At 39.1% G+C, this 1153433-nt stretch overlaps 1 protein-coding gene, 1 long non-coding RNA gene and 2 other non-coding genes across 12 annotated transcripts; all 4 read left to right on the top strand.

Moving 5' to 3' along the window:
* Positions 1 to 405161: 405161 nt before the first annotated feature.
* On the top strand, positions 405162 to 405268 carry LOC122479184. The gene has a single exon (XR_006296252.1). It is a non-coding gene; the product is annotated as a U6 spliceosomal RNA (small nuclear RNA).
* Positions 405269 to 484837: 79569 nt separating this feature from the next.
* On the top strand, positions 484838 to 484945 carry LOC122479256. The gene has a single exon (XR_006296313.1). It is a non-coding gene; the product is annotated as a U6 spliceosomal RNA (small nuclear RNA).
* A 101844-nt stretch (positions 484946 to 586789) lies between these two features.
* Positions 586790 to 1139014, top strand: UNC5D (unc-5 netrin receptor D). Of its 9 annotated transcripts, none has more exons than XM_043564469.1 (18): positions 586790 to 587120; positions 904713 to 904931; positions 918172 to 918315; positions 944488 to 944591; positions 1032713 to 1032893; positions 1033775 to 1033942; positions 1035687 to 1035851; positions 1053272 to 1053304; positions 1068378 to 1068392; positions 1069153 to 1069299; positions 1072960 to 1073337; positions 1078217 to 1078301; positions 1098709 to 1098877; positions 1100524 to 1100751; positions 1109621 to 1109770; positions 1116084 to 1116248; positions 1121945 to 1122123; positions 1135489 to 1139014. In XM_043564469.1, the coding sequence occupies exons 1-18, from the start codon at positions 587018 to 587020 to the stop codon at positions 1135691 to 1135693; spliced, it is 2838 nt and encodes a 945-aa protein (XP_043420404.1). In that variant the 5' UTR covers positions 586790 to 587017; the 3' UTR covers positions 1135694 to 1139014. The 9 variants fall into 9 exon arrangements, with proteins under 9 accessions (XP_043420404.1, XP_043420389.1, XP_043420432.1 ...); XM_043564454.1 differs by having other exon boundaries at positions 586791 to 587120; positions 1069153 to 1069338; XM_043564497.1 differs by lacking the exon at positions 1033775 to 1033942 and having other exon boundaries at positions 586791 to 587120; positions 1069153 to 1069338.
* LOC122473802 lies at positions 608130 to 609555 on the top strand. Its single transcript, XR_006294716.1, has 2 exons — positions 608130 to 608217; positions 609482 to 609555. It is a non-coding gene; the product is annotated as an uncharacterized LOC122473802 (long non-coding RNA).
* Positions 1139015 to 1153433: the final 14419 nt, after the last annotated feature.

The following is a 1153433-nucleotide window of genomic DNA, read 5'->3' as shown; positions in this document are numbered from 1 at the left end:
AAGAGTGGAGAGCTGAGTTCAGATCAGTCCCTCAGCTCTGTCCAAACTTTGTCTTTTCTTTGGGTCGATGCTAACCTTCCGAAGGAGAGGGTCCCTAGTAAAACTCCTGGGTCTTTGCCACAGGGAGTAATGAAAAGATCTGAGCCTAACAAATATAATTTTCTAAAATTTCTCCCAAATTACTATGGAGTCCACTCTACTACTGACCTGAACACCAGTCAAATACTTGGTGACTGGGTAATGCACAGTAAAATCCTGTGATTTAAATCTTAAATTCTAAATTTCAAAGCTCATAAACTCTTAGTATTAGAGAAAATTAAAAAAAGTTGCCACTCTGCCCTTGAATTTCCACTCCAAATAAGCACTGCTTTCTCAAAGGGTGAGCAGCTCCACTGCATATTAGAACTTATTTTAATTTAATTTAATTAATTTTATTTTATTATTTTATTTTATTTTATTTTATTTTATTTTATTATTTATTTTGTCTTATTTTATTTTTTGCCTCTAACACAAAGCATGACAACTTCTTCCTCATGAATAACTAATGGCCGGAGAAAGTCTCAGAAAACATTCCACTGATTAGCATCTCCGAGTAAAACATAGGTTTTAAATCCTGGCTAGGTTTCTCCCCTGATTATCTTTGGGAGAAAGAAAACACAAAGCACCCAGAGGAGAGATTTTAAGTTTATTCCCTCTTTTTGTACTCATAATAAAGACTTACTTTCCAAGCCAATCAGCAGCTCATTGGCTGGAACCCAGGGCTGGCTCATAGAAAATTCAAGTCTGAAATGGACAGTGGGAAGCTGTCTTTTTGTGCAATATCTCAAGAAAAGTAAAACAGATTTGATCATTATGAAGCCTGTGTCACCTCATCACTAAGCAGTACTCCCAGACACCCTTGCCATTTTATGAGTGCTGAGAGCTGCTAACATGACAGTCCTTGTGTCAACTTGCAATGACCATCAGTCATCCTGGATACCTCCTTAGCGGTCTTGGACAACTCTATTCTTTTTTTTTTTCCCCTGTAAATAGAATAGGAAAGCATTCAGTTTTAACTAACATTTACTAAATCTTCATTCTGTGCCCAATTCCATGCTAGATGCTTCTGGGGCCAAATGTGGAAGCCTGGGAGCAGAGGAAAGAGCTGCCCCAGGGTATGGTCAGACTTAGAACAGAATGAATTTTCCACAGAGGAAAAATGGACTTAGAAATCAAAGCCTTCAAAATATTGCACTTATTTATGCTGACAAAATATTCAAAGAGCCAGCGTGAACATTTGCTCTAATGGATGAGGAAAAGAAAACTTAATAAAATCCATTTCATCTCTCTGATTAAGCTAAAATGCTAGTTGAAGTTGATTGTCTTATTTGGCACCTAAGTATGTGAAATTTTTTTTTCCTTTGCAAATTAGTAGTAATAGCAGGACCACGCAGAGCATCTGACAAGATGAGGATTTTAGCAGAAACTTTATTTTACTGGACTAAGTAGTGACCGGGCCAAAAAAAAAAAAAAATGGAATGAGGGATTTTAAATAACATCCCATAACATCCCAGATACTGGTAAAATAATTAAGCTCTGGTTGACAGTATTTATTTTTTCAACTTTTTTTTTTTATTTTTATTTATTTTTGGGACAGAGAGAGACGGAGCATTAACGGGGGAGGGGCAGAGAGAGAGGGAGACACAGAATCGGAAACAGGCTCCAGGCTCCGAGCCATCAGCCTAGAGCCCGACGCGGGGCTCGAACTCATGGACGGCGAGATCGTGACCTGGCTGAAGTCGGACGCTTAACCGACTGCGCCACCCAGGCGCCCCAAGGTTGACAGTATTTAAATGATGTGTTACTAAGGCAGGTATCTTAAGTGAGTAGAAAAATGTTCCCAGAGGTTACCAGAAGTCTCTAAAGTCTCTAAACAGAGACTTCCTCCCCGCCCCCTTTGATCCCTTTACAGATTTTCTACACCTTCCTAAAGAAATTGACTCCATCAGGATGATTAAAAATTATGGAGGAATGGAAGGCAGTGGTCTAAGGGCCTCAATGAGCAAGTGGTCAACACAAATATTTGGTCACTTCATGAGGAAAAGCTGCCATGGTTGATGGTGCCACAGTCAGTGCTTGGTAAGAATATGAAACAGTTGAACTTTATCTCAAAAACAGCTATGGTATCATGGAGACTATTGGGTCGGAAGCCAGGAACCTTAGGTCAAGTGCAACTGTTGCTACTTCCTGGCTATGTGACAACAGCAAATCACTTATCTTTTCTGGCTCATTGGTGTAGTGGGATTAGTATTTTCGAGTTCTCTTGGTGAACATGATTTCATGATTAATAAAGAAAAAAATTACACTAGATAGCACTAAAATTAAATTAAATAACACTAAATGAGAACTATGAATGCTATTTTTTTAACAATTTTTTTAATGTTTATTTATTTTTGAGACAGAAAGAGACAGAGCATGAGTGGGGGAGGGGCAGAGAGAGGGGGAGACCCAGAATCAGAAGCAGGCTCCAGGCTCTGAGCTGTCAGCATGGAGCCCGACGTGGGGCTTGAACTCACCACCCATGAGATCATGACCTGAGCTGAAGTCAGATGCTCAGCTGACCTAGCCACCCAGGCGCCCCTATGAATGCTATTTCTACTTTGGTCCCCCATGAAGACCTTTCCTCATCTCATATTGGTGGGTATCTGTCACCTGTCCCCTTGTTGGCTGTTCAAGTGTGTCTCCCCACCTGACCCTATATCAGGGCCTAGACATCAAACGAAGTATGCTGAATGGAGAGAAGTCTGGGACTTTGAGAACAGTAACGAGGTATGTCTAGGGACAGAAGGATCTGATTTGAACATCCCTCAAATCATTGGCTTCTACGAGGTATGTTCTTTATGGTGCCTTTTGCTTTGTTTCCTTCAGTGACCTATGGTCCAAAATTTTCATGTGGTACAATGGAATGAGCACTGTAACTACACCACTAAAGCCTTTTCAGGGACACCTGGTGGCTCAGTTGGTTAAATATCCGACTCTTTTCAGCAACTCCCAGTTGTTATTAGAATAACATCTAAACCCTTAGCATAGCATGACTTCACTTTCCCCACTGACCCATTCGTTCTGTGTTACAGCTATTCTAGACATAAAGAAATTAATTTTCTTGTACTTCTCCCCACCCTGTCAATCAATTCCATGCCTTCATTCTTTTATTGTCAGAGACAAGAAAAGATGGAGCAAGAATAACTAAATGCTAATTCACATTCCGTTTCCTCTTTGCTTACACTCACTCAGAGTTGGTGGTAACTCTCTGTCCCAACTCATGAGACTTCATTGCTTTTTGCTTTGCTCTGTTGTTCACTTTGGCCTAGTGCCTAGCACAATGCCTGCCAAATGAACTCACTAATTCACCATATTATTGAATTGAACTGAATTGAATTGAACTGAATTGACAGGGAAACAGGAGACCACAGTGCTTTGATCATTTTGATATTATAACTTGGACTAATGTTTTTTAGCCTCAATATCGTAATCTGTAAAATAGAAATTTGATTATATGATCTTTTTAAATATGATATTTGGGTTTCTAGAAATGTTCTCCCCCAAATAAAACAGCATCCATGGAAGGGAATTCAGCTATGTCTTTAATAGCAATCTGCAAAAATTACAGGCTGAGAGTCAAATTGTGTAGAGCATTAACACAGAAAGGAGATTTTATATGTTGATGTCTCAAGAGATGATCAAACAGTGTTGACTCTTGATATTTAGGAAATGCCCATATTATCATAATAATGATTAAATTCTCATTTTCACGATGACTCTATACCATTTCATGATCTTGCCGTCTACCTTGGTCAATCTTCACACGACATGCAATTTATTGTATGCTCGAATTAACTGTAGGAGGACTCTCTTTCTCAGTTTGAAAGTTGATTTGCCAAATCCTCTTCAGATGACTTCTGAGTCTCACTGGTGGGGAGAAAAATGAGAAAGAAAAATAGACATATTTATTGTTAAAGGAGAGAATAAATCTACCCAGGATCGAGATGCTATTAATATTCTGAACCACATGGTCAAACAAAGTTATGTTTCCTATACAGGAGAGCAAGCTGTAGGGTAATAAACAAGACTTTCTGTGGCTTCATTTTTCCAGCTGTTTTTGGAAATACTTGACATTTAACAACACGCACTCGGCTGTTCGACAGAAATTGGAATTATCACATCTCTCCAGCAACTGTCCACAAGGCAGGTCTCACCCCTCACTGCTGCCAGATGTCTTCTTGAGCCTAGAGTAGAATTCCCTGCAGAGGAAATTTCAAGTGCAATGAAAATAAGGCGGGGAGGACATTTAAAGCAATGGCAAGAAATAGCTCTTAAATGCAGCAATTTTCTAGGCTCTGCCTTATTCTTCTGATGAGGAAGAAAGAAAGAAAAAAATCAGTGTTATTCTGACACCTCGGTCATCTCTCCTCCCCTCATCTCACAAAAGGAATAATCTTTAACAAATAGAAGATGGTTTTGTGTCATTGTCATCCTTGCCAAGCTCAGGAGTTCTCCTCATTGATAGGAAGGTTAGAAACTCAGCGCTCCGTTGGAGGGAATGTGAAAATGAGATGTGGGGAGCTTATTTAGCAATTGCTCCCCCCGCCTTTTCTTTGCTGAAATCCAAAAACTCTGGAACAATGCCATTGCTAAGCAACAGATCAGACATTTCCTTTCAAGAGTCAGGTGAAGGGGAAGGTGTAATGCCTGCTCAATCAGGACTCAGGAGGATGCATTAGCCCTCTGCTCAGCAGGGTGTGGGCTGTGGGTGACCCTTTCCTTGTGCTCTGCTCTCTTTCTTGACATGTGGGGTGGACACAGGAGGCAAAGTTTCTGAACCCAGGGGTGTCATTATGATTGTAAACTTGCCTAGGCCATTTCACATCACTAGACCTTAGTTTTCTAGCAGGTAGAAGAAGATAATTGGACTAGATTAGGATTTCTCAAATTTTACTTGCATCAGAATGATCTGAAGAAGATATTGTTGTACTCTCTGACTCAGTGGATTTAGAGACTGTCCAGGTATCTGTATTTTTAAACCATCTGCTAATGATTTTGATATAAAGCAAAGACTGGATCAATTGGACTAACCAGTTTCTAAGAATCCTTTCTTTCCTGACATTCTCTGAGTCTATAAATCTGGATTAAATGTGTTCCAAATGATTCATCAGACAAAAATGAAGTGAATGACTCCTTAGGAAAATCCTATTGTCACAAACCAGGAAAGCTTTGTATATTTCCTGCACTCCATTTTGTTTAACTTCCTAGTTGCCCAAGCAATAGCATGGTCTGACTTCTCAGGTTCTTGAAGTTATTTGCAACTCCTCTTTCGTGTCCCAGGTACCATTACTACTTGTAACAATAACATTAGGTAAGACTAACCTAGCCCATATTTTGTGCTAGGAATTTTTATAAGTCTTTTATATTGACTAATCTAACTTTTCAACAACTTGATACAATTGGTATCATTATTAACCCTTTTTATAGATGAGGCACAGAGGAAATGAGGCACAGAGAGCTTAAGTAATTTAGTCAAGTCCCTGCAGCTAATACTAGACTAAGCTAGAATTTGAACCTGGACAGTCTAGTCAGATGTTCACACATAAGCTGAATCTAGTTTATTGGTGCAGTTTTGCTATTTACCTAATTTATGGTTCCGTCTTGATTTATTCTTATCTTTTAATCCCTGCTAGCAAATCCCTAATTTATGTTGATGTCAATTCACCATAAATAACTTCAAGGATTTACTAGCACCTTAAAATGTGAGAGAGTCATGCTGCAGTGTGTGATAATAAAGGTCTTTGCTTTCAAGGAATTATATAATCTCTTTTATAAATGTGCAGGTTTTCTTAATTCTGGTCTGTCTGAAATCATTTTCTGTAAGTGGCTTTGACCATGACTTTGCTCACGTCAAGAGCACAAATTTGCTACCAAATTCCCAATGCTTCCAGTTACACTCTATGTGCCAATATTTAAAAACACTTCATCCCCTAGTTCCATTATATCTTGGAGTCTTTTGGCTGAGCTTTCATACAAAGCAGTCACAATATCACAGAGAAATGTTACCTGTATATAAATATTCTAAATCAACCTTTTCCATCTTTGAAAATCCTGTTTAGAATTCATATTTACTAGGAAATCCTAAATCAAATTAAGCAAAATTGATTTCCAAAGCGTTTATAACTCCCAAAAGGATATTTTGCAAGTGCAATTGTAGATGTGTTTGAATAGATCTGTGGAACAGTTTCACACATAGATAATATTCAGAATTTATATAAGAAAGCTGCATTTAATTCTAGACTTAGTTAGTTGAATCTGATATCATAAAATCAATTGTGTGTCAAACATAATTCTAAAAATGTTAAAAACATAATTCTTATGTAAGTAAATAGTGATCATCTGTCATATTTTTATTTAATTCATTAATGATGGAACCAGCCATTTGGAAAATCTGATTCAAAAACTATATAAAAGAAATGGGATTTTATATGTTCAGTGAAATAAAAAAGGAACACTGATCTAAATTTCTGACACTAGATTTTAAACAAACTGGTCCATATGTTACATTGCAAAACAATCACAGACTTTATCCTTCCTAGTTACAAAAAATAAAGTCACCTTGTTTTATCATTGTTCTAAAAGTTAACCGCTAGCTTTATGGAGTTATAAAATATCTGTGCCATGATCAATTATAAATATTATGTCAAACATAGAATCCCCAAGACAGTCCGTGGGCCCTTAAGTAAAATGTTGGACAGGGCTCCAGCATGATATTAAATTTTTACACGGTCAATGCTTTGCTTCATTTTCAAATTTAGAATAACTTGAATATATATTTATTTCCTAGAATCCATCATGCGTTCAGAAATTTGGCTCATTTTGGTGGGTAGCAATAATTTTCAGTGTTCAGGTTAACATTATGGGGGTAGATCTTCTCCCTAGGAAAAGTTACTGTAGATCAGGAGAGACTGCATCAGTACAGGTGAGACTGAATCCATGAGCCCATGAGGAAAGGTATTGTTCTAGTCCAGGCAAGTGATGATAAATGTTTAACCAGGCAAAGCAGTAACTGGTAAATAAATATTAAGTACATAAAAATCTCTAAGTTAACTTTAAACCCAATGGCAAGAATAAATGAATAAAATATTGATTTGGTGGCCAGTTCTTTTAAAAGTATTCTGGGATTTGAGGGGCGCCTGGGTGGCGCAGTCGGTTAAGCGTCCGACTTCAGCCAGGTCACGATCTCGCGGTCCGTGGGTTCTTGCCCGCGTCGGGCTCTGGGCTGACAGCTCAGAGCCTGGAGCCTGTTTCCGATTCTGTGTCTCCCTCTCTCTCTGCCCCTCCCCCGTTCATGCTCTGTCTCTCTCTGTCCCAAAAATAAATAAACGTTGAAAAAAGCATTCTGGGATTTGAGACTATTTTCTTCTCACTTGTTTTCATGATCTGTTATTATGTTCACTACTTTGTCAGTGGCCTTGAATACTAGGGCACTAATACTGTCTTTGCCATTTATGACTTGTGACTGCACTCGCTATTCCCTCTGCCTGGAATGTTCTTCCCTCAGATATCCATATGGCTTCCTTGAGCACTTCCTTCAGGTTTCTGGTCACAGGGCATCTCTTCGGAGACACTTCCCCTGACCACGTTCTCCGAACTAGCAATCTCACTCTCGGTACTTCTTATCCTGTTTGACTTTCTTCAGAGCTACAATATTTCTTTATTTATGTTTAAAAGAAACTTTACTTTTTAGACCACCTTGGCAAAATTAAGCGGAAAGTACAGAATTCTCATAAACCTTTGCGCACACCCCGTCACTTTCCGCCCCACCAACATTCCACACCAGAGTGATAACAATGGTCAAAATCAGTTAACTCACACTGACCTATCATTATTAGTCCAAGTCCATAATTTATATTGGGGTTCGCTGTTGGTGTTGTAAATTCTGTGGGTTGTGACGTGTATAATGACACATATCCTTCATTACAGTGTCATACAGAAAGTTTCACTGCTCTAAAAATCTGCGTTCCAACTATATATCCCTCCTTTCCACTTAATCTCCCTAGCAACCACTGATTTTTTTTTAAATCATTTTGGGAATAAAAAGAACTTTCCAGAACCTTTATTTGACTTTCTCAAAGAATGGTAAAATCTTAAGTATAGAAACTATATTGCATACAAACCTTTTAACCCCTGAGCACCTAATCAAAATGTTTTTGTCATAGTAGAGTTATATAGACTTGCTGATTTATCAGTGGATTGATTGACTTGGGGAAATAGAGAAAGAAAAGGAGCCCATTCACAGTGACAGAGGAAGCACAGAAAGGGCAGCTGATTCCTCCATCGTTATTGTTGTTTATTTTCTTATTTTGAAGTGTTTTGTTTAATTCACCCAACCCCTTGTTGCTTTTGAATGGAACAAGAGTAGATGTATATGATGGCTGATAGGCTGTGTGTTCCAAGGATTCATATTAGAATTTGCTCTAATGTCTGAAATAACTCAGAAGCCTGACTTGTACACACCTGCAGAGTTAAGCATGTCTGAATTGCTTCTGCTAATGTTTCCAGGAAGCTAACTTCCATGCCAGGTACATGAATTGTTGCCTGGCAACGTCAGGACTCAAGCTTCAACTGCACTCAGGAGGCACTTTTCTGATGTGGGTCCATGGGTATTTTGGGAACTCACCTCAGAACACTGTGACCTGGTATCCATAGTCAAAGCAAAATGGAAGATGGGGACAATCTTCCAGAATATTCTTAATATAATCCTATGACTCTACTTACCCCAAATCATTAAACTTTTGACATAGAAATCCTCAGATTTTGATGCGTTTTATCATCAGCAAAACTGTGACGATTCAATGAGTGTAAGAATCCACCTGTTTTCCAGCCTCAACTAGAGTACTGATGTTTTGATTGTGTAATAAATTCTAGAGATTAGAAACTTGCTTCTTTCCATAGCTGGAGCTATTTGCCCCACAACTGCGTCTGAATATACTGGTAGCCAACAGCTTTGTCGCACCTACATGAGCAGAGAATGTGTTAAGCCCCTCACATAGAAGAGCTCATTTAATCATCACAAGGATCATAAAAAATAGGTAAAATTATTTTATTGCACAAGTGAGAAAATGGAAACACAGGAAGATTAGGTAACTCTAGGAGATGTCGCAAGGTGACGGTTAATAGTTAAAAACTGGGATTTGGGCCTGTGCTGTCTGACTCTAGATTTTGTTTCCTGAAGGCTCAGGAGCCAATTTTGACCTCAACAAGGGTTTAAGAAATTCTAAACTGACACATCAGTGGATTCAGTGAATTTGTTTGTTGCTTGGCAAGCTCTAACCTTGTGGCCTAACCTTGACAATTGGATTTCTGTATTATTCCTAAGGCCAAATCCCTATCTCTTAGGAGCATTCTGTTTTCCAGATCTTGGCTCCTCCCAGTCTAAAGGTGATACTTCTTACGAGTTAGAAAACAAATATCCCTTTTCATAATTAGTTCACTCATTCACCACTCTACTTGTTTCTTCCTATCACTTGCCAGCCATGTGCTTTTTAAGGGGTGGGGGAAAGAGTTCGGGGCAAAATGAACAATGCAACACATAGCAGGGAGATTAACAAATATTTATTGAGTGCCTACTATGTGCTGGGCAGTGTTCTGGGTGACGAGAATAGTGGTCAAAGCAAAGTTTCTCCTCCCATGAAACTTACACTCCAGTCGGGGAGACAGATAAAGACAAATACATGTCGTACTCTATAACAATGTGTGTTAAAGTCTGAATTGTGAGGAAGCCAACTAAAGATGGCAAAGAGAAAAATAGTAATGAAAGGGTGATTTTTTTTTTTAACTACAAAAAGCTCAGGAAGGCATCCCTGATAGGATAACGCTTGAAGCAATAGCACCAGGAGAGAGACGAGGGCCCTGCCGGTAGCTGAGGAGGCACACTGTGCAACTTGGAAGAGCAATAGCACATGCTCTGTGGTAGAAGGGGGCAGAAGGGTGTACCAAGGAGGCCACCGTGTCTGAAGAGAAGGAGTTAGTGGAAGAATCATAGAAGGTGAAGGGAGGGAGGTGGCCAGGGCGTGGCTGCCGCAGGAATTTGTGGGCCAAGTAAGAACCTGGGCGAGGTTGTGGTAAGAATGCAGCACAAATTGTTGACTTACTGATGTTATTTATTAAAGTGTATAAATTACCTCATTTACACATTATCAAAACCTCATTCATCCTCGTAGAATCGTAGAATATTAAAGATAGAAACGATACCCACATTACCGTTACAGTCATAAATCTTGTACCTGATTCTCGCATGCAATGTCAAAAAAACAGCAACAGCAGTAACAACTTAAGTGCTTAGTGAGGGCTTGCATATTAATCATTGTGCAGGAGATTTTGTGCACATTGTTTTCATCTCTGTAATCTCACAGAAGTAATGTAGCATCACTGCCAGGGTGCCATCCAGCTCTGTTTGCATAATGCCAAGGAGGGGAACTCGCCATGTCAGGACAGGACGGACAAGGAGAATGTGCTCTGTGGTGCTATGAGTCATTATGCCTTCTGTTGGCCCCTTTCATTCCCCTTCTATTCTTACTTTGTGAAGTGTGTATGTGTGTGTGTGTGTGTGTGTGTGTGTGTGCAAGTACTCATACAGGTGTATTTGTTTTCTTCCCTAAATAGATGTGACCAGGTGACCAGTGGCAGTCAACCAGGGGTGGTTCCTTCAGTTGAGCTGCCAACTCTTGATTTTGGCTGAGGTCATGAATTCATGGTTGTGGGATTGAGCCCCATGCCAGTCTCTGTGCTGAGTGTGGAGCCTGCTTGGGATTCTCTCTCTCCTTCTTCCTCAACCCCTCCCCTACTCATTCTCTCTCTCTCTCTCTCTCTCTCTCTCTCTCTCTCTCTCTCTCTCTCTCTCTCTCTCAAAACCAAAAACAAAAGGTGTGACTGACATGACCATTAGGGAAGTTTGAATAGGAAAGGCGAATGTGTCACGATGAAGTTAGAGTCTGGCAACCTCTTAGCATCATAGGGCCAGTTTTAAATTTTCCAAGGTCAAGTGTAAACTTCTTAGTCTTCAAAGCCTAGAAACATCAGGACATGCATTTTATTAATGCTTATTTATTTATTTTGAGAGAGAAGGGATGGAGGAGGAACATAAAAAGAGGGAGAGAGAGAGAATCCCAGACAGGCTCCACACTGTCAGCACAGAGCCCTACACGGGGTTTGACCCTCATGAACCGTGAGATCATGACCTGAGCCAAAAATAAAGATCTGGAAGCTTAGCTCACTGAGCCTCCCAGGCATCCTGCACTGCTTAATCAGAGGCAAATTCATATTAACCAGGGTCACAGATACTAAGGTACAAAATCAGAAAACCCATTTCTCTATGCACACTGAGAACTGAGAATTCTGGACGGGCTGGAACTCGACTTGTTCCTGCAATGCATCATTTTCCGTCTTCAGGCATGCAACATGAGAAGTCAAGAGTATAAGGAGATAGTATGGAATCAGAATAAAATTGTTAGATCGTTTACATTTTTACTGATATCCAGCTAAGATGCTCAGATGAGCACTGCTGATATTTGCTTAAGTATTTCTTCCTTTTCCAGGGTTTTATGACTGAACTTATTTTTTCTTAACGTCGCACAACAATCACAGGGATCCCATATGGCCTATTTCCTACATGATAACACTTTAAAAATACCACAGTCTAGCAAGGGTAATTAAAAACCAATTCCAGCCTTTACTTGTAGCTTTCAATGAACATTAATGAGGATCCAATTCTTAACCCACAGTAGGAATCTCCAACAAAGAATTCCTTTTTGACCCCTCCTCTTCAGTGCTCTCACAAACTGCAGGTGCCTTGAATCTCCTATTATCTAATTATTTTCAGCCCTCTCCATGAACTACCTCCAGACGTCCTATCTGTGGGGAATCAGCCTTCCTCCAACCCCCAGCATCCCGCAGCGCCCTCTCTCTGAGAGAGGCTGTTTATATTTTAGTCCTCCTCACCAGCTGTGCCAGCTTGTGCTCAAGAGGATTGGAGACACCAGCCACTCTCTGGGTCCCAGTCTCCCTCAGTCTGCAACAAGCGAAGCTTACAAGATCTCCCTGGGAATGTATGTCTTCTCACACTCAGCCTGCTTTTCTCAGAAGAAATTCTAATACAGAGTTCTCAAGGATAAGTTCTGATAAATAAAATTTTCCACCTTGTTATATCTATACGGAGTATCACACGCCATAAGGTAACTGAGTATCAGGTCCAGGTCACTTCAAGGTGATCATGTTTATCTCTGCTCTGACCCATTATCGATAGCTAATATAATTAAAGTGCTTAAGAGAAACACTGTTTTCTTTATATTCAAGTTCTTGAACGACATCTCACGGTAGCTCCTGGATCTTTGGGCACTGTACTCATCCAAAGTGTCAGTTAATATTTTCACAACACTTAGGTACTTATCACCCTCAGGCTCTATTTCAGTTGTATAGCCATTAAAACAGCAGAGAAAGTAACTTTAATTCCCAAGTGCCTGAAATCTTGCTTAAAAGTGCTGTGGCAACAATGGGGTGCCTGGGTGGCACCGTGGGTCGAGCAACCAGCTCTTGATTTCCACTCAGGTCACAATCTCACCGTTCACGAGACTGAGCCCCACTTCCGGCTCCAACTGCTGACAGTGCAGCAGAGCCTGCTTACGATTCTTTCTCACCCTATCTGCCTCTCCCTCACTCTCTCTCAAAATGAATAAATAAACATTTTTTAAAAAGTCCTGTGGCAGCCAGTAAATCCATTTGTAACCTTTTCTTTTAGTTAGCTGCCAGATCCAGTCAAGTCATGCGCCAACATACTTTTGTCAAAAAGGAGAATTGTATCAGTTTGCTACCACAAAGCCAGATATTGAGGGACAACACACAATCTTCATAGGTAACAGTTTACTCATTGGAACTATTTTCATGAGAAATATTTAATGTATTGAGATTTTAAAAAAATTAATGTTTATTTTTGAGAGAGAGAGAGCAAACATGAGTGGGATTGGGGCACAGAGAGAGGGAGACACAGAATCTGAAACAGGCTCCAGGCTCTGAGCTGTCAGCACAGAGCCAATGTGGGGCTCAATCTCACAAAGCGTGAGATCTCAGCCTGAGCCAAAATCAAGAGCTGGATGCTTAACCAGCCACCCAGGCACCCCTAGCTTTGTGCTTTTATTTTCCAGTTCAACTCTTCTTCAAATGCTACCTCAGTCTATACTGCCTTCCTCCCACCCTTTTAGTTTACGGCTCTAGCTTAGCCCTCAGAAACCTTCAACTGCATGCAAGTCTCTATGGCCAATCACCCACTAAATTCTCCCCAGTAATGCCAAGTGGACATAAAAAGGAATTTTAATTAAAGGTAAATTTTGTGTGAATAAGAATGCTTTTACCGTATAAATCGTACACTCAGTGGAACACGTAGCCCATTTATAAGTTAAAAAAAAAGGATTTATCACTTGGGGCCCTTAGATTGAAATAAAAATTATGTTCATTACACTTAGCTCCCACAGTTCTTTTACCTATTACTTTTTGAACTGGTTGTAATTCCAGGAGAATCTCAAAATCTGTAGGGTCATCAGACATCATCTTGTGAAATTTTTTGCTTATGCATAAAGCTCTACTTCAAAATTCCCGGCAACTAGATGCCTATTTATTTATTTTTTTCTGAACACTCCTCATGTAGCTTCTGTCTCTGAAGAGCCAATTTTACACTCAGCAAAAAATTATAATCATGTTAATAAAGATATTAATCCAAAAGAATGATTGCCAAAGAGGTGATGGTGTTGATCACATATAATTCACCCTTAACTTAGATGCATTATTCTCTTTGGATGATGCAGGCACCAGAGGGAGTGGGGAAAGATTTCTCAAGTCCTGACATGAAATATGAAGCTTAAGAGGCATCAGATAGCATTCATCATTGAAAACCAATAGCCTCGGCAGGTAAACACATACACAAACCAAACTGCCTTTTACCTGGATAGCTTAAAATATTGGTTCATAAGAATAATCAATATTTTAGCCATTAACCCTAATTGTGATCCACATTGGCCTATCAATTCCAAACTCTGAATTATTATCCCATGACCCTAGAATTCGTTGGCAAACTGGGAGTAACCAGAGATAATTATTATTTCTCCTAAATAAAAGCGTATCCAATACTGCAGTGGCTACCTTCCTAGAAGTTATAAAATCAGCAATGAATTCAAATTAGAGAGGCAGAGTATGGCTCTCAAACACAGAAGACGACAGCATCATGATAACAGAGAGGGCCCCACAGACATGCTCACACAGATGCACACACACCCAAGCTTGCAACGGTTAAAATAAATGCGTATCAAAGACAGTTCAGTCTGAAGGCTGCATGTCAGCGGGGAGATGAGCTACGCCACCCGCCTTAACTGTCTGGGGCCTGCTACCTGTGATTCCTCATCCCTTGGTGAAATGGGGTCATGGTCAAGGCCTTCCTCTCTTCCTCAGAGGAGCATGTACTCCTCCCCCCCCCCCCCCCCCCCCGCTTTGGAATGGCGGGAAGGATCCGGAGGTATAGGTGCAAAGGCCCATGTTCCAGCTGTTGTGTCATCTGTGGGCTGTCTTGTAGAGGAATTACGACCCACAACATCAGAGGAAGGATGTGAGCCTGACTCGACATTTGCATAAACTGAACGTTAGCAAGTCCTAATATTTAAAGTGGGATAACTAAGTAAAAACTCTCTCCAAGCTGTTTGACAGCCTTATGAATATGCAGATAAGGAACCAAAGACCGGCTTCCAGTGGTCTGCGGTAAATACATAGGCAGAAATGTGCAGCCAGTGCAGAGGATTTAAGTGTGCACAGTGTTTTCTTCTAAGTACAACACTTAGAGGCGAGTTTTATTACAATGCACTGAATCTATTGAGCATTCAAATCAGCTGATAGTATTTTTAAATCACAGTTATTTTGGCATTTCCTATTGAAAGCAATAGGCGAGCAACCAGAAGTAATAAATTTGCTTGTGAAAAGCAGCCTGGCTAGTCATTGTTGTACATTGTTGTAACTGGGACAAAATTAGGCAATCAATTAACAGATGTATCGCCTTTATTGTCAGCAATGGCCAGCTTTTCCTGTTTATTTTAAGCGTGCTTATACATGGAATTGCTTACCTTTTAATCATCGCTGCATGGGCATATACTTGAACCAAACTATATCCACCACAGGACAAGGCTCAGGCTATATGAATGAAAGGCACGTCTTTCTACACCCTGGATTTACGGCACGTACTTAGTTCAATGTTTTGACAGACAAATTCCAGGAAAAACATTAGTTTTAAATGCAGCACACCCACGTTTACTCTCTACCCCTAAAATGTGTGTGTGGCAGGGGTTGGAGAGGGGAAAAGAAGACTCTTGGTTACTTTTCATATTCTTCGCTAAGCATTCGCTTTACAAAATATGTGTGTGTCTGCGCGTGCGCACACGTGCCTGCGCCCATGTATTTCACTATTTGGGAGTGGGTGGGCCGCACGTTTTGAGTATCCTTCTTAGTTTTGGATTTAATGAGTTTGACTAACGTATCCATAATTATCTTTCTTCTCTGAAGGCATTTGATTCCCTATTTTCTCCCCCAGTGCTAGGATAGCTGCACAGTTACATTGCTTCATAGGTGCTTTGTCCTGAATAAACCATACAGAACTACCATGTCTGTCTTTAAAATGCAAAACAAATTTGAAAATTTAATATGAAACCAAAGGAGAAATCTCTTTCTAAGGGGATGAAATAGGAATTGCATGTATTTGAGATTGCAAGAAAGAAGAATTGCTTGTGTAGTTTATCACTGAGTTTTGACAAAGGAGAAAAGAGAAAAAAAATAAGGTGACCAGAGACCTGAAACCCCGTGTGTGTGTTTGGGTGGGGGTGGGGTGTCTCAAATTCATATGGGTCTTTGTGGCTTGTGTTGTTGAGGCAGGCTGTAGGGTTGTGCTTAGTGATTTAATTCTCGGACTAAAGGCACTATAAAATACAACCAGGGAACAGAGCTTAAAAGAAAGATTGGACTCATTTCCTGGGTGGAAATAAAAGTTCTTCTCCTCTCCCCTCCCCTCTACTCTTAAATTTTCAGTGGTGCAGTGACTTGGAGATCAGGGAAGTTCAACAACCAAGTGACAGGATGGTGGATCTGTGTCAGAGTCCAGAGAGGACATGTTTCCCCCCGACCCCCTGCTCTGTGCTTACACCTCTCATTATTTTCTTGATAAATAATATGTGATCACACGTCCAAGGTTGCAGAAATCCCAAACAGTACACAGCTCTGCTTTCTCCTGTGAGTGCCTAGAAACCCGCCATATCTGAGCCAAGGATATTCAGACCTGGATGTTCACCTGGACACTGTTTCCTCCACTGGGTGCCTCTGTCACCCTCTCCCCTCTGCATGCCTCCTGGCCCAGGCTTCTCTGGTGTCTACCATTTTTGTCACTGGCTGTATTACCCTATTCTGCCACACAAATCGGATCTTAAGACTTGTCCTTTGTGCCTGCCTCTTCCTCCCCTCCATCCCTACCTTCATATCTCACATCCCACCGATTCTGCTTCCAAAACACCCCTGAGTGTGTTTCAGTTCCTTGAAGTCGTCCTTCTCTCTCCCTCCCAACCTCCACACACAGACTTTCCTACCCTTGGAATGCGGTTCATCCCATGTTCCCACACAACCTCCTCAGGCACATTCTCACCCACAAACCTCTTTCTCATCCTTCACCTCCAAGTTGAGATGACACTCAAAAACACGCAGAGTTAGCTCCAGAACTAGACCAACTGGCTTCACAATCGGACACTCATTTACCAGCTATGAGTCCTGTGACACAACGTTGGCCTCCCTTTGCTTTAAGTTTTTCTATTGTGAAAGTGGAGAGATCAATAATACCAGCATGAGTGAGTTGCTATGAATGTTAAATGAGCTACTCTCTTCCTACTCTGTTCCATGGAAGAGAGATACATGCAAAGTGACCGCTGATGGCCGAAGAAGGCTTAAGACTGAATAAAAAGTCCAGCAAGTCCAGGTTGATGAGAAAAAGTTTATTAACACCTGCTTTTATAGCCCTGGAGGCTGAGAGTACATGCTGGTGACCACCCAAGAGGAGAATGTTTAAGAATAGGTGTTTGTCAGTCATATCCCCAAGGATGTTGTATCTAGAAGGCATACTTAAAGGTGTGGTTGAACAAAATGACAGAATGTGGAAATCTGTGCTCAAGAAGGTTTCAGGTCACAGAATGGTCTTCATGGTGGATATGTCTAAGATGGCATTAGTCTGGTTCATGCACACTCAGTAAATAATCCCCAGGCCAGTAGTGATAGCATCAGCAGGGAGCTTGTAGAAATGTCAAATGATGGATCCACCCTCCTAGTCAGTGTTTCACAATCTGCATCTTAATAAGATTCTCGGGGGCTTCATATATACATTATATGTGCACACTAAATTAATCCATATGAGGAACTGAGAACAAAGCCTGGTGATTTAATGTAACCTATCATCACCATCTTCATTGTTTTCAATCCAAATTCCTCATCTATCCTATGTTTTCTATTACACATTTTTATTGGCTCTGTACTTCCAGCGTTATTATATTTCTGACATTTTATGGTAAATGTTTATTTAAAAATGTGCTTCTTCCGTGAAGCTATATGGCCTGGAAGTCAGTATTCATTTTTTAACTGTCGTATTTCTAGAACCCAACTTGGTGCCTGGCAAATAATAGTTGCTCACTAAATGTCAGTCAAATGGGTAAGTCCCACATTGGACTCCGTTGTATTCTTGTGATAGAATCCTAATCCAAATTAATCCTCCCCCCCCACCCATAGGCAATTTTAATACCCTCTTATCAAGGATTTCTGCTTTTAATCTCTGTCTACTTCAATCTATTCATGAAGTTATAGGAAATTGGGTATCCCCTCCCCATCACCCGCCCACCATGACTCACCAGGTGGGTACCTGAGCATCCATCTGCATCAGCAATACTGGACCACAGGGGAAGGGTTTTAGAGAAAAATGGCATGGTTATGCTGCTAGAAGAGAATGAGCCAAATCTGTCCCTTGGCTTGCCCTCAGCACCTACGTGGATGAGAAGCCTATTTGTGAGTTTCCCTAGGCCTTGAATTAGGGTTCTAGAGAGTAGATTATGGGGGTGGGGGCCATGCATGTTGGTCAGGGCTGTTGCCTTCTGAGACAGAGAGGTAAGCACACCTGAGGAAGGTATGCATGATGCTGCCGGCTCAGAGTCCAGCGGTGGTGTGCCCCAAATATTTGTTCATGGGGATACCGAGGAGCCGAGAGGGATGTGCAGACTGCATCTGCTCTAGGTGTTCCCTAGACCCTCCACCTACTTGTGCGCAAACCAGATCAAGAAAGATGTGATAACCAAGTTATGGTGGACTAACGAACTCACTACCACCGAGGGTGATCATGGTAGCGATCCCACCTCCTGCTGGGGTTTTGGCTTGTGCAGAATAGAACATCGGAAGGAGGAGAGAGAGGGATGGAAAGTGTGTCACACACCCATCTGCCAACCAGGGTCTCACTGCTGGTGTGTGGATGCTCATTTTGGGTTCTCAGACCTGATCTTGAGGAAGGCTACTAAGATGTATATGGGATTGAATATTTACCCTCAAATTCTGCATCATTAACATGGATTAAACTACAAATCACCAAAACTCTTGGGGAAAACACTAATAATGTGCAGCTCTAACAATCTCTTCTGTTGTTTCCTCCCTTTACCCCTTATCTTTTGCCATAGAGCACGGAAGGGTGGGCAGTTGACAAAACTAAGCTGATGACAATCATTTTGAAAAATTAAAAACGTCCCATGTTTGTGCGTTATTCTGCTGAGGGTCTTCAATCAAATTGATAATAAAATCATGAAAGGTATGCAGACCAGTTGTTCCAAATTAATCTAATGATTTCCTGCCACCTTCTTACTTTGGGGGTATAAATTAGATTTTTATTATACATGACATTGAAAGTCATTGCAGGGGAAAGATTGGGAGGATCCTCTTCCTCAGATTTTGATCAGAAGGTGATTGGCTTTTTCATGAGTCTTGAGCTACTGTTTGATCTCTGCCTTCTTTCCCCCACAAAACTTGATGAAGTGGTAGTGCACATTAATAGCCATCCATTATATTAATATCTCCTTCATCTGAAGCAATTCTCTGCTCATCACTATATGATCCTCAAAACCCTTCTCTGGGATTGTTACTTTTATTTCCATTCCCTTAAAGGAAATTGGGACCCGGGAAATTCTAGAGACTTAAAGCTCTCCTAGGTGGTCAGCAGGAGAGGGGAATTAGAAGCCAGTTCTTGGCCCAGGAAGCAATGATGACATGTACATAGTGATGAAAAATGAAATCCATCTTTGGCAGAGTCAGTGCCCATGAGTGCCAGGAACATGGAGGAAGACCAGTTTCCTATCCTGCTTGCAACAGTCAGAGCTAGGAACTAGTTAGCACTGGTAGAATGTAGGGAAATATATGAATGTCAGTAGAAGTCTATGTCATGTATCACCCTTGATATCCCCCCCTCCCCCACTTTTCTTTCTTTGCTTCTCAACCAAACACAGAGAATGCACAGAGGAGAGTTTTCAAGGCCTCGAAGGGTTGTGACTGCACCACATGGAAGGCAGCCTGGACTCTAGATTCCCCTCACTTAGACCAGAGCCTCCCCCAAATCCCCTTAAACACAAGCATCTCCACTGTACTTTGAGTGAGTCAGATTTTTTTTTAATTAAACCACTGAGAGTTTAGGGTTATTTACTACAGAATTTAGCAAACTCCTGGCTATTTCAGGTATTGAGCCCAAAGTAATTTTGTCTCTGAATTAGTCTCACAAGAGAGAATTCCAGTTTTCTCCCTGATTCAAATTGTTACTTCCTGATTTATGGAAATGTCTTTTCTTGTGATATACAATGAGTTAATGAACTCTGAATAATAATACACTGAGATCCAAAAAGTGCTTGCAGTTTGATTTTTTTTTAAATTCAAAAAATCCATTTAAAGAAAAAAGTAACAGGAAAACACTTCTCTAATTGTAAGGAGAAGTACATAATTTAGTTGCACTGAAATAGGGGAGGTGAGTCTAGGGTTCTTATGAAGCATGTTAGAATAGAAATTTAGCAGGAAGCAGCACTGATACATGAGGTGTAAAAACCAAAGGGCAGGGATTAATTATGTCTGTGAGATATTCCTAGAAAGCTGTTAATCCATTGTTTTTTCACCTGTTGTCAGAGCAACCACCAGAGATGAGTGGCCTGCCAATAATAATCAGAGGACAGTGGAGCCAGGTCATGAACTCTTACAACTGACAAATGTGAGAGCTCCGAATGGGGGGGATAAAAAAAGCTTTTTGATGCTGAGAATAGCAAGACGATTTAAGTGGGGACAGCAGCTCTTCTTGACAGAAGACAGCTGGCAATATGTCATCAGATGCAAGGCCTTGTCACTTTTCTCGGGGGGAATGCTGAACAATAACTCTGGTGTAAATTTGATTGTCCCGGAGCCATGGAAGTGGCCTTGTGGTCTTGTGATCATAAACATGAGAATTTAGTATCTTTATTGAAAGTAAGATTTCTAATTGCACACTAAAAATTAAATATCTCTTTCTTCAATGATGGTACAAAAATAAAGGAGTGTAGTAATACCAAAGGACAGAAACAACACCAGGAAAGAGGACAGTTATGGAGTGATGGGGTTGGGGGGGTGGGGTGGTGGAGGAGAAAAGTACTCAGGAGAGAGAAAGAGAAATCTGCAAGAATAGCAGAGCTGTAGTGAAAGTAAAGTAATAAAGAGGATGATATTACAAAAACAGATACAACAGATGGATACAGACTATCACAATGGTTCATCAGGGAGGAAAGTCAATTGAAATGTATCAACAGAAATATGAAGTCGGCTATATCAGTGAAAGGACAAGGGTTTTCTCGTGGTTATTGGATCAAATGAGTGAGATTCAGGCAGCAAGACCATAAAAAAAAGGACAGTCGAAACTAATAAAATTTGAAAACTACATTCAAATATGCAGCTACATTCTTCTTAGAAAACATCATTAATTAACATAGATTTAAAGAACACAAAAAGAAGGGTCTGACTACTACTGCTGTAAATTCATATAGAAACCTACTGTTTAAAAGGACTTTAACACCATCATCTAATATAATCTATCCATTCATTCATAACAGACCACAAAGGCATTAATTATATGTATAATGCATTATGTGTATCATATGTGTACAATGTATATATTATGCACTATATAATATATAATAGTTACAGTTTATATTTTTCAATGATAGATATATACATTGTACTTATTTTTATATTTTACAACATATGTACAATGTATATAAATTATATAAAGCATGCTATGGGTATATGTAATATAGAAATATACTATATATTGTATTTATAAAATGTACACAATGTTCATATTATATATAACATATATTAAGGTATTATAACTATAATAAGCACATATAATGTATATAATATGTAAAACAGATGAAGACTCAGCTCAGAGTTAACTACCTTTCCATGTTCACACAGTAATCTATGGAATTTGGATTCAGACTCCAGATTTGATACCCTTTCACAATAGCCCTCCAACAAGAGGGTTATTAGACTTTTCTTTTAGCTATTCACTTACTTAAATTTCTCTGTTTATTACATTTCTGTTAGAGGAGTGAGGCTCGTAGTGCCTGACTTGAATGCACATTTTCACTATTACAAATAGCTAAGCCTGTTCAACTTTGGACGTGATCTGGGGATAAAGTAGGCTCCATCTGCTTTAGTCCAGTGTTTCTGAAGTTTGTCCAGTCACTAGATGACCCATGGAGTTAATTACAGATTTTCAGTCCTGGGACCATGAACCCCATCATCCCCATGAAAGGTGTCTGTGGAGCTGGGTATTAAACAAAGCACCACAGCTGATTTTTAGTATCAAGGAAGTTTAAGAAATGGTGATGAAACCCTTGCCTTTCAGAGAACATGTCCGAATCTCCAAGTGGCCAAGAAAGATGAAAAAAATATAAATTTTTAATGATCTTAGCATTTCTAGCTTGGAATGAATGAATATTATATCATTTATTGATTCATGACAAGAACAAGATATGAGGGCTCATGATTAAACGTAATATCCAGATGTGAGTCTACAATTGTCCTTAATAACAGTGGTTTATGATGTTGGGCTTCAAAACCTTTTTTTTTTCCTATTGGCATTTCTGTCAATCTTGACTTTCATTGGCATCTCACTTTCTCTTGTGTTTTCTTCAGTGGAAACAGAAGCACCTGGAAGTCTTAGATTTAATTCACTTTATATGAACAAATCTCCACCTGTCTTGCCTGCTTACTTAATATGAGAACCTATTTTAATAATATTAATATTTGTCTTTTAATAAAATGCACCAAAAAAGAAATTCCTCCTTTTGATGTTTATTTATTTTTGAGAGAGAGAGAGAAACAGCACAAGCAGGGAAGGGGCAGAGAGAGACACACACACAGAATCTGAAGCAGGCTCCAGGCTCCAAGCTGTCAGCACAGAGCCTGACACGGGGCTCGAACCCATGAACTGTGAAATCATGACTTGAGCTGAAGTCGGATGCTCAACAGACTGAGCCACCCCAGCGCCCCAAGAAATTTTTCCTTTTGGCTCAGAGGATTAACTGAGGGGCTGGGAGCAGTGTCTTTGGTGACTGTCATGATTGCTGTTTTGCATGTGGTCCCTGACTCTGAGGGCATATGGTGGTGCAGGAATCTCTTCTAATGTTTCTGAATACCCAGAAAATATTTGTTATACTGTATCAACAGTCTGGCACTGTCATTGCCTTAAGAGTCCACGTATCTCAACTATTCTTTGCTATGGTTAGGGAATAAAGCAACATTGAGATTTTTATTTTACTTTATCTGCTTTGTAGAGAGCCACTTAATATATAATAAAATATACATATTTAATGCATATAACTTGATGAGGTTTGAAATATATCTATTTATAAAACTACCACCATAATCAAGATAACAAATATTTCCATGACCACTAAGAGTTTCTCATGCTGTTTGTAACCTATCATTCCCTCCACTTCCATTTCAAAGAAACCCTTGGTCTGCCTTCTTTCGCTGTAGACTAGTTTGCACTGTAGACTGGAATCCCAAAGCAGGCACTGCTCTGTCAGTGTAGAGCCCCATGCCAGGCTCGATCTCACCAACCATGAGATCATTAGATACTCAAGCAACTGGGCCACCCAGGTGCCCCTGTGGTAGATGTATATTAATTTATTAAGAAATTGCCAGGTGGAGGTCATGATCTTATGGTTCATGAGTTCAAGCCCCACTTTGGGCTGTCTGCTGTCAGCACAGAACATGCTTTGGATCCTCTGTACTTATCTCTCTCTGCCCCTCACATGCTCGTGCACAGTGCAATCTTTCTCTCTGTCTCTCAAAAATAAACAAACATTAAAAAAAAAAGAAATTGCCAGATTGTTTCCCAAAATGTTTCCCATTCAAATTCCCATCAGTAGTACATAAGAGCTTCATTATGTCTACATCTCAACAGTAATGGATATAGTCAGTCTTTTTAATTTTAGCTAATCAAAAGAGTGCCTAGTAGTGTTACAGTGGTTTTGATTTGCATTTCTCCTATGACTAATAATTTTGAACATCTTTTCAGGTGCTACATGTGATTCCTCAGTCTTCTTGACAAAGTGTCATAAAATCTAGTGTCCATTATCGTGTTGAATTCTGAGAGCTTACATTCAAGATCCAAGTACTCTGTTTGCAAAATATTTTCTCTCCATCTGTGTTGTGCCTTTTCGTTTTCTTCACATTACATTTGAATAGCTCAAGTTTTAAATTTTGATGAAGTTCAGCTTATAAAACTTCCTTTTATAGCTCATGGTTTTGTTTCTATTTCTTAATCTTTGCCTAACGTAAGATCATTACAATAAAATTTTTCTCCTATGTTTTTTTTCTATGCTTATTGTTTTCATGACTCATGTATCTAATCTATGATCCATTTTAAATTACTTTTTGTATGCACTTTGAGGCAAGGGTCAAAGTTATTTTGTTTTTTAAGTGGTTATCCAAATGATCCAGTTCTGGTTTAAGCAGTAATATTCCATTTTCTGAATTGGTGTAGCTTTATATTGAATATTAAATCCTGTAGTTTAAATAAAATCACGTGGTTAGTTTTTCTTTGTAATTATTTTGGCTATTCTAAATCCTTTCAATTTCCATATACATTTAGAGTCAGCTTTTCAATTTCTACAAAATAGTCTATGGACAATTGGGAGTTTTTAGTAGATTTTATTTGTTTGTTTATTTAAATTTATTTATCTTGAGGTGGAGGGAGGGACAGAGAGAGAAGTAGAACAAATCCCAAGCAGGGTCCACACTCAGCATGGAGCCTGACACAGGGCTTGATCCCAGCACCCTGGAATCATAACCATGCCGAAGTCAAGAGTCAGATGCTCAACTGACTGAGCCACCCAGGCCCCCCTAATAGATTTTATTTTTAGAACAATTTTAGATTTACAGAAAAAATTGAGAAGATGGTACAGAGTTCTTCTATACCTCACTCACAGTTTACATTGGTTATAATTCATGTAAAAACATTGAAAAATTATTATTAACTGAAGTCCATAGTTTATTTTGATTTCCATAGTTTTCACTTTGTGTCTTTTTTTCTGTTCCAGAATCTCATCCAGAATCCAATGTAGTTGTCATTTCTCCTTAGGCCATGACAGTTTCTTAGATTTTCCTTCTCTTTGATAACATTGAAAGTTTTCAGGAGTACTGGTCAAATCTTTGGTAGAATGCCCCACTATTGAAATTTGTCTGATTTCATGTTGATTATGGAGGGATTATAAGATTTTGAGAAGAAAACCATGGAGGTGAAATTCCATTTTAATTACATCATACCAAGGGTCTACAATTTATAGCTGTTGATGTTGACCTTGATTATGAGGGTTAAAAGTATTTTTCAGATTTCTCTACTATCAAGTTATTCTTTTATTTTTTTCTTCCAACTTTCCAAAATGTACAATTTGGAAGGAAGTCCCTATGGGTAGCCCACACTTAAGGAGTGGGGAGTTATACTCCAGCATTTTGAAAGCTGTATATAAACATGAATAATTTGGAATTTTTATTAACAGAACATTTGTCTCATCTCTCCCATTTATAAATTCAGTTATTATGGATTCATGCATATTTATTTTATAACTTGGGCTGTAATCCAGTAATACTTTATATATTTTGTTCAACTTGTACGTGGGTTATTTTTTCTTTTTCAAACATGTTCTATTTTGGTAATACATGTACACTTGAAAAAATGTATACTCTGCTGTTTGGGGGGAAGTGTTCCATAAATGTCACTTACGGCAAGTTTTTCATTGATGGTCTATCAATTATTGAGAGAGAGGTGTTGAATCTTCATTGATTTCTCCTCAATGTTTATCAGATTTTGCATTGTATGTATTGAAACTACATTATCAGTAGCATAAACATTTAAGATCATTATATCCTCATGCATCAATCATTTATTACTATGAAATGACTCTATTCCTTGTGAAATTCTTGCTCTGAAAACTACTTCTTCTGATAATATTAATATCATATTATTAATTAATATTAATAGCCACTGAAATTTTCTTTGATAATTGTAAGCATGGTATATTCTATTTTATCCATCTTCTTCCTTTCAATCTATCTATAACTTTATAATTAAAATTGTATTTGTATTGACAGTATATAATTGAGTATTTTACATCCAATGTGATCATGTCTGTGTTCTCACTGATATGTGTAATCAACTTATTTTATTACTTAACTTGTTTTAAAACATAGTATCTTTCTTTTTCTCTTGCTGCTTGTAAGATTTTCTCTTTGTCACTGATTTTAAACATATTCTTTATTATGTCTTAGTGTTGTTTCACCATATTTCATCATATTTCTTTTACTTAGAATTTCTTGAAACTCTTGCAACCATTGATTTCTAGATTATATTAAATTTGGGGAAAAATTGTTCATTTAGTCTTCAGATACGTTGTTCTTACCCTCCATCTGTCTCATCTTTATATAGTAAATTTTGTGAAATTTTTGCACAGTTCAGTGATGCTCACTTAATTTTCTCTTTCTTTTGCGTAGTTTCTATTTCTATGTATTCAAATTAGTCATTTCCTTTGTAGTGTCTAATATGCTGTCAATTCTATACAGTGTACTTTTCATATCAGATATTACGTTTTATTTATATTTATATATTTTATCTCTGGATTCTGCTTTGAGTCTGTATTGTATCTTCTGTTTCTCATCTATCATAGTTCTTGAACATATGGCATATGTTCAAATGTATGTAGATAAATGCATGTAACAGCTCTTTGAAAATGGCCTTGCCTATTCTATCAGTGTAATCATGGATTGATTTCTACTGACTAGTCATGTTCCCCTTTGTAACTTGTACTTTCTTGCTTCTTGCATATCTGGTAATATTTTTATTAAATGCCAAGTTGTGTGAATTTTACATTTGTGTGCAGCACTTTTTAATATTCTTTTAAATATTTTAGGGGCTTTGTTTTGGAACGTAGTTAAGTTTCTTTCAACTGATTTGATCCTTTTGTGGTAGCTATAAGCTTTGCTAGGTAGGTCCAGGATAGGGTTTAATTGATAGCTAATTAGGTTTTTTATTGAGCCATATTTTTCTGAGAACTCTGTGGAATGTCCATGTGTTAGGAGATCCTTGTGCTCTGGCTGGGGGGATTTGTGTGATCTCTTTGGGTGGTTTTGCTTGTTTCTTACCAGCGATTCTCCATTTATACGCATGTGCTGATTACTATTCAACTAAAGACATGAGGGAAACATTGGGAAACTCTTCAAAACACTTTCTTTTCCTATAAAACTGGCTTCTTCCATTCTCTGTCCCACATGTTCTCATCCTGTTGGCCTTCTCAAACTTTAAATCCTGTCTCTTTCATCCTGGGAGAAAGGCCAAACTTGGATCCCTCTTCTTTATGCTGCTGCTTGGAAACTCTCAACACTAGGCTGCGTCATCACAGGGCTCCTTGTCCTCAGGCTCGATCACTGTCACTGCCTTTTCCAAATTATTCCAGCAGTGTTGTTTCATATTTTTGTCCAGCTTTCATGTTGTTGAAAGCAGACGGGTCAGCTTGGTGCTTGCTACTTGGCCATGGCGAGCACCAGAAGTTCCTGCTTACAAACTTTTAGCTACATAAAGCAGACGTGTTGTTCACCTTTATCTTTCCTGTCTTCTTTTCATTAAGTGCTGTACTTTTTAAAGCTTAGACACTTGTCTGAATTAGTAACATTCCACAGGAATAGAGTTGAGCCCATGACAGAAGTAGGTTGGTGTTGACCTAATAGTTGGGCATTTCCCTATGAAATTCAGAACCAGAAGAGAACTATTGAGGACAGGAATTACTCCTGGTGGCATAATAAAGTGAGGTCTTTATTGTAAAGTTATCAAAACCCTCTGTGTGTAATTAATGGGCCCCATGGACTCTCAGTGATAGTACCATGTCACAGGTAAAACACCTACGTCCAGACCAGCTGAAATGGTGCAGTTTTTCAACAGCATGTTCTACATCTTCAGAATACAAAATGATTGTATGGTTCGTATAGGTACCACTCTTTATTGGAATGAGCGTATCTGTAGTGCCCATAATTAATTATTTTGCTTGTGTCATTGAATATATATTGAAGTTTTCCAAGTAGATGAATTTCCTGGGCAATGGGCTATCTATGGCCCACTCAAAATCAGACTTCTGGGTGAGGGAATCTGTTTATTGAAATGAAAGTCCCCCTGTGGAAGAATTTGTGAGTTCACCAAAATTCAGCTTCCTCTTCTTTCTAGACCACAGGAAACTTATAAAAGTCTGCTACCCCTGGATAAGATGGCTGTTCCTCCCAATCCACATGAGCCTGAACTTAGATTTCAGTTAGACTGAAGAAAAGGCACACAAAATTGTGTCTCCTCCTGAAAAAAAAAAAAAAAAAACACTGGTTCACTAGCTATGACAATGGTCTTGGCAAGCTTGAGATGGAGTTCTCAGACATCCCCATTACCCTAATAAAATTATAGTGTCTGATCCACAACCTCCACTAAGACATCATTAGGTATCATTAGGTATCTAATGATAAGAACCCAGTGTGCCTTCTGTTTTAGTTTTCTGTTGCTTCTACAATAAATGTCTACAAATTTCACAGTTTAATACTGTACTGATTTAGTGTCTCACAATTCTAGAATCGGAAGTCTAGTGGATTCAACAGAGTTCTCTGCTTTAGGTTTGACTAGGCTAATTTATTTATTTATTTATTTATTTATTTATTTATTTATTTTTAATGCTTATTTATTTTGAGAGAGAGCATGTGCACACACATGTGCAAGCAGGGGAGGGACAGAGAGAGAGGGAGATAGAGATAGTGAATCCCAAGCAGGCTCTGTGCTGTCAGTGTGTGGAGCCTTATGCAGGGCTCAATCCCACCTACCATGAGATCACGACCTGAGCGAAAATCAAGAGCTGAATGCTTAACTGCCTGAGCCACCCAGGCACCTTTTGACTAGGCTAATTTAAAGTGTAAGCTGGCATAGATTCTTATATGGAGGCTCTGACAAAAAATATACTTTCACGTTTATTAAGCTTGGTGGCAGAATTGGGCTTTACCTAGTCCTAAGAATGAGGTTCCCCCTGTTGTCAGTCAGGCATTGTTCTCAGGGTCTAAAGGCCATCCACATTCTTTGGCTTATGGCCCCTTTGTCCAACTTCAAGACCAGCAATGACAAGTTGAAACTCTCCTGGTCTACCTTATCTCTCCCTCTGCATTTCTTCCCTGCTTTCAGCCAGAGAAGGTTCTCAGCTTTCAAAGACCCATGTGAATAGATTGGCAACACACAGATAATCTAGGATTGTCTTCTTATGTCTGTAAACTTAATTTCAGCTGCAACATTCCCTTTTTCATGTTATGTAGCATTCCCAAGTTTTAAGGGTTAGAGAGTGGATACTTGGGCGAGGGGATTTTTTTTCTTTAAATTTTTTATTGTGCTGATTACACCTTTCTTCACAGTTTACTTCAGCCACAATCAGACTTTTGTCCCCATTAGACTGTATATCTCCTAACATAACCTAAGATCTCTCATTTCTTCTCCTTTTGGAAATCCTACTGTGCCCTCTAGATTTTTTGATGAGGTATTATCAATATGTCCGACTGATTTAAAATATTGCTTGACTGATTTCTATATCTTGCTTTAAATGAACCTGGATATCACTTGAGTAAACTCCTCCCGTTAGGCTCTTGAAGCGTGCCTATTTTCTTTTTGTCCATTACAAGCCTCCCCTGACCAAAAATTAATGTTGGACTATCTTGTTCCATGCTGCCAATGACAAACCATTCTTCTCTTTTTCTCCCTGAAACATCGCTGGGCATTTAAAGTATATGATATAAGGTTATATATCCACTACTTCTGTTTTCTATAATCATCTACCATGATCTTGATCACTTTTCTTCATTTATTGAAGATGTTAGCATCTGGAATACTACCTTCTTTACATATTTTTCCTAACATCAGTATGAGATATCCATGTAGAGAATCGATCTAAAACACTGGACTCTCAGTCCCTTGAACTCCTCTCTCTCTCTTTACAACCTTGTCTCCCCTTCTACTTGACTACTTGACTTTCAGGGTCAAACAGTATCTTTCTAAATTAGCAATAACTATACTACTCCCAGATCTCAATATCAACTGTCCTTCTCCTTCCCTACCAACTTATATCCAATCCACTCCTAGTATTACCCCAGTCTGACAATGCTATAATCGCAGTGGAATCTATGATTCATGAGTCTCACTACTGTTTAGCTGATCATCACACTTGGTGTTCTCAGTTCCTCCTTTACTCCAGTTGGATTCCACGTATCATCATCCCTGTCATCCCTGCATATGCCTCAACTATATACCTCTACTTCCTCCATTGTGCTCAGCTAGCAAAACCCTACTCATGATTAAATCTACCTGCTTTCAGACTATACTTTAAACAGGTGATTTTTTTTTTTGAAGCAGTGATCTATGCTGCTGACCTATTTCCAACAAAATTTAACAGAAACCTCAGGGCTCCCAGACAACTAACTACATTTTTTAATTCAGTTCATTCTCTGAAGTGATCGTTTCTCATTTCTCCTTAAACTCAGCAATGTCTCCTGTTTCTCTAATCCAAATACTCATGACAATTTTTGTTTTAATGAGAAAATAGAAGCATCTAGAAGAAAATAACTATATATGCCTATTAAGAAATCTATCAGACTTCTATACCAAAAATTTTACTTTTTTTCCTCTTAACTGTAGGTAAATTATCCTTGCTTTAATCCAAGATTAACATCTTTCCCACCATCTACTCTCACATATTTAAGGGCTTCTTTTTCTGAAATTATTTTCTTTCTTTCTTTCTTTCTTTCTTTCTTTCTTTCTTTCTTTCTTTCTTCTCTGTCTCTCTCTCTCTCTATTTCATCACTTTTGTTTTCCTCTTTCTACTGGATATTTTCCATTAGTACACCAAGAAGCTACCATAATTTTAGATCTAAATTGTTCCCTTTAACCCATATCTTACTTTCGCATTTCACTGCTCCTCTTTACAGGAAAGTTTCTCAAAAGAGTTGCTGAAATTTGCTGCCTTTTCTCTCATTATGACTTAAAACCCTTGAATCATGTTTTATCCCCAAGTCCTCCACGGAAACTGCCCTTAATGAAGTCATTGCATCTACATTACAAATTTATGATCACTTTACAGTTCACATCTTGGTTAGTCTTAGTGTTGTTTGACACAGCTGTTCAGTTTATGCATCCTGGAAAGCCTTCATGCCTTGGCTTCTAGAACGTCACACTCTGAAGTTTGCTAATTCGTTGACAGCTCATTCTTAGTCTTCTTTGGCATCCTGCTCTTTATCTCAGTCTCTAAATGTTTGAGTGAGGATTCAATCCTCAGATTCTCTTATTTCTCTATCTACACTTACTTGCTAAGTGATCTCATTCAGCCTGGTGGTTATAAATACATATGCCTGAGGATGGTTCAAAATTATACACTTCTGTCCTTGCCTGCATCTCTGAACTCCTTATTTTATTTTTATATTACCACATGTTCAAAAATTCCCCTTGGATATTAAATAAACAACTCAAAATTTTCAGGAACTAAAATGAACTCTTGTTTCCCATGGCAGATAAACACTTTTCCACCATGGATTCCCATTACAATAACTATGACTTTCATTCCCTTGAAGGTTCAGACCACATGATTCCTTGATTATTTCTGAGAATCTCTGTGGTATGAGTTTCCCAATTCAAGATGGAGATATTAGGCTATGGTATCCATAATTAATAAATGTGGGTTTTTTTTCATTCCATTTTTTGGTGTCCTCCCACCCAAGTCAATTCTGAACATGTCCTAGATTATTCTTAAGCCACCAGTTATCTTGAAAAATTTAATTGTTCTTGTGTTATCTGGAGGAGAATACCTCAAATCTTAGTCTTGAAGATCTATTTCATCTCTGCAAATTTTATCTCCCACTCCTGTATTTTACAAGCCCTCTCTCTATTTCTACAAAATGTTGATGCATTTATGCTTTGAAGTCTTCTGGTATTCTGCTCTGTTCGTGTTATTTTCTTCTATCCTTCAAAGGCTCTATCAGTCTAGATTATGTTATTAATTTTCCTTATAAATATAGCCTTTTAAGTTCCATCTACTATCATGTATCCTCTATTAAAATTTCTCAGATGTCTTCTGACTTCCAAAGACATTAATTTCCTTCGTCTGAGCTTTTCTACAGCTGCATAATACTCATAAAGTGCCTAATACATTATAATTGTTATATGCCTACTGAGGTTCTAAAATTTTTAATTGCCTAACTAATTGCAGGTGAAGTTATGGCTGATAATTCTTTGCATTGCCTAGCACAACACATTTACATCTATTAGATATGAAATCACTGTTGGAAAAAGTCGCAGACATCACTAATCTCTAAATGAAAAGATTTTACTCCCATAAATACAACAATTATTCTAAGGTTAGGGATCACAAAGTACATTAACTAGAGTGCAGCCATAAGAAGGGAAGCACACCAGGTATTTTAACAGAAAGTGTTAAAAAATAATAATACTGTTGACCTAGTATTAAAATCTGAACATTCCAAAGGGACCACTTTCCAAAGGGGAACTTTAGAGTTTCACACAGTTAACAAGTGCAGGAAGTAGTTTTTGTACTGGAGGAAAAGGGAAGAAGTTGAAATTATTAAAATGTAGAAGCTTGGTGGAGGATTCCTGAGCGCTAAAACACACTCGATGGAGTCTGGGCAGTGGGTGTAGGTGTGTCTCTTCAATCAGACGGGAGTCACAGCTGCTGGGGTATAGACCTCTTTGGAGGGGCGATCAGCTGGCTTGTGCGGATGTACTTGCTGGGTCATGAGGCTGATTCTCCAAAACAACAACAAGAACAAAAACCAAACCAATAGAAAACAATGCCAACTCGAATCAATTTGTTGCTATGAACAAATCTTCCTCGCTGGCGTGAAATAACTCCTGGAAGGGCACTCTCACAACTGGTAGCAAATGAAACATAACAAACAGGAAGAGGGAGTGAATGACAAAAAGTACACCCTCTGCCTGCTTCTTACTGACAAAGTCTCAAAAAGAGAAGCTTGAACGTGGATGGCAGAGTCCTAGTCCCAGCATCACAGAGCAGAGTATAGAACAGTGAGTTTGAAATGGAAATAATAGCTTCATTACTGACACACTCAGACACCTTTTTAGGTCCAAATGCTGACTCCTCTTACAAACTGCACTGAGTGAGAAGTGTAAAATTAGCAAAAGGAAATCACTTAAAATAGATGGATGTCGTATAACATTTAGTGATGTTTCAAAAATATGCTTGTTTGAAAATACCAAGGTGCATGTGTTAGGAAGGACAAGTGAGAAAGACACTGATCTTCTTAGAAAGCTATTTGAAATGAAAACATAATATAATAAAATAATTTTAGACACTTTTCACTGAATACCCTTTGGATCAACAATGGACCAATTGAATGGATTTCGTTTTCTTTCTTTCTTTCTTTCTTTCTTTCTTTCTTTCTTTCTTTCTTTCTTTCTTTCCTTCCTTCCTTCCTTCCTTCCTTCCTTCCTTCCTTTCTTCCTTCCTTCTTTCGCATCTAAGTCATTCTTCTTTATTTGATAGAGTTCTGTCACTGAAGTCTGTGCTAGTCATGTATTCTCAACTGTTTACTGCAGCTATCCTTTGCAATATTTTCTTACACAACTGATCCACCCAAGAGGAGCAAGTGTATTATAACAAATCCCTCTGAGACTTGCTCAGAAATCCTCTGGTTGAAAGAAAAATATATGCACTGGACTGTATTTCTTCTGAACTGAATTCCTAAGACTTGTCTGTACGGTCTGGGGAATTGTGAGAGGTGCCACTAGTAAGTCAGGAAGATTTGCAAACCAAGGAACAAAAGATTCTATTAGATTAAAAAAAAAGTATCTTGTGCCTTTTAGTTCTCTGCACTGATTCAGGTTTATCAGGGAAATGTCACGTTGTGGCTGACTTAATACTGTTCAAATGGAATTTGCATATCATTTCTCTTTCAAGAAGACATGAAGAGGATGAGACTGAGAAACATAAATATGATATTTTTTATTAAACCAAATATACTAGTTTCCCTTGAATTATTTCAAATAAAAAAACCTAACAGGAAAGCATTTTGTATCTTCCAAATCTCTTGAAACCATGTTAGAGGATCCCAAGTGAAGGGTTTGCACAATGGCATTGAGTCTATCATGATTGACACAGATGAAATTCTCAGTGCTTAGTAAGAATATTACATAGGAAATTATTCATTCATTCATCAAATATTAAACGAATGCCTACTATTCATGAGTCATTGAAACAAGTAACTTAAGGCATTTTTTCTCTAATCCAAAAAGGAAAATCTTTTCTACTTAGTTCTTATTCCATATGACCTTTCAACTTTGACATATACTAAGGAAATAAACCCAGAAAAAGAACACTAAGAATTTCAGATGAGAGATCATGTCTACTAAGTAATTAACTTTTTGATTTGTTCTGAGGTCCGTAATGCCCACTCGTATATCCCCAGTTGTTAGCTACACATTTTGCTACTCATCAGAATAAAATAACTAAGCTTTTCTTGCCTCCCTTGCAAACATGAGCGATCATTTTGTCAAGTTCTTGGCAATGAGATGTTATCAGAAATGTTGCATGAGGCTTGTGGGTAATCTTAAAGGAAGCTGCATTGTTTGGAATAGTGTTCTTTTGCCATTTTACCTTTTATTCTTTTGGCCTCAAACTCAAAGCGGGCAGCTTAGACTTTGACATGAACTTGAAAAACCCCAATGCTAGGTGGATGAAACAGATGATCATGGAGCCCCCAAATATTAGCCTGTACTAATCTACTAATCTACTTGACCTAACAAAAGAATTAAGTCATATTCTGTTTGAATTACTGTTATTTTGCATGATTCTCTAACATGCACACCTAGTACTGATTGAAAATATTATCTTCATTTTTCTCTGTAAGAAAAAAAAAACTATTGGTTGATTTTCATTCTTTTAATGCTCTCCTTAAAATTTCAATACAATTTTTTTAATCTAAATTTTCTCTTTTTTTAAAGAAAGGTTTTTTTTTTAAGTTTATTTATTTATTTTGAAAGAGAATGAGAGAGCAAGCATGAGCAGGGGAGGGTCACAGAGAGAATCCCAAGCAGATCTGATGGGGGGCTTGATCTCACAAACTGTGACATCGTGACCTGAGCTGAAATCAAGAGTTGGACACTTAATCGCTTACTTGACTGAGCCACCCAAGTGCCCCTTCTAACTTTTCTAAGAAATTATTCACAACTTCTATTCTTTCACAGGTGACAAGGTATTAGCATGATTTACCCAGTAAACAAAAAGCCCTCTCTGTCTTTTTAATGTTGTTAGAGTTTTGGTTCTACCGTTTTTATTATAAATATATACATTTTTAATTAATTTAACAATTGATGATTAATTACATTTATCAAAATATGTATTGATTTCCATGTCCACTACTGTTTCTTGAATGCTCACCTTCCTTCTTAGTTCAAATTTCTTCGTACTTTTTCCTTGCTATTTGTATAACTTAAAAACGTTTTTATTATCACCTTCTCTTGAAAAATAGTTTGGCTCAATATAGAATTTTAGGTTCAGAGTTAATTATTCATTGAAATCATAGGTAAGATATCGCTTTATTTCCTTCTGGAGTCTATCGTTGCTAAGGAGACACATTGGTCAGTCTGCAGCTCGTTTGACTTAGTCTGTCTCTCTCCACCTTTTCTCTATGATTTCTTCTCCTTGTGGATATTCTCCAACCCACAACAGTGAAACTAAGGATGAACTTATTTTTACTTACCTATCTTGATTCCTGGAAGATTATTTTTTGTTGTTTTGTTGTTTGCCTGTGTGTGTGTGTGTGTGTGTGTGTGTGTGTGTGTGTGGTTAAAGTGTGTGGAGTCATATATTCAATTCTGAAAAGTTCTCAAGTATTATCTCCTCACCGATATTTCTTTGGCTGTTTTTTGTTGTTTTGGTGTGTGTGTGTGTGTGTGTGTGTGTGTGTGTGTGGTTTAAGTGTGAAGGGTCATATATTCAATTCCAAAGCATTCTCAAGTATTATCTCCTCACTGGTATTTTTTGGGTTGTATATTCTGGATGTCCTAATAGTTATATGCTGAAGTTGAGTTGCTTTTTGTATATAGTATAAATTTTGGTTCAAAATTGAATGATTTGAATAAAATTTTTCAATTATTCAAGCACTGAATGTTGATATAGATGATTTCTCTACTGAATTACCTTTGTGTTTTCTTCAAAATCCAGTTCTCCATATAGGTGTGAGTCAATTTCTGGATTCCCTTTTCTTTTCCATTAATTTGCTTTTCTATCATTAAACCAATATCAACTGTGTTTTATTACTGTAATTTTATAATAATTCCTTTATAATAATAGGTAATGTTAGCCCTCCAACTTTGCTTTTCTTTTGAAAGTTTACTTTAGTTATTGTCTGTCTTTGCCTTTTATTTGGGTTTTAGAATACTTATGTCAATTTATACCAAAAATTCTGCTGAGATTTTGATGGAGATTACATTGATACTATAGATCAGTTTGGGAAAAAGTGATACAATAATATTGATTGTTCTGAGCCATGAAAACAAGTGTAGTTCTCAAGCTTTATTAGATTTTTAAAAATTTGTTTCACCAATGTTTTATAAGTATATAAAAAGTCTTATGTATATTTAGTCATATTTATCCCTAAGTATTTAATGTACTGGATCATAATATAAATGGTATTTTTTATTTCAATTTCTAACTGTTCAGTTTAAGTATATAGAGATACAATTGATTTTTGTATATTTATCTTGTACCTTGCACCCTTGCTAAACTCATGTATTAGTTCTCGCAGCTTTATTTATAGATTATATTCTATTTTCCACATAGCCAATCTTGTAATTTGTGAATAAAGGCAATTTTATATCTTCCCCTCCAAACTGGATGGTTTTATTACTTTTTCTTGACTTATTACACTGGCCAGAACATGTAGTACACTGTTAAATATAGGTTTTGGGAGAAGATATCCTTGTCTTAATCCTAATCTTAGGGGGGAAACACTCTGTCTTTCATTATAAAACATAATGTTCCTTGTAAATTTTTTTGTATATGTTCTTTAGTAGATTGAAGAAGTTCCCTTCTGTTCCTAGTTGGCTAAGAGTTTTTATTAGGAATAAATGTTGGACATTGTCAAATGCTTGCTCTGAGAAAGCATCTATTGAGATGAAAATATGGTTGACTTTTTTAGTTTAATACAGTAAATTGAATGAATGTCAAATGAGAAACAGCTATAATCTGGCATAAACTCCACTTAATCATTGTATTACTTTCCTATTGCTGCTCTAACAGATTAGCACAAATTCACTGAAAGGTTAGAAATCCTAAAATCAAGTTGTTGGCAAAGCTACAGTCCTTCTGAAGATTGTAGGGGTAAAAAAAAAAACAACTGTCTAGCCTTTTCCAGCCTGTAGAGTCTTGCCTGCATTTCTTGGTTCATGCCCTTCTGTGTTTAAAACCAGCCACATAGTATTTTCAAATCTCAATCTCTTTTTCTCCCCCTGTTGGCAGGGCTGCTTTCCTTCTGGAGATTCTAGGGGAGAAAAAATTCTGCTAACCACTGTCATCTTGTATTCTCTTTTATATAATTAAACTTTTTATAGGCTTGGTAAATTTTGATAAATTTAGTTTCAATATTTTAATCTACATTTATAGGAAATACTGATATTCAGTTTTCCATTCTTATAAAGTCTTTGCTTGGTTTTGGTATTAGGGTAATGCTGACCACATAGAATGATTTGCAAAGTATTCTCTCCCTAATTTTCAGAAAGAGTTTACATAGCATTTGTATTATTTCTTCCTTTAAGGTTTGGTAGAATTCAGTAGTGAGGTCACTGGTGCTTGGAATTACGTTTGTGAGAAGATTTTCAACTACCAATTCAAATTCTTTAACAGATACAAGGCTACTCAGACTATTTATGTTTAAATAAACTTTTATAGTTGGTATTTCTCAAGGAATTTATCCATTTCATCTAAAGAGTTGAGTTTGAGATAAAGCTACTTATGATATTCTCTTATTCTCCTTTTAATATCTGTAGAACCTCCAATGTTATCAGCTCTTTCATTCCTGACATTGTTTATCTGTGTCTTGTCCCTCTTTTCCTAATCAGACAGGCTAGAACTTATCAATTTTATAGATCTTCTCAAAGATCCAGCTTTCATTTTTATTGATTTTCTCTATTATACCTCTATTTCATTGATTTCTACCCTGATTTTTATTATTATTTATTTGTTCTGTTTCTTCACATTTCATTTGTTCTTCTTCCATTGTCTTAAAGTAGAAGAAAGCATGGGGCGCCTGGGTGGCGCAGTCGATTAAGCATCCGACTTCAGCCAGGTCACGATCTCGCGGTCCGTGAGTTCGAGCCCCGCGTCAGGCTCTGGGCTGATGGCTCAGAGCCTGGAGCCTGTTTCCGATTCTGTGTCTCCCTCTCTCTCTGCCCCTCCCCCATTCATGCTCTGTCTCTCTCTGTCCCAAAAATAAATAAACGTTGAAAAAAATTCTAAAAAAAAAAAAGTAGAAGAAAGCTTGATGTTATTTTCTGATATAGTCACTTAGTGCAGGAGATCTCACCTAACCACTGCATTAATAGCATTCTACAAATTTTGATACATGCTTTTTCCATTCTCATTCAATAGAAAATATTTTCTAACTTTCATTTTCTTTCTTCTTTGGCCCAGAAGTTATTTAAAAGTATGTTATTTAGTTTTCAAGTATTGGGGGAGTTTAAAGAGATTTTTCTCTTATTGATGTCTAATGTAATTCCATTGTAGTGAAAGAAGATACTTTGACTTGAAATCTTTTACCTTTATTGAGATTTGTTTTACAGCACAGAATACGGTTTATTATAGTGTATATTTAAAATGCATCTGCAGTCTGGTGTATTGGGTTGAAGTATTCCATAAATTTCAATTAGATTGTTATTGGGTATTTAAGTCTTCCAATTTCGTACTGAACTTTTAGCTGCTTGTTCTAACAGTTACTAAGAAAGAGGTATTGAAATCTCTACCTCTAATTCTGGATTTCTCTATCATTGAAATTTTATCAGTTCTTTTCCTTCATGTATTTTGAAGCCATTATTAATTTTTTTTTCTTCTTCAACGTTTTTATTTATTTTTGGGACAGAGAGAGACAGAGCATGAACGGGGGAGGGGCAGAGAGAGAGGGAGACACAGAATTGGAAACAGGCTCCAGGCTCCAAGCCATCAGCCCAGAGCCTGACGCGGGGCTAGAACTCACGGACTGCGAGATCGTGACCTGGCTGAAGTCGGACGCTTAACCGACTGCGCCACCCAGGCGCCCCGAAGACATTATTAGACACATGATTGTTAGGATTCTTATATCCTCTTTACGGATTTACTCCTTTATTAGTATGACACAGACTTCTTTATCTCTGTTAATATTCTTTCTTCTGGAACCTACTTTGTCTGATATTAATACAGTCACTCTACTTTCTTTGGTTAGTGATAACATGGTGTATCTTCTTCTATCCTTTTGCTTGTAAATTATTTGTGATTTTACCTTTTAAATGTTTCTTGTAGTTGGCATATAATTAAAGTCTTGCTTTTGTATCCAATATGATAATATTTATCTTTTAATTTAGATAGTTAGACCACTCACATTTAATGTATTTATTGACATTTTCTGAATGAAGTCTATCTTCTCTTTGTCCCTAATGAGAAATCCGTTCTTTTTACCGTTTCCTTTTTTTTCTGCCTCATCTTGCATTAATCCGGTATTTGTTATGATTCCATTTTATATCCTTTATTGGCTTATTGGCTATATTTAATTACTTTATCATTTTACTGTTTGCTTTACAGTGTATAATACATATTTAAAATTTTTCACATTTATCTTCAGAATTATTTTACTTCACGTATAGCAATAGAAATATGTTTAAAATATAGTTCCATTTCTCCTCACCCTGCATTTGCTACTGTTGTCAAATATTTTACTTTTCTGCATGTAATGAACTGTTCATATGTTATAAACTTCACATTACATTATTATTCATTTTTAAACAATTATCTGTTCAAGATATTTAAACAGTATGGTTACAGTCTTGTATATTTAATCATATAGTTGCCGTATCTAGTGCATATAGTTCCTTTGTGTAGCTCCACTTTGCCGTGTTGTATCATTTTTCCTTCTGCCTGAAGAATTACCTTTAATATTACTTATAGTGCACATCTGCCACTCAATTATTCTTTTAGCTTTAGTGTACTTGAAAAAGTCCTTATTTTGACTTAATTTTCCAAGATATTTTTGTTGGGTATAGAATAATAGGCTAACAGGATTTTCTGTTATTGTTTCCAAATTATAAAAATATTGCTTCCCTATTTCTTTTTTTTTTTCTGAAGAAAAATCTGTAATCATCCTTATCTTTGATCATCTATCACTAAGGTGTCTTATTTTCTCTGAATGCTTTTAAGATTTTCTCTTTGTCATTGGTTTGAGCGATTTTATCTGATATGCATTCGTATAGATTTTCCCATGCTTCCTGTGCTGGGGAATCATTAAACTTCTTAAATCTGTTGATTCATACTTTTCATAAAATTTGGGAAAATTGGCAATTATTTTTCAAATATTTTTGTGACCTTGCCCCCACATTGATTCCAATCATATGTAAGTTTGGGTACTTGAAGCCATGCCAGATGTCATGCGTAATCTTGTCACTTTTTAAAGTTATTTTCTTTCTCCTTTTTATTTTGGACAGTTTGTATTGCTGTGCCTTAAGGTTCATTTTTTTATTCTACACCATCTAATTGGCTAAGAATTCCATTGAGTATATTTTGCATTTTGCACAGTTTTCACCTCTCATGTTCAATGTATATCTTTCTGAAATATTTTTTATATTTTTACTTGGGATTTTTTTAGTATGTAGGGTACAGTTGTAATACTTGTTTTAATATATTTCTCTGCTATTTATAGCATATGCACGAGTTCTGGGTCAGTTTTGATGACTCTTGATTTTTCTCTTCAGTAGGTTGTAAGTTCCTGTTTCTCAGCATGCCTGCTAATTTTTGATGAATGTCATCCTTTGTGTGGATTTTTGGATACTGGATCTGTCTATATTCCTTTAGCTGTTTTGGAACTTTGTTCTTAAGTTACTTGGAAAGAGTAATCTTTCCTTTCATGTCTGATTTACTAGGCATTGCTAGTGGTTGAATTTTGCCTCACTACTAAAGCAGGATGCTTCTGAGGGTTCTATCCAGTACTCCATAAATTTTAATGTTTTCCAGTCTGTCTGGTGGGGACACTGTGAGCACCAAGTCCTCATTTCCTCTGATCCTTTCGAGTGGCTCTTTCTCCGGCCTTGAGTATTTTCCTCATACATGTGGCATATGTGCCGATCAGTAATTGGCTCCCTACCTGAGACGTCTGCTAGTATTTTGCTACATACCTGAGAGGGACCAACATAGTTTTGTCTGCACACTTCTCTTTTCTCTGGTGCTTTATCCCATACACTGTACTTTTGTTTCACTGGATTTTTAACTTCATCTTCTCAGGTTAAGAAATCCATTGGAATCTAAGCTTCCCTCTCCCTGTGCTATAGCCTGACAACTCTATCAGATCAGTAAGCTGGGACATTCATAGGGTTCACTTCATTTTTTTTCCATCTCTCTGAGATCAAATTCTTTCAATGGTTCTCATAAAGCCCTATGATTTCTTGATTAAACATATAAATTCATTATACATTTTTACCTAGGAAGCACCCTGGGCTCAGATAATTTGCTTTCTCTCTTACTACTAGTGTGATTACAAAAGCACTTTCCCCTAGTTTACTTTGTCTTCAACAGAACGGATGGACTAGAACTATCTCTAAATGTTGTCTTATCTCTAGGAACTCTTGATTGAAAAACTGTCTCTGTGAGCTGGTGAGATAGAACAATATCCTTCTCTGGTTTTGCGTATGCTGATCAGCATTATATTGTGCATTCATATACAGATATTACAAAATTTTACTTCATAGTATTTTTATTTATGTATTTATGTATTTATTTACAATTTTTTAATGTTTATTTTTAAGAGAGAGACAGAGTGTGAGTGGGGGAGGAGCAGAGAGAAAGGGAGACACAGAATCTGAAGCAGGCTCCAGGCTCTGAATTGTCAGCACGGAGCCCATTGCGGGGGTCAAACCCACGAACTGTGAGATCATGAGCTGAGCCAAAGTCGGAGGCTTAACTGACTGAGCCACCTGGGTGTCCCTGTTTTTATTATTTTTAATTAAAGTTTGATGTCATAGTTTTAAAACATGTATTACACTCTTTATAAAACCTTGTAATATATGGTCTAAAACCAAAAGAAAATATTGCAGAAATGTGCCATTTACTCCAGTTCCTTCAGTCAGTCCCCAAAACTTGTGTATCTCAGGCAGATAGAGATAAGTCATTGTCCAGCTTTGGGCTCATATCGCAATGCACCTCATCAACTATTTATAATTGATGTCTGACAGCATATGCATAAGAATGAAACTAGACTGCTTTCTTACACCATTCACAAAAATAAAATCAAAATGGATGAAGGGCCTGAATGTGAGACAGGAAACCATCAAAACCATAGAGGAGAAAGCAGGAAAAAACCTCTCTGACCTCAGCCGCAGCAATTTCTTACTTGACACATCTCCAAAGGCAAGGAAATTAAAAGCAAAAATGAACTATTGGGACCTCATCAAGATAAAAAACTTCTGCACTGCAAAGGAAACAATCGACAAAACTAAAAGGCAACTGATGGAATGGGAAAAGATATTTGCAAATGACATATCGGATAAAGGGCTAGTATCCAAAATCTATAAAGAACTCACCAAACTCCACACCCAAAAAACAAATAATCCAGTGAAGAAATGGGCAGAAGACATGAATAGACACTTTTCTAAAGAAGACATGCAGATGGCCAACAGGCACATGAAAAGATGCTCAATGTCGCTCCTCATCAGGGAAATACAAATAAAAACCACACTGAGATACTACCTCATGCCGGTCAGAATGGCTAAAATGAACAAATCAGGAGACTATAGATGCTGGAGAGGATGTGGAGAAATGGGAACCCTCTTGCACTGTTGGTGGGAATGCAAACTGGTACAGCCACTCTGGAAAACAGTATGGAGGTTCCTCAGAAAATTAAAAATAGATTTACCCTAGGACCCAGCAATAGCACTGCTAGGAATTTACCCAAGGGATACATGAGTGCTGATGCATTGGGGCACTTGTACCCCAATGTTTATAGCAGCACTTTCAACAATAGCCAAATTATGGAAAGAGCATAAATGTCCATCAACTGACAATTGGATAAAGAAGATATGGTTTATATATACAATGGAATACTACTTGGCAATGAGAAAGAATGAAATCTGGCCATTTGTAGCAATATGGATAGAACTGGAGAGTGTTATGCTAAGTGAAATAAGTCAGGCAGAGAAAGACAGATACCATACATTTTCACTCATATGTGTATCCTGAGAAACTTAACAGAATACCAGGGGGAATGAGAAGGGGTTAAAAAAAAGTTACAGAGAGGGAAGGAGGCAAACCATAAAAGACTCTTGAATATTGAGAACAAACTGAGGGTTGATAGGGGATGGGGGACAGGGGAAAGTAGGCGATGGGCATTGAGGAGGGCACCTGCTGGGATGAGCACTGGGTGTTTGTTGTATGGAAACAAATTTGACAATAAATTATGTACATAAAATTGGTGTCCGAGAACAAGTCTAGAAAAAGGAGATCCAGAACCAAATTCAACATTTTGCTACATTTGTTTATTTTTTTAATTGTTTACAATCAAAAGGAATTGTTTACAATCTGAAATTTTCAGAACCAGAAGGGAAAAGACATGTTTGAAATACTAAACTTCAATAAATCTAGGTGCACAGATGAGCAGATCGGCAGCACAGCTCCACTGCAGTTCAAGGAAATTAAAATTTCCATGCAGGATCTGAGACAGTGTGCCATTTCTGAAGGTCAGGCACCACCTGCAATGTGTAAACATGGAAGTGCAAACTTCAGCTTCATTAGTTCTTCATTGAGGATCTTCATTTCTGGTCACCCAAAGAAAATGTGCTTTTAATAATTGTAATATTACTGACCTTTCCCAACAGCCTGTTGATTGATTATATAACCTTTCACTCTGCTGTAGCATTGAGTGCCTTCAGCCTGGGTCTTGGACACCAATTCAATTCAATGAGAGGAAAGCATAGGGGTTGGCCTCTGGAGTAAGAAGTGTAAAACATTTGGGTTACTGGGAATGCCTGTACTCCAAAAAAGATTTTTAAAGAGTAATTAACTATTGATCAAGGGTAAAAAGAAAAACACAGAAGGAAGAGAACTTTCTCTGTGGGATCCTAGTTACTGGGTAACAAAATCCTGATTTTTGACTTGTAGATCTTCAGATGTGAATTTGGAAAGGAGAAAGAGTTCTTTTATTTTTTGTCTCCAGATTTTTATTTGAATTTTGTTTTGGTTGACATACGGTATAATATTAGTTTCAGGAGTACAATATAGCGACCCAACACTTCTATACAAGACCCAGTGCTCATCACAACAAGTGTACTCAGTCTCCATCACCCATTTAACCCATTCCCCCCTCCCCCACCTTCCCTCTGGTAACCACCAGTTTGTTCTCTACAGTTAAGACTGTTTCTTGCTTTGCTTCTCTTCCCCTCTTCATGTTTATCTGTTTTGTTTCTTAAATTCCATATATAAGTGAAATCATATGGTTTTTGTCTTTCTCTGACTGACTTACTTCGCTTAGCATAATACTTTCTAACTCCGTCCATATCATTGCAAATGGCAAGATATGGTTTTTACCTGAAGGGAAATTATCACAGAACATGTATCATGTGGAAGGCCAGACAGAAATTAAGCATAAAACTTGTAACAACTGAAGAGCTGAAAAAAAGTTTTCCTGCAATGGTGATTATTGGTTGGAGGAAGAACTGATTGAAATAACTGAAAGAACTTGTAATATAACAAATTAGAGGAGTTGTTTTAGTCAAGGCATTTAGGATCTGTCGTCCTCTAATATAAATAAAAGAAAAATACATAAGGAGACACTAATATTTTATTCCTTTTAAACTTTTAAACTTGCTCTTAGTTCTATTTATCTTGTACTTTTCATATCTTATGGAAATCAATGATTAAATTTTTGCTGTTTTATGAGAGGTAGTTTTGAATAGAGAATAATATCAAACATACATAGTATTCTAGCTTTAAAACAGAGCTGTCCATGCATTGATTAGAGTTTTCTGCTGAACCTAAGTTACCCTAAGTAGCACCTCTCCACTAAAGTGATAGCAATTGGGATTACAGAATACATTTTTCGGGTAAGAGAAGGGAAGAACAATCAGATAGTAGGTTTGTTTTGTGAACCCAATCTCATTTGTTAATGTAAAAAAGTTTTTTTATGCTTCAGAATCAAGCTTTTTATTTTGAGAGGAGGTATTTAAGAGATTTAGAAGAACTTAGCATCTACATCTGGGAATTCCTTCTCAGTACTTCTTGGGAATTTTATATGTTTTTAGTAATCCTGTATTCTGAGACAAATCAATTCAGAAATCAGGAAATGGGAAAATATAATTTCCTATAAGAATAAAAAGTAAACTATCAACATAAAAATGTTAATGCTTTGAAGGGGCGCCTGGGTGGCGCAGTCGGTTAAGCGTCCGACTTCAGCCAGGTCACGATCTCGTGGTCAGTGAGTTCGAGCCCCGCATCAGGCTCTGGGCTGATGGCTCAGAGCCTGGAGCCTGTTTCCGATTCTGTGTCTCCCTCTCTCTCTGCCCCTCCCCCGTTCATGCTCTGTCTCTCTCTGTCCCAAAAATAAAAATAAAAAACGTTGAAAAAAAAAAAAAGAAAAAAGAAAATACCCACTCATGTCAAATTGAAAGGAGAGCAAAAAAAAAAAAAAAAAAAAAAAAAAAGCCAGCAGGAGAAGTTAAAGTTTGTAGCCAACATTTCTGGAAATTAAAGAAGCTGGCAGGACAGAAGTGGTCATGACTCATAGCCATTGACACATTGTAAGCATGTTGTGCCTTGTCTTCTGCTAACAGTGATATGTTCATTCTTGCAAATAACATACATATTAATAAGTTTATACTCATAGTATTCTTTATACTAATCCTATAAGTGATGTTCCAAGAATTAATAAGCTTGGAAGCAAAAATAAGCTTTAAATTAACAACTTAACATGTGGTTATGTGCAGTGATATTATCCTTGCAAAAAATACTAATGTTGTGTTGTTTGAATATCATGCAAAACGTTCACTGGCATTCTTCAGTTTTGAATGTTTGATACAGACTACTGTTCTTTGTAGACACATGAACAGAAAGCATGCAAAAGAAAAACGTGTGCATGAAATTAAAAATTAATATAAAATCTCAATTGGCAAAAATAATATCAATTTTATCAACCAAAATCAAAGCAAGCAAACAAAATATCTTAATCAAAAATTTAAAAGAGCATATATGAAACAACTTGTCATGCTAATATCCATTAAGCTGTTTTGGACACTAAATAATTCTACTGATTTCATTGCAAACTGAAAGACATTTTTCTATATCAAAAATGTTTGTCAAGATGAAAACTATAGCATAGGGCAATCAGTGCTTTGAATGTTTTAAAATTTCATTTTAAGAATGATAAATTTTTCTGATGTTATTTTTCAATTTGTAAAATGATTTGTAGTTGGCATTTTAGAATGATGTTCCCTTCTTTTAAAATTTTCTATTATAAATTATCTGTATCCAGTACTAATTACTTGTACATGGTATTAAAATTCATTATCTTCTCAAAATACTTTTGTTGATAACAAAAAATAAATCATACATTTATTAATAGTTTGCATCTTAACAGAAAAAACCGAAACATGTCATAGAAACTTTCTATCACACTAAAATGATTCATTCTGTATTATTAGGATCAATCATTTTTAAAAACTACACATAAAATATTACAAAATTAGAGAATAACATGATTTTGGAGATTTATGAAGAAATCACTGGAATTTTTATTTCTTCTTCTAAAGTCCCAAGGATTAATGCTTGTTAAAGATTTGCAAACACTAAGAAATTTTAATTGTAACATTATTTTTTTTAATCTGACCAACTTCTCCATCGTCTAATAATAGTGCTCTGGTCTTCCTTTGAAGACTTGCTTCTCCTGTTCACCTGTGCCATGTTGTTCCATTATGAATTAAATTCCTACTCTCTACGGCTACAAAGCTGGTCATGACATCCTGGCTTGGCTACTCAGAGTTCTTCTCTGGCATTTCCTGAACTAAAGGCAGAGGCATAGTTTCTCTTTCAACTTCTGTGTTGTGCTATAATACCTAAGTAAGCTCAGAGTTCTGGCAGTCATGGCCACTGGCCATGGAGAAAAATCTGGAGAGAGAGTTCAACACAGTGACAAAAGCGTGACAAGAAACTGAAAAAGAGAGAATATGGAATCAGACCCCAAATTTATACTATTTGAGATTACAGATTCTGTTGAGCATGAGACCACTTGCACCCCTTACTTTGTGAGGTGTGATAGTAAATGTCTCTTTTCTATTCTTTCATTGAATTGAAGCTTGTTCGAGTTGAGTTTCTGCCATTTGCAGGCAAAAAAGACCTAACAGAATGTCTCAGTCTAATCTGGCTGTCATAACAAAACACCATAGACTGGGTGACTTACAAAATAGGGATTTATTTCTCATAGTTTTGGAGGCCAAGGAGTCCAAGATCAGGGTTCTGGCAGATTTGGATCTTGGTTCCTCCAGGTATAAGGGCACTAATCCCATCCTGAGAGCTCCTCATGACCTCATCTAAATGTAATTGCTTCCCAAAGGCCCCTACCTCCTAATACAATCACATCTGGGGTCAAGGCTTCAACCTACACATTTTGAGGGAACACAAACATTCAGTTCCCTCTAATATTAAGCACTTCTCTTTTACAAAGATAACTTTTTGCCTACTCAGGGCCCAGTGTATTTATGGTTTGTAAGTAATACTTTTCTAAATTAAATGCTTTGTCAATATATTAGTAAATCATTTCTCTCTATTTTGATTCACAGATTTGCTAATCTTGCCCGGCCTTTCCCAATACTCTTGGTCATATTTGTAATATAGGAAATGTTACTTTTATCATACAACTTTACTCATATTTTTAATTAAACAAAATCAATATTGATTTAGTTTTCCGCATTAAAAATGAGAAAAAATTTAGCTTATTATCTTCTACAGTACATGTTGCCATGTGCTTTTTAAGTCATTTACCAGGTAAAGTCTTTTCATTTGGGATTTTATGCACCACTTACTTGCAATGATTATGATACAATGTATTGGATTTTCTTTACTTCCCTTTCCTTTTGAATTTGGGTGAAAAAGGTAATAGTTATACTCTGCTTCATGACCCATTATAACCTTGTTCCCGGCAAGTAGTCTCGTTTTATTAATTCCCTTTTATCTACATTCCTCACTCTTTCTACTTCCCTCACCATAGGCAATGATTTTAATGCATTTAATACGGAACATTTTGTTTATAGGTGTGTCAAATATGACACATGTCTCCTACAATTACTCCTTTCTTGAATTTTGCCCACTTGTTACATTTCAGTCTTTACTGCAGCCCACTGAGTCCAAGAGTAGCCATATGTCTCCTCCACCCGAGGCTTAGGATTTTTCATTTCTACCACCACACCACAAAGCACCACACCATGAGGCATGGGGTCTGACTTCCTGAGGGGCCAACTTTCTGCCTCAATCTTAAGCAAAGTAGAATTATTTCCCTGTGGTGTGTATTTTGACCAATGGAGATACAAGATGAGAGAAATATCCCGTCTCTATACCAAACTCCCATTAACTCATCCAAGACACAATTTTTCCATGGAGTCTATCCAGAAATGTCTCATGTGGCCAAGCATATGCTTGTACATATGTACAAGAAACATGAGACAGGAGCTGTGTCTTTTTGTAGCTCAACATAGATCAGTGGCCAGAACAGTAACACATCACCCTGCTTTAGAATCCTATCCTTCCTCACCTCACTTCTGTTTTCTCTGGGATAGTACCTTCCAATAAAGAACTAGCACTTACAACTTGCTTCTGACTCTGTTTTACAAGATTCTCAAACCGAGATAGTATGAATTATGCATTCTTGCAAACTATGAATTGTTATTTTGTGTGCATGAACTTTTATTTACATAATGGTATTCTGTTTCTTTTTTTTTTTTTCTCACTCAAACTTGACTTTTAAGATCCATCCATGTTGCTGTATCTACATATTTCCTATTGCCTCCAACTGCTGCATAGTACTCTGGTTTGCCTCTGCTACATTTTACACATAAACTTTTCTGATGATAGATAACTAGGTTTCCTCCTCCAAATGCTTGCCACCACAAATAACACTGATAAACATCCTTAAACTTGTCCCTTCATCTGTCTATAAAATTTCTCCATAGGTGTATATAGGAGTAGAATTCTACAATACCGAAATTTCCAATTCTGTATGCAGTTCAATGACTATTAACACAGTGTTCCCCACATTGCCTGATGGAGGCATCAGTGTATATTCCCACTGGCAACGTAGGGGACTTCCAGCAGTCACACATCTCTGCCAGCTCTGGAGAGTATCAAGCTTTCAAATATAAAGTGATATTTCATTGTTGGTTTTATTTACATTTTTCTTACTGTTAATGAGACTGCATATTTTATATTAACGTGTTAGCCATCTGGGTTTCCTCATATGAATTGCCCCTTCATATATTTTTATATTTTACTGAATTATTCTATTGAGGTACCATATTTCACGTTGGTGTGCAGAGTTGTTTCATCTCTTTCATCAGTTTTATATACAACATCCACTGGTATCTGTCCATAAACTTTATTCAAGGCTTCCTTTATTGAACAGAAGAAATATGCATTTAATATTCATTAATGGTTTTTGGTGGTGTGATAGCTAACTTTTTTAAAAAAGTTTTTTAATGTTTATTTATTTTTGAGGGAGAGAGAGAGAGAGAGGGAGAGTGAGCGGGGAAGGGGCAGAGAAAGAGGGAGACATAGACTCCAAAGATGGTTCCAGGCACTGAGCTGTCAGCGCAGAGCCCGACACAGGGCTTGAACTCACAAACCACGAGATCATGACCTGAGCAGAAGTCGGTCGCTTAACCAACTGAGCCACTCAGGCACCCTTAACTTTTTAAAAACTCTCTATACTATTGTATGAATAAACCATAGTTGTTTATTAAGTTACATATTGAAGCACATCGGTTTTTTTTGCAATTATAAATAAAGTTGCTAAAATATTAGTGAAAAGGTTTTTTGTGTGGGCATAAATTTCTTTTTGTTTTTAGTTTATTTATTTATTTTTTTTGAGAAAGAGAGAGAGAAAGAGAGAGCATGAGTGGGAGAGGGGCAGACAACCAACAGCCCAGAGCCCAATGCAGGGCTTGAACCCACAAACTGTGAAATCATGACCTGAACCCAAATCAAGAGTGGGATGCTTAACTGACTGAGCCACCCAGGCTGTGGGTATAAATTCTTAAATCAATTATGTAAATACCTAGGAGTGTGATTACTGGATCATGTAGAAAGACTTAGCTTTGTAAAAAATAATCAAACCATCTTTCAAAGTGGCTGTACCATTTTGTATTTCTATCAGCAATGAATGAGAATTCTTGACCTGCACCCATGCGAGGAATTTGTATTATAAGATTTTTTGGATATTAATAATTATAATGGTTTGTAGTTACATCTCACTTTTGCTTTAATTGGTAAATCTTTAATGTCACAAGATGTTGAATATCTTTTCATATATTTGTCATTTGTTTATTTTTTTGGATGAGTTATCTGTTCAGATCTTTTGCCCACTTTTGAATTGGGTTGTTTGTTTTCTTATTGTTGAGTTTTAACAGTTCTTTGCATGTTTTGGATACAACTCCTGTATCAGGTACGTTTTGCAAATATTTTCACACTGTGCCTTGACTTTTCATTCACTTGATATTGTCTTTCATAGAGCAATTTTGTTTTTGTTTTTGTTTTTTACTTTTAGTAACTCCAATTTATCAGTTTCCACTTTCATGTCTCATACTTTTGATATTGTATCTAAAATTACATCACCAATGCTAAGTGAAATAAGCCATACAGAGAAAGACAGATACCATATGGTTTCACTCTTATGTGGATCCTGAGAAACTTAACAGGAACCCATGGGGGAGGGGAAGAAAAAAAAAAAAAGAGGTTAGAGTGGGAGAGAGCCAAAGCATAAGAGACTGTTAAAAACTGAGAACAAACTGAGGGTTGATGGGGGGTGGGAGGGAGGGGACGGTGGGTGATGGGTATTGAGGAGGGCACCTTTTGGGATGAGCACTGGGTGTTGTATGGAAACCAATTTGTCAATAAATTTCATAAAAAAAAACAAAGAAAAAAATAAATAAAATTACATCACCAATGTAAAGTCACCTATATTTTCTCCTATTTTCCTCTAGAAATGTTACAGTTTTGCATTTTACATTTAGGTATATGATTGACATTAGTTAATTAAAAAAATTTTTTTAATGTTTTATTTTTGAGAGACAGAGACAGCATGAGTGGGGGAGGAGCAGAGAGAGAGGGAGACACAGAATCCGAAGCAGGCTCCGAGCTGTCAGCACAGAGCCCGACGCAGGGCTCAAACCCACAAACTGTGAGATCACAACCTGAGCCAAAGTCAGATACCTAACCTACTGAGCCACCCAGGCACCCCTGACATTAGTTAATTTTTATTCATATATGTAAAGTTTGTGTCTACATTCATGTTTTTGCATATGATTGTCCAGTTCCAGCACCATTTATTGAAAAGATGGTCTTTTCTCTATTGAATTTCTTTTGCACTATGTCAAAGAATAGCTTGCTATATTTGTATGCATCTATATCTGATTGCCCCATTATGTTCCATTGACCTATATGACCTATATGTCTGATTTTGCACCAAAATAGCACTATTTTGATAAATCTAGTTGTATAGTAAGGCTTGAAGTCAGGTCGTCCTTCTTTTTCTTCTTTTCAATATTGTGAGTATTCTAGATCTTTTGCTTTTCCATATCAACTTTAGAGTTAGTTTGTCAATATGTACAAAATAAATAACATTTCACTGTCACTGTTTCTTTTTTTAATTTTTTTAAATGTTTTATTCATTTTTGAGAGACACAGAGAGACAGATTGTGAATGGGGGAAGGGCAGAGAGAGAGGGAGACACAGAATCTGAAGCAGGATACAGGCCCTGAGCTGTCAGCACAGAGCCCAACGTGGGGCTTGAACTCACAAACCCTGAGATCAGACCTGAGCCAAAGTCGGACATTTAACTGACAGATCAGACCAGGCACCCCACAATTGGCACTGTTTTAAATCAATAGGTAAGATTGGTAGAATTGAATCTTACCAGTATTGAGTTTTACAATCCATGGAAACAAAAATACGCCCCATTTATTTAGAACTTTGGTTTCTTTCATCAGAGATTTGTAGTTTTCCATATTTAAATCCTGTATATATCTTGTTAGATTTATAGCTAAATTTTCATTTTGGGGTGCTATTGTTAATGGCATTTTTATTTTATATTATAATTTTTCAATGCAATTATGTAGGAAAGCAATTAATTTTTCAATATTAATCTTACGTCCTGTGTTTGTGATACTCACTATTTAAGTACTTTTTTGTTGATTCTTTGGGAATTTCTACATACACAATCATGCCATCTGTGAATAAAGGCAGTTTTCTTTTTAGTGTATATACATTTCATTTCCTCTACTTGTCTTTTTACATTAGTTAGAATTTCTGCTAAGATTAAAGTAGAAATGGTAAAAAATAAAAATCCTTGTGTCTTAAGTGAAAAACATTCAGGTTCTCACCATTAAATTTTAAAGTTAGTTGTAGATTTTTTGTACATGTTTCTTATTGGTTAATAAGTTTCTTCTCTAGGGACTCAGTCGGTGAAGCATTGGACTCTTGATTTCTGCTCATTTCATGATCTTATGATTCTGTACCTGAGTTTGAGCCCTGTGGGGAGCTGCTTGGGATTTCTCTCCCTTGCCTTCTGCCCCTCACCCCTTCACACATGCTGGTGTATGCTCTCTATCAAAATAAGTAAACCTAAAAAAAAATGTTTCCCCTCTATTTCTCCTCTATTTCTAGTTTGATGAGAATTTTTGCTATGAACGGATATTTGATTTTATCAAAATTTTTAATCTATTGATATGATCATAATTTATTTTTCTTTAGTCTCTTGATGGGGTGGATTATATTGATTTTCTAATGTTGAGTCATCTTTGCATACCTAATATAAATTGATTCTGGTATAAATTATTTTTATACATTATTGGATTCAACTTACTAATATTTTGTTATAGATTTTGTACCCACGTTTATGTGTAGTTTCCCTTTTGTGTAATGTCTGCTTTTAGGTTTGGTATTAACACAATGCTGACCTTCTAGAATGCTTTTATTTTCTAGATGAGATACTAGAGAATTAGAATCATTTATTCTTTAAATGTTTGGTAGAATTTACCAGTGAGCCCATCTGAGTTTGATGTTTTCTGTTTTGGATTTAATTTCCTTCACAGATACTGGTTTACTAAAATGGTCTTCTCCTTGTGTGGATTTTACCTATTTCTAGCTTTAAAAAAAATTGATCCATGTAATAAAAATTACCAAATTTGGGAGCATCGAGTTTTTCATAGTATTCTTTGTTACCTTTTAAATGTCAATGGGAACACTGCAGTTCTGTTGTTTATGGTATTTTACATTTGTGTCATCAGTCTTATTCTCTTGTTAGCCTGACTAGATGTTTTCCAGTTAATATTATCTTTTCAAGACTCATAAAGGTAATAGCCCCACGGCACAGATCCAGCTTTTGTCTTCAGTGATTTTTCTCTATTGTTTCCCTGCTTTCAATCTCATTGGTTTCTGCTTTAATTTTTATTATTTCCTTTCTACTTGCTTTAGACTTAAATGCTCTTTCTCCATATTCCTAATGTAGAAGCTAAGGTACTGATTTTAGGTATTTCCAATACATACATTTAATGCTACCCATTCCCCTCTAAATAATTTTTGTAAATTGTATTTTCATTTTCCTTTACTTGTGAAATATTAAATATTTTTGAGACCTCTGTAGTGATGTGTTATTTAGAAATGTGTTGTTTAATTCTAAATTATTTGGGGGATAGTTCATCTATCTTTCTGTTACTGATTTCTAGCTGAATTCCATTGTGGTCTGAGAATTTATTTTGATGATTTCTACTTTTTAAGTTTGTTATGTGTCTTGTGTGGCTCAGTATGTGGTCTCCCCTGGTGAATGTTCTATATCTGTTAGATATAGAATTCTAGCTCATTCTCCTGTTTATTGGATGGAGTATTCTACAAATGTCAACTGAAACAAGTTGATTGATAGTACAGTTCAGATCAACTGTATCCTAACTGATTTTAAGCCTGCTGATCTGTCAATTGCTGAAAGAGAGGTATTAGAGTTTCTAAATTATTAGATTTCTGTATTTCTTCTTTCAATTCTAACAGTTGTTTCCTGACATATTTTTGACGTTCTGTTTTTAGATGTATAGATGATTGGATTGTTGTGTCTTTCTTCATGGATAATTGACTACCCTACCATTATGTAATGCTCTTTTTTATCCCTCATAAATATTCTTGTTCTAGAGTGTGTTTTTCAAAAGGCATATAATAGTTACGCAGATTTCTTTGGATTACTATTAACATGGCATATTTTTCTCCATCAAAAACCCATTTAAAGTGTTTGTTTTTAATAGACAGAAGATCGTTAGATTCCAGTTTTCGTTGTTGTTTTAATCCACTACTGCCACCTCCATCTTTTAATTTGTGTGTTTCGAGTATGGACTATAAAGTGATCATTGATATAGTTGGTGTGTTAGTCTGCTTGAGCTGCCATTATAAAATACCACAAACTGGGTGGGCTGCAATAACACGCATTTATTTGCTCACAGTACTGAGGTGGGAAAGTCCAAGATCAAGATTCCAGCAAGGTTTAGCTTCTGATGAGAACTCTTTGCCTTCAGATGGCAGTTTTGTCCTCACATGGCTTTTCATCTGAGCATGCGTGCTCTCTCTGATGTGTTTTACTATAAGGACACTAATCCCGTCAGATCAGGGCCACACCTTTATGACCTCGGTTTACTTTAATTTCCTCCTAAAAGCCCCATTTCCAAATATAGTCATAATGGGGATTAGGGCTTCAACATATGAGAATTAGGGTATACAATTCAGTCTCTAGCATTTAAATTATTATCCATGATGTCTGCTTTTGTTTTCCATTATTACAGTTCTTTCTTTTTTCTCTGTAGTCAATGCTGCCACCTCTTTCCTGTTTCCATTGGTTTCGTTTTACCATTTTATATAGTTCCATTTTGTCTCCATTCTTAGCATATCAAAATGCTTGTTTTTTAAAAGAAATTATTAATCACTGCTCTAGAGTTTCCGATACAAATTTTAAATTAATATAAGTCCACCTTCACATAATACTATAGCACTTTGTTTCCGATCTAGGAAACTTATAACAGCATTTCCAAGCCCTATTTCCTATGCCTATGATACTGCTATAATTTATTTCACTTACATATATGCTTGTAACACTTATCTTCAAAATTGGGGCACCTGGGTGGCTCAGTTGGTTAAGTGTCCAACTTTAGGTCAAGTCATGATCTTGCGGTCCATGAGTTCGAGCCCTGTGTCAGGCCCTGTGCTGACAGCTCAGAGCCTGGAGCCTGTTGCAGCTTCTGTGTCTCCCTCTCTCTCTGGCCCTCCCCACTCACACTCTGTTTCTCTCTCTCTCTCTCAAAAATAAATAAATGTTAAAAATTTTTTTAAAATAAAATCATTTAATAAGAAGAAAGCAAAAAAGCTGCACCTGGGTGGCTCAGTTGGTTAAGTGTCCAACTCTTGGTTTTGGTTCAGGTCATGATCTCACCATTTGTGAATTCAAGCCCCGCGTCGGGCTCTGTGTGGACAGCTCATAACCTGGAGCCTGCTTCTGATTCTCTCTCCCTATCTCTCTGCTCCTCCCCTGTTCACACTTTGTCTCTCTTTCTCAAAAAGAAATAAACATTAAAAAAAATTTAAAAAAAAGAAGAAAGCAAAAGAAATTATTTTACCTTCATTGATTCCTTTTCTAATCCTCTTAAATTTTTAATGTAGATCTGACTTTCTGATCTATATCATTTCCTTCTCCCTGAAGAAATTGCTTTTAACACTTCTTTCAGGTGTTTCAGGTAGGTCTTCAGATGGTGCATTTCCTCAGTTATTGTTTTGTGAAAAAGTTCTTATTTCTCCTTCATTTCAAAGAATAATTTCATTTGATCTAGAATTCTAACTTGTTCTTTTATTTCCCCCCTAAGTGGGAAATCTTTTTTTTTTTTTTTTTTTTAATTTTTTTTTTTCAACATTTATTTATTTTTGGGACAGAGAGAGACAGAGCATGAACGGGGGAGGGGCAGAGAGAGAGGGAGACACAGAATCAGAAACAGGCTCCAGGCTCTGAGCCATCAGCCCAGAGCCCGACGCGGGGCTCGAACTCACGGACCGCGAGATCGTGACCTGGCTGAAGTCGGACGCTTAACCGACTGCGCCACCCAGGCGCCCCTAAGTGGGAAATCTTTTACTCTATTCTCTTGATTGCACTGATTCCAATGAGAGGCCTGCTATAATTCATATTCTTATTATTTTATTTATAATATGTTATATTCCCCCTCACTTACTTCAAGAATTTCCTTGTCTTTGGGGGTGCCTGGGTGGCTCAGACAATTAAGTGTCCAACTCTTGGTTTCAGCCTAGGTCATGATCTCATGGTTTCATGGGTTTGAGCCCTGCGTCGGGCTCCACATTGACACTGCAGAACCTGCTTAGGATTCTCTGCCCCTCCCCCACTCACACTATCTCCAACTCTCAAAATAAATAAACGAAATAAAAAAAAAAATTTCTTTGTCTTTGTTTCATGCAATGTTAACATACTATATCTAGGTATAGATTTTTGTTTTGTTTTGTGTTGGTGTGGGTATTTAACTTGGTTGGTATGCTCCAAGCTTTCTGGATCTGTAGTTTGATGTCTGTCATGAGTTTTGTAAAATTCTCAGTCAGTATTTCTTTAAACATTTTCTCTGCTTTGTTTTTACTTTCTTCTCTTCTGATATAATTATATGTATGGTATACTTTTTGACGTTGTCCATACTTCTTTGCTGTTCTCTTCTGTTGTCACCATTCTTTTCTTCTTCTCTTTACATTTCAGATTAAGAAGTTTCTGTTGACCTATTTTCAAGCTCACTCTTTCTTTCCTAAGCTGTCTTGTGTCCTGATGAGCCTATAAAAGACATTTTTCATTTCTTTTAGTGTTTTTTTTCCCTCAGAATTTCTTTTTTATTCTTTTTTCCAGCTTCCATCTTTCTGTCTACATTATCCAGCTATTTATGTATGCTGTCTACTTTTGCCATTAGAACCCATGATGCCTAATTTTATATGTCAAATTGGCTAAGCCATGGTAGCCCAATATTTGGTCAAATACCAATCTAGATGTCACTGTGAATGTATTTTTTAATGCAATTATGGATTTAAAGAAAGATTAAGGATTAGAGATTTTTGAATCAGTAGACTTTGAATAAAGCAGATTACTCTCCATAATGTGGATGGGTTTTATTTAATCAGTTGAAGGCATTAAAAATAAATACTGAGATCCACCCAGAGAACAGGGAATTCTGCCTTCAGACTGCCTTCAGGCTCATGCTGCAAATCTTTTCTGAGTCTCCTGCCTACTGGCCTGCCCTATAGATTCTGAATTTGCCAGCCGCCACAATCATGTGAACCAATTCCTTAAAATAGATCCACCCACCCCCCAACACACACCCTATTAATTCTACTTCCCTGGAGAACACTGACTCTACAGAGCCCCTAACATACAAATCATAGTTGTTTTAAGTTTCTAACCAATAATTCCAACAGTTATGTTATATGTATGTCTAGTTCTGATGTTTGTTATATCTCTTCAGATATTTCTTTTCTTGCATTTTCCTAAGCTTTGCTATTTTATGTTGAAAATTGGTCATAGGGGCCCCTGGGTGGCTCAATTGGTTAAGCATCTGACTCTCCATTTGGGCTCAGGTCATGACCTTGCAGTTTCCTGAGTTCAAGCCTCACATCGGGCTCTGCGCTGACAGTGCAGAGCCTGCTTGGGATTCTCTCTCTCTCTCTCTCTCTCTCTCCCTCCCTCCCTCCCTCGGTCTCCCTCTCTTTCTCTCTGTCCCTTCCCTACTCACACTGTCTCTGTCTCTCTCAAAACAAATAAATAAACTTAAAAAATTAAAAAAAGAAACGAAAATTGGTTATGTATCAGGTATCAGGTAATAGGCCTTTAGTGTGTAGAGGTTAATTTAGCTGAGTTGTGCTGTATAGTACATTTGCTGTAGCTGTAGGGACCAGAGAATTCACATTTCTTGAGTGTCCTTGTTTTTGTCTCCCCTCCTTGATGCTTTTCCTCAGATAGATCTGCATCTTGCAGCTCTTTCAACTGTAATCCACTGTTATTGTTCTAGAATCCTTTTGGTCTGGTTGTAAAGTTGTGGAGGAGGGAACAAGTTCTATGATCTTATCATAAAATCTTAAGATAAAATCCCAGTCCTTTAGTGGTCCTGTGTCAGTGGTATGGCTCCACTCTGCTTAGGTGAGACAAAAAGGCTATAAGGGAGCTTGAGTATTAGGAGAACTCTTTCCTTAATGGAATAAAGCTGTTAAAATCTTTGCTCTTGGAAAATATGATTTTGTTATGGATGTCTCCACTCCAGCCAATGCCATTTTTCTCTTTGGAACCAGATAAAATCTCTCACAATTTCAATGTGAAAATCTGATAGGGATAATGTAGATAAAACCCAAGAAAGTGTTGGGACTCTTCTTTTTTTTTTTTTTTTTTTTTCAACGTTTATTTATTTTTGGGACAGAGAGAGACAGAGCATGAACGGGGGAGGGGCAGAGAGAGAGGGAGACACAGAATCGGAAACAGGCTCCAGGCTCTGAGCCATCAGCCCAGAGCCTGACGCGGGGCTCGAACTCACGGACCGCGAGATCGTGACCTGGCTGAAGTCGGACGCTTAACCGACTGCGCCACCCAGGCGCCCCATATTGTTGGGACTCTTCTAATGCTGCAGGCTCCCCAGAAGTTTTTTACTTTGATGCTAGTCTACACTTAGTCCCCAACGATTTGTCAAAATTACCCTTTCAAGTGTTCCTACTAGCTTATGCTCCAATGGTTTCTGCTCCAGATAAGTCACTATCAGCTGTGGCTTTCTGAGTCTGCCTTTCTCTGTAGATTTTGTGGTGGCAGGTTACCCTCCAATTTCAGTTCCCTGATGGGTCTAAGAAAAGCCATTGATGGATCTGGTTCAGCCTTTTCTTGTAAGATTGGGAGTGACAGCTCCCAAGCTTTTTCCATTTCAGAGCTTAATCCAGAAGTCTCCTCTGCTTACTTTTATTTTTCTTGTTCCTTCAGCTTCTGAGAAAGATGAATTGAGGTTTTTAGCTAAACTTATTGATCTATATATTTTTCTGTAGTTCTGTCAATTGTTCAATATAATTTGAGGCTGTACCATGAGATTATGTTCACAGTGGTATATTTCTTTGTGACTGTATATTACATCATCCATTGCCTCTTATGATATTTTTCATTCTTAATTTTATTTTGACAGAATATAAGACTTCTGGCACATTGCCCTCATACAGTTTTTTAGTTAGTTTTCAAACTTGGTCTCTTTTTAACAGTATTCCTTGTATAGTGAATATTCTATTTTAAAATGTAATCTGAGAAATACTGCCTTTGATTCCACTTATGTTTTTGCACTAACTGCTATGTTAGAATTTATTTCTGCCATCACATTTTTCGTATTTTTGTTTACTTTCTTTCTTCATTTCCATTGCCAAATCATGGTTCTTTGTCTTTGCTAAAAAGTTACACATCGTGTTGTTTTTGAAGAAGTTTGATTGAGATGTAATTTTCACACCATACAGTTCACAAAATTAGAAACACATTCTGTTTTTATCTTTACTGTGGTAGCCTTTGACTTGGGATCCATTATTTAATTTCTAAAGTCATGAAAAGTTGCCCTAATTATAATGATGCCTAATGTCCATATTTCCCCACTGCAAAAGATTTGATCAGTTTCTTCACGTAACCAGCAAAAATGTATTAAAAAAAAACTCTTACCTCATTCATGAAAAACTGATATTGTGAATGTCTCCATTCTTCAAGGGTAATTCTAACTTCCTAGGAGCAGTGATTTAATCCATAACCATAAGCAGGTAGGCATAACAGAATAAGGATTTTAATTGCACATACACGGGGAAGGAGTTGTCCTTGCCCAGTCAACACACAAGGGGTGAAGGGGAAAGAAAAGAGCATGGGATTTGACCTAGGAGACCTGGGTGCAATTGCATCCAATATATATTAATTATTGGACTCAGAAAACAATAATCAATACACCAATCAACTAGGGTTATTTCAAAGATGACATTAATGTAAGTAAACACCATAAAAAGCAAATACATATTTAAGCAGTAATTTTACTTTCACAAATTATTTTATTTTATTTTATAAAATCAATAAATGTTCATTAAGAAAAAATAGAATATATAGAAGTTTATAAAACAGAACATTCCATCTCTAACTCCAGTGATATTGAAGCACATTTACTCTCAGTAATCATCAATATTTTATAACTAAAATCAAAATAGTACACAAAAAATTACCTTATTTTATATGCTTCTAATTTTATCATAAAATTGTTCATGTCATTAAAAACTGTGAAATATCACTGTTAATGTTGTATAGTTTATGTTGTTGGATAGAAATTATTTCCTTATGACTACATTATTGCCTTTTTTTGTTTATAATTATACAAAGTGGTTGTATAATTCTTCACTAGCTTTACTCATGCTTGGTTTTACATTCTGGTTTTTTCCTTAAGAGATATATATATATATATATTCAAGTTAAAATCATTTGGTCATAGAATATTAATATTTTATATTATTTAAAATGGATTGCAATTTTTTTCCAAAAATAACTACTAATTTATACTTCTATCAGCAGAATATTATAGTGTTTTCATTCTGTGCTCTCACCAATATATTTTTTAATATCTTTGCTAATTAGAAAGGCGAGAAGTAATATCTTTGTATTATAATATGCATTACTCTGATTTATAATAAATTTGAACAATTTACTTAGGTATTTCTTTTCTGAATTGTCAGAAAATGGATTTTTTTCTGATTTATCTATGGCTGATCTCATTTTGCATATTGAGTTTGACTCCTTAAATAATTAAAATTTTAATATTTTGTTTTATTTGCAGCAAACTTTTCTTTGCATTTTGTTGTGGGTTTTTTTTTTATATTTCATGTAAGTAATTTAAAATGTTTATGTAATCAAATTAATTCTTTTTTTGAGATATTTTTTCTCATCATTTTAACTGAAACATATGCATAACGCAGGGGAGAGAAAAGCTTTCTTTGACTTTCTTAGGGTTCTCTCTCTTGGTCTGAAAATTAAATTGACAAAGACAGATTAATAGGAGAAAAGCAGACACATTTGTTGCATTTTTATGGGCACATGGGAGCCTTCACAAGGGAATGAAGACCTGAAGAAGTGACCAGAGGTGGGAAACTTCTTTTAGACAAGGGAACAATAAATTTGTGAAGACTTGACAAGACATAGGAGTTTGGGCTAAGGGTAGTAAATGGTGAAGAAGTAACAATGAAGAAAAGGTTTGTTTAACATGGTTTGTTTCTACAGCCTTCTCAGCCCTAAATTCCCTGTCTCTGGTGATAAGGATGTCTTCTTTCCTCCTGGCACAAGAAGGGTATGTTCCACATGGGAGAACATGAAGTGTTTCAGGGAAGATGCGCAGGGAAGGAGAGTCAAGTTGATTTCTTTGCTTCTGCTGTTCTCTCAAACTTTTTTAGCTTAAGATGTTCCATATGCCAAGATGCCATATTTGGTGATAGTGCGTCCTGAGTCCCAGCATGTAATAAACAATACAAAATGTATGAAGACAAAATGCATTGTTTTCTACCTCCCGTATTAATGACCTCTTGTTCTTTCCGCAATTTTTTTTTCTGATACGAGTACATACACACATATATGCATATATGCAGGGTGTTTGCTCATGTAATTTAAACAAAACTGAATAGTATTATCTTCTATATTTGTATCTATATCTATATCTATATATCTATATATCTATCTATATCTATATCATCTATCTATCTGCCATCTGCATCTACTTTTTTCTCTTAACACTGTTTTATGGACAACCCTACAGGTTTACAGATGATTATTTTAAATTTCTCCTGCAAATGTACCCATCTATGTAATTAAATGAAAGAAGCTTGCATTTATTTTTTACATAGTCTTTATTTCCCCAGTTTTGTATTTCTTTTCTTTCCTGCTATCCTCTTTCTCTTCTTTTCCAATTACTCAAAAACCTGTCTCACATGACTTTCCTAAAATCATGTCTTCCATTTTTTCTTCTCACTCATATAAAGATAGGTACCTTTGAAGTTTTAAAGATGTTGGTATTATATCATGGACAGTCACTTAAATCTACAGTCATGCTGTACCATATTCTTTTAAAATTATAGTGTGGTATTATGTAACAGAAATACATCATGATTTATTAAACCACTTATCTTGTATGATAATGGACATTTACTTTATCCTGGTGTCTTGCCACTCTGAAACTGTAGAAATAAAGACACCCTTCCCTCCTATACAGGAGATTTTATATATATATGAGATAGATTTTTAAGAAGTGATCTTTCTGGGGCACCTAGGTGGCTCAGCTGGTTAAGCGTCTCTCTTTGGTTCAGGTCATAATCACATGGTTCCCTAGTTCGAACTCCACATTGGGTTCTGTGCTGACAGCTCAGAACATGGAGCCTGTTTTATATTCTGTGTCTCCCTCTCTGTCTCTGCCTCACCCCTGCTCATGCTCTGTCTCTGTCTCTCAAAAATAAATAAACATTAGAAACATTTTTTTTAAAAAATTAAAAAAAGAAAAAAAAGAAATGATTTTTCTGAGTCAAGGGATACTTTTTTAATTTAGATTTTTTTAAATTTAAATTTTAGTTAACATATAGGGCAATATTGGTTTCAGGAGAATTCAGTGATTCATTACTTACATACAACACCCAGTACTCATCATATCTCATCAGATTTCCAGTGAATCTGTTACAATCTCCCCTGTCGATGGCAGCAATAGCATTTTTGCCCTTTAAGATTTTTTGTTTTACTAGCTTCATGATTATACTTTATTTTCTTGTTATGACTCATCTTTGCATTTCTGTAGTTGAAAATTGGAGCACCTTTCCATAAATTGTTAGCTTTTTAAAATAAATATTCTCTTCCATGAATTGCCCATTTTTCTATTATTTTGTCTTACTAAGACAATAAGTATGTATATTACATATATTGACATTTTATCAACCAGGAGCTTTGCCAATAATATTTTAATATTTGTTGACTTTATTAAGTGTCTACAGCTATACAAAGGTTTTTATTTGTTTTAAATTTTCCTATCTTCAAAAATGTCAATATTTTCTTTGATAGCTGCTAGAATTTTTGGCTTATTTCCCTCAGCATCATAGATTTTATGTGTAATATCAGAGTTCTTTATTTCAGAAATTTTAAAAATTTCCATCTTTACACTACATATGGATTTAACTTTTGGCATAGTTCTTTTCTCTCCCCCCTGTAAATACAATTTATTAGAACACAAACATGCCCACTTGTTTACATATTGTCTATGACTGCTTTTGCACTGTAATGGCAGAGTTAAGTAATTGTGACAGACATATGGCCTACAAAGACTAAAATACTTACTGTCTGGCCCTTTACAAAGTATTTGCCAACCGCTGTACCACAGAGTTGCTGTTACCATATCTATTCTAGGTATGGCTGCTTTATATCAAGCTGACATTCAGAAAACATTTTCCTGTTTCCTATAACCTTATTAAAACTCTTGCAATATCTTAATTGTTGTGGATTTTTTTAATCAAAAAAATTACTGTCAAATTGGCTTACATACAACACCCAATGCTCATCCCAACAACTGCCCTCCTCAGGGCCCCTCACACATTTTCCCTCTCCCCCACCTTCCCATCAACCTTCAGTTTGTTCTCTGGATTTAAGAGTCTCTTATGGTTTGCCTCCTTCCCTCTCTGTTTGTAACTATTTTTTCCCCTTCCCTCCCCCCACGCTCTTCAGTTTCTCAAGATCAACATATCAGTGAAAACATATGATATCTGTCCTCTGACTGACTTATTTCACTCAGCAGTTATGGCCTAGTTTTGATAGGAGTCCAAATTTTATCTTCTCTAGATAAAAATCTGCTGCTCCAGCATTATTTGAAAATTAATTTACCCTTGTCTCTGAACCCAATTAGGACCTTAGACATATATTTTTCATATATTCTGAGTCTGTTTCAAATTCATGTACTATGAAAAATACCTATGTCACAATCATAATTATTTTGTAATTATTTAATGACAAGTGCTTTATAATAGTTTGTAATGTCTGGTAAGGCATGTGGTGCCTTATGACACTACTTTTTCATAATAACATTTGTTGTTCTTGGGAATTTATTCTTACATAAGATTTAATATAATTTTATCCAATTCATCTAATTCTGTGTCTATTCTAATTACTATATTAGTTTCATAGGGCTGCTGTAAGAAATTACCACAACCTTGGTGGCTTAAGACAATAGCAATTTGTTATCTTACAGTTCTGGAGCCCAGAATTCCTAAATCAAATTGTCATCAGGGTTGTTTCCATACATAGTGTCTGAGAGAGAATTCCTCCCATGCCTCTATCCTAACTTTCTGGTGGTTCCAGCAGTATTTGGCATTCCTGAGCTTGTAGAAGCATTTTTCCAGTCCTCTTCTCCATCTTCACAAGGATTTCCCAGCTTTCCCTTCTCTATGTGTGTCAAATCTCCTTCTTTCTCTCATAAAGACACCAGTCATTGGATTTAGGATGCCCAGGATGATCTCATCTTAATATCCTTAATTTAATTATATCTGCAAAGGCCTTATATCCAAATAAGGCCACATTCACAGGTAACAAGAATTAGTACTTGGACATAATTTTTGGGAGACACAATTCAACCCATTACCATTGCATTCATTTAGGTAGCAATTTTGGATGAATTTGAAATAATTCACTCAAAAACAAAGTATTTCTTTCTGATGTTCAAATAATTTTATACCTCAGTAAGTTTTTAATTATTTTTTTGCTTAGGTCTTTTATGTTGCTTATTGTTTGTTCCTAATATTTTATGTTTTTTGTTATTTTTAAAGGAATAATTTCTCTCTATGTCATCATACTACCAAAATTTTAAAAAGCTATTGATTTCTTCATATTTCTCTTGCATTATAGGTTGAATTGTGTCCTTCCAAAATTCATATGTTGAAATGATGTTGGAGTAAAATTGGACATATTAGTATAAATTCTTGTTTATTTTAACACACACATACACACACATGAGAGAGAGGGAGAGAGGAAGAGAAAGAGGAAAGAAAAAAAGAGAGGGAGGGAAAAAGGGAGGAAGATTATACATGAGTTAGTATACATGTACTTATTTTCTATTTCTGTCCACCGAGATGTGTGATAGTAATGAACATAACCAGTGTCCAGATATTGGTTACTAATTTCCATTTCCCAATAGAATAAGCCAGCACTCCTTGGAGAAATAGATTTTTCTAGGATTAGAAGCGGAGAATAAGCCTGGAGACTTTTTATAGTTCCAGAAAATAAGAAAGTGCTGAATAAAAGGGAGGGAGAATATCAAAAGGGCACAGGAGCTAATTTGAAAGAGCTATCAGTGGTCAAAGCTGGACTGATTTGAGCAACAGAGTAAATAAACCTAGTATTGGATTAAAACTCAAAGGATAAATTAAATGTTGAGCATGTACTAATATAAATAAATGATTGTACAAATAAGTGGAAGAGATGAAAGAAATGTTTTTTTATGGATTATTTCCAAATAATGCACAATGAGAGAAATAGAAAATCACAATTAGAACACTGGTTATAAGGACTCCAGCAATATCAACAATGTATGCCAAAATTATTGAGTAAAAGTAACAGAGAAACAATATTTGCCCTGCCCCAGTGTAACTGCCCCAAATTTTTCATTATTGTGAGGGTTTTATTACATATCTACAAATTCTTTGATATTCTTCCCTTTCAATGAGAAGCTTAATTTCCCTTCCCTTAAACTTGAACTAGGCTTAGCAACGCAGATATAATAGCTAGAATATGGAATGGGAAAAAAGTAAGTTTCTAGTGCAGAAATCAGGCAGACACCGTCTTACCCGATGTTAACATCATCAATGGTGAGTTGTGTGGATGTCACGAACTTCCTAATATGACGTGATGAGAATGACGTTACATCTCTGTGGCATTCTTTCTAAAAATCAGTAAGTCTTTCTAACCATGGGAGAATATAAGACAAACACAAATTGAGGGACATTCCACAAAATGCTTGGCCAGTACACCTCAAAAATTGCAAGGTCATAAATGACATGGAAAGACTGGAAACATGTCACAGATTGGAGAGTAAGGACACCTGATAATTAAATGCAGCATGGTATCCTGGATTGGATCTTGGAACGTGAAGATGATAAGTGATGGAAAAATGATAAAATCCAAATGAAGATTCTAGTTTAGTTAAGTATTGTGACAGTGTTAATTTTTTAGTTTGGTTTCATTAAATATGCCGTAATCCATAAAATATTGACGTTGTAGGAATCTGAGAGAGGTATACACGAACTGTCTTCTATTTTTGCAACTCTTGTATAAATGTGAAGCTTTTTCAAAACAAAAACTCTTTTTAAAGTAGGTATCCAAAGAGATCCTAGAAATGCAAAAAAGGAAGGGAGGAAGTAAGGGGAATTCAGGATGATAATGTTAAAATCACATGAGATTAAGTCTATGGTTAAATGCTCCAAAGAGAATAAAGAGAAAACTATGCCATAATCAGAGAATTTCTGAAGAATATAAAATATATTTAAAACTGTACACCTAAAACCACCTAGCAACTAAATATAAGTTTTAAAACTAATGGAAATGCAGTCACAATGTGACAGTTTCCCTCTTTATAATTCTCCAGAATTCTCTTTCCCTTAGGATCTCCTCTGACTTGCAGAGGCAGTAGTATGAGAATTTCCTTCCAAGAAACAGACAAGGTTTGAAAGGAAAAAAGAAGCTGAAGTCACATTGTTTCTGTTCAGCTTCAAAGGCATGAGAATTCCCATGGCCTTTCTACACTTTCTTTTTAAAAAAAAAATTTTTTTTTTCAACGTTTATTTATTTTTGGGACAGAGAGAGACAGAGCATGAACGGGGGAGGGGCAGAGAGAGAGGGAGACACAGAATCGGAAACAGGCTCCAAGCCATCAGCCCAGAGCCTGACGCGGGGCTCGAACTCCTGGACCGCGAGATCGTGACCTGGCTGAAGTCGGACGCTTAACCGACTGCGCCACCCAGGCGCCCCTACACTTTCTTAAGAAACACCTACTTTGGTCCTGGAGGTATCTGTGGTCAATACCAAGGGTTTTGTGAAATTAGTGAATCTTCTCAAGCCTCTGTGAACCAACAATCAGCTGAGAGGTTATTAGGGGTTCCCTGACTTTTGCTCTTTCTAATAGTTGTATCCGTACCCAAGTAGTCTTCAATCTTGCCCAATCTGAATACTTGACATGCTTTCTTTTTCTTAAGCTGAACCTACTAATTAGAAAAAGAATGTTCTAAATTTTTATATTATTATAAAATATTATTGTATTGGTAGTTTTCAAAACACCTCTTTCAGAATTGTCAGGTGTAATGAAAAACCAAACAGAGAAAAATAGACAAATTGAATGAAAATATTAGCAAATTAAATTTAATGAGAATGTTTGTATCTTTAATAGAAAATGTATACTTTTACATATATTTCTGAAAAGACATATGAATCACATAATTCATGAAAAATATGCTAGCAAATATTTAGAAGTAAAGATTTTATAAACCATGTTATTTTATCATAGTGTGATAGCATTAAAAATAAATGAGAAAAGAAAAAGAAATTCAGGAACAAGAATGACAAATAATCAAAAATATATTAGAGCATTAAGGAATTTTAAAAAGCAATGCTCTCATTTGCAATGTTTCATTACTTTTATACTGAAAAGTTTTCCTTTCCTCCCCCTCCCCCCATTTAAAGATCAGGTTGATCACATATTTCTTCTAATTTAAAAATGTGTGTGTGTGTGTGTGTGTGTGTGTGTGTGTGTGTGTGTGTGTTGCTAACTCTTTGGACTACTTGAAAAATATTTTGATATGTGTGTGGTGGAAACTGCTATTTGTATACCCATATCCACTGTCTAATGTAATTGTAGCTAACACATAGCTTTTCAACTAAAGAATCCATTTCTAAGTGTGCTTTGCATCGGGGTTTGTCCATGTGACTAAGTCATTACCAATGGAAGATGGGTGGAAGTGATGGGTGCCATACCTAAACTTCCTGTATCTTTGAATGCATTCTTCCTCATGTGCATCCTTCTCCCTTTCCATGCACTAGCACATGGGAATGTAGGAATATTAATACTCCAAGCTTTGTCAATCAAGTAAGGACAAAACTCCAGGAGATGGACAATGGAAAAATTATGAGTCCTCATTTCTTTAGCTGATTGTTTTATTTTTGTTGGAGTAGTGGGGCTATTTGTTACAGTAGTTTATTCTTCATTCCAACTACTATGTTATATAAAGCAAACTGATTTTTCCCCTGCAGAGCCAATTAAATTGTCCAGCTGTAGAAATTGAATTTCCTTCTTTTGAATTTCTAGCTTTGATATATTAAAATCTTATATATTCAAATGCCTTTTTCTGAGTTATCTATGCTCCTCTGATATGTCTCATTCACTTTTGTTTTCTTAAGCTCAAGAAAAATACATGATCAAAGAGTCAGAGAATCTCAGAACTTAGTGAACTTAGTGGCCATTTGGTCCACAATTTCCTGGCTATTAAAAAAAATAATGTCTGCAAGATAAGAATAGATATTTTTCTAAAAATAAAGAGTAAATCAAAGAGTTTCTGGTATTAATTAAGTTTGGGAAATTCTGTGTACTGCTTTTCTCTTCCAAAGACTTGCAGAATATATTAGGATATCAAAGGCTTTCTAAAATCTTACAATAAGTGAGTATTTCTCAAATGCATATAATCATTATACTCCTTTTAAATGGGGCACATTTCAATAAGTTGAGAAGTACTGGTGTTCCACCAAACATTGTGAAACACAAATAAGTTCTATGTATCACCCACATAGCATCTTTTATATTACATCTAGCTCCTACTAAGAGATGTCTAATACCAAGGCATTCCATGGCTTTTCACTATCCGTTACTGGATTATCCTAACTGTTGGAGATGGCTTTGTAATGGGCTTATAAAAACATATGAAACACAAGTTCAATGATGTTGGAAAATTATAAAGTTTCTCAAATGAGCATAATCCCTCTTAGATGGTCAATGAGGAACAAGATTATTGTTTTCCATGACAGAGAGTAGATGCCAAAATGGATGCAAATTATCAAAACTCTTCACAATAGGTGAAGTATAATGCTCAATTACATGAAGACCAGAAAATGGTGGGTGTTGAATCTATTCCCACATGAATCTCTGGCAGGGGCAATGAATGGTCTGCATTTGTTTAAAAGGCTGGGATGCCTGTATATGCTGATTCATTCTGCCCTCTGTTTTCCTTCATCCCAAACACAGTAGTCTGCTTTACATCTCATCTCATAGTTTATTTTCTTCTCCAATTTTCAAAATTATTTGTACTATTGGAACCAATGTGTGTTTTTCTAGTCTCCTTCAGCCTTTCTAGGCTGTGAATCTCTTGAAGGTTTGAATTTTGATACTATTAAATCAGTGCTTTTGAAGTTTGGAAGCTTTTGCTCAAAAGTATTATCTTTTACACATTTTTCAAAATCTTTTTTGATGCCCCACAGCTGAGCAGTTGTATCTCTATTTTTAGCCTATCCTCTATAACCCTTTTTTGGGGACATAATAGCAAATATCCTAAAATCTGAGTAGAAAGAAGAGTCACATGGTAATAAGAAGACAGCTTTGTCTGGGAAAGCTATGCTAACTAATATATGCAAATATTATTCTCATACATTTTATTCTTAATAAGTTTTATTGGTGGCTGTCAAATATGACTTCTGAAATAACAGGAAAAAAAACTGAGTATAGCTACCCTATCCCACCAAGTCTTTCCCTCACACCACACATCCCCTCAGTTACTTCTGATACGTAATCATTTTCTCATTCTCTACTCCCTTCTTGATTTATTATTTCTCATCCTAATCCAGGTGTTACGTGCATCTTTTTAGAGCACATGCTTCATTTAGCCCTATGCTCAAAATATAGACATTCTCATAGAAATATAGTTGGAGAACTGCTAGGAATGTAGCCCCACCTAGTTTTTGTAAAAATATTTTACCATAAATGAATTTGATCATAATTGTGACCATGATTTTAATTTGGATATGCTTCATCACTTCCAGGAAGTTTAGTTTTAAAATACACATACTATCATAATAGTCATAGCATGAAGTTATTAAAAATTTACTGTGGAAAAGATTTTCCAGGTTTTTTTTTTCTTTTCTTTTTTTCTGGAACCACAAGAACCTTGATGCTTGAAGAAAGCAAGAAGAAAAGGAATACGTATGGTGATAGGGAGTGTATTTGTTTTCTATACAGCCGTAAAAAAAATCACCATAAACTTGGGCAGTTGAACACAAATTTACTGTCTTAGGGTTCTGTAGGTTAGAAGTTTAACATGGGTCTTATTGGGCTAAAATCAAGTTGTCAGTGGGGTTGTTTCTTACTGGAGGCTCTAGGAGATCATCCATTTTCTTGTTTTTTCAAGTTATTGGCAGAATTAAGTTTCTTGCACTTGTAGGACTTAGGTCTCCATTTCCTTATTGGCTGTCAGTTAAAGGGGATTCCCAGCTTCTCTAGAGGTTGCCTTTATGCCTGGGCTTATGACTCCTTCCACCATCTTCTAAGCCAGTAATGGTGAATTGACTTCCTCTTATTCACTGAATCTCCTCTATTATTGTTCCATCACTTCATCTCTTTGACCAGCTATTCTGTCTCCTCTTCTACTTTTAAGAGTCCATGTGATTGCACTGGACTCACTTACATAACCCAGGATAAGCTCCTTATTTTAAGGCACCCAATTAGCCACCTTAATTTCATGTTCAAGTTTATTTCCCTTTTGCCATGTAAAGTGACATATTTACAGGTTCTAGTGATGAGGATGTGAATATCTTTGTGTGTGTGTGTGGGGGGGGGTGCAATATTCTGCCTACCACTGAAGAAAAGGATCCTATAAATTAATCAAATTTAGTCTCCCTCTGGGACTCTATGTCCTAGGAAAAATTTCTACTGGAAGCAAAATAGATTCAATTTGAATCTAAAAGGCAATCTGAAAAGTTTTTCAAATAGGTTTAGTAATGTTACCTCAATGCTTTTATTTTTGTTCTATTTAGAAAAAAAATGGGTAAAAAAAATGGGTATGCTTTTCGTGTGTCCATTCCAAGGCAGACAAAATTGCTAAATATTTACTGAATCATTTTATTTTTCCTTAGAAACACAGAAAAACTACATTTTTCAGTTTTCTGTATCTAGGTTGGGTTGGGCCATTTGACTATTGTTGTCCAATGGTATATTGAACATAAATAATGTATGTCACTTCCAGACTTGAACAATTAAAAAAAAAATGAAACCTCCCTTTTGCTATGACCAGGAAGGAAATATGTCAAGAATGATGGCATCATGATACAAAAGGGTTTGGGGTCCTTGAATAACTGAATGGAACATTTCATTCTTCCATCCCTTAGGATGTTATGCAAGTAAATAATACACTTTATTGTGTTAAGCCTCTGAGATTTGAGGATTCTTTGTTACAGTTTTAACCTCCCTCACTACCATCATCTGTCAAATACTTGCTGAGTATACTAGTCAACTAGGGCTGCCACAGGAAATATCATAGGTTTAAATAACAAATTAATTGTGGAGGTTGGGAAGTTCAAGATCAAGATGCCAGCCAATTCAGTTCCTGATGAGAGCTCTCAAGGAGCAGGCTTCTTGCTTTGTTATCATGGTGGAGAGGAAGAGTTCTAGTGCCTTTTCCTCCTTTTTACAAGGGTACCAGCCTTATCAGGTAATAGCCCCATCTCTAAACTTCATTGAACCTTAATTGCCTCCTAATAAGCCTTATTTCCAAATACTCACATTGGACTTAAGGCTTCAGTGTATGAATTTGGGGGCGGGGAATAAAATTCAGTCTATAGTACAGAGACTTTACTTTCTCAAAAAGTTGAATCATAAATCATCAAATATAAAAAAGAGAAAAAATTCTGACCAGTGGTCCCAGATTTAGCTATGTATCAGAGACACTTGGAAGTACTTTATAAAAAATAATATTTCTGGTCTTACCCCTAGAGTTAATATATCAAAATCTCCAATGACTTTAGAGGCCATCAAATCCAAGTTTCATATTATCCTGATGCGAAACATAAGATTCAAGCTTCTTAACCTCATTGCCCCATAGACTGTTGATGTCACAGTCAGCACTAGAATCCACATTTCTTGATTATTAGACCACTGAAGCTTCATTTCTTCCATATTGTCATTCTTAGTACAAATCATGAGAGTTGTGAAGATATGTAAATTGAGTAGTTTGAAGCAAAAGTACTAATTTTTTTTTTCCTGAAATGTCCATAAATTAAATTCTAACTTGCTACTTTTATAACACCTCCACCTCTGCCCAATTTTGTAAACATGAATGTCTAAATTAGACAATTTCATGTCACGAAAAGTATTGTGTGGGGTTTCAGCTACCTCAACTATGATGACAATGATTTGTTAGAGTTCCAATCTCAACTTGTGGCATTTTGTGACTAATTGTTTTTCTCAGACACTCTATCCCATCCCATTTAGTATTTGCTTACCCACAGAAATTTTATCAAATATTTGAAAAGCTGTTTCTGAAACAGTATTTTTATCTTTGAGAAAGATACGTTTGAATTAATTGGAAACTGAAAAATGTCAACAGTTGTCATCTTGCTGTTGAGTAAGTGAGAAGACTATGTTCACTTCAACTGAGGAGAGTCAGTACCACCATCAGAGCTCACACACCTGCTCCCACCAGAAATGTTTGTAGTGAATTTTCTTTTCAGATATAAGGATTCATGACAGTGATGTGAAGTAAAATAAAATGTTTCACAATAACTAAAGTTGCTTATGGAAAAGAATTTCCACCTCTTACCAACCACTATAATTTACCACTTCGAAATAAATTAAGACATTGTTTAAAGTAACTCAAATATATAAATGTATGCACTGTGTGCACATACACACCAGTTGATTTAAACCTTAATGGCAATATTCCTTTTGTATTCTCTGTCAATGTGGAAGTATAAAAGCTACTACTTATCTTACTAGCCAGGTTATAATTTTGTTTCTCCCCTTTTCCTATGTTTATCAAATTAGATGTATGGGTGGGGGTTATATAATTGCTTTATGTCCAAAGAAAAAATGAGAAGGGATGTAGGATGTGGGTGAAGAAGGTGGGAAAAGATTATATACAATTATAGTTCTCTGTGTTTCTGACTGCTGATCACAGCCAGAATTTGTCTAGAAAGAGGTATCACTTATGAAACTAGGCAAGTGAAAAATAACTAGTTTCATTAAAAATAGTAGTAATGAAAGAGAACCTACCTAGTACTGAATATATTTGTGTACAACTGCAAACCGTAGGCTTGGTTCCGGTGCTATAGCCATTCACAGGTTAGAAATTATGTCATGTTTTGTCCAAACCTGCTTAGAATTTAACGCAAGCAGCCACATATCACTAAATATCAGAGCGAGTAGTATCTCTTTCTTATATCTCCAACCAAGGCCTTTGTTTTAGTAATGTGAAGGTTATGACAGGGAATGGAAGAAGACTCCTACCAGGCAGAACCATTGGCTCTCCCAGGGACTATTCTATAGCCCCAACCAAGCCACAAATCTGTGGGTCATGTAACTCCTGCTGTCCTACCCAGCAAATTTCCAAGAGCTCTTGGGTGTTACAATGCCACCAATGTGGAAAATCAGAATGGCCGCTAAAACCTTCAGTCTTTAAAGTTTTCCATATTGATGGCTACCACCAAAACATAAAAACTAATAGCCAACTCTCATATCATCTTAGATCCTAGCTCCACTATTTAAATTATATTATTCCTAACCTAACTTGATCTCTGCTCACATCATAGCAAGTCCTAGCTGCTCTTGAATCAAGTTAGTGCCACGTTTGAGGCTCATTCTTCACAGATTCTAAAATGATCTTCCCGAGGCTGTTCCTGTAGCCTCAATGTTTCCAGAAACCTAGGTCAACGATGACTATTCTCTATAAAATCATACTTTTTAATTCTCCTTCTTCCCTTTCTTCATCTTCTCCTCTCCTCCTCCTCCTCTTTCTCCTTCTGCCTCTTCTTCTTGTAAAGGCGAAAAGTTGATGTCAACTAATAACTTCAGTTAATTGACTTTGTCTTTTGGGAACACTGTGATGAGAAGGCGTGTGAGGGTCCAGGGTTGAAGAGTGCTCTGATGAATAAAAAATGCCTTTCATTAAGCACGGAGAATGTGTGACACGAATTCGCCATCCCAGTGTTGTACTTTCTCTTGAGTCTCTAGGGAGATAATGCTAGGCCTAACCAAGATACATCCAGGACCGCTTCCCACTTGGAAAACATTGCTACATGGAATGAAGTATAAGGCAACAATGTTAATAAGTAGAGAGTGTAGGAGTCATGTATCTATTGCCATTATTATTTCCCCAAGCCAATCCTTTTTTAAGGAAATCTTAAACAAATTCATTCTACCCGCACTATTACTAGGTCCCACCTTCCTTTCTATTTTACCAAATCCTGCTACCCTTTTCACTAAACTAACCAGTGGTCTGTACCTAATAACTCATCTTTAACTAAGACCTTGAACTGGTCTCTCTGTAAATCAGGCAATTATAAAAGGGCTAGAGTGTCAATTTATTTAAATAACATTACTTTCCATATCAATGTGGAATCAACGTGAATGATTGAACCATCAAGCATGAAGATATATGTCAGTGATTAAGCTATTCAAAATAAACAAAGATATTATGGTCATTTTATGCCAATAGAAATGGTCTCAAGTTTGTCAATTAACAGATATTCTTTGACACAAAGAAAAAATGTATTAATACGCTATATATTAGCTCTGCTATTCCGCTTTGGTTGATGTTTATTCTTGAGCATGAATAATCAGTGGTGTTTAGATGGCCAAGTTGTTTATTTTATTTTATTTTTTTATTTTTTTACCGTTTATTTATTATTGAGGGACAGAGAGCATGAGCATGGGAGGGAGAGACAGAGAAAGCAGGAGACACAGATTCCGAAGCAGGAAGCAGGCTCCAGGCTCTGAGCCATCAGCACAGAGTCCGATGCAGGGCTCGAACTCACAAACCGCGAGATCATGACCTGAGCCGAAGTCAGACGCTCAACCGACTGAGCCACCCAGGTGCCCCCCCCCCAAGTTCTTTATTTTAAAATATTTATCTAACAAGCCTCAGCTATAGCAAAACAGCATATGAGGTACCCCTACATCAAGAGAACACAAACTTCAAAAGACCAATGTATCAAAAGTTGACTTAAGAACAGATATTATTCACAATGAAAAGAAATTCTGAATATAACTTTTCATAATAGCCACATGCCACTATTTTCCATTTTTATAGTATATATCAATGGAAATTTGAGTTCATTAATTTATATGTATAGACAATTCTTGGTTCACTTACTAAAGCTTAATACCTTCCTTATGTTTTAGAGTAAGAAAGAAAACGGGTACAAAAATTTCTAAAATTATTGTCTCACTTCCTCTGAGATGCAAGCACTCCATTATGGAGACCTCTACCTCAGTAAAACTATTAATTTTCCAACATGTTTATTTTCAGAAAATAACACAGGTCTTGAAGACATACACAGGAAAATTTCTGTTGGATAATACAACTGTCTAAACTCAAGTCTCTTCAGACATCCTTCACAAACCACAGATCAACAAGGTGAGAAAATTAAACTGCACAAGCTTATACATACACAGAATAACTAGGAAATAGGTGATACTACAAACTTCAATTATTAGTTGGGAAATAACTGTCTGAAGCCATTAAAGACACTTCGGAACCTCCATTAGAATGACCAGAAGTCAGAGACTCTATGAAAAAGAGAAGGCAGTGAAAGGCTTGCTTTGTTTGAAGACAGGTAAAATTCCCATCAGGAAAAGTTAACACTCTGATTTGGAAATACTGAGAATTGCTGTTGAGACAGTAGGATATGCACAACTAAACTCTGGTGGAAAAAATATGTATCAGTCACTCTGGGGCACTAGGGTGGCTCAGTCGGTTAGCATCTGACTTTGTCTCAGGTCATGATCCCATGGTCTGTGAGTTTGAACCCCTCATCAGGCTCTGTGCTGACAGCTCAGAGCCTGCATCCTGCTTTGGATTCTATGTCTCCCTCTCTCTGTGCCTCCCCTGCTCATGCTGTCTATCTGTCTGTCTCTCTCTCTCTCAAAAATTGAATAAAAACCTCTGTGCCTCCCCTGCTCACGCTGTCTCTCTCTCAAAAATTGAATAAAAAATTAGAAAATTAAATTACATATATATTTATCAGTTATATATGTATGTGTGTGTATGTGTATATATATATATACACATATATATGTATTATATATACATATATATAATACATATATATGTGTGTGTGTGTGTATATATATATATATATATATATATATATATATATATATCTGGAAGTGGGTGGAGGTGGAGATTGCCAGAGATGGGTCATGAAGGGAATTTTCTGGGGCAATGATGAAGTACTGTATCTTGAATTGATGGTGGGTTACTTAGTTGTATGGTTTGTCAAAACTCATCAAATGAGACACTTGATATCTGTACACTGTCTTTTATTTTAATTTTAGTATTTTGAGAGGGATTGTATTAAATCTGCAGATTGCTTTGGGTTATATGGATATTTTAACAATATATGTTCCTCCAAACTGTGAGCATGGAATATCTTTCCATTTGTTTGTGTCATTTTCAATTTCTTTCATCAATGTTTTATAGTTCTCAGAGTACGGGTCTTTCAGCTCCTTGGTTAAGTTTATTCCTAGGTGTTTTATTATTTTTGATGTAATTATAAATGGGCTTGTTTTCTTAATTTCTCTTCCTGTTATTTCATGGTTAGTGTAAATAAATGCAAGTTTTCTATATATTAATTTTGTATCCTGCAACTTTACTGAATTCATTGATCCATTCTAGTGGTTTTTTGGTGAAGTCTTTGGGGGTTTTCTATATAAAACATCATGCCATCTGCAGAGAGTGAAAGCTTACCAAATCTGGATGCCATGCCTTTTACTTCTTTTTTTTTGTCCAGTTGCTGTGGCTAGGACGTCCAGTACTATGTTGGATACAAATGGTGAGAGTGTAGATATCACTGTCTTGTTTACGACCTTAGAGGAAAAGCTCTCAGGTTTTCACCATTGAATATGATACTAGCTGTGGTTTTTCATATATAGCCTTTACTATATTGAGGTATGTTTCCTCTCAACCCACTTTGTTGAGAGTTTTTTTTATCATGCATAGATATTGTACCTTGTCAAATGCTTTTTCTGCATCTATTGAGATGATCATGTGGTTCTTAGCCTTTCTCTCATTAATGTGATATATCACATCGATTTATAAACATTGAACCATCCTTACATTCCTGGAATAAATCTCATTTGATTATGGTGAATGATTTAAAAATTTTTTTTTAATCTTTATTTATTTTTGAGAGAGAGACAGCATGTGAGCAGGGGAAGAGCAGAGAGAGAGGGAGACAACAGAATCCGAAACAGGCTACAGGCTCCAAGATGTCAGCACAGAGCCTGACGTGGGGCTTGAACTCACAAACTGTGACATCATGACCTGAGCCAAAGTCAGATGCTTAACTGACTGAGCCACCCAAGTGCCCCTGTGGTGAATGATTTTTTAAAATATATTGTTGGATTCAGTTTGCTAACATTCTGTTGAGGATTTATTCATCTAAGGTCATCAGAGATATGATGTTTTCTTATGTTTCTTTTTTTTGTGGTGTCTTTATCTGCTTTTGATATTGGAGTAATATCAAATGAATGATACTGTAGAATAAATTTGGAAGCTTTCCTTCCTCTTCTATTTTTTGGAAGAATTTGAGAAGAATAAGTATTAACTCTTCTTTAAATGTTTGTAGAATTCACTTGTGAAGCCAGTTTACTTTATTTTTAAATTTTACCTAAAAAATGTAAACATATATTGAGCTCTAGTTAATGATAAGTACCCCAAAGTTGTTAGGGGTATGATTCAATGATAGCAATCTACTATTATTATTATTTTTTGCCTGTGTTGAAGGTGTGGGGTCTCTCTCTCTCTCTTTTCAAATTTACATACAAGTTAGCATATAGTGCAACAATGATTTCAGGAGTAGATTCCTTAGTGCCCCTTACCCATTTGTCCCATCCCCCCTCCCTCAACCCCTCCAGTAACCCTCTGTTTGTTTCCATATTTAAGAGTCTCTTCTATTTTGTTCTCCTCCCTGGTTTTATATTATTTTTGCTTCCCTTCCCTTATGTTCATCTGTTTTGTATCTTTAAGTCCTCATATGAGGGAAGTCATATGATACTTGTCTTTCTCTGACTAACTAATTTCGCTCAGCATAATACCCTCTAGTTCCATCCACATATTGTAAATGGCAAGATTTCATTCTTTTTGATTGCCGAGTAATACTCCATTGTATATATAAACCACATTTTCTTTATCCATTCATCCATCGATGGACATTTGGGCTTTTTCCATACTTTGGCTATTGTTGATAGTGCTGCTGTAAACATGGGGGTGCATGTGTCCCTTCTAAACAGCATACGTATCTCTTGGATAAATGCCTAGTCATGCAAAGCAATCTACTATTATATATACTAAAAAGAGAGTGTGGGGGAAGGACTAGAGAGAAAGAGAGATAGTTTTGTGATAAGGAAAACAGCAAAATGTTCATTGTGAAATCAAGTTTAATTCTTTCAACCTTTATATACTTGAAACATTTCTTTTGTAAGAGAAAAGTTCAAGAAAGTTTTTTTATTCTAATCTATATTTCTCTGTTTAAAATATGAAAAAAATGTTTAAAATTATAAGCCATGGTCGATGAAGAAAGTTTTCTACCTACCACAGGAGTTAATGAGAAAATCTCTTGCATTAGTGTCTATCAATTTCGGAAAATTAGGCTAACCTCTAAAAGTTGTAGCACTTCTATTAGTTTAGCAACCCTGCAATATGTTTTTCTTTTTTTATAATCAAGACATTGTGAGGACCCAGTGATATACAAATTTGTACATTTGTTTATTCGTATAATTCGTAAATAATCTATCTAGTGCCTAAAATGTGCCAGACACTTTGCAAGGCCTTAAGAGTACAATAGTGAGGAGGGCCTGGGTGGCTCAGTCAGTTAAGCATCCAACTCTTGATTTCAGCTCAGGTCCCTCATTATCTCACGGTTTGTAAGATCAAGCCCCACATCAGGCTCTGCGCTGACAGCACCGAAACTGCTCGGGATTCTGTGTCTCCCTTCTCTCTCTGCCCTTTCCCTGCTCACATTCTCTTTCTCTCTCTCAAAATAAATAAATAGGCATGAAAAGAAACTACAACAGTGAACAGTACAGAGATAATCCCTGTCCCCTGAAGAGTCAACTGTAGTGGAGGAGGGGGCAATTGGGCATGCCATTGTGATAAATGAATTATGTGTTCTGATAGCCAAAGTTCATAATGCTGGTGAAGTCTGTTACAGGATACCTGCCAATTCAAGTAAGAGTTTTATCTCTATCTCTCAGGTCCTATTTAGTGCAGCCAGTGAGGTGGTTCAGCAATGAGGGTAAAATACTTTCACACATCTGTTGGTAGAAATATAGATTAATACGTCTTGCTAAGATTGTAGCTAAGTTATGTTAGAAGTAACATAGCACAAAAATTAAGTGCCTTATTCTAGACTGCCTGACTCCAGCACTCACCAAGTTTACCACTCTTGTCAAGTTGTTAAACATTTTGTCCTTCACTTCTCTTGCTTGTAAATTAACAAGCATAATAACATCCACTATATATGGCTATTTGACACACAAAAAAGAATTTATATATGTGAAGTGCTTGGAGCAGTCCTTCATATACAGTAAATATTCAATGAATGTTGATTCTTGTGTGCTCTCTGACTGTTTGATCAGATTCTCTTTATCCTGTAGGAAAGGTTAAAGACTCTTCTGTTTTCAGTGAACACTTTCCTCCAAATATAATTGGGAAAGTTAAATATTTGTCATTAACCCAGCAGGAAACAATCCTAGTGAGAGTGTTGAAATGTAGAGACTTGCATAAAGGGAGTACTTCAGGAGAAAGAGAAAGGGATGTCAGTTATATTATGCAGAGACTAGCTAGCAAGACTCTGTGCACAAGTGAAGGTGTTACTGAAGTCCAGTGTGAGCTGGAGACTTACAGGAGGTGCCGTGAGGATAGAAGGACACCACCAGTGCCAGAGTTGCAGTATAAAAGGCAGAGAGTAAGCAGGGATGAAAACATATCCGACTGACTATGACTGGCTAAATACCCCCTCCCCCACAAACAGGTGAGGAGATAGCTTGAAAGATGTAGGGAACAGTTACCTAGGTTCAGAGGAAGGAAAGAAAATGTGGAGAACAGATCTGGAGTGGTAAATGAAGAAAAAACAGAATACTTTCTACCTAGAGACTAAATAGACTTTTGGCAAATGGGTCACGTTAAGAAATTTGCCATTTTGATGCAATACTGAGCACTCCGGTAAGGGGAAGACTCCCTAAGGAAAGGCAGCCTTAAAGAATGTAGTGGTTGGTCATTCACACGTTCAGGATTTGCTATTCCAGGATGCAAAGGTGTCACATTTAATGATTTATGTTACAGAATTGGCTCCACCTCTGCACAAGTTCATTCACTTTTCCTGCAAAGAAAAAATTTTACTAGTAATTTTCTATGAAATATTTTGCAATTAATGCATTTTTCATGAACAATATAGCAACACATTTAGAAACAGAATGGAAAAGACCAATAAAATTTAGCAAGAATAACATTTTTCTGTGGTAATTTCTAAATATCCTGGTTTTTACTACCTAAATATAAAAATAATCCTTTATCTAAATAATCCTTGAAGGCTCATTAAAATAATTTATTTTAGTTCCTATTCTATAAAAGTACATTTTGGGGGTGGAGATATGATACTCACTCTTTCTTTTTCTTTCTTTTTTTTTCCATACTCTTGCTTTCTGATTTTCTCTTTTAATCCAAAAGTAGACTTGGGTATCTGTAGTTAAAGTCATCACCAAATTTTCTCCAGTTACCTAAGCTTCACCTCCCAGGGCAAGCCTGAAAAACCTTGAAAGGAGTTCAATCATGTTTTCACTTGCTTATTTAATTTTGCTTTTCATTATATTGTGCCTGGACAAAGCTTTTTATTTTTATTTGTAAAAAGCTGGTAATTTTCTCCCATCACTTTCATTTTGTTTTTTTTGAACATTTCTAAAAGTGTCATCGTCTCATGGAGTTATTACTTAAGGGTTTACTCACAAAAGAAGAGGTTCATTTTCATAGTGATAACAAAAAAAGTTACTTTCTCGTAGTAGTATTTAAGTACAATCTGCAATTATTGGATTACCTGCAGCTATTTGCCAGTAACTGGATAGGGTCATGTAACTTTTTCTACTGGAAGATTTATTGCCTAGATTTTTAAGGGAAAACCCCTCCTGTTCCACTAATTGACTTCATATTGTTCTAAATTTTTTTCATTATGATTGTTATTCGCTTAGATTTTTGTATTTTTTATTTTATATTTATATACAAAAATATATGTTTCTTGTAGAAAATGTAGTTTACAATTGATACATTTGAAACATGCAAATGACAAAAAGTACAAACTGTCATTACACATATGCAGATTTCACCAACAATCACCTAACAAATAGTTTAGTATTTACATGTTAGAAAGCCAATAATTTACTGTTAATTCCCATAACTTACATTCTAATTTATATTTCTGTTTATATATTTGTCTTCACTTTGGGACAATGGGTCTGGTAAGAGCAGAATCATGTAATTCCTCATTATAACTCTCTTCTTATTGCTTAGCACCTTACTGATACAAAATAGACATTAAACAAATATTTTTAAAGGACTAAGTGCATAACTGAACAAATAAAAAGATGCAATTGAGTGCATACGGTATTATAATCTGAGTAAGATTTTTTTTAATAACTCAAAGTAAATAAGCGGTGGTTCATAAGATGACACATTTTTGAAAAAATATGTAAGGCATGTATATAAGGTCACAAATAAGTACTGTTTGTAAGTAACATCAACATACTTAACTCTCACTTCAGTATCAATCCTATTTGCTTTGAACAGATTGAAGCACCAGCAATAATGGATTCTGTTATCTAGCGTCAAAATAACAAGATATCAAATTATCACAAAAGCTGAAGTTACATACACCAGTTCAATTTTCTGAGCCTTTTTATAAATAACTTTAAGTTTATTTATTTTGAGAGAGAGAGAGCGAGAGAGCAAACAAGCAGGGGAGGGGCAGAGAGAGAGGGAGACAGACTCCCAATGTCAGCGCAGAGCCTGACACAGGACTTGAACTCACGAACTGTGAGATCATGACCTGAGCTGAAATTAAGATTGGACGCTTAACCAACTGAGCCACCCAGGTGTCCCCTGAACCTTTTTTTAAAAGGAAGATTAACAGCAATACTTAAAGACAAGACAAAATAGGGGCACCTGGGTGGTTCGGTCTGTTAAGTGTCAGACTCTTTATTTCAGCTCAGGTCATGATCTCACAGTTCATGAGATTGAGCCCTCCATTAGGCTCTGCACTGACAGCACAGAGCTGGCTTGGAATTCTCTCTCTCCCTCTCTTTCTGTCCCTCCCCTTTCTCAAAATAAATAAATAAACATTAAAAAATATTTTTATAAAAGACAAGACAAAATGAAAAACAGTATCTTCTGATATTGCTTATACAGAGTAGCATGTTCTTGTAAGAACATACAAGTTCAAAATATTATTCTCCATATTTTGTGACATTATTTATCTCATGTAAAACTATTTTCTGTCAATATTTTGATTTTACATAATCCAGGTATACTCTCATGTGCCCATACACATGTACCAAAATTTTAGAGTGCTTTTCCAGCTCTAATAGTTTGTAAGCCAATAATCCTAACATTTTAGGAATGCACTTGTCATGTAAAATCAAAGAGGCCCCAAAAGCACCACTTAAGCTTAAGCTCACATATATTGTCAACACTTAGAGCAAACAAGTTGTTGAATTAATTAACTATGATGTTTTAGAGCATATTAAAAGCACTTAACATCTGATCACAAGTATGCATACCTTAAATAGTGTCTCACTTTGGCTTCCCTGACTTATATTTAATCCAAACAGTAATAGCCTTTGCTATGCCATAGAGCTGGCTTTGCAAAAACAACACAAGAAAATCTAATATTAAAACCATTTCACATCACTTGAGTTTATCTAGGTAGAGAAATAAAAATGTTTATGTGCTGAATTTTATTTGAACACTTCATAACAACAAAACATCAAAAAATATTCTTTTGAATATAACACAAAATAATAAAAAAGCTATAAAAGCAATTGCTGGAAACTATTAGCTAGTTCCTGGAAAAGGCAGAAACATTCACTAAAAAGGAAGGCACTCTGATATTAAAAGACAACTAAAAGCAAGTTTTCACATAGGTTCAAAATATTACATTCAATCAAAAATTTTTAAAAAATGATGGATAAGACTTTTGCTTTTGAGAAGATGGAGAAGACATAATTCCCCCTATTTTTTCTGCTACATACGACTAAAAATTATGATCACAAGCAGAAGTATGCTTTAAAAAGTGGAGAGAAAGCATGCCAGCTAGGAACCTCGGGGCATGAGGATCCACATGGTGTTGAGCTCCCTGGGTTTTCTGATTTGATATTAAAGGAGGCCTAGTAGAGAGTATGTTCACCCCTGACCAGCAGTAATGAGACCATCCTCATGGTAGTGTCAGTGGAGGCCACATGGGGACCCAGAACTCCCACTCACATCCGGTAGTAATCAGGAGACTTGCCTTCCCTTGACTATAAACAATAGCTAATTGGGAAATCTAGACTTCTGTCTCCATTTGACAGTAAAAAGGTGGGGCCCACTTTCCCCTAACCGAATAGTGTCCAAAAAAGTCCAGTTAAAACAGAATATTTAAATAAGATCCAGAGTTTCATACATAATGAAAAGTGACCAGGTTTCAACTGAGTATCATTTGTCATACCAAGACTGGGAAAAATCTGAAATGGAATGAAAAAAGACAATCAATAAATGCCATCAGTGAGATGATGACAGACAGAATGATCTACCAAAGGTTTTATTTATTTATTTTTAAATTATTTTATTTATTTTTGAGAGAAAGGGAGACACAGTGTGAACAGGAAAGGGGCAGAGAAGGATGGAACATAGACTCTGAAGCAGGCTCCAGGCTCTGAGCTTTCAGGACAGAGCCTAACGTGGGGCTCAAACTCATGAACAATGATATCATGACCTGAGCCGGTCAGCTGCTTAACCAACTGAGCAACCCAGGTACCCCCTTTGCCAAAGATTTTAAAGCAGTCAAGACAAAAATGCTGCAACAAACAATTTTGGATGTGCTTGAGACAAACTAAAAAACCTCAGCAAATAAATAGGAAGTCTTAGCAAATAAATACAAGATATAAAGAAGAACAAAAATAGAAATTTTAGAGCTTAAGAAGGCAATAGTCAAAAAAACCAAACCAAAACAAAACAATAAATTCAGTTGATAAATTCAATAGTAGAGTGGTGGAACCAGAGGAAACAATCAACAAACTAGAATACAGAACAAGGAAATCTACCTGATATGAACAACAGAGAGAAAATATGTTGGAAAAATAAGTGAACAAAGCTTTAAGAACCTGACATTATAACAAAAATGCTAGCATTCATGTCATTAGAATCCTAGAAGAAGAGGAGAAAGAAGATATTACTGAGAAAGTAATTTAAAAAATATTGGCTGAAAACTTTCCAATTTGGTAGAATATATAATTCTACAGAAACTGAGCAAACACTTAATAGGATAGAACCTAAAGAAAGTCACTCCAAGATCAAGTATAATTAAACTTCTGAAAAATAAGACAAGAAAAAAATCTTGAAATCAGTCAGAGGAAAACAACACTTTACCTACATGGGAAGATAAATTGGAATGATGCTGCATTTTTAATTGGAAACCATGGAAATAAAAACAAATAAAAAAGTGGCAGAATACTTTTCAAGTGCTGAAAGGAAACTACAACCCAGAATTCTATACCCAGTGGAAACATCCTCAGGATTGAAGGGGGTATAAAGACATTTCAGATGAAGGAAATCTAAAAAAAAAAAAGTGTCATCTGTAGATGTATTACAAAGAAATAACTAAAGTAAATTCTCTAAACAGAAAATAAATGATAAAGAAGGAACCTTGGAACATGAGAAAGGAAAAATGAAATGAAATGAAACACACATAAAAATACATGAAATAAAATGTATACATAATGTAACTTCAATACATACATACAGTAGCATTTCCTTTACCTTTTGAATTTACTAAATTATGTTTGACGGTTGAAAAATATAACATGGTCTGATGGGGTTCTAAATTTAGAAAAAAATATTAAAACAGTTATAATTTGTGGAGGAAAAAAGAATGTAAAGGAAGGGGTCATGAACTAAATAATGTCCTCCCCAATTCGTGTCTGCCAGGAACCTCATAATGTGACCTTATTTGGAAATGGTGTCTTTGCAGATATAATTTGTAAAGTAAACAGAGGGGCAGGCACTCTGCATTAGGATGGTCTCTATCTGATGACAAGTATCCTTATGAGAAGAGAAAACAGAAATGCACAAACAAAGGGGAATGGCAGCGAGTATATAAAGATGGAGGCAGAGACTGGAGTTATGCTGCTGCAAACCAAAGAACACCAAAGATTGCCAACCACCACCTGGAGCTCTACGAGGCAAGGAAGTTATTTTCCCTGAAGCCATCAGAGGGAGCATGAACCTGTCAACACCTTGAAACCAGACTTCCAGGTTCCAGAACTAGGAGTGAATAAACTTATGTTCATCTATTATTTAAGTCCACCAAGTTTTTGGTACTTTGTTATGGCAGCCCTAGGAAATAATTACAGAAAATAAGGTTTCTATACTTGACCTAAAATGGTAAAATTCTTTACCAGTAAATTCTGATCTCCCTCTCTTTCTCTCTCATACATCTTTGTGTGTTTGAACAACTACTGAAATGTCATAAAAAGAAATATATGCAAAAAGACAATAGACACATTAAAATGGAATACTAAAGTCTGTTCAAGTAACCTACTGAATCACAATAAAAATAGAGAAATGAAAAACAGAACAAACAGAAAAAAGGAAAATTAAAAGTCACATGTTAGCCTTAAGATACTTAAAAATGAAATAGTCTAAATGTACCAATTTAAAGCTAGAGATTGGCAGAGTGGATTAGAAAATGTAACCCAACAGTATGCTGTCTATATGTTTAAGAAATTTACTTCAAATATAACAATATAGCACTTGAAGGTAAAAATATGTAAAAAGATGTCTCATATACACACTAATCAGAGGAAAGAAGAAATAGCTATCTTAATATCAAGAAAGTAGTCTTCAGAGAAACAAATACCAGAGCAAGTTACAATGGAATGATAAAATGATCAGTCTACTAAGAAGATAGAAAATGCCAGATGTGAATGAACCAAACAGAGCTGCAATGTATTTGAAGCATATATGAACTAAAAGGAGAAATGGACAAAGCCATAATTCAGCCAGAATTCAGCACCTGTGTCAGCACTTGATAAAACAACTAGACAGAAAATCAGCAATGAAATCTTGCCATTTGCAAAGACATGGATGGAGGTAGAGAGTAAAATGCTAAGCAAAAGATATCAGTCAGAGAAAGACAAAGACCATATTATTTCACTCATATGTGCAATTAAAAACCAAAAAAATATATACAGAAAAAAATAAGAGAGAGACAAAGCAAGAAACAGATTTAATCCTAGAGAACAATCTGATGGTTACCAGATGGGAGTAGAGTGGTGGGATTGGTCAGATAGGTGATGGGGATTAAGAAGTGAACTTAATGTGATGAGCACAGGGTAATTTAAGGAAGTGTTGAATCACTATACTGTATACCTGAAGCTAATATAACACTGTATGTTAACTAATGGAATTAAGTAAAAACTTAAAAAAAGTATTTTTCATTTATATCATGGGAGATATTGGTTTGTAGTTTTAGCTTTTGTATACTCTTTCTCTAGTTGTGTTATCAAGGTAATACTAGCTTCATGAAATGAATTGGGAAGATTTCCTTCCTCTTCTATTTTGTGGAAATAGATTGTGTAGAAATGGTGCTAATTATTATTTCAATATTGAATGGAATTCTCCAGTGAAATCATCAGATGCTGGAAATTTCTTTTGGGTACTTTTAAATTCAGAATTCAATATTTTTAATATTTGTAGGTCAATTCAAATTATCTATTTTATATTGGATGAGTTATAGTAGTTTGTGTGTTTTGAGGAATTTATCCATTTCTTCTAAGTTGTCAAATTAATATGTGTAGAGTTGTATTAGTACACCCTTATTATCCTATTTACTTGTGCATGATCTGTAGTGATATCCCCTGTTGAGCTCCTGATATTGATAATTTTTGTCTTCTTTTCTGAGAGTTTTACTAGAGGGATATCAAATTTACTGATCTTTTCAAAGAACCACTCCTTTGATTCACTGATTTTTTAAAAATTGTTTTTATGTTGTAGATATCATTGTTTTGTGTTCTGATCTTTATCCTTCCTTCTGTTTGTGTTGGTCTTATTTTGCTATTCTTTTTACATGTTCTTGGGGTGGGACTTTAGATTATTAATTTGAGATTTTCATTTTTTCCCTTAAATTTGTGCATTAGGTTGCATAAATTTCCCTCTCAGCATGGCTTTGGGTATGTCCCATAAAATATGACAGTTTTAACTTCATTTTGATTCTGTTCAATGTATGTTTTTTAATTTCCCATGAGATTTCCCCTGTGATCCATGGATTATGCAAAAGAGTTTTATTATTATTACTTTTAAAATTTTCCATGTGTTTGAAGATTTTTACGTTATCTTTCTTTTATCAAGTCCAATGTGGTCATAAAATAGATTCGCTATAATTTCAATTATTTAACTTTGGATTTTTAAAAATTCCATTGTAATTAAGAGTGTTATATTAATTTCAGGTGTACAATATACTGATTCTCCAGTTGTATACATTATTTAGTCCTTATTATGCTAAGTGTACTCTTAATCCCCTTCACCTATTTCACCCAACCCCCCACCTCCTCTCTGGTAACTCACCCACTTCCCTTCTGGTAACCATCAGTTTGTTCTCTGTATTTAAGAGTTGTGGGTTTTTTTTTATTTGCTTGTCTTTTTTTTCTTTGTTCTTTTCTTTTGTTTTTTAAATTTTATATATGTGTGAAATCATAGGATGTTTGTCTTCTCAGACTGACTTATTTTGCATATCAGTTTACTCTCTAGCTCCATCCATGTCTTTGCAAATGGCAAGATTTTGTTCTTTTTTATGCTTGAGTAATATTCCATTATATATATAACATATTCTTTATCCATCTGTCAATTGATGGACCCTTGGGCTGCTTTCATACATTGGCTACAGTAAATAATTCTGCTATAAGCATAGGGATGCAGGTATCCCTTGGAATTAGCATTCTTGTATTCTTTGGGTAAATACCCAGCGATGTGATTGCTAGATTATAAGGTAGTTCTATTTTTAACCTTTTGAGGAACCCCAATACTGTTTTCCACAGTGGATGCACCAGTTTGCATTTCCCACCAACAGTGCAGGAGAGTTCCTTTTTCTCCATAGCCTTGTCAACACTTTTTGTTTCTTGTGTTGTTGATTTTATTCATTCTGACAGATGTGAGGTGATAGTTAGTTCTGGTTTTTATTTGCATTTTTCTGATGATGAGTGATGTTGAGCATCTTTTCATGTGTCTGTAGGCTATCTGGGATGTCTTCTTTGGAGAAATGTCTGTTCATGTCTTCTGCCCTCTTTTAAATTGGGTTACTTGGTCTTTTGGTGTTGAGTTGTATATGTTCTTTATATATTTTGTATACTAACCCTTTATTGGATATATCATTTACAAATATCTTCTCTGACTCTGCACATTGCCTTTTAGTTTTGCTGATGTTACAAGGAGTATGGCCGGAGTCACAAAAGATGAGTCTGCAAAGTGCAGTTAAGTGAAGGTCCTCATACTTGAGTCAGAATGAGGCCCTGACTCCAGAATGAAGCTTCTTTTTATTAGGATAATTGCCAAAGACTACATGCATAAAGTCAGCTAAGCAAGTGTGTTAATCAATCTAATGGTTTAGCTTTCCAAGGTTGAATTTCGAGTTAATTAGTTTCTATAACACTAGTCATGGTCAGGTGTGAAGGAGGAACAGGCCCTGGACAATGTTAATGGCTCTAGGTATTCCTTACAAGCAGCAGCCTCTTTCAGCTGTGTAAACATGTCCTAAGGCCTTGCACCTTCTCCAGCCCTTCCCTTTAGAAGTCTTTTCCTTTGATGCTTCTCTCCTGCATCTCCCACATGTTGATTCCTGTGTTGTGCAGAAGTGTCTTATTTTCAAATAGTTTCAATCGTTTGTTTTCCTTGCCTCAGGAGATATATCTAGAAACAAGTTGCCATGGCCAATGTCAAAGAAGTTACTGCCTGTGTTCTCTTCTAGGATGTTTATAGTTTCAGTTCTCACATTTAGGTCCTTAATCCAGTTTGAGTTTATTGTTGTGTATGGTGTAAGAAAGTAGTCCAGTTTCATTCTTTTGCATCCAGTTTTCCCCACATCATTTTTTGAAAAGACTGTCTTTCTCGTTGGATATTCTTGCCTCCTTTGTTGAAAATTAGTTGATCATATAATTGTGGGTTTATTTCTAAGCTCTCTATTCGGTTCTACTGATCTGTGTGTCTATTTTTATGCCAGTACCACATTATTTTGATTACTACAGTTTTAAACAAAAAATTCTTAACGAAATATTAACAAATAGATTTCAGGAACATAGAAAAGAATTATATACCATGACTAAGTAGATTTTATTCCATAGATTCAAGCCTGGTTCAGTATTAAAAAAAATAATCAATGTAATTCAACATATTAATAAGCTAAAGGAAAACAAACCAAATGATTATATCAATCAATGCAGAAATGCATTTGACATAATTTAACACACATTCATGATAAAGATAGTAAGAGAGGTAAATGTCTTCAATTTGGTAAAGAGCATCTACAAAATCATACAGCAAACATTATATTTAATGATGAAAAACTAAAGGATTTCCTCCTAATTCAGGAAGAAGACAGGGATGGTCACTCTCACCACTTTTGTTCCAAAATGTCCTTGAAGTCTGCCCAGTACCATAAGGCAGGAAGAGTAATAAAAGGGATACAGACTGGAAAGGAGGAAATGAAACTGCTCATATTTGCTGATAACATAATTGCTTAGATAAAAACTTCACAATTAAAAAAACACATAAAACCTAGAATTAATAACTGAGTTAAGCAAGATAGGTTATATGATTAACATAGAAAAATTATGTCTCATTTATTAGTAATAAACAAGTGGACACTAAAATTTAAAATATAAAATTTACAGGGTGCCTGAGTGGCTCAGTTAGTTAAGTGTTTGACTTAAGCTCAGGTCATGATCTCACAGTTTGTGAGTTTGAGTCCTGCATCAGGCTCTGTGCTGATAGCTCAGAGCTTGGAGCCTGCTTTAGATTCTGTGTCTCCCTCTCTCTCTGCCCCAACCCTGCTCATGCTCTGTCTGTCTCTCTCTCCCCCTCAAAAATAAATAAACATTTAAAAAAATTAAAAATAAAATATATTATTTACAGTGGATAAAAATATGAAATAATTAATTGAGTGTAAATCTATCAAAGCATGTACAGGACTTGCATGCTGAAAACTGTACAATGCTGACAAGAGAAATCAAAGTAGATCTAAATGGAAAGATATACCATGTTCATAGATTAGAAAAGCTAATGCAGACAGTCTGCTATCTCCAAACCGATTGACAAATTCTTTTCAAAACCTAGAAAGATTTTGCTTTTTGGTTTTTGCTTTTGTTTTGTATTAATAGACAATATTGCTCTACAATTTATATGGAAAGTTAAAAGAATTAAAATAGCTAAAACAATTTTGAAAAAATGTATTAGGAATAATCAGACTACCAATTTGAGACATACAGCTACTGTAATCAAGACAGTTTGCTATCAGTGGAGGGATAGAAATATGCATTAATGAAATACAATAGGGAATCTACAAATAGACCAAAGCAAATATTCCCAACTGATTTTTGACCAAAGTATAAAAGTAATTTACTGAAGGAGAAGTAATTTACTAGAGGAAAAGTAATTTACTGAAAGATTAACAAATGAGACTGGATCAATTGGACATCCAAATGCCAACAAATGAACAAAAAAACCTTGACCTAAATCCCACCCTTATACAAAAATTAATTCACACTTGTTCATGGACATAAATGTAATTTTATAAAACTTTTAGAAAAAGGAAAGGAGAATGTCTTCAACATCGAAGACACAACAAAGAGTACTTTGACTTAATACCAAAAGCAAGATTCATAAAAAGAAAAAGAACAAATTGGACTTGATCATAATTAATATGTCACCCAGACTCTGCCTTTGAGAGGAGAAATGGAACCTCTACACATAGGACACCTGTTCATGCTAAATGTCACAAAGCAACATAATTTAATGTTTTGTAGATTCCCTCACATTCTTCTTAATGTCAGTTTAATTTTTTGTGCTACAAAAATATCATTAAAATATTTTCCTATTAAAAAAACTGTTCTGTGAAAGACCCTGTTAAGACTATGACAAGACCAGCTAAGTGTGGGAGGACGTATTTGCAAACCGTATATCTGACAAAACACTAATATCTAGAATGTGTATATATATGCATATACACATATGTATGTATGTATACTATGTATATCCCTGATATTCATGGATATGTGTGTGTGTATTCAAAACTCAATGGTAAAATAATTAATAGATAAAATGAAAATCATGTAGTTATAACAAAGCAAAGCACATATATCTCCAAAGAGGATATAGATATTGTAATATGCACACGGAATGATTTTTTACATCATTAAATGTAGTTAAAAGTACAAGGAGATACCATTATACGCAAATGAGAATAGCTAAAATTAAATCGCCTGTGCTATTCCTGGGGAGAAAAACTTGCTGGTAAAAAAAAAAAACTGGCTATTTTACTTTTAAGAGTAATAATTCTATAATGATGGATTCATGTCTTTATACATTTGTCCAAACCCATAGAATGTACATCACTAAAAGTGAGGTGTGATGTAAACTGTGGACTTTTGGTGATAATGTGTCAATGTAGGTTCGTCAATTGTGACAAACGTGCCAATATGGTGGTAGATGTTGATAATGAGAGAGGCTATGCATGTGTGGGGCAAGGGGTATAAGGAAATCTCTGTATCAGTTTAAAATAAGAAGGAAAGAAGATTGTGGACAAAATGGAGTTTTGTTTTGTTTGTTGTGATAATGACACACTAAAAATGTCATATCACTCAGTGAACCAAACAAAAGTCAAATGATACGATGGTTAGAGTTAGTGGTGTATCACACAAGGGGTAGGAAGTGTGGAAACAGGTTGTTTAATTTTTATTTTTCTATGGGCTGTTGGTAATCAAGAAGATAATTCTTTGTCCTAATATTATGCATGCAAGACTATCTCTAACTGATATCTAAGTAAATAACACTATGAATAGAATTCCTAAAATGTCCAAATAGTAGAAAAACATTCACACAGCTTATATCTTAATGGAAATATAAAAAAAAAAAACTAGCAAAAAACTAGTGTGTTCAATCAATTAGTATAATTTTCAACTGGCCCGTGAATTTTGGCATAGTCAATGAGTGTTTTCAAGTACTTTAAGACACTTGTTAAATAGTGTTCCTTCTGAGAGGTAATTTAACCATTCTATTAACAGTCTTGTTGATAAACTCATTTCTTTAGGAGGGAAAATATATTTATCTGTTAAAAGAAAACACAAACTTTAAAGAGACCACTTCAAACTGTCACAAATTTTGACTTCTCTATGACATTGTTATAGAAACTTATAGATACTAGATATTAGAAGTCAGCTCATGTGAAAAGAGCTACTAATTCCTTCATTTGAAAAAAAATATTATAGTTATATCTGTCTTCCAGAGTTGCAAAGAGGATCATATGAAATGATGCAATTTAAAAAGCTTTATAATCCTAAAACTTTGTATGGGTGAAGTACCTTTTACTATTAAGAACAGTTATTGATATTTCACAGTGGTAGTTTGTTTTTTGGAACACCAGTCTTCCTGACAGTCACTGTATATACCACTGAAAAAATTTTTTCAACCTCTCTGTAGCTTAAGTTGTCTTTCATAATTCATAAAAGAAGTCTGTTTCCTCACTCTTTGGTATACTTGGTGGCATAAGAAGCAGCTATGATTTTAAGATTTTAAAATGGTAGAAATGATATCTCTTTAAATTCTTAGCTCAATTCTTAGCTTATTCATGGTAAAAGATAAACTATCATCATGATTTCCTTAAGCACTGGCTCAATGCACTTTAAGGCTGTCATTTTTCTACCTTGATTTGGCACATTCGATTTAATCTCTTAAGTGTTAGAGAACAAATCATTATTAAAAGAGAGGTGGAAAAGGTCCATTTGGAAGACTGTTTCTTGCATGCAGGTGAATAATTAGAGTGACCTCAATATGGTGGCTTTCTTTGCTGCCGAGAGACAAATACTTTTGTGTGACATTAACAAGTTCAACTGTGCAGACCTTTAATGTGCACTGTCTCCCTGGAAGCTACCATATGTCTCTTGGTGTCTTTGCAGTTAGATGAAAGGAAGTAAAACCCAAAGTGAAAACAAGAGTGGGGAATTTAAAGTTTGACTTCGTTGTTAACTTACTGCGCAAAGTTAGCTCATTAGAGGTATGCTTTTGCCGGAAATCAACAGTCAAGATTCCACCATACTTCTTTAAACACACACACACACACACACACACACACACAGAAGAAAAGTAATACTTTGCAAGATTTTAGGAGAGAACAAGGTATGGTTTGTTTGGATTTATAATGTTTATTTTAAAAACAAAGTTGTCCCATGGTGATAGTTATGAGCAGTGAGAACTTCGTCTTCTCTAGCATCAACAGTAGTTTGCCTTTTGTGCGGGTAAACTATATATAACACAGAATCCAACACGTGATCATTAAAAGGATGTATTTAGTTTAGAAATAGTGATGATCCATTGGAAAATGAATGAATTAAGAGAGAATTATGTATATATCCCATAAAGAATATGAATGCCTATATGATATTTCCTTTTTCGAAAGTACAAAAGAAAGATATCCATTTCATGATCATGGTAAAGGCCTTATATAGCCCTGTTTTTAGTTAGAATTTCACAAAATAGAGTCTTCTTCTCCTTGGTAATCTTGAAGAAAAGAGGTTCTAAAACTTCCCCACCAACCTATCCCATGGTTTCATAAAATAGACAAATTGTTTTTCTCAGCTGTTCCTTGCCTCCAGTAGCTTGTTTTATCCACCCTCTTTGCCATACTTTCCCAACAGATAAAGCAGACATCCAGGACCCAGTGGCTTTGGATTTCCCTATGTGACTTGACTTTGACCAATAGAGTAGGAGTGGAAGCAACAATGTGTCAGTTGGAGCGGAAGAGGTGTGGCAATTCACTTTTGCAATTCTGAATTCTAATTTCATTTGTCCAATTCTGGCCTCCAGCTGAAGAATAGAGATGCCTTTCTTTACATAGAGCTTGGCTCTTAGTTCTGTTTCTTCAAAGATACATAGAACAACCCACAATTAGGAACTAAGCCTAACAGGACCCCACAGGCAGCAGGAGAGCTAATTATCTAGCAACGGTGGGATGTATAGCCTGAGTGTTGAAATGAAGCAGCTTTGTCTCAAGCTTGGCTCTACTGCTCAGTTTTGTCATAATCTTGAGTTAGCTGACCTTTAATTCACAGATATATTCAATTTAATTATGCTCTACTCATAAAGTGTTGCAAAATGTATACAGCTCTGAAATGTAAGCCCAAACCAAGAACATGACCCAAGTAAAGATAGAAAGTAACTGAGTGAAAACTCTCCTTAACAATGGTATTGATGAACAGTCAAAACATTAGAGAAATGAGTTTGAGTGTTCAAAGTCTCTGCCACCTGGTGCCTTAAAAGAGTGGTGAAGTTATAACGGTCCGGGGTACATAGTAGTTTGCCATTAGATTCCGAACGTTAGAGCTAGAAGGAGTTTAAATGATGACTTATTCTGATCACTGCCTTTCATGACTAAGGGAATGGAGGCCTAAAAGGATGAATTGTCCTTCTCCAAATTAGTTAATGGCAAATCCATCACTTACACCAACAAAATAGTTTTAAATGGCAGTCGGGTGTTCATTCTGCCATATTGAAAATATACTTCCTGCCTCATATTCTTTCCCCAGAATAGTGGAATGTCTATGTCCCAGAGTACATATTCTTGTATTGTACTTATTTTTCAAAGAAGACTCCACAAGTACCAGTTTCATGAGAAGCAACTGAGCCTATGAACAGGGATACGTTGATCAGTAGGGAGACACATGTAAAACCCATACTGTTGCATGTGAAACCCAACTGCACTCTTACTAAAGTGGCTCAATCAAGGATCAGAGTACCCTTAGTAACCAAAGTGATCTTTGTATGCTGTCACCTGTGCACCCATTACTGTTGTTTTTCTTGTTGAAAATGACAGATTCACAATTAAAACACTGGAACTAGTTTGCACAGTCTTCAAACCTAATCTCAGGAATGTGTCCAAAGAGAAGGGTTCCAAATACAGAGACGAAAGCAGAAATTCTCAAATTTTTCTTTAAAAAAAATTAGTTTCTGGCCATATGATCTTCAGTGAGACAAAAGCTCTTTGTGCTATCTACATTCTTTGTCACCATCAAAAGAAACAAAGATAGGGGCACCTGAGTGGCTCAGTCATTTAAGCATCTGACTTGGGCTCAGGTCATGATCTCGCAGTTCATGAACTCAAGCTTCATATCAGGCTCTGTGCTAACAATCAGGAGCCTGCTTGGGATTCTCTCTCTCTCCTCACTCTCTGCCCCTCCCCGCTGTCTCTCCCTCTCTCTCTTTCAAAAATAAATAAATAAATTTAAATATAAATTAAAAAAACGAACAAAAATATACGTGTAGCTTTATAATGAAAAAGAATGTTTCATAAAACTCCCATGTGGTGGCCAAAAAGGATAAAGAGATTGAAAATAAAAGGAAAACTAAACTGGATACAAGACAAACAAGAAAAGGAATAAATGCAAGGATAGAAAACAAAACAAAACAAAACAAAAACAGAAAAGTAAAGAGGATAAAATCCATCCCTGTCGTTCTGAGGGTTTGGTGCCCACAAAAGAAGTGGCCTCCACAGAGCCATGCTGTCACTAACATTCCTTAAACTAAGAACCATACAGGAAAATCCACCTCTGACTATTCAATAAAATATTGCTCGTCTTGAAATGGAGTCAGGTTGTACATCAAATTGCATTTATTTAAAGTAGCATTGTTTTTTTCTTCTCCTTCTGGGAGAACAATATGATGAACCCACGGGAAACTCCTGATCCTTGCTGTCACGGTCATGAAGGAAGAGGGTCATCCTGGAATTGCACTAACGCATTCTAGATTTGGCTGAATGGCTGGGGGCAGTAATCCCCTCCCCCCGCCCCGAGCCCTGTGAATTCCAACAATCCATCAAGGGGAATTACTGGTGAAAATGAGAGAAAAATGTCATAAACCTTGCTTTCATTTGATTCCCATGGATGTGAGGACTTGTACACTTAAGCAGATTATGCCACTGAACTGGAGCTTGGTTGAATGATTAAAAGATAAAACACTTCCATTTAAATCTTTACATGAATTTGTATGCTTGGATTTTCTGAATTGCACTGTGAAGTTTTGTTATAAAATGGAAACGTTTGATTCAAAGGTAAAACAAGCTATTGATCTACAGTGAAGCAATATTAATATTAACATAGGGCTTTTATAATTAATTTGGTGCCAGATAAAAGAAATAATCAAGATTTTTAAACTTTGATTAAAGGGGGGACTACACCTTGAAAGTATATGTGTACATATAGCAAGATAAACTTGTTGTAGAGGAGATCTGCAAAAGGTTGACTGTTTAGAGTTGCATATTAGGTGTTCAAGTAGCAATGACTTAGTTAAGTGAGAAGACCAAACAATGCCTACTTTTGGTGGAACACAGAAATCTACCTTTCTGTGTTAAAGCCAATGAAGGCTTCACTTGGCCTGGAGAAATTCATGATGATTGCCGTATCACGACAACATGAAAGTCTGCCAAATCCTACAATTTCTTTTTTGCCTTAAAGGAGAACTGCTTTCCACGGCAGTTCTAAGGCAAAGATGGCAGACACAGTTGAGAAGAGAGTGGTTTATTCTGACCCTAAGATCATCATTAGTAATCTTAGATAGTGAACACTGAACAATGTAAAGTGCCTTTCAGTATCAGCCTGGGTTCCCATGGAAACACTAGCTCAAAATAAACATATGGTCCCAGGAACTTGGGAACTCTTCCCTCCCTCCAGATTTCAGCTTCCCCATCTACACAAAAGGGAGAACATACATATTTCAGAGGATAGCTATGAATATTAAATATCTAACAAATAGAAAGTACCAGTAAAATTGTGATATTTTGCTTCTTAATAGATGCTTTCTCTGTCTCCCTCTTTCAGTCTGTCTTGTTCTTTCCCTCTCCTCTTTTCCTCTTTCTGCCTTATTTCTTTCTCTTCAGGTGTCTTTAGGTGAGTTGGTGGTTGTGATGATCAGGGGAAGGGATATGAGGAAAAAGATCAGAAAGATATAGAAAGTGCTATTTAGAGAAAAAAATGTTGGCAAAAAAAAGACCGTTTAGCTACCTTTTCACAACAAACAACAGGTGTCCTCTCTAAAAGAATGATCTGTTCAATCCCATGTGTATGCTTTTCTAAAAATTCACATACATTATCTTCCACTTGTATATGAAATGTACAGAAAGATTACTTTTAGTTTCCAATGGCACGTTTTTTGTTTTGTTTTGTTTTAACAAAACTATAAAAGTGGCTATGATATTTGCATAGACATTGAATTTGAAAAGTACAAATCTATAAAGGTATTATTCATTCAGAGTATTGGGATAAGAACAATGCTATTTATTTAAAACGCACACACATGTTTTATCTATATAATTGTCCCAGGTAAATATAATATTCTTTGTCCAAAATCATATGACTATTTCAGTATATCAGGCTATCTACTGAACTTCCAGATAGCTCCCATTTATTGAACATTTACTATTTGACAGAACATTTACCATCCCATAATTAGGATTTAAACTACACTACATAATTTAACTTGCACAATATTTTTTGAGGGAGAGTTTTAGAATGGTTCCCATCTTATAGGAGAAGAAATTAGAGCTCAGGCATGTTTTATAACATGCTCAAACTCATTCTTTTAAAATTTATTAAGCAGGAATTTGGACCCACTCCTTTCCAATTATAAACCTTGGACTCCAACCCTCTTTACTATCTAAAGAACCAAACAGCATAAACTACCAATGAACCATAGTTTTACATGAATTTGGGTTTAGGAAAAGTAGATTGTTCATAGGAATTTTTTTGTCCTTCAGAAAATTTCTTTTTTTCAGAACATGAAAAACACAAGAGGGGAGGATTTTCTTTGAGATGAAAATTGAAAGAACTACAAAATGAGTTTTACACTATCTTATGTTCTGCCTTTCAACACATTTTTTGTGAGAAAAGAGCTATGTTCAAAGGGTCATAGGGTTTGAGGGAGGAATTTGGGGTCTGGTGGGGGGGCAATTGCTGTGAGTTAGCAACAGATCAGGGACAGCTGAAAAAGCTGTTATAGAGGGGCTTAGCCTTTCTGGGATTGAAGACTGTAGCAGTCAGGAGAGAGGAAGCTATACTTTACAATAAACAACCCTCAGATTATTAGTGGTTTATATGACTAAAGGTTTTAAAAATTGTTTTGTTAATCTCTTATGCTTCATTTCCACCAATTGCCACCTGGGGGCTACACACCACACCTTATACCCTGGAACCTAGACTTACTGACCATCTGTATCTCCATCTACACCTAAGACCACTGTGGTGGCAGAGGGGAAAAAAACAGGACTCTGGAGAGTAGCAATACCATCAAGTAAACACTCAGTCAAGTTCATCACTTCTGGTTAAAACTCATTGGCTAGAGCTAGACATATGGCTTTACCCAAAGCAAACAAGGATTCAGAAATTTAACTCTCCCAGGTATGCGGCACCCACATAGGTTCAAAATAGGTCACAGACATTTTGGCAATGCTGCGCCCAAGGACTGGGTGGAGCAGCCATGTGACTACAGAGACATTTCATTGAAATTAAACTTCTCTCTTTGTGGAGAAGTTTATTTTTCTAACAGCAGAGTTAGGTTATGGTATGAGATTAATACCTGGGTAAGTCATCTGGAACTGCCATGGAATGGTTTTTGTTTTGTTTTAACCCTAGGAACACTTAAAATGTGGCTACTGTATTTGCATAGGTATTGAATCTGAAGAGTATGAATCTATAAAGGTGTTATTCATTTAGGGCTAGTGGGACCACTGGTGGTCAGAAGAGAGAGGGGAAGAAGAGCGTGGGGAGAAGAGAGGGACATAATGCTTGAGTGAACTCTGAGGACTGGTGGCTAAAGGGGTCTTTGGAAAAGAATAGAAATGTTTAAGGAGGGTTTAAGTTGTTTGCTGTTTTTTTTTCTCCTCCCAGAGAGGTTCTTAGTTAAACTGTTGGTTTGTTTTATAGGGCTTTGTGGAGCTTTGAAGGATAGTGAAGTGCTGACCTCTGTACCCAGGTCCACATAGGCTAGAACCAGAGACATGAACGCCATGACAGTGCCTGACCTTTCTTTATTTTCCATTTCCAAACTACAGAATAGCCTGTTCCCAGCCCTGGGGCAGGGGAGGTGGCTAGAATAACTCAGTTTAGAAGAGTTTCCTCAAAGTGAGAATGTGAATGAGGAAGATCATTTTTAATCATTTCAATAGGTGTATCCCCTTGTTCCTGAGATTAGGTTGTGACCACTCCAGCAAAGCTACATAGGGCACATGCATCCCATAGACTGTGGAGTGATTGTTATGGATAAATAACTTCTGCTTAGTCAGGTTTGAGGAACTTCATACCTATAAGTAGAATTACCATTTTGTTCTATATAGCTTTCAAATACATGCATTTTCATCACTTACACTGTCTCATTTAATGTAAAAATCAATCCAGCAATGTAGGTAGGACACAGTTTTTCTACTCATTTTATATATTAGAAAATTGAGGACTACAGAAAACACATAATCTAGCAGAAAAACCAAACCCCAACTGCTCATATGCCAAGCCAGCACTCTGTTCACAGTATCTGCTGTTGTGTTAAAAGCCGACCCTCAAATGAGCCATTCAACATGAAAACATTTACCTGTTGGGTTAATTGCAATAAAATATACTTGACCTCTTTTGATTTTCTCAGGTTCCTTCTGCTGTCTACTTCTAGAAATACCTGCCTTCGGGGCAGTTCTTTCTAAGGGAGTCAAATGTTGTTCACCACCTAGCTCCCCGATGGACCCATGTATTTTCTGAAGTCACTCCAGGGAGAGGTGAGGTGTTTTTCATGCATGAGCCTTACATATCTTCTTCTCCGTGCCACTGTTCCTGAGGTTGACTTCTTCCTCCCCTGGTGGCCTTTAAATATTTCTTTCAAAAAATCCTGTCTTTTCATTTTTGTGTTTCCCTTATATCTTAGTCATCTTTTGGAGATACTGTGAAGGTCAACAGGTGTGTGTGTGTGTGTGTGTGTGTGTGTGTGTGTGTACACACACACACACACACACACACATACATACACATACATGTAAAAGGGAAGGTGTTTCTTTCTCTTTGCCCCTCCCTCATACCCTCTCCTGCTCATTGTCAATCATTTTTTCCTCCTGTCAGGATACTAATCTACCCATTGGCTTATGGAATTTCTGGGCATGCTCCCTTTTTGACCCTTTAGTTCCCAGAGGCTGATGTCTTCCCCTGGCTTCATTCTTCCCATGCTTGTCCCCATGTCCATCCCCCAGTTGCCTGAAGGGAAAGTCTGGTGAGAAGAAGCAAGCCATGGGGGCAGGGCAGTTGCTACAACCAGTGTAAGATGACAAACCCCATATCTGTATCATTCTCAGAAGAGTCAGAGTTCTAGGTCAGAGTAACCAGTTACCTACGCCTCTGTCACAGATAGATACCTCCCTGCAGACAGCAAGAAGGACTCCCTGGCTGCTTAGGCTTCCACGAGCCCCACGAGTGTGTGAGACACACTCACAGAGGAAATAATCCTAAAGGAATTGGAATGGAATGCTGGGGATCAAATAAAAAGACAAATATCCACTACAGTCCAATACTTGGACTGCCAAAAATCTACATGTATCCCTTTTTTTTGCTACACTTACACTTCTAAAAATGTTTAAGTATATAAAAAACAGTTCTCAAATGCAACTATTCTCCCATTGCTTGATAATACCCCCTCCCTGAAAGGGAGGCAACCTAAAATTTCACCATCTACTACATATAGCTTCAAGTCTGGAATCTCTAGATGTCCATTCCTCTACTAATTTTGCTGTTGCCTCATCAATATTTAGCATTCTTGAGTAAATAGTACCCATAAACCCTCTTTAGAATAGTAGAGAGGGGCACCTGAATAGTAGAGAAAAGGAATAGAAAAAAAGAGAGCGTTGTTAAAGTACATAAATAAATAGATGATATTGCAAGGAACAAAAGAGAAACAGTAGCAATCAGCAATAATAATAGTTATTTCAGTTACTACATAACATTAATTAAGCACTTAATTTTGTGCTTGTTTCTACACTATCCCGTATAATACTAATAGCAATGATAAGAAGTAGGTATCGTTATCCACAGTTGAAAGGGGATAAAAATGAGGCACAGAAAGAGTAGTACACCCGGGTGCCATTCAGGCAGACTGTTGCTTCCTCCATCACTGTGATGCAGCCCACAGAAAGTGACGACAGTCCTCAGTTCTGTGAGTGGACCCAAGGCAGTTGATGACATCTATTGCATCCCTTTTCTGTTAAATATGTCTCTAGTTGGTGTCTCAGATGATCAGAGTTATGTACCCAGTGGAGTGGCCCCAACTTTTATTCTTGAAGGAACCTGAGCCTTTGTGTTCTAATTGAGGTCACAGCATAGTTCCGTGCACATTTGCCCTTGCATAAAATAATATGAAATCTTGCAGAAGATTCCCCTGGGTTCAGTCATGCTCCTCTTTGCCTTTGTTGAGTGGTGCTACGTTATTTCCTCTTGATTGTCAGGTCGGATCTATACAACCCACAGCACGACTCTTTCACTCTCTTTCCACCAGTGGCATGAAGCGACTTCAATTGCAGAGCGGTCTCCTATTCCATTGGAATCCTTAACACATTCCCTGATAACAGTACTCCTCCAATGGGTTCCAAAAATTCTAATCATTAGCCCAAGGTCACTGAGATGGGAAGTAAATTTTTCTCTATTTTAGGCATAATTGGGAGAGATTCTACCCATTTCTGTGACCTTTATCTCTGACCTTGTGAATGGGCTGTGGGAAAAACAGCAGTGTATATTGGTGGCATTTGCACGTATTATGCCAGATGCTATAGGTAAATAACAAACTCACAGTATTGTCTTCCAGCTGGTGTCACAATAGTGTCTTTAATAGGCTTTTCCACCAATCTGTGAGACCAGCTGCTCTGGTGATGACATACTAAGTAAGGTCTACAAATCCCAGAAGCATCCAATGATTGTTCAGCTTCTTTCACTGTAAATTAAGTCATTTGGTAGGACTTAGTGTAATTTAAGTTTCCATCAGCATCCTGTAATATGATAGTGCTGGAAGATGAATGATAGAAAAAGAAAGTCAAAATCTAGAATTAATATGGGGCACCAGGGTGATTCAGTTGGTTAAGCCTCTGACTTCAGCTCAGGTCATGATCTCACAGTTCATGGGTTTGAGCCCCACATCGGGTTCTGTGTTGACAGCCCAGAGCCTGGAGTCTGCTTCAGATTCTGTGTCTCCCTCTCTCTCTCTCTGCCTCTCCCCTGCTCATACTCTGTCTCTCTCTCTTTCACTCTCTAAAAAATAAATAAACATTAAAAAACTAATTTAGGGACGCCTGGGTGGCCCAGTCAGTTAAGCGTGCAACTTCGGCTCAGGTCATGATTTCACACTTTGTGGGTTCGAGCCCTGCGTGGTGCTCTGTGCTGACAGCTCAGAGCCTGGAGTCTGCTTCAGATTCTGAGTCTCTGTCTCTGTCTCTGTCCTTTCCTCACTCACACTCTTTCTCTTTCTCTCTCAAGAATAAACATTAAATTTTTAATTAAAAAAATAACAATTAAAAGATCTAGAATTAATATCTATTCTGTGAAAGCAATGATGCCCTCTTTGTGATGGAAGGGGTCAATTTAAGTAACCTGCTATGAGAGACCTAACTGTTCCCTGAAAGTTATGGTACTACATAAAGGCTCATGGTTGGTCACTGCCGGTGGCACATTAGATACTCAGTGTGTCAAAAAACAGGCTAGAACTGATGAGAGAAAGTCCATTTAGCCTCTGTCCCTGCCATGAGGCTTGCCCTCAATGGATGTTTTGTTCTAGGTGAACACAGAAATAGTTGAGCTGTTATGTACAGCATGCGATATGACTTCGAGGGACCCACTAGGAACTATCACAAGACTTTGTCACCAATCTCAGATAAAAAGCAAAGCCACAAATGACTAGGACAATAGGCAAGCTAGTCTCTGAGGGCTGGGCCCTTTGAAATGTCTAATAGCTAAAGCAAGCCTGGAGATGGAACAAAATGGGACCTCTTACAGGATAAGAGAAGGGAGTGATTGCTGAGGACACAGGAAGCAAAAAGAGAAAGAGGGAATACATACAAAGCTTAAGAAAAGAGATTTTCTAAACTCAGATTTACCTCTAAGTAGGAACGTGACATTTTGTAAGTCACGTCAAGACTCTGCCTTCCTGAGGGCATCTTTTGGGATGAGCACTGGGTGTTGTATGGAAACCAATTTGACAATAAATTTCATATATTTAAAAAAAAAAAAGAGATTCTGCCTTCCTAACAGTAGAAGGAAACAATTGAACCAGATTTGATTTTCTGGGTAGCATACTTAGTTTGATTTTACATTTCCATGGAAATTCGTTTTGAGAACTGATCTAACAGTCTGTGACTTTCTGATACAGAAACATGATTAGTGTTAGAAAATGTGAAGACAAGATGTTACTTTGGAAAAGTGAAGCGATACATTAGCATAAAGTTTTTATTTTTATCTTACTTTTTTTTATTTTTATTTTTACCTTTCCATGAGATTCTCTGGGACAGAAAAAACTTTCAGGATGCCTTAGAAATCCTCATTTTCCTAAATATGGGAAAGGAGTACACAATATGAATTATGACTTTGGCTGAATGTTTCTCAGTGACTCTGGAAAAACTCACCCAATATTGAAAGGCTTAATTTATCAAAAGTAAATAAACAAATTGAATTTAATGCATTGATTCCTGCTACCACTTTAATCAAAGATAATTGGATTCTTAATTGATTGAGAATTTTAAGTACCTTTTTAAAATATAAAAAAGTGATATAGAACAGTTAAAATATTTGGAATCACATTAACTGGGGTTAAAATTATGTTAATAATCTCAGCTGAAAGTTTTATACCTCTAAGTTATTTCTCTTAGTCCTTTTAGGCAATATCATCTGCAGAAAAATTAAAAGAAATTACTCCCCCTTTTAAAAGAAAGCACATCATGGTGAAAATAATAAAGTTCTTTCCCCCATGCAAATATGAACCCCTCTGAGAGTTTTGTAAGCTTTTTCTCACATTTAATCTTCAGTATTATTTGGTAATTGTACAGCAAAATCATCTATCCTTACTCTCCAAGCCCTATTAAATAATTAATAAAATATTTAAACAATGATATCAAATTCTTGTTTATTTCAATAATATTCTCTATAATCCTGACCTGTGGGTAATTAAGTATTGCATTTCAATAGTGTTGCATGGCAAACAGTACTGCCCTTCTATTCTACACTTGTGTGCATACACAGGCCCATTAATGTAATTTGTGTTCTTATTTACATACATTATTATAATAATATTCTAAGTTGAGAACTTCTTGGAAATGCTCAGTTATATAGGCCAGACATTATCGTCTGTTATTCTCCTGCTGGAATCACCCAGTCTGAATCAGAGTTTAAGTCTTGGCAATGGTGAGATTTTTGGTGCCACAAAAAGAAAGAAGAAATGAAGGAAGGAAGGAAGGAAGGAAGGAAGGAAGGAAGGAAGGAAGGAAGGAAGTTAGGAAAAGAAGGAAAGGAAGGGAAATAATGGAAGGAAGGGAAGGATGAAAGGAAGAAAGGGAAAGAAGAGAAGGAAGGGGAGGGAGGAAAGATGGGTAGGAAGTACAGGAAAGAGGGAGAAAAGAGAGAGAGAGAGAAAGCAAGAAAGCAAGCAAGTGAAGAACGGGGAGTGAGGAAGAAGGGGAAGTTAGTGGAGGGGAGGAGAAAGGGATTTGTTCACTGAAATAGTTCTGATTGATACATTTCCAACTGGAAAGTCACTGCATTCTCACTGGACCCTTAAAGATAATAGATATATAGTTTTGTACATCATCACCACTAATAAACATGAGTAAAACATGTACTATTAAAAAAAACAAACATGTGAGTATGGTTTATATTTAATTTACAACGTGTTCAACTTAGAAACTTTAAACCACACACACGCACAAAACAAACAAACAAAAAAGACAAAAAACAAAAACAAGCAACAACAACAACAAAAAATCTGTAATTCCATACCTAGAAGTCCTAACTTTAAATCCATAGTCCTCCACTTAATTACTGGTGACTTTGGGCAGACTGCAAATTTTCTCAATATCCGTTTTTTAATCTTTACAATGTAAATAACATACTTGCATCTTAGAATTGCTGTGAAGGTTAAATGAGATAATAAACCTCAGCCCCAAATGGGTACATAGTGAGAGTTAATTAAATGTTAGTATTTATTTATTTATTTATTTACTTACTTATTTATTTATTTATTTATTTATTTTAAGTTTATTTATTTTGAGAGAGAAAAAGTATGTGAGTGGGGGGGGGTGGTTGCAGAGAGAGAGGGAGAGAGAGAGAATCCCAAGCAGGTTCCACAATCTTAGTGCACAACCCTATGTGGGGCTTGAACTCACAAACCCATGAAATCATGACCTGAGCTGATATCAACAGTTGGAAGCTTAATTGGCTGAGCCACCCACCCAGGCAGCCCATAAACGTTAGTACACTTTTTAATTGCTTGACAACAAAGGCTGGATCCTCTCAATGAATTGCTCCAAAATGAACAGAAGCATTGTCTCAAGGAAATCTCAAATGATTGAAAAGCAGTCTCATATGTTTTACAGCTTTAACAATAACGTAGGGTGAAAAATGATAGAACTAAGTGGTTGGTATGAAAATCCAGGTTTCAGTGAAAACAAGCACTAGGACTGAATGTGAGAGGCACGGGCATCTCTTTGATCAATTCCATTATTTAATTCTTTGAACTTTCGAAGTGATATTGAGTTGCTGCGCAGACATTGCCTCAGGGACTCATTACTCATGGAAAGTCAACATTTATAGATGGAAAACTTAAGGGATTGTTGTAGTACACAGTTTTCTCCAATTCCTTAGTCCTGGATGCAGGTTACCTGAGGAATTACTAAAAGTGAATGCTTTTCTCACAAGGAAGAAAAAGAAAAGAAATAAATAACTCCTAAAACCCCCACTGCCTTCTGAAACCTGTGATTTCTAGATCTGGTTCATCTATTTATCTACTCAGTGGGTGGCATTTTATGATAAGGCAAAGATGGAAATAATATTCTGCCTTCCTTTTCTCAGATGCTTCAGGTTAATAGCAATCTCAGAAACACAGAAATCAATTGCAATAGAAACCAAGATCACATTAAGTAAAGATTTGTCCCTTAGGGAAAGTAGCCCCATTTCCTCTTAAGACTTGAACAAATTGTAAATAATCTATATTAATTTAGATAAAGGATATATTTAGTTTTGTATTTGATTCTGCAAGCAAATGAATTTGTCTCCATCATAGTGTCCTTTTTAAGACTTAGCTTTGGAAATAATCAAGTTGAAAGAAAAAAGCAATTTCATTTCCGTATTTGTATTCCACTTTTTAAAACCATAGCATTTCATTTCTTTTAAATTCAACTACATATTTTAAAAGGAGAAGGGAAGAATGGGTATCTTCATATTAACTTTCTAGATTTGGAAATGTGGTTTCTTTAAAAAAAGAAAGGAAATGGTCAAAAGCCATATGTGCAGACCTTGAATCTAAGAAATGCAAAAGAAAGAAATATATATATTACAAGAGTGAGAGTCCACACCACTAGCATAGGTATATCCCCAGGGTGTAAAATTCTGTCTGAGTTACAATAATTCTACAGGAGTGGAAATTTTATGGGCTTAAAAAGACTTGAAGAATAACCAATGAAGAAATCAGTTTACTGTCATATATATATATTATTTTATATATAATATAAATTATTATTATAATTTATATATAATATAAATTATTATAATATTATATATATATTATTTTAGAGAGAGAGAGAGAGCACAAGCAGGGAGAGAGGCACAGAGGGAAAGAGAGAATCCCAAGCATCTCCATGCTGAGCGTGAAGCTTGATGCAGGGCTCGATCTCACAACCCTGGATCACCACCTAGGCCAAAATCAAGAGCCAGACACTCAACTGACTAAGCCACCCAGGCACCCTTACTCAGTTGTATTTTTACATATTAACATAATCTATACACTTGTTCTTCCTCATTTCAATATATTCCCAATTGCGCATCCCCATATACACACACATTCCTTTTTCACCACATACAACTTTAGCTTTCTTTCCTCTGTTATTATCTACAGGGAACTGGCGCTGGTGACAGAGCCAGGGAGGACAGGGACTAGAGCCAGCGAGGATACGTCTTTGGCAGTACTACGATTTGTGTTTCGATTCCCTGTCTAATATGGCAGCAGACACCAACTGGGAACCAAGATTAGATGTGAGGTAAGGGTTCTTTGTGATCAATTCCATTATTTTCACCTGATACCTTAACACCTTCAGTCCTAAATCCCAATTAAACCTTCTCAAATTCCTGATGGCTGTTTGATTGCCTAGCCATTGTATGCATTTCCTCATGAAAAGATTTCTGAACTTTTATGATGAGTGTATCAAATGCCTTTAAATCACGACCTGAGCCGACTGAGTATGGAGATACAGTGACGATTTGTTTGCTGCAGACTGAGAGCCTGGTAGGTCAGCTGTAGCCTAGGCTGCCTTGAACACCTAACAAAAAATTACCTGTATGTTTGTTGCTCAAAAGACTGCTAAGACTACGCAGCATGCAAGATTCTTAGCTTCCTCTTTCCAGCTCATGGGCAGGGGCAAGATGTGAGCGCTATAACTTCTATAGTCAGTTGGCTTGTACTACAGAAAAATGCACACAATCCTAACTCATGCCTTTGGCAGCTAAGGCCCCCCGTTTCTAAGCAACAAGGACCCCAGATCACCAATATATGTATCTTTGCAGTTTATATTTTTGGCACATTGCTAATAAAAAGAAAAGTAGTAATTATGGCTTAAAAACAAAGGAAAGATTTGCCTTGAAGCATTTCTATGACTAAATGGAAAAGTGTAGATTAAGTATGCATGGGAAAAGGGTAAAGTTTAAAGGTTAAAACAAAGGCCACTTGTCAAATAACAACAAAGCACATTATATTTTCTGTGGGAAATGAGCTGAGTTTCCAGAATAAGAGGGAGAAAACAGTCCATTACGTTCTTAATACAAGTCTTTAAATTGGTGTAATTGAATTCTCATTGACTACAAGAATGATATTTCTATCCATGTGTGCAATAAGAGGGGTGAACAGGAAACTAGCGATACTTTCCTTTCAGTGTAAATAATAGCAGACGACAGGAGGATTTATAAGCTGATCTTAATCAGCTGAATGTACCTTCTTTATGGTCAAATATGGCTGTACAAATACAATGCTGGGTTTGGTGTAGGAAAATTATTGTTTCAGTTCAATTGATAATGGGAAAAGTTATTAGTCTGGAACATTAGCCAACTAGTTAGAAATTGCACTGCTTATCTTACTGGATTTTTGCAGTGGAAATCACAATGGTTGAAAAACAGTGACAGTTTGTGGAAATGGTAGAGATTTGAAAGACAAAAAAAGGAAGGAAGCAAATAAAAAAAATAAATGAATTATAGTTATATAAATGCTAGCCAAAAATCAAAACATGTATATTTATTCTAGAATTTGCTATTTCTGGTTGTGAGATTTGGGGCAAGTCACTCTCCTTTGAACTTTAGTCTCCTCTTCTTTAAAAATAAGACATGGATATGACCTCTAAACTGTCTTCTAGCTCTTCCATACTTTTGTCTTATAAATAATTCTGAAATAACTTTCACTTTAGCACTGGCATCACAGGTTCCTTCTGGGAAACCTCCTCAGTGTTTTGTGGATTTGTCGGTTTCTTTTTTTTTCATGTGTTTTATTAATTTTATTGGTTTCATGAAGAAAGGTTTCATACATTCCTAATGGTAAATTCCAATAATAATAATAATAATAATAACAATAATAATAATAATAATTTGAAAGCAAACTTCAAATTGTGGATCAAATGAGAATTAGAATAACGTGTGACACTGAATAAAGATGTATGCCACAGGATGGTGCCACTATCCCACGATCTTTGAAAGCCATATTGCATTCAGATCATTGGTTAAATACCATATGGATTATTTCAGTGGTAGAATTAGAATACGCACAAAGTATAAAAGGAATCAGTTTACAACATTGAAAGGGAGGAAGAGGAGAAGGTGGAGGAGGAGGAAGAAGGAAGAAGGAGGAGGAGCAGAGAGAGAAAAAAGAGGGGAAAGAAGTAGGCCATCTTTTTGCAAAACTCCTCTAGGCACCATCGTGCATACACAGTCAGTGTCTCTTCTATTTTGTAATGAAGATACTCTTCCTTGGCAAAGACACCCTTATCTCTTGAGAGAACTTAAGCAGTATCTTCTTGACTGTTCTCAGTATCCTACTTAATCTGCTCCTGCGTTCTCCATGAAGAACTTAGAAGTAATTTTCCTAAAACGAAAGACTGATCTAGCTGTTTTCCTTCTTAAAACCCTTAGTAGATGTTCCATTCTTGGAATAAAACCCCGAGACCTTACTGTGTCAACCAAGGCCCTGCATCATCCAAGTCCTGCGTGTTTCTTTGGTGTCATCTATGCAAGGTTCCAGCCACTCTGGGCTTTCTGCTCTTCAGACACAACCAGACTGTGCCCTAGACAGTGTCTTCACACACACTGTTCCCTTGGCCTGTAGTGTTGATGCTTGCCTCTCATCCTTCAGCTGGATTGTTCGTTTGGTCTCTACTTGAATATTATTTTCTTACAAACTTTCCCTTAAACTTTTCTCTCTGTCCTGAATCCAGTACTGCAACCAAGTTAGTTATCCTGTACATGTTGGTTACATTTCATAATACTTTTCTCACTTTGTAGTCATATGCTTGTGCCATTACTTGTTTAATTCTTACCTCTCCCACTAACAAATCAAACCTGCATCTATTTTGTTCAGCAACATCAGTTACATATCCCTTTAACTTAGATCAATGCCTAACACATAGTAGGTGCTTAAATGATTTGTTGAATGAAGTGAATGAGACCTATTCTCAAGCTACAGAGAAAGTGAAATATTAGTCTGTCTGTCTAGGTTGTTTTACTGGGACCAGAACCTCTGATTTTGAAAAACCTGAAGACGAAGGGAACAGAGAATGGCAGGTGTGACATAAAACCTTTGGAGAGAGATCCCATCAGGATTGCCTTGTTCAATTAGCAGAACACAGAGGGCTTGCCCTGATTATGTGCTTATAAGTAGTGAACACTATGCAGTAGAAGTGCCTCTGGGCTAGAGAAAAAAGCAGGTCCTCTCAACAAAATAGAAAACATGAACAAACAAACAAAATAGAGAAAATGAACATGGAGAGGACAAGGCCAAGGGAAAACCATACTAACCTAAGGGAGTATAACTAGATTAAAGCAAGAACGTATAGGAGACAATACTAGGGTGGAAACAGAAATAGCACGTCGGGTACTAAATCATTGGGAAGGTGGGGGTGGCACATGACATAAAAGCTGGGGTCTTCAAAGGGAGGAAATTCTTTGAAGGAATTCATTGAAAAGACAGCAGAGCATAGTGAAAAGTCACTAGATTGAGAGTTGGGACAGCTGCCACTATTCCTCATTTGGCATGGGACTTTGGTAGATCCTGGCATCTCATGTTCACGGACACAATGAGGGCATGGAAAGGAGTCAAAGATTTAGATTGCGTTTCTGGCATATACAGCTTTCATATTCTAGAGAAAAACCACGCAAGGCAAATCCTATTTCAAGACAAAATCCAGGGTGTTTTGGATAAACATGAAGATCTCAGCCAGTAAACCTCAGGGTGAAACACCGAGCTTCAGACCCACTTTCTCACCTTAATGACATTCTCTGCTTATTGACACATCACATCCCTGCTCTGACAAATGCAATGTGGGAAGCCTGATGGAAAGTTTGTGGGACTAATAAAATCTGTGTGTTCAAATACATTTCTAGCTTTCTAGAGGGCTGTATTATTTTTATTATTGCTGTTAAGAATTTCTATGAAGTCTGACTTAGGTTGAGGATGGCTTTTACTGCCCATCACAGTGATTCTAGGATGCAGCCTTAGGTGGTTGCCCATATTTTACATTTTACTAGGGCGCTTTGCTTTACCAAAATTAATACTGCTATTTTCAAGAGAATGGAGCTTGTGCCAGAGGGGCATGGTGATTGGACCTTTACAGCTACTCTTTGCTGATTAAAAGATCACACCTCTTGAACCTTTTCCTCCTCTCTGTCCACACTATGTCAGAACCCTTACGCGCTCTTTGCCACCAGAATGAATTTTCTAAAATGATCAGGTTGCATCACCCTCCTGCTTAAAAATTCTCAAGGATGAGGGGTGCCTGGGTGGCTTGGTCCATTAAGCGTCCAACTTCAGCTCAGGTCATAATCTCACAGCTCGTGAGTTGGAGCCCTGCATCAGGCTCTGTGCTCACAGCTCAGAGCCTGGGTCCTGCTTCGGATTCTGTGTCTCCCTCTTTCTCTCTGCCCCTCCTCCCTCATGCTCTGTATCTCAAAAGTAAACATTAAAAAAAAAAGTAAATTCTCAAGGTTGAGACTCAAATTCTTTTGCATGACATGGACATGCCTTCACCATCAGGGGCCAGTCTCCTTTCCAGCCATTTTAATGACAAACCAGATTATTCTTTTCTCCCACATGTGCCATTCCATATCTCACCTTTGCTCATGCTTTGTCTTGGTCCTGTCAGGTGTTTCTGTCTTGTAAACACTAACTTATCTTTCAAACTCCATCTCAGATATACTTTCCCGTCTATAACCTTTTCTCATACGATGCTTCCTGTCACCCACACCAACTACAAACATTGTGGTGCTTATTGTCCCAACCAAAACATTAGCTGTTTCTTTCTGTGCTCTTCAAACACTTCATATATATTTCTTTGACCTCTTTTAGCATGTTGCATGATTTACATAATAGAAGGGGTTTCCAGAAGTTCTGGTGTCAGGTATAGCATCTGAGATACAGCTGGCATGCAACACTGGGTGATTGGATTCTTCTGAACCCATTTGAATTACATTGAACTGAATAATAACAACTAGTCATGACAATTGAGTGTAAAAGATTAGGAAGCATTCTAAAGTTGAGGATGATGGCAGGGTGCCCGTGTGAGATCATAAGGGAATGGTGCTTCACTCATTCTTGCCTCCAGGGCAACCATTCTGTTCTCTGTAGCCAACTTGGCTGTCAAGAGAGACACAGCTGCTCCCTCTTCAGAGTGAAAATGATCTAGATCTACCAGAAGAAGAGGGATGTGTAAGATGAGAAGGAAAGCATCCTTGGGCTAAGCAAGATACGTTATATCAATCTTTTTTTCTTTCCATGTGCACCTTAGTAGAAACCCATGGCTTAGAGAACCCTGCAAGTAAAAATTTTTGTGAGTACATTGTTATGGCATTGCTGAGATAAGTAACACTCGAAAAATAAGGGCCATACACATTCACAAGTTTAGATACGTATGTAGAAGAGGCAGTGTCAAATTGCCAGCTGTCCTTTCTTAAGGACTGTCCTTTATTCTGAGATTAAATCACTGCTGACTTCTTCTTATGATTATTTCCATAATCTTCTTATGATTATATTCCATAATATATATGGTTTATTAGAAATAATGGTGACCGTAGTTGTGTGTGTGTGTTCTTTGGTTGTTATAACTTTGTTATTTGGTTTTTATTTTTATTATATTTTTTCTTTTATTGTTAGGTTTTTTCTTAAAATTTTTAGAGATATAAATATATATACCTTTTTTAGAGATTCTTACTTGGACCAATTAGCATTTAGTAATACTCTCATAGAACTTGAAAGGATTCTTGAAATTTAACTGGTCCACCAAAGCCAAAGTCTAGGAACAAGAGAGTTCTAAAGAACACAATGTGCAACCATTAGTAGCTACTGGAAGAACAATGGACTGAAAGGCAAGAGGCCTGAGTTTAATGGATTCTGTCATTAATCAAACATATAATCATCTCCAAATTGTTTCATGTAACAATGCAGGACCCATGTTTCTTTTTTGAAAATTGTTTAATGTTTATTTATTTTTAAGACAGAGAGAGACAGAGCACAAGCTGGGGAGGGGCAGAGAGAGAGGGAGACACAGAATATGATGCAGGTTCCAGGCTCTGAGCTGTTAGCACAGAGCCCGAGGTGGAGCTCAAACTCAGGAGCTGTGAGATCATGACCTGAGCTGAAGTCAGACGTTTAACCTACTGAGCTACCCAGGTGTCCCCCCTTTTTTTAAGTTCATTTATTTAATTATTGAGAGAGAGAGAGCGAGAGAGAGAGAGAGAGAGCGAGAGAGCACAAGCAGGGGAGGTGCAGTGGAGGGTGGGGGGAAGGCGGAAGAATCCCAAGCAAGCTCCACACTCAGTGCAGACCCTAATGCAGGCCTTGATCTCACGAACTGTGAGATCATGACCTGAGCCAAAATCAAGAGTCAGATGCTCAACGAACTGAGCCACCCAGGTGCCCCCAAATATTCTATATGGCTTTTTAAAAAAAGTTTTTGAAATATTTTTCTAACATTTCATTTATTCAATGAGTCCCACCTTGACCACTTGATTTAAAAGCCAACCCATGACTTGCTCCAGCACATCCTGTTCCTTTTATCCAACACCACTTCTCTCTTTATCCATCATTCGTTTCTTTATTTGACATATTTTTTTTGTTGTCTGTTACTTATTACCCACATACCTTTGATAGGATGTAAGCTTAATGCTGAAAGGCTTCACTGACTCCTTTTTCCATTGATATATCTTAGGCATCTAAACTATTGCCTTTTCTTCTGGGAAGATGGCACAGTAGGAGGACCCTAGGCTCACCCTGTCCCATGGACACACCAAGATAACAGCCATATAAGTGCAACTAACTCAGAAAATGACCCAAAGGCTGGCAGAACAGACTTTCAACAGTTATTTGTAGATAGAAGGACACATCCAAAAGGGCAGAGAAGAGTTGGGAACCAAGCCCCGACGAAGACTAACTCCAAAAGCGAAGGGCACCACAAGCACAAAAAAGCAAGAGGGTCAGACCCCACACCAGGTACCTCAGGCACAGGGGCCCTGCACTGGTAAGAGAAGTCTCAAAGATACTTGACTTTGAGAACCAGTGGGGCTTAATTTCACAAGCTCTTATAATCAGCGGGGCTTACCTCCAGGTACTTTAAAAATCAGGAGCCTTAGCTCTGGGAGAACCAGAGGGCAATAGGAAACTGAGTTCCCACCCTTAAGGAGCCAGCATAACAAATATCTGCCTAGATATAGCATAGAAGTAGCAGTTTGAAAGTGCCTGGGGTATACATGAAGGAGATGTGTTTACTAATCCCAGAACATGCACTGGAAGGGAGACTTCCTTAAGAACAAAAGAGCTGGTGGGCACCGTGTCTTTCTTCCCCACCAGCCTACATAGCCAGATCCTTGTGGGAACCAGTGTGCACACCTTCCACTCACCTTGCTAACATGGTGTTCTCTGTTCCTGCATTTTCCTGTGGATCCATACCAACCAACCAGCTGCATTTGGCAGGCATCCCTCCAAAGTAGCTCCTGCCCCAATACACCCTGCGAGCAGCATAGGCGGAGACCAGCATAATTCTAAAGCGATTCTTGCCTTGGGGAGAGGGGAAAATAACCACACACACCGGTGTGCCTGCAGACCCAGCAGCTGACCCCGTGTATCTGGCAGCACAGGGAGTGTACCCTGCTAATCAGTGTAATTGCAGCCCAAGCAGACAGACAGAGGGCAGGCATCTGGTCAGCCTCTCAGTGGGCAACATGGGAAAAGAGCCTCACCATTTGGTGTGCCTGCAGCACTGACAGATGGACTGGGGGCAGGCATCTTGTCTGCCACTGCTGCCCACCAACAAACCCTTTCAGGAGACAAGGAAAGTAGAGCACCCTGCAGGTGAGAGCAACTTCAGCCCCAACACTCAGACTGGAGACAGTCACCTGATCTAACTATAGGGCCCGGCCACCAACAAAGGCCTTTCAGGGGGCAGTACAGGGAGAGGGCCCTGCAGTTCAGTGTGACTGCAGTCCCAGCAGATGGGCTGAAGGCAAGCACCTGGTTTGACTGCTGACACCACCCAAGCACAAGCCTGTGGCAGCTCCAGAATGGCTCCCTTAACAGCCCAGGGACCAAACAGTGTCCACTCTGCTCGGAACAGTCGAAGTGGGCTGTTGCAGCCAACTGGACTGAAGGCAACAGGGCTCAGCAACAGGAGGTGTGAATGCAACCTACATTAGAGACACACCTGAAGCTCCCAGCTCTGGTGAAAAGGGGGTGTTGTACTACAGGGCACCACAGGATCCCTTCTTCGTAAGGCCACTACTTCCAAGATCAGTAGATATAGCTGACTTTCCTAATACATAGAAACAAAAAGAAAATTAAATAAAATGAGGAGACAGAGGAATATGTCCCAAATGAAAGAACAGGACGAAATCACAGCAAAAGAGCTAAATGAAATGGAAATAAGTGACATGCCTGATAAAGAATTCAAAGTAATAGTCATAAGGATACTCACTGGACTTGAGAAAAGAATAGAGAATCTCAGCTGAGACCTTCAACAAAGAGAGTATATAAAGAAGAACCAATCAGTAATGAAGAAATCAATAACTGAAATTAAAAATACACTAGGTGGAATCAATAGCCGATTAGAGGATGCAGAACCAACAGGTCAGTGTCCTGGAAGACACATAATGGAAAGCAACTAAGCTGAACAGCAAAAAAGAAAAAGAATAATAAAAAATGATAATAGGTTAAGAGAACTCGGCAACATCATCAAGCATAATAACGTTTGCATTATAGGGATCCCAGAAGAAAAGACAAGGGGGCAGAAACTTTATTTGAAGAATAATAGCTAAAAACTTTCCTAGTCTGGGAAGGAAACAGATATCCAGATCCAGGAGGTGCAGAGAACCCCCCAGTAAAATCAACCGAGGGAGGTCCACAGCAAGACACATAATAATTAAAAATGGCAGAGCAGTGATAAAGAGACAATTTTAAAAGCAGCGAGAGAACAGAAAAGCTACATACAAGGAAACTTCATAAGGCTTTTAGCTGATTTTTCAGCAACAACTTTACAGGCTAAAAGGGAGTGACATGATATGTTTAAAGTACTGAAAGGAAAACAAAACAAACAAACAAAAACAAAACAAAACAAAACAAAAAAAACCTGCCATTGAGAAAACTCTACCCAGCAAGGTTTTCATTGAGAATAGAAAGAGAAATCGTTTCCCAGACAGACAAAAGTGAAAGGAATTCATCACCACTAAATTAGCTTTAAAAAAAAAGTTAAAGGGGGGTGTCTGGGTGGTGTAGTTAGTTAAGCATCCAACTCTTGATCTTGGCTCAGGTCATGATCTTGTAGTTTGTGAGTTTGAGCCCCACATTGGGTTCTGCACTGATGGTGTGGAGTCTCTTTGGGATTCTGTTTCTCCTTCTCTTTGCCCCTCCCCTGCTTGTTCCCTCTCTCTCTCCCTCTGTCTCAAAATGAATAAATAAACTTAAAAAAAAAAAGTTAAAAGGAATCCTTTGAGTGGAAAGAAAAAGGTTATAGTCAGGATAAGAAAATTATGAAAGGAAAAATTTTCACAGGTAAATGAAAATATATAATAAAAGTAGTAGATTATTTACTTACCAAAGCAGTAAAATCAATTATATCTATAAAAATCAGTCAAGATATTCACAAAACAAAAGAATGTAAAGTGTAACATATACATAAAAACCTGGATGGGGTGGACAAAAAATTTAGTGTTTTTATAATGGGTTCAAACCTAAGTGACCATCAGCTTAATATAGACAGATATATGCATAAGATGTTATATATAAGTCCAATGGTAACAACAAATTTTTAAAAACCCTGTAATATAGTCACAAAAAATAAAAAATAAAAATTACAAAGAAAGGAATCCAAGCATATCACTAAAGAAAGCCATCAGATAACAAGGTATGACAGGAGAAGATAGGATTCAGTAGGCAGAGGGAAAGATTAGGACCTGAGGTCCATGGGTGGGGAAAAACACCTATTTTGGAACAATGCTGGGAGTGTCTGACCACATCAAACCCCCTCAAGTGTAAGGTTCCACTTAAGAATGGAACAGATCACACCTACTCCCCCTCAGGTTTCCCCTCAGGAATTTGACACAAGACCTAAGTATGGCCACAGACCCCTCATACAATGGAAACAAGCCAATCAGGAATGGACAACCCAGTACCTAGAGCTATCAAGTCAAGAAGGGTAGAACCTGAGAAGGAACAGGGGGAAGGGGAGGGGGAGTGGAAGACCAGAACCTTGTAAAACAAGGACCCTTACCTATAGTCCTCAGGCATTTACTTTCTAACGTCTCCTCTCTGTAACGAGAGCTTTCCTACTATACTTCCTTTCTAATCTTATATTCTAATACACTTTTTTCTGCTGCTTATTTTGCATCCACCTCTTCATTGTTGAAAGTGGCAAGACAACAAATCCCTGGTATTGTGGTAAAAAAAGCCTGCAACAAAGGGAAGAGAGCAAGAGAAGAAAAAGGGAACAGAAAAGAACTACAAAAACAACTGCAAAACAATTGGCAAACTGTAAAATATTGGCAAACCAAATCCAACAATACATGAAAAAATCATTCAACACAATTGAGTAGGATTTATTCTAGGGATGCAAGGGTGGTTCAAATTATAAATTAATCAGTATGATATATCACATTAATAAGAAAAAAATAAAACCATATGATCATCTCAACAGACAAAGAAAAAGCAGTGGACAAAGTACATCTTTTCATGATTAAAACTTTCAATAAAATAGGTTAAGAGGGAACATACTTTAACATAATAAAGGCCATATATGAAAAACCCACAGCTGATATTATACTCAGTGGTGAAAAACTGAGAGCTTTTTCTCTAGAATCAAGAACAAGACAAGGATGTCGACTTTCACCACTTCTACTCAACATTGTACTAGAAGTCTTAGCCACAGCCATCAAACAAGGAAAAGAAATAAAAGGCATCCAAATTGACAGGGAAGAAGTAAAGCTTTCACTATTTGCAGATGACATGATATGATATATAGAAAACCCTAAAGACCGCCAAGACAAAACAAAACAAAACAAATAAACAAAACAAAAAACACTAGAACTAATAAATGAATTCAGTAAAGTTGCAGGATACAAAATTAGTGTACAGAAATATGTTACATTTCTTTATACTAGCCATGGAGTAACAGAAATAAATTAAGAAAACATCCCATTTACAATTGTGCCAAAAATAATAAAACACCTAGGAATAAACTTACAGGAGGCAAAAGACTTGTATTCCAAAAACTATAAAAGGCAGATGGAAGAAATTGAAGATGACAGAAATAAATAGATATTTCACACTTATGGATGGGAAGAACCAATATTGTTAAAATATCCATACCACCCAAAGCAATGTACACCTTTAATGCAATCCCTATCAATCTTGAGAAAGAAAAATAAACCTGGAGGTATCACAATCCAAGATTTTAAGATGTACTACAAACCTGTTGCAATCAGAACAGTATGGCACTGGCACAAAAATGGACACATAGATCAATGGAATATAATAGAGAGTCCAGAAATAAACCCACATTTGTATGGTCAATTAATCTATGACAAAGGAGGCAAGAAATATACAATGGGGAAAAGACAGTCTCTTCAACAAATAGTTTTGGGAAAACTGGATGGCTACATGTACAAGAATAAAGCTGGACCATTTTCTTACACCCTACAAAAATAAATTCAAAATGGAGTGAAGATCTTGGGACACCTGGGTGTCTCAGTCAGTTAGGTGTCTGACTTCGGCTCAGGTTATGACTTCATGGTCCGTGAGTTCAAGCCCCGCGTGGGACTCCATGCTGACAGCTCAGAGCCTGCAGCCTCCTTAGGATTCTGTGTCTCCCTCTCTCTCTCTCTCTGCCCCTCCCCCACTCATTCTCTGTCTTTCTCTCTCTAAAATAAACATCAAAATGGAGTAAAGATCTAAATGTGAGACCAGAAACCATAAAGATCCCAGAAGACCTGAAACCCAAAAACAAACCAACAACAACAACAAAAACACAAAATATAGGCAGCATTTTTTTTTACATTGGTCATAGCAACATTTTTCTAGATATGTCTCCTAAGGCAATGGAAACATAAGCAAAATTAAACTAGTGGGACTCTACCAAGGTAAAAACCTTTTGCACAGTGAAGAAAACCATCAATAAAACAAAATGGCAACCTACTGAATACAAAAAGATATTTGCAAATGATATATCCAATTAGGGGTTAAATATAAATAAATATATAAAGAACATATACAACTTATCATAAAAAATAATCCAATTAAAATGGGCAGAGGACATGAAGCGACATTTTTCAAAAGCATTCATACCAACGGCCAACAGACACATGAGAAGATGCTCAACAGGAAATGCAAAACTATATTACAATGAGATATGACCTTATACCTTTCAGAATGGCTAAAATCAAAAACATAAGAAATAACAAGTGTGGGTGAGGATGTGGAGAAAAAGGAACGTTCATGCACTGTTGGTGGGAATGCAAACTGGTGCAGCCACTGTGGAAAACAATATCGAGGTTCCTCAAAACTTGAAAAATAGAATTACCATATGACCCAGTAATTCCACTACTGTGTGTTTACCTAAAGAAAATGAAAACTAATTTGAGAAGATATATTCACCCCTGTGTTATCGCCGCACTATTTACAATAGCCAAGATATGGAAGCAACACAAGTGTCCACTGATAGATGAATGGATAAAGAAGAGGTGGTATATATACACAATATATACACAATGAAATATTACTCAGACATAAAAAGAGAGTGGGACCTTGCCATTGTAACAACATGGATGGACCTAGAGGGTGTAATGCTAAGTGAGATAGATAAATCAGAGAACGACATATAACATATGATTTCACTCACATGTGAAATTTAAGAAACAGAACAGATGAATATAGGGGAAGGGAAGGAAAAACAAGATAAAAACAGAGAGGGAGGCAAATCATAAGAAGACTCCTAAATATAGAGAACAAACTAAGGGTTGCTGGAGGGGAAGTGGTGAGGATGGACTAAATGAATGATGGGTATTAAGGAAGGCACTTGTTGGAATGAGCACTGGGTGTTGTATGTAAGTGAATCACTAAATTCTACTCCTGAAACCAATACTACACTGTATGTTAACTACTTGAATTTAAATTAAAAAAAAAAAAAAGAAACAAACAAATGAAGAACAGAAAAAAAAAAAAAAAAACACTCATATAGGTGAACTAACCGGTGGTTGTCAGAGAGGAAGTGGGTGGGGGGATGGGTGTAATAGAAAAAAAGGATTGTGAGTACACTTATCTTGATGGGTGGTAAGTAATGTATGGAATTGTTGAATTACTAGGATGTATACGTGAAAGCAATTTAACACTGTATTATACCTCAATAAAAATTTTTTAAATAAAATAGTACCTCCCTCCACACAAACTAAATGCTCAATTAATGTTGAAAAATCAAGAAAAAAATTTTATTATTTAAAAAAAAAAAAGCCACTACATCAGGTGATCACCAAAACCTCTTCTACCTCTAAAATACTGTTATTTGGGGCCCCTGGGTGGCTCAGTCAGCCATCCAGTTTCAGCTTAGGTCATGATCTCGAGGTTCCTGAGTTCAAGCCCTGCATCAGACTCTGTCCTGATAGCTCAGAGCCTGGAGTCTGCTTCGGATTCTATGTCTCCCTCTCTCTCTCCCCTGCTTATGCATGCACCTCTCTCTCTGTCTCTCTCTTCTCTCAAAAATAAATAAGCATTAAAAAAAATTAAATGCTGTTATTCAATGAGTTGATACGTAAATTTGATTCTGTGAACTCCAGCGACTACTATCTGACTTTGAGGTCTAGCTGCTTCTAGAAACATCAGTATCAAAGGAAGGTTTTTCATGTTTTGCTTGTCTGAAGTCACATATTGCTCAAACCATCTTAACCACTACTAGTAGTTGATATATCCTCTCTATTCTCTAACCCCTACCAGCATCACTCAGAGAGTGATTTTGAAACCCTCCTGACTTTCTGTCTTGCTTCTAGTTGCCATAGGTTCAGTCATTTGGAGATATTACTTAGAATTTTGCATTGCTGCCATATTCAGTGGTTTGGCCAAAGAGGAGAGGTGATGTAGTAGATTGGCTCCAGCCTGGGTCCTCAAAACAATTGAATGCAGCTGAGGCTTGTTGAGAGTTCAAAGGCATGTCGCTTATCAGGGTCTTGAAAGATGGGAACTTCTCCCATTGCGTTGGTTCAGGAGAAGCCTTTCTTCAAGGGAAATGTGTTTTTTGCTCACTTTGTAAAGGATAGTTCTCTATTGCCTTCTTATATTACTAAATCCATACCTAGGAAACATCATGAATGGTTTCAGCAGACAAGCTGCTAACCAAGGATGCTAAGAAAGCCAGATGTTTAGATATGTGTACCTCCTCCCTCCTCTCTCACGGATGAGCTCTACACTTATTCCAACATTTGACTGCCTTGTATGTGTTTCTTTCCTTAAGGCAATTCTAGAGAGAAAATTTTCAAATTTTTTTGTGGGTAAGAAAATGGGTGACATTATTAGGAAAAAAAATTGGTGGGTGAGACAACATAGCTTTTTGGGAAAAGAAAAAAAAGAGGAACTCTTGTTTGCCATAGTTTATCTTTTTTGTCTCTCTCTTTCCTTCTTTTATTTTTTTAAATAATTTTAATTTTTGTTGCATACTCTTTTCCTCAGAGGTATTATCACATGATAAAGAAAGAGATTTGGAATCATAGAAGAGAGGTTAAAGTATCTTAAGATGTTTCTTTAATTTTTTGAGTGATTATGAGAATTTACTCAACTTAAATCAGTCTTACATTTCTTGTCTTTAAACTGTAGGGAATAAGAGTACCAACTCACCAGATTTAAATGAATATGAAACAAGATAATGTAACATGCTGCATGGCAGATATATGAATATGTATGTATGTATAATATCGATCACCTGACCAGGTGTTACTATCTGGGGCAGACATATTTCTTTTTTGTTTGGGAGGGATATTCCCTAAGCACTCTCCTGCTGGTATGAAGCTTCCAGACTACAGGGATCTGTCTCATTCAGCACTCTATCCCTAATGCCCAGGACAGAGTGTTGAACAGTCCAGTGTAGGGACCTGAAAAATTTGAAGAATGAAACAATGAATGAAAGGTCTTTTAGGAACTTCTTTCTTTTTACATTGTCTTGTAGATTTGGTTAGGGACAGAGGCTTTTCAAAAATCTTAAGAGACATTTGAGAAACATAGGACAATTAACTAGCAACCCCTTCAGGATTTTGTCCCTCTATCACTTCCTTTTTCTTTATTTCTCAGTAGATTTTTAGATGTAATTACTATACTACATTGCTAAAGGAGATATGAGACAGGCTTAGAACTATGTAGAACTATTTCCCAACATCCTAAAGCAGCATCTACGTCAGTTTTGTTTTGCTTTCAGTTCTCAGAATGAGAATGACAAAGAGGCAAAGGTCAAAGTCAAGCAGAAGAGGGTGTAATTACATCAGTAAAAGGACATTTGATTATGTGGATAGAATGGAAAGCTTTAACATTTTTTTCTTTTCTAAGCTGGGGGAGGTAGGAGGGTATCCATCAAATACTGGAAAATGCTCCTGTTCTTCAGGCAGTGGCAGAGAGAATTCAGTAGATTCCTTGAAAAGCATAGTAGAATGACACAGACTTGAGATTAATTTCTTGTTAAGACATCAGAATTGGGGTGTCTGAGTGGCTCAGTCCGTTAAGCGTCTGACTTCGGCTCGGGTCATGGTCTCATAGTTCATGAGTTCGAGCTCCACGTGGGGCTCTCTGCAGTGGGCACAGAGCCTGCTTCAGAAACTCTATTCCCCTCTCTCTCTGCCCCTTCCCCACAGAATAAAAGATGTAAGAATTCAGTATAGCGTGAGGACATATTAAATACAACACAGAAACATCAGAAACATACAATCTTCAAAAATGACTGTCTAAGCTGTGATTTGTGAGGGAAATTCAAGCACTTTGGAAGACACTTGGCGGTTTTTGCTTACTCGAATTCAACTGGAGAGAGAAAAAAAAGTTTTCAAATGGAGTCTGTCAGGTCAGCATTTCTGGGCATCTTTTTCCCTATTATCACCTCTAAGTAGACAGTATGTATGGAAGCATGATTCCTGACGTCTGTCATGCTGATGTTTATCCTCCCAACAATTCTCTCTCAGTGACCTTTGTCCTACATCTGGAAATGAGAATGGGAGACAAAGGTTTACAGAATTACTGGCCAAAAAGCAGGATGCTGCAGTAGGCAGGCTTCTAAGATGATCTCTGCTTCCTTGTAGTGAGTGTGGGCCAGCCTGGTAAGTTTCTTCTAACATATATGGTAGAACAAAAGTGATTTCTGGGACTTGGTTGTCAAAGTCTGCGACCGCCATTTGCTTACATTCTCTCTGGCTCTTCTTGCTTGCTCTGATGAAGAAAGTCACTATGCTGTGAGCCACCCTATGGGGAGGCCTATGTGGCCAGGACCTGAGAGTGACCTCCAGGCAACAGCCAGTGAAAACTGAGGCTAACTTGGTGAATTAGCATGAAAAAGGATCCTCCTCCATTGATCCTTGAGATGACTACAGCCCCCATGTCACCTGGATGACATGCCTGTGGGAGTCCCCGAACATAGGACCCTGTGTTGGAGTCCTGTCCCATAGAAACTGTGAGAAAATCAATGTGGTTGTTTTAAGCCACTAAGTTTTAGAGTAGTTTGCTACTTGTGTGGACCTTGCTTGAAGTGATTAATGAGCTTCTTTCAATTAGTTTGTAAATCTGTTTTTGGTAGTTGAAGGCACAACACAATACTTTTTGTGAAAGATGTTTTTCCCAGCCTCCCTCAGTGTGTTTGCTAAGGAGAATGTGGAAGAAGTATTTGGCTTTCGTTCCCACCTTCACCACTGTGATATAGTTGGAAATATATATTTGGTCTTTGTCTCAGGTTTCTGGCAAACAGCAGCTAATCCTACGACCTTTGGAATTTCCCAAGTGGTAGGAGTGATAGAAGCATCTTTTTTATTCACAACAAGCACCTTTCAATCATACCAAGAGTTTATGCTAATGAGGTGACTTTTGTCAGTGTCCCAAGAAAGATTCAGGAGGGGGCTGGTCAACAGGAAGACCCAGCCTTGATGAGAACTTCCAACCCCATCCCCGGACCTCAGAGGAGTGGAGAGGGGTTGGAGATTGAATTTTATCCCCAATGGCCAATAATTCAATCAACTATGCCTAGATAATGAAATCTGTATAAAATCACACAATTGATGGGGCTCAGAGCGCCTCCAGATTGGTGAGCACGTTGGGGTACTGGGAAGGTGGTACACCTAGAGAGGACACGGAAGCTGATCTTTCCCACTACCCTCACATCACTCCATAGCATAGATGAAATCTATGCATCTCTTCATTTGGCTGTTCTTGAGTCGTAGTGTATCCTTTATAATAAACCAGTAATAGTAGTTAAAGTGCATTCCTGAGTTCTGTGAATCATCCTAGCAAATTATTGAACCAGATGCAGTGGTCACGGGAAAACCCAAATATGTGGTAAACTGAGCAGAAATGTGGGTAGCCTGGGTACTCCATTTGTGGATAGTAGGGGAGTCTTATAGGACTGGGGAACCTGGACTAATTCCAGATAGTTAGTATGAGAGTTGAATTGTTAGATACCTAGTTGATATCAAAGAATTGGTTGTTGGTGTTAGAAAAGATATCATCTATTTGGTGTCAGGGAGGATAAAAACATTTCAACTGCCTACTGTGTGGATCTGGGTAAACAACAAAACCTTTCCGAACCTGTTTTCTCATATATAAAGTGTGTACAATGCTTCCTTTGCAGGGTTATTGTTCCATCAGAAAAAAGTATCAACTTCAAATAGAGCTCGACATTAATAAATGATCAGTAAGTGGTAGCTGCAACTATTTTTGTTTTATCATTCTCACTGTTTTCATTTTCAAATGTGTTTTCCAAATTTTTTTATTTACTGACAGACTTTGTGTTATTACCAATAAATAATTATATCAAAAGAAAATATTTCTAAGATCCCTTTACATTATTTCCCTTTATCCAGGTAAATAATTTCATGAACAATAATTAAATGTCAGAAAATGAATCATAGATGAGCTACCAATATTTGATAGTGTTTTGTAAATAAGGTAAAAGAGTCCAGGGAGGAGTAGAATCTATTGATATTTCCAAAAAAATCCATAGAGCCTCTGGAAGGTGACTACACTATTCACTGAAAATCTGTGATTATATAATGACTGTTGAAGACTTTCCAGACTACTCTATATAAAGATGTACACCACCATTTCTCTCATTTTCTATCCCAATTCCCAGGCTTATTTTCTTTATAACAGTTATTATTGTTTGAAAATATCTTATCCTTTTTTATCTGTTTCATATCCATTCCATACTACCATATATATTTTACAAGAGCAGGACTCCTATCTTTTATGTTCATCACTCTATTTCTATTTCCAAGAACAATATCCAGGGGGATAAAAGTTCAATAAATGTTTATAGAATTAGTGAATAAATGAATGATGGTACTTATAACTTTTAAAGATGAAAACGTATAGGTTTAGGATCTCAGGAAGAAGAAAAAGACAGAGGTAATCCCTCCCACTTGAGGATCACTTAGAATAGCGGTAGGTGGATGTATTTGACATGAAATGGTCATTAGCTCCACTTCCAAGTTTAATCATCAACCATGTTCTACCTTCATGAAATGAAATGACCCAGCCTTTTGGTGTCAGGTTGTAAGATGCAGATATATTCTTCAGGATATGTTAGTCTAGGCTATCCCCTTCCTGGGCTGTCTTAAGTGGGTAGCTTTATTACAAGAGTTGAACCTCATCCCAACTCATGCTCCCACTTGGAAAGGGAAGAAAGATGGTGGCAGTAATAGCTAAATTGCCTTGCTCTAGGGAAATTGTCAGCCTTTTCCCCAAATCTCACTCCATTGCCTAGTTATTTTGAAGGATGTTGTGCATTCAGATGAGGCTGTAGATGTCAGGACCAAATGTAAAGTAGAAGGTATCCTCCACATTCAGGGAACAAGCTATGTAATAGTTCCATGATCCCATAAGATTCAAGGCAGCCAAAATGTAGTCTCCTGCTTAGGAACCCATGATCTGGGAGATCCCTCCCACTTGAGGATCACTTACTCCTCATACATATTGGCCAGCAGGGGGCAGTTGGGGTGAGAATGTTATGTTATTTGTCTCCAAGCTACCCCATGGTCCTTTCTTTTCTATATCTAAATGGGCACAATGTAACTATACTTAGAAGTACCCACCTTATCTGATATTCTTCAGACTTGCTATCTTTGCCTTTTATATCTTGAGTAATGTCCCCACTGTGAAGGTGAAATGATGGAAATCCTAGATTGACTGGGAGAAACTAAGTGAAAAGATGATTCAAGCCTTTGTCCCCAGATTGCCTTTTGCTATATATTATCCCCATATAGTTCCTTAGGCCTAACCTAGTGTGGGTTCGATGAATTAGAGACAGCTGGATGGGAGTTAGTAGCTAAGCCAACAGATGTGAGACTTCCCAGAGTTCCCCAATTGCAGTGAGATACAGGAAGAACTAAAAGTGTCCCATTAGCTCAAGAAGACATAAAAGGAAATGAGGGAGAGATAGATTCAGAAGGTCTTGTGTGGGGTATGAAGAAGTCCCCAGGATTAATTTCTATGGACTGCCACTTAGACACCAAATATGAATAGTGCCATCTCAGTGCATGTAACAGGTATACAGTAACACAGGACCAGATGCTGCATTCTCCTAATCAAGCTTTTTCTATAAACTCTTTGGCCCCACCCTGTACCATAAGATGAAGCCTCAGAGATGGGGTTGGTGGGTAATCAGATGAATGGGGCTTTGAAATAATTGGGATTTAGTTTTTGCCATTGGTAACACATAGGGCTCAATTAATGTAAATTAGGTTATGTAAAAAATAAAGTTGCATTTCTTTACTTGGTGAATGAGTTTTTATACCCATTGCAAAAGTAATGTATTCTATAGAAAGCATTGCCTTTCATAAATTATACCTGCCTTGATTTACCCTGAGGCAACAATAAGATACTAAGAAAAGAGCATATGTGGGCTTTGGTATCTGTCAGACCTGGATTTGAGTTGTAGTTCTATAATTTACTTCATATGTAAACTCAGGAAGTTTTGTAAATCCTCCTATGCCTATTTTCTACTTATAAAATGTGGAAAATAATATCCATATCATGGAATTTTCTGGAGGATATCATTAGATGAGGCAAATGGAAATCTCTAGCCTTGTACCTTGTTTGTGATCTATTCTAGTTTCCAATTGTTAGCACTGGTGGAGGTAGGTTCAGCTTAGAAATGGGTAGACCCTGAAAAGAACTGGGTCTTAACATCGTAAGGCCAGCATTTCTAGATGTGGCTCTGAAAGTTCCGCCTTGTCCAGAGTCAGGGGAACAGGATGTCCTGAAAGAATGACAAGATGGCTTGTCATCAGAACTGTGTAGTGCTCTTTTTTGTTTGTTTGTTTTTTAAGTTTATTTATTTTGAGAAAGAGAGACAGAGACAGAGTGCAAGTGGGGGAGGAGCAGAGAGAGAGAGAGAGGGAGACAATCTGAAGCAAGCTCCAGGCTCTGAGCTGTCAGCACAGAACCCAATGTGGGGCTCTAACTCATGAACCACGAGATCATGACCTGAGCCAAAGTCAGATGCTTAACTGACTGAGCCACCCAGGCACCCCAGAACTGTGTAGCGCTCTTAGCAGCATTCTGGTTCTCCCTCAAGCCCCACTATTTCATCATCCAATGGGACTGCTTTCTAATCAAACTTATATGCTCATCAATTCTTATAATAAAACCTATTAACTTTTCTGTTATCTTGATTCCTTTGACTCTGAAAAAATGACTAATTAACTGAATGAGTAACTTATTTAAAACAATTTAGGCATGAAATAATTTTCTTGGTCCAACATTTTCAAATTACTTACCACATAGCAGGCACTGGTCTCACCACAAAGGATACAAACTTGCATAAAACCAAGTCCTTTCCTCAAGGAGCTCCCCGTATGATATGGAAGACAGACATAAAAGTAGTCAGTTATGAGAACATGTGATTAGTATAATAAGAGAAATGTATTCAAGGTTCTATGGGCTTGGCACCAAGGTTAGGGGGCAGAATGAGAATAAAAGTAATTATTGACACTGACATAATTCTCACACACCCCTTAACAATGATGGCGTTTCACAGGTGGGGAAGCTGACCATTTCCCCACCTGTGAAATGGTCAAGAGCTGGGTGATCTTCTTTTTAATTATATTCAAGTTAGTTAACATACAGTGTATTCCTGGCATCAGCAGTAGAACCCAATAATTCATCTCTTGCATATAACACCCAGTGTCAAAGACGGAGGTGACATTTCTAAATGTGGTGGACTAGACAGGAGTGAGGCTGAGAAAAGCAGCCAACCGGGCCAGTCTAAATCCAAAGCCCATGGCTTACCCACTGTGTATACACCACTTTGTGACTGCTTCACGGCTCCACCACACCACGCCTCAAGCATTTCCTCTGCAGCGACTCCTACATCTGCCACCAGATGACTCCTAAACAGTCCGTTAACAGCCACAATGAGAGGACACTACATTTTTGTAAGGTTTTTTTCCTCCCCCATTATAAGTACTGGTGTTATTTTGTATTTATGCTTTTTCTTGCCAACTATATTAAACTTGACACATTTACTGTACATTTTTATTCCTTCTCTAGATCTGGTTGGGACAGAGGATTTTCTCTAATTAGTTTATATTTTAGAGTTTATGTTTCATTCTGGAACTGCCTGGAGACTCATTGGTGTTATAGGTGCAAGATAAATGTTAGTCATTATCATGATAAAACCTCAATAAACATTTAGGCAATGCAAAGTTATAATTTGGGGGAGTTTATGGAAGAATCTGAAATAATTCAAATCATGAAAGATTCCATTACTAGATGCTGCTGGGCTGGTTTCAGGAACACACAGTGCATTGTTCATTTTTACCCTGGCTCTCCCTCCACACGACTCTATTTTGACAGGCGAAAGCAATTAAAGTCACTGTTTTGGAACTTAGTTCATCTTCTTTGCCATCCCTCCTTCTCATCTTCTCTCTCCATCCAATCTGTCATCAGTGCACAAGTGCCCTGGCCTTGAGCTGGCCTCGGCAGAGCTGAAGAAAGAGAAAAAGAATTTCTGGGAAAGAGGGAGACTTATCACGGAAGGGCTTTGCACTGGCACTCAGGGGCCCTCGAGGCTCTCCGTGCGTTCTGGTACTTGAAGGTGTGAGTAGCAGCAACTTAACCACAAGCACCAGTGTGCATACACTCGTGGCAGCCAAGATCAAAAGAGAAGTAGAAAGCCGGCCATTGGTAAAAGGAAGGGAGCCTTACGAAATGCTGAAAAAGACTATCCGCAGCTCTTAAATGCTGAAAGCCTGGGCAAAAGCAAATGGAAAGGGGAGACTTTCAAGGCTCTATCACAGCTTGTTCTCATGTGTAATATAATGCACACACAAGCACAAATGTGCTTCTGTAGCAAGAACCCTATAACGCTGAGGTAAGTGTTGCAGCAGAGAACTGTCTTGCTTGGTTTAGTGCATTTGAGGACCAGAATCTTGACTTTAGTAGGTACGTTCTGGCAAGTTAAACGAACTAGCCATACATTTAATACCTAGAGAGAATGATATTGTTTTAAAATTATCCTACATAATTAAAATTCTGTTAAACATAACAAAGCTTAAACGTACAGCATGAGTAACTTTTATATATGCACATACCTGTGTACACAGCGCTCTCATAAAATATACATTTCCATTACCCCCAAATGTTCCTCTGATTTTTCCTCTTGGAGGGATTTTTTTTGCCATATGATTTCATGAAGTTCATCAAATGTTTTGAGAAGTGAATAACCTCACATTCTGCAATGGTAATATAGAAGGGAATGATATAAAGTGAGTGTAATCCTGTGTGTGTATGTGTGTGTGTGTGTGTGGTCACTTTCCAGATGTTTCTCACCAGGAGGCCAAGAGCCACTGCATCAGGCTTGACTCAGGAATGTGTCTGACAGTCTGAACAGTCTGACTCTACCTGTAGGTCTTCCATTTTGCCCGTTCCTTATTGCCTGTGCCCCGGAATGAACTTGTATCAGACCTCTGCCAGTGAGCTCCATTCACTTGTTCAAGCTAAATTTCTTACAATCCAATTCATTTGCACTTGATATGAATGGAAGGGGTTACTTTCTTCCAACACAACCACCAACATACTGGGAGTGGCATGATGTGTTGTAGCTCTCTAATCCACACCAGAATGATCAGAGTCTGTGATCCCCGTGGTAGTCCTGCTCTTTCTGGAGAGCCAACATTCTCAGTGCTTCCTGCAGTGACAAGTGGCATTTTAAACCTCTTTTGTCAGGTAGTATCACTTCCTGCTTGGACTCTCCATTTTCAGAGTGCTCGGAGACACCCTGTGTGATATTATTAAATACCCTTTTGGCAGCAATAGCTTCCATTGTGACAAGGTGGTTACTCGATGTCAATATCTTGTGTATTCACAAGAATTTTGTCTTTCGTTAGGTAATGTGCCATTTTTTAATTTTGACAATTATCCTGTGATGAAGGTATTCTTCTAAGCTGTATTGAATACATGAGGAGTAGGAGGGAAATTAATCAAATCTGCCAACACGAGGCAGAGCTAGGATTTTAACCTCAGGGTTCTAATTCCAAATCCTTTTCATGTATTTTTTTAAAATATATAAATATACTATATCATCTCCAGCTAGAATAAATAATGGTGAGGCAAAATCCAGCTGCATGAAATCAACGTGCCATCTTTATTTATGTTGGTTGTTGGTGAATATGGTATTATTATATATTTCTGCATTACCTAAGGTTAAAACCCATGGGACAAATTGTTCAAAGACACCACTAATGATCAGAAGTCTAAGGAAAAGCAGCCACAGATGCAAAAACTCTATATCACACTGGTTATCTCTGCTCTTCTATTGAAGATATCTCCTTGAATTACAAATGTGACCATATCAGTCTTGTTTTAACATTTCCACTGTCTTCTCATCTTCCACAAAATAAAAAGTCGTTTCTAAGTTTAAAGTGTGTTCATGAGTGGACACTTACCTCACTAGATTCACCTCCCCCATAGCCCTCATGCATACATTTTCTCAACATCGATACTTTAGCCAGTTTCATATTCTTGTACTTCCTCAAACGGTATGCTTTTTCTTATTCCCAGACCTCTGTGCATGTTCTGGTTCAACTTCCCCTATTCTTTGCTCACTTGACTTTGTCACAGTTTAAAAGTCACTTCCTTTGAGAAGTCCTCCCTTGTGTTGGTTATTTTGGGCTTCTAGAACCATTCCTAACGTATACTAGGCTCTAAATAAATTTTTACTAAATAAAAGTTGGTAGATAAACAATAACACGGAGAAAAGTGCAGAGATTAACTCTTTCTTTTTTTTTAAGTTTATTTATTTTGAGAGAGCAAGCAGAGGAGGGGCAGAAAGAGAGGGAGAGAGAGAATCCCAAGCAGGCTTCTCACTTCCCACACAGGGCCCTACATGGGGCTTGAACTCATGAACTGTGAGATTGTGACCTGAACGGAAATCAAGATTCAAATACTCAACTGGCTGAGCCACCGAGGCACCCCTGTTTCATATTTTCAGAAAGCAAAGCATTATAAGATTGAAATTTTGGCAGAAGTAACACTTACTTTTAAAGTTTCATTCTATTCTATTAGGTATTTCCTTAATCTGGGGACCACCATTTTGACTTGAGTAAGTCAGTCCCTCCCTACTCAATGAATATTTGTTGTATATTCCAGTGCCCGAGACTGTTGCAGATGCTGAGGATATAACAATGTGTAAGACAGATAAAATTGCACCCTCACTGAGCTTACAACCTAGTGAAGATATAAATATACAGTTTCAGGTAGTGATAAGTAGTATAAAAATAAAATACTAAGGGAGGTAGAATATGATTGGTGTGGCGTCACTTGGGTCAGTTTTAACAGGGTCAATAGGAAAGGCACCCAGAAGAGGTGACAACTGATCAAAGACCTGAATAAAGTAAGGACATGAGATAAATATCTGAAAAAAAAGCATGCCTGGCAGATGAAATAGCAAAAGCCATGAGAGAAACACACACACACACACACACACACACACACACACACACACACAGAAAGAGAGAGCGAGAGAGATTAGAAAGAATTGGCTTATAGCATCATGAGGTCTATCTAGGCAAGTCTGAAATTCATAGGACAGGCCATTAGGAAACCCTGGCAGGAGTCATGCTACAGTCCACAAAGGGATAGAATTTCCTTTTCCCCAGGGAAATCTCAGTTTTGCTCATAAGTCCTTTCAACTGATTGAACCAGGCCAACACAGATTATCAATGCTAAAGCACTTTACTTAAAGTCAATTCATTGTAGATGTGAGTCATATTTATAAAATACCTTCCTAGAAACACCTAGATTAACATTTGATTGAGTAACTGGAGACTATAGTCTAGCCAAGTGGATACATAAAATTAATTAGCCGTTACTATGGGATAACATATAGGGAGGACCGTAAAAGGACCAGTAAGGTCAGAGTGGAACAAGCCAAGGAGAGAGTAATGAAACATGAGATAGAAGAAACACTTAAGGGGCACAGTCATACATGGCCCAGAAGACCACGGTAGAGACTTCATATTTTAGTCCATGAGAGATGGAAAAACATTGGAGGGTTCTGAGTAAGAAGGGACACAATTAATAAATGATAGACTTTTAAAATATTACTTTGGCTATAATGAGAAAAATAGCTTCTCTAGATAAACCACTTAGGAGGCTGTTGCCTTTGGTCCATGATAAAGATGAGGATGGTTTGGACCAGAGTGGGAGAGATGGAGGTAGGTGGTCATATATCCTATCCACAAAATCTTTTTTGAAAGTAGAGCCAACGGTACTTACTAATGGGTTTGATGTGGTAAGTGAGGGAGAATAGTAAGAAAAAAGGAAGACTCCTAGATCTTGGGCCCAAGCAATTAGATTGAAAGAGTGGTAACTAAGATGGCAGACACTAGTTAAGGATGAATGTGAGGGGGTTGGGCGTTTGATATATGCTAATAGATGCCTATGAAGCATTCAGGTAGTAATGTTAAGTAGGAAGTTTGATACATTAGGAGGGGTGGTGCTGGTGGTGGTGGGAGGTAAATTAGGATTATCAGCATATCCTAAACTCTGGGACCCTCTAAGGAAAGCAGGAGAATCTAGTGGAGAAACTACTAAGAAGCAAAAAGTGAGGTAAAGGAACCTGGAGAGTGTGCATCAAGGATGTTAAGTGAAAAACTGGTTCATAAAGGAATGGAAACAGTGCAAATATCAAGGCATTTATGGACTTTTTTTTTTTAATTTTGAGAGAGCATGAGCATGCAAGCAAGCAGGGGAGGGCAGAAAGAGGGAGAAGAGAGAATCCCAAGCAGGCTCCACACCATCAGCACAGAGCCCGGCACGGGGCTCAAACTCATGAACCAGGAGATCATGACTTGAGCAGAAATCAAGAGTCAGATGCTTAACTGACTGAGCCCCCCAGGCACCTCAGCATTTATAGATTTCTAAACGAGCTGACAACTATATCCCAGTTAATGGAGATCAGACTAAAATGGTACAAAAGTGTGACGGGTAGAGGAACCAAAGACCTCGAATGAGTATATCCATCACACCAGAACACCCCATTTCTCACTGCAGCAATTGTCTAATACTTCCCCCAGCTCATCTACTCCCAAACTAAAAATGGTGTTATCTTGAAAAGCTGTAAAAATAATACAAAATAAAATTCAAGCAGAAAACCCCTCAACGCATATCAGGGATTCAAGCATCTATTCCATTTGCAATTGTCCACCTCTACCTATGATTTCATGTCTGGAAAGGGGGCACTGGAGAAGCCTGTAGAGTGTGCAGATTTAGGGTGAGCCTGTTGATTGTGGGAAGGAGGAACAGTGGAAACACATGCTGTTATAGGATGAACAGTGTGAGACAACGGAAGGAACACAATGAATATTAAAAATATGTAAAGAGGGCTACATGAGTGGCTCAGTCACTTAAGCTTCAGACTCTTGATTTCGGCTCAGGTCGTGATCTCATCGTTCATGAGACTGAGCCCCACATCGGGCTCTGTGCTGACAGCATGGAGTCTGCTTAGGACTCTCTCTTTCCCTCTCTTTATGCCCCTACCCTGATCACACACACATACTCTTCCCTCCCGCCCTCTCTCTCTCAAATTGAATAAAGTTAAAAAATATGTAAAGCACCATACCAACCCGAATAGATAATTATTTTGTTGTTCAACTACAATGAGCTCTTCAGCAGATTCTCAGTTCCAAAACACAAGAGCTAATGATGGTATTTACAATGCCTCACACAGTATTTGGCAAACTATAGGCCCCCCCATTAATATCTTTCAAATAAATAATGGAGGTTTTGTCTTGGTGAAAAGCATGCCATTTTGGAGCTGCAGGGCATCTTAAAGACTGTCTACTACAACTCCTTTTACAGTTATGAAAAATTGTTCTCAGAAAAGTAACATAATTCATCCAGTACCATCCAGTGATATTGAAAGCAAGCAAACTTTATAAAATTTGGCTCCAAAGATGGATTAGGTCTTCATCAACAAGTGTTTGAGGAACTTATATTTGACAAGTGACACTTGAAAAAGCACTTCTTTAAATTTTGAATTGATAAAATTCAAAATGAACAAATCAGAATGTTTAACCTGGTTTTCCAGATCAAAGATTGGGGCAGTTTGAATTGGCAGAGGCCCACAAGGAATGATTTTGCTGATGAAAAGTAAGGATGAGGAAAGAGACAAATTACTTTATACTATTCTGTACCAAAGAGCAAGTAACATAATTAATTGATTAATGTTTAGATTATTAGTTATGAGTAATGCTATCGATTAATCAGTAGAGATGGAAGGGAATAGTTTGGGGCAATTGTGATTGAGTGTGGTACTGAGCTAGGGCCTTTGTTAAAACTTACAAAACATACTTCATGTATTATATACCTATTTTATCTCTCCCTGATATATACTGGTTATGTGTTGTTAGTCAGATTACTAAATACTTGAACTTCAGAATCTTGCTCCAAAGATTGGGAGATGTAATGATCACTACTGAGGACTGAATGCAATAATCCGTGTGAAGTACTTTATGTTTTCAGTCCTCACTCTAGGTAACATTATAAAAAATAAGCAACAAGTAACACCCTGCAGTGAGAATATTGGGCACAGACTCTGGTACCCTACAATCTCGGTGCCCATGCTCATTCCTCTTCTTCCCCATGTGTCTGTAGGGCAACGATTCCATATCTTTGAACTTCAGTTCAAGTATACATAGTAATGACTATATCCCAGTTTCTCTGCAAGAGTTGAGAAATGTACATCAAAGAAACTAGCACTTAGTTATTCTTTTCGTGTGTTGCCAGTTCCTCTGTCACCCCATTTGTACCTCTTCCTGATCCTGGTAGCACCCCCTTTCCCTGGCTGATCACAACCCAGAGCTTATTCCCAAATAACCTGCCCCATAGGATATCAATCAAACCCTTCAAACATATGGGCTAAAAACACTCTAAAGTGTTATTCCTCCCTTAAGGTATGCATTTTAATGGCAATCCTTGAAAACCTAAAAGCCTTAAAAACCAAAAGAAATCAATGTTTAATGGTGGAATTTGAAGCATTATGACAGGGGAGAAGGAGCTGAAAGGGATTTTAGATTTCACTGAGTGCAACCAATTCATCTTATGGATGAGAAAACTAAGAGAGAAAGAAATGACAGGTGTCGCCCAACAGCCCCCAGCCGGTAACTCAGGCAGAAACTCAGACTATCAGGCTCATAATAAGCTGCTGTGCCAGAAGTGCCTTGTGTTTTGAGAGGAGCCTCAGCAGCAACCACCATACTATGATAGGAGAAGATAGGATAAAATAGGCAGAGAGGGAAAGGTTAGGACCTGAGGTCCCTGGGTGGGGAAAAACACCAATTTTGGAACAATGCTGGGAGTGTCTGACCACAGAAAAACCCCTCAGCCATAACATTCCTCTTAAGAATGTAACACACCACCTACTTCCCCCCTCAGGTTCCCCTCTGGAATTTGACAAAAGACCTGACTAAAAATAAGTAGACCATAAAATGTATGACCCACAAGGAATGATATGGCCATAGACCACCCCTCATACAATGGAATTCAGCCAATCAGGAATGGACCACCAAGCACCTACAGTTATCCAGCCAATAAGGGTAGGAGCTGAGAAGGAATGAGGCGGAAGGGAAGGGAGGGCTGGCGAGAACCTTATAAAACAAGGACCCTTGCCTAGAGTCATGGACATTCACTTTCTAATGCCCTGTCTGTAAACAGAGATTTCGTACTCATCTTCCTTTCTGACCTTATACTCTAATAACTTTTGCCTACTGTTCATTTTGTGTCCACCTCTTCATTCTTCAAATTGGCAAGACAGTGAGCCCTGGGTATGAGGTAAAAAATCCTGCAACATTAGCACTACAGCAAATATTTCCTGTCCTTTTTTCTACCACTCTCACTCAGCAACGGCTGGATCAGCTTCCCAGCCCCTAGGACCCAGGAGTGGTACGCTTTTCTGGGCATCTCATCCCAAAGAACATTTATCCATTGCACCTAGAAGTGGTGAGGAAAATGGTCAATGCCCTTACTTGGAGGACACTCACTCATGGACTGCTCTTAACTAATTATACATTATTCAGGGACCGTTCTGTTACAGGAGGGGACAAATTGGCATTCTACTTATTCTGTATCACACAGAAGCAACAGCCAAGCCTTAAAAGTATAGATGAGAAAAATAGAATATAAAAGTACCCATTACTTTATCTTGTTTTTCTCTATCCCAAACTAGTTCGTGTAGAGATCAGAGAAAATACTGGCTTCACGTTAAGTATAGGTCTTATGCCTGAGTCAGAAACTTGGGACTTTAGCTTCTCGTGGAGAGACGGAATGTGAAAGCTGTGGGTGAATTTTCCTGGGCTACTACAGAGAACCACTGAAGGTATACACCACAAGGTGACCTATAAAATCATGCAGTTGAACCAGTCTTGAACTTGTTCAACCCACATAGGTGACCTCCAGCTCTGCCCCAGGATTGGCCCTGCCTGTTGCTTTAGGTGCTGAGGGACATCAGTTTGATCTTTAAATAACTAAGAAAGCCATTCTGAGTCACCAATTGTCTTGGACTATTTTCAAACAAAGGAAGGTAGGTGAGTCAAGGCAATTAGCTGAGAGACTAAATTATTTAAAACTACAAGGCCAAGAATGGGGGATGGGACAGAGGGTATGAATCACAGAAACAGTAAAAGAAAAGTAGAGAGACCATATTTTAGAGACATCAAGGGGAAACAAAGTAAAAATGATGAGAAGAAACTGTAATATAATTGTCAAAGGAAGATCAAAGAGGAGGCAAGCTAAGAGCATTAAATAAAAAAATTTGCATAAAACGGGATTAAAAAGAATTGGGAAAAAATTACAAATTAAAAGATCTAATAAAGATTACTGGAAAATAAATGAACACGGCAACAAGAAGGGTTGTGCATAGAACAATAAATACATTACAGTACCGCGAGAGGAAAACATCAGAGAGAAACTGCAGAGCGAGGAAAATAAAAGAGGAACAATCATTTAAAGTTCAGCCCACAGAGGAACCAAGAAGATGGAGATGAAAAGGATAAAGGAGGCGAGTAAGTGACAGATATGAATACAATACACAGAAGGCATGAGAGAACCATTCAAAGCGTAAAAGAGGGGTGGTAGGTGACAGTCAGAGGCGTGGTAGGAAATGCACACTGCACCCAGGCAGAGCTTTTTTTTTTTTTTTTAACCAAAGCAGGGGGAAATCCAAGAAAGCATTCAAAATTGCTTTAGGTAGCACTGACAGGATGATAAAGGCATTTTCAAATTTGTAATTAAGAGTTTATTCGTGCATAAAGGCAGCCTTTGCAATATTAGGAAAGTAAAGTCAGGGACTCTTTTATCTCTAAACATCTAGAGAGCCAACCCTGACTGTCTGACTGTCTGCATGCACAATTCAACTGTTATCTACCTCCCGGAAGGAAGCACCCTGGGACTTTGTGTTCAAATATCAAAGGAACATGGTTCTGAACTTTTTCTTCATACATACGACGTGAATTTCAGCATGCTTGGAAGAACAGGACTGCGTTCTGAGTAGATGGCTGTCAGTAGTGTGGTGATTTTCTTGCACTGTACATAACACTTCCTGCAATTCCAAGACCCAAGCCACATTAGCAAGTAGAAAAACAATTGCCTCTTCCACGATGTCCAGCTGTCCCCATCTCAAGTAGCTAGGTATCAGTACCTACTTACCTGGGGCCTCCTTCTAGCATCCATTATGTTGGACACACCTCCACCAGTACGACCTTCACATATATCCAAACTGCAGGTGATTGCTTCTGGACAGAAGACCTTCTCTTCTACCTAAACCACAGGTGGAGGGCTGTCTTCATTCTGTTACCTGCATGATCCTATCATTGTATTTCAAGAATCATCCAGATCTGAAGCATCATACAATGCTAGGTTAGAAAGAGACTGGGGTTATCGAATAATCCACGCTCTTATTCACAGATGGAAAAGTAAGGCCAACACTGGTGATGTGACTTTCTTCATCCAAAGGTGACCCTAATATACCAGAACCCCCTCCACAGATGGTTTATAAGGAACACATGGAAAAGATTTTATTATATTTAGATAGGTCATGTGAAAAATAATCTCTCAAAACTTTCATACGAAGGTAAAGAAATTAAATCAAAAATGAACCTGCTATGGAGTACTTAGCTATATAAACAAGTCAAACATATTTTATTGTATTAGGGCCACAGGCTCCCAATCTTTCTTGGTTCTCAGTGCCCTTAATGTCTCAGTAATTTTCTGTGATACACTTGGGCAAAATGTTAACAAAAACAAAAACAAAACAAACAAAAATACCTATGGGTTCAGTTTATTAGGAAGACAGAAGGAAAGAGAAAAGAAGATGGTAGTTTCAAACAACTTAGTATTTAATCCTTAACAACTTAGTAGCCAGCTGAAAAAATAATACACATGGAATGAATGACAAAAAGATTATTTCATTCCTTTTTTTTTTAATTTGAGAGAGAGCGTGCATGTGTGAGAGCGAGAGTGGGGCAGGGAGAGAGGGAGACAGAAGATCTGAAGCAGGCTCTGTGCTGACAGCAGAGAGACCGATGCAGGCTTGAACTCACAACTGTGAGATCATGGCCTGAGTCGAAGTTGGACACTTACCCAATTGAGTCACCCAGGCATCCTTTCACTTATTTTATTCTTTTTTTTAAAATTTTTTTTTAACGTTTATTTATTTTTGGGACAGAGAGAGACAGAGCATGAATGGGGGAGGGGCAGAGAGAGAGGGAGACATAGAATCGGAAACAGGCTCCAGGCTCTGAGCCATCAGCCCAGAGCCTGATGCGGGGCTCGAACTCACGGACTGCGAGATCGTGACCTGAGCCGAAGTCGGACGCTTAACCGACTGAGCCACCCAGGAGCCCCTCACTTATTTTATTCTTAACTCCAGTACTGGCTAATGGGATGTGTACCCATGTTGGGCATTACACAACTTCTCAGACCTTGGGGTCAGATTTCATAGTGCCATCCTCATTTCTTTTCACGCCAGTTATCACACCGTATTTGATTTTTATACATGTCAAAATGAAGGATATATGATATACGCCATCGAACAGAAGGTAGCCTGCTTTTGTGTTGAAACTGTGATCTAACTCTAGCTAGTAAACAGTGTCCAATAAATGTCAACTATTATTGTGTTTACTTTGAACATTTAAAATATCCCATTATGCTCCTGTCAATTCACTGTGGTGTTTTTCTGCCACTTTTGCACAGGTTTTGGGATCCACAGATCGAGGTCCTTGCTTTGATCTTAAAGGAAGATTTATTTTTATTAATGATGATAAAGGGAAAGTGTCTAAACCCTGAAAACAAAATCAAAAGTAGCTCCCTTCTGTATTTTAATGAATTATGAACAAATAAAAGAAACTTCATGTCTTTATATTTTCAGTTAACAATTTCCTAACCAGCCTGCAGGGATATCTTGAGGTCTGGACCCAAGTTCTGGAACAAAACTCCAAAGTCATCTAACTAGATCTAAATCATTCAATGCTTATTCTTGTTCTTATTATTGCTTATTCTTTTTAAAAAAATTTTAAAATGTTTTTATTTATTTTTGAGACAGAGAGAGACAGAGCATGAGCAGGGGAGGGGCAGAGAGAGAGAGGGAGACACAGAATCCAAAGCAGGCTCCAGGCTCTGAGCTGTCAGCACAGAGCCCAATGCGGGGCTCAAACCCACGAACTGTGAGATCATGACCTGAGCTGACGTTGGACGCTTAACCGACTGAGCCACCCAGGTGCCCCTTATTATTGCTTATTCTTGTTCTCATTCAAACTTACTTGTTTCTTTTCATTGCTTTGATGAATTTCCAAAGCAGGAGGCAAGAATGCATCTTCTATAAAATATAAAGAAAAATTTCAACAGAATTCCTCTTAATCATCAAATCTATCTTCATAATAGTGGTGTAGCATTGCAGTAATTTCCTTTCCGATACCTGCTTTGATCCTCACGACACCATATGAGGCGGGCAAAGACATTGCCAGTACTTCTATTTGACCTCCTATAGACTTACAATAATGGTAGTAGATAATCAATGCATCAATTGATAAATCAAAAGGCTTTATTGAGTATCTACCCTATATCAGCATTATGCCCGAAACTCTGGAATTCAAGAGAAGTCTAAAACATCCTTCTTCCTCAAAAGAAGATTTTATGCTAACCGTTGGGAAAGATGGTACACACACATAAAACAATTAATGAGTCATGACAGGAAGCAACAGCAGACAATAGCGTTACCAGAGCAATTAAAGAATGGAACTACAGAGAGTAACTGGCAGGTGTGCTGTGCTAACAATAAATACAAAGTGAGTTAAGCCAGAGAGAGATCAATGTGGCTGCAGTCATCCGGGAAGCTTTATGCTCAGTGAGAAGGTCACCAGTTGAGAATCTCAAGGACACTCCAAGTCCACTTACCTAATTTATATCTGGAATAACTAGAAGGACCGAAAAGATTAAGGGCATCCATTTTTAGTGTCAGTTTTGTTATTATTGTTCACAGTCACCCTGTAGCAAAGTTGACGGGTACACACTAATCTTCATATGGCAATCAAGAGATTCTAATTCCAAGAAAATAGAATCAAATAGATTAATCTTTCTCTGTAATTTCCTAAAAAGTATGTTCAGAGTTTAACATAACTAAAATAGGGTGGCATTTTTTTTTAAGCTAGGGAAAATAGACCACTATGAGAGAAAGATGGCTAAAAGAGAAATCCTGGAATTAAACTTATTCCAGCCAAATTTAGGAAGGATATCACATCTCAAAAGTCCAGGATAAGTAATGTTAAACAGGCAATCAACTAATTCAGACACAGTTTCAAACACAATTTGTGTCGGCCCCTATGTGCGAGAGCGGACAGCATATAACAAAGATATAAGGGAGAGCACAGATTCTGACTCCCCACCAAGAGGCTAGATGGTTTGGGGAGGGGGCATAAAGACTCCAGTCCTACCATTAGAAATACAATGCATTCATTGAAAAAAAAAAGCTACCTTCTCATCAATTATACTAAAATAATCAGCTATCTCTTCCTCACCTTTTAAATATCATATTTTCTTTATAAATGTTTATTTATTTAGAGAGAGAGCAGGGAGAAAGAGAGCAAGGGGCAGAGAGAGACAGAGGGAGTGAGAGAATCCCAAGCAGGTTCCTGCTGTCAACACAGAGACTGACACGGGGCTTGATTTCACAAACTGTGAAATCATGACCTGAGCTGAAATCAAGAGTCAGATGGTTAATCTACTGAGCCACCCAGCATCCCTTAAATGTCATACTTTCTATAGTTAGGTACTATGTGCCCACTTCCGTCTTAGTTTACACTATTTTCCTTGTCCATGTCGTCTACTCCTACATCCTCAGCTACTATATAAAATTTAGATGCTGAACAAGACAAATATCAACCTTTACTTTTAACCCAATACCTTGTGGTCTGAATATTTGGTGTCTCTCTTTCTCAGGCTCAATATGAATACATTTAAAATCATTGCTTTCCTCTGTTTGACTCTATATTTCTATATATTCCAGTCTTGTGAATGAGACAGGAACCTTGGAGTCATCTCTGATTCTTCCCTCTCACTTATGGCCACATCCAAACTGTCTCCCACCATTTCTCCTTTTCTTTATTTTTAAAGAATTTGACTGCAGTATAATTGATCTACACCCAACTGTATATATGTAATGTATACAATTTGATAAAAGCTTGAATGTATGCATACACCCATGAAACCATCACGACAATCAAGAAAATAGACATCTTATCCATCATCTCCAAAAGTTGTGGTCACTTGTTTCTTTGTTTGTGGTAGGACAGTTAACATGAGATTTTCAGTCTTAGCATAAGTGCAAGAGACAATATTGACTATGGGTTTTAGGCAATATAGTGGGTCTCTAGAACTAATTTATCTGGTATAACAAACTATTTACCAATTTGACAATGACCCTACCCTTCCTCCTATCTTATGTGTTTGCTGTAATGATTAAATGTGATAGTTCAGGGGCGCCTAGGTGGCTTGGTCGGTTAAGCATCCGACTTCGGCTCAGGTCATGATCTCACGGTCCGTGGGTTTGAGCCCCGCGTCGGGCTCTGGGCTGACAGCTCAGAGCCTGGAGCCTGTTTCAGATTCTGTGTCTCCCTCTCTCTGTGACCCTCCCCCGTTCATGCTCTGTCTCTCTCTGTCTCAAAAATAAATAAACGTTAAAAAAAATTAAAAAAAAATGTGATAGTTCATATCAAATGCAGTGGAAAGAGGCTACCACATATTGTACCTTACATGAGTGTTACCTAGTGTTGTCCTTACTCGTTATTCAGCCAGAGGTGATGAGGAAGATAGCTTGCAGTGGGACAAGCTAGTCTGATAAAGGTCACAACTCAGGCAACAATAAAATAGGGAAATTATACAGAAAGGTTTTGGAGAAACCTGGTTTTCAAAATAATAAGATGGAAATAATGTTATATAATTATTATAAAATGGCATAAGAAAGTCAGAGCCCACATGAGTTCTAGCTTTAGCTAAATTCAACACAAAGGGGGGCTTTAAAAGTTATTTTATGAAGGAAAAGATAAAAGAAAGACCTTCAGCTTGGCATTGATTATACAATGACAGTGGACAAAAGTTATAAAGACAAATTCATCAATTTGCCCTTAATTTCCAAAGAACATGATCATCAAGCTAATCGAATGAGTGAATGAGTAGATAGATAGATAGATACATAGGTAGATAGATAGATGATAGATGATAGATAGATAGATAGATAGATAGATAGATAAAATAAATATATATTGATAATACATATTGATAAGAGGGAATTGGAGTCTTAGAAAAGTAAAATGTTTTACTGAGAACATCTTTTATTCTAAATGAAACCAAGGTACTGAAGCCTCTGATATATAAGCAAGAAACTTTGAGAATGCATGAAAATCGAGGATGTGTAATACAATTTTCAAGAAGTGGAAGAGGTGAATTTATTTAAATTGCTAACAATGAGTCTGATATGCATTCTGGTCCACAGTTCAGAACTACTCTGTGAAAGGGTGTTTTGTGGGCATTTAGAAAAGGAAGCAGGGATCTAATGAGATAATAGAGTGTATCTTTAAAAGAAAATTATCTAGGACAAGGGAAGGAAAAGACTTGTTCCACCCTGATGATTATGTTCACATTGGGCACCAATTTTTTAGTGATAATCTGGAGGCCATTTAAAATAGATCAGAATAGCAGGAAGGTTCAAAGAAACACACATGAGAAGGAATAGTTAGATGAAATTATAGCTGTGTAATTTTTAAGGGTTGTTATTTTTAAAGAATTTTCTATATAATCCTAAATATTAGAACTCAGTGTTCATGGGAATCAGCATTAACTATTCCTTCCCCTTTTCAAATATGTTCTTTTTTTCTTTTTTTAACATCTTTATTCAGATGTAATTTGTATACCATATAACCCATCCATATAAGGAATGGGAGAAAAGGGTACCTGGGTGTCTCAGTTGGTTAAGCATCCAACTCTTGATTTCTGCTCAGGTGATGATCTCACAATCGTGAGATGGAGCCCCACATCGGGCTCCATGCTGAGCATGGAGACTGCTTGAGATTTTTCCTCTCCCTCTCTCTCTGCCCCTCTCCTGCTCATGCACATGTGTGCACGCTCTCTCTCTCTCTCAAAATAAATAAATAAATGTTTTTTAAAAATGGGAGAAAATATTTGCAAATCATACATCCGATAAGGGATTAATGTCTAAAATATAAAGAAGTTACACAACTCAGATACAAAAACAAAAATAATTAAAAACTGTGCAAAGGATCTACACATTTTTCCAAAGGAGACATACACATGGCCAACAGGTATATGGAAAGGTGCTCAACATCACTACTCATCAGGGAAATGCAAATCAAAATCACGATGAGATCTTACACCTGTGAGAATGATAAATTGTCAATTTCTCCCCTCAATTCTATAAAGCTTTTGCTTCATGTATATTGATGCTTCGTTTTTAGGTGTTTTTAATTGTTGTGTCTTTGTGGCAGATTAATCCTTTTATCATTATAAATTTCCCTCTATTTCTAGTTACATTCTTTGTTTTGAAGTCTTTGTTTCACGTTAGTATAGCTACTCCATCTTTCTGTGGTTACTGTTTGCATGCTACAATTTTTCTAGCCTTTTACATTTAATCTACTTTTATCTTTGAATCTAAAGTGTGGCTCTTCTGGGCAGCATGCAATTAGATTTTGATTTTTTTGTTGTTGTTATTGTTTTAATCCAGTCTGACAAAGTCTGCTTTTTGACTGGATTTGTTTAATCCTTTCACACTCAACATTATTTTTTATAGTGTTGGATTCATTCCTGATGCTTTCCTTTTTCCTTTACATGTGTCTTGTGTCTATTTGTTCCTCTCTTACGACCTATTGCTTTTTTTTTAAATTAAGCAAATATTCTCTATTAGATTTCTTTAGTGATATTTTTCACTTGTTTTTATTTTTTATTTTTTATTTATTTTTTTAATGAAATTTATTGACAAATTGGTTTCCATACAACACCCAGTGCTCATCCCAAAAGGTGCCCTCCTCAATACCCATCACCCACCCTCTCCTCCCTCCCACCCCCCATCAACCCTCAGTTTGTTCTCAGTTTTTAAAAGTCTCTTATGCTTTGGCTCTCTCCCATTCTAACCTCTTTTTTTTTTTTTCCTTCCCCTCCCCCATGGGTTCCTGTTAAGTTTCTCAGGATCCACATAAGAGTGAAACCATATGGTATCTGTCTTTCTCTGTATGGCTTATTTCACTTAGCATCACACTCTCCAGTTCCATCCACGTTGCTACAAAAGGCCATATTTCATTTTTTCTCATTGCCACGTAATATTCCATTGTGTATATGAACCACAATTTCTTTATCCATTCATCAGTTGATGGACATTTAGGCTCTTTCCATAATTTGGCTATTGTTGAGAGTGCTGCTATGAACATTGGGGTACAAGTGGCCCTATGCATCAGTACTCCTGTATCCCTTGGATAAATTCCTAGCAGTGCTATTGCTGGGTCATAGGGTAGGTCTATTTTTAATTTTCTGAGGAACCTCCACACTGCTTTCCAGAGCGGCTGCACCAATTTGCATTCCCACCAACAGTGCAAGAGGGTTCCCGTTTCTCCACATCCTCGCCAGCATCTATAGTCTCCTGATTTGTTCATTTTGGCCACTCTGACTGGCGTGAGGTGATACCTGAGTGTGGTTTTGATTTGTATTTCCCTGATAAGGAGCGACGCTGAACATCTTTTCATGTGCCTGTTGGCCATCCGGATGTCTTCTTTAGAGAAGTGTCTATTCATGTTTTCTGCCCATTTCTTCACTGGGTTATTTGTTTTTCGGGTGTGGAGTTTGGTGAGTTCTTTATAGATTTTGGATACTAGCCCTTTGTCCGATATGTCATTTGCGAATATCTTTTCCCATTCCGTTGGTTGCCTTTTAGTTTTGTTGGTTGTTTCCTTTGCTGTGCAGAAGCTTTTTATCTTCATAAGGTCCCAGTAATTCACTTTTGCTTTTAATTCCCTTGCCTTTGGGGATGTGTTGAGTAAGAGATTGCTACGGCTGAGGTCAGAGAGGTCTTTTCCTGCTTTCTCCTCTAAGGTTTTGATGGTTTCCTGTCTCACATTTAGGTCCTTTATCCATTTTGAGTTTATTTTGTGAATGGTGTGAGAAAGTGGTCTAGTTTCAACCTTCTGCATGTTGCTGTCCAGTTCTCCCAGCACCATTTGTTAAAGAGGCTGTCTTTTGTCCATTGGATGTTCTTTCCTGCTTTGTCAAAGATGAGTTGGCCATACGTTTGTGGGTCTAGTTCTGGGGTTTCTATTCTATTCCATTGGTCTATGTGTCTGTTTTGGTGCCAATACCATGCTGTCTTGATGATGACAGCTTTGTAGTAGAGGCTAAAGTCTGGGATTGTGATGCCTCCTGCTTTGGTCTTCTTCTTCAAAATTCCTTTGGCTATTCGGGGCCTTTTGTGGTTCCATATGAATTTTAGGATTGCTTGTTCTAGTTTTGAGAAGAATGCTGGTGCAATTTTGATTGGGATTGCATTGAATGTGTAGATAGCTTTGGGTAGTATTGACATTTTGACAATATTTATTTTTCCAATCCGTGAGCAGGGAATGTCTTTCCATTTCTTTAAATCTTCTTCAATTTCCTTCATAAGCTTTCTAGAGTTTTCAGCATACCGATCCTTTACATCTTTGGTTAGATTTATTCCTAGGTATTTTATGCTTCTTGGTGCAATTGTGAATGGGATCAGTTTCTTTATTTGTCTTTCTGTTGCTTCATTGTTAGTGTATAAGAATGCAACTGATTTCTGTACATTGATTTTGTATCCTGCAACTTTGCTGAATTCCTGTATCAGTTGTAGCAGACTTTTGGTGGAGTCTATCGGATTTTCCATGTATAATATCATGTCATCTGCAAAAAGCGAAAGCTTGATTTCATCTTTGCCAATTTTGATGCCTTTGATTTCCTTTTGTTGTCTGATTGCTGATGCTAGAACTTCCAGCACTATGTTAAACAACAGCGGTGAGAGTGGGCATCCCTGTCGTGTTCCTGATCTCAGGGAAAAAGCTCTCAGTTTTTCCCCATTGAGGATGATGTTAGCTGTGGGCTTTTCATAAATGGCTTTTATGATCTTTAAGTATGTTCCTTCTATCCAGACTTTCTCAAGGGTTTTTATTAAGAAAGGGTGCTGGATTTTGTCGAAGGCCTTTTCTGCATCGATTGACAGGATCATATGGTTCTTCTCTTTTTTCTTGTTAATGTGATGTATCACGTTGATTGATTTGCGAATGTTGAACCAGCCCTGCATCCCAGGAATGAATCCCACTTGATCATGGTGAATAATTCTTTTGATATGCCGTTGAATTCGATTTGCTAGTATCTTATTGAGAATTTTTGCATCCATATTCATCAGGGATATTGGCCTGTAGTTCTCTTTTTTTACTGGGTCTCTGTCTGGTTTAGGAATCAAAGTAATACTGGCTTCATAGAATGAGTCTGGAAGTTTTCCTTCCCTTTCTATTTCTTGGAATAGCTTGAGAAGGATAGGTATTATCTCTGCTTTAAACGTCTGGTAGAACTCCCCTGGGAAGCCATCTGGTCCTGGACTCTTATTTGTTGGGAGATTTTTGATAACCGATTCAATTTCTTCGCTGGTTATGGGTCTGTTCAAGCTTTCTATTTCCTCCTGATTGAGTTTTGGAAGAGTGTGGGTGTTCAGGAATTTGTCCATTTCTTCCAGGTTGTCCAATTTGTTGGCATATAATTTTTCATAGTATTCCCTGATGATTGTTTGTATCTCTGAGGGATTGGTTGTAAGAATTCCATTTTCATTCATGATTTTATCTATTTGGGTCATGTCCCTTTTCTTTTTGAGAAGCCTGGCTAGAGGTTTGTCAATTTTGTTTATTTTTTCAAAAAACCAACTCTTGGTTTCATTGATCTTCTCTACAGTTTTTTTAGATTCTATATTGTTTATTTCTGCTCTGATCTTTATTATTTCTCTTCTTCTGCTGGGTTTAGGCTGCCTTTGCTGTTCTGCTTCTAGTTCCTTTAGGTGTGCTGTTAGATTTTGTATTTGGGATTTTTCTTGTTTCTTGAGATAGGCCTGGATTGCAATGTATTTTCCTCTCAGGACTGCCTTTGCTGCGTCCCAAAGCGTTTGGATTGTTGTATTTTCATTTTCGTTTGTTTCCATATATTTTTTAATTTCTTCTCTAATTGCCTGGTTGACCCACTCATTCGTTAGTAGGGTGTTCTTTAACCTCCATGCTTTTGGAAGTTTTCCAGACTTTTTTCTGTGGTTGATTTCAAGCTTCATAGCATTGTGGTCTGAAAGTATGCATGGTATAATTTCAATTCTTGTAAACTTATGAAGGGCTGTTTTGTGGCCCAGTATATGATCTATCTTGGAGAATGTTCCATGTGCACTCGAGAAGAAAGTATATTCTATTGCTTTGGGATGCAGAGTTCTAAATATATCTGTCAAGTCCATCTGATCCAATGTCTCATTCAGGGCCCTTGTTTCTTTATTGACCGTGTGTCTAGATGATCTATCCATTTCTGTAAGTGGGGTGTTAAAGTCCCCTGCAATTACCACATTCTTCTCAATAAGGTTGCTTATGTTTATGAGTAATTGTTTTATATATTTGGGGGCTCCGGTATTCGGCGCATAGACATTTATAATTGTTAGCTCTTCCTGATGGATAGACCCTGTAACTATTTTTTTTTTTTTTCAACGTTTATTTATTTTTGGGACAGAGAGAGACAGAGCATGAATGGGGGAGGGGCAGAGAGAGAGGGAGACACAGAATCGGAAACAGGCTCCAGGCTCTGAGCCATCAGCCCAGCGCCCGACGCGGGGCTCGAACTCCCGGACCGCGAGATCGTGACCTGGCTGAAGTCGGACGCTTAACCGACTGCGCCACCCAGGCGCCCCAACCCTGTAACTATTATATAACGTCCTTCTTCATCTCTTGTTACAGCCTTTAATTTAAAGTCTAGTTTGTCTGATATAAGTATGGCTACTCCAGCTTTCTTTTGGCTTCCAGTCGCATGATAAATAGTTCTCCATCCCCTCACTCTCAATCTAAAGGTGTCCTCAGGTCTAAAATGAGTCTCTTGTAGACAGCAAATAGATGGGTCTTGTTTTTTTTATCCATTCTGATACCCTATGTCTTTTGGTTGGCGCATTTAATCCATTTACATTCAGTGTTATTATAGAAAGATACGGGTTTAGAGTCATTGTGATGTCTGTATGTTTTATGCTTGTAGTGATGTCTCTGGGACTTTGTCTCACAGGGTCCCCCTTAGGATCTCTTGTAGGGCTGGTTTAGTGGTGACAAATTCCTTCAGTTTTTGTTTGTTTGGGAAGACCTTTATCTCTCCTTCTATTCTAAATGACAGACTTGCTGGATAAAGGATTCTTGGCTGCATATTTTTTCTGTCTAGCACCCTGAAAATCTCGTTCCAATTCTTTCTGGCCTGCCAAGTTTCAAAAGAGAGATCAGTCACGAGTCTTATAGGTCTCCCTTTATATGTGAGGGCACGTTTACCCCTTGCTGCTTTCAGAATTTTCTCTTTATCCTTGTATTTTGCCAGTTTCACTATGATATGTCGTGCAGAAGATCGATTCAAGTTACGTCTGAAGGGAGTTCTCTGTGCCTCTTGGATTTCAATGCCTTTTTCCTTCCCCAGTTCATGGAAGTTCTCAGCTATTATTTCTTCAAGTACCCCTTCAGCACCTTTCCCTCTCTCTTCCTCCTCTGGAATACCAATTATGCGTATATTATTTCTTTTTAGTGTATCACTTAGTTCTCTAATTTTCCCCTCATACTCCTGGATTTTTTTATCTCTCTTTTTCTCAGCTTCCTCTTTTTCCATAACTTTATCTTCTAGTTCACCTATTCTCTCCTCTGCCTCTTCAAGCCGAGCTGTGGTGGTTTCCATTTTGTTATGCATTTCGTTTAAAGCGTTTTTCAGCTCCTCGTGACTGTTCCTTAGTCCCTTGATCTCTGTAGCAAGAGATTCTCTGCTGTCCTGTATACTGTTTTCAAGCCCAGTGATTAATTTTATGACTATTATTCTAAATTCACTTTCTGTTATATTATTTAAATCCTTTTTGATCAGCTCATTAGCTGTTGTTATTTCCTGGAGATTCTTCTGGGGGGAATTCTTCTGCTTGGTCATTTTGGATAGTCCCTGGCGTGGTGAGGACCTGCAGGGCACTTCCCCTGTGCTGTGGTGTATACCTGGAGTTGGTGGGCGGGGCCGCAGTCAGACCTGATGTCTGCCCCCAGCCCACCGCTGGGGCCACAGTCAGACTGGTGTGTGCCTTCTCTTCCCCTCTCCTAGGGGCGGGATTCACTGTGGGGTGGTGTGGCTCGTCTGGGCTACTTGTACCCTGCCAGGCTTGTGATGCTGGGGATCTGGCGTATTAGCTGGGGTGGGTAGGCAAGGTGCACGGGGGCAGGAGGGGCAGGCTTAGCTCGCTTCTCCTTAGGTGATCCACTTCAGGAGGGGCCCTGTGGTAGCGGGAGGGAGTCAGATCCGCTGCCGGAGGTTTGGCTCTGCAGAAGCGCAGAGTTGGGTGTTTGCGTGGACCGAGCAAGTTCCCTGGCAGGAACTGGTTCTCTTTGGGATTTTGGCTGGGGGATGGGCGGGGGAGATGGTGCTGGCGAGCGCCTTTGTTCCCCACCAAACTGAGCTCTGTTGTCAGGGGGCTCAGCAGCTCTCCCTCCCTTTGTCCTCCAGCCTTCCCGCTTTCCGAGCAGAGCTGTTAACTTATGACCTCCCAGACGCTAAGTCGCGCTTGTTGTGGGAACACAGTCCGTCAGGCCCCTCCACTTTTGCAAGCCAGACTCGGGGGCTCTGCTTGCCCGGCGAGCCGCCCCTCCACCCTGGCTCCCTCCCACCAGTCCGTGGAGCGCACACCGCCTCGCTGCCTTTCCTACCCTCTTCCGTGGGCCTCTGGTCTGCGTTTGGCTCCGGCGACTCCGTTCTGCTAATCCTCTGGCAGTTTTCTGGGTTATTTAGGCAGGTGTAGATGGAATCTAAGTGATCAGCAGGACGTGCAGTGAGCCCAGAGTCCTCCTAAGCCGCCATCTTGCCGGTCCCTTCACTTGTTTTTAAATTTAGGTTTTTAGTGGTCACTCTACAGTTTGCCATATATATCTTAACTAATCAGAATCAGCTTTAAGTTTACAGTACTTTAATTCTAGTAAGACACAAACATTACTATTATATAGCTGTATTCATTTTCCTCCTGTTTATGGGATAATTGTACATATTACATCTAGTAATGCTACAAATTGAATGATACACTGTTATAATGATCACTTCACACAATTTTCTGTCTTTTAAAGCAAGTGAGAAAAGGGTAAGTATGTGTTTATGACTTATGATATATTAACTTCCTTTTATAACCTTTCTTTCTCTTTCTTCCTTCCTTTCTTTCTTTTCTTTCTTTCTTTCTTTCTTTCTTTCTTTCTTTCTTTTCTTTCTTTCTTTCTTTCTTTTGGAGAGCATAAGTGGAGGAGGGGCAGAGGGAGAGAGAATCTTAAGCAGGCTCCATATTCAGCATGGAGTGAGGGGCTTAATCCCATGACTCTGGGATCACGACCTGAGCTGAAATCAGGGGTCAGACTCTCAACCCACTGAGCCACCAAGGTGCCTATAACATTTCTAATAGATTCAGGTTACTATCTCAGCTTTGCTCCCACCTATCATACCTTTCTTTAAAAAAAATTTGTAATGTTTACTCATCTTTGAAAGGGGTGGGGGAGGGGCAGACAGGGGCGGAGAGACACAGAACCTGAAGCAGGCTCCAGGCTCTGAGTTATCAGCACAGAGCCTGACAAGGGGCTCAAACTCATGTACTGTGAGACTGTGACCTGCACTGAAGAAAGCTTAACTGACCGAGCCACCCAGGTGCCCTTCCTTCATACCTTTCTTTACTTCTTTAATTATGTTTCCTTTTGTTCTTTAAATATAAAATATAATTATATTTTGTTCTTTAAATATAATATTCTTTAAATATATTTAAATATACTTATACTTTTAAGTTTGTTTTTTTAATTCTTAAAGACAGCATCTGGTCACTTTTCCCTGCAGTTTTTGTTGCATGATTTTTGTTTGTTGTTTGTTTTTCTGGCATACTGGTCATACTTTCCTGTTTCTGTGCATATGCCATCTTTTCTTATGGAAACTGGATGTTTTATATAAGATATTGTAGCAACTCTGAGTAGTGCTGAGGGCTTGTTATTGTTATTTGCTTATTTATTTCTTTAGTGCTAGTGACATTACCTCAGTGACATAGATTTCTCTCTTTTGATGTTAAGCTTCTGATAATGTTACTCAAGGAGGTATAATAGCTTTGGATATGCCCCAGAGCTCCCAGATGAAAGCTTATCCTGGACAACCCTTGTTTTTAGCCTTGTGAGAGCCAACCCTACAAACCCAGCCAAGCCCAGTTAGACTTCTCACCTACCGAAATGTGACTTAACAAATTCTGTTTAAGTCCCCACATTAGTGATTATTGTTATGCATTAGTGGAAAACTGATATAATGATTAACTAATCTCCAAGGATTCTTTCTAAAAGGGAAAGCAGATGGTCATTCTTCCATGCTTCCCAGCAACTTTAGAAGAAAATTTGAACTTAGCACCATGTCCAAGGCCTCAGCCAATTAAGTCACCTTGCTCAAATCAAATGGCGAATTTTCATTCCTTCTATAATCCAGGCATGTGATTGCACAAAACACTCTTGTCCCTTCATGCTTTTAAAATGAAATCTGAACTCTTATCAGTGAGCACCTACATTCTGCTCCTCCTCTCTGCTTCCTGGATTTATCTAGTATCACGTTCCTCTTACTTAGTGTGCTTCCAGCCACCCAGCCACACATGTTTTCTTCATGCAGCCTTTGGACTTCTTCTTCCCTTTGCCTGAAATGCTCTTTTCCAGATAAATGCTTGGCTGGATAATTCTTGTCATTCAGAGATCAACTTAAATAGCACATTTTCAGAGATGCCCTCCCTGAACACTTAGTCTAAAGGAGCTTTCAAGTCACACTCTCACATCATCCCATTTTACTTTAACCATACCACTTAACTACCGAAATAGTTTCTTGATTATTTATTTACATCTTTCTACTCCAGCCACAACACACATGCACACACACACACACACACACACACACTAAAACACTGATTCTATGAAAACAAACACCTAGATCATCTTGTTTAATTACTTTCCTATTTTTAGAAAAAAAAACATATAAAGAGCACTTAGTGTTTGAATGACATTAATTAATATTCTCACCACTGTAGGTACAAGGTTTTTAAGTATGGTTTCCCAGTGTCCAACCTGCTCAACCATACATTAGAGGTAGCCACAAAAGAGGTGCTGAGGCGTAAAGCACAAAAAAACCACACAGCCCTGTTTTATGACTATGATTTCGTCTTCATAAGAGAGTTATAGAGGTGGTGAGGAGAGTGAGAAGTTTTTTACCTAAACCTATTTCCACCAGTGCTCAAGAGTACATAATGTATTGCCTTGGTAAAAGGCTTGAACACTCTCATATTAGAACCATGGCACGTATTATATCTGCAGAAAGTTGGGGTGGGGGTTTGTGGCTGATTTATTCAGTAGGATAATATAATTATGCTAATTATTGTCTTATAATAAATTAGTAGCAATAAAATTATGTAATTAAGATGTTGCCAGTACTTTTGGCCTGGCAACCAGAAAGCTGAAATTCACTGAGTAATCTACATAATAGATATATCAAGGAGTATATTTTTCTAAAAGCTTGCCTGACTAATGTTGGCATAGGATTCTTTAGTAAAGATGATATAAATCACTCAAATCATATAATGTGAACTTTAAAACAAACTCAAAAATAAATTAAATCCCAATAATCATAGGATACCAATTACCAAGAAAATCCGTATTTGAAAGGAGATATTTAGCACTTAGGAGTTTGAGGCTCATTGGCATAGTAGTGAAAGGTTTTCCATGGGAAATACTTTGGTGACACATGTCGGCAAAAATGTAACTAACCTCAATCATGGAGTGACATTTTCTAAAGGAAGTCATCTCTGGATCTGGTATTAAACAATCATTGTTACCTACACAGTTTTGCACAAGTTGATTAAATTCCACAAGCCTCAGTTTTTACTTCTATAACACACATACAAAATAATAATAATAGCAACGTGCCTTCCCATCTCATCTAACAGCTTGGGGCTCAAATGAAAAAATTAGATAATCCAATATCTTAAGCTGCAATACATTATTAAAAGTGATTTACACATTTTACGTAATAATGCTCTACAGATTTGCTAGGCATTGAGTACCCAAATGCACCGTAATCTTCTAACTCATTTATATTTTGTTTTCACAGCATAAATTGCTACAAAAATCTAATAAAAATTAAATAGAAGAAGAGATATATTATGTCTGGTTTTTCCTTTATAACCCAGGGACACTGAGGGCCCGGGATCAAAGGCCAATGTGAATTTCTATAGATAGGTTAACGTAGCAGACCTCAATGTTGGAAATGTTCATCTCCCCAAGTTCAAGTCTCCAAAGTAACATATAACTGAAGAACTTCTCCCTGCTCCTGAATGGGCCTCTCGCCATAAGGTTATATTTGTCCTGTGGCCTTGTGCTTTCCATCCTGACATTCCCTCTCCATGTGGCATTTCTGTCACTGCATCTAAGTCCCGAGAGGCCTAAGCAGCAGCAGTCACAGCTGGCAGGAGTGATTTCTATAAAGCATTTCAGGGGGAAAGGTGCTTCATCCACCTACAATGCTATCATGATCAGTCATCTCAGCAAAATCAGAGTTGAGCCTCCTTCTAGTGTGTCGCCAGCTGCACACCGCTGATATCCTTTTGATATGGATTTCTTGATTGTTAAACTAGAATAAAATGTATATTGCTTTGATAAAAAATGCATGTGGAAAAGCTTCTTATTTGAAGGATTAAAAGTAAAATCTGTTTTTGTTCTAATTTCCTTCTGTTCTATTTGAACAGCAGGAGTGCAGACTTCTTTTGACTATCCTTCTGCTCAGAGCAATGGGATTTTGATATTAAACAAAAGAAGGGATTTACTTCAGATATCCTGGTCCAGGCCAAGGAACCAGAGCTATGAGTCAGTGACATGAAAATTGGACTTTGTTACATGAGATGCAACTCTAGATATTTTTTCCTTAATTGACTCAGTGACTGCAGAAAAGTTCATTTACTGTAATCAATATTACTTTACATTGTGTCTCAATCAAAAACTCCTTTCCCATGGTCAATAGCAATTAGACAGATGGACAGAAAATGGCAGCATCAATGGTGATGAGACTTGAGATTTATACCTGCTGCTCTTCTTAAAAAAATAAATAAACACATGCCAAGGAAACAGCTTATTGCAGTATATTCAATCTGCACCATTGCAGGGAGGATCTAGACTAGGCTTTGGGGAAAAAGTCAGAAAAATCACATGTCAGGAAGCTGAGATGAAAAAATTTCTTGAAACCTTTATCTGTGATGTCCTCTTAAGTTAGCCAAGATGTAATCAACAGGTAAAACACTGAAGCAGAAGACTCAGGAAGGATACAACTGGGATATAAATCGGTAACTTCTAGATATTTCCAAGGAAATAGAATAATTTCACTGGAAGAGAATTTAAAGATAGGTGGATCTAGTTTTCATAAAGAACTATGGTTGGCGATTATTGGAAAGACAATGAAGATAAAAGGAAATTATAGAAGGCATACTCAACAGAGGTGATGAGAAAGGCGTGAGCTTCTATAAAGAAGTGAATGGTTTGTCTGAATAATCACAGGGGAGTGTATACCTTCTGCTGGAGGATGTCAACCTGACTATGCTCATGCACATAACACCTCCAACATCTGCTCTGCGGTTTGTTTTCTGATTTTTCTCTTTGATCCTTTTTTTTAAACCTAGATTGGATGGTTTGGACCAATAGTTTCCAGATGACAGGACTGTAGTGACACAGAGATACAGGTTCCTAAGTGCTGTTAGGTGGGAGGAGCTAAGTCATACAAGGAACAGGACTGGCACTGGAAGCCGGGGAAGCAGTAGCAATGCTGCCTGGGGGCTGCAGCGGAGAGGGATGGAGACTAAGGACCAGGTCTCCCCAGCACGCCCGAAGTAGCCACATTGGGTCAAAGCAAATATGGAAACAAAACTATATGAGCAAATACAAGCTGCAAAGATAGTGGTTAATACAGTAGCAATGTCCTGGAACTGTTAATCTATATGAAGTTCATAGGAGAACATCGTTATAACCCAACTGCAGGACATCAAGTCTTGGGGAATATAAAAGAGACACACTTAACCATTACAGCTTCCCAAATTTTCTGGAGATTTCTCTTCATAACAATAGTAGGTCCTCCAAAACAGGAAAAATGGGAGGGAGGGAAGGAGGGAAGGAAGGAAGGAAGGAAGGAAGGAAGGAAGGAAACACCTGGAAATACCTGAAACACTTCCTGGTTTGAAAAAGTTTTAGGACTATATTGCAAATGCTTTCAAATACTCATGAACATAATCTCCTTTCACATCCCTTAACTTTCTTTGACCATCTATCTTCTGGCTTCTAATCTTATCATTCCTCTCCATCAGGAGAATCTTTTGAAAACGCAATGAATTAGGTAATATCATTCTCCTACCTAAACTCTTTCAACAACTTCCTGTTTTGTTCTGAATCCATTCAAAACTTCCAATGGCCTGGAAGGAGCTGCAAGATATGCCCCCTTACCTCTGTAGCTTTATGCCCTGTTTCTCCCCGTAGCTTTCAGTTCCCAATACAACAAGCACTTCACCTGCAGGCTTAACACATCCATTCCCTTCTATTGAAAACGTTACCTAGTGCCTGGGAGATTCTGAGACTGACTTTTTTTTAATGTTTATTTATTCTTAGAGAGAGAGAGAGAGAGAGAGAGAGAGAGAGAGAGAGAGAGAGAGAGATCATGAGCGGGGGAGGGACAGAGAGAGAGAGAGGGAGACACAGAATCTGAAGCAGGCTCCCGGCTCTGAGCTGTCAGCATAGAGCCCGACATGGGACTCAAACTCACAAACCATGAGATCCTAATCTGAGCCAAAGTTGGATGCTTAACTGACTGAGCCACCCAGGTGCCCCTGAGACTGACTTTTCTTACCAGATGATTTATTGGAATTTGTATGTCGTGAAGAGGGATAGAATTAACCAGAAGCCCTGATAATCTCCCACCATACTTCTTTTATTGTATGCAAATTGGCATTTATGGGTGTCCCACCTTAATTCTTAGTGGTAATAATTCACCAATGAGCATCTGATGAGATTTTAGGAAGCCCTGAAAAGAGGAAAAGAGGGAGACAGATGGAAAACCAACTACTACATGTATAGTGATAAGAATGAAAAATTATCAGGGATTCAGGTAGGAATAATAAACTAAAAATGGCTAAGGAAAGAGACTGTTGTCTACAGCAAGAGAAACTTGAGGAAGGAAGGAATATGAAATCATGAAAGCAAAGTACCAATGGGTATAAAAAGTGAATGAGAAATTGCTGAATGGGATATAAATAGCCACAGAGAGCGAGGGAATGTAAACAAAGGAGAAAGCCCAGTGAGATATATACTGCTTACTGCTTACATTTTGAATTGACTTTTATGACATCAGAAAAGGAAAATGAGCAAAAGGAACCTTTTTGAAGGTTTTAAAAATTATGATTCTTAAAAACTTGAGTAACTGTGAAATTAACATACAAGCCAAGCTCCCATTGTTCTAAAACTCAACTGCACTAACATTCTTATATTCTAAAGGGGAAAAACAGACACTAGCACTTCAGACAGGTTCATTTCCTTCGGTCGTGCTATTTATTCTCTGCAGTGCAATGCCTTTCATAAGTGATCTTTTGTCAAAAAATGCTTTATGTGCAATGCACATGCATCTTGTTGAAAATAAAACAATGCTTTTACCATTCTAGCTTCATCCAGACATCTAGTACAAGTCTGCTGTTGTCTTAAGCCATATTGTGTCCCTACCTTCTCACTTAACACAAAGATCCAATTTATAACCACCCAGATAGTCAGGGCCATTTGTCTTTCATGAGGATGTACACAAATGTGGGAGGCACAAATGGTTTTGCGATGCTTGTCACAGTCCATTGGAAGTTGGAGATGAATCAACAACAAAGAGGACATTTAAATTATTTTGATTTCAATTTACTGCTACACCCACAAGTCTCTCTAAGTAATAGGGCAAATAAATAATCATTCTGTAACAGGAAAACCACCCATCCTTTACAACAACCGAAAGGGCTATAATAATTGCAGGGACTTCCATGGGCCACACTGTGAAGTAAAATCCATCACAAATGGCACTGATACTCCAGGTTCAAAACTGAGCTCAGATGATTTTGTCTTTGGCTGTATTTTTCTACTGAGCCATGAACCAAACAAAAGTTTTGGGATTCTGTTTCTTTCTTTCTAAGGTCTTAGTGAAACAAGATAAACAGAATAGAATTTATAGTTTCTCAAATGACTTACTTGGAACAAAACTGGAATACAAAAATATTTTAGAAACTGAAATAACATTTTAATTTTGGTACTTCCAATTGTATGCTATGTAATCGGGATATCTTAATAAATACCATTGACCCTTGGACAACATAAGGATTAGGGACACCAAAGCTCTCACAAAGTCAAAAATGTGTGTATAACTTTTGACCCCTCAAAAACTTAATAGTGTTGATAGCCCACTATTGACCAGAATCCTTACCAATAACATACACTGTCAATTAACACATATTTGAATGTTATGTATTATATAATATATTCTTAAAGCAGTATATAATAATAAAGTAAGCTAGAGAAATCAAAATATTATTAAATCATAAGAGAAACTACATTTACAGTACTGTACTTTATTTATCCAAAAAAACCCTACCTGTAAGTAAACCTAAACAGTTCAAACCCACATTGTTCAAGGGTCAACTGTATACACACATAGGGTGTGTGTGTGTGTGTGTGTGTGTGTGTGTGTGTGTGTGTACCACATGGATATTAGCTATTTGAAGATTGATTTGGGAGGTATAAATGAGTAACAATATCTTTCTCTTTTTACAACACTGTAGTAAGTGAAATAACATGTCAGGAATTTCTTAAAGAGCCTCGTACATTGTAGGTCCTAAATTCCTGCTAGTTCCTTCCCCCTTCTAGATACTGGATTGTTAAGAAAGGGGGTTAAATAAAGTTAACTTGTGCTAATTCTGTCTTCACCAAAATGTTTAAATACCTGCTATGTACGAGAAACCTCTAGATAAAGAATTTTACTTGCTCTTTACAAATGGGCAGGCATTCCGAATTTAGGGGAAAAGAAGGGGAGGCTGAGTAAAACTAACTCATCTCAATGCACACAGCTGAACAGTGGCAAAGGTGGTGGGGATGAAAATCTTTACCCAGGGATTTTGACTTCTCTTACAGGTTGAATTGTTTCCTTCCAAACCGATATGTTGAAGTCTTAACCCCTAAGACCTCAGAATGTCTTATTTAGAAAAAAGGTGGTTGACGAGATCATACTAGAGGGGGATGAGCCCTTAATCCAACACAAGTGGTGTCCTTGTAAGAAGAGAACAGAGACACAAAGAATAAAACATCTATGTGACGATGGAACAGAGATTGGAGTGACACATCTACAAGCAAGGAGCACGGGAATTTCCAGCAAATGCTGGAAGAAGCAAAGATGAATTCTCCCTCTACAGATTTCAGACAGAGTATGGCTCTATCAGTGCCTTCATTTCAGACTTCTGGCCTCCAGAACTGTGTGGTTTACCAAAGGACCTGGCATTTACTCTAGAAGTTTAAGCAAGAACAAATGTGTGCCAGGTGAAGTGGTTTTTAAGGTCAGATTACCATTTCGTTTCTGTTGGTGGATATGGAGTTGGTAGTGATGGTGTTGTTTGGGTAACCATCAGCTCTCTAGAGTCACCTTAAATTATGGTGAGTTTATTTTAAGGAAACACATGGGAATAAATGGACAAGGATGTCAGCCACCTGGCCAAGAGCCAGTAAGACCCAGGCAAAGCCAAATATCTCTCGAGCCCTCTACCATTAAATCGTATCTGCCTCTCTGTCCACTTACTTTTCTCCTGACAATTTGGTGATTTCTCCTTATATTTTCTAACACAGACTCTAGGAAAGGAGTCACATTGGCTTACCTAATAATCATCATTTACATGCGGGCAGTATTTTTCCTACCAAGCCATGTCAGAGGCTACTGGTCTTCATCCTAGTCCATCTTCAAGGCATTTCTAAGGAAAAAATAACAGGTGGGTCAATCCTAGGACACGCTATTCAGATGACAGGCTTTCCAAAGGAAATTTGTAATATAGTTGTCAAGGGTCCTATATGTCTATCTGAATAATTCTCATTTAATTCTTTGGATTGCAATCAAAAGATGCTTTTGCACAGAGAAGTGTCATAATTAGTTTTGCTTTTTAGGAAGACAACAACAGGGCCTGTGAGAAGTAAAGGCTGAAATGCATTGAGGCTTGTGGTCAAGAAAGTAGCAAGAGGCTTGGCAAGAGTCTGGGCTAGTTAAGGGCAGAACCCAGTGTTTCTCTACTATCCACCCCTTTGGTGATGATATACCATGTTTGTATACTTGGGGGAAAAACACTCAGAACCCCCAAGAAACTTGTCTTTCCTAATGATTTTTGCAGCTTGAGTTATATAGATTCTTTTTGCTTCAGAAAAGCAAAGCATCAACCAGAACACCCTTCACAAAATGGCTATGCAATAAAGCTTAAGGACAGAGTAAATCCATTTTGCTTTGGGTACAAGACAACCCACATATTATTGTCATCTTCCTTCTGCTTTACTGTTTTTCTTTTAATTAAAATTCAACTTTCTTGGAGTTACAAGGGTTCTAGGTTTCATCACTATCAAGCCACTTTCGAGGAGGGGAGAAGTTGCTTTGGCAAGAGTGGAGGACCAGGATCCCCATATACAATAGGCATAGAGCAGAAAACAAAGTCTAGCATTACCCAGGATTTTTTTTTTTACCTTTCAAACTGTTATTTTATTTATTTTATTTTAAATTTATTTTATTTATTTTTAATTTTTTTCATGTTAATTCAGTTTTGAGAGACAGAGAGCAAGCAGGTGTGGGGCAGAGAGAGAGAGAGGGAGATACAGAATCCGAAGTAGGCTCCAGGCTCCGAGCCGTCAGCACAGAGCCTGACACAGGGCTTGAACTCACGAGCTGTGAGATCATGACCTGAGCTGAAGTCAGATGCCCAACTGACTGAGCCACCCAGGCGCCCTTCAAGCTGTTATTTTAAATAAACAAATACCAAGTATTCCCGAGCAATAGGAAAAGCAAAGTAGTTGTTGGGGCTTTTTGGTTCCACTTTTCATCTCTCAGTGAGTTCCCTAATAGTTCCTTTGACAAGTAACATGCTTTTCCTCGTATGATCAAAATCACTGAAGAATAGGCAGTTCTCCTTTCCTTTATCACCCTGCTCTATCTCTGCTGCCCAAGGAGATTGTTTTTTTATTCCCAAATAAAATCATCGAAGGCCACCCACTAAAAAGGAGATGTTTTATACTGAGTAATTATGCCAAGATCATTTCATTAACCCTTCATTACCCTCAAATCTGATTTGACCTTCCCAGAAAAGAACATAATTGAAAATATAGGAAATCTATAGCAGCAAATGACAGAGCTGGAAGAGACATGCTTGCATGGTGTCGGATGGGAAAATGCACCTTGAGGGGTGCCGCCTGACCTTTTCAAGAAATCCACAGTCATAATTTTGTACTAAAAGCATCCTGAGTTTCCAAAGAGACCACAGGAAGAAGAGACGAGGGCAACATGTTATAGTCAGATGCACTCATTCTCTGTTTACACAGAGCGTTTTGTGCAGTTTGTGCAGCAAGTCAGATGGAAAGCCTGGATTCAAATTTCCCAGTGGACAAGTTACCTCCCCCATCACATGTACTCCTGCTTAGTTCCTAAGCCACAGAGGATTGTGAAGATGAAATGTAAGACTGTGGATAACGCTCTAAGAAGAGGGTCTAGCATATGCAGACTTTTGAAAAAATGCTAGCTCTTCAAGGTCAGGTAGGCAAGCCACTTCCCTTGCACTAAAAGGAGTTGTTGACCCTAACGTAGAGCACTTACATTCTTTTGATTAATTTGGTTAGTTGATTTTTGATTTGGGGTAAATATTGAAGTATTTATTTCCTCAATCTCCATTTTGTTGCAATATTACACAACTATTCCTGGCTTCTCCTGTTGTCTTCCAAAGGAAGAACATGTTACTCTCCATTGCATGTCGAGCCACAGGTACAGGACAGGACAGAGATGATGGTTATTTTATCCAATTTTAGAATTCATCAGCCATGGAAAGATTTAGCCATTTACTATGTTGGGAAAGTTTGTTGATACTAGTCAGGCAGACTTGAGTCTAAGCCTTGTTTGTTTAGTAATGTTAATGTACTTATGGGGCGCCTGGGTGACTCAGTGGGTTAAGAGTCCAACTTCATCTCAGGTCATGATCTCACGCTCCATGAGTTTGAACCCCATGTTGGGCTCTGTGCTGACGGCTTGGAGACTGGAACCTGCTTCATTCTGTGTTTTCCTCTCATTTCGCCTCTTCTCCACTTGGGTTCTGTCTCTCTCTCTCTCTCTCAAAAAATAAACATTAAAAAAATTAAAACAAAAAAACATATGTACTTTCCATCTTCATTTATTAGCTGGGAATGATAGAATCTATACATTGTGTTAACAAGAGGATTAAGTATAGCATTTTTAATTTTATTTCATTTCAGACTCACTAGAGAGTTTTAAAAACAACAGAGTTCCTTCATCCAGCTTCCCCTAACGTTAACACCTTGTAACCCAGTATAATTATCAACATCAGGAAATGTACATTGACAATTCAAATTCAGAGATTATCTATAACACATGATTCAAAAGTCATCAATTTTCCTACCTATGTCCTTTTCCTGGTGTAGGATCCAATTCAGGATTCTGTATTACATTTACTTTTCAAATCTACTTAACATGCTCCATTCGGTGAGAGTTTCTCAGACTTGGTCTTTCATGACCCTGATTCTTTTGAATAGTATTAATCAGTTAATTTTTAGACTATCCCTCAATTTGGGTCGTCTAATGTTTCCTCATGATTAGATTGTGGTTATACATTTTCAGCAAGAATGCCAAATCTGATGTTGTATTCGTCTCAATGCATCATAACAGGAGCCCCATGATATTAGTGTGTATTATTACTGGTGACACTAATTTTGATCATTTGGTTAAGGCGGGGGCCCACATTTTGCCACTGTAAATTTACCCTTTCCTTTTGTAATTAATATCCTTTTGCTATTACTGTTTATTTTGTAGCTCAGTTACCCAAGATTTGGCCTTGGAAATATGTTATTAGTCCCTGTACTATTTGAGCGTGCTCTCACCTTTTTCAACTTTACCTTACTTTCTCATGCTACAAAGGAGTATTCTGAGCTCAATTTGTATTTTTTTTTCCTGCCCCAGCCTTGAAATCAGTTATTTCTCCAAGGACCCCTGGTCCCTTTTGTTGGAAAAGGGCATTTACAAGTCAATATCTGTATGTATTTGTCCCCTCAGTAGATAGCACTAGGAAATTATATATATATATATATATACACTATACTATAGTGTACTATAACATAATTACTAATATTACATAGAATTAATATATAAATGATATTAATGCATTAATATATTAATTGTTTCTAGGTACTCTCAGCAGATAGTGCTAGGAAATTATATATATTATTAATGTATCATATATAATTAATATATTAATTTTATAATCATATTATATGTAAATTATCTATAGATCTTCTGCATTTACACATGTACACTACTATATGTATCCATCTTTATATTTAAAAGAAAAATACAAGTCTGTGATGATTTCTGTTGTCCTCTAAAGTAGGAACTCCATTCCAGCACCACAGAGTTCAACCTAACATTTTGCCTTTCCTTATATGTAACTCCCTTTTCGAACAATGAGAAGTGTGGTGCTTGTTAGTTACAATATAACCACTTGTTTGTTCAATCTTTGGATATATACAAAACTGTTTCAGAATTGCTAGACCAATTTCACTCTTGTGAAAACCAAATTTATGAAATAGAGAGCAGTATTTGTGTATATTTCTGTCTTTAGTCTTATAGAATATATAATTAAAAAGCTATTTTCCAAATTATTTGAATTAGTTACTTTCTTCCCCTACTTATTTCAGTGCACCTATGTCATTTATTGGTGATACGTTGGGTTCATTTGTTTGTATTCCATTTTGGATTCCTCTGGCAATCTGATTTTCTTTTCCTTCCTTCCTTCCTTCCTTCCTTCCTTCCTTCCTTCCTTCCTTCCTCTCTTTCTCTCTCTCTCTCTCTCTCTCTCTCTCTCTCTCTCTCTCTCTCATTTTCAGGTATTCTCAAAATGTCAGAACTATAACAAAAACTATACTCAGAGAAGTGCAACTCTCCCCTCATCCTTTTATTCTTTGTACCCCAATCCCACCCTCTGCCCTCCCCCTTTAGGTAACCAGTCTTGCTAGTTTCTGGTGTATCCTTTCTGTATTTATTTTTTGCACAAATGATCAGCTGCATATATATTTTCTTATATCTCTTTCTTTCTTACACAAAAGTAGTATACCATAGGTATTCATATGTTCTTTTCCCCCCTCACTTAACAATCTATTCAAAACATTTCTTTATATCACTTTGCAGAGATCTTTCTCATTCTTTTTGATAACTGCATACTTCTCTATTAGAAGATACACCATAGCTTATTTAATCCCTCTCGTATGCACGGGCATTTGGGATGTTTCCAATATTTTACATTCATAAAGATTAATCTTGTACATATGCCTTTTTGTATTGTTGGAAGTTTTACAATATTTTTAAAGTTTCTGGTAATTGGTAAAAGTCGTGCAAACTTCCAAGCACATAGAAGGCCTAAACTCTCACCTGAGCTACATTCCAGGGGGAGATTATTACCAGCTGTCCATGTCAGGTGCATAAACAGAAAAAAATGGGGTGCCTGGGTGGTTTAGTCGGTTAAGCGACCAATCCTGGTTTTGGTTCAGGTCATGATCTCACAGTTGGTGAGTTCAAGTCCTGCACTGGGTTCCATGCTGACAGTGCGGAGCCTGCTTGGGATTCTCTCTCTCCCTCTCTTTCTGCCTCTCCCCTGCTCCTTCTCTCTCTCTCTCTCTCTCTGTTTTCTCTCTCTCTGAAAAATAAATAAATATACTTTTTTAAAAATGAGGGGGGGGGGGAGAAACATCCCCAACTGAGAAAGATTAAAACTCAAGAGGCAACTCAAAGTACTAAATCTATCGAGGAAAACAAAGAGAGCTAAACATGGCCTGGCATAATCAGCAAAGCCAGTTGAATCAGGGTGTTTGAGGAGAAGAAAATCAGAGCCAGAAGAGTCTGAGGCCACAGTGAGGGAAGTCCTTTTCAGGGAATGGAGAACAAACTTTTCTTTAAAGTTGATCACAAGGGAAGCAATGATTCTCATTGCAGGAGGCCTGGCTAGTGTGCTCTTATTATTTTTTTTTTTTTTTTGGAAAAAAAAATATCCAAACTATTATTGATGGAAATATAATAGATGGAGACTATAGGAAATAAAATAACTTGTTCTCTGTCTGACATTTCTTGTAAATTCGTCTAGGGCTCTCTGACCCACATCCCTCTGTGTGAGAATTCTCCCCTAAGACAATTCTCCAATTTTGTCACTTCGAATTGACGCATATTAAAAAGAATAATTTCTGGCTGTGTGACTGTTCCTTTTAACTTTACCCTGGTTTGCCTTAAGTCAAAAAGATATTAAGACCCCATTAATGTAACAAAGGGAAACAGAAAATTATTGAAATTATCATTATGGTATGTAAGCATTCCTCCCAGTAAAAGGGGTGTTTGAGGTACTAAATAAATATATTCATCCTCCGTGTCCAAATTCTAAAATAATTGAAAGAAAGACATAGACATCAGAGAAAACCAAACAGTAGTTTTAATACTGAAAAACAAAACAAAAACAAAGAGCAAAGCAAACAAAAAAAAAATCCAATTTGGAGAATGCGATATAATATCTATGATACAGTGATTTTGTTAATGTTTTATTCCCATCATAGGAGGAAAAAAATCAAATACTTCCCCTGTGGTGGTCTGACTAGCAGAAAATAGAAGCTTCCTGCCTACAGGTTCAGTGTAAAAGTGGAAAGCAGGAGGGTGGAACTGAGCACACTCAGGTACATTTTCCAAATTCATCAATCAGATAAGTTCCTTCATTTCCCACGTGCAGACTGATAAAAGGTGGAGGAAGAGGCTCAGGCCCTCTGCACGCATCACTGATGTGATAGTAGTGACAAAGGCTGTTCTCTAATAGTGCAAACCCATTCACACCATTGGGAAAATAATTCTCAATGCACACACTTTCAAAGGTGAGATAGTAGACCTACTATTAGACTCCAATGCATTTTTCAAAGGCACACTTGCTACCTTCTGATGCGGCCCTGTGTTAGAGCTCTGAGGTTTAGTGTATATATTTTGGTAGAGTGGGACCAACGGGGTCCTGATCTCAGAAGGGTACTTGGTGGCAAAGCTCTTGGCAAAGGGGCCTACGGCTCCTCGTGTGTGATACTTAAACACTCTAGACTCCTACTGCTTCTGTCTGTCATTTTGGGTTTTTTGGGGGGGATTTTTTTCGGCTGATTCTTCGTCTTCTTCTTCTTTATTTTTTTTAATCTGATGCTGCTTTTACATCTTGAATTAATTATTCTTCCAAAGCTCCTTGATTTGTTTGTCTCATGCAGGGAGAAACAGGTACAAGAGTTAATTAAATGTCTTCTTGTCAGACAGCTGATGAAATCTTCAATACCACCGGTTCTGGTGTGTGTGTGTGTGTGTGTGTGTGTGTGCGCGCGCGTGTGTGTGTGTGTGTGTGTGTGCGTGTGTGTGTGTGTGTGTGTGTGTTTATGTTCTTAATTTACTCTTCTGCTGGGCAACTGAAAGGCAGTATTCACCTCCTTATTCATTTTAATGTCTGGGTGGACTTTGCCTTGGAAATGACTGGGCCACAGCAGCACAGAGTCAAGGTGGCAGTAGGGGCCTAACTGGGTGATTCATCTGACAGTGCTCATAACTAATTAGAACTGTGTCGTTGCCAAAACCTCTTTCCTTGGCTTTGCACGAAGATGCTGTACCTCTGGATCATTTTCATTTTGTCCTTTCTGCCGATAGGGATGGACACAGTCCATTGCCTACAAGGATATAGGAGGCTGTTGGAGAGAATTGTGTTGCTACAAGAATAAGATTATTACACGAGCAAACGTCTGGGTGAGGGATAGGCAGTGAGTGATCAGGATCCTGGTGGGGCTTAAACACCATCTAGGAGGAGAGATCACTTTTTTTTAACTTTATGTGTAGCAAAGAATAATTTCCAGGCTTTTTCATTTATATAAGCACAGATATTATGTATTTATTCTAGATTTAAAAAAAAATTTTTAAATAGTATATATGTTGTCATTGGGGTGAGGCTAGATGAAAGGAAAAAAAATCAGATATAAGATTCTTTGAAATTATCCCTAATGTCATTTAAGAGATGATCTCTTGTCCCTGGAAAGTTAAATTATGGTTTATCACAGTAGTCAGAAGATAGACAGATAGATAGATCGATGCCATGTGCTCTTACTCCTTTTACAGAAGGATATACTTTCTCAAAATCAGTTATTTATTTCCTATTTTGCAATCCCCAAGAAAATGTGCCTTGTATTTCTGCATTTGAATAATGAGGAACATTCCCCCCCCCTTATAATGAAAGAAATGATAAAATCTTCAGAAATGATAAAATCCATAGCTGCCTTGTTTGGTATCCCTTCCCTCACTCATGCAACAGTATTTTGGGATTTATCATCTACATGTTTTGAAAAATACTTGCCTAAGCTTTATCCTGAGGAGCACACTCCTCTAAAATCACCCCAGATCTCAGACCTTCCATAAATTAACCAAAAGATCACCTGCATCACCAAGCTTTCCCTATTCGTTCCAGCTACAAGCCATCTCTTTGAACTCCAATAATCTATGGCTTGACCTCACCTATAATACGTTTCGCACATTGTCTTTGACAAAGCTATTTTGTCGGCTCCCTATTTTCTTTGGTACGTATATTTCTTAAGCATAGGAACTCTGTCTTAAGTGCACTGTCTACAAACCCAACATCCATTCAACAAGGTCCTGATCTCTTGGGATTTATTTCTAATTAGAAGTGGGGATGAGAAAGATAGAAAAAAATAAAGAAGCACATAAACATATTAGCACACAGCAGTAATTTCTGGGGAAAAAAAATAAAATAGGGTGATGACAGAGAATGACCTGAGGCAGAGGGGTTTTATGTGAGGGAAAGCAGGCAGCAGTAGATTGAAGTGGCAGGGAAGGCCAATCTGATGTTGGAGCCAAGGCATGAATGACAAGAAATGATAGAGGATGCCAATATCTGCGATCAGGTGTTTTTAGGGAAGAGAAAGAGAAAGAGCAAGCCCTTTAGGTAGTCACTAGCTGGGGATGCACTATAACCACAATGAAAGCCTGTGTGTGGGTGACGCTAGGCTTCATTGGAACATGCGCACCAGGGAGCAGAGCATGCAAGCCCGGTGGGCTGTGGGAAGCAGGATCTTAGACAGAAGGGTTACACAGCTCGATTTTCATTGTTCAAGATGATTCTGTGTGGAAAAGAAATGTAGGAGAGTCAGAAGGATGGGAGAAAGACCAGTTATGAGGATGAGGCCTCAGTCCAGGTAAGAGTGGATGGGTCTGGGCTAGAGGAGATGAGAGCATCTACCTCTGATCTTTGTTGAACAAATAAATGGGTGATTAAAACAATGCAATGAAGAGGAGGGCATCCTAGAATGAGGAGATGTCTCCATTGTGGAAACCTCCTTTTATAAACAAGGAAAATGTAAAGCAACACTACCTCTAACCCTTACTCTAACCCAAACCCAAACCCTAACCCTACCACAAACTAGAGGGATTAACAGGGGAAATGATACTGGAAAAAAAGGTCCTATTTTCCTTTTGACATTCTGATTGAAGCTTAACAACACTGTACATTTTTAGAAATGAACCAAAGACTCTGCACTGCATTGAGAGCAGAAAGTACAAACTGTCTCAACTAGCATTCTTCCAAATAAAAGGCTCTCCTTCTCCTGGCCAGAGCAGAACTGAACCAACAAATGGGAATCCAGGCAGGTGCAGTGCTAAATAAATTAGGCCATAAAGTATAGGAACGAGAGCATCGATGTCTTATTATCCTATAATGTCCCTAATTATCTCCATTGTAGACCCTTGAAACACCCACCTCAGTGCTCCAGTAGGATTCTTTTCTACCCTAATAATCTTGAAATTTTGTGCCATGTCAAAAAAATCCTTTTTCTGTTTACTATGAACTTTGCCACACAAACTGAGTGAAATATTCAGGAAAGCATAGACTGGGTCCTAAAATATCCTTATACTCTCAATGCCTATGATGGTCATGCATAGGTGGTGTTCAGTTAATGTTTGAGGGTGCTACTGATGAAAAATCATTCACCACCACCATTCAGAAACTTGATGGGGGGAAATTACCTGATGAAGATATCCTCACTAGGTAATCTCAGCTCATACCTGGGTGGGGAGTTTTCTCTGTGAGATTTTGTCACTTGCCCTCCTGCTCTGGAATCCTGACTCTTGTCCATTGATCTTATTTATGCTGAGATTTTTGACAATCCCTTGTCTGCCCCAAGGCAGTGACAGGTAAATATGCAAATACTTGGTTCTTTCTTGGGTTGGCACAACTCTTCATTCCTAGAAAGAAAGATGCCATGTCAGTAAAATACATTTTTATTTCCTTTGCATTATCCAGTAAAAATAAGATGAGCCAAACCACATAACTGCCTTAAAGCTATGGCATTCAGTGACCCTGATTGCTCCTTTGGCCTAAGCTGAATGTGAACAATAACCTCAAGGTCAAGATTTTCATTGGCCCTTCCTAAATGCCTAACCCTCCAATTCCCCCAGGATCTTGAATGTTTGCTTTGCAAATAGAAATGTCAAGAGGTCTATTTATAAATGTGTATTTAGTGACCCAGCAGAAAAAAAATTTGGCCAAGAACCTATTTATTTGGGGAATGGTGCTAGTCTGTGAATCAGCTGGAAGGATGCAGATAAGTATAAAGGACCGTCCTGGTTTCCTAAAAGGCATTGCCCTCTGCTCTCTCTGTCTCACCTTGTCAGCAGGCATGCTGTGCCTTCCTTTGAGTTGCAGGAGGAGCAGCACTGTTTGCTCTGCTTTGGGACAACGTGATGAGAATCAGCCACGAGACAGAGATTTTTAAAGATGTTTTATTAATGTGTCCCTTGACTGTTCATTTGCTAAGGGTTTACAAATGCTTTATCAATTATTAATGGTCTTGATACCTAGCTTTAAAAAAAATCCTTAAAGTTGGGAAAGATATGGGCACTGAATAATTCACACCTACGGCCACTTCTAGACTAATGTCTTTTAACAGATAAGGCCAGAGTAATCTGGATTAAATTTATTTATCTCTGGGTCTGTTTCCTTTTCACTCCCCTAAAAATGGAGACTACACCTCGAAGAACAAGGTCTACTATCTGGTTGTTAAAATTGCAACCAGGGAGCCAGGACTTTCGTGGTTTCAAGCTAATGTTTCTCCTGACCTTGGGTAGCAGTTGGAAAACATTTAATAGGTCTCTCTTCTTGACATTTTGAGATTTCTCTGACTTTATTCTGCTACTCATTTCTCAATGAATTATTGAAGATGAATTTAACCAGCCACCCATTAGTTTGCACATTTCCCACTCTTCATATATCACTTGGGACCTGGTTTTTTTCCTTGTAGAGATTGAAACCATGACTGGCTCAGCATCCTGATTCTCAATAGATGCTTTTCTGATTTCTCACTACTTCACACTTCCTTTGGGTTGCTTTTAACCAAATGTAGTTAGAAATCAAAGAGCACTTTGCATTTCATGCGTATGTGTGTGTGTGTCTAAATGTGTGTATTTTTCAAGGTCAAGGTCAAGAAGCACAGCTAGATGAACTTCAAGATAGAAGGCATTTAGAGTGGGAAAGCATTTAGGAAGGGTAGCATAAAGTTTGTCAACATGATACCAGCTGGTCAGAGCTCCTGCTTTGAGCTGTGGGTTGTGGGCCTAGGACAACTAACGTAGGTGATATAAATTGGCCTAGGACAACTAATGTAGGTGATATAAATTGGCCTAGACAAACACAACTGGCAAGTCTAAGGTAATGGATTTGTTGTAGGAGATCCAATATGAATGAAAGGACATAGAAACAATACATCTCAGATTGAAGGGAAAAAGTTACAAAACAGACATTCTTGCATCTTAGTTTTTATGTATTAGAATATGATAGGACCCCAGCCAGTAGTTGGGGATGTGAAGAATTTAGATTCAACACAGTTATGTAGGGAACTGGAAAGGGTCCACGTAATGTCTTCTGGTTACTAGAGACTGCTCTGAAATTCCTTCCAATAGACTGAAGGAACCTCACAAAGACAGTTCTACATCTGTAAACTTTCGTACCAACTCCAAGGCAAGGCAGAAGGACAGACCTGTGGACTAACTCAACCACCCAGCTACAACAGACACCTGATATTGGGGCTGAGATTCCAGGACCTCTGTTTCAGGACCAAAGCTGTATTCTTTGCTCTGTTCACCTCATCAAATTCCTCTCCATAGGAAAGCCTGGCCTAATGCTGAAGTTGATCTTTCTGAGTTGGGCCTTGGATTACTGGTTGTTATCTCCAAAGGACTTTATCCCTGCCCTCATTTCTCTACATTTATGCTAACTTTCTGTTAACTCCCTTTCCTTTCTAAGCCTTGAAAACTCTTTTCCAGCATGCCATGTGACTCACAGACTTGGATAGTCAACATTGACTACCTATATGAGTAAACTCCAATCCCAAACTACAGAGATGATTGGTAACAAATTAAATGCTAAACCCTATCTATGACATGGTGGGGCTGAGACTGCTCCTGTGGGGCTGGTTCTGGAAAACAGAGTCCTTTTCAGCCAAGGTCCCCACAGGAAACTGATGGCACACTCAAATCAGGACTTTTCAAGGAGAAGTCATCCTCAAAGGTACTACTTTCAAGGGTATGGAGGGGGAAATCACAAGGCAGACTTTAGTAACCTAGGGCTTAATTCTGAGAAGCCCAAAGATATAAGGTGAACAAATAGTTCCTGATACCAGAGAGGAGTGTTATGGTGTTATTGCCCTCCTTGAGAGGACTAGTGTTCATGTAGAAGAGCACAGCCACCTTCTGGTCATTGTAGGAAGGAAGTTAAGAGAAGTACCCCTGACCCCACCCTCCTCCCTTCTTTGATCTCTAAATGGGATCTCTGTTGGCTGAACCCTCTGAAAGCCAGAAGACATGGGAATCCACTCATGTAGTCCCAGTATCCTTCTTTGCCTCTATGATCATGCCAACCCAACAAGAACATAGAAGTGTGGAGAGTGGATCTGGAGAGGCAAACAAAGGGAGCCAACAAAAATCCAAACCCATAGTTGGATTTATCAATTTATTGATCATGGATAGGAACCAGGAAACTTAAGGGAGAAAAAAACAAAGACTGATATCAGTGTCCATTTACTCGGCACCAAATCATAGTAAGCATAGTCAACACAATAGATGGAAATTAGAATCAGTATCTGTGATGTTTTGAATCAGATGTCATCAAATTGGAACCTGTGAGTCAAATTCAGCCAATGCTTATTTTTTGTAAGTAAATTTTTATTGGATCACAGCCGTACCTATTTGTTTACATATTGTTTGTGGCTGATTTCATGATGCATCTCCAGATGATTAGAGTGGTTGCAACAGAGGTGATATGGCCAACAAAGCCAAACATATAAAATCTGTTGACTTTTGTGGAAAAATTTTGCTGACCTCTATTGTATATCTATATGCCAAAGTAGAACATGTGAAGTTTACTATATGGTGTTAACCACAATGATACTGAAAAAGTAGCAAGTGGTGGTTTTCTATCCCTTTTCCCCTCTATGTCTTTCTAATATATGCTTCTGTGACCCATATACAACACTGGCTTTGTATTCAAATAGATACACTGCAATGAGTCAGTCATGTTTGATTTTACCATAGTTCTCTCTGTTCCCTATCTGGACAGCTTTTAAGTAGTGAGTAGATTGGAAGATGTTACGTGTGTTAAGGCAGTATGGCACCCTTCAGAAGCCTATAATAACAACAATGAAAATAATAATGATAAAGAAATACCTACAAAGTTTCCTACAGACTAGGCTCTATTCTAAATGCTTTATTTCACATAGAATACATTGTTCAACCTTGAAATAATGTTATGAGTAGATAGTTTTTAATTAACATGTTTACCATTTTATAGATGAGGAAATAGAGGTACAGGGGGGTTAAGTAATGGGTCCAAGCTCAAAAAGCTGGTGGGCAACTGAGCTAGAATTCAAAGCCAGGCAGAATTCAAACCCAGAACACAAACCCTCCAAAATTTTTGTTCATATCCCCATACAATGCTTTTGAAGTTTATGATATCCAGAAGGGTCATGAAATAGCATGTTTTTATAATAGATATGTTTCAGCAAATTGAGAAGTAAAACATACCAAATTAAGATTACCATTTAAAAATATCTTTATAATGTAATTAATACCCAAACTATACCAATTATCTAAATTAAGGACTTAGAATGTATATCTAGAGTTTAAATCTTTGAATTATAAAAATAAGCTATTAACTTGGCAAAGAGTGAATGCCTGGGTAATAAAAGTTTCTAGAAAGGAAAAATAGAGCCTAAAAACAGAACGTGCTGAATGTTGTTTTGTTTGTTTGTTTGTTCTTTTATCACATTCACTCAATAAAAACATATAGTCAGTAGGGTAGGGAGGAGTATAAATGGACAAGTGAATAAACTGGTGATTAGTTATGTGAAAAAGGAAGGAGAAGTCCCTTGTGGAAATTCACAAGGTATCCCAAACCAATGCACTGGGCTATTCATGGCTTGGTTCATGCAAATTCTTCTCAGGTCTCCATTTCTCCTAAGCTTATTTAGGTTGGAACAAATGATGTACATGTATCATTTTCCTGGAAGCCCTCTCAAAACTGTTTATTGAAAAGCAGTTGCCAAACTTTTCTTTCCATTATCTGATTTTAATTGGTTCACATCTTGTCGTTGAGAAATCAGTTTGTTTGGAATTTTCAAGATACCTTTTATTCCTGCTCACACAAATAATAATTAATGTGTTTGTGCTGAGGCAGCAACATAAAATGTAACTTTTTTCTTACTATTCTGAGATTGCCAGCTGAGTACTGAGAATAAATGATGTACCTTTAAAAATGCCTGCATTTGCAAAGGAATTGTTTTCTGGATGAGTTGAATTTTTATTTGTTTGACTTGTATGATCTTTAACATCCACCGCTCTCATTTTATCACTAAATTATAAAACCTTGCTGGAAATGGTTCCCTAAATAGCGTTCCAGGCCCTGTCCCTGCATCCCAAAAGCACTTCATCTAAAGCACCTTAGAAAGATCCATTCATTCTTTCATTCATTCAGAAAATAATTATTGCATACTTAACCATAGCACCAAATAGTCTTTCTGACCCCAGTGACACAAAAATGACAGTGCCTCTTCCCTTGATGAGCTTACTCTCTGGAAGACTTAACAAAAAGAAAAAAAAGAAAAAAAAGAAAAAGAAAAAGAAAAAAAAGGACTCCATGATGTTAAGTACTTACATAGATAGCGGGGGGGGGGGGGGGGAACTCAGAGAACATAGTAGCTCGTTTGGCCTCAGGGAGTCAAGGAGCAGTTTCACCAGGGAGGTAACATTTAGAGATGTCCAAAGTAAAGCCATTCACCACTTTCTCTAAATTGGAAATGATGCATTTAAAATCAAATGAAAAAAATAGTAAAAATGATTTAAAAATTTTAAAACTCAGAAATATATATTGGGAAAAAGGTTGGCTAAATGAATGGCATCTATATCAGCGGCATTAACCAGAGAATAGAACTCATTACACAGGGGATCCATGTTATCTGGAAAAATACTTACAACTTTTTTTTTAATGTTTATTTATTTTGAGAGGAGGGGGAGAGAGAGCCCACATGATCAGGGGAGGGGCAGACAGAGGGAGACAGAGGAGCCATAGTGGGCTCTGTGCTGACAGCAGAGAGCCTGGATGCGGGGCTTGAACCCACGAGCTGTGAGATCGTGATCTGAGCTGAAGTCGGATGCTTAACCAACTGAGACACCCAGGTGCCCCTCAGCTTTGTTTTGTTTTATTTTATTTTTTAATTGCTATTTGCAGTCAGTTTTGTCCCAAATCAACGTTATAGGCTGTCTCTGATATGGGCACTGGAAGATGTGAATTGGATGGCAGCTTTCTATTCTATTCCTCAGCTCAATTGTTTATCCCTGGATTCATAACCTTTTTTCATTATGAGAGTCTTTCTTCATCATGAGAGTTTTATAAGAGGTCCTGGTATCCAGTAAAGCAAGAACCCTCCCCACATCCTCAAAAACTCAGAAATTTTTGGCTACTCTTGGCCCTTTGCTCTTCCGAATAAATTTTACAATCATATTATCTTGTCCACATCAAGTCCATAAAAGACTTTTGGGAACTATTTGGAATAGGAACTACATCTATTGGTAAACTTAGTTAGAATTTATATCATCACAGTATTTATTCTCCTCCATGGTAATAATAGGTATTTTCATTTATTTCGATCTTTTAAAACATCTGTAAATACAATTGTGTAATTCTCTTCTTTTCTCTATTCTTCTCTTTGCTTCTCTTCTCTCTAGAATCCTGAAAATGACCTCAATACACCAGAGATTCTACAAGCACATCTGCTCACCTGATCTCCCACTGTCCAGCTTTCTGTGCATGTCTTGACCCCCTTGAAGTCCAATGCCTGTTGCTCTCCTCTGAAGCCTTCCTGAGAAATTTTATCCCTCTACGATCATTTTCTGGCTCTTTCTCCCTTCCATGCATATTCCTGTTTGACTTCAGTATGTAATTGTTATGAGGCCCTTTCACTGGGCTATACTAGTTTCCTGTAATGTGCTCTATATCTCCTCTTAGAGCCATGACTGCTTTCTACTTTGCAATTCTTGCACCGAGCTCAGTAAAGGGCTTGACATTAGTTAGGCTGCCATTCAAAATTGTTTATTAAAGGAACAAAAGGCTTCAACAAAAGATTCTTTTATCCAAAAAGTCTCTTGTGTTTAGAGTCAACGCCACTTCCTGATGGATCGCGAGGGAAGAAAGCCCTCCCCCTTGCTGTTAGCTTCTCTTCCAGGCTTGTCAACGTGGCTTTCTTCACACTAAAGAAAAATAATATATCACTTAGTATCAAACTATTTGCTTTTCAAATTGAATATCTCAGAATAATAAATCATAAAAGAAAGGCCATGAATCAAAAATGCCACCTGAACACATCCTGTATTTTTTTTTTTCTTCAGCACAGCCTGAAGTGACTGCTATATTAGAATGAATCATCAGATAATCAACACAAAAGGCCTCATTTCAGTTCATTATTCATAGCGGAAGGCTGGCTTTGAGTCCTGATACACTTCAGAACTTTGGCTCACAGAGATAATAAAAACATTCAAAGATATGTCAAACTAACCTGAGTGTTCCCATCTCTGTATAAATGAGATGAGTCCTCCCTAAACTGACCTCAGGTGCACAAGGCAGCCTCCTCCTCAGTGCACATCCTCTTGGCAACTGCTTTCTTGGCAATGACACCATGGAGGGTGGTCGTTCTGAGCCTTGGTTAAGCGGCCCTACTCCTCCCTGAGAGTGCCTTCTTCAAGTCAAGTAATATACCTTTTTTTTTCTTTTTAAAGTTCCAATCCCACCCTAACTGGAGAAAGAGAGTGGATTTATTAGGTTATGTGTTCATTCATCAAACCCTATTGAAGGTCCACCGTGTCTGTGACAGTATACTTGGTACTGAGGGAACACAGGCTGGACCAGATCAGATCTGCCTATAACAATTCACACTGCAGTTGAGGCAATAGAGGAAGGACATATGATACATGTGGATGGTTATATGGAGACAGAAGCCTCCTGCTGGCCCTGTTCCTGAACTGACCCTCAGAGCGATATGACTTGGGGGGTAGCAGAAAGTGCTGCGAGGGACTGTGGAGGGCACTGTCTTTGTAAATAAGAGACCTTTACTCCACGTTCATTCTTATCACAAACTAGCTCAGTGACTGAGGACAAGGCATAGCCTGCTTGGAGACTCGGTTTCCTCATCTGTCAGATAACAGAGACTTAGGCAATCATTTTTTTTAATGTTTATTTATTTTTGAGGGAGAGAGAAAGAGAGAGAGAGAGAGAGCGCACGAGCGAGCATGAGCAGGAGAGGGGCAGAGAGAGAGGGAGACACAGATTCTGAAGCAGGCTCCGGACTCTGAGCTGTCAGCACAGAGCCCGGCATCGGGCTCAAACCCAAGAACTGTGAGATCATGACCTGGGCCAAAGTCATACACTTGAATGACTGAGCTACCCAGGTGCCCCAGTGATTTCTAACTTCAACTTCAGCTTTATCTTTTTATAATTCCGTGAAGCTGCATCATAAAGTCAATCACTATAAAGAAAATGGAACCCCTTGATGTTGCATTCCTCACCATTATTTCTATATTAAATAAATCACGAGAAACAACCTGGAAAATGCCAATCCTACATCCTGGTAATAACTTAAAATAGTAATTATTATTATTATTATTATTATTATTATTATTATTTTGAGAGACAGAGAGTGTGTGCACATGCACAGGCAGGGGAGGGTCAGGGAGAGAGAGAGAATCTTAAGCAGCCTCCCACCCAGTGCAGAGCTTGATCTCACAACCGTGAGATTTTAGCATAATTTTAAAATTTTAGCGTAAATTTAACCTCTAAAATTAAGAGTCAGATGCTTAACTGACTGAGCCACCCAGGCACCACAAATATAGTAACATTTTTGTGTTTGGAGTCCAGTAACTGAAGTTTAAATGTACAGTGTTCACAGATAGTGCAAGAGATCCAAAAATAATATAAAAGGTAAATCTTTGAATAAACTTAACTACCTTTATACAAAAGTATTAATTTTAGCATATATCGTATTTCAATATAAATCATTTGTCCTCCTCTTTAATAAATTCAAAGAGATTTGCTCAGAAAGATGAAAATACCAGTGGCTATTGCTTCTTGATGCTTGTCTGTATTTTAAAAAATAACTATGTATAAATTTAGTAATAAGACAAAACCTTTTAAATGCAATTTATTTTTAAAACAAGTATCTTTGTAAGGAGTCGTTTCACTGGGTCTAATATCAGTAAACCAGTAATGAGTGATGCCTCCAAGTTTCTGGAAACACCATCACCCAAACAAAGCACCCTTTGAGGCTTCAGTTTTGAATCTACCCTCATTCAGTCTAAGCAGCAAATGGAGTCTCTGACTTCTGGGTCTACCATCACCTCACCAGAGTGAGAGGTCCACTGGCCACCAAGCCCAGTGTCCGTTCATATCCAAGTAACGACAGAAAAAACATGCACCTTCCTCTCCCCACTGTTTTTATAAGATATTCCATTTGGTCCTCTCCCCAGTGACCATCTCCATAGTCCTCGGAATCCCTCCCCTATCTTGTTCTCTACCTTCCCCCAAACTTCCCAAACCCTCCCTTTGTGACATGGGAGCTCGTTGACTAACAGACTCTTCACAATCGTTACACTTTCTTTCTCATTACCTTAACTATACTCGCCCATCTTTTGAAGGTATACTTCCTTTATGCCCTCTGAGGTAGGGGCAGTTTATTTTCTCAAATCTCACATCACCAAACTAGAGATGGATCTTGAGTCATCCTTGCTACTCATTGCTGCTTTCAGATCATCATCCTCCCTATATAATTTTAAAAGCCTATCCCTTCAAGGCTCATGACATTCAGTTATATCATTCCCTTCTGCTCTCCACTATTATCATTTATCATGCGTGCATAACTCCTTCTCATTCATCAAGAACTTCGGTACCTGGGACAAGTTTCCTCCCCACTCCAAGTGCCGCTCTCATTGGGAACAACATTAGCATCCATTTCCCTGACTCATCCAAACATGCCTCTCAGTTCCTCACCTCATTTTCAAGGAAATTCTCCCTCATGCCTGGCCTGTTTCATTATTCATAACTGTTCCACCTCCCAAACTCCAATTTAAACATCATTTCAGCCACAACCTTTTTATTTATCCAGTTTGCTGCTTTTGCAACTACCACTGCCACCCACCTTGAAAAATTATCTTTCTGGAATACTCTAACTCTGAAAATGACTTCTAGTTTCCCTCTAATATCTGTGTTTCCCCACTTCCCTGGAAACAGAAAATTGAATGCTGTCTTAGTACACGGACATCTGGAATAAGTATCAAACTTCACAACGTCTCCTTCATCTAGTGGTGGCCATGTGACATGTGACTACAGTGTGCAGTTTTAGGTAGTGTCTTTAAAGGAATGGTGTGTTCCTTACTTGTTATTTTCTCTTTCCAGCTTGTTAGAAAGTAGACCATATGGGGATGCCTGGGTGGCTCAGTCCGTTAAGCCTCTGACTTCAGCTCAGGTCATGATCTTGCAGTTCATGAGTTCGAGACCCACATCGGGCTCTGCCCTGACAGCTTGGAGCCTGGAGCCTGCTTAGAATTCTGTGTCTCCCTCTCTCTCTGCCCTTTCCCTGCTTGTGCACATGCTCTCTCTCTCTTTCTCTCTCTCAAAAAACAAAAACTAAAAAAAAAAGAAAAGAAAAAAAAAGACATATCAACCAATGGAAATGGGTAAACCTTTAAAAAAACAACAACAACAGAAAGTAGACCATATGGTTGAATTGAAAATGCAGAAACCCTTTGTCTCATGCAGTGATTATGGGAAAGTAAACTACATACCTGATGAATCAGACAGGTCACCGTGAAGCACAATAACAGTTATACATGGACTGTCCCTAAATTTAATGAATGTTGAAAGACAAAAAACTTCTCCATTGCTTATTATTGTCATTGTGAGCTTGTTATTTTTTGGTTTTGATATTGGTTACTCACAGTTAAATCTAATCACAGCTAATACACAAATTATATACTCTCTTCATGTCTATCACTGAACAGCTGATCGCCCACACTGCCAAACGCAAACACAAAAATCTGGCTTCCATTGTAAATTTATGACAGAGCCTCACACGGTCCTTCAACACTATTCACACATCATACCATATTTCCCCTGTCAACTTACTCTCCCACCCTCCACGATTATTTCAATCCTTCTCTAATCTCTTCAAACTGCCCATTTACTTTTATCTGCTTCCTATTTTACCAATAAAATACAGTGTATTAGGAACTTCTTAATTTTCAAGATATCAAACAAATCAACCTACCTTATCTGTCACTCTTTTATAGAAGACTGTACAAGTCAGAAACCTGTTAGTCTTTTTTGATATATATTTTTTTTATTAATTGACCCACCAAAAATATCACAGATGCCTTTACTTGTCTCTACCTCAATCTTTACCCCTCCTTTCCCATCACTACCTGTTCCGGCCTAAATTATTGAATAGTTTTCTAATAATTATCCCAGATTCTCTCCCTCTATTCACCACTTTGAGGGTGGAACAATATTTTGAAAATAAAAATCAATTTGTATTACTTTCTGACATAGCATATACTTTTTTTAAAAAAAATATGTTTATTTTTGAGAGAGAGAACGAGAGCATGAACATGTGAACTGGGGAGGGGCAGAGAGAGGGGGACACACAGAATCCAAAGCAGGCTCCAGGTTCTGAGCTGTCAGCACAGAGCCTGACATAGGGCTTGAACCCACGGACTGTGAGATGATGACCTGAACCAAAGTCAGATACTTAACCAACTGAGCCATCCAGGTGCCCAATGGCACTAACTCTTAACAGTGGTTCCATGATCTTAGGATAAGAGCAAATGCCACCTCATGGCCAGAAGGGCTTTTCATAGGCATTGATTTCTCCAGCTTACTCTTGCCCTGTGCTCTCTTTCACCATCGTTACACCCACTGTCACTGACTTTCATTTGGCTCATCATAGTTTTTATGCTTTATCCTATCATAGGCCTTCACACATGCTATCTCCTCTGCCTAGAAAAATCCACACTTCTTCATCTAAGTAATTCCTACTTAGTTTAAGAAAGGTATCAAGTATCTTTTCTGACCACAATGGTGTGAAGCTAGAAATTAATTTCATGAAGAAAACTGGAAAATTCATAATTATATAAAGATTAAAGCCTGCTACTGAACAATCAATAGGTCAAAGAAGAAATTTAAAATATTTGAAAAATATACCTTGAGACAAATGAAAATAGAAATATAAGATACCAAGATTTGTGGGATGTAGCAAAAGCAGTTGTAAAAGGGAAATTAACAGCAATCACTCTGTACTTACCTGAAGAAACAAGAATAGTCTTGAATAAACAACCTAAATTTACACCTCAGGGAACTCAAGGAAAAAAAAAAAAAAGAGGAAGAACAAAGCCCAAAGTTAGTAGAAGGAAGAAAATACAAATATTAAAGCAGAAATAAATGAAATAGAAAAAAAAAGACAATAGATAAGATTAATGAAACTAACAGCGTTTTCTTTGAAAAGATAAACAAAATTGACAAGCCTTTAGCAGACACCCCAAGGAAAATATAGAGACAGAACTCAAACAAATTGGAAATGAAAGAGGAAATGTTACAATTGATACCAGAGAAATACGAAGGATCAATGTGAACAATTATAAACCAAGAAATTAGACAATCTAGAACAAATGGATAAATTCTTAAAAAAAAAATACAGCCTACCAAGACTGAATCATGATGAAATAGAAAATCTGAGCAGACTGATTACTAGTAAGGAGATTGAATCAGTAATCAAAAATCTCCCAACAACAAAGTCTAGGACCAGACGGCTTCACTGCTTAATTCTACCAAATATTTAAAGAAGAATTAATTATCATTTCTTCTCAAACCCTCCCACCACATACACACACACACACACACACACACACACAAAAGAGGAGGGAACTCTTCCAAACTCATTTTATGAAGTGAGCATTACCCTGATAGCAAAAAAAAATGATACCAAAAGAAAAGAAAATTATAGTCCAATATCCCCAATAAGCATAGATGCAAAAATTCTTAATAAAATATTAGCAAACCAAATACAACAAAGCCTTCAATAAAGGCTTTTTGTTTGTTTGCTTTTTAAATACATTTATACCACCTTCACTCACGTCCCATTTATCTCATTTATTAATTACTCTGTGCATCTGACAACCACTGGTCTGTTCTCTGTGTCTATAAACTTGGTTTTGTTGTTGATGGTGGTGGTTTGTTTGTCTGTCTGTCTTAGAATCACATGTCAGAGAGACTGTATTATTTTTATCGTTCTCTTTTTGACTTACTGCATGCAGCATAATACCCTTGAGATCCATCCATGTTTCTGTAAATGGCAAGATTTCTTTTTTTGTTTTTGTGGCTAAATCATGTTCCATTGTGCATGCATATACATACACAATGTACATATACATGAGATATACATACCACAATTTTCTTTTTATCCATTCATCCATCAATCAATACTTAGTTTGTTTCCATATCTTGGCTACTGTAGCTAATGCTGTAGTGAACATGAAAGGAAGAAAGTCTTCGTGCTCCCCCTACCAGGACTACACTCCCCTATGGGGACTCCCAGAGCACTGTGTACCTCTCTTCCCTAGCTCATGTCACTATCGCAGTTTCACATTTGTAAAATAATTTGATTAATATGTATTTTTCCCAATAGCCATGAAGGCAAAGGGTTAATTCATCTTTGTACTTAGGCTGTAACAAAATCCTTCAGCACCTAGTTAGTGATCAATAAATATACATTGAATGGATGAATGGATAAATGCCTAAATTAACTTATCTATTACGAAGACTACCCAGGAACATTTCAACTGTCTTTCTTTCTTTCTTTCTTTCTTTCTTTCTTTCTTTCTTTCTTTCTTTCTTTCTTTCTTTCTTTCTTTCTTTCTTTCTTTCTTTCTTTCTTTCTTTCTTTCTTTCTTTCTTTCTTTCTTTCTTTCTTTCTTTCTTTCTTTCTTTCTTTCTTTCTCTTTCTTTTTTCCTCCATGAAACTTTCTATATAGTAAGCAAAGTTTTCAAAATTACTTTATTGACTTCAAGGCTGATGGTAAAATTGAAAAACACTTTTTTAAAGGTATAGAAGTGTCTGAATATTTGATGGTTCATTCCTTGAATCATGTGTTATGGACAGAAGTTTCTCTCCTTTTCTTTGTTCTCTTTTTGCACCCCCCCCCCTTTTCCTTGACATCGAAAACATTTTCCTTAAAGGAGACAATGATTCCCAAGGGGAGAGAGAGTCAAAGAATGTATGTGTAAGGTGTGTGACAAAGACCATGATGATCCCTTATATCTGGGCACGTGGCCAGATATTGTAAGATTCTGTGGATAAAATCTTCAGGCACTTAAAATAAATGAGTTATACCAGTGGTGGTCCACTGTCTTAGCCAAGCCTAGTCCTAGAAAACAAGTACTGAATGAAGTATAGCAAAAGGAAGGAGTAATTTTAGTTATCTAGCACTGAATGAGACAAGAAATAATAATGTTATGAAGCACTGCAAATAGGGCTCCCTACATATAATTGACATATGAGGAATCAAAACAACAATTGCTAATCTTAGAAGAGAAACATTCATTAAAAGTTGAGGGAAATCAGAAGGCTTTGTGGATGAAAGGCACTAGAGTTGGGCATTGATGGATAGAGCTCTGTTGGATTGAGAGAATTCGGAAGAACATTCCAAACAGGGGAAGCAGTGAGGAACACTCAAGTAGCATGATATTTGTAAGTGGCAGTGGGTAGCTAAATCTGGCTGAATGTGAGAATTTACATGAGATTGTGGGGGATTTAAAGTTAGGAATTATCTTATTGACAAGGAAGATCTTTTAAATATTTGACTAAGGTATTTTAAGCATGTGAATTTACTCAAAGTCATTCTATGAATGTAGAAAGAATTTGGACAGAACAGATAGAATTTCACCATTGATTCCATTTATAAATGCTGAATAAATTGTGAAAGGAAGAAGAAACTAATATTTATTGAGTATGTGTTAGATTACATTGCATATCTTACATACAACTTGCCAATTACCTTTAGAAAACATTAAAAACTTATCAGTTATTATCTGTTTTAAGACAAGCAAATGTATATTTAGTTTTAAGTCATAAAAATATCACAAATGTAGTAAATCATAGACTGAATATTTGAACCTAAGTGTGTAGGATTACAAAACCTGTATTCTACAGTTTAGCACATGTTTGGTAATGGAAATGCAAAAGGAGAGATGGAAAATTAAAATTTTATTATAAAATGCAACATGGAAAAAATGGTAAATATTTCAAACTTCATCCGAAAGAGTAGAGTTGATAGATAATTTTAAGTGATATTTTGAGTTCTGATGACTAAAGACAGAGAAACAGATGAATCTTTTTTCTTTTTTAAAATAGAAAATGATTATTTAAATTTTAAGCTGTTGAACAGGAAGTGATGGAAGGGATATCTCATTAAGTAGGTAGGAGACACAGAGCTGGTACTTAGGACACAGAGAAGTGGAGATATTAAATTAGGATTTATATCAATGACAGTCAATGTGACCTTGCCCCAGGGTCCCTCTACTGCCCACCTCTTTGATAATTGAATCACCAGCTCTTAAATTAGCCCTTCCTTGGGGTATAGGTCTCTCATGTTGCCTCCAAAACAGGAATCATGATTGATATCTCCAAAAGTTTAACATCAGACTGAACCTTGTGACATCGCCAAAAGTTTAACATCAAACTGATTTGTCTCTGATCTATTTCCTCCGAACTTTTGCTTTGTTTCTTAAAACCTCTGCTTTGCTTCCCAGTTCCAGTAACTGGAATCTCTTCCTGTTACATGAGCCTAAGCCCTTGCTCTTGTGTGACACCCATATTTTTCCTAGATCAGGAATTTTACCTCGAACAAATTCTGTGCTTTCAGGATCAGATATTCTGCACTAAATCCAGACAAGCAGGCTGCCATCTTGGCAAATGGGACCAGTCCTTGCTACCTATCTTACCATCAACAGTTCTGTGTCCCTGCAGAAGGGACCATCTACTGGATCATTTCCATCAGCAATCTCACGTGTTACACTAGATCTATCTTTAAAAAATAATGATAATAAAATAAACAAATGAGAAACCTTCTCTTGACTCCAGTCCAGCTGTCACCATTTGTAGCAAAATGTTTTTATATACCATAAAATTTGCAATGACTCCAAATTTTATATAAAGCAATTAGCAACTTCATGTCTTTTGACCAACCAACAGTTGCAAGAGGGGGATGAGCTAAAGTCCTTTACTTTGAAATAGACAATGGGAGGAGCATCCAGGCTGGGAAATCATTAGATGTGAATTAAAATGGTGGAGGGTGGGCACCAAATCCCAGGGTTCTCCCAGTGCAATTTCTTTTTTTTAATTTGTTTTTAATGTTTATTTATTTTTGAGAGAGAGAGAGAGACAGAGAGAGAGAAAAGAGTGCAAGCAGGAAGGGGCAGAGAGAGAGAGAGACCCAGAATCTGAAACAGGCTCCAGGCTCCAAGCTGTCAGCACAGAACCCTATGTGGGGCTTGAACCCACAAAGCATGAGATCATGACCTGAGTCAAAGTTGGACGTTTAACCAACTGAGCCACCCAGGCATCTCCTCCCAGCACAATTTCAATTAGTATAACATCAGGAGACAGCACAAGCACTGCAGATGTCCTGGGGGCCCCAAAGAGCCATAGGATTCAAAGTCATCCCTGTCTGTGCTTAAACAAGACCGTACACCTGCCATGGTGGCAAATTGCAATGAGGACTTGGACTACTCATGTAGCTGGACCATTGAAACTACCAGCTATGTTGGAACTGCCAACTGTGACAATTACACAGGTCATCTCATTCACCTGTAATGTAATGGCACTCCTGATTTTATACAACGGAAATGTGTGGACTCTGTGCTCTGGATTACACTAGATTTTTCTGAAAGCATGCTTTGTTTGCATTACTCGTTGACCTTCTGTAATCTGTTTTTACTCTCTTCCACTTCACTGAAACTGCTTTTGTCAGAGTCATTGATGATAACCATAGTGCTAAATTGACTATACAAATTATTTGTCTTGATTTGACTTGACCTGTATTCAGTATACTTGACCACATTTTCTTTTTTTCTAACACACTCCCATCTTTGCTTCCATGACAACATCCTCTTTTCTTTTTCTTTTCTTACCTCTAGGGTCACTCTTTCTCAAATTTCTTTGATGTCTTAGCTTCTTCAGTGTGACCTCTAAATACTGGGGCCCCTCAGGGCTCCCTCCTAAATCCTTCTCTGTGTCCAGATGATCTCATTCACATCCATGGGCTAAAATCGCATATTTATGTATTCTCAAATTTATATTTCTATTATAAAATTCTCTTTTGTGTTTCAAGATTGCATATCCAATGGCCATCTGCACTTGATTTTCTCATGTGTAGCTCAAATTTTATTAAATTTTATAATAATCTTGTTTTCCCACTCTTCCTACCTGTCCCCAGATATATCCCCTATTTTTAAATGTTCCATCTAAGCATTTTCAAGGGTGCTACATTCAGGAACTAAGGAATCATCCTTGATTCTTTTTTCTCCCTTTGCCCTCTATTCAATCCATTTTCATTTCCTGTTCATTACATGTATAAATTATATTTCAGAGTCATCTACATCCTCTGTTTCTAAAATCATCCCCTAGCCAGACCATCATCGTTTCTTATCTGAACGACGGCAAGAGACCACTGTCTTCTCAGTGTCTATCACTCCCTTCCATCTCTGCTCCACATATTAGCAAGAGATCCTCTTAAGGGGTAAATTAAATAGTGTTGCCCTCCTGCACCAAACCCCTCAGAAGCTTTTCTTTCAATCAGAAGAAAACCCAAGTTCTTTATACATTCCTGTACAATACTGTCTCAGAACTAATCTACTATCCCCCACTGCTGGTTAAATGTCAGCCCCACCCATCTTTTTAAGGTCCTCTGGCCTGCAAGGTCTTTGTCATGTCAGAACTTTTGAATTTCCTGTTCTTCCTCTATGGGATGATTTCCTTCTGTTCTCCTTTCTATAGGTCTCAGCAAAATGTCACCTCCTTAAAGAAGACTTTCATGACTGGGGTGCCTGGGTGGCTCAGTTGGTTACGCGTCCAACTTTGGCTCAGGTCATGATGAGTTCGAGCCCTGCGTGGGGCTCTGTGCTGACAGCTCAGAGCCTGGAGCCTGCTTTGGACTCTGTGTCTCCCTCTCTCTCTCTACCCCTCCTCTGTCAATGCTCTGTCTCTTTCTGTCTCAAAAATAAATAAACATTAAAAAAATTTTCCAAAAAGAAGACTTTCTTGATCATCTTAATTAAAATTGGTCTCACTAAGATTTGTTTTTTAATCTCAGCCTTTCATATTTTCCTTTATTAGTACTTAGCATCATATGGAAGTGTTCATATTTGTTTATTTGAGTGTGTTGGCTAAAACTGTTGACCATCACTATTCTTAACATCACTGGTACATAGTTAACACTCATTATGGGTACATAGATCATTTCTATAAATGATTGTCAAAAAGAATTATCATAGAGAAAAAAAAATTAGTAAGTATAATATTACAGATGAAGAAGATATTTTTAAACAAGAGAACTTTGGGGCGCCTGGGTGGCTCAGTCTGTTCAATGCCTGACTTCAGCTCAGGTCATGATCTCGCAGTCCGTGAGTTCAAGCCCCACATCGGGCTCTGTGCTGACAGCTCAGAGCCTGGAGCCTGCTTCAGATTCTGTGTCTCCCTCTCTCTGCCCCTCCCCACTCGTGCTCTGTCTCTCTCTCTGTGTCAAAAATAAATGAACTTTAAAAAAAAAAAAAACAAACAAGAAAACTTTGATCTAGAATATTTTCTTTAGAGTATTTAACAATCAGACCTAAGGTCAAGAGATGACCTGGAAAAGTTAGTGGGTTATAGTTCCCTTTGAGAGGCTGTGTCAGTCTTTTTTCTTTTTAAATATGTATTTAATTTAACAAGGCTGAGATCACATAATCGTATTGGACTGTATAGGACTTTGAGATGGAGCTAGATGCTAAATCTTTACTTCTTTTTTTCTTGGAGACAGTAGAGTGAAACAGTTACATTAAAAAAGGGTTGGGAGTTAGCCTTTGTAGTTGTATGACTTTACCCAAATTATTTAACACCCTCAACTCTGAAAGTGTTCTCATTTACCAGGTGGGGATGATGACAGCCTCTGTCTCATTCGTCAAGTTGTAAAGAATAAATGGAAAAAAGTATATTTAACAGTATCTGGGATATGTTAAACAATAAATGTTATTAGCCACTATTTTATATATATATATTTATATATATATATATATATATATATATGTAAAACTTTATTTTTTTTTAGAGAGAGAGAGAGAACATAAATGGGGAGAGGGGCAGAGGAAGAGAGAGAATCACAAGCAGGCTCCATGCTCAGCACAGAGCTCGATGAGGGGCTCAGTCTCATGACCCTGGGATCATAACCTGAGCCAAAATCAAGAATCAGACACTCAACCAACAGCCACCCAGGCACCCCTGTTATTATATTTCTAATTCAAGCTTCACTTATGAGTTAATCTAACTCTTCCCCAGGTAACAGGCCAAGCCTCATCTATGGCCCAGCCTATATCAACACTCTCATTATCAAATCATAGCACTCTGAAACTGTGGAGTGTATCAGAGTCACAAAAGGAGGCTGTCTAAAATGTACAATCCTGGGACGTATCCCCAGGGATTCTTTCATAAGTCTGGGGTAAGACACAGGAATATGTGTTTATAACAAACACTCTGGTCTATTATTGATGAAGGGGATTCCAGGACCTCATTTAGGGATAAGTGGGTATGATATAGATCTACTTCCTCACTGTAGATGACTATTGAGGGGTTGAGAAGAATTTTTTTTTTTTTTGCTTTGGAATTGAGAACAAAGAGGGAGAAGATTTGTTAAAGGGAAATGTCAAAGAAATGAATCAAAAGAGGGTTCGTTCAAGAAGGTGGTGAGATGGGGAGACTCACTGAAAAGTCACAGAGTGTCAGGATGTTAGAGTTTTGCCAGACAATCTCTCTCCTTCTCTCCCCCTCTCCCTCCCTCCCTCCCTCCCTTCCTTCCTCTCTTTCCCTTTCTCTCTCTCACACACACAGTTTTTGGTCATTCGTTGATCTTTTTATTCATAACTGTGTGGGTAGGAAATCCATCACCAAACACAACTAAAAACCCATCTATGAGTGTTTGTGAGATAGTTGAAGGGATCCTTAGTTTTGCTTAGGCTGAATATGCTACATAGGGTTCATAATCCTGGTGGGAACAGCAGTTACACAAGTCATGAATATGCCTCACAGCAAACTGATCTTGATAACATCTAAGCTGTCTACTTAAGTGTTCTATCAATGTGCTCCATATTTTGCCAATCCTTTCTCTGCACTGTTGGCAACTAGAGCCAAATAAGTGGCAATAGGAAAAAAAAATCTCATACTGAAATACCAAATATCTATTTGTTTTTTTAATACAAAGCACAACATTCCTTACAAAAAAGCTACTTAAATCACGCCTTTTGTTATGTGAATCAGTGCATTCTGTCCTCAAGCTCATTTTCTTCTATTTATCTACAGACAGATTTAATGGAGTCATTATGGTTTAATGTCATCTTTCTGGATTGACTTTATTAAAAAAAAAAAATCAGATTTCCCAGGCATTTCTCCATGTGTTTAGGTGTCAAAATACTACACCTTTAATTTGAAACTGGAATAATAACATGAACTTTTGTTCCCCAGCTCTTCAAGAAAGGAGATATACATGTGAGTACTGCTCTAGTTATCACGTTGTGTTGTCTCTTATCACAGAGGTGTTTGTGAGTGAAGCTAGCAGCCTAGCAGATTCTAACCTTCCACTTTTAGTATGAATTCCTGCCATCTCTTTGGAGTTTGGTAGTAATGAATGCTTTCATTTTAAGTGCAATGGCATATGCATCCTCAGTAAAGATCAGAGTTTCTTTGTTCTCTTTACATCAAATCTTCTCCCAATTGTTGCCATTTAATTTCCAGTGTAATTGCAGATGATACCCTGTGTCTGGATGCCACAGAGTCAGAAATGATTTAGCACAAGCAATTGCTAGCTCTCCTTACTTACCTTGCTAGGAAGTCAACAATAAATTGGAAAGAGGGCACTCAGGTGAAAGCACTTCAGAAAAGGTGTTCTCTGAGGGGTATCGCCTTTACCGCCTGCAGCAGTGATGGCAGGACTCAAGTCCCTTCACTATTTATCCTTGAATTATCTTCCTAACTCTTCGCTACTGACATCCCGCATAGATCCTATGACTCAAAACGAATCCTCCTAACCTGTTCAGAAGGTGTGAAGCCACTGGGTCTGTTGCAGTGCAACTAACCAAAGCTATGCTAGTATAATTGTCTGTTTGATGAATATTCATTTGTTCCATCACATCCCAGGTATTATGCTAAGCACTGAAGATATCGGGATGAATAAGATACCTGTGGTCACTACTGCATGAACTTTCAGCGTCGTAGAAAGGAGACACAACTAAGCAATTACTTATAGTAAAGTCTGATACATACTGCGAAGTTGAGTATATAAGGAATAGTTTAGAAAAATTAAAAGGGCCATCTCCTTTATCTAGTGGATTAGTACAGGCACTCCGAGGGCAGCGGTGTTAAGGTTGAAGGTGGCTCGAGGAACTGGGAAAAGAAAGACGTATTAGAACTTCAGAAAGAGGAAAGTGCATGTTCAGGTGCCCTGAGATGAGAAAGTAGAGCACATTTGAATACCTCAACAGTGCAATGCAGGTAGAGCAGAGAAGTTAAGAGTCTATGGCGCTTGATAAGAGACTGTACAGAGGTGGGAGCTAAATCATGGAGGGGCTACTCAAGAAGTTGGGGTTACATACCAAGAGCAATTGAAAGAATAGAAGGCTTTTAAGTAGGAAAAGTGAAATCATCATTGTGCTTGCTGTTAAAAGGTACACCTAAACAGAACATAGAACATGACTAGGAAGAAAACAAGACAAAAGAGCAGAGAAGGGACGCATGCTTCCTATGTGGAGCTTAGCAATTTAAAGTCCGTTAGACATTTCATTTCCCAAGATGGTGTCAAGACTTGGCATGGGGCAGGAGACACTGACTGAACCAGGGACTAAATGCTTCGTGGGTGAGATAGCAAATGATGACAACAGGAAGGTAGAACAGGCCATGTTTGAGACTCAAAGGAATAGGACTTTTTGAAAGAAGACAGAGGAACAATGGTTTGAAAGAAGTGATAATGACCCAGGATCAGACAGACCTTATCTCTGATCTTAAAATATGCATTAGGTGGGAGAATGAGTAGGGGGAAAATACAACAATCTCAAAGGAGAGCCAGGTTTCTTTAGAAGCCAGGATTTCTTGAAGATTTTTTTTTTAACTAGTTTGAAAATGCTAGGGAACTTTTCCAGTTCGTCACAAACAGCTTCTGAGAATTTCTTGGAGCAGTGCTTACGGGGCTGTCTTATTTCATCCAACCTCCACAACACAAGCTGAACTGGGCAGCTGAGTCTGTCCTTTGCCGGATTGTAGGTATAGCACGCTTGCTCGTTTCTGCCAAGGAAGGTCGCCCCATGTGTCTTATGGATTCTGTGAAGCCCAGAAGTGCTCAAAGAAGGTTCACCTCTTTGTTTTCCTTGCCAAGTGCTTCCCTGAGTATTCTTATCTTATTATAATCACATCACTTGCTAAAGTCATGTTTTGTTGTGCTTTGGTGTGGTTTACTCAACTGCTTTTAGACTTGAAGCATCTCAAAGACAGTGATTGTGAATTATTTACCTTTTCATCTTCAGTGTTTAGCAAGCAGAGGCTTGTAACTAATTAATTAGTTAATTAGTAAACCTGTCCAGGTGAGGCATCTTGCTCTATTACAAAAGGATCAGTATCCCTCTTCTCAGCCAAGCTAGTGATTTCCCATACTTCTGGCTAATATAATATGTTTTTCTACTAAGTTTCTTTAGAATATTAGCTTCTAAAGGGAAGGAATTAATATCTCTCAATAGATTTTCTGCCAGGATGAAGGGAGACACAGATTTGAGCTCATATGCCAACTCTAATCAATTAGCTGTCATTCCCTACATTACAGCTTTGAGAAGGATTTTGAGACCTTTTCCAGGCACTGCAGGAAAGACTATAACTATCATATTGATTTGGAATCCATGTCATTGGTTCAAGATTTGGGAGTGATGGCATTTTTCCCACGTGTTTCCCATCCCTAATCTAGAGCTGTTTAATATATGTTAAAGTAACAGTTCTAGTGCTCTCAGCAGAGATATTAGATTCTGTTACAATTTTAAATGCTATGTCTACATGCCAACTCTTACTAATCATTCCTTTGTGGAAATTTTGTGAGATCATATGGTCTAAATTATCCAGTCTAAGTTACCAATTATTGTTCATGGGTCTGAGTTTATCTTCTTTTCCTAACAAGATTGTAAGCAATACAGAAGCAAAAATCTTCTTTCCCTAAATATTAACTTTGACTTTGGCTAAAGTCAAATAAATTTTATTGCTGCATAAAAAAAACACCCCCCAAAACTCAATGGCATGCAATAATAAACATGTAACATTATGCTCACGTTTCTTTGGGTAAACTGGGGTGGCTATGCTTTAAGCTTCTGGTCTACAGGTTGAATAAGTTGACTCATTACTGGGGTTTCAAGTGACCATCAACCAGTGTAGTCTGCTCAACATAACCCTCATTCTTCTGAGACAGGTAGACTGCCAAAGTTACAGTGCTTCCTAGCAGTGACAGAAGCAGAAGAGAGATGTCTCTAATGCAGAGCACGGTTCAAGTCTTTGCTAGAATATCTTAACAACATCTTTTGGCCAAATCAAGGATATGGCCAAGCTCAACATCAATGTAGTAGAAAAGTATACTTCACCCACAGGGAGGGGGAAGAAAGGGACTATTTGCTGAATTAAAACCCAAGAGATTTTTATTGTCCTCAAATTAAAAGTGGTGATAAGTTTCAGGGCTCTGAAATTGCTTTACGACAATCGAGAAGAAAAATACCTGGTAGACACTGGCATTCAGTAAATACCCTCACAGTATATACAATGTGTGGTACCCAGGTGGATTTTGGAGATTCACTTGACTTTGATCAAGTTAGGATTTCCAGATTCTCTCTCCAGGTCAGTCTGTGACCTTGGGCAAGTTCAGAAATGCTTCTCTTAATTTTATTTTGCAGTTAAGTTACAGATCTCAGCTGCACTGTTTATTGGAGAATATGTTGGGATTCTAAGATATATATTCCATAAGCTGTTCCAAATATTCACAATTTTCACTTCTAATCAGACCTCAGCCATAATTGTGTGGAAAATGCCTCCTGTTAAATTACTAATTTCTTGATTTTAAGTAAGAACTACTTTTCACTTAAGGGAATAGAATTAACTTCCCAGGCTTTTAGGTATTAGTTGTTATAACACATGGGTCCCCAGTTCAAAATCTTTGGCTTTGAAGCTTTATTTTTTGGAAACTTTATAAATATAAAGAAGTTCTTGTGAAGTATTAATGCATCCTTTCCAGGCCACAAGGGGGAAAAAAGTCATAATGAATAAACAGACTCACAATATCTTTAAAATGAAAGAACACATTTAAAACCAATAGTCAGTGTTATTAGTTATACCTCAAAATACCTGAGTTATTAGTAATACCTCAAAAAAATTGGGGAAAAATCATAATGGGAATGCAAACTGCTGCAGCCACTCTTGAAAACAGTATGGAGGTTCCTCAGAAATTAAAAACAGAACTACCCTGTGATCCAGTAATTGCCCTATGAGATATTTATCCAAAAGATGCAAAAATGCTGATTCGAAGGGGCACCTACACCCCAATGTTTGTAGCAGTGTTATCAAAAATAACCAAATTATGGAAAGAGCCCAAATGTCCATCGACTGATGAATGGATAAAGAAGATGTGGTATATATACAATGGAATATTACTCGGCGATCAAAAAGAATGAAATCTTGCCATTTGCAGTAACGTGGAGGGAACTAGAGTGTATGTATTATGCTAAGTGAAATAAGTCAGGCAGAGAAAGACAGATATCATATGATTTCACTTATATGTGGAATTTAAGAAACAAAACAGATGAACATAGGGAAGGAAAAATAAGATAAAAAAAGAGAGGGAGGCAAACCATAAGGGACTCTTAAATACAGAGAACTGAGGGTTGATGGGGTTGGAGGGTGGGGAAAATGGGTGATGGGCATTGAGGAGGACACTTATAGGGATGAGCACTGGTTTGTTATTAGTAACTGATGAGTCACTGTGTTCTACTCATGAAACCAAAACTATACTGTATGTTAACTAACTTGAATTTAAATAAATATTTTTTAATTGTTCTTTACCTAAAATCATACTCATACATGATAAAAGGCAGGAGAAAGTGCAGTCTGAGAGTGATCAGTGTCTGAGTAAAGCACACTCTTTGGGAACTTGACTTTCTCCCATGGAGTTTGAATTCCGTATGGCCATTAACACTTTAAAGGGAAGTTCTGGGAGGATAGGAGTTTCACTCTGTGGAATGATTATTGTTTGGAATAGGGATTGTGTCAATATTTCTTTACTGTTAGGTTTCTTAAAAACACTTGGTACAGGTTTATAAACTAGATTAAAATATTAATAAATATTTGTTCACTGAGTCAATTGTATTTTTCACATTTTTTGATGTATATCTATAAATTTTGTGTCACGGGAAATAAGAATTAATGCTAATATTGTACTTATACATCAGAGAGTCTTCTAAATGTGTTACTTACATTTTGTAGCAACTTTAAGATGTAGATGCTATTATTTTCCCCATTCTACAGATGAAAACATTGAGACACACAGAAGGTAAGTAGCTTACTGAAAGTCACAAAGCTAGTTAAGCGTCCACGCGTGGGATTTAAACTCAGGCTTTCTGGGTCTCAATGTATGCTTTTAACCATTATGTGACCAAGCTAACCTGGAAGATGTGTACTCCTTCAGGAAGGCAGCATGGCACAGTGATTAAGGGCATAAGTTTTAGAATAAACAGGTCTCAGTTAAAATCCCATTTCTACTCTTTATTAGCTCTGGAACCTTGGCTGATTTTCTTAGATCTCTAAACCTCAGTTTTTTTCTTTGTGTCAATGGAGAGTATATTTACTTACAAGGGTTATTAATGAGATAAGAAAGTATGCTTAGCAGAGTATTGGCATATAATAAACTGGAATTATTAATACTACTTAGTCAAAGCGCCCAGGGAAATTAAACGGCTTGCTGAAGGTCATATGTCTGGTTATAGAAAGTGAAGTCTAAACTATGGATTTCTTGGTTCATAGTCCAATACCTTATGCACTGGTAATGGTCACTCCCCAGGGATATCTTACATTACTTGATAAAGTGAGATAATCCAGGAAAGAAACATAATGCCTGACAATATGTTTGCAACCATGCTGGGTGGCTAGGCTTTGTAACGTGCTACATCACCTCAATCAGCCTGCATGTGAGCGTCACCACATTTTCTTTGACAGATCAGAAACACAGGTACCAAATATTCACAACAAAACCAGATTTCTTCATGTGGCTTTTCCAATAACATTTGAGGACTCAATGAAACTCATATCATCAATATCTGCATTCCTGTAGTAACTGCTTCTCCATTGCCAGCTTTATACCTTATCATCAATCACTTAAGAACTCCATGGGAAGTACAGATTTCCATACCTTGGCATTCATATGGTAGTTTCTTGCTTAATATAATGTCAGGTCAAGAGTTTTTTTAGAGGTGCCTGGGTGGCTCAGTGGGTTAAGTGTCCAACCTCTTGATTTCAGCTCAGGCCATGAGCTCAGGTTTCATGGGATGGAGCCCCACATCAGTCTCTGTGCTGACAGTGCAGTGCCTGCTTGGGATTCTCTCTCTCCCTCTCTCTCTGCCTCTCTCATGCTCTCTCTCTCTCTCAAAGTAAATAATTTTTTTTTAATTTGAAAAAAAGAATTAAAAAATTAAATTTATTTATTTTTGAGAGAGCGACAGAGCCCTAGCAGAGGAGGAGCAGAAAGAGAGGGAGACACAGAATCCAAAGCAGGCTCCAGGCTCTGAACTGTCAGCACAGAGCCCAACATGGGGATCAAACCCACAAACCATGAGATCATGACCTGAGCCAAAGTCAGAGGTTTAACCAACTGAGCCACCCAGGCGCCCTTCCCACCAAAAAAAAGAATGTTTTAAAACCTACTTGTTCCCAAACCCATCAAATTATCTTTTATCCTCCCAACTTTCATAGGAGGTGTATGTGTTAAGGGTGTAAGGGACATATTCTATTCACCTGGTATTTGGGTTTTTTTTAAAGGTATTCATAGACATTGTAGCATGTAAGCTATTTTGTGCCCTGATATAGTATGTTACCAAAATAATTTATTTTGCATTTGATTCCTAGGAATTCAGTTAATGCAAGCATGCTCAAAGTGATTTTAAATGCCTTTGTGGTCTGCACAGCATTATTCCAGAAAGGCCCTAAACGTTCTTTCAAGTCATATTTTTGACGACCCCCTGATGCTTTCTGCAAATATTTTCTCTATACACTCCAAGTCTGATTTGATTTAGCCCCATAGCTTTATAAATGTCCCTGGAACACATGGGGTATAACTATAATCGATGATTCAGCACATTTCCATCACATAAAAATCAAATTTCCAGTGGCACCACTTACTCTTTATTGTGCTGAGATCAATAGTTGGAGGAACCCTTAACCTAGCCGTGTGCCTGTCTACCCAACATGTATTCATAATATCAGTCTATAAATTCAATAGAAATATTAGGTTACAGGGGCATTCATGCTCAGAATAGCAAGATTTCTGGAGTTTGGGGAGTGTGCTGCAGACAAACTGCTCCTCTAACCCACAAGGCTTCTGGAATAAAAGTGCACCACAGAGCAGGACTCTGCAACTGTGCAGGATGGGCAGCTGGACAGGCTGAGTTTGGGGATATTTTTAGGACATATAAAAAATTCATTCCTTCCCATCTACTTAGTTGGCTACAAGCAGTAGCATCCTTGCATACGGAATCCATATTCTCTATTTGCTGACCTTTTTCAAGTAACTTGTTGAGACCCCCTCTTTTCTGGGGTCAGGAGTTCTCAGCATGGTCCACGGGGTGGTACCTCCTTCAACACTACTTCTACACCTGCTCCTTCTCTTCCTCTTGCTTATATATTTCTTATATATTTATGTAATGTTTTATCTAGTTATTCCATAACTACATATGGAGTAAATATAACTACAAATATTTTTCTCTCTCTTTTTTTAACTTTATTTATTTTGAGACAGACAGAGAGCACATGCATGGGAGGGGCAGAGAGAGACAGGGTGAGAGGGAGAATCTCAAGCAGGTTCCACCCTGTCAGCACAGAGCCTGACGCAGGGCTCAGTCTCACCAACTGGGAGATCATGTCCTGAGCCGAAACCAACAGTCAGTCGCTTTGAACCAACTGAGCTACGCAGGCACCCCTGTAAACTACAATTAAAAAAAAAATTGTTAAGTGTTTATTTATTTTTGAGAGAGAGAGAAACAGAAAGAGTGCAGGCGGAAGAGGGTCAGAGAAAGAGGGAGACAAAGAATCTGAAGCAGGATCCAGGCTGTGAGCTGTCAGCACAGAGCCCGATGCGGGGCTCAAACTCACAAACGATGAGATCATGACCTGAGCCAAAGTCAGACATTTCACTGACTGAATCACCCAGGTGCCCCTCAGCTACAAATATTTTTAACGTCACATCTAAACTCTAAGACACTGGACAAGAGGCATTTGACAAAAGCTTTCAAAATAACACAAAGTTCAGAAGTACCTTTGAAACTTTGTTTCTTAAAACAAGAATGAAGCACTTTTGAATAGGTTTCCCTGGTAGATCTTAATGCTTTCTGGTTTGCGTTGTTTTCTTTTTTTTTTTTTTAATTTTTTTTTAACGTTTATTTATTTTTGAGACAGAGAGAGACAGAGCATGAACGCGGGAGGGCCAGAGAGAGGGAGACACAGAATCTGAAACAGGCTCCAGACTGTGAGCTGTCAGCCCAGAGCCCAACGCGGGGCTCGAACTCACGGACTGTGAGATCATGACCTGAGCCAAAGTCGGCCGCCTAACCGACTGAGCCACCCAGGCGCCTCTGGTTTGTGTTGTTTTAAAAAACATGCCATATAACAGGCAATAGTTTCTTATGCTTTGCTCACAGTGGCTCATCTGTAACTGATCTAAAGCTAACCTGTTACCTCCCCTCCCCTCATCTCCCACAAAATAAGCTTTGGATGAACTTTTACTGAATTTTGTCCCAACTAAGATTCCACCAAAAGACTTTGCTGCTGTAAGGCAGGAAAATTAGTTTGAGAAAAGAGCTATCTTTTGTTACTGAATAGATCTGATGCACCATTTTGATTTTTTATTTCAGGGAATTGATGAGAGGACAAAGAAACAGCTAAATTGCTATGTGTAATACAATACAGGAAACAATGGAGTTTCTGGATGTGGCCTGGAAAGGTGGGATGGGAAGATCTAGGGATGGAGGGAAGACAGGAAAATTGGGGACAGGAGGCCAGGGGGTTGTCCTACAATAGGAAGTCTGGTATCTGAAGGGATAAGGGCATCCAGGAGATAGATGATGGAGAGGATGCTGGGGATTTTATGAGAAACAGCATGCCAGGGGGTTTTTGTTTCGTTGTTGTTGTTTGCTTGTTTTTAAAGTTTATTTACTTATTTTGAGAGGGAGAGAGAGAGAGAGAGAGAGAGAGAGAGAGAGAGAGAGAGAGAGAGATGGGAGGGCCAGAGAGAGAGAGGAAAAGAGAGAATCCCAAGCAGGCTCCCCACTGTTGGTGCAGAGCCTGATGTGGGGCCAGAACCCACAAACTGCAAGATCATGACCTGAGCTGAAACCAAGAGTCAAGCACTTAGCTGAGTCACCCAGGCACCCCAGCATGCCAGTGTTTAAATTCTGACTCCACCATGCATCTGAGTAGTCCCATTCAGTACTCTTGATTTTCATCAAAAAGTCTGCTATGCACAGGAGCAGTGAGTGGCATCTTTACAAGTTAAGAAAACAGTATTTTTACCTAAAAGGATGGCTTAGAGAAGACGTAATGGGTGTAAGAAGGGAGGAAGTAAGTCAAAAAATTGACCAATTTATCAGAAACATCTGGATTCCCAAAGGAAAGGGAGCTCCTGGTTCTCCTACCACAGATGGCATGGGAGGCCAAGCTGACTCATCTGATATTAAAGCAAAAGTTGCACAAGGCTAATAGGGTGGGGACATGACATGTGGACCCGTATATGATTACATGAGAACGTTTATAGACCTGAATCAGAATTTAAGGTTGAAAAATAAGCACAGCAGAATGACTTCCCTCTTTTTGTTCATCCTTTTCCTTGCTTCTCCCCAACCCACCTAATACTGGCTTCTCTCACCCCCAAGGTTTTTGAGTTTTTGGTCCTGGAAATGAAAGGAAGAAGAACGGTCTGAAATGGGAGCTGATAAGGTGGATTAGACACACAGTCCCACATTGTTCTTTCACTTGCCCCTGCATCATCTGGCCGTCTTCCCCACACAACTATAGACCTCAAAAACCTACTGGATTATTCAAGGTCTTCTAGCTTAAGTTTTAAAAGAGTTAGAGAATTTTGTGTATCAAGCATCAAAACGAGTCTTGCCAGTGGGGGTGAAAATGCAAGACAAATTTAAGGACCAATGCCCTGAGATGGAACAGAAACAATTCAAGGATGGCAAGCCATGGTGTTACGAAGGGTCCGAGAGCATAAATGCAATCCTCGCCCCATCCTCAACACTGGATGGTTATGAAACAGAAGAATGTGTGATATTGCTAATTTCCTTCATATGAGCCCATGCCTTCCCTCTGTTTCTTCAGTTTTGAGAAGTGATCAATGCATTAATGAATGTTTCAAAAGAAATATACACATCAACTGAAAGATGTTTTTATAAGGACATCCCTAAAGCAGAAACAGAGTTAATCGCTTAACTGAATATTGTGACCAGGAGGGTGGAGTGATACATCTTACCTTACTTCTGTTGGGAGAACCTGCTACTTAATCTCTCTAGTGCCCAGTTAGACCTCTGCCCACCACCACCAATAACATAAAACCTCAGGTACACACTGTACACGCAGGAAGATGGTTTATCATATACACAGGAGACCATAGATCCCAAAGAGCCTCCACAGTTTCCTCATTTTGAGATTTTGGGCCAATGAGTTAACATATCTGAAACCTCCTTTTCCCATCAATATATAATCATTACCAAGAATGTTTTGTGAGAGTTTAAAATACATTATTTTCAAAGTGCTTTTCAGCAAACCAGTGAAGTCCACGGCTTAGAATGCCTATTAGTTGTAGTCTAGAGAGCCTTCTGGGCTAGCTTCCTCATATTCTTTGCCTCTCCTCCCCTAGCACACGACGCTTCTGCCATTTGTAATTATCCGCAAAGCCAAACAGCCTCATAGGCTAAATACATTTTTAATGCTCAGAGTCAGGAGTCTTGCTAGTGACTGCATTGAGAGAGATTTTTGGCCCTGCTTGATTGTAGCAATTACATGCAGAAGAATGGAAAGGCTGGAAGCCAGTATATCAGCCAAGCAAATGCCACAGATGCCTGTCTCATTTAAAAACAGTTAAAAGCTAAATTTTCAGATGAAATTGACACACACACACCCCAATACCACCACCACCTACACTACCACCAAAGCACTAGCTATTGGCTTTCCAAAGCCAAAATAAACTATTTACATTTTACTCCCCTTCTTTTTTCGGTCTTGGGATATTTTTCTATAGAAAGTAAGTACATCTAATCCCCCCCACCCCCCCCCCCCCCCCCCCCCCCCCCCCGCCAAACCACATAAATGCTTAGGACTCTCATTGCCTCTTTAATGATTCATAAACAATAGATAGCTTCGCTGAGTGCTTGCTGTGTGGCTGGAGCTATGCTAAGAGTTTTGCATCTTGGCTGTGATACCTCCCAATTGTTGTTTTCAGTTCTTAGGCACAGGGAAGTTAAGAAATTCTCTCAATGTTCCAGGAGCAATGAGTGCAAATGCTACCCCAGTCTGCCTTTCCGATTCCAGAATTCATGCAACTTATTATCATTTTACATTGCTTTATACAGTCTTCACTACTGACACTTATACATATTGTGAATATATTATTTATGCATGTGAACGTATTGTGTATATATATATATATATAATTTCATTTGATCCTTAAAACCATACCATAGGTTGGAATTGTTTTTATCATTCCCAGTTTAATTTACAGATGAACAGACTGAGGCATGAATGGGATGTTAACTTGCCAGAGATTACACTGTCATTAAATTGGAGAGACAGGACACAGATCCACATCCTCTTATCTGACCCACACCCTACCCCAGGGCCACACTCAGGATCGCAATGGACTAGAACCTGGTCACAGGCCACTTTTTAACCCCATGCATGCCACTAGGCTACATTGTCAGCACACCAGAATACTGGCTATTCAGAACGTACGCATACTGAGTACTCTCCCCAAGCATCAGCCCCCACACCTGGGATTTTTCTCCCTTTTCCCTCTTCTCTGTGCTCACCTGGAGAAACCGCTTCATCTGCCAAGGCCTCTGATGTCACTTTCACCTGAAGACACCTCTTTCCACCTCTCTCCCCTAGACAACATTTCATTATTTCCACAGCACTGTGACTGGTCTTCTATTGTGCTAGTCCTCACATTGGGGCGCTGCTCCTTCTTTACTACTCTTTTTCTTCTAGAAGATTAGCTCTTCAAAGCAGGGATGGTGCTGTGGGAGGTCATTGAGAGGATGTGACCTCCAGTTGCCCTTGAGCTGGGGTTGGGCAGTCAGAAGCTCCTCCCCATTCCCAGCCTTTGGGAGGTACCTTCTGCCCACCATCCCCACACCTGAAGTTGTTTTCAGGGACCCAGCCTTGAGACACTAATGCCTTATTGAGATCTGGTGGTATCATGCCCAAACCTCGTTAAGGCCTCTGTATAAACTTTAGATTCTGGCTGGCGGGTGCAGAGATTTGTTTATCTTGCGGCTGCCCGGAACAAGCCTCTAGGGTAAGTTCCCTTGCTTATTAATACTTGCTGCACAACCTATATGGGGGTGTGGGGGCTGCTTCTTTCTGTGTTTGCTCCTTGTACTCTGTACAAGGGGGGCCAGTTTCAGATTTCACCTGGGAAGCTCCCCAGATTTCAAACCAGCAGATGGCATTTTGTTCCTCGGTGTTCTGTAATGTCTGACAAGGGACGGCGTATAGTAGATATGCATTTAATTATAATATATTGAATCAAATTCGGTACTAGAGTGTTAGCTGTTCCCTTTGATTCTGCACCCAACAGCGATTAGACCAAAATCGGGGAGTCTTTCCCTTAATTTTACTCTAATTAGAAAATTTTAGAGGCTCCTGGCTGGCTTAGTTGGTAGAGCGCGCGACTCTTGAAATTGGGGCGGTGAGTTTGAGCCCCATGTTGAGTGTGGAGATTACTTAAACATCTTAAAAGGCAAATAAAAGATAATTTTAGTAAATAAACCACACGTTTAGTTCGTCTTCAGAATTGTTCCGTCCATGATTTTTGTTTCTGTGAGGTAATTTTAGCTTAATTAAAATTAGCTGTTCGGTGTGTCGGGTTACTATGTAAGAATGTAGGAAGCTTGAGTTTGTCTTTTGACTCCGGTCCACCTCTCTGACATTCTGTCTCCTTAATGGTTGACTCCCCTATCTTTTATAAGTTAGGTTTGGTTCTTCGTGAGATTTGTTAGTTTTTCTTGAAAGTACCATGTGTAAAAATGAAGACCCCAATTTTAGGGGCTCCTGGGTGACTCAGTGGGTTGAGCATCCGACCTCAGCTCAGACCATGATCTCCTGATTCATAAGTTCAAGTCCTATACTGGGCTGTGTGCTGACAGCTCAGAGCTTAGAGCCTGTTCCAGATTCTGTGTCTCCTTCTCTCTCTGCCCCTTGCCTGTTGGTGCTCTCTCTCTCTCTCAAAAATAATTTTTTTTTTTTAAAGACACCAATGTTAGAACCATCTCCTATATATTCCTATGCCTTCTTGTATGATGCTAATGAGTTTTTTCATGGGTTCCACATTTTCACTCTTAATATTGGTTCATTATAAGAAGCAAAGAGAACAAACAGGATTCTTATGTGAAAATCTGACTTAATATACTAGTCCTGAAACCATCTTTCAAACTGAGGTCAGAAGCAGCCTCAATCCCCTTAAAGAACAGAGTGGGGAGGTAGAAATCGGCATCCTGGCCTGGCAGCGAGCCCCCAGCCCAGAAGGAGCAGCAGTGCCCATCCTATGGGATTTTGCCAGAAGACCATTGCTTGCCCACTTTGGTTTTCTAAACTCTTTGCTCCCTACAATATTTTCTGTCTTGCTGTTGCCTTGGCTTCCACCTTTCGGTCTGTCCTCCATTGATGTTCACCCATCTGATTATTGCTCTTGGTAGGCCTGTGATTGTACTTCTTCAATAGTCTTCCCAAATCTCCCCCTGTTTCTGTTACTTTGAATTTTGCCACTTCTTCCATTCTGCCTCCAGTACAACACTTCCCCAGACCCTCTCAATTCACCAGTGACTAGAGATTGACTTACTAGATCCCCAAACTGCCCAGATCTAGATTTTCTTGCCTGATGTGTGGGTCTTTAGCCTTGAATTGGTGTCTCATCCTCAGAGTCTAACAACACAGGAGAAAGGACTATGTGCTTCCTGCCCCCCCCCCCTTAGGATGGCATAATAGAAATGTTATTGAAATGCATTATAACTTGCTTCTGGTTCAGTTTCTGTTCTTAGTGAGCTGTGGAATCTGAATGGAACAATTAATGAGGCTTGAGCACCAGAATAACTTAGAGAACCTTTTTGATATGCAAATTCTCGTGCTCAACCCTGACCTATTAAGTTGGAATCTCTGGAAGTAGAATCTCAGCAATGTTTATTTTTCAGACACTAGATGATACTTATGTCTACCCTTGGGTTAGAACAACAACTCAGTTTTGATATTTGAAATTTCCCTTCCAAGAATAGAATGTTTCCCCATCGTAAGTGTTCCTTCTTCTAAGAATTCCGGAGAATCCTGTGATTCCTGCATGGCTCAGTTGGTTAAGCGTCTGATTCTTGACTTCAGATCATGGTCTCAAGGTTCCTGGGATCCAGCCCCGCAGGGGGCTCCACCCTGACAGCATGGAGCCTGCTTGGGATTCTCTCTGCTTCTCCCCACCCACTCGTGTTCTCTGTCTCAAATATATGTATATTTTTTAATTCTGGAGAGTCATTCAGAAATATTAAAAACTTTGTCTAAAATGGATGGATTACCTTTTTTCCATAATGTTTTTATCCCTGTTTTAGCATTATTTCAGGACATAATCATGACTCAGGCTGCACTTTGATCTTATCAATAAGAGACAAAATTTGAGTTATCTGGAAGAATAACCACAAATGATACTTTTCAAATTCTAAATAATTGTTGCACAAATTTCTCAATATTGTCAGGACTCGTTAATGTATCATTAGCAGTGATTAATGGCATAGTTTGATTTCTGAGTAACTGACTTTCCCTTAAAAGACCATTGGGGTTGTACCTAACAATATCATGCCTTATACATGGAGAAACCGTTTTCTTGTGGCAATATAACCCACACCGTAAGACATGAAAATTTTAAATAGAAAACAGAGTCACTTGCTGGAGGTTGAAGAAACATTAAGGGGGAAGGAGAAGAATTTACAGTATAGCAGGGAAGTTGCACAATGACCTTGACTTCTGCTTAATGGGATAGGTTTTGTCACTCAATAGTCAAGTTGTAAATCTTTTCTTTGTACAAAAAGATTGGAAGCGTATAGAATTTCTTCAACAACCACATCAGAACGCAGAACAGAGGAAGTTGTCACTTGGGGGTTACTAGTAACAGTCATTTTGTGATGAAAGCACTGTCAGAAATAAAGCTTTTAACATAAAATAAGAAATCAGAAGATTGATAACTAGAGCTATGAATTTACAATCAATACAGAATATCCTGAAATCCTGAATTTTTTGCAGTTGCAGGTATAGAGACTGAGAATTCTCTGCATTTATTTTTTATTTTTTTTAATGTTTATTTTTGAGAGAGAGAGAGAGAGAGAGAGAGAGAGGCAGGCAGGCTTGTGGGTGGAGATGGAAGAGAGAGAAGGAGATACAGAATTCAAGGCAGGCTCCAGGCTCTGAGCTGTCAGCACAGAGCCCGATGTGGAGCTCGAACCCATGAACCATGAGATCATGACCCGAGCCAAAGTCGGATGCCCAACCGACTGAGCCACCCAGGTGCCCCATCTCTGCATTTGTTTTAAAAGCCGTAGTCCTGTAAGTAGCCCACTTTGGCAAAGATCAAGAACAGCACAGATAATTAACAAATGGCATGGAACCAGAATTAAGGTCTAGAATACAGAGAAGCAAAAAGTTCATCACTGATGCCCCTGACTGTAGATTTACCATGTTCTTAGTAGGCAAGTTTCAGTATCTATATTGCACACTCCACGTAGTTGTTTTCACTTTATTAAATTAATCATTTAAGTTCATTTAAGTTATTCATTTAGTAAACTGCATAATATTCCTTTTTAATCATTTTGTTTCTAATCCATTTGGTTATCTATACGTATTGTGAATAATAGAAACACTGAAAAGATAATTTTATAGGACTGGGTGGACCTAACTAGCAACTAAGCAGAACCTGAAACAAAAATGTTACAGACTTAACAGAAGGGTGGTGGGGGACTGTCAAGTTGTGTTTCTTTTCTTTCTGGGAGAATAAATCCTGTCAGGACATGCAGCCCTAAGTGAGGAATAAAGTCAGGTCTCTTTCTGTGCATGTACTCTGTCTTCTTTCCTCTCCTTTTCCTCTCTGCCCCCTCGAATCCCCCCACCTCCTTTCTTTATCCCTTATTTTCTTTCTTCTCTTCTTCCCCTTTGTCACTTTCCACATCCTTCCATTCCTACCATAAATCTAGCCTGAGTAGCAAACACATGCATATTTTCTTTCCTTTCTTTATTTTCCTCTATGCCCAATGAAAAATGTCCAAGAAGGTTCCCTGTGACCAAGTTGCTGCTGCCGATGAGTCCAGTCCCACAGCCCCGCAGTGATGTGCTGTCGTGCATAGCTGGTGCTGAGCTGGACACACACGGAGGCACTAAGATAACAGGCTACTCCAATCATGCTGTCGGTGAAATGAAGTGAGGCAGCTGCAAGTAAGAAGGATGAAAACACACTTTAAAGATGTACTGGAGCATGGAGCATGGAGATGAGCAGTCTGGCTTGGCAGGAGCTCCCAGGTAATAGCTGAGGCAATCACAGGGAATGACCTGCTACTCAGAAACAGAGTACTAGATTTCAGGTGGATGGGAGTCTCTGGTAGTGGATCCTGAAACTCTGCGAGATGCAGTGTTTCATTTTGTTTTAGGAGTGAGAGGGCAGGGGTGGGGGGGAATGGCAGAGAGAGAGAGGGAGAATCCTAAGCAGGTTCCATGCTCAGCACAGAGCCTGATGTGGGGCTGGATCTCCTGACCCTGGGATCCTGACCTGAGCTGAAATCCGGTGTCAGAAGCTGAATTGACTGAGCCACCCAGGTGCCCTGGACTGTCTTTCTAATGTGGAATTCTTTCCTAATCATCAGTCTCTCTAGCCATATTGGAATCGACGTAAGTAGTGTTGGTCTTGAAAAAGCAGGGTAATTTGAAAGCTAGCTTAATGTATTACCGAATTAATTTAATAAAAAATATGAGCTACAGTGCTTTGGAAACACCGAGAAACAGCTGACTAATGCTATGAAGATGAGCTTTCCTTTTACATTTGTCATGTAAAGATGTGCCTGACCCTAAAATGAGATGGGCAGATGGACAGTTGGGCATGGTGGAACATATGTAGCAAATTGGGAATTATGGCCAAGTACTCTGAAAACGCAGACAGAATGATGGATTTTCCATTACAATGTTGATACTTGGAGGACAGCTTTGTGTGGGGTTAAGAAAGTACATGGAACTAAGGGACAGTCAGTGAACCTGTGCCCTAAGAAGAGAGTATACAACTTGGGGACATGACAGTGTGCAGTGTGTTGACTTACTTTCTAAAGCCAATTTAGGGGAGTTTGAGTAAGTATCTTCTAGCATCTGTTTCTGAAGAGGAAATCGTAATGTTGCTCCCACAAGAAAGCTCAATAGAGACTGTGTTGTGTTCTCCTAGGTGTTCAAGTACATAACAGAAACCCAGAATTCTTTAATGTTCATTTATTTTTTGAGCGAGAGATACAGTGCGAGCAGGGGAGGGGCAGAGAGAGAGAGACATAGAATCTGAAGCAGCCTTCAGGCTGTGAGCTATCAGCACAGAACCCAACACAGGGCTCGAACTCACACACTGTAAGATCATTACCTGAGCTGAAGTCAGATGCTTAACCGACTGAGCCACCCAGGCACCCCAAAACCCAGAATTCTTGAAGGAAGGAAGAAAGGAAGGAAGAAAGGAAGGAAGAAAGGAAGGAAGAAAGGAAGGAAGAAAGGAAGGAAGAAAGAAACTTCAGCATAGAGACACTGGGTGGCTCAGTCAGTTGAGCATCTAACTCTTGATTTCAACTCAGGTCATGATCTCACGGTTCATGGGATTGAACCCCACATCAGGCTCCATGTCTCTGTCTCTGTCTGTCTCTGCCTGTATCCATCAAGGGGGAAGAAACCAACTTTAATACATATCTTTAAAATATAAGAACATTTCCCATATAGCCTCAGCAGCACAGTCGTAGTAAACACAATGTACTAATCGTTTAATATCATCTCTATCCTGCCCATATTAACATTCCTTCAGTTGTTTCAAAAACCTCCTTTTAGTCAGATGTCCAAATCAGAATCCATCCAGGACCAAGAATCACATACGGTTGTACATCCAGTCATTCTCTTATTCTAGAAGAGGTTTTTTATTTTTTTTTAATGGCAGAGACATTAAAAAACCATAAAGAAAACTCTATTATCCTGAAGAATCTGTTTCCTCATAGTGACTTTTTTTTCTCACTTTTCTGCTTTCTGAATTTTTAATGTTTTGGAAATTAGCTCTAAAGTCTTACATTAAAAGTAGCATTTATAACTAGCCTATATTAGATGGGATCTTGTATGTCACCTGTTGCATCCTATTAGAAGACACAAAGTAACCAATGTCCCATCATTAGCAAGGCTAACCTTCTCCACTGGATTCCAGCTGTGGCCCGAGTATCCCTACAATCAGTTTGGTGTTTCTTGTTTTCTTTTTCTTTTGCCCATCTATTCAGTGGTCCAACTCCCCATCAAAAATTCACCTAGTGGGTTTAACTCTAAATGATAACCCTTTACTAAATCAAAAATGTTACTAATTGTTGAAAAATGAGTTTGTATTTTTAAACAGGTTTTCTTTTTCTTTCTTTTTTTTTCTTTTTCTTTTTTTTTTTTGGTGTATGAATCTAATTTCTATCATCAAAATATTTCTGTACACACGATATGCAAATCCCTGAGGATGCAAATAGGTATCTAGAATAGAATAAAATCTTTTCATTGTAGAAATTGATTAGTCAGTGAGACTAGAGTACAAACACAAAATAATTACTAATGGTCTCCGTGGCCAGGGGGGTCAATTAGGGTCCCTGCTTCGAAACCCCCTTTTGGGACTGGAGAGCAAACTGCACTTCAGAGGATTTGATGACCTAAATAGAGGTGTGTTTTTGGCAGGAGGGATTTCGTGAACTAAATTGAGAAACCGTACCACGTTGATAATATTAGCTTTGGTGAGAGGGACATGTGTTCTACCATGCCTTCAACCTGATTAACCATTCTTTTTTGAAAAATGTAATTTTTCTTCAATAGCTGCAGTTAATTTAGTTCCCTGAAAGATAGCTCCTGATGAAAATGTAGTATATTTATTTCCCTTTAGTTACTAATTTGTAAATGATTTATTTAAACATAAAAAACATTTAATAAAAGGGGGCGCCTGGGTGGCTCCGACTAAGCCTCCGACTTTGGCTCAGGTCCTGATTTCCTGGTTCATGACTCCGAGCCCCGCATCGGGCTCTCTGTTGGCAGCACAGAGCCCGCTTCGGATACTCCAGCTGCCTCTCTCCACCCCTCCCCTGCTCACATTCTCTGCCCTCTGCCGTCTCCCCTCTGCCCCCTCTCCCTTTCAAATAAATAAATAAATAAATAAATAAATAAATAAATAAATAAATAAATAAATAAATAAATAAATAAATAGTTGAAGTAAGCAGTTGATTTAATACCACTGCATACTACTCCAAATTATTGGTCCAAAGGTACGGCATACGAATCAGACTCCGGGTGCATAAAATTGTTCATGCAAGTCCAAAAGTGTCTTTTGGAACGAGGATTTTGAAGTGCTGGCCACACAACACCATGAGATTGAGATCTAGAAACAATGAACGCACTGCCGATTACTCAGGCTTCCATTCAAAACTTTCAGTTGGGGCGCCTGGGTGGCTCAGTCGGTTAAGCGGCCGACTTCGGCTCAGGTCATGATCTCGCGGTCCGTGAGTTCGAACCCCGCGTCGGGCTCTGTGCTGACAGCTCAGAACCTGGAGCCTGTTTCAGACTCTGTGTCTCCCTCTCTCTCTGACCCTCCCCCGTTCATGCTCTGTCTCTCTCTGTCTCAAAAATAAATAAACGTTAAAAAAAAAAATTAAAAAAAAAAAAAACAAAAAAACTTTCAGTTTTCAGACTACAAGTACATGATACCTAACTAGGATAAGAAATGCATATATGCTGGGGCGCCTGGATGGCTCAGTTGGTTAAGCATCAGACTTACGCTCAGGTCGAGATCTCGTGGCTTGTGAGTTTGAGCCCCGCGTCAGGCTCTGTGCTGACAGCTCAGAGCCTAGAGCCTGCTTCTGATTCTGTGTCTCCATCTCTCTCTGGCCCTGCCCTGCTCATGCTTTCTCAAAAATAAACATTGAAAAAATTTTATAAGAAAATGAAATGCATATGTAACAATAGCCATTGTATATATGCTCTCAATATTTATTTAGAGTGACCACAGGTCCCAGCTAGCCTGAGACCGTCTGAATTTATACCCAATGTCTATTAGGAACTATGGTGGGGTTTTTTTGCTGTTGTGTTTGTTTTCCTATGCAGACAAGAACCCAGTTCTGCCCTACTGTGTTTCTATCCTGTAGGTTTCCTTTACTGGTCATACAGAACACTTCTGACATTTCTGGTCACCATGGAGGTTTTTCCCCACATGGAGTCATTCTGTGACACTAACTCCATATCCTACAATTCAACTGAATCCTGACACCATCTACCTGGAGATAGTGTCAGGCTCCACAGATTAAGGGCTCAGCTCCACAAGACTGACTCACCCCTACTTCAGATGCCAGTCAAGAGTAGTAGGTCCCTTATTACACAGAGCATTGGTTGGATTTCAGTACGAATTGGAGGTCCCAATGATCCCCTCCTTGAGTTCAATTAACTTGCTAGAATGGCTCACAGAACTCAGGGCAACACGTGCTTGTGTTTACCAGTTTATTAAAGGACATGAAAAAGGATAAAAATAAACACCCAGATGAAATACATAGGGTGGGACCTAGAAGTGTCTCTGACATAGGAGCTTCTGTCCCTGTAGAGTTGGGGTCTACCACCCTCCCACTTTGGATGTGTTTTCCAATCTGGAAGCTCGGTGAAACCCCTACTATTGGGATTTATAGAGGCTTTATCATGTAGACACGATCAGTTCTTTTTAAGTTTATTTATTTTGTGGGGGGCAGGGAGCGTAAGCATGAGTTGGGGAGCAGCAGAGCACAAGAGAAAGAGAATCCCAAGACCATGAGATCCCATGACCATGAGATCATGACCTGAGCCAAAATACAGAGTTGCTCAACCAACTGAGCCACCCAGGTGCCCTGACACGATCAATTATTAACTCCCCTTTTAGCCCCTCTCTCCTATTTGGAAGATGAAGGGTGAGGCTAAAAATTCCAACCTTCTCATCTTTCTCCTGACCAGCCCCTAGCCTAGAGCCATTCTAGCCCACCCAGAATAGAACAAGAGCTGAATAGAACAAGACCGTTCCTACTATTCTTTTCACTTAGGAAATAACAAGGATTTTAGAAGCCCTGTGACAGGAACACAAATGTGTTCTGTGCCAGGGTCCTAGACCAAGATGTATATTTTCTATTATCTCACACCCTTGAATAGTACCACCTTTCTCTAAAAAGAGGTTTTTGGTTGGATGATAAATTATATTACTACCAAATGTTCACATATATTTTGGCAATTTAATCATTATGTGAAATGTAACCCCTTACACTTAGTATAGGGTATGTATTTTTAAGTGGGAAGGGAGGGGGCAATATTACTTACAAAGGAGAAAAAAAATGTTTTGGGGAAGAATGGAAACAATCCTTGCTAGCAGAATGGTGTGTGACCCTTAATGGAGAACAGTGAGGGAAAAGACTGTAATTTTTTGCCAAATCATCCTTAGGGGAATGATAACAAAATAACAAATGTTTTGAAAACACTGGAGGTCTCCTGCTTTGATAGGAGCCATTTTTTTTTCCCAAGACAGAGAGCAGGAGTGGGAGAGGGGACCAGAGGGAGGGAGGGAGGGAGGGAGGGAGGGAGGGAGAGAGACAGACAGAGAGAGAGAGAGAGAGAGAGAGAGAGAGAGAGAGAGAGAGAATCTCAAGCAGGCTCCATGCTCAGCATGAAGTCTGACGCCAGGCTCCATGAGGGGTTTGATCCCAGGACTCTGGGATCATGACCTGAGATGAAATCAAGAGACTGAGGCTCAACCAACTGAGCTAACCCGGCACCCTGTATGAGCTATTTTTGAATTTCATCAGATATTGATGGACTGCAAATTCTTGCAAATCCATTTCATTCTTTAGCCTGTCACTAAAAGGACAGCTCTCAAGGAGGACTAAACTTTGCCTTAGTACTACCAACAAAAGAAAAACAATATAACTCTTCTAGTGCTATTTTACGTCCAGCGCATTTCATAAATCATGTTTGGCATCCTCACAGCATCACTATGACTGGAATCATTATTGTCCCCTGGTTTTAGCTGAGAAAGTGTGGCTCAGATAATTTGCTGAATCGCTGACAATTCATAGTAGCAGTGCTCTGGCTTCATGGATTCCAATTTGCAACTATTCATTATGATCATTTAGATGAAATTTTCTTAGACATTTTAAGCTATACCCAACTTCATTCTTTCTCTATCAACCCCTCCTCCCGCCCTCTTCCCCTCTCTCCCTCTTGTCTTTTTTTTTTATAGTTTCATTGAGATAGAATTAAAATACAATAAAATGTGTACAACACGTTGAGTTTTAATAGATGTAATAGACTAATGAAACCACCACCACAAATAAAATAACATCTTCAGAGCTCCCCAAAATGTCCTCATCCCCTTTTGTAATTCAGCCCTTTCTCACCACTGTCTCCAGGCAATCACTGGCCTTTTTATCATCACGAAGCTGTTTTAATTTTAAAGAATATTATATGAATGGACTAAAAAGAGCATGAACTTTTTTTTCTCAACATAATTTTTTTATTGTTTATTTTTGAGAGAAAGTGAGAGCACAAGAGGGCAGAGAGACAGACACAGAATCCGAAGCAGCTACAGGCTCCAAGCTATCCACACAGAGGAGGACCTGGGGCTTGAACTTTTGAACCATGCGATCATAACCTGAGCCAAAGTTGGACGCTTAACTGACTGAGCCACCCAGGTGCCCCTGAACATAATAATTTTTGAGAGTTCATTTTCTTTGTATATCCAAGTTGATTTCTTTTTATTGGTAATGAGTATCCCACTGTATGAATATACTATAATTGGTTTATCTGTTTTAGTTTTGGGGTACAAGTAAAGCTGCTATAAGCATTTGTGTACACGTTTTTTGTAAACAAATGCTTTCATTCCTCTTAAGTAGATACTTAAGAGGAGAATATCTGGATCATAGGTATGTTTAACTTTCAGAGAAACCACCAAACTCTTTTTTAAAGTGGGTAACCATGTTACTTTCACACTAGCAGTGTTTAAGTGTTCCATTGTGTCCTGTCTTTGTCAACACTCAATGTTCTTAGGGTTCATTTAATCTAATGGATATATAGTAGAATATCATTGTATTTCAGTTCTCATTTTTTTGATGACTAAAGATGTTGAGCATAGCTGTTGGAATCTTATATTTTAAGTGGGATTATTTGTCTTATTAAAAGGTTTTTAACATGTAATATATATAAACATATATTTATCTCATTTATCTGACATATGTGTGCCAAATGTTTTCTCCCAGTCTTTTCTTTTGATTTTTTTAAAATCGTGTCTTTTAGTTTATTTTTAATGTTTATTTTTGAGAGCGAGAGAGAGAGAGAGAGAGAGAAAGAAAGAGAGAGACAGAGCTCAAGTGGGGAAGGGGCAAAGAGAGAGGGAAACACAGAATCTGAAACAGGCTCCAGGCACTCAGCTATCAGCACAGAGCCCAACACAGGGATCAAATCATAACCTGAGCCGAAGTTGGAGGTCTGACTGACTGAGCCACCCAGGAGCCCCTAAATGGTGTCTTTTAAACAACAAACATTTTTAATTTTGATTTTGATTCACATCAAGTTTTTGCTATTATGGTTCATACTTCTTGTGTTTTAAGAAAACTTATATTTTTTTTACTTAAGTTTACTTATTTTGGGAGAGAGTTTTATTTAATTTTTTTTAATGTTTATTCATTTTTGAGAGAAGAGAGAGAGAGAAGGAGAGAAGAAGCAGGGGAAGAACAAAGACAGGGAGAGAATCTCAAGCAGGCTTTTCACTATCAGCTTAGAACCCAATGTAGGGCTCAAACTCAAAAAACTCTGAGGTCATGACCTGAGCTGAAACCAAGAGTTGAACACTTAGCCTACTGAGCCACCCAGGGGCTCCTAAGAAAAGGTTTTCTACCCCAAGACCACAAAAATTTTTCTATGTTTTCTAGTAGTTTTATAGATGTAGGCCTATGATTCATTTCAAATTAATCTTTGTGTATCTTGTGCTATAATGGCTGGTTTTTTTTTTTTGTTTTTTGTCCTAGGTTTTGTTTTGTTTTTGTTTTTTGTTTTTTTGCTTCCCATGTGGATATACAATTGATCCAGGACCACTTGTTGAAAAGACTTTCTTTTCTCCCACTAAATTGTTTTTGCAATTTGTCAAAAATGTTAACCTATGTTGACCATCTATGTTTTGGGTTGTTTCTGGACTATCTATTCTATTGATCTACATGTCTGCCTTTTTGCCAAAATGAAACTGTCTTGTTTATTGCAGCTTTATAGGAGGTGTTGAAGTTGGGTAGAATAAGAACTCCAACATTATTTATTTTTTTAATTGATTCAGTAAGGAGACCTCGTGCATTGTTGGTGGGAATGTAAACTGGTGCAGGCACTGTGGAAAATAATACGGAGGTTCCTCAAAAAATTGAAAATGGAATTACTGTATGATCCAGTAATTTAATAATTCCCCTACTGGGTATTTACCCAAAGAATAGGAAAACACTAATTCTATAAGATCTGTGCAATCTCTCTGTTCATTGTGTCGTTATTTGCAATAGTCAACTTCTGGGAGCAGCCCAAGTGTCCGTTGATAGATGAATGGATAAAGATTTCTTGATATATATACAATGGACTATCATTCAGCCATAAATAAGAATAAATGCTTGCCATTTGTAACAACATGGCTGGATCCAGAGAGTATAACGTCAAGTGGAATAAGTCTGTCAGAAAAAGATAAATACCATGATTTCACTCATATGTTGACTTTAAGAAACAAAACAAAAACCAATAACCACAAAAAGAGACAAACCAAGAAACAGATTTTTAACTGTAGAAAAGAAGCTGATGGTTACCAAAGAGTAGGAGGATGGGTGAAGTAGATGAAGGGGATTAACAGTACACTTACCATGAGCAGGGAGTAATGCATAGAATTGTTGAATCACTATGTTGTACACCTGAAACTAACATGACCCTATACGTTAACTATACTAGAATGTTTTTTAATTCCTTTGGTTATTTGATTGCATCGTTTGCATTTTTATATATATATTAAGCTTTGTCAATGTCTACAGAAGTGACCACTGGGATTTGCATTGACAGTTCTGGCCTTTAAGCAACTGTATAAATTCCCCACAGTTCAATAAGTTTTATAATATGAACTCAAACAGCTTTGAAAGCCTCTGGCAAACACCAGCCCTAACAGGTAGCGACATAGGCTTTAACTGTTCTTTTCAGCTGCAGACTCACTGAGGCACATTTCAGCTACTTTGAAAGCCCATAGTTAAAGTAACTTCTTTAAAGGAAATAAATGATACATTGGAAGTTAAGATCGTTATCACTGCACATTAATTTTTTTGTATAAATCCATTTCTTCAAGACTTTATGAACTCAGTTTTCATAATTATTCAATAAATATAAACTGAAGGAAAAAATTCCACCAGAATCCCAGAAGCAGAAATAACATTACAATGCTAATACAGTCAGTAGGAGGCCACAGTAATCCAGATTACCATACATAACTGTCTCATGGAAACTAATTTGACTTTTATTGTGCTACTAAATGAAATTATTACATGATCTATAGATTATTGAGCCCTGTGGCAATGCTGGAGAATGAGACACTGTGCTGCATCTTTTGCTTTGATGCTTGCAATGTTTTTAAAGCACTTTACACATTAAAAGTGAGTAAAGAAGACTATAATACTCAGAAACAACACTGTGACTAAATAAATTACTTGCCAGGAACCATAAGTATGGCAGGAATAATGCAGCAAACAAAGCATTTTTTCATTAACCATGTGCATCCAACAAAGACAAGGAATTGAAAAGAATTTTCATGTGAGAGGTACATAATTGTGAAGCCAGGCATTCCTCTGACGGGCATGCCCAGGACAATGCCCCCAGTTGATCCCTAAGCAATCCCTTATTGGACTTTGAATATTCCAGAGAGTTTGTCATCCTACTTGATGGCTTTGGAAGCAATTCACTGACCATGAAAATTCAAGACTTTGAAACCACTGGAAATGGTACAATCTGATTAAGGCTATTTATTTAAGATGTAGTTTAGCACAAGAGAGAAGACCTGTGTTTGGAGATAATAAAGTCTTCTTGATACAGGAGTTGTACTTGCACATTAAAGGAACATACTTCTTGTTACAGAAATTGGCATTTGAATCCAAATAGGTTAACAGCAACAGATTATATTAGTACTAGCAACTAAAATTCCATGTCACTTAGGAGGTCCTCCTTGAATCCACTTCCCAAATAGCACCCTCCATTCTATTATGAGAATCTCTGTGCTCTGGAGCATTCTGGAGCATTTGTCATGTTTATTGCTGATAGGTTTTAATACACATGTCTTTCCTGCCATCTTGAAAGCTTGGTAGTTCAGTGTCTGTGCCATTACATTATGCCACCCTATCCTCTGCCCACATACACCAACCTACTAGCCATTCAGACCTATTATTATATACTTTAGTAATGGACAGCAGTCCTCCACACTACTCCAAGCTCTAAACCCATCCAAGGTGACTTCAAAATCCTTATGTTGCCTGATCTGTCTTTTGTTGTCTTCTCTTCAGTGATGGTTTCTTCTACCCCACGTTGGTTACCTGCTCCCATAGAAATAACCTGGGCCTTTCCACTACCTGAACTTATAAATTACAGATTCAGGGCTCAGTCAGTTAAGACTCCAACTCTTGATTTCAACTCAGGTCATGATCTTGAGGTTCATGGGACTGAGCCCCACATCTGGCTCTGCACTGAAGACAAAGAGCCTGCTTGGGATTCTCTCTCTCTCTCTCTCTCTCTCTCTCTCTATCTCTATCTCTCTTTCTCTCTCTCTCTCTCTCTCTCTCTCTCTCTCTGCCCCTCCCCCACCCTCTCTCATGAATGCATGCTGTGCTCTCTCCCTCTCAATATTTTTTAAAATTACAACTTCTGGGGTGCCTGGGTGGCTCAGTTGGATTAAGTGTATGACTCTGATTTTGGTCATGATCTCATGGTTTATGAGTTTGAGCCCCACATCGGGCTCTGTGATGGCAGTGTGGACCCTGCTTGGGATTTTCTCTCTTCTCTCTCTGCCCCTAACCCACTTGAGCTTTCTCTCTCAAAATAAATAGTTAATTTTTTTAAATCACAAATTCACAAACATCAACCTAATAACTACAACTTTTCTTTCTCCTAGCTTGTTTTTCTTTTTGTGGTTTTTTTTTTGTTTGTTTTTTTGTTTTGTCCCCATGTACTTCTGCTGCAAACTTGTCAGCTCATTTAGTTTTCTTGTGTAGTAAACCCTTCACGTTCTCCCAGACCTCCAGCTCTCTACTTTTCCAATTTCTCCTATTATCCAGCTAAGTCTCTATGGTCTGCTTTGGCAATATGCTTTTCTCCACCATTTTTATCACTCCTTTCAACCAAGTGTCAACCTAGAAGACACCTTACTGCTTTCTTTGCCCACAGCTTTTCCCCAATAGCCTAACGCTACTTGGTACAAAAAGGCAAATTGATTTCCAGGAACACTTAAAATTCCCAACTTCAAGTGAGATCTCAGTATGTCTCCAGTTGACTCATTCTCCCACCTTCTGGAACAACCATTTCACACTTTCTTCGCTGTCCTTAAAATTTCAGCACTCCCCTTCTCTCATTCAGTTTTTAAGAAGTGGTGAGTAGGTGGATTCCAATGAACATATGGATAAACTGTCTGACCTTAGACCAGAGGAGGCATAGTGTGTTGTTTTATCAGAGACAAGGGGGAGAAAATAGGTACAAATGTAGGCAAGTTGATACTTGTTGTTGTAAAGAAGAGCACTTTGGTCTGTTTGCTTCTATTGCCCTGGAAACCATGATCAACTCAACTCCTACCTTTCCTCTGATATTTAAACATGCTGTAGAATCTGCCATATTAGTAAAAACTCTCCCTGGACCCCCAAGCCCTTCAAAACTCCTCCCCCCTATTTCCTCTCTTTCACTGGCAAATGTTTAATCTCCATTCCCAATTGGTTATTCAGATAAAAATTTAAAATCTAGTCCTTCCCAGCCACTGCATTGAAAAAACCATTATCAGGAGCACCTGGCTGGCTCAATTGGTTAAACATCCAACTCTTGATATCCACTCAGGTCATGATCTCATGGTTCGAGAGATCGAACCCCATGTCAGGCTCTGCACTGACAGTGTGGAGCCTGTTGGGAATCTTTTCTCTCTTCCCTTCCCATGCTTGTGTTCTCCCTCTCTCTTTCTCTCAAAATAAACATCTAAAAAAAAAACCATTACTGGAATTCTCCAAAAATGCCATATTACTTGGCTTCTCAGGAGCATTGACAGAGTTCTCCATTGCCTCCTTTTTGAAACACTCTTCAATCAGCCTCTGGAATTCCTTGTCTTAGTTTTCTTCTTGCGTCTTTAGTCATTCTCTCTGGGCTTCTTTCATTTTTTTCCTTCAACACAGGCATTTGTTGTCTTAAAGTTCAGACTCTTCCTTTATAATATCACTTAAGAATTTTATCCTACCCCATGCTTTAAAGTGGTATTAATATGTCCATGGTCTTCAGCCCAGACCTCTCCTCTGAGCTCCAGACCCATGTATAAGACTGCCTACCTAGTACCTTCTACCTGGATAACTCAAATTTACTTGAAATACAACAAAACCAAAACTGATTTCATGATTCACTGTCCAGGTACAGAGTGAAACATCTGGTTCTCCTTCAGTGCCTTTATCTGAGAAGAATAGCATCATTATCCATCCAGTTATATAAATCAGAATCCTTGGGGTAACCTTAACTCTCTTCATCAACCTTCATTTCTCATTCAGTGCCATGGGCCCTTCCAAGCCTTTTCGCTATGGGTATCTTTCAAATTCCATCCCTTCTTTTCATACTCATGGTAGAAGGCTACCCAAGCTGTATCCTCTCTTACCTATTATATTGCCCTATGATAGCTTATTACTGGGTCTCCCAAATCTATAATTCCTTTCCTAAAATGAAGCTAAATTTTCTCAAAAATGTGAGATTGTGTTTCCCCAATTCCACCCCTGTCTAAAACCCTTTAATGTCTCCCATTGCACTAAGAACAAGGAAAACAAATGTCTTTACGGGACTAGGTGGCCAAGCTTCTGACCAACTCTGAAGCCTCATTTTCTGGAATCTTGTCCCACTGGCACTCCTGAGATTCCTCCAATACACCATGTTCCCTCCTGTAAGAGGAGGTTGATACATGCCATTCCCTATATCTGAATACCCCTCCTCTCTTGATTATTGAGGAAATTCATCATAAACCCCAGTATCTACTCAGCCACCACTTTCCCAGTCCACAGGCTAAACTTTCCCAGTCCACAGGCTAGACAGGCTAAGCTTTCCCAGTCCACAGGCTAGACAAGATTCCTTTCCTTCCAAGCATTTACCTCACTTCTACCCATAACGCAGTGGCATTAGTTACTTTGGTCTGTTCCTAACTCCTCTCCGGTGGCACACAAGACCAGATGCTCCGTGAGACTTGGACAGAGTCCATTGACGACTGGCCTTTAGCCCTAAATACATATTTTTCTTGTTGAACAGATGGGTGGCAGTATGAATGAATAGATGGATCAATAGGAAAATTTAGGAAGCATAACAGCATGTTCAAAATAGGAACAAGAAACTTAGAAGACAGTCATTTTTTGTATTATTTCTCATGTTTCCTATATTCCACTTGAAAAAACTTGATCTTTTAATCTCAAAGTAGTTCTAGTTAAAAAAAATGTATTCTTAGATTTTTTTTTTACCTTAATCCTTGGGCTTTTTATATTCCAATATGCTAGAATAACCTGTCTCCCAAACCACCTACTTTTCAATTCAAAATTTACAATATCTCATAGCAGGCAAGAAACCTTATTATTTAGTCTAAAGAGACGTTCTCCTTTTTTTCAAAGGTTTGATATTCAATAATGGTCATGTTTTTAAAAAGGGGATTGTGATAATTTATCTTAATTCATCTCAGTAAATATCCCATACCTACCCATGTGTCACGGTTTGATTGTGAGAATATGGAAATGAACAGGACAGATACCTGTTCTATTGCTGTGAAGTCGTTAACATAAAAACTGGTGGTCCAGAGATAACCGTTACATTGGGAGTCATGATAATCATTGTATTGTAACATTTAATTACTTTGTTGATTGAGCTCCCTGGGCCTTTCTACATACTTAACTGAATAAATAATATTGACCAAGAATGGCCCCTTGACAGGACAATTCACACTCACAGTGATTTTAATAAACTTGGGAGCCTTCAACCAAAATAGACAAATAATTATACATGACTAGAGGAAGATGAACATGACTTTAATTAATGAATATTTCTAATAGTCATGCACTCTTCATGATAAAGTCTTTAGCTTAAAGCCTATATCACAGCCACAATTTTTTTTAATTATAAAGAAACCCAAGGGGAAAGCCCAAAATATGTAGAATATCCATAATACCCTAAGCTTGGTATAGAGTCTGTTTGTTTCAGCAAATTAAATTTTGGCAGGAGTAAGAAATTAAGGAATAAGTGGTTTAGAAATCTCAGTATCAGAAAACTTGAAAGAAATAATTACCTACTGAATGAACCTTTCTCCTAACATTGCTTCATAAACACTAGGTTTCTTTAAAAAGTCATTTCCATTCTTCCAGTTTTTACCCATTATTACTTTTAACATTGATCGAGACCTTGGGATATGCTAAAGAGACAATGGGCTAAGAACTTTTTATAAATCATCTCATTTAAGTCTATAGAGCCCTTATGAGCCAGGCACATTATTATCGCATTTTGTTAACGAAGGATAGTGAGGTGCAGACAAATCAAATGACTTCCTAAAGATCCTACAGCTGGTAAGTGACAGAGCCAGGATTGAAAACCATGCTATCTGACTCCATTGCCATTTCTCTGGTATATTTTCTTCCAACAAAATGTTCTTAAAAATGAATTAAAATGCAAATAAATGAAAAAAAAACCCACAGATTTTACAAGGAGGGAGGCACATAGCTTGAAAATCTAATAGATTTCAAACTCTAATACGTTGGAGGAATCACTACCTTCCTCTTTCCCAGTGAAAAGAGAATGGGCATCCTGGTAGGATCAGAATGAATAGTCCGTTTTCGGTGCTCAGAAGGCTCTAAGTGGGTGTTCAGTAGTTTTCTCACTTTTTCCTTTTTCAAAGTTTTAACTGAATTTGTGAGGACACTAAATCAAACTTTGTGAGCCTTCCCTATTGTTTTCATGGGTTTTGTTTTGTTTTGTTTTTATAAAAATGATTGTTACCTTTTGCTATAAATCTAAAATTGATCCCTTGTGATGGAAGCAGGGAAAGTGTGTTGAAGAGGGTAGAGTCACACAAGGCTGAGAACCATAAAATGGAGAAAATCACAGCCAAGAGAGTGTGAACTTTAACAGCTTGGTCGGGCCTGTATTAAAGGGCAAAATCACATGTGTCACAGAGAGTGTTTCCATCCCTCAGAGGGGCAGTTCTGAAAAGGACAACTTGCTGGAAATGAGAATGGGGGAGGTGAGGCCCAGGTCGTCTGCCACAGTTAACTGGTTATTCATTTTAGCCACTATAATGGCTGGTGCTAAGGTTTTCAGATCATCCGATTTTGTGGGGTTTTTGTTTTTGTTTTTGTTGTTATCTTTTCCTTTTTATTTCTTTATGGTCAACAGTGAACTTTGCTTGGTACTTATCTGCCAGGAAGGATCATGTCAATGAATGGTTATCTACCTAACTTATCCAGGCATCTGGGTGTACTACTTGCTCATTCTTAACAAAATGACACAACACACACACACACACACACACACACACACACACACACACACACGTGTCAGGTATACTTCTCACTGCACTCTTCTGGACGTGGTAGCTGGGGACTGCAATTTGAGGGAGGAAGGGAGAGGAGGGACATGTGGTATTTACAATGCAGTATATGTGTAACTTCATAGTAAACATGGAGCTTCCTCAGTTTAAAAACATCCTTTGTTACCCACAGGGGCACTTTTGTGGCCTGTGAGTCCCAGACTCACTGTAGCCCACTACTGTTCTCTTCCTATTCTCTCCTTTGCCCTTTCTTCCTTCCCTTTTTCCTCTCTCAGGAGCCAGAAACCAAAAGAATGAACACAAACCATAAAGCTAAAGACAGGGAGGGAAGAATACAGGAGAGAGAAAGAGAGAAAATGAATAAACAGACAACATCCAGACCTTACATAAAATAGACTTCTGGGGGCATCTGGGTGGCTCAGTTGGTTAAGTGTCCAACTCTTGATTTTTGGCTCAGGTCATCATCTCACAGTGAGTTCAAGCCCTGTGTCAGGCTTTGCACTGAGAGTATGGAGCCTGCTTGCGATTCTCTCTGTTGTTCCTTCTCTGCCCTTTCTCCCCACCCTCAAAACAAATAAACTTAAATAAAAAGATTTCTGACCCACAACCCATGGCACCCTGTTTTTCTGCAATGAACAGCCTAGGATGCCTGCCTACAAGGCAAGAGTTGGAGAAGGTGAAACCATGAGCTCTAATAACAACCTAGGAAAGTAAACAAAAACTTCTGTAACAGTGAGCGCCAAATGGCTGACATTTGATTAAAAGCTGACAGCTTGCCTAATGTTTGTTCCTAAATTTTTGTCTCTGCTTCCAACTTAGCACCAACCACGAAGGCCAAATATGTGCCCATTACTAGTTACATAAGATACCCTGCTTCTTGTGAGCCTACCTCAGGCTTCCTCCTGCCAACAGCCTCCAGTTCAGCCCACCTGATGCTTCCCTTTCTTCCACCTTAAAACGTTCCCACCCCCATGCCTACCTGGAGTCTTTACCAAAAGGCTAATGGAGTGGCTGACTCCATTGTTATAGCAAGTTCTAAATAAATATCCTTTGTTTTCCTCATTTGGTGAGTCTTTATTTCCACAGGAATGAAAAAAAGGGGGGGGTGGAAGGAAGAAAGAAAAAAATCCCATCACTGTTACCTTTTAATTTCTGTTTACATTCTCTTCCTATCCAAATAAATTAGAAGTTTCTTGTGGGTGATGATTCCATTTTACATATCTTTGTGTCCCTCAGCACTCCTAAAAGCTCTTCAGTTTCTAAATATAAATGATGATTTTTTTTTGTTAATTACTAAATGAAATAAAACACCACAGTAAAGTATAGATCAAAAGAATCTTCTAGGAACATGGATGTAACATCTATTTCAAATGGGAGAGCTGAATTGCAAAAATGTAAAGTTGTAGCTCAAAACCCATGACTAACAGTAACTGTATAAGACTCCTGAATTTTATCTTTTTCCTACTATATCATGCTGTTTCTCGCACTGAAAACCAGCTCTGAACATATATAAAGCATGTATTTATATCTTTATCTCCTATACCTCAATGAATTTGTTCATAAAGTGGAAAAAAAATTATACCCAATTTATATATTTGATATCAAAAAGTGATATTTTAGGGGCACCTAGGTGTCTCAATTGGTTAAACATCTGACTCTTGATTTTGGCTCAAGTTATGATCTCACAGTTGTGAGATTGAGCCCCGCATTGGGCTCAGCATGGAACACGAAGCCTGCTTGGGATTCTCTCTCTCTCTCTCTCTCCCTCTCTCTGCCCCTCTACACCCCTGCTGCTTGTGCTCTCTCTCTCAAGATAAAATAGACTTTAAAAATAAGTAATATTTTAGACATTATGATTTATTCAAAATGAAGTTGACTTTGGTGGCCCTGAGTTAAGCTGGTTTCACCTAAACCCTACTGTAATAACAATCATGATCATGATGGTAATAATAACACTTTTATATAGCCAAGAAGTATTTAAAGGGAATAAAACCACAGGGGTACTGAAAATAGTAGAAAAAGTGTCATTGGACAGGAGATTTTGACCTGTTTTTCTTGTTGTTGTGGGTTTTTGTTTGTTTTTTTAAAGACATTCAGTGGGACCACTGTAGAGAGTTAACGAGGATTGCAAAGAGCTTTTATTAAGTTATATTTATAATATGTTAAAAACTAAGACTGATGAAAAATTTAAATATTTTAAAATAGCAGCAATCCATTAAATTAACACAGCAATTTTACTTAAAAAACTATATTTTCAAAACAAAAATGTAATGAAGAATAATATTGTTTTACATATTTGCAAATATGTGTGGCTCCATAGACAACTGGATTCTCCTATTTGCTTCTGCATTTAATCAGCTTGGAGTTGGTTTTGTGGTTGCTGTATATGAAGAAAGCTGACCTCACACAGATGTGTAATTGAAGACAGGAGCAATTTCATAACCTTTTTAGATCATTTTGGTCATCTTTGAGACTACACCAAAACTCAAAGTCAATCATTTTTTTAAAGTTTAGTTGCAATGTGGGATATAAAAGGATACCAATGAACTTTTCATTCTTCATCACATGAAAATCTGTTGTTCTATCTTGCAGTATGAATAACATTTACTCATGAATGATTATATAACGTATAAATGAATCACTTAGAAAATAGTGGCTCAAGGGGTGCCTGGGTGGCTCAGTCAGTTGGGTATCCGACTTCGGCTCAGGTCATGATCTACAGTTCCTGGGTTCGAGTCCCACGTCGGGCTCTGTGCTGACAGCTCTGAGCCTGGAGCCTGCTTGGGATTCAGTGTTTCTCTCTCTCTCTGCCCCTCCCTGGTGCTCTCTCTCTCTCCCTCTCTCTCTCAAAAATAAATAAACATTTGAAAAATTAAAAAAAAAATAGTGGCTCAAGTAGTGATACAGATCTTCTGAATGTTGACACAGTTACACAATAAAGCTCACACTGGTAAATACGACCACTGAGGTGATCAGAAAAGTCTTTTAGTATCTAGAGCCATGAAGCTCTGGTGGTGGATATAAGCTTTCCAAAATTCTAATTGTAACTGAAAACTTAAATTGTATCATTAGTAACTAATTGTTTTTCCTTGAAATGACAGATTCACTTTGCTCATTTTGAGAAAATACCTGCCAAACGCCCAAATCCATATAATCATAGTTTCCTACTATTGTAGGATGGTTAAGGAGAGGTACGGGGTAGTTTTAAATGTAGCAGTTTTCTCCTATGATGTATACAGAGATGTTAAGAAATACTTGCTAGAGTTGATAGAGCAAGAAACAGGAGTTTAGGAATATTGTTTACAGTTGCACATGTAAGTAAAATCAAACACTAAAAGAAATATTTTTATTTTTTAAAGTTTATTTACTGATTTTGTGAGAGCGAGACTGAGCAAGCGAGCGAGAGGAGGGGGAGGGGCAGAGAGAGAAGTGGGACAGAATCCCAAGCAGGCTCAGAGATGCCAGCACAGACCCAGATGTGGGGCTGGAACCCATGAACCGTGAGATTGTGACCTGAGTTGAAACCATGAGTTGGACGCTCAACCAAACAAGCCCCTCAGGTGCCCCTAAAAGAAATATTTTTAAATATCAGGCAGAGGAAGGCAAATATGAGGTAGAATTTCTCACCAGTTACAGCAGAGTTCTGTGGTCTAAATCTGGTGCTTCCCAAAATGGAATTCTAACATATTACTTAGACTTCTGGTGATCATCAACAGTAGAAGTGAAAACAAAAACAGCAGAAATAATTTATCCCTAGAGAATGGGACTAGAAATAGGGGAAGGAGCAGAAAGCTTCAGTTATTAATGTAATTCCACTGTAAAATACTTCAAAATAGTTCATGCCTTTCTAATATGTGTGGTAGGATTGTCAGATTTTATGAAATGAAATGATGTAATTTGAAACTATATATTATTTTACAAATATTAAAATATAATAGACAATAATTAGATCATCATAATGGTTGGGCATGGAGACCAGTTTTGTGACTCTACCCCTCACAATACTTAGCTTCCTTACAGAGATTTCTTGTAATCAGAATTATGAACAAAAACAAACGAAACATACGCTGGTGTGTGTAGGGGTGTAAAGTACTCAATCCCATCACTTTGTATGAAATGCGTCAACAAAATAGGATGGACTGATGGGTGGTTAGAAGAATGGGTTGGTGAACAGTATTCGTTGAAATAAAGTAAAAGATGAAATATAGAATCTAAGTAGAGAGTGGGTGGGTGTTCACCCTACAATGGTTCAACTTCTCTGAATATTTAAATTCATTTAAACTTTTTTAAAAAAATGCATACAAACAAAAAAATCTAAAAATAACAAAATCATTATGCTTCTGTGTCCCTGTTCTTGACAGATTGTTTATGTCAACTGTATGCTCTCTTTTCAACAAAAAGTTCAAAAACTGCCCCTTTTAGTGTTGGCAAAGGAGCAATTGAGTTCTGAGCGAAGATCTGAGAGAAGGAAATAGTGCTTTCGTGGGCTGGCTCCCTATTCCTGTGGTAATTTCTTTACAGGGACATTTCCAACATTTCCATTTTAGGAGCTTGCCCCGAACATTCTCACAATTTATCTCTAAAATCGATTCTTGGTATGAACACTACATAAAGTTCTTTGGCCTTGGGGAATAAATATTTAATTTTTCTATGAAACTTGAACATACCTATTTGACCTTTTGTTGTTATTGTTTTTTTGTGTGAGAAACCTTAAACTTTAAGACCTACTTAAAAAAAAATTAAGACCTACTTAGGAGATAATTACCAAGCGACCTCTCAGGATCTCAGGACCAGGTGTCAAGGGCAGGGGAGGGACAAACATGAAAGAGAAATTGGTGTCCTCAAGAAAAAAAAAAAGACTACTCAGAAATACTACAGGTCCTCACATAGATCTACCTCATGATGCTCCCTCTGGTTTCAACTCCTAATTATCACTATTAACATGGAGTGACCAACCATTTCACCAAGAATAAGTAGGATTTCCCTATATGTTGTGTCCAATTTTCCAGAAGTGCTAAATAAGGAGAAAGGAAGTGAATATAATGATTTTCAAGTGTCATTTATATTTTAGGATCAAACATCCAGTGATTCTGCCTTGGTATTACACCTGGATAAAGACTTCATATATTTTTCTCCAATCCTACTTACTGTGACGTCCATTTCTACAAAACGAAAAGAGAAATAGGGCTGCCAGATACATCACAGTTTTACAAAGGCTAGCATTGTCTGCAGGCACTAAGCAGGACCACAGTAGAATATTCTGCAGCACTGGAGACTATTGCTGTCCTCATTCAGAGAACTGAGTGCCAGAGATTTGTTATTGCTCTTATTTCTTAACAGATGTAAAATTGCAGAAGAGCTCAGTGGCTCCTCAGCTCTGCCCTTAGTCGCCTCTACTTAGATGTGAAGACTTGGAAGTTTTATCTATTAAAATAAAAGTAAAAATTGAGGAAATGAAAGGGCTAATGAAACAGGAAGAATGTGTCAAAAGGCAAGTTGGACTTTCTTAAGATGGGAGATACTTATTTTAAGCGATGCAGGGGAGACTCTTGATGGACACTGCTTCACTTGAGATACTACAGTGTCGAAGCAATGATTCTGTGTCAAGAATAAAGGATCTCAGAAGCTAATTGCTTGCCAATGCCCTGAGCTCCTCACAAGCCTGTGTCAATCTCCATTAACCTCTATTTTAGAAACTAAAAAGTAAACAGATAAATAAAAATAACCAACTGAGCAAGATCTCCAGGGCATTAAGGAAACCGATACAATCTATCATTTTTGTTTTATAAGAACGGAGGGAAGGGGGAGAGAGAGGGAGTTTACACATGAGTGTGGTCGGGTTGAGGGTGTTGTGTCAATAACGTGTATCAATTCACATTAAGAACCTTATTTATGCTTCTGCTACAGACCTAACCCTCCCATGGTTCATCTCCCATGTCCGCCTTAGCCCTGTTGAATGCATAAAGCTTGATATTTATTTTCACTTTGCTTTAGAAGAGATTGGCTTGAGTACCCAGGGAATATTTCTTACAGATTTTGTCTTATATTCTCACTAAGATCATACCACTTTTCACGGTTTCTCAGTTTGGGTATCTACCAATTTTGAGGAGCCAGATTCTCTGAGGTTTAATGCATAGTTCCAAAACATTTGAATGTTCTTGGAACAGACTATAGACAGGAACTCAGGAGACCAGAGTTTTAGTCTTACCTGTTAACGTGTATTATCCCATTGGTCTTGAGTACAGTTTTTACCTTCCTGGAGTGATAGTTCCAATATTGATAAGATAGGGAAATCAATAGTGAACTAAGAAATTTTACCCTCTCTCTTTGGGAAGGATGCTATGAAGGAGCTGGTGGGATGATGGTGGTGGTAGTGGTAATAATAACTAACATCCTTCAGGTACCTGTATTTGAATGCTATGCTAAATATTTTATGAATATTATTTCACTATATTCCCACAGAACCTCTACAAATGGGAAACCTAATGCATATTCTTACATTGGAGAGAAAGGGTTTATAACAAGACTTTCACTGATTCTTAAACCTGAATTTTTTTTTTACTTCCTCCCCAGATCTACTGAAATGTCAAAATAAGTCAATGTATATAAAAATTCTTTAGAAACTGTAAAACAAAATGTAAATGTGAATCAGTATTTGGATCACCAGTCAGCACTTCATACAAAATCTGGGGCAAGCTATCTGCTTCTTCCCCTGATACATTTCAATCTTAATTTCATACACTCTCTAGTCATTTGGACTATCTCTCACTTCCATGTTTTCATCTCTCTCTCTCTCTCTTTTTTTTAATGTTCATTTATTTTTGAGAGAGAGACAGAGTGCAAGCAAGGGAGGGGCAGAGAGAGAGGGAGACACAGAATTGGAAGCAGGCTCCGGGCTCTGAGCTGTCAGCACAGAGCCTGACGCGGGGCTCGAACCCACAAGCTATGAAATCATGACCCCAGTCGAAGTTGGACGCTTAACCAGCTGAGCCACCCAGGCACCCCTGTCACTCTCTCTTTCAAAATAATTATCATAAATTCTAGTAGCAGAGGCATAAAACAACTAAAGAAACGAGATAGTTTAAGATAGGGTATCCACAATGAGAAAAAACAGAATAGTTTTGTAGAGAGTGGCTGGAGAATGTTGGTTCCTCACAAAGATTCTCTCCTCTACTAAACCATAGTTGAGCCTCTCTGAGCCCTACTCTCAAGTAGGCCTCAACCTTGGCTCCCATCCTTGCCGGACCTGCATCTCCCAGTCTTAAGAAGAATTTTGCTAAGTCAGGTTAGCGAGAATCCCAATCCTTAATAATGGATCACTTTTGGTGTCCAATATGGATCAAATTCCGCATCCCCCTTGATATCTTGATATCTGATCACCCCAGCCTACCTTCAGCAATAATCCTCTTGTTGGTTTAGCAAGAATATGCACCCCTGCAACTTTGCTGTTTTCTCCTGGCAATTTTCCGTCCCCACTGACCCCTCACTCTGCTCATTGGCTACAAATCCCCAGCTCTCTTTGCTGTATTCAGAGTTTAGCATGATCTCTATACCCTATCATGATAGTCTTGACTCCTATTGAAGTAGTCCTGAATAAAGTCTTCCTTACCGTTTCAACAAGTGTCAGAATATTTTTTTCTTTAACCTTCCCCAAATATCCCTTGAAAAATATATTGGAAAGACCAAGCTGAGTTTGTTGCTTATCATGTTAAGGACCACCCCTACCTCAACAGAATCTGTTAGTGTTTTGGGGGAGGAAGGATAAATTCTGATCTATTGAAATTTTGAGGTCTGGTTTAAGATAGGTCCTTCAATAGAGGGAGGAAGTGTTAATTAGTATTGGATGAGGATGATAATTTAATACTTTCAGGTTTGTGGACACAGCCAGAGGAAGATTTTGAGGCAACGAGTTCAAGGGTCTTAAGACATAAACTTTTAGACGATGCTTTCTATTGATGAATTGGTAAGACTTTCTAGAACTTCTTGTAATGAACAATAAAGTTATTTGCAACTTCTTTTCCTGGGCAAAAGTCTCCTAAAATAGTTGTTATTCTAAAGTGACAATAGAATAGTAAAGTCATGTTAATATAGACCAGCCATTAACAATTTTTTCTGTAAAGTATAACATAGCAGATACTTCAGACTTTGAGTGCCACGTAAGGACTCTATTACATATTTTTTGTTTTTGTTTTTCCTTTGGTTTACAACCTTTTAAATGGAAAAAGAAAGCATTCTTTGCTTAGGAGTCCTCTAAAAAGAGGCCATAGGCTGGATTTAGCCAATAGCTCATAGTCTGCCAACCCATGAAGAAGATGGTAAATTGTGTGGAGGTAGATGGTATCACCCCTCAAGGTTTCTTTAAGATGGCCAAGGAAGGCCTCAAACTCGGTGCTCCCACTGGCTAACTGACAGTCAGGAATACTATACTATACTCCAAGGAAACCCACTGAGGTTCTTGGATTATTTGGTGATGGTAGTAGTCATTAAGAAGCAGGCACTGAATATTCCCTTAGTAATAATAAGAGGCGGTATTTAATTAATTGGAAAAAATAAGAGTGACCTTACTTGTACCCGAATTGGAAAAGCAGATCATAGATACTACACCCAGAAAAAATTATGAGCTGGAGGGCTGGAGTCTTTTTGAAGAACACACGCTTCTGTTAAAAGGTCCAGCTTCCTCTTCTCTGCTTCCTTTTTCACTCCAAACTCAGATTAATGTAACTAGGAGAAATAATACTGAATCACTGAATATTTTATAGACCTGTGAAGGTTAGTCATTAGAGACGGTCCTGGATGTGCCATGTTCACAGCCATTTGCAGCTAATTATAAAAGAGCCTTCAAGGTGTATGTGGAGGGTAGGAGGTGGGGAAATGGAGGGAGCTCTTCACTGCAATAGAACTAAAACCTTGCAAATATATTTAATATTTCAGAAGCTGGGAATTAGGAGAAAAACCTGCTATAGTTTAAATCCAATCTCACAGAACATCTAGCATAATCATTTGTATATAATAGGTGCTCAATGACCATTTGTTGAGTGAAGACATAAAAGTAGGAATAAGCGATGAAAATCATACAGTTCTACACTGGGGAATTATCATCTCCTGATTTTCCATCCAGGCAGCATATGTTCTTGACAGACTCTGTTTTCAGTTTTTCTCCTACCCTTTCCCATTTGCTGGTTTCATTGCTTACTACATACAGCTCCCTAGATGGAAAAAGAAAACTTGCATTTTTGTTCCCAGAATTGTTACAATAGGTTTAGACATAAAAGACACTGACATAACAAGATAAAATGGGGGTTTGATGATTTCACCGATCTTTATTTTTTAGCTGTCCTGCGTTAGCAGTATAATTTCAAGGTGGTCCAAGCAATATAACACCGAGAGTAAATTGCTTTATATTATGCTATCTATTTCAAGCTGAGTTAAACTTCATTCCATGCTTAGCTAGCTGCTATATGGAAGTAAATATTTTATCGTTAGTTTAATCTTCTTGCCATGACTTCATGCAAAAGAGGAGATAATTTATCAAGCAATGGAATAATATCATTGAAAAAGATCCAGGAAAGTTTTATCTTCTCTTTAGGAAAAGTGATACTTTATGTTAATATTTTGCAACTCCTTTTAGACCATTTTTTCCCTGTGTGAGATCAGACCTGAAGCGTTGGAGTCCTTTGTCTGTGCCTTTTTTCTTTCCCTCAAGTAGCTACTCAAAATTTCACCAGCCCAGTGACAACATTCCCATGATCCATGACCAAGCTGCTCCAGCAGTATTTTTTGTCACATTTATTGGGGGGTGGGGGTGGGGAGGGGAAAGACATTCTGTGCTGGAAGCTGGCTTTGTGATATGCCCCTCTAAGTCCAGAAGATGTCAATCTATGGCTCTTGAAACTGACAAGCAAGAAGGAAGCTCATCTTTCTAGAGTTTGCCTAGAAATATCATTGCTCTTTCATAACTGATGGCAATAATTTGCTGTTGTAGGAAAGGAAAAAGTTTTTCTCAACCCTCCTAGGGTTCAAAGACAGATGAACTGGAAAAAAGCCTACACATCTATTTAGTATAAGTTTTACATGACAAAGGAACCTTCATAAGAAAATGAAGACTTGAAAAAATGGTTAAGCCTGATTGTTTTTATGCAAGGTTTGATGAAGAATGGACCATCCTGGAGAAATGTGATAGGTTGAAGAGCATAAAGTAAGTGTAGTAAACTGGGGGACACAGTGAGGCCTGCTTATTCAGATTCTTCTCCATGTTCCTTTGTCTTCAAAGATAAGGGTACTTCTTTTCTCTGAATACAGGAAGAACGCCTCTCACATAAGAGTGTATGACTGCTTCTAGGGAAAAAGGGGTGAGGGGGATATCGGAGTGAACTTCTTATTCCTGTTGCTTTCTCAAACTCATTCAGCTTAAAATTTTCAATATACCAAGGTGCCATATTTTGGGGTAGCATGTTCTGCACCATATAACTACCTTTGTGTTAATATCTTTCCCCTAAGCCGTTCCACTTTGGGAGTGGTGGAGTGGCTCAGTCAGTTAAGCTTCTAGTTCTTGATCTCAGCTTGGGTCTTGATCTCAGGGCCTTGATCTCAGTTATGAGTTAAAGCCCTGTGTTGAGCTTCACACTGGGCATGAAGTCTACTTAAAATAACTGTCCCCTTTGAATGGCAGCTATGAATAGAACTGATTTTAGAAGTCAAGAAAACGAAGTTGTACACAAAATAGATTCACAGCATACACCTATACACAAATGTTGGTAGGAGAATTTTCCAACTGATGATGTGGAACTCTGAGCTCAGACAAGATATTTGAGAATGTAAAAGCTAGTGTTTTGGAGTTTTTGTTACTCTTTTGAGAGAGAAAGAATGTGTGGCTAGAGTTAAAAGCATGCTGAGTCATCTTCCTTTAGATCTGATGGTCTCAAAAGAGGTAATATCACCCCCAAAGGGACAAAAATGAATTCTTGTATAGTGAAAAAAAAATTATACATATATGTGTAGCTTCTTAAAGTATATATATAATGTATATTATTGTTTTTGAACATATTTAGTATATAATGTGTATATGTACTTTTTGTGTCTATATCAATAGTAGTAAAATTTCATGGAGGGTGCAATTAGGAAAAAGAATTGTCCAACAGCACTCCGGGGGGGAGGAATTTTTTTTAAGAAAAGGTTTCAGAAATGCTACTTTAGATAAAAGGCTAAAGAAAACTGAAAAAGAGAAAGGGTAATTAAAACTAAAAGAACCAAATTAAAATTGAGAGGAGGTGAACCTGGTGTCAGAGAAGAAAAGACATTGTTTTTTCAGAGTGAAAACACAGAACTCATTTTCAATTTAGGGACTTAACTTGGGCAGACTAGCAAATTAAATCAGTAGCTCCAAAACTTACGGTTAGAGGTGGTACCCACTAACAGAAAGGAGGGGAAGCCAAGAGATGCATTTAGTGAATTAAGCTTATGCCAAATTAATGTAGTAACATGAAGTTACACTTTCAATTTATGTCAATTCTATGTAATCTGTTCTCTGAAATGCCTTTCCACTCTTGGGACGAGAAGTTGTGCATTTCAATGGACCACAAATGCCATTCTTGAGGGCACAGGACAGAAAAGGATCTATAGTCAGAGCCAGGTTCAAGGGCACGAGCATTGGCAGTTACACAAAGCCGTGGCTTAGAAGAACCCTGTGCTTGGTTTACGCCTCTGCTGTCACTGTTTTGAAATTCTTCATAATTTCAAGTGAAGAGACTTACGTTTTTACTTTGCACTAGGTCTGCAAATTATGTAGCTGGTCCTGGGTACAATAATAAAATAGGGACAATCCCAGAGGAACAGATAAGACTAGCCTTTGGAGAAAGAATTTCCCTTTCTCGATTTAATTTCTCACGATGTTAGAAGAAGAAAGCTTCCCAGGGGAAGCAGTGGGCAAATGCTTCCTGTTTGGGTGCTCCAGGGGCAATGTTTCACGTACCATTTGCAGAAACAAGATGCTGTGCTATCTTTAGATGCCAAAATATATTCCACTGGTAGAAGGCAAGGTTACCATCAACCCGAGCCCTCACACTACAGCTGAAGTGTTTACCCTTTGCGACCACCAGGTTCCACCAGTGTGAGGAGTTGCTGAAAAGAATTTGCAAGAAACAATCCACTGAATAAAATTCAACATCTGCTCCCTCAGCCTTATTCTTGCATCTTAAATGACACCTTGTCTTATTGCTATCATAAATAAATAAATCCCATGAAAGTAAAGCCTGTTCCATACACTTCCCTTATACCAAACTCTAAGAATTCTGTCATTTTGTCACAGAAAGAGTGGGAGAGATTATGGATAACTGGGAGAGACTGGCTTCAGCAAACGTGGGAGGTACAAATGAAAACTTGTGGGTGGGCTAAAAAGAAGCTTCTGCCTGTGATGTTTCGAAAACTGCCTGCAAAATCAAGCTGGAGCAGCTGTTTGCATCTGTTTTCCAGAAGCCAGAGAAAAAAACTTGAGTTGCTAGAAGTGTAAGTGTGGCAGTGGCGGAAGAAAAACACTCAGGAAAAATGTGCTTTCCTTCCATGTGAATGCCCCTGTCCTGAGGCCTCTAACAGTAGAAATAAGATCCCTTTTCATGGCATCAGCCCTATTCAAAGATGTCAGCAGGGAGTCAGGAGAGAGGCACTCAGCCACTGGCGCTGCCTTTCTCCCAGAGGGAGGCTACAGTTCTTTGCAGGTAATGAGAAGAAGGTGTGATTCTCACATTTAATGAAATCCCTGAAATGAGGCTTTCAGTTAACATCTGGTCATGAAAGAGAAACTCTTGGCAGGCTATTTTCCTGCTGCTGACTGGCTGGTTGGGTCAAAGGGACTTCCTGTCCTCCTCCCTAGTCAAGGGATCAATAGCAGAATGGTTCAGTTCCCTTCACCCCAGTGGGGAACCAGGGGGAGGGGCCCCACTCAAAGTGCCAGACACTCCTGACAGCTGGCTCCTGCCATTCTCAGCCGGTGCCCTCTAATCAGGTAGCTGTTCAGTGATGTCCAATGAAGCCTAGCTGAGCAATTAAAAAGGCAAACACTTCCTGAGAACACCATGGTTGGGGAAAAAAAAATTGATAAATTTGCCTCTGCTTATACCTCAAGGCACAGTGTAAGCTGTTCAAATGTTACATTGGAGCCATGGCTTAGTTGAGCTTTAAAGAGGGCTTACCACTTCTCGAAAGGAAGAGGCTGAAATCTACAAAGGCCTTGGGAAATTCCTGAACAATCCAACAATCCACAGAGAGCCACAACCGCTCTCTCTCTCCCTCTCACTTTCCCTCCCAGTAAAAAGTATATCTTTCTGGTGGGCATGGCAGGAAATTTTGCAGATGTTCTGATTTGGCTGGTCTTCTGTAATATGTTTTACACTGCTGTATCCTTCTTTTCCCTCCAGTAATTGGGGTTGCTTAGATTCCAGAACTGGTGAAATGAAGACTTACTTCCTCGGTTATTTCTTCCCTCTTTTATTCTGCAATCCTTTTGCTCCTCTCTCTCCTCTCTGATTTCTGCCCACTTCTATTGACCATGCTTTTCAAAATAAGAAGCTCAAAAAGAAACCATGCATGCAGGACACAGACAAAAGGAGCCTTGAGCTTAGGATCTTCTGATGGGGGAATGGCAGTACGTCAGAGTAGCAATAGATCACTGAGAACGGTTTTTCCTAAGAGTGGAGCTGGTTGTAGATATATAGGTATTGTCAGAAAGGAATGCTATCATAATTGTGTCAAATTTAATAGTTAGCTTTGACTTAAGAGATACCAGACACGAAACCATATTCGCAGAAGAGGACCACCGATGTGTGTAGAGCTATTACTTCTTGGAAAATTGAAAAATCAGAAAAATACCAGTGTCGTGTGTAGAGATTTAAAAAAATGGTACAGCCTCAGTGTTAAATAATAGTATTGGCTAAATAAATCACAGTATGTCCATGCCATTGATTACTAATTAAGTCATTAGAAAAGGTTATGTACAAGTATAGTTATTAATATTAGGTTTGGTATGCTAGATTACACACACACACACACACACACACACACAGGTATGCTACCTTTAGATGGTAGTCTAATGTGCAGGAGAAGAGGGATGGCCTTCTTTGGAGCCACACTTTCTGCTATGTTACAGGATCCACGTGCCTTTATGAAGCCTCTTGCATTAATGATCCCTTTGAGTAACACCTACATCCAAGATCCTAGCTCTTTACTTGCTGACACAGGTAATCATGGACTAACTAGAAAAAAATGTGGGCCTTATATTCTCGTTTGTACAATGAAGGGGTTTGACCAAGTGATCATTCAAAGTCTTTCTTCCTCTAATGTATGATTCGCTATGTCATAATTATTAATGGGTGACCCTGATGAAGTTTTGTTTATCTCTTGGTCACTGAGACAGGCATATGATGAATATACTTTTGGTGAATGGCTCTGTCAGCAGCCCTCAAATCACAGGGTCCAGGTAGGTGTCCTCCCACCTAGTCAGCACCCCCCGCAAAGAACTAGCCCTGACAGTATAAGGAGAGAGCACCCCTAACAACAACAAAAAAAGGCATCCTGAAATCCAGAGACGATTTCCCAGCAGCCTAAGGAGCATTTCTCTGATATTTAGAGGATTATGAGCCAAGTTAAAAGCTGTCACCATCTATCTCTCATTGGTGGCAGACCAAAAGTTATGTCTCTCTTTAAGCTGAGAGGAAGGTTTGAAGCCCAGTGACAGGTTAACCTTTGTGTATAGGGTGTGTGGTGGGTATGTACATATATGTACATGCAAGTGTGAGAACAGGTAGATATTTTTATCTAGATACTTTTCTCCACTTTCCTCCAGATTATTATTCATTCCCTGACATTCAGTGCTTAACTTACTCCCCTCATCCCAAGAATTATGAGGTTTAATTAAGTTCCTGAGATTGAATATGGTTGTAGACAAGTATCAAACTGTCCTTTTAGATTGTGATGTGGTTAAAGGAAGGGATATGGTCCTATTAAACAAAAAACTTGTGCGTCTTTGGATTGTGCCTGTGTTAATCTTATAATCTTACTACTAAACCATTATTTCCTTTGAATAGATATGGATGGATTTCTATTGACGAGGGCATCTCATGGCTGGTCTTTGACCTGTATTCATGCTCCATTCCCTTCCTGGCACAGCTTCTCCCACTAGCCTGTGGTTATCATCCTTTACTCCACAGTGGAAGAGCATAGTCTTTGAGTGGAAATGGGATAAGTGGAAATGGGATAAGGTGAAAGCTAGTTTTACTCCAATTATGTAGTTTCTAGGAATGTCTGGAATTGTCCCATTGGATCCTATGCCATCCATTGTAATTGCTAAAAAATGTGCTGGACCTATCTGACTCTCATGTTCACAAGAGAGCACTCCCATGTTCACAAGAAAAATAGTGGCCAAAACTGTTATGATAAGTTTCCCGAAATAAATCTCTGTAATAATTAGTGTGTGGCTGTATCATCTATACTAGGCCTGCAGCCAGAACACCTGGGAATGGTCAGTGGCATATACTTAGTCTTTCCATAAACTTCCCCACGGGAAGGGCCTGTTAGATTGTATCCTCAGCAATAAGGGTCAGTCCCTCAGGAGGATCTCAAGGTGAGAGAGTCAAATAGCCTCAGAAGAGAAAGGAATCTCAGCTTCCCTTTCTCTACCATGATCATTATCATTTCAGAAATTCTTTTTTAGGTGTCCTGGCCCTCCTATCTGGCCTATGCTGAGGTCTGTAGGTGATGCTGCAAAATAGCAAGAGCTTTGGTTATCCCTCCATGGAAAGGCACCAACTCCCCTCTGGGTTGGAGTTGGATAGAGAGTGGGGATGGCGGGGGACACCGTCTCTCCTGCTGCACGTGCTCAGTCTGCAATCCTTCCATGTGGTGCCTTTTGACATAATCAGACTAGAGTCCAGAAGATACTTTTCTACTTCAAGTCTCTGTGTTTTCCTGCTCAGTTCTCCATCAGCAGATACCAGGGAAACTTACATACATGCTTCTGTTCTTTTGGTCATCTCAAAATCACCTATTTCCCCATTCTAACAGGAGAGACTGTTTATTTTTGTTATAAAAAAGCTAAATGATGTATATTTTATATGTATATATTATATACATGCATATATGTGTGGATATGTACATATACACATGTAAGTATATGTGTATAACCCAAAGTGTATTCCCTGGAACATAATGCCCATGACATGCACTGGAAAACTCTTGCACAGTGGACCCCTGGTGCCTCCAACTTAAAGATTCATGTTCAAAATTTGCACATCAAGAGAACTGATACAGTCAAACCTGTTTTTCTATATATACAACTCAATATTTCACTGATTAGTTTGTTTGATATTACATAGAGCTAATATTCTGCAGGACACATTCAAAGACACTGCTGTAGAAAACCAAACAGAATACTGTGGAGCCAAATCATGAGGGTTTAGGGTTCAAAGATCATGCCTAAACTGAAAATCTCATGAAAAAATATTTTAAACAGAAGAGCCACACTGATTGTGGTGAGCCACTCACATTAGGGGTGGCAAAGGTAGCTGGGAGGGACTGAGGGAGATGTGCTTGTGTCTGATTATTTGTTCATCTGTGAACACTGATCACTGAGGGGAACAGTGGGACAAGTCACTAGTGATCTTAGATAACTTCCTCTGTTTTTGAGAAAGTACATATATTTGATTTTTAATAAGTTAAAAATGTGTATGATGTAACTTCAGTCTGGTCCTTTGAATGGCCAGCATATGTAGAAATATAGTTAATCTTACAAATCACTTGTACAACCTTGTAACGTGTATTTGAAAACCAATCTTTGTCAGAATTGTGGAAGTGAGTAATTTTGTCACTTGTGGACCTCTATACTACTTTTTCAAAAATTTTGTTGCCCTCCTTAAGTGCTCAGGTCTCTCGCGCTCTAGTGAAAAGAGCAGAGGATTTGAAATCAGAAGACCTGAGTGAGCTGTAGTTATTAGCTGCCTGAACTTGAATAAGCCACATACATTCTCCCTAAATTTCAACTTCTTCACAAAAGGAGAGATTATTATTATCTGACTCAGAGGATTATAGAAAGAAGTCAGATTAAGGAAAATGCATTGTAAATGTCCAAGATCCATGTAAATGGTGTGTATGTTTATTTTTCCTCACCTACCTAGGGACCCTTCACTGTGTTTCCTGATCGAGATCAATGCCTAGGTAGTTCCCATGTACAAAATGCTATTTTCTTCATCTTGTGCAATCTCAAATATCCTCTGCTCTTTACTCGCAGCTAACTATGTCAATGGAAGCAAATTGATGAAACTGCGTAAATCCAGCTATGTTATAATGAATAGTTAAGTGACATACAGGGTAGGATACTCGCTGAAAAGACTTGCCTTGAAGGAAATCTATAGGACAAAATTGACTGTAAAGTTCATGGTAGCTGGGGGGCATACAGGAGGGCTCATTCTTGGCACCCTTCCAATCATACCATTTAGAAGACCACTACTCCACACAGGGTGCCCCAAGGGTGCTCCTCCCAGAATACACGGTTGCCCTTCACTTTATGAAACTATGGAGAGATGCTTTAACTCTGATTGGGCCCAAGGATCCTCAGTTGTAAAACTTGTCATTATGGATGGACACACAGAACAAGGATAAAGTAACAAGATTCAGGAAGCATAAGTTGAATATTTTTTTTCTTTGAATGTCCAAGACTTACCTATTCATTAGCACTTCTGTAGTAAAAAAGCAAGTAGTGGCTTGCTTTCTAGCAGTAGGTTTTCCTTTTTGACATTTGCGAGACACCTTTAACTCCACCTTGGGCATTGTCCATTCTTAGCTTCCAAATGACTGCTTCCAACTTTTTCCAATCTACTTTAGTAGATTCTAGATGAAAGAATAGACTTAAGGTAAGCAGATTACAAAAGCTTTTATCTGTGGAAGAAAAAATGTTAATTTTTCAAATTATTTCCACTTTCCTCCAAAGATTCATCTCTCTAAGTATTTCTTCTATATTTTTTTGTTTCAAACAGATGTGGGGGAGCATTTTGTTGTTATTGTTGTTTTGTCTTTAATCTTCTTTTATACGGAGTCCACAAATTTTTGTAGCTAGAAGAAAATAGTTTTTCAAATGCTAGTATAAACTTCCATTCTCATTTTCCTAACACCTTAGCCAGTTGGGAAATAGACATTTTAGAAATATACTTCACTCCTCTCCCTAGCCTAGGAAGACCAGGCGGAAATCTTTTTAATATACTCTAAAATTCTGTAACTGTTTTGGTTTGTTTCTGTTTGGCTTCTCTTTAAGAACCAAGCATATTCCCTTGTCTAAACACGTAATATATATGATCATAGTTAAACTGTTTTTTAAAAAAGATTTACAGTGACTTCCTCATATATGCCCAACTCACAGTTGATAAGATCTTTCCTTATTCATTTCAGGAGCTCACTGGTCATTCAACACGTGATCATACCTGCATCTTAGACATCTGTTGTCTATGGCCTTAAGTGTCTAGCTTAATTGACCTATAACAACTAAAGACAAGATAGTACCTAAATTAGCACAACCTAGGAGGAGATCTTATGTTAAATGTACCATTTGAAATAAGCCCTTAGTTCATATTTAAAGACCATAACAAGGCAGAGAAATAAAGGTTTTTGTTTTTTATTTTTAAATCCAACTCTTGCAAAGCTTGTAAATTGAAAGCAAAGGCAGACTATCAGTGAACATAAGCAAATGTATAACTAATGGAAAAATATTAACTTTCTGTTATCTGGTATTGTTAAAAATGGAATATTTTAGTTAAACACTATTAGATCTACCAAAGAATCTTCTTTCATTGCTTCCTAAATAATAACTCCAGAATTCATTCTCTTAATCATTAAATTATTTTAGAGTATTATTAAACACAGTCATACTGTACATCTTCTGAAATGACAATTAAAAGAAGATTATGTTTAGTAGAATATTCGTTAATCAAGATTAGAGGGTTTGGCATAAAATCATTTAAAGTTGTGAAGTATATGAAGAGTTTATATGTATAACTATGCTTACATCTCTATATATGTGCATCAACATGTATGCAAATATACTTATTCACTGGCAACCATATGGTATCTTTATATACATGTCAATACAGAAAATAAGTCATTTCAAAATGTGTTGCCTATGATTTGATTAGGACAGCTGCTTTCCACAAACATTTATAATTGTGTGACACTTTGGCTCATCACCAACCTACTTTTGCAGTGTTGCTGATAATTCTGTTCCTTTACCATGGTAGTTTCCCAGTTACCATGTTGTACTGAGTCTGGAAAAGTAGTAATTGCCTTTCTTTCATGAATGTCCAACTACTCTCCTTATTTTTCATAGCATTATTGACCTAATTATGTTATGATAAGCAGCTGAGTAATGTAGCCATTTATCATTAAAATGATTAATTTATATTGTAATTCAGAAAACTCTTACTACATTTTCTCTAGAATTCAGGACTTTAATGATCATGGGGCTATCTTATAGTTGTAGAAATAAATATGTGACCTGTATCAAATATTCTATGCATTATCACTTTGTCCATAGAAAATTGCCAGTCTATGCTCTGAAGTGCCTGAAAAATAGTAATAAATGAAAATTTTGCTATTATATAAGAAGAATAAGTGTTTCTTTTCATGACCCAAAAAAAGAGCTCAGGTCTTATTTGTAGCTTCTCATATATTTTCATACCTTCTAAAGATGAGTAAACTTATTCAGGGTGTTTTGGTTTCAGTTTGAACAATCTCCAGGAAGTAATTGGTCAAAGAGTGAAAGGCTGGCATCATCGGCCTTGGCATATTATCTTGGTGCCTGGGCTCTAGCAAATACCATTCACAGAAGCCAGATGCATCTGCCTAGGAAAGAGCCTGAAGAGGGACATTGTTATCATTGACATTCACTGCTGATGTTGATGTGATCATTATGAGGAATAAGGAAATCTGCCAAGTGTGTGGTGAAATCACAAAGTGGCCTCCACCACAATAGAAAATGTCTTAACAAAGAAAAAAAAATAGGACATGTTCTCTGGAAAAGAACGGAATCTCATCGAATGGCAGAACTAATAATGAAGAGTCAATATGGATGAAACAAAAGCACTGATTGAAGGCTTATGGACATACTTAGAGAAAATGAGGTAGCCTAGGATTGTAAAATTTATTAATGCCTGCTGACAGTAAGTTTCTTTCTCTTCTTATGGAATAAAACTCAGATACACAAAAGCCAAACAATAAAATTCAAGGAAGTTTTACAATCGTGAGAGGGAGTTGGCTTCTGGAAACAAGAAGCAAAATTCTGATAAAATAAATCTGAAAGAAAAATTAAGATTATGATGCCTAGGGAGATGGAATCTCTAATGTAGAGGAGAAAATATTTTCACTCATTTCATTTTTCAGTCATCTTGTCTGTAAAAGGATACAGCATAGTTGTTCTTGAAGCACTGTTAATCCTTAAAAATGTTAATGTATGAAAAAGCAAACTTTGGTGACATTCCTGTGCTTTACTACCTGTGCAATATTTAGCATCATTAAGATTTGAAATTGGCATCGCCATGTCTTTACTATTCCATGTTTACTTGGAAATTTTCTAATTTTCTCCATCCCCAGGGGAAACTGTTAGGTCCCCTGTTGTGTTCATTAGCGTCGCCCAGTAAATTAAAATGTAGGAGATAGCCTGAAAAGAACAAGAGAGTACAATTTGTTAATGAAGCATCCTACCTGAACAAGTTTTTACTAATCAGGCTGGGGAAAACACAGCTATGTTCAGCAAAGCGCCCATATAGGGGAGAAGAGGGGAAGGAGTCATTGATTGCCTAAGTGAGAAAGTAGCTGGTATTCAGCTTAACCAGCAGGGATGGTGCTCCCATGGAGTTTGTGCGGGTGTCCATGAGTATATCTGTAGCTCAGTCCACAAGGATGTTATTCATCCTGTTTAAATGGATGATTACTTAGATGCATTTGGGAAGCTGGATTTTATGTAAACAACAGTGTTTTAGTGGTGACAAAGGAAAAATGAGGGGACTCATATTCATATGGACCTCCATTCAATCTCCCTTCACTCTTGCCTGTAACCTGCCTCAGCTAACTCGTAACTCAACTCCTGCCTCCAGGCTGCAGGCTCCCACCCATCTGACTTCCAAACTCCTCATAGTGGTTGTTCTCAAATAAAAGTCTGATCGTGTCACTCACCTGCTGAAAACCCTTCAGAGGTTTCCGTAACCTGAAGGATAAAGATCAAAATCTGAAGGCGAGCAAAGAAATCCCTATTAGACCTGGCACCAGATGACCTTTGCAGTTTTATTTCCTGCTGCTCTACTCATGCACACTTGAGTATTAGCTACATCAAACCTCCTTAGTTCTCCAAACTCACCCCACCCTCCATCAGGCCATCGCACATGCTGTTCTCTAGTGACCATTCCCACCCTCCTTCTCATCTCTTTTGTTACTGGTGAGCAATTACCCTTCCTGTAAGACTCCCCTCCAACACCATCTTTTCTTGCAGTACATACATATGGATATATGGGTATGTGTATACACATTTTATGCAGTAGTGTAGGACCATAAAAATGTGCAAGTCCAAGCAAAGTAATCTTAATCAGTGGGAAAAATTATAATTGTTCCATGACCTTTAAATTGTCAAAATATTGGGGTGCTGAAGCATCTGACTCCAGCTCAGGTCATGATCTCATGGTTCATGAGTTCAAGCCCCGCATCGGGCTCTGTGCTGACAGTGTGGAGCCTTCCTTGGAGTCTCTCTCTCTCCCTCTCCCTCTGCCTCTCCCCCACTTGCATGCTTGCTCTCTCTCTTGCTCACTGTCTCAAGATAAACTTTAAAAAAATAAAAAATACTAATTTTTTGTCAAAGTACTAAAAACTCTCTTTTAATGTCAGTTATAAATGTATACAGAAATAATAAAATGAATATTTAGTACACTGTGATTAAAAATATTAGAAACATTAAGGATGAAAGTATTTTATTTCTTTTTAGGAAAGGTAATGAGTAGTTTGAGCAGAGCTTTCCTCCTCCTCCTCATGGTGTAACTTACGGTGCAGAGCAAGCATCCTTTCTGTGCCTTGGCAAATTGTCATATTCCTTTGTAAGTTTGGATTGGCTTCCAACATTTTGTCCTTTGCACTTTCAATGTCATGAAATATCTCCTGGGTTTTCTTTAATACGAAGTTCTCCTGCCAGCATCATTTCCTTTGGGACATTGTCATCCTTTTTATCTTCTCTTCTCGTTTACATCAACAAGTTTGTCTTTACTGAGTTCTTCTGGCTGCATATCTAGGGTCCCTTGAATGGCAGCATCATCAACATCCCCACAGTCAGCTATTTCGTCTATAATTCTACTTACATTTAATTTGAATTTCACTTCCAATGTCATCACTTCTCATTTCTTTCCTGAGACTTCACCTTTATTAGCCAGTTTCCTCTTTTCATTATTTACCCTTGTAAATATTGCATGGATAGGACATGGACAAGGAGGCAATACGATTGCACACTCTGTTGTCTGGGCCTGAAGGTACACAGTGAGTGATCACTGACAGACTTTAAAAGAAGTGACATATTAGTCACTGATCATCATGCACATCTGTTATTTACACAATGATTTGTAAATGGAAGAGTTAGCAAGGGACTTTGTACTTTCTGCAATTACTCACAGTTAATATACTTTAGAAACTAAAATTTAAAGCATGTTGTGGAGAAGCTGGTATTATTTAAGTAAACTGTGAGTCATGGTAACTAAAATTTATGCATATTGGAATGGTACAAAGCTAGGACTGCCTGTGTGTGTGTGTGTGTGTGTGTGTAATGTAATCTATTTGCAAATCTGTCTTTCCATTTATAATGTATCAGATACTTCTTGTGCCTCACTTTTGATGCCTTTGGCCACTTGTTTCGGCCCATCTGCTTTGTGACTAACTTCACATGAAAAACAATGCAGCTGTGCCTAGGCTTATGCCCAGATCTGGCATTTCTCACCTCCCACCCTGAGTTTTCCTGTTTTCACCAAGATCTGAGATGCCAGAGGACCTGCTTGACACCCACACCATGGGACTCGAAGAAATTTTTCTCCTTTCTTTTACTTAGCTTGATCTGAGACTCAGGAATTTGCATAACTTCTCACAGATCAAGACTCCTACGAGATCAATCGATCTCCTGTGCTGAACAAAAGGCCAGTATTTGGTGCTGAATTCCCAATTGCTAATACATGTTGATCTGGCAACCATGGGAAGTAGTGTTGACTTTTCACCATCATCTCAGCGACCCACTCTCAGAGTTTTGCATGCTATCCCCACAAACTTGGCTTCTGCTGGGTTGAGGTTTCTCTTTACAGAAAGAGGGATAATTCTGATTAGAGCAGGGTAACTCTTCCAATGAAGTAGAGTCTACAACTGCCATGAGGCCTCTGTAGGCTTTTCATACCAGCAGAGCAACAGGAAAGGATAGTGGTTAATGTACTCATGGGGTAATGAACCCAGAAAAAGATATGCATATATATTTCTGTAGATATTTGTTCTAAGAATTAATGCTAAACATTGTAAAAAAATGAGTATATTTGGAACTTGGCATTCATTGAGAAACATCTTATGATGTGTCCCAGCCCAGTGATAACAACCAGAGAATAACTGGAACCGTGACCCAACAAAAACCAGGCAATAAGGGCGAAGACCTGCAGGAATGTGTACTTCACCACCCTATTAGGCAAGCTACCAGGCCAGTCAAAGCACAAAGTGCTGCTGAAGATCAAGTCCCTTTGCTTGAAGGCTATAGGGTGAACGTAATGAAAATGAGCTATGTCCTCAAGACCAGCTGCAAGAGCAGCAGGTATAGTTTGTTTCAAAACAAGCCTTCTGCATTAAGACTTTTCAGACTCTGAATGGCCAACTGTTTAAACTTGTACCATCCTTCTTGAGGAAAAAGTGAAGGTTCTTTTCCTGTCAACTGGAGGCTGCTGTTGTGGAGTAGGAGACAGACTGATGGCTTTTCTTTTGTGCCATCAATTGTAGTAGCCAGCTGGATGAAATAGCAGTCATATTGGCTCCTTGCTGTCCTGTTTCACAACCCCTACTCCCCTTCTTCCTCCACCATTTTGGGAGATTGCGCTTCCTTACAAAGTAGGAGTACATTCTTTTGATTTTTTTTTTTTTGCTTGTTTGTTTTGCGTCTTGCTCTGCTTGCTGGAGAGACCTGGCTAAGATACCCTACAGGGCAGAGAATGTGCTTGCTTGGCTTTTCTCGCCTGCTAGTACATATTTAGCATATGCCTATTAAGTGCCAGCTATTGTGTGTATTAGATATTTAGACTGTGAAGACATATAGACAGGATCCTTTTCTTTAAAAAGTTACAGTTTAGTGTATGTGTTGGGGGGGGGTGAATAGCAGAAGAAATAGAAAGTAAGGACTATCAAACTGGTAGTTATCTGCCTGGTAATCACTGAAGACTTAAAGGAACTGTGGCACCGGAAGTGAAATGTGAGGATTTACCAGCGGATTTCTAAGCAGACAAAATAGATGAGGTCCTTTCAGGCAGAAGGAGCAAAGGCACAAAGGCATGAAGCAGGCTAGAACATGGTATATTTGGGAGAAGAGCCAGTATCTCAAAAAGACTGGACTCTGCAAAGGATAACAGTGAGAACAGACATGGCACCTGAAGTAATGGGATCTCTGGGCTCTGCTAAGAATTTGAAATGTCATCACATGGGCTAGAGGTAGTCATTAAGGGATTTTAAGCACGGGACCAACACTAACTGATTTTCTAGTAGGAAAGGGCTGTGGGAAGGTGGCAGCGAGAAGGGAAAACTGGAAGTAAGAGGTAGTCGCAATCTCCCAGCTAAGAGATCATGAAAGTCAGAGGCAAGTTGCAGCAATGTGGATAAGAGGAATGCACACGGGGGAGAGACTTTGAAAACATGAAGCCAGTTCCGCTTACTGATTTACTGTATAAACTTCTTCTTACACTGCCCCCCTCTCCCACCAATCCTGCAAATGGATTCCCATTGAGAAAGCATGAACTAATATTGTTTCCTTAAGGGATAATTTACATGTTTCTTTTTTAAATATAAATGATAAAAATGTTCAGCAATAAGTAAGTAAAATGCTTTGCCTATGTTTGAGCTTTGGAGCTTAGTTTTCACATTTATGAGCTGAGCATTCGACCATCTGGATTTTCCACATGGATCCATTTGAAAAGGAAACTCCAATGGTTTATAATGCTAAATTAACTTGTTTCAAGGGCCAAGCAACAGATTTCTTTCTCCTTGTCTATCTTGACAGCTTCCTTCTTTGCATTTCATCTGTGCACATATTTGAAGAGAAACGTATCTTTTAGTGTGATTCCTGACAGCCATATTATTTAAGATTCGAAGTGTTTTGCCTCCTGAGAACTCGAGTCACATTTGTTAATTTTGATTTATAGCTAATGTTTGGTACTCCACTCATGACTTTCACTTAACACACTTAATGAGCATCAGTTCTCACAGTGCTCCATATGTGGTCTGAAAATGTTATTTACAGCCTCTCGATGAGGGAAATGGCACAACAAGAACTTAAATCTCAGCAGGCAGCAGAGTAAGCCAGACTGGGATGAGCTGGGATTCAGTGACTTCATATTTGCAATTGCAACGGGTCACATGCTCAGAGATGAACTTTCCTATAGGTAATATGCGTATATTTAGCCAGATAACATGAGTGTAATTACAAAGTTTCAGAAATCCAAATGACACAAGAATTCAAGAGGCCATGTTGATGTCTTAGAGATTGAGACACTAAAGGGGATTTGAATTTACAAGACACAAGTGATCACAACAAAGGTATTTTCAATAGATTGGAGAGGAAGAGACCTGTTTTCAGTAGGTTGAGGTAAGAATGAAAGTGGAAGAGTGTGCTCTTGGTTGTAACTGCTCTTGCAAGAATTGTGGTGAAGGGAAGGTGAGAGATGACTGAATTGTGAGTAAGGCAATGGTGGAGAGGTCAGTTTTAACACCATTTTTGTAATGGGTAATTCTTGAACTGATTTCTAGTTTTAAGGGAAAAGAACCAGAAAGTGACAGTTTGAAGAACAAAGAGAAAAAGGGGATGCATAAGTGTTGGAGAAGTGGAGAAAAGTTAAGTCAGGCATAGGGAAGATAACTGATTCAATTTATCTTACCTAAAATGTTAAAGCAGGCCTTTGGCTATTTAGATTACAAGTGACTAAGAAAATTGACTCCAAACTGAAAGGCTTTATGGTGAATCTTATTTTCAAGAACTTTCACTCGTACAGACTCTTCCCATTCACGGCCCCAACTATATTTCCACTCCAGCTTCATTTCCATCAGACTTCTCCTTGTGTCTGGTGGTCAAAACATGACTATGGGCATTAGGGCAGTCTAAGTAGAATTTAACTTAGAATCGATTCTTTTAGTTTTAGTGGGACATGGGTAGCTCATAGGTATAGATAAACTTTTGACCATCATTTCAGCATAGGAATATGTCCTACCACCCAAGTGTCTACTCACCAGGAGCCATGGCACTAAAGTACCACATGAGAGAAAATTCCACACATGAGAGAAATCATATGGTATTTATCTTTCTCTGACTTATGACCAGGTTGTCTGGTGCTTTGAAGGTACCCATGTGGTACCTGGTATCAAAGTATGTGGGTGACTGAGCAGAAATAAGATATGAAATGCATGAAACCAGAAGGCAATCTTTGGGAAAATCCTCCAAAGTATACAGCCAATATATTAAAAAAGAAACTTGGAAAAGTTCCTCCAAATGGACAACATTCTAAACCTTTTTAAGTCTATCAATGAGTTGTAAAGCGGGAAGGTCATTTTAAAAAGTATAAGTAATTAAAACATAACAAGTTTAGTCAATCATAATTATTTTTCTATAGAAAGTTGAGTTTGAAAAGAGCTGTACAAAGGAGCTTTCATATAGTGTGTAGCTATAATATGTAGGATGAAAAGAATTTATATGTGCAAGCAGTTAATAAAGACGGGCCATTTTTCTGAATTTTCAGATGGTTGTGCTATTTATCTTTTTTTTAAGTTTTTATTTTAATTTCAGTTTAGTTAACATACCGGGTTATATTAGTTTCAAGTGTACAATATAGTGATTCAACACTTCCATACATCACCCAGTTCTCATCACAAGTATACTCCTTAATCCCCAATACCTATTTAACCCATCCCCCCTTCCCTCCTTTCACTCTGGTAATCACCAGTTTGTTTTCCATTGTTAAAGTCTGTTTCTTGGTTTGTCTCTCTCTTTTTTTCCTTTTATTCATTTGGGTTTTTTTTTTCTTAAATTCATTCCACATATGAGATAAATCTTATGTGGAATGTTTATTTTTCTCTGACTTATTTTGCTTAGCATTATACTCTCTACCTCCATCCATGTCATTGCAAATGGCAAGATTTCATTTTTTGATGGCTGAGTAATATTCCATTGTATATATACCACCTCTTCTTTATCCATTCAACTTTCACTCTGGTAATCACCAGTTTGTTTTCCATTGTTAAAGTCTGTTTCTTGGTTTGTCTCTCTCTTTTTTTCCTTTTATTCATTTGGGTTTTTTTTTCTTAAATTCATTCCACATATGAGATAAATCTTATGTGGAATGTTTATTTTTCTCTGACTTATTTTGCTTAGCATTATACTCTCTAGCTCCATCCATGTCATTGCAAATGGCAAGATTTCATTTTTTGATGGCTGAGTAATATTCCATTGTATATATACCACCTTATTTTGCTTAGCATTATACTCTCTAGCTCCATCCATGTCATTGCAAATGGCAAGATTTCATTTTTTGATGGCTGAGTAATATTCCATTGTATATATACCACCTCTTCTTTATCCATTCAACTCTTGATGAACACTTGGGCTGCTTCCATATCTGGGCTATTGTAAATAATGCAACAATAAACATAGGGGTGCATATATTTTCTAATTAGTGGGGAGGTTTTTTTTTGTATTACTTGGGTAAATACCAGGAGTATGATTCCTAGATGGTAGGGTAGTTCTATTTTTAATTTTATGAGGACCGCCATACTCTTTTCCACAGTGGCTGCACCAGTTCATATTCCCACCAACAGTGTACGATGATTCCTTTTTCTCCACATCTTTGCCAACACTTGTTTCTTGTATTTCTGTACACTAAGAAAGAAGCAACAGAAAGAGAAATAAAGAAAGCAATCCCATTTACAGTTGCACCAAAAGCAAAAAATACCTAGGAATAAACTTAACCTAGGAGATGAAAGTCCTGTACTCTGAAAACTATAAGACATTGATGAAACAAATTGAACACAACACAAAGAAATGGAAAGACATCCCATGCTCATGGATTGGAAGGATAAATATCATTAAAATGTCCATACTATGCAAAACAACCTTCAGATTCAATGCAATCCCTATAAAATACCAACATCATTTTCCACACAACTATGACTTACCTAAAATTTGTATGGAATCACAAAAGACCCCAATAGAAAAAGCAATCTTGAAAAAGAAAAATGAAGCTGGAGGTATCACGATTTCAGATTTCAAGTTATACTACAAAGTTGTAGTAATCAAAGAAGCGTGGTAGTGTCACAATAGACACATAGTTAAATAGAGGAAGATAGCCTAGAAACAAATCTATTATAAGGTCAATTTATCTTTGACAAAAGAGGCAAGAATATGCAATGGGAAGAAGACAGTCTCTTCAACGAATGATGTTGGGAAAACTGGACAGCAACATGCAAAATATGAAACTGGACCACTTTCTTATACCATACACCAAATTAAATTCCAAAAGGAGTAAAGGGCCACCAAAATTGTATAAGTTTCAGGTCACAAAAAAATCCCCTGTGGCATGGGGGCTGAGTGTGCAGTGATAAGTCAAAGGACTCCAAATTTGAGAACAGGCAGAATGAGAGATAGGGAGCCTAGTGATTCATTGCAGGAAATGGAAGCCTAACTTTATAAATTCCCATATTCTAACAATGGGACCAGTGGAGAAAAGAGTGCATATGTGGTGATGTGTGTAGGGAGTGGTATTTATAAAGCATCACAGCTTTCTGAACACTGTGATAGACTCCCTATATTTGTTAACTCTTTTAGGTCTCTAAATAATAATATCTGACACTTATTGAGCATTTATCCACTTACATATGGCAGGTACTATTGTAAGCATTTTATGTGCCTTAACTCATTCAATCCTCATAACACCTATATGACATAAGTGCTATTATTCCTCATTTTTCTGATGAGGAAAGTTGTCAAAACTCTAATTAGTAGGGGAGGCATGATTTATACTCTGCTCTTTGTTTTCAAAACTCTAACTTTAACTCCTATAGTGTGCTTGATTCATAGTGACATTTAGTAAATCCATTTTCTTCTCTACAGGAACATTCAAGATCAGATAATCTGAACAACTTGTTCAAGGTCACAAAAGTGATGGATCTAAGATCTGAAGTTCTTCTGAATGATTTTGAAACCCACACATTTTTCTGCCATTCCTAACTTCCGTTCTTAAAGACTAACTACTCTGTGTTGTGTGCTCACCAGAAAATTTCCAAACATGAGAAAGGCAAGAAGCACCCATGGGTCAGTTTACTGAAATTCAGAAAGAGTAAGCCCTTTGGTTTTCTGGTACTCAGTTATCAGACTGAAGCTGGATGAGGAAGTTGGAGAGAAAATCTTGAATCACTTCATCTGTGCACTACAGGGCAATGCTTTGGGGCATAGTGTAGAACTGTCATAACATAGAACTGTCTGGAGACATAATGGAAAAACTAACACTGAGTCAAGAGGGAAAAGTCCCCATAGGTTACAGCTCAGTGCAGTTGTAGCTTCAGAAACGCTGAGTGACTCACTATTTGTCAGAAAATAGTGAGACAAATGAATTGTTGCCACCTTTATTTTCAAAATTGATTCCAGTTTTGGAAGGATTTTATTTGTTTTTTAAGTCAGGGAGAAGTTGTTTTCATTGTACTTGTCTCGCAAATTACCTAGCAAACTATTAAGTATATGTGACATGACATAAAATGACAAAGTCACTTCTTTTTCCCTGAACTTTTATCACAGGGACAGTCAGCACTGGCTAAGGCAAATGAGAGAAGGATTTTTAAAATATATTCGTCATGAGTTTATCAATAACATGTATTCATCGCTGTGGCCATACTAATTTGGCATAAATTAACTAGATTGTAAATCACCTAGGAATTGTGTTCTAGTTTTGGGAACAGACATTCATCAATAAAAATTCTGAACAAGCATGAATGCCCAGAACATGACACAGGAAGTCAGAGAATGGTGATAACTAACAATAAGACTTAATCTAGTCTTCAAATAGTGAGTAAGATTAGATATATAGTGGTTAAAAAAGAGAACAAAATAATACTCATTATCAGGAAAGGATAAACTGAAAAACAGAATGGGAATGGTATGATGGCGTATTGAGAGAAAAGCGTTTTTGTTGGAGAACTATGGCAAATGATTTTTGACAGGTAGGTTGGGTATAGATTTTCAAGGCTGAATTGAAGAATCTGGACTTCAAAAAATGGAGAACTATCAAAATATGAAAGAGACCAATAACCAGGTGAAGTCTATTGTTTTACAAAATTGATGGGTTTCCATATGCAGAATTACTTGAAAAGTACAAGAGTCACAGAAAAAAGATTGAATGCAGGGAAATTGTAGACGATATTATTAAAATTTTCCAGCATGAGATGCTAAAAGGCAGAAGCTGGATGGGAAATACAGGAATTCATATTTTTAAAAGATAAAGCAGGACTTGATGACCATACAACTTACATGAGTGTGTGAAGAAGGGTAGAAGCATTCACCAGGTAGATACTGTGTAGATATAATGTGGTGTCCTCCATGTACTTCAAAAGAAAAAGAGATTGAAAGAGAGAAAGAGATTTTAATGCAATAAATTTGAATATTCGTGGAAGATATTGACTATCTGTGGATGTAAACCAAGAGACTAAAACTGTGCATCCTGTGTGTTTTGGGATTTTTTTTAATCATTTATTCATTTTTCGAGAGACAGAGCACAAGAAAGGGTGGGACAGGAAGAGAGGGAGACACAGAATAAGAAGCAGGCTCCAGTTTCTTAGCTGTCAGCACAGAGCCTGATGTAGGGCTCGAACTCATGAACTGTGAGATTATGACCTGAGCTGAAGGTGGATACTTAACTGACTGAGCCACCCAGGTGCCCCAGGATATCCAACTCTTTAAAACATTATCTACCTCCCTTTATTCTGGATCCAAGCTCACCAAATTTCTGATATTCTTATTTCAAATATATAGATATAGATATATAGATATATAGAGATATAGATATATCTGCCAAAATATACCTGCTGAAAATCATGAATACTATAATCTTTAGAAAGTACTATCCCTATTGTAGGAGATAAGGGCAAGCCACCCCAAAATGTGCCATTTGACATATTATTTCTAATTGAAGCTACTTAAGAAACAGCCACTGCATAATACCCTGACCTACCTTTTCCTCCAGAAAGCAGGAAATAAATCTCCTGTACAAAGATCCCTTTCCTATGCCAGGAGGTAAAAACATATCTTTGTCGCAACAGAGGGTGAATTCAGAGTCAAGAGGGCTGTATAAACAAACCTTGTGTTTATACTAATTTACTAATATCCCAAATTCTGTTTAGAATTCCTTACTATTTGAAGCTCCTAAACATAAGGAGCTTTTCTTTGTCCTGTCAATTCCTCAAAGATTTGTATTTCTTTGCCTAAAACATATAAAAGCTACATGCCTTGGTCATTTCTTTGGATCTTAATTTTATGATTAGGCCATCCTATGCATGTAATTGTTTTTTTTCTTGTTTTGATCTTTCTCATGCCAATTTAATTCTTAGATCAGCTAGAAGAATCTTGAAGGGTAGAGCAAAATTTCTCCTCTGCAGCAATATTATGAACAAATCTTTGGCATTCTTGTTTACACACATGATTCCTATAAATTTGACTAGCTGAATGTGTTTCATGGGGTCCAATTAACTTTGGGACCTGGATGAGGCTGCGGTTCTGAGACCAGCTCTGAACTGTGCCAGATTATCCAGGGTAATGCTTCTTCTTTGGTTCTGTCTTGGTGCTGGTTACACTAACTGTGTCCTTGTGTGGTACCCATTTCATTGTGTTGTACCCTTCTAACTACACCCCTCTATGGAAAGGAGGCCATCTCTATACTGGCTAAAATGTAGCTTCTCTGTTTTATTCTTTTTTTTTTCTTCTTAATGCTTATTTTTGAGAGAGAGAGAGAGAGAGAGAGAGAGCGAGCATGAGCAGGGGAGGGGCAGAGAGAGAGGGAGATACAGAATCTGAAGGAGGCTCCAGGCTGTCAGCACAGAGCCTGACGCAGGGCTCAAACTCACAAACTGTGAGATCATGTCCGGAGCCGAAGTTGGAAGCTCAATCAACTGAGTCACCCAGGTGCCCCTCTGTTTTATTCTTGAACGCTTATTTGAGAAGTAAAAATTTTGCATAAATGATACAATTCATAATTTTAGAAGATAAAATGGAGAATATTATCCTGATAAATGCTCACATTTTGATTATGATACAGTAGTCATAAATAGATGTGACTTTTCAAGGAGAAAATCTAAGAGTGTAACTGCAAAAGAATCCTATGGCCTCAGTCCACACGTTCTTATGTGACTGGACACTGAACCACCACATTTTCTTTGTTTTGCAAACTATAAAGCAATTGTAATCAAGTGTGTTTCTGTTGATTTAAGTTTCCCGCATGAAAGGTGCTTGTGTAAGGAAAACAAATATAATAGGAAGCAATTTATGATTATAGAGATGTTCTTAAATGACTTACAGTTTTGTAACTTAATGATGTACAAGTAAACACACTATGAACTTTTATCCATTGTGCAGATCATTAATCTATGATATATCCAAGGCCAAACATTTCTTTCTGTTCCTTTTTTTCCCCTCTTTTTTTCTCCCTTCCTTTCTTTCTCTCCTTATTTATTTATTTATTTATTTATTTATTTATTTATTTATTTTTAATTTATTTTCTCTATGCTGGAATCTATGATATACTGCTTTATCATTTCTATATGCTGATTACATTTTAAAATAAGAATCAGAAATCCCATATGATCTATGAATGTAGAGAAGATAGAAATGAAAGGGTGTGAATGTGTGTACATATTTGTGAGATTAAAAAGAAAACAGAACACTGTATCTTAGGAAAATAGGCAATATCTCAAAAACCCAAACCCAGATGTAATCAGATTTCAATTCAATCTAACATCTTTTCAAATACTTTGCATCTAATAACAGCAGTAATGGGAGTGCATTACATCAAAATGACATATAGAAGGGGCTCACCCAGCTGGCAGACAGAGGCTCTTAGTGCTTGGGATGGTGTTATTTAATGTGTTTATGACTATTGCTTAAACATGTTTAGAATTTTATAACAGAGATATGAATAGTACTTACTGTATCTCAATATACTCACATCTTCATGAAAGGCATATGGAAAATGAATTCCCTCTGCACACTTTACCCCAAATTACTAGTGTTAATGGATATCCAGGAATTTTATTGGAAAAACAAACACTGGAATTGAAAGCAAAGATGTAGTTGTCAGGAAGAAAGTTTGATTCTCAGATTTATTAGTCAGGGATATTTCAAACAAGCTTTTTTTTTTCTTCTTTTTTTTTAATTGCAAGTTGATGACTTCATCATGAACTATGCTTGTAACATGGCATCATTTTTTCCAGGCATCAAAGTGATGTAAACCCTGTATCCCATAAAATGGGTTTTTGTGAGTCCTTTCAAAGTCATAACCAAGCAGAAGAAATTCACACTCTTTAATTTAGCCAGAAAAACTGAGATGGCACTCAAGTGAAGGGTGAATCCCAGGGAAAGCCATGTGACCACATACTTAATGGCAGAATGCTGAAACATTTTAAAAGTATATTATAAACACAAATAACCCTTGGCTATGTAAATGGGTGTGAGGGTGCTATACCCACAAACTCCTTGGAATATTTCGTGGCTTCTGAATTTAGTAGGTTCCCTGTTTTGCTATAACTCTTTTTTTATGGCAGCAATTTTCATGTTTTTATAGCATTTTTATGACCCATTGAAAGGCCTCTTGGCACAATGTTTGGCAATGTTTCACCTCAGATGCTGTCACAAAAGAATTCACAATAGTAGGGAGCAGAGATTCATCAAGGAGTCCAACCTACACTTGCCCCAGATCTAATGGATGTCAGCCCCCATGTACCTCCAATTACCCCACAACTAACGTGATTGTACTCAGCCCTCAAAACAATGATGCCTAAGCCTGGACAGAGATCAGGATAGCCTTTTTTGTGAGTAGGTGAGTTCTTAGCATTAAGCCTCTATTTTCAGGCACTCACATGAGAACCAAACTGCTGTGTAAGTCCCAATCCATTTCATTTGTCCCCTTACATAGTTTGAGGGGAGAATTTAGTTTCCTACCAAGACTGGAACCTTGCAGTAAATTGCAGATCAGTTCACTGAGGAAGTGCCCTTCCTGCTCGTTTTTTGCTACCTAGTTCATGCTAGTTTCCAATGCCCCATATTCTAGATTTGGGTCCTATAGTCTTAGAGGATGAATTCAGCTCCTGAAATTATCCACACCTTCCTGAAATTCAGATGTCCAACCCTGTGACTATCTAAACTTTCCAATGATATCTACAACCCAGTAAGATTTGATCCTGATTTCCATCTTCTTATCTTTTAATGTTTATTTTTTTTTGAGAGAGAGGGAGAGAGAGAGGGAGAGAGGGAGGGAGGGAGAGAGAGAGAGAGAGAGAGACAGAGACAGAGAGAGAGAGAGAGAGAGAGAGAGGAAGCAGGGGTGGGGCAGAGAGAGAGAAGGAGACGCAGCACCTGAACCAGGCTCTAGGCTCTGCACTATCAGCGTGTGCACTATCTCTGCACTATCAAGCTCCACACGGAGCTTGAACCCACAAACTGTGAGATTATGACCTAAGCCGAAATCGGACACTTAACTGACTGAGCCACCCAGGAGCCTCTTTCCTACTTCTCATCTTGACCCTGACCTCTGGCTAACCACACCTGTGCAGGAAAGATAAGATTTATCTGCCTGTCCTTGGACCACTGGCTCTATCTTATGAGACAGCTCAGTACCCTCAATCTCAGTGCACCTCAAATACTGTCTCAGGATATATTTACCCTGTCTAGCAGTTCACACAGCTGGAAGAGGAAGGTAGAAACCTATTTTTCAAGACAAGAAGAGAACCATGGAGAGCAAAGGTCCAAGATATCCCAAATGATGATTATAAAGCCTAGATAAGTAGCAGATCAGATAAGGGAAGCTCAATTTTCCTTTCATCTCTTTTCTTTCTATTTAATTGTTGTTCCTTGAAAGTTAGTTATGAATCTCTTGCTCTTGAGCCTTATGCAGTCTGAATTAATAATATCAACCTGAGAAGCCTACTAAGTCTAGCATTTTTCTGTTAATTTCTGTCCTGAGGACACTGAGGAGATTGTATTGTTTATTTTTCCAGATCCCTCCTTTCTACCCCTAGCACTATGTTTTAGTTATACCAAACCATTTCTAATGTTTTAGTTACATACCAACCTACTTTATATCTGTGCTTTTTAAAGGTAATGTTTTCCATTTCTGGAATTCCCTTTAGCCCCATTCCTGTGTAGGGAGCTACGATTGATTTGCCAAAGCCAACGTTAGATGTTACTTCCTCTCTGAAACATTTTCTATGGTACCTGTCTGTGTTTCTATTGGCCTAGTAAATCATCTTCCCCTCAGAATGTTGTAACAACTTATATTATTTCACAGTGCACGGTGGTGGTGTTGGAGAATGTACAAGTGAACAGGTAGATCACAGTACAGTAAGGTAGATATAAATGGTAGTAATTACAATAGATTATGTTGATTGTAAAAATACAGTACAAGTATAGATGCAGTAATGATTGTTGGATCAAATTCAAAAAGTGTTGTTAAGTCAATGAGTATTTTTCTGGATAGAGTTTTCATTTGGTTTTCCAAAGGACTCTGACTATACTTTACCTCACTTAAGTTTTTTTGTAGTTGTTGTCTTTAATGAGACAAATGGCATGTGTGTTTTGATTCACCAAACCCATTAGGACTAATACAATGGATAATAAGATCAAACTTCAATCATGCTTCCACAGACTGGATATGTGGATGAAATTTGTGGAATGGGGAATGGTACTCTCATTATGTTGCTGATGGAATTGTAAATTCACTGATACACTTTTTTTCTTGAAAACTTGGTTTTATATATATATATATATATATATATATATATATATACACACACACACACATATATATGTATATATATACATATTTATGTATATATATATGTATGTGTATATATAATTTATATATATGAATATGCATGATCTTGGAACCAAACATTTCACATATAAGGATGTTTTCAAAGAAATAATCAAATATACTGTTTAATTTTTGTATTTTATATACATAAATGTCATTTACATTATTTGAAATGGGGAAATGACCACATGTCAGTGACATATATGTGTATATCATATATGTATATATATATGTATATGTATGTATATATGTATGTACATATGTATATATGTGTGTATATGTATATGTATGTATATGTATGTATATACATACATATACATGTACATGTATATGTATGTGTATGTATGTATATACATACATATACATGTACATGTATACGTATGTGTATGTATGTATATACATACATATACATGTACATGTATACGTATGTGTATATATGTATATATACATATACATGTATATGTATATATATGTACATATGTGTATATGTATATATGTATATGTATATATGTATATGTATATATGTATATATATTATATGTGTATGTCATATATGTATATACATATATATGTGTGTATATATATATGTATATATATATAAAACCTGTATATACTCATATAAAGTATATCAAACTATTTCCAGATGACATGATACTCTATATAGAAAACCCAAAAGACTCCACCAAAAAACTGCTAGAATTTATAAACAAATTCAGTAAGGTCACAGGATACAAAATCAACATTGAGAAATCTCTTGCATTTCTATACACCAATAATGAAGCAAAAGAAAGAGAAATCAAGGAATCAATACCATTTACAACTGCACCCAAAACAGTAAGATACCTAGGAATAAACCTAACCAAAGAGGTGAAAGACATGTACTCTGAAAACTATAACACATTGATGAAATAAATTGAAGATGACAGAAAAGACATTTCATGATCATGGATTGGAAGAACAAACATGTTAAAATGTCTATACTACCCAAATCAATCTACAGATTTAATGCAATCCCTGTCAAAATAGCACCAGCATTTTTCACAGACCTAGAACAAACATTCCCAAAATTTGTATGGAACCACAAAAATGCCAAATAGCCAAAGCAACCTTGAGAAAGAAAAGCAAAGCTGGAGGTATCACAATTCCAGACTTCAAGTTATATCACAAAGCTGCAGTGATCAAAACAGTGTGGTACCTAGACAAAATAGACACATTGATTAATGGAACAGAATAGAAAACCCAGAAATGGACCCAGAACTATACAGTCAATTGACAAAGCAGGAAAGAATATCCAATGGGAAAAAGACTGTCTCTTCAACGAATGGTTTGGGAAACATGGACAGCAACATGCAAAAGAATGAAACCAGATCATTTCTTATACCATGCACAAAAATAAATTCCAAATGGATTAAAGACCTAAATATAAGGCCTGAAACCATAAAAATCATAGAGGAGAACACAGACAGTAACCTCTTGGACCTCAGCCATAGCAACTTCTTTCTAGATCTGACTCTGGAAGCAAGGGAAACAAAAGCAAAAATAAACTATTGAGACTTTATCAGAATACAAATCTTCTACACAGCAAAGGAAACAATCAATAGAACTAAAAGGCAACCTACAGAATGGGAGAAGATATTTGCAAATGACCTATCTGATGAAGGGTTAATATCTGAAATATATAAAGAACTTGTAACTCAGCACTCAAAAACTAATCCAGTTAAAAAATAGGCAGAAGACATGCATAGACATTTTTCCAAAGAAGAAACACAGATGGCCAACAGACAGATGGAAAGATACCCAACATCACTGATTATCAGAGAAATGCAAGTCAAAACTACAATGAGCTATCACCGCACACCTGACAGAATAGCTAAAATCAACAAGGCAAACAACATGTGCTGGTGATGATGTGGAACAATGGGAACTCTCTTGCACTGTTGTTGTGAATGCAAACCAGTGCAACCACTATGGAAAACAGTATGGATATTCCTCAAAAAGTTAAAAATAGAACTACCCTATGATCCAGCAATGGCACTACAAGGTATTTATCCAAAGAATGCAAAAATACTAATTCAAAGGGATACATGCACTCTGATGTTTATAGTAACATTATCTACGATAGCCAAATTATGGAAACAGACCAAGTGTCAATCAACTGATGAATGGGTAAAGAACATGTGGTATATATATATACACACACGTACACACACACATACATATATGCGATGGAATATTACTCAGCCATAAAAAGAATGAAATCTTGCCATTTGCAATGACATGGATGGAGCTTGAGTATTATGCTAAACAAAGTATGTCAGAGAAAGACAAATACCATATGATTTCACTCATATATGAAATTGGAGAAGCAAAATAAATGAGCAAAGAGAAAAAGAGAGAGAGAAACTAAGAAACAGACTCTTAATTACAAACTGGTGATTACCAGAGGGAAGGTGGGGGGGGGGGACGGGAATGGATAAAATAGGTGATGGAGATCAGGGAGTGCACTTGTTCTGATGAGCACCGGGTGTTGTATGGAACTGTTGAATCACTATATTATACCTGAAACTAATATTACACTGTATATTAACTAACTGAGATGTAAATAAAAACGTAAAAAAGAAAGAAATGCAAAAAAATGATGTCAAATGCAGCACACTTTAAAAATAATTTCGTAAACAGTATGTAATTATAAGAGAAATAATGTGCAAAACTGAAAAACAAAAAGCAAAATAGAAGATCATTTGAACAATGTTTCTGTAAAGCCATATCATAATTACATATATTTCTCTGAAGTCATCCCAGATCACTTTGACTGTCAGAGAACTAGTTACAGCTTGATCTCCACTCTTTAGTGGAGTGATTTATGGAACTGCAAAACTATTTCCCCAAATTTCTGCTCATTCCCAAGGGCTCAGGCAGTCCTGATGCAGCACCTAAATTTATGGATGATGTCATTTTCAGGCTTCATCACCCCAGGTAAAATGTTCCATCCTTTTATCAGTTTCCATAAAATATCCACTCATACCCAGCAATTTATGAGTTTTTACTGAAATCACCAGAGATAAGGCAGCTGAGTGTATGTGTGTGTGTGTGGGTGGGGGGGGGTCGGGGGGTGGGGAGTGATACTGTGATAGAGAGGAAATTATACTGTAGTGCACTTGACCTTCCACCACATCTCTTGGCTTCCCCCGTTCCTGCCCTTCACCCCTGCCCTCTCTTCTCATCTCTAGTCCTCACCGCCTCTCTCTTGGTGCCTTGCTGCCCTTTGAAAACCAGGTCCTTCCTAGGGATCAGTTTCTACATCACAGATCAACAAATATAGTTATAGATGGGTTAGCTCTTACAGTAATAATTCATTCCCAACTAATCTCATACATTTGCATAGCTGGAAGACAGCATGGGAGTAAACCAAAACATTAATAGCATTTAATTCATGGTGGTAAATTTAAAAGTGATTTTACTTTTATTATTTAATCTATGATTTCTAAACTTTCAAAAACGGGTAAGTGCTACTTTTTCATTATAAAGAAAAAACTTTAATGGAATTGTTTATCTTATAATGCAGTAAATTCCCCAACATTAAAGACCAGATCATAATTTTGGAAACTATTTTAGAGGTAATGGTAGAGGAGGACCCTCCTAATTATAGAATTTTATGATTCAAGGGTGTCGCTAAAATAATGTAAATGAGAGTACTTTGAAAAGTAGGAATCTCTATAAAAATATGCTATTATTTTGATGCTTTGTGGTGCAATGATGAGTACAATTGTTGGTACTAAATAGAACGTAAACTTCTAGAATAAAATGGTACTGAGCTTTCAGGGTAGACATGACATAATGTTCCCAAAATTCATGTTTAAAATATATCCTATCTCTTCACTTTTTCCCTATCCTTGCTTCCTGATTCTCTCTCCTTTTCCTAAGGGGGTGGGGTAATCAAAGTTTCATCCCATTATCATGGTAAATCTAAGAGTTTAAGTAAGTATTGTCAGAGGATGTTTTATTTTCACCTAGGACAACAGAGAGATCTAATCCTCTATTGTATCTGCCACTGTTTCTAATCTAATTCTTTAATTGTGTATAGCAGTCAATAAAAAGCAAAGAGATTCATGAATAAAAATTGAAGAAAGCAGAGTTTATAGGCAGGAAGACTGGTAAATATATGGAGTTAGAAAAGCAGTCAGCTCTTTTCTGATTGGACCAGAAAAGATTAAAATCAAACAAACACATCCTTTGCTTGTTGGATCTGAAAGTATTAGAAAACCTTTTAAATCATGATGGGTTCTTGTTTTTTTTGTTTGTCTTAATACTTCTCTAAAAAATTGTAAGCAGGGGTTAAGATATAGACAAAAATCAAAGAAAAAAAGTCCTTAAAATAAGAGGTCCCTGTCATCATTTTCAAGGAGTGCCATCCATGAATATAAAACATACTTTCAGTTCCATGAAACCTTAGCATTAAGATTATTGCACATTTTATTGGCCTTTCCTAGGCTCTGAAACTAGAAATTCATCTGCCTCTAACCTTTCCACCCAAGTCGACTTCATACATAAGTAAAGAGCAAGTTGAAATTACAGGGAGCTGTAAAGAAATAGAAGTTCTCCGCTTTCTTCTTTCAAAACCAATATTAAAATATATGAGGTGCAATTGTCAAACTAAAAAAATTGCCAGATGATTCATAAGGAATGAGTGGCCGGCAGGCTAGCCTGACCGCTCCCTTGCATTACCGATTTTAACGGGTCTTTGGGAAGGAAGATGGTTATTTCCCAAGGAAGTCAGACAGCAGTGAAGATGGGTGATAGCGGGCAGAGGGGAGGGAGAAGGGCCAGATGCTGCACATAAACGGAAGATAATGCCACTCAACACAGCATGTTCACATGTTAAATTTTCTAGTAAACAGCTTGTAAATGAAATCCCAAAGGACTCAATTTCCCCTCCTCCGGTTCCTTATCTTTCCCACCTGCCCTCATCTTATCACCTCCCCAAGGAGGAACAGGCACACCTGTGGGGCATACTTTTAACTTGTCAGGGACTTAACTATAGCCCAGGCAGCTACATATTAGAGCTAAATGGATTTACACATTTGAGGGAGAGTATCTGCTGCTGTTCAGTGAGCCATGGCATTGATGCCTAATTTGTTGCTTACTTGTCATGGCAGCATTGATTCTTGTAACCAGTCAGTGCAGAGGCAGGGATTCCGGGTGAGCATGTGATCCTGTTTCACCTGATTTGGCCAGCAGGGACTGCTTCTCCCTAAAAGGTCCTGGGTCAGCCTTGTCTTGACTTGATAACAAAATAGTATGGGGGCACCTGGGTGGTTCAGTCGGTTAAGCCTCCGACTTTGACCCAGGTCATGACCTCACGGTTTATGAATTAGAGCCATGCGTGGGGCTCTGTGCTGACAGCTCAGAGCCTGGAGCCTGCTTTGGATTCTGTGTCTTCCTCTCTCTCTGCCCCTCCCCTGTTCATGCTCTGTCTCTCTCGCTCTTAAAAAATAAACATAAAAAAAAAGAAAATAGAAAAATGAACTTGGAAAGAAAGCAAAGGGGATGCAAAATCTTATTCCTGTGCTTCAGAAATCCCAACACCACTTTTGTGAACATGATGATGGATAGTATCTGAGACTTTTGCTTGCTCATTGCCCTATTTTTGGTACTGCTCATTGACTTATCCATTCATTCATTAAATATTTACTGTGATTGTTTATAAACCTCTAGCAACTGTCCTCCAAAGCCTTGACTCCTATGAATGTGAAAACTGAACTGAACCTATTCATATACATACGTATATCTAGGATTCCTAGGGGACTGGGAAAGGGCTTAGTCTGCTGGAACAGGGCATTGTTGGGGTAAATTGTTGGAGGTTCTGACTGCATGAAGTCCAGACAAACCCAGTGGGAGAGTTAAGGTATATTGTGGCAAATGACCAGTGCCACAACTGGCACCATGGAATAAGAAGAGGTATAGGCAGTGATGGTCCTTTACTCTTAGGGAATTTATTAGTTGAGAAAAATCACTTCAAGGGAAAATTAAGTTGGTATGCATCTTGTTACAGACACACTCACTGGCTATCAATGTGAGGAATGATTTGAGTCTTCAGGAAAGACATATACGACTGTCTAAATAAGCTGAACAAGCAGCTTTACATAACAGAGAATACCATGAGTGATTAAAAAATAAAAGGAAGAAAAAAATGGAAGTCCAAGCCCCCACTGTTCATGGTTTAATAAATAATCTTAGTACAGAGGGGACAGAGCCCTTCTTTATTCCAGCATGGTGATTGTGGAAGTGAGATTAAGTAGAAGAAAGATATGATCCATGGAGCAATGCCAAAAAAACCCCAAATCAACTTAAAGATCAACTGAGAGTAACAGACCCTACTGTGGGTGGCAGCAGTGGGATTGCAGGAGTGGAAACCACCATGCAGAGGATGCTTCTGAATATATCATCACTGACCACAGTAACACATGTTTCTCAACCCTAGATATAGAGTAGAATCATCTAAGAAGCTTTTCAAAAAATGCTGATATCTGAGCCCTAGCCTCAGGGATTCAGATTCAATTGGCCTGGCATGAAACCCTATCACTAGTGATTAGAATCCTCTGGAGTTATAATGGGCAACCAGGGTTAGGAACCACTACTATAAAGAAAAGAGGGAACTGGATAGGCTGGTTCAAGCAACTAAGCCAATGAACTAAAGACTAAGACTAGGATGACTCACACCCCTCACTTGAAGCCCCTCCTCCATACCCCAGTGGCCTGAGAAATGTAATTTATCATAAAAGATCAAGGAGATAAATATAATGTGTCTCTAGCCAGCATACTGGCTAAAATCAAATCATGATTTGTCCTATAATCCAAAATAAGTCTTGGGAGACTATTATATAGATATAGATAGATATATAGATATATATATATATATATATATACACACACACACACATATATATATGTGCGTGTGTATATGTATGTATATATGTATATGTGTTTATATGTGTATATATGTATGTATATGTGTGTGTATATATGTATATGTATATATACAAATACATATATATATTCAACACACATTCAGAAATAGTGATATAATAGTAATGAATGTATATAATCAATGAAAATGGCATTGATACATTCTTAGTAAATTGATCAAGATATTACCTATTTCTTTGAAATAGTTAAAATACTCTTGTGATCAAGAAGGATTTCAGGAGAATTTTTAAAAGCATGTGAGAGTCAGTGAATAGGGAAAGGGAGAACATTCCAGACACAAGGCACAGATGTCTGGCAACATGGGTTTGAATGATTAAAGGGCATATTTAATAGGTCTTTTTAAATTTCCTCCTCTTTTGGAAATAGCCTCTTTTCCAGGCTGATTTTTTTCACTGTTTATTTAGAACCTGTGTATCTCTTAAGAAGGTGACTCCTCAGTAGTGTGGTAAACATGAAAACCATGAAAAGGTATATCACAGAATGGCTCAGTAGGATTAAACTAATGCTTTTTGATATTTTTTACATTAATTTATTTTCTAATTGTCAAGAATTGAAAGTTATTGGTCATCCTCTGCACATGCAGGATCACCCTAAGAGTAATTGAAATTGTGTCTCTTTTCTGCCATTTGACCTTCAAAGATATTTAAAGGAATTTCTGAAAGATTGTTGGAAATTCATTCAGAATCAAGCTGAGGGTGGGCAATGATGCAATAAAGAGAACCTGGCAATATCTAGGGCTTTAATGTTGGTCTGATTGTTGTGCCAATGCTTTATGCTCACAATGTCCATGTGAGGTTTACATGAGCCGTAGTGTCCCTATTTCAAAATGTGAGAAACTAAAGAGAAGAACATCTAAGTGACTCTCCTGAAGACGTACAATGCATGTTTCAAGAGTGAAACATGAATATGTTGGCTTTCATGTGAATGTCAATGTTGGGTTTACATGATTTTCGGTCACAGGATAATCCATCAAGACAGCTGTCTAGAATGAGGTCTATTCCTCAGTTTTACTGCTTACCCCACTGTGTGGCTTGACTGCATCATTGAACTTCCAGGCCATCATTGCCAACATGGAGATAGTACTTACCTTATAACATCGTTGTGGAATTTCAGTGGGATGAATATGCAAAGTGCTGACTATAATAAGCACTTAATAAATGGAATGTATTATTGATCTTAATAAATGTATTTTTATTTTTGGTAAGATCCAATTTATGTCCAAACAGATTCCTGGGCTAGAGCCAAAAGCCTTTAAAAGGTGGTGATAGGATAAGCTTTGTTAAGGTGAGCACCATGTTTTTTGTTGTGAATTAGTGAATACATTATAACACACTACAGGGGACAGTTCTTTCAGCTCTCACATAAACTTAGTTGGAAGCTGGAATATGACAGCAAGGGGGAAATGGACTTCCTGCCACCTCCTGCAAATAGAAAGCATGGCAGCTGTACTAGGAACTAGAAGCTTCTGGAGAGGGGTAGAATCAGACCGGTTAGTGCTAGAAAACTTCTTAAAGATTCTTCTAGTACAAACTTTTTTTTTTTTTTTGGTAACTGATGAAAACTCTGAACCTGAGCTAAAAGATGTACCTAAAATCCCACTGCTATTTCATGGTATAGACAGAACTAGAACCCAGAGCTCAAGATCCCCCATCGTTCTTTCAACTAAATCATTCTTCCAAATCATTCTTGTTACAATCTCGTCTATTCAGTTGCTCTTTTTTATAATTTTTTAAAATGTTTTTACTTACTTTTGAGTGAGAGAGAGATAGCATGAGCAGGGGAGGGGCAGAGAGAGAGGGAGACAACAGAATCTGAAGCAGGCTCCAGGCTCTGAGTTGTCAGCACAGAGCCCAGTGCAGGGCTCCAACTCAGGAACTGTGAGATCATGACCTGAGCCAAAGTCTGACACTTAACTGACTGAGTCACCCAGGCACCCCTCTTCAGTTTCTTTCTGAGTGTACCATTTCCAAGTTAAATTATTCACAGTCTTGCAGCTTTACTTTATATGTCGTACCCTTCCAAATGTTGCATATTACATCTATCCTATGAAAACTTAGGGCCTCTCAGTGAGAATCAGTTTATCACCATGAATGAGTCTGAGATGACAAAGTCAAACCAGTCCCACTGGGAGAAAAATGTGAAATGGAGAGACCATGAGAGTCCTCAGCATGCAGCTTCCAGTCCATCTTTTCACCACAATTTTTGATGAAATCCTATCATACATTTTCACATACGACAAGACTTCAGAGAATAACTAATGCAGACATACTTGAGATGTTTCAGTATGTCCATTCATTCTCCAACACCAATAATATAAATGATGGTAATTTTGATTTAATGTGAAAATTAGAGGTGGGAGATACGGGACCACAAATCAAGTATCATTTATTTAGAACATGAAGACAAATATAAAACATTTTGATATTAATTGATAGTTTACACATTAATTTTCTGAATCCTATATTATCTGTTCCTCAATTTCTGCAAGGGAGGTAGTGCTTTCTCCATCAGAGAGGTTCAGTGATTTACTGAAACTTACACAGCCCCACATTAGGAATCTAGCACCTACACAGTTGTTTGACTCCCAGCATGGTTTTCTTCCTAACACTGCACTACCTAATTGCCCACAAATTACTTGGAACCCTTTGTCTTCTGGACTGAAAAAGAAATAAACTTAAACATGTGGAGGGCTTTGAGATTTTAGGACTGGATTTTCCTGCAGCACTTTGAACATAACCTGTATAGACAGAATGCAAAGAGGAAACCACATTGGAAAAAGAATCTTAAAAGGTCAACTGGATTGAGAGGGCAGTCAAGGGAAGCCATCTCAATTTTAGTGTGTTCTTGATATATGGATCTAAACACAATCTGAAAAGACTAACCTAATATCTTTCTGACCCAGAGTTGACCCAGACTCAATCCTAACTTGCAAAAGAAGGAAAGCTGAAGTTGAAGGTTGGAGGCCATCAATCTTGTAGCGTATCATAGATGGAAAATATCAGCAAACTATCTAAGAAAAGAATTACTGATCAAAAGTGAAGGAAAGAAATAAGGCACAGGAATATTTTAGATGAACATAAAAAAGGAGTGTGGGTTTAAATATGATAAAGACGTCTTACATTGGCAAAAAATTTTCTGTATATGAACTGCTTACATATACATACAGCTATGTGCATATGTGGCAACTTTATTAACATGGAAAATCAGTGTAGAAAAAGAATGGAATATTGAGGAATGACCAATCTTTTCTCATAAGGAATTGAAAAATACAGAATTTAATTGTTAGAGTTTTGCAAACAGAACCAGTAGAATGTATGCATATGTTATGTGTGTGTGTGTGTGTGTGTGTGTGTGTGTGTGTTGTGGATATGTATACACACACACATAGAGGAGAGAGAAAAAGGAGAGAGATAATTGCTTTATTGTAAGGAACTGGGTTACGTGACTGTAGAAGCTGGCACATCTCAAGACCTGCAAGGTCAATTGGTAAGGTCAAGAGTTGACAGTTTAGTTGTGCTTTGAAGGCTAGCAGGCTGGAAGATGAGAAGAACTAATTCAACTGTTTAGGGAAAGCTCACCCTTTTCGTTCTATTCAGCTCTTCAACTGATTTGATGAGGCCCACCCACACTGAAGGGGGCAGTCTCTTTTATTCAGACCAATTTAAATGCCAATCTCATCCAAAAACACCCTTCCGAAATAATATTTGACCAAGTGTCTGGAGTACTCTGTGGCCCCCACAGTCAAGCTCATACATAAAATTAATCCTCATGGTGACTAGAAGTAAAGAGACCAACATTATGACAACTACATGGAATTTAGGTGAATGTGCCTCTTCAGTGTTATTTCCTTTTGGAAAAATATGCATATTATGATAATGTGGTAAGAATATTCACATGATGCCCTTAAGTCAGGTGTCTTTGCAAAGGATAAGGAGGGCCAAGAAGAGAAATCCAAAAGTAAATTTAGGTTACACAGAAGATCAAGTAGGTATGGAGTACAGCTGATTTTAATCAAGAGTAAAAAAGAAACACAGGGTAAGCCTTTTGCCCCTGCTCAGGCTTAAGCACATATGAGGAGGGTTTTGCATTGCCAAAGAAATGTGTGTGTGTTTCAAAACTGACACTTGTGTGTTTTCTTGACCCCTTCTCCACCAGGAAATGAGGCAAACCTAAAGTGGAATCGAGGATTTATCTGCCTTTAGAATAGTCTTGGGGAAAGTCTTGCTTTTCTTGGGAAAAGCCCTGAATTCTAAAGGACAGGTAGAGAATATGTCTGATTTTGTGAAAAGCATTGTATGTAATTAGCAATTTTTTAAAGAGAAGCTGAACAGGTAAAAATCAAAATGAACAAAAAATGTAAGAAGACTTTAGAAGTGGTTAGTGAAGTGTGATTTTCAAGAGCTTATTTTTGAACTGACATAATACACACATTTTCTGACATTTCCCACCATATTTTCTATTTTACACAATTAGATACAGAATATACCTCACCATCAATACCTAATATGAATACAATAATATGGTATATTTCAAAAACACTTTTAGATCCACTAATGTATTTGAACCTTATAAAATGTCTCTGCTATTGATAGAATAGGTGTCTTATCTCCATTTCAAAGATGAAAAAACTGAGGCACAGTTCAGGATCATGAATTTCCTAATATGGCACACAAAAAAACTGAGAGGCAGATCTGGAAAGGGATTAGGCTTTCTAACTATTATACCACAATACCATATATTTTCCATGAGTCCTGCATAGGTCCATGCTTTTCCCATGATTTCCCTATACGTTACTTCAAGGTTTTAGGTTTTTTTTTTAATGTTTTATAAGAGGAGATTATGCATATTTTTTTCTCTTTCCTATTTTCCATGAGCTAAACAACTCAATTGTATCTGGATCAGAGGCATGGCCTTTTTGTAGCTGTCTGGCATCCCCTTGCTTCCTTGTGCCCGAGATGAAAGCCTGATGCATTTGCCCAGATCTCTTCTATTGCTTAAGCAATGAAGAAAACATTATCCTAATGGCGCTCAATGTGTGCTGTCTCTGGGCACAGCTATTGTGCCCTCCTTCCAAGCTCGGCCATTAAGGAGTCTTCCCAATGAGAGATCTCAACGAGAACTTCAATACCAGCTACTTGCCCTCTTACAACATCCATTTTCGCTTTCCTACTAATTCTGGGAAAGAGCCTGTCGGGCAAGGCTTCACAGTCCATAACTCTCCCTTTAGTGTCACTTTTCGGCCCACTCCCCTAGAGGGGTAGTTTGTGAGCCAACTCCAAAACACAGCCCCATGAAGCAAAAGCTTAAGCCTGGCTTAGAATCTGTCTCTTTATCAAATGAGCCCACAGAGTGTGAGCAAAAGCAATCCTCCGAAAGACAGATCTGCTCTGGCAACTGGTCCACCAGTGAAGATGCCTGTAGGAAAAGCAAGTGGTATCAGAGATACCTGGGGGGCACCTGGGGGGCTCAGTCAGTTAAGCTTCCAACTCTTGATTTGGGCTCAAGTCATGATCTCACAGTTCATGAGATGGAGCCCTGTGTTGGGGCTTAAGTGTGGAACCTGCTTGGGATTCTCTCTCTCCCTCACTCTCTGCCCCTCCCCTGCTCATGCTCTCTCTGTCTCTCTCAAAATAAATAAACTCAAATATAAACTTTAAAAACAACAGACTGTTCTGGCTGCCTCAGAAAACATCAGATTCAAGTTGTCTCCTCTTGCTTACTAAAGTAATTGAAAATAATTGTCAGCAGCTTTTGAAGATAACACTACTGACCCGCTAGGGGTGGGGTTAGAGTTTTCTGGAAGTGGGAATGGGTGATGAGAATGCCAGGTATATACTAAAAACTTGGTTTACAAAACACATGCACTTCTATTAACTCCTTTGAACATCTAAAGGCAGAAATATGGGTTTTCAGTTAGAGACATCTGTTCAAATCCCAGCTCTGCTCCTTACTAGTTATGTTACCCAGAACAAATTATTCATGCTCTTTAAGCTCAACTTTCTCCATCAATAAATTGGAGAGTAATCATGCCTACCTTCCTAAACCATTGTTTGAATTAAAGTCTATATATAATTTAAGAGTTATATATAATTCACACACTTTATGGAATATAGAGCTTCTCATTAAATGGTGGCTATTAGTACTTATCACAAAAGCCATGTGATTTAGGATGATTATCAGTTTAGCAATGAGAACATTGAGGCTCAGATTTCAGTAATGTTCCCAGTATCACAGAGCTGAAAGAAAAAAAAAAGCCATGACACAAACATATCACTCAAACACATAAACAATTACTTCTGTCATTCTGGAAACTCAGAAACTCGAAACATAACCAAAAATTAAAAAGTATGCAGTTCTTTACTTTAGATTTTTTTTCACCTGCTCTGAGTTGCTTAAGATTTTAGTTCTTGATTGAATGTGCTTACTATTAAAGGGGTACTTTAGAGAATAGTGCTATAATTGGCCTTGGGTTGTAGCAGATGGAGTAAAATCAGGGGTGAGGCCATAGGAATAAAATACATCCTGCATTCACCTAAATTACTTCCTAGAGTAGAATAGCTCAAGATAAATGAATTGAGAAATAGCTCTTGATTGAGAAAACAAGTGTAAAAAAAAAACTAAATACATCTGCCCATGGAGGGGGTATGGGCATGATACGTGGTTCAGTTATGTAAATCAGTAGGAGGAAACAGGTAAATTAGAAAAGGGTTAGAAATAGTTATTTGCCTACCTGTACTTTAGATCTAGTTAGCTTTTGTGCAGCCTTACTACCATCCATTGATAAGCTGGTATAAGACAGGCTCTAATGAAACTATTAAACTCTTAGGATATATTTTCTGAAGAGTTAGACTCACTCAGCATATCAAGATGACTATTGCTGGAGAGCATTACAGCAGGGTGCAGTGGGCTCCCAGAAATTACTTCTTAGATTCTTTCCTTCTGAATTCTTACCATGACTATGTTGCCATACTGAAGCCTTGTCCCCTTACAACCAAGGATAATATGGTCCCTCACAATGTGCCAGACTCTGTTTTAAGTGCTTTACATCCTCACAACCATCTGAGGGGGTAGGGCTAATGTTATCCCCAGAATAACGTGATGAAAGTAAAACACGGAAAAGGTAAGCAATTTTCTTAGTATCACACAGCTGGAAAATGATGGTGTTGGCATGTTGTCTAGCTCCAGAGCACATTCTTGCATCCAAGACGTTATATCCCATGCCAATTCTTCTCGAACAATCTACGGTCAAAGACTCATTTTATAGGTGGTGTGCAAATACTTTTATAAGCTATGCTAAAAATCAGTTAGTGGAAAAATGAAATGACATCTAAAATAGAATTCCAACTTTTAAATTATCATGAAACTCAACATGCATAAAATTACTCTGTAAATTGCTGTAAGTTTCTAAATGCTTTATCAATACTGACTCTTATTTCTTTTGTGGTCCGTGGTCCATGAGTAGTCCCCTGGCCAACACTTTGAGTAGCACTGCCCTAGGCTTAGGTGGCTGATGGGGGTTGGGCACATTTTGTGTCATTGAAATGAGTGAAGTCAGCTGCTATGTAGCAAGCTCAATTCTGATGCCGTGAGTTCTTAGGTCTGTGTTTTCTAATCAACTAAGTTAATCAATTCACAAAACCCCTGATCGAGAAATTAACAGATGGAGGCATCCTTTAGAACTGAAATTAGGACTTCTTCCATGCCAGGCTGAAGGGAGCTGATCCTTCTAGCACATTACCATATAAGATAAATGTTGCCCAATTTCTCTTTAAGAACTAACAATGTTCTTTCCCATAATTGTTCCTGAATCTTAGTTTGAATTTCCTATTTCCTCCTATTTTCTCATGACCAAATGTATTTGGCACATTTTCTGAAAACTACTAGGTATTCAGTAAATGTTTGTGATTGAAAATTCACTTTTATTTCAGCAAATACTATTTGCATTAAATCTCTAGGTATTAATGACACCACAGGGGTACTACATGAGTCTGAAATTGTGATATGCCCCCTATCTGGGTGTTTAGTACTGAAGGGAAAATACTATGGACACATATTCTTTTTTTTTTATTTTTATTTATTTACTTTCTTAAATTTTTTTTAACATTTTATTTATTTTTGAGACAGAGAGAGACAAAGCATGAATGGGGGAGGGGCAGAGAGAGAGGGAGACAGAATCGGAAGCAGGCTCCAGGCTCTGAGCCATCAGCCCAGAGCCCGACGCGGGGCTCGAACTCACGGACTGCGAGATCGTGACCTGGGCTAAAGTCGGAGGCTTAACTGACTGAGCCACCCAGGCGCCCCTGGACACATATTCTAAGTAATGGTTTATTCAAATGAAGTAGGGGAGATGAAAGAGTTAAACTCAAAAGTGTTTACCACTTTGCTTTATTAAAAAATTCAAATATTATAATATCCATGTTATAAACTTAATGTTCTCATTATTATAATTTGGAAGCTTTAAGTAGTGCACGATTGCTCTCACAATAAAGACTGTCTTCATAATGAAGTTTTGTATAAATGTCTTCAAATCAAGAGCACCAAGTCTCATGTTAGTTTTCAAAAACACAATTAGTCATTATTTTTCTAATAATTCATAAATACGAGTCATGCATAATGAGAGCATGCAGTTTGTCACATGTGGAAATCAACAAATCTATCTCAGGACCTATTAAATGCTGAGAACTTTCCTAGGTACTACTGGATAAGATTGGGGACGGGGCAAAGAAAGAAGGTGAAATAGGGTTCTGCTCAAATAACAGTGTTGGGGCGCCTGGGTGGCGCAGTCGGTTAAGCGTCCTACTTCAGCCAGGTCACGATCTCCCGGTCCGTGAGTTCGAGCCCCGCGTGGGGCTCTGGGCTGATGGCTCAGAGCCTGGAGCCTGTTTCCGATTCTGTGTCTCCCTCTCTCTGCCCCTCCCCCGTTCATGCTCTGTCTCTCTCTGTCCCAAAAATAAATAAACGTTGAAAAAAAAAATTAAAAAAAAAATAACAGTGTTGTTGGGAACACATGGGACAATGAGGCAGTGGCCCCTCTTCCCTTTGTATAGCAGGACTGTGTTCCGACCCCCACACCCATCCACCCAGCAAGCCTAGCGAAAGCAGACACTGAGAGAAGAATGTCTAGGCTTTCATTAAATATTGCCTTGTTTCTCTTAGAGGTTTGAGGGGATCAGAGCTGTATAACCATTGCCAATACCCTTTTCTGTTTCTTACTATCACAGTTTTAAACCAATCAGAAACTTAAGAGATCTTTAGCCTAACTTCTCTCCTAGAGAAGAGAGGGCTTTGAATCAGCTTCTGGAAAATGCGGTACGTTGACCCCTCCTCTCCCTCTTCATTGCCTTTCCTGCTAATGTGAAGTGACCGGCAGGGTTTAGTATGCCCATGGGTCCATAAAACACTGCAGTCTACATTGCCCTCCCTAACCCACACCAGATTCAAACCATAAACTTACCTCCTTTTAGAGTTAGTCTTTAAGCTAGTCTATGTAAGAGTCATAACAATTTCACCCTATTTCCCATATCCATTAAAACAATTGAAAAGAATTCAGAGTCTCTTGGAATAATAGATAAATTCTGAACCTTCCCTTCTCTTCAAGGAACGTTAAGAATTTCTCTCTAGGTTTTCTTTCTAAGGCATTTAGCTTTATCTTTTCATCTTGTCCTCCATCTGGAACAGATTTACTATTAGGTAGGTAGACACCTCTTACGTCAAGCCAGTCTGAGCCATCCTATCCGTGATATAACGATGTCCCTGAACAAGAGCAGCGACAAAGAATGTGTGCTATGCCGTGAAAGAACAGGAAAGTTACATAAATGGTCTTCTCACGACAGATACTTCAATGTGGCTACACATCAAAGAGGAGAGAGAGGTTCCTCCTGGTAAAGCTGATTGGGAGATGAATTACTCAGGATAAGCTGGACTATCCTGTAGTAATACATAAACTCTCTAATGTTAATGACTATAGCCCCAAAAGTGGATTTTTTCCCTTCTGTGAAGTTAAGTTGTAAGTCCCTGGCAATTCCCTGCCAAGCAATGACTCAGGGATCCAGGCTTTTGCTATTTTATGGCAGCATTTTCACCCAGGGCAGGCTTTTTCAGAGCCTGGGAAAAATCTGATGGCCTGAGGCATCCTTGAATGTAATGAATTAAATTCTCTCTTATGTGTCTCTAGAGTGCCATCCTGGGAAAAACTCAGGAAACAGTGGCACAAATCATTTTCTGTGGCCTTAACTTGCTCACAGAACCTCAGGTGTGAAAGACTGTGTTAGGGTCTCCTTGGAGTCTTCCTCTAGGTCCTCTGTATCCTATCATCCCAGAGAGAGGAACGTGGAGAATTGCTTGTGACATTTGTGGCTCAGCTAAGGAGTGAGGTGAAAAGCTTTCACCCACTTTCCGTTGGCCAGGAAGCTCCTGCCTATTAGCGAGAAGTCCAGAAAATGGAATCTCCCTGTATGCCCATGAAGAGGAAAAGTTTTTGGTTCTGAGCATCTAGCCGGCCTCTGCCATGGGAGCTATATTGGTAGCTTTGTAATGCTTTATATGACACATCATTTCTTCCTGATAGATCGTTGCCCTAATTTATGTAATGCACTTATGATGATGCCTGAAACATAGTAAGTGCTATAAGAGTTTATTATTATATCCTTGTCACCATCAACACTGTTATTACCACCAGTATTATCTGACATGAACAATGCACTCTGTGTTAGAGATGCTCTTCAAAAGCGCTGTTCCTTGAGAAAAGAGTGAAGTTCCTGCAGGTAGCATGCAGCTCTCCTTAATTAATCCAAGGCCCCCAAATTGTTTACCAGTTTATTTAATTCTCAACTTAGAACACGGGGTGGGGGGCCTGTCTCCAGGAGAAGGGTGCCATTCTACCAAGAGAGGTGTCCTGGCAACTTGCAGCCTTGAGTAGCTGTGACAACAGAGGTCCCAGCCAGAATCTCAACAGCAAATGCCAAGAGCTGGGATCCCAGGCAGGGAGCGTGGGCCCTCCCTACTAGGTGCTGGGTGGAGGTGTTTGCTGTGGCCTTGGGAAGACCAGGGCAGAAGAGACCAGGCTTGGAGCATGCTAGAGTAAGTGGTGCTTTGTAGCGTGCCTCCCACATCAAAGCTCCCCCAATGCTCTTCCCACTCCCTGGGACCTGTGGTAAAGGTTTTGTTTAGCCCTTCGCAGTCCATGCAATTTCATTGTCCCATGAAAATATCTAATTCCCCAAGGGAGCTTTTCCTACAAGCTTTACTGCACTCTGGTTAACTCCCCAAACCTTCCATCTCAAGTGCCAGCCACGTGCTACTAACTACTGAGCAGGGACCTCCCAGGGCAACACAGAATAGCTTTTTATTGCTTACTGCACTCAACAACCCACCCCCTTCCCCAAAAAAGACCAAAAAAAATTTTTTTTCTGCATCTTTACTGCTCAAACCCTGAAAGGCTGGAAAGAATAGAGACAGTAAGATCATTTCGTTTCACTGGAATTATGTCACACACACACACTATATATATATGTATATATATATATATATATATGTATACATATATATATATATACATATATATATATATATATATACATATATATATTCCATTTACTCTGTCATCATGGGTTTAGTTAACACTTAAGGTCCCCATTTGATTGGAGAACGAAGTCTATGAAGAAATGGTTTATAATCCACCTTCCATAGAGAAAAGACCCTGGGTACATTTTTGGACAGCAGGCATCCTCCTGGACATTTGTAGGTGTGTTTCTGCCTGGAAGACAAATGTGATGGTCTGTTTCCTGTGACAGCTGCAATTTCTTCGATGGACTATTCTTCACCCCAGCCTCTCATTAAAATTGTGCTCATCCTTCAAGACCTAAAGGCAAACGCCTCCTCTGCCTTCTTCCCCCACCCCTCTTACAAATTGCATGGTACTTATCTCCTTCCTTGAGTGGAGTTGAACCCCCCACTATATTAGGAAACTTCCAGGAAAAGATTTGTGTCTGACTCACTTCTCTATGCCTCTTAGTGATTACCACAAATTAAAAGCCTAATAAATATTTTGAGCTGACTGAAGCTCATGTCAGCAATACTGCTTGGAATGAGAGTGAACAATCAAATCCAGAATGCAGATTTATCACAGGATAAAAAGTAAATTTGAAAGACAGTTCTAGGATGCACATGAAATTCAAATGGAATTTTATTTCATCTTCACTATGTGAGTGCATTCTCTTCAAAAGAGAAAAGTTACCAAAAAAAGAAAGCTAAGTTATAAATTTCTACAGTGAAATACTTGGTTAAGTATCAACATATATACAGGAATGCTTATTTTTGTCTCTCCCTAATTTATGAAAATTTCCTATTAGTCCTATTCTATAGATTATTAGTAATAGACAAGGATTTTGACTACAATGGCACCCAAAGATTACCAAGAGGATAGAAGAAGACACAGGTATGTGATGTCATGAAGGTACACATGGCCTTTCAGGTATGTGTTTGAAACCAGGCCTTTTTCTTCATATTTACAAACATCTCGCAAAAAATGTTACTGTCTCCTAGCTAGATGCAGGTATTAGATGCTAGACATTTCAGGATATGCAGTGATGGAGAAGTTCCACCCAAAAGATCTTCCAGTCTATTTACGAGGAATGAAGCAAAAAAAAAAAAATAATAATAATTGCAATGCACAACAGGATATAATAAATGTCACATGAAGGACTTAAACAAAATGTTAAGAGGAGTCAGAGACAGGAGCACTCATGTCTGTTTATGAGTCAGGTAAAAGATTAGGTGACATCTGAAGAGACCTTGCTATAGGGAAGAATTTGTCTACAAAATAGAGTGATTGGAAGTAGGGAATAATTAACAAACCATCAGCCACCAAGAGGTGAATCACATAGAGAAAGGACTTTTTGTGGCAAAGAAGTCTTGTCAGTTTACTTAATATACTTGAATCCATAGTCTTGCCTCAACTTCATTCAGATAGTGCTTTCTTTAACTAGTTCGTCATGATACTGTGAGGGGCGTGCGTGTATTAGCTGCACTGCAGTGCCTTTTATGGTTTTAATCTCGGACTGGGCCTGCCCGGAAATCCTTGGCTTCAAGAACATTCCCTGGGTCTTCGCCTCATGGGCTGGTTCTCCCCATCTCTACCTTGATACTTTCCTTTGCTTTGACCAGTCATTGTTTCCTCTGCCTCTGACTTCTCTGTAATTTGGAGACTAACACTGGTTTGTTCCCAGATTTCACTTCCAGCTTTTCTTCCCAACTTGGACTCTTGACCTTCTCTCCTTGATCCACTGTCATCCCAAACTGGGAAACCAGGAATGTAACTCTCACACAATTAAAGATCAGATACCAGTAAATAGGACAAAGACAACTTTTGGAACGTATGAATTGGGAACCAAATCTCTTTTCTTGATTTAATCAATGAATTTCCTGTATAAGACATTTTTAGGATATAAGTAGATATGTCTTTCGTGCACAACCAAATCTTTCTTGTGCTGACCCTATTGTATCCAAGATACAGAATGAAAGTACACTTAAAAATATTCATTTTTACAATGGAAATACAAACAAAACTACAGTTTGTAATTATTTCCAACCCTATTCTCACTTCTCCAGTCTCTGGCGGCATGAACGCGGACGCATTGTGAAACCATTCCTAATAAACTGTGATATGTTTTAAATCCATGCCAATCCTGCCCTCTGTCACAGCTGTGCTTTTTAGCATGCCTTAAAGGAAATCAATGTCTGATTCATTCGTATTTGGTCTTCTTTGCAACCTGAACTTAAATATTAATTAATCATGATCATGATGGTACATTATAATTATTTAAAAAATATAGAAAACACAGCAGCCACCTACAGAAATTCTATTTCTCCCCCCAACAGCTCTTCCCTCAGACCATACAGCCTACTGCTTCGCCATCTGTTAGCACCCCTTTTCCTCATTGCCTCATCCCCTTGTCCTTTTTCCAGACTCCTCTACCTTCTTTCTTTGCCAGATATTTAACATGAGACCCTCACAAAGAAAACAAGTTTAAGAGAGAAGAAGACACAAAAAGAGAGAGAGAAGAGAAATCCTGCAATTTCATAAAAGTGGTGGTTGTTTTCTGCACTTAGCTAAAAAAATTAATTTTCCCTGTGCACCCCCATCAGTGTTGTCTGCTTTAGCAGATAAGCTTCTTGGGAGTAGGGACCATGTTTTTCTTAATTAAGTACAGGCTTTTTTAAAGCTTTTCATCCTGGACCAAGGTCTCAAGGTCCCTATAGGTGTTCAATAAATATTAAACACGGGCAATCACTGTCTAATGGCATTTATTAAGCATCCCCTTGTACATACTGCTGTTCAGAGAAAAGTTCAACAGTCAGAAGTCCTGCCTGCCAGGAATTGATGCTGAAAAATGGACAGCGCAAATGCAGTGTTGCACTGAACTGATAAAATTAAAGAAACATTTTACATTGTGTTCATATAGACAAAGAATTGACATGCTTTTCTTAAGCAAATATTCACACTCTTTACTTTGGCTGGCTTTCAATCAAATCAGCTATCATTTGCATATTGAGTTGCCATTCCTATGGTAGGTTCAGAGAAATACAGAGCATACTCCTTACATAAGAGACCTCACAACTTACACACGGTTAAATTCCTATATTCATAAACAAAAGTCAGCTGCTTACATAAATGCTGTGACATCATACATTAAAAGTCACATGAATAAATGGTTTATGTGGAGGTTAGAGTTTGAGTGGTCTTGGGCAAATGTTGAGTGGATTTCTACAAGGATCCTTTATTAGACCTAAACATACTTAAAAAAAAAATAAAATACCAGCTAAAATTCTTTTAATCCCAAACTTGGAATGTCAGTCAGCTACCCACCACCTCACCCCACGCACTATCTATAACATCATTTTAAACTATAACTATCAAATGAGGTAATTCCTGATAGTCTCCTTTCAACGATAGGAACTACAAATTCATATGACCCAGGGTGTCATTAGCTCTTGAGATCACTCTGGCATTTCATGAATCAAAACAAAACAAAACGAAACAAAACTGTTTATGTAGTATTGTAGCCTTTAAATCATTAAGCAACCAATATGTCACTAATACAGTAACAATAATTCATGTCTAAAAAGCATTTCCTGACGGGTTATGATTTTACAGATACATATGATAAGTGACGGCATCTTGCTCAGATATTTTCCCCATACGTTAACAAATTGATTGATTATTAGACATTAACAGAGCATTCATTCCCTCACCCCTTCAATTATTGATTGAAAACACACGCTCTATGCCATGCATTGTCCTTTGTACTCTGTATACGTTACTGAACAAAAGAGCTATCATCTTTGCCTCTGTAGATTTTACACTCTAATGGAGAAGTAGATAAGGCAGGAAAGGGGGCTGGAGAATGTTGGAACAGCGATTGCACTTGTAGAGAGAGTAGTCCAAGAAGTCCTTGCAGAAAAAGTGGCATCTAAGCATTAATTTGAAAACAGTGAGGGAGGGGCGCCTGCGTGGCGCAGTCGGTTAAGCGGCCGACTTCAGCCAGGTCACGATCTCGCGGTCCGTGAGTTTGAGCCCCACGTTGGGCTCTGGGCTGATGGCTCAGAGCCTGGAGCCTGTTTCCGATTCTGTGTCTCCCTCTCTCTCTGCCCCTCCCCCGTTCATGCTCTGTCTCTCTCTGTCCCAAAAATAAATGTTGAAAAAAAAATTTGAAAACAGTGAGGGAGCTAGCCACATGAACACTGAGAAGACCATGTTCCAGGGTGAGGCAAATACATGTAACGGGAGGCCTACCTGGCACATTTGAGGAACTCACTGCAAGAACCCAGTGAGACCAGAGTAGAGTAAATAAACGTGTAAGCAGTAGGAGTCAGTAGAAGAGGTTAGTGAAGACGGCGGCACAAGTGGGGGTGGGGGAGGGCTAGGAGAGGATGGGGACGTGTCCTAGAGCCTGTGTGGCATTTTGACTTTTATTCTGGGTTGAAGGGAAGGCCTTTGGAGGGTTTTGCTTAGAGGTAGGATATAGGCTCACTTAGGTGTTAACACAATCACTCAGGTGCTTTCTAAACCAGACTTTCAAAAGACAAAGTTGGAAGCAAGGAGATACATCAGGAGGATACTGAAACTATTTATGTGATAAATGATGTTGACATGAACAAGGGTAGGAGCAATGGATGTGATAAGAAGTAATGACTATATCTGTTCTGAAGGTAGAGCTAACAGTATTTGCCAATGAAAGAGAGAGAGCCCATGGCATCAAGAATGACTCCGCATTTTCTGGCCCAAGGAACTAGAAGAATCAATTGCCATTCAATAAAATGGGGGAGATTAGAGGGGACTAGTCTTGGTGGAAGTTTGAGGCCTCTATGTTGGACATAATCAAGTAGAGATAACTAGCATACGTCCAAAAGAAGATGCCAAGTAGGCAGGTAGACATATGGGTCTGGAATGAAAGGAAGGAGTACAGCCTGGAAATATGAAATTGGGTGGTAGGAGCATGCATATAGCATTTAAAGCCATGAGACTTAGTGAAATCACCAGAGAAGTGAGTGCTAACATTGAAAAATAGATTGTGGTTGACTGATGTATTACTGAGACCGTACTTGATTTTCTCAACTGGGACAGAAGCTAGTCAACGTGACTTTTACAAATTTTAACGTGTTGCAGTCTGATTTAAGTATTGGTAACTCACTATCCAAATAATTTATGTAAAAATTATTTTGTCTTTTTGGGCACCTGGGTGACTTAGTTGGTTAAGCATCTGGCTCTTGATCTCAGCTCAGGTCCTGATCTCAGGATCATGTGTTCAAGCCCCATGTTGAGTTCCATGCTGAGGATGGAGCCCACTGAAAAAACAAACAAACAAACAAAAAAATTTTTGTTTGTCTTTTGTTGCATATTCTTCACTTTGGGGGAAATTATGCACTATATGGGCACAAAATAAGGTTTTAGTCTAAAAGGAGGAGGGATCACCTTCTCCGTGAAATTTCAAATTAAATACCAGAATTACAAAAGGTTCCCATTGTATCTGGAAGGATATAATTTTAATCATTCTCCAAAAGAATTGTTTCTACTGAATTTTATTTTCTATGAGCAAATTTAAGATATACAAAGTAGATATATAATTAGATTCTGTAATAGGTGTAGGCTGACCTATTAAAAACCAGCAGCTAGCTGGTTGGAAAAGTGGTTTTTATAACTATAGCCAGCATATAACCCCAAATTGCTAAGGTGTCTGTGTGGATTTTTGTCCTTATTTGAATCATGCAGTCCCTCTGTAGAGAATCCCCTTAATTAAAAACTTTTTTTTTTAAGTAACAGGAGAGAGATCCTGGGAATGCAGGAAATAAAATTAAAATTCTTTTTTCCTTACACATGTGTTTCTATGGGCAAATGCATGCACTCTTTGCACTTCCTGGTTCATTTATGTAGATTTTCTTTAAAGCAAAATAGTGGTTCATCTGAAAGAAGTTCAGAGAAAATATCTAGCATCAACAACGTGCATTTTGGACTCTTGATCTTTTTTTAGTTATAATGGTAGAATTGTTTTTTTTAGAAAAAGCTTAGATTTCTCTGCTGCAATCACTTTGACTTTGTTTTTTGTTTTTGTTTTTTTTGTTTTGTTTTGTTTTGTTTTTTTGCTCTGCTCTCTGAAACCAAAGCTAGAACAGCTTTTAAATGAAAAAGTGTGAATTTTTTCTCCAGGAAAGGCTTACACATACAGTGTGAGCTCAGTTACAGAGAGATTATCAAGACAGCAAGCATGAGTACGAGATCCCTTTCCATCTCCCAAGCTAAAAGCTAACAGAATTTTCTCTCACTGATCTTGCTTTAGTAGGAACAGACTTAAACATTACAGTAAAATCAATAATATCATTTGAGAAACAGTAGTAAATGCTAGAATGAGCACAATATTTGGAGGGGAAAGATGAGAATTAAATTCTGACTTGGTCCCTTACATCCTGTATTCCTGAACAAGTTACTTAACCTTCATGCGTATTGATCTCCTCATCTGGAACCCAGAAGGGCTATTGGTAAACTTAAATAAACCAATATGTGAAAGTGTATGAAGTGCTTCCTACAGGGTGGGCAGTCACTACATTACTCCCTCAATTTATAACATACTTCATTCAAATTTTAACAGTCTTTAAAGGTGTACATTGTGAGAAAATTGTTATTTGTATTTATAATGTTGCAATGATCTACTTATCGTCTTATTGTAATGTGTGCATTAATAGTATCAAAGAATGAGTTTTACATTTGGATTTCCACAGTTAGCTTGAAATGTTTTTTTTTTAATTGCACTATGATGCTGCATTAGAAGGAAAAGTCATTGTGTATGCAGAGGAGCAGAGAAAACGATCTTCATGGTATAAATTCATGATATAAAAGTGTACTTGACAAGGCAAGAAAAGAGAAGACACCCACAAGTAAGAAAAGCTCTGTGTCCTTGTCACTGAGACATGTGCAAAAAGACTGCCTGTCACATGTCAGGCAAAGCAATTAAAAGCTGTAGACATTGCCAAATATCTTGGAACAGATCATAGACTTTCAAAGTCAGGATAGGTTATATGAACAAGTCATGACTCATGAAAAATTATCACTCTGCTGCTGAACATCTTTCTTCAAATGCTTTCTGACCGACTTTCAAGAGAGTCTGTTTAAATTCTATAGATCTTTAATTTCATCAAGGCAAAAACAAAACTAATGTGACACTAAGTGTTAAAGTATCCCATCATGACTAAAAGATGGCTAGAAGTCAGAGTATGATAAGCAAAGTATCCTATCAATACTATACTTTCTTGCAGAGGATGTAATGTGTTTTAAAAATAAACTCCAAATACTAAGACATCTGAGACAAAAGCTTGTGCACCTGTAGAAGACAGTAAAGTATAACTGCATTGGTAAATGCATACTATTTTTGCTGGTTGGATTTAAAAAACTACAATTTCTTTTTTTTTTACAAGCAAAAGTTGTTATGATACTGTCAAATGTGGTAATTTCAAAATAACATAAATCATTTCTATAAGGAATGATAAAAATGTAGCTTTAAATGCTATTTTTCTTTCTAAATGGTTAAGTATTTCCAATGCAAGTTGTTATTATACTTTCTTTAGAACCTATATCTATGAGGTAGGTAAGAATATGTCATATTATTTTACAGGTAGGAAAGGAGGCATAGGGTTGTACAGTGGCTTTGTTCTTATATTAGTTATTTATTACATAGCAAATTATCCCACAACATTCCAGCTTAAAACAACATTATCTTACAGAGTTTCTAAGGGTCAGGGATCCAAGAGGGGCACAGTTAGGTGATTCTGCTTCAGAATCTATTGTGAAGTTTTAGCCAAGCTGGTGGCCAAGATTACCATCTCTGAAGACTTGACTGGGGATGTACAATTCACTTTCAAGCTCACTCACATGGCCATGTGACTGTTAGCAAAAGGTGTCTGTTCTCTCCCACAAGGGCTTCTCCATGAGACTGCTCACAATAGAATTTCCCCCAGGGCAAGTGAGAGAGCAAGAGTAAAACAGAAGCTACGGTATCTTTTATAATCTCAGGAATAAAATACCATCATTTTTTCCATATTGCGTTGATCACACAGACCAAACCTGATAGAATGTGGGAGAGGATGAAACAAGTGGATGATTGCCAAGAGGCGAGATCACTGAGGCCATCTTGGAGAATGGTTACTGCAGTTAGCATCCACCATGTAGCGTCACCATGACTGGTGACAAAGCTGGTTCTAGAGGGCCAGTCCTACTCTAAGATTCAAGAAGAAAATTGTGTTTAGATACTAAGTAACTGCTCTGTATCCTAAGAGGATAAAAGATTTAGAATCATCTGGTTTACTTTTTTGTTTTGATGACAATAGAGTTAATAATCTGGTGCCATTTATCAGGACCTGTCTGAAAGAATGGTACCATATCAAGCCATGCAGGGGTCCTTGGATAATGCTTCCTAAAACATGCTGAGCTGAAACTTAGCTAAATGCTAACTAAGTGCTCCTAGCCTAACAGTGTGGAGCAGGAGGTAAAAGGAGAGCACTAGAACTTTTGACATGGGGGTTGCTAGATGGATTTAGAAAGTCCGTTTCCAGCCTGTGATTTTAGTACCTCCAAACTGTATAATATCTATAGAAAAACTCTGTAGACAGTTGTCAAATTTTCAAAGAAGCTTTCAGAATAATATGAATATTTACAACTCAGAGTAAAAGGTCCCAGTAGCAATAGCTACTGAAAATCACAGTGTACTTATAGCAATTCTTAATGGCATATAGTTTTTAAGCTAGAGAACAATTTTGGTCTTCCCATGCCATTAGGCTCCTTTGAGATTTCTCTGTGGCTCCTACCTCTCCTAGCATATTTTTGCCTCAGTTTATTCAGAAGCAATCCTTCTTTTGTATCGCAAATTGTTTCATCAATTCAGAATTAAAATGGGATTCTTGTGCCTTAACTAGTGGATAATAGCTGTTAATAGCTGGTTAGATTCTCTTAGTTTCATCAGTTGAATCAAATGACTTGGGTTTTAGAACATCCATATTAGAGAACTTTTGTTTCAGATCAGTGGGAAATTAATGGGGTTATTAGAGTGGTTCAGTGGATCCATGAAACCCCCAAGAGATATATACATCTTCTTAGATTTTTTTTGGTACCACTTACTCTTCCTCCCCCAATCGAAATACCATTGCTTCAGGCTTGAAAACCTTCACAGAAACAGGGGATGTTCTCCTTACATACCCAACCTTCATATATGTACACCTTTCTAATACCAATGGGATTAAAGAGAATCTCACCAGATTGTCCCAGTCAAGTTGATTCACTGAATTTACAAGCTATCCTTCCCTCTTGGAAATTCCACTGAAAAGGCAGAAAAAATAAAAATATAAGAAATTCATGGAAATACTGGAAAAATGAAAAAAAAATTGCTATTTCCAGACTGAAGCAGTGATTTCTAAAAGATATAAATATATTCTATGGAATGAAAGCCAACAGAACAGAGGAACTAACAAACATATACAAATGAACAGCAAATTCTCTAAAAAGAGGCATGTCTTCCTGGCACAAACATATAATAAGGACTCAGTGGGATCCAATTCAAAAAATGGGCCACGGGCTAGTAGGCTGGTATGTTAATCAGATTTGCTGGGACAACAAACACATCTAAAATCTCACTGGCTTATGACAATGAATGTTAATTTCTTGCTCTTGTATATGAAGTTTGGCTGTGGAAGCTTTGCTTGAGGTGTGAGTTATGCTCCGCTTCTTTCCAAATGTTTCATTCTGGGTCTTATGTTAAAGAAGCACATTCTTTCTGGAGTGTCCTGTTTTCATTGTCAAAGACTGGAGCACAGTAAGGTGAATTAAGGCATGTGATATCTCTGATACCTCTGCTTGGAACTGGGGCACATTCCTTTTGTCAACGTAAGTCATATGACCAAGCCCAACATCAATGGGATAGGAAGTATTGTCTAATCCACAGAGGGTGAGGGAGAACAGCATATTTAAGTAGTAAAATCAACTAGTCTTTCTTTTTAATTGTAAATGTTCACTTGATCCAAAATATAAAATAGAGTCCCCTTATCCACAATGAAGAAGCCCAACACCCCAATGTTTCAAACATGCCATCAGGCCCCAAATCCTTTTATTCGTTGTAGATATAGGTCCTCTTGATCCAGAGATGTCTGACCTAAAATGACAGATTATCTCCTCTCACAATACCCAATAAAGAACACACACACATTCAGAAAGGGTGAGAATGGGAAACACATGGCAGTCACTGATTCATAGCAATTCTGAAATCCAGCAGAACAAACTTTGCCAAGTCTCTCATCCATGTGGTAAAAAACCAATGAGGCACCAGACTTACCCCCGGGATTAACCTCTATTCATTTCTGCTCCATTGACCCTTAACTCTGCCCTTGGAAATTTCTTCCCTTTTCATTTTTCTTCTTAGACACATCCCAAAACATCATTAGAAAATATTGTCTCTAGGGTGGCTGAGCAGCATTGCAGCCTTCTTTCTGTCTAAATTTGGGTTCCCAGGGTCTTTGCATCACAAAGAGTCACAGTACCTTTTAGTCTAGATTGGAAACACATTTGTCAAAAATTTTGTGGCTTTTGTTTCTCTATCTATCTATGTATCTATCTATCTAAATTGGTTTGGGTTATATTTATCCATTTAATTACATCAGCTCCATATGCCAATGTCCTTATCCATAATTCTTTGCAAGATAGGACACCAAGTTCATACATAACTTTGAATTTCTTGTGTACCTGTGGGAGCTTGCCCTTAGTATCTATTATGAGTCGTTTTGATTACTTGAAAGGATAATCTGGGGACAGGTTAATTCAATCAGTGGATTTACAAAAAGTGGAATCATCATGTCCTTTTTAGATCTGTGCCTGAGGTCGAGACTTGAACTGGATCTCACTAGGCTTTCTCACTCAAAGTTGTCAATTTTATCTTTGGCAGGCAGAGAAAAAGAATTGCAGCATTCAACCCTGCATAAGGAAAATTCTGGATTTTCTTTTTTCCTCTCATTCCTAATTTCAAACGTGTTCATCTTTTCATTCATTTTTCTTTAAAGAAAAATGTCATTTTCTCATAGATCCTTCTCAAACACTATCCATAACAATCAACTCAACTACAAACATTCTCTCTTCCTATTGCACCAACCAAAGGCATGGATTTTCAGATATTCTGACTACTTTCTAGACATTGCAAGAGGAAGTTTAATCAGTTGCCTTGACTCTATAATATATGGATTGTCTTTTTCCCAACCTTCCATAACAGCTCCCTTGCCATTCATTGTTCTGCCCCAAGACTAATGATATCTAGCTTAGTTTCACTTTATTGTTTTTGTTTTGTTTTTAACAGCATCACCCCATTCCTGGTACCAAATTCTGTATTAGTTAGCTTTGTTGCAGTAACAAATAGTTCCCAAATCTCAATGCCCTATAATAACCAAACATTTACTTCATGCTCTCAGATCTGTAGTAGCTTTGTTTTAGGCTTTGGGAGGAGAGTGGGGGTGTTCAGATCTGTTATATATTCTGGTTTTGCAGGATCCAGGCTAAAGGAGCAGCAGTTACCTGGGAAATGCTCTTCTCATGCTCCAATGCAGGAGTAAAAGAGGATAAGCAAACAGCACAAATACATTCAAAAGGCCTCTGTGCCAATTCAACATGTCCTTGTAATGGCCTAAGTAAGACATGGCTAAGCTCAACATTTACTGGGACAGATGGTTATAATCCTCCCACAGGTAGGGCAAAACAGAAATGAATTGTACTAAATAATAATGCAATTTGCCATAACCAGGCTGTAATCAGTAGCCGTTGTTGAAAAATTGCGTCAAGTATGCATTTTTATATAAATTTATATAAATTTGCCTTCAGGATAAAACTACAAGTCAAGTTTACATCTCAGAAAGTAATTAGAAATTCTGACCACAGACTCTCAAAGCAGGTGCTAGTATTGTAGAAGTAGGACACTGTCCTACATAAATTATTTTTGCCAAAAGGGGCAGGGACATCCTACCCGCAGAAGATCCATGCAAACCACAAAGCAGGATTTATCAAAGTGACAAGATAAGGGAGGATCAGTCCTTATCAAGACAGAAGACTTGTTTCATTTGACATTGTTTCATTTTATTTGGAAGAGGGTAGACATGACACACTGTCCAGGTCTCCATCTCCACAGTGGCCAACAATCCTTAAAACCCCACCAGCTTCAAATATTTGCTTCATCTACTTGGCCTCTAAAGGCAAAGCTGTCTCTCAAGTTCTGCAAGGGCAGCCTTCCTGGCCACAGATCTCCTCCGGACTGCCCTACATTATGCCTGGGGCAAAGGCCACATAACCGTTATCCTTGTTGGTTGTCAGGAAAACACATTTTCCCCAAAGCTAAAGAAATCCTCTCCAGGGACAAAAATTAGCCAAATATAGAACCTTACTTACAAAAAAAAAAAAAAAAAAAAAAAGGTTGAGAGAAAAATTATTATGAAACCAAGCTTAGAAATCAACCCACAAGAATTAGTCATTAAAGGAACAGAGTTAACACAAGAAACATAAAGAGAAACTAGGTACGATTTCTTTCTAGTTTTATTAAGAAATAATTTATATACTTCATATATGTTTAAGGTGTATAGCATGATGGTTTGATTCACATAGATTGTGAAATGATCACTATAGCAAAGTGTAATTACATCCATCATCTCATGTGGACACAATAAGAAGAAAAGAAAAAAAAATTCTTGGGAAAATAAGTATAATTTTAACTCTTAGATATAAATAATGCAATAGGGAGTAAAATGAAAGCAAGAAAGTGGTATAAAAGGGAGAGAGGAAGAAAAAGAGAAGCAGAGAAATAAAGAAAGGATGTAGATGCCATGAGACAGCAATAATCAGAGTTGTTGGAAATTAAATTCTGGAAATTATGGTTGCAACAAAAAAATAAATAGAAATAAAGACAACAATGTTCACAGATTACATATATTTAAATACACAAATTTAAATTAGTTGGGAATGCAAGCTGGTGCAGCCACTCTGGAAAACAGTATAGAGGTTCCTCAAAAAACTAAAAATAGAACTACCCTACAACCCAGCAATTACACTACTAGATATTTATCCAAGGGTTACAAGTGTGCTGTTTTGAAGGGACACATGCACCCCCATGTTTATAGCAGCACTATCAACAATAGCCAAAGTATGGAAAGAGCCCAAATGTCCATCGATGGATGAACGGATAAAGAAGATGTGGTATATATATATATATACAATGGAGTATTACTTGGCAATCAAAAAGAATGAAATCTTGCCATTTGCAACTACATGGATGGAACTAGGGGGTATTATGATAAGCAAAATTAGAGAAAGACAAATATCATATGACTTCATTCATATGAGGACTTTAAGATATAGAACAGATGAACATAAGGGAAGGGAAGCAAAAATAATATAAAAACAAGGAGGGAGACAAAACAGAAGAGACTCATAAATATGGAGAACAAACAGAGGGTTACTGGAGGGGTTGTGGGTGGGGGATGGGCTAAATGGGTAAGGGGCACTAAGGAATCTACTCCTGAAATCATTGTTGCACTATATGCTAATTTGGATGTAAATTAAAAAAATAAAATTAAAAAAATAGAAATAACTGAAACTCGCACATACCCAGTTCTTACCAAAAAGCTCAATCTTTCTCCATAATTCCAGATTGAGAATGAGCAAATAAATAAAAAGCAAAAATATGGCAAATACACACACTTAAGGCTTTGAGTTAAATATTCTCCTTGCATTCAGAAAAACAAAATAATATTGTAATATAAAATATAATAAAATTCTTAGGGGCAAAAAACAATTTAAATTAGTTTGCATCATCGTTATGATAATGATTTTGTTTATAATTCATAAGTGAATTTTTTTTGTCTCAAATATTCATTTAAATTCTAGTTAGTTAGCACACAGTGTAACATTGGTTTCAGGAGTAGAATTGAGTTCTACACTTACATATAACACCAAGTGGTCATCATAACAAGTGTCCTCCTTAATACCCATCACTCATTTAGCTTATCCCACCACCTCCCTCCCTCCATCAACTCTCAGTTTATTCTCTATAGTTAAGGGTCTCTTATGGTTTGCTTCCCTTCCTTTTTTTTTCCCTTCCCATATATTCATCTGTTTTTTCTTGAGTTCCAATATGAATGAAATCATACAGTATTTGTCTTATCTGATTATTTCGCTTAACATAATACATTCTAGGGATGCCTAGATGGCTCAGTTGGTTAAGCATCCTAGCCTTGACTTTGACCCAGGTAATCTCTTGTGATCTCTCAGTCTGTAGGTTTGAGCCTTACATCATGCCCTGAGCTGGCAGTGTGGAGTCTGCTTGGGATTCTGTCTCTCCCTCTCTCTCTGCCCCTTTCCTGTTTGCACACTCTCTCTTTCCCTCTCCCTCTTTCAAAATAAATAAAAATAATAAAAAATTAAAAAAAACATAATACATTCTAGCTCCACCCATGTCATTGTAAATGGCAACATTTCATTCTTTTTGGTGGCTGAGTGATATTCTAGTGTGTGTGTGTGTGTGTGTGTGTGTGTGTGTGTGTGTATCATATCTTCTTTATCCATTCATCATTTGATGGACATTGGGCTCTTTCCATAATCTGAATCTTTTTGATAATGCTGCTATAAACATTGGAGTGCATATGCCCCTTAAAATCTTTATTTTTGTATTCTTTAGGTAAATACCTAGTAGTACAATTGCTGGGTCGAAGAGTAGTTCTGTTTTTAACTTTTTTTTTAATATGAAATTTATTGTCAAATTGGTTTCCATACAACACCCAGTGCTCATCCCAACAGGTGCCCTCCTCAATGCCCATCACCCACTTTCCCCTCCTTCCCACCCCCATCAACCCTCAGTTTATTCTCAGTTTTTAAGAGTCTCTTATGGTTTGGCTCCCTCCCTCTCTAACATTTTTTTTTCCTTCCCCTCCCCCATGGTCTTAAGTTTCTCAGGATCCACATAAAAGTGAAAACATATGGTATCTTTCTCTGTATGATTTATTTCACTTAGCATAACAGTCTCCAGTTCCATGCACATTGCTACAAAAGGCCATATTTCATTCTTTCTCATTGCCAAGTAGTATTCCATTGTGTATATAAACCACAATTTCTTTATCCATTCATCAGTTGATGGACATTTAGGCTCTTTCCATAATTTGGCTATTGTTGAAAGTAATGCTATAAACATTGGGGTATAAGTGCCCCTATGCCCCTATGCACTTTTTGATAAACCTCCACACTCTTTTCCAGAGTGACTATACCAGTTTGCATTGCCACCAGCAGTGTAAAAGGGTTTCCCTTTCTCCGCATCCTCACCAACATCTGTTGTTTCCTGTGTTGTTAATTTTAGCCATTCTGATAGGTATGAAGGGGTATTTCATCATAGTTTTGATTTGTTTTTCCCTGATAATGAGTGATATTCAGCATCTTTTCATGTGTCTGTTAGCCATCTGGATGTCATCTTTGGAAAAAATGTCTATAAATGTCTGCTGCCCATTGTTTTTTAGATGTTGAGTTTTATAAGTTTTTGTAGATTTCGGATATTAACCCTTTATCTGATATGTCATTTGCAAATATCTTCTCCCATTCCTTAGGCTGCTTTTTAGTTTTATTGATTGTTGCCTTTGCTGTGCAGAAGCTTTTCATCTTGATGAAGTCCCAATAGTTCATTTTTGCTTTTGTTTCCCTTGCCTCCTGAGTTGTGTCCAGTAAGAAGTTGCTGTGGCTGAGGTCAAAGGGGTTTATTGCCCATGTTCTCCTCTAGATATTTTATGGTTTCAGGTCTCACATTTATGTTTTTCATCCATTTTGAATTTATTTTTGTGTATGGTGTAAGAAAGTGGTCCAGGTTCATCCTTCTGGATGTTGCTCTCTAGTTTTCCCAACACCAATTGTTGAATAGACAGTCTTTTTTTCCCATTGGATATTTTTTCCTATTTTGTCAAAGATTAGTTGACCATACAGTTGTGGGTCTGTTTCTGGGTTTTCTATTCCGTTCCATTGATCTATGTATCAGTTTTTGTGCCAGTACTATACTGTCTTAATGTCTACAGCTTTGTAATATAGCTTGAAGTTTGGAATCATAACGCCTCCAGCTTATGGCTTTTTCAGATTGGCTTTGGCTATTTGTGGTCTTTTATGGTTCCATACAAATTTTAGGATTGTTTGTTCTAGCTCTGCAAAAAAAACTGCTGTTGGTATTTTGATAGGAATTGCATTGAATTTGTAGATTGCTTTGGGTAGTATAGACATTTTAACAATGTTTGTTCTTACAATCCATGAGAATGGAATGTTTTTCCATTTCTTTGTGTTCTCTTCAACTTCTTTCATAAGTGTTTTATAGTTTTTATAGAATACAGGCCTTTCACCTCTTTGGTTAGGTTTATTCCTAGAGTATCTAATTATTTTTGACACAATTGCAAATAAGATCCATTCCTTGATTTCTTTTCCTGCTGCTTCATTATCGATGTATGAAAATGCAACAGATTTCTGTATGTTGATGTTGTATCCTGCAACTTTGCTGAATTCTGTATTAGTTCTGGCAATTTTGGGGGGGGAAGTCTTTCAAGTTTTCTGCATAGAGTATCCTGGTATCTGAGCAAGTGGAAGTTTGACTTCTTCCTTGCCAATTTTGGATGCCTTTTATTTCTTTTGTTATCTGATTGCTGAGGCTAAGACTTTCAGTACTATGTTAAATAGTAATGGTGAGAGTAGACATTCCTGTCTTGTTCCTGACAAGAAGAAAAGCTCTAGTTTTCCCCATTGAGGAGGATATTAGCTGTGGGTCTTTCTTATATGATCTTTATGATGTTGTGGTATGTTCCATCTATCCCTACTTTATTGGGGTTTTTTATTAAGAATGGATGCTGTATTTTGTCAAATGTTTTTTCTGCATCTATTGACAGGATCATATGGTTCTTATTCTTTGTTTTATTAATGTGGGATATTATGTTGATTTGTAGATAATTACTATCCTTTTTAATTATTTTTCTTTAATTCTATTCCTAAGCAATCCCTCTAGTAATTTCAGTCTTCACCTAGAAATTAAGCCTCTTTTCCTTTTGACTCAGTTTGGCAGCCATCTAGATTTTTCCATAACAATTCAAATCCTAATGTACTACCACTTTACTGAATTCACTCACCTTGTTTATACCCAACCACCAAAGAAGAATTACTTAGAGAAAATTACTTAGAGAATTACTTAGAGAATATGAGAACTGTAAAACCTCGGATTTTCACAAGGAAGCCCTTGGTGCTGCCAATACTGATTTTTTTTTCTCTCTTGCCCCTTGGGTAGATACAGTTGGCCTTCCTGTCTGGTTTTTTATTTTGTTGTTGCCCCAAGCTCAGTCTCATATTGGTCTGTAGGGTGGTAATCACATCCTATTCCCACTGCTACCCATGCCAGGATCTCAGAATGCCACAACAGTTGAAGAATCCTAAGTTAAAACTATGGCAGAGGGGAATTTACTGTCTTTGAGATCAGAAATGAAGATATTTTCTCCCTAAGATGCGTAGTGTCAAGCAAGTAGATGATCAATTAATCCATGTTCAAAAACTATCAAACCATGAAGTCAACTTTCTCCCATCAAAACCCAAAAGTTTCTTTCTTGACCTTCATATTGCTTACAACATTGTTTTTAGAGCAGAAGATAAGGAGACCACATGGTCTAGTGGAAAGAGCCTCCCCTTTCAAACAACAAAGATGTAAATTTGAGCACAGCTTTCTGAATTTATCAGATCTGTTTTATAACTTGGAAATTGTCCTGACATCTCAGAATTTCCATTTCCTTATATATAACATGTGAATAACTCCTAACTTGCAGAATTATTAGGAGAATTTGTGAGAGAAATTGTATCTATTTTTACTTTTTTAATTCTTATTTTGCTCTTAAAGGAGTCTGGATTTTCCACACAATTAGCACAGTTGAGAGGAAGATTTCTGCAAAGGGGAGCCCTCTGCCTGCTTTGGCAGCCTGGTCAACAGAGAGATTTGTGAGTTGAGTGATGTGCCAATTTGTTACCTGGATGAATTATATTCAAATAACTTTACCACATCTCCCCAGAGAACTGTTTATAGGGTTACGAGCTCATCAAGATCCTGTCCTGTGTAATGGAACCTGATTGAGATTGAACTATGGTAACTTAAAGAAAACCAGGAAGCCGGGGTTTCACAAAGCTGATTGGAGTTCTGTCATCCTTTGCCCTCATCTTCCTTCTATTTTTGACAACTCAAGGTGGCAAGCACCGTTTCTCCTTAGCTAATGCTTCTGGGGTTGTGATCAAGTCTTAGAAAGGGAGAAATTTCTCGGGTGGCAAGTTTGTCCCTCCTAGGAATTAGCATGCTCATTGCCCCCTGGAGCCATTTCAAATATTTATAGGAGTGTTAAAGATGGGGATGAGATGACACCTTGCCTTCTGGATTCTAACATTAAAATTCGAATAAGGTGCTTGTCAGAGTGGTTGCTTTACTTTGTTGGTAAATAAATGTTAATTAATAAAATATTACCTAGAAAAAAGTGTGTTGCATAAATCACATTTCATAAACACTTCCTACATTGTTTCTTCATGAAGCGATGAGGAACAATTGCTTCTATTTTTTTTTCGAAGAAAAGATATATTGTGTGTGTTTCTGTCCATTCCTCAAGTTGTTTCCATCATGGAGCATCTCTTCTTTGACCTGACTTTCCAGGGTGACCTCGTGCTATAAGTCCTGCAGGAGCAGTGATTTCTGCCAGAGTACAGTCTGCCCAGGAGGATTTGTCACATGCAGACCGGAGTTTTCAGAGGATTATTCTCCTAAATCATATCTATTTTCTATAAGCTCTTTAATCAGTCCTTAATCCTCCCTCCTTCCTGCACCAGAGCTAATTAAATCATCTATGGGAGCGGGCAGTCTCCGTGATGTGTGCGGGATGAGACCCTTGGGAAGCAGGCCTGGGCTTCTATGGTGGAGACCATCAGAGAGCCCAGTGCAAAAATCTGCTTGATTCATTGATCCCAACAGGAGAGCAGAGATGCCATAATCTTTTGGAGGTAATGGGATTTCTCCATCAGGAAAGAGTTCCCTTTCTGACAGAGCATTCAATTCTGGAAATTATGCAAGAAGGAGGGAAAGACTTCTGTCTGGCCTGAAATCATGCTTAGTGAAGAAAGGGATACTGACGATAGTGTCTCCAGGTTACCACCATGCATCTCAGCACAGTTGGAAGGTGTCAGATGAGCCAGTCACAGTGAAAGGACATACAAGCCTTTTGTTCTTCTGTGAAGTCTTTCACTGATTACTACCCATCCATGCCCTCATTCCTCAGACTTTCTCTTATAATTTACCCTCAGTGGCTCATATGGTTCCTGATAGTATTAATTTCATTAGCTTCAAGGTTCCTTCAGTCATTGACATGCTATCTGCAGATGTTTTAATCTCTCATTTGTCAGTAACCAGGTCATACACTTACTTTCTTTTATTATTTGTTACTTTTATTATTTATTACTTTTCTAAGACCTCTGTAGGTAAAGTTCTCTTAACTAGAAAATCCCAATGTAGTGTTTCAGAATTGCCAGAACATCAGTTCCACTCCTCTGCCATCCATGCATCAGACGAACTTTTGTTAAAGTAGTTTTGCTTTTTCACAAAATTCCTACCATACCCTAGGCTATGGGTGCCTAAAAGGGGGACTCTTATTCAAAAGGATTTGACTCTTCAGCAGAGCAGCACCATCCAACAGAACTTTCTGTGGGATGTGTTTTGTGTGGGAAATGTTTTATAATCTGCACTGTCCATTTAGGTAACAGTTAGTTGCATGTGGCAAATGAGCACTTGAAATGTGGACAATCTGACTGAGGAAGAAAACGTCTAATATCATTTTATTTTAATTAATTTTAATTAATTTATTTTTTTCAACGTTTATTTATTTTTGGGACAGAGAGAGACAGAGCATGAACAGGGGAGGGGCAGAGAGAGAGGGAGACACAGAATCAGAAACAGGCTCCAGGCTCTGAGCCATCAGCCCAGAGCCCGACGCGGGGCTCGAACTCACAGACCGCGAGATCGTGACCTGGCTGAAGTCGGACGCTTAACCGACTGTGCCACCCAGGCGCCCCTAATTAATTTTAATTTAAATAGGTCTAGTGCCCTGGCCTATAAAATCTGGTATTAGCTTCCCCCCAACAACACACACACACACACACACACACACACACACACACACACAAACACACTCACACACACAAATAAGAATTGCAAAATTCAGTTTAGCTTACAGATAAAGATGAGGTCTTTTTTTTCCCCTGGCTATTTACAAAGTAAACAGAAAATCAAGTCCTGAAAAGAGAGAAGCCCAAGCCAAGACCATTCTGGGGCTAGAAAGCCTGCTAGAAAAGGTGGAGACCTGATTGCAAGCAGCTAATGAACTAGCAGAGGAATTGCATCAAGTTAAGAGATGCAGAGATGAAAGAACACAGATTGAGCTGTTCAGTGGCGTGGAGCACCTGCCTTGAAAATAATTTAACCTTTGATAGTTCACTCTGGGGAATAGGGAAGAATGGATCTTACTTTGCTGAGAGAAGTGCTTTCTTATAATGGATCCCCATGTAGAAATGCATGAACTAGCTAGCAGCTTTTAACTAGATTGCAGATAAATGGAAATGATTACAGAAAGCCACACAAATTAGGCAGAGACTGTGACATCCTCACTGACTCCCCACAGACACCTTTGGAAATACATTACCATCTGAGACAGTTCTGCTCGTTTATTACCATCTTATTTGTATTCCTTTCCTTCTAGGATTTGTCACACGGGATGCTTATGTAACGATGATCTGGAGAACTTTTTCGCTCCTGCTGTTACCCTAACACAGCAGTGGCACTCTGGTGGACTTCCTGCAGGCAGGCTGGTGACAGGTAAGCCTAAAGTTTGTCACGCCACTCGGAGAAGTTCCTTTGAGCAGGAGTTGTTGAAGGTGAGCAAACTATTCCCCTGCTTGGCTGCTCCCTTTCTCTCCATGCCTCTCTAAGACTGGGGTCTTGCCCAACTTGCAGCCAGTGAATCAGAACCTTACACTGCACTTTGAGTGATTGCAAAGATGAAGGCATTAGTGGCAGCAATGACTCAAACGGTAACACTCAGAGATTCAGATTCGGAATCAGCATCGTGGAACTGTCCGTGTTACTGAATCTAAAAACAGAAGTCAAATACAGCAATGGATTAAGTAGTACAAAAACCTACGGTAGTTCCCTACATTAATGTGTAATGTTGAAGCTTCCCTGCACACATCAAGAGAAGCACTTTGGGGAAATTCTACTCAGGTTTCAGTTCTCAAAAGGCAGGTAGACTATTTTGTGCTAAAACATCTAAACGTATTGTAACATAATTAGAGCTGCTCAGAGTTCTAGGGAACAGCCTGTCAGTTCTTCCAGGATTTCATTTTTAATTTGCCTCAGGAGCATAGGACCCACTTCAGAGTCTATTTAAATAGAGACAATCTTGCACAGGTAGGAATGTAAATATCCCTCCAAGGCTAAGTGGTGAGGCTAAAATAAGTTGCTATAGATATTTGCCAACTGGTTTGAGCTACACATGTGTGAAAGTCTGTTTTCTGGGGAGATCATCTTGAATTTTATACTTGCCTAATAATTTTCCTCATTCGTAAATGTGCCCTCAGTTTTGTTACTTCTAAATATGTATAATTTTGGTTCTTATGACAAAGCAGTTCCATTCCCAGCTATGTACCCCAACAGGTGTGTGCATGTGTGTGTTTGTGTGTGTGTGTGTACTCACCAAAAGATATGTATAAGATTCTTCAAAGAAGCACCATTTGGAAACAGTCCAAATATCTACCAACAGCTGAATGGATAAATACATAGTGGTGCATTGATATGGTGAAATACTATACAGCAATTAAAAAGAACAATTATGGCTGCACACAAGATAGAGATGTGCTACTATATCACTAACAAAGTATTGACAAAGGGAACAGATGCATTATATATATATATATATATATACACACATATATATATATATGACTGTAATATATTAGTGAAAAAATGGACAAGTTTTGGAGCTTCAAGTCAGGACGGGAGGAGAGGGTGCACAGAATCATTTGGAGTTCTAGAGAGCTGGGGATATTTTTTTTCTTAATCAAGACTTGTATCTATGTATTTGGTTTAGAAAAATTCATTGAACTGGCTCTGTCCTTCACTAAATAAATGATTTAGCAGATCCCATAGCCTTTGTATGCTCTGATTATGTGAAGAAAATGACACTTGAAACTTCCTATTGTGATCAGTTTAATAAAGCATCATGTTGGTCTCTTTTTTTCTAAATTCTCTTTTGCAATAATTAATTTATACAATAATTGGTGAATGCCTATTTTATTCTTAGTTCTGTATAACACAATGAAGTACATAACATGATGATTTCTCCCAAAGAGTTTATATGAGTTAGGAAAATAGCAGATACGTGATAAACATTAATACAAATCAAGAAAAGCCTTTACAAGTAGTACACAGATGAGTTATACAGAGGTGGAAGAAACACACATGCCAAGGACAGGTTGCCTAATGCTAAGATAATTATCTTCTCAGCTGGTAAAACACTGCTAACGCAGAAAGATTGAAATTTTCTATGAACTGAACTCTTCTTGAGGGTTCTGCAAAGATATTTTCCATCATTAGATGATTTCAGTTAATAATGCTCTGGTAATCATTTTAAAGAAAGTTTCTTGGTCCAAACAATGTGCCAAAACAAAAGTAAAATAAAACAAAAGAAAGTGTTTTATGAAAATTATAAATGAAGCCAACATCAACTCTTCATTGCTTAACAGAGCCCTAATTGTGTTTCTATTATAATCTAGCACTTAGCATCCATACAGTTCTTTTGCTCTGGTTTCATGTTGGAGAAACCAACTCTTACTACTTTAAGAGATTTTCTGAAGAGTTGACTCTGAAGAGTCTGAATGGTTTTGAAGGTCTTCCCAAGCATACAGAGTGGCTTGGAAAATCAACAACAATAAATAGAGCTTTCAGGTCTTACAAAGTAGGAAGTATAACAATAGTATGTCGGCAAGGACACCCAGCCAAGACACTTCTGACACCTCTATACTACGTTTCCAGGAAAATTGGGTACTGTCGATGCCACTCCAGGACACCTCCGTGATCAGGGTTGTACACCATTAGTATCACAGCCACTCATGTTTATATCACTTTTTTAAGATTCAGAGTCCTGGATGAGAGCATCTTATTGGCAACAAATGGCCAAGTTAGCTGCTGGAGTGAAGAGAGAAAGAGGGTGCCCCTTGCTTCTCGAGTATTCACACTGAAAACCCAACATTGTCTGCCACCAAAACCAAAAATACAAAGTGGGGAAGCTTTCCCAACCAGGAAAGGTGAATGAATACTAAATAGAAAAAAAACAAATGCATCTGTTGAAACAGTAAAATGATCTGATACTGTAATTGCTTGTCTGATTTTTCTCTGCTAGCAGGCTGCCATCAACCTGACGGTAGAAACATCATCTTATTATTGTATGTCCCAGTACTTACAGGAAGTTTGAGTTTGAGCATATAATAGAAGCTTAATGGCTATTTGATGGGTAGATAGGTGAATGAAAACAATTAGTGAATCAGTTTAAGCCAGAACCTGTGCTTGCATAATTTTGTAAAGCTCTCAAAATATTCTTATGCTTGAATCTGAACCCAATCAGTATTTGACTTGACCTTACAAATAATAAAGTAAGAGACTGACATTTCAACAAAAACAGTCAAAGGATTTAAATACAAAGTTCACAAAGGAAGAAACACAAATAATCAATACCCATATGAAAAACCTGGCTGGTTGCTACTAAAATGGAAAATGAAGCAAGTGTGAGACACTGTCTGATCCCCTGGAATCTCGAGCAGATCTAGGTACACTTTTATACAGTAAAAGTATAAAATTCATTCCATTAATGAATATTCAATTTATTGAAGAATGAGTGACATAATTCAATTCTCAACCATAAAATAGGCAAAGATTGAATAAATTATCATGGATAACATTCCAAGTGTGTGGAAGGAAGATAAATAGGTGTAGCCTTTCTGGAAAACAGTTTGGCAAGATGTACTAAAAACCTTTAAGGAGTATAACTCTCTCCACTCAGCTATTTGTCTAAAAATAACAAAAAATGTACATAAATGTTGACATACAAGGATATCCACTGTGAGGAGACCATCGCCCACTGCAGAAGTCAGAGATAGGTGTAGACTCATCCATCCCCTCCCAGGCTCCTCCATCCTCCTGCAATGGACCAAGCAGTGGGTAAACTTGGCTTGAAATTTGAGAAAACTCTGAAAAGCCACACTTCTTATTACTAAATCTGAACCTGGGTAAAGAGCATTTCTTCTCGGTGGGCATTTAAAAACTTTGTGTAGCAATGTGGTCGATAAGCCCTTTAAGAGGTCGTGTAAGATCCTGGACTTTGGATTCAGGTTGCTTAGGTTCGAGTCCCTGTTCTGCCACATGCTATTTGAGTAATATCTCGAGCAGTTAATTTAACTGTCCAGTGTCTTCGTTTTCCTATTTGTAATATGGATGTTATTCACTGTAACTACTTTATAGGGTTGTGGTAAGGATAAACGATATGATTATATGTGAAGTGCTCAGAACATTGGGTGGGATATAGCAAATGCCACCTAAGTTGTAGCTCTTCTATGGGTTGATTATACGGCCCTACTTCTTCAGTATGATGCCACATCTTTAAATAATGATCTGAGAAACTAAGAAGTAAAAGAGCTCTGAATAATGTCAGGTATCAAAAAAAGAAAACCTGAATAGGAATGCACTATTATTGGAGGAGTTAGGATCTGTGCACAACGCAGGTTGTGAACAATCTCCAGAAAGAGAAGGAGAAAGAGAACCATTGTGGCATCTAAAACAGCGAGTGAGGGTATCTTCCTGATCTATGTTCTCCTTTCAACAAGTATACTATTACTACCGCTCTAACAGGAGGGTTCGATCAGCTTGACCACCTGCAAACTGGATGAGATCACGAGGCTTTAGAGATCTTAACAGTGAAGAGGCTTGTGAATCACAAGCCCAAGGAAGGTCTGTGAGCGATGCCTGTATTGGCAGCATGTGGTGATAAAGGAAGTTATGGCTCAGCGTAGGGAAACGACCATCGTGTGAAATGGTAATGCTCTTCTGCTTTTCTCTCAGTTCAAGCACTGCTTCTCCAAAGATGGAGATATTATTTAGTCTCCAAAGAAGGAGACTAATTCACACTTCCCCCCAAGTTTTCATTCTTTCACTTTGTTCTGTGATCTGTAAGGAATACAGTTCTCAATTTCTGGCATCCATGAAATCTGTCATTTTTTCAGTTTATTTTGCTTGTCAACTGAAAGAACATCACTGCTATTCAGTGGCAATTCAAATAGATGTGACATGATTTTCCTGTGCAGATTTTACCTGATAATATTAAATCAATAATAAAATTCTTCTCTTATCTCAGCTTATGCATACCCTATTAGCTATGGCCTATGGGTAGGAGAAAATAAAATGAAGACTTTGATCTCCAAAAACTAAAATATCTGGTAATTCTGGCACTATTTTTATGAGTTATGACATCATATTTTTTTAAGTAAGAAGAAAAATGCAGTACCATAGGGGATAAATTCCCTGAATGTGTAAATCAATGGGCCCCAGATACAAGTATTTTTAGAAACTAAGAAAGCGTTAGCTATATGAGAGTCAAGGCAAATTGGAGAAAAAGATACTGTAAATCATATTTCTTTTTTTAATAGTCAAAGAATTAGGATGAATTCTTACATTCAGCCTCACACTCTTCTCTAGTTATTCTTTTAAATATTTCTTCCAGAGAAGAGCATTTTTCATGGGAGAATTTGTGGGAGATTAAAGATGGCTCACATAATCTGCTACTCCTTCCACTGAGACATCAAATCTGATTCCTCGCCTGTTGAGTCTAGGCTGGTCTTAGTGACTTCCTTACCAATAATAATTCCAGGCCTTCTGAAGTTAGGGCTTTGGCTAGGCCTCTGGGAACATCCCCCTTGAACCCCTGAGCTGCCATGCAAGAAGTATAGCTTTTGGCCACCATGCTGAAGAAAGCATGTACAAAGCATAGTAATGACATGAAGCGAGAAGAGAGATATCTTGGCTCAGCTATTCTAACCTCTCTAGTCAGTAAGTCAGTCACCCTGAGGCCCCAGAGGCCATGAAGCAGAGTTGAGTCAGTATCACACATCCTGCCCAAATTTCAGATCTGTAAGAAACATAAATGTCCATTGTTCTATTAAATCACTAAGTTGTAGGCTTGTTTGTTATACAGTATTAGCTAACAGGAACATAATTAATAAGTGTACAACCAACTTCCTTGGCCAAGAAACATGGGCACACCTTGGGCATGTAATACTTTCTAGTGCCAATGACCTAAAGAGTTTAAGGGACAGTATTTTGAAGCAACAGAGTGAAAAGAACATTCCAGCTTAGATCAAAAACTTGTTTATAAGGAAATTCTTAATTTGGAGCAGACTCCAAAGTAACAATAGCTTCACATAGAGTCTTTTTCAATGCTGGATGCCTGTTAACTGCATATTTTAAGGAGTAATGTGGAGTTTGTTATTCTATTAGAGGTGATGATGGGGTGATGATGGGGTTTACAGAAAAGCTGGTCTCTAAAGTGCTGGTAAAGCTTTGATGTCTACATTCTTCAACTATTCATTGAGTTATAGAATTAGTTTTTTTTCTTTTTAAGTAATACTTTGTATTTTATTTCATTTTTACAATAAGCAGGTATTCTAGGCCTGAATGCCTGATAATATATCTTAAATCTTTAAGACTTTTCTATAATCTTTGCTACATAGTAAGGAGTTTTGCTTTTTGTCCCTACAGATTTTTTTCATTACCATATTGACTTTTGCTTTGAATATATATATTTTTCAACTTTTTATTTGCAATTCTTGGCTGAGATAACAAAAATCCCAGCAGCTAGTAGTAAGTGCTTGCCAACAAATGACTTAAATAAATGTTTTCTTCATATAAAAGTCACCTCTGATTCATTTTTATTGGGATTAAATCAATAATAACTCCATTTCCCTTATTTATAAATGAGATTCCTTTATTCAACAATGTGGAAACATGTTGTTAAATAAAAAGAAAAAAGTATTTTTAGTACCGTATATGATACTAATTGAAATACACACACACACACACACACACACACACACACACAGAACAATCTCCCCTATCACTTTTTAAAAATATTTTGAGTAGTGGCTCTAACTGTAACGTTTAAATTTTCTCTTTCAAGATATATGTATTTAAAAGTTTCTGTATTTAACTTTTATAACTTAAGGAAAACACTTTTTTCCATTTCATATGGCATACATAAACTAAAGAGTAGTGCTTGTGTAATGCCATATAGCATACAGAACACTTTCACATAATTTCACTCACTTAACCTTCTTAATAATTCTATGAGAATAAAATATTAATATCTTTGGACTTTGCTTTTCTGGCACTCTCATTTTAGCTATCTGGCATCAATTTGGGCTGGCATTTCATTTTACAAATAAAGGAACCAGAGTTCAGAAATGCCTTCCGTAGGGGCTCCTATAGTTAAGTATCCAACTCTTGGTTTCAGCTCAGGTCATGTTCTCACAGTTCGTGAGTTCGAGCACCACTTTGGGCTCTGTGCTTACTGCGAGGAGTCTGCTTAGGATTCTCTCTCTCTCTCCCTCTCTCTGTGCTCCTCCCCCGCTTATTCTCTCATATCCTCTCTCTCTCTCAAAATAAATAAGCTTTAAAAAAAGAAATGCCTTCCATAAAGTCCGATAGCTCAAAAGTGGCAGTCACCAAAATGCCAACATACATCTGACCCCAAGAGCCTGCTGTAACATCTCGTTGCACTGTCTCCTTAGATGGCCACAGCTTCTTCTTATATTCTCTACAGCTGCATTTCTTTGCTTTTAGGACACCTCTCGCTGTTTCTCTGAGGCAATCGGTTTGTACAAATCAGTTTTGCTTAACAGCATATACTGGGAATGCATATGCTGAAGCTGGGGGCTTTGTGGTCCCTCTACCATTGCCCACCCTGCAGCTCACACACTCACCACAGCTGACTCCAGGACTCAGCCCCATGCCACGGTACTTAAGTTTATGAAACAGAAGACTGGCCCCGCTGGCTTAAGAAGTTGCTCCACCTTCTAGAATTTTCACCACGTGTCAGATGAGAATTATGGACATATTTCCCATTATATTTGTGAAAGCTTTATGGGCACTTTACTGGAAAACTAAATAATTGAGTAACACCTTGTTAATTCTATATTAAGGGAGCTATGAGAAAAAAGAACTTTAAGTATATATTATCTGATATTTTATTTAAGAGCCATAAGACATTTAAGTCAACTAGGGAGAAATAGCTACTTCAAATTCATGCTGTTTTGAGTAAAACTATGTCAATTTAATAAGATTTCATTGCACAAAGAAATGCTGTTACTACATTGTTGCATACATTATTGGGAGGAGTATGGAATTGCAGTGGCACTGGCCACTGGGCTGATCAAAGTTTCCGTGATATTTATCACCATTATTTCATAACTTTTTGGGGAGGTTTCCCCCCATCAAGGTAGGCCTCCTTTACATGTATGTTTTTATTTCCCCTATCTGCTGTTTGTCCCCTGATCCTTAAACCAATCCAAATCACACATCACAGCCCATGAAGACAAAATGCAAATGTCTAGTAGGAGTCATAGCAACAGTCTTGGAAAGCCCACTTCAAAGATTCCCCCACTGACAGGGGACTCTCTAGCTTTGAAACACTCTGCATTGCTCTTTTGCATTCTGTAGCTCTTAAATTTGATGTATCAAGTTGGTCCCTCTGCTGTCTGGCCTTTGACTTCCTCCTAGACACCTTGATACATGTCTCATTTCTTCCTTGTCCTATGTTGCCACCTAGGAGAGGGAGTAGAGAGATGGATATGTATGCTCAAGCTTCACGAAACTGCACCTCAACTCTGGCACTCAGGCTTCCGCTTCTCACTGCTGTGAGATCACTGCTCTCCCTCCGTATCTCACGCAGGGAGCATTAGGAAGCTGTACTTGAGGCTGGGATGAATGTTGGTGCCTGGGCTACTATATCAAACCCTACAATTAAGTTCTCCAATGGGAGAAGGGGAAGAATGGCTGGTGGCCTCAAGAATTTGACTACCTTTTCCAATAGACTGGATTTCCATAATCTCTTTCTCATTCATTGGATGAATATCCCTGCAACGTGGGAAGTGTTGATAATCTGTTTTGTAGATGAAAAAAATTAAATTCTGAAGCTTAAGTGGCTTATCTAAGACCACATGGATATTTAGAGTATAAAGTTAGAATATCTTGGCTTGAAGACTGTTTTTATAATTTTCATTGTTCCAAGCTTTTGGATATAGCCCTTAGGGTCTAGAGTAGGAATGAGACAAAGCCCAGATGTCAAGATTCCTAAACCCAGGGTTTTAGGAATTCTGTGCCAAACCAAAGGCAGGGATCAATATGTATATTTTTTATTATCTCACATCAGTGCTATCAATTTCATTATGTGAGAGGTTTCCTGCCTCACCTTCTGATGGAGGCATGGGTGGTTATAACCAGAGCTCAAAGGTAAATGAAAGCAATTCTAATGAGCAAAACCCTAGAATATTTACAGCCAATAATCTTTCTCCAGATGAGGACAAGCTGACCAAACATACATATAAAACTCTACATATCCAGATGCTTAGGTCATGGAATGCATCGGCTATTTTTCTTTTCTTTTCTTTTCCTTTCTTTTCTTTTTTTTTCCTTTTCTTTTTTCTTTCTTTCTTTCTTTCTTTCTTTCTTTCTTTCTTTCTTTCTTTCTTTCTTTCAGTTGGATTCACTATGGCCTCTGTTTTGGATTGTAACAAGTGTCTGGTTGTCTATTACTGATGCACGCAAAAGTTGTCATGTTTGTTTCATCTTTTACTTTTGCAAATAAATCCTCTCAAATTTACAGCAAGGATTTACTTTATTTTATCCTGCCTTTTGTTTCTTTATATTTTCCCTCTCTCCTGGCTGGTTAGAATCGGCAGCTGCTTTGCCCATTCCCTGGAGAAAATCTTGCAAAGCTAATGATGCTGGTAGGGGTTCCATTCATTGTGGGAAAATGTCAAACAAGGTACTTAGGAAGTGGAATTGGCTAGAGAATGTGGCTGTACATTATTATTTAGAGTGGAGGGGGGAAGGTAGGTCTGTCAATTGCTTGCATTTAAATGTCATTCTTGTCTGTTTCAGGGAGTTTTATGTCAGATTGAATATAACTGAGATTCAGCTAGTATGAGTTAATGGAGCTACTTCTGCTTCTAAATCCCTTTTTTCCCCTTGTTTTCAGAGGTTATGTGAAAATCTGGGCAGCCTGATGAGAAATCAAAGTGTTTTTATGCCTTACATACACACACACACACACACACGCACACACGCACCACTTCTCACGTAGTCTCTTATGTCACTAACTGCATGATTTATGTGGGAATCAAATTATGGGTACTGCCCCAGCAAACCTGTTCCATAAGGATTCACACAAAAGACATGCATTCTTCCACCACATCATCTTACACAGAATCAGTCTGTAAGACAGCCTCCTCTGTCTTATCTTCCTCCTTGTTCTCTCCCTTTTTCTATAAAAAATCTCCATCAGTATATGCACTCTTTTTCACATATGAAGATTACAAGTATAGTTGGTATTTGTTGTGAACTGAATTATGTTCCCCCAAAATGCAGATGTTGAAGTCCAAGCCCCAGTGTGACTATATTTGGAGACAGGGCCTTTAGGGAAGTTTAAGTTTAAATGACGTCATGGGGGTGCCTGGGTGGCTCGGGTAGTTAAGCATCTGACTTGGGCTGAGGTCATGATCTTGTGGTTCCAGAGTTCAAACCCTGCATTGGTCTGTCTGCTGTCAGCACAGAGCCCGCTTCAGATCCTCTGTCCCTATCTCTCTCTGCTTCTCCCCCGCTCATGTTCTCTCTGTCCCTCTCCCTCTCCTTCTCTCTCTCTCCCTCTCTCAAAAATAAAATAAACATTTCAAAACAAAATGAGGTCATAAGACAAGGGCCCTAACCTGAAAAGACAAGTGTCCTTATAAAAAGAGGAAGAAATATCAGAGATTTCTCACTGTACACAAATGCACAGAAGAAAGGCCATACATTCCTTACCCAGTGAGAAGGCAGACGTTTACAAGCTGGGAGAGGAAGTCTCACTGGAAACCAACCCTGTTAGTACCTTGATCTTGGACTCTCAGCCTCCAGAACTGTAATAAAGTGAATTTTTATTTTTTAAGCCTCCCAATCTGTGATATTCTGCTACAGAAACTTAAACAGACTAACATAGTGCTCAATAGAAAGCATGTTCTAAATTGTCTTCTCTCTTCTTGATGATCAATGTATTTCATTTAAATTGTGTGAACTCTTTCATCTTGCTCTCCTAGAATTATTTTCAAGTGTTTTTATATTATTTTCAAAACAGTAGACTCACAGGATATATATATATATATACACATATACGTATATATGTATATATATGTATATAGGATATATATATCCTATATATATGTATATATACACATACATACATAGTGTACTTCAGTATTTGTAGAATACTGGTTACATGTGTTTTATTTTTACAATATTTTAAGTTTAGATTTCTCTGTGATTTTCTCAGGATGAGATGATTTTTGCATTTTTTGAAAGAATACCACAGAAAGGATCATGTGACCTTTTCAGCATCTCATAACAGGGAGCACGTGTTGTATCTTATTATTGGTGATATTAATTTTGATCACTTTGTTAAGGTAGTATCTATTAGGTATCGCCATTTTATAGTTACTATTTTTCCCTTTGTCACTAATAAGTATCCTGTGGGAGATACTTTGAGATTAGTCAATCCTCCTTTTCCTCATCATAGTTTTGTCTCTATTTTAGCATCCCTCAGGAGCACTGTGGTGGCTCAGTAGATTGAGCATCCATCTCTTGATTTAGGCTGAGGTCATGATCTCATGGTTTTATGAGTTTCAGCCCCACTTCAGGCTCTGCGTGCTGACCATGCAGGGCCTGCTTGGGATTTTCCCTCTCTCCCTGTCTCTCTGCCCCTCCCCTACTTGCGCTCTCTCTGTGTCTCTCAAAAAATAAATAAACAAAGAAAAAAAAAACTTTAACATCCCTCAGTGATTCTTGTCTGCAACTATTATTATTTCAGTGTTTAATTTTTCATTTCCATCATTCATTCTACATTGTTTAATTGGAATTCTTTTGTAAGAAAGGGCTTTCCTTTCTCCCTAATTGATTTATTTTTTTCAACTATTTATTTATATCAGTATAGTCTTAAGTTTATTTCTTCTATTCTTTGTATTGTAATCTAATGGTATTGTTTTGTTATTGTTCAAGTTTTCATGCATTTGGCCATTGAGAAATCCTTCAGTTGGCTCCTGTATTCTTTTGGCATACCTCCCTTATGTTTTTAGCACTTTCTGACTTTTTGATAGCAAACGATATCCCAAGATCACCTTGTATTTCCTCTGCCCCAATCCTGTATCAATCATATCTCCAAGGAACCCTACTTCTTTTTATCGAAGAATGACATTAGAAACCAAGATCTAGGTACTAGATGTGATCCTTGCTTCTACGGTATCCTTGCTTGTAGATCTTTTGTTTAGACAGAGATAGTGAGATGTATGTATATTCACATGTACATAGATACAGTTTATTATCTATCTTTGTTATTTTTTCTTATCTTTAACTTCTTTGCCCAATAGTGTGAAAGGGAACAAAATTTGTCACCCCAAAATATGCCTCTTTAGCATAAAAATTATTTTAGACTGGTTATTTGTAAGAAATAGCAGACATAGGAAAAGTTATAAAAACTAAATAGAAGTTACCTTTTTGTAAGAGATATTTACATTTAAAAGGGAAATCTCCATTTGTAAGAGGGCCTCCTTATCTGTACCAGGAGTAGAAGGAGGACTTTATATCTCTAGAAATTTATCAATGGATAAGCAAATAACTTTTTTAAGTCCTTATTTTAATTGCAGTTGGTTAACATACATATTATATTAGTTTCAGGTGTACAACACAGTGATTCAACACTTCCATACATCACCCAGTGCTCATCATGACAAGTACCCTCCTTAATCCCCACCACCTATTTCTCCCATTCCCCCAACCACCTCCCCTCTGGTAATCTTCAGTTTGTTCTCTATAGTTAAGAGTTTCTTTCTTGCTTGTTTCTCTCTCTTTTTTTCTCCTTTGCTTGTTTGTTTTGTTCCTTAAATTCCACATATGAGTGAAATCACATGGTATTTGTCTCTCTCTGACTTATTTCACTTAGCATTATACTCTGTAGCTCCATCCACATTGCAAATGGCAAGATTTCATTCTTTTTTATGGCTAAATCATATTTCATATATTTGTATGTATATATGGTATATATATATACCATATATATTCCATACACATATGGGTAATATATATATATATATTTCATATATGTATGATATATATAATATTCCCCATATATATGATACATATATATATATATATATATATATATATATATATCTCACATCTTCATAATCCATTCATCAATTGATGGACACATTGGATGTGAGAAAGCACTAAGAAATCTGAATAAAAACTTGCCCTTGCTTATTATATTCTTCCTGGAGACTTCTTGTAACTGACCTCCCCCCATCATCCCCCCACCCCAGCATCTTCTTTTGTCTTTAGCTGGAAATGTTAGTGAAGGTCTTGGCTTGGGGCATTTTGAAGAGTTACTCAATTTTCCTGAGTCTCTCACATGTATACAGGAGGTATGCATGTTATTAACCTTCTGTTTGCTTTTCTTCCATTAATTTGTGTTTTATTATAGGAGAGTCTCAGCCAAGAACTTAGAAAGGGAGAGGGAAAATTATTTTACCTCCTCCACAAGTGAGAAACATGGCTCTCATTATCTAGTATATATTTACTTATTTTCTCAATCCAAATATATACTTAAATTAGTTTCAGAATTACTAGTTATATCCTTGTGAAAACCAAATTTACTAACAAGAATGCCAGGTTTCTGCACAGTTCTTTTTGTTGTTACCCTTACAGCATGTAGCCAAAGTCATGTTTTCCAAAGTTATTTAGGTCAGTCCTTTTCTTTCTTCCCTCTTAAGTGTGATTATTTTATTCAAGTTATTCAAGCATGACACAGTAACCGTCATCTGTTAGAGTTTGAATTCAATTTGTGAATCCCCCTCACAACATCCTCATTGATTTTAGCTATTTATTTATTTGTGGAGTAAGGGATTCTGATCACTAAGTTCTGATAGGAGATAGATTTCCCCTCCCATCCAACAAGCAACTCTCAGACACCAATTGGGTGTCCTACAATTCAACTCAGTTCTGACACTGTCTACCAGAGATAGCTAGCATCAGGTCCCGGAGGTTAAGGGCTCAGTCCTAAAACACTACTTCCCCACCCCCATTCGCCATCGATTGCAAGTGCAGGTTGTTACTTGTTCTTGTCTGACTCGCTATAGATCAGAGGTTCCCACAGGCCACTGGGTTCAATTAATTTGCTATATCAGCTCATGGAACTCAGAAACACATTTTATGTACTAGATTACCAGTTTATTATAAAAGGATCTAACTCAGGAACAGTCAGATGGAAGCAACCAATAGGGTGAGGTGTGCGATTAGGAAGGGTGCAGAGCTTCTGTACCCTCTCTGAGAGTGCCACTGTCCCCAAATCCCTGTGTGTACACCAATCCAGAAGCTCACTGAAAGTATCCTTTTTGGCTTTTACTGAGACTTTATTACATAGGCACAATTGGTTAAATCACGGACCATTGACAATGCAGTTCTAGTCCTTCTTTCCTCCCCAGAGGTTGGAGTGGGACTCAAAGTTCCAGCTCACTAATTACAGAGTTGGTTCTCCTGGCAACCAGCCCCCATCCTTAGGTGCTTCTAAGTCACCTCATTAACACAACGAAAGATAGCTATGTTGCTCTCCTTAGGAAATTCCAAGAGTTTTATGAGCTCTGTGCCAGAAATGGGGAGGAAAAGCAAATACATATATATGTGTGTGTGTGTGTGTGTGTGTACACACACAGATATATAAGATATATAGATGTAGATGTATCTTATTATAAATCACAATGTCACATGAAACATGTAAAACTTTACCCAAGATAAACAAAAAGGTATATTTAAAGAAATGTCACTCCCTCTTTATCCCTTCCACTATCCTATTACAATCCCCCCCACCTTTCCTCCCCATTCCTGTTAGGTAACCCGTCTCACTAGTTTCTGGTTTATACTTTCCCCATTTCTTTTGTAGACATGAGCAGATGTGTGCTTATGTTCTCATACCTCTTTCTTTCTTTTATCACTCGTATACTCTAGATAAACTTTTGTAATTAATTTGCATGTATTTTGATGAGAAAACAGGATACATCCGCAGTCATACAACTGAACATAACTTACAAAAGTGGAGAGTAACAACCTTGACTTTGGGGCCAGAAAGACCTGAATTTGAACCCAGGTTCAATCAATTACTATTGTGTGGTCTTGAGAAAACAGACATATATAAATCTTAGTTTCTTTGTCTATAAAACAAAGATAACAGTATCTATATTATAAATATGCTTAAGGATTAAATATGCATTACATCTGCAGCTTTTAACATAGTGCTTGACATTTGGTGAAGTACTCAAGAAAAGTGAGGAGTATTAATAATATTAAGAGTATTAATACTGTAACTATGACTTATAATTAGCTAATTACGTACAGGAAGCATTTTTTTCCTGTCATAATTTCTTTCTTTAAATAATGACTATCAGTAACAGCAAACAAATAAAATTTTTCTAGAGAATTGTGTAAAAGGCAGAATTTATGTCACTATGAATCTGGAAGACAGTTTTCCTCTCTGCCATACCAAAATTGCCATTAGATGTATATGTATTTTAAAGTTGAAATATTCTGTTTATTCTAATCTTAATTTCTTTCACTTTCTGTAAGAGTCATAAAGCCTTTCTCTGCATTGACTTCATATTCTACTTGTGACAGTTGATCTTTATGGCTAATATATTTGCTTGTACTAGAAAGGGCAATGGTGAAATGTGTGTTCATTGGTTGCAGGTATGCTGTTGGAGTAATCTTAGTAAGTTATCATATTTAAATACAAATTTAAAGTGGGTGAGTGTTGGGGCACCTGGGTGGCTCAGTTGGTTAAGTGTCCAACTTCAGCTCAGGTCATGATCTCACGGTTTATGAGTTCAAACCCCAGTCAGGCTCTGTGCTGACAGCTCAGAAACTGGAACCTGCTTCAGATTCTGTGTCTCCCTCTCTCTGTGCCCCTCTCCCACTCATGCTCTGTCTTTGTCTCTCTCTCAAAAATAAATAAACATTAAAAAAACATTTTTTTACGTGGGTGGGTCTTGTGCAAACTAATCCAAAAAGAATCTGTCTGGACAATTGAGAACTAGTTGAGGCTGTTCAGATTGAATTTGACTAGTTCTGATCAATGAGAAGAATCTTTTCGACGCTCCCTCAGTCTACAAATATGTATTGAGCAGATGGTAGATGTCAGGAACTGTGGTAGATGCGGGCTCCACCACACTAAAGCCCACAATCTCAGGGAGCTCACATTCGAGAGAAACAAAGCAATTAGTCAGTCATTCCATCTATCCAAATCCTTAAGGTGATAATAAATACCACAGACTTTTTAAAAATTTTATTTTTAAGTAATCTCTACACCCAACATGGGTATAGAATTTACAACCCCAAGATGAAGAGTCACATGCTCTCCTGACTGAGCCAGTCAAGTGCCCCTATGCCAGGGACAAAACTGATGAAACATATGGAGAACAGATGAGTTGGATATTTTGTTCAGATCAGTCCACAAAGTCCTCTCTGATAACAGAATGTCTGAGCAAAGAGTTACGGAATTAAGGGTGTGTGGTATGTGGTAATCTAGAGAAAGTGAGTTCCCTGAAGCAAATTCAGAGTTCCACAGTTGGAAGTATGCCTCACATATTTCAGAGTGGGCAAGAAAGTCAGTAGGGAAAGAGAAAGTAAATGAGAGTATAAAAAGAAATAAGGTCAGTATGGAAGTGAGTTTCCTATCTGTGAAGTTTTGGGAGGATTTTTAGCACCATTTGGAAGGAACCTTTGGCCATTGTGCTGAGAATAGACTGAACAGCCATAACAGTGAAAGCAGGGGAATTAGAGAAAATGGATGGTGGATTCTTGGGCAAGGGTAGAAACAGTGGAGTGTTGATGCAATGGTTCTACATTCAAAAGGTATTTTGAATGTAGAATCTACCAAAAAAGAGTCATGTGGAGTATGCAAAAGAGGGAGTAACTAAGAATGAATCCAAAGGTTAGACATGAACTTCCTTAAAAATCACATCTGAATTTTTTATTATCTATTATGGGTCCCAATACAGAAGGGATTCTCTCATGCCTTGTTAGGGAAACTATCCCATTTCCTGAGAGAAAAGTGAAATGAACTGAAATGAAAGCACAGAGAACTGTACAATATTTCACATTGACAGAGGCTCATTCCCTGAAGCGCTTTGCTTATTTCCTTGCTTAGAAAGAGGGAGCAACATGGTCTCACTTGCATAGAATAGAGGCATCTAGGGGCGCCTGGGTGGCGCAGTCGGTTAAGTGTCCGACTTCAGCCAGGTCATGATTTCGCGGTCCGTGAGTTCAAGCCCCGCGTCGGGCTCTGGGCTGATGGCTCAGAGCCTGGAGCCTGTTTCCGATTCTGTGTCTCCCTCTCTCTCTGCCCTTCCCCCGTTCATGCTCTGTCTCTCTCTGTCCCAAAAATAAATAAACGTTGAAAAAAAAATTAAAAAAAAAAAGAATAGAGGCATCTAGAACTTCGGGGACATTTTTTGATTGTGACAAATAGGGGAAAAGCCACAGGTGGTTCATTCCTATGAAGGCCAGTTCAAACCTGAGACGGTATGTGGGGTTCACATCCCTATAGTGTAACTGATCCATTTAGTGTGTCCTCTTCAAGATTAGAAGTAGACTCTGCTCTATAAGCACTTTAGAACTTTTACTTTACTGCACTAAATATCTTGGAGTTTATTTTCAGCTTAGGAACACCACACTTGCAATTGTAAGGTGTCTGTCAAAAAAATAAGCTGGGGTCCACTGTCCACGAAGTTAGAGCATTTTCTTTAGTTACAGAGTAGGACAGGAGATTTTGCTACCCCAGTGCTCTTCTCACAATTTAGAAAAATTGGATGTTTCTTTGCCACTGGTGGAGAAACAAATATAACACTCTATCTTATTTCTAGGTATGAAGTTTTCCTGTATTCTTTCAGTTTTTGAAGGCCATAGTGGATTTATTTTTTTGTTGAGAATTATCTTTTTTTTTTTTTTTTTAGTCTGGAACCTGTTTTTCTTTTCCCTCCACAGTGGGCCAGGTCACCTGTATCTATGAGTTCTTCAAAAACTAATACGACTGACTTGAGAAAATGAATTTATGTTGGCTTGGCCCCTACTACACTGCCATATGCATTTGAAATGACCCAGAGGAATTATCTGTATTAATAAAAATGAGTTATTAATTGTGTCTTATAATTTAATAGTTGAGGGCTGATTTCATAAGTTTATTTTTAGAAAGAGTTTCCATTTGGAACTACAGTGGGCACATTTAAATATTCTCATCCTCGTTTCAAACCCCACTTTTGGAGAAGGCAGTTCTAGTTGCAAATCTTGCCACAGAACCAAAGGAGGAAAAAGGAGATTCAAAAAAGTAGTCTATGTGTGTCATATGACACTTGGACTATGTTATCAGAAGCAGGGTGATACCCTAAACTTTACTCCTGGGGGTTCCGGCAATGCATGCAGCTGGTATAAACCCAATGAGTTTGTCAGGGTCTAATGGGAATGACTATACTTACTTACATACACGGGGCTCCACTTGTCCATTAAAAACTGCAGGTAATGGGGTGCCTGGGTGGCTCAGTTAGTTAAGCCTCTGACTCTTGATTTCAGCTCAGGTCATGATCTCACTGTTGATGGGATCAAGTCCCACAAAGGGCTCTATGCTGACAGCACAGAGCCTGCTTGGGATTCACTCTCTCCCTCTCTCGCTGCCCCACATTCCCCCCCTCAAAACTAAATAAACATTTTTGAAAAAGACTGCAGGTAAGCTGTCCTCCCACAAGGATTTAAGGCTGGATTCACAAGTGACCATGTCCGCTCCTTCTACTCCCCAGGGATGACTAAACTAACAACACAGTTAATCCAGTGGTATTCCAGGGGACAGCATGGGCCTCTAGACTCAGAGCATGGAAACAGAAATTAAGTGATGTGACAAGGGGCAGGGCACACCAACTTTCTGAGCCTCAGTTTCCTTATCTGAGAAAAGGGGGGGGGTTAGAGTAGGCAAGTTTTAAAACAACTTCTAAATTTGAATCAGAAAAGTTTTTAAAAAAAGTTATTGTCCTTTAGGAGGCTACCAGCATTTTAAATGACCTTCAACAAAAAAAAGGAAGGAAAAGAAAAGAAAAGAAAAGAAAAGGAAAGGAAAGAAAAGAAAAGAAAAGAAAAGAAAAGAAAAGAAAAGAAAAGAAAAGAATGGTTATTCATGGACCAGTGATAATGTACAGGTCTGTGGCCACTTTCTTCACTGTCAATTAGGGAAGGTTGAATAATGTGTGCAGGATCAATATCAGCCCGTTAGCTCCCAGCCACATCTGACCTGGTATATGGCTGGAGGTTGCCAAGGATCCAATACCCCTGCTCTTACATCAGGAAGATGCATTACCTGGGTTCATTTATATTTGACTTAGGAGCCAACACCTTTTAACTCTGGACCCTAATAATTTAAAACAAGCTCTGAATCCAAAATTTCTTGGGATTAAATCAAAGTGGATTTTAATTTAATTTAATTCTGTGAATCTCCTTACTAGGAAAAAAAATGAAAGCATGCTTACTTCAAATCACATCTTTAACAACACAAATCCCAGATATGGGAACCCTTTTGATCTTAAGACATTTTTTTAATGTTTATTTGTGAAGGATTGAGATGCATAGCATGAGCAGGGAGGAGCAGAGACAGAGGGAGATACAGAATCCAAAGCAGGCTCTAGGCTCTGAGCTGTCAGCACAGAGCCCAATGTGGAGCTGGAACTCACAGATCACGAGATCATGACCTGAGCTGATGTTGGACCCTAAACTGACTGAGCCACCCCAGGCACCCCAGAGATTTTTTTTAATAATACTATTCCTGGATTGAAATGATCCCATAATCATTTGAGAATCTCCCTCCCCAGCCCTAATTATAACTGGAGCTCTTCTGTTGATGTTAGGAAAGGCAAAACAATAGCTGACTACCAGTTTTTAACACTTGACCACATTGCAGGCATTGTTCTGGTTCTTCTACATAATTACTTCTGTGACTACTACAGGCCAGGTGCTGTAATAATAACAGCAAAAGCATATGCGGCCCTTTGTATGCCAAGTGTAATAGTGTTTTACATATAATAATTAGTCTAAACTTCATAACGACCCTATTAGGGAAGTATTTTTTATCACTCTTTACAGATGAGAAAACTGAGGCAGAAATAACTTTTCTGAGGTCACACAACTAATTAGTGGTCAAGTTAAGTTTGAAACCAGCAGCCTAGCCCTATAGTCTCTGCCCTTTATGAGGCAAACAGCACAGAAATTAGTTTCTTCCATCCTTACAGCATCCTAATTTAGCAGGAATTATCATTCTACTTTTAATATAAAAAAAAAACAGAGGAACAGAGACTTAAACCTGAGCATAGATGGTCAGTGGCTCAGCCAGATCTATAAAGTGCTTGAGTTGTTTGTTGTTGTTGTTGTTGTTGTTTACTACTGCATCAAAACAAAATTAGGAGTATGCTTAGTTTTTGCTTGTTTGTTTTGGCTCCTGATACTTGATGGCTTTGATCTCAGAATATATATATTTTTAAGTTTATTTATTTTGAAAGAGTGCATGTAAGCAAGGGAGGGGCATAAAGAGAAGGAAAGAGAGAATCCTGAGCAGACTCTGCACTGACAGCACAGAGCCTGAGGCAGTGCTTGATCCCATGAACTGCAAGATCATGACCTGAGCCAAAATCAAGAGCTGGATGCTTAATTGCCTCAGTCACCCAGGAGCCCCCAGAATATGTGTTTTTAAATAGAATTTCAAAGAGGGGGACAAGTGAAAGTCACAATGTTCTACACATTAGATATATACACAACAGAAAAATCTCAAAGTTATCAGAACTTCATAACTAGTATTTCTGGCTCTCAAGTCAAACAGCTGTGGGTAAATTCAGCCCCCTCCCTGCTGAGTATGTAATCTTGGGCAAATTACTATCTAAATTCCCAAGATGCTTGAATACTAGGCAAGTTCTAGTATTCAGCAGCCCAGAAAACCAAGATCCAGTTCCAGCAATTGGAAACTAAGATGATAATTTGGTCTGAAATCCATATTAGAAGACCTGTTTAAGTACATAAGTAAAAAGAAGAAAGAGGAGATTAGAACCAAGATTGGTCTGACACTGAGTTGAGTCACCTCAGATTTTCATTAGGGCTCCCTAAAACCATCCTTGACTTGGGGCACCTTTGAATCAAGAGCTCACTGTCAGTGACAAATGGTATTAGCCTTTATGGTTCCAACATTGAGAAGAGGACAGAGAATGAGTTAGAGATCATTCTTTAACGGGGAAAATTATGAGGCTGGCTTTTGAGTAGTGGTCTGCAGTGCTTTCTTCTATGGGTTGCTTGTCTGTTTGCTAATACTCTTACTTTCCTAGCTAGAAAATTGGGTCAGATAATTTCAGGGACTATTTCCCCCTTTAAAAGCAAATAATCACCAAAGATTGGCATCATTTCACAAATTATTTCCCTCATACTGAGAACCAAACAGTTGGCTACTAATCTTTTGTCTCTCTGAAATGAGTTTTCGTATGGCCCTAATTAGATTAGGAAAAGTCTAGCTCAATCACAAATATTAATCAAGGGCTCTGCCCATAAATATCTACCATTTGTTCCTTTAACTAAGAGCTTCAACATACTGAGAATTCCGTGAAAACTTTGGTGAATGCTAGACCAACACCACCAGAAGAGGAAAGGCTACATTATCTCATTAGGATATTTAAAAAATATATATATATCATTGACCAGCAAGTGACAGTTGCAGTTTAATAAATATATCTGCATCCCAACAAACAAGTGATCATGACAAGCAAACACACCCTCAGAAAGTAAGCTTTCCTACAACTCAAGACAACTAACTTGCTTACCAACCTCAAGGCCAAAACAGATTCATTTTCTCTTTTCCCAACTTTTTCTCTGATGATCAAATGTAATATGTCCAAGACATGTTCAACAAGAAACACAAGTTCACCCCTCTGTTTCTGTTCTTCTCTGAAGTTCTGGAGTTACTCACCAACATTTAGCAGGAAACAGGAGTGACATACTGTCCACCTTGTGTTACTGAGGCACATTCAGCCACTTGCACAACATGACAATCAAAATGCTTGGAAACAATGTGACTTGGGCTGCTCCATCATGTTTATTGGGAGCAGAGACCAACTTGATCCAATAGCAACTTGGATTAACATAATGGGAGTTACAGAGTAATTAAATTCTTCCACATCACATGTAAGTATAATGTGTTAATAAAATAGTAATCGCACCTCCATTGTTTCTACAGGTTCAGCTTAATTACATGGCGGGTAGAACTCTCTCTCTCTCCTTATTCATACTCAGCAAGGTCTGCCTTTACCATCTGCTGATATTTAATTAATATACATTAAATGCTCTGCTCTATTATTAAATGTAATTTAACAACTTCCTCTGTACTCTATATTCAGGGCAACAGGAATGGAAGATGTAATGAAAGAAAGCAGAGTTTACTCCCCTTATTAAAACATCATATACATATTTATCCACACATTATTTAGTCCAATTTAGGAAAGATATTTTTCACTTCTTTAAGTATGGATGGAATGAGACTTGGAAGCTTTAGGAGTTCATACTTTACTGAGAGCCAAGAAAGAAGTTTCATGGTTAGCAGAATTATCTGATTTGAAAAGAGCCTTCTGTGGACCCTATTTCAAAAGCCTGGAAATATGAAGAATTGGCAGATGATTAGAATGAACACAATGTGTGCTTCTTCCTATCTAACACTTTCAGTAAATGTTTAATACTGAAATGTTCCAGTGTGTAGACCTCAGAGGTGAAAGAGGATGATGACAATTTAGAGAATATAGTTGTACTTGTTACAGAAATTCAGAGGGTATCAAGGCCTCCAGGTTAATGTACGTTACTTGACATCATAGACTGAAGAATATCAAACCTATAAGTTTCTAAATTTTGTAAGTTAGGGAACAGACTCAGCCATTGGTATGCCCAAGATTGTTTAGGTGGTGTGGCAAAAAATTGAAATCCCAAGCCAATGATGTGGGCAGGGTGGGTGCAGTTGGGATGGCCCGCCCTCTGCCCCAGGTGTAGGCAACACGGGGGTAGCATATTGTCTAAAGAAAAATTAAAAACAATTATAAAACCAATTAAAAGTCAGTCTGCTTTTTATTGTCACCATGCGGCAGCAGTTTCTATGATTAAATCCTTCCCCCACAAGGGACAGGAGACTCTTCCCAGGTTTCTCTCTCTTCCCATTAATGGGTTGCTGCCGAGAGCTGCTGATTCAACAGTCCAAGTCCATTTTATGACTCCATGCCATCTAATCTAAATTCATTTTGCTGAAAAAAAATATACTAATGTATCAAATAGGGTGGCTTTATGGAGGTAAAAAATCCATTTTAGATATATCTGCGCTAATCCAAATAACACGGATACCAGATTCCACTTGGAAGAGTCCTGGCATGATACCATTTTCTCTGAAAAACTCTCTCTCAAAGAACCTCCATATATACTGAGTTAATAAGAGGGGGAGAGGGGAGTGTCTCTGGAGCCCTCCACTCTGAACTGTGCATCCCTGAATATTGACAAATTTCCTTGTCATAGTAGCAATAGAAAGCATTCATATTGGACCCTAATATGTATCAGAATGTGAGTGTTGGGGCATTGCTCCAGATCCAGGCTCTGTAAAGACAACTTGCTTTCTAGTTTTTCAGAATGAAGCAGTGTGGCAATTCTTCCAGTTTCCTGTGTAACCCAGCCTCTCCTATAATGGACCAAAGTTTTCCCATAAAGGGATGCTGTAAAACATAAACGAAAACCAGAACATCATTTCTAAGAAAGAACTTATGGTTTGGTGTTGCTGAATGAACCTAGAGGTACTTCAGCATCACTCCATTATTTTACAGTAAGATAAAGAAATCGTAAGTGATAAGTCTCTTTCTTGTTTGTTGCTTTCTTCTTCATGGGAAGGTGAATGTGACATTACATTAACAGCAATAATCTGTATGCAGAGTCATTGGAAAGTCTGTTTTTATTCTCTTCTCCTATTGAATTCAACTTGCCTGAAGATGAACAGCTTATAAACTATGGATTTGGGACTGAACTCAGGTGTCACAACCTCAGTGCCCTCTCTATAACAGTATGCTAGAACATTCTACACCTGAGTTATGTACTGCCATGCTCTTCCTTCTTTCCAGAATACCCAAATCATTTGTTCTTTACCTACCTCCACTTGCTGAAATGACTACAAACACAGATGATACATATACAGTGCTTAATATGTCCCAGCCACTTTGCTAATGGGGTCGGGGTGGGGGTAGTAGTGAATGTAATTTCTCATGGAGCAGGGAATAGCAATGCTAAACTGAAAATTACAATTCCTGTAGTGAGTGTTGAGGTGGGGGTGTAGAGTGAGTCCTAGATCTAAATAGCTATTGGGTCAGGAAATTAGCTCTTGGGCCAAGAAATGTCTTCCTTAGAAAAGGATATTTGAGATGAGACCTGGGGTGCCTTGGTGGCTCATTTAGTTAAGAATGACTCTTGGCTTCAGCTCAGGTCATGATCTCACAGTTTGTGAGTTCTAGCCCCGCATCGGGCTCCACGCTGACAGTGCGGAGCCTACTTGGGATTCTCTGTCTCCCTCTCTCTCTGCCCCTCTCCTCACTTCTCTGTCTCTTTCAAAATAAATAAATTTAGAAAACTTAAAATACTAAAATAAAATATTTTAAAAAATAAAATGAGACCTAAAGGGTCAGCAGAAGTTTAATCAAAATAAGTCAGAGAAACAGAAAAACTTGTGTGAATTCCATAGAGCCCAACACTGTGGTGTGCTGAGAATTGAAAGGAAGAATAGTTGGATGCCATTGCTGGAGAATGGCCACCTTGGTGGCTTTGGGCGAGCAAGGCGCAGCAACAATAAGAAATTGGTGTTGTCAGGGGGCGCCTGGGTGGCTCAGTCGGTTAAGCATCCGACTTCAACTCAGGTCATGATCTTGTGGTTCATGAATTCGAGCCCCGCGTCAGGCTCTGTGCTAACAACTCAGAGCTTGGGGCCTACTATTCTTTGTCTCCCTCTCTCCCTGCCCCCTCCTTGCTCATGCTCTGTCTCCCTCTGTCTCTCAAAAATAAATAAACGTTAAAAAATAAAAAAATAAAAGAAATTGGCGTTGTCAGCAGGTGGTGGACCACCTTCCATGAGGAATCAAGGATGGGTCTTCACAGCCTAGTTCAACATGTCCTAGTGCTCCTATTCTCCATGATTAATGGAGCCTACCCTATAATGCCATATTAAGATTCATGATTATCATGTTGAGTTCAAAGAGGAGGTCTGTTATTCTTCTTTGTGGCTCTAGTACTTTTCTCAGTGTCTCTCATGTAGGTAACTCTAAGTTCATGTGTATTAAGTGGAAATTGTTTTATCATAATTCCTGTTCTACTAGGTGGTACAGAAAAAGTTGGGACTAAACTATTTGTGTAAGATCACATGGCAAAACTGCAAAATTCCACATATCTGCTTCTGAGATTCTCTACCCAATGCTCAAACAGGATCTATTTTTTTTTTATTTTAATTTTTTTAAAATTTTTTTTAACATTTATTTATTTTTGAGACAGAGAGAGAGAGAGAGAGCATGAACAGGGGAGGGTCAGAGGAAGAGGGAGACACAGAATCCAAAACAGGCTCCAGGCTCTGAGCTGTCAGCACAGAGCCTGACGCGAGGATCTATTTTTCTAGTTCAGTGAGGGCTAAAGGTTTAACTTTATTCTCTCAGCGACTATCTTCAAGAGCTTCTCTGTCCCCTGTATCTCCAGCAAAATCAAAATCCCCTTAGGATGAGTAATTTAAAAGATATGAATGCCTGAAGTCTCACTTGCCTTTGCAGAAATGGTAAAGGGAAGATGTTCTCCTCATCATTGTGACTAAAGTGACAAGTCAATCATTATTGACAAAAAGTGCCAGCAAAGCTATCCCTGGGGCCAGGACTCCCTCTCTGCTGTTCATACCCCATAGGAAATGCTCAGCAAAGTTGCTGTCCCATAGAGCCAGTCCATTCCCAGAACTCATGCAAATACATCAGTCAATATGTCACCATCATCTCAGGGTTGCCTTTGCTTTCTTTCAGTTATTTCTTGGGGGGACAAAAAGGTGGAGAGAGATCTACAGGAAGAAAAACACCCAATGGAAATATTTAACTGGTAGTAGACCACAGCTGTTGGTGGGCCCTTTTCTGTGTTTGATTTTATGAGCTTAAATTGCATACGTCCCCTCTTCCATCTTCAGAAGGCTGTCAGCAATTTCATCTGATGGCAGCATAGGCCCCATATTTGGATCAGAGAGGACCAGGCTCTGGTGGGGCCCAGCCTCCTGATGTTCCCCCTATGACAAGGGAATGGTGTTTCAGTCTGGATGTAGCTATTGTCTTCCCATACTGCTTTCTACCTGTACATGTCTGATCTCCGAAAAGCATGTCTTATTAACTTCTAATGTTAACATTTCATCTTATTTCTCACTTCCTTTTACAGTAACATTCAAGCATTTTAAACATAATCTAGAGCAGAAAATACATTTCACATTGTAATCCTGTAACTATACGTAATTAAATTTTGTGCATTAAAGTATACAGTTGACCCTTGAATAGTGCAAGGCAAGTAAAGAGGGGAATTAGAGGTGCCAAACCCTGCATGGTCAAAAATCCACGTACAGCTTTTGGCTCCCCCAAACGTAACTACTAATAGCCTACTGAACTAATAACTTAGTCAACTAGCACTTATTTTGTATGTTATATGTATTATATGTTGTATTTTTGTAATAAAGTAAGCTAGAGAAAAGAAAATGTCATTAAAAAAATCATAAGGAAGAGAAAATACATTTACAATGGTGTAGTATAAAAAAATTTACCATGTAGGCAATGTGCCTGGTGTCCACAGATCTGTCTCTTACTTCAAGAGGGTTGGACAGAACAGGCCAAAGGATGCCCTTTCTTCCAGCCTCTGATCACCCTCCAACTGTTTTTCTTTTTTTTTTCTTAATTTTTTTAATTTATTTTTTGAGAGCGAGAGACAGAGTGTGAGTGGGGGAGGAGCAGAGAGAGGGGGAGACACAGAATTCAGAGCAGGCTCCAGGCTCTGAGCTGTCAGCACAGAGCCTGATGCAGGGCTCAAACCCACAAACTGCAAGATCATGACCTGAGCCGAAGTCTGAAGCTTAACTGACAAGCCACCCAGGTGCCCCCTCCAACTGTTTTTCTGATCGCAACCTTTGGAAATATCTTCTCAGCCATCCCCTGCCTCCCAGACCAGCTGACACCATTTTTTTGAGCTTTTGCTCCATATGGCCAATCAACCATGAGCTCCCACATTCATCAGAATTATCCCACTGAGGTAGGGGCCACCATCAACCACCTGGTCAACAAGCATATGGAGTGAATATTTGTGTCCTCCCCAAATTCATATGTTGAAGTTTAATATCCAGTGTGATGGAGTTCATATATGGCGTCTTTGAGAAATAGTTAGGTTGAGATGAAGTCTTAAAGGTGGGGCAGGATTAGTGCCCTAATAAGGAGATGAAGGAACTGGAGCTCGCACTCTCCATCATCTGAGGATGTGAGCACACAGCAAGAAGTTGCTGTCTGTAAGCCAAGAAGTGAGCTCTTACCAGGCACCAAATCTGCTAGTACCTTGATCTTGGACTTTCCAGCCTCCAGCACAGTGAGAAAAAGTGTGCTACCCAATGTGTGATATTTTTTATAGTAGCTTGAAGACAACTAGGATTTTATTTAATCAGCTGAAAAATAGGGGAAAACGTTACTTCACCCTCCATAGATAGATTGCTTTCACATGTTTCTCTGTCCATATTCCCTGAATTCTATCTCTACAACCAAATGCAAGCTAATCAAAGCCCCCAGATGTGAGCAAGACCACTTGACCACTGCTCAGACATAGGCAGGAGAAGGTGACCCAGGGTAAGATTATGTCTGAGTTCTCCTTGCCATCTACCATCAACACAGTCATTGTGGGTTTGAGCAAATATTTGGGTCGAGGTGATTGGAGAATTTATTAATTGCACTAGTTAGTGGGTAATTATCAGATTACACCCAGATGCTCTCTTCCTCCTTTTTTCCCCCACCGGTACCCATAATACAGCCACAAATTTCCATTTAATATATTAATGGATTTGCCTTATCTTGTGTTTCACTGGGAATTTGTTTCACCAAGACTTCACTGATATGAGCAGTTGTTTAAATTGAAAAATCGCAATGCCTTCCCCAACAACCTTGATACAAGTCTTATCTGTGCATGAAAGTGACAAAAACATATCTTTTTGTTGAGACAGTGTTGGGATGAGCAAAGTTACATAAAGATGTTATTTTCTATCTAGGCCTGGAAATAAAGGAAAGTCCTGGGCCTTTCTTAGAGTTCACCTGATTGTTGACACAAACTTGATGTGAGCGTATGACTCTGTCACCTCCCTCTGAAACTGTCTCAGCAGCCTGAAGAGGGAGGGCACTGGACTTATACACATGGAAAGGTGTGGGTTTGACATTTAGGTTTAGGAAGGGAGAGGGTGATGGAATCTGGGAACTGTTATGCATGCTTCATAAGTACCAATTATTTATTGTATCAACTAAACATTTTTATAGGTACACCTCCAATGTATTTTATTAATAGACTGTTTTGTGATGGCCATAGTTAAGCATCAAGATAATGAAAGGATGCATTCAGAAGCTCAAATAAGCAAAACTTTTAAGTATTGAATTTCTTATGAGAAATAAATATAACACTCTAGGCCAAAATACTACACACAGATGAATATTTGTTCCTAAGCAGAAGACAATTCCTTGAGTTTAAGGAAATGCCTGGATATGTCATAACATGTCGAATTTCTCCCTCACTTATCCTTATAATTTCTTTATTATATGTATTGGTAGAAATGATAAGGACCCACAGTGTAGAGAGGAGGAAGGATGTGTATGTGTGAGTGTGTGTGCATGAGTGTGTGTGTGTGAGAGAAAGAGATTAGAAGAGTGGGAAAAATGTTATGGTTAGATATTAAGAGTATAAATGGTCAGATTACTAGACCTTAGGTTGTCTACAGTTGGATGAGAAATGCTCCTCAGAGAATTACAGCTGGTTCACAGAAATGACACATGCTGATATATGCACCAGGAACACACTGCTTCCAAATAAATCATTTCACAGAAGCCTATTCCCCAGGTGGGCTAGTAAGAGTAGATTATTAGGATTTAAAAAAAAAAAAAAAGAACCAGGGAGAGGGAAAGATCACATGATACGTTTTAGGGCTTTGCTCAGTTTCTCAGCCTTGTAAAGATAAAAAATAAAAATAAATAAATAAATAATGCTTGATCCTTCCAACTGAGAAATGTGTAGGGCCAAGTAATGATAGTTTTCTTCATTGAAATGAAATACAGAGTTCCTGGGATGGCAGTAACAAATTCATTATTATGAGGTACTTTGAGATGTCTTCAATCAGTTAAAAAAAAAAGTATAGACACACACATTCATGCACACACACACACACACACACACACACTTATGTATACTATTGTTTTGTACTTCTTTTCAGCAGCCAAATCATCCCCAAGAGGGTTGGCTCACTTGTTTATTTCTATGTACGTGAGTGAAATTTATTTGTGTGTAAGGAGAATATAGTCGCTGACCTTTACATGATATAAGGAAACACCATGAATCTTAGTTCCTAATCACTCACTCCTCAGCTAGTCCTCAGCCCACAAGGCATTGGTAAAACACTAGCTGTAAGAAAATGAAATTTTAAGAAATCTAAGCAGAGGAATGACAGTAGCAAAAGACACCTGGTGCCTATAGGCAAAAGCTAAAGAATTCCACACATGGATCCTCATGGCAGCAGAATTAAATGCTTTTACAGCTTCAGAGGCTTGTCTTTACTAAATTTCCTTCCCGTGTTGCCTACTAGGATTCAATTCATAGCCTGTCAGCATAACATTGTCTTTAAGTTATCATGAGAAATGTTTCAGCTCCTTTGAGGGGATCAGTATTAAAGAGAAAAGTCTTGACTCAGGCATAGAAAATGAGGGCATGTAATTCCACACTACTCCACAGGGCTCAGGACTGAAGTAGATGCAGATATGTGGCCCACACGTGTGAAGAATCTCACAGTCTTCACCACAGGGGCAAGAATTCTGGAAGTTAGACAGTGATAGAACACCAGACTAGTTGAACATGTACTGTTTGGTTTGCTTGCATTATCTTTAGCTCATGTAATGACCTTTGTAGGTAAATACTCTGTTTTGCAAATGACTACACTTAGAATAATTTCTTTTCTAGGGGTTACCCGGTTTTTGAATAATGACAGAGTCAGGATTTGGTCACAGGTCTAATTGATTCTAAATTTTTCCATTACTTCACAAAGCCTTTCAAGGGTCCAGCTTGAAAGGGGAGTTGTTTTCATCCAAAATCCTCTAGAGGTACCTGGGTGGCTCAATCGGTTAAGTGTCCAACTCTTGCTTTTGGCACAGGTCCTGATCTCACTGTTTGTGAGTTTGAGCCCCACATCAGCCTCTGTTCTGATAGTGCTGAGCCTAGTTGGGATTCTCTCTCTTCCTCTCTCTCTGTCTCTCCCCTACTCTCTCGCTCTCTCTCTCTCTCTCTCAAAATAAATAAATAAACTTTAATTTTTTAATTAAAAAATCATCTAGCAATAGCTCTCATCACAATACATGTGTGTTTTCTTAGTATGAGATAGTCTGCTGAGTATTATAGGTCCACTTATGCAAACATATCATCATACAAGAGAAGGAAACAGACACAGCACAAGAAAATTGTGGTGAGTGTATAGTAGATACACACACACACACACACACACACATACACACACACACACACTGGAGGAGGGGGACCATCAGTAGAAGAACAGGATTAAATAGATTAACTTTGCTTTGGATGATTAACAGTACTCATGAAAAAGAGTCAAATTTAGTGATGCCTTGAAAGATAACTAAACAGATAGGAGGAATGAGTACATTATACCTAAAGCATAAAAGAGAAGGTAAGGTTTGAACAAAAGTGTAAGGCAAAATCTGGGATTTTCATGATTTAGCTGGATTAATGAGCACATAAAGTTAAAGGAGACTTCAAAATTCAATTTAGGGCCATAGACTTTAAATGTAAATGGACTAAATTCTTCAATCAAAGATAAAAATGTTAACCTAGTAAAGGGTGAAAATATTTGCAAATCATAAATCTGATAAGGGTCCAATATCCAAAATATATCAAGAACTTATACAATTCGATACCAAAAAAAACCCCACCCCACAAACAGTCCAATTAAAAACCAGACATTTTTCCAAAGAAGACATACTGATGGCCAACAGATACAAGAAAAGATGCTCAATATCACTAATCATTAAGAAAATGCAAACCTAAACCATAATAAGATATGACCTTACACTTGTTAGAATGGATATTATCAGAAAGATAAGAAATAACAAGTACTGGAGAGGATGTGGAGAAAAAGAACTCTTGTACACTCTTGGTGGGAATGTGAATTGGTGTAGCTACTGTGGAAACAGAATGGAGATTGTTCAAAAAATTAAACATAGGCTCCCATATGATCCAGCAATTCTACTTTCATATATTTATCCAATGAAAATAAAGACACTACCTTGAAAAGATATCTGCATCCCCATGTTTATTGCAGCATCATTTATAATATCTAAGACATGGAAACAATCTAAGTGTACACTGATGGATGAATGGATAAAGAAATTGTCAGACACATATACGATGGAGTACTTACTATTCAGCCGTAGAAAAGAAGGAAATCTTGCCATTTGTGACAACATACATAGACCTTCAGGGCCTTACGATAAGTGAAGTAAGTCAGAGAAAGACAAATACAGTATGTTTCCACTTATTGTGGAGTCTAAAAACAAATAAAAAAACAGGCTCATAGATACAGAAAACAGATTGGTGGTTATCAAGAAGTTGGTGGTGGGAGGAAAAAATTATATGAAGGGGATATAATTTTTTTTAATTTTTTTATTTTACTTATTTATTATTTATTTATTTTATTTTATTTATTTTTCAAAAAATTTTTTAATGTTTCTTTATTTTTGAGAGAGAGAAGGAGAGAGACAGACAGAGTGCCAGCTGGGGAGGGGTAGAGAGAGAGGAAGGCCCAGAATCCAAAGCAGGCTCCAGGCTCTGAGCTGTCAGCACAGAGCCCTATGTGGGTCTCCAAACCATGCACCGTGGGATCATGACCTGAGCCAAAGTCAGACACTTAACTGACTGAGCCACCCAGGCGCCCCAAATTTATTTGTAAAAAACCTCAAGTTGGGAAATTTAGATTTTATTTTGCATACAAAGCGAGTATTTGAATTTTTATAAAGAGGAAGGTGGTATGATTATTTTACAGATTATGAACATAATCTGGCCCCAGTATGCAGAAGGTAGAATTTATGTGTCTTTATTAGGCTCTGGGGAAAGTACATAGAAATAAGAATAAAAATATCTGGAAAAAGGGGCACCTAGGTGGCTCTGTCAGTTAAGTGTCTAACTCTTGATCTCAGGTCAGGTCATGATCTCACAGTTCATGAGATCAAGCCCTGTGTCAGCACAGAGCCTCCTTGGGATTCATTCTCTCCCTTACTCTCTGCCTCTCCCCTGCCCTCTCTCTCTTTCTCAAAATAAATAAATAAAAACTTCAAAAAGTATATCTTGAAAAATATTTTTGTCTAAAAACAAATTTGAAGAGAATAGCTGAATGTCTTACCAGTGTGCATGACCCTAATTACCAACATATAAAGATCCCAATTCAATTAATGAATTAATGTCTCCATGTCTGGGAACTCATTCCTTGCACTAAAAAGATGATGATTGTTTTTAGAAGACAAATTGAATGTATCTCCTCCAGAGAGTGAGCAGTAAACATTGCTTCCACCAACTGTACTTTGGATAAACATTAAGGGCAGTGAACTTCCTAACAGGTGTCTAGGGAGCAGTAAAGGGGAAAAGTAAAGGGCGGAGCCTCATCTTTTACTGCTTGCTCAAGTAAGCTTTGGCTGACATGCTGTTATAAGTTGAGAATCTGGAAAAAACACATCTGTGCTCTTAAACCCACTCACTTACTCTCTCTGCACATAGACCTCCTAAATATACCTGGAAAAAAGACCAAAATTCTTTCTAAAAAGTAGCTTTCAGTGGCCACAGGCAAGCACTGAACTGCATACTTGCCTCCAAATCTTACAACTACAGTCATGTAGGTCTGAAAATATTTAAAGTGGGCAAACTCAAACTCTACATATCCTCATCGTCATTTTTTTTCAGTAAAGCTCCCAAGGACTCAAATGTGGATTTACCGTGAAGCTAATTACATTCAAGTCTCAGTGTCCCTGATTTGCTGGACCCTAGAAAGATCCTGAAAACTTATAAAATCTATGGTATTTGTTGGAGTTTTGTTTTGAGTTGTAATTTGTTGTGACTTATTCTTGTCTAAATAAACATTCACACTTATACTTGATTTTTTATTGTTTTTTTAAAGATATCTTCCCCCAACATTATAAGCTGGCTCCCCCCTACCCACATAGTTACTTTACCTTAGGCAATAAAACTCCCTGGTGTACCCTCCAGGGTAAATTGGTTGAAAATGTAAACCTAGCTAACTAAATGCATTAACTCATTAAATATAATTACTGATTCTAAGTCACTTAACTGTTGGGGATCATATACCAATCATTGAAATGATTTTGCAATATTCATGTTGGTAGTTGGCAAAAGAGTCAGTTGTCTATTAAGACCAATCTTTTTCTTCCTGACAAAAATCTGTGTAAGCTGCACATGACAGAAGGTATCATCTTTTTGTTCTTTGTGGTAAGGGACATACATCCATTTATTCAAGACTGCTTTTAAGTTATCAAGAACAAGTTAAGGATGGAGGTGCAGAACACATCTCCATTTAGAATTGCTAAAAATTTGAGTTGTTATCTGATATGGCTCCTCTACTACTGTGAGAAAGGGTTTATATGAACAATAAAAAACTCAGGAACCAGAGCTTATATGTAGCTCCAGTAGTTTACCTGGCAAACAATTCATGTCACAGAGACAAAGAAAATGGAAAGGTCAGTACCAGCCATAATCTTGTATGCTTCCTACTGATTTCTGCACACAGTGATAAATAGTGCCATTAATTGGGGCCAACAGCAATATAACTATACATCAAGCTTGTTTTCTCTTGGTGTAAAATATTGGCCCTAGAATGAAGAACACAATGATCAATGAGAGAACTGGCAAATGTTTTATATGGAATGTTTAATGAGCTAATGGAGGCTAATTAGGAGAAGCATAGGTTTGTTCTCTTAGAAAAAACCTGATAAATCCTAAATGAGTTCTGGCAAACCAGACCGTGTTCAAGGAGTTGATAAAGGTAAATAAATTGGCAAGAATGTGTGTCCATCAGTCATGAAGAGTGGTATCAAAACAAGTGTAAGAGCAGAAAATCAACCTCAGCTTTTTTTTTTAAGTTTGTTGAGTTTTTTTCCAATCATGTAAATAAACACGTACTGTCAGCACCTAGTCAGAAAGTGGCTTTGGCTTGATAAAGTTCAGGGCATGGTCCTGCTTTGTGAAGATTGGGAAAGCCAGCTCCATCCTGTTCATTAGGATCTGCACTCTTTCTATCATGCTTGTCCCATATCTTTTGGCCAGCCAATGTGTTTTTGAGATTTCTATGTAAGCATGTAAGTAATGTAAGACAAAAATCCTAGAGGAATTCTTACTATTTCACAGTATTCATATATTTTGTGTTATATTGTTACCCACTAACCTTTGTTAAACTTGACTCTGTCTGGAGCAAGGGTATCCTTTTCACTGATACGCTCTGAGGATAGTATTGATATTAGGGCATCAGCAATCTTTGGATAATGAGTTGGAAGGGAAGCCTTGTTTTCAAAGACCAGAAGGAAATTTTACATTTTTATGATATTTATTACATCTTTCCTAATTAAAAAAGTAATAAGTGTTCCTTTGAAAAAGACAGGATTTTTTTTTATTGTCATTGTCTGTATTCCTACTTCATGTGTAATTTCTTGAGATTCTGATTTGATAGCTCTGAGGTAGGACCAAGATATTTGTGATTTTAATAAATTCCCCAGGTACACCAAATTTGAGGACCAAGTTTAATTCGTATATGCTGTCTTGTTTTTGTTATTTCACATACATACTATTATATATATGAATATATATAATATTAACATTTCATTTCATTAAAAATTCTTTGAAAACATGATTTTTGATGAAAATATTTTTCTCTTTTTAATATATAAGTTCATTCCAATTTTAATCTCATAAATATGTAACAGTAAACATTTCTGTATATAAATTTTTCAAACCTTCTGATAAATTTCTTCAGCGAGATTCCTACAAGTAATATTACTAGATGAAAAGATGAAGATTTTTTTAAGACTTTCAAGCATGTTGCTAAATTATTTTCCAGAAAAGTTATAATAATTTATACTAGTAATTACGATATTGCTCTTCTGACCCCACTCCACCAGTTTCAAATGTTATTAATTATCTTTAACATTTCCACTTGGACAGCTGAAAATGGTTATTTCCTTGTATTCTTAATTTACATGTATTTGAGTATAGAGAGGTTAAAATTTTTTGTCTATGCTTATGAGCTGTTGATATTCTTTCTTTTCTGAAAAGTCTATTCAGATCCATTGCCAAGGCAGAGGTAAAAGTCCTTAGATAAACACAGGTCACCAGGAGATTTTGAAATCCCCCAGCACATCTAACTCTTCTCCTTCCTCAAGCCTTTCAAGTCTAACTAATGATGGCAGATGGGTTCTCAGGCAGCTATACCAAGGTTGCAACTTGAAAGTGTTCTCCAATCTACAATATTCCTTCTCAGGGTGAGGAATGACAGAAAGGAATCAGCTCCCATTATCACTGTCCCTCCCTTGACCTCATGCTGCCATAGGCAGGAAAGTGTCCCAAAGCTCTGTGTGTTTCTGATGTGAGACTGCATCCCATCTCCTGGAAAACTCCCAGCTTCACCACCACCATCAAAAAGACCATCAAGAGGGATCCCTCCAGTCCCTCAAACCCTGTCCACTACCCTCACTACAAGACACTCAGCACTCCTAACTCTAAGTGCCCAATATCCCCTAAACTACATTTATCTCCTGGCCTCTCTTAGCTCCCAGCACCCTTCCCTTCTGAAACTAAAGGTCACCCATCAGCTATGTCTCATTTATTTTCAGGTTCTTCTCTCATAATGCCTGTTTTGTTTTGTTCTATTTGGCTCAGGAAGGAGAGCACAACTCCTCGCCTGCAGCTCTCTCCACTGGTGGCTGCTTTGTCTCTCACACACTTCATAATGCTGGACCTGGATGTGTATTTGTGTCTTCCTTGCTCCCCATGTTCTTCTCAGACCATAGTCCCTCCGTATGCTGTAAAAGCCTTTAGATCTTAACCTCATGCTAACACCCCACTGGTCTCCACCTCTCATTATATAGTCATTATACATTCCCAGTTGACTTACTCCCATGCCTGGATTGTTTTTGCTCGTGGCTCATTATTACTCTAACACTAGTCACATGATCGTTTTTGGTGATTTCAATAGTTTCAGTTCTGATCTTCCCAGACCTTGATATCTCAGATCCTTGAACATTCTTCCAATGGCCTTGCTCTCCACCCAGTATGTCAATTTCTCTGATAGTTATACCACAGACTCTTCCAATAACTGCATTCCTTCCATATCCTCAGTTTCAAGCATCTCACTTTCTGATTTCTTTCTTTCAAGCTCACCTCATCTAAGCACTCTGACACTTAAAACTCTTTGACCCCCTACTGTGACCTGCAGTGCATTGAGCCTATTAAATTTTCACAGTAACTCACACCTTCAGTGTTATTGGTTCCTCCCTTCCCCAGCCTCAACTCCATATTATAATGTTACACCGCATATATCCTTAACTCCCTAGTCTCCCTCACTTGTTTTTCCTGCTTGGCAAAATCCCAAACCTGGATAATGCAACCATCCAACTAATCAATTACAGCATCTTCACAAATGAATGAACTTAGAAGGAAACACATGTCCATGTCAACTGGTCTCATTTTATATTTTTGGACTCTATAGCAATAGTATTTTATTTCTAGTCCATGAATTATCCCTTTCCCTGGGACCATTTATATCGTCTTTCTACAAGAACTTAAAACATCCTCAAACTTAGCTCATGACTTTGATTCTTATTTTTCCAAGGACATAGGGGCATTGAGAAAATGACATCTACCTCTACTCTGCTTAATCTGTGCCTATCTACACTATCTTCACTCTTGTTACTACCTGTGTTGGCATTAATGGATTCTTCATTCCTCCCTGTAGACATACCCTATGCCATCTTATTTGACAGTTCCTCTCATTAAGCGATGCAGTATATTTCCTCACCTTTTGACTTTGGGTATGTCATTGGGACTTGCTTTGGCCAACAGAATGGAGCAAAAGTGACTGTACTAGTTCCAAGCTTAAAGTGGCCTTAAAATTTCCCACTGGCCTTCATGTGTTTCAGCCATTACCATGAGTCTGAGCCCCAGACTGGGAGACATGCGGATAAGACCTGAGCCCAATCCTTGAAGCTTTCTTACTTGTACCCTCGCCTTCTCCACCAAAAGTCAACTCTCAATGAAGCAGGGAGGGTGCTTTTCTTGAAACTTAAGTCAAATCTCCTCTGCTTAAAACTTTTGAGTGGCTGCACATTCAGAGAACAAACCCAAGCCCTTACAAAGTCTTCTACTTCCCTTGCTAGCTCTCAGACCCCTCAGACTAATACTTTGCCCCTTGCTTATTGAATTGCATCCACTCTACCCTCTTTGTTTTTCTTTAGTCATTCCAGACATAGTCCTAACTGTACTGGCTCTTCCTTATGCCTGAAAAACTTCCCTCAGATAACCACAAGGCTGGCTTCAGATTCTTCAGGTCACTCTTCCAAAATTAACTTGCCAGTATGGCCTTCCTGAGCCACCACACATAAAATAGCAGCCTCCACCCACTCATCACCAGGTGGCTAGCACTTCCAATCCTACTTCCTCTGGGCTGTGTGTGTGTGTGTGTGTGTGTGTGTGTTTCTTGCAAGATACTTACCACTTTCTGCATACTCATTTTTGTTTATTAGTTATCTTCCTCCACTAGAAATCTGGACAGGCAGAGGCATGTCTGTTAGTTGACTGCTGTTTCCTCATCTCACGGCACTCCCAAAGCAGTGCCTGGAATATATAAACACACTCAATGAACATTATTTAAATGAACGTCAATGATAAAATCTATGGCACCAACCTCCAGCATAGTAATATTTAAAACATTTTTCCATATTTAACTTATATACACCCAATACCATTAGCTTTCATTTATTGCTGAATTAATTTTTAATTTTTAACTAAAAATTTTATTTTAATAATCATAGATTTATATGCATTTGTTATATACATTTGTGGGTCCCGTGTATCTATTACCCAGTTTCCCTCAATTAAAACATCTTGTAAAACTAAAGTATCATATCACAATGAGGATATTGGCATTGATACAGTCAAAAGAAAGAACATTTCCATCACCATGAGGATCCCTCATACCACCCTTAGTAGTACATTCTTTTCTGATGCTGAGCAGTATTCCATTGTATGGATATACCACAATTTGTTTAACCATTTACTCACCAAAGGACATCTGGGCTCTTTCTAGTTTGCAGCTGTTATGAATAAAGCTGCTATAGACATTTTGTATAGGCTTTGGTGTGAACATAAGTTTTCATTTCTCCGAAATGAGACCAATTGCTGAGTGCTGTGATAATCATGTGTTTAGTTTTTTTAAAAATATCCAAATTGTTTTCCTGGCTAGCTGTACCATTTTACATTCCCATCAGCAATGTACAAGCGATCCAGTTTCTCCTCATTCTTGTTAGCATTTGGTGTTGTCACTCATTTTTATGTTAGTCATTTTGATAAGTATGTAGTGATGTCTCATTGTGGTTTAATTTGTGTTTCCTCAATAACTAATGATGCTGAAGTTCATGAGTGATTTTGAAAAGGGATTATATATATATTTTTTATGTGTCTCCTGATACTGTTTTTTAATTGAAATATAATTGGCATATAATATCCTATTAGTTTCAGGATATTTAAATCATGTGTATGACTCTCAAATTATGGCCATTAGGAAATTTACCATTTCTCCCTACCAATCCCCAGTGGCTTCTAAAGCAGAAATTATTAACTTTATGATAGATTATATTGATGAAATAGTGAAATATTATCAAAATTCATATGTTTAACAAACACTAAGATCCTTAAAAGAAGAATGTGTTACAAAAAGTCGCATCCTCATTTGTGAGAAACCAGATAAGGAATGAATGATGAACAATTTCAGGCTATATGCAATGGTACATTCAATGGTAGGATTCTTAATGTTGACAAAGATGTCATGTTTTTTGCCTTGATAGCCAACAAAATAATAAATTATAAAATTAGAAGATCAGAATGATAACTGTTCTAACATCTCATCTCTTGAACACAAATAATACACAGATGAAGCAACACCTGTAGATCTTTACCTTTCAGATCTCAACCAATCATCATGCAGAAGAGATAGTGTATGCTCCACAGAATCTCTTAAATTTAAAGAAATAGAGCTCTTGGCCCTGCTATTAATCTTAGTTCCAAGAAATCAGTTTTTTTCCAGCAGAGTACACTGCTCCATCTCTAACTACCGCTGTTCATCTGACCCAAAGTGGGGATTGATACCGGAAATGGGAAATATTATAGAGTTATGGGCTGGGTTTAGGTCTTACCAGTAAGTCAACCAAATACAATTTTTAAGGATTATAGTCACAAAAGTTTACATAAGCATTTATGGGATAATGGTAGAAAATAGCATCACTCCAATAAACCAGATGTTGCAGTATAAAGAGAGAAGACTCAGCTTCCAGATCTCTTGATTTTCTGGTATAAGTTGTTTGAGCAATGTGGCCTCTGATGATGGAAGTCCCTCCAAGGGTACCTTAAGGAACAGCTCATAGGAAGGGCCTCTGAGCGTTGGGGTTCAGCTTCTCATTTATACCACATACTATATAGCCAGTCATCATGTTAAAAAAAATTTTTTAATGATAAATATTAGAGAAAAAAATTTTACCTTTTAAAAAATAATGACTGTATGGTACATAGTTAAATGCAAATTAAAACTAAAATATGAGAGAAAATTTAAAAAATGAGCAAAAGTCAAAAATAAAAAAATTAAAATTCTGATAAGATTGAAAGTTTAAAAGGTAAAAATAATAAGAAACAATAGATGTGATTTAAAATAAAAGATGAAGAGCAAGAAGCCAACAAGATAGAAGTTTAAAGGAAAGTAGAGATAATAAAAATTAAGATAAAAGGCTAAAGCCCATGAGATAAAAAGTTTTACATATGTAAAAGAAATTTGACTAAGGATTAAAGATAGAACAGGGGCGGGGCACCTGGGTGGCTTAGTAAATTGATTATCTGGCTCTTGATTTCCTCTCAGGTCATGATCTCAAGGTTCCTGGGACTGAGCCCCAAGTTGGGCTCATTGTTGACATCAGGAGATACCAGGACATCTCTCTCTCTCTCTCTGTCTATGCTCTTCCCCCTCTTGCACTATGTCTCTCAAATAAATGAGTGTGAAAAAAAAAGAATAGAACCAAGAACTTAAAATGTAAAATTGAAAACTATGAAACTGAAAAAGTAAGGTGCATCAGGAGAAAAATATCTTTAAAGAAAAACAAATAGGAAGCTTGAATATTAAGGAAACGAAACAGGTGATCTTAAAAGTATGGGAAGCATCTTCCAGCAGTTGACTAAGAGCAAAAATTTACTCTAACATTTCTTGGGGTACTTGGGCCATTGTTCTTTGGAATTTGTCTTTTGGAGTGGCAGTCCCCATACCCTTCATGGTAAGTCCTGGGGCTCAATTGCATAAAGTAACAGTACAATTGAGATCCAGGTTGAAAGAAGCAGCACCTAGTTTGCCCTCTGGTAAATTCTAGGAAAAAAAAAATGTGTGATGTATAGTCAATACTCATCACATACATTTGCCTGTTGTGTCAGTTGGGGAAGCACTTTTCCATTCATTATTTGCTTGTGACCTTCAGATCAGCTTCATGAGGTAGGCAGAGATAATTTGCACCTTCAAGAAGAAACCAGAGATTGGAGGCTGACAGAGCCAACAAGTGTGGAGCCAGGTAGCATTATGCTATGAGACAAGAGCACTAAATATGAGCCTAGTTCTTCTGAAGCTGTGCAATAAAACCATGTTAACACGCTCATAAAACAGTAGATAGAACTCAGAGTGGATGAGAGGAAACCTTTCAGAATTTTTTTGCCAACGATACCTATTTGCTCCACCTGTGCTGGGGGACCTGTCTGAATTGCCTTAGGAAGGAGGAAGTCTCTGTAAGGGCCTCGGTGCCATTTCAATAAAATCCCTTTCCTGTTTTCTGCTTGTCCTGCCATACGCAATCTATCCCACAGCCATTTGTGCAGCCACCTAGTGACCTTGCCACGGCAGGTAAGAAATGAGAAATTTTGAGGATGGCTGCACTCCCTGGATTTTCATGGCCTCGGCATAAAAATATTTAGTACAGGTGCTTTCAGAGCAGTGAACTAGCAAGGAAGGGTTGCAGAGTTCTGTGAGCCTCCAAGTTACCTCTCTGCCTATGAGGGGCTGCCCCAGCCTCGAGGGTTCCAGTAGTCTGTAAATACCAAGGCCAGCAAAAGGAGAATTATTGTTCCCTGTGCCATTGTTAGAGAATTCCCACTTCTCTGAGGTTTCTCCAGGCTTTGCTATTAAGAAAAAAAAAAAGTGTGTGTGTGTGTGTGTGTGTGTGTGTGTGTGTGTTTGGCTTTTGGCTTTCTGCTGACCTTTGAAGGGGAACACTTTATAACCAAGGATTAATATTGATTTGGAAACCTTTGTGGATTTGAAAGAAGCATCATGGTTTTTTGGTAAACCTTGATGTTTGATGTTGGGAAGCCTCTGGAACACGTGGGTATGGATGGGCGTCCCTAGGTAGTTAAACTCACAGCTCATGAGTTTGAGCCCCCCATCAGGCTCTCTGCTGTCAGCACAGAGCCTGCTTCTGACCCTTTGTCCCCTTCTGTTTCTGTCCCTCCCCCCTCTCAAAAATAAATAAACATTAAAAAAAGAGAAGTGGGCAAGGATGATCATTGTTTTCCAGCCCCCACTTCCTGCAATTCTGAATTTCCTTAATATGCTGATTTGAATTTCCTGCTCTTGAGAGGTTGAGAGATAGAAGCAACTAGGGACAGAGGGGACAACAAAATAAGTCTAGCAAGGCATTGTAGCTAATAGAGAAAGACTAAGACAATTTTACAGAGTCAAAGCATTCTAAGAATAATAAGTAAGCCAGGAATGTCTTAGAAAAATATGAGAAGTTTCTCCTATAGTTCCTGCACTGTAGACTCACGTTTCTTCTCTGCTTTGACTTCCACTCCCTTTTCCTCCTCTTCCTTTTCTTTTCTTTTCCTGACTTTTTAAAAAGCTGAACTCACAGCTTCCTTCTAGCTTTCTCACCTCCAGGTAGCAGCAGCATGATATGATATCCATTCACTCATTTGTTTTTTAACAGTTTTTATTAAATTGCTTTTATATGCCAGGCACTATAGTAGGCACTGAGAGTGCTAATTACAATAAATGCTTATAGTGAATATCTGCTATATATAATAGTTATAGAAAAGTAGCTTAAAGCCTTTGGAGAGAAATGCTGGTTCATGTTTCCTTCATTAAGAAGTGAATTTCTGGGGGTGCCTGGGTGGCTCAGTCAGTTAAGCGTCCAACTCTTAATTTTGGCTCAGGTCATAATCTTACAGTTCATGAGATCAAACTCAGTGACGGGCTCTGCGCTGACAACAGGAAGTCTTCTTGGGATTCTCTCTCTCCCTCTCTCTCTACCCCTCCTTGTCTCAGGCATGCTCTTTCTCTTCCCACTCAAAATAAATAAAATAAACTTAAAAAAAGAGAATTGAATTTCTGCAACAATCAGTTGGCTGCAAAGTCAATACCATTCAAATACCATTTTTCTTCCCTTGACCTATGTTTCTCATTTCAGGGGAGGAAAAAGATGCTGGATAGTTCTTGCTTATCACTTAGTGTCAATTTCTCATTTACCCAAATATCATTTCTACTGGCAGAAAAGTTATAACTGGCATCTATCTTGTATCTGATATCAAAATATCAATGATTCCTATATTTAAAGCAGAAAAAAATATATGGAAAGGGGTTACCTTAGAAGCAGATCATAATTTACATACAAGTAAGATTTGTAAACACAAATAATCTTTAAACTCTTCTTCAATTTTTTTTAATGAAACCCATCCTGCTATTGGACCTTTTTATAAAGGCTTAGGGTTAAAGGTCACTATGTGAGATTGAGACCAGGAAATGTGTCATGGATATTTGAGCCAGAATTAAACAGCAGGTGCTAACAACAAAACTAAAAGAAGCAGGTGGGACCATCACATCTCAGAAGACATCCACAAACAATGCCCAAGGATACAGAAATCCAACAAGATGAAGGATGTTTTCAGAAATGTCAGAGAGGACTATGTGTGTGGTAGAATAACAGAGGCCCTTCTCTCCATACTAAGTCTCCAACATGGGAAGGGATATGGAGAGAAACAGTCTTGATAGAGAATTTGACATTCTGAGTTGCCTTAAAAGAAGTTTCATTAGTATAATTTAACAAAGTTAGCTATTTTTTCCCAAGCACAAGATGTGATCATGAAAAATATAGAGGAAGTTAACATTTTGAACATAAGGGTCATGGTGTTAAATGACTTGCTATACATGCCTCAGTCTACCTGGCCCTAACAGGAACTCATTTTAGGAAGAAGAGACACAGGGTAGCCTGGGTGGCTCAGTTGGTTGAGGGTCCCACTCTTGATTTTAGTTCAGGTCATGATCCTAGGTCATGGGATCCAGCCCCATATTGGGCTTTGTGGTGAGCATGGAGCCTGCTTGAGAATCTTTCTCTCTCCCTCTGCCCTCTCATCCATTTGTGCACTCTTTCTCTCTCTCTAAAACAATGAACAAACAAACAAAAAAGGAAGGAGAGACATAAATGCACCTTTGGTAACTGATGATCTCTCAGAGTGCCAGAGAAGAAAACAGACCAACAAGCAGTGTCAACTCTAGTATGAACCTCACCTTACCTTTCCAAAGCTCCTCTAACCCATGCCTTCTTGGCAAGAGCCTGGGCTCACACTGGTGAACATGTGGAAACAAAAGTCGGTGCTAGAGGAGATATTTTATTTTTCAGAACAATTGACACGAAAGACTATTTGATCAAACTTTCATATATCAGCAACTATACTATTATCTCCTACCAGCCATCTCAGCAAACCAAACATTAAAGAATTAATCAAGTAAATGCATTTGTTCTAATAATTATTTGCCCTTCCTTATACCCTATATTGAAGCAAAGGTAACTGACACATCACCTAAGAGTTGAAAAAGGAAAGAAAAAATTTCAGAATACTGTTTGTTTCTTGCCAATTAAAAACAAAAACAAAAACAAAAAACATGTAATGGCATTGGAAATACAGTCTGCCCTAATCAGGAGACTCTTATTCTTTCATGGTCTCTACTGAAGCATTCGTTACAAAGACAGGAGCTGGAGGTTTAATTAGGGAGGGACTCAGCATGGGACATTTGTGTCTTAGTTGGATGCAAAATCTCACCTGATTTCCAACGTTGTTCGATAATAAATATTTAACAGGAAGCCATGCAGAAATGGAAGATATTCAACTCAGAGGAAGATGTAGCACACCAGGCCAATGGTTAAACCAAATTACTACATTTTGCAATTGGATGCAACAGATTTATAAATGAGCCAACAGAAAAATTGAACCACCACCTAAAGAGAATTGATTCTGAAAGATGTTAATCCATCTGCCGGCCTCAAATATTTTCTTTAGATATGTATAATATGCATTTTCATTTAATTGTGTGTTTTCATTTAAATGTATATTTTCATTTACACATGTATAAACAATTCATTTAAACATGCATAACGTAGACATATATGGCATCAAAGGGGGAAATGTATAAGTCCAGGTAATGGGATCAGAAAAAGGTGAAATGTAGAGAAAGGGCAGGATCTGTCAGGCCCTGCTACAAGTAAAAGACCCCAAAATGATTGTCTAGTCTGGCTGACACATAAATCAAATGGGATGAGCCTTCCATCAGAGGATAAACATGCTCTTGGTGAGTCTTACTCTTTTTCAAAATCTTTTCAAAGGCTGGTATCACCTGTTTCTTTCAATCCCCTCATCATTGCTTATGCAGAAATTTGAAAATAAGGACTCCAGATTTAGCAGGTTTCCAGAAAGTCTAGCTATCATTAATAAAATGACAAACATGTAAATAGATTAATAAGTAATTGAAGGATGGTTCTCGAAAAGCTGTTTGCAAACCGATTTTCCTGCAATTTGAGTTCCTTTTAAATATACCTAAGCAATGTTTGCCTTAAAGAAAGCCCTGTCTTTTTTTTTTTAATTTTGTTTTCAACGTTTATTTATTTTTGGGACAGAGAGAGACAGAGCATGAACGGGGGAGGGGCAGAGAGAGAGGGAGACACAGAATCTGAAACAGGCTCCAGGCTCCGAGCCATCAGCCCAGAGCCCGACGCGGGGCTCGAACTCACGGACCGCGAGATCGTGACCTGGCTGAAGTCGGACGCTTAACCGACTGCGCCACCCAAGCGCCCTGAGAAAGAAAGCCCTGTCTTAAATCTGATAAAAGCAAAGATTGCTTTGTATCTGTTTTTGTATGCTAGATTTCCACCCGTGGAGTTCCCTAAAGCATGGAAATCCGAAATACTAATTATAAAATACACTATGATGTTTTTAAATAATCCAAACTATTCTTTTCCTACTAGCTTTCTTTCTTTCTTTCTTTCTTTCTTTCTTTCTTTCTTTCTTTCTTTCTTTCTTTCTTTCAGTTCTTGGATCTTTCTTTTTACACCTTTTTTCCTTAAAAAGAGACTAAGTCTGATCTCTCAGGGCTATTATTTTCTCTGAAGACAAAAGAGTAAGACAGCAGCATCCAACCTCCTTTCCCCTCTGTCCCCCACCTCCTTTTTTGTTCATACCCCATGAGGGATCTAATTGTCTAACGTGGGTCAGATAGAAATACAGGGAAAGAAGATTTATGGGAGGTTGTCTCTTTCCACTTAAAATTCTTGAACTACACACATATTCTGGCAGTCTTGTGAAATAGAATAGCTTTGATTCATTTAAATTAGAATTTTTCTCTTTTACTCCTATGAAAAAAAAGACACTCAATTCAAGTGACATTTTGCTAATAGTAATCATATAGTTCAGCGAATATTTAAACTCTCTTAAGCTACTGACACTATTCCTTTTAGTTATAAACAATGATTTATTGAGCAGCATGTCCATGCATTTGATATACATTGAAAAGTTTAATACTTTTTAAAGCATCTAATGTAAAGTAAAAGTAAAAGTAATAATAATAACTAACATTTATTAAGGGAATACTATATGTCAGATGCTGTTCTAAGTACATGTACTCATCAACAGCAATCCTTTGAGATGATCGCATTGTCCCCATTTGATGCAAGAGGTAACAGAGAGGTTGAGTTACTTGCCTAGGGACCCACAGACTGGACATGGCAAAGCCAGCATTTAAAGCTTGATAAACTGTCTCCAGAGCCTGTGCCCTTAATAAAATTAAGGAAATAAAAGCCTCTTTTAAAGAGAAAACAGGAAAAAACTGTATCCCCTGGGATACAGTGATTGAAAGAGTAAGCAATGCACAGTGGTAAGAGAAGAGTCCGTTCCAGCTGAGACTCAAATCCACGAGCAGTCTAGCACAGGGTAGAAGAGCAGGTGCAAAGCTATGGATCTGGAAGGTTCTAGAGGAAAAAGAACACAATGCCTGGGGATCTGTAAATTGTGCCTATAAGTGAGAGGAAGGGCCTCTTCCATAAGGGACTTGTAGCTTAACCCAAAAGTCAGGGAAACACTTGAAGAGTCAGTTTCAGCTGTGTTCACAATTTACTGCCACCAAGATTCAGCCTCAGCTGTTCTCAGAGCACCCAAATAGATTATTTCTCTACCATCTATTCTTAAGAGAAACCAGAGTAATCTTATTCAAATACACATAAAAACATGTGGTTTCTCTGCTGAAACTCTTCCAATGGCTTCCCATCTACTGGGAGCAAAATCGTTTCCTAGAGCCCATAGGCCCTTCCACACTGCTCCTCACTTAACTGTGCTCTGGCCTCCTTGCTGTTCTTCAATTCTGTTACATGATCTGTCTACCTCAGGACCTTTGTACTTTCTGTACTAATTGCCTGGATTTCTAGTCCTTGAGTCATCAGTAAGCCTTCTTTCCTCTCTCCTTTATGTCTCTGCTCAAATGCTTCTTTATTTTGAGGCTGCCCATAAATGACACCCTATCTTCTCTGCTACATGTTCTTCATAATCCATATCGTCACCTGGTATGTTATGTATTTACTTATTTGCATTGTCTCCTCCGACAAGAACACAAGCTTCATAATGATAGGCACTTTGTGTTCATTGCTGTATCCACAGCACTGAAAAGCACTGGGCACACAGTAGACCTTCAATAATAATCGTTAAATGAGAAAATGCATTAGACATTCCTGAGAATTTTGAATAATGGCAATGACATTAAAATGTAGGGAGGAAAAAGTCTTATTTTACTAGTCTGGAAGGGGTAGTGCCCTTAGATTGAATGCAGCCTTCAGCCATGTTTTGTTTTATCTGCAGAGCAATTTTTCAACAATATAAACCAATATTTAAATACCAAGAGAGTTCACATAAAAATCCAGGATTCTGGCTTCTTTCTAAAACGTGAGAAGATTTGGCATCCACTGGGCATATATATCCTCACCTTTCAACAATCATCTGAACTTGAGTAGCAGCTGCCTTTTTAAGGCCAGTTCTGCCTTCTCCAGTTTGCACACACACCGACAACTATCTCCCCAACATCAAGGCCAAGTGTTAGTCGCCATTTATCATTGTTATTGCACCGTTGTATGGATCAAGGCAGAGAAATATTTCTCTGTACCCATGTCTCTGTCAACAGCAGGAAAACAAAAGACTGAGAGAGCCACATGATTCAAGAAAAATGGGAGCGAGTATATTTCTTTGTAGAAGTGAAGACATTCCTATATGTTTAAAATGCCAACATTGGGCCACTTGTGCCATATATATTACCTGTCTGGCCCCTGTGATCACTTGACTTTACCATACCTGCACTTTACACAAACCAGGAAAAATAAGGGAAGATGGCATGTCCGGCAGGTGGATTGGGCCACAGTGGCCTTAGGACACAGAATCTTGACTCAGTACATGTTTCTTCTTCTTCCCTGTTGCTTTTGATTCTTGTTTGTTCTATGTTTGCATTACTTACCTAGAAAGGTTTTTTTGGAAAAAAAAACTCTATATCTCAAGTGAAGAGTATGAACTCTATGACTTATTAATAAGTACTACATGCCTTGAACAATGCTAAATGTTTTGCATGTATTGATTAGCTCACTAAATCTTCCCACCAAACCTACATAATGATAATTACTGTGTTATTTTATTTAACAGATAGGAAAATTAAGGCACAGATAGGAAAAATATCTTGCCAACAGCATCAGGGCTAGTAAATGGCAGAGCCAGAATTTAATGCCAGGTCTTTCAGACTCTAAAATCTGTGCTCTTAACCTTCTTACTGCACTGCCTTCACTATAACACTGAAGAAGAGTCTCGCCACCTTGGCATTATTGACATTGGGGGGTGGGGACTTGTAGCCTATATTTCAGGATGTTTGGTATTAACCTTGGCCTCTACCCACTAGGTGTCAGTACTACTCCCTCAACCCCCAACTATGTGGCAACCAAAATTTTCTACAGATACAGATAAATGTTTCTTGGGGGACAAAGAGGTCTCTGGTTGACAACCACTTCATTAATGGGAAACTAAGCTTCACAAGTCCCTTCTTGGCCAGTCTAGTTAGAAGGCTCTTAGGGCCAAAGGCAAAGGGAGCAACAACATTTTGAATTTAAACATTTAGATTAAAAAAAATTTAGATAAGGCCCCAAATGTGGCATATAGACAAAAAATAAACCACCAGACAGGGAGAATTGCATGAATTTCCCCCTGTCAAGCAATGGTGATAGAATCTAAAGCAGAGGCACTCACAGTACTGATCTCTGCTGACTTCACTGAGAGGCTTGAGTGAAGATGAATTGGAAAGATAATAGAACCAAAAGAGTGAGAAATACTAAAATAGCCTAGCAATGCACTGGGCACCTAATTGGTTTTTTTAATTTTTTAATTTTTTTGTTTTTTAATGTTTATTTATTTTGAGGGGGGAGGACAGAAACAGTGTGAGTGGGGGAGGGGCAGAGAGAGAGAGGAGAGAGAGAATCACAGGCAGGCTATACTCTGTCAGCAGAGAGCCCAATGTGGGACTCACACTCACAAAAATATGAGCTCATGACCTGAGCCGAGATCAAGAGTTGGATGTTTGAGCCACTCAGGGGCCCCCCTAATCGGTTTTTAAACCATATGTATTGCGGCATCTTGGTGGTATAGTCAGTTAAGTGACTCTTGAGCTCAGCTCAGGTCCTGAGCTCAGTTTGTGAGTTTAAGCCCTGCATCAGGCTCTATGCTGATGGCACAGAGCCTGCTTGGTATTCTCTCTCCCTCTCTCTGACCCTCCCCAGCTTGTGCTCATGCACTCTTTCTCTCAAAATAAATAAAGAAGTTTGTTAAAACATGTAAAGCAATAAAATAAAACATATGTATTAATTGATAAGCTGATTTAATTTTTAAGTAGAATTAAAATAGGTATTTTTTTAATTTGACCTGATGAAATAAACATGTTTTCCTGCTATCCAAATACAAGAGTAAAATGATGATCTTCCCTGCTCAGCCTTGCTTCAGTACTGTCGCTACTCTTGCTAAGTGCCTCTTCTCAGATTGTCATTGTCTGTGCTCTTCGCTATGGAGTGGGTGCACCTTGCTTTACAAGGGTCCACTTGGGTGATCTCTCAAGGCAATAAATGTTATTTCAGTTTGTTTGAGCAGTAGTGGCTTCTGGATTTAGTATTAGTTTTAAGAATCAGATTCAAAAGTACATTTATATTTCATAAAAATAGATACTGGTTGAAATACCTAAAGGAAATTTCTAGGTATAAAATAAGAACAAAATAATTGAAAGAAAAAAATGAAATATACCTAAAGTTTCTTTTACATATGTTCATTTGAGTATGCCTTTCCTTTTACCAAGGAAAGAATAATAGTATGTGTGTGGCTTAGCAAAATAATATTTATTATTGAAGAACTGCTTGACAGGTAGCCTGTGTGCAAAAGAGTGCTAATGGGAGGCACAGTGGCTGATGTGATACATTGGCTTACAAGTCACAGAGGCCATCTCAAACTGGCTTAATCATAAAAGAAATTTATTAAAAAATTCTCAGGTGCTGCACAAAATCCATGGATATTATTAATAACCAAGACTCAGGAAGACAAGAACAAGAACAGTCTGGTAATCTTAACAGAAGTTGATGAGCCTTCCCTAGAGTTGTGCTGTTCACATGATCCACCCTCAGTTCTCAGCTCTGAGGACTATGTTGGCCCTTCCTAAATTCCTGGTGAAATCAGCTCCATCCAAGAGGTTGGAATCCTCTGGTAGCAAGATGGCTATGAGGGTATGATATCTTTCTGGGGCCAAGGACAGTTCTCAACAAAAAAATGTCTCAGCAGTCAGTCCCGTAGATGTCTGGGATTGTGATTTTGAGATAGAAGAAAAAATACATGTAATATAGAGAGAAATAAGAATTCAGAAATCATAGGAGTACAACAGAGTAGTAAAGAGAATGGTCTCTGAAACAGTTGGGTCCAGATTCTAACTCTGCCACATGCTAACTATGTGACACTGAGCAAACACTTGACTTCACTGTGCCTCAGTTTCTCCATCCATAAGAGGATACCCACAATATCTGGCTTATAGAGTTGTTGTGAATATTCAATAAGTTAATATGTCTAAAGTAGTTAGCTAGTACCTGGCTCATAGTAAATGCAAGGTGAGTGTTCATTAGCATTACGATGTTGGAGACATCCCAGATGTGTCTGGCTGCCCATGTGTAGCCTTAGCTCTTGACCTTGCCCAATTTTAGATCATACTGAGTCCAGAGTTTGAGAGAGAAAGAGAGAGAGAAAGTTTTCATGGGAAGTCAAAGCAAAAGGTTTTCACATATATCAAAATTTGATAAAATCCTTACTAGGTATCTCTGACCTTTCCTTTAATTCCTCTACTGCTGTGAGTTCCTTTGTTTTTTTCCATGCAATCTTTGAGACCCTTCTAATGGCTCCCTCACTTCAAACTGGCTCCAAATTTGCACTCTGTTGAGAGAGTTTTGTTTTAATTCTTTTTAATGTATACTTATTTTAGAGAGAGAGAGAGAGACAGAGCTAGAGCATGAGCATGGGAGGGGCAGAGAGAGGGAGACACAGAATCTGACTGAAGCAGGCTTCAGGCTCCAAGCTGTCAGCACAGAACCCAACTCAGGGCTCGAAGCTACGAGCTGCGAGATCATGACTTAAGCCAAAGTTGGACGCTCAACTGACTGAGCCACCCAGGTCCCCCTTGAGAGAGTTTTTTAAAAAGGGGGGTGGGGGGCTCCTGGGTAGCTCAGTTGGTTAAGCATCCAACTTCAGCACTGGTCATGATCTCAAAAGCTCAGGCTTTTGAGCCCTGCATTGGGATCTATGCCGACAGCTCAGAGCCTGGAGCCTGCTTGGCATTCTGTGCCTCCCTTTCTCTCTGCTCCTCTCCCATGCATGTGCTCTCTCCCACTTTCCCTCTCTCTTTCTCTCTCTTTCTCTCTCTGTCTCTCTCAAAAATAAATAAACATTAAAAAAAAAAGTACTGCAGTTAACCAAACTCCTGCTCCATGCCAAGGGGCCTATTGAAGTATCTACACCTGAATCAAACAGCCCCTGTCCTGTGCTGGATATTGAGAGGGGAAGACCAGGAAATTAAAGAAGAGGGTTTACACTGCTAGGGAAATCTAGATTTTCCTCCAAATTTTTAAAATTTCAAAACTGGAGGGCCCCTGAGTGGCTCAGTCGGTTAGGTGTCTGACTGTTGATTTCTGCTCAGGTCATGATCTCATGGTTTGTGAGTTGGAGCCCCACATCAGGCTCTGCGCAGACAGTGCAAAGCCTGCTTGGGATTCTGTCTCCCTCTGTCTCTGCCCCTCCCCCACTTTCTCTCTCTCCCTCCCCCTCCCTCTCCCTCTCTCTCTTTCAAAATAAATAAAAATATATCTAAAAAAATTCAAACCTGGGAAATGTAGAACTATCTTTTGAAGCAGGGTGTAGGTCAGATAGAGGAAGAGTATTCCAACTTACTAGTGGCCAAACAAGCACCACAGGCACACCAGATGATCTCAGTTTGACTGGGAGAGGAGGACGAGAGTGGAGGACACCAGTGGAGGTACGGGGAGGACCACAGTGGTCGGCGGGCCCTCTGATGTCTGGCACCCTGCAGCATGTGCTAAAGGGAGCCAGCCAAGTGTGTGCTTGGCACTCAAGCTCTGAACTGCAGTTCTGCCACTCAGCAGCTTTAAAGGAAGGCTTTGGCAAATTACTTGATCCCCTTGTATTCCAGTTTTTTCATCTGTAAAATCAGGATGAAAACACCACATACCTCATAGGGTTGTTTTGCTCGTTAAATAATATAACATGTGTGCAGCTCTTATGACAGTGCCTGTACATCATAAGAACGAGCTCTTATACTGATCATGATGCATTCTAAGTAAGGTGTCTTTCCACAAGGCGGATGATGCTCGGGGCTTGGAGGGATTAGAGTTGAGAGTGGGGTGTGTGGTACAAAAGGCTGCTAAAATTCCAAAGTGGCTTAAGCAGCACTGGACATTGTATCTGATATTTAAAGTTATGAAATTGTAAACTTGCCTATAGTCTTTTCTTGTGATTGCAACAAACTGTAGTAAAAGTAGTTTTTCACCCTAAAGCATGAGGAGATGAAAAGGAATTAAAGGGAATAAGTCGTGGTCCAATACAATGTGGTTGGGGAAGAGTGCCATCACTTCACCTCCCATGCCCAGTGGCTCAGAGGGCTGCCCTCAAACTGCGCCTCACAGAAGCCCTCGTGGGAGCCGGTGCAGGGTGACCCATAGGTTGCACCCATACTGGACGCCTCCCAAGTGCAGTGATCAGTCTTCATTGGCATGGTGATCCAGAACCTAGTTCTCTGCATAGCTCCAGGCATGTTTATTTAATAAAAAAAAAAAAAAGCAAAAAAAACTAGGTACAATAGCAGGCATTTCATCCTCTTAACCTTGTGAAGGATGTGTTATCCTCCACATTCACTGACAATGAGGCTGCAGCTCAGACAGATAACGAACTCTCTGAGATCATACAACTGAGCAGCAAAAGCAAGGTTTAAGCTTTCTTCCGCTGTAATGTTTAGCAACATTTCTTTCTTTTGGGAAGAAAACAAACAAACAAACAAACAAACAAGAAACCAAAAAACAAAAAGGGAAAACCCTCCTAATGCTTCTCAGTGCAGTAAGAAGTCGTTACACTGACATTTCATTTTCTGCAAAGATCTCATACCCATCCAGTGTTCAAACTTCTTACCCCACCTGTTTCTTCCCCTTGTTTTGTCTCCAGCCAAGTCAGACTGATCTTGCTGCACTCCTGAAATCACTATTTATTCTTGCCTTTTGCTCTGGCTTTCACTGCCTAGAAGAAATCCTTCACCTCCACATGTCTCTTCCCATCAAGACTTTTCTGATTTCGAAACTGGACATGTTTCCCCCCCTCCTTATAAATAATCAGTATACATGTGTTTTGTATGTCTATTAAAGCATTTTTAATTTCTTAACTGCAAAAGGACAACTGATCTGAGTTACCCCTGGAAACTTCTTAAGAGAAGGGAATCACATCTTATCCATGACTATGATACTTCAGGTAATAAAGATTCTGCAGCCTCTAAGAGAGAGTTTTGAAGACAGGGGCATACTGAATCACTATCAGTGAGAGAATGGACATAGGAGGTCATTTACAGAGGTAGCCTGCTAGAAGAGTGAAATGTACTTTTGAAAGCTCAGTTAGGTGTGGTAATACCTGGGATACAATATATTTTGGCTAGACAGTATCTTTTGGGTGTGATATGTGATTTGAGCCAGAGCATAGCTAGGATGTACATGTCTGAAAACACAAGGGTGGAAATGACAATAGATCCTGTCACTAGAACATCTAATGACCTACTAGATTTTTTTTTGTTTCCTATTCTCAAAAATTTGGGGTCCATTTAATTAAGTCTTAGTTTCCAAAAATAGAGAAACTTCCAGGTGATCTAGCACGGGTTACACTGACCTGGTGAGTTAAGACTGACACCTGGCCCTCAAAGAGATGAGGGAGATTATATGTTGGTTGGGTGACAATTCTGATTATCAAGGGGAAAGTGTTACTATTACACAATGGGGATCAAAGAAGCATGCCTGTAATCCAAGGGATTCTCTGGGGAGCCCCTTAGTATCCCATATTTCCTAGTGAAAGTCAGCGAGAAACCACAATAACAAAATACAAGCAAAACTATTAAAGCCTAGACCCACCATCTGGGGTACTGGCTGCATGCAAAGGAAAAATGAAATGAGCAGTGGAGATAAAGAGTTACAAATTGCACCTGTAGCCTTATGACCAGTTATGAGAACTGGATTATTTATGCGTATTTTTCATTGTTTATATGTATGTGTATATATATATATACATATATATACATATATATATATTTTATATATGATACACACAATACCAGTTCTCTTTCTTTTTTCCAAATTACTTTCTATCTGATATAAGATGTGTCAATACAGGGTGATGTATGGAAGTGTTAAATTACAGTATTGTACACCTGAAAATAACATAACGCTGTATGTTCACTAACTGGAATTTAAAAGTTTTTTTTTTTTAATTAAAAGAGGATATGTTAATAGTGGTTAACTCAATAATTCAGTATTTAAATTAAGGGACAACAGAAGAATTGTAACATACCACAAGAGTGATAAATATCACTCAAAGTAAGTAAAGTAGCATACACAACTGAATGTGTCCATTTTTGTCAGAAGATGAGATGTGTTTGTTTGTAATCAGACTGCTGCATCATGTTAGCCAGATGTTGTTCTAGTCTTTCTTCCTAAGTTAAATGTAGGTTAAAGAGGTGGTATGGATGCTAGGTCAACAAAGGGGTAGACTGTGTTAGATTGTTAGATGCCAGCCTTTCACTACATCTCGCATATGTTGGCCATGAGAATGTGGCTTCCAGAACTCAACTGCAGATAGCCAACTTGAGCTGGGCTCTCCGTCACTACATTTGTACTAAGACCATGATTCCTATGAACTACTTCCAGCCAGTGACTGGATATGGCCAGTATATAAGGCAGGAATCTTTCTGGGAAATGTGGGATTCCTCTAATGACCAACTTTGACTTGAAGACTCCCTGATACCTTGGCAAACCTTTAGACTGTATGGCAGCACACCTCATTTCCATCCAACCTTACTTCTCTCTTTCTTTGCTAATAATCAGAATAGCAACAAGGCCTGATGTCTCTTCCAGCCTTCCCTAGCTCACTCATTATTTTTCTCTTACAGGCATTTCCCCAAATGAAAACTGCATTTAATTCTTTCTATCTTGGAGTCTGCTTTGTGGAGATCTCCTCTATAATGCAGGGTAGAAGCCAGGAGCTACATTCCTAAGATCCTCCTTTCCCACATGGTTCTTGCATAAAGTTTACCTACAAAAGTAACTGTATGACATTTAGGATGCAGAATGGGAGAGGGGTCATTATTTGGACACCTTTGCAAGCAAATCTAATGGCTTCATAGACTTCTCTGTGAGCAGCCTCTACTACAGTAAACTAGGAAAATGGTGGAATCTTTCCCAAAGACTTAAAATCTGCAGTGGTTTATCACAGTACTTTTGAAAAACACCTACTTTAGTGTTTCAGGCTGAAATTTTCAGTGATTCTTCAAACCGCAATCTTCTTCCTATCATCTCTAATCTTCTAACTGTAGCCTCCCAGAATGCCATTGCCCAAGTTAGGTATAAACCATAAGTCCTATGTTGAAAACCTTTATTCCAGGAATAGCTTCATTTTCCTAACCATATCCATGCTGATACAAGAAGACATGGAGGCTTCTACATCTATATGATGTTTAAGATACATAAGCATACTCAAGGCCCCCTGCACAGTGCTTCAACATAGAACATGCTTAATAACTATTAATTAAAAGCATGAAGATAGTGGTGGTTCATTTAAAAGGACATAATTATCAATTTTTAAAATTAGGTAAAATGCCTGAATACTTGACCCTTTTGATTTATTGTGCCCATTCTATCATCTCTGTAAACTCTTTTATTTGTACTCCTACCTGTATTCCTACTCATCGAGTTTTTTCATTCTTCCCCTTCCCTCCCCTCACTCACATTAAAACTACTAGCATTCATTAGGAACTCTTCCATTCTAGACTGGACCACCACCTCCTGTTGGCTCACTTTGGTTTCTCTATTAATGATTAGAAAATACAGTGCTTTCTCACACAGAAGCCAGCGTGATCTTTCCAAACCACAAATCTGATTATGTCAAGTTTCATGCTTAACATGCTTAAGTGCCTTTCTGTTGCTTTCAGAATTCAATCCAATCCATTCAAAGGTCTTTAAATTGATTTCAAGGCCTGGTGTAATATTTCTGTTCTTGTTTCAGGTATGTTCTCCCTTGCGCTCTATGCTTCCACTATCCCTTTTTTGGATTTCTCTAATGTGCATTTTGCTATTTTCCATTTCAAAAGGTTTTATTCGCATCATGTCCCTCTCCCTGAAATACTTTCCTCCTTACACACACTCACTGTTTTGTGTGTGCATGACATCTTTCACCTCACTAGTTTTACTCATATTGCAGGCTTCAGCTTCAAGTTCACTTCATCAGACAAGCCTTTCCTGGCACCCTACTAGATCAAATTCCTGTGTTGTAAGTTCTCAAATACAATTGTATTTAGTTAATAGTTCTGTGATATTTTATCTCTTTTCAATTTTTTTAAATTTTTTAAATATTTATTTATTTTTGAGAGAGAGAGACAGAGTGTGAGCAGGAGAGGGGCAGAGAGAGAGGGAGACAGAATCTGAAGTGAGCTCCAGGCTCTGTGCTGTCAACACAGAGCCCGACATGGGGCTTGAACTCACAAACCACGAGATCATGACCTGAACCGAAGTCGGCCACTTAACCAACTGAGCCACCCAGGCGTCCTCTCTTTTCTATTTTTAATTTAAGCTTCTTGTGGGAAGAGACCAACATTCTTATATTTGTCATTGTATTCACACATATTAGACATTTAATAAATATTTTTGAATAAATATGTATTCCTTCTTTTTAGTGTTAAACTATAGGCATTTGTTTATTTTTGATAGGATGTGGTTTTTTTTTTCCTTTTTTTAAATTTCCGGAATAGAATATAGTGATTCATCACTTACATATAACACCAAGTGCTCATCCCAACAAGTGCCCTCCTTAAGGCCCATCACCCATTTAGCCCATTCCCTCGCCCAACACCCCACCAGCAACCGTGAGTTTGTTCTCTGTATTTAAGAGTCTCTTATGGTTTGTCCCCCTCTCTGTTTATTTTCCAATCCCTTCCCTTATGTTCATCTGTTTTGTTTCTTAAATTCCACATATGAGTGAAATTATGTTATTTGTCTTTCTCTGACTGACTTATTTTGCTTAGCAAAACTCTAGTTCCATGCACGTTGTTGTAAATGGCTTAGCCAACATTTGTTGTTACCTGAGTTGTTAATGTTAGCCATTCTGACAGGTGTGAGGTGGTATCTCATTGTGATTTTGATTTTTATTTCCCTGATGATGAGGGACGTTGAGCATTTTTTCATGTATCTGTTAGCCATCTGGATATCTTCTTTGGAAAAGTGTCAATTCATGTCTTTTGTCTATGTTTTCAAAGGATTATGTGTTTTTTTTTGGGTATTGAGTTTGATGAGTTATTTATAGATTTTGGATACTAACCCTTTAACTGATATGTTATTTGCAAATATCTTCCCCATTTCATCGGTTGCCTTTTAGTCTTGTGACTTTTTCCTTCACTGTGCAGAAGCTTTTTATCTTGATGAGATCCCAATAGTTCATTTTTGCTTTTGTTTCCCTTGCCTCCAGAGACATATCAAATAAGAATTTGCTGCTGCTGAGGTCAAAGATGTTGTTGCCCCTTTTCTCCTTGAGGATTTTGATGGCTTCCAATCTTACATTTAGGTCTTTCATCCATTTTGAGTTTACTTTTGTGTATGATGTAAGAAAGTGGTCCAGGTTCATGCTTCTGCAAGTTGCTGTCCAGTTTTTCTACCACCATTTGCTGAAGAGACTGTCTTGTTTTCTTTAAAAAAATTTTTTTAACGTTTACTTATTACTGAGAGACAGAGAAACACAGAGCATGAGCAGGGGAGGGGCCGAGAGATGGAGAGACACAGAATCTGAAGCAGGCTCCAGGCTCTGAGCTGTCAGCACAGAGCCAGACACGGGGCTCAAACTCAAAAACCGCGATATCATGATCTGAGCTGAAGTCAGCTGCTTAACCAACTGAGCCACCCAGGCGCCCCGAGATTGTCTTTTTTTCATTGGATATTCTTTCCTGTTTTGTCAAAGATTAGTTGGCCATACGTTTGTAGGTCCATTTCTGGGTTCTCTATTCTGTTCATTGATTTCTATGTCTGCTTTAGTGCCAGTCCCATACTGTCTTGATGGTTACAGCTTTGTAATACATCCTGAAGTCCCAAATTAGTTTGCCTCCAACTTTGGTTTTCTTTTTCAGGATTGCTTTGGCTATTCGGAGTCTTTTGTGGTTCCATACAAATTTTACAATTGTTTGTTCTAAATCTGTGAAAAATGCTGCTATTTTGATAGGGATTGCATTGAATACATAGATTACTTTGGGTAGTATTGACATTTTAACAATATGCGTTCTTCCAATCCATGAGCATGGAATTGTTTTTCCATGTTTTTGTGTGTCTTCTTCATTTTCTTTTATAAGCTTTCTATAGCTTTCACTGTATAGATTTTCACCTCTTTGATTAGGTTTATTCTTAGGTATTTTATGCGTTTTGGTGCATTTGTAAATGGGATTGATTCCTTGATTTCTCTTTCTGCTGCTTCATTATTGGTGTATAGAAATGCAACCGATTTTTGTACATTGATTTTATAGCCTGTGACTTTGCTGAATTCATGTATTAGTTCTAGCAGGTTTCTAGTGGAGTCTTTTGGGTTTTCCACATAGAGTATGATGTCATCTGTGAAGAGTGAAAGTTTGACTTCTTCCCTGCCAATTTGGATGCCTTTTATTTCTTTTTGTTTTCTGATTGCAGAGGCTAGGACTTCCAACACTATGTTGAATAACAGTGATGAGAGTGGACATCCCTGTCAGGTTCCTGACCTTAGGGGAAAACCTGTCAGTTTTTCCCCATTGAGGATGATATTAGCAGTGGGTCTTTCAGATATGGTCTTTATGATCTTTAGGTATGTTCCTTCTAACTGTACTTTCTTGAGGGTTTTTATCAAACATCATAGGATGCTGCATTTTGTCAAATGCTTTTTCTGCATCTATTGAGAGGATCACATGGTTCTTATCCTTTCTTTTATTAATGTGATGTATCACATTGATTGATTTGCAGATGTTGAACCAGCTCTGCATCCCAGGAATAAATCTCCTTGATAATGGTGAATAATTCTTTTAATGTATTGTGGGATCTGGTTTCCTAATATCTTATTGAAAATTTTACATCCATGTTTACCAGGAAATTGGTCTGTAGTTCTCCTTTTTCGTGGGGTCTTTGTCTGGTTTTGGAATCAAGGTAATGCTGGCTTCATAGAATGAGTTTAGAAGTTTTCAAAAGAATAGGTATTAACTCTTATTTAACTGTTTGGTAGAATTCCCCTGGAAAGCCATCTAGCCCAGGACTCTTGTTCCTTGGGAAAATTTTGATTACTGATTCAACTTCTTTATTGGTTATGGGTCTGTTCAAATTTCTATTTCTTCCTGTTGCAGTTTTGGTAGTTAATGTTCCTAGGAATTTGTCCATTTATTCCAGATTGCCCAACTTGTTGTCATATAATTGTTCATAATATTCCCTTATTATTGTTTGTATTTCTGCAGTGTTGCTTATGATCTCTCCTCTTTCATTCATGATTTTATTTATTTGGGTCCTTTCCTTTTTCTTTTTGATCAATCTGGCTAGGGGTATATCAATTTTGTTAATTCTTTCAAAGAAAAAGCTACTGGTTTCATTGATCTCTTCTGTTGGGTTTTTTGTTTTATTTTATTTTGTTTGCATTTTGACATTATTGATTTCTGCCCTGATCTTTATTATTTCCATTCTGTGGTTTTGGGGCTTTATTTTCTGTGCTTTTTCTAGCTCTTTTAGCTGTAAGTTTAGGTTGTGTATTTGAGAGCTTTCTTCCTTCTTTAGGAAGGAAGGATTGCTATATACTTCCCTCTTATGACTGCCTTTGCTGCATCCCAAAGGTTTTAGACTGTTGTGTTTTCATTTCCATTGGCGTCCATGTACTTTTTAATTTCCTCTTTAATTTCTTAGTTAACCATTCATTCTTTAGTGGAATGTTCTTTAATATCTAAGTATTAATGGTCATTCCAAATTTTTTCTTGTGGTTGATTTCTAGTTTCATAGCATTGTGGTCTGAAAATATGCAAGGAATTATCTTGATTGTTTTGTACCTGTTTAGGGCTGATTTGTGTCCCAACATGTGATCCATTCCAGAGAATGTTCCATGTGTACTCAAGAAGAATGTGTACTCTGCTGCTTTGGGATGAAATGTTCTGAATATATCTGTTAAGTCCATCCAGTCCCAGTGTGCCATTCAAAGCCATTGTTTCCTTGTTGATTTTCTGTTTAGATAATCTGTCCATTGCTATAAGTGAGGTGTTGAAGTCCCCTCTATTATGGAATTATTATCAATGATTTTATATTTGTGATTAGTTGATGTATATATTTGGGTTCTCTCATTTTGGGGGCATAAATATTTAAAGTTGTAAGATCTTCTTGGTCTATACACCCCTTAGTTATGAGATAATCCCCTTCTTCATCTCTTGTTATGCTCTTTATTTTAAAATCTAGTTTGTCTGATATAAGTATGGCTACTCCAGGTTTCTTTTGATGACCATTAGCATGATAGATAGTTCTCCATCAACTTACTTTCAGTCTGCAGTGTCTATAGGTCTAAAATGAGTCTCTTGTAAACAGCATATAAATGGGTCTTCTTATCCATTTTAATACCCTATGTCTTTTGATTGGAGCAGTTGGTCTGCTTACATTTAGAATGAGTACTGAAAGATATGATTTTAGTGCCATTGTGTTGCCTGTTGAATTGGTATTTCTAGTGATGCTCTCTGGTCCTTTCTAGTCTTTGTTGCTTTTAGTCTTTTGTGTGTGTGTGGGGGGGGGCGGCGGTGGAGGTTTTTATTCCACTCAAAGAGTCCCCCTTAAAATTCCTTGCAGGGCTGTTTTAGTGGTCACAAACTCCTTTAGTTTTTGTTTGTCTGGGAAACTATCTCCCCTTCTATTTTGTTTTTGTTTGTTTGTTTCTTTTTCTTCTATTTTGAATGACACCCTTGCTGGATAAAGAATCCTTGACTGCATATTTTTCCAATTCAGCACATTGAATATATCCTGACACTCATTTTTGGTCTACCAACTGTCTGTGGGTAGGTCTGCTGCGAACCTGTCTTCCCTTATAGGTTAAGGACTTTTTTTTCCCCCTTGTTGCTTTCATAATTCTTTCCTTGTCTGTGTATTTTCCGAATTTGACTATGATATGCTAGGGTGATGGTAGGTTTTTGTTGAATCTAATGGGAGAGCTCTGTGCTTCTTGAATTTTGATGTCTGTGTCTGTCCCCAGATTAGGAAAGTTTTCTGCTATAGTTTGTTTACATAAACCTCTGCCCCTTTTTCTTTTTCTTCATCTTCTGGGACTCCTATGGTTCAGATGTTATTACTTTTTAAAGTCACTGAGTTCTCTTAGTCTCATATCATTATCTTTTGCCTTTGTTTCCCTCTTTTTTACCTGCTTCAATATTCTTCATAAGTTTATCTTCTGTATAGCTAATTCTACTCTGCTTTATCCATCCTTGCCATCATGGCATCCATTTGAGATTGCATCTCAGTTATAGCATTTTAATATCAGCCTGACTAGATTTTATTTCTTTTATCTCTATAGAAAAGGATGCTCTGGTGTCTTCTATGCATTTTTCAACCCCAGCTATTATTCTTCTTATCGTGGCTCAAAATTCTAGTTCAGACATCTTACTTTTATCTCTGTTGATTAAGTCCGTGGCTGTCATTTCTTCCTGTTCTTTCTTTTGGGATGAATTCGTTTGTTTTGTCATTTTGGAAGAAGAAAAATAATAATAAAATTAAAAACAAAACAAAAAATTAAATAAAGGAAGCAGGATACTAGGTGTGTTCCAGTCTGCTTGTTCAAAGAAGCTTGATAGTATAGAGAAAAAAAGAGAAAGGAAAGAAAAAAAAAGTAATAAAAAGTTTACAAATTAAAAAACTAATAAAATATGGGTCGCCTGGGTGGCTTAGTCAGTTGGCGGCCAACTTTGGCTCAGGTCATGATCTTGCAGTCTGTGAGTTCAAGCCCCGCATTGGGCTCTGTGCTGACAGCTTGGAGCCTGGAGCCTGCTTCAAATTCTGTGTCTCCTTCTCTCTCTGCCCCTTCCCCATTCGCACTCTGTCTCTGTCTTTCAAAAATGAATAAATGTTAAAAAAAATTTTAAAAACTAATAAAATAGAATAAAATAAATAAAGAAATGGAATAGAATAAAACATTTTTTAAAATAAAAACTAAAGTAAAAAATAAAAATAAATATTTCTCTTTATGTATCCAAGAAAGAGAAAAGAAAGAAAAAAGAAAACAATTTAAGCAAAACAGAAGCAAAGAAAATGAATAAATGAACAGCAAACAATGAACCCTGAATGAAATTGTATTCACTTCCCCCAGAACTGAAATTATGAAGCACTCTATAATCTGTACACTAAGCTAGTAGAGTGACTTTTGTTTGTCTTCTGGGGGATGTGCTTGGAAGGTGTGGTTGGGCAAGGCTTGGTATAACTGCTCTGTTCTCCACTATGTGGTGCTGCTTAGCTTACTGGGGTGGATCAGTGTGTGTGCGCACACACGCACATGTGCATGTGCATAAGGAAATAACTTCATCCAGCCCCCTAGTCTCTGGAGTAGGAACTTCATACTCTCACCAACCCACGATCAAGCACTTCTCCTTTTCTCGGACTTCTATCCACTCCTGGCATCTGTCCTGTCCATCTCCAAGTTGTCTGCCGGTTAGGCACACCTCCCTTCATAATTTTATCTCAGATGGGGTTGTGTTTCAAAGTCCCACACTTCAGAGACCCCCGTGGCTTTGACCTGAGTTGACTCTCTGACAGGAGTCTCACTGAGCAATGGCTGGGTGCCAGCTTTCCCCAGAATACATTCGTGTGATTGCTCAGTTGAAGAGATTCAGAGATTATGGCAAATCACAATACTCAGCCAACACATTTCTTTGTCCCAATACCAGCAAACATGGCTGCTCTCTAGAGCCCACTGGGACCTTTGTCTGTGGGGAGGCCATATGTCCCCTGCCAAATGCACTCCAAGTGGGGGAACCACTTCTTCCCATGTGGCACATGGACACCTCAGACCCCTCTGCCTGCTCCTGGAGATTCACCCTGCTTCCTCACCAGAGCAGCATCAGGCACTGAGCTCTGAAACTTCAGACTCTGTGTTTCACTGTTTATTGAATCCTGGTGGTATTGAAACCCTTTCTTTTGTCCCCATCAATATTTTTGGGAAACAGATTTCTTGTTCAGTCTCCCATGAGTGTTTTCACTCTTTATTTCTCTTTCTCTCCAGCTACGTTCGGGAGGTGGGAGAGAGTACTTTTCTTGCACAATCTTGATATACTGCCCTCTTTCCTTTTCTCTTTCTCTCTCTGTCCTTTCTCCATGAAACCAGCTCCCTACCCTCCACAGATTTTCTCTCCCCCAGTTTACCTCTCTGCACGGTGTACCTGCAGAGTTCTGTGGCTCAAGTTATGCATATTTTTGCATTAATCCTTAGAACAACTTCCTAGATGTTCATACTGATTTGGTGCTGATCTAGCTGCAATTCAGGGATAAGACAAACTCAGGGTCTCCATGATGCCCCACCATCTTAACTCCTCTGAATAAATATGTATTCCTCATATCAACAGGTAAAGTTCATAATATGTATTTTGACAGTGTGTCTGTTTTCTATGTTGGTGTCTGTGAGTGAGCTAGTGACAGCTCATCATCTTCAAGACAAAGTATTGGAGCTGGAGAGAATGTTAATATGCCCCAACTTTGTTTTCCTAGAAAACACAATAAGTTACTGGCTTATCAAAAGCCCAGATCATACAAGGAAGAATGGAAAATCATAAGAAAAATAAAGCATGTTGATATCATTAGATAACTTAAATCAGTGTTATTTGAAAGGACAATTTTATATCCATAAAGCAAATTTATGTGGAAAAAGAGATAAAATTAGTAGTCTAGATTTAATTTATCATAGACTTCTAAAGAACACCACATATAGACAAGTTTTGGTAAAACAGTATTAGAAGCATTGCCTAGATCTGTCTTGGAGCAGAAGCAAAAGACTATCGGATGAAGAAATGTGCCTTCTTCCAAATTATCCTCCAGCTGCACACTTGCCTCTTTAATGTTTTATAAAATAAGCATGCATGCCCATGCTTTAAGACAAGACTCTCACACTTCCCACTGACTTTGAGATGAACCATTTTATTCCATACAAATAAAAATACAATATCTATTCCATTACTAATTTCAGAAAGAGGCAGTATGTGGGAAAAGAACAATAGTTCTGGCTATGCTAAAAACCAAACAAGTAAAAAGTCACCCTTGGAAACCTCCATTACTGGTAAATGGATTGTATTTATGTTTCATGCTTCATTTTTTCCCCTCCGGACTGAAACATTAAGAATTTCTCAAGGCAATCTGGCCCATTTGTCTAACAACACCCTAATGGTCATATATCATTCCTTTGGACCTTGACCTCAAAAAAATCTTTTCCTTTTTCTTAGTCTTTTTTTTTAATTTTTAACTTCAAAGGTGGATAATATCACTGGGAAAGTCTGTTTAACCTCACCACTTAGATAGGCTTTAACAGGCTTTGGGAATCATATTACATGCAGTCCTGGACATGTACAAATTTTGGGTAAGTAAAGCCAGGTCTCAGAAGCCCAGGAATCTAGAAATTGCCCCCATTCACCAGGATACTAACCCCAAAGCATTCACTGGGACTACTGCAGTGACTGGTGCCACCATTAAGGGTTTCAAAGATTTAGGGAGTAAGTGATTTCTGCCTCATTGAACTAGCCAGATACAAAACCCACATGCAGCCTGGAGAGAGAGACGATAGATTGTTATAAATTTAATTACATGGTGATGCCTATCATGGCTATAGTTTCAGAATTGGGATCTTCTAACACAAACTAAGCAGCTCTTCATACTTGATATGCAGATATTGACTGAATAAATGCTTTATTTTCCGTCCTCATCACCAAAGGTAATCAAAAGCAGCTTGCCTTTAGGAAGCAAACACTGTAATTCACCTTCACTGTCTACCCTTAGAGACAAGTGAACTCTCCAGGCAATTGTCTGATGAACCTTCAAGATCTTGATATCCCATGGGAGACTACACTGGTCCATTACATTAAGGATGGACAATTTTCCTAATTTGTCCTAGCTATTTCATGTCATATCTTATTTGTTTCATTTCATTTCATATCTTATATGTTTAAGTAAGACACACTCATATCAAAAGATGAGACATAAACCCAATGAAAGTGCAGAGCCTGCCACATTGGTGAAGATTCTAATGGTCCACTGACAGGGGGCTTGTCAAAACAAACAAACAAACAAAAAATAAACTTTTAAAGTAGGAGATTAGTCTCTTCCTCTGTGCCAACAAAAAGAGCCACAAAATTTTGGGGGTCTTTTTTGATTCTGGAAGACAACATAGGCTAATTTGAATGTGCTGTGCTAAGTTCCTAGATAACATAAAATTCATCTTTTTTGAAGGGGGTCTGGAGGAAGAGGAGACTCTGCAGCAGGATCAGTGTAAGTCACCCTGATACTTACCTCATATGACCCGGTAGACCCAATGGTGTTAAAAGTTATGTGTGGAACATAGAGATGACTTACATAATCTGTAGCTAAGCTCCATAAAGTTTTCAAGTAAGACAGTATGTGTTCCTGTAGATATATCTTCTTTTGAAAAGCAATTGCTACATTACTACTTGGCTCTGGTAGAGATTGGATACCTAACAATGGGACCGGAAAAGCACCCAAAAATGCTGTTCAAGAACTGGGTGTCATCTCAGAATACAACAGTTGTTGACAAGGATATGGAGAAAAAGGAGCACTTGTTCGCGGTTGGTGGAAATGCAAACTGGTACAGCCACTGTGAAAAATATTTTCTCAAAGAAATTAATAGAACTACCCTAAGATCCAGTAATTTCACTACTGTGTATTTACCCAAAGAACTAAAAAACACGAATTCAAAGGGATACATAAATCCCTGTTTATGACAGCATTATTCACAATATCCAAGATATGGACGCAGCCCAAGTGTCCATCGATAATGGATAAAGAAGACGTGGTATGTGTGTGTGTGTGTGTATGTGTGTGTGTGTGTGTGTGTGTGTGTATACATATATATATACATATATATACATATATATGTACATATATATGTATACACACACACATATATATATCATATTGCAATGGCATGGATGGAGCTAGAGAGTATAATGCTAAGTAACGTAAGTCACTCAGAGAAAGACAAATACCATGTGATATCACTCATATGAGGAATTTAAGAAACAAAGGAGCAAAGGAGGAAAAAAGAGAGACAAATCAAGAAACCGACTCAATTATAGAGAATGAATTGATGAGTACCCAAGGGGAAGGGGGTAGAAGGAGGGGCTAGATAGGTGATGGGGATTAAGGAGGGCAGTTGTTGTGATGAGCGCATACAAATTCACAGAAAAAAAAAGGAAATAATTGGGGGTTATCTGATACACTGAATCATAAAATCAGATGGTGTAGCCATTTTCAAATAGGAAATAGAAATGCTAGGTATAAGAGCAAATCTAAGAAGGTTTGAAAGTTACAAACAAAGTGCATGATCAGATTCCTTTGGCACCTATTTCCCCTCTGTTGCCATCTCTCTCACAGCTCAAACATATGATTGGTTAATGGAAGAGTAAAAAATGTAGGCCTGATTTATGGGCAGGTATGAATAGTATGCTGGCACCAGCTAGAAGTGGATCGTTGCTACATTACAGCCCTACTGAAGGCTGGTTCTGAAAATCAATGCTGAAAGGAAATCCTCCCAGTATGAAGAATGCTAAGCAGAAAAATCAAGTTGTTCATTTTTATTGAAGACAATATGACCTAAGGTACAGATAAATGTTGGTTGATGGACAGTGCTTAATAGTGTTAGTGGTCAAGGACTTAGAACGAGATTGGAAGACTGATAATATGGAAGACTTGGGGAGAGGTGTGTATTTGGGTTTCTTAGAATGGTAAGAGAATACAGACATATTTATAAATGCTCATCAGAAGGCATCCATTGCAGAGAATGTGGATAAGGTGACATATTTGCTAAATGTCAGTCAGCCTCTTTTCCTAGCCACCCCAATTTTTGCTCAAGGCAATAGTTTTAAAAGTGGTCATGGTGGCAAATATGGAAATTTATCTTGAGCTCAACAGCCTGAACTTTGCTTGACTAAGGTTGCTCACAGTGTGCCACAGAGTGCCATCAGCAGACACCAACACTAAGCCCCAGTATAGCATTATTACCTAGAAAGAGCATTATTACCTGGTGACAGATTGATGACAATGGAACTCTTTCCATCACAGAGTAAGCAGTAATTTATTCCTAATAAGATCTAGGGTTAGAATATTTCTCTACAAGATGCAGCATATGCCTTTCACATGCGGGCAACATGTACAATATCTAGTCACAATCAAAGTGAATTGGTCCTGGCATCAAGGAATGTCAATGAAGAGGTCATTTCAATACCTAACACTTAAGGAATTCCTCTTTCCCTTCTCCATTAGCTTGAGGACAGTGGGTTTGGAGGTTTTAGTGGCTAAGAAAAAAAGTGCTTCTGTTGGGGAATATAATCATTTTTCTGTCAAATTTGAAAGCTGAGACTTTCAGCCATTTGAGGCTCTTCATGTTGCTTAACCAATAGGTAGAAAAAGTAATCACTTTACTGGCTGAGATGATTCATCCATCTCTCTTTACTGAGAACTACATAAATCAGGAACTTTCACTTGAATCTAGAAGATTCACTCATGGGACCCCTGGGTGTCTCAGTCAGTTAAGTGTCCAACTTCAGCTCAGGTCATGATCTCACAGTTTTTGAGTTTGAGCCTCACATCAGGTTCTGTGCTGACAACTCAGCCTGGAGCCTGCTTCTGATTCTGTGTCTCCCTCTCTCTCTGCCCCTCCACTCGCTCATGCTCTCTCTCTCTCTAAAAAATAAATATTAAAAATTTTTTAAAGATTCACTCAGCTGTCTTTTAAATAATCATTAATCAATAGAAAGCTGAGGCAAACCAGTAAGATCATTACTGCCAAGGACCTAACTGCTGTGAAAATTATTGTTTGGTTCATCCCATCCAAAGGAAGTGCTGACAGAGAGCAAGGGGGTGATGGAATTAGTGGGGAAAAAAGGAACCTAGGGGTGCCTGGGTGGTTCAGTTGGTTAAGTGTCTAACTCTTAATTTTGGCTTGGGTCATGATCTCAGTGTTCATGATATTGACCCCCGCATCAGGCTCTGTGTTGACAGTGCAGGGCCTGCTTGAGATTCTGTCTCTCCCTCTCTTTCTGCCCCTCCTCTGCTCTCTCAGTCTCTCTCTCTCTCTCAAAACAAATACTTTTTTTAAGGAAACTCTGACTTTTAATTCAGGCTTTATGAGCAGCCATACAAGTGGAGACTGTTGCATCTGTATGTTATTTTAATTAATTGCTTTTTCAATAACTCCTCTTTTTCCTGTGTGTGTGTGTTTTTTTTAATAATACACAGCGTATTAGTGAGGGTGAATATTTTGGGCTTCACATGGCTTCGGATTCTGTGTCTCCCTCTCTCTCTCCCCTCCCCCCCCCTCAAAAATAAATAAAACATTTTTTTAAAAAGGTCAGGAGTTGATAGAAGTTACATTCCTAACTGGGACTTAGATCTCCTTTCTGGCAGACCTCTCCTACAGTTATATCTCTCCCCCATGTTTGGTAACCATTCCCTCTCTGTTCCCCTTTTGATGGGTGGAATGACTTTATCAACTCCTAGTAGTTTTCATTAGCTCTATCAGCATTTTTGAAAACAGTTCCTCACTTAAATTACCTTTAATCAAAAATGTCCTTTTGAATATAGCATGTAGTTCCTGCTCTGATTCTGACTTAAGAAAATGCCATGCTCCTTCCCTCCTGGAATTTGTTTCTTTTCAGTTCTTGTTCTCTTTTATCTCCAGGGTTTACTTAGGCTTTTTCTCTTACTTGGAAGATTATCCTCCAATCGTACTATTAAATATACAATAATTGTATTTCCTTCCCTAAACTTCAAATTAAATACATAGGATGAGTACATCTATCATACCCATTCTCATAGCCCCAGAACCTCTTATAGAGATTGGCATATAATAGGCACTCAATCACTATCTGGAATAAATGATTCCATGATCTTAACTGCTCCCATACAGAAAAATGTTGCCTTTTTATTTAACAAAAGGGTTTTGCATAGCAAAAGGTTGACAATTCATTTTCATTACCTGTCCAGTTTTCACTCATTATATCTCAACTAAAGTGAAATTACCCTATTTATTCCAGGGGTAAATGTTTCTCTGCTTCCATGACCAAGGAATGCAGGACAAATAGAATGCATGATGATACGTGGAATACAGACCAGGTTCTACAGTTTCTTGGCTTCCAAATTAGAGATAAAAAGTAATGTGTTGACTTCTGCTCTCAGCTCAAACATGTAAGAAGCTTGAAATCTGGAAAGAGAAGGAAGCCAATAGAGTCTGCTCATACCCAAAGCAAAGGTTTCTGGAGTCAGAACTCCTAGAAACACACAAAGGAAGATATTACTGAGAGCTGCAGTCTTAAAGGAATCCCCAGATTTTGTGGGGTTTACCTCCAATAATCTACTACTTTTCCAAAGTGAAGATCTAAGAAAGATTTTCTCATAGTGCCAAGAGGAAAACAGTCACTGTGAAATATACGTAAGAGTATTGTCCATAACAAAGAGTTTCTCCAGGAAAAAAGATCTAACCAAAGCCTTATTTGAAATAAGGGGGAAATATTGCTTCCACTCCAGGCCCTCTAGCTTTCCTGTCCCCTCTAAGGGAAGAACAGAGCTATAAAAATGGAGAAATCCTTGTAAAAGTTACAAACCGGAGACCCAGGTCCTTCAAAATGAGATTAAACTATAAGATTATTAAATGCTTTCTCTCCCCTCCTTACCACCACGCATAGTCATGATGGAAATTGTCAGCAAAGTAGTAATGGAACAGAATTTCCTCAACTTGATAAAGAACTTACACACACACACACACACACACACACACACACACAACCCTACAGCTACCATTACACTTAATAGTGAGGTACTGGATGCTTATCCCACTAAGGTCAGTAACAAGGTAATGATGTCCTCTCTCATTTTTATTCAATATAGTACTGGAAGGCCTAGTTACTGCAATCAGATAAGAAAAAGAAATAAAATGTATTGGCATATTTACAAGGAAGAAGTAAAACTCTCATTATTCCTAGATGACAGGATTGTCTATGTAGAGAATCCCAAGGAATCAACAAATATGCTCCTGAAACTAATATCAAGTATAGCAAGGTTGCAGGATACAATGTTTATATTCTAAAATCAATTGCTTTACCATATGCCACCAATAAACCATTAAAATTTAAAATAAAAGAAAATACTAAAAATTAACTCTTAAATATAAATATAACAAAATATGTGAAGATTTATATGTGGAAAGCTATGAAACTCTGATAGAAAAAGAATCAAAAATTTATCTGAATAATTGGAGACATATCTTGTGTTCATGGGTTGGAAGACTCAATGTAATTAGGATGTTGATTTTTCCTAACTTGATACAAAGATTAAATTTAATCTCAGTCAAAATCCCTTTTAGGTATCTTGTAGATATTAACATAAACTGGTTTTAAAGTTTATATGGAAAGTCAAAAGACCTAAAATATCTAGCACAATACTGAAGAAAAAGGACATAGTTGGAAAATTCACAATACCTTGATTCCAAGACTTAGTACAAAGCCACAGTAATCAACACAGTATAATACTGGTGAAAGAATAGATACATGGATCAATAGAACAAAATAGAGACCCATCTAAATGTAGTCAACTAATGTTTAGCAAAGAAGCATGGAAAAGTCAATGGAAAAAGAATAGGCATTTTAACAAATGGTGCTGGAACAGTGGATGCCCAAATTGGCAAAAGGAAAGAGAAAGAGAGAGGGAGGGAGACTAGAGAAACATCTTACATCCTTCAAAAATTAAGTCAAAATGGATCAGAGGCCTAAATGCAAAATCCAATACTGTATAACCTGAAGAAAAAACATAGGAGAAAATTTAAGTGACTTTAGACTTGCCAATGAGTTTTTGCATTCAACACCAAAAGCAAGATTGAAGAAAAAAGTAAGTAGGACTTTATTAAAATAAAACAAACAAACAAGAAGAAAACAAAAAACCTGGGTTGTGTGAAAGATACTGTCAAGAGACTGGAAAGATAAGCCACAATCTGGGAGAAAATATTTGCAAAACACATATCTGACAAAGGACTTATATCCAAAATATACAAAGAACTCTTAAAGCTCAACAGTAAGAAAACAAACAACCCAATTAAAAAATGGGCAAAAGTCCTGAGCAGACACATCACCAAAGAAGATATACAGATGGCAAATAAACATATGAAAAGATGTTCATCATCGTTTTTGTTAAGAAACTGCAAATTAAAACAACAAATGAGATACCACTAAAGCCTATCAAAATGGCTAAAGAAAACAAAGACAATACCAAATTCTGGCAAGGATGTGCAGTAATAGTAATTCATAGTAACTCTCTCATTTACTACTAGTGGAAATGCAAAATGTACAGTCACTTTGGAAAATAGTTTGGTAATTTCTTACAAAGATAAACACAGCTTTATCATATGATCCAGCAATCATGCTCCTAGATATTTACCTAACTGATATGAAAACTTATGTCCACACTAAAACCTGCACTTGAATGTTCATAGCAGCTTTATTTATAATTACTGAAATCTGGAAGCAAGCAAAATGTGCTTCCATATGTGAATAGATAAGCAAACTCTGGTATACCTGTACAATTGAATGTTATTCAGCAATAATAAGAAATGAGCTATCAAGCCACAGAAAGACATGAATAAATCTTAAGTACATATTGTTTAAGTGAAAGAAGCCAATATGAAAAAGCTACATGCTCTATGATTCTAATTATAAAGACATTCTAGAAAAACCAAACCAAAAAAAGAACACAAAACAATAAAAATATCAGTAGTTCCAGGGGCTTGGGGAACAGGGAGAGAAGGTTGAATAAGTGAAGCACAGGGGAATTTTTAGGGGAGTGAAACTATTCCATGTGATATTGTAATGGTGAATACATGACAATATGCAACTGTCAAAACTCATAGAACCGTACAGCACTTAATATATGCAAATTAAATAAACAACATGTAGGAGGTCAGGAGAATTCCAGGATAGAATGCAAAATGTGACAAAATGATCTAACTCTATTACAAATGTATGAAACAATCTCACTCTAGAGGATGGGGGAGATTGCTGATCTGAATACCTTTAGAAATGAATAGAATATGTCAAACTAAACGCAAAACAGGCTATACGTAAGAATTGTATTCTAGTTGATAAAATTGTTCCATGAGGAGATAGATTAAACATTGATACTTCTTCTTGCGTACTAGAATTGAACAGATAAGTAAATGAACAATGATAGTGAGAGCCAGGTTTCTTCACTGTTTGGCTAAGTTACAGACAGATAATGAAGGGGAAGAGACTAGAATGATCCGTGTGAAAATGGATTTAGTTGGAGGTATCAGTTTGTACTCTTGGTAAGGTTAGTATAGATACAGATTGTTACATACAGAAATATTCTTAGCTCTGTGTCTGTCAATACATGAATTAACACACACTTGTTAATACTAACTTGTTCTGTCAGCTAAGAGGACCTGGAAGCAAGGACATACCAGCAGCAACAAACACTCCTAGTCTCTACACCTTGGTTTCTAATACTTTTCTCCAATAAAAGGAATGAGGGCAACTTTGAGAAATGGCTGAATCTAGAGATAGGTTAGGTGAAGACAATATGAGCCTGGAGTAACTTGAAGTGCCCAAAGGTAAGGAATTACTACACACACACACACACACACACACACACACACACCCAAAACACATGAAGGGATATGTCAAAGAGATACCATAGCTATCTGAAAAAAAACTCACAATAGCTAAAGTTCGAACAATTTAAGCAACGAAATAAATGAAATTGTATTATAACCCAAAATATAAAATAAATACCCATGAGTGCATACTGATATAAATAAATGACAGATTGAATACATACATAAAGCAGAGGAATTCAAAATAATTTATGTGCGTATTCTCCCTTCAAGGAGATGGAGTATAATTAATTCCCTCTCCTTACATTGGGTTGCATATAGTGACTTTGTTTTCAAAGAGTAAAGTATGGGGGCAGGGCATGGATAATAACTTAGCAGGGGAGAAATCTGACAAACACTACAAGGTTGTGAACAAAGTTCACACCAACAGTAACATCATGTTCCTTGTATGTACCCTGGATATGATGTGATGGAAATAACATTTTATCAGTTGGACAAAGCAAAAATGTCCATGGAGTATGAGGACCCTAGGCTCACCTCATCCCGTGAATACAACTAGATAACTATTATATCATCCTAAATATTCCAGAAATCAATCTGAAGACTAGAAAAACAAACTCCACAACTAAAGGTAGAGCAAAGGCCACACTGAAGAAGGTAGGAAGTATGGAGACATGGCTTGTGAGAGAAGCAGATTGTGGCCACTGTGGTGGGGAGGAAGCCACAATCATGGAGAAAGGCAAGAAACAGACTAACGTACAGGGATAACAAATCTCCATAACAATTGGCTTGGAAAGCAAGAGGGCCTAAATTTTATGAGTTCTTGCAAACAGCAGGGCTTAAAGCCTGGAGTTTTGAAGGTCAGTGTGCTTGGCTCTAGGAGAATTCCAAGGACATTGGGCTTCTCTTGGAGAAAAGGCAAGCAAACAGCCCATGGTCATACAGCATTGAAACCATAATCTGAAGAGCACCTGGGTCACATAGTGGGAAGGTTATTTTCTTGTCTTGGAGTATGTCCCAGAGATACAGCGTTCACAGAGAATCTGTACCAGGAACAAAGGAATTGGCAGATGCCATTTACCTTCCCTGTCCTTCAGTATAAGCACAGGACCAACTACAGGAATCAGTGCAGTGCTAACACTTCCTATCTAACTTGCTTACACCAAGCCCCACCCACCTATCATGTTCTGGTGGAACTGCCCCTGCCAGATATGCATAGAAGAGTCAGTAACAAATATAATGGAACTAATTAATAATAATACACTAGTAATAGAGGACTTTAACACCCAGTTACATCAATAGATGGATCATCTAAACAAAATCAGAAAGGAAACAATGGCTTTGAATGACATACTGGACTAGATGGACTTAATAGATATACTCAGAACATTCCATCCTAAAACAGTAGTATACACATTATTTTCAAGTTCACATGGAGCATTCTCCAGAATAGATCACCTATTGGCTTACAAAACTAGCCTCAACAAATTCAACAAAGTCATACCATGCATCTTTTCTGGCCACAATGCTGTGAAACTATAAGTCAATCACAACAAAAAATCTGGAAACACCACAAATACATGGAAGTTAAATAACATGCTGCTAAACAATGAATGGATCAACCAGGAAATCAAAGAAGAAACAAAAAATACATGGAAAAAAATGAAAGTGAAAACGATGGTTCAAAACCTTTGAGATGCAGCAAAAGCAGTTCTAAGAGTGAAGGTTTTAGCAATACAGGCCTACCTCAAGAAGCAAGAAACATCTCAAATAAATATCCTAACCTTACACCTAAAGGAGTTAGAAAAAGAACAACAAGCAACCCAAAATCAGCCTAAGGAAGGAAATAATAATTATTAGAGCAGAAATAAATGATATAGAAAATTAAAAAACAAACAAACAAACAATGGAACAGAACATTGAAACCAAGAGCTGGTTCTTTGAATAAAATCAATAAATTTGATAAAGAGAAACAAAGAAACAAAGAAAAAACCCCAAATAAGTAAAATCACAAATGAGAGAAGATAAATAACCAACACCACAGAAATACAACCAATTATAAGAGATTATGAAAAACTATATGCTAATAAATTGGACAACCAAGAAGAAATGGGTAAATTCCTAGAAACATATAACCTACCAAAACTGAAACAGGGAGAAAAATAGAAAATTTGAACAAACCAATTACCAGCAAAAAATATTGAATCAGTAATCAAAAAAATCCCCACAAACAAAATTCAGGACCAGATGGCTTCACAGGCAAATTCTACCAAACATTTAAAGAAGAATTAATATGTATTCTTGTCAAACTATTCCAAAAAATAAAAGAGAAAGGAAAACTTCCAAATCCATTCTATGAGATCAGCCCAAACCAGAAAAAGACAACACATAAAAAGAGAACTACAGGCCAATATCTCCAATCAACATACATACAAAAATTTTCAACTAAATACTAGCAAACTGAATCCAACAATACATTAAAAAAATCATAAACCAAGGTAAAGTTGGATTTATTCCTGGGTTGCAAAGGTGGCTCAATATTCACAAGCCAATCAATGTGATAGATACATCACATTAAAATGAAAAAGGATAAGAACCATATGACCATTTCAATAGATGTAGAAAAAGGATTTGACAAAGAACAGCATCCATTCATGATAAATGCCCTCAACAAAGTAGGTTTGGATGCAGCACACCTCAACATAATAAAGGCTATATATGGGGAAAAAAACACATCTAAAATCATTCTCAATGGGGAAAAACTGAGCACTTTTCTTCAATGCTCAGAAACAAGACGGGGATGCCCACTCTCACCAATTTTATTTAACGTAGTACTGGAAGTCCTAGCCACAGAAATCAGACAACAAAAAGAAATAAAAGGTATCAAATCAGTAAAGAAGTAAAACGTTCATTATTTGCAGATGACATGGTACTATATATTGAATGCCCAAAAGATACCACCAAAAATTGCTAGAACTGATAAATGAATTTAGTAAAGTCCTAGGATACAAATTCCACCTACAGAAATCTGTTTCATTTCTATACATAAATAATGAAGCAGCAGAAAGAGAAATTAAGAAAACAAGCCCATTTACAATTGCACCAAAAATAATAATATACTTAGGAATAAACCTAACCAAAGAGGTGAAAGGCCTGTACTCTGAAAACTATAAAACGCTGGTGAAAGAAATTGAAGATGACACAAAGAAATGGAAAGACATTCCATACTTATGGATTAGAAAAACAAATAGTGTTAAAATGTCTGTACTATCCAAAGCAATCTGCACATTTAATGCAATCCCTTTGAAAATAGGAACAGAATTTTTTACAGAAATAGAACAAACAACCCTAAAATTTTTATGGAGCCACAAAAGACTCTAAATAGCCAAAGCAATCTTGAAAAAGCAGAGCAAAGCTGGAGGCATCACAAATGTGGACTTCAAGTTCTATTACAAAACTATAGTAACCAAAACAGTATGACACTGGCACAAAAATAGACACAGATCAATAGAACAGAATAGAAAACCCAGAGACAAACCCACAATTATATGGTTAATTAATCTTTGACAAAGCATGTAAATATCCAATGGGAAATGGATATTTCCAACAGCAAAAGATATTTCCCCCAAAAATTGTCTAGGGAAACCAGACAGCAACATGCAAAAGAATAAAACTGGACCACTTTCTTTCACCATACACAAAAACAAATTCCAAATGGATTAAAGACCTAAATATGAGACCTACAACCATAAAAATCCTAGAAGAGAACGTAGTAACTTCTTTGACATTAGTGGTAGTAACTTACTAAATATGTCTCATGAGGCAAGGGAAACAAAAGCAAAAATAAACTGCTTGAACTACATCAAAATATAAAGCACCTGCACAGCAAAGGAAACAGTCAACAAAATTAAAAAACAATCTACAGAACGGGAGAAGATATTTGCAAATGACGTATCTGATACAGGGTTAGCATCCAAAATCTATAAAGAACTTACAAAACTCAACATCCCCAAAATAAATAATCCAATTAAAAATGGACAGAAGATATGAACAGACATTTCTCCAAAGAAGATATACAAATGGCCAATAGATACATGGAAAGATGCTCATCATCATTGATCACTAGAGAAATGCAATTCAAAACTACAATGAGATATCACCTCACACCTGTCAGAATGGTGAAAATCAATAACACAGCAAACAACAGGTGTTGGTGAGGATATGGAGAAAGAGGAGCACTCATGCAATGTTGGTGGGAATGCAAACTGGTATAGCCACTTTCAATTGTGGAAAACAGTATGAAGGCCCTTCAAAAAGTTAAAAATATAACTATTCTATGATCCAAGAATTGCACCACTCGGTATTTCCCCCAAAAATACAAAACTACTAATTCAAAGGGATACATATACTCCTATGTTTATAGCAGCATTATTTACAATAGCCAAGATGTGGAAGTAGCCCAAGTGTCCATCAATTGATAAATGGATAAAGGAGAGGTGATAAATACACACACACACACACACACACACACACGCACACATATATATATATGTGTGTGTATATATATGTATATGTATAAATATATATTTATACTTATATATAAAGCATAAAGTATATATATATATACATGTAAAGTATAAAGTATTTATATATATATTTATACTTATATATAAAGTATAAAGTGTACTTATATATAAATATATATTTATACTTATAATATTCCATTCTACATATAATGGAATATACTCAGCCATAAAAAAGAATGAAATCTTGCCATTTGCAAAAACATGGATGAAGCTAGAGTATTACAGTAAGCAAAATATAACAAAGACAAATACCATTTGATTTTACTCATATGTGGAATTTAAGAAACAAAACCACAGAAAAAAGGGGGAAAAGGAGAGAGACACAGGAAGCAAGAAACAAAGTCTTAAGTATAGAGAATAAACTGATGGTTAGCAGAGAGGAGAGGGGGGTGGGAGGAAGGCCGAAATAGGCAATGGGGATTAGAGTTCACTTGTCGTTTTGAGCACTGGGTGAATAAAATAAAAAACTCTTTTTAGAAAAAGAAATAAAATGTCACTTTATCTCTGTGCCCTTCCTCTCAAAAACCCACACCCCCGTCTAATCATGAGAAAAATACCAAATTCCAATTAAGGTACACTCTACAAAAGACCTGATCCATCCTCCTCAAAACTCCAGGTCATTGAAAAGAAGGAAAATCTGAGAAATTCTTACAGCCAGGAAGAGCTGAAGATCACATGATCTAAACAGAATGTGGTGTGTTGGATGGAATCCGGGAATGGAGAAAGAACATTCACAAAAAACAAAAACAAAAACAAAAAACAACTAAAGAAATCTGAAAGTATGGATTCTAGTTAATTATTGCAAGATAAACAAATGATTAATCCTACCAACAAATGGTATAATAAGTTCCACTTCCAAGTGTTTATTCATCCTAATCTCCCAAAATGAAATACCTTTTCCTTCAGTGATTTGAAGTCCATTCTTTAAAGTTATGTTGGAAACTACCTTTTCCACCAATCATCTGGCCCTGCTACTCTAAACCTCTAAACCTCAATGACCTCCCACACTAAGCACGTAGTGTTAGGGTAGTTTTGAGGCACTTAACCCCTGTATGTTATATATATATATATATATATATATATATATATATATATATAAGTCTCCTCCCTATTCTCTTTGTATCAACATATTGACTCCTTGAATAATTTCAAGTCAAGCGGCTATGTCTTTACAAACTTCCTTTATACAGCAATCATCTTTGAGTGCAATTCTAAGCTTAAGGTATGTGGCAATTAAGATTTGTTGATAATTCACAAAAATCATAAGTGATGTATCCCAAGATACTTTTTCATACCCAAGAATGTGTCTATCACTAACTAAGTACCATTTTCCTCTGTGTATGACCTATCAGTTTTGAGATTTACAAGACTGGCAAAGACTAACTGATCTTTTCCTTCAAAGGATTCCATAGCCTTCCAATGCCTAAAATATGAAATATCAACTCATCTCTTCACAAACTAAATTTTGCCAACAACTTCAGTCTTAATCCCTAATGTTCTCCACAATTTACATTGTGCTTCAAATAAATAATTTAGTTTATTGGTGGGGGTAAGGAGGATTTTCATGATCTTCTCCACCTCTAAATACTTAGAGTTGAACTTCACTGCTGAAACCATTTCCTCAATAAACTCACTACTAACCCTTCAGCTAGTAAGACTTAGGTACTTTTTCCCTTGCCTTTCTATATTATTTCAAAGTATTGTACCACATTATTTCAAAGTAACTATCACAATACTTATTACATTGATGTAATTATGTTTACCTATCCATCTATCCAACTATACTATGAGACTTTCAGTAATAAGGACTATATTTTCTTCATATTTATATCCCCTGTAACTCAGAGTGGTTGGCACTTAATACATCTTCAAACGAGAACTTATTTAGCAAATGAATAAATAAATATGAACATAGTGTGCAAGAAAATACTATATTCTAGCCAGTATTATTCTCAGTGCCTAAAAAATCCACAGAAAGTTGGCATTGTTGATGTATTTCCTATACATCAGAGAAATCAACCCTTCTAAGAAATACCTTGTGGAAACACCTGCAATCCTTTTCAGTGAAAGATGTGAAGCTTTAAAGCACATATTCCATGGATGATATGCTGTATATATGGCTTTTCTTAATTACTTTACATTGTATATCCTTCTAATTCACCTAACCTTTTTTTAAGGACCTATCCTGTGCTGTACACAAATCTTGAACAAACCATCTATTAGAAGCACAGATTACTTCTTTCAAATCTCCCTTTGAAATTTCAAACTCCCTTTGAAATTTCTCTGTAAGAATTTGAACTACCTGAAAATGTGACATACAAGTAACAGATCATTGCTTTCAAGATGCACTGATTGTCATAGTATGGTAAAGCTGAAAGAAGTCTCCCTTTCTTCAGTTAGCACACATTTGGAGGCAAACTTACTACATGCAGGTGTGATGCTAGTCTCTGGGACATTATAGCTCCAGACCAGCAGTTTCATTTCATACGAGTAAAGGCAGAGGTCTAGACAGGTCAATTCTCCACAGTCACCACGTTAATTATCGACAGAGTAAAGACTAGAAATCAGGTCTCCAAGATTCTCCATTCACTGATACTTCCTAGACACTTTTCACTGGTGGAGTTCTCCAAAAGGAAACGTCTACCCTTTCTAGAATGCTCTCAGCACTGAAATTCCACCATCCATTCCTTTGGGCCTCTTCTCTTTCAAACTCACCTTGAGAAGTAAGAAATTAATATTAAAATTAATATTTAAGTGTGGGGAAAAATGGAACAGCATGGAAATACTGGACACCTGGCAGGGAAATAGATAATAAAAAAAAAAAAAAAACAAGAATAAGGAGCAGGAAGGAGAGAATATCTGTGTGATGTACCAACAGATGCCAAGTACTCAAAACCACCTCAGGCCAACCTGGCCTGTTTCAGAATGGAGTAATTAGCTTGCTGAAGTCTCAGCCCTTGGTTCCTCTGTCAGAAGGTTTCCCTATGGTTTGTAAGCTTCATCCTTCTGCGTACTCGTAAGCAGACCTAGGGAAAAATCACCTCTGACACAGAGTTTGCTGCTGATTAACAGGATTACTTCAGGACTGCTCACTCTGGAGTCCAAAGAACAGAGTTTCAAGTGTTGATTACAATGCTCTCCCTTGTTGGGGGTCAGAAACATCAGCAGGAAGAAAGAATACTTAAGAAAGGTTTGTTGTTTTTTTTTTTTAATTGTCAAGACCAGAAGAAATTCCAGTAAGAGCAGAAGCTTTCTGATAAGAGACAGCTAAAAAAAAAAAAAATGGCTTAGCCTAGCTGCCTGAATTTTTACCCATAAATTGATTAGGAACAGTAGGTGGACTCTGGATGAAAGCAGAAAAGAACCACTCTGGACAACCCAAAGGTCAAGTTTAATAGGGCTGTGCTTGGGCAGGTGGCCAGATGGGTGAGTGCCTTCTATTTAGAAGAGAGTATCAAAGAGAAGGGAACAGAAAGGCTGATAAATTGCACTTTAGAAAGCCATTTTTCTCCAAGTTTCATACAAAATCCAGCCACTAAAATCTAGGGCCTAAAATGGTAAAAATGAACCTATTCACTTAGCTTGTGGAGGGTCCCGTGAGCATCAGAGGGTGCAGCTGTTACTGCCAATGACCCTCTCGGTTGGAAGCATTTGGTATCAGACGTCGTGACTGCAAAAGCATCCTTCACGTGAGGACTTCGCCAAATCAATCTTATGTGGCCTGCACTGTCTTCTTTACTCAGAATCCATTTGAGCACCAAAAACTCATCCCCAGAAAAAGTCTAGATACATTTAGAAGCCCTATCTCAAAGAGGCCAACAAAATAGATAGATTGGATACCCTTTGATGCCTTTTCATTTAGAAATGAGAACTTGTCTCTCAAGAGAGAAGCACTTGTCAAAGGGGAGAGAAGGTTTAGTCTTTGGTTTGGAATCTATTTGCTGTGGGTTTTCATTAGAAATGAAACACCAGACAACTCTAATTTACAAAAAAAGCTGCAAAGTGTTTGGCATTCTATTCTTTTATTTTCTTTTCTATTTTTTCTATTCTTTTCTTTTCTATTCCTTTTTCCTGTCTGTCTGTTTATTTCTTTCTTTTGGATTTTAATTGTGGGAGAATTCAAACATAAATGTGTAGAAAAGAGTGTACATGTGTGCATTCAAGTACCCATCACTGAGATACAAAATAGCAATTGTTTGCCAACCTTTCCCCTCACCCTTCTCCCTACATCTGCTGGGTAATTTCAAAGCAAATCTCAGATATTATAACATTTTGTCATAAATAATCCAATGTAACTTACCTTTATAGAACATGTATTTCTGAAGATGTATTTACCTGGTACAGAATAAGGTAGCTGTTTCTTCTGGGGATCTGATGCTACATCCTTAAAGAGCACTCCCTCTTCTCTGTGCCCGGAAGCTTCCTCCACTGATGGTGATGTGCCAAAGAGCCTCTGATGTGGAAGCTCAGGAGGTACAGTTAGAAACAAAGGGAGACATCCAGAGATGGCATGGTGACTGCTTCTGCCTAACCCCTTGGAGAGAGTTCAAGTCTCTATGGTTCGAGTAAGGGCAGAAAGTGGATGGAATGATTTCCATGTGAGGCTGAGAGTCTGAGTCTGGGGCTAGCACCTGCAGAGGTTGTTGAGGGGAACATAGAGAACACTCATCAAAACAAATACTCTTTGGGGGCCCATGGGTGAGATAGGGCTTGGCAGAAAGTCACTCTTCCAACTTTTGCATGGAACTCAGCTGCACTCTGACATTCTGAGATTTATGAAGTATTCAGAAATAACTGCATTGACAGGGTTGTGGGCATTTACACAAGGGGTATGCTCAGTTCTGGCAAGGGCAACTTCCCACCATTTGTTCATTGTTTTTTTTTTTCCTTTTGTTTATTCAAGAGTGTATGAAGCCCCTACTGGGTGCCAGATGCTGTTAATGTTACTGTGATCATAGCAGAGATCAAGATACAAAAATTTGCTCCCATTTTCGAAGGAAAGAGAAACGATATGCCCTAAATATATAATATAGTGTCAGGTAGATAAATGCCATAAAAAAGTAAAGCAAACCAAATTTTTAAAAAGACTAACTTGAGGCTGAGGGTGGTCTTTCACACAGGCAGGCATGGAAGATCTCTATGAAGAGATTTTTTTAATTTATTTTTAAAAATTTAATCCAAATTAGTTAGCATACAGTGAAACAATGATTTCAAGAGTAGATTCTTTAATGCCCCTTACCCATTTAGCCCATCCCCCCTCCCACAACCTCTCCAGCAACCCTCAGTTTGTTCTCCATTATTTATGAGTCTCTTCTGTTTTGTCCCCCTCCCTGTGTTTATATTATTTTTGTTTCCCTTCCCTTATGTTCATCTGTTTTGTCTCTTAAAGTCCTCATATGAGTAAAGTCATATGATTTTTGTCTTTCTCTGACTGACTAATTTCACTTAGCATAATACCCTCCAGTTCCATCCATGTAGTTGCAAATGGCAAGATTTCATTCTTTTTGATTACCAAGTAATACTCCATTGTATACATATACTACATTTTCTTTATCTATTCATCCATCGACAGACATTTGGGCTCTTTCCATACTTTGGCTATTGTTGATAGTGCTGCTATAAACATGGGGGTGCATGTGTCCCTTCAAAACAGCACACCTGTATCCCATGGATAAATGCCTAGTAGTGCAATTGCTGGGTGGTAGGGCAGTTCTATTTTTAGTTTTTGAGGAACCTCCATACTGTTTTCCAGAGTGGATGCACCAGTTTGCATTGCCAACAACAATGCAAAAGAGATCCTCTTTCTCTGCATCCTCACCAACATCTGTTGTTGCCTGAGTTGTTAATGTGAGCCATGCTGACAGGTGTGAGGTGGTATCTCATTGTGGTTTTGATTTGTATTTCCCTGATGATGAGTGATGTTGAACATTTTTTCATGTGTCGGTTGGCCATCTGGATGTCTTCCTTGGAGAAGTGTCTATTCATGTCTTTTGCCCATTTCTTCACTGGATTACTTGTTTTTTGGTGTTGAGTTTGATAAGTTCTTTATAGATTTTGGATACTAACCCTTTATCTGATATGTCATTTGCAAATATCTTCTCCATTCTGTTGGTTGCCTTTTAGTTTTGCTGATTGTTTCCTTTGTTGTGCAGAAGCTTTTTATTTTGATGAGGTCCCAGTAGTTCATTTTTCCTTGTGTTTCCCTTGCCTCTGGAGACGTGTTGAGTAAGAAGTTGCTGCGGGCAAGATCAAAGAGGTTTTTGCCTACTTTCTCCTCAAGGATTTTGATGGCTTCCTGTCTTACATTAAGGTCTTTCATCCATTTTGAGCTTATTTTTGTGTGTGGTATAAGAGAGTGGTCCAGGTTCACTCTTTTGCATGTCACTGTCCAGTTTTCCCAGCACCACTTGCTGAAGAGACTGTCTTTATTCCATTGGATATTCTTTACTGCTTTGTCAAAGATTAGTTGGCCATACGTTTGTGGGTCCATTTCTGGGTTCTCTATTCTGTTCCACTGATCTGAGTGTCTGTTCTTGTGCCAGTACCATACTGTCTTGATGATTACAGCTTTGTAGTATAGCTTGAAGTCTGGGATTGTGATGCCTCCTGCTTTGGTTTTCTTTTTCAAGATTGCTTTGGCTATTCTGGGCCTTTTCTGGTTCCATATAAATTTTAGGATTATTTGTTCTAGCTCTGTGAAGAACGCTGGTGCTACTTTGATAGGGATTGCATTGAATATGTAGATGGCTTTGGGTAGTATTGACATTTTAACAATATTTGTTCTTCCTATCCAGGAACATGGAATCTTTTTTCGTTTTTTTCTGACTTCTTCAATTTATTTCATAAGCTTTCTTTTGTTTTCAGTGTATAGATTTTTCACCTCTTTGGTTAGATTTATTCCTAGGTATTTTATGGTTTTTGGTGCAACTGTAAATGGGATCGATTCCTTGATTTCTCTTTCTGTCGCTTCACTGTTGGTGTACAGGAATGCAACCCATTTCTGTGCATTGATTTTATATCTGCAACCTTGATGAATTCATTAAGCTGTTCTAGCATTTTTTTTTGTGGAGTCTTTTGGATTTTCCATATAGAGTATCATGTCATGTGTGAAAAGTGAAAGTTTGACCTCCTCCTGAACAATTTGGATGCCTTTTATTTCTTTGTGTTGTCTGATTGCAGAGGCTAAGACTTCCAATACTATGTTGAATAACAGTGGCGAGAGTGGACATCCCTGTCTTGTTCCTGACCTTAGGGGGAAAGATGGCAGTTTTTCCCCATTGAGGATGATATTAATGTTGGGTTGTTCATATATGGCTTTTATGATCTTAAGGTATGATCCTTCTATTCCTACTTTCTTGAGGGTTTTTATCAAGAAAGGATGCTGTATTTTGTCCAATGCTTTCTCTGCATTTATTGAGAGGATCATATGGTTCTTGTCCTTTCTTTTATTGATGTGATGAATTACATTGATTGTTTTGCGGATATTGAGCCAGCCCTGCATCCCAGGTATAAATCCCACTTGGTCGTGGTGAAAATTTTTTTAAATGTATTGTTGGATCTGGTTGGCTAATATCTTGTTGAGGATTTTTGCATCCATGTTCATCAGGGAAATCGGTCTATAGTTCTCCTTTTTAGTGGGGTCTCTGTCTGTTTTTGGAATCAGGGTAATGCTGGCTTCGTAGAAAAAGTTTGGAAGTTTTCCTTCCATTTCTATTTTTTGGAACAGTTTCAAGAGAATAGGTGTTAACTCTTCCTTAAATGTTTGGTAGACTTCCCCTGGAAAGCCATCTGGCTCTGGACTCTTGTTTTTTGGCAGATTTTTGATTACTAATTTGATTTCCTTACTGGTTATGGGTCTGTTCAAATTTTCTATTTCTTCCTGTTTCAGTTTTGGTAGTGTATATGTTTCTAGGAATTTGTCTATTTCTTCCAGATTACCCATTTTATTGACATATAATTGGTCATAATATTCTCTTATTATTGTTTTTATTTCTGTTGTGTTGGTTGTGATCTCTCCTCTTTCATTCTTGATTTTATTTATTTGGGTCCTTTCTTTCTTCTTTTTGATCAAACTGGCTAGTGGTTTATCTATTTTATTAATTCTTTCAAAGAACCAACTTCTGGTTTCATTGATCTGTTCTACTGTTTTTTTTTGGGGGGGGGGGTTCGATAGCATTAATTTCTGCTCTTATCTTTATTATTTCCTGTCTTTGCTGGTTTGGGGTTTTATTTGTTCTTTTTCCATCTCCTTAAGGAGTGTGTATCTGAGATAACCTTTTTGTTTTAAGTTTATTTATTTATTTATTTTAAAAGACAGAGCAGGGAATGGGCAGAGAAGGAGGGAGAGAGAGAATCCCAAGCGGACTCTACACTACCAGAGTGCAGAGCCCGATACAGGGCTCAAACCCATGAACTGTGAGATCATGTGAGCAGAAACCAAGAGTTGGACACTTAACTGACTGAGCCACCAAGGTGCCCCAGGCAATAACTTCTGAGAAGAGGCCTGAACAAAATATGAAGACAAGTTGCTCACAGGTGTGGGTGATGAACATCTGAGTCAAAGGCACAGAAAGTACAAGCTGAGATTTAAATAAGCTTGGTGTGACCAAAAAAAGACCAGTGTGGCTATTGTGTTGTGATCCAGGTGGAGAGTGATAGGAGAGGAGCCCAAGAAGCCAGTCAGACTCCCCTTGGAGGGCTCTGGAGACCACAATCGTGTGTCTTTTTTGTGTGCACTCAGCAGCGACTCTACATTGCTTAATGACAGAACCACCTTTCCTAGCCCCACAGTTGGTCAGGACACAGTCTGCACAAGTTCAGGCCATGGGCCTGAGGCTAAGGGTTTCAACTAAGGGAGTAGGTAGCAAGACCTTCTTAGAAATTTAAAAAGAAGGCCATGGCTTCTATGTAAGCAAGTGACTCAGAGCCATACAAGAAAAGGTAAGACCTTATAAAAAGCCATTGGGATAATCTGGCAGAGATAACAGGCTAAACCTAACAAGGAGATAGTGAGATATGTGTGGATTTAAGCTGTATTACCAGATGGAGCTGATAGGACTTGCTGATGGATCAGAAAGGTGGGGTGTGGGAGAAAGACACATATCTTGTGTCTGGGCAGCACGGTGTGCAGTGTGTACTTTGCTAAGATGGAAAAGAGTAAGTTTATCTCTATAAACACACCTCTAGTTGCTAGCAAACCACCTTTTCTCCTCACTCTCTTTCTTCTGCATAATCAATTTGTCCATTTCTACTGATCATCCCGAGAAGTAAACAAATGTACAATAACAGTTCCCATCTCATATCTACTCCCTCGGCCTCCCCGGTTCTGCAGTGTCTGGCCCTAACATGCTGCATTCCCCATGCTCACAGGTTAGCTGGCCTCTGCTGGCTGTGGCCAGTGAGAGAAAATGGAGAGAAGATGGTAGGACAAGAGAAATGAGTACCAAGATGCTTCTCCAGACCCTCCCTCTGCCTCTGGTGGAATCACTGGTAGAATCAAGGACTGGTGCCTTTTGCACCTTGACTCTGTTTAGAGTTCAGAAAGGCCAAGAAGATCCAGTAAAATGGACAAAGATGGAGTAACCAATAGAAAATGAGGAACCCCATAAACCAAATGATAAAAGCTTTTCAAAAAGAGAAAGTAATCATCTTTGTCAAATACTGCCAAGAAGTCAAGGAAGATAATGACCAAGAGCTGTCTGTTATATTTCACAACTGATTCTATGAGAACAGTGGGGTTGGATTGGTGAGGGTGAAAGCCTGATGAGGAAAGATTTATGAAATATGTGGGAAGAGGAAGTAGAAACAAATATTACTAAATTTCAAGAAGAACAGAGGAATGTGACCCTAATTGAAGAGAAATTTAGTGTTCGGGAAGGAATTGTCTAAATATGGGAGGTCTATCGGTCAGAGTCCAACCAGTAAAACAGAAATCACTAGAAGCATTTAAAAGAAAAGTAATTTAACCAGATAACGCAGAAGCTGAGATGCCAGTCAAGGCAGATGAAGAAGCCCCAGATTGGTGCCTACAGGCCACTACTCCCTTCTGGCTTAAGAGGACAAAGGAAAGATGTTACTAGACCCAAAGTTTAGGGTCATCTACAGAAACTGGAATGACAGCCATTGTGTCCATTTGGAGTTGGAGCCAAGAAGACTCAGCTTCTATTAGGTACATACTAATCATTCAGGATTCTTCTTGCTGATGGCTCAATATTGAGAATCTTGGAGAATCTTACACTGGGCAGTGATTCTCAACAACGTCTGTTAATACAAATCATCTAGGGAGTCTTTAAAAAATACCAGTGCCCAAGATGCATCCCAAGCTAATTAAATCAGAAAAATGGGGAGCAAAGATTTTAAAAAGATGTTTTAAAAGATAGCCAAATGATTCTACTATATAGCCAGGGCTGAGAACCACTGCTCAAAATTCTGCATGATAAAACAGGATCGAATGCTTCCTTGCACAAAACTGCCACCAGTTCTTGAATCTAGTCCTAAGGTATCCATCATAGCAACAAATGGTAAAGGCCCAACTGGTAAACGCTCCCTGTTATCATCGAATTAATTTTCTTAATGAAATAGGCTGCCTGAGAGTTTCTATCCTTTTAATGCTCTTTTGAGGTTAGAAGAGCAAAAGATGAAAAGCCCAGAAACAACATTCTCTGTGTTTCCTTTCACCGTAACAGAATAATTAAGTGGTGTGGTTACCCACATGCCACTGAGAGACACATTTTTCAGGATGCGATAGGTCACAACTGATAGAAGCAGAGGGGCTTACGTTAGCCACATGGCATGAGGACTTAACACACCTCATCTGTTTTCAAACCACCAAAATGCCTTTCAGAGTGGCTCGTGTTTGTGCTTCTCTAATTTGGAATATACTATGTATCTCATAATTAGGACCTGTCTCTTCCTTGGAAGCTGAAACATTTGTCACTTTTTGTGGAATCGAAATCTTGAGTCTGTGGATCAGAAATAAGCTCCCAGTCTTTTATTGGGAACCCTGCATTTCGGGTTAGTAATTTCCCCAAGCAGCTGGGATTTAGTCAGTGTTCTTAGTTATAATTAAATGATAAATCTTCACATGGAAGGCATCCAACACCAAATATGTCAGTTCCATCAAAGTGGAATAGAGCACAAGATACATTTACCTAGGAAAATGATTCCACTTTGGAAAATTATATTCTCTTGTCAGAAGCCAGATGACAAGCAGTTGCCTGCGAACAGTCGATAACAAAAGGCTCTTTAGTGACTCGTGATGCATCTTTCGGCTCCTGCATCCATGCAGTTTTCTGGAAATAATGAGTGACTCCCTCCCTGTCTGACATTTCCTTATTGGCATCAACATCACCAGTGTCCAGATAGGCTTAGTGCTCAGCATTGATTTAGGAATGCTGTAATGCCCAGCTGGAATGTGAAATATATCACAGCCAGCTCTTCCTGTGGCACGCATATCATTCTACATTCAGGACTGTTACTTATGTTCCTTCAAATCTCTTCACCAAACAAACATTTGTTAAATACCTACCATGGACAGGGTTTGTACTAGGCAATGTGGGAGTACAACCCTGACTGTGACAGGTTTGATCCACTGGTCCAGTCAGACATCAAGAATTCATTAAAATGGGGGGAAGCAGAGAGCTTGGAGTTGATGATTCAAAATTGTCCTTTCCATGTTGACAATGATATGGTTCTGGGACACCTGGGTAGCTCAGTCAGTTAAGCTTCTGACTGTTGACTTTGGCTCAGGTCATGATCTTGTGGTTTGTGAGATCGAGCCACATGTTAGGCTCGGAGCCTGCTTGGGATCCTCTCTCTCCCCTTCTCTCTCTGTGCCCCCCCCCCCTGCTTATTCTCTCTCTCTCTCTCTCTCTCTCTCTCTGTAAATTAATAAACTTAAAAAAATAGAAAATTATATGACTCTGTTTGCATATGCTTATGTATATGTGTGTGTATATTTATATTTCTCTATGTATATTTATATGTTTAAATATAGTAGTTTAACTCCCTTCTGTATCCTATGTGTCCTAGCACAAGGCACTATAACTACTAAGAATTCAATAAGCCTCTGTTGACAGTGCACTGCATGAATGAGATAATTAATTTTGATCATTAGAAATGCATAGCATAAAATTTTTAAATGGTAACTAACACATAGTTCGCTTACTGTGTGTAGAACAGTATTATAAATCATTTAATCCTCAAAATAACCATAGGAGGTAAGTATTATTATCATTTTCATTTGAGAGACACGTGGAAATCAAGGCACATATAACTGGTAAGGGGCAGACAGAGGGTACATACTCAGGCTTTCCGGTGTCATTGCTACACCAACAAAACTACAGTCTAGAGAGCTGTTGTAAGTTAGAGTTTGACCTATGTTTTTCAGAAGTAGAGAAACAGGGGGCCCTAGAAAGATCTTTGTCTTTGGGATCCAATACACTTAGCTCCACACTGAATAGCCATGTGACCTTGGGCAATTTCATGGATGTGTCTGAGCCTCAATTTCCTATTCAAAATTATAAGTGCACCTATTTTGTTAGTAAACAGACTCTGAAACCAGGCCCTCTAACTGCATCACTAAGCAAGCTACTTAACCAATCTTGGGCTTCAGTTTCCTTGTTTGTAAAAGGAGCATGGAAATTGTAACTATCTCATATGGTTGTTATAAGGGCAACGTACCTATGTATGAAATGCTTTGAAAAATTCCTGACATCCAAGTGCACACCATCAATGTCAGTTATGATTATATAGCAATAGATATTACTATTATTATTTGGCTTTACTAGAGATTGACTATTTTTATTGCTACCTAAGGCCAACTCCCAATTTGTAGTAAATCAAACTCTCTCTCTCACCTACCCAAGGGTTCATTCCAGGAATGCCTCCCTCTTTGTTTTATATCATCCTTCCTACTGGATCATTCCAATCAGTATTCAAACTTGCTGCGAATTCTCCCATGTTAAAGAAATAACTCATTTTATCCTGTTTCCATCCAGCTATCACCTCGTTTCTGCTCCTTGTTGCAGCAATATTCCTTTTTTTGTATTTTCTTCACATTTTTATTTAAATTCTAGTTAGTTAATATATAGTGTAATATTGTTTTCAGGAGTAGAATTTAGTGACTCATCAGTTACATACAATACCCAGTGCTCATCACAAGTGCCTTCCTTGGGGCGCCTGGGTGGCGCAGTCGGTTAAGCGTCCGACTTCAGCCAGGTCACGATCTCGCGGTCCGTGAGTTCGAGCCCCGCGTTGGGCTCTGGGCTGATGGCTCAGAGCCTGGAGCCTGTTTCCGATTCTGTGTCTCCCTCTCTCTCTGCCCCTCCCCCGTTCATGCTCTGTCTCTCTCTGTCCCAAAAATAAATAAACGTTGAAAAAAAAAAAACAAAAAACAAAAAAAAACAAAAAAAAACAAGTGCCTTCCTTGGTACCCATCACCCATCTGGCCCATCTCCTACCCACCTCCCTCTGCCAACCCATAGTTTGTTCTCTATCATTAAGAGTCTCTCATGGTTTGGGGGCACCTGGGTGGTTCAGTTGATTAAGTGTCCACCTCTTGATTTTAGCTCAGGTTATGATCTCATGGTTCATAAGATCAAGTCCCGCATTGGCTCTGCACTGGCAGTGCATTGCCTGCTTGGGATTCTCTCTCTCCCTCTCTCTCTTCCCTTCCCCTGCTCATGATCCCTTTGTCTCTCTCAAAATAAATAAACTTAAAAAAAAATAAGAGTTTCTTATGGTTTATTTCCTTCTGTCTTTATTTTCCCCTTCCCATATGTTCCTGTGATTTGTTTCTTAATGCCACATATGAGTGAAATCATATGGTATTTGTATTTGACTGACTTATTTCACTTAGCATAATACACTCCTTGCTCCATCCACATCATTGCAAATGGCAAGATTTTATTCCTTTTGATGGCTAAGTATTATCCCATTGTATGTATGCATGTATATATGTATATATGTATATATGTATATATGTATATATATACACACACACCACATCTTCTTTATCCATTCATCAGTCGATGGACATTTAGACTCTTTCCATAGTTTGGCTATGTTGATAATGTTGCTATAAACATCAGGGTACATGCACCCCTTCAAATATGTATTTCTGTATCTTTTGGATAAATACCTAGTAGTATAATTGCTGGGTAGGCTAGTTCTATTTTTAACTTTTTGAGGAACCCTCATACTGTTTTCCACAGTGGCTGCACCAGTTTGCATTCTTACCAACAGTGCAAGAGGGCTCCCCTTTCTCTAATCCTCACCAACACTTGTTTTTTGTGTTGTTAATTTTAGCCACTCTGACAGATGTGAGCTGCTATCTCATCATGGTTTTGATTTGCATTTCCCTGATGATGAGTGATATTGAGCATCTTTTCATGTGTCTATCAGTCATCTGGATGTCTTGTTTGGAAAAGTGTCTACTCATGTCTTCTGCCCATTTCTTCACTGGATGATTTTTTGGGGTGTTGAGTTTGATAAGTTCTTTATAGATTTTGGATACTAAAATTGTCTATATTTGTTGCTGCCCATTTTCTCCTCCCATTCTCTCTTTTTAATTTTTGTGGTACAATATATATAACACAAAATTTATCATCTTAATCATTGTAAGTGTACAGTTCAGTAACATTAAGTATATTCATATTGTGCAACCATCATGACCATCCATCTGCAGAACTCTTTTCATATTTCTAAACTGAAACTCTATGTCCTTTAAAGAATAACTCCCTATTTGCCATTCCCCCAATACCAGGAAGCCCCCATTCTATTTGGTGTCTCTATGATTTTGGCTGCTCTAATTACCTCACATAAGCAGAAGTGTATATAATTCTTGCTCTTTTGTGGTTGGCTTATTTTACTTAGCATACAGTCATCAAGGTTGACCAATGTTGTAGCATATGTCAGCTTCATATATTTGATGTTCTTAGATGCATGCACGTTTATAATTATTGTATCTCTTCACTGTACTGAACCTTTTAATAGTATATAATATCCTTATTCACTTGAGAGATGCTTCAGTGGCTTAGTCGGTTGAGTGTCTAACTCTTGATCTCAGTTCAGGTCTTGATCTCAGGGTTGTGAGTTCAAGCCCCGTGTTAAACTCCATGCTGAGTGTGGAGTCTACAAAAAATACACACACACATACACACACACATATGTATATATATAAATCCTTTTTCACTTGAAAGTTTGACTTTGAAAGCTTGATTATAATGTGTCATGGTGAGGGTATATTTGGGTTCATCCTTCCAGCCTCCACCTATGACACAGTTCAAAGCTGCTTCTACAGTTTCAGGTGTTTATTACAGCAGCATACTGCTCCTGAGACCCATTCCTTTCTTAGTACATTTAGGATGCTATAACAAAAATACCATAGATTGGTTGGCTTAAAAAAAGAGAAACATTTATTTCTCACAGTTATAGAGGTTGGGAAGCCCAAGATTAAGGTAAACTGGTGTCCACTTAGGTGTCCAGTGAGAATATGATTCCTGGTTCATAAATGGCCATCTTTTCTGTATCCTTACAAAGCAGAAGGGTGAGGGAACCCTCTGGGTTCCTTTTATAAAGGGACTAATTTCATATACAAGGGTTCCACTTTCATGACAATTACGTCTCAAAGTTCCTGCCTCCTAATGCCATTATAGGGGGTTAGGATTTCAACATAGGAATTGGAGAGGTGGAATACAGACATTAGGTCTACTGCCCTCCACCTTTCCTCTTAAAATGGCTAAGAAAAAAAACAGGCAATATCAAGTGCTGGTGAAGAAGTAGAGAAACTAGGACTCATACATTGTTGTTGAGTACGCACAATGGAAAAGAGATTGTAGAAAACCATATGGCAATTTCTTATAAATTTAATCAAATGTTTAGCATGATTAGCCCCAATCTTGCACATTATTATTAGATTCACCTCTTAACATTTAATATTTTTAATAGTATTGTGAAGGTACTTTTTAAATTCCCAGTTGTTACTGCAAACACTTAAAAATGCAAATTTTTGTTTTTGTTTTTATATTAAGCTTGAATCCTGCAACTTTGCAAAACTTACTGACTAGTAGGTTTTGGTGCATTTTATGAGATTTTCTATGTAGGCAATTTTATTGTCTGTGAATAGACATGGTTTTATTTATTTATTTTTATTTATAGTCTATATGGCTTTTATTTCCATTTCTTGCCAATACTGCCCTGGATATGACCTCCAATGTAATGTAGAATAGGATTGCTGAGGACATGCATCCTTGTCTTATACCCAGTGATAAGGAGAAAGCATTGAAAAAAAAAGCACTATTAAGAATTCACCTACAGGGGCACCTGGGTAACTCAGTCAGTAGATATGAGCCTCTGTGCTGACAGATCAGAGCCGGGAGCCTGCTTCAGATTCTGTGTCTCTCTCCTCTCTGCCCTATTGCTTCTCTCACTCTGTCTCTCTCTTTCAGAAATAAATAAACATTAAAAAAATTTTTTTAAAGAATTCACCTACAGATTTTTCATGAGGAAGTTATATTTAATGTATAGTTTTCCTAGAGTTTTTATCTTGCATGAATTTTGTTTTGTTAAATGCTCCCTTGTTTTGGCAGCATCTGTTGAAATGATTATATTACTTTTCTTCTCTAGCCTATCAATAAAGTTAATTATATTCATTGATTTTCAAATATTGAATCATCTTTTCATTCCTAAGATGAACCCCAGTTAGTCATGATATATTAACCTTTCTATATATTTCCGGATTCAATGTGCTAATATTTTGTTGAGAATTTTGTGTTTATGTTATTGAAGGATATTGATTTATAGTTTTCTTTTAATGTTTTCATCTAATTTTGACATGAAGGTAATATGGAGGCCTCATAAAATGAGTTCTGAAGTGTTCCATTTTCTTCTATTATATGGAAGAAATTATGTAGAATTGATATTTTTTAAATGTTTGTTAAATGTATAAATGAAACCATCAGGGTCTGAAATTTAAGTGTTTCAGTTATCCAAATAGATATATGACAATTCTAGCTATCTATTACTTCTTGTATGAGTTGGAAAGTTTCTACTTTTCCTGCATCTGTCCATTTCACCTAATTTGTTAAATTTATTGACATAAAATGAATTGAATTTTGCCTTTTTTAGCCTTTTAACATCTATAGGACCTCTAGTGATGCTCCTTCTTTTATCTCCAATGTTGTTAATTGATATTCTTTCTCTCTCTCTCTCTCTCACTCTCAGAGGTTTCTAAATTTTATTCCTCTTTAAAATTTTTGATCATTGTGTATCATTGATTATAAACAATATGATTGCAAGTGTCTTCCTACTGGTTCCATCAATTCCTTTGTTTCTTTTCCTTCTTCTTTGATCTGCTTTTGAATTGAGTATTTTTATAATTTTATCTTCTCTCCAAAATTGGTATATTAGGTATATTTATTTTTAAAAATATTTTAGTTGGTTGCCCCTGAACTTATTATATGCAACTTTAGTTATTCACAGTTTGCCTTCAAATAATAGTATACCATTTTATATGGAGTGCAATAATTTTAAATCGCTATAATTAGAACTCACCTGTCTTTTGTTTTTTTCACTGTTCTCATATATTTTGCTTTTACATTTGTTATAAACCCTTAAATATATCATGACCACTTTTGCTTTAGATAGTCGATTGTATTTCTAAGTGATTAAGGATAAGGAACAAAATGACTCTAAATTTACATCTAGTTTTGTTATTTCCAAAGCTTTTTATTTCTTTTCTAGATCTATGTTCCTGTCCAATATAATATTACTTCCACCTGAAGAAGTGCCTTTAATATTTCTTTTAATGTAGATCTGTTCAAAGGTTGTCTCCTATTTTTTTCTGATACAGTTTTTTACTTTCACTTTACAAATACTTTATCCCTGAAATAGAAATCTATGCTGACATGTTTTTGCAGCACTTTGTCTTTTAAAAGTGTATTTATTTATTTTGAGAGAGAAAGAGAGAGAGTGCACATGTGAGTGGGGGCAGAGCAGAAGGAGAGGGAGAGAGAGAATTCCAAGCATGCTCCTTGCTCAGTATGGAGCCTGACACAGGGCTTAATCTCATGACTGTGAAATCATGACCTGAGCAGAACCAAGAGTCAGATGCTTAACAGACTCAGCCATTCAGGCTCTCCTTTCAACCCTTTTAAATGTATCATTTCATTGTCTTCTGGCTTATAATGAATATTTATCTTTTTTTATTTGTATATTTATGAATTTCTCTATAGCTTTAGTTTTCAGAAATTGAGAAATGTGTATGTATAATTACATGTATATGCATTTTGGTTTTATGTTGTTTTGTATTTCTTTTGTAGATCTCTGGTCTTGGCTCAGTGGTTTGATGTTTTTCGTTATCTTTGGGAAATTCCCATCCTTTATCTTTTTAAATACTTATTGTTCCTGTTCTCTCTTCTGAGATTCTAAGTACTTGTATGTTAGACAATTTGCTACTAGTTCAAATCCTTTGGATGCTCCATTATGTGTTTTCTTTTTCTGCAGTTTGGGTGATCTCTATTGATCTATCATTAACTTCACTAATTCTTTCTCAACTATGTCAAGTCTACTAATCAGCACTTTGAAAGGATACTTCTGATGTTTTTAATTTCCACCGTCCCATTTGTCTATTTTCATAGTATATATCTCTGCCAAAATTCCTCATCTGTTTATGAATATTACCCATGTTTTCTGCTAGATAGATATTTAAGATATGAATCACAGTTATTTTTAAGTTGTGTTTTTATAGTTCCAAAATCTGAGACAACTCTAAGTCTAGTTCTGGTGATTACTTTTTATCTTGACAATGGATTGTATTTTTCTTTTAATTTATGTGTATGTCTCATAACTTTTTTTGAATCATAGGCATTTTATGTAGAACAGTAGATATTGGAGCAAATAACATTTATGCCTATAAATAGGTATGTCTTTTCTTCTATTGGGCCATTGGAGAAAAGGCCCAATTGAATCAATCCAGCCAGGAGGTGAGCTGTGTATATACTTTGTTGTTGCTATGGTTATGTTCAGTGTAGAACTAGTTCTAATTTCTCTAATGGAAGACTGCCATTGACTTGTGCTGAGCATCTGGTCTAGGGTCCTGAAGAGTTTTTCTCAGTGTTCCTGCTTAACCCTTTTTGCCTTTCCTACAGGCCTTGGTAACAGGGAGACTCTCTCCACTCCTCCCCTATCCCAGTGGAGTGGGTGCTTTTTGTCATTCACTGTTTCCTATGCTTGGGGCAGGGCAGGATAGGTGCTTTGTTGTACTAGCCCAGCCTCCATTGTTGGCAAAACCCCTATTGATCACCTTCAGATGTAGAGATTTCTCAGCATTCCTGCTTCTCCTCCCTGTGACAGCCAACTTTGCCTTGGATCTGTGGTAAATCTTGTGCAGAAGAGTTTCATGCCTCTCAGGAGACCTTGAATATAGGATCTTCAACCTAAAACTCTCCTATTCTTTCTGTAGGACTAAAGGTATTTTTCTTCTATCCTTTCCCCAGAAAAAAAATTAAGATTCACTGCCCCTTCCCAAGAAGCTTAAAGCTTTTATTTTGTATGAGCAAAGGGGTTTAGGGAAATGTGTGATGTTTTATGCCTGCTCTACAGTGGCAGTCAACTCCTCCTATAGGCCTATAGCCCTGTGGGAGAGGCTCTGGTCTCTTACTCTGCCATTCATCTTTCTACCAAGCATCTGAGTGATGTCCATGAAAAATAGCATGTAAATGGGTATAAAATCCCATTGTGTCTGGGGTTTTTAGGGGATCTATACTGTATACTAGCCTACATTCAACTACTAACTGTTCATTATCATATTTATTGATTTTTTTTTTCTTACCCATCAAATGACAACTGGTACTTCTCCCTCCCATTCTCTGTTACTTCTCTCTCCTTAGAAGGTCTCGTCCTTGACTTTTAGCTACTTGGTTGCCCTATACATCAGCTTTGTGATAAGTTGCAGAAAATTAATGACTTTGTAATTTATTTTTTTACTGTCTTGGTGGAAATGACACACTTTCTAGCTTGGCACATTCTCATTAAAAGTAAAACTTACCCATTATTTTTTATACTACACCAATTAGGATTTTGCCTACACCTCTCCACTAACATAGTCAAAGTCATCAGGCAGCTCCACACTGCTAAATCTACTAGATAATTCTTAGTACCAATCTTTCTTCATTAATAACACTAGGCTGAGTTGATCCCTCTCTTATTCTGTGAACATTTTACTTGGTTTCCAATACACAATACACTCCTAGCTTTCCTCTTTCATTCCTGGAAGTTTCCTCTCCATATACTTTGCTGATTCTTCTTCTTCTTTTCAATGTCTTAAAATTGGAGTACCCCTGGGCTCAATCATTGCACCTCTTTCCTTCTCTGCCCACACCCATTAGTGATCTCATCCAGTCTTGTGATTTTAAGTATTAGTCTAACATGAGTGATCTCCATATTTCTGTATCTAGCCCAAACTTTTTCTATTCCACACCCATATTAGTTTATTTTTTTGACTTCTCTACTACAATGTCCAATAGGCAGTTCAAACATCTTGTCAAAAAATTAATTCCTTATTTTCATATTTTAATCTATAGCAGACACATTCTTCTCCATCTCTCCAGATCATAACCTATTAGTTCATACCCCAAGGACAAAAACAAAAATGCAGTACCCTTGCTTTCTTTCTTACATACACATCACACCACTAACTCTTTAGCAACTCATGTTGGCTCTACTTGGAAAAAAATAAAATAAAATAAATTTAAAAGTAAAATAAAAAATTCACTTTCTTCTAACCATTTTGATTATTGCACCCAAATAATCATCACTTATTGCCTGGCTTATTGTAAATATTTTCTATCCAGTCTCCTTCATTCCACTTTTGCTCCAGTATTCTTTCATCGTGGGATTAAGAGTGAATTTTGGGAGTATAGGTCAGATCTGTCACCATCCTGCTCCAAATCCTCTGACAACCCCTATTTAAGTCAAAATAAAGACCAAATATATCACAAAAGATTTTCTCTGGACCTCTCTATCTGAATATCATCTCTTACTGCTCTTCCTCTTACTGCCTAGGATAAATAATAAATTTAGTCTACTAAAATAAAAAATAGGGGCACCTGGGTGGCTCAGTCGGTTAAGCGACCAACTTTGGCTCAGGTCATGATCTCATAATTTGTGAGTTTGAGCCCCACATCAGGCTCTGTGCTGACAGCTCAGAGCCTGGAGCCTGCTTCAGATTCTGTGTCTCCCTCTCTCTCTCCCCCTCCCCTGCCCCTCAAAAGCATTAAAAAATAAGATAAATAAAATTAAAATAAAATAAAATAAAATAAAATAAAATAAAAATAATTTCCAACTATACTTGACACTTTACTGTTCTTCAAAGTACCAGACATATTCCCACCCAGAGCTTTTCCACTACATGTTTCCTCTGACTAGAACGCTTTTCTCCTGGATATCTACAGAGCTTACTCCTTCACCTTCAAATATTAACTCAAATGTTATGTTTTCAAAACATTAACTGACCCACTTCCAACAAGGGCTCTCTGTGCTTCTTACTTTGCTTAATTTTTCTTCATAGTACCTTTTCCCATTGTATATGATTATCACCTCTACCAAAGTATATAATGTACTTATTTACTATGCTTAGTGTTATGTTTCCTCACATTAAAATGGAAAACAATAATTTTGTCTCTCTTTTTCACCAACGTAACCCCACTGTTTAGAAGAGTATCTAACAAAGAGTAGACAATCACTAAATATTTTGTTAATGTTTATTTATTTATTTTGAGAGAAAGAGAGCACAAGCAGGGGAGGGGAGAGAAAGAAAGAGACAGAATCCCAAGCAGGCTTTTCCTGGTCAACATGGAACCTGATGCAGGGCTCAAATTCACAAAACATTAGATCATGACCTGAGCCAAAATCAAGAGTTGGTACTCAGCTGACTGAGCCACTCAAGTGTCCCAATTGCTAAATATTTCTTTAATGAATGATCAGGGTTGATTATATGAATTAAATTAAGTCACATAGGTAGAACACCTGATATCCAAGAGGATCTCAGTAAATACTTTCCATGAATAGAACAAGCAAGGATGAGCACATAAATATTCTTTGATGAACTAGTGTGACTTTTCAGTTTTTAAGTTTTAAATCCCCTGTTCTGAGTGGAAACAAATAATGAATAAGTATATATTTAAAAATTACATTCTTGGGGCACCTGGGTGGTACCATTGGTTAAGCATCCTACTCTTAATTTCTGCTTAGCTCTCCCTTTCATACAAAACTACTTTTGGCATGTAGTTTTGTGTTGTTGAAGCAAAACTCAGACTTTCAAAAACGTCACACACAAAAAAGATAAAATGCACATTGTTCTCTATTACCTTGACTTTCTCACTTATAAGAATATAACTTTTATTTATTTTTTTAATTTTTAATTTAATCATTTATTCGAGGGTGGGGGAAGAGTGTTAAGGAATTGGCTGCCATAATTATGGAAGCTGTCAAGTCCAAATCTGCGATGTGGGCCAGCAGGTTAGAAACCCAGGAGAACTGATGGTGCAAATAAAATCCAAATGCCATCTGTTGGATAATTCCCTATTGCTTGAGGAAGCCAATACTTTGTTCTGTTCAAACCTTCGACTGACTAGATGAAGCCCACCCACATTATGGAGGGCAATCTGCTTACTCAAATTTTAAATGTGAATCTCATCCAAAAACATTCTCCAAGTTGACACAAAAATTAATTATCACAAGAGGTATTTAGACACACTAAACATACATTAGAAATGTACACAAATGTTTACAGCAGTTTTATTCAGAATAGCTAAGTCTGTAAACCTCATTTGTCCATCAGCAAGAGAATAGATAAACAGTGGTATACTTATAAATTATAGCATAAAAAGAACAAATTCCTTAACCACACACACCAACATAGATTAATCTCAAAAACATTTAGCTGAATGGAAAAAGGCTTACATAAAAGAACACATAAGGTATGATACCATTTATATAAAGTTCTAGAACTGGCAAGGCTAATCTACAGTGGAAAAAAGAATCGTATTTGAATCTGAGGGCAGGTGGGTAGGTATTGATGAGCAAAAGGCATAAAGAAATTTCCAAGTGTAATATAAATTTTCTGTTTCTTAAAGGAATTTTGGTTTTCACGGATGTATGCAGCAGATTCCAAATCTATCAAGTCATACACTAATTTTTTTCACATATAGTTATATAAAATTTTTATCTTAAAAACAATAAACAAATGTTGAACCATAGTTAATGCTATGTATGCTTAAGCATTTAGAGGCACCTAAACACTTCAGCATGCATTTCATCAAACAGATTTTAATATTTATTTATAGTCTACAACCTACTTTAAAATGAATCAGAAAACTTAAATGGATTTGTGGGTAAGCAATGGGACAGATAGTTATGTAAGAAAGCATATATAGTAAAGTTAACCGAAGAACCTATTGGTAGTTATACTGGTATTCACTGTACCCTTCTATGTTTTTCTATGTTTGAAACTTTTTATAATAAAATATTAGAGGAAAAAATAAAATGTAAATAAAATAATTATTTGTAAAAGTATCTCCCATGCATTCAATATAATTGATCCCTTTTTGGTAAAAATGAAAACCTGTTTTCCTAATTAATTTATATTTAAATAGAAAACATCTACAAGGAAAAACTGAAATAAAGTTTTCATGTAGCTCCTTAAATTATATTTTTTACTGTAGATCAGAAGCAAAGTATAATAAAAACTAAAGCATTGCTTGTCAGGAAATACACATGATTAGTCCCTTCAAGCAGGCATGAAAGGAAGAATTTTAAAGGAGGGTCTCATCTCCCTGTCTAAAGTGTCTTATTATTACTTTTTCTTTCAGAACTGTAGACCTAAAAGTCATGAACATATTATTGGAGCATTGATACAAAGCATCCTTTGCAATATTGACATTCTCCAGTTGAAGGGTCCTGAGTACTTTCTATAGAAGGCAAATGATACCTATAAACCTTTTACTCTGATCCCTGATTTTAAAAATGAAGGTCTGACTCTTCACCACAAATTTCCTAATAATTTGTATAAACCAGTCAGTGCTTTTGCAAACTGAGGTTTGAGAAAAGAAACAGTAACACTTCTAAGTTTCCAATGGCAATATCAGAGGTAAAATAAAAACAGCCCCTGTGTCTGAATGACTTATATTAAATTAACAACTCTGCACTAATTATGATGAACTTGACCATCGATATTCCCCATTATCATCAAGCAAGGACTCAATGATCTCTTCTAAATGGGAAGCTTTCTGGATCCCCATCCCACTTTTGCCTCCTTCCATTATCCCACTTCCAGAGGGTCCTCACTCAAATGCACCTACACTAATGCACATAGACACAGGCTAATAATGTTGAAAAAGTATTTTCCAATATTTATACCTCAATGCCTTCCATTCACATAGTGCCTTACATTTCAATATGCCCTCGTAATAGTAGTCCACTAAGACTTAATAGGAGATGCTGCCTCCAGCTTTAGTTCTCAAATCATTGTTCAAATAGAGCAGCATGAAAATCACTGGTGGCTATTTTAAAACCAGGTTTATGAGACCTACCTTACAACTACTCAAAGAGAAAAAACAGAATTCTGTAAGATGGTGCCCAGAAGCTGTGTGTGTGTGTGTGTGTGTGTGTGTGGTGTGTATGTACCCTTTCACTCAAAATTTAAGAATCACAGTGTTCTTACCAATTATGCCTATTCTTTGGCATGAGAATCTTGATTGAAATCATTACCTGGGTTCCAGCTAGTTAAGATAACTATTTATAACAATACATGTAGAACTTTTTAGTTGAAAAAAAAAAGGATTAACTGAAAATTCTTTAATGTCCGTGATGGATTGGCTTTACTAGAGCATGTGTGCATGGAAAAAGAAAAGGACAGAAGTGCAGGCTGTAGAAGAAATAGGCAATACTGAGAGTAATATTTAACATGGTTCTGGTTGTATTGCCTAATCCCTTCTTTGTAGAAATTAGTAATAATCCTAATCAAATGTCCTTCACAATAGATCTTTGTTTGGTCATAGTCTTTCTTTTCTTTCTTTGTTATCATGGGTCATTCTTCCTTATCCCTGATTTCCAACAGAAAGTGTCTTCATTATGGTGGCCATAAAATTTCAGTTTTGGGAGACAATTATTCATAGGTTTCTTATTTCTGCATATCTTATAAGCAGAGACACTGACTGCTTTTTTTTGAGCTATATTTTCAAGAATGTTTGCATAGCAAGCAGCATTGGAGGATATAGTGTCTTCCTTGAGAGAAACAGGAAGGTTTGCTTGGTATCCTGTATAAAAGATGCATGTTTCCTAAATTCAAGGTTTCTTTCCTGTGATATAACCCAACACATATACAGGTGTCACCTGGCCCTCTTCACATCACCTTGTGGGAACTGGGGTGTAGGGCACCAGTGCAAGAAAACACTGAGTCTCTGGCTACTATGAGTAATTAATTGTCCTTTGTCTCTAACCCAGAGGTTATTTGTCTTCTTTCTGCGGCAGGATAATTTACTAGCTTAAGGGTATGGTAAAATCCCAGGTGCTTCACAGTTTTGATAGTAAATTGTATAACATTTTCCATTTCTCTCTCCTTACAGAAAGTTCAGACTAAGCAATAAACCCTTAAAAACTTTATTTGTATAATTCTAGTTATCTCCATTGTAACTTCCAAAATTTCAAGAGACTCTTTCACTGTGTAGAAAGTGTAGAGAATACTTCTACAAGTAATTTGTAGACCCAGACATGACATCCTTGTTCTAACCAGGCCTACGCTGTCATATGTTGTGTCTCCTGAGAATTCTAATATACATTATGCTGAAGGGAAGGGCTGGGATTTTATCTCACTATGGTCTCCTATATGCAGCAACTTGCAGATCAAATCCAAACTAAAACATATTCCCCCCACTGATTTTATGATTGTTTTTCTCAACATGTCTAATAAATCTGACTGTAGCTTCCTGTGCAAATGGAGAGGAAGGAGTTCCTTACCAATTCTATCTCTGTAGTCATATATAGACTTCAAAGTACTTTTATTTTGTTTTCTGTTTTATGTAAGCACAGTATCATAGACTTAACTTTTACAGTTGACGAAGATCTTAGAAGTTATCTCTGTGCAACCTCCAAAACAAAGCATATACACAAAATATAAGCAGACATTGCTTAATAATCTATAGTGATTGGAGCTTACAGAATTCACAGGAAATGGCTTATCATGATTGAGCTTATTTAATATTTAGAAATGTCTTCTTATCCCAATCATCTCTAACCATAGTCCTAGGATCATCTTCTAGAGATTCCACTGCACTTAACTATCCTCTCGCAGATATCATAAGCAATTTCCTCCCCAAACCAAACTTATCATATTATTTTTTAAATGCCATAACTTCAAAATCTTTGGGTATTCTGGCAAAATCCATACTAAAATGTACTTTATAGCCGCTTCTCCCACAACAGCCTAATAGCAAAACTTAACATTGTTTTGGTCTTTTTTTGTGCAGATGAATCATATTGTTGATTTATATTTTGTTCATTATTATTTAGAAATGTCAGGTCTTTTTCATATGAATTCCTGACAAACCAAGTTCATCACATGTTAAATTCATACAATTGATTTTTTTCTCTTATCTAAAATAATCAAAAAAGCACTGTGCTAACTTAGTTTGGTGGGCTTTAATCCATTTTCTATCCTCTTAGGATTCTTTTTAAATGTTATTTCTGTAATCAAAAGTATTGGTATCTTTTTCAAGATATGTCATTACAATATCTGAAACAAATGCCTTTAAACCCTTATCTAAGTTATTGATTAAAACATCAGACGGAACAGGACCAGTAACATAACCTTTTGATCTCTAGCTTTCTCTCATAATTGACATGATCCTTAGGATCTACATTTTTTAAGTGTGGTTATTTAAAAGGTTTCAAATTTACCTTACTGTATTGTCAGCTAGGATTATTTAGTTATCTCATTCCCAAAGTTACAATGACTTGAAAAAAATGTAACGTGCCTTGCTGAAACTTGGGGAAACTATTTGATTAATCCTTTATTATGAAATGTATAAATATTTCTTGTAGAAAATTGCAGAATCGCATGGGAAATAGAGAGTGCAGTTGACCATAGTGTAAAGATGGTTATCAGAATCAGAATAGGTCCACAAATCTGCAAAGTAGCAGAGACACAAATGAAGAAGTTCAGATAAAACCACCCTGAAGCTGGGAGAATACTATGAGCTTTAAATTATCTGTATATAGAGAAATCATTATTAAATGCCAACACAGCTACTATTAAACTTCTGACTATCACCTCAAGACATTGTGTCTGGAGAAAAGGGCTAAGTCTGAAGAAACTGCATAGAAAACAGGAAAAGAGAAAAGGGGGCATGGGCATGAACAAAGCAAACATAAATTTACCACAGAAAAATCCAACACTGAACACAGGTCTGAAAAGTGATGGGCGAAAGTCCTAGATATAGTAAAAGATTTGAAAATACATAGGTCCTGAGGTGGCAGCCTTGGACAAAGAACATTTTGGGGGGAGAGGCAGGTAAGTAGAATGGAGAAGACATCCATTTAAACTGGTAGTGAAGCCAAAGAAGGAATTAAGAGAAATAAATAGAGCTCTTGAAATTAAAAAAAAAAAAAAAAGATATGAGTCCTTTCCTTCCACCACCACCAACATAAAATATATCCATTTTTAAAAAGTAACTTTATCCTAGTAACAGCAATCAGACAAGAAAAAGAAATAAGGCATCCATGTTGGTAAAGAAATTAAACTCTCACTTTGTACAAATGACAAGATACTACACTTAGAAAACCCTAAAGACTCCACCAAAAAACTATGAGAAGTAATAAATGAATTCAGTACATTTACAGGATACAAAATTAATAGCCAGAAATTGATAGCATTTCTATATACTAATGATGAAGTAGCAGAAAGAGAAATTAAGAAAACAGCTCCATTTACAATTACACAAAAATAATAAAATACCTCTGAATAAATTTAATGAAGGAGGTAAAAGAGCTATACTCTGCAAAATATAAAACACTGATGAAAGAAAGACGGCACAAACAAATGTAAAGATATTCCATGCTTGTGGACTGGAAGAATTAATATTGTTAAAATGTCTACCCAGTGCTCGCTTCGGCAGCACATATACTAAAATTGGAACGATACAGAGAAGATTAGCATGGCCCCTGCGCAAGGATGACACACAAATTCGTGAAGCGTTCCATATTTAAAAAAAAAAAAGTCTACCCAAATTAATATACACATTCAATGCAATCCTTATCAAAATACCAACAGAATTTTTCACAGAACTAAAACAAATACTACTAAGATTTGTATGGATTTCTAACCAAAGCAATTTTGAGAAAGAACAGCAAAGATGAAGTTATCACAATTCCAGATTTCAAGATACACTACCAAGCTGCAGTTGTCAAAATAGTATGGTACTGGCACAAAAATAGATACATAGATGAGTGGAAAAGAACAGAAAGCCCGGAAATAAACCCACACTTACACAGTCAATCTGTGACAAAGGAGACAAGAATATATAATAGCGACAAGACAATTTCTATAATAAATGATGCTGGGACAACTGAACAGCAAAAGAATGAAACTGAACCACTTACTTACACCATAAGCCAAAATAAACTCAAAATGGGCTCAAGACCTAAATGAAAGACTTGAAACCATAAAAACTTTAGAAGAGAACACAGGCACTAATTTCTCTGACATTATCCATAGAAACATGTTTCTAGATATGTCTACTCAGGAAAAGAACCAAAAACAAAAGTAAATTATTGGAACTACATCAAATTTAAAAGCTTCTGTACAGTTTAGGAAAACACCAACAAAACAAAAAGGCAACCTATAAAATGGGAGAAGATGTTTACAAATGATATAACCAGTGATGGGTTAATATCCAAAATATATAAAGAACTTATATAATTCAACACCAAAACCACAAACAATACAGTTTAAAAATGGGCAGAGGACCTGAATAGACCTTTTTGCCAAAGAAAACATATAGCCAACAGACACATGAAAAGATGCTCAACATCAGTAATCATCAGGGAAATGCAAATTAGAACAACAATGAAATATCACCTCACACCAGCCAGAATGGCTAGTATCAAAAAGTCAAGAAATAACAAGTGTTGAAGAGAATAAAAGGAAAGTAAACACCCATGCACTGTTGGTGGGAATGTAAATTGGTGCAGCCACTGTGGAAAACAGTACAGAGACTCCTCAAAAAATTAAAAGTAACAATGTCTCATGATCCAGTAATTCCACTAGAGGGTATTTATAAAGAAAAATGAAAACACTAATTCCAAAAGATGTATGTATGTTTATTCCAGCAATGTTTACAATAGTCAAGATAAGGAAGCAATCTAAGTGTCCATTAATAGATGAATGAATAAGAACTATCTTGTGATATATATACACGATGGAATATTACACCACCATAAAGAACAAGAGGTCTTGCCATTTGTGACACCATGGATGGACCTAGAGCATTTTATGCTAACTGGAATAAGTCAGACTGAGAAAGACAAATGCCATATGATTTTCCTCATAAGTGGAATCTAAACAATGAATGAATAAACAAAAAGTAGAATCAGACCTATAAATAACAGAGAGCAAACTGATGGTTGCTGGAGGGAAGGGGTATAGGGGATGGATAAAATGGGTAAAGGGGAGTGGTAGCTATAGGCTTCCAGTTATGGAATGAATAAGTCATGGGACTAAAAGGCACAACATAGAGAATATAGTCAATAATATTATAATAGCATTGTATGTTGACAGATGGTAGTTACACTTGTGGTGAGCATAGCATTACATATAGAAAAGGTGAATCACTGTATTGCACACCTGAAACTAATATAACATTGTCAATTATGCTCAAATTAAAAATTTTTAAATTTAAAAATTAATATAAAAAGTAACTTTATTAAACAGAAAAGTGTGCTTTAGAAATAGGAACACTGTTTATAAAATGGGTAAAATAAAACTAGGATATTTCCATGTAAAGCTACTATAAGATAAAAACAGAAAATGACAACAGTATATCTAAGGAAAATTCCTCCAAAAGAACAAATCATGAAGCAGAAATTAGAGTTATAAGACAACACTCAAACTGAATAAAATACCCTAAAATAAGTGTTTGAAGATAATGCTTATATAACAAATTCGCATTTTAGGAACAAAATAGACAAATCAGCAAGAAAAGAAATGAGTTGATTGAAATCAACAAGAAAATTAAAGAAAAAGTCATAAATGAGGAACAAGGTAAAAACTAATGAGAATTTGTTTTGAAATGAAAATTTAATAAAGTGAATACAGACAGATTAACAAATAAATGAAATAAAGAAAAAAGAGAAAGAAAATTATTAAAATGGAATATAGGCAGAGAAGATCTAATATAAAAATAAATGGAATCCATAAAGAAGATTGTCAAACAATGTATTAGAACTTGTGTATAAAACTGTAGTCCAGAGAGTTTTACTTTTGGCCCCAATGGGTGAACAAGACCTAGACTTACATTCCAGTCTTAACAACGAGAAAACTGGAGAGAATAAATGACAATGTTTTCACGATTCATATACTGAAGGAGTGTAATCTGTGTGAAGAGTAAAGCAAATGAGGTGAACCTTATGATTAGCCCTGAATTGGAGTGTTTCTAGAAGAGTCCTATTGTCACAACTGAGTTGAGGAGGCTGACATTAAAATTTGCCTAATATCTTTGCTGACCACAAATTATGGAGACACACACACGAGATCGCCAGATGGAACTTATAAGAGAAAAACTAAGATATCAACTTTTTCACATGTGAGGGAGCCATTTTTTTAATTTGAACCCAAGTAAGTTAACTGTTAAAATAAAAAGCCAACATTCCTCAGAAGAACCCGACAGAATTCATAGTCACTATAACATATCGTCTACATTATTCGCTTATCAAAGAAAAATTGTGAGACATGAAAAAAAATTAAGAAAAACGTGACTCATACCCAGAAAAAAAGGACAGTCAATTAAAACATAATCTGGGCAGAACCAGCTCTTCAATATAGCAAAGACTTCGAGGCGTCAATTATAAGTATATTCAAAGAATTAAAAGAAAAATATACAAAGAACTAGAGGAAAGATAATGAAGGTGAGTGAACAGATAAGGAATATCAATAGAGAAATACAAAAAATTTATCAAAATACATATTATATAACTGAAAAATACAGTAACAGAAAGTTAAAACTCACCCCTGAGAAATAGCAGCTGATTGGTGGACTTCACTTGACTTTGAGACTTACACTAAAGCAAAGTAAAAAAGAGTAAGGTTTTACCCTAAAGGAAAAAAAGGATATTTACATCAATGGAACAAAAAAGAGGATTCAGAAGCAGGCCTACACATTTATGACCAATTGGTTTCTGACAAAGGCACAGAGGTAATTCCATGAGGGAAAAGATTAATTTTTCAGCCAATGGTGCTTGCATGAATGGATATCCATCCATTTAAAAAGCAGACATCAAGGTTTACTTCACATCATACACAAAACTAATTCAAAATAATGTCTCAATAATGCACAGACCTATTATAAAAATTAAAACTATACAAATTATAGAAGAAAGCATAGAAAACAACCTTATGATCTTGGACAAGGCAAGACTCGGGTTCCTTAGGACCTAGGAAACAGGGAGCATAAAATAAAATAAAATAAAAAAAGATAAAGTGGATTTCATCAAATTTTAAATGCCCAATCTTCTAACGGTAATTAATAGGCTGCACAGACAGAGAGAAAAATATTCGTAACACATATATATGATACAGGAGTTGTATGCAGAAAATATTAAAAAAAATTACAACTCAATAACATGAAGACAAACAGCTCCCCAAAGCTGGCAAAAGATTTTAACAGAAACCTCACAAACAAGCTATACAAGTGGCCAATAATTACATGAAAAGTTGTTGAACAGCATTAGTCATCAGGGAAATGCTAATTGAAACAATTAGATACCACTACAGACCCACTAGAATAGCTAAAGCAAAAAACAAATGAATAACAAAACACTGAAAAGACAAAGCACTGGCAAGGAAAAAGAGCACCCAGAATACTTATACACTGTTGGTAGTAATGAAAAATGGTTCAAGAACTTTGCAGAACGGTTTGGCAGTTTCTTATAAAATTAAATGTGCACTTACACTTGCAGGATCTAGCAATTCCACTCCTATTTCACACAAGAGAAAGAAAAGCCTATGTTCACACAAAGAATTGTGCACAAATGTTCATAGAAGGCTTAAAAAAATTTAAATTTTTTAAGTTTTATTTATTTTTGAAAGAGAGAGAGAGACAGAGTGCAAGCAGGGTAGGGCAGAGAAAGAGGGAGACACAGAATCCAAAGCAGGCTCCAGGCTCTGAGCTGTCAGCAAAGAGCCTGACATGGGTCTCAAACTCAGGAACTGTGAGATCATGACCTGAGCTGAAGTCAGACACTTAATGGGCTGAGCCACCCAGGCGCCCCTCGGGCTTAGTCTTAATAGCTAAAAAGTGAAACAGCACAAATGTGTATCACTGCGTAAATTCATAAACAAATTGTGATATATACATACAATGGAGTACTACTCATTAATAAAAAGAAACTACAAACACATGTAAAAATATGGATAAATTCTAAAACCACACTGAGGAAGAGAAACGATAAAACAGAAACAAGGTAAAAACAGAGGCCAGACACAATACAGTTCGTACTGTATGATTCCATTTACATGAAATTCTAGAAAAATAAAATTTAATCTCTAGTGACAGAAATCAAATCAGTGCATATTTACAGCCAAGGAATGGAGTATTAGGATGTTGCAGGTATGTTCAGGGGAAGGTATTGACTAAAGTCGGGGCACAAAATAACTTCCTTGAGTTGTGAGAAAGTCCTACATCTTGGTTGTGATGGCTGTTACATGGGTTATACAAGTGGGTACATTGTCAAAAATCATCAAACTCTACACTTAAAACAGTTGATTGCATTTTGGGGTGCTAGATTTTATGAATTCTTTATATATTTTGGATACTAACCCTTCATCAGATATGTTACTTGCAATTATCTCCTCCCAACACCCAAAAAACCAAATATTCCAATTAAAAGTGGGCAGAAGACATAGATATTTGTTCACAGAAGACATACAGATGTCCAACAAATACATGAAAAAATGCTCAACATCACTCATCATCAGGGAAATACAAATCTAAACTGCAATATTACCTCACACCTGTCAGAATGGCTAAATCAACAACACAAGAAACAACAGGTGTTGGTGAGGATGTGGAAAAAGGTGAACCCTCTTGCACTGTTTGTTAGACTGTAAACTGGTACAGTCACTGTGGAACACAGTATGGAAGTTCTTCAAAAAGTTAAGAATAGAACTTCCCTATGATCCAGCAACTGTACTACTAGGTATGTACCCAAAGAATACAAAAATACTAATTCAAAGAGATACATGCACCCCAATGTTTATATCAACATTATCTACAATAGCCAAAATATGGAAACAGCCCAAGTATCCAATTGCTGAATAGATTATATATATAGTTATATATATATAGTTATACATATAGTTATATATCAACTAATATATATGTTAAACTATATATAAACTATACATATATATAAAATATATGTATACATAAACTCCAATAATAACCCAGAAAACCACCAGAAGACTAGCAGAACAGACTCCCCAGAGCCAAGCGTAAACAAGAGGCCGAGGGAAAAGGGTAGGAAGGGTGGAGAGGCGATGCATGCTAGTGGACTGGTGGGAGGGAGCCAGGACGGTGGAGGGGCAGCCCACCGGGCAAGGCAGAGCCCCTTGCAAAAACAGAGGGGCCAGACTGCATGAGTTCTGACAGCCAGCGGGACTTAACATCTGGAATGTTAAAAGTCAACAGCTCTGCTCCTGGAAAGCGGGGAGGGCAAGAGGACACTGGGAGGGAGAGTTGCTGAGCCCCGGAAGACAGAGCTCAGCTCATAGAACAAAGGTGCTGGCAAGTGCCATATCCCTCTCCTACCCCCAGCTGAAATTCCAAAGGGAACTAGTTCATATCACCAGACTTGTTTATACTGCTCAAACACCCAACGTTTGCTTCTGTGGATCCATCTCTCTGTCAGCTTTGCCTCCCTCCCAGTGCTGCAAGGCCCCTCCCGCAGGAGACCACCCATGGCAAAGTGAGCTAAGCCTGCCCCTCCTGCCCCTGTGCACCTTGCGGATCCACCCCAGCTAATATGCCAGATCCCATCGAAGCAGCACCACAAGCCTGGCAGTGTGCAAGTAGCCCAGACAGGGGCCACACCACTCCACAGTGAGTCCTGCCCCTGGGAGAGGGGAAGATAAGGTACACACCAGTCTGACTGTGGCCCCAGCAGTGGGCTGGGGGCAGACATCAGGTCTGACTGCAGCCTTGCCCACCAACACAAGTTACTCCAGACAGCACAGGGAAAGTGCCCTGCAGTTGGGAGCCACTGCAGGGACTACCCAAAATGACGAAACGGAAAAATTCTCCTCAAAAGAAACTCCAGGAAGTAGCGACAGCTAACGAATTAATCAAAAACTATTTAAGCAATATAACGGAACAAGAATTTAGAATAATAGTCATAAAATTAATCGCTGGGCTTGGAAAAAAGCATAGAGGACAGCAGAAAATCTATTGCTACAGAGATCAAGGGACTAAGAAATAGTCACGAGGAGATAAAAAAAAATGCTATAAATGAGGTGCCAAATAAAATGGAGGCAGCCATAGCATGGATTGAAGAGGGAGAGGATGGGGTGCCTGGGTGGTGCAGTCGGTTAAGCGTCCTACTTCAGCCAGGTCACGATCTCGCGGTCCGTGAGTTTGAGCCCCGCGTCAGGCTCTGGGCTGAAGGCTCAGAGCCTGGAGCCTGTTTCCGATTCTGTGCCTCCCTCTCTCTCTGCCCCTCCCCCGTTCATGCTCTGTCTCTCTCTGTCCCAAAAATAAATAAATGTTGAAAAAAAAATTAAAAAAAAAAAAAGAAGAGGGAGAGGAGAGAATAGGTGAATTAGAAGATAAAATTATGGAAAAAGAGGAAGCTGAAAAAAAAGAGAGATAAAAAAATCCAAGAGTATGAGGGGAGAAAACTTAAAGAACTAAGTGATGCAATCAAATGGAACAATATCCATATCATAGGAATTCCAGAAGAGGAAGAGAGAAAGGGGCTGAAGGTGTACTTGAACAAATCACAGCTGAGAACTTTCCTGATCTGGGGAAGGAAAAAGGAAATGAAATCCAAGAGAACTCCCTTCAGACGTAACTTGAATCGATCTTCTGCACAACATATCATAGTGAAACTGGCAAAATACAATGATAAAGAGAAAATTCTAAAAGCAGCTAGGGATAAACAGGCTCTAATTTACAAAGGGAAATCCATAAGACTAGTGGCAGACCTATCAACTGAAACTTGGCAGGCCAGAAAGGAATGGCAGGAAATCTTCAATGTGATGAACAGAAAAAATATGCAGCCGAGAATCTTTTATCCAGCAAGTCTGTCATTCAGAATAGAAGGAGAGATAAAGCTCTTCCCAAACAAACAAAAACTGAAGGAATTCATCACCACTAAACCAGCACTACAAGCGATCCTAAGGGAGATTCTGTGAGTGAAATGTTGCAAGGACCACAAAGTACCAAAGTGTATATATAATATCTATATATCTATATCTATCTATATATCTATATCTATATATAATAGTGTAATATTACTTAGCCATAAAAAAGAATGAAATCTTGCCATTTGCAATGACATGGATGGAGCTAAAGAGTATTATGCTAAGCAAATTAAGCCAGGCAGAGAAAGACAAATAGCATATGATTCACTCATATGCAGAATTTAAGAAACAAAACAAATGAGCAATGGGTAAAAAGTGAAAGAGGCAAACCAAGAAACAGACCCTTAACTATAGAGAATAAACTGATAGTTACCAGAAGGGAGGTGGCTGGGGAGATGGGTTAAGTAGATGATGGAGATTAAAGAGTACACTTGTAATGAGCATTGGGTGATGTATGGAATTGTTGAATCGCTGTATTATACACCTGAAACTAATGTATGTTAACTAACTGGAATTTAAATTAAAACTTATTTTGGGTTGAATTTTATATATGCAAAAATATGTAATTATACACCAGAATCAGGAAAAAAGCTTTAATCAAAGAAAACTTTCTTGAAATAAAAAAAAAATGACCTGCATCTACATATTAGAAGGGTCCAGTGAGTTCCTGGAAAGATTGATTTTAAATAAATGGTACACCCTAGTAAAACTATTACAATTTAAAGACAAAAATTTTCAGGATTTACACACTAACAGATCAAAATAAGAAAATATTATTAAGATCAGACTTCTCAAAATCAACATAAAAACAAGGCTTCATAGAACAGCATTTTTAACAAACTCAAGCAAAAGGGAGTATGAGCCAAGGGTGTTCTACCCAAGTAAGCTACTGTTCAACTGTCAAGGCCATTGACAATGATTTATACCTGAAATAACTCGCACTGTTCTTAAGAATCTTTCTGGAGGAAACTACCAGGTTGGTCTTCATCCAACCAGAAGATAATGTGAAATCTGGGGCAAAAGGATGGACAGTGAGCAATCAGTATATTTAATTAGAGATGTAAGACTAAATCAAAGATGTGGGAAAAGGTGAAAGAAGAGCATGTAAATATGATCTCACAAAGTACAAAGAATTCCACTTTTAAAATTAATTTTAAAAAGGGAGTGAAAATGGGAAAATAATGTAAACTCACTGATGGTTGTAGTAAAAGAAGATAATCATTTTACTGGAGGGTATTATGCTAAGTGAAATTAGTCAGAGAAGGACAAAAATTATATGACTTCACTCATATGAGGACTTTAAGAGAGAAAACAGATGAACATAAGGGAAGGGAAACAAAAATAAAATAAAAACATGGAGGGGGACAAAACAGAAGAGACTCATAAATATGGAGAATAAACTGAGGGTTACTGGAGGGGTTGTGTGAGGGGGGGATGGGCTAAATGGGTAAGGGGCACCAAGGAATCTACTCCTGAAATCGTTGTCACACTATATGCTAACTAATTTGGATATAAATTTTAAAAAATTAAAAATTAAAAATTAAATTAAAATGAATGAATGAATAAATAAATAAATAAATAAATAAATAAATAAATAAAAGATAATCATTCTAAACTGACAAATCAAATAATAAAAGGAAGGTAAGAACAAAAGGGGAGTAAGGGTACTATAAAAGGTAAAAATTTTTAAAGTAATTTAATAATTGGAATTCTTCCAACATACAAAAAGAAACTTTTTTTGGAAAATATAATTTTGTGATAAAAAAAGACACTCCTATATAACTTTCCAGAAATAGTCAATGTTGACTAGAATTCTTTCCAACCTCTCCTTCCCCATTCCCTCTCTCCTTTTTCTCATTCAGTCTTGGCTCTCTCTGTGTGAATTATCGGTACACACTTCTGTTGCTGGATTGAATTTTCATTTAATATTTCATCATGAGTATTGTCCATACCAACAAATGTTCACACAAAAACCATGACTTTTAATAGATTCTTATATATTCCATGTAATGGATGAATTTGTATATTTGTTCTGAAATCTTGCTGGCTCATTCTGTATTTGTGATCAAGCATGCATCTATTATTCAATCATTTAACATGCATTTATAGGATGTCTTTTGTATACAATACACCTGTGAGCAGGATAGACCTATTCTTTGCACTCCTTGGAGGGGCTGTTAAATAGTTACATGTGTGATTAACGTTAATAATGCAGAAGCTGAAAGAGGTGTGGGAGTTCAGGCTTAGGGGATTTATCTCAATCTGAAGATAAAGTCTTGTCCCAAATTAGCCGCCCCCCCCCCCACCATGGAAAGAAGTGAAGCTTAAAATGAACTATGAACAATGTGAAATGGGCCTGGGGACAGGAGATGGGGACCACTTGGTTAAACTTCCTTAATGTCTCCATTTGTCTATCATTTTTAAAAGTTACATTTTCTTTGACTTTTTTCCTCTCTCTAAACTAGACTGTATTTACTTCTTATTTCTAGAAGCCTTGAAAATTTTTTTTTAATTCCAGTATAGTTAACATACAGTGTTATATTAGTTTGCGGCATACAATATAGTGATTCAACAGTTCTGTAGATTACTCATGATATGCTCATCATGATATGTATATTCTTAATATCCTTCACCTATTTCACCCACAGAAGGCTTGAAGTTTTTTTTTTTTAATTTTTTTTTTTTTTCAACGTTTATTTATTTTTGGGACAGAGAGAGACAGAGCATGAACGGGGGAGGGGCAGAGAGAGAGGGAGACACAGAATCGGAAACAGGCTCCAGGCTCCGAGCCATCAGCCCAGAGCCTGACGCGGGGCTCGAACTCACGGACCGTGAGATCGTGACCTGGCCGAAGTCGGACGCTCAACCGACTGCGCCACCCAGGCGCCCCCTTGAAGTTTTTATAAAGCATGTTGAACCTATTTTTCCCCTCTAATCATGGTGTCTTAACTCTTCCTTGTACTAAGATGAAAAAGTACCTAACTTTCCTTGTTTCCTTTTTGGTTGCTCCTCCTCTATCCGTTTTGTTGTTAGGAGCTGAAATTTTAGATTTGGATTTTATGAACAATAATGTGTATTTTTTAATGTATCTTCTTTAAGAATTGTTTTAGATGTTTGCTATAATTTATAAAAATTTTAGTGATGACTAACATTGTGTGTAATTGGTTGTTATTTTATGCCACAACCTGTCCATTTTGAGTTTCTTATGTTGGACTAATGTTTTAGCTTACTAGAGTATTTTAAAACTTTCCCCCCAGGAAAGTAATACCCTTGTTGATATTTACATATATCTTAGGCAAGGGAAACAAAAGCAAAAATGAACTATTGAGATTTCAAAATAAAAATCTTCTGCACAGCAAAAAAAAAAAAAACAATCAGCAAAACTAAAAGACAACTGACAGAATGGGAGAAGATATTTGCAAGTGACATAGCAGATAAAGGGTTAGTGTCCAAGTCTATAAAGAACTTATCATTGGGCGCCTGGGTGGCGCAGTCGGTTAAGCGTCCGACTTCAGCCAGGTCACGATCTCGCGGTCCGTGAGTTCGAGCCCCGCGTCAGGCTCTGGGCTGATGGCTCGGAGCCTGGAGCCTGTTTCCGACTCTGTGTCTCCCTCTCTCTCTGCCCCTCCCCCGTTCATGCTCTGTCTCTCTCTGTCCCCAAAATAAATAAAAAAAAAAAACGTTGAAAGAACTTATCACACCCAAAAAACCAAATAATCCAGTTAAGAAATGGGCAGAAGACATGAATAGACACTTTTCCAAAGACACCAGATGGCTAACAGATCCATGAAAAGATGTTCAACATCCCTTATCATCAGTAAAATACAAATCAAAACCATGATGAGATACCATCTCACACCTGTCAGAATGGCTAACATTAAGAACACAAAAACAAGTGTTGGCGAGGATGTGGAGAAAGGGGAACCCTCTTACAGTGTTGTTTGGAATGAACTGTTTGTTGGAATACACCAGTTTTGGTGCAGCTACTGTGCAAGACAGTATGGAGTTTCCTCAAAAAGTTATAAATAGAACTACCATATGATCCAGCAATTGCACTACTAGGTATTTGCCCACAGGATACAAAAATACATATTTAAAGGGGTACGTGGACTCCAATGTTTATGGCAGTATTATCAACAAGAGCCAACTGTGGAAAGAGCTCAAATGCTGATTGACTGATGAATCGATAAAGAAGATGTGGTATATATATACAATGGAATATTACTCAACCATCAAAGGGAATAAAATCTTGCCATATGCGATGATGTGGCCATGGAGCTAGAGTATAATAAGTGAGATAAGTCAGTCAGAGAAAGACAAATACCATATGATTTCACTCAGATGTGGAATTTAAGAAACAAAACAAATGAATGTATGGGTAGAGGGGGAAAAGAGAGAGGGAAACAAACCATAAGAGACTCTTAATGATAAAGAACAAACTGAGGGCTTATGGAGGGGAGATGGGTGAATGGATGGGGTAAATGGGTGATGGGTGTTAAGGGAGACACTTGTCATGATGAGCACTGGGTGTATGTAAATGATGAATCACCAAATTCTCCTAAAAACAATTTTTAAAAGAATCAGTTTAAATCCCATTTATATGAAATATCCAGAATAGGTAAATCTATAGAGACAGAATAGATTAGTGGTTGCCTGGGCTGAAGGGACTGTGGAGATGAGGTGTGAAGCTAAATGATATGGTGTGAGGTTTCTTTCTGGGATAATGTCAAACTCACTGTGGTGATGGATCCACAACTTTATAAATGCACCAAAGGTCACTGAATTGTACATTTTGAGTGGATTTTGGGGTTTATAAATTATATCTCAATAAAGCTGCACTAAATTAATCAGGATTGTCTTCAGTAGTCTATTATAATTTGCTGAAATGTATCTTCTTTTTTGAAGCCAGGGACATAATTTGCTAATCTCTAAGGTTTTTGGCATCTCTCCTCTTCACTGTAGTTTCAAAATCAAAAGTCTGACCTAGATGAAAAATCAAAGCATCCATAATAATTTCATTCTGATATAGCTGGATATAGTAATATGGATTTAAAAATAATTTTCAATATTTAATTTTCATTCTACTTTTTTTATCTGTGTCTCGGTTGTCTAATGTTCTGTCCTCACACGTTCACCCCTTAGACAAATAACCTATTATGAACGTATCTGATCAACTGTTTTGTGTGTTTGTATAAAGGCTTACACTGTGTTCTGGGAAACATCACAATGGCAAAAGCCCTTAAGTCAAACAGCAAAAGTTCTAATGGTGAAGTTTAAGACAACAGTAGAAATTAGAGAAGCATTTGGGAATACAGAGATTTTCAAGTATGGTGAAATCAGGATACGCGCGTTTCTGTGGCCATGTGTCCCATTGAGGCTGACTCTTGAGTGCCCCTGGTTCACACTTCCACCTTGTGCACTAGAATTCTGAAAGCTATTAAGGCTGGTTTTTCTCCAAGGACTTCCTCTCGCCTAACCTGGGATAGGTTTAATGACACCTTTATCCTTAGTTTGGTTTTTTCTCCTCTCCCTCATGATCCTTTCCCTGCCAAGTGTAGATGGAAAACATTTAAGACCAATGCCATGAAGAAAGTAGTAAGTTCAAATCATTCTTTTTCATTTATGTTAGTTTATTGAAACCTTTTATAAACCTTGGCTTTTTTTCTTGTCTCTCTCTAAACTACTGCTTCAATACTTAAAATTTCAGATGAGACATTTATATGAAGCCTTAGAGATAAAAATAAAAGTGGGGAAAACGTGCCTTTTAAAGATTACCTGTATTTTCTGGGAATTGTTCTTCTTTTTTTTAATGTCAATTCTTGAGAGAGAGAAACAAAGAGATGGAGGGGGCGGGGGTAGGGGAGAGGCAGACACAGAGGGGACAGAGGATCTGAATTGGGCTCCATGCTATTAGCAGTGAGCCTGATGCAGGGCTTGAACTCCTGGAACCGTGAGATCATGACCTGAGCTGGTCAGAAGCTCAACTGACTGAGACACCCAGGCGCCCTCTTCTGGGAATTTTTCTCAGGAACTAGAGGAGGACAAAAAGCCATATAAAGCTATTTTTCAAATTAACTCAGCACCACTCATTGGCATCTGGAGGTCTGTGGAAGTGGAGTCAATAGGGGTGGCCCTTCCCAGTGAGCACCAGTGAGCACCAGCCTGCTTAGGAGCTAAAAAAATGAAGACAGAATCTAGGGCTTTGGAGGAGCTTTCTACAGTCTGACCATTCACTGCCCTCTGCCTCTATCCAGTAGTGAGAGCTGTACCAACCCCCTGCCCCCCCCAACAATCAGATCCTTTTTTGGGAGAAAAAAAATGGTACTTCAATCCCAGGTAGTCTGCTGCTATTTAACCAACACTAAAAATGAAATTTTTAGCTCTTTTTGGACTATCTTTACATTCCTCAGCTTCAGCATAGCCCATAGCTCTTCCCTCTCCCTTTGCTTATGTACAGTGGAAATGAAAGTTTATCATCCTTTCTGGGTTTCAGTGCTGTTCATTGTGGATTTTCAAACAAAATCATCTATCTTTCTGTTATCTTTACCTTCTTTATCATTTTTTTCATGTAGGTCATTGGAAAGTTCTAGAATTCCATCTCTAACTCAAGTTGTGGAGTTGAACTGTGTGTCCTCTTCCAGGGTCAGATGCCCTGCTGGCATCATGTCCCAGCACTTCTGAGGTTACAGACCCTCCCTGACATCAGCCTTGCTGCCTAATGGACTCTGTGCATTGCTGACTCCCAGTAGGCTAATAGTCCGCCATGGCCCCTCAGTCTTTCTCCGTCTCGTTTGCACACGACCTCCTCCTGCACCGACAAAGTTTGCTTTGACTTCATAAGAAGAACCTTTTCTTTGTTTCCCTTGCCCTTTTGCAGCTTTTTCAGGGAGACACGAGTGTCAGCTGTTGAGGTGGTTTTTAATTACTGACTCATCAACCTTGGCCTTCCCCGGGGGAAAGGGAATATGCTTTTTCACATTTGTGCTATTGAGGTCAATGTCTAAGATATGATAAATAAATAACTGCGCATGATGAATGTCTCATCCTCTGCAGGCCACAAGAGAACACTTCTGTCCAAGCAGCCATGCCTCTTTCTCCTTTTAACAAGGCATCATCGCTGAGGCAACCCCAGATGCTTCTGTGGAACAATAAACAAGTACTTAATTCTTCCATTTTTCCTGTGCTGGGACGAAGAGGGTGGCAGGCTTCATAAATCCTAAACTGTGGGGCTCGTCTGTTTTCATCCTTTCTTTGGGCCATTTTAAAGGAAGAAGAATGGAAGTGAGGGCTCCTCTCAGGGGACCTACATGCATGTCCTTGCTCATCGTTGTGGGACTCTCAGCCACTCCCTGATCTTTGGGTTCCTTACCTACAAAATAGAAATAACTACTGTGCTCTGTCTACTCTGCATCACTGTTACAAAACCCCAATGGAATGATATGCATGGAAACTATACAAATATAAATGTTTATTAGCAGGGGGTATTTTTCTCTTTCACTCATTCTTGCATTCGATGAATATTTATTTTAAGATCTATGAAAGCTGGGCTCTATTTTGCTCACAGCTATTTCTCCAAGACCTAAAATAGTGGTTGACACATGGCAAGCACTCATTAAGTATTTGGCGAATAAATGGATGAAGGAATGAAGAAATGAGTTTGGCTTCTACTATGTAGTTATGGAGGCTGATACTGGCTAATATAAAGGGGACTAAGGTAGGTGTGACTTCTGCCCCAGTGAGATGTATAGATGCTATACAGATCATACAGCATAGAAACTATATAGACTACTTAGAGCAAAGATACTGAGTTTCCCCTCAAATTAGACAGACTGGAAAAAAAAAAGAAACAAGGATAAGGGGGAAAAATGAAACCAAGTCGAGGTCTAAACTTAAGTGAACTTTGGAAGCCAGCAAAGTCCTCTTGAGGATCCAGCTTTTTTATTGTATGCTCTCAGTGCTCCTCCTTAGCGACCTTCTACCTCGCTGTTCTCCCCTGTGAGATTACTCCCTTATGGTGAATTCTGTTTTCAACACTTCTTATGAAAAATACACCCGTGATTTTCATAATATTAATGCATTTCTCCAAGTAGTATGCTAGGAGATGTCAATATTTACTTCTAGGAATGTGGATTTTGGTGTTGAATAGCTCTGGAAAATGGTTGGTTACATGATGTTAAATAGGATGTCATTTACTCGATAGATGCATTTGGTAGGAAGTGACATGTTTGAATAAGTCTTCCCATCAGTGATATATATATATTTCTCCATTTACATTAACCTAGTTTTTTAAGTCATTTTATTTTTTCACAATAAGTGTATTCTGTAATCTCCATACCCATTTTCACCCATCCCCTGCCCACCTCCCCTCTGATAACCATCAGTTTCATTCTCTATAGTTAAGAGTCTGTTTCCTCCTTCCTCTCTCTCTCTTTCTCTTTCCCTCTTTCCCCCTTTGCTCATTTGTTTTGTTTCTTACATTCTGCATATGATTGAAATCATAGATTGGTCTTTCTCTGACTGGCTTACTTCACTTAGCATTAAACTCTCTAGCTCCATCCATGTTGTTGCAAGATTTTGTTCTGTTTTGTGCTGAGTAATATTCCAGTGTGTGTGTGTGTGTGTGTGTGTGTGTGTGTGTGTATACCACATCTTCTTTATCCACTTATCTATCAGTGGACACTTGGGCTGCTTCTTTATATGGGCTATTGTAAATAATGCTGCAGCAAACATCAGGGTGCATGTATCCCTTTGAATGAGTGTTTTTGTATTCTTTGGGTCAATACTCAGTAGTGCGATTGCTGGATCATAGGGTGGTTCTATTTTTAACTTGTTGAGGAACCTCCATACTCTTTTCCACAGTGGCTGCACCAGTTTTGAGTCCCACCAACAGGGAACAAGGGTTCCTTTTTGTCCACATCCTCACCAACCTGTTGTTGCTTGTGTTGTTGATTTTCACCATTCTGACAGTTGTGAGATGATGACTGATTGTAGTTTTGATTTGCATCTCCTTAATGACCTGTGAAGGTGAATATCTTTTCATGTGTCTGTTGACTGTCTGGATGTCTTCTTTAGAGAAATGTCTGTTCATGTCTTCTGCTCATTTTTTAAATTGGATTGTTCATTTGTGGGGGGATTGAGTTTGTTAAGTTCTTTATAGATTTTGGATACTATCCCTGTATCAGATATGTCATTTGCATATAGCTTTCTCATTCCATTGTTTGTCTTTTTGTTTTGTTAATTGTTTCCTTTGCTGTGCAGAAGCTTTTTATTTTGATGTAGTTAGAATAGTTTATTTTTGCTTTTGTTTCTCTAGCCTCAGGAGATCTATCTAGAAAAAAGTTGCTATGGCCAATTTCAGAGAGATTATTTCCTACGCTCTCTTCAAGGACTTTTATGGTTTCAGGTCTCACATTTAGGTTTTTAATCCATTTTGAGTTTATTTTTATATGTGGTGAAAGAAAGTGGAATAATTTAATTCTTTTGCATGTGGCTATCCAGTTTTCCCAACACCTTTTGTTGAAGAAACTATCTTTTTCCCATTGGATATTCTTTCCAGTTTTGTCAAAGATTAATTGACCATATATTTTGGGGTTTATTACCAAGTTTTCTATTCTTTTTTTTAATGTTTATTTATTCTTGAGAGAGAGAGAAAGACAGAGCATGAGTGGGGGAGAGGCAGAGAGAGAGGGAGACACAGAATCCAAAGCAGGCTCCAGGCTCTGAGCTGTCAGCACAGAGCCTGAAACGGGGCTCAAACCGACAACCTGTGAGATCATGACCTGAGCCAAAGCCGGAAGCTTAACCGACTGAGCCACCTAGGTGCCCCCCAAGTTTTCTATTCTATTGCATTGATCTCTGTGTCTGTTTTTATGCCAGTAACATACTGTTTTAATTACTACCACTTTGTAATATGACTTGAAATCTAGAATTGTGATACCTCCAGTTTTGTTTTTCTTGTTCAAGGTTGCTTGGGCTATCATAGGTCTTTTGTGGCTCCAAGCAAATTTTAGGATTGTTTGTTCTAGTTCTGTGAAAAATGCTGTCGATATATGTTTGTTTAATTCTATTCAGCAATATTTTGTAGCTTTCAGTGTAGGAGTCTTGCACCATTCTTTTTAAATGTATTCTTGAGTATCTTGGGTTTTTATGTTATTTTAAATATTATTTTTTAATTAAATTCCAAAGTTTGTTACTAGCATATAGAAATACAATTGATTTTTGTATATTAACATTTACAATTCTGACTTTAAGAAAATTACTTGCTTCTAGTAGTTTTTGTAGATTTGGGGGATTTTTTTTTTGGCAGATGATCATGTCATCTGAAAATAAAGAAAAATTTTTTTCTTTCTAATAAATGTCTTTTATTTTCCTATATTACCTTATTTCATTGACTCAGACAGCCAGTTCCATACAGAATAAAATTAGCAGGAGTGGACATTATGGACATAATGTACTCAATGTTTTGTCTTTATCCTGGTGCTGTGCACTCTTTTCTAGATGCCCTCGGTCAGAATAAGGAAGATTTCTTCTATTCCCAATTTGCTAAAAGTTTTTACTGGAATAAGTGTTGGATTTTGCTAAATACCACTCTGCATCTAAAGAGATGGCAGCATGATTTTCCCCCATTCTATTCTATTAATATATCAAATTATATATTGATTGGTTTTTAAATGTTGAACCAATTTTGCTTTTCTGAAATAAGCCTTGCTTGCTCATAATATATGATCATTTTATATATTCCTGGATTTTATTTGCAAATATGTTTTTAAGGTTTGGTGTCTATGTTCATGATGAATATTTGCACATAACACTTTTATTTTTGGAATATCTTTGGCAGGCTTTGATATCAGTATTTGGCTGACCTAAGAAAAGAACTTGGTATTTCCTCCTCTACTCTCTCAAAATATTTGTGTAAGATTGCTAGCATTACATTCTTCAATGTTTGGTAAAATTCACCACTGAAACAAAGTGAACCTGGAATTTTCTTTGTGGAACAATTTTGATAAATATTTGAATTATTTTAATGGGTATATGAGTCTTCAGATTTTGTTTTATCTTGTACCAGCTTTTGGTAAGTTTTAAATTTCAAGGAATTTGATCATTTTGTCTGAATTGTCAGATTTAGTGGCATAAAATTGTTCATAACATTCACTTAGTACTATTTAATATCTGTATATATATTCTGTTATACTATATTTCATTATTTATGTTTCTTTCTCTCTCTCTCTTTCACACATACACACACACACACACACACTCCAGTCTTTCTACAGATATATCAATTCCCTTAATACTTCTAAAAACAGCTCTTTATATTTATGTTATTTTCTATTTTTTCTTTCCTCTCTCATGCATATCTTCTCGAATCCATATTATTTTCTGGTTTCTAATTACATTGTATTTACCTTGTTCTTCTGCCTTGTTAAGGTGTACCTATGCATCATTGATATTAGGACTTTTCTGTTTTCAAATATAAGAATTTAATGCTATCAAGTTTACTCTAAATTTAATTCCATTCATTCTTATCTTTTATCTTCTCATTATCATTAGGTAAAGAGTAATTTCTAATATCCCTTGTGATTTATTTATTCTTTGGCCCTGAGGTTATATAGCTATCTTTTTGTTACTTAGTTGTAATTTAATTCCATTATGAACAGAGAACATTGTCTATAAAATTTCAGTCTTTTAACCATATTGAAACATTCAAAACTTTTGCCATATCAAAACCTTATAGCCCAGGGGTGCCTGGGTGGCTCAGTTGGTTAAGCATCTGACTTTAGCTCAGGTCATGATCTCCCGTTTCATGAGTTGGAGCCCCGCGTCAGGCTCTATGCTGACAGCTCAGAGCCTAGAGCCTGCTTCAGATTCTGTCTCCCTTTCTCTCTGCCCCTCCCACTCTGAAGAATAAATAAACATTTAAAAATTATTCAAAAGTTTATAACCCAGAGTATGGTCTATTTTGGTCAGTGTACAAAGAACATGAATAGAATATGTATTCTGGTATAGTGTTCTATAAGTTATAATTATTCAAGGATGTGTATAGGGTTCTTCAGAGCACTTATGGGCATACTTTTCTTTGTCCAGTTGTTGTATCAATTACTTAGAGAAAAGTGTTAAAATTTCCAATTGAATGTATAGATTTTAGTATTAACCCTTTCAGTTCAGTCAGTAGTTACATTATGTATTTCAAAACTCTTTTATTAGCCATATACATACTTACGATTGGTATGTCTTCCTGAAATAAATGACATATTCATCATTACAAAACTCCCTTTACCTAATACTCTTTACGTTGACATCTGCCTTATCTGACATCAATATAGCCACTCTAGCTGTCATATGCTTACTGCTAACCTTGTATATTTTCCATTCTTTCTTTTTAACCTCTCCTTTTATTTTTTTTATGAAGACTTAATTTTCTTAGAGCAGCTGAAGAAAAATCAATGAGAAGGTACAGATTTACCCTCTGCCCCCACAGATGCATAGCCTCCCCCATTATCAATATCACTCACTAGAGTGATGCACTTGTACGTAATGTCATATAGTTAGAATTATATAACATATAACCTTTTCAGATTGGCTTCTCTCACTTGCAATATGCATTTAAAATTCCTCCATGTTTTTTTCATGGCTTGATAACTCATTTCTTTTTAGCACTGGATAATATTTCAGTGTCTGGATATACCACACTTTATATATCCATTGACCCATTGAAGGACATCTTGATTGCTTCCAAGTTTTGATAATTATGAATAAAGCTGCTATAAACATTCATGTACAGGTTTTTGTGTGGACCTATGTTTTCAACTTCTTTGGTTAAATACCAAGGAGTGCAATTGCTGGGTCTTATAGTAAGCATATGAGTAGTTTTGTAAGAAAATTCCAGACTGTCTTCCAGAGTGTTTGTACCATTTTGCAACCCACCAGCAACGTATGGCAGTTCCTGTTGCTCCCAATCTTCACCAAGATTTGATATTTTCAATGTTGCAGATTTTGACCATTCTAATAGGTATGTAGCAGTATCTTGTTTTAAATTTGCACTTCCTTATGACATATGATGGGGAACACTACTTACATGCTTATTTACCACCTGTATATCTTCTCTGATGAGTCTCTGTTAAGAACTTTGGCCCATATTTTCATCAAGTTTTTGCTTCCTTATTGTTGAGTTTTAAGAATTCTTCATGTATTTTGTATAACAATCCTTTATCAGAGGTGTGTTTTGCCTAGTCTGCACCTCACCTTCTTATTCTCTTAACACTTTCACAGATTAGAAGTTTTTAACTTTAATGAAGCCCAGCTTATCAATTATTGCTTTCATAGATTGTGCCTTTTGTGTTGTATCTAAAAAGCTATTACTATACCCAAGGTCATCTAGGTTTTCTTCTATGTTATCTTTCATGAGTTTCATAGCTTTGCATTTCACATATAGGTCTATTATCCTTTGGAGTTAATTTTGTAAGGAGTGTAATGTCTGGCCTTAGTCTTGTTTTTGTTTATTGTGTGGATGTCCAGTTGTTCTAGAACCATTTTCTCAAAAGTCTACCTTTGCTCCATCGTATTGTCTTTGCTCCGTTTTCAAAGATCTTCCAACTTTCTTCTTCTCCTTCAGTCTTGTGTGAGCTATTCTGGGTCTTTTGCTATGTCATATAAACTTCAGAATAAGTTTTGTCAATATCTACAAATAACTTGATGAGATGTTTATTAGGATTATATTGAATCTATAGATCAAGGTAAGAGTAAAAGACATCTTTACAATTAGGGTATTCCCATTCATAAACATGGAATATCTCTCCATTTATTAAGCTGTTCTTTGATTTCGTTCATCATAGTGTTGTAGTTATCCTCATACAGATCTTGTAAATATTTTGTTAGATTTATTCATGAGAATTTAATATGTGGATGCTAATATAAATGGCATCATGTTTCAATTTCAACATCCACTTGTTAATTGGTGTTAATTGGTGGTATATAGGAAAGCAATTGACTTTTGAATATTAACTTTTTATTCTGTGACCTTACTGTAATTGTTTATTAGTTCCAGGAGGGTTTTTTGGGGTTTTGTTTGTAAATTCTTTCAGATTTTCTCCATAAATGATTGTCATTTGTAAATAAGGATTTTTTTTTATTTCTTCCCTTCAGATTTGTATCCTTTTTATTTTTCCTTTTTATGCCTTATTACATTGGCAAGGACTTCTACTAACATGTTGAAAAGGAGTGGTGACAAGGGATATTCTTACCTTATACCTGATGTTAGTAGAAAGCTTTGAGTTTCTCACCATTAAATATGATGTTAGCTGTAGGCTTTTTGTAGATATTCTTTATCAAGTTGAGAAAGTTCCTTTCTATTTTTAGATTATAAGGAGTTTTTATTATGAATGGATGTTGAATTTTGTCAAATGCTTTTCTTCATCTATTGATATAATCATGTGAGTTTTCTTCTACAGCCTGTTGATGTGGTGGATTACATTGTTTCTTGAATGTTGAGCCTTGCATACTTGAGATAAATCTGGTCATGTTCTATAATTATTTTCAATATTTAATATTTCAATAATATTTTCTTATATCTATATTCATGAAAGCTATTAGTTTGTAGTTTTCTTCCTTTTTTTTTCTGGTTTGGGTATTAGAATAATGCTGGCCTCATAGAATGAGTTGGGAAGTATTCCCTCTGTTTCTGTGTTCCAAAAGAGATTGTAGAGTATTGGAATAATTGTGTCCTTAAATATTTAGTAGAATTCACTAGTAAACCCATAGGAGCATAGTGTTTTGCCTTTGGGAAGGTTATTAATTATTGATTCAGTTTCTTTAATAGATATGGACTTAATTAAATTCTCTATATCTATATTTGCAAAATTCTCTATATCTATATTTGCAAAAATCTGTGAATTTTTGCAAATTCTTTCAATAAATTGGTTCATTTTATCTAGGTTATTAAATGTATGGGCATACAGTTGTTCATAGTATTTCTTCATTGTCTCGTAATTCCTATGGAATGTGTACTGATATTCCCTCTTTCATTTCTGATATTAGTAGCTTGTGTCCTCTCTCTATTATGTCCCTAGTTTTCTTAGTCTGGTTAGATGCTGAGGGATTTTATTGATCTTCTCAAAGGACTAGCTTTTAGTTTTATTGATTTTTGCTATTGATTTTCTATTTTTAATTTCATTGCTTTCTGCATTAATTCTTATTATTTCTTTTCTTCTGCTTGCTCTGGATTTATTTTGATCTTCTTTTTCTAGTTTGCTAATGTGGAAGCTTAGATGATTGATTTTAGATCTTCTTTCTAATATATGCACTTGATGCTATAAATTTTTATCTAAGCAATGCTTTCACTACATCTCACCAGTTTTGGTAAGTTGTGCTTTCGTTCAAAATATTTTAGGGGTGCCTGGGTGGCTCAGTTAAGCATATGACTTTGGCTCAGGTCATGATCTCGCAGTTTGTTAGTTTGAGACCTGCATTGGGCTCTGTACTGATAGCTCAGAGCCTGGAGCCTGCTTTGGATTCTGGGTCTTCCATTCTCTCTGCTCCTCCTCTGCTCATGCCCTGTCTCTCTCTCTAAAAATAAGTAAACATTAAAAAATTAAAATATTTTAAGCATTTCTCTTGATTGTTTGTGTTACTTAAAAGTGTGTTGTTTAATCTCCACATATTTGGGGGAATTTTCAGATATCTTTCTGTTACTGATTTCTAATTTAATTTTGTTGTGAATTGAGAGCAGGTATTGTGTGATTTCTATTCTCTCAGATTTGTTAAGGTGTGTTTCATGGCCTGTAATGTGGTCTACATTGGTGAATGTTCCATATGAACTGGAAAAGATGTGTATTGTTGGCGAAAGCAGTATATAAATGTCATATCCAGTGGATTACTGGTGTGTTGAGTTCAACTATCTCTTAACTAATTATCTGGCTGCTGGATTTGTCTATTTCAAATAGAACAATATTGAAGTCTCCAATTAAAGAATTTATCTATTTCTCTTTGCAGTTCTATTAGTTTTTCTATGTGTAGTTGGATGTTCTGCTGTTAGGTACATACGTGTTAAGAATCGTTGGAAAATTGGGAGCACCTGGGTGGCTCAGTCCTTTGGGCATTCTACTTCGGCTCAGGTCATGATTTCATGGTTCCTGAGTTAAAGCCCCACATCAGGCTCTGTGCTGACAGCTCGGAGGCTAAAGCCTGCTTCAGATTTTGTGTTTCCTGCTCTCTCTGCCCCTCCCCCGCTCTCTCACACTCTCTCTCTCAAAAAATAAACATTAAATTTTTTTTAATTATTAAAAAAAAGAATTGTTGGAAAATTGGACCTGTTATATGACAATCCCTATCTTTTAAGTGGTGTGTTTAGACCATTGATGTTCACAATGATTATTAATATTGTTGGATTAATATCTACTATATTTGTTACTATTTTCTATTTGTTGTCCATGTTCTTTGTTCCTGCCTTTCACTCTTTTTCTGCCTTCAATGGTTTTGATTGAATATTTTATGTTTCCATTTTCTCTCCTTTCAGTTAGCATATCAATTATGGTTCCTTTTTTTAACTTTTTTTAAATAGTTGCATTAGAGTTTACAATGCACATCACAAGCAATTCAAATCCAATTTCAAATAACACTATACCAGGTGAATGGATAAGAAGAGATGGTGTATGTATGTGTATGTATGTACATTATTATTCAGCCATAAAAAGGAATGAAACCTTGCCATTCACACCAACATGGATGGAGCTAGAGAGTGTTATGCTAACTAAGCTTTCTGATTTCAGAGACAGACAAATGTCATATGATCTGATTCATATGTAGAATTTAAGAAACAAAACAAAAGAGCAAAGTGGAAAAAAAGAAGAGAGGGGATAAACCAAGAAACAGAGTCTTAACAATAGAGAACAAACTGATGGTTACCAGAGGGGAGGGGGTGGGGAGGGGGTTCAGTGAAATAGCTGATGGGGATTAAGGAGTGCACTTTTCCTGATGAGCACCAGAAATATATAGAATTGTTGAATCACTATATTGTGCACCTAAAACTAATAAAACACTCTATGTTAACTATATTGGAATTTAATTTAATTTAATTTAATTTAATTTAATTTAATTTAATTTAATTTAATTAATAAAAACAGCTAGGGTTCCTGGGTGGCTCAGTTGTTGAACATCTGACTTCAGCTCAGGTCATGATCTCATGGTTCATGAGTTTGAGTCCCAAATTGGGTAAGCACAAACCCCACTTCAGGTGAGCCCTACTTCTCTCTCTCTCTCTCTCTTTCTCTCTCTCTGTCTCTCTGTCTGTCTCTTTCTCCCCCCGTCTGCCCCTCATGGGATTCTCTCTCTGTCTCTCTCTCTTGCCCCTTGCTTACTTGTACCCTCCCTCTGTCTGTCTGTCTGTCTGTCTGTCTCTCTCTCTCTCTCAAAAAAACGCAAAAACAAAACCAAAACACTATACCACTTCACAGGTAGTGTAAGTGCCCTATAATACCAAAATAATCCTAATTCTTTTTTCCTACCCTGTTCATTGTCATTTATTTCACTTATATATACGAATATATAGATATGATGCATACATAAGTACATATGGAGTATGTTGCTACTCTTATTTTGAACAAACTTATCTATTAGATCAATTAAGAATAAGAAAAATAAGGGGTTTTTTTACCCTTAATCTTTTAATCCCTTAATCCTTCTTTCATGTTTTTCTTTTTTGTGTGTAGATCCAAGTTTTATATACTTTACATATCTTGTGTACATAAAGTACTTTTAACATTTCTTGCAAGGCAGTTCTACTGACAACAAATTTCCTCATTTGTTGGTCTGAGAAAATCTTCTTTTCTTCTTCACTTTTAAAGGATAATTTTGTAGGACACAGAATTTTAGGTTGGTGCTTTTTTTCCTCTTACTATTTTTAATATTTTACCCCACTCTCCTCTTGCTTGCATAATTTCTGAGGAGAATTCAGATGTATTTATCTTTGTTTTTCTATAAGTAAGATGTGTTTTCTTCCCTTTGGCATTTTTTATTCGTTGTTTTTGTGTTTTGGGTTTTTTTGGTAATTTGAAAATTATATTCTTAGTGTAGAATTTGGGGGGATTGTTATTGGCACTTGTGGTGGTGTTTTGTTTTGCTTTATTTTGTTTTGTTTTGTTTTGTTTTGTTTTGTTGTGTTGTGTTGTGTTGTGTTTTGCATTTAGCATTTATCCTACTCTCAGTGTCCTGTATCTCTGGTTCAATGTCTAACATTAATCTGGGGTATTTGTCAGTCATTAGTGATTGAAACATTTCTTCTGTTCCTGTCTCTCTTCCTTCTCCTTTTTATGTTCCCATGTGTGTATGTCCCACCTTTTGTAGTTGTCACACAGTCCTTGGATATACTGTATTGTCTGGTTTGGTTTTTAGTCCTTGTTCTCTTTGCTTTTCAGTTTTTGAAGTTCCAACTGAGATATCTTCAAGCTCAGAGAGTCTCTCTTCAGCTGTATCCATTTCTAAGCCTTTGAAAGGTATTCGTTATTTCTGTTACAGTATTTTTTTTCATCTTTAGCATTTCTTTTTGGTTCCTAGAATTTCTGTATCTCTGTACACATTGCCCATCGGTTCCTGCATCTGTCTACTTTATCCACCTGAGCCCGTATCATATTGATCATGGTTGTTTCAAATTCCTCATCTAATAATTCAAGCATCCATACCATGTCTAGTTCTCAGGATTGTTCTGTCTCTTCAAACTGTGTTTTTCTGCATTTGGATATGTCTTCAATTTTTTTTTCTTTTTTTTGGTAGCCAGACATGCGGTACTGAATAAAAGAAACTGCAGTTCAGTAGGCCTTTAGTCATGTGGTGGTGAGGTGTGAGGGGAGAAAAAGCTCTGTGTAGTTCAATGGTTAGATCTCAGCCTTTTTGTGAGGCTGGGAGTCTGGACTGTGAAATTCACACGTGTTTCTCAGTTTATTTACTCTCCTCTTAGGTAGGAGAAGAAGGCTAGAGTGGGCTGGAGTTGGGTATTTCCCTTCCCGCAGGTCAATTAGGCCCTGATAAAACACCAGCAGATTAGGTTCTGGTTAATTAGTTTCTCTTGAGGGTAGACCTTGTTAGGAAGGACAGAATGCTCTCATTATTTCAAAATGGTTCCTTTTCCCTTCTCCCTGCCAGATGCTTGAAGGGTATTTTTCTTTATTATTTACCATGGGAATCTAGTTGAGTTCCTGGAGGTAAATTTCACAGTATTTGGGGGGCCTCCCTATGATTAGGTCCCTGCTAGAGTTTTTAACTCTCAGAATTATGCATACTATGCCTCCAGTAGTTCAATTACAGTTCAAGGTTTCTCTGCCCTGGCACTTGTTCCCTGCAGCAGTTTCCACGTGAGTCTCTGCTCCAGTAAATTGTTATTCTCTGTATTTGCCTTTCTCTCCAATATTGGGGGCAGTGGTTATCCTGTGTCTTCCTCTTTTATGGTTCCTAGAAAAGTTGCTGATTTTTCGGTCTGTTCAGATTTTTACTTGTTACCAGGAAGGAGTGGCAACTGCCAAGCTTCTTACCTGAACCCAGAAACCATAATTCATAACTTCCTGTTTTCATGCATCTTTCCCACTCACAGCCACCCATGCTGCCATTCTCTTAACTCGGCATCCCTTTCGGAAATCATTTCTCTCTTCCCCTTTCCAAGAAAACTCGTTTAAAGAGACATTCTCACTGCAGTTAGGTTCCTCCCATTTCCCCAGTGTCCCCCCCCCCCCCGCCACCCAGGAGAGCTTTTTGCCTGTAATACTCTTCTGAAATTGCTCGTATCAGATTCATACAAGCCCTCCATGTTGGTAGGTCTGATGAATAATTCTCAGTTACCTTACTTGATGCAACACTAATACTTTGCATAAGCCATCACTCCTTCCTCTTGAAAATATTTCCTTTATTTGACTGGAAGGATATCATACTCTCTTTTGCCTTTTCCTTCTCTGGCCTCTGCTTCTCAGTCTCTTCATCTGGTTTTCCCTCATCTCCTTGCCTTCTAGGTAATCTAGGACTCACTCTTTGGACCTCTACCCTTTTGTATTTATTCTCCTCATTACATGATTTCATGCTACCTTTAAATAGCAACTGTATGCTGATGTCTCCCAAATTTGTATGCCAGCTTTGTCTCTCTGAATTCCAGACTTGTAATTCCAACTCCCAATGGTTGCACTCAGCACACCCATCGGTAAATAGGCATTTCAAATGTAACCCATCCCTAGCCGAGCATATGAGCTTCCTCTGTACACATACTCCACTCACAGTCTCCGTTTCCATTGGTGGCAAGTGTGCGCCTCAGGCACCTTAGGAAAATCTGTCAGAGTATTGGTTGGGAAAACCTCTTGTCTCCACCACAATGTAAGCCCCCTGCCAAAGCAGCCATTTGATCTTCCCTGAATTATTGACATACTTTTATAACTTGTCTCCATTTTTTTCTCTTTGCCAAACCCCAATATGCAGTCAAACCATCTACATCATGTTACTTCTCTGCTCCAAACCCTCTAATGGCTTTCCTCCCAACTTAAGGTAAAGGTCAGAAATCTTTCAAGAGCCTAGAAGGTCCTACACAATCAGCCTCATCCATTACTTCTCAAATCTTATCTCTTACCACCTGTGTTTATTCTGCTGGACTTTTTGATACAGTGTTCCTATTTCCTGGAATATCTTCCTCAGATAGTGGTGTGCCTTGTTTTCCTCATTCAGATTCTTACTTAAATGTATTATTAGTGAGGTCCGCCATGATCATCTTATTTATAACTGGAATCTTTCAACATCTCTAACTCCCTTCTTTATTTTTCATTATGGAACTTAACACCTCCCACTGGGCTACGTGTATCTATTTTTTGTTTCCCCCTCACTCAGTTCTATTTGTGGATAGATTTTTGCTTGTTCCATTCACACATTTAAAACAAATATGTATTTATGGCCAAGTATTAATTTTTCCAACCAATGGAAGATGGATCTCAAGTATGAGTAATGAGCAATTTTAAGTGTTGAATAATTAGAATAACCCTTATGTATTGAGGATTTATAATGTGTCACCCTCTAGATTAAGAGCTATATACATAGTATCTCTTTTTATCTTCACAACAATCCTTTGAGGGAACATTGGTTTTCCCAGTTTTTCAGGGAAGGAAACTAAAGCAAGAGATGATAATTATCAAACAACATATTGGTGATTTTAGTATTTAAACCCAGGTGTTCTGATTCTAGAACCCATACCCTTAGCCATCACACTAACATCTGACCCAGGGCTGCCTTTCTACCAGGAAGTCCTCCTGAGTTTTGCCTTTGACTTGCTTTGTATGGGATGTTAGGGATATTTGTGAACAGATGTTGTTTATTTCTTCTATAGATTACAAACGCTTGGTCAGAGATCCTGTCTTAGTCAACTTTGTATATAGTGCCCAGAGTAGGGTCTTTCACACAGAAGGAGCTCATTAAATGTTGGCTTGAGACATATAAACTGATGTGTGACAGTTTGATGGTTGATTGAAATTAAAATGGTAATTTTGCATTATGAAGCTTCTAGAAACACAGGGAAGCTGTCCCATTTCTATCCTTTTTCTTTCAATTAGTCCTTATGATCTATTGTATGCTAGGAGATAGAGGCAGTACTTTCTCTGAATGATGCCAAGTTTACCTTCTTTCATATGTTGTAGAACACAGTTTTCTATATAATTCATAAAAATACAAGGGGGTGATGTCACTAAAACTATAATTACACAGGTTAAGGACTTCATAATTAATTAATGGCAAAGCACTCTTGAAGGCTTGTGATATGTAAAAAGATGATATAAGTAAATTTGTCTTTCAATTAACTTGAAAAAATCTAATTGCCAATAAGATAGTTATCTCATCCTAAACATAAATTTTCTTTAAATATTATTAATCAGGAAAATAAAAGCTTACTGTCGTACGTTGATAGGTTCCCCATCATGAGTTATGCAATTGTTAAAGTTACATTTTTTCTGTCATGGGCAGCTTTGAATTTACAGCTCTTAAAAACTCCTAAAAGGACACAAATAAAATTTTAATGGGCATTTCAGCGAAGTCTTTCTGAATTTTGTATTAGATTTCCCTTTAGCCTTGGGTAAAGCCATAAAAAAAATTGCCTGCTTAAAAATGTAATCATCACACAGGAACCTTCCTAAAGTCAGCATCAAATAGAATAAAATATATTTTATTAATGATACAATTCACAAAATTACCAGCCCTGCCACTCTCTGCCCTCCAGGGACACCTCCTCCTCCTATTACATGTACACCAGTCACTGGTGTTTGTTCTGTGTAATTTAACCTTCTGATTGCCTTGAATGCTTAATGAACTAGATTAAGTGAAATGATGATTAGGAGTGTTGACTCCTGTTGGTAAAGTGGACCAGTGAAATCCCTTTCTTGAGATACAGCCCAAGCAAGCCCAGTCCTGATGAAAGTACTTGAATCAAGAAAGGCCATGCAAGCTTTGTTTGTTTTCACTTCCAAAGTGAAATTCAGTAAATAAATGGAGTCCATTTTCAAAGATTCAGTCAGACCTGGGAATCTGGGCCCCTTGGAAGGTGCAGTCACTCTGTTACACTTAAATGCTTTATTTCTTCCTCGACATGTATGTCTAGGACTCATACCAAATTATAACTTCTCTCTCTCTCTTTCTCTCTCTCTCTCTCTCTCTCTCTCTCTCTCTCTCTCTCTCTCTCGCCTCAATTTTGTTGGTTTGTTCTTTTCTCAGAATGAAATAAGTTTCTTCATCACATGTGTCTGGGGGCGGGGGGGGGAAGGTGTACCACTGTGGGAGACTAGTCCACAAACCTAAGATTTGCTCCATATTGAAGCCAACACCTTACTTTTACAAAAGACTCACAGGAAGGTTCTGTGGCTTCTTAGAGAGATAGAGAGAAGTGCTATTGGTTAATGTTTATCATTTTGTAAGCAAGATTGTAGTGTTTTAATCTGGGATTCATTAAACACTGAATATTATTTGTTAGATATTAAAATTTTATTAGGCTTTGTGGGTGAACCAAAAAAAAGATAATTTTCTTAAATAGTTCATAGCCTCAATAACACCTGGTAAATAATGACATAGTAATTTGGAAATAGCAAGTAAAAATTTAAAGTACTATTGACATGCTTGAACTTGAGAATGAAGATACAAAATATAAAACCAGGGACATATGCAATAACAATATCCTAATATCCAACATCAGCTTTAGTCCTGGAATAGAAGAAATGGTAAAAATGGTATGTTGACTGTTCTGAGAGTAAATTTCTACTGGCTAACTCGAGTTAGAGAGAAAAATAATATTATTTACTAAACTTATTTAATCCTCAGTGAAATTATATCTCTACTTCAGAGGACATAAGCCAAAGAGAAGGTAAGTTCTTATTTCTGAAGTACCTTAGAGTGGAAGAATAAGCTAGAAGCTTTGTGTATATGTATGTGGGGACTGCTAAGAGCCAAATATGGCAGCAAAGCCATAGTTATACACTAGAGCTTGTGGGAGTGTCATTATTTCCACCCTGTTCAGATAGAGCCCTAAAGATTTGGCTGTGCACATAATAAAACCATGTCAAATTCAGAAGAAGCTTTTAACAAGCATCACATTTGCTGTAAGATACATACTTCACAAGAACAGAATGTCTATATGATAATTCTACCCTTGATATATGGGTGGGAAATTAGTAAATAATTAGCACTACTTTCAACTATCCCTCTATTCAAGTTCCCCAAATAAGGTGGATTGTCCTTACCTTTCACTGAAGGAAATACAAATGCATATTACTAAATGAAAGGAGCCAATCTGATAAGCCTACCTTCTGTATATAACCCAAAAATACAACCTTCTGGAAAAGACAAAACCGTGAAGACAGTAAAAAGTCAGTTGTTGCCAAAGGTTGAAGTGGAGGAAGGATGAATAGATACAACATAGATTTTTAGGAGAGAGAAAATACTCTAAAAAGTATTATAATAATGATACACATCATTATAATATTTGTCAAAATCCATAGAATATACAACACCAAGAGTAACACCAACTGTAGAGTTTGGGTGATTATATGTCAACATAGGTCAATCAGTTTAATGAATGCACCACTCTGGAGAATGATGTTGGTATGGGGAAGGGGCCAGGGAATCTATGGGAAATTTCTGTACCTTTATCTCAATTTTCGGGTGAATCTAAAACTAGTCTAAAATAATTAATTCTGTAAAAAAGTAAAGAAAAGGGCACCTGGGTGGTTCAGTCAGTTAAGTGTCTGACTTTGGCTCACATCACGATAGCGCAGTTTGTGGGTTTGAGCCCCGCATCGGGCTTTCTACTGGCGGCAGAGAGCCTGCTTTGGATCCTCTGTCTTCCTCTCTCTCTGCCCCTCCTCTCTCTCAGAAAATAAAAAAATAAACAAAAATAAATTTAAAAATTAAAGAAAAAATAAAATTATTAATGACTTTGGGTGAGGGTAAATTACCATAGTGATGTCCTTGGGGAGATGAGATGAATTCTAATGTTAGGAATACCTAGTATGGTAAGTGAAGTGACAGGAAATTGTGGAAATTTTATTCTGATTATTTAGATTTAATGCTCTGAGTAAATCAAGGATATAAAGGCATGATCCTTGTTGTTTTTTTTTTTTTTTTTTGAGAACAAGGATCATGCCTTTATATCCTTGGCATCTCTTTCAGTGTCTGGCACACAGTGGACATTTATTCAATGCTTACCAAATCAGTGAATCTTTTAGGACCTTTCTACATTTGTGTATATTGATTTTTTTACAGATATATTTTTGAGGGTGTGTGTCATGTTAGTCCTAAATACTTCCCAGCACTAATTATCCAGCTCTATCCAGTATATTCTTTCTTCTAAAATTGGTAAAGAACTATGCTGTCTTTTAAAAAATATTTTAATGGCCCACACTCTAAATATTCACATTAAGATCTTGTCACTGATCTGTATCCTAGGGCAGAAACTCCAACTGTATTTAGTGTACTATCATTATGAAGGATTCTGACATGGAGGAAAGAACATACTGTTTGAAATCAGAAAGATTGTAATTGGAAATTACAGTTCTATTTGGAAAGTTATTTTAGTAGTTTTGTGGCCTGTGTCTACAGATAGGGATCACACGTTAAATGAGATATGGTCCACTTCAAGGTCAGTATATAGTGGGCATTCAATAAATCATAGCTAAAGACTACAGTGCTTGCATATTATATTTCTATTTTCAAGACAAGTTGTCACTGAAAGTTGCCCAAATGGAGATCACATGTTACCTTTAACTGTACTTCTATCAAGGAAGAATAACTCGAGTAGAATCCTATTGTTATATAAATGTAAGAGTCATAGTCACCTACTGACCCAGGAAAAGAGACTGTGATCAGATTTTTTTATGTAGGCTGAAGGCCAATTATAGTCATTGGATGAGCTTTGGACAAGAAGGCAAGCTAAATAAAATCAATGGGCAAATGGATTTTTCCTATTGAAAACCACTGAGGCTTCTACAAGTGTTTGGAGCAGAAAGAACATCATCATACCAGTGAACAAGATAGCTTCAGATAGCTGTAGATTGGTTGGACCAATACTACACTGATTACTTAGAGTATAAGCCACATCAGTGAAGCAGCCCTCCCGCAGACTTTTTACATCCTCCATTGTTTTACCATGATGCAGAGTAAGCATCCTTTGTTTCACAGACAATTCTGCCCTACTGTCAAATGGAGGTTCAAGTCAGTCGTAATCAGAAACATTTTTAAATGTGTAATCTTATTTGATATTAGCCAGCTAATTAGGTTGTGACAATTACATTATTGTTACTAATAGCATTCTAATCATTATTAGGTGACAGCTTCACAGAGAAACTCCAAGGGGAAAAGAGAGTGGTCACTGTTTCCCTCTTGTATGTGTCCCTTGAGTATCAAATGTTTCTCTGGAGCTTTTTTTTTAATCTCAGTCATCCAAGCTTCTGAACCCAACTTCCTACCAACTTTCAGTGAACTCTTCTACCCCACTTCTTTTCCAGAATACTCCATAGACTGCAAAATATTTAAAAAAATAAAAATAAAAAATAAACAGCCAGATATTTTTACTTCCTCTTTGGAGAAAATTTCCATCATGTCTTGCCTTCCTAGAAAAGCCATAAGCTCTTAGTAGATAGGTAGTATTTTATGCTTGATTTGTGGTTGATTCTACATAACATCCAGCACAATGAGTAGATGAATGATTGATGGATTGGTTAGTTGTGAAAACATATTTTCTAGTGGGCAGTGAACCCAGGAATTAAGAAAGCTCTCTGTCACAGCTGGAAGTTCCAATATCCTTGTGGTGCTAATCATGACTTTCCCATTGACTTACTTGTCTGATATATCTGTTTCTCATCAGCATTCACCTAGTGCTACCATTGATGTTTCACCGCTCTTCACATAGACTTTCTTTGCCACCATCCCATCACCACCACCCCCTAAAAAAGAAAAACACACCGTAGAGATATTTTTGGTGGTATAGTACATATATACTGGTTGCTGTTTGATGTAAAATGGCAAGTCTATGAAAATTTAGTTTATACAAAGACCAAAAAGAAAGAAAGAGGGCAGTTGGCATAAAAACTTTACCTGATGAGTCCTTCCCCCCAACACTAACGTTACCTCTTTTGAGCCTTTCCTGTTGCTTTTGTTATTCTATTCTGTGACCACAAATACATTTGGTACATTGGCCTATCTTAATTCTTAAAAGCAAAGAAAATGTTGTGTCAACGGTTAAGCATCATTTAATTACACTTGTTAAAGAATGTTAAAGGCATCGAAAATATTTAACCACCAGGTGAATTTCAGTAAAGTAACAAGGTTAGATAGTACAGTATTTCAATTCAATGAGCAGCAAGCTGGATTTAAAGAATGTAACTGAATGGAAGAGAAAATGTGATTTAAATGTCAGTCCTGCCAATGGTCAATTATACTTTTCCCAAAAATATAGTAATAGAGTTCTTCTAGCAGTTTATTGTGCCTCTTATCACCATCATCACCTTTCTTTTATGCACAAGTAAGGCCTCTAATATGATTTCCTAAATAGTTTCTTACTACTGAAAAGACCCTAAGTCTTCAAAAATTATGTAATTATTATTTGAAAAGCAGGTGCTTGAATCTTCTCTCCTGGTTTATCTTCCTAATAGGAATTTCAGCCCTAAGACTTTCAGCCACCCAATTATCTGACTCAGACTCCTAATGGACTGAAAAAAAATTGGTGTGGGTGATTGGGTAAATGGAGTAGAAATGACTCATAAGTGTTGCAGCTGTAGTAGGGGAGGGTAAAAATTGGTATCCAGATGAAGTCCAAGGCACAATGAACGGGTACTCACTCACCACCATACCCTTACTCTGAAGAAGCTTCTCAGATATCAAACAGTAACACAAGTAACACCCACCACCCTCATCCATTCTGTTCAAATTCACCAAGTTTATATTTTAAGTCTTTTTTTTATTATCTATTCACTTCAGTCATCCAAAAATACACATACTTAGCACCCCTCCAAGCCAGTTATCATGTTAGGGAAAATGATTTAAAAACCAGAAGATATTATGCTAAATGAAAGAAGTCAGACAGAGAAAGACAAATACCATATGATTTCACTTGTATGTGGAATGTGAGGAAAAAAATGAGCAAACAAGACTCTTCCAATACAGAGAACTAATGGTTGCCAGAGTTGGGGGGAGGTGTGGGTAAAATATATAAAGGGAACAAACTTCCAGTTATACCATAAATAAATCACAAGATGAAAAAAAGTATAGCATAGGGAATATAGTCAATAATATTGTAATTATGTTGTATGGTGATAGATTATGACTACACTTATGGTGAATGTTGAGTAATGTATAGAATTGTCAGGTCGATATGTTGTACAGCTGAAACTAATATAACACTGTATGTTAATTATACTTCAGTAAAAATAATTAGAATATACAGTAGGGAAAAACAGTCTTTTCAACAAATGCTGCTGGGAAAACCAGACAGCAACAGGCAAAAGATGGAAACTGGGCCACTTTCTTACACCATACACAAAAATAAATTCAAAATGGATTAAAGACCTACATATGAGACCTAAAAACATAAAATTCCTAAAAGAAAACATAGACGGTAATCTCTTGGACATCGCCCTTAGCCATATATTTATGAATATGTCAGGCAAGGGCAACAAAAGCAAAAATAAACTATTGGAACTACACCAAAAAAAAAATAGTTTGTGCACAGCAAAGGAAACCATCAGCAAAACAAAGGCAGCCTCGTGACTGGGAGAAGATATTTGCAAATGATATATCCAATATGGGGTTAATATCTAAAATATGTAAAGAACTGAAACACCTGAACACCAAGAAAAACAATCCAATTAAAATGGGCAGAGGATGTAAACAGACATTTTTCGAAATGTCAGTTGGCCAACAGACACATGAAAAGGTGCTCAACATCACTACTCATCAGGGAAATGCAGATCAAAACCACAGTGAGCTATCACCTCACACCTGTCAGAATGGCTAATATCAAAAAGACAAGAAATAACAAGGATTGATGTGAATGGGGAGAAAAGGCAACTTTCCTGAACTGCTGGGAATGTAAATTTGTATAACCAATGTGGAAAACAGTATGGAAGTTCCCCCTAAAAATTAAAAATAGGAATACCACATAATCCAGTAATTCCACTACTGGGTATTCATTCAAAGAAAACAAAAGCACTAATTCAAAAAGATATATCCACCCATGGGTCACCTGGGTGGTTCAGTCGGTTAAGTGCCAAACGCTTGATTTCAGCTTAGATCATATCTTAGAGTTTGTGAGATCAAGCCCCATATCAGGCTCTGCACTGACAGTGCAGGACCTGCTTAAGATTCTCTCTCTCCTTCTCTCTGTGCACCCCCCAAACACACAACTTGTGTGCACATGCATGCACTCTCTCAAAATAAATAAATAAATTTTTTAAAAAAGGTACCCACCCCTGTGTTTATTGCAGCATTATTTACAATAGTCAAGATATGGAAGCAACTCATTGACCATGACCATGAATAGATGAATCAATAAAGATGTGGTAGACATGCACAGCCATAAAGAAAAATGAGATCCTGTCATTTTTGATAATATGGATGGACCTGGAAGGTATTATGTTAGGTGAAAAAAAAGGACAAATACCATATGATTTCACTTATATGTGGAATCCAAAAAACAAAACAAATGAGGGGCGCCTGGGTGGCGCAGTCAGTTAAGCGTCCGACTTCAGCCAGGTCACGATCTCGCGGTCCGTGAGTTCGAGCCCCGCGTCAGGCTCTGGGCTGATGGCTCAGAGCCTGGAGCCTGTTTCCGATTCTGTGTCTCCCTCTCTCTCTGCCCCTCCCCCATTCATGCTCTCTCTCTCTCTCTCTCTGTCCCAAAAATAAATAAACGTTGAAAAAAAATTTAAAAAAACAAAACAAAACAAAACAAATGAACAAACAAAACTAGACTCTTAAATACAGAGACCAAATTGGTGGTTGCCAGAGGAAAGGTAGAGGGATGATGGGTAAAAGAGATATAGGAGATTAAAGGTACAAACTTCCAGTTATAAAATAAGTCACCAGGATGAAAAGTATATCACAGGGAATATATACTTAATAATACTGTAATAATATTGTGTGGTGACAGATGGTGACTACACTTATCAGGGTGAGCATTGATTAAAAAGAAGAAGAAGAAGAAAGAAAGAAAGAAAAAAAGAAAGAAGTAAGAAATAGCATATGACCTTTTTCCCAAAAGGCTCACACAGTCTTCCTAGGCCAAATTCATGCAAACAAACCAAAGCCTGCACCTAGTGCAATGAAGCATAGAAGAAAGAATACCCAACTCTATGTGGGGTAACCAGCAAAAGCTTCACAGATACACAAAGTTTGAGCTTTGACACAATAAATGAAGGATACAGAACACATGCCAGTAAAGAGAATAACAAGAACAAATGCACGATGGTGTGAAAGAAAATGGTACATCCAAGGAAATGCATTTGTTGTGATGGCAGTAGTGTGGGGTGCATAGAGGAAGGGCAGGAATCACAATAACTGAAACTGAAAAACAAAATGTAGGTTGGACACAGACCATAATAAAAGACTGTATCACTGATGGGAAGCCACTGAAGAAGAATTTTGTTAAGGAAATTATGTGATGGTTTAGACAAGACTCAAATCAAGGAAACGAATTAGACAGTCATCCCAATAGTTAAGAAAAGAGAAGATAAAAGCCTTTTGTGAAGGCAATGGCAATGGTTATGGAGAAGAGAAAAGAGGTGGAAGAAATATCTGAAGTTAAAATACACATAATTGAGTTATACAAAAAGATGGAAAGGAGACTAGAGGGTCTCCCTGGTTTCTGATGGGCTTCTGGGTAGCGTATAGTGTCTTTAATAGAATTGAGGATATAGGAGGATGTGCAAGTTTGAGTGTAAAAGATATCATTCCTGTTTGACCATGTTTATTTCGAGTTATTTGCGGGATTTCCCAGGCATTGGCACCCAGTAGGCAATTAAATATACATGTCTGTAATTCAGGAAAGGGTCCTGGTCTGGAAACTTGAATGTAAGAGTCATCACGAGACAGGCACTAATAGAAGCTGCCTTTGTATGAAAAAGAATTCAAGGGTCTTGCCAACCACCTCAACCTACAATTCTAACATTATCTATGGTATTTTTCTAATCAATTCCTTTCCTACAGAGAGCATACTCTTTTTACTACCTCAACCCAAATTTTATGCATTTTTACCCCCATGTTCACGTTCATACTATTTCATTTTTCTAAAAAGTCCCCTTCTTCCTTCTTGACTCCCAACATGCTATTTTTCCTTTAAAATAAACCTAGGTCCCTCTGAGTCTGGGAACCCATTCCTGGATAATTCAGTCAAAATTTTTATCACTCCTTTCTAATCCCTATAGGATAGACTGCCTATCTCAACTATTAGCTAATTATATCCTAGTTAGCTTGAATTTATAGTTACATAATAATTTATATTAATGTTTAATATAAAATTCATAATATAAATGTAAATATTTCCGTTTTATAAACTGATTACTTTTGAAAGCAATGAAGTGTACCCTTTAGGGTTGTATGTAGTATATCACATACATAATTGGCAATAGGATCTGCTCCTAGTTTTGTAATATACATATTGTAACAAGTATACCACTAATAATGCTTACAAGACCCCAAAAAAACTGTTGTGAGGCTCAGGTGAAATTTAGGAAAAGTACTTTGTAACTGTAAGGCATTTTATAAATTTGAGAAAGATTATTAGAACATTACTTAATTTGTAAGTAAAATTACATATATGATTATATCTTCAATGCACAATGAATAATTATAAGAAGTTTTGGATCAGATAATGTAACATCCCAGGCAAGGCCTTGTGAAATATTGCTTCAGAGGCTTAGACCATTGGCCTTTAATAGTAGGACCCCTGTTTTATGATGAGAGAAACATCTGTGTTCTGAGCTAACTAATCAGAAGAAGAGAACCATTCTAAGATCACAGTTGTTCTGGCGAATGTCAAGCTATTTCCCTCTTATACTTCCTTAGAATTACATTTAAAAAAAATATGTCCATTTGTACACATTCTGTAGAAAGTACAAATGACCCCCACAAAAAAAAACTTTTCAAAAGAGAAGAAAGTTGGAAGTTTATACTTCTAGACTTACTGTCGAATTTTAGTAATGAAGACAGTGTAGTATTGACATTAAGATAAGAAACTATAGAACAATGAGAGCCAATAGAATATCCAAAAATAAACTCACACTCATATAGTCAATTGCTTTTTCATTATGATACCAAGAGAATGTATGAGAATAGCTGTCAACAAATGGTGCTGGAACAAATGGGTACCCATATGCAGGAAATGAACCTTAATTCTAACCTCACAGCTTAAACAAAAATTAAATTGAAATTGAACATAGGCTTAAATGCAAGATGTTAAAACCTAAAACTTCTAAAAGAAAACAGAGGAGAAAAATCTTAGAGACCTTGGGTCTGGCAACAATTTTTTAAATAGGACACAAAAATGGTGAGCTGTAAGTATAACAATCAATAATTTGGACTTTATCAAAATATTTTAAAATGTTGCTCTTCAAAAGAGACTACGACAAAAGTGAAATAATGAGCCAGAAACTGAGAAACTATTTGCAAACATGTCTGAGAAAGGCTTTAAGCCTAGACTGAATAAAGAATACTGACAACTCCATGTTAAGTAGATGAGCAGCCCAAGTTTTTTAAATAGGCAAAAATAATAGAATAGACATTTTGCAAGGATATGAATGACAAATAAGTCCAAGAAAAGATGTTCAAATAATTAGTCATTAGGAAAATACAAATTCTTATCTCAACTAAATATTACTACATACCCACCAGAATGTCTAAAATGAAAAGGAATGATCTTATCAGTTCTTGATGAGAACATGGGGCAATTAGAACTCACATTTATTGCTGGTGGGGATGTAAAATGTTTCACCTACTCTGGGAAATGTTTAACACTTTCTTAAAAAGTTAATCCTAGGCATAACATACAAGGCAGATATTCAACTTGTAGATGTTTACCCAAAAGAAGTGAAAATATATATCTACACAATGATTTGTACATGTATGTCCACAGCATTTTTATTTGTAATGGGAAAAAAACAATGGAAGCAAGTAACATATCCATCAATATGTGAACGAATAATTTACAGTATTTCCATACTATGGATATACTACTCAGCAGTAACAAGGAATAAATTATTGATATATACAACAATGTGAATTTATCTCAAAATAGTTATGCTGATTAAATAAACTAGACAGCAGAGGTCATACTGTGTGTTTCTATTTATATAAAATTGTAGAAAAAAACAAATAGAACTCTAGTGACAGAAATCAAATCAGTTGTCTAGAGGTGGGGTGGGGAAGCAGGGAAGGAAGAGAGAGAAAGGAGTTACAAAGAGGCGTAAAACCATTTTGGAGGGTGATAGATATATTCATTATCTTGATTGGAAGGTGTACAGATATGTCACACTTATCAAATTGTACACTTTAAATATAGGAGTTTATCGGATGTCGGTTACACCTCAATAAAACTGTAAAAAATACATTACAGGCCAAATGTCTACCTCAAACAAAAAACATGCCTATTTGTATACATTCTTGAGAAAGTAGAAATCACCACCCAAACTTCAGCTATGTTAACCAAAACACCTGCTTTGCTTCGTATTTCTCTTGTTGAGCTTCTGACAAGTCCCATTTTAAATGCTGCATATTGTGTTGGGTGAGTGAAAGAAGAAAGTCCGTATTGTACTTAGGGATTAGGAAAGTCATGGATCTGTCTCTCCAGCCTCACACTGTCCATTAGTGCCCAGAATCGCACTGTGTTTGGGTGAGAATTTTGCTATCTCTATAAAGCAGGAAAGCTTTCAACTTACCAATATTGATTAATTTCACTGACCAACCCCTTTTGTTTGAGACCAGAACTTTACTGCTGAACACTTAGAAACCACTCAACACAACAGGACCTATACGAGACACTTTTATCATCCCCTTTACAAAGTGAATTCTGAACCTTTTCCTGCCATCTAGAATTCAATTTTATGATATCTGCGTGTTACCAGGTACATCCACAGATTGTAGAGATGTATCATATTGACCACAATAAGAGTTACAAACATAAAGTTACAATGACAATATGAATTGTCTCTGTAAGCAATCTAAGTTTAGTTCAGTTGAAGATGTTATGTGCTATATATCCAAGAATGAAAGAGCTTAGTCTTCCTTGGAGGAAAAAGAAACTTAACCAAAAGAGAGTCAGAATTGGCTACTTGCCTTCACTAGGCTTTTTTGGTCTCATGCACGGAGACGATCACTTGCAGACTGAGTTATGAGTCAACTCTGACCATGAATAGTAGTATATCAAGAGATACCTCCCCACCAGCCAAGAGCAGTGAGTCTAAAATTTCTTTCTGCATTAAATTTTGTGTCAACTTTGAACACTTGTGTAATCACTGAGTTGTAGCTTCCCATCACCCATCTATAAATGGTTTGCCTCGTCCTGAGGTTTGGTTTTCTGAATTGTCTGATTGCATTTCAATTCACTTCAGTGAAGAGTCACTAAGTTTTACTCTTAGTAAATTGAATTCTGTTAAATCAAGGGTCCGCAGGGATAAATATTGACTTAAAACTCATCAGTTCATGAAAACAGAAATCTAGGAAATACATGGACCTTGATCCCAATGAATTCACCTAAAATGGGAGCCTAACCATCAAGCTTCCTACTAGTCCTGGTCACATACCTATTTATTGACTGGTTCCACACATCTTCCCCTGGGGCCACTTTCTTTTACTCAACCAGAATTCTTGCTACCATACCAAGGACCATCTTGGGCTCCTTGAGTCCTGATCCCCTATGTATGTTTTCCAAAATTTTGGATAATGTGGTTTGAATAATTGGCGAACAATCTTGGGATCATCCCTTCAGTCAATTGTTACTATAGACCATTCCTGCCTTCTTTATCGTCCCTACCAGCTTTGCACCCAAGCCTGACACGCTAAGAAACTAGTCAATATTAGCTCCAAATATCATTTTGGCTCACTTTAGTATTCAAACCTTGTCCTTGACTTACCAGAAATTTAGGGAAGGCATCTAAAGTAAGTGCAAATATCAAGGATCACGAGTTTGAATGCCAGGCAGAGGTAAAAACAAAACAAAACAAAACAAAACAAAAACAAAACACACACACACACACACACACACAAACATAATTTTATCCAAATGCTACAATAGAATAATTTGGGCATTGTAGAGAATGAATAAGAAAACTCTTAATTTTTCTAGAATAGTGGAATCTGGCCTAGCTCTTTGACACAACAAAAGAAAGTAAGTCATAGACAGGGAGACACTCAAAGAGAGGGTTAATCTATGGAAAGTGTTGCTAAAGACAAAGAAGGGGTTATGATCAGGTGTACACAAGGAAATTTTGGCAAAGACGAGGGGTACAATTTTATGTGTAGGAAGAGAAGATGACAGGGAGGACACTGATAGGTATTGAGATGTTGAAGAAAGTAAAATAAAACTCAAGTCAGAAGTTTTCAATTCTGCCAGTATCGTAACTGTGTTTAGAACCTTCAGGTGGCATGTGTAGGGGTGGCAACCTAAGAAAATTATAATGTGGAATAATGTGGAGCAGTGGCTGTGGGGGATGCTTTGTTGTATCCCCCACATATAAATAAATAGATCAAGGATTACTGCACAGCACGGAAGGCCTGACTGTGTTTACTTAGCATGAAATTGCAGTGGACCCAATTATTTTAGTTTTGTGACTTTCTTTATCTACTGCTGGCAGCTCAGCAGAAAGAGTAGAGAATGCTTGATGGGGTTATCCTGGGTTAGGGATCTATAAAGTAGGCTAGACAGAAGGTTGGGAGTGGTGGTGGAGAATTCTAAGATGTTAATGAGATGTCACTGAATTGTCCGACCATAGGTTCCAGGTTTTGTAGCAAGGCAAGTGGACTCAGAGAAAATTGCTGGACTACATACAAGAACTGGGCAAGTTTCAGGGATTGACATTTATGAATAAGGTGAAAAGCATATCAGCAAAAATAAAGGAGTAGAATAAGGGTCTGATAAAAAGATGAGTTACCAACACCAACAACAACAACAAATCCCAGAGACCACAAACTTAATGATAATGAGCTCTATTAGACACCTTTATGTTATGTATGCATTATGAAATAGAATGTAAAGGTCGAGGCAACTGCAAAAAAAGAGAGGAAATGTTTAAGCGAGATACTATGTTCATTGTAAAAGATAGAGAAATATCATGGATGTTGATCTATGGTGAACATTGTCAGTCACCTAAAGGATGCTAAACTTCCTTTAAACTTCAAAAGTAAACAAGTAATTGAGTGAAGCCATAGTCCGGAAGTAGCCATAGCCTGAGGGAAGTTAAAAAAAAAAAGTCTGAGTCTATTAGCTTGCCTTAAGAATTGTCAAGGCAAGAGAACAAAGATTTTGATAAGGAACCCAGAAAAAGTAAGCCATTGGCAAAAGCCAATTTGCAATTCAAGCTAAGAAACAGAATGAGCACAAACAGAAAAGTCTTAGATCATAGGGAAATTTCCTTGCTTAAAGTACTGCAAAGTTTCCATATAAGAAACTTCAGGAACCTGAACAAAAGTGAGAGTGCAGAAGACAGGAAGGAAAGGATTTGCTCCTGCAACAGAAAGTGTTGATTTTGGCCTGAAGGAAGTATTCTTGAAGGATACTTAGCTCTACCCAACTCTTCTTTGCTAAATTCCTTACACTTCCACGTTACTACTTAAAGATAGTACTCTACTATTGAAAAATAAAAGAAATCATTAAAGGTTGATGGAGAAAAAAAGGTAAAAAGTAATGTGAGTAATGTATGTAGAATTCAATCAGTTCTTACAGTAGAGAAAGTGAATTTGATGAAGTTAAACTTCTTCTAACCTGTCTAAACTTCTTCAGCTTAGAACTAGAATTCACATCTTTTAACCATCTGCCCCAAATTAACTGTCAAACAGACTCATATGTTTGCCCCATTTATGCTGTTAGCTAGCTTTCGTTGCTAATCACTGCCTGCTCTTTTTCTTTTATTATTATTTTTTAACATAGAAGTCACACAAAAGTGCAGAGTTTCTGGAATATCCTAGGATCTCTTGCTAGTAGGTTGAACTCAACCTGGGGCCATGTGCTAGCAATACTGCATGGGGCTTCATTCCTTTACTCAAGCAGAATGACAGGATAGACTTTTAAATTTGAGTTCCAGATTCTCACATTTCCACTGGCAACTTTTGCCAAAAATCTTATTTTATTAAAATTTCACACAGCTACAGGGGTCTCATTCTAGGTTGTTCTTTCCCTTTTATTTCTCATACTTTCCATGTGAAATAGTATATAAAACATTAACAGACATTGCCACGGACAAATGTTTGAACTATATCAAGTCAGTTCCTCTTTCTGGGTCTCTGAGTCAGTTTAATGTGAAATAAAGAAGTTGTACCACACTATTGCTCAAGTCATAAAAGCGGATATAAGAATTTGCCAAGATGGGGCGCCTGGGTAGCTCAGTCAGTTAAGTGCTGGACTTTGGCTCAGGTCATATCTCATGGTTCATGAGTTCGAGCCCTGCGTCAGGCTCTGTGCTCATAGCTCAGAGCCTGGAACCTGCTTCAGATTCTGTGTCTCCCTCTCTCTCTGCCCCTTGCCCACTCACGCTCTGTCTCTGTCTCTGTCTCAAAAATAAACATTAAAAAAGTAAAAGAATTTGCCAAGAAACTCTTCATCTTTCCTATTCTCTCTTCCCTTCCCCCACAAAGTTTCAGGATTCTTCCCAATCCCTATGGGTTCAGAAGTCTGTTTAGTTATGAAATGTGTAGCAGACAGAATCTACCCTAATGCAGTGCTGTGGTAACAAATAGCCCCCAAAGTGCAATTTATATCCAAAAGGGCACAAAGTTCCAGCTATGCAAGACCAATAAGTTCTGGCTATCTAACATACAGGGGTATGACTATAGTTAACAGTTCTGCACCGTATACTTGAACTTTGGTAAGAGGTCGTATCTTAAGTAGCCTCACCACAAAAGAAAAAGGTAACTTCGTGAGGGGGTGACTATGTTCATTAGTTTGTGCCAATTACTTCACAATGTATATGACTATCAAAACATCAAGCTGTATGCCTTAACAGTACACAATTTTTATTTGTCAGTTATAACTCAGTAAAGGTGAGGGAGAAGTCGCTCATTCATACAGAATCCACCGTGAGTCTGAGTGAATCCCAGATTAACTTTTTTCCATATGAAAACTCAGCATTCCGGACACCTTGTATCTTGGGGTGCCTCCACCTCAGCATATGCTATCAAGATCTCTGGGTGACTAGCTAGTCCAGCATTGAAAACAAAATGCCTTACAAGAAGGTGACATTCAGTGCTTTTGCTCTCATTATATAGGCCAAAGGAGTCTTATGGCTTTGCAGAATTGCAGGGGGTGGGAATGTGCAACCTTCTGTGTCTCCTGATGAGAGAACCAGTTAATGAGGAATATTTGAAATACCAACTATGGAATGGAAAAATAGCATTTTGGTTCCTTTTTCCCCCACTTAAAGTGCTTATAATAGCTGAAAATCATTCAATATTCTAAGCATTCTTATATTAACATGCTACTAAAATGTTAATGTTATTACACAGGTGCTCATGTCTTAGTTTAAATGTTAGCTAAGGGAAATCGGTTGCTTTTTAAAGGGTTGTAAAGAATATTTGAGACTCATGAACTCTAAATCACAAATCCCATGGATTCAATTCTCTGTATTTTCAAATTCTGGCAGTTTTTGTTATTTGTGAAATTGGGTTTTTCGGTTTGGTTTTTGGTTTTGTTTTTCTTTTGGCCTGTAAAAACATGTAGAATCCCAAAGTCACTTACCCCATATAGATATCTGTTGTATTAAATAATATATTACAATAATATAAAAATAAAATTTTACTCAGCATGTAGTGTCAGTGCTACAGTAAAGACAATGCTTCTAGAAGTACTGGTAAACAGGGAAATAGGAAAGAATAAATTCACATGGAAAAAGTTTGAATGTCTCACCATCTGTGTGACAAAATTACCCAAAATTGATGCAAAAATAGCAAGGCTAAGATAGGATGTCTGGATCTGTGCTTTGAGATTTTTCCTGAAGGTACATCTTACCACTGACCTCTTTATTTTCCTTGATGTGTACTTTATCTACGGAGAGATGGACGTATTTACCAAAAGCCTGCCAATGCGTACTGGGTATTTTCTCATCATGCTTCACACTACAGTTAGTAGTTAATAAACAATCAATGTATATAGCCTGGACAGGCTCTTTCTCATATCATAGATTCCCACAATAATTACTAAGTGGACAAGTGGGACTTGATTGTGAAACTTTACCCACACTTGATTAGACCAGGGACAAAAGGCCATCTGACCCCCAAGAAAATAACAGAGCGTCTACCTTGAAAATTCTGAGGGCTTTCTGAGTCTGGCTGAGGAACACCCTGAAAAACAGCTATACTTCCCTCTCTGGTTTCCGTAAGATAATCACTTTAACTTTGAAAAAAAGAGTGTAATTTTTCATGTATTTGCTTTGCTTAGGGTAGCTTTCAAACTTTTATGTCCCTTTGTAACCAAATTATCCCTGATGGAGACAATAGGCATATGCTTAGGTAATAAGAATTACAATAGCAGGTAATAATTTTGAGAATTTACTATGTTTCATGCACTGAGTACTTTATATATATTAATTCTTCCAATCCTCACAACTGCCTAAGATAGTTATAAATATTATTCCCAGTTTCTGTAAAGAAGCCAAGGCACAGAAAGGTTAAATCACCTGACAAAATCACAGAGATAATCAGTGGCAGAGCCAGGATTCAAACGTATGAAGTCTGACTCTGGAGAGTGTGATTCAGCCATCGTGTTATCATGCCCTGGTAGGTGATAGTGCTGGTGCCTCTCTGCTTAGGTTTACAGTCATGCTGAAGGCATGAACCTTCAGAGGTGGTGAACCTCTAGAATAAGACATCTGGGAAAGCATTGGGAATGTGAGAGATGATCAGGTCTGGAGATGCCAGGGACTAATGTACAGTTATTAGAAAACTCCATTAAATGCCTGAGAAGTTTGCTGAAATCCTTGCTTAGAGCAACGGTGTGGAGTGGAGTATGAAAGGCATGCCTGGTGGCAGCAAGAGGAATGCTTTTGCTATTGCCTTTGAGCCCCTTAAGTAAGAGTTTATAAATTAAAGCATCAGCTAATATACATGAATCATTTGCTGAGTGACTGGGTTCAGTAAGTTTTTACTTTTCCTGGAAGATAATTGAATCAGATGTATTGACCTATATCCTTTCTACTGCTAATAAATTCAGTACCATAGTGACAGAAAAAAAAAAACAACCTTAGTTATTGTAAGTTTATAATCAGGTAGCGCCCACAATTGAATTAGTTCCTAGCACTTCATCGCCAAGGCTAACATAGGCTAAGCATCTGCCACCTTAACAGATTTCTGCAAAGATACTGCCCCATGCTTCTCATTTCCTCCCCCTTGACAAGAGACATCAAGTGTATTATGAAGTGTGGCTGATTTTTATCCACTGTGTTAAGCAAAGCCCCTTTTGTTACCTCGATCATACTCCGTTCCTTCATGGGAAGCACTCAACATGACTCATGGTACCTGATGGTGCTCATTACCTTGGGCTGGGGAAGAAGTGAAATAAAAATGATCGGAATTAAAGGGCCAGCAGTAATAAGGAAGCAGAAGGAGAATCATCTGGAATAAATGGTTTATATGAGGACCTGGCAGGTGCCCAGTAGCTAAGCCTTGGCAGTGCTTCCAGGTCCCCACATCATATAAAGGCAAAACCAAAATTCCTACATTCTAAGCAGTAGGATACAAATCAGTGACCCTGCAGGGAGAAATGCTCATGATTGCCCTGCTGCTCACATCGAGAAGTGATAAGCAGATGCGTCAAAATGGTTGCAGGATATCGAGAATGCTTTACTCCTAACGGGGTGAACATAAAGTGTAGTATCCAGGCTGGAATAAACGAGATAGTGTTAACTACTAGAGCTATATATAAAATGGTCACAGATGGAGGCTACTAGGAGTTACGAATCACTTGTCTTTTTACCAGGGAAGTCAAAATGCTTTTGAAAAACTGGGAAGCTGAAATTATGACAAACTACTTGTGGAACAATGTGTTGCTCTCTATACCTTAGAGGTGCAGCTCCAGGAGTCTACATACCTTGCATTCAAATTTGGAAATTTCATAAGTCCGGTGGCCCTTGTTGGAAGACTTTAAATTACTGCAGTAATGGCCTCTTTTCATCTGCTTGGCCTTTTTTTTCTGGCATTTCTAGAGGATTATCCATCACTTTCATGGGAAGGGGGAGCAGATGTATCCTATCAGGCAGTTGTACAATCTGCAATTTCCTTATCTGTTAGGCTCTTCTGTCACTGATCGAGGTTAGGGATTCCCAAACATTAGTGAATATAACAATCACTTGGACACATAAAACTTTTATACGAATTCCTGGAATTGTCCCCATAATTTTGGGTGGGGTCTGGAAATCTCAATTTTTTAACAGTGACTCAGCTGATTCCCATGTAGGTGCTCCAAGGACCACACTTTGGGAAACACTTCCCATGAATCACCAAGTCTGCAGAGCCCGTTCCTTGGGAATAACCCTGGCTAGGGCTCTGCTTAATACCTATTTGAAATTGGGTTCAGAGGAGAGCTGGAGAAGAAAAGATAGATCAACAGGAAAGTCTATTGCAAGCCCATGATGCATCTATCTCCCATGCATGGGCTGATGTCCCTACAATGAGAAGCAAGTCTCATTCTTGATGACTAGAAAAGAACTCAAGAGCAATTTTCTCGGAAAATGGAGTTTCCTAATGTCTGAGATCTATCCATTCTAGTGGTCAGAATCTTACCTGTTTCCAGTAACCGAGATCATTCTGGGAGGTAAAATGATCAGTCTGCTCTCTGAGATCTGTAAACTCAAAAACGGTAGCCCTGCTCCTCTCTGTTTGTGGCCTGAAAATCCCAGAGAAGAGTGTCACTCACTGATGCTGTCTTTTGCTTAAGAAAGGCATACCAATACATTTTGACAGAGTTCCGGGGTCATGGCTATCAAATTCCCGAAAGTTCCACTTTTGACCAGCATGATGTCTAAATTCCAAGAGAAAATCTTTGATAGTTCAGTCAGTTGCTGAACAGCTGTATCTCATGTGGCTGAATTTGTTCCCTTCCCCACCTACTTGTGTATATGAAAAAAAAAAAACCCTACTGCAAAAAAATCAAATAACAATTGATATTTTATAAATGTTTCATAGTAAAAATGGATGAGCAAAACTATTATGTACAATATATCAGTTGAAAAAAAATTCTTTTCCCAAAAAATTTGATAAAGCACAGTTTACACAATCTACTAAATAAAGTCCTCTGATACTAGTATTTAGGAGAACTAAAAGACACTCAAAGGTAAATGAGGAAGTTCTCTTTTAAGAAGTGGACCTTGTAATTAGTTAAGCTTCAAACCCCTGCCTGCCTTTGTGAATTAACAGGAAGATGCTTCGATTCTTATTAACCACAAGCTCCTATACGTTCCATTCCTTTGGAATCTGAAATAAATGAAAATGGGAAATATTTTTGACTCCTGAATTGATTAACTGCTTAACCAACATTTACAGAAGGTATCCATTAGGATCTATGGGAGCAATTTCTTAAAATAAGTACTTATAAGTTGCTTTCTATTTGCCCAAAGTGATCCTTCCCCTTAAAGTATAGTGAGGTGACTGAATGTCAGAGCTATTTCTTTGATGGCTAATAATGAGCTTTGCTCTAAGGGCAGTGGCCTGGTCCATTTTAAATGACATTCCCTAGTAATACATCATGTCTGACACTTAACCCTTTTACAATTCAGTGGAAATACAGGCCCCTGCTGTTTTAATGCCTACAGGAGAATCAAATGTGCTCAGGGATGTAATTGCTCCTTCTTAAGGGAAGTCTTAGCCTTCAAGTAACCTGTTTTTAATGTTTTTCAAAAGCTCACAGCTGAGAGTGGACAAACCTGCCAGTAAATTGCTCATATTAAAGTTTAATTGTATTATTTCTGCAGAACAGTGGGCTACTTCCTGTGAACCGTGGGCTACTTCCAGCGTTTGGCTTTCTCCTACACCAAATATGGGAACACGAGAAGCAGAAGTCACAGAGATAAGAACAGAATCTTGGAATAGTAAAGTGTAATAGGAATTTAGAGATGATGATGTCTCATCTCATTTTACAGATGAGGAAAGTGAGGTCCAGAGAGATCTGTTACTGCTATTCCAACGCGTCACATTTTCTAATGACTCTCTTTTCTCTCTCTTCTGGAAATCTCAGCTTTCTTTCTTCCATGTGACCAGCTTCTAGATACTCTAAGCAGCAACTCAATGCTGCAAGTCCATAACATTTTGTTGTTATGATAACCACTACTGAGGGCTAACACTATTTTTTAAATAATTGGCTGCACCTTCATGTCTTTAGGGGAAGTACCTTAATTATCTTTTGCCTCTCAGTTCCAACTGTAATGCATTGTACAGAGAAGTTACTAAAAAAAAAAAAAAAAAGAAATCACAGTAACTTGCTCAAGTTCACACAAGTAGCTATGAAAAGAGCTACTGATTTGTTTTTGTTTTTATTTTTTAACTCTCTCCATCTAGTACTATTTCTACTTTGCTGTGTTGACTCAGAGATTGTGGAAGAATCGCCTATGTCTACTATGCTTCTCTTTTTATCAGGATACATCTGGAAAAGGTGTAAGGTGTTGAAAAGACTTAGCCAGACAATTTTTTTTAAGATAACACTGATCTCATTTTCATGGCAAAGAGAAACAAAAATAGCAAGACCTTAGAATTTAAATAGCATAGGATTAAAATGGTGATTCTCCTGCTATCTATTTGTGAAATTAATCAGCTAAACTAATATGAACCGCTTACCTGAGAAATGATTCAATTTATCTCAGTCTCCCTTCTTAAGATTATTATCAAAATTAAATGAGATTGTTTATAAACTATGACATTTTATAGAGATTACTTCTCTCCTGACTTTCCCTCTAATTTGACACTACATAATTTCCAGGGTTTTTGTTTTTAACATTATCTCAGCTGACTTATTATAGCTCTGTGAGGTGGGCAAGAGAGATATTAACCTTTAATTACAGGCAAAGAAAATGACATGTTTGAGATATGTTTCTGAGAATCATATAAATAAAAACCAGGTTTCTCTCTCTCTCTCTCTTTTTTTTTTTTTTGCATCTATCAACACAGTATCCATCCAGTACCAAGAATAAAAGCTACATCTTCCCATGTGCTAAAGTATAAGATAAATACAAGCTCTCCCTTCCATGGATACCTGACTTTTCTAGAAAATTCCAGAAGAATCCAAGATGAACTTTGGTGAGGTCTCAGAAATAACCACAATAAAACTTGACAAGGACTATTTTGAGTCAGGTTTACTACCAATGTGATAAAACTACAAAGAAAAGCAACTGAAAAGTATAAATCAAACAGGAAGGTGATTGCCATTCATTTATAAATGAAATACGTAGACATATCTTTCTACATACCACTGAGATTATCAGGTGACAGATGATCAATATTTTCTCTGAGTGGGTAAATTTATCTACTATGTTCCCAATCTTAGTGATGGTTCCAAAAGCACTTGAGTAGCTGGTGGACCCGTGAAGCTCTAGTCATCCTGTATGTAATAGAGGAGACGGAAGTCAGATGGCTGACGTGTAATGTTGCCCATGATTCATGTAAGCATGTGGTTATCCAATTTTCCCAGCACTATTTACTGAAATGATTATCCTTTACCCATTGAACATCCTTGACTCCCTTTTCAAATATTAGTTGAGAATATATACAAGGGTTTATTTCTAAGCTCTCGATTCTGTTCTCTTGATCTATGTGTCCATTTTAATGCCAGTATCATACTGCTTTGTTTACTATGGCTTGATAGTATGGTTTGAAATCAGGATCTGTGATGCTTCCAGGATTGTTCTTCTTTCTCAATATTACTTTGGGTATTAAGGGTCTTTTGTGGTTCCAAACATTTAGGACTTTTTAAAATATCTCTGTAAAATAATTCCATTGAAATTTGAAGAGAACTGCAGTGAATCTATAGAGAGTTCTGAGTAATATGGACATTTAAACAATATTAATTCTTCTGATCCATGAACATGAGGTATCTTGCCATTTGTTTGGGTCTTCTTCAATTCCTTTTATTTTTTTTTATGATCACTTAAGTATTGTTATTTACTAATCAGTTCTTTTTAAATTTTTACTGAAATATAGTTGACCTATAATATTATATTAGCTTCAAGGTGATTCAGTCATTATTTACATTATGAAATGGTCACCACAGTAAGTGTAGTTACCATCCATCACCACGCAAAGTTATTACATTATTGACTATATTACCAATGCTGTACTTTTCATCCTGTGGCTTATTTATTTTATAACTGAGAGTTTGTACCTCTTAATCCCTTCACCTATTTCACCCATCCCCCTACCCCTCTCTTCTCTAGAAACCACAAGTTTGTTCATTCTATTCATGAGTCTATTCCTGCTTATTTGTTTGTTTGTTTATTTTTGTTTGATCATTCATTTTGTTTTTCAGATTCCGCATATAAGTGAATTCTATGGCATCATCAAAGTCGTATAGTATTCAGTGTACAGATCTTTCATTTCCTTGGTTAAATATATTCCCAAGTATTTTATTGTTTTTATTGCTATTGTAAACAGGATTGTTTTCTTTATTTCTTTTTCAGGTGTTTTGTTGGTGGTATATAGAAACACGACTGATTTATATGTGATGATTTAGTATCTTGAAAGTTTACTATATCCGTTGATTAGCTTTAACAGTTTTTTGGTGTTAGTTTAAGATATTCTATATATAAGATAATATAATTTGCAAACAAAAACAGTTTAACTTCTTCCTTTCAATGTGTTTGCCTTTTATTACTTGTTGTTCCCTGGTTGTCCTGGATGTGGGTTTATCATATGGCCTATATTCTGTTGAAGTATGTTACTCCTATACTCAATTTGTTGAGAATTTTTATTACAAAAGGATGCTTTATTTTGTCAAATGCTTCTTCTTCATCTGTTCAGATGATCATATGATTTCTATCTTTCATTCTATTAATGCTTTTTTTTAATTGATTTCTGTATCACATTTATTGATTTGCTTATGTTAAGCTGTCTTTGCATCCCCTGAATAATTCCCATTTAACCCTGATATGTCCTAGATGAGGACACCAGAAGAAAAGTAAATTATAGAACAATGCCACTGATGATTATCAATGTAAAAATTCTCAACAAAATATTAGTGAACTGAATTCAAGAGCACGTTAAAAAGATTATACACCGTGTGCATCTAGCATGTACAAAAATTATGCCAGGAGCAAGGAGATACAAATTGAATGAAGTACTGATATATCTTTGAAGAACATGAATCAAGGAACCAAAATCTATAGGAGAGAAGGAATAGAAAACAAATAACCTACATGTAAGCAATATAGAGAAAGACATTCCCAAGCTTGAATCCCAGATCTACAAAGTAATAGCTGGTGACATTGAGCTAGTAAATCCATCTTAATCAGAGGTTAAGAATATTCTGAAAAAAATAAATCTTTTTTCATAAGGGTGTTTGGAAGATAAAATTCAAACAAATTTAAATTGACATGGGTGTAGGAAATTATTGTGGGTAAGAACTCGCCTCAGGAGCTCTACTGTCTTGGTTCATACTCTACCTCTCTCACCACTAGGTCTGTGACAAGTTAGATAATTTGTCAGATTGGATAATTTAGTTATTTTCTTAGTTCTTTCTTAATTTAATCACTTCTGAAATAGAAAAATGGGACGATCAGAAGACTGGACAGGCTTACAGTGTTACCAAGAGCTCTGATTTATCTACTCTAAGTTTGTTTTTCCTTTAAGAAGTGGTGGGGTTATTGCAGGGAGAATTGTGAGCAGAGGAGAGGTATAAGTGTAAAGTTTTAGGATTCCATTAAAGTTAAGTTGGGGGCGCCTGGGTGGCTCAGTTGGTTAAGCATCTGACTTCGGCTCAGGTCATGATCTCACAGTTTGTGGGTTCGAGCTCCACGTCAGGCTCTGTGCTGACAGCTCGGAGTCTAGAGCCTGCTTCAGATTCTGTGTCTCCCTCTCTCTCTGCCCCTCCCCTGCTTATACTCTGTCTCTCTCTTGCAGATAAATAAAACATTAAAAAAATAAGTTGTTATCATCTTATAATAAGGGTTTATAAATTGTGATATTTTACATAATCCTAATGGTAACCACAAGAAAAATCTCTGGCAATTACACAAAATAACATGATAAAGAAGTCAACATATACAAAAAGGTATTAAAACAGGAAAAAAAAAAGATAGCAAGAAACAAGAAACAATGAATCTGCAAACCAACCAAAGAGCAATTGACAAAATGGTAATAGTCTTTACCTATCAAAATTACTTTAAATGTAAACAGATTAAATTCTTTGATCAAAGACAAAGAATGGCATAAAAAAATACAATGATATGCTGCCTACAGAAGCTTACTTTAGTCTTAAAGATTCACATACACTAAAAGTAAATAGATGGAAAAATTCATTTCAAACAAATGGTAACAACCACAACAAATCAGAGTTAGATATACTTATATTAAACAAAATTAACTTTAAATTAAAATTTTTAAAAAAAGAAAAACAAGAAAAGTCATTACATTATGACAAAGGGATTAATCCATCAAAAAGACATAACAATGGTAAATATGCGTGCTCCCAACATCAAACACCTAAATATATAACACAAAAACTAATAGAGCTAAAAGGATAAATAAAAAGTAATGCCTTAATAGATGGGAACTTTAATATCCTACTCTCAATGATGGATAGATCATCTGGACAGAGAATCAATAAGGAAATGGCAGATTTGAACAGCACAAAAGACCAAATGGACCAAAGAGACATATACAGAACATTCTCTCCAACAACAACCGAATAAACATTCTTATCAAGAGGGCATGGATCATTTTCTAGCCCAAACCACATGTTACTCCACAAAACAAATCTTAGCAAATTCAAGAAGATTGAAATATCTTCTCTGACCACACAGTATGAAACTAGAAATTAATAACAAAAGGAAACTGGGAGATTGACAAACACATGGAAACTAAACACTCTCTTCAACAACAAATGGATCAAAGAATAAATAAAGAAGAAATAACAAAGTTTCTTAAGACAAAAGCAAATGGAATTACAATGTACCAGAACTTATGGGATGCAGCAAAAGCAATTCTAAGAGGAAAGTATATAGCAGTTAATGCCTACAATAAGAAGCCAGAAAGAATCCAAACAAACTAGCTAAATCTGCTTTAAGGAATTAGAAAAAGAAGAACAAACCAAGCAGAGTTGGCAGAAAAAAAAGGAAATAATAAAGATTAGAAAATAAATAAAATAGAAAACAGAAAAATACAATAGAAAATATTAACCCAACTAAGAGTTGCTCTTCGAAATGATAAATAAAATTGAAAAACCTTTAACTAGACTAACCAAGGAAAAAGTGAGAGTACCCAAAGCACAAAAACATAAATGAAAAAGAAGATATTACAATTTCTATCAGAAGGATAAAGGATCATAAGAGGCTCCCATGAACAACTATTTACCAAAAAACTGGACAGCTTAGAAGATATGGAAAAGTTCTTAGAAGAATATAACTTACCATAACTGAATCAGGAAGAAATAGAAAATCTAAACTGATCAATTGTTAGTAAGGAGATTAAATCAGTAATCAAAAAACTCTCTCAATGAAGACAACCCCAGGTCCAGAAGGCTTTACTGGTGAAATTTATCAAATATTTAAGGGAGAATTAATACCAATTCTTCTTAAACTTTTCCCAAAAAGATCAAAGAGGAAGGAACACTGCCAAACTACTTTTACAATGCCAGCATTATTCCAGTACTAAAGCCAGAAAAGGACACAACTAGAAAAGAAAACTACAGGCCAATTTCCCTGATGAATATAGTTGCAAAAATTTCTCAATAAATTACTAGCAAACCAATTTCAGCAGCATATTAAAAGAATCATTCACCATTATCACATGGGATTCATCATTGGTATGCAAAGATGATTCAACATTTGCAAATTAATCAACACTACATCATATTAATAAAATGAAAAAAAGAATCATATGATCTCAATAGATGCAGAAAAAGCACTGGACAAATTTCAACATCCATTCACGAGGTTAACATTAATACTCTGAACAAATTAGGCATGAAAGAAACGTATCTTAATATAATACAGGCTATATATGACAACCCCAAATCTAACATAATACTCAATGGTGAAAGTTGAAATTTTTTCCTCTAAATCAGTAACAACACAAAGATGCTCACTTCTATCACTCCTATTCAATATAATACTGGAAGTCCTAGCTAGAATGGTCAGGCAAGGAAAAGAAATAAAATAGTTATTAGAATTAGAAAGAAGTAAAATTTTCTCATTTGCAGATAACATGATTTTATATGTATAAATTCCTAAGGACTCAAGAAAAAATATAAGATCTAATCAATAAATTCAGTAAAGTTGCAGGATACAAAATTAACATACAAAAATCAGTAGTGTTTTATACACTAACAATTTTTTTTCTTTTTTTTTATTAAAAAAATTTTTTTTCAACGTTTATTTATTTTTGGGACAGAGAGAGACAGAGCATGAACGGGGGAGGGGCAGAGAGAGAAGGAGACACAGAATCGGAAACAGGCTCCAGGCTCTGAGCCATTAGCCCAGAGCCCAACGCGGGGCTCGAACTCCCAGACCGCGAGATTGTGACCTGGCTGAAGTCGGACGCTTAACCGACTGCACCACCCAGGCGCCCCACTAACAATTTTTTTTGAAAAAGAAAGCAACTTATTTCATTTACAATAGCATCAAAAACTATAATATACTTAGGAATAAATTTAATCAAGGAAATGAAAGATCTCTACTTTCATTTTACTTTCGATCTACTGAAAAAGTTTGAAGAAGATACAAATAAGTGGATATGTATTCCATGTTCATGGATCAGAAAACTTAATATTGTTAAAGTGTCAGTACTACCAAAAGTCATCTATAGATTCAGTGAAATATCTATTAAGTTTTCAATGGGATTTTTACAGAAATGAACACACACTTCTAAAATGTATACAGACTTGGAATAGCCAAATAAATCATGAGAAAGAAGAACAAAGCAGGAGGCATCACACTTTCTGATTTCAAGCTGTAGTAATCACAAAAGTATGGCATAAAAACAAATAAACCAGTAAAACATAATTAAGAGCCCAGAAATAAAGCTAAGGACATATGGTCAAGAAAGAGTTGACCAGGGTGCCAAGTATACTCAGTAGAAAAATATAGTCTCCTTGATAAATATTGCTGAGATATTTGGATGTTCACATGCAGAAAAATGTAGCTGGACCCCTATCTTCCACAGATCACAATTAATTGAATGGATTAAATGGATTAGGGCAAGATGGCGGCTTAGGAGGACGCTGGGCTCACCGCACGTCCTGCTGATCACTTAGATTCCATCTACACCTGCCTAAATAACCCAAAAAACCGCCAGAGGATTAGCAGAACGGAGTCGCCGGAGCCAAACGCAGACAAGAGGCCCACGGAAGAGGGTAGGAAGGGCAGAGAGGCGGTGCGCGCTCCACGGACTGGCAGGAGGGAGCCGGGGTGGAGGGGCGGCTCGCCGGCCAAGCAGAGCCCCCGAGTCTGGCTTGCAAAAGCGGAGGGGCCTGACGGACTGTGTTCCCACAACAAGCGCGACTTAGCGTCTGGGAGGTCATAAGTTAACAGCTCTGCTCGGAAAGCGGGAAGGCTGGAGGACAAAGGGAGGGAGAGCTGCTGAGCCCCCTGACAACAGAGCTCAGTTTGGTGGGGAACAAAGGCGCTCGCCAGCGCCATCTCCCCCGCCCATCCCCCAGCCGAAATCCCAAAGGGAACTGGTTCCTGCCAGGGAACTTGCTCGCTCCGCGCAAACACCCAACTCTGCGCTTCTGCGGAGCCAAACCTCCGGCAGCGGATCTGACTCCCTCCCGCTGCCACAGGGCCCCTCCTGAAGTGGATCACCTAAGGAGAAGCGATCTAAGCCTGCCCCTCCTGCCCCCGAGCACCTTGCCTACCCACCCCAGCTAATACGCCAGATCCCCAGCATCACAAGCCTGGCAGGGTGCAAGTACCTGTGGCAAGGAGCCACACCACCCCACAGTGAATCCTGCCCCTAGGAGAGGGGAAGAGAAGGCACACACCAGTCTGACTGTAGCCCCAGCGGTGGGCTGGGGGCAGACATCAGGTCTGACTGCGGCCCCACCCACCAACTCCAGTTATACACCACAGCACAGGGGAAGTGCCCTGCAGGTCCTCACCAGCCAGGGACTATCCAAAATGACCAAGCGGAAGAATTCCCCTCAGAAGAATCTCCAGGAAATAACAACAGCTAATGAGCTGATCAAAAAGGACTTAAATAACATAACAGAAAGTGAATTTAGAATAATAGTCATAAAATTAATCGCTGGGCTTGAAAACAGTATACAGGACAGCAGAGAATCTCTTGCTACAGAGATCAAGGGACTAAGGAACAGTCACAAGGAGCTGAAAAACGCTTTAAACGAAATGCATAACAAAATGGAAACCACCACAGCTCGGCTTGAAGAGGCAGAGGAGAGAATAGGTGAACTAGAAGATAAAGTTATGGAAAAAGAGGAAGCTGAGAAAAAGAGAGATAAAAAAATCTAGGAGTATGAGGGGAAAATTAGAGAATTAAGTGATACACTAAAAAGAAATAATATACGCATAATTGGTATCCCAGAGGAGGAAGAGAGAGGGAAAGGTGCTGAAGGGGTACTTGAAGAAATCATAGCTGAGAACTTCCCTGAACTGGGGAAGGAAAAAGGCATTGAAATCCAAGAGGCACAGAGAACTCCCTTCAGACGTAACTTGAATCGATCTTCTGCACGACATATCATAGTGAAACTGGCAAAATACAAGGATAAAGAGAAAATTCTGAAAGCAGCAAGGGGTAAACGTGCCCTCACATATAAAGGGAGACCTATAAGACTCGTGACTGATCTCTCTTTTGAAACTTGGCAGGCCAGAAAGAATTGGCACGAGATTTTCAGGGTGCTAGACAGAAAAAATATGCAGCCAAGAATCCTTTATCCAGCAAGTCTGTCATTTAGAATAGAAGGAGAGATAAAGGTCTTCCCAAACAAACAAAAACTGAAGGAATTTGTCACCACTAAACCAGCCCTACAAGAGATCCTAAGGGGGACCCTGTGAGACAAAGTCCCAGAGACATCACTACAAGCATAAAACATACAGACATCACAATGACTGTAAACCCGTATCTTTCTATAATAACACTGAATGTAAATGGATTAAATGCGCCAACCAAAAGACATAGGGTATCAGAATGGATAAAAAAACAAGACCCATCTATTTGCTGTCTACAAGAGACTCATTTTAGACCTGAGGACACCTTTAGATTGAGAGTGAGGGGATGGAGAACTATTTATCATGCGACTGGAAGCCAAAAGAAAGCTGGAGTAGCCATACTTATATCAGACAAACTAGACTTTAAATTAAAGGCTGTAACAAGAGATGAAGAAAGGACATTATATAATAGTTACAGGGTCTATCCATCAGGAAGAGCTAACAATTATAAATGTCTATGCACCGAATACCAGAGCCCCCAAATATATAAAACAATTACTCATAAACATAAGCAACCTTATTGATAAGAATGTGGTAATTGCAGGGGACTTTAACACCCCACTTACAGAAATGGATAGATCATCTAGACACACGGTCAATAAAGAAACAAGGGCCCTGAATGAGACATTGGATCAGATGGACTTGACAGATATATTTAGAACTCTGCATCCCAAAGCAACAGAATATACTTTCTTCTCGAGTGCACATGGAACATTCTCCAAGATAGATCATATACTGGGTCACAAAACAGCCCTTCATAAGTTTACAAGAATTGAAATTATACCATGCTTACTTTCAGACCACAATGCTATGAAGCTTGAAATCAACCACAGGAAAAAGTCTGGAAAACCTCCAAAAGCATGGAGGTTAAAGAACACCCTACTAACGAATGAGTGGGTCAACCAGGCAATTAGAGAAGAAATTAAAAAATATATGGAAACAAACGAAAATGAAAATACAACAATCCAAACGCTTTGGGACGCAGCAAAGGCAGTCCTGAGAGGAAAATACATTGCAATCCAGGCCTATCTCAAGAAACAAGAAAAATCCCAAATACAAAATCTAACAGCACACCTAAAGGAACTAGAAGCAGAACAGCAAAGGCAGCCTAAACCCAGCAGAAGAAGAGAAATAATAAAGATCAGAGCAGAAATAAACAATATAGAAACTAAAAAAACTGTAGAGCAGATCAACGAAACCAAGAGTTGGTTTTTTGAAAAAATAAACAAAATTGACAAACCTCTAGCCAGGCTTCTCAAAAAAAAAAGGGAGATGACCCAAATAGATAAAATCATGAATGAAAATGGAATTATTACAACCAATCCCTCAGAGATACAAACAATTATCAGGGAATACTATGAAAAATTATATGCCAACAAATTGGACAACCTGGAAGAAATGGACAAATTCCTGAACACCCACACTCTTCCAAAACTCAATCAGGAGGAAATAGAAAGCTTGAACAGACCCATAACCAGTGAAGAAATTGAATCGGTTATCAAAAATCTCCCAACAAATAAGAGTCCAGGACCAGATGGCTTCCCAGGGGAGTTCTACCAGACGTTTAAAGCAGAGATAATACCTATCCTTCTCAAGCTATTCCAAGAAATAGAAAGGGAAGGAAAACTTCCAGACTCATTCTATGAAGCCAGTATTACTTTGATTCCTAAACCAGACAGAGACCCAGTAAAAAAAGAGAACTACAGGCCAATATCCCTGATGAATATGGATGCAAAAATTCTCAATAAGGTACTAGCAAATCGAATTCAACGGCATATAAAAAGAATTATTCACCATGATCAAGTGGGATTCATTCCTGGGATGCAGGGCTGGTTCAACATTCGCAAATCAATCAACGAGATACATCACATTAACAAAAAAAAAAGAGAAGAACCATATGATCCTGTCAATCGATGCAGAAAAGGCCTTCGACAAAATCCAGCACCCTTTCTTAATAAAAACCCTTGAGAAAGTCGGGATAGAAGGAACATACTTAAAGATCATAAAAGCCATTTATGAAAAGCCCACAGCTAACATCATCCTCAACGGGGAAAAACTGAGAGCTTTTTCCCTGAGATCAGGAACACGACAAGGATGCCCACTCTCACCGCTGCTGTTTAACATAGTGCTGGAAGTTCTAGCATCAGCAATCAGACAACAAAAGGAAATCAAAGGCATCAAAATTGGCAAAGATGAAGTCAAGCTTTCGCTTTTTGCAGATGACATGATATTATACATGGAAAATCCGATAGACTCCACCAAAAGTCTGCTAGAACTGATACAGGAATTCAGCAAAGTTGCAGGATACAAAATCAATGTACAGAAATCAGTTGCATTCTTATACACTAACAATGAAGCAACAGAAAGACAAATAAAGAAACTGATCCCATTCACAATTGCACCAAGAAGCATAAAATACCTAGGAATAAATCTAACCAAAGATGTAAAGGATCTGTATGCTGAAAACTATAGAAAGCTTATGAAGGAAATTGAAGAAGATTTAAAGAAATGGAAAGACATTCCCTGCTCATGGATTGGAAAAATAAATATTGTCAAAATGTCAATACTACCCAAAGCTATCTACACATTCAATGCAATCCCAATCAAAATTGCACCAGCATTCTTCTCGAAACTAGAACAAGCAATCCTAAAATTCATATGGAACCACAAAAGGCCCCGAATAGCCAAAGGAATTTTGAAGAAGAAGACCAAAGCAGGAGGCATCACAATCCCAGACTTTAGCCTCTACTACAAAGCTGTCATCATCAAGACAACATGGTATTGGCACCAAAACAGACACATAGACCAATGGAATAGAATAGAAACCCCAGAACTAGACCCACAAACGTATGGCCAACTCATCTTTGACAAAGCAGGAAAGAACATCCAATGGAAAAAAGACAGCCTCTTTAACAAATGGTGCTGGGAGAACTGGACAGCAACATGCAGAAGGTTGAAACTAGACCACTTTCTCACACCATCCACAAAAATAAACTCAAAATGGATAAAGGACCTAAATGTGAGACAGGAAACCATCAAAACCTTAGAGGAGAAAGCAGGAAAAGACCTCTCTGACCTCAGCCGTAGCAATCTCTTACTCGACACATCCCCAAAGGCAAGGGAATTAAAAGCAAAAGTGAATTACTGGGACCTTATGAAGATAAAAAGCTTCTGCACAGCAAAGGAAACAACCAACAAAACTAAAAGGCAACCAATGGAATGGGAAAAGATATTCGCAAATGACATATCGGACAAAGGGCTAGTATCCAAAATCTATAAAGAGCTCACCAAACTCCACACCCGAAAAACAAATAACCCAGTGAAGAAATGGGCAGAAAACATGAATAGACACTTCTCTAAAGAAGACATCCGGATGGCCAACAGGCACATGAAAAGATGTTCAGCGTCGCTCCTTATCAGGGAAATACAAATCAAAACCACACTCAGGTATCACCTCACGCCAGTCCGAGTGGCCAAAATGAACAAATCAGGAGACTATAGATGCTGGCGAGGATGTGGAGAAACGGGAACCCTCTTGCACTGTTGGTGGGAATGCAAATTGGTGCAGCCGCTCTGGAAAGCAGTGTGGAGGTTCCTCAGAAAATTAAAAATAGACCTACCCTATGACCCAGCAATAGCACTGCTAGGAATTTATCCAAGGGATACAGGAGTACTGATGCATAGGGCCACTTGTACCCCAATGTTCATAGCAGCAGTCTCAACAATAGCCAAATTATGGAAAGAGCCTAAATGTCCATCAACTGATGAATGGATAAAGAAATTGTGGTTTATATACACAATGGAATATTACGTGGCAATGAGAAAAAATGAAATATGGCCTTTTGTAGCAACATGGATGGAACTGGAGAGTGTGATGCTAAGTGAAATAAGCCATACAGAGAAAGACAGATACCATATGGTTTCACTCTTATGTGGATCCTGAGAAACTTAACAGGAACCCATGGGGGAGGGGAAGGAAAAAAAAAAAAAGAGGTTAGAATGGGAGAGAGCCAAAGCATAAGAGACTGTTAAAAACTGAGAACAAACTGAGGGTTGATGGGGGGTGGGAGGGAGGAGAGGGTGGGTGATGGGTATTGAGGAGGGCACCTTTTGGGATGAGCACTGGGTGTTGTATGGAAACCAATTTGTCAATAAATTTCATTAAAAAAAATAAATAAAATAAAATCCTTCAAAAAAAAATAAATGGATTAAAGATTTACTGTAGATATGAAACCATAAAACTCCCGGAAGAACACATAGGAATAAGATTTCTTGACATAAATCTTGGCAATGATTTTTTGGATATAATATGTAAAGCAGAAGCAACAAAATCAAAGCTAAACAAGTGGGACTATACCAAACTAAAAAACTATTTTATTTTTTTTTAAATTTTTTTTCAACATTTATTTATTTTTGGGACAGAGAGAGACAGAGCATGAATGGGGGAGGGGCAGAGAGAGAAGGAGACACAGAATCGGAAACAGGCTCCAGGCTCTGAGCCATCAGCCCAGAGCCCAACGCGGGGCTCGAACTCACGGACCGCGAGATCGTGACCTGGCTGAAGTCGGACGCTTAACCGACTGCGCCACCCAGGCGCCCCACTAAAAAACTATTTTATAGCAAAAATAATATCAAATTGAAAAGTTGACTTATGGCACAGAAATAAATATTTGTTAACTATATATCTGATAAGAGGTTAATATCCAAAATATATAAAGAACTCATACGATTCAATAGCAAAAAGAAACAAATAACCCAACTGAAAACTGAGCAAAGGACCTGAAAAAATGTTTGTTTGTTTTTTTCAAAGAAGGTATATGAAAGACCAACAGGTAAATGGAAAGATGTTCAAGACCACTAGTCATTAGGAAAATGCAAATTAAAACCACAATGAGATATCATTTTATGCCTGCTAGAATGGCCATCATCAAAAAGTCAAGATGTAACAAAAGCTAGCATGGATTTGGAGAAAAGAAATTCTTGTGCATGCTAGGATTGTAAATTGGTATGCCACTATGGAAAACAGTATGGAGGATCCTCAGAAAATCAAAAATAGATCTACCATATGATGCAGCAACTCCACTTCTGGGAATATATTCAAAGTAAATAAAAACATGAACTTGAAAAGTTATCTGTACTCCCATGTTCATAGCAGTGTTATTCACTATGGACAAGACATGGAAACAACCTAAGTGTCCACTGATGGATGAATGGATAAAGAAGTTGACTACATATATGTGTGTGTGTGTATATATGTATATACACACATATTATATGTATATACACATATATATTTACATATATATACATATGTATGCATACATAACATATATATACACATATGCAATGGAATATTATCCAGCTGCAAAAAATTAGAAAACCCTACCATTGGTAACAACATTAATGGAACTTGAAGAGCTTATCAAAATAAAATAAAATAAAATAAAATAAAATAAAATAAAAGTCATATGCTGTATAATCTCACTTATATGTAGAATCTATAAAAACATACGTACATAGACACATCCATACATACCAAGCTCATAGAAAAGGGATCAGACATATGGTTCCCAGAGACAGAAGGTTCAGGAAGGCAGAATTGTGGGAAGATGGTCAAATGGCACTAATTTACAGTTATAAGACAAATAAGTACTAAGAATGTACAATTTGAGGACTATTGATAACACTGCTATATGGTATATAGAAGAGTTTTTAAAAGAGTACATCCTTATGATGAGTTCTCATCATAAGGAAAAAATATTTCTCTTCTTTCCTTTCTCTTTATTGTATCTGTATGAGAAGATAATGTTAGCTGAACCTATTGAAATAATCATTCCATAATATATGTAAATCAAACCATCATGCTTTACACCTTAAATGTAGACAGTGCCATTATGTCAATTATTTCTCCTTAAAGCCAAAAGAGTCTCTTCTCCATCTCTACTGAAAAAAAATTTTTTTCTATTCAAATACAATTTGAATCCTACAGCTAACTTCAAAGACAAGGTCTCTGTATCCACTAAAAGCCAAATGTAGAGATGAGAATCTATCTATTACAGAAAAAAATTTTTTGCAACAGCATTAGCTCTTTATGAAGTAATTTATATACGAAGTAATTCAAAGCCCTAACAGAAAGTTAAAATAGCAACAGATACCATTCCTTTAGGAAAATACTAATATCAATACTGATCTCCCCCCCCCCAATTTTTTATTTAAAATGCTAAAAACTATTCAGATATTTTTGATTAGGGATTCTCTGTTCAAAATTTGAATGCCATTAGCATAGACTTCTAAAGAGGTGATCACTTCTCTTCAGGAACACATGGATTTTGCTTTCTTTTAACATTTAGTTACATAAATTACTAAAAGGGCTAGGTAGATGACATAGCAAAAGGAAACTGAACTTTGGAACTTTGTTCTAGGCTTTCATTTCTGAGAAATTTAGCATGTGTAGAGATGGTGGGCTTAGCAGTGCTAGGACAGAGTTTTTTCCTTTTTTGTTTCATTTCGTAAACCTCCTTTTCTTTATCCTTCCTTGTTTTCTTTTACTCTTCCTTCTTCCTTTTCTGTATTTCTCCTGTCAAACTAAGTGAAGACCAAACAAATGAGAGAGGAGAAAGTTGAATCAGAGTTTGCAATAGCAAGAGAGTCAGCCACCACCACCTGGGTTCTGGCAAAGATGCAAAGGCAGGCAGCAGAAAGGGAAATCCTTAGAATGGAAAAAAGGGAAGTCTCAAGTGGGACCTTATTAGAGGTTGTTGGCATGGGAAGCTATAGAGAGGCAAACTAGAAGTGGATCCTACATGATTAGCTATGGGTGCATATTCAGCTTTCTCTGGTTGGTCGAAAGTTGGAAGCAGGGACAAAATTTAGAGAAGTTGTCAGTTATTAATCAAGTCCTGGCCATTTGGCACTGGTTGTTACAGAAGTTATTGTTTCCCTTCCTGGATTGTTATTAGAGATACCAAGACTGGAATACTGGCTGGCACTGGTCATGGACTTCTAACATAGGCAGCCACGAAGCCCAGACCAGAGGCGGCTTCTCTGTGGGGGTCTACACGCTTCCCAAGCCCGAGGGTGGACAGGTGGGTGCCCTGAGCCCACCTACAAATCTGATTTATAGAAGACTGGCTTCCGGAGCTATTCATTATAGATAAATGGATTGGCTTCCTGAACAAATTGCTGTAGATTGTGGGTCAGATTTTTATTTTTCCATATGATCTGGCCATTGTTCGTTTGCATATTCAGTCTCTCTCTCCTAACTTTTTCATCTCCTTTCTCCAAACCTTTTTTTCATGCTTCTTTATTCTTCTTAATATTTATGCATTTTCTCAGAACTCTGTAAAGATTCGGGAAAGGGCAGGTGAAATGTGGGCAAGGTCCAGTGTGTAAGGAAACAGTTTGTTCATTCACATCACATTCTGAATAGCTCTTGCCTTAAATAAAGGATGGACAATTTGGGTAATTTTGTGATCCAGAATGTGCAATAAACTTTGTTCTTATGAACAAATATTAAACACCATGCTATTATTTGGCTATTCTCAAACATAACAGTGAAATGCTTTTCTGTATGAGTTTCCCAGAAAATAGAAACTTAAAATCAGAAAACATGATTCACTATCTTCTGGAATTGAGATTGAACTGAACACTCTTTATCTTGCCAACATATGGAAGTATTTTGAGATGAGACAGCAGAAAAAAATAACATAGCCTTCAATATGTACCTCCAAAATATTTAATTTTTTCATTTAGGGACTATGGAATGAATCTTAAATGTGGCTATTTGGTGTACCATTTCTTCCTATTTGAAGTTGCATTCAATTTAAAAGAAAATAGCTTTAGAAAAACTGGATGTTTGTTGTCTTTTTGGAATATTGCCAACTGGAGCAGTAAAGCATTAAGTGAGTCAGTGAGAATCAAGAAAGGGAAACTCATTTAAATTAACAGCCAGATCTGATATTTTTATAGGACACCTGCTCCTGTGTGCTGAAGATCTATGATCAAAGTGCTAGGAATATAGAAATATTTTATATTCATTGCAGATTTGCTAAGTTTGTGGATCACACTTTATTTTATGGAATTTATTTTTAATGGAACTCCCTCTCTTCTGGATTTTTTAAGCCAATAAGGCATTGATACCTTTAGCTGTGAACATCTATAGCAGCCTCTCTTCTCCACTCTTCACCTAGCATAATACTGGATCTTTCCAGGGGAAATGAATGTTGCTGTATGTCTCCAAACCCAAGAAGCAGGGAGATGGTTTAGGCCTCCAGATCATAACAGCCTCCTACTGTACAAATGTGCCCAAGAACAGCATTTTTGAAGGTAATACAGCTGTGCAAGCTGAATCATTGCTCACAGTAATTTTACTAATGCATTCCATCCTAAATTTAAAAAGCCTGATGAGTCACCCTGTATCGCCAACTGCTTACATTATTAAGCAGAACATAAAAGCATTTACATACATTGGCATAATCCATTGCTGGATCAAACACATTAACTCCTACTTTTATAGCCCTTCAAACTTCACACGGACAAAATAAATGGTTCTTTAACCAATAGAACGTGCTGGCAAATATAGAATTAAAATGTCAGCTGTTCTATCTCGTATTTTATATCTATGTTGTTCTTCTGTGAAAGTAGTTAACGAGTACACATGAATCTGAAGGACAACAAAGGACTAGGTTATGTTGTCTAATGTGCTAAAATGATACCCATGTGAGAATATAGGACATTTAGCTGGCATGGCTTACCAAGGGAGTATCCATACATTAATTTAAAAGAGGCAGAGAGTGGACTAAATTCTCTCTGCAGAGTCCATTGCGTCTAGAAAATTTTCAACTTCAGGAGAATCAGACCTAGATGAGATGTCTTAAAGTCCTTTATTCTAAAAAAAGCAATGTTACTGTTTTTTAAAAGAAGAAGTAACCTTTTCCAGGTAACAATAGTGTCTCTGTTCCTGTGGCCATTCTCTACCATTACAGTCATCACTCATCGTTTATAGTACATGGCACTTTTGATCTTCAGAACATTTGTGGTATTTTATCAAATTTTCCACACATCACTAGGAGACACAGCTGCTTGTAACAGTAGATATCACAGTGGATACCATACTGTACTTTTGAAAAGTATCTTGGGATTTTATTTATTGAGTCATTAATGATAGGAACAGAGCATCTATATTTATCATCATCTCTAAAAGAGCAGTCATTTGTTCAAGACTCTAAAGCATTTGCTTATAGTCTCTAAGGAAAAGATGTGATTGTTTCTCATGCTGTACTTCTTTTGTTCAGGTAGTGCTTTCTCATTGTGCCTTTTATATGTTTGTTTCAGCATCCATATCATGTTATCATGCTGTGTCATCAAACACCTAGTATGGTCACTGAACATTTTACACTCAAAGTTCTTGAGATAATGATCTCAAATAAACAATACAAGAGTAACAGTGCTAGATAGTATTTATATAGTTTAAAATCATCTTAAAGTTACAGGGATCTTGAAGAATCGCTAAACCGTTTTTACAGATGCTTGAATAGCTCCAACAATTGGTTAATTCACTACCTGAAGCAACTTGAGGAGATGTCAGTTTCCAAACCTAGTACAAGAACTAGATTATCAACATGCATGAAAGAGTAAGAGATAAGCCTTGGCCTTTTCAGGGTACAAAGGTGAAACTGAGATTTCCATATGAAATCAGAACTTTTGTAGAATTACAGACTTAGCACTTAGGTATACTAGAAAAATATCTGGACACCAGTATAGGAAAAATCACAGAAGTTTGTTTTGGGGTCTTCTATCCTTTCTTTTATTATGGCTTAGATTCTGTGCTTGGAAAGAATCCCTCTCACTAATAATTTGTATTATATGCATTTGAGATTTAATTATTATATATGAAGGGTTAAAGAACACCTATCCCAAGCTAATAAAAAAATAGTCCTTGACCAGTGACAACTCTCGGGGAGCTTAACATAAAACACAAAACCTCTCACGTATCTTGAAGCAACCTAGAAATCCCTCCAAAAATCTCAACAATGAATCATTTCATGAACAAAAAGTATAAAACATATAAATAAATCATCTACTGTAAGTGAGAGAGAGGACTATTGGAATTAAAAAGCCCTAAGATCCTTGTATCTTTCTCAAGGAAGGAGGAGTATACTCTATATTAATTGTTAAATTAAAAAGTCAAGTATGCATGTTAAAAATTTAAGGACACTTATAAAAAATAGAAAGAATATATGTTAAATCAGTGGTGGCCCATGGTAAAAAGAATAAATGTTAGAAGACAGAATAAAAAAGGAATCAAAAATTACCAAAAAGCAAGTAAAACAGATAGCAACAAATAAGATAGAAGAAATAAATCCATGTATATTAAAAATAAGTGTGGGAAATTACATTTCTAAAAAAGAGTATTCCTATTTCCCTTTCCCTCCCACTAAATACAACTAAAAACTTGGACATTATAAATGAAATAAACTTAAGAAGACTCTGAAAGATGGAGAGAAGATAGGTTGGCTGAGAATCTCAGAACATAAGGAACAGCACAACAATGATTTCCCTGAGTTTTCTTATTGTTTTATATAATACATACAGAGAGTTGTAATAGACAGCAGTACAGAACCACCAACACATACAAAGAAAAAGAGCCCCCAAAAACCTTCCTTCTTTTCTCCACGGACCAGGAAAAACAGAAAACTTTTAGACAAAAACCACTCCATTCCAGTCAAACACCACAGGAAGAAAAAACAAACAAACAACAACAACAACAAATTGTGACCACATCCCCACCTACATTGGAAAAAGCCAAAAGGAGAGCCTAGATTTGCACTTTCATGACACTATAGGCAGGTATCTCAGTACCCCCACCAAAGTAGTATCAGAGATGACCAAATGGTAGCTTGACTTTGAATCCTTTTGACTAACAACAAGTGCCCACCCATGAAGTATCAGAGGACATTACAGAACAAACCTGAATTTCAATACCCAGCCTCCACTGAAGAGGTGCCTCAGTTGGTTTCTGCTAGGGTGGCATCAGAGGAGGCCCAGTCAAGAGTCAGGACTTCCACCATTGCCCACAAGGGGGTTCCTCCAGCCTCAGCTGTCAATGAATGGTGAGTAGGAACCATGGACTTCTAACTCCATCCAGTACTAAGAAGGCAGCACCCAGCCACCCCCAAATCCCCCTGCCAAAGTGGCATCAGACAAAAACAACTAAAATAGAAGGTTTAAACAAGAACCAGAGTCCTGTAATATAATATGAATATGTCCAAGTTTAAATGGAAAATCATTCATCATACCAAATATCACAAGGAACTCAATCAGAATGAAGAAAGGCAGCCAATATATATCAACACTGAGATAACAGAGATGTTATTACCTGACAAAATTTTAAAGCAGCTATTATAATAATGTCCCAATGAAAAATTACAAAAAATGCTAGAAACAAATGGGAAAAAAAGTAAGAAAGTCTCAGCAAAGGAATAAAAGACATAAAGAAAATGCAAAAGGAAACTTTAGAACTGAAAAATAATCAAAATAAACCTGAATGGTCTCAACAGCAAAATGTAGTAGACAGAAAAAAGATCCAGTAAACTGGAAAGTAGAAGGAATAGTAATTGCCCAGTTTGAACTACAGTGAGAAAATGGACTAAATAAATAAATAAATGACCTGAAAAGCTAAAATACAGATGAGACTATAACAAAAGATTTAACATTCATGCCATTTGAGTCTTGGAAGGATATGAGAAAAAAGGCCAAGTTGAAAAAATTCAAAGAATTCTTTGCACAAAACTTTCCAAATTTGGTAAGAGATACAAACCTGCAAATAAAAGAAGTGAATGAGACCTAAGCAGGATAAAACCAAATAAAGCCATGTTAAAACACATAATAAGTAAGCTTTTCAAAACTAAAGAAAAAGAAAAAATCTTGAAAGCAGCACCAAAAAATGACACCTTGGGTCACCAAGATGACTCAGTAGATTGAGTGTCAGACTCTTGATTTCAGCTCTGGTCATGAGATCAAGCCCCGCATCAGGTTCTGTACTGAGCATGGAACCTGTTTAAGATTCTCTCTCTCTCTCTCTCTCTCTCTCTCTCTGTCTCCCTCCCTCTGCCCCTCTCCCCTGTTCCTGATCTCTCTCTAAAAATAATTTAAAAAACAAAAAGTAAAAATGACACCTTATCTATAGAGGAAAAGCAATTAGAATGACAGTATATACCTTTTCAGAAGTCTTGGAGGCTAAAAGCAAATGTCACAATATTTTACAGGTTTTGAAAGAAAAGATCTGTCAACCCAGATTCCTCTACCTCGATAGTATCCTTCAGGAATGAAGGGATAATCAGGGTATTCTCAACAAAAAACTTGTCATCAGCAGACCTTCCCTAAAAGAATGAATGAACAGAAATACAATGACATGAGAAGGAAACTTGTAATATAAGGAAGGAATAACACAGTAAACAAAAATATAGGTAAATACAAAAGGCTTTTCCTACTTCTGAGTATTCTAGGTGATATGTGACAATGAAAGCACAAATTATAGCACTGTCAGATGTAAATCTTTGTGGGCAGAGATAAAATATTTAAGATGGTCATATTATAAAATGAGAAAGGAATAGGGACATAAAGTAAGGGGTGCTTTCTGCACTTCACTCAAATTGGTAAAATGTTGACATGAATACACTGTGATAAGTTATGTGTATATAATGTAATACCCAGAACAACCACTAAAACAAGCTATCAAAAAGATACAGTCAAAACACTATAGATAAAACAAATCAAAATTCTAAAAAACATATTCAAGTAACTTAGAGGAAGACAGAATAAAAAAACAGAGAAACAAAACAAATGGAAAACAAAAATTATAATGGCAGACTTAAGTGTTTATCCTAGAGAAATAGATTTGTGTTCACACAAAAAAACCTATATGAGGATATCTATAGCAGCTTTATTAGTAATAGCCAAAAAATGTAAACAACACAGATGCTCTTTAATATGGGAATATTTAAAATATAGTACATACATAACATTGAATACTACTCTAGTGATTAAAAAGGAGCAGCCTATCAATACACACAAACTGGATGAATCTCTAGATAATTTTGTGAACGGAAAAAGCAAATTCCAAAAATTATACATGGTATGATTCCATTTATATAACATTCTTGGAATGACAAAATCATTCCATGACAAAATGACAAAAAGTCTTTGCATCATATATCTTTTTTTTAGTTTATTTATTTATTTATTTTTTAAAATTTTTTTTTTCAACGTTTATTTTTATTTTGGAGACAGAGAGAGACAGAGCATGAACGGGGGAAGGGCAGAGAGAGAGGGAGACACAGAATCGGAAACAGGCTCCAGGCTCTGAGCCATCAGCCCAGAGCCCGACGCGGGGCTCGAACTCACGGACCGCAAGATCGTGACCTGGCTGAAGTCGGACGCTTAACCGACTGCGCCACCCAGGCGCCCCTATTTATTTACTTTATTTTGAGAAAGAGCGAGCATGAGTGGGGATAGGACAGAGAGAGAGGGCAGAGAGAGTGAATCCCAAGAAGGAAGAGTTGGACATTTATCTGACTGAGCCACCCAGGTTCCCCTGCATCATATATCTTTCCTCATCCTCTTACATTCAACATGTTTGTACCTGTGAATCAAAAATGTGTCTTATGTAGGCAGAATAGGCTATGTCTTTTAATTCACTCTGACAATCTCTGTCTTTTAATGGCTGTATTTATACCACTTCTATTTAATGGAACTATTAATGTGTTAGAGCTTAAGTCCACTATTTTATTTTCCATTTTGTGTTCTCTCTTTTTCTTTTAAATTTTTTTTTAACATTTATTCATTTTTGAGAGACAGAGAAAGACAGAGTGCAAGTGGGGGTGGGGGAGTGGGAAGCTGAGACAGAGGGAGACACAGAATCTGAAGTAGGCTCCAAGCTTTGAACTGTCAGTACAGAGCCCAACGTGGGATGTGAACCAACCAACCATGAGATCATGACCTGAGCCAAAGTCGGATGCTTAACCGTTGAGCCACCCAGGTACCCCTGTGTTCTGTTTAATCATTTTTGTTTTCTTTTTCTGTGTTTCTGTGAGTTATTTGAATATTCTTTTAGTATTTCATTTTGATTTATCAATACAGTTTCTGAGTGTATGTTTTTCTATAGCTTTTTAGTAGTTGCTGTATTACATATACATAAATTATCATAGTCTACCAATGTTGACATTTTAACAATTTGAATGAAATGTAGAAACCATGCCTTAACTTACCTTTCCCCCTTATAATAGACGTGTCAAATATCTCCTCTATATCCATTTAAATGCACATCAGAGTGCTATAATTTTTGTTTCAACCATCAAACATAAATTTAAGATACTCAACTAAGAATAACCTAATATTTTTATATATTGTCACTGACACCACCCTGGTGGTGAAGGATTTTTTTTTTACTTTTTCTATTATTTATTCTTTCTTTCTTTTTAATTTTTTTAACATTTATTTATTATTAAGAGACAGAGCATAAGCATGGGAGAGGCAGAGAGAAAAGGAGACACAGAATCTGAAACAGGCTCCAGGCTCTGAGCTGTCAGCAGAGAGCTGGATATAGGGCTCAAATTCACAAACGCCAGATCATGACCTCAGCAGAAGTCAACGCTTAACCCACTGAGCCACCTAGGAGCTCCCATTGTTTCTTTTTGATGTTTCCTTCTTTTGTCATTTCCTTTCTGTTTAGGGGACTTCCTTCAGCCATTCTTTTAGAGTAAGTTCACTGGTAACATGTCCCTTAGTCTTCCTTCTGAGGATGTCTTGATTTACACTCCATTCCTAAAGAATATCTTCACTGAATATAGAGTTGGGGGTTGAAATTCCTTTTCTTTTCACACTTTAAAATGATGTGTTGCTGGTACAGCCACTCTGGAAAACAGTATTGAGGTTCCTCAAAAAACTAAAAATAGAACTACCCTATGACCCAGCAATTGCACTACCAGGCATTTATCCATGGGATACAGGTGTGCTGTTTTGAAGGGACACATGCACCCCAATGTTTATAGCAGCACTATCAACAATAGCCAAAGTATGGAAAGAACCCAAATGTCCATCGATGGATGAATGGATAAAGATGTGGTATATATATATATATATACAATGGAGTATTACTCGGCAATCATAAAAAATGAAATCTTGCCATTTGCAACTATGTGGATGGAACTGGAGGGTATTATGCTACGTGAAATTAGTCAAAGAAAGACAAAAATCATATGACTTTACTCATATGAGGACTTTAAGAGACAAAACAGATGAACATAAGGGAAGGGAAACAAAAATAATATAAAAACAGGGAGGGGGACAAAACATAGGAGACTCATAAATATGGATAACAAACTGAGGGCTACTGGAGGGGGTGTGTGGGGGGGATGGGCTAAATGGTAAGGGGCGCTAACAATCTACTCCTGAAATCATTGTTGCACTATATACTAACTAATTTAGATGTAAATTAAAAATAAAATTAAAATAAATTAAAATAATATAAACTAAACTAAAATAGTTTAAAAGAATTTAAAAAATTAAAAATAAATAAATAAAATTATGTGTTGCTTCTTCCTGGCATCCATGCTCTCTGATAAGTAATCTTCTGTCAGTTGAATTGTTTTTCCCTGTAAGTGGTAAGGTATTGTTCCTTTCTCACTGTTTTCAAGATTTTTTCTTTGTTTTTAATTTCCAGAACTTTGACTGCACTCTGGTTGATCTGCATTTCTTTAAGGTCATAATGTTGGGGTTCTTTCAGCTCCTTGAATCTGCATGTTTATGTCTTTCACCATATTAGGAAGTTCTCAGCCATTATTTCTTTAATTACTTTTCCTGCCTCACTTTGTCCTCTTCTAGGACTCCAGTGATGTAGATATTTAGTTATAGTCCCATTGGTTGCTAAAGTTCTGTCCTTTTTTTTTTTTGGATATTTTCTCTCTGTTTTAAAGAAATTCCTACTGTTCTATCTTCAAATTTACTGATTCTTCTCAGTTCTGAACTAAGAATGAACACATTCTGCTGTAGTGTTCATTCACTGGTACTTTTCTTTTAGTTAATATATATTTCAGTTCTAAATTCTTTCATTTGATTCTTTTTACATCTTCTATTACTTTGCTGACACTTTCTGCTTCTTTGTTCCATTTTTTTCATTTGTTTTAAGCATTTTTTTAACTACTTGTTGACACATTTTTATGATGGCTGCTTTATCACTAGAGATAATTCTAACTCTGCATCTCATTGTTGGCATTAATTGATTGTCTTTGTCTTTTTTCATGCAAGTTGAGATTTTCTTGGTTATTTTTATGATGAACAGTTATCAATTGAAACCTAGATTTTTTAAAATTTAGTTTTATGTGAGAGAGAGAGAGAGAGAGAGTGAGCATGTGAGGGGGGAGACAGGCAGAGGAAGAGAGACAGAATCTTTTTTTTTAATATATGAAATTTATTGTCAAACTGGTTTCCATACAACACCCAGTGCTCATCCCAAAAGATTCCCTCTTCAATGCCCATCACCTACCCTTCCCTCCCTCCCACTGCCCCCCCCCCCCGCATCAACACTCAGTTTGTTCTCAGTTTTTAAGAGTCTTTTATGCTTTGGCTCTCTCCCACTCTAACCTCATTTTTTTTTCTTCCCCTCCCCCATGGGTTTCTGTTAAGTTTCTCAGGATCCACATAAGAGTAAAAATATATGGTATCTGAAGAGAGACAGAATCTTAAGTAAGCTCCTTGCTCAGCATAGAGCCTCACTTGGGGCTCGATCCCATGACCCTGGGATCATGACCTGAGCTAAAATCAAGAGTCAGATGCTCAACTGACTAAGCCATCCAGGCTTCCCAAAACCTAGATATTTTTATATTATGTTTTAAAACTCTGGACTTATTTAAAACTTCTTTTTGTTTTAAATCTGGCTTTCAATGACACTTCCTTGAAAAGGAAAGGGGGCGTGGGAGTGTGCTGTACTATTGTGGCCATATCAAATAGAAGTCTATGTCTATGATTCTTCGTTGGCATTCAATGACATCCAATTAGGGGTGGGCAGCTCCTCATTACTGCTGGGCAAAGGTGGGAATTCCAGCTCCCCAGTAGGCCCTTACTGATACCACCCTGGCTGGGACAGGAAGGAGCACTTCATTATTGGTCCCATGCGGCTTCCACTAATTCACTAAGGGGATGGCTTTGTTACTACTGGATGGTGAGTGGTGAAAGTTCTGATTCCACTAGGCCTGTATTGACACCATTTCAGCAGGAAATGAGTAGGTTTCCTCATTATTGCTGGGCTGAGTAGGGCGAAATGTCCAGGCTTCCTGCATCTTTTCTGCTGCCACCATAATAGAGGAGAGAGGGATCATTTTACCATCTAAAATGGATAAAACTCTTGGCTTCATACTCAACTTTCTCTGACACCACCACAGTGGTAAAGTGTTAAGGTGCCTCATTTCAGCCTGATGAGAATGGAAGCCTAGACTTCTGATTTGGACATTGTAGTTGGGTGGAGATGAAGTATGTTCTGTGCTGTTTGACTGGAAAAGAGTAATTATTGCCTTTAACAAATTCATTCTGTTATGCTCCTTTCCCTGGGCCTTCATCTAAACAGAGCACTTTTTTTGTTCAGGCTGGGTTTTGTTTGTCTTTTGTCTTTTTGTTCTGTGCCCATTTTCAAGTTACTGCTTCCATCTGGGACATATGAGGCAAATTGAAAACCTAGGGGATTCACCATGTATTGTTTGTCAACTTGAGAAAGAGAGCCGTTCTACCTCCCCCTGCCCCCGCAGTCTATCTGAATCTCATGGCTGTTTTACACATAATGTTCAACACATTTAGTTGTACCTAATGAGAGGAATAGGAAAAAGTACATATGCTCCATTTTCCTAAATTCAAACTTCTTTAGATTCTTTTGTGAATCTTCTTGTTCCCTGGAATAAAATATATTATAGCCAAGAGAACATAATATTTGTACAGCAGCTTGTTATTCTGTCATACTCTGTTTGCTACACTTGTATTTCTGTTCTCCCATATGTAGCCTAGAGTTCAATATCCAAAATAGAGAAGGAAAAGAAAAAAAATTAAAGTTAGGTTGTACTTTCCGTATTATATATCAATATTACATATTGACAACTTCTCTCAACCTCTGGGCAGCAGGCATATTCCTTTTTTGGTCTTCTAGTTTCTAATGTAATTTTAACATGTGCTTACTCCTCTTAGCAATTTTAGAGGCTTGCATATTTTCAACCCTACATGCTATAATTTTTAATTTTTAAAAATAATTTTTTTCATTTTACACTACCATGTATTTCGTGTCCATTATGTATTTTACCAAGTGACATGTGTTTTGGCAGGTGGCTGTACTATTGTTAATTTTTAAATGATGTGAATATAGGCTTTAGAGTTATTTATTCATAAAACATATTTATTCATAAAACATACTGATTACACAGAAAAATAAACAGACGTGGTCTTAACCTTCATGGATTTTACAATCTAGTAAGAGAGGGAGAGAGAGATAATTAATAAGTAAGCAAACAAAAATACACAGTAACTGCACGTTGTGGTGAATTTCTAAATGACTTGAAAATACAGAGGTGGAGAATAATAGAGTCAAACAACCTAGAAAGTTGAATCATCAAGGAAGGCTACACTGAAGAGGCCATATTTAAACTAAGCCTTGAAGGAACAAAAAGAAGTCAGCCCTACAGAGCATGAAATAGAGGATGTTCTAGGCAATGAAGGGCAAGAGAAAAAGTAGAATATATCATCAACGGACACAAGAGGTGTAGTGAATGGCCCCTTTACATTCCAGGGACCATTTTCAATTTGGCTTTCTTCAACTTTTCGAGATGTTGTTTCTGCCTACCATCTGCTCAAGCAGAAGGTGGTCAAGCCTCAGGGATGTTGGCAGCACCAGTTTCCATAGAGCTCCAGAAGCCTCTGGTCACTAGCTGATTACCCATTCCATCTGAATTCAAATATCTCAAAACAATAACATTTTCTAATTTATCCAATCTCCAAAGCCCAAGCCACAAGGAAAGAAATTAAATGAAAAGGAGTGTTTGGATGGGACAATTATAGATGGGGAATAGAAGGCCAGAGTTCCAGGGTTCATTCTGCCATGCCTCACTTTTTTTACATGTACGGTCAATTGCCTTCACTTGACAAATTATTCCTTTCTCCCTGGGAGGATAAAAGTCTTATAGGTAGAAAAGACCTTAGAGATTCAGCAGTATAGCTCTCTTAGCAGCACAACCCGGTATAAACCAATGTTCAACCTTTACATCCGTTGATCTACTTACACCTCACAGCTGTTACACCTAAAACCTGCCTTGTCTGAGTTCCCAGGAATTTAAACTAGGATAAATGCTAAGTGATAAGTCTACCTGTGAATGTATGTATATAGTATTGATAAACATAATCTATGCGTATTTTTTTAACCACAAGTATCAAATAGTTGCACAAATGCTTTGATTTCCTCAGAAGAACAGCTATACATATGCAAGGAAATGGTAATGTTAAAGAAGAAGCCAAGTACATACAGTTTTTCTACCTTGATATGTATTCTTACCTTTATTCTGCTAAAGACAAAGATAGTTAACTATTAATTGCCTTGAGAAAATGAGACACAGAGAGCATTTTCTCTTTTCAGATAATGCTGAGCATCTTTCCAGAGAAGAATAAGTCTTACAAGAGGGAAAAGCATGGAAGAGACTTGTTTTTAAGGGATCCGAACACCAACTGTCAGCCTCAAAGGAAAATAATATGCAAGACAGAAATAAAAATGAATGATGACTTAATTATGACATTATTAGAAAGGGGACTGAGAATTTTAACTATTCCACTTATAAATTGTTCTGCTTTCCAGAATCAAGGCACAATCTATGGCCAAAGATGGATCTTGCAAGAATTCGGGTCAACTTTATGTTCTGAGATTTTAAAATATTTTTCTAATTTAGGCATAAGTAATTTCCATAAATACATTTTGATATCAGTGACATCCTCTACCTTATCCATTGCCTACTGAGCTTATCTGACCTGACAATACCCACCCTACCTCTTCCAGGACCAACATCTTCCAAAGAATCTTCTGTGGGTTCCATTAAAGTTTCAAGATGTATCTCAGAAAAAAGATTCTCAGAAAAAATGATTCCATGTGAAGTTAAAGTCAAGACGTATAGAGTGAAACAAAGCTACATGCACATCTTCTTTAGAGATTTTAGCAAAATGAGCTCCATTTCCCACGTCCATTTGAGCAAAGAAAGCCTCTGTGTATCAAGAGAGAGATTCTAGTGTTCCTTAAAACATAAGCTGGGAACAAAACCCGAGGCGCTCTAATCAAGCTGCAATATCAAACCACAATTCATGCTGGCTTCAGCAACACAAGTATTAAAATTGGAATGACAAAGAAAAGATTAGCATGGCACCTGCACAAGGAAGACACACAACACACAACTCATGGCATCCCTGTGTGGAACCAAAAATTATTTCTCCTTTCGTATTGCAAAAATGTTCCATGGGATCTGAATTGTGGTACCACTTGCCACTTAAGGTGCACGGCTTTGTGCTCTTATAACTTTCAGAAGCAGAGAGTGCTTTTCCTTTTTCCCCTTCTAATCTGCCTCAACACCTACATCCTACAAAATGATTATCTAGTCTAGTTTTGTAGCCCAGAGTAAGCACCAGGGAATTTACCCTCAGCATTGTCACCCTTTTAATTTTTTTGTCTTTTATATTATGTATCTTTTACTAGTTATAAAAAACAAAATCATGTTCATTGTGGAGATTTAACCAAAATATAAGAAAATTAAAATCATGTGATTTGATATTGTATAAAAGTATCTTAAAGTGGATGTTCAGTTATAAATACATAAGAATAAGAACATCATAAAACAAAAAAGCAGGAAGAAAGTTAGTATAGGAATTTGCCTTACCAGATATCAAAATATACTAAAAATTCGCTTTAATATGGTCAGTGTGATAATGCATAGGAACAGACAAAGAGATTATGAGAACCAAACAGAAAATCCAAAAATAGATCCAAGAAAATATAATAATTTAACACGTGACAAAGGGGTATTTGAATTCAGTGGTGAAAGGTGATATATTTTCTTTTACTTTTTAAAATGTTTATTTTTTGAGAGACAGAGTGCGAGCCAGGGACGGGCAGAGAGAGAGGGAGATAAGGAATCTGAAGCAGGCTCCAGGCTCTGAGCTGTCAGCATAGAGCCTGATATGGGGCTCAAACCCACGAATTATAAATTCATGACCTGAGCCGAAGTCAGACATTTAACCTCCTGAGCCACCCACGTGCCCCAAGGTGATATATTTTAAAAGGATACATGGACAATAGGTATACCTTAAAAAGAAAACAAAATTATATCCCTTTCTCACACCATGTACAAAAATAAATTACAAATGGATTATACACTTAAATTTATTTTTTAATGAAACAATAAAACCCTTTGTAGAAAACCTAGAATATTACATGTTAAAAATCTAAAGAAAAGAAGACATCCTTTTTTTATTTAATTTATTTTTTTTCGAGAGAGAGCATGACCAGGGGAGGGGCAGAGAGAGAGAGAGAGAGAGAGAGAATCCCAAGCATGCTCCTTGCTGTAAGCTCAGAGCCTGACGCGGAACTCGAACTCAACAACCGTGAGATCATGACCTGAGCTGAAACCAAGACTCAGACGTTTAACCAACTTGAGCCACCCAGGTGCCCCTTAACAATTTTTTAAAAAGAAGCATGGATCCCACTAGCAATGAGAAAAACCTGGATCAACTAAAAAATTCTAACTTTTCTTGACCCCGGTAGAGAAGTTTGAGTGACCAGAGATGGACAGGACCCTCCCAGGAGAGACAAAATGGACAGACTGATTTGCTTGTGACAGAGCACAGGGAGAGGAGCTGGCTATTCAAGCTTCTCCTGTGGGTTCATGTGGAGGCTCTTTTGAACCGAACCTCGCTAGGTGTTCATAAGAAATACTGGTGACAGGATGGGGGAATAGAACGACCCTCCCACACACACCTGCTTTGTAGTGCGGATATGCAGGAGGGGATCTGGAGTCTGTGGAAAAGGCCCAGAGCCTCACCAGGCCTAATCCCCTGCCACAGACATTTTTCTCATTTCAAACCAAAGCCTTAAACTTCTAAAAAGGCCTTTATAATGCTGTTACCTGCAGGGTACACATCAAGACCCATAGTAGCTGGTGAAAGGATATAAGGAAAAACAAAACAACAATTCCACTGTTCTTAGAAAAACAGAAAAAATTACATGAGGTCCTAGATTCATTACTAATGCCATTAAAGGTTACTTCCACTGAAGAGTAAGTCAGAAAATCCCTTCTATGCAAGATTTTCCACAGATACAGAAAAGGCTTTGGTTGCCATGGAGAGGAGACACAAGAGGACCAAGAAAGCCCCACCCTAAGACACACTAGGCCAGCCTATGGGGCTGGAGCAGAACCACCATGATTAGCCTGGAAAAGCACTGAATTGCAAGAATCATAGTTTAGCAGTAGGGGACAGGGGAGAACTTAGAGACAGACCTTCCTCTGAGCAAGTGCAAGCCTATGTAGGATAGAAGGTAAGAGTAGAAAACAAACACCTAGAAAAGTCCTCTGGCACCACAGCTACTGCCCCAAACCCAAGGCAACAATAAATAAACACTTGAGGATTTTTTTTTTTTGGTAACAGCTTTATTGACATATAACTCATACAGCATACAATTAATCAATTTAAAGTGTACAGTTCAATTATTTTTTACTACATTTATAGTGTTGGGCAGCCATCACCACAATCAATTCTAGAACATTTTTATCTCTCCAAAAAGAAACTTGGTACCATTTACATATTATCCCCAACTCTTCCATCTCAATGACACCCCCAACACCAGCTCTAACTTACTGTTGCTTCTATGCATTGGCCTATTCTGGATATTCCATATAAATGGAGCCATGTAATTTGTGGCACTTTGTGACTGGCTTATTTCACTCAGTGTGTTTTCAAAGTTTGTCTATGTTGCAGCATGTATCAGTACTTCATTACTATTTATGGCCAGACTATATACCGCGTTTTGTGTATCATTTCGTCAGTTGGGAACATAGTCATTGTTCTGACGTTTAGGCTATTATGAATAATGCTGCTATGAATATTCAGCTACAACTTTTTGTGTGGATATATGTTGTTTTGTAGGAGGTATAGACTTAGGAGTGGTATTGCTGAGTAATTCTATGTTTAATTTTTTGAGGAGCTGCTAAACTATTTTCTAAACGCTTGCATTATTTCCATTCCTGTGAGCAGTGTATGGGGCTTCCGATTTATCTACAATCTTGTCGAGATGTATGATCAATCTTTTAGATTGCAGCCATTCTCGTTGATGAGAAATGGCATCTCATTGTGGTTTTGATTTGCATTTCCCTAGTGACTAACGATGCTGAACATCTTTACCTATATTTACTGTCCATTTATATATCTTCATTGGACACATGATTATATAAATCCTTTGCCCATTTTTAATTGGATTATTTGCCTTTTTATTATAGAGTTATAAGAATATTTTATATGTTTTATGTATAACTCCCTTGTCAGATATATAATTTGCAAACATTTTCACCTATTCTGTGGGTTACCTTTCACTCTTTTTCCAGCTTTATTCAAATACAATTTACATGTATATATTGTGAAATGTTTACCCCAATAAGGTTAGTTAACACATCCTTCACCATACATAATTACAATTTTATTGTTGTTGATACAATGGTTAGAACACTAAAGTTCTACTCACATAGCAACTTTCAAATATATATTGCAGTATTGTTAACTATGCGTACCTTAGATCCCCAGAACTTATTCATCTAATAACTGAAAGTTTGTGCCCTGTGACCAATGATCTCATTTCCTCCATTCCTCAGCCCCTGGAAATAACCATTCCATTCTCTGTGTCTGAGTTTGATGTGTTTAGATTCCACATTTAAGTGAGATCATATACTTTTCTTTCTCTATGTGACTCATTTCATTTAGCAGAATGCCCACAAGGTCCATCCAAGTTGTCACAAATGGTAGGATTTCCTTTTTTTATGACTGCATAATATTCCATTATATAAATACAAATCACTTTTTTTTATCCATTCATCCCATCAATAGACACTCATGTTTCCATGTCTTGGCTATTGTGAATAATGTTGCAGTGAACATGCAGATATCTCTTTAAGATAGTTATTTCTTTCCTTTCTTTTTTTCTTTTTTCTTTTTTGGATATATACATAAAAGTGGGATTGCTGGGTCATATGGTAGTTCTATTTTTAACCTTTAGAGGAAACTCCATACTGTTTTTCATAGTGGCTATACCAATTTACATCCCCAAGAACAGTGTACCAGTTTTCCCTTTTCTCAACTTCCTCACCAATGCTTGTTATTGCTTGCGTACATGATGACAGCTATTGTAACAAATTTGAGGTGCTATCTCATTTTTGTTATGGTTTGCATTACCTGAAGATTAGTGACATTGAGCATCTTTTGATAGACTTGTTGGCGTTTGTGTGTTTTCTTTGGAGAAATGTTTATTCAAACCTTCTGCCCATGTTTTAATGTTTATTTGTGGGTTTCTATGTTGTTGTTTCATTTTGGTTTCAGGGGGGTTGTTTTCTCTCTATTTTTGTTTTTGTTTGCTATTGACTTGCATGAGTTCCTTACATATTTTGGATATTAAACCTTTATCTTATAAATAGTCTGAAAATATTTTCCTCCATTCTATGACTGCATTTTCATTTTGTTGATATTACCTTTGCTGTGCAGAATATTTCAGTTTCATGTAGTCTCATTTGTTGATTTTTGCTTTTGGTGCTTGTGCTTTGGGTATCATATCCAAGAAAACCATTGCCAAGACCAATGTCAAAAAGCTGTTTCCATGAGTTTTCTCCTAGGAATTTTAGGTACAGGACTTATGTTCAAGTCTTTAATCCATTTCAGATTAATTTTTGTAAGTGGTATAATACAGGGGGCCAATTCCATTCTTTTGCATATGAATATCCAGTTTTCCCGGCATCATTTACTAAGAGACTATCCTTTACCTATTGAGCATTTTTGGCTCCTTTGTCAGATATTAGTTAACCATATATATGTGTCTTTATTTCTAAGCACTCAATTTTGTTCCATTGGATTACATGTCTGTTTTTTGGGCAATACCATATTGTCTTTATTACTATAATTTTGTGATATAGTTTGAATCAGGAAGTGTGATGCCTCCAGTTTTGTTCTTTCTCAAGATTTCTTTAGCTCTACAGGGTCTTAGGGGTTCCATGTGAATTTTAGGATTTTTTTTTACATGTATGTGAAAACTTGGAATTTTGATAGGAATTGCATTGAATCTATAGATTCAATGTATGGACATTTTAACAATATTAACTCTTGAGATCCGTGAAGAAAAGATATCATTGAATTTGTGTCAGCTTCAATTTTTTTTTCATCAATGACATAGTTTTCAGTGTGATTGTTCACTTCCTTGGTTAAATTCATTCCGAGTATTTTATGTTTCTTATGTTATTGTAAATGGGATTGTTTTCTTTATTTCTTTTTCAGATAGTTCATTGTTAATATATTAAAACACAACTGATTTTGTATGTTGATTTTGTATCCTAAAACTATTGAATTTGTTTATTAGTTCTGACAGGATTTTTGGCAGAGTCTTTAGGATTTTCTATATACAATATCATGTCATAATCAAACGTACACAATTTTACTTCTTCCTTTTTTATTTGGATACCTTTTGTTGTTGTTGTTGTTGTTGTTGCCTAATTGCTTGGGATAGGGCTTCCAGTACTACATTGAATAGCAGTGGGAAGAGTGGGCGCACTTCTCTTGTTCCTAATCTCAGAGGGAAAGGTGTCAGCCTTTCACTATTGAGTGTGATGTTAGTGATGGGTTTGTCATATACAGCCTTTATTGTGTTGAGGTATGTTCCTTCTACACCCAATTTACTGAGTGTTTACATAATGAATGCATGTTTTATTTTGTCAAATACTTTCTCTGCATCTATTGAGATGGTCACATAATTTTTGGTCCTTCATCTTATTAATGTGATGTATTACATTTATCGATTTGCATATGTTGAACCATCCTTGTGTTCCAGAGATAAGTCCTGCTTGGCCATGGTATATCATCCTTTTAATGTAGTATTAAATATGGTTTGCTAGTATTTCCTTCAGAATTTTTGCATCTGTATTCATCAGGAATATTGACCTGTAGTTTTCTTTTAATAGAGCATATTTATCTAGCTTTTGTATCAGGGAAATTCTGCTCTCATAAAATAAGTTTGTAAGTATGCCCTCCTCTTCAATTGTTGTGAAGAGTTTGAGAAGAATTGGTCATAATTATTTAAATGTTTGGTAGAATTCACCAATAAAGCCATACATACACTCCTGGGCTTTTTTGTTGTTGTTGTAAGACATTTGATCAATGATTCAATCTCTTTACTTTTATTGGTATACTCAGATTTTCTATTTCTTCATGATTCAGACTTGGTAGATTGTATGTTTTTAAAATCTATGCATTTCTTCTAGGTCGTCCAATTTTTTGGCTGATAATTATGTATAGTAATCTCCTATGGTCCTTTGTATTTCTGTGTAATCTGTCTCTTCTTTCATTTAAAACTTTATTTATTTGAGTCTTCTTTTCTTGGTAAGTCTAGCTAAAGGTTTGTCAATTTTGTTATCTTTTCAAAAAAAGTTTGTTGAACTTCTTATAGTTTTTATGGTCTTTATTTATTTCCACTTTTATCTTTATTATTCCCATCTCTCTGCTAACTTTGGTTTAGTTTGTTCCTTTTTTTCTAGTTCCTTGAATTATAAAGTTAGAGTTTATCAGTACAAACTTCTCCCTTAGCCCGGTTTTTGCTGTGTCTCATAAGTTTTTATATATTGTGTTTTTATTTCCATTGGTTTTAAGATTTTTTTTAATTTTCCTTGTTATTACTTTTTGACACATTGGTTGCTCATAAGGGTGTTGTTTAATTTATATATATATATATATATATATATACACACACGTGTGTGTGTGTGTTGCTCATAAGGGTGTTGTTTAATTTATATATATATATATATATATATATATATATATATATATATATGTGTGTGTGTGTGTGTGTATGTGTGTATGAACAAAGATGTCTATAAACAAAAATAGCTTTATTATTTCCCTGACAATCTGTAATTTGTGCCATTTTCTTCTCCTACTGTCTTAATTAAGACTTCTAGTGTAATATTGAAAGTGGTTCATGCTTGGGGACCTGGATGGCTCAGTCAGTTAAGCCTCCGATTCTTGATTTCAGCTCAAGTCATGATCTCACAATACATGGGAGAACCCCACATCAGGCTCTGTACTGACAGTGCTGAGCCTGCTGATTCTCTCTCCCTGTCTCTCTGTCCCTCCTGTGCTCTGTGCAAACTCATTCTCTTCCTCCTTCTTTCTCTCAAAATAAATAAATAAACATTTAAAATAAAATTTAAAAAAATATTTTTCATCTGTGTTCATGAGAGATATTGGTCCATAGTTTTCCTTTTCTGTAATATCTTTGGCTGGCTTTGGTATTAGAGTAATGCTACTCTTATAGGATGAGTTAGGAAGTATTCCCTCTGCTTCTCTTTTCTAAAAGGAATTATAGAGAATTGGTATAATTTTTTTCCTTAAATATTTGTTAGAATTCAACAGGGAATCCATCTGGGTCTGGTGCCCTCTTTTTGGAAGTTTATTAATCATTGGCTCATTTTTTTATTCTTACTATTCTTTATTGAGATAAAATTGACATACAATATCATATTACTTTTATGTGTATATATATACATATATATGATTTAGATTTAGATATATATAGATATATATATATGATATAGATTTCACATATAAGTGAAATATTAGGGTATTTGCCTTTGTCTGCCTTTTTTTACTTAGTATAATATCTTCATGGTCCAATCATGTTGCTGCAAACGGCAAGATTTCTTTATTATGGCTCAATAATATACCATTATATATGTATACCACATTTTCTCTAGCCATCTATCCTTTGATGGACACAGGTTGCTTCCTTATGTTGACTATTGTAAATAATGCTGTGATAAACATGGGAGTGCATATATCTGAGTTAGTGTTTTTGTTTTCTTTGACTAAATACTCAGTAGAATTGCTAGCCATATGGCAGTTCTCTTTTTAATTTTTTGAGAAACCTCCATAACTGTTTTCCACAGTGGCTACACTGATTTACATTCCTACCAACAATGCACAGGATTCTCTTTTTCCATATCCTTGTCAATACCTGTTACTTCTTTTTGATAAAAATCATTCTAATGGGTGGGAGGTAATATCTTATGTGGTTTTGATTTGTATTTTCTTGATTATTAGTGACATTGAGCCTATTTTTACATACCTGTTGGCCATCTGCATATCTTCTTTGGAAAAATGTCTCTTCAGGTCCTCTGCTTATTTTTTACATCAGGTTGTTCTGTTGTTGTTGTTTTTGGTTTTTTGTTTTATGCTATTGAATTGTGTGAGTTCTCTATGTATTTTGGATATATATGATTTGCAAACATTTTCTCCCATTCAATAGGCTGTTGTTTAATTTTGTTAATGATTTTCTTTGTTGTGTAGGAGCTTTTTAGTTTTATGTGGTCCCATTTGTCTTTTGTGGTTCCATAGAAATTTAGGATTGTTTGTTCTATTTCTGTGAAAAGTGCCATTATAATTTTGCTAGGGATTACATGGAATCTATAGATTGCTTTGGGTATCATGGTCATTTTAACAATATTACTTTTTCCAATCCATGAGCATGGCATAGTTTTCCACTTATTTATGTCTTCATCAATTTCTTTCAATGTTTTATAGTTTTCAGTGTTCTGGCCTCTAACCTCCTTGGTTACATTTATTCCTAGACATTTTATTCTTTTGGATGCATTTGTAAATAGGATTATTTTCTTAATTTCTCTCTCTGATAGTTCATTAGTGTATAGAAATGCAACCAATTTTTGTATTTTGATTTTATATTCTGCAACTTTACTGCATTTGTTGATTAGTCTGTAGTGTTTTGGTAGAGTTTTTACAGTTTCCTATATATACCATTATGTCATCTGCAAATAGTGACAGTTTTACTTCTTCCTTTCCAAATCAGATGCCTTTTTTTTCTTGCCTAATTGCTCTAACTAGGACTTTCAATACTATGTTTCGTACAAGCAGCCAGAGTGAGCATCCTTGTCTTGGTCCTGATCTTGTTTCATCTTTTTGTCATTGGGTATGATGCTAACTGTGGGTTTGGTAGACTCAACTTCTCTACTAGATATAGGCCTATTCAGAATATCTGTTTCTTCTTGTGTAAGTTTTGGTATAATGTATCATTTAGGAAATTAGTCCATTTCATTTTGATTATCAAATTTGTGGGCATAGAGTTGTTCATAGTATTCCTTTACTATGCTTTTAACATCCGTGGGGACTTTAGTGATGTCTCCTCTTCCTGATATGCATGGTATGTGTTCTCTTTTTTCTTATTTAGCCTTGCTAGAGATTTATTGATTTTATTGATTTTTCAAAGAACTAGTTTTTTTGTTTCATTGATTTTCTCTATTGGTTTCCTATTTTAAATTTTGCAGATTTCTCCTCTCACTTTTATTAACTTTTTTTCTTCTTCCTACTTTGATTCCAATTTGCTCTTCTTTTTCTATTTTCCTAAAGTGGAAGCTTAAATATTTGATTTTAGATCTTTCTTCTTTTATGCACTTAATGCTATGAATTTGCCTCTAAGCACTGCTTTTGATATACTCCACAAATTTTAGTAAGTTGTACTTTTACCCTCATTTAGTTCAAAATATTTTAAATTTTATCTGAAATTTCTTCTTTAGTCTGTATGATATTAAGAGGTCTGTTGTTTAATCTTCACATATTTTTTATTTGTTGCCCATTCTTTGTCTCTATTTTTGTCTTTAAGACGTTTTCTGCCTTTTATCATTTTAATTGAGCATTTTACGTTTCACTTTTCCTGCCTTTCTTAGCATATTATTCATGCTTCTTTTTTTAAAGTTTATTTATTCATTTTTAGGGGAGGGGAAGGAGCAGAGAGAGAGAGAAGGAGATAGAGAATCCAAAGCAGGCTCCATACTGTCAGCATAGAGCCCAATACAGGGCTTGAACCCATGAACCACAAGATCATGACCTGAGCCAAAACCAAGGGTCAGATGCTCAATATGACTGAGACACACAGGCACCCCTCTTTTTTTAAAACTCTTTTAGTGGTTGCCCTAGATTTTGCAATATTTATTTACAACTAATCCAACTCCAGTTTCAAATAACACTATACTTCAAAGGTTGTACTAATATTTTATAATAACAGAACAATCCTAATTCCTTCCTGTCTCTTGTGTCATTACTGTTATTCATTTCACTTATACATAGGTGTGTGTATGTGTGTGTGTGTGTGTGTGTGTGTGTGTGTGTGTATTATACCTTTTGAAGCTATCTCATAGTTTTATTATAGTCTGCTCTTGTTTTGTAGTATGTTTTCTTTGCTTTTAAGTCTTGGCAATTTCTACTGAGACATCCTCAAGCTCAGAGATTCCTTTTGCAACCATGACCTATCTACTATTAAGCCCATAAAAGGCATTCTTCACTTCTGTTACAATGTTTTTGATATCTAGTATTTCTTTTCTCTTTTTTTCTCACAATTTCACTCTCTCTGCTGAGATTTCCCATCTGTTCTTGCATCCTGTCTACTTTATCCACAAGAGTCCTTTGTATATTAATCATAATTGTTTTTGGGGCGCCTGGGTGGCTCAGTCGGTTAAGCGTCTAACTTCGGCTCAGGTCATGATCTCACGGTCCATGAGTTCGAGCCCCGCATCAGGCTCTGTGCTGACAGCTCAGAGCCTGGAGCCTGCTTCAGATTCTGTGTCTCCCTCTCTCTTTTACCCTCCCCCATTCATGCTCTGTCTCTCTCTGTCTCAAAAATAAATAAACATTTTTTAAAAATTAAAAAAAATTCATAATTTTTTTAATTCCAGGTCCATCAATTCCAACATGCCTGGCATATCTGAGTCTGATACTGATGCTTTTCCTGTCTCTTAAAACTACGTTTTTTGCCTTTCAGTATGTCTTATAGTTTCTTCTTGATAGGCAGGCATGATATACTAAGTAGAAGAAACTGTTGTAAATATGTTTTTACTAATGTTGGTAAGGTGTTAGGGTAGGGGAAATATTCTATAGTCCTATGATTAGGTCCAATTCCTTTAATGAATGTTTGCTTCTGGACTGTGAATCTCACTAATTCTTTTTGGTTTATCCTTTCCTTAGATGGAACAGGATGGCTAGAGTTAGCTGGATTTGCAAGTCAGTTTTTTTTTTGTTAGTGGAAAAGGATTTGGATAAATATTTCACAAATATGATATACAGATTGAAAATAAACACATGAAAATGGTTCAACACCATTAGCCATTAGGAAAATATAAGTTGAAACTATGAGTTACTACTATATACATTACGTGTTACTCCATTTATAAGACATTCCCAAATAGGCAAAATCAGTAGGACAGAAAACATATCAAGGGTTGGTATGGACTGAAGGGTGGGGGGAGGATTGGCTAGGCTTGATAAAACATTTGTCGTGGTAGAAATGTTCTTGTTTGTAGTGGTGACTATACAACTATGCACTTGTCAAAATTCCTAGAATTAAAGACCTAAAAAGACAAATTTTAGAATATATCAGATACATAAACTTGACCCTTAAAAAGTAAACATTAATAATTGAAGCCATGTATAATGGAATTTTTGAATAAATTATGTACATACATATGATAGAATAATATTAGTTGATGTGAGATAATTTCCACAAGGCAGTGAATGAGAAAGGCATCATGCAGTAATCAAACATAAGTGGAAATGAGGTTCTTCAAAAGGAACACTAAAATACTGACCAATTTTTTTAAATACTTAAAATAATAATTTAAAAAATAATCCTAGAAATCAAAGAATATTGGAATATACAGAATAATGGACAAACTATGTCCCAGGAAGATAGTCACAAAATGACCACTTTTGAAACCCATCCCAGTAAGTTTAATAAAATTTCCTAAAATAGCCAGTCAAAAGTCTGTTCACTAACAAAGGGGGGAAATAACAGCTGGCATGAATTTTTTCCAAAGAAATACTCGAAGATAGAAGACAGTAAAGCAAGGCAAAATAGATAGAAATATTGGTAGAAAAGGACATTCTATCTATGACTTATCAACTAGAAAGAAAAAAAAATGTTACCTTTGGGAGAAGCTAGGTGAAGAATACACAGGGCTGCACTATTTTTACAAATTTTTGAGGATCTATAATTATGTCAGAGAGGGCAGGGAGACAAGACATTACCTAACCTGAAAAAAGAGAAAAAGTAATGAACTAAAATACACAAAATAAGAAATGATACAGCAGAGATCACCAAATAACTGTAGATACAGGAAAAATTCAAATTCCGAGTGTGGGTTTTTCCATCTTAGGGAAGAGAATGTTGCATGAGATTGAAAATTGGGGCTAGGGGTATAATTTATTGATGCCCATCTCAAACCTATGTGTTTTTTTCTCCACCAGAAGCCGCTACGTTCACATATGGCACCACCATTTCTTACCTGCACGCTGAGATAGCCTGCCAGTTTAGCTCTCTGATTCTACCCTATACTTCTCAATCACTCTCCACACAATAGCCAAAGTAACCTTTTCAAAATGTCAGCCCTATGGGTCACTTGGGTGGCTCAGTCAGTTAAGCATATGACTCCTGGTTTCGGCTCAGGTCATGATCTTGCAGTCTGTGACTTTCAGCCCCACATGGGGCTCTGTGCTGACAGTGTAGAGCCTGTTTGGGATTCTCTCTCCCTCCTTCTTTCTCTGCCTCTCCCCTGCTCATGCTCGCTCTCTCTCTCTCTCTCTCTCTCTCTCTCTCTCTCTCCCTCTCTCAATAAATACATGAACTTAAAAAAAATAAATGTCAACCCTATCAGATCACAGAAAAAGTCCCTTCCCTATCTGTATTAAATACAAAAAAATAATTTTCCTGAGTTATCTTCTGTTTTTTATGGTTTTTTTTTCATTATTTCGTTTTCATTATTTTTTAAAAATTTTCATCTTTATGTAAGTTATGGAATCTCGTTTTTTCCCAAACAGTTAACTATTTAAACGTTTTAAACAGCTAGCTAGACTCAGGTATTAAATAAAACTTTCTCAACATATTTATTTGTGATGCCAATTTTATCAAACAGTCAATCCAGTATGCTCTTGTGTATCCTGAGCTATTTACTCTATTCAGTTGATCTTTCAGTTAATTTGTGGGCCATTATCATATTATTTTATTATCTTGTTTTTATTTTAATTATAGCATATTAGAATACCTGGTAATAGAAATCTCCCTTATCACTTTTAATATTCAAAATCTTTAACATTAATTTTTGAATACTGAATCAAACATTTTGCAGGGCTAGCAATCATTGTATTTTCACAGAATTCTTTATTCATGCTTTCAAACTCCAAAGAAAAGAACTTTTAAGATTTTTCAATGCATTTGGATTGAAATATATAAAATTAAGTCAGCTACATCCTTCAAATAATCAGTCATCTTGTCCAAGAATGGAATGAGCCTCCTAGATTAATTCCTGATCATTTCAATATTTTGTATTGATGATACTTCCAATACAGAAGCTTTCAGTTACTTGCCCTTTTCTCCTCCAATGGTCTTCCCTTCCTACCTCATTTACTCACTCCTATAAACGTATCCTAGGCCTTTTATGCCAATTATATCTCTTCTATATCCTCAATTCCAAGCACCACCTCCTGTCTTTCCAGTTCACTGCCTTTAGAACCCCAACTGCAAAGGCCCTTAAGTCATTAGGTCTTATAATCTTTTCATTTTTCTCCATACTTTTTACACTTTTTACTTGTTTTCTTACACAGTTTAGATGCTAGGTTCTTATTATAATGACGATTATTCTCTTGCATAGACCTAGTCAATTCATTTGCCCTTCTCTCCATTGACCCTATTTGCTTGGAAATTTAACCCTGATTAAATTCAATTCTCTTTCTATTCATACCAGTGCCCACGTAGCAGAATGTGGTTGGAGAAAAGCATACACCCTGCTGACTATCCTCATTCTAAATTCATGATCACCATCCACAAAGAGCTCTCAATTCCACCTGAAAATCCTATTTCATTTCTTCATTCCATTCCATTTCGAAATAGCTTAGTAGCTACTTCATACCTTGGTCACAGCCTCCAATCGTCTTCCCCATTCTCCTCATTTTCAACTGATGATGTTGATTTACATTTATTAAGAAAATAGGGTTTCCTGGGTGGCTTAGTCAAGTGTCCAGCTCTTGATTTTGGCTCAAGTCATGATCCCAGGTCGTGGAATTGAGCCCCACATCAGGCTCCACCCCGAGTGTGGAGCCTGCTTAAGATTCTCTCTCTCTTTCTCTCTCTCTCTCCCTCTCTCCCTCTGCTCCTCTGCCCCTTTCCCCTTCTTGCATGATCTCTTCTGTCCCTAAAATTAAAAAAAAAACAAATAAGAAAATAAAAAACAATTAGAAAAGGTGTTTCACAAGCTCCTGTCAGTACAACTTCCAGCTCACCTACATTTGTGCCCATATAGCCTGCCTTCCATTCTATTTCTAGAGTTCAACTCTCTGTGTGGCTTTCTAAGACCACACAGTGGTAATAGAAATCTACCTGTAAACTGAATTGCATTTCTTCTTGCCTACCCAAAGACATTTCTCTAGTATTTGTTCCCTACTTCTCCCATATCACAAAATTTCCTCTCTATGTATTTATTCCAATCAGTATACAAACGTTTTCCCATATCAATAAAAAAAAAGTGTTAGCTCCTAACATGATGCTATATGAACTAAATATTAGAAAACTTCACAAAATTTGACTTTCCATATTGATTGAACTGAACTTTCTGCCATACAAAATCATTGTAGTTCTATTTCTCCAAGTCATATCACCCATATACTCGTATCTTAAATTACGGACAAGCTTCATCTTCTCCCTGGCATCTATCACTGCTTGTTCATGTGTCCCCGCTTTTCTTCTTTGGACTCCAAAATGTTCAAAATCTTTGCCACAGACTGTGTTGACATCCAAATTTAAACAGAAATATCACTATATTTACAGTCTTTAAAACCTCTATGACGATTCACGATATAAAGTTTCTTTAATAACCACAGGTTTCCTAAATCCAGTTTTACAAGAGATGAAATTTCTTTAACTGATTTTTCCCCTCTCCTTAAACTTTTTAGCTGACACACTAAATTGATGCAAGTCATGTGACGTACTGGAATATGAATCTGCCATCTATCTTGATGCATCCCAATTCAATGTGTCAGCTGAATTCATTTTCAAAAGCCCTGCAGCTTCACAGAAATGCGGCTTTTTAAAGTCACATAAAAATAATAAAAGATTGAAGGTTGGATGTTAACTTTCTAAAACACCACAAGCAATAAAAGGGACTCCTCAACGTGATCTGTTCCATGCCGATCCCTCACAATGGTGCACACCACTCCACAATGATATCCAGGATAAGGCTCATCCATCATAGACTTCATGCTCTGTTTCGACTGTAATCCAAAAATCTTTATAATAAAGTGATCTCACGTGTAGTGTGCAGTCCCACACACAGACATCAAAGCTAGCATAGAATATAACATTTGAGTGTAAGCAAGTATCTTGCTCTCCACTCCTTTGAGTATCAGTATTCTCTCTAGCCATTCCAAATGAGAGATACGTAACTGACAAATGTACCTGTCTATATATAATAGAAATAAATTGTGAAATAAGATGTTATACCTTTTATTTAAAGTTTATTTATTTTGAGAGAGAGCACAAGTGGGGGAAGGGCAGAGAGAGAATCCCAAGCAGACTCTGCACTGTCAGCACAGAGCCCAACACAGGGCTCAACCTCACGAACCATGAGATCATGACCTGAGCAGAAATCGAGAGTTGCACACTTAACCTACTGAGCAACCTTCAGATGTTACACCTTAAATGTTCATTTACTGGCTGTGAATTTGGGTACAAGAGGTCAGTGTCTCTCTGCCAAAAACAAATGCTCAGAAGAAATGTTCTCATTGTGTGATGGTTAATTTTGTGTGTCTAAACATTATTTTTTTTCTTTTAATTAAAATGGGGTACCTGGGTGGCTCACTCGGTTAAGCATCCAACTTAGGCTCAGGTCATGATCAAGCCCCACATCGGGGCTGCTAATAGCTCAGAGCCTGGAGCCCACTTTGGATTCTGTGTCTCCCTCTCTCTCTGCCCTTCTCCCACTCATTCTCTCTCTCTTTCTCTCTCTCTCTCTCTTTCTCAAAAATAAACAATTTTGTTTTTAATTTGTGTGTGTCATCTTGGCTAGGCCATGGTATCCAGATATTCAGTCAAACACTTGTGTAGATATTACAGTCAAAGTATTTTTAAAATGAAATTAACATGTAAATCAGTAAACTTTGAATAAAGCAGATTACCCTCCATAATGTAGGAAGGCCTCTCCCAATTAGGTAAAGGCCTTGAGAGAAAAGATTCATGTCCTCAAGGAAGGGATTTTTTTGCCTGCAGTCTACCTTTAGACCTAAGAAATATAAGTTGGGTCTCTAGCCTGCTGGCCTACACTAAAAAATTTGGATTTGCCAGCCTCTACAATCACATGAGCCAAGTCCTTAAAATAAATTTCTCTCATGCTTCTCTCTCTCTCTCTCATAAACATATAGTACATATATGATACAATATATATGCTATCATACATGCATTATGTATATATGTATGTATACATCCTATAGGTTCTGTTTTTCTGGAGAACTCTGACAAATTATACATGGCATTTAATACTACTAAGAAAACAATGTTCCAAAATAATATGAAAGAAAGTTAAAACCTTAAAACCTGGTTTTGTTTGTTGATCCCCTCTTTCTTAAACTAAATTTGGTATCAGTGAAACAAGGAACTTATTTCTTTGGTTATTTTAAGAATCAGTGCTTCTAAGAAGGAAAATATTCCCTAACTTTGAACTAGCAAAAGATTATATGACACTTGCCACAATGGTACCTTTCATAGATTTATTTGTCTTTTATTTTGTTTTAATGTTTTTTTTTTGGAAGAGAGAGAGAGAGATAGAAAGAGAAAGAGAGAGGGAGAGAATGAGCAGGGAAGGAGCAGAGAGAGAAGGAGACCCAGAATCTGAAGCAGGCTCCAGGCTCTGAGCTGTCAACACAGAGCCTGACATGGGGCTCAAATTCACGAACCACGAGATCATGACCTGAGCCAAAGTTGGACACCTAACCAACTGAGCCACCCAGTTGCCCTTATTTCATAGACATAAATGTTTCTCCTTGCTAATATAGGCTCTTAAGTATCTTTAACAAAATTGTTTTAGAGAGCACTCTCCTTGGATGACATTTGGAAAATTGTGTGTTTTTTTTTTAATCAAAGTGTTTGAAACACTGGGCTTAAAATTTATTCTCAACAGTTTTTGGTTTTTTGGTTTTTTGGTTTTTTGGTTTTTTCCAAATAACATAAGTAGGAAAAATAAGCTTATGTCATAACATGTTTAATATGCTTGAGCCTTAGGGGTGGGGAGAAGTAAATTGTTTATCTGAGTGAAGCACACTGTTTCTTATAATCAGGAATCAAATCGGGCTACTCCTGCTTTGCATTCAGCAAAACTCTATGACCAAAACAATGTAGTAAATTCCTTACATTTCTTTTTGAGTCACGGTTTAATAAAACTATAAGACATCAATATAGTGTGGTGGTTACAACTGTGTCTGAGTTTGAACCCTAATTTTACCACTTAACAGCCATGAAATATGGGGTGAGTTTTAAGCTCTCTGGGCTTCTCTTTCTCATCCGCAAAGAGGGAAAATAATTATATCTTCCCTCCTGTTTTTGTGTGCTGCTTAAATGAGTTGAACACATGTAAAACCCTTAGAATGTAAGAAACACTCAAACCATGTGGTCTTCATGTATAATTGGAGAGGCTCTAGTTTCTATTTCTGATTGTGTCTACATATAGTACTAGTTGAAACGAAGAGACACATCTGAGTTCAGTATAACAAACAGTATAACAAAGAGTTAACTAATAATTGATTCTGCAAGTTTTGTTAGCTACAGATTGGGTGGGACCTAAGTGCATCCAATTGCCAGTGTTATACTTCATCTGTGGATGCAATCCATTGATGGGAGGCCTCAGACTTTTCATCATGATGGCAAGTAATCAGCTCTCTAGGTAGAAGGTATCCTTCTGAGAAATTTTCTGAAAACCATTCTTTTCTGCTATCTTAGGAACAACCTGTAGGCAAATAATTCATCTTCAAATTCATTTCAAAAATTTTTTCCACGAAATACTCAATTTTTTTTCTTTGTTCATCCACCTTCATTCTCCTTCCCTTGCCATATTCCTGATGAGTTGCATTCTTTCTTTGCGTTTGGATTTGACATCATAATTTTTGTTTGTTTCTTTTTGATCTGTCATCATAATTTCCTACTGTAAAGGAATGGGATTAAATGCTTACTTTTCATTTTACTTTGGTTTCTTGTTATTGTGTTCACTTTTTCATTTTTTGCGTTGTTGCTCCTTCTGTTTAATGACAGAAAGTAAAACTAAACATCACATTCATATACCACAATATGAATATCTGAAACACAAAATAATCCATTAAACAATTTCCTCCCAAACAAAATAATTGGACCTCAGTTGGCTGTTCAACTCATATATTTTCTATTGTCTCTTTAATCCATAAAATCAGACTAAATGTTTATCCTCCCCTCAATTACAAGGGGAAAAAAAATCTCTGTTTTCCCCCACTGTATCATTTTTATGTAAGGTAGTTGCCATATAGACATGTTAAAAATCACATCTAAAATTGTATGTATGCAGATGTTCCACAAATACTGGTTTTGGAGAAATATATTTTTTTTCTGAAAATCTGGAACATCAGACATGTTCCATCTTTATTTAATGGAACAGTCTAAACCTTGCTAAAATTATAACTTTCATAATTGATTACATCATTGATCAAACCAAAGCTATTCTGGCATTAACATGTTAATCAACCAGATGTTTTCAATGGTCTCAGTGACTAAAGAAGATTCTTTCCCTGGTGGCTATGGACTAGTGGGGAAGTGCTTTTCACAAGGGACATTTCTCAATGCTGAAGAGGAACAATATAAACTCTAAAAAAGAGAGAATGTGTGATGAGTCTCTTTAGATTTGTACTCTGGCACACTGGAGTTGAATATATACAATCTGTGTTCTTCCTTGGGTTAATGAGTCACTTTCTGACATCAAATCCAGTCTTATTTTAAGGGAGTGCATTTTGACTCCCTTTCAGTGAAACATCTGCAATACACACACACACACACACACACACACACACACACACACAAATAAGCTACTTGTAAACCAAAGATCTTTACCTATTTTATAACTCAATCTCTTACCAATCCTTTGCTTTTCCAAGTGAAATGTCAATACAGAAATTTACCTAGTAGCAGTAATGCTAAGCTCTCAGTGACTGATTCATGATCAGAATCTCCTTAGTGACTGGGGCTCCCATTTGGCTCAGTAGGTTACACGCCCAACTCTTGATTTCAGCTCAGGTCATGACCTCATGGTTCGTGGGTTTGTGGGTTTGGGCCCCATGTCGGGCTCTGCACTGCTAGTGCAGAGCTTCCTTGGGGTTCTCTCTCACTCTTTCTGCCCCCCATGCTGTTTCTCTCTCAAAATCAATAAATCAAAGCTTAAAAAACTAAGAATCTCTTTAGCAACATCCATGCAGCTTAAAAGAAAATGTCCCAGTGAACTTAACTGTAGCTTTTATATTTCAAAAAAGAAAGAGAGGAAGAAAGAAAGAAGGGAAAGAAAAGAAAGATCATCGTTTTTGATTTATCTTATCCCTAAGGATGTCTTAAATTGACATAGGGCCCAAAGTTACCTCTAACAAGTATGAGGTCAGAAGGAAATTTTAATTTTTTTGATCTTCCCTTCTACTTCATTCCATCCCTAATGTCTACATAAGATCTGCTTTAAATAAACCCAAAAGAGCATCAAAAGTTATGGTAAGTTGCAAAGCACTTGGGCTTTAGAGGTCAAAGTACAGGTAATTCCCAAAACTTAGGATTGGCTTTCATGTTAAAGGAAAGCTCAGAAAATATTTGCAGGATTAAGTCCTGGCTTGCTTTAGCAGTAGTTCACAGATCAACCTTGGTTGCCTCACCTCCACCTCTCTCCTTGGCCATCCCATGCATGTAATCCCTGTCCGGGTAAGTGGGCCCATGGCAAGGGAAGAAGCAGGACTCAACACACCTACCCAAAGACAATGCAATTAATACCTCACTAGAGCTGTACGATGCCCTACCTGTCACTGTCACAGTTTTTCCTGTACATCCTTTCGTTTTTGTCCTGACAACAAACCTGTAAGGTAAGCATGGTAGCTCTGATTTCATAACTAAGGGAACTAAGGTTCAGAAAAGTCAAGTGGCCACCCCAGGGTCTTACACATACTGAGGGGCAGCTGGAATTGTAACCAGGTCTTCAAATCTCACGTTAGAGAAGTTCTTCCTCTATTCTCCAGAGTAAAGAAGTTGGCTCACTGAAATGACAGAGAAAGGTCAGAAAGGATCAGTGCTGAACAAGTTGCCACCTCTCCTTCCTCTGTATCACTAATTCTCTCAGAATAACAACGTACACGGACCCACAGACACACACTCAGTTGCCTGGATCCCTAATTGGGGGGAGGACATTTCCAGAGGCAGTAGCCCAGCCATGTGTCACCCATCTGTCTCTGTATCCATGGAGAATGAAGGAACACTGATGAATTTATGCTCACTAAAAAAACAAGAGCCAAAACAATTCATCTTTGTGAGTGATTCTTGCTGGGTGGGACAATTACTGACCTCTTCCGAAGTCACGCACCCTGTGGAGCTTACATGCATCTGTGTTTCACCTTAGAAAAATCACAGTGAGAATTAATAGCAGCTCTCTTGATGGTAAGAGGGGTGAAGAGACTTTGATTTTACAGCGGGAAGTTGGCAGGACATTACCATTTTGAGCTTCCCATACAATATTCCAGAGTTAGGAAAAGCTGAGTTTTTCAGCAGACAAACCTCTTCCTTACCCAGTTAAGTAAGTTTCCAGCTGCAGCCAAAATTCACATGGAACATCTCCATTTCTCCATTTTTGCAAACTGACCACAGATTCCGGTGGTATAAAAGAGAAAGAACTAACTCCATGAGGCCAAATGATCTACCTACAGCTGAGAAGTAATAAAAATTGCTTCTAGTTCATAATATGGCCCCTATTCACCTTCCTATCTTCTGTCCATCATGGAAGAGAATTCTTCAGCTAAGTTGCTGCATTTAAAAAAAAAAACAATTTTTCTAACTCCCTTAAAAGTTTAGAAAAAGCAATTCTGCATAGATCCTATGAAATTCCCAAAGACAAGCTCAGCTAATTGTTGACACAAGATTCAGCCCACCTTTAGTCTCAGTCTCTCCGAAATTAATCCTTTTTTGGGTTGTTTTGTTTTGTTTTTTGGATTTTTTGTCTTTTGGTTTTTGGTATTTTTGTTTGGTTTGGTTTTCTTATGTGGTGACTGATAAGCTATGTAGCTTTGTGATTATAAAATATGCTGGCTTGGGATATAATGGTTTGTGTTCAAATACCAGCTCTTACCAATTCTTAGCCTTGCTGTGTTCATCTGTGTAGTGGGGATTATGATAACTATCAGGGTGAGTATTAAGAGTATTAGAGTAACATATACAAAGCACTTAGCACATTGCCTAGCACATAGCAAGTGCTTAATAAAGAGTAACTCCACAGATAGCATAGGAATATATGGATACCACAAAGAAATTTAAGAAATACATCTCACACACTGAAGAAAGCTAAAAGGGAAAAAAAAAACACTAAGTAAAGATTTAAGGCACAATGGAATCTTAATTCTTTTTAGGTCTTTCTGAAGAACTTCAATAGCTTTAAAAATACTGATTGTAGCTATAATACTATATTCCTAGTCTTCCTTATACTTCCTCAATCAGTTCAGTCTCAATCCCCAGCTCCAGCATTAGCCCTTCTAATTGAACTTGTTAATGCTATTGGCTTGAAGGAACAAGGTAATAGCCAATCAGGACATGGAAGGAAAGACTCTCTTACATTGTCCTTTATAATTTAAAGGACTTGAATGCCTTGTATACTCAATGGGCAATTCAGAGCAATGTCAGGTTGATTTCCCAAAGGGTGGAATTCAATGTTATAATCATCACACATACGGAATCCAGCTTCACACACTTGAAAAAGAGCAAAGCTAGAATGTATTCCTTGTTTGAAGTTAATTAAAGTAGTAGTGAAACCACCCATAAAACACTGTCTGCAGCCAACTAATTCTATAGTGAGGATGTTGATTTGTCTTGCTTCTGGTGCATATATTTTTTCAGTTCTGTTCCTCAAACAAACAAGAGTGCCTTTTTTGTGTGTGTGAAAAATTACCAGAGGCATTTAAAAGTGGATATTTCAAGTGCTTACTGCTGGTCTTTTTCAGACTGCCTACTTCAGGCTACACAAAAAAGAAACAAAACTCTTTTCTGCTGTTATTTCCCCTCTGTATTTTAGTAAGCCTTTGAACGCTCATACAATCATTTAGAGAACAAGATTGTTCTCCATTGTTTTAAGATCATGTAGGGTAGAAACCAAAGGCAAGTTAGACATTTACACTGTATAAATATGGAAACTAGACTTTTCACTCCTTATCTACTTCTCTTTTCTTCCCTGCACCAAGAACAGCCTGAATAGGTTATAAGTCTTCATGAATGTCTGCTGCAAATGCATGTATAAATTTCCAGTCTTGTTTTTTAACCTTGTTAGGCCCACACATGTTCTCTTTGTATAATCAGTAAGAATCAGACAATTCCTAGATGCTACAAGCTGTTCTTTTTCCAAAATTTCATGCCAAGAACCTCCTCTGAATTCACTCTCTCTCACGTCCATGCCAATGGCCTAACTATTCTCCTAGTCTTGCTAGCCCACACATTTAGAATTATTTACTAGATATTTGGCATTGTGCTATGCGTATTGTAATCAGTAACTTTTTTTTAAGTTTATTTATTTTTGAGGGAGAAAGAGAATATGGAGGAAAGGCAGAGAGAGAGAGAGAGAGGAGAGAGAGAGAGAGAGAATCCCAAGCAGATTCCACACTGTCAGCACAAAGCCCAATGTGGGCTCAATCCCACAATCCATGAGATCATGACCTGAGCCAAAATCAAGAGTCAGTCACATAATTGACTGAGCCACCCAGCTGCCTCTAATCAGTAACTTAAAAAAATTTTTTTAATGTTTACTTATTTTTGAGAGAGAGAGAGTGTGTATGCACATGTACTAGCCAGGGAGGGGCAGAGAGAACGAGGGAGACACAGAATCCAAAGCAGGCTCTGCACTATCAATGCAAAGCCTGACATGGGGCTCGAACTCATGAACCGTGAGATCATGACCTGAGCTGAAGTCAGATGCTCAACCGACTGAGCCACTCAGGCGCCCCTGATAAGTAACTTCTTTAAACCTTAAAACACTCCTAAGAGGTAGATGCTATTGTTATCATTTCATAGAGGAGGAAATGAAGGTTAGAGAATTTTAATGATTTGATCAAAGCTGCATCACAAGAATGATACTAAGGCAGAGATCATTTGTTCATGATTATACTGCATTGCCTTAACTAATAATTCAACTCAAATATGTAAAGAGAGAAGGGTCTTAGAAAACATAGAGTCCAATTGCATCATTTCACATGTGGGGAAACTAATTGAGATTAAATGTTTAACCCAAGGAGTCAGGGATCAGCAGATCTAAATTAGAAGCCATAAACCGAATTCAAGTCGATGCTCTTTTCACATTTCTGGAATCCACCATCTACTGTATAATTCAACAAAAAAAACACGCTTTGGCAGTATTTGTGTGCATTGCTAATTAGTGCCATCCTTTTCCTAGTCTCCTGCCCCTTTATCTTCCCTGTACTTGCCAGCAAGTGTGTTAATCTTCACCAATTCCCATTTCTTTGTCTTTCCTCTCCTCGGCCTCTCTCCTGCAGTATGTGATGGCCTGCACTCCTCTCCCTTTTTGCTCTAGCCTCCTTTGGCTCCCTTGACTGTCTTCTCCATTCTTTGTTTCCTCACATTTGACTGCCGTTTTTCAACCTCCTTTGCTTGTCTTATCTTATGTGGCCCCTACCAGTTCATCCATGGTTTTCCCTTTTATTCAATAACAACTTTGTTTATACTACCACCTCTGTACTAATCATTCCCACATCGAAACTCCACCCTGATATTCAAACTCAAATTTAGCACAACCTGCAGAATATTTTCAGCAGCACAGAGCAACGCTAAACATGCATGCCATGCTAAACATGTTCAACCGTGAACTCTTCTTTGCTTCCCATCAAACTTGCTTTTTAAAATTTTTGGTTCATGCCATTTCTATGTACTGATCATTGTAGCAGAAACGAGCCAATTGTTCACCAATATCCACGTTCTATCCCTTCATGTCACACATTTCCTGACTCCCTTGAGGTTAAATGGATTATGTGACTTAGATCGAACTAATGGAATTTGGGTGGAAAGTATGTGAACCCTTGAGTCTGATCCTAAAGCCTTATGAAATATTCCGTTCTGTCTTCCTCTCTTACCTCATCTGTTGGCCAAATGCAGAGGCTTCAGTATAGGAATTCAAGATCCTGGGTGTTTGTGGAGCTCCAAATGGAAGGAGCCTGGGCCCCTGAATTATTTCATGGAGCAGAACTGATCACTCCTTTGTCAATTCTTCTTAGAATATAGGTAAAAAAAAAATGCATTTTTATTGTGTTCAGTCACACTTTGGAGTTTATCACAGAAACTAGCTTACCCTGACCAACGGCATCTCATAAAGGAGTAACTTTAGTCTTAATCACCCTGTAGTTTTAGTTCTTTAATATACCCAATCATTCCCAATTCCCATTACTTGTTCGTATGTAGCATTCTTTTAATCTCTCCATTTTTACTACCATAGTCCCAGTGTAATTGTTCCCATTTATTCCATGTTTCATATCTTCTACTACAACTAATGCACTTTATTCTCAATTGTTCTTTGCTACAAATATCTGGTCAAATGCATTTGTAAACACCAGTCAGTATCAAAAATATCAAGACTCAAAATTATTCCAATTCATTGCAAAAAGGGTGAAGTCCAAATTCTCTGTCTTCACGAAAGATTGTTGACAATTTTCTTCTCTATTCTTTTGATGCTCCAAATTATTTAGCATCTTACTCGAGCTATTCACACACTTATTCCATCGATTTACTTATTCTATGTATAAGTATGTAATTATAAAGAATTGTAATTCTTCGGTTTTTTTTTTTCTCCGCTGTCAAAATTCATCAAGGACCAAAGTCATATCCTCTAGGGTATTTTCTCTAATCCCAAGGTCAGAAATGATTCCTATACCCTTTGTTTGTAACTATTCTATCACATTGTTTACCTTAGTTCTGAATATCCTTGTCTCTTCCCTACTTTGAGAGTAATAAAGTATACCCAAATATCAGTGTCTTTTCACAGTGTTTATTTTCAAGTTCATTACACCAAGTTTATCCCTAAAGTAAGTTCCCTTTCCCCCAACAATAATAATAATAATAAATAAAGTAAGTACCCAATAAAGATTTGGCAATTTGGTGGGGGCAGGGATAAATATAGGTATAAATGCAATATCAAACATACTGCACCTGGGAACCACATTGCTAGGCATTGGTATTTATTAAAATGACTTTCAAAACAAAGTCTAATGGTACCAACAAAGATTTGTTATTGTTGCTTCTTATAGTTGTTCATTTAACTCCACTCTTTGAAGAGGTTGGAGTTCAAAGACGCCTTTTAACTTTTTTTTCATTTTTATGACATATTTTAGGCTTTTTGTGAATCAAGATCAAGATGCATAAAACCACTTACCTTAGAAAATGCATGAGATCAAAGTAAGATATCTCTGGAAAGTACACTTAAGAACTAGGAAAAGGCAGTGATATTACCATATAATCATTTAAATTTATCTATTTTTCAAAGCTAAAAGAATCCTCCTTCACTTTTCTAGACCATCAGTGACCACTTCTTCCTATAAACACATAGGACATGATGTACCATTCATTTGTTAATGAATTACTGCCTTTTTAACATTCTATGTTGTTGCCTACTACTACTATTGTTTTTATGCTATTTAATTTTACTAAGCATACACCTTATTTCTTTGCTAGATTTTAAACTTTTTAAGCATAAAATCTCCCTTGGAATTGAATGGTCTCCATATATTATTCAAATAATAACTCAAATTTTGTTTGGTTTTGTTTTAATCCATAGAACATGCAGTGAAATATTCATGCTTTTTGAGTTTTATTTGGAGAAGGGGGTACATTTCTTTTGCTTAGTTTGGTTAATTTAACTCCATTTTACATATTTGGACTTTGCTATCCCTTACTTTTGTGATGGTATTCAAGTCACTTAATCCCAATAAAGTCCACTTGGTGTATTTTGATTGAACAGGAGCTATTTGGTGGAATGATATTAAAGGAAATCATTTATGATTCCTATTCTTTTGCTTAGGGCATGAGTGTTTAAGTATACATGGATCCATGGAAGCAACCAATCCTAGGACTGGTTCTGAGAAATGACGAGAGAGAGAGGGCAAATTCACTCTGTGTCACTAATAGTGGAACTGAAATGCCAAGTCTGATGTACACTCATAATTTCCACTCCTCTGTGCCCTGGTGCAGTCAGCTATCACTTCACCCATTTCATTGTTTTTGTTTACTACATATACTGTCAGGAAAGAATGTGCTTCCTTAATGGCTATGTACTTGCCTCAGATTCTTAGATTCATATCTTATTTAAGTGAGGAAGAATTAAAAGCAAATGGGGGCCTGCAACTGGGTCCTTGACGCTATTTAATTAAGAAATAAATTATTATGGGAGGCCCTTGGGTGGCTCAGTCGGTTAAGTGTCAGACTTTGGCTCAGGTCATGATCTCACAGTTTATGAGTTCGAGCCCCATGTTGGGCTTTCTTCTGTCAGCGTGGAGCCTGCTTCAGATCCTCTATCCCCCTTTCGCTGTCTCTCCCCCCTTCAAAATTACATAAAAACATTTTTAAAAAATGATCATGGGAATCATGTTTATGTGGTGGCGATAAACCTGTTCCAACTTAGGGTATGAGAGCACACCAAAAAGAAGGAGAATAGTGTCTCTGCTCCTTACTATCAGCCTTGACTGGATCCTGCTTAGAACACCAAAGTGGCCCATCTGTCTTCCTTTCCCTTGCATTGTGAGCCAGGGAGAAAGAAAGAGGAAGTAGTCAGAAGGAGGGGGAGAAGTAAAGATTATTAAAAGAAAATTAGACTGAGGCGCCCGAGTGGCTCAGTAGCTTCCGACTTTGGCTCAGGTCATGATCTCACGATCTGTGAGTTCTAGCCCCACATCAGGTTCTGGGCTGACAGCTCAGAGCCTGGAGCCTGCTTCAGATTCAGTGTCTCCCTCTCTCTCTCCCCCTCCCTTGCTCCTGCTCTGTCAGTCTCTCAAAAATGAATAAACATTAAAAAAAATTTTTTTAAAGAAAAGAAAATGAGAGCACCAGTGTTGCTAAGCATCCCTTTCTTTTCCTCCCCATAACAACAACAAGAAATTGCAAGTGACTCCAGTTACATTTGGAATGAGAAGGTAAAGATGTATTGGTAGTCTGTGTTTTTCTGTCGAGAGGCTCCATTCCAACAGCAACACTGCTATAATGCCTTGCCGAGCACCCACAAAAGTAACCATCTTTCCAACTACCATCACCCTCCCTGGGATGTGGAGGGTGGACAGTTTTATATGTTGGAATGTCACTAGACAACCTGCTTTCCGAGGTCTGTTTGCAGAAAGGAAATCCATTTCATCAAATGTTCAAAGCTCACTACCTTTAAGGAGGTCTGAACTTTATTCCCCCACGACCACCTGACAAATGGAAAAAAAAAAAAAGAGGGAGAGAGAAATTTACTGCCAGTGTCTGACGGATGAAAATCCTTAATATTTGTTAGTAACATGAAGCCTGAAATCCTCAGACAGTATTTCTCTTCATTTAGTCTGCACATCCCCTCACCGTCCTTTTATGTGTAACAGAGTTAATTCCCAGAGCCAGCCCTTAAAATAACACACAATGACAGCTTCTCTTTCAGCCCAGTTTGGCGAACATGTAGTGTCAGGTTCAAAATGGCGGTCCCACGTCCTGCTGCCCTCTGTTCCTTAGCCTTGAGGAGCACGACAGCCAAAGTTCATGAAATCTGCCTTGAAGTCAGTTTGCATTGGTCTGTCCCCTGCCCTTTGTTACCAATAGGTGGAGCTGCTGCAAAGCAGATCAATATATATACAGTGCCTAAGGGATTGTGTTAGACCTACAGCTGCAGAGACGTGTATGCGCTGGAGCATATGCGCTCCAGTGCTCCTTAACAGCAAAGGGACCAGCCTTAATTCGATCACCAAAAATGATAGTTATTCGTTAAGCGGGTGATCATCTACAAATTAAAAGAGCATATCTGCACAGGACCCAAACTTTGACCTATATTTAAATAAATCTAGGCTCTCCTTTAATCACTTCTGAATTCTTTTCTTTACATGAGCTTAACAATGGTTTACCTCATTAAAATATTTTAAATATTCATTGCATTACAATTCCCTCAGCAAGTCCTACTGTTAGAGTATTGTTGTCTGTTTTAATTTTTTTTTTCAACGTTTATTTATTTTTGGGACAGAGAGAGACAGAGCATGAACGGGGGAGGGGCAGAGAGAGAGGGAGACACAGAATCAGAAACAGGCTCCAGGCTCTGAGCCATCAGCCCAGAGCCTGATGTGGGGCTCGAACTCCCGGACCGGGAGATCGTGACCTGGCTGAAGTCGGACGCTCAACCGACTGCGCCACCCAGGCGCCCCTATTGTTGTCTGTTTTAAACATGAGTAACATGTTTTCATTTTTCTCCCTTTTTCCCCTTACCCAGTACTGTCATTCTTGGCTTGGAGAGAAATAGCATCTGATAATGTCATGGGCCATGGACAAGGAAAGTAAAATCAACACTCAATCAAAGAAGATACACGGACACACACACATACATACCCATACTTACACATACATATATATGTGCATATGTGTATGTGTGTGTTTATCTTCCCTACAAAATTCATCCACGTTTTATTCATCAATGCTTTTTCATATCTTGTCAGAGAAAATATAGTCATTTTATTAAAGTGATGGGCATAAAGTGAGGTTAAAATAACAGCAACATGTAGAAAATCACTCCTAGGTATCTGAAATGAGTGGCTCATCACCTAAAGAGGAGCCTCCAGGAAGTAAATGCTAAATAAGGACAAGAGTCCTAGCTGCACTATGCTTGACTGTCCTTCTTTCACAATTGTGGGGATCGTTAGCTGGTGAGTGATACTGGAGCTCTGCTTCTAGAGAATTATGATCCCACAGAGAATGTCATGTGGACCCATACAAACTCTTCCGAACTCACGAGACATCTCTGAATATTTTTGCTCATAATTCTGAGAAAGCATTCATTTCCAATGACACCCAGTATAACTTCCCCTCAAATCATTCCCTTCCCCGAGAGGCTCCTAAACTAAATGGTCTCCAAAAGCCAGCTACATACTTTCTACATCATTAAGTAAGAACGGGCAAATGTTAATTTCATAAGCTGGGAAGAACCGGGAGAGCAATAGTATTCAGAATGCAGAGCAAATATTGAGAGCGATGGTCCCCATTTAAGTTACTGAAACTCACTGTTCTCTACTTGCAACACCAGTGAAGCTTATTTGTCCCTGCCAAGCTCAGCCATTCTAACAAGGGTCATCTCCCCAGAAACAGGTTTAGCACATTCAGCTCAGTGTTCAGTGCATCTGAAGCCTAAGCTGAGCACCATTATGAGTTTCTGGGCATTCTTAGGATATTCTAGTAGCTAAAGTTCCATGATTAATGTTTTAAAATATCTGGTTTCAGGAAGTCTGTTGCTTCCTATATTGGATAACAATGCATATCTACATAAGAGAAACGTGATGGTATCAGGGGAATATCCCTGACACCCTGACCTCCATCCACATAGAAAATTATTGAACAATAAATCCAGTATTATGAAAATCAATTGCTAAACCTCCTACAGCTAAACATTAAGTTGTTCCTACTTCCACGCATGATACTATATGTCTCTCCAGATGATTTCATAAATTAATTCATAATTTTCTTTATAAAGATATATTGTGGAAGCACCTGGGTGGCTCAGTCGGTTAAGCATCCAACTTGCGCTCAGGTCATGATCTCACAGTTCGTGGGTTCAAGCCCTGTATCAGGCTCTGTGTTCCTGTGTTCCAGGCCTATGTTCCAGGCTCAGAGCCTGGAACCTGCTTTGGATTCTGTGTTTCCCACTCTCTTTGCCTCTCTCTCTCTCTCTCTCTCTCTTTCTCTCAAAAATAAATAAACATTAAAAAAAAATTTTAAGATATATTGTGTCTTACGGTTCTAAAGACACAACACTTGTAACCCAATTGAATTATTTCTCCTTGATAGTAAAGACATTTTTTAAGTCAACTTTAAAAGCAGGGTCTATCTTAGAAGACTGAAGAGAAATTCCCTCTATTTCAGATCTCTCTTCCCCTCTACTCCTCTACTTTTTATTCTCCAAATTACATTTTTAAAAAACAAACAAAAAATGCTTGAGCCTGTTCCAAGAGATCCTTTTCCACTTGATATCCAAGCAAGAGATAGTAGGATCAGAAATTCAGCAGAAGATTATAGTTTATTAAATTCCCTTGAACAACACATTTCCAAAGCATCATTTCAGAACACCCATTACACATTCATTGGTGTCTGTGAATTTTTATTAAGTTCTTAGTCAGTGGGGCAAATGAAATTTTAAGGCTCTAATTCCTTGAAATGATTCATCTCAATCATTGAACAATATTGTTAATGGTACTTATCACTCTTTAAAATTATCTTATTTATTTATATGCACATGTATTTTCTCTCTTACAACCAAATTAAATCTTTATTAAAAAACATTTCAAAACTGTTTGATACACAAGGACTCAATAATTATGAATAAATAAACAATGCCCGTGTTATAGGTGAAAATAATATAAAAAGTTAATTCACCTTCATCCGTTGTTGGTGGGAATGCCAAGTGGTATAGGCAGTTTTGAAACTGGTTTTCCAGTTTCTTATGAAATTAAACATATACTTGCCATATGACCAGCATGTGTGGGACCCAGCAACCCCATTTCTAGGTGTTTACTCAAGTAAATTGAAAACTTGAATTTACAAGAAACCTGTACACCAACGTTTGTAGCAACTTTATTCATAATATAACTGAAACTTGAAACAACCAAAATGTCCTTCAATAGATACACGGCTAAGTGAACTTTGGTGCATCCATACAATGGAGTATTACTCAGCAGTAAAAAAGGAATAAGCTACTAATGAAATTTAAATTCATTTTTGAATTTAAGTGAAAGAATCCATACCCCAAAGGCTACATATGGTATGGTCCATTTATGTGATGACATTCTTGAGAAGGCAAAACTGTAAGGGTGGACAACAGGTAAGTATTTGAGGGATTTTAAGAGGGGGGTGGTGAGTGATGGATTCACAGGGGCTCGCAGGGGGATTTCATGTGATAGATCAGTTCTGCACAGCACTGTGGAAGTGTATAAATGACTTCGTGCATTTGTCAAAACCCATGGAACCATACACCAGAAGTGAACTTTATTCCATGCAAATTAAACAAATAAACAAAAAATGTCGGGAACCCTCGATGGAATGCAACCTCTGGCAAATGACTATAGCTATATTACAGATGTGCAAGAAAATCACTCTGAAGGGACTGGAGTATAAAATGAGCCGACCCAAGTAAATTTGACACGCACAGGTTTAACTGTAAAATGGAATTCTGAAGACAAAAAAGAACTATACCTAAGCATTGTACTGTGGTTGGTAAGTTTGTTTTTCAGGAGTACAGTTTAACAGTTCTGGAACTACTTTATATGTGTACTCTAGTGAGTTTAACACTCAGGAAATGACTTGTAAATAATGGAAGCCAAGTCTCTCACTGCCAAATAAAGAAGTGGATTAGAGTAAGAGATGTGTGTGTATGTGTATGTTGTGCACATGTGTGCATGCATGCAGACGTACACGGAGAGAGAGAGAGAGAGAGAGAGAAGTGGGAAGAGGGAGGGAAGGTGCTGAGATATGGATATGAGGATATACACAGAATAGTATCCGTACAGATATATTTCCTAATTCTGCACAAAGGATCGAAAAACAATGATAGGCCGGTAGCAATAACACACACAGCTAGTGCCCAGATCTTGGTTTCTAAAAGCCATTCTCTGATAATAAGAACCAGGGCTTCTTGGAAAAATAGTCAATTCTAGGGTTCAGGAAATACAAGATGATGCCGGAGCATCTTGAGCTTCCAGAAATTAAAGAAGTGGTCAAAAAAATAAGTAAATAAAATGGAGGCTTGACAAAAATACACGAGCTTCCAAAGGCCAACACTGGAACGAAATAAAGAGAATATTGGATTATAACACAAATAATATAAGCATCTATGATATACTAGTAAAATAAATGATTGAGTAAATGAATAAATGAGGAAATGGACAAATATTCTATATGGAAGAATCCCAAATAATTAATATAGAAGAAATGAGATAAACAGGAAAGCACCTTTAAACCACAATAGTAATAACTACTTTTTGCAAGATTCACTGATAATGCTAAAGTTAATGAGCAAATGTTAAAAAGAAACAGGATAAATGAAGAACCTCAATGTGTCTTTCCCATAACACTTACCGTCATCATCATCTTTAATATATTCCCAGAAATTCTTTGGTACTCCTTCCTCCAGGAAGTGGACTTTAATTTCCCACCCCTGAAATGTGGGCAAGACTTAGTGACTCACTTCTAATAAATAAAATATGTAAAGGAAAAAAACTGTAACTTAGTAGAGAAACCCAGCAGACAAAACTTAATAAAATGCTTGAGACTAACTTTACCAGTAATAAGTCACAATGGCACCATGTGCCCTCAGGTATAATGTAAAGTTAAAGACACCTCATCTCTTTGGTATTCTTCTTCAACATCCATAACCTCCATCTTGTCATGAGAAAACCCAAGAAAAATACAAATAGAGGCGTCCTTCAAAAGTGTCAATGTCACACATCAGAAAAAAAAAAGTGTGAGAAACTGTCACATATTGGTGGAGGCAGGATGGCATAATCATGACATAATGATTAAACGCAACGTGGAATCCTGGATTGGATCCTAGAACGGGAAAAGATCGTATTAGAAAAAATAGGGAAATCCAGATCAACTCTACAGTTTAGTTAATAGTATTGTACCAAGTGAATGTCTTAGTTTGGATAAATATGCCATGATTACACAAGATGTTAACATTACAGGAAACTGGATGGTGGCCATACAGGACTCTGTATTAGCTTGACCACACTTTCCGCAGATCTAAAATCACTTCAAAATGAAAACTTTAAAAAAGAAAAGCCAACTAATAATACATGCCAAATGAGTAGCAAAGACCAAAACTGAGAAGGGTCATCATCGTGAGCATGAATGTTATTAACATTCATTAATACGATGAGAAGTTGGGTGTTGCAGGGTGGTTAGGATTTGGACGTGGAGAAACTAAGAGGAAGGCGCATCATGAGCACAGTTAGAGCAGGGAAATGCGCAGCTGGCTTAGGGTGGCCGTGAATGAGCCAGTGCAACTAAATCTCAGGCTGGCTGAGTTAGCAGGGCTCTCCTGTTGTACAAATCATCACTTTGCAGTGTAGAAATTTGATTTAATTGCTTGCAACATTCATTTATCTCATTGAAAATATCTTTACTCTTATTCCTGGATAAAAGGGTGAGTTCCTAAATATAATCCAGACATTATCTCATCAACTTGTGACTAGTAAAGACATAGCATTTGTTGTGATTTGATTTAGGACATTTTTTCAGCTGTCAGTGAATTCCTTATTGGTCCAAATGGCTGATAAAACATCTGTTTAAAAGTTATTTTTGAAGTTTACTTATTTGTTTTTGAGAGAGAGAGAGAGAATGTGAGAAGGGGAGGGGGCAGAGAGAGAGAGGGAGACAGAATCCCAAGCAGGCTCCATGCCATCAGCACAGAGCCCGATGTGGGGCTTCAACCCACGAACCCTGAGATCATGACCTGAGCCAAAACCAAGAGTCAGATGCTTAATCAACTAAGCCACCCAGGCACCCTGATAAAACATCTGTTTTAATCAGTGTCTCAAAAGGAGGTTAGGTGGAAAATTTAAGATCTTTGAGTCTGATTGAACTCTTTACGAATGGGCTACAGCACTTGAAATGATGTGAGCTTCCCTGAATCACTATGTTTTTTATGCAGCTGTCCGTCAAAGACATTCCCAGGACTCCAGAGTCACTGCCCTCAGATATCAGCTATTTGTCCTCATAAGGAGGTTCCTACCTAAAAGTCTTCCCATCTTTACCAGAAACGCAATAGTGTTTCTATACAATTTTACATTTATTATAAGGAGTCTGCCTGGAATGACTATGGCATTGTGTATTTTCACATCCCCTCTGATCCCCATCTAGAAAGCTTCCTATGGCATTCAAGAGCCCTCTGTGGTCTTCTTTAGCATGCAACATCTTTCCACTTCGACATTTTATGGGAGAAATACAAAGCTAGTCCTCTAGGGGACTAGCATGCTGCTTAGCTGAAGTTCAACTAATGATAGGAACTGTAAATAAGGCATGGAAGCTAATTCCGGTCACTGTCTTTGTTTCATTGACAATCATTCAATGCTACTGGCAAGATGCTTCCAACTATCAATCCTACCATCCAATGCAAACACACATTGACCCTCCTCATTGCCATCAGCCCTTATACATACATGGGCACACCACAGACCGGCCCACACACTTTGCTTTCAGCACAGAGAATCGAGCCTGGAAACAATTGTATGCTTCTGAAGAGGAAAATTCTTCCTTTCCTGCTAATAACAGGAAGTGTAAAAATGTGTCCATGAAAATTCTGTCTCCTAGTAATTCACTGCTGCTCGAGCCAAGATCTCACTGGTCACAAATTACGGAGGGGCATTGCGGGGGAGGGACTTTGGATGTCTAAGGTGTATTCATCAAATCCCAGGCTAAAGTCTGAATAACTGGTGCCAAAAGAACCCTAGAAAGTGACTATGTATTTTGCACCCCTCCCAAACATGATCAAATATAGATAACTTTTAATAATTCTACTTTTGTTCTTAAAATTAATTATGGGCTAGTCCAGAGAGCACTGAAGATTAGCTCTGCCTGACAAGACCCTTATTGTAGGGGTTGGCAGGAAAACATTTTCTAGGATATGGACTTAATTAAACTGAAAATACAGAATGTTAACATTAAATCCTTAGTCTCACAGTGTGGTTTGATCCAGCAAGGAAAAAAAATTGCCTTTTAATCCATGCAAAAAATAATGGTGCATAAAAATGTGGATTTGGTGCCAATGAAGGGTTCCAGCCAGAGTTCCAGAGGCCAAAAGAAAACCCAGGTAGTTGTAACCAGGAGCCCTCGCCATATCCTGGATGTACCATCCTCTTTACAGAACAGCACGATGCTACATTCAGACTTTGGCATCACTGTGGAGATTCAAACAAACACTTCTTTTTAGAAGTGGTTTTCAGCCTGTGGACACCCCATGGTCTGCAGGGACGGGGCCAGTCCTTCAGTGCTGGTTTTTCCTCACTCTGCTGCACTGATGAATTTACATGATTCTTTTAGCTCTCCCCATGCTCTCAAATCCTTTGTCCTTGGCACACACACACACACCTGAAATTCATTAAAACTGAGTCCCCAAGAAAACTGAGACACAGGCCTCCTTTTTATGCACGGAGCCAAACAGGAGCAAACACTGTCTGCTCCTACTCATAAATTCTGTTTCATTTCAACAAGAAAGCATGCTCTTTCTCTGTCACCGTCTCACACACACACTTGCACACATCGACTCACAGAAGTGTTCTTCCTTTCAGCTCATGATCAGTGGGAGGATACACTGCTCAGGAAAGTTGTGGAGTGGGCTTCCCGCATCTAGAAAGCAAGGGAAAGTCTGGCAAAGCTTTTCCTGGAAGAACCCTCTGAGGGATCAGCATAAAGCCTGATTTCAGTCACCAAGAGAGAAATTGAGTGAGCATTGACCAGGGTGACTGGGTATGCTCCCAGTCACTTCACCAGCTAAACTTGTTACTGGGTGTCCTGACGTGATAGCTTGACATTAGACAAATAGATACGCAGGATGAGAAGTCACTGAGGAAAATAATCGCACCTGGCAGAGAGGGATGGTGTGACATTTCTGAATCCCCAACCGCCTCTTCTAAGAAATCATTCTCCAACATCAGAAAGTCTCGGAGTTAAAGTCAGAGAAGGTTAAGGGATTTCATTCTCTCTAAAGAAAACAACAACAACAGTCAAAAAATTTTAATAGGAAAACAATGGCATGGTTTCTTTCTCACCTCAGATGAGAAACTCAAAAATCAATTTACAAAGGAAGTCTTGCTTTTCTTGTGAATTAGGAACTCTGCAGATGAAAAATTCCCCTCTTTGACTTCAATTTCTGCTGCAAACCTGAGAAGCAGCCAGCGGATGTTCTTGAAAGTTCCCCCTGTTGAGGACATATAATATCCAAATTTTTGGATAAAATGACCTTTTCCTGACTTATGTATACACCTTCCCTTTTCTCTGCCTTGGTGGGTCAGAAAATACAAGCCAGACTCTGCATTCAAGAGGACTTTGGGGGTATCTGGGTGGCTCCGTCCGTCAAGCATCCAATTCCTGAATTCTGCTCAAGTCATGATCTCACGGTTCGTGAGTTTAAACCCTGTGTTGGGCTCTGTGCTGACCATGTGGAGCCTGCTTGGGATTCTGTCTCCCTCTCTCTCTGCCCCTCCCCAGCTTGCTCTCTATCTCTCTCTCAAAATAAATAAAAATAAACTAAAAAAAAAAAAAGACGGCTCTGTCTTCAAGTTCTCTTTAGACATCATGCTGGAGTCAAACATGAAAAATTTCAAATACTGCCTAATGAAATGATTTTCTTTGCTCAAAAAAAAGGGGGGGAGTTTCAAGCTTTGAAATGTGATAATTTTGTTAGCTCATTACAGTCACCCTCTAAATAATCGGTAATTACCCTCTTTTAACCTTTAGTTTTATCTTGGGCTATAGCTAAAGGTTTCACAAAACTCAGAGGAAAGGGTGTTCTCGCTCTCCAGGTAGCAATTTGTTCTACAACGTGTCTTCCAGAGTGCACTGTCTCATCTGCTGGCACCTTGCTTTCCTTACTTGGGTGGCTTTCGCTTCACTAACATGCTCATTTGTAAAGAATGGTGTTTGTTTTAAAATGAAAAAGTGACTTCCAGAATCAGGAAAACACTACCTCAAGAGGAAGAAAAGAGATATGGAGCACACTCCTACTCTATCATATGTCATTTTGCTTTCTCCTTGTAATAAGCATATGCCAGGCATCACTGATCTCAAGTAGCAAATATGGAGCCTGGGCGTGAAACACACACAGCTCAACTGAAAGCTGGGACCCCAAGCCAAGCTTCTGTTACTGCTGAGCCTACCTTCCTTCTGCAGCACCACACTGTGCCCCTCCCCCAGGTCATTTAATGGGCATGCGAGGGGGCCCCTCGGTGTCTCAGTCTGTTAAGCATCTGATTTCGACTCCGGTCATGATCTCAGAGTTCGTGGGTTCTAGCCCCACCTTGGGCTCTGTGCTGACAGCTCAGAGCCTGGAGCCTGCTTGGAATTCTGTCTCCCAGTCTCTCTGTCCCTCCCCTGCTCACACTCTTGTCTCTCTCACTCTCAAAAATAAACATTAAAAAAAATTAAATGAGCATGTGAGAATAAACAGAAAAGGCCCAGGATGTTTGAAACTGGGCACTTTTTATTGCCTTGGCTTTCCAATGAAATATTAAATCCTTAACAACTGTATTTATATTGTTTAATCTTTAGTTTAATACTAACACTGTAAATTCTTTTTTCTAATGAGCACTAGCAGAAATCAGCTAATGTAAAATAATCTTTAGAAACTAATAAAAGTGTATGTTTTGTTCCAAGAAAAAATAGGGAAAGTTTCACCTCTCTTTAAGCATCTTCTGGATCTTTTTAAAAAATGCCAAGAAAAGGAAAATGGCAGTGCTGAAAGCCAGAAACTTAATAGAAAGAATCTGGCCCTTTAATTATGCAAGCCGTGTGGAATATACAAGCACACCATGAATGGTGAAAAATCTTCTTCCTGTTGGAGAAAGAAATCTATCTTATGTTAGTAAGAACAGCAAGAAAGAGTTTTCAACTCTTTGTGTAAAGCATCTACGATTATACTTAGATCAACAAGCAAAGAATCATTTACCAACTTCAAATATAACGTATACAACTCAATTTATTGACAGTGTGAAGTAAAATGTTGTCTATGCTACAGGAAGAAACTTGAGGAATCATAAACATCAAAAGCTATATACCAATGACTACATATGAATTTTGTAATTATAATACTTTTCATAGAAAGTAATTATCAGAGTACTATTACAAAGACCAGCTGAATATCATACCAGTATTAGAAATAAATTATATAGGGGCAACTGGGTTACTCAGTCAGTTAAACATTCAACTCTTGATCTCAGCTCAAGTCTTGATCTCAAGGTTGTGAATTCAAGCCCCACATTAGGCTCTGCACTGGGTGTGAGAGCCTACTTGAAAGAAGAAAGAAAGAAAGAAAGAAAGAAAGAAAGAAAGAAAGAAAGAAGAAAGAAAGAAAGAAGAAAGAAGGAAAGAAAAGAAAAGGATGGCAAACTACACTCAAGGCCAAATCCTGCCCCACTGCCTATTTTTGTAAATAAAGTTTTATTGGAACATAGTCACACTTGTTTGTTAACATATTCCCTATTGCTGCTTTCATGCACAAACAATGGCAGAATTGATTAGTTGTAAACAGAGGCAGTCTGGCCTGCAAAGCCTAAAATATCTACTGTCTGGCCCTTTACAGAAGAAGTTTGCCAATCCCTAATCTATGTATGACACATAACTACTTATCAATTTTTGTGTGATTGAGTTCCATTAAGGATCAAATTGTTTAAGTTGATGAACAGATGAATATATATGTTTGAATAAACTCTGTGACTATTTCTGTTCAACATGATAAACGTGAAAAATTATTATATCCATAAATTATTATATATATAAACATATATTATGATATAAATATATATAATATAAATTATTATGTATAATATAGATGTTGTTTATAATAAATTTATTATATACAATATATAAGATTTATTTATATATATAGTATTGTGTAAGTAAATATGTACATCTACAGGTAAAAGTTCATATGAACTTTCAAGGAAGATTAAAAGTTGCTCCTTATCAGCTCTGAGACCTTGACCTTTCTAGGCCTCAGTTTCCCCATTGGTAAAATGATGACAATAAGAGGCATATTATTGCATGTTAACATAGTATTACTGTAAAGATGAAAGGAAACAAGTGCTTGCCCAGCACAGAGTAAGTACTTAATAAATGTGAGTCGTTAACATTTTGTTACTGTTGTAGCTATTATTAGGAAACTTGGCCCACAAGAAGCCACCTCTATCTCCGAGAGAAGTGTGTAATCTTTCATATAGGGAAGACTTCGAATCATTATCAAGGAGCTTTAGACCTGCCACTTAGCAAGTATGTAAAGCAGATGGATATGCCTTAATGTGCCAACAGTCTGGATTCCAGATCCTCGACAGAGTTTAATCTAGAGAAGCTCTTATTGAATTTCTGTAAAAAGAAAATTCAGAAATATTGGGATATGCTAAGGGTAGTATAAAGAAAATGCTGATCAACCATTCTTACAGGCTTTCTTGAGTTCATTTTGTATAAAGTTTGCGGGTAATTACAACACATACTCTAGGCTATACTCCTTCACCAGGCATCAATTTACCAGGTGCCAGGCAATGCCTTTGGGGCATCACAAACACTAGCCTAGCCTTTTATAAATATTACTCTAGATTGGTGGTTTTGTACATCCAATGACATTTGGGGTCTACTTCTTTCTTGTACCCTATCTTTCATCAACTCAACATGATTTTTTGAGTTGCTGATGCCAGGTAATAGTTTCTTGGATCCAGCTCTGGTTTCTATCTTACATGGCTTTTATCACCTTCTATATATTCCATCATCTTTTTACTTTTTACTTAACTACGGAGAATTAATAAAAGTAATTTGCTGTTCTTCAGCAAAATTTCACGTCTGTTGCTATCACACAAGATATAGTAAGATACTTACACTGAATTAAAATCTAACATTACAGCCTTGCTTTTATATGGGATTATGATAAGATATGTGTTCATGGGGGAGTCTGGTTGGCATGGGGGTTGGCCTGGTTGGTAGAGCGTGCAACTCTTGATCTCAGGGTTGTGAGTTCGAGCCCCAGGTGGGGTGTAGAGGTTACTAAAAATAAATAATTTTTCTTAAAGAAAGAAAAAAGAAATGTGTTCATGAAGTTTTTGCATCTTCTAGCAATTCTCTTTTGAAGGATTTTTCTGTTATTAATCAGGAACTCAAATGGGAGAATTTGTATTAAGTTGTTTTGCACAGAATTTCGTGTCATATATTGTCTCTTCTAAATAACTGAAATGCATGTTTTTTTCAGGTTACGAAGGCAGTGCAACCTTTCTGATCTATCTACCTATCTATTTATGGACTATCTGGAATCTCTGACTAAATCTGACATGTAAGTGTAATTACTGACTAATCCAAGTTTCTACGAGAATTTTTATTCCATTTTCTGTAAACCCACAAATCTCTTTTGGGGACTTAAGAGCAACATGAAAACAACCCCCCAAATACATATTTTTTACTGTGATATTTTTCTGACTTTTTGTTCTTATGATTTATAGATGAGTTGGATATAGTATTAATATAGCATATGTTCTCAGTAAGTAATCACTACTTTAAAATATGTTATGATTATGCTTGTATACATGTTTGAAAAAAAGAGTATCCCTTTGTGAAAATGCATGGAGAGAAAATCAGATGGTTTAAAATCTGTGTGTTGTTACAGAGATCCATTGATATAGTACATTGGTATTTGAATTTAACAAAGATATAGAAATACCCGTATACCTATACATAGTGATTGTTGCAAAAGGTAGGATGCTAGGTCTTGGGAAATACAAACCATGAAATAAAATAACACTTGCTTAAAGGAAACCCTTTTCTGTGGCTTCAAAGAAAAATTCAGTCTGATCCCTCCTGGTTGTGGGAGTTGACCCGGTCCACATGGAGGTTTCACTTAGCGGGCTTTCCCTCGGCTGCAGTTAGATGGTCATGAGGCTGGAGTCATCTGGAGGCTTTTTTGCTCATGTGTGGTGCCTGAGTGGGATGTCAGGATATCTGCTTGGGCATGTCTTTCCCACTCTCATGCTTTCTCTCCATGTAGCCTTTCCATATGGGTTCCTTCATGCCATGGCAGCCTCCGAATCACTGAACTTCTCACCATGGCAACTGGCTTCCCCTAAGCAAGTGTCCCAAGAGCTTAAAAATCATTTTAAGAGATAAAACAATAGCAATATTAAAAAAAAATTAAGGGGCGCCTAGGAACCTCAGTCGGTTAAGCGTCCGACTTCAGCTCAGGTCATGATCTCACGATCCATGAGTTCGAGCCCCGCATCAGGCTCTGTGCTGACAGCTCAGAGCCTAGAGCCCGTTTCAGATCCTGTGTCTCCCTCTCTCTCTGCCCCTCCCCTGTTCATTCTCTGTCTCTCTCTGTCTCAAAAATAAATAAACGTTAAAAAAAATTAAAAAAAAATTAGTATTTATTTTTGAGAAAGAGGGGGTGGGGGGTTAGAGAGAAAGAGGGAGGCACAGAATCTGAAGCAGGCTCCAGTCTCTGAGCTGTCAGCACAGAGCCTGACATGGGGCTCAAACTCACGGACTGCGAGATCATGACCTGAGTGGAAGTTGGAAGCTTAACCGACTAAGCCACCCAGGTGCCCCTCAATAGCAGTATTTTGATAAGTTTTTATGCCAGCTATTGTGTATATATTTTATTTTATTTTTGTAATAACCTTCGAAGTGAGTACCATGATTTCTCTTTTAAAGATGAGGAAACCGGGGCGCCTGGGTGGCTCAGTCGGTTAAGTGTCCGACTTCAGCTCAGGTCACGATCTCACAGACCGTGAGTTCGAGCCCCACGTCAGGCTCTGGGCTGATGGCTCAGAGCCTGGAGCCTGCTTCCAATTCTGTGTCTCCCTCTCTCTCTGACCCTCCCCCATTCATGCTCTGTCTCTCTCTGTCCCCAAAATAAATAAACGTTAAAAAAATTTTTTTAAAGGTGAGGAAACCGAGGTTCAGAACTGTTACCTAATTGCATCAGTCCACGGTAGCTGTAAAGTCGGCAAACATGGTTGTCCTATCCAGTTGTTTGGTCCAATTTAAATCCAGGCTCTTCCCTCACCACAACCCACATCCTTTTTCCTAGGCTCATAAAACCATGGAAAGTTAAATGGCACAACAAGAGAGAAACAGCAGTTCAGTACACAAGACACATGAATCCGGTATGATTAATTGCCAAATTAAAATACAGATAACAAGTACTCTAGGAGTAGAGCAGAGGGAGAATTCCCTATGAACTAGCATTTCAGAGGGACTGTCTTAGATTAAGTGATTGAGGTACCACAAAGTTTTGTTCACAAACTGAAGATAATTTAACAAGGCATGCATGCTGTTTTTTGTTTATCAGATATTTTTGCTTACCTCAAAATTCTATAGACATATTTTTCCCTTACATAGGTATTAAAATTCCAGATCTGTAAAAGGCAGAGCAGATACCATTTACTTTAAGTGGCTTGGATAATAACTCTTGGTCATCTAGATAGTTTTGCTGATTTCCTTTTTACTGTATTAGATTATATGACCATTATTATTTAAGCCTAAAAGAGAGTCCAATCCGCTGATTAAAGCAGGAAGAAAGAACTATTTCATTAGAAGAGGCAGTTGTACTTTCCTTTATAGGGAAAATGATGATCGCAATGCTATACTGGAGGAGTAGTTTCTCTGCTGGTTGGAGAGAGAGAGAGCAGGCGGGAGGGCAGAGAGAGACAGAGAGTCAGAGAGACAGAGACAGGGAGGCCTTGTACAACCCCAAAATGCTCTTCAAATGCTGCTTCATGCCTGCTGGATGTGTTAGTAACAAGTTTAGTGCTCCAGCTTGTGTTGACTCTGGTTTCCTACCACACCCCTTCTCCCCAGTGAGAGCTCCAATGAGGGTTTGTTCCAACAAATACAGATTCCAAAAAAGAAGGGAGAGAAATGACGCATGCTCATACGAGACCTGCCGCCGATTCATCTTCATGCTGATTAAATTGCCCAAATCAAATAAAGTGGGCCCATGACAAATTAGGCAGTGGAGCCTTTTGATGGGTTTGCAAGCTGGAGTTTCACGGAATTCAGTGTTGCCAGAGGTAGAGATCAGGGGAATAACGTTGCCCCAGGAAAGTCTATATACACGTCTTGTCCAGATCATGGTTTTCTCATGATGCTTTTGATTCCTGGACTTACATATTTTTTTAAGACTTCTAGGGCACCATGCAGACCAGAGTCTTTTGGTTTGGTAAAAAGAATAGTCCCGTGATGCAGTCAGGCACCGAGAGTCTAAGTTGCTGGAGGCAAGAGTGTAGGCATAACAATCGGATCCTTCCAGGCGTCTAAGGTGGCTCTTGCCCACATTATATTTGCTTGCGAGTCAACATCCCTTGAACGTCTGCCTGCTTGCACACTTTATACTCAAGTGATATCAAACTCTGTACCTTGTTTATGTCCTTTGCTGTTCTTCCCTTGCCTTCTTCCCACTTAGCTTCACATTTCAGCTCAGATATCTTCCCCATCCAGAAACTTTCCAAAGCCCCATTCCCCTCCATGCACACTTCTAATCACGTCCCTGAAATAGTCTGTTGGAGTCTTCTGTGTATTATATCTGGCTCCATACGCTCACTGAGAACGAAGATCATTTCTTATTCACCTGCACCTCTGTGCCCAGCTCCCTGCCTGTCTTGTAGCTCGAGCTCAGTGGAATCTGCTGCACTAGAGAACGGGGATGAAACAGGAACTCAGTGTGCCAACCAAGCGAGCTGGGCATCTCAGGGGCCACCAGCATCTTCCACATCCCTTGGAAAGGGTTTCTTGTGCAGGGGTTTTGTTCAGATGAACTCCACGCTGCCTCATGGAAACACAACTCCCTTATTTTTAACGTTTTAAAGCTCCAAACTGCTATTGAAAGCAGAATTGGGAGGTTCTTGCAATTAATTGACTCTGTCCCCCCTCCCTTAGGAGGGATGGGAAGACCCATGAGGAGGAAAGAGGTGGAGTCTGATACAACCAGAGGTGCTCTGTAGGTCTTAGGGCTGGAGCGCGAGATGCTGATTATCACCAGAGAAGCACTGAATCCAGAAAAGCAGACAGAATGGAGTGATCCTGAACTAAAAGGGTGTGCCATCCTGGAGGCTCAGGAGAAGGGACAACAAGCCAAAGAGGTTAAACATAAATGGAAAGGAATTGAAGTTAATTTCCTAGAAGAACTGACACCATTTGAGACTTGCTTGGGCCTGCCAGATTTGAAACAGCCACAGGCTGAATAGCTGGTGATGTTGGCTGCCATGCAGTGCTTTCCAGAGATCAGCTGCCTACGCCGGCCTGCTGCTGCTACATGAGATCAGACGGGAGAAAGCGCGGGATGTTGGCCATGCCGTGAAGACTCCCAGTGCCCATCAGATCACAAATCTATTTAAGGCAAGAGGATACAGAACAGGTGTCAGGGCCCCCTAAGGCTTCCTGATCAGCTCTCGGGAGGCCAGGCAACCACAGTCCTCCAAAATCAGTGAGCCGTCACTCGCATCTCCTTGGGGAACAGGGGATGGTGCCAACCTGAGAGGGCAGGAGGGCATTTCCATCACTGTCCTGCTGTGAAGGTGCTGGGAGCTTAGTCCCAGCATCACTTGCTCCAATGCTATTTGAATGAGCTCTTCTGCAAAAAAAAAAAAAAAAAAAAAAAAAAAATGCTGCTTTTGCAAAAGATGGTGCTCATGTTTCTTGTGGAGCTTAAAGAAAAGGCGTTAAAGAATTGCTTCATCTTCCTTAGCCTCATCACCAGCAAATGGGATTCATGACCCCGGACGGAGTGAGGTGTGGGTTTCTTCAGGTCAAGTACTGTCCATGAGAGCAAGGCTTGTGGGTTGCCCTGAGCTATTGAGGATGATCCTGAACAGAAGAGAACAATGAATTGCGGTTCCCAACTGCATACTGAATGTTTCCTATTAGCTCACTATCCTTTGCAGTAAATCAACTTAGTCTCCGTTACAATAGATGGCAATAGTGCACTGGTTGTCAGCAACATGCCCCAATAATAAGGCTCTTTCAGGCTGCCTCTCAAATACCGATTGTGATGTCTGTGCAGAAATAGAACTGCTTTTAGAAAGAATATGAGCAATAGCTCTGTAAGAAGGCCAGATCCAGTATTTCAACAGGAGGGTTTCTGAATCTTCTTACATCATGACAAGAAATGTCTTGCAAAGGGCATGATAAAAATTCATTATTTATTTGAAAACTATTTATGAAATTAAGATCCTATTAATTCAGCATCAAAAATATAGCCTCCAAAATGTTCAAAGCCTACAGAGACTACAGGTTATCTGGTGGACTCTGGAACCAGCCAGAAGGATTGGAGTCAAAGCTTGCCTCTACAGCTTACCACCCGTGTGACGGTAGGTGGGCTACTTAGACCTCCCCCTAACCTTCTATGTCTAATGGAGGTCATAATAATACATCTACACAGGACTGTGTGTTGAAAGGTATAACATCTGCCATGTGCTGTAAGAATGCCTGGAACACACATATCTGATCATTGTGACTCTCTATTATCTTATGCCCAATATTTTAAGTTTCTAACACTGTTAAGACCAGATGCACCATTTAATTCAGGACACCCGATGCCTGCTCCTCATTTCTTGCCCTTCCCTTCATGCCACTATAGATTTGAATTCTCAGAAAATATTCCGGGAGGACTGAATTCTGAGCTTCCCAAAGGAAGAAATAAGAGCCCAAAGTCAGCTTGTCCCCACTGGGTTGGCATCTGACAAAGATTTGAAGTGGCTCTGAGGCATCACGGAGAATGGCTGAAAATCACAATGTCAGCCTGAAATGCCTCAAAGCTATTTGCTGGCTCGAGCCACCCGCGGGGAGAATCTCCATTCAGCTTAGTCCGTGCAGGATCACGTTTAGCCCTGGCGGGATGGGAGCTAACCTACCATCCCCTATGGCACCTGGTCTGTAGCAAGCACTTGATGAGAAAGAAGTAATGATAGTAATAACCCCTCTTCGCCCACCAACAATACTCAGGGACATCCGTCACCAAGAATGGCACAAATCCTGATATTACTTTGTGCTGCGGAAAACCTGATGAAGCTCTTCACTTTGTCGCTAATAAGGAGGGTATCTTGCCAACGCCGTGAGCACTAAGGAGGTCCACCTGTGGCATCAAGCACGCCCGCTCTCGGGGGTGTGCTGTTAGCACACACACAGAACTGACACATCTACTTCAAGTGACTTTTCTTGTGCTTCAGTCCACTTCATTAGCCAAAATCTTCCTTGCACCTTAGTACAATACAGATTCAGCACCACCCTCGTATTTCCTGTTGGCTGGGTGATGAACATGCCCCCTCCTACCAGAAACTTTGAGAGAAAGTTACAGCTAGTCCCCGACTAGTCTCTCCTTGCTGCTCTTACACTTGTCATGTGAGGCTTGAATAATTCAGCTTCTTAGCAACCAGGGGTAAGTGTTCCTGGGACAGCTGTTTAGAAGAAATCTGAAATCGCTTTTAGTTTCTTCATAGATTTTTTTTAATTTTTTTAAACGTTTATTCACTTTTTGAGAGACAGAGACAGAGTGCAAGCAGGGCAGGGGCAGAGAGAGAGGGAGACACAGAATCCGAAGCAGGCTCCAGACTCCGAGCTGTCAGCACAGAGCCCGACGCGGGGCTTGAACTCACAAACCATGAGATCATGACCTGAGCCGAAGTCAGATGCCTAACCGACTCAGCCACCCAGGCACTCCAGTTTCTTCGTAGATTTAAGGTTGTGCTACATTGTGGGCTACCTGTACGCAGAATGAAGTGGGTTAATGACAGGAGGCAGTATTCCAAATTCTTCAGAATTTGACAAACGTCAGCCCAAAATAGAGCCCCCTTTTTTTTCTCGTAATTTTTTAGCAGGTCTCGATATTCTGGTTAGCTAGGAGGAAATAAAATTTCCATGCCTGATTACTTCAAAGCAATAAGCAAGTCAAGGCCCAGGGAAATGTCTTCAATCAAGGCAAACACAATCCACAACGTAAGTGATGAGTGTTAAACCCCTTCCTCCTGTTGCTTTGGCACTGATGTCTTCTGGTAGAGCCTGGTTAGCATCTCTCTTTTTGGTACATGCTTTTCCTCATGTACTCATAATTTTGCATAAAAGATTGGGCTAATGGTAAAATATTCTGAATCCCCAAATCAGCTATTTTGAATTTAGTTCTTCTGTTTGTCACTTAAAATTGTTAGCATGCGTGTGCCCAATTCCATAAAAAAAAATTGATACATCGATTATATATTATTTATTATGTCTATTCCAAAGGGGTCCAAAGGCCAATGTTCTAAAGACCTGAAAATAAACACTGAGGCTTAGATGAGTGGAGTTATTGTTGACTAGTAAGAGATTGGGTTTCATGCCCTCTTTTCTGTTCCCTGTGTTCAGGTGAACCCTTCCACCCACCCCTCAATTTACCTGTCTTCTGTAAGCCTCCTTTGTCATCTCTAAAATGAGGGAAATAATCTTCCTGTCTCATACAGTTGTCATCACGATTAAATGAGTTAATCCACAGATGACATTTAACCTGTGCCTACCACATTAAGCCCTTAGCGAGTGTTACCCATGATGACGATGTGATGATTCTATTTCACTTGGCATTTTACTAAACATTTCCGTGTATATGAGCTTATGGGATTTTCTTCCCCATTTCACTTCTTTTGTTCTTCATTACTAAAAGGAGAGGAGTATATGAAAGATGGCCATTATCAGCAGGAACAGCTTTTCAATGCTTTGGAAAATGCTCCACTCTAAAGGAGGTGAGTATCCAGGACAAGAGATGAGAAGTTGCAGAGATTTGTTTTTAAGCAAGGATCCTATGAACAGCAGTAGAAAAGTAAGGGGGTGGTCTCAACTGGGCAGAGGGTACGCAGAACTGCCTTTCTGGGAGCCCATAGGCCAGTGAACTTGTTAGTGATTAGATGGAGACACAAGAGAAAGAAGATATTTACACCATTGCCTCAGCACACAGTCTGTTCCCAATTGGCTGCTAGAAAGAGCACAGCTCTTACGGAATGGAACCATGTAAACACTTCTCAGATATTTAGGACACAAAGGCAAGGTTACATAAGTTTTACATCAGTGTTTCGAATGATCACCAGCTTCATTCTCTGAGGGAAGTAGCATTATAATCCACGTTAATAGTGTAGAATTTCCTTCCTTAACCTCTTTGGGGATCACACTCAGTTTTTAACTGTGATAGAAAGTATAACAAGCGACCTATCCTCTTAACAAATTATGAAGTGTACAGAACGGTACTTAACTATAAACAAAATGCCATACAGCAGATCTCTAGAACTTTTTCATCTTGCATAACTGAAACATGCACAAAGAACAGCAGCTCCCCGTTTCTCCCTCTCTCAACCCCTTAGCAACCATCATTCTATCGTCTGTTTCTAGGAGTTTGACTACTTTAGATACCTCACGTAAGTGGACTCAAGGCAGTATTTATACCTCCCTGGTCTACTTCACTTTGCATAACGTCCTCAAGGTTCATCTGTATTATTGCATGTGGCAGGATTCCTTTCTTTTTTAAGGCTGAATAATATTCTACTGTATGCATATACCACATTTTCTTTTTCTATTTTGAGACTCTAATAAAAGCTCAGGTATCTTCTTTTTTTTTAATGTTTGTTTATTTTTGAAAGAGAGAGACAGAGCATGAGTGGTGGAGGGGCAGAGAGAGCGAAGGAGACACAGAATCTGAAGCAGGCTCCAGGCTCCAAGCTATCAGCACAGAACCCAATGCCGGGCTCAAACTCACAAACCTCAAGATCATGATGACCTGAGCTGAAGTCAAACGCTTAACTGACTGAGCCACCCAGGCGCCCTTTCAGTATCTTCTTTAGAAAAGTTCTCATGCGTGTAAAATGTTGCATACAAATTTTAATAGTCCAGATGTCACCTAAAGCCCATTCATAAAACTCCTCTAGGAATAATGGAAAGAACCAACATTTCTCCCTGACAATGGATGAGCTGCTTGAGCATATGAACTGTGTCTTTTTTATCCATCTCTCCATCATAGCTGCCAGAATGGATATGTGAGAGGTGGTTTTCAATGGAAAAATAAATGAATGAATGTCTATCCAGGCCAAGTGTTTTACAAACATTAGCTCATCTAATCTGCATAGCATCCTGTAAAGAAGAGATTATGATCTCTACTTTATAGATGAAGAAACAGGGAAGGATTATGTACTTTTTCAAGATCACACACAGATCTTATACAGCAGAAATTCAAAATCTGAATGCAGGCCTGACTTAATGCCCGTGTGTTTATCTTGTACTGTATTAGCCAGCTCAAGCTGTCATAACAAAATACCATAGGCTGCACAGCTTAAACAATAAAAATTAATTTGCCACAGTTCTGGAGCCTGGGAAGCCCAAGATCAAGTGCTGGCTGATTTGGTTCCTCATGAGATCTCTCTTCCTGGTTTGCAGAAGGCTCCCTTCTCCCTGTGTCCACACGTGACAGAGGGAGAGAACTCTGGTATCTCTTCCTCTACTTAGAAACCTTATTTGATTAGGGTCCCTCCCTTACTATCTCATTTAACCTTTATTACATCCTTATAAGCCTTACCCCCAAATATGGCCACACAGAGGTTGGGGCTTCAACATGTGAATTTTAGGGGAAATAAACATTCTGTCCATAGCATGCACCATTCCGCATGTAGAAGTAAGTAGTAAGAAACATTTGGGTTTCTTGTTGTACCAGCATATCAAAGGCTGTACATTTTTTATGCTGCTCAATTTCTGAGAGACATTCTTGGGTAATTTTTGCAAGCTTAAATAGTTGATTTCTTATCAAAAAGAAAAAAAAGGTGGGGGAGGGGAAGAAAAGCCATGCTAGGTTAGTGGTATTCTCTGGATCTGCCAGAGTGGTTTTCTTACGTTCAGTCAGCATGCGGTTTCCTTGGGACAGAACTCTTCACATGCTGCTAATCATATGTCAACATTGATATACCATAGGAGTTTCAATATCTGGGACTGATGGGGTGAGTGAAGTCTTCCATTTCTATTCCCACTGGATTGACCGGCTTTCACAGGCTGGTGGTTGAGAGTTTATGCTCATGGGACTTTAATGTAACTTTTGATCATAATAAGAACAAGAAGATTCAGAAGCCGTGGGTGGAAGCAGCTGGACCCAAGTCTTTCATTCAACTACCTTTCCACCTTCACCCACCTAACTAGTCTTCAGGCCAGAAAGGAAGTTCACTTACCAGTCTCAGCAGTCAGTAACACTTCTGGAGATACTCTTTGTTGTTTTGTTTTGTTTTTTAAGTTGATTTATTTTTGAGAGAAAGAGAGAGAGAGAGAAAGACAGAGCATGAGCAGGGGAGAGGCAGAGAGAGAGAGAAGGAGAGAGACACACAGAATCTGAAGCAGGTTCCAGGCTCTGAGCTGTCAGCATAGAGCCCAAGACAGGGCTCGAACTCACAGACCGCAAGATCATGCATGACCTGAGCCGAAGTTGGACGCTTAACTGACTGAGCCATCCAAGCAGCCCCAGGAGATCCTTTTTGTAAGTACAATGAGCCACTTTCAAATCCCCAGAAATGGTCATAAGCCACCTCCTCTTCCCAGGGTTGTTTTATGGTGTGTGTGTGCGTGGGGGGGCAGGGGGGAGTGGGGGGTGGAAGGGGAAAGGCACAATTGCCTCTGATTTCTCAAACTTTTTATTTTTATGGTTTTTTATTAAAAAATGTTTTTTACATTTATTTATTTTTGAGAGAGAGACAGCGCGAGCAGGGGAGGGGCAGAGAGAGAGGGAGACACAGAATCTGAAGTAGGCTCCAGGCTCTGACCTGTCAGCACAGAGCCCGATGCGGGACTTGAACCCACGAACCATGAGATCATGACCTGAGCTGACGCTGGACACTCAACCGACTGAGCCATCCAGGTGCCCCAAACTTTTTTTTTTCTAAATATAGAACATATAAATGCTCTTAGTAATTTTTTATTATTTATTTTGCTAAATTAATATTTCTTGTCTGAGGTACAAATTGAAAGATATTCCAGGGCTTAACTGATCTTGAAATAACAGGATTTGAGATGATCCCCTCCATGCCAGACTGCTTATAGCACCATAACGTGTTTTTTGTTTGTCTTCCAGTCTTATTGACATATAATGGACATATGACATTGTATAAGTTTAAGGTTACATGTGTATATTATGAAATGAGCACCACAATTAGTTTGGTTAACATACGTCACCTCACATAGTTATAATTTTTTTCTTGTGATGAGAGCTTTTAGTATCTACTATCTTTGCAAATTTCAAATATACAATACAGTATTGTTAACTATAAACTCACACATATATAGTAAACAGGTATTTGACAAGGAAGCTAAGAATACTCAATGGAGAAATTCTCAATGGAGAAAAGACAGTCTCTTCAATAAACAATGCTGGAAAAATTTGGTATTTGTATGTAAAAGAATGAAACTAGATTCCTATCTTGTACCATTCACAAAAATTAACTTGAAATAGACTAAGCACTTAAACGTAAGACCTGAAACCACAAAACTCCTAGAAAAAAATAGACAATGGTCTTAGCAATGATTTTTTTGTATATGACACCTAAACCACAGGCAATACAAGCAGAAAAAACAAGCGAGATTACATAATGTTTTATTAATAACATAATGATGAACTAACATTTATTTGTCCTTACTATATGTCGGTAATATGCTAAGTACTTAATATGGCTTGTAACATTCAATCTCATAACAGCTCCGTAAGTCGATGCTGAGGAAGTATCGTTATTATGTAGATGAAAAATTAAATTAAGAGAGTTTAATGGCTTGCCAAGTGACAGACAACAAGAGATAGTAAACCTAGATGGGTCCAAACCCCATTGTTACTTGTAACCACTAGCGTTCAGATGGTACTCCGATCTAACATCCTTCTTGTCACACCTTTCTTCTTCCTTTACTTTATTTCCTTCCCCTACATCTCAACAGTGCTAGCAATTGGGATTAATTGTGGCATAAGGCATTCATTTATTGAACAGATATTTATGATGGCCCATCAGTGTGCAAAAGCGATTGCAACTGGTAGAAAGGAAATAAAGTGGATACACGAAAAATTATTTTCTGAACTCCCAGATTATTTCTTTGTCCACATGCTCTGTGTTAAGTCTAATCTCTCCATTCTGTTCTCTCCTCTAGAGGCTCTGTAGTTTTTTATACTTAACAACCCCTATTTTAAACTATGCAATGCTGTGCAAAACAATGTATAAGATGTTTTAAAGACCACCTTGGGTAACTTCCCTGCAATGTTTGAATATGAAATATTTTCCCCTAAACCCACAATTTTCCATACAGTCAAGCTGCTAAATTGCCTCTCTGAGACGCAGAAATTACCCTGTTGGTGTGATTTCTTTTGTTTTCTTAAGCAAGTATAAGATATTACCGATTTCTTTTTAATCCTGCCACTATTGCCATGTCTCCCTCCTCACTTTTAAAACTCTAGACAATTCACAATAAGAACTTGTAGATATACTAACTTTTAAGGGATGAGGAAAAGGTATGTGCTCTAATGTGTTAATCAGCATCCTTAACCCTCTTTAAGAACTTTCCAGCCTGGTGCAAGTCCTTGGGTGGGTGGTTCAGTCAGTCCGACTATTGGTTTTGATCAGGTCATGATCTCAGGGTTCATGACTCCAAGCCCCGCATCGGGCTCTGTGCTGGCGGTGTGGAGTCTGCTTGGGATTCTCTCTCCTTCTCTCTCTCTCTCTCTTTCCACCTCTTTCTGCACCCCCTGCTTGTGCACACGCTCTCTCTCTCGCTCTCTCTCTTAAAAATAAATAAATAAATAAACATTAAAAAAACTAACTTTCTAGCCTGATTTTTTTTTTTTAACGTTTATTTATTTTGAGACAGAGAGAGACAGAGCATGAACAGGGGAGGGTCAGAGAGAGAGAGGGAGACACAGAATCTGAAACAGGCTCCAGGTTCTGAGCTGTCAGCACAGAGCCCGATGCGGGGCTTGAATTCACGAACCGCGAGATCATGACCTGAGCCAAAGTCGGACGCTTAACCAACTGAGCCACCAGGCGCCCCTCTAGCCTGATTTTAAAACAAAACAGCAACAACAAACAAGCAATCATGGCAGCCAGGAGTCAGCATACATCTTCTTGTTTCTATGCTTCTATGTCTACTGCTTGTCAAGCTGCTATTGTAAGGCTGCCTTAAAGGTTCCCCTTAATAACCAGAGGCAGATGTTTTCTGAAAACTTTTCTATGAGCTAATTAGGCAATATGAGAAGATACAGACCTTTGTGTTAAGAAAAATTTGTCATAAAGGTGACACTCCTTCTGGTGAAGAAGGAGTCGGACTCTTGTTCTACGTATATCAGAGTTACTTAAAATTAGAAGCAAGCAAGTAGTTAATGACTAGCTTCTTCCGCTGAACCTGGATCATGACACAATTAAGTCAAGAGAATATCAAGTAGGGATAATTTCTCTCAGTTACAGAACAAGTAAAGTATTATAAGGATTTATGCCACTTCTTTAAATAACCGAATCCGATGATTCGAGAGCTTGAATTTGATTATGTACTTGTGACCAGAATCCCATTTTTGTACCTACTCTACTGAAAATACAACACCTCCTTATGTTTCTGCTTTGCCTAGAAGTGTCTCCATAGAACTTAGTCAAATTCTGAATGTCTGTTCCCTTTCATTTTAGAATATTTTGCTTATTCACTCTCAGAGTTGGTTTATGAGTGATGCGTAAATTGGCTTTATTCTGTGCCGTCTGATTTGGGATATTTCAGGACTTCAAAGGTAAGGATTTCATCACAGTTTACATGAGATACATACCAGGGAATGAAAGCTTGTGTGCTTCCGTGAATAAACACAGACTACTTAGAATTTTCTGACTTAAACACACATGCATGTACACACACACAACACAACCTAAATTCGATGCATACCAAAAATTCACTCTCCCAAGAAAATTTTGGCTTTATTCAAGGTAAAATAGAAAGGGCTATAATATGCTGTTGCAATAAAGTGATTATTTTGATGCAGCATGTTTTAACTGGTTTTTATATACCTGAAATGATTTTCATATTGAGATAAATCAGAGCACTTAACTAAGTAATAGAATGAATGCTATTGGTCATGCAGAATTTTAGACTTTAGATAATATTTATGTGGATGCTCATAAGTATGAAAAATAGGCAGAGAAGTTAATTTGCCTTTATCTGCTATCAAACCTTCTTGCATATCATGGTGCAAATCTGGCTGAACGGAGCTGTGGTGACCTGTTGTATGAAGGAGAGAGCCTCTGGTAGAAGCTGGGGTACTTACCAAGCACAGACCTTGTGGTTACCGCATCAGCACAGCCTTCTGGAGCGTTGTAGAATCTCCCATCGCCCCACGACGGTCTGCCATTCCTGTACCAATTCCCAACTCTGAGCCTTCCATCCTGTGTTCTCCTGATCTTTTAAGTCTCAGCTGCTGAACGTGAGGAGAAAAGTCATGGAAACGTATTCTCTGTCATCTCCTAATTCCTTGTCCCAGCACAATTAGACTGCCTGGACCACCCAGAAGAAACTTTTATTTATCATTTCTTAACTCCTTTAATAGCCCACAGCAGGTGACTCTACATCCTTTTCATAGCCTTTGGATACCCAGGATCATCTCCATATCCCCAACTCTCAAGAGCTGACCTTTTTTCCTCTTTACCTCGTTGAGAAATTCTAGCTCATCCAGCTTTAATTCCTAATCACATTTCTGCTTCACCTGACCATTGCTTCCCATCACTTCAAGGTTCCCCTGAATGTTGCCCTACACTGTCTTCCCTCCTGGCGTGGAGAGCAGAACATCTCTGTGTGTGTTACCGACACTATAGTCTTTTGCACCTCTTGAGAATTTCTATTTCTTTTTCGTACAGTTTTACTTTCTGGCTTTCTGTTGGCTTTTTCCCTTTTTTTTTTTTCCTCCACTGTGCTCAAGTCTCCTCATGTATAAAAATAACTAGAAGCTAACAAATAAAAAGTGCCCTGGCATGTAATGGCAAGAATTTAAATCAGAATCCACCCCCCCCCAACCTTTTTTCTCTAGGAAGTCATAGAAAGAAATAATGGAAAAAATAAGTGCACACAAAAAGATATGCACACTCCACTTACAGTGCAATAAGAAGACAGAAGGCTGCTGAGGCAGGGGCAGAGTTGTCAGGGAGCTGGCAAAGTACTTGGAGTCAAGGGCAGCGGTATACCATCAATGAAAGAAAAGGATCTCAATGCAGGAGTCCCCAGAAAGCACTGGCAAAAATAAGTTCCAAAGATAAAGGTCATATCTGAAGGTCCAAACGCTGCATAGGAATGCTGAGAACAGAGCCGGGGTTATCCAGAAGCCTCGGTGAACAGAGATGGAAACAAAACTGACAACAGAGGCTGGAACAAGCAGGAGCTGATGTGAGAAAACATTTAGTGAAATACCCCTGTAATAGATCCCATGAACACAGCCACTTGGGAACCCAGAGCAGACAGAAGACACTATCCTGTATGAAATTAATTTCAGAAAAGGGTGGATGTCTCTTCAGAAGTCATATAGAGAAGCACACAGAAGTGTCATATTGGAGTAAAAGACAGCCCCTTGAGTTGTAAGGCCTTTTACTTGCCCCGCGCTCCCCTAGCCCCACCTACCATGGAAACTTCCTACAAATGGCTGCTCTGGAAAACTCTAACCCAGTTCACCTTGAATCATAAAAGAACAGTGGCACAGAATCCATTCAAAAATACCATTAAAAATGTGTAAAGGAGCAGTAAAACTTTCCAACAGGAGAATGGTCACAAGAAAAATATTATCAAGTTGTAGCTGAAGATTTAGCCAAAGATCCCACCATTAAAATGAGTTATGAAGCAATCACAGCAAGAAGGAAGACCACAAAGCAGGAAAATGAGAGCATGCGGGAAATGGCCACACAATAGAGACCAGTGAAACAAGAGCCGTTATGACACTCAGGGAAAGAAGAGAAGGAAGACAAAAGGATTACACAAATGAGGATTATTGGAAAGAGCACAAGGAGGACAGTTACTGTGGCCATCAGCAGCCCCGAGGGGACAGTAGAAATGATAAAAGAAAAGAAATAAAATGGATGCACTCTTTTAACTCTAAGGAGTGTGGAGGAGAAAGGCAAAGGGCAGGCAACATATTCATATTTGGAATCCTTAACATCCCACAACAGAAACAATGGAACAAAACAAATGTTTTAAAATGTAGCCCAATAAACTTTTCTGAAAATAGAGAAACACAGCCTACATTTTGTTCCAGAAAAAAAAAACGGACGAGAATAGTCAACTCTATGATGACTACTAGTAAAGTTACTGAATGTCAAAAACAATGAAAGAATCCTCCAGAGAGGAGATCCCCCCCCCAAAAAAAAGTCCTAAGAATAAAAACCTCTGTAGACTCAAGCTAACATCAGACTTCTCTCTCTGCCGAAATATCCAACTCCAGAAGACAGAAGGTGGTGAAGTCACATCTAAAAAAATACTAAAGGCAGATAGATTATGAGTCAATTTTATATCTAGCCAAGCTATCCTTTAAGGATATAAGATATAAAGAGCTGTATATAATAACTACAGACAGTTTAAAATGGAAGAATTCCGAGAATACTTTTTCCATAAGCTCTACTTGAAGAAACAGTTTAGGACTTTTACTCAGCAGAGAAATGGCTGCGGAAAGTTTAGCAACAGACTGGTAGTGCACTATGAATGTTTTGCTACAATTGCAATTGAAACAAGTGTGGGGATAAGGGTAACAGCATCATATGGAAATACAAGATGGCTTGGTAACATAGAGAGGAAACAGCTTGTGAAAAGAAGAATAGAAGAGTACAGACCTAGGAAAGAGGAAGCACTGAAACAGAAGAGAGGCGTGTATGTGGGGTTTTAGAGCACAGATTCAAGTAGAATCCCAAAGTATGTTCCCTTGACATAAAGGCCTTTATAGCAAATGGTAGAAGAATCAGGAAATGTACACAAGTTTTTTCCCCAAAGCTTATGATTGGAAGATAAAGTTACATTTTATAATTTATTGGTTTTCTGAGTACGTTATGACAGTCACTAGGAAAATATGCTTTGGAGAATCCAATTTTTATCAAGAATGCAGGTGTTAATAGTCTGTGTTCAGTCTATGCCTTTACCCAGCTCAGTAGTTCAGTGTAGTGTCTGTTTCAGATGGCAGAATAAAGTTTTAGTCCCTCAAAATAGAGTCTCCAATGGTCATAGAGCTTCAGAGGCTCACAAATCAGAGGGTACAGGTGAAATGAACTTGCTGATGCCTCCTTGTGAGTAGTTGAGGGGCAAGAGGTAGCATTGAAAGCTGGCAAACCAAATAACAGAAATATAAGCACAGGGGTGCCTGGGGGACTCAGTCAGTTAAGTGTCCCACTCTTGATTTTGGCTCAAAATCATTTTGGTCATGATCTCACAGTTTGTGGGTTCAAGCCTCACATCAGTTTCCATGCTGACAGGACAGAGCCTGCTTAGGATTCTCTCTCTCTCCCTCTCTGTGTCTGCTCCTCTGTCCCCCCGCCCTCTACCCCAGCTCTCTCAAAATAAATAAATAAACTTTGGAAGTGCCTGGGTGGCTCAGTCTGTTAAACATCCAACTTCAGCTCAGGTCATGATCTTGTGGTTCATGGGTTCAAGCCCTGCCATGGAGCTCTCTGCTGTCAGCGTAGAGCCTGCTTGGGATTCTCTGTCTCCCTTTCTCTCTTTCTTTGCCCCTCTACTGCTTGTGCATGCTCACACACTCTCTCTCTCTCTTAAAAATAAACATTAAATATATATATATATATACACATGTATGTATGTATATATATATAATAAGTAAATATTTTTTTCAAAAAAGAAATGTAAGGAAAATTACAAATACAATGGTAAACATGAAGGGAAATCACTATTAGGTAACTTTGAGGGAGGAGAAGGTAAAATAGGGAGAGGAAGGTGGATGAAGAATGCATGAAAATATCAGTTGATTTTCCAATGCTCATAAAAAGGAAAATAATAAATAGTAGGTATGATGATAGTGATAATCTCCTGAAAAATGCAAACTTTTTAAATATCAGAAGGTGTACAATTTTTTAAAAGTAAATATTAAACATAGTAGAGCATACCCTCAGGAAAAAAGAGTTAACCAAAGACTAACCAAACTTGGGGAAGGGAAATACCCAACTTGAGGCAACTCCAGCCACCCTCCACTACTCCAGGGGAGAGAAAAAAAGCTGAGAAACACTTCTGAGGGCCACAGTCCAAGGCACAGGACTCCCTGAAAGACTGAGCTTTGACCACAACATTATTGAACATTCCCCCTTCTCCCACACCTCACTACTAGGTCACTAAAAGCCCACTGACAGCAGTAAACACAATGGATGACAGATATTCATATTTCCTTATATTTGCATGAAGACAAATCAGGACAGAGATTCAAGAAAATGATACACACTGTTGCCTGTTAGAGGCCAACAGGCGAAAACCAGAGTAAATGGGGAATCATCTTAACATTACACTTTTCTCTTGGTTTGGTTTTTCCTTTTACCAGAATGAATATATTACCTGTAAAAATATATATTTATTATTCAAAATAAAAATGTAAAACTTAAAAATTGAATATTCCAAAATAAGATAAATTACCTTCCAAAGGCATCATCAAAATGCCTTTTTTTCATCAAAAAACTGTCCTTTGCTTCTGTTGTACCTTCACACTATCATCCTACTTCCTTTTCATGTACACTCCAACTTCTTAGAAGTAATAATAAATATTATTGTAATAAAAGCATAAGTAAATTATATCAGCTTTCTCCACTTCCTCACCATCTTCTACTTACCACATAAACATTTGCAGTTGACTTCCCAAGGTCACCAATGATCTCACATGGACAAAGCTATAAAAATTATCATCATTGATATACCTACTTTTACTTAACAGTTTCGTACAATGCTGTAGCTAAGTCAAATGTTGGTGAAGTCAGAATATTAGGGAAGCTTACTATTTAAAGAGAAATGACTCATTTTTTTAGTAAATAATTTTTTTTTAATTTTATTTGAGAGAGAGAGAGAGAGCATGAGCTGGCAGGGAGGAGCAGGAGGAGAGAGAATCCCAAGCAGGCTCCATGTTCAGTGCAGAGCCCAATGCGGGGATTGATCCCATAACCCTGAGATCGTGACCTAAGCTGAAATCAAGAGTCAGGACCTCCACGGACTGAGCCACCTAGGTGCCCCTTGGTAACTGGTTTTAATCTCCTAATGTATTTGTTTCTTACATTGCAATTTTTGATAGTTTCAATTTTATTCAAATATTAGGTGGGATGATTTTGATTTTTGAAATGAGATTTTACTAAGAATATTACTTTTTGACTCTGTTATTTACAAAAGGTTCATGTGTGTGATTAGGTGTGCATTTACACAAGGCTTCACAAAATGTCTACGCTCCCATTCAAGGGCACTGAGTCATGCACTGCAATTCAGCCATCCAGTTCCACACCACAGAGTGTCCACTCACAGAAGCTCCTTAAACACCCACCCCCAGGCCTCTTCTTAGATCTTCCCCACCCACACGCCCACCAGTTCTGAAAATGTTTGTTATCGAAGCAACAAGTTCATTGATAGGGACTCGCTTCCCCTCTGGTTAATGCCAGCACCATCTTCCAGACTTGGTGTGAAGAAAAAGAATCTGAAATTTATTTTGTCTGAAGTAATAAGGGATGACTAATGTTCCTGACACAATTGAAAGAAAATGCATTTTAAAAACAAAGAAAAAGAACGTATAACCTGGAAAATGGCCTTTATTTTCCTCTCGGTGCCAGAGTTTACTTCATTATGCTAATTCCAGAGGGCCAGCAAAGGAAAACAGACTTCAATTGAAGAGTAATCCATAGCGAAATTGACTAGTCCAGTTTCGCTTATTACTGGCTCTGTTAAATGCAAAAGTAGTACATTAAATTGAAAATCACAAAAGAGCAGTGTTTCTAAATTGCTAATACATTGGAAAGCCAACATCTTCCTGCACCACGGATGCATGCGGCCTAAGGGACATGTGTACAAACGGGAATTCTGTGACCTGTTTTTATAAAAACCTGCATGAAACTCTATCAGAATTCAAAAGAGTAATCTTCGACTCAGACAAGTCGGAGCATTTTTTATCTGGCAAAACCAGGCACAAATAAAGAAGATCACGTAAATGGCAATTAAGAATTTCATTAGGAAAAGCCATAAAACAATAGAAATATTCACTATACTGTGTAAAGAACTTCAGCTTTAACAAATACCCACATGCACACATTCCCCGCTCTCATCACACAGCAGCTTCTGGCATGACAGGCTGTCTTCTTAAGTACTATCTCAATTCCAATTAAAACAGCATTCTCAGAAACATAGGAAACTGTGTACAGCTTGCCATCATTCATCTAAGGGGGGAAGAGAATGCAAATCTGTGCGTACACATATATATATGTGTGTGTACATACACACATAATTTGTATGTTTGCTTATATTGTTAACGGCACCTATAGTGCGTGGGTGAGAATAAGGTAAAGGGAATAATGATTCAAGCTGAACTTCTTTGAATGCACCTTGTTTTATAAATTAGAATTTGAAGTCATGTATATGCACTATATAATTATAAAACAAAATTAAACTTTAAAAATTTTCCAAGAAACAAAAAATAAAATGAAATAAATAATAGCTGTGTAATTCAATTTTTGGCATAGCCAGTCAGACAGGAAATATTTCAAGGGACTCTAAAACACCGTAATTTGGCTGCATGTCCATAGTGGGATCAATCCCAAGGGGGGAAACATTGTAAAATGAAACATGTAGCTGCTTTCAGTAATCATATCGTTGGTGGTAATGTTGGATTATTGTTATGAGACCACTGTATGTATAATGTGAGATAAAGCAAATGAGTAATTACATTGGTGTTACTGAAAACTGAGATTTGGGGCATGGGAAAGTGAAATACTGATATGAGATCATTGATAATAAGTAAAATCTCTAGTCTTGATTTTTTAAAACATTTTTAATGTTTATTTTTGAGAGAGAGAGAGAGAAGGAGAGAGAGCATGAGAGTGGGAGGGGCAGAGAGAGAGGACAGAGGATCTAAAGCAGGCTCTGAGCTAACAGCAGGGAGCATCTGTGGGGCTTGAACCCATGAACCGTGAGATCATGATCTGAACTGAAGTCGTACAATTAACTGACTGAGCCACCCAGGTGCCCACCTATAGTCTTGATTTTTAGTTGGAAATGCCAGTATAAATTCACAATGCATTTTGGTTCTTTTAAAGGTATATTTTCCAATTCTGTCCTTAGAAAAGCCTAAAAACAATGAATAATACCCCTAGTGCACAGTTGTGGTCTTGACATGCCATCACCAACTGAAAAGAACCAGGAGTCTTTGAAGACATAGCTGTTACCAGGAAGAAAAATATGTCTTGGATACTTTTCAGAATAATCAAGGAAGGGAGCCTGGGTGACTCGGTTGGTTAAGCGTCCTACTCTTAATTTCAGCTCAGGTTATGATCTCACAGTCATGAAATCAAGCTCCGCATTGGGCTGTGCACTGAGTGTAAAGCCTGCTTGAGATTCTCTCTTTTCCTCTTTCTCTGCCCCTCCCCAACTTGCACTGAGCTCTCTCTCCTCTAGGAAAGAAAAAAAATAATCAAGGAGAAGGTACCTGGGAAAGTGGTAGGAGTATGTAAGAAACAAGGGGAGCATTTCTACACCAGAAAGCAAGGAATCTGACACAACTAAACTGTGTTAAAAGAACTTGGGAGCCAGCTTAAACAGTCTCTTGCTGGTCAGAGATGAGACAATTTGAACATCAATAAAGGTAATGACCATAGTAGCTTGAAAAATACTAAACTGTTTAAATCTATGAGTTCATAACGGTATCTAAAAAGTCAGTCATCACCTTTGGAAAATATTAAGACTCACTATTTTGAAAACTCATAAATGGAAGAAAATAACCAAGCATTTAACCTTTAAGAACTATACCTTAGGGCAACCAAAGAGTTGATGAAGTTAGATTTCTGTATATAGAAGTATTCACAGTAATGATTGAAGAAGGAATGATGGAATATTACCCTTCCATAACCTCAAATGAATTAATTCAACTAATTAGTGATTTTAAATTGCTACTCCTATCATAACAACAGAGAAAACTAGAAATTAGGTACCTCCTATGGGAAGAACACACCACCACCTGGGAAGCACTCTAGAAAAAAAATACATAACTTGAGTATGATGATTACCAATGTAAATGAAATACAGAAAACAGAGCATGTTAGCATTATGAATATAAACTCCGCAACACAGTCCGTAACAAATTCTACAGGAAAAAGGACTGGATTCTAGTTTAACAAGAACAAAAAAAAAATGTAAGAAAAAAAGCGAGATGGAGAAGACACTTAAGGAACATGTTAATCACAATGCATGGACCTTGTCTGGATCCCAGTTCATAAACAAAGAGTGGAATTTGTGACAAGTGAGTGATGTATCTGATGCTGACTGCACTTCAGGAGCATTCCCTCAGACTATTCCAGAAGCAATAGTTCTCAGGCCTGCCAGACTCTTGCTGCATCTCTCTGAGGACATTTTTCTGGCCCTGGAAACATTTTCAGTCCCAGGACATAATTCTCAACCAGTGATATGAGACAGAGGATAAATGCCCAGTCTTCTTGACCTTCTGTGGGACAATTCTGACAGGTGCTCCACACAATGTCTCAAGGATCTCCAACAGGATTGGATCCCACTTACACCCAATAGCACCTCTCCCATAGCACACTCTTTATTCACTTTCATTCCCTCGACTTGGCCACTTCCTTCCACTTGGAAGGTGCTTCCTGGTATCACCTCCCAAAGTAGTTCATAGTGGCATCCAAATGTTTCTCTTGGTGTTTGCTGATTTGGGGAAACGTAGGCTAAGGTGCTGGGAATTTTATAGAAATAATTTGTTATTTTTCGGGAGTGTGATTATAGGGTTGACACATTTTAAAAAGAGATCCTTTCAGGGGCGCCTGGGTGGCTCAGTCGGTTGAGCGTCCGACTCCAGCTCAGGTCATGAGCTCACGGTTCATCAGTTCAAGCCCCACGTTGGGCTCTGTGCTGATGGCTTGGAGCCAGGAGCCTGCTTCAGATTCTGTGTCTCCCTCTCTCTCTGCCCCTCTCCTACTTGCACTCTGTGTCTCTCTGTCTCAAAAATAAAATAAACATTAAAAAAAATTTTAAAGAGGTCCTTCCAGAGATGCTTTCTAAAATATTTATAGATAAAATTATATGATGTCTGGATTTGTTTCAAATTAATTTATACGTTGCTGGCAAAGTAGGTGGAGTTTTAGACATACAAGATTCCCTGTGATTTGTTACTCTATGATAAAGTTATACAGTGGGTGTATGGAGGTTTATTATACTGTTATAACTACTTTTAAAGATGTTTAATATTTTCTGTAATAAAAAGTATTATCAGATTCAGTCCACGCTAATGGCATCCCTGGAAGGATTCAAAGAAAATAGGAAAATCAGTTGCCTTTAGTACAGGTCACCAGGAGGTGGGAAAATACAGTGGAAGGGAGATTTTTTCACTGTATAATTTTTTTTTAATATTTTAAAATTGACTATGAGACAGTATTACATTTTCAAAAAAAAAGTTCTATAATATTAAAACTACAGAGTTGAGAAGAGAACATGAAAAGCAGTGAGACTGAACACATCAGTTCCTGCTTTACACACTTCATATGTAGCCCATTGGTATAAGTGTAAAGACTAAAATCTTTAACATGTCCTAAAAGTCCCTGCAGGATGTACACCTCTCAAATTTTAGCTCCTTATAACTTGGCTCAGTATGCTCCAAACAGGGGTGCCTGGCTGGCTCAGTCAGTGCAGTATACAACTCTTGATCTCAGGGTTGTGAGTTCGAACCCCATTGTTGGGTGTGGATATTACTTAAAAATAAGACCTTTTAAAAAATGTATGTATATATATATATATGTGTGTGTGTGTGTGTGTGTGTGTGTGTGTATACATATATACACACACACACACACATACATGAACATGGTTTGCTGTTGTTTGTTTTGGTCAATCCTCTTCCTTCCTCAAACACTTTGCCCGAGCAATTCCCTCTTGTAATTGCCTCTTTCTCTTCCTGGGCATTTTCTAATCCCAGACTACATCCTCCTTTCATACATATTCACAGTATCCTAGGCCCCTGATAATCATAATTGTAACTTCATTATTTTTATATTACATATAGAACCCAGCTCTGTAAGAAGAGACATATCTTTATTTAGGACCTCTTTCTCCCCTGTTAGGACTTCATCTTGATGAGAACAGGTACATTACCATGGTCCCTTTGAAAACTCCAGCATGTGGTAGACACTCACTCAATATTTATTGTAGGGAGTATGATGGATGGATGCATGGATGCATGGATGAATTGAAGAACAAATTAGTAAATGAATGGATGCATCCATGAGCAGAATCTTTTGAATTTTGACCATCCTCATTGTTGCCCAAAGATTTGAAGTAACATGTGACTGATCTTTGTATTTCAGAGTTTATAAAACCAAATGAAAGCCTTGGTGGTACACTGTGAATAAGGGGCAAGGGAAGATTCTTGGTTGAAAAGGGTACCTCCAAGTTGAGGCCACCCCACCCCCATGGGTCAGAGTAAGTATCACTCTCTTTCAAGATTTTAATACTACAGGCAGTGCAAAGGGGACTCTGTCTCCTCCACTACAGCATCGGAATGCGAAAACCTCTTTGCAACATTATTATGAGTGCCAGTGTGTAATAACATACGTCAAAGAGTTTTGTGAATATCAAGGATTTGAAAACCTAAGTTCGTCTGTACTTTAAATGATGTTAAAGTTTAAAAAAAAAACATGAAAGCCATTCTTGGGCAGGAGAATTTTTACAAGAGGCAAAAATGCAGCCACGGAACATATCTGGAAGGGAAGGAGACCATGTTGACTATTGTTTTTCCAAGGAACTTCAGTTGGCAGATTAGTTCTTCTTGTTCATTACATCTCATCTCTTCAGATCAGCCTGTCCATTGAAAATGTAGCCTTCTCTGAATTCAAGATGAGATCCTCACTGAAGCACCCTTCTGCTTCGTGTTTGTAATGCATTTATTCTGTAACCCAGCCAACATCATTTCATATTGTTGGGAATTTGGACCACCCTGACAGCTTGTTTTCATTACTCCAGCTTTCAGAAGGAATTGACGCACCCACAAGGGAGGGACTGTGCTTGTAACCTGGAGGGAGGCAATTTAGGAACAAAAAGTAGGCACCTACAGACTTCAGACCTGAGTATTTTGTGTTCATACACATCCATATTGCTGATTTGCATCATTTCTTTTTCAAATTGTCATGCAAGATCGGGCCCCTGTCACCAGGCAGGGGTATTTAAGGGAAGAGAAGTCACAGGCCCTCACCCACACTATTCCACAATAAAGCATTCAGGGCATATAGACACTCTACGTGGGTTGGCATTCCTGAGGACAGTCTCCCTGGTCGATTGCCTCCGTATTTACAGGGCAAGCTTGCAAGCAAGCAACATAGTTAGTGAGGGGTACCTACACAGCCTAGACTCCAGACAGCACAGATACGATTGCCGGCAGTTTACAGGAATTGCCTGGAAATGAACACTGCCCAGAACCTGGGACTCTTTGTTGTGCCATCTTTGCTGTAGGAAAGATTCCATGAATCCCAAGGGAAGCTGACCTGGGATGCAGCCCCTCTAGCTTGGGGAACAACTCCCCACCCCAACCTGTCCCGCTAGCTCCTTGTCCACACCACCTGGAGGAAGCCCAGATTCATTTTTATTTATTTTTTAATATGTTTATTTATTTTTGAGAGAGAGACAGAGCGTGAGTGGAAGAGGGGCAGAGAGAAGGAGACACAGAATCTGAAACAGGCTCCAGGCTCCGAGCTGTCAGCACAGAGCCCTACGTGGGCCTCGAACCCAAACCGTGAGATCATGACCTCAGCAGAAGTCAGACACTTAACGACTGAGTCACCCAGGTGCCCCGCCCCCTCCCGTTTCATTTTTATTTTTTTTTTTTTCAACGTTTATTTATTTTTGGGACAGAGAGAGACAGAGCATGAACGGGGGAGGGGCAGAGAGAGAGGGAGACACAGAATCGGAAACAGGCTCCAGGCTCTGAGCCATCAGCCCAGAGCCCGACGCGGGGCTCGAACTCGCGGACCGCGAGATCGTGACCTGGCTGAAGTCGGACGCTTAACCGACTGCGCCACCCAGGCGCCCCATCTCCCGTTTCATTTTTAAATGCTCTTGCTTCTTGCGTTCACCCAAAGCCACACTAACATCTGTTCACATTCGCTGTGAGTTAGCAGGGACATCAAGCACATGAAGCCAAAAGTGGGGCTACCTGTACTGGCAATCAACCAAAAAATATAAACTGACTGAAAAATATATTTAAATAAGCATTTTCCAGGCTTTCCTACCTATGGATTCAGTTAAAGGGCTCACATAAAAATTCCCTAGTTTTTCTCATGCTTATATAACCCAAGGCCATCTCTTCTCAATTAAAAAATGTGTGTATTCATATAGCCATGAAATGTTCTCTCATTTCTCCCATATAGAAATGAGGAACGGTGTGCTCAGAAATGATGAAAGATCTTGAACTAAAGATCCAATTTGCTCCACAAATCGGAGCAATAAAGAGCAACCATATATTCGCTGCCAACAGAAGGTATGCCCTGTCTTCAGATGGTTAGCAGAAGTTTTCTATGTTCCAGACCCGTCAGATGAAAGGGAGAACAGGAAAGGAGCCTGCAACGTGTGAACAGAGGTAAATGTTTCATTACCAATTTCATGCCCATGGTGAATTGCAGTGTACCCCCAGCAAGGTAAGGGGGCGCTGTGCACTAGGAGGTGGCCACTCTTTGTTCTGCTGGGGTTGCAAAAGGAACAGCTGTCGGCCAGGTAGGAGTTTCAGGCAAAAATGTAAACCCTTTACGGAAACAAAATTATCACAAAAATCACAGAAACAGCATGACCGTTTTGAACATTGCCTCTGGTACTGTGTATACTGTCAAAACCAACTGAAAAAAGACTTAATTTCTAGGCAAAATCTTTGTGGCAATTTCTTTTAAAAAATGTTTCTTCATTTATTTTGAGAGAGAGAGAGAGAGAGAGAAAGAGTTCGCGTGCATGAGCAGGGGAGGGGCAGAGGGAGAGGGAGAGAGAGAAAATCCCAAGCAGGCTCCATGCTGTCAGCGTGGAGCCCAAAGCAGGGCTCAGTCTCATGAACTGTGAGATCATGACCTGAGCTGAAACCAAGAATCAGACACTTAACTGACTGAGCCACCCAGGTACCTCTTTCTGGCAAGTTCTTTTTCTTTTTTTTTCTTTTTTAATTTTTTTAATGTTTTATTCATTTTCTGAGAGAGAGAGAGAACAGGGGAGGGCCAGAGAGACAGAGGGAGACACAGAATCCGAAGCAGGCTCCACAGCCTGGAGCCTGACATGGGGCTCGAACTCACAAACCATGAGATCATGACCTGAGCTGCAGTCAGCCTGCTTAACTGACTGAGCCACCCAGGCGCTCCATGTGGCCAACTTTGGATGGCATAAGATATAATATATGCTCATGGAAAGTATTTTCTTTTAATAGACCCTTAATTTTATTTTTTTAACGAGCCTAGCAAGTGCAAATTTATCCTCATATACTAAACTATATTTTAAGTTAATTTAAAAAAAACTTTCTGAAGAGATTGAATATGTTGATTCCCCTTTCAGCTAGATGTCATGACTCACAGAATCATTCTTTCTCCTTTCCTGCGGCACTAACCCATACACCTGACTCAGCTACAAAATCGGTTGAGTAATCAAGCTGATCTATAATGGCTGCTAGTTCTCATTCATCTTATGATGTTTCTTTGGAGTACCTAACGCCAGACTCTGTGCTTATGGTGTCACTAATGTTTTGTCTCTCCTTCATGTATTTTTACTTATTTATTCAAATGAGGATCTTGACCTTACACCTCAAGCAGCTTCTGAAAATTAAATAAGCTTCAAATGGGGCACCTGGGTGGCTCAGTCGGTTGAGCATCCGACTTCAGCTCAGGTCATGATCTCACGGTCCGTGAGTTCAAGCCCCGTGTCAGGCTCTGGGCTGATGGCTCAGAGCCTGGAGCCTGCTTCCGATTCTGTGTCTTCCTCTCTCTCTGCCCCTCCCCTGTTCATGCTCTGTCTCTCTCTGTCTCAAAAATAAATAAATGTTAAAAAAAATTTTTTTAATAAATAAATAAATAAATAAATAAGCTTCAAATGACCAAATCTTCAATTCCTTGAGAGTCTGCTAAGATTCTTGACTGTTAGGGTATCCAATTATGTGTGACTTGACTCCTCCCCTTTTACTTGATGGTTCAGAAAGCACAAATAGTGTGAAATTGGTGTTTAAAAATTAAGTGTTGGGGCACCTGGGTGGCTTAGTCAGTCAAGCGTCTGACTTCAGCTCAGGTCATGGTCTCATGGTTTGTGAGTTCGAGCCCTGCGTCAGGCTCTATGTTGGCAGCACAGAGTCTGCTTTGGATCCTCAGTCTCCCTCTCTCTGCTCCTCCCTCACTTGCACTCTTTCTCTCTCTCTCTCAAAAATAAATGAACTAAAAAAAAAACTAAAACTTTAAATAAATAGTAGGTACATAAATTTTTAAAAATACAAATTAAGTGTTGTGCAGTGTCCGTTGTCATTGAACTCCATCTACTTCCATTACACAGTCAGATAAGCATGGTGACTCTATTGTATCTGTGCTTTTGCAGGATGACACGATCCAGACATATGAGAGAGATTTTTCTGTGGAATAACCCACGCCCAAAGTCTTAATGAGAAGATGAACTGAATTCAAACAAGGCCCAGTCACTCCCACATCACTAAAGCACAAGCTGGAGAAACCCCCACAAAACCAAAGGTAGATCTTTTAGTAACTATACTACCTACGATTCAACTCAGTTCACTCTCCATTGTGCATGGATTAATTTATCATTTTGACAAGTTTTACACCAGCAACTGTGACTATTCACTAGAGAGTCATGCACACTCATGAATTCTTTGGGCAGAGCTTTGTTCTCCGGTCTTATCTGGATCGTGACAATAGTACTGTGAGGCGAAATACACCCAAGATATCAGTTGGTACCAAGGCAGAAAGACATTGCTAAGTGATGGGTTGGTTCAGTGTGGACATTTTTATACCTCTTTTACTCTGGGTCCTAACTCCAATAAGGCAAAGCTCATCCCTTCCTCTGCATCTAAACTGTGAGGGGAGAAGAAAGAGTCTAGATATAATTTTCTCTCTCTTGTATACATAAGAATATATATATATATATATATGAATAGATGAATCTATATGATTTTTTGTATCTCATATACATATATACACTCATTATGTATACGTATATACATATGTACCTATATATTGATTGTACATATATGTTCATATGTGCGTTTATCTAACATATATATATTATGGCTTTCTGATAGCCAATCAATAGACTTGCATTTTTATTGGATTGCTCAATTCTGTAACTGAGCACCTTGGAATACTTTGCATCATTTAATTACATGCTGGTAATTAAATAACTACATTCCGGGAGAAAAAAACACCACCAAGCAGATGTCGTATACTCAAGGAATGTCATAGTTGCTCTACAGATAAAAATGACTGTATTAATTTAAAGTAGATAGATGTTTAGTGTGGTCTTTCCCATGCTGTGTTTGTGCTTTTTCTCCAACTATATGTACTCTATGCTGGAAGTATTTTTCTATTTCAATCCTAAAAGCCTCTTCCAAGGTGTCAGTAAAGAATCATCCATTTTCCCTTGTCTGTGGCATGATAAGCAAAGATCTGAATGAGCAGGTCATTTTCACAACCAACACAAACCATTCTTCTGTTTCTTGTTCTGTGATTTGCAGTTCACACTTCTTGAGAAACAGAATCCTCTTACACAAATACTTATGCATCATACGATTCATTTAATTTATTTTTACCAGGTGGCTTTGCTCCGACTTGTTTCTCAGTGCTTGAAATGCTGCCTTGTTTATATTTATCTTTCTGGTACATTTTGTTTGTGTCATGGTTATCATAAGAACCCCTAGACGATAAGGACATTGCCTGCCTTGTGTTAAAGAAAAATAAAAACCAATTGGTTAAATTGTCAAGCTTGCTTTCCTGGAATGCAGCAATAGCAGCCTTGACTGTGGCCAAGTTAATGTTGTGATGCACAATGTGTTCATTCTTTGACAGAATACTTGAGCAATATACAATACAACTGCTTTAAATTATAAGGTAATAAGCATGTTGACCTGACACAAACAACAAGAACACACAAGTGTTTGTTTCTGAAATGACATTGAGCGTAATGTAATGGTACTAGATACTGCTTTGGTACAAAGCTAACTGTATTTTGTTTTACTGGAATTAATTGCTGTAGGTATATTTTTATAGAGAGTGAAAAGTGCCCTTAAGACTGTATAAAAGGAATCCCCATCCCCACTCAGGAATTCAGTTATAAAGCTGGAAAATGTTCTACTCTAACATTTTTTTACAAAAGACTCAACATATATATTTTAGGTTAGCCATTCAAAGAATCTTCCAAAAGAAAGTAGTCTAACTGTGGGTGATGACATTTGGGTTATTTCCCCAAATCATTTTGTATGGGGACTCCTAGGAGGCTCAGTTGTTTGAGTATCTGACTCTCGATTTCAGCTAAGGTCATGATCCAGGGTCTTGGGATCAAGCCTTGCATCTGGCTCCGTGCTGAGTGTGGAGACTGATTACGATTTTCTCTCTCTCTCTCTCTCTCCCTCTGCCCCTCCCCTGCTTGTGCTCTCTCTTTTTGTCTCTAAAAATAAAAGAAAATAATGAAATGATTTTGTATGTACATTATTTCATAGTGTCATAATACCAGAATATTTTTAATATATTTTTTAAAGTTTTTCTTCTTTGTTTAGAGAGAGAGAGAGAGAGAGAGAGAGCACATGCTGGGGGGTGGGGAGAGTGAGAATCACAAGCTAGCAAGCTTCACACTGACAGCACAGAGCCAGACTCAGGGCTTAAAATCACAAACCATGAGATTGTGACCTGAGCCAAAAACAAGAGTTGGACGCTCAACCAACTGAGCCACCCCAGCACCCTATACCAGAATATTTTCTTGACTCAAACAACAGAAAAACAAAAGAAGCCTGTGAATTACAGGATTTGCCAATGAGGTTTTTTTGTATTTTCCAACATAGCCATTGTGGAGGAGGATTCTATTGACCAGACTTCCTTATGTAGCTGAAAGACCCTAGAATGAAGAATGGTAATTTATGATGTTATGCTAATGTATTAGAAGTACCTCTCAGGGTCCTCCCTCACTTCAGTACTATGCCTGTCTACAGAATGGAGTTCACTAATCAGAACTCCAATGTACACATGGAACACTGCAATCTCACAGCAACAGGTAGCATTATTTATTTAGAAATTCCTAGTATTCCTTGTAATAAACAAGCATTCTCATCTATTGGTTTGATATAGACTTGAAATTACAAAGCAGCCAAATCATTTCAGGTCAAACCACCAAGAATAAGTTCTTGAACCCACCAAGGTGAGACAAGACTTTGATTTGCATTGGCAGAAATAAAGTGCAGATGATCCTTACAACCATGCTTTAAACTGAACGCCAACTTCTTTCCATCAATGTAGCCAATTGTTTTTGTCACATCCTAGTTAATAAGCAGTTAAGGGAAATACTTATACATAATGTGTTTTTACAAAGCTAAGAATTTAGTTTCTATATCCTTAATTCATTTCTTCTAAATTTAAGCATCAATATTCAGAATTGCTCTAATACCCTATATTTCTTTATGATATCAAAATTATCATCATCACATTTGTATAGACAGTAGAGCCATCTCATGATTCCATAGGCAAAGAGAAAACACACTTGCAAAGAAGTAACTCCCTTTGAGGCACCTGGATGGCTCAGTTGGTTGAGCGTCAGACTTTGGCTTAAGTCATGATCTCGTAGTTCCTGAGTTTGCATCCTGGGTTGGGCTCTATTGAGCTGACAGCTCAGAGCCTGAAGCCTGTTCAGATTCTGTGTCTCCCTCTTTTTCTGCCCCTCCCCCACTCATGCTCTGTCTCTCTCTTTCTCTCTCTCTCAAAAAAATGACTAAACATTAAAAAATACTTTTAAAAAAAGTATTTTCCCTTAAAAAATTCCCTTAAATTTTTTTAATGTTTATTATTTTTGAAAGAGAGACAGAGAGCAAGCAGGGGAGGAGCAGAGAGAGAGGGAGACACAGAATCTGAAGCAGGCTCCAGGTTCTGAGATGCCAGCACAGAGCCTGACACGGGGCTCAAAGTCACAGACTGTGAGGTCATGACCTGAGGTGAAGTTGGCTGCTCAACTGACTGAGCCACTCAGGTGCCCCAAAGTAATTCCCTTTACTGCAGTGGAATCAAAGAATTGTTTTCTCTCTGATGGAATGACCACAAGTCCAAGGGTTGGGGTAATTTACCTATGACACAGCCTCAAACTTTATATTTTTGGCAATTGATTAATGTTATTTACATAAAAAAATTCAATTTTTCAAATGACTTTTAATCAAAATATAAATTATGTATCAGACGTATTCATTCTTATTTTGCTTAAGGGGGTTGACCTCCATAGTTCAAGAGTTTTGGGGGGACACCTGGGTAGCTCAGTCAGTTAAGTGTCCGGACTCTTGATTTCAGCTCAGGTCATGATCTCATGGTCATGAGCTTGAGCCCAGCATCGGGCTCTGTGCTGGGTGTGGAGACTACTTAAGATTCTCTCTCTGCCCTTCCCCTGCTTGCGCTCCCTCTCTCTCTCTCTCCTTCTCTCTCTCTCAAAAGAAATATATATTTTTGTAGTGTGGAATTCATCTGTGAACTTTTGTCACATGATGTGTTCTGTGAATATTCATACTTTTAAATTACCTAAGAGCACCTGGTTGGCTGAGTCAGTTAAGCATTGGACTCTGATTTTAGCTCAGGTCATGATCTCACGGTTCTTGAGTTCAAGTCCCATGTCTGGCTCTGCGCTGACAGTGTGGACCCTGCTTGGGATTCTCTCTCTCCCTCTCCCTCTGTCCCTCCCCTGCTCGCACTATCTGTCTCTCTCTCTCTCTCAAAATAAATAAACTTTAAAAAAATAATAAAATAAAAATAATAAAATAATAAAATAAAATAAAATAAAATAAAATAAAATAAAATAAAATACTTAGATAATTGGCTGTATCAAAGCATGAAGCACCTCTTTGCCCTGTCAGGAAAGATATAATTGCTTCTTAGGACTTGAAAGAAATATGTCAGTTGTTGTGTTAAAGATTTAAACAATAAAAAAAAAAAAAGGTTTCATCTCCAAATAGTAACCCATGGGAAAGAACTTACAAAAGGTGACCATTTAAGAGAAAAGGAGAATATGAATATGTCTACCTTTCAAATTTATGAATTTACAGGTATGGGGAGCTGGAGTTTCATAAATGTTTTCTATGTTATTTGACATAATATTCTATTATTAATCTTTGAGAACCTGGAGCACTGCAGAAATTATTAAAATACCAACTTGAATTATTTTCATTGGATAAGAAGCAAGACACCCTGGTATATTCTGAGACCAGAAAGTAAGACTGTAAATGAAACTTACAAACATTTACATGCCAAGTAGTTTGTAGGATAGGGGAGAGCAGAGGGAGACTGTAGGCAAAATCATGCTAAAAAAGACATGAGAGCTCTCCCATGAGAGTTGTACTTTTTGTGACAGTGATAATAAAGGAGACACCAATAATTATTTGTGCATCTTTTATTGAAAATTCAAAAAGGAGTCTTTATTCAGGCATAAAATATGAAAAATTCAGAAACATAAAATTAAAATACATTCTGAATATAGGTAGGATATAAGATAATGGTTAAGGATATGAGCTGCAAAGTCAAGGAAGCCACTTGCTATTGTTTAAGCAATTTGTTGAGTTTTAAATTTTCTTTACTGGGGCACCTGGGTGGATCAGTCTGTTAAGCGTCCACTGTTGATTTCGCTCAGGTCATGATCCCAGGGTCATGAGATCAAGCCCTGCATCAGGTTCTACACTCAGTGTGGAGCCTGCTTAAGATACTCTCTGTCTCTCTGCCCCTCTCCCCCACTCATGCTCTTTCTCTCTCTTTCTCAAATAAAAAAATAAATAATTAAAAATTTTTTAAAAAGAAGTTAAAAAAACTTATTAATAAATATAAATTTCTAGAAATTTCATTCAGTCATTTTTAATTTATAATTTATGTAAGACAATCTCCACTTATTTTAGGTGTACAATTCAAGATTTTGAGAAAACTTGTGGAGTGGTGTAATCATCGTGATGATTCAGTTTTAGAACAATCCCATGACCTCAAAATGTTACCTCATACAAGTTTACAGACCATCTATGCTGTCACCACCCTCTGCAGCCCTAAGACAAAGCTACCTGAGAGTAAAATTGCTAGATTGGATGGTTAAGTGAAGGCTAAATGTTTTATAAAACTGCCAGACTGTTTTCCAAAGTTAGCTGTACCCATCAGCGATGTATGAGGGTTCTAGCTGCTCCTGTTCTCACCAAAAGTTGATATTGTCAACCTCTTTCACGTTGGCCATTCTAATGGTTACATAGTGTTATCTTACGTAGTTTTAACTTGCATTTTCCTAACGACAAATAATGTTTAACACATTTCCATATGTTTATTGGTCAGTCACGTATTTTCTTCAGTAAAGGTCTGAACTAAAAATGGACAATGGCCTGACCACATATGACAGTGCATTGACTGACAACTTCTGCTGCAACAAGTCCAACAAGCCAAATAACAACACTGCACCAATGGGCCCAGAAAGGTCAGGAATTGGTCAATAATTGCCAGCTTTCCTTATTTATGCCTCCTCTTTCCACTCAGAACCAAACAGAGAAGGCCAAATATTCTCCCAAACCAATTACAGTGGCTGCCCGACTTCCAGTTAGCCCCCCTCCAGCTTTTCCATGCCAATAATCTCTCATCAAAACATGTCTGAAACTCTTGCCCTTTTTCACTATAAAAATTTCCCATTCTTTTGCCTGCCTTTAGTCTCTGCCCAAGTCAAATGATGGTGGCTAACACCCTTTGCAGTAGCAAACTCTCCCTATTAGGTGTCTTCTGGGTTGTCTTCATTTATTTTTGAACTGGTGAAGTGACTATTCAAACTTTTGTGCATTCTTAGGGGGAGTTTTGTCCTCTTATTATTAAGTGATAAGTTTTCTTTAATTATTCTGGATATGTCTATAATCAAATACATGATTTGCAACTATTTATCCCACTTTGTAATTTATTTTATTTTCAGATGGTATCTTTTGAAAATCAAGTGTTAAATTTTGATGAAGTCCAAATGTGGTGATTTTTATTTATGAATGATGCTTTTGGTGTTACAGTATGGAAATCTTAATGTATAGTCACAAATTGTTTCTCTATATTTTTAAAGAAATTTTAGTGTTTTAGTTCTTACATTTATTTCTACAGTCCATTTTGAGTTAATTTTATGTAAAGTATGAGGAGACAGACCAAGTTTTGTTTGTTTGGATATTCAATTAACATAGCACCATTTATTTAAATTATTATCTTTTCCCTATGTAATCTTCTTGGCACCTTGGTCAAAAATGACTTGATCATAAATGTGTGGACATATTTCTGGGCTCTCTATTCTGTTCTGTTTATATGCCAACCTGTATGCCAATACCATTGCCTTGATTATTGCAACTTTACCTAAACTTTGCAAACTGGAAGTTTAAATTCTCCTAACTTGTTCTTTTAAAAATAGCTTGATTTTTGTAGGTTCTTTTCTTTTCCTATATATTTTAGGATTAGCTTGTTAATTTCTACAAATAAACCTACTGGAATTTTCAGAGGGATTGTATTGAATATGTAGATCAATTTGAGAATTCTATTTTTATGTTGTTAATTGATAGCATATAAAAATACAACTTTTTGTGTGTATTAGCCTTGTATCCTGCAACCGTCCTGTACTCACTTATAGTTCTAGCAGATTTTTTTTTGGTAGAATCCATAGACTTTTGTATACGAATTTGTGCATCTGAATGATCCATCCATTCCAATCAGTATGCTTTCTGTCTTCTTTTTCTTTTCTTTTTTTATGTTTTATTTATTTATTTTTGAGAGAGAGAGAGAAAGAAAGCAAACAGGGGAGGGGCAGAGAGAGAGGGAGACAGCATCCCAAGCAGGCTCCATGCTGTTAGCACAGAGCCTGATGCAGGACTTGAATTCATGAACCATGAGATCATGACGTGGGCCAAAACCAAGAGTCAGGCACTTAATCAACTGAGCCACCCAGGAACCTCTCTGTCTTCTTTTTCTGTTTTTCTTTTTATTTCACTGACTGTAACCATAACCACAATGGTGAGTACAAATGGTAGAAGTAAATATGCTTATACTACTCCTTATCTTAAGGGGAAAGAGTTGAGTTCTTCACTGTTAGCTATGATGGTAGCTGTAGGGTTTTTTTAGCTGTCCTCTAACCGATTGAAGAAGTTCTCTTCCATTTCTAGAGTGCTGAAATGTCCTCTCATGAATGGCTATTAAAATGTTTAAATGTTTTTGTGGTAAAATATACAAAATATAAAATTTACCTTTTAGCCATTTTTACATGTACAAGTAAGCACCACTAAATATATTCATATCGTTATGCAACAATTACTACCATCCATCTCCAGAACTTTTAATTTTCCCAAGCTGAAAGTCCAGACCAATTAAACAATAACTCCCCAATCCCTCTCTCCCTCAGCCCCTGACAACCATTATTCTATTTTCCGTTCTGGGTACCTCATATATGTGAAATTATACAATATTTGTCCTTTGGGTCTGGCCAATTTCACTTAGTGAAATGTCTTCAAGGTTCATCCACGTTATAGCATCTGTCAGAATTTCATTCCTTTTTAAAGTCAAAAAATATTCCATTTTATCACATTTTTGTCCATTCATCTGTCAATGTACATTTGAGTTGCTTCCACCTTTTCGCTATTGTGAATAATGTTAACATGAACATAGTAAGCAAATACTCGTTTGAGTCTCTGCTTTCAATTCTTTTGGATATATACACAGAAGTAGAATTGCTGGAGCATATGGTAAGTTTATTTTTAATTTATTGAGGGGCCACTATACTGTTTTCCCTAGAGATTGTACAATTTTACATTCCCACTAGCAATGTATGAGGATTCCAGTCTCTCCACATTTTCACCAACACTTGTTATTTTCTGTTTAGTTTTGTTTTTTGTAATAGCCATCCTAATGAGTGTAAAGAAATAGCTCATTGTGGTTTTGACTTTCTGTATCTATTAAGATGATCATACAATTTTTATCTTTAATTCAATGCATTAATATAATGAAAGATTAAAATAATACATCAAACTGAAAATCTTTTGCATAGCAAAAGAAACAACAAAATGAAAAGACCACGTATGGAATGGGAGAATTCCATGATCCTAATGACTTGCATTATCCTAATGACTAGTGATATTGAACATCTTTTCATGTTCTTATGAGCTATCTGTATATTTTCTTTGGAGAATGTCCATTTCTTTTTCAGAATCATTGAGATGATCATGTGTCATTTTTTCCCCCTCCGTTCTCTTAATGTGGTATATATCTCTGATTGGTTTTTCTGTTGAATAATTCTTGCATCCCACTTGGTCATGGTATATACTCCTTTATTATGTTGTTGAATTTAGTTTTCTACTATTGTGTTGAGCATTTTTTCATCAATATTGATAACATCTTAGGTTGTTTCCATGTTTTAGCCATTGTAAATATTATTTCAGTGAATGTGGAGTGCAGATACCTCTTTGAGATAGTGATTTCTTTACCTTCAAATACATACCCAGGAGTGGAATTGCCTGATCATATTCATTACTTAATTTTTAATTTTTTGAGGAACTTCCATTGTTTTTCCACAGTTGCTATACCGATTTACATTCACACAAACAGTGCACAGTGTTTCCTTTTCTCTATCTCCTGGCCAGCACTTGTTATCTCTTGTCTTTTTGATAATAGGCCAGTCTAACAGATGTGAGGTGGTTATCTCACTGTGGTTTTGATCTGCATTTCCCTAATGATTAGAATATTCAGCACATTTTCATGTACTTGTTAGCCATATGAATATCTTTTTCAGAAAAATCTCTGGACAGGTCCTTTGACTATTCGTAGTTGTATTATTTGTTTTTTGACTATTGTATAAATTCTTTATATTTTTTAATATTAAACACTTATCAGACATGTAGTTTGTAAAATATTCTCCCACTCCATACGTGATCTTTTCATTTTGTTGTTTCTTTTGCTGTGCAAAAGATTTTCAGTTTGATGTATTATTTTAATCTTTCATTATATTAATGCATTGAATTAAAGATAAAAATAGTATGATCATCTTGATAGATACAGAAAAAAACCACACTTGACAAAATTCAAAATCCATTTATGATAAAAACTCTGAACAAACTGAGTATAGAAGGAATGTACCTCAACATAATAAAGGCCATATATGACAAGTTCATGGGCAACATCATACTCAATGTAGAAGGTTGAAAGCTTTTCCTCTAAGATCAGGAACAAGTCAAGTTTGCTCACTCTCACCATTCCTATTCAACATAGTGCTTGAAGTCTCCAGAGAAACTGGGCAATAAAAAGAAATAAAAGGTATCCAACTAGTAAAAGAAGAGGAGAAGTTATCCTCATTTGCAGATGACACAATTTTATATAGAGAAGCTCCTGAAATTCTACCAAAAATCTATTCAATATAATCAACAACTTCAGTACATTTCAGAAAACAAAATCACATAAAAATCAGTAGTGTTTATATACACAACAATAAATTGTATGTAAAATAAATAAGTAAAACAATCCCATTTATGATAGTATCAAATAACATACCTAAAAATAAATTAAACCAAGGGAGTATAAGATCTGTACACAGAATACTACAAAGTGCTCATAAAATAAATTTAAAAAGACACAAATAAATGGAAAGATATCTTGTGTTCATGGGTTGGAAGAATTGATCATATTAAAATGCTCATACTACCCAAAGCTACCTATAGATTCAATGCAACTCTTAATCAAGATTCCATTAGGTTCTTTTACAGATAGAAAAAACAATCCTAAAATTTGCTTGGAACCACACACACACACACACACACAAACGCACAAACAATAAACAAAGCAATCTTGAGAAAAAGGAACTGGGGTATCTGGGTGGCTCAATCAGTGAAGCGTCCGACTTCATCTCAGGTCATGATCTCTCAGTTCTTGGGTTCAAGCCCAGCATCGGGCATTGTGCTGACAGCTCAGAGCCTGGAGCCAGCTTTGGATTCTGTGTCTCCCTCTCTCTTTGTCCCTCCCCCACTTGCACTCTGTGTTTCTCTTTTTCAAAAATAAACAGTAAAAAATTTGTTTAAAAAGAATTAATGCTGAAAGTATCACACTTCCAGTTTCAAAGTCTACTACTGATCCATAGTAATCAAAACAGTAAAGTATTGGTATGAAAACAGACATATAGACCAGATCAAATGTCCAAAAATAATCTCAAGTATATACAGTCAACTAATATTTGACAAGGAAGCCAAGAATACTCAACAGAGAAAAGACAGTCTCTTCAATAAATGGTGCTGAAAAAACTTGGATATCCATGCACAAAGGAATGAAAGTAGACCCTCCTCTGATGCCACTCACACAAATTAAATTGAAATAGAATAAAGACAAATGTAAGACCTGAAACTATAAAACTTCTAGAAGAAAACAGAGGGTAAAATCTCCCTGACTCTGGTGTTTGCAACGAGCTTTTGGATAGGGCACCAAAAACACAAGTAACAAAAGCAAAAATTAGTGAGACTACGTCAAACTAAAACATATACCTTTCTTAAATCATTTTTGTTTGGCTTCAGTAATAGAGTAATGCTTTCATAGAATGAGTAAGGAAGCATTCCCTCATCCTCAATTGCTTTGGAGGTATTAGAGAAGGTTCAATGTTAAGTTTTCTTTAAATATTTGATAGGATTTACCAATAAAGCCAGACAGTACTAGGCTTTTCTTTGTTGAGATGCTTTAAATTACTAATTCAATTTCCCTACTAAAAGTAGATCTATTAAGATTTTCTATTTCTTCATGATTCAGTCTTGATAGATTGTGTGTTTCTAAGACTATGTTTATTTCATGTAAGTTATATAATTTTTTGGTGAATAATAGTTCAGAGCACCCTCTTATAATCCTTTTTTATTTCTGTATAATTGGTTAAAATGTCCTCACTTTCTTTTCTGATTCTAGTTATTTGACTTTTCTCTCTTTTTCTCTTAGTCAGTTTAGCTAAAAGTTTGTCAATTTTGTTGACCTTTTTGAAGAACCACATCTTGGTTTCACTGATTTTTCTCTAATGTTTATTCTCTATTTTGTATCTCCCTGCTGTAGTCTATGTTAACATTACAATTATAAATTTCCCTCATAGGATTGCTTTGGCTGCATCCTGTAAGTTTTGGTATATTGTGTTTTTATTTTCCTTTGTCTCAAGATATTTTCTAACTTTATTTATGATTTTTTCTTTGACCCATTATTGGTTTGCATGAGCTCTTAAATTTCCACATACTTGCACTTTTGCAGTTTTCCTTCTTCTATTGATTTGTAGTTTTATTCCACTGTAATCAGAAATTACTTTGTATGATATTAATCTTTTTAAATTATGAAAATTGTTTGTGGCCTAATATATGGTCTATCCTGGTGACTGTTCTACATGCACAAGAGAAAAATATATATTTTGCTGTTTTGGGGAGGAGTACTCTGTATATGTTTGTTAGGTTCAGTGTTCATGTCTTCTATTTATTTATTTATCTTCTACCTAGTTGCTCTATCTATTATTGTAAATGGGGTTTTGAAGTTTTCTACTATTATTGTAGAGCTATTTCTCACTTAAATTCTGTCAGTGTTTGCTTCATATATGTTGGAGCTTTGATGTTTGGAACGTATATGTTTATAATTGCTCTTTCTTCTTAGTGAATTGACACTTTAATCAATTTACAATGTTCCTTCTTTGTATTTTATCTTGTAACAGTTTTTGACAGTCTATTTTCTCTGATTTTAGTATAGCTACCTTTACTCTCTTTTGGTTACTATTTATGTGAAATGTCTTTCTCATCCTCATACTTTCAACTTAGCTCCATTCTTAGACATAAAATGAGTCTCTTGTAGACAACACATAGTTGGATTCTGTGTTTATACCCATTCTACCAATCTAGGTGTTTTGATTGGGAAGTTTAATCCATTTGCAAATTTTAAAGGAATTACTGATGGGAACTTATTTTGACATTTTGTTATTTTCTGTATGTCTTATAGAGGCCACTTTTAGGCAACAGGCTTGAGCAATGGAAAAGTGAGTAAGGTAAAAGGTCCCACAGTGACCACAGGGCTGAATGCAAATAGGCCCATTAGTGACCCATAGCCCTAGTTGACCAATGAGCTGCTTACAATCAGGCACAGATACCAAAAAAAGAAAATTCCATGTCTCCTCAACTTCCCTCCTTTACTACAGCCTCCAACCACTGCCTCCTGGCAGGTAGTCTCTCCTTTGCTCTTGCTCATTGCTTTCTTGCAGTGTATTCAACTAACTTCTATCTCCTTTGTTCTGCTTTGGGTGAATTCTTTAACCACCTATGCCTCCTGACTGTACCTAAGAGTCATGTTTCTATTTCTCCTTTGAATTCAGTTGCCTCTTTACTGAGTCAATTTATTGTATTTTAATTTCAGAGCCCTGAAATGGTTCATTTTATCCAGTTTGAATGTTTTTTTTCTTTTTTTCTTTTTTGCAGACAGGATTCACAGAATGTCTCTTCTTTGAATACATTTATATGTATTCATATAACTGCTAAAAACTCTGCTAAATCCAGCCTCTTGGTCCAGTAAATTTAAATGACTGTCCTTTTTTCTGAGTAAAGGTCACACCTTCCTGTTTCTTTGGGTGCCTCATAACTTTTGTTAAAAAATTGGACTTTTAAAATAATATATTATAGCAACATCCTGGGTCCTGTTCTGTTTTGTTTTTTCCTTTGTTTTGTTTTGAATGTCTTGCCCAGAATGAAAACATGGAATCTGTCTCCCACTCAGTGCAAGTGATGTTTCTTCTCAGTTTTTGATTTTTCTATTTTATGTTCTAGTCTGGTTCCCTAGGGTTTGCCCTTGTGTCTGCATAGCTTAGTGGTTAGGGAGTGATTTGGAAGGAGCTTGTAGCCAAATGCCCGAAGCCCATAAGGCTGCCATCCTATGCATTTAGATCTCTTTGTGGTTTAGGGAGCACATTCAAATTTACAGCCAGTTTTTGCATCTCCTTTGTCTGTCACTTTTTGCTGGATTCTCTCAGGTCTCCTTTGCTCCTACGTGGTCTCCCAGTCACCCAGCTGTGTAGAGAGAACTTATCAGCACTTCTATGGCTTTCACCTTTGCAGAATCTCCCATTAATTTCTGCATGATTGCTTGCCACAACTTGGGACCTCAATCTTGGGATGGCACAGGTACAGCTGTTTCCCATTCATTTCCTATTGAGCTTTTCCATTTAAAGCTGATAAAGCTAGAAGATGTCACCCCTGCCTCAAATTGAGTCTCCCACTCTGGTGGCAAAGCTGCTAGGATGGTTGTCACTCTTATTCTGGCAAAGCTACAGCTCTTACCAGTCAAGTTAGAAGGAGGGATAGGAGTGTCCGTGACCAGAAGGCCACAGACTCCCACTGTTCTTACCCTCAAACTCTTCTCATTTTGTCTTCTTGGTTTGTCTCACTCCCCCCCCCACTTTTAGAGCCTTGAAATGGCTTATTCTTAATCCAAAATCTTTTTTTTTTCAGATAGGATTCACAGATACTCAGTGCATACATAGGCAGAGGTTTGTCTTCTTTATCAATTTTGAATACTCTGAAATAGTTGTATTCTGCAGTCCACCAAGGTAAGTTAGATAAAACAATACCTCTATGGATTGTATTCTATTTTGCTTCTTAATTCTATTTTCATAAATTCTGTCTTGCAAACTTCTGTCTTCAGGTATTTGGGGACAGCTATATCAACCAAACTCTTATCGAACATCCCTATGTACTAATTGTGTGCTGGGTTAAAAACATATGGAGATGACACATTCTCTGTAATCTTCCTGAGGGAAATCATCTATTTAGTCTTTTTGTTGGACATCTTGTTTCTTGCTCTTGTTTTCAATTATGTTATTTCATGAAATCTTATAAAAAGTCTTATTTAAATTGTATAAATGAAATTGCAGTATCTGAATTTTTCTGTAATATGATTCTTCCGTTTGCTGATTTTGTTGATGGACTCTCATTGAAGGTATTTGTCACACGTAGAGTAAGTTTATATTTGTCTGGATTTTATGGGAAAAAATCCTGGTGTTCAAAGGTTCTCTTTCCAGAGAGGACATTCTTTTTCTTCTTCCACATACCCTGGGATACTACCCACCTAGCACAAGTTAGTTTCATGGTTTCAATTTTCTATAACCACCTAGATAATATAATTTTGACCCTCAAACCTACATTAGCAAAGGCCTCATTTAAAATTCTTAGAAACTTTTTTCTTAACCTAGGCCAAGATAGATGAGTCTTTTTGTGGCTTCTCTTTGTTGATAAGTGGATATTTCTGGTCCTTGTTTGCAGTTTTGCTGAAGTACTTAATGGGTCTCTGGTTTGTATGCAGGTCTCAAATCAGATTCCTTCCTTTTGGAAGACCCAAGAGCCTCTGGTCCTCAGAATTAGCATTAAAATGCAAGTCCATTGGGGCCCTTAGGTGGCTCAGTCAGTTGAGCTTCTGACTTTGGCTCAGGTCAGGATCTCATGGTTTGTGGGTTCCAGCCCCAGGTCGGGCTCTGTGCTGACAGCTCAGAGCCGGCAGCCTGCTTCAGATTCTCTGTCTCCCTCTCTGCCCCTCCCCCACTCGCACCCTGTCTCTGTCTTTCTCTCAAAAATAAATAAACATTAAAAAAATTTAAAAAAATGCAAGTCCATAGGCTGTAGACTTTCTTAAAGTCTACAAGACAACCACAGCCTCAAAGCTTATCATTCTGATTCCCAGGTCTTTATTTTTGGCCTCTGCATTTCCCCCTTAATTAGAAGGGACTTGACCACGCACCATAGAAAAGTTTGTGATATTTTATCCAGTATTTCTAGTTTTGTTTTCTTTTTTCCAGGTGCCTGAAGCAGAAATCGCCTTAGTGGTTTTAGTAACTTTTAAAGTTTAGTTTCTACTTAGAAAATCATACGTGTATAAATAATGTTTGTTCACTAGTCTCCATTCAAGTAAGTATAATTTAAAAAATACAGTTAACCTTTGAACAATACAGGCTTGAACTGTTTGGATCCATTTATATGTAGATATATTTTCTTTTTTTTTTTTAATTTTTTTTCAACGTTTTTTATTTATTTTTGGGACAGAGCGAGACAGAGCATGAACAGGGGAGGGGCAGAGAGAGAGGGAGACACAGAATCGGAAACAGGCTCCAGGCTCTGGGCCATCAGCCCAGAGCCCGACGCGGGGCTCAAACCCACGGACCGTGAGATCGTGACCTGGCTGAAGTCGGACGCTTAACTGACTGCGCCACCCAGGCGCCCCAAAGATATATTTTCAATAAACATATTTTTAAAACTTTTGGAGGCTTGCAGCATTCGAAAAAAACTTGCAGAGAAACCGCATTGCCTAAAAATGTTGAAACACGAGTAAAAAGTTATGGCATGAATCCATAAAATGTATGTAGATAGTGGTGCCACCATAAGATATACACAAATCTATTATAAAAAGTTAAAATTTACCAAAACTTACCCACACACTTACAGGCCATCTGTGGCACCATTCATAGCTGAGATAAATGTAAACAAATGTAAGGATTCAGTATTAAATCATAACCATACGTAGTACACAACTGTACTACATACTGTACTGTTGTAATTGTGTGGCCACCTCCTGTCACTATTACAGTGAGCTCAAGTGTTGTATCTGCTTAGAATGCCATGTGGTCCTAATCATCTCCGCATGAACAGTTCATCTCTCCAGTAAATGTGTATCACGTAAAAAAGTGATCTCTTGCATTTGTTGTATATTTTTCCTTGTGTTTAGCACGATACTGTAAATTTTTAATAACACTATGGGACCCACACAAAGTGCCACCAGCAATTCTGGAGGTACTCAAGGAAGCAAAGGAAAGTTGCAACATGACAAGAAGAAGTTGAATTGCTTGATATGTACCATAGATTGAGGTCTACAGCTGTGACTGCCCATCATTTCAAGATAATAAATCCAGTATAAGGATCACTGTAAAAATAAATAAATAAATAAATAAATAAATAAATAAAAGGAACTTTGTGGAGCCATCACTATAGTTAAGCCAACTGGCATGAACATGTGGGACTTTTCGTGTCTTTTTATCTCTTACTGAAAATGCATCATTTAAGTGGGTGTGCGATTGCTATGAGGAAGGCATACCTGTAGACTCTAATGTGATGCAAGAGAAAGCAAAGTCATTATATGACAATTGAAAACAAAAAGAAGGTGAGGGATCTAAAGCTGGAGAATTTACTGGCAGCAAAAGATGGTTTGATAATTTTAGAAAGAAGTTTTGTGGCTAGGTTGACTGGGGTAACACCAGGTCCTGAAGCCTATACCCAGCCTGTCCCCTGGATGTTGCCAGAGGCTCTTGGTCACATAGCAAGAAAGAATTCAAGAGCAGACCAGATACAACATTAAGCAGCGTAAGTAGGAAAGTTGATTAATGGGAGAGTACATCCATTATCAAGATGTGAGAGTGGGCGAGCTAGAGAGATGTGCCCAGGGTTTGGGTCTCTATTTCTTATTGACAGTTGTTAACTAGGACACGGGGTATTTACTGTTTGGGGAGGAGATTTTTTTTGAGATCAGGGTTCACACCTTTTTTTCCCTTACTTGGTCAGGGTTCCTTCCTTTCTTTGTCTTGGGCCTGTCTGGTTTGATCCAGCTTCTTGTGGCTCTGATTTTGGAGAACTGCTAAGACAGGTCTCTAACTTTCCCTATAGTAGGCCATGACTCCTCCTTTGCTGGCCCCCCAGACCTCCTGTTAAAACCTAACTTACTGCCTACTCTAACAGTTTGGCTTAAAACTGCAAGATAACAGGGGCGCCTGGATGGCTCAGTTTCTTAGGCCTTGATTTCTGCTCAGGTCATGATCCCGATGTCATGGGGTCGAGCCCTGCTTTGGGCTCTGTGCTGAGCTGGGAGCCTACTTAAGATTCTCTCTGTCTCTGCCCCTCCCTCCTACTCATGCTCTAAAATAAAAAAATAAAATAAAATAAATTGCAAGGTAACAGTAGCAGTAGCTTCTGCCAACCAAGTGGCAGCCAACAAGTTCCTGGGTGCCATTAAGAGAATCATTGAGGACAAAGGATATCTTCCTGAACAGGTTCTTAATGCAGACTATTCTGGGGAATAAAATGTCACAAAGGACATTTATTAATAAGAGAGAGAAATGAGCACAAGCATTTAAGGCAGGAAGGAATAGGCTAAGTCCAATATTTTGAGCAAATACTGTTGGGTTGATGATCAAGACAACCCTTATCTACAATATATAAAGCTACTGACCCTCCGGCCTTGAGGAGAAAAGATAAACACCAGCTGCCTGTCTTTTGGTTTTACAATAAAGAGGCCTGGACAATGAGAACCTTTTCCTGGATTGGCTATGGTGATGCTTTGTCCCTGAAGCCAGGAAGTACCTTGCCAGTAAGGGACTGCCTTTTGAAGTTCTTTTGATATTAGAGGATGCTCCTGTCACCATGAATTCAACAACAAAGGTATCAAAGTGATCTATTTGCTCTAAAACACAATGTCTGTAATTTAGCTTCTAGATCTGGGGGTCATAAGGACCTTTAAGGCATATTATACACAGTAAGTACTGTAAGAAAAGGACGGATTATCAACCCTATGGAAGAGAACCTTGATGGAGAGAACATCATGAGTCTGAAAGGATGACACCATTAAAAATGCCATGAATGTTATTAAAAAAGCCACGAAAGCCATCAAGCCAAAAACAATAGATTCTCATTGGAGAAAACTACATCCAGGTGTTGTATATGACTTCACAGGATTTGCGAAACAAACAATCAAGGAAATCATGAAATAGATTGTGGATATGGCAAAAAAGGTGGGAGTTGAAGGGTTTCAAGACTTGGATCTTAGAGGAATTTAATAGCTAAGAGACACTACACTGGAGGAATTAACTAAAGACAACTTGATGGAGATGAGGGCTTCTGGACTAGTGCCAGATAATGAGGAAGACAAACGCAATGCCAAAAGAACAAACCGACATTAGACAACTTGGCAGAAAGGTTGTGATTGTTCAAGATTCTTTGTGTGTTCTTTTAGAGCATGGACCCTTCTATGATATGGGCACTGAAACTAAGGCAAATAGCAGAAAGATAGATACCATAAAGAAATATTTTTAGGGGTGCCTGGGTGGCTCAGTGGGTTGGGCGTCCGACTTCAGCTCAGGTCATGATCTTGTGGTTCATGAGTTTGAGCTTCACATCAGGTTCTGTGCTGAGAGCTTGGAGCCTGGAAACTGCTTTGGATTCTGTGTCTCCCTCTCTCTCTGCCCCTCCCCTGCTCGTGTTCTGTCTTTCTCTCTCTCAAAAATGAACATGAAAACATTTTTCAAAAGGAAACATTTTTAGAGACATTAAAAAGCAGAAAACCCAGGCAGAAATTATGACGTATTTCTGTAAAGTTAACACCGAGAGTGCCTGCCCCTCTCACCTCCCCTTCTGCCTTTGCCACCTCTAAGACAGAAGACCAACCCCTCCTCCCCTTCCTCCTCTTAAACGTGTTCAATGTGAGGACAATGAGGAGGAAGACCTTCACGATAATCCAACTTCCATTTAGTGAATAGTAAATAATGATCATGCCATACAGTTAAAAAAAAAATCTGTTGTATATGTGTGAGTGTCTTTGTGTGAAAAATCTACTCACTGTACAGCAGGAACCATATGAGACATTTTGTGCCATCATCATCATCTAAGTATTCATTGTGGAAAACATGATGTATATGACTCACGTGGAAGCAGGTAGCCTGCCTTTACATAGGCATAGGTGAGTGATATTATATAATTAATAATGTGTTCATTTTTTATTGTTTTATAACTTTGCTTTCAAAGAATTATATTACTGGACTGTAGGTCTCTCTCTCCTAATCAGAGAAATTATGTATCATCCTAGCATCATAGGTAAGTGGTTTTAAAAAATAACTATTTTTCTAAAACTGTATTATGAATGTGACTGTATTACTGTATTTCCTAAAATTTTATAATAATTAGTTCATTAGTGTATAGGCTAGGCTACCATGAAGCAATCATATCGATTGCATAAGGCTGCCATACAATAAACATACTGCTGTTGCTTTATTGGTACATGAATCGTTATTATACCTGTAAATAAATATGAATTTCTTTTTCACATTATCTTTTCAATTTTATGTCTAGTGTTAGTAATATGTATGACATCTACACTGTTTTGTATTATATAAGACAATATTGATGTAGGTACTGACAGACAATTCATCTTGTAAACAGATGAGGTAAACTTGCGGTATTGATAAATATACTATAGGACTCTGAGTGTATTTTATCTTACTTATGATTTTCTTAACAACATTTTCTTTTCTTTAGCTTCATTTGTTGTAAGAATACAATATATAATACATATAACATATAAAATATGTTTTAATCAACTATTTATATTATCAGTAAGGCTTCTGGTCAACAGTAGGCTCATGGTAGGTAAGTTTGGGGGTAGTTAAAAGTTATACATGGACTTTTGACTGTGTGGGCATTCTATACTTCTTTAAAAATTTTTTTAATGTTTATTTTTGAGAGAGAGAGAGACATAGAGTGTGAATGGGAGAGGGTCAGAGAGAGAGGAAGACACAGAATCTGAAGCGGGCTCCAGGCTCTGAACTATCAGCACAGAGCCTGCATGAACGGCGAGATCTGATCTGAGCCAAAGTTGGATGCTTAACCAACTGTGCCACCCAGGACCCCCTGGCATTCAATACTTCTAACCCCAGCATTGTTCCAAGGTCAACTTTAATGAATTACAGTAGCTGAATCATCCTGAACCTTGTTAAAAAATTAGAATGATAGCATTGTAGTTCATTCATAATTTTAATGAGAATGGGCATATTTTGCTTTATAAATTTGGCTCTGAGTTTGGAATAATCAATGATAAGAGTGTCTTCTTTTTAATTACTTTTAGTCAGAATATATATGCAAAGTGTAGCAAACATCTTTTTAGCATCTGTAGAGATGACCACAAAATTTCAAGTACTCAAGTACTAGAATATTTTTGTCCAGCAAGTGACAGGTGTTATCACCTTCAGGCAAGGAATCTCACTCCACCAGTACCTAGTTCCAGGATGTCAACTCACTCCATGGTTTGATGTGGCAAGAAACACATGAGTCACACAAACATTAGATCAAATGAGGTTTACTCCCAAACACAAGACACAGAGCACATCAACTTAGGCCCCCACACCCAGCAGGTCTCCTCCCAAAGTGACACAGAGTGACAGTCTGCATGCACCCCTCTCCTGGAAGCAAAGGACCTTGGCCCCTCCCCCATGGAGTCTGAAATTCAGAAAGCTGGGGGGAGCATGGCTTAGGGTCACATGATGCACACCCTTAATCAGAACAAAGAAGCACAAGTCTAGCCATGAACAGGGAAGAATACTCTCAAACAGGGAGATATGCCCAGTACAGAATGTGGGGGTTCCTTATTGTCCATAAGGAAATGCTTCAGGCCCAAGGCCACTCTTAAACAGCCATGCAGGTTGGAAATATTGCATGCATGAAAGGAAACAAACTGCCTTTCCCAACAATTTTCTTCTATTGAACCTCTTTGCATTCCTGAAAAATCCCTACTTAGTCATATTTTACATATATGTGGGTGTATATGTAAGTGTATATATTTTAAATACATATTTTATTTATTATATTTACACACACATATACATGTATAATACATTTGCTTTAATTTAGAGCTTTGTAGGTATATCCATATAGAATTTATTTGATATGTAATTTTCTGTTTCTGGTACATACTGTACATTTCAGTGAATTATACTAGTTTCATAACTAGAAAGGAAGTTTTTCTTAAACTTCTTTGTCAAGTTTTGAATTTCAAAAGAAATACATGCTCAGGGTGCCTGGGTGGCTCTGTCGGTTGAACTTCCCACATCAGCTGAGGTCATGATCTCACAGTTTGCGAGTCTGAGCCCCGCGTCAGGCTCTGTGCTGACAGCTCAGAGCCTGGAGTTTGCTTTGGGTTTTGTGTCTCCCTCTCTCTTCCCCTCCCCAGCTCGTGCTTTGTCTCTCCTTCAAAAATAAATAAAAACATTTAAAGAAATAAAAAAATAAAGAAATACATACATGAGCATTTTATCTAGTGGAATAATGCAAAGATGCATAAAATAAAGTTAGCAATCTCTTCCCACTCTCAAAGCTTTCCCCACTTTATTTGTACATTTTTCAGTTTATAAAAATACATAAATACTTTACATATTTAAATTTTCTTGTTTTTTTTTTGTTTTGGTGCTTTATTGTTCTTATTAAAATGGAATCCATACTATTCATGACTTACTTTCCTCACCTGATGACATTGGATATATTGGGTATTCTTATACACACGTATAGACGGAGCACACGTTTTTTAATGGTTACACAATATTTCATAATAAGGATGAACTGCAATTGATTCACATTTTCCTTCAGTTGATGAATATCCAGATAGGATTTACAAAGAATTTGTTATTGTTTTGTTTTTATTTGCCTCTATAAAAAATAAACATCTTTGTATATATAAGTTATATACAAGGATTTTCAAGTTTATAAAGATAAATTTATCGAAGTGCCACTATAGTTCAATATATATTCTCAGAAAAGTTTCCCAAAAGGTTTAGTAACTCACACTCATCAGTAAAATATGAGTGAGCATTTCTTCTTCATATCATTGTTTTGTAAGTATGTTATAGGTGAACAGTAGAGTAACATTGTATATTAATTTTTTTTTACATTTATTCATTTTTGAGAGACAGAGAGAGAGACAGAGTGTGAGCGAGGGAGGGGCAGAAAGAGAGGGAGACATAGAATCAGAAGCAGGTACCAGGCTCCAAGCTGTCAGCACAGAGCCCAACGTGGGGCTCGAACCCATGAACCCCGGGATCATGACCTGAGCCAAAGTCGGACGCTTAACCAACTAGGGTTAAGCCACCCAGGCGCCCCTTTCTATTTAATTGGCTTTTCCCAGACTACTAATGAGATTGATCACTTCATGTATGTATTTTCCATTGGATTTTCTCCTTTAGATAATTGCCTTTCTTGGGCTATAATATTACCAAATTCCTTTCAGCTATCAATATACAGAAGCATGTTATTATTAGAAATAGTAACTTTTTTGTCATTTAAGTTTCCCATTTTACTGTTTTTTGATGTTATGAAGTTACAGTGTTTGGACATAATTTTTAAAATGATTTTGTGTATAACTTACATAGAGAAAAAGGCACAAATCACAATTGTATAAATAATTCATCACAAAATGAACACAGCCATGAAGCCATCACCCAGATTAAGAAATAAGACAACATCAGCAGCCAAAATTCTCCCCTGTGTCTCCTTTATTCATCATGATCTCCCTCATGCCTCACTTTTAACAACATGATTTAGTTTTGCCCATTTTCAAAATGTATATATGTAAACATATTTTTTAAGTTTATTTATTTTGAGAGAGAGAGAGAGAGAGAGAGAGAGAGAATCTCAAGCAGGCTCCACACTGTCAGCACAGAGTTCTATGTAGGGCTCAAACCCATAAACCCTGAGATCATGACCTGAGCCAAAACCAAGACTGGGACATTTAAACATATGTACACATATTTTGAACACATTATAATTTCATTGTTTGGTACAATTTTAATGTTACTAACATTTTCATCTTTTTATTGCTTTTCTTCTCTGTTTTCATATTTGTCCTTTCATATGGTTTCTTTTTCCTTCTTCCTGAAGAACTCCCCCTGTTAGCACTTCTATTAAATTGTATGTGCTGATGATAAATTGTCTCAATTTTTATTTGTTTAAAAAAAAAAGTGTACTCACGTTACTTTCATTTTGAAGGGCTTTTTCACTGAATACAGAACTTAAGTTGGCCTATTTTTCATTTTTTTGATGATACTTCTCCACTGTCTCATAACTTCTTCCCTTGTGTTGAGATAGGAGCAATTATTATCATTACCCTGCCATTCTTTTGTTTTTACTGCTTCCTTCTAAAAAAATGTTTAGGCATTCTTTTTTTCCCTTCTTCTTTGAACGGTTTTCTTTGCTATGGTGTAGTTTTATTTTGTATTTTTCTTCAGCTTTTTGACAGTTTTGAATCTTTTTCTTAATGAGTTTCATTGATTTTATCAAATTTCCATGCATTATCTTTTCAGTATTGCACCTGTCCTTTCTTTGTTCTTGTCTTCTACTACAGAAATTCCAAATCAGAGCTTTCTAGAATTTAATATGTGTCTTATGCTCTTTTCTCCATTTATTTTTGTTTGTTTCTCAGTGCTTAATTCTGGATATTTTCTTCTGATCTCTCTTTCACATCACTAAATATCTCTTTATCTGTGTCTATTATAATGTTACCCACTCAATAAATTCTTAATTTCAATTACTATATTCTTTAGATCTAGAATTTCTATTGGATTATTTTAACTTTTCTAGTTCACTTATTAAATTTTCCATATTTTCATGTAATTTGCTAAAAATATCAATCATATCAACATAATGATCTGTGTCTCTTAATCTTTTATGCGTAAAAAATCACTTAAAATATTCTATACTATAAATTAAATTAATTACATTACATAGATACTTATTTCAGACTGATATTCTGATGATATCATTCCATGGATTTCGGCACCCACGATGGCTGATGTTAAATCTGTTTCTTTCCATGTAATATGTATTTTTTTAAAGTATTTTTTTAATCCCAGAAAATTTTCATTTTCTGTATCCCAGAAAGATATTTCTCCACCATTTCCTTTGTGATAATTTTCTGTAACTTTACTTTTTTTTTATATTTTAGAGAGAGAGGGAGAGAGAGAGAGAGCATGTGCGCGCAAGGGAGATAGAGAAATTATCTCAGGCAAGCTCCACACTCAGTACGGAGCACGAAGCAGGGCTCTATGACTCTGGGATCATGACCTGAACCCAAATCAAGAGTCTGATGATCACCCAACTCAAGCCACCCAGGTGCCCCAATTTCCTGTAACTCTTATATTTGTTAGAGTATCTCAATCTAGCCTCAAAGTCTCTTAAGTTTGCTTAAATTTTGAAATTAGACTTGCATTTTCTTCTATATTTGATGTCTCTTCAGTATTATTTTCAAATTAACTAATTGTGTCTTCATCTTTGCCAGTCTTGAGCCTTGTGTTTATTATTTTTTCATTACTTGACCATAACATCCAATTCCTTAGATTTATATTTTTTCTTAGCTACCAATACTTGTTTCATTTTGTTTGCTTGAATTCACTTATTATTCATTTTTTTTCTATTTTTGTAATAAAAGTAGTTCTTTCTCTTTTACTTGGAGCATCCCAGAAAAATACATTTTAAGTTCTATGATGCTTTTTTTCTATAAAGTGTGAACTGATGTTCAAATATTGTTTTAATTTTTCTGTATTTTTTAACCTTATGTTATCTGCAAGTGTGTTAGGACACTGGTTAGTATGCTCATTTTAAGGGAATGAATTATTTTTCTCTCCCCTCCCCACTATCATCTCTCTCCTTCTGGGATTACCACTCTTTGAATTGCAGATTTGTGGCTACCTCCACCTAAATCCAAGGAAATCTAGGTCTTATAAAAGTCATTCGGGACATCTGAGTTATAGTATTATTGAGAAATATGGTCAGCCCTTGAGTCAGAGTGCCGTTAGGTTCGGTTCCTAGTGAAGAAGCTGTGTCTTTGTTGCTTCCCTAAATAGCAGTCTTAGACTGGCTATTTTTTTCAGGCAATCCCCTAAAGTTGGGGGATTCCCTGCCAATCTCTTCTTTAAGGTATGCAACTGGCTCTGATGTCTCATTTGTCATGGAGCCATTTATTCCCTATGACAGTGCATTATTTAGACTTTCATATACCACTGCCTGCTTCTAGAGCCAGGATTTGGAAAGTACATGGATTTAACCCCACTCAGCATTTAGCAATTTTGTTCTATTGATGATCCACACAGATATGTATCCGGATTTTGAGCCAGGTTATGTGTCTTCCGTTTTCTTTTTGATATGCAGCCTCATTCTTTTGTGTCTAGAGCAGAGAAGCGTTAAGTAAAATTATGAGGGGCGCCTGGGTGGCTCAGTTGTTAAAATGTCTGACATTGACTCAGGTCATAATCTCACAGTTCATGAGTTTGAGTCCCACGTGGGGCTCTCTGCTGTCATTGAGGAGCCCACTTTGGATTCTCTATCCCGCCCCTCTCTGCCCTGCCCTGATTGTGCTCTCTTTTTTTCTTTCTTTCTCCAAACTAAATAAACATTAAAAAAAATTATGAGGTTGTCTTAGTAAGAAGTCATCTCCTTTTCTGAAAAAGTCTTAAAAAATACTTTGAAATATATCAGTCCTGTTTTCACACACACACACACACACACACACACACTCACACACACACACACACACACACACCCCACTGCTCTAGGTAGATATGCCAGTTCATTCATATACACACATACACATGTATGTATATATGTGTGTTCACATATGTGATATATATCCATGTGTGTAGAGATAGAATTCATTCATCTATATACACACAGTTCATTCATGTATACATATTTATAAACATTTATTCATATATATATAAATGAAATAGCACATCTACTCATAGTATGTATGTGTGTGTGTGTGTGTGTGTGTGTGTGTGTAATTTGCTTTCTCTTCTCAGTAGAGAAGTATGTTGTCAGTAGGTTGAGTGCAGGAAAATCAAAGGAGTTCTTGTCTGATGTTTTTGTTTGGATTAGTTTCTCACCAAAGCAGTAATAATGACCATGGTCTTCTAGCGATCCCCCCAAATCTACTCTAGAACTAGATCATCTGTCTCTAGAGAAATTGGTACTTGAATTGGGATGAAATCATCCTTATACCTGACAAGATGAGTGGAACATGTGGTTGAATTAAATTGCAAATGGTACTCTCTCAAATTTTATTTTCAGTAAAATACTACTTAACATGTAAAGCAGATCCTTTCTCCTTCCAAATGCATGACAGCCATTTACTAATGAATGCTTTTAAATCTACTGCCTGAGCCTTAAGATATAACAAATTATACATTCATAGGATTTTGTGGGGGGTGGGCTTTAAAGATGGAGACCGGAAGCAGGTATGGTAGAAGTTGGGCCATGAAAGTCAAAGCTATTTGAAAATTGGAAACAATTCTGTTTGTTAAGGTATCATTTTCTCTTTGCACACCTTTGGTTGGAATCATGTAACAGTTACTTAAGTCCTGTTTTAAAGAATCCACTAGAGTTGTCATCCTCCTAGTGACAGGGATTAATTTATAATATCTTATTCCAGATGAGTAGTCAAGGAAAGTGAAGGAAAAGGGAGAAGGCAAGCAGAAAATAAAAACTAAAATGGAAGAAAATTTGTTGCTCTTCTTCTCCTTCTTCCTCTTCCTCTTCTCCCTCTTCCTCCTCCTCCTCCTTTTGTTCTTCTCCTTCTTCTTCTACCTTTCAGAGAGCCATTCCTTTCTTTTCTTGGTGATTTCTAGTTAGCACTTGTCCAAATGGCTTATTATGGTTCCAACTTTTAGATCAATTCCTTTGATAGTACAAGCTACACCTAAATGTGCACACTAACATTCTGTTTGTCAGATTTTGTTCCAGAGGTCAGAGACTTCTTTTGGTTCCAGTACTCTGAACAGGTGCATCTTCCCTTCTACTCTCCAATTCTGACATACAGATATTCTCCTGTTTCCATCTGTTCCTTACCCCTTTTCTGGGAGAAAAATGGGTACCTTTAGTTGAAAAAGATATCTGCTGACCCTAGTCATGTCTGGATACTGGAACCTGCATCTAACCCTACTTTCCCACAACAATTTGCTCTGGGTGTTATGCCAGAACCAGGAAAATCAAACACCCCTAGATCTCATAATGTTCATGAGGGGATGGGAAGGTTGGAATATGAGTTTGTTCAACTTGTTACATTTTTGACTCTTGACTCTATTCTTTTTTTTTTAAATATTTTTAATGTTTATTCATTTTTGAGAGATGGAGAGAGACAGAGCATGAATGGGGGAGGGCAGGGCGAGAGGGAGACACAGAATCCGAAGCAGGCTCCAGGCTCTGAGCTGTCAGCACAGAGTCCGATGTGGGGCTTGAACCCACGGACTGTGTGATCATGACCTGAGCTGAAGTTGGACACTTAACCGACTGAGCCACCCAGGTGCCCCACTTGACTCTATCCTTGACCAGAACAGGGCAAGCATCGCCTCCAGCCTCAAGTCTTTTGATTGGAGATAGCTGTGTGGTTGACCTGTGTGTTCTGGTCAAGACTACATGGCAGCTATGACTTTCAACTATAAACCTACCTTATCTTTGGATGTCTCTTCCTTTGCCTCCTCCAGCAGGCACATGGCCTACTATACTCTAGATAAAGAGGAACAAATGAATGAATAGTTAATTGATGTCCCAAGGCAGGGCATGAAAGGAACAGAGATGAAACTGAGCAGGAAAAAATCTGTCCCAAATACACACCCCACAAAGTTTTGGCAGCACCTTCCACTTGACAGGAAGAGCCATGGCATTTTCTCCCAATGTGGGAAGATATCAGGCTGTCCCTCCGCTACCCCTAAGTGGTGGGATGTGTAAATTGTCACATTTCTGATGCTAACTGCCAAGGTCAGGTAACTCAGGGGCCGCGTGTTGTGCTGTCGTCCGAGGCTACATCTTTTATGAGTTAACACATCTCATCTTTCCTCCCCAGTTTATTATTCTTTTTAAGTGCTAACACATTAATTTTACTGCCAAAGAATTGTGTTTCTTGTTATTATTTTTAAGTTCTTTCATTCGTCTGTGTCAGCAGCTGAAGCTGAAACTCCAGGATGCACGATTCCAGGAAGAATTCCCTGGGTACCAAACGGAGAAGGCACACTTACAATGTCAGGAAAAAACTTGTTTAGTTAGACTCTTATCTCGGTGCCCTGCTGCCCTTTTTAAACAAATGTATTGGATTTTTGCACTTTATTGCTGCTTCATAGCCCAATATCTAAAATGGACTTCTCTCATTTTGTGTGAGAGGGTTTACTTAACAAACGATCCCATATTGCTTTTAACAGGGCAGACCGTTAACCTGGATTATTGTGCACCGATAGAACATGATGCGTGAAGAACTCCCAGCTCCTGGCTTTGAACATCCTTTTCTCCCCATGCTTCCAGCAGGTTCGTGAATCCTGAGCTGGGCCGTGAGCACGCGGTGCTGAATAAAATTTAACATGTTCTCTGAAAGTCGCATGCATTTCTAAAATGTGCTGCTCCGATTGAACAAGACCTTCCTGGGGAAATGACTGGCACGGAATATTCCCAATGGAAATATCACTCGTAGAATATCTCATTTACTTGTCTCGCCAAGTTCACCCGTTGAAGCTGGCAGCTGTTGCCCTTTAGTCCAGTTGATTTTTGGTCTTCCCTATTTATGATCATAATTGTATGATTCATAGAAATAGTGGCTTTTATCAGAAACGTCCGGCATTGGCAGAGCTAGAAATAAGTTGGGTCTTCAGAAACAGTAGTCAGGTTCTGGGAGGATGGAAGAACCTAACATGTTAACATCCCAAATGTGGGAAGACCGTCCTCTCTCTGTAACCCATGCCTATGAAAGGAGGGGAAGACTGCTCTCTCTCTTTCTATCATCATGGTTAGTAGAAAAGGATCCGCATGCAGCATAGAAAGGCCCGAAAAACACTAAGAGAAATTCTCAGAGCAGTTATAACTAAAATTTGCCTATTTAGTTCAGAAAGTTAGATAAAAGCACGGTGCAGAAATATATTGTGGAATTTCTTTCCAGCTCTTCTTTCCCTTAGTCATTGGGGAACGTTCCTAAGCCCATTTCCTCTCCGTTTCAGCTGCAGCTGTGTTCTGTTCCCAAGGGTCTGGATCTCACTGACTTCTGACACCTTGCTTTTGTTCAGATTTTAAATGAGGCACTTCCTGCTCCTAAAAGAATCCAGGTCTGTGGTTTAGGACAGCCCAAAAATATCTCCATACTTTTCAAAAGCTTCCATGTCTAGGGTCCTTTTTCTCTCTCCCGAGTGTCTGTTAGGTCTGCAGTAATCTAGATGCAAACTATAGTCTCTTTGCCATTTTTTCATAAAGCCACTTGTCTCCATATCCTTAGTGATGATTTGGAGCTCCCAGGAGAAAGGCCACATCTCAGCAGGCATGGCTTTCCACCAACTCCTGGGCTCCCCTCTTCCTTCTCCAAACCCTAGAACAACACATTCTTCCTTACTCATGTAGAATATTTCTACTTTCTTTAACTTCCCTTCGAGGTTTACTATTAACCAACAAAATAGGTTGGTTAAAAATCCTTAAATATTTTTTTCCAGACAAAGACAGAACTTTTCCTAAGGAATTGTAAGCCATTAAAAAAAAATTCATTATATTTGGAAGGATGTATGCCCAGTCTCTATTTCTCCTTCTCCAAGTTTGACTTGACTCAAACATTTTCTGGTTGGGCTAACAATGACCAAAAGGCAATGGAAGTAGAAATGTTCTACCTCTTTATCTTTGTGTATAAAGTGAGAGGCATGGTGCATTCAAACAACAAAGAATGGAGAAAAAAACTTTACCAAGTCTGTTCATGGAGTTAATATTTCCTGGTTACATCTAATACCTTTAGGGTGGCTGGAGTCCCAAGTAACCTGGTCTGGAACATATTTTGCATTTGTTATATAATTGCCCCAATTCCAGAATAGGTGGCTTAATTTCTGATTTGTTTGTACTGAGTATTCAAAATCATAATGTGGTATAGTTGAAAATGATGGCTCTTAAAAATGATTGATCTTAAAGTCATCTAGTCAAATACTCTCATCTTTCAGATGAGGAAACTGACACCAGGCGATGTTGACTTGCCTCAGGCTACACAGCCAGTCCCTGGCAGTGTCATTGGCCCGGTCCCTTGGTGTCCTGAGTCTCAGGATAGTTCTTCTACTATTCTTTGCTCCTGTTCCTTGGCTGGAGACATTGATTTTGGGCAGTGACTATTCAGTTTATTTCTCCAAATGGAATGGAATACAATTCACGCCTGTTTTAAAATAGCCAGAATTAGATTAATACAGGGTGTACTAATATATAGAACTTAATTAATACATGGTATATAATTCATACCTGGTATATAATATGTGGAGGGAATGCTGAAGATCCACCTTCTCCCAACCCGGTATTTAAATCGTACTGAGAAGAATGAGGTAGAATGTCTATTTCTGGACAACTGATTGAAAGGACAGTACCTCAGCCTTCATCTTGGGTTTACAGTCACACAAACCGGTGTCTCATTTTTGATGTCTAGCCACTTCCCTATGTGATCTTGGGAAAATCACTTTTATACTCAGCCTGACTTTCTTTGTCTGCCAAACAGGGATAATAATACCTACATTCTTGGGTTTGGTTCGGCTATGAAAACAAAGTATGTATGTGAAAGACCCAATCCTTAAACAGGGTATGAACTTAGAGCTTCTTGGTTTCTCTCCTTCTGTCTCATTTGTCATTGCAATTTGACTTGAATTATTAATTAATATTAGCTCATCTATTTCCCACATACTTAAAAAAATAAAATTGTTTTTACTATTGCTCTCCTCTGGGGACAGTAGTAATACTTCAATACTATCTTGGAAACATAGTAATTCTTTTGTCTTTTTTTTTTCTCTTTTCTTTTTTTTTTTAGAAAATACTCATTTGTGACAGAGCTGCCACATAGTCTTGAAGAATAAGGAAAGTCAGAGGATGAATGACTATTTTCCAGAAGACAGGTAAAGCATATTTGGTAGATTAATTCTCAATTCACCTTCTCAGAGGAAAAGGACAAAACACTCATTTACCAAGATTCTAAAGAGATTTTCCGGCAAGTCCCTAGCCGGCCCCACATTAGTCTTTGCTTTGAAGCATTCATTCCCCAGAGCTTGGGCTTCTTGACCAGGACCCACACCTTTTATTGAGCTACAAGAAGACTGGAGGAGACAACTGGCTCCTTGCCCCGGACATTCACACGCCTGGTGGCACTCGGGAGAGGGACTGCACACGTGCCTATCGGGGAATCAATCGTTCTGCCTACCATCTTCTTTTTCTTCAGAAGAAAGCGAGTGAACGCAATTACCTCATCCAGAACAATTACCACACTAAACTGTTTATTCTCCAGGGAAAGGTGTTTGGGAGCAGGGAGCACTTTGTGAAGACAGAGATGGATTTTTTAGAAGTACTACTTGTATCAATATCGAGTGTGGGCAGTGAGGGAACTGTTGGGAAGGTTTTCTTGCAAGCCAAGACTTCAGTTGCTGTTGGGGTCAGCCAGGCCAAAGGGGACCCATATTCTAAACAGTTGAGTTGTGGCACCATTTGGGGGCCCCAATATTGTGAGACTTGAGGCGTGCTCTGCCTGTGGAGTTTTGGACTCAGGGCCAATTCCTCAGGTGCGTTCTTTGCTCTGAAACTGTGTGGCCTAAGGCAATCTCTCTTAAGTTACTACAGCCGAGGGAAGAATACGAGGCAACCATGAGGTACTTTTAAAAGCAGTTAAATAAAGCTTTGACAGTTTATTCAAAATAAACCACACTTTTAAGAAAAAGTCTTCTTTCCTTCTTGTTACAAAGGCCAGCACGACTCTCCTTTCCCTGATACTTAGAAGAAAGGCGATTCCCAGGTCCCAGATGAAAACAAAACCATGAGGCATCAGAAATACGGACGCTTTCAGAAAAGTTAAAAAAAAAAAAAAGTAGAAAAAAAAATCTATCACATACCCCTCAACGCACCCCCGACTGTAATTTCCTCCACCTCTTTATTTATATGCATACATATTTCGCCTAGTTACAGTAATGGATTTATTCTACTGTTATTTCCCCCCACTTGGCATCTAAGTCTTTTTCCTTTTACTATTTTAGGCGTGCTGTCTGATCGGATGTTAAAAAATGGAAGAAGGAGAGGCAGGACTGAGAAAGGGCTCAAAGTTGAACGAAACAGAGGTTTCCGGGAAGCAGCCGACCCCGAGTCGCCCGCATCTTTCCGCGCCCGGTTCGCCTCGGAGAGGCCCGCAGGCGCTGCTCGCTCGCGCCCGTAGGCGTGCGCTCGCGTCCCCGAACTGGCCCCAGGCCCCGCCGCTCCGATCCGCGAGCGGGGGCTATTTGCCGAGAGCGGAGATACCCGGGAGCGCGTGCGGCGGCCGCGGCGGGGCTCACCTGCGCCCCCCGGACTCCCGCCCCGCGCGGCCCGCCGCCGCCCCGCCCCGGCCCGGCTCATTGGCTGCAGCTCGGAGGGGAGGAGAAGGGGCGGCCGCGGGCATCTCATTAGCGATGCGGCCTCGCTCCTCCGCCCCGTAGTCCCGAACCCGGCAGCGGCGGGAGCGCGGCGAGCGGCGCTGCGGGAACGACGCGCGACTCCGGTGGCAGCCGCGGCGGCAGCGGTCGCCCCGCCGCGGGAAGCTATGGGGGCGCGTGCAGGCTCCCGGTGCCCGGCCAGCGGCGGCTCGGAGCGCGCTGCTCCGAGGCTGTAGGGAGCCGCCGTGGATCAGTCACTCGCTGAAGACCTCCGGGACCCGCTCGTCTCGGCCCCCGGCTCGCCGTGCCTCTCCCGGGCGCCCGGGGCGTGGAAGAGGAGCCGGACTCCGAGCGGGGCGAGGAGCATGGGGAGAGCGGCAGCCGCAGGAGGAGGCGCTGGAGGGGCGCGCCGGTGGCTCCCGTGGCTGGGGCTCTGCTTCTGGGCGGCGGGGGCTGCGGCTGCCCGAGGTAAGCGCGGGGCAGAGCGGGCGGCGGGGCCGGGGGCGAGGCGAGGGGGCGCCGGCGAGACTGAGCGGGACCCGCGCCCGCGGCGTTGGCTTCGCAAGTTGCGCCCCGCGCCTTTCCGCGCGCGGACCCGACAGGGTGGGAATCGGGCGGAGGACCTCCGAGGGGACCCTGCCTCCCACCCCAAGTTTGCGATCAGCCGCAATCCTACAGGTTGCTGTGACCGGGGCCCCTACCCTTGACGCGCATCGCCTGCTCCATTTTTCCGATCCCTCCGCAATTGCTGCAGACCCGAGTACCCACCTCTTCGCTCCAATCTCTCTCCCCTGCCCTCTCCACTTGTCTCCAAGGCGAGAGAGATCATGGGTGGGCGCGCAGAGCTGTGTCCGAGAGTTCCTGCGAGAGGGGCGGGGTGATAGAGGTCTCCCTCCGTAGGGTGGGCTTGAATGGAGAAGGCGCCTTTTCCTTTTGGGGAGCAACACCCAAGCTAAAGTCCGCTGAGCATGACACTCCTGGGGCGACACTCGCTAGAGGACTTAGCACTGGGTTTTCTTTCGAGGAGGCCGCGTGCGTGCGGGAGCCCGGGAGAGCCTTGTGCACCACCCGCGTTAGCTGAGCCTGCGGTGCGGAGCCGGGATAAGCATTTGGCCCGAGGCCGGCTCACCCGGCGCCTCCTCTTGCTACCAGGTGCCCACTCCAGCTAGGGAGCCAGCGAGCGCGGGGCTCCACCGAGCCGCGGGGAAACGCCGCTCCTTGCTGACTTTGAAACGTAAACCCCATTTTCCTGGATCCTCCGGACTCCAATAGAGTGAAAATTTGCAACTGATTTCACCTGCACCGTGAGCGAGAACCGGGAGCATCAAGTTAAAGATAAATCCCGCCGACTTGTTTTGAAGATGATCAGACAGTTTCAGACCTAGCTTGAGTATTGTGGCTTTATCTTGGAAATAATCCTGAAGCTTCTCCTTCCCGCCCATCTTTAGCTTTCTCCTTCCCCGTGTGCCATCCATTAGGTTTAGAATATGTAATTGCGTTGAATGATTTACTTAACGCTTCTCCAGCTGGAAGCAGGGACTGAACTGACCACCTCACGTTCTGCTCTCTGGCTATCCTGAACCTAATGCGTAGCCGGGAGTGTGGAAGGGGTTCAGGACGATCACGCAAGAACCTCTGTAATCTAATTTTTATGAAAGCTAACGGTGTGTTAAAAACAGTCTGGGTGCCTAGAATGAAGAATTAGAAAAAGGAAAAGAGGTGGATAGAGGCTTTCTGCTTTATGATCCTGTTCAGTGACTATTTGCTTTTCATTTCCTGAAAACTTTTTTTTTTGCTTTTTTTTTTTCTTCCTTTGGTGAAGCAGGCCCTTTAAAAAGCAGCAAAGGTTTAAAAATGAGCCTCGGTGATTGCACACACCGGGTTATGGTGAAGTATAGTTCTTTCCCTTGCTGGAAGAAGCACAGGCTTCAGCCATCTAATTTACTATGGAGAATGCCTCCTTGCAAAGTCAGCTCAGTTGTTTTTAATATACTGTTATGGAGAAAAGCCGGCTTGTTCTCAGTTATCTAAATGTCTGAATTCCCACCTGCTATTTGGTGTGGAATACCCAAGAGTGACTGGCTCCCTGTCCTGACCCCTTGGAATTTGGTTGGTGGAGTTGTCTTGAAGCCAGCTCCAAACAAGAGGTGGGGATATGCCAGAAGCCTCTTGGATGGAGTTTTGCTGGCTGTAAAACTAAGGCTAGCACCTCTTGTCTGCAAGCTGTTCCTTAAAGGTCTCCTAGAAAACATACTGTACACTCTGCAGGCTTATTTACAACAAAATGTCTTGCACGGATCATAGTAATGTTCAAGACACATGGCGCGGAGCAGTAAATCTGACTAATATTTCCCTTGTAGTATGTTACGTTTTGGGGTGTGAAGCCCATTACCCTTAGCATCTGTCAGAGATTCTGTAAGAAATTAGTAGTAAGCCGGGCTCTGGAATCTGTGAAGCTACATGCACCTGGCTTTGGACAGGTGGGCTCAATTGTAGTTTTCAGAACAAAGGGTGGGTTTCAATGTTACCTAAGTTCTGCCTGCTGGGGCAGGTGCCCCTTCATTAAAAGCAAGAAGAGGTGCGCTCTCGTGGCATGTTTGCTGAGTAGTCTGACCAGCCTCCATACGGTTGGCCCTAGGTGGTGGTTCTTTATCCGAAGAAATAGTTTTTTTTTTTCCTGCAAGCCTTTCCATGTTGATTTGAACCAAGGTGTTCTCCCTTCCCTAAACAACAGGCTATATAGAATTATGCTTTTCCTTTGATGATTTAGGAATATTTAACAATTCAGTAGCATTTTCTTTAGTTATTTATCCTTTGTTTCTAAGATGATTGCACCAACTTTTTTTTTTTCCCCCTTTTCCTCTCCATACCTAATGTAAAACCCACTAAAAATCAGAGGGGAGGTGGTTTCAGGTGATTGGCTTTAAGTGAATGTACTCAAAGAGGAAGATACTTGGGGCAGGACACTGCTTGTAGAAACTAGTAGTGAGTGGCCCAAGGAGCAGTGTTCTGGTTCCTTCCTTTGCAAACAGGACTGACTTCTTCAGATTTATGTTCCTGACTTCTGGCATACTGTGAGGAAGGCACTTTGGTGCCATGATTACTGTATATTTTAACACTTTCCAACTTAAAAGAAGGTTGTTTAAAAGTTATTCATGACCTGCCAAGTGCAAATTGAATCCACATCATGTTGTCATGTTGATTTGTTTTGTTCTTTGAAAAACTGGAGTGGCGCTCCAGATCTGGTTGCGATTCCTGTATTAGATACTGTACCTAAGATACCCTTATCTAAAGGCAGGGAGGAGATGATCTTAGATAGGCTAAACTTACAGTTCCTTGCTTTAAAAAATTTCCTGGACAATGAAATCTTCCTAATAATAGTGATAGAAATGCATTAAGGGCATGAGTGGTACATGTTTATTATCTAGGCATAATAGGGTCAGATGGTTTACACATACTTAAAATCCATTTGTCTATCTGGTTCATACATCTTAAAATCTATCGTCATTTCCTCCCTAGTGACCATTATATGCACCTCCCCCCCCACCTTTTTCATTCTGTTCCTTTTCCTCAAAAAATTGTCCCTCCATAGTGCTATCAGGAAAGAGTGTTTTCTCCCAATTTCCTGCCAGCTTTGTCTTATTCTAACTCTTGGGTTGTGCTCGCAGCTTGAGCAGTCCAATGGCACCTTCTTTTCCTACCCAACAAAGTGTGTTCAAGGAGTGTCTTAAGTATCTCAGCCCTTAACAACAGGTTAGTTGTTCTGATCTGGCCCTTAAGAAAAGCGCTTGTTGTCCTTTTTCATTGTCTTACTATGAAAAATCCTTCCTCACTCTTTGAGTGACCTGTGTGCGCTTTTGTAAGCAGAGCCCCTTAGGGTGGGAGAAATCAGGGGGCCAGGAATCCTCCGTGAGGTCTCTGAACTGTAGGACTACATTCCAGACCTTGCTGTCTTAGTAGGTAGGGAAGCCCTTTTCTGTCTGTATCGCCTCAATGACTTTATTGTCTTCTTTCTACCATATATAGAACCTAATTTAAAATACCGCCAACTCTAAAGATTTCTCAAGGAATTTGTTGTAGAGGAGATAGTATTTGATACCACTCCCTTGTGCCTTTTGTTCTTTTTTTAATATGAAGGCTAGAGACTCAGACCATATGCATTAAAATCGAATTCCAAAGACAGGTGTCCATCCAAAGAAAGATTTTTCTGTAACATCCCCTTAAGGAAGGTCATAGTGGGAGTAGAGGCATCTTCTTAATGGACAGGCACACACGTTTGCAGAAAGCCCTGATGGGGATGCTTCTTGATTGCACTTTGGCCCTTAATCTTGATTGTCTCATACTCAGGGAAGTGCCACTTGACCAGCCATGGCATTGTCTTCTCATTCTGATGCCTTCGTGAACTACTGACTTGCCTGAATACCTAGCGGGAACTTTCCTGTAGTGACAGCCGCAAATTCTAGGTGAAGACACTGACCAGCTCACCCCCTTATTTGCTAAGTGGCCGCTGTTGGCATGAAAACTACCATTGTGTTGCTACCGCTCCTTATATCTTACCTGTTCCTTAAGAGAAGGTATTTTTGTAGCCTTGAGTGAGAAATAATAATAGTGATTATTGTATTTAGCGTGTGCCATTGATTATTCTAAATGCTTCACGTATGCTAACTCATTTAGTCCTTAAAATAACACCGTGGGGTAAGTAATATTCTCGTTTTTAACATAGGGAAACAAGGTCAAACAAGGGTTAAATAACTTGTTCAAGGCCATAGAGGTAGTATATGGAGGGGCCTGGATTCAAACCTGCACTGTCCTCCTCCAGAGCCTTAAACAAGGACTGTTTTCTAAACTATGCCAAAAATAAAGTGACCCTTACATTTTGGTGACAAAAGCGCTAAAATGATTTCTCTGTAACTGTGAGAGTTGTAGAGGCATTTAGAGTAGCTTCAATAAATCTATAAATATATTCAGATAAATCTCAGAGATTTATGTTGTATGAAAACAACCACCCTCTCACCATTCAGCTTAATATACTTTGGGATTGGATTCACACTTAAAATTCTGAACGCCCGTTTCTAATATGATAGCTTGCTTTTTTTTTTTCAATTTTGAATTTCAACAGAAAATATTACTCTGATTGAATACGCCATCCATGGAATGGCAGATCCCAAGAGACTATTTGTTGCATGTCTTGTATTTTTAGCCTTGTTTGCCGGGGAAATGTGGAGCATGAGATTGGAGAGTAGATTGTTAACACCAGAGGCTGCTGTTTCTGCTGTTTTGGGTACTCCTGCTGCTGCTCTTTCAAGGCAGATGGCTAGATTCATTTATAGAAAATAGATATTCGTTCTATTTTGCATTTCCACTTTGAAAAGAACTTCTAATTGTTTGGGCCACATTGCCTCGTATGGTCTCATTGTGCGCATACACATGCTGTGCGTAGATAATTTTCAGAATTAGGTGGATGTTAATGGATCCACTTTGGACTGTATTAGAAATCCACTGTGAACTCCGTTGTGCTTCTGGAGTATTTCTCCCAAAAGTGGGTGTGTGTGCAGTACAGGGTGTATCACGGATTTTGTGCTCAGCACCTGCCCCTCCCCACCGACTTCGCTGACCCAGAAATTAGGGGCAGAAGTACTGGGTTGCGTTTCTGGGGCTAGAGGAGTAACCATACTCCCGTATTATGCTTCTCAGCTACATCAGACTACTGCGGGACTGAAAAACACTTCCTGATACTGTTTCCGAAAGATCAGAGTAAGGTGAGGCCTGAATTCTTCCCCTGTGAGCAGTTCCTTCCTTCATAAATAAGAAAATCGGAAAGCCAAAAGCTGCCTTTTGAGTGAGGTCAATGACAGCTTCACTTAATGCAGATGTTCACTGTCTGTCCCCAAACTTCTGGTTCACAAAGTGCAAAAGAGCCTTCCTTTCCAGAAAGAGAGACCTTGGCAGGTGTATTCCACCGACCCAACCTGGTCTTGTAAGGTTAAGAGGAATCATGGGGGAAAACGTCACTGCAGCCATGTGGAGAATGAATTTGGCAGGTGTTTTGTTGTCATCTAAAATCAAATGTTTGTAATTTCTCCATCAGGTAAGTCCAAGGGAAAATGATGTTGCAGAAATTCCAGAAGGTAGGTGATTGGTGGGCAGGCATAGGAAGAAATCATCCCGAATTCTTCAGAGGCTCAACTAACACTGGCACAGCTATGTTTTGTGTAATATCATTCACAGATTTTGATAACTTACTATAAAAGCAAATTTATTTTCTAAATATTGGATGAGAGATCTGCCTGTGAATATATTTGTGCGCGTGTTGCTGGGAGTGGTGTGAAAGTGATTGGTGGCTTCTGCTAGCAACAGCACTTATTCAGGAGTTACCATCTTTATTTGAATTTAATTTAATAAAATCCAGGAGAGGAGGGGAAACTGAAACGCTCATAGGTTATGGGAGCTATGCTGGTAATGTCTTTGAAACTCACAAGTCAGTGCTCTTCAGATGTTAGTGCACATTTCAGTCACTGCAGATCTTGTTAAACTGCACCTTCTGATCTAGTAAACCTGGGGAGGGGCCTGGGATTCTGCATTTCTGATGGGCTTCTGGATGACCCTATCCATGGGCCACACTTTGAGTTGCAGGGCCATAGATGAGTGTAATTCGGGTTTTTTATTTGCAGTATTGTTTTTCACTTGCAAGTCTGTATGAAGCGAAATTCAGTGCGAGGCTATTTTTAAAATGCCAATAGAAGAATAGGTAAACACAAATGTCAGTTTAAACTCAGGCAAACATACAGCCAGTCGTAAAACTAACACATTCAGGAGCACTGCTCTGAGATGAGATAATGTCTTGTTTCTAGCATCTGTAAACAGTATTTGAAAAGTCTTTCTATTGTGAAGTGATTGAGGACTTATGTTTGCATCTAATTAATTGCAGGTAATAAAGATGAAACTGAGTCCCTAGGAAGTTGAACAGTTTGCCCAAAGTCAGATTTTTAACTAGGAAGCTTTTCTACTCATGTTGATCACTTCTTCCTTTTATTGTATGTGTCGACTGCACCTGCACTTCAAATGGTGCGGAGTTCAGGATAATGAGAGGACGGGGCTATCATTAAGTAAGAGGTAGAGAAAATCAGTTGGTTCAGAAAAACAGTGCTGTTCATACAGGGTACTGAGGCTCCCCAAGCTGATGGATTGTGGTTGTCACAACATGGTGTATGAGCTGGTGCTGGGGTCTGTTGTATCTGCTGCAAGATAGTTCTCTGCACCTGACAGGATCCATTGTGCTTACTATTAACTCTTACCCAGCACCTGATAGTTCTTGTCCAATAGCATATGCCAACTAGTATTTTTTTTTTTTGAGTTTGTTTATTTTGAAAGAGCGCACAAACACAAGTGGGGAAGGGTCAGAGAGAAGGAGGGAGAGAGAATCTCAAGCAGTCTCCATGCTATCACCACAGAGGCTGATGAGGGGCTCGAACTCATGAACTGTGGGATCATGACCTGAGCCAAAACCAAGAGTTGGATGCTTAACTGACTGAGCCACCCAGGCTCCCGCCAACTAGTATTTTTTACTCCAGCCTTATTATGTAAGGTAAAAATACTACTGAGAGTAAACTTTCTGAAACTTATTTGATCCTGTGATAAAATACTCAGGGAAATTTAATTGCCAGAGGAAGAATTAAATAATTATAAGATAGTTATGTATGTATTTTTTTAAGTTTATTTTTTTATTTTGAGAGCGTGAGCAAGCAGGGGAGGGGCAGAGAGAAGGGGAGAGAGAATCCCAAGCAGGCTCTGTGCTCTCAGCTTGCAGCCCAGTGTGGGGCTCGAATCTACCAGCCCTGAGATCATGACTTGAGCCGAAATCAAGAGTCAGATGTTTAACCAACTGAGCCACCCAGGCACCCCTGTATTTTTTTCCCTAATAGATTGTAAAGCCTACATTCCTTTTTTTTTTTTTTTAATGTTTTAATGTTTTATTTATTTTTGGGAGCGAGGGAGAGAATGTCCTAGGGGAGGGACAGAGAGGGAGGCACAAAGTCCAAAGCAGGCCCCAGTCTCTGAGCTGTCAGCACAGAGCCTGATGCAGCGCTCAAACTCACACATTGTGAGGTCATGACTTGAGCCAAAGTTGGACACTTAACTGATGGACCCACCAGGCACCCCAAAGCCTATATTACTAGATAGCCTATTCTAGAAAGAGGGTTAAGTAGAAGAAGGACACTATCATGGATGGCTGTTATGAGTAATAATTCATTTGCATGGAACTTGATACTTTTAAGGTATGTTCACAAGTATGATTGCTTTGTATTTTCACCTCCACCTTGATATCGAACAGATGATAAAATTAGATGTAGAGATTTTTCAACCAAGGTGACACAGGCAGCAGTAAGTAGTACCAGGACTCACAGGTGAGTCTCCAAATGGCTTCTGGGTTTTGGACTTATTTACCATGTACTTCTGTTTTCCGGCCTGATAGAGTCATTAGACCTGAGCTGAATGATAAAGCATTTTGCTCACATTATATTTGAGACCAGGCTCTGGATGCATGAGCATGTGTGATGGAGGAGAGTAACTGAATAAAAATTTTGGGTGATACCTGTGTTGCCTTCTTGGTCTGTTGGTATTATGTTCTCATGGTTATAAGCAGAGATGCCCCTACATGGGAAATGTGTCAGAAGTGATTGGAGGGAAGTAAAACTGTGACTAGATCTCTCATGGCAGGCTGCGGTATGGAATAAGCTGTATGTCAAACATTTGGAGGAACTTGCTAAGCAATAATATTTTCTTAATCAAAGGAATTAAAGTGTTCATTAAAGTAAGTAAAATCACAAATTAGTTCTCCGGTTTTATTTTTAAAGATGCCATTACAAACCAGACAGTTTTTCGAAATAGAATACTAGCTCCTCAGTCTGCATGGCTTTCTAAATACCTTGTGTTTATTATTTTTTTTAAGTTTATTTTTTTATTTTGAGAGAGAGAGAGGGAGAGAATCAGAAGCGGGCTCTGTGCTGTCAGTGCACAGCCCAGCATGGGGCTCAATTTCACCAACTGCGAGATCAAGAGTCAGTCGCTTAACTGACTGAGCCACCCAGGCACCCCTCTGCCTTGTCTTCATTATTAATTTTGAGTGCCTGTGCTTTACTTTTTCTTTATGTGTACACTTGTAAAACAAGATTAAAGTCTTTAAATTTGTGTTTGGAAGTATTGCCATGGCTCAGTGCAAACGGACTTCCAATAACAGTTTTCATTATGTCTTTGAGAATTATCCAACCTATCTGGGGTGCCTGGGTGGCTGAGTCAGAGTCTGACTTCAGCTCAGGTCATGATCTCGGGGTTCGTGAGATCGAGCCCTGCGTTGGGCTTTGTGTTGATGGCACAGAGCCTGCTTCAGGTTCTGTGTCTCTCTGCCCCTGCCCCACTTGCACTCACCCTCACTGTCTCTTTCTAAAAGAAACATTAAAACAAAATTATCCAACCTATCTTAAAAAGATTGGGAAAAAATACAGACCATCAAATAAGATTCTTTGCCAGGCAAATTGTAAGTGTGTGATAAGCCTTTTGAAAGGGGCTGGGAGGAGTTGACTGCATCTAAATCGACAGCCCTTGTATCCCCTTCAGTCTTGGGGCCAGAAGCTACACTGATTGCCAGTAGCCTGCATCAGATTTCCAAAGTTGTTTTCCTTAAGACAAAACCAAAAACAATCAGGAGATTCACAGGTTTTGTCCAGGTGAGGTATGTAGGGTGGGATGTAAGTGTTTCTGGGGTTTGCTTTAAGGATGTAAAGCTGAAAAAAATTTGTCATTAATTTTTTTTTTTTTTACATTGGGGCAAAAAGAAAGAAATCTCACACAACCCATTTGATATTTTCTCAAATTTAGCAGACAGCTTGAGATGCATTTCAGCCTCTGCAATGGCAGTGTGAAAAGACTGCTGTATCGTATCACATCCTGCAGCAGAAAAGACCATCACCTGTAGAGCCCATTATTAACAGTTGTCAAGGTGATAAGTGCTTTAATGCATGGGTATCTGTGTATGTATTATATATTAGTAGAATGTCATATATCATCATTATAGCAAACTTAGATCATTAAAGTTCTACACTATTAATTTAAAAGGCATTAATAACACACTTGAGATGTGGATACAATTTTGACTTGAAAGTCAGCTTCTTAATTCACATATTCCCATTTCTCTCTTTCTCCATGGTATCTCTCATTTAATCCCCAAATCTTTGTTTCCTCCTCAAAGTCACTCCCTTCTCAGAAATTCCCTTCTCATTTAAGCAGTGTGGTGAGCCTGGGGAGTTCGAGACCAGGTGTCCTTCAACCTATCACTTTGTTCTCTGGTACTTTTTATCTGTCTTATCTATTATTTTGTCTTTTTTTTGTTTTTTTGAGAAAGAGAAGATATGAGGCGAGGGGGGGTGAGAGAGAGAGAGAGAAAGAAAGGAAAGAAGGAAGGGAGGAAGGGAGGGAGGGAGGGAGGAAGGGAGGGAGGAAAGAAGGAAGGAAGGAAAGAAGGAAGGAAGGAAGAGAAAGAAGGAAGGAAGGAAGAGAAAGAAGGAAGGAAGAGAAAGAAGGAAGGAAGAGAAAGAAGGAAGGAAGAGAAAGAAGGAAGGAAGAGAAAGAAGGAAGGAAGAGAAAGAAAGAATATGTATGCCTACAATGTGGAGCCTGACCCAGGAGGTTGGGGGCTACATCTCACCAACAGATCATAACCTGAGCCTTTTCAAGAGTATCATGCTTAACCGACTGAGCCATCCAGGTGCTCCTGGTTCTTTTTATTCATAAAGTGAGAAGAAAGGACTAAATTCTTTTTTTCTTTTCTTTTTTGAGAGAGAAAAAGCGCGCAAGTCAGAGAGGGAGAGAGAAATCCCAAGCAGCTCTGTGCTGTCAGTGCAGAGCCCTGTGGGGGACTCGAACTCAAACCATGAGATCATGACCTGAGCCAAGATCAAGAGTAGGATGGACATTTAACTGAGCCACCCCGGTGCCCCTGGTTGTTTTTATTCCTAATGTGAGAAGAAATGCCTAAATTGTCTTTAAAGCTCCTGCATGCTCTCACATTCTGTGATGCTCTGCTTTGTTTTCAGTACCTTTCATTCTCAGTATGAATAGGACGCCCCTTCTCCGCCATAGCTCATGTTTGCTCACTTGGGTGTGGGGGCCCATGGATGCTTACTTTCCCTTTCTAATAGAAACCAGACTTATGAAATTTTCTGTCTCTATATTTGGAGTCTCTGAACACTGTGTTAATAACACACTTGTGATAAAACTCACTGTATAGAACACTCTGCTTTCAAATTTGCCTCCGTGACTTTGGTGCATTTTGTAAAGAGATTTAACAGATCTGGGAGCTGGTCAATCCTCGTTTTCGATACTTTTCTTCGTGCTGTGCTTCTAAAGCTTCTAGCTTTGTGGAGGGCATTGTCTAAAAGCAGAAGATAGCATCTATGTGGCCTTCTGTTTAACATTTGATAAACACTGATTTGATCACTGAGTTTCTATGTATTTGTTTCCCATTTGTAGAGGAAAATTGTACAATTATGTTGCTGAAGAGAATCCTAATATTTTTAGGGTAAGACCCACATCTTAACATGAACAACCAAAGTCTAGAGAGGCAACGTAGCTTTTTTGGCTTCTGTAGGTCATTTCTGTTGGTGCCTGCCCATGAATCCAGATCTTCTGTCTCTCAATGTCACTCTTCCCTCTTTTCCTTTCCAGGCTTCTAATAACAAACGTAATCAATAGAGGCACAAAGGAATTCAAAAGAAATGATACCAGAAGACTAAAGACTATTGATCATTGTTTTTCTCTGTTAAAGGATGTTTTCATTTTATTTAAAATGTTTACATTTTTCTAAATACATTTGAAATAATAGAGATTTCTTGGCTCAGCTCTTAATCATTGAATGTTGGGGTTTTGATTTGAGGCACTCGAGCTAGTTCAGTGTAGCAGAGCTAATTAATTTTGTAAAATGGGTCTACATTATAGATTTGTGTTGGGATGAAATCTGGAGTGTTTTTTTAAAATTTTTTTTCTTTTAACATTTATTTATTTATTTATTTATTTATTTATTTTTTAAATTTTTTTTTCAACATTTATTTATTTTTGGGACAGAGAGAGACAGAGCATGAACGGGGGAGGGGCAGAGAGAGAGGGAGACACAGAATCGGAAACAGGCTCCACGCTCCGAGCCATCAGCCCAGAGCCTGACGCGGGGCTCGAACTCACGGACCGCGAGATCGTGACCTGGCTGAAGTCGGACGCTTAACCGACTGCGCCACCCAGGCGCCCCAACATTTATTTATTTTTGAGAGAGACAGAGCATGAGCAGGGGAGGGGAAGAGAGAGGAGACACAGAATCTGAAGCAGGGTTCAGGCTCCAAGCTGTCAGCACTGATGCGGAGCTAGAACTCACAAACCGCGAGATCATGACCTGAGCCGAAGTTGGATGCTTAACCGACTGAGCCACCCAGGCGCCCCTCTGGAGTGAGTCTTAAGCTTTTGTCCCAATTACTTCTGCATCCTTGTACTAAATGTGTGCAGTATGAACACATACTAAACTAGCATTAAGACTCTACTACAAACACCAGTACATCCTAAATACTTTTTAAGTGCAATTATTTAAAAAGTCTGTACATAGGAAAGAGTATATTAACTTTATTTCCACTAACACTATGTGATGTTAGTGCCGTGCATTATATTTTACCCAAAGGATATGGTTTTAGAATGGTATTTGCCACATAACCTACTTACCTGGGCAAGTAAATTACTTCCAACTTGCATTTTTCCCTGTTTAAATCTGTGTATTCAGGTGTGGTGAGAAGGGAACCCTTTCCAATTTGAATGGTCAGCTGGGCCTGTTAGAAGGTGGTGTTATTCAGTTGCTCATGTTGGTGGACACACTGAGAACACGAGCTGGAGCAGATTTCAAATGTGCATAAGCGTTTAACTGGTGCTGCTTCTTACAAGGCTTTCGGTGCTGGCAACAGTATGCTGGTGATAACCCTCAAAAGGCTATAAATCTACATTCAGAGGCAGTGACTGGATGTAATTTTAAAAGCTTCAGTTGCTTCTTCTCATGCAACCCCTATTGTTTCTTATTTTAAAGTGAATTCTGCCCCTCTGAAGGCCACGAGAACTTGGAAAAGCAAACCCTGTGGTTAAGCTGGAGCTTGGAAACTCCGGTGACTGGATCTTGATGATGATTCATGGCAAAGCCAGCTCGCTGGAAAAGTGTTAAACACGTAGGGTGTTGAAGACTTCTGATTCTTGGAGATTAGGTGTCAGAGCATTCGGGGTTTGATTATTTTTAGTAATAATCAGTGAAGGAACTTGCTCCTGGAAGTGGTGGTCGGGTTTTGGATGTGCAAATGGCTGGTCATCACCTGGTGCCATTCCCCACCCGCCCAAACTCGGCAGAAAGTCAGACATCTCTAGCATTGTCAGCCAGGATGGGGGAGACCGTCATATGCAGGTACTTAGAATGTGTGTGGCCATTAACTTTTTTTTGAGCTGAAAAGTGATGTTTAACAGTTTAAAGTATGTTTAAGTGGTTTTATTGAAACACAGTAGATTGAAAGATGAGCACCAAATGTGTAGCGTGACCTGGGTGTGTAGGAATCCACGTGTGTGATTTAAATGACGAGGATCAACAGTGTTATTCTGATGTTCTCAGCTGTTGGCAGGGCCTCTAACTCGGAGCAATCACGTCGGAATCCCCTGGGGGATGACCCACTGGTATTTCTTTAAGTTCCCCAGGAGATTCTCAGCTTGAGAACATAAGATTGAGAGCCGTTGATTTAATGGGTGCACCGATTGTGTATAAATGTAGATTCTGATCGTGTTTTGAAATTTAGCGAGGTAATTTGAAAATCACTGTCCTCGCAAAAGTAAGGGATCGAAGATGACTGATCCTAATTTGCCTCCGCTTCCGTGTTAGGCCTCCTCCTTCCACATGGTGTCCCAGGTGACTTGGATGAGTGAAATTGGATGATGGCACAAAACATTTCAGCCTTTGGGGGCTAGACGTCTCCTGCTTGGGAACAGCTGAGGTATTACTAAAAGGAATGAGAATCGTTGAGAGTGGTTATGTATAAGGGGAGGAGACATCTAAGAACCCAGGTTTGGAGGTTGTACCATGTTTCCCTTCTGGACACAAGCCCAGGACCCACAGATGTAGATTCCTATCCTCTTAACACATCATCCAGCTTCTAGGCCCGGGATGTAAATGATAAGTATTCATCTTTCCGCGTGGATTAATGTCATCCTGGTCTTCATGTCTGAAGGATAGAGGCAGTGTAGAGCCTCCTATAGTGTTGGGCAGGGTCCTGGGCACCAGCAGTGTTGCTGACCAAGAGGGGTAGGTGGGGACATCGTTGCCGCAGCCATGGCAAGAGTTTTTCTTTCTATCTTTCTCTCTTTCTTTCTCTTTCCTTTCTTCCTTCCTTATTTAATTTTCTTCAGTGTTCACCTATGTTTGAGGAAAGAGACTGAGCCGGGATGGGGCAGAGAGGGAGGGAGACATGGAATCCTAAGCAGGCTCCAGGCTCTGAGCTGTCAGCACAGAGGCTGACGTGGCACTCAAACCCAAGAACCTTGAGATCATGACCTGAGCTGAAGTCAGAAGCTTAACCTACTGAGCCACCCAGGCACCCCAGGAGTTTCTTTTTTTTAAATGTTTATTTTTTGAGAGAGAGAGAGAGAGAGAGAGGGGCAGAGAGAAGAGGGACAGATGATCCATCTGAAGTGGGCTCAGCGCTGACAGCAGCAAGACCGATGCAAGGTTCGAACTCAGGAACCCTGAGATCATGACCTTGACCCACCGAGCCACCCAGGTGCCCCACAAGGGTTTCTAACACTACTGCCCTGTTCACAATTGCCAGCGGTTTCCTATTTGTGAAATCAAATCCAAACTGTAAGACATTTTGTGATGTTATTGTTGCGGATGAATAAGTAGTTTTTTTTAAACATGAAACTAAAATGGGTATTTGTGCGCTTAACCACCGCACGTAAGAAGTGGAGCATTCTCCACGCTTGACTCTGGTGCGTTTCTCCCGTAGTGCACCGCTGCAGTTCTCCTTTAGAAGTAATCATGCTCACATTCTGCGCTCGTCATTTCCTTGTTTTTAACAAACACTTTAAACAAATATGTATGTACTTCTACACAGTTTACTTTTACTTCCTTTGGAGATGTATTTAAATTAGAGTCTACGTATTTCTCAGCAGTTGTTGCTTGTCACGACCAAGATTGTGTTTTATCTCTGTTATTACATGTGCCGTTGTTGATTCACTTCCCTCAGATACAATATTCAGTGGTGTGACTCAACCATAATTACGTTGCTGTCGGTGAAATTTGGGTTCGTTCAGATTTTTTTCTGTTCCGAAAAGTGCTAACTAGGAGCGTTGTTACGCGTGTCTAATGGTACCCATTTTCAAGTGTTTCTTACATACCTAAGACAGTTCTGAGACCTCGAACACCAGCTTGTTGAATATTCCAGATGGCGCCAAATCATTTTCAGCAATTTATAAGCTCTTGTCATTTCACGTTGGCCGACATTTGGTATTTCTGGGCCTGGAGGTTTCTGCTGCTTTTTCGTGGTTTGAACGTGATGATCTCTGCATGGACTTAATTTCCATATTTCTGATTACTAATGAAGTTAAAACATTTTTTTCATATACCTCGTTGCCAATTGTATTTCTTCTGTGAAACACTCAAGTATTTTGTTCATTTTTTATTATCTTATTGAATTATAGTAGCTTTAAGTATATATGTGTCAAAAATATTTTATAGAAGCCTTAATGTGTTAGGTGTGCTTGATATTTCTCCTAGTGTTTTATTTTTATTTATTTTACTTTACGGTATTTCTTGATGACTTGGATATTTTACCTTATTTTCTCATGAACTTAAGTTTCAATTTGAGTGTTATCATTTTATGCTTAGCTCTTTGGTGTTGTGCTTAGGAAATCCTTCCTAAATGCAATTGAATACATTCTCCTATATTCTAAATTGTATAGTTTGATCTTTCCTATTTTGGCCTTTAATCCACCTAGAATACGTTTCATATTTTTCTGCATAGAGTTTGAGTTAGAAGTTTCACTTCTTTCTTTCATGTGAATAACCAGTTGTCCCAGAACCATTTACTGAGAAGTCCCTCTTCTTTCTCTAATGATCTGTGATGTCACCTTTGTAATGTATGAACATTTCCATTTTTTTAAATGTCTATTTATTTTTGAAAGAGCGAGTGTGAGCAGAGGAGGGACAGAGAGAGAGGGGGACAGAGGATGCAGAGTGGAATCAGGGCTTATAACGGTGAGCCCAATGTGGGGCTTGAACCCATGAACCTTGAGATCATGACCTGAGCTCAAGTCAGACAGTCAACTGACTCAGCCTCCCAGGTGCCCCTGTATGAACATTTCATACCTACATGGACATTTTTTAGTGTGGCATAAAATGTTCTTCAGAACACTTCGAGCAAACCTTTGTAGGGTTTTTTGTTTGTTTGTTTTTAATTCCTACTGTTTCTTCGTGTACCTTCTACTTAAGTAGACTCCTTTCTGTGCCTCAAAACTACCCCACAACTTCCTTTGTCTTGTGCATTTTGTGCTTAAACTTCTCCAATGCTGCCTTGAGTATTGTTTTAGGTATATTTATTTCTCTCTTGCTCCCTGTTATGTGGAAACTTCTGAAAACAGGCATGGTGTTGTAATCATCTTTCATACCTTTGGACGGAATATGTTCTTTCACTGAATAGATATTTGATAAACCATTGAATGAAACTGGGGTTTGTAGATGAAGGGCTGTAGGATATTATCCAGTTAATCTCCTTGTATTAGCCTCCCCATGATGACTAAGATTTGTGGACCACACAAATCTTAGACGGTCAGGTGGTCCCTGACCCTCTTTTTTTCTTGAGCTTATTCCAGAACACCTTTCATTATCCATTCCACAGGCAGAGAACTAACCTATTAGACATTGTCCAGAAGTATGAACTAATGTGAAGATACTGCGATCAAGGTAAAGAGATGTATGTGGCAGGTTCGAGATTCTTAGAATGGTTGAGTCCATTGCCAACAATGACATTCACTTCACATCCAGACACTGGGTATTTCCCTAGCATGCTGTGTGGACTTACATCTCTGTGCCATTGTTCCTGCCCCTTGTTGAACAAATCTGCCTTTACGGACCACTATCCTCGAATCTTCCCCCCTCCTAGAGATTAAATTCTTCTTGTTGAATGCTGTATTTCCATACCTTGACATCACTTCTGGTGCTGCACCAATCATACCATGTTCTAGTTCTTTTTTTATAAGTGTTTCTTGCTCCTGATTTTTCCCACCCAAGGTCAGAGATAATTTTTTGTTTCAGTGTACCTTCTCAACACCTGGCACAGGGCCATGTTTGGTATAAGTTGGGTTTTAAGGTGTTTTAACAGCAAAACCACTATTTAGGTATATAATGTGTTTTGGTGAAATCATTGTGCTACCCCATCTAATAAAATAAAAAACCTGTGGGAATGATAACACACTTCCACAATATTCGCTGTTATCTTGGTAGCCTAAATTAGCCAAAGAACATGGAACAAGTGTTTAGTGGTCCCATGTTAGGGAAGTTTTGCTAGGTTAAAAGCATGCTGGTTTTCTGATTGAATGAGTCTGGATAGTTGGGAATTTGTTTTATCAGAAGAGAACTTAAGGATCCTGGGTATTTGAGTTGAGGGTTCAAAAACGGGAAATGATAGGAAAAGGACTGGAGATAAGAGGGTACCAGCTATACATAATAACCCTTTGGCCCAAGGCCCTGTGATGGTTACAGTTCTGGAGGAAGCATCCCGACTTGCTCTTTGATGCAAGTCATTGAGGTGAACTCTCAGTTGCCCCTTCACTCAACTGTTTACTGCTGGGAGCTTCCAGACGGGAGAACATCGGGAAGCCCAGTCAGTGAGCCAGCAGGCCTGGCAGTGGGAGTTTTAGGAGCTGGCATTCTTGTTTCCATCCCGAAAGTCATGAATAGGCTAAATGGTTAAGTTCATGCGACTAAGTGCAGGGAAGTTTAATTGTATTTCCTCTAAGTAGTTCTTTTAGATGAAAGTACTTTTTTTCCCTTCATTTGGAAAATGATATGTGTTTATTCTAAGAAATTTGAAAAGACAGGAAGGTATGAGAGAATAGAAAATAGAGAATAGAAAATCCCAGGAGATACCCAACCACTCAGAGGAGTTCTCGAGGTAGAAGCCATATTCCTCATGGTGCCTCTGTTAGCCTGTACATCCCCATTGGTTCCTCTTTGTCTCTACCATTTTGAGAGAGGAACAACAAATTATCTGGGTATGAACCAAAAACTTGAGTTCTTCTATCTTTTCAGAGTGTTACCTTCTTGGTAGCAGATTCTGAGTATATCCCCGTGACATCTCTTCAGTGCTTTGGACAAGTGTGAAAATAGCACATATTTGTTATTTTTCAACAACTGCACGGGGCTAGTGGTCGCACCCGTTGTGGCTGTAGTGCCCCATGACCGCTGGCTGTGAGCTCTTCAGAGAACTTCTGTAGTAGCTCTTTGAGTTCATTGAGCTGACTAGATAAAAGACACCCAGTCTTTTTTTTTTTTTTTTTTTAATCTCTCAGTAGGAGGATGGTGTGTGATTTGGTTACCATTTTGAAATTCAGAATGCTAGTTTTGGTTCTTTTTTTTTTTTTTTTTTTTGAATACTCCCAAGACAACTTTGAAGGAAGGCGCTTCTTTCTTTAATTTATTTTTATTTTTATTTTTGAGAGACAGAGTGAGTGGGAGAGGGGCAGAGAGAGGGGGAGACAGAGAATCCCAAGCAGGCTCTTCACTGTCAGTACAGAGCCCAACGCGGGGCTTGAACCCAGGAATGTGGCAAGATTATGACCTGAGCCGAAACCAAGAGTTGTGACGCTTAACCGACTGAGCCACCCAGGTGCCCCTGAAGAGGGGATTTTCTATACCTGGTATGTTACCATGTACGGATTTCATCTCAGCATCAGAATGAATCAGACCTTGGCTAGAATGAGCTATTCTAACTATTGTAGGCTTAGATAAGTAGGGATACACTTACTTAGAATATTTACTTTTCATATGTGGGTGCAGGCCGTCTCAGCTGTGGTGAAGTCTGTCTCTAGTTAGCCAAGAGCAATCATCATTACATACACTCCTATTCTGTATTTTTTTTTCTTTTCTTGGATGGAAGCAAACAATTACAGGGAATTTTCATAGGCAAAATTAATTAAGATTAGAGCAGTTAGTCTTTGCCAAGTCTCCTTCCCACCTTCTTCTTAAACTGATTTATTAATGAAATGCATCTGAAGTAATTAAGATGCAGAAAATAAAAATCTGAAGACCATATTTGTTGGCAATCTGTGACTTAACATGTTCTCAATTCATCTGTTCCTTCACCACCACCAGCACCTCTCTCAGCTAAAGTCCTCACCTCCAGAATGAAAGCTTCTACAATTCCTAATCTACAAAAGTGTTTACCCCATGTGTGCATCTCTGTAATGGCATCAGTTTCATGCTGGAAGTCATCTGTGTAGTGAGTTGAATGCCTGTTTATGTTTCTTTATAAAACACCTTGATGACAGGCGTGTTGTTTCCTGAATCATTGCATACTTGTTGGGCACATTTTAGTATTTCAAGGAATTAACGAGTAGATGAATGGATGGATAGTTATCAGCTACAATGAATATTTGTGTGCTGAGCTATGGCTTGCTAATTGTATGTGACCATGTGAAAGTCTGCTATGTGCCATTCGTCATGGTAGATGCTTGACATACATATGCTTTACTTCCTACACTAACTGTATAAGATAGGCATTATTATCTGTCTTATACATAAGGAAATTAAAACTTGGATATTCTGTCCCAAGGCCATAGCTGTAGTAGTGGAAGGGGAGGATTTGAAGCACAGGTCAGTTTACCTCCATTTCATATATTCTTTTCTGTGTCATACCAAGGTGCCTTCCAACTTTATAATGGAGATTCACATGAGTGTCCAGGATTCTTTGGGTAGGATACTCCCTTTAGACCCAGCTATAGTAAGTGCCCCAGAGTGGCTTTCCCGGCCACCTCTTAGTTACCAGGTTTGCTTGAGGTTCCCTAAGCCAACGTGGGAACCAAAGGAGAATCTATCCTTTGGTTCTGTCCTTGGCTGTTGTCTCTGGTATCAGCAGTTGATCGATTACAATGTTTCCTAATGTGTAAATGCCCTTGAACACCAGCTCTGTTTTCCCCTGTGGTAAAACAGTGGAGGAAGCAAGCTCAGAAATGATGAAGTCTGGCTCTCTGGGGCTCTGGTGAGCCGGTGAGTCCCCCTCACTGGTCTTGTGCTGGCTGGTGACCAGGCCCTAACTTGTATGGTCTTTGCTGTTTCGGGACTAACTTATGCTTCCTGTACATCAGGGAAAAATTGCAACAGTAAGCCTTCTGCCATGGAGTCGGTGTTATGTATGACTGACCTTGCTTTGGGCAAAGATTATGCATGAGTTGATGTAGGAACTGATAATAGTTGGTAATATTAATTATAGGCCAAATAATCACCTCAGGTAAAAATAAGTTACCTGCATTTCTAACTGGGCTTTTATTGCCTGAGACTCACCAAGAGAATTAGTCCCATTAATGGGTATTTAGGTAGGAGAATTAACAGAATTTAACACATCCATGCATGGGGCTAGCCAGATTATAGGGCCTTTTTTTAACTTAGCCTCAAAAGGAAGAAATAGAGATTGCAGAGAAGGAAATAAAATTGGAAGATGTATGATCCGAAACAAGTTACTTTAACATCTTGTAAGTGATCTGAATTTTTTTCTTCCAAAAAACATTTGAGTATATTGATTATGTATATTTTTTGAAAGGCAGTGGAGAATAGTTCCTATAACCTCAGACTATTTGAGTTAGAATTCAGTTTTTCGCACTAATTATGTGGCCATAGGAAAATTGCTTAACATCTCTGTGTTTGTCTCCTTACCTGTAAAATGGGGGTAAGTAATAGTACCTACTGCAAGGAGATATTTTGAGGATTAATCAATACATGCAAACTACTTAAAATAATTCTGATATGAAGTTATATTTCATTCTACTGTGTTTGAGTCACTGTGTTAGAAACTAGGTTCTAGAAATACAAGCTGCAACCACCATCAGGGATCTTACAGTCTACTGAGGGACATGCCAGAATAAACCTTACAAGGCATTGTGGGAAATGCAGGGAAGGAGATATCACAGGGTGCTCTGGCCCCACAGAGAGCAACCTCCTCTCCCCTCCCTCAGCCGTCCAAATCTTGGAAGTGGGAGTTTACCCAGAGGAAATGATCCCCAAACTTAGTGATAAATTTTGGATAGGAATGTTTGGGGGATAGGACAGTCAACGCTGCACAAATAAGAGCAAAACTCCTTACCCTAAGAAATACTTTTTCCCCTTGCTGGCTAGGCCTGAGATTTGCCTTAACAAAAGACAAAACCTTTATTTCACAGAGAAAGGAAAAACACAAATGTCCTTGGGAGAGGTAACTGTTGGTTTGTTCTGAGGTGTTAAGTTCTGAAGTCCAGCTCTGTAAGTATTTTTTTAATATTAAATTTTTTTTATGTTTATTTTTGAGAGAGAGAGACAGATGGTGAGTGGGGGAGGGGCAGAGAGAGAGGGAGACACAGAATCGGAAGCCGGCTCCAGGTTCTGAGCTGTCAGCACAGAGCCTGACGTGGGGCTTGAACTCATGAACGAGATCATGGACACTTAACTGACTGAACCACCTGGGTGCCCCCTTTTCTTAAAAAATATTTTTAAGTTTACTTATTTTGAGAGAGAGGTAGAGAGAGCAAGTGAGCGCAGGAGTACGTGCATGGGAGGGGCCGAGAGGGAGAGAGAATCCCAAGCAAGCTCTACACTGTCATTGTGGAGTCCAGTGTGGTGCTTGAACTCATGAACTGTAACATCATGACTTGGCCTGAAATCAAGTCAGATGCTTAACTGACTGAGCCACCTGGGCTCCCCAGTAATTTCTTTCTTTCTTTTTTTAAATTTATTTTAGAGAGAGAGAGAGGAAGAGAGAGCAGGGGAGGGGCAGGGAGAGAGGGAGAGAGATTATCCCAAGCAGGCTTTGCAATGTTAGCATGGAACCCGACGCAGGGGTCCATCCCGTGAACCGTGAGATCATGACCTGAGCCGAAAGCAAGAGTCGGGTGCTGAACTGACTGAGCCACTCAGGTGCCCCTAGAGTCATGACTAATAGTGGGATGGGGAAGGTGGAGAGAAGAAGCCATGTATTAAGGAAAGACTGGACTTCAGAAAGACAACCCGCACACCAGGGACGAACCTTCCGAGTAAGGAGAGCAGGTGGTTGATGGCAGCTGGCTGGGGGTAAGGGTGAGAGGGTGTAGGGACTGGGCACAGGTTTTACCCACATTGAAGATCATCCAGGGTGGGAGTTAATACTGGCCAGGTGTTCATCATCGCGATAGTAGTTAGGGAAGCGTTGCTTCCTTTAGAAACGGACACCACAAAGGCGTGAGCCGAGGCAATGGCTGGTGCTTTGTTTTCCAGCCCTGGACTCCTGAGTGCTGTTTCTATATAACTCCAGGCTCCATAGCTACTTCTCATCACATCGGTGGTTCGTTTTTGCCTTTTCCAAGTGAACACTTTAGGCAGACTGATTTACTTTTTTCCTCGTCTCTGAAATCGAGAAGTGCTCTTTAGCACTTTTACCCTTTGAAAATATAAAATCACTCAAGGGCTTTCATATTTTCAAAGGGCAGAAGCAACTTTAGCGCAAGAGAAGGGTGCAAAAAGCTGACTGATCTTTTTTTTTTTTTTTTTTAAGTGCTATAATGAAAACATGTATAAGACATATCCTCCGGGCCCGGGTGTGTGGATGCTGGTGAAAAGGTAGAGGAGGTAAGGAAGAGGGAGGAGAGAGGAATGCATATTGGAAGAGTTAACGACCACTTTCTCTGTGGCTGGGGTTTTCTTTTCTTTTTCCCTTTTAAACTTATTGGAGAAGAAACAGCCCTTATCCCTGTTCGTGCCAAACCCTTGCTAAGGTAAAATAAATGGTTGTCCCTCAAGATTTTAATTAAAAAAAAAAAAAAAAAAACAAATGAAAAAAACACCGCTTCTCTCCTCGGCATCGATTTGCCAAACGCCTGACCCCTGAGAATGAAATCCTAACCATCAGGAATTTGGCAGTGGTATTCCTGAGTGCCCTTTGCCTTCGGAGTGACAGGTGTAGTTATGTCTCCTCGAAAATGCAGACAGAACAGTTCACCTGTCAGGTGAGAAACAAATAACTAAGCTACCAGCCAGGCCCATTATCTTCGCCCTGCACCACACCTGTGCTCGGGAGACACCTCTGGTGCGTCCATCATTTGAAAGGGCCATATTTTACCCAATGAGGTGCTTCCTACGTGCAGCTATAGAAATGATCTAGTAACTTGGCTTCGTTGGCAGTGCTGAATGTTGGCATTCGTGCTTGATGGGCTGTTTGCCTTCTCCCCAAAGCACGTACAACAAAGTATTATTTGCAGGCAGGATTTTACTTATTTATGTTTATTATTAAATATAAACGCAAACAGTGGCATATGAAGTTTGTGGCCCTTGAGATTCTTACATGCTATTTGCTAGGAATGGTGTCTTCCTTGGCGTACCCAGGGGTCCACAGCATCAGTCAGTGTCATAGGCTCTGGGTCTGGAGTTCTCTCTAGTCCAGCAAGAGAGTGGGACCCAGGATTAAAATGTGAGAGAGGGCAATGTCTGGTAGGAGACAGGAGCCCCTGAGTAACAGTCCTTGCTCTGTTTTTATTAGTATCAGAAGGCTTATAAGGGTGATGGGTGTGCAAAAAGAGACAGTGAAACCGTTAACATCAAACTCATGGGGCATGGGAAAAGGGGGTTTTGTAGACATGCGGTGTTAGGGGTTTGGGTCAAGACAAAACACAATTCTGGTGCTTGGGGGGAAGATTGTTTACAGCAAGTGGGGTGCCACCTCTGTTTACCTGAACTGGTCTAGGGGACAGGAAAGAGCATGCTTCCTGAGGGTCAACAAAGCACCTTTATTTTGCTAATTAGCTCCACTCTAGGCAACTTCTCCCTGCTGTGGTCTAAAGTCCTGTTTTCCTGTTTACCTAATTTGGTCCTTCCTTCCTGTGAAAGCAGCTTTCTGCTATTGTACTAAGTTGGGGGGCATTTCTGCCCTGAATACCTAACCTTGTTTACCTCCTCTTGGATGTTTTCATCTTGAGATTTCCTAATCCTATACCTTTGTCCTATACTGGGGGCCTTTGCCCTGTTTACCTAATCTGTTTTACCTAATCTTGTTTACCCAAACTTGGCTGTGTTCATCCTATGGCTTTCTAATTCTTTATGCCTTGTTAACCCACTGCTGCAAGCTCAGGGAGTTCCTAAGCTTATTCCCTACAAGTCAGCAGGCTAAGGGACTGCCCCAGATCCTCATTCTAAGAATACACCCAGGACATCCCTGGCTGTTTCCAGAATGAGTTGGGTTGGGGTTTGCTAACATCTAAAGCTGATGAGGAACATACTTTGCTATTTCAGTGACTCACTAGTATCATAATGTCTCTCTCTCTCTCTCTCTCTCTCTCTCTCTCTCTCAGTGTAGTCAGGGGACAGGGAGAATGTTCTGAGTAGTAGAATTATACTCTTCCTTGAGTTTACTACAGAGAAGCAATTAATTGTGAAACCCTGTAAGAGTTTATGATCCTGCTTCAGATGGACTTGCCCATCAAAGGGCCGCTTAAAATTCATGCAGAGTAGCAACTGTGAAGGAATACCTAAGACTCATAAATAAAGCAAACCTATCTTAATTTATTGCCAGTACCTTCTATACCCATTGAGCTATTCAGAACCCTGCACAATTGATGTTTCTTTCCTCCAGTTATTTCAGTAAAAAATGAACTCTATTTTATGCCACACAAGCATACTAATAAACCAGTGTTTTGCTGCTTATAAAGGCAAACTGTCACCTGTTAAAATATGTAACTGTCATGGAAAGATAAAAAAGGATCATTTAATAATGATGAACAATGTGCATGTGGCATAAATAGAATCCAAAAGGTAAACAGCAGTTTATTATGCTATAGCCAGTCAGAGCTATTCCTCAGTGGAGGGCTCTCTCTGCTCATCTCTGTACCCTTCCTTTTAAGGGAAATAGAACCTGGCTTAACAGTGACTCGTGTGTGCGCCCCCGTGTGTGTGTGTGTGTGTGTGTGTGTGTGTGTGTGTGTGTGTTTAGCGTAGGCTCATTACTGGTGCAAAATATGGATTGTTGCTCTTATTACAGGGGGAAAATGTTTTTCAGACATATTTTCTTAACTCTGATGGGAACAATCCTAAGTGCTCTGTGTTATTGTTTTCTAGTGCTATATAATAGGGAATGTTAAGAAATTTGATTTTGCTGGTAGGTATGGGAAGGAGAATGTTTTTAATTAAGCTCTTCAGCTACTTCCCCGCCCCGCCCCCCCAGTGTTGGAAGCCAAATATATCTCTATAAGAATATGTCTGATGCTACTAAATAAAACCAGTGCTAGCAAAAATGGGCTCATTATAGCTACCTGGGTTTCTTGATCTCTTTTTATTGACCTGTGCAAATAATATCTCCAAGGTACAATGTTGAAAACGCTCCAGATTTCCTTCGTGATGTAAGGGGATCATTGTTGGCAGTGGCACCATGTTAAACTGATGCACCTGCACAGTAAATTTTAACAGTCCTGGTTGGGGGAAGGAGGGTCTGGGTTGGTGCAACTATGAAGAGGTTATAATGGAACTTTTTAAATTAAAAAATACTTAAGTTGTAATATATTGAACTCCAGGGAAATAAAACCAGAAGAGTTACCAGGATAAGAGCTCTTTCTCTTCTGGAGTCCATTTCTAGCCCCCTATTTCCAGTTAGCATGTATTTACATCGACTGATGTCTTAGAAACGACAATTAAGGCTGGGTGAATAAATATTGAATGTTTTAAAGATTGTGTAAATATTTGCCCAGTAGACAGCCCTGGCTTCTTAAATATTTGGCCTTTTATATTAGGTCCAATTTGAAATGATTTAAAAGCTTACTTAACTATTGAACATAGGGATACCAGCATAAAAAGGAAAAAAAAAAGTGCCCTTTCAAGCATAGTTAAATTTAAAGCATTGTCTTGGGTAGGAAATAGAATTTTACCCAAATCAGAGGAGCCAAGATTGTATTGAAAGAATTAAGAAGGGCTTCATTGGAAAGCCACAGTTACTTTCTGGGATTGGGAATCACCGTGGCTTGCTTCCCAGCTCCACACTACGGGGCTCCCCTCACAGTATAAGGTTTCTTGATCTGGAAATTTCATTTCTCAGCAAAATGCTTAAAATAACTGTGTTGTTTGCCAAAGTGATTTATAGACCTAGGAAAAACAATCGCTTCATAAATTCAAGGTAGAACCTCGTAATACTAGGTGCGAGAGCAAGATTGGGCTACCTTCCTGCATCCCATAGTCCAGTTAATCTTTCTACCAGAAATCTCTTTCTCAAATTTTTAAAAGTATTTTTGAGTTTATTTTGTGTGAGAGAGAGAGAGACAGCTTGAGTAGGGGAGGGACAGAGAGAGAGGGAGAGAGAGAACCCCAAGCAGGCTCCGCACTGTCAGCGCAGAGCCTGATGTGGGGCTTGAACCCATGAACTGTGACATCATGACCTGAACTGAAATCAAGAGTTGGACACTTAACTGACTGAGTCACCTGGGTGCCCCAGAAATCTGTTTCTAAAAGCCTCATTTTTATTATTCTCCCCAAGTTGACTGCAGTTCTCTGTTGCCTTTAAGCTGAAGTACACATTCCTTGATAATGTAATTTGGCCTAGTGTCCTCTTCCAGTTTCATCCGGCAGCACGATCCACTGTGTTCTTTACACTTCAGTCACAAAAACATGCCATGAACTTTTCACAGCTCTGCAGTTATGCATATTCCAGGACACAGATTTGCCAGCCCTTTCTATCAGGGTGCTGAACTCCGACTTTGTCTTCTAAGCCCATTTCAAAGGTGGGACCCACTGGAGATTCTTTTAGTGATTCCATTGAGCAGAATAAATCTCTCCTCTCTGAAGCCAGTATTTAAATAGGCATTTGCTGTATTAAGTTGCAATTAATAGAGTGCCTATTTCTGTAAATTTGTATGCAACTTTAAGAGATTGTTTTTTTTTAGGTTTATTTGTATAGCACATCATAGATAGTTAATAAATTATTATTTTTCTTTTTAACTGATTTCATTTAACCTAGTGGTGTCAAAACTCCAAATCTATGGCTTTGTATCTATACACTGTGACTTTAGGCTTTAAAAGAGCATTTGAATATTAAGCCTCTCTAATAGTAGAGTAGATGTAAGAATGCAAACCAAAGAAGTGAACTGACCTTAGGTGTGAGAAGTATGTGACTGATGTTTTTAGTTCTTCCCATCCTCCTGGACGATCCATATTTAACCACTGACTTGCCTTATGACTGTCAACAAATTTCCTAGCCTGTAAATTATCATTTGAAAATTGAGAGTAAACAATATTATTCTTTCCTACTGGAAACAACTCCAGTGGTATAAAATTGCCACAAATTTATCTGAAAATAATGTGACTTTTTTTGTGCTATAATTAATACCAGTATTCAATTTAATACACTTCCCAGAAGAAAACCAAACCATTTTGTATTGTTTGAGATAAAGCTTACCTGGGTCATCTTTTATTTGGTTCAGGGAAAAACGTAATCAAACTAGGTCATGTGATTTATAAGGTGTAGTGACATTTTGAGGAGTGAAACATGGGCCCATTTATATCCAGCCACAGAATATACAGACTAAATTTACAGCACAAGCTGTAGCTTATCAATTCATTGATCTATTTGCTTGGGCACTGCAGATGTTTTAAGTGTAAATGAATAGACTAAAATTCCTGCACAGACCTTCAAAGTGGGGTTTGCAATATGGATCTCTTGGGGGTGCAGAGCAAAATATTTTTCTGTGAAATGTTTCAAGTATACAAAAAGACACAGAAAATACTAGTGATTATCCATGGTGCCTGCACCCAGCATCATCAAATATCTAAATTTGTATCTAGAAAATAATAAAAGACATAAAGCCTTTAAAATATGTAAAATGGAAATTGACACATGTGCATGTTCAGGCTACAGGCAGAACCATCCCATGGTGCATGAGAGGCTGGGAAAAGTAGGGTTGACACAACGCAAAGGGCTTGCAGGGGGCTGTTGAGTGATGTTCTGGTTTTAACTGGTCTATGTAAGATGGGTCCTAGCTGTTCTGCAAACAAATTGTACATTGAAAATAGCCCTCAGGGCACCTGGGTGGCTCAGTTGATTAAGCATCAGACTTCGGCTCAGGTCATGATCTCACTGCTCGTGAGTTCGAGCCCCACGTTGGGCTCTGTGCCGACAGCTAGGAGCCTGGAGCCTGCTCCAGATTCTGTGTCTCCCTCTTTCTGCCCCTCCCCTGCTTGCATGCTCTCTGCCTCTCTCTCTCTCAAATATCAAATAAAACATAAAAGAAAAAAAAAGCCTTCATGAGGCAAGCACAGATGAAACCAGAAGACAACGGCAGAGATGCACTTCTTCAGGTCTCCCTGCATGCTCCCCGTTTTCTATATTGTGAGGAAAAACAGTAACAATCAAATCCTGTTTGACAGATCCTTTTAAAGTGCCCTGATTTGACTGCAGTTAATTATAAATTCTACCTTTTAGTTTGTACTAAAACTCTTACCCAATCATAGTGTGAGGCTATTACCGTGATCATATTACCATATTACCAATGTAAGTATGGAACTATTATAACGAGCAAGGCAGTTTATGTTACTATTTAAAAAAAATTCTTTATCTTTTAGAGCAGGGGTTGGCAAGCTTTTCCTGAATAAGAGCCAGATAGTAAAATTTGGCTTCACCATACTTAGGCTGGGGCCGTAGATTCTTTCCCAACTACTCAACTCTGTCGGCAAAAGCATCCATAGACCATGACTGAATGGTTGAGTGCGGCTGTGTTCCAATAAAAGTTTATTTATAATAGCAGGCAGCTGGCTGGATTTGACCTGCAACCTGTAGTTTGCTGACCCCTGTGTTAGAGATGCATATAGAAATGCTTATGGAAATGATATGATGTCTGGGATTAGCATCAGAATACCCTGGAAGTGTGGAGAGATCTCGATTAGGAAAGATAGGCCTTGTGATGATAATTGTTGAAGCTGAGTGATGGATTATGAAGGTTAATTACATATTTTTGACAGTATGTGTCCCAACTTTTCATAAGAAAACAAGCCTTCAGCACTATAAAACAGACCTCCAATTTTTTCCCCCTCAGAACGTTTAAAATCAGCATTCAGTCCAGTACTTCATAAAACTTCACTATTTTTGATGATGAATGCTTAGAAGCTTATTTGAGGCTTCTGTAAGCCAAAGGTATTTGGCTGTATACCACTGGAAGAAAAGTTTATTTCCCTTTCTCTGGTAAAAATGGCCACATAATATGCTCCAAACATTATGCCATTCAATTGAAATGCATTCCTTTGCTGGCAAATACTGTTGGAAAGCAGATAGTAAAAAATACTGAAGCTTTCAAGGAACAAGTGTTTGAAGAAACTGTACCTCATGGGAAGTTTGTCTCATAGTTAGGTAAAAGTACAGAAGTTTCAACATCTCAGAACTTATGTTGTTTTTTTTTTTTTAACATTTGCTTATTTTTGAGAGCATGAGTAGGGGAGGGGCAGAGAGATGGGGACAGAAGATCCCAAGCAGGCTCTGCATTGACAGCACAGAGCCCAATGTAGAGCTCAGACTTATGAACCAGGGGATCATGACCCAAGCTGAAGTCAGGCACTTAACCGACTGAGCCTCCCAGGCATCCCTAGATTATGTTCTGATAGTGAAATCTATAAAGATCTGTTCCAGTGACAACTGTATAATAAACCATCCCCAATTTAGTGGCATAATACAACCACCATTTTATTATGCTCTTGGATTCTGTGGGTCAGGAATTGAGCAAGGTGCAGTGGGGGTGGCTTGTCTCTTCTTCATGATGTCTGGGGCCTCAGCAGGGACAACTATGAATACTTATGACAAGAATGGTTGGGGCTGGAATCATCTGGATATTTCTACACTCATGTGACTGGTATGTTGGAAGCACCTCCACATGGCCTCTTTGGGTGGCTTAGCTTGTCACAATAAGGCAGCTAGGTTCTGAGAGGAAGCATTCCAAGATGGAGCCCTTGGAGAGCGAGTGTTCCAAGAGAATCAGACAAAGGAACCCCACCGAAGACAGAATTTTATGACCTAACCTCAGAAGTCACTTTTGTCACACTGTGTAAATTGAAGCCATCATCAGCCCACCTGGATTGAAAGGAAGGGGACCTAGACCTCACTTTTAGATGAGAAGAGTGTCACAGTATAGGGGAACATGGACAAATCTGCCACAAGGACTGAATTTTTCTTTCGATGAGCCCTTAGTGGAGAATCAGAGTAGATAGATTTATGGCTTATAGTTGAGAATTTATGTGAGTGTAATCACTGAGGAGCAGCCGTTTTGATGGGGATACAAATAATTTTTCAGGGTAAGTTTAATGAGAAACCACCAATAGGAAGTTTATTTCTCTAGCCTTCAAGACTGAGCTCTTTAAAAGTTGAAAACCTTATACCAGAGAGAGACATTGACCAGCATGTTGCATTGATACACCTTATTTTATGAAAGAATAGATACTTGTTAAATTATTGTAGAATCTTGACAGTATTTTGTGATGCATTTGGAAATGACAGTGAATGTTTTCTGAGCCATGTGGAGATTCTTTGGTTATCTTGAGCAAAGTAACCTGAAGACTTATCAGACTTAAAGATGATCCTATCTTTCTTTTCTAAGAACAAGATGTTTCCAAGTTTGCTGACCTTTTCTGTAGTGACAAGAGAGTAACCACTAGATTCCCAGCAGTTATTTTGAAAAATATTAGATGTTTCTCATCATTCTAAAAAGGAGTGAAAACAGAAGTGATTTTAAAAATAAACTTCTACAACGTACAGAACATTTGGAAATGAGGCTTTGGAAATGAATTTATTAATTGATAGTTTTGTCACCAAATACTATTTATGTTTCCTAGAAATTCTATATTCATTTAGAAAACAGAGAAACAGAATTTTACAAACCTACTTTTAAAGTCTTTCAAATGATATCGCTTTCAGTGGCTTTCCACCTTTTGTTAAAAATAGAAAATTTTGCTGGGGCACTTTGGGTGGCTCAGTTGGTTGAGTATTCATGGTTGATCTCCCAGTTCATGGATTTGAGCCCCTCTGATGAGTTGGGAAATGTGCTGACAGTTCAGAGCCTAGAGCCTGTTTGGGATTCTTTGTCTCCCTCTCTCTCTCTGACCCTCCCCCACTTGTGTGCTCTCTCTCTTTCAAAAATAAACAAGCATTTTCAAAATATATATATAATTTTAGTATCTTCCGATTCATTTTAAGAACTGAATGACACCAGCAAAAATGAAAACTCCCTGGATGAAACTGACAAAAAATTACTGAAAGACAGGTAGATAAAACTGAATGGTGATTCAACTATTTGGTGAGGGCATGTGGAAATGTAACTCTGCTTTTTGGTTTGCTTGTTTTCCTCAGGGATCTGTCATGACTCTAATGGCTATTGTCCAGTTAGTGATAAACAGAATTTAGAACCAGAGCCATGAATTCCTTCATTGCTAAGTTTGGGGACATATTTTACCATCATAATAGCTAACTTGTATTTAGAACTTAACTAGATTCTGGGCACTGTTCTAAAAATGTTGCTTATGTGAACTCATTTAATCCTCATAATACCCCAATGAAAAAAGATGCTGTCATTATCTCTACTTTGGAAATTGAAGCATGGATAAATATCTGTTGCAAGGTCCCACAGCTAAACTATGTAGATAATAGTGAAATATCACTGTATACATCTTATTTTATTTACTTAACATTTTCAAAAAATTTATTCATTTTTGAGAGAGAGCATGAGCAGGGGAGGGGCAGAGAGAGAGGGAGACACAGAATCCGAAGCAGGTTCCAGGTTCTGAGCTGTCAGCAAAGAGCCTGACGCGGGGCTTTCTCACGAACTGCGAGATCATGACCTGAGCTGAAGTCAGACGCTTAACTGACTGAGTCACCCAGGGACCCCTCAAATGCCCCCTTCTCCATACTGTCCACTCCCCCCCCCCACCGACCACCTTTGCAAAATTCATGATTCCCATATGCACTGTTTCCACTTTATGTATTGTAAACGTATTCCTGTATTTATTTATCCATTTGCTTATCTTTCTCATTTATCTTTCCCAACAGAATATAGTTACACAGAGGAAGAACCACGGCAGTTTGATTTTTTAGTCCTCACTGGTTGGTATGATGCCAGTCACACATCCTGTCATGGTCTCTACCACTGCGGGACTGGTACTCCTCTTCCAGATGCTGATTTATTTATTGAGCTCTGTGTGTTCAGCACTTGAATAGATTATTTCACTGAATTTGAATAATAACCCAGTATGGTAGGGCTTATGGGAGCCTGAGTCACCCAGGTAGATGAGGAGATTGAAACTCAGGCCAGTGAGAGTGAAGTACTGGCCCTCACTGACCATGCTAGATAAAATCCTGTGTTCAGTACAATGTCGATGACACCTTCCAACCACCAAAGTTTGAGAAGTCTTTACTGGTACAGAGTAGGATTGTAAAGCTTGGGGTAGGATGGGAGGAGAGATTCTCTTTAGCCATTTTATTCTGAATGTTTTCTCTTCTGGATGGAGTAAGAAAATTGAGGATAGGGGTTAAGAACTGAAACGGAGGCAGACTGAGAGGTGGACTTGCCTTTCCAACAGCCTTGGGATCTAGCCTAGTTTCCCTCATAAAAACATCTCCTCATTTTCTTCCTGTTGTTTTTCTGTCTGATTCGATGCTAGAGGATGACCAGGTAAATTCATTATGGGGTCAAGCAGTGCATTTCTCAAGCTCTAGATACAACACTGCTTGCAGTTGTAGCTCTTTGTACAATTAGGCGCTAGATGCTGCTGCACCTGCTACCCTCAAACGATTGATTTAATTCAACGAGTGGTCATCCTTTAAAGAGAAGCAGTTTCTGTTCCTTTTCTCAGTAGACCAGCTTTATGACCAGCAATTTTCTCATTCTGGTTCTGGTTATATTGACTTAGTTTTAAGCCTTATTCACCCAGCTTTTGCCTTTTTCTTCTGAGTAACTTTAATAATAATCATAACAATACAACAGGCTGTCTTACTTAGTTGCTGTGACAAAGTGATAGACTGTAATTATCTTTATAGTAGTAGTTGGTGCCATTTATATATACTTCAAATTAAAAGTAAAACCATGTGTCCTGTCAGATCTTAAATTATAAGATCTAAGACAGAGCTCCACTGTTCATTTATATTTTTATGAACCTCTTAGCTTTGTACAAGTCTGTAGCAGACACCTGCTTTGTGGCCATTTAAAACAGTGCTCATAACATACAGTAAATTTATAGGCAGTCATTGCTTGCATTTGCCAACTTCTGGTACTGTACTTGTGACAGCAATAAAAAAAAAAATCACTATTTATTTCTTTAACTTTTAACATTGAAATGTGCCTCTAAGGTACATGATGGATATGTTACTCTATTACTGGGGATGGCCTCCTGCCATTCTCCAAGAGCAGAGCACATCTGTTTGGGTGAGCTTTGTTTTTAAAATACACACATGTCACAATAATCACAACTGATCTTATAAAAGAGATGAATGAATTCTGTCCTGTACTTAGATTTCAGAAAAGTAACCATCCTTAAAGACAGTGTGAAAACCGGATTTCAGAGATTCTTGTATTCAACAATAGATAGAGCTATCGAATTCCTATAATTTGCTACACATCGCTGTAGGCACTAGGGTAAGATGGACAAGTTTCTTCCTCATGGGGCTTCCCTTTGCGTGGGTATGTTTAAAATAAATTGTATCTCTAAGGGTAGCTTTTAGAAGTCCTTTGTGTCATTGCTATAGATAAAATTATCATGGAAAACACAAGATCGAGGCTCTTTTTAGCTACATGTGCAGTGTCGCGTCAGTGAGGTGTAACATATGGACAGTCTGCCCACCACTGAAATAAAATTCCAAAGGATCCCAGCAGCTGTGGAATGGAGTTAATGCAGTGCTGGTTTTCTTATTGTTGGAATTTGAGGGAAAAAAGGGAGGTTAAATTGCTGGGTGTTTATGCAGCCCCAAACAAAACTCAGAAATGATATAGAAAAATAAATACTACTTAAAGTAAGATTTCAGTTGTCTAGCTGGAGAGGGTAGCATTCTCCTGCATTTGTGAATGTTTCATCTTAAGTGACTGTCACAGGTTCGGTTTCCTGACATGTGCACGGAGTGGTGCAGACCAGCATGCAGGAGATTCGTTGTGGAACATTCTGGGAGTCAGCTCAGGGCAGAGAGGAGGGACAGGACTGGCAGGGGGAGAAGCTGAAAGGCAGTGTGGTTGCTACCGAGGCCTCAGATGCTTCCTGGGAGCTCGGAAACTGGAATAACCCCTTAAAACTGTCCCAAACTGATGCAGGTGCCTATGACTTTAAATATACTCCTTTGTCCTATTTCTGCCCCGAACAGTCACCAGCTCTGGCCTGCCCATGGAGAAGGGGGTGCTCCTTTGAGTGCATGAGACCCTATGAGTGACAAATCACCCCAAGGGCTGGTTTTCAAACTGCCCCTAAGTGCCCACGGCTCTCTACTGGATTCACAGGGACTCTGCAGGAACTATGAGCTTGAGAGTGTTCTCAGTTCCCACGCTGGATTGCAGTTGTCCTTTCAAAGCTGGTTTCAGCAGTCAGTATGGAAAAAAGCCAGTACCATGTGAGAAACGATGCCGAACAGCAAACGAAGGTAGTAGTGTCCAGTTGTTGAAAGTTCGAGAATTGTAGTGCCCAGCGGACGCTAAGTCATTAAGACATGAATGTGTGTTAAGTTGTTTGACCTACTTCTAAATGGCAGGGTAGGCATCTCTCTTAATTTGAGGGGTGCCATGAAAGGCACATTTGAGGGACTCTGGATCAGTGCTGGGAGAGGAGGGCTCAGCTGCAAGCCATCAGCCACCAGTGATCCCAGTAGCTGGGGAACACATGCTTCTGTCCTAAAGATGGAATCTGGTCACAACACATGGCATTCATTATAAGGACAAAGAATCTCATGTCTCCTAACCTTCCTGCCAGACACATGTCTTGCAAGTCTACAGACACAAAGTCAAACAAGACACTGCTGCTTCTATTAATCAGCTAGAGCCAACTGGAACACTTAGGAAGGTGTGGTGACACACTGTGTATCTTCTGATCTCGTGGATGCTCTCCGTCATGTGAACGTATGCAGACACGGAGTGGTGAGGAAACACGTAGATGTTTCGGGATGGAATCAGAAGGTATGATACGAGTACTGAAGTCCTTACCCCAACTTCGTGCTTTGGATCTCCATGTTGGATCTTGTTAGGATGGGAAGCTGAGGGCCAGGCCTCTTTTGGACTGACTGTAACCCCCCCCTTCCCTCAGCGGGGGTGTCTCTGAGTTCTGGGAAATGGGGTAAAGAGTCTCTGGTATGTTTGGAAAGCTCCCCAGAAGGTTGACTTCAGAATTATTTTTCTCCAGGGAATTTAGACAAAAAGAATAGCTAAAAGTCAGCAAAAACATACTCAACTTGATTTTGATAATTTTACTTTCATATCCTGACCATTTCAGGTTGGTAGATATTTAAAAACTTGCCATGTGACTGATGGTGTTAATTGGTTTCCCAAATCCAGTTGCTTTTCCATTGTAAGAGTGCGTCAGAAAAGTGTCCACGGAGCCTGGAAAGGTTTGTTAAATATAAATTTCAGAATCTCCCCATTAATTTTATTTGTAACTCTGGGAGAAATATAGCGCTTAACCACCCAAAGCATTTCATTTTTTCCCTAGGTTTCCTAGTGTCATTTTTAAGCCTATTATGAACTTTTAATTCATTGTGGAGTTAAAAAAAAAAAAAACTTTCTCAGGAAGGAGGACTCATTTGTCTACTTTAACTGACTGCACATAATTAGGGTTTGAATGGAGCCCATTGTAACCTTTGAGAATCTCAAATCTTGTCTCTGTAAAGTTCAAAAGAGCTTGCTGGTTACCAGCTGGCATTTAAAGAGTAAAATCTTTTCTTAGTCATCATAATATTATGTAGGTTTTCCCGGATGGTGATGTGAATGCGAGGCTTTAAATATACCACGACGCAAAAGGGCTAGCTGGGTGAAAAGCCAAGAGTGAAATGCTTTCTTCAGATGATTTAGCAAATCTCCAGGAAGGATTTGTCTTAAGAACCAACCCATTGCGTCAGTCCTGCACAGCAGCGATCACGTTCTCAGAAACTAAACTGCCTCAAAAGGGAGAGAAAATGATTCTCCAGCTGACTTGACTCTGTAATCTGTTTACCCAGCAAATATTGGATGAGGTCCAGCACCTCTGGGGGTTTGGTGTGTGTGTGTGTGCGCGTGTGTGTACAGGTGTGTGCGTGTCTGGCTCAAATGGTTATGACAGGTGGTTTCATGACAAGCAGTTTAATCAGCCTGGAAGAGAACCTTCAAACCTCACTGCTTTATGATACACCCCATGGTGTCCTTTGGTGGCAGAGTTTAACAACATTAATTCATTATTTATTCTCTAACACAGGTGGGCTAAGCAACAGTTTTATCATTTCAAAGTTTGTGTCTTTGTGTCTGAAATATTGAATATGTATTTTAATCATAGGTCACCACAGCCAGAGGAAATTTTAGTAGGTAAAATGACTTAATATATTGTGAAAGCGGTTTAGATTGATCAATTCTAAGAATCTTGTTTTGATTAGAACATAACAAAATAAGAAAATAAATCTGTACTTCTGTTTCCCTGCTCTCCCTCATCTGCCTTCTGTATTTTGACCAAATTTCTCTTCATACTCTTCATACTGTTCCTCTGATACCTTTTTTTCTTACCACCCCTCCTCCCAAAGACCTCGGGCAGAAGAAATCTAACATTTTTAGATTAAAAGTTGATAACGTATGTCAGCATCTGTTATCAATAAATTTGTGTGTGCTAATTTCAGGCAAAGTGCATTGAAAAAATAGTTTTACAAATACAAATCGATATTGTGACAAATCGATGTGGCAAAACATGTCTTTTCTATAGAGGAACCTGACTTTTCTTTTGTCTGGGACAATATAATTGAAAATTAGTATTCGTTTTCTTAGGTATGTTTTTTTTTTTCCTCTGTTGATGTTCAGCTCCTTGAAATGATGCTTATTTGTCTTCATTATTTTTGAAATCCAGCTGATATTTTGACCAGTGTGTAGTTCAGAATCTGGCATGTGTAGAATCTAATCTCTACCGTTTACTGTGTGACCTGGAGGCAATCAGTGTCCAACGGTCTCCTCATCTGTAAAATTGGCATTATGATAACTTCCCTCCTAGAGCTTGAGATCGTAAAGTACTATTGATTTGCCTCTAATTGCAGTTTTGTTCGTATGCCCTTTTATATATCTGATCTCTGTATGATATCTGGTTTTCATTTGTAGTTCTGAGTTTTTTCTCACAGCACCATGCCCTTTTGTGAACAAAATAATTGTAAATCTCTGAGAGATTAGGGGCATGTGGCCAGAGAAATGGGCTGTGTGCAAGTTCTGATTTTATTTTTTGGAAGATGGGTGGATAGAGAGGTAAAATTCCCTTTGTGGCTTAATAGGTGATCAATTTTTTGTTAGTGATTCATGGAAATTGAAAATAAAATGCCTGTTTTTTTTTTTTTAATAGGCAGGTCATAAAGCTTTCAATGCATAGCCATCTAATAACCCTTCACAAGTTTTTTTTCAAATTCTTAGGTTGCCAGTACGGGGGTTTATACTGATTTGCCTCATAACAACAGAGTTATAATGGCAGTAAGTTTGTCCTCTGTTAAATTGAAAACTGATACGTAACAGATCAAAGGTCAAATATTTGGGTGGCTATCTACCTACTTACTTATCATCTGTCTATCATCTGTCATCTGTCATCTATCATCTATCATTCATCATCATCTATATGTATCTATATCGTCTATATATCATCTATATCATCTATCTATATCTATATCATTTATCTGTATCTATATCATCTATCTATATATCATCTATATCTGTATCACCTATCTATATCTATATCATCTATCTATCTATATCTATCATCTATATATCTATCATCTGTCTATTGCCTGTCTACCGCCTATCTACCACCTATCTACCGCCTATCTATCTACCGCCTATCTATCTACCGCCTATCTATCTACCGCCTATCTATCTACCGCCTATCTATCTACCGCCTATCTATCTACCGCCTATCTATCTACCGCCTATCTATCTATCTATCTATCTATCTATCTATCTATCTATCGCCTATCTATCTACCGCCTATCTATCTACCGCCTATCTATCTACCGCCTATCTATCGCCTATCTATCACCTATCTATCATCTATCTATCTGAGTTGCTTCTGGGCCAGAAAGATTTGGTTTTGACTGATTGATTGAATTAACATAATAACCCATTTAAGTGTCCATCAGACTCCAGTGCATGAACATGTGACATTAAGGAGCCCCTCGTGACCAGTGTCAGTACAAGCATTCCAAGTTAGAGTAAGCTTTTCCTGGTGGATTTGAGTGTTTTTGAGCCATTAGTATGGCGCTATATAGATATTAGATGGCTGTATTCAATTACCTTAAGAGGATACTATTAAAGTTTTGATTTATCCATTTCCACTTGTTTTGGTCCCACACTACTGACTGAGCAGTGTTTTAAGTTATGCTACAGTTCCCTATATAGGTCTGTGTACATGGAGAATCCAGGTAAATTTTGCATGATACAGTGCTTGGGACAGTTATTTATCACTGTTAGTTAATAAATCAATATTGGAAATATTGGTTCATTAGTTGGCAGGAATATATTCTTAGGGCAATATTTTAAAGACTGGTAAGTGGTTTGCCTTCCTCCCTCTCTAGGGCTGAGAACAGACTGAGGGTTGATGGGGGTAGGGGAGAGGGGAAAGTGGGTGATGGGCATGGAGGAGCGCACTTGTTGGGATGAGCACTGGGTGTTATATGGAAACCAATTTGACAATAAATTATATTTAAAAAATAAAAATAGAAATATTTGGGAATTTAAATAAAACACAAATTTTATGCTCTAATTTCTGGATTATTCATTAAGATTTTCAAATGAAAACTGAAAAAAATAAAGACTGGTAAATGGATAGTGTATCTTCAGAGCTTTTTGTCAGGAAAGACGGGTTTTCAATTACTTATTCCTTTGATAAATCTATTCTGATGTCGGCTCTGTTCTCTGGCCAGTGTTTCTATAATGTCTGCTAGCCAAACCTGTGCCTGCCTTCATTGTCCTTTAGCTTTTATTTTTAAATTTTCATCTCTGGGTGGCTCAGTCAGTTAAGCGTCCAACTTTGGCTCAGGTCATGATCTTGTGGTTCATAAGTTCAAGCTCCACATTGGGCTCTTTGCTGACAGCTCAGAGCCAGGAGCCTGCTTCAGATTCTGTGTATCCTTCTCTCTGCCCCTTCCCTGCTTACGCTTTGTCTCTGTCTCTCTCTCTCAAAAATAAAAATTAAAAAAAAAATAGAATAGCAGGGAGCTCTGATGTCCTGCTCAGAGTGCCTTCCAGCCACTTGTGCCCCCAAGATGCACTAGGAAAGTTACATGTGCCTCGTGCCACACCCACACTCCTCTTCAACCCTGCCATCGCTATCTATTGGGCATTAGCAACATTAATTTTTGGGGATCATTTCTGCAACCATCCCAGGTATCTACTTCCTTCACATGTAAGTTTCTTTAATTTTGAATACATCTGCATTATATCTAGAGGAACCTCCTTGAAGTGTCTGGTGTGAAAAATATTAGCACAGTATTCCTTATTTTAAAATACCCAGTTGTGGGTCATTTAAGTGGGTATCTGAATTAGGGAATGGATCTTTGTGTGTTCGAGGCTGTATATAACCTAGAGAATGAAATACCTTTTAAAGACAATCCACTAAATGGTCAATTCTGTGCAGCATGGTAGATACCAGTTCCTGTCACCAGTAGTGAGTGAGCATCTTCTATAAGAAAGATGCAGGGTTTAAATAAACCCAGTCCAATCCTGGGCTCCCTGCTGTGAGCCCTAGACCAGAATAATCTGTAGAGCCCCAGTAGAACCTCCCTCACCCTACAGGAAGGGTGAGGAAGAGGAGGAGTGTCTCCTGAGTGGTCATGATGCTGTGTGGACCCCACGTCTATGTGCACATTCATTTTGTACAGAGTGACTGATAGTTACAGAGTTGAGGTGTTATTCCCTGTTTCCCAAAAAGGAAGAAAAATCCATGCAAAAGGAATATGTGGAACTTCACTCAATTGTCCACCTGTACCTTGGTGCATTTGTATTTATTTCAGGGGGCGGATGATGTTGGGAATAACAGCCTGATTTCTATGAGCTATAGTGATGAACTTGTAAGCTATTTGGAGAACATGAACATAATATAAATTTTATGTGGGTGGCAAATTGCTCCCAAGCTGGCTGACCCTTTGCAGTGAAGAAGAAACTTGTCAGTATTGTATTTTTGTCATGGGTCACGCTGGTGATTAATGAATGCAGATATCAAATGTAAACTGTGGAGGAATTAGTCCTCCATGGCCAGTTGATAACCAAGTCTACCACCATAGTAAACCTTAAGGGATGACCGTGGTTTGCCTTCACCTCAGCGCCCTCCATGCACGTATCTACATGCTCTGCTGAGAAACCCTTCTGAAATGACCTGGCTTTGTTTCAGAGAGACATTGGGGCAGAGATGGGCTCAGGCTGTAGTTGCTGTCGGCTCTCCCATAGGCAAAAGATCCCCAGTTTCCAATTAGCTAGAGCAGGTCGAGCTGAAACAGAAGATAGAATTTACGTGGCCTTGTAAAATCAAAAAACATTCAGAATTCTAAGTGCTGTCGTAGAGGAAACGGAACATAATCTTTTCAGTTGTGTGGTTAAAGACTCGAACAACCTACTAGTCTGTATGAGGGGATGCTGCCTTTTCTTTGTAGGGGATCATCTGTAACTCCCCCACTCTGCAAAAATACCGGGCTGGAGGATATTTTTGAGAAGATAATAGTGAGGTCTTGGTATTTCATCATTTAGTACTGGATGAGAGAGTCCAACTGTGTCCAGTGTTCTATATTAGGTCAGAGTTGACCTTCCCAATAATATCTTTATTCCCACATCTGCATGAACCTGTGAAATTGTGTGTGAAATGTGTGTTGGGGGCAGGGAGACTGTTAATATGAGGATGCTCCACAGAGTAACAGGAATACTCCCTCCATTTGGCAACTCCTCCTCCCTGCTATCAGCCAAAATGGAGTTCATTGGCTTGACGATACTTGCGATATGCCCTGATGCTTCGCAGAACAAATTAGGAGACTGTGTATTCTGACTCAGAGCTGTGCCACCGGTTCGTTCTCATTGCCGCTTAGCTCTGTCTTGCCCAGAAGAGGGTGTACGAGTGGGCGTCCATGCTTGGCGCCATCTTGCACTGGTTCATTCTGTACTGGGTTGCCAGGTTCCTCTTCCTACTGTTGCACCCTATGGCTGTCTCTCCCTTCTCAGGTTCCCTCTCTGTTTCCCCATTGCCTAGCGAATAAAGTTCCAGCGTGATACTTCACTAAAGCATATGTGTGCCTGTCTCCCAACTCATTATATGTCACAGCTTGATTCCTTTTACCTGTCATGGCAGGCACAAAGCCTCCTCTCTGCTCCCCCAGCCAGAGCTCACTCGGCTCCTCACCAGCTCACCCGGCCTGTGCTGTGCCTCAGATCTCTACTCTGTGATCACATCTCTGTGTATCTTCTCCCTGTGGGCAAACTCCTCTTTGTACTGAAGCCCTTTTTTCAGATACTCTTTTGAGTCCTGGCCCTCATGAAAATTTACCTCTTTCCCAACAGTGCTGCATTCCCCTGTTTTCTCTTTGCCCTCCTTGCCCTGATTCAGCGAAGGAGAGATGTTTCTAATGCTTGCTCCCTGGCTGCGTGGGGTCCAGGACAGTCACCACTTATTAAAGAATGGATCTTTCATCCCTGGTCTCTGTGTGTGAATGTTTCTTGTACTAAATGAGTACTTATGAGTAATTACAGCTCTTTCTCTCCAGTACTTTCTATCACACTCTACTTTTTGAAATTCTAACATAGCCATACCTCCTTTCCAGAAAACACTCTTATGGGCCGTGTAAAGGATTCTTGTAGGATGTTCTCCTGTGAACATGCCTTAGGGCTGATGTCTAGGGCAGCCTCGTTTGGCTGTCCACATGGGCTGCATCTTCATTAGTATGGGAAATAAATCCTCTCATGCCTCTGATGCTTCTTAGTAGACGTTGCTGTCTCCACTTCTAGCCTACATCCTTGTTTTCATTTGGTGAATGGTGTCACAATAATATCCTGAATCTAGGTAACCTTCTCAGCTTCTGTATTCTCTGTTTTGTGAATTACTTTTTTTAAATGTTTATTTTTGGGGGAGAGAGAGCATGGGGGAGGGCCAGAGAGAGAGGGAGACACAGAATCCAAAGCACCCTGCAGGCTCTGAGCTGTCAACACAGAGTCCAATGCGGGGCTTGAACCCACAAACTGTGAGATCATGACCTGAGCCAAAGTCCGACGCTTAAGGGACTGAGCCACCCAGGCATCTCAGTTTTGTGAATTACTTTTATATCACTTCTTGAATATCCATGTTTAGTGACTTGCCCCTTTACATGTACTTCGTTATTCTTTTAGCTACTAAAATATTGGGTATTTTGTATCACTTAATAGCCTTCTACACAGGATTCAGTTGGAAAGAACAGTTCTCAATCTCCAAAGGCTCAGAGGAATTTGCAGAGGCAGAAATTTGGTCTAATTTTTTTTTTCTTAAAATAAGAAGGAAAAAAAAATTAGTGCTCAATGGCCTCTTTTTATAAACACCTCATGAAACAGTGGTCACTCTGAATACCACTGTCAATGTTACCACAGCATCCAAGACCACAGAACAGCATGCTCTTGGCTTGTTGGCTACCAGCCCTTAGAACAACCTAGCATAGTTTCCCTTCCTTTTTATCTGTTTCCTGCTAAAATTTAGTTGCAAATTGTGTAAATGTAGTCCAGTAACTCCCTCTCTTCTTGTAAGAAACAGTAAACCAAATACAGCTCCCAGACCCCCCCACCCCCACCTATACCAGTTTTAATTACTTCTGTAAATGCATTATCAGAAGTTTTGTCACACGTGAGGTCTCTTTAACAAGGAGGAGAGGTTATCAGGGAGAGGATAGGATTTCTGTAGTTTTGTCCCATGTATATAACTTTGCATAGACTCTTCTAAATTACTGAAGTTGATATGAGAGTTTATAAAACTTGACTCGGCACCATAATTTCTGAGGTAAAAATACTTCCCATGTTTTTTAAGATGTCGTTTCTGTGCTGAACTTTATTTTGCTACTCTGACAGGTCAGAAAACAAATGACATATTTCCATCTCAATGTTCCTTCTTAGAGCAGTAGTATTCATCACCTAACATGAAGTCAGCTACTTCAAATAATACTAATGCCATCTTCCAAATATATTGATTATGGATTTTTAGTTTTCAAACCTAGAGTGAAGCATTTTATAAAGGATTACCCCTTTTTTAAGCAAATCTTGCCTTATATGAGAACATCAGTTTATCTGAACAGATTTTCAGTCTTGGCAAACACTTCTGATGTTTGAAGAACTCTCAGGTTGGCCAAGACTAATACTGTCCGTGTACACGTGGTTTACACCAACATCATCACTTGGTGATTTAATGCTCTTTGGAGGTTAGAGAAGGTTTCACTCTTGAGATTGTCTGTTGTAGAGAATCTAATATGTTTGTCACAAGAAAATGGAAGAGTCCGCGGTTAAGATTGAGTAAGGTACAGTGGAGAAAGCTCTGTGAGTCTTTCAAATGTTTCTTTCTTTTTTTTAAATGTTTATTTATTCTGAGAGAGAGAGAGAGAACACGAACTACTAGGGGAGAGGGGCAGAGAGAGAGAGAGAGAGAGGGAGAGAGAATCCCAAGTGGGCTCCACGCTGTCAGTGCAGAGCCTGATGTGAGGTTCATTCCCACAACATTGAGATCATGACCTGAGCCGAAATCAAGAGTTAGATGCTTAACCAGCTGAGCCACTGAGGAGCCCCTCAAAGGGAAAACTGCTTTATAAACAAAAAAATTCTAAATGGAAGTTCAAAATACTTTTAGTGACATGTTTATGGAGATAGTTTTAACACATTAAAGTAAAAATACCTCATCATGTACAAGGGAGGATAACTTAATTGGAGAAGATTTGCTCAGGTAATGATTTTTTTTTCCCCCTTTTTTTTTTTTAATTATTTGATGTTTATTTTTGAGAGACAGAGTGCAAGCTGGGGAGGGGCAGAGAGAGAGGGAGACACAGAATCGGAAGTAGGCTCCAGACTCTCAGCTGTCGACACAGAGCCCAACATGGGGGCCCAAGCTCACGGGACTGCAAGATCATGACCTGAGCCGAAGTCAGATGCTCAGCTGACTGAGCCACCTAGGCAACCATTTTCTTTTCCTTTTTTAAATAGAGTATTATCTATTGGGGACTTTCTGATTCCCATTGTCCCCCAAATATAAATAAAAGACTTGATTTCTAAGTATTCCTAGTAGAGTCAGTGACCAGCATCAGCCCTTAGCAGTGTGCTTTCTCTGTGAAGTTGCCTGGAGATAGTGAGATGTGCCATGTTAAGTCAGCACTTAGCCTGTGGAAGAAGTTCCCAGATGTGGGCTGAAATCACTTGGGGAGGTTTAAATATACGGATGCCCAGGTTCCAACATCAGAGTTCTTATATAGTTTATCATAGAATGGGGCCCAGGGATAAGTATTTCTTAAGAGTTTTCCAAATAATGCTAGCAGATCCAAGGTTGAGAACTACTTATATCAAGAATCGTTCAAGTACCTAGATTCTTCAAAAAGATCGTGAAACCTTTTCATGTGAGTAATTTCTATAGGTATAGAAAGGGACTCTTATTGGAAAGGAATTCATTTTAGATTGAGGAATGATTTAGTGAGAATACAACAAAAAATCTTGGTCTTGGTCAGATCTGGAAACAAATACAAAAAGATAAGGAATACATGAAGCTGTATCAAAGTATATTATGCTTATGTATACTTTTTGTTGAGATAATTACACTGAGTTTAGAAATTCTATATATGAACCAGTCACAGACTCAGAGGGCATATATGGCAATTATTAAACTAATAGCAAATACTTATTTTTTAAAACCTACAGGTTGTAAAGCCTTTTTTTAAACTTACTTTTAAAAATTGCTGCTTTTGTGGACACCTGGGTGGCTCAGTCTGTTAAGCCTCCAGATGCAGCTCAGGTCATGATCTCGCAATTCATGAGTTTGAGCCCCGTGTCAGGTTCTGTGCTGACAGATTGGAGCCTGGAACCTGCTTCGGATTCTGTGTGCCCCCCTCTCTCTCTCTGCTCCTCCTCTGCTTGTGTGTGTGCGCGCGCTCTCGCTCTCTCTCTCTCTCTCTCTCTCTCTCTCTCTCTTTCAAAAATAGATAAATATTTTTTAAAAATTGCTGCTTTTGGAGCACCTGGGTGGCTCAGTCAGTTGAGTATACTACTCTTGATTATGGCTCAGGTTGTGATCTTGTGGTTCCTCGGATCGAGCCCCGAGGTGGGCTCTGTGCTGACACTGTGGAACCTGCTTGGGATTCTCTCTCTCTCTGTTCCTCCCTCACTCATGTGCATGCTCTCTCTCACAAAATAAAGTTAAAAAATTGCTACTCTTGCTGACAGGGATTTACTTTGCACACAAATGTCAAAAATATCGCCTTCCAGGGCACCTGGGTGGCTCAGTCGGTTGGGCATCCAATTTCGGCTCAGGTCATGATCTCACAGTTTGTGGGTTCAAGCCCCACGTCGGGCTCTGTGCTGACAGCTCAGAGCCTGGAACCTGCTTCGGATTCTGTGTCTCCCTTTCTCTCTTCCCCTCCCTGTTCAGGTTCTGTCTTTATCTCTCAAAAATAAACAAACATTAAAAAAAATATAAAAATATCACTTTCCATTGCCACCTCCAGCACTATTCCATCTAAACTCCCAATTCATGCAGTGAGTTGGAGATATATTACCTCCTGAAAATTTCAGTGATCTGTAGTATTTATCTCTGGTAAAGAAACCACATCTATTTTTGATTTAGCATTAAAGAAAAATCTGGGAAAAATTATTTAACAATTTAATGTGTATTTTCTATAAGGAAATCCTTTCTTGATCTGAGTTATATACTCTATAGTATAGTTGTTTTAATCATTTTGCCTTCATTGACCTAGAGTGCATTTTTCCTTTTTGTTGCCCTTTTGACTTGTGATTTTAAAACAGACTCCTCCTGGTTGGCTTTGAGATACTTGTTAGTACCTAAATGATAGTCTCACTACATGGCAACACTCATTTCTAGTGTTTTTTTAAGCTTATGCAGTCATACAGTATTGTATAATTGTAAGACTTTAGCTTCCATGGCCTACAAACCCAAACTGTAGCAGGACAGGTGTGCAGATGTGTGACAGTAATGAGAGGCTCATTGTTAGGTTCATGGATGAGGAAAAGGCATGTGGGTTTCCCCAGCCCATTCTGTGAAGGCCAAACACCTTTCCCTAGGTCTTCCTGGGAGAATGATAACATTTGTTATAGGACACTCTGTAGCACAGGGAAGATACCCATATAATATGTAGTATATATATTACATATATACCATATAACTATAATATTGCTTAGAAGTAGTAACTGGTTTTAGATGAAGCTTCAAGTGAATTTGATTTCTAGGGTCCTATGAATCTGTAAATAAAATTTATTCTTAGGGATAATCAATCTGAGTGAACCTTCTGGGGAGCATTTACTTTGCTATTATATGAGATGAAAGGGAAGAAAAGATCAAGTTGATTGATCAATTACAGTTACTTAGTGATTTGGAGTAAACCATTTGATCCAGAGCACAGAATGGTAAAGAAACTGTTTCACGTCATGTTAAACTTCTTATTGAAAAAAACTTCCTTGGTAAGACCCAGCAAAAGTGTTTCACCTGGAGAAAAGTTACCCCACAGAGGACTGGGGGAATCCATAGATCTATTTGCTCACCCATGTACCTGACAATGAGGCAGTCAACATTGTCTGGTTTCACATCTGTTTACCTGTAGTTTGGAGTTTGCAAGCCATAGACGTGAAAGTCTGGTGATGATGTAGTTAATAAGTTTTATATGACACTACAAATTAAAAATAACATTAGAAATGGAAACATTAGAAATAAACCATGATGCGCACTGGGTGATCTACGGAATCATTGAATCGTTATATTGTAAACCTGTAACTAATATAACGCTGTATGTTAACTATACTGGCACTAAAATAAAATTTAAAATAGACTTAGAAAGGGGCACCTGGGTAGCTCAGTTCGTTAATTGTTTGACTTCAGCTCAGGTCATGATCTCGCGACTCAAGAGTTAGAGTCCTGTGTCAGGCTCTGTGCTGACAGCTCGAAGCCTGGAGCCTATTTCTCTCTCTCTCTCTCTCTCTCTCTCTCTCTCTCTCTCTCTGTCTCTCTCTCTCTCTTTCTCTGCCCCTCCCTTGCTCTCTCTCAAAAATGAATAAACTTTAAAAAATAAAAAAAAGATTTGGAAACAAATTAAAAAATAAAATTTAGACCAGCACTCAAAAAAAAAAAAAATGAACAATTTAGCGAGCATATCATTTCTAAGGAAGCAATTCAAAATAATAACTATTCATGGGGCCCCAAGTTTTATATAAAGATTAAAAAGCTGTTTGGGAGTTATGAATTACTGTAGCCTTCTTTTAAATCTGTCTTGACAACTGTTAAAAGGCATTATCATCAAAAATAGGGCTGTGTTTCACTCTGTCAAATATAACCAACATATGGGACTTTAAGAAAGTGTGACTAGAAGGTGTTTCAAAGCAATTGGAAGAAATAACCAAAGATCAGCTCTTCTCACTACTGTTGGGGAGAGGCTTTAGAATAAAACCCCTAAACCAATGCCCAGTACCCTAAGTGAACATTCAGTTGTTCAGAATTATCATTAGTAAGCTAAGAGAAAATAGAATGTAGGAATTTGAAATCACTTCTGTATTGTTGTATGAGTCAGCCAACCAACTAGTCTAGAAGTAAGTACCATCAAGATAACGTCTGTACAAGTTCACAGGGCAGTTATGACCCACCATGTACAGGGGCCTTTGGAACTGCTTGTGGCTGAACAGGCCACTTCTGAAGTGGGAAAGCATTGAGCTGGAAAACTCAAAGACTTGATTCTGGACCCAACTTGCTCTGTCTCTACAGTTGGCTCTTAGATAATTGGGGTACTTCTGGGCTCTGCTTCTTTATGCTTAAATGGAGTGTATTCTGTGACCTTTAAGGCCATTCCACGTCTGAGATGCCTTAATACTAAATTCGGTTTCTTCCATTTCTACCTCTTGCATTGTTGAACTTCAGCTACTATGTAAATAGTAGCTTGTAAATATCAGCTAATATAAATACTAAATATTGTATATTAAATATTCAGTATAATCTTTATCCTATGAATATTATGTATTAAATATTAGCTTGTTAAATATTAAATACATTAGAAGTATATAATCTTAAATAATATAAACATAATTATATATTAAATATTAATATAATATATACTTATAATATTATAAATAGTTACATTTTTATATATATAAAATTTTAAAAATCAGTGCCCGGTCAAACTTGAAACTGAATTTCATCTTTAGAGGAAATGATGTCTCTCTGAGCTACATCTGTATCTGGTTAGTTGAGGTTCAGTAATGCAAAAGGTATATGTTTAATGTATTAAATATAAATATTTATTATTTATATAGCAATGTATAACTAGTATTTATACTATCTTACACTATATTATTATACTGTGTATTATAAATAGTATAATATATACAGTGTATATATAGTATATGTATTATATACTATACATTATACTGTTATACTATATCATGGAATATAAAAATGTATACTACAATGTATAATAAATATATTATAATTATATAATACATTAAAGTATAATTATATCATTAAAGGTATAAATCAAATAATATATGTTGTATATAATAATGCTCCATATAATGAACCAAATGGATTCTTCATATACTTACCTGAAATGTTTGCTGTTAGTTATGAGAAGATAGGTGTAACCGTGCCAAAAAGGATACGTTTTTCCCTTAGGCATTCACCCACTGTTTTTTTCTAGTTCTTGAGACCACCAGTTGTCTTTCCCCATTTTGATAACCTAACTAAAGTTAGGCTGTTTTCTAAGTGGAGAGATTCATAGGTGGAAGCTGGCCATTTTCTTGGGAAATTTTGGAAAGTCAGAATAGCTGGAAGGAGTTTTAACAATTTGCAAACTCCAAATCCCTTTGTGATTGATACGGTTCAGTTTTTTCTTATTCTTTTCTTGATTTGTTATATTTCCTCTCTTCACTAGTTTCCCGTTTTTGAGGGGGATCTAAAGTGTCCGAATTCCATGCAGTGCATTTAAAAAGAATTTGTTCTGCATCTCTAATTACCTTTATTATGTTAGGATTTTACTCATTTTGCCAAATTGCCTTGCTACAAAGCCCATTAGAGATTTTAAAGACCAGGATTAGTGCATGCTGCATATTCAGAACTTAAGTTATTAATTCATTTCTAGTGGAAATTTTTTGTTCTAATTATTATAGCATTGCAATATAGGACATGGTCAAAGTTTCCAGAGATGGTTAAAGCAACTTGAATTTATTTGAAAACAAACTAATTGGTTATATTCAAGGGTCAAAAATATCATACCAGTCCCTCATACCACACAGTGTCTATTGTGTGATACTCACATTTAAAACAATTTTTTAATGTTTATTTTTGAGAGAGAAAAAGAGTGTAAGCCCAGGAGGGCAGAGAGAGGGAGACAGAGGATCCAAGTAGGCTCAGCGCTGTCAGCACAGAGCCTGATGTGGGGCTCAAACCCACGAACCATGAAATCATGACCTGAGCCGAAGTCGGACACTTAACTGACTGAGCCACCCAGGCACCCCAGTAATACTCATATTTTTGAGTTGAAGGGCATTCAGCAAATACCGTCATGCCAGTCTGTGATTTTCACAGTCAGCCATGTAATAGCATTGGTATTGGTGGATTCCTTAGAGTTGAAACTCCTACATATGAAATTAGTTGAGTTAAAGACACTTGTAAAAGCAATTTTATAAGTTGTGGGAGAAACCGATGTTTCAGCAGTGAACATCGGTGGGAAGCTTATGTTTGTCTCCATTCATTTGAATCAACACAGTTGACCCCAGGCAAAATAGTACTCTGTGTGACCATTTTTTGATGTCTCTCAAAGAGTAAATGTTTTGCATCTCTCACTTTCCTTCTCTACTTAGAAAAATTTCTCATAACTAGTCCTATAGATATTCCTTGACTGATTTAAGAAAACAATTTATTCTAAATTGTGGCTTATTCAGCTTTCTCATTTTTCAATAAATAAGCATCTAGATATCAGTAAAATAGTTTGATAAGAGGGTGGAGGTGTTTCTGAAATGTTGTGTCCATTTTCTTAGACCTTCATTTCTAGTGATAAGAGTGGCAGAGGGTGGAAGAATTTATATAATGGAGCCACATCCCTTTAGGAGATTGTTCTCCTAAATAAGTTGGCTGAGGCCACACTGGGCAGTTGAAGAGCCAGAGGGAGTTAGAGTTTACTCCAGCAGTTCCCACTAGGGCATAGGCCCAGCCTGTCCTCCAGTGGGCCTTATCTTAACTTCCTTCATCACTTCTTTGGAGGATTGTTGATGAAACTGCATAGAAAAGTTTCAGGCCTTTCCATATTAGCATTTATTAGGTGAGAGCTGTGACAGGTGTGAACTGTGTTTTCTAAACTCTTCTCTATGATCTTTTTTTTTTTTTTAATGTTAGTAAGTTGAACAAGGTGCAGTGTCTACACTCAGCAAGGTAGTAAGAATACTAAGACCCCAGACTTGTTTAAATTTGGCAGAATCCCTTGACTTCCATTGGGTGGGTTAAGAACTGGGGACGTCTTTGGTGGTGCCAGCTGAGGGTAGGAGCCTGGTCTTTGGCCGGTGGCATTCTCCCTTAGCTTTACAGTCAGCACTGGCGTTCTTTTTGGTCAGTCTCAGAGATGCTACCCCTGGGCTGCTCACCTTGGGGTGAGACCATAGGCTTAGCCACAGGGGCCTCTTTTGCTGCTCTGGAAGGTCACCTCTAGGCAACAATATCTGCTAACTCTCTAGAGCCTTTTCCCACTGATTTGAGCTCTGCATACAAGCAGGATCCAGGACTGTTACAGAAACACCTTCCCTGGATCCTTCCTAGTCCCAGAAAAGCCAGTCTTTTCTCCCCAGTTGAGCCATTCTTGCCTTCTTCCACCCTTGGACATTACCATCCCATCTCACCCCTAAACTTTGGCTCCATGGCCTCCTTGAATGTGTTTTTTTTTAATCTTTTTTTTTCTTTTTTAATGTTTATTTATTTTTGAGAGAGAGGGAGAGAGAGAATCCAAGCAGGCTTCACCCAGCCAGAGCAGAGCCCGATATGGGGCTCAAACCCACAAACCTGTGAGATCATGACCTGAGCTGAAATCAAGATTTGGATGCCCACATGACTGAGCCATCCAGGTGCCCCTGAGTGTGTATTTTAAAAAACAACTGTTTTAATTCTCACTTGGGAAAAGAGAAGTCCACTTCTCAGTTCCAAGGGCTTAGGTGGTCTTTTGAGAATGTGTGTTGGAGGTGGGGTTGGAGATGGGAATGGAGTACTCCTATGGCACCAGAACAAAACACAAATTAAAATCTTAGTCAATTATAGTCTTCCCTAATTCTTTGTTAGAATGAAGAATAATTACTTAGACTTTTATGTTTTTGATTGCCCTACTTTCTTTGGATATTACCAGGTGGAGGAAAGGAGGGAACCTGATGAGCAAATGTGTGTCAAGTAGGTTTCAGATGCGTGCATTCAGTGGCCCCAAGGGTTGCTTTAAGAAAATAAAGCAAAGAATAGGGTGCCTGGGTGGCTTAGTCGGTTGAGCATCTGACTTTGGCTCAGGTCATGATCTCGCTGTTCGTGAGTTTGAGCCCCGCATCGGGCTCTGTGCTGACAGCTCAGAGCCCGGAGCCTGCTTCAGATTCTGTGTCTCCCTCTCTCTCTGCCTTTTCTTTGCGCGCGCGCTCTCTCTCTCTCTCTCTCTCTCTCTCTCTCTCAAGAATAAATAAACATTAAAAAAAATAAAGTGAAGAAAATAGTGCAAATATCCAAATACTGTCAGGAGGAAAATTCTTGGAAGGACATGTATCGGGCAGTTCTGGTTATACGCATTGGTGTTGGCTCCTTCAGAGAGTGATTATCAAGAGAAGGGACACTTGAACATTAATAAAACTCTTAGACTAGAAGACATGTGAGAAAGTTATGTATGCTTTTGAGTAAGAAGCTGTGTTCTTTTCATGTCTTATTCATGTTTATCCATTTGAAAATTTGTGTGCAGTATTGAGCTTCAGAGTTGAGTAAGATAACATTCCCAACAGTTGAAGACTGAACCCTTGTACAAAGAAGTCAGATTTGCTGGGAGCCAACCACAACACAGTGGCTTCAGTACAGTCAGGATGGTGTGAATGAAGCATTTCTGGAACGCTGAGGAATAGGTACAATGCAAACCTGTTCTGGGGGAGCAGGACTGACCTTTGATCTTGTAGAGTGAATGGGTGTGAAGTATATCAGATAAATAGTAATAGATGGAGATGTGGAACTCCAATAAAAGGAAGAGTGTGAGCAAAGCAAATAAAATTATGAACTGATTATGGAATGTTTGAGGAATGGCAGGTCCCTGGTAGAGTGAGTGTCAGGAAAAAGTTGCTGAAAATGAGGCTAGCCTCAGATCTAGAGTCTTGTAGGAACTTTTAAAAGCATGAATGCTTCATTTCACAGACACTAGCAAGTTATTAGTTATTATTATTATTATTATTATTATTATTAATGTTTATTTTTAACAGAGACAGAGCATGAGCGGGGGAGGGGCAGAGAGAGAGGGAGACACAGAATCTGAAACAGGCTCCAGATTCTGAGCTGTCAGCACAGAGCCCGACGCAGGACTCAAACTCACCGTGAGATCATGACCTGAGCTGAAGTTGGACGCTCAATTGACTGAGCCAGCCAGGCACCCCAATCAGTTATTTTTGAGCTGGAGAGTGATATGTTCAGATTTCTGTGTCAGTACTTTCTTCTTTCTTTTCTTCCTCCCTTTTTTCTTTCTAGGTGATTCAGGTGCCTTGTAGAGAATGTAGGAGAACAAAAATTAAAAACAAAAAACCTACATGGAGCCTGGCACTGTCATACATTGCTGGTAGGAATGCAAACTAGTACAGCTCTACTGAGGGAAAAGTTGGCAATATATAACAAAACTACATATGCACTTAGGATCCCACTTCTAGGAATTTATGCTAAAGATCCACCTCCAACAATCTGAATAAGATTATTTATTGCAGTGTTGTTTATAAGTGCCAAATGCTAGAAACAACCTAAATTTATACACATGGGAGAATGATTGAATAAGGTATATCTACACAATGAAGTACTACACAGCTATAAAAAGTGACAGGGATTTCTGTGAACTGATTGCTATTGAGTTGTTTCCAGAGTATACTGTTAGGTGAAGTACAAATAAATTTCTATATGCTACGTTTTATGTAAGAAAAACAGTGTTTGAAAATATGCACGTAACTGCTAATTTGTACTAAAGAAATTGAGGGGCGCCTGGGTGGCGCAGTCGGTTAAGCGTCCGACTTCAGCCAGGTCACGATCTCGCGGTCCGTGAGTTCGAGCCCCGCGTCGGGCTCTGGGCTGATGGCTCAGAGCCTGGAGCCTGTTTCTGATTCTGTGTCTCCCTCTCTCTCTGCCCCTCCCCCGTTCATGCTCTGTCTCTCTCTGTCCCAAAAATAAATAAACGTTGAAAAAAAAAATTAAAAAAAAAACAAAAGAAATTGAGGAAGCATAAATCAAACTAATGAGATCAGTATTAGGAGGGGGATGAGGAAAGACTAGAAGAAAGAGGGGAGCAGGAATAAGGTGGTAGAGTTGAAGAGGGAGCAATACTTCTCTGATTACATACTTGAGTGTTGTACTGCCTTTTAGAACCAGAATAATGTCTTACATGTTTAAAAAGATAATTAGTTAAAATTTACTGGGATGTGAGTGGAAGCCAAAGGGAATACAAGCAATATAAAAGCTCCTAACTGTATCATAAATGAGTGAAATAACCATCTGAAGGAAGAAGAACTAACCTAAGTAACTTTGGAAAATAGCATTTTGACTATTTACTGTAAGACCAAAGGTAAAAAAGTCTTCTCAAATGCCATATTTTACTTAGTAAATTTGTTTCCCACAGAGGTATAGGTTAGCAATTGTGTAACTGCATTGGGTATTTCAGGATTGAACAAATGGGTAAATATTTTTTAGATAATCACTGGATTTTTCACTATTGGAAAATAATTTACGAATAAGGAAAGGATGAGGTATAGAATAATTGGTCTTTAATATACAGACAGATATCTACAGAAGTATAGGGGTGTGTGTGTTTGTGTGTACATGTACCCACCTTACTCCCTAACTTCATCTAAGGGGGACCAGAGGCAGCGACAACCCAGTAGCAATGAGCACACCTGACAGCCAGATCCTGGTTTCTAAATACCATTCTCTAATAAAAAAGAAAGTACACTTCCTTGGAAAACTGATTCCAGAACTGTAGCAGAGACAATATGAGTCAGAGTTATTTTGTAGTGCCAGGAAGTGTTTAAAAAAACAAACATGGGAATATTTTGAAAGGACACAGAAGCCATCCTGAAAGAACTCTCAAGGGCCAAAGCTGGAACAAGTTGGGCAAATAAATGAATAATTAAGACAGTTTACATTATAACCCATAGGATAAATGTCCATAAGTCCATACTGATACAAATATTTGAAAAAGCAAATAAATGGGGGAGGAGGGACTATATTCTTTAGAGAATTCCATATGATGAATGTAGAAAGAATGAGGGAAATAGAAAATCACCACTGGACATACAGCCCTATAACAAGTATTACAGGCCAGATCCAATGATGGAGGCTAAGATTTATGAGTGAAAATTTGGATAGAAACAGGATATTTGCAAAGTCACAAGGTATCTCCTCCAAAGTATTCACTAAATTACAGAGGAAAGCATAGAAAACTTACAGTGGAGAAATCTTGAAGGTATCACTTTCATGAAGTGATCAAAGTTAGTATCAGCAATAGTAAGACATTAGCATTGTGTCCTTAATATGATGCACTGAGAGGGACCAACCATCATTTTTGTGGTTTTCTTGCTAAAAAATACATAGCCTCAAATCTAATTTTGAGAAAACATCAGGGAAACATTGAGGGACATTCACAAAGTCACTGACCAATTTTTTTTTTCTCCCAAAGTGTCAAGGTTGTGAACTATAAAGGAAGCCTGAGAACGGCTATAAACTGAAGGAGAATAAGGAGCCATGCATGACAGCTCAGTACAATGTGGGATCCTGGATTGGATCCTGTAACAGAAAAAAGACACTCATGGGAAACTGGTGGAATTTCAGTAAGATCTGTAGTTTCAGTAAATTGCATTGTACCAACATTAATTCCCTTGGTTTCATAATTATATAATGATGTTATAAGCTATTAACATTAGAGGAAGATGAGCAAAGTGTGTAAAGGAATTCTTGGTACGACGTGAGCCTAAAATTATCAGAGACCTAGTGGGAGAGAGACAGATAAGGAGGCTGGGACATGATCTGAAAATTTCGGCAACGGTTGAAGAGCGATGGGTTTGAGAAACATAACATTTTGTGCCTGATGAAATGGAGTGAGAGATAGTGGAGGCTGAGAGGAGGGAGAAAGGGTAGAATTTGACTCTTGTTAATCCAGTTTGGATAAATTCCGCAGCTAACCCTTCTCCTTGAAATATTTATTTAGCATTGAGCGGCTCAGTGGTGCCATTGGGTTTTGAGGAATGAGGGAAACTCCAAATCTCCAAATGGAGATGGGCCAGGAGCTAAATCTAGAAAATCCTTCCATGGGAGAAATTCAATCTCTCCACTCTTCCCTTAGGGTTCTGGATGTTTTCTGCATAATAAAAAAGGAAAGCTACACCAAATGCAACTCAAGTGCCCTGCAACAAAATGACCTTATTACCAAATGGAAGAATTGCATGTCTCTTTACATATTTTTTTTTCCTCTGATGCTGTGCAATATCAGGACTTGCAGGATTTTCAGAAGCTTCTTTAAAGAACCTTCTTTCCAGGACCAGGGTGTGTGTGTGCACGCATGCGTGCACGCACGCATGTACGCACAAGGTAGAACAAAGAGCAAGAATTTTGAAGGGATACTATATGAAGGCAGGATAAAAGATGAGATTTTAAAAAATTCTTTGGAGAACACATAATAAGCATTAATGAAGATCTTGTATTTGGAAAGTATTAAAAAATACTAATGATTGAGGAAATTTAGATATTTAGGATTTTAAGGTATTAAATGTTCACGATAAATAGGCCATCCTCTGTACTGGGTAGTAAAATTAATAGAAATTACCATTTATTGAGTGGCATGCCAGACACCAGGGAATATTTTTAAATATGTGCATTTTAATTTTTGTAAAACCCTACAGTGTAGTCATTTGACAGGTGAACAATCTAATATTTGGAGCAGCTTTGCCCAAAAGAAACATAATGCAAGTCATAAATGGAAGCCATATATGTAATTTTTAAATTTTTTTTTCAAGATTTTACTTTTAAGTAATTGCTACACCGAATGTGGGCTCCAACTCACAATCCCGAAGTCGAGAGTTTCCACCAACTGGTGCCCCTGTGTTTTAACTTTTAGTAGCCACATTTAAAAACCTAAAAAGAAAGCAAGTGAAATTAATTTCTGTAATATGTATGATTTAATTCAGTTCATCCAAAATACTTCAATATGTAATCATACAAACATTACTAATGAGATATTTTACATTTTTGTAGTATATTTTTAAATTGGAACCTATTTATACATAGAAGACATCTCCGTTCAGATGCACAATTTTCATTGGAAATACTTGATCTATATTTAGATTTTATAAGATATTTAGATTTTATAAAATGTACAGTTGAAACATTTACATACTCAAGTTGTTCCAACATGCTTAAAGTTGTTGCAATAATTGAATAAAGTCTGGTTTTAAATTTAGATTTTAATCAATGAAAATGAAATAAAACTTAAAATTCAGCTCCATTGTCACACTTGCCACGTTTGACGTGCACAGTAGCAATGTGTGGCTAATGGCTATCACGTGGGACAGGACAAGTTTAGAGAATGACAATTAATTCCCCAAGACTTCCGAGTTCATCAGTGCTGGAAGTGACATTTAGTCTGAATTAACATAACTCAAAATTTCATGGTCTTTACTCTAACTTCTTGCATAAAAATATGGTTGCTTAGCAGAAGTTGGGTAGTCATGAGAGCTCACTTAGTCAAATGCATACTCCCCTCTCTTTTTTGATAATTGTACTTCGGCTGATGGGCTGGATGCCTATAATCGATTGTCCACTGTGGGGCAGCTTGTTTATAAGCATGAACAGGCAGGCCTTCAGAGAGAAGCAAGCAAACACACTTCACAGGCAGAAATGCTAATGTATTTCTTAGTTAATCTCTGTCATTGCCACAGTGAAAGGAGAACAAAAATGCAAAGGGTTAGCTGAAACCATTTCACTGGGGAGGCTGGTTCTCTTTTACCATGGTTTTCTAGTTGTACTTCATTAAGAGTCTGAGTTGATTGTCCTTGTCATACTGCTTTTAATTTTGTATATTTGGGGGCTTTTTCATGTTACAAAACAAAGGCTATTAGATTCCTCTTCTCGAGGGACTCACATTGATCTCCCCAGTGAGGAGTTGTGGCTTCTAAAACAAGGGAAATCTGGACAGAATCCTTTAATTGGCAGAGAAAATTGCCATGGACTTGATTTTTTCCCCCCACTCAGCATCATTAGAGAATCATTTTGAGGTTTCCTATGTTTCACTATTAATAATATTTTTTAAAACCCTGCAAATGCACTGGTTTCATTTCTGGATGCTGGTCTATTACAGACATGGGTCCTAGGATAGACACTTGCTTGTTAGTGATTTGCATTTTGACAACAGGTTTTCCTTAGGGGGAAAAATGTGCTGGGCAGTGAAAGCATGAAACCCTGTTTCTTGACTGTGGCCATTCTTCAGATGGTGGATAATTGTTTTTGTACAAAGAGAAGGAGAAGCGTAAAAGAAGAGAAATTGAATGACATGCAGGCGACTTTAATTTCATAATAACTTAATCTACGTCAGACAAAATAAAATGAATCACAACCTAAAAGGAAATGACTTTCTAATGAAAATTATTCAGGCATGTCATTTACACTGTGTGTGTGTGTGTGTGTGTGTGTGTGTGTGTGTGTGTGTGTGTATTCCTATTTCAAACAGAAAAGCCATTAAACAGGACAAAAAAAAAGTGAATATTAGAGCCTGTAGTAATTTTGTAAGCCAGGGTTTTGTTTTTCTCTTTAGTTTTCTATATGAAATGTTGGATGCAAATTATATGGGATAAAATAATTGTTCTCTCCCTGAACTATAGTCACAGGGTGACCTATTGGGTTTGCTCTATTTACTGCGTCTGCAGCATAATTATGAAGACTTAGCTATTCTCCCAAATAGTTACAGATGTGGGAGAAAAATAAATTACTTTTGCATGCTAGCCCTGGAAGTCGTGCTGTTGTAATATAATGTAATCGGCCATGAACAAAAGGAAGTTATTATATTCATTTATATTAGTTTGAAAGCCAAAGAAATGTATTATATTATTTTAGGCTGAAGAATTGAAGCAGTGCCATTGATGATTTTCCCCTCCTGATCATCCAGCTTGACTCTCAAGGTCATCTTCACGACCTGTGGTAATTTCAGCCTTTCATGTTACCTAAGATAGAAGCAAATCATGATAGCTGTCATGACATATTTGAAGACTTCTGAGAGGGGTTATATTTGTTCTGTATGACTTCAGGTGGGAGAAACTGGATCAATGGCTAAAAGTGACAACAGGACAGAGTTTAATTAATTGAGTGTAAGGAAGACCTGATCATGGTCAGAACTATCTAAAGGTAGAATTGAATTCCTTGAGAGCTGCGAGTTCCCAGTTTCTTAATGTCCTTGAAGGTCTTTTCCTTTAAGGCTAGAGATTCTCCAGAAGTAGATAATCAGACAGGTGGATTTAGAAACAGCAACAAAAAAGCATCTAAAGTCCTTTTACTTCCAACCCCAAAACCCATGAAATCAGACCTCTAGAGGGAGCCTGGGTTTGTAGCAAAAGATCATAGGATTGTGAATGAGCCACTTGGATATCATGACTTTGGGAAGATTGCTCCTACCTCTGTCTTCCTATATGTATATGAATCAGATATTTAGAAGATGTAGGTAGGAGGAATTTTAATATATAAATATATAAATTTTAATATACATTTAAAAATGTAAACATATTTAAAAAGAGGGTAATGATACTTTTTTCCTTTACATGAAGAAATATGATTAGTGTGGCTTTCTGTGATATGTATAGATCTATTTGCTAAATTTTAAATAAACAGCACTTTAACAAAGATAGTGAAGTGTTTCACGCTTCACCTGAAATGGCAAAAGAATAACAGGAAGTTCGTTTAAACTGCACAGGGGAGCATGTAAATGATGCAAGGTAGGCAAAAAATAGTTATGAACTTTGAAAGAGGTGGCAGATTTTTTCCATTTTTTAAAAAAAATTTTATTTAAAAGATGTATTCAGTATGTTCTCACCTAATGATCACCCTTTGACTTACTGGCTTAAAAATATCCAGTTTTTCTCAGTTTTCTCAAGGTTACCAGTTATGTTTTCAGGTTTGAAATACACTTATAAACCTAATCTTAGTCATTTTTTAAAATCACTTCTTTTTAAAGGGGCAGATGCTGTAAGTGGTGTCATTTTGTCTGAATACTATGAAAAATATTTATTGAGACATATACACAGAGAGCGAGAGGCAGAGACAGAAATACCTGTCCCTTCTAAGGAGTTATTTTGAGTGAGCTTTCTTCATTATTTAGGTCTTATTTATTTTTTATTTATCTTTTATTTTTTTAGAGAGTGTTAGTGGCGGGGAGAGGAGCAAAGGGAGAGAGAATCTTTTTTTTTTTTTTTAAAGTTTATTTACTTATTTTGAGAGAGAGAGCGCAAGTGAGGGAGGGGCAGACAGGGAGAGTCCCAAGCAGGCTCTGCACTGTAAGCATGGAGCCCTATGAGGGATTCAATCTCATGAACTGAACCATGAGATCATGACCTAAGCCAAAAAATCCAGAGTCACGTTAAACGACTGAACCACCCAGGCGTTGAGAGATCTTTAAATTCTTAGCAAAATGTTGGTAATTCTTGGTTACTAATCAGCTTGGTAACACTTATGAACTACCTCTGGAAGGAGATTACTTTAGATTTATTTAGTAGCATTAGAGGAAGAAGACCTTCCATCATAAATCATCACCATAATGAGTCATCTCTGAAATGTGACATCTCAGTTTTTTTTTCTTACATAATTTACTGAAGTTGGGATTCACTTCGGGGGTGAAGAGACATTTTTTTTCTAAGTCTGAAGTTCTATTTATGTTTGAAATAGTGTAAAAACGGGAAAGTTGAAACATTGATCACATTCTATTGTGCGGTTTGTTGTTGTTGTTGTTTGTCATTTGAGATTTCCAATTGAAAGACAATTTGACAGATGTCAAATTTTGTTAGGAAAAGGTATTCACAGTTGGGGAAACAGAAAACAGTACCATAGCTTAAAATTCAAGGGCAGGACTTAATGTTGAGTAATGATACACTTTGCATTGTCTCATTACTACTTACTGGTTCTAGGTCATCTTCAGATTTGTTATCTACCTGGTGTTGTCATTCTGCTCTCTCCCAAGGGAGTCAGGTGAGGGGGTATCATTAAACTAAGAAGCTGGTATTCAATATCTCCTGAGATGGTTGCCACCCAGCCATTTGCCTGGTTGTAGTTACTAATGGGACAGTGAGAAGACTTACAAGTTATTCTTTGGTTAAGTGAGCAGAGATTCAAGAGAGAGTGAGAATGGATAAGTAGGGGAAAGGGAAGTCCCCTTAGTACAAAATCATTTCAGTTGCCTTAGATTGCAACGAGTTGGGAATAGAAGGAAAAGGCAATGCATCCTCATTTGCAGTGTTCCTGGTTTAATTAACCTTGCATTTCCACTTGTGTAGACTTTTGGGTAGGTGAGGAGAGAATGCTCTGGGATAAAATTGACCTTGCTCTCCTACACATGCATATGGAAATGCCATGCAGGGACTTTACAATTAATATTGATTCAATGTCAGAAGCACAACATTGATTGCAATGGAAAAGACTGTGGGAGGGAACCTCCTGAAATTTTCATTTGGAATGTATGAAAGTGTAAGCCCCAATTATTGACTTATGTGGAGATATTGAGGGTACATGCTGAGGCCTGTGATAATCCACTTCTCCTTTGCTACAGAGGCAGCTTTTTCATACCACTTTATGTCTTATGTATTTCTTACTAAAAAGAAGGAAATGTTTGCAATAGAAGCAATAGAGTTACTTTAGCTTTTTCCATATAATGACATACATGTGTCTGTAAGTAGAAGCTTAGAGGGCAGATTTTACTCTAGCAGTGATTTTTGTGTATCATGGGTCTCTGTCAAAAAGACGTCCTGTTAGTAAGTAATTAACAAAGCCTTACATGGAGTAGACACCGCCAAATTTTTACCAGTTAACACAATGCCATTCTCACCTGGGACACCATTCTGTGACATGAATCCAAGGACATTCTTACAGTGAGACTGTAGACACGTGAACACGTTTTATGACCAAACAGACCTGGGTTAGCAACTACCAAGGGGAAGTCCAATTAACAAATTTATTCATTTGGGCCCTATTTACACTTCTGCTGTCAACTCTAATTACTTATTTTTGAAATAAAAACTTTGGCCTTCACTGTGGTCTCCGGTGCCTGTCAGTGAATGATAATCTGTTTGAATCTTCTCAACCATATTAGAATTTCACAGGTCTGCCATCTGGTTGTAGGAACCAAAGCTCAATCAATATGTATACATAGAAAATGACAGCTCCTGAGAAGGGGTAGTTTCAACTTCAGTGAACACATGGTTAATGTTTACACTAGAATTACATACATAGTTGTGATTTGTGAATCAGTAATTATGATTCCATGTCATGGATGTTTTAGTCTTCCTTTCTCTCTTTCCCTCCCTCCCTCCCTCCATCTTCCTTCCTTCCTTCCTTCCTTCCTTCCTTCCTAACTTCCTTCCTTCCTTCCTAACTTCCTTCCTTCCTTCCTAACTTCCTTCCTTCCTTCCTTCCTTCAGAGGTCGCAATTGAGCAAGGGGCAGAGAGAAAAAGACAAAGAGAAAGAAGCAGGGCTCACCTGAAGCACGGCTTGGGTTTTACCTGAAGCAGGGCTGGAGCTTACCGGATGCAGGGCTTGAAGTCATGAATCATGATCATGACCTGAGCTGAAGTCACATGCTTAATGACTGAGCCACCCAGGCGCCCTGGTTTAGTCTTTAATAGGAAAGGGCCATTATGCTATTAAACTTAGAGGACCTGAAGCCTGTGCCTTGACTGCTTGAAGGCAGGAGAAGGGAAGAGAGAGAGCCCAGTTGGATAGATGATTTGCCTACAGCAACCCTGGGGGTCCTGATGGCAAGATTGCCATGCTACTTATCATTTGCTTTATACTTGGTGCCTTCCCTACAAACTGCTGTCCACAAGAACACTGACTGAGAGCCCATCCCAGCTCAACTGGGCTCTTTCTCATTCCTCAACAGTGAACAATTCTGGAACCTTCAAATGCTTGGGAACTTCTCTCACAATTTTGGCAACAACAGACGATGATGTTTGCTGATGAGTAGAGCTCTGTTTCAGCCTGTGGGTTTAGAAATGGAAACATGGCTTGGATGAATGACCTTGCCACCCAAAGTCCCAGAATCCCAGAGTAGCAGGAACTGGCAGTGATTGCTAGCCCTGCACGCTCCTGTTGACACGAGACACTGAGGTGCGTAGGAGTTCAGCGGATGTGAGACGGCATGGTCACAGCCTCATGGCTCAGGGACAACGCCCAGAGTTGCCTCCTGTCCAGTCTTTCAGCCTGGTTGCTTTTTCAGGTTCCTAGTTCTCGTGGATCTTTGACTGTGTTAAAGGAGAATTATGTGTCTGGAAACAGAACTTTTCTTTGTCAATGTACATACTGTTTAAGGGTGAGTCCACTTGGAAACAAATTAACACTAAAGCATAAACATTAGTTCCACAGGTTAATTGTGGGTAGTTATTTTTTAGTGGCTTTCATAGCTTATTCTATGCTAAAATATAGAATTCCCCTGAATCATCTCACTCACATTTTTGTCAATAAAGCTACTGTTTCCCCCTAATAATCTAGAATGTTCTCAAACTTTAAAAGGCAGAAGCTTTCCCTGGGAAGTTTATGTAAAGTTGCAGATTCTGAGGTTACAGCCCCCAGAGATTGCTATTGGGTGGTTCCGGAATGGGGCTGGAGACACTGCTTGTTCAACTGGCGTTCCAGGCAGTTTTGTTACAGAAAGTCAAAGAGACATTTTGGAAATCGTCAACCAAGTGTGCTGGTTTTGAATTCTGATGATTTTTAAATTTTAGTCGTTGTTTTCTGAGAAATTATGAATTACAGTATTGGCTTGAAATGAAATACATCTGAGTGTTTCATAACTTGGTGCTATTCAAGATTCTTCATGTGTTACCTTCTATTCTGGTAATTTGATTTGTAGACTTAGACACTTTACTCAAATACTCCTTGAAGTTCTGTGTCTTTTTTTTTTTTTTAGAAAGACCACAGTGCCATAACAGTTAACATGTTACCTTTTTAATTTTGTGTGTGTTTTAGTGTATAATCCAATGTGAATGTGAAATCCTATTTGTTTTTATGGCTTTCTAAAAGAAATATCACAATAAATAAAATAGAATAAATGAAAGATGTGAAACAAAGTGGGGGCTATCCTTAAAATTTTCTGAAATTATTAGGCCTTTAGGAATTTACAGCTGATTTACAGAGTTCTCTAGGGGAAAAGGCATTATATATGCAGCAGTTAGAATGGTGTTCTTCACAGAACTTTATATATTTTTTTTAAGTTTATTTATTTATTTTGAGAGAGAGAGCGTGTGCAGGGGAGGGGCAGAGAGAGGGAGAGAGAGAATCCCCAAGCAGGTTCCTCACTGTCAGTGCAGGGCCTAATGTGGGGATTGAACTCACTAAGCCGAAATCAAGAGTTGGATGTTTAACCGACTGAGCCACCCAGTCACCCCATCACAGAGTTTTAAGAATAATTTAGAAAAAGAGGGAACAAAGGATGAAAGAAGGAAGTAAAAGGGAAAAGAAGGAAAAGTACTAAATACTTACACTGTAAATGTATTTGCATACTGGCGTGGCTCTTGATGTATATGGAGTATGTCATGAATTCTTTTCTAATTTATCTCACCAAGTGTAAAGTGTCTTCTGTGTATGGGACAAACCATCCTAGATGCATTCGTTTGCTAGGGCTGCCGTAACAAAGTGCCAGAGACTGAAATGAGTTTTTGTGAAGTTTTGGAGACTGGAAAATACCTTCAGGGTTGGTTTCTCCTGAAGCCGCTCTCCTTAGCTTGCAGGCTGTTCTCTGCTCCCTATATTCTCACACATGGGCCCACACCCCCTGGTGTCCCTCTCTGAGTTCTAATTATCTCTTCTTAGTAAGATGCAGCAGTTGGGTTACATTAGGGTCCCACCTTTATGATCTCCCTTAACCTTAGTGACCTCCTGACAGGCACTATGAATCAGTCATATTGGGGATTAGGAATTAAACAGTAAATTTGGGGAGTGTGCATAGTACAGCCTAACAACGGATGAAAATCTTAGAGGATGACAGAGTAACAGGTTTTAAGATACAAAATTTAGTGGGCAGATTGAGCTATCCTACTGTAATGTGAATGATAAGGTGATGATTTTAAATAGAGCCTATGAAAGCCTAGAGAAGAACAAAGCTGTCATAGGGCCCAGTCAGGAGAACTTAGTGGAGGGGGTTATATTTGAAAAAGGTCTGTGGAGCCAGATACAGTTTTGTAAAAGGAAGGGGAGCGTGCAGAGTATTGAGGCAGGGTACATGGCAGGGGGGTTGCTTATTTGGGCATCTACAAGTAGAAGCAGTGAAAGTGAGAAAGTGTACAGGGAAATGATGGGTCACAAAGCTGTTTCAGAGAACATTAGAAAAGGTCTTGACACTGTGCCGGTGATTTGGACCATGGATGACAGGTGTTCGTTTTGCGCAGAGGAGTCATGTGATCATGGGGTTGTAGCTCCTGTAGGAAGAGTCAGAAGTTCAGACTCGGAAGTAGGGTTTTGCATGATTTTGACTGGGTAAATTAACCTCAGAAAACCGTAGATTCCTCATCCGTAAAGTAGAGATAACACCTCTCCACCTTCATGAGGCTGTCGTGAGGACTGAATGAGAGAATGTATATAATGTGCTTGCCTATGGCAAACACTCAAAGCTAGAGAGGAGATCTTTGGTTTTATTCAGCAAATACCTATATGCCAGGCATGGTGCTCCAGCTGGGGTTTAATAATATGAAAATGATTAACAGCGTATAGGATTTAAGATACAATGTTAGACCCTCAGCACCTACATTCAAAGCGAGTAGTTTGAGGACTTGATGGAGGAAGGAGTTGGGAGAGGTGCTGGAGGCAAAGGAAACAGATCAGAGCTATTTTTGAAAAGTACAAGGAAGAGAAATCCGATCCTCAAGAATTAGTGGGATGTGTTTTGGGGCACCTGGGTGAGCCTCAGTTGGTTGAGCATCTGACTCTGGCTCAGGTCATGATCTCATGGTTCGTGAGTTTGAGCCCCACATCAGGTTCTCTGGTGTCAGCACACAAAGCCTGCTTCAGGTCCTCTGTCCCCTCTCTCTCTGCCCCACCCCCACTTGTGCTTGCTGTCTGTGTCTGTCTCTTTCTCTCTCAAAAATACTTTAAAAAAAAAAGATGCTTCATTCCTGTTTAAATCTAAAGAATTCTAATTTACCAGTAAACAAGTGACAACATTTGTACAACAATTCGTTGTTGTTGTGAGTTCAAGCCCCTCTCAGGCTCTGTGCTGATGGCTCAGGGCCTACCTCAAATTCTGTCTCCCTTTCTGTCTCTACTCTTTCCTCAATTGTGCGCATGTTCCCTCTCTTCTTCTGTCTCCTTCTCTCTCTCTCCCTTTCTGAAAAATAAACATTAAAAAAAAAATTAGTGGGATGTGTTGTAACCTGTCTGATCTGCAATCCTTGTATCAACACTCCTGATTCCACACTGGCGTGATACATTTCCATCTGTTTCCTAGAGAAAGGGGGAGGGATCTTTTTGTTTTTTTAATTTCCCCATTCTTTTTAAATTCTGGGCTTTTATGCTCACGCTGTACTCCATTCAATCAGTATTTCATTCTCAGAGGTAAAGTCATGTTTCCCAAACTAACATTATTTTTCAATTAATTAAAATCAGTTAAGAACAATTTAATTGAATGCTGTCACAAGCACCATAAATCACTGTGATGCTTGCTGTCATTACCCGCTTCTGGAAGCACCTCTCCTGGCAACATCCGACACAGCTTATAGTAATATCCAAAATGTTTAACCAGGATGACATAATTGTCAAATATGTAATTGTGCTTTTACAGCCTGTAGCATTCACTACCATTTGAAAATGTCAGAAATTACTACTGCAGGCAAGTTGAACATTTAAATATATGTCCAGAATACATCCTCTGCCAAGATAAAGCATCCCTTCTCCTTGGTAACTTTAAAGTTTAATGTCCTGTGTATCAATAAGCGTCTTCCCGTGTGTTCACATGACATTTCAAGTTTGGGAAGAATGGAGCATCGTCCAGCCCCGACTGTGTGACCAAGAATTATTAGATGTGGAAATGGGATAAAAGGATCTTTTGAAGGCAATAAAGATGGGTTTGTCATACTGGGTAATATTTTAAAATGAATTTTGACATGTTCAATAGACTTCCTAACAAATGATTAGCATCTCCGAATACTTACAGACTATAGTGACATCAACTGTCTCAGGATGGTTGTCAGATCATAGCACAGAGTCACTGGAATCAAAGGAAGTGTTGAAATTGTGTGGAATCTCCCCCTCTGTATTAGCAGTTCCTGTTTCAGCTTAGGACCGTATTCCCGAAAATAAACTCTCACTAAGCTGTCACTGTGGTCTAACATTTATTTACTCTTTGGCCTCATAACAAAAATCGTCAAATTAGTGCCCTCTTGCCAGCCTCCTCCTGGACCAGCAGAGTAGCTAACTGTATCAATGCGCACTTAATTGACAATTAAAAAAAATTTTTTTAACGTTTATTTACTTTTGAGACAGAGACAGAGCATGAATGGGGGGAGGGTCAGAGAGAGAGGGAGACACAGAATCGGAAGCAGGCTCCAGGCTCCGAGCTGTCAGCACAGAGCCGGACGCGGGGCTCGAACTCGTGAACCACGAGATCATGACCTGAGCCAAAGTCCGACACTTAACTGACTGAGCCACCCAGGCGTCCCTTACTTGACAATTTTGTATCAGATGGCAAAACAGTTCTAACAGCTGAGTAAGCACATGAAAATAATTCAACAGGTCCTTTGAAAGGAACAATCAGTTCACATTCTTTGGAAATGTCTACTTAAAGGGAGTATAACAGTTACAACCAGAATAGATACCAGTCCACGTTTATTTTATCAGAGTTCACCCATGATATGTCATTAGTATGGACAGCACTTTTTGTTTTTTTTACAGTACAAGAAGTGCAAGCCCATGTAAATTGCAAATAGGCATCCATTTAGATACTTATCTAGAGGGATACAGTTCCTGGAAATCTTTTCTTTGTCATTGAGTACAATAATGCTCTTTAATATCATGGTGCTTTGTTTCTGTGATGCTGCATTTGACTGTGCTGAACTGTGGCACAGAAAACATTTGAGCATATTGTAGACTGCTTATCAAATTTTCTCTTCCATGAAATGAAATAAAGCCATGTCCCAAGTGATAGAAAATTACTATAATTATTCCATTCTACATGGAAGTTTTGTCATTATTGCAGAAAGAAAATCCAAGGATCCTTCAAGCCAGCAATGGGCAGACTCTTTTGAACATGGCTTTTTGAACTCTTTTGACATGGCTTCCAAGTGAGGTAAGGCAGGTGGGAGGCTTGAGGGATCACATCAGTCATCAGAGACTTGAGTTGTCTTTTTGTTGTCTCCATTGTAATTAAGAGGATGGACACAGCATGGGGCCACCAGGGTCCAAATACCGACTCTGCCCCTTGGGAGCTATGTGATTTTGGCAGTGTACAACCTTTTTATAATGCAGTTTCTTCATCCCTTACAGAGACACAATAGTAGTACAACCCTGTAGGATTGTTTTGAAGATTGAATGAGTTTATGTATCTTTATATCTTGAAGAAATGCCTGACACATAGTAAGAACTCAGTAAATTTAGCCATTATTATTATAACTTCTGTTAATATGAATTGATGTGTTGAAGTTAAGTACTATTCAATTTTTTGATGCTTCGTTGAGCACGAGAAAGGTGTCAGGAGAATGGAAATGTTCTAATTTTCTAAATTGATGGAACATTTGGATTCTGAAAATAATAGATTGTTACAGTTCCTCCTTTGAAAAATTCTAGTCAAAATTACTAAACAGATGGCTCGTGAGTGCTCAGAAGAAAACTGTGGTGGTCACTAACCATCATAGTGTGTTAATTAAAAACAAGTCATTTCAAACTAGCCTAATCTCATTTTTTGGAAAGAGTTACTGGGTTGTCAGAGTAAGAGATGCCTTACTGGGATTTCTGCAAGATATATGGATTCTTTCATTACATATTTTGATCAAAATGAAAAAAAAACCATAAGAGTGATTAAGTAGAATTACTATTTTTGTAGGTAGAATACTGTAAGAATGACTTTTATTCTCAAGGGAGGTGTCTTGGCTTAAAAACTATAGTTATTTTGCCCATTTTCATTCAATATTTTTATCTCTGGCTTCTGTGAAGACTTGGAAAACGTGCATCATGCAAGTGACATACATTTTGGAAAGGTAGCTAATGTCGATGACAAATGTAAATTTCAAAAAAAAAGTGATAACTGGTTGATACAAATGAGGTAATGTTTAATGGAAACATGTAAAATTATTATTTTATGTTTATTTGTTTATAAGTTTTGCCAGCTGGCACTCAGTGATCCTACTGGACATTATTTATTTTTTAAATGTTTATTTATTTTTGAGAGAAGGAGAGAGTGTGTGCAAGCAGGGGAGGGGCAGAGAGAGAGAGAAGGAGACAGAATCAAAGCAGACTTCAGGCTCCGACCTGTCAGTGTAGAGCCCAATGTGGAGCTCAAACTCACCAACTGAACTGTGAAATCATGACCTGTGCTGAAGTCAGATGCTCAACCGACTGAGCCACCCAAGCGCCCCATTAATTTATTTAAAAAACACAATACTAAAGTGGTCTAGGCTTAATAGAAATTTATTTGAAAACACTTCGAACCTTTAAAAAAATTTTTTTTCAACGTTTATTTATTTTTGGGACAGAGAGAGACAGAGCATGAATGGGGGAGGGGCAGAGAGAGAGAGGGAGACACAGAATCAGAAACAGGCTCCAGGCTCTGAGCCATCAGCCCAGAGCCTGATGTGGGGCTCGAACTCCCGGACCGCGAGATCGTGACCTGGCTGAAGTCGGACGCTTAACCGACTGCGCCACCCAGGCGCCCCAGAAAACACTTCGAACCTTTAAATGCAAATAATTTTCTTTTGCAGAGTCAACTCTCATTGGTTGACTTAAGTAAAACAGTAGCTAATATCCAGTAGTGACAGAGTCCCTACTTTCCAGGAGCTTATAAAAAAGTATGGGTGACAAGACTACAAGTAGTAACAGTACAGGATAGAAATACCACAGAGGGGTAAGCATAGCATTGAGAATTCACAAAAAGGACATTTAACACCACATGAAGGTGTCTGCAAATGATCCTCAAAAGAGGATATAATTAAACTCAGAGGGTTAAGAGTTTGTGAATTTAGGGTAGGGGCATTGGTATTCTAGGTTGATAAACTATAGAAAGGGCCAAAGATGTGAGCACATGTGTATTCCAGGATTGTAAGTACCAGTGGTCCAAGTAACCATAGAATGGGAGGTAGAGAACACTGAGTTTTAATAGCTTATATTCATGTATGCTTGGTACTTGTAAAAGTGTTTTACTGTATTAACTCATGAGTATAATATAGTAACGAGTGTTGTGTCCACTAGCTTTTGCTGCATAATAGATAAACCCACAGGTTAGAGACTTAAAACAATCACTGTGATTCATGGGTTTCAGATTCAGCAGGGTAATTGTGCTGGTATGGGTCAGGCTTGGATCGCCTTGGCTGGATTTGCCAGAGATTCATCTCTGCTCAGTTGTTCATCTAGTAGATAGTCTAGAATGTTCTCTTATGTCTAGCAATCACTTTGGTTTTGGCTGGGGTAGTGGAAGAGACCTGACCCCATGTCTCTGGTCATTGAGCGGCAAGCCAGACTTCTTCACGTGACAATCAAAAGGTTCCAGGGTCAGCAAGGAGACCTATCTCAATGCTCAAGTCACCTTAAAGCCCCTGCTCATGTCCAGAGCAAGTTACAGGGTCAGCCGAGATCAAAGGGAGTGAGAAATGGGACTCTGCATCTTGAGAAGAGTGAAAACATGTAGGAACAGTTTTGTAATCTGCTATAATTAAACTCACCTTGAGGTAGGCGTTTTTATTGTCAACTCCAATGACCTTTGAGGTACAGGGAATATTTAACTTGGTCAAGGTCACATAAGTATCAAGGGGCAGGTCCGGGATTTGGCAACAGGGCAGTCTGTGTCTTGATTCTTACCCACTGTAGTCTGCTGGCTCTTGAGGGAAGAGGTAGGATAGGTCCAAGACTATGAAGAACAATGTATGCTGTTATGAGAAGTTGGGTTTTTATCCTGAGGGAAGAATGATCAGAAAGAAGTCTGACACGGTCCCCTTGACAGCTTGGAAAGATCAATTGAGCTGCGTGATGGCAACTGCATTGTATGAAGGAAGTGTTGAAAATTGACCAGCTGACTCCTCAGTACATTAGTCTACCACGATGCTGATGAAGACTGATCTAAAGTAGTAGTAGTTGGATAGCTATATAGTTTTAGCTAAATTAAGGAAATGCCTTGTTAAAAATAATCGTGTGTGTATATATGTATATGTGTGTATATATATATATGTATATATATATATACATATATATATGACACTATTGACTGGATGTTAGCAGCTTGGGAAACTGGAATCATGGATTTATAACACATTTAGAGAAGTACAATTATTTTGTCATTTGTTAGTCAATAATGAGTAATCAAGGCAAAAGATTTTAGTTGATATAAGTAAGTGATTGGAGTTGACAGTAGAGGTGTGAAAAGGATGTCTGTGAATACATTGGCTAATTTGCTTTGTAAAGTTGCCAAGTCCCCAGTCTGTCTATAAGTGAAACATATAGGTGGTACTTACTTATTCAGTGAACACAAAACTCCTTTGTGATTGTCCATCTGCCAAATGAACTCACAAGGTGTGAACATATATTTGTACAGAAGACTGACTTACTGTCTTAGAAAAATCATACATTGACTTACCTACTTGAGAATGAAAGAGGGATTTTGTTATCCGATTTCATTTAGTGATTCTGAGTCTCTTGATTTCTGGGATGGCTCGTGAGCCTGAATGAAAATGATTACAGATTTAATCGAGAGTATAATTATTTAGGTTAAATTTGTATCGAGCCTGCATTTTGGTATGATGAGTAAGTAAGGTCAGAGATAATGCAGAGACTATGGAGATTAGTTTTCTTCATTGCCTATATTATGTTGCACTTTCAGGAAATATACTGTCAGATGGGTTGGCAATATTAGGGGCCACCAGAGGACATTCATTTAATCACTGAGAGCAGCCGTAACAGCCAAAGAGCCAATATTTGAAAGAAAATGAAGTCATTTCAGCATAAAATAAATGCTCTGACTTGTAGAGGATCAGCTAACATTTCATCTTAAAACTTCGAGCTTTGGAAGGGACCTTGGACAGCACATTTTCAATGTCTCCATTTACAGACAAAGCTATTGAGGCTCAGAACACTTAAATAACATTTCCAGGGTTCTGTAGCTAATTAGCAGCCTGGTTAGGAAAATAATCCAACTTTCTAGTTCTCGTCCAATGCATCTTCCATTATCATTTGCTATTTCAGTGGCCCATAATAGTTGGGATTAATTTATCCCCAAATATCATGTTCGAAGGAGTGTGTGCCCATTACCACTAAAATAGAGAACTTGTGGCCATTTGCTGATAGAGAACGTCTCTTCTTGAATAGTTACAGGAGTTGTGACGATATTTAAAAGAAGGCACTTTGGGTTGTTTTGGTTAGCTGACCTCACTGGTTACAAAGACTTTGTAACAGTATCTAAGTTTGTCGTGGTTAAAGGTGTAATATTTTACTTATCTGTCAAAAAATTAAATGACGGTGTATCAGGATGTGCTCTGACTAAAGGATGCTAAATCCCATTAACAACACTTCAAAGACACGGATGGAAGGCAGAGTGTCCATCTCATTACATTATAATGAGAGATGTAACCATCAGTCAAAGTAGACATTCTTTTGGACCTACTGTGTGCACTCTCCTGCTAACAGCGACCTGGGAAAACAGATTACTTGGCAAACTCAGAATCAGGCTGAGAGTAGGTGTTGATAATGTTAAATATTTCACAGGTCCAAGCTAATACTGCCTCTTAACATCTGTGCTCACTGCCTTCTGCCAGGACAGGAGAGCTTGGTTTGGTGACATGGAAAACACACCTTCCTGTCTGTATGAGGATCAGCATGGCCAAAGCTTATTCTAGTGACCACGTTCCCATTTGCTCAAGTTCTAAACTGTCATCCTTTCTGGTTGATACTCCTGCCTCACCCCAACCACCACATATATTAATACTTAAAAAAATTTTTTTTATATGTTTTTGTTTATTTTTGAGAGAGAGAAAGAAGGAGCAAGGCAGGGGCAGAGAGAGAAGGAGACACAGAATTTGAAGCAGGCTCCAGGCTCTGAGCTGTCAGCACAGAGTCTGACGCAGGGCTCGAACTCACAAGCTGTGAGATCATGACCTGGAATGAAGGTGGATGCTTAACTGACTGAGCCACCCACGCACCCTGTATTAATACTTTTTCAAGTCTAGTTGGGCATCAGAGCTCTCTCTGAAAGGGGACTTTACATATCTCTGATCTCATTTTATTATTTAACTTTCGGAAGGAAACCTGATTCCTTTTATTTCCCAGTTCTTGGGCAATACCACATCACCTCATTGTCATTTCTGTGTTCTGCCTCTAGCCCCACCTAGGTTGGAGTCCAGATTCTACATAAATGTTGAAATACTTTGCCAGGTTTAGCTGGGCTAATATGTAAAGATCGGTTACCTTCCTGGTGCTCAGCAAAGCTCTGTAAGTAAATTCTCACTTACCTATGAATAGTAATGAAGCTGACAGATTGTTTCTTGTAAGCAGTATAAAAAGTAAGCGCATGATAAATACATGAATCCCTAAGGAAGGTACAGAAAGGATAGACTAGGAAAGCATACACTGGGTTTAAAGCAGGCCTCACTGCTAACAAGTCTGACCTGAGCAGGTATCTTTACATCTGATTCTGTTTTATCATACATAACATCTTAATGATACCTGCCTTTTAGGGTTGTTTTAAGATTTAAAGCAGTGTGTACATTAAAGGTTTTATTAATATGGCTACCACATAGGTGTTTAGTAATTCTAGATTTTTCCATCTGAGAACTGTAGATTATTGATATTTAAAGATGGAAAAAGTAACTTCACACTGGTTATTATCCTTAGCGCAGTCAGAACAGCCTGAACACCCATCAGGCAGTGCGTTAGTGTATCACGTTCTCGGTTATGTTAACATTAAAAATAAAACTGATATTTTACCAGTAAAATGGGTTCATCGTAAAACAGCGGAGAATTGCAATTCGCGGCATGGAAGCTGTGGTAAAACCATAGGCAAGTCCAGCAAAGGAGAAGAGTATTATTTTATGGAGAAGGAGGAGGAAGTTGGGAGGAGTTGTTTTGAATGACAGTCCATTGGAGAAAAGCAAATGTTCAGGATACAGACGGTTTCTCATTGGCTGAGTTGCAGGGGTAGTCAGTTCCTTATAGGGGAGGCAATGTGCATCTTTTCCTTTTGGGTCCTGTAATTGATGATTTTTTTTCCTATTGAGGATTCTTCTGTTGGGGTCTGTAATTGACAACTTCCTGTAATTGACGTCTGGTTCCTCTCCCCCTTGTGGCCTCCTGGCTCCATTTTAGTGAGGTTTCCTTCATTAATTTTTACTTTTCCCCCTTTTGGTGAAGATCTTTCTCTGAAAGCACCACTAATCAAGAATTAGGTTTTCTTAACTCTGTGGTCTTTTGGCCCTTAGTGCCAGGAAGAACCTTTCTGGGGTGTCCTGTTTCATGTTGGAAGAAAATTGTATAGATTGCAAACCAACTGAGGTCGCATTTGAGTAACAAGGAGGAGTAGCAGGGAGGACTGTCAGGCACTTCCCAGTATACTCCGTATTTATCAGGTTAGTAAGCACTGGAGATCATTTTATGATTGGGGTACGTTGTTGTTTTTCTTTTCTTTTTTTTTTAAAGGTTTGACAGGCAGCAAGTACAGAATGAAAAGTGACATGATCCAAACTATATGATGGTTCTAAACCAAGGCCCTCGATTTGAATGTAGCCAACCAGAGATAAGTTTTTGGCCTTATTGTGACTTATGGGAGGAAAAGGTCTCTTAACTGAGGCCAACTCAGAGTCACATGTGCCCTTAGGAAATCGTCGCTTAGTGTCCATGGAAGCAGAGTAGTGAAGGCTGCAAGAATATGCTGAAAGAACAAACCAAGTGCATTTGGGAAGATATGGTACAGATAGAAACATGAAGCAGTAGTTGATGAACATTTCACCTAACAACAAAACCTCAAAGATGTTTTGAAACAGTTTTATGGGTGTGCCCGGGGGGCTCAGTTGGTTAAGTGTTTGGCTCTTGATTTCGGCCCCGGTCATGATCTCACAGTTGTGAGTTTGAGCCCCATGTCGGTTTCGTGCTGACAGTGCAGAGCCTGCTTAGGATTCTCTGTCTCCTTCTCTCTCTCTCTCTGCCTCTCCCCTGTTTGTGTGTGTGCTCGCTTGCTCTTGCTTAAAAAAAAAAAAAAGGCATTAAAGAAACATAAAAATAAACAAAAAATAAAAAAATGAATTGCAAAAGAGCTGTTTGGAACCGAACGTGTATCAATAATACAGTCTGTAAAATTATAAATCTAGAAACCATGAATTTGGATAAAAATCCAAAGTCAGTTAATAGTTTAGATGAAAAGGAGACTTTTGTGAATCCAGAATTACAGAACCTTGTAACCCTTCAGAAAAAGCAAGGGAAGAGATTAATTTGTCACAAGATCATGATGAGGCTGTTTCTGAAACGCCATAATCAAAAGAAGAGGTTTCCCCCTTTCACAAGGGTTTGGGAAACATGAACAAAGACATTGCCTTTCCACAAAAGAGAGAAAAGAAGCAACAGTAAGAAAAGGGAACATAGGCTGGGCCGGACATCCTGGGAAGGTTATCTTACCACACACCATCTGCTTCAATTCCAGGTAATTGTTACTTTCATGTCCTTGGATGGTGAGGTACAGTCAGAGTTTGGTGCTTTCTTTAGATGTGCCACAGGAATTCAAGAGTTTACTTCCTGGAGTTTGGCAGCACAAGGGCCGGTTAGCGGTACCTCATAAGAGTCCAGCGAGGTTGAAGAGTCTTTCTGGAAGTATATTTTCCAATAGATGAAATCTTCAGGTTGCCAGGTGTGATTCTTAAGGTCTTCATCTCTGGGAGTGCACTGTGAAAAGATTGTTCTACCAAAGCATGGTAATTTTTTTTTAATTTTTTTAATGTTTATTTATTACTGAGAGACAGAGAGAGATACAGAGCATGAGCAGGGGAGGGGTAGAGAGAGGGGAGACACAGACTCTGAAGCAGGCTCCAGGCTCTGAGCTGTCAGCACAGAGCCCGATGCGGGGCTCGAACTCACCAACTGTGAGATCGTGACCTGAGCCTGAAGTTGGTTGCCTAACCAACTGAGCCACCCAGGCGCCCCAAGCATGGTAATTTTTTTTTTAATGTTTCATTTATTTTTGAGACAGAGACAGAGCATGAACAGGGGAGGGGCAGAGAGAGGGGGAGACACAGAATGGAAGCAGGCTCCAGGCTCTGAGCCATCAGCCCAGAGCCCGACGCGGGGCTTGAACTCACGGACCGCGAGATCGTGACCTGAGCTGAAGTTGGACGCTCAACCAACTGAGCCACCCAGGCGCCCCAAGCATGGTAATTTTTTAATAGAAGCTGTTGTACATTTGCAGTATTGATGTGTATCCCTTCTTATCCACTGTGGGCCAGAGGAGAAAGGGTCCAAGTATATTGGACATCTTGCAACTATCTTAACAGGGTAAGAGTTTATAAATTACAGAAGAGGTGGATCTGAGATTTAGGACTGCCAGCAATGCTTCCAGCCAGGGTAGTTGAAGGGTCTCTATGTATTTTGCCAAGTGCGTCTTGATAGTGCCCACATCGCATTTCTAACCCTGAGGATGGAAGACAGCATGTAGTCTGGAAGTGTTGTAAGGATTTGTTGAAACACTTGCTGAGTAAAATGGGTTCCTCAATCACTGTGAAATTTGAGAGTGGTTCCCCAGGTAGGGATGATCTTTTCTAACAGAATTATAACCATAAAAGAAGCAGTGTGGCCTGTCTACAAGAGAAAACTTCACTCCAGTGAGTCAACAAAAGCCATGACTAAAACATGTTTATATCCATGAGATACAGGGGAAGCTGTATGAAATCCATTTGTATGCACACATTTCCCTGGTATGTGCTTTGGACAGGTGGGACAAGTAAGGTAGGCACTTTTGGTGGCCTTATTATCATTTCCCTGCCACTTTTGGTTTATGAACCCTATGGTTTTGTCAGTAGACCAGTGGTTTAATGCACATACAGGAGTAAGTAGTGGGAATTTTAGAATTTTGGGGAGGGCTGGATTATTTGGTCCAAACCAGAGTTCTCTCTTTTTGTGGAACAAGCAATTCTTAGGTTTTCTGTATCACTTTTCTTTTCTTAAGGCCAATTGTTGGGCATCTCTGGTCAGTTTTTCCAAATTATCATTTGGGAGAGCATCTTTTTGGATCATGACAGAAGTTTGGCTGTTGGTTTCCTTGAGAGCAGCATTTTTGGCAGAAATATCAGTGAGGTAGATTACTTTGGTCTCCAGGGAGTTGAGTCTGGAATGCCCAAGAACCTTAATAATTGCCAGAGCAGCTGGCAAAAGTATGGCATTTAATACATTTTGGACATGGAAACCTTTTCTAATGTTGACCCCATTGGAGGTAAGGAAAGTCCAGTTTCCATAACATTTTAAAGTCATGACCTACCTCAAAGGCATAATGACTATTGGTATAAATATTTGTGTTCTTATTTTTGGCTAAGGTACATGGCTGGGTACAGGGGATCCCATGATTATTTCTCCAGTGGCCTTAACTAAAAGGGCAGTGGCAGGCATAGCTCTGAGGCAATAGGAATATTCCTGTGCCACAGGGTCTAGTTGTTGGCTATGTTACCCAATGGGGCCATGATGGTCCCCATGTTTTTGGTAAGTACTCCCAGGGCATTTGGTTCCCTCTCACATACAAAGAGAAAAGAGGGAGCCCCTGGGTGGCTCAGTCAGGTAAGTGTCTGACCCTTTATTTTGGCTCAGGTCACAATTTCACGGTTTGCGAGTGTGAGCCCACATCAGGCTCTGTGCTGAGAGCAGAGTCTGCTTGGGATTCTCTCCCCCCGCCCCCTCACCACCTCTCAAATAGAATAAAACTTTAAAAAATAATAATAGAGGAGGGAAGTTAATAATTAGGATGTCCAAGATCAGGGGCCTTTATTAAGGTTTTCTTTAAGGTCCCCAAAGCTGTGTCTTCTTGATCTTTCCAAATACTAGGGTCAGGTTTGTTGTTTTTCTTTTTAATAAAGCATATTGCGATTGAGCCATAAGAGAGAAGTTTGGAATCTAATTTCAACAGTAGCCAACCAGTCCAGGAGAACTTTGTAATTGGTGCTTAGTTTTAGGTTTTGGGAAGTTAAGGGTGCCATGAAGTCTGTCTGGATTCAGATGTGATCCTTGTTCTGAGATCACATGTCCTAAGTATCAAACCTCAGATGGAATGAACTGCAATTTTTGTTTGGAAACTTTATATCCTTTTTCTTTTTTTAAGGCTTACTTATTTATTTTGAGAGAGAGAGGGAGGGAGAGAGAATCCCAAGCAAGCTCTACTCTGTCAGTGCATAGCCCAACTCTGGGCGTGATCTCATGCACTGTGAGATGACCTGAGCTGAAAACAAGTCAGCTGGACTGACTGAGCTACCAAGGTGCCCTGAGTTCATGTCCTTTTAAGGCCAGAAGTTTTAACAGGTGGATGCTGGCTTCCTCTGAAGAGGTTAGAAAAGGTTTTGCTTTGCAGAGAAGCAAATCATCTACCACTGTAACAAAATAGAGCTTGCATAAAACTTTCTATCACCCAAATAAGTCTTTAAGTTTTGTGAAAAGTGAGAAGGACTCTGTATAACCCTGGGACATTACTGTGCAGGTGTATTGTTGTTCTTCCCAAGTGAAAGCAAAAAGATATTGGCTGTCTTCACCAACTGAAATATTTTTTAAAAATGCAATGCATACATCAGTTACAGTAAAAAAAAATGCTTTCATTGAGAATGGATGTCATGGAAATTAGGGACAAGAGGATGCCAAGGGATAATAATGTTATTTACTGCTCAGAGGTCCTGGGAAAACCTTTGTCGTCTGCCATCAGGTTTTCTTACAGGTAAAATAGGGTTTTTACAGTGACTAGTTGGGGGATAATGAGACCCTGAGCCTTGGAATATTCTATTGTAGGCTTGATGCTTTGAAGGACTTCTTTATTTACAGGATATTGATTAATTTGGTGGAGAGCTTTTGAGAGATCTGTTTGAATCTTGATCAGAGGTACACTGTGAGTTCTCCCAATATCAGTTGAAGATTTCACCCTTAAAGAGGATGGTAGCTAATCCCATTGGGACCAATGATCAGTGTCCCCAGACTCAGCCATAGTGCCATGAGTCAGAGCAAATAAAAGATGCTCAGGAGTCATTTAATTGCTCTGGTTGGCTTTTTGAGTACTACTCTCAAATTCTAGAGTTATTTTCACCTTTTGGGAGAAAGCTAATTCTGGCATATTTTTCTAAGAAATGTTAGCGCAATAAGTGAATAAGAACAGAGAAACTAAAGAAAAAAAGAGTGGGTGTCCCTCAAAGGGCCCAACCCAAAGGGAATAGGTTCTGAGACAGGAACCTGTTGCTATAGTTTATCAGAGATCCCCAGTATTTGAGATATTTTGGTACCTCGAGGCAGAGGCTGCTTTATGGCAATGGGGTTGAGCATCCAGAGGGTAGTTCTGGTGTCAACAAGGACAGAGTGAAAGCTCCCCAATGTGGAGAGTGGTTTTTCTGAGCTGATTAGGAGGGAGGATTGGGAAGAGCCCTTGTAGTTCTTGGAGCCGCCTCATTGGGAATTAGAAAGACATTGGAAAGACTGAGTAGGGGGCCGAAGGCACTCAGCGAGATGCTTAATGTTGTAACCATCTCTAAATTTCCTGGCCCTTTGCAATAATAACAGGTACTAGGAGGTTTTTGGTTTCATTTGCCAAAGTTGAAAATTAAGAATTTTAGAGGTCTTTCTTGGACTCATCTAAGGTGTGAACAACCTGGTTTGCCAAATGAATTAAGTCTGAAGTGGACATAGTTTCTCATTCTATCCTGGTCCCTTTAAGGAGAAAGATCCTGGTTCAGCCCATTAATAACCGTAGAGGGGTAAAGAAGACCAGAATTTTCTTTAAACACAATTTAGAAGTGATTGTAATAGTAATGAACAGATTCACTGGGCTTTGGTGTGCAAGCCTGAATTTTGTTCCAATCAGTAGGCTTAGGAAGAGCTCCTGTAGTTGCTCAGTGGAGATTTCCAGTGAGTGTTCTAGCATATTGCCAAAAGATAGGCATCGTTTCTCTAAACCCCTTTTAGGATGTTCCCACTGGGCTGGTTTCATCCAGTGTTTGGCCTGACCCTCACCAACAAGCATGTGGACTAAAAGATCTAAATCTGAGAAACCAAGCTGGTAAGGCTGCTAAGTTTGAATATGCTAAATTTTTCTGAAGACCTGTGTGGGCCCTCAGTCACATTGGGAAACTCTAACTATGGTCCACAATTCAGCTTTATTCTTGGGAACAAAAGAAATTTGGGGTTTCCTTGGATCTTAAGGAGACATCATTTTTATTTTGTTTTTTAATTTGTAATTAACAAGCAGCATCTTTTCATGTGTTGTTTGCCATCTGTATATAGAAGACTAGAGTTCATGGAGGGAATTAGAATGGGGAAACTGAGGGCGTAGAGGAGGTGGAGACATGCAGAAATGAAGGAGGAACGTGGTAGCAAAGGTGAAGCCTGAACAGCAGGTGGCCAAGGAAATGGGGGAGGGAAGAGAGGAGTCTTTTTGACTTTTTCTTTGATTGTTTATTTGCCTCAGTCCGGTAATTGTATTTCTCAGAGAGCCGATTTTAGATTCATAATAACATTTGGAACCTTCAAAATACCAATCAAAATGGGCATCTCATTCAGTTTTTTCAAAGAAATATTCATTCATTCATTCATTTTTGAGCTGTGACTTTCTAATTTAATTTTTAGGAAAACAAAATTGGAGATTTCAATCAGAGAGATTGAAAGGTCCCTATATGGCCATTGAAGTTCTAAATGATGTTTGGTTGAATCGGCCCATTTAATTAGAAATGTGCATGAGGAGGGACCACAGTTTTTAAACATAAAAACTGGCCAGTGTCCCAGGTGGGGTGTGTACCCTCAAAACATGTTGATGACAAGGGTCTCATTTCTTAGAGATTTTTCCTCTAGAGCAAAGAGAAAAATTCCTGAACTGCTCAGTTGCACACAGGAAGGGCCTGCTTCCAAAGTAATTGGATGAAAGGCCGGCACAGTTTTGTAGGAATAGTCTGGTTCTAGAAACGAGTTGGACCAAAGTTCCAATGAGTACTCTTGGAAAGGACAGAGCCTTAAAATGTAGCCCAAGTAAAGCTTGGAGGGCTCAAAACTCAAGGAGGGTGGAGCTTGGAATCTAGGAGAAACTTCCCTGGAAACTCCAGGGTCAGCAAGAAAGCAAAGCACTCATTGGGCCTTATGGATACTGGCACCTGTTTGCTTACCAGCCTTGGAATTGTTGGCCGTCTTCTCTGGATTCTGCTGCTCTGACACCAAGTCATGCCGATCTTAAAAATAGTTATTTTTACCAGCAAAATAGGTTTCTTCAGGAATAGCAGATTTAGAATTCAGAATAAGCAAGGAACAGCAAAACCATAGGCAAATCCAGCACCCAAAGGAGGGAAGTGTTACTTGATGGAGAAGAAGGAGGAAGTTGGGAGGGGGTGTTTGGAATGAAAGTTGATTGGAGAAAAGCAAGAGTCGAGGGTGATAATAGTTTCTCATTGGCTGAGTTGCATGGGCAGTCGATTCCATGTGGGACATACAATGTGCATCTTTTCCAGGTGGGTCCTGTAGCTGAGGATTTTTTTTTCCCTTTGAGGATTCTTCTGTTGGGGTCTGTAATCGACAGTTCTTCATATAATTGATGTTGAGGGGCACTGCTCCCACTTCTGTCCTCCCAACTCCATGTTCCTGAGGTTTCCCTTTCCTAATTTCTGCAGTAAGAATATAAATTTTGACTGCAGGCCTTTGGACACCTAAACTGCAAATATGGGAGTTTCTGGAGTAGCTGCAACTTATCCATTCTGGGTGTACCTGAGTGTCTCCTTATAACACACAAAAATTAATACTCACTTAGGAGTTTCCTATAACAGCTAATCTGCCTAAGTACATAACATCTTAGAGAAAGACCTCATCAACATTTCCCTGAACAAGAGTCCTCTGTTCTCCTTTCAAGTCTTTAGGAAAAGAAAGGATTCTATGATCCCCCATGGTAGCATTCATAACCATATGTTGTCTGTGTTTAGTACTTAGCTGACAAGGCATCTTTGAGCTCAGCTGCACAAGTGTGGTGATAAAGTTTGGATTTTTTCTCCCTTGTATGAAGTGTACAACCACATTATAACTTCCTATTAAAACATACCCTTCAGGCCGACTTAACATCTCATTTATGGAAACATGAAACATATCTCCCTCTGCCCCTCCCCCCACTGGCCTCAACAGTTTTGACTTGCTACAGTGTTTAGAATACATTTTTAATTTGCTCTTCTATTTGTCAGTTTGTTTTTGTTGTTGCATAAGCAGCAGCCTGAGAATCTTTAAGGGCTGCATGCAAGGCTGTCTGAATCCTTGATACAGTGTGCACTTGGATAAAGGTCAGATTCATCTTGTATTCCTTAATAAGATTGTCTATTTCCCTATGATATAGAATAGGTTTTATCTCTTGGAAATGTGTATTTCGGTTACTACCACTTTGCTGTCAACTTACTTTCCATGAGCTCCTGCCTTTTTCTCCTTGAAAGTGGTGGTTAGCTAAGGGAGCCACCAGTCTGAGATAAATTGATTTCAACTTACATAGTGAAGAAGCCAGAAAAGAAAGAACAAGACTGTATTTTGGCCATAACGTTATGGTATGATTGAAACGTTGTAAAGCAACCAAAGGTATGCCTTCATAAATCTCATGTTCTTCTAGGATATGTCTGTAGCATCTGGAGACCAAAGAGAAGTGGGGACTGTCTGTTCCTTGCACCATGACTTGCTTTTGGGCAGTGGGCTACAGTGATTGTAGGTCTTAAACCAGATTCTGTTCAACACACAAACTTCTGTTATGAGGCAGCCCAAAGCTATCACACAGTCTTTCTGTAAGCTCACGTAGGACCTTCTGTCCTCATTACTGCAGCAGGCATTGGGCTTGGAAGGTTAACTCTGTAGCAGGTTCAATAACATGCAGATGCTAGGACCAGGCAACCACATTAGCAGATCAGAGACCAGAGTCTCCCTTGAAGTTGGGGTCCCAGAGTAACCAGTGTTTAATATTGTAGGTGCCGTCTCTAAACTGCTAGGAGGCTGCTGGCTTTCTGTGATGTGATCACTTTTCATTTCACCATCCCTTAAACTGATTAACAAATGCTGTGATATAAATTTTAAGGAAGCCTTTTGAATTGCTAAGTGGATGTTTGTATCTGTCTTGTAGGCAGGAAACAAAAACCCACAGTACTTGCATCACAGGGTTTCTTAGGAATGCATTAGGAATGTATATGTGAAATGCTGAGGGTGGTGGTGCCTTCAACATAGTAGATGTTTGCTTTCATATCATCCACGTGGTCGATCATTGGTCGTAGGAGGAAAAATATTTTTAACAACTGCTATGAACCTAGGACATAATATTGTCATATGAGCAGATTCTAGTGTTAAGAGTTAGTCAGAGTGAAGGGTTGTTTGTTTACTTGGTTAAGGATTTTTTTCTTCCTCCCTCCCTCCCTCCCATCCTTTAAATGGCACATACTAATATTTATTACCTGCTCATTTCTCAGACTAAATTTCTTTAAAACCTTAAAAAAAAATTTTTTTTAATGTTTATTTATTTTTGAGACAGAGAGAGACAGAGCATGAACGGGGGAGGGGCAGAGAGAGAGGGAGACACAGAAACGGAAGCAGGCTCCAGGCTCTGAGCCATCAGCCCAGAGCCAGATGCGGGGCTCGAACTCACAGAGTGCGAGATCGTGACCTGAGCTGAAGTCGGATGCTTAACCGACTGAGCCACTCAGGCGCCCCTCTCAGACTAAATTTCAATACTTAATGCTTCTTAGTCTTTACATAAAGATTGAAAAGTGTCCCTTCCCTCCCTCCCTCCCTTCCTTTCCCCCCCCCACCCCCATCTCAGTTCCTTTAAATTAGAAAACAGTGTGTTTTCTGCTAGAGTACCTCATAAATTGACTAAGACAAAACATGTGTAAATCTTCATTTTACATACTCACCTTCTTAGTTTCTTGGGATTAGCATCTGTTTTGGATACATTCCTTTCCTTGTGGTCACAAATTCCCTGTATCAATCTGTTGCATTCACACAGTGATACAGTTTTGGATTCCTCCAGGGGACTAAATGGAACATTGTGCTTTAATCCCCTCCCTGACCCTGCCTTCTCAAGAGGACTTAATCATGATGTGAATAGGGAATAACTGTATGTGAATGTCCCTCATTTGCAATGCATGTTGTGTCTGCCTCTTTAAATAAAGTAAAGGTTAATATGTTGATTTCCTATTTATAGGTAACTTAATGCTTCTAATTTTTCCTAATCATGGCGCAAGGTTTTGGCTCAGTACTACGATTTCTTAAATGATCTTTCTAAATCATTATAATGATTTGATGAGTTTACTACTCTCCGAAGAGGTCGGATTGACAGGTTTAAAGAGACAAATCATACAGTACTTTTTTTTGCCACATAATATCTAGTTACACCAGCAGGTCCTTCTATTAAGCAAACCGTATTTCTGGTTGATGTGTCTTTCGGCTTTTTCCTTTGAGCCCAGACTTTTCTTCTTTGGCAATCCAGTTTAACAGTAGTGCTCATATGACCTTCACATATATCAGAAGAGAATCGCACAATATTTAATCTGAAAGCTGAACTAATACTATCCATCAGAGAAAGATATTAATTCATTAAATCATTTCCATTTCTGACATTAGAAAAAAAGCAACTTGACATTTTACTGCTTTTTCTTCCTTCTTTCCTTTTGCACATGAATTAAACTTTAGAAAAAAGCCTGTCTTCAGACAGTATGAGACCTGGAACCATCTTGAGGAGCTAACCAGTTACTAATCTTTGCCTCAACAGACTAGGAACAGGCTACCTAATTGGTATCTTTTTGGTTTTGTTCTGTTTATTTGACATAGCCTTTCCTCTGGGTCAGTTGGCCTGTAAGGCAATGTAGCCAGTGCACCATCCGTAATGAACTGCAAAATTACTCATCTGCCCACCTTCTAGTCCTTTATTAATTTTGAGTCATTCTAGACAATGTAAACTATGAAAAGAAACAGTTTTTCCAGGTAGAATCAAGTCTGGAGGATCATTCAATTACTCAACAAATATAACTTTAGCAGCTCTTTGTGACAAAGATATATTGGGCACTGGAAATAGTGCTACCACTAACTCCAGACACGTATGGGATGTCTATAGTGTGTGAAGCAGAGTTCCATGCATTTTTACATATATTCTAGTTTTCCTGGAACATCCATATGGGGCAGGTACTATTATCATTTCCATATTAGCAGTGAATAAATGGAAGCACAGAAAACTTGTTACTTGTCCAGGGTGGAGCCAAATCTGTACCTAAGCAGTTGGTCTCTGGAATCTACCCTTTTAAACTTGTCAAAAAGTAAAATTTAACCGGTAAACTCGAAGATCTAATTGGCTTTATTCAGCAAGGCTTGAATTTGGCAGCATCCAGTCTAGCAAGTAGAAAGGGGCTCCTAGGAGCTGTCCAAGGTGGAAGGTTTTTAAGGATGTTCTTAGCAAAAGAGAAGAAGGGATTGTTTCTGGCAAAGTAACTTTTCCTCAGGGGGGAAGAGCAGAGGTTTTATCGTGCAGATTAACTCACCATCCTTTGGGGGCTAGAGAACTGCATCATTGTGACAGATTACTTCCTTGGTACAGATCGAAAATTCCTGACTGACTGGTTAAAACTCCGTTTTGGGGGTAGGTTGAAACTGCAGTTAGGTTAGGTATGAAGCCTGCTTTTCTGACACTTAGCAGAAGTGACTGCCTTTTGAGCCTGTGGTTTTCTTTTTGACAAATTCATTGGACAGTTAACCACTTGCACATGGGTGATTGATGGCAAAGTCACTGCCTTCATCCGGCTCATGGGTTGGGCTGGCAAGGTGTCCAGTTTTGTTAGGTAAAGTCCCCTGTTCACTGCTCCCGAGCACATGCCGTGTGTATACAGGTTCTGTGCACACATAAGAATAATGGTTGAGTCATTCCATTCTCTCTTCATTAAATGGATGTTTATTGAGTACTTACTATGTACCAAGTACAGTATAAGACCCTGGGAGCCATAAAGAGGAATAATAAAAATCTTTTCCCCAATTTCATACATAGCTTTGGTTGTTCATTACATCATTTTCATCTTTCATTTTCCTGCTGCTTTAAAGTACTTAAAAAGGATAATGTAGATAATGTAGATATTAAAGAGCATTCCATAAATTCCAAACCGCTGTGCAAATATTAGGTTTTATTTTTATCATTGCTTGTTTTATTGAACAACATTTCATGTGCCCTTCTCATAGGTGACTTTAGCCATTTGTTAATTCCATTTATATTCTTTTCTAATGATTAAACTTGGTGTTTGTGGTTACTAGGTAAAAGACACATAGTCAATTAAAATTTCAAAACTAATATTCAATATGAGATGGCCGTGTCACTAAATGAAAATGCATTTTATATGATGAAGGGAAGCTGCAAATTTACTTGGATTTTTCTATCAAATTAGCAGCTTGCTTGTTACCGAAGATGAATGCTAATTAGTTCTCTGTTCTGCCAAAGGCATCCCATCCCTGCCCCGGGACGGTGTTTGTAAAGCAGTCTCCATTCTGCAAGGATTATTCTTGCCCTCTTTTTTGCTGGCTCTGACATGAAGAAAGGGCAGGAGAGAATCATTGTCGTGTGCCAGGAGCTGTGTTTAATGATAACCACTCATCACCACATTTATTGGCATGACTGAACCTGAGATAGTCATGTCTTCCAAAGTAGAAGCCAGCCTTGGAAAGCCCAGGGGTTCCAAATGAAATGGGCTGTTCCCTGCCAGGGAAACCCTGAAACCGATAAAGGCCAACAGATGAGGGGACTCTTGGATTCAGGGCTAAGACAGGCAAGTGGAATCCAGTAGGGAAATGATAAAGCAGTCTTTATCGTTGAGTAAAGTATTTTGGGCTTTGGGGTCAGTAGCAAAGCAGCTAACTTTTATTTATTTATTTATTTATTTATTTATTTATTCATTCATTCATTCATTCATTCATTCATTCAATATATGAAATTTATTGTCAAATTGGTTTCCATATAACACCCGGTGCTCATCCCGAAAGGTGCCCTCCTCAATACCCATCACCCACCCTCCCCTCCCTCCCACTCCCCATCAACCCTCTGTTCTCAGTTTTTAAGAGTCTCTTATGCTTTGGCTCTCTCCCACTCTAACCTCTTTTTTTTTTCCCTTCTCCTCCCCCATGGGTTTCTGTTAAGTTTCTCAGGATCCCCATAAGAGTGAAAATGCATGGTATCTGTCTTTCTCTGTATGGCTTATTTCACTTAGCATCACACTCTCCAGTTCCATCCATGTTGCTACAAAGGGCCATATTTCATTCTTTCTCATTGCCACGTAGTACTCCATTTCTTTATGAATTCATCAGTTGATGGACATTTAGGCTCTTTCCATAATTTGGCTATTGTTGAGAGTGAAAGCAGCTAACTTTCAAAACAGATCCTTAAAGCACAGTTAAGAGGCTGGGGGTTCATCTGGGTGGAGCAGTCACTTAAGTGTCTGACTTTGGCTCAGGTCATGATCTCACGGTTCATGAATTCTAGCCCTACATTGGACTCTGCGCTGACACTGTGGAACCTGCTTGGGATATTCTCTCTCTCTGTCTCTCTGTCTCTCTGTCTCTCTGCCCCTCCCCTGCATGTGCTCTCTCTTTCTTAGGAAAAAAAAAATTATAAAAAATAAAAACCCAGATTGACCTGTTGCAGAATTCTCACACAGAGAGTCATGACAACAGGCTTTTCTTTCCAGGAAGCAACTTATTTTGTGCCAGCACAGCTCAGTTGGGTTCCTGCCAGAAGAACTGAGCCCCTAATGCCATGTGGAGTAGTTTTTTATACAATTTCTTTTTCTTTGTCTCCCATACTGGTAACACACAAACATGCAGTCTGGTTGAGTGGTCTCCTGTTGCAAGGTCGTGAGCAATGTCACCGACGCTGTATAGCCAGGTTGCCTTGAGGTTTTTGTCTTTTTTTTTTTTTTTCATTCCTTAAGGGACCCTACCACAGGGTGTCCAAGTGTGGTAGCACATTGGGAATGATGGAGGGAAACTGAAGGCGGGGAGACAAAAGACAGGTCAAGGCAGACAGTGAGAAACCAGAAGACACTTTTATTTTTATTTTTTATTTTTTAAAATTTAAAAACATTTTTTGATGTTTATTTTTGAGAGAGAGAGAGACACACACACACACCCAGAGTGCAAGTGGAGGAGGTGCAGAGAGAGAGGGACACACAGAATCCAAAGCAGGCTCCAGGCTCTGAGCTGTCAGCACCCAGCCCGACGCGGGGCTCAAACCTGTAAACCGCGTGATTGTGACCTGAGCCAAAGTTGGATGCTTAACTGACGGAGCTACCCAGGCACCCCAAGAAGACACTTACAAAAGGCGAGGCAGGGAGGGCCCAGATAATGGTTAAAGAGCACAAGATCCACAGGAACCCCAAGAGCAGGATTTCACATGGAGGAGAAATAAGAAACAGGCCATCAGTGGGAGGTGCACTGGGAGGTGCAATTCTGCAGAGTCAGGAATCCCCAGCGACACATGCCACACCAGCCTGTGTGTAGTATGGGGTCCTGGATGGTCCTAACTATATAAATGTGTTGGACATCCAGGGGTGGCATCATTTTGTTTTCAGGTGCAACTGTGATGGACTCATAGTGCACGTTGCCCCCAACCAGATTGACTTGTGAAGGGAGGGGGATGTCTGTGGATTGGTGGGGGTGCGCAGATGCATAGTTATATAAGGGGAGCATTACCCAAGGTGCGTTACCCAAGTGTCTTGGCGGAGAGATGAACAGGAAGAGAATTGCCTGTTAAAATCAGACGCCTGCAGAGTTCTGAAACCCGTAGCTCTAATGGTACTTTCTAAATCGTGTTTCCCAAAGGATATTTCAGTCATGAGCACACAGCTCACTCACTTGAAACTACGTAAATCGTATCAGTTAATTTTTACATGGACTAAATGGCCTTTTCAGTTGATTGTAGCAGTGCTCTTTGCTCTGGAATGCATTTTCTGCACGTATGCGTCCCATGCAGCGTGTCTGCTGACCCATCTGCTGTCAGTGACCCGTGCACACCTGGTTCATCCCAACATCCCACAGTCTAAGAATTCCCAACTTACAGCAAATGCCATGTGGTGTGTATTTGGCAGGAAGACCATTTTCCTCCTTCCAGAGTTCTGTGACTCTAGGGGAGGATTGACAGGGCTTCTTTGCCAGAACCCTTGTCTTCTGCGTTGACCGTACAAATGTCTCCTTTGAACAAGGCGCTTATCTTTTATAGGGGGAATGTGGAAAGTTGGTTCCTAAACTGCTTAATTGACTACAACTGCTCTTTGTGAGCTTAGCCCGGTCTGTGGTTGTTGAACTATGACTGCCTGGCGATCCGCAGTGACGGATTGAAGGTGACAGTCTGAGTTAAAGTTCTGAGCTCCCAGCTGGTCAGTTGATTTCACAAGTACAATGTTGGAAGAGTCATTTATCAGAAGCGTGAACCCAGAGATTTGAATGTTTGAGGTGACAGCTGTTAGACACACTGCTTAGAGAAATAACTCACAGAAGATTAGGATAAGACAGTCTTTGATAGAAGACAGTTGGGTACATTTGTTCATTTTTGGTCTCTGTGACTGGGAAATTGTGGTAAGGAAAGATCGCCGTGGATATTTCTGCTATTTCAATGCCAGAGTGGTGGGTGAGCCAAATTTCGGTTGGCGTAACCCTTATATAATGTGTGTGTATGAATTTGTAGAAAAATGTTAAACCCTAAGGAAGAGATAACACGGAAATCATTTTTAAAGAACGACTTACTTTTTTGTGTGTGTGCCTAATGCTCTATTAGTGGTGAGTTGATAATTTGTTTGAATTTAAATTTTTTAAAAAGTTCATGTGTTTTGAGAGAGAGACAGTGCAGGGAAGGGGCAGAGAGAGACGAGGGGAATCTGAAGCAGGCTCCCTGATAAAGCCAGACTTGGGGCTCGAACTTATTAACCATGAGATCATGACCTGAGCCGAAATCAAGAGCCAGACACTTAAATGACTGAGCCACCCAGGCAACCTGATAATCCCTTTGAAAAGACATATAACATTGGTTCAAATCCTTTTTAATCAGAGGTGATGACAGCTGTGCTCTTCAGATTGTGAGCCCTTTCCTCCTCCCAGGGAAGTAAAATTAAATCATCATTTGCCATGCTGGGTTTTTTGTTTGTTTGTTTGTTTTCATTGTCAAGTCTAAACATTGGCTTCTAGCAAGACTTTTGACATTAATTTCCTGGCAGGGACCTAGGATCATTTTATTTTTGTGAGATAGTAGCTCCAGTCACAGCAGAAGCTCAAACTCTTTCTTCCCTCCATAATAATGATGCAAATTACTCTTCAAAAAGTGTGTCTATGGATCACCCTTCTTGTAAACTTCAGTTGGTATCAGGCCTCCTGATATAACATATTAGGCCTTCCAATGCCAGTCTCCAAGGCAGCTAGGACTTGAATTTGAGAGAAAATTTTAATATATCAACTGAGACATCACATATAAATTCAATAAAGTCAGATTGGCCCAACGTGTAAACGCTTCTTCCAAGGTAGTCAGTCTGCATCAGGAGCTGCATTTACTCTTTGAGGCCACAGGGATATCATTGGGCTTATTGCCCATATGAACTGGTTCTTTCATGATACATTTTGGAAGTATTCTATTGTTGTTTCTTCCCGAAACACATGCTCATTTCACTATTTGTCTTTCTCTGTTTTTTTTTTAATTTTTTATTTTTTTTAATTATTATTATTTTTTTGCATCTCTTTGCCCCATATCCCTGTTTTAAAACACATTCCTGCATGAGTTTATTATCTCAATCTTATGCTCTGAGATTCTAATGAGTGATTGAGTTCCAGAGTTCTTTTAGTTATAAAGTCATCTTTTTCTCCAGGTTTTTTTTTTTTTAATTTAATTTTGTGGAGTATAACCTTTTGGTTTTTTTCTGTTTTTGGTCTGCTTAATCTCCAATGTGTATTATACTTGCTGCTCATCACTGGCACCTATAAAATAGATATGATTTCTCTCTTGTCCAGGAAATTGCACTCAGGTTGAATTACTTTCTGGAAGTCAGAGCCAAAGTTTGATTTTGGAATTGTTCACTTCTAAAATCCATTTCCCACCCCCACCGCCATGCAGTAGTCCCAGTACTGATACCCTTTTTCTGTAGATAAGAAGATTACGTATTGCTGATCAAAAAAGAAAAAGATAAGCATCTTTCAGCATATGAAAGTAGTTTAAGTAGAGAATATTCCCCATTTCCTGGTTTTTATTCAGGTGACATATCTGGAAAATGAAAGAGAAATTAGATGTCAGTCCCAAAAGCAATAAATTAGATTGGAGTTCCAATGAGACTAGAGAATAGATAAGCACCAGAAACCTGGTTATTAACTTTTGTTAGGAATAGCTAAAGTCTCATTCATTTTTTCAGTTGTGTTTTGGTATTTCCTCTTTCGTGACTCCTTTCCATACGTTAGGCTAGGGTCAGGTTTGCTAGAAAGTTGAACCAGTAAAAACAAAGCCTCCAAAACTAACAGTAATAAAAATAAAGAAGTCTGTAACTGGGGCCTAGCCCAGTGTACCTGAGGATACCTCACCCTAACCAGGGTCAATGACACCTGTGCCCTTGGCCTTTGCCTCCAGGTTTGTTCTGAACTCAACTCCACTATGTTATTTACCACTTCTCTGCTGGTCTCTAGACTTGTACTTATGGCCCTTAAAGCAGGTATGGGCACTGCTTTATTGAAGTTGTAATAATAATAACTAACATTTAATGCCCCCTTAATAAATTCCAGGCACTGTGCTGAACACTTCAGCTGCATTATCTCATTTAATTGTTTGCACTTACAAAGGAGAGAATAACTGTGGAATAACCTTTGGAAATTTAGTAACTTGTCTGGCTTTTCGCAGCTGCTAAGTTATTTGCCAAAAGTCACAGAGATAGTAAGTAGGCGAGTCAGATTCCAACTCTTAATTCTTCTGACTCCACAGCCTTGGTCCTTGGCGGTAGTTGGTACTAGGTTACCGTTAACTAACACAGTTTTTGTCACATATTGGTTGCTCACAAGGGCTTCTTGAATTGACAAGAGCGAGACTGTATTCTACTGAAACAAATTGAGGCTTCTCATTAGAAGAGTAAGGTTTGAATTGCATTTATGCCACCGTTTGCTTTGAGACCCCAGTAATTCACATCATCTCTCTGGACTGTATTTTCTGAATCAGCCATAAAATGTGGTGGAAGGGGTTAAATGAGCGCTAAGATCTCTTCTAAACTCTGATGAATAAAATCAGAAGCGGTGACTAGAAAAATCATCCAAAACCGCCAGCTGGTGCACCAGTTATTGGGCAAATAGCTATTGCTTTATTCCAGTTGGTCCTCACTTTGGCTGTAGTGGTATAATTCCATTTAGATCCAATCTAGATACGTTTTTGCAGGGCCTCTATCATTTTTCAGAATGTTTGAAAAACAAAATACATTTGGGCTTCTAACCTTAGTTTGGAAATCTGAAATATACATAAGATGATATGAACGAGGCTGACTTTGATTACCGTATAGTGACATAGCTGGGGGCTGCAATAAAAAAAAAAGAAACTTATAAAATTGAACTCGATATGAACCATGACAGGCCTCCTTAATGCACGGATGCTTTGGCTTTCAAGTGTATTCTTTCACTGCATTATACGAAATGTGGATAAAGTGATAAGTGAGTTTAGAAATGATTGTATAAGTGAAGTGCACTGTCACACTGTAAAGCATTTTGCCCTAGGGAGACCAAAAAGTGTAAGGCAACCTCATTTCCTTTCTTTTAAGTATTTTCTGGGTTGCTTAGGGTTGCCAGTGATGGGTTGGTTGGTTTGTTGTTTGCTAAATTAAGATAATCTTAGTCTTGAAAAAAAAATTTTTTTTTAAGGAATTGTTATCCAAAGGGGATTTTTTGAGAGGCAGAAAACATAAATGCAGCAAGACTGAGAAAGATAAGTGCTGAAAAAAAGAGAAAAGAGCCAGAGAGAGAAATAGATATTAATTCATAAGCCTATATATAGATAATTGAAACCGTATAAAGGCACAGGGTTTATACCTTGGGGAGGCCACTGGGTTTAAGTCCAATGATTTAAAAAAGTGAAAACAACCAAGGTTGATGATTACGGTCGTTCCCTTCTCTAGCAGTTTATCAGTCCCTGAGCTTGGCATTGCCTCTCCCCAGCCTGAGTGCCGTGAATGGGCCACACAAATTCCTTTGCTCCTCTTCTATGGTAGCCGGTTCCATCTGTCGTGGTAGCAGTGACCACAGGGCTTCAAGAGGACCTGCAGGCTGGCAGAGCGGGTGTGAGCTGTGTCTACCTGTCTTGTCCTCAGGTCCTCTGTCATTTGCACTTCTTGTCTGATTGCTCAGTACTTATTGGCCAGAGAGAAAGCAACTCGAGTTTTTATTACCAGTCTTTGGACATGGAACAACCTTTGAGGTCAGGCCTAACTTAACGTACAGTTTTGTATAATGTTTTCTTTCCATTGCAAACGGGTGCTTCTCACCAGGAGGGATAAGGGACAGGACGTGAACATGGTCAAACTGCCTGAAACAAAATAAGAATGAGGTTTGGATTCTGCCTTACATCCATCCTCTGTTACTACTAACTGTAGGGTATTTGCCAAGGGCTTCTACCTGTATATCTCATCTGAAAAGGGGATTACAGTGTGTCCTTGGCCCAGATCTTAGGAGAGTGCACTTAGGGTGCACTTACCTATAAAGCAAAATTCCTTGCATGTAGGTCATGTTCAATATTTGGTAGTCATTATTATTTTGATTGTACTTATTTTCTCTCTTGCCTGAAGGGAGTAGACTTTTGTTTTAATATAGGGAGGCCTTGCAGTTGAACCATCTACTGTATGTTCTGACTTCAGAATAACTCGGTGAGGACCCTCTGTTGAGGGATAAGATCATAAGCTTGCTGATTCAGGCCAAAAGAGGCTAAAATCAGGGTAGGCCTGAAGCTAGGAATGTGCTCACCGGGCAGTGTTTAAATGTCATATCAGAAACAGGGTTAGCTTTCAGTCTGGACCCATTTTGGAGTCTTTTACTATCGCACTGTAATATTGCAGAATAGGTATATTAAAAGCTCAGTCTCGACGTTCCTGGCATTCTCGAATGCAAAATCTTCCAAGTACTAGTGAAGATGGTGGCAGCACCACCCCCACCGCCAAGCCGGTGTCTTTCTTTAATTGTCTCATAATAACCTTACGTATTTTTCAAAATGCAAAGACTTCATCAGAACTCTTGTTAAATTTAGACAGCTCTTTTGTGTTAGTGGTTGCAGTTACATACTTTGAGTACTGACGTCATATCATTGTTGCCAACAATATTACACCGTTTTAAAACATAAAATAGTGGTAATTAAACACTGTAGTTATACACAATCAGCTTGCAGTTCTGTAGGGGCAGACCAGTCCTGATTAAGACCAAGCAAGTTCTAGACCTTTCACTTCTGGGCTAAGAAATCTCATAATGGGCTGCTGCTGGTGAGCGTTGAATGTCCCCCCCTGTCCGGCCTGGCCTGGTAACTGCAGTGGGGTCAGAGCATGGGTTTAGTTTGAGGTCTGGACAGCTGCAGCATTGAGACCAGCTGGTCCTCATTCTGGCACTGACTGAAGTCGGGTAGGCTCCCCTCAGAGCTCCAACTCCTTAACAACTCTGAGTGTGGTTAACACACGGCTCTGTCAAGTGCTTGCTGCCAGTATTCCCGCCCAGTTGGGGTGAGGAACTTGTCGCAGTTGTCCTTCCAAATAAGCTGCTCCGGGGCACCTGGGTAGCTCAGTTGGTAGAGGTCTGACCCTTGATTTCAGCTCCAGTCATCCCGGGGTTGGGGGACTGAGCCCCGCATCCAGCCTCTGCACTGAGAGTGGAGCCTGCTTAGGATTCTCTCTCTCTGTCCCTCTGCCCCTGCCCCATGTGCATTCTCTCTCTCTCTCTTAAAATAATAAGAATAAAAAATATAATTTAAAAAAGCCACTCTGAGGTCAAAGATGGATTTCCCATGCAGCTAAAGACATTTAAGCATTATACCTCTTACTTGTATGGGGCTGGTTCCACGAATCCTGACAGAATTTTGTATTTTTTATTTTGTCATCCTAATGCGGCCCCCTCAAATGGTGTAACTTTTAGGTCTCTCTGAATGTGGGGAATGAGTATTTATTTTAATCGTTATTTGGAGGTAAACCTCATACTACAAAGTTAAGTTAGAACATAGAGTGCTTTACTACAGCATTTTAAAGTGGTAAAATAATACTGTAACTTGTGTCAGTTACCACTTACCTAAATGTTCAGATCTGGGAAACTTTGGGAGGGCCTCAAGTTCAGATCTAAGTATGCTAAGTGAATCAGCCATCAGCATCAATAAAACTCCTTCAACAGAGCATTTTACTATGTAGATAAGGTGTGGCAGACAGTCTCCTTCAGCACAGATCCAATTTGATGGGTTTTTCACTTAATTTTATATGCAGTGTGTGCTTCTCATATTTACATAACTTCACAACCCCGGGGATTGGAATAGCGGGCACCGAGGAAAATAGATGAAAAGAGAAAGTTAAAAAAACAAAAACAAAAACAAAAACAAAAAACAACCCACGTAGACCAGCAGAACTGCAGAGATCACAGACAGCTGGGAAAGACAGGCAGCATCAGTGAGAAATGGAGTTGATCAAAACTGAGGTTGTCCCTGGGGATTTCACTTGCAGGGAGGTAACAGAATCGCACATTAGAACAACAGGCATTAGTTATCCCTTTATATCTTATAGAGGAAAATAAGTGGTGTTGCACCAAGTAAAACTGAATTAAAGTCAGTATACTTCTTCGAAGTAGAAATTTTATCACACGTGAGGCTGCAGGCTGTGTTGGCTGAGGCACAAACATTGGAGTTGGAATGCCAGATTTTTTTTATTGAGATATAATTACTGTACAGTAAACTGTACATACTTAAAGTGCACAGTGTGATGAATTTTGACCTGTATAGTCCTGTGTGAAACTGTCACCCTAATGAAAATAATAAATGTAACCATCACTCTGAAACATTTCCTCGTCCCCTTATGAGTCCCTCCCTGCCTCTTCTGTACTCTCCTTCCAGGCATCCACTGATAGGCTTTGTGTTGCTACAGATTAGTTTGCATTTTCTAGAAGTTGGTATAAATGGAATTATGTGTGTTCTGGGGTGTGTGTGTGTGTGTGTGTGTGTGTGTGTGTGTGTGTGAAAATTGACTCAGATCAATTGTTTTGAGATTCACGCATACTGTTGTAGTTGCTTTTTATTGCTGGGTATTTGGTTGCGTGTACATGTGACAGTGTTTATCCATTTACCTGTTGATGGACATTTAGATTGTCTTTACTATTTGGCTGTTTCAGATAAACCTGCTGTGAGCCTTCGTGTGCCGGTCTTTGGCCATACATTCCATCTCTTGGTTAAATACCTAGGAGGGATGCTAGATGCACATTGACTACTTGGATTTAAATCTCTGTTGTACCACCCAGAGCTTATGACATGGAGTTAGTCATTTAATCTGTTGGTATGTGGGGGACACGTCTGTTAGAAGGATTAAATAATATAATTCATGTGAAGCATTTAGCAATGTGCCTACCGTGTAGTAAGCATCTATCATCTTGCATGTAATTTTTTTAACTTTAAATATTTTAAAGCTTTAGAAAGTTTCAGTGTTGAAATTTCTTAGCTTTGCTTCTCGGGAAAATTCATTCAAGAGGAAAGGGATTATTCCATCAAGCTGCATCATGGTGGGGGACTGATAAATACTCTATTTAAAAGATAGGTTTCCTTGTAACAGGAGGTATGTGCATGGTTATTAGCTAATGAAATACAAAGAATGCTTACCAGGCCGGCAACCTTTGAGATGAGAGATTGAAATGAGAGATTTCAGTCTCTGGAAAGCTATCCATATATTAAAATTCACAGAATGTGTAACCAGTTTAATGAGAGTTAATAATAAATATCCATTATATGTGAAGACTCAATGATAAAAGAGCTAAGATAAAGAAAATGCAGTTCTGAAGCTTCTCTTTTAGTTCGTGTGTAGTAATTGAGGAGTGATCTCTAGGTTGAATGTGAATCCACTTTCCTTATTAGCTGTGTTGCTTTGGGGACATCATTTAACCTCTCTGCCACTTAGAAGAATTAGCCTCCAGCTCCAAAGTCTATGATTCTGTGACACATTATGTGACATGATACTTCTTTAACCATTCTGGCACTCCCTAAAATCTAAACATTGAGTTGGAATCATTTTTTAATTATGCCCATGGAGAGTTCTATGATTGCTTAAGGAGAGGTGTAGATATTAATACATTTATGCAGGAGTCCTCACTAGGTGTCCTGATTCAGTGCTGTTATCTTTCTGGTCTGCATGCCAAAAACAAGCCACGTATCACAAGAGACATAGCCGAGCTCCCCAGTTTTATCACCACTGACCGAGGGGTCAGAGCCTGGCAGCGCCCTCTCTCCAAGTTTGTCTGAAAGTCGCCTAGACCTGAGCATTACCCAGAAATTTTTCGTTGCTCGCAACTGTGGAGCAGTACGTGAAGAAAGGACCCTCTTCTGAGGATGTGGTTTTTGAAACACCAAGCCCAGATAGACACATGTTTGATTTTGAATTTTCCTGTTGTTTGGATACTCTTTTCTTTTCAGCGCTGCCTTCTATGAAATTAACCATAACGCCGCACTTAAATCGACACCTGCTCTCTGTCTTCTCAACTAGCAGCTGGATGAACAGATGCCAGTGAGGAATTGCTGTCCAATAACCATCCTGCCCTGTTTTGTCAGGACTGTTATTTGCATTTTTCACGTTTATTTATTTATATGTATAGCTGCTTTTTCCTGAGTAATATTCAAAATGCTGACCCCATTGTGGGAGAGTAATGATTTAGAAATACTGCAGTGGTTATAAATTCTGATACAATATATCATAGACCTGAACTGCAGAATGATCTTCATGCTGTCTTTTTCAGATGTGCACTTGAGGAGACATCAGCGTCTCTCATAAATTTCAGCCTCCCTGCCCCCCCACATCTCAACATGACCCCCAAAGCATATGCAGGAGACGATATTTGATAGGAGTTTCCAAGGTTGCTGCTAATATCGCTTCAATTAAAAATTGGTTACTTTTGAGGTATCCTCAAAGGCAGGAGAAACTTATGTGGCCATAACTTATTTAGATCTTGCTTTTGAGCAGAATGATTTCTTTCCATTCTGACATAAGGAAATAATGTTTTGGGTCACTACTGACATTTTATTCATGCAGGTAGCCTATTCAGTGGGTCTGCTGGGACTGAGCGCATGCATGGACTTCAGCTTGCAGTCATCAAGAAAGCAGTCGGCTTTTGCTACTGAGTTCAGAGACTATGCCCCAATTTGTGGGCAGTTTCTCTTAGCATTCCAGTGTGGTACACAGCATACGTTGAATTTTGCTTCCTTCAGTAACTCGCTAGAATATTTTCTCTCAAACAAACTCAACTTCTGATCATGTTTGTTGGAAAAACTATGTAAAAGCCTCATTCTATGCAAATATGGAAAAACTATTTCCTTTCCCTATTCTGGGGCTAAAAACAAAAAGCAAAATCAGATAGTCAAGAAAGTCAACTGTTGGTTTAATTTCAATATTTCCACAGTGGTAATCATATTTTTAGTTATTACTGTCAAAGTTATAAATTATTAAAGGTCTGTGTTTGTGATATTTTTTCACTGCTGCATTATCCAAATTGATTGGCATGTGGTAAAAATTTAATTTGCCTTTTGCTTTCTCATTGCTTTAAAATGTTTTCAGAATGCAAATGATCATATTAAAATTGTTGTACACTATTCATAATCAGTGTGCTAGTTCAGTGTTTTAAAAGGATCCTCAAAATGAAACCTTTCAACATTCATCCATTGATCTTCTTGAATGTCTGTATTTTTTCAACCTAATTTCTGGGGAATTAAATGATCATTTAACACAAAGGTAATATATTCTCCTTTAGAATGTAGCAACTTCACTAGAATACATTTGCATAGGATAGTTTGCCCAATGCCAGTCTCCCTAAGAGGAGATTTGTCTAAATTTTCAAATTTGCTATTCTTAAGGGTTTTTTTTAAAGGTTGAGCAACTAATAACTGTGGCATAAGGGATTTGTGTCTAAAATTCAGTGATACCTTTAGCAATATTCATTCAATCAAGTTTGGCTGTGTATGTGTGTGTGTGTGTGTGTGTGTGTGTGTGTATAAAAAAGAACCATGAGATGATTTGCCAAAAAGCAATGTTTGATTCCCTAGGATAGACTTAAGAGCTAGATCATTTGAGCCAAAGAACAGTGGGTACATAACTCATATTCAGAGTTTACAGTGACCATGGAGATTTTCTGTTAGAGACCATTGCAGGATTGGCTTTGGGCCACTGGGGAAGGTCTGTTCCCATCTCTGACTTCAATATACTTTTTTCCCTGCCTCAATTTTTTTGACATGCCAGTTTCTCCTCTGCCTTCCTACCTGCTTACTTTCCTTCTGGTCTGTGACCCTTTCCAGGGTGCATTTAATAAGGCAGGAAGACAGGACTAGTGGAAGATTTTCAAAGGCACCCTTGCATACCCTGTGCTCACAAAAGTACGCAAAATCATTTTATCCCTATGGTATGGAATACTTCTCTGTCCCATAGCAGGAATACATGTTCCTAAATACAGATAGATATTCTTGGGAATGCCTCTGTTTGGGATCATGGAGGAATACTGTAAACTACTGAATGACCCATGCATCACCATAGCCCATGGTTGTGTGTGGACCAGAGCTGTTCTTAGTCTGTGGTGTTTAATTTAGTGACTGACTGCTTTATTTGCAATATAGCTACTAGTTTGGTGTGTTTGAGGGTTTATGTGGGCATTAAAAACTGTAGATAAAAAAAATAAGGCAGCCAATCAGGTTGGAGAAAGTGAATATCTCTTCCTGGTCAGTGGGATGATTTGGCATCTTCCATTTACAATTTACAGAAAATTTATCTCCTTTGTCTCTGGCACTCAGGTTCAGAATTCTCTGCTCCCCATGTCACAGTGTATTTGAGTATATGGGATGTCACACTGGGAGAAAAACCAGAACATGTATGTATATACCAGTGTGCAAAGCTTGGATAACACATTGGACTCTGACTTGGTGGCCCTGGTGTTGAGATTTACATAGGGGACATAAACATTTGTTGATTTATTCCAGCCTCGAAGCTCAGAAGTCACATGTTTCTAGTGATAGGTTAGGTGGTTAGAAAGTATTTTGGTCTTATCTATTCTAGTATTTGGTCATATCTATTCCTTTGATACCCGCCTTCCTGAGAGTGGAAGATATTTATAGGAGAACAGAATGGTTTTCTCAATCGAATCTTACATAGTTTAAAAATTACTGGTTTGAGAACCTGCGATCATGCCCTGACCTATGACTATTATTTGTGATTATTTGCTTATAATTTGTGATTATTCTGTGTTAACACAACTAAACCACAACGATACCAATTTTTGAGAGCTGTAACTAACACTCAGAGCAAAATCCCTAGAATTTTCTGCCATATAAGTTATATTGCAGTAATTCAGCATCTTTCCATTATAACCTAGAAATTATTTTTGTAAATACTCAAAACTAAATGTGTGAAAGATAAGATGTCACCCATATTTGATATATAAGGTGAAAAAATAACAAAAGGCAGGGCTTAGATGATTCTCTTTGAGTAAAGTTCCATGTTACATGGGTTTTAATTCTGACTTATTCATTGCACAGCTAGTCTTCCAGGTAGAAAGGTAGTAAGAAAGACAAGCCAAAACCAAAATTGGGACAGGAGTATGAGGGAGAAGCTTTTGTTTTTAGAGGGGACAGATTGGCAGTTGATTGAACTGATCCTTGGATATGCTAACAGCCACTGAATTTACTGCTTCCTCCTTTGGAAACATCTTGGCTTGTCATCTTGTTATAACCTTTGCACAAGTACTCAGAAGAAAGTCAAGATCCTTAATAATCATGTAAATTAGGCAGAACAGACACATCTTTGATGGGAGAAGGAACTAATACTGAAACATGTTATTAACAAATGGCCAGTGATGTGACAAATATTTTGTACACATGGAATTAATAGTGAAACATGCAGCCGCCAGCTAATAGTTTTAAAATGAGAAAATCATGGTTAATTCAACTTTATGAGACAAACATATTGAAAAAGATGTTGTATAAATGGCTTCAGTAACACGTGTTATTTTCCCCCCGTTATTTATATTTAGGAGAATAGGGTAAAATGTTGGACACTGTAATTTTCCAGTGGCCTAAATGCCATGCTTCATGGTATCAATATTATAGAATATAGGTTTTGCCCTGCCCCCACCCCCATCATCAAGACTTTCTTGGTTCTCAATCTCGTAACATTCTGAAAAATTTAACTTACCATTGATGTAATAATTGAAGTGATTTCTTCCCAGTGTGATTTGTGGTCTAAAAAAAAGAAGTCCTCCGTGGAATTTTTAGGGCTCGGTGGAGCTCACGGATAGGGGTCTTGTGAATAAAACAAAACTCAGTGAGGCATGTCTGTGAATTCTGATTATTCCCTGTGACCTGTGAATCCCAAGTAGGTCAGATTTCGTCTGGTGGATAGGCAGAAAGAAGGAAGGTTGCTCTTGTACCCTGATACTCATTCATTGTGTGGGACTGACTTGATCTTCTATCGAGTGACCATGTGATGAGTTTATAAAATTGCTTGCCATGTGTCCTGATTCAAAACACATTGACTGTGATCCTCTGTGATACGTACAGGAAAATAGGAACCATCAGGAGAATTATTGGTAACCCACTGTGTGCAGCTAATGGGACTGTGGGCAAGAGAAACACCCCCATAAAACCATCCACAGGTTTGGACCGTTAAATATAAGTTGCTTGTATCTTCAGGGGTAGATGACTGCTCTGCCAAATCCACTGTTTACCAAGAAATAGGAAAGGTGTCTGGAGCAGTGTTTTTCAACTGTGTTTTTTTAGAGTCATATAAGCCATCATCCTAAGGAAAACACAGGCTACTTGGTAAAAACCTGATTCCTGAGTACAGATCTATTGTAACACGGTCTCTGGGAAGACTGCATGTCATATACTCTCCATTGGTGATTCCACGGTTGTTAGAATTTGCCTGATTTCCTTTCTATCTCTTCTTATATCTAATGCTGTTGTTCATCTATCTAATGTTGTTGTCCTATTTCAAAGTAAGCTGCAGACAATGTGATACTTCATCTCTAATGGCTGTGGGTGCCATGGCATTTCATCTCTAACTGCTGGGGCTGGGGGTGACCTAACATTTTACATAAGTTTCTGCAGCAACATGTTCTACAAGCTATAATTTGAAACCAGTCTTCTGAGTAGTGGTTCCGCAGCTTGAGCATGCATCAGAATCTCCTGGAGGTCTTGTTAGAGAGTTTCTGGCAAGTTTAGTGGGTCTGGGCTGAGGGCTAGAAATGTGTGGTTCCAACAAACTACTAGGTGAGACTGACACAGCCAGCCGGTCTGGGAACACTTGGAGAGGAGAATCTCTGTTGTAGTGTGTTGAGACACAAATTGTTTTTAATGAAGAGTCAAAAACCACTGTTTCTCATCCAGACTGTCAAGTTCCTCTTTAAAAAAAAAAAAAAAAATTTAATGTTTGTTTATCTTTGAGACAGAGGGAGACAGAGTGCGAGTGGGGGAGGGGCAGAGAGAGAGAGGGAGACACAGAATCTGAAACAGGCTCCAGGCTCTGAGCTGTCAGCACAGAGCCCAGTGCGGGTCTGGAACTCACAGACCATGAGATCATGACCTGAGCCGAAGTCGGACACTTAACTGACTGAGCCACCCAGGCGCCCCTGTCAAGTTCCTCTTTTTGTTTCCTGCCTCAAATGTCTATAATCTGCTGAAAATGGAATCACACTTTAAATTACACCATATTTTTATATTCTCATTGAATGTCTTTTTTGTTTGTTCACTAAGTTCATTGCTAAGAACTCAATATCCTGGGTGAGAAGAGGTAAAGACGAAGTACAGTGGACAGTGTTCTCATGGTGGGTTGCTCTCCATGGGCTTGCATTCTAAGGACATTAGATCTAGGTAGGACTCAGATGTATTGGGTAAGATTGGTGTTACCTTATAACATTTCTTATCCAGTCTGTGTGCTACCATGGGGAGGGTGTAGGAGAGGAGGGAACTTTAAAAATAATGTATAACATTGTCACTATGTAGCTGACACTCCATTATCTACCCAGAAAGATTGGGGCTACTCTTGGGCACTCTGGTGGGTTTTCTCTGGCTGACTGTGCTGGACCTGAGTGTGGGTATGTTAGAAATGGAAATGCCAGAGGAATTAGTCCAAGAGAACTGGTGGATAAATAGCTCTGAAGGTATCTGACAGCATCTCTCCGAGGTCCCCAGGAGGGTTGGGCCCCATGGTACAGAGTAACCTGCTCAGATCTATACCCTGTATTGCCCTCCTTCCCTTCCCTCTCCCTTTGGATCACTCTACCTACAGGCTTTGCTATTATCCAATCACGTGCCAGCGCTTCCTAGCAATACATCCCAAAGAAACCAACTTTCACTTACATCCCTGTCTCGTAGGTGATTTGGGTGTGGGGAGGAAAAACTTACTGCCAGGAAACTAGAAAGAGCGCCCAAGAAACATTTGTATAGCAACTCAGGTTTTTAATAACTCTTTGTGAAGTATACCTATTTTATTAGCAATGGACGTTCATTATCGAAGAACCAGAAATTTCATGTCCCGAAGCTTGAATGTTTAAGTCACATAGTAGCAGGAAGTGAACGTGGGTGTCAAATCACGCACCGTCTCGTACCCCTCACCAGGACCCCCAGGGTCTAGTCTCAGTGCAGTGTTCTGTTCAAAAGGACATATCCATCAATGGCGATGAAATTTAAGTAGCAGAAATCCTTTAATTGTATTTCTTGGCGTATTTAAAGGTTAAGTATGTGAAACATAGTAATTCACCTCTCACATACCCTTTTGTTCTATCCACACCTGTCAAATGCTACTGTAGCTCCTGCACTTTTTTTTTTTAAGTACAACTTTGATTAAAACTCTCAAAAAAAAAAAAAAAAACAAAACCAAAACAACAACAAAAAAAACCACTACCCAGAATCAGATTGGTGTCACGTAGCTGCCACTCCCTTCATTTTTCTTCCTAAATTTACGTGATATTAGAAATCTGAAAGAAAGTGCGTGTCTGGGTCCCTCCTTAGAAGGTTGGGAGAGAAGTAGCTGCAGAAGCAGATTCCTAGTCTCCCTTAGCAGGTTGGGCGGGGCTGGGACCACCTGACGACATTAATTAATAATATGTGTTCTATTACACAGCTATTTATAGTGTGCCTTACTTTTCTGTGACAAGTTTTTTTTTGCACTTGCAATGCATTATATACTTTCCTTTTTGATAATTATGTGTGCACAGTCATTTCTACTGGACTTCATAGGTTCAATGAAAGACTATAATTTATCTGCCTAGTTGCATACTAGGCATGGTTGGTATTTCCATGTTTTTCTCCTGTAATAAGTTGGGCTGCACACATATTTATGAACTGACTTGCTAATTTCCTTGGGATCGTTTGTATCAATGGAATTACTAGGTTGGAGATTGCAGTTTTCAAATATTCTGATATATGTTGCTGAGTAATTTTCCAGCAGTACATGTATGGCTGTGGTGTTTTTTGCCAGGACCTCAGAAACCTAAGAAGTCATCATTCTGTCTTAATCTTTGTCACTCTGATAGGTAAATAAATCAGTAAACAGTGTCTTGTAAAACTTTTTTTTTTTTTTGATCACAATATTGACACTTCTTTTGGTGTGTTAGAAAAATCTCTTTTCACTGGGCAAATTGCTTTTCTATCTGTGGCTCACTTTTTCAGTGAGATATTGTTAGTCTTGATGTTTTGTGTTGGAGTGCTTAATAGATAAAAGAAGTTAACCTCTTTTTCTGGGCAATATTTCCCAGTTTGGCATTTTCTTCTTTGCACGTTAAGCTTTTACACTGGCTACTTGAAGACATACTTTAAAAAAAAAATAATTTATTTTGAGGGGGTGGGGGGGAGAAGGGGCAGAAACAGGGAGGAGAGAGAGAATCTCAAGCAGGCTCTATGCTGTCAGCACAGAGCCTGACACGGGGCTCGAACCCACAAACTGTGAGATTGTGACCTGAGCCACAGTTGGACGCTTAAGCAGCTGAACCACCCAAGCGCCCCCCCCCCACCCTGGATTTCCACGTTTAATAAATTAACAGCCTTCTTTTCTGATTGATTCCCTTTTACCCTGTGATTGCTACAGGCTTCAGTTTTAGTCATAGCAGCAGGAGTACCTTGTTGTCTATGGTGGCCATTGTTTTCTTCAGAGCCTCAGAAACAGGAAGGCACATATAATGCTGTAGTGTTGCTATTACACATGTAAATGAATGTGTTTGCAAATTCCAATTAAAGACAACTTTTAACATTCTCCTGGCTTAAAGTTACTCATGTACATAGGAATGTCAGGGGTTCGTCAGAGGGTACAGCAGATTGCGTATCAAGATTGGTGTTACTGACAAATGTGAGAGGGTTTGAGAGAAGGCGGTGACCATTGTCAGTGGGGGCTGTAGCTTCTCGTCCAAGCAGTGGCTTGAAATGGCTCTGTTGGGGTTTCAGTAGGTAGAATAGTAGAAAAGGCAATTTTGAGTCTGGTTCTATTTTTCCTTCAGCAAGTGTGAAAATAAAGGAAACCACATTTAAAATGGAGTTGGTGGTGGAGGGGGGGTGGGGGTGCCTGGGTGGCTCAGTTGGTTAAGCATCTGACTTCTGCTCCGGTCATGATCTCATGGTTCAAGAGTTAGAGTCCCGTGTAGGGCACTGCGCTGACAGCTCGGAGCCTGGAGCCTGCTTCGCATTCTGTGTCTCCCTCTCTCTTCCTCTCCCCCACTCACACTCTGTCTCTCTCAAAAATAAATTAACATTACAATTTTTTTTTTAAGTGGAGTCGGGAATCCCCGAAGGGGGCGCTTTCATGCACATGCCATTCATTGCAGCCTGCATAACCAGCAGAAGGAAGGAAGATAAGAATTATCTTGACAAGGGAGGACATTTTTCACATAGGAATATCATCCCTGCTTTTAAGAAGAAAGAAGGAAGAAGATCCTTCCCTGCCTCAGCAACAATGCACTCACCATTACACTTGTACCCAGTGAGATACCACCACCACCCCAAACTCCTGGTCTTCTACACTGAATTTTATTTAAGACAACCTTCCTTGGCTTCCTCCTAAAAACAAATAAAAACTGACCTCTCCTTTGCCTCTTTGGACTTGCCTGTGGTTCACAATAGCTTGCATGTCCCTAGTTGTAATTCCTCTGCTATTCCTGAATAAACTCATTTTGCTCATGAAATAACCATTTGGCTTATTTTTAAGGTTGACACAAGAAAGGCCTCTTCCAGTACAAAGCAAATAAATAAAAATAAATGGGAATGCCAGTCCAGGGGCCAGCTGTTCACCCACAATTGAGTTGCCCAGTAGCAAGATCCTGCTGCCTGCATAAGGTCAGATGACCTTCTGGGCTACTCTCCACATAAAAAGCACATGATGGCCTTGAGTATTGGGTCAGCGTTGGCAGTAAAAGTACATGATTTCCACGATTCTGCTTGGAGAGGATTGTGCCCTCTTCTCTGTCTTTATTTTGGGTTCACATGCATTGGCTCAGATAATCATACTGTGTAACCATAGAACACTGTGAATGATATTCCTGATATGCTGAATAGCTGTGCAGGAATATAAATGATATTTATGAGCAAGTTGGGAGTGCTTTAAATATTGTGAAAATGCTGACTTTGACACATTGGGGATAATGATGCAGAAACAGTAGGCTCTTTGTAAACTGTTTAATGGCAACAATTTTCTAAATCAAAGCAATCTACCCTTCTCCATTTACAATTTCATCTCCAACTACTACAGTCTCATAAAGAGGTTTAGTGCACAGAATCTTTTGCTTTTCTGAATGGTTATCCGGTACTCTGATGTTTCGAACCACTTAGATTTCGTCTTTCAACAACTTAGAAATGTTACTTGGGGGCTGGAGGGGTTTGTCATTGTGGCCAGAACATGGTGTTGTTAAATAGATACAAAATTTACTTAAGAAGTACAAGTTTCAAAACGTGAGATGATGTCCTCATGTTAGTGTTTAACATCCTAGGTAAATATCAATACTTACATAAGTAGGTTTGTGTGCTTGTATAGAAATAACAAAATGGTAATGTACGTATGTCTCTAGCCTATTTAGAAAGCGTTTGCAGTAGTCAATGCCAGAAGGATTTTACAGTGCAACTCAGTTACATTTAATGTTTCCAATATGGCAAAGTTTAATCTGTATATGAGCTTTTACATTTGCTAGGTCATATTTACCTTAAAATGCATATTTTTCTCCATGTGGGAGCTGAAAAGAATTCTTGTAATCTAATTATATTTGTATCCAGTGCTGTTTACATTTCATAATGCCTACATTTATTCCTGACCTATTGTATCTTTATTTAATGAGTTTTCATTGAGAATTTTCTGTGACCCCTTTGCTTACATCAGAAGAGAAAATAAGTTGATGTAAAATAGCAGAAGTAGCAGAGAAGAATACCGGCTAGAAAACACTTAAAACTTTTCCAAGGGAACCCGGAGAGAACTTTCCTACTGTGTGGTTCTTGTCATGTGGAGCCTTTCTAGAGACAAAAACTCTGCTGTACTCTGCCTTAGGTACACGGGGATAACACATCTCAATCTTAGTAAGTTTCCTCTGGTTCCACTTTCATTTTCATTTAAAGAGAGAGATTTCTTTTATTTAGGGAAGGAATTTTCATCATCTTTGACAGCGTAAGGCATGGGAAGAAAAGTAAACGTAGCTGTGTGCTCAGAAACACAATATGCCAACTTTATATCTCTGGGACTTTGCTATAAACTTTTATTTTAAATGTTCTTCTGTGTGCTCACAAAAATTTAGAGGATATGAAACATATATTAGATTTTTTTTTTTACCTCAAACACTGAATAAAAACTCATGCATGAAAGTGCCTAATAAAATGGATAATGTCCAAAGGAAGGAACAAGGATTTTATGATTTTAATACAGACCTGGCAGAAAAAAATTAAGTTAAAAAGCAGAGTCCTCTCTCTGTGAGGTGTGTCACCAACGAGTGGAAAGATAAAGAAGATTTGCACATTTAATTTCTGGTGGTCTTTAGTGTCTCTCTGTAGTCTATTTGGACTTTTGGGGTCATGGTACATATTTTCCATGGAGGGGTTCCAAGTCATTCTTATCCTGTTGGAATTCTTAAAAGAGAAAAAAATATTCTGTAGGTCCAAAAAAAAAAAAAAAAAAGCTTTGCTTACCTGATGCTCCTGTATTTTGTATATTCTCCTGGGGGGCGGGGGGGGGGGGAAGGGAAATGAGCTGTAGCTTGATGTAAAGTAGACAGAAACCATCAATAGCAGCCATGATATCACCATTATTTAGACTAGTAGGAACTGACAGAGGAGCCTTGTGGAAACAGTCATGGGCTTTGTGTGGAAGTGCAAAATCAGATTAGAGGCTTCCGGTGATAATGACTAATTATATATTTATGTAGAAAGTCATGAAAACTGATGAGGACTGCAAAGGTTTGAAGAATCAGAAAATACTGGGGATATATGGAATTTCAAGATGTATTTCCATCTTCAGTTGTATGTGCTGTTTGCTGCTTTTTTTCAACATACAGTTGCATAGTGCGTGCATTCTAGTCAGAGCAGGCTTAATGGTCAAAAGAAATTGGAGAGCAAATATAGCAGAGAAGAATTCCCAATGAACATCTTAACTTCAGGAAAAATACAAAACCCTAAAATAAATATATATAAATATATACATATATATAATACAGATATTAGGTTATATTTGTATATACGTGTAAATATTGTATTATGTCTTCATAGAAACAAGAATTTTTTTAATGTTTATTTTTGAGAGAGAGCATGAGCAGGGAAGGGGCAGAGAAAGAAAGGGAGACACAGAATCCAAAGCAGGCTCTAGGGGCTGAGCTGTCAGCACAGAGCCCAACGTGGTGCTCGATCCCATGAACCACAAGATCATGACCTGAGCTGAAGTCAGACACTTAACCAACTAATCCACCCAGGTGCCCAGAACCAAGAATTTTTAAGCTTATATATTAAGTATTTGATACAATAAAGAATCAGATAAATTTTTTTGTTTTGAATACACAATGGAATCAGTTGCTCATTTAGACAGCTACTGGAGTGTCACTGTTCTAAATATTAATCTATTAGAATTACAGTGAGTGTGCATATTCTCAGAAGTTAGCCTTCACTACTCCTTCACATGCACATCTTTTTAATTTTTCTTCCCTCCTAATGGTTCTGTGTGTCGAATGTTGGCATCCACAGCAATGATTTTCTCTTTTTGTTTTGTGTTTCTGTAAAACCACATTGGGTCTCTTCAGAGTAACACAATACATCAATGTAGACAAGACAGTGTATACATTAGAGCACAATAGCCACTATTCTTTAGGTTAATGGAAGCTTGGCAGAAGTTGAACTGAAATTAAGCAAATATAAGAGAGGAATGCTTGCCATCATTAAAAGGATAGTGAAGAACAACTTAATGTTTTGGAAAATGGCCTTGGAGGCTTGTAATGTGAGTGTGGTCAACAGATCACAGCAATTGACAAGTAAGAAAAGTTGACTCATTTGGACCAGAAATAGGTTCTATGTCACAAAAACCTAAATGGAGGCTGATTCCATGAGCAGCAGCTGTGTTGGCTCATGAGCTACAAATCTACCCATGTAGTAGGTTTTGTAGGGTGTATTTAGTCATGGTCCTCAGAGGCTTTGTAACCCATGCTTCCTTTTAACTTTTTAGGAGATTGCTTACATTGTGTGATGGAACTAAGGCAGTGACCATCTTTAGTCTATTATGTGGTCTCTTGAGTTGCAGCTGATGTGCATTTTCTGGGATAAAGTGAGAATTCTCTGAAGAATACTGATGCCAGAGGCACCTGTGTGGCTCAGTCGGTTAAGCATCCGACTCCTGAACTTGGCTCAGGTCATCATCTCACAGTTTGTGGGAACGAGCCCTGTGCCAGTCTCTGTGCTGACAGCATGGAGCCTGCTTGGGATTCTTTTCTCTCTCCCTCTGCCCTTCTCCGCTCCGTGCGCGTGCGCGCGCGCACACACACACACACACGCACACACGCACACACACACACGCTTTATCTCTCTCGAAAATAAGTAAACTTAAATAATACTGATGCAAAATTTTTGCAAAGATCGTCATAACTGGCATCACACCCTGTGCACCCCCCTCCCCCCCGGGGAATACTTAGAACTCATTCTTTTAAACCTGTGACTCAATTCTTTTAGGGTTTGGTTGGAGGATATTTGAGTGCCATCACATCCTTCCTTGCTAAGTCCACTCCTGTGAGCACGGTGTGGTCACAGGTAAGAAAGAGAGAACGTGACCTGGCCTCAAGATCAGTGCTGCTTGCACTTTATGCTTTTCCTCCTGATTGTTGTATGATTTTAATTGTAGAATGCTTTATAATTCAATTTACGTTTATACTGTATATCCAGGGGAGCCTGGGTGACTCAGTCAGTTAGGCATCCAACTTCGGCTCAGGTCATGATCTCATGGTTCCCAAGTCCCACGTTGGGCTCTGTGCTGACAGCTCAGAACCTGGATCCTGCTTAGGATTCTTTGTCTCCCTCTCTCTCTGCCCTTGCCCTACTCGTGCTTTGTCTCTCTGTCTCTCTCAAAAATAAACATAAAAAAATAAAAAAAAAATAATTACTTTCATTAATATTACTACTGATGCCACCTGAAAAGTCTTTGGGTATTAGGAAAGTGTAAGGTTCACTATGAAAAGTAAAAGTCTTCAAAAATTCTAACTTTCTTATTTTTTTTTTTGATAGTTATTTATTTTGAGGGAGAGAGAGAGTGGAGAGAGAGAATCCCACACAGGCTCCACCCTGTCAGTGCAGAGCCAGACGCAGGACTTGATCCCAGGGACTTCAGATCATGATCTGAGTCAAAATCAAGAGTCAGACACTTAACTGGCTGAACCACCAGGCACCCCCAAAATTCTAATTTTCAAAGGAGAACACACATTTAGTTACAAGCAATGAGTCCTCTCAGTTTTTTTTCGAAATGGCAATCTTTTTATGTTTATGAAAATGTCTGCTAAATACCCAGTTTGAATAATAATTTTTAAATCTTTCTTTCAAGTCGAATGTGAGGTTCCATGAGAAAAAACAAAAAACTTTCACTTATAACTGAGTTACACAAGAGCTTTTCCTGTAGACGGGCCTCCTGGTCTGGTATGCACCAGAAGGGATTTATGCGTAATTGTTGTTATTAAAACAAACATGCACTCAAGGGTGAAGACCTAATAAAATTAATGAATTTTTAAAAGTTTATCCATTTTTGAGAGAGAGCACCCGTGTGTGCTCACACACAGTGGGGGAGAGGCAGAGAGAGAGAAGGAGAGAAAGTGAATCCCAAGCAAGCTCCACACAGCACAGAGCCCAATGCAGGGCTCGAACTCATGAACCGTGAGATCATGATCTGCATTGAAACCAAGAGTCAGACACCTAACCGACTGAGCCACCCGGGCGCCCCTACAAAATTAATGAATTTTGGCGCCCCTGGGTGGCTCAGTCGGTTACATGTTTGACTTCTGCACAGGTCATGATCTTATGGCTCATGAGTTCGAGCCCCGTGTCAGGCTCTGTGCTGACAGTTCGGAGCCTGGAGCCTGCTTTGGATTCTGTCTCCCTCTCTCTCTCTGCCCCTCCCTAGCTCACACTTGAACTCTCTCTCTCTCTCTCTGTCAAAAATAAATAAACTTAACAAAAAAGTGAATGAATTTTTACTACTTCCTTAAGAACTTGAGGCTGGCACTTATTTTGGCTGCAGGTGTGTAGCAGTGAAAAGTAGAGCGGACGTGGGGCACCTGGTTTGCTCAGCCGGTTGAGTGTCCGACTTCTGCTCAGGTCATGATCTTGCTGTTGATGAGTTCGGGCCCAGTGTCGGGCTCTGTGCTGACAGGTCAGAGCCTGGAGCCTGCTTCGGATTCTGTCTCCCCCTCTCTCTCTGCCCCTCCCCTGCACATGCTCTGTTTCTCTCTGTCTCAAAAATAAATAAATATTAAAAAAAAAAAAAAGCAGCCATACTAGACTGGTAGCTTTGGTGCTGCTGTTTTAATTCTGCTAAGATGCTTGAAGTTTAAACCACCATTGATTTTATACCATAAGGGCAATGTCCGTGCAGTGAAAGAAGAAAATCATATTTTAGTAGTATTAGTGGAATCATTTTCTCTTCCTGGGTCCCCTCAAAGAGTGTTGGAACCCGTGGCGTTGTGTGGACCACATTTTTGAGAATAGCGGCTTTGGAAAACCTGGCATGTATCTACCAATGTATTAGTACAAGTACGTTTACCGTTCCATTGTGTGTAATAGAGAAATAGAAATAACCCCATTGCCCATTAGCTGGGGGATGGATAAATAAACTGTAGTATAGTCATAGCACGGGGTTCTATCTGTAGAGCACGTTAGGTGAAAAAGATTCCAGCAGGTGATGTGGTCTCCATGAGGGCGGGTATCTCTGTCTGTTTCATTCATGCTTGCATCTTAGAGTTCAAGTGCCCAGTACATACTAGGCACTCAGTAAGTAGTTTTTAACAAGTCAATAGTTCCCGTTAATAAAATTCAAGAGTGTGCAAAAGTAAGCAATAGAAAACACTGAGGAAATAATAAACTCCCTCGCCTCTCCCCACTTCGGATTCCATAAGTCACTTCTGGCTTTAAAATGGACTCCGACAGTGAGTTCGTATTTTCCAAAGGATTGTTTTTGGCATAATTATTAGAAACGGTCAAATTCCCTATCTTCCATCTTCCAAGTCTTCATGGAAGTGACATTTATAGTTCATTCAGTAAACCAGGGGTGGGGGAGTTATGTTGAGAAAAACGTGTAAGAACATCCTGTTTTCTGTGTTTGAGTTTGTTTTGATTTACAATCTGTACACCCTCTTCTTTCGTGACTACAAAGTGCTTGCGGACTGTTGAGTTTGCTGTTGCTTTTGTTGTTTTGAGTACAGTTCCCTATATTCATTACGTGCAAAGTGTTGAGATTTTATTTAGTGGGGAAATGGTGGATTCTGAAAAATAAAACCTTCTTTTAAATAGGAGCTTCTGTCCTGAGGCTCCATGTTATTCTGGTGAGGAGATTTCTTTCTATGTGTGTGTATGTGCGTGCGTGGGTGTGCGTGTGTGTGTGTGGTTAAGCTTTATAAACAGCCAACTCGAACATACTAGCATAAACCAGCTTCATCTTTCGACGGCTGAAAATGAGCTGCAGGAGTCAACATGTGTGCAAGTACCTTGTAATAGAGGCCCCATTTCCAAAGACATGAAAACCTTTTTTTCTCCTAATAGATCATTGAAAATTCTTATCTTTTTTCTTTTACTGAGCTAGTCCCCACGTGGCTCATGAAACTTTTAAACCGATACAGCTTTTAAAAGTTAGAGGTGATCTTCTAGAGAGATTTCTAAAATATTCCTCATAGTGGCATTTAAAGCAGCTGCACTCAGAATATTAAATAAATCTATACATTTTGCAGAGCTGGACAGGTTGACATATGCCGGTGCAAATATTTTTCATGTCTCCTATATTACGGCAGTGGCACCATCAGGGTGGCATCTTCCCTGCTGAATTATAGTCGGGGCCATTCTACCTATGGTAATCTCGAAGATCGCTGAACCAAACAGCTGCTGTTCTGCACGTGAAGACAAGGAATTATCCCCGAGGAAAGAAAAGATTGATGCCATGAAATAACTACCACCCACAGAAGTGAAGCTTACTAATTTCATTGTCCCTACCTGGCATTCATTTGGCTATTGCCTAATACAAGAAATGGTTTGTGTGAGTGGACTTAGAAATGATAAAGCTTTAATTTTATCTTTAAAATTATTGATAATTTGGGGTACCTGGGTGGCTCAGTCGGTTGGGCGTCTGACTTCGGCTCAGGTCATGATCTCGCAATTTGTGAGTTCAAGCCCCGTGTCGGGCTTGTGCTGACAGCTTGGATCCTGGAGCCTGCTTTGGATTCTGTATCTCCCTCTCTCTCTGCCCCTTCCCTGTTCATGCTCACTTGCATGCGCGCGCGCGCACGCACGCTCTCTCTCTCAAAAACATTTAAAAAAAATAAAATAAAAAATAAAATTATTGATAATTTAAAAAAATGCAAGTTAAAGTAGGAAAGTACCATTGTTTCCCCTCTTTTTTATAAAGTGTTTTTTTTTTTCAACGTTTATTTTTGGGACAGAGAGAGACAGAGCATGAACGGGGGAGGGGCAGAGAGAGAGGGAGACACAGAATCGGAAACAGGCTCCAGGCTCCGGGCCATCAGCCCAGAGCCCGACGCGGGGCTCGAACTCACGGACCGCGAGATCATGACCTGGCTGAAGTCGGACGCTTAACCGACTGCGCCACCCAGGCGCCCCTCCCCTCTTAAGATTAACAAAGGATTAAAAGTTTGATGATAACCCGTGCTGTTATTGGCCTGGACATGTTCTTGGCACATGCATGCACTGGGAAATTGGTACTGGACGATGGTCGTGATGGTAATTTCTCATTATCCAAATTCCGTAAAAGTGATTCATGTATTCCCTTTTCTGAAATTTTTGTAATAAACAGAAGATAATAATAGTGTAAATATACAAAGATGTTTTTACATAAGGACACATTAAAATATTTCTAGTATTTGTAAAAATTAAAGAATAAGCTAACTCCAACATTAGGGGGTTGGAAAAATATATAAATTGAGAGGGTATTGGATCACCATTAAAATAAGTATATAATTCTAGAGTTACTGATATAGAAGGATGTTTTTACAATGTTAAACGAAGCAGTCAGTTTCAATTCTTATTAAAAATTATATATACACGTGCAGGAAAGATTTACACATAAGTGATAACCGTCTTTCTGATTGGAGTGATGTCCAACAATTTTGGATTGATTTGCTTGGTCCATACTCTCAGGCTTTCCCTGTTAATCATTTGTTGTGTATATAATTTTTTTCCCAACATACTGACACATATGTATACACATATTTTAGAATGATTACCAACGTGGAGATAATTAACACATTTATCACCTCACATAGTTAACTTTTTATTTTTTTGTGCTAAGAACACTTTAGATTTACTCTTCAGCAACTTTCGAGTATATAATACGACATTTTAAATTATAGTCACTGTGCTGTATCCTCAAAACTTAATCTTCTTACAACTGAAAGTTTTGTACTTTCACCCGTATCTCATTTCCCTTTCACCCCAGCCCCTGGCAACCACCAGTTTATTCTCTGTTTCTGTAGAATCAGATATTTGTTTAAAAAGTTAACATTTATTTTTGAGGGGGAGAGTAAAAGAGCAGAAGCGGGGTAGAGAGAGGGAGACACAGAATGTGAAACAGACTCCAGGCTCCGAGCTGTCAGTACAGTGCCTGATGCGGGTTTCGAACTCACGAACCGCGCGATCACGACCAGAGCTGAAGTCAGATGCTTAATCTGGGGACCCGGCGCCCCAAAATCAAATTTTTAAAAATTATTTTTTTTTAATTTTTTTTTCAACGTTTATTTATTTTTGGGACAGAGAGAGAGCATGAACGGGGGAGGGGCAGAGAGAGAGGGAGACACAGAATCGGAAACAGGCTCCAGGCTCTGAGCCATCAGCCCAGGGCCCGACGCGGGGCTCGAACTCATGGACCGCGAGATCGTGACCTGGCTGAAGTCGGACGCTTAACCGACTGCGCCACCCAGGCGCCCCAAATTTTTAAAAATTATTTTTGAAGATTGTACCTATAAGTAATAATAGACATTATTTGTGCTTGTTTATTTCACTTTGTGTAACATCCACCAGTTTCCTCTAAAGTCTCAAATGTTGGAATTTCTATCTTCTCTTCATGGCTGTGTGTCACATTCCACTGGGGGTGTGTTCGTATGTGTCTGTGTGTGTACATATATCACATTGTCTTCACCTATTCATCTGTCAAAGGGAATTTAGGTTGTTTCTGTATTTTGATTATTGTGAAGAATGCCACGGTGACATGGGAGTGCAGGTAGCTCTTTGAGTTGTTGATTTCATTTCCTTCACATATATACCCAGTAGTGGAATTACTGGGTCTTATGATGTTTTATAGTTTAGTTTTTTGAGAAACCTCCATACTGTTTCCCACAGTTGCTGCACAAGTTTGCATTCCCACCACTAGTCCTCAAGGTGTCCCTTTTCTGCATATCCTCACCAGCACTTGTTACTTCACGTTTGGTTTTTGTTTTTTCATAGGAGCCATTGTAACAGGTGTGAGGTGATAATTTACTGTGGTTTTGTCAGTCTCTTTACATTTATTAATTTTTTTTATTTTGTTTATTTATTTTGAGAGAGACAGAGCATGAGCAGGGGAGGGGCAGACACAGAGTCCGAAGCAGGCTCCAGGCTCTGAGCTGTCAGCCCAGAGTCCAACCTGTGGCTTGAACCCACGAACCGTGAGATCATGATCTGAGCTGAAGTTGGATGCTTAACCAATTGAACCACCCAGGTGCCCCTAAATTTATTTAGTATATGATGGTATACTAGTACATAATATAGATAATACATGATCTGTCCTGAAGAATGTTCTGTGTGTGCTTGAGAAGAACATACACACTTCTGTGAGATGGAATGTTTTGCATGTGTCAATTAGGTACATCTGGTCTAAAGTGTGGTTCAAGTCCATTATTTCCTTATTGACTTTCTGGATGATCTATTCGTTGTTGAAACTGGGGGTATTAAAGTCCCCTACTGTTAATTGCACTACTGTCTATTTCTACCTTCAGATTTGTTAATAATAATTTACTGTATTTAGGTGTTATGATATTGAGTGTATATATATTTACAGTTATGTTCTCTAAGTAAGTTAACCCCTTTATCATTATATGATGACCTTCTTTGTTTCTTATTACGATTTAATGCTGATAAATTTGATGTTAGCCTTATCAAGTTTCCATTGTACATGATCAGTCTTTTTTCTCTTGCTGCCTTTAAAACTCTTATTTGTCTTTAATTTTTGAAAGTTTGATTATAATGTGTCTGGGTGAAGATTTTCTTAGGTTGATTTTATTTGGAGATCTTTGAGCTTCATGTGCCTGGATGGCCATACATCTCCCCAGGGTTGGGAAGTTTTCAGCCATGATTTTTTGGAATAAATTTTTGATCCCATTCTTTTTCTGGGACTCCCATATTGCTCATATTGTTTCTTTGGTGGTATCCCTTAATTCATGCAAGGTTTTTCTCTCATTCTTCTTCTTCTTCTTCTTTTTTTTTTTTTAATTTTCTTTTTTTTTGAACGTTTATTTTATTTTTGGGACAGAGAGAGAGCATGAACGGGGGAGGGGCAGAGAGAGAAGGAGACACAGAATCAGAAACAGGCTCCAGGCTCTGAGCCATCAGCCCAGAGCCTGACGTGGGGCTCGAACTCACGGACCACGAGATCATGACCTGGCTGAAGTCGGACGCTTAACCGACTGCTCCACCCAGGCGCCCCTTCTTCTTCTTTTTTTTTTTTTTTTTAACATTTTTATTTATTTTTGAGAGCGACAGAGCACAAGCAGAGGAAGGGCAGAGAGAGAGAGCGGGAGACACAGAATCCCAAGCAGGCTCCAGGCTCTGAGCTGTCAGCATAGAGCCTGATGTAGGGCTCAACGGTGAGATCATGACCTGAGCTGAAGTTGGACGCTTAACCAATGGAGCCACCCAGGCGCCTCATTCTTTCTTTTCTCCTGATTAACACTGAGATTTCTGTTTCATGTTTTCTCTTCTGATTGATTGAATCTGCTGTGGTAGTTCTCTATTACATTTATCATTTTATTCATTATATTGTTCAGTTCTATAATTTCTGTTTGGTGTGTCTTGGGGTGCAGAACAGCAGCAGTGTTCCTCAGTAATGACTGGTCAAAGCCACAACTTACAACCCTTGGGGCGGGGCACAGACCTGCAGTGATGCACCCCAAGGGTGGCAGGTCAAAGCCAAGATTGAGGACCCACCTTGAGCAGTTGCAAAAGAGCAGTGGCATGGCCCTGGTGACGGCCCATTAATACCTCCTGTCGGGCCCCTCAGGTTGGAGTGCGGAGCGGCAACAGGGTACCAGTGATCACAAGTCAGAGCAGTGACATAAGATCTAGGGTCCCCGTGCAAAGCAGCATGACTACAGCTCTGGTTTTGGTGGGTCAGAACTTGTATTTGGGACCCAGAGTGTGAGGATACAGTGGAAAGAGTGGGAGATCAGTCAGGTTATGGTGGATCAGAGTCCCAACTTGGACCTTGACGGTGGGGTGCAGGGACGTAGTATTTCCTGTCCTGGGGAAGAGACCTACTGTCTGGACTCTGGGCAGCTCCATCATCCATGTTTAGTGTTGGCTAAGACTCTGGGTCTTTGGTAGCAGAGAGTGCAAACATTTATGGCGGTGAGGCTTGCTGAGTGTCTTCTCTTCTTTTCCTGGTGGGGTAAAATCCTCCTGAGGGGATCCTTCCTGGTGCCACATTGCTCTGGATTCTGGAATGGGGTGATTCAGGAAAAATACTCTCTAGGTTTTTCTATGTGGGCATCCTTGGTTTTGGGGCTCTACAGGGTTTCCGCGGGTTTGTTACAGTCCTGAACTTTCCCAAAACCATTTTCATAAGTTTGTGGTTGTGTACTTGCTGTTTTTGTTGTTTTGGCAGAAGTGAGCTTTGGGACCCTCTAGCCCCCCCATCTTGCTAGTATCACCTCCTCAATAATTTTAAAAGTAAAACACTGTCAACACCAAAAATTACAAAAAATTCTGTTGTCTAGTGAAAACCAAGAAGATGTCTCCATTGTTTTTTTTTTAATTGCTCCATAATTGCATTGATTCAAATGTTGCTAGAAAGAAATGATTCATTAACAAGGAGATTAGAAGACTTTTGTTATATAAAGATGTTCTCAATGATGGCATTTCCTAATGACCCTTGACTAATATCTGTTTGCTTTTTATAGAGCAGGATAGAGGATGCATTAAAGCCAATTAAGTGAAAAAAGTAATCTTTGCAACTATGACCTTAGATGGACAGGCTCCTAGGAAAAAGTTTGATAAATACAACTACATTTTAAAAATTCTCACAGCAAAACCCTCATAAGCAAATTTGAAAGACAATTTGGGAAAATAAGTTTTGGAACTTCTATCACAACTAAATGGCTAATTCCTATAAAATAAAGAATTCCTAGAAATCAATGGGAAGATGACCAGTAGCTCAGTAGGAAAACAGCAAGAGAATATGAACCAAGGGCTCACAGAATAGAAAGCACAAAGGGATTTCATAATAAACAATCAACAGAATTGTAAAACAGAACTCCAAAATACCAAATTTTTATCTGTCAAATTGGCAAAAATCTAACCACCTAATAAGACTGTTGTCATGTCTGTGGATACAGATAACCATTGCCTTTGGGATTGTAACTTTATACAGTCTCTGTGCAGGCAAAATTGTCTGTAGTTTTCTAAGTTATAAATACAGAGAGAGTTTACCCTTTAACAATGCCATCTGCCCACCTGTGCAGTTGAAGATCTTTGTATAACTTTATACCCTCAAAAAACTACTACTTCTCGCCTACTGTTGACCAGAAGCCTTACCAGTAACATAAACAGTTGATTAATACATTGTGTGTATGTTTTATATGCTGTATTCTTACAACAAAGTAGGCTGTAGAAAAGAAAATGTTATGAAAGTTATAAGGAAGAAAAAATACATTTCCAGTACTATACTGTATTTATTGGGAAAAAAAAAACACATGTTAAGTGGATTTACACAGTTCAAACCTGTGTACAAGGGTCAACTGTATGTACCTTTTCACCCAGAAGCTTCACATCTTAGAAATGCTAGAGATTTTGCATGTTAGCAAATGATGTACATAAGAGGTCATTCATCATAGCATTGCTGGCAAGGTGCACAGATTGCTGGCATCTAATGTTCATCAAGGGCTCTGATTAAATATTGAGCAGTGTGTTATGTATTATTACACCAGAAATGAACAAGATACCTCTCTCTATATATTAATATCAGAAAATCTCCCAAAAATGTATTGGAAAAGGGAAGGTCTAGGACATTGTATGATGAATGTGTAGAAAAGGGGGAACACTAAAAGGGGGAACATAAAATTTTTATATAATATGTATATGTGTATATACCCCCCACAAATGTATATGAACGTGTGTGATATCACTATATAAAAGCAAATGTGCTTTCATTGAATAATGTATTTCTAGAAATATGCACAGGAAACGGAATATATTTGTTGTCTCCAGAGAATGGCACTGTGTGACTGGAGATAGGGTAGAGAGAGTGACTTTTCTCTCTATTCCCTTTACAGACTTTAAAGTTTGAATAATATACATATATTACTTGGCCTGAAAGTAAAGGAAACATATATATTTAAATATAAATGAGATATTAATATGCCTGCCTGCAGTTTGTTTCAGGTTTGTTCGGTAATTACTCGCAAGGTTGTATTGAATACAGGAAAATTTATTGGAATCCCTGAGTGCTATTATCTCTTTTTCCTGTCTCAAAAATCTTAATTATGCAAGCAGGATAAAAAAATAAGTGGGTCGCTTCTTTCTGGGCCATGGGTTTATTCTTTTTTCTTACCCCTGTTCTTGTCTTTTCTTTCTTCTGATATAGTAGGCAAAGCAGGGACAGCGCTCAAGTACATGAATGACAGCCTGTCATTGGAAGAGTTCATTGTGGGAATTCTTATGAGTTTATGACATCTTTGTTAATAAGCACTTAAAATTATCATCTTACAGGATGTTAACAGAGGGGTGTTGTGAACTTCAATGCAACTTGAGCTATTTTATATGCACGTGTTTTCAAGGTGACAGAGGGTTTTTTTTTGGTTGTTATGCATAATTTTTCTATTTTGCTTTAGTCTATGTAGTAACTACCATCATTGGCCTGGTCACTTTTTATGTTGCTAGTATACTTTCACTGAGAAGAGGGAGAGGCTCTTTGATACCAAAGAAACAATTTTTAAACTTAGGATCCTAAAAAGGTGGCCTTGTTTTCTTAGTTCACTTATAATTTTGTCCCACTTATCCTGAGATAATTGCTGCATAAGAAACTACCTCAAAACTTACAGGCCTACCATTTTATATAGCTCACAGTTTTCTTTTGGGTAAGGATGTTAGGAAGGGCCTGACTCTGTGGATTCGTTTTCATCTGTGCCTGGGGCTGGAGGATACATTTCTAAGATGGTGTCTTGGCTCAAATGTGAGGCATCTCAATTTTCTGTGACTTCTCTGTCCACACAGCATGTTGTCCTACACGGGCCTTTCTGTGTGGCTTGAGATTCTCACAGTAGGGTGGTATCAAGGTAGTCCCTTTTCTTCCATGAGAGCTGGCTTCCTAGAGCGAGTTTTCACAGAGACAGGCAATGAGAGCTTCCAGGGTCTTTAGGATGGACCTGGAAACTGGGCCGAATCACTTCTGCTATAATTCTTCTAGTCAGTGCAGTCTGAGAGTCGACTCTGGTTCAAGAGTAGGAGACCTAGACAGCCTGCTGGTGGGTGGCATGTCAGAGGATTTGTGACCAATTTTAATCCATCCCCACTTTTTCTTCCTTCCTTCCTTCCTTCCTTCCTTCCTTCCTTCCTTCCTTCCTTCCTTCCTTCCTTTCGAATAACTTGGACAAGATCCTAAGGACTTTATTGGAAAGTTTTAAAATGCCCTCATTGAGCTCAAACCCCAAAGTTCACCTTCCTTCCGTGTTAACAATTAGCCTGTGCTTCTGTGCCAAGTCAAAGCAACTTAATATTCTTTACCTCATTAGGAAATACCTGCCTAGTTGGGAGTCGTGAATAGTGAGCTCAGCTTCTGTTCTTTGTCTTAATCCTAGCAGTCTGTAACCTGACCCTTAGCCCCAAAGCTGTGCTGCTTCTTCATTCTTCCTTGGTCTGCCATCTTGGTACGTCTGACAGACTGAAGTGGCTGCTGAGAACTTGTTATGCAGTCCCATCATTAACAAGACACTGGGGCTTATTTCCGTTTCTTCAGCTGTCATTTAACCACTGCTGTGGACCCCGGGAGTATGTAAGAGTAGGCTAAGCATCTTGTTTGTGTGTGTTTCCCCAGCCCTAAGAGGCTCTTGGAGTATGGCCAGTGCTCAATATAGCTACATAAACGAATGGTGAATTTCATGAACCTACTCCCCACCCTTTTTGTCCCTCCTCTTCACGGTTACCTCTCTTTTGGCTACTCTTCTATCTCATTCATCTGAAGTCTACCAGTTGATTTCCCTGATACCAGTCTTGTCCCTTTTCTGTTTTATTTTTTTCACATTGCAGCTGAAGTGATCCTCCTAATGTGAAAATCTAATGATGTGATATCCCTGCTTAAATTTCTTTAATGGCTCTGTTGCCACTAGAGTGAAATAATCTCGATGCCTCTCAGTGATTGGCTCTTGGTTTCCTCAGGCCTCACTGTGACCCAGATTCCCCTTCTTTCTTGATGTTCTATCTGTTTGAACTACTCTTGCTCCTCTCCCATGCCTTGCTTATTCTTAACTTTAGGTCATGTGCTTGGTGTCTCTGCCTATGTCCTCTCCCCCTTCCCTTTTCTTTCCCTTACCCTTCCACTTCTTAGGTCTCAGGCTGGAGATAGTTCCTTCAAGGGATCTTCCTTGACCTACCAAAGCCGGGTCTCCACTGCTGTCAAATGCTTCTAATTCACTCTTTTATTTTCTCCATGGCATGTATCATTGCATGTGGCTGTGTTGGCTTTGCTCATTTGCTAGTCTCATATCTTCTCATAGACTGGAAGCTTGCAGGGCTGGAGACTGGACATTTTTGTCTGTTTTGTTGTTGTTTTGTTTTGTTTTTAAATTTGAAAATAGTTGACACACAACACTACATTAGTTTCAGGGGCAAGAGACTAGAGTTTTTTGAGTGCTATGTTGCCACTGCTTTGAACAGTACCTGGTATATCCTAGGCCCCACATAAAGATCCCCTCCCCTCCGCTCCCCTCCCTCCTTCCCTTCCTCATTCCCTTCCTTCCTTTTTGTTGTGTTTTAATCTAGATAGTTGACATTTCCATATGACCGACTTCCAGATGAGTGGGAAGTTACTATAATTTATAACAGCATCTTTCCATATTTATATCAAATTTGGAGCACTGGGAAATTCTTCTTTGGCCTCCAGATCTTTGCTTTCTCTCCAGATATTTTAGATCCAAGTGCTCTGTTCTAGTATCTGTTATATCATGTTTGCAATCACAGTTCAATATTCATCTCTTCTTTTTTAATGTTTATTTTTGAGAGATAGAGACTGAGTGCAAATGGGGGAGGGGCACAGAGAGGGAGACACAGAACCCCAAGCAGGCTCCAGGCTCTGAGCTGTCAGCACAGAGCCTGATGCAGGACTCGAACCCACGAACAGTGAGATCATGACCTGAGCTGAAGTCGGACGCTTAACCGGCTAAGCCACCCACGCGCCCCCAATATTCATCTCTTCTTCATGAGATCTCTTTTAACCCTTGAGCGATTCCATTCCAACTACCTCCGTCCTTAGGAAGCATCCTTAGATTTGTGATACACACAGTTTTGTCCAGTGACAGTTATTCATGATTTCCTATTTAGAAAATTTTAGGAACTAGTGGAGCTGATACCATGATAAGCCTTTGTTAGGTTAACTGAAAACTGGATTTTTATATGAGTAAGTTAAGAATTAACCGATTTAAAATCATGATTGCTTGTGAAGATGTAAGATACAGGTGGAAAATGGACCTAGAGATTATAAGCCTTTTAAAGAAGACATTGTATTTGTTTTTGAAGGGACATATTTTTGTTTGGTTTTTACACTGTTGCTTTTTTACACTTAGCAAAAGTCCTGAACACTTCTGTGACCTGTGGTTTTTCTTTTCTTTTTTCTTTTCTTTTCTTTTCTTTTTCTTTTCTTTTCTTTTCTTTTCTTTTCTTTTCTTTTCTTTTCTTTTCTTTTCTTTTCTTTCCTTTCCTTTCCTTTCCTTTCCTTTCCTTTCCTTTCCTTTTTCTTTCTTCCTTCCTTCCTTCCTTCCTTCCTTCCTTCCTTCCTTCCTTCCTTCCTTCCTTCCTTTTCTTTCTTTTCTTTCTCTTTTGCACATGAACTATCGACACTCTCAAAACAGAAATTCTTTACACAGCTACCAGGCTCCATATGGTTGCTAAATCATGGGACGAGAAGGCATCATTCCTTTAGAATATACATCCCTTTGTATATATCTTTATGTGTGGACATTTACAGTATTATCAAAATCTCCTATGTGTGAGAGGATTGTGGTTCATGTGGCAATCCACATGAACCCTGTATTCCTTGGCCTGTGGTATTCTGGTTAATTGAATATCTGATTAATGAAGGTACCATTTATACCCTACATGGATCGTGTAGTGTTGAAAAATATGTTGTAATATCTCTAGTCTCCTATTCCTTTTGATACCTGCATTATGACTCTTGGATTTTCTGATCTCTCAGCATTGAGTATAGGAGCTTCTTCAAAGGATAGTCTGTTGGGGTGCCTGGGTGGCTCCGTAGGTTAAGCACCGACTTTGGCTCAGGTCATGATCTCGTGATTAGTGTGTTCGAGCCCTGTGTTGGGCTCTGTGCTGACAGCTCAGAGCCTGGAGCCTGCTTCGGATTCTGTGTCTCCCTGTCACTCTGCTCCTTCCCCACTCATTCTCCTCTCTCTCTCTCAAAAATAAACATTAAATTTTTTTTTAAAAAAGGATAGTTTGTGTTGTGTTCATTAACATTTTCTATGATGATTCAGAAAGTGGTATAGGATCTAAAATTGTGAAAACCAATTATCATTCTACCATAAAAGCTTGGAAGTGAGGGTTAATGGAGAGTTTCTGTGCATTAGCTGACACTGTGATCACTTTCCATTTTGCTCTGAATTAGTTGAAATTATTGTACTTAGTGTACAAACTCAAGAATGAACTAGAAATTTGGTTTTTGTTAGGGTTCCCCTCCCCCATGTCCCTGGGCCATTCCCAGTTTCTTTCCCTGTGCTTGAAGGCTCTTCCTGCAACACATTAATCAAGTGCGGGTCACATGTTGTGCTCATCTCCTCCTGCCTCTACATCAGCCTCCTGTCTTCTGTCACATGTGAATGTGAATAGCTCTTCCGAATGGTTGTGATGGGTTGAATTCCTGTAATTCACACATCTCTTCTATAGGGAGCGCTTCCATTAGAGAATCTCTATACTCTTAATTTTGTCAAATGCTTCTTCCTTTAAAGCAGCTTTTGTGAACTTCATTAAGTCAGAGTTACAGAAGATGCGGTCTCTGATCTCGGGCTTTGCCGAGCTGCTGACTGGCCTGATGTGCTACTCAGCATATTCTCTGGAATGCTGAGTGTGTTCCAGGATTCTGTGCTCTGTTTTGTTTAGTGCACTGCCTATAGGTTACCAGTCATTACTTGGAAAGAAAATTGTCTTCTCTGTTCCATGCATCTGAATTTTAACTGCAGCTGTGCTCTAAGTCAAATGTGTGCATTTCTGAATTCAATCTATTAATTCCTGCTCTCTGACAATGTATTCAGGAGTATGGGGTTGGTGGTAGGTTTAAAGTATGGCTGTATTCGTAGGGACATATATATTCCAAGGGGCGATATGAAATTGGCAATATGTTTTTTTTAAAAATAGACACGACAGCTACTGACAATAGTTGAAAAGTCCTCCTGTGCTTTTTTTAGTTGGTCTCCCCAGGTGGGAGAGTTGTGATTGGAATCCCATTACAAAATCGCTGTTGCTTTAGATAGCTTTATCTTTATACAACTTGCTTTTAAAAAGATTTAAAAAAAAAAAAAAAGTACATACCCTCAAACTTTAAAACCACGTCTTGATTCATTTTTTAAAAAGAAAATAGGTTTAAAGAATGCAAAAATATCTGAAAACAAGCATGCTTTGCCAGGATTGTGATGATGGTATGTGGGTAGTGGATGCAAATATTAAGGGAGGTTCAATCTTCTGTATGATGAAATGGAATGCTTGCTGGACCAGGAGTGAGAACGCTGGGTTCTGGTCCAGGCTCTGCACCGGTCTCCTGTACTGCCTTTCTTTATGCAAATATTCTCACCTCTCTGCTTCAGTTTCCTGCTTTGTAGAATGAAGGAGTGAGACTAGACGGTATCTAAGACCCAATTGTGAAATCTCCTGGCTGCCCTTGACTTTAACATGGATAACAAACAAATAAGGGCATGCATAGGGCAATTTGACAGTAAATTGTCAGACTGTACAGCCTCTCCAGAACAACAAATATTCAGGACTAAAGTCACAAAAAATTAGCCACTTGTTGCAGTGGCTTCAAGAGGCCAACATGTAGAAATACGGATCCTGGACTGGTGTCTTTCAGGTGGAATATTGACTGTCACGGATACTGGTAGCAGAGTACTCATAGAAATGCAGGGATGTGTGAGGAGGTCATTAGTTTGCAGCCAGCAGAGGCTGCACGGGAGGTAATTTGGGCTCCCAGAATCGCTTGCGCAGCTTCTTTCGTGCGTCAGAGCTGAAATTTTTCCAGTGTTGACCAGCATTCCCATTAGTGTGAATCTTAGCAACGGCTTTAACTGGCCATCTGCTTCAGTTGTTATTTTCTTTGCTAAGGCAGACCTGGAGTACCATTCTGCATAGAGCAGTCCAGATTGGTAAAGGTAAAAGGTACCTCCCAGAATGCATATTGATCACGTATCAAGTATATGTTGTATATTGTAATTCATTCAAAGGTACACATTTTACTAGTTTTGAATTTGGAAGTACTTAAAATTGATGGCATCTTCCACGTAAACTTGGCAAAACCTTTTTTTCTTCATGGTCTGTAAAATACTGGTGCATCTTACAATCAATGATACTTTGGATTGGGTGGATTATGAGATTCACCTGTCTCACCAACAAGGCTATGAGTCTCTTTATTCAAACAATATTTACTGTAGAGACAGAAAACCTCCAGTATATGTTTGGGATGTTGAGATGAAGGAATTGTGCTAAAGATAACCTTTTCACGAGGTGCCCTTGATGGCCCTCATGCCACTCCTCTGTAGCTTTTGCTTGCTTACTTTAGTGTCTAGTAAAAAGTGTTTTTATGGAATTAGAAATCTCTAAGTAAATGGATTTTCCTTTTTGCAAATGCACTTCCTTACAAGAAGATAGGTGTTAAGCACTTAGCCCAGAGCCTGACACAGAATAAATGGCAACCATAAAGTGCCTTCTGGGTAAGAGCACTTTCTGGCTGGGTGCATGGATGTTGCATTTCCATATTTAGCATCCTGTAAAAGTAGCCATCTCTTACCAGAGGCGACCAAGGGCCGAAGTGTAGTGTAATAAGCCAAGGAAGAATCCATCTGACGTGTGAACCACTCTGACAATGGAAATAACTAGACCCCAAGGTATAGATTATTTTTGGATTTTTCATTTTGAAATATTTTCGGACAGATTTCAAAACAGTTGTGAAAACAGATTCCTGTAAACCCTTCTCTCAGATTCCTCACACTGACCTTTTCAAGAACTACAGTGAAGTGACCAAAATCATGAAGTTAACATTATTTTCTTCTTTTAAAAGTTTATTCATTTATCTTGAGCATGGGGAGAAAGGGCAGAGAGAGACACACAGACAGACAGACACAATCCTAAGCAGGGGCTTGAACTCACCAACTGTGAGATCATGACTTGAGCGGAAATCAAGAGTTTGACACTTGACCAACTGAACCACCCAGGTGTCCCAATTCAGTAGTACCATTTTCTAATCCAGAGATGAGCACACTTTTTCTGTAAAGGGCCAAAGAATAAGTATTTTTGGCCTTAGTGGCCATGAGGTCTTGGTAGCCACTGCTCATCTCTGTTGTAGTTTAAGAACATCTGTGGATGATACTGAGATGAACAGTAATGGCTGTGTTTCAGAAACTTCAATCATAAATAATAGGTGACCAGTTGGCCTTAGTTTTCCAACCTGTGAAACCGAAGACCTTTTTTGAAATGTATCCATTTCCTTCCTCGTATCCTTTCTTGGGCCCAGAGTCCAATCCCAGGTGCCGCGTTACATGACCTCATGTCTCCTCTGTTTTTTGGGGGGAACAGTTTCTCGGTCTCCTTTTACATTTTGTGACTTTAAAACTTCTGAAGCATATTGGCCACGTCTGTTTTAGGTTGTATGTCAGTTTGGGCTTTTCTGATATTTCTGCCTGGTTGTATTTAGATTGTACATTTTTGTTAATAACGCAGAGATGACACTGTGACCTTCCCTGTACACTCGCTCAGGAAGCACACTGTTTATTTGCCCCCTTATTGGTGATGCTCATATGGGTGATTGGAATGGTGTGGTATCTGCCAGGTGTTTCCTCTGTAAAGTTACTCTCCTTCCATTTTCAATTTAAATGTTACGGGCCTTCTGGCTGGCTCAGTCAGTAAAGCATGCCACTCTTGACATTGGGTTGTAGGTTAGAGCCCTGTGTTGGGTGTGGGGGTTACTTAAAAATAAAAATCTTGGAAAAAAAGTTAGTTTTTCCCTTTGCAATGATCATACTTTGCGACTATGTTATGAGACTACGTATTCCTAGTTTTGTCCCTTAATTTTATTTTTTAGTCTTCCCTTAAACAGATAATACCATATTGTTTGTCAGAAGGTGCCCTTGTAGTTTCCATATTCCTTTTTCATTTATTGGTTAGAATTTCACCGTAAGGACCTGCTTTCCCTTATTCCTTGTTTGTTTTTATTAGTAGGAGTTCATAGATTGTTATTTGTACATTGGGCTAAGTCATTTTGTTTCTCGAAACATCACAGATTTGGCTGCTGGGAGGCCCCTCCAGTTGGCTCTGTATCCTTTTGAATGTCCCCATCACTTTGTAAGTGCTTCCTTATGTTCTGGAGCCACAAGATGTTCCAGGTTCATCTTGTGCTTTGCTTACTCCGGCCCTGGAATCAGGGCATTTTACTAAGAATTGCCAGCATGTAATATTAAGTAATCATATTTAGAAACAAGAAAGAGAGGAGTTAAGTATTCTGTTGTTACTCGAGTACCATAGGCTTTATGCCCTTTAACTGAATAGAGCCATAAAATATATACATAAGTGTACACACACACACATACACACATACACACACACACACCACCCATTTGTCTGTGTCTATATTTGTCAGTGTGTATATTAAAATTCACACCAATACCTCTTTTTAAAAAATGTGTATTCATTTTTGAGAGAGAGTGTGCATGCCAGTAGGAGAGGGACAGGGGCAGGTGGCGGGTGGGTTACAGAGGATCCAAAGAGGGCTCTGCACTGACAGCAGAGAGCCGGATGTAGGGCTTGAACTCAGGAACTGTGAGATTGTGTCCTGAGTAGAGGTCGGATGCTTAACCAACTGAGCCACCCAGGTGCCTCCCAGTACCTTTAATTTCAGTCCAACATATGGGGAGTCCAGCCTTATGGGGAGTCTAGCCTTTCCCTATTTCTTATTTATAATTGCCTTCCATTCCAGTAAGAAAGCTGGCTCCCATTATGCAAGATATACTTATTTCTACAATCGTGGAATAAAACAAGGTACTTTGGAAATCGCTACCCTATTCTTTTATGAGACACACTAGGAAAAACACTTTCTTTTATGAAAGACACTTTTATGAAACTACCCTATTCTTTTATGAAATACTGTTTGTGTGTGTGTGTGTGTTTTCTTTCTTTTCTTTTCTTCTTTTTTTTTTTTTTTTTGCCTTAGCCTTAGATGATGTAGTCAGTATATTATTTTCCAGGGTTACCTAGGGTACTCTCCTTCAGTGTAGCTATGCTGTCCGTTTGTAGTGAAGTTAATTTCATTTCTTAGTGTTTGTGTACCATCTTCCCATATTTATTTATTTTAATTACTTATTATATAATGTATAAAACCTTACCATAGTTCTAAAGTGAGAAATACATGAAAAGTTATAGTCAGAGAAATGTCACTCTGTCATTTCTATCCCTGTCCCATTTACACATTTTTTTTCGTTCTGCCCCCACTTATCCCTTGGGTATAACTAATCTCCATAGTGCCTAGTATATGCTATGATACACTGTATACAAGTGAGCCAGATACAGGCATGCTTTTATACATTCTTCTGTATCCAGCCACAGGAATGCTTACCTGTAAGGTATTTTTATTGTAGCCTTGTTTGCAATGGCAAAATATTGTAACCAATCTAAATGTCCACATATAGAAGAAAGGTTGAATTAACTGTTGTACATTATACATCCATAGGATGGAATGCTGTGTAGCCATAAGAAGATCTCTTTGAACTTATTTGGAGATGATTCCAGGGTATATTATAAAATTAAAACAACAAAAAAAAGTACTTAAGGAATAGCTTTAAGAGAAGGTCCCAACTGGAAATCTTTATACCGTGTACCTTCCTGAAGTTTTTTCCCTGCTGCTCTTTGTCTAAAACTCTCTTCAGGGGCACCTGGGTGGCGCAGTCGGTTAAGCGTCCGACTTCAGCCAGGTCACGATCTCGCGGTCCGTGAGTTCGAGCCCCGCGTCGGGCTCTGGGCTGATGGCTCAGAGCCTGGAGCCTGCTTCGGATTCTGTGTCTCCCTCTCTCTCTGCCCCTCCCCTGTTCATGCTCTCTCTCTGTCCCAAAAATAAATAAACGTTGAAAAAATAAAAATAAAAATAAAACTCTCTTCAATGGAGGATTTTTTCTCTTTAGCTGTAGTTTTTATAAAAAAAAAAAGGGGGTGGGGTGGGGGTGGGGGTTGAGGAGGAATAATGAAGTAACTCAGAGTTACCAGTCATCTCTTACAGCAGGGGAGATGAAGCATTTGAGAACTTCCTTGGTCAAAGACGGCAGGAATAATCTAGAGATGGCAGGCACTGGGAGAAGTGGGGAAGGGCATCGCTGAATGGGCTATTATTGAGTTAGTGGAGGTAACAACTCACTGCAGATCTCTTGACTTAAATGGTCCTAGTAATTATGTTATTGCAGAACCTGTCTTTGAGCCTGTCATGTCTACACTACTCTCCCCTGTGAACCTTGCAGAGAATACAGTGTATGGCATTTCCCCAGTGACTGTGGAACACTCTTTCTTCTTTTTCTTTCTCCCCACAACTAAGCATCTTGTAGAACTAGCGATTTATATTTTTCACCCTTTGTCTCTTTCTCCCTTGTTCTCCCTACCCCATCCCCCACTACCTGCCTATTGAGAGAATGATTACATGTTTTTTTAAATTTTTTTTTTCACCGTTTATTTATTTTTGGGACAGAGAGAGACAGCGCATGAACGGGGGAGGGGCAGAGAGAGAGGGAGACACAGAATGGGAAACAGGCTCCAGGCTCTGAGCCATCAGCCCAGAGCCTGTCGCGGGGCTCGAACTCACGGACCGCGAGAGGCGGACGCTTCACGGACCGTGAAGTCGGACGCTTAACCGACTGCGCCACCCAGTCGCCCGAGAATGATTACATGTTTTTAAGTCTTCACTGTCCTCATGCTTTCTTGACCTTCCACAATTCCTGTTTGCCTTTAAACTTGTTTTTCTAATTTTCTACTCCCTGTATTAAAAAAAAAAAAAGTAAGATTTCAGACATATTAGACATTCTCACTTTGGCAGGAACCCTGCCCTCCACAGATGATAATCTGATCGTAAATGAATCATGTTGGGGACCCATGTGTTGGGGGTGGATGGGAGAATGTGTCCTTACACCTTCACAGAGGGAGAAACATCCCTTAAGTACTAGAAACAAGATAGAACCATCGAATGTGCTTTTCTCAATTCTGTACAGTCTGAAAATACTTGACCTCTGAATCTATGATAGTATAAAACAGCAGATATAAAAATAGTGACATCAGCAATTAAAACAAAACACATGGCATTAGCTACAGACCTCTGTAAAAGAAAATAGGCAAGAAGAGAAAATTGATAATGAACCATCTATCATTCTTTGGGCTGTGGGAGCCATGAAGTTGGTTTTTACAGGCTTGTTTGAACAGATGAGCCAAACAGTTAAACCTTCTGTGTGGTGTGGGACCTAACAAGAAGATTGTTGGTACATAATTTATGTACAGTTCCCCTTGCTCCTTCCTTTCTCCCTGCCTTTCTTGTTTCTCTATGCTTGCTTCTCTCTCTCTCCTCTATACTTTTGTATACTTCGCTATACCTCTATTTTAAGTTTATTCACAAGATTTCCTTTAAGGTGTGCTCTTGCACACAGGTGTATCTGCTTTGGGTTTTCATTGGAAGTTGTGGTTTCATAATGTGGCAGAAGGTTATCATGGGGGAACAGAACAGATCAAGTGAGGTCCATTATTTTTTTTTAAGTTTTTTTTTTAATTTTTTTTAACGTTTATTTATTTTTGAGACAGAGACAGAGCATGAACAGGGTAGGGGCATAGAGAGAGGGAGACACAGAATCCGAAACAGGCTCCAGGCTCTGAGCTGTCAGCACAGAGCCCAACGCAGGGCTCAAACTCACAGACTGTGAGATCATGACCTGAGCTGAAGTCGGATGCTCAACCGACCGAGCCACCCAGGCACCCCGTAAGTTTTTAAATGTTTACTTATTTTTGAGAGAAAGAGAGAGAGAGAGAGAGAGCGAGAGAGAGAGAGAGAGAGAGAGCACGCACAAGTGTGGGAGGGGCAGAGAGAGAGAGAGGGAGACACAGAATCTGAAGCAGGGTCCAGGCCCTGAGCTGTCAGCATGGAGTCCAGCATGGGGCTGAAACTCACAAACCGGGGGATCATGATCAGAGCCACTGAGGCACCCCAGATGATACATCGTAATCCTACTTTAATTACGTTATATCTAGCGATGTAAGGGATTACTTTACAGAAGAACAGTGTTGGTGATTAGCATATGGTGATGACAAGACGGGCCTCTTCAGTTGTCTCTGTCCTTAGGAATGAGCTTCTAAAGGTGAAGAATCAGGTAGAATTGGGGATTCACATACTATTCATCTTCGTATTTTCAGCATCGAGATAATGTGGAGTGGAATGCAGAAAACATGGCAAGTAGAGCTATCCCGTGAATTCATTTTATTTAAATTAACGAGTACAATGATCTTCCTTTCAACAGTCAGGTTTTAGAGCCTCAAAGGTTTAGTGATGGTGCTTTTATAGTCGGGTGGAAAACACTAATGCAGATAGTTATTTTCGACAGCTTCCCTCCTTTGCCTTGCTCCAGTAGTACTGAGTTGATTTAATTGGCTGTGTTCCTCCATAGATGTGTCCTGTAGACCTCCTTTTTTGTGGCAAGTGGCTCCCCGCAGAATAGGCGTGTTGGTTGTTCTGGGATGGTATGGAGACAATTCTAGGTTTTCTCTCCATTTTTTGTTTTCTTCATTTCCCCTCCAAATAGATGATCATGAGCAGACCTACATCTCAAGAGCTCTTGTTCTGTAAGGATTTTATGAGATCTTTCTCTCCCATACTTTCCCTGTGTATCCAATAATCGTATTGTTAGTGGCATAAGGAATGGAAAGGTAAACCTGCTCACTTGTTTTCTGGGCTGCAGTTTTCTTTTTTCTTAAAAAAAAAATTAATGTTTATTTTTGACAGAGAGAGAGAGAGAGATAGAGCATGAGTAGGGGAGGGGCAGAGAGAGAGGGAGACACAGAATCTGAAGCAGGCTACAGGCTCTGAGCTGTCAGCACAGAGCCTGACGCAGGGCTCGAACTCACAAACTGCGAGATCATGACCTGAGCCTAAGTCAGACCCTCAATGGACTGAGCCACCCAGGTGCCCCTGGGCTGCAGTTTTCTGTCTTTTTGCTTTTGGCATCTCTTTCCTTCCTGCTTTCTTGTTTCCCACTCTTAGGGTTATTCTAGCTGTCTTTTCCTTTCTTCTTTTTAAAAAAATTTTTTTAATGTTTGCTTATTACTGAGAGAGAGTGAGAGGGAGGGAAGGGGGAGGAGCAGAGAGAGGGAGACACAGAATCTGAAGTAGGTTCCAGTCTCTGAGCTGTCAGCACAGAGCTTGATGTGGGGTTCGAACTCGCAAGCCCTGAGATCAGACCTGAGACGGATGCTCAACCGACTGAGCCACCCAGGTGCACCTCCTTTCTTCTTTTCTTTATTTCTCTTACTCCTTGAGAGAATTTAGTGATGAACATTTTATCCACAGTGTCTAAGAAGCTAACATACCTTTGGTGGGGGGATGGGATTTTTCTAATTAAATTCTATCTGTGGTCTTTCTCACTTAACCTAGTGAAATATGACTCTGTGATAATCTATAGTGCAGAGTAAATGCCTTATACTAACCATGGCTATTCATTTCTAAGGAAGGTTTTCAAATGGAAAATTAAAAAAAAAAAAAAAGCTTGGGTGCTCTGCTATGGCATATGGCAAGGCTAAGATAAAGAAAGAATATAGTTTGTAGTAACAGATGGATTTGAACCACACTTGGATCTGTTGAATACTTTTTAATATTTAATTTACAATGAATCTTTAATATAACATTTAACTAAGTGTTCTGTCATATTCTTTTTAAATGTATGAAGCGTTTTCTGTGTAATTGTGTCTAGAAGATTTCATAAGAATATTGAATGTTTAAAACTGTCGTTGGAGGAAAAAAACAGTAATTTTCCCAAGATTTTTATGGTTCACTTTTATTTGTGCTGTTTAGAATGTTGTATATTTTTTAAATAGTCTGTCAACTTCTTTATTTCCTGTTAGCTGCAAAAAAAAAAAAAACTGGGACAAAATAATAAAAGTAACTTTAGTCATGAAAATGAAACATACATGAAAGCCATGCTGAGGCCATTGAATCCATTGTATTTGTTGGTATGGAGCCAAGTACCACAGTAGTTTTCTAACAATATAAGAAATTATGGTTGTAGCATAATGAGGATTGTTACCCTTTGTGGAGATGAGCTGAAAAATAAAGTCACCAGGGAAGTGGTAAAACAGCCTTGTCAATCACATCTAACGAAACCTAAGGAAAGTTTCTGTTGAATTATGTGTACCTGTTAAAACATTTCATACAAAATTGATTTTTTTAAATTTTTCTTTCTTTCTTTTTTAACGTTTATTTATTTTTGAGACAGAGACAGAACATTAACGGGGGAGGGTCAGAGAGAGAGAGGGAGACACAGAATCTGAAACAGGCTCCAGGCTCTGAGCCATGAGCACACAGCCCGATGCGGGGCTTGAACTCACGAACCACGAGATCATGACCTGAGTCGAAGTCAGACGCTTAACCGACTGAGCGACCCAGGCACCCCTTGAATTTTTTCTAAAAGCATATTAGGCAGTGGGGATGGGGAAGTGTAGTTGTAAGATGTGTTCTGATTTATGTCTCATGCTGCTTTGTTGTTGGATGGCTGTGTCTTTGTCGTGCTCTTAACTCCCGGGTCCCACTAATGTGGACGAGAGAAAAGTAGACTAGTGTTGCTATTTCCAGGCCAGTAGGTATTAAATACTCCCCTCCCTTGTGTTCGATGATGTTTTCTGTTTTGGCACAGGTGAAGTTAGGAGATGTTAAAGGAATGAAAAAGCTCATCGAAGATCATGGCTGGGTGTCGAGCTTTTGTCCAGTAAATAGCTTGTATGAGAAAGGAATACCACTGACTGAACGTCTGCCTTTCCTGGCTTGGTAAAAGGAACTGGAACCCTTTTACCATTTCTTAACTGTTGACAGCTGTCAGCACTTCCCAGGACTCCTACTGGAAAGAAAAGTCGGTCCGGGTCAGAATTCTGGAAGTCTTTATCTCTGGACACTCATTGTACAACCTTTTACAATTCCGAATTCTAGAGGTTTCTTATTTGGTTCTAGTTTTACTTGCCTCACTGTATATTAGGGTAACTGTGTCTACATAGTGTCCCACCAGGAAGTTTTTAGACATTTAGATGTTTAGTTTAGGATGTTTAGAATTAGGGTGTTCTACAGTCTTCTTGGTTAGGACCTACGCGCTTTGGCCCTTTGGAACAGATCGGGTGTGGAGACGAATAGTTGTCTAATTGGGTGGGTTATGGAGATGTCCTGGTGATGTGTAGCATCTAGTCTTTGGTTCTTTGATCTTAGCCTCTGATCGGAGTCTTGCTCTTGCTTTCACTTCCCCTGCTCACACGCTCACCTTTGCCAATGACCTGAGAAGATGCATTACTTGACGTGGCTCATCACTAGTTTTTGGTCTGCATTGATCTTGTATATTTTTAGGAGTCAGTATACTTTTGCAGAAGAACCAGACTGGCTTATCTACCAAAGCCATTGCCTGATAGGTGAAGCTGGAGCTTCAGAATGAAGAGGAGTAATTTCATAATGGGTCAGACAGTCTGAATACTTTAATTCACCCATTTCATTCACATTCCCTTTGACCGAATCATCCTTTTGTCCACCCCAGTGAGTGCCAGAATACTATTCAATTCAGGGCCAGTGGTTTGCCTTATTTTGTATGCCAGATAAACAGCCTCTCCGTTCTCCGCCCGGTCCTCTCCCATCTCACGCATTGGCTAATTTAGATATCCTTTCCAGAAGGATAGCCTTTCCTCTTATGTTTCTTCAGTGGCTTCCTACATGGAAAAGAATAGCTTCATGAATGCTCAGCCTTTCCTGACTCTGAAGGACCTCAAATGGCAGCGTTCTCAAAATAGTTTTACTTTCTAAACAAATAAGAGTACAAAGTGAAATGAATTGTGAGTTATTCGTGCCCCGCTGTTCAGTGACATTACCGCACCATATGGTGCTACACTGAATGATTTCAAACATACTGGGAAATGCTACCTACTCCACGGTACAATAGGCATTTCTTTAAAAAAAATACATGTAGCAATAAAACATGGCCATATTTATCTTTCTCTTGTGTCAGGCCCATTTTTTTTTTAACACAGCTTTTATTTTTTAGTTAATAAGCATCACATAATAGGAAGCTGCATGCTTGTTCTACTCTGCACTGGGACATATGAGTGAGCCTGGTGAAGGTTTAATTACTATCTCTGGTGCAATAAAGCCACAGTTCGTGCAGCCAAGGGGCCCCCTGATAAGGCAGATGATGTTGTTATTTTGGATTTACCCTGTCTTGAGAACTTATCAGCAATGCATTTAGGATTGCTTACCCTGGAAGGTGGATAGGGAATTGGGAGGAGAGGCGAGAATCAACCATCTGTAGTTGTACACTGTGTGAACATTTGCACCCCAGAGTTAGCTCAGAATTCATGAGTCTAAAGTCATCTTCACTTTTTGATACCATTATATAAAAAAAAATGTGGATGAATACATCAGTGTAGATACTTCCTTATCTCATTTGAGCACCAGGATTCTAGAGATCAAACTGGTCTTTCTTTCTTTGGTGTGCTTTGTTTTCCAAGATGGGTTGGGAACTGTTTTGTCTTAAGGGAAGAGATGAGCAAGTGAGTGAATGATGTGCATTTAAAAGGCTACATTTTTAATGCAGTGGATTAGCTTCAGAGAATACCACAACTTTGCAGAGGAACCATGGTTTTTGTTGTTTGTTTTCTTTTTGTTTTTTTGTTTTGTTTTTGGTGACATCCTAGTAGTTTTATGTACATCTTAAATGTGTATTGATGATATTGCATTTTGGTTGGAGAAATTATCGCAGTGTTTCACTTTGCTTTCACCATAAATGGTTCCTTTGCTGTTTAGTACAAGAAGTAATTCACTTAAATGATGACAGAACGTATATGTTTCAAATAGAGTTCGTCTGCTGTTCCCAGCCAGGTGTCCAAAGATGATGATGTCATGGTAAGGGTTTAAGGTTGCACTGATCCAAAAGCAGTTGGAGGAAAGAAATCCTAAGGAGAATGGCTTTTCAAGGAGTATTCACCCATTTCTGGGTAGGATGAGAAGCTGCCATGAGAATAGTCTCCTGTGGGGTTACAAGAAAGGTAACACAGCTTGGAGAATGCACAAAGCATCTGTGTGTGAAGAACGGACTAGGTCTGGTAGAGCTAGGTTGGGTCCATCACGAGACCAAACCCAAAGTAGCCTATTAGGAATTAGCAGCTCCCTTGCTCCCTCCCCACTCCCTCTATCCACATTCACCTCCATGTTGAACATGAAGCAGGCTCCCAAATGCTTCTGTTACTGTCTCAAAAAAAAATACTCAATATTCCTTTCAATTATACATAATCTTCCTCTGCTTCCTAACAGAGGTCCCAAACGTACATCCAGGGTCTCCATTGATTCAGACCCTTTGTGACACGAGTGGATTTGGTGGCCATTTTGGATTGCAGAATCTAAAAACTGAAGCCCATTTTACTGCTGGTTAATGCATTGAGCATTAAATGCTCACAGTTTTGCCTGAGATTCTTTGAAGGTCTGCTTTAATAAGGAGGTAAGGTGAGTTGTAATTAGCTTTAACAGGTCAAATTTTCATATATAAATGAACTGTCAGACAATGAGAAAATCCGTCCTGTTATAAGGCGCTAAATGTTCTTTTTACAACCTTTTCCTTATTATTTATTGGCCTAGTTTTTAAATTTTTTTTTTCAACGTTTATTTATTTTTGGGACAGAGAGAGACAGAGCATGAACGGGGGAGGGGCAGAGAGAGAGGGAGACACAGAATCGGAAACAGGCTCCAGGCTCTGAGCCATCAGCCCAGAGCCCGACGCGGGGCTCGAACTCACGGACCGCGAGATCATGACCTGGCTGAAGTCGGACGCTTAACCGACTGCGCCACCCAGGCGCCCCTGGCCTAGTTTTTAAAATCATGTATAGTATAAAGGTGGAATTCAGCAAGAAATATATTCAAATTACTGGAGACTATAATAAATGGTTGACAGTAGTGAGATTGTTTCATAGGGGACAATATGTGAAATTTAATGTAGAATGGGGAAGAAAATTACATGTGAGTTTCTGTCATCTCTCTCACGTTGGAAGGTGAGGGGAAGAAAAAGCTCTGTACGTTGGCCTCCTTTGAAAGACTGTCCACAGAACGACAAAGTATTTGAAGCAGAAAGTGTCTGTTGCCAACGCTTTGTTACAGGGCCAAGGAATTTAGTATGAATTACTGAACTATGCCTTCCTAAATAGTTCCTACACTGGTAATTGCCGTACGGGCTGGTGCTGGGGAAGGAGAGAGGAGAAAGAAAGTGGGCAAGACCACTTCTACCTATAGGGATTAGAGTTGGTTAAGAAACCCGCCACCTGCTGTCGAGCTCTTACCTAATAAAAAAGACAACATGCACACCAAACATAAATGTGAGTTACAGTTCAGACCACGCGCAATGATGGCAAACCAATCCTCATACAATAACAATAGCAACAAATAAGATTAATGGTGGTGGCTTTACAATCTATATTTAATTTTAAAAGTGGGAATCCCATTTGTTAGAAATCGCTAACATCTTAGAGCAGTAGAATAAATAAAGGTCATTGAGAATTTTCTTCTCTAATCCAAACTATTGATTTCAGCGGAGTTTCATGGAGTCTGCAGTTCCTAATGCTATAGAGGATTTGCCTGGCAACTGAATTTGTCCCATTAGTTCAATTGCTTTTTTGAAAAGAGGAATTACATTTTTAATCCCTTTAGGATAGGAACCCAGGTGGTATTTGGAATCCCAAATGCTGATCATTTTTAGATTCTTTCAATATGAAAATTCAAGGTAAAGATACCTCTCTGTACTTTTTGTACCTCTGAATCTCAGAAGAAATGTGAGACAAACCCAGAAATTGGTTTTTGCAGACTGCAGTCCATATCTCATTGCGCCAAAGAAGTTCTTATATTGTGCATTTAAAAATTTTTTTTTTCTTAGAGAATGCAAGTGGGGGAGGGGCAGAAAGAGGGAGACACAGAATCTGAAGCAGGATCCAGGCTCTGAGCTGTCAGCACAGTGCCTGATGTGGGGCTCAAACCTACAAATAGTGAGATCATGAGCTGAGCCAAAGTTGGATGCTTAAACAACTGAGCCACCCAGGCACCCCTGTGCATTTTTTTTAGTCACAGAGAATCTTACCAGTTTCTATCTTTAGTAAAATTGATATTTCAAAAATGGATTACAATGCACTCCCGTGGAGCTGAAATATGAGTAAAGCACACTGAGTATTGTCTTCTTGGGGAACCCCTTTGATTTGTGCTTCTTCATCAACACTTGTATTGTGTGTCTTTGATTCTGGCCATCCTGGTGGGTGTGAAGGGGCAGCTCACTGTCGTTTTGATTTGCATTTCCGTGGTGAATAATGCAAAGACCAATCCAGGGCAGGTTAGGATAGAGAAACGGATTGGTGGCATACAACTGACGGTCTAGAAGTCGACACTCATACTTAATGGTCAATTGATTATCAACAAGGGTACTTTGTATCATGCACTTTCTTTTGCACTAGCAAGCACGTAAGCACCAGCAACAGAAGCAACGGACAGGCACATAGGCATTTTAAGCCTCTCCCAAAAGACCTTTGCTTAACAGGTTTTTCTTATCATAACTTTGAACAATAGTCCAGAGAGAATTTCTGCACAGAAAAGTATTTGGTAAGGAAAACGATGGTGGCTTACGGGGTGTCCTTGGTGAGGCAGAACAAATATAAGGTGTGGTTGGTCAGTGAGTAAAACCCATGGAATGGTGGCTGCTTAGCTGGGTTGTGAAGAGCTCTGGGCTAAAAATCCTCAAGTTCTATGTGTGTGGGTGGCCGTGGGTATTTAGAGGGAGGAAAAAGCAGATGCTTTTTTGCTCCTGGTATCTGCCATTGATAAAGAGTTGATAAGAATATGTGGAAGACTTGTCCTACAATCCTTTGACTCCTTTCGTTCTTCTTGGAAGTCAGTCTCCCACTCCAAAACGTTTAGTGGCTCCTCATGCCTGATAATGGAGTCTCTTCAGAGGCTTCTCCAATGTGGTCCTACCCTCCCCCTTCAATATCCAAGTGCTCCCTGATGTGACGTCTGTGCTGTGTAATTGGCCATGGTCTTCCTTCTTCCTTCTGCTCATGGGATTCCATTAGCCAGGAGCCATTGCCCCAGCCCACCATGGCACACATGCCTACCATTGTCACGGGCAGCAAAAATCATAACTTTCTCATAAAAATGTCCTTGACTGCCTCATCTCATGATACTTGTTCTCTTTTCGACTTGCCTTTGGTAAACTGGGGTTGCCATCCGTGAGTCCTTACGTCTCCTTAGATATTTGTGGATATGTCATCTTCTTCAGTTGGATATGAGGCTTTTCCACGAAACTCCATGAGGTGTTTCATTTTGTCTCCTTCTCAGACCAGACGCCGTGGAGTGCCTTGTTGCTTAGCACATATTTTTTTTTGTCTGGCCATATGGATCATTGCAGACCTTCGGGACAAAACTGCCTTTGGATGTCCAACCTGATCTGGGGCACAGTAGCCCTCTTGCCTTTGTAACAGGGTGACACTTTCTGGTGGAACCCTATCCTGGCTCAGGTGTGGAATGACTGCTGTTCTGTCATGTGGAGCATAGGTCTCTTATCTGCATTTTAAATCTTTCAGGAGCCCCTGGCTCCCACGGTGCACAGCCTTCTGCAGGGCACAGCGGGAGCACAAGGGCAGAGAGGGTTGAGTGCCGTGTGTCTCTGCACGTCCTGGGTTTGGGGTTATTAAAGCAGAGTGTTTCCGTAAGTGTGGCACAGTGGGAAAGCTCCCCACATCACCTTCTTGTCTGCTGACCCCTGCTTCCTGCTGTGCAGCCTGGGAATATATTAGTAAGCCTCTATAGGACTGCGGGGACAGCTTGAATTCCTTTGATTCATCTGCCCTTTTCCCTCTAGTTTATCTGTGTTTACATAGAAAGGTGGTGGTATATATTAGAAGAGTCTCCAGGTGAGCCACGAGGAAGACATTCGTATATGTGGATACTGCTGGGTCACTGGGACATCGTGGGTCACTTTTCTGAAGGATTTAGCAAAAGGGTCACATCTGCACTTTTTTGTTTGGCTTGTTTTGTTTTATGTGCTCTTCTTCTGAGTCTGTCCATTTGCTCTGAGTGTCCAGTTAGTTTTCCTCCTGAGACAAGTTGTCCTTTTTTTTTTTTTTTATTATATATACTTTATTTCTGTTTTCCTTTTATGAGGTTCAATCGTTATCCTCCTACCTTATTATGTACATTCCATCGTCATCCAGGGCCTTTGCTGCCTTTGTGTGATCCTCCCTGGAACTGATTGTGTGACACTTGGTGTCCAGTGATTACGTGATTACAAATCACTTGTAGCTACCACGTCTCATGATTCACCTCCTGTCCATCTTGACCTCCATCCAAATTTTTAGTGTATGTCTGTATGCAAGCCTATATGTACGTATTTATTTAATTTGAGAGAGAGGACACGTGCACGAGTGGAGGAGAGGGGCAGAGGGAGAGAAGGAGAGTGAGAAAGAGCATCTCAAGCAGGCTCCATGCTCACTATGGAGCCCAGTATGGGGCTTGATCCCACGACCCTGGGATCATGACCTGAGCCAAAATCAAGAGTCAGATGCTCAACAACTGAGCCACCCAGGCACTCCTAAATTTTTAGTGTTTTTTTTAAATTCTGTGAGGATAAACATTCTGGCTTCTTAACTCCTATGCCCTGTCTCCTTGCTTCCAGTGTCTTGTGACAGCCCTTCCTATAGAATCATAAACATAGGGTCCTTAAGTACATCTCTTGTCAGAGAGAGAGACCTGATGAGTGCCATTTTCTGCTGATAGAGGAAATTTTAGCTTGGGATTCCCTTTGCACTTGGCCTCAACCCTCCAGAACTCTTGTAGTGTTTCCCTGGAGCTTCCAGTCTCCTGCATGGGTTCCAGGCAGAACAAAAGGGTTTGAAGAAATGGGCCCAGTTCTGAAGAGTCTGGCCAGCCTTCCGTCCCATGTCCCACTGAAAAGGATGCATCACATGACATTTGAAGCAGAGGCTCCCGTCCTCCAGAATCAGTAGCCAGGCCCTGGGTGTCCTCTTTGTCTCAGGTCCCCTTGCCCGACAATTCCTGTGGCCCAGATTGTGGCCTGACCTTCCTCTTTGACACTGACCCCTGCTCATGCCCCAAAACTACAGGCCTAGATGGTGTCGGGAGGGTATGCCTCCTCCTGTTTGGCCAAATCCAAGACTGTGCCCTACCCTGTGAGTTGATATGTTCAGGTGTCTCCTGCTAGCAATGTGAAGCATCCTCCATCAACGACAGTATACACCTTCCTGCCATTGATAAGAATACGTGGGAAGACTCATCCTCCAGTCCTGTGACTCCTTCATTCTTCTTGGAAGTCAGTCTCTGACTCTGAAACCTTCAGTAGCTCCTCCCCTGAAGGGATAATGGAGTCCCTTTAACACCTTCTTCAATGTAGTCCTACCCTCCCTCTGCAATATCCAAGTGCTCCCTGATGGACTGTGTAACTGGCCAAGGTCTTCCTGCCATATGTTTTTGGCTGAACCTGCCTGATCTTGGCCTGGTTTCTGGTTCTCACCCTTCCTGGAAGTAAGCCATATGTCCACCCAGGACGTGGTGCTTCAGCATCAGTCTTTTACCCTAACCCCTGGGTTGTGAAAGCTCCGTGGGGTGACAGCTCCACGGAGCTTTCACAACCCAGGGGTTAGGGTGTGAAAGAAGAAAGAGGAATAGAAGAGGTGGGCCCTGCAGTTATGGTGGGCTAGAAATTCCTCCAGTGACCCCAGTCCGATTACCTTCTCATTATGCTCCTTTTGTGCCAGTAAAAAGCAGAAAGCCAAGTCCATGGTCATGTCAGGTCCCACGTGTGTGGAGGTGTCCTGGCAGGTGTCCTTGATTATTCTGAAAGCCCCGGAAAGAAGAAGGTGAGCAGAAAATTCTCTGATTTTTTTTTTTTTATAGCTACTGCCCATGTCAAGGAGAATAGATGTTTCTTTTGATTTCCTATATTGCTGATTGGGGAAATAGGAGCGATAACACTAGAGTTGTAGTCTCCTGAGATGAGGAAAGAATAAAAGTCCTCTAATTTAGTCTGCTCATTTGACAGGAGATAACTGAAGCCTAGGGTGATTTACGTGTCCTGCCAAGGTCACAGCTGCTTGGCGAGGGTACCTGAGTCCCTCTGCAGTGTTCTGCCCATATTCTGTGATACCGTCCACGTCGTTTACTTAAATTTCAGCTCATTTCCCACCAACAGTTTATCTTCTTCTTTTCCTTCTTTGTGCAAATGGCATCACACCAGCTCCTCAGTCTTCCAAGCTGGAGCTCTTAACATCCTCTTTATCCTTTCTCTTGACCTCTGTCCGTCACTAGCACTGGTGGATTCTACCGTCTCCAGATCTGTTCTTGTCCTCTTCCTTCCATTATCTTTGTCTTCTTTGGACTTGGCACTTGTGTCCACGTGACTCTCTTCCAGAACAAATCCACTAGGGACTGCAGTGGGTTTTCCTGACTTTCTGGGGTATCCTGCCCACTCCCAGATCTACCTACCAAATGCATGGCTCCCCTTTTCTCTCTTTTGCATCCCCTATCATCCAAGTCTCCCTGGACTCTCAATTGCCTTAGAGCATCTGGGACCCTGAGTTAGGAAACCCAGTGACTTAATGTGGAGAAAGCAAACCACAGCTCACATGTATGCAAAGGCTTATGTGAGGAGACAAAGAGGGCATACCTGTGCTTCTTAAGGTTAGCTTGCCCTTGTCTTGTAGCCTAAACAGTGTGCACTTTGCCATGTTAAGCTGCCATTTTTATATACATTTGTCAGATAGACTTGTATGCATTTATGTACACACATGCTCAAACACAAGTATGTATGAATATGTTTGAATGTATGCAAGTCAGGACACATGGACTCTCTATTATGCTGGAGAGAATGATGTTGCCTCTAAAGCATGATCTTTTGTTTAGGGGAAGTTTAAATCTCTTCATGAGGAATACAAGGTAAGAATTTCGGGGATATGGTTTTTACTCATGTTGATTATACTTTTTAATTATAATTTCATGCTGTTAAGAGTGGTTTCTGGATCAGAAAGTTGAACGTAAGGCTCTTTTGATCTTGATCTCACAAAGCAGAGGAAGCAAACAGTTTATTGTACACTTACAAATTAGATGAAGAAAATGTGGGATCTTACACAGGAACGATGTACACTGATAATTATGGGAGTATGTCAATCTGTGTATATTGTGTGGAAACTGATAGTATGTATACATTCGAGTCATAGTTCTTAAACCTGTAGCAGCATTCATATCTGCTCTCTAGAGAAATAGAACATCCCTGAAGATGAAGTGCTTTGTCTAACATTGTGTTCTCCAGGGCTCTGCTTCCCATCCTCTTGCTCTAAGTGTTAACCTTCTAATCAACCAAAAAATGTTCACCAAATAACCAGTAGAATGGGAATGTATTATGGCAGACCCCGTGGATAGATACTAGGATATGTGAGCATGCATGCACATGTGTGTGTGTATGAATGAGAAAATTATACCAGGAAGAATTACCGATTTGGTGAGATACATAAGGTACTCAAATTAATATGATAATCAGCATTAAAAATCAGCTTCCTAAATGTTCCAGATGAGTGGAAGAGGGAACTCCTAGGAATTGGAATGAGATCTGTGTGGGTTGACTGGGGTGATCATGAAAGCTTTTATGGAGCAAATGACACTTAAATTTTGCCTTTAGAGTCCAAATAATTTACCTTGTTCTTTTTACCTCTGCCTTTTCCAGGGCCCTGAATCCTGGGTGATTTGTAACTGTAGATGTTCACACTGGAGAGGAGCTGGGCCAGCTGTGGCTCGGTTAACAGATCCCTTCCAGCTGTTGAATTACACAAGTCCCCCACTCAGGGATTCAGCTTTAGTGAGATCCTAGCCTCCTCACCAGCTCTGTGGTGGGATCTCGCACAGCCCTTGGCTGTGGGCCATCATTATGTTTCCTAACTGTTATTATTTAGACTGAGTAATTTAATTCAAGCAAAGATGATCTATATTCATTTAAGTTTCATTAAGTGGTCATTAGAATGCTTAATCTCATGCATCTTTTTTTTTTTCCAGTCTGAAGCACTGCCATTAGTTTAGATAGCACTTATTAAATTTTTAGCCCCACCAAGCCACTACGGTAACATGAAATATTGAAGTTTTGCTCCTTTGATTCGAGCAGAAAGCCTTATCACAAAGCGTATAGTCCCCTTGCGCAGTGCACATTTGCCTGGGTTTGATTTAACAGAGCCCCCCGCTTCCTTTCCTCTTCATGCTTTCTTGTCACAGATTTCAGCTGCTTTTGTTTTGTGCCAGAGTTTTCATTTCATTTGAAATCTTCATTAACTTAAAAGGTGGGTGGATGTGAGTATGCAGCACTGCCAGGATCACCTGTTTGAAGGTTGGATGTGATCTCAAAAGTGAGTGTTGCAGCATTTTGAAAGAATTCTTTGGCCTTTTGGGATTTTAAAGTAACTTTGTAATTATGGATTATTTCAGTGCAAATGCATTTTTAAGTAACAAGCGCCTGAAAATCTTGACCCCGTAGACCCAGCATAAAGCAATCTCGAATAACCTTGATGAGCTCTTGGAAGTTCTGCCCAGAAGGAGATAAAATCTGTCAAGGTGAGTTGAAAGGCATCTAGAAGCCTGGAGTTTGAGGTTCTGTATTTTCCCCTACAGCAGTTGATGACATTTTTTGATATGTAACTTGGGCCAGACAACTGTATTTCTTACTCTCCTTTACGTGCCTGTGATGTCCTTAAACAGAAGAGAAAAGAAACAAAACAAAAAAAAAAACAACAAAACAAAACCCAAAAAACACTGGAGAGCCTTTCAGAATTGTCTCAAGTCACTTTTTCTAAGAGAAAACTGAACGTGAGTCCTCGGCATACAAAACTGTGAACAGAGATGCCCCTTTTAAATTTTTTTTTTTGACTTAAAAAAAAAATGCGATGCTCCCTTTTGCTGATTTGGGATTTTACGGATATTTTATTTATTTAAAAAATACAGTTTTTTATTCACCTTAGTGTTTACTGGCTAAAGTACTTTATCTTTTGTATTGTCTTGAGGCTAAGCTTTAATATTTCATTGGTGATAAATTCCAAAAGATGAATAAGAATTGCAAAGGAGATTTTTGCTTTGTAGATTTACAGTGGCTGTGTCTGCGCCTCGTTCCTGCTATTACATCTTGAGGAGGACATTCACGCCCGCCAGTGTAACATTGCTTGTTTATGGAGCTCGGCATGCTGGTGAGGGTGTTCGTGCCCCCAGACTGTGACCTTGGCTTTGATGTTTCTGTGAGAGTTTGTGTCTCACGTTCATATCCTTGATCAGAACCACTTCACCCATTTATACATGCTGCTGACATTTTGTTAATACTTTCATCATCTACTTTTGGTTGAAAGTCCTGGAAGTTCTGTGCTGTAAGACTGCATGGGCTCAGTAACCTTTAAGTGTTAGATGGAACCTTGCTTAAAACATTCCCTTGTGAGAAGTATGAGGGAAGAACCTGTGTTTCATGGTAACTTGACAGCCCATTACGGTGTAAGGAACATGTTCATATCGGTGATCAGATTTAAGCAATTCAGTGGGAGGGCAATTTAACTTCCTGATTTTGCAGAGAAGGAAACTTCCTCACGATGGCAATTGAGCAGGGTGTCCAGTAGCTCACCCACTGGTAAAACCAGAGTATATTTCCGGGCCATACTTGCTTCACTGATCTGTGTCATTTCCTGTAGCACCTGTCACAAACAAGTGTTCCAGTTAAACATCCTAGTTGAATGTTAGGAATACCTGTATACGTATTACATTAAATAGACCATGCCCTTGAGGAGTCCGTAGTCACATGGAAATGGTGAACATTGCAAGGCAAGTTGAGAATTGCTATTAATATTAGATAATTATAATAGAGGTTCCTGGGTGGCTCAGTTGGCTGAGTGTCCGACTCTTGATTTTGGCCCAGATCACGAGCCCAGGGTCTAGGGATCGAGCCCCAGGTTGGCCTCTCCACTGAGCTTGTAGACTTGGTTAAGATTTTCTCTCTCTCTCTCTCTCTCTCCCTCTGCACCTCTCCCCTGCTTGCACATGTGTGCTCTCTCTCTCTAATAAAAAAGAATAAATAAAATAAAATAAAAATAAAGTAAAATAAAGTAAAATAAAATAAAAAAGATAATTATATACCCATTCCGTTGAGTTCTCAGGGGGAAAAACTGACTGATTTTATCTGAGAGATTTCCAGGAGTAAAGATTGTTCTCTAGGGGCTTGAAGGATAAATGAGTAGGTGAGGTGCATCTCAGGTTAGGGGGCATGGTGTAGGCAAAAGCATGGTGGTGTGAATGAGTGTGGTTTATGGTAGAGCATAGGAAGAAATAGTAGCCACTGAGACTGAACAGGTGTTTTTTTTTTTTAATTTTTTTAAGCTTTATTTATTTTGAGAGAGAGAGAGAGAGCATGAGCAGGGGAGGGGCACAGAGAAGGAGAGAGAAAGAATCCCAAGCAGGCTTCATATTACCATCATGGAGCCCAGTGTGGGGCTCATACCCACGAGCTTGTGAGATCATGACCTGAGCCTAAACCAAGAGTCAGATGCCTAACCTACTGAACCACTGAGGCGCTCCTGAACAGGTGGGGTTTAAAATAAAGTTTAGACTTAAGCTGAGCTTCCATTTTGACCTTGTTTTGTAGTTGAAATGTCCTTAGTTATTTTTTTTAATGTTTATTTTTGAGAGAGAGAGAGACCGAGTGTGAGCAGGAGAGGGGCAGAGAGAGAGAGAGACACATGCAGAATCTGAAGCAGGCTCCAGGCTCCGAGCTGTCAGCACATAGCCCAACATGGGGCTCAAACTCACAAACTATGAGATCATGACCTGAGCTGAGGAGGCTTAACCAACTGAGCCACCCAGGCGCCCCGAAATGTCCTTATTTTTAAAATAAAGCTAAGTTCATTGCACATAAATGTGTGACAGCAGCAAAAGAAAAATAACAACAACAACAATTAAGATAATAAGGTCTTAGACAATTTTTGGTGTATTTATGAACTCTGTCTCTCACAGGATTTAGAATAGGCTGTGTACATAGAATAGGGTCCCATGGGGCGCCTGGGTGGCGCAGTCGGTTAAGCGTCCGACTTCAGCCGGGTCACGATCTCGCGGTCCGTGAGTTCGAGCCCCGCGTCGGGCTCTGGGCTGATGGCTCGGAACCTGGAGCCTGTTTCCGATTCTGTGTCTCCCTCTCTCTCTGCCCCTCCCCCATTCATGCTCTGTCTCTCTCTGTCCCAAAAATAAATAAAAACGTTGAAAAAAAATTAAAAAAAAAAAAAAAGAATAGGGTCCCAGTGGAGACTTGATTTGCCACATGAATGCACTTAAAATGTGGGTGCATCTGTATATGTGCATTCTGACACGCCTGGTCTTTGGTTCCAGTGTCCCTCTCCTTCCCCAGTTAAGTTGGAAGTACTTTGTATCTTTCAAGTCCATGCTGATGGAGTCAGCCCTCTAAAAGCACCTTCTGTTGTTAATGCCTATTTATTCGGTGGAACTTTACTTCCAAAAGAGTCTGTTTGTTCCCCTAAACACTTTTGGCCGCTTAGTAAAATGCCAGACTCTTAATCAAAGTTACAGATGGTAGCACTTGCACAAACCCAAACTGGGACGCGGAAAAGAAGGAGGTGAGCCGTTGACCCACATCTACAGATTGTGCTAATTAATTAGCAGGTGAAAGGTACACTTTACTTCATTATCATTTTTTAATGTGACAGGCTGAGTGGAGATTTTGCCCCCTGTGCCCCCAAAGGCAGGTTTATCTGTGGGCCATGAATGTAGCCCTAGGATTCTATAGGACTAAAGGTTTACATATTTTTAGGTCTGGGCAGCAGCCAGGGAGCGTCCAGGCACCCTGGAAAGCGTGGGGACATAACTTTGGAATCTGTGCGAAAGGATAGTAAATTACATGGGAGATCTTTGGGAACAGGCACTACAGTTGAGGTGGTAGACAAAGTCTAAACCCTTCATGTCATGTGTTGGAAATGTACCCCACGTGGTATTCTGAGAATGGCAGTGTAAAGTCACAGGAATTTGGCAAGAAGCCACTGCTGGAAGCACACTGCTTCCTTAGTAAAATTCCCTTGGCTTGGCTAGTGCTGTGACATCATAGAAATTAAGACGGGAATGGTCTTTGATGTCATCAACCCCTTCCCTCTCTGCCAGCCTGGGGATCGTCCCTTACAGTTGAGTCTCTAGTTCTTTGTCTAGTCCACTTTGAACTGACGCAAGTGATAAGGTATTGATCTTTCCCGGTGGTGAATTTCTTTCGATTTGTCCAAGCTGTCATTCTGCACACAAACTCTTGTAGCTCCTTGTTAAGATTCCTGCACCACCTGAAACCTACATGCCACCAGGTTTTCAATGGGATGGTTACTCTATTAGACAGGGTCACGCTAGTGACTTTGTTCTCACCTCCTTCTGCTTCCTCTTCTCAACAAAGACAGCAGGAGAGGCACCCCCTTCAGATATACGCAAAAGGGGGGGTTGCCTTTTTAGCCAGAAATTTCTCTCACACTTCACAATAATTTCTGACATCTCTAACCATATGCAGGCAGTGATTCTGCGTTTGGTGGTAGTCGATTTGCCTGCAGTTTCCCTACTGACCCTGATCCAATGTTGTCCGTAATTGTCCATTCAGTTCTCAGGCATGTCTTGTGGCGTGGAACAATTATATATACTCAGAATTATAAAGGAGGTTATTCTCTATTTGAAATGTCAACATTCATGCCTAATTTGATTTTTTTTTTCACTCCTTTCCCCCAGTTTCTCTTTTTTTTTAGTAAAAAATTCAGAAGCAAAGTAAAGTCAGTTATCTGTGTATCCCAAACTCTATAAGAGCACCAAGTGCTTAAATTTTAAGATGGACTTTTAAATCAGGAAATAGTAGAACTATTAGCTAAGAGCAGAAATATGGTATATCTCTCTTTTTAAAGGGAGACATACACACATATACACAAACACACGCAATTTAAGGAAATCACTCAGCTCCAGAGCCTGTAAATCTATTGCTAGCCTTTTTAACAATAGTACCTCATTGTTTTTTAACTGAAAGATTGAGTGATTTCTTCTGTTAATTATTTTTTTGTAAATAGACACTCAGTGCTATGCAAGGGAAATCTCCGAAAAGCCTGAGGAGGGAAAAATGTGGTTATAATTTTAGAAGAGCTATCTCTGTATTGGTAACCAAACTCCAGCTGCATCAGGTGCGCCGAATCTCTGACCTATGAAAAATTGTTTGGATTCCCCCCATTTATCTTGTTTGAGCAGTAAAGAAAATATAATTGAAGAAATGGCATTGAAGAGTGTCCGGGGTTATTTGTTATCAAAAGTGGCATGCAGGAGGCTTTCCACATTAAATTTAAACTCAAGAAGTGGCTAAATCTGTGACTATAGGAAGGAACAATTTGAGTTTACCTTTTTTTTGAAAGCTCTGGAAGAAAATGATATACACAGGGCTTCCTTTTTTTTTAAATTTTTTTTCTTATTTACAACTGAGACTTTTCTGAAGGTGATAATGAGAGGGACTCGAAGAATGAAAATGAGAAGTGACTTATGAAATGTGATTATTGTAATTTGCAAATGATGGATGGTGAGAACGACTCTCCCTGCCCCCTCCCCATAGTGGCAGCCTACGCGTCATCTGGGTACTTAGTAGAAATGCAAATTCCCAGGCCCTCCAGGTCCATCCGACACACTGAAGTATGAGACCTTCGGGTCTAAGCAGTTTTCATAGATGAGCCCTTCTCTAGTCTCCAAATGACTTGCTTTACCTGCTCAAAATACTTCTCTCTGTTGGCTACTGTGGAATTCTTTAACATTGATTGAATAAATGAAAGGTCCTCAGGAGACCAACAGGATTGAGATCCTGTGTCAACCATGAACCACTTTGCGTGTCTTCATGGGTAGGATCGGGATGACACGGGAATCATTATTACATTATCCATCTTCACAGATTTTGTGAATATCTGTATGTTTAGAGACAGTGCCTGGGACCTAGTAAGTATGTGGTACAAATTACCGATTAGTTTAATTATGACTAACAATAAAAATAAGGGATGATCTGTGTATTTAGTATTATGAAAATGTGTCAGTGAATGCTGTCTGGCTCTTTTCTGAAAGCAGGTTTTGATGGGATAATCAATTAAGTGGGGAAATAATATCAAATTTCCAAAAGAACAGTATATGAGGAAAGGATCAAGAATGGGTAAAGAGTAATACTGTGAAGAGGTATTTCCTTAAGTCCTGTTCAGGGATCAACCTTTGGTTAAGGAAGATTTGAAAATGGAAGCTATTCCAGAGGCCATAACACTGCCTTCTTTTCCCTATATTACTGGGCACTGAATGTTCATTTCACCACACTTAGAGCACATGTGCATATTCTTAAAAAGGCGGTGTGTTTTCTTGTTTTCTCAGCTTCACAGATTTAAATCAGGATATTCTACAGTTTTGTAGCCAAAATAACATAGAAGGGTTGTAAAGTCAGATTGCTGGCCAAGTGTGTGGGGCAAGTATAGATTTTCAGTGAGGGCTAGTACTAATACCAATCAATAGACATGTTTTCAGTCAATTCAGTTAACTGCAGGCATTCCATGAAATCCCCATGCTCAACGCTATAGATATAAACGTGTACAAAAGATAGTCCATGCTATCAAGAGTCCAATGCGGTGTTTTCCTAAATGCAAATGGCTCTTCTCTTTTGTTTTTCTGATTTTTGAATTGAGAGCCACGGATAAGTTCCAGAATGTATTTGAATTAATTATCTTTTGAGGTAAAATGTGAGCATTGATAAGGAAGTCAACATTTAGAGATGAAAAAATTGCAGCTCATGTACACTATGATTTCCCAGCTTAGTAAAATGAGTAAGATTTTTTTTCCCCCAAGAGACTCCAGCATCTCTTGGAGTGAATGGAGTGGTTCCTTTTACTGAATTCATTCAGAGTTCATTGTATGGCTTTTTATGCATCTTTTTGCACTTCAGAGTTGACAAATAGACTGAGGAATGTTTGGGAGTGTGTGTGTGTGTGTGTGTGTGTGTGTGTGTGTGTGTGTGTGTATGTATGTATGTGTATGTGTAGTTATTTCTTAACTGGATGGAAACAAGATTGTTTATACCTTTGCCTGTGGTTTTCAACCCTAACTACATCAGAACCACGTGTGTGCAATTTTCTTTAAAACTACAGACTCTTAGGGAGCACCTGGGTGGCTTGGTAGGTTGAGCAGTCGATTTCTGCTCTGGTCCTGATCTTGAGGTTTGTGAGTTTGAGCCCCACGTCGGGCTTGCATCTGTCAGTGTGTGGCCCACTTCAGATCCTCTGTCCCCTCTCTCTGCCCCTCCCTGACTCATTCTCTCTCTCTCTCTCTCTCTCTCTCTCTCTCTCTGTCCTCCCCCCAATAAATAATATTTAAAAAAATACAGAAGCTTGGAGTCCATTTCTAGAGATTGTGACTATGAAGGTCATTCTGCCCTGGTGTCTAATGGGCAGCTAGTGTCAGGGGCCCTGCATTTATTCTTGACTCCTGGCACAGGTGTTCTCAAGTTAGAAGAGAGAAAATAAATCTAGGTCATTGCTCTCATATTTTAATGTGCATGCAAATCACCTGGGTATTTTGTTCAACTGGGGGTAGGGCCTGGGGCTCTGAATTTCTGAGAAGTTGGGGGTGATGCAGACACTGTAGGTTTTTGGCCCATGGCTTAAGTCATAAAGAACTAGATCACGATCTACACTTCAAACAAACAATGGCATACTGTGACTCTAATTATGACAGTCCTGACTCCCATGTTCTCCCCCTGTCTGTTTTATAACAATAGAAAAGAATATTATGACTTGCTAAATAACTTGCCCTTTCTTTCTTTACATGATTAAATGTATATTACCAAGCCTGAAAATGACTTTGTAGTATAGAAAGGATTTTGTAAGCACGGTTCACCTCCTTAATGGAATTCTAGAAGTTAATGTTCTGACTGATAAAAAAGCCAGTCTTTGGGGGCAGTATATAGAAGTAATGAGAAGTTAAAAGGAAATGAGAGAGAATATGTACATGGATACCGAGATGCAGTTATAAGTACATAATTATAATCATCATTGCCTATTAAGAGAAGATACTTACTTGTTATACCTACCTGCTAAGAGCATTAGCTTAAAATATTTTTGGTTTGAAAAGCTCGGCGTATGTAGTAAATTCTCAGTAAGTATCAGTTATTGTCATCATTCTTGTTGTTAACATCATCATTGCTGGTGGCAATACTCATTTTTCATAAGGCCCTTTAAGAGAACTCTCACAGTGTTGGTTACAATATAAGAAGAAAAGAACAATTCTGAAGGGAAACATTCTGAGAATCAAAATTGTTATGGGATAGGATAAAACTGAAATATCAAAACTTAGGGAAAAAAGAGCAAAAGTGCTTTTTTTGTGAAGTAAACATCCTAAAGATTTTTTTCCTGTTCATTGGTAATATTCTGGCATGTCATTAATCCTAGCAAAGTCTCTCAATTTACTGATGCGTGGGTTCCGTTTTCAAATATCGCATTAGTTCCTCTTTATGGAGTACACGTTCATGTTCACTAGCGAACACCCAGTTCAAGGCACAGGTGTAATTTGCATGTAGTGGAGGATAGCTCTTCCTCCTTGTCCTTTGAACTGGTTAAACCATCATGCCAGTCTGCTTTCCTTATTGTTCTCAGTTTAAAAAAAAAAAAAAGAAAACAAATCAAAACCAGGATGGGATACCACCTCATACCTGTCAGAGTGGCTAAAATTAACAACATAAGAAACAACAGGTGTTGGTGAGGATGAGAGGAAGGGGGAACCCTCTTGCACTGTTTGTTGCTGGGAATGCAAACTGGTGCAGCCATGCTGGAGAACAGTATGGAGGTCCACAGAAAAGTAAAAATAGAAGTAGCCTATGAACCAGCATTGCACTATTGGGTATTTAAACAAAGGATAGAAAAATGCAGGAGTGAAGGGTATACATGCACTCTGATATTTATAGCAGTATTATCAACTATAGTCACACACACACACACACACACACACGCATGCATGCACATCATGCAATGTTATTCAACCATCAAAAAATGAGATCTTGCTACTTGCAGCAACGTGGATGGAGCTAGAATGTATTATGCTAAGCAAAGTAAGTCAATCAGAGAAACACAAGTACCATATGATTTCACTCATATGTGGAATTTAAGAAACAAAACAGATGAACATATGGGGGGGGGAGAGAAGAGACTCTTAATGATAGAGAAGAAACTGAGGGTTGATGGAGGGAGGTGGGTGGAAGATGGGCTAGATGGGTGGTGGGTATTAAGGAGGGCTCTTGTTGTGATGAGCCCTCCGTGTGGCATGTAAGTGATGAATCACTGAATTCTACTCCTGAAACCATTGCACTGTATATTAACTAAAACTTAAAAAGATTTAAAAAGTAAGAATAAGAGCCAAAGCCAAATTAAGTGTGCCCCAAGGCATTTGCTTTTAGTGTTGATGTGGGAAAGCTTCATGGTGTTCTGTGAGCCTTTGTGTGAGGTTGGAGCTTGTGAGAGCTAAGTTCCTGACATGCCATCTGTGACTGACCACCAGGCATGTGCTGGGATTGGGTTGGGGGGATAAAAGCCCAATGTCCTGTGTGTTAGGCATAGGTGGAAGAGTCTTTATGAAGAAGGTTGTGGCTGGGATGATTCTGTTGAGGTGGCACATTTGATATGTCTTTGTGTTGTGAAATAACATGGTTATAAAGTGGAGGAAAAGCTGTCTCTTTTGTTTTCCCTGGGTAGATTCGCAGACCTCTTCTTCCCCATCGTCAGTCCTCAGCTCCATATTGAATTGTTCAGTTCAGTCTGAGCCAAGCAAATTACCTGTTGGGATGGACTTAACCTATCTCCATGTAAAATTGGGGTGTATCATTTAAAAAAATAAAAATGAAACCACGTAGTCTTCAATGCACGTTTTCATTTCTATAATCCCATTGTTATTTTTCAGTCAAAAGTATACTTTGGCTCTGTATACCTTCACCTTTTATAGTTAGGCAAAGAAATTTTCGGTTATGCCAGTGGAAGAAATTTCCATGTTGTGTGTGACCTCCCCTCGAACAGGAAATGCTGTTGATTAAGAAAAGTAAGTTCAGGGGCGCCTGGGTGGCGCAGTCGGTTAAGCGTCCGACTTCAGCCAGGTCACGATCTCGCGGTCCGTGAGTTCGAGCCCCGCGTCGGGCTCTGGGCTGATGGCTCAGAGCCTGGAGCCAGTTTCCGATTCTGTGTCTCCCTCTCTCTCTGCCCCTCCCCCGTTCATGCTCTGCCTCTCTCTGTCCCAAAAATAAATAAACGTTGAAAAAAAAATTAAAAAAAAAAAAAAAGAAAAGTAAGTTCAGCAGACTTATTGCAATAAGGAAGAATACCAATTTGAGGAGTCATAGTAGTCTTGCAACAGGAGGAAAATGAGGGAGGAGGTTTATGAGATAAAAAGCCTGGGTGGGCGAGTTTGAGGCACGTCTTGGCAAATGAGGAGCCAGTTAGGACTGTGGAGTTCTTTGCATAAAAAAACGGGTCTGGAGGGTACAGTGAGATCAGGGTCTGGATGTTAGTATTGGTGAGACAGGCTTTAGTCTGCTAATAAGTTACCTATTTTACTTGGTTTACAGTCCTAGCTTCCAGAGACAAAACAAACAAAACCCACAAAATATTTCCTTTTGCCTGGTTCCAGTATTCCTTACCACAGGAACTGGAGTGTGTGGTAGTTTCAATTCTCAAACTTCATTATGGAGAAAGGGTATGTATTAATGTCGCATTGCTACCCAAAATTACCAGAATCATAGTGGCTTAAAACAGCACATGTATATTTACTGTTCTGTCAGTGAGAATTCCCACATGGGACACACTGGGCTCACATCATGGTGTCAGTAGGGCTATGTTCCTCTTTGGTGTTTTCCAGGGAGACTCTGTTTCCCTGAACTTCTCAGCTTCTAGAGGTTGCCCACACATACCTTGACTAAGTGGCCCCTTCCTCTACCTTTAAAGCCAGCAAACTTGCATCCCTCTGACCCTTTTTTTTTTAAATGTTTATTCATTTTTGAGAGAGAATGGGGGAGGGGTAGAGAGAGAAGGGGTCAGAGGATCCAAAGTAGGCTATGAGCAGACAGCAATGTCTCTCTGACCCTTTTTTAAAAAAAAATTTTGTTTATTTATTTTTGAGAGACAGAGACCACAAGCAGGAGAAGGGCAGAGAGAGAGAGAGGGAGACACAGAATCCGAAGCAGGCACCAGGCTCTAGGTTGTCAGCATAGAGCTCAATGAAGGGCTGGAACTCACAAACAGTGAGATCATGACCTGAGCCGAAGTCGGACACTTAACTGACTGAGCCACCCGGCGGCCCTCTGACCTTTCCTGAAGTTACGTGCACGCCTTACACTTTGAAGGACACTTATGATTTCATCGGGTCCACTTGGATGACCCAAGATATCCCTCCCAGTGCAAGGTCACATCCCCAAAGTCCCTGTTTCAATGTAAGATAACATATTTACACATTCTGGAGATGAGGATGAGGATATCTGGAGGAGTGGGGATGTTGCAGTATTTGGCCTACCACCTGTGTGATAGGTTGTCCAGAAATTGGGAAAAGCTTATCCATCCTCTGGCAGCCTTTGGCTACCAGAATGACCTCATGGTACAGAGAATTCTTTGGTAAGTCTTGGAGTGTTTGTTTATGTTCATAAAAAGCAAGGATTGTAGGACTTCCTCCTGTAATGAGATGGATGTCAGCAAGATCTGTTGGATAACATTCATGTATTCTGCTCTTTTAAAAAAAAATTATGTGGTGTTTTTTAGAGGAAACTACCATTCTGTTCTCTGTGTGCTAGTTAGCCCCAGAAGAACATAGGATACCTACTTGAGATGATTATGCAAATAGAGCTAAATATCTGAATACCGATTCCTACATTTTATCCTCTGTAATCTAGTGACTCCCTTGGTACAATACGATTTCACATTATCTTCAGTAAGAAATGGCTTGCATTTAGCTTTTTATATCGTACGTCCTATAGATCCTCTCAGTATTGTTTTGCATACATTAGGAATCCTCCTTTCTTTGAGACGCACTGCAGATAGGATTCCCCAACTTAAAGGCATCAACAGCACAGACTTGGCCTCATTTGAAAAACATCAATGACACACATACTTTTGAGTGTCCTACTTCAGAAACTGATCAGGAAAAGCACCTGTGATTCAGGAAAAGACTCCTTTTCCCCATGAGTTGGTGTAAGGTCTCTTAGCCATGGAAAGTATCCCTACTAAGCCTCAAGCCACTTCATGACTACCCTGTGACTCCTATGTGAGGTCTGTTTGAAGGCAAGGGGAAAGAACTAGCTTTGTTAAGCTGTCAAAATTGCCCTTTTTCTAATGTTCATTTGGAATTAGTTTGGGATAACCCAATCTGTCATGGACCCAACAAGGTTTGTGATATGAGAGAGGCTACTTTCAAGCAGAAGAGAATTCTATGCATTAGAATATTTATTATGTGATTCTCCACATGATGAAGAATTGGAAATTACCTAAATGCCTACCAGATAGAGTTAAGTTACATAATCTGTGAAAGCAATGCATGTTAGTGAATATTGGCAGACATGGAAAGTTGAAGACGGTAGCATCCCGTTTATGGTATATTTACAATATTTCTTTGTCTGGGGATCCAATACAGAGGTATGAAAATACAGAGTGTGTGCAGGAATGATATGTGCACTTTGGTGTATATACAATTTATTAAATAATATTAAAAGCTATGTATATTTATGCTGAGATAGAAGTATGCGAAAGGATATATTAAAAACTTAACAGGATTCAGGGTGCCTGGGTGGCTCAGTCGGTTGAGAGTCCGACTCTTGATTTCCCATTCGGTCATGATCTCACAGTTCATGAGCTCGAGCCCTGTGTCCGGCTCTGCCCTCGTGATGCGGACCCTGCTGGGGATTATCTCTCTCCCCTCTCTCTCTGCTCCTACCCCATTGCACTTTTCTCTCAAAAATAAGTAAATAAACTTAAATAAAAAAAACAAAACAAAGACTCAACAAGTGTTGACGCTTTCACTTCCTGCTTCATACACATCTGGATAGTTTGAAATTAATGATCAGCGTTTATTTTTACTGCCTAGAGAAAGAAATAAAAATTAAGGAGACTAGTGAATTTGCGGTATGTAACACCGCTTAGTAAAACTGTTTAAAGCAAATGGAAGATCAAAAACTATAAGATGCCACGAGTATGAAACGAAATTGTGCAAACTAATGCTAGCTTCCATGTCCTCCAGATACCAAGAAAATTAAGAAAATGGGATGAGAATTTCTATGTGTATATGAAGAGGTATTATTTTTCTTATTGCCAGAAATCTTGTTATTACAATTGTCAGGTCCCATTAGCAGTGAGAGCTGCACAAGGGCCAAGCTTTAGATCCAGGGTAGTAATGTACATTGGGTTTCATACTCTTTTTTAAATCTCTAGAATCTGGCAGAGAACCTGGTACTTGTTGCCAAATACATTTGTTGATGAGTAGATGGACAGAGTAGTGGGAACACCTCTGCCTACGTCACCTTTCTATGGCAAACGGTGATTGGTTTTCCCTTTGTAGTGCCTTGAGTAGTTACATTTAAAAAGTAAAAACAAAGACAAAAAAACCCCAAAACCATAGGGCTCTTCTCTTTTCTTAATGGAACTGGGGGGAAATTACATGGATAGTGTATCTTCAGTGCTTTGGGAACCTCAGGTCAACAACTTTTATTCCAAGCAGTAGTGGTGGTACAATGTTAGAATCTTAAAGAGCAGGGACTGTTGCAATTTTTATTACTTTTCTGCCAGGATCCAGCACTGTACTTGAGTATTTGGATGGTCGATACTGCTGTTTAATTATAAAAATGAAGAAGAGGTAAATATTGTTTTTCCACAAATATGTGACCATCAAAATAGAGGGCCTAACCGAATCAGGTGTTGACACATCTGATAGAGTAAAAGGCAACACTCACTTGAGCAGACTTTTCACCATCATTTAAAAGAAGAGAAAAAGTTGGGGTGCCTGGGGAGCTTATTTGGTTGAGCATCTAACTCTTGAATTCAGCTCGGGTTATGATCTCAGGGTCCTGGGATTGAGCCCCACATCAGGCTCTGCACTGAGTGTGGAGCCTTAAGATTCTCTCTCTCTCCCTCTTCCTCTCTCTCCCTCTCTCTCTCTCCCTCTCTCTCTCTCTCTCTCTCTCCCTCTCTCTCTCTCTCTCTCTCCCTCTCCCTCTCCCTCTCCCTCTCCCTCTCTCTCCCTCTCCCTCCCTCTCTCTCTCTCTCCCTCTCCCTCTCTCTCCCTCTCTTCCGCCCTCCCCCTCCCTCTGCCACTCTCTCCTGCTTGCTCTGTCTTTAAAATAAATAAATGATAAGAAGAAAAAAGGGAAAGCTAGCCAGAAGAGACTGTGGGGTAGAGTTAATGTTATAATTATCCTAAAGTTTATTTGGATTCTCTTTTGCCTATATTGCTAGAATTGTTATTTTGTATTTAAAGAAGTTTTTCTCCGAAGAACTTATTTTTAGATGTAATACTAGAGAGTAAATCATTTCAGATGCATGGAGAAGTCATGAATAATTAACATAGCAGCCCCAAACCTGCTCAAAATTCCCATCTCTATGTTTAGTCCCTGTTCTTTTCCATCCAGATAGGCAGGCGATGGCTAACTCTATATTTCACAAGATAACAAAGCATCTCTTATTCAGGAAAAAAAAATCCACAGGCACTTCCTCAGCCTCTGATACTATTTTCCTCAGACATCAGCAAGCCCCTCCTTCCCTCTGTCACAGCCCCCAAGTGTCCTGTGTGGCCCACAGCTGCAGAATTTAAACTTGATTCTTCAACACAGTGGAGAGCCTGGGTACTGGGATACTGGCAAATTTAACCTGAATGTCAAGAGAATACTGTTATCGGTAATTTCTTTTCTGGGTATGGTGACTTTATCTCCCTGGGGAGAGGAAGGAAACTCCCCAGAGCGTGAGCCGTGTAAACATCAGTTTGGAGCGCATTTAGCATTTGGTATTTATTAGACTCAGTAGTTCCTGAAGTCCTCCTGTCTCTGATATATTTATTCTGTATTGTTCACGCTCCCTTCTTTATCTTCTATTGTCTGTTAATGTCGAAATCTCCATTTTGGCATTTTATCATTGCGCCAGAGGTCTGCAGGGTCACCCTTGGGTTTGGTGGTTCATCACTAGGGGGACTCAGGACCATGGTGTATTAAAGGTACAGAGCAAAGTCCACAAAGGGAAAAGGCACACAGGCGAAATCCAAGGAAGATAAGACACAAACATCCAAGGGTCCTTTCTCAATGGAGTCACACAGGAGGCACTTAATCCCTCCCCCCAAAAATTGTCATCATACATGTGAGATGCTGCCAGTCAGGCAAGCTCATCAGACACTCTGCCCAAGGTTTTTGTTAGGGGCTGGTAAGTTAGGCCCCCTCTGCCTGGCATGAGCCCAGATTCCATACACCCGTGAGGAAAGTAGATGTTCAACACAAACCATGTTGATGTAGACGGGTCAGTCACAATGCACCATTCTTACCAGTTCTCGTAAGAATGTAAATAGGGGCTGAAAACCCTCTTGAAATCGAAATTTGCAGAGTCCAGTTAAGAACCGACCTTGTAAACACGCCCTTGAACGATAATCATGTGGCCTGCTGTGCTAACCCTTTTCTGCACGATCTGTGTATTAATCTCTAATCTTGTCAACTTCTTTGTCAGAGATTCTGAAGCTTTATGTGGAGTAGGCGCTGGCTGAAAACTCTGATTATATCCCACCATTTTGCTGAACTCTTAGTAGGTGCTTTACTTCCTCTCTTCCCTGTTCCAGCACACAATCCTCTAAGTTCTGTGTCCTCTACATCTGGTAAAATATATCCAGAGTCCACCCAGTTTCTTTCTTTTGTCCTGTCCTAGTTCAAGCCAGTCATCTCTTGATAAGACTATTGCAGTGGCCTTCAGACAGCTGCTCTCTTTTCAACATTTGACTTCATTAATCCACATGGCACAGAGCAGCCCAAGACTGTTTCTTAAAACTGGATAACATTACACCTTTACTTAAAGTTCTTCCAGGATCTCACATTACCCTTAAGATGAATTACAAAGACTGTAATGGGACCTCAGCTAGCCCTGACCCATCCAGCCCCATCTAGGACCATTCTGTCTCTTATTTTGCAGTGACACCAGCCTTCCCGGATTTCTCCAAATGCCCCAAGCTCACTCTGTCAGGCTTCCCATAAGCTCATTCATATACCTGGAACACTAGTTTTCTTTCTTATTCTTAGACTAATACCTGCCTATTGTTTACAGCTTACTTTAAGGGTAGGGCAACCACGTAATTTATCATCATATTTTTTGGATGATAAATCCTCTTTAGAGGATAAGGGAATGTTTGTAATTCTTCCAGGTCAACAGGTGTAACCTTGGCAATGCTGTCATCCTAGTAATCGGTCTCTTCCTTGAAGAGCTCTTTCTTGAACCATCCTTTTAAACTGGATGACTGTCTTCCCCTCTGTGATAACCTATCATTTTCCTTTATACTACTCATGTCGTAATCATTATATACCACTATATGTGATGATTTGTTTAACATTTTTTATCTCGACTATGCTCTGAAGTGTCACAGGTTTGTGGGCATTGTAGCCAGCAACCAGCAGCTGCCCCAGTGGACATGTTATAAATAGTCCCTAAATTCATAATTACATAATGGCAGTGCTTCCAATGAGGTATTTTTTGATCTGCCTTTTCTTCATTCCCCTGCTTTATTTTTTCTCCCAAATTGTATTTGGGAGCTCTTCATAAAATTCTTGGATTTTTCTTCCAGTTTTTGTCTTAATGAGCATGGAAAAGAATCCATTTGGTTATGTGTTGACATTTCACCTCTGCAAAAACTCTCAGGCATATTGGTTTGCTCGTGATTTGTGTGCATTTGAAATGGGCATGCTCTAAATCTCATTCCATTCATTTTGTCTAAACAGGAATACTATTCAATGAAAAATGGTCCTCTTCATATCAATTAATTCATCTCACCTTTGTAGGTATGAATTTGCTCTGATCTCCTGGAACCGGTCAAGCACAAAATTGGTTTCTCTGAACAAAGCGATGTACTCCAAATGCTAGGAAAACTCTCTAACATTTCCCAACCTCTTAGGTGGTGATCCAGGCCAGGCTGCCTTGCTTTTCTTCAAAGGTCTAAACAAGTCAAATAGGCCTACAGTTGTGGGTAGAATTAAAAATTTGGCCCAGCTGCTGTCATCCTGCTCTTCTGATACCTTCTTCTCTAGAGAGTGAGAGCTTTTATTTTGTTTCAGATTCAACCCAGAGTGAAGGGTTTGTGTATCAATTTTCAAGTCACGTACTTTGCACTATCTTTGGAAATGTGTTTATATACTGATTTCTGCATCTGGGCATCACAAATTCCCATGCATATATATGTCAAAAGTTAGTATATTTAACATCTGTGTCTTTGTAAGGGATAAAAAAAATTGAGAATTGGAATTGAGACTGCTTTAATTACAGAATAAAAGCTTTTCATTGATCTTAATTCGATACAACAGTTTAAATTTTGATTGTGAAAGCTGGCTGTGGACACAGTTGATTGCCTACCCACTAGGGTTCCTCTTTGCCAGCAAGCTGCCTTCAACTCTAGGGCTAAAAAATACAATACTGACTTCTTCTGAAGCCCCAGCAGCCAGGAAATAGGCAAATGTCACAGTGAGACCAGAGCGGAAGTCTGAGAGTGTGTCCAAATGTAGTCAGCTTGGAAACTCCTGGAAGTGCTTCCCTCATAATGAAGACAGCTATGTGTGGAGAAACTGCTTTTTTTTTTTTTCTTTTTTGCCTTTGGATAAGGTCAATAAGCATGTGATGCCTGGAGCAGTGGCAGCCATCTTTTGACCATGAAAACCAAGCTTGATGATGCCCAGGTTGAAAAAAGAAAAGAGATTCACCTGTAATGACTTTATTGGGCAGTTGCATCAACCTTGGAAGCATCAAGTGTCCTCCAACACTTAAGCATGTGAAATAATACATGTCCTTGTAGTTTAAGCCACTTTTAGTGGAGATTCTGTTTCTTAAAGAAAAAAGGAAAAAAAAACATTTCTAGATACACTGGGAAAATTAGTTTAAAAGTTCAAATGCGTTATAATAAATTTATCCTTAAGATGCCCATTTGGCGTGTGTGTGCGTGTGTGTGTGTGTGTGTGTCTGTGTGTTTGGGTGAAATACTTTAGTCAGTACCTGAGTTTGGGCAAAACTCACCACTGGGCTTAACAATCAAGCTGTTCGTTATCCTGGATTATATTAACAACAATTCAGGCAAAATTTTGTTAGCAAGGGACACTCTCTCCTTTACTGGCCTCTTCTTCTCTTCCTTATAGGCCTGATCACAGGCATAGATTTCCTTTTTTTCATTCATAAAACCCTACATTCGTCTCTCCTAGCTGTGTTCTCCTTCAGGTTGTTAGAGCACAGAAATATCAACATGGTGCCTTGGTTTTTATCAGCACAGGCATTGTTTGACTAGTTGATGAAAGTGATACATTTCTAGACCAGCTTATGGAAAGTGCCACATTTTGACAAAGGTTTGTAGATATTCCACCATGCTCCTCCTCTCCCCCCACACACTCAATGCAGTTACAATGGATTACACTCCTCCCTGCTCAGTTCACCTGTTAGGGAGAATTAGGAGAAGAGGGGTTAGAAAGTCTGTAACTGCCACTGTTGGTCTTACTTCAGCTGTTTCTCTTACCGAGTCATGTGTGTGCGTATCCACAGTGGACGGGGTTATATGTGTAAATGATCCATAATGCCTGTTCATTAATGCTAGAAGACTCCCCTGGAAGCAGTCCATCTTACTGTAATCTTGGCTCCAGTAACACAGTTTACATTCGTAATGTTTTCTAGAATTATCAGGAATAAACAGAATTGCATGATCTCAAGAAATCCGCCCAGATGAGCTATACCCCTTTTGTAAAGGAAGATGAAATACTCATAATACGGAGTGAGCAGAGTCCACTTAATGACAAAGATACTGCTAAAAAAGAAAATGAGGGCAAGAAGCTGGGAAAAAAAAAATATTAGGTTAATAATTAGCTTAATACTGATCTTAATTTGGCCTCGTGACTTACAGATTTAACCTGGAAAGCTTTTGTTCACTTGCATGCCGATGTACTCTCTGATCAGTCTTTGTATGAATCCTTTTCTGCTCCATTATTCACGGGTCCAGTTAGGTCATTGAAATGTCCTGAATTTCTGAATGTTCAATCTAATCTACAAGGCGTTTGGATGGTTTAAGTTCTGTTGAGTGGCTTACGGAAAACTGAATATTGATCTAATGTGTCTGTCATTATCTCTTTTCCTCCTTAGTAGGAATTTGAAATTTATGCAAACTCTGTGTTCTCACGAGACATGAGGACATTGGTTTCTTTAGACCGTTGACCAACTTGATGACCAATTAAGCTGTCTGACATTGACTTCTCACCTTGACCCTCCAATGGAGGAGGCATTAGGATTCTCCGTTAGGAGCTTGATAACCTTTCTCTTCTGAACATCTTTATTATCCTTATGCCCTCTTCCTTATTGGCCCCAAAATAATAGCGAGAGGTTGAGAACTGTGACCCTGAAGGGGATTGGGAACTGTTTGATGTCCCTCAGATCATCCTATACTTGGTTCATTTATGGGTTCATATATGTAGTCCCTTTGTGTTCTAATGGTCCAGGGTTCACTTCTAGTGCTACCCCAATCTTTGAAAGCCAGACCCGCATCAACATTCATTTCTCCTCAGAGACCTCCTCTTTCCTTCTTGTGTCACAGTCAGATCCTGCTAGATCATTGCAAAACAGGCGTTTTCATGTCCTGAAAGGGAGTATGTGAGTTAATATTTGCTACCTTGGTAGCTGTTTCTACCCCCTGCCACCTGATATGTATTAATCAAGCTCAGCCATCACATTACATGGTGTAATCATGGAAGTGAAAGCATAAGCTCTTTGTAATGATCTCACCTTCTGATGAAGGTTGCTGGCCAGCAGTCTCCGGGCCCTGTGTCACATTTATAAAAGCCACATTCAGGTCACCTCCTCAGCAAAGATGCTGTGTGTTAACACCTTCATGTTGCTGCCTATTCTGGATGCTCAGGACACGTGGGAGAGGATGTTTCTATATCCAGCCTGAGCCCTGCTCCTTAGACCTGAAATCCTCTTTATCATCCCAAGTGCCGTCCTGTGGCATCTACTGCATGGAAGATGCCAAACTAGGCACTGGGGACATAAACAGTCTGGAGAGGTCCCTGGAGTAGAAGAAAGTGTCCAATACCTCAGTGCCTAGAGTTGACTTACAGTAAGAAAATTCTGCTGTGGAGGCGGAGAATTATCTCAGAAAGAGATAATCGTCATCTTCTTCAGCTGTCCTCTGACTGACTAGACCAAACTAAATCCAGTTAGTCACTCCCTGAAGGGTGCAGTGCCCTGTCCCTGGATTGTGCCTCCCTGACCATCTTGCCCTCTGTTCCTTCCTCTGACTTTTTTCTGTTCCTCTCGCCAAATCCTTTCTGATGCCAGCTCTCCAGTTGCCTGTGTGGAGATCACAGCGTGGGTGTGGACATGTGCTGTCTGCACTTGTTCTGCTAGCCCGAGGTCCTGCAGATGGTGTTCCCTTCTCCAGTCTCACCTCCCTGGGGGCCTGAGACAGCCCTGTTAGAGGACATGAAGTGCCTGTAGTCTTTCTAGGGTTGAAAGCAAAAAGTCATTCTGATAAATGGTAACTTCTGCTGGGTCTGTTAGAAAACACAAGAATGTGTGGTAATGGGATGGAAGAGAGGATTTGCCTAGCACCGTTAGGTATTTCTGGAAGAATACGCCTCTTAATGGTTTGGGAAGAGGCCAGCAGAGTCGTTCAAGATGGAGTGCCCATTGTGAGATACACGGTGCCGTCCTGATGCCCAGCAGTGAATTTGAGAAGGAAGAAAATAAAATAGGTATTATTTATGAAGCAGTGAGGCTCTGGGGTGCTAGGACTCTGAAAAAACTGGGGCTCAAATAGAGACAATTTTACTTCTTCCTTTTCAATTCTGATGCCTTTTATCTCTTTTCTTGCCTCATTGCTCTAGCTAGGACTCCTAGTACTGTGTTGAATAAGAGTGGCGACAGTGGGCACCCTTGTCTTGTTTCCCAGGTGATTCTTAGGCACATTCAAGCTTGATACGCATTGGTCTAAGCTGCTAATAGTAGGCTTTTGGTGTTTTAGTGTCCTTATCTACAAAATGAGGATTTTCAGTACCTATCTCACTATTGTAAATATTTTATAAATAATTACATATTAGCACTTAGAAAAGCATAAGCAGTTTTTAGGATAATATGTAAACAGAGCTGTCAAGAGTTCAGAGACTTTGCACAAAGAAGCTCATTTGAGCAGCAGCAGTTGCAACCCACATGATTGTAGCCGTTCTCACCTAGATGTTGGAGAAAGTGGGAGGAGCTGGAAGTGAAGGTTGGGGTAGTATATCGGGTTGTTGGTGTTGCATACTGGCTCCCAGTGAAAATGAATCCTATACCCTAATTAATATGTTATGGTATTCTGAAATTCTAGAAATCTGGTAGACAAAATATCAGAGATACTTGTGAGTTCAAGCCAAGCCTGTGGTTCACATAGTGCCTTGTGTCTGATTTGACCAATTACACAGAAAGCTTGCCTGGTGATGATGTTATATATATTGGATGATAATTGAAAAAAATTAGCCAATGTTAAATGTGGAAGGAGAAGTTAAACATAATCAATCCCCCCACATTCTTTATTTTCAGAAAACTTCATGTTCATTTGGTAATGAAGTTTCCTCTAATGTTAAACTGTTTTCAGGTGTTAACATTCTCTAGTCACAACTTTTTTTTTTTATAGGTTCTGAAATCACATTATCACAGTTGATTCATTTTCTAATTTTCAACTTCATTTCTAGTTACGACTCTGACCAGCTTTTAGCACTTCTTTCCTGTAGGAAAATATTATTACATGTGACTATAAATTTGATGTGCTGAACTGGAGTATGTAAAAATAATATCTATATGATTATAATTTACTGAATTTAGAATCCTGACATATGTAACTCAAAGACTTAGCTGCAATCTGTTTGTAGATTTAAATGGGCTAAAAGAAATGCAAACATACATGTTTCTGAGGACTCTATATTTATTAATATAACATTCAGATTAATTATCAAGTACAAATAATGCAGTGTGTTTTGTGAGATCTCACCTCTCCTTCCATTTTATCCCATTTTGGGCTTGATGGTGAAATAGTGCCTCAAATAAGATGGACTAGAGATAACCAAAGGTTCTCCAGATTATAATTACCTTTTATTATTTTTTAAAAAGCAATAACTGAATCCTCTCCCATGATGTATGTTGAAGGCCATACCAAAAGATAATAGTAATCGGTAAACCTTGTTTATTTTTACCTTACATACTGAGGTGTGGACAAGTTACACATATTTTTAAGAATTATGAGTAATAATTGCTTTTCAAGGACACCTTTACCTTGATAAAACTTGGCTAGTTTAATTTTCCAAGACTGTGCTTTATCACAGTCATAATGGGCTGGTCCTAAAAGATCATCGTAGACAGTTGTTTGCTCTAAAAAAAGTTTTAATAGTGAAAGAGACTGGTAGCCTCAGCCTCCGAGAGTATATTTCCCTGAGAGAATTTGATACTGAGGGATATGGAGGACAGGCCAGGAGGGGAAAGAAACAGGAGGCAATTAGGTTCCCTTGAAGGGCTTCCTTAGGACTCTGATAAAATTTTAGAACTTGAAGTGACCGTCTAGATTTAGGAAACTAAAGGTGAAGGCAAACAAATACCTTTTCCAAGGTCCCATGCTTAGGATTATAGTCTCCTCATGTATTGTCTTATATTCTAGGAGTATTTTCTTTCTTTTTTTTTTAAAAAAAGTTTATTTATTTTGAGAGCATGAGTGGGGGAGGGGCAGAGAGAGACAGACACACGCACACCCCCCCCCCCCCCCCACAGAATCTGAAGCAGGATCCGGGCCCCTAGCTGTCAGGACAGCCCAACGCCAGGCTTGAACTCATGAACCATGGGATCATGACCTGAGCTAAAGTCAGACACGTAACCTACTAAGCCACCCAGGTGCCCCTCCATCAGTATTTTCATTGCACAATGAACTCAAACACCCAGAATTACATATACATGTAATATATAGTATATGTATATATATGTATGTATATGTATATGTGTTTGTATGTATATGTATAAATGAAAAGTATATACATGTGTATATAGGTATAAGTAAACAACACTGGGTAATAATATTTTTGAGCATACACTATTTTTTGATTGTCCAGTAATATACTTTCAGATAGGCACACACACTATTACACTGAATTTGATTGTGTCTCTCTCTCTCTCTGTTTTCTTTTTTTTTTAATTTGATTACTTTCTGAAAAAATCCCAAAGGCCATATTATAGAAATGTCAGTTTTAAAATGGAAGAGTAAACTATAGTTATTTTTGTACTTTTAGTTCATTTGGGATCACCTCTCTGTTCAGGAAAATTTGTCATCAACTCATAAAATTTCAGGTAGGTGCTTTTTATAAAAAATGTTTTGTAAAATTAGCCATTTATTAATAATCATTGATTTCATGATATTAAGTTGACACAGCATTTCAAAATTAAATACCTCTTTGGTTCACTTTCCTTCTTCATAATTGCTTGTATCCCTAAAAATTCTTTCCGTTTTATTTTTTAATTATGACATATCAATGACAATCATGGAATAAGCATCCTTATTTTAATACTAATAGGGTCTTGGGGCGCTTGGGTGGCTCAGTAGGTTGAGCTTCAGACTCTCGATTTTGGCTTAGGTCATGATATAGCAGTTTCTTGAGTTCAAGCCCTACCTTGGGTTCCGAGCTGTGAAGAGTCTACTTTAGGATTCTCACTCTTTTGGGCGTGCGCTCGCTAGGTCACTCGCGCGCTCTCTCTCTCTGTCTCTCCCTCCCCCTCCCCTGCCTTGCTCACAGTCTCTCTCTCTGAAAATAAATGAAATTTTAAAATAAACTTAAAAAAAACACCCAATAGCATCTTAACTCATAATTAGGCAAAATAAAAGGACAGAATATAAAGGTCATTAGGGTAACCACTGGTGTGCGTGCGTGTGTGTGTGTGTGTGTGTGTGTGTGTGTCTGAGATTTTGTCACATGTTGAACTAGGATTACATGGGGAGCAAAATCCGGACAGTTAGCTCCAATGATATTCCTTTCTCCTAATATTTGACTGTTCATTTACATGGCTGTCAGAGCATGGCTAAAATGTATTATTTAACAGGGGGAAAAAACCAAAAGGAATGTTTCCTGTATTAAATCCAAAGTGTGCTCATAAATATTACACGCTTCAATGCCAGCACAATTTAAAACTCATATTCACCTGTAAAATTTCAGGAAAAAAAATTCCACAGTGTAACTACACGTTGAGATTCGTAGGTAGTTCGAGATGAAAATAGAGGTAGAAAAATCTGTATTTATGGCTGTCACATATTCCCATGTATTTAAGTTGGTTCCAGTATATTTTTAATTACAAACGGTAAAGTGCCTACATATTTCCATGAGTCTTGACAAAGGTGTAGTCTTGTAATCACCATGATGTTCAAGATTAGAGCACTTCTGTTATCCCCCAAACATCTCCCTCTGGCCATCATTTTGTAGTTGAACACACTCTCCACCCTTAGCTGCTAACAACCACCGATCCTCCTACAGTTTTGCATTTTTTCAAAATATCCAGTAAATAGAGTATGTAGCTTTGAAGTCTGGTTTATTGCCCTTTGCTTAATGCCTTACTATTTCACCCATATTGTTGCATGTACCCATGGTTGGTTCCTTTCATTTCTGAGTGGCATCCCACTGTAGGAATGTATTACTGTTTGCTTATCCAGTCACCCGTTGAGAGCCATTTAAATTGTGTACAATTTTGGACAGTTGTGATTAAAGATGCTTTAAAAATTCTCGCACAGGTTTTTGTGTGGACCTAAGTTCATTCTCATGGCTAGGTATCTAGAAGTGGGAATGCTAAGTCATATGGTAAGTACATATTAAATTTATTTAAAACAAAAACCAAAACCCGAAAACCTTCCAGACTCTTTTCACAGTGGTGTAGCTACTTAGCATTTTGTGTTCCTATGCATAGCTTCTGAGCACCGTAGTGCCTCATTGTTTGTTTTAGTCTTAGCCTTCTAACAGGTAGAAACTGGTATCTCATTATGGTTTTAGTTTTTCTAAATGCTTTTTTTGATACATATAGATCTTTTTTGGTAATGTGTCTATTCAGATCTTTTGCCCAGTTTTAAAGTGGAATTTTTGTTTTCTTGTTGAGCTTTGAGAGTTCTAAAATATGTGCGTGTGTGTGTATGTACAAGTTTCTTTAATTGAATATGTGATATGCAAACATTTTCTCCCAGTCTGTGTCGTGTCTTTATTTTCTCTGTGTTTAGCAAAGCAAAGATTCTGAGTCTTGATAAAGCCTGATTTGTCAAGTCTTTCTTTTGTGATAATGCTTTTGATGTCCTATCTAACATCAAAACCAGCATCACCAAAACTGAGGCCATATGGATTTTCTCCTGTTTTCTTCTAGAAATGTTATAGCTTTACATTTTACATGTAGGTCTATAATCCATTTTGAATCAATTTTTGTATGAAGCAGGATTTATGTTTTTAGGTTCTTTTTTATTTACATAGAATAGCCAGCTGTTAAAGCACCATTTGTTGAAAAAGTATCTTTTCTCCATTCACTTGCATTTGTACTTTGTCAAAAATCAGTGGACTGTATTTGTTGTGATTCTATTTCTTGGTTCCCTTTCATGTTCTATTAGTCTGTATCTCTGTGCTTTTACCAGTAGTGCTTTCTCTTCTCTATTTCTCTTTAAATTTGAGTATAGTTGACATACAATGCTATGTTAGTTTCAGGTGTACAATATAGTGATTTGACAAGTTTATACATTATACTGTGTTCACCACAAGTGACCTACCATCTGTCCCAGTATATCCCTATTACAATATCATTGACTAAATTCCTTATGGTATGCTTTCTATCCTCATAACTTCTTCATTCCATTACTGGAAACCTGATATACTGCCTTCTCTTGATCACTGCCATTTATTGTAAGTCTCGAAATTGGGCTGTGTGTCCTCTGGCTCTCTTCTTCAGAATTGTTGACTATTTAGTGCCTTTGCTTTTCCATATAAATTTTAGATTCACCTGGTCAGTGTCTCCAAAAAAGTTGCTGGGATTAGGATTTTGTCAAATCTATGAATAAAGTTGGTTGGGAAGAATTGACATTTTAACAATCTGTGAGCACAAGTAACTCCATTTGTTTAGGTGCGGGGTTTATATTTAACTGAGGATTGTGCTCTAACTTGAGAACATCTAGTTAACTCCCAAGAGTAACTAGTGTCTAGTAAGTATGCAGTAAGCATTCAATAAATATTTATTAGATAAAGCAGCAGCTTAGCAAAGATGCTATTGATTTTGTCTTTGCTCCTCATTCACTTTATTCAAGGGAAACCTTTAGGGGTAAAGGAGACTACACAATTTTTTTGGAAAAAAAAAGACAAAAGAAGCCTTGGGCTCATTCATTGCAATGGTTACTGTGCTCAGTTGCCAAATGAAATCTTGGTGGTATCATCATAGTACCTTCTTGTATCCTTGAAAAGTAGAAGGTGGCATGTAGCTTTGTAAGGCCAGATAAGGATTTGGTTCTCAAAAAGGTTCCCCTTCCTCTGCCCAGCTATGACCTCAAGTCTGAGAGGTCTTAGAAATCCTGGTACTGTAGAGTAGAAAGAGGCTTCCGAGGATATCTCTTCCAGCGATTATCACATTGTTTTTCTTTTCTTTTTTTTTTTTTTTTTCATTAGGGCACATGCATTTCAAATGAAATCTTACTCAGAAATATAGTCAAAATAGATAAAAGCAGAACTGCTCCGGTTGAACTGGACTCTGAGGAGGTATTTGAAAGCCTCATATTATTAATGCAGCAAGGAGAGGAATGAGCCTCAAAGAGATTATGTAACTCGCCCAAGGTTGCACAGCACACTGTTGCAAAAGCATAAATAGAGTTCCCATCTCCTGATTCTTAGGACAAAGCTCCAAATGACTGCCTTTTCAGATTTTCCTGAAGCTGGATTGTATGTTTCTATGGAAACTCTGTTTTTTGTTTTCTTTGTATGCTATAGTCAGAAATGTGACTGGACTTTATCTTAGCTTGAATGTTTGATTTGAGAGAAGGATGTCTTGGGGCCCCTCCCCTGTAGTAAGGAGCCCTTACTACACGGTAGCTAAGTCTCCACGATCAAGATTTCATTACTTTGTTATGCCTGTAATCCAGGTGGAAAACACTCACAGACAACAGACTTGAGTGATCACCAAAAACTAGGTGTCAGGTTAGTTTAATGAGGCTTCCTGGCACAGGATGGTTACTTTTCCAGCCATGACTCATGGCCTATGGGTTACTTAGGGCACATGAATCATTCATGTGCTTTAGGACCTCAAAAGTTTGCTTTCACCCTGGAGTTAAACTTCTCTTGTTGTCTCAGAATACATGAAAGTCCATCCTGAGATTTTATAGGTAAGCTCATCAAACCTGTTGTATTTATGATTTCTTAAATATGTGAGTTTGATTTGCTGCATAGAGAAGAAACAAGAAATCTAGAACATAAATCGCATGAGTCATATATAAAACTACAAATGCTGTGCCTAATTTCAGAACGGCATTATCATATCTTTCCTTTCCTACCTCTAAATATTTCTTACGGAGCAGATTCCTAATGTCTGCCAAACATCCAGAATAGTGCTGGGCATGTAGTAGACACTGACCCAATTTTTTATGAGTTGAAAGACTGAGTAAATGAAATATTTAGACCTCAAGTTGAATGTCACCTACTTGGAGAAGTCCATCTTGGCCACCTTATCTACATACATAGCCTCTGTCACTCTTGATTCTGTTAGCCAACTTTATTTTCTTTTAATCTCTTATAATAAATAACACTCACATTATATTACATATATACTTACTTTCTCTCTTCCTCCTCTTGAATGTAGTTTCCAGGATGGCAGAGGTTGTGTTTGCTTTGTTTACCAGTATATCTTTAGTATGGCCCTTTGCATATTATATTAAAAAGTGTGCCATATGTGTTCCTTGACTAAATGAATAAAAGGATTCTTACCTGCTTTTAATAGTTATATTAAAAATTAAAGAATAGATCATATATCACCTTATGTCCTGTCCTGCCCCTGTGGCACTAGGGAAGTATTAAAGAGAGGAGGGACTTTCACAATGAACAGAACATCTTTTATTGAAAAAGATTTCTTATCTGCAGTGGTTTACCTCCTTGTGTTTCCTGATAGGTTTTATCCCTTTGTTATTTATTGGTGTCCAAACTGCCTCTGGTAAATGTCTGGTGTTCTCCTTTACACCCCCTTTGGTGTGAATGCTTCAGATGTATCTTGAATGTGGTATTTTTTTAAAATATAATTTATTGTCAAATTGGCTTCCATACGGCACCCAGTGCTCATCCCAACAGGTGCCCTCCTCCGTGCCCAGCACCCACTTTCCCCTCTTGAATGCATTATTGACTGTTAGGTTCTTTGGGCTCCTGCCTCTTGTCCTATTTTTAGAACCACCCTCCAATGGGCATCAGTTAGGAATATCCTTAAATTGTCCACACTGACAGTAATAGGGATAAAGTGTTCTGCACAGATGGATGGTATTGGCTCTACTGATCCGATCTTATCCTAAAAATATACCCACTATCAGGTTAAGTAAAAACAAATGATTTGGCAGATACCTCAGAGATGTTCCCTTGGGCTAAGGATGCTCACCATTTGCATTGCTTAACTCCTTTGCTTTTTGTATGTAATGACAGGAGGCATGGGGAACATGAACCACAAATCAGAAAGATATGACTTTTTTTTAAACTTTTTTTAATGTTTATTTATTTTTGACATAGAGACAGAGCACAAAGAGAGAGAGAGAGAGAGGGAGGCACAGAATCTGAAGCAGGCTCCAAGCTGTCAGCACAGAGCCTGATGTGGGGCTCGAACTCAAGGGCCATGAGATCATGACCCGGGCCGAAGTAGGATGCTTAACTGACTGAGCCACCCAGGCACCCCAGAAAGATATGACTATGACTTCTAATTTCAAATACTGTAGAGTCTTTTTATGACCTCAGGCAGAGTAGGTAACCTCTCCCTGCCATGAATTTATCATCTTTAACGTGACAAAACGGTGTCTTCCTTTTTAGAAATGGGAGTCTTAAAAAAAATGAATCAATACATGTAAATAAAGCACTCAGCCTTTTTGGAAAGGAAATTCTCACAGTAAGAGAAGACAGTGTTGGATTTGCCATTCAGCTCATTGTTGTGATGAGCCTTTCCTACTGAGTATGAGTAGACCGCTGACTAGACTTGTTATCAGTACCCTGGTGCACTCCTGTCTATCATGCACAACTAGTTAGGTGTTTATTCCAACTCCCAGGACTAGTAATCTAGAAACAGAACCACAGTTCCATGGAGAGCTGCAGAAAATTCTTTTGAGAGAGAGGCGGATGTGCAGTCTACGTAGAAGGAGCTTTGTAACACACGTGTGGGTCTCCCTAGCTTCCTTTTCAGCATATAAAGTGACCTGGTTCTATTGAATTTCTCTAGTCAGGTAGTTTCTTGTTTACATTGAGTGGCCATGAGTGCACCATGTAGTGGATTAATGCTAGGTGCTGCATACAGAGTTTGCCAGCATTGGGCTGTTTATTTTGAAGAACAGCCATGAATTACACTGTGCAGTCAGTGAAAAACAAATCTATATTAGCTGTGTTCCATCTCCCTGAATTTTAGATTTCTAAAGATACCCCTCTCAGGTTTTCCAATTAGGGGGTTTGATTTATTCCCCCCACTTCTTTGCAGTCCTAGGCAAATTGGGGATGGACATCTGGACTCTGCAACAAAACAAAACATTCAGCTGTTTGTTCTCTCCCCTCTTAAACTCATTAAGAATATAGCCAGAAGCCTGATGCTACCAAGAGCCTTTTACTGCTGCATTCTAAATGTGAAAATAGCAGCTATTGGCACACTGCTGGCAGGCTCTAAATGGAATGGTGATGGGGAGGAGGATGGTGGTGATGGTGATGATCGTGATTGCCCTTTGACTTTCTGCCATCATCTAAGTCACATGACAGAATGTAGAATGAGACAATTTGATCTTGATGAAAGGGTCTCTCTACCACCCAGGGAACGTGTAATAATGTGCAAAGCCCAAAATACTTATTTCAAATTCCTCAAATCATCCATTCAACTCAAAGAATGGCTAAGATCTTTTCAAATGCCCTGTGAAAGTAGTGAGACTGGCCTAGGAAATCATAAAAAGTGAAGGAAAGAGGAGCTACTCTAATCCATCTCTTAAATTGGTAGCGAAAAGGTTTTTTCCCCTTAATAGAATAGGCCTACAGATTTTCTTTCGTATAGAATTTCAGGAGTATAGACTCACCATCAATGGGTCTTAATTCTGGCTGCACGTTAGAATCATCTTGAGAGCTTTTAAAAATTACCTGTGTCCTGGAGCCGTCCTCCAATTCTTGATTGGAATGGGACCCAACTCTCAATGGGTTACATGTTTGTAAAGTTCCCTAAGTTGTTTCAAAGTGCTGTTAACGTTGTGAATCTCCTGTTGTAGCATTAATTGATCCTACTAGCTCAGTTTCCCCCTAGCTCTATTATATTAATCTTACCATAAGGCATGCAGTCTTGATTCCCACGGAAATCCAAAAGAGATCCAAAAACCCCTGTTGAAATTGTGAGTATAAGTTAATCAAGGGCAGGAACTGTGTGTTTTCTTCACATTCTCTTGAATATTTATGTTGTACATCTCAATGTAGGATTTTTAGTTGCCATTCATGTTTAAGTTATGCGGATTACCTTGTTTTCATGTAGTTCTAACACATGGTATCTTATCCATTCTCCAATTGTAGCCTTCTTTTTCTACCTTTAATATAGTCTTTTTACAATATTCCTTTGTCTTATTTAACAAATCTTCTAGCCCAGTTGTTAGTCCTTATTTATCGGTCTAAAACTCCACAATGGGAGCGCCTGGGTAGCTCAGTTGGTTGACTGTCAAATTCTTGATTTCAGCTCAGGTCATGATCTCCTGGGATCTCATGCAATCGAGTCCCACTCTGGCTCCTTGCTGGCTGTGGAGCCTGCTTAGGGTTCTCTCTCCCCCCCCCCCCCCCCCCCCCCGTTCCTCCCTCACTTGCATGCGCTCTCTCTCTCTCGCTCTCTCGCTCTCTCTCTCAAATAAATAAATCTCCACAATGAAAACAAAAACTGTGATTTACATCAGGATAATTTCACTTTTGAAAAGAGAGATTTAAGAACCAAAATATTAAAAAGGACACAGTTTTTGTAACATTTTACCACTGACTAATGCAAATTCTGTTGTCTTTGGAGGTTTTGGAATTTACTTTTGAAGATATTCTCTTGTCTATCTCAGTGGTTGCTCCATTCATTCATAGTTTTCCTTCGACTCTTTTTGGGTCAGTTTTCCAAATCATAATAAACTTGATCTCTTTTTCCCATCTCAGTAGTGAGCATGGAAATAATGCATTGGGGCTTGAATAGGAAGACTTATTATTTTGCTTCATCTTTTATCATTCATTAGAAAATATTCTTGGGGTGCCTGGGTGGCTCTATCAGTTGAGTGTCTGACTCTTAATTTGGCCCCAGGTCATGATCCCAGGGTTGTAGGATCGAGCCCCACATTGGGCTGTGCACTGAGGGTGGAGTGTCTTTAAGATACTCTCTCTCTCTCTCTCTCTCTCTCCCCTCTCTCCCTCTCTCCTCCTATACCCTCTCTCTCACTCATGCTCTCTAAAATAAAAAAAAAACAGAAAAGAAAAAAATCTGTAATAACTACCACTGTGTTTAAGAGAACACTGCTTAGTTAGCAGTGTGAATCCACATCATCTACAGAATTACCTTAAGGCATATGGCTAGACCTCATCTCAGACCCACTAAATCAGAATTTTGTTTGGAGGAGGGGAGGTCTGGGACCTAGGTGACTGAACTAAAACAAAATTGCTAGGTGATTCTACTTAAAAAATTTTGCATCTCCCACCCAATATTAGTACAAAAAATTATTGTAGATTTTCTGCTAGTTTTTTAATAGTTTGTTTTAATTTCTAAATACGTAACTGATCTTGACATAATTGTGTATGGTTAGGGTCTGACAAACCGCAGGATCTTGGTTTATTTTTTTCTAAGTGAATAGCTAAGTGACTCAATGTGACTCAATAATACTGATGTGAAGTCAGGGTTGAAAAGCAGGTTTCCAGACCCTCTATGACAATGCATTCCATCTGGCTTCTTTTCTTTTTTCTTTTCTTTATTTATGTATTAAAGGACCTATAGATGCGCTTGTTGAATTGTTTAAAATCTATTCAGGGTTAGAGACCCCTCTTCTTTCCTTGGCCACTTAATCTTCCCCTACGTCCCAGAGCAATCACTCTTCAGTTTCCTGAATATTCCCCTTCTGACTTTTTTCTACTGGGTACCTATACACTCCTTTTACATGTTGACCATGGAGGGTGCATACAGTGCCCCCCACTTGCTTATGGGTAATTATCTAGGTTGTTCTTTTTAATTTCCAGTCACCAGTTGTTTCTGCTACTTTCCTGATGTGTGTGTCCACTGTTAGTTATATCCTTTTGAGTACTGAGTATTTCCAAAATTACACCAGCAGTTATGAAACCCATGATAGCCCCCCACTTCTAGACTCCCTACTTTCCTATTGTCAACTGTGCAAACTACTTAAAATGTGGAGTTGTTTTTTTTTTTTTTAATGTTTATTTATTTTTGAGACAGCATAAGCAGGGGAAGGGCAGGGAGAGAGAGTGGGGAGAGAGGATATGGAGTGGGCTCTGCACTGCCAGCAACAAGCCCGATATGGGACTTGAACTCACGAACCGCAAGATCATGACCTGAGTCAAAGTTGGACGCTCAACTGACTGAGCCACCCAGGTATCCCAAAATTTGTAGTTTTTTTATGCTTCAAAAAAGTGGACCATGGTAGATTGGGAAGATGACTGAGTTTCTATTAAAACATTTGGATTTAAAAAAAAAGAAAAATAATAAAGGTCTGTCTGGATTTGATTTCCTCTGGGAATGCACCTTGCAAACGGTAAAGTACTGAACAGAGTAAAATTTTGCTATTGCTAATCACTGTTGCTATCTCCCTTATATGATGAAAGATTCCAAGGTACCAAGAAGGGTCAGGCATAACCATAGGAAGATTGACTTCTTCTAGGGATTGTATCTGCTGGCTACTTTGTTAAATTAATCACTGAATTAGAAAAGGGGAATAAGATTTCAGGCACAGAAAGGAGATGAAGGGATAAGATGAAAAAAAGAAGCAGATAGCTCAGCCAAAAAAAAAACCCCAAAAAACAAAACAAAACAAAACAAAACAAAACAAAACAAAAAAACAGAAAAAAACCAGAAAAATTGAAACTAACTTTGTATTGCACTGATTTTTTTTTGTTTGTTTTCACTTAAAAATGACTGAGAGCATATTCAAATCTGGCATTTATTTTAACTGGTATTTCATAAATCAGTTGATTTATAAAACCTTGGACAATGTAAATTAAAAAAACAAAAACCAAAACCCTTAGCCAGTCCTAAGAGGGAAAATTGAAGATAACCCTAAAAATATCTAATTGGATAAATGTGTGAAGAAGATACAGGTGGCCTCACTGTCTCTCACTTTTGTTGTATTGTAGCAAGTATTTGAGGTTATAGCATTTCCTTTCTCATCGTAAGAATCAAGTCAGCAGTAACTGTTGTGATTTTTCCATCAGGGAGAGAAGAAAGCGGGAGTGATCTTGATTTACTAAGGATAACGTGCCACATACAGTTTTGCCTCAGTTGCAGACTAACTTCACCTGAAAGGTAGCAGATAAATATCCGGCAATAATTGTGCAGCGTTTAGTGTCCGTGGTCTAACTGCAAGCTCAGTTATGGAGATGGAACTTGGCAATCAGAGGGTTCTTTACAAGGAGCCATTTGAATGTGGGGTGTGCTATTAAGAGTTAACATCTAGAAGTTGGTCAAGAAAAGGATGTGTGGAGTGATTTTTATATCAGATTTGGTGGTGCAGGATGAGCTTGGGTACTTGCATTACGTTTGGATATACATTTTAAGTAGGATTGATGTGGCTAAGGAGTGGATTGTACAAATGATTTATTTTCTCCAACAGAGCCATTTGAAAAAAGTTAGTGTGCAGAAAAGCAATATAACATGGAATGAATCAGCCAGTACAGCACTCTATTCTTATTTTGCTTGAAGTAACAGGTCAAACGTATAGATTTTTTTTTAAATGACACAAGTCTACGTGTTACGCAAATAATTTTTTCCCTTTAAACATGCTAATGCCTTTTCATTTGCTTATTTATTATGACATGTACTCACCTTTTGGTTATTGAATTTCTCTGTTGAAATGGAAATTGTCTTTCATTTTAAAAGTGATTGCCAAAGAGACCCCTGGGCATGTTTTATTTCTGCTTCCATATTTCTGAGCAGGCCAACAAAAGAGTCATTATCCCAGACTCACAGATGTGAGAACATCCAAGGCAGAGTATTTGTGTCACACATAAATCAGTGGAGTGAAGACAATGGGACTTTTGACTCTGATTTCCCGATTTTAACCATGCTCATTTTCAACTCCACTGAACAGTGCTGAGGTGAGGTAGTTTAAATCCGGTGAGTGCATTCATTTCTCATAGAAAGTCATGAGATATCCTCCTTCCATGCCCTGAGTTCGCTGCAGAGTGAGTGCCTGGTTTTGAAAATAGAGATGGGGATAGAATCACCTTGGAGCTAATTGGTTTTAAATATAACTTTTACTTAATTAAAAAAAAAAAAGTCTGGGGACGCCTGGGTGGCTCAGTCGGTTGAGCATCTGACTCTTGGTTTCTGCTCAGGTCATGATCTCACGGTTCGTGGGTTCCCTCCCCCATCTGTCTCTGCACTTACAGCACGGAGCCTGCTTGGGATTCTCCCTCTCTCTCTTTCTCTGTGCCCCTCCCCAACTCATGCATGCTTGCTCACGCGCGTGCATGTGCACTCTCTCTCTCTCTCTGTCTCTCGCTCTCTCAAATAAATGTTAAAAAAAAAAAAAGTTTCCCCTGCTCCGCTTTGAGTTTTACTGCCCAGGTCCTCTGTCAGTGGTGTTCAGAAATAATCTCAGCGCTTGGTTATGGTAGCCTCTCCCCACCTTGGTTTGCAAGGAGCCAGCTCACAGCCTTGTAGGGGAGCGGTTGTTACCAGATACTCATCCTGTTCCCTCACAGGGCTGTGGAGCTGTTGCCAGCATTTCATTGCATTGTCTTTCCATCTGCAGGTGCCAGAAGCTTGCTTCATAGTTGACATGTAAAGGCATTTAGGACATATTGTTGTTCATTTCAGTGTACGTTAATGATGATTTTAAAGTCCTTGTTGCCTTCCCACTTTCCCACCTGCTTTAGAGTGCTGTTCTAGGTTGATTAAACACAGAAGTACCTCTGTTGAATTGGACAAATGCTAAGACATTTGCTTTCCTGTCTTCAAAATATGTCAGGATGCCATTCAAAGTCTGGCCAGAGTTCCTGATTGGGATGCAGGAAACACAAATTAAAAAAAAAAAAAAAAAAAAAAAACAGAAAAGTTGGAAATTAATTGGAAGGGCCATGTAAAGGAAACCTTACCACATTACTACTGCATATCTCATTAATAGTATCATGTTCTGCAGAAAACAATATGGTGGAATAGGCTTATTCTCACCTCAGACTCTGGCACATTCCCTTTGACCCTACTGTATCTTAAAAGAAATGTCCTGGGGCGCCTGGGTGGCTCAGTTGGGTGGCTCAGTCAGCACAGAGCCTGCTTCAGATCCTCTGTTCCCCTCTCTCTCTCTCCCCCTCCCCAGCTCATGTGCTCTCTTGCTCGCTCACTCTCTCAAAAATAAATAAATAAAAATTAAAAATACACAAATAAAAGATATGTCCAAAACTGTTCAGCACAAACTCCAAGAATCTTCACTGTTGAGTCAGGGACGTATTTTGAGGGTTGCAAGGATGGAGTGGTATAAGTTTTGTATGGAAACAGCCTGAGAACTCACAGCATGGTCCCTGACTTCAGCTGGTCATTGGGACTTTGGAAGTGGGACCAAACTATTAGGGTGGCTGAAGCAGCCAGAAATCTTCAAGAATTGCTTATTAGTGGAAAAAATTCACAGTTCTCCATGGTTCCCCAAAATACCGCTATGGGTATCATTAGCACCTACTTTTAAACCGCTGCATTCCTTCAGTGGCATCACTGCCTTGCAGTAAATAGGATACAAATTGCATATGGATTTCGGTGCAGCAAGAATGCTGTAGTATCACAAGTCATGCTAATTAAACAGCTGACTAGACTGGACTTCCCTCAGGGAGACATCCTTGCATCTTTGTGGGCAGCTAATGAAGAATCATTGGAGGAAGTATTTTTCCTTTTCCTCTTTTTTATAAGAAAAGAATATAAAATTAAAGAGCTGCCTCGTAGAAGCTGTAAAGCTTTTATTAATATATTTATAATCAAATAAACAAACCTGCTGAATAGCTCATAAGCATCCTCTTGATTAGAGATTTGAGAACTAGATCTGACCTTCTAGGAAACTTCTCATTAGAATCAACTAACATAGGGGCGCCTGGGTGGCTCAGTCGGTCGAGCATCTAACCTCGGCTCAGGCCATGATCGCACAGTTTTTCGGTTCGAGCCCCACATTGGGCTTTGTGCTGACAGCTTAGAGCCTGCTTGGGATCCTCTCTCCTTCTCTGTCTGCCCCTCCCCAGCTCACATGCATACACTCTCTCTCAAAACTAAATAAACATTAAATTTTTTTAGAAAAAAAAAGAACTAACACAGCATTTTCTCTTTTTACCAATTTCCCCTGCACTGATGCCTTTCTCACTGTTTGTAAAGGTAATTGTTAATGTGATACTGTATGAGCTGCTCTGTGATTATCTTGAAGGAAGATGTGAGAACGGAGCTCACGATAAAGTGCCTGCTGCCTCCATTAATTGGACTCCGACTAGTCTGGAGTCTGTGGAAGCCACAACTCAAGAGTAGTCTAGCAGATGCATTTGTGAAGACACCGGTTCCCCCGCAGGGAGCCAGATGTGCTTCCTGTCCTCTTCCTCCCTTGAGCCTATAGTTAAGGGGTTAAGTGAGTGGAAAAGTCATACTGATGCCGTATTAATAAAATACATGGATACCATGGCTTTTTCTGGAGAGACTGCTATTTCAGTATGTTGGAAGGGAATGTGTCTGTTTCTCTCATACCTTCGTATAGAAAGGGTAGACCCCAGAGAGCTATAAAAATCACCATCATATAAAGTGTCTGAGAAGTCATGTAGGATACAGGTCAGAAATCATGTGTGACTCCTCTGTTCTGGCATTACCAGAGACTTTGACTTCAGTTATAGCTTGGTCGCTGCTATCTTCCTCTGCAAGGCTGGGCCTAGGCTACTTTGCGAAGGTATAAAGGGCCCCCTTTTCTTGCCCGGTGGCGTGTCTTTTTCCCTTTGCATCTTCTCCCCCCGTTTAGGGACTCTGTGTCTCAAAACACTACTTCTTCCACCTCTCCCCCAACCCCCAGTTAAAGTTTGATTTCCAGAAGTGTTCTGGCATTAGTCGTCATCTGATCACGTGTCACTTCTCTCAGATGCACAGTCTCAGTAGGTGAGAGAGCTGTGGCATTTGGGGGCCAAGCGTGGCGTCCCTGCACAGCTGAGATGGCACAGGCAGAAATGCAGTCTCGTAGACCCCTGTACTTGGAGAGGAGACAGTCCCTCTCTTTACCAGCCTGGCCTGACGAGCTAGCCATGGCCTTGGCCTCAAGACCTCACCTAATAACTGTATGGGGGAGAGGAGAAGAACATTATGAGTACTGTGGAATAAACATAATTTAGGGAGGAAGGATTTGTATTGTTGACAAATATGTATCATATCCCTATCGAAGAGATTCAGAGCATAAGTACAGCTCTTGTTTTTAGAGACTTTTAAGTTATGCGTTAATAATGGGAATTGTTTGTAATGCATCTGCTTGTTATTTGGCAGCAACGTTGTATATAAATTAGTGTTATAATTTATACACTTCAGTATTGATTGCATTAGTTCTTTTTTATGAGCTTGTATTTTTATAGCCATAAAATATTTATATATCAAATATATGTGTGTATATGTGTGTGTGTATATCCAAATAACCCCACCCTTCAGGTGTAGGTTTCTTTTGACCAATCTAAACCTTTCTTTATACCATTGTTTACCTTTTTAAAAATAGTGAAAAGGAAAACTTAAACTGGACACTACATATCCCATATATTCTGCAGTGGGCCTTTCTGAATAAATAAATTTTCATTGGTGTGCCCCTAACACAAGATAAAAACTGAATTTTGAGTAGGGCAATATACATTCTGCCTTCTTCTTGTCCATTAATGGAACACTTTTTCAACAATGACGTTTGGGCTGTTTTAGCTCTGAAGTGATTATTTGTGTGTAGTTAGCTGATTGTATATGCACCAGGGTCGCTGGAGCCGTGTCAAGTATGCAGAAAACCCTTATGTTCTCCAAGTTGCAGCCAGTTGTAGCAGACCTCAATATGGCTCCTTTCCTGTGAGCTGATAGCACGCGATAATGGCAACAGTTGATGGCTGTTCATGGGACTCTACAGGGATGGCAAAACAGATGACTGTGCTCATAAAAATGTGTGTGCCTAGAAAAGTTGGAGAAGACTGAGTTTCAGTGGGAGACCATTCTCTCAGTTACTCTTTGTTTTGCTGAGCGGAAGATGTTTGAATCGGTCCTGGTGTGCGAGAGGGTTTGATTGTCCTGTGAAGAAACAATCTTCTTTCATTGTCAGTGAAGGTCTAGAAATAGTCACCATGCCTAGCAGGAGACCAGTCCTTGGATCCAAGCATTAATGAGCAGAATTGCCTCCACAATATAACATGACAAAAGGTGACACATTTTCCCGTGAATACTGCAGTCTATTTCCCCATAAATTTCAATATTTATGCACAAAGAGGATTATTATTTTTTTGTATTTGACTAAAATGAGTGCTGGCTTTGAGTGCATAAAAATTTGAATATGGCTTGACAGCACTTGAAATAATGAGGAGAATGGCCCTATCATGTATTAAACTCCTACTACGTGCCAGGTGCTTTCCATAAATGATCCCATTTAATTTTTGTAACAACTGTGAGATACGTGGCAATTTCACTCTTTTAAAATTTGAAAGCTGGGATTGAGAGATACTAATGGTCAGTCTTCAAAATCCATGCTTCTTCTGGTCCACCACATTGCGATCATAGTAAATTAAAAGTGGGAAAGGGTGCCGATGTCTTACTTGAGGTTCTCAAACAAGCATCTCACTGAAGAGGACACAAAGCCCCCATATTCTATTGACTTGCCTCAGGTAATACAGTTACTACTTGCAGAGCTGGTGGCGGAATACCAGATCCCTCTCAAGTGGAAATTACCCTTTTGCTTTTGAGAGACAGATGCAGTGCAACTTAGCCAGTGGTTTGATGGCCAATATGGCATGACATTATTCCATTTGCATGGGGAATAGTGTTTATAACTCAGTTGGTGAGGTAAGAAGATGTAAGATGATTGTTTTGAATAGGGCACCTCTTCAGAACTTACCCCCTCACATACACACATCATGAGCCTCTGTCACCACTTGTGTCTTTAAGCACCTTCCTAGGAGCCATGGCTGGCCATGAGTGCTCCACAGATGCCACCCTTATGGCTGTCTTCAGACCTTCACTAATGACATTTTTCCTCTCTGACATGTCCCTCTCTTTCTGCCAAGTCAGCTGTTCATACTCCAGGTGTGGGTTATAGACACACATGAGTGGTAGTAGTCTTTTTCCCTAATGAGACTAACTTTCTTTAGGTTAAAAACCATACACCTTATTTCATTTTCATCCCTCACGTGATTAGTAGACACATGGGCATAGAAATTAACTCAGTTTTGCAATGCTTGGGCTCAGTAGGAAAATGGCAGACATTTGAGCCATCACCATTTTTGGCAAGTAACCATTGATCGCCAAATATGTAATTATGACTATGGTTTTGGATGGGTGCCATGTTTTGAGGATAAAGTCATTGGAAACATATCTCCCAAAGGATGGCAAACTAAGGATAACATCATTTCTCCAGAAGTATGAAGGGTGACTACCACTGACATGAATCAAAACCAAAGAGTTGAAAAGAAGCTGGAGTGAATTAAGACCTGAAATAGCGGTGATGGGTTTGTAAACTGAAAGGTGTTCATAAAGAGTATAGTTCTGAATGAGTTCACGTGATTGCCTTCTGCTGAGCTTTTGTATGAGACTATGTATGAGGAAGAGTATGCTTTGAAGCTATGACCATCTATGGAAATGTGAGAGGTAATTAATACAGTTCCCATAGGTCACATACGTAAGTTTTAACATTCTGTTTATCACATTAAAACAATAAAGGGGAACAGGAGGAAGGTACTTTTAATGATGCAGCTTATTTAACATGATACATCCAAAGTAATACCATTTAAAATGCAGTCATTGGGGCGCCTGGGTGGCTCAGTCGGTTAAGCGTCCGACTTCGGCTCAGGTCACGATCTCGCGGTCCATGAGTTCGAGCCCCGGGTCGGGCTCTGGGCTGATGGCTCAGAGCCTGGAGCCTGCTTCCGATTCTGTGTCTCCCTCTCTCTCTGCCCCTGCCCCGCTCATGCTCTGTCTCTCTCTGTCTCAAAAACAAATAAATGTTAAAAAAAAAATTTTTTTAAATGCAGTCATTGGGAATCGGGTGTGTTGTCTACATGTACAGCACATCTCCCCTTGGATGAGGCATGTTTCAAGTGCTCAGCGACTCATGTGCCTCCTGTACTAGACAAGGCAGATCTAGGGTAGTGGGTAGGAATGGTGCACAAACCCTGTTCTCGTGTGAGTTGCAAAATTCTCTAGAAATCTTTAAAAAAAAAAAGGTGTTCTATACTCTCTTCATAGTGGTTTTGCCTTGGTGAGTCTGGGGTGAGGTCTCTGCATCCGTTTCTGGAGCTCTTTAGGTGATTTTGAGGGGCCTCTGAGCTTCAGTTCCTCACACCAACCTCCCAAGGCTGGACTCAGGCTTCAGGCCTCTGTTCAGTTCTAATGGCTCTGCTTTTCAAAAGGTAACTCCTCACATAACAACTTTGTCTTTATGTAAGCAAGGGGTTGACTCACTGGAAGCTAACACTCAAATATCAATCTTACAGGAATGCTAACCTCTTCTTCTCTTTGTTTAACCCTTGGTTGTGGGATAGTCGTGGGGGCTATTTGTTTTTGTTTTCAGTTTTAATGTTTATTCATTTTTTAGAGAGACACAGCACAAGGGGGGAGGGGCAGAAAGAGAGGGAGACACAGAATCCCAAGCAGGCTCCAGGCTCTGAGCTGTCAGCACAGAGCCCGACGTGGGGCTAGAACTCCCGAACTGTGAGATCATGACCTGAGCTGAAGTCGGACTCTTAACCGGCTGAGCCGCCCTGGTGCCATGAGGGCTGTTTGTTAATGTGTATGGGCAAGTGGAGAGTTGAAACTGTCTCTCTTCCAGCAAAGGTGAGTGCCGGGGAAGTTGTCTTCACTCTGTTTGCAGCCTGGTTCAGATGCCCAGTACTTGTTAATGCTCTGTGTAGAAACAGAGTCAGTAAAAAGGCAGAAATGTGGGAAGGTTCTGTTTCAGCCTGTGGCTAAATGCATTATTCTTTTAGCTACCCTTTTAGTTTCTTGATGCTTCTGTTTATCCAGCCACAAAATGTGGTAAATGCTGATGTATAAGCCCTCAGAGACCCCCAGGTGAAAACACTGCTGTGCTCAGTATACCGTGTCACCTTAGGATTATGGTAAGCTACACAGCATGCCCGTAAGTTAAGTGAGTGTTTATAGAAATTTGAACAAAGCTGTACTTTAGAAGGTCAGATTGACTTGCTCAAGGACAATACATTTCTCAAGGGCTCTGATTCTTCTCCCTCAGAGCCAATTGACTTTCTCCTATTTAGTGCTCAAGTCTTCTGGCTTCTCTGCCTGCCCTTCAGAGGGGGTAGATTGGCAGGCTTTGGGTTGGTGAAAGTTTGCTTTTTGGTGACATAATAGTGACCTGTTTTCTAACCCTCTCAGGGTTGGAGCAAACCTAAAAACTATCTAGTTTAACCCCTTATATGATATTTTGAGCATCCTTTTTAATATCCTGACATTTCCCCCTCTAGTTTATTTTTTAACCACACCAGTGATAGGAATTTCACTACCTCCTAAGATAGTCCCTGTCACGTATTTTCTCTTCTAATTTAGCTGAAATACTACTCCTGTAACTTCCCTCCTTTGAAGCTGTGTAAGACACCTAAACATGACAACCCTTCAAGTATTTGAAAATAAGGATCTTGGCTGTGATTCCTCGCCCCTCCATCAATATATGCCACCTGCCTTTTCTTCTTTGGGCTGTGTGATCCTGAGTTCTTTCAAGCGCTCCTCCTAAAACATGGTTCTAAGTTTCCTGATTCTCCTCTGAATGGACTTCAAGGACTATGGAGTGAAGATGGTACTTTACATATAATCTGACAAACACAGATTCATAAAAAGATGGAAGAAATAAGGAAAATAAAGGAGCAGCAGAAACCTATGTGAGGGTTTTCTTTTTTGAATAATCATAGAATTCACAATTTAGAAAATACTCATGCATTCCACTGCTTGCATTACTTTTGTGAAACCAAGTAGGAAGACAGTAGTCATCTTTCCTTTGCTAACTCTCCTTTCTAGTATTACACTAGGAGAGTTGTTTTGAGGTTAACTTAATATGATTAGTAAAATATCTTGTGATGATGTTGTATAGGCATCTATCTACTCCTGTTTATTAACTTGAAAGCATAGATCTCTTGTATCCTTGGCAAACTTTAAACTATTAAAAGGGTGGTATTTTTAACTTCAGAGTTGCCCCCATATGCCCCTTTTGAGTGTTTGAAATTAAACAGCAGGGAGATTTAGGCGGAATGTTCCAGGACCATTATAGTTAGCTAGACCTCTGAGATGCATTCAGCTTTGCAGAACTAACAGAGTACTTAATCCACGTCATTGCCAGGACTCTAGGGTGCGCGCCCAATGGAAGGCATTTATTTACCAAATTAAAAGCACAGCAAGTAAAAGCCAAGGTATTATTTAAGCACATTTATCGACTCCTATTCTGCTACTATTTACTAAATTTCTTACTGATGGAAGATGATGAACGAGTTGATTCGTGCAGTCACTTGGCTCCACTAAAGGTGAAATACATCTTCCTTGATTTATTCCTCTTGCATTGACAAAACAGCTTTTGGGAGAATTGGAGGATCTACAGTATATAGTTCTAGCTGGATACAGTATGTAGAACTCAGGGTTTCTTTTTTCCTCTTTTGAATCAATTCCCCATTGAATTTTTTGCTGGATAAAATCACCCATAAGGAGATGTAGACATGCCTGGGACTGAGGGACAGTTTTCACCTTTGTCTACCTAAGCCCCTACTTTTGCTTCTTCCAGTGAATGTTCACACACACACATAGGTGAGTGTACACACACACACACAAGTGTGCATACGTGCACAGGTAAATGCAGATCTTCATAAATTCAACTGTGGCTATGTCAGGCAGCATCTACCCAGACACAAAAATGGAATGAGAAGTCCAGAAATTTTTCATACTACTACTGTACGAAATTCTCTTTGCTGAACTGCTTCTGGGATCAAAGAATTCCTCGTGCTTTAGCAGGATGGATGCCAAACAGAGCTTGATATCTTTGTCCACTATCAGCCTTGAGAGACAGGCTGCTTTTTAAATAATGGGTAGCCATATATAGTAGATACAGGGGTAACAAAGTGTGGGTGAAGTAGGGATAAATTGTTGATTGTAGGTTATTTCATTAGGGTATTTCCTGTTCTATGATCCTTAGATCATAGAGGAGGATCCTATGATCCTTTGTCCCTTTTTGTACACTGACCAGACTAGACTAGCTTTTATTTTTGGTTCTCTTGGACAGTTTTGCCCTCCCTGATCATCTCCAGCATGAAGTCAACCTGATCAGACTAAGGTTTGCTCTGAAAGGCTCATTTATATGTCACAAGCTTCTGGGGAATATTTTCCTTTTTCTGCTAATAAAATCGCAAGGTGCTCTATGTCAAGGCAGCTGAGAGCCTATGCATCTAAAACTCATTGATGCAGTGGGTCTGGTGAGTGTTAATAGAGTTGTAGTTTACAAACACTTCCATCAGCAAAATTTTTTTTCAAACTAGATCTTGTTTGGAAGCCCAATATTCAAAACAGATAAATGGCATAGTTCTCAGGTTGAAGCGAGGATGGCGAGTCCAGAAGCCTAGGGCACTGATAGGCTGAAAACCTTGCTCATGTGACCTACCCTCCTTCACTGACATGAGTCTGGGGAACTCAACAGTATGTCACCCCACATTTTTAATCCTACTTCTTGTAAAATATGGATGGTGTTTCTTGGCTCTCTTCTGCCCCACTTAGGATGCATTTTGCATTGTGCAACATAAGGACACTATGCTTGTTTTCAGAAACTATGACGTACACAAACACATAGAATGCACACACACACGCACTATAATTCTTGTTGGATATCCGTGCATCTTAATGAATACTTGAGATTAATTAACGAGTCAGTGTTGAACCCTTGACCAGCAAAGGACTCCTCTCTCAGAGTTTTCTATCACAGCTTAGCTTGGGGAAAAACAATTCTGCAGTAGTAAGGAAGAGACAGCTCACTAATGAAAAACAGCAAGCCATTCCTCACTGAGGGGGATAGTGGTTGCTCTCCTGACCGTTTTTGCTTTTTATTAAAGGTGTTCCAGTCTTCAAATAAATAGTAAATAATCACTGGAATAGTAGACAATTTACAAAGAAATTTAATATGGTAATTGATCAGTCATTGAGAGGATGGGAGTTGTTGCTAGGCTGGAGCAAATCCATCTCTTTGCCCCAGTTTGCTAGTTAAATGGAAAATATGGTAGCGATGAAAGTGAAATCTGTTGGTTATTTTCTGCTTCATTTACATTGTATACAGCACACATCATAGTTGATTGTCAGCATGAATATGGACTGTGCTTTTCAAAAATTACATTTGTCCTCTTTTATCTCTTTTTTGATAAGGCAGAACGGGGTGCAGTGGGGGTTAGTATCTTTAAAAGGTCAAGAAGTGTTGGCCAGAGATTTTGAATGTATAGGTTTTTCATAGAGATACCAATGAACTGAGGTTGTAAATTAAGCACTGGATTAGATGTTTTACCATGTGACCTGTTTTCCCATATGAATATTTCAGTGGATAGAGTATCACTAACTTAGTGTTTTATCTCTGTGGTGGAAACCAAAGCAAGTTTGTTCAACCACATCTGTTATTTACAATGTCAGCCTCAAAACTCTAGATATATGTGCCACAACATCTTTAATGCCTTGAATCCAAATTCTTTTTGATTATAATATTGTTGTTATTGTTTTTGTTTTTTGTTTTTATTTTTGTATTATATTTTATTATTGTTTTTGCTATTATTGTTATTGTTATTATATTATTGTTATTCCTTAACCTTTCAGGTTTGAAAATATCCCTTGGGCAAATGAGTTTCATAAGCGTATTCTGCATGGTATAAAATAACACGTATTTCCCAATTTTATCAGTGTTATCACAGTGCAACTTATGTATAATAAAGTATCTATTTAAAGGGTACTCTTTGAGTTTTGACACCATCCTAATTAAGATACAGAACATTTCCATTACTTCCAGAAATTTCTTGATATCCCATTGTGGTCTTGCCTTGCCCTAGCCCCACCCTATGACAACTATTGATCTTACATTCTGTGTTTATGTAGAGTCTAATATTTTGTTACAATTTTCCCTGGAACTACCTTTTAAAATTTCAAGACCTAATTTTTTGCTTTTGGCAAACAATGGTAGAATGAAAAATAGAGTAAAGATTATACTCAGTTTTGCTTTTCATTTTTGGGGTATAAAGACTCTGTTATGTCATTATTTACATTAATAAAACACAAACATTATATGTTTATGCCAAAAGAGTTTTTTTATGAATAAAATCTAAAAAAAAAACCCCTCAGAATATATCTGTCAAGATATTTGTCATGGAATCCTGATTTTGTAGTGTACCCTCTGTGTAACCTTGGGAAAGTTATTTAACCTCAGTGTAATTATAAAACAGGGAAAGTAATGCCAACTACATCATAGTGAGGGTTAAACTGGTTTAGCCACAAATAATATTTAAAACAGTATGAGGCAGATGGAATGACCTCTTGTTATTATTATTATTATCATCACCATCCCTCCCCAAAATAGTTTCTTAATTCTCCTATGTTCTTAAAAGATAATATATTATTATGACAGTTAAATAAATCAGAAAAACTTGGGAAACACTCAGCTGAAAGATATCTCATTTTCGTTGACTTGTTTCATGAAATAGTTTCTCCCATTCTGGCCCTGTGGTACTGTCCAAAGTTCTGAAAAGACCCATACACTTTTACTGTTACTGTTACCCTTTATACTGAATATTTTAATTCTGACTAGAATCACTTGGGTTAGAACATCAAGGTTAGGCATAATTCTATGAAATTAATGTTGTCTGCTCAGTGGCAGAAAAGCACGAGAAAAGTGTTTGATGATGGAAATACTTGGGAAAGTGGGTTGCTTGTCAGTTAAATAACAAACCATCCCTTATCTCTCTTGCACCGAAATAGCATTTTGTGTATTTTTCATATTTGCATAAGAGTAAAGGTTTCCAATTTCTCAATTCAGTTCGCCAAATAGTTGGCTGTCCTGCCTGAGTACCTTTGGTCTGCAGTCACTTTGAAGGCCAAGGCAACTTTGTTTAGTGCCAGGAACAATTAACTTACCGAAACTCTAATAAAGAGTGTTTTATTTAGTTATGCAGGTAAATAGTGAATTTGTAGTTAAACAGAAAGGATATTCATAAATTTGTGAGATTTCTGGAGGTCAAGGTCTGTGTCATATACAACATTATGTCCTTGACAGTTAATAGTGTTGACACATAGTAGGCGCATAAATTGTTATGTAATTGAATTGAATACTTAACAGATTTCCAAGGCTGAGTCTGAAAGCTAAAATTTCTCTTCATTGACCATCATATTTTTGAAGACTTGGATGATAAGTTTCCATTGGTATGCCAAATTTCTCTAAAAATAGCAAGAATCAAATTACAGGATGGATAATCTAATGTAGTGGTTAGGGCCCAAGATGAGATAGGTCCACCTGGTCTGTGATACGCACAGGTACCTTGAAATCTCCCTTTGCATCTCAAAATCTTTATGTCCTTGGTCCATTTATGAAGAGTAGAATATTGAGTCTGAAATTAAATAGAATATCCTCTATCTGGATTTTCTAAAATTACTTTCTTTGATACTGGAAATGGAAGAAAAACTCACGAGTAACTCATAAAAAAAAGCAATTGTAGTTTATATGAGTTTAAATGAACTAATTTCTATCAATGCCCCCCAACAAAATGTAATCATAAAACTTTAATCAATTCTGTTTTGAAAGAGTACTGTTAAAAATAATTGTATATTTTACTAGCATAGAATACAAACAAAAATGAATAGAATAGTCTTGGACAGTATATTTATATTTAATTTTTATATCTTTTTAATAAACCATCAATACTCAGAAGCCATAATAATAAAGTACTATTGTAAATATTATAATGTAAAATAATTCTTAGCTTCATGTTAATTAAAAGGACAACTTTTAGTGATAATCACCCTGCTTTCTAATTTATATCAGTTAAATGATGATGCTATCAAGTTACCTTTTTCTGCTTCCTAGTCTCTTTTGTGATATGATTGTAGTATATTTTATTATTCTTACCTTGTTTAGAATAACTTTTAAAGTTGCAGTTTTTTTAAATGAAGGAGTCAAAATGTGTAACATCATAATAAGTCTTGGGATAAAACACTAAAATCTATTATTTGAAAAGTAAGGGAAGTAAGAATTTTAGCCTTTATTGAAAAGTCTGGTGGATTTTATGAAATCTTATGCTAGACTTGACATTAAATTAAATCTAATCAATTTCATATGGATTTTTGTATATTAGCTCATTTATAATACTGAAATATAGAAATAAATTTGGTAACATTTTAGTGAAAAGGTAGAAAGTTCTAATAAGTGGTTTAGGGGCGTCTGGGCAGCTCAGTCGGTTAAGCATCCAACTTCGGCTGAGGTCATGAGCTCATGGTTTGTGGGTTCAAGCCCCATATTGGGCTCTGTGCTGACAGCTCAGAGCCTGGAGCTGTTTTAGATTCTGTGTCTCCCTCTCTCTTCTGCCTCTTACCTGCTCACGCTCTGTTTCTCTCTCTCTCTCTCTCTCTCTCTCTCTCTCTCTCTCAAAAATAAACATTAAAAAAATTTTTAAAAAGAATATGTGGTTTAATTTTAGATTTCAAAAGATATAAATTGTTGCATTAGAATTTCAATGAAATTATTTTTTTTATTGGGTGTTGGAAAAGGAAAGGTTTTTACTTAAAATTTTTTTCTAAGGTTTAGTTATTTTTGAGAGAGAGAGAGAGACAGAGTGCGAGCAAGCATGAGTGGGGGAGAGGCAGAGGGAGAGGGAGACACAGAATCCAAAGCAGGCTCCAGGCTCTGAGCTGTCAGCACAGAGCCCAACGTGGGGCTCGAACTCACGAACCGCAGGATCATGACCTGAGCTGAAGTCAGACGCTTAGCCGACTGAGCCACCCAGGCTCCCCAGAAGGAGCGGTTTTTAAATTATTTTAAGTCATAGCTATGTAACAACAGAAACAATATCTTTTTAACTTCTGACATGGAAATGTGGAACATTTGTTTTAACTTTTTATACAGTATTAACTTATTTTGATAAGACACTTGCCCACAAATAAAATTAGCATTTTTCTTGCTACTCTTCATTTTCCCTCCTCTCCCTCCTTGCATATTTGTTATTCACTTGCTATAAATTTTGTGTGATTACTACAGTGGTACATTTAATTTAGAAGTGGCTCATATACCATTCCTTAGGAAGATTGTATTTCTAAAGATACACCAAAATTTAAGTGAGTTAGGTGCCTTAAAACTGTCATGAGAGTTCTTTACTAGATCAAGTTTCATATTTGAAACTATAATTTATGTTGTAAGAATTAAAATATATTCTTTGGCAAACGATAGACCCGGAGCAATGATGCTGTCAATTATTAATTTAAGGATAGGAATCAGTCCTTGGTCTTTTATTATTCAAGTTGTGTGTGTGTAAGAGCGAGACACACACACAGAGAAAGAGAGGTTGTTTTGTTTTGTTTTGTTTTACATTAGCTAGTGCTAATTTTTATTTTTAATTGTTAACATTGTTATGACTGGAGTGAGTGTGGAGTATGATTTTCTGAAAGGGGTTAAGTGATTATAAGGGGTCAAAAACAATGATCTTTTATTTGGTTATATGAGAGTTTCACCAAGTCATTTCATCTTTATTTCATATGTGACTATCTGGAATTTTGTTTTGTGATGTCTTAACACGAAAAACAGATTAATTCAGGAATACTTATGAAGAATTAAATATGATCCACATACTAATACATTAAGGATTGCATTTCACTTCAGGAATAAGAGGAAAGGCTACCATGTAACTTTATAATAGCATGAAAACATTCTCTATCTTCATTCTTAAATTCTCATCATTTCTGCCATTAATTTCTAGGGAAAACTGAAAAAATAAATTGCTATCTAGAGTGTGACTGACTTGATGATACAGAAATGCTCTACTTTCTGAGAACTGCAGTTTATAGGTATAATGGCCATGAAAGTGGTAACCATATAGTACAACAGAACCACCTGTTAGCCATAATCCAATTGGATGTATTATTACAACGTTTCTAAGCATATGAACTAAGGGGAAAAAACCTTTTTTGGAGATGAAGTGAAAATTTTCTTAACGGCAAAGAAATGTAAGATCTAATCAACTGAGATATCTTAGTGGGGGGTGGGGAGATATACTATAAAACTTGAGTTTCAGGTGTTAGAACCTGGGTCTTTTGGGGTATTGACACATAGCCTATAAAGAGTATTCAGACTTCCCTCTAAGGATAACTCAAAAATGCAGTCAACCTCTGAGCTTGAATTTCTGGTCATTTTGGGAATTGTGGAACACTGGGAAATTAATTCCAAAATTACTTTGGAAGGTTACACTGTGGTGGTCGAAACGCTTTTTTCCTTGGGAGTAAGCATTTGTTAAAGTCTTAAAAACTTATAATATGAGGTAAAGTAGAATTGGATCTCACTGTTTTAATATTTATATAAAAAAAGGTTTAAAAAACTTGTGGTTATAATATTTAAAAATATTTGAACTGCTAGAAAAAGTAGATTAGCCTGTAACTACAGTTTTAACTTATTCAAATTTATAATTTGAATAATTAAGTTATAACCATGATTTTAAATTGAGTCTTAGTAAGCTTGTAAACATTATTGGAACACTTATAAATTTTGCATCTTTTCACATTATATTTTAAATATATTGATTTTAATAGTAATTTAATTACTCACTAAGGCCTATATGACAAAATTCTAAATGTATAAATGCAGTTTCAAATGTTTGAAGATGTTTAAATTTATAATGAAAGAAAACATTATTCAAAGCACCCTTAAAATAAGTTTATTAGATTTGGAAATAGCAAATTGATTCAGTTTAAAAATTTAAGGAAGAGTTTGAGCTTATATATTTTTTAAAAATTGAATTTTATAACAAACTAAAGTAAAGCTCTGAATAAACTTTCTGTTCTCAAAAATTATTATTCAGTGCACCCAAAACCATATACTTAGCTGAGAAAGTTTCTGGTATTTTCAACAATTGGCATTCAGTTTTGTTAACTGATGAAGTCGTCTTGAAGTCTTTGGAACTAACATTAGATTTTACCATATAAATGCTAAAAAAAAAAAAAAAACTCCATTCAGGGGTCACCATAGGAGAGAATCAGAATGTGATCATTGGATCATGAGGCAGAGGTTCCTGGTAGCTCCTGAACTCTTTAGGGACTATAACTGTTAGATTCCCTACTGTGGGTCCAGTATGGGGCGGGGGGTGGGGGGAAGCCTGGAGCCTTTTTTAAAATGAAACATTTAGTGCTAATTAGCATATGATTCTACATTGGGGAAAAAAGGAAAATATCTACAAACTATTTTAAATGCATCTTTAATAGCAATACTGGGATGTTCAATTTACTACTATAATGAAACTTCATTAAAACCTCTCATTTTCATGTTTGGTTATTCTAAGGGACAAAGAATGCTTTCATGTTCTTAGCTCAGATATTGCATTTCTCATTTTCATTATAAAAATCTAAACATATGGCATGACTAGTGTTTCCTTGAAAATCCTCGTATTTTGCCCATATCATTGACTTCTTGATTTACCAATGTATGACATTTTTTTTTCTTTAGCATGGAATGAGTAGATGATACATATGTAAAATAAAGCTACAGTGAAAAAGATATATAATCCCTCTGATCTGTGTAGAATGGTCAGCAAATTTCTCTTCTGGCAATACAGACTTTCCCCCCCGTATGTCACAGTGTTAAGCTGAATGTAACAACATCTGTAGGTGATTGCCTGATGAATACCCATTAAATAAGTGCTAATATCTATTCCAGAATTAAGGCCAAGTAACATTCACACCCTGAATTGTGTTTTATTAGCTTCTTGTAACATTAGTGTGTCTTCTCCATCCTGACTCCCTCTCTCCTGAATTATGCTTTGCAGTGGTGCCATTAACCACTATCAAAGGACACTATAGAAAAGCGACCTTTAGAATTTTTTTTTAAGTTTAATTTGAGAGAGGGGAGAGAGAGTGGGGGAGGGACAGAGAGGACAGGGAGAGAGAGAATCCAAAGCAGGCTCTACACTGTCAGTGCAGAGCCGAACACGGGGCTCAAACCATGAGCCAAAGTTGTTTGCTTAACTGACTGAGCCACCCAGGAGCCCCTAGAATATTTTTAGGTTTACTGTACAGATATTGTTACGATTTTTGTTCATTGGGTACAATGTCCCTTTTATGAGTGCTCTTTTTTTAAAGTGTGTGTGTGTGTGTATATGTATATTTACATGTATATATATACACACATTTTTATGTATTTTTTTTGAGAGTGAGCGTGAGCATATGCACAAGCCCTAGAGGTGCAGAGGAAGAGAGAGAGAGAATTCTAAGCTCAGTGCAGAGCCTAAGCAGGGGGCTGGATCCCACCTCCCTGGCATCATGATCTGAGCCACAATTAAGAGTCAGATGCTTAACCAAATGAGCCACCCAGGAACCCCTTACAGGTGCTCATAAGGTGAATTGGTTTGCAGCTTTCTGGACTTACTACCAGCAACAGGTTTCTTCTCATCAGTTGATTTTTTTTTCTCTTCTTGTTGATCTTTTGTAAACTGAATAGCTTTTTCTCATATGAAGCCAGAATACTGAGTCATATGTTGAATGATTCAGTATTTTAGTTCTGTCTCCATTTTAAGTCTCTGTTTTCTAGCATTTTAATTCCCGTTTCTTCAGATTTATATTTTCTTGGTATATTTTATATCTAATTGTAAACCACTTTACATCTACGTTCAAAAAGGCCAAAAGAAAAAAAAAATGCTCTTGGACAGGCAGACAGACAAACCGGTGTTCCAGAGGTTCTTAAGAAAGCCCTGTTTGAAAATGGTATGATACAGGGAGAAGGCTGCCTGGAGTCTTGCTTCAGAACGACCTGGGTTTGAATTTTCCCTCCATTTAGTAGTCATGTGTCTTTGAATCAGCTATTTTAAGCTAATTTTTATTTAACTCATCTATCTAGTGGGAATAAAGTTAGCTATATGTTCAAGCTTATGTGAAAATTAAAATTACATTTGTTTGTAGAGTGCCTTCACAGTGTCTCAATAGTGCACATGATTAGGATAACCTTAAAGTTTATCATTCAAACAGACTGCTTTGAGGGTTAAAAGGGGATACTATTACTAATTATTCAGGACAGTCAGCATGAAATCAGGCCTGGTCTAGGCAGAGACGTATGGTCACCTTGTATACAGGAAACTATAAATGCCTTTACATTCACACATGCTATCAAGGATCACTATGGTAATATATATACATGTATACATATATATGTGTCCATATATGTACGTATGTATGTATTTCAAAGACCATTTAACAGACAAACATATCACCTTTAGTGGAAGGTTTGTGTTCATCTTGGCTTTCACATAATTTGTTTGCTTTGGCAAAATCTGCCTCAGATTGCAAGAACTAAAATACAAGTTTGAAGTTCAGGCTAAAACTTCCGTTATGGGTGCCTGGGTGGCTCAGTTGGTTAAGCATCTGACTTCAGGTCAGGTCATGATCTTAAGGTTCCTGAGTTCAAGCTCCGTGTCGGGCTCTGTGCTGACAGCTCAGAGCCTGGAGCCTGCTTCAGATTCTGTGTCTCCCTGACCCTCTTTGCCCCTCTCCCACTCATGCTGTCTTTCTCTCTCTCTCTCTCTCTCTCTCTCTCTCTCTCTCTCTCTCTCTCTCTCTCTCTCTCTCTCAAAAATAAATAAACATTAGAAAAACACCAAAAACCTTTCATTAATGAAAGATCAAGAGCATGTAACGTAGAGAATCAGCGCTAGAGAATTTAGAATATCAGCTTAGCCAGGAGCAGGGAACACTTATCAGAAGCCCATTTACTATAATTAGGGTATGAGGTTATAATGAAATGTCACGTAATTCAGAGGTCAGATCTGGCTTCAGGGACAACAGGGGTAAACCTGTATATGGGAATAAAAGGACTTGTGTGTGAGGGATAGAACGATACCGAGGCTGGAAATCTGTCTAATAAATTAGACAAGTATGGTTCAAATACTCATTTTGCCAAGCTGAGTGTGTATAAGCAAGCTTTTAAAACTCTCTGAGACCTCTTTCTAGATCTTCTAAGTGCGTAAGAATACCCACCTCACAGATTGCTTTGAAGATCTGAAAAGTACTTAAAATAGTGCCTGCTCCCGTTAGGCTGTCAGTAAATGGTAATTATCATTGTTCCCCGGTGCAGTGGCTGCCTTCTGCGGGCAGACCCAGTGTGTGCCACTGTTAATAAAATAGCATGAAGGTAGCCTCGTTCTTCATTCGCGGGAAGCCTGAATATGGTTGCGATATTCTCAATTGACGGTTTCTCTGAGATCGATGTCTTTGCCCTTTGGTGTTTACCGCTCCTTGCCTGCCGGTGGGCAGCAACAGATGACAAAACAAATGAATGAGCAGTATCAATATTTCATGCTGTTCTTCCCAAATCAACAAATTCCAAGTGTTTCACTACTTGGGCAACTTTAAGAACCACTGTCTGCTTCAGAACGCCGTGTGTCCGACATAATGAATGCTTGTTTTAGAAATCTCTGGAGGCCATGGAACAGCAACTTCCTCATTCTCAGGCTTCAGCTTTCCTTCCTCCAAAGGGATGGTTGGACAAAACTAGATCCGAGTTTCCTGTCACTCCCAGAAAGTGTCATTTTCTAGCTATGGAAGTATCTTTTCCTAAGACAGTTTGCAGAAGAGAGAAATAATCCACACCCTTTACTGACTTCCTGCTTGAATCGAAGTGTCAAAAAAATCTCTCAGACTGGCATAATTCATGTTTTAAAGGTAAATGAGATAGGAAAATGATTTTCAGTTACAAGATGATGTATTCAGTTGTACTATGTAGGGATCTAACACAAAGCAGGTACTTGGAGATTTGGTATCCCCCCCCCCCGCCCCAACTTGCTTACTAATTCTGTTTTCTTCCCACAATTGTCCTAAAGTTCAACTCTGTCACTCTAGTGACCTGTATCCCTGAGCAGTAGCAATAGGTCCCTGGCGGTTCTAACTAACTCCATCCTTTTGTTTCGGAGAAATGTTTCTTCATAGGTAAGAAACTAAGCATCACCATCTGGGCTTATCTAAGATCCTAAAAGTCCTCCGAATGTGTGTTGATGGTCTCATTTTAGAGTCCCCAGTGCATCATTGGAGCACATCACAGGAACACAAATCACTTTTAGAGAGTGCATTCTTCCAAACTCAGTTTGTGTCTCTCAGAAAATACATCCACTTCCGGCAGCTTTTCATGAAGCACGACTTGGGAGGGGAAAAAATTAAAGCATGAATTTTAAGATTTTAATTTTTCTGTTTTGTGTGTGTGTGTGCGTGTGTGTGCAGGCCTGCGTGTTTGTGTTTTTTAATTTGATCCAGTATCTGCATAGACACATAGTATAGTGACTACTTCTTTTGGGCCTTTCTCCTGCATTCTGGCCCGTTGTTAAATTTGAACCACACTGAACTTGAAAACCCTTCAAATCTCACTTTCTCCACACAGCCTGCCTTGACTGCTCTTGTCTTGATTAAAGGCAAGGAATATTAATGCACGTAGAAGTGCTATGCAAATATTAGTTACTGTCGCCAATTTTTATCTTCCCTAAACAACTCTGCCACATAAAACATTTGTCACAAATTAATTTGTATATATTCTTTGATTAATGAGTGTTATTTTTGTCTTCCTAGTACTGTCCCTGATTCATGTGTTTTCAAATATATTGTTCGATGATTCATACATGGTGATCTTATCTCCATGACTAGACTATTAATGTTCTAAGATGAAGGCAAGGACCAGATATTATCTGTTCTGTTTCCTTAACTGTGCTTAATAAAGGTCTGCTGTTTAGATATTTGCTAAAATTCTGGCTGGTGAAAGATTTGCAGGTCTTTGGGGCATGCAGTTTCCTGTTGGTGTACCTAACTCCCCATTCTCTGCCATAACATTTGGTCTTCTTTTACCGTAAGATCTTTATTTTTTCAAACACCTTGTTGAGGTGTGATGGGCATGTAAATAGCTGTGTATGTTTAATGTGTAAACCTGATGAGTTTGGAGTATCATCACTGATGGCGAAACCAACACTGAGAGCAAAGCCACAGACATATTCAGCACTACTGTTTGCTTGCCTTCCTTTCCTTTATTATTATTGATATATTGTATATGTGAGTTTGAGTGTGGATCTTAACATACGATTTACCCATGTCGCAAAGTTTCCGTATACAGTATTGTTAGACATAGGCACTATGCTGTAGAGTGGATACCTGTTGTTTATCTTGCCTAACTGAATCTTTGTACCCTTTGCCCACCCTTTCCCCATTTTCTCTTCCCCTCAGCAACTGGTAAAACTCTGCTCCTATGAGTGTAACTATTTTACTTTATTATTTTTTAAAGATTATTTATGTATGTATGTATGTATTTTAACATTTATTTATTTTGAGAGACAGAAAGCACAAGCAGAGGAGGGGCAGAGACAGAGGAGGCAGACAGTCCCACACATGCTCTGCACTCCCAGTGCAGAGCCCACTGTGGGGCTCAGGCTCCTGAACTGTGAGATTGTGACTTGAGCCAAAATTAAGAGTCAGACACTTAACCGACTAAGCCACCCAGGTGCCCCAAATTGAGAGAGAGCGAGCGCCAGGAGGGGCAGACTGCTAAGGAGAGAGAGAATCCCAAGCAGGCTCCACTCTGTCAGCACAGAGCCTGATGTGGGACTCAAACCCACGAACTGTGAGATCATGACCTGAGCTGAGATCAAGAGTAATTGGCCTGTGCGCCCATCGAAGAGTGAATTGATGGAAAATGTGGTCTTTTTATGTCTGTCTTATTTCATATGGCATAAGGTCCTGCATATCCATTCATTTTTGTTGCAAATGGTATGGTTTTCTTCTTTTTTAAGGCCGAATAATATTCTGTTGTGCGTAGACACCACATTTACTACCCATTCACTCTTTGATGGGCATACAGGCCAATTACATATCTTGGGTATTGTGAGTAACAGCAGTGGGCCTGGGGGTGCAGATACTTCTCTGAGATTCTGATTTCAGTTCCTTTGGGTAATAATCAAAAGTGAGATTGGTGAACCCTATGTTAGTTCTATTTTTATTTTTTTGAGTCATCACCATACTGATTTGTATAATAGCTGTACCAGTTAACATTTGTTCACCCACACTTGATGTTTTGACTTTTTAGGGGCGCCTGGGTGGCTCATAGGTTGAGTGTCCGACTTCAGCTCAGGTCATGATCTCATGGTCTGTGAGTTTGAGCCCTGTGTCGGGCTCTGTGCTGACAGCTCAGAGCCTGGAGCCTGCTTTGGATTCTGTGTCTCCCTCTCTGCCCCTCCCTCCCTCGTGCTCTGTCTCTCTCTCAAAAATAAACATTAAAAAAAATAAAAATAAACTGATTTTTTAATAATAGCCGTCCTAATTGGTGTGAGGTGCTATCTCATTATGGTTTTGATTTGCATTTTCCTGATGATTAATTGTTTGAACACCCTTTTATATACCTGTTGGCCTTTTGAATGTCGTCTTTGGAGAAATGTCTGTTCAGAACCTCTTCTTAATTGGGTTGTTTTTCTTGCTGTTGAGTTGTAGCAGTTCCTTAAATATTTTGGATATTAATCCCCTATCAGATATATGGCTTGCAAATATGTCCTCCCATTCCCTTGGTTGACTTTTTATTTTGTTGGTTATTTGCTTTGTCGTGAAGAAGCTTTTTAGCTTGGTGGTGTGCCACTTGTTAACTTCTGTTTTTGTTGTCTGTGCTTTTAGTGTTATAGCCAAAAAAAATCATTGTCAAGACCAATGTTTAGGAGCTTTTTCCTTATGTTTTCTTCTAGGAGTTTTACAGTTTCAAGTCTTACATTAATTCATGAATCCACTTTGAGTTGGTTTTTGTAATATGGTGTGAGATAGGAGTCCAATTTAATTCGTTTGCATGTGGGTATTTAGTTTTCTCAATACCATTTATTCCTTTTTCCACTGTATGTTTTTGGCACCTTTAATAAAACTAATTTACCATGAAAATGTGAGTATATTTCTGGGCTCTCTATTGTGTTCCCCTGGTGGATATGTCTATTTTTATTCCAGTACCCTACGGTTTGCAAGCCTCATTTTACTCTACTTTGTAATATTGTGCTTCACAGACACAGCACTTTTACAAACTGAAGGTTTGTGCCAACCTTGCATTGAGTAAGTCTTACCAGCACCGTTTTCCCAATAGCACTTGCTCTGTGTTTCTGTGTGCTATTTTGGTAATTCTCACAAAATTACAAACTTCTTAATTCTTGTATCTATTATGATCTGTGATTAGTGATTATGACTTAGTGGAGGCTCATATGATGGTTAACACTTCTTAGCAATAAAATATTTTTAATTAAGGTACATAGATTTTTTAAATAAATAATGTTATTGCATACTTAATAGACTACAATATAGTGTAAACATAAATTTTATATGCACTGGGAGACCAAAAAATTCATTTGAGTCACTTTATTCATTTTATTTTATTGCAGTGGTCTAGAACTGAGTTTGCAGTATCTCAGAAGCATGTCTGAATAGCTTTGGGATATAATTTGAAATCAGAATATGTGATGCCTCCAACCTTGTTTCTTCTTCCTCAAGATTGCCTTGGATATTTGTGTTCTTATGGGATTTTTTTTTCTCTTACTATGAAAAACGCCATTGATGTTTTTGTTAGGGATTGCCTTAAATCTGTAGAATGCTTTGGATACTATCGACATTTATTCCATATTGTTATGCAATGTTAATTCTTCCAACTTACGAACATGGGATACCTTTCCATTTATTTGTGTCTTCAGTTTCTTTCAATGATTTCTTTCAGTGTTTTGTAGTTTTTAGTGTATAGATCTTTAACCTTCTTGGTAAATTTATTAAGTATTCTATTTTTTCAGTTGTATTATAAACAGGATTGTTTCTTAATTTCTTTTTCAAATGGGTCATTGTTAGTGGATAAAAACATAAGTGTTTTTTATATGTTTATTTTGTATCCTGCATCTTTACTGAATTCATTTATTTGCTCTAAACTTTTTCTGATGGGGTCTTCAGGGTTTTCTATGTAAAGAATCATGTCATCTATAAAGAAAGACTTTCTGATTTGAGTGTTTTCTATTTTTTATTTTTGCCTGATTGCCCTGGCTAGGATTTCCACTACCACGCTCAATAGAAGTGGTGAGAGTGTACATTCTTGTTCTTGATTTTATAAGAAAACCTTTCAGCTTTTTACCTTTGAGTATGATATTATCTTGTCATTATGACCTCTATTATGTTTAAGCATACTCCTTTTGTGTCTAATTTGTTGAGTTTTTATCATGAAAAATGTTTTATTTTGTCAAATGCTTTTTCTGCACCTATTGATGTAATCATATGCTTTTATCTTTCATTCTACTAATCTGGTATATCACATGTGTTGATTTGTGTGTTGAACCATCCTTGCATCCCAAGGATAAATGCCACTTGAAATTTTGTGTGATTTCTTTAATGAGCTTTTGAACTTGGTGCCCTAGCGTTTTGTTGAGGGTGTTGGCATCTATGTTAGTTCATTAGGAAATTGACCCATAATATTCTTTTCTTACAGTATCTTTGTATGATTTTGGTATCAGAGTAATGCTTCCCTCATAGAGTTTTACTGTGTCATTCCTCTTTAATTTTTGGAAAAGATTGAGCAAGATTGGCAGTAAATCTTCTTCAGACGTTTGGTAGAATTCACTTATGAAGCCATCTGCTTCTTTTTGTTTGTTTTTGTGGGAAGATTTTTTTAATTAAATTTTTTTTAACGTTTGTTTATTCTGAGAGAGAGAGAGAGAGAGTGAGAGAGCGCACGCACACAGGAGCAGGGAAGGGGCAGAGACAGAGAGGGAGAGAGAATTGTGGGAAGATTTTTGATTCCTGAGTCAGTCTTCTTCCTCATTATTGATCCGTTTAGATTTTCTGTCACTTCATGATTCAGTCTTGGTAAGTGTTATTTTTATAGGAATATATGCATTTCTATGTTATTTAACGGTATTTATTGTATCAGTTATAATGCCTCCTCTTTCATTTATAATTTCTTTTATTTTCATTTTTCTTAGTAAAGAGTTTGACGATGTTTATCCTTTAAGAAAGCAACTCTTAGGTTTGCTAATATTTTCTGTAGCTTTTCTTATCTCGATTTTATTTATTTCTGTCTTGATCTCTATTTCCTTCCTTCTGCTAAATTTGGGTTTATTTTTTCATTTCTAGTTCTTTGAGGTGTAAAATTAAGGTGTTTGAGATCATTCTTTAATATTAATGCATATTAGTTGTTTATCACGATACACTTCGTTCAGCCTTGCTGTTGCTGCATCCTAAGTGTTTTGGTATGTTGTCTTTCCATTTTTGTTTGTAACAAGATATTTTTTGATTTCTCCTTTGATTTCTTATTAGATATATTGGTTGTTCAGGAGTGTGTCATTTTTATACCTATTTATGAATTTCCCAATTTTTCCTCCTCTTGATTTCCACTTTCATATCATTGTGGTTGGAAAAAGATATTTGTTATGATTTTGTCCTTATGAAGTTTAAAGACTTTTTTTTTGTATCCTCATCTATGATATATCCTGGAGAATATCCATGTGCAGTTTAGACAAAAATTGTATTTTACTGCCATTAGAAGGAATGTCCTGTATATGTCTGTTAGGTACATTTGCTCAATAGTATTAAGTCCACTCTTAATAACTTTCTGTCTGGATGATCTATCCATTGTTGAAAGTGGGGTATTCAAGTCTCCTTTGGGTGTACAACCTAGTGGTTTGACTTTTACATACGTTATGAAATGATCACAACAGTAAGACTAGTTACCATCTCTCACCATACAAAATTATTGCACTGTTATTGTCTGTATTCCCAGTACTATATTTTGCATCCCACAATTTATTTGTTTATAACTGAAAGTTGGTATCTCTTAATCCCCTTTACCTATTTCACCCATTTTCTACCCTCATTCCCTCTGGCAACCCCCAGTTCTCTGTATTTATGAGTTTGTTTCCATGTTTTTATTTATTTTATTTTTTTAGATTCCACATACAAGGGTATTTGCCTTTCTTAGTCTGACTTGTTTCATTTTGTTTAATACTTTCTCTAGATGGATTCATGTTGCTGTAAAATGAACTATTCTTTTTTGTGGCAGAGTAATATTCAAATGTGTAATTATATCACGTTTTTATTTATTAATCTATTGATGGAAACTTAGGTTCTTATCTTGACTATTGTAAATAACACTGCAGTGAACGTAAGGGTGCATATATCTTCTCAAGTCAGTGTTTTTGTTTTCTTTTAATAAATACTCAGAAGTGGAATTGCTGGATAGTGTAATAGTTGTATTTTTAATTTTTTTAAGGAACCTCCATACTATTTTCCATAGTGACTATACCAATTTACATTTCCACTAATAGTGAACAAGGGTTTCCTTTTTCCACATCCTCACCAACTGTTTATTATTTCTTATCTTTTTGATACTAGCTAGTCTGACTGGTATTAGGTTATATCTCATTATGGTTTTGATTTGCATTTCCTTGATGATTATCATGTTGAGCATTTTTCTCTGTGTCTGTTGGCCATCTGTATGTCTTTGGGAAAATGTCTATTCTGGTCTGTGCATTTTTTAATCAGATTGTTTTAGTTTTTTTGGTGTTAACTTGTAGGAGTTATTTTTATATTTGAGTATTAACTTCTTACTGAATGGGTCATTTGCAAATATCTCCTTCCATTCAGTAGGTTGCATTGTTTAATTGATGGTTTCCTTCATTTTCAAAAGCTGTTTAGCTTGATGTAGTCCTAATTGTTTATTTTTGCTGTTGTTGCCCTTGCTTGTAGAGATAGATTAGAAAACATATTGCTAAAACCTTTGTCCAAGTGTTTCCTGTCAATGTTTCCTGTCAATGTAAGGTTTCAGGCCTTACATTTAGGTCTTTACTCCACTTTGAGTTTATTTTTGTATATGGTGTTAGAAAATGGTCCAGTCTCATGCTTTTTCTTGTAGTTGTCCAGTTTTTCTAATGTCATTTATTGTAGAGACTGTCTTTTCTTTATTGTACATTGTTGCCTCCTCAGTCATAGATTGGTTAACCATGTAAGCCTGAGTTTATTTCTTAGTTCTCTTTTCTTTTGATCTTTGTGTCTCTTTTTGTGCCAATACCATATTGTTTCACTTGTTTTAGCTTTGTGGTATAGTTTGAAATCTGGGAACATAATACCTCCAGCCTGTTCTTCCTCAGTTGCTTTGGACATCTGGGGTCTTTTGTGATTCTTCATATATTTTAAGATTATTCTAGTTTTGTGAAAAAATCCCCCCCAAATACCAGTGGGTATTTTGATAGGTATTCAATTGGATCTATAAATTGTCTTGGGTAATAGTGACATTTTGACAATACTAATTTCTCTAATCCATGGTCATGATTTATTTTTCCATTTATTTGTGTCATCTTCCGTTTATTTCATCTGTGTCTTAAACAGTTTTCAGAGTATAGAAATTCTACCTCCTTTGTTAAATTTTATTCCTAAAATTTGTTGATGCACTCATAAATGGGGTTGTTTTCTTAATTTCTCTTTCTGATAATTCATCTTAGTGTATAGAAACCAAACAGATTTCTCTATATTAATTTTATAGTCTATAATTTTACTAAATTCATTCTTTAGAATGAGAGAGAATGAGAGAGAGAGTATGTGTGTGTATGTGTGTGTGCTTTATGGTAGAGTCATCAGGGTTTTCTGCGTATAATATCATGTCATCTACATATAGTGACAGTTTTACTTCTTTCTTACCAATTTGGGTGCCTTTTATTTCTTTGTCCTTTTGATTGTTTGCAACCAGTACTTCCAATACTGTGTTGAATAAAAGTTTGTTAATATTTTTGTGGTGATGCATTCTGAGTATTTTCTCTTTCTGTTTTGGGTGTCTACTACAGAAAAGGTTTTTTCTTTGTAATTATCATGAGATTTACACAAAATATGATATAGTTGTATTAGGAAAAACACTCCATAATTTTACTTCACTCCTCCATATGTTTTATGTTATTGATGTCACAATTTGTATCATTTTTTATATTGATGCCACAATTTACATATTTTCACATTTCAGCATATTATATACTGCGATATTAAGTAGGGCAGATATTTGGGTCAGTGTGGGGCAACATAATAGGTTAATGAGTGATGCTGATTGAAAAGTCTATACTAGGTGTTACCTGTGAGAGGCAAGGGAGAATCGTTTCCATATGCAACAGAATCCAGTTTTTGATCATGTATCATTATCATTCGTCTAAGATCAAGAAGGGAGCAACCAACAAGAGGGAGATATTCTTCAAATAGGGATCCAGTAATTTGCCAATAAAATCCTGATTCTAGGACCTATTTGGTTTACACAATAACATACTAACTTATTAGTGTTGTCTTTGTACATCACCTGTTGTCCTTACTAAAGCCTATGCACCCTGTTGATCTTGTGTATCCCAGTAAAATACAATTATTATTTTTACTTATTTTCCCTATATTTTGTAAATTAACTGAACCAAATTTGGTTATTCATAATCATTGAGTGGTTTTGGTGCTGATTTATTATTGTTTTTCTTTGATTTTTAATGAGCATTCATTGGAGGTAGGGGCAGTTTCATATATCTTCCTTCATACACTTGTTGCCATATGCCAAAGTATATTTTGGACCAAACCGTTCTACAAAAACCAATATTTATTGGAATAAAAATGTTAAATTAGTCATAATTGTGTTAACTCAATAGTGATATGCAGTGGTCTGTTCTTCTAAGAGTTCCACCTACAGCTTGTATTAAAAAGTTGACTACAGCAAACACAACAGCTATTCTAGAGGCAAGAATTATTGAATATTATAATTGGTCTTCATAATCAGAATCTTCTGTAATTGTGGTGAGGTTCAATGCTGTTTAAAAACCAAATCTCAGGTGCCATTTCAATGATACAGAATTTGTGTAACTAGTTCATTCAAGGAGATATATAATATTTCTAGCCTATCCACACAATTTGAAATTGCACCACAAAATTTGCCAATGAAAACCCATTTCAAAAATCTTTTATGCTATTTAATAAAAATCTCTTTTTCTAATCAGAGATAAAGATAACTGGAATGTTTTAGTAGCTACTATATCCTTTAGATTATCTGAGAGCCAACCCAGTTAAGACAAGTAACTACCCTTGGTTGTAAATTAAAGCTCTGCTTATCATATATTCACACACAAATGGATGCGCGCACGCACACACACACCTGACTATCCTTAAGTATTTTAGCATATATTACAGATATTACAACATCATTTTATAATGAGGACCATTAAGCTCAGAGAGGTTAATCAACTTGACTCTGAATTTACAACTAGTAACTGGGAAAAGAGAGTGTTGACCCCTCTCTTACGGCCTTAGACTATATATTCATGCATGTTCTTTATACCCCATTATTCCTCGTGAGCTTATTCTATCTCTGGGTGCTAAAATTCAAATAGCCCTATTTATTTCACTAAGCATGATGTACTCCTTGGTACCAATAAGGAAATGCTAAGGACTGCTGTAAAATATTTATCTGTTGCAACTTATTTCTTGGGGCACATAGCGACTTCTGTGTTAGTTTGCTGTGGATGACAATGAGGTACTGTATCTGGGGAAGAGCATGGAGATGATTCAGTAGGAGTTAGTATCAACAGGTCAGTAAATTACTGCTGGCATGGGGAAGCAAGCCACAGAAGTTGGCATGCCCAGATTGTACTAAATGGGAAAAAGTAAGAGAGATGGGAGTGGAAAAGCTCCTAGCTAGATACTGCATAGAAAAGGTGTGTTCTGACTCCATGTGGATGCAACTTGGGTAAATGATGTTGGTTTAGTTCTTTGGTGATTTCCAAAAGATAGATTATGGATTCCAATGAGAATGTGATAAATATCTAGTTCTAATCAAGAAGGACAGCACTGTATTATTTCTGCTCCATATCTTTTCCTGCTGATGGTAATAGCTTCACACTACAAAGAATTCTCTTTTCTAACAAACCATGGTTAAAAGTGTTAAGATTTCTTTTTAATGAAGTGGTGCTTTCTGAAGTCATTCCCTTGAGGTCTGATTGCTGCCATAAAGTTAGCACCTGAGATACAATATAGAATTTGATTTACATACAGAATTCTATATGTTAATGTATCTGAAGGTGATATATTAGGTCAAAGTAGCTGATCATCTTTCATCATGGGAACAGAAACAGGAGTTGTATGTTCTATGTTGATCCTCTTAGATACATAAGAAAGGGCTACTTTCTTCCCTGCTTCTAATAGGGAAATTGATGATATTTATGTGCTTTCCGTGGCTTATTTTTAAACATATATTTTGGTTGAAAAATGAAATTCTGTGATATAGACTAATAAGATAATTTGGTATTATTTCTTATCCAATTTTCAAAGGCATTTGTGAGGGGACTTTTATTTTTTGCTATGTATAAATTTGGTTTTACTTTTAATTAAGGTTTAGTTGACATAATATTATATTAGATTCAGGTGTATAGCCTAGTGACTCAACAATTACATGCCTTAAAAAATTCTCACCGTGACACATGTTAACTACACTTCTTGAGGGGACGTTTTCTTAACTTCTTTCTGAATCTTCATTCTCCTGACAGCAGGTGACCGAGTTTGCAGTCTTTAGTGGAACAAACATCAAGGTCCCTATCTCCTTTCTGTCCTGTTGAACTGTATATGTGTTACAGTGCTTGGTTTTATGCTTTACTTCATACCTTTTGTACATTCTGCTAGTTCTTTCTACTAAATCAAGTGATAAGCTGTTTCGGGGACTTGGCTAGATTCAGTTTGGAAGCATATTCAATCCAAGATTACTGGAAATGTTTAGAAAATGTTTACCTCCTAGAAAGTAATCAGTCAGATTTTTCCCTGGTCTTTGTGGAAGGACCTGATTGGTTTTCTTTTCCCTTTTAATGTAACACATAGAATGAGAGAGAGAGAGAGAGAGAGAGAGAGAGAGAGAATGAGAATGAGAATGTTTGTAATGCGTGTGTATGTGATGATGAATACATATACACACACACTTTTCCCAAATTCATTCATCTGCTAAAATCATACCAGGGAAGGAAAAACTCTTGTTTGTAAGTAATGCTCACCTTAGGAAAGTCAACAGCAACAGAAATTATAGGTTACACTTTTCTGGTCTGGGCCATCTTGAATCCAGCTCTCTTTGACTCCAAGGTTTCTATTCTTTCAATGATATCATGCTTCCTTCTAGAACTGTATCTGAATCCCAACAGCCGAGGTAATACAAATCTGGTAAGAATTATCATTGTTGACTGTAAGAAAAGGATAATTTTGATGAGTAATTGTGATATTAAAGGAAGGGGAAACTATGGCTAGAAGTCTTAGTTATAATTTCTGGTCCATTGTAATAATTCATATTACCTCCCTTTCTTCACTTTTAAAGTGTCCCAATTTGGATGAGAAATTACAAAATCACTTTAGCTGTGGGTGATGTTTTTATCCTGGGATCCAATTCATTGTTTGTTTGTTTGTTTCTTCTTCCTCCCTTCCTCTGTCTCTCTCTGTCTCTCTCTCTCTCTGTCTCTCTCTCTTTGAGGGAGAGGGAGAGAGAGCTGGGGAGGGGCAGCGAGAGAAAGAGAGAATCACAACTAATCTCCTTACTGTCAGAGCGGAGCCCAATACAGGGCTCTAACTCACAAACCCTGAGATCATGACCTGAGCTGAAATCAAGAGTCAGATGCTAACCAACGGACTTTTGGTCAGTTGAGCCACCCAGGTGCCTCATTTTCACTTTTTTTAATTCTTTAAAAGTTCCTAGTAAAATAGTATTTTTCTAGGACATATTGTGAGTCTTAAAGGACATTTAAATTACTTAAAAATGTGTCTGCTGGTTGGGCTGTAGTGCCCAATAAATGGTCAGTTGCATTAAAACAGAAGGTAATTTGGGTGAGCTAAGTCGGACACACCACATTGTAAGAGGAAACATAACCTGGGGGGATTTATTTTTCATGCCCTTCTCTCCATCTAGTGTAGAGAATTTCAGAATACTTAACTCCAAGTTATTCTGCATCTTCTCCTTTGGAGTCTGTTGCTATAATTACAGTGTTAAAAACAGTCACAGGAGAACTTCAGAAGGTCTGGAAATTCCACCATATTCTATCAGGAAATAATACTCCCCTGTCTTGAAAGTTTCCGAAATTTTCCTTCAAAAAATCCTGTCCTTTTTTGAGGCTCTTTTCCAGTATTTTCCAAAATTCCCCCTCCCACCACTTCCTTTCTTGCTCCTTGTAGAATTTTTAGCTGCAACAGCAACACATTTTCTCATTCATTTGAAATTAATCTCTTTTAATAAACTGACTGGCCTAGAGTAAAGAAAGAAGGAAGGCAACAAGGAAGGAAAGGAAAGGAAAAGAAAAGCCATTACTATGGAAATTCCATTGCATTCTGCCTCCATCAGATTAGGCTGATTGTTGTTCCATATGCTTTTTGACTCCTGGAGTTTTATTAGTTATTGTATTAAGGCCATTAGAGAATGTTTTAAAGACCTGCATTGAGGAAAGGACTTAAGTGAAGGATTAATTCATTTACCTTAAATTTGGCGGTGGTGATCATGAGTTGTTTGGAAAGCTGAAACATAATGCCTTATTTTTCCTTAATAAATGTTTTCTCCCCAGCCCTAATTACTTTCCTAGATAGACTCACCTGACCCAGATTCCTTGCTCTGCAAGTTCATAACCCTGTAGAGCAGTGCTGCTTAAAACGTGGAGGGAGGACAGGCAGCGTCAGCAGCATCTTTCAAATTTCAGAACTGTAATAAATTCAGTAAAGTTGCAAGAAGCAAAATCGACATGCAAAAATCAGTTTGATTTCTAGACATGAACAGTGAAATGTCTGAAAAGAAATAAACTATCTTATTTACAGTAGCATCTCAAACAATACAACATTGAGAATATGTTTAAGGAAGGTGAAAGATCTGTACACTGAAGCCTCACTTTGCTGAAAAAAAGAAGACGAAGAGGAAAGGCATTTTATGTTCTTGCATCAGAAGAATTAGGGTTGGTAAAACGTCTATACCAGTTAAAGCCATCCACAGATTGGGTGTGATCCCTATCAAAATTCCAATCTCATTTTTCACAGAAACAGAACAAATGATCCTAAAATTCAAATGGAACCATAAAAGATCCTGAGTAGCCACAGCAATCTTGAGGAAGAAAACATAGTTAAAGCGTCCCATTTTCTGGTTTCAAATTACACTACAAATCAATAGTTACAAAATCAGTGTAGGACCAGCATAAATATGGACACATCAACCAATGGAACAGGATCGGAAGCCCAAAAATAAAGCCGTATGTATACAGTCAACTAATATTTGACAAAGGGGCCAAGAATACTCAATGGGGAAAGGATAGTCTTTTGAATAAGTAGTGGTGAGAAAACAGATTATTCACATGCCAAAGAATAAAATTAGATCCCTCTTTTATACCTTTCACGAAAATTAACTCAAAATGCATTAAAGATTTAAGTGTAAGACCTGAAACAGTAAAACTCCAAGAAGAAAATAGAGGCAATAAGCTCTTGGATGTTGGCCTTGGCAATGAGTTTTTGGATAGGACTGGTACAGGGAGGGTACCTTTCACATGGGGGATTTATTTAAGGGCAACAAGGGTCATAGGGTCCTTCTTGCACGGCTATGTGTGCAATCCCTTTAATTCAAGATAATTAATATGCCAAAGTGGCATATTATGGGGTGCCATAGTCTGTCCCCCTTCAACTCCTAGTGACTAGCGTTTGTTAGTATGGAGACTTCAAAACTTTCTAATTCCAAGTTGTTGCTAACTGTGTTGAACTGCTCGTCGTTACTGGACCAAAGTCCAGATTTTCCTCTTTCCCCCATCCTCAGGTTTTTCCCTCATTGGGCCCTTCCACTGGCACATTACATCTCCACTCTGCTCTGTCACCGAAATCTCCCCATTTTCCAGGACGCTGTATGCATGGTAGCTCATTCATGAAGCATTTCCTGACTCTCAAATTCCCCCTCTAGAATACTGGTCTGTGCCCCCACTTTCGTCTCAAATATCTTGTATCTTCTTGATATTTCTTCATTAAACAAATATTTACTGAGTGTCTGCTTTGCCAACAAAGTAAGAAAACAGATTTAGTTCCTGCCCTTATGGAGCTTATATTTTCTGTGCTTGGGAACTAGAATTTTTCTCATGTAATTTAACTCATTTCACATCATGTTGTCAGTATTTTTCCTTCTGTTACGTGTTTAACTGTATTGAAAGCTCCATGAGATCATCCTGCCTCTCTTTAGCTAGCTGTTGTTTATACATAGTTCAGTATATTTTAGTTCCGTTGAAGACCTCTCTATATTATAACTAAAGGGACTCTATCTAACATGTGTTGTGATTGCCAGTTTTTGACCTTTTGCTTGCAGCGTTGATCTGTTTAGCCTGACCTTTGTAACTGTTCTATGCATTTCTGCCTTTCAGGAATCTATTCCCATTTGTGATGTTGTGATTTATGATAGGTAACATATATTTAGTCTTTGACCCCTTTTCTGGCACTGAACTCCTAAAACACTTGGAATTTCCAGAAATGAGAGTAATAAAGGTGTTTTTGTCATGTTAAAGAGGCTTTCCAAAAGCACCTAAGGTTGGGGGCTGGTTGCCTGGAGAATGGATCCCAGGATTGGAGGATTGGAACTTTCAGGCACCCCTCCCCCACAAGAGGGGCTGAGGGTTGAGGACAATTGCTAATGAGCAAATATTTCGATCAATTATGCCTAAGTAATGAAGCCTCCGTAAAAACCAAAGAGGATGAGCTTCAGGGAGCTTCTAGGTTAGTGCCTAGGATGCTTCCATGTGCCACCATGCTGGGCTGTAGACTCCCATGAGGACAGAAGCTCCTTTGTTCACTACCTCACCATATGTAACTCAGCATCTGGCTGTTGATTCTTATCCTTTTATGTCCTTTGTAACAAGTTGGTAATCTAGGGAGTAAGCTAGTTTGCTGAGTTCTGTGAGCCTCTCTAGAAAATTAATTGAATGCAAGAAGAGGTACCCCTGATTTATAGCTCATTGGTCAGAAGCAGAAGGTAAGAACCTGGACTTCCGATTGGCATATGAAGAAGGGACAGCCTTGTGGGACTGAGTCCTTGGGGTAGATAGAGTCAGAATTGAAGTGAATTGTAAGACACCCAGCTCCTGGGGGAGAATTGCCTAGTGGTACACGGGGAAAACTTGCAGGCATCTGAATTGGTCCTAGAACCTTACTATTTATCTTCCTGCTCCACAAAGCCTTTTTAGACCATGTGGACCCATAATGTTTCCTTATAAAATCCTCTACTCTGGATATTACTCTGGATTTTTCTGGAACTGTTTAGTGACACATTTTTGTTAAGTTTATGTTATACTAGACGTGATACCTCAGTTAAATGTTAAACTCCTCGAAGGCCAAAAATACAAATGTAACCTGTTTAGCACTTAGTAATATGTCTTGTCCAGGAGTGCTGAATAAATCTAGATTGAGGGCACGTATGCTAATCCACGCCCACATGGCTCAGTAAAATTTCATCCTTGTCACTTCTGGTGACCATTAGCTTACATGCCCTGTGCCTTGCCCACAGCAGGGGTATTACTGTCCTCTACCAATAAAGAAAATATCCTCCACGAGATAGCCAACCATACGCTTATCTGCGTTTTCTATTCTGGCCTACTCTCAGTTATTAATTACCCTGAGATCTATAATAATCTGCAGATTGGTTCTTTACATTGAGACTTAGGAAGGCAAAAGGGCTTTTGAGTTTGTATAATGATAAAGTAATAATCCATATGAACCTTGTGACACAGGTTCTGTCATCTACATTATATGGGGAGAGCTATGTACTGTTTATAAAATCTACTCACAAACACGAAAATTAACTACAGTAGTTTCTGAAAGCCATTTTCATCCCCTTCAGTAAGAAATTAGTAATATTTTTTTATAATCTAGGTGGCTAATTGAGTTGTTCATTTATTAGCCAATCCTTGGCACTAGGTGCCAAGCATGTTAAGTTTTGTATATGTATTCCTTTAATTTTTAAAAAGTTGTTAGAGAAAGAGAGCATGGGAGTGGGTGAGAGGGGCAGAGAGAGAGAGAATCTTAAGGAGGGTCCATGCTGATGTGGGGCTCATTCCCACTGCCCTGGGATCATGATGTGAGCCGAAATCAAGAATTGCCAGCTCAGGCACCCTGTGGTTGGAACTATTATTATCTCAGTTTTACAAATGAAGAAACAGGTGTGGAGAGGTAAGATGTGCTCACCCAAAGGTGTTGAGCTAAGGTTTCAACTCCGGAAGAAATGGTCTGGAGTTTTATAATCTTGTCACACTCTTAAACTGTATGCTCTGTTGAAACTTTGGCTCTAACATATTCTTATCTGTGTATCTATGTGGGCCCTGCTGGGACACTTCTTTCCTCTGTCACTGAATGGAAGTTAGTTTCAGTTTGCACTTGTTCCTAAAAGTCCGTTAGCTGTCGCTAAGCCTTCACTGCCTTTGGTCTTTCTCATAGTTCTTTCTTCAAGTTGATGTTGTTTTGCATACTGTGATTGTGAGGAGAAATTTGAGGTTCCTTTGATAAGGGAAAGCCACTTCCTGTTGGGAAACAAACCTAAACTAGAACTTTCTTTTGTGAGGCCCCCGTACTTCCTATGAATCGCCTTTCTTCACTCCCCAAGCTCATGCAATGAGCAGGCATTTGACATATTTGTTTAATGAAAGAGTTACATAGATTCTTCTCCATATAAGGTGTTTGGACTAGCAGTACCTGTCCAATTCGAAGTGCGGTACTTGAGGCGTCTGGGTGGCTCACTGGGTTAAGCGTCCAACTCTTGATTTTGACTCAGGTCACCATCTCACAGTGTGTGGGATGGAGCCCCATGGCGGACTCTGTGCTGACAGCTCGGATTCTCTGTCTCCTCTCTCTTTGCCCCTCACCCACCTGTCCCCTCTCCCTCTCTAAATAAATAAACATAAAAAAGAACATAATTTAAAAAAACCCACAAACCAGTAGCAACCACTTAACAAATTCTTAGTGTGTGAATGGATGTTGAGTCACAAGTGCACTATGCAAATCTGTTAACTTAATTGAGCTTCAGTGTGTGTGTGTGTGTGTGTGTGTGTGTGTGTGTGTGTGTGTAGAAAAGAGAATTCCAATTTCCTTCATTAACAAACATTATCAAGCCCCAAATCCACATGATGCTATCTTAGTTGCCACCCAAAGTTAGCTTAAAGGAGACACAGTAGAGGCCTTTTTTGAATTCTTTAGGATTTAAAGCACAAAAACAGTGTTGCTGATGAATTTGCACGAGGCATGCAGACAAAGAAGGGCATTACATAGAAAAATAAATGGATATTACTGACTACCATTCCATGAGCCGCAGGTATGTATTGTCCAAATGGACTTATGTGAAAGGTTTCTAATGGAAAGATAACAGATGTAAGGCCTCTTCAGATGGAGACATTAGTATTCTGATCCAAGAGCATCAGAGGCATTAGTTTACTTTGAATATTTTCATATCTTTTTACCACTGGGGCCTTTAGTATTGGAACAAATTGATGTCTAGAGTCCAAAAAAGCTGTTTAGTATGTGATAGTAGAAAATTAAATAATGCATTTGTCCTGCAGGCTTCTGGCTCTCACACTTATGCAAAATCGGTAGAATACCCACAGCCTCTTTTTTGAATGTCAGATGTCTTCATTGGAATGGGAGGCAGTCTATTTAATTACTGACCTCAAATGAATGGCAGGAGGATGAGGTTGCATTTCTACATCTGAGTTTCTGTGCCTGTCTCCAATAGCATTTGGTGACACTGAGGAAATGAATTATCATCCTCACATCCCGGAAGTTTTTTTCTAGTCATCACCATTGGTGCCCATTCTGTACACCATCTCCATCGATGTGGAGATTTAAGATTTAGGAAGTGAATGTATTGTATTTTGTCAGCCTTGAAAAATGGATGCATTAGGAAGGATATCCAAGGCAAAGTTAACTTGGAAGTGGGTGGTATTAACCATCCAAGTTCAAGTTTCTGCAACTCTTGGTCACACTAATCTAAATGATTGTAACTTGAGGGATGGCCAGAATCTGCCTTGACAACAGAGTTCTAAGAGCAGTTAGGAGTAAAGCAAATCAAATAAGAGAATCATTCTGTTTTTTTTTTTAATGTTTATTTTTGAGGGGAGGGGCAGAGAGAGGGAGACACAGAATCAAAGCAGGCTCCAGGCTCTGAGCTGTCAGCACACAGCCTGACACGGGGCTCGAGCTCAAGAGCTGGGAGATCATGATCTGAGCCGAAGTCAGATGCTCAAGGAACTGAGCCACTCAGGCGCTCCTTGTTCTGTTTCTGTAACAGTTGGTTTTAAATTTGTTTCCGTGGGAATGGAAAAGAGGGTATAAAGTCCTCTGGCATTTTCTGGGTTAATGTCTCCTCCTAATTGCTGTTTGGCCTAGTTCTTTTTTTGTCTGTGTTCCCTCCTTGCAGGGCTCCTGGCTGCTTTGCATCTCAAGGGGGTAGCATATTCAGGACTCCACTTTCCAATGTGGATTTCCAAAAGGCAGAGTGAGACATCTGCCACCCACCCACTCTCCTGCCTACCAGGACATTCCTCATTCTCCTTTAGCTGGAGTGTAAAATTAACCTCCTGCCCACACTCAGTGGAAGGGGCTGGCTTTGGTTTTTGTAAGCCATCGTTTTCTTTCCTCTCCTCCCCCCACCTCCCCACACAGCATATCTCCTAATGGCAGAAAAATACAGAATCAGAGAAATAGATGAAAGCGTTAAGAAAAAAAGATAGGTGGCTCAGCCTGGGTGGCTCAGTCGGTTGAGCGTCTGACTTTGGCTCAGGTCATGATCTTGCGGTCTGTGAGTTCGAGCCCCGCGTCGGGCTCTGTGCTGACAGCTCAGAGCCTGGAGCCTGCTTTGGATTCTGTGTCTCACTCTCTCTCTGCTCCTCCCTTGCTCACACTCTGTCTCAAAAATAAATAAAACATTAAAAAAAATTTCAAAGCAAAAAATATATTAATACTTGACTGCTTCCATTGCATAGCGTATTAAATTGCACAATACACTAGGTCTTGGGGTCTTGGGTTTATGACCCACCATTATGATCTACCAACATCTCTCTTGCCCAGTTTCTTTATATTATATAGAAGTGAATGGAGGGTTGCCTGGGTGGTTCGTTCATTGGACCAAAGTATGGGACTCTTGATTTCAGCTCAGGTCATGATCTCTTGGTTCGTGAGATCGAGCCCTGCGTTGGGCTCTGTGCTGACAGCACGGAGCCTGCTTGGGATTTTTTCTCTCTCCTTCTCTCTTTGTCCCTCCCCTGTTCTCTCTCTCTTCCTCTCTCTCTCAATAAATAAATAAACTTAAAAAAAAAGAACACGAAAGAAACGCATGGAAGGGGGAAAATAACCTGTGGCCATGACTGTTGTAGTAAGTGGTTCTTAAACCTCTTGGCCCAGATTGGTAGGGATCCAGAGCTTACAGGAGGTCACAACACACCAGAAGAGTCATGTGAGAAAATGCAAGCAGACGTTTTTTTGTTTTTTGTTTTTGTTTTCACTGATTCAGAGATTCAGGAGTTACTGGTGAAGGGGATCAGAATATGCCACCTCAAAATATGCCACTCTGTCACAGGGGTTATTTTGAGCCAAAAGCACTTGAGGAAAAGCAAACCCAAGAAGAACCCTCTGCTTTCTCCTTCTTTGCCTAAAAGCAGGGCATCATTTTTTTTTTTCCAGTGGTGAATGCACCCTCCTCCCTTTTGCTGTGCTAGTAGAAAGAAAACAACCCCCAAAGCACGACAGGTAGAAAGTTTGCCCTGAGAGACGTCTGTGCAAACTGATGTTACTAAAATAACCCTTATCTTTCATTAGTTTCCAAGCATGGTCACTTTCTCAGTTTTCTGCTTGTGAGAGCTCAAGCCCCTTTGCCTTTGTCCAGTCCCTTCTCCACAACTTATCACCCTTTATTAAGATGATAGGTGAGTTCTCAAGCCTAATGATTTAATTGGGTTTTTGCTTGTTTACTGTGAACCTACCCATACTCATAAAAATGAAAAACACTGAAATATATTTACCTTTTTTCCTGTTAACCTGGAGTTTTGTCTGTTCCATTCACCAACCCCAGTGACACGCCTAAGAGTGTAGGGGGCAAGTTTATCCTCTCCTACACTGGTGACGAACTGTTTCTTATATATCCTCTTTCTAGACTCAGAAAAAAAAACTTCTCTAGAGCTCATTTATAACTCTGAGCTTCAAATGAAAAATATCCCATGCCATGAATTTCCTCCTTTTTTTCTTGAATATTTTTTAGTGTTTATTTACTTTTGCGAGAGAGAAGGAAAGGGAGAGAGAGAGGGAGAGGCGTGAGTAGGGGAGGGACAGAGAGAGAGAGAGAATCCAAAGCAGTCTCCATTCTCTGTGCTGTCAGCACAGAGCCCGATACAGGGCTTGAACCCACGGACTGCAAGATCATGACCTGAGCCAAAGTCGGATGCTTAAGGAGCTGAGCCACTCAGGTGCCCCATGAATTTTCTCCTTTTATCCAACAAACATTTATTGAACCCCTTCATTAGTAAGGCTTACTTCTTGCTCTCATGTGGCTGACAGTCTAGCAGAGATGATTTTTTAGGGTCCATAGAGAGTTTAGATTTGTTCCGGTAAAAATTACTATATAGATGGAAGGTACCATGCTATCTAAACCCATCATGCATCTATCTATCTGTTAGTCATTCATCCATCTTTCAGTCCATCTATTTACATTGTTGTGCTTTCAGATATGGGCTATATAAAGTAGTAACCATAGTAAAATAATGTTTTAAACTTTTAAATACTTAAAATTAAAAAAAAAATTAAATTAGAAATGGGTGTTCTAATATCATGTAAAAACTACAGATGACAGCTGTAAAACAAAATACAAAATGGCCAGGAATTTAGAGACTGTACTTTCTATTTAAGGTAAACCTAATGGCCTGAATAACTGAGATATTTAAGTATTATTTTAAGAAGAGAATCCATTTATCCAGAGAGGCAAGCATATTGCAGATTCCATATGCTGTGAGGAATCTCATTGGAATGTTACCTAGCATCATAATTAGTTGGCGCTTCTGATTTTTTCCCTCATGGTGGAACGTGGGTCACTAGGCTGCTATTGTCTTTAGGCCAGTCATTATAAACTGGTATCAGAGTCACCTGGAGGGCTTACTAGATGTGAAAACACAGATCGGCTGGGTACTGTCCCCAGACTCCATTTAGTTTTTTCAAGCCTTGGATTGGAGGCCCTCCCACGTTAAATATTGGTGAACTTCAAATTTTGACTCTGGGGGGGGTGGATGATTCCAGGGACAGGGCCTGGAATCTGCATTTGCAGGTCCGGCTCATGTTGCTGGTCATGGAAACGCACCTTGAGATCCAGCCCTCAGGGACACAGCAGGTCACCAAAATTAGAAAAGCTTGGGTGAGATTAACCCCTCTTTGTGGATGTTTAGTGGACAGTTGGGGATCATCACGTGCACCTATTGTGTCCTGAGCCTAGGGTGATAATCACAGCGTCACTTTGCTTAAAGTAGAAATGTGTTTGGTGAGGCAGGACCTGCCTGACCACAATGGGCCACGGGAGAAAGAGTTATTGATGTAATTGACCTTATCTGTCAGATTATTTGTTAAAAGTCAAGAGTTATTAGATCCAATAGTGCTTCCCATCATTACATAGGCATCTGGGTCTTAATGCTGCATTTCTTAGTAATGTTATCTGGCTTGTTAGGAAAGGACAATGGGAAACACAATTTGTGGGCTGGGTATTGGGCCATTTTCTTAGGTGTTGCAAGATGGCACTCACTAAACATGTATCTCACTCTTAAGTTTCTTAGCAGCTGTGGTCTCTGAGATACCTAGATGATACTATGCTGTTACCTATTTGACTTGGAGTGCATTTAGACAAGATTTTGTCTTGGCTCAGAAATTTATTAATGTATGCCCTGGAGCAGATTTTCTTATTGTTTCCAACTGGGCCACATTTCCTCCTCTGCTGAGGGGATACTGGTACCTAGCCTTAATTAGGGTTGCTTCAAAGATGAAATCTTATAGCCTGTGAAATGAGCGACATGTAATAAATACTTAATTCTTTCCCTTTCTTTGTATGTCATTTGCTTAATATTAAAATTTTTAAAAATTAATTGAAATTCCCGATTTCAGACATAATTGGAAAGATTTTTTGGTCTCAGGACGTTTCTGTGTTCTTTAAGACTCAGACTGGAGGCCTCCCAGTCAAAGACTGAGCAACTTCAGATTCTGGCCACCTGCTCCCCTTCCTGTCTTTCCTCCTCTGTCTGAACAGGGTGGCAGTGGCCAGGGTCTAACTGTGTCCAGCTAGTCCATTCTTGCCATACTATTTATCATCCCTAAGGTGGCAAGTTTGAATATGTCTTTACACTTCTGATAGCTACTGATAACTTACCAGTTTCCATCATAATAGAGCCAAGTAGGTCCCTTTCAAAGGAGTCTGTCAGGCTGTTTGAAATAGGTCTATCCTTTTGGCTTGGGAGCTCCCTGCAGGCAGGGATATAGAACCTGACTCTAAGTGGGCAAGAAAGCTTGGAATGGCATCTAATACCCCAAATCCATGAGGCAGGGATATGTCTAAGGGCAGTGCTCTGCTGCTTTACTAATTTTCCAGGGCCCTTGTTCCCTGAGTCCCTTAGGAAACTAATGGGCAGAATCTCTTTGAGGACACGGTCTTGTTTACTCTTTTTCCTTGTGCTTGGTGCGGTGTCCACACAGTATGGGCTCCATCACGATTTTTGAATAAAAGGAAGTAATAAAAGAATTTCTGTGTGATCCCAAGTCATCCAAGAATCTCATGAAAGATTGGCAAGCACCTTTTTAAAAGACCCATTCAAATTGGCAGTGAAGCAGGAAGCATCCTATTAAGGCCTTGTGAAACTGTATTAGTTTTCAGCTCTTTGGTGGACTGCTTTGCACCTTAATAATGTAGCTGCAGGCCCGTCCCCACTCCTACAGAACAGAATGTTGGAGCCGTTTCTTAGAGATTGCCCAGGGCAGTCCCCTCATCGTACAGAGGAGGAAACTCACCGCCCTTCTGGGGAGACTGTGTTTTCTGGCACAGAAATGCCTACCCATACCTTTTCCTACCTTGTAGTGAACCCAGAAATGAGTTGTGTAATTTAATACTAATGACCATCAGGATACGTTCCACAGAGAAGCCCTGCTAATGGTGGTTATTGACCCTGTCAGTTGCTTGCTGCTGAGGGCTCACCTTGATTGGTAGTTGAAGAGTGCTACCATTTTCCGAGGCCACCAGCACTGACCTGTTGGCCATGGGATTCAGTCCCTCTTCACTCCAACAAAGAATCTTTAATAGCATCTAAAGGAAAACAAATAAGGGAACGGGGCTGCCATGGAAAGCCGTCACTTAGGCCACCAAGGAAAACCAAGAGGCTGATCTTAAGTAACGAGACACTTCCAGATGGATGAAAACAGGTGCACCAAGAGCAGAGCCCAGGGATAGTGGAAATTGTTGGGACATGTCCAGGGTCAGAGACATGATCCAAAAGGAAAGCAGTGAAATAAAACATTCTAAGCAGACTTTTTAAGGCCAGGGGGACTTCATGCAAGCTTCAGATTTTATTGAGTTTTCCTGTTATTTCTTATTTTTATCCAAACAAGTAGCATTTTCATTAGGTAAGCAAATCACTTCTCTGTCCTCTGTTTTGTGTTCTCCTCCCTTTTTTCCTTTTTTGGTCTCTGCTACCATGCATGTGTGGTTAAAACATCTCAGTAGGCCTGTGACCAGTAGATATCTCAATGGAAATCATTGATTGATATATTAATAGTTAATTTTTCCTTGTTCTTTTTCAGGGTGTGGTATGGCCAGAAGGAGGGTAATATTAAAGAGGCTGATTGATTTAATTTCATAAATAGTTCTGGCTCCCTATTGATGACAACCTTTTGTACCCTGGTGCAAGCAAGAGACTGCTGCCTTCATTCATTTGGGGTGTCTCAGTTGGGTGATGCTAGAGAATTTCCAGCCACAATGCAAAGCCTTTAACTAGAAATGATAGTATTGCCAATAACAAGGAGAAGCAGGCTAATAACATTTCAATTTTTACATTCTTGGCCCCGTTTTTCTTTCACGCTGAAATGTTATTGAAGTATAACTGCTTGTTGAACACACATTAATTCTGGAATTTGTGGTGAATCCAATCACACATAGCTGAATTCACCAGCTCACTGCATAAGCCTTTTGACATTTGAGGCCAAATGTTCAAATCACAAAGCTGAAGGTCGTGGTGTGTATTAGACAAGGAAGAATTAAGAAGATACATAGCCCCCACGATCTCTTGCACAGTCTTTACAAACCTGTCACCATCACCAATGCATTACTTATTAGATTAGGTGAAGGAAATGCTTTTATTTATTTGTTTGTTTGTTTGTTTATACAGGGCTTAGTTGTGGTGGTGGGTGGAGTCCACTGGTACTAATAGTCAAATGGGAAAGCCTCTTATTTCAACTGTAGACCCTTCCTGTTAAACTAATGAGCCTTCTGCTTTGATTTCTTCCGTGCTATTGTATATATTTTTAGGGTTGATTTTATGCCATTGGACACTCCTTCTATAACTGGCAAACATTTGCATGAACACGGCTCATTAAGTATTTTTAGATCTGCCCTGGCCTTTGCAGAATGTGACTGAACTGGAGAGTTCTATCGCACAGGATTCAGCTCCCTAAACACGGGAAGTGGTGACAGCCGCTTGTGAGGGGGTCAGCCAGCTCCTTTGAGCAGGAGAGCCAGTCCCTAACTGATCTGGAAGTTTGGCGTGAAGGGAAAGGGAAAATAAGCTCACTTTTGCATAAAGTTAGAAAACTTGGATTTTCAAATTTTATTTCCTCCTGGAACATTAAAAAGACTCTGCACTAGGCAGTGAGATGGCAGTTGCTAGCATGGCTGCTTTCCGAGCAACAGAGCGGGAAGTGTTCCCTTTGCAAAACATTGCTGAGGCCTGCTTTCCCTAAAAGAGGTTATAATCTCCCCAGGGGGACTGCCTTCGACAGTTTGAGAGATGCTAGTTTGGAGCAACTCAAGACACCTCGTGGAAATGCAGGTTAAAACCAAGTCCACATCAGGAGACCGACCAGGGGCTGTAACATGAAATGCAAAGGTTGAACTTGAGCCTTGCAGTTACACCAGGACCACAAAACCTCCGAAACACACGTGGCGTCGTCAACGGACTCAGAATCCCCTGGGTGGATAGGGTTTGAACCAAGGAAATGCGGTGGCCACAGTGCTAAACCACAATGCCAATTAATTTTTATACATTGATTTTTTGACAGTATGTTTTATTTATCACGCCTGCATCTTTCTCCCTCTTTGTTTAGAGTGATGCAGGAGCCTTTAAAGGTTTGCAAGCTGCCCGAAGCCTTTGCTCACGTGTTGGGGACAATTTTCCTGATCGGTCTGTTTTTCTAGGTGTTTTTCTCTGTTTCTCGCTCTGTTCTGTGCATATGCCCTTCAAGCTAATTTGGATCGCCCTGTCCTTTAATCCAGCGCAGTTAGAAGACTCACTTGCCCTCGCCATCAGCTGCAGTGATTCATTCTATTTATATTTTCGGACTTTGTCCATCCAGTGGTCTGTTTATTTGGAAAGCAAAACAGGAAATGTGGTTAGGATGATTCTCATTATTGGCTCCTGAGCGGATCCTTACCCAATTATGATTCCACTTCTGCATATAGGCAAGTGAGGCAGACTAGATTCTGGTGCTTGGGGTTGCTGGATGTGACAGGGTTTTGAGTGCGAGATGGGGGGATTGACATGATGATGTCGTTCCCTGAGTCGTTAGAATAAAGTTACAGTGCATTATACCCTTTGACAGGAGAGGTGATGGGGGAGCTGGTAGAGAATGGACATTTACTGAAGGGTGATTGTTGAGAGATTCCGTGTTCCGTAGGTGGGCTAGGGTCTTTCAGTTCCGGGGCTCCCTGTTTCTGGGTTTATATCTCAGGCTTCAACATTGCTTGCATTTCGAAGCTCCTACTTCTGTGCTATGTTCCGAGGGAAAGAGGAGTGTTGAGGCTTGTGTCTGGAAAGATTCCATAAGCAGAAGCAAAGCGGAGCTGTGTCAGGTGGTGGAGAGCCCATCCATGGCCTGAAGGAGGTGAGAAAATCCAATATACACGACCATTAATGGATCGTAGCATGTAATGAGAGCAATTCCATTGCAGTTTGGAGAAGAGATGCATCTATCCCACTCTTTGAATGTTGTTAGAACTGGAGGAGCAAATGAGGGAACAGGAAGTGGTTATAAGCATGTCTTGGCGAGATGCAGCCTCTACATGAATGAAGAAACACTACTTCCTTGGTCCTCATGGCACCCCAGTGAGCAGGGCCTGGGAAGTCTGCTTCTTGGGCAGGTGAGGGTGGGAAACGCTTTGCTTAAGGTCATAACTATGTTTCTGGAATAAAACCGAAATTGGATCCAATCGCCCTTTGGAGAAGGCTGCAAGTGGGATCAACAATGAATAACAAACTGCCCACCGGGCCGGATACAAGACCTTCGGCTCTCTCTATGGAGCTGGCGGATGTTAGAGGTTCTTGAACCCAGGCCTTTCGTAATCAGTGAGGAGACAGATACCCTGGGTAGTCACATGATACCTGTGTGAGCTTTCTGGTGTTCTTAAATGTGATTTTAATCCTTAGAAAAACTGTTTAAGAGGTACTTTCATTTTGAGTAAGAACATTTGCTTTATTAAAATTACATTCAAAAATTGAGTTCTTTCTTAAGCTTTGGGTTCAATTTACAAATCTAATTATTTTACTAAATCTGGCAACTTTAGCAATCACTTTGAAAGGTTTTTTTTTTTTTCACAACCTAGTTAATTGAATCACTTAAATATTTTAAACTGCACTTATAAATTTAAGATACTCGATTTTCTTTTTAAGCACTTAAATTGTCTAACAAATAAACTTTCTCATGTGCTTAAATAACACTTGTAAATCCCATAAATTAAAGTTGTAGATATGGTGGGTCTTAATTCTTCTGCACATTACAAGATTATTTAAAACTTTAGGAAAATTTTCTTATAGCTATCAACTTAAAGTTTTAAAAGTTAGGGGTACCTGGCTGGTTCAGTCGTTAGAGCATGTGACTTGTTTATCTCGGGGTCATGAGTTTAAGCCCCACACTGGGTGTGGTACCTACTTAAAAAGACAAAAGTTATTCAGTTATGCCTTATTTAAAACTTGAATAATACACATGATTTCTTAGGTATTCTATGTTGAATTCTCTTAAACAATACAATAGTGTATTTAAAATATCAGCTGCATGGGGTGTCTGGGTGGCTCAGTCGATTAAGCATTTGACTTCAGTTCAAGTCACGATCTCATGTTTTGTGAGTTTAAGTCCCATGTGAAGCCTGCTTCACATTCTCTCTCTCTGTCCCTCCCCTACTTGGTTCTCTCTCTCAGAAATAAATGAATAAGCATAAAAATAAAAAAATCAATTGCACACAGAATATTATTAAATTTAACAAATATAATAATAGGCTAAGACTGATTGAATTTATAATTTTTGTACTTTTTTTTAGTGTTTATTTTTATTCTTGAGAAAGAGAGAGAGGGAGAGACACGTGTGCATGCACATGCAAGCAGGGGAGGAACAGGGAGAGGGGGAGGTAGAGAATCCTAAGCTGGCTCCACACTCAGCTTGGAGCCTGATGTGGGGCTCGATCTCACAACCATGAGATCGTGATCTGAGCCAAAATCAAGAGTCACACACTTAACTGACTGATCCACCCAGGAGTCCCTGTACTTTTTTTTTTTTTCCTAAATTTCACTAGGATTAAATGACACCTACACCGAATGAGAAGAAGAAAATGTCATACCAAGGGGAATGGGGTTCTTGTCCTAGCATAGATGAGCTATACACCCAAAATAACAGGATGGAGCAAACAACTTGGTTTTTGCCAAAGACATTGCCCTAATGTTGGGTGCAATAAAGTAGAACTTTAAAAGGGGTTTGATCTCATAGCTCTGCATCTCCAGTTTAAGCAATTTCGGAATCTCCTCACAAAGTTGTAACCGCCTATAGGCATGTAGCTCACAAGGCAGAGTTTTTATTGTTGCTACTTTTTTCTTTAAGCCTGAGAGAGAGAATGCCCACCAGCGGGGGAGGGGGTGGGAGAGGGAGGATCCAAAACAGCAGAGCCTGACGTGGGGCTCGATCCTAGGAATTGTGAGTGAGATCAGGACCTGAGCCAAAATCAGGAGTTGGATGCTTAACTAACTGAGCCACCCAGGCTCCCCCATTGTTTGTACTTTCTTAAGTCTTCCCCTCTGGAGCATCACATCCTTATGTAATGTTTCTGATACCTCTTCGGAGTGGATGAATGTTGACTCTGTATTCTCAACAAATGTTTTCTTCCTGGCACAACCACAACTTGTTTGGGTAGATGCTAAAAGCATTTCTGATCGGATTTGCATGTGTCACAGCCTTGCCTGAATGTGTTCCCACAGACTGAAGCGATGTCCCGTTTCTCCCACATAGCATCCGCCCCACTATACTGCTGCGTGCTGAATCCCAGGATGTGTTTCTTTTATTGATCTAGCCCTCGGGATTTTAACAGTACTTACAAAAGACAGAGCAAGAAGGCAAATGGGAGTATGTATGCAAACCTGGAAAGTCACCCATGCTAATGTGAAATACAGCTATTTTTAAAAGTATGCTAGGCATAGCTTCTTTACATGGGGTGCTAATGATCTCAAGGGAGGCAATACCTGCAGCACTTACTCTGAAGCCAGACCACCTGGCTTTGCCTCCAGCTCTGTGTCTCATGGCTGTGTCTGTAATACCTGCTTCTCTGGTGGCTCGTCTAGAAAACGGTAGTAGCAAGTCCTGTCCCAGAGCCCTGGAACGGAAGCTTCGCAAACACCAACAGTTGCATCTGTTTGATGATTGGTGTCTCTTCCGCACCTGCAGTAGCACCTGTATATGATATTTGTTCATTTAGCTAAACGTGAAGTGCTTAAAACGGTGACCGGCATGTAGAAAGTTTCCAAATGCAAGTGGGTGATGATCATGTTTTGGGGACCACATGCCTACAGCCTAATCTCACACTGCTCTACAGGGAAACAGTTGACGATGATTCCCATCCCAGTAGTTTCATGCCTGTATTGATTTGTGGTATGTGCTGTTAATTTCACCTGGAGAAAACCCTTGGTAAGCTGAATTACTCCAGCGCTGGGGTGCCCGGGTTAGTTTTAACTTCTGGGGCCCTTGGGTCTTCGGCTCAGCATGTGTGCAGTGTTCGTTTTTCCCTGTTCTGTTTTTTTCTTTAATCTGTCCTGTCCGTCAGTCTTCTTTCACTCTCAGCCTTTTTCCGGTTTTCTTCTTTCATGCGCCCTTCACTTGGAGGCAGTCGCTGAAGGCCGTTTCTCGGCAATTTAGTTTCACATTTTATCTAGTCTTCCTGGCCCACCTTACAGACCCCTATCCCTGACCATTTCCTAAATCATGACCCTCCCCCCTCGCATAATGTCTACCGTGTTCCCAAGCTCTGATAGCAGAATAGTATTTTTCTCACACTTGAGACTTTAGTGGTGTTAGAGTCCTTCCTTCTCTCCCCCAGAACCTCGATGGCAGTCAGTGTCGTGTCTGTCCTCCCTCATACAGTGGTTTCCACATCTGCTAGTCACACAATCACCGTATCTGTTCAGACCCTTATCGTTACCATCGGTGCTCTTCTCACTGGCCTCCCTACCTCGGTCAGATACTTCCTCACCCACTTGCATGGTGCTGCTAGAGTTGTGTTCTTCATAACAAAATCATATAATATTTCTCCATGCTCAGAAGCCTCTGGAGAGTCTCTGTTCTCTCATTCCCAGCTTGACTTCCCCTTACATGCTTCCCATATACTTTTGTTTCTTTACGTGACACCCAGTCTACCCACCATCTCTTACGTGGTCTTGTCCCACTGTGACAGGCACAATAATACCCTCCACCCCTGTTCTAATTTCTAGAACCTGAGAAGATGTTAGGATGCCTGGGAAAGGGGAGTTAAGATGCAGCTGGATTGAGGGTAATAATCAGTCAATCTTAAAATAGGGAAAGCATCCTGGATTACTCAGGTGGGCCCAGTGTAATCACAGGTGTTCTTAAAAGTGGAGGACAAGGGCAGGGGAGAGAGTCTGGGGAGCGTGTGACTTCAGAAGAAGATATGTGTGAGATGAACTCCCATCTGCCGTTGCTGGCTTCGAAGGTAGAGGAAGGTACCCCAAGCCAAGACATGTGAGTAGCTTCCGGAAGTCGGAAAGGGCCGAGACGAAGAACCTCCCTTAGGGCCTCCAGAAAGAAACATCACACCTTGAGTTAGCCTAGTGAGATGCATGTCAGACTTCTACAGAACTGTAAGGTAATGAATTTGTGTTTTCGGCCACTATGCGTTCAGGAAGTAATTTGTTACAGCAGCGATAGGAAACTACCATACCCACCTTCATGCTTCTACTCAAGCTGATCATATTGTTGAAGGCAAGCTTCCCCTTCCACTGACTTCTTGAAATCAAACAGACTGCGGGGTCTAGTGTAAATCTTACCTGGTCCCAGACTTCCTAGATACTTGTAGTCAAAACCCATGTCTGTAACCCTACCATGCTTACCTAAAACCTTGTGTCCTCCCTCTGTCAGCATTTTCTCTCTTTTATTAGATATGTGTGTGTACCTCTCTAACCTTGGATTGTGAGTGTCTGGAAGGTAGGATTCATACATTATTTATTTTTGTATCCCTTCACCGAAGCTTTACATTGAAGCCAGTGCTTTTTTTTTCTTTTTCTTTTTTTTTTTTTTTTTTGCATCAAATTGTAAAAATGCAACACACTGTATATGGTGCTAAACGTGAGTCCTGAATGCCCACAAGATGGAGATATTTCCTTAAAAAAATAATTTCCTTATCCCATGAGACCATTTCTCTTTGACCCATTTTGGAAATGGAAACTCATTTCTTTTTGGTTGAAAATGAAAACATTGGCATTTCAACAATCTTGTATTTGTAATTGTAGCTTACGACTAAAAAAATAAATAAAATGAAAATTTCATTGACTATTTTAAAATAAAGGCTGGTCTGCACATATATTGGAATTATATATATTTGCTTCAGAGGACTTCTGTAAACAGCAGGGGAACATGTTCACCAGTGCAGTATGGCTGATGGTGGACCGTCTCATTGAGCATTGTTGTGTTACATAGTACATTTTCTGTGTTCTAGTTAGGAAGAGGTCAGGAGAAAATGAGGAAACTGTCTTGCTACAATTTAATTTCAGGTTTTCCATTGGAATACAAATTAAAGTCAAGGATGCTCTCTCCCAGGGACTCTTTGATAAGGGGCAAAATTCCAGGTTGTGTGAACATACACAGCTGTAAAAAGATGAGAATGAGCACACTCGGGATGTCTTCTGAATCTTCTCCTGATAGGCAGGTTTTGGATATTTGCGTTGAGAAATTCATACGCCCTCATCAGTTTTTAAGATACCTGCTAAGTAATGGATGGCTAGTTTCTAATGTCCAATGCCCTTTTCTGAGAACTCAGCTGAAGCTACCTTTTCTCTTTCCAATGCCAAATTCATCTCAGAACTGTGTTCTGGAAACAGGAGAAGGAATGTGGGAGGGTGTGTGGACTTGCCGAATTAGTTGGTTTCAGAGTGGGTGGACTGACAGTTTGAAAGCACAAGATAAGCCATGAAGGCAGGATGGGAATAATTTAAATTCAGTTGAAATAACATGAGATTGTTGGATCCATCCCCTTAGAAATGCAGCATTAATGTTCAGAGTAATCCAGGGCCATTATTTTATATCTGAACACATCCTAGCCATAATGACACTAAGACTGGCAAAAAAAGAAACTTCAGGCTTGTTTGAGTAACCTGTCAGTAATGGTCTCCAAATATTTAAAGAACTTGCAGATGGAGAAGGAAGAAAATTATCTCATTTAGTGTGGCATGTAGGGCAAAACTATAGAACCAATGGGCAGATGTTGGGGGGGAGGTAGAGTTTGTTCACTCTTACAAAGCATTGTCTTACAACAAGAGCTGTGTCATCATGGAGCACACTTACAGTAACCAAAAGCTTTCCCCAAAAGTCTAGATGGTCACGTTTTAGGGAAAGGTTGGGTGGCAAGTGATCTTGGATGACCTTCTTGATTTTTTTTCCTACCAAGCCTAAAATTCTGTGGTGTTCTCAAAAAGATACACACACACACACCCTCTCTCTCTTTATGAGTTTTGTAAGTTTCTGTAAAAGAAATAATAACCGAAATTAAAATGACTACTAGAACAGACTTTACTAGCTGTTGACTTTTGTCAGGTAAATGAAGATGGCAAACCCAATGCAGTGGTTGTTGGAACCAACTTAAGCTGGAAGCATCTTTCTGGTATTGGGTTTGCCAATGCTAGAGGTTATGAATGAACCCTGGGAACAATGTGAGATGAAGCCTCAGGTAAATAGGGATAGAAAAGTGCTGGTGAAAGAGCTCACCAGCCCTTTTTAGCAGCTGATACCTCTCTGTTTTGCCTGCACTCTTTGAAATACTAAAATTCTCCTTCATGTTGGGTAGAATAACTGATTGCAGTGAGAGTTGTACTTCAGTGCTCTTTTTTCCCCCCCTGTGAAGGAGGAATGAGTTGTCAACCATGGGTACCAAATCCCAAGCTTTCCTTTGCACAGCTCTGGCCCCCATATTGGTAGGGGCTTCTGTCTAAGGCCTCTGTCTCCTTGAGGGATTGTATTATGAGGGTCAAGATTCTCTATTCTTTCAAGTTCTGTCACAGCCTGGATGGTTTCCAGCACTAACTGGATTATCACCTGGCCAGTGGCAGCAAATTGCTCCGGGACTTTGAATCTTGCAGAATGCCTGGAGTCCCATTCTGCTGTCACTAAATACCTCCTGGCAATGAAGGTGTGATTTCCTTGGGGCAGTGCTGAGGACTTTTTAATTAGGATTCTTCTTTTTAGCGTGCTACCTTAATAGGTGGGTTAGAAAAATAAATGAGGCTGTGGGAGAGCTTGGGAAATGGGAGAGCTCTTGTTAATTGGTGTTAGAAATGGGAGAGAAGTGGCCAGAGAAGGCTCTGCAGTGTGGAAGGTGGGAGGTGATGAGGGTGGTAGCTGATAATAGGAAATAATCTATGATTACACCTTTTTTCAGCAAGTTAAAAATGTTCTAGTGATGTGACAGGAGCTATTAGCCTGTTCTGATCAAACAAAAAGCAAGTTTTATGGATGACGTTTGTTATCAGACCAGCATAGGTAAAAGCTTCTAATTATCAAGAGGACATATACTTAGTTAAAACTTGGAGCCAACTAGATTCGACTTAAACTTAGACCGTTCATTTAGGCTCCATGAGGCACATTTTCTTCATCTTTAAAGCTTGCACAATAATGCTTGCCTAATCCCATTATCTTGCAAGTTAAAGGAAATAATGCAGTGAAGGTGTGTGGGCTGGTATACACCCAGAGGTAGTATTCAAGAATTAGAATTAAATGGCATTTTCAGGACCCAAACTAAGGAACATATAAGTTCCCAAAAATACTGCCCCCCTTTCCTGGAACAGCCCATATTGAGTGCATATATTTGCAGGGGTGGGGGTGGGTGGGTAAGAAACTGCAGCCTTTAGTTAATAACTCACAGTGCTTCAGGAGACCTACTTAATCACACATCTGTGCTTTAATTTCTTGACCATTCCATGAGTTTCATAACACTAACTGCTCCTTTCTCACAGAGAAGCCACAAAGGTAGATATTACGAATCTATGCAATATTTTCATTGTACCAAAGAAGGGCATTTGAAGGAAACTGTAATGTGTTTCCTCAAGACCTGAGTGATCAATATGAGGTTTTCAGCTCAAAATCAGATCTCCTGACCACATTATTACATTTATGCCTGACATACATCAGTTTTTATACCTTAAGAGAAGAAGAAATCTCAAAATACGATAGAGATTTAGGGATATGGCAAAGGCTTTTTTTTTTGTTTTGAGTACAGGAAATTTTTTGAGTGAAGGAAAGAATTGTTGGAACTCTTTGTCCTTCCTGAATGCCTGATGGACACCGCATAGTGGCTAAGCTGCTTCTTCCTTGTCGACTGAGTACCAGGGATGAAGGACATTGTAAACATGGTATTGGGCAAAACACTGGTCCTGGTAACTGCTTTTCAGATTTGATTTCTGAATGATTTTCCAGTAGAAAGTTAAGTAGAATCATGAACAAGTATTCAGCCAGGAGCTAAGGATTAAAAAGTAGATACGACTAGTAATTGAGGAGACAATCATGCGTAAATACTTCCAATTAACTAAGACCTGTATTGATGTAGCTCTGCTCAAAATTGGTTTGGAAACACCCCAGGATGGTGTGGGGCATTGTACGGAAAGACTCTCCTCTTTGAGAAAGCTCTTGTGGCCGTAGCATAACATGATACAATTCTATGTAATTTATTCATTAACACAACAAACGTGTTGAGCATCTTCTGGTCCTGGAGATTTTTTGGTTTGTGGAAAATCAATTGTGCATTCTGTCATTAAGGAGGTGATGGTCTAACTGAGAAAGGAGAACCTACACATAAACACTCAGTGTGAGAATTAGCATAGGATTGTTTTGCCTTGACTGGTAGAGCACAGCTTAGCATCAGTGGGTGACAACCTACCACCCACCCCCCATCACCACCAAGGCTTTGAATTTTTATTACCTATATTAAAACATGCTTTCCTAGAGATTAGCTTATTTAAGCTTTGTAACAACCCTTTGAGGTTGACTTCCTGTTTTGTAACTACAAAAACTGACTCTGAGCTTTAAAGGATAGTCTTAAGTTCACATCACATGTTATTATAGATTCCAGTACTTGAACCTAGATTTCTTGATTCTAGTATCTTGCAGCTAATTCCTTGATCATAAGCTGTCTGCCCACCCACTACCTTTTGTTCAGAGCCATTGCCTGAGGACTGTTTGGTGACCTTGCTCTGTATCTAGGGGTGACGGATGATGTTTACCCACTAACACCTTGATCACCTCAACATTTATTTAAAACCCCCAATATCCAGGGAATCACCACTCTAAGATATTCCTTAAGTAAATAATCTCTCTTGATTGGATATATGCTGTAGAAGGTTTGATTAAAAGATTTCACAAGTTGGGTGCCTGGCTACCTCTGTCATTAGAGCATGAGACTCTTGACCTCTAGGTTGTGTATCTGATCCCCCTTTGGGTGTACAGATTACTTAAAAAAATAGGGGCACTGGGCTTGCTCCATCAGTAGAGCATGTGACTCTTGATCTTGAGGTTGTAAATTCGAGCCCCATGTTGGGTATGGAGATTGCTTAAAATCTTAAAAATTAAAAAGACTCCATAGGAATAGAGAATGGTGGAATGTCTTCCCCAACCCTGCAGCTGGAAGGCATGGCATAAAACTCATCCTGTTCTAGCTAAGAACACATTCATTGAAGGCTCTCATAATTGCAGTGAATTGCAACACCTTGCAAACCAACATATAAAACACTGGAAAAAACACTGAATTTTTTCCTGTGTTAATTCAAGTTCCCTAGTGGACTTTAGAACAGTTAATACCAAAAGTAGTGAAAACATCTAACTATTGCTTTAGCATATTCTGTCGTATTACATCTTTCTCTTGTTGCTGTATATCCTTGTTCTTCTTCATAGCAAAGACTTAATACTCTGAGATCTGGTAATGTTTTCATGATGCGATAGACCACAACTACTTTTTTTTTTTTAATATATTTTACTTAATGAATTAAGCAAGCACATACTGGTAGGCACATCTTTTGCCTGATGGCTATTGTAGAATGTGGTGTTTGGTGAGTATTTAAAGATCCATTGAGTTATTAAAAGAGGAAGCTGCCATTACCACGAGATATATTGATGCTTTATTGTGGATTACTGCCAACCAGTTAATGGCTACATAAATTAAAACAAAACAAAGCAAGCAAATACTTCACTGTTTGCTTTGTGATTCAGTACTGGACAAAGTAAAGCTGTTGAATTTTCTTAGTCCCTGTCTAAGGAATTAAGACAGCAAGAATAAAATGAATAAGCAAACAAACAGCAGAATCAGACCTATAAATACAGAGAAAAAGCTGGTGGTTGTCAGAGGAAAGGGGAATGGGGGAATGGGCAAAGTGGGTGAGGGGAAGTGGAAGATACTGGCTTCTAGTTATGCAACAGATAAGTCATGGGAAATTAAGGGGACAGCATAGGGAATATAGTCATGGTATCGTAATAGTGCTGTATGGAGACAGATGGTAGCCATACTCATGGTGAGCCTAGCATAACAGCATTGTGGAATCGCTATGTTATATGCCTGAAACCAATGTCCACTATACCCCCCCCCCAAAAAAATAAAGTGGAAAAAGACAAGACAGGCCTCAAATACAAAGTGTTTAAATGAAGTTTTCCATGAGGCAGAAACTAGGGATTGAATCCATTATAAAATAGCAAAAGGAAACTTGAGATTTGTATAGTTAGATAAGATCTCCTCAAAAGAACACCTACCTCGCCCATAGGTCAGAACAAACTTCCTGGTGAAGGAGCATGTATGTGTAGGGGTTTGGGGTATAGACAGGGGAATGCTGCCCATGCAGGAGTGAGCAGTAGTAGTTTCAAAGCTACATGGAAGAGAGGTAGAGAAGCTTTGGTGAGCGCTGGACTAGGAGAGCTGCCCATAAAGCAGGTGATGGTGAATGATTTCTAGAGCCATGAGTGGGTTGTCAGGATGAGCAGGAGGTTGATATGTGGTCTCAAGCTGAGATGGATGGTTGAGTGGGTAGAAGATAAAAAAAAAAAAAAAAAAAAAAAAAAACAAGGACTATTTGGGAAAACTTTGAGAAAAGTGTGAGGCTTTTGATCTGAATGTGAAATGCCCTGGTAAGCAAGCAGATGAACTGTAACCTTGTGTTTTTAATGGAAATTAAGATACGGTCTGACAAGAATGATGGCATACTTATGGGAAAGGATGTGGGAAATAGAGACCATTCCAGGAAAAGAAAAATTAAAATAGGCCATATAGTCACTATCACCATAAAGCCCCTTGGTAAATAAAAGGGGGGAGAAATGATCTTTGCTCAGATACTCTGACCCAAGAATCTTCTTGAAGTGCAAAAGAGGAAAAGTGACTTGCTTAAAAGTCCAAGAAGTATTTGGTTGGCCAGATTAGTATGGGACCCATATGTCCTCTTGGACTGGATCTTTCCAAGATATGTGGCTTGTCCTGACTTGAGGAATAATGAGAAAGTGTGAGAGATACAAAACAAAGATTTGGGAGGTGGAAAGCCTCACATAATGGTGGGATGTTGGAAGCCGACTTTTTCATGGGGGTTTAATGGCTCAGGTGTGGGAATACCAAAAGCACGTCAGAGAGGCAAACCAGAATTGTTGTCCTATAGGCTGACTGAGCAGTGAACCAGGCAAAATAGAATGTGAAAATAATATTCGAGTTGTCAATTGTAGAGTGTAAGCTTTCTTTCAACGCGATGGCCCTGACAGTAGGTGACAAAACTTCCAAGAAACGAGTGAGGGGATAACCTCTATTACAAAGAAGGTGTCAACCTCAGTTGACAACATGGGAGAACTGAGAGATGATGTAGTATCTGGAAATAGACCAATCAAGTTCATCTTGGGGGGTGGGGAATAAAAGGAAGGCTGAAGAAAACAACCAACTAGAAAAAAAAATACATTGTAAACTGGGAAATGCAGTTATTCTAGAAGGTGAGTTCCATGAAGGCACATATTTTTTTTGTAAGCTCTGTTCACTGCTGCTGTGTCCTCAAACTTCAGATTAGTGCCAGACACATGGGAGGAATCCAGTGTTTGTTGAATGTTTGGATGTTAAGCACATCCCTCTGATACTTTTCTCCCCCAACCTTTGCATATGAATTGGTGCTCACGCTGAATTAAAAGATCCCTGTTAAAAATACTTTTTATTTAAGTTGAAAGAATTCCCTTTACAAAATCAAGAGCCCCCTGCAGCTCTAAGAATGATGTGAAGGACATCTCTTCCTCTTAAATCAGTGTGGTCAACCAGGGGCATTGAATGGTAATGGGTAGAGACCACTATGATGATACTTAGATTCCATTTGCCTGGGGACGTGAATCATGAACTTGCCATATGTCCACACAACTGACAATGCAAAGGTGTTATTTTGCTGTGTGTGTATGTACATGTATGTGTACCACAATGTTTACATTCAGAGGCAAATCAAGGAGGTAAAACCAATTGTGGTTTATTTTTGCCCTTTATTTTATTCACCCTCTCCTGATGATTTCCCACAGTTCATTCCTCTCCTTGTCTACTTTTTGATCCTTACTATGCCAAAACAAAACAAGAATTTTTGTTTGACAGTGTTTTGTTTTGTTTGTTTTTAATCATTTTCAGTCTACTTGGCTACCTTGTTAGAACTCCAGAAGAAAATGTTTCCCAGCATTCAAACCCAGGAAAAAACAACTTTTGAGAGGTGGATACTATGGGAATATAGGGGAAAAGATCCTTCTAGATATGACATATATGCTAATATTGTATGTGAATAATAATTATTGCTGTCATAGCAGAGATTGTACTCACTAAATAGTTCATGAGCTTCCTTTTTTTTTTTTTTTTTTTTTTTTGCTGGTCTCCTGAAACTAGAGTGAAGCCATGGGACTAGTTCTGGCCGCTGAACAGAAATGCGATGCGTTACTCTGGGGCAGAGGTCGTTAAAAGCCAGCATGATGCTTTGTCTCTCCTTTTTGCTGCTTCAGCAACCCTGAAGGCCACGTGTTGAGACATGAAGGTGGCATCACAAGATGGCAGGGTTAAGGGTCCCTGAGTCTTGGATGGGGGTGGTCCCCCATTGACCTGCTTCAGATTTTATGTGAGCAAGGAATAACCCTTTATTGTATTAGGCCACTGGGATTTCATTGCTTGTTGCACTAGCTAAGCTAAATTATCCTGCCTAATAAAGTTTTATATAAGGTTTTAGTGAACTGAACCACTTTATAGTGGTGGAAAGGATGCCCACCAGAGGAGTGAATCATAAAGATCTCCTTAGGTGGGTGGGGCTGATAATCGGAGCCTCAGTAGGTGAGATCTTTCATTATGTAAATCACTTAAATACAGGGGATTGAATTGTGAGAAGGAAACAGCAGCTGAGGTCACTGTCCTTCCCAGAGGATTCTGGGAGGATTAACCTGGACTTTTAACATTTGGGGGAATAGGAAAGAATATTCCGGGAGTAAGGGGAATGTTCTTTGCTTGTTTGGTTTTGCTTTTGCATTGCTTGTATTTTTCTTAAACTTTAACAAAAATGTTAAACAAGAAGGAGTTTAATTCAGAAATCCTTAATGCTATCAGTGACCATCAAAATGAGAGCACCCCAGTGTGATGGTGAGGCAAAGAGAGCTCAGTCTGGGATCGCTGCCAGTCTGTTTTTCTCCACCCGGCCTTTGTTTGCTAGATATGCCTACACAGCAGTCACATTCAGACTCCAGAGGTGACTTAAAAGCAGCTACAACCACTTAGAAACTGGCCACCTTCTTCCCTGTGCTGGCTTTGTCCCAGGACATGAACTTTGGGCAAGCTGTTCTTTTGCATGTGATCTGTAGGACCTTGAGCCTTCTGAAGTACTGCAAGCTTATCTTGTGCCTCCAGCTCTGAGCAGCCCTTCCTAGTGAGCCCCCAAGGGACCCAACCAACCATAGCGTAGGTCTGACCCCTGTGAACAGGTATGTGGGAGGAGAAGGGGGAAGGGAGGCAAATTTGGCACCTCCTAGAGAATTATTTGTCCCCAGAACCTTCTGTTTTGTATTTTGTTTCAACAATAAGGTGGGAGCAAATTAGTCTGTATTCTAATTCTTGGTCTGAAGTTTTTAAAAATTGGCATCCATACATGCACTTGACACACCATGACCATTAATGCCCTTTTGTGCATTAATGCTTTTTGTGTTCTGGGTATATGTGAGGAGCCGACCATCTATACCATTTTGGAGAGGTGTCATTTCTTCACACTCTTGAGCATCTGTTGATTAGCAATTGGCAGGGTCTAGCATCCTCCCTGTCAACTTGATCTACAAAGCACCCATTGGGTTCTTGCCCTGAAATAAGCAGTTCAGTGACTATATCCATGAACACTCTTTGAGGGCAGTGTCTTGTTATCATTGATTTCCATCATGGAGCAGTACCTTGCATACAGAGAGACCTCAATGAATGTCTCTCGCACTGGATTTCAGGTAGTGCTGCTGTGTGAGAGTTGGAATAATTATTTGTAGCTTGGCCCTGTGTATTGTCAACTCTCGATATTGGGTTAGGACCAGTGTTCCGGGATCACTTTTTAATAAGTCTCCTAAAGACACTGCTGCAGACACCTGTTTTAGGAAACAGTGAGTTGGGTTATGGACCCTTGAAAGTATGCTGGAATAGCAGAACATCAGCCTTGAGGAACAGATGCCTGGGGTCTAGGCCTGGCTCCGCTGTGACATTTCACCTCTCTGGGTATTGCTTTATTCATGTAGCTCTAAAGATGTGCTACTAAATGCCTGCAAAGTTTCCTCCCAGCTCTACAATTTGAATTCTTTTATTCATATCTGCATTTTCCCAGGAGTGCAGTTTGGGTGTTGTGTATGAAGACTGATAAGGAGAAAGGGACATCTTCTGTGACAGACAACATGAACGCTCCCTGGCCTTGACTTGGCCCTCACGATACAGGCTCAGAGCAGTAAATGCCTGTCCTCAATACCACCACTGACAAATAGCTTCCTGAAGTTTATTTCCAAGCCAGGTTTCCCTTCTCTGTTGTTTCCTGCCCTGACTTCTACAAGGCCATTTGTCCTAGATTATCCTCAAGTGCAGTACAGACCTCTGCGGAAAATAAGATGGCCTCTCTCTACAGCCTTCCTGTTTGTTTTTCTCCTGCAAACTCAGGCTGGAAAAAGAAACCAAGGATTATGCATATGTATCTTAGTATTTCTTTCAAGCTTCATGGCCCAGGGTCTGGAGGTTGAGTTGCGATGCTTTGATCACCCATTCTGGCATTAATACTTATTTCCATTCTGTTCTCTCTCTCCCTCTTTTTCCCCCCACCTCTTCCCTTGCTCCTGGAATTAGGCCCTTCTCTTCAATGTCTGCATCTCATTCCTTTTGTTATCATTATAGCAGGGCACGCATTTGAATGTTGAGCAACAGCCATTTCATTTATCAGGCAGCTAGCCCCCTTGTGGGTCCTTCTGGTTTATCTGATGTGTTGCACTTGAAAAGACCCTCCATCTAATCTTCTAAGGTAATTTCCTTTGTACTGTAAAAGACATTTGCCTGCTTTTGAGATTCATTTCACTTAATTTTGAAGTTATTCCAGGGTTTAGTTTTAATGCATTCAAAACTTAGAATAGTCCTTTTCTTTCTCTTTGATTAAAGAATTCATTTTCATTTTTTTATAATAATTATTCCTACTGTACATATTGCTTCCACAAGCCCGAGACTCATGATTGTATTTTACCTTTCCTTGTTTTGTTTTGGTTTTTTGTTTCTTTCTCATCCATTGCATTTCATTTGGGTATTTACCTGCATGAGTCTGTATCACATCATTGAAAATCAGCTTCTTTTCTCTTCACAGAGGATTTTTATGATGCTCATTATTAAAAGACGCCACTGCTAATGATGGTTTTTTTGTACCAGAAAAAAATTTCTTGAATTTGTGAGTATGGAGAAAATTTGAACCGAGCACAGACTATTCTGACACCCAACCAAGACAATCATGTGTGGCTATTAAGCAACACTGAAAGAAGAACAATAGTAAAAACTAAAAAACTAGCTACATCCAGAGTCTCCTGTACAAGAAACTTAATGCTGCGTTATTATTCTGCACGTTCTAGTTATTATTCTGCGCATTCTACCAAATACTCATTAATCAACACTCAGTGGTTGCATCTGGATACACAGTACAACTTACAAAAAATTACAAAAATCCTGCCATGTCTTGAATGCTTGCAAGTAATCACACAGACAAAAGTAATGAACCACTTCAATTGAGTTTCTATTTCTATTTTCATTATCAAAACCAGTGACTTAAGTTGGAAGATACTCTTTGAACATGATCATCGGTACATGCAAGTAAATACTCATAAAGAATTTTTAATTCCATCTTAGGGAACTGTCATCACGAATGAAGATGGATAAAAGGCCTTCTATTAATCAATAGATTATTTCATTTTAAGAAACTGCAGGCAGATATAATCTTGCTCTTACCAGTGCTCTTCCTTTCCATTGCCCTTAGATATTGACACATCTTAGGTATTCAGAAGCTATCGTGAAAGAAGATAAGAATCCAGACTAATCAAATACAAATGGGTTGGCTACTTCAAAAAAGTTTTTTGACTTTTTATTTTGCTTATTTCATTATGTGACAAACCTATGTGAGCCCCCTTGAGATAGTCAACACAGTGACCTTAGCTTAAATGTTACCATACTGACTTTGGTTCTTTCAAACTGGTGACCAAAATGACTTGGAAGTGGACTTCAACAGTCCATAGGTTAGAAGCATGCCATACAACAGCTCTTTTTCCTTCAGTAGCTCTTATGGAAGTAAGCGACTTGTTATCATAAGGCTGTAACCTTATACTCTAATATTATGATAAAGACATGTAAGCGGACTTGGCTTTTGCGATTTCTTCTAAGATTCATATTTCAAAACCCTGTGTTCCACCAACCCGCATGCTTGGTACAAAAGTTACTTGTTCATAAAGGAACCAAATTTCAAGCAGAAGACCATGTTTTACCTATAGGCATATATCCATCTCTGGAAGGAGAAATCAACACTGAGTTCCGATCCTTAATTTTGGTTTTATTTTAAATGTTTTTGAATCTCAGATCTGAAGCTGATGGTATTGAAATGTGTTAATAACATTAAACATTCTATGCTTTTTGATCAAGTGTGAGGTATCCGAGGAAGCAAAAAGTCAAGTACAACATTCTTTAACCTGCTTTTAATTAGATCATTAGGGATTTAAGGCTCGATTGGTTGAATTACACTGCAGTTCCTCACTCTTAGCTATTGAGTTTATTTAAATTACATTTCAAACTAGTCATTATAGAAGAAGGTTTTAGAAAATTTTCTGGGCGAAATAAAGGACAACTCTTTGGAGAGCATGATGTCTTTTTAGACTAAAGAGACTTAAAGAAATGTCATTTGTCTTTGGAGCTCAGAAATAGGAAGGTAGTTTATAGAAACATCTTCAGTCCTGGTTTGCTTCATTTTTGTGTCTCATCATACTGTTTGCTTTGAGGGGCTTTGAAGAACATTTATTCCTGCCTTTTGATGGTGTGGACACATGCAGAAGTACTAAGTCTACTGTGCTTCACATGGGGCAGAAAGTCACCTGGAGTTTTGAATAAATTATTTGTTAACCTTTGAGAGGCCTTTGATTCTTTATGAAGGTAAAGAATTACCTTTATCAGAAAGGAAGTGCAAAGAAATTAAAATCAGTAATTGCTGGGGTGCCTGGGTGGCTCAGTCAGTTAAGCGTCCGACTTCAGCTCAGGTCACAATCTCGCGGTCCGTGAGTTCGAGCCCCGCGTCAGGCTCTGGGCTGATGGCTCAGAGCCTGGAGCCTGCTTCTGATTCTGTGTCTCCCTCTCTCTCTGCCCCTCTCCCGTTCATGCTGTCTCTCTCTGTCTCAAAAATAAATAAACGTTTAAAAAAATTTTTTAAAATCAGTAATTGCTGTTCTCTAAGTATCTGATTCCAGGGGAAAAGTGTCAATCCTAGGACTGCGGAGCCATCCATTAACAATATATGCATTAAAATTTGGGGAATCCATCGCTCTGTCCTTTGGGTGACACTACTGACCTATCTCTACCATGTGGTTCTAATGATGATCCCCTGATAACTACTATCTTTTTGAGTTAGCAATGAAATGCTAGAAATCGATTCAAGATCATTTTAGTTTCCATTTATTGTGTTTCAGTAAGAAATTAGTGATTTAGATGTAGTATGTTAAACACATAGTCTTTAGTGATGGCGGATTTTCCTATATTTGTTCTTAAATGTATGTGATTGCACTATTATAACATGATTCTTCCAAGGAATAGGGAAACAAAAGTCGTAAGTAGCAATACACACTAAAATTAAAAAACAAAACACTAAGCTAAAAAAAAATGAAACTAAACAAAACAGCCCTGAGGCATTTTAGAATATCTAGAAGAAAGGCTTTGTTTTATCAGAAGAGTTGTCAATGAGATTAAGAAGTCACTATATTTTGAGAATTATTTTGTTTAGGAATTACAGGGATCTGATCTTTTTTTTTTCTTTGGAGTTCCTGAAGTATCTTAAAGAGATTACTTAGTAGAGAAAGATGAAGACAAAGTATTTGTCATTGTTCAATTCTGGTTGGTATGGTAAAACAAAAATAAATATTATTGAGGGCCTACTGTATGTAAGGGTCTGTTCTAGCTTGTTGGGATACATCAGTAATTAGAAGACACAGATCTCTGTTCCAGGGCTTACATTCTGGCAGGGGTGGAACAAGAAATATATAATAAGCCTTATAACTAAGTGAATTCTATAGAAGACTAGTAGGTGGTAGGAGCTGTGAGAGAAAAACAGAATAAGATAAAGGAAGTTGGGAAAGGTTGCCACTTATCAGGAGTAGTTAGCATGGTCCTTATTGAAAAGATAGTCTTTGAAATTAAAAAAAAGGGAAGTTGCAGACATCATTGGGGTGCCTGGCTCACTCAGTTGAGCATCCGACTTCAGCTCAGGTCATGATCTCGCAGTCTGTGGGTTCAAGCCCTGTGTAGGGCTCTGTGCTGACAGTTCATGGCCTGGAGCCTGCTTCAGATTCTTCTGTTTCCCTCTCTCTCTGCCTCTTCCCCACTTGCGTGCACGTTCTCTCTCTCTCTCTCTCTCTCTCTCTCTCTCTCTCTCTCTCTCTCTGTCTCTGTCTCTGTCTCAATAAAAAATGTAGATGTTGTTAGGAAACTTTTACTTTATCCTTCAAGTTTCTTCTAGCTGGTCTAAGAATGATATTGACTTGAAACAAATTAATGGGGGAGGGGGGAACCAAACACTTCACACATATGGAGGCCCAGTAATAGAGTTGGAACCCAAAGAAATGGCCAAGGCATGCACCTTTAACACATCTTAAAGAAACATAAATCTGTAAGGAATTGATGGAACAAAGAAATCTTATGTTTAGGAGCTTCAAATAGTAAGGAAAAATAGCAATATTTATATTGGCTTCTTTGGACCTGAATTCCCTATTTCTGACCATAAGGATGTCTCTATTTCCTGGTTTTAGGGAGGGTACTTTTGACATGGGAGTTTTATTTCCAACTTTCTGGAGACAGAGGAGTCTCAGAGTGTTCTTCTCCCACTGGTTGTTTCTTAAGTAACTTTAATTTAAAAAAAAATCAATATGCTTACCTCGGGCCCCTACAATATCAAATAAGAACATTGTAGGCAGAGGGAAAAGCCCAAGCACACCCTCTACAGTGGAAGAAGCCACTGGGATTGTACAAGAATGCATGTATATTTGACAAGGAAAATATATGGGAATGAGGAGTCATGTGAGGGTTCTGATCAAAGCATGAAATGATGTGACTTACACTTTCCAAGCCATCACTCTGGTTTCCATCACGAGCCCAAGGAGAAAATAGTTGTGAGGCTAGTAAATTATTTGTACCCGCAAGATATTGTGTTTGCTTTGATCATTCTAGTAGCAGTGGCTGTATTAACAAACAGGTCTAATTTGAATATATCCTGGAAGGAGAGCCACCAGGATTTCTGGATAAGTTGAATTTGGGATGTGAGAAAAGTCTGTCAACAATGACTCCAGTCTTCTTGATCTGGCTTCCTATAACGATAAAGTTGCCCTTAACTAAGGTTGAAGAGAATTTGGTTAGAATGAGTAAAGGGTAGGGATTGTGTGTAGTTGAAGATGACAGTTAAGACTCCTAAGTGGAGAGATGCCAAGTCGAGATGTGGAGTTGAGTTGCATCTGAACATCTGTCATTGATGAACTAAGTGAGAAACTGAGAAGGTAACAGGTCTTTTTGCAAAGGGTCTCTGTGCTACACACTCTTCATTAATTCTGTAGATGAAATAATCATTGGTCAAACCAACTGACTTTATTTGCTTTTTAGCATGTAAAGCTGTGCACATACTTTATCCAGCAAACATTTCCTACCAGAGGAAATACTTGACCTTTAACATTGAATAAAGTGCTCACATCCCACCCAACGGGCAGAGGATTAGAGCACAGAAGGCAGAAAGGTGATATCATTCCTGTTCTTATCAGTGCTGAGGCAGTGTGTATTTGCTCTTAGTAGTGCAATTAGTGAGTGGATAACAACCACACACACACACAAAAATAAGTAAAACCAAACCTCATCATATACAATGGATTTGTATTGGCTCTCTAACCCCCATATACCTATCATTTGATAACATATTTCTCTAGCATAAATACCCAACGAATAAATACTCTTCATTGAGAGTACTTTCTTGTCCACCACGGGGTTCAGGTGTAAGGGTTATTCTTATACAAAGTTTAATACTGAAAAAGGGTTAAAACAACAGATATGTAAATCTCAAACTGCTCACAATCTCATGATCTCCTCAAGTCAGTGGTTTCATTAAAAAAATGTTACTTTCTAATTATGGTCTATAGACATATGTGATGTTTGGATGTTATGCGAATATGGGTAGAACTTGATATTTAAAATTTTTCACTTAGCTTTATAAGATGCTGGATGCTTTATGTTCATTTGGGTTTTGGTTTTTGTCTTTTTTTGTTTGGTTTGGTTTTAAATATCCCATTCCAACACCCATGAATTTTCTAGGTAACCAATGTGAACAACCTGATGGTTAGTCCACTGCACCTTTGTGTGTGGTGTTTGTTATATATTAAAGAGCACATCAAAAGAATTTTCTGAAAAATTAGATTTGAAATGTGATAGAAATACCCCCAGAGTATACATAATGTGTGTCCTTTTAGGATCTTAACACATTTCTCTGTAGCTAGACTGAATAGTGAGTATCTCTCCAGGCCTACAGATACAGGTGTGATCGTTCTTTTTAAGATCTACACAATATTCTTTGTTATTAATTTATCATGACTTTTAGTTTTTCCTCTACTGATAGACAATCAAGACGGTTTTACCTTTTTGTAACGTCGTTTTATACTGATGTTTTTGTACTGCTCACTAAGCACCTTATGCGGTGTGTGGCATAGACTAACCACACAGTAAATGCTAGTTATTATTGACAGATTTGGCATGGTAAGTGCCAAAATTGGAGACCATTTCTCTCTATCTCCTAAGCCTGTACTCCAACATGGTTGCTAGAACTCCCCCCATCCCCCCACAACTTCCCCCTTCTCTTTCTCCTCCTCACTCTCCATTCCTCCTTCGGTAACAGCTAGAATGCTTCTGACTCTTAAGCTCCTCTTTGAATTTGAGACCAATGTCTGACCTTATGATGGATATTTCCATATATATAATATTTCACTCTAAACTTTTGATTTGAAACACAAATTTGAGTTGTTCCTCCAGTGCTAGTTCTCCCCTAAATTAAAAGATAATTGTATCAATATTACCAATATTCCTTTACTCATTTGTGCCTACAACTCACCATCCTGTACTCTTTTAATGCCTTCACCTCCACATCCAGTTAATCACAATAATATGTGGATTGGATTCCTCCTTTGTCCCTCAGATACCTTTTTTTCCCTATTTATCCTCATTTTTTCCTAATTAAAATACTTATGACCTCAAACCTAATGACATGCTTCTGTCTGTATCCTGTCAAATATAGCCTACTGTATACCAAATTAAGATGTTAGAACATGCTTTATGCATATCATTTTCTATCTAAAGCCAAAATTCACCTTTTAATCTACAGATTGGAAGTCACCAAATCATGGCCTTTTTTGAGGAAGAGACATTACACTAGAACAAGGCATCTCTTCTGTGGAATTCAACATGGCCGTGGGCTTTAAGTGGTGGTTTGGGTACATCTGACAGTGTGATCTTCACTTCTTCCCAAGGGAGATGTTTAAGTCTTAGATCACTTAGATTTTGAGTATGTTCTTCCCAAACTTGTGTTAAACATTCTATCCACAGATTTTTCTTAATTTTTCCTTTTGAAATACCAGAATAAGTCTCATTTCTCTGAAATATAATTTTTAAGTCCATGCAGAATACTATTGTATCATGGATCCCATTCTTGGATGCAACTTCTGACTTTTATGTTGCTAATATAACAAACTTTCTAGTTCCTTGCCATTCTTGGTCAGCCCATTATGAATGTAGTAAAAATCCTCTTAAAATATAGACTTGAGCATTGAAAACAGTTGTCTAATTGAGAAAGAATTCATTAATTCACCAGTATATGTTTGAATACTGTTAAAAAATTTATTTGAGTAAATTTTAAAGATCTTATTGGCTTTATTCAAAGATTTATGAATCAGGCAGCATCCAATCTAGCAGATAGAAAGGAGCTCTAAGAAGCTGTACAAAATGAAAGATGTGAGTTAGTAGGCAGAAGGGAGTATGAACAAAGAAATTACACTAGACAAAAAAGCTGGTTGGCTATTTCAAGGTCACATTCCCTTAGGGGATAATAGGGATCTATCAGAGAGATTACCTAACTCATGCTGATTAGGTGATTTTTATTTTATTTTATTTTATTTTATTTTATTTTATTTTATTTTATTTTATTTTATTTTATTCTATTTTTAATTTAATTTAATTATATATATATATATATATATATATATATATATATATATATATATATGTATGTATATATATGTATATATATATGGAGGCTCCATGCCCAGCACAGGGCCCATGGGGGCTTGAACTGAAGACCCTTGAGGTCAAGAGTCATATGTTTAACGAACTGAGCCGCCCAGGCATCCCTGAATAGGTGGTTCTTGATTGACTGGTTTAAAATGCCATTTCTGGGAGAACCAAAACTAAGTCTCAGTTTCATGGCGTGGTGCTTAGCGTAGTGACTCTATTTTGAGCCTGGTGTCTTGTATTTAATGGTACTTACCTTGTACAGATTCGGTATGTCAAATGAATAAAGAAACACAAGTACTAACGTTCTGAAACTTAGGAGAGACCACAAATATAGATGTTAAATCTAAAAATGGATATGGTTCGCAAAGTAACTACAATTGTCATTAAAGAGATCCTTCCAGGGGCGCCTGGGTGGCTCAGTTGGTTGAGCGTCCGACTTCAGCTCAGGTCATGATCTCGCAATTTGTGAGTTCGAGCCCCATGTCGGGCTTTGTGCTGACAGCTCGAAACCTGGAGCCTGCTTCGGATTCTATGTCTGCTTCTCTCTCTGCCCCTCCTCCACTTATGCTCTGTCTCTCTCCATCAAAAATAAGTAAAATATTTTTTAAAAATTAAAAAAAAAAAAAGAGATCCTTCCAGTTTTAGTTTCGTGAAGAGATTCTTTAGTTTCATGTGTGCTGTTCAGTCCCACATGAAATAGGAGCGAGACTTCTCAGCAGGAGTTTTAGATCTTGGTGGACAGGCCTCCACATTTTAGATCCAACTGTTGGCAGCACAAGGTGATACATATTTCTCTAATCATTAGCTATGTAAGTTAGAGAAGATTCCTTCTTGCTAATTCAGCATGACTTCTCACCACCAACTATTAGAGTTGTCTACTGATGGTGGTGAATGGGAACAGAATTTGTCACCCAAAAATATGCCTCTTTGGCATAAGATTCTTTTAGGCTGATCATTTTTTTAACAAACAGCTCAGAAAATGGAAAAGTTACCTTTTGTAAGAGACATTTATGCTTAAAAGGGAAATCTCCATTTGTGAGGGTGTTTCCTTCTCTGTACCAGGGAGGGAAGGATGACTTAAATCTCTATAAACTCTGATCTATGTAGAAAACAATAACATAAATCTGTATAACAACCTTACTCCTGTTTAGTGTGTTTTTCCTGGTAACCTCCCATAACTGTGTCGCGCCCCCCCCCCCCCCCACTTCCAGTATCTTTTTGTCTTTAGCTAAAGATGTTGTTTATGGGCGTAGCTTGGGCCATTTTGGAGAGTTGCTCAGTTTTCCTGAGTCTCTCCCATGTGTATAGGAGCTCTACATGTTGTTAAACTTGTGTTTGTTTTTTTTTTTTTCTCCTGTTAATCTTTTCATTACAAGGGTGTCTTAGTCAAGAACTTGAAACAGTAGAGCAAGTTATTCTTCTTCCCCCACAGTGACCAGGTTGGATGAATTTATGTATCTGCTAAGTTTACTGGCCATAGATTATTCAAGATACGTAATTGGTATTCATCATCAGTTACCAATGGGGCGTGTGTGAGAGGTAGGTTGGTCACATTCAGTACTGCCACCAGACTAGTCTCCCTGAAGCACAGATTGAGTTGGGTCACTCATAAGGGTGGTTTACATGGAACAGAATTTGGCTGGAGAGGTGGAAACTTATCGAAGAACTGGAGCATTTTAATTTGTTTCATGTCTTTGTAGCAGTATGATTCTTCCTCCAGTGTTGAACTCCCTCTCAGAGTGATCCAAGTATTTATTTTTCTCCATTATTATAAGAGATAGTTGTTAAGACACAAAACTAAGGGTTTTTCTTTACCCATCCCCCCAACCTAGAATATCCTAGAAGATACTGATTCAAAAACACCACTCATAGGAGCCATGGTTGAATTAATCAATTAGTGTAGGATGAGATATAGGAACAGAAACAAACATTTTAATTATTTTCTTCTTTAGGCAGTCAGACTGTTTTTCTGACATCTGAGGCTCAAAGTGTAGTGGACACAGGGTTGCTGCGAGTAGAGATTCAGACTGGTTATTTGAGCTGCATCCAAATGTGGGGAGAGTGGGAGGGTTTTGTGAACACTGGCCAATCGATCGGCTGCCTCTAGAGACCTGGCTTCAGTTCACAATATAATCATATCTAGATAATGACCCTTAAGGGAAAGCTGAGTTCCTTTATCTTTGCCTGTAATAAATTACGCATATTTATATTTAATCACCAAGACATCAATGTCAAGTTCCTTGTCAAAAACCTGCTAAGGGGGGGGGGGGGGAAGGAAAGAAAGAAAAAAGGATATCCCTGGCAACCCCCACAGAACCTTTCTACTCCAATTTTGTGTGAACCTTCCCAAAGAGCCAAAGTTTGGTGTGGCTTCTGCTCATTGTCTAGGCTTCCCCTGGGCCATCCAGCATACTCTTTAAGCCAGAATCTCTGGTCAGTCCTCTTTTCCTAACTCTCCCTCAGTCTGTCATCAGAAAGGTGTGGTTTTTTGTTATTGTTTTATCAGAAAGTTTTATCACTTATGCATCAACATCTATTTCTATTCCCATCATTTTCTCCATCCTCACTACCAGTTTCTTGTCTTGGGCACCATTTCATGGCTCGTGTCACTGAAACAGCCTCCGGACTGGTCTCCCAGCACTCACTCTGGCACATTGAAGGGCATTCTTCACCTGGAAGAGTGATCTTCTTAGAAGTAACTTGTGAGGCACCGCTCCCCTGCTTAGACTTTCTGGTGGCTTCCTGGTGACTTTGCAGTGAAATTAATACCACATTCTTCAGGGGCCTCCAAGGGCTCCCCTCATGCTCTGTGGCTCTTCTTAGGTCGTTCTTCTTCCTTCTCACTTTGGTTGTCCAGTGCCTGGAATACACTGATCTCTGTCCTGCCTCAGGACCAGAGCAGTCTTTTCTCTGCTTTGAATATCCTTCCCTAACTGTGCACTATTCCTTCCCTCTGCACTATTTTGCAGGTCTCAGAGGCCACCATTTCAGAGAGGTGGTTCTGATCAGCCTATTTAAAATAGGTCCTTCCAATACTTTTGACCCTGTTTGCCTCTATCTTGTTTGTTTCCTTCAGGTAATACATCACAAACTAATTAATTTTTTTTATCTACTTTTGTTTTGGTCTTTCTCCCGTGATAGAATATATATTTCATGAGATAAGGGACCATGCCAGTCTTGTTCGTTGTTGTTTTCCCAAGCAGCCAGCTTGGTGTCTGAGCACTGTTAGTGCCCAATAAATAAATATTTATTGGTAATCATTACCACTGAAGTAGTCTTTCTATGCCCTTACCTGTAGGTTGGAGCCAGAGATGAGACTGAATTTAATGGTATGCCCCTATGAGAAAGCAGGGCTCTGTGGTGCAATCCTAGTACAGTTTCTTTTTTTTTTTTTTTTATATTTTTAAAAGTTTATTGATGTTTAAGAGAGAGGGAGACAGAGCATGAGCAGGGGAGGGACAGAGAGAGAGGTTACACAGAATCCAAAGGAGACTCCAGGCTTGGAGCTTTCAGCACAGAACCCAACACAGGGCTTAAATTCTTGAACGGCGAGATCATGACTGGGGCTGAAGTCGGATGCTTAACCGATGGAGCCACCCAGGTGCCCCCTAGTACAGTTTCTTATGCAGATGTCACATGCTGCATGTTCAGCCACAGTCTGCTTGGTGGATAGGTGGTGCCAGTATGGAATGATTTGTGTAAGGATCATCCCAGTACTCGTAATGGTTTTCCTTGACTTAATTGATACGGGTTCTAGCATTCCAAAAACAAAAATGTATCGAGATACTATGTGTGTTTCACCATGCCAAGTTCTTTACCTCCTTTATAACCACCCTTTGGGAATGGTATTATTATCACCATCTTCATGGAGAAGGTGAGGCTGACAGAGGTTGGATAGTGTGCCCAGTGTTGATGTAGCCAGCAGATCCTGGATTATAATCGGCCATTCTGATGCCAGTTCTTGCTATCTTAATGCTAATACATACATTTGGTATAAATAAAGGGCCTCCCCTTTTGTTGTATTTTATTACTATTTTTTAAATTTTTTTTAAATTTTTTTTTCAACATTTATTTATTTTTGGGACAGAGAGAGACAGAGCATGAACGGGGGAGGGGCAGAGAGAGAGGGAGACACAGAATCGGAAACAGGCTCCAGGCTCTGAGCCATCAGCCCAGAGCCTGTCGCGGGGCTCGAACTCACGGACCGTGAGATCGTGACCTGGCTGAAGTCGGACGCTTAACCAACTGCGCCACCCAGGCGCCCCTATTTTTTAATTTTTTTAAGTTTATTTATGAGATAGAGAGCCAGCATGAATGGGGGAGGGGCAAGGGGAGAGAAAGACACACACAGAATCCAAAGTAGGCTCCAGGCTCTGAGCTGTCATTACAGAGCCCAGCTCGGGGCTCAAACTCACAAACCATGAGATCATGACCTGAGCTGAAGTTGGACATTTAACTGACTGAGTCACCCAGGTGCCCTAAGAACCTACCCTTTTAAATTGTTTTATTTTCGCTGAGGCAGGGGTGTTGTGGTAGTAACATTCTCAGTCACCACACAATATTTCAATAATTTCATTGGTTCACTCTCCTCTGTGACAGAGAAATACACTGAGAAGAGACAAACCCTGGGGCCCCTGGGTGGCTCAGTTGGTTAAGCATCCAACTTCAGCTCCGGTTATGATCTCACGGTTCATGAGTTCAAGCCCCATGTCAGGCTCTCATGCAGAGCCTGCTTTGGATCCTCAGTCTCCCTTTGTCTCTGCCCTTCCCCTGCTTGCTTGCATGCTCTCTTTCTCCCTCAAAAATAAACATTTAAGATTAAAAAAAACAAAAACAAAAACAAAAAAAAACCCTGAGAAGGTGAATGCAGAGAAAGCAGGCTAGGTGGGAAGGTAGGTAATGCCGTGATGGGTAAAATCTCCTACGATCTATTTTACTGTCAGCCTTAATGTTCATTTTGGTGGTTATGAACTTAACAGTAATAGTTGCCCCTGTATCCCTAGGACAGAACCAATATTTGTTTCCGGAATACCTTCAAAATGAGTTTACTGAGAGATGGACAAGATAGCTGGTATATGTTTTCCTTAAATTTAGTACTATTTTCGGAATTGAGTGAAATAAGCCTTCTGGTGTATCATACGTAGGTATGTGCTACACATGGTGACTTTATACGGAGAGCTTCTCATTTAATCTCCATAACATAAGGTAGGTAACTGTTACTCCATTATAGAGTGATGTGGTCAGATTCACATAAAAATTTAGGCAATTGGGTATTCCAGAGTATACGTTAATATCCAGCAAGGTAACCTGCTTGCCCTGCTGCTTTGTGGTGCTCCCCATGAAAATACCGCTGATCTCCTCAGCACTGCGGTGGGGCCAGTGAAAAACGACAAAGGTGTTGAAGACCCACACTTTGCTTGCCTGTCCTTGTTTGCCCTTTTACTAGCAGTGAGACCCTGACACAGTTGTACTTCTGGGGTAGCTGAGGCTTCTGATGATGAAGTGGAGATCATCAGAATCTAAGAGCGGTTCCAAGAACCAAATGAAATAGCATGTGTAAAACCACGGTATGGCCAGGGGAGGTGATCAAACGGTGTTTCCTCACCATGGTCTCCACTGTTGGCATTGATATCTCAGGTGGGAGTTGCTCATGGCCTCCCCCGGCTCTGGTCCTTCCTGCTGCTGCTGTCCCTCATGACTTTTTGCAGCTTGGGGATCGCACGGGGGACCAGCTGACTATTTCTCAATGCTTCAAATGTCATTCTGCTGCTTTTTCTAGGCAGTAATTTACCTTTGACAGTGATGGATTATTATTCAGCTTTGATTCATAGCAGGGTTGCCTTATAAGGACAGAGTGGCATATCAATGAGGAGTGCTGCTGTTTTAAATATGGGAAATATTTTCAGTAATTTCCTAATTAGCATGAGTAGATAGAAAAGCCATTTGCTGAGCTCGGTGAGGAGCACGTTCTAAGTCCTGTATGCATACATGTGGTTCAAATTCCTCTGCGGTGGTGATTCATCCAGCAGACACTGTCTAATGGGATCCATCCCCTAAATACATAACCTAGTGCCCGGGTTGAGGACAGTGAGCTACAGGTTCCATCCAGGTACAGGTGCTGACTGTGAGTGTGGCCGAAAGAGACATTTGAAATCTTTGTCTGAGTGTCTCTTTTTGATAAATGTGAAAATGGTCTTTGACCTTTCCTACTCCATGGGAAACTTACAAGGATTCGACTCTGAAAAAAATCTGAACTTAGAGTCAAAGTATAACATTATTCACTTGGTTTTAGTTTAATCATTGTTAACTGGCTTTGGTCTCATGCAGCAAACCAGTCATAGAATGTGTGTGATGTGTCGTGAGGGAATCGGGTAAGGAAATCTAATTAAATAATATGTCTATCTTTATTTATTTTTTTTTAATTTTTTTTTTCAACGTTTATTTATTTTTGGGACAGAGAGAGACAGAGCATGAACGGGGGAGGGGCAGAGAGAGAGGGAGACACAGAATCGGAAACAGGCTCCAGGCTCTGAGCCATCAGCCCAGAGCCTGACGTGGGGCTCGAACTCACGGACCGCGAGATCGTGACCTGGCTGAAGTCGGATGCTTAACCGACTGCGCCACCCAGGCGCCCCTGTCTATCTTTAAAGCTAGAAAAAAAAAATGCAAAAACTAGGGGAAACAAAAAGAAACCCAACCCCGTACTTCAGTGAATTCAGTGTCATTATTCATATGCAAGTATCACACATTGCCAATTTGTCCAGGAAGAGGGTGCCCAGAGTGTTGTCCTTCTATCGAAGGAAGAATCCTTATCTTCTAATGTATCCTGTGACTGCACAGTTTAGGGAACCAAGGCCAAGAGATGTGGAGTGACTTTCCCTGGATCATACAACTGAATGTTCATAAGGTTGGATCCTGAGTCTTAAGACTCCCAGCACAGGACTCCTGCTTACAACTGGACAGTGACAGAATCCTAGTCATACTGTCCAACCTCAGGTCATAATGTCATAACTGAGATTTAGGAGATGATTTTTATTATGCTTAATGCCTTAAGCGATTTTGGTCCAATTACTCCTCTTATCAGAAGGTAAACATTTTCAGAGTCTGTGGAACCTCGCCATTGCTGCCCCTCTTGTAGCGGACCGCTGCACGACATCCGATGCGTATACCTTTTGAAACTAAAATGGTACTTGGCATCATGAGTAATTTTATGTGTCAATGTGGCTGGGCAATGGTCCCCAGATATTTGGTCAAACATTATTCTTGATATTTCAGTGAAGGTGTTTGTTTTTTGGAATGTGATTAACATTTATTTATTTGTTTTTAATTTTTGAAGTTTATTTACTTATTTTGAGTGAGCAAGAGTGAGCATGCATGAGCTGGTGAGAGGCAGAGAGAAGGAGACAGAATTCCAAGCAGTCTCCATGCCATCAGCACAGAGCTCGAACTCACAAATTGTGAGATCATGACCTGAACCAAAATCAAGAGGCAGACCTCAACCTGATTGTGTCACCCAGGGGCTCCTGGGATTAACATTTAAACTGATGGACTTGGAGGAAAGCAGATTAACCACTGTAATGTGGGTGGACCTCATCAAATCAGTTGAAGGCATTCATTAAACTAAGCCTGTTCCCCAAGCAAGAAAGAATTCTGCCAGTAGATGGCCTTTAAACTCAAACTCTTCCCTGAATCTCCAGTCTGCTGGCCATCCCTGCACATTTTGGATTTACCACACCTCCACAAACATGGGAGCCAATGATAAATCTCTCAATCCTACTTCTCTCTTTGCATATAGTGTCATACCTCATGAAACTTAGCAGAGACCACATTATTTTTTTTTATGTGTGGCCACAGGGACATTTTTTTTTTAAATTTTTTTTTCAACATTTATTTATTTTTGGGACAGAGAGAGACAGAGCATGAACGGGGGAGGGGCAGAGAGAGAGGGAGACACAGAATCGGAAACAGGCTCCAGGCTCTGAGCCATCAGCCCAGAGCCTGACGCGGGGCTCGAACTCACGGACCGCGAGATCGTGACCTGGCTGAAGTCGGACGCTTAACCGACTGCGCCACCCAGGCGCCCCCACAGGGACATTTTTTTAAATTTATTTTTTATTTTTTAAAATTTACATCCAAATTAGTTAGCATATAGTGCAACAGTGATTTCGGGAGTAGATTCCTTAATGCCCCTTACCTATTTAGCCCATCCCCCTCCTACACCCCCTCCAGTAACCCTCTGTTTGTTCTCCATATTTATGAGTCTCTTCTGTTTTGTCCTCCTCCCTGTTTTTATATCCTTTTTGCTTCCCTTCCCTTATGTTCATCTGTTTTGTCTCTTAAAATCCTCATACGAGTGAAGTCATATGATTTTTGTCTTTCTCTGACTAATTTCACTTAGCATAATACCCTCCAGTTCCATCCACGTAGTTGCAAATGGCAAGATTTCATTCTTTTTGATTGCCAAGTAATACTCTATTGTATATATATACACCACATCTTTATGCATTCATCCATCGATGGACATTTGGGCTCTTTCCATACTTTGGCTATTGTTGATAGTGCTGGTATAAACATGGGGGTGCATGTGTTCCTTTGAAATAGCACACCTGTATCCCATGGATAAATGCCTAGTAGTGCAATTGCTGGGCTGTAGGGTAGTTCTATTTTTAGTTTTTTGAGGAACCTCCATACTGTTTTCCAGAGTGGCTGCACCAGCTTGCATTCCCACCAACAGTGCAAAAGAGATCCTCTTTCTTTGCATCCTCGCCAACATCTGTTGTTGCCTGAGTTGTTCATGTTAGCCATTCTGACAGGTGTGAGGTGGTATCTCATTGTGGTTTTGATTTGTATTTCCCTGATGCTGAGTGATGTTGAGCATTTTTTCATGTGTTGGTTGGCCATCTGGATATCTTCTTTGGAGAAGTGTCTATTCATGTCTTTTTCCCATTTCTTCACTGGATTATTTGTTTTGTGGGTGTAGAGTTTGATAAGTTCTTTATAGATTTTGGATATTAACCCTTTATCTGATATGTCATTTGCAAATATCTTCTCCCATTCTGTCGGTTGCCTTTTAGTTTTGCTGATTGTTTCCTTTGCTGTGCAGAAGCTTTTTATTTTGATGAGATCCCAGTAGTTCATTTTTGGTTTTGTTTCCCTTGCCTCCAGGGACGTGTTGAGTAAGAAGTTGATGCGGCCAAGATCAAAGAGGTTTTTGCCTGCTTTCTTCTTGAGGATTTTGATGGCTTCTTGTTGTACATTTAAGTCTTTCATCCATTTTGAGATTGTTTTTGTGTATGGTGTAAGCAAGTGGCAGAGACCACATTATTCTTTCTCCAATTGATCCCTGATTAATATAGATGTTAGTATTGGGAAGTCGTTGTTGCTGTAACAAATACCTAAAAATGTGGACATGGCTTTGGAACCAGGTAATGGGCAGAGGCTGGAAGATTCTTGAGGTACTTGTTAGAAAAGGCCTAGATTGCCTTGGAGACCTGGTTGGTAGAAATTCAGATGTTAAAGGTTTTGTGGTAGATAGAATTTGTAAGTAATGAAGTTGGATGTTTCATTGAGTGAATTTCTAAGCAAAATGTTGAAGGTGTAGCTGGGTTTTAGCTTTTTGCTTAGAGTAAAATGCCAATGGAGAGAGATAAATTAAAGGAGTTGTTAAAAAGAAACCAGAACTGGAACATTTATAAAATTCTCAGCCTATCTGCATTGTAAAAAAAAAAAAATGAGAAAGCTTTTCTGGAGAGAACTGCAAAGGTGGGCAATCATTTAATAAAGAGATTTAGGGTGTGACTCATGGATCCAGTCAGCCGTGTCAGCAGAAGACAGGAATAGAGATGGGGTTATACCAGCAGAAACACTGCCAGTTTGGAATAAAGGGAAAGAAATAGGATGAAATGGAAGCAGACTGTCAGATATCTGGGCTTCTATGGGATGGAACAGTAGAGTTGTCTGGCAGTGCCCATGCCTTGTCCTTCAAGGAAAGGGAAGAATGACCCAGAAGGAAATTGAGAGATTGACAAAGCTGCCATTGCCACCCGGGGCTCAGAGGGCACAGGTTTGGGAGTCAAGATCGTCTCTGCCTTGGTTTCAGAAGGCAGGTCACCTCCTAGGTCTCAGTGGGACAGCTTGCTACTCAGGACCACAGGGGCTGAACTGCCAACCCATGGGAAGGCAAGGGCCATCACCCTCAAGGGTGCAGAGGACAAAGCATCAAACCAAAGTGGATTATTCTTGAGCCTCAGAGTCAAATGGACTTTGCCCTGCTAGGTTTCAGACTCGCTTGAGACCCATGATTCTTTTCTCCTTTCCTGTTTTTCCCTTTTGAAAGGAGACTGTCTACCTGATGCCTGTCCCACCCACCACTGTGTTTTGGAAGCATATACTGTGTCCAATTTCACAGTTCACAGCTGGAGGGGAATCTTGCCTCAAAATAAATCATACCTCAAGTCACACCTGTGCGTGATTTACATAAGATCTGGGACTTTCTGTGGATGCTGGTTTAAACTTTGGGAATTATTGGGAAGGAGGGTGAGTGTGTTTTGTGTGTGACAAGGACATGGATTTTGGGGGGGCCAGAAGATGGAGTATTATGAGCTGAACCATGTCCCCCCACATTTCATATGTTGAAGCCCAAGAGCCCAGTACCTCAGAATGTGACTGTGTTTAGTGATAGGACTTTTAGAGAGGTGATTAAGTTAAAATGATGCCATTAGGTTGGGCCCTAATCCAACCTGAGTAGTGTCATCATAAGAGGAAGTTTGGCACACAAAGACATTGGGGATGACAACACACAGAGAGAAAGGCCATGTGAGGACACAGTGAGAAGGTGGCCATCTGCAAGCCAGGGAGTGTCTCAGGATAAGACAAAGTTGTCCATACCGTGATCTTAGACGTAGAGTCTTCACACCTGCAAGGAATTAAATTTCTGTTCTTTAAGCCATGTACTCTGCGATACTTTGTTATGGCAGTCTTTTTTTTTTTTTTTTCAATTTTTTAAGTTTATTTATTTATTTTGAGAGAGAGTGTGTGTGCCAGTGGAATAGGGGCAGAGGGAAAGAGGATATAGAGAGAATCCCAAGCAGACTCCACACTGCCAGCACAGAGCCTGATGCAGGGCTCCATCTCATGAACTGTGAGATGATGACCTGAGCCAAAATCAACAGTCTAATGCTTAACGGACTGAGCCACCCAGGGGCCCCTGTTATGGCAGTCTTAGAAAACAAATACACTTGGCAAACTTTTCTTGAGTATATCATTCTCAACTGTTCACTTGTTAAGGTCAGCTGTATCTGAGATTTCCTTCCATATACATGATGCTTTGGGTTAGTTATTGTAAAAGTTAAACATTGTAGCCCAGGGTATTCTACCTATTTTGCAGTCCTGAGACACTGTCTGGTCTAGGTCCAACAAAAATTTATACTGAATCACAATTACATTCAGCTTTAATTGTATGCATATGTTGTTTGTTCATGTCGAAGATCATTTTTCAGTTTCCACAGTTAATAAAATATCGCCCATTTAAAAGCGAGAGCTAATCACTATTCATACACAAACTTTGACTTCACTTACATAAAGCCCCAGTGGGAAGGATACATTGTAAAGATAGCATATTTATTATAATATATTTTCTTCTTAAAATTGTGTTAGTTGTTATTTATAACCAGATCTTTCCTGATTTAGCAGTTCCATTTTCTCTCTTTTGGCAGCCATTAGAAACAGCAGTACAGAATTGCCTTACTTATTTGGCTTTATTGAGGATTTCAGAGGCTTGTGGAAGGGAAATGTCTAGATAACCAAAGTTGTCTTTTGTGTACCCAAACTGAAACAAACACCCTAATAATCTTGGATGGAGATGTCTTGAAGCACATTATATAATGCCTTCGCTTGGTACATCAGATAGAGTGGACCTGCGTTATGTATTTTTGATTTAGGATTTTTGTTATGAACATTATTATTCTTCTGACCTCTGGGAGACAGGGGAGCTGAGGAGATACTAACGACTTTGGTGCTGGTTGTCATTTCACCAAACGGCTTCCGTTTCCTCTGTGCTTTGAGCTCTTGGGGATAGTTTTAGGATTTTTACTTTTTTTATCAAAATCTTTCATAACTGTATCTGGTAGTTTCATTTTCTTCCTCTTCACATTTGTCTATGGCATTCCTTCTCCCCATTCCTTATTTTCTTTTTTAAAAACCACTGAGTGCTTATATAATTGAACTGCCTACCGTTGTTTGCAAAAGTAAGCACAGATAGGCTGTGAATATAGGCCTAATTTATAGCACTTGAACTTCACAGTATTAACATTCATCTTTAAGAGATTACCAGTGCTTTCCATTTGCTTGTCTATGTTCAGGTAGTTGAGGCTGCTGAGCTGAGCTTTAGGGAAAGAAAGTATTTTTATAGCAGATAACATCAAGCAAGGACCTCTTCCAGAAAGTATCTCTTCCTGCTGTTTTAAGTTTTTGTGCAAGTGAAATGTAAATGCTTTGTTTTAGAGAACATATCATTCATTTACCATGCAGTAACTTTTCACAACAAACATTAATGGAGTTCTGAAGATCTTGGCTTTTAAATGTGACTGTTAATGTGACAGACCTAAGTCTTTAAACAATAGGCCTACGTTTGATAAATTAGACTCCACTTGACTTACATCAGAGATGTCCTTATTTAAGGGTATCATAATACGAGAGCCTTACATTACGATGTACTTTAACTGATTTTTACAAACTAGATGTTTTAGATGCTTCGTTTCTGTAAATGAGGAACCCAGGCATTATTATCTGTGGTAGCTAGCAACATACTAAAAAACAGATCTCAAGAAGAGGGCAGCACTTGAGGAATTGTTTCCCTGTGGGAGGAGATCCACAACTCAAAATTATTTTTTTTTTCTTTCAGCTTCTAGGAACTGTCTTTAGGGATTGAGAAAATGGTACTCTGTGACACATGTATCCTTTTGGTTTGATTTACTTTTCCCATCCCCTGCCATATGCTTCTGATATTGAAACTGCATTTTCTTATTTATTCTCCGCTCGGACCTCGATCTGCCAGAAACTATCAACTACGGGTATTACTGTCATTTGTTTCTGTAGGACTACTTAACCAGATCATGTGCTTTTGTGGTCTGTGTGTTTTTTGTCTCGGGGTGGAGGGGGTGTTTTCTGTTTTTTGTTTTGTTTTGTTTTGTTTTACTCTGTTCTTCTCTGTCTTAAGAGGACCAGTGCACCTTTGAACTTGGGTAGACCATGTTGCATGAGACATGCATCTGATAAACAATAATTACCTCATCTCAAATATTTAACTAGCTAATTGTCTTTCTTTTCTATTGCTTCCCGAATGCTGCACTTTTCTTCTTTGCGCTCTTTCTGAGAGCCTAAATGTGAGTCTGCATTTCTGGCCTTCATTTCCTTAAGCAAAGAATGAGCTTCAACTTGTGGTCAAATGAAACAGATAGCTGCATTATTCCTCAGTTTGCAGGGCTTACAGATTGATTTTTCCTCTATTTCACCTGTTTTCTTTTTATCTTAACTATGACACGATGTGACTTAGACGAGATAACTCTGTCAGTGGGGAATGCGGCTACATCAGTGTGCAAAAGGCAGAGAACTGGAAGGTGTTTACCAGCATATTCATCCTGAATTGAGGAAATGATGGAGTTAGCCATCAGCGGTTGAGAACTTGGGTCTCAGAAGCCATCACATGCATTATGACACTAAACATCCCCTTGTATCTGTACTTTAATGTTATTAACAATTGAGATTTGCTTCAGTGAAGCCTGTGACAAAAACCAGTTGACTTTGTAGTTAAGCATCTGTCTCTAGTCTTTAAAATAGGCAGCCTGTTATCCATGTGGCTGAGAGGGAGTGTCAAGGTTGTATGTGTTTTTAAATGTTGTGTCACAGAGGGTCTGGAAGCCAATTGCCTTAAAACTCCATTGTGTTTCCTTATGTTGTTGGTCCTATGTTTATAAATACTAAATTTACTTTTCCAGTCGGCACATAATATAAAGGGAGCTTTAGGTTGTTTAGATCATGGAATTAAAAAAAAAAAAAAAAAGTGAACCATCAAAAAAAAATCCAAACCCAGAAATGGGATTAAAACAAAACACAAACAGTTGCTGTTAGAAATATGAAGGAAAACAAATCTAATATTGAGTATTTGAAATTGTTTGAATTAAAGAGAATATTGAGGTTTCGATGTAAAGTTTGGTTTGTAGCATGCTTTATAATGGGTTTTAATGGATACTTTATTTTCTTTAATTGAAAAACTGCCCACAATATTTCTATGAGCAGGAGACTTTGCATTTCTAGGCTTTACTAAAATATGTCCGGGAGAAAGTTAATGAAATTGATAGGTGGATTTTTCTCTTAAGCAAATAGAACGTCCTTGAAAATATTTTTAAATTAATTTTATTTTTCATAATTTTGAGATGACTAACATTTGAGCACAAGGAGAGAGGGCTTAAACCGTCTTTTACTAGTAGATGGATCCCTTTGATAAAATGGATGCCAACTGAAGAGTCGAATTCTCAACATGATCTTTCTCATTGTCCTGTCATGCTTGTCTCCATTTTTAAAAATTTTTTATTTATTTTTGAGAGAGAGAGAGCGAGCAAGCACAAGCTGAGTAGGGGCAGAGAGAGGGAGACGCAGAATCCAAAGCAGGCTCCAGGCTCTGAGCTGTCAGCGCAGAGCCCGATGTGGGGCTTGAACCCATGATTCATGAGATCCTGACCTGAGCCAAAGTCGGACGCTTAACTGACTGAGCCACCCAGGCGCCCCTTTGCTTGACTCTTCTAAATATTTACCCATCATGCTTGTCCCTTCTAAATGTTTACCCATCATGCTTGTCTCTTCTGAATGTTTACACTTTCCTTTTAGTTGGCTCTCCTTGTCCCAAACACTATGCAAATACACAAACTACCTTCTCTGTGAGATTATTGGCACTTAGTGCTTTAGTTAAACTGCATCATTTTATGTTTAACTTGCAGTAATGGAGTGTCTGATTAAATCTTTACCATCTCTGCAGAACAGTTCCTAAGTGCATAGTGCAAAATGTTTCTGAAGAAAATGAAATAATGTATTAAACAGTGTTTTGCATTATAATGAACTTTTGGGGACATCTTAGGATAATTAACCTTAACAGAAGTATGATAGTATAATAACATCTTTCCTAACCCTAGAACCTTTACTTTTACTGCAGTATTTTTGTTACTGTTTAGGAAAATCCTGTGTGTGAAAGCCAAGTATTATTATACTCATGTTACAGATAGAAAATCTATAACCTCTAGAAAGAATTGATTTCCTAAGAATTACAGATAGATGGTGACCATTTATGAAAAGCCCTACTCTCCATTCAACTGTTTGCTATTCAAACTATTTGTACACACTGGTAGAATTCTAATTTTTAAAGTGTGTGCCTCGCATAAGTTGAGTCAAATGTTTGGAATATTTATTCAGATGCAATTGTCCAGAATAATTGTGACAGATGAGAAATTTGTCCCCATCTACATCAAAAATTGTCAGTTATCATTTTTGTGATTTAGTTCAAGTGCATTTTAATTCTGTTTTACATATATATTTTTAAGATGTTATTATTTTTTTCAGGTAATCTCTACACCCAAATGGGGCTTGAACTCACAACCCCGAGATCAAGAGTCACATGGCTCTACCGACTGAGCCAGCCAGGTGCCCCGATTCTGTTTTATAAAAAGGGACTTCCCTTTGCCCTGCTTTAGAAATCTCATTTTAACACCTTTTTTACCCACAGTTTCAGATTTCTTTCCCCTAGCCATGGTCTTTAGGGTTCTGGGTTTGGATTAAGGAATGATACGCAGGAGAGGGGCTCTAGTGAGTCTTGGGGCTTACAAAGGAGTGATGGGGTGGGACCGGACACCTGACAGCTAACCTTATTGCCAAGTGATGGTTGGGAGCTTATTTTCAATCACAGGAAAAAGCCAGAGAGGCTGAAGAATCTGGACTTGCCGTAGGTGCTGTCATAGCTCAGAGCAGAGGTGCAGGGAGAAGTCAGTGTACGCAGAGATAAGGAGAGGATGTCAAAACATTTTTTTTCCCCAGCAAAATTTTGGAGTAGTGTGAACATTTCTATTTGGCTGGCAGAGGCTCCTTCTATAGGAGAAAAGCCATGATTCTGAAACAAGCTTTGTAATAATTTCTGCCTGATCTTTAAGGAGGTAGAACTTTGCCATATTTGCATTCTGGCTGCTCCCCTGGGAGCTCAGAGACCAGCCAGCTTGTTCATTTCAGTCCTCAGTTTACCTGGGTACAGTGGAGAAAAGGATGCTAGGTTATTTCCCAGGTATATTAAAAACTGTGTGTGTATGTCTGTGTGGAAATTTAATACTAAATAACAGCAACAATCTCCTATCCTTTGGCCCATCAAGAAAGGAATTTAATATTCCTTCATAAAAGGCATTGCTATTAACTCTTCCCAGCAGAGAAGTTATTCTTTGAACAATGTTTATTTATTTATTTGTTATTATTTTAAGTTTATTTATTTACTTTTTTAATGTTTTGTTTATTTTGAGGCAGAGAGAGAGCATGAGTGAGGGAGGGGCAGAGAGAGAGGGAGACACAGAATCCGAAGCAGGCTCCAGGCTCTGAACTATTAGCACAGAGCCCGATGCGGGGCTCGAACTCACAAACTGTGAGATCTGAGCCGAAGTTGGATGCTTAACCAACTGAGCCACCCAGGTGCCCCTATTTATTTATTTTTGACAGAGAGAGAGAGAGACAGACAGAGAGACAGAGGGAGTGAGTGAGCAGGGGAGGGGCAGAGAGAGAGGAGAGGAGAGAGAATACCAAACAGGTTCTGCACTGTCAGTGAAGAGCCTTAAGTGGGACTCTGTCTCACGAATGGTGAGATCATGACGTGAGCCAAAATCAAGAGTGAGTCGCTTAAACAACTGAGCCACCCAGGAGCCTCTGGAGAATTATTTACAGTCAGGTACCAGTCCAGGTGCTGAAGATGGGCAAAAGGGCAGAAGCACATGCATTCTCTGCTTGTGCAACTTACATGGGTGGAAGGAAGGGCGGTTATTAACCCGAGTCATCATGGTGGTGAAGGTTTAGTTACAAACTGTGTTTTCTGAAGGCAAGAATTTTTGTTCTATGAGGCCAATAGCCAATGGGGCAGATTTAGGCTGAGGGGTCAGGGTCATTCCCCTCATGCTGATTCTTGGGCTCCCACCCAAGGGGGAGTAGAAATGGAGCAGGTGAAGATGGGGTGGAAGAGGGTTGTAGGCGAGAATGTCACTGACCCAGGAGAGGTGTGGGGAGGGAGGGATAGGTAAAGGAGTCAGCAGGGCAGTCATGCTGGGTCTTTTATGTTAATTTAGGAATGTGGAGTTGGTGTAAAGACATTTGGAAGCCAATAAAGGGTTTTTAAGCAGAAAAGATCTTTCTGGCTGAAGTATGGAGAAGAGTATGTCATGGGTACCAGAGCTGATGGGCACAATGGTGAAAGCTGTTGCTTTCCAGAAAGATGATGCTATTTTATCTATTTATTTTTTAATGTTTGTTTATTTTTGAGAGAGAGAGGGGGGGGGGAGGGTAGGGGAGGGGCAGAGAGAGAGGGAGACTGAGGATCTGAACCAGCCTCCATGCAGTCAGCATACAGCCTGATGCGGGGCACGAACTCATGAAATGCAAGATCATGACCAGAGCCAAAGTTGGACGCTTAACAAACTGAGCTACCCAGGTGCCTAACATGGTGCTACTTTAAAGCAGAGCAAAAAGTTGGGTGAATTGAAATATTTTGGTAGTCTTATTGGCAGAATTTAGGAATAGGTTGAAAATAGAGATGAGAGAGAGAAGGGAGGGAATCAGCATGACTCCTGTCCATGTGATTTTTGAAAACTATTTCATTGTGAATCAATTGACACACCACAAAATTCACCCATTTTTAAATGTACAACTCTGTAGATTTTAGCATAGTTGTAGAGTTCCATTGCCAACATCACAGTATAGTTTTAAAAAATTGAGTATCATTGATACACAATGTCACATTAGTTTCAGGTATACAACAGTGATTCAGTTTCTCTGTACGTTAAGCTAGGCTAACCGCAGTGTAACTATCTCCCACCCCATACAGCACTATGACAATACCACCGACTATATTTTCTATGCTGTGCCTTTTATTCTCGTGACTTACTCATTCCATAACTGGAAGCCTGTATCTCTCTTTCCCCTTCACCTATTTTGCCCAACCCCCTATTCCCCGCTCTTCTCTGGCAACCGTCATTTTATTCAGTCTAATTTTAAAATGCTTTCATCACCCTAAAAAAGGAACTCAAGCCCATTTTTAGTCCCATTTTATCCCATTCCCATCTCTAGCCCGAGGCAACAGCTAGTCTTTTTTTTTTTTTTGAAGTTTATTTATTTTAAGAGAGAGAAAGAGAGAATGAGCCGGAGAGGGGCAGAGAAAGAGATAGAGAGTCCCAAGTAGGCTCCCCAATGTCAGCATGGAGGCTGATGTGGGGCTCGAACTCAAAAACCTTGAGATCATGACCTGAGCTGAAACCAAGAGTCAGATGCTTAACCGACTGAGCCATCCAGGCGCCCCAAGGCAACAGCTAATCTACTTTTGTCCTCTGTAGACTTGCCTTTTCTGGACATTTCATATCAATGGAACCACACAGTGTGTTTTCTGTCTGGCTTTTTTTACTCAACAGTATATTTGAGGTGCATCTATGTTGTAGTTTACCGATGCAGTTTGAAACCTAGTGGGTCCTTTCTTTTATAGAGGTAGCACCAGAATAGAGACAGGATCGATAGTGAAGAAGGGAGAGGTGATGAGTTAGGTTTTAGATATGTCAAGAGTAAGGTGCCTCTTAGATATCCAATGGGATTATCTAATTTATAGATGGTAATCAAAACTCTGAGTATGGATTAAAAAGCAAAAGAAAAAAGAAAAAAAAAAGTGGCCTAGGACTGGACCTTGGGGAGTCCAACATGTTAATAGTTGAGTATAGGATGAATTTGAAAGAAACCAAGAGGAAATATTCTTTGAGATAAGAGGACAACAGCAAAGTGATGAGAACATTTCTAGGACAAGGGAGTTGTTAAATGTGTCAAATGATACAGGTATGTCACTTAAGTTGGGTGCTGAAAATTTCCATTCGTTGATTGTCATGAAAGCCATTGGTGATGATGGTGAGAGTTATGTGGATTGGATGATTTTGGTTTGAGTAGGTTAAAGGTTGGGTTACAAGGAAAAATGAGTGTAGGGCCACCTTTTGTGAAGGGGAAGAAAGATACTGGAAGATAGATCTGAATACTGTTTTTTGTAACATGATAGAGATTTTAGTGCAACTAAATATTGACCAGGAGAATCAGTGCAGGAAAACTGAAAAGCTGTGTGTAAGAAAGAAAGGCAACATGGTAGGTGAGCATCCTAGGAAAGTGGAAGAATAGGATCAAAGGCATGCTTGCAGGAACGGGAAGATGGATGGCCCTCCAATACACCAGGATGAAAATGTAGGACTGGGGGTAGAGCTGTGAGTAGATTTATGGTTGGGTTTAGGACTTCCGTTGCCGCCCTGTTGATACCTTTGCATTGATATGGCTGGCCTGTTTCCTTAGGGGCGGTTGGCTGGATTTAGTCATGAGGCATGATCACATAGCCATGTGTATAGAGGAGCCATAAACTTGGCTTCATTAGGTCGAAACTCATCATCACTGTATGGAACATTCGAACCCTATATAGCTGACAAGAGCAGATTTTTTCAGAACTTACCCTATATATTTCCATGACTTTCAGTCGCTACGCCCTTCTTTCTTTCGCTGGGTAGATCCTGCTCCCTAACATTGGCTTTCAAGCATTCAGCAATTTTTTGAAATTTCTTTGCTTGGAAACAGGAACTCTACCAGCTTAGTCCAAAGCAGAATGCGAATAACACTGCCGTAAGCACCTCTAACGTTTGAATCAGCAGTTGGCTCCTTGGAATCTCTGTACTTTAATCACAACAATTGATCTGCAAATCAAGTTGAGGGAAGAGCTTGGGGATTGGTTCAGACCAATAGCTTCAGTAAATGAAATGTTTCTCCAGCTAAGAATACACAGCACACCACAGGTGCAATTATGACGGGGAGCAAGATTCAGTTTCATTTATTCCTGTCCTCCTGCCAGTTTGTAAGTCCATGCGTTAGCAAACAGTTCAGACCACAGGCCTTATAAGCATCTACTACCTTAGGTCAGTAATTGGACTTGGGAGGAATCTTGGTTTATTTAGTCCCCTCCTCTGTGTAAGATGGAGTGGTAGCCCTGCTCTGAGTTAGTTCTCCCTCATGGACATTTGTCTCTTTGATTCATTATAACTTAATTGACCAAAATGGCAGAAATCTTCCCACCAGGAAGACCACATGTGATTCAGTGACTGCATCAGGTTCTCTTGCTGGGAAAACTTTGTTCTCTGGGGCCAAGACTTTTAAACAAATGTTTTAAATAAATTTTAATTATGCCTGGTCCAGCTTCATTGAGCCACAAGAAGCAATTTTTGAGGAACTTATTGAATCGCCCTTGAAAGTTCGGGTCTTAATGTTGGAAGGCTTTTGAGTAGGGCAGCTTGGAGGGAGAGAGGGGGATAGGGGAGATGTTACAGGCTTTTTGTAAGGCACATAAAAAAGGCCCATCTTTGGGGCACCTGGGTGGCTCAGTTGGTTAAGCATGCGGCTTCAGCTCAGGTCATGATCTCACAGTTTGTGAGTTTGGGCCCCATGCTGGGCTCTGTGCTAACAGCTCAGAGCCTGGAGCCTGCTTTGGATTCTGTGTCTCCATTTTTCTCTGCCTCTCCCCTGTGCTCTCTCTGTCTCTCTCTCAAAAATAAACATTAAAAAAAAAAAATTAAAAAAGAGGCCCATCTTTATTTCCAAGCAGGGCATCATTAATCTGTAATGGGTAATGCCCTATCTTGCTTCTTGGTTATTGCTCATTAGTTGGAACATTGCATGATACAGAAAAACCTCCATGAATCATGCACATTCAGATATCTCACCACCCCCTCTCAATGTTAATGTTCATGCTAGAAATGGAAAACATTGGATATTCTCATCAGATTTTGCGCAAATGAAAATATCACACTGGGAATGGGTAAATGTTACCTTATCCCCACTCAAACCCTAGACAGCATCCAGCAGCAACAAAAACAAATTGGTACCATCACCTTTCATTTTAGATAATTTATTTCATATTTGAATGGCATCAAGCCATATATTCTATTACTTTTACTTAGTTTTCAAGGAGATTTGTTTTTACCTCTTTTACTGACTCTGCTAGGCTTATAAGATGTTAAACGCTTCTGTTAACTTCCTATGTGACTAGTCAAGCTGTGTGTACAATGACTTAAGTATTTCCTCCTCTGGAAAGTCCATTTGACATCTCTTTTTCTGAGCTTGCTGTTATAGTACACATCAAATCATGCGCCCTGGGAGCGTTTCCACTTTGCCTACTAGACTGTGAACATCTTGAGGGCTAGTTCTTCTGAGGCTTTGCAAACCATGGATGATCAGTAAGGAGTGGGGTTAATTGCATGCATATGAATGAATATTAGGGCAATAGATTAGGCCAGATCATTGGGAAACTCACAAGATGTTGTCCACTCTGAAGGGTAGGTGTGGGTAAATGTGACATTTAAGAAATTGGTTAAGGGGCACCTGGGTGGCTCAGTTGGTTAAGCTCAGGTCGTGATCTCACGGCTCGTGATTTCAAGCCCCGCTCAGCTTAGAGCCTGTTTGGGATGTCCCCCTCCCTCTTTTTATGCCCCTCCCTGGTTTGCTAGCTCTCGCTCTCTCGCTCTCTTTCAAAAAATAAACATAATTTTTTAATTGGTTAAAAGTATAACCAAAACTATCCTGTAATAGGGGCTCATAAAACTGTTATAATTATTAAGTAAAATTATAAGGCAATAAGTGAAGAAAAAGTAGCAAGGAAGGTTTCTTTAGGCATTTAGAATACCACAGTTCTTAGCGGTTCCTCTCTGGGTGCACTGTGAGCCTGGTGACATCAGGGAATGTGTCCGAGTTGTGCACCACTGCCTGACACATTCCCTGATGTATAGTAGGTGCTAAGTAAAAATCTGATGTCTGATGATCAAAAACAGATGGACAGTCAGCCATGAGAGTGCTCTGTGGAAAGGTTCACACAGGTCACAAAACGTGATCACCAGGGCAGTCGATAGAAGCCTCTCTGTATAGAGAGGCTTAGTGTCAGAAATAAATTCTCATAAGAATTCCATCACTTCCAGGTGCTTCCTGACCAAGGTTAAAAGCAAAAGCAGACTAAAGTGGCCAGCCTAGAGCTTCCTAGTCCCCTAGGTCTGGCTTTTGTGCTGGTGGCTGCTTTCTGTTAGGTTTCTGTACAAAGCATCCTAAGAAAGCAGGAAGAGAGCTCTCATGTGCAGATCACCCAGGACCCAGTCAGTGCTGGGAGGGAGAGAAAAGGCTTCTGGGAAATGTTCTCAAGTTACCCAGAGCCAAAGCCTAACTTTGGCCTCTGTCTTTCTGGGGTTGTTGATGTCTCTGTGCAAGGGCAGGTGGACAGATTCTGTAAACCAAGCATGCCAGGAAACCTCTCTAGTTCTGAGTAGTTAGCATCTTAAAAAAAAAAGGAAAAAAAAAAAGACAAGAAGGAAGGAAGAAACAAAAGTTTAAAATCACTGCTCTTCTCATTCAGAATTGAAATAATTATTTAGATTACATTACCCCACACTTAGTAATTACCCCCATTGAATTACCTATCTTGCCATCATGAGATCATATTTAATGAATACAGATTTCCTTGAGCCTTATATACTTCCCGCTCTTTCATTTTACCTGTGAGCAAATAACTATCTTCTGCTTTATTTGATGTGTTAACAAATAAAGCTTTGTGTGTGTTTGAGGGACTAATTCATGTTTATTCAATATAGTTTCCTTTTTTGTTTTTCAGTTTATTTGAGAAAGATTGAGACAGTGTGAGTGGGGGAGCGACAGAGAGAGAGGGAGAGAGAGAATCCCAAGTAGGCTCTACCCCGCCAGCACAGAGCCCCATGTGGGGCTTGAACCCACAAAACCATGAGATCATGACCTGAGCCGAAACCAAGAGTCGGATGCCCAACCAGCTGAGCCACCCAGGCACCCCACATGTGGTTTCCTTTCTTAATCTCTGCATTAAATAAGCGTGGTAGGTGTTGTTATAACTTGCATTCTACTTAATATTTAAAATCTATGTGGTGTGTATGTATTTTATATGTAAAAATGAGAATTTAAAATGCAGAAGAAACTGCATTGTGATGACGCTACTTTTCAGCTAGCACTAAGGTTTTATGAGCATATTAGTCCTCTTTGGTAGATATGAATGTGTTTGTCTCCTGGAGCCAATTATCGACATGGTTTACGGAAATTTACCCCCCTCTTAATTTCTGCACAGTCTCCCTACGGGTAAGCACCTCCTAGAAGAGCTTACCTCAAGCACACACAGAACAGGGTGGGGTGAACTTAGAAATGAGGGCTGCCCAAAAAGTTATCCTTCCTACTAGCCAGAGTCCTCTCTAATATAAGAACAGGTACTATGCAGAAGCAAGCAGGGTTGTTTTGGCTGTCTGTGAGCAGGCTCAGATTTCAGGGCTGTCCTTACTACCCTGGATGAAAGCTCGCTGAACTTCAGTCCTGATATTTAATAACTAGCTTTTATTAACATATAGTATCTCAAAGGGCCCCCTAGTGCTTTCTAAGACTGTGTACTAAGTACTTTATATGGATTTTCTCATTTAATCCTCAAGAAGACTCTGTGATGTAAACACTGCTATTTTTTTTTTAGATACTGCTATTTTCAATTTATATTTTAAGAGACAAGGAAACTGTGCTTCTCAAAGCGTGGTCCATGAGCCACGAGCTTCAGTATCACTTCAGAATTTGTTAGAAATACAATATGCCGTACCTTTCCCCCAAATGACTTAATCAGAGCCTACATTTTAACAGCATTCCCAGGTGGGATGCCTGGGTGGTTCAGTAGGTTAAACATCCAACTCTTGATTCTGGCTCAGGTCACAATCTCAGGGTTCATGAGATCGAGCCCCTTGTTGGGCTCTGTGCTGACAGTGGAGCCTGCTTGGGATTCTCTTCCTTCCTCTCTCTCTCTCTCAAAATAAATAAACTTTAAAAGAACAACAACATTCTCCTGTGATTTGCATTTGCAGCATTCCCCAAATTCACACAGCTAATACTGTGGCAAGTCCAGGACTCAGAGGCATAGTTGGTACCAGCCTTCACATCCAGGTAAAATGACTTGCCCGAGATCACAAGCTGGCAAGTGTCAGATAGGATTTGACCCCACCCAAGACTCTGCATAGTTCACTCTCTGTGCTACAGTTGTATTCACTTATGGAAAAATTAAGAGTAAGGAGAGCGTGGGTTTTTGTTAATTAAAATGCTTAAAAGCTGTGCGGGAAGTTTTCTTAATAGGAAGGGAGTTAGAATTTTTATTCCCACTCTCACCCCTGGTGTTCCTCTCTCCCTCTGAATCATCACCCTGGAAGAGTGTATATTAAAAGTGCCTCCTTGTGTCTCGTGCTATCTTAAGATCTAAAGAAAGCGAGTGGGACAGTGAGAAGAACATTAAATATAGTTACCTGCTATGCATGCTAGCTGTGTGCTGGCCCAGTGCTTATTACCATTTACATATCATTTCAATTTCAAGAAACCTATAAAGTAGGGAATATTATCTCCTATGATTTGAACCCATGAAATGGTTGCCATGTTTGGCTGACCTTAATTTACAATGGGTCTTAAAGGATGAGTGAAAGGCAGGAAGATAAGCAAGGTATGGGGGCATCCCAGTTGGGGGAAAGTAGGAGATTGAGTTTAGAGAGAGGGAGTGTCACATTCTTGGGACTTTATGGCTGGAGTGAGGCAATAATTACTGATAACTTGTCACTTCGTTCTGGCATTGAAGTACTGTTGTTAAAGGGCACTGACTCTGGAACCACAGGACCAGGATCGAATCTTGGATCAGGCATGATCAACTGTGTGACCTTAGGCACGTTATGTAACCTTTCTGGTTTTATCTTTGCAATGTGGAAGGAAGAGCACTGTGGAGAGTTCATACACACGAGCGCTTAGGCATTGCCTACCATGAGTGCTTTTTCAGTGTCAGCTCTTCGTATTCAAGCCACTTTGGGAATACAAAGAAGTATTAGACAGAGTCCCTGTAAATACAGCTAGGGAACTAACAATCTACTTGTGAAAGAGTGCAGAAATGTCTAAGTGGGATGTAGTTCGTTGATTGCGTGAGAACAAAAGAAGGAAGACACGTTTGCCCCAGGCTTAAATAAGTATCTTACTATCTTAGAGTGTTTACACACCATTCAAACCCTCTACTTTGTTGGCTCCTTTGTTCTTTCTGGCCATTATGATAGAGTCCCAGATTTTAATGTGCATCACAATGTTCTGGGGAATGGTTTAAAATGCATATCCTTGAGCCTTGTCTCTAAAAGCCTTGTGTAAAGTCTGGTGTAGGACTCAGACATCTGAGTTCTCAGAAGTCCCTCATTTGGTAATGGTGGTTCTATGATGGCTTTTTCCCTTATAGGAAAACAGAATCCATCTTTGTTTTTCACTGCCCAACAACCTGTCTCAACCCTCAGGTTCCCTCTGTAAATGGAGGAACGACTAGGACAGACATCCCCACATGCCAGAAAGATAAAGGAACCATGGTTCTGGACTGGGTACGCTTTGATGATTGGAGCTTGCTGAGGGTGATTTGGATCAAATTGGGAACAATGGGTAAGGATGTCAGCAAGTTACAGGAATACTTCGAAGATTGGGGGAAAAAAAAGGATCCCAGTACAACTGAATGTCAGAAGCTACTCTGGTAGGCTGGCTTGAAGAAGTAGAATCGGGTGTTGAAGAAATAACATGGGGATCTGAGGAGGGGCACGCAGTATTGGAAGCTTGTGACGGAAGGGAAGTTAGCCTTGAGAATCAGGTGTTAAGTTGGGCTAATTTGAGACCAGCTGTAGGATAGGGATGTATGCCATCCTTATACCATTGGGCGGTTCATGGTGAGAGTCAGTGTGAATAATAAACTCAAAAATACAGATCCTAAGGGGACAAGAATATGCAATTCCAGTGGGGGAGTAGCTAGCTGCCTGATACTATAGGACGCAAATGGAACATATCGTTGTTATTACAAAGTTAGCCACATATTTCAAATCCTTCAGCTTTACATTAAGAATGGTCTAGGCGGATTTATTTTTAACACTAAGTCTGTTACCCCTTATGACATAGTGTATACAAGTTGGGGAAGAGGTTTTCACAGTGTTGGCTCTGGACCCAGACCTGTCTGTGCTCAAATGCCTGATTTTCTGCTCCCCCATTGGGTGAACGGAACAGGTTATGTAACCTGTCTGTGCTGTTTCCTCAGATCCAGAGGATCGTTGAGATAAGTAAGTTAATATAGTGAAATGTTTCAAATAATACTTGACACTGAGAAATGTCTTGATGTTAGATAGTGTCATTATGTTTTTTTAATCAGCTTCAAGTGGTAGAAAAAAGGCCCAACTTAGACTATTTAAATTATATGGATGTTTATTATTTGATGCAACATAAGGTATTACTTTAGCAGTTCAGTAAGGATATCAGACAACCAAGTTCTTTTGAACTTTATACTCTGTAATCCCCAGTGAATTGAGGGCAGCCTCATGCTGGCTCCACCACTGGTAACTAGATCACTATAGTAGTTCTAGCCATCACATCCAGACACAACATTGTCTAGTAGAAGAAAAAAGGTCCTTTCTTCTTGGGTGTATCTTTTTAAGTCCCAGAGTCCCCCAGCATACTGTGATTCATATCTCAATGGTCAAAATTGCTTCCTGTGCCTATTACTGGCAAAGCAAATGGTTTGGAATTTTCCTGATTGACGTAAGAAATTGCAGGGCATCATTAAGGAGAGGACTAGATAGGCTTTTTCTTCAAAAGGAGGAAGACATTAGTAAACAGTAGTATCCATTAGAGATACAGGTAGAGTCATTCAGCATCGTAAACAAAGAATCTGAGCTTCAAAAATTTAAATAGTTTGCTGAAGATCACACAGTTAGAACATGATGAACCAGTTTTTGAACTAGAGTGTTTGACTCTAAAGCTCATGATTTAAAAACTCTTCCTTACAATGTGATTCATAGATCTATTTGCTTTGAGTCGGACATACATCTTTTTGGAGTCTGAGAGCACCGATGAAGTCATTGCAGGGGATATTATGAAATGGAGTGTTCAGAACAGGGCAGCTGTGTGTCCAGCATGGGCCCATGACTCTGCAGGCATCTAAGGATTGTGAGTTGGAAGTGACCTGTGAATCCAGAATGGGGCACACATGACTTTGTAAGTCAGGGATCTTGGAAAAGAGTTGTCAGCCATTCAGGACTAAATGAGATGGACCATATTGCCTTAACTGATTTATTTAATGTCATGCTGGCTTTTCAGAGTCATGTTTGACATATTAATTCATACCCTTTGAAGGTGTTTTGGAGGGGTGAGTCTTTGGGGGCACATGTCTATCATGGCTTCCCTTCTTATCAGTCCCTGTTGACAGACCCACAGTGTGGGTGAAACACTGTGGTTATTGATTCCATTAAAAGAAGTGTACCCTTCGCTCTGTGTAATTAAGAATGGCTTCATGGCGAAGGTGCTGGAGGACAATGACAATAGAATATGGTAGATGGAGTAATTGTCAGGGGTCCCTGGTTACTGATCAGAGAGGATTCCAGAAAAATCATAGAAACCTTGCTCTTAGAACTGAGTAGGTTGCAAAAGCTCCAGTTTAATGGAACAATGCTGGACACAGAGTCAGAAGCCCTCTCTCTGTTACTCCCTGGTCCTGATTCAACTCCCAGAGTTCTTCTAAGAAATGAAAGGGTTGAATGCATGTAGGAACAGTTTAAAAGTTAGACACTGCCACCTAGGAACCTCCTGTCATCCGGACACTCTGTCACCTCACTGTTGAGACATCAGTGCATTCTCAGTGCAGTGACTTTGGAGGTTCTTTTGTCTGTTCTATTTAAATTTTCAGATGCAGCTGGGGAGAAAAGTGAAAACTCTGACCTCGGTCTAGATCATTTCAATTTTTTAAATTATCCTCATTTACGGAGGGCCTGACATTTTGACTTTGTCAGAGCACTGGGAATTTTCTAAGGAAAAAGATTGCATTTCTCTCTGGAGACCAGTGGGAAACAAAGACAGGGGTGGTTTGCACCAGGCTGATACATTGGGGTCTCCTCTTTTCATGACAAAATAGGCAAGTCCAGAGTGAGGCCTCCAAAAGGATGAACCTCACCCTCTTTGAAGTACTGCGGGGAAGTAGAGACTGGTTTCACATCTTTCCCAATTTTCTCCTCAGAAAGAGGATTCTAGAGAAGGCACTGACACAATGGCAGAAAACCAATTTTGACAGAAGGCCAGGTGGCAGAAGGGTAGGGGCTGTGTCTCTCAGAACGCTGTTGAAGCACTAAGCCTCTTAATTACACAGGCTGGTGATAAGCTTACGCAGAGCCGAGAGGGGGAGCACTGGAAAATAAAGATGTAGGGGTTTGTTTGCAGTCTAGGAACGAGCTGGATATATTTGGCAGAATCCTGTCGCCTTCAGAAAATGGAAGTGAGCAGGGTGCATACCTCAGGTGTGATTTCGTGAGCCTGTTTTCAAAACGTAAAATAATCGTTTGAATTTATTATTAATAGCTAATGTCTAATGAAAATGTAAAACTCGTTTATCTTCTTGGAGCACGGCTGCCACTCCTCAAGGCAGATTGTATAAATCGCATCTTAATAGATAAGCCCCTCAGGAGTCGACATGTCTCCTGAGAAGCTGATACTTGGCACATTCAGGTGTGGCTGGTTGCCGGCACATGCTGTCTTCCCATGGTTTCTGCTGTGTCCTAGGATAAAGGTCTGTACTCTGAAATTGGGTAGACACCAGAAGTAGTACGTGGTGGATGGAGTTTGGGGCAGGGGGGAGTGGCAGCATCACAGGAGGAGCACCTTGTTTTCTTTCCTGTGGCTCCATCAGGGACAGCTCATGTATTGTCACATCAAGGTAGTAGCAATAAGGGCGAGAGGCCTGGACTCAGCCCTTCCTGGGAGGTGCATCAGCGCAGAGAAGGTAGAAGGGAGGTCCAGGAATGGGGACTGATTACTAGGGTCCCTGCAGTCAGGATGGGAATCCAAGGCCCACATAGATCCCATTTAAAGATCTTCAGCTTAGGGGGCATCTGAGTGGCTCAGTCGGTTAAGCGTCCCACTTCCTCTCAGGTCGTGATCTTATGGTTCATGAGTTCAAGCCCCGCGTCAGGCTCTGTGCTGACAGCTCAGAGCCTAGAGTCGGCTTCAGATTCGGTGTCTCCCTCTCTCTCTGCCCCTCCCCCAATTGTTGTCTGTCTCTCTCTCTCTCTTTCTCTCTCTCTCTCAAAAAAAAAAAAAATTAAAAAAAAATTAAATGTTTAAGAAGAATAAAGATCTTTGGCTTGTTGGGGGTAACTTTTATTGATTGATTGACTGATTGATTGATTGTGGCTTACATAGGTGTCATGAAAGTTCTCCTGATCACCTTCCCTGCTCTGTGCTCTTGTCACCGTGAAGGACTTAACAGGAAAATTGATGTGTACTAAAGATACTAAAGATGACATGAATAAATCAATGTCTGGTATTTATATAATGTCATACTTAAATTATTAATTCATTCTTGACAGTAACAAATGTACAGTAAAATTTACTAATTTAGACTAATTGAGGGAAAGGCCAATTATGGAGCAAAGCCTCCATTACCTGGAATCCAACTAACAAGACCAAATCAATCCATTCTGGGTCTTCCGGCATTTGTAAGAGAATTCACAACTCTTAGGAAAATCAAGCTTTCAGGGCCTTTCCCCCTCAAAAGTAATTTCTTGATTGTGTCTTAGGGTCAATGCAAGAGCACTGACTCTTTCACTGAAATCCGGTCTTTCCCTCTACTTAGCTACATGAAATGCTACAAAATCCTGAGATGCCAAGAAAATACCCAAATGAAGTCTTGGGTAATTCTGATTAACATGATCTCTAGCTCGCCCTCAGCAGCTCAGGACCAGTGTGCAGAACCAAGTTAATGACAATAATAACAACAATGCAGATTTCAATATAGTTAACTTGATAACCAGCATTTTCTGTGGTTTAAGTCTTAATTTTCACAACTACCCTTGGAAGAAACTTCTGGGTTTACCCCTCTTTTACCTATAAGAAAATGGAGGTTCAGAGGGGTTGAGTTAATTACTAAAGGTCATACTTGTATGTGGTAGTAGGGATCTGAATCCATGCTATCTGACCTCAGAGCTGGATCACTTAGCCACCGCCATAACCTTCTGAGCATCAGGCTATTGGAAAGAGAGATGGTCTTCAGAGGCAGTGATGGACTGCATCATCAGATGTGCTCCAACAGGAGATGGACAATACGCTGACGAGAGTTCAAACATTTAAAGTATATTGAGATGAGGGGCGTCTGAGTGGCTCAGTCAGTTGAGCATCCGACTTCTGCTCAGGTCATGATCTCACGTTTGTGGGTTCGAGCCCAATCAGTCTGTGTGTGCTGACAGCTTGGAGCCTGGAGCCTGCTTGGGATTCTGTGTCTCCTTCTCTGCTCAATCGCTCGTGCTCTGTCTCAAAAATAAGTATTAAAAAATAATAAAGTATATTGAGATGAGATTATATTTAAATCTTATTCCAACTCTGAGCTACTATAATTCTAACCAGGAAATATACCTGGCCAAACACCTTATCCCCATAGGTGATAATGGGGATATCAACTAGGGTTGATATCGACTAATGGATATCAACTAGGGTATGACACATTACATATATAAAGTATAAATTAAAAAAATTGGTAAATTTCCCGTTCACTTAGCCATGCAGTTAATGAGCTCTCCAACTAGATTACTGAGTGGACATACTTGGACTCCATGTGGAATGGAGTCTTCTGGAGTCCTTGAAAAACACAAATCTTGTCACTAGTTTCAAATTTTTTCCTTCCCTGGTCTTATTTACATTTTTAATTGACTTGGTGAACTCTCCTTTTATAGAGAACTTAGAGGTGTATCAGGATAAAATATCATCATCCCAATGTTTTTTTTTTTTATGTTTATTTATTTTTGAGAGAGAGAGAGTGAGTGAGCACAAGCAGGGGAAGGGTAGAGAGAGAGACAGAGGATCCAAAGCAGGATCCGCACGATGTGTCAGCACAGAGCCCCACCGCGGGGCTCATACCCGTGAACCACAACATGACCTGAGCCAGAAGTCAGATGCTTAACCTACTGAGCCACCCAGGCACCCCAAAAGATGATTGCTTAATATTAGGGTATAAATTAAGAATACTTTACAATAAACTGTTTATAGCCATTAAGTTACTGAACTTGAGGCCAGGTTTTGATGTCTTTGTTATACTGTACTGCGATTTAGCGTGCATTCTGAGGTCTATTACCCAAAGACACATTCATAGGGAAAAAAAAATGAATACGGGAAGGAGGTCTGTCTTCACATATTAAGACACTAAAAGAGCAATCTGGCCTGCAGTTGCCTTCATTAGTTACTTGACTTCATTCTCGTTGGCTCTTAGAAAGTTTTACCATTATCTATAACAAAACTAATTAGGTTTGCTAAGAAGAATTTAAATTACATTTCTTCCCTTGCCAATTATTACATAGAATTCTAATAATCTGACAAAGAGCAATTTCTTGAACTTGGGAGGGTATAACAATCTTGAAGAGAAACACTGGCAAATATTTTAGTTACCTTCTCCCAGAGACTTAGTCCAGGTAAGGACTCTCTCTCTCCTTCTGCCCTTTCTCTTCTCCTACCTCATAAAGAAGGGTGATAAATAACTATTTTTTTTAGTACCCACTTGCTCACAATTTTCCCTTTAGTATTCAAGATACAGAAGTTTTTTAAGAGCTGTTCTGAAATCCTTCTTAGCATTTTAAAGACCTACTTGCATCACCCAGAACAACTGTGACAAGATTCACCGCCTTACTGAGCACCTACTGAGTGCCAGGGACTCGTGGAGCTGCTGGGGATTCATCTGTGGGCCAACTGGATACAAGTCCCTGCCTTGGTATATCAGATATTTCCAGTAGAGGAGACCGGAGTAAACCACATACATTATAAATCAGAAAAAGATCTAAGAAGTTAGAAGGGGTAAAGCATGATGGGATAAGAAGTGAGTATTTTAGAGTATGAAGAATTGAGATTGAAGACCGGCACAGGTTGTTATTAAATAGGGTTGTCAAGGTAGGCCTCAGAGAAAAGGTAATATCTGAACTGATGAGAAGGAAGTGGGATCATGACCTCTCTTGTCAAGAAACTCCAAAGGTTTATCACCTCACTCAGACTCAGATTCCCATGTCCTGAAAGGCCCCTGTGTGTGCTGGGCCTTCTCCCCTTTATTTTCATCTCCTCCTCATCCCATGCACACCTGGCTCCACATTGCTTCCTTTGGTTCTTCTGGTATTGCAGCCATGCTCCCACCTGAGGACCTTTGCACTTGCTGTTTTGAGTACTTGAAATATACTTGGCTAAATATCTGTATGTTACCTCACCTCCTCTGCTTTCCTAAACCCTCCTTAACTGTGCTATCTTAAGTTGCAATTCCCTCTGACCCAAGAGCTTCAAGCCCTCTTACCTGCTCTCTTTTTCTCTTTACCACATTATCATCATCAAACATGCTATACACTTAAAATCAGTAAAAATGTATATATTGTCTATCTCCTCCCAAGAATGTCAACCTGAAGGGGAAGGATTTTGACCTCATAGATCACTGAGTATTCCACTCATAGCACAGTGTCTGGCACTGAGAAGGCATCACAGATACTGTTTTGGGATGACTGAATCACGTGTACGTGGCAGTTGTTGGCTTGTTAAATAGGTTCTTTCAAAATCTGAGAGAAGAGTTTGCTTTTTAAAACCAAATAATGGATTAAACTGGTCATTTTGTTCACATCCTTTAACATTTTTAAGCTGTTACAAAAATACACTTCCTGAGTGGATTGCATAAAAGTCCCGACTAAGTAAATTGGACTCCATTGGTTATCGTTGCAAACACAAGCCACATAAAAAAGCCGTTGATATAAAGTCGAGGGAGGGGAATGTCTTCCAAATAAAAGAAAATAGATGACATTAAGTTGTTCAGTACAGTGTTTTAATAGTAGAATCCTTATTGCCCTCCTGTTATCCAACTGGACCCATTTTATCTCTTAGCAGCCACGTAAACTGACATGCATGAGCCCTACCCAGGGAAGCCTGGTTGAGCAGTTCATGCACAAGACTGAAGACACACAGTGCTTGTTTGCAATCCTCTCTCTGTCATTAACTGGCTGCAAACCCGTTTAGCCCCCCATGCCATCACATACCCGTCTGCCAGGCTCTTCTCTAGTTAGGGAGTGAGCAAATGAGGGCTTTTGAGGGAAATCTTTAAAAGAAACATTATCAGGATGCGTGTGATCTATCTCTGCCTCCCAGAGCAGAAGGAAGTCACTCTAACCAACCAGAAAGAGTCAAAGCCCAACATATATTGGCAGGCTGGCTTGTGTACAGTGTTCTAATCTGAGGGGATAATCTCACAGTTTCTAGGAATGAGGTGATGGCAGAAAATGGTCTTTTTGTCCTTTGCATCCAGACCTCAGAGATGCCACAAACCCCTTACAGCTTTTAACGTGGCTTTACTTTGTTCGAATTGAGCGTTTCCTTGGCTCTTTATGTCTGGAAATATTCTCTCTTTCCTTAGTGGCAATTCAAACACAAAGAGAAATCAACATTTTAAAAATTCAGATAAGCAGGAGTTAGTTTACAGTTAGAGATTGTGAGCACACTGCTTTTGTGTGATAATATTTGAAATTTATTTCCACAAGTTATTGCACATTCATTTCTGGAGTTTTCATTGCAGAAAATTGCCAGAAGGAATGGATTTTGTCTTCTTCAGCTGGCAGAACAATTTTCCACCTGTCGCCCAAATATTTGATGAGAAGGATTATGTTGCCGGCTCTGAAAGTTTATACTGTGGATCCTTTGGAAGTGAGAGGTGCCTAATGAAACTACTAACCTGATATCAGGGTCCAGCTTGCTAAGGCATCTATGGAGCTGTGGAGGGATTTCTGGTGGTTAGGGCAATTTCCAAAAGACTAGTTTCAGGGACAGAAACGTACGTGTGTTTGTGCGCACTTTCTCAACTGGCTGCGTGGCAGTTGATGTTTTTCTTCTTTTGCGTTGTATTCTTGTATTCAGCAAAACTCCCGTGGCCTTGCCAAAGATCTGAATTAATTGCCTGAAATTATTGTTATTCATCTTCCTGGTAAATGGAACCAAAGAGAAGCAGTGGTGCATGGGTACAAATGAAATTGTCATTTGATTTCGGGTTCATGTAATTGACTGTGTCCATTGAGTTTTATATTCCTGTGTAGTTTGTTAGGTATATAGCCAGCATAGTCTGTGCAATCAACAAAAACAGGTTTCAAAAATCCATGCATAATGGCAGCAACCTTTTAAACTGTCAGAATAAATATAAAACTGTTTTCCCCTTGTTTCTTCAAACACTTTATGGACATTGTAAGTAATAATAATATCGCTGCTGTCAGAAGAATTTTTCTGAAGCATGGGTTTTACCGTGCTGTATCAGGATTGTTCAGTTAACTCAGAGGAAGGGCTCACATTCGTCGGCTGACTGTCCCTGGATAATGAGACCCTGATTTGGATTTTCTATCTTATTTTCCCCTATCCTCTGTATCTTACAAGCCAGTCAAACCCAACAGTTGTTTCCTGCATATTCCTTGCCAATGACCCAAATTGCCGTACTTTAGTTGTTGTTTCTCATCCTATTTATCAAATTGAAGTTTTAACTACCTGTTATGACTTAAGACAAATTCTACTCTTTCCAAAAATACTTCTATGAAGCATGCAGCTGGAAAAAATGCCTTACTTTGTGAACTCAGATCCCTTCATAGACCTTGTTTATGGAATCTTTCAGCTTCTATTTTTTTATTTCCATCGATTGCGTACAAATCTACAATAAGACAGATTCTATTATTAAGAGCATTTTGTTAGGTTGTTTACATGGACATGATAATGTTGCTTCAAACTGAGTTGTGTGTATTTTCTTCTGAAAACCTGCTTCCGGTTTGTACAGGATGTTTATACTTTGCATAGCTCATTAGTGTCACCTGGCTTGTCATTTGGTGTTGGTCCACCCCTGGCAGAGCCACCCCAGTGTGCTGAGGGCTTCACCAAACTGCTAGAAGCTGGTGCTGATCATAATCTGTCCTTGTGTCATGTTGTCAACTGATGGAAGCACAACAACATTCACACTAGGTGTACCCAAGACATGGAATGGAAGAGCTGACCATACATCCTTAGCTTTCCTTCTCTCTGTGTTCCCTCCCAGATGTACCTTCCCAGACCTTTCCCTCCAGGCTCACCTCTGAGCTCCTCCTTCTTAGGGCACAAATCCAGCGAATATCTTTGCTTCCCTACGTTGTGCTTCTCAAGGAGAGCTGTATCATGCTGGGTCCAGACAGTGTGCAAATGTACAAGGAATCCACATGCAACATCCTTTTGGAGTGTTAATTTTACTTGCATATATGGGGTCATTTTTTTTTTGTTTTGTTTTCATTAACTAGATATATCATAAAATTCAAAATTTACCTGGATGTTAAGATGAAATAGTTGATAGCAAAAAAATGACTTGTATGTGGTCACATGGTTCTCTCATAAGAGATCTGTGATGCTCATAAGAGATCTATGTTCTTCTCTGCCTTTAGGATTATTTCAATACAATAATTTAAAAACATTAGGATTAGAATGTTTGTAGCTGATAGATTTTGTTCTCTCTCATTATCTTCTTTTTCAAGACTTTGCCTTCTCTTCTCCCCAAAAACCAACTGTTTCTGCCCTATCTTCGGGAATGTGCCTCTCTTTGATTTCTGTGACCAGGACAGCTGTAAGGTTGATTGAACAACTAGACTGTCGTGCAATCTTGGTCAAAGAATTTGGGAACCAGATGTATGGGTAGAGAAGAATGGAAAAGTAGGAACTTGTTCCTGCCAGTGGCATGGTGGTTCTTCAACAAAGCAAATCTGAACATGGAGGGTTAATTTAAAATAAGTGGTGTTTTTGTTGTTTCATTTTATTTTTATTTTTTTAATGTTTATGTATTTATTTTGGAAGAGAGCAGGGAGAGAGTGAATCCCAAGTAGGCTCCATGCTGTCAGTGCTGAGCCTGATGGGCTCAAACTCATGAACCATGAGATCATGACCTGAGCCGAAATCAAGAGTTGGAGGCTTAACCCACTGAGCCATCCCGGTACCATGTTTGCTTCCATTTTTAAAGGGAGGGAAATGAGATTGGGAAGGTCTGTCTACTCATTTGTACATATACCTGTGCTGTTCTAGAACTAGAAGATATTTCAGCGAGCTGTTGCCACCTCCTTGACTTAAACCTGGGATGCCACAGGGTTACAGAGCAGTTGGGGAAAGCCCACTATTTCCAGCATTTCACAAAGCCTAATGAAAAAATGTGCATTTATTCATAACACATTTTTCTGATTTGGGCTGGAACTTTTGAAATTCATTTGGGTTATGTTGGAAATAATGGATTAATCAGAGATTCTGATTATTTGTTGTCTGACAATTTTAAAAAGTACAGTAAAAAAACCACATATACCTATCTTTAACCCTGGTTATTTTAAATTATTATTTATTGTGAAGTGATACTATTTTTCTGTATCTACTTGGTATTTTTTTTTTAAGAGAGAATACCTGAGTCGGGGAGGGGGCAGAGAGAAAGAGAGAGAGAGAGAGAGAGAGAGAGAGAGAGAGAGAGAGAGAGAGAATCTTAAGTAGACTTCACGCTCAGTGTGGAGCCAGATGGGGGGCTTGATCCTGCAACCCTGGTATCGTGACCTAAGCTGAAATCAAGACTCAGATGCTCAGCCAACTGAGCCATCCAGGCACCCCTGCTTGGTATATTTTTAACACAAGAAATAAACAGTATAGATAAAATCAAAGTACTTTTTCTTTCATACCTCTTTCCATAATCTTTCTCTATTTTCCCAGCCACAGCTCCTCTTGATAATTTAATATCCTTATATTTTATTTTTATATCTTAGCATACATTTATGTACTTGTGAGTAATATTTATTACATTGCTTTATGACTATGCTTTATAAAATTTTATGAACATGGAATCCTACAGATACATTCTGTAATGTGTTCTTTTTCTTATAAGTTGAGATTTATCCATGTTGGTAGATTGATCGATGGTTCCTTCTTATTGCAGTATAGTATTCTATTCCACAAATATGTTTTACTTGATTTATTCTGTTCATAGTATAGAGGGATATTGATTTTACTTTTTGTCTAGAAAACATCTAGAACATATTTATGCATGCTTATTTTGGCTCATGTCCTGGTGGAAATTTCTGTATGTCTCTAATTAAAAAGCAGTGGGTGAAATTATCACTTAAAAAATACTGGTTGGTAGGCAGAATCTTTTAAATGATATACTCCAAAGGAAGGAGTGCTCAAAGGCATCAAAAGTCATTGATATAATGTACCCCTCTCTCTATGAATAGGGTTGAATTTAAGTCCTCTCAGAAATTATCTTTTTACCCTTTGAAAAAATACTGGACTAATGATGCTGGATGGGCTAAAGCCCCATGAAGGGAGGCCTCATGCCCCTCACCAAGAGGGTTCTTGGCTTTGCATGAGAAAGAATTTAAAAGGAGGCCATTTGAGAAAAGGTAAAAGATTTAAGTTGAGAAGTAAGAAAGGAGCTAGTTCATAGACAAAGTAGCAGTGTCTCTTCTCAGATGGGGAAGAGGACCCCTCCCTCTTTGCCTCTAATGAAGGATTTTGTAAGTTTTTTTGTTTGTTTTTGTGGTTGTCTTTTTGTTTGTTTTGGCTGTGTTTTGTTTTGTTTAGCTAACTGTATAGGAATGCCCAGTCTATATGGCCTTTACTGCCTGAGGAAGTAAAGTCTTGTTGTTTCCTTTGAGTCAGATCTTGTGAATCCTTTTATGAATTGCTGACCTTCAGGTTAAGGGTCATCCTAAAACCAAAATGACTTTACTTTGGTCAAATTGTCTCTCTTGTGTCTCTTCCCTCCTACATCAGTAGGAGTCCACAAATCCCTTGGTGTTACATATTTTAGTATCTCAGAACACTAGAGTTAGGAAATTTTTCATAACATTTGACCTAAAATCTTACTTATCTAATTAAAGTCCCATTTTCTCTTACTTTTCTTTGGAAGTAATGAAGACCAGTTTTACCTCTGTCCATAACGTAACCATGTGTTCTCATATGCTGACTGACTGGAAGTGTTTTGTTTTTGTTTTTTCCATCTGCCTGCATAAGTCCAGTCTCTTAAGTTGTTCTCCTAGGATTTCTTGTCTTAGGTCATGTGTGTAGTTCTAATCAAGGCTTTTTCAGATTGATTCATATCTTACTTAGTTTATAGGGCTCAAAACTTAAAAAACAAAACAAAACAAGAAGAAGCAAACAAACCAAAAAAATCTTATGATTGCCTTGAACATGGATGACTCTATTCCCTCTTAGGTTTTATGTATGACTTTCTGTATTTATACTTATGTGTAGATATGTATATATCTGTCCCTTTATTCAGGAAATATATATATTTATGTATATATATCATGTTCCTTCTTCTTAGCAAGCTTTTAAAATTTATAACGAATATATATACTCAGCACACATCACACACTGACAGTACTGGGTGGCTGGATTATATTTAGCATGTAGCCTATTAGGTTGACCAGTTATTCCTTTTGATATGTTACACAGAGGAAGTTTTCACTATTAGACATTTATTTAGTTGATAAAAGGTGGAGGATATGATTTTTTATTTACTAGAAGCTATGTAAGGAAAGTAACTAGCAGGATTGTTTTCAATAGCAGAGCAAAACAACACAAAGTAAAATGGCCGCTGATAAGAGAATGGGTAAGTACATCATGATATATTCACACAATAGAATACTGCAGTGAAATGCATGAACTCTAACCATGTGACAAGGATGGATTTTAAAAACAATGTTGATAAGAGACTCTTAAAAACTGAGAACAAACTGAGGGTTGATGGTGGGTGGGAAGGGGAGGGGAGGGTGGGTGATGCGTATTGAAGAGGGCATCTTTTGGAATGAGCACTGGCTGTTGTATGGAAACCAATTTGGCAATAAATTTCATATATAAAAACAAAACAAAACAAAACAAAACAATGTTGAGTGCAAATAGCAATCAGAAGACCCGAAATGGCCAGTAAACATATGAAAAGGTGCTCAACATCAGTAGCCATTAGGGAAATACAAATCAAAGTCATACTGAGATACTACTTCACACTCACACTAGGATGGCTGTAACCAAAAAGAAAGATCGTAAGTTTTGAAGAGGATGTGGAGAAATTTGAACCTTTGAATGTGGTTGGTGGGAATGTGAAATGGTATAGGTAGTATGCAAGAGTTGGCTATTTCTCAAAGAGTTAAGCATAGCTACCATATGACCCATCAGTTTTATTCCTAGGAGTATATACCCAAAAGGGATTGTATATCCACACAAAAAACAGTGCTTGTGAATATCCATAGCAATGTTATTCATAATAGTGAAAGTTTCCCAATGCCCATGAACTGATGAATGTATAAACAAACCATGGTATGTTATTGGATAATATTACTTGATAATAAAAAGGAAGGAAGCCCTGAGATATGCTACAATATGAACCTTGAAAACATTCTGCTCAGAGAAGCCAATTACAATCCATGTTATATGATTTCATTTATATGGAACGTCCAGAATAGGCCAATCTGTAGAGACAGAAGTGTTTTAATGGTTGCTAGGGCAGAGTGGGGGGGAAGGAAGACTAACTACTAATGGATACAAAATTTCTTTTTGGGGTGATGAAAATGTTCTAAAGTTAGTTTGTGGGGGTGCCTGGCTGGCTCAGTCGGTAGAGTATGCGACTCTTAATCTCAGGGTCATGAGTTTGATCCCCAATGTTGGGCCTGAGGCCTGGTTAAAAAAATAAAGCTTATATTGTAGTGATGATTACATAACTGTGAATATGCTAGAACCATTGAATTAGACACTTGAAGTTGGGAAATTTTATGGTATAGAATTGTATCTCAAAGATATATATTTTTAAAAGCAATCAGAAGAATCCATGTAGTCTATTGCAATTTTGATGAAGCTCAGAAACAATCAACTAAAGAATATGTTGTCTATAGTTATATACCCATAGGGTGAAACCCTAAACATAAAGAAGGAAGTGATCTTAACAAAAGAAAAGAAGAAGTAAAAATATAGCATAGGGTGGTGGTGGTTAACAGTGGGTTCCAGACAGGACATCCTATCAGGGGGAACTATGAAGCCATGGTGTTGGGAATGTTCTGTTTCCTTAGGATGAGTGGAGAGATCCTTGGGTTACCATGCTTCATTCCTTATGTATTTACATTATGTATATCGTTTTAACCATTGCTTACTACGAAAATGTTTATATGCGTCAAGGACTTTATAATAAAAATTGGATTTCAGCCTTCTCTACCTTTTGAAGGAGATAGTGCCCCTGATATTACTAGAGCTGTAGATGTTTATACCATTTCTAGACCATCAGACAAAGCATGAGACAAAGGGTGACATCCAGTAGGGGTGGCCCGTTGCATAGCCAGCATGTTAATGAGTTTCCAGTTGTATAAATCTGAATTGTTTTGAATTAGAAAATGGAGGGAATACATTTTTTTTCCCTAAAGGAAGGTTTTGTTTGTTTGTTTGTTTTACTCTTAGAGAGTAGCACAGGAGGAATAGGTAAGGGTGAGAGGTAAGGTAGTAGAAAAAGGTTGAAACTACACAGGGAAGTGGAAAAACTCCTTTTATGAAAATGACTATTGGAAACCAATTGTGATTGTTTTCCTGTCACAGAAGAGGAATTGCATCAGTGACATAAAGAGACAGTAGATAAACTGAACTAGCATAGAAAGGGAGAAAAATATAGGAGCTAAGAAATGCTTCGTCTGCCAGACTTCTCCCATTGACTCCTTGCCGAGATTAGGAAGAGTTGATCCTCATGCTGAGATTTCCAACCCCACAAATGGTTTGGTTGGTGAGAATTTCATTTGAAATCCCATTTGAATCTTAAAATAGAAACATATAAACATATATATGTTTATCCTTGGGTTGTAAGATTATTCTACCCTCTGGACCATCCCTATTGACTTTTTTTTTTTCTTTTTTAACATTTATTTATTATTGAGAGAGACAGAGCACGAACATGGGAGGGTCAGAGAGAGGGAGACACAGAATCTGAAGCAGGCTCCAGGCTCCAAGCTGTCAGCACAGAGCCCGATGTGGGGTTTGAACTCATTGACTGTGAGATCATGACCAGAGCTGAAATCAGACGCTTAACTGACTAAGCCACCCAGGCGCCCGTTGACTTTTTAAAATGTCTTTCTCCTTGTGTCTATGTCCATTTCTCAAAATTGTAAAAGTAATCTGGTATTTTTTAAGCAGCTGCTCTGCGGTTGTTACACACTTATTTAAATTGGGTTTCATCAGCACCTTAATGAACAAACTCTCTCTAACCCAGCCTTAATCAAAATGTTTTTTAAAATTAAAGCAATGAGCAGCTCTATGTGCCTCCCTTAGATATTAAAACTTGAGATGCCTTGAAGAACCATCCACGTGATTGTTCGACTATCCAAAGTCTGAGGTTTTACGAGCTCATAATACCCAGCCCCACCAACATTGCACACGGCATCCTTTACTAATCCTAATATCCTTGAGTAATATCTGTTAATTCTAAAAGTGAACATTTAAATATGTTTATTTTGCTCTCAGACTATTTTTGGAATGAATTCTGTGACAAGTGGTGTCACACTTGGATGTCTAAAACCAGATTTTAGAAATCATTTTTCTAATCAGTTGTGCACCCACTTGGCAGTAATCTGATCTAAACTCAATTCTCTTAGTCTTTGATGAGCTCTCATGTGGAGCCAAATCTAAATTCCCTCAAAGAGCAATGTTTCACTTGCCCTTTTTCTGATCAGTGGAGCCCTCCCAGAACTCCACAAGCTTGCTAAGATGATTACAATGAGCTCTGCGATTTCAACCAATTCCTGAAATGCCTTGGCATATTTTTACCCTGCAAGATGTTTATGCAAAGAGAGGAAGTTTCATCTAGGAGGAAAGAAAAACTTCAAGGTAACTTTGGGTTTAAATGTCAGATTTTTTCACTTGAATCTTGGTTTCATGTGGCAGAAGGAACTCTATTAAGAGATGTGTTTCTAGTTCCCTAGTCTGGACTCCATCACTAGCTAGTTGAGTAAACTTGGCCAAGTCACTTAGGTTCTACGATTGGCACTTTTCTTGTCTGTGAAATGAGTTAAATCGTTTGACTTCAATAGTACCTGCTGTCATTAGCACACAAAGTTTCCAAAGGTGGCTTTGGACAACCTGCCCCTTTCTGCCTTTTGCATAACAAAGACACCCCAAATGTCCATATAAAGTATTTTTTCTTAAGCACATGTCTCCAAAATACAGCATAATGTTGACTTTTGCCCTTGCTCTGAATACTTGCCTCAGAAACCTGATTAACAGTGTTTACCAATTAGTGATTATCTTTGCTATCTACTAACTTTGCTTAAAACAGATCTATAGGAAACAAATTGCATTAAACAGATCTAGAATTGCTTCCTCCTTTAAGTCCTTTGGTGATTTAAGACCTATTTTTACTCCCACTTGCAATGGCGTTGTTGTGTAGGCTGATCTAAAATATTACTTTGCGATCAAAAAAGCAACTATGAAGAGATAATGCTATATCAGTAGATAATTTTTGAGAAACTACAGATCTGATTATTCACTTGGACAGTCACATGGATAAAATTAGAGTTTCAGAGCAACTTAAAATTCCTTTTAGAACCTCTGAAATTAAGAATGCACTCTTTTGACTCTTTAACTTTTTTTTTTTTTGTTTTAATTGGGCAGAAAAGCAATGTATTACTTCAAAGATATTCAGTCATAGTAAAAATCCAGTGCAGCTATTAAAAAGAAAATCTTCTTTTCTCTCCCTGCCCTAGAGTGTTCATAAAGAGTCTACAGATATGGTCTGTTATTTTGTGTGTGTCCCAAATATAACTGGCATAATTATCTTCATATTTGGCTCATTAAGCATTACATGCTTCTGTGGATCACTGCAGTGTGACAATGGCCCAGGAGTGAAATGGTTTCCTGTGAGACAAAGGGGAAAAAAGCACGATTCTGTTCTTGTAGTTTTACCTTTAAGTCTACTGTTGTCAATTGAGAACATTGCTTTGATGTATAATTAATCTAACTGAAGTCTAGTGTTCTGCACTTACTAATAGAAAACCAGTAATCTGCATTTGCGGCAAGCCCAGACCTTCAACCAAACCGGGAGCCCACATTTATCTTGCAGGTTTGTGTTGTTCCCTGCAGTCATAGGGAGAGAAGCACATTCTTCAGAAAGCAACTCCTTGAGTCCTTGGACACCAGAGTTATAATAAGAGGGGAAGCTTGCCTCATCAATCTCGGCTGGGTCTGTAACACACACGCGGCCTCAGAAGCATGGAGTTTCTCGGAAGCCAAGTGGATTCCCATATCTCCTCCATTTTTGTGGTTTTCCTGGTGGTTTCTTCTGGGATTCGCGTGAGGTGGGGACTACAGATGTAGGCTAAAATGGAAGACAAGTGAATTGTTTTGTTCTTTGCAGTGTCAGCATTTTGATCTCTACGGGATTGTGTCCAAGAACTTTAAATGTTGAGAGATGAAGGTTTATTTATTTTATTTTTTCCCATATGAAGGAAATCGTGTTTCTGCCATCCAAGAAAAGGGAAGTGTCCAAGAGGAATAAATGTTTTTGTCACCTGTACTGGTTTCCTCTGAGTATTCAATGGCCCTCAATTTCCAATAATTTCTAACGACCTGTGAATGCCCGTTTTGCTCTATTAAGTGCCTATTGGCATATCTGATCTTTCAGTACCCTCCATAATGACGTTTGTTCAGGCCCCAGAGCCAGGCACACTGCCCGTGTATGAGCAAATGATTACTGGTATTTATTATGGGTCAAAACTTTGTGTGCCCTCACTTCTGTTTTTATCACATTTTATTGTGGGCAGGTAAAGAAAAGTCACTTGGACAAAAAAAATTAAATGAAAACACTTTGTAAGTTGCACTCAGACATTAACGAGTAAACAATTATAGGATCCTTTGTTGCTTTTTTTTTCCTCTTTGTTCTGAATTGAGACTTTCAGGATCTTCCCTTATTCTTTTGCCCAAAGGACCCTTGTCTTGCTAGTGGCATTACCTATATAGCAGGTAAACAAGAGGTGGTGTTTTGATTGGAATCCCTTGTATGTGGTGGTTAATCATTGTACTCCAGAGGCCCCTTCCCGAAAGATGGGCAATGTCCAGTCAGATTTACTGTGACTTCTAAAATCAACTGGTCATTTTTATACACAATGTAATATATTACCATCCAGTGGGAAAATGCATTTTTAAGTTCTCAGTTTACTTTTATAGTTTGCATCCTAGGGATTATATAATAGGGATGGAAGGGTAATATAGCAGGCATCTAGGGGGTTTTTTAGTGAGCAGATTCTAATGCCATTCTAGTTAGCTCTCTCCAGGACTTTTGTGCTGCCATGTTAAACCTCATACTGTCAACTTCAAGTACCGTCTTACGCTGATTTTTAATGCCTTGACTTTGTTTTCTTCTGATAAAAGTACTTAGTGTGTTTTCTGTCCACTTTGCAGTGGTGTTAAATTTTAATTCTAATCAACTATAACCTCCGGTGTTGACCTCCTGTTTGAGGGCCCTTAGGTTGATGATTCTAGAGTTACCTAAAGATCAATTCCAAACAAGTGTTAAGTTAAACCATTTAGATGAAATTGTACCTGAAGAGGATACAGTTCTGTTTTGAAAGTAAGGATACCAGAAAATATTTCCTTCCCCAGATTTTCTAATGCCATTGCTTCTGTAAATTAATATTGGAAATGGTCACAGAAACTGTTATTTGACTAGGTGAGTATTGTAGTCCAGCTTGCTTTAATGTGTATTTCAGCTTCCAAACAGACTCTGAGACAGGAGAAGTAGAAGATTGATAATGTAGTGATATCAGCATCCATTCTTTCTTTTCCCCTCTTAACCTAATAAGAAAATTTTGATCGTTTCCTGGACTCCCCACATCTTTGCCCTGGAATTTACCTCTAAATGTTAGGAAGTGTTTCATTCCTTCTAGGACACATAGATCCTTTTGATTGATGGTTTAATATCTCCCCCCAAAGTACCAACTAGTATTGGTTGTTTCTTTAAATTTCAAAACCTGTTCAGTAGTAACACAGGTCATTACTGATCTCCTGACCCAGACCTTAGGTGCCAAAAAATGAAATGCTTGCTCTAAGCCGTGGATCGCTCCAAGGTTTCAACCTAGTGATGACAGATAGCAACTGGAATGGTGATATGGACGTGTTGTCTGATTCATATTCATTTATATATAGAGGTGGAGTGCTGAGATAGCTAAATAATTAAATCACATCATGTAATTAAACTTACTCTGTTAGAGTGCTCTCTTTCCTTCCATTGTTCTTGCTGACAGCATGCATACCAGGTTTCACCCCAGTGCAATTAAGCTGATTAGGTAATACTAAGCGGCTCAAGTATGTAGTAGGCTTTTCTATTGTTGCTTTTTTTTTTTTCCCCTTTCCCCTTAAGCTCCATAAGTCAAATGCCAGATTCTCGATGTACAACTTCGGGTTTTCAGATGATGTACATAAAGCTCTTTACTAAACACATTAAAACAAATGCTGGTGGCCTTAATCCTCAGAGAATATTCATGTTCCCAGAATTGGTCACTGGGTTGTGATCTTAGACATTGTTTTCTTTTCTTTTCTTTTTTTTTTTTAATTTATTTTGGGAGAGAGACAGCAGGGAAAGGGCAGAGAGAGAGGGAGAGAGAGAGACAAAATCCCAAGCAGGCTTCATGCTGTCAGCACAGAGCCTGATGCGGGGCTGGAACTCACGAACCATGAGATCATGACCTGAGCCGAAATCAAGAGTCAGATGCGCAACTGAATGAGGCACCCAAGTGACCCAATACTGTTTTCTTAGGGAAGAAGAACTTTTATTTCTCCCTTCTAGGTTCTTTGGCTGGTATAATAATTAAACTGACACAAGGCAGGGTTATAGGAGGAAAAAAAAAAACATAGAAATTTAATTGTATACATATAGGAACCCCAAAGGTCTGGGGTTACCAGGCAGGTAGAATATTGAGGTTTATATGTCATTCTGAGCTAAGAAGAAGAAGGGGTTGGGGTCTGGAACTTCAAGGCAGGGGGAGATAATTCATAAGATGGGAGGAACAAGTGTTTGGTTAAAAAAATCGTATCTAACTTTATGATAGATATAAGATATCTATATATAGATACAATTTTTTAACATATTTTTTTTTCCACAGGAATAAGTATTTCTGATATAAAAAGTTGTCTATGGTATTAGTTCTCTTCATGGTATAGGCTCTCTATCCAAATTCTTTTAGGCAGTTCAGAGAGAGGTGTAAAAAAAAAAAAAACAAAAACCTCTCACTGAGTATTTTAGGTCTTGAATTCCTTGAGCTCACAATAATCCACATGTCAAAGGGTCATATTTTGGGGTCATGTATTCTCCTCCCTATGAATCCCACCTTTGAAATTTCCCCAAGAAATTTCACAGTCCAGAAGTTGAGTTGGTAGATTGCTGTCTTTGAACCAGTCTCTTTGTCCTGATACTAGGTCAGTCCAATTAAAATCCTTTCAAGCAAGCAGTCAAGTATTTATTAAGAGGCAGATCTATAGAAACAGAAGAAAAACAGGAATTGATGATTGGAGCAGACTCTAGTCCTGGTTTCTGAGTTCTGAGGAGAGCCAGTCAAGAAGATTTCTGTCACCCTCGAGCCATCTTCAGATAGAAGGAGGGTGGGCATTGGCAATCGTACACATTTTCCTGGTTTGCAGTTTGAATGTCTCGGGTGATCTGAGTGGCCTACACAGCTGTAGGCGCAAAGATTGTCTATACATACATAACCTGTTGTGATTTCTTTGAAGTATATATCACGTCCAACTTTAGCTTGCATTGCTTCAGTAAAAGGACAGTGTCATTTCTCAAGGATTTCAAATCAGAAAGTTGGAGAATAATTGGAGGGGTTAATTTGCAGAGTTATAGCCAAAAATTGGAGAAAACTACAATAATCTAGGGTACAACCCTGCTTACAGGTGGAAATAAAACCTCAAAGACGATTAAAAGAATGAGAATCTGATTTCCATAAGTGTGTATTCTACTGAAACGTAATTTTTCTCTCCACGGTCCACCCCCATTTCTATCTAAGATAACCATAGTAAGACTGATTTGTTTACCAGTTAAGTCTAGTTTCAGTGAAGTTGGCTTGATTACTTACATAAGGGAAGCAAGAATAGTGATTGACCATAGAGAATCTTTTAATCTGTTTTGCTGGAACTTTTTATAAGGAATCTCAGATTAGACTTAAAAGCTTTTCAAGGCTTTCAGATACCCTGAGAATCTTGTACCCATTGCCTGTCAGGACATGACCTTCCTTACCCTGTAAGGCTGCTGGGAACCCTATAAACAAAGTGGCAGGCCAAGGTTCCAAGGGATCTCATTGGCTCCATAAAGTCAACCGAAGTTCCTTCAAGTTGTCTGGCTTGTATCCGACTCTGTGCATGACTCTCCCAAACATTGCATTCTAACCAAAGCATTGGTACTGTAACTAATGTTTTCACTTGTGTCCTGTTACAAGGAAAATAGATTCTTAAGGAACGTATGCAAATAATTACATTACCATGAAAATAAGAATACAAAGAGTTTCTGAATTCTGGAGGTGAATTCTGAAGGGATCAGGTCCAGGAGAAAAAGGCATTTCAGTCCTGCTTATATTACAAAGGTATATTTTACCAAACTGCTGTCATTGTTCACTTAAGAGGAAAGGTTTCCTTATATCTGGAAAACAAAATACTAACCAGCAGTGTTTCAAACAAAAAGTCGTAATAATAATTATCCTCATCACCTTTTTCAGTCCCTTGTAATTCTTGTTGATCATGATATTTGGTTAGCAATTTTATGAAGCCATCAGTGTTTTTTTTTCCCCCATTAAAGTTCTGTAATTTCGTATCCAGTTCAGTGATAGAACCTGAAAGTCATTAGAAAGCTCTGTCATAGAGTACTTGTCACAATCCTTTCCACGAATGTCTCCAAAAATGAAAGCGAATCAGGCAGGAGCAGTGTTGCAGAAGCATCTGGGTAAAACAGCTAACTTCCTGTGAATGACAAACTTAAAAATCATAGTCACTGAAGATCAGGGAATCATTCATGATTGCTAAGAAAATTTGGTTATTTCTGTGGTGCACAGCATAATGTTATACCGTGACATACCAGATTTGTCGAAATTTCATGCAATTTGTAGGACATTCGTATTAATAATATTTACCTATATAATCTAAGAAGCTTTTTTTTAAGTTTTAATTTATTTAAGTAATTTCTTCCCCCAGTGTGGGACTTGAACTCATGACCCTAAGATCAAGAGTCAGATGCTCTTCAGACGAAGCCAGCCAGACACCCCAAATATGACCTAAGAAGATTTATTACCATTTGTTTGACAATATTTCCCATGGAATTAATAGACCAAATAAGCCTAATTAGTGTAACTTACCTCTTTCTCTTTTTCCCTCCCCCTCTTTTTAATATGCAGGGAGAACAAATCTTTTGAGACATTTCACGGGTTCCTAAAAGTTAGTTTGAGGCCAAAAAGACTTCATTTAGAAACTGAATTTTGGGAATTTTGTCTGAAATACCAAAAAGCTTTAGACATTTTACTAGGATTGCAGATAACTATGAAAAATACTGAATTCTCCATTTAACCAAACTGACAAAAAGATTTCAGAGACAAGTATCGAAGGGTACTTAGTCTAAGCCAGACTCCACTCTTTTAATATCAGAATATTTGAGTTTACTTAAGTAATCAAAGAACCTGATGATAAAGATAATATGAAGCACAGGTAATTAATTTGATAAAACATTAAATATTTGTTTCTAAGTGAATTACTTAAAAGGTAAAAACCTTTCACAAATCTTATCAAGAGCCGACTGATAGTCCAAGAAACTTTGTCCTTCCAGCAGATTTAGATTTATACAAGCACACTATTGGTATTAAAGCTTAATTTTATTTTTTTTTATTTTTTAAAAAAAATTTTTTTTTCAACGTTTATTTATTTTTGGGACAGAGAGAGACAGAGCATGAATGGGGGAGGGGCAGAGAGAGAGGGAGACACAGAATCGGAAACAGGCTCCAGGCTCTGAGCCATCAGCCCAGAGCCTGACGCGGGGCTCGAACTCCCGGACCGCGAGATCGTGACCTGGCTGAAGTCGGACGCTTAACCGACTGCGCCACCCAGGCGCCCCTAAAGCTTAATTTTAAAACTCATAATAATTCAATTTGTAGCCAACTCTATCATTCAAGATTACTTTTTTTTTTTTTCCTAACTTCCTGGTCAACTTTCTTTGCCCATAGTTGGTGCTTCATTTTCCTCCTTCCCATTCTGAAATAACCATTTAGGCAAAATCACCTTCCTCCCCTCCCCTCCCTTTCATGTTTGTTTATTTTTGAGAGAGAGAGAGAGAAACAGGCAGAACACTAGCAGGGGAGGCACAGAGAGAGGGAAACAGAATCTGAAGCAGCTGAACTGTCAGCACAGAGCCTGATGCAGGGCTTGAACCCATGAACCGCAAGATCATGGCCTGAGCCAAAGTTGAAAGCTTAACTGACTGAGCCACTCAAGTGCCCCTCACTTTCATTTTCTTCCACAAAAATGCATCTCTGTACCTTGTACCTTTTCTAACAAAGACAATTTTACTTACATGTAGAATTTTCCTTACATATAGAATTTTTTGTCCCATTATTTTTAGTAGCTTTAATTGTACATTAGAATTCTTAACCCTTAGAAACTTCAATTTCTAGTTAAAACCAAGCGCTTGCAAACTGTCATAACAACATTCTTTAAATTGGCAAATTTGTGGGGTGCCTGGCTGGCTCAGTTGGTTAAGCATCTATCTAACTTGGGCTCAGGTCATGATTTTGCATTTGGTGGGTTCGAGCCTTGTGTCAGGGTCTGTGCTGACAGCTCAGAGCCTGGAGCCTGCTGGGGATTCTGTGTCTCTCCCTCTCCCCTTCCCTCAGTCTGTGTCTCCCTCTCTCTCTCTCTCTCTCTCTCTCTCTCTCTCTCTCTCTCTCTCTCTCAAAAATAAATATTAAAATACATTGGCAAATTTGTGAATTTATTTCAAAATTTCTTTGAAGCATATACTTTCTCATAGTACAGTTTATTTTGTATGTGGCACCAGACATTTTTAGTGATAGATTCTATATATCTTTAGTTTGTCTGTAATAAGAAGCCCAAAGTGGAAAAACTTGCATTCAGTAACCATTGTTCCTGTGTTTTATTTGCAAATGATCTAGATAGTCCACGAAATGCCATTTTTTAAACCTAGCACAACTTTTACCAGTGGAAGTCAAATAAATTTAGCTATTTTTAAGTAAACATGACATAAAACAATAATTGTTGAAAAGTTTCCCTAAAAATTCTCATCCTACTTATATCTATTTAACACACCTTTTTAACAACAATTTTTAGATTCCTTTTGAAGATCACATGAGACACTAAAGGAGTTAGCCATCATCTTATCTTTCTTAAGTTATCTTAAGTTACTTTGACAAGTTTTGTAAGAGATAGCTTGAGTTTGACTTTTAGTAAACACAGAATATAAATAATTGTACTTAATGCTGATAACTCTAAAAGATATGTCTGTATTTAATAAACCAAGATAATCAGGGGGCACCTGGGTGGCTCAGTCGGTTGAGAATCAGACTTCAGCTCAGGTCATGATCTCGTGGTTCGTGATTTCAAGCCCCACGTTGGGCTCTGTGATGACAGCTCAGAACCTGGAGCCTGCTTCGGATTCTGTGTCTCCCTCTCTCTCTGCCCCTTCCCCACTCATGTTCTGTCTCTCTCTGTCTCTCAAAAATAAATAAGTAAATAAAATAAAAATATATAAATAAAACATTTTAAAAATAAACCAAAAAATTAAACTAGCTTTTATTTACCAGAAAACTCATATGAGATCTTGTGAACTTAACATTTGAGTTAATTTCCATTATATTTGTGAGATTTAGAATTATTGAATATGATAAGCATTTATTTGTCTTTCAGCCAATTAAATAGAGCTCTTCACAAATTAATTTTGGCAATAACATCTGGAGGTAGAAAATGTCATGTATATATAACATATGTCCACCAACAAATATAAAAAGGCAGACACAGAGACTCCATAACTTCCGTTATAAAATTCTAGCTATAAATCAAGTGCAATACAAAACTCACTCGTTTATGAATCCTGGTGTCTCTGGCAGGTGGAACAAGATAAAGTTACCCACTTAAGTGGTTCAAGGTTTTTACTAATATTCATGGAGAAGTCTTTTCTTTTTTTAATGTTTATTTATTTTTGAGAGAGAGAGAAAGTGTTGGGGAGGGGGGTGGACAGAGAGAGGATCCAAAGTGGACGCTGTGCTGATAGCAGGGAGCCCCAAGCGCATCTCCAACTCAAGAGCCATGAGATCATGACCTGAGCCAAAGTCCGATGTTTAACCAACTGAGCCATCCAGACATCCCTGTGGAGAAGTCTTTTAAGATTTGTATTTGCCCTTGACAAGTGATCTTATGAAGGCTGTGGGCCAGATTTGGGCAAAGGAGCTTTTGTAGCAATCTCACCTCCTTTTTTTTTTTTTTTTTAGTCTTAGGGTATAGTTTTAATTCCTCCTGGGGTGTTTACACTTCAGAGACATGGTTAGATTTACATCTTCGAGGGACAGATAAGAAATAATGCATGTTTTCTCCTAAGATGTTTGGAGTGTGTTTGCCTCTGAAATCTAGGGTAATTTTTCCTTTTTTCTTAAGTGCATGACTATTGTGCTTCCATTGTCCTGATTTTTACAGTATCTTCACATGTATGAAGGCAAACAGGAAAGGGTGGGTGGACTTGGGGTTGCTCTTTGAATTAGCATTTTGTGTCTCTCAAGATTCGAGTTGTAACTCAGAAATTGTTGATTCTAACTCTTGTTTGCTTGTTTCTTTTGGTTTGCTTTTGTTTGGCTTACATTCCCGCAAGCTATGTTGAAAGAATTGAGTGGCCTTTTCCGTTGTAAAAATCCATTATTTATAGAGTTTGCTAGCCCACCCAAGCACACGATTTTGAATTTGCCCTTTTATATCAGGGAGAGTAGTGTCTATTAATACATAAATTCCAAGGTTTTTGTGTTCTGAAGCTGCTGGGTTTAGAGCAGTGTGCCTTTGAAAGATCTGTGTAAGGCGTCCAGCAAAGGCCTTTGGATGTTCTCCTGCTTTTTGAGTGCCAAATTTAACCTTAGATCAATTCACCTTAGGGGATAAAGCCTCTCCTTATGTTTGGTTTAGCCCTTGAATATCAGCCTCTAGCTGGACCATTTCCTGGTCATGTGCAGGAGGGCCCAGGGGATTTCTGGCCATCTGTTGCCTCTTTGAGGGAGGTTTTATAGGAGGGGGTTGGGGTGCTGGCTTGTGTGGTAACTACAGTATTATCGTGGTTGGAAAGAGCAACCATTAGTAGCCAAACAAGTTCCCTGTGAGTGGGGTTGTGAATGACCATTAAGCTTTTTTTTTTTTTTTTTTTTTTAATATTTTGGGCAATCTTTTTTTAAATTTTTTTTGAATTTATTTATTTTCAGAGAGAGAGAGTGCTTGCACAAGCAGGGGAGGGGCAGAAAAGAGAGACAGAATCCCAAGCACGCTCTGCACCATCGGCACAGAGCCTGATGCAGGGCTCAAAGTCACAAACCGTGGGATCATGACCTGAGCTAAGACCGAGAGTCCGATGCCCAACCAACTGAGCCAGCCGGGCACCCCTGACCATTAATCTTTTTAATTCCCCTTCAAAACTGGTAGATTCTTCTAAAAGTAGGGATAAAGGGCTCTATAAATGACATCTGCTGCTGTTCAGGGAACTTGAGTTCTTTGAGTGGAAGACCATGATATGTGTATACAAGCCATTGCTTAGGAAGCACTGAAGCTGGTAGAGGCTGATTAGAGAGCCCAGCAAAAAGAGCCTTATTGTTTATCTGAGATAAACTTCTGGGATAAATTTACCCCGGATATACTTCTGATAAATATGCTCCCTGGCCTTCTGCATTTACGTGAGCAACGTCTACATTTTGGGCCTAGAGATAAGGCTGTAGTTCTCTGTAAATCTTGGAGGAAAAGGGAAGCTAAAACAGGCAGCTGAGCATTTAACCCATTTTCTGGGGAAGGTGGAGGTGTTTGGGAGGTAAGGGAATTTGGGGGAGGCAGTAGTGCCAGGTCTCAAAGGGAAATATATGTTGGCTGTGGAGTTTAGTTTTTTTCTAAGTCTAATTTCTGTTCTTTCATCTTATTAAGGGAGTCACTAAGGCTAGCCATTACATTTCTTTGTATCTCCTTTTTCAATTTGGTCTTTCACTAGGAACCAGTAAGACAATTTCTTTAGGATGAAAGCTCTCTATTTTTTTTTTTTTTTTTACCAAATATAGTTTTCTTAATTCAAAGAATCTCGCTATTGACAAGTAAGATCTCTTATTTTTCATAGCTACTCAAACCAATAAACATTTTTATGGCTTAACCAAAGATGCAAGAGGCATCCTAAAGAAGCCCTTATCCAGGGAGTTCACTACAGAGTTAGCCTAAGAAAACAGAGACCTTAGGGTCATGGGTGGTAAGAATGGTGTAGTGGAAATGGTGTCTGTGGTCTCTCACAGGATCATGGGAAACCTCTAGTCACAGACCCACCAATTTGTGACACCAGGAAGGCACTACCGGAATGAGACTTTTCCAGCACTAACAAGACAATGGAGATTGAGATGACAAAGGCCCTTATTAGACTGGGACCCATATGAAAAAATTTCTCTGGGGGCTGGCATTGCTGGACAACAAGGGTGCTCTTGTGAACCTCAGTCTTAGAATGTCAGTCTACTCAATGGGCCACACAACACACACCTGCACTTGCCCCATTCTGCTGGCAGAAACCTGAGAGAATATTCTCACTGGTCACAAAACCAGGCTCTCAGGACATAAAACAAGATGAAAGGAAAACCTATCTGGTTTTTACATAGCAGACCCACAGCAAAGTTTAAACAGACATGCATCCAGGAACTCACCAGTCTGTGAGGCCATCTGGAAATGTCGCCTAATAGAACCTATGCCTGTGTTCTACCCTGTGGTTTTCTCTCTAGGACAATGACATAAAAGACTAAAACAGTGGCCATCGCTTGGAGGAAAGGGATCTATAGTAAACAAGGGTACTCTTAAGAGATTTTTACCAGCGTCGCTATACCAAAGGAACTAGTTCATACAAATATTTTCTCCTGCTAATCTGAATTTGGAAAAAAATAAAAGGACTTTCACCACTTTCACTTCCACCAGATCCTATAGGCAGAGATCCTGGTGACTGTCATGGGAAAAATTCTTATCTTCTCCTGGCCCCTGTCAGAGGTCCCAGGATATCTTAGCTGTAGCAGTTCTGGGGTGAGTAGTGCCTAGTGAGTGGAGGGCTCCATGTTGGTGCATGAGAAGCGAGGGGAGGAACACTTTTCCCTCCTCCATTCTAGGTTCTTTGGCTGGACTCATAATTAAATTGGTATAAGACAGGTTAACAGGAGAAAAAATGGTTAATTTCCTGCAACCCCAGAGAGTTGAGGCTCCCAGATAGGCAGTTGGGGCTTATATGCCATCCTGAGCTGAGGAGAAGAGGTGGGGCTATGAGACTTCAAAGGGGAGGGCAATAATTCATAGGAAGGTGGGAGAAGCAAATGCTCCATCAACAAATGTTTGCCTTGTCATGTGAATCAGCCTTTGTGGTGTAAAAAGTTATCTCTGGTATTAGCTCTGCTCCTGGTCCACACTCTCTAAATTCTTTTAGACAGTTAAAGGAGAAGTAAAAAGCTCTTCTTGAGGCTGTTGGCCTGATTGTCTTCATCTTAAAATAATCCACATGTCAACGTGGTATATTTTTGGGTCACGTATTCTTCTCCCTCTCACTTTGTAAGGAAAAAATACACAAAATTCTTAGGCATTTTTTGTAGTGCTGAGTACTCAGGGTTCTTGCTGTGGCAATTTTTTTTCCTCACAAACAAAATAATCTATTGGATGGAAGTCGACATTAGTCTTTTTCCTATCCTTCCATCTCTGAATTTTCATTTAATAATTAATAATGTGCTAATTATTCTACTATATATTGAGTGCTTATTATATGCTATATAATAACTTGGTAAACTTAAACTTCTTGAATATATACAATGTCTGCAGTACTATAGTATTCTTTTTCTACGTGGAAGGATTTGGAGGATAAAGTAGGTTAGATATCTTGCCTAAGATCTTATAACTAAATGTAAGAGAGACTTAATTTGACTCAAGCTCTAATTCCAAACCCACTTTTGTTCCCTTGTCTCAAGCTGCCTCTTGATAAAAAAAAATACCAGAAGGAACAGTATTTGGGGTTTCTAAAACAACTTGGTATAAATCTGTTTCTGACAGTGTCTGACATCCTCTCTAAGGAGAATAAGGAAACTAAGCCCCCTCTCTTGTACATATTCCACCTCCCAATCAGATGACTGTCACATCAAATCAGGACACACTCTGTTGCTGGTCACTAGTGGCGCATTGTCAGTCCTTACCAAATACCACATCTCGGCAGGCTCAGCTAAATCTGTATATTAGGAAAAATAACAAAGGAATTAAAGGATTTCATCTGAGCATCAAAACTTCATCCTCATATCAACATCTTCTGTGATTTCCAGAAGAAAGATTTTGGTGTGCAAAGAAGTTCATCTCATTAAGAAATGGAAGACAAATCTTATGCCTTTTACTTTTCTTTATGAATCCTCCTCATAAAATATTGATTTTTTTAAAGATGTAAGTTCTTCCCTGCATAAGACCCTTTTTGTCTAGAGCTAACCATTTTAGTCAAAATTCTGTTGCTTGTGGAATAGCATACCTGATCTTTTGATATCTGTAACTCAAAATTGGTGATAAATGAAGGAGTTAATGGATTGGAAGAAATAACGTGTAAGTAAGGTGTAATTAGCATGATTAGGCACTTGATACTGAAACAATGGAATCTATGCATTTAAATTACCTTGTACTTATTTTTAGAGATCTGTAGCTACATTTTTCTTGAAACTGTAAAACAGTTAAAATGGTACAAATGTGAATATGCAGTTTATAAAAGGGTAAATGAAAACAGTTGATAAACATGCTTTAATATTTAGCTTGGCTGGCAACCAAGAAGTGTATGTTAATTAATATTCATTTTACCCATCAATGAACAAATACCACAGAGTGTTTAGTGCTGGTCAGCATGAGGAAAATTGGTAAAGTTCTACAATGTTGGTGGTGATGTCGATTTGCAAAGTCTTTTTGAAAATAAATGTAGCCGCACATCATATGCATTTAATACATATTTGATACAAAGAGAATGGTGACAGAGTTTCATCAGGGCTTGATTTATCTGTTTATTTAGATTTTCTTGTTCTTTACCTTCATGGAACCGACAGTCTAAAGGAAGGTACATTGGTAGGCATGAATGATGACAGAGTAGTACAAAGTATCATGGAAGGATGCAGAAGAGGAATGTATCCCAGAATTTTTGTTATCCCAGTAGGACTTCACATATGATGTATTAACTGAACAGAGCCCGAGGGACGAGAACAGGCTCTAAGAAAACAGGGAGAAATTAATAATGTAGGCAGAAGGAAAGTCATGGTGCAGATAGATCCCATGTGAAGAGCATTGAATCCCTGGAAGAATTGACCATCCCTGTAGCCTCCTGGTGGTGACGTGATTAGGTGTGAAGGGAAACAAGCAGATGAAGTCTGGATCAATGGTAGTAATTCAGATAACAGTGGTAATGATTAGATGCAGGGCATTAGGAATAGGGATGAGAAGCAGTTAGTGAATTAGGAAGATATTTAGGAGACAGAACTAGAAGGGCTTAGTGATAAATTGGATGTGGGTGCTGAGGAGAAAAGTAGGTGATATGCAGCCCTGAGAAACTTGGGGAACCCAGTGACTGCTAAGGTCACTCTTTCATAGAAAGAAGTTAGACCAAAGAATAAATCTGAGGGGCCAAGTATTAAGCTGTGTTTTAGGCATAAGAACTTTGAGGGGTTTGTGGGGACATTTATGTGAATATATCCGTAGGTGTTTTCTTGTACATATTTGAATGTCCAGAGAGAGAAATGGACTGAAGTTACACATTTGAGTCTAATTGGAATATAGATGAGTGGAGCATTATAATATCAATGTAAAATTAAAGTTTGGAAATAACGCTTATATAGTAAGGAAATGGCAAGATCAAAACTGATGTATTTCTCAATCATTAAAAATCTGGTTAAAAAATCAGATTAATGAAAAATGATACCATGACAAAATGAAATAACATCTCACGAATATGCATAGAAAACCCAAATATTCAATAGATGTCTGATAAAGAAAGCTACGGGAATGAAATATACCAAACTATGAATACTGATAATCTTTGGGAATTGGGTGACAATGGATAACAATGTTTTGGGGAATATATATACTTAGTGTTTTTTTTTCTGTAATTTTATGTCTCATAATAAGACATACTTTGCAATAGAAAACATACCATAAAAATGTTAAAAGACTACGCTTTTTGTGTTTGATTTTACTAGAACATTGTCAAGCTACAGGGTCATCATGAAAGAGATTTTACAAGATTATATTCTGGGTAAAATTTCTCAGTAGATGATAACACAAGACTTAGTTGTAAATGTTGTCTTTTGTATCCTGTCCAAATGAAAGCAGCATAGCATAATGCGGAGAATATTATTGTAGATGTCAACAGAGAGATTTCAACTTAAGTTTGCTCCTTGTAGCTCTTTGACAAGTTGTTTCACCTCTGTGGGCCTGAGATAAGAGTTGGCCCAGATTTTATCTAAGATGAACTACCACTCTGTTTTGCCTGAGTCCAGTTTACATACAAAAAAAAAAAAAAAAGTATCAAACCATGTTGCAGTCTAATTGTCCCATATTAAAATTTTGAGATCTGTGATTTATGAATCACCATCTGAGTTTTTCAAATGTGACCTGACATGTAATGGAAGTGTGTTTCTTTCAAAGGGAATTTAGTGTTTGTTCCTTATGCTTTTGTTTCCCACCTTTTGTTTCTTCTTTTTGTCATAAAAAGATTGAAAGTCTCTGCCGTATTCGTGTGCAGAACATAAAACACGAAGCTCTTCCTGAAAGGTAATTTTCCAAGAATGAAAAATATGAGAATAGTGTTTGATTGTTTGGTTTTCTGTCATTCAACGTTGCATTAAAACAACCATTTTTCCATAACTATGAATGGCCTCACTCTTGAAAACTGTCAGTTACAAATGAAAAGCGATAACACTTTGAAAAGCAAAACCTTTCCCAAATCCCACTAGGTTTTTGGAAGAATTTGAAAACTAGTCAGTGATACACATTCATACACAAATGTATCCATTGTTGGGGGGGAAAATTAAGAAACAGTTTCTAAGCTTCATCTTATCTACTATTCTCAGCGAAATATTACTACATTTTAGAATGAATAAGTTTTAGAAATCTTATAATCTAACCCTTTACATTTTTTCCTAGGGGCAGATTTGTTAGTTTTTCCCTGATTTATGAATTTCCATACAATACAAGTTAGACACTATGAAGTGAAATCTGGAAGTTGCCATAGTTTATGGAGCCTTTTATATTCCTTCACAGGAACAAAGAATTGTTTATGTATATATTCACACACCTACAACATATGTGTTTACATATTTATATAGGTATATAATTCTATTTGTGTGTGTGTGTGTGTATATATATATATATATATATATATATAATTCTCTTTTTTAATGTTTATTTTAGAGCTCGTTTAAAAAGTGTGGTGAAAGCAAACAAAAATTTAAATCCCACTAATCTCATCACACATATAGAATCATTGGACCACATTTGGCCTCTTATTTCAGAGTCCCTTTGGAAAAACTCTTATCACGGGAACAAGTGTCTCATGCTGAATCTGATTGTACACTGAGTGTTTCTGTTAAGGAATAAGGCCTGCCATCAGGCATACTACAAAACCTCTTGACTTAGACGCAATGTCAGAAGTCTGTTTTTCGTATAGGTCAAGTGAGAACCCAAGTGGTGGTCACTTTAAAAACAGAAACAAAACCTTTCCCTGTGGCCTTGGGAGATAGACTACTTTTGTTGGTGTGGCTGCAAGAATAACTCCATCCCATGGATCAGAGCAAATGTGGTTTCTCCCTCATTCATAGTGTACACAAAGAATTAGTTTAACCTGGCTTCGGGGCCCATGTTGTTAAACCAAGAATGTTCTCTTTCTGTAATTTGGAGGCTACTCTGTGTCTACATCTCAGAAAGCTCTTAGTCAAAGACACATAGAAACAGAGATGTTAGAGCCGATTAGGGCCACTGATTTAGCACAGGTATCAAAGCAAACTCTTTAAAATGTGAGTTCTTTTCTTTTTTAGTTTTTTTTTTAATGTTTATTTTTATTTTTTAAAGGTTTATTTTATTTATTTTGAGAGAGAGAGTGAGAAGGGGAAGGGCAAAGAGAGAGGGAGAGAATCCCGAGCAGTCTCCATACTGTCAGCACGGAGCCCAACATGGGGCTCAAACTCACGAGCTGTGAGGTGAGCTGAAGCTGAGCTGAAGTCAGACACTTAACCGACTGAGCCATCTAGGTGCCCCCAAAATGTGATTTCTAATGAAGATATATTTAATTGTCCCTAAGTTTCTAACTTGCATTCCATGGTACATGCCATGACCTCAGTTGGAATGCCTTCTCCCATTTGTTTCCCTGTTTAATTCCTATGTCCCATCTGTGCTGAAATGTTTTCTTCCTCATGATGTTTGCCACAAACTCTCCCAAGGCAAGTTGGGCTGCCTTTCCACAGTGCTCCTCTCACATTGTGTGTATACTTCCAATATACTGTTTGCATGTTTGTTGTTGCTAATTTTTTGTGTCTAATTTAGTGTGTGAGCTCCTTGAGTAAATTAACTGTGTCCTATTCATCTTTGGATCTCCAGAGAACATTGGCTGACCTTAGTAGGCATGGACACATATGTCAACTTAAAAGAAATTAATATATTAAGGTAAACTATGAAAATTTAGGGAGCAGTGAATGTGCTTTTCTAAGCTCTCCGGAAATCTAAAGTTTCTGGTTCGAGGGACCAAGAACAGAGAAACTCTCCATGTTTCTTTGTGTTGTAAAGATCGTGTACGATCTTCTACTCTGCAAAATTTAAGATCTGCTCAATGCAATAATATCTTAGACTGACAGTAAAGAAGAGTGACACAGGTAAAGTGAACCATGCAAATGTAGGGAAATATAAAACATTGCAATTTTATTAGATGTTGGGAAGAAGGTGGAATAGTTTGAGTTTGAAAAAGAAATCTCTTATTGAGGCCTAGGGAAAGAGTCTGTGTTTCATAAATCGCATTAAATATTTGGTATGTAAAATTCTGGCTTTGCTCTTTCACTCTGTGGGTGCCATGCATCCCCAGTCTAATTAAATAACCATATGGAGACAAGCCACATTTCTGTAAATGAAAGCAAAGAACCCCGGCTCCATTTTGTTGTCTTAGATTATGTAACTTGGTTTCCCTCGTCTGGCTCTGCTCTGACTCGCATATTGTGGACCAGTATGTTCACAGACATTGAGTGGAATTTAAAGAGCAATTTCGAAGGTGCCTTCATTTATATATTGCAGTGACAGGGGCTCTGGAATGCTATGACATCTCCTGTGGTTAATAAGTGCCTGCCTATTAAAAGGAAATGGTATGGGGATCTGGCCAGCAGAAGATCCATCGTGTGTTGTCACACTGCTTTGCATGGCAACCAAGTGCCTGGTGTATGGCATACACATTTGCTACATGTTTATTGAATAAATGCTTCACAGCATGTTTTCATGGGTTTTGACCTAACAGAGTTATGCTAACATACAAGTGGGTACCAAATAGTAAAAACAGGTTACAACCAGCAGTTCCTATCATGGGGGCTCCAGATGAAAATAATAGTCATCATCACGAAGCTGAAATATGAATATTAGTACAAATATTAGGATACTAAGCTTGGGAATGGAAATCATAGAGATCGTAATTATAAATATGTTTCTTTTTTGTAAAAGTTTATTTATTAGAGAGAGGGAGATAGAGCATGTGGGGGGAGGGGCAGAGAGAGAGAGAGGGAGAGAGAGAATCCCAAGCAGGCTCTGGCTGTCAGTGCAGAGCCAGACGCAGTGCTTGATCTCATGAACTGTGAGATCATGACCTGAGCCGAAATCAAGAGTTGGACGCTTAACCAACTGAGCCACCCAGGTACCCCATAAATGTCTTCCTTTTGTTTTCTGTTCTTTATCGAGACAATGATGTCAATGGTGGTGGTAGTGGTGGCATATTTTATTTATATAACATTTAGCCATTTACTGTGTACTTTTTATCTATGTTATCTCACTTTTAACATCATAAAACACTAATAAACTTTTTTCACTAATGAATTTTAATCACTCATTTTTTGTTTGTTTTTGAGAGAGAGAGGGAGGGTATAGGGGAGGGTCAGAGAGAGAATCTTAAGCAGCCTCCACACTCGGTGTGAAGCCTGATTCTGGGCTGGATCCCACTACCTTGAGATCATGACCTGAGCCAAAATCAAGAGTCAGATGCTTAATTCACTGAGCCATCCAGGTGCCTCTAATCACTCATTTTTAATTTTTTTTTAATGTTTGTTTATTTTTGGGAGAGAGAAAGAGACAGTGCGCACAGGGGAGGAGCAGAGAGAGGGAGACACAGAATCTGAAGCAGGCTCCAGGCTCTGAGCTGTCAGCACAGAGCCTGATGTAGGGCTCGAACCCATGGACCGCAAGATCATGACCTGAGCTGAAGTCAGACGCTTAACTGACTGAGCCATCCAGGTACCCCATCACTCATTTTTATGAATGAGACAAATAGAACCTCATAATTAAGTTCTTCAAGGTCACAGAGGTACCTCAAAGTCAGATTATTTGATTCTAATCTTCCTCGCTTTTGCCAGATGTAGTCTTTGTTTTATGGTAGGTTTATTGGGTGGACATTGAAACAAATATGAATGTTTTGTACCAGGGAGAATATAGGCATACTTTGAAGCTAGAAGAGGGAAAAAAAAAAGAAGTGCATTGCAAATTACTCTTGGAAAAAAAATGAAAATAATTTAAAATTTCTCAAGGCCCTTTAAAGCTCAGCTTCATTTATACTCTAACGCCATGCAATGCCATGCTGATAGTCCAGGGTCTTATGAATCCCACTTTGGAATGACTCTGGCCTCCAGTATGCCCAGTCCTGTTACAGACTGAAAGATCAACCAGTGGACTGTTGGCCGTTTTGTAGGGTTAAACATGATAGAATGGCAATCCCCTGACCCCAGTCTCTTTTTCTTTCTGAGGTTCACTATCTCCTTTTATACTCCTTGTTATTTTAGTTTTAGTGGTTAAAATTCCTGCTTAGAGATGAAACTTTTTCCGGATGACACATTGAAAAAGCTTTCTCATTACTTTATTCTCTAGCACTTACTCTTTGCCTTCTTTGTTTTCTGAGCTTAGTGAGGATGGCTAGTCATTTGATTTTAATTAGTTAAGCACTCACTGTGCTGTTCTCTCAAAAATATTTTTCTTGGGGCGCCTGGGTGGCTCAGTTGGTTAAGTGTCCAGCTTCGGCTCAGGTCATGATCTCATGGTTCATGAGTTCAAGCCCCACATCAGGCTCTGTGCTGGTCATGTAGAACCTGCTTCTCATTCTCTTTCTCTGTTCCTACCCTGCTCATGCTCTCTGTCTCTGTCTCTGTCTCTCTCTCTCAAAAATATATAAAAATTAAATAAAAATGTTTCTTTTCTCAAGACCCCCTCTAGACTGTGTCCATAATATACCCCTTCTGACCTGGAATCACAGTCCTGCTAACAGGATAACTGTGAGTGATCTGTAAGATGTATATTATACTTAATGCAAGCTGTGAGTTAACACACAGGTAATATTTTATATCTACTCTTGGTTTTACCAACTGCATGCTACTGCCATAAGGCACTCACTCAACGTATCAGGCTAGAATGAAGTTGTGAGGTGATTGGAGTCCAAGACCTGAGTTCAAATGTGGAGCCCCATTTACCAGCTGTATGACCTTAGATGAGGCACATAATTGAAGCATTTTTGCAAATGCAAAACCGGATACTTACCATCCCACCACAGAGTTTGTATGAAGCTTAAGTGACCTAATCCATGAAGAAGGCATATCACAATTATCTCCAATCATTCAGTAAATGGAAGCTCTTACTTTTGCTCTCTGCTGTCCTAGTTCCCATGTTTTTTAGCTCTCCAAAATTCTTTTTAAGTTTATGTATTTATTTTGAGAGAGAGCACAAGCAGGGAAGGGGCAGAGAGAGAGCAAAAGAGAGAATCCCAAGCAGGCTCCAAGCTGTCTGTGCAGAGCCTGATGAGAGGCTCAATCTCACAAACGCAGAGATTGTGACATGAGCCTAAATCAGGGGTTGGAACTTAACCCATCGAGCCATGCAGACGCCCCTGTCCCAAATTCTTTAACACTGAGGGTGTTGGATTTCAATAAAGTGAAGCTTGGAGCTCTGGCTTTGTTTAAAAAGGAAGATCTTGGGGCACCTGGGTGGCTCAGTTGGTTAAGCGACCGACTTTGGCTCAGGTCATGATCTCACAGTTTGTGAGTTCGAGCCCCACGTTGGGTTCTGTGCTGGCAGCTCAGAGCCTGGAGCCTACTTCAGATTCTATGCCTCCCCCTCTTTCTCCCCCTCCCCTGCTCATGCTCTGTGTCTCTCTGTCTCTGAATAATAATTGTTAAAAAAATAATTAAAAAATAATTAAAAATAAATAAATTTTAAAAAGGAAGATCTCATTGTAGCAATGAAGATTATTTTCTGCAAATACAACAGAAAATCTTACTATTAGTAGCTTAAATAAGTAAATATTTAAAAAAAATTTTTCTGGAGGGGGATGCCTCGTGGTGTTATTTCCGTCTGTACGTTGTCGGAGCTGGTAGCTCTGTGCTCCTCTGGGATTTTTTTTTCCTCTTGATCTTCCCTAGTTAAGGCAGGGACAAAGGGAGAAGGGACAGTACCCACCATACCTATTTCTTTTATTAGGAAAATAAAAGCTTTCTCAGATATTTTTCTGTTTATGACTCATTTGCTAGATGGTTGTTACATGACCATTCCTACCTGCAAAGAAGTAAACTGAGTTTATGATTTCTCCACCTCTGCTGTAAAAGCAGTATGGGAAAAGGCAGTTAACTGGGTCATATGGTCACCAGCATTTGTCACACCAGGTTTGAAACATTTCTCTGAATTAGAAAGCAGTGGCAGATGCATTGAGATTATAAGAACATTTACCCTGGAGCCCAAAAGTATTCATGCGGTCTTCTATAAAACCATTTATTAAAATAAGTTGCTGCCTCCCACCCCCTTCAAAGAACAGATGCTGTCAGCAACTTCCAAGCGCCTGAAAAGTGCCCACTTCACCTCCTTTTTTTCCCATCACATCCCTTTGGCTTGATGAATCCCCTGAGAATTTCATGAGCAATTTAGTTCTAAGCCACTAAGTGGGGTTGAGCATGGCAGGTCTCTCCAGTGCAAGAAGGAGGTAGATGACCCTCAGCCTTGTGGGGTAAGGAAGTGGTATCTTCCTGGAGGTAAGCCTGCTGGGAAAATCCACCCTTCTAGCATCACAGAAGCCATCTGAAGAGCAGGAATTTGATCCTGAGCCCAGTGAGGAACTTGGAGGAGGGAAGTGGAGCTTGGGAGCAGTGTTAGGTAAACACCACTCCCAACACTTCACTATAGAAAACTAAATCAATCAATCAATCACACTTATTTCATTTCTTTGTTGGAAGGATACAAATAAATGGTGATACATATGCAAATATACCTGTGATCTCACCTTCCCACTGCCACCCCTTTTCTCTTTGTTTCTTGTTTTCATGGATCCTGGCCCTTTTCCTATGCATACATGACTTTGACATGGCTTCAATAATAATTAAGATGTAATGTTATAGTCTGCCTTTTTTGTTTTTTTCCCCTTGTCTGAACATTAAGATTGATCAATTCTTAATGGAGATAGCCAGGACACTTACCTACCTACTTTTCTATTCCACTCTCCTGCTTTGTTTCACATAAAAGCCGAACTTGTTACTTTATTTAAAGGGTATTTATTAAAATAGCGGGAGGGTAGCCTAATTGCACTCAGATCTCTGTTTTGTGAATTGGATGGTGTGAGCTTGATGTATTTTGTGATCTAGTGCCTTTGTCATTTTATTTATTCTGAATAAAGGTGGCCTTTCTATTTATTTAGAGACAGTTATTTATGATGCTCCCTGCCCCCGTTTTAGGAGTTACTTTGGAAATTCGTGCATTGTTACTAGTTAAGTTAAAACGCATCATTCAAAATGTATGCCGGTGGCTATTCATTCAGGCTCCCACCACAAGGTTTGGGTATTCCTTATCAGGTGACCCTTTTCTGCAGCAATGAATTACTTTGGACAGAACGCAAGGCCCTGATGGGAGTGGAACCTGTTTGATGTCTATATAAAATCTCTTAATACCTTTGTCATTTCCTCTAATGCATGGATTTACAAAAGCCTGAGGGGACTTAGTATTTATTGAAGATGGAAATTGGCATGAGCAGTCAGTAACGAAATGAATTAATATATGATCTATTTTATGAAGCCTATTGAAAATATAATTTAAAACTTTAAGAAGAAAAAAAAGTATACCTCTCAGATTCTGTCCTGACCCTTCTTATTCCATATGGCCTAGACACATTTTATTTTCTGAGTTCATTGTACTTTTAAGACATAAACTGTTCTCTTGCTATTTAGGGTACATGCTTTATGATGAATTTTTGAGACTTCCACTTACTTACACATGAGCTGGCTTTTCTATTGCAAATACACTTGGAAGGTCATAGTATCCGAAACTCTTTGGTGTGTGAGGTTTTTTGCCCTTAAGTTGATGTATTTAGTGGGAAAAAATAATTTGGAAAATCAAACTCTTGTTTTCATTCATCATGGTGGCGTACATGGTGTTTGTTCCCCCTGGCAAGACATATTTTTCACAACTCGGTGTCTTTTGTTTTCTTCTTCACACAGAAATATAATTATAGGCAGTAACACCTCTTATGTCCTAGGCCCTTACCCTTTATTTGCATTTGAGGATGCCCTCTAAAACTTAAATTCTTACCCCCCTAATATTGTGGCTTCTGTTTACCTTTGACAATGCTTACTGATGTAGGTTGTTGACTTGAGTGCAAATATAAGAGGGCTGTTTGTTGTCCTGAATTACACTGAAGGTGCACAGAGAGCCAGGTTAGGTCCCTGGACTCACCCTACCTCCTAGGCTCCCTCCTGATGAACTGGATTATTCTCCCAGTGCTTTTTCTAGGTCCCTTTTTCCAGCTTCATCCTGGAGACTGGTTTGCTCTGAATGTGAATAATCCTTTCCAGGGCACAGTTGATCTGGGTACTGAAATTCTTGCTTTCTTCATTCTTTCCCTGGAATGGCCATTGAAGGCACACTTGTTCCCCTGGTCATTTCCACAGTGCTCAGTGTTCAGATCTTGCTTTCGTTGGCTTTGTGCTAGTTTCCTGGGACTTAAGTCCTTGAGAAGTGTAGTGAAGAGGGAGTGAATCAAAATCTTGGCTTCTGTTTTTTTTCCTTTTTATTTTGCTTCTCTCATCAGTTCCCTAAATTTAGGGGAGGGTCATGTCCATTTTTTATCTTTGAAAAAATGTAATTATGGGTCCAAAAGTAAAAGCTTATGGCTGTTCTAGTGATTTGTTTAGTTCATAGCCTTGAAAGTGAGATTCACAGTATATGGAGGGGGGTGTTGAGGGCAGAGAATTTTTTAGCCATGGGCAAGCAGGACAAAAATACATTCCTTTTAGAATGTTCAGTAAGTTGGTGAGGTTTTGGAGAAAACCCTAAGATAGGATGCCAGCCAATCTCCAGTTTTATACGTAGAGAAAGCATTTGTTTTTTGTTTGTTTGTTTGTTTTTAACATGTCTTATGACTGAGTACCCTCCGACAACATCGTCATTATCCACTCTCATTTATAGGAGAACAAAAGCTATTTCCACCATCATTTCGAAGTTTTGAGGCAGCTTGGGGCCGGCGTTGAGGTAACCACTCACCAGACTGGATGTTCAGAATCAGTCTCTCACCCCACAGATACTTGACTCTGTTCTTTCAGCAAAGACCTGCAGACTCACAACTGTGGTTTGAGGGAGTCTCCTATTCCTTATTTTCATTTGTCCCGTGACCCTGAGGGTGTGTTCTGATAATGGTACCATGTTATATAGTTCAGCCTCTAGATGAGAAGTCATCTGCACGGGCCTTACGAGCATACTGTATTCATATGATGCAGTGTTTTTCAGGACAGATTCTTAGAGCCGGTGTGGGCTGTGCTTTGCATCCTGATGTGTGTGCTGTCAGTATGGGAAGCGTTCTAATGGCCTCTTCAATTTCGCAGGAGCTGACAACGGCGAAGCCCTCCCCGAGTCCATCCCCTCAGCTCCTGGGACACTGCCTCATTTCATAGAGGAGCCAGATGATGCTTATATCATCAAGAGCAACCCCATCGCACTGAGGTGCAAAGCGAGACCAGCCATGCAAATATTCTTCAAATGTAATGGCGAGTGGGTCCATCAAAATGAGCACGTCTCTGAGGAGAGTCTGGATGAGAGTTCAGGTAAGAATGGGAAGCAATGGGAGCAGATCCTCACGTTGCTACATTGCTGGGGATAAGTGTGAAAGGCACCCACCAGTTCTTTATTTGAATGAGGTCATATTAACATCATCCAGGAATATAAGATAAAGTGCAATCGCGTGTTTAAATGACTCCACAGCTCGTTGGCTAGTCTTCTCCTCTATGGTACATGGGCATCTTTTTATCCTGCTCTATATAACTTTAACACCCAGTTTGGGATGGAAGTGAATATTCTCACTGGAAATAAAGCCAACCAGTCACTGCTTTCATTATCTTAATTCTAAATATTTTTGGAGGCAGATCTACTGAACACGTTTTTAAACAGCATAATTTTAGTTGCTCTGATCTTCCCCCCTAGATATTATTCTTGGGTACTTCATTCCCCATGGTTGGTGGTTTCTGGGCCTTCTTTAGGTTCCTTTGGTAACTGGTAGAGCCCACATTTGATTACCAGATTTGAGTGGGATCTCCAGTATGAAAGAATTTAGGGACCTTCTTTATTAATTTGGCTAATATGGCTGATGAGTGGTGATAAGAATAATGACTACCAGCTGGTGTTTACTGAGCACTTACTGTGTACCAGGTCCCATGTAAACATTTGACACACATTATCTCACTGTCATCACAACAGCCCTCGGGTAAATCACACCATCATTACCTTCTTATAGATAAGGAAACTGAGACTCAAAGACATTAGGTAAACTACTGTAGGCTTGTGCTAGAACTGAAAGCAAAATCATTGGACTTAAAAGTTCCAAAATTTGTAAGTTGTTAAATTTTAGTGTATAACAGAAACTGCATATGCTTTTGAATTCTGGCTGCTCGGACTACCTGAAAATGTAGCCTCACCCTAAATCCAAACTGCTCTCACCCTAAATTACTGACTTTGTTAGTCCTGAGTCACTCTCTAGATGACAGATTTTGAATAAGTCAAGCAGCCTGAGTATAATTAGGAAGTTGCAAGTCAGCTTCATTTATTAACTATATACCACTGCTCTTCTATATGCTAATGGCCTTTCAGAGTGTTCAAAGAAGGCTAAGATACAAACACTAATCTCTGAGGCTTGATTCCTGCTGATAAGTGGAAGTCCATTATGCCCATAAGTGCACTTATCCTATGGAGGATTAAAAAAAAAGATTATGCCTAATTAGGATTATCAGGAAAGGTGTGGAAGCATTCACATTTGAAAGGGACATTGATGACTAGGTAACTTAATTAGGTGTAATAGATGCTACACTAAATGGGAGAGAGAGGGGTCTCAGTAGCCTGGATGTCAACATTAGTAAATGAAAGAAAGCTTAGTATCTCTTCAGCTGGAAGTTTGATCTGGTTGAGATAGAATATTGGTGTGGAATAGCAGCTGATGGCTGGCAAACTTCATTCATTAGAGGGCTCAAAAGACCTCAAATATGAAGCGAAGAGTACCTTACTTTTATGAGTATCTTGGTGATGGTGGGGATTGATTATATTGACGTTTGAGAACGCGATGGCTGGAGCTCTGCTTTGTGAAATGAGTCTGCACAGGTGTTTGGAATGGTAAGAAGCAAGAATGGATGAGTCAGGAGACTTGGATATTTCAGTTGGGGGAAAGAAAGGTCTGCTTTGAGTGGTGGCCACAGAACTAAGAAGTGGACTTCTGATGTGAGAAGCACTTTAATAAATCAGACTTAATAGCTGACTGACGGGGGTGTCTGGGTAGCTGGCTTAGTTTGTTAAGTGTCGGATTCTGGGTTCCAGCTCAGGTCATGATCTCTTGGTTTGTGGGTTCGAGCCCCTGAGAGCATGGAGTCTGCTTGGGATTTTCTCTTCTCTATCTCTCTCTGTTTCTCTCTGTCTCTGTCTCTCTGTCTCTCTGTCTCTCTGTCTCTCTCTTCTCTCTCCCCCTGCCACCCCACGTCTCTCTCTCAAAACAAATAAATAAACTTAAAAAAATAGCTAACTGATGGAATCAATGAAGAAGATGGAATATTAATCTCAAAAGAAGCAGAAGGGGGGTGGGTACTATTGCTGTGAGTGATTACATTAGCAAGGAGAAAAGGCTGAGATCATTGGACAAGCTGAATTTGAAATACTTAGGAGAGATCATTAAGAGCTGTAGAACTGGAGCTTGTAGAGTTCAGAGCTAGAACAGTAGATGTGGTGGTCATCCAGAAATAACAAAGCCATGGAAATGAGTTGTCCACAGGCAGTAAGGAATATGAAAAGGAAATGGATCCAGAGAGTGACTTCCTTAGGAGTCAGGAAGAGGAGTATCAACAGGTAACAAACAAGCAACCAGATTACACTCTGTTCCAAAGCAAGAAGTGAAACTTAGTTCCAAAAGATCTTCAGGTAATATTGTTGCTGCCTGGGGATCAATAAAGAAGACAGAACTAAACATTATATGTGTGTGTATGTATGTGTGTGTGTGTGTGTGTGTGTGTGTGTGTGTATACACACACATGCACATATATATATACACGCACATGTATATATTATACGCACATATATATACACACATGTATCTATACACACACACACACACACACACACACACAAACCTTATAGAATTCTGAACTCATTTGGGACTGCAGTATAAATGCATAACTTCAAAAGGTAGAGAAACACCTAAAACTTTATCACAATTTCCTCTTGCAGTTTGGAACCAATATGAGGAAGGAAAAAAAATGGGTCTGCTTTAGAGATGTTGTTCTTCTGACCAAAAGCATGCTTGGAATTCTGGAATCTAGATCTGAGAGCTGGAAGGGACCTTAGTAATAACCTAGCAGCCCTGTTTTACAAAATACAAATCTTCAGTTCCAAGAGCTACAACTAGTTTATGGCATAGCTGTTTCTAGAACCCAGATCTCCTGGTTTCTACTTCAGATATATTTCCTCCACACTATAAGCCATCTTTACATACAGATTCCTGTGCTTTCCTTCCTAATAAGAATTTTCACAAATTCCCTTACTGACATAAGGATGGCTTTTAGCCCATGGCTCATCATTTTCCATCGTGAAGCTTTTTCATATTTCCATTTCCAAGTTTATAATCCCATAGTTATTCCTTTGGGATTTCTTTATCCTTCATTATTTCTGCCATCTCTGTGAGAGTCAATCCTTTTTCCTATGTCATGTTTCTGGTAGACAAGAGTTTATAGCAACTGAAGATACAGAGAAATTTCTAGGATTGCAAATATATAGTATCTTTCTTCAAATGATTTAACATAATTCAGGCAAAAGAGGAAGACAGAGCCAACCTCAGTGTCAGCAAAATGTCTGCATTTGTGCCCCCAGGATTGGGATCTTAGATACTCCATGCATTGGGAGAGACTGAGTCATGAGCAGAGCAGCCCCATTTATCTTGGTGTGTACACTTGAAAGGAAGATTCTGAAATCTGGGAGAGGGCAACAAAGGGAAGAGCATTTGCCATGTGAGCAAAAGCCTGTAAAACAATGGGAGAATGTGAAAGGCTTATATATCTTATATTAGTCCAACTGGAAAGGACTCAAATACCAGTGCCTCAATGAGGCTGTGTTTTATTGTCCGATGTTTCTGGCCTAGATTCTGTCCAGTAATGAACTCACAATAGCAGAATCCCATTGGGTAAACTGCTCCAAATGAAAGATGGGAAGAACATTGAAAATGGCCAGGTATTTTTTTTATACCAGTCCTAGAAAATCCTATATCCATTCTCATTGGAAGACCTCTTGATAAGTATTGCAAGCCAATTTAACACTGCACCCTCTTGTAATTTCGCAACATTCTGTTTTGTTATTGCTTCCCCCTTTTAATTCCCCTAGCATTGCTAGGCAACTCCATGTCTTGCAAATAGCAGCGTTGATTACATTCTCTGTTTCCATGTAAAAGTCTCTTCTCTCCACTTAAAGAAAAAAAGAAAAAAAAAAGACCAATAAAAAGTCACGAATTTCAAAGGAACTGGGAAGAAAAAAAAAATCATAAATGACAAAACCTGAAAAGATTATATACCAATTTTTTGTTGAGAAAGAATTTAAATTTTAACAGCTACCTTTTTGGAAAGAATTTAATAAGTACAACCTTTTCTTCCAAGTCATTTTGATTGAATCAATAGGAAAAAAAAAATGTCTCTCCCTAAACAGTTTTCTTCTGTGTAGTTAATGAAAATCGCTGTCTACTGCACACTGCAATTATGTTTCCTAAGCTCTGTATTAATAGAAGAATAGTGGAAATCAGAGCAAGATGAGTGCAGATGGTGTATGTCGAGCCAATACATAAGTGCAATTAAGGTTGGAAGCAAAATGGCCTCAGGTATTGAAAAATAGATGCATTACTTCCCTTGGGTTCTTCAGTGTGGAGCTCCAGCACAGGGCTTGACTACCTTTACAGACTTAATGGCTTTTGATTGGGTCTGTAAGACAATTCCTGCTGGTCCAGGAGGGAAGGACGCCAAGAGGACAAGGAAGTAGGACCACATTTGAGCAGAGGTAGAGAATTGTTCATGTTCTTTTAAGAAGTCAGAAGTTACCGCTTATCTATCGTTGGCCAACATAGTCTCCATCTGAACGCTCCCAGAGAACCTTGATATTCTCTTTACTTAACATTTTCTTTCTTCAGAGTCCTACTGGGAAATGCATAAGACCGGGAGTGTTTGGAGTAGACACAGAATCTTTTGTATTTTCCAAATTGGAAGCAATAAGTCCTTTCAGTTGTTAAAGGCTGCAAACTGCCTTTGGTCTTTCTGGTAATTTGGCCCCGTCATCTAAGAGTTCAAATAAGAAGAAAAAGGATTGTGTGTTTTCACACAATTTAGCTCAGAAAACCCAGAGCTAGAGTACTTTCCTGCAAAAGGCACAATTTATTTGACATGAGTTACTGTGTTTGCACAGACATGGCCATACCTCTTAGTAATGTACACTTTCAGTTCTCTGCACAAGCCAAGGGGTCCTCTTTTGTTTTGCCTCATTTCATTTGGAAATATGAGAACTCTTCTTCCTTGTGATTTTCCTCTGTTAACATCTGGAGTTGAGAGGTAATCCCTACCTAGGAATCACGCCCCTGAGAAACGGCCAGAGTGCTCAGTAACAGAGAAATTAAGAGATTTAATGTAGTAAACAGGCAGACACACACACACACACACACACACACACACACACACACACAGAAAAGAAACAACAAGAACCAGCAAAACCCATCCTTGGCAATGAAAGTAATGTAGCCTGTGGGAAGCTTGAGTTATCAATAAGCTAAACCACTTCTTTATTGTTCAATAAAAACAGAAGTTCCCTTAACAATGCTCCGTGGCTCTTATCTTATTCTACCTTGGAGATATTGAACTCTAATGAGTGAAATAATGTGTATTCCAATGTGTTATGGGAAAAGTCTCAACTCCGGTAAACTAATATTTTTCTTCTTAAAGAATATCATTTCAGGGCTTTCATTGTGTGTGATTTCCTTTTTAAACAACTGGAGTCCCTCTCTGGGGATAAAAGGTTAATGGATTGTGTTGAGAAAAGGGAGAAGAGTAGAAATAAAAATGTATTAAATCTTTAAAGTTTGTATCTAAGAACTTTGCTGTGCTGGTGATGGGGATTTGAATATAGTTTCTTCCAGAAAACCATTAATTTGAAGTTGCCTTCAATGATTCACAAATCACCAAGGTACATTTGGGAAGCATATATTTTAGTCCACATAACACAGAAATAATCAATCTCTCAAGTGTTCCATTGACAGTTTGTGGGTTTAAAACTCACTTTTATAGAAATGTTCTCCCATCCCACCCTGGATTTCATCTTGCTCATCCCTGTACTTTTCAGAGAGGACTGACATATTCTTAAAAGGTTTTCACGAAAATACTATGCATTCTTTCCATAACCTTGTGACAGAGTATAGAAGACCTTGTCTCTCGTGTCCAGTTGAACCTTACCTACAAAAAAATTGGCGGCCACTTACACTCACTCCATCCTTAGCAGAGAGAGACAGCAGCTCACCATTTATGTAATTTAATAACAATTCCTGACAGGGACCAGAGATTTGTTGTACATACTAAATTCTTTACCGGTGCCTTTGGACATTTTCAGTTTTTTCTGTTCATACGACACTCAGAAGTATATTTATTTGAAGTAGGAATTACAAGAATCTAAAAGAAACCCTGAAGACCATGTAGTGGTTAAGAGCATGGGTATCAGTGTTAGACGATACCAGGTTTGTTTGGAATCTGGCCCTCACCTTACAAGCTTTGAGGTACATATGTTACCTAGCTTCCTTCAAGCTCAGTTTCCCCAGATGTAAAATAGCTCTAACTATCACATAGAACTGCTGTGAGGAGTGCAGAGTCCCAGGGCCCAGTGTATATACAGCAAGCGCTCAATTAAGGGTAGCCTTGAAAGGGATAAATCTGAAATTGCTCATTATTATTATTATTTTTTAATGGGGCAAGCGGCTATTGATTACTCTTCCAAAAACAAACAGAAAGTTGTGAACTTTTATAATTTCAAATAGACAAAAGGGCCAGTATTATTCACATGCAAGTAACTGTCTTGCATAAAATAACCTCTCACTGGCTCGTGATTCATTCCTTCAGTTTACATTCACGCTGTATGTAATTCTCCCAGCCATTGGTAGCGCTGTGAGAGGTAGAAGCTGTATGATATATGCCTTGCCCTCAGGGCATAATCTACTCCCCGGAGGTAATTTGAGTGACCTCAGGAAACAGAAGTCACTTACTGAAGCAGCTGGGTTGGAAGTCACAATTGTTGCCCACCAAGCTATGAGTGTGATGTCCCAGTGAGTCATCTGCAGGGTGCTGTCCTCTAAATAACCCTACTTTGTCTACTCCTGGCTCTAGAGTTTCCCTCTCTCTGCTATCAGACAACACTATCCAGTTAATTTGCTTTCCTCTGCCAGACACCTCTGTGCTGATTAATTCTAATCTCTGGTGTGGAAGAAACTGGAGAGCTTGAGTGTATTCTTGGTTTCTGTACTTAACTCTGAACTTGTGCTTCTGAGGAATACGTGTAGTGGTTATTATCTAGGGGAAACTAAAGAGTATTCATTAGGCATCGCACACATTCAAAGGATGACTATTTTTTTTTATCAAAATACATTTTAATCTTGTTGCTAGGTTGGAGTGGCAAAAGACATTTAGCCCTAATTAAGCATCTGCCAGGAAAATGAAATACAGTTCTACCTTTTAATTATCTACATTTAACTTACTATTTTCAATAGCATGTTGGCCTGAAGATATCTAAGGTCCCCAAAGTAATGGAGGCACACTTCTGTGAAAATGCTTCCCTAGTATGTCAGACTTCTGAAACTTTAAATATGTGTCCCATCTGTGTGTCCTTCCCAGAGCCTTGCTTTAGACGTCAAGCTGACTGGGTAAGGAGACAGCCTTCATGTCCCCGGTAGAATGGCATCCACCCCCAGAAGCTCTTGCTGCATGGAGGGGTGAGCAGCCCCTCTTGTGTGGTCCCATAGCGCTTCTCCTGTCATGGCAGTTCCCATGCCGCCTTGTCGGGGTAGGTTGAAATGTCTCCCCCCTTTAACCTGTAAGCTCCTTGAGGGCAAGAATCTTGATCATCTGCTTTGTCACAGTATCCTCAGCACCTGGTGTAGTGGCAGGCACAGTATGATGACTCACTTATTTTGTTCAAATAATGTACATTACAAACTGTATAACATCTCTGATGTATTGCCTATGATAGGGGACCTGCAACAAGGTATGCATAGAGACAATAATAACATGATGTTAAGATGAAATCAGATACTACATGTGGTTACCTTAATAATAAAAGTAAAGGGCTATAAAAGGGTACAATAATCAGCAATGATAATGCTATTCAAAATATGGGGAAGCTTCTCATTTTTCAAACATCTTTTTTTAAATGTTTATTTATTTTGAGAGAGAGACAGAAAGCACAAGTGAGGGAAGGGCAAAGAGGGAAAGAGAGAATCCCAAGCAGGCTTCATGCTCAGCACAGAGCCTGATGCAGGGTTCAATCCCAGGACCATGAGATCATGACCTGAGCCAAAATCAAGAGTCAGACTCTTGAGCGACTGAGCCACCCGGGTGCCCTGAAGCATGTTTTCTAGGCTCTAGCCCTGGACTAGTAAGAGGCACATGAAAAATATTCCCTTGTGGAAGTGGTGGGCTTTCTGCCTCCTGATGTGTGAGTTGTTTTCTGTCTTCTCCAGGGACCATGGGTAAGGAAGGACGATCTCACAGCCAAATGCAGGCATTGGAGGGGAGTGAGAAACCTAAGTAGGCAATGGTTCATTGGAGAAGGCTCTTGAATATGAGACTGTTGCTTTTCAAGAGGAGTTTCATTTTTCCTTTTTCTTTCCCAAAGAATTGAGGGAGGAGGGCCCTGTGCTACTCATGAAGTTGTATTGGAAATAGTTGTTTGGAGCTTTGTCTCTGGAGAGCAGTTTACTCATTCTCTTGGTTAATCCCCAATTGTGAGCCATTACAATGTGGAAAATAAAGCACGGAGTTGGTGAAACGCAGAGCTAAGCTGGCCCAAGGAGAGGGTACAGAGCATCAGTTGAGAAAACAATTCGCGAAAACCTAGTTTGCTGGTTTTTTACTTCTTCTGTGTGGTTTTGGGATATGAAAGATACGCCAAGGAGGAAGAGGGATCCTTGACTTCCCTTCTTGAAACTTATTCAGTTTAGTAAAGCTAAGCATCCTGCTATAGAGAACTTCCAAAAGATTGAGGAACATGAAGCTAGGAGGGGTGGGAAGCATCAGGGAATGATGTCAAATTCCTCCCCAGGTGCCCATCACCAGGTGTATCTGAGAGCAGGATGGCAACAATAACCATGGCAGGATGCTACCTTTGGGATTTGTGGAAGTGTGATAATGAGCAGTAGATAAAAGGTGTGGGACAGCTATTAGGCCCTGGGCCACAGTGGGTGTGGTGCTGAATTCGAAATACTATTCCAGAATTCTTTCTTTGCTAGGGAACAAGTCAAGACTAAGACTTAAAGCCCTTTTCATAAACGGTAGCCAGGAATAAATGATATGCCTTCTTTTTCTCTCACCGTTGCCTTCCCGCTGTCTTCTGTATTTCTCTTCTTGGAACACTAACACGTATACCTTCAATTAGTTTGAAAATTCTGTAACTTTCAGTCTCCCACCAGGATTAGACCTGCTAAGAGTAACTAGTGTTTTCTATCTGATAAATAAGGGGATTACAGCAATAACTGCTGTCAGCATTTTTCTCATTTAAACAAATAAAGCTGACAAATGATGAAGGTCTGTGCTGTTCTGTTATGTTTAGAACATGCAGAGCAATTATTCATCTGCTGCCAACATTAGTCTCCGTACAACCGAACCATCCAACAGCGTCGAAAGCTTATTAGCATATCAGTCCCATAGTCATATTTTTATATATTCTGTAAGACGCCAGTCCATTACAAAGGCTGATGGTTATAATTTACACAGTAATTTAAAGGGTTGGACTTTTCTGTGCTTATTAGAGTTATACAAGTCATCAGGTGCAGTGCTGCTCTTATTTATGAGATGTCACCTTCTGTGTGCCTGGGATTTTTGCTCCTCTGTAGTATTTCCCGTGAACAAGTTAGCTGCTGTCTCTCGAGGTGGGGAAGTAGATGGCCATCCCTGCAATGCTGTTGGATGAACTTCAGCAGAGGGGTGTGGGCAGTGGTTTCCTTAAATAGAGCTGCTTTCCCTGGATGTTTGGTGACGCTCACACTTTGTGTGTGTGTGTGTGTGTGTGTGTGTGTGTGTGTGTGTGTGTCACTAGACAGAGCTATAATGGAGATTTGAGAGAGAATATACTATTTAAATTTTTTTTTATTCAATAGAATTATTTCTTGTTATGGTAGAGATAAGCATAATAGATCCACAATGGTCATGATTTTCCAAGAGGTCTCCTAGAGGGAATGTTGTGACAAGACTGAAGACTTCATGTTAGAAGAAAGGTCTAATCCAGATAGTGTATTTGGCCAGACGGGGGTGGAAGTCATGTCACTTGTGGCCTTTTATTTTTATTTTTTTTAATCTATTTATTTTGACAGAGAGAAAGAGAAACAGCATGCACGTGTAGGTGCAAGTGGAGGAGGGACAGAGAGAGGGAGGTAGAGAGAGAATCCCAAGCAGGCTCCACGCTATCAGTGCTGAGCCTGATGTGGTGCTTGATCTCACGGACCTTAAGATCATGACCTGAACCGACATCAAAAGTCAGATGCTTAACCTACTGAGCCTCCCAGGCACTCCACTTGTGGTGTTTGCAAGGAGCCTGCCACCCTGATGCAGCCTGCAGGAAAAATACACTGTGTTTGCAAATAGTTGGTTTATATTCGTTTGGCTGCTTCAATCTGATGGGAAAGCCCCTGTGAAGAACTTGCAACTGAGCTGTCCCAGTGTTGCAATTGTGACTTTAGCATTGTGCTTTCACCTGCAGTTAGTCTGAAGGAAGGGTTGCAGACTTCTGGACACGGGGTAAGGTAAGGTCGGACCTTCATGGTGATGGTCCGCAGTCTATGGTTTATGCTTCCCCAAAACAAATATGCAGCTGTCTGTTCATGTGTCCACGTTTAGTTTCTGTATGGGATGCACTGACAATTTGAGGTCTTACTCACCCTGGAGGGATGTCCTGCCAGAGGGGGCTGCCTGATTCCTGGAGAGAGCAGATAACTTGCCTTTAAGAGTGCCTTTTATATGCAAACAAACTATCCAGAGCCCAGACCCTGAGCTACTACTTTTATTAAGCTCTTACACTTCAGGGCAATATTCACTTATGCTCATTTCAGGACCAACTACCTGACAACTAGGGACAGCCATTATGTTCCTGAGCCCACTGAAATGATTCAAACTAGACAATTTTACACCTGTTTACTAGGTCCCGTGTCTTCCCATGGAAACCACAATAAAGGCTCTTGCCCCCATTTTCCTTTGCCCCTTCTGCCTCCTAGCTTCCCCAGGTGGCCCTGCATGGTGTAATTTGCCTCTTGTTTCTGGGGATTTGTGAGAGTAAATTGTTCCCCATCAGCTTGAACCCATTTCTGACCTCTCAAGCCTATAGAATGCTTCTCTGATGAGACCCCTGATTCCTAAATGGTAGGCATATTCTGTCTCCGCATGTCTCTGCACTGTGACAGAGTGTCTCTGACCTCTGGGTGCATTGATTTGATGTTCTGTCTCATCCCTTTCACTATTCAAAGTAGGGTCATCCACTGTTTGCCTCAAATAAAAGAGAAAAATATAACACAAGCCCTCATCCCTGGAGTCTCATTCCTTAGTTTTGTTTATTTCACATTATTTTCGAATCCCCAGCATGGGTGGCCACACTCCGCTCTGCTTTCTGTCCTAACCATCCTGTTTTGTTCTCTGCTTCGTTTTTATTCTCCTTTTCTCTTCACCTCCCAACTCTGCCTCCTCCTCGCCTTCATCCTTCCGCTCACACTTTTTGTTTCTTTAAGTGCGAAGACAAAAACACCACCATCAATAAAAACACCTGTAGGGCTTTTTTTCCTATTCCCTGTGGAACTCAGCTTTTGAGACCCTTACATCTCTGCGGGGGTGGGGGGGGGGGGAGTGTACTTTTGCACTTGGCACAAACAGGGAAACATAGATTATCAACTGTCATCAAGATGATTTTCTATGTGTGATACCTTCTAAAATGTGAGGAAGTATAACTCCAATTGTACGTGGTGATTTATGTGGTCATAAAACTCTCTCCATCACACGCCGTCAATAACATGTTATTGATTGGGTAGAAAGGAATGTCTCCCAAGCCTTGACTGATGGCACACCTCCGTTCTTGTTCTTTAAATCCTACCACCACCCAAGATAAAATCACATTCCACCTCCTCCATCAAGAGCCCCTGGTTCATTGGATTGTACTGATGATTCTGTCCCATGAATTCCTTTTGAATTTAAAGGAAAAAGCATAATTATGCACTTCTTGTTTCTTTAAATGTTCCCTGTGTTAGTCTTATTTCCATAATTAAGTATAAGTACCTAAAATACAGGGACAGAATTTTAATTTTTGAGAAGGATGTGCACGTGGTGCTGGTTTTGCTGTAAGACAGATCTAGGTTCAGACCCCAGATCTTCCGTTAAGAGACTGTGTAACTGCGGACAAATGACTTCGTCTCTCTTAAGACGGTTCTTTTGTCTGCATAGTGGGGATGCCATAGTTCCTACCGCGTCAGTTTGTTGTGAAAATGTAGTGAGTGAGTAGGTTGAAGGCTTATATGATGCTAGTACGTAAGTGCAATTCAATAGGCATGGTCTCTTTTTCTCCCACACTGCCTGTCCCAGAGAAAGGCACAGCCTCAGCATGTCCGGTGAACGGAGAGAGCTTGCTGACTGTCAGGGCTGCTGTCCTGCCCGTGATGATTGAACTGATATGGCTAGTGATGCGTGTCCCCTTTCATCCTTGGCACTCTATGCAAGGTGACTGTTCTTCCCAAAGAAAGAAAGGCCGATTGTCCTTGGCCAGAGGTTTGGAAGAAACTCACGCTCCCCAGTAAGAAGTACCAAGCACATTTTCTAACCCTTGGGAGGTTGCAAAGCAATTAATAATGATAATAAATATTGAGAGGTGGCTGTCTTAGTTTTATCTTATTTTGCAGGGGTAGCCTTAGCTCCTCTTTCAATAAGAGCCTCTCCTTCCTTTACCTCCTCACACCATTGCTACAGTGGCTTTGCTGGGCTCTCTCCTCAGGGCTTTGAGACCCACGTAGTTTAAATTGCCTGCATTGTATTTGTTGTCTGAAGCCTTTGAAGACGAGGCAGGGCCCTTCCCTGGTTTCCCGGCCTGCTCACACACATTCACCGTTCCCTCTTTCTCCTGAGCCACACTGCTAGATCCTTGCCCACTGCCATACCCAGGGATAGGGCCATTTAGAACCACCTGGAACTACATCTCTGTGGTCTGTGTGCTGAGGCCTTGTTAGCCTCTAGAATTCCAGCAGTTAATTGTGGTACTGCATTCCTCACCGTAGGCTTTACACCAAGCAAGACAAAGAAAAAGCATCAAGTCGAGTTACTGTGAAAATTATTGTATGGTATTGGAGCCACATTGGATGGTAATACTTTGCACTCATTCTTTCTAGCTTACTCAGCTGTTGGAATTTAATTAGCAGCAATATATTATTGTCAGAGTAATTAAAACCTCGCCTTGATTAAAAACAGAATTGTTTAATTAACAAGAGAAGGTTTGGCTATCCTTAACTTTTGGTTTGAAAAATACAGCAGCCTCAGTTGATTTGCTCTGTCTCCCCATCAGGCTTGAAGGTCCGGGAGGTGTTTATCAACGTCACCAGGCAGCAGGTAGAGGACTTCCACGGGCCAGAGGACTACTGGTGCCAGTGCGTGGCATGGAGCCACCTGGGGACCTCCAAAAGCAGGAAGGCCTCTGTGCGCATAGCTTGTGAGTACATTCTGGGTGATGTTCTTGTCTGGTGCAAACAAGGGCCAGAGTTCATCGGAGCTGAAGAGGGGGCTTTGGAGGTGCCAGGTGCTTCTGCGGAATATCGATCAGAGGACATCCAGGAGGCATCACAACTGTCTCTGTCTCTACCAAATTTACTCTTTAAAGTTGTGTTTTAAATGTTGAAAATTGCCTCTGGAGTACAATCCGCAAATCAGGTTGGCTCCGAGATTGCGCCGAGATTGTCAGATCGCAGGTGTCTTGACAATGCCGGGGGTGGGGAGGGGAATGGTTCCTGAGAGAAAGAAACCCGCGTAAATGGGTTCTACTATTCGTTATCAATGACAAAGTTCAAGGGGGCATTGATGGGAAAAGGTGAGCAGTGACTATTTACTGCACTTTCCAGCAGATCTGCAAAAATAAGACATTAGAGATTAAGGGATTTGTAATAGCCTGCTGTTCAGCCTCTTGCTTCTGTATCTTAAAACATGGAAATGGGCTTTAAAACTGCATTTGTTTGACCCACGTAGAACTCCAAAAAAGAAAAAAGGGGGTGGGGGAAGAAGAATAAAATTGCTTTTCAGGAGAGTCCAAGATGTTTTTATCATATTTCAGCATCAATGTTTTCATCATCTCAAACAGACTTAGAAGGACAGAAACTTCCTTCCTCCTCCCTTAAAATGTCTTCATTCCCCTACCACCATTATCCCACCATGATGGGTCCCCATAAAATCTCTTTTGTGAGCCCAGGAGTGTAAAAGCTCCTCCAGAAAGAAATTGAGAGAAGGAGGACAGACTTGGTTATTGTTGTTTTATTCAAATGCTGCATTTTGAGAGTGCCATAAAGAATACGGGACAAGGGGGATTTATTTGAGGACTCAAGGAATTCATAACAGATGTCGATGGTTTTAGGGATTGAGAATAGGAATGAATTGCTATTTGCAGAGACATTTATGTTTCTTGGGAAATGAAATCTTCTTCTCAAAATACACATTTCACCTTCACTCTCCTGGCAATTTGAGAGGCCCTCTCCTGCATGTTGACTGGGCCCTAGTAGGCCAAGGAGAAGAGGTCATTTTGTAAGCTGTGCTCTTTGATGTAAGAGCCATGGGAAACCGTTGTCCTGTAGTTATTTAGTTAATTTTAGCCAACAAATACTTTTTGACTCTAAAGTAGCAGGTCAGCTGACAGAGGGATATGTTTGGTTTTACCTTAACACAACCAGCTCTGTGATCCCTGCACGGCTTCGGCTAGGCTAGTCGGTGCATTTGACCCTTGTCAGGGTCAAATTTCCCAGTCTCTCTCTGGGAAAAAAAGAGAGAACAAGCAGCACAGGGATTTCAACATGGCCTTCCTCAATTTGTGGCTTCTCCACATCACTTTTCCTGTTCCTCCTCTTCCTCTATGTCTCTGAGGTCCAGGTGACCTATTCTGTGATTTATTATAAATAACATCACACTGATCTGTCACCTCCAGTCTCTCGCACCTCCATACTTGCTCATTTAATTTCTGGTTGTCACCTGCTTGCTAGAAAGCTCCGGGTTTTCCCCTGGCTTACAAAGTTTAGCAAAGAATGGCTCCCAACTCACCTTTGTTCGTTTCCCATAACCTTCGATTATGTGCGCTATATCCTTCCAAGCCATTGGCTGTTCTGCAAATCGCCGTCACTTCTCTGACATGTGCCTTTGCTCCTGCAGTTTCCGCTTTGACCATGTGGACCATGGTGGTTAAGACCCCAGGAGACACGGCAGCCTTGCTGGTTACTGGTTCCAGCTTTACTCCTTAGTTTTGTGATGGCGGACAGTTTACGCATCTCTCTGTGTCTTCATGTCTCCAGTGATGAAAGGGTGCCTACTTCATAGAATTATCGCAAGACTTACAGGGACTGATAACTAGAAAGTATTCCAGATTGTACCTGGCACCGAGTTAGGCTTATCAGTCATGAGCTATTTGAGCCTCCATAGAACCAGCATCACTCTTTCGGAGGCGTGTTAATACTTACTAAAACTAATCGCACTGAATTAAAATTGTAGCGCCTCAGTCAATTTTATGCAGATCATGGCTAATACAGTCTCTTAAAAGTCCATGCTAGGGCAGCCCTAGGATCTAACTCTTCCAAGCATGATAGGATCAAAGGATGTTACAAATGGAGAAACCTTTTCCATCATTTCTTGACTTTTTTAGAGGCATCTGATACTTTTGTGGTAACAATTACACCAATCTCTTCAGGGTTCAAAACATCGTTTTGACATTCTTGCATATGATATGCACATATGAATGTGATGAAGATGTGATTTTTAAGTAAAAAAATTACCATTAAACCCTATATTATGCAATTAATGGTATCTCCTATATTTGTAACATATTTTTAGTTTCCTCCTATGTCGCAAGTGACAGATTTTTTAATTGATTTAAAATTATTTATGCAAGTCAAGATATGGTTCATCATTAAATATTGCATTTGACTTGGGGACCAGTGTACATTAAAATGTAAATTGAAATTTAACTATGTTTAATGCCCTTAAGCATCAAAAGTGGAGGGAAAAAAACTGCCTTTAGGACCTTGCTTGAAATTCTTTTCATTTGCTTGTAGGAAAAGAAAAAAAAAGCACTTTTTTTTTTTTTAATAACTTTCATGTTTTGTTGAAATAAGATTTCTGGCTGCTATTTGCAAGTACTTCCCAGCAAATAACACATTGCACATGAGGATAGTCTTTATTCCCAATAAATGAAAAGCCAAATTGGATATAATTGTCACTATGTTTCTCCTTTTTGAGATTGGTTTTTGAAGTACTAAAGACATCTTAATGTGCTAAATAAGGATTTTGATAGATGAATGTAGCTTATGAATCTGATGACAATTGTCTTGAGGGGACTTTGCAAAATTAGTATCATTTTTATATTATTCATTAAATTATTGTAGTTCAACATCAGAGCTCCTTATGCTTCCTACATTTAGCCAGTGATGCATTAAGAATTTAACAATTTTGAAACCACAGCCAGCAGACCTTCCCTGGCAGCTGGCGCCTCCCACCAAGGGGTGTATGTATCCACTGCGGTGACTTGACATGATCGCACTAGGTAATCACTGGCATGATATCACCTCGACATCGTTCGACTTTAAAGGGAAACGGGATAGATACAAGTACTTTATTTATTTAACTCGTATTTTTCTTGACACGGCCCCACCCGCATTTTCGGTTAGATATGCAGATGCCTGGCTTCCACCCCAGGCCTGTTGGGTCAGATTCTGACCCATGACTCAGTAAGTCCGGTGCAAGGTCTGAGGTTCTATTATTTTCAAGAGCTCCTAGATGACGCTGATGTTGCCAGCCGGTCTGTGGGCCATACATGGAGTAGCAAGACCATAAAAACAAACAAACGAACAGAACCTTTATGACACACGATTTGGGAAATACTGATTTAACCCATTCATCCATTTAATAGCTGAATATATTGATAACGCATCATCATTTAATAGCTGAATAATTGATGTTCAGAAGGGTTAGGTGGCTTGACCACAGGTCACCCAGCAGATGGTGCTTTGCTACTAAACCTTGTTGACTCCTTTCTATCAACTGGAATTTGAGAACCGTCCTAGCAAGAAAGGTTCACGTGCACGTAAGTTGTTTCCTTGAGGGAAGCAGTGATTGCTTTTCCATTCCATTGCTGAGGAAATTCCTCCTCATGGTGAAGTTCCTGCATATGTTGAATATATTTCAGTGCATATAAGTTACACGCATTGTACGTGTACATGAAGTCAAACGCATCACTGCCTTCGTGTCCAAAAACCAGTATAGGCTTTGTTTTAGTAACCAAAGTGCCTGTCATCTTAAACTATTGTCTTCTCCTTAATAATTCCACAGTGTGTCAGAGAGATGTTGGCCGCCTTCCAAATGCCCGGGGCTGGAAATAGCCGAGGCCCCGTCTCAAAAACGATTTTCTAAAGGTAAAAATAAATAAATAAAGCCAACCCACACCTACCCCCACCAGGTTGGCAGAAGCCCGTCTCCAGGGAGGAACTCCCACAGGCCTTCTCTCGTTTGTCTGATTCTATCCAGCTGGAGGTGGTCGGGCCGCTGTAGCATCTGTTGGTTCTGCTGCTGGACGGTTGTCAAAACCAGGAATATTCAATTATTCGGGGTTGTTTATTTTCATGTGTGAACATTTGGCTGCTTAGCTATTGCTTTTCTTTCCCGCTTTTCTCCCTCTTCTTCATCTGCTTACACAATGTTTTGCCTGTATCGTTAACCCTTGGTCGATCACTCGCTTCTTGAGACTTGGGCCTTTTTTCCCAGTAGAAGAGCTGGGGCTGGAGAGATGGGAGCCTGTGCTTGTTAAAGTCACATAGCAAGTTGGCCGCTTAGAATGAAACACAGCAGGAAACCACTGTTTGCTCGATTTATTTTACTTCAGTTTTTCATTTTTTTTTAATGTTTATTTATTTTTGAGGGAGAGCAAGAGAGAGAGCATGAGAGACAGATAGAGGGAGACACAAAGGAGGCTCCAGGCTCTGAGCTGTCAGCACAGAGCCTGACATAGGGCTCGAACTCCTGGACCGTGAGATCATGCATGACCTGAGCTGAAGTCGGACGCTCAACCCACTGAGCCACCCAGGCGCCCCTTTGTTGATTTTTTTTTTTAAAGAAAAGATCTATAAAGTATACAGCCTGAATATCATTTAAATAGGCTGCTTTTTTGAGGCACGCCTAAAATACCTATGCAGTTGTGCCAAGAATGAGTGAAGAGTTTAAAGGAGAACCTCATTTAAAAGCTATGGAATTCTCTACCTCATTTTCCAGGCACACATTAAAACAGTATTATTTTTATTTGTTTCTTTTTGGAGGGTAGTGGTATCTTTTTGAAAACTATAGAAGAGAGACATCCAATTAAGCCTCCATTATGGATCTCAGCTTCATGGCTCTAATAACTTCACCTGCTAAAAACTGCCGATGACCCCCTCCTGACAGCAAATTAAATAATAAGAATAAATGTAGGCACATCTGCCTGATATTCAAATGCAGCCTTAACCTACTTTTGTAGCTTTGTCTCCCACTACATCCCTGCAAGCGTGCTGAGATCCCACTACAGTAGCACAGCTTAGACTCTGGGACATGAGACTCACTTTTCCCCTCTGTGATGTGCTCATATTCTTTCTCTTCCCTGGAGCATATTCTCAGCCCCACTGTGCACCATCCTGTAGCTTCCCATCTAATTCCTACATCCGAGGCCCGTCTTGTATGCTGTCTCCTTTATGAAACCTAGTTGAACGAATCCCTTAATACTAATTGACCTCAGCAGCTGACACACCAACTGAGCCATCGACAAGATACCTCCCCTGTGGTATCTCCAGATTCAAAACTGAAAAATATAAATACCCACCTCTCTGAGTTCTCATAGCATTTATTTAGCACTTATCCCATGGTATTTATTATAATTTGCATAGAGTCACAGGTACTGTGAACTTGCTTGTGGATTTGTTCCCTTTCTTAGAATGTAATCTGATGTGAGATTCGACTGTATTACCCTCATTGTCTTGACCCCTGAGCCTACTGCAGAGACTTCTATATGACCCTTGTATTAAGAATGTTTGGTTTGAAAAGGCAACGTTATCAATGCCAGATATGATTCTCTGAAAGGACATTTGTTAGTTATCTTGATTGGGCCACGGTGCCGACGTGGTGTCTGGCTTCTTAGCAAATCTGTGGCTTACCGGGACGTTATTATAAGGATCATATTTGTCCTCCCTGCCTTGTGCACTACTCCTAATAATCTTCACTGCCATAAAGAGAGGGTCAAAAGGGATTTGGGAGCAGGTGAATCATTACAACCATACAACTCTGTGATACGCAGTATATGGCTCTGAAGGAGACCTTGGCCGCCAGCTCCACCTGCTCTGTTCCCTTCCTCCCTTTCCAGAACATGGAATTTACTCACAGGTTATGGGGAGAACTTGTCAAGACCTCTCTATACTTGGTGGCAATTGCACAAAACCCTGAAACCCTCCTTCCTTCCCCTCTTCGTGGAAGAATGTGGCCAAAGTGAAGAAAAGATATGATTTTACTTTGTCAATAGTCAGTCCTTTCCTTTAGACTGAAATTAATTTGCAGTTGACCCTTGAACAACATGGGAGTTAGGAGCGCTGACCTCCTCCCATGCAGTCAGAAATCCACCTTTGTAACGTTTGACTCCCAGTGACTTAACTGCTAATACCCTATTGTTGACTGGAAGCCTTACCTATAACACTACCGATTAACAAATATTTTGTATGCTATGTATATTATATACTGCATTCTCAAATAAAGCAAGCTAGAGAAAAGGAAATGCTATTAAGAAAATCCTAAGGAAGATGGGGCGCCTGGGTGGCTCAGTCGATTAAATGTCTTTACTCTTGGTTTCTGCTCAGGTCATGATCTTACAGTTTGTGAGTTCAAGTCCCGCATCTGGCTCTGCACTGACAACGTGGAGCCTGCTTGGGGTTTTCTCTCTCCCCCTCCCATGATCTTTCTCTTTCTCAAAATAAATTAATTTAAAAATCCAAAATCGTAAGGAAGAGAAAATACATGTTCGTTACCGTCCAGTACGTGTAGAAAAAAATCCACACAGACGTGTTCCTACACAGTTCAAACCTGTGTTGTCCAAGTATCAACTGTATGTGAAAATTACTGAAGGATATGAGAGCCTGGGCCTCTAGATGAAGCTGTGCACTGTGTAAGGGCATCTAGCCGTGGAAGGGAATGGGGAGGCTGAGAAGCATCCCACACGCCAGCAGCCAGGATGTGTACCTGGCACATGGTTGCAACCGCCTGAGGGAAGGGTCTGGTTTTCCTATGCACAGAGGTGGTATTTTCAAGCCTTGTGTTTGCATGTGTCTGATTTACACGAAGGTGGCACATTGGCTTGTAGCCACAGGACTAGGTACATAATTTGTGGTACCGAGTGCAAAATAACCACGTGGGGTCCCTTGTTCAAAAATTAAGAATTTGAGGCCATCGAGCAGTCGAGCATGGGGCCCTGGGGAAGCCCACTGGTCCCATGCCTGTGAAGCTGGATGTCAGTGGCAGTGATGCGATGGTTCAGGAAATCACCTCCTACGAGGTAACGTCGTAGGGTCTGAGTTTTAAAATGCATGTTTGGGGTCAAGCTGGTAACTAGATATACCCATTGGCACATTATTCTTTTGGCCACGTTCTCCTGTAAACTGTGCCTAGCTAGGCAAGCAAGGGGTGCATGCCTGTTGGCGATTCTCTAGAAGGAATAACTGCATGACGTGAGCAGGTGAAATACACACTAATAGAGGTTTTAATTTTTTTTTAATTTTGACATAATTTCAGACTTCAGAAAAGTTGCAGTGTGTAGTACAAAGAATTCCCCTAAGTCTTCTACTGAGAATCATCAAATGTTGCTTTGGAGTTCTCTTTCTGTGTTGATAATATGCTTTCGTATATAGACTATTGTGTTTTGTTTTCTGACACGTTTAAGATTAAATTGCAGACAGGATGCCCCCTTTCCCTTAAATACTTAATTGTGTATGCTTTTTAAAGAACAAGGGTATTTTTTGACATAACTAGTAGTATAAATATGAAGAAATTAACACTGATACAATACTATTATCTAGTCCTGAGACCTTATTCGTTTTTCACCCATGGTTCAGTAATCTCCTTTGTTACAATAACAACAAAAATTCTAGATCATGGGTTACATTCAGCTGAGAGGTCACTTTAGTTTTCTTTAATCCGGGTAATTTCTCAGTCCTATTTTGTCATTCATGACATTGAGTTTTTGAAGTGTAAATGTCACTTATTTTGTACAATGTCCTTTAATTTGAACATGTGAAAGCAAACAGCAGCCACTGAAAAAGGACTCCCATTGGTCACATCTGGGACAATTTGAGTATCAAAATGATTGAGAGTGATGGATTATAACTCAGTAAATAAGAACCCAGAAATCCATACTGGTATTTTGAAAAACATGACTGAATGAACATATAAATAATGGAGGGCAAAGGGAGAGCCCTCCCTCATGGTAGAGTAAATGGATCAGTGTGAAAGGAATGATGGAAATGGAAAATCATAGTGGCACCATTAGAATATTAGAATATTAATTGATTCAGACAAGTATCACGGATGCTTAAACTAGAGGGTAAAAGTTTCAGGAGTAACAGGATGTTTGTATATCCTCAAAGTATCTCTCCACAAGATACTTCTTAATAATTACCAACGGGAAATGAGTAGCTTTTCAGTGGAAAATCCAGCCCTATACCATCTTAATCAAGTGATCAGTGTTGACGACAGCAATGGGACCTGTCGGCAGTGTATGTCTCCAAATGTGATGGACAGAGCGGACTGAATCACTTAGTGATGTTTCTTCCAAAAATGTCTGATCTATATTTAACCAGAGGGAAACGTTGGACAAACCTAAATTGAGGAACGTTTTACATAATAGGTCATTTTTAACTTCACATGTCTCTCAAAATGCCAGCCCTGTGTGTAAAACCGCAGGGATGTTCTGGGGATACAAGAAACTTCAAGATAGACATGCTACATCTTTCTGTAGCATCACTTATCATTCCCCTTTTAGGTCAGTCAAGTATAAACATGGATACAAGGGGTAGAAGGCAATATGTCCTTAAATTGTGAAAATGCAACTTCATTCTTCAAAGCCACTTTGTGTGGGACGCCTGAGTGGCTTAGTTGGTTAAATGTCCAACTCTTGATTTCGGCTCAGGTCATGATCTCATGGATTTGTGGGTATGAGCTCCTCATTGGGCTCTGCACTGACAGAGAGGAGCCTGCTTGGCTGGGATTCTCCCTCTCTCTCTCTGCCCCTCCCCACCTCTTCTCTTTTAAAAACAAAACAAAACAAAATAAATTTGTGCATGTCAGGTCTTCTTAGGCTCCACCCATAAATGCTGTGGAGATAGGAATTTGTTCTCTTCTGCCAGCAGGGGGCACTTCAGTAGAAAGTGTGAGAAATACTGTACAATAAGAGATTGTGATTCTATGAACAGAGTAGAATGATTTGTATGGAATTGATATAAATTGTGCTACTTTTGCTTCACATGTGCACAATTGAAAACACCCACCTTAAAAATGGGTATTCCCAGTTAGCAGCACTTTGCTTTACAACATACCCCACTGTGGATGATGGGGCAGGGGGAACCCTCCCCAAATAATATTCCTTCATGCTGCTTATTGCCAACCATTATTTGACCAAGAAGAATTTGCAAAAAAAAAAAAAAAAAACACAGTCTCCACCTTTTTGGGAGATAAAGGCTCGATTCAGTCTGCTGCTCTTGTGGTAATTAATAAACCTTAAACTTCCAAGAAAATGGCCGTGTCTATAAACACTTCAGTAAAAGTTTATCAGGGAAGAGGATATAGGTTTTATTTCATCCCTTATTTTCTCTACTAAAGAAACCTTCTGACAGAGAAGCAAAACAGAAATAAAACTTTGTTAAATCTTTGAGGACTCTGAACTTAGTGATAGTATTCTTAAATTAGTTTTGCATCTGTCTACCAGAATAAGAACATTCCAGAAATTTGATAAGTAGCAAAGGAATGCTAACTTAGATGAGGCAGTGTTAGCTATCTATGCGTAATTAAGTACTACCATGTTCTAGATAGCACAACCATAAATAAAATTCTATCCCTTCCCTTGAAGAGTTTACAGTCTAGTGATGGGCCATACTTGAAAACAAGTATTTTCAGTGGTTCGTAGCCCGTGGCAAACTCCACATGTTTTAGGAGCCCATAGGAGGGACAATTTGCTGCTTGTCAAGATCTATGATATACTTCCTCAGTTAACATCTGAGCTAATTCCCAAGGAAGAAGGAGTATTAATAATTAAAAAACAAAACAAAACAAAACAAAAAACAGATCTTCAGGCTAAAGACAGAGCTTGGGTAAAAGCACGGAAGGTGGAGCAGTAGGAACTACCACATGGGAAACAAGGAGGTGCAGCTACCAGCTAGAAGTAGAGAGATCACATTATGGAGGGTGTTTGAATTCTCTGCTGGGTTTACATTCATCCAGGATGTAGTCTGGTGCCATCGAAGTGTCATAAGAAGGACAATGATGTGGCTTTATTTTCTAAATCCCCTGCCATCCCATTCACTAGAGACAGAGTTAAGGGGGACAAGATCAGAGCAGCAGTCCAGGAGTGAAATTATGTAAATGGTTAAGGGATGAACAGAGGAAGAGCCATGAAGAAGACTGAAGATGGGAAAGAAAAGTTGAAGAGGCCCAGGAATGTGCAAGAGGGGGTGCAGACTTGTATGAAGGAATAAATGGTCCTTAGTGTCCATGCCATCCAAAGATCAAGTGAGCGGGCTCAGTGAGATTTGAGAACATAAAGATTTCTGTGGATCTGGGCAAAGCAGTGTAATGAGAGGAGGGGTTAGAAGATCATAGTGGATCTAAGAATCCATAGGAGCTGAGAAAGCAGAGGCAGTATGAACATCCCATTCCCAAAATTTGACCAAAGAGAAAAGCTAGAGAAAGAGCTAGAGTTAACCATTTGAAGACTAGACTGCAATTTAATACAAGCATGAATACTAACAATTGTTATTTCTTTACCGTGATAATCACCTCCCTCCTTCTAGTCTTAACATCTTAAAACCCATTCTCCACACTGAAGCCAGAATGGTTATTTAAAAAAAAAAAAAATACAAGGGTGCCTGGATGACTCAGTGGTTTAAAGCATCTGACTCTTGGTTTCAGCTCAGGTCGCGATCTCACTGCTCATGAGTTCAAGCCCCAAGTCAGGCTCTGTACTGGCAGTACTGAGCCTGCTTAGGATTTGCTCTTTCTGTCTCTCTGTCCCTCCCCTGCTTGCACTATCTCTGTCTCTCTCAAAATAATTAAATAAACTTTAAAAAAAAAAAAGTACAACCCAGATCATGTCGTTCCCTTGGCCATACTTCTCCCACTGGCTCCATGGGAATTAACCGGCTCCTCTTACTTACCCTTATACCACAATGCTTTCTTTCACTGTCCCAAACGCTATGACTATGTTTCTTCTTCAAATATCCATGATTGTCCCTATTTCATAGCCTTTTGCCATTCGCTTTCCCTGGAAAATTCCCCCAGACCTCCAGGGGGCCAGCTCTTTCATGTCAACTTTAGTCCCTCAACATTTTTTGTTAGGTCTCTTTATAAAACTTAGTCTGAAACATGGATTTTGCTACCAAAAAAGTGAACAATTTGTGCTGACGTGGCGTCTTAGATCCTTCCTGTTCTGGCAAGATTGATTTAAGGGAAAGCAAAATACAGTGTTCCTTTCTTCCACTCAGTTGCTATATGGGGCCAAGCAGAAGACAGGGATACTAGATGTTTGTGGTATATTCCAGTGTTTATGTGCTTCAGACACTGGCCACATCCTGTCCTGATCGACCTTCCCAGCCTCGGGGAGACCTGGAGTGGGAGAAGAATCGAAAAAGCTAACATTGCAGGTTAAAAAAATGTATTCTTCTCACTGTTAGGTTGGCTTTTTCTTTTTGACTCTCTTCCCCCTCCTTTTATTCCCCACCCCCATCTCAGCAGTACTAGTACTGAATTGTAATGAGATGGTGAGTATTGAAAGCTTAAGGTTACTTTTGGGTCATTTCTTTTTAACCTCATTGCTCATTCACATCCTTCTAATCTGTGGAGGGCTGCAGGGCACTGAGAAAGTCAGGAATGATTCTTCATGTCTTTGTTGTTCTTAAAACTGTCTGATCAACCATGGAGTTCGTTTTGCATTAGCTATAAGTGAACACTGGTGCGGCTTTGTGGGGTGGAGCGGTGTGGGGGTGTGTGGCTAAGCGACATCGTGGACAGGGAATCCGGACAGTAGAAAGATGAGCAGTGGGACCTTTCATTACACTTCTTCAGAGCTGGGCATCCTAGTCTTGCCAATGATTCCTGGGACTGCACTACTTTTTTTTCCTCCATCAAAAGGACTTTGATTCAGTGTCTCTTTCTGTGTTCATCTAAGACTCAGTGTCCCCATTCGCACAGCAAGTAGAGCAGTCATACTCTCAAACCCATAAGATATGGAGCTTTATAGGTATGTTGTCCCTAGAGCATTCAGTGGAACATGATATAAAGATATAATGTGTGATTTATTAGCTTTATTTTAATTTAGTATTTTAAAAACAAGGGAGCACAGAGTGTCTATATTTTCACCTAATAACTTTTCCCTATTGAAGATTGTTAAGATCTGCTATTTAGGTCAAACTTCAGCCATCCTTTACATACTGATACAGCCAAATCAATATAATTGATACACAGAAGGTGCCTTTATGGGAACTTGGAGTCAAAGCCAACCTCAGTAAGCCTTCTATAGGCATGGTCCCTTGTATGGAGTCCTACCCATAGTCCTTTGCTGTGGGAAGCAGTGTTGGTCAGCCTGGGTGGCCATGCTGTGTACCTGTCACGTCCATGGGACCAAGAATGTACACCTGAGTTTGCTGCATAGGAGTAAATCCAGTCTGAGAGACCCTCTTAAGAAGGATTAAAGTGATTATGTACTTCTAGATTCTTGCTTTTCTGTGTATGACTTGATCCTGAAGAAGAATCGGTTGTTGGCAGAGGCAACAGAAGAGGGCAAAGAAGCATGTTGTGGTGGCCCTGAGACATGAGAAGGCATGAGTGGGTGCAAGCAACAGAGAAGTAGGGATCATTAAGACAATAGACAGGAGGCGATTGATTAGGAGGGGCGGAAGTGACAGGCTGTCCGTGTGCTAGGAGGACTATGCAGTCACCCAGTTAGTAGAATAACACTGGATCTCCACGTCCTCTTGCTGGGCTTTGTTAGGGTCTCTTTAAGACCTACTTGTCTGTGATGCTTACTCTTTCTCTCAAGCCTAGTCTGTGGTCTTTCTTGGTTTCCAGTCAGCCCTGGACTCAAAATTAACATTCTTGTCCTTCTAATTTTCAGTAAATACTCAATTTTTGATGGAATCTGAATGAATTTTTCTTCCTTGTAAACAAAAGAGGCCAAATGCAATGGAATGTATTGCATTGGGAATAGCTCAATAGAGAGCAAGTTAAATCACTGCTCAAAGCATTTTGTAAAATCACAGCTGCTTCACTCCACCATAATGTGTCTCTGTTGCCGAACGCTGCCTTCGCAACACTACTGTTTGCCTGACAGACTGTGCCACTTGGTGTGCAAGGGATCGTGACACACAGTACTACTTATAAAGTGATTTATGGATAAAAGCAATTGGACATCAGAGGGATTGCAGAGCACAGGGGATCTAGCAAAGCCCCAGAGTTCTTCCGTGGCCCTGAAAAACAGCCTTGAGGAGTCTCTGCGTGATAGGATCCCTGGCATCAGTCAAATGCCTTACTGTCCCAATCAAGAGAGCCTGCTCGTTGCTTGGCACCGGGATGGGATCAGGGACAATGCAGAGAGGCCCATGGGACTCAACTATGGCCAGAGGGGTCACCCCTTTGCTATTGCTGCAAGCTTTCACTCGGCAGGAGGTAAACCTACAGTATTCAACAATTTTAGGAAAGAGAAACGCATGTGTGGAATTGGGCTTTGGTGCCAGTTGTCCCGCAAGGAGACACGGCGAAATCAGAACGAAAAGATCCAGAGCAAAGACATGAAGTGAAAGATAGGAACAGCCTGGCATCAGTATGGATCAGTGGTCAAGAAATGTGCAGAGTTCATTGATCTCAGCAAGGCAGAGGGCTTAAGACAGGCTGGCAAGGAAAGCCCATACAGAGGAAGGAATTGACCTGACAGGAAGCCTTTTATATACTTCCTCTGGGAACTAGAGTTGGTAGCTGACTTCTCAGGCCATAAGCATCTAGGGCTGGAGGACTGAGGCAGAACCAAATGGGGGCACCGGGCCTTGACTTTCATTTTGCTGGCATCCATCTGTTCTGCACTTGGACCAGCTTTTTTATTCCAACAAATGATCTGTATTTGGCTAAGTTACAAATTCCTTTTATGTGTGACAAACAGGATTTGCTGTTCCTTCAGAAAAGTATGGGTGGGAAAGATTGAGAGCTGATTTGCATACTGGTGTTGCTGGACACTAATGGGACATCGTACTGTCCTCCTGAAATCTTAACAAATGACTAGGACTATGACTATTAAAAAAATGGCTATGATTTTTCACTGCCTGATTTGGTTTGAATGAGTAAATTATTTTTATTTCATTGCATTAACTGCCAGAACATTGAATGAGCCGATAACTCCCTGGTGTTGCTGAGCCGCAAAGAACTATTATTCGGAATTGAATTTTTATTGATTTTCTTGTGCTACAATGACTTTTCTAACATAGTAGCATGAAAGGAAAATGAGAAAAAGGCCAAGTAGGGCATAGGGTGAGGAAGGGGAGGCTGCCGCTTCCCATGGCCTCACCCCGATGGACTACTTATTGGCAGGCACCGCTGACTCGGGGTGATCTTGTTGCCGATGAGATGATTTACAGGTTAGCCAAGCACCTGGCGTCATCACCTTGCCCTCCTCTTCCCTTCTGCTGTCTTTGTTTCCAGTCACTTTGGGCCTTGTTGGCATTCTGCTGTAGACACGAACAGGGCGGTGGGGTGAAGGAGGAGCAGAAGTAGAGAGGGTAATGTTCCACACCGGTCAGTGCTGATGTTTGTTAGCACCTTAACGTGTGCACACATGGGCGCACACACGGGCAGCATGAGTCAGTGTTACTTTAGCATCATTATAGTACCTTCATCTCTTCGTGGTTTTGCTTTTTCTAGTTATCTTGACTCCTGGAGACCTAGTTGTATATTAAGTTTATAATAGTCATTCACATGAGTTGAAATGGAAATGCGTTCACTCATTCAACAAATATTTATTGATGGCTCCTGTGTAGTCCAGACACTAGAGGCAAGGCGGTGAACAAAACAAATGAAAAATGTTGTCCTTGTGCACAGATTCCTATGAGTGAAATTAATATTTTAGAATTCACAAAAGATTGAAAAATAACAGTCCTTTTGATATCCTTTAAAAAAAAAAGCTTATTTTGAGAGAGACAGAGTGCAAGTGGGGGAGGGGCACAGAGAGAGAGGGAGAGGGAGAATCCTGAGCTGATTCTGCACTGCCAGAGCAGAGTCTGATGCAGGGCTCGAACTCACGAAGCCATGAGATCATGACCTGAGCTGAAACCAAGAGTCGGTTGCTTAACCGACTAAGCCACCCAGGTGCCCCACTTCCTTCTTTAACAGACATGATAGGAGTGAAACTTGCTACAATAAATGGAAACAAAATGGACTTCTTCCCTGGTTTCTGATCTAGTTTAGAGAATCTTGACAACTCCTAGGAAAGAGTGGCTTTTTTTGGACATTATTTTTTCTGGCTATAAAAATAATCCATGCTCATTATGGAAAGTTTAGAAAATGCAGAAACAAATGAAGCAGAGAATTAGTATACCCATATTCACCCTGTAGCAAGTCTTTGAAATGTTGAGTTTCTCCTCTGTAGGGCTTTTCCTATAGCATATATAGTAATCCCACACCAGTTGCTATTTTAGAATTTTAAAACCTTCAGTCTTGATGTGTATGTATGCAGTTTGGTTCAGTTCCCTTATACAAAGTAATGTGAAAATTATTATTTCTCTTCTTCCCAGAGACCCATGTGAGCATGATTGTAAGTGAGATCAGAAGGTGGAAATCTATTTATATTCCACCCTCTCAATATATATGAATAGAAGACCAAGTCTAATAAAAGAGTGTCCTTATGTGATGTGATAACTTCTGGAAAGAGAGGTAGCTAGGCAGGCATTTTGCAAGAGATTTGCAGGAAAGAAACAAGAGCATATGTATGCAAGAAGAATGTTCTAAGCCAGCAAAGCCCGATTGGAATAGTAAAAGTGGTACAGTGTGTATTATGTAGGCTGTGTGAGGCTCTACCTCTGTTTAGAGCTATAACTTTTCTGAGGAACTTTCCTGGAATCACTCGATTAAGTTGGGTCCCACTGTGATAGATTTTTACTGAACTTACTACTTCTCTATCTCGTCACTCATGAATACACATTTTTGATGTTTGTTTATTCATTTGGAGAGAGAGCGCACAAGCACGGGAGGGGCAGAGAGAGAGGGAGAGAGAAAGATTCGAAGGAGGCTCCACGCTGCTGGCAGAGAGCCTGGCGTGGAGCTCAAACTCAGGAATGGTGAGGTCATGACCTGAGCCAAAACCAATAGTCGGATGCTCAACCGACTTAGCCATCCAGGCACCCCCATTAATCTTAATCTCTTGTTTAATGTCTGTTCTTCCTGTTAGCATGTATGCTGTGGGAGTATTGGGATGGTCTGTGTGAGGTTCACTAATGCACTCCACTGCCCATGGTCAACAGCATGGGTGAATGAAGGAAGCTGTTGCAAATAAACTGAAAACCTGAAGGCAAAGTAGGAGAAGGCCTGCCGACCAAAGCAGGTTTTTAATGCAGATGTACCTACTTTTATTTGGAAGTAGATGCATTCTATAAAAAATGTATTACATTTTGAGGAGGCCAGTTCTCACATATTAGAAAATATATATAAACGATAGACACCATTCGCTCCATGCTCTTTTATCTTATGTAGCAATTTATTCAAACATTTACTTGCAATGTAAATATTCTTTGAGCTTTATAACGTCTGTGTAGTATTCCATTATAGGAACGCACCAAAAGATATTAGCCATTCTTGTGTTATTGGACATTTAGATTGTTAGCAACTGTTCAGCATTATAAGTGGAGAATTGAGCAATGTCACCCTTCCACATTTTTCTAGGTAGCTGTGTAATCGTTTTTTTAGAAAATTTTAGAAATAGGTTGCTTGAATTATATAAATGAATCCTTTTAAATAATAACTTTATTGAGATATAATCCATAATACCCTGCAGCCAATGCATGTAAAGTATACAATTTAATAGGTCTTTTAAAATTTTATTTATTTATTTATTCATTCATTCATTCATTCATTCATTCATTCATAGAGATAGGGAGCATAAGCAGGGGGAGAGGGGCAGAGTGAGTGAGAGAGAGAATCTTAAGCGGGTTCCATGCTCAGCGTGGAGCCCAACGCAAGGCTTGATTCCACCACCGTGGGATCGTGACTTGAGCCGAAATCAATATTCAGATGCTCAACCGAGTCACACAGGTGCCCCTGCAATTTGCTAGTTTTTAGTACATTCTGAGTTGTGCAACCATGTTCAGAGTCTATTTTAGAACACTTCCGTCATGCCGAAAAGTAAAACCGTTCCCATTAGCTGTAACATTCCCCTCACCCCTTGCCCTGACACCTGCAGTGCTTGGCCATCATGAATCTTTCTGGCTGTATGGATTTGCCTCTTCAGGACATTTCATATACGTGGGATCATACAATATGTAGTCTTTTGTGTCTGGCCTCTTTTGCTGAGCATATTCCTTTCAAAATTCCTCTGTGTTGGAGAAAGTACTCCAGTATTTTATTTCTTTGTATTGTCAAATAATATCCCACGGTATGGGATTATTGTCAAATAATATCCCACATGTTGTGCATTTATTCATTAGAAAGTGAACATATAAATGAACTGTTAAAGTAATTTTGACACATCCTCTAGCTTGCCCTTCATGTTGACCCGTTTTCACACTACCTAGCAGTGTTTAAGACTATCTAGTTTTCCATCCTCTTTCCAACACTGGGAATTAGTACTTAAAGAAACTAATAGGGGCGCCTGGGTGGCGCAGTCGGTTAAGCGTCCGACTTCAGCCAGGTCACGATCTCGCGGTCCGTGAGTTCGAGCCCCGCGTCAGGCTCTGGGCTGATGGCTCAGAGCCTGGAGCCTGTTTCCGATTCTGTGTCTCCCTCTCTCTCTGCCCCTACCCCGTTCATGCTCTGTCTCTCTCTGTCCCAAAAATAAATAAACGTTGAAAAAAAAAAAACTAATAAAACCAAGCCTCTTTGGAAAAGTAAAGAGACATATTGATGCTTTTTAAATGGGCATTTCTTTCATGATTAGGGATATTGGCCTTATGATTATCTCTATTAGTTGTTTCTCTCTTATGAATGTTGCCTGAATGCCCCTTTGCCATTTTGTTTTAGGGTATTTATCTTTTTTGTTTGTTGTAATAGTGCCATTTGTGTATTAAGGCTGTCCAGCCTCTGCCTATAATGTTGCTTGTAATGTTTGAGATTGAGGTCATTTTTTTTCCTTCCAGGATTTTATTTAAATTCAAGTTTGTTAGCATATAGTGTAGTATTAGTTTTAGGAGTAGAATTTGGTGATTCATCATTTCCATATAACACCCCGTGTTCATCACAACAAGTGCCCTCCTTAATGCCCATCACTCATTTAGCCCCATTCCCTGCCCTCCTCCCCTCCAGCAACCCTCAGTTTGTTCTCTCTGGTTAATAGTCTCTTATGGTTTGCCTCCCTCTCTGTTTTTATCTTATTTGATTTTCCTTTCCTTCTCCTATGTTCATCTGTTTTGTTTCTTAAATTCCATATGAGTGAAATCGTGTGATAGTTGTGTGTCTCTGTTATTTCACGTAGCATGATACCGTCTATCCATCTACATCTTTGCAGATGGAAAGATTTCATTCTTTTCGATGGCTGAGTAATATTCAATTGTGTGTGTGTGTGTGTGTGTGCATATGTATGTATACATACCACACCTTCTTTGTCCATTCGTCAGTCAATGGACATTTGGGTTCTTTCCATTATTTGGCTATGTTGATAGGGCTGCTATAAACTTTGGGGTGCACGTGCCCCTTAAAGATTGAAACGGTTTTTAGTTTGACATGTCTACCAAACATTATCTACCAATCATTTCCTTAAGGATTCTTCTTTTACTTTTCTTTAGAAGGGCTTTCCCTATCCTAAGATGGAAATAAGTATCTTGTGACTGCTATGGTTTTATCATATATTAATTTATACTTTTCATTTGAGAGTCTTTGAAAAATTTTCCAGTTTATAATTAATATGTATATCTGATTTATGAAAAAGCCTCCTCCTTTTAATCTTGCAGCCTTATAATAGGATTTAGTAATTGTGACCTTTATTAAGCTGTGTTATGTACCCAATGCTCTTAAGACGATTTTACACGTATTAGCATTTAATGCCCACAAAAACTATATGTGATGAAAATTATTATCCACATTTGGCAGATGAGGAACCTGAGGCAAAGAGAGATAAAAATACTTACCAAATCAAGGTTCTAGTAGGTGGCAGACCCAGAATTCAAATGGATGCTCAGTCCAGCCCCACCTTCTTCAAAAGTGTGCAGTCTTACTAATCGAGTTCTAGAACAAATGACCTAGGAGTTTAAATCCTTATCATTACTTAACATGCATGCTTATGAGGTGTTATGCATTTCTTTTTCCAGAGTTTTTGGATAATTACACGAATATCCCTTGCTATATCATAAAAAAATTAGATTTGAGCATTTTCAAGTGTGTTTTATTGCCCACTGCCAAATGTTTTGAAACCACAACTTCCAAATACTTACTAATTCATTACTTTGAGCCTCATTTTTCAAAAAGGTAATTGTTTTTTCAGGAAGGGGGTGCAGCTGATTAAAATCTCTCGTCTCTGCCGTGTCTGAGACTGTATTTTTGTTAGTTTGCTAGTGTATAATAACTTGTTTGGGAAGAAAAATTTGGTACCTGTGCTCTTTTGTTTTTTCTTTTTCTCAAAAATAAAAACATAGGGGTGCCTGGGTGGCTCAGTTGGTTAAGCATCCGACTTCGGCTCAGGTCATGATCTCATGGTTTGTGGGTTTGAGCCCCACATCGGGCTCTGTGGTGACAGCTCAGAGCCTGGATCCTGCTTCAGATTCTGTGTCTCCCTCTTTCTCTGCCCCTCTCCAACTCATGTTCTGTCTCTCTCTCTCTCTCTCTCTCAAAAATAAAAAATAAACATTAAAAAAAAATAAATAGGTATGATTAATTATACCCTGGTATATGCTAATATAGGAAAAAGTTCTAATCCTAGCCTGATTTTTGTTTCATTGTCAATCACTTCTTTTTTTAAAAAAAATATTTATGTAGCTTTATTGAGATATACCTAACCAATAACCTTGTGTAACTTACAATTTGCCATGATTTGGTATCCGTTTTTGTTGTGGAATGATTATCACAGTAAGGTTAGTCAACACATCCATCACCTCACATAGCTACATTTTTTTCTTTTTTTTAAAATTTACTCTCTCAGTAACTTTTAGGTAAACAGCACAATATTGTCAACTATATTCACCATGCTGTATGTTACTCATGTTTTCACTGGAAGTTGTACCCTTTGACCTCCATCCTTTCCCTCACTTGCCAGCTCCTGGCAACCACTAGTCTTCTCCTTGTTTGGGAGTTCAGCTTTTTTGTATTCTATATATAAGTGAGATCATACAGTATTTGTCTGACTTACTTCATTTAGCGTAATGCCCTCAAAGTCCCATCTGTGTTGTCTCAAATGGCAGGATTTGGTTCTTTATTTTTATTTTATTTTTTAAATGTTTGTTTGAGAGAGAGAGGGAGAAAGAGAGCATGAGCAGGGGAGGGGCAGAGAGAGGGAGAGAGAGAGAGACAATCCTCAGCAGGCTCCATGCTGTGAGCACAGAGCCCAATGCAGGGCTTGATCTCATGGTTGGTGAGAACTTGAGCTGAACCAAAATCAACAGTCAGATGCTTAACTGATTGAGCTACCTGGGTGCTCCTGTTTTTTTGTTTTTGTTTTTTAAGCTGAATAACATTCCATTTTGTGTGTGTGTATGTGTGTGCACATACATGTCTATATAAACACACATGCACACACACCCCCACTCCATCCATTCATGCGTTGATGTACACTTAGGTTGTTTTCATGTTTTTCTGAATAATGTTGCAGTGAGCATAGGATATAGACACCTTTTCGAGATGGTGATTTTATTTCTTTTGGAATGGGTTTGCTGCATCTTATGGTAGTTCTGTATTTAATCTGGGGTGGGGGGAGGAGTCTTCATATTGTTTTTCATAGTGGCTCCTCCAATTTACTGCCCCTCCACCAGTACACAATGCTTCCCTTTTCTCCACATTGTCATCCACATTTATCTCTTGTCTTTTTGATGATAGCAATTCTAACACGAGCAAGATGGTATCTCACTGTGAGTTGGATTTGCATTTATCTGATGATTAATGATGTTGAGCACCTTTTCAAGTACATAGTGGACATTTGTGTGTTGTCTTTGGAATAACGTTTATCTGGGTCCTTTCCCCATTTTTTTAAATGGATTGTTTGTTCTTTTGCTGTTGAGTTGAATGAATTCTTTGGATCTTTTGAAGATTAGCCCCTTATTAGAAATATGGTTTGTAAATACTTCCTCCCATTCTATAAGTTGCCTTTCACTTTGTTGATCATTTCTTCTGCTGCACAAGAACTTTTTGACATAGTCCTAATTGTTTATTTTTGCTTTTGTTACTTGTGTTTTTTGTTGTCATGTCCAAAAAGTTGTTGTCAAGGCCAGTGTCAAGAAGCTTTTTCCCTAGAGTTTCTTTTGGTCGTTTTATGGTTTCAGGTCATACAATTAGGTCTTTAATACATTTTGAGTTAATTTTTGTGTTACAAGTTAGGGGTCCAATTTAATTCTTTTGCATGTGGTTATCCAGTTTTCCCACCACCATTTATTGAAGAGATACCCTTTCCTCATTTAGAATAATCGTATCCCTGTCAAATATTAGATATCTGTATATGTGAGGTTTTATTTCTGGGGTCTCCATTCTGCCCTACTGATCCATGTGTCTGTTTCTATGCTGATACTGTATTGTTTTGGTTACTGTAGCTGTGTAGTGTAGTTTGAAATCAGGAAGTATGATGCCTCTAGCTTTGTTCTTTTTTTTTATTATTATTATTTCAAGGTTGCTTTGGGCCTTCAATGTCTTTTGTGGTTCCCTGTGATTTATAGGATTGTGTTTTCTATTTCATTAAATAATGCCACTGGAATTTGTATAGAGATTGCATTGAATCCATTGATGACTTTGGATAGTATAGAAATTTTAACAATATTAATTATTCTAGTCCATGAAATTGTTAGTTACATCAGTTTGTTTACTCCTGAGATACTTATAAAATTATTATGTTTCTAATTTTCTTAATTTTGTTAAAATTCAAAATTTTTAACTATGACATATTTAGGATCTTTTTTTTTCTTTCTAATACTATTTTGCCTTGTATCCAGTGAGCTCTTTTGCAAACTCAAGTCCTTTTTCACCTCAGAGAAGAATTATTATCATTCTTTAATAGGTTATCATTTATTTTCTTTCAGCTTGTTTCTTTCTAAAATTCCTATTCTATTTAATACTACATTTCTCTATCTCAACATTATCTTTTGTTATTTATTTTGTTCTTTTGCTGGAAATTTTATTATTTTATAATTTTCCTCTTAGCACATGCATTCAACATATATTTGTTAAGGACATGCTCTGTATCGGGTGTTCAGTAGCCCTGAGAGTATGAGGGCAACCATCTCAGCTATAAAGCCCCCCCTTTATAGAAATGAGGAAAACAGTGAGGAGTAAGAAATTTTAAGAGCCCTACTAGAGGCAGCCTCATAAACTGGGTTTTGTTGGTTACATAGCTGTTGTGCCTTGCCTCTAAGACCACTGGCATATAGTTTGTAAAGCTGGAGCAGGTACCTCTTTGCCAGATCCTGGCTCCCTGTAAGGCTCTGCCAGTAGGGGGCGGGGGAGGAGACTAAACGGTAGAAGAGGGAGGAAGTCTACTTGTTAATTTTCTGTCCCTGTCAGCATCACCCTAGTAGAGTTTCTTCATCCTGGAAGTGGCAGTTGCTTCTTGTTTCCAGCTTATTATTTTGTTTCAAGTACTAACAGAACCAGCTTTGTTAGGATCCACAGAGGTTCCAGCACCAGATTGATGGACAGTCTTTCTTCAGAGGTCTTGGTCTTGATTTCTTAAATCCCTCTTCCACGTTCCTGAAGTGTCAGCACCCATGCCCAGTGCTTCACAGCTCTGTAACCCCAACCTCTTCTTTTGGCCTCCTCCAACCCCTCTGCTTTTTTCCTTTTCCTGCCTGGATCCTGACTGGATCCTCACTAGTTCAGTTTTCTGCAATATTCAGGATGCTGTTTACGGTCTCCATGGTATGTATATTTCTAATTCAGCACTTATGTTGTTTTTTTCTTCCCCCTGCATAGTGGCAGTTTTCTTGATCTCAGATGTTATCCTATTTATAACTCCCTACTCTAGATTCTCAGTTCCTATTTCGTTTTGACTTTAAAAAGCTCAAATTAGAAGTTCTATAAAAATGTCTCTTGTTTCTTGTCTTAGAGGAAGCCATTGAATCTCATTTCTATGGTTTGCCTCCTTTATTTGTAGAATTCTTTTTATATGGCTGGGGATATTTTCTCTACTACTGGAAGTTGCATGGGTTCCTATCTAAATCTTTCAAGCCTCAGAACTAACATAGGTGATCAAAGTATGTAACTTTGCCAATTAAGAAACTAATCAGGTTAGATGACCTGTGGTGGGAATCAGAGGTAGAGCTGGAAGCATGTACCTCTGTGTCTAAGGGTTTATTTCCATGATTTTTAGTATATTTCATAGCCAGCTGGAATTTGGTCTGTTTTCTCTCCTTAGGAGTCAGAAATACCAAAGTTCTACCATTAGCCTCAGGTATGGGGCAGGACTCGGTGATGCTTGTGTTTCTTACTTGGTGTGGTATCTGGTGTGTGGCTGGATGCTCGTTATGAGCTGGATCCTGATACATGACATCATACTTTTCCCCTGACTCCCTACTCCATCGCTGATTTGCCTTTCATCTTTGTCTCTCCTTACTGAGGAGTATTAATATGCTTCTGGCCGGAACCCTGCCAGTGATTCCCAATGTCACTTGGGGAGAAGCAAGAGGTTGGGTAGGTCCCTCCTGTAGTTTGATCCTGGTGGATAAGACCCACTAGGTGTCTCTTCTTTATAGACATTACCCTTTCCTACATCCCAGTGGGAATGCAGGGCTTCCTTTTTTAGCTGCATGTTTTCCTATTTTATGGAGCTGTTGCGAATGGGGAAGTATATTGGATGTTTTCATCCCAACTTTCCTTTCACCTGCCAGCGTATTAGAGTAGTGGAGTGAGGAGCTAACCATAAACTATGCATTTGGTTACCATTTCCATTTCTCCTGAGCAAAGAAAGGAAATAGAGCTGGAAGACAAAACAGAAAGTCCCACTCTCTGTTTTCTGTACTTCATCTGGTTGAATACAGATTATGTGGTGTTGTCAAAGCAGCAACCATTATTCAGCAGCACCAAGGGAGGCTTCATTTGGAAAACAAAGCAATCAAGAAAAACAAAATGGCAAACAAACCAAACAAAAATAGCCACAAAAACTCAACCCTTTCCTTTAGCAAACTGAGTGTTCACAAAACTCCTGTTGAAGTCATGCTCACACTCTGTGCTACACTGGTTTCAGTCCAGCCCTGATGAGTGAATGAATAAGAAGGAGGAAGGATTTTTGACTCACAGCTCCCCTGGGGGAAAGCAAAGGAAACTTTGTAGTCAAATGGTGCAGGAAACTGGAGATTTTTCCTAGGAAACTAGGAAACTCTAGGGTTTATTCACAGTTCTTCCCTCATGGTTTTATCAGCAGTCAGGTGACCCTTATCACACTTGAAGTCAGAAATTCTGAATCAGACAATCAAACAAATTGAGGGTGAATTAAAAAAAAAAAGAAAGAAAAATAATAAAAAAAAAGAAATTCTGAATCATAAGTGCTATGGCAGTTTATGGATCTGGAATAGAAGGAATCTGGCTTCATGATTTGGGGAGCAGGAGAGAAATGAGAAGAAGGATGTGCCCCCTGCCTGCAATGCAAGTCCTTTTAAGATCTGTTGCCTCGTATATACTCATGAAGATCCCTGAATATATAGCACTACTGACAAAAGGCGTCAGTTGCCTCTGGGAGGGAAAACATTAAGACTAGAATTGGGAAGAAAGTGAATACATGGATGGTTCTGCTTGTTATTCATCCAGTGTTTCTGACTTGCTAAAAGCAAGTTTAATGTATTTATACAATTTGTAAAGATGTAACTGATTCTGGAGCTCTGCTCTTTACAGGGAACATATTTCATGTTAGTGTAAGCACTAAAGAAAATTAAATCAATAAATCCACAGCCTGTAATTTGAGATACTCAATTGAAGAAAAATACATTGTCTGGGAGGGAGGGGGAACCATTCACATCGAGAAAGACTTGTAAAAGCCGCCTTTGTTTTACTAGTGCAGGATTTCAGGTGATGGCAAGAGTTAAGCCTGTGCTGTAAAATCATCAGTGCTTTGTGACACCTCGCAACAAGCGGAGGCCCGCTCACACTTTGGTTCTTGAAGCAAGCGCTCAACTGGAAAGCCACTCAAGCCATGCTTTCTCTCTGAACTCTCTGGGTCCTTCTCCCTAAGAAAGTTTTTGCTGGCTATAGCAGGCAGAGACCGGATGTCAGGAAGCTCTGTGCGTTTTTTCCCCCTCGCTGGCATTGATGTTCTCCATGACCACTGGCAAGCCAATTAACCTCCCCGGGCATCACCCTTCCATGTGTAAAAGGTTAATAGTGCAGCTTGTTTGCAAAGTGCCTCGAGCCTTCCATGAAGGGCACTACACAGATACGCAGCATTGCTGTTTGACTGGAGGGTGTTGTATTTTTTAATTATATGTTTGGTTGGATGGGTTATAGATTTCGTGGTGGTTGGATGTTGCCCCGTTCTCCCTGGTTACACATAAAGACTAATAGGTAATCTCACTCTATTACCATCTTCTAGAGCCCCCTAGAGGGTTAAGGAAAAGGCAGAGGTTACAGATTAATAATGCATTCTTTAGTTAATAAAAAAAAAATCGTGCATCTCAACTGCACAATTATGGCTGTGGATGGCAACTTATTAGGTCAAGTGTGTCATCAGATGCTAAGCAGATTATGTTGGCAAAGACTCAGGAAATGAGTTGTTTTTTGTTTGTTTTCTCTCTGCGCCCCCAGTAAACCTTTCCTCCTTCACGGAAGCATGGAGCATAGGAAGTTCTGTTATGGTTTATTTCAAATATTTGGGAAAACGATTTTCTTATGTCTGGAACTCCTAAAAACAGTGACTCTTCTGTGTCGACCCAGTTTGTGACATTAAGCTCACTATTTTATTGTATTTGGACCACATGTGAAGAATATTGGCCCTACAGCAAATTGTCCTATACCTCACACTTTTGTTGTTGTTGTTGTTCGTTTGTTTGTTTTGCAGATTTAAGGAAAAACTTCGAACAAGATCCACAGGGAAGAGAGGTGCCCATTGAAGGCATGATAGTGCTGCATTGCCGGCCACCCGAGGGAGTCCCTGCTGCTGAGGTAAGACACCAGCCCTGGTCCCAGGAGGGAGAGCAGAGTCCTATGTGGTCATAAGTGAAGTGAAAGAGTCTGTGTCTGGCATTCTTGCTCTCTGGACCCAGTTGCTAAAGGTGAAGATACTGTGAAGGAAGTACGTTGGAAGAGGAGGTTGTCTCTCGCCTACTTTGTGGTTGACACAAAGCTCTTGCGAGGTAGCCTGAGTAGGATTTTGGTCTGTGTTCTTGATTTTGGTGACCTCAGATCTCACAGGTGGCATCCTCTGTGTCCTCAGTCAGTCGCCTGGGACACTCTGACATGCACCTTGGGTCATGGCTCAACCTGTCACGTGAAAAAGTGCCCAGGGAAGGACATGACCCTGGTGCCACAAGTTTCACTAATGTTTGTACTCGTCTCTGTTTACTTACGGAACAAACATCCACTGAGCATTTATTATGCTGTAGGCACTGTGCTGGGCATGGGGAATATAAAAAGTGATGAAGCCACAGGTCTCCTTCACGGTAGGAGTCTAGAATCCAGACTCACTCTTGGTTTTTGTCCTTGCATGTTTTCTAGGACTTCTCCTATACTATTAGAATCTAATTGTCAATGATGACACATTGTGGTCATGGCAAAGGCTTCCTAAACCTTTCAGGCCCTCTTAAAAGATGTTCTCATAGATGAGTAATACAGTCATGAAGGTAATACTGAGGGTGAAGGGGGGAAGTACAAGGAAGGCTTAATAGAATAAGTTTATAAATGAAGGCCCGAGTTGAGCAGTAGATAGTTCAGTCGTGGATCTTCTGTGGGAAGCTAGGAAAATGTCTTTAGAGCTGTGGTTTGTTTATTCACTGAGAGGTAGAGATTTAACAAAAAAGAAGAAGAAGCCTTTACCTCACATTTTCGCTAAAATTGCTGTGGGATTTTGTAATTGGAAGGACAAAGGAATCGAGAAAATAAAAGGGAGCGGAAAAACACACACACTTGCATGTTTAGACAGAAAGCATGCTGGGTGGGCACTATTGAAAGCTCAAGTGGTTCACAGAAATGAAGCAAACGGACTTGAAAATTAAAGTGAACATTCCATGCATGATAGGAAATGATTAGAAAGGAAAACGCTTATTTTTAGATCGTTATTTAATGTGAAACAGGAAGGTTTTTGGTCCTTCTCTTGCTACCTTTCCGTTTCTTGCAGAGTGTGCTGTAGTTTCCAGAGCAGGGTGAGAGGCCGCAGGGCGTTCAGTGCACAGGGAAACGCATCACTCTCATTCAGGACACTTTACTGCTCCCAGGAGTCTAGCGTGGGCGTCAGCAGTTTGCTATAAGCACCACCTACCTCTCAAAATCCTGATTTACAAATGTCCATGTGGGGGGCGCCTGGGTGGCTCAGTCAGTTAAGTCAGTCAACTCGGGTCATGATCTCAAGGTTTGCGAGTTTGAGCCCCATGTCAGTCTCTGTGCTAACAGCTGGGAGCCTGGAGCCTGCTTAGATTCTCTCTGCACCTCCGCTGCTCTCACCCTCCCCTTCCTCTCAAAAATAAATAAACCTTAAAAACAAACAAACAAACAAACAGCCAACCAGCCAAACAAAAAAAAACCAAATGTCTATGTGGACAGGAAATCTTGGGGGGGGGGAAGGGGTGATCCCTGTTCAACTCCCTACACCTTCCTATTCTCCCTTTGACAACAAATGACACTTTATTTTAATCATGTTTATTTTATTAGGAATATATCTCAGATCCAGGCTGGCTGATATTAAATGAGGGTCATCCCAAGGAGTAGCCAGGGCTACAGGATGGTTGAAAACAGACATTCTGAGCTGAGAATGAGGGAGAGCTGTGTTTTCTACATTTTGTGTTATAGGATGGATCTAGAGAGTGTTTCGGCTACATTGTGGGTTAATGAGCTATTGTGGAGCCCTGACAAGCATTTATAGCATCATCTTAATGCAAGAAAGCATCTCAAATCCAAACACCAGGGTTTCCTTGGAATTTATGTGTTGGTTACTACCTATATCTGCACACCAGTATTTACAGCTCTCTTAGTGTGTGCAGTAGCTTACATGGTTGGTATTACCATTGACATCTGTGTTTTTGCTGATGGGCAGACAGAATGACAGAAGAAATCAAAAAGGGTAGAGAAGGAAAGGGAAAATGTATATACCCTTCCCCGGTCAGGGTCTCCCATGATGAAGATGTCTGCAGTGCCCGTCATGCGATCTCCAGGTCTGCAAGAGTGCACCACTGTGCTTTCTGACTTCACAGTCAAGTGAGGATCCTGTAGTTAGCTAACGACTCTCCAGGGTGGCAGTGATAGGAACTGTGTTTGGAAATTGATCAGTGATGTAATTGTCACTGTGAGGCACCTTCCATTATCTTCTTTGCATGGGAATATTCCTCCCTCTCCACCACATGGTTCCCTTGCTGCCCACCTCCTGTGGGGCCATGGGGTCATCACTGGAAGGGGTTGTGGCTAGCAGGGCCACTGGTATCTCAGCGGATTTTGCCCTGCAGTGGCCTAGGAGGTCTCCTCCTTGACACATCGAGAGGCGTCTTGGGGGCAGGTCCAAGTCGTGTTTTCCTAAGACATGTACAATTGTCTTCTCTCTGTAAGGTAGAACTTCCCTGGCAACTAATTCATCTGTTGACCACAGAAGGTGGTTTGTGTAAGCTCAGGAAGAGCTACCCTTTATAGAATGTCCCCATGTGCCAGGTACTGTGTTAAGTGCCTTCACTGTTGTTTTTCTTGTTTTTATGTTTATTTATTTATTTTTGAGAGAGAAAGAGAGGCAGAGAGAGACAGAGACCGAGAATCCAAGCAGGCTCCACACTGTCAGCGAGGAGCCCGACATGGAGCTCGAACTCCTGAACTGTGAGGTCATGACCTGAGCCGAAATCGAGAGTTGGACGCTTAATAGACTGAGCCACCCAGGACTCCCTTCTCTATGTCATTTCACTTGATTTGCAAGTGAGATGGTAGAAAGTTAGAGGTATTTTCATGTCCATCTTATAGGAACTTGTCCAAGCTCTTGGATCACTAGAAAGTTATTCTAACGTTAAAGCTCAGATCATTTTTTCTTCTCTAATATTTTTTTTTTTGTTTTTAATGAGACTCTGGGTTCATTTAGTTTTCTCCAAGCTTTTTGAAGCTTGAGAGCCCAGAGGCCAGTGGTAACATATCTGTTTGCTATGCTCCGGACCTTCCACCATTAGAAATAGAGATTAAAATTTCTTCTAGCTAATATGCCAATCCTAAACCTTCTGTAAATTTTTTGTTCTTTTGTTTCAAATAAGTAATCTGCTGGCAAAACTACGAATAGAGCAGTGATAAAAATAGAGGTGTTGGGAGCTCAGGAGGACGAGGAGCCTGGAGTGGGGCATGTCTAGAACCTCTGTGCTCCCAAGGGCCAGGAGCCTGGGTTTGATGCTGTCCTAGGTGATAGGAAGGTACAGGATTTCCAGAGTTACAAGAAGGAAGCCATGGAGAAGAAAAGGAGACATATGAAAGGGGAGACAAGAGACCCCAGGGTGATCTCTACGCTTACTACAATTTTTCCTACATCTGGCTGTAGCCATGACAGAGCTCATTGTCATGAAGGGTCAAACACTGACTAGCACTTCCCAATGCTGTGACTGATAGCAATTTACTAGCCACCCTGAACCTCCGATTTTTCTCATCTGGAAATAGGAATGATATTTTCCTTATAGGATTGCTGGGAGACAAAGAAGGGGGGGTGGGGAAACAAAAACATTCAAAACAGTCTTTAGTATCAAATAGTAGAGATTATTGTGATTTATCTTCTTCCTTTTTAGCGTAGTCTTTCATAAAGCTTCACAAACCTTTAATTCTCAGCAAAGATGGAGGGCAGCCTGGTGGTCGGAGAACCAGATTAAAACAGAGACTCTTGTGATATCTGATGCATTTTCAACCCTATGAAAAAACAGTGTGCTTCTCAGACCATCCCTCCTCACCCCAGACTTTACGTGAGCTCTGCCCCTCCAGCCTGGGCCCCCTGTTCTTCCTTCACAAGCTCATCCAAGGACAAAGACCCTTATCAAAAGCTCTCTGCTTCCCTCTCTTTTAATCTATCACAGGGAAGAAATAAATGGTTATTGACAGAAGCTGGTGAGTATCTGTGTTTCTGTACCTTGCTTACCCCATTGAAGAGTCTTATGAATGGTAGTCGCAGGAGTAGTAAATACACTTTCTCAAAAGTAGCATATGAGGGGCGCCTGGGTGGCGCAGTCGGTTAAGCGTCCGACTTCAGCCAGGTCACGATCTCGCGGTCTGTGAGTTCGAGCCCCGCGTCAGGCTCTGGGCTGATGGCTCAGAGCCTGGAGCCTGTTTCCGATTCTGTGTCTCCCTCTCTCTCTGCCCCTCCCCCATTCATGCTCTGTCTCTCTCTGTCCCAAAAATAAATAAACGTTGAAAAAAAAATTTTTTTTTAAAAAAAGTAGCATATGAATTTGAAGATTCTTACCAGACTCGTTTGCATGCTGGTTTGGATGAAATAACAGGTCACACACTCTTTCCAAAATACCTACGGTTTGAACAGATGATAATTGAACCTTTCCTAAACTCCACGAGCTCCTATTGCTGGATGTATTAGAGCATTTTGTCACTGCAGTTACTGTTAACCTTAGCCTTGGGACAGTTCTAACTAAAGATAGCAACTTTAGTGTTTGACACTTGTTGTTTAGCTAAAACCAATTGGCTCTTTTCAAAACAATTCGTTATCCCACACTGCACTTTTTTATACTCCCCAATTAAATGGAAAATCTATCTTTCATAAAAGTTAGAAATTATGTCCAATGAAAATCCGACATTTTAATGGTTTTCCACAGATTAAAATTGTAGAGTTCTCAATAAACCCTGATTTACTGATGTTGGCCATAAAATGGTTATTGCTGTTAATAAAGCCTGTAAATCTTAACAGGTTATATTTGCCTTGGACAATAAAACTTGCCATAAAGGCTTAGTGTCTAAGGCTAATTCTGCTCACATCAAGGTAAACAGCCTACTCAAAATAATTCAATGTCTTTGAGAATTAAGGCCCCAAAGCTAAGCGACTGACAGATTCCAGCCTTGAGCCATTGCCTGCCAGGCACTGTTCTTGTTTTAATCTCACCAAGGAGTCATGACCTGCTGGAATTAGAAAACTTAAGAAGGTCAGAGGCCTTAGTCAATGCACTGTGGGTAAGGAGAAGGTTCCCTTCTTTCTGCGGGACACCAAATCAGTTCTGTCATTGACTGATAACTTGGTTGGAATGCTTGTATAGCAAGGGGAGGTTCCAAGAGTGGAGTGAAGGGATGTATTTTCTGTTTCATAAAGGGTGTCATGAAAGTATTAGAAGCCATATTATTGTTAGGGTTGTTGTGAGGGGGGCGGGGAATAAGGACAGGAGTTTGGGGGAAAGGGATCCTTTCCAGATGCCCAGGTGGAAATCAAGTTTTTTGAGAAGCTTTAATTTTGGTACACTTAGTGGACCATTTGACATGCTTTCTAATGTTTGTGGAAGTGTGTGTGTGTGTGTGTGTGTGTGTGTGTGTGTGTGTGTGTCCCTTTTCTAAGGTAAAAGCCAAAAAAAAAAAAAAAGATTGTTTAGTCTTTGTGATTAAGCCCTATTAGCCTGGTGTTCTTACATAGATTGGGTGGAGAAGTGAGCAGTGTCATGATTTTTGAACTGACAGGGTATTGACAAGTGACTGTCCCTTTCCCTATGGTGTGGTTGAACATTGTCCCTGGCTACTTGCCAGCCTGGCCTGGCTCTTTGATATTCCTGGAGGTTTTGGGTACTACTAATATTTTTTACTAAAGTCCTTTCCTGCATGAACAAGCCAGAGCAGGGTTTATTATTTGCATTCAAGAATCCCCACATGCATCCACCATGTCTTACTACTTTAAGAATGCCTTTGAACAATACCTCAAAGTGGCCTTTGGAACAAAGCAAGTCACTATGAACTGACATTATGGAATGTTGATATGTTTTTTCTTTGCCTGTAGAATAAGGAGGAGCACTAGAAAACCCTAAGGCCCCTTTCATATCTCTAATTATCGCTGATGTATAAACAGTAGAATCCGCCTGCTATCTATGGCTTGTTTTAATAATTCTGCCCAGACTGGTGCCAGACAGTTTTTTAAGTCAGAAGCCCTTTGCCCCTTATCCCCAGTGAGGGTATTCTTAATGAAAGGTTCATTTGTTTCGAATGTGTTCATTGGCATAAAACCCAGGAGAGAATCTTATGACATTGAACTGTTTAATACAAGAATCACTAGACTATTGTGTTTAACCTCAATCAAACAGACTATGAAATGAGAACTTTATTTTAAAAATAAGACTCTTAATAATTCACAAGAGAAATGTTAAGTGAGGTGCCCAAGTTCTGAAGCAGTGGACCTCAGGTATAAATAATTGATCTAATTTGGTGCAGCCAAAGCGGAGAGAATGTCTAATAGTCCAGATAAACTTTGCTTTGAGGAGACTGACAATGAGGACCTTTGCAGAAAGCCACATTTGATTAGAATGTATAATATTGTAATAGAAACCTAATGGACTCTTAAGAAAAGAGAATGTTGAATTGGTTAAATACTAGTAATTAAGTGCCAGTAAATTACTTCTCTATAAAAACATTTCTACCAAAAAAAAAAAAATCACTATCGTAGGAGAGATGGGAAAATGAAGTTAATGTAAGTTATTTAAAAAGTGAGTTTCAGCCCAAATACCCTCATCATTAATACTGGTCCTTAAGTAAATCTTATCAATGTACTGACTTTCACCTTATCCTTATCTGGGAAGCTCTCTTTCCTTACTGAGGATGAAAATGATAGGAGATATCTGAAGCTTCTGATTTATATTTATTTTCTTTTCTCTTCTTGTTTTCTATTCCTTGGTGGGTAGAACATGGAAGTTAGAATTACATTGCTCAAAGCCAAGGACAGGGACCCAAGATGAGATTACAAAAGTTTCTCAGCTGCTTTTTTTTTCCCCTCTTCGTCTCCCATGTTATCTCTACACATTCAGTGTTTTTCATTCCAAGCACTAGTCTCTGTTATTTCCAGTACTATCTCTGTGTCTCCCCGATTTCCCCTTGTCTGGAATGCTCTTGACCTCCAACATCTACCTGTGGCATGCGCCGTCTGGGAGGATCCGTTTTCACCCAGCCCGTTTCCCCACTTCTCCCTTGGCCACCCCAGCTGACCCTGGTCTCTCTTTCTTAGAGACCCCTAATCTAATTGGTGTGGACTGCTCAGGGAAGGATGGCATTTTCTCCCTCCCCTGAAGACTTTCATAGCACATTGCTTGGAATGTTTTGTTCTTCTCCCATCTTCTTCTTGTGTTTAATTTTTCATGATTGTATGTCCTATTTCCTCAAGGTAATTCCCCTCATGATAGCAAATGCAAATTACACTTTTCAGTGTCCTTTCCCACCCCCCTTAGCAGATAACACAAATGTACCTGGGGATGTAGTAGGTACCTGGCAAGCATTTCTGACTTAATGGATGAATATTCACACAACTGCTGTGTGGTACACATAGTAATAAACTCTTAAATTTATCACTTTGAATTTTACATAGATTTTCATGTATATTGACTCATTGGATTCTTAAAGCTACAATTTGTAGGTAGGCAAATAAAGCAATATCTCTGTTGTTTATTATTGAACTGTAGTTGGCCTACAATATTCTGTTGGTTTCAGGTATACAACATAGTGATTCAACATTTATATACATTAGGAAGTGATTGCTACCGTAAATCTAGCTGCCATCTGTCACCATACAAAGGTGTTAAGTATTATTGACTATATTCCCTATGCTGTACATTGTGTCCCTGTGCCTTATTTATTTTATAACTGGAAGTTTGTATCTTTTAATCCCCTTCCTTTATTATGCCTTTCCCCCCCGCCAACCCATCCCACCTGGCAAACACCAGACTATTCCCTGCATCTGTGAGTCTGTTTCTGTTTTGTTTGTTCATTTAGTTTTTTGTTTGTTCGTTTTAGATTCCACACCTAAGTGAAATCATAACAGCAATAGTCCTTCTCTATCTGACTTATCTGGCTTAGCATAATACCTTCTGGGTCCATCTATGTTATCACAGATAGCAAAGTTTCATTTAATGGCTGAGTAATATTCCATTGGATATATATACCACATCTTCTTTATCCATTTATCTACTGGTGGACCTTAGGTTGCCACCTTATCTTGGCTACTGTGAATGCTGCCGTGAACACAGAAATGCATATATCTTTTCAAATAAGGGTGGTTTTTCTTTTTTTTTCATTTTCTTTGGATAAATACCCACAAGTAGAATTACTGGATGATATGGTAGTTCTGTTTTTCTGAGAATTTTCCGAGAAGCCTCCATACTGTTTTTCCTAGCCATTGTACCATTTTTCCTTCCTACCAACAGTAGTGAATGTTGTCTTTTCTCTACACCATTGCCAATACTTGTTATTTCTTGTCTTTCTAAATAATACCCTTTCTAAGAGGGATGAGGTGATACCTCATTGTGGTTTTGATTTGCATTGATTAGTGGTGTGAAGCATCTTTTCATGGGCCTGTTGGCCATCTTTGTCTCCTTTGGAGAAAGGTCTTACGCAGGTCCTCTTGTCAATATTTTTAATTGGATTGCTTTTTTGGTTTTATTTTTCTTTGTTTGATGTTGAATTGTGTGAGTTCTTTATATATTTTGGATATTAACCCCTTATCAGCTATATTGTTTGCAAACATGTTCTCTCATTCAGTAGGTTGTCTTTTCATTTCACTCACAGTTTCCTTTGTGGTGCAAAAGCTTTTTGGTTTGATGTAGTTCCATTTGTTTATTTTTGTTTTTTATTGCCATTGCTTGAGGAGACAGATCCAAAAAAATATTGCTTCGACTGATTTCCAAGAGCTTGCTGCCTAGGTTTTATTCTAGGAGTTTTATGGCTTTTGGTCTTTAATCCATTTTGAGTTGATATTTGTGTATGATATAGGACAGTAGTCCAGTTCCATTCTTTTGCATGTAGTTGTCTAGTTTTCTCAACGTCATTTATTGAAGAGACTGTCTTTTTCCTATTGTATATCTTTCCTCTTTTGATGAATATTGACAATGTAAGTTTGGGTTCATTTTTGGACTCTCTATTCCATTGATATCTGTGTCTGTTTTTGTGCTAGTTTTGATTGCTATAGTTTTTTAGTATAGTTTGAAATCTGGAAGTGTGATGCCTCCAGCTTCATTTTTCTTTCTCAAGATTGCTTTGGCTGTTTGAGGTCTTTTGGGGTTCCATACAAGTTGTGGGATTATATATTCTAGCCCTGTGAAAAATGCCATTGGTATTTTGAGAGGGATTGCAGTGAATCTGTAGATTGCTTTGAGTAGTATGGACATCTTAACAGTATTAATTCTTCCAATCCATGATCATCATATATTTTCCATTTATTTGTGTCATCTTCGGTTTCTTATATCAGTGTCATAGTTATCAGAGTACAGGTCTTTCCCCTCCTTGGTTAAGTTGACTTCTAGCCATTATACTTTTTTTTTTTAATTCAATGGAAAATGAGACTATTTTCTTAATTTGTCTTTCTGAGAGTTCATAGTGCAATAACTCTATTTGTAGAGTCCTTTATTCCATATGTAAATGAATGCAGAAACTACAAGATAGCTAACACTCATTGCATATGCACTCTGTGCCAGGCACTGTTCAGTGAATCCTCCAAACAGATCTCTGAGGTAGATGGTAATCACCTGTCAGTTTTGTAAATAAGGCGACTGAGGCACAGCCAGGTGAAGCACATGTGTACTTGAGGGCACATTTACTGAATGATTGAGCCAATGATTGAACCCAGATAACCTGGCCTCGGAGCCTATTCTCTTAAAATTCACCCGATGAAGCTTCTTTATGTGTCAAACATTGCATGCTGAGTACCGACGGAGTGACATACATGCCTGTCATTAACTAGTCCACCATCTTGTTTCATGCATATACAGCTGTAAGTATTAAAGTAAGATAATGGCATTTATAAACATACAGGACTGTGTGTGCACACATGCAAACCTACTGTATGTCCTCCATTTTATCACTCATGTCTCTGAGTATAGGTCTGGCTTTATTGCTCCCCATTTGCAGTTAAACCCCATCACTTGATGGCATTGGCATCTGCATTGTGTTCAAGTTCAGAGATGGTTTTGCAGAGCAGCTCAGTGCCAGTGACAACTTGGGAGGGGACTTTGATGGGATACAGAAAGACTGCTGACGGAATATCTCTTTAACCTGCTCTCCATTTTTTTTTCCCTGGTAGGAAATGACATCCTTTATCCTTTCAAAAAAAATAAAATAAAATCTGCATATTGTGTTTAAGGTTTCTCAAATTGAGAGAGGAAGCAAATGGATCACGAGGGAAAACAGTTTGGAGAAAAAAAACAGAAGGCTAGCAGTCAATCAATCAGTAGTAAAAAATTTAAAGAAAAACACATAAGGCAAGGAAATGTATGATTTCTAAATTAACCTAATGAAGGCATAGAGCTATTTCTCTGTCCTGTGCCTTTTTTTCCACAGTTTAGCAGCAATAAACAGTCTTTATATCTTGAATTATGCAGAAGCAAAAGCAGTCTGGGAGGCCTCCACATAAAGAGCTGCAGTTCTGTAATTCAGCAGTAATGCTCCATGGGCATGAATCAAGAACTCCATCCCGATCCTGCTGAGACAGCATGGATTTTAATGTTTCTGTGAAGCACACCACACACCCTCCTGATTCACTTAGTAAATGTTTTTGTTTTGTAAGCAGACCTTATTAAAACAGAAACGACCGACCACTACCATAACAGCTTGTACTGGTCATCTTTTGCAGTGATACCCAAATCCTAACTGCTGTCCGTACAGTCTGTTGGGGAGGAAAATGCCACCTTCTGGAATGCCTTTTGTTTGTAGTTAACTGTGGGTGACTAGAAGGTGCATCAGCACCATGGGCAGTTCTTCACGTAACTGCTAGTGAAATAGAGCGTGCCCATTTCGGCTTCGTGGGGTAAAGACCTGCAGACTAAGCACCTGCCTGCAGGTACTATTGAGATCCACCAGCTGATATTACTGCAGTTTAGCTTCAGTTCCAGACTCTGTGCCTGCTGAAAGAATCCTAGGTAGGCCTCTTTCATTGCACCACACAGCTCTCAAACTTCTCCACTTTGTAACATCGAAAGGAGCTGTGATCTCTCCCCTGGAGCCACCTTAGATTCAGTGCAGTAACTGCTAGTGAAAGTGTGACTTATTGAAACTCCCAGAACTTCGGTTTGTGTGAATCGCAGTGGCTTACACACCACAGATTACAGGCTCACCACCCTGGCTTAGCAGCTGCACGGCTCAAATCCACACAGAACTCAGATTCCCTTGGCTATATCAGTTAAGCTTCCAGAAAGGAAGGAAGGAAGGAAGGAAAGAAGGAAGGAAGGAAGGAAGGAAGGAAGGAAGGAAGGAAGAGAGAGAGAGAGAGAGAGAGAGAGAGAGAGAGAGAAAGGAAGGAAGGAAGGAAGATGGAGGGAGGGAGGGAGGGAGGGAGGGAGGGAGGAAGGAAGGAAGGAAGGAAGGAAGGAAGGAAGGAAGGAAACTCCTCTGCCATGAATTCTGGTTTAAGTGTAACGGAGTCTTTCTTGACTGTGCTTTAGTTACATTGGAACTGTTCTTTTAATTGTTGATTCGGTATTGACCTAGAGATCTGGCTGTCAGTCCTTGCAACAGAATCTCTATAGGTGTGTTTACTGATCGTGTGCAATATTCCTCACTCCTGCATGCACTGGCTCCTCCTAGTTACAAGTGATGGTTTAAACCTTGATTTCTGTGTGCAGGGAAGAGTCAGACTGATGATTCATGTGTTGATTCCACAGTATCATTTGGAGATCACCTTCAGGAAGCAGCTCTGGCGTGCCACTTCAGGGAAACGAAAGAACAGATCTGTGTAATCACCCCCCATATTTGATAGGCATCACTCTGGTGCATCAATTGTGTGTGAGGCTGGGTGGTTCATTTAATCTTTCCTTTTGACATAGTCATCAATGCACTGCCTGAAATACTGCCTGAAAATCTGGTATGTTTAGAAGGAGTAAAGTATTATGTGATAATGGACATTGTATATTTCCCTGGAAAAATGTTGTCTCTTGATGGCCAGGGGACTCACATTCTCATTTTTATTTACTTTTATTTATCTGTTTATTTATTTTTATGTTTATTTTGAGAGAGAGAGAGAGAGAGAGACAGCATACATGAGCGTGGGAGGGATAGAGAGAGAAGGAGAGAGAATACCAAGCAGGCTTCGCACTATCACCACGGAGCCTGACTCGAGGCTCTATCTCAGGAACCAAGAGATTATGACCTGAGCCAAAATCAAGAATCAGATGCTTAACTGACTGAGCCACCCAGGCTCTCCAACATTCTCGTTCTTAATTAAATCATTCAAATAATAGGCAGCATGAATTGGTGCTCTGGAGAGATAACAGGAAAAAAGGATAACAAAGCTAATGGGAGAAGAAACCTCAAAGTAGAGATGGGAGTTGAGCCTCAAAGTAGAGATGGGATTGTGTTTATATGCCATTTTGCTCCATCTTGTGATTTTCCAAGATAATAGACTCCCCATTAATGGGCGTAGTTGTTGGTTATCATATATTGAGGACTACAAGCCAGGCTGTAGGCACTTACCGTATGTCATCGATTTCAGTCTCTCAGATGAATTATCATTTCCCTTTTACAGGTGTGGAAACTAAGGCTTCAGTGAAATAAATTCCCCAAAGTCCCTTAGGAAGTGAGAGGACTAGTTCTCTTTGGTTTCAAAGCCCAAATCTTAAGATAAACCAACAGAGTCTCTTGTTATTTACCATATACCCTGCACTTGGGAAGCAAGGAAATCGAGATTCCAGCAGAGATATATCTGATTCCGATGTCGAGTCCTTTCTGTACCATCACAGTACCCACCCACTGGTGCTGGGGCAGCTTCGTTGTATCGGATATCAGAGCATGACTTAAAGATGATTCATGGACGGTCTCTAGGGTGGTCTAATACAGCTTTAATCTGTTGTTACTTTAATAGATGGCATACAACAATAAATGAGAGATGATCTTTATTCCTGACTAGCTCAAACATCCAATAAATGGAATAAATATGTAAATAACTATCTAAGACAGTGTGCTACCTATAACACTAACAACAATAAAATAGGCGGTGTATAATTATTTCTGTTGGCCAGAGTGGTCAACCAGGACTTTGCAAACTACAATCCCCACACGGGTCTTTGAAGGACGAGTAAGAGAGCATTGCAGTGTAAAGTCCTACAGAAGTCTCAAGGCACAAGATCAGCGTGGTCAAAAGCACACAGCTATGAAACAGCATGGTTGGCCAGGAAGTAGTTACTGTTGTTTTGCAAGAGCCTAAGGAACAAGTAGAAGAATCACTGGTGTGGAGACTGTACATGGTAGGCAGGGGTCAGATCCGAGGAAGCCTCTCTGCCACCCTGAAAAACGGATTTTTTTGCTCGTAAGTGGTAGGGAGCTACTGAAGGATTTGAATCGGAGAAGGGAGATAGCAGATTGATTTGTCTGTTTCTTCAGTGTCCGTATTGTTTTGTAGTTCAAGGACCCAGTAATGAGACTGTAACAGGAAAGCCTACAGGAGGTTTTAAATACATATATGTCTGTGTCATTGTTGGCACTTTTTAAAAGCCACTTACTTAGAAATAATTGTGAACTTGCAGAATAGTCTCGAGAATGAGAATAGGAAATCGACAGCAGAAGCCTGCTTTCCACGGCATACGCTGCCACGCGCCCTGACTGCTGTCACTGCCTCCTTCACCCCGGCAAGTGGTCGACCTGGCTTTTCAAACCCTCTTGTCGTTTCTGCTGATGGGAGGAGGTGTCGGTGATACAGACACTTGTGTGCCCCGGCCTTGGTGCCGTGGCCTCCAAGCATGATCGCCTCGACTCACTTCATTCTCGCAACACAGCTTTCCTAAAGGGTGCCCTCCCCTTCCCTGACTGAGAACAAAAGTAGCTGTGGAAGAGAGGGGTCAAAGATCTTGATACCAGTAGATGCCCCGGCACTAGCCCTTCACCTCTGTGTTCAGCCTGGGCTTCCCGAGCTATGTGACAGAGCCTTTGAGGTGGCCTTTCCCTCCTCTGTGCTTCCTCCACATTTTCCTTCAAACGTGAGATCCTTCCATTTGCCAGTGACTTTGAGCCCATCAGAGGCATGTGCGAAAGTCAGGCTTTTCAAGCTGTACCACGTTGTTAGGGCATTTCACTAAAGCCTGGATCCCTGGGACCGGGGCAGACAAAGGACAGTGGAGTGTTGTCATTATTGTTTCCAGGAGGCAGGATCTTTTCATCCAGATAATGTGGATATCCTCTCAAAGGTTCTTTGGAACCACAGTCATGGAAAGAGCTTTTGTTTTCTCTCAGATTACCTCTGCAACTCATCATGTGGAGTTTCTCCTCACATCCTACCCTTTCCCCATTGTCTCAATTACCCTTTGCATTTGATTTCACCCTGTACTCATTTGTTCAGTTGGGCGTATTCAGTCAAGTCTTCTCGTGCTATTATGGTTTGCCTTACCTCCTGCATTGAGAGTGCAGGGACCATTATTCCTTTGATTTGCCTGCTTTAAAGTCTAAAATCTGCCTCGCATTCACTTCTATACCTGCGCCTAATCATGCTCTTATTACTGGGTTTTCATCACTGAGTTTTCTGGTTTCTATTGACTTTCTGGCTCCCAGAAGCCGCGATAGATCCCCGAAGCAATTGAGGACAGCTTCTGTCAGAGATCATTCCTTTCTCTTTTCTGATGCTGGTCACTCAGTACTTAACTCTGACTTGGACCCAGAGGAGCATAGAACAGAGCAGCATTCTGAGCCTAATCACTCTTCACACTTGGGGCCTCATACTCCTTTGCTGGGGGGGCTGCCTTGCTCTGTGCAGGATGTTTAGGGGCATTCTTGGCCTCTACCCATTAGAATCTAGCAGCACCTCCACCCTCACACCCCATTTTGTGACAACCAGAAGTGTCTCCAGACATTGCCAAATGTCGCTCTTAGTCGAGAATCCCTGAGACACAGGCTCCTTGGTGTAGTTTACAATCTCCCCAAGACGCTATGTGCAGTGCCTAATACGCTGGCTGTCATAGAGCAGCTACTCAATAATTTTTTGTTGGATTGAGCCCCACATCAACCGATAGCTGTTAACATATGCCTGCTGGCCTGTGATGACATTTAGGCAGTGGAAACCATGCCATATTCATCTCTTTATAGCCAGCCCCTCGCACAGAACCTGGCATGTAATAGGCACTCAGAAAATATATGTCAAGGGAATGCTTAAATGAGAGGAGTAGGCAGGAAGCTCTAGTGAAAATGATTGTTAGATTTTGCTGATTAATCAAGGAGTTACATGTATTGGGTGGGCATGAGTTGGACTGTGAAGGATGAAATGAATATGTACAAGAGACGGATGAACAGAAAATTGGTATGAGCAACACAGTGGTCAGGCAGGTAGAAGTTCTGTTCCCTACAGAGTGGTCTCCGTCTTTACTCTGCCTCTACTCCTCCACATGGAAAAAAAATAAAAAAGGCCACATCGCATAACTGTAGACTGCATCCAGGGTCTTAAACTGGTGGGTCAACAATACACCATGGATGAATCCCATTGGGCCACCACCATGCAGAGGAAGTCAGCTCAAAGCAGGGAGCCTGCTGACAACCCCAAAAGGTGGACAGCGGGGAGAACAACATATTCCTGGAGTGTGTGCCTCAGTTTCCGCTGGGGCGGGTGGGTTCCCTTCAAAACCCAGGATGTCCACACTCCCCCATAGCTCCACTTGCCATGACTGCAGAGGAGATGTGACATGTTGAAGGCAGGAGACCTGGGTCCCTCCCAGATCCCCCTTCTCAACCTCATAACTAGGAAAGTTAAAGTCCTTTGGAGTTTCTTTAAATGGAGCTGTTAACCTTTCCTACTTGAAAGGCAAGGTTTTGGATAAAACAGTCTTTTGAAGGTCTCTTAATATCCGAGGGAGGCATCATTTACTATCAACATGTTACTAAAAACGTGTATCTTGGAATCTTAAGTAAGGCTGGTGTGGTTCAATCCAAGCCCCTCCTTTTAGTAGCTGCACGATCTTGGGCTAATTCTGTAACTTTTCTGAGTTTCAGGGCCCTCATATGCAAAATGGGATGATAATGTCTCATGAGGTTATGTGAAGATTGACTTAACCTAGTTAATACCTTTTTTTTTTTTAATGTTTATTTATTTTGAGAGAGAGAGGGAGGGAGGGATAGGGAGCCTGAGAGTGGGAGGAGCAGAGAGAAGGGGAGAGAGAGAATCCCAAGCAGGCAACGCACTGTCAGCACAGAGCCCTATGCGGTGCTCAGTCTCACAAACCATGAGATCATGACGTGAGCTGAAACCAAGAGTCACAGGCTTAACCAACTGAGCCACCTAGGAGCCCACACTTAGATAATCTCTTATAGCATTTACTTTGATTCTTAGCACATAGCACAGTAAATGGCTGTTGTTATTAGTTATTGGCTAACGTTGGATTAGACCATGGAATCTATTAATGCTTTAATTTTCCTCTCTGTCCATAGCATCCCACTAGCAAGTTTGAGCAACTATCTGTGGCTCCGTGTTACTCTCCCACTGTGTGTAACATGTTGTGGACATGAGGTCATGTTGAGGTTTGCCTCCATTTTTCCCTCTTCCTAAAACCGTGTGGTTCAACTTCATCCCCACAACTGTAATAGCTCAGCATTTCAGGGATAATTCATTCTTTCCAAGCGATCACGATCTCTCTTGATTTTAGGGACATAGCAACCATTGGGACCATGTTTTCTCAGTGACAAATCCATTTACTTTCAAAGAAAAACAGTGAAGAATGTGAACAACTTGATTTTGTCATTGGAGATGCTCTGTACCAGTCAAGGTGGAAGATCCAGAATCAATATGACTAATGGATCCAAGCTCTAAGTGATAGAGTCAGCAAAAAGGATAAATTATCGCTTCCCCCATGCCTCCTGGATGGTAATTTCTTCTCGCTGCCTGTCCTGTGATAGCCAGCACCGTGTTCTCCATGGTGGCTGTCAGACCAATCACAAGCCAAGGCTGGGAAGCACTTGGTCAATACATCTAGCGTGTCAAGCTTTGAGTCATTTTTATGTTTGTTTGTTCCTGTTATTACTTTCTTTGGCTGAGTAAAATCTCTATTACTTTGGGCTCAGGAACGGAGAATGTGCTGTGAACACCCAAGGCGTGCATTTTATTTTATTTTTATTATTTTTTTGTGATGACTTCATTATTCCCTGATGCCTGAGTTTTTCCAAAATTGTTTTTCTCCCTTCCTCTCTCTTTCAGCATCCTCTTCTTTGCTTTCACCGTGTATTCATTTGAGCTGCACAGTAGTGAGCTCATGCCATGCCTTGGCCTTTCTCCTTCAGATCAGTGAATGGTTCCCAGACTTCTAAATTCGCAGACTTCGTAAAATTACTCCCTTCACCCTTCCCTAAGAGGGACTGACTGCTGCCCACTTTTAACTTTTTTTTTTTGGGGGGGGGGGGGGCGCGGTCAGGGAAGGATGTGAAGATATAATAACAGCCATTTTCCGTAATCATAATTCCATCGGGAAAAGGACATTTAAAAACAACACACAATCTAAGAATTGCACATTTTAAATAAACATTGCTTTATAATAAATTCATCGTATTATTCTCATTTTGCAAAACTAAAAAAAAAAGTCATTATGGACAATGCATTTTGTGAATGAATGATGTTGGTCGCCATCCTCAAGAAACGCTGGTGGAGAACAGTGGCAGAGACCATCTAGAGCTGACTCAGAAGTTGAAGATTCCTTTAGTTCTTTGACCAGTTCCTATGCATTACTCTCATTTTCAGGAATACCTCTCTCAACATTTTGTTGACGCGCTTGCAATGAAATCATCACTGCCCAGGAGAGAAATAATTTTATATTTGCCTTAAAAGCTGCACATCGGAGTTTGTGTAGATATCCATGAGAACATCACATGGAGCAGAGCCCACGAACATGTGAAGCCCTTTGGTAAACACACGTGTGACATGAGTGAAGTGTGAATTGCCTTTAAGATTGACAGCGTGTATCATTCATTCACGACATGCATGACCCGTAATGTTTGTTTTGCTTTTGCATTTGACATAGGAGGTCTGAGTTTTGGGAATCAACAGACAAGAATTCAAACCCTCCTTCTGACAGTCACTGGCTGTGTGATCTTGGACAAATTCCTTTCCCTAAGCTGATTTCTTCACCGGCAGGAATGAAAGTAGTGATGATGCCCCCGTCTGGATTGTTGTAGGATTTGAATGAAAGGAAGTATGTAAAAATGACTGGTACACTGCTTGGCACATAGCTTTATGGGATATCCACACATTTCCTTGTAGTTAAGCAAGCACGTTTCTTTAAGGGAAAACCTGGGCGTCTTAAAACCATTCACAGTATCTCCAAATTAACTAATTGCTGTGGTTCTTCCCTCTCCACAGCCAGCCAGCTGTTTTGAGTCACATCCCATATATGTATTTGCCTTAAACCTCCTTGTTAATTTATTCTTTAAAATAGGGCCTTTTCAATTACGGGAATGTTAATTATTATTTATCACTCCTTAATTATTGTAATCGACTACACGCTTATTTTGAGTACGCGTGTGTGTTTCAAGCCAACCGTCTGTGAACTTCAGTCTCTGATAGTCGTCTGTTTTCTACCGTCACCATTTCCTTTCCAGCCCTGATGTGTGCTCTGCAGCTGCTTTACTGACAAACATAAACTTCTCTTGATTTTTGAGTGTTCTGCAGAGGTCGGTACAGTATTATAAAATATCTTTAAAACTCTATCACTTGAAAAAAATGTTAGGAATGTGCCTTTCAGATACTCTTTTATCAAATGTTTAACACAGGGTTTGGCACTTTAATGGGCTCTCCTCGGTGTTCTAGTGGATATCTACATAAACTCTGATGGTTTATTTACCACTGTAGCTTTTAATGGAAATGTAAAATAATTTCTCTTCTGGGCAGTACCGATTTCATTGCAAACACATCAACAAAATGTGAAATCCACATAAAAAAGCAAAGTTGGAAGGAAGTATCACTAAAGCGGAGAGAGTCATTGCTACATATTTCAGATGGGCTGGTGTATTTATGGTTCTCCTACACATACTGTAAAATGTAATGTGGCAAGATTGCTGTATTGTAATAAAACAATGTGGTGCTTGCTGGAGGAAAAAAAAGGGGGGTGGTGGTGAATTATAGTAGTCATTGTACCTTGTTTCCCGTTATTGAAAATGGAGTATGATTATTGAATGCGTGCAGTGTGCATTTTACACACTTAGTTATAGATCTTGGTTTTTATGTGTGCCTGGAATATCAATATTTGCTTTACTTTTAAGGAACATTAGTTACAAATACAATAAGTGTGTTTCATTTTTCATTGAAGACATACCAGCTTCACTTTTCAAGTCAGAGTGTGCAATATATGTCTCAATGATTATTGATCTAAAAGCCCCGTTGAAAGTAAGCAAGGCTCGTTTTGTAATAAGCAAACACGTGTGTTGCTGCTATTCTCTGAAACCCATGAAGCTGGAGTGAGTGGCAATAAATAAGAGTTTAATTAAATTGCTCCTTGGCAGATAGCAGGGCTGTCTTTCAGCTGTGGTTTAGAACCTGTGGGGTCTCTTTTCCCTCTTGATGTATGTGTGGCATTCTCATTAATACTAATGGGAACCGTATGCAGTAAGGGGGCAGCTGACCCCATGTTCCATTGTGTCTGCAAAATACCACGTGGAATTTCCTCCCTTGGGCTACTCAGAAAAAAAAAAAAAAAAGGAAAGAAGGAAATCTCCATGTTTAAGAAAGTCTCAAGGCATAAACTCTAGGCATTACTTTCCGTAGCGTCCAGGTGCCAAAATAATCATAATATCTTAGAAATCCTCAAAAAATGTCCATTTGTGTTTCGCATAGGACTTAGTTTCAAATTGTAATTATAGCCGAAAGATTAAAATAGAGCCTCCCGTTGGAATTTGACTCTGATTAGCTATATGCATATATGTGATTATGGTGCTTGGTAAACCATGGAAACCATGCTCCTAGGCTAGAAATGAATGAAAATGATTAATTAGATTCTGTAAGGTGTTGCGTTTATAGCAGGGCACATGTAGCCTTCAGCTCATTTGGGTTCAAAGCCATCTGAAAGATAGGAGTGCTTGAAAATGATTAAAGCAGAGCTAGCAAGGTACAATTTCCACTTGCTGTGCTGCTATTACTTTCCCTAGAGCACCGACTACGAATATGTATCATCCAGACATCCTCAGTGTGCTAGCAAGAGATATTTCATTATTGCTTTGTATGAGTTCAAACACTTTCAGGATAATACTATCAGGGAAACCTACGTATACATGTAGAGCCCAGATCTGTATATGACATTGCCTGTCTGGTTTGTAATTTCTGGTGTGTTTGCCCAGACATTTGACCTGTTGGTACTAGAGATATAACTCACTTAGTAAGATTCTACAGACTGGTGCTTAGCATGTTGGCGAACACTCAGTGCTCATAACCTAGTGTGTGCTAACTCTAAGTTTCCATGGAAACTGATGCCCCACTCTCACTTACCCTCCGACACCCATCCACTAGGAAATGGTTAGAAAGACAATAACTATGTTCATATTTCTAAATTAAGTGCAGCTGTGAACAAATTTTTTCGGGTATTTTTAAACCCAAAATAAAAAGAAGTGAAAAAAAAAGCTCTCCATAAGTTCTATCATGTTAGCCTCTTCCTCCCTAATTCGTCTTACCAGCTTTATACACACCCTCTAGAGTAAAACCCAATGACCTTTAAGGTAGAGTTACGGGTACCAAACAATAACGTTCAGACATAATCACCTGTCTTAATTAATCTAGTAATTTCTGCCCTAATTTGTTTGATTCATCACCTTGCAGTGACAGAGGAGCAAAGGGTTTGCAGATTCTTAACATACCTGGGGCATCTTTATTGTATTAATTCGTCAGCATGCCCCTCCTAGCATTCATGCAGTCTTTTGCCCTGGTGAATAATTTATAGTACGTGGGTCGTCTTCTGCCTGAGAAGGCAGCCATCTTTACTTAGCAAAATCCAGCCCTTTTGTTTCTGTGGAAAATAACCCAAGATTTTAAAATCGTCATCATTGAAGGAAGTTGCAAATGCCATTCTCCAGTTGATAATACTTTATAAAAATAATATACTCTCCTTTTGTATTTACTGTCACTCTCCCTCTTTTTTTTTTTTTGGAAGAATGGTGTGCATTTGGTCTTTATGTGACAGGTAATACCATATTTCATAGACATTAAGGTGACATCAGCTGTAACAAGAACCATTACTTTATATACCACTGAAAAAAGGGCACTTTTTAATTTTAAGATGTTATCAACTATAAAACCTGTCCTGATTTCAAGGTGTCAAAATGAAAAGTGTGCATGTACATTGTAGAATCAGAGAAATGTGTGCTGTGTCTGCTCTCTGACTTTTCTCTCTTTCCCTTTTCTTAGTACAGAAGCTTAGAAACTTTGCAGCTCCACAGTTGTCTTGAAAACCAGAAAACAAAACTCTGTCCATAGTGTTCTTGGAAACGGATTAGATGTTAAAATACTAGGTACTACATAACCCTAGAGCAGTAGGTTTTATAGGTTCAAAAATAAGTTAGGTTTATGAAGGGAATAAAGAACAAGATTGTTATCATAAGCACCATGAGAGCTGGCTTAACGTCTATCACAGTATGAGCCTTATTCTTGGTGATAGAATAATTAGAAATTTCCAACAGGGTTGCCCCTTCCAGAGATTATCTGTATATCTCCTAGCACTGGGGATTGTCAAATCTGGATAGAATTATAATAATTATTCAGAGTTGTCCAACCTCCACTCTACAGATGAGGAAATCAATCTCAGATGCAAACACAGGTTCCTGTCTGGTTCTCTATCCTCCATGTGGGGATTCTTAGGGGTCTCTTTGGTACAGAGATAGGGAGCAGACCTGTGGTAGAGTTTCCATCCAGAGCTTCTAACCTGTGCCTTTTGTGTTTGCCATTTTTCTCCCAAACTCCCAGCACCCTTTCAATAGCGAACCATTTTTTTTCCTACTAAATAATGGCAGCAGTGTTTTCTGTTGTTTTAAATCAAAGAGTAGAAAGCTACTTGAACACGAGCACTTTCCTACATTTTGAGTTGTTCATTCTTCCCATAATTAGAAAAGGGAATGCTTTAGTTTCACAAAAGTGAATACAAATTCTAGAACACAGCTTTGACCTCTGTGCACTAATGGATTGTCCATTTATCACAGTCTTCAGCTAGTTCCCCTCTGAGTTGTAAAAGTGTTGAGATCATTATAAAAGGTAATCATACGATGCCTGGACTGAGTTGTGTTGTCTTTTGGGGTAATCATAAGCTTTTTTGTTTGTTTTCCTTTTCATTTCCTTTTTAAAATTGAATGATTGGGGCGCCTGGGTGGCGCAGTCGGTTAAGCGTCCGACTTCAGCCAGGTCACGATCTCGCGGTCCTTGAGTTCGAGCCCCGCGTCGGGCTCTGGGCTGATGGCTCAGAGCCTGGAGCCTGTTTCCGATTCTGTGTCTCCCTCTCTCTCTGCCCCTCCCCCGTTCATGCTCTGTCTCTCTCTGTCCCAAAAATAAATAAACGTTGAAAAAAAAATTTAAAAAAAAAAAAATAAAATAAAATAAAATTGAATGATTTATTTAGAATTTTTTCTTACCGGGTAACCTTGGTGGGGCACCTGGATGATTCAGTCAGTTAAGCGTCCGACTTCAGCTCAGGTCATGATCTCACAGTTCATGAGTTCAAGGCCCACATTGGGCTCTGTGCCGACAGCTCGGAGCCTGGAACCTGCTTCAGATTCTGTGTCTCCCTCTCTCTCTGCCCCTCCCCTGCTTGCACTATGTCTCTCCTGTCTCTCAAAAATGAATAAATGTAAAAAAAATTAAAAAATAAAAAACATGTAATGGATATTTATATGTGGAAAGGCTTTAATTTGGTCTGTTATTTTCTGGGCTAAAATTGATTAATCCAATGAAATAAGTTTAATAAAGTGCTTCCCTGACAATAGATGAACTCTGAACTTTTTATACTGGACTTGCCCTACTTCACACAGGAAATGCTTTTTTATGAAAATGGATTTGGTGGTAAAGATTTTATTTCAGCAACTTGGACCGTATATAGACACTCTTATGTTTTTTGATTTGCAGATTTTATTTTTCCCTTACTTGCAGTTGCTTTGTTAATTTTTTTTTAATGTTTGATTATTTTTGAGAGAGAGAGTGTGAGCAAGGAAGGGGAAGAGAGAGGAAGACACAGAATTCGAAGCAGTCTCTAGGCTCCAAGTTGTCAGCACAGAGCCCGATGCTGCTCGAACCCACAAACCGTGAGCTCATGACCTGAGCCAAAGTCGGATGCTTAACCAACTGAGCCACCCAGGTGCCCCATACTTTCAGTTGCTTTGTATGTCAGTGTATGATCGGGGATTAGTAGTCACTCATACACATTGTGAGTGGCCCTAATCTAAGAAAATAAGACTTACTTCATAGATAGTTAGTGTTCCTTTGACACTGACTTGAGTTGTCCAAACTGGTTATACCTGGAGCAGAGGATAAGGCAAAGCTAAGTCATGTTAGCACACAAGAAACAGTGATGTCTTTTTTCTGTTTCTGTATTGTCCAGCCGGGAATATTATGGCAGTTAAGAGTGTTTGACAGTGGTCTGGCTCTCTCTCTCGAGGGGCCACACTGCAAATTCTTGTCTTACGTAATTTCCTGGTATTCTTGCTAGAATTTTAGGACTGCACCATCTAATCCAATTTCTCGCTCTCCCCTGCTAGATAGAAATCTATCTAGGGGGATAGAAATCTGCCAGATAGAAATCTGCCTAGATAGAAATCTATCTAGGGGATAGAAATCTGCCATAAGTTTGCAAACTTCCTCCCTAATATAAGGTAGGCTTAAATTATGGCAAGAGCCTAAATGTCCATAAACTGATGAATGGGTAAAGAAATTGTGGTTTATATACACAATGGAGTACTACATGGCAATGAGAAAGAACAAAATATGGCCCTTTGTAGCAACGTGGATGGAACTGGAGAGTGTGATGCTAAGTGAAATAAGCCATACAAAGACAGATACCATATGGTTTCACTCTTATGTGGATCCTGGGAAACTTAACAGAAACCCATGGGGGAGGGGAAGGAAAAAAAAAAACAGGTTAGAGTGGGAGAGAGCCAAAGCATAAGAGACTCTTAAAAACTGAGAACAAACTGAGGGTTGATGGGGGGTGGGAGGGAGGGGAGGGTGTGTGATGGGTATTGAGGAGGGCACCTGTTGGGATGAGCACTGGGTGTTGTATGGAAACCAATTTGACAATAAATTTCATATATTGAAAAAAAATAGATTTCATTAAGAGAAAAAAAATGAAAAAAAAATGAAAAAAAAAAAAAAAAGGTAGGCTTCACCCAGGGGCGTAATTGTGGGTCTCAGGGATTTAAGACAGTATGCTGGTGTCTGTGTGCACAGCGATTTCCTGTGAAGGAAAGCAGTTCGTCTGGATGAGAGTCTGTGACCTCTGCTTTGTGGAAACCTGGAATGATTTGAGCTGGAAGGAGTCTTCGAGATCATTTCACCATACCGCCTCATCTTATGGAAGGTGGAATGAGGTCCAGAGAGGCCTGACGATTTACGCAAAGTCAGCTCTGCTGGGTGGCTGCACCTGTCCACTCTTGGTGTTGACCCAGTTCCCTCTGATTAGCAAGTGGCAAGCCTCTTGTGTCTTGGTCCCTCCAACACATGCATGGACTAGGGGAATTACAGTTTCTTGAAGCACAAAAGTTCCCAAGGTGTTTACTTCCACAGCAGGTTAGTCTGAACAAAGTAGGTGAAGAAAGAACTTCCTCTCATTCTGCTTAGAGCCCTCAGGCAATGTATTTTGCCTTCCAGTGCCTTGGTTCCATGCTTGAAATATGAGGATATTGACCGTGGTGACCCTTAGGGTCGACCTTCTGTGATTATGTATATGGATTATTTACAGTGGTCCTAGAGTTTTGGGATCCGTGTTCCATCAGCCTTGCCCTTTCTCTAGGATGTGTTTTAACATGACATTTCATATTTATTATGATCTTATATTAGCCAAACAATAATTCCTATGCATCACTTATCCAATACTTTAAGGAAAAGAGGAATTCTAACTGGGGTCCGTAAAGGCATGTGCACTCTGCATGTGCCTATGTGCCTGGCCTCACTCACACCCTGTCAGGCTCAGCCCTGCCACAATTTCCAGATGTAGGCACAGACATTGGCTGTGTTCCCACAGAGCAGCCAGGGCCTTCTCACACATAAGACCAAGAAGCAGCCAGAACCAAAGTGTTTACTCTGATATGTGCATGTGTGAGATGGGGCCAGTGGCAAATCTGTAACCCTGCTGCCCCTGGATCTGCCCCTGGAGAATGGAGTTTTCCATTTCTCCTGTCCAGGGTGAAATTCAGTCCTTTGTCCACTCATGCTTCCTTGTCAAGATGTGAGTGAGGAAATCCTGCATTATTTGGAGAATGGATCTCTTTCCTGTGGTGTTGATTCCCTCCGTGGCCTGGAACTGAAAACCGAGGTCCTTTTACTGGGCCTGTTATACAGGATGACACAGACATGTCTTCCTTGTGAACACAGTGACCACCATGATTAGAAAGTTGAGGAAGGAGGCCTGGGATCCCTGAAGGCTGAGGGTCATTTGACCTCAAATCCATGTAATTGTCCTCTGGTACGGGTCCCCTCTAATCCAAGGGGATGAGAGAATTTTCTACCAGCTAGGGCCTCGTCCCTGTGCTGCTGTGGCTGCTGCATTCACAGGTAAGAGGGGAAATGGAGTTCTCTGAAGATCCCATTCCTGAGGTCAGGGCTGGTGCCTCTTTTCACTGTCTTGTCCACTGCAGGACAGGGCACGTGGTCCATGCAACATCACACCTCACAGGGCTGGTCTGCTCCTCCCAGTGGTTAGGTTCATTCCCTCCCTCGCCACCAGGGGGGGTGTGGTCCAGCCAGTTCCAAAGTCCTCTGTCTCTCAGCTGCTGACATGGTGTCTTTAGGGCCCCTTTCCTAGTCCCAAACTACCCCTTGACAGCCCACATCACCACAGACTGCCTGCCGATAGGTTTCCACCTCCTCTGTTTGGACTCTGCTTTTAATAATCCACTCCATCCTTCCAGAAGGGAAGTTGGTTCTCTAGTACGACTTGCAGATCCGCAAGTCTAGGTCTCAGGTAATTCTCACCGAGTCAGTGGGCCTGGGGTCTGTTCTGAAAGGCTCTCTGCCTTCCTCGGACAGCAGAGCCTGCAGCCACGCTGCCCCAGATAGTTCCTGCTCTTGAGGTCCTGTGCTCCCCTGGGGATAAGATTTAGCATGTGACATGTTAGGATCACAGCTCCACTGTGTTTAGGTAAATCGGTGGTCTCTGACCTTCTTGTTAACTTGCCACCAGATTCAAAACCTAACTGCTTCCTTGCAGGTGGGCCTCTGTGTCCCGCCTGTTCCTGATTTATAAACACTTTTTCTAAACCACAGTGGATAATTTTAGGGGTATGTATACCTTCTAGTCCCATATTGAGCAATTTCTTTTAACCTCTCTTTGTTCTGTGGAATAAAGAAATAATCATTCTCTGTTTGGATCCCAGGTGCAGCCTCTAAAATATCTGGTCAGAATGACTAGATCTGCAGTTTCTTTTTCTTCTTTTTTTAAATTTTTTAATTTTTTTAATGTTTCTTTTTGAGAGAGAGAGAGAGCGCGCGTGCGCACACGCGTGCACACGAATGGGGGAGGGGCAGAAAGCGAGGGAGACACAGAATCCGAAGCAGGCTCCAGGCTCTGAGCTGTCAGCACAGAGCCTGACGTGGGGCTTCAACCCACGAACCGCGAGATTATGACCCGAGCCGAAGTCGGACGCTTAACCGACTGAGCCACATGGGCACCCCCAGATACGCAATTTCTCTAGTCCAACACAAACATCCCACACGGAGACCCACATCAGTGGGATTCAGGCACAGTGTGGCATCACAGAGCCTGGGTTAGGCATGAGGCAGAAAGTCACTTACCTGCAGGCCAGAGTCCATGGAGCCACGAATGGTCATGCGGAAGGTAGAAGAATCTTGGCAAGAAACCAGATCAGAGCCCAGAAATGGTCCAAACCAGTCACCCATGAGAGTTTACAGAGAAGAACACAGTTGGGTTTTTTTGTTTTGTTCTGTTTTGTTTTAGTAAAACCAAAGAAACAACTGACCTTTGAATTTTAACTGGACTACTCATTAACCTATACTATCTTAAGGTTTCTGAATCTCAGTCCAGATAATAATACCTATATCCCTTGGTTGTTGGTAAAGCATAAAGGCAAAATTGTTTGAAAAGTGGTTTATAAACTCATTGTGCCTTTCCCCAGAATCACGTAGAATTTCCATACAGTCAAGGCAAGCTATCATGGTGCTCTTCCCTAAGAACCAAGAAGCTAGCACATTTTTGCTTCTGTGTTAAACCGTAAACGAAACAAGGCAGTGCGCAAAGGAGTAACAAAGGTTACAGAAATGAAATGCTGGAGCAAACACATCCCCACTAATGGGAGCGCTCAAATGAGACAGATTTGCATCACCATGTCCTCTGGCCCTGACTAGATAGCTCCTGTTAGAGCTGTGTGAATTCATTTCCTGGGCCCAGGGTGACCTAAATGGATCTGTTTGATAGAATTAAGAGCATTAGAAGAAGTATACTGAGTTCCAGGGTACAGAGAGACAAGTTATTTAGTTCTGAAAGGTTACAAACACTGATGCAGGGGAAGAAAAATAGATGATGTGATGGTGCATATTGATTTTAAAGGGCTGGCTGGGCATTTGTAACGCAAATAAAAGGAACAGTTCTTATGGTGGGTTTGGTTTTGGTTTTTGGGTTTTTTTTCCTCTCTGATTTTTCTACAAAGTTACCCAGGACAGATACAGAGTTCTTAGAAGGGTCCATTAGGGTTTTCTTCTTCTCCTTACCCCTACCCGCCCCTCCCCCCCCCCCCCCCCCCCCCCCCCCCCCCCGTCCCCACTACCCTTTAGCACCATCATCCCCGTCCTGTTGTGAGGAGAATGTACCCTGCATTTTCCCTCCTGACTCCCATCTCTGCCCCAGCTCAGAGGTCTCGTATTAAGTATTTGCATCCAAGCATTTCCTTTGGGTTTCGGTGATAAACCTGTAGAGTGATTCCTTGGATTGCTGTCACACAGCACATCTGTACACAACAAAATCTTGACTTTGAAAGGCATGTACAGTTGATCTTAACCCCTTAAGTGTCTGTCTTCTGCTTTTCCTGTCATTCATCCAAGATCTACTCACCTACCCAGGAAACTGGTTCTGGCTCTGAGGCAGTTCAGCTCTTAATAAGAAGTTGAACAGAAGTTACAATAACTCATTGCCTTGCCTGCTTGGAAAACATGATAATGCTCCTTAGTTGTAAGAAATCATTTTAACAACACTGACTGGTGGCAGTTCATTGATGAAGGCTATGTGAAACCTGCTATAAATAGCACACGATGCATGTAGTAAAGGGTTCTTCTGTGTGGCATTTATTTATTTGTAATTTATGCCCTGCCTACTTTCACAAAAGGATTTGAGCTGGCTGACAATAAAAGACACATATACAATAAGATTGTTATGTATGTAGAAATGGAAGATCAAAAATCATATGGAATGGAGAAAGGAAAAGAGTTATGTTTGTAGTGTTTTCCTCCTCATCAAGGCAGAAGAAGATTATGGTCTCTGCCTGGCCTCTCGCAGACTCACTGAGGTGCACTGAAGAGGAGATGTGTAATTCACACCCTCACAGAAATAAAACAAGTAAAATTACTACGGTGGATGTAGGGGAGGAAGCTATATTTAGAAACAAAGTAGAAATCTTGGAAGATCTTATTTTGGGCTGAGAGGAGGTATAGTGGTGAAGGCAAAACTACGTAGTGATTATATTTTTCCTAATCATTTAGAGTTCTGATTACCTCCTGCCCAGTTCTATATGGCACTTGCCCGGCATTATGCAGGAGCTATTGATTTGTTCTGTACTCATTTGTGTAAATCAATTTCATGGAGGGGGGGATAAAGCAAACAGAGTCTAACAATAGGTTTGATACCTACAAGGAATCATTTTTAGTAACTGAGCATCCGTCACAAAGGAGATGGTGAATGACCTAGAATTAAATAAGTAGAGGATACATTCTTTGGATTTAGATCAGGCAGTGTTGACATTTGGGGCCCTTATCACAGGAGCTGGCCTGTGAATTGTAGGAAGTTTACTGGCATCCCTGGGCTTCACCCATTTGATGTCCATAGAATCCCTAACCTGCCTCACTTGTGTCAATCAGAAATGGCTCCAGACATTGCCCAATGCCCCAGCTGAGTGATGGGCAAAATTGCCCCCAGTGTAACCATTGGTTTAGGTAAAGACCTGTGCACAGACTGCTTCATGGGACAGGTGACACTAAAGAATCTTCTCCTGGATCTCTCATCCCCAATGAGGGAGTTCATCTGCCAAGGAAATGCCTACTGGTGTGGAAATTCCCACTGGGTCCTCTAGAAGCATATCCTTCCCTCCTGTCCTCATGAGGTCTTTGTGTATCTTGCCTATGCGAAAATTTTGGAAACTGCATTCCTGCATGCTTAGCAGATACATGTAACTCCGGTACCATGCAAAATAACCATTGCTATGTTTACTGACAGTCAGTAAATCACAAGTCAGTGTCACAGGTACGTTCCCACGTGGGAACAGTTCTTCATTTCTGCCTGAGGTCTGTCCTTGCACTCATTCTGACTTCTGATGGAGAAAATGCTAATAAATCCTCCTCTAATTCAACCGAGAAGAAATGTTGGAAACCTAGAAAGTTGGATTGCAGTATGATCATATGCCCAAGCACGTAGTGTAATTAATTGCTGTTAGTTTTCCAAGTGGAGAGCCAATCGCCAATTTCCTAAAGTGGTTCCCAGTTTAGGAGTACACATTGTTTATATGTTAAGTCCATAGACAGATTTGTGCTCCGAAGAGCTTTACCTCTTTTGTCTTTTTTTTTTTTTTTTTAATCATCCCACCTTTTCTTGGTGACTGAGTCACAAGTATACTTTAGCTCAACTCAGGTTCAGTGGTTACATCAATAGAAAATACTGTCTTATTTGGATGTCATGTGGAGGCCAAGCTTCCCAGGTGCATAGAATAAATTAATCTCTGTCTAGTTCTCTTCTCCTTTCCATCTAAAGTCTTCAAGGCACTGTGGAGTATCTTGACAATTACCTTTACAATCCCTCTATAAAATGGAGACGGAGCTGGGGGTGATGAACCCGTTTCAGGGACGGATGGGATAAGAATTCACATTTTCATAGGCCTCTCTAAATGGTCTGGGTTAGTCTGGGGCTGGACAGTATCCGTATATGACACCCTGATGGTGCAATAAACACGTGGTGGTAATACCTGAACACAGTTCAGTCTACTCGGTTGGCATGGGTGTCTCTTGGAGCTGATTGGGATTGTTCACGGATTAAAATCAAAGGGGTAAAAACATGGTGTGCTCTGTTTCCTAAGAGAGGGTTTCTTCATCCCTGCCTGGTAATGAGGATGCTTGCAAGAGACGCTCGCCCTCTGATATTATTCAAGAGCCGCGTTTTGAACTGTGGGTCTTGCTGACCCTGCTCTTTAGTCCCCATGCACCAGCCAACGAGTGTGCAACATGATAGATGATGTCCCTTTATTATGTTTCTAATTTGGGCCCGGCTGTCACTACCGGCCCTCACCGTCCAGTGTCTTGTCTCCAAGACAAGGGTTCTGGGTCTTGAGAAGGATGGAAAGGAAAAAAATGAAAATGTCTATGGCACATCCTCGCATGGCACCTTTTCTTCACGCTTTTATCCTGAGAACTGTGTGTATACCAATTAAAGATACTTCACACTTTCTCATCTGTAAGGAAAGGCAGTTATTCGCTGTTTAACCCAAAACAGTGAAAAAAGGTATTTCATCTGTATTTCCTGCACATATTTTTGTTATGAGAATAAACACTTGTGTCGTATTGATTAAACCATAAGGCATAGGAGCTTAGATGCTTTGCTTTGAGAAGGGTGATAACGAGAGCCAACAAAAATAGGTACAGTGTATGCGTGTGAAGACTGGGTTAGGCTCAGAATTTCCCTGAATAAGAATTTAGTGCCTGAAAATAGTGTCTGGCACATAATAGATTTAGTTTGAATCAGTGAATGATTTTTTTTTTCTAATTAACATTTGTTAAGTCTCCTATAGGTCAGATTCAGGAAAGGTGCTTTAGATATCATGATAAGTATACCTTTTTCTCTTGTGAATTACCAAGGCAGGTAACCATAATTGAAACTGAAGTATATGGAGATTGAGGAATCACGTCTCCAAGAAGAGAGCAAAACTATAGGTTACCTAATTTATCTCTATCATTTATCTGTATATATCGAGAGGTTTACAGGTTTTTGGAGATTTAGATGAAAAATTTCCTCCATCAAAGATTAATGAAATTACGAACTCCAGGAGGAAAAAAGAAAAGCAATCAGAGTAAACTAAGTCATTGAAATGCGGACAATGCTAAATAGTCACAACCCTATAAACCTTGAGTATTAATGTAATCGAAAGCATGAAATATTTATTGGTGGGATGATTAGGGAAAATCCTGCTGAAGGGTAGTGTAATATTAAATCCTCATCCTCAATAGTGATTAGTAAATAGATAAATTTGGAATCTAAAATCTTATTGATAACCAGAGGAGCATATTATTTAAAAAATATTGATATAAATACTAAAAGATAAAACTCAAAGGCAGGAAGGAGTAGGGGAGGGAAACTGCTCTTTTTCTTTTAAGTTGTATAAAATCTGGCTTTTAAAGTTCTGTGCGTTTATCTCATTTTATCCTTTTGAAAAATACCTAAGGTATCTCCTATGGACCCTCATAAAATGTAAAAAGAAAAATCTAAAGAAAGTGAAAACGGTGTTTTCTACCAATTATAAAAGCTTACACTTTTATTCCTACTTTATGTGTCATGAGGTGAAACCCAAACTAGGTCAAATACATTCTAGCTCTCAGAGTTCCTTGCTTATTCAAAATGGAGGGTTCATTCACTCCCTGGCCTTAAACTTTCATATCCTGATCAAAATGTATCTCTGCACTGAGGATTATGGAATAAAGCACACAGCCCTTCAAGAGTTCACATGAACCCAGAAGAATGCAACTCACAATAAGCATGTGCTCAACACTAACTTTTTCTTTCTTGATGTGATGCTCCATGGACTGAGTGGCTTTAATTCAGGCTCTGGAGTCTGAGCGTTAGATGATGACATGAAGGTCCCATGAGTGACTCAACACAAGCAAGAAGCCCTGTGTTAGGAATCTCTGGCATCTTCCATTATCACAGACCTGCCTGCAAAAGATAACCTAAAAGAATACTACAGTCAAAGGTGGTTAAACAACACGTTCTGCCCTGATTCTAAATAACCGTATCTTCTAAAATCTAAACTCCCTGGAAGCTCAGAGATGTTTTCACATTTGTCAACTGTCAGGTTTTTTTAATTCTTATCTATCGAGCAGTTCTTATTTAACAGATGACAGATTTTAAAATATGCCAGAGTCCCTCTATGTGAGCAAGGGAATACTTCCAGTGGAATCGATTTTGTAGAATTTTTGTCCTGTTTTTCTTTCAGTCTGGCTCTCTGACCCCACCCCTCATCTCTGTCTCCTTTACTCTGTTCTCTCTAATAATTCTCTGGGTGCAACTTTTAACACCCAAGAGAATGTCCCCTCTTTGGTTTCTTTTCACGTGTAGGATAGCCTTTGGGCCCAATCAAAGCCTAGAACTATAAGTTGTTTAACATAGATGTTCACCAAGTATGGATTAGGATTGGGAAGGTGTCTCAAAGAGACAAACATCTGACATTTCTCTGACCTATATAGACTAATGTGCGATTTTTTTTGGTTTTTTTTGTTCCTATGTTCCTATTCATCTTGTTTGATACAAAAGCAAAGTCTGCTAAGTGATATTTTACAGCTGCTGAAAGTTCCTAAAGCATTCACTGTCTTCTCAGTTTTAGGCCAGCAGAGTATGGCTGTATAACATATCTTACTGCCAACCAGGAAGAAAAAAGGAGTCTACAACATTTGGGGAGGCAGAGGTCACTGGATGGTGGGCCTGATGAGATCTTTGCCAGCTGCTGACTTAAAGTCGATGGCCTGCAGGGCCCTAATGACCTTTCCCTCTGTGAGAACACATCTAACCTTCATTTCAAAAGTAATACTAGTCTTCATTAGAGATTGAGTCATATTTTCCAATTTGTAATATTTTATGACAGTGGGACATATTCCGTAGCATTTCACCGGCAGAAAAAAAGGAAAGCAGAAACCGGGACTCAGATTCATGGGCTCCACTCACAGAGCCTGTGCAAAATACTGCTGTTTCAAGGTCACTTGAGGAAATAGTACTGCAGGACCTCTAAGTAGATGGACCTCGAGAACAGTATCATTTATGTGAAACCCTGCGCTCGTGGCTCTCAATTCCAAATGCTATCTGAGACTTTTGTAATCTAAATATAAAGGGCTGGCACAATATCACAGGGACCTTATTTCCCCAGGTTACAACTTAAAACCCTGAAAATCACAGACACTCTGAGACATCAGTTAAGAGCAAGGAGATGAAATGTCTCCGTGAAGCCTCTTGCTGTCCGTTTACATTTTCAGTCTGAGACTCTGAATTGTCCCCTGGCTCACTGCCCTCAGGAGTAACCTCTCCTCTGGGTGAGACTCCCCCAGTACTCTTGTTACACTTGATTTTACTCTTGCAGGTGTACCGATAGGGCAGATCTTAACGCAATAATCTCACATTGATGCACGAATTGACTGTAGTGCTGGTGTCCTCACCTCCTCTCGTTGCTGCAGATTAAGCATATGATTTCTGGGTCCTGAGTGTTGACGAAAGCAGTATTAGATCCTGGGTCCTGGGATGGAGAGATTTTTCTTTTACTGCATCTTTCCTTTGTCCTTATTTTATTATTTTATTTTACTTATTTATTTATTTGAGTGGGGTGGGGGGTGCAAGTGAGCCAGGGCACAGATGGAGAGAGAATCCCAGGAGGGGCAGAGGGAGGTAGAGAGAGAGAGAGAGGAAAGAGAAGAGAGGGAAGCAGGGCTTGTGCTCACCAATGTGAGACTCAGACTCACAAACCGTGAGATCATGACCTGAGCCAAAGTCAGATGCTTAACGACTAAGCCACCCAGGCACCCCATATTTTATTAATTGTATATAGTATATCCTATTTCTGAGTTTTTGCAGGTCTCTTCTCACAAAAGGGATGGGAACAACAGGAGAAAGTATGTTTTCTTTTGGAGGTTTTCCATTCTTCTCTTACCCCATGTCTTTCCCTGGGCAAGCTATCGTTGTACATCTAGGTTTACACTCAGGCTTTAACCAGAGGGTGTGTATGTTCCCTGATAAGCCACATGTCACTGGCTAACGGCGCTCCTCTGAACCCTACCAAGTGCAAGACAGCGCAGACTACTTATCAAAACAGGCGAGAGAGGAAGCATATCAACAGATTGCTCTCCTAGCTGGCTTCTTGGCTAATCTCAGAGCATTTGCTAAATTTAATTAGTACATACTCCAAAGATTACTGGAAAGTACTGTTTTTTTGGCAGGTACAGATTTAATTTTAATGAGGCATTAAGCACCTATAAGACATTTTAATGATGCACTAAGCTCACAGAAGATACATTTTTGCATAATTACAAATTACTTTTTTTTCCCCTCTATCTTTAGTTCCAAGAATTGTTTTCCTCTTCTCCCTGTCCCACTCTAAATCTGGCTAAACATGTGTCCTTTGTTGAATAGTTAACACCCACTGAGTGGTTTATTATCTCTGGCTTAGAAACATGCCAGGAAGTCATCCCTAGTGGAAGGGACACAATATCTTCTGGTCATCCTGCTAATTCTGTCTCCAAGAAAGTCAGAGTTATTCACCTCCCTATATCAGGGACATTTGGGACCAGATAACCCTTTGTTGTGAGGGTCTATCCTGTGCACAGTAGGGTGTATAATAGCATCCCTGGCTTCTACCCACTAGAAGCCACTAGGACCTCCGTCCAGTTGTGACCACTAAAAATGTCTTCAGACATTACCAAATATTCCTGGCACGGAGTGAGGGTGTGGGGGCAGGTATCACCCCTCAGTTGATAGCACTGCTCTGATTCTGTCTTCAACTCCTGAGTCTCCTTCACGTGATCCATCTCTGTTTTAAAAGCTCTACAATTGAGGTTTACAAAACAGATCAGTCCTTACATGACTTTGACATCATTTAGTGGTTTCTAAATGTCTAAAAGTGTTGCAGAATGCCAATGGGTCAAGAAAGAGAATGGAGAAGGGAATGAAATCTGGAGAGGTGGCTTTACCATTCTAATTAAGCTGTATCAGCAAAACTGAAATAGGATAAAGAATAAAGCCCCAGTCTTCATCAGGCTGATAGCCCAAGACTGTCTGCATTTCCCAGCCTCACATGCAGCCCATCATTTCTCTCCTATCCACAGGTCACAAGGGGAGAACAGTAAAGCTGTTGTAGGTGTTGGGCCATCAGCTATATAGCTCACCAGTTTCAAGATTCATTTCTGCCCATGGTTTCCCTGGGCACTTTCCACATTTGTCCCTCCACAAAATTAGAAATTATAGTGTATCACGGGCATTTGTAATTGTTAGCACGTAGTCAAAAATCCAGGGTCTTCTGTGTTGAAACTGAGGCTTCTATGGAGTCCAGGTTTGTTTTTATTTTTGTTTTTGTTTTTAATTATTTTTTTTTTAAGTTGGAAGGCTAAGACTTTGTTTTTTTAATATAATTTATTGTCAGATTGACTTGCATACAACACCCAGTGCTCATCCCAACAAGTGCCCTCATCACTACCCATCACCCACTTTCCCCTCTCCCCCACCCCCCATCAACCCTCAGTTTGTTCTCTGTATTTAAGAGTCTCCTATGGTTTATCTCCCTCTCTGTCTGTTTGTAAGTATTTTTTCCCCTTCCCTCCCCTCCATGGTCTTTTGTTAAGTTTATCAAGATTCACATGTGAGTGAAAATATATGATATCTGTCCTTCTCTGACTGACTTATTTCACTTAGCATAATACCTTCCAGTTCCATCCATGTTGCTGCAAATGGTGTGATTTCATTCTTTCTCATTGCCAAGTAGTATCCCATTGTATATCTAAATCATGTATATCTTTATCCATTCATCAGTTGATGGACATTTAGGCTCTCTCCATAATTTGGCTATTGTTGAAGGCGCTGCTGTAAACATTGGGGTACAAGTGCCCCTATGCATCAGCACTCCTATATCCCTTGGGTAAATTCCTAGTAGTGCTATTGCTGGGTTATAGGGTAGTTCTATTTTTAACTTTTTAAGGAAACTCCACACTGTTTTCCAGAGTGGCTGCACCAGTTTGCATTCCACCAACAGTGCAAGAGGGTTCCTGTTTCTCCACATCCTCATCAGCATCTATAGTCTCCTGATTTGTTATTCATTTTAGCCACTCTGACTGGTGTGGGGTGGTATCTCATTGTGGTTTTGATTTGTATTTCCCTGATGATGAGTGACATTGAGCATCTTTTCATGTGTCTGTTAGCCATCTGGATGTCTTCTCTGGAAAATTGTCTATTCATGTCTTTTTCCCATTTCTTCAAGGTTTTTGATCTGATCCTTTTTAGTAAGAATAGATTGGAAAGAAAGGTTTGGGGTATTAGCAGTTAATAGAGAAAGGGAGAGTGGGATTTCCCTTGCACCTATTGCAGTCATGTCCTTGGCCATGCTTTGAGTATTTAAAGGAAACCCTGATTTCTCATTAGCACCACTGATGCCAGTAATCCATCAACAGGGGACCAAGAGGCCTCCTTTCAATCCTGTGGCTGTGTTCACTTCACCGTGGCTGTGTTGATTTGTGCGGATTCCACATCTTCCCTCTCCCTCCATCACCCCAGATACTTGTAAGATCTTGAGCATTAAAGTTGACTGTGGGTCTCAGAACAGAAAGTTTCTCATCACACTCAGTTCTTGGGTCTACAACCTAGCATGCTTTTGAGCATCTTCAAAGCTCTCTGGACTTGTATCAGACTGAAAATAAATCAGTGAGCACTAAGCTTGCTCCTGCTATAACCTTCACCCAGGTTCTTGTCGCATTGCTGCTTATTTCTGCCCTCATTAATAAAGAGCATCTAAGATTCTATTTCAAGAATTCATACCGTTTTCTCCCTTCGTGGGAAAATTCTCTGATCATCTTGAAGGATTATGGTTAATCACATTTGTGCCTAACTGGGAGAAATACATGCAGACACTAAGATTCCTTGAACCCACAGGCAACCTTTCCCTATCCCCTGAAAAAAACATATTTTTAATTGAACTCTGACTTGTTTCTGGTATTTCCACTCTTCTTTTCATCATACATAATCCAAATGCAGTGAAATCACTAAGAGATGTTTTAGAACCAGAATTTCTTTTTTTTAATGTTTATTTATTTTTGAGAGAGAGAATGTGAGCAGGGGAGAGGGGAGAGGGGAGAGGCAGAGAGAGGGCAGGGGACAGAGGATTCAAAGCAGGCCCTGTGCTGACAACAGACATCTCTGTGCAGGGCTGGAACTCATGAACCACAAGATCATGATCTGAGCCAAAATCGGACAGAGATCATGACCTGAGCCAAAGTTGGGCACTTATCCGACTGAGCCACCCAAGCATCCCTAGAACTGGAATTTCAGTTGACATAGACACACATTGAACAGTAAGATTTGGAGCAGTGACAAGTGGGATTCTGGGATTGATTCTTTTCAGAATAGCTGTCATAAATGTAATAATATCTAGGATTCTAAAGGTCTTTGTCTCTCCATCCCACAGATCTGTTTTCTCTTGGACAAAGGGGAGCTGCAATATTCCATGTTTATCGGCTCCCATTTCTGGCACTTTGAGAGTGCACACACGTGCACACACATACTCTGCAACCTACCTGTGACCCACGTCTTCTTTCTGCACAAATCTGATTTTGTTGTCTTAATATAAATATCTCTTTGATGTACCCTGGAAATCTTGCACAAGCTTCCCTGAGCTAGCTACATAGAGGAATTTCCTCTGGATGGGTGGCAGAACCCTTATTTGGCTTAATATGCTGCTTTTGAGGAAGCTGAAGCAGCAGCCTGGTCTCCTAATTAATCAATTATTGAGTCCATTGGGCATGCATTGTGTTCTGTTCAGAAGATGCACTCAGGCTGCCTGGTTTGCAGTTTTAGCCTCTAGGTGACCCTTTCCCAGAACAATGCAAGAAACTGGAGGAAAAAGTTGCATGCAAACCATAAGATCCTTTTACCCACTTGCAACATTTCTCCATCATATATATGTGTGTGTGTGTGTGTGTGTGTGTGTGTGTGTGTGTGTGTATACACATACACTTTTTTTTTTTTTTTGAGTGAGTTATCACTTGTGTCGAGTACTGCCACTCTCTTTTTCAGCAAATGTAATCTAAGTGAGGTGTTTTCCTGGGCAGAAAATCTGGAGCCTCGCTTTCTTGCAGTAGCATAGAGGAACTAGGACAGTTTTAAGTAGATGTGGGTGTGTTTCAGAAATTACATTATAATTCTGAGAGTTTTGTTCTCTTTTCTGCCCTCTTAGACTCTTGTGGGTCCAGGTCAAGACAAATGAGACATTTAAGTCAGAGAATGATGACTGAGACCCAACTTTCTTTTGTCTTTCTTTTGTCTTTTGTCTTTCTTGTCTTTCTTTCTTAGCCTATTTATTGGTCCTTGATGAGAGTGAGGTCTGTGTTCTTTTAGGGCTTAAATTCTCTAAAAACATTTTATTTTTAGGTTTTGTTTTTAAAAGATATGTAAATACATCTCCTATGCTCAAGAGATTGTGCTAAGGTGTTCCAAAATGAAACCAATACCAGAAATAACAGCAAATTCCCAAATAAAACTAGTAATAACTTATTTTTTTAACATTTTTTAAAATTTTATTTTAGAGAGCAAGAGAGTGCGAGTGGAGGAAAGGGGCAGAGGGAGAGAGAGAATCTTAAGTAGACTGTGGAGCCTCAGTACAGAGCCTGATGTGGGCTTGATCCCACGACCTTGGGATCATAACCTGAGCCAAAATCAAGAGTCAGACACTGAACCTATTAAGCCACTTAAATGCCCCCAAAGCAATAACAACTTCTGTCTGCTGAGTTCAGCAGAGACTATTGACCCATGGAGTAATATGTGACATGAGAACATCTGAAAAAAAAGAAGAGTGATATTAAATAAAGTTTTTATTTAATGCAGGGAACTGGCGCATACAGTTGAGCACATTTAACATACTCTGAGTACTTAAAATGTGTCAGGTGTTATGCTGGTTCCGGAACAGGCAGATGAAATACAATCTCTGCTTTATTTTTATTTTATTTTAATTTTTTTTAACGTTTATTTATTTTTGAGACAGAGAGAGGCAGAGCATGAACGGGGGAGGGTCAGAGAGAGAGGGAGACACAGAATCGGAAGCAGGCTCCAGGCTCTGGGCCATCATCAGCCCAGAGCCCGACACGGGGCTCGAACTCACGGACCGTGAGATCGTGACCTGAGCTGAAGTCAGACGCTTAACCGACTGAGCCACCCAGGCGCCCCTACAATCTCTGCTTTAAATGTGTAGATAATTAAGGAGCAAGTGAAGTTGAGAAGCAAGGGTTACCTATTTAGATGTGGAAAAATCAAATAGAAACACACTTCACTTGAAAGAGATAAAACTTGTTGTTGTTTTTTAAAAAAGTCATGACATGTCACAAGCCATCGGAGTCGAAGACTTCAGAATGGAGCAGAGAGAGCCCTGGGAAGAACACTGGGAAGTGCTCATGAGCCCGTGAAAATCCGCTTACCATTATCTGTCTCTGTTCCTTATGTTGTCTTTAGTTTGGACATTATTACCACTAACTACAGTGCTTCAACATGGTCATTGAAACACTTAGGATTGTAAATTGTGGACATTGGTAGCAAGATCGATATTTGTCAGTAATGTGTTGGGGGAGGTGGAAATTAAATGGCAGTATGGTAGTACCTAAAGATTCGTGCCTCTGTATGTCCATACACCTTTCCCTCTGCTCCAAATAGGAGTATGTGTATACATATAAATCAGATGTGCATCTACAATATAAGACAGATAGCAAAGACACCAAAATTATAGCAGTGTTTATAAACAGTGTTTATCACTGAATGATGGAATCGTTGATGAGTATTCTTTGTTTTCTACGGTTTTTATAATAAATGTGTTATCCGTGAAAAAGAACAGTGTTAATTTTAAAACGGTAACTCTGACTTGATAAATATATTTAACATAATATAAATGTGTATTTGCTTAGGTGAAAATGGAATGTTGCCATCGATGTACTTTTTTTTTTCTTTAATATAACAGACCCTGTGCTTGCTCGTAGTTAGTATTCATCCAGCCCTACCACCTAAATGTAACACATTTGTTAACCAATAATTATATTTCTTCAAACATAGATGCAGCATTGAGTTCAAACGCTTATTCCCAGTGCAAATAGGAGGATGATTCATTAGCAGATCTTAATGATGTTTCTATCTGTCTGCCTTCACCTGCATCTTATAAACAAACAAAAAATGTACTCTTTGAAAGTAACTGTTTATCAAGAGAAAATGTCTTATATCTGCAGCCTTCCTGGTTAACTATAACTCTAAACATAATCACATGTAGACTCTATTGCTTTTTATACACAGTGCAGAAATATTCAAGTTGCTGTTGTAATCAAAAACAAGGACCACACAAGCCAGCAGTGGAACATAATTTATTTTTCCTGACCATGGTACATTTATCAAGATGCTTCATTAACATTAAAGATCCTAGTTTTGAGCTCCTATGGTGTGTGTGTGTTTATCTGAGAAAGAGAGAGAGAGAGAGAGAACCTGTCCATTTATGTGCATCGATTATGTTTCTTTTGGAACCTCCAACATTATACAAGTATTACATTTTTTTTAGTAAATTTTACTCAGTCTTTTTAATATTTAATCTTCATGTTAAGGGACAGGAGGTATGCAATAACTTTATTGATTTACTGCATTAGTTTTCTGTATTTTCCAGATCCTGATCTTTGAAATGAATGCTATATAGACAAATGCTCTCTTAGTAGAGTATGCAAAAATACAGTTGCCGCATTTTATCTGTAGTTGTCCTTTTTCACAGTTTATCTGTTGGCAATGTGCAGGCACTTCCTGGTTAATTATAAATGAAGACAAACTAGAAATAAGTTTAGACAATGGCTTTGGACTTCTTTTATCTGTTGATCTAGATTTGAGAAATCTGCTTACATAAGCGTTGTAGAAAGCAAGGCTTTGTGTTTCTCTTCATCTTTACTCCCCAGGTTAGCAAGATAAAGTACTATTCAAAAGACAACTCACATAATTTGCTGTTCTCATTCCCATGAACAATAGTCAAGGGATCCAGAGTTTCAGCAATAGTCAGGTCATTTATTTCTTACTAGAGAGTAAGGGAAGTCAACTGATCCCTCTGTTGTGTATCACTTGAAAGTGTACCACAGACATGTACTGAACTATCTGAACTATCTGTAGTCCCTTGTGTCAACAGTGAATCATCGTACAGCATCTGCAGTAAGGAAGGACTGAGTGAGTGTTCCAATTAAAACGGAGGGGTGGGGGGGGGGGAGGGAACCAAGTAGCTCTTCCTTATAGAATGTGGTCTCCCATTAGCCATTTGATCACATCTTTAAAGTACACAGTCATGATGTAATTATATGGCCTAGATCTAGGGCCTGAACCACATACTCTGCAATCATGTTCATCATGTGACTTAACATCATTAACAAATGGAACGTGGGCATCCACTCTCACAATATCCTCACGGGCCTGAATCGTTAAAGAAGTTAAAGATCCCCAGCTCCTTCTAAAGTCAATAGTGTGAGAAGCTGCAAAGAACAAGTGTTAAAGTGAGAACTGTGGGTGATATTTAAGTTAAGAACTAATAATGTAAAGCTATGTCATTGACAGATGGAGTTCATTATACTTTGGCAGGGTGTGTCCCAGAAGTCTACTGGACAGGGCAAATACCACCTTGTCAAGTGACGATCATGTAAAATACCTCACAATGATTTCACTATCCAAGCTACTGGATAGGCTCTAGTGAGGCAATGCAATGTCAAGAACAAGAATTATCCACAGGAGATGATATTGCATTTTTGTCACATACGAAGACTTAGCTTGTCACTGAAATTACATTCTTAGAGAAAGAACAAAGGAAAGGAATCTTGTCACATTTCCATAATCACATTTATAAATCAGATTTTTAGAATCATTGGATGAGAATATTTCTAGAATGGGGAAAACTTCTCAAAGTAATATAGGAACACTGTTATATTGAACAGACCAGGGAAGTTGCAAACCCTCAGCTCAGACCATGAAGACGGGGATTAAGAAAAGCAACTGCAGTGACCCATATCTGGCAAATAATTCCACAGCACCAGGAATTGAGAACAGAGAGTAGTTAATGATTAAGGCTCTGGCTTCTGCTCTCTAAGTGACTTGGTGTGAATCTTGTGGTCATTTATCCCCTGGCTCTCCCTGCTTCCTCTCTGAGGTCATACCGACTTCCTGTGGGTTGTCAGGAGCCTGCATTAGTCTTGATGAAGCCATTTCTGATATGATTGATTGTTGAGAGCAGGAATATTTTTCACTCTTCTTAATGGTCAGTACCCTGGATTACAAAGTGGAGGCACTGTGGGAATGGTTGCTATTTTTTGATGTAGGACTGGGCCCACAGTTGCAGGAAAAGAGCCAGGGCGCTAGAATTTGCAACTGCTAATGAGCATCTATGCAAGTCCTGATGATTTTCAACGAGAAAGAGATACTTTATCAAGAATTAAGCTTTTTAAAATAATTTGTTCCTTAATAATCCCTTCAAGGTCTTATATTCTCAGTAGCTTGCCAGGGGGTTGGCTCTGTGGGCATGTGCTAGGCTCTGCACATAGAACTTTCCGCATCTATCGGAGATCGTGCTATGTTCATGTTATGTGGCCCCTGTTGTATTGCTTGATACAACAGAGTTAGTGTGGTTTAAATGACGACCTTGAGTGGGGAGTAAAGACACACAACCTTCATTTTTTCTGAAATCTATACATAAATTGGGTCAGTCCAGCTAGGATTTTTTTTTTTTTTTCCCGGAAACTGTGTATGTGAATAGGAGTTCGCAGGGGCCAGGCCGGAGCAGGAAGGTTGTATGTAAATATAGGGAGCCAAAGAAAAAGAAGAAAAGCCTACCTGGAGAGACCCAAGGTTAGAAGCTAAGAGTCACCATAGAAGATATATAAATGAAGCGAACACAGAAGCAGGAAGTGAAGAGAAGTCAGTTGAGAGCCAAGTTTGCAGATCAGACATTTTGAGAAATCAAAATCTGGGTATGTGGCATGAATCAAGTTATGCTTTACTTTTTTTTTTTTAATGGGAAATATGAAGCCTATATGTAACTTACAGTTTCAGCTTAAATAAGAATAAGAAAATTCACTGAAACAGTTTAAAAAATAAAACTTCTGGGGACACCTAGGTGGCTCAGTCAGCTAAGCATCCGACATCAGCTCAAGTCATGATCTCACGGTTTGTGAGTTTGAGCCCCGCATCAGGCTCTGTACGGTCAGCTCAGAGCCTGGAGTCTGCTTCAGATTCTGTGTCTCCTTCTCTCCCTGCCCTTCCCCCACTTGTGCTCTGTCTCTCTCTGTCTCTCAAAAATAAATAAATGTAAAAAAAAATTTTTAAATAAATAAATAAAACTTCTGGGTGACCAACCCCTCCAGTCCCATCCCTGCCTTGCAGCTTATTTCTCTTCCTACTAAAGATCACTTACATTTTGAAATTTGGGCTATTCACTCCTTTATTTTCTGGAGTTTTTTGTTCTGCTTTACATATAGGATACATCCCTAAATAATATGCTATTCTGTCTAATTTTGAATTTTATGTAGGTGAAGTTGCACTCTTCGGGGTCTTCATTCATAAAATCGCGTATGATTGAGATCCATCTAAGTTGATATAAATGAGTCTGGTTCATTCATATTCACTGCTTATGCCACAGTTTATGTAGTCATTCTCCTACTTAAGAACCTTTGAAAAGCAATGCTGGGAGCATCGTAATTCTGGACTTCAAGTTATATAATAAAGCTGTAGTTATCAAAGTGGTATGGCACTGACACAAACAGACAAATAGATCAATAGAACAGGATAGAAACCCCAGAAATGAACCCATAACTATATGCCCAATTGATCTTTGACAAAGGAGGAAAGAATATGCAATGGAAAAAAGACAGTGTCTTCAACAGATGATGTTGGGAAAACTGTGTGGCGTAAGAATGAAACTGGACTACTTTCTTATACCATACACAAAAAGAAATTCAAAGTGGATGAAAGACTTCAATGTGAAACCTGAAACCATTAAATCCTAGAGGAAAACACAGGTGGTGAGCTCTTAGACATTGGCCATAGCAACTTCATATGTCTCCAGAGCAAGGGAAACAAAAGCAAAAATAAACTCTTGGAACTACATCAAATTAAAAGCTGCTGCACAGCGGCGGAAATGACCAACAAAACTGAAAGGCAGCCTATAGAATGGGAAAAGATCTTTACAAATGACATATCTGATTAAAGGTTAGTATACAAAATATGTAAAGAACTTATACAACTCAGCAGCCCCCAAAATGAATAATCCAATTTAAAATGGGCAGAAAACCTGAGTAGATATTTTTCCAAGAAGATATCCAGTTGGCCAATAGACACATGAAAAGATGCTCATCATCACTGATCATCCAGGAAATCTAAAACTACAATGAACTATCATTTCACAAACCAGTCAGAATGGCTACAGTCAACACAAGAAGGAATAGGTGTTGGGCGAGGAGGTCTGTTTGTATACATACATATGTATGTATACATGCATACATATAGACACACACACATACATATAGATATCTATATCTATATAGATATAGATATACATATAGATATAATGGAATATTACTCGACATGAAATCTTGCCATTTGCAACAACATGTATGGAGCTAGAGGGTACTAGGCTAAGCGAAATAAGTCAGAGAAAGACAAATACCATGAGATTTCACTCATATGTGGAACTGAAGAAAACAAATGAACAAAGGGGAGAGAAACCAAGAAACAGACTCTTTTTTTTTTTAATTTTCTTAAATATTTATTTATTTTTGAGACAGAGACAGAGCATGTGCAGGGGAGGGTCAGAGAGGGAGGGAGACACAGAATCTGAAGCAGGCTCCAGGCTCTGAGCTGTCAGCACAGAGCCCGACGCGGGGCCCGAACTTGTCAACCACGAGGTCATGACCTGAGCAGAAGTCAGACGCTCAACCAATTGAGCCAGCCACCCAGGCGCCCTGAGACAGACTCTTAATTATACAGAACAAACTCATGGTTACCAGACGGAGGGGGGTGGGGGGATGGGTTAAACTGTTGATGGGGATTAAGGAGTGCACTTGTGAGGAGCGCCAGGTGTTGTATGGAACTGTTGAATCACTGTGAAGTGATTGACACACCTGAAACTAATGATACTATTCTGTATGTTGACTACCTAGAATTTAAGTAAAAACTTAAAACAAAAAATCCTTTGGATCATATCCAGGCTTTATATGCAAGCAGTGCTATTATTTCCACTCTTGACATGTTTCCTGCACAGATATGCCTAGAGTTTCTCTAGGGAACATACCTAAGAATGAGCTGGTTCCTATTTTTCCATATCCTCGCCAGCACCTATGGTCTCTTGATTTGTTCATTTTAGCCACTCTGACCAGCATGAGGTGATATCTCATTGTAGTTTTGATTTGTATTGATGCATAGGAGCACTTGTACCCCAATGTTTATAACAGCACTTTCAACAATAGCCAAATTATGGAAAGAGCCTAAATGTCCATCAACTGATGAATGGATAAAGAAGATGTGGTTTAGATATGTAATGGAATACTACTTGGCAAGGAGAAAGAATGATATTGGCCATTTGTAGCAACGTGGATGGAACTGGAGAGTGTTATGCTAAGTGAAATAAGTCATACAGAGAAAGACAGATACCATGTTTTCACTCATAGGTGGATCTTGAGAAACTTAACAGGAGACTATGGGGGAGGGGAAAGGGGGGAAAAAGTTACAGAGAGGGATGGAGGCAAACCATAAGAGACTCTTAAGGACTGAGAACAAACTAAGGGTAGATGGGGGTTGGGGGGAGGGGAAAGTGGGTGATGGGCAGGGAAGAGGGCACTTGTTGGGATGAGCACTGGGTGTTGTATGGAAACCAATTTGACAATAAATTATATTAAACAAAAAAATGAATAAGCTGGCTAACCGAGTTTGTGCCTATCCAACTTTGCCATGCCATGCCATGCCAAGCCAAATTCTTTTTCAAAGTGGTTATACAAAAGTAAACTCTTAACCAGCCATGACTGATCCTTATGGCCTCACTCAGCAACACTTTGTTTTCAGACTTCCAACTTTTTGCTAGTAAGCAGGAAGGTAATATGGCATGTTATGAAAGTTAAGTTTGTATTTAAAGAATCAACTGGTTGAAGAAAGCTTGCTAAAAAAGTAAAACCTATTCATTGCTCTACAGAATCAACTACTTACCATTTAAGGGTTTTTTTTGTTGTTTTTTGTGGGTTTTTTTTTTGGCATTTCTATCCCTGTTTCAACTACTGTGTCTTGATTTCTCAAATTGAGTTACCACTCACTGTATTGCTCATAGAAAATGAGGATTTACCTTCCTTTTCCCTGTTGGCCCTCATTACGTCATACACGCACACTTTCCAGTGCCTGTCTTCCCAATATGGTTGTACTGTTAGGTCATTATATGATCGTTTATATCAGGAATATATAAAAGCTGTTCACAGATAAGCAAGTATAGCAGGATTACTTTTATTGCACAATATATTGTTTTCCTAACCTTATTTTTTTTTTCATTTTCTTAACCTTTGTATGTGATATCAAACATTCAACCCTATGATTTTTAGCAGGTATGAAAATTTTCTTTTTATATATTCCAGCATGTTAGGTATTGAGCGTTCAGTGAATGTTAGCATCTTAAAGAAATCTTTCCTCTAGGCCTCTCATCTTCTTTTATCTGGACTGATCTCTCTCTAGGCCAGACTATCTTCTTATGATTTCCTGTGACTCTACATCGAATTTCTTCACTGACCACTTTTAAGATCTTGTTGTTGTCTTTGGTGTTTTATTTTTTATTTTTTATTTTTTTTTATTTTTAGTGTAAGTGTGGATTTCTTTTTATTTATCCTGTTCAGGGTGAATTGAACTTCTTGAGTCAACACAACTTCTTGAGGGTTGGTGTCATTCATTAATTTAATACATTTTCGACCGTATAGGTCCATATTGTGTCTCGAGACTATGCTGATGCCAGTGTTGTTAGTCTGGGGACCACATTTGGACCAAACTGTGTTAGACCTTATTCTCTTTCCCCACTCCTCTTAACCACTTGATTATATATGCCCTATTCCTGTCTCTTTTGCTGCTTCTTTGCATGTAATTTCTTGATCTGTGTGTGTCAGTTTACAGAATTTCTCTTCTCCTGCCAAATTTTTTATTTTCAATTTTATTCATGAGTCTTAAATTTGAATACTTCACATTTCTGTAAGCTGTTTCTATTTCAGAATTTCCTGATCGATTTTAATAGGCTTGTTTTCATGTATTATACTTTCATATATTCTTTTATTTAAATATATTGAGACTATATTATTTTCTGTACTTATTCTGTACTTATATATAATCGGTCTTGCAAATCAAATCTTTTTTTTTTTCATTTGTTTCTGCAGATTCATTTATAGGACTTCTTTCCTTTATGATGAGCTCATGTTTGTTGAAATTCATCTATAGGAATTCTTTGTGGCCTGTGCTTAGAATGTGTTTCTATAGATAATATTTGTAAACTGTTTCTTTGAGGTACTTAGGGATGCTTCTCATTTGATGCTTCCTGAGATTTTTCTTATCCTATGAATCCTGGCTTCACTCTTCGGAAAATGGACTTTGGGTAAGAAGTTTCTCAGGAGAGACCTGTTGTTTTTGTTTCACTTCATGTCAGCTCCAACTTTGTTTTTTTCTGGTGAACCTTCAATGAGGTGTTGCCCTTTGTCAGCACCTGCTTTATGCCAGGGTCTCTGATGGCCTCCTACTCTACCTGGATGTCAGGCTTCGTCCCATCCTGGATGGGTGTCTCACTACCCCAGGGACTAGAAGGCATATCAATGGAAAATGCCTGTTCCTACCCTCACTTACCCAGAAAACACTTTGCGATACCTGGTTTCTAATTGTTTATCTTACTTTATCTCCAGGCTAGTTATGCTTTCAAATGCTTTTTCATATTTTATCTAGCTTTTTAGTTACCCTGTACTAATAAGGGGTTCCCTGTATGTCCACTTTGTCATAGAACCAGCATTCCCAGCTTTTTTCTTTTTCTTTTTCTTTTTTGGCAGAGCTTGGTATGTCTTTCCATGATGTGAGTGGCTAACTTTGATTAATATGCTAGGCCAGCAATTACAGATTAGTCATGTGACTCCGAGTAACTTGTGTCGCTCCTTTGCCCCTAGGTTTCTCAGATCAAAAGCAAGGGGACTAAGCTAGATAAAGTCTACCCTGGCTAGATGGCTCTACCATCTCTGAAATCCTATGACTCAAGGTGGTGAAAATGGAACGCGAGATGTCCTTTGTGACATAGAAGGTCGATTAAATGGATTGACTGTGCCAGGGTGTTCAACAGAAATAAGTGACTAGGTATATAGCATGCTTGCTTATAAAATTCAACTATTCAGTTTTTCTTTTCCTTTTTTTTTTTTGATAACAAAAATAGTAGTAATATTACAGAAGTTTCTTCATAGCGTAATTTTTTTAGGGTTCATGAGATTACCAGTTATTCCACGTGGATCCTAAAACTGCTTAAACTGTCTATTATTAAGTTTTTCTTGTTCATCTGGTGTTGGCCAATTATCACTTGGATATTAGCCAAAAAGAGTGTCATCTTCTCTTATTGAGATCTAAGTCGTCTGGTTCTGTAATGAGTATTCATATACATTGTCTTCTCAATTGGTGGTATTGGGCGAATGCCCATTTCTTTAGGTATTTAATTGGTATCTAAGGAGCTATGCATGGAAATAATGGACTGTATAACCATCTCTCTAACTCCTTTTTATTTCAGCTGTGCTGTTAGAAGGATGGTAATCATTTTGCATTTATTCACAAAATGAAGCAATGGGGTCATCATTTTAATAATAACGGTAGCATAATAAACAATAGTTAGATATTGGAATCCCCAGAGATACACTTCATTCGTTTGCAGAATTTCCAGTTTAGGTGAGGAGACAGAATTTATGAAAAAGTAATTAATAATATAAGATAAAAGATAACAAGTCCCAGTTGAAGGTGTGGAGAATAAGTGCTCTAGGAATTTTGTGGAGGAAGGGACAAATCATTACGAGGAGAATAACTCAATTAGATAGCATGGTATACACAACCAAAGCAAAAAAAAAAAAAAAATTGAATAGGGCCAGTTAAAAATTATTTTCCTCATCATTCAAGGTAAGTGGATCAAGAGTTAATCACTTCACAGGGCTTCCCTTCTTAAACATAGCCTAATTCCTATCTTTCCTTGCTTTCCCTCCCTATCATTAAGTCAGACCATAGACTTTTGAACTTCCATAATGTAAACCTTAACCCTTTTTGGGGAGCTTGACCCCAAAGCTCCATCACTGTTAGGTTTGGTCTCAGTCCCAGAATCCATCTCTCTTTCCCCTTCCTTTTGCAATCCCAGGAACATAAGTGCCAGTCATAGTACATTTCTCAAAGTCTGAGTTATTCAGTTTAGACTGCACACAGAGAAGAGTTAGCAACAGTCTAGAGTAGAATTTGCTATCGTTTGTTAACCTATAGAAGGAAAAGTGCACACATGCCTTCTCATTCTTCCCATCTTCCAACAGCTTTAAAAAAATACAATAGGCAGACACACATACATACATGCACATACACTCCTCCCAAAACAAGTATATATTCTATATAATATTATATATATATATATATATATATATATATAGAATAGAACCAGTTGTTCTTTGATGCCCATTCTCTGTCTACACATAGATCTTGTTGAAAGTTTGAAATAGCTTGGAATTTTTTGTTGTTTTTTTGCACCTTTGGTCAGACCAGGTACAGTATATATTTATATTAATGTCCATATGCAAAAGGGGGCAGTATAAAGATTTATAGTTTTTATCCAAATAACCTGAAGGGCTATGTTCCAGTTATAAGTTAGAATTCTTGATTATTTCTGGCATTTTGCCTGAGATAGTGTTATTTTATAGTCTTTAAAATTTAGCAGATCTTCTATACATTTGAAATCAAGAGAAGAGGAATTTTTCATCTTCAAAATATTAGTGGACCAACCAGACACACTATTAAAACTTCATAAGTAAAATGAAAATTTATTGTTTTTTATTTTTTTTAACTTTTATTTACTTTTGAGACAGAGAGAGACAGAGCATGAATGGGGGAGGGTCACAGAGAGAGAGGGAGACACAGAATCTGAAACAGGCTCCAGGCTCTGAGCTGTCAGCACAGAGCCCAACGCGGGGCTCGAACTCACGGACCGCGAGATCATGACCTGAGCCGAAGTCGGACGCTTAACCCACTTAACCACCCAGGCGCCCCAGTAAAATGAAAATTTAAATGAGCTTGGAAAAGTCCATCATCAAGACAAGAGGTTTGAATAATATGCTCTGTAACTTGTTATCAAAGACATAATGACTACATATGTGTGACACAAGATTGCATCTTAACATTATGTGTGAGGCAACAAATACATTTTTTAATATTTTTTTCATCCTTAGTAAATTCACATCTGCTTAGGTCGATATTGTTCCTCTTTGGACATAAGACATGTGTTCTTGATAGACTAATGTTTTTTTTTAGGGGTCACAATATTATAAAATGGAGAAACAGGTGCCTGGGTGGCTCAGTTGGTTAAGTGTCTAACTCTTGGTTTTGGCTCAGGTCATGATCTCACAGTTGTGAGTTTGATCCCCGCATCGGGCTCTGCACTGACAGTGGGATTCTCTCTGTCTGCCTCCCCCTCTGCCCATTCCCCACTCATACTCTTAAAAATAATTAAACATTTTTAAAAATGGAGAAACAACTTCATTTTATCTATACAAGAAATTATTTTTTTAAGTTTATTTTTTTTGAGAGAGACAGAAACAGCGGGAGTGGGGGTGGGGCAGAGAGAGAGGGTGAGAGAGAATCTCATGCAGGCTCCACACTGCCACTGCAGAGCCCATTTGGGGGCTCCAACCCACAAAGCCGGGAGATCATGACCTGAGCCAAAACCAAGAGTCGGCTGCATAACCAACGGAGCCACCCAGGTGCCCAGGAAATTATTTGCTTTCAAACTCGTTAAAAAATTTTTAGGCAGAAGTCTCTTGCACCACATAATTTATTTTATAAGGGATGTCTGTTCATTGTAGGTATGTCAGCCTGTACATACCAGTGTTTCAAACCCCTCTTTACTTGGGATTAAAATTATGATACTTTTTTCCCCCCCAAAATGTATTAATTACATCACCTTTGAAGCCAGGGAATACATCTTCTACTTCTCCATCCCATTTAACAGCAGGCGAAGTGCAAGACATGTTATAGATGCTCTGTAAATAGATACGTTCGTGGTCTGAGAGTGCCTAGACGTTGCATGACGTTATATATATATATGTATTAAAAAAAAAAAAAAGGTGAATAGCTGATGTGATCAGATGGTGGGGGGAGTTAGGAAGTGACCTTTTGGGAAGATTAATGAGTGAAATATTGTCTGATTTCATAGAAAAGTGGAAGTCCATGTGATAGTCCACGTGGCCTTACGACAAGGATGAATCAACAACGAAAGTAAGAAGTGGAGCAGCAAGGGAGTATTATCTGAACGGCTCAAATTATGTTATGCTTTGCATTTTTATCACACTTTGTTGCTCCCCGCCCCCTTTTCTTGGACCTTAGGAATAGAAGTAGAAGCTGATTTATGAGTGAGAGTCAGTGCAGAGTGTCAGGTTTCTATAATGAGATTATATATTAAATCTAATGAAGGGAAAATATGCTTACCCAAACCAAATGACAGTGCCACGATTAAACAGCTCAAGATCCCTCCGTGGATTTGTTTAGACAATATCACAGGTAAAGTGACCTCCTCTTCCCCTAGGTTTGTGATCAATTCTGTGAAATGAAGATTTATGTCTTTTATTATTCTGATGACATAACAATATGATCACAGAAGCAAACACGCACAAAGTGGAACTAGGAAATGAGAGGATGCATTATGGGTATTGTGGAGGTCTGCTGAGATTAATCACCTGTGTTGCATTTTATGGGGACTGCGGACTTCCTTGTGGCAGTGCAGTTATGAGCCTGTATTTACCCTTTAATTTAAATCTTCAAGGTACAGTTTTGTAAACACACACAGGCGTGCATGTGCTCATACCCCCCCCCACACACACGCACAAAATTATGACCTTATGGGGGAAGAAAACTTTGTCCTTCTTCCCTTCTAGGTTCCTTTGGCTGAAATAATAATGGAGTTGATAGAACAGAGATTAACAAGAGAAAAACAAGTTTAATGTTCTCTAAGTTGACTTGTTTATTTTGAGAGAGAGAGAGAGAGAGAGAGAGAGAGAGAGAGCGAGCATGAGCAAGCAAGGAAGGGGCAGAGAGAGAGGGAGAAAGAATTCCAAGCAGGCTCTGCACTATCAGCATAGAGCCCGATGCGGGGCTCAAACTCATGAGCTATGAGATCATGACCTGAGCCGAAACCAAGAGTCTGAGCTTTCTTAACTGACTGAGCCACCGAGGTGCCCCAAGAAAAACAAATTTAATTATGTACACACGAGGGCCCCACAAAGAAATGAGTGGCCCCCCAACAGTCAAGCAATTCAGCTTTGCATACCATTTTGAGCCAAGGAGAAACCAAGTAATGGTCTGGGAGTTCAAAAGGGGAGGAAGACCATTTATAGGAGGATGAGAGGATCAAATGCCTGGTAAACAAATGTTTGCCATGGCATGCAGGTAAGTCTGACATAAAATGCTATCTCGGAGATGAGCCATCTTTCTGGTGCAGGCTCCCTATCTAAATTATTTTAGGCAGTTAAAGGAGACGTAAAAAGCTTTTCTTGAGTCTGTTGGCTTTGATTTTCTTCAGCTTGAAATAATCTGCCTACTAGGATGGAACATTCTGGGCTCCAGCTTTGAACCCCATCATTTACCTCCTCTGAAACTTTTTCCCTAGAAATTACACATACTGAAAGCTGAGCTGTTAGTTTGCTCCGGTATTTCATTGAGTTAATCTTTTAGTCATGAAAATTAATCTTTTAGTCAGTTCAGTTAAACAGTTGTGTCTCGTTTTAGGAAGTGATACACAGCTGGGCTCCCAAAGTTAGGCCTATATTGTGTGAGCAATCAGGTGTTTAATAAGGAAATTTTATGGAAACAAAAACAATGATCCGTGATTGGAGCAAATTATAAACCAGTTTTTGAGTTCTGAGGAGAGCCAGTCAAGAAGATTTCTTGCTGTCAAACTCAAACCCTCTTCAGACAGAGTGAGGGTTGGCAGTAGCAGTCTGACAGATTTTCCTGGTTTACAGTTTGAACATCTCTGGTGACCTTTCTGAGTGGCCCACACAGCAACAGGCATGAAGATTATCTATACATGACCTGTTGTGATTTCTCTGAAGTTTATATCAAGTGGACCAACTTTAGTTGGCATGATTTTGAAACAAACAACAACAACAACAAAAAAAAACAGTTTTAGTTCTCAGTTAATGCCAAGTCATAAGGGTGGGATAAAAATTGAAAGTGTTAGTTTGGAGAGTTGTAGCCAAATATTGGAGGAAACAGTAAGAATTTAGGATTCGGTTCAGTGTACAGGTAAAAAACAAAACCTCAAGGATAATTAACAGAACTAGAATCTAATATCCACAAGTATGTATTGTTACAGTGTCTACTGAAACATAATTTTTCTCGCTACAATCTCCCCCATTTCTATCAAAGATAACCAGGAAGACTGATTGGTTTGCCAATTGCATCATTTCAAAAACGTTGGCTTGATTACTTACATAAGGGCAGCAAGAATAACAATTGGCCATACAGAATCTTTTAATCCACTTTGCTGGAACTTTTTGTAAGGAATCTCCACTTGAACTTCTTGAGGATAGGAAGCCATACCAAGAACTTGCCATCAAGTTACACCTGCAGTTCATATATATATTTGGGTTAATTTGTCTCTTCTCAAGGTCCCCAAAATATCCTGAGGTTCTTGCACCTGCCAGAAAGTGACCTTCGTCACTCACCTGATAAGACTGGTGAGTACCCTGTAAGCAAGGCACCAGGCCAGTTTTTCCAGGGGATCTTCTTGACTCCATAAAGTCAACCTGAGTTCCTTAAAAGCTGTCTGGGTACATCTGAATCTTTGTACATTTCTTTCATTCTAAATATGACATTCTAGCCAAAGCTTCGGTGATATAATCTATGTTTCCAATTGTGTTCTATTAGAAGGAGGACATGTTCTTAGTGGACATCTGTCACCATGCAGTGCTTTTACAATACCATTGACTTTATTCCCTATGCTGAACTCTGTATTCCCATGACTTACTCATTCCATGACTGGAAGCCTGTATCTCCCACACCCCTTCACCCATTCTTCCCATCCCTCACCCCCTCTCTTCTGGGAACCATCAATTCTCTTTATTTATGAGACCCAGCCTTCTTAAATAATCAAAGACTTGATATGAAACACAGGAAATGATTTTGTCAAGACACAAAATCTTTGTTTTAGGCACATTACTTAAAATGCAAAGGAAAACATTACCGAATATCAAGAGTAGATCATTTGTCCAAGAAAACTTTGTCCTTTTAGCAGATGAAGTAAAATTAAGTTTCAGTTTTGCATAAAGACACTATTGTGATTAAAACTTAATTATAAAAACTTATAATAACAATTCAGTTTTTAGCCAACATGACCACACAATTTCATCTTTTGCTTTCTCATCAACCTTCTGTATCCATAGTTTATTCTTTATTTTCCTCCCTTCTATTCAAAATTAACCAGCTTCATTTTAGGGCAAAGTATTTTTTTTATTTCTCTCAACAAAAATGCATATCCATACTTCCTAACCTTTTCTAACCAAAAAAAAGAAAAAAAAAAAAAAACCAAGAAACAAAAGCCCACATAATTTTGTTTTTGTTTCCCTTGCCTCAGGAAACATATCTAGGAAGATGGTGCTAGGGCCAGGGTCAGAGAAATTACTGCCTATCCTCTCTTCTAGGATTTTTATGGTGTAAGGTCTCATATTTAGGTACTTAATCAATTTTAAGTTCATTTTCATGGACATATATGAAAGTGGTCCAGTTTCATTCTTTTGCATGTAACTGTCCAGTTTTCCCAGCACGGTTTGCTGAAGAAACTGTCTTTTTCCCATTGGATACTGTTTCCTCCTTTGTTGAAGGTTAGTTGACTCTATAATCGTGGGTTGATTTCTTGCCTTTCTATTCTATTCCACTGATCTTTGTGTCTATTTTTGTGTCAGTGCCATACTGTTTAGATTGGTTCTTTCAATTGATGAGCATGGAGTATCTTTCTATTTGTGTCATCTTCAATTTCTTTCATTAGTGTTTTATAGTTTTTGGAGTACAAATATTTCACCTTTTTGGTTAAGTTTACTCCTAGGTATTTTATTCTTTTTGGTGCAATCGTAAATAAGACTGTTTTGGTAATTTCTCTTTGTGCTGCTTCTTTATTGGCATATAGAAATGCAACAGATTTCTATATATTAATTTTGTGACTTTACTGAATTCATTTATAAGCTACTTTATAATATAATTATGATATAATTATAATATAATTACATAATACTATAAATTCATTTATAAGTCTACTGGCGGAGCCTTTAGGGTTTTCTATATATAGTACCATGTCATCTGTAAATAATGAAAGTTTTACTTCTTCCTTACTGATTTAGATGCCTTTTCTTTTTGTTGTCTGATTGCTATGACTAGGACTTCTGGTACTGCGTTAAATAAAAGTGGTGAGAGTGGAAATCCTTGTCTTATTCCTGACCTTAGGGTAAAAGCTCTAGATTTTCCCCATTGAGTATGTCAGCTGAGGGTTTTTTTTGTTTTTTGTTTTTAACATAAGGCCATTATTATGTGGAGGTGTATTCCCTCTAAACCTACTTTGTTGAGAACTTTTATTATAAACGGATGTTGTATTTTGTCAAAGGCTTTTTCTGCATCTATGATCATGTTCTTACCCTTCCTCTTAATAGATACGACGTATCGCATTGATCGATTTGTGAACATTGAACCATGTTTACTACCCAGAAGTAAATCCCACTTGATCATGATAAATCATTTTCTCTTAATGTATGGTTGGATTTCATTTGCCAATATTTTGTTGAGAATTTTTACCTCTGTGTTCATCAGAGATATCTGTCTGCAGTTCTCTTTTTTGTAGTTTCTTTATCTGGTTTTGGTATCAGAGTAATGCTGGCCTCATAGAATGAATTTGGAAGTTGTACTACCTCTTCTGTATTTTGGAAAGGTTTTAGAATAACAGGTATTAATTCTCCTTTAAATGTTTGATATAAGTCATCTGTGAAGCCCCCTGTCCTGGACTTTTGTTTGTTGGGAGTTTTTTGACTACTGATTCAATTGCATCACTAGGAATTGGTCTGTTCAGTCGCATTGCTAGTAATTGGTCTGTTCAAATTTTCTATTTGTTCCTGCTTCAGATTCGGTAGTTTATATGTTTCAAGGAATTTATCCATTTCTTCTAGAATGTCCAATTTGTTGCCATGTAACTTTTCATAATGTTATCTTACAGTCCTTTGTACTTTTTGTTACCATTTGTTATTTCTTCTCTTTTATTTGTGATTTTGTTTGAGTCCTTTCTCTCTCTCTCTCTCTCTGTCTTTTTCTTTCTGATGAATCTGGCTAGAGGTTTATCAGTATTGTTTGTCTTTTCAAAGAACCATATCCTGGTTTCGTTGATCCAGTCCATTGTTGTTTTTGTTTGTTTGTTTGTTTTTAATTTCTATATCCTTTGTTTCTGCTCTAATCATTATTGTTTCCTTCCTTCTGTTGGTTTGGGATTTTATTTGTTCTTTTTCTAGCTCCTTTAGGAGGTAGGTTAGGTTGTTTATTTGAGATTTTGGGTTTTTTTGTTTTGTTTTGTTTTGTTTTTTGCTTTTTTACAGCTCTTTTACAGGTAGTACTGTATTACTATAAACTTGCCTTTTAGAACTGCTTTTGCTGCATCCCAAACATTTTGTACATTGTATTTTGATTTTCTTTCCTTTTTTTAAAGATCTTTATTCATATTTGAGAGAGAGAAAAACAGAACACAAGTGGGGGAGGGGCAGAGTAAAAGGTAGACACAGAAACTGAAGCATGCTCTGGGCTCTATCAGCACGGAGCCCAATGTAGGGCTTGAACGCATGAACCATGATATCATGAGCTGAGCCAAAGTCAGATGCTTAACCAACTGAGCCACCCAGGTGCCCCTGTATTTTGATTTTCATTTCTCTCTGGGTAATTTTTTATTCTTTGATTTCTTGGTTGACCCATTCATTGTTTAGTAGCATGTTACTTAGCCTCCATGTATTTATAGTCTGTCCAGATTTTTTCTTATGGTTGATTTCTAGTTTAAGTGTTATGGTCAGAAAAGGTACATGGCAGGGGAGATGTCTGGGTGGTGCATTTGGTTGAGTGTCTGACTTCAGCTCAGGGCATGACCTCAGTTCGTGAGTTCGAGTCCCAAGTTGGGCTCTACACTGACAGCTCAGAGCCTGGGGCCTGCTTCAGATTCTGTGTCTCCCTCTCTCTGCCCCTGCCCTGCTGCCGCTCCCTGGCTTGCGCTCTGTCTCTTTTCTCAAAAACAAACAAACATTACAAAAAGAAAAAAGAAAAGGTACATGGTATGACTTCAGACTTTGTGAATTTATTGAGGTTTGTTTTGTGGTCTAATATATGATCTATTCTGGAGGCTGTTTCATGTACAATCAAAAAGAATGTGTGTTCTGCTTTAGGATGCAAAGTTCTGAATATATCAGTTAAATCCTTCTGGTCTAGTGTGTCATTTAAAGTCACTGTTTCTTTGTTGATTTTCTGTAGGGATAATCTGTCCATTGATGTAAGTGGGGTGTTAAAGTTCTCTACTATCGCTGTATTCCTATCAATTAGTTTTTGTTGTTGTTATTGTTGTTGTCGTCATCATTAAATGTTTTCTATATTTGGGTGCTTTCATGTTGAGTACATAAATATTTACACTTGTTACATCTTCTTGGTGGATTGTCCCCTTTATTATAGTTTCCTTCTTTGTCTCTTGGTATAGTCTTTGTCTTGTCTGATGTTAAGTATCACTAGCCTAGATTTCTTTTGACATCTATTTGCACGATACATGTTTCTCCATCACCTCACTTTCAATCTGCATATCTTTAGGTCTAAAATGAGTCTCTTCAGATAGCATACAAAAGAATCTTGCTTTTTTTATCGATTTAATTACCTGTGTCTTTTGATGGGAGCATTTAGTCCATTTACATTCAATTTAATCACTGATAGGTATGTGCCTACTGCCATTTTGTTATTTGTTTTTAGTTGTTTTTGCCTTGCTCCTTCTCTTGTTTGCTGGCTTTCATTAGCAATACACTTGGATTCCTTTGACTTTATTTTTTGTATACCTGTTCCTGTTTTTTGATTTGTGGTTACCATTAAGTTTGTATATAACCTTTTCTATATAGTAGTATATATTAAGTTGATGGTTGCTTATTTGGACACATTCTTTACTTTTCTCCACTCTTCATATTATAGGCATACGGTGTTATACTTTATGTCCTTTTATTTTGTGAGTCCCTTGAGTGAGTCTTACAGATATGATACTTTTACTGCTTTTATGTTTCCTACTTGTCTTAATGTTACTTCCATTAATATTTGCTGTAGAGCTCATTTAGTGGTCATGAACTCCTTCAGCTTTTGTTTGTCTGGGAAACTCTTTATCTCTCCTTCTATTCTGAATGATAACCTTGCTTGATAATAGAGTATTCTTGGCTGCAGGCTTTTTGGTTTTGGTTTTGGTTTTGGTTTTGGTTTTGGTTTCTTTTTAGCATTTTGAGTATATCATGTCTTCTGGCCTTCAAAGTTTCTACTGAAAAATCGGCTGATAGCTTTATAGGGATTCCCTGGTATGAAACAGCCTTCTTTTCTTTTCCTGTTTTTAAAATCCTTCCTTAATTGCTATTTTTTGCCATTTTAATTACTATGTGTCATGGTTTAGACCTCCTTGGTTTAGTTTTGTTGGGAGGTCTCTGTTTCTCCTGGATCTGGATATCTGTTTTCTTTCCCAGAATAGGGAACTTGTTAGCTATTATTTTTTCGAATAAATTCTCTGCCCCCTCTTCTCTCTCTTCTTCTTCTGGTATCCCAATAATGTGAATGTTATCACAGTTGATGGAATCACTGAGCTACCTAAGTCTGTTCTCATTTTGCATATATTTTTTTTTTTTCTCTCACCTGGTCAGCTTGATTAGTTTGTGTTACTCTGTCCTCCAGGTTGTTAATTCATTCCTGTGCTTCCTGTAGCCTGCTACTTATTTCATCTAGTATATTTTAAATTTCATTTATTGTGTTCTTCATCTCTGATTTTTGTTTGTTTTCTGTGTCTTTGTTACAGGTTTTATGGATGTCTGCCATTCTTTTCTCAAGTCCATTGAGAATCTTTATGATCATTACATTAAATTCTCCATAAGGCATATTATTTATATCTGTGTCACTTAGGTCTCTTTCTTTGGTTTTGTCCTGTTCTTTTATTGGGAACAGAGTCCTTTGCTTCCTCATTTTGCCTAACTCTTTGGGTCTCTTTCTGTCTTTTAGGAAAGTCAGCTACATCTTCTGCTTTGGAAAGTAGTAGCCTTGTGAAGAGGAACAGGCAGTGTCCCCTGTTCACCAGAACCTGGCACTTCAGGGGCGCTTCCTTTGTGTGCACTCTGCTGTTGTGTCTTGTCCACCTTGTCCTTCAGTCCTGTTGTCTTCAGTGGCTCTTTTTACATCTTGTGGGCAGTGTTTGGTCCCCGTGGTGTTAGGGGACCAGTTTGGAGCTGCCTTAGGCTTGAGTTGAGTCGATCAGGAGTTTGCTAGAAATGTAGTAGCTCCAAAACCCCAGGGCACTTTCCCTGTGTTGTCCCTTGATAAGTTTTCATTGGTGGGTGGGGCCTGCAATCAGACCAACTGTCTGCCTCCAAGCCATTGCTGGGCCAGCATCAACTGGTGTGTGTGGTTCTCTCCCCCTCACCCAGGGAAGGAGTCACTCTGGAGTGATGCTGTCTTCTGTAGGAGCTGCTTGCGCACGCAGTGCTCGTGGCACCACTTTGGATGGGCTGCATCTGAGGGTGTATAGGAGAGGATGTGTGCTACCCCAGGAGTGGGCTGGTATGGGGTACACGGTTGATGGAGTAGATGCTGGTCTGCTTGCCAAGTGAGATCTGCTGCTGGGCTGTTGGGGCCAGGTTGGCCTGGGTGGTGCACACTCCACATGGGCAGCAGGCACAATGTTAACAAGATACATACTGGTCTTCCGCGGCCTGGCCGTCACTGCAGCTAAGAAAGAGGCCACGCAAAGCATGCAGGTGGGGAGATGTGTTGGCAAGGTTTGTGCTGGTCTTTTTGGGGAGGGGATCCACAGCTCAGGGACTGAGGCCCACATTGTTGGGAAGGGTGGATCCAATGGCATGAATGCAGTCATATGGCTGGTTCCCACAGGTGGCCTTGTGTTGATGCTGGGTGTGGAGGAAGCAGATGGCACCTGCCAGCTCCTCTGTTCCCAGGGGGGTCTTCCTATGATCCCTGTCTCTCCAGGATCTACATAGACTTACATAAACACGCAGATGAACAGAGATCTTATAAGCTTCCATTTTAAAATTTTAACCATGAACAGGTATAACAATATAAAACTCACTAATGTATAAATAATAGAGTAAGTTATCTGCTCAGATGAGTAAAGCTTTTTACTACTTGTGTAGAAAACTTTCAGGATTTGTGTTTGTCCTTGACAGGGTAATCTTAATGAGGCTGTGGTCTAGAGTTTGGGCAAAAGAGACTTTTTGGCAGTTTGTATTAATGCACGTATGTATGTTGTCGTTGTTGTTTACTTGAAAATGGTCTCTTTATTCTTTTTTTTGTCATAGCAGCGCTGTGACTTTGGGCAAGCTAATTAACCTCTCAGTCCTTACTTGTGAATTAAAGATAATTATATACCCCTTACAATATTGTTGAGTGTGAAAACATATATGTAAGTACTCATATTGAGTGCACATAGTGACCATCAGTAAGCTTTGCTATTGTTTATCATTTTAAAGGGTCTCTTTTCTAATTCGTTTTCTCCTCCCCCTCCTCCTCCCCCTCCCCCTCCTCCTTCTCAACCACCACCACCTCCACTACCCCCTTTTAGTTTCAAGCAAGTGTTAGTTACCTCCTGGGGTGTTTACATGTCAAAGACATGGTAAGATTTACATGTTCAAGGGACAGAAAAACACTGTCTACCCTGGGCCTAGAGATGAGGCTGGAGTGCTCTGTAAATCATGTAGGGAAAGGGAAGCCAAAACAGGCACTGATTGTTTAAGGAATTTCCTGGGGAAGGTAGAGAAGTTTGGGAATGGAAGAGATGTGATTGGATTTTAAGAAGGGGAATTTATGTTGAATATAGACTTGAATTATGTTCTAAGTTTAATTTTTGTTTTTTCCTCTTATTATGGGAGTGCCCAAGGGTAGCCATTATGCTCCTTTATATCTACCTTTTAATTGAGTATCATAGGTACCAATAGGACAGTTGTTTAGAATACTCTAATTTTTTTTTTTTTAATACTGAAGTTTTTCTGTTTCAAAAGAAACCTCTGGCTATTGATGCACAAGATCTATTAATCTCTATAGCAACTCAAACCAGTAAGCCTTATTTTTTTTTTAAGTTTATTCATTTCTGAGAGAGAAAGGGAGAGAATGGAGGAGGGGCAGAGAGAGGGGGGAGAGAGAATCCCAAGCAGGCTCCACACTGTCAGCACAGACTGATGTGGGGCTTGAACTCACAAATCGTGAGATCATGACCTGAGCTGAAAGCAAGAGTCAGAGGCTCAACTAACTGAGCCACCCTGGCACCCCTACCAGTAAGCCTTTTTTATCATGTAAGTAAAGATGCAAGAAGCATCCTAAAGAGGAGTGCAAATAATGCAGCCCTTATCCAGAGAGTTCACTCCAGAGTTAGCCTAAGAAAGCAGAGACCTTCAGGTCATGGTTGGTAAAAATGGTATAGTAAAAACAGTGTCTGTGATCCCTCATGGGGTCATGAGACACCTCTGGTCATAGACCCACCAATCTGTGGCAACCAGGTAGGCACTACTGGAATGAGACTTTTCTAGCACTAACAAGGCAATGGAGATTGAGATGACAAAGGCCCTTAATAGACTGGGACCCATATGACAAAGTTTCCCTGGGGGTTGGTATGGCTGGACAATGAGAGTGCTCTTGTGAACCTCAGTCTTAAAACCTCAGTCTACTCAATGGGCCACACAACTTGTGCATTTCTGCTGGCAAAAACCCGAGAGAATATTCTCACTGGTCACAAAACCAGGCTCTCAGGACATAAAACAAGATGAAAGGAAAACCTATCTGATTTTTACGTAGCAGACCCACAGCAAAGTTTAAACAGACACCGGTCCAGTAAGAACTGTGAACTGGCCAGTCTGTGAGGCCAGCTGGAAATGTCGGTTAGTCGGACCTATGCCTGTGTTCTACCCTGTGGTTTTCTCTCTTAGGAAAATGACACAAAAGACTTAGATAGACTGTGGCCGTCCCTTGGAGGAAAGGGATCTATAGGAAACAAGGGTACTCTTAAGAGATTTTTACCAGAATTGCTCTACTGAAGGAACTAGTTCACACAAGTATTTTCTCCTGCTAATGTGAATTTGGAAAAAAAGAAAAGGACTTTCACCACTTTCACTTCCACCAGATCTGCCGGCAGAGATCCAGGTGACTGTAAGAATTCTTACCTTCTCCTGGCCCCTGTCAGAGGTCCCAGGATCTCTCAGCTGTAGCACCTCTGGGGTGAGCAGGGCCCAGTGAGTGTGGAACTCCATGTTGGTGCATGAAATCTGCAGGGGAGAAGCACTTTTCCCTTCTCCATTCTAGGTTCTTTGGTTGGACTCATAATCAAATTGATAGAAAACAGTGTAACAAGAGAAAAACAAATTTACTTATGTATATTCAGGAGTCTCACAGAGGCATGAGGTGCCCCCTGACAGGCAATTGAGGCTTATATGCCTCTGTGCCCTAAGGAGAAAGGGGAAAGAGGTTGTGACTTCAAAGAGGAAGAAGACAATTCACACAAAGATGGGAGGGGCAAATGTTTGGTAATCGATTGCTTGATTGAATAAAACACTAAGAGTTCTTTGGTAACCACTTACTTCCTGATACAGGTCATCTCTCTAGATTATTTTAGGCAGTTAAGAGAGAAGTAAAAAGCTCCTCTTGAATTTGATTGTCTTCAGCTTGAAATAATCTGCATACCAAAGCGGCACATTCTGGAGTGGCTTTCCCTGTGAACCCTATCAACCTCATCTTCAATCTTGTAGGTCACAGCAGTTTAAATGGGTATTGTCCTCACTGCAAGTGCTTGCTCAACCAGAATGATTTCTGTGACACCTCAGCTTTGCTGGAGCAAAGGCATGAGTGGTAACTGGACCTTCACAGGGTCAACACTTGAAAAGCCTGATAAATCCAAGCTCTAAGCACCCTACCATCATCACCCCACCCATTCTTAGAAGGGAAAACAATACAGAGAGAGTAGCAGTCAGCCCTGTAGAAAAGAATTTGTATGAAGAAGAAAACCATTTATAGGCTATAATTTAAAGAAGATGTAATTTACCAAAATGTCCATCCATTTCCAGCTAGCTTTCGTTTTCTCATTCTTGCTGAGAGTTCACCATCAGAGAGTCATTTGTTAGATTAAACCTTTTGTCCCAATTTAAATGCAGATGTCAGAGACTGTATCATTTTTGTAACCTCCAAATAGTTATTTTTAGATTCTATCTCTGTGGACAGAACATGATAGAAATGGAATGATTAAGGAGCATGGAAAGAAGAGAGAACAGGTGAAGCAATGTATCAAAAAGGAAAAGTTTTATGTCAATTGTGGTTTTGCCGAGAGGGGTCCATACAACAGGAAGTAAGCCTGATGAATGTGGTTTTCTCTTAGTCACTTCCTCCACTCACTTTTAGCTGTTCCACTGCTGTTTTCTTCTTTAATATTCATGTATTTGAGTTCTGTGATCTGTAACCGAGACTTCATGGTATTTAGCATTGCCACATGCAGATACTTTTAAGAACGACTCCATTAAAGATCATTTTCTCCTGGAGCATTTTGTACTCTCCAGTGGTATTTATCACCCAGCATTTAGTTTTGATCCTTGTAATGTATGCAGAACCAAAGACACCCCTTCATCACTCTCATTCTGCTGGGAGTTAGTTTATGTTATAAAACAGGGGAAATGGGAAAAAAGGAAGCCAGAGGGAAGCAGAGTTGTGTGTGTATGTGTGTGTGTGTATGTGTGTGTGTGTATATATATATGTATATATATATGCATTGAGGTAAAATAAAGTCATGGCGCTAGACAATTAGGGAGTAGGGTTGGGAATAAATGGATTCCCTCCCTTCAGGGCTGCCTATTTACAGCAAATTCCGGCAGACAACAACCAACCCCCTACTGCCTGATTCTGCCTGGGTTCTGATTTCTCTTCTTCCAAGAACAGAGCTTAGAACAAGCTACCTTCTCACTCTCTTCCATACACCTGCAGGCCTAAGGTGTGTGTTTAGGGGTTCTGATTACTTGGTGAGGGTCCGAGGCCAGTAAGGATGGTAGAAAGATAGCATGTTAAGTTTCTGTGGCTCTCCTTTCAGAGGAAATACTGCAAGACACAGCCCTTTTGCATAGGGTGCCTCAGGCAAGAATGCTTATGAAATTCATTGCTGTGGAAAGGAGCTTGTTTGCAAGGTACTATTGTATACGTTGCTTGTTTCAAATGGTTAACATCCTAAGGCATCTCCGGCTGAGGATAGAGAAGATTCAGGATCTGGAACCCAAGATTTGGATTAGGCATGCCCATGTTAGTGCCTTCCTTGTTTCTGTTTAAAAATCAATTTCATTTTTTAAAAAATTCCGAATATATTTTTTAAGATATTGTTCCCTGGTGTAATTTCTAACTTCATTTCTGGTTTAATCTTGGTTCTGGTTTAAAATCCCCATGGGAGAATTTTGGGAAGGAAGGCCTTGGGAATGAGCCCTGTATTGGCAGAGTTTGTTGGAAAGAAGCCATACAAAGAGAACATATACTAATTACCACTTACATCCATTATTAGCTTTCCTTCTGCCCTTACGCTGCTTTAGACTTCATGCTCAGGACCCTTAGCCCCACCTCTAGGTTGATCTTTGATGTCAGATTCTAGAACCCATCCTCTGCGAGATTCAGGAAATCTGAGGAGCCCTGGGCCAATCTATTAGACACATCAGGACACATCAGCCTTTTGATGAGCCATAAGTAAAGCTTCTATCCGTTATCCACCCTGTCTTACCATATTTTATCACTTCCGGGTAATCACATCAGTCACAGGTGAGGTAGATTTCATTGACTAAACAAACCCATAACTGTATCTGTTTAGTTAGTGTATGATTTTCTCACTCTTCATGTTTCTTGTCTGCGACTCCTGAGTGGACCCCAGCCCTGATCTCGAGGCACTTCTGTTCTAAGAGGGTGCATTCACCTCACTTCCAGCTCCAGATTCTGTGGCCGAGGACCTAGCATCATGTTGCCAATATTATCTTCTCATAGGAAATAGGACAATGGGTTGCAAATCACATTTGCTGCTGCCAGGACTGATTACTCCCATAAACAGGCATCAGTTCCAGCACCGTCTCTGTATGAACTGGATAGGACACGTGCTTCTTTGAGTCTCTTGCTTTTAGCAGGATCAAAAAAGAAACAAAAGCTTAGAAAAAATAAAACTGTACACAGTATAGACCGATGTCCATGAAACCTGGTTCTGTAATAAGATGTGGTCTGGCAGCCCCATCTATAGTCAGAGTTACAGACTAGACTGGTAGTGTCAAGGCAGGCCCTGTGCTCTAGCGAAGTGTAGCAGTTCGTAAAGCAGACAATGCCCTCTGGTGATATTGCGTTACCGCCAAGGTTGATAGGGATTGCAGACACGTGGATGAGAAAGTGAACAACCACACTCACTCTGTGATTTGTGTAAAAAACATGAACTTGTGGGAGATGCGTCTTGGTTCAAAGCAAAGGAAATGCTTGTAAGGAAAGGAAAAGGCTCGTAGCGCTCCAGGGTCCTGAGGGGAAGGGAAAATGCTGAACCCAGGTGCCTCCCCCCTATAACCTGACCACACCTCTGCTGATATTTTCACACAAGCAAATCCAGGCTAAAAATGAACAGCCCTGAAAAAGGAAACACAGTCCTAAACGGTTATAAGTTTGCTGTTACCATACATCTCTTTCAGGGCCTCACTGAGGACATTTACTTATTACTAACCATTGTGTATGTATACACCTGGGTATTCTTGGTACTGATATGTGCCAGATACAGTGCTCAGGGAGGAGGCAAACAGCCAGCCCATTCCATGGCTTCAGGCAGCCCAGAGCCTCATAGAAAACGGTTGATCTTTTTAGCACCTCCCGGCCAACCAGCCTCCCTGCCCTTATTCCGATTCATTGTACTCTAAAGACAAATCCAATCAGCTCACATTTTTGCCCTTCTTAAGCACTAGTCAGATTGACACTATTGATTGCAGTGGCAGCTGTAGTGCATTTTTGATGATTTGAGCCTTTTGGCCTAAAGGTGACGTAAGTATTCATGATAAGCTAAGAATCCACAGGAAAATAAGGAAGGGACTCATTTTCGGTAATCATGTCTGTCTAGATCGCTCGGGGTGATGAGGGGTAGTGAGGAGGGGGGTGGGTAGCGGTTAGGGTAAATATGTCTAGATGTGTGGGAGAGAAAGACACAGAGGGAGAGAGAATGTTTTCAAAATGCGAGAAAGAGTTTGATCCTAATTATTCCCAAACATAATGCCCTCATTTGTATCCCAGGTACTGTGGCACTTTGTGAAATGAGTACAAAAAATATTCAGTAGTTGTTTATTTTGATGTATCCCACTTAAACTAGAAAATGCCAATGAGAAGTGGCTGGTTTAAAAATAAAGGGTAAGGGCACCTGGGTGGCTCGGTCGGTTTAAGCGTCCGATTTCAGATCAGGTCATGATCTCAGAGTTCATGAATTCGAGCCCCACGTCAGGCTCTGCGCTGACAGCTCAGCCTGGAGCCCACTTCAGATTCTGTGTTTCCTTCTCTGTCTGTCCTTCCCCTGCTTGTGTTCTCTCCCTCTCTCTCTGAAAAATAAACATTTAAAAATAAAATAACAAGAATGCAGGCTTATAAACTAAAAAGAACAGTCAATGAGAAAATGAGTCGTGACCACCAGCCAGATGTTGACCTTTTTTTATTTTGTACTGGCTACAGTTTTATCTTGCATCCAGAAAATGATTGATTGCTGTCTTCAAGGAGTGCTGACATTCTGGATGTGATATCTCTGATGTTTGTATACTCCACTTATTGACTACAGTCGAAAAGTCAGACGTATTTAAAGGGCAGAGTAGCCTCCTCGTAACTCAAGAATTATAAAGTTATTTTATGGTTTGACCTATAACATGATCACCACCAACTCCAAGCCCACAAAGAATCATTGCTTTTATTGATGATGATTCCACAGCACTTGGTGTAAGCATACTTTATTTTTCAGCCAGAAACCCTGATTGTTGCATGTTGCTGGGATGTCTGTTTAGCTGGATGAGTCCCGTTGCTTGTTGATGATCAGTTCTTGAAAGCGTCCGGCAGTGTAAGAAACATGTACAAAGCAGGTACTTGACCTTGAAAATCTGGGACCCCTTGTCTTGCTTATGGATACAAGTTGCCCAAGCTAGGGACTTCTGAATTATGCACATTTCCTCAGGTCCTTCATTCACCCCTTCTCTGATTTTCAATTACCACAACTTCTCAGTTGTATTTATTCTCCATTGCATCTTCCCTGTCTTTACTGATCACCTCATTTGGGGATCTTCATCGTGTCTCTCCCTTGGTGAAGTAGTAACTCCCTATCTGGCATCTCTAATCCAGCGTCACTTGGCCCCTTCTGCATTGATACCAGAATGATATTTTTCTTAACCAAAGCTCTTTTGGTTAAAACCCATCAGTGGCTGCTTAGTGCCTTCAGGGTCGAGTTCAGATTCCTTGAGTGGCATGCAGGGCACATATTCAACCTGCTGTTGTCTGGTCTCATCCTTTTGAACCATTGACTTTGTATCCTGAGTGAAGCCACCTGACCATCTGTTTTGGAATCTGCTACCACGTTACATTAATTTATTGCTTTACGCTTGTATAAAAATCCCTTCGTCCATACTTTATTTTCAACCTCCCAAGGGCCCTGTGAGTAGGGGAAAGAAAGGGATTTTTTTTTTTTTTTCATTTAACAGAGGAGTAATGGGGCATTAACTCCACACTGATTTAACAGGTAAATACTACACAGAATCAACTCTGGATAATCTTTATGTAGATTGTAGAATTTGTGAGTTATTAGTAGAGAAAGTGCAATGTATATTTTTATGGTCTAGCATACTAGACTACTGGTCTTCTGAGCCTTATATTCAGCTAAGTCTTTAAGAACAATGTACTCACTTAAGATACACATATGTACATTTACTTTTCCCAAAATGATCAAATATTTAATTCCAAAGTAGATTATACTTTTCTTTTTTCAACAGTTTTGATCATTTGATCATCGATTAATTTTGATAAGTAATATGGAAAGGTAGAATTTTTAAGGCAGATAAACTGCTAAATATGTTATATACAGATATAAAATATATACAATACATGTCACAGAACAATGAAGGAGACAAGAGGAGAGAATTATAGATTAACCTGTACACTGCATAGGAAAAAAGTCTCTCCCCTAGTGATATTAATGGAGTATTGTAAGCTCATTTTAGTACCAAAATTTAAATTAAAAAGGAAGGAGGAGGCTATGGAATAGAGGTTGTTGAAAAAATCTCATTTTCAGCAAATTTAAAAAAAAAAAAAAACATCACGGAGGCAATTTAGTTTATTTTCTAAACATTCCCTGTAGTGTCATGATGACCAAACAGCAGCTTTGAGCTAGTTCATAAAAACCAGAATGCAAAGAAAAGAGGGATAAACTGGGAAGAAACAAATAGGAAACTGTCCGATTTAATTGACCAGGCTGATTAGAATGGAAAATGTAAATGCCCTCCCCAAATGAGAAAATGGTGGGATGTGCAAAGTCACTTCTTTGTGTATGTTTGGAATGTTTGTAACCCATGAAACTACCTGTGTTTTTAAGAAAGTGAATAAATAAGAACAGAATTGGAAAAAAACCAATTTTGTTAATGAAATTGTATAGTTAACTGAAGTAACCATGACATGTAAAAGTAATATAATTTCGGGGCGCCTGGGTGGCGCAGTCGGTTGGGCGTCCGACTTCAGCCAGGTCACGATCTCGCGGTCCGTGAGTTCGAGCCCCGCGTCGGGCTCTGGGCTGATGGCTCAGAGCCTGGAGCCTATTTCCGATTCTGTGTCTCCCTCTCTCTCTGCCCCTCCCCCGTTCATGCTCTGTCTCTCTCTGTCCCAAAAATAAATAAACGTTGAAAAAAAAAATTAAAAAAAAAAAAAAGTAATATAATCTCATGTAAATTCTCCTCCGTGGATTTAGAGGTTAGAGTTTTAATGCAGTGACTCACTACCCATGATTTGCATCGTGTAAGAATTGTGCAGAAATCAAGGAGTCACCTCAAATAACCAGGTAAGGACACCTATGAAGATAAAATGCGATGTGGGACACCCTCCCTTGGCCTGCTAGCCATCTAGAAATGGATTGCTTTTTTAGTTAATGTATTAGTTTGTGGCAGGGGAAAAGATATGCAATTTAAGAAAATTTGTTTACCTCTTTCAGACCAGGAGTGTTACAAACATTTTGAGGAACATAACTTGGTTTAATGAAAATAGCTTTTTCCTTCTGTTTAAAAACATAACATGGATTGCAGAAAATAAGGTAAACTAGATTATGATAAAGTAACAACCAACTAGAAATCTCAATAGCCTTAAAACAACAAAGATTGATTTCTCTCTTGTGTTACATGGCCGTCACATGTCATCTAGGAGCTCAGCTTCATGATGCTCTTTCTGCAGCTCCAAGGTTAATGGAATAGCCATTCTCAAAAACACTGTGAGCTGCTGTGGCAGAGGGAGAAAGAGAAGTCAAAAGAGTCTCAAAACAGGAAATTAAATACTCAGGCCTGAAACTGACAAGTGACTTCTGCAGTCACATGACCTCACCAAACGAAAAAAGGACCAGGACCTAAGACCATACTTTTAAAAGAGAGAGCCAGAAATTTTGTTGACTAGCTCAGACTGAAAATTTCAGCAGTGTAGGTATTTATAAAGAAGGAAATGGGGCACCTGGCTGGCTCAGCCAGTTAATCGTCCAACTCTGGATTTCAGCTCAGGTTGTGATCTCAGGATCGTGGGATCAAGCTCCATGTTGGGCTCCCCACTGACAGCTCAGAGCCTGTTTGGAGTTCTCTCTCTCCACCCCTCCCCTGTTCACTCTCTGGCTCTTTCTCCCTCTCTCCCTCAAAATAAATAAATAAACCCTAAAAAAAAAAGAAAAAGAAATTTTGATCACTGAAAATTCTGCCACCCAAATAACATTTGGTGAACTACCTTCCATTTATTCATGATTTTATTTATGAGTATTTTAAGAATTGCATCATTCTTTTTGATATTTCCGTAGTATTCCAGTGAATAAATGCTCATAATTGATTTAACCTGTTAGTGACCAATTGAAGTTTCCAGTTTCTTCATTATTATAAACAAGGCTATAATTATCATCTTAGTCCATATCTCTGGATTTTAACTGATGATTTTCCCACTGAAACCAGTGGAAATTTACATCAAACAATGTCAGTATGTTCGGTTTTGGTAAAAATGACAGATGATCCCACAAAAGGGATGTACTCATTTAGACCATTGCCTAACTAAATGAAAACATGTATTTCTCTACAATTTTGATAACCCTGCATATTTTCAGGATTTGCCATGGTATTAAGCTAACAGTAATTTTTCATTTGTATTATTAGAGACTTTTTATATGTGAGTTTCCATGTATATTTTTCTCCTCTAAATAATCTATTCAAATTCTTATCTCATTTTCTGTGGGAATTTGTGTTTCCTACTGATTTTATTTTTTTAATGTTTATTTATTTATTTTGAGAGAGAGTGAGTGAGAAAGAGAGAATCCCAAGCAGACTCTGTGCTGTCAGCACAGAGCCCAGTGCAGGGCTCGATCTCGCAAACTGAGCTCATGACCTGAGCCGAAATCAAGAGTCAGATGCTTAACCAGTTGAGCCACCCAGACACCACAGTGTATTTCCTATTGATTTTAGGATGATCCATGTATATTACAAAGCAGGCTGATATTTATTCAGTACATACTGGTAGAACATACTATGTAGCATCCATTTTTATTGGAGGCATCATGCTTTCCAAATTTCAAAACAAATTTAATATCTCCGTTGATTTTATTATTATAACACTGTGTCATATGTTTGAAACATCTTTTTATGTTTATCTTTAAGGCATTTTTTAGATATGTTGAACTTCTAAATTTGAATAGTCTTTGTGGATTTTGCTTTTATACCATGCAGGAAATCCTTTTCTAGTCTAAAATCACCAGAATATTCACCCATGCTTTCTTGTGGTATTTTTGTGGCTTCTCTTACTATATTTTTAATATTTTCTATACCTGGGGTTTGTTTTACTGTAAGGAGTGAGATAGAGATACCATTTGATTTTTCAAGTGGCCAGTTAACTTTGGAGAAATTTGAGGGAATAATGAGGAAAGTGAACAGAGGAGGAAAACATTATTCTTATCATAATTATTGTTATTTACATTAACAAAGGTAGAGTAATGTTCTTTAGTTAACGTGCTAAAGGAGGAGCTTCATGTTGAAATGGAGCCTGGGATTTTTCTATCCTTACCTTTTACTTCAGTGGTAATTTTTAAGTGCTACTTAAAATGTTTTCTTTCTTGGTTTCCATGATGCGTATATTTCTGATTTCTGTCTTACCTTAATATCAACCATGCATTTTTGCAGTCTCTTTTTCCCTTTTGCGATCTTAAAATGCTGCTTTTCTTCATGGTTGTATCTTAACTCCCCTCCCCTTGCCCCCGCCCCCCACATCTTACACTTTCTGCTTGATTTTATGTATGCCTATAGGCTTGGATACAATTTATCCTGAAGCCTGTGAAGTAAATATGCACCAGTTGACTATGTTGATCTGAAGCTGAAGAGAGATCTGGGTTTATGTTTATTTCAGGGGCGCCTGGGTGCCTCAGCCGCTTAAGTGTCCAACTTTGACTCAGGCAAACTTTGACTCAGTCCGACTTTGACTCATCTGGCAGTTCATCAGTTCGAGCCCCACATAGGGCTCTGTGCTGACAGCTCAGAGCCTGGAGCCTGCTTTGGATTCTCTGTCTCCGTCTCTCTGCCTGCCTCTCTCTCTCTCTCTCTTTCAAAAGTAAACATTTTAAAAAAATTTTAATGTTTATTTCAATGCCTTATTTGCATCATAAACTTAACTGTGTCACTGCATTAATTATTTAAGTACTCAGCTTATTTTTCTGTTACCATGTTTGTTTGTCTGTTTCTTTCTGATTTGAGAGTACTCTTTGTATATTAGGACCAAGGTGATATTCAGTCAACGCCTATCAGTACAGCATCTAAAGATGCCCTTTTCATCTGATGTCCCCTATCACTTGTCCAAGTCAGAAATACAGGTGCCATATTTTGACTGCCACCTCTTTAAGTCTTACATCAAATCAGTCACAAATTTCTATTCATTCTGTTTTACTCCTTCACTTCTTATCAGGGCTCCTAGTGCGTACCCATCATAGTCTTTGAAGGGTTTCTCTGCCCTAGCTTTGCCTGGCCCTCCTTGTGTCATATATTGTATACATTATATCAAGTGTGCTTTTTAATGTGAAATCATTATGTCACCAACCCTCCCAATTTTTTCAGTGAATCTGTATTTTCAGATGGTAAGGTTCAAATATTGTAATGTCAAACACGTAAAGAAATCTTCTGCCTTTTTCTTACTTCTGCAAGAAAAAAATTTCAAATCCAGTTCCACAGGTTGAACTTAAAGTATCTTCGAAGCACACACAAATAGATGCTGAATAGGCATTTGAATAGAAGAGGCTATAGCTCAAGGTCAGTGAACTGAAGGTACTGATTTGGAAATGTCCAGTGTATATCCATGAAAGACACATGAGTCTGGTGATATGATATGCAAAGACACTGCACAGTGAGGTGTGGAGAGGGCCCTAATCCTGAGGGCTAAATAAATAAATAAATAAATAAATAAATAAATAAATAAATGCAACATGTTTGGATAGAGGAGAAGCCAACAAAAGAGACAGGACAGGATTGGCCAGAAGGGTAGGAAGAGAGAACATGTGGCATTATTTAAAAAAAACAAAAAAACAAAAAAGGAAGAGAAATTGCGAGAATGTTCGCATGCCTGAAAGTTAAGTAAGGATGCAAAACAGTGTGCATTCAGTGAATGTAGCAACTTGGAGATCACTGGTGGTCTTAGCAGGAGCAACTCCAGTGAGTTGGTGGGGGTGGAAGGAAGCTCGTAATGACTTAGAAATGAGTATTTGCCAAAGAATTCAAGAAAGGAAGGAGATTTTGTTTTCTTGCTGATGAAGATGCTAGAATTTTGAGCATGTTTGAATATTTCAGTTCTTGACTGCTTAGTTATTTTTTAACTGTAAAAACATACTTAAAGATGTCCCACTCGCCAACTGGCGTAAGATGTAGAAGATCCTAGAATGGTCTAATACATAGCAGACCATCAGTACGAGTAAAATGTCATTAGTCTCCCTTCCCTTTCCTTCCTTCCTCTTTTCCCTCCTCCAGCTCCCCTGGGCTCACCATCCTTTGTAACAGTACAACCCACTGTATGTAGTCACAGTGGAAATACCTTTCTGTCTCTCTCTGTAATCTGCCGTCTCTTGAGTTAACTCTTTAATGTCTGTTCCCCTAAATGCTGGGCACATTCTAATAGATACGTATAATCTCAGCTAATTAGATTGACTTGTCTTTTCAGCTCTAAAATTTGGAGACTAAATCTGTTGCCCTCTTTATAAAATAGGTTTGACTCTCCTGTAGTCTTTGTAGGTTGGGAGTGGTTAACAAGGCCATTTAGGATTTCCATCATTTTTGCAGAGTGAAAACAGTATGAACAGCAGTGGAGTGACCCAAGCAAAACAGCACCACGTTTCTGCACAAAGAACTTTTGTTTGGAGCAGATGATGACAGGTTTAGTCACAGTTCTATTCCTAATCAATATTTTGGGGAGAACACAAAGGAGGTGATGGGAATTACAGTCTAAAGTTGAAAAAGCACTAGCTGAAACCACTGATCTAGAGAAATTATCCATACAAGGCTTTAGACTTTACAGGGTGTTATTATATTAGGCATGATTTATTTTTTCTTACAGCATGTATTTTTTTTTTCTTCTTTCATAGTGGCTTTGTGTCTGTCAGCTAGAAAGGAACTTGTATGGAGTGTATAGTAATCAAAGAGATGAAAGATGAATGAGTGTAGAGCTTTTTTTTTTTTTTTTAAGCACTATTAACTCAGTGGCGTCTACCTGGAATGTAGATGCACTTTGGTGATTTCATTTTGATAATGCTGTAGCTGGTCTCTGATAATTGCCTTCTGTAATTGGAACAAATTTATGATTATGCTAATTCCTTCTCAGCCACCCAGTATACGGAAGCTGAGCTAATCCATACCTGTCCATGCATTTCCTTTGTAGATCATTACATGATTAGCCTTTCACTGTGGCTGATGTAGACATTTTTATTCTGAGCAGACTTGATTTCTCAAATGGTGTGTATATATGTGTAAGTGATACGTGTTGGTATATCTTTATCCAATTGTATGTAACTAGATATCAGCTTTTAAAACCAGTTTATGATATGAACATTTGGAGCCTTTAATGCTTTAATCCTTAAAAAGCTGGCTATTTTCTCAGCACTTGAATATACATTACATGGTAGCAAAGAACAGAAAAAGGGAACTGTTAATTACTGTCTCGCAGCCACCACCTTTATTTTTTTTCAATATATAAAGTTTATTGTCAAATTGGTTTCCATACAACACCCAGTGCTCATCCCAACAGGTGCCCTCCTCAATACCCATCATCCACCCCACCCCCCTTCCACCCCGCATCAACCCTCAGTTTGTTTTCAGTTTTTAAGAGTCTCTTATGCTTTGGCTCTCTTCCACTCTAACCTCTTTTTTTTTTTTTTTCCTTCCCCTCCCTCGTGGTTTTCTGTTAAGTTTCTCAGGATCCACATAAGAGTGAAACCATATGGTATCTGTCTTTCTCTGTATGGCTTATTTCACTTAGCATCACACTCTCCAGTTCCATCCACGTTGCTACAAAGGGCCATATTTCATTCTTTCTTATTGCCACGTAGTTCTCCATTGTGTATATAAACCACAATTTCTTTATCCATTCATCAGTTGATGGACATTTAGGCTCTTTCCATAATTTGGCTATTGTTGAGAGTGTCGCAGCCACCACCTTTAAACCTTATTTACCTACCAGAAATTATGGGAGGAAATGTGAAGACGGAAACAGTTTTGAGTCTCTCTGAATGCCAGCTCTTTGTAATCTTGTTAGAGAGTTCTTGCCATCCTAAAATAGTCTTTTAAAATGAGATGGCACGTTACACTATGTTTCTGATCACTCCTTGGGATATCACGCTTTGGAAGCATCTTCTAGATGTTGCATCATCAATGGTTCAAACCCAGAATTCCTTTTTCCCTACCAGATGGGAATGAGCAAAGGTAGAATTAGCAAAAAGTAGGATGGACTGCACTATCGAAAACACAGCTGAAAAGCAAATGGTAGCATATGCCTTCCCTTACAAATCACCTGCCCATTGTGTCTCCCTCCCTGTTCTTCTATTGATGCCAAGTGTGCTCAATGTTGTCTTCTGCCTCTGATCATCATTCTTGTAAATGTTTTACATTAATGTATACAAGGCTCATTCTTCCCTCGTGACGGTGTTACAGTGTCAGTAAACAGTGGATCAGGGTGTTCACTTTCTCAGAGACCATTTAACCTGTCAAAATGAATTAAAAAAATAACATGAGACTGTGGCTGACTTTCATAACTAAGGGGAAGTTGAAGGACGATACTGATCTGACAGGAGACCTACAATGTCAGAACATGAAACTCCATCATCAGAATTCAGGTTTCTACACAGGTACGCACATCTGTCGTTTCATTCAGCATCAGTGAGTGCCATTCAATCTGTGATCATTAGCTTTCTATCATTTGCCTGGTTCTGCTGCTGTATTTTCACAATTAAGCTGAATTCCTGCTTCCTTTTGTGATGCATAATCAGATAAGTGGAGTTAAATTGAAGACACTGCAGCGTAGGTGGCTTTAGAATCAATCTATACAGCCTGGCAAGTAAAGGAAGACAAAGGGGGAAACCTAATAGTACTGTTATAAATAACTTGAAGGAAGTCTTATCAAGGAGAGAGGGGAAGACAGGTGACACCTAATCTGAAAGTAGCAAAGCAAGTAATGGCCTAACCTAACCTTAGAAGACCATACGCTCCATTATGAGCTGAGGAATGTCACTCTACACAATAGGAGAGTCCCAGTTAAGACTTATTCAAGAATGCCAAGTCAAATTGTGGGAAATGTTAAAGAGCGGTACTTTTATGTGGTCAATAAAAGATACAAGAAAATGGCCAATGTTTTGTGGCAGAGTAAGTATTTGAAGGCTATGGTTCTGGTTCTATTTTCCTAGGATGTTCTGTTAGGCAAATTCTATAACCTGTGGAATGGGACGAAAAGGTTTTCTTTGCCTACCTTAGAGTTCTGAGGATCAAATGAGATAATGTATTAGATCTCAGTGTGTTCACTTGTTAATACAAAGACCATGACCAAGACTTCTGTGAGTTCCTGCCTTTTCTTCATGGTCACAAGATGGCTGTCATGTCTTTAGAATCCCATTCGTGCCCAAACAGGGAAAAGGCCAGAAGTACCTAGCCCTTTTCTCAGGAAAGCGAATGCTTTTCTACACGTCCCCCAACAGACTTAGATACAGCTGGCCTTCTTAAATATTTTAAGACTGCAGGCTATATCATCACAGCCTGATTTCATGGACTATGTGCTCCACTCACTTCTGCTTATGGCCATAAAAGCAAATAAAACACCAGATCGCTTTGAGAGGGCTTAACCATAACTTTTCTTGAGTTATATACGTGAACAAATATTGAGTAATTTTTGATGTCAGAATAATCCCAGCCACATTCTGACCTGTTAGTGAGTATAATATAACCAGAATGTACACAGTCAAATGAGAGCTGTCCTTTAAATCAGCCCTCTAGGAGGCAATACACTCTAACAATGTGGCTTTTATCAAGAAAATATTTGCAGCTCTTCCTTAGGAATGATCATGAAATCCTGACATATATTTTCAAAATTATCTTCCATGGTGGCAATCCTCTATGTTTTGATGTAATTTTGCAAATAGCATATGGTCATTCTACCGAAATCTTGAAAGTGATATGGATGACTAAGCACAGTGGTTGCAGGCAATTCTGGGATTCCAATTCTGGCCTTGCCATTGACTACCCTGTATCACCCTGGGCAAGGTACTTAACATCTCTTTTTCTATATCTGTAAAATGGAGGTGATAAAAATGTTGGTCATATCATGGAGACCTTCTGAGGATTATATCAACACATGTATAGTGTTAGTGATTGCAGAAGAAATGCCTGGGAAATACTCACTGATGAATGTGACTTAAAGTAAATGAGAAATTTACTGGCTAGACCAATTTCCTAAGAGGTGGAAGTCCAGAGCCTTCCCTTTAGTTCCTATGGAACCCTGTCTTTACCTCTGTCTGCTCTACTCTCTTCCACCTCTCTATCCTTAGATGCCATCTCAATTTAGCCCCTTACCAGATAGAATGAATTCCTTTGCTTTCTGTTCATTTTCTCACAGAAGTCATCACGCTTGTCATTTTGTAAGATGGTAACTTCACAGAAAGTTTGAGAGGTTACGAAGAGAATGAACGCGTTGGAAGTTGTTCCAGCCATCCAGTATTTCCTTGGCTCTGTGTCTCCTACTCCCTAAGGTAGTCTGTCTCTCCACCCTGTCTTATTGGACAAGGTTGCCTTCCCAAGCCATCTTTAGATGTAGTAGGGAGGAAAGAAACATTGATTCCTCTGATGTAATCCATACTTCGGAGCGAATACCTGAAATTCGACGTAAGACCATATGTAGCAATTATCAAGTAGCTCTCAGAATATATTTAAGAACAACTGCACCAAAAATGTCTCTCTAGATCAGGTCTGTGTTCAACCCTGGGATCTAAAACAAGGCTATTCTTCTCTTTTGACCCTACTCCACGATGTAGTTTGAAGTTTTATGTGTGTATGCGAATCACACCACTCTCTGTATTTGTAGGCACATCAGTTTGAGCTAGAAAATGTGTTCAATAGGTGCCATTGAACATCCTCAGGAGAAAGTTCTATGCAAGACCTAAGAATATTTAAAACATTGTTCATGTTCTTAGAGTGCCACTGGGTAGTATTGTTAAGAAAATGATCACAGGCAATGAATAGCTAAATGGAGAACCTTCAAAGGTCATAAATCTGAGGTTACATCTATAGTATATACGAGCAACTCGATCTCATAACCAGTCTAGCAAATCCTGAGAGAGATGGCTGGAATTGGAGGATAGGAATACTTGGTAGATGCTATCAACAAATGGGTCCTCATTGGCATTTTCTCTGGGATATGAAGGAAAAGCGTCAGGTTGATGTTATCTAGAATTCAAAGGAGAAGAGGTTTGGGATCCTGTCTGGGAAGAGAGCTTGCCTATTAAAATGGATTTTTTTCTTTCTGGTCTGGTTTTCTTTTTCTTTTTCTTTTTCCTTTTTTTACATTTCTTAAAGGTTAATAAAAACTGCCTTCTCATTCTCTTTTGGAATATTAAGAAGAAGAACGCGAGCATTAGAATTCTAACATACTGTCTGATGGAAATAAACATTTAAGTATAAGGTTTATGTGTATATATACATAAATGTCTTTGACAAAGGTCAGAAGAGGTGAAATGTTAGGTCTCATGCAGCCATTTTCACCTATAACCCAGGTCTTGAATAAGATTAACTTCCCACAAAGCCTCAATCCATTACTCTTCCTAAAGAGGTCCCTTCCCCATCCAATTACTCCTTGCTGCCTATTGTTGAGAACATCTGTAGGCTTGTGGATTCCATACCTTGGGTCCCTGGCTAACCGGAATGACTGATCAGGAACCTGCTATCTGGCATGAAATCTAATTGTCTTTGATGGTCTGCTTTTCCAGATTTGTTTATAAACTGGAAAAATCTGCAAATTGCAGGCCATCTGTACATAACACTATGCTAATAGATGCGGGCATCCTGCAAATCCATAAGCTCATTAAGTCTAAGTAACTAGTTTCTTCACACACTCCTAACTGGGATTATCCATCTATACCAAATAAGGAGAAGCATGTGAAGAATTGTTTCTCTGAGGGGTGAATGCCTCCAATAACCTTCTGCACTGGTAAGCCTCTCTGTCAAAGAGATGACCTCTTAGCACGAGGTCATTTGACTTCAGTGATACAAATGTCCCTTAGCCTCAAGGTAGTCAATGTATTGATCCCATAATGCTAATTTGAAAATTTGTGTGGCTTTCGTTAAGCGCATAATTAGGGCCCTCCAGCACTGGCAAGCTCTTGCAAAATAATCTGACTCTATATTCATGCCCTTATGATACTTGTCAGACATTTCTCTGAGAAAGCCTTGAGAGTGGCCTCTGATGCATCTGAACCATAACATGTTAGAATGATGGGGGAGGCAGAGTTAATGAAATAGAATGAACTTGAGTGACGGAGATTGAACTCCTCTTTGTGGTAATGTGCACGAGGGGCCAGAAAGCTGGTGTGTATCTATGGAGAAGAGGGAGTGAGTCTAGTTCATGAATATATTTTGTTTGGCCCTCACAATATATTTTGAGACATCAGGTTAGAATCAAGAAATAATACATGAGTGAGGCACCTGGGTGGCTCAGTCAGTCGTGTGTCTGACTGCCGCTCAGGTCATGATCTCATGGTTCATGGGTTCGAGCCCCACGTCCCTGTCTGGGATTCTCTCTCTGCATCTCTCTCTACCCCTCTGCCCCTCTTTCAAAATAAATAAACTTTTTAAAAAATCTTTAAAAAAAAAAAAAGAAAGAAAGAAGTAATACATTAAAATATACATCCCCATTTTCCCCTGAAAATTTGAAGCCCTGGTTACACTGGTTGCAACAGTCTGAACGTGACTGGTGGCTGCACCTTTGCTTGGGTCATGTAATCTACATTTTGTCATAAATGGCCACCACTTCCCCATACATCCTGACACTGAGACGGAATACTCCAGAAATTTGACCTCTACCGTGATACGTTAAAAGCAAGAGATTTTTTTTTTAATTTTTCTCTTTAAAAAAAATTTTTTTTAATGTTTATTTCTGAGACAGAGAGAGACACAGCATGAGTGGGGGAGGGGCAGAGAGAGAGGGAGACACAGAATCAGAAGCAGGCTCCAGTCTCTGAGCTGTCAGCACAGAGCCCGATGCGGGGCTCGAACTCACAAACCGTGAGATCATGACCTGAACCAAAGTCGGTCGCTCAACCAACTGAGCCACCCAGGCACCCCTTAATTTTTTAATGTTTGTGCGTGTGTGTGTGTGTGTGTGTGTGTGTGTGTGTGAGAGAGAGAGAGAGAGAGAGAGAGAGAGAGAGAGGGGAGGGAGGGGCAGACAGAGAGGGAGACACAGCATGCGAAGCAGGCTCCAGGCTCTGAGATTTCAGCATAGAACCCAACGCGGGGCTCGAACCCATGAGCTCTGAGATCATGACCTGAGCCAAAGTTGGACGCTTAATTGACCGAACCACTCAGACACCCCAAAAGCAAGAGATTTTTAAGCAACAATGAGGTCATTGTCATTTTTACTGCACTCGTTTTATTATTATTATTTTTTTAATACCCATGTCTCTCCCTAAAGTGGGAAAACAAAAGGAGACAGACAGAAATAACATTTTTTAAGACAAATGAGCATGAGCTCATCCCTTTGTGGAAATGAAGAACAGCCCCTTGTCTTTAATATGCAAGCAATGCGCATGGATGTCTTGCACCCAGGGCCACTTCAGTAATTTATGTTCCCTCCTTGGCCCCTAGGAACATTTGAGTTTGCAACTTCTGGTGTAGGGAGTGCTTTTTCTATCTTATTTATTAAACTATTCTCCATTTAGGAGCACTTAGCTCATCAAAAATGTTTTAAAATTTCTTTAAGTGACAAAAGCATAAATCCAAAAGCAATTTGTCATTTTTATAAGCCCGGAAAACACCAAACTGATTTCCTCATAAAGATCCTGCCGTCCATTTAATGGATAAACTATTAGTTTACAGATAAAAAACGGGCCCACAGTTAGAAGTCTACTAATGCACTGCTTATTTATAAACATAATTGGATTGAGAGACCTCAGTCATGACACCATAAACACTAAGTACACCACAACGTGTATATGTAACTATGATCCCTAATTTATCCTTTGTCAGTGTTTTTCAAGCTATTACGTGGGGAGTCCCAGCAGCAGACCATTGTATACGTCCATAGTACATGTAGGTGGGTGGGTGGGTGGGTAGGGGGTCGATTGTACGGGGGGTTCAACTTATATGGTGGTACATTGAACATCTCTACAGGGCATGATTGTCATAGGGAAGGACATGAATGATCTCTCCTGGAGTTCTGCAAACAGTGGTCTGGGAATGGCCATGGTAAAACAGCTAAGGGTCCCTCACATCTGTGGCTCTTCATCAGTTATAAGAAATTTCCTTATCTATTTTTCATCTTGTGCTTTCATAGGAGCATTGAACTAAGGAAACATTCCAGGGTTAAATATAAATTTGAAAACCACTGTGCCACATGGTAATTAAATGATACTTTTTTTAAGCTAACGTGATTTTTTTTCAGATCACTAAACAGCTTTTCGTTGAATGTGCCACAATTAACCACCAGGAAGAAAAGAGCGGTTACCTGTAGTATTCTCCTAAAGCACCTGTAAACACACTACATTTTCTTCCAGTCATTTTTTTTAAGTATCTGTATGTTTGTTTTATAACTTTGTGTCAACACTAAACATCTAATTTTGACTCTTCATATATGAGGAGCTTTTTCTGTTTTCACTAGTTAAAATCATGACTTTTCATGTCTATGTAACATGAAATCATGTTTTTGAATCATAATTAATTTAAACAAAGTTCTATTTGATGTGTGGCTTTGGCACACGTTTTTCTTTTTTCCTCTTCCTTCCCTCTCCCCCTCCCTCCCTTTCTCCACCAAAAACAATTTATGGTGTTTAAATCCTTGTTTGTACAGAGAGGGAGGGAGGCAGACCATAAGAGACTCTAAAATACAGAGAACACACTGAGGGTAGATGGGAGGGGGGAAGAGCGGAGAATGGGTGATGGGTATTGAGGAGGGCACTTATTGGGATGAGCACTGGGTGTTGTATGTAAGCGATGAACCACAGGAATCTACCCCCAAAACCAAGAGCACACCTTACACACTGTATGTTACCAATTTGACGATTATATTAGAAAGAAAGAAAGAGAATTTACAGTAATGAGAAACATAACTAAATCCTCATTTGTAGCCCCAATACTTTCTTAGTAAATTCCTGGGATCATAATAATGAGAACATATAAAGCATTACTATCTTTAAGATTATCAGATGGAGGGACGCATGGGTGGCTCAGTTGGTTAAGCATCCAACTCTTGCTTTCAGCTCAGGTCATGATCTCGCGGCTTCGTGAGTTTGAGCCCTGTGTTGGGCTCATTGCTGACAGGGAGCCTGCTTGAGGTTCTCTCTCTCCCTCTCTCTCTGCCCCTCCCCCACTCATACTATCTCTGTCTCTCCCCAAATAAATAAATAAACAAACTTAAAAAAAAAAAGACTATCAGATGGAGATAAATATTAGGAAGAAGATTGAAGTGGACAGGGCGAGCAGTAGAGAGGAGAGGGGGGTTGCTACAATTAAAAGGACTGTTAGGCAAGACCTGAGGAGGTAACTTTGCTCTGAGACCTGAATGGAAAGTGAGATTGAGCCATGGGGTGCCTGTGGGAAAGCCCTTCCAGGCAGAGGAATCCGCATGTGTTAAGGCCCTGAGTTGGGAACTTGCTTTGAGCATTCTAGGACATGAAGGATTTCAGTAGGGCTGGAGTAGAGTGAGCAGGGGCTACTTGGGGATTCTGAGGTGGAGAACTGATTGGGGGGCCAGACTGAGAAGGACTTTGTTAGCCTTGGTGTAAGGATTTGCGATTTTGTTCTAAGTGGGATGCAAGACCATTGAAAGATTTAGACCCAGAAAGTGACATGATCTGATCCCTTTGTGGACAATCAACTGTGGAGGTAAGTACGGACGCAGCAGACAGCCCAGGTAGAGGCTGCTACTGAAAGGGGTTGCTAAGAAAGGGGATAATGGTAGAGAAGCAATAGCAGAAGTGCCCCATTCTCTGTAAGGTGAGCAAAGATCAAACCACAAAAATAAAAACTATATGTATGTGTGTGTCTATGTATGTGTGTATAATTTTACTCTTTGGCATTTCGGTAGGAAAACTTCATTACATTGTCTAACTTTTCTATTAGTTGTGTAGGATAATTACTCAATTTCTAATTGCCATGTATCTCTTTTTTCCTTTATCTTTATGCTGTATTACCAAGGATGCAAATACGGGAAAAAAAGGAAAAATACAGAAAAAAAAAAGGAAAAAAAAATCCTTTTTACCAAAGAAAAAAAAAATTATCAATTTATGAGAGCTCGAGCTATTGAGATTAAGGTTCCTTGGGTCATATTTTTTCCTTTCTTCCAGACTTTTAGCAAATATTTTCCTAGTCTGTTGGCTATTTACTTTTGTGTATGGTTTATTTTTATATAAGTTTTCAATTTGAAGCCAAACCTCTACTTGGTTATGGTGGTTTTAATTTCCTCTGAGCTGAAATTCCTTCAGGAAGGCTTTCTTTGATGGGGTACGTGGGTGGCTCAGTCTGTTGTGCATCCAACTTCAGCTTAGAGCATAATCTCGGGATTCGTGAGTTCAAGCCCTGCATTAGCTCTGTGCTGACAGCTCAGAGCCTAGAGCCTGCTTCGGATTCTGTGTCCCCCTCTCTCTCTGCCCATCCCCCACTTGTGCTCTGTCTCTCCCTCTCAAAAATAAATAAATGTTATTATTAAAAAAAAAAAGGGCTTTCTTTTATTTTCAGGTGCTAGGACTCTTTTGGTTTTGGTCTCCAGAGCCCTTTCTGGCTGTTAACTCTCTGGAAGTAATTTGCTTATGGGTCAGATTTGCCCAACATACTGACCAGCTATTTGTGGGGATCTCTGATAAATGAAGACGTGGGTGGGGACATGAGGGAGCAGCTTTGTAGGTACCACAAATAGCAAGAGTAAGGCAATTAGCAATCAGAAAACCAGGCAGTTTACACTCAGAGTTTCTGAACTAGGAGAGTAGAGTGGAACAGAAGCTCCCAGACATAATTTAAGCAGACCAGTTTGTTCTTTCCAGTGTCATAGCCATGATGGTGATTGTAAAAGTCCATTCCTCTTGGCCTTACAGTAAGCATTTCATCCCAGATATTGGTGACAGTGTTACTCCCAGCTCTTGTTTTCTGGTGGCGATGTAGATTGACTTCTTTATTTCCATCTTACCAATTAACCATAAGATCCATGTAAGAAGAGGCAATGAGGGTTTTGTTGATCTCATTTTACCCAATTCTCAAGACCACCTCTGACATTCAGTGCGTGTTTGAATATTCATCAGATAAATAAATGAATGACTGCAAAATATGAGTGTCAGTGGGTAATGGAGGGCATTTTGCCACAGACTGGTGGCCAGGTGTGTTTTAAAATCCATTCCACTGTCCTGCTTTGTCACACTGAGCAGTGCTTTTGGGCTTGGGGTCATTATTAGCACCTTCCCATCCAGGCTGGAACATGGCTGAGCCCTCCAGGAACTCCTGGGGGTGGTGATCAGGCTTTCTTCTTTACTTCATGGTTGGCCCTGCACCACATTCCTTTTTCATCCCCTCTTGATAGTAAAAGCTGTTCTGAGACTTCTTTTGGCTGTTGTGTGCCATTTTATTTTCTAAAATTGACCTCTTCGAGGGTAGCTTTTGGATGGTGATGATTTTAGGTATTTTAAACTCTCATTAATGGAGCGGTACTTGGGGTAAATTTCATTATAAAGATCATAATAGGTTTTCTTCTTTCTTTTTAATGTTTACTTATTTTTGAGAGAGAGACAGAGACAGAGCATGAATGGGGGAGGGGCAGAGAGAGAGGGAGACACAGAATCCAAAGCAGGCTCCAGGCTCCAAGCTGTCAGCATAGAGCCCAGTGCGGGGCTCCAACTCATGAACCGCTAGATCATGACCTGAGCCAAAGTCAGAAGCTTAACTGACTGAGCCACCCAGGCGCCCCATAATAGGTTTTCTTATCACAGGTAAATCCCTTTTTATTAGAGACTGATAAACAATTTGTTCTACAAATTGTTCTACAAATTGTTCTACAACTGTTGCCCATTGTTTATTGGTAAATTAGAATTCTTTGGATTTAAACAGGAATGAGGTATCTTTTTATTTTTTTTAGTATTCATTTTTGAGAGCAAGGGAACGTGAGCGGGGGTGGAGCAGAGAGAGAGGGGACAGAGGATCTGAAGCAGGCTCTGTGCCGACACCAGAGTGCCTGATGTGGGGCTCAAACCCTCAAACAGTGAGTGAGATCATGACCTGAGCCAAAGTCGGACGCTCAACTGACTGAGCCTCCCAGACACCCAGGAATGAGGCATCTTACACTAAAACCAACTTTCAGTTATCTTCACCAGTGGTGGGCAGGGTATGATGCAAAATCTCCCAGTGCATATGCTTCCTTCTGTGTGATGTCTCTTTGGTGTAGCCACCGCTCTTGCTTTCTGGGTTAAATTATGGTTATAATGCATCTGTTCAATGTCTGTGTATATACCACATGCTGGTAGCTGGAGCTAAATGTTTATTGTCAAATGAGATACATGTAGTGCTACCAAGATGACACTAGGAAGTGGAGATGTTTGGATGTGGAAGCAGAGGACAGAATGAGGAAGGAAGGCGGTTTGTTCTGGGTGAAACTGGCTTGCCTGATAAAATAGGGGCACTAAGTGTGGAACACCCCAGCTGGGCGAGGATGAGGGGCTAGAGGAGCAGTAGGTTCCATCTGTGTCTTCTCTAGGTGCTGAAGGAAAGTGAAGGGGTAGTATGACTGCCTCAATTAAACGTCGATGCAGAAAAAGCAAGTCCTTATAAGTGCGGATTTGACCCGATAGGATCAGCCCACCTGCCTTTCTCCATCCAATTTTTCCTAGTCGCCATTGCATTCTCATCATTTGACCTGGAAATAGCTCTCCTCCTGCCTCTACCCTGAGCCTCATGGACAAATAACCTGTCAACCATGCTTACCATGGCAGTTCTATTAATTTCACTGTTAGCCATAAGTCTAGCCTCTGAATGAACACAAAAAGGACTAGAATGGACTGAATATGATAATTAAAGTCAAGTGATTTCGACTCATTAGATTATGGTTAATACTATAATTATCAAATATCTATAGTGTATATCTTCCTGGCCTTCATCATATCCGTTATAGGACTGCTAATATACCGTCCCCACCTAATATCATCCCTTCTGTGCCTAGAAGGGAAGATAATACCATCTAGGCATAGAAGGGATGATATTATCTCTATCATAATAACTGTAGTAATGTTAAATAATCACTTTATACTAGTTAGTATAACGCCAAGGGTAGGATAAAAGTGGAACTAGAAAGAGGAAAACAGGTTATCCAGGAGTGATCTAGAGAAAATAAATCAAGATGGAAGTAGCTTGTGCCCAGAGGGTATTAAAAGTCCTCTCCTCCAGAAGAGAGGCTGGTCATTAAATGTGCCGGGCATCTAACCCACTGTCTGTTGCATTATTGAAAGAGTAACGCAGTTGATCACCAAAGATATGTATCTCCAAAACTAGAGAACACTGAGATTTGAATTTAATTGCCTGTGATTGCCCAAATGTGTATTACATTGGCCTTTTATACATTATCACACCTTTCTTAAAATTTGTTCAAATGCAAACATGGACATGAAACCTTGTCTGACAGCATAATATCCTCTCAGCACAAAGTACAAGTTCTGCATGGATGTGTTGATTTTGTGAGCTACATTTTGGGCTTGTTATAGACACGTAGTCATTACCATCAGAGTTTGCACTAAGATGAAATATAATGAAATGACCTAATTGTAGTCACCTCTTTTCTCTCTTCCACCGCGTTTCTTAAAAATGGGTCAAAGTCAGTAGGTATTTATGTTCCTTTCCTGCCTCCAGTTTATTAACTTGAGTGTTCATTTCCTGAATATACCAAATTTGCTAAATAAAAGGGATGGGAAATGGAATAAAGATAAATAAAAAAGCACTGCTGTAGCTCTAGAGGTTAGGAACGTCTGTCTCCCTCCCATACGCCAGAACTACCCACCTTCCAATTCCAGAAAAGAGGTTTGTTGTTTTTTTTGCTTGTTTTGTTTTGTTTTGTTTACAAATGACTGGTAAAGTGAACATTCCTTTCTTCTTATAGGTGGAATGGTTGAAAAATGAGGAGCCCATTGACTCCGAGCAAGATGAAAACATTGATACCAGGGCTGACCACAACCTCATCATCCGGCAGGCACGCCTCTCCGACTCCGGCAATTACACCTGCATGGCAGCCAACATCGTGGCCAAGAGGAGGAGCCTGTCAGCCACGGTGGTGGTTTATGGTAAGACCAGCCCAAACGCCAGGAATGGATAGGGAGGACGGAAAGCAAAGTAGAGGGATTTCAGTGTGTAGAGCTGAAAGGATTTCAGGGGTCATCCACTACTGTGCTCTCTCCTGCCTCTCCCATTTGGTAGGTGAGAACACGTCCCTATTGCTAGTACTGTGTTTGCTCTCACCTCCAGTATGGGACGTCCACGAGATAGTGACATTCCCGATCCCTCCGACAGTGACATTTCCGATCCCTGTCTTTTAAAACTAATCTTAAAAGTTTCTTTTCTCCCACTGTGTTTATATTTGAAAAGAATTGAGGTGGGCAACTTCTGCTTCCCAGCCCTCCCAAACCCAGCATCCACCCCCAGCCTCCCCAGACCTGCTGTGGGCAGTTTTCTCTCCTGGCATAGGAAATGCCTCAAAAGCACACATCACTATTTGCTGAATGTCTCAGGTATTACATTAAAAAACAAAACAAAACAAAACAAAACTTCCCGGCTATTTAAGTAAAGTCATTCCCCTCCACAGTCAAAGAGTCCTGGGATTGGGTTTTGAAGCATTTTAAGTAATAGAAATTCAAATGCTGATATTTTCTGCCTGTACTCTAGATTTTCAAGTGCTTTAGAGATAGGTTGATGAATTCATCCTATTTTTCCTAATTCCCGACAAAGAAAATCCTGTGTCCCTCTTGTGTCAGATGAGTAGACTGAGGGACAGAGATGAGGTAAGCCCCACTGTTGCCCCATGATCGAGTGGCCAGTGTGGGTCTGCAGGGTCTCTTGGTCCCTGGATGCCAAACTCACAACACCTTGGCACAGTGGCTAGCACATAGTAGGCAATCAGTAAAAACCTCTCTCCTTTTTTTCTCCCCTCCCCATTTTTCTCTCTCAGTGAATGGAGGCTGGTCTTCCTGGACAGAGTGGTCAGCCTGCAATGTTCGCTGTGGTAGAGGATGGCAGAAACGTTCCCGGACCTGCACCAACCCAGCTCCTCTCAATGGTGGGGCCTTTTGTGAGGGAATGTCAGTGCAGAAAATAACGTGCACTTCTCTTTGTCCTGGTGAGATATGTGTAGATTCCCTTTTCCCTTCTCATCCACCAACACGATTAAGCTGGTGTGAAGCACTGAATATAACCTTCCTTCCCAAAGTTATCCTCTCCCACGTTCTCAGAACGCAGCCTTTGTCCAAAGTGCTAATGTGGAACTCACTATAATAGCAAGAACGTGGGTGAAATACCTCCACTGGGGGACATATATATAGATGATCCTGGACACTCACCATCAGTAAGCCATCATGCTCTGAAGTGTCTCTTTACTAGCCGTGTTTGGTGGGGCTGAGCCATCTGCTTCTCTCCTTGGGTTCTCCCCTCTGATGGCACAATAACTAGCAGGGATTGAGTTGTCTGTGAGCACAAAGCAGGTAGCAGACATCTGACCCTTTATCATCAATTACCAATCAACTCACCTTATCAGCTTTGTATTTGTTGACAGTAAAACCAGCAGAGATTGTACAGTATCACAGAGTTGCTATTTTGCATTTGGCCTATGTTTGCCTTCCTTTCTGAATAGACACTTCCTTTACCAAATATGGCTTTTATAAGCTCTTTTGTTCATCTCTTCCTGGCTCTAGCCCAATTTATACAATGAGGAGTAGATGAGATGGAGATGACTTTCTTTATGGAAAGCATGTCCTCCCACTGAGAAACAAATTGATCCTAGGCCTCCCGTGCATTATAAAACATTAACTCCAAGGATGCTAGGCTAGAGCCTCGGGTCTTTAAAATTTCAGATCTACTTCCACTGAAAGCTAAGCTGAGGCTCTCACCAACAGCTTATTCCTGGAGTTTCCTTCCAAACTCCTATTCAGTCAACATTTATTGAGTGCTTACTATGTGCCAGGTACTGTGCAAGCTACTTTTATAAATGCAATGTCATTTAACTCTGTGTTGTGAGTTTTCTTATCCCCCAGTTGACAGAAATAGTAAAGTAAGTCAAAGGGATTGCTGAGGAGCCAATAAGTGAACACACTCAAGACAAGTTCTTGGACATTTTGCTTTCAAGTTCAGTATTTTTTTTTTTTGTTACCCTATTCTTGACTAATTGCTCTCGATTAAAAATTGCACGATCTTAACCCACATAAGCATGGTTGGACTATTCCTAGGAGGTAAAGGGACAATTGCCTCAAACAGCTGCCATTATCTCTAGGGTCAATTTTTAGTGGAATTAAAATTAGTTTGTTCGTTTCTACATACAGCAGCAATCCATGACCCATGAAATTCTATTTATGTTAAGTCCTGGTATCTTGGGGCTTTGACTGACCTGTTTTACTTTAATACTGTCAAAATACATATAGGTTTAACTTTTTATTGTTTAGGGCTTTTAGGGCTTAAAGATAGTTCCTACTACTGTCTAGTTCTAAACTGTCAACCCACAAGGAAGCGGCGATTACTAGTGGTTACTGCACACACTTTATCCGTCCATCTAAGACACAGCTGGGCATGAAAGACTGAGAATGGAATGGGTAATGACATTATTAGCCAATCCAAGAGCACTGATAATGCGAATGCTTGCCTAAATTCAGTAACTGGTCTCCTGAAATAGCAAGAGAATTACACCACCGCTTTTGTTAGCCTCCGTCTTTAGGAAGGAAATCACGGAGAGAAGATAAGCAGAATTATTTTGTTTTTTATGGTGGTGGTGATTTCTTTAAAATCCAGCTTTAAGGACAACAGCAGTCCTGGGGTGAGTCTCCTGACAGCTGCCCGATTCATTCTAACAAGGCTTCCATTTGTTTCTCTTAAAGTGGATGGGAGCTGGGAAGTATGGAGTGAATGGTCAGTCTGCAGCCCAGAGTGCGAGCATTTGCGGATCCGGGAGTGCACGGCACCACCCCCAAGAAACGGGGGCAAATTCTGTGAAGGGCTCAGCCAGGAATCTGAAAACTGCACAGATGGTCTCTGCATTCTAGGTAACACCTTCTGCTTCACATCTTCAATGTTTGTCCACAATATGAAAGGAAACATGGTGACCATTCATTTGCTTAAATATGTTAGCAGAAAGCAAAGTCATTTGCCAAGAGCAAAAAGGAAATGAGTGAAAAGAGTAGAAACGTAGACAAATACATTTGTAGTAGAGATGGGTCATTTTAAATATTTTCTCACTGGAACTTCCATAAGCAAGTGTACTTATTAATTGAACCAGTAACGTTTTTAGAGAACTCATTTAAGAAAATGTTTAAAATTACCTTTTAGATTAGCAATTCTTTTAGTACCCACCATTTTTAAGTTTGATGAAATTCTGTTACTGGTCACCATATGCTTTTATTTCTTCCAAGAGTTTCACCGCACCATAAAGCATTTATAATATATATATGCATATATGTAAAGGGGTGTGTGTATGTTTGTGTGTGTATATGTATAATTTTAATAATCTCCAGAGACCATGGTTCTATGGCCCAGGACGGACATGTGTTGTGACTGTTACCTTACAAATGGAGGGGGAAAAAATGACACTTGCAAAGATGTGTGACTTTGCATCAAAATAGAATGTTGGGTTCAAAACTCCCAAGCTTTGCTTGGTTCCTGAGGTTATACTATTACCGTCTGCGAGTGACAGTCTGCCTGAGTAAGACAGTATGGGAAGATCGAGTCATCACATAGACAGGTTTTAATTTGGTGCTGTCCCTTACTAGCTTTGTGACTTGAACAAATCACCTAACTACTTAACTCCTTTATGTGAGTACTGAAAACTTGATTACTGTCAAGGCTCAATGAGAAAAGAATATACATGAATATTTCATGGCACAGAGTAGGTGCTCAGTAAATATTAATCCCTTTTTCACTTGCCTACTCAGATGAGCTACTTGGTTTCGCTGAGGCCCTTAAAAAACAAGAGATTCAGGACACGTGTTCTCTGGAACTAAATAGCTGTCTTGGAAAATAGCTGGCAAAAAATAATATAGCTCAGTAGTTTGTCATCTTTTCAGGAATATGTGTTGCTTTTTATTTGGAAACATGACAGTATGAAGGGATTATCTAAGTTGGATTTATTTTTCTGCATCAATATGACTGGATAGCCTTGAAAGCCAGAATATTCAAACATGCTAACTGTTGTATTTTCACAATAAATCTAGATGGCTAAAACATTAGTTAAAAGGATAATACATTGAAGTGACCACTTACTGATAGCCCATAGTGCCTTCATTTTCTCAGTGCAAGTGCTGGGGACCCTAAATGTGTCAGATATACCGCAGAGACTGTGACAGAAGACAACCTCGCCACCAGTTTCTGTGATGGCAGGGCCATGCTCTCTAATATTCCAACCATCTGCTTTCCTCAGAAGGCCATCTCTCTTCCAAAATGTAAGGAAACTTAACACAAACAATAGCATGAAGTTTAAGGAAATGTGTTTTTGACTACCACATTTTTTCTGAAACACTTTTGAGGTGTGACTTTTTTTTTTAAACACGGAGCCATATATTTTGATACAATGAGGCCTGCAAATCTTGCCTGTGTTCTAAGAAACCATCAACAATATAACTATTTGGCTACTGGCTGAATTTTAGATGATCATGATAATAATCTTCTTTATTCATCATCATTTGGATTAACACCTGGGGAAAATCTGAGGCTATCAGGCTTCAACCATAGTTGACTAAAACTTAAGTCTTAGAGGTACTAATGGAAGAACACAGACGATGGTTAGCCCTTAAGGTAAGAAAGAATGATCAAATATGTGAATGCTACTTATTCCCACTTGTACTGTGGTACCCAGGCATTTGTCACTGGAGTAAGAGTTCTGTTCAGGGCCAAAAGGAGTTCCCAGCACTGAAAGTGTACTAGGTCAGCCTAGATCTCAAGTCTAAAATTGGAGAGCTATTTTAAGGTTTATATATACATAAGGTGTGTGTATATGTGTGTGTGTGTATATATATATATATATATATATATATATATATATATATGATATATATATATATATTTATATATATATATATATATATATACTTGTACAGAAGTATACTTATATCTATCTATCTACCTATGATATATATTATTTATAAGGAAATGACTCATGTGATTATGAAAGCTGGCAAGTCCAAAATCTTTAGGGCCCAAGTGTCTATTCAAAGACTGTTTGGCAGGAGAATTCTCTTACTCAGGGGACGGTTATGCCTGAAACGGCTTGGACGAGGCCCACCCACATCATGGGGGACGCTCTGCTTTTCTCCGTCTGCCAGTATAAACGTTGGTTTCATCTGAAAACACTCTCACAGAATGATTTTCAACCAAATATTTGGGTAGCTGATGACCTAGTCGAGTTGACACATAGGCATATGTGCTTGTGAAGTTCCAAAGCTTAGCTCTTTCCTTAGAGCCAGCCATGGCCATAGTTCCGGCAGTTGTTCTAGGCAGTTTGTTAGTAAACTGAACGAACCTCTCTGTGGATCTTGGCCATGTATGGTTTTAGTCACACGTGTGTAATTCAGTGGCTGTTCGGTATCCATTTTTCTGTAGTGGAAATAAAATAGAGGACAAGGAGGTTTGGACTATGTGTGGCACTGGAGCCAAGATCTCTGTTAAATCCCTCCATGAATTTAAAATGCTGTGTGAGCCTTTCCTCTCTCTCTCCATTCCTCTATTTCCTTTCCTCCTGAAGCATGGTTTTTCTAGCATCCTTTGCTTCCCTAGTACGCATATTGAGATGTCTGTCAGATATGATCAGAGACCCTTGATGGCAACAGTGACTCAGCTTTTTGAGGGAAAAAGAGTGAAGCCTATGAAACCATGGAGGTGTATGAGGTCTGTTTTAACATCAGTGGGAAAGGGATGTGTTTGTAAGAGCCCAACAGCAGAACATGTTCTGCCCTTTTAGACAGAGAACAGCTACCAATACCAACAGAAATGAATTACATTTTACCATCTCTGCAGGAAGCGACGAACCGCAGCCTGGTTAAATAGTGCCAACATCACTGCACTTGTCACTGGTACTCCGCCAAAGTGCTCTTGCTAAAACTAGCTGCATCAGGATAGTGCTCCAATGAAGGCTGGGTTTGATTAAAATAGCAGTGGGTGACAGCTTTATGGGAGCAAGAGCTTTGTGAAGGATCTAGGTCATGTTATAATTTGGGAATTTCCATCCTAATTTTTTTCCTTTTGTGCCAAACATGACCCTGAAGCAGTTCCTCAATTCCTAACTTCTTTTGGTGGTTTAACAATGACATTGCTTGACTCTCGGATGACCTACAATTCTTAGATTTTATTTAGCTTTGAACAGAATAGCTGGATTTCCTTGGTTGTCCCCGAGGGTTGCATTTCTCCTAGAAATGCAGCCGCCAGCTCTGAATGATCGCTTTAATATTTGGGTGTGATTGTTGCTTGGTCAGTTGTGACTGGAGCACAGAACCTCAGTGTTCTGCTATCACAGATGGCCACACCTAAATGCTCTCCCCAAGAAAATAAATGCCCCAAGACTAGTGAAAATAAGATTCGGCAGTCTTTGCCAATAACAGTCCAAGGATCGAAATTACAAGCTAAACTAAACATCCAACGCTTTTATGCCAGAACATTTATCTTCCAGAAAGATAATTATGTGGTATGATTGTCAAGAAACTTTTCTAAGCTTAAAAACCAGAGTCAGGTAGTTTTCTGACCACTGCCCTTTCTACTTGCTGTGAACCTAGTGGCTTCTATCCTCTGAGGATCACAGCCAGGGGTCAATAGCAGGTGCATGCCTCATTGACAAGAACAGAAGGGTGAAATTGGTGGGTGTTCAGCCTGAAGCTGAGGAATAAGAGAAGGCCGCTCCCTCTCCCTTTATTCTAGCAGATATAAAACTAAGGGCTGCAGTTTGAGAAGATTAAATCAGTCTGCTTCAGAGGGGATTAGTTACCTAGATGTGTCATGAGACTGAAGCCAGAGAAATGCCACAGGGGTCTGAAGGAGAGAGGAAATCTTTGAGGCTGAGCTACCTGATAGCTAATCCATCCTTCTTGTCAAGATGTAATATAGGTCAGTTCAACATCCACAGTTCAACAACCAAAATATCAGTTGAATGCTGGTTTGTTCTCATTTCTGATGGGTACATTGATAAGAGAAGGCTGAATAGGCAGTTGGGAAACTAAATCAAGGGTAAAGACATCTATACAATAGCAGGTTCCAATCAACATCCCCAGGCTACATCTAATAATCTAACCACATTGTCTATTGAATGATCTACTTAAATGACCTAAAGGAAACACCTGAAAAGGAGAGCCTGTAATCACATCAAAGTAAAGGTTGCCTTGGTAAGCATTTTCTCTTGGACACTCTAAGCTTCATTGTTATCCATTACAGTGATTACCTGGGTCCCTTCCCTGTCTTTCCTGGGGCACCGAAGAAGACAATTTTCATTCTGGTTTAGCTCAGTGCATCTATTGCAACCCTTTCTGCTGGTGGTTTACAGGATGCCTACTTCTTGTACATAGGGTTATAAAGGGCAAGTTTCCGTTTACCAAAGCAAAATCCGTCCTTTCCTTTCTCTGGGTAAAGGAGTCAGGAATACCTGCTTGACTCATTCTTAAATGTTTTGTTGGGTAAGTTCATATTTCAGAGCCAGCTGTACAGCACAATTGCTTAATTATAGCATAAACTCTGCATAGCAAAATGAAAATGGCAACAGCAGGATAGCATGCTAGTGCAAAGCATTCTTAAGTTGTCATGCAGTTCACTACTGCTTGCTAATCCTCCCAAGTAGTTTTAATATTAAAAACCCATTTCCATTCCATTAATAGTACATAGTAGGTGCTCCTTTTTCCACAAAGATTTTTCCTAGAAATACCCAACAGCCGCCTTTCTGAGTAACAGTTGATCAATTCAGAGTCGCCATCATGGACACTGCATGGCAGAAATGGATATAATATTGCAGACCCACAGGAGTAATAAGAATGTAGATTTGGACACATATGGTATCATTAGCAGCTCAGCAACAATCTCTCCCCCATGCCCCAATAAACACTTTCCCATTATGGGACCCAATCACAAAGCCTGTGAGTCACAAGCTTTAATGAGACAGAGTGGAGTGGCTCATGACTAAAGTTTCCATTGTGCTTAATTAAAAAAGAAAATAAAGCAGAGATATCGCAATACTTATGTGTTTAAATGAAAGCATTTTTTTTTTTTTAGTTGTACAAGGCTAAAACTGTCATTTTTTCTGTGCCATGCCCTGAGTGGAATGGAGCATAAAGGGGATAAAGAATAAACCATATTCAACAAATTACCACAAAATCTCTCCCCTTTGTCATCCACTCACTGTAGACTTCTCTACTTGTAGCCTTGTTAATAAAAAAGATAAAGACATCGGATCGTTTTTTGAACATAATCCTCCTTCCAAGTAAGGACTGGCTTTCATCCACTGGCCTGTGACAGATGTGTATTTCATAAGTTATTGAAAATCTATGGCCCTCCTTATCAACCAGCTCTGAAATACTTAAGATGCCTTTTCCTATCCAGGAAATTCCGTCACCACTTTCTCTTTACTTCCTCATAGACCCGGGTGCTCTACCTACACTGTCATGACAGACAAATCTAGGGAAGAATTTCTCTCTCAGCTCATTGAAATCAAGGCAATTATTGTGCCCATCTCTCTCTTCCTTCCACTGTTTCCTATTCCTATCCACTCCCTGCCCACATATTTCAATATGTCCTTTTATACTAGGCTTACGTTCTTTTGGTGGAATTGGACAGAATGTGCTAAGTCGTGCTTCAGAAACATGATCTCTGGAAGACTGTTTATCTCAGGCACATCTTGTTAACTTTGTTCATTTTATGAGCAGAATTGAAATAAAACACCTCCACTGTAAATAGGAAGGACTTTAAAATTAAATTTGGGCAGCTGGAGAGCAGGATACATTACCTCCTGATCATATTACTTAGATTGGAAAAAACAAAAACCCAAGAAAAGTAAACAGACAAATAAGAACAGATCCCCATGACAATGTGAACTCAAGACAGCCCATTAGAAAGCTTAAAAGCATTTCTTAAGGAAGTGAAATGTCAGCTGTAGAACCAGAGCGTTGATGGGAACACATGTCTATTACAAAGAAGAGAGAAATATTTTGTAGATGCTGTACCCAGGAAGCACAGGGAAGGCATCAGTAGGAAGGTACAGAAGTTGAGCTCAAGGGCGGGGTTGGCTGGCCCAGGATGAGGCTTACTAGATCTAGCATTCAGAGCAAAGACTGACTAGCTTTCAAAGGTCCTCTGTGATTCTGAGTTGACACTGGTTATTCTCTCTTTTTTAAAGACTATTTAATTTCAAGAGAGAGAGAGAGAGCAAGGAAGGGATAGAGACCGAAGGAGAGAGAGAACCCCAGGCAGACTCTGCACAGAGCCTGACGCAGGGCTCAAACTCACGAACAGTGAGATCATGGCCTGAGCCAAAACCAAGAGTCGGACACTTAAGCAACTGAGCTACCCAGACGCCCTGATTATTCTCTTTTTGAAAGGTTAGAAACGGACCTGGACCTAGAAATGAATGAGCTGAGCCTTGAGGATTCGAACATTCATCCCATAGATGAAGAATCAAAGCTCTGGGGTCAGATTGCTTGAGTTTGAATTGTTTTTGCAATCCTATGACCAAGTTTCTTAACTTCTCTAAGCCTAAATTTATTCATCTATGAGATAAAAGTTCTAATAGTGCCTATTAGAAAGGGTTCTTTTTGAGGAGGAAATTATTCACGCAAGGCATTTAGCATCCATAGTAAGCACTCCATTTGAGTAAATAATTATTCTGTGTGTATGTGTGTGTGTGAGTGTGTGTATGTTCTAGTAAAGGGATTCCTGTGGCAGAAAAAGTATGTTTTCCATATTCTGCAAAGTATTGACACTGTGATGCTTTAGATATTTTCTTAAAACATTTCCTAATGCATCTGATGAATATAGTGTATCTAACGAAATAAAAGGTACTTGTCAGGAAAATTTTTAAGAGACACAAATTGTGATCTTTATACTAGCCAGTTCTGATTCATAGTTGTTGGAAAACAGAGTTTAGGAATCAGGCTGATTCGTAAGACTTTGTGTCGAACCGAAGTTTCAGTATCCTTTCTCAGAACTTCTGAGTGGCTGAACAAAAATAGCTCTTGATCTGCCAATCGTCCTTTGCAGGTGGGGTTTGGTCCCACAGGAGACAGGTGATTTATGAGGTCCCAGCTAGTATTAAAAATTGTATGATTCTCACCACTAATTAAAAGTCACTCGGGGCGCCTGGGTGGCGCAGTTGGTTAAGCGTCCCACTTCAGCTCAGGTCACGATCTCGCGGTCCATGAGTTCGAGCCCCGCGTCGGGCTCTGGGCTGATGGCTCAGAGCCTGGAGCCTGTTTCCGATTCTGTGTCTCCCTCTCTCTCTGCCCCTCCCCCGTTCATGCTCTGTCTCTCTCTGTCTCAAAAATAAATAAACGTTAAAAAAAAAATTTTTTTTAAAAAGTCACTCAAGGGGAAGGCCACAGAGAGGGACCTGGGTGATCCCCAAGGGAGACCACCAGTCCTCACAATACCGACTTGGGGATTAGATAGGTTTCCTTCATGCTATAAAATACACATGTTCTGACCACCTCATCAGAATATCCATTTTTTAAATTTTTTTTAATGTTTATTATTTGAGAAAGAGGGGCAGAGAGAGAGGGAGACACAGAATCCAAAGCAGGCTCCAGGCTCTGAGCTGCCAGCACAGAGCCTGACACGGGGCTCAAACCCACAGACCCCTGCGAGATCATGACCTGAGCCGAAGTCGGCCGCCTAACTGACTGAGCCACCCATGCGCCCCCAGAAAATCCACTTTTATAAAGCAAGTCCTCATGTCTCCAACACAAATTCAAAACTTCTTTTTCTCTGGAAAAAAATTCAACATACACATTATTATACTGTATAGCAACCTACAGTTTCCAGTATTACCCATCTGTTGCCAGTCATTCTAGATTAATGGTATTTGTTACCCATCTGGTACCTCCCCAATTGTACATTCCCACATCTGAAAATTAGCAATTTTGCCATATTTTCCCATACTTAAAAAAATGCTTATTAGATTTGGTTGTCAGTAACTATGGATATCCAAGTTCCTTTTTGGAAGTTCTCCCAAATTAGGCTTTCTGCATATAAAACAAACTATGTCCATTTCATTAGTTCTGAGAATCCAGATTCTGCATTTGCAGTATATCTAATCAGGATTCAACAGTACACAACCCTGGGTAAGAAATATTAGTCTAGACTAGAGAAAGATTTAATGCCTGAGATCATAGAGTGGTCCAGCTATAAAAGAAATGGCAAGAACCCAATCAAGGAAGTGATTTAAAACTGAGTAAAGGATTCAGCGGCCTCTGGGGTGTACTGAGCAAAGTGAATTAATAGAGAGGAAACCTCTTTGTGTTGATCCTACCATTTCTCCTTAAATTACAAATGCATGTGTCTCTTCAAGATCATGGAGAAAGGCGGTACCTAAAATGAAGATATTAACATCATCAGTAGACATCAACATCACCCTGGCCTTCCCCTCTCTCCAGAGAAGTGTCAGTATTACAGTAAGAAAAAAACCTGGCTTTGCGTACATGTGTTTGGCAGAGGACAGTGTTAGTGCTCAGTGGAATGGAAAATTGCCATGATCATTTAGAAAGAGACCATGGGGTAGCAAAAAGGGCTCTGCACCAGGAATCAGGAGTCCTGGGTCTTAGTTCAGTTGCTTCGTTAACTAACGCTTGACCTTGAGCAAATCTCTCCAGATCCTGTGCCTTGTATGTTCGTATCTATTAAAAAGAGCAGGTTGGGCAAGATGATTTCTAGGTTTCATCCCACTAAACAAACAAACAAACAAACATGAAATTATTATATCTTAAAAGTAGCTTGCATATATATGTGTATGCATATATATTTCATAGGTTATTTTGAATAACATAATTAATACATGTGTACATGTAAAATATGAAAATAACACCACTGATATGTCAGTGCTTTCAGACATTTGCTTTTTAGCCAATTTTGAGGAGTAATTTTAATTCGTTCCCACCCAAAATTAACCATTTGGACAATTATTATGCAGCATGAGGAAGGACAACTTTTAGATTAAAAAACAAAACAAAACAAAACCATGCTAGTCTTACCTAGGAAATGAATCATCACATTAGGCCTTTAGCATTCCATTTCAACCCCTTCATTGAGAAACTACACTATCCTAGGAATTTGTACAGACTGTAGGAAATTTATGGACCCTGATTTTGTATTCAACAAAAACTTGGATAAGTATTCAACAAATACTATATTCCATTTACTGTTGTAGGGACTTAGAATAGGTGCAAAACACATAAATAGACCTTACATGCAAGTAGCTCAGTCTATAATGTAGGTAAGGTAGCTTCAGGACTGATGAAGCTTAAAAAAAATGTACAAGTCAAAGGGTTCATCATAATTTCTCTTTAAGCAATTTTTTTAAAAACTTTTTTTTTAATGTTTATTTATTTTTGAGACAGAGAGAGACAAAGCATGAACGGGGGAGGGTCAGAGAGAGAGGGAGACACAGAATCCGAAGCAGGCTCCAGGCTTTGAGCTGTCAGCACAGAGCCTGACACGGGGCTCGAACCCACAGACTGTGAGATCATGACCTGAGCCGAAGTCGGAGGCTCAACTAACTGAGCCACCCAGGCGCCCCTAAAAAACTTTTAAGTGCTATTAACTTAAATAATCTCTACACCCAACATGGGGCTCAAACTCACAACCCCAAAATCAGGAGTTGCACGCTCTTCCAACTGAGCCAGCCAGGCACCCATCTTTAAGCAATTTTTTTTAAGCCAAGACTGATATCCTTTGTATTTCAGTGGCTAAGTATTTTCTTAGCAATTGTAAATAGTCATTATAATAACCACCCTTCTGAATCTCACCATCCCCATCTATTCCCTACCCAGACTTTCCTATGATCCAGCAACAAAAGGGACAAGTCTAGACACATCGGAAGCCACCATGACCCTATGTCAAGTCTGGATTTTCTTTTTTTTTTTTTTAAGTTTATTTATTTTGAGAGAGAGAGAGAGAGAGTGTGTGTGTGTGTGTGCGTGCATGCACGTGTGCGTAAATTGGGGAGGGGCAGAAAGGGAGACAGAGGATCTGAAGTGGGTTCTGTGCTGACCACAGAGAGCCCAATGCAGAGCTCAAACTCACAAACTGTGAGATCATGACCTGAGCCCAAAGTCCAGATGCTTAACTAGCTGAGCCACCCAGATGCCCTAAAAGCTGTTACATTTTTAAAGAATTTGGGTATCACTTGTACCATAAGGTTAAAAAAGTAATCCTCTGGACGTTAACCAATAAATGATTTCCTTAATTCCTTAAATTATATAATCTAATCATTGTTTAGTTTTGAACGTGTATGTATTTCTATTGTGGTTGGAAGGGAGGGAATCAAAGCAAATTAATTTATTGGATAGAAAAAGGATTTTAATAGACAATTTTCCTTGGAGCAGAGTTAGAAACATTGCATTTTATCACTTTGAGACCAATTTCTGATGAAGTCTTTGTGGACCCGTTCTTAAAAGTGTTTGCAGTGACCCAAGAGCATAGTTTACTCTGTTAATCTATCAGAGAAAGAAACCAACACATAAAGAACCAGTGAGAATGGATAGAACTTTGTGATAGAGATGGTATGAATTCTAGAAATTCAAATGATTTAGCTCAAAAATGAAATATGCAAATGTTCCTTGTGAACGTTGAGACACTGACTTGTCTCAGTTTAGGATATGCAAAGGACATTCCTATAGAGAGACCTTGGATTTGAAAGGGGGGGATCTTCTATCTCCTGATGCACACTAATCATGTTGTGACTGAGGGGCAATTCTGGCAAGTCATTGTCATCAGAAGTGACACCCATAAGTTCCCTGTTGTAGTAACTGCCTGACTTTCCCTAATTAACATGATGGGACAAGGGTGGGAGGGATTCATGAGGAACCAAGAATTGAAGTAATGTGCATCGTAAATCCGCCCTCTGAAGAGTAATTTCTGAGCAGGAGCTTTGAAACGTGAACAAAAAGAAAAATACAATAAGGAAATTAAAAACTAAAGAGAGTAAAAACTGGAGGTGTGATATGTTTTATGCTCTTTGGGTTTTTCTGTGGTTTTGATCATTGGAAGCGTTTGAGAAACACAAGAGCTGGTGGTGATGTGTCTGTGGGTTCTACTGCCTAAAGGAACTTTCAGCACCGAGAGGAGAAGAGAATAGAATTCCCACTTGTCATCTTCAGGGTCTGCCTGACATATTCAATCACAGTGGTGTTGCCAATGCAAAGCAGGCCTTGTGTTTATCTAATTATCTGCCAGAGCTGATACAAGGCAGATTGGCCAGGCCCTGGGATTTCCTGCAGCCTTGGATAGCATTCAGAGAGCATAACACTGGTCCTTAATTATTTCTAGTTATGAGGGAGAGGGAAAGCAGGAATTAATGAAACACATTGGTAATCAATAATGGCAATTTCTTTTCTACCAATCAGTAAATAAGCAAATAACTTTTAATTTCATTTTTCCTGTTTTTTTCTTGCTGTGATTCTCTGGTTGCTGTGCCACTTATTCATGAGCTAATCATTTAAATATGATTTATATGTTAGGGACCCAAAACTGACACTGATTAAAAAGTATGAAATAAATCAAATGAACAGTTCTGAAGTAATACATTTGAAAACAAAATCCACATTGTATATAGTTTTAAGGAACCCCTAGCACAGTGAGCTCTATGAATTCATGACCCTGAGATCAAGTCTCATGCTCTACCAACTAAGCCAGCCAGGCACCTCCTCCCCAACATCATATTGCAGTGACTATAAGTAAGATAAACTATCCAGAGAGGTGAGACATTCCTGTGAGCCAAGTCAGGACCAAAGAGTTCATGAAGGAGTCAGAAAGTTGTATATGCCTTGGAAACAGGATATCTTTATATAGGAGGGAGAAGGGCATCCCGTGGAAGGCAATATGGTGGGCAACGGCACTGAGGTGAGCCTGAAGAATTCAGGGATCAATCAGACTAGAGCTTGGATTTGTGTTGAGGTGCTACAGAAACTAAGTCATTTTTGAGATGATGGGACCAGTTCCTAGAAGACTGGAAAGGCAGGCAGAGCAGTTGGCTATGACTTGCAGGCAATGTGGAATCATCGTAGACCCTCCTGTGTGCCGATGCTAGAGAATGATTTCAATGAATAAAAGAATAGAGAATGGGCAAGAAAGAAGACTGACTATTCTACCGACTTCAGAATCCGCTCTTAAATACTTTAAGATTACAAAGAATATGGAGAGTCAAAACAATCAACACATATCTTTTTTCTTGGGCAGGGGAGGATGATGAAAAGGATTTCAAAGCATAGGACCTATGAAGGAAATAATAATAAAAATGGTCTTTGGAGATGAAAAAATGGGACATGACAGGTTTAGTGAAATTAAATAATGGTAATAATCACTAACTATAGTGACATATGTAAATTACTGCCTTGGAGGAGAGTTGCTGTCTGGGCTCACTGTCCTGGTGAGTATTTAGTCATACTGAGTGGGCTCTCTGCCTGAATTAAAAAAAAAAAAAAATAGGGACATAGACTCTGGTATCAAACATACCTGTGTAGTCTTTAAAAGGCATAGGAGCGGATTTCAGATAATCACCCACAGGTTTTGAGGAACAGTCTCTTGCCCAGTCTGTGAGTTGGAGTTGAAACCATCTGTCCTCATGTCCAATGTCTCCTCAGGCCTGCTCTCTTTACAACCCTAGGGTATGGGCTAGGCTATATGTAGCTGGCCACACTTGTTTCCTAGCAGAGAAAGGATAAGGGTGGGTGTGGGTGGGAAGGGAGGGGTACAGCTATAAATAGCTTCTAAGAACAATGGATACCATGGAAATGCTTTGGGAGCATCTCCTATAACAAAGGAAGCAAGAGAAGTAGAGATGAGAAAGAAATGAATCATTTCCAAAAATCATTTCCAAATAGATTGTCCTTTTTCACTTTTTCTTGTATATAAATATGTATACTTCTATAAACACACACACATGGCACAAAGGCAGATTGCAAAACAATATATAAAAGACTACTCCATGTCTTTATAGTAAAAGTGATCAATTAGTATTGATCTTCCATAGTTTCCTGCAAATATATATGTATATACATATGTATGCATAAATCTTAAGGGGGAAAAAGCCTGCACTTTGTATATATAACTTAATATTAATGATAGTTATCTCTTGGTGTGGAATTATGGGTTGGGTTTTTGTGTGTGTGTGTGTGTATACACACACACACACACATTTGTTATTTATTCGGATACACTGTATAGTGACTGTGTAAATATTAAAAAAGGATTTTTAAAGAAAACATGACAATTTAAGATATACTTCTGCATTTTTCACTTGCAAATACACACAATCATTATAAGACTGAATTATAATGACATCAATTTCCATTTACCCAGAAGGTACCTCTCGGTGCATAAGTTAGACCCTAGGCGAATTAGTGATTCTCCCAAACTACAACTCAGCTGCCACTCGCTCAAAATTATATTTCTCTGCCTGCAAGATACAGAAGGGATGCTTCTGGGTCCATGTGTATACTACAGCTACCCCAGAGCTTCTCAGGGAGGCAATGACTAACTGAAGTTGGGTATATACAGCCCCAGATTTGTGGCCAGGAAGTGGCGTGCACTCGGTAATCACAAAAACACAGATCCCAGTTAGTCATAAGGTCGTGGACTGGGGCCCAGGTATGGGTATTTGTTTAAAAAGCTCCCCAGGTGATTCTAATGTGCAGCCAATATCAAGAACCATGGCCCTAATGGATTAATTTACTAAGGGGTTATTTGAATATGGCCTTCGAGAGAGGTAAAACAAAAGCAGAGAGGATGTGGTTGACCAGGGCCAAGGGGATGCATGGCCCTAGGCCTTGTGAAAATGTGATTTTGCAGACAGAATAAAAGAACATGGAGTGTGGGGTGGGCAGTTCTTTCAAAAGATAAGGAATGGTGAATGGGTAGCCCTCTCCCTCAAGTTCACGGTAGAATAATCTCTGATCAGATATTTCAAACTGGGGAAAATGTTTAATGGTAGCAACTTGTTGTCAGGATACTGGTATCTCACAAAATCCGGCGGAACCCAATTTTGATGCTGATGCCAGGGTACTGAAGTTCTCTTGGCACCAGAGGCTTCCAGACTTTTCCATCAGAGAATACACACTGACCCACTAGACCTCAGCATAACAAATCCCACAGTAGAGCAGTGGCCCTTTGAATCATTTTACTCTGCTTTGGGAACTCATTCCACATGGATTTCTGTGGAACTTCCTCGGTTGTTTTCTGTAGATTTGTAGTGGGCCAAAGCTAGGGACCCCGCAGGGATCAATCTTCTGGTCATTGCCTTTCTTTTTTCCTACCAGGAAACTGATAGGTTTCATAAAGCAGAGACTAGGAGTTGGACACAAGTTTCTTAACTCCCTTCAAGTACTCCTGAAATTCACTACTATTTCTGATTTGGAGATATGACTTGCCTCCCTGTACTGGCATAAAGGGTCATGTTTTTACTCTGAACCAGTGATAATGTTGATTTTATTCATAGTGTGTTGAAATTATATTATTTATTGATATGGATCATGTGCTAACCCTAAGCTATTGGCTTTGTATTTATCATGTTTAATCTCAGTAGCAATGTTCAAGGATGGTATTATTCCCATCATACTGTGGAGGACACTGTGGTCACACAGAGGGAATGAAGACCATTCAGGATTGAAATCCTGTTCTAATGCTGAGTGTCTACACTAATTCCACTGTGCCATTGCCAATAACGACACCAGACCTGAGTCACAGGGGGAAATGCCCCACCTCTCCTGCCTTATGAGCCCTTGTGGCCTGAGTGTTTCTCATTACCCTAGTTAGCCCTGGCTTTTCTCTTTTCTTTGATACTTTTAGATAGAGCAAGCTGGGGAAGAGCAGAGAGAGAGAGGGAGAGAGAGAGAATCCCAAGCAGGCGCCACACTGTGAGCACAAAGCCCCATGCAGGGCTCGAACTCATGAACTATGAGATCATGACCTGAGCTGAAACCAGGAGTTGGAGGCTTAACTGACTGAGCCACCCAGGCGCCCAGCCCTGGCTTTTTAGCCCCATTCGCTCTTTGTTCCTTTAGAGCTGTACCTGGAAGAACTCTCACTCCAGTTTTTTTAATAGCCTGGCTGTTATTTAATTTATTTTCTGAGAAGTGGTTCTGTATCTCACCTGTTTTTAAGGGAGTTTCATTTTGCTACCCAGCATAATCTTTGTTCCTGTGGCTTAGAAGGAAGAAAATGCTGTTAAACTCAGCCAGAGTCCTAAACAGATGTTCTGCATGTCCCTGTGTGTTGTGTTAGCAATGCATCACTTCCAGATGCCTCGGCCTGGCCTGCCGGCGTCCTGCGCCCATGCCAAATGCTTTCAGATAGCCTGCAATAAGCAAAACCCAAAGTCAGGTTAAAACCACCAAAGTCACTGGATGCTACTCCTTGAGTGCATTAGCATCTGGACTTGGGGAGGTGCCAACCTGCTCTCAGAAAAAGTAGCAGCACTGAATCTGTGCAGAGAGGGGGGTGCAGGCGTTGTCTGTTTTAAGACACCTGACTGTAAAAATCTGAATGCGATCATACCCACTTGAGCAAATAATTATCTTTTATGAAGATTTTTCATTTAAAGAGAGATTTGCCAGAAATCATCCTTCGCCAGTTAACTTTCTCCTTATACTGAGAAAAAAACAAAAATGGCGGTCCATTTGCAAGAGTGTGACCTACAACTTTGAAAAGCTACTTCCATAACAAATCAGACGGTAGGACACAAAAGGGCTGGGTTCAGTAAAGCACACCACAAAGGTTTTCTGTCAAAATTGGTATTAAGTGCAGGAGTGGGTTAGGGGGACACATATCTGGTAGAGGATTCAGAATATAGCTGGGTCTGTCTGCTTGGGAGGGGCTATGGTTCAGTCAGAGAGTATTTATAAAGTTCTCCAGTATATACCAGACTGTATTTGATTCCGTGAAAAACATAATCCAAATTGACAGTGTTCCCCCCCCACCCCCACTTGGCTCGCCTTCAGGCCAGTGGAGGTAAGGGACCCTGCAAGGTGACCTCTCAGGGTCCCCCTACCATAGTGTGATTCTGTGAATGATGAGCAGCAGCCTCGAAGCTTGTCATCTGATCATGTTCCATCTAAGTCGGAAGAGGGGGACTGATCAAAGGGAGGTCACCCCATGCAAATCTTCTGGAATCTTGCATTGGTGACCAAAGCACAGTCTTCTCAGGTTTCTGTGTCATGGTGGCATTGTGTTGGCCTGGGACAGCCAGGAAATGGGGACTGGGAAGTAGAAAGACTATAGTGGAAGGCAAAGTTAGCCACAGGCACCAAGTCCCAGAGTGATTTACAAGGTTATGCAGTGATGGCAGAGAGGGCAGGAGAGAGTGGCTGGAGGGCAGTGGGGAGAAAGGATAAAAAGATCTCACCTGAGGGGCACCTGGGTGGCTCAGTCAGTTGAGCGTCTGGCTTCGGCTCAGGTGATGATCTCACGGTTTGTGAGTTCGAGCCCCGCATCAGGCTCTGTGCTGAGCCTGGAACCTGTTTCAGATTCTGTGTCTCCCTTTCTCTCTGCTCCTCCCCTGCTCGTGCTCTGTCTCTTTCTCTCTCTCTCAAAATTAAATAAACATTAAAAAAAATTAAAAAAAAAATCTCACCTGAGCCTGAAATGTTTTTTTCTCTGTCCACTTCCTGTGCTTGCTGCTGTGATTACAGAATGACACTGTAATGAAGAGAGATCGTACAAATAGTAACATAACAGAGCAAGGAAGCAAAACGATTTATTAGAAGCCTCCAACAAGCTCATAATATTGCACCCATACTCCACAAGAATGGACAAATGGCGTGGTTCGGACCTTTTTATCCAGGCTATGATAACTGCTAAGCCAACGTAGGATCCCTTTAAATGTGTATTCACCAGCTCACTTTTCAATCATCACATACAGTGAAATAGCATCCCTTCCTTACCTGAGCAGTCTTCTGGCTGTAGAGAAACAAGGGGACATGTTGCCAGCTCAGTGCTCTCATCATGCTGATAAGAATCTAGCAAATGCAACAGAGAGAAACTCTAGTAAGCCTGAGGGGAAATTAAAAAAAAAAAAGAGAGAGAGAGAGAGAATGAAGCAATCACCCTAGAAAAATATTGCAAAGGAGAAAAATAAGAAATTAGAAAGGAAAGGAAAAATATGGACAACATAATCCATATTGTCTGCAAAAAACAGAGAAAATGTTTCTTGTATAGAGGTGGACGTAAAGTGATATAGGAAATCTATTTGCTCCATGTAAATTTATTAAATGAAACTCTCTTTTTCTCTTTCTTTTAGATAAAAAACCTCTTCATGAAATAAAACCCCAAAGTAAGTTATTTTTCCTCTTGTGAATATAATTTATTCTCATATTTGCTGCCTTACTGTTGTATTTGTTTAGGAGCCAAAGAGAATGGGAGGTTGTAGGAAAAGACCCAGGGTTTTCAGGGCACCTCCTCCTTGGGTTTGGGTCACAGATCAGAGGTAGAAATCGAAAGGACATATACACACCCCTCCCTCAGAGTAGGAGTAAATCTCCCCTGTGATGCTGCCTGCCTCAAAGTCCATTTCTCTGCAAATGCCGTCTAGGATTCTTATTGCTGAGCAGATTGGTAGCATTAAAGTTAATAAATATTTGCCAGTACAAGCTTTCATGAGAGCAGCCTTGGGCAAGAGCCGAGACTGACTCCGAGCCTCTGCACCTAGGAGGAGACGGGGGCGCCTAACACGCAACCGAGAAATCCATGGCAACTTGGTAGGTTAGAAACCAGGATTCCACAGTGAAATCAGCAGAAACTGAAAATGTTGGTGGCCGTGCCAGTTTGAGCTCCCCACACGCAGGCTTGGTTCCTGGGAAGGCCCGCCTTTGCATTATCTCTATCTTACACATCCAGTAGATTTGGGCATAACAGCACAGTGAGAATGGTTAGCATCTCGGCATTTGACCCTAAGGTTTTCAGTCATGGGTGAACTTTAGAGCCACCCGGAGGACTTTTAAAAACCCCAGTTCTCAGGCTGTACCCCCAGACCAATGGAATCAGAATTGAGGTGGGTTAGAATCCCTATATTTTTGTTTAGGATTTTAAAACTTTAATGCATAGTTCAATATGTAGGATTTTTTTTCTTTTTCTTTTTCCTTGAAGTATATATGATTATGTTCGTTTGGGGGTATACAACATAGTAATTCAACTTTTATGTACATTAGGAAATGATCACCATGATTAAATCTAGTTACCGTCTATCACCATACATAGTTATGACAATATTATTGATATTCTTTATGCTGTACTTTATATCCTGTGACTTATTTATTTTATAACTGGAAGTTTGTGCCTCTTAATCCACTTCACCTATTTTGCCCATTCCCCACCCCTCTGGCAACCACCAGCTTGTTCTCTGTATTTATAAGTCTGTTTCCGTTTTATCTGTTCATTTGTTTTGTTTTTTTAGATTCCATGTATAAGGGTAGGAATGCTTATTTTTAAAAGATCCTCAGACTCCAGTGTGCAGCTTGGGTTGAGAGTAACTATCTTAGAAAAATATTTCTCAAAAAGCAGATCAGCAACCGTGTGCATCAGAATCTTGGGGTTTGGTGGGAGCTTGTTAAATACACCCCATCTCAGAATAGGACAAATGAATTCGAATCCTCGGCATACGGGGTGGGGGGGGGGGAGGGGATGGCGGGGCAGGGATGTGCCTGAGAATCTACATTTTCATATGTTCCCCAAATGATTCTGAAGCTCTCAGAAGTATGTACAGCATCCTAGGGAAACCTCCAGATAGAAGGGCCTCAGCAACACAGCTCTTAGCAATAGAAGAGTTACTGAGCTGCCCAGTTGGTTTATAAATAAGCTTGTAGAAGGTGTCCTGGCCGGTTATCTCCCATTTTCGTATAAAATGAATGACTTTTGATCTTTTAAATCCTAGGGTATTATAATTCAGATAGCTTGGGAGAGCTAATAGCTTTTATTAGCTAACTTCTTGGAAGGAATTAAGGATTCCTTCTTGTGAGGTTAGATGGAGATAGGAGCTTTGGGACCGGGGTCAGGAGACATGAAGAAAGATCCAGGAAAGCCATTGTTCATACTTTGTTACGTTGCTTCAGGCAGGCTTGAGATACAACAATGCCGTTACCTGCAGAGTCTGAGAACTTTGCAGAACACCCAAAAACAAATATCCTTTTTTTTCTCCCTGGGGTCCACTGCCCATAAAGTCATTATTGGTACTTAGCTAGTGGTCCGCTGACCTCCTGCATGCCTGATTTTGAATTCCGAGAGGTGGGAGGTGGGGAAACCTGGTTGTAGATGTATGTGTATGTGTGTACGTTGAGGGAGGGAGGAAGCAATTGGGTTGGTGAATATTTGGTGTGTGCCTGTGTCCAGATCTCAGGGTGAGAGCTGGAGTAAATAGACCCCCAGCTGCCTCCCAGTGGCATAGCCAAGCCACCCACTGATCCTCACGTATGGCACCAGCAAGATCATGAGTATCCATGTCGTGGCCACCGTGAGAGTTACTTAGAAATGTGTTTTTTAAAAATTAATTTCATGCTTAGTTTGTGAGTCCTGTGCCATTCTAATTTGGTTACATCTGTACTTCCAGCCATAAACCCCACACTAGCTATTTCTAGCCCTCAGGGACTCCTGAATTAGTTTTTGCTTGGGGTTCTCGCTCATGAACACCATGCTTAATTGCTGGATACTGCCACGGAATCGCTTAAACTGTTTTAATTTGTGATTTCCTAAAAATAAAACCTGAACAGAATCAATGTGATTGCAAAAGGCTCCCAGAGGAGTCCAGCCGGGGTTCTGTAAAATGCATGGTTAGGAGTGCGTTATACAAATTCAGGCTGTGGTTGTTCAGTGAAAGAGGGGCTTAGTTTAAGACTACATGAATCATCACTGATGCAAAATCAAAGTCAATTATGAAGATAATTGAGAAACAACCTGTTCCTGTATATAGCTGTGCACATGATTCTCCACAAGGCCTGGTGGATAGAAAACATCACCCAGAGCCTCGCACGCAGTCCTCCGTGAACGGGTGGGCCAAGGAGCAAGCTTTGAGTTGCAGGAAGGTGTAAGGAGAAAGTGAAGTCTTAGGATAACTGCTGGCAAGTCATAATGACAAACTGGGGGAAATATGTGCACCGCATAGCTCATGAAAGCACTTATTGTAAATGAGATAATTTAATCAATTATGTTTCCTAATGTACTAAACCGAATGTTTCATTTTCTGCTTCTGCACATCTTAAATTATCTTCAGGTGCTTTATGAGATTTAATCATAGTTAATAGAAACTTCATTACCATCAAATGTGCTTTCAATAAATGTTGTGTAACAATGTCAGGAGGTGCAGTAAAATATAGTAGGTTCTGAATGGCAAACACGCACCCCAGAGTCAGACTGAAAAACGGTTGCGTTCAGACAATGGGGCTCCTTGGAGGCTTGGGGCCGCGGCTTTCCGAGAGGCAGTGGCTTCCTGAGGAGTGACTCATCCAGCACGTTCACCTTAGGGATGAAAAGGATTTCTCTGTCCCCTAAAGAAGTAACCCAGGACCACACACACAGCCTTCTCTTCATCTCCTTCCCGTATAGTTGTTTTGCACCGGGTACTGATGGCACGCACGCTAAGTACAAACCCAGCGAACACTTGCAGAGTCAGCCATTTCCAGGACGGCTCCAGATGAGTGTCTCCCAATTACTTGAATCTTAACTGTTTCAGAATTGAATCTCTCCTTCTCCGCCCCTGTCCTTAATCCTGTCCTGCTTCCCATCTTCTCTAGTTCGCTCAGTACCTCACCATCTCTTCACTTTGTCCACGTGTGAACTTGGGCGCCCTCCGAGAGCCCTCTTTTTCCTTTCTCCTACTCGTTACTCATTACGTCCTTACAGTCTGTTATTCCATCCAAACGGAGTTCATGTTCATCACCAACTCTCCGTTTTCACACTGCCCCTCTCTGTCCCTCCATTCACTCAACAGCTGTTGACTGAGCGCTTACCATGCTGTAGGAAGCAGTTGTAGAGAAGCGGCCTTGAGAGGGACAGGTACAGATTCTGTTTCCACAGAGCATACAGTTTGAGTAGAGATGGATGGATGTAGGCAAACCAGAAAACATATAGTGCTAATGGTCAGTGTTGTGAAGAGAAATAAAGCAGGGTGAGACATTCCAGTGGGGCTGAAGGGAACATTGCTTTTTTGGTAGAAGGTGTTCAGAGCAGATCTCTGTATTAAAATTGCATTTAAGAAGAGACCTCGGGGGGGGGGGGTACCTGGGTGGCTGGGTCGGTTGAGCATCTGACTCTTGGTTTCAGCTCAGGCCATGATCTCACCGTTTGTGATATCAAACCCCACGTCCGGCTTCTCCCTGACAGCCAGAGCCTTCTTGGGATTCTCACTCTCCCTCTCTCTCTCTGCTCCTCCCCTGCTCGTGCTCGCTCTCTCTTAAAATAAATAAATAAACTTTAAAAAAAAAAAAAAGAGGAGACCTAGAAAAAAAACCAAAAAACAGAAAAGAAACAAACATTCTGGATGTCTGGGGAGAGAGCGTTCCAGACAAAGGGAACACCAGATGAAAAGGCTGTGAGATGTGAACGTGCTTGGAATGTCTGAGGAACAGCAGGCAGGACACCTGGAGCAGAGTGGCAGAGGGAAAGGTCCTAATAGTTAAGACCAGAGAAGTGGGATGAGAGAGGAAACTGCCACACGGATTATAGGCCGTTGTCATGACTCTGACCTTTACTCTGAACCCCTCTGAGGATTTTTTGTCATAGTGACATGACTTCATATTTTCAAGGATAAACTCTACCTGCTGTGTTGAGTATAAATATATAGGGGATCAGAGCGGAAGCAATACCTGTTACAGTGATGCATTGTAACAGTAATCAGTAAGAGTAATCTAGGCTATTACAATACCTAGGCTCTTCCAGTAGCAAAGTCCAAGATGACTGTGGCTTGGGGTAGACACAGGGCATTAGACATTGTAAAAATGGGTCATCTTGGCATATCTATTGAAGGCAGAAAGGATTTGTTGATGGGTTGGATATTGAGCATGAGAGAAGGAAAGGTATCAGGCATGATTTCCAAAGTTTGGCTTTGCAGCTAGAAAGATGGGGTTGCCATTGCTGATCCAGAGAGAATGTGGTATAGCAAATCTACACGGGGGATCAGGAGTTCAGCGTTCCTGACGCTAACTTTGAGATACCTATTAAACATCTAAATAGAGGTTGAGCAGGCAGTGGAATTATAGGAGTCTGGAGGTCAGAGTCCTGGCTGGTGACATAAATCTGGGGCTTGTCAGTGTCCAGATGATATTTAAAGCCATTAGGTTGAAAAAGATCCCCGGATAATGAGCGTGCATGGAGAAGGGACAATAGCGGATGACTGAGCCCTGAAGGGCATCAACATTTAGATGCAGAGGAGGTCAGAAGTCACTGCAGAGAAGACAGAAAAGTTACAGCCAGCATAGTAAGAGAAAAACTAAAAGAAAATGGTGTCCCAGAAGAAAATTTAAAAAGTTGAGGCCGTCTGCATTCCTAATTAGGATTTTTGCAGTTGCCTCCCTGTTTCTAGTCTTGCCCTACACCAATTTATCTGATCCTTCTAAACACGGATTCTAGTCATACCACCTGCAATATTTAAAGCTCTTCAATTGCTTGGGGGCACCTGGGTGGCTCAATCAGTTAAGCATCTGACTCTTGACTTCAGCTTAGGTCATGATCTCACGGTTTGTGAGTTCAGCCCTCGTAAGGCTCTCCACTGACGGTGCAGAGCCTGCTTGGGATTTTGTCTCCCTCACTCTCTGCCCCTCTTCTGCTTGCTCTCTCTCAAACTAAATTAAAAAAAATAAACTTAAAAAAAAAAAACTCTTCATTTGCTCACCAGTATTTATAAAATAAAGTCCGAGGTACTGAATATGTATATGATCTGGTCTCAACTTTCTTTTCTTAATCCTATCAGCTTCTCTCAGTCAGTTTAATCATTAGGTAAATTCCTGCCCTCCTGCTCTCTAGTTCCTGTCTTCTGCAGTCAAATAAAGCTTCTGAGCTTTCAGAATACCCTCTGCCCATTTGGCATATAGTGCCTATTACTTATACATTCTGTTACTTCTCCCTGAAAACTCTTTTTCTCCACCGAATCCTTGTTAGACGCATTCTTCCTTCCAATTTCAGCTTGCGTTTTACTTCCTCTGCAAGGCCTTCCCCCCACCAAGGCTGCATTGGTGACTCCTGAAATGTACCCAGGATCAAAGTGTTTCCCTAATTCTGTGCTATATTTTCATTGCCCTTGTACTGGTCTGGATTCCCTTTCTTATAGACATCATCTCTGCCTGTAGGCAGACAGTATAGAGTCTTACTTACTCTTCCACCTGTAGCATTAACCACTGGCCTAGTATTAGATGTTCAAAAACCACTTGAGTTAATGCCTTACATCCTCCTGAAAACTCCTCACCAGGCCTTTTACTGTTCAGGTGAAAATAAAGTCTTTGCTTCTAAATATTTTTTACTCATTCATATGCTGGCTGTTTATTATGCAGTTCTATATAAATAGTCTTGTTCCAGTGAAATGTGAGGGAAAAAAATTAATGTTTCTTCTCCACGACTCCAATACAAGTTAGAAGATGATAAATGACTTGAGTAAAGGGGAAGAAAGGAAACAATCTTTAATAAGCCTTTGTTCTGTACCAGATAGGAAGTTAAAGCCTAAAAGGTGTTACTTCCCAGAATCCTGTCCATCAAAGAATGGCCCAAATGTGTCCTTAAAGTCTAAAAACTAAGTATGTGCTTCTCACCAACACCCATCCCATTCTGCATCTTTTCCAAAAATACACTGGTTTCATCCACAGTGGAATCTACATCCTTTGTGATCTTCACAAAGGTTAGGGAATACCTCAGAAGACGTGTGGCCCACACTGCGTTTGGACATTCTTCTTTCAGGCTGTGAGGACTTGAATAGTGCCTTGATCCCATCCGACTGTTTGCGACTTTGGGACATACCTTTACATCCTCAACAGACTTCTAGGCTCTTCTAAACTAACGTTAGGCTACTGGCATCAATGCTCATCTTCTAGCAATGCTTTAAACATTTTTTTTTTCCTAATCATTTTGCTTCATCTCCTGATTATTTTCTATTGCATAAATAGAACACTTTTTGCAAACTGCATGACTTACTTTGTCCTTCAGGTCACCCCCTACTGTGATCAATCCAACCCATCTTTATAGGCAACATTTGTCATTTTCTTAGCATCTCCAATGTCCTTATTATCCAGTTTTCATCCTATCATAAGTGTGTGCCTTTTCTTACTACAATGTTCAATGACATTGTTGACTCTGCCCTTAATGCAACAGGATTTTGTTCATCATGTACCTCAGAACTGTGCAGAGACAGGAAAGTAGCTGGTTGACCAATGTGTTCTTCAGCATCAGAATAACCCGGGTCCCTTGTTAAAATGTGAATTCACAGGCTCCATCTCTCCACCTGTGTGTATTTTCAAAGTTGATAGTTTGTGGCTTCAGTTTTTAGGATAGGAAATTAAATAAGGTGAAGTCATTTTCTCAAAAGCTGGAGTTCAAATCCTATTTTTTTCTTTAACCCGGTCTTCCTATCTGATGGGAAAAAGCACAGATATTTTGTAGCCAAATGTAGAGTTACCAGACAAAACAGAGGACCCCTAGTTAAACTTGATTTCAGATAAATAAATTTTTAGCATAAGCATATCTAGATATTACATGGGAAATACAGTAAAATTATTCATTGATCTGAAATTCAAGTTTAACTGCGTCATATCTTTATTTGCTAAATCTGGCAGCTTTGCTTAAAAGGAGAAATGTGCATATCAAGAAACGTTTTATAAAATAGGCTCCCTAATTGTCAATCTTGGAAGAATGGTTAAAATTGAAAGCGATATTGGAGGGGAGAGCCTTTCAGTAGGAACAAAACCTCTGAACCAAAAAAAAAAGAAAAACTTGCCTGAAGTACAAGGTCTACTTGAAAAAATGAGTAATCAGACTTGGCCAGAGAGTAGGGTCCATATGGATGAGAAATGGGCAAAAGTCGTTGAAAACTGGGGTGATGTAGAGCATAAAGTGTCTTGAGCCATAAGATAAATCCCTTTTGGAGTGGAATCACTTCATACTAGAGAGTTGTCTAAAGATGTTAGAGTGGCAGTACCAGAACTGTGGTACTCTTCTTAAGAAGAGTAATCCAGTGGAAAATGGCTCTGAGTGACCAAAGACTGTGTACTAGGTATGATGAGACTGTACAATGTGAGCGTCAAGTAGGGTGTCTCCTATGGAAGTGGAGATGCGAGAGGCACTGGAGATGTAATGAGTAAGGCATGTGAGTGGTTTGGGGAAGAATCAATGGGGACAGAATGAAAGATGACTCTCCATTCTCACTCATGGTGTCACATTACCTGAAAAAGGGAATTCAAGAGGAGAAAATATTTGAAGAGATAAGAATGACAAATCTGTAAGTCAGATGACCAATTTGAGATGTTAGCACAACATGCAGGTGGTTTCGTCCACTGAGCAGGAAGGAGAAATGGGATCAGGTCTGCGCACAGGAGTCGAGGCAAGACATCTCCAATGGAGAGTGTTAGGCATCAAGGAAATAGCACTGTGAACAATTATCCCATTATTTTGGCAAGGGGACAGGAAGAGGGCTAAGAACTGAGCTTTGAAGTCTGTTTATAGAATGTTGAGAGTGAAGGGTAGTTACTAAACAATAAGGAAGAAGGGAGGTGAGTCCAGTTTAAGGGACTTTTTTTTTTTCCTCTCTGGAAAGAGGGTTGGCTTGGCTTGTCTACTGCTAGAGAGTAGTGGAAAGGAATAAGACAAAGAACATTACTATTGATGCAGTAGTTATAAACAACTGTCAAGAAGGAACAGTGATTTGGGGGAAAGGCAGACTTTAAAGGGTAAGAGAACAATCAAAGGGCATAGAAATACTGGACTAATTAAATTATCTGCAGCCTGACAACAGGCCAGGCAAATGTAAAAAGAAATGAAGTCAGTCTATAGATTCTGATAGGAAAGACCTACAAAATATTTTATGTAGAAAACAAAACAAAGTACAGTAAAGGAAATATCATATGGAGCCTTTAGGGTTAAATAAATGAATGAATGAATGAATGAAGGATATTTACTCTTCTTTTTTTTCCCAAAAGGTCTCAAAGATATTGTCAAGAGTGATTACTTCTGAAGAAAGAGTAGTTGGAGAATGTGTTTTCTCCTTGAATACTGTCCCTTTTTATACTTACTAAACATTTCCTCATCTTAAATATGTATTTCATTCTTTTTTTCTAAATGTTTATTTTTGAGAGAGAGAGAGTGCGAGCCGGGGAGGGGCAGATAGAGAGGGGGGACACAGAATCTGAAGCATGCTCCAGACTCCAAGCTGCCAACACAGAGCCTGACATGGGGCTGGAACTCATGAACTGCAAGATCATGACCTGAGCTGAAATAGGATGCTTAACCCACTGAGCCACCCAGGTGCCTTTCATTTATTCTTTTAACAGGGACAGCAGCCAACCGGTTAGGGCAATTATGTATTAAGAAAGCATGCATTAAGAAATCTTGAATGTTAAAAACCAATGCTTTGAGGGGCGCCTGGGTGGCGCAGTCGGTTAAGTGTCCGACTTCAGCCAGGTCACGATCTCGCGGTCCGGGAGTTCGAGCCCCGCGTCAGGCTCTGGGCTGATGGCTCAGAGCCTGGAGCCAGTTTCCGATTCTGTGTCTCCCTCTCTCTCTGCCCCTCCCCCGTTCATGCTCTGCCTCTCTCTGTCCCAAAAATAAATAAACGTTGAAAAAAAAAATTAAAAAAAAAAAAAAAACAATGCTTTGAGTTCTTTTAAAGAAAGAGCTAAGGGGGTGCCTGGGTGGCTCGGTCGGTTAAGCATCCGACTTCGGCTCAGGTCATGATCTCACAGTCCGTGAGTTCGAGCCCTGCATCGGGCTCTGTGCTGGCAGCTCAGAGCCTGGAGCCTGTTTCAGATTCTGTGTCTCCCTCTCTCTCTGCTCCTCCCCTGTTCATGCTCTGTCTCTGTCTCGAAAATAAATAGACATTAAAAAAAATTAAAAAAAAAAAAGAGCTAAGAACATGGGTGTAGAGAAGACCACATCTTTGAGAAGTTTATCTGAGAGGAAGTTGAGGGAAAGATTTGGGGAGATGTGATTAAGAAGACCAGACTGTGTTTGGAGGCAGAGGGCAAGGCTCAGGTGCAGAGGAAAAGTTTGAAGATGTAAGACCAAAAGGGAATAATGAATGAGGCCAAGTCCCTGTGGAGGCAGGAGGGGACGGGATCATAGCTGACTTGATACAGAAGACCAGCTCTTCCGGGAACAGAGAAAAAGGAGGAAACACTTGTGAAGGAGCAGAGAAATCCTGAGTGGTAGGAAAGTGAGCTCACATAGGACAGCCTCCCTTTTTTCAGCTAGAAAGAAGGGCAGGTGAGAAGGAGGGCTGCCGTTGAACTAGAACAGCGCCTGGCACGTAGTAAGCACTATTCAAAAATTTGCTACTTTTGTCCTTCATTACAACAGTAAATCAACAATCACAGTAACAATAATGAGGTTTTTGACAGGAGATTAGAAAAGCTGAGGTGTTGATGGGTTACGGGGTTGTAAGACCCCAAGCACTGCAAATATAGTTGGAATTGTTCACCATGGTTGGCCACGGCTGACCATCCAAAAGCAATTTTTTGATGTGGTATTAAAAAAAAAGTTGCTTCTCAATGACAGCAAGTATAAACAGTATCTTCTATTATATCGTATTTCAACATCTAATTAAATATTTTGGCACATGAGTCTGTATCCACAACACCGCCTGTGCAAGGGGCCAGGGGCAGGTCCTGAGATGGCCGGGTACTGGCTGTCTATGGGAGTTCAGCACAGCAACAGCTTCTTTAGTCTTCCATTTGTTTTGTCTCTCCTAGGCCTCTGTGTGAATTTTGATTGTGTGGATTCCTTAGCAATTCACTCTCTCTAGTATATGTCCATTCAAGTTATTGGTTTTTCTCCTGAAGGGGCTGTTCTGCAGTATTTAATAGGAGATAGAATATTCTGTGTTAGAAAGGCATTTGGTATGCTCCTTTGTTAATTTTCTGTAGCTATCTAATCCTATAAGATAGATTTCAATGTGATAATATAATCTCCTAACATGAGACTTGAGTTATATTCCCATTAATTAGTGGCAAGAATCGGTCTTTCTGAGGGGAATCATGTGAAGAGAGAAAGGCAAACCATGTAAACAGCCCTTGTATTTAGTCCTTTGGGGACATCAGTTCCTCGCAACAACTAGGTGTGATGACAATTCATAAAGACATCGAACTTATTGATCCCTGTCCCTTGCACTACGAAATTCAAAGGGGCTGTGAAAGGCCATTTAGACCATCTCACCAGCTTTGACCAAAAATAAATAAAATGACTGCAGACTATTGTAAAGTTATGCTGCTTCTTCTCTCTTTTTTTTTTTTTTTTTTTTTTAGAGGGAGACTTTCTGAAAGGAAGTGTCACAATCTCCCTCAGAACTACAAGCTTTTTTTTTTTTTTTTTAACAACCCTCATTGTAGAAAAGGTCATTTTAATATCTAACCAGAGTCCCAATGGCTGTCATAAAAGGCCACATCCTCCTTTTCAGTCCTTGTTAGAGATGGCAAAGAGTTGGTTACTAGCGTCATCGTAAAGGAAGAGTCATTGAGTTCCTACCATAGACCTGCTCTCCTCTTGTGACAACCCTCTCCGCATTAAAGATCACCTCCAGTCACTTTACAGCTCTGCCTTCTCTGGGCCAAGGGAACCCATAAGCATTTCCTCTCCGGGGTCCTAATTTCCACAGAGCTCTATTAATCTGTGCAGACTGTCTCTGCAGATATCCTACACTCCTTTCCAGCAATGAACGTATTCCTCAGTAGTTCGTTAGTAATTTGGAATACAAGAAATTTCTCCGTCAGCTCTAGCTGGAGATTTTATGCAACAGTTTTTTGTTTGTTTGTTTGTTTGTTTGTTTTGTACCTCACATTGCGTTCTTCCATGCTTACCTAGACCTTTTGTGACTCTCGATTCAAGGAAAATAGGGATGAAAACACAGGAAAGACATCAATAACACATTGATCTGTAAAGCTTCGTCTGTGAAACAAAGACCTGTGCCCACAGAAAGCAGAATAGCATTATCAGTCATGGGGTTATCAGTGCTTTTGTTCAAATTAACTTGGAGCAAACAAACCAGCAACACATGTGTGTATGGGAGCCAGCGGACAGGTATAGACATATATGTGTGTTAATATAAAGAGAGTCCTTGCAGCAAGAACTCTGTAATCAACCTCAGACTGTGATTTCTTTAATACTTGTCTTTTCACAGTTGGAGACCAAGCAAGCGATCATAAATAGTTGCAATGGTGTGTGGATTTCTGTGGGAAATTATGGGGATATTACTGCTTTTGAAGTGTTTAAAGCAGTGAGGGAGAATGCATTGGCACTCAGATAATTAAACAATAAAAAGAATGATCCAAAATGAATTCTAGGAACCCTAAGTGATCTGGGAGTTTCGAAGATCGTGGTTGGGAGGGTTGGCTGGATTGGCAAGGACAGCGGTTTGGTTTTGTTTTATTTACTTTTTTTTTTTAAAGTTTGTTTATTTTGAGAGAGAGAGAGCACAAGTGGAGGAGGAACAGAGAAAGAGGGAGAGAGAATCCCAAACAGGCTCTGCACTGTCATCCAGAGCCTGATGTGGGGCTCGAACTGATGAACCGTGAGTTCATGACCTGAGCTGAAATCAAGAGTCGGATGCTTAACCGACTAAGCCACCCGGGCGCCCCTGGACAGGGTTACCTTCTTAAAGGTGGGGGACCTTGAGCTGGCACGCGACCAAGGATTTATTTTACAATGACCTGTCATACAGGGCTATTCACTAACAGGCATCCATCTGGCAGGTGAATTACAGTTGAATTCGGGGTGTGAGGCAGTGCTGCAGAATGGAGCATGAGCATTGAAATGGACACGGAGAAAGCCATCAGGGCCTGGGTAGTGCCTGCACCATGCGGTCATGTCCTTAGAACAACTCCCCTGGGAAGGACCAGTGGTGGCTTCTAACGTTTGGACAAGTGATGACTGTGCGCACACGTGTATGCAGTGACTCTGCAGCAGCTCCCCCTAGGTGCCTGCGTGCTCATGGACAGGCTTACACCCAGTGTCCTCCCTTCTCCCATGAACTTGTGGTGGCAAATATGGAATGAAATCTCAGATTCTTCTGGACCCAGTCCTGAACACACAAGAAAAGTGAATTATGTTTATAAGCACTCAGGTATCCTTACAGGGAAAACCACTCTACTGTCCTGGAGGATGGATTAGAAAAGAGTGAGGCAGAGTGAGAAAAAAAAGGAAGGAGGTGAAGTAAAAACAGTAGATAGAAGAGCAAAAAAAGAAAAAAAAAAAGAAAAGAAAGAAAGAAAGAAGCACTGTGGCCCAACTTTGGAAGGGCTTGAGCTGTTGGTAAGGATGTCTCTTGAGATGTATACATGTGGCTTCGAGTATTTGTGTCTCCCTGTCAGGATCTCACCACTTGTCTTTTACCACCGTTAGAACCGTTAGACAAGAAACAACTAAGAATATGTTAATTCCTCCGTGCACCCTCATTTCCATTGCATGGTTGGCCCTCCACAAATGTTTGTGGAATAAATGAAATTATTAGATTCTGAAGGTTTTAATTCCCAGGACAGATTGTTCTTGTAAAGTAAACACCATTTTGCTTATCTTCCTGTAGGGAGTCGATTGACTTTTGTCTTTTAGATTAGACTGTCCCACCAAATGCCAGGGTGAGCCTTATAAGAACGCCGTGCTCTCCATACAGGTCTCCCCCCCGCCCCCCAGCTCCACAGTCCCCATACTCATTTTTTTTTAATTCTATAATTCAGTATTTCATTCTCTTAAGTCAAATAGATTCTGCAAATATTCCTGGGAAACACACTGAACCATATCAAACACTTAAATCTCAGTCTGAAGGCCTATGTAGGGTCCTTTCCTAAAGACAGGGTTTGTGTCTGAGAGAAGGGAGATTCTGCGTGTGTGGGTAGCAGGAGGGTGGAAACCTAGAAAACAAGACAGAAATACAGAGGAACTCACCCAACTGGTTCCCGCTACTGTTTGGGCTCAGGATGTTCCTGTCTGGGGATGTCCATTTCCAGAAGTATTTTGCCCTGATCATCCCCCTGGCCTCGGCTCCTGCCTATTTTTAGTACCTGGGAAGCAAAAGGGGTCTTTGGCTCTACTTTGCCAACTCAGCAGCTGCACTCAGTATGCCGCCAGGCTGTTTCTCTGTGTGTGCTCGGTTGCTGGGCAGGTGTCTTCTCCCCAGATACATCTTTTAAAATGATAGTGTCATCAGTCAGTAGTGCCTGAGGAACTGGTGGGAAGCAGGGGGGTGGGGAGGGGGAAGGCTAATTGGTTTCAATCCAAAGTTCTCTCCCTACTCCCAGTACCCTGGCTTGCTGCCTCTGCGGTGTTGTGTCCTCTCTGCTCTGAGCACAGTGACTCCCTTCACGGAACTGAATTGGGTAGAGGGAGGGAGGGAACATCAGTGAGAGCCCAGATGCCCCTCCCTTTCCCTGTGGGACACAGGCAGACACTGGAACTTTGGGGCCCGTGCTAGTCACCACGCACTTGGTTCTGGGTGGCCAGAGCCGACCACACAGATGCCTCCATCCCTGTCCCTCTCCCGTGGGGACCATCATGACATTGGAACTAAAACCTAAGTCACGGCCTATTTCTCAACATCTCCTAGGCCGCTGTGGTTATTGAAAATGTCTTACAATCCTCTCACCTTTCAAATACCGTTCTTTTGGATGGTTTCGCTCCCTTGCGAATTATTTGTGTGTGTTTACTGCCCTATTGCTGAACCGGTTCTGCTTGGTTTCCTTGTTCACTCTTTAATTTGGTGGCGTCTTATTTTACAGTCCACTAACTTTGTTGGTTAGTAGCACTCGTGTGATGACATAAGTACTGTATTAGGTTGCAGTGAATGCATAGTAAGCACCATGCAATTACCAGGTGAATATATGATAGCTCTGTTTTAGCCTCTAAACCTAATACAGGGTGACAGAGCAAGTACCTCTGGACCTATTATGTGTACTCACCCCATAATCTGTAAGGGGATGGATAACATAGCTGGCACTTGCCACCTTCTCTTTCCACATACTTTGCAAGATTATGCCTCTTGTAGGGTCGCGTGGCCTTGGATCAATCTCATGCTGAACTGCAGTAGCCATGATGAAGGTCTTCAGGAACGAACCACACGCAAAGTACAACTAGCAGACGAGTTGGGAAACAGCTACAACCTATCTTGGGGGTTGGGAAGACACCCACATTCTCAATTCAAACTAACGCTTTTATTTTTGCTTTGCCTATGCATTCAATAGGATGGAGTAGGAGAGGTATGGGAGAAACAGCATGTGCCCTTTTAGAGACCAGTCCTCTTTCGCAAAAATGTATTAAGTCTAGCATTTAATGGTGCTGGAAAACGTTGACCATGGACATCGGAGCACCTAGGACCAAAATCTCCATATCTCACAACAGAAATTCTCTCATGATGATTGTAAATACGCTAACCTGATGTTGTCGATGTTCTCTTAAACTGAATGATTTGTGCCAAAGCTAAAATGCCTATTTGTGAGTTCTGGTCTTCTCTCTCTTGACTCCTAGACTGTGTCTGACCTTCTCACCCTAGCCCACTCTCTGTGAATGCATGTGCCCCACGTCATATATAAGCAGAACAGTTCACCCATATTTTGTCATTGTATGTGGATCTCATGTCCTCCCTCAAATAAAAATAAAATGCAAAAAAAAATGCTTTGCAGGTAAATATGACTTCCTAAACCAAGTAAATTAAGGAGTTGTCTGTTTTTACTTGAAAAATATTACATTCTTTGCAAAATTGATTGTCTTTAAGATTTTATTATGTGGTAAGCTGCCCTAATGCAGTCAAGATATTTGACTAGCGTCCCTCTGATTTATACAGGGTATTTTAGAAACATGATTATGTGTGAAAGAGAGTATAACTTATGGCTAGCTGCATATGTCATTTTCTCTGAAAAGTAGCTCCAAAAATCCAATAGCATTTCATTTTGTATCCCAGGGTGGTTCTTCGGCTCTGTGCCCATGCTGGCCATTTAGGATTCCTCTTGTGTCTTTCAGGCATTGAGAATGCCAGCGACATTGCTTTGTACTCGGGCTTGGGCGCTGCCGTGGTGGCCGTTGCAGTCCTGGTCATTGGTGTCACCCTTTATAGACGGAGCCAGAGTGACTATGGCGTGGACGTCATCGACTCTTCTGCATTGACAGGTGGCTTCCAGACCTTCAACTTCAAAACAGTCCGTCAAGGTCAGCGGCGTAGGGCCCCCCAACACCTCATCCTCAGGACCATAGAGACTACGCTCACACAGGACCCCCAGTGTTCTTCGGCCCTGTGTGAAGGTAGCTCTTGGCACTGGGAGCCGCTAACCTAGTTGTCTTCACACATTAGGAAGCCAGGCTCGGTCGCATAGTCTGCCCAAGTCCTTGGCTACTATGAGAATGAATGGATCTCAGTTTCCCATTCATTCACAACATTTTTAATGAGGCACTTCCATCTTTGATATGTAGTAAACTTAGCACGTTATTTTATCTCAGATTAGCCAACGTTCTGTTTTAACAAGCCTGCTCTGAGGATATTTAGTTAACTAAAATGCTGATTATTCAAGTCTGAAAACCAACCACTTTACTATAACCTCCCATGCATAGGTATTATATACTATGTACTAGGTGGAGTTATTTGGGTTACTTCTATCTTACATAAGTTAAAAGGACTTTAGATAATATACGATAGGTCAGTTAGCCAGCGGGGGAGGGGAGGGATGAAGTTCCCAGCCTTAACGACTCTCACCTGCTGCCCAGTGGAGGCAATCTTTTGTTGGAGGGAGAAGGAAATCTGTCATGTCAAACTATGGCAGTACTCCTTTTCCAAACAGAGCCGTTTAATTCTCTTATGTGAACCAAATCCGTTTCTGATTGCAAGATGGAGATGAGCCATACGTGGTTTCTGGTTTCGGGCTTAGAGAAAAAATGAAGCTGTCTCCCTTCAGAAAGGGTGAAGTGTTCCACCTTGACCCTTACTGTCGATATTGTCACCTTTATTTCTATTTATTGCACGTAACTAGCGCCAGTAGCCCCAGACAAGAAGTCTCGCTGCATGGCCGTGATTGAGTAGCAGTCGGGTTCTGAAGTGGAACCCAAGCATGCGAGAAACGGGGAAATGTCTGGCAGAGACAAAATGCTTTCCTGCTTGCCACTCACTTCTGGGCACCAAAGTTTCAGGGCTGAGTCTGCTTGGCCTCAGAAAGGGACACATCCCCTTGACTTGTTTCATGAGAAATAAATCTAATGAAGAACGGATTTGTTTTTTTCTTTTTAACCTTTATATTTTGAGGGACAGAGAGAGTGCATGATCAGGGGAGGGGGAGAGGGAGACACAGAATCCAAAGCAGGCTCTGAGCTGTGGGGCTCGAACTCACGAACCGCGAGGTTATGACCTGAGCCGAAGTCGGACGCTTAACCCGCTGAGTCACCCAGGTGCCCCAAGAACTTATTTTTATACTACATGAGAAACTAGAAATCTTTCCATCAAATAAGATACCAGTGTCTTAGACAATAACATTGTAAAACAGAAGAACAACAGTAGTATGTGAGACAGAGGCTTTGAAGTCAGAGAGAGTGAATCCAAAATTGCTATATGACCTAGTTAATTATTCTGTCTCAGTGTTTACAGCTTTAAAATGGCGATACTAATATCCACCTCAAAGGGTTCTTGTGAGGATTAAACTACTTGGAATGACAAGGATTAAAAGCCCTTGGTTTATGGAAGGTGCTCAACAAATGTAGCGAGCGAGTATCAGTCCAGAAGCTAGTGGTTTCCTCTTACTTTGGCACAGGATGCCAGTGTGTTCCATAGAGCAGCAGGTGAGGGGGTGGTTCCCTCGCCGAAGCATTTGGAGAATGCTGACTTGGGTAAGCTCAAACACATCTCCATCTTGCGGGTCTCCTTAGAGCTTGCATGTATTGTGACTCTCGAAAAGAATATATAGCCTTTCCAAACTTCCTTTACCATTTTGTTTTTATTTTTAACCAAGACTATCCCAAAGCTAGTGATAAAAGCAAAAATCCTTTATTCAAATTCTACTCTATCCTACGTTCATTGTGATGATGCACCTCACCTTGATGCTCCGATGATTTGCACCCCGCATTGTTGTAGAGACTTCCCTTTCTGGGCACATAGAGCTGGAACCCCAGGAAGGCGAACAGACTTTTAAACAGAAGGCCATGGAGTTGACCAGGAAGTTTCAAAAGGATTTCCAAAATGAACTGTGGGGTGATCAGGTCGTTGTCCCTGATACGCCGACTCTCTTCAACCATGGACTTTTACCATATGTACATACTTTTATAATCAGGCATTTTCTCCTTAAGTTAGACTTCAGTGTAACTCTAGGCAATATTTTTGCTGCTTGGCTTCCCATAAACTTGGAGGGTCTTTTCCATAAGCCGGGAGGGTCTTTTAAGAGTGGCCAAAAGCTAAACTTCAGAAGGTGAAGGTTTGAGATAAAATAGCCATGAGCCTCAGGGATGCGATTTTTCAGGTCTCAGCGGAAAGGCCTGAGACCTGAATGCTTTTCAGTTGTGACACGGTTCTTACGTCCCCTGCCTTGCCTGGGAAAACCAAAACAAGAACAAAGCTGATGCCTGTAGAATTCAGTGCAGTTCCATTAAAAAGCTCAGCTCCTTGATTGTGCCTGTGTCTTGACACGAGAACCTCCAGCATGGGAAAAAAAAAAAAAAAAAAAGCCTCATCAAGGAGCCTTTAGATCTACAAAGTCCTCTCTGACTTTGGATTCTTCGAGCATCACAACAAGAGGTTGGGAAAGTCAGGGTTATAGATTTCCTACTGGCATTGCTACAAATTATGAAGATGGAAAAACAATACAATATGGCCTGGAATTGCAACATTTTCAAAAATATTATTTAAACATTTTGTCAGGCCCCCAAAGGAAAATTGTTTAATATGGTTTGGGTTTCAATTTGAGAAGTCACATTGACGGACTGATAGGGGTGGGAGGTTTGGGACTGAGGGTTATTTCGTTATTCACTAATAAATGGGATTATTTCATCACAAGAAAATATCACAGCATTTCTTTTTAATATTAGGCTGAGAAAAAGATCGGTGAGCCCCAGCCGATGAAAGTCCAATTTCTCATGGTTTTGTAAAGATTTTTTTTTCATTTGTTTCGAGACAGAAAGGAAGCCCTTCTAAGCTGCTCCCCACATAGAATCGGAGCCTCGCTGTCCCCATGTGGTGCCTTTCCCTCTCAGAGTGACATATACTCAGACATGGAGTGATATGATCCGCATGGTCCCCTGACCCTTTTCTGAGGACGCATCATTTCCTCTCCCAGCTCCACAAACTGCCCAGAATTCCACGTGAGACGGGCTGTCACCAACGCCTCTCTGGTTATAAACAGCACTACCTAGTCACCGTGCTGTGTCACCTTTTACCATTTAAAATGAACAGATGTTATTTTTGCTCCAAACTGGATTGCAAAACATTTCTTCCTTTTTTTTTCTTGAAGCTTCTCTCTGCCAGTTAAAATAATCACATAAACAATAATACCGTAGTCAGTTGCCTGACACAGTGCCAGAAATACTTGTTTTGAAAAGATGGCATGCCAGGAACTCTGGAGAATGAGTGATTGTGGTCAGTGGCATTCAGAGAACCCGCTGTGAGAGCCGGAGCTCCCCATTCCAAGGCTCTGGTCACCGTTGACTGGCCTGTGAGAGCTGCCGTAGACACTCAGCATGGGCCTGAAGGGCGGCTGGCAAGCTCACAGGCGGTTGTGCAGTCAGTAGAGGCAGAGGCGAGGGGGTAACCATGACGCCTTTTCGTTTCCGAGTGACAGATCGATTTTCTTTCACCAGGTAACCCCCTGCTTCTGAATTCCTCCATGCAACCAGACCTCACGGTCAGCCGAACATATAGCGGGCCCATCTGCCTACAGGACCCGATGGACAAAGAACTCATGACAGAGTCTTCGCTCTTTAACCCTTTGTCCGACATCAAAGTCAAAGTTCAGAGCTCATTCATGGTTTCCCTGGGAGTGTCTGAAAGAGCTGAGTACCATGGCAAGAATCATTCCGGGACTTTTCCCCATGGAAACAACCGTAGCTTTAGTACGATGCACCCCAGAAATAAAACACCCTACATCCAGAATCTATCATCACTTCCCACAAGGACAGAACTGAGGACCACTGGTGTCTTTGGCCACTTGGGAGGACGCTTAGTCATGCCAAATACAGGTGGGTGGTAAGTGTGCGTTTGTGTCTTCCTGATCTGTTTCAACATTTTAAATTTGCACAATTATGTCCCATAAGTTCGATTTTTTAAGATGTTTACCATCCTTGTGTCACAGCTACAAACACTGTGATTCCAGAAGTCTACTCGATTTACACAGCAACTGACCCAATACATAGTATCAGTGTCCATAGACCTTGCTGTGATGTTACTTTATGACAAGCAATGATAAAGGTTCATTATGGAGTTGCCCTTTTGAACGCAAACTTCGGTGCCAGGGCTATACCATGCGTACAATTAGTTCTCAAGAATTTTCTTCTTCCTTTTGGTTAGAGGGGAGAGTTTCTTAATGTTTTGACAAGGCTACTTAAGGTGTACAGGCCAGTGCACTTTAACATGACATCCTATCAATGGATTAGTTTCCATCTGAGACCTAACTGGCTGGCAGAAGAGGGTAATGTCTCCTCTGATTTCTAAGCAACAAGAGTTAGGTAGTGCAATGAATCATCACCGTTGGCCACTGACAGGAAAGAGGATTCTGCATCTGTGTTCTAGAACCACCAGACCGCACTGAATCAGGACCATCGGGGGCCTCGACAGACTTCTCCCTGAGGTCCAGCTGACTGCCCTCTTCAAATCAATCATTTTGTCCTCTAAAATGAAATCTGTACAAGGACTAGCCCGAAGCCACCATTCCAGCTAACTGGCCTGATGGTAGCTTAGTGACTTGACACCATGTTTTACGTTGATAAGTGTTGTCTTATTCTCCTCCGTCAGTTGCTTCCTTGAAAATAGCCCTCAAATGCAGCCCTACTCGTGATTTTCTTTTCCAGACTTGGAATTCTCGAAATCTTCTTTGGTCAGTGGTTTAAAACATAGTAAGAATCTCCATTTAAATATGGAGAACGATTACGTCATTGTGTGATGTAATCCTCCCTGGTCATAATTGGCAGTCAGGAGCCTCAATGCAGAAGGAGTCGGTCAGCCCTACTTACCAAGCACTCTTCTTGGAGGAATCTATAAACTGGAAGCATGGGTTCTAAAGAAAGAAAATGATGCAAACCCCTCCCTAAGGATAGGAAATAGTCATCAGAATCATAGAAAATTGCATTTTGTCTTATCTTCACTTCCTAACCTAGTAGGTGGCACTTGGGAGGCCCCAGGTTCAATCAGTTGGCCCACACCCCTCCTCTCTCTTCCCATCATTGTGTTTGTTTACACATATGTGGAGGGTGGGCCAAGATCAACCCATTCATTGGCTTTAATGTTCATCAAAGAAAGTGAGATAAAATCATAAAACAGATTTTTCTTTTTCTTCCCCTTTGACTTGAGAAGCACTTGTGTTGAAAACTGAAAGTTCTTTTCTTTAAAAAAAAAAAAAGAAAGAAAATGTTGACTTGTTTTGAGAGTGAGAGAGAGAAAGAGCAGGAAAGGGGCAGAGAGGGAGAGGGAGAATCCCAGTTAGGCTCCACGCTGTCAGCACAGAGCCCGATGTGGGACTCAAACCCATGAACTGCAAGATCATGACCCGAACCAAAACCAAGAGTCCGATGCTTGACCAACTGAACCCCGCAGATACCCTGAAAACTAAAAGTTCTGATAGCACTGTCTGACTCCCAAACATTTCCTCTGTGAAGAGGCATTTTCAGAGTTTCACAAGGAAGCCCTGGACAAGATTGAAGCTGTTCACTGGGAATGAGTTTGAGGAAGAATAAGTGTGGGGAATTGAAACATATGCTCTGTTATTTGCAGAACATAAATGCAAAATATGCCCTAGGGGACTAAAGTGTAAAGAAGCAAGACATAGCAATTAAATTATTCTAATGCCATCCATCCCGAATTATCGTATGGTGCCTGGCAACGATTTTTCAAAAAGGTTGGGATGGTCCCCTCGCTGTAGAAATCATTTATTATGCAAAATATGAAACGAGAAACTCAGACAGGTGGTTTTGTTGTCATATCAAATAAAACGCTGTTGGGGTAGCAGGCGGAATTTGGGGGAGAGTATATTTTTGTAATCAGAGATAACTGGTGAGTGACATACTGAAAATGGGCACTCCTTGGGGCAGTTGGGTGGCCCCGTCAGGCTTCCAACTCTTGACCTCAGCTCATGTCATAATCTCACGAGTTGTGAGTTCAAGCCCTTCCTTGGGCTCTGCACTGACAGCACAGAGCCTGCTTAGGATTTTCTCTCTCCCTTTCTCTCTGCTCCTCCCCTGTTCATGCTCTTTCTCTCTCTGTAAAAAAGAAATAAACTTAAAAAAAGAAAGAAAGAAAATGGATGCAGACATAAAGATTCCCCACCATGCCTCTCCTTCTTAAGATAAAACTTACCACCAACCACAACCCTGCCTCTGTGTATGACTGTCTTCTATCTCCATTGACAGTTTGCATGTTTAAGTAGGAGAAGCATGTTTGAAAGATGATCATACAATTTCTGATTGAAGGATAGATGACATAGTTTAAAGTGCTAAGGATCCTGTAGAGTCAGGTCATATTTAGGAGTATCATGAATAATGTTTCAGTCTGAACACTTGAATGAGATACGATCTGTTCATCCCTTTCTCAAAAGTCCACATACATATTTATTCTGATTTGATCTGGGAGTTGACCATCAGGCACTGATGAGCTCAAGAAAAGATTATGTCTCAGAATCTGGCTTAAAAAAAACTATTTTTTTTTTTTTTTGAGAGAGAGAGAGCATGAGCAGAAGAGGGACAGTGAGGGAGGGGCACAGAGAGAGGGAGAGAATCCCAAGCAGGTTCCGTGTCATCAGTAAAGAGCCCCACACAGGGCTCAATCTCACGAACCGAGAATGAGCTGAGCCCATATCAAGAGCTGGATGCCCAACCGACTGAGCCACCCAAGTGCCTCCTGGCTTTTTAAAAGAAACAGTTCTGGATCCTAATCCTTCATATATTCGGGATTTGTGTTTCAAATGCCTACTCTGTGCCAGGCAGTATGCAACGTTATTGATATAATAAGCCATCATTGCTTTTTTATTTTAAACACACTATAGGATTTACTTCAGAGTTTAGAAAAGGTGAATTAATCAACGTGTCAGAAAAAACAAAGTGATTATTTGGGGTGGCAGTCGAAGAATTGACTATACAGGGGGCACAAGGCAACCCTGGCCAGAGGCAGCGTTCTGTATCTTGATTATGGTGGTGATTACATGACAGTATTCATGTCAGAAACTCATCAGTTTGTACTCTCACAATGGGTACAATTTATTGCATGGCAACTGTACTTCACTAAAGGAGAAAACAGGACAAGAAAAATGAGAACACAATGAAGTTCATCTTTGTGGTCAATTGCCGAAGGTGGCATCATTGCTTGAGGATAGCCACCCTTGCCTCTGTATCTAAAGAATAAGGGCTGACTGTCTCTGTTGCCATAAGGGCCTAGATAAGCCAAAAGGGAGGCACCTGAGAACAAGCGCTGTGTCAGACTGAGGGAGAATACAGAATGTCTAGGGTGTATATTCAGACTGACAGCCACACACACTGAGTAGCCTGTGCATTACAACTTCTGCTCAGCAGAAGAGAAAGATGTCCTGGAGTCCACTTCATTTAGCAACTGCATTTGAAAAAAGGATGGGAAATAAAAGAGGAACCTGATCAGAGGCTTCTAAGTATGGCAATTACAGTTCCGTGGACATCAAAGCCCAGCATATAAATGGATACTCTTGCTGAAAAGCTGTAAGAAAGATTTAAACGTGCCTCATTCTTAGTGCTGGCAAAAGATACTGATGATAACTAGCATGTTACTGAATAATGCTCATAAATGTTCATCACAAATAACTTGTTTTGCAGCGAATCCTTGCATTCCTTGATTCTGCCGCGGCGAACAGGCACACAGAAGGCTATCAGGAAAGACTGCCATCTCTGGATGTAAATTACCATCGGCAACCTGAAAGCTTTCTGTGCAATTACATTAGCTCTAATGAAGGGCGGGAAAGTGAGAACTGCATTATTCAAAGAATAGGAGGATGCCCTGAGATTTTATTTTGTGATCTTACTGTGCCCCTATTTCATTTCTTTTTATAAACAAGAAGCTACGTTAAAGAGATTCTCTGCCCTCTTGGGACTCCCCTCTCTCGGCCAGTGTGAAATAGTGACTTCGCAGGAGGCAAGTGGAGAGAAGGGGCCCTTTCAAGCGCAGTGTGATGTGCCTTCCTGGGCCTGGGTGATGGGATTTTACTGAAGTTAGGCTACTGAGTCTTTTCCAATTTGACACCAATGTGAATATGGTTACGTCGCCTTTTACCTGTCATCTATTTTAGCTTCTGTTTGCAAACATAGGATCAAATACTGGCTATACAACAACCTACGGGGTCCCTAAGTTTATCCATGCTTTTTTTCCTTTTTCCTGCCATTTTCTTGACAAAAGGCAGTACTCCGTTGATCGCCTCTTTAAACTTACTTTAAGGTGCATAATTCTAAGACAGTTTCATACCAAGCCTTCGCAAAGCATTAGATGGCTCGCCCATCATCTCAGACACCTTTTTAGGAAGTGACTGGATAGAGACAAGACACAGCAATACCTTTGTAAATTTAGCAACGGATTAACTGATACACTGATCAACTCTTACATTCTCAGATACTTTTGCTTGTGCCTGGTCTCTGGACACCCAGTCTTTTAAGAGAATTTTTAAAAACGCTTGGAAGGCCCTAACGAAAAAACTAACTTGACTACACAGACGAATAACATGGTCCTCTTTTATGTCACTGTTGGGAAACCACAATTTCTCCATTTAAACTTCCCAAGGACGATCAGGATTTCATAAATTGCTGTGATGTATGAGCACCTCACAGTGCTCAGCTGAGTGCTTCAGGATAATCGGAAACTCTACAGATAACCTCTTGGCTTTTTCTGTTTTAGGGGTGAGTTTGCTCATACCACATGGCGCCATCCCAGAAGAGAATTCTTGGGAGATTTATATGTCCATCAACCAAGGTGAACCCAGGTGAGAGACAGAAAAGGCCGGCATATTCATGACATCTTAAATGTGGGCCAGAGGGGTTGCTGAAAATCTGAAGTTTGTTAAAATAATCTGACAGGGAGAGCTATAGCTGAGATTTGCATTACTTGACCATATGGAGGGAAAAACCAGTTGCACAACTATTGGCCAAAATGAAAACACCCATAGCCAGTTCCACAATTTTGGGTAGCTAATCTAGCTCACCGACATCTAGACCACAGACGCCAAATATAAAACAGTGAATCGATGGGCAGGTCATTAGCAGGGCGTCTCCATAAACACTGACCACCTCGCATACTCCTCCTCTCAAAACAAAACAAAAAACATTCCAGGAGGTGCTCTTTGGTGGCAGACCTTGTGCACATCCTGAAAATGACAGACCTGTCACCTCTTCAGGTCAGCAGAAGCCCTGCTCCAGGCTGAGAGAGGATGTCTCAGCTGATTTTCCTCCATGTAAAAATACCGTCTGCGTTGCAATAGCTTTCAGATCTGATTTCAGCAGCATTAAATTCAGTTACATGAACAAATACAAATCTTGTCGCAGTCTTTTAATGAAAGTAGTGGGTTGTTTTCTTGGCGCAAGTATAATATTTGTGGAAATGTTGCTTGCCTCCACACAAGATAAACCTCACTCCTCTTGAGAAAGCAATTTCTCTCCTAAACTGGATATATATACCTCTGGCATTTTCAGTCTTAACATCTTGATTATTTTAGACTAGATTTTTGTTGTTGTTGTTGTGAGCAAAGAACACATGAAGGAAAAACACTGGAAGGAAAAACAGCCAGAGAAGCAGATGGTTTGAACAGATTCTGATAGCTGTCTCCATAAAAGGATTTGTTGGTGCCCAGTGGTTTTAACTTTCTGCTCGAGAGAGCTTGGGCGGAATGGAAGAAAAGGTTCTGCTAGCTGGCTATTGGCAAGGCTCTCAAGAGGGTTCATGAATAGGCCTTGCTATTTCCTCAGTCCTGTGGAACTAGATCCCTTACCTGCACACCTGAAGGCATGCTGTGGTCTAAACATCTCCACGTGCAAACAGGGGCAACCAAGGTGCAGAAGGGAGTGGGAGAGTTTATTTAGAATCTCAGTTAAGCAAACCTAGAAATGGGAGTTTCCTGGATAAGAATCACCTCTTTTGTATCCCTTTGGTTGGTTTATAGAAGAAATCATACTTGTTTAAAAGTTTAGGTCAGGGTCCCTTATACATATATCAAGGATGAGGCAGGATCTAGTCAGCCTGCCTGAAACACGGCCTTATGCAAACCTTCACCTCCTGCTCCCTTCTCCTTACAGTCCATGCACTGAGTCAGCGTTCAGATCTGTTCTCTCAAACCCAGTGTACTTCTACCTCATGGCATGAGAAGCAACCTAGGGCTAGTGCACATTTTCAAAGGCACCCAATTTACAATTCACCTCAATCCCCGTCTCTTCCTAGAAGCTGCCGCTTAGGAGGTCAGAGCTAGAATGTGCCAACAGGCATTAAACAGACAAGGACTTATGTGGGAAATACCACTTGAGGCATCTTGCAATTGAAAAATAGGAAGGATAAATACATTAAAAACATGCCAGACCCCACAGACCTCAAAAGACAGGTTTGGCCTGAGGTGGTCATTCCCTGGACCACACCACTAGCTTTGTGAAGGTAACCAGTTTGGTTTCTCCATCTGGAACTAAGGTGTGTGTTTATTACTGCTGTCCAGGAAGATAGAAGCAGGAACAGCTAGTTCATCCAAGACTTCCGATCTAGGAGGTGTGCCTTTTCCTAGTAAACTGAGGATAAAACGCAATTGTAAGCAGCACATGTTCCTTTTTCATGTTGCTAAAACCTTCCCAGATGTTCCTGCCTCTTAAGAAAATGGCCAGTCTTCAGGCTACTGCTCATTTGTCCTCACTCCCTTTTGAGAAGCTCCAAACAACTTACAAAAAACAAAACAAAACAAAACAACTCCACTAAAAATAGCAAATTCCTTTCTACAACTTTTCTTAAACTTGGTGAATTTTTTCCATCCCTGCCAGGATGCTGCTTGGCTCTAAGTTCTTCAGCTTTTAATCCTGTGATTCATCAGAAGGCCACTTACATAGCTATCTAGTGTCATCTTTCCTTTGTAATGTCACTTAAAAACTCATTTTCATCTTACGCTGCCTTTCTGTCATTCTGAACCTGTGCTCAGAGTGGCTTGGATTTCTCAAAGTCCACAGACCTGGAACAGCACTGCTCTGTCTCCTTAACCTCTGACTTTCCATCACTTGCACACACAGAATTGCAGTCAAATCTTCTAAACTTTGTGCCATATTTAAAGTCTATTCCATTTTCCTATTGAGGAGATATATCTGTTGCTTTTTTCTGAGTTACATCCCTGGCATAACAGGTTGATGATTTAGCGGAACTGTCACTGATCCCATTGATCCAAATTCAGTACCAGATTCCCAGAGACGGGGCTGTGTGGAATGAATCACAGGCTTAAAATAACTCCCTGTATTCAAATAGGCTCCGATGGTTATCTTTTGAAATTTGGGTAGGTTTTAAGTAAGGTGGTTCACTGTATGAACTGAATGTACCCAGTCTCTCTTGGGAGGTCCTACTTCTATTGCTGGGAAGCCTCCAAGATCACTTTGTACTTTCCACTAAATCGAATGATGTCACTCTTCCTCAATGTCCCTGCTCTGTCTATGCTTTCAGACTTGAACAATCATTCTACTGAATCGTTTCCACCTCCAGCAGCAATCTGGACCTTTGGTTGCTCATAATGCTTAGGAAATTAACTCTGTTGACTTTTTGTACATATATACATATTAAATGGTGTGCTGGCCAAAGACTTTGCATTCCTGGAAAAGTAATAATTACCTCTGTTTCATTGCAACTTGCAAAGTGCTCTCCCATGCGTTGACTCATTTGGTTTTTAATGTTGAAAAGAAGAGGATTTTGTACCAATTTTAGAGATGAGGGGGAAAAAAATCCAAAAAAATGAAAGGTCCAAGAAGCAGAGCAGATTTCCAAGGGCGTGTTACCTTACCGGCTGAGCTGGGATTTGACTTCCAGATATCGGACCACAATTCCAGTGCTCACAAACTAAAGGATGCCGTCTCTTCCTGATGTGTGAGACTTTATGGAAACCACTTTCTGACTTTGCACTCCGCTTCTTGGCCCCTGTAAAGAGGCATCCTCTGGAATTGGTCTGTATGAGTGTGGAAAATTAGGAGAGGCAGAAAGGCAGGATCAAGTTGAACTTTCCTGAGAAGTACATTGGGTAAATTGCTTTGTTGCATTATAGAATTGAGAGAACAAAGACTGGAAACAGGTTCCACTAAATTGCTGAATCTGTTTCCTGAGCTCAGTGGCTAGGTGTGTGAGCTCAGGCATCAGAAGCCCTGGGTTCAGATCTAAGTTTCACTATTATCCACATGACCTTAGGTAAGTTCATAAGACTCTTTGTAACTCAGATGTGTCCTCGTCTGGAAAACAGTTGGTCTCTGCCTTATAGGGATGTTGTGGGATTGCGAGATACACAGAGATACAAAAATCTAAAAGATGACAAAATACATATTATTTTCCTAATTGCTACACGTAATATTTGACAAAGCATTCTACCTACAGTATGTGCTCTAATCGTCACCCCAGTCCTTTATGGCAAACAATTATAGAAGTATCCGAACTTCAATAGATTTGAAAATGAACACCAAGAAAAGTCAGTAAGCTTGACTTAGGGTGTAGATTGTCTGGCTTATCATGTGTTTTGATATGACATCACAATCCCTACCTTAAGGCACAATTAGGTATATTATCCATGAATCTAGTAAGGCATGTTTGGAGAGAGATGAGGCTTATGCCTAATAATGGGAATACACCATGAAACGGACAGGGAGGGGCCCAAATTTGGAAAGACAGTGATGACTTTGCAACTCAGTGTGGGATCTCATAGAAAACAATGGGAAAAAAAAAAAAAAAGAAAATGACCCCTAATCTAGTCTAAGGATTTACAAATGGGGTGTGAAGGGAGTGGATTCCAGGAGATGTTGCTTGACCTGATTCTAAAACATCAGTAGAAATTAGCCAGGCAAGGAAAGGTGTAAGGGCGGTACCTCAACGATTTCCAGGCCCAGGATACATTTTCCATTATCGTTATAGTATAAGAGGGGTAGGGGAGAAGTCTGTAAGAGTGACTAAATCAGATATTTTTCCCTGCTTTGAAGTCATTATCTTAAGCAGCTTCCTTCCAGCTGTACCCCAGACCTGGCATAGATAGTACAAAGAGTTAGGTTTCACACACTGCCCTGTTCACAGATTAGAGGATGCTTAGTGACGTCACAGGAACAGGAATTAGACTAGCCTCGCAGAAAGGCAATGGCATGAAGTTGGGGCTGCCGGAACTATTTTCTGGTAGAACCCTTGGGCTCCTCCTCCAGGATCAAGGGTATTTAAGCAGCTGGCTCAATGCTAGACTTAACCTCCTTTACTGTTGACCCCCTTCAGAGGGCAGGAAACCAGCACTGATCATTCTCAGAAAGCATGTCTCTTTTCCCAAACTTCAATTTGAAAGAAATTTGGGGTTGTCGTTGTTGTTACATTTCGACAGGAGCTTTCTGGGGGACATTTTTTTTTTTTTTTTTTTTTAATTTTTTTTTTCAACGTTTATTTATTTTTGGGACAGAGAGAGACAGAGCATGAACGGGGGAGGGGCAGAGAGAGACGGAGACACAGAATCGGAAACAGGCTCCAGGCTCTGAGCCATCAGCCCAGAGCCTGACGCAGGGCTCGAACTCACGGACCGCGAGATCGTGACCTGGCTGAAGTCGGACGCTTAACCGACTGCGCCACCCAGGCGCCCCTCTGGGGGACATTTTTTTCATCCTCTCTGATCCTCTTTTTTATGAAGTCTAGGTATTCTAGGGGTACTTGGGAGGCTCGTTCGGTTGAGCGTCTGACTCTTGATTTTGGCGCAGGTCACGATCTCATGGTTCGAGGTATTGAGCCGCATGTAGGGCTCTGTGCTGACAGCATGGAGCCTGCTTGGAATTCTCTCCCTCTCTCTGCCCCTCTCCCACTCGTGAGCACCCTCACTCTGTCTCAAAATTAATAAACTAAAAAAATGAAGCTGTTTCGGCAAGGGAATCAAAATGTCATTTCAGAGACACCCCCCACACACACATATATTGCAATAAGAAAATGATGTGGATGTGGCACAGCCTTCCCTCTGCCCCTCCCCCAGCGCCTGCACCCCTCCCCACCCCTTAGTCAGAGAGTAGAGAACTGGACCAGAAAATTATTATATGGAGCTTTCTTCCAAGAAGCAATAAAATGAAACCAAATGCAAACACTCATCTCTTTTTCCAATTACACTGTCATGTGAATATCCCTGACCAAATGCTTAAACTGGAATTGGAAATATAAGTAATCTTACCCAAGAATTTACAAAAGGACACATATTTTGGCATGTGAGCTCACCCCAGATAGAGTATTTCAACGATTTTTTTCTTCTGTTTTTTGTTTGTTTGAATGGTATGGTGCCGTGGGTGCTTTTTGGGGTGAAGATCAGAAAGTGGACATGGTGGTGTAATAACACTTTACCTGTTTTTAGGGTGCCTCGACGGTTCAGTGGTTTTAGTAGCAAAAGCGTGAGGTAAGACAAAATGCGAGACTAGGAGGACACAAAAAGTCACCCTGGGAAATGAAGAGAATTTCTTTCCCCTAGTAATGGCTCACAATTAAACACAGCGGTGGAGGCCACTCCCGAGGAATGACTTCCTGTAGCTTTGCCTCCCTGATAGCAAGGACAGCGTGCGCGCGCGCGCACACACACACACACACACACACACACACGCCCTCGCACATCGTGCCTGACAGGAGATATAAGCACTCAGAAACACCTGTAGGCTGTTTGACCTCATTTCTAAAAGAGTAAAAAGAAAACCTGGATATGTATGGCCATACTTGCAATATTGAAAGTTTAAAGAAATGAGTCTGTAGTACATCAGTGTTTGTGTTAAAGCAGGCATTTGAGGCCATTCTAAAACCTCTCGCCCCAGTAAAAGGGGAAGCCCCATTCACCTTTCCTGGGGCTCCCCGGTGCTCTGATTTCTCACAAGGTAAGAAACCCCTGCCACCAGGCTCCTGCAATTAGTTCAGCGGTCCCCGGAACAAGAGCTTTGGCTCTACCCTGACTGACACCAGGTGACTGGTCAGGCCCCTGCCCCAGGGGAGAAAACCCGGCTCAAAGCTTCTGGGTGGATTTGCACCTCTATCCACCTTCTCCAGCTTGGGGGACTTCCTCACTGGGTTCTGTGTCAAGCCGTCCGCAGCTCAAGCAAAAAAACATGGCACCTTCTCACCGTAAAAAAGTTGGGGACTTCTGGAAGTTTTCACAGTGATTATTAGAGCTTAGTGTAGTCGATGACTATTAAGCCCCCAGTGTCTCCGGTACAGCGGAGCAGGATAAAATACAATCGCTTCTCTAAGGAGTTTATTTCTGCTGGAGGTGGATGGTTGTGGAGGACAGAGGTTGTATATATGTAGCAGAATGATGTTTGGGAGTACAGTGGACTTTTTCTGGATTTCTAAAATTGGCAAGAGTCAGAGCTGATTTATAAAAAGAGAGAAAGAAGTGCCCCCAACATTCTAATTTCAGAGCTTTTCCAGCTATAATGCCAAGAGCTAATTTTCCCACCTCCTTGTGGAGCCTTCCAAGAAGCAGCATTTCATGAGCATGGATACCACCGCTCCACGACCCACTCACACACCATATCCTCTCTCTTCCTATTGATAGAAGAATGGGAATGTTACATTTTGTAGGACTACAGGTATCAAATAATAAAATAAGAAGTCACATTTTGCAGGAGTACAGGTATCAGAAATGGCTGGGTCCGCTCCCACCAAAGTCAAAGAGAGTAGCCCCAAGAGAATTACTCCTAACATTTGGATCATCTGCAGGATCACTGGGCACACTAACCCTTGATTTCCTCATCGTTTATAAGTTTGCTGACTTGTTCCATGCTGCTAACGCCAAGGAGAGAGGGGCGTCATTCCCAGGTTGCCATATTCCCAAGGGATGGAGAGGATTAACCCTAGCCAGGGAGGGTACGTGGATTGAAAACAGGTTTGCCAGAGGCCACTTCAGTGTGAGGCAAAGAAGTCAGAGAGCATGGTCAAGATGCTGCCAGATGGGGGGCAGGTGGCAGAAGTAACTGGAACCCACAAGGAACTGCAGATCCGTAACAGTAACTGTTTGCAATCCCATCACCCGCACCCTCTGTCGGGGAGGTCTTTTGGAGTATAGTCACCACCTCTACCTGTACCGAAGCCATTAAGGATCATCTTAAGTCATCCAAGAAAATACCACTACCTTGCCACACAGAGTTATGTAAGGAGACGGTGTGTGTTTTCCCCTCCCTCCTTTCTACCATAATGCCTTATGGATAAGCTCATGGAGGAGGGAACACAGGAGGGAGCAGAGAGCCTGCTCCCTAGTTCCAGACCAAGTTCTAGAGCCCTGTGTATGTGCGTGTGCGTGAGTGTGTGGACACGTGTGTCTGTGCGCATGGGTACTGGAGGGTGCGGGTGGAATTTTGATTCCGATATAAGATTAACTTTTTAAAATGGTTTTTGGGTTTCCTCAGTTTAGTAAATAAAACATTTAATAGTTACAGAATCAAAATGAGAGGTCTTCAAGGGACCCTGCTACCACGAGCAGTTCCACTATGCATACTTATTAGCAATTATAGCTGACCCCTTGACATGGGTTTGAACTGTGCGGGTCCACTTACATGCTGATTCTTTTTCTATAAGTACAGTACTGTAAATGTATCTTCTCTTATGATTTTCTTAACATATTATTTTCTCCAGCTTACTTTATGGTAAGAGTACAGTATATAACACATGTAACGTACAAAATACAGATGAGTCAGCTGTCTATGTTATTGGTAAGGCTTCCAGTCAATAGTTTGGCTATTAAGTTTTGGGGGAGTCAGACTTCTACAGAGATTTTCAACTGTGTGAGGGTCAGCACCCCCCAACCTCTGCATTGCCCAAGAGTCAACTTGTACTAGGAAAACTAGGGCCCCCTAATATCATAGTAGATGAAGCCCCCAAAGCAAATCCACATAATCAAGTCACTGATGATACTGCAGTGTGATACCTGGGGTAACAAAGATAAACAAATGGTAACCAGGAGTAAAGGGATAGACTCTGTTTAAAGGCTCAGGGAAGGTTTCCAAGAGGAAGTAACAATTGACCTAAAAACCGAGAGTAAAAGACATTCCAATCAAAGGGAATAGAATAGTGCCTTTGCACAGCATCGTTTATTTTGGAACTAAGCAAATCTCAACAAAATTTGAAAGGAAGAGTAATAAAGACTAGACCACGTAGAGGGTTACTTGCTGCTGAGGGGAAACACATTTACCTGGCACATAGGTGTTGAGGCGGCTTAAACTTCAGGAGACCTGCTCATATTTACATTTCCCGTATATTATCTTCAGCTTTATTTCCACCACCACTCCCCAAGTTCAAGTCTTCCTTCTATCAGTACCCTCCTTGCAAGCACAGTGAAAATATGCCTTGTTTTGCCTGCACAGTTATTAATAACGCCCTTCTTCATCCTCAAAAGTATCTGAGTTTGGACAATAAATCGTAGTCACTCTACTTTTGAGTGTCCTTGTCTTTGTTGTGCACAAGAGATTGTGGAGGGGGGTGGTGGTGTTAATGTGAAAGAGATAAAGGTGTTGAAGATAATTCTCAGAATTCTGCCTCGGGAACTGATGATTAACTAGTCGAGAGAGATTTGCCAGCTGAAGGTCACCTGAGAGTTTGCGATAATAGTTGCACCAGGAGCCACTTTGGATTTCTTTCCAGGGAGTAAACACAGCCCTTTGACGTACAGGAATGGGGGTAGAAAGGAAATTAAAGAATAAATCAATGAAAGGCAAAAATACTATTTATAACCAAGAAAAAAGACAATTGCTGAACAGAGAAGTCCCATGTGGAGCTTTGGGCCAGACCATGTGGCAGCAAAATGTGACAATAGTGGGCATAGACTATGCCTGCCTGCTGCGTGCAGAGCACAGTCTTCTGCTTGCCTCTGTTTTCTTTGCCCCCCTGGCTGGGTAAGAATCCGCCAATCCTGGAGTCCACTGAGGTGAACTGATAACATGCATAACTTGTCAGGAAACTTGTGCAGACTCACTCATTGGCATCACCTGAGAGATAAAGACTGTTTTGAAAGGCGATGATGGAGGAGAGTGAGAACACAGGGGTTCCCAAGGCCGAAGTTCCCACCCCGCCATGCCATCTGCAGCCTGCATGGCTGTGAGCAAGTCATTTTCTTTCTCTGGGCCTCAATTTATCATCTAGAGGTCTTGCATATTATTAGCAGCATTCCAGGATTTTGGTGAGGACAATAAAGTGACATCATATATGAGAAGTCCCATGTGAAATATAAAGTGCCATACAGATGCTACATTTTGATATTTTCTTTCATATAGCCTTATTTTTTTTTAATATTTATTTATTTTGAGAGAGAGAGAGAGAGGGAGAGAGCGAATTCCCAGCAGGCTCCACAATGCCAGTGCAGAGTCTGACATGGGGCTCGATCCCCCCAAATGCAAGGTCATGACCTGAGCTGAAATCAAGAGTCAGACACCTAACTGAGCCACCCAGGCGCCCCTAACATTATTTTTTAAATTACATAGATACCAAGTTCTCTAGAATCCATGGCATTTGCTTTAGTCTGTCCCAGTGATGCTGGGCTCTTCTCTTTTGACTGCTACCACATTTCTAGACTCAGAAGAAAGATTAATTCGGTGAGACAAACATATTAACTGCTCACTTTAAAACCAGAGCCTTATGAAGATACAAAGGACTCTCTGCATCAATTCCTTTGAGTCTACCTCTCTCATCGTGACCTATGACTTCTACCTCAGAGGCATATGATATGGGTCCAACATTGGAATCCAGGGGGCTGGTGTTCATATTAGGAGATCAGTGACCAGTCAAGCTGGACAGGTGACTGATGCCACATTGAATGAGCTTCATCAGGCTTTTCTTGCTCGATAGTGATGGATAGAAGCAAACAAATTGTTTCTGTCACCATTTGTGTTCAATGCCTGGGCATAGACTGGAATCCTACCTGTCGCTTCAAGTGAGTTTTAGAAATTTTTATTAGAAGAATCAGAATGGCAAACATCTATCCCTTGAAGGGGATTTGGCAATAATGAACCCTCTATCAGGCAGAGGGAGTTGCTGAGGAGGGAAGGCTTTTTAAGTAACAAGAAAAGGTACTCCTGACCACTAGTGCAAGGGGGAGCAAATTGCAGCCATTTGGGAAACACATTAATTCTTTCAGGTTACCAGTGCCATGCAGTGTGATCAAAGGGGCAATTAATCAAATGGTGTCTTGAAGGGTTAATGCACCTTTAGCCAAAGACTGTGCTCTTGACTGCACTGAAATCACAGTGGCTTCCTCACAGAGTCATTTAGGTTAGAATATCATGCCATTGCCCCCAAAACGAGAGGATAGGAAGAGAAGAATTGAGACAGAGGGAAGAGGGAGGAGAATTCTCACGTTGTCATTTTATGATCTGCTTTTTTTTTTTTTTTGGAGAGAATTTCCCCCTACGATGCTCATTACCGTTCCTTCCACGTCATGCCCCCTTGGTCCACAAACAAATACACATAAATAAAAATTGCCATCGCTTTAATCAAAGTATATTTGAAGCCCCTGTGAGCTCACAATGTGAAGTGATTAGCACGGTCTAGAGGAGTCTTTAATTAAAGATGCCATTGACAAGATAACAATGGTTTGTGAATGTTGTTAATAGATCTGAATGGAAGGTGGACCCTAATTCAATAAGAGGAAAGTCATCGGTTCATGAGTTTGATTGCGCATTGTAAAGGAACACCACATACTGTAATTATTTTTATTTGTATGTGTCATCATCTCTTTTATTGCCCATGCTGGAAGTAGAAATAACCTGTCCTATTAAGATATTTAATATATATCATCCTTTCCACTTCACTTAGTTATAGCCTCATAAAAATGCTGGGAGAACACACCAGCCCACACTGAGGCTGCCCTCTGTGCTTTCTAAGACAATCCACACACCCTTTAAAAAATCTGAATGATGAACCTCCTAAGTCCCTCAGTTCTAATCTCTGAGACAAACCAGTAGTAACTTCCTAGGACTCCATAAAGCTGTAGGCAGACATGGAGTCTCATTCCGGAAATAAGGACGGGCATGCTGGTGGCTGACACAGTGGAGATAACCCAAAGGTCAACTGATACCTTGGTCCAGTGGTGTGGTGTCTTGGAGACCACAGGGGACCAGGAAGCAGAAGCAGAGAGATCCCTAGGTTCTGACTTTAAAGTGAACAAGCTACGAAAAGCCAGGTGGTAGACCGAAGAATGCTCCCCTCACCCACCCAAAGATGTCCACGTTCTAATCCCTGGAGCCTGTGAATGTTATCCTACATGGTAAAAGGGACTTTATGGGTGTGATTAAGGTTAAGGACCTTGAAAAGCAGAAATTACCGTGCAGGTGGGCTCATGGAAGGGTCCTTATAAGAGGCAGGCGGGAGGGGCGCCTGGGTGGCTCAGTCAGTTGAGCTTCCGACTTCAGCCCAGGTCATGGTCTCACGGTCTGTGAGTTCGAGCCCCGCATTGGGCTCTGTGCTGACAGCTCAGAACCTGGAGCCTGCTTCGGATTCTGTGTCTCCCTCTCTCTCTGCCCCTCCCCTGCTCATGCTCTGTCTCAAAAATAAATAAAAACATTAAAAAAAATTAAGAGGAAAGCAGGAGTATCAGAGACAGGTAAGAAACATGTAGTGGCAGGTGGAACAGGGGTCTCCAGCTAAAAAATGTGAGTGGCCTCTAGAAGCTGGAAGAGGCAAGGAAATGGATTCCTCTCTAGCACCCCAAAAAGGAACACAACCTCTCTGACACCTTCACTTGAGCTCAGTGAGCTTCCGACCTGCAGAACTGTATGATAAAACATCTGTGTTGTTTTAAGCAAGTCTGTGGTATAGCAACAATGAAAACTACCACAAGCTTCTGTTGCAACCAGTGTACCTCAGTGCCCTGCTTTCCTAAGGCTCAGTCCCTACAAATATCCCCTCCTAACTCTCATGCCAATGTTTTACCTTAGAAATGCCAGGTTTGGGGGAATGTGTCCCGAGGAACATCTGTTCCTTCGACTGCCTGCCTCTGCACATAACCCTCAACCACCACCACTAACAGGAAGGGAGATTCTAGTCCCCCGCTCTATCTCAAGTGAGGTATGACTTTGGCCATGTCACTCCATCCCATGTTATGCCCTGTGTTTCCTCATCTGCACAATGATGGTATGGGGGCTGACAACTTGTAGGTCCTTTCCCAGCCTCAAATAAAATGATCCTAGAAATAGGACTCAGGGTTTGGTCCAGAGGAGTCTGGTTCCCCCATTCAAAATGTAAATGAACTGGGGGCACCTGGGTGGCTCAGTTGGTTAAGCGTCTGACTTCGCCTCAGGTCATGATCTCGTGGTTTGTGAGTTCGAGCCCCACGTCGGGCTCTGTGCTGACAGCTCAGAGCCTGGAGCCTGCTTTGGATTCTGTGCCTCCTTCTCTCTCTGCCCCTCCCCGACTCATGCTCTCTCTCAATAAACATTAAAAATGTTTTTTTTTAACAATAAGTGTAAATGAACAGAAAAGTAGGTATAAAACTATCCTAGCCGTGTGCTGCATAGACCCACACACCCCTGTTGCCTGTCACTGTAAAGTGTCTCAATGAGCTGTCATTCCACTTTTCCTGGTAAACAAGCTGAACACAAGCCCGACACTGCATGAAAGATGAGGCTTAAATTGTATCTAGGAACTGGTGGTTTATGGGTGATTTGTGATTCCTTTAGTATATTAATTGGTAAACACCTATGCACGTGTGGGTAAACTAGAGCCGTTTAACATATGCAAACACTTTAATCTCTCAGTGTGGTTTTGCTCACATTGCAGCAAACTCAGATACGCACTCTGGTGCCAATTGTAATTCCCCTCCTACCCCATCCCCCCTCATGCCATCTCCCCTCCTGTGATCCTATTTCAGATAATGTCGTGTGGGTGACCCAGATCTTTAAACCCTTACCTGGTTGAGCCTTATGCTTCTATCCTCAGCGAATTGTGTTTGTCGCTTGTTGTAATCCACTGTTCTGACTGCTCCTTTCCCCACCCCAACTAATGGAATATAATGACTTGATGAGCTATAGCATTATTTTCATTTATTTATTTATTTTAATGTTTATTTTTGAGAGAGAGAATGCGAGTGGGTTAGGGGCAGAGAAAAAGACACACAGAAGCAGAAGCAGGCTCTGAGCTGTCAGCACAGAGCCCGACGTAGGGCTTAAACCCATGAGCTGTGAGATCATGACCTGAGCCGAAGTCGGATGCTCAACTGACTGAGCCACCCAGGCACCCCGATAGCATTATTTTCAGTCACTGCTAATCAACCCTCCCAACCCAACATCCTTGCTTATCAATCCACAGGCTGTTTAGAGACAGGAGGTAGGACAGTCCCCGTGTGGTTGTCTTTTCCAACACCATAGTATCATCCAAGGCCTTAAGATTGAGTATTTAACCTTGACCAGCCTCCAACTTGCATTTCAGAAACCTTCCCTCTCTATATTTGACAGCTGCCAAGCCCCCACTGTGTGAGGTGTAGCTCTGGCTATTTTCTCAAGATCTACACAACTTTTCTCAAACGTTCATGCCAGGGCTGCCTTGCATGTGAGGAAGAAAGGAAAAAGCATTGGTTCCTGGGCCCTGTCCCAGAAATATGGAATTGAACTCTTAATTGCTGGTGTCCACAAGTATAATTTTAAATAGCTTCCCAAAGATTTATGGACCACTTTATAGTTTCAGGACCATTTAAACACCTTCAAGGAATCTACTGTGATAAAGAGAATATTTTGCTTAACTTCTCTCTTTTTCCCCTGTTCTGCTCCTCACCCCCTATTCTCCCTTTCCAAAAGTCTTTTCTTAAATGGCAGTTATGGAAAAAAAATCCTCAGGTGACCTGGCTGGGGTTGAGTGATGAGCCACGCTGGCTTTCAGGGGCCCATTTCTGTAGGAGGTTCTATGATGTTATTTTCCTGGGGCTCATCTGAAAGGTCTGGTCAGAGCTGGAGAATAAGACAGGTGTCTAATTCAAAACAACAGAAATAAGAAACCCAAACCCTGTGATTTTCATCCACAACAATGTTAACATTCAGGTTAATATAGGAGGATTTTAAATTTTTTTTTTTCAACGTTTAGTTTTTATTTTTGGGACAGAGAGAGGCAGAGCATGAATGGGGGAGGGGCAGAGAGAGAGGGAGACACAGAATCGGAAACAGGCTCCAGGCTCTGAGCCATCAGCCCAGAGCATGACGCGGGGCTTGAACTCCTGGACCGCAAGATCGTGACCTGGCTGAAGTCGGACGCTTAACTGACTGCGCCACCCAGGCGCCCCAACATAGGAGGATTTTAATGAAAAGAGAGAATAATAGTTAACAGTGTGTACCTTCTTGGGTAGGAAACTTAGGAAGCGGGAGCTACATTGTTTTCTGAGCTCTAATTTTAAGACTAAGTACAGCTTCCATCTATCTGCCCTTTATGTCTATTCCATTAAAATATGATTTAATTATGTATCGACCCAGGGTCTGGCATAGTAAAACTATCATTACTCTCCTGCCTGCATTTCTGAGTGATACTCTGGGTAAAGGTGATCAAACCTACATTAATCTATAATATAGACCATAAGGAGGAAAGGTGGGAACTGTAATTACCAAGCACAGCATGGCAGACAACAACAACAATGAAAATCTCATCTCGAAATCTGGAGCTGGTTGTTTCCCTTGAAGAGAGTGACGCATTCCCAGCCCAGAATCGGGTCAAGTAATGTTGAGAGCAAAAGCAAAATGTGCACAGATCCACCTCCAGACCTGTAGTGGTTAGCAGCTGCCACCTCGGAGCTGCCCTTGTTCAGCGTGACCTTCGTGGCCAGTGGTGTGCAGGTGGGCGCTGCCGAATGACAGTCACTACGTGGCTGGCTGGTGTGGCCAGCATGGCCAAGCTTGGACCAGCTTTGCACTGCCAGCAGCAGCACCCCTCACCCTCCAGCACATGTTTATGCAGAAGTCAGTGACCCCGCTGATTTCATTATAAGAAGTCTAGAAAAATTTTCCCTGGGCCCCTATCTCCATTCATTCATTCAAAAAAAAAAAAAAAAAAAAAACTACTTTTGACACAACTTCAAACTTAAAGAAAGGTTGCAAGAATAATACCACTTCCAACCATCCCATACCCATATTCACCAGTGTTGACATCTTACCAGTTGGCTGTATTCTGCTCTCTTCTCTCCATGTGTACTTGTGTGCATATATGCACAAAATACATATCTACAAACACACAAGTATATGTATGTATTCTTGTAACCGTTATGAACAAGATGTCCTTTGATCCCTGGGTACTTAATTGTATGTATCCGAAAAAGGAATTATCTTGCATAACCGCAGCACAATTTTCAAAATCAGGAAGTTAACAGTGAGACAATTCTATGATCTATCCCACCAACCTTACTCAGATTTCGCCTGTTATCTGAATAACGTCCTTTATATCTACCGTCATGTGCCTTTTAGTCTCCTGTAATGTGGAGCAGTTCCTAAGTCTGTCTCTGTTTTATGACATGGACAGTTTTAATTTAAGAGTGCAGATCAGCTCTTTTGTACAATGTCCCTCAATTGGGGCTTGTCTGATTCATAGTTTCCTGTGGCTAGACTCTGATTATGTGTTATTGGCAGGAATGTTAAAGACGGATGCTAAGTTCTTTTCACTGTGTCATATCGGGAGTGATATTCTCTGTCCGTCCATCCCTTCGCTGCCAATGTTGACTTTGATAACTTTGGGTAGGTGCTGTCCATCAAGGTTTTGCGCCGTAAAGTAGTATTTTACCCTTTGTGATTAGTAAGTACTAATAAGTACTCAGTACTAAGTACGTACTTACTAGGTAAGTACTAAGTGGGAAGATACTTTCAAACCCTATGAAGAGTTCTTTATTACTTTCCAAGTGTTCACCAAGTAGATTAACATCCATTCATAATTCTTGACTGAGTCAAGTATTAATGTGGTTGGTTACCAAATGACTTCCAACATTTATTAGCTGGCTTTCTGTTGCATAGGACAGTTTTCCCTCATTCATTCATATCCATAGATCTCATGAGTTACGTTATTCAATGGGTTACAATCCTATACTACCATTATTTACTTTAATACTCAAAATGTTCCAATTTGGGGCCAGTAGGAACCACTTCAACCTGGCTCCTCCATTCTTCTCAAGAAATATTTCTGAGTGCTTACAAGTGGCATTATAGACCATGATGAAAGGGAAAAAAAAATACCTGGCCTCATAGAGCTTACATTCTTGTTTGCAGGAGACAAAAATAAATAAATATGCAAACAGTATATTGCACTAGAGGACAGTACGTGTTGTGGAGACAAGACCAGCTTTGGTGTTGGGAAAGGTCAAGGAATGCCTCGCTAGAAGGCATCATTTGAACAAAGACCTGAAGGGCATGAGGGAGCTGGTCATGTGGCTGGAGGAAAATTTCCAGACAGCACCCAGCACTCCAGAACAGCAGAACAGCTGTGATTCCTGGAGGTGGGAACATGGTGGCATTTTCAGTGGGATCCTGCTGGTTGCCGAGTTGAGGACTGACTGTGGGAGGTAAGGGTGGATGCATTGCCAATGTGCCTTAAATTCCCTTAAATAGCGCACATCTCTAAGGCCGCAAAATTTTTGTTAAAGCGTATCTCGTTATAATGACAATTTATCGACTTACTTAGCCATCTTCAAAAGCACAGTGCCTGTGAAAATAAGACTCTTAAGGAGGAAGGAAAGGTGGGCATTCAGCGTTGGAGAAGCAGAAAATCTCCACCCGCTGAGCACATATTAGGTGATTTTTAGTTTTATTATTATTTTTTTTTAACTCTCAACAATCTTAGAGTCCATGTTAGTTTGCACGTAAGGGAAGTGAGGCTCAGAAAGACCTGGCTTTCTCTTCTGCCACGAGGGATGTGGTCTCCAGCACAATGCTGTGAAGAGCACAGGGAGGACACAAGTGGGACCTTAGCATGTTCTTTTATTCACTTTTCTAATGTTCTCTGCAACAACTCTTCTCATGGTTTCCCTTCCTGGAACTGAAAAAAAAGTCGCAATGTGAGTATGTCTTACCAGATTACTGGGCAAAATGCTCTTGTGGCCATTGGAAGCACCCTTTCCCGCCATGGGTATTTGTGGTTGGGGGCATCATCTCTGCAAAGCTGGCAGAGTTTTCCCCAGAACCCTCAGCTGCACTGTGTAAGCAGAAATTTGAATTCAACAGCCTTGTTTCCATACACTTGCCCAACAAGCCACCTGGCTACATAGTACTAGCTCTTAAATTATTGATCTTTTTATATCTGTAAGTGTTCATAAATATGCATGGCATATGGTAGGATGGATGGATGGATGAGTGGGTAGGCGGGTGGATGGATGGATGCATGGGTGGGTGGATGTGTGGGTGGATATGTGCGTGGGTGGGTGGGCGGATGGATGGGTGGGTCAAACACAAGGAAAAAGACAAGTAGCAAAAGTCGAACAGAACCAGACTTTCCCATGTACACTAGAGCGTGTGATGCACCACGGTGATTCATATGATGGCTTTGAAGTCACTGCTGTTATTCACAGTTATCATTAGCTCACAGCAATTTTAGAAACCTGTGTTGCCTTTTTTTTTCTTTTTTTTTCTTTTTTTTTTTTTGCTTAGCAAGAGCATGGACACTTCCTTGTCATAGGTACTATGGGAAAACTGAAATGCCATCCATACTGTCCTTATGAATCTTTATTTTGCTCAGACCCAGTTAAAGGCTTCTCTCCCCAGACTTCTGTCCTCAAATGTCCTAAGTCTGTATCCATGACTACACTTGGACTCCATCCCCCCTCCCCCCATCTTTACTTGGGATGTCACAAGAGCCAGCAATTGGACCAGAAATCTGCTGGTGGTTACAGGGAAGGGAAGTGCATCTGGTCACAGAGGGCAGGAGCCCACGTGGAGTCAGAAATTTTGGGTGTATTTTGCAGCTTCCACCACTTTGAAGACTTCTCTGTGACTTTATGCTGTGAACACCTGCCTCCACAGGTGTGTGAAGAGCTTTAATTAATATTGGTAAATCTCCCTGATTGCCATAGATAGAAGATGGCAGAAAGGGATAAATGATTATTAATCTTGGGGAAGAAAAACGGTGAGATTTAAGTTTTGCTCCTTCCCCAGAGACCTACACCCACAGACACTGTTTTCATGGTAGGAGGATTAGATATAAATCTTGATTTACTTCCTTTGCACTTGTGGAAATGCCCAGTGCCTGTTTAATGCAAAGCTCCTGTTCCCTGCTCTGCCGAAGACTCGCGGTGCTCTGCCTCTGATTCCTAATGCTGTTTAAGTTGTTACAGAGAGGAGCCTTGCTATTCACGAGTGTGAGAGTTCATCTAATTAGCTGATTTCAGTTCATTTGGCATTAAATAATTCCCCAAATTCCCATATGTTTGAACAATATGTTCAACAAGGGGGATGATTCTCTGAAAGCAATTAAATCGTTCTTTTAGGAGAGCTTGTCATCGGTCACTCATAAGCATCCCTGCCTTTCTTGCCTGTGATGAATGCAAACAGCAATTACACGGAAAGCGCTTAACCTTCTCTAATGGCCGCTGGCAGGCATCCACATGCAGGCTGCTGCTTCTGGCGGCTTGTAGCTCGCGTTGGAATTTTACATTCCCCCCCCCCCTCCCCGAACCTCAAGTATATCGTTCTAGGCTGTTCAGAGAGCGTTTGTTCTTGCTAATACACTACTTTCCAACCCCGCCCGCCTTGCTTGCCTGCTCTGCTTAAAGGTGAATGCAGACATAGTTTCAGTGCACCTGTACCCCTGGTTGTACAGGAGGAACTGTCCACTTTGGACTACGGTTGCCTAGGTGGAAGACTGAATGTTTTAAGTCTGTCTTCAGGGCTTCCTGGAGAAGGAAGGGGATAGTGTATTCACATTCAGGTCTGTTTTAGATAGAAGATGCTCCCACCCACTTATTCACCTGGACTTCTTTTGCAGAGCACATTAGGAATCGTAAGCTATAGGATGGCCGTTCCTATCTTGAGAGAGAACAAGCCGTGTCAACTAAAGCAATTCAGAAATTAATAACATGTTAGATATACTCCTAGAAAAACTGTGTGTTTATACAAGATCGTGGAAAAGGGGGTATCTTTTAGTGCTAAATTCCATCTTCTATCTTGCTCAAGGGGTTGCTTTTTTGATGAGGGATGACATATTTAAATGCCCTTCCTAAGTCGGGTAAGAGAAAATTTCAGTAATAAATAACACCAATCCTAGCTCTCATGTAGCATTGTCCATCTGAGAGTCTTAAATTGCTTTGTTGTCTATATTCTGTAACACTGTATTCTTACAAGTGAAAAATACAGCCCTCTCCCCAGTAAAAAAAAAAAAAAAGCTTGTTCAAAAACACATAAGCAGTTGGGGGAAGAATGAGCAGACTTTGGGGGTTCTTTGCATCATTTGGGGGCAGAGATTAAAACCAAAAGACAGGAAAATGAAAGAAACATTCAATGAGGTGATATCATTTCCCTTTAGTTAAATTTCCCTTTCTTTTACTTGTTTCATGACTATTCCCACTGTCAATAATTCACAGTCCAGAAAAATCTGAACACTAGGTTTAGATGGAATGACTTTGACTTTAGAACTAAAATAGGAAAGAATTGAAAGATATACATTTATCTATTTGGTGGCGCACATTTATAACTGTCTCCTGCACGATCACTCTATAACCTGTGTGTTTATGCATTGGCAGAAAACAAAGGTTTTCGAAAGCAGAAGTGACACACTCAATCTGGGTATAGTTGACGCATTGCTTTGTTCCCTAATAAGTTGTTTTATCACTTACTAGCATTAAAAATATTTGTAGATTGTGTTGTTGGGAGAAAGGGATCAGTCGTTCCTATAAAGCTCTCGGCTTCAGTCGTTGACAACGTCATCAACAAGAATAAGAATTCAGCAGCCGGCATGTGGCATACCAACCAGGTGTTTGCTGTATTCTATTCTGCCTGTATTTCTGAAGAAGCACTTCTCATTTCGTCACAACCTAGATTTGAAACCTAAGCTAAACTCGGTCCATGTGCTTGAGTGGTTCAGAATAAATGGCTGTTGCCCAGACCAGCCATGTGCATGTAAGGTGCCATCCAGGAGAGAATCCTGGGAAACAGTTTTGCTCAACCTGAAGAAAACCCCAGTCTGTAACTAACTTCTCATTGAAACGTACCCCCTTCTTTACATGCTTCTTGTATCCTTTCCCAACCATCAAGCCTCCAGTCGGATGGATCTGAGGTGCTTCTGAGTCCTGAAGTCACCTGTGGCCCCCCAGACATGACCGTCACCACACCCTTTGCATTGACCATACCACACTGTGCGGACGTCAGTTCTGAGCACTGGAACATCCATTTAAAGAAGAGGACGCAGCAGGGCAAGTGGGAGGTGAGACCCTATTCTTCCTTTATAAAAAATGGGATTTGGTTTTCACCTATGGGATAGATTTAACCTTATGTTCTCTTAACACGAGTCTGCTGTGAAATCTGTAAGCATTTTCTTGTTTTTTCAAAGGGTTGATGGTGTGTGTTTTACAACATCCTCAAGGTACTGGGTAGTGTTTTTCCATGATAATGGAAAAGAGGAGGAAGGGAGGATCTGGGGCTTTTCTGTTTGGTTTTAGAATACATCACTCGTATGTATTTACTCACACAGGCATGTTACCTTTATGTGCCCATCCATGGTCCATAAAACCGTTACTCCTGTCCTTCCTCCCAGACCATGTCCCTGTCTGAATTGACTTTCCCTGTCATCTCTGTGGAGACAGAGAGGAGGCTCAGGGCACACAGGTGGTGTTCATAAAAGAAACTTCTGACTTTACCATCATTATAACATGTTGAAATGTTCAGCAACACAGTAGTTGGCTAACTGTATTTTGATGCATTAATGAATGCACCGAAAATTATTGAACGTCTGTCTCCCTGTGGATATGAGTACATTTGAAAGAGATGCAGCACAAGGAGAGAACAGAAGAGAGGGGCAAGAAAACGAGAAAGCATGTGAGGAAGGTAACAACAAGAGACGGACACAACAGAGATTGCAGTGGAATTGCTATTTTTATGTGAAACCTTTGATTTATTTGATAGGGATTCCTTTTCTGTCTGTCTGAAGTCAGTTTGCATGAAAGCAGGTGAATTATCTTGCTGGAACACAGTGACCTGCTCCCGCTAGCCTTGGGATCTTACCTCCCAGGAGGTGCTCCCAGCAAAAGGAGTAAAAGGAAAATCTTGTTTCTTTAGGAGAAGAAAATTCCCAGTTGCTGCAAATGGATTACATTTACCCTGCCCAGCTATCTCTGAACTGGCCTGTACTCTTTGCTGAAAATGCATTCTGCTATTTATTCGGTCCTGGTACAGCCAGGGGCACATTTCCCGGGCATGATAGCCCATGGGCTATTTATTCCATGGGCTTCATAAAGGGGCCAGATTTTGCTCTTTTTTCCATTATGTTTTGCTTTGCCTTGATTTTTACCATTTCAGTTTTTCTGTTGAGCACTTCCTCACAAGCTTTTCATCCAGATGGTGTTATATTTATGCTCTCCCCAACCAGTCACACACACCAAAGTTCTTATCAAGGACGGGGAAGTATTCTAGCCCATCTTATTGAAACCGTTTATTTAATGGTCCCTCACGAATGAATCTGGTAGAAAGAGGATAAAATATTTGAGAGAAAAGAAGTATTACCTTCACGATATTGGAAGAGATCTTCAGAAATAGACCTTTTTCAAAACAAAGTTTGCTTTCAACTGTTACAGATTTTCATAAATTGGGCACTGAACAAATAACTGAAAAAAGGAGAACTTTGGAAATGAAGTTTGTTGTAACCTATAGAATTTCAATTAACTTAATATAACTCACGTAAGTTCCCTACATGAGCAGTTACAGTGTATTTTGATAGAAAAAGAGCATTCAACATCAAGAAAAACAGGACAGTAAAAATATTCTTTAAAAAAATCATGTATGTCCATGCAAAGTCATTGTTAAATCACATATTCTTTCCAAGCTGAGAGAATTTAAAACACCTTTTCCCAACAGGAGGTGATGTCAGTGGAGGATGAATCCACATCCTGTTACTGCCTTTTGGACCCCTTTGCATGTCATGTGCTCCTGGACAGCTTTGGGACCTACGCCCTCACCGGAGAACCAATCACAGACTGTGCCGTGAAGCAACTCAAGGTGGCGGTTTTTGGCTGCATGTCCTGTAACTCTTTGGATTACAACTTGAGAGTCTACTGTGTGGACAATACCCCTTGGGCATTTCAGGTCAGCCTTTTCTCTAGAATTTTTTTAATTTTTTTTAATGTCTATTCATTTTTGAGAGACAGAGAGAAAGAGACAGAGCATGAGCGGGGAAGGGGCAAAGAGAGAGAGAGAGAGACAGAATCCGAAGCAGGCTCCGGGCTCTGAGCTGTCAGCACAGAGCCTGATGTGGGGCTTGAACTCAGGAACTGAGATATCATGACTCGAGCAGAAGTCAGTCACTCAACTGACTGAGTCACCCAGGCGCCCCTAGAATTCTTCTTTTGGTGTCATGAAAGCCTGAGGTCTCCCAAAGATCGGTATCAATAGAGAATTCTGTTGCTGAGGGTCTGCAAAATGAAGCCACCTCACTGGCTTGGTGGGGATACCCATCTTGAAGCAAGAGTTGTGTTACTATACATCTAACAATGCTGAGTTCCAAGGACATGAGGTAGCTGGCACTCAAGAAGAGACAAGGGTTAAATAAACACGTATAGAGAACATCATGTGCTGAATGATAAACTGACTACAGGAGTAATCAGAATTCAGAAAACAGAGACTCCAGGGTACGTGGGTGGCTCAGTCAGTTAAGCGTCTGACTTGGGCTCAGGTCATGATCTCATGGTGTGTGAATGTGTGCCCTGCATTGGGTTCTGTGCTGACAGCTCAGGGCCTGGAGTCTGCTTCTGATCCTGTGTCTCCTTCTCTCTCTGCCCCTCCCTGACTCGTGCTCCCACTATCTCTCCATCTCAAAAATAAATAAATATGTTTAAAAAAAGAACAGAAAAGAAAACAGAGACCCCATTGCAGTAGAGATATTGGAGAACAGTCTCTGAGAGCCCTTAGTCAACCTTCATGAATGGGTGTGACTTAGTAGCAAAAGAGAAAGGGCCACCATGTCAAGAAAGTAGAATGGCATGAGCCCCAGGAACAGTAAGAGTTATTTGACGTGCAGAAGGCAGTGAGAAAATCGCTTAAACCACCTAAAATTTGTAGTTAGGGAACAACAATTATAAATCATACCTATCAGCAGGCAGTCATATTATATCCTGAATACACAATCTATTAATAATTAGGGCTACTAGGGCAGAGATAGTTCAAGGTTCCTTTCCATTTTGGGTACTTTCAACCACGTAAAATTCATTTTAAATTAGCTACTCGCGAAGAGTGCAAGGTTATTAATAGCAAGGATAATGCAGGAGTGACTATGTAAGCTTTGCCCATATATAAATAGCCTAGCTCTCCTGACACACCTCATCCCAGATCCCTGCTATTCCAGTCCTGGATCATTAAGTCCATTATGCAGAGCATTTCCTCAGTAACTAGCTTTTAAGACACTGAACTGGAAAACTCATGTTTACCAATAGAAGAGCTACAACGACCTGAATCCTGAGCATAAGCCAGTAAAGGTGACGCAGTGCCACCTGTGTTCCTGAACCTTCCCTGACTATCTCTTAAGTAGCACAGGGCATTTTTGAAAGGCACACTTAGAGGCTCCTGGGTGGCTTAGTCAGTTAGCATCTGACTTCAGCCCAGGTCATGATCTTGCATTTTGTGAGTTCAAGCCCTACATCAGGCTCTGTGCTGACAGCTCAGAGCCTGGAGCCTGCTTCTGATTCTGTGTCTCCCTTTCTCTCTGCCCCTCCCCTGCTTGTGCGCTCTCGCTTGCTCGCTCTCTCAAAAATAAACATTAAAAAAATTTGTTTTAAAAAGGCACACTTAATATATGGCTGCATAAAAGGGCCTTTTATCAGAGGGATGCCATTTTTTAGAGGAAAGAACTTCAGTGTAAGTAGTTAAATCTCATCGTATGATAGCTATTTGATAATCTTCATCTTCTCTTGCCACCCCTAATAAGAACATTTTTCGAAAATAAAATACTTAACAGATGTTTGGCAATCAAAAACAAAGAGTGAGGGGCACCTGGGTGGCTCCGTTGGTTAAGTATCTGACACTTGGTTTCAGCTCAGGTCATGATCTCCCAGTTCATCAGTTCGAGCTTCACACTGGGGTCTGTGCTGATAGCTTGGAACCTGCTCAGGATTCTCTCTTTCCTTCTCTCTCTGCTCCTCCCTTTCTCTCTCTCTCTCTCTCTCTCTCTCTCTCTCTCTCTCTCGCTCAAAATAAATAAATACATAAAGAAACATTAACAATTAAAAAGAAAAAAAAGAATGTGGGGCACCTGGATGGCTCAGTCAGTTAAGCATCCGACTCTTGATTTTGCCTCAGTTCATGATCTCATGGTTCGTGAGATTGAGCCCCATGTCAGCCTCGGAGCTGGGAGTGGAGCCTGCTTGAGATTCACCCTCTTTCTGCCCCTCCCCTGCTCACACCCTCTCCATCAAAACACAAAACAAAACAAAGAATGAACTGAGACCCTTGCTACCACTGAATAGTTGTAAAATGCATCATGACCCAAGTTTGATGTTTAGTAATTCAGCTGGATTTTGAAGGCTGAGTAAACTAAAGGGAACGTGGGGTGCCTTGGAGCATTTCCAGCCCCCAGGCTCATAGGGGTAACCTACTGCCAACCAGTGTGCCCGTGAGGACCCATTCATCACATCGGCCTTGGAAGTCAGCCCTCATAACCAGTTTGGTCTCGCTTTGAATAATGCTCATGTATATTATATACCAGTGAGTTAGACATTTGCCTAAAGAAAAAAACTAAGTGACTTTCAGATCGTCTATTTTCATTCCTGGTGACTGCTACCAGATTCTACAACAGCTCAACTGTTCACAGATGACTGTGAACTTCAGTGGAAGTCACGAAAATGAGGCCCTAAACACAGCTTTTCAAACCACTATCCTTTCCTATGGGTAATATACAACTTCTTCATCAGTGCTGGGGAAAATGGCGTTCTGCGTCTAAATTGAATCCAAATATCTTTATGTCATCACTTAGGGATACTTTTTAAAGCACGTTAATTTTGCTTTAGAGAGATGTTTTCCAGTAGAAATTCTTTTGACCCCATTTGTCATCATCTATTTACCTCCAGTGATTCTCTTTTCTATTATGTCAAATAAAGCTGATTTTAAAGTTGGCTTTGGTTGTACTTGTTATTGACAGGATGTATGTGACAGCTGTCATGAGCAGCAAAGGCCATGCTTCCCCCTGGGGTTGTGAGAGAGTGTCAGCCTTGGTTGAGTAACTCTTCTGGCCCACAGAAAGATTAAAACGTAACTTGTAGCTTTTTGGAACACAGTCATTTACTCTGCAGCCTTAGTGTCTGGGTTTTCTGTTTCTGAAAGCATCTGGCTTTCTGGATTCTTCCCTTACCAGGTAAACATGTTCAAGACCTTCTACACAGGTTCATTTAAAGCACCTTAATATCCCAGATCATCTGTGTCACATTTTTCATGGCATCATCTGTGGCATTTAATTGGAGGAGAAAATTCTATAGTTACTAAGCCATTAAAACCATTCCATTTTAGGAAAGCCTTAGCAACAGTTTACTTTTTGAACCTCTAGCAGACTTCACACGTTGATATTAGTTCCCCCAACTTATGTGGCGTGAGCTGAATATACTAGATACAGTGATGATTCATGGTCTGTAACTCTGATGGAACCCTGACTTCTTAATCAAAAGTAATGTCATTTTTCCAGAAGCAATTCTGCCGCAATTGCCTATTCTGGAATTAGCCTCTGTTATCACTGTGATAAAAATGTTTTGTTGTGATTTGGAAATAGATACAAGGTTGGCCGTGATCGTTGCTATATTTATTTCAGTGCATCTTTCGTATCTCAAAGAAAGAACACCTGTGGGCCCAACTAGGACTGTCCTCCTCACCAAGAAAGACGCCTGGTTGAAGATCATAGGGACATCTTTCATTCATAGCTCACTGGGAAGTTACGTCCAACAAAATACTGAAAATTTCCCCCCTCACTGGAACCCTTGGAAGGAAGACAGTTTCCAGACCCAAGTCTTCTGTCCTCTTAGAACCAAGCAAGGGTCTGGCAGTGTTATGGTCCCACCAAACAGTATTCCTTCAGAAGATTTTAGTACTCAGACATGTTGTCCCTTTCCAGACACGCCCTTGTGCCCTATACCTCCTGCAGGCCTGCTATGCTGGCTTCTCCTTTGCTCCCGGGCTATATCATCTGAACAATAGTACCAGTTTCTCTGAATGTGAAAAACAAAATACCTCATACAACTCAGTAAGGCATAATTTAGTTTCAGGTTTTTGAAGATCTGTTTTGATAAATACATTTACAGCTATCTCTAGGAAATTAAATCGGCTCAGATATGTTTCTGTTGTGTTTTGTTTTGTTTTAATAAAAATCTGCCCTAAGGTGAGAGGAGAGTAAGAGAACAAGCAATGACTTCTGTCCTTCCTGCCCCAATGTTTCTGCGATGATTAGAGCTGCCATTTTATATGTGTGTGTTTGACATCGCCCCCTTTCAAACCAAGGGTTGAGGAATGATGGCATATTTACGAAGCAGCGACATTTTACGACCTAGGTTTTTGTTATCGTGTTTTATCTCTTTCCCTCTCCCTCACCACACACGTATGCACACACAGCTCAAACAAACCTTGATACAGGGAAAGCAAGGAATTAAGCACTTGCCCCATCTTAGACAGAAAAAAGGAAAAACGACTCGTTTTCTTCTCCACTGCTCCCAGCTCTCCTATTCAGTACCTCTCGGTACTCATTACTTACTTGGCATTAATGTGGATTTAGAATCTAATTTCAAAGGATTTCCTCCAGATGTAGTTCTTGTGTTTATCAATAATGCAACCTTGGGAAATATTGTTCATGTAAAGCATTTAAAGGAAAACACCACAGCAACACAATTTCTGTGTGTGTGTTTGTGTGCACATGCTTAAGTTCAAACAGTTTTGTCTCATAAATATGTAAATTCAGCCTGCCTGTTTTAGTATCCCTGAAGCACACCTGAATATTGCTGCCTGTCTCATTAAATCAACATAAAGAGCTCACTGAGGCACAAAGCCCAGGTTTCTCCTGGCCACAACTCCGGGAACTGGATAACTTAACAGCCCCCAGTGTGAAATGAGGAGGCAGACAGACTAGAACCAGCACCAACCCTCGCCTTTGGGCACACTTTATGGACAAGAAACTGGCCAGAACCTATTTTCGAGTTTAATTAATGCAGATATCAATTTAACAATAGAACCAGAGATTTACCATAAGGTCCTTGCCATATAGGAAGCAGAGAGAAACAAATCAAATGAGGATCACACCTCACACTCAGGGTAATATATCCACTGAATGAATGACTCACAACCCGCTCAGCAGAACTGTTTGTATCACTGATTCTCAAACTTATCTGGGCATCAGAATCATCTTTAAAAATACAGAGGTCAAGGCCCGGCCCCGAGGGGACTGCAATAGGTTGTGGGCGAAACTGGGAACTCTGTGCTAAGTATAATTTATTATATTTGGGGAGTGTTTTAAAACGTTTACTCAGGAGTTTATTTCTTTAACTCTGAAGCCAGTTGTGCCTTAAAAAATAGATAAATATGATGATTAGTTCATTATTGGGCTTCTTCGTCTTAATAACTTCTTGTTTTGTTACAGAAGAACTATAATTGCTTATTATTCTCTGCAAAATCGTGAGACCCCATTAGTTGTAGGTAGTTGGTTCAATGGGTGGAGAGGAAAGCAAGCTAAAAACAGCAAAAATAAATCGTGGTTGTATTTAAATTAGGGGCCCTAAAGCAGAAATTTTTAAAAGGTACCATTTTCTTCTGTGATAATTATAAGTAGACATCTATTAAATTTCTAATGTTCTCCATTCTGCTTAGACAGTATATGTAACAGTAGTGCAAATACAGACGAACTTATGTTATCTTTATATATATCTTGCACCATTGAAAAATTATCTATGGGGGTCCCTGGGTGGCTCAGTCGGTTAAGCGGCTGACTTCAGCTCAGGTCATGATCTCACCGTTGGTGAGTTCGAGCCCCATGTTAGGCTGTGTGTTGACAGCTCAGAGCCTGGAGCCTGCTTCCGATTCTGTGTCTCCCTCTCTCTCTGTCTCTTCCCTGCTCATGCTCTCTGTCTCCCCCTCAAAATAAATAAACTCTCTCAAAAATAAATAAACAGTAGAAAAATTATTTATGGGATAGAGTTCATAATAGTCTGACCTTCACATGACTCTAAAAAAAAAAAATTGAGCATAGCATAGAAAAAGGCAGGGAAATGTAGAAGAAATACTGGACCATAGTCAGGTTGCCCTGTTTTAGTCTTAGCTCTGTCACTAACCCTATAGCTTTAGGAAGATGGCTGTCTTTGGGACTGGGAGTGGGCTCCATATTTTCATCTGTACTAAGGTACATGGTGATTTAAAACCAAAGTCCTCTTCTACTGTGATGAGGCCGTGTAGTTCCCAAATGTGAAAACAGCCTAGCTCTCCACTAAGGAATGTGTGACCTTGCACAAGGCCCTTCATCTTCTGACCTCAGTTTACTTCTCTGTACATGCAGGCAAGTTAGATTTTTAAAGGAAAGGGGTATTAGAGATCCTAGTCAAATATACTTTGGGGAGTCCACACTGTTGTTACTCTATGGCTTTAATGTGGTTTTAATAAGCACACTTCTTATTCGTGATTGTTTCTAACCTCACGCTAGAATTTGCAGAAAAGAGGTTAACATACAGTCACATGCTGACTATTTTGCTTGGCCATAAATAAGCCCAGCTAAGGAGTAGAAGCCTAAAGAAAATAAGTAACTTGCCCAAGATCACATGGAAAATTGATTGGAATCGTGTGCCTCCACGTACAGTTTATAAGATTCATACTCCTCACAGTGCATGTAGTCTCAGAAGATTCTTATGCTCCTTAAAATCTGAATATCAATGATCTACAATAAACTACAAAGCCCTTAGCACAGCAAGCGAGAATTCATGATTTGGTCACTGCCCTACATTTGCATCATCTTCAGCCACTCACTGTCTACCCTAATCTATCCCATCTCTGTCTCATCTCCGTCCTTTTGGGCCTATCCTGCTCACTGCCCGGAGTGCACACCCCCTTCCTTTTTCTATAGCTTGCTCTGTATTTACTTCCAGGCTCAGCTTGAATATCACTTCTTCTGTGGATTTCCCAGTTCCTTTCCTGGCCTCTCCTCCCATTTGACAAGGCTATACCCTCTGCCTTCCCTTAACCTCCAAGGCATCCCTGTATTTGTAAGAGTCAGATACTATATCATAATCCGACGGCTGCTATTCTGTCACTAGACTGTGAGCTGCCTGGTGGCAGACGCAGTTTTATTTCTATAAACTTAGAGCCCCCATCAAGCATAGCTCTCCAGTGGACACTCACTAAATCTTAACAAGGAACCGGTGACCAGCATCTGTAAAAGGCCTCAAGTCAGCATTGGGAATGGATTCTCTCTCCTCCCCACCCTACCGTGTTCCATCCACTTTTTATGACCCCCAACAGATGCCGGCCACCATGTTGTCCCGCCCAACTCCTAGACCCACAATGTTAGGAATTACCCAGCACTGCGCTGTTCAGCACAGTAACAACTAACCACATGTGGATACTTAAATTTAACTTGATTTAAAGGACAAATTCAGGTCTCTACTCACGGTAGCCGTATTTCAAGTGCTTAATAGCCACGTGGCCAGTGTCCACCACATTGAGCAGCACACACACGGAACACTGCCAACATCACGGACAGTTCAGCGCTGGCTTAAGAGCCCCCAAGAAACACCCCTCTCACTAAAATGAAGAACTGGAGACAATGACCTTGCAATTGAATCGTTTAGTCCTGAGGAAAAGATACTAGCAACCAATTAAGAGTTGCATACATGTGATGGATAAAAGCTGGACAGCTGCATCTTAGTAAGAAAGGTTTTTATTACTGTTACTCTGTACATAGGCAAGAGTCGGACAAGATAACCTCTGTAGCTGCTTTTACTCACTGATAATTGAAATGTAAGTTTTATTGTATTTATAAGCCTATTTGCCTGACTTCTCACAATCTCTTTTTAGAATCTGGGAAGATTATAGGACAGAATTAAAGGATCTCAGTTTTCTTATTTATGGTAACGCTGCAAGGGAATTATAAGTCAATTAATGGTGATTTTAAGAAATAGATTTAGGGAGATCTCTCTTATCTCCAGGAACACTAACAGCCTCACCCCAGTTGGGAGTTTAACCTTTTACAGAATTGATGTCTGTTATTTTATTTGGCTTGTCATCTCTCTAGTATGATTCTAAGCACCACAGATTCAGGATGAATTAAATGGTTTGCTCAATGGAATGGAGGTGAATTGCGTTTGTGTTAAATGTAATTATAAAGATTTCTGAGCAAAAGATAATAGGAGTGTTTATCTTCAGGAACCGGGTTTCTTTTTTCTGACCTAAACCAAACTTGGTAAACAACTTACTTTCTCTTGGCCTTTTGGCCCAACTTTTATTAACATTATTATAAATACAAATAACACACACACCCTGTAACATTTGTTCTGAACTGAAGAATAAGTGTTACATGATGCCTGTGTTCGTGACCAACACATGACAGGGCGGAGGGGCACTGCTCCTACTGTCGGTGTGAAATGTGAACCCATCCCTTGATTATGGTCCTGGCAAATGAAATTCACACAGCCCTAGAAACCCCACAGTATAACTGTTTGCTGGCGGTAGGGGAGGTCTTTGAGTTTTAAAGAAAGGCATGGCATGTTTAGAAGCGTAAGCAATGCAAATAATGGAAAGCAACCATTTCTTCCTGCCCAGATCCTTCTTAAAAGCTTTTCATCCTTAGTCCTGACCTTGCAAGGCTAGAGGGGTATACAAGAAGTGTGTGTCTTTCATGCTGTCTATTTCTGGGAGACACCTGGGAGTGAGCATGCCTACCTATGGAAAGAAATGTGGCAGAAATTGGATACTTCACTGTTGTGCCTCTTTTCTCTCCCCTGCCCTATAGGAAGTGGTTTCAGATGAAAGGCATCAAGGTGGACAGCTTCTGGAAGAACCAAAGTTGCTGCATTTCAAAGGGAATACCTTTAGTCTTCAGATCTCTGTCCTTGACATCCCCCCGTTCCTCTGGAGGATTAAACCCTTCACTGCATGCCAGGTACTGGCCAGATGGGCTGCTAACAGAAATGGCTCTGCTTTAACCCACAAGCATGTCACAAACCCTGGCGAGGGTACTCCTAACTAACCTCCTCCTTTAAAAGTAAGGGTTTAACCTCAACTGTCACAGAAATGCAGCAGTTTGGACTACACACAGGGAATTAATCATATCGTCATAAGTTCACGGGTTTCTAACGGGGGGGGGGGGGGGAGGTACATGATGCCACGTAATGGAAATTTTCTCCCACTTAAGGGAGGTTGGTTTATGAAAACCAGTTCATTACGAGACATTGTTTTCATCCTGGTCAGCAGTGAACGATCTGGAGGTCGATGCTTTTAAGGGTGACAGTTTTGAGATGTAGGGAGCCCAGGCTGGCCAGGTAGGAACAAGAGATTTTGTCCTGAATATATGAAGTGCTTGCTGTCATGTATGTTGGGCAAGGTGGGAAGAAGAAATTATGAACTGAGAGGCTAAGGAAGAATGCCTCTTAGAATCCCTTTACAAACATATAAAGATATTTCTATATTATTGTTCACATATCTCCGTATCAGAGAATTTTTAAATGTTGCAAAATGGCTTAGAGTCTTCTTAGATGACTTTTAGGGAATTTGAGTAATTGCTTAGCATAGAAAGATCTCTTATCCATGTGGGACCCTGCCACCGATTTCTCTAGAAATTCCTAGTAATGGGTACCATCAGCAGCAGCAGCTGGCTGGTCCACAAGAGTTTCTTAAGCCAAAGTCATCTGTGCTTCAGGTTACAGGACATGTCCTTAACTTTGGAAAAGCTTCTGGTGGGCTCATATTGATCTGGAATCACAGGAGGCTTTCACACATCTTTGTTGTGTCCGTCAACATAGCCTGCAGAGCCCTGGAGGGTTTTAACCTTTCCATCCATGCAGCATTCATTAAAAAAAAAAAGAAAGAAAGAAAGAAAGGAAGGAAGGAAGGAAGGAAGGAAGGAAGGAAGGAAGGAAGGAAGGAAGGAAGAAGGAAGAAAGAAAGAAAGAAAGAAAGAAAGAAAGAAAGAAAGAAAGAAAGAAAGAAAGAAAGAAGCTTGCACCAGGTAAACCAGCTTGTCAGAATGGGAACGAGGCCAATCACGGAGAGAAAAACCTTGGCTGAGCCACGAGCATTAGAAAAGAGTTGAACCACCAATGCTCTCGCCTTCGAAAATTCACCGTTTTGAAATTGGACAAGGTTGTATTTTCCTGTTTACTTTACAGGCTTCTCATTACCTGGGGGATTGCCCCTCTGTGTACTCTTTCAGGACATTCAGGGCAATTAGAGCATCTCTCGTGGCTCCAAACAACTTTTTTTGGGCACGTTCCCTATGGCAATAGGTTTTCTGTGAATAAATGTATTGTTTATGATGTTCTGAGACCTAGGTGTTTCTGTATCTGGGAAAGCAGTATTCAAAGTTTCCAGTCCAGATTGAACTTTAGGGCACTGTTACAAATCCTGATAGTCCCGTAAACTCCTCTGTACTAATCTTTGTAGGCTTAAAGGCAGCATTCCACTGGATCTAATGCAAGTGGCTCAGTCCAAAGTAACTATCAAGTTTAATGTTTAGAGATAAAAAATCAGATGAAACAACCACCATCTTGCACGAGCACTTAAACAATAATTCCAACACCAGGGATGCCACGGGGAGCCCAGGGCAGGAAAGGCATGGGGGTGCTAAGAGCCTGTGGACCTCAGAGGATACAACAGGGCCAGCCAAAGCCAAAGGGCATTGGCTCACAAGGAAACCCAACACGCTTTACTGCCAGGATGGGTTGGATTGCCCGGACGTTGGGAACTCAGATAAATATTTGCCTTCTGTAATTGACCATAATTTGCAAGAGTCTTGGAAGGCTGAGAAATAATTTAATTTTCTCTGCACCAAGAGGTTTGCCACTGAGTTTTCATTTCCACTCCATTTTACTTACCCACAAATGGCTTTCTGCTCCATTTCTTTTTTTTCTCCCCCCTCACCACCTCAGCCTCCAGTTTTCTTGCCCCTGCCATCATCACTGAAATCCCCTTGCTTATGTGAATACATATTGTGCTGGTCTTAACGGCCATGCTGTGTTTGCTCCAGGCATCAGATGTCAGCACTTTGGGGAGGGTGTGTGTTCATCCTGCTTGAACCTCATGTAGAACATGATGTGTACTGACAAACCTGGCGTGGATGATAGAGAATGGCTTTTCATTAGGGCTTAGTGGATGGGAAGTAACCAAGAGCTATTACGGAGGCAGAAAATCTCACTCTTCCTGAGACATCACTTATAGGTCTCTCCTTCACCTGGTAAATCTCCCTGTCATCTTCTGCCATCTTCCAACTCAGCACGCGGAAGACCACTGGGCTTCCTCTCCCCCTTTCTCTAACTTCAAGCCAGGAATCTGAGAAGCGACATACTCCAATTGGTACCCAACGCCTACCCTCATAAGAAACCTTACTTTCTTCTTCTCAGAAAGGTAGAGTTTACCAAGAATTTTCAGGCCTGGGAGATACGCACTGCCTAGAATATTTGCCCTGTCGGACATCAATCAACTGCATGAGAAATGTTTTTAGAACAGTGTGAATTGAGGTTGGATTCAGAGCTGTGTGAGGAGACCCTGTGTATAGGCAGACCAACTAGCTTTGAAATCTTGTTGGGTTAGATTCTGGAGGATTACAGTTAACGAAATACTGTACTACAACCCTTATTGCCCATGAGGCCAGCTGTGATGGCTCCAGGAAGGCTACATGAGTTCTTAGGAGAGCTGGTTACAGCAGCACCCGTTGAGTTTGATCCAAAGGAAAGATTCTAGTCTTCCCCCTGCAAAAATACCAGTATCCCTTCTCTTTCTTCTCAGGTTTTTAAGACTTGACCCCAGTGAGAGATATGCTATCGTCCCCTCCAGATTTAGCAGACCTCGTCTAGGAGGTCAATAACTCTGCTCTCAATCGGTTAGCAGGACCTAGGTGCTACTTAATCACACATTCCGCTATTTCTTGCTGACTGTAGGGTACAGAAGCTGCAATAAACAGTATACAATATTATTTTTTTTAATCTTACAAAACACAAAGTCAGGCTTTCACCTCCCTAGGATAAAAGCAGCTGTCTCTTCAGCATGCTTTGTGTCTTGGGCAACCCAGTGTCTGTCTCCTGCTAGGATGTGATTTACATTCTCTCCATCTGCTAGGAACCTAATTATAATGGGAATCAAAATGAAAACATTTCCGGAATTCTTTAAACACCCATAACTTTGCTACACTTGGTCCTCCCATATTACTTGCGACAGCATTCCTCTTAGCTCAGTGAGCATCTTGATAGTTTTTTTTTTTTAATAAATAAATAAAAGCAAAGATGATTGCCCTGAAAACACACTAATTTCAGTACTTCTAATTCCATTACTTTGAAATGTTCTGTCGAGCACTACCGGCAGTGGCTACTCGAGCCAACGATTAAATATATATATATTATTTTTGATACAGTCTTAAAATCAGGTTTTTAAAATGTTTTCACTGTGTGCAGTGGAACGTAAAGAAAAAAGAGAGGATTTTGTGTGTGTGCTGAGTCTCATGTCTCTCTGCGAGGAAAGATGATCTCTACAAGTGGGCATTATTCTATTACCTTTCTTGCAATGTTTACTGGAGAAAATATAAGAAATGTAGCAAATGATACCAGAGAGGACACTTTTCAGTAATAAATGGTCAGTGCCGTTGTTGTTGTTTAGGAAGGTAAGCATTATCAAGTGTTCAAATCCACTGCAGAAAATGCAGGGGTGGGGGGAGGCAGTTTAAGAGCAGGACCTTGAATTCAGCTCTGCCTGGCCCTGAAGCCCAACAACTTTTACTATGCTGTAACTACTCAAATTTCAGTTTAAAAAACCAAAAACCTTCTTAGTGTTCTTAATTAGGCAAAAGCACCTATTAACCACAGAGCCCCGTGTTATAGTTACTTTCATGAAAGAGGATGGTGCAAAGTAACTCTATAAAAAGTGTACTGGTTTGAAGCAGAGTCCATTTGAGGGCTATTAAAATGAAATGGGACCGTAGATAATGGACGCCCTTGAGAATGTTTAATATGGCGGGCATCGGGGCCATACAGGGCCCCCATGCAAAGGATTCTTGTAATGAAAGCAGAGTTCCCAGGCGATCTGGTAACACTAGTGTCCCCCACTCGTGATTAGAGGTAAAAAAGATACTGCAATGCTATTTCCTGAAGAACGCCAATCTGCTGCTTCCTGTTTCCCTCTACAGTCAAGCCCTAACCCCCTCATTAGCTCAGTATGGTAGAGACTGAAGGCAGGAGACTGGGGAGTGGGTCACTACAGTTAGCTCTAATGAGGAGAGATGAGGATCCTTAATGGGGATAGGAAAATTGGAGGACAACGACAGTGAACGGTGATAGTCAGTTTTGAAGATAGTAAAGGCCAAATAAAATGATTTGTAGTGACAAAGAGTATAATGTCAGTGATGGATAATAATGAGATAAATTCCAGACACGTAGCTCTTGTGAGTTCTCCACAGAGAGGTGGCAGTGGGCATCTGTGAGCATACAGGACCTTGAAGAGTTCAGGAAGCAGACACAGAAGTGTGGGAGGCTGAGATACGAAGTAAGGGTTGCCCACAGTTTACAAAATGGAAGAAGCCTTAGGAGCAGAAGCACGAAAAGAGTTGGGTTGGACAAGAAGAAGAAATGGTAGAACTTGTAAACATGTATCATTATTTCTTTTATCTGGTGTGGGATTTGGTGCAGGTGAAAAGTCACTTTCGCATGTTGTTGGGAAAATGACTTCCTCCAAAGATTGCTGGGGGGCCTCCCCAACTGGACCTTCTCTCAGTCCTTGTCTCTGCTTCTTGAGACAAAACCCCACTGCCTCTCCCTTGGCTCAGGATGAAGAACAAAGGAAACAAAGCCACAAAGCCCTTATGCTTCTTGCCGGGATGTGTGGTAGGGGTTAGTGCGCGACTTTCTTCTCTCAGACTGCCCCAAGCGAGCGCTCTGCTTTTCGAGTGGGCAAAAAACAAAGCCCGCCCCTCCTTGCTGGTTCCCCCAGGAAGCATCCCAAATCCAGATCCATGAGACTTCCAGCAGAGAAAATTAGGAACCAGTGTGCACATCAGAGCTCACAGAAAACGAGGTGACTCCCAGTTCCTCAAAGTGAGCAAATTGAATTTTAATCATGGCCCCTGGTCTTATAATCCGTGATGGCTTCATCACCAGTCACACTAAAGAGTATCAAACGTCCAAACTTGAGACATCTTTTGCCACCCGTCAGTGTCAATATTGGAAGAAATTATATTAATAGCAGCAGGTAAAAAGCACATTCATGAGATGAGAAAAAGAAAAAGATGGAGATGAATGTTATCAGAGGCTGGGCCTCTGTGCTCATTGCCAAGAATCTCAGCTTGATTTGAGTAGGAAGGAGAGACCTTTTAGATGAAAGAATAACGACTGACCTCTGCTTCGCATTATTGTAAAGCCACGTGCCTGAGCAGCACTGGCTAGCACTGGCAAGTAAGGGGTCGGGGGGAAAGGGTGGTGTATGTAGATTTTATTATGTTCCCCCTCATTTAGTAAAAATTGCTTTTGCCACACTCAATTATCTGTAGGTCCCATGACAGTAGAGAATGAACCTCGTTTTTTACTGTTTATCTTCTACAGCGTCTGGTCATTAGCAGGCACTATACACATAATTGTTGGCAGTTGAGTTGTGTGAATGAGGAGTTGGCAAACAAGACTGCTGTGGGCAGCCCAGTGTGTTTGTGTCTCTCTCTGGGATGTGTGTCTGTGTGTATGTGATTGGCATTGGGTGAAATTCTTTTGCTGGTTACATTAGCAGTATTGTGGCCTGTTTATACAGTTGTATGAGTTTGTGGTGTTGGGGTAAGTTCTGATCGGTCTGTTCTTTAGTATAATGTTCATTAAAGTGAAAAGCTATCATCCTACTCCAGGCTTAGGGAGAAGGACGGACCACTGGAGTCTTCTAAAGAATGTTTTCTTTTTTTTTTTCTTTTTTTTTAGTGGAAAAACATGAGGATTAATTTTTGATAGTATTCTCATTGTGTGTGTCACCAAATGAAATCTGAGTGCTTGCGCTGTGGTTTTGGAATTCAAATGTTATCAATTGGAATTGACATTAATTACTTTTTGTGCTGCTTGGCATATGCTGGAACATTATTTCTACAACAATTCCACCAAAGTCGCTTAGGCAATTATCTCTGCTGCAATCACTGTCATCATCCTCATAATTATCGCTCTTAAGTCTCTCTTATTCGCCAGCCATCTCGGCCGGGCTCTGCACGCCACACGCCTCTTCTTCCCCCCCTTTCCCCGCAGGAGGTACCGTTCTCCCGCGTGTGGTGCAGTAACCAACAGCCCCTGCACTGTGCCTTCTCCCTGGAGCGCTACACACCCACCACCACCCAGCTGTCCTGCAAAATCTGCATCCGGCAGCTCAAAGGCCATGAACAGATCCTCCAAGTGCAAACATCAATCCTAGAGGTGAGTCCTCGGTCTGCACGACCACTTGACTCCATTTCTAAAGGACAGTAAGATTAATGCGCCTGTTTCAATCATGCTACATAGGTTGTAAAAGAGCTTCCAAATGCACTCGCTCTTAATCCTCATTACCGACCAGGGCAAATAAACTTTTTCTCAGGCTCAGGAGTGAGCTGAGCTCCCCGATGGGCGAAACAACTCAACGCGTCAGAGCTTCGGCTCTGTGGAGACACTTTTGGGGAAAGAACTGGTACAGGGCTTTTTATACACAAAACCACAAACAATCTAATCGTCCACTGCGGGCTTGGACCGGAGAGTCATCATTGGCTGATGGTACGTTATGGCAGATACATACCATGAAGAAGCGCAAGGTCACCACTGGGTGGTTTTTCTGCTGCTTCTCACTAGTCTTCCAGAAGTCATCTTCAGGGGATTGGTTCCCTACTGCCTTACAGTTTCTCACATCCTCCAGGTTCAGGGTTCTGCAGAGCCCCATTTCCATTAAATCTAGATTCATCGATGCTATAACATACGACAGAGTCGATAGAAGTTTCTTTCTACAAAGTAAGGCAATGGAACTGCAGAGAGGGAAAGGGTATTGTCCAAGGTCGTGTCACTATTGAAGGGCAGAGTTAGAATGGGAGTCAGGGGGGGCATTCACTTGGGAGTTTTTGCACAAAGACACCTGATGTCTGCCATGGCTCTGATTTACCTAAATCACTGAATGGCTTCGTGGCTGTAGACTTGGGCTTCTAGAGTAAACACCGGCATTCCCTCCTGAATGGTTGTTTGAGGGGAGAGGGAGAGAGTAGCTGAGAGGCAGAATGAAGGGAGACATGGAATGCTTTTCTGAGCAACTCTTAAGATAATCCCTGGCTAGTGGAGACGAGCACATTCTATTGTTCAGCAGTAGAATATGTACATATGTGTGTGTGTGTACAGACACAGATATGTATAAATATATACATAATATATATTTATTCATTCGGGCTTGGCAAAAGGCGTAATAAGTTTTATATACGTACAACTCAATTTCGTAGCCTTACAAAATCATCACTTCTCTCCATTCTCATTTTAATTCATTGTTTACGCAAGATGAGTCTTGCTAATTCCCCAAATAGGTTTTCTGAAGAGTGGATGGCTTTCCAAAGGATTGCACCTCAAAATTGATAGCTGTCTTAACTGACATGTTTGTACAGTATTTGCATTCATTATTGCCAATTAGCATTATGTGCTAAAGCAGTTTTGATGGGAAAGGTAGATCCAGAAAGGTAGGGTAGGATATTTTTAGAGTCTCTTTCTTGAACAGTCATGGCATCTTGAACATAATACATTTCAAAGTAAAATGAAAAATTTTAGGAAAGTTTTAACATAAACACAAAAGGAAAGCCCAAGCAGATTTTCCTTCTCGTATTCAGAAGCAAGTGTGAAAAGACAGGACATGAAGATGCCTCTGGTGCAAATTGCCCTAAACGTCTATTCACAGGTCAATGAAACAATTCCATGTTTAAGGGGCTTTTATTCTTTAAGGCGCTCACAATATTGCAGACCAACCTCTGCTATTACAGGAAATCTTTATGTAAAAGGAATGTGATAGGCTCCATACATCATGGTACCTCTGCTCCTTGCTTAAACAAATTTTTGGAGTGCAAAGTGCATGGAAGGAAAGTGAGCTAATAAACACAATCATGCCCTTTACTCTCCATCTCCTTGTCTAATGCTTCGCAAGCTTACAATCACTTTGCAATGCCTTGAAAAAGACGACATCGCAGTATCTCTTGATAATAAGAGGCCAGCCTCAGAAAAATACTTAGTCACCGTTGGGCTACCACCATCCGTTCTGTATATGCCTTTTAGAAGCTTTATCACCCTTTTGGTCCTGGAAGGATCACATTATTAATCACTTCAAGTGTTACTGCTTGCATTTGGCCCAGCACATCCCCATCTCTTTGTAATAAACCATAGTTCTTAGGCAAATCTGTTATTTTCTGTGTCAGAAGAAAATTAAGAACTTTTGAAAGCTGCTGTATGTCAGGTACCATTTCATGTGCTTTCACATATAACCACCCTAACTCTGTGTGGATTAAATACCATACTATCACAATTTGACATGATGTAACATTCTCAGAGAGGTCAACCTTCTTGTCCAAGATGATAAAATGAATAGTGGGGAGCCAGAGTTCCCAACGGAGATACCGGCCTTCAAGGTCAAAGTCTGGATTTCCATACTAGACTACTTCAGGATCTCAGTCAAGGAAGTCTAATTTAGCAGTCCTGAGTGTGGGCCTTGTCCATAACGTAAGCCTTTGTTTTAGTGGCCTTAGGCATTAGTGACAAAAATGACACCATTAAAATTTTATCTTTAAGTATGCAAGTAGGTGAAAATTGGGAAGTTCTTTCCTCAAGACTGTAGAAGGATGGCATGGGCTGGAATAAGTGATCATTTGATAAGTCTTCAAGAACAGAATAGATTTCTCACATGGCAGTCCTCCTGCAAAGAAGGGTCTTGAGCGAACGATCACTCATGATCCTTCCAACCCTAGAATTGTTTCACTCTTGGCAGAAGCATACATCTGGTAAAAGATCCAGTTGAATACAAAGATCCCCTTCTCCTTAAAAATGTCTTGGATTTTTGTGACAGATGGTCCCAGAAAAAAAGAAGATACATAAAGCGCTACAAAATTGGGATTACCTACGGTGGAGACAAGATACATTCTAGACATGACCCTCTGTCGATCGGGGAAGTGAGAATAATAGATCAGGTGTTAAAGTGCATGTTTTATAACCTCTAGGCCAAAGGTGCTTTTAATAAGCTAGTGATTAGGTGCTTTTAAGAAACTAGTAACTAGGGTTTTGTTGATTAAAAATAGCAATATTAACAATAATAAGGAAATAAATATTTTGAAGTTTTCAATAGATACCTGAATTTTTTTTTTTTTAATTATCTGCCCTTCATCCCCCAAAACAAATCCCTGCATATTTAAGCACAGGGCCCTTAGCTCCTTCCTATCTTTAATGGATGTCCTAGTGTCTGTTTCATGGGTTTAACAATGGAGGTATTTTAACAGGAGAGGTAAAAGAGATACGTATATACGTGTATCATTATCTGTAAAATATTTATTTTAAATATCTAAATCAGCGCAATGATTATCCTCTTTGAAGGCCTGTGGTTCTTAGTGTTCAGCCTCATATCCATCATATTCTTCCATGCCTCTCATGTAAATGGCTTTCCACATGAATATAATCATTCATGCCATTCTCAGACTTAAAAATTATTTCAGTGATCAAGATAATGTATTTTTTTTCTGTTCTTTAGAGTGCCCATTATTGGGTCAATCTGTAGAAGCAGGTTGATTTTCTTTAAATGTAACCTCACTGAATTACCTAACAATGATCACCAACTGATTAGTCTATAAAAGCAACAGTATCACCGATCTAAAAATTGGGGACTGGAGCAAAATAATTTTACTAAATGTGAAGAGAAGGAAGGAATCGCTAAGTAATTTACTACATCCTTCCTTATTGATGTAATAATATTGAAGAATACCATTTTGGGGAGAGAAAGAACTTATATGGGAACTTACAATTTTCCCTTCAAGCAATTCTCTTATCTTCCAAAAGTGGGAAGGTTGGGGATGATTTTTCTGTTACAAAATAGACATAATACTTGGAATTTCTCGTTGATTTACAACTCCCCAGCTAGCCAAGTAGCAGCCGCTTATCTCAGATGTGCAGAGCATGGAAATCTGCTGTTCCTTTGCATATTTAATTTAAACAATCAGAAAATGTGATGTATCTACAGGATTCTTATTACGTGGCCCAGATGTCTTTTAGAACGCACCGTAAATGTTACATAAAGTGTCATCCTTGTGCATGGCAAATATTGAAATTTGGAAACTTTACAAGAGAAAGGGGGGCCCACTTATTAAAGTGTAGGAAAGAGAAAAAAGCCTGAAGAGTCAGTCTTCTGTAACATTTTTTCGCTTTGAAGTCATAACCACTTCTGTCCTGAAGACTATGTATCAGGGTGGCCTTTCCCCTGCCAACAGTAACGTCAGAGCTTGGTCAGCTTGATCAACTCAATGAGGCCATAAAAGCTCCCCAAAGCCCATTCTATTGCAGTCCTTTGTCATGGACACATACAGTGTTTTCAGTTTTCATTGGCAAGCCACATTTTCACATGTTAACACTGTTTGATGCCCTTTCCCAGTGACAGCTACCATGTTATCTTGCATAGAATCCTTTTTTTTTTTTTTTTTCCTCTCTAGTTTCTACCATCTTTTTTAAGGACATCAGCCTGCCTTCAGTCAGGAAATTTAAGGAAACTATTTTTACTTGATTTACATTTTTAAAGGCTAAAAGAAATTTTACAAACCATGATTCAAAATGATGTTCCTCATAACCTCTTTTGTTCAGTAAGAAGCCTGAGTTGGTTCATTTTATAACCGTCCAACATATCAGAAAAGAATCACTCATTTTGCCTAAAATAACTAGTTACCCACTCAATTTCTTTTCAATCAATGACTACTCATCCTTCAAGGCCAACCCAAATGTCTCCTCCAGGAAGCTGTCAGGAATGAGGTACACACTTTCTTGCCGGCTATTGGACTGGGGTCACTCTCAGCTTCTAGGGGGTGCCCTCAGGTCCTCGCCCCATGTCCTACTCTATAGGCATTTCACAGCCTGACTATTTGCTTTCCTCCAGGCCAGCAGGAGAGATGCCTCCAGATAAGAGCTGCTTCTTCTCTCTTCTAAGGGCCACCTGATTAGGTCAGGCCCACCCAGAAAAAAATACCTCTTGCTCAGGACGTAGTCAACTGATTAGAGACCTTAATTACATCTGTAGAATCCCTTGTGTCTTGTAACACATCATAATCGCAGGCATGATTCAGTTAGATACTTTTCAGGTTTTAAAATTCTGTTGGTTCATATAAATTTATCAGCAGCTATTGCAATCTGCTGGATGTCTGCATGGTCTCATGTTGGATACGATTGCTGGTATGTATGGAAATAACCAATCCTCATCAGAGAGCTCTAAATCAGAAGCGGGTTGGGCAGACAGCAGGCAGAAGCTTTCCAGTCGGCACCAGTCCTCAGGCTAGTCTAGACCTCATCACTGACCACGTATTACCAAAGCAATGTCATTCTGAAACAAGACCAAAATATTTACTATGGAATCACACACTTCTCGACTCAGACGGGGCAACACAAACTTTGAGATGATCAAAATACAATCAGTTCCCCTTTGTAGCTTTCGTGACAGGTACCTGCCCAGCTAGCTCCTTTGATTAGCCCGTTCATCTTAGGTCAGCTCTGTCAAAGAGTCTTTCCTTACATTGAATTAAAATCTGTCACTTGGGGGCTTCTTCCTACTGATTCTAGATATATCTCTGAGAGACAAAGGAAAAAAAGAAAAGAAAAAAGGTTTAATTCTGCTGTCACCTGACATCTCTTTGGATGTAGAACGCTGATGATTATGACTCCCCTGATTGGAAGCCACATTGTAAATCTCCAGTACGTGATTCACCAGGCTACTAGAGAAGTTATTTACAGTTTTAGAAGAAAGGGGAACGTGTCAGTGTATTTTATAGAGCCCATCACTATAGGCAAGCGTTTTGTGCATAGATTTTCATAAAAAAATAACGGTGTCGATCAGCCATGCTTCCATTCAGACCTGACCATGCTTTCTTTGTTTGTAGAGCGAAAGAGAAACCATCACTTTCTTTGCACAAGAGGACAGCACTTTCCCTGCACAGACTGGCCCCAAAGCCTTCAAAATTCCCTACTCCATCAGACAGCGGATTTGTGCTACATTCGATACCCCTAATGCCAAAGGCAAGGACTGGCAGATGTTAGCACAGAAAAACAGCATCAACAGGTAATCGGGGGCAACTTCTGAAAGAGGATGTCACTGAGAGTTTTGAAAAACAAAGTGGGTTGGGTGTATCCATGCGGTTTCCAGGCCCTGATATCTTTGTAGATTCCTCTGGTCGTATTTCATGTGAAGCCTGCCTTCATATGTGGGGAAAGAACAAGAACAGGACACTGTGTGGCATTTCCTTCCACCCATTCTGCCTTGAGGGACACAATAGAAAAGTCTTAACTTTGGTCCTGGTCCCATCTTTAGGTTGGCTAACTGGGCCACCCACATGGGGTACAGACTCTGTCTTCTTGGTGCTTGTGGGAGATCCCAGCACAGTCTTGAACCAGTGGTCTAGAAACAAAGAAAGCTTCTCACACCTCCCATCATCAGGTCACCTTAAGCGTTACGTACGTAACCCTTAACGGGGACATGCCAGCCTGAAAAGCGGGTGCCTCAGTATTAAACGTTTGAGGATGATAGCTCCCAGATTGGAAGGCAAAGGTCTTGAAACAAGCAGGTTGCCCAGGCACGTGAATGTGGCCTGCTGCTTCACCAGACCCTCGACTCTGTGCTAACCTTGTGGGTGACAGCAGAGCAGTAGAGAGTAGGGCTTTATTAGTTGCGATGAGAAGGAGCAAGAGTGATCCATTCCTATGAGCACTGACGGGCGGGCAGCTTTGGCTCAGCTTGAAAGATAACCAACAGGGAGAGGGCAATACCTCTCTCTCTCCCCAATCACTCCTCTCTCCCCCCACCACCCCTCCGGCCCCAGAATGAATAGAAAAAAGACCAAGTTTTGCCAGAACCATCTTCTTTCTCTTTTTCTCTGGTACTTTTTTTTTTTTTTCTTTTGAGACAAAGCCTTCCTTTCTTACTGTTTGGCTTGCTCTGTCATTTCCATGGTTTGTTCTTTATTTTCACAGCCATCCTACCTGACTTTCTTCTCTGAAAGGGAGGTAGGTGTCTGCCAAGAAATGATAGAGTGCCACTCCCCAGTTTAAAAGGGATCCAGAATCCAAGAAGGGAGGACCCAACTAGAAAGCAGTCAGGCTGAGAGAGGAAAATCAAGAGAGGAGGCATTGCTGCTAAAAGAAAACGGAATTTGCAGAGACAGGCAAGCCCGGAAAGAATAGATACATTCTTGAAAGGCGCATATTGAAAATGAAAGAATACAGAAACGTATGAATGTACAGGGAAGAAAAAAATTAGGTTGAATATTTCCCAGCAATTTTGACAAAGGAGGAGATGTCGCACTTATAACCCATGCACACCATGACTATGTCAAGCTCACTTTCTGATCAACACAGGGACAAGAATGAAAAACCAGCCCAGAGAACAGAATTTGGTTCACAAAGAAAAAAAGGGGGGGCGTGGGCCTTGGACCCGCAGGGTATCCCTGGTTCTATAACCTGTACCAATCTGCCAAAGCACACCGCTTAGCAGCCCTGTTCCTTTTTCTGCAAATGCAGATCATACAGTTTGAACTATATCAATTCCCTAATCCATGCTGAACATAAGAGTTGATGATTTTTACTTTCTTAATTTTGATATATATAATTTTAAGGTTTGTATTTTTTATATTGAGAAAAGGAGAGCGAGCACGAAGAGGGGAGAGGCAGAGAGAGAGGGAGACAGAGAATCCCAAGCAGGCTCCGCGCTGTCAGCACAGAGCCCGATGCAGGGCTCGAACTCATGAACCATGAGATCACTAGCTGAGCTGAAATCAAGAGTCAGATGCTTAACCGACTGATCCACCCAGGCACCCCGAGAATTGATGACTTTTAATTCACCATTCACATGAAAATAATTGCCACAAAATATCTATGATGCTGTCATTCGTTTGCTGAATATGCACATGTTCCATTTCATGTTATTCTCCACTTATAGGATACCTACGAGAGGTACAGGGAGTGCCCCAAAGTCATCAGTCTGGGCCCTTCCAGAGTAGGGAAAATGCATTTCAAAATGGGAGACTGAGGTAAACAACCTTTTGTGTCTGGGCTCTAATGAGCAGGAAGTGGCCGCACAGGGGCACTGCCCCTCCGGTGTCCAGGATCATCCAGTGTGAACACCGGGTGTGCCTGTTTCCTTGCTTTGGGTATGCCCTAAGAGCCCTTCTCCAGGAAAGCCTAAATTTCCTTGACATAGGGGTACCTGGGTGGCTCAGTCAGTTGGGCGTCCAACTTCAGCTCAGGTCATGATCTCGCGGTCCGTGAGTTCGAGTCCCGCGTCGGGCTCTGTGCTGACCGCTCGGAGCCTGGAGCCTGCTTCGGATTCTGTGTCTGCCTCTCTCTGACCCTCCCCTGCTCACACTCTGTCTTGCTCTCTCTCTCAAAAATAAATAAACATTAAAAAATAATAAATTTCCTTGACATAAGGAATACAAATAGCCTACTTTATGGAAAGTTTCTAACACGGTGACCAGAAAAGGTTGGTTTTCAATCAGTGTCACTTTTTGCAGTTTTCACTAATAGCAAATTAGGATGGCATGGGTCGATATAATTTACTATCTTTACATCTTCTTTGGTGAATATATTCAACTTCAGTGAATGGCATGTCCTGCCTACCTCTTTACTCTCAAGCTTAACCTTCCAAAAATTGGTCTAACTATGGAATGAGAATGGTTTAAATTTGAGAATCAGCAAAATTTTATTCTGTTAAAGAACCAGAGAGCAAATAGTTTAGGCCATATAGGGTCTGTTGTAATTACTCAGCACCGTTTGGCTCTGCTTCTGCAGTGAGAATCCGCCAGAGAAAATACGTGCAACACAGCTATGCCGATTTGTCTAACAAACTTCATTTATAAAAACAGGCAACCTAACGGAGTTTGCTCACCTCTTATTTAAGTAAATCTGCTCTCATTTAGTAAAACTTCTATAGGACCCTGTCGCTTCAGTCAGAGTGACACCTGGAGATGAGGCTTCTCAGCTCAGTCAGCTCAGCAACCAAGTCTGAGGGGAGCGAGAGGGGGCAGACACAGCATAGAATCTTTTTCTGCAGACTGGTTGGTTCCAGCAGAAAGGCCACCAACATATTCACAGAAGCAGAATAAAGAAAAGACTACTGAAAATCACCTTGTACCATGTTATTAGCTCATTCTCACTTTGCAGAAATCGTCAAGTTCCTTTTAGGTTTTCATTATTATACCAAAAAATGTATCTTCTCCTACATGGGAAGAAATCTACGTGACACAGAGGAACGGGATTTTCAGATGTCATTTGTCACAACTTCCTGCTGCATAATGCCAAGTCACTGGCCTCTCTTAGGGTTGCAAACAATATAGCATGGAACTGATCATTAACGTGTGTTAAAACACAAAAATCTGACATTGTCAATATGTGCCAGTATTACTGAGAGCTGTCCCATAGCGCACAGACTTTCTGTTAGAGAATTCACCGTCCTTGATCTTGTGACAGCACTTTTTACCTGACTCTCCTCCTCCTTTCAGCTTCCAGAAGTATCGAAAAGCTAGCAAAGCAGTCGCCCTCAAATCATGAAAGAAAAGTTTTCAAAGGGAGGGGAAGGAGACATCCGCTTTTATTTTATTGCCAGTGAAAATGCTCTTGTACCCTCCTTTTGCTAAAATGCAAATGTCACTGATGATAATCTGCCTTTTTGCCAAACAAGTTTCTACTTTGATCTGAATGGGGGGTGGGGGGGAAGACTGGGAATATAAAGTGAAAGGCTTAGCAATCGCCGAGAATGGGAGAAATGTCAGTAGTGTGTGCTGTGAGGCAGCAACACAGGTGGCCTTGCGACTTGCCTGGCATACGGATCACGCTAAATAAGCCACACCGCCGAGCAAAGAATGTCAGAGATAAAAGTTGCAATTACAGATTCTGTGAGCAAACTTTGACGATTACTCAGGGTCCATACTCGCTGCATTTCAAAGCTGAGGTGGCACATTTGTTCTCTACGTTCAGCTGCAGTAACCCTGTGCTTCAGGGCTCTTGGCCCCCTGGGATGGCTAGGTGGGTAGCGCGGCGAAATGGAGAATTGGTCACAGGAAAGGAAGTAGACGGTGGGCAGAATCGCTGAACAGATGCCGAACAGATTAGTATCGGAAACTAGCTGCTTCAGCCAGAAGTATCCTCCTGTGTCTAAACTTCGGTAGCACTTTGTATTGTCACAATGCTTTTTAAAAATTTTTTAAAGATATTAGACAGTGAGCAAGAGCATGCACGAGTGGGGGAGGGGCAGAGAGAGAGGGAGAGGGAGACAGAGAATCCGAAGCAGGCTCTGCGTGGGGCTCAAACCCACGAACCATGACATCATGACCTGAACCAAAATCAGATGTTCAACCGACTGAGCCACCCAGATACCCCTGTAACCACACTTTTTTTTTTTTTTTATAAGTTACAGTTAAACCCACCAAGACCATACTGTCTACTTAGGGGAAACTCAGTAATCCTTCCTTGAATGAAGGACATGAACTTCTTCATCGGATACTAACCATATTTGACCTCAAAAACTTCCTTCCTAATGAACAGACTTGACAGGAATAAGAATGGGTCTCAAAGGAAGACAGTTTGCACGGCTGATGTGAGGGAGGATTCCTGTCTTTTCCCTTAGCTCTGCGGCAGTAGCTGAAATTCTACCATTAGATCATTCGTCTTTAAGGCCTCATGATTTTCATATTCCAGAAACTCTTGTGAAAACATAGCCAGCTTGACCATGTTGCTATGGGAACAGATGCTGGATAAAGTGCAGGAGACACGAGAGTGTGAGCGGAGAGGAGACAGGCGAGATGGAAGAAAGGGTGCCAAGATGGAGAGAAGCACATAATTACACCTTATTAACGGTTTTTCATAGTAGTACACAGCTGAATCTTGAACAACACAGTTGAACCCTTGAACTGCACAGGTCTGCTTATATAGGATTTTTTTCAGGAAATACAGTCTAGTGCTATGAATGTATTTTCTCTTCCTTAGGATTTTCTTAATAACGTTTTCTTTTCTCTAGCTGACTTCATTATAAGAATAGTCTAATGAACGTTAACATTCAAAGTATGTGTTAACTCACTGTTTATATGTTATCAGTAAGGCTTCTCGTCTACAGTAGGCTATTGGTAGTTGAGTTTTAGGGGAGTCAAAAGTTATACTGGATTTTCGACTGTGGGGGGGCGACTAACTCCCCACATTTTTCAAGGGTCAACTAAAACATATTTCTCATGCAGAGGTTAGAATTGTTCATCTGGAATGTTAACGTTCATGGGTAACGGTGTAGCCATTGTGAGCAAATGAAATTCCTCAAACCTCATGGCTGATAAGCAGTGCTATATAACTAGTTTTTCCACCAGGACATCTAATGAGAAACAGAATCTTCTCATATTGAGGTCATCTCTTTTTATTCCTCTGTCCACCCGTTTAATTGGATGCACAGGAACAGTGAAATGGCCAGAGGGCAGTGAAAAAGGACAGACGAAGGTCGCAAAGCAGCTTCCTAATCTATCTTGGAATAACTGTTGAGAATTCACTACAAGTAGAACAGTCACAGTGCCAGCTGCCACTTGGGGTGAGGGGAGAAGAGAACAAAATCCATACGGGATGCCTACTTCACAGGCAGGCCACGGAGGATGGCCACGCAGTGACCATTGAGACTAGATGTTCTCATTCCTGTGGTTTGGGATTTACTTTGATGAAACCAAACTCAGCTTTCTTGGTTCTGCAGGCTAGAGGCTAGCAAACACATCTTGACCTTCGAGTAATAAAAATGGATGTGAGGGGCGCCTGGGTGGCTCGGTCGGTTAAGTACCCACCTCTTGAGACCCACTCAGGTTATGGTCTCACGGTCATGAGATCGAGCCCAGCATCAGGTTCTGCGCTGAGCATGGAGCCTGAGATTCTCTGTGTCCCTCTGCCCCTCCCTTGTGTGCATGCTCTCTCTCTCAAAAAAAAAAAAATTAAAAATAATGAAAATAAATGGATGTGAGGCTGTCATTTCCAAAAAATCACCTGTAGGACTCTTCCAAGGAAAGTGAATATATAGGGGGATAGCATTACACAGGTCCTTGGAGGCAAGAGATGGTGAGCCAAATCAGATTTTTCTGATTCTGGCCCAGGAGACTTCTGCAGGGTCTGAAATGTGAAGAGTCCTTACAGTGAAGCCAGAAGGACCCAACACAGCAAAGTGGTAGAAGTTTGGGCTTCATTCCACGGACGTCAATGACTCATGAAGATGCCCACTAATATGAAGCTGAAGCAGACAACCTGGGACCAGTGTAGCCATGAACAAGCTGTATATGGTTTATAAGTGGCAGGTGTTCATCCTAAAGGCAATATGGAAAAGAAACTTCTCAGGTCCCTCCCAGAGAACCAAAGCCATGCTCCCTGTAGCCCCAGGGGTTGGTGATAAGGGCACTGCATTCCTTCTTAGGCAAGTGGCGAGTTGGTGCTGGTGCCCTGAAGGAATAGGCTCTCCTCCTTTCTGCTAATAGAGTTTTCAGAAAAGATGACCATGCCAAGGCCCCTTTATAGCCTCAATAACCCAGTTCATAAGAGCGGTCTCAAACAGCACTGAAAAAGCTTGGCAGCATCAGTATGCCTGAAGATGATGTTTTCATCATTTGAGAAAATTAAATTCTACAAAGAATTTTAACCCAATTCATTAGAGTATCCTTTAGGGATTAACTGTTTCTTTTCAATGATTTGTGAGGCATCATTGAAACACATATTGAGTATTACCATAAAGAGAGAAGTGTAAATATTTCACTCTTCCCTCATCCGGCATTAGCGCAGTGGTCTTTCCTCTAGAAACAAATGGTGGTCATTCTCCTTCACCCTCAGGATGCTTAAAATGGCTCAGGGTTATCGAGTGCGGAAAATCAGTTTAAATGAGACCCATTTTTCCTTGATATATCCCAATGTAAAGAAAACTAGAAATTTGATTTGGTAGTTTTCATGGCCTTTCACTTCCAAACATGACACACTGTCATAGACAATTTCATCCTGTCAGGAATGAAACTGGAGAATCAAAACCAGGGTCTGCAACTGGCCTGAATCTCGTTGGGCAGCTCACTGGTGGCCCCGAGAGCTCCAGGTCTTTAAATGTTTGGCAAAGAAGGAAAGAAAGATCCTTGCCGTTCCGCCTTCAAGAACCAGGTAACAGAACTGGCAGAAGGAATCCCCAAGAGGAATTTCAGAATTTCATCGTCAGATTAATGGCCCTAAAAGAATTGATGCACCAGTCTGAGGGCAAGACAGAATGGAACTCAGCATGTTGGTTTGTCAGTTTTAATTGCCTGTATCCTGTCCTTGTGGGTTTCCCATGACAATTTCCCTTTTTTTTTTTTGAAGGCACAGGGGGCAATAGACAGAGGTTTCATCATGGCGTCCATCTTTTACTTATTCTTGGAAAAGGAAACACCCACTTGCTTTATCCTGAAAGCTGCTTTGCTGTTTGTTGAGTACCCACTGAGGCTGAAGTTTGGGGATGAGAGCTCGATAGATGAGACAAATGCTTGTGTGGTGCCCAATTACTGCCGTTCAGTGTGAATGGCTTTGCTATTTGCATTGAAAGAACCATATGGAGGGTTGGTTTTGGTCACATAAGAGGCTTTCATTAAATGAGACAATTAGGATGATAGCATGGTTATTAATATTTTTTCATTAGGACTGTGTTTCAATTCCCTCCTTGGCACTAGCAGTAGGATTCTACGCTGTTCCTGTAATGATGGCTCCCAATTTATTATAGGCAGCTTAACTTAGTTTTCACTTTTTGTACTACAAGCCCACTTGGAAAAAAGATTTATTTTTAAAGGTTTTTTTTTTTTTTAAGTTTATTTATTTCTTTTGAGAGAGAGTGAGCAAGTGAGTGCGGGGCAGGGGGGAGTTGCAGGGGTGGAGAGAAAGGGAGAGAGAGAGAATCCCAAGCAGGCTCCGTACCATCAGCAGAGAACCCAACATGGGGCCCGAACCCATGAACCATGAGATCATGACCTGAGCCGAAACCAAGAGTTGGGCATTTAACCGACTGAGCCATCCAGGCACCCCAATACTTTTAAAATAGGCTTTTTAAAAGCTAAAAACCTTCAGTTGACTTAGATGTAAATGGCAAGTTTGTAGAATATAAACCTATTTGGTGCCCTCTTGTTACAGGTGCATTTGCCCCCTTCTGCTTAAAAAGGTGTTGGGTGAAATCCTAAATTCTGAATGCATTCACGGCATGCACCTGGTATGAGATGTCTTCTGTGCTAAAGACATTAAGCGGCAGCAGCTCTAATGTGGTCCCCAACTATATTTCAGTATTTCACAAGAAGTATTTCACAAGAAGAGCTTACAGCTTGCAGATAGGTAGATCGGCCCCATGGTAGCAGGATTCTGAGAAACTGAAAGTTTGTCATCTGCAGTTCAGAATGAAAGGGCCACACACAGATAGAAGAACACCGAACCAGGCCAACTCCAGCATCAGTACAGTTTGCCCTTCAGTGCGTTTCCCCAGGGCTCAGATTGAGCCTCAGACCCTCACCTCCCTCTATTACTGTTATCTTTTTGCTGCTAACTGATTGAAGATTTAGAGGTTACTATTCCCAAAGACATTTACATTTGAATGCTGCTTTCAAGTACTAAAGAAAAGGTGGTATCTCTAAATTCATACCAAATGGATGCCTAGCCACTTTTCCTTTTCAAAAAACTAGCCCAAGGTATAATAGTGTATAAAGACACTGGAGGGCAGAATTTTAGCAGGGGCCCTTAATTCTTCCCCAAAAGAAGAAAACAGAAGGCACGAGTCACTATTTCCAGAAATCCTCAAATTTAACCTAATTTCCATTATTAGTTTAACATGGTCATGAGTTTGAAGATGTGTTTTGAAAACTGGGATTCTGTGTAAAAATTCAGTTTTTGACTGTATACATCAATCACTATGGGTCGGCCTGTGTCTAGCTAGTGAAATTGCTAAGATAGATTCATGCTCCCAATTCTCTCCTGGTTTCCACATAAAGCATGAGATTCTAATTGGGGATAAGGGATGGGGACAGCAAAGTCTTAGAAAGATGAAATTAATCATGGTAATAAACTAATTGCCCCCCCCTCCCAACCGGGAACTCAGGTAAATAGTAGGCATATAGGCTCAACAAAACAAAATTGAATTTCATAAGCCATTACTACTCAATGAACTTACATGGATAAACTTATCCGGCTGTCTCAGCATGAGTTTTTTATAGTTTCTCTCTGCTCTTTTCGGTGGGAGTTACGACAGAAAAGATAAAGTCATTGAATCTACAAGGCTTAGGACAAATGAACTGACCTGAAGACATAGAAAGATTCTAAAGTAAATTCCTAAAATTTAGAGAGTAATCTCACCTGCATAGTAGGCAGCATCTTTAGGACACCACAAATTTTTTTTTTAATTTTTTTTCAAAATTACCTCAGTCTATCAAAATTCAAAAAGACTACCACAAAAGGTCACCCAAAGTTCAGAGCATAAAAAAGTAACAATTGGAAACATCTGAGACCAGCATAATAAACATTCACTTCTGTAAACAGTTTTCAAAGAGAAAGTAAAAACATTGTTTTATTTTGAGGCATCCACCTAAATTCAGGGCTACCACTTTACTACTTTTGCTAAATATTCTGGTTTCAAAGACACTCACAAAATTACTTACTACCAACTGTTGCTATGAACTCTGTTCTCTGGTATTAATATTATTCCCTGAATTGTGTGTGAATTTACCTACTGGTGTCCAAATGTACCACCATTATGAAGACAAATGGGTCACACAGACTGGGATCCGAATAATTGCAAAAGGGCAGTATGGAAAAAAACCAATAGATGCATGGTATACCAACTTTCAAAACAAAACAAACAAACAAACAAAAAACCAGTGCATTTGCACATATGAAAATAGTTAAAATAACCCGCCAATCTTTGAGTAACAGCCTACAGCATTGGGACTTTAGGGTCTTTTATATACTAACTGTTCACGGTGTAGACCGGGAAATGCAACTTAATGGGAGGTCTGTTTATCACAAAGCTAACTGAATCACTTTTAATAAGACTGGTACCATCCTGCATGTACCTACTAAAATTTAGTGGAATTTGAGATTTGTGTGTGTTAGGATGAATGTGCTTGCATAGAGAATAAATCTGAGCCACGCTTTGGAAAGCACATTTCACTTGTTATAATATGTTCAGAGACCTGTGCCAAGTGAAAGTTGTATTTCTGCCACTTTTGACCACTCGGCTTCCTGTAGCCCCGGGTGCCTACCCTACAAATCAGGACATGTGAGAACCAAGTGGCCGCAGGAGTCCTTCTCCAGCTCTGCCCCTCGTCCTCTAGGCAGGTAGAACACCTTCCCACTCCCACCCCCACCACAGATTCATGGAAATTTTTAATATTGTGTTAGGACAAAGATTTATCCCAACCTCCAGAACACATTCTGCATGCCTCTCCCAAAATTTCACTATTGCATTTTTATAGCCGGGTCTTCCTGTCAGGTCTTAAAATGTCAAAGGTCCCTGAACATTTACTGAGCACAAAGCTCTCAAAGTGCTTGAGGTAGGATGTGTGACTTGTGGTTTCAATGACTTTGGCACTCTGGATGCTTATTTTCAAATGCAGCACTAAACAAAAACTTCAGTCCAATCTTCTCTCAAAGAGCTACTGGAAATCTAGCTTATGGTGTAAAACATAGGACAGGGATCAGCACTATGGCCTAACGGCCAAATTTGGCCCACCACCTGCTTGCCTGTAGCCCAGGAGCTAGAATGGTTTCAGGATTTTGAAATGGTCAGGAAAAAAAATTTTTTTAAATCAAAAGAAGAGGAATATTGTGTGATATGTGAAAACTGCAGGACATTCACACTTTAGGGTCTCTCAAAAAAGCTTTATTGCAACACAGCCATGCTCATTCATATGTATCGTCTGTGGCTGCTTTCACACCACCATAGCAAAGTCGGGTAGCTGCTTTAGGGACCATGTGTGGCCCCTAAAGTCAAAAAGATTTACCATCTGGTCTTTACAGAAACATTGGTCAACCCCTGGTATCGAATAAAGCTTAATTTGGGGGTAATAGGATCACAAGATTCTAGTCTGTCCCACAGGACACTGGTCCATTGTTTTTCAAGGGAAACTACAAACTATAAATAAGCCCTCAATAGAATGATAAAAAAATCTGTCCTTTTGTTGTTGTTCTTGCTGTTCTTTCTCTTTTTGAAACAACATTGGAGAGAATATTTACCCGTTCCGGAAACAAATGTATATTTATGGTCATCAGTCTCAAAAAGGACATGGGAAGAGTTTGTCACACAAGCCCGCCCAAGAGTTCACTCACACCTAGTCTCTCAGTTTGCCTTCTCCGCTAGTCCTCCAGTTCATGTTCTGCCTGAATGTTGGAAGGGGTGTACCAATTTACTTACAGACCTGGAGATATAGCAGCTTTCTCTGTAAACAGTGGCCCATCACCAGGTAGAAGGGACAGTATTCAAAACAAAGTTCTTAAACAAGAGGAACTGGGATCCCTTCAACTACCCACGCAGGGTTTGGTTTGCCATTTCTATTAGTGCAGAAATAACTATATTTAAGAAGAAACCAGAGAGAATAGTTTTAAGCTGGCCTTCTCCCTTTCTCAATTAAGGATTCAGATGTAGTAGAAAGTATATATAGCACCCCGATAAAATAATGCCACGTAGCAACCAACTAGCTTTAAACAGTCCCTTAAGATCTTTGAGTAGCCCTTTATTCACTCGGAATTACTGGATGTGTGTGTGGTGCTTGTAAATGGTAATGTGCCCTTAAAAGCTGGTCTTCTCTTCCAAGTGCTCTTAGCTACGAGTCCACTTTGTGATTATATGCTGAATGTGGTGATGGAAAATTGCGCCATCCTCAAAACGGGCAATTCGTGGTTGACTCTTGAAAATCTGTTCGACTTATCAAAATTTCTCCAGAGGTGACATTTCTATCTGTGCTGTAAAAGTGCCTATGAAAAACTGTGACCTTTAATCTTTTGTGTTGTCTTAGTCTTCGCCATAGCAAAGTCATTGTCCAAAAGGTTACCATTTGTTTTCAGTGGAGATCTCATGTCACTTGGAAAAAGCTCATAGCAATCAATTACTCAGACAATGGATATTGAGTAAACACCTGTCATCGTATTAGGATAAGGACTGTTACAGAATCAGAAGATTATCATCTATGATCCTCTCTCTTCAGGTGTCCGTAATCATGCTGGGTAGTCAAAACTCACATGAAATATATCAGCACTTTGTTCATATGAAAATTTAAGCACAGTGACAGAATTCAGAGAAGAAATAAAGCATTTTGAGCAGAGTAGAGAAGTGAACCAGGCATTGCAGGGGTGCAAGATTTTGATAAACAGAGAGTAAAGACAGGAAGAGGGTATTCCAAATGGAGAGAATCGATTGAATAAAAGCAAGAAGCAAAGTATTACCTAAGTCAGCATTAATGGCTCAAAGGGCAAAGGAAGATTGAATAAAAATATATATTGCCGTACCTAGGTGGGGCCAGACAGAGGAAGGCATTGAAAACAAGGAGAGTAATACCTGATCATTGAAAAAATAGAATGCAGGATATATTAGAAACTTTACAGGCATAAAGATCTGCAAGGATTTTGCTGTGATTCAGGAAAAAAATGATAGAGCATCAATTACATATACATAGCATGAATGTAGAGGAAATGTGAGCTGATGTGTATGTCAAAAAGAAAACAACAATATAAAGGGAAGAGTCAAAAATAAATGTCCCGGTGTGAGAGATTAGAAGGACATTTGTAATTACTAGGATACCTGTTATAGTTTAAAAGGGGCCCAATTCGGAGGCATGGAGAGGATACCAATTTCTGATGCATTGAGTTTGAGGAGGTGGAGAGATAGCTAATCCAGGCACTCTCAAGGTCATTTGGAGATCTGTAACTAGCTGACATTAACCTGTAAGATTGGAGGTGCCAATTTAAACACTGTCTGCTTAGAGTTGATAACTACTCCACTTAGTATATGAGCTCACCTCAGAAGGAAAGAAATCAAAGATAAAACCTTGACAGTCCTCTGTTTACCAAGGGAGAGATAAAGCGGTCAGATATTTTGGAAAATAGGAATGAGTTATGTCATTGTGTAAGTTAATGAGAGAACTTTTTCAAGCAGGTGGTCAAGAGGGAAACACACACACATGCACAGATGCACACACACACACACACATACACCCGTCCAGGGAGGTGAGGACCTGGGACATAAGAAGGTCATTGGTAACATTCCACAGTTGAGCTTTCAGGTTCAGTGCCTCCAGACCTGCCATAGTGGAGCCTCCTATTCCTATTGTAGTAATATCCATTGCAATTCATTTTTAATTCCCTTATAGTGATTTTTATTTGTTCCTTTATTTCTATTTTCATTTTTTGTTATTCTTTTTGTTTCTTCAAATCTGTCTAGGAATTTATCTTATTTTGCTACACAAAGTAGTCCATCCGCTGTCATTTTGAACCTGTGGGAAGCTCGTCATCAGCACGATGGTGATCTTGACTCCCTGGCCTGTGCCCTTGAAGAGATTGGGCGGACACACACGAAACTCTCAAACATTACAGAATCCCAACTCGATGAAGCCGACTTCAACTACAGCAGGCAAAATGGACTCTAGTCCACTATCGTTCATGAGACAGTGACGGCCAGCTTCGGGACATTTGCTTTAAATGGGAAAGAGGCAGCTTTCGGCCCAGTGGCACTTGGGGAATTCAGCCTTCATTTACACTCAGTGAGAATCCCTGGTTGAAGAAACTGCATTCTATATAGGTGTAATATGTTAATAGGGAGAAGTACAAGCTCTCTTAAATATAAGAGGGCTCTACTGTCTCGTCTGAATCCACATTCGGGTTAACACTTTATGAACTTTCTCAGATTTGGAGTGGCGAGAATAAAAGTGAGGGCACAGCTAGATAAAAGGAACTGTGGAAAAAGATGACCTACAATAAAGCTGGGAAGGTAGAGATTGAATAGTGCATGTTTTGAAGCAGGTTTTTAATGACGTGCCCCAAAGGGCCAGCTGATTCTGGTACCAGATTGTCAGGGTTCTCTACCAACTGGCATCTGTGATGTCAGCAATCATTGTAACGTTGGCTTTTAGAAGTGAAACGGGGTTGCCAACCCATTTATTTGTAGGACTTTAATAACATCGAGGAGGGCATTTAGAATTTAGAATCTGAGTACATCACACCAGCACCAGTTCCCCATTTATCCTAGCCACTTAGTGGAAACAAGACCAGAAGGTAAGATAGACCACAAACTAGTTCTTGCCATGACCACCTTCATTTTCTCCCAGAGACAAATCTACCCACATTCCCCCCCCCTTCCTTACCCATTACATAGGAGTGGTTTCAAGGAGCATAACTAAACTGCTCAATATGGAAACTTATGTCTTCTAAGTCAATGAAGCACAGCTGTCTCTCTTCCCAGCTAAGCCGCTCAAATTGCAGAGTGCTGTTAGAACACGACATATTACATGGATTTGGAGGGGAGGTCAAATCGAGCCCAAGGAAATACATGAACTACAGATGCCACACGCCTTTGAGAAGCTGTCACTCTGGGATGGAGGATGAAGGTGTTGACTCAGTTGCCCAACATTGATATAAGGGGCTGAGGGGTTCTGCTACACTTTTCAATCCAGGTTCTTGAAACTTTCTAGTCTGTTATCACAATATCTCCCCATAGGGCTATAGGGCATCCTCCTTTGCCTCTGCGAAAATCAGCAGATAGTCTTTGGTCTAAATGATAGGGGTCAGTAGACCTGAGGAATATGTCGACCACAATGTCCCAGAAACCACATGTGTTGTTCAGGAAGTTTCAACATCTGGTTGCTCAGCCTTATCAAGTAGGCTTTTTCTACAAGACCATTAACACAGGACTATTGCTTTCGGATCCTTTTTTGAAAAAAGAAGTAATGGTATTGTGGAAAACTGAAGTCCACAGATAATTCGTGACCCCCCACCCCATCTTAACATGACTCCATCTTTTATACTAGTAAATCATTTTGATAAGGTGTCCTGGTAGACTAAAGATGAACGGATCTGTTTCTGCTCCCGTTGATGTTTTAATTAGCTGTCCACAATCAGGACAAGCAAGGTCAAGGACCTAGATCAACCACAGGGCTGATCAGCTACTTAGAAGTTGGCTTCATTAGAATAAAAATAGGGAAATTAGGGACTACTTGGCAGTGGGATATGGTCATTTAAAAAAAAAAGTTTCTATAAGTCCCATGTAGGAAGAAAAAATGTAAATCCCCACCGAAGTAAAAAAGAACTAGAGATAGGTGGAATTTATGATACCATGGGTAAGGCATTAAGAACTCTTAAATGTGTTAGCCATGTTCTCTAACTAACGTGTGGTATATATAGTCCCCTGTATTGGATGAAAGGCTTTGCTACATGAAATCCAAAAGCATCTTTCTTTTCTCAGGAATCAAAGGCATCTAATACAGAACGAGCAAATCCTCTTAGAACTGCTGAGCATATTTTCAAAATACCATCTCTAGATAAGGAAAACGCCCTTTTACTGATGTCCTCTACTTGTTTATTCCTTCAGGGGAGCAACAGAGAGAAGGGCATGAGAGTGTAAATCATCTGACACCCTTGCTATCATTTCTGAAGGAGCAAGAAGTTGAAGTAGATGGTCAGTCACCCAAAATGAACTAGAGAGTTGATTGGCATGGTGGTATACAGAAAGAATCTGCATTGACTGTTGGATAATAACTTGCAGAAAACACATTAGAGAGAACTTTTGTTAGTTTCCATCTTGGAGATGTTAATAGGGATTTAAAAATCATCCTGCCTCCGCCTGCCCCCACCCCCCCGCCTTTCCTTCTAATTGGCCTTATAATTGCTTTCTATATTCCATGCATTCAAACAGATTCTTTTTAGACCTGATACTTTTTTTATATATTAAATGAAAAATGTTAATGTTTTCCCTAGAATCTAAATTATTTTAAGAAAAGAGATTATCATCAATCCCTCAATGTCTAGAATTTCCTCCTATGGACTTTTTTCTTTTCTTGGCCTGGGTTTTTATAAATGCTCATGATCATCATACCATATTGAGTAACTAAGGATGTGAATGAGCATGATTCACCTCTGACTTCTTCCTAAGGTTCAAATCCATCTGTCAGTCCATTCTGCTCCCTCTTTTCCTTTCTCTTATTTCTGTTAGAATTCTGCATAGGATTTCTACAGAAATGTATGAAATTCTGTGGCTGTCACATGGCAGGATTGTATGGTATTTTGCAATAGAATTCCAAGGAGAACCCACGTTCACGAGATTCACAGACAGCTGGGGGTGTGTCAGGGAGGAGTGGAAAATGCAGACCAGATAGACTTAACTGACACTGGAACTTGTGGTTACTCACTGTGACCTAAACCCTTGTTCTATTTTAACATTTTCCTGTCACAACACAAACGCCACCCCTCTAGAAACAGAGTCCCTGGTCAGTGCAAGTGCTTACCGCAGAAGTGTTATTGTCCCAGTGCAAAACGAACCAAGAAATTAAAAGTGGGCTGTGATACCTGGTAGGTTACTTAGAATTTTCACAAGATATCCCACTTAAGGACACATCTGTCAGTCCTCAAAAGCATTTAAGTCTAACGGTCATGCTTTAAACAGGACTTCAAATTATGCCACCAAAAGGGTGTACTTCCCAGCTGCACCAGACTGCCGCATCATAAAGTTAATTTACAGTTTTTACAACATTGCTCATGCAGTCTTACTGGTTTACATTAAAATCCTTTAAGCCAAAGGGAAGCTCACTCTATGGATTTCAATGCAAACTTCATTTACCAGTGCAGAAAGTCTCATAAAACTCAGATGTACGCCCACAAAAATTTTATTGGCCTTTTTGTAAGAGATGAATAGGAATTGACACAGTTCTGTTTAAAGAGGAGAAATTTTTCTCCCTTTTTATTATTTTTATCTCCAGCTGCAGGTGTTATCCTTTGCCATGGTCCCTACATTTTTCTTTCAGTTGACTTTGAGAGGGGTTATTAAGTCAGATGACTAAAACCGGGTTCTCTTTGGATTAAAAAGTTCTGGATTTATTGCAACTATTTTCCTTGACAAAAATTCTCCACATTGCAACTGATAAGCGAAGGCGGAATATTAAAATGGTGTACAGATCTTCCTTGACTTATGAGAGGGTTATTCCCCATAAACCCGTCGTAAGTTGAAAATATTATAACTCGAAAAAAACACTTAATACACCTAACCTGTTGAACACCATAGCTTAGCCTAGGGTAACTTCAATGTGTTCAGACCACTTCCGTTAGCCTTAGCCTACATTTGGGCAAAATCATCCAACACAGAGTCTAGTTTACAATGGAAGTGTTGAAAGTCTCATGTGATTAACTGAATGCCGTACTGAAAGTGAACAACAGAATGGTTACCGGTATATTGGTTGTTCACCCCTGCGATGGTGTGGCGGAGGGGGGCTGCAGCCGCCCATGCCCAAACGTCATCAGAGAGTCCTCCCACATATGGCTAGCCCCAGAGAAGATCCAAATTCAGAGTTTCTAGTACAGTTCTACTGAATGCCTATCACCTTCGTACCATCGTAAAGTCAGAAGACAGTCAGTGGAACTGCTGTGAGCTGGGGACCATCTATAATTGGTTTTAGATAGTACTCTACACTTGCCAAACTTCTGGCAAATCTGTGAATTTCAAATGTTATAAAAATCTTTTAATGTGCTTGTTTTTCCTTTTTGCCATTTTTGCTGCGATTTCTTAGTCCTTCCCCAAAGGTGTGGAATAGTAACTATCAGATGTGTTGAAGGTGAAGTTCCTCAGAGGTGTTTGTTCCAGATCTGTGAAAGTCACAGGAACCTGAAGTTGCTGAGAAATGTGCTTCTGTGGCCCATGGCATGGCCCATTTCCATTACTTTTTCTCATGAAACATTGCAGAGTTCTGAATCCTGGTACCTCCCATTGACCGGACTAGGGGTCACATCCATAGCAAATGGGAGAGTAAAATGTTGTCCTACAGATACTGACAAAATTTTATGAGCCCTTCGGTGTTAGTTACCATAGCGGTGTATTTGAAAAATCGATGTTTTCGCCAAAAGCTAAACGGTCACCCTTCCCGCAGCTTCCACTGTTTTGTCTGCATAGAATTTTCCTGAACTACAAAGCAAAAATGTATTTTGTCAAATGTCACAAAGTGAAAATGTTGGTAATCTTAGATGTGTTACATATTTTGTGTTTTTACTTTCCACACTCTTTCAAAAGCTGCAGTTATAAAGCTGTTTGGCTGTATTGACAGCATGTGGTGTTTTTTGCAAAGCAGTTCTAGGAGAGCCAGTGTCTACCACGGACTCCTCACATCCCCCTCCAGGGTCGTCAGCAAAAATCGAAATGGCAATTCGTGTGCTGTGTTTTTTCAAAAGACAAAAGGGGATGGAAATCAGACCTGGCCGTTAGTCACTAGTGTGTAGTACTGTGATCTGAAGTAGGAAATTTAACTCACATAGAATAATTGTGGTTTTTGAAGCAGCTACTTTGCTTTTTCCTTTTGCTGTGAAGATCACGGATTTGGAATGTCCTCATGAGGTGGGCCTAAGATGGTGACAGTGAACTGTGCGTCTTAGCGCCCACCCTCCATCTGAACCCAAAGATTAAAAAGGCAGTAAGCTTCATGTTTAGGCCTGAGCTTAACAATGTCCTCCTCCACCTTTAAGATTAAGTTGGGCAGAGGATACATCCTCTTTTCCAAAAAGGTATAGCCCCGAATTACAAAATCGATCACTAAATTTCGTAAGGTAACTCTTTGCGTGAGTGGAAATGTGTCTCAACTACTTTTACAAAAGGCATGATTACAACAAAAATGTCCTTTTGCCTCAAATCTTTCTTAACCCCCAAGAGTATTTCACTATTGCAAGCATTACTTGCATACAAATTCCAAAGTTGGATAAATGCTACAAGTCCCTTAAAATTAAACAGATATGGAAGAGAGACATTTAACTATGGTTCTTTTGAATCATGAGAATATCATGAGGGAGTTTGTAAGCAGAATATCTTGCCTTATCACCTCCATTATTGAAACAGACATTACAATCAGAAAGAGATCTAATAATTCCAATATCCCTCATTAGCAAGCTCTAATGATGCCTGAAATAAGATCACCCCTTATCAAGAGGCTTTTATCTAAGCCTTATCAGAATTAGCTAAAAAATTTCAATCAGAAACACTCTCTACAGTCCAGCCTAGATTATGAAGGCCCTTCCCATTCAACACGTCTCAAGAAGATGAAAAAAAATTCAGTGTGGGAATTTTCTGGTGAGGAAAACAGTATTCTCCTTTCCCAAGTTGGAATCAAGACAGATCTTAAGATTTCCCGTTCTTCACAATTGTTTCTAATTGGTACACACAATGCGGTATGTGTTGACCTAGAAATATTGCAAATACAAGCAGTTAGAGGATTAACTGGTTGCTCCTTCTAACCCAGACTCAAAAAATATGAGTAATTGTTTACCACCATTTCTGTATGGAAGAATTTTAAAGCAGATTTCATTTTGTCCTGTTTATTTTGGGAAGGTGCGTGGGGGGGTGGTTTTTTCAAGTGATTCATATTTCAAACCCATACCACTCTCAACTTTCATTTGATGTGTTCAAAGCCAAAAAAACAAAAAAAAAAAACAAAAAACAAAAAAAAAAAACAAAAAGCGGAACTGAACACTTAGTTTGACATGAAGCTGAAGGACTGAGCAAAGCCAGAGGAGAGTTTGAATAAAGCATGGCCTTGGCTTCATACCATACTTTCTGTGCCTTGTATTATCAATGTAAATTCTGAATGTTGTACAGTAAATACTTGGATGGACTTCTTAGAAAAGACTGCACTGGCTTCTTTTTCAGCACATGTACATATCTATATATATATATACATATATATTTGGTAATGCCAAACAGCTGTGTTATATTGTACTGAACAAAATGGACCGTTTGGATGTTTTATGTAGAGTTTGCAAAAAAAAAAACAAAAAAAACAAAAAAAAACAAAAACAAAAAAAAACTGGATGGTTACAGACTTTTCGAGCTCAATGTACAGACGTAAATGACCGCATATCAGTTATTTATGAATAAAGAGTCTTTTATTGACATTTTAGGATACTCCATGAGTGGAAATTTGAAATGCCAATAAGGACCCCCTCTATACACCCTCCTGCCACATCCTAGCAGGAACAGAATCCCCTCCACATCAAGGACAATTTCCAGATACCTGTCAATATATTGAACCTAATTTCTCCTTCTGGCCTCAAGAATGAGACACCCAGAGGCTACTGGAAACAAAGATGAGACTATCTTCTACCTTTCTCAACCCACCCACCACGCACATACACATAAGTACCCTTCGGTTATAGTTTTAGCAACTGTGAGAGAATCCAGCCCTACACCGTAATTGGGGTATCATTCATTCACTTTAGTCCTCAAAATGCTTGGGTTATTTTTTTTACAGACAGTATAGAAATTCTCTGCCTCTCCATGGGAGAAAAAATGTTACCAAAATGAGTATGGCGTTGCACGTTTCAAATGCAGCTTCCCTGAATCTGTTCAAATGGTTTTAAAAATGCTGAGTGCTCCCAGGAATTTAATCATAACTACTTAGAGCCGATCAGAGTCAGACCCAGTTTAAACAGTATGATCTACTCAAAGATGATTTCTGGGCTATTTAAGTTAGATCGTTACAAATTAAAAGAGGTCAAAATTCCAAAATTTCCAAAATTCATATTTAAATGTTTATTCCTTTTTGAAAGAGAGAGCGAGCGTGCACGTGAGCAGGGCAAGGGCAGAGAGGGGGCGGGCGGGCAGAGGATCCCAAGCAGGCCCTATACTGACAGCAGAGAGCCCAACGTGGGGCTTGAACCCAGGCACCATGAGATCAGGATCTGAGCCGAAGTTGGATGCTTAACTTGACTGAGCCACCCAGGCACCGGTGAAAATCATCTTTAAACAAAATATAATCTGCATAGTAAGATAACAGCTTTTGGACCCCCCTACCCCTCAAATTAAGTTTGGAAAACTATGGCATTAAATGACACTACATTCTCTAGATTTCTGAAAACCATTAGGTGTATGATGGAGCTAACGTAAAGGGTGGATCTCTAAAAGAGGAGTATACGCAACATTTTCTAAACATTTTGGACCACGTCATTCTTTTCATGGATCATCTTATAGGACTAGTAGGGATGGGTAGTAATATCCACAAAGTGGCTGTGAGTCATTCCCGTGCTTTAAAGCTAATTAAAATATATTTAAGTTACTGGTGGAAGGAGAATTAATTTCGTTAACTAGGTAAATCAGTAGGATTAGGCCGAACCAAGCCAAAAATTTCAGAACTATTTGCTGGCATGCTTGTTTGTTTTTGTTTTAGAGGGAGAGAAAGAATGCATAATCAGGGAAGAGGGGCAGAGTGAGACAGAGAATCTTCAGCAGGCTCCTTGTTCAGCACGGATCCTGAAGTGGGGCTCGATCCCAGGAACTGTGAGATTATGACCTGAGCTGAAATCGAGAGTCAGACACTCAACCAACTGAGCCACCCAGGTGCCCCTAGAACTTTTTTTTTTTTTTTTAACGTTTATTCATCTTTGAGAGACCTAGAGAGACAGAGAGTGAGCAGAGAGAGGGAGACATAGAATCCGAAGCAGGCTCCAGGCTCTGAGCTGTCAGCACAGAGCCCAATATGGGGCTTGAAACCCAAAACCCTGAGATCATGACCTGAGTTGAAGTCGGACGTTTAACCAACTGAGCCACCCAGGTGTCCTACAACTATTTTAATAGAGCAAACAAGTCCAATCTGAATTGGTCAGGTGGAAGAATGCTGTGGCAAGCAGAGAGATTCAGATAAAACTACCTCATTTTCACAAAAATGGAACCTATCAGCTTGAGTCTGTAATTAGCTGTTCAAAATATTTTTTTGTTTTGTTTTTTTTTTTTTAGGTTTTATCTAAAAAATATTTTGTCTACCTAGGAGCTGATTCTGAGTGGATTAACCTACTTTGGGCTAATGTTTATTCTCTGTAGCCAACATGTGTTAGAATCTGATCAAACTTATTCTGATAGGATTGACTTATTCATTCAAAAATATATATTTAGATTGACTACATGATAACAAAGCCTGGGTTCAAGTCCTGCCTCTGTCATTTAACATTTAATAGCAGACAAAATACTTACTGTTTCTACTTGATAATACTTCATAATAGAATTTTAGATTGTCTCCAAAGTGTGAAGATTAAGTGAAAGAAAAAAAAAACACACAGATACATGTAAAGTCCTTAGCACACTATATGGTCCTTAGTGAGCAACTAATGAGTGCTTTTACCTTACTTTAGAAAGGCAGTATGTATGCATGGTAGCTAACAAAATGTGTTTGAGATCAACATAGCAATGCTGAGTCAGCCATTCTCTGGACCCATGACTTGGCCAAGAAACTACCTTTGAAAGGAGATAATCCTATCAAGTTCACTGGGTACAAAGTCAATGTTCAAGAAATAGTATAATGACTATACACATCTCTACCTCTCTGGCCGGTCCTGCTTCTGAGCAGAGGTATCTTAGAGTGTTCGTTCTATAAACATTGTAAAGTAACAGGGCCACAGATGTACTTGATTTTCATCTTTCTGATAGCCAGCTCAGTTACTTAAGGCAAAAAAAAAAAAAAAAAAAAAAAAAAGTCTTAAACCCTGAAATAAGTGAAATATAAAGGTTAATCCTTAATACATTAAGCTTAAAAAATATTCTAATAAGGTCCACTATATCCACCTACATAAAATGATTTTAGGAAAGAAAGAATTGGAGTCAGATGATGAAGCAAATACATATTTAAAATATATCTATGGGAGTTCCTGGGTGGCTTAGCTGTTAAGCATTTGACTTCGGCTCAGGTCATTATCTCACAGTTGGTGAGCTCGAGCCCCACTTCAGGTGAGCCCCACTTCTGTCTCTGTCTGTCTGTCTCTCCCTTCCTCCTTCTCTCTGCCCCTCATGGGATTCTCTCTCTTCTCTCTCTCTCTCTCTCTGCCCCTCACACACTTGCTCCCTCTCTTTCTCTCAAAAATAAATAAAATTAAATAAAATTAAATAAAATTAATAAAATAAACCTGTCACTAAGACCAGTAACATTTTGTTTAAAATACTGATCTTGCATAGAGTAGATGCTCCATTAATGAGATGACCCATTTTCTGGTTTTCAGACAACACAAAGTCCTTAAAATCATAAGAGTATACACAAATTAAAGAGTAGCTTGGGTGTAGTCTCTATATGCCAGACCCTCTACTCTAAGGTGGGCATTCATAAATAAAAAAACATCGACTCAACCTTCACGAAGCTTACTCTCTATCAAGACGTTATCACACCATCAAACAAGTGCTACGAAAGAGGTGAGCACAGACTGTGAAGGGAGAATAGACAGGTAAAACCAGGTGGTGTTGTAGGAGGGAAAAGAACATAGACACATGGTCATTGGGCTAAGATTTCAAGATGGTATATTAACATAGAGCTATTTCTATAATAACACTCTGTAATAAGCCCCATAATTTGTGACTTAAAGTAACCATTTATCATTCCTACAAATTTATGGGTCAGCAGGGAGGTCCTCTTGATCTGAGCCCTGCTTGCCTATCTCAGCTGAATTCATTCCTGTATGTGTTGTTATTCTGGGGGTCAGCTGGGCTGGCTCTTCCAGACTAGGGTCCTTACATGTCAAAGGGCTAGACCAGTAGGACAAAGCTCTGCCCCATAGGTCTTAGGATGCAATAGGTTAGGCTGGGTATGTTCTCCTGGTAAAGGCAGAGGAAGAAAGCACGTAGAGTGTTTTGAAGAATAGTCTTGGAACACCATCATTTCTGTGATATTCTACTGGCCAACATAACCCTGAGATCAGCTCATTCAAGACATAGAGAAATAGAATCCAACTCTTGATGGGAATTGCTGCAAAAATCACAGTGCTTTAAAGGGTATGGATGCAGGAAGGATGGAGAATTTGGGTCATGGTTTCAGTTTCTCCATCAAAGAAGAGTAAGAATTTGTCAGACAAAAATAAGGGAGGAAAAGCATTCAAACAAGAATATTAATATTGATAACTAGATTCCTAAGTATTTTATTCAGGAGAGCCTACCATATTGCTTTTCATGCTTCTAGTCTTTGATCCACTGGATCTTCCACAATAGCATTTTCCAAACTTCTATGCTAGGTTATTAGGTAATGATCCTTACGTTTAGCCATATTTGGGAAAACGCTTACTCACATTCTTCTTTATTGTAGGAATTCTCAAAGGGTTTGCAATACTTTTTGAATACCTTCAATCTGCTAGGTACCTTGCATGGATTTACCCACATAATCCCCTGGCAACCATATGAAGCCAGCGCTGTTATTACTAACATTTTGTAAATAGGACAGCTAAAAAAAGAATTATGCTAATAGGAATTTTTAATCATTTAGCCAAGGCTACAATGTCTACAACATTTTCCAAATATTTATCACTTCCTCCTACTTAATGAGCATGTAGTAACATCTCACAGTTAACATTTTGGGATTCGCTTTCGTAAAGATGTAGAAGACATAGGGCGGGTCCTCCATTCTAAATTAATTCAGTCTAGGTTTTCTTCAACTTCTTTTTTTTTCTCATCTACCAACCCATTTCTTTGCAGTTTGCAAAATTTCTCATCTGTGAGCATGTGCTAAGCCCGTGGCAACCTTTCTAACATTTTAGTTCTTGGCCGTGAACGTTTGATTGAGCCATGTTCCTCGATAGTTAAGTTAAAAATACACACTTAAAACTGACAAGAATGAGTTGCAAATATTTTTCCCCACCTTATAAAGACTACTTTAAAGCCTGGACGCCTCTTTACAATTAAATGACTTGTATCAAATAAACTTGCTTTTTGTAAGCTCAAAGGAAACGCCAACACATCCTTCCTTTTAAAGGGGTGAGTGTTAGGTGTCCAGTCACCTGGCAGCTGAAGAAAATGCTGCCCAGTTAAATAAAAAGAGCCCAGAGTAGGTTAAGAAGGCATTAACTAACGAAGGCTCTAATCTTAGCTGTCATGCCTACCAATGGAGTCTCAGACAATTCATTTTACTTTTTGAGTCTCAATTGCTTCAACTCTAAAATCAGCATCATGCATGCCCTCTCCTACTTCCTATATCTGTCTACAGCCAAAAGAAGATATTACAGATCAAAATATTAGACCAAATGGCTAGACATGCGGGTAAGAGATTTTAAGTGACACAGACATGTTCATCTCCTCGGATCCCCAGCTTGAAAATTGGGGTAGAGTACCCAGAACAATAGAAATGGTCTTCTTCTAGCACCTGAACTCTAAATATCCACATACTTTGAGAAAGATCGTCATTAGGAGGGTATGCTTGACAATATCAAAAGCAAAAGATTACATAAATGCTTAGGTCAGCTACAGATTTATCATCACCAAAAGAGCTGAGGAGTTAATACTTCTGGCTTTTAGGGGCCCAAACTATCAATCCTTTTTGTCATCCTTTACACTCTTAGCAAAAACAGAAACAATTTAGCATTTAAGTGTGCCTTCTCTTGACTCACCCCTTTACCCAGGTGTTCAGTTTATTAAAAAAATAATAATAATAGTTATTGTCTTCTTTGGGGGAAGCAGCCTATGAACAAAGGGAACAAAAACTATCCCACTCACAGAGATTTCATTCTTCCAAAGGAAGACTGAGAATAAGGACTAAATAAGGAAGATCTAGAGTGAATTAGACAAAGGATAGAAGAATGGAGTTTCTGGAGGTGTGATTGGGGTTGTATTTTTTAAATATGGCTATCAGGCAAAATCTTACCAAGATTGGCACTAGTGACATTTAGGGCCAGATAATTCTTTTTAGCGAAGGGCTTTCTGTGCCTTATACAATAGTCAGCAGCATCCCTGATCCGTACCTACAAAATGTCAATAGTTCCTACCAACTACGACAGCCCCAAAACATCTCCAGACATTTCCGAAGATCTTCTACGGAGCAACCAAAGCTGAGAACCACTGGTCTAGAAGATGCTACTAGGTCACAGTAAGCAGCTGAGCTAGGATCAAAGATCAAGTCATTGGAGAAGCAAAATTCGAGGAATTAGAGCAGGGAAGTAGAAGAATCATCTATATGTATATTCAAAAATCCAAAAATTTAAATGGGAATGTGTTGCAGACGATGACAGTAAGTCAGAAGCTAACACTTCCGTGAATAACAGGAATGAATTTGGGCATCTGTAGATTATTACAACCAGCAGAGATCGTGGTTGATATTATCTCAAAATAGGAGTATCAGACCATGGAAAATATTAGGGAGAAGAGAGAGAGGTGGTCTGGAAATGGCCATGAGAAGGAAAGAGAACTCTCCCCCATTTCTGGTGGTACAGAAGGTATAGGCGAGAAAACAGCGATCACAGAAAAGATCACAGTAGTTTAAGAGCCAGGCTTCACTAAGAGCAAGAAAAAGAAGGAAATGTTCAGAGACATGATATGCAAAGGAGGAAGAATTCTCCTCTACTTTCATTGGGTCCCTGGCTGGGCCTAGCACACTGACACAGGGGCACCCGGGTGTCTCAGTAGGTTAAGCATCCGACTTCCGCTCAGGTCACCACGGTTCATGAGTTGGAACCGCACTTCCGGCTCTGTGCAGACAGCTCAGAGCCTGGAGCCTGCTTCGGCTTCTGTGTCTCCCTCCCTGTCTGCCCCTCCCCTACTTGCACTCTGTCTCTCTTTCAAAAATAAAGAAACATTAAAAAAAATTTTTTAACTGATACAAAACATGTGAACGGGAGGAAAGCATGCACATTCTATTGAATTTTCACATGTGCAGGGGAGCCTTCCCAAGCCACTGAAGTGACCAGAACGGGAAACTTTTATACCCTTTGGCCAAGGAAACAATAAATTGGTGACGAATTCAAAAGATGAAGGGATTTGGGTGCAGGGTAGTAAATGGTGAAGAAGTAACAGGGCCTGTTTATACAGCCTTCTGGGCCCTACATTCCCTGTCTCTGGTGATAAGGATGTCTTCTTTCCTCCCCATACAGGGAGGATCCCTTCCACAGGGGACACGTAGCTCCTGCCTTCAGGGAAGAAGGGGGAGAGGAGAGGTCAGGGTGGTTTCCTGTTTCCGCCATTTTCTCAAGCTCCGTCAGCTTAAGGTATTCAATATGTCAAGGTGTCCTGAACCTTAAAATATGGCACCTTGGCATATTAAATAATGTAAGGCATTTTGGTGACGACGGAAAGCACCAGGGAAAGGTTTCACAAGTTGCGAAAGTGGGAAATAGGTCAGACGTACAACCCCTCACAAGACTCATGGTCCAAGGGACAGCCTCTTGTGGCTTACCTCAGCAGAGATGAAGGACATGGTAAGAGTAGTCATTAAAACTGAATAAATTAATTAAGCAATTGATTGATTAAAAGTTTGCTAGGTTTACCCATTTAGACATTATCTGTTTTGTGTCTAGAAACTTTCTTCAAAGTCCTGTGAGGTAGATAATTATACGCTTATTCAAACAAAACAGAAATAGAAGGGAAATACAGCGCTTGGCAAAAAAATTACAAAGCTAGTCGGTGGCAGAGTTTAAACCAGGTCTTCTGGAGTGCTATTTCTCCAAAACAAATAAAGTTTTTGTTTTTAGCCACACTATGTGTAGAACAGAAAGTCTTAATTCAAGGGCAGACTGCAGGGTTTCTAACAGAATGAATCACCCAGGCACACAGTTAAAGAATTCTACTAGCTGAAGCTTCTGGGGTCCATAAGGGTACCCTCCTGCATGGGCTTCCCATCAGGTGCTGCTCACAAGAGGCTTCTGGGAGCCCAGTGCTTCTGTTTTAAGGAGAGATCAGCAGCCCTGACAGATTGGAAATCATCAGAAGACACAAGAGTTGGTCAAGACATGTTAGCACCATCCTGAGGCTTCCTTTCTTCTTGGTGCAATCAGAAGAAATGAATACATTAAAAAAAAAAGTGTTCTGGAAAGGAATGTATTTATATATCTGAAAGATTATCTTTGTAGTGAATATATTTATGTAATTCTTTGTATTGTGAAAAGAAAATGTTTCTCACAAAGTTAAAAACACGCAAACACAACATGAACATATGTCAAAGATATACTTGATTAATGAAGAAACTGGTTAATATTAGTTCAAAGGAGAGCCTGAAGAACGCATATACACATATGTACACACATACATGTACATGCGCATGGGAATTCTGAAAGGAAAATGCTAATAGATGCAAAACCAGTTAATGTCTCATGCCCTATAGGATATTGGCCAATTTTGTGGCCAATATATATTAATATCCTGTAGTACAAAAAATATATACTGTTTATGGTTATCTTCTCTGCGAAGTATAACTCAGTTGTATCTGGACAAAATTCATTTGCATTACTCTCAGCTTGCTATAGTTTAACTTCTCCCCCTACAGACCTATAATGTAAGCAAGTCAACAGGGGTCTAAAGCTACACACCCCTGCAGAAGCAAACGGTCCCCAGCTGGCCAGCTGAACACCACCCAGCACTTCACTGAAGAGACACTCAGTACATCCTTTTGTCCGTGTTCAAGTCTTTGACAAGTTGTTCTTGACAAGACTCAGTGTGTCTTGAAAAATCTCCTGGGAGACTTTTATTTGTGCAGCATCTCTCAACAACTTTCCAAGTCACTACTGTGCTTTGTTTTGTGTGTATGTGTTTTTTCCTTTCATTGCCCCAAGAATTGGCAGGTCTGTTTCTCCTCTTTGCCACCAACATCAGTAACTCAACATCTGAAGCCCTTGGGGGAAGACAGAAGTCACATGGCCTCTCCTACTATCATGTCCATCTTTGTGGAAATCGAAACAATTGCCAATCCTGAACTCGTTTGAGGACGGTTTTTCTTAGTTACTAGAGAGCAGTGAGCCTGTGGGGGAGGAGGGGGAAGGGGTGGACAGACTGTTTTGATGTGTGAGGCTTCATCCATCACTGCCATGTACCAGTGCCCCTCTTTTTCTTTCTTTCCTGTTTCCCCCCATTTTCAATATAATTAGACTCTGGGGGACTTGATATTGTCTTCAAATATTTGAAAATCTGTCATATGGAAGACAGATTACACTAGTCCTGCCTGGTCCCAAGTGGAAGAACTCGAGCCAATTCTGCAGAAATTACAAGATTTTTTTTCTTTTTCTTTTTTTTTTTTTTTACCCCCTTATAGGAGGCACAATTTTCACAGAGCTGTTCAAATCTGGGATGAGCTTTTAAGGAATCTGAAAAGCTTCTGGTCATTTTGATCTACAGCTTTCATTGAAGCATGCAAATAGTGCCTATACTCTCTTTATTGACATTTTTTTCAGTTTTGAGTAAGTCCTTCCATCCCAAGACATTACTAAAGACTCTCTTCGCTTTCCCTTCAAATTGAGATTCTTTGTTCCTCCTCCTAACCAGATCTACATTCACTAGTTTAGGGATGAGAAACTGTTTTGATAAGGGCAGAGTGTAAACATTAGGGGCTACAAGATCTCCACTGAAACTATTCAACTCTGCCACTGTCATAAGAGAGCAGTCATAGACCATATATAAACTAGTGAGAGGGGCTGGGTTGCAATAAAACTTTATTTATAGACACTGAAATTTGCTTTCCATACAATTTTTATGTGTCACATAACATCACTTGATTTTTTTTCAAGAATTAAAAAAATTTTAAACTATTCTTATCTTAAATAAGCAGATAGCAGCCTGGGGTTGGCCCGGGGGCCATAGTTTGCCAACCTCTGCCCTAGCCTCTCATTACCTTCAGGACAGACAACTTGTCCAAAGAACAAAATTAAACTCATTGACATCTCAAAAATGACTCTGCAGGTTGAGAATCTGCTGAGGTTTAGGGAAAAGAAGTCTTCATGTATTGATGCTTTTTATCTAAGTGGGCAGTTTTAGAAAGTGGTTTCAGTTGAAGATATAATGATAGGGGTGTGTGTGTGTGTGTGTGTGTGTGTGTGTGTGTGTGTGTGTGTTGAACGCAATACCTGGTGTAAAAATCAGAAACTCCATTAGGGAAGTAGGAGGCACAACTGTATTTGTTAACACAACTCTTTTTCTGTGGCCAATCCCAGCTCAAGTTGTTGGTTCTACGCTTGTCAGAGAGCTTCTTTGGGATAAACTACTCCGTAGTCTGGCTCACAATAAAGTTTGACTGCTCAGACACCACGTTATTGCCTTGTAAAACCAGAGCATTCCTTTCTATTATTATCCATTTCAGGCTTAAATATAATAGATTACAATAAAGACTGTCTTCATAAGATAATTTTTAAACCTATCTCCCAGTCCATTTGGTAGCACTTATGTTAATACCATCAAGCAGATCCCCAAAAGGTAGGAACAAAAAATTTCCATAGCACTTATAAAATTTTTTTCAAAGGGAGGTTCTGCTGGAGGAACCAGGAGACGGGCAAGTTTTAAGGTATTTCATTCTGTTTTTTACCTGTTTGTCTCGATAGATGAGGTTTCATCCATCACTGCTGTGTACCAATTCCCCTCCTTTTCTTTTCTTTTTTTTTTTTTCATTTTCAATATAATTAGACTCAGGGGGTCTTGATATTTGTCTTCAAATATTTGGAAGTCTGTCATATGGAAAAGGGATTAGACTTGCTTTCCCCATTCCCAAGCGGTAGAACCACAACCAGTTCTGAAGAAACTACCAGGGAGAACTTTTTTTTTTTTACTTCCAGTTCAAAGATCCTGAGTCAGTGAATTGTTGCCATTATGTAATAATAGCAACAGCGTTATTGGATGGTTTACTATTGTCATGTACTCTCCGGAAAGCTACATACTTAATACGACAATACAACAATATGGTGTGTACTACTGGTATTTAAATTTTACAAATGATATCAAGGCCTGAGAGGTTAAGCAACTTGCCCTAAATTACAGAGCTAGCAAATGAGAGATTCTAGATTTGAATCCAGGTTTTTAAAATTTATGCTGCTTGGGGCATCTGGGTGGCTCAGTCAGTTGAGGTCCAACTCCTGGTTTTGGCGCAGGTCATGATCTCACGGTTTCCAAGTTCAAGCTCCACGTCGGGCTCTGTGCTCATGGCATGGAACCTGCTTGGGACTCTCTCTCTTGCCCTCTCTCTCTGCCCCTCCCCCACTCTCGCTTCGCTCTCACCAGATAAACACACTTAAAAACATTAAAATAAAACTATGCTGCTTCTTTATAGTGGTAGTGTGCAATGAACTTTATGGATGCAATTTGTGTCCCATGACACATTTTAATCTAAAATAGAAGTAAAAGATGTAGAATATATGCTTGGAATGCCTGACAGCTGTTAAGTGAATGCATCCACATGTATACATCATGAATATGTATAATGTATAATATGACACTAT

Source organism: Prionailurus bengalensis, chromosome B1, assembly GCF_016509475.1.
Source record: "Prionailurus bengalensis isolate Pbe53 chromosome B1, Fcat_Pben_1.1_paternal_pri, whole genome shotgun sequence".
Lineage (NCBI taxonomy): Eukaryota > Metazoa > Chordata > Mammalia > Carnivora > Felidae > Prionailurus > Prionailurus bengalensis.
The sequence above is the reverse complement of the archived record's forward strand: the minus strand, read 5'-3'. Positions and strand labels throughout refer to the sequence as shown.

What these genes read in the sequence shown, in the direction of transcription:
- UNC5D (XM_043564454.1), top strand. Translation starts at nt 587,018, where the DNA reads ATGGGGAGAGCGGCAGCCGCAGGAGGAGGCGCTGGAGGGGCGCGCCGG. An exon ending in GGGGGCTGCGGCTGCCCGAG is followed by an intron (nt 587,121 to 904,712) that starts GTAAGCGCGGGG and finishes TCAATTTCGCAG; the next exon opens with GAGCTGACAACGGCGAAGCC. An exon ending in CTTCAAAACAGTCCGTCAAG is followed by an intron (nt 1,069,339 to 1,072,959) that starts GTCAGCGGCGTA and finishes TTCTTTCACCAG; the next exon opens with GTAACCCCCTGCTTCTGAAT.